General features: G+C 45.5%; 4 protein-coding genes across 4 annotated transcripts; 1 reads left to right on the plus strand and 3 right to left on the minus strand.

Moving 5' to 3' along the window:
- Nucleotides 1-409: 409 nt before the first annotated feature.
- PSPC1 (paraspeckle component 1) lies at nt 410-244,252 on the minus strand. The gene is made up of 10 exons (XM_030200285.1): nt 243,789-244,252; nt 227,487-227,788; nt 208,986-209,081; nt 192,571-192,767; nt 169,005-169,089; nt 119,788-119,856; nt 94,856-94,958; nt 33,177-33,234; nt 23,092-23,258; nt 410-1,473 (listed from the first exon to the last, which is right to left on the minus strand). The coding sequence occupies exons 1-10, from the start codon at nt 244,137-244,139 to the stop codon at nt 1,288-1,290; spliced, it is 1,614 nt and encodes a 537-aa protein (XP_030056145.1). The 5' UTR covers nt 244,140-244,252; the 3' UTR covers nt 410-1,287.
- Nucleotides 244,253-391,073: 146,821 nt separating this feature from the next.
- On the plus strand, nt 391,074-943,703 carry ZMYM2 (zinc finger MYM-type containing 2). The gene is made up of 26 exons (XM_030202393.1): nt 391,074-391,223; nt 392,247-392,307; nt 413,046-413,539; nt 413,801-413,894; nt 465,612-465,897; nt 543,891-544,053; nt 570,429-570,641; nt 607,046-607,196; nt 614,665-614,780; nt 659,135-659,251; nt 659,675-659,699; nt 705,094-705,246; nt 746,469-746,641; nt 783,339-783,504; nt 785,509-785,540; nt 803,245-803,380; nt 803,512-803,627; nt 837,157-837,337; nt 837,583-837,702; nt 840,104-840,198; nt 850,461-850,629; nt 867,825-867,976; nt 909,422-909,536; nt 913,138-913,389; nt 913,494-913,614; nt 941,135-943,703. The coding sequence occupies exons 3-26, from the start codon at nt 413,057-413,059 to the stop codon at nt 941,328-941,330; spliced, it is 3,825 nt and encodes a 1,274-aa protein (XP_030058253.1). The 5' UTR covers nt 391,074-391,223; nt 392,247-392,307; nt 413,046-413,056; the 3' UTR covers nt 941,331-943,703.
- Nucleotides 943,704-977,222: 33,519 nt separating this feature from the next.
- GJA3 (gap junction protein alpha 3) lies at nt 977,223-978,479 on the minus strand. Its single transcript, XM_030199384.1, has one exon. It carries the CDS (start codon nt 978,477-978,479, stop codon nt 977,223-977,225), a length of 1,257 nt encoding a protein of 418 aa, XP_030055244.1.
- A 21,203-nt stretch (nt 978,480-999,682) lies between these two features.
- GJB2 (gap junction protein beta 2) lies at nt 999,683-1,020,576 on the minus strand. The gene is made up of 2 exons (XM_030200286.1): nt 1,020,369-1,020,576; nt 999,683-1,000,638 (listed from the first exon to the last, which is right to left on the minus strand). The coding sequence occupies exon 2, from the start codon at nt 1,000,612-1,000,614 to the stop codon at nt 999,823-999,825; it is 792 nt and encodes a 263-aa protein (XP_030056146.1). The 5' UTR covers nt 1,000,615-1,000,638; nt 1,020,369-1,020,576; the 3' UTR covers nt 999,683-999,822.
- Between the last annotated feature and the right edge of the window lie 65,275 nt (nt 1,020,577-1,085,851).

The raw sequence follows: 1,085,851 nt of genomic DNA on the forward strand, positions 1-1,085,851 counted from the left end.
TTTTGGAAATAAGCATTGTATGAGCTGTGTCATAAAATGTCATGTCAGTTCTAACCTGCAGTTATGTAAACAGGATCACTGATCATACTAAGTACTCAGGAATTTAACAAAACATATACCTCTGCTGCATCAAAACATATGGCAATTTATTCAGCTTTACTTTATCAATAATTCTGCACTACTTTTGACTGCAGGCACTGAACCAGACTATTCTCCTTTCAGAAGTATTTTATAATTCTAAATTTTTCAACTAGTAATCAGTAATTATAATGTAGTAGTAATAATAATAATAAAACCTCAAACACAAAATTCCTATTAAAGCCTCTTAATATATATATACATATATGAAGCTTTATTCAAACAATCAGCTCAGTGGAAACGGTGCTTGCTTTTTAATATGACAAAAGCATTTCTTCATTTCAGAACTCATTTTATTAAGCAGCACATAAAACATGTTTAAGATGTTCATCTTAGTCACAGTTTATTTGATAGAAACTAAATGTGTAACGGACGATATAGTACATTATCTATGCCCAAGGTGAAGCAGGATTATCAATCAAATGTATCAGAAACACAAAATTCTGGCCTGCTAAAGCTGAGTTAAGAACATTGTTCACAGTATGAAAAATCATAATATAAAATCAGCACTCAGACAACACTATTTTGCAACATACTGCAGACAAACGAGAACAGCTCAGATATCCTTGTTTGAATATTTAAGTCTTAAACACAAAAACAAGTTTCCTTCATAAATCAGTGGAAACTGGATTTGTCATTTTTATATACTAGTAAAATATTACAGCTGCATGCTCAAGTTAATAGGAATATTCAGTAAGAATTCACTGTATGTAATTATTCTCAATTACAAAATTATGAAAGAGCTTACAGAACCAAGGAAAGGTGTCTTCATTAGGTAGACTGCTTATAGTTCAGTCTCAGAAGAAAACAGATCAATAGGCTACCTTTTTTTTGTAAACCTTTCAGTGTTTGATAATATGGAAAAGGATTATATACATATCGATGATTGTTTATTGATTTTATTATCATACAGCTGCATGTTACAGTATGGTCACATTTAAGCTGAAGTTACACATTCAACTATCAATGATGCAGATAATTGCTATGTTAAACTACAAAGTAACTCTTAGAACAACTACAAAAAAGGCTATTTTCTTACAAAATAAGACATTAACACTACAATAACAGAACAATGTCTTTCAGATTACAGTTAAAATTTGAAAGGTATACCACTGAATTATTTCTAAACAGTAAGGCATTAGAAAAAAATTAATATCTGCGACGTTTATTAGATCCTTCAAAGTTGCCCCCTTGGTCTCCTCTACCAAAGCCACTTGATCCACCACTCACGGTACCTACTGCAGCCACTGGAGGCTGAGGAGTTTCAGAGTTTGCTCTGTTTATCATAGGGGAACCCATTTGTGATGAGCCTCCTTGAGAGAATCTATCATTGCACTAATGTACATTCAATAAGTCCATTTGAAATATATCAATATAAGTGAAAAGAAAAAATAATTCCATGTGGTGGTATCATGTAGTTCAGAAGACAGTCCAGAAGAATCAGGGCCACACATAAAAGGAAGAAAGGAGCAATTTCATTAGTTACTGTACAAAAACATACCAACCATTAAAGATGCTGATGCTATCTCAATCTTGTGAAACCAAGATCTTAAAGAATATCAGTTGTCAGTTTATAATACACTTTGCAATTTATACAAACTGGTTTTGAAATTCTTAGGCAACCTATTTTCATTTACTTTCCCAAATTTTAAGTGTTTTATCGGGGGGGGGGGGGGGGGGGGGGAAGGTCTCACACACATTCCACACATTGAGAGCTAACAGTTGTACTAAGGAGCTATAAACTATTTACAGACTTAAGAAACATATAATATAACCCTTGTTCCAGGACCTGCCATTTCTTGTGAAATTACAACTAAATAAGGGGGTCAAGCAATACTGAGAAAAGGGGGTTAGATAAGAGGGAGGTATGGATTTAAAGAGTCCTCTTCCTTTCCCTACAATTTGACCTGTCACCTCACACTGATTATACCCTTCCCCCATCCTCTCCAGCCAGTATTAGCAGATATGCTTCAGATCTCCTGCCTCCTACTGCCAACCATTCCAGACTTGAGGCCAGAATCATCTATGGTTCAAACCCTATGTCTAAGCAAGTTTGACCTGTATCACCACTACTCTCCTCTTGCAGTAAGGGTGAGCAAAGATAAGGCTAGCTGGCAAGGAAGGTGTTACAAAGGGATTTGAAGGAGGAAGAGATAAAGGTAGGGAAAAGAACTTTGGGGCCAATGCAGAAAGTCATGGGGCAGCGTGTGTCACAATGGCTACACGTGAGGGTTCTACCACAAAATTATATGAAAAATATACTCCAGTGATGCAGTGATCAAAGAGTGTGTAAATTACTGCACCAATAAAAACGTGGCAGTAATTCACAGCTCATTGTGAAAACATACCCCTTCCTGTCAGTATGCGAGTGTTGACTGGATTGTGCAATGGGCCTCCAGCGCTTTCCCCTCCAAGATGCAGGAGCAATATCCAGTCAGACCTGCCTCCATGCCATGCTGCTATCTTGGAAAATGGCTGTGACTGGGATGCACTGCACTGGGTCAATCCACAAAATAAGGGAATTTTCCCCCTATTTGGCAGACTGACCTCCATGCAATGCACTGTGCAGAGTCATATATAGTTATTTTATAAGTTGATGGCATGGAAGCAGGAACAATTATGCATCGCTCCTGCCTCTTAAAGGTAAGCCATAGGGGAGGAGGGGTGCCGACAGAAACCAGGGATTATTATATATATATTTTATAATGCAGGGACATTGGGTTGGGACAGGGGTCAGCAAGGAGGCTGCCAGAGTACAAGGGCTACTTTTTTGGTGGGATCAGAGGTGGGTAATCAAAAGATTGGGGTCATCTCTGCTCTCGGGGGGGGGGGGGGGAGGGGGTGGAGGGATGCTATTAGCTTTTCTGTCTTGATACAAAGGGTGAAGTAATCTTTCTACACCTCCTCATATGTGGTGGTAAATTTCTATTTCTGTGCTGGTCTTAAAATCTGCTGTGTACTTCTCTGCATTGGGCCAGAGGGAGAAATTAAGTTTTACCTGATAATTTTCTTTCCATTAGTTCTTCTCGCTATTCCAGGACTTGTGGGAATAGTCATGCAGTAGGTGAAGATAGAGAACACAGAACTGAACTATGCCTTATATTCCTAGTCAGCTAGCCCAGTTCCTTGGTATTTAAGTAGAAAAGCAGTGGGAGAAACACCACCTGGAACCCATACATCATTAAAACGATAAAAACAGAACCAGACAATCTAAGACTGCATCCTCATAAACCCGTGTAGACAGACGACAGCGCCTCGGGCAAATGGAAGGCTGCCAAAACAGCAATCAACATCAGTTGTGGAATTCTTCAAACAAGATCACAGAAGCACAAGTGGGCTCCTAGAATAGTGGGAAGAAAATTAGCAAGACAATTTTTCCTTCTATTACTTATCTTCCCGCTATTCCAAAACTTGTGGGATGTTCAAAAGCATTCCACAACAAAGGTGGGACCCTGGCCCTGCCGCCCGCAGCACTGAGGCACCAAAAACAGCCTCAGAATGAGCTGCCACATCCACCTGTATTACAAAGGTATGCAGCGTAGACCATATCGCTGCCCTGCAGATTTCTTATAGGGAAAGCAAAGTGGTTTCTACGTAGGATGCTGCTGTATGTCTCGAAAAATGAGCCTTCAACTCCGAAGGGAGTTTCCCTGCAAACATACAAACTGAGGCGATGGTCTCCTTAAGCCATCTTGCAATCGTGGGCTTGGACGCCATGAGACCCAACCTCTGTTTGACCCAGCGGATGAAAACCCTATCCAACTTCCTAAAGGTCATTGGTAATCTCCAGATATCAAAGGAGTGCCCTGCAAACACCCAGGAGTTTCAGGGACGAGAATATAGTCTCATCTTCGCTTCTGTGAAATGATGGCAGTTCCACAGACTGATTAATGTGGAACACGGACACCACCTAAGGAAGAAATGAAGGAATCATTGAGAAAGAGACCCCCAGCCTCTGTAAACAAGAGGAATTGATCTCAACATAAAAGAGCCTGCAGCTCAGGCATCTGCTTCGCTGAAGTTATCGCCACCAGGAACGTCGTCTTAAGCGTCAGATCCTTCAGGATGGCCATCTGGAGAGCCTCAAAAGAAGGTTTTTGTAGTGTCTATAGAACCAAGTTGAGATTCCACTCCAGACAAAGTGCGTGGAATGGTGGAGTAAGATGGCTTACCCCTCTCAGGAACCACACCACACCCGAATTCGCCAACAAGGAATGCTGAAGCCGTCCTTTCCAGCAAGCCAAAGTGGCCACTTGCATCTTCAATGAGCCCAATGCTAACTCTTTGTGTACACCAGACTAGAGAAACACTAAAATGTAGAAGAGAAGGGAGAAACTCCTCTCTCTCCACCCCCTCAAATATTTGCCACACCCGTGCATACACTGTGGAGATCGAGCATTTCCTAGAGTAAAGTCATAATGATAGAATCTGAATATCCCTTCTGCCTCAACTTAGCCCTTTCAATGGCCAAGCCGTATGACCAAAGGGGAAAGGATCCTATGAACACCAGGCCCAGACAAAGTAGCCCCCATTTCTGCAGCAGGCACAGTGAGGCCCCGTCTAACCGTCACACCAGGTCTGCATACCAGTGTCTTCGCAGCAAATCTGAAGCTACCCGAATCACCCTACCTCAATGGTTTGCCACCTGCTGTAACAGTTGGCCCACCATCGGCCACAGCAGTATGACAGAGAAGCCTCAACTCCAGCCACTCCTGAAGAAAAGCATCGAGGCCTAGGGAGTCTCTCTAGTGAATAACTGAAGAACTGCAGCACCTTGGTGTTCGCTCTCATCGCCATCAGATCGAGATGAGGAACCCAAAACGACACACTGTCTTCTGAAAGGCCACAAGCTGGCAACCCTAGTCACCACCTTCCACTGAGTAATGGGAAATGGAGCTCCACTGGAGAGACTGGTCAGAGATGACCACCATCACATACTCTGCCTGGCCATCTGTATCCAGGTTAACCGAATGCTGTAATTTTGAGAAACCAGAGACCGTCGACCGAGAAAGGACTGCTGCAGGGGACACATGTACGCCTATGCTCACCTCCATTGCCAACGTCATGGATCCCAACACTTGGACATAACCCCTGACCTGAGACCTGATCTGCTGGAGAAGGCAGATCTGCTGCACCAGCTATGAGTGCCTGCGATACATGAAGACGACTCTCCCTCTTCATGTCCAACACAGTCTCCAGATATTCCAGAGTCAGATGAAGTGAGCCTTCTCTTATCAACACTGATCACCGAACCCAATGACTGGAGGAACTGAACCTGCAAAATCGTCTCCACACTGTCCTGAAACGATGATGCGGGAATCAGCCAGTCATCCATTTAAGGGTGAACCCTGATGCCCTGGCACTAAAGGTAGTCATCATCATGACCAGTTAAAGGGCATGGCCCAGAACTGAAAGTGATCGCCTAAGACTGTAAAGTGCAGGTACTGCTGATGGGGCAGCCAGATGGGAATATGGAGAAACACCTCCTTGAGGTTGAGGGCAGTGAGAAATTCCCCCACCTGCACCAAAGCTATGACCAACTTTCTCCATGTGAAAATGGAAGACACGGAGACAATAGTTCAGGTTCTTGAGACCCAACATCAGTTGCAAAGTGCCCTGGTTCTTTTGGACCACAAAGTAGATCAAGTATCTGCCCTAGCCTTCAATGGAGGAATGAGCACAATTGCCTGCAGCTACAGCATGGAGTCAATTGTGCCTCGTGTCTGGGTTGCCTTGGCTCTGCCTCAACAAAGAACTATAAGAAGAAAGGAGCGACCACGCGGGAGAACTCCCAACTTGTGGGGATAGACATGCCCACCAACCACCAGGTCTTGTAAAATATCCAGGACCCCACTGGACCATACTTACTTTGGAACACTCTTCCTAAAAATGCCTGAAGGTGCCCTCCTACCGTGATGGAGGAGTGAACCAGCCTGGTATCACTGGGATTGCTTGGAGGCATTAGGAGTCTGAGTTGCCTGCGTGGTGGGCTTCTTGTCCCCACGAAAGGAAGACTGGCAGAACTGAAAACCGGACCTCTGACTCATTCACCAAATTGCTGAGGTCTTCTCCAAACAGCCATTTGCTCCTAAACAGCAACTTCACCGGGCGGGCCTTAGAAGCTGCATCAGCAGCCCAATTCTACAACCATAAATGCTGCCTCACAGTGACCACAAATGACATTCTTGGCCATCACCCACAACATGTAGTAAACTGCGTCCGCCACGTGTATGTTCTGGGGACTCTTGACTGCTGATGCCACTGTAGGCATGATCTTGCTACAAGGGAGCAGCAAATGGGCACCTGCAGACCCAGGGCAGCCACGTCAAACACCAGTTTCAAGGCACTCTTCAACTTCCTATCCTGCAGATCGTTCAGGGCAATGATTCCTTCCACAGGCAGGGTAGTTTTCTTGGTCACCGCGGTCACCAAGGAATCCACCTTAGTCAGGCACAACTTCTCCCTTTCCCTCGATCAGCTACCTTCAGAACCATTTCTGGGGAGACCCATTCCACCGAAATCAAACCTCGACAGTCTGGATGCATAGGGAAGGCCTTAGACAATCCCCTAAGGCCCCACATGATTGAAGACAGGTCCCCAAACGATGCCTCCTCGATGGAAATGGCTGCCAATGCCTCAGAGATCACAGAGCTCAATTCCTCCCTATGGAAAGTCTAAGAACTCTGGGATCATCCTCCTCTTCATTTGGAAGCTATTCCTCAGGGATGGTGCCTCCAAGTATAGTGAAGCCAAATTAAAAAGAGGAGAAGCCTGAGAAAAACTCTCTTTAGCACCCTCTGGAAAATCCTTTGGTATTTCTTAGGAGCTGTCAGTCTCCCCCCCTCCCTTCCTCTGCAAGGATGTGGGCCTTTCCCTGCTTCCAGAAACTCCCCCCCCCCCCCCCCGAGTCCCACTCAGGGAAGAAGTATTTTGCGTGGGAAAATCCTGCTCTAGCCCAGCAGCGCTCATTGAAATTGCTACCATTCCTGCTTCTGATAGGGAACCACACAACCACTGACACAGGGACTCTGTAGCTGGAGAAGGCAGCCTACAAGCAGGTGAGGTCAGCTGCTTCAGAGTCCACTTCTCAAGCTACACAGTCCACTTCAGCCTCCCCCTCACTAGCCTTGGGGTAACTAGTCTGCACACCATGAGTGGTCCGAGAAGGCAGCCTACAAGCAGGTGAGGTCAGCTGCTTCAGAGTCCACTTCTCAAGCTACACAGTCCACTTCAGCCTCCCCCTCACTAGCCTTGGGGTAACTAGTCTGCACACCATGAGTGGTCCGAGGATGCCCAACGTCCCCTGCAGTGGAAATATTTCTTTACTCCCTCCGGAGCAGCCATCATGCTGCTGAACCTGTGGGGGTTTCTTCTTCTTGCAGGACAGAGGATCTAAACTGTCCCCCCCCCCCCCCTGCACCAGTGACCCGCTCAGCCCCAACCACGGTTCTGAGGAAACCACTTACTGCAGTCTGCTGCCCCAAGCTCCCACTCTATACCTGGATTGCTGAGAGAGCAGTCTCACTCCCCTCCCCTTCAGACCAGCCTGGTGCTCCCCGTGCAGACCACTTCCATTAAACTTTTTTTTTTTTTGCCGAAAGCTGCTGAATAGGTTCCAGAAGGGAAATAAAAATGTGGGTGAGGGGTGACCTCTATGGACTAAGAGACATGAATCTGGCACCACCAAATATGACTCCTCCAATCCACCATGCTCCATTGGGAACCAGGCTGACCAACTGGAACAGGAACGATGTCCTCACAACCTGAGGCTGAATAGCTTTGTCTGTCTACCAGCTGGAGACAGAAAATACTGAGGAACTGGGCTAGCTGACTGGGAATATGAGGCACAGCTAAGTTCTGTGTTCTGTATCTCCACCTGCTGGTTGATGGGCATGACTATTCCCATTAGTCCCGGAAGAGTGGGAAGACATAAAATGAAATAGCTAACAGCCTAGTTACCATTTAGCATGGTATGCATCAATGTTTACTGAACAGGTGAATTCCTGAATTGAACTTCTTTCACTATTTTTCACCTGTTAAGGTGCGTGCATTCCTCTCGATTGGTAACTATTGCCTAGAGTAGCTTTCTGCATTGATCCCTTTACGTGGAAAGATGGAGAGAAGACTGGAGTAAAAAGAAAAAAAAACAGAAAGGGGGGGAAGGGAGGGAATAGTAGAAAAAGATAAAAGAGAAGGAATGTAATTCTAAGGATTGACAGAGAAAAAGGGAAACTGGGGGAGAGAGCTTGGAGGAGGGGACAGCATAGAAAGGGTGAGAGATTTGGCACTGAGGCTCTATAAAAGTTAGGACAGAAAATGAAACTAGGGGAATGAGAACAGAGAGGAAGAGTCATTTTAAACAAGAGATTGCAGCAAGGAGAAAAATAGTGAAAAGACAAAATGGTGAAGCAATAAAAAATAAAATACACCCAGACTCAAGGAAGTTTGGAAAATTATTTTATTTCTATAAGTAGAAATATTGAACTTTTGAATATAAAGTAAAATGAGCTGCAGAATTTCTCAAACTTTTTTCTCCCACATATTTTACCCGTGAGCTGCCCCACAAAACTGGCGTATTTTGCAACAAACTGTGGTCATCTATTTTATAAAAAGAAAAATCTATAGTAATCTCTTTTGTGTGTGTATAGTACAAGTAAAATGCAATACTGACCCCTCCTGGTCAAAGATATTTAATAAAAAAACAAAAAGAGCCACAGAACATTGTTAGTACTACCTTCTTGGGAGAATATATTTGTGACTACCTTTTAAGTGATGTCCCCTTCATTAACTTTAAAAAAAAAAAAAATCAATTAGTAATCTATTTCATCTCTTCTGTTGAATTTGGCACTTTTCTTATTCTTTTATTTTATATTGTTCACCACTTTGATTTGTTGTGAAAGGCGGTATATCAAGTACCCACATAAATGTAAGGATTATATTAGCAATGTGTTTTCAAAGCCAAAAAGAGTTCTGAAGTAGAACATTGATGATGTAATCCAACTTGGAAGTTACTATATTCAGGCAACATCATCCTTTGCATATTTTCCAATGATCTGACTACCCAATTTGTTGACCAGTATTTCTACGCAGGTAAGTGGACTAACATGTCAGTTACACAACTTCATACTTTAAAAAAAAAAAAAAAATTTTTTTAAGTAGGTTCTCATTTTAGCCAGAAAACATTACTAGCCCACTTTCCTGGGACAAGTGGAATTTTATTTTGGTAGATGAGGCAGCAGCAACTTTAGGTGTTGTCTTCATCCCATACAGAGCTCTAGAGGAGAAGGCAGAGTCTTTACTCCCAAGCAGGGCCTGGGAAGACAGAAAGATGTGGTGGGTGGTGGAAGAAAGAGGAGGAGGAGGAGGTGGAATTAAGGGGGCACAGAGTTCCAAGTCAGAGGACCACACATGGATAGAGTGGGCTACACAGGATGGGTGGGAAGTGTGGACTTGCCAGGAAACCAATTTACTCACTATGTAATTCTGCAAATCATTTTGTCCAAAATATTACTGTGGAAAGGGAGCAGCAGGAATACATGGCAAGCCAGACCTAGTTAAGCTTTTTTTGTCTTCATGAACAGATTTAAAGCTATGGACCACAAACCTCAAGAGTGCACACAGGTTGAGTAAAATTGAACACTCGTCTTAAAAGATTGTAAATGCTTGGAAAGAAACAATGGATTTAAAAAAACTGAAAAGGGATGATGTAGGTTCAAAACTCAGGAAATAAATCACTTTTTTAAACAAAGGCACATATACCATGAATTTCACACTAAGACTTTCACAAGCAATTATAAATAAAAGCTGGCATAAAGAGCATCTTATTCACTCTTCTACATTTGCCCAAGACCATTAAATTCTTTTATATGGAAACACTCTCCTCTCCACAGCAATAGTTTTTAGGTCTGGGTGAGTTTTCCCCATTTTTTCAAATCACTCCTGCCACAGCTTATCACTGTACGGCAGTCATAACTAAGGCCTCTTACTAAAGTGTGGTAAAGTTTTTACTATGCGTTAAGTACAAAACCTGTGTGGTAACTGTTGGGAGACACTTCCAGCATCTTCCCACACAATTACTGCACAGAATTTCTTTTCATGTGGTTCAGTGTACTGACAGCGTATATGCACAATGCCCTCAGTGCAATCTGGAATATCTAAAGTTAGATATCCATACCTATTCCCTGCTCCCAAGCAGGCTAAGCATTTAGCATGTGAATCAGGGCATGTGGTCATACCAGCATGGTAACGGTTACTGTAGTCATACACTAATTCAGATGCTAACTAGTTAGCACACTTTAGTAAAAGGACCCTTTAATGTGATTAACTTGCCTGCTTCCATTCTTATAATTTTATCGAGTATTTCCGATCTGGAAACTGATGAGCAAAAGCTGCCAAAAATGGCTTCTAGTTTTAACACTAAAGCATAAACAAAAATTTCATGCATGTTAATACACTCAACACAATTCATTATTTGTACAAGACATTGGACAGACCCATCTGAGCATTTCTCACTAAAGTCACCATTAGTTGCTACTGTGTTTTTCATACATTGGTTTTAACTGTGGCAGTAACACAGGTTTCTGAAGTATGGGTGCAAGCCTGTTCCATGAATGAAAGTGAGCATTCCATATAGTAGGAAGAATATATTCATTCATGTCTATCTGAAAAAAATGATTACATCTTTAAAATGTGTGCAGTTTTAATATACAAAGGTGCTCATTTTAAAAGCACATAGTCTTACAAAGTTACACAGTAACCTATGTAACTTTGTAAGTCTATGTGTTTTGAAAATGAGCCCAAAACCTCTATTTTGTTTTAAGTGCTGTGAAGAGGGTTTATTTTTTGAGCATTTAGTTATGTCACACACTGATATAACACTTGAGTTGCTAGCAATTTCCCTCTGAAAACTAGTTGCAGTTTCTGTAACCGGAAAATAGTTGGACACTATCAGGATAATATAGGGACATGTAAGACTGATATTTTAGATATTGCTATTTTTTCAATTGTAATCTGCCAACAGCTATGCTTCTTGGAGTGGTTAGGGAAAAAAGAAGAAAAAAAAAAAAAGCTGTGTGAACAATATTGCCCAAATTAGAAAAAGGGAATAAACTGGATTTGAAATAGTTATTTTCAATTTTTGCAACCACACCAAATGCCAGGGAATAACCAATTTGTGTAATGATTGATTGCAGTTTGAAAAGCAGTCAGTATTGAAAGCTACTACTGCCCTTTTTTCTGAAGGCATTCAAACTAAACTGCATCCATTTAAAAACTTTATACTGATCCCACAGTTGAAATTGATAATTTCTACTAACTTTCCTTACCACTATGCATAACACAGATTCTTTCCATTCAAATGACCCTATTTGTCCTTTTAAAAGTCAACGGCAGAGGGGATTTATGTAACACAAACACTCTGGTACCAGTAGTTTGAAACAAAACTCTACCAGACCTTGGTCTTCCCCACTACCTAGTCTTCTAAAAATGAAGGGAATCTTTAAATACAAGATACAAACTTACTTTAAAATTACACCTTAACATTGCTGTAGTTAATTGTAAACCAAAATACTATAAACCTGTTTGCCTATGGGGAATTTGGCAATCACAAAGCACCAACATCCCCAGTGCAGTTGTTAAAGATACATATGTAGGGGAGGAGAAAAAAAAAAGTGAAATGTATTCAAACTTGTCAACATCCCTTCCCTGAGTCCTGCTACAACAGTCCAGATAAATACCCCACCCCAACACCCTACCAGCAAAGGGAGGTAGAAAAATAAAAACTCTTCCAGTAACATTATCAGTATAATGGCTGATGCAGTCTGGAAACTTTCAGTATGCCAATGCCAGAGCAGCTCAGTGCGACACAAAAAACTCACAACAAAACCCCTTAGAGAACCAATGCAGAATACATTAGCTTCATCTTATCCATGAAACTATTTATACAACATAAAGATCAGTGGGAAAGAGAGGGGTGGCCAGACATATGCCCAGGGCAGGTCCTGGATTGGTCTAGTAGGATTCAAGGAAAGGAAATTAACAGGTATGAATAATGTTCACCTTCCTTTTCATCCTATTAGGTCAGTTTAGAAGAATGGAATATACAGTGGATGAGAATAAATTCCCCCCCCCCCCCCCCAAACCACCTTTCCCCTATTATTGCATATGTATCTCACTGAACGGTGTCTGATTTTAACCAAAATATAATTATGGACAAAGGGAACCTAAGTAAACACATTAATAGATTTTAAATTATTTATTACACTTGTATCCCACATTTCCCCACCTATTTGCAGGCTCAATGTGGCTTATATAGTACCGTAGCGGCGTTCACCAGTTCCGGTCTGAACAAATACAAAGTGTGCACAAGTTCAAGGTGTGATTGTGGTAGAATATGGTTCATATATTGTAGATACAATGGGGAAACATTAGGTAGGAAGAGGGAGAGTTGGGGTGAGTCCATTATGTTCTTGGTGTTGTTGTGTAATAGGTACTCTGGTTCTTATGTTGGGTCGGTGGGGTATGCCTTTTGGAACAGGCTCATCTTTAGTTTTTTCTGGAACTTTAGGTGGTCGTACGTTGATTTTACTGTTTTTGGTAGTGTGTTCCATAGTTGTGCGCTTAAATAGCAGAAGCTGGATGCATATGTTGTTTTGTATTTGAGTCCTTTGTTGTTTGGGTAGTGGAGATTAAGATAGTTCGAGCTGATCTTGTTGTGTTTCTGGTTGGTAAGTCTATGAGGTCTTTACTTAATTAAGAAACAAAGTTATTCAACACCATGTGAAAAAGTTAACTGCCATCTTTAAGAACATCTAATTGATAATTAGATTCAGCTGTTTAAACACAGCCAGGCTTCATTGCATGCCCATTTGAATCTAAACTCACTATATTTTGAATCTGTAGTGATATCCATACTTGTTTGTGTGCATAAGGCCTGCATTAGACTAACTGAGACCTATGAACCAAACTCAGACTGCATCATAACCATCTTATCATGGATTCCTAATGTATTGCATGATGGACATTCCAAAACACATTTATAATAGGCCTTTGTTCCTTTTTCTTTGTGTGATCATGAGGGCCTGGGACTTTCCACAAGATGTTTTTGAAACCTGTGTCCTTGGTTGACAACATTGTATGCACATAGACCTAAACCGATCTAATAAAGTAATCCATCCTGGTCTGTGTTTTGTCCATTACCTCAGCCATTATTCATAGCCTTTTCACATGATTGGTCCCGAAGGAATTAATGCAACCATCAATCCAAGCAGAGAATTGTTTTATATGTGATACAATGTGTAGCATACAATCAATGGCTCCTGAATGAGAAGTGCATCCTAAGAAGACCCTGAACTATGCTAACCATGCTGAGCTATTCTAGAAGGAAGGAGAGCATAAGAGAGTAACTAACTCTTCCAAAGAGACTTGGAGCTGACAGCTTATGGACTCGGACACCTCTCTCTAATAAGGGCTATCTTACTATCCAAGATGTAGTTCATAGTAATTGAGTGCATGAGCACTTAGTGCTCAGAACTACAAGCTTGTGCTGTACTGAATAACAACCAGTACTATGCAGTAGAGCTGTACCGAACAACATTTTACCATTCGGCCTAATATGAATAACGGGCACTGTGCTTTAACATAAATAAAAGAATCAACATGAAATCAGAAATCGTGTTTATTTTAGCAGCATATAGCATAGTACAGCCACAGATTATTCGTATTCAAATTTAAATCACTATTCGACCAAATACGAATAATGTATTCAGGGCACTAATCGGGAACAAAACGAATCCAAACCTTTGGTACAGCTCTACTACCTAGCATCCCAGTTACAATAAACATTATCTCCTGAGAAAGTCTTGCATCCAGCATTCAATCATCACTGCTGAGACAGCCTTCCCCTAAAAACACAGACCAAGATGCTGCAGAGCAGGGCATCCTAATCGCATGACCTTTGTGCAGTCTGGAAGCCATCAGTGCAATATCGGCTTAGAGTACAGTCACACCGAGGTAGCCAAGGATTCTTCTGTGTGCATCTCATAATTAAGGTCAGGACACTGGTTTCCTTCTACAGTCCAGGGTTAGACAGAGACCATTGCTAAGTGTTGACTTGGGACCTTTGGGCATGTGGTTCCTTAGGTTACTGCTGTTTGTCTGTAAGGGATTGTATCAGGAATTAATTGTATTGCTACCTGATTCATCCATCTACTGTGGCACAGAATCCTAAGTAGGAGTCCAAAGGTGAGCCAAAGGATAGTTTTGTAAACAGTCAGACAAATCAACTATAATAGGAAACACCTTCACACACGACAGGATCCCCACCATCCAGCCCGTAGCTAGGCATCAGCCCTACCCTACCCCCATCTGTCCCTGTAGCCTAGTGTCAGCCCTGTCGTAAGCCCTACCCATCCCTCCCCCCCACATTGTCTGGCATAGTCTAGCCCCCCCCCCCCCCCCCCAGAGGTCACCGCCATTCCCCCTCCACCCACCCATCCCCCTCCGTCTGGCACCGGGCCGGATCCCCCGGCATTGAAATCACAGTGCCTTTCACCTCCATGTGAAAGCGCTGCAGGCAGTAGCAGATCGCCTCCCTTTGGGCCTCCTTCCCTCCCTGTCCCGCCTTCATCTGATGTAACTTCTGCAAGGGCGGGACACAGAGAGGGAAGGAGGCCTGATGGGAGGCAATCTGCTGCTGCCTGCAGCACTTTCACATGGAGGTGAAAGGAACTGTGATTTCAATGCAGGGGGCCCGGCCCGGTGCCAGACGGAGGGGGGTGGGTGGGTGGAGGGGGAATGGCGGTGACCTCGGGGGGGGGGGGAGAGGCTAGACTATGCCAGACTATGGGGGGGAGGGATGGGTAGGGATTACGACAGGGCTGACACTAGGCTACAGGGACAGATGGGGGTAGGGTAGGGCTGATGCCTAGCTACGGGCTGGACGGTGGGGATCCTGTTGTGTTTGAAGGTGTTTCCTATTATAGTTGATTTATGTTCGATTGTTTAAAATTCAGGACAATGTAATTATTTAAAAATATTGATTTTTCCATAAGTATGTATGTGGTTTATGTTAATGAAGGGCAGCTGTTGGGCAGACTACTTAGAAATCCATCATCAAGTAACATTTTAAGACATTATCCCAAGAAACGTTATTCATACCTATATACATAGTGCCCACCCATATTAGCTCTGGGTCCACCTCAAATGTCAGCTCTAGCTACTCCACTGGGTTAACACCCTGCAAAAAATATGCATATTAAGGTATGTCACTGGACCTTGCCCCACAACACTGCACCATCCTTCAAAGATACACCATACCTAAATGTAAGCCAGGAACGTAGACAGTCTCTATGCCTTAAGCATTGCAACAATTACCAAAGAGGCGGTAAGCCAAAAGGGATCTGGGTCCTCCATGATGACCAGACCGTGACTCAGGATGCCTGACCTCATTGAAAAGGGAGTGGGGAACTAGTCAGGCCAGACTACCAAAGAGGCAGTAAGCCAAAAGGGATCTAGGTCCTCCATGATGACCAGACTGTAACTCAGGATGCCTGACCTCATTGAAAAGGGAGTGGGGGACTAGTCAGGCCAGACTGGGGCTAAAAGGAATAAGAGAAAACAGCTGCTTAGCCATACTCAATTCTGCTGTTGAAGGGCCAACGTGGATAGATGTACAGGGGCTCCTGCTGTGGCCACAGCTACATGAGAGCACTGATGCTGGTCAAGCTGTAATCCTTCCTGCAGCTGAAGAACACAGCACATTTTGCATTCCACTGAAAGTCATCGTCACAACATATGAGCGCCAAACAGCCAACTAGGAACTGGAAGGCCGAGAGATTCAGCTCCTACTCTCCTGGAATTAAAGTAATTCCAGCTGATAAAGCCTGTTTGCATGTTGTCCACCCCTACAATGAGCACTGTCAAAAGCACTAGGAGATCTTGTTCCATTCAGCTGCACAACACAATCTAGGTTCCCCTTTGTCTGATTGCCACAATGGTGGGATGTATCATTACCTGACCACTTTGTCCCAAACAGGGGCAGCTAAGTTAAAGACTCTGGTCTCCAGCCAGCTGATGGCCCACGCTGCCTCTGTTCCTAACCAAAGGCCCCGAGTAAATCGGCGGAGACGAACAGCCCCCCTCCAACCCAACAGACTTGCATCTATGCTCACTGCCACCCAATTAGAAAGGTCCACTGGGACCCCCCACCCCCTGCCAGAGGAGGTGGATTGGCTTGTCCCACCATGTTAGGCTCAAGTAAAAGGAGAGAGATTGCTGCTTGAAGTCCTGGTAGTCATGTCGACAATGAGGCTGACATAGGTGAGTGCAGATCAATCCTGCCCCCACAGCATCACAATTCTTTTAAGGTAAGCCTGGGGGTGGGTGGTCTGAAAGGGCCTCACTCTGCCTTTGCTCTTGGAGGGGTTGCAGCACAGTTTCATTTTCCATTTCGGCCGAAACTGAGCAATAAAATTTGGTAGCAGGTTTGGTTTCAGCCAGCCTATAAACTCCATCATATGTTTTTCTTGGACAAGCACAGTCCCACGAATGGTATCAAATTCAAGTTTCTGGAGAGTACAAACCTATTTTTGGAGTATTTCACTACCCAGCAGAGGTGAACAGGATTCCTTTATGTTTATCCCGTGGGATAAACAAAGGAATCCTGTTCAGAAGGAATGGATCCTCAGAAGCTTAGCAGAGATTGGGTGGCAGAGCCAGTGGTGGAAGGCGGGGCTAGTGCTGGGCAGACTTCTACGGTCTGTGCCCTGAAAATGGCAGATACAAATCAAGGTAAGGTATACACAAAAAGTAGCACATATGAGTTTATCTTGTTGGGCAGACTGGATGGACCATGCATGTCTTTTTCTGCCATCATCTCTATGTTACTACTGATCATGAAAAAAGTGTGGGGTTGTTTGACTAGGCCAACAGGCATTCGCTCTGAACTGAATGTTTGCACAGTGCACAGATCTCAATCACATCGGAATAGGAGATAAGGTTCCAGCCTGGTTCAAAAGCTTCCCATACAAGATCATATTCAGTAAAACAAAATGAAGTACTTTCAGAAAAACGGAGCAATCTCTGCCGAGTACCCCAAGGTTCACCTCTCCCCCCACACTATTTCACACCTTCCTATACACTTTATGCCAACTATTTCTCCTAAAGGGCTTCACAGTATACAGGTACGGCGGATGGATATCTCAGTAATCATTCCCACAGAGTCCACCCTAGTCTCTAGGGCAACGAGAGGTGATAGGATACTGCTCACAGCCTGATTAGCATGTGGATAGAGAACGTTAAGCTGAAACTCAGAAAAAAAAAAATTCCTACTGTTGGACATATCCAACGACACAGGAAAAGCAGATCCTATTAGAAACCAACTTCTACTCACTAAAACCACCTACTAAACTGTCCGAGACTTGCACTGGCACCAAACTCTGTCATTCTAATCTCCACATCTCGAATGTGGTGAAAAGCCATGCTCAATAATGAGTAAGATTACAGTGAATAAAGAAAATTTTTTCATGAGAGTACAATTCAGATTATTGAAACTGGCCTACTGCAACGAGCGCTCTACTGGGACTCCAAAAGAACCAATTACACAAACTTCAATCAGTACAAAACACAGTAGATCCCACTGATCTACTCACTAAAGAACATGATCACATCTCCCATCTCTACTTAGAATGCACTGGGTACCAGCAGAGACAAGATATTCAATTCAAACTACCCTGCACACTATTCAAGATGGCTCACAGGAGACTGCCAAGCTCCTTGCTCACGCAAGTGGAATTCCTACCCTTAAGAGACTTAAGACTGAATAACGCCTCCTTTTCACTTATCTTTCACTTAGCTAAAAAAAATAGTATTTCAGGATCTATGAGCAACATTAGCATACTAAGCCCCCAGACTGTGGAGAGACAAATTTAAAATTGGACTAGCTACACGACTATGGGTACATTTAAAAAAAAAAAAAAAAAAACATGTAAAAACAACTCTTTTTATGAAATACCTAGATTAACCACAGATCCCTTGTAATTAATTCTCCTGTGAACCCAGAGGTATTGTCTTGGTCCCTTCCTTGTATCCAACACCCACTCTGTCAACCGCTTTGACACTCTATGGTACAAGTGTCTAGAAATGACAACTAAAGTAAAGTGCCTATGCATCTCCCAGACCACAATGTGCAGAAAGGCTTCGTCATATCCAGGGAGGTTAAGAATGGCCCCGGGCCAGACTATTACAGTCTCGAAGAAACGTAAGGTACCCACACAGACCATTAACCTCCTTCAAGTTCAAGATGGTGTTGGGGGGGGAGCCTGTCCTCTCTTGGGCGCAACAAAGTGAGTACTGGACAAGATGCTGCTCATGACATGGAACCAGCTCCATTGCCTTGTAGATGAAGCAACTCAATGAGAGGTGATTTCCACAGCCTCACATTTGAACAGAGAACCACAGGATGCCATAAAGGAATTAAATATGACCTGAATAACCCCACAGGGCATAACCATGCTTCACCACCATGAGCACCCACTGGTGATAGAAGTGGCAGAACCAGCCACCCCCTGAGCCTTTGAGGGGCCCCTGCCAATACTCACTGAGGTCCTTTGACTCCTGCCAGGGAAGGTGAAGTATTAAGCTCTGACTGACAGATAGCCTAGGGACTCCAATCCTTGGAACTAGACCTGCCCCCCCCCCCCCCAGCCAAACAAGCTGTCAACTGAGGCCAGTTCTGTGTCTCTGAGGTCTGACTTCCCCAAGGGCCTTCACCAGTTTCACCAAATCATCGCAAACAAAAAGGTGACCCCGGAAGGGCAGCTTAGTCACATGCATTTTGGACACCAGATCGGCTACCCCAAGGATGTTACAACTTATGAAGATAAGTGGATCGGGTCATATAATACATCTACCCCAGACTCTTGGTCGGCCTCTCATGGGTGTTCTGGCAACTGCTAGGCCCATTTTGTGAGAGCACAACTTACCCCCCTCCCCCCACTCTGCACATGACTAATCAGTTGCCAAGGCCAGAAAGGCCTGCTTGAACAGCTGCTGCCATCTTCTAGTACTAAGAATCTTCAGACATAAGCCTCCTTCTACTGAGATCATGACCTGCTTTGACAGCGCTGGGACTACAGCATCTACTTCCAGAAGTTGGAGGAGCCTAACTAGATCCTCTTGAGGTAGAATCTTTGTATCTCTCAGGTTAAATCTGGCACCTCCACTTCACCAATATCATTCTAAGACAGTGGTCGGCAAACCATGGCTCGCAAGTCACATGCGGCTCTTTGGCCCCTTGAGTGTGGCTCTTCCACAATTAGGCGCTTTTTCCGCGTCGCCGGCCGCACTGCAAGCGTGGGTTTTTTTATGGTCCCGTCCGACTCCGACTCGAAACCCAGCTTCCCCTCCTCCCCTCTTCAGCCTGCAGCCCGCCTCCACGGGGCTTCTATTGGTCCATTTTGCTGGCAATTTGGACCAATAGAAGCCCCCGGAGGCGGGCTGCAGGCTTCTCTTAAATGCCTTCAGCGCAGCAGCGGCCGCACACGCCCCGCCCCGGCAGAGACAAGCAGCAGCCAGTCACACAGCCAGCAGCCGAGCACCACACAGCAGCACGTAGGGTAAGGTAAAATAGAAAGAACCCCCCCCCCCTCCCCGGCCCCCCAGTCGCCGCTTAGACCCCCGTCTGCCCTCCCTCAGTCACTTGACACAGCCTGGGAATCCCAGAGCACTGCTATTTCACACAGGCAGCTTTGTCCATTTATCTTCCTTGGTTTTCAGTCTTCAAGGCATTCGGCTGTCCTCCTTTTCAGTGTGCTGGTTAAAAAGACGAGCCATCAGCATGTCGGAAAAACTCAGGCGTGCCGGTTCCTTCAGGGAAGGAGGCGATGGCAGGGAAGGAAAAGTCTGCGGTTAAAAACGTTGGCGGGAACCGCTGCCATTTTGGGTTCCCCTGCTGTTTCTGCTCAGCAATCTGTTTCTTTACCGGTTGCTGCAGAATGACTGGCACATAGTTCCTCTCTCTTGCTTGCGGGGTCTTCTGGCTTTGGTTTTCCCCCAGAATTTGTGGTACAGATGTACCAAGCTTTTCTTATGCACAAATCTGACCCTCTCTCAGCTCTTTCAGGTAAAAGGCCCTCTGAAGCTCAGCATCTGTCAGAGAAGTATTGGTTCCATAGAGACTCTAACCTTTAATGTGCCCCTTAATGTGTAGAACAAATTAGTACTCTAACTTAGAGTACTAATTTGTTCTACACATTAAAGGGCAGACTTTTAAATGCACAGCTGGATATAAAATGTTTGACATATCCATGTACTTGCTCCCATGATATAACTGAGTTCTATTATTCTGTCTTACTGTATTTTCAAATGTAACTAAGCCACATTGAACCTGAGTTTGCTTGAGATAATGTGTGACAAAAAAAATGTACAAAAAATATATCCTTTATCCTCCATCACCTTTTAAGACACTGCCTATCCAGATGGCACAACAACAGCAAGTTTGGTCCAGTGAAGACTAACTCAAGACAAGTGTGGATGGAAGAGTTGGAAGGGGTCGACCTCAGCGAACGTACCTCAATCAGATTGAGGACGTTTTTAGCAAAGGCCAGCTTAGGAGTACCCTAATTAAGTTAATAACAATGTACCTACCTATATAGTTTAAGTTTAAAAAATTTGGCTCGAAATGTCAATCGTTGTAGTGTTGATATTTGGCTCTGTTGACTAATGAGTTTGCCGACCACTGATCTAAGAGAACCTTTGCAAAGAAAAGGCCTTTGGCAGTTTCCATACCGTTCAAAAATGAGTCCCCATCTGCAGCTTCTAACTGTGGTGCTGCCTCAATTCATACTGCTAGTCAGTGTGTCAATGAAGTGCTAATGTTGGCATCCTCCCCTGAAGACAGATCCCTTCACCTGGAGAGACAACTTCCTTAAAGGACACCTTGAGGGGGGGAGGAAAGAGAAAGCAGCGAGGCAGACAATTGAGGACACTCTGTTTATTAGGTTTACTTGTTTTCTATGTATAGGCAATTTAAAATTCTTACATTGTATCATGAGTAACAAGATATAATGTGCCTTGATTAATATGTTATGTTGGCAAAATCATAAATAAACAAAAAAAAAAAAAGAAAAAGGACACCTTGAGGTTGTCCTCCTCCAGCCCCCAAGAATCCTCCAGGAAAAATGCCAGTGAGGCACTGTCAGTGTCATGACAGCAAGCTTCAAGACCATCTGGGGCTGTAAACAGCAATCCAAGCTGGGGAAATAACCGCCATCCCGACCCTTGCCTGAACTTGCTGCACACAATCAAATATCACCAATAACCAATGTGGACCCTCAATTGTAGCAATGACCACAGCAGAGCAGGCCTTGACTGAAGTTTCTACCTCATGATTACTCTGCTCTTACACCCATCCAGCATTTTGGCAGGACAGGGACAAAATGGGCACCGCGGCCAACAAGAAACGTCCTGGTGGTGCAACCTTGCTGTGACAATCCATGTGGGACACAACTAACACCCCATTACACATGGAGCAAAACAAACTGGCAGCACTGCTCAGTCACCAGTTCCCATATGCCCCATACCACCATGCTTCAGGCATCATGCTGCCTTAAGCCCACGGAGAACTTCACAGGACACCAAGCCCCAATGAGGTGCTGGGCTGAAGCTCTCATCCACCAGTGTGATTTCCTATCGACAACTGCACTGCCTGTACTCTCTTTCTAAACTGTAATTTTCCCAGCTGCCAAAAAATTGCACCTCCTTCTTTTTTCCTTGCTCTACAGGAATGCTGAACAAAATAGGAGTAGGGGCCACCACATACCGCTCCTTGTTGAGAGAGGGCCCCTGCAGGGACCACTATCAAGCCACCATGCTAAATGCAGATCTGCGGGAGAGGCTAAGAGCTTCAGAGGGAGAACACTGGGCTCAACCCCAAATGGTCAATAGTCTCAAAACTCATGGACCACAGGCTGTGGACTGCAGCCCAGGAGTCAGGCCCAGTAACAAACCTATTACATACCAGCCCAACTTACACCATCTTTTGAAGGTAAAGAAATACTGAAGGTTTCCAGACTGCTCCAGCTAAGTCACTGGAGGAATTTGGTTTCCCTATCTCCATCTGCTGGTAGGGGGAAAGCACTATTTGCCTTGGACTGGTCTGGCATGATGAAAAGGAATTGAAGTTTAACATTCAGCACAGCAACTATGACCATCTAGTAAATTACCAATCCAGGCTGGATAATTATGAACTAAAATTCAGTATTTCTGTTCCAAAAAAATAAAAAAAAGTTAATTATTCTCTTTCCATAGAAGTTTATTATTTGATTCTTTAAAAAGCATAAGCCTCAATCACCTAACATTCTCTCAAAAGACTTCTTACATTACAAAATGTATTTTGAAAATAATCCACACTCAGCAGAAAGGTAAGTTCACACTATCCCAAGTGCTCCAACCATATATTCCATCACTAGCAGTATGATTTATCACATCTACCAATGGATCAAATTTATGATCCATGTTTTACAATCTAAAAAGACTTAAATAGGCAACATGTAACATCCTAAGTCCTTAGAGTGCACTTACAGTTTTCAAGTTAAATACGCTTTTTTAAAGTGCAGTAATAAAGTTAATGAAAAACTAACCTATCATCATTAGCTTAAGTAAAGCCTAATAGACTGAACAGCATATTCAATTTTCCCCTCTGCCACTGAGGTAACTGACAATTAACTATTTGGCAATTACTCAAAACAGTACTTATAAGGATTGTTTACATTCATTGCATCTTTTTATATAACTTACACATTTGGTACATAGGCAATATGTTTTTCTCATGATCTCCAGTTAAGCATCTCATAGGATCCTTTAACATCTTAAATTGTTTAGTGTGAAGTTACCTTTGTTGCAGATGAACTATCAGTGAATAAATATATTAAAGTATTTTTTATATAAATACATTACCACTGCTCCATTATCTGTCATCAATGTAGCTCCCATATTTGTAGCTCCTTCTGATCCAATGGCAGACCCAGGACCCATAGTAGATCCAGGTACAGTTCCTCTGTTCATATTCATACCCATCATTGGAGGAGGACCTTGGCTACCAGCAGGTACAGGGCTATAAGTATCTATGTAAAACAATCTATACTTAGAGCTGTCCTATCTCAATTTTAAATTAACAAAAGTTAAAATATTTAATAAAAACCAATTTCATAAAAATTCAAAACATTATATCACTTGTATTCTTTGAGACTGTACAGCCAGTTGTTCCATGAAATGGACCACAATTCAAGCAATTAGAGGAAATTTCCACATTAGCAGCTTGTTATAAAGTAAAAACAGAAATTTTTAAATATCACCTTAAAAAAGATGTGGCGTGGCTCCATTCAAATGCACTTCACTGAAGACTGAACACAGCCCTAAAGATTACATCTACTGTCCAAACTGTAAAATTCTATTGTTATCTAGACTTTTGAACAACAAAGACATTTTTGCACTATACTGGAGATGAGTCACTACAGTCCTTCTCCAGAAGCAGGTCTGAGAAGAGAGGTGTTCATCTTGAAGCTAAAGGGCCAAGGTACTAAAGTGCACTGATGATAATGTAAGTGAATACGCTGATTGTACAATCATAAACTGCTAGTGTCTAAGTCAATCTGCTAGAAACATGAACAAGGCGGCACTTTTTATACTACTATTTCCTGTACCTAGAAGTCAACTGCCACCTAGTTGTCATAAGAATGTAGCTTTGGGGGCTGAGATTTACACCTGAATACTTGGTGTCTAACACCTGAAGACTGTATAACTCATTTGAACTATTAAAAATGCTATAAAGAGAAAACATGATTCTAGTATTTTATATTGCTTATGTAAGCCACATAGAGCTGAATAATGTATGGAGGATAATGTGTGGATACAAATATCAAGTAAAAATATTACAATTTAAAAGGGGTACATGATTGAATTTTTATGCTTAATGAAAAAAAGCTTCACATTATAGTGTCAATCTTTTTTTCTCTCATTAATTCTTGTCTGCCACCTACAGCCCCATCTTATAGTCTCAACACCTTTAACTAAAGTTATACTAAATCAACAGGAGATAATCCAGTTTGTGAAATACATAAAATATTATTTAATACGGCTGAAAAGTTATTCATTGGACAGAATATTAGACTTTTGAATCTGCAAGAAAATTCTTGAGAATAGTTTGATGTTTTTCCAATCACTCGCTTAGGACCTTAGACAAGTTAATATAGCTCTCTGTATCAGTGAATTTGTTGCAAAACACACTTTTAACTAAAGGTCAGAATTCAACACAGGAGACCTCACAGTAATGTGGGCTTTACATTTTCGAGAACAGAATATAAAATCTAGCTACTTATCTTACCAAGGTGAGAAAAACACTTAGCTGTAGATGGTGTTTCTCCAAGGTTAGTAGGATACAAATCCTATGATGGGTGATGTCATCTAATACAGCCCCACACAGAAACTTTTCTGCAAAACTAGAGGAACAGAACTTTTGAGACAGCTCAGCTACCATATATGCGTCCTCACCTGCCACTATCACATGGGACAATAAAAGTAATATTAAAGTCTAACAACTGTATTCCATTCTGCAGAGCTGATATCCAGATCCTTTATCATCTGCTATACCGACCCTCCTGATATCTCTGAGCTTAACACTTAGCTTCATAGGGTCTCAAACGTGGTTGGAAAGATTTTTTTTTTTTTTTTTTTAGCAGTTTCCAAATGTGAAGCAATTTATTTCTCCAATCCTATGTGCCAGTCTCTACTCCCACAACACTGATCATAACCACCCTCTTTCTTATCAAGACTCTTATTAAAATCTTGGTGCTATTTTTGACCACCAACTACCTTTAAACCACAAATTGATGCTGTCCTTTGGTCTTCTTTCTTGCACTCCATTGCATCCGCTCAGTTAGATTCCTTCTTCACCCAAGCTATTCACAATCTCCTCCTCCAATTAGCGATCACCCATCTTGACTACTGTAATTCTCTTCATACTGGCATTCCTTTACACTGTCTGAAGCATCTATGGATAGTTCAACCCACCGTGGGTTTCCCTTTACACAATCCAGACCATTTGATCATGTTGCACCCCCCCCACTTCCACATCCAAGCACAGAACTGTCTGCCCGTGTCCATTTGCATTAAATTCTCACATTGGTTTTCAAGGTCACCCTCCTATCCACCCCAGACTGCTTGCTCACTCCATATATACCGCCCCCCCCCCCCCACACACTCTTCGTTCTACTAAAAACTGGCCAACTTACTGGTCTTGACATTACTTGTGCCTCAACCCTCAGTTATGCAGGTCCCATGCTCTGGAATTTTCTCCATGCTCAGATCCGCCTCTTATCCTACCCCAGGTTCAATACTGCCATCAAAAATCACCTGATCATAGTAACATAGTAGATGACAGAAGATGATTTAAAAAAAAAAAAAAAAAAAAAGTGTGGCCCATCCAGTCTGCCCAAGATAAACGCACAGCATAAGGTATGATGTGATACCACATATATATACCCGATTACAATTTATCCCTTGCCACTTCAGGGCACAAAGCACAGAAGCTGCCTGGCACTACCCTTGCTCTCCAGTTACTGAAGCTGAATCTATCCAGCCACGATCAGGGCACACACTGTAGAAATATGCCCAGCATTGGTTTTGCTTCACAATTACTGGTGCTAAGCTTGTTAGGTTTCATGCCTTCTGTACAGGATTCCTTTGTGTGTTCATGCTCGCTTTCCCATCTACTCATCATACAGGCTCTCAGCACATTATTTTCTTCTTCCCCTCATAGATGTTTCGTAAACCGAATTGAAGTCTTAGACTCTTGCAGTATATCAAGCTTTTGGAAATAAAGTGTCCACTACAAGCTAATTAGACTACAATGCTTGGAAAGGTAGGAGGGTGTGTGAGTTATTTGCATCCTGCCCGCCCTCAGAGAACATCTGCTACGGATAAGTAACTTTTGTTTAAGGACAAACAGGATATTCAAAACACTCAGATAGGAGGACTCTCTAGCCAGAAGCTGCTTTTAACAAAAAAAAAAAAAAGGGGGGGGGGGGGAATATACAAGAGGTGCTCCAACGGACAACCAAGCTGTTTTTTTTGAGCTTCAAACCAAGCCTTTATTTATGATATTTAAAAATAAATTAAAAAAAAACTTTAAGGCAGCTTGGAACTTGGGCGGATGGAGTTGGATTCTAATCCCCAAATAAATTCTGGATGACTGTCTGGCCAAATCATCTGTCGTGTTGATAGTCCTCTAAACAATAGTAGGAGGTGATTATGTGGACAGAAGTCCTTGCTGCAGCTCTGCAAATGTCTATGGAGATGGACCTGAAGTGGGCTAACACCACCGCACAGCTCTGACATGAGCCATGTACTAAACAGTAATTTCAATAATAGAGAACAGAAAAGAATACTAATCACATCTATACACTTTCTGTATAATTGTGTAACTGACAAGTTTTAAACTATCGTTTACAAACAAACCATGCATAGAGTACGACTAAATAGTGAATAGGAGGAAAGCCTCTGAAAACCACCTTCATCTAACAATGATAGGATTTAGCAGGGCAATAAAACCCCTCCCGAATCAAATTGTTCAGGCTCTATACAATGCATCATATTACTGGTAGCCTTAATTTTAAAAAAGTGACTTATCTTTGCTCAGAGTGCTCAAAAAGAACATAAGTGTTACCATACTGGGATAGACCAAAAGTCCATCAAACCTCGTCTCCTGTTTCCAACAGTGGCCAATCCATGTCGCAAGTATCTGGCAAGATACCAGAACAGTAAAACAGATTTTATGCTGCTTATCCTGGGACCAACGATATTTAGCATATTTATAAAATATGGAAATCGGAACGAGTGAAGTGATTCAATCTGCAGATGACACAAAACTATCAAGGTTGTTAAAAAAATGTGGCAGACTGTACTATTTGAGATATTTTGGAGTTAGAGGATTTTTGTTTTCATGCTATTAGCCGATTGGTACCTAATGCTTACATTTTTCCTTTGCAAGCTCCCTACACGTTCTCCAGTCCCCCACATTTATTGGTCTCAAGGCTGAAGTTTTAAGCAATTATTTTCTACTATTTTACTTAATTTTTTTTCCTTATATACATGTGTATTTCTGAGTCAAGTGCTTAACTCAGGTGTTTGAAAATTTAGAAATTAAAAAAAAAACAACAACACATGCAGACTGTGAAAAATTGCAGGAAGATCTTAAGAAATTGGAAGACTGGAGATCCAAACGGCAGATGAAATTTAATGTGGATAAATGCAAAGTGTTACACATTGGAAAGAATAAGCCTAATCATAGCTACCTACTGCTAGGGTCCACTTTGGGGGTCAGCATCCAAGAAAAAGATCAAGGAAGGTATTGTAGATAATATGCTGAAATCATTTGCCCAGTGTGCAGCAGCAGCCAACAAAGTAAACAGGATGCTAGGAATTATTATGAAAGAAATGATAAATAAGACCAAAAATACTATAATGCCTCTGTATCGCTCTATGGTACAACCTCGCTTTGTGTATTGCGTTCTGTTCTGGTTTCCATATCTTAAAAAGAAAGATATAGCGGAATTAGAATAGGTTCAAAGAAGAGTGACCAACATGATAAAGGGGATGGAAATCCTCTCATACGAGGTAAGGCTAAAGAGGTTAGGGCTCTTCAGCTTGGAAAAAAATGGATGAGAGGAGATATGATTGAGGTCTACAAAATCCTGAGTGGTGTAGAATGAGTAGAAGTGAATCGATATTTTTACTCATTCCAAAAGTACAAAGTCTAGGGGATACTCAAGTTACATTGAAATACTTTTAAAACAAATAGGAGGGAATATTTTTTCACTCAATGAATAGTTAAGCTCTGGAACTCTTTGCCAGAGGACATGGTAGCAGCAGTTGGCATATCTGGGTTTAAAAAAGGTTTGGACAAATTCCTGGAGGAAAAGTCCATAGTCTGCTACTGAGACAGACATTGAGGAGTAACTGCTTGCCCTGGGATTTATAGCAAGGAATGTTGCCACAATTTGGGTTTCTGCCAAGTACTTGTGATCTGGCTTGGCCACTGCTGGAAACAGGATACTGGGCTACATGAACCATTGGTCTGACCCAGTATGGCTATTTTTATGCTCTTAGGTAGAGCATGCAGTTCTGATCCTGGTATACCCTGAAGCAGCCACACAATGAAACTAGTCAGTGGGATCCTAATATTTTGAGCACGATGAGCAAAGATGTCACTTTTTTTGCACCAAGATTATCAGTAATTTGATGCATTGCATACAGCCTAAAGAGCTTGATTTAGTTTACCTTACCTGCTAAATCCTATCTTTACTAGATGAAGGTGAGGTTCTGAGGCTTTTTCCTACCATCCAATTTTTACTGTCATACTCTACGCATGTGATAGTTTAAAACTTGCCAGTTATACATTTATACAGAAAAGTGTGATTATGAACCTCTAGGGTAGGCATGCCTGGACATAAGTGAATGAAATGCAATTTACTAACCAACTGGATAGTACGCTTTTGCAAAATGGCAGCCCGATGCTGTTCGAATCAAAAGAAATATAGTTGGGTTGAATTTCTATGGGCTATATTTACTCTGCTCCAGAGAGGCCAAGGCTTTCTTACAGTCCAAAGCGTACAGTGCACGTTCACCTATGGGGGCACGAGTTCAGTGGGGGGGATAAACGTATTAGCAGGAATATTGAATTTGAACAGTACCTTGTGTGCGCAGAATCACTCTATTGTTGAAGAACTTTGTATAAGGTGGATAACTTATAGCAACTGAAGCTCTCTCTGAAAGATGAAGTTGACACCAAAGACAAGACCTTCTAAAGTCAGGTACTTCAACTGGCAGGTGTTAAGTGGCTCAAGTTAAGTTTTTATCAAATGGGTAAGAATAACTGAGGTCCCATGACACTATAGGTGGTTTGATGTTACGCTTCAACAGAAGCAAGCCCTACATAAAGCTAACTAAAGGCTGTACAGAGATAGGATTTACCTTCCACATGATTAATGATAGTTCCACTAAGGTGTATCCCTCCTAGGGATTGGTTTAGAGAATAGACACAAATGTAGAAGTTATTTAAGCAATGTTTGTGTGAGACAGGCAAATGGATTTAGGGCCTAACAGGGACCCCCAAGGAATAAGTCTTGGAGCTTTTGGCTCTAGAGTGTAGATTCAATCACCACAGAATGGTGAGGAAGCTGTTGCTTCTTGAATCTGGGCACTTTCTGGACTCTACATAGAGTCAACCTTCTTGCTAACAAGAAAAACACAGAGGGCTCCCACATTCTCATCCGAATCTCCTTTAGGATCCTATGAACTCACACTAAGGACAGCCTCCTTGGGTGCATCAAGAAATTAGAGAATATTCAATGTTACGTCCTGGGGCTGCTCTCTGTCTCTAACATAAATAGCATAACATGAGCCATCTCCACGACAAAACTCAATAGACCAACCAGCTCCTCTGGTGGGAGGATTTATGCCTCTAATGAGGTGGAGAAGGATAAGAAGTTAGACCTAGTTCTTCCCTCAGACTCCCAGAGCATTCCAATAGAACCACAAAAATACTCCCAAGAGAAATGTTTGACCTCAAGTCAGCCTTAACCACGGGAGAGTCAAGACACCAAGTATTTCCAATGCACAGGCAAAGCTTCCTCAAAATTGACTCCATGTGGCCCAACATCGAATCTGAATCCTTTGACGACCTCAGCATTGACATTTCTCCTGCAGGCAACCCACGAGTCTTAAGGATGAGTTGGGATCAATCCAGGTCTTGACACTGAGGTCAAGGTAACAAATACCACATCACGAGCGAAGAGCTCCACCTTTTCCTTGAAGCTCTACACAAGCTGCTTCTTGAAGGATGCCAACAAAGGAATGGGCATTATAGTAAAAATGGCCAGGTCTACTGAGTAACTTGGTATCGAGAAGTCGAGATCTCAAGTCCATGGATGCTATCAAGAGGCCACCTCAGTGCCATGCTTTGAAGATATGGGATGTCAAGGTGTCCCAGCCTCCAGTTGACAGCCATCAGTATGGATCTCGAAAGGCCAATGAAGACTAGGATGTACCCTTCCTCTTCCTCAGGCAGAAATCTGACAATGACTGATTCCTAACAGCATGATGTTCAGGGTGATTTCAAACTCTCTCAATGTTAATAAATCTGCAGCATGCTGGTTTATCTCCAAAACAATGCAAGTGTAGATGGACGAGTCTTATCTATGGCCAAAAATCTTTTTGCACCTGGTTTATCATGGCCACTATTCTGGACATCTGAACACAGAATACATTGAGAGGGATCATGGCTGGTGTCTGGGCAACTGCAGGCTCCACTATGTTTACCCACGCATGGTCATGTTTCACTGGTGAGAACTTTGCAAAGCCACTGGGAGCCTTTTCTAGTACATCTCATCTGGAAAAAAAATGACTGCAGCAAAAACAAATAATGAAAACTATCACAAACTATTGGTCGAGACCCAAAAAGGCCTACATCTAAAATAAAGAAAACTTATTTAACAACTGAAAAAATCCTAACTAGGCATCCTACCACGGAAAATATCATGAAACAATGATAGGACTCAACATTCTTGATTTTTTAAAAAAGAAAATTTGCAGAAACTACAATGAAAAACCAAAGCTTACTGGCTCTGCACACAGCAAAGAGACTTGTGGTCCCAAATAGCAGAAGCAAGAGGCATGCATGTCTAGTTGAGCTGTCTCAAAAACTTTGTTCTTCAGGGCTGAAGCAAAGTTCCCATGTGGGGCTCCACTGGATGACATCACTTATCTGTGATGATTTCAGTATTCTGTTTTTCCTTGGAAAATTAACCCTCCGTATTGTATATAGTTTCTCAATTTCATTTAAAAGTCAAATATCAACCACTCCAAGCTCATTGCTCGGACTCAGCATCTGACCTTAGCTGCAAAGAGGTCATCTCACCCCAGACACAAGACCTACAGTCCATGATTTAACTAAGTAAACTGACTATCATGTCACTGATCAGAAGGCTTAAGTGCGGAAATAAATCTCAGAATATATTCCTGCTTCTTGCAGCCAGTTCTTAACCAGCTATTTTAACATCCACCAGCATGCTGCACATTTCAGAAGATATGTTAAGTGATAAGTACATACGTTTACATTTTCCCTTTAGTGAATACTATGATACATAGATAAAACATTTTATTCACATCTGCCCAGCACACATCCCATGAAGTGTGTAAATACTGGCTAATTCAACCTTTTTTAACACAAATTATTTATTTCATACAGAGGATATATGCACGCTTAAGTGTTTCTCACGCCAAAAGCTTTTGGATATATTTGAACACTGCTTTAAGGTTGTATTAAACCACTTGATAAGCTGAACACTAATTCCCAAATGGTCAAAATTATATATGCATTTTTTTTAGGTATACAGTTGGCTTTCAGCCTCACTCTTCATAATATACTAGAAGCACATGTACAAGTTTATCATCTTATACCTATCATTTAAGATGCATCAATTTCTTTCTGCATAAATTGTAGCAAATTGATATAACAGGCCTTCATATACAATAAATACTTTTTTTAGTTATGTTTAATGAGGTAATGAGTATTCTAGTAAGTATTCACACTGCTGAACTATAATTCTTAGAGTTGTTTCAAAAACTGAATTTTGTTACTGCTTAAATCTGTTATTTACAAGTATATGTACTTTACTAAGAAGTTTTGTTTTTCAAAAAACATTGCATATTGTACTCAACACAGATTTATTGAAAATAAAAGGCTACTCCTCTTAAAATGTATACTTCACCTTATAATAGCTTTTAACGAATTATAGCATAAAATTATATAGTTGGAAGGTAAAAGGTTGTTTTGAAAAAAAAAAATATATATATATATACAGAAACCCAGGAACAAAGGTATGCTGGTGCGCAGTCCAATACATCATTTTTCAGATTCCTGAAAACTTTGTGGAGAAATTACATTAGCAGCTGTAAAATGGTACTCACCATTAGGATAGCTCAGTGCTTTTAGGTTCAGTAATATTAAATTTCCTATCCATTATGTAGATAAGCACAGTTATGTTTATGGTGCACTACTAATAGATAATGCAATAATCCCCCAAACTTGACTTGGTCAATACTTGGTCCACTTAGGCTGAGACAAATTCAAAGGAATTCAAACTCAAGGCAGCCAAGGAGATTTCAAGAAGGCTGACATTAACACATTCTGAATGAGATGTAGAACTTCATTTCCATTTTTAATTATCTTTGTAAAGAATAGTAGCAGCATAAAGAAAAACTAAATAAAATTAAATTCATTCTATCTACTATATGCTCATCTAATCCTCTACTTGAGAGAATTTTATTCTCTAAAATTCTGCATCGAGATTCTTTAAAGGCAGCATATGTTAAATATAAATTAAAGAACTGGACTTTAAGCACTATGTTCTACTTTACAACATAATTTTCTTTATATTTTAGGTGCTCAAGTATTATTTCCTTCAAGAATGAAAACAATTTGTACAAACTATTATACCTGATTCATAACTCAAGTAGCAGTACTAACCAGATTCATGAAATCACATTGACATACAAGTTCTATTGTTTTTATTTAGACTTTGTGGTAAGCCTTCTATAGGCCTATTTGCATTCATATTCTCATTTTTAAAATAAAATATGCTCATATTGTAACATCTTAAGGAAAAAAAAAAACAACTTATTGTGACACTTATATTCAAGATTTACATGCATTAGCACTGCTGTGCTGAGATTCTGAAAAGCAACAGTACAAGACTACAATTAGGATTATTATGAGGGCCTGCCATCTTTTCTGGAATAAAAATCTGAGTAGACCAGGGTATCAAATTAGTTCAACTGAAACGGTTAGCTATTCCTGTTAGTACTGCTACTGTCACAAATATTTCTAACATATCAAGCATGGTGACCATGGCTAATACGTACAGTCCCAAAGAATCAAGTCAGAATTCAGGATTTTTTTTTTTTTAAACACTTCAGATCCCTACCTCCCATGTTTATTGCTCCACGAGGACCCATATCACCCATTCTCATTTCCTGTTCTCTCTGAAAGTAAACATAGTTTTTCATGGTCAACCTATTTTAATACTTCTGATTTATGGCAAAAGTAAATATAGAATTTAAATCTACCAAGTATATGTAAGCAAGTTTTAGAACAGAAACAAAAATAAGGAAAGAAATATAAAATCTTTAATCAAAGCTAAATCACGTCAAGTGAAGAAAAAAAAAAAGCACACACTAAGTCGTACATCATTTGTCTCATACACCTTATTTCCAGTTTAAAAACTACTAATGTAATGGCTGTTAACTGGAGAGAACTTGTAACCTGACAATCCAAAATTAGGTTGGTGCAGACATTAAATGTAAGTTTTGAATTTTTTTTTTTTTTTTTGGTTTAGTGACAGTATTAGTTAAGAGAACAAGAGAACATTTATATCATTCAGGATGTACTGTTTTTTACTGCATTAATATATTTGTTAATGAAAGAATGATCAGATAAATTTATCTTCAAGAGCAGCGAAATTCAATGATGAATATAGATGCAAAGAGCGCCATCTCCTCAGACAACAAATGGACAAGAATCATAGTGTAAGCCTAAAATGCCTGCTGTAGCCATCTACTGAGAAAGCATGTCAAAGCTGAGATAGACAAATCAGTAATTGATGTCTTTATGGAGCACACTACTTTTGGCCTTAGTGTTTGCAACTGTACTGATCATACCTTTCAAGCAGCAAAATATTGTACACTTCATAATTACAGCACTCACAGCCACTTGTAGCATGGATAATTAAAGCAATCTAATAATGCCAATTTGATATCAAACCCTCATGAAAAGGACATTTACATAAAAAGTGGAGTCCCCCCCCCCCCCCCCCCCCCCCAAAAAAAAAAAAAAATTAAATAGATAAGCTGTTTAAGAAAAAAAAACAAATCCCTACTTAAGCATGTAAAACATCCTCCAGAAAATATAACTGTGAAGTATTTTTTGTACTTGTGCAAAATATCTGTTTAAGAATCATCTTTAGATCAGTGGCGGTCCGCCGATGTGGAGGAATGCCAAGATCCCACGACGAATATAGATACAAGCAAACAGTGGGAAGCAAACCAGAGACAGACAAGGAAACTTTGATGATATGAGTAAAATTTATTCATGAAGACTCAATACAGTAGAATGTTTCGGTCACAGGCCTGCTTCAGGAGTCTTTGCGAAAAAATATGTGAAATAGCCCTATGGTCAGTGGTCTCTCTCACAAGCACATTGAAAACTGCTGGTCTTTCAAAAAAAGACCCTTGTTGCAAAGAAGTTCCATTAGATCTGGTAAATGTAAAATGGTGTGGTACCGAAGAGTGCTCATCTTAAATTCAGTATCCACTTGAAATAGGGACACCAACTTCACAAAAGCTAGAAATCGTTGTACTGAGAATGAAGCCTAGCCCAAGATTCTATGAAGGGCAACTAAAGTTGATAACGCAGATCAGCACACGTAGCCGATTTGCGCACACAACTTAATTGCTTAAGCTAATTAGTGCCAATAATTGTCCACTAAAGCAATCAACACTAATTGGCACCCATTAGAATTTACATACACAACTTTAAGCATATTCTGTAAAATGGTGCTCATAAATTGTGTAGATCCCAAAAGGGGACATGGCCATGGGTGGGTTGTAGGCGCTCCTGAAAATTGCAAACACTGTTATAGAATATGCCCGATCCAAATAAGGCATGGGCATTTACATCAGGTTTTAGTTGGTATAAATGGCTGCACCTAAATTTTAGTCACGGGGACAGCCAATATGTGCATTCTACAACTGTGCCTAGCTTAAGGCGAGGTTCATAGAACAGCACTAAGCGAGTTCTTTTCAGCACCGATTTTTTAAAGCTTAATTTATAGACTCTAGTGCTAGATGTACTAACTTACAGGGAGGAAAAATAAAGGTTATACATCTAAACCATACAAACATTACTAGTTTCACAAAATCTGGCAATCTAAATTTTCTAAAATATACACCATCTCAGTGAAATCAATATGACGCTAAATGTGATGACCTACCTGTAATAAGTACTCACTATGAATAGCTATTCCCCAGTTATACAATTAGGTGACATAATCCCAACAATGATGAGCAAAAACCTTTTTCAGAACTTTCTAGAAGATTGCTCAGCTCTATTTGCTATGTACTGAAATCCATTCTGCCATGAGCCTACACTACACCTCTTCCCAGGAATCCGTAACTACCCCAACTTGACATTTCGTCCTTTAGATTGTAAGCTCTCCTGTGCAGGGACCATCCTGATTTGTTAATTTGTACAGCGCTGCGTAACCCTAGTAGCGCTCTAGAAATGTTAAGTAGTAGTAGTAGCCTGTGGTGCTGCCTCAGTCCTGAAAGGAAATGATGGGCTTTCGTGATTGGTCCACTGCTGCTCACTAAGAATAGCTACTGGAAGTGTAACTGTTTTATGAAAACAAGAACTTCACCCATCCTTATTAGCTTTCTACTTTGTTTTTGTGCCAACACTCAAAATGGGTTCCAAACAATTTATGCAATACAATGCAAAACAAAGCTTCAGTATAATTCCACAAAGCAGCAAACATCTCAAATATGCTTATAACATTAAACCAGTAATGAGCAATTTATAAGCACCAGCAAAGCCTAACAGCACATAACTCACAACCAAGAAAAAACAGAAGTTTAAATTTTTTTCAATGCTTTGAATAACCTCTGAAGTTGAACCAGGAAACCAGTCTATGTTGTTAACAAATTAACACCAAAACTGGTGGTATATTATCACATTACCTGTAACCTTGGCTATATAATCCCTTTTCCTGTTAGATTTTTTTTCAAGGCCATCACCATCAAATAGCCATATACTGTTCCAAATCTGGCCTCAGCCCCCAATTATCTGAAAACTTTCATTATAGAAATTTTGACCCATGAGCAGATACTTTCTCTCTCTCTCTCTCTTTTAAATTAAAAAAAAAAATCTCTTAATATACTGTAGTCTTTACCTAGTACCTAAGCCTCTTTACCAATGTATGGAAAACATTCTGCTTTGAACAGTCACTGCCACTGGCCAAATGGATTAACACATCAATTTTAAAATCCTTACTCTTCTCAGATCACATTAATCTGGCTTGTATTCCTGCTAGCCAAGTATCCAACAGCATTTAATCTACTATCACTCAAAATATTTTCCCTTGGCTTTTGAGAATTTTTCAAATGTTTTACAGTTTCTATGTGTTCTCTCTTCATACGTTAGTTTCCTCTATTCAAACTGTTATTTCTAGAGACAAATTTTCCAATGCAGTAAATGCATACTGCATGAGTACCATTGGGGGGGGGGGGGGGGGGGGGGGGCAACTTTGCCACTACCAAAGTCCACTGCAACCAATTTTTCTTTTAATACTCTAGAGAGGGAATACATTTTCTGGCTGCTGTATCTGTGGGAGTGCTCAAACAAATATTTCTAAGCAGAGTAGATTACTTTTTCACTGAAGATGACAGTTGGAGCAAGACCTAAGCTGCCAAGTTGTCTGCATTAGGACCAACACCTACATTTGCATGCAGATGTTTAGGCACCCCCGGTCAAATTATATATTTCAGTGAATCCTTGAGTGAACAGAAGCTGACAGCCTCAATATGACAAACCTGCCATTGCCAAAAAGCAGAATTTAAAAAAACTCCCTGAAGAAACTATTAAAAGCAAAAACACAGTAGTGCTGGAAGTGGTGATTTTTATTATATAGAGGCTCTTCAATACAGATTCAGAACAAATTATTGCATTAAAAAAAACAAACCTTGCTCAATACAAATGGGACGTTTTCACCCTCAACTGTGACTTTCTCCTATGTTCTATGGGGCAATCAAAGATTTGTTTGATTATTTCCCAAGTGGTCCACTGTAGATTAGACACATTTTCAACTATGTGAATAAGATGTTAATGGACCCTACTGCAAGTTTTATCACTGAGTAGGATTTATGAACTAAGGCTCAACCCCTGTGTGAACTTTGATGAGCAGTGATAATTTTAAACACAGTGCTATAAATGTCAATAAGCAGCACTGCAATGTTTGAGCTCACCTTTTTTTTCTAATATAGGTTCTTTCATTCTTTATAGGTTCTAAAATATTATGCTGCAGCAATGTGATTTTAGATAAAAAATCTCTGAATTTATTAAGTGGCTTTTTTTTTTTTTTTTTTTTTTGCAAGACCTCCTGTTTTGGAGATAGTAGTGAGGCAATAAAATATGAGGTATTTCACAAGCAAAACACTTTCAAACATTTTTGCTGTAATGAATGTTAAGGTTCTTCAAGCAAATTAATACACTGCCAACTTAACTGACTGTCACAGCTTCTTTGTGTGGGTCGAGGAATTGGATAATAGTCAGTGTTTCTGCCCAGGGCTGCTCCTCCATTTCTAACTTAATTGGGTTGACCCAAGCCATCTCACTGACAAACTAATGAACAAGTGTTCCTCTGGTGAGAAGGGATCCAAAGGCAAACTTAGGGACTCCTCTTTAGAAAAGATCAAAGATTATTTTTCTGCCTTCTAGGAGCACTCTGAATGACACTCATAAAATTACCCCAAAGGTGAGGTTTGAGTCTCTGGTTGTCTTGATCTACTAGTCAGGCCTTGGTTGTGGGCATCAGGACACCAAGGATTCCTGATGCACAGGAAATTGACAACAGAGCAGCCAACATCTACTCAGAGCACTTTTGAAGCCTCAGTGTCAAAGTGTGTCTGTAGACAATGCATATGTCTTGAGGATTGGTTTTAACATTTCTGATCTCAACACACAGTAGTGGCCACATCTCCCTGAGTCACTTGGGGTGTATAAGCAGCAGGGTCTCAGGTCCATAGAAAACGTTGCACCCTATCTGATGCCAAGGACAATGAGTAGTCTTCACAAAGGCACTTGAACACCAGGGATCTTGGTACTCTCAATACAGTGCTCCACAGATGCATGCTGTCAATGCATCTCAGCTTCCACTTGACATCTGCATCTTGGCATAGGTAAAGAAGTAAACAAATCTTTCCTCTTTACTGGGTGGGAATATGAGGATGATCAATCCTAATGGTCTCAGATGTTTGATGTCGTGTGATCAAGACACACTCAATGTCAATTCATAATGCAAATTAACACCATGGAGATTGCAAATTGGCTGCTTTTATTTACACAAACCACAAATCCCTCTCTGACATTTATGAGCACAGAATAAAATGAGTGTGATCATCGTCAGGTCCCTAGGCAATGGAGGTGCAAACTGGGCATCTATGATGGATATGGTCCTGTTGCACAGAGAGCACTTCTTGAAGCTGCTGAAAGCCTCCCCTTTTAAGACTTTTTCAGAAAAATGGTCAAAGCAAAAAGCAAACTCCTCGATGATGAAAAAGTACCTAAATAGGTGGTCAAGGCTACACCATCAAAAATAAATTTCAAACAACCGTAAAAGTTAGTTTCTCTAGTTATCAGGACAAGTACTACATAACAATGACAAGACTTACATGAATAAGCAACGAAATTGAAAAAGAATATGCTAGGTGACCAACCAATTTGATTGGCTCATTGGAAAATGAAATAACTGCAGTGGACCCATGTGATAGCAGCAGTTGTGTGGTTGAGCTGCCTCAAAAATTCTGTCCTTCACGGATGGGTCAAAGTTCCTGCACAGGGTTGTGTTAGATGTCACCATATGTGAAAGTTTCCATATCCTGCTTGTCCTCAGAGAAAAAAAATTAGGAAAATTAGAACACTGACTGAACTAAGGAAGACACAAAAAACACACACCATGAAAACACGTGGACAAATAGAAATGGTGTAAAATCCCTTACTTTATAAGCAGAAAGCTATGCCAGAAACACACACATTTAATGGAAACCATGAAAAAATAACTGAATAAGGTCCAGGCATACAGCTGTGCAAGAAGTGCAGTGCATGTTCTAAAATCTCAAGAGAAAACTCTGGTGCTTGTCTGGCTTATTGACCTCCAGTTGCCATAATTCAGCTATGCAATAGGTAAACTGCTGTAACTCTAAACACATTATCATCAAAATCAGACACTTGGGAAGGAAAATGTAATTTAGTAATATGAATATATCATAAGTCATACTTACCTTGCAGGAAGAAGATACTGTATAATAGATTGCACATAACTGCAATAACTATTTAATCCAATCCCTTGAGATTCAAGTAAAAGTTTTAAATGCATAAAAAGATCCCCTAATCAATCACACCAGGTTTTTAGCATTTCTTCATAAAGGTCTAGTGTTGATAACACACCAACTTAATATATATGTGTGTACACACATAATTACAAGGAAAGGTCTGATGACAAATGGCATGGTGTATATTCATGCATATCTCACTGAAGTAATCTTCCACTTTCAGCAGGAACTAGTGGGATGCCTCCTCCCTCCCCCAGAGACAAGAAATTGTTTACTTGTGGATGATCCCACACACCACCATAGTCTTTAGCTTTGGCTCTACAGATTAGCTAGGTGGGCATATGCTCGGTCATGCTATGCCCTACTAAGTGTGGTCTAGCTGTGGGAGGATAGAGCATGCCAGGGCCAGGCAGCTTACACAACTGAAATTTCTGCTAGTTTATTTATAAATATTACCCAGTGCTATAAATTCAGTTATGTGTTTCCATAACCATCACTCAAAATTCACTAATGGATGTTTCCACCCCTAACTGCAAACCCTCCTTAGCATAACCCCATCACTCCTGTCCCATGTAGGCTCATTCTGTTCCCAAAGCTGCTTACCATCACTCAGGCCAGAACAAATTAGCCTATGAATCTGCTTGAGTATCCCCTTCACCTCCTCCTAACCACTGAGTCCAGTGTTTGCATCTAATTTTGCAAAGACAGGACACTTAAAACTCGTTACAGCCAAAGCTATTCCAGCAAAGTCCCAAAACAAAAGTCAACCCTTGACAGTGCAATTTTCCCACAAAACCTTTCGATAACATAGCCAACCCCCCTCTCAAAAGAAAAAAAAACCCAAACCAACAACCGCAATACCCTTCATGATCCAGGCGATGGGTGGAATAAATCTAATAATTCACCAGCTAAGAACCCAACCCCAATCTTTCTGAAGAAAGGATCCTCTTTTCACTTAATATCAAGTCTAGCTGGAAAAGAAATGGATATTAATGCCATCTTAACAATGAACACTTTGCTTGAAACAACATGTATTGCTTCTACAAAAATGCAATATTAAAAGCATCCCACAATTCTATACACGTTGAAGGAAACTGGAGTTCCTTGAAGTAACTTTTTCATGGAATAAAAGACGTGCACCAATTTTCCCATATCTTGATTTCATTTTTCATTTGGATGCAGAACTTCACCAAAATCAGGTATACAAGTGTCAAACGTGGCCAACGTTGAACTAATGATCACAGAATAAGGAAACATCCACATACAATGTTCCATTTTAACAAAATGGGCAGGTGAATAATAGATACTAACACCAGCTCCTCCGATATCATTCAGGTGACCAAGTCAATATACCCAGAACTCTTCATATCTCCCAATCAAACGGGATAGCTTTTGTCATGCTCTGTAGAAGGTGGCAATATTCTACTAGTTATCCAGTGCCCGGTAATTTTCTGGCAACAGATCTACTACAACGGATGGACAATAAAGGCAGATACAAACCAATTCCTCCTAGAATGGGACGAGAGATGCAGATCCATATTAGACAGTATTGCTCCAACCCAAACCAGAACCTCACACAGAAAGAATTCAATATCATGGTTCAATGAAGAACTGAAAAAACTTAAAACACAAGTTAGAAGGTTAGAACGTGCATGGAATAAAAAGAAAGATGACTCCACACTTAAAACGCCTGGAAACAACTCCAAAGTAAATACAGATATACCATAAGACAAACTAAAAGATTATACTACAAAACTAAAATTGGACCAACCTACAAGGACACACATAAACTCTTCCAACTTGTGAATAAACTACTAGATATTACACCAGTAACAACCAACAGCAAAGATACACCAGGAGCAGACAATCTCGCGAGATACTTCAATGAGAAAATCGTACAATTGCGACTTAAGATACCTGTCAGTACCATCGACCATGCTGAATTCCTTGACTGTCTAAGACCCAGACTCTGGCGTATACCCAGCAGATAGAACCTGGACCAACTTTGAGACATCATCAGAGGATATCATCTCCCAAACGCTTAAAAGATTTGCCAAATATCACTGCAAACTAGACATATGTCCAAACAACCTTATGACATCTGCTCCTCAACAATTCGTAACAGACATAACTTAACACTTGAACTATATGTTACAAAATGGACTCTTCCCGAAGGAGAAAGGAAACATTCTCACCCCCATACCCAAAGACGCAAAGAAAAGTGCCAGTGAACTAACCAACTATAGGCCAGTAGCATCCATTCCCTTAATAACCAAACTAACAGAAGGGATGGTGACCAAACTATTTAAATAAATTCTCAATACTCTATGACTTCCAGTCAGGATTTCGGTCTAACCACAGTACTGAAACAATACTAGTTACACTCATGACTAAATTCAAACAAAATGATTGCAACTGGAAAAAACATACTCCTCCTACAATTTGACATGTCAAGCGCTTTTGACATGGTTGATCATGGAATACTACTACACATCCTTGAGTACTTCGGAATTGGAGGTAACGTTCTCAATTGGTTCAAGGGATTCCTAACCACATGATCATACCAAGTGACATCTAACTCGACTACTTCAGCTACATGGATACCTGAATGCGGAGTCCCACAGCGATCCCCCCTCTCACCAACTCTATTCAAGTTAATGATGATACCCTTGGCCAAACTATTATCAAACCAAAACCTCAACCCATACATATACGACGAAGTAACGATCTACATCCCATTTGAACAAGATTTAAAGGAAATTTCCAATGACATCAACCAAAGTCTCCATATCATGCACTCATGGGCGGATGCATTTCAGCTGAAACTTAATGCAGAAAAAACCCAATGCCTAATACTTACCTCTCAACACAACACGAACAAATTCACCACCATTAACACACCAAATTTGAACCTTCCAATTTCGGACACCCTAAAAATTCTTGGAGTTACCATCGATCAACACCTAACACTTGAGAACCACGCGAAAAACACAACCAAGAAGATGTTCCACTCAATGTGGAAATTAAAAAGAGTAAGACCTTTCTTCCTAAGGACTGTTTTCCATAACCTGGTACAATCAATGGTGCTCAGTCATCTAGACTACAGCAACGCACTCTACGCCGGCTGTAAAGAGCAAATAATCAAGAAACTTCAGACAGCCCAGCACACTGCAGCTAGACTCATATTCGGTAAAACTAAATATGAAAATGCTAAACCCCTACGTGAAAAGCTACACTGGCTCCCACTTAAAGAACGCATCACATTCAAAGTATGCTCCCTAGTTCACAAAATCATTCACGGAGATGCACCAGCCTACATGTCAGACCTGATAGACTTACCACCCAGGAATGCTAAAAGATCATCCCGCACATTCCTTAATCTGCACTTCCACAACTTCAAAGGTCTAAAATACAAACTAATGCATGCATCAAACTTTACCTACTTGAGCACACAGTTATGGAACGCACTGCTGCGCAACTTAAAAATGATTTACAAACTAACCAACTTCCGCAAACTACTGAAGACCCATCTCTTTAATAAGGCATACCACAAAGATCAACAAATGTGAACATACACCACTCCTCCACATATATTCAGAACTGTTTTACAATATCTGCTTGTTATATTACTATCGTGTTTTATCATTATCATGTTACCCAAGATCCTTCTGTAACACTAAATGTCTATTTTCGAATATATTTCCACCATTCATGATGTATTGTAAGCCACATTGAGCCTGCAAATAAGTGGGAAAATGTGGGATACAAATGCAATAAATAAATAAATAAATAAACAAATAAATAAATAAACAAACTACCGACCAGTAGCATCCATTCCCCTGATAGTTAAACTAATGGAAAGTATGGTAACCAAACAACTCACCAATTACCTAAACAAATTCACAATACTACATGAATCACAGTCAGGATTTCGATCCAACCATAGCACTGAAACACTGGTAACCACTCTCATAACCAAATTTAAACAACTAATTGAAACTGGAAACAATGTGCTACTCTTACAATTTGACATGGTCAACCACCAAATACCCTCAAACATCCTAGACTACTTTGGGATCGGAGGAAACGTACTAAGATGTTTAAAGGCTTCTTAACAGCAAGATCTTATCAAGTGATCTCAAACTCAGCAACGTCAACACCATGAAAACCTGAATGCGGAGTACCACAAGGTTCACCACTCTCGCCAATCCTTTTCAACCTGATGACACCTTTAGCCAAATCGCTATCCAACCAAGGACTCAACCGGTACAACTATGCAGACGATGTCACGATATACATCCCATTCAAACAAGACATAACCGAAATCACAAAGAAAATCACACAAAGCCTCCAATTAATAAACTCATGAGCGGACGCATTCCAACTAAAGCTAAAAGCAGAAAAAAACACAATGTCTCATCCTGTCCTCACAATACAAAACAAACAAACCCAATACCATAGACACCCCAGACTACACCCTTCCGGTCTCAGACAGCCTGAAAATTCTGGGAGTCACAATTGACCGGAATCTCACACTCGAGGACCATGCGAAAAATACAGCAAAGAAAATGTTCTATGCAATGTGGAAACTTAAAAGAAATCAAACCTTTCTTCCCAAGGGAAGTATTCCGCAACCTAGTTCAATCAATGGTGCTAAGTCATCTAGACTACTGCAATGCCATCTACGCCGGATGCAAAGAACAAATCATTAAGAAGCTTCAAACCACTCAAAACACAGCAGCCAGACTCATATTTGGGAAAGCGAAACAAGAAAGCGCCAAACCCCTAAGAGAAAAACTACACTGGCTTTCATTAAAAGAACGGATTGCGTTCAAAGTGTGCACCCTGTTCCACAAAATTGTTCACGGGGAAGCCCCGACCTATATGTCAGACCTTATAGACTTGCCTATTAGGAATGCAAAAAGATCACGCTCATTCCTTAATCTCCATTATCCTAACTGTAAAGGGCTAAAATGTAAATCCACATATGCGACCAGTTTCTCATACATTTGCACGCAGCTATAGAACGCATTACCGAAGGCCATAAAAACAACGCAGGACCTAACCATCTTCCGAAGACTACTGAAAACAGATCTTTTCGAGAACGCATACCATAAACATCCATCTTAAATACTAAATAATAATGCAAAACACGATCTATACATAACCGATCTTTCACCACATGATTGATAAACCTCTTTATATTTATGATCAAGCACGACCACTTCAACCATATGCTGAATAGGGACTCTCTATAATCGATGACCTAATGTATGTTACAACCCAATTTATTCTCAGGAACCTTCATGCAATACCATAATTTATTCTTCTTTACCATGTATGTATGCACATGGTATATATATATACCATGATCTGTTCCATATATGCTATGTTCCATGTATGTTACCATGTATGTAAGCACCTTAACGAAATAACATCTGTAATTCTGTTACCCGGAAATGGCAACCGCCATTATGGCAAATGTAAGCCACATTAAACCTGCAAATTGGTGGGAAAATGTGGGATACAAATGCTACAAATTAATAAATTAAAAAATTTTAAAAAATAAAGAACCACCAAAAAAGCTGATGGTCCAAAATGGTTACGAGAGTTGCTCAGATGGGACATCATATGATGATGGAAAACGGGCAGAAGGTCCCATCAGTTTTCAGGAAATCTCAGCTTTTGCAGAACTTTCTAAGAACTTGCACACTTTGTTTCACCTTCTTGTCAGATAACACAAGAATCTGAAGTATGTTTGCTGACATTTTTCTAGTAAAACTGAAAATGTAACCACTGTTTAGAAACCACTTATAAAAGGCATCATTAATAATTACTTATACAGATGTGTTGACATTGATTTTTTTTTCTTTTTTTTTTTAAATTTATTAAAACCATGGGATTTTAACATATACGGGTGGTCAATACTGGGTAAGCAGCCAAAATATTTTTAAAAATGCAACATGTATAAGTTTGCATATACTTAAGTGCCACTGCTGAAAATTTATGCAACAGATATTTATCCATTTAAAAAAATACTAGAAACTTAGGCATTGTTATCTGAGGAGAAATTTGGTCTTAACTGCGTATTTGCTTTCCTTGAGTCCTACCAGACCAGTCCAGAGATTTGGGATTGTATCCCTTTATCAGCAGATGGAGACAGAACAAAAAAAAAATGTTCCAAGCAGCCTGCTTCAGTCCAGCATTTTTTTTTAAAAATAAAATACCCAACAACCCTCCCAAACACAAGTAGAGAATTTTCTATCAAAATACACAAGCATTTAAAAACACATATTGGACAAGCACTAAGCTAAAAACTTAACAGTTACTCTTCCACCGAACTGCCACCCTAAAACCAGGTGGAATTCTGGACTGGTCTAGTAGGATTCGAGGAAAGAAAATTAGCATGTTAAGACCAAGTTTCTCCATTATTGTCCATCAGACCACTCCACACTCGTGGGATGTGACAAAGCACTCCTTACTATGGGTGAGACTCAGAAACCAAAGCCCTAAACACATCTTCCCCTCTGGCCTGAATATCTCACTGGTAATGCTTCACACAAAGCATGAAAAGATAACCAAGTAGCAGCTCTAAAAATGTCTGTGGTCAAAACCATGTGCAATTCTGCTCATGACATCACCACAAATCTAATAGAGTGAGCCTTAAGGCCCTCTAGGAGCACACATCTCTTAAATATGTAAGCAGATAAATCAAGGAGGTAGTGCTTTCTCACTATTGCAGACTGTCATTCCTCCTTTTTCTTTATAGACCCTTAAAGAAAATAAACATGACCTCTAAATAGATCAGATCCCTATGCATATACAGCTGATGCAGCAGATGAAATGCAACTCCAAAATCTTCCTTCCTGGAGGATGGCAATGAAATTAGCTGATTGTCACAGAATGCCAACACCACTATTTTTTTTAATTACATTTGTACCCTGCGCTTTCCCACTCATGGCAGGCTCTATGCGGCAGGCAATGGAGGGTTAAGTGACTTGCCCAGAGTCACAAGGAGCTGCCTGTGCTGGGAATCGAACTCAGTTCCTCAGTTCCCCAGGACCAAAGTCCACCACCCTAACCACTCCTCCACTCCTTTAGGCATAAAGGAGGGAACTGTTATAAGTAACACTCTTGCCTCAAACTTTAAAAAAAAAAAAAGGTGGGGCATATAGCCACCAGAAAAACCCACCTCAGTCCAAGAATCATTTAACAACACTTTGCATAGACCTTGCAGGAAAGGGAGGCGGGGCAACAAAAATGCCCATAGAACCAGATTGAGATCCAGGCTGGCAGAAGCCACATCAGCAGCCAAAGATGCATTGCTTCGCTTGAGGAATATAACCACATCTGAATGACCAGGCAGCACAGTGCCCTGAACCCAACCCTGAAAACCAGACAGGACTACCACCTGTACTCTCAGCAAGGTAACCACCAGCCCTTTAAATCCTCCTGAAGAATAGAATAGAATACAAAGCAACTTCACTTGAAAGAGTATGCCTCTCGCTCTGCTCATCAAACCTCCAGACTCTCACAAAGGCCAATAACATGATCTTATGTGCTGCAGCATCATCATGATCACCCCCAGAAGCACAGTAGCTCCTCCTAGAAAGCATCTGTCTCCTAACTCAAGGGTCACACATTCAAGACTGGCTATTAAGGATAAAAAGCTGAAATTTACTAGATAGAGCCAATGATCTTTTTCTATCATTTATTATGTTACTATCCTCAGAAAACACTTTTTCATAGAGTGTTAGATGATTGGAATGCCCTCCTGAAGGAAAGGGAAAAAAAGTGACAAAATTCAAAAAGGCATGAGATAAACAGAGGATCCCCACATAGCAAGAGGATACAATCCAAGCAAATGAACACATTTCAGCAAGGGGTGTAACCTGCTTGGAGCAGTAAAACTCTAACCATCTTACTGGGCAGACTAGATGGACAATATAGCGAATGATACATACCTGTAGCAGGTGTTCTCCAAGGACAGCAGGCTGATTGTTCTCACGACTGGGTTGACGTCCATGGCAGCCCCCACCAACTGGAACAAAACTTTGCGGGCGGTCCCGCACACAGGATACGCCCACCGCGCATGCACGGCCGTCTTCCCGCCCGTGCGCGACCGTTCCCGCTCAGTTGAATGACAAGCAAAAATGAGTAAAAACGCAACTCCAAAGGGGAGGGGGGAGGGTAGGTGAGAACAATCAGCCTGCTGTCCTCGGAGAACACCTGCTACAGGTATGTATCATTCGCTTTCTCCGAGGACAAGCAGGCTGCTTGTTCTCATGACTGGGGTATCCCTAGCTCTCAGGCTCACTCAAAACAAGAACCCAGGTCAATTGAACATCGCAAAAGCGAGGGTATAACAGAAATTGACCTACGAAGAACAACTAACTGAGAGTGCAGCCTGACCAGAATAAATTCGGGTCCTGGAGGGTGGAGTTGGATTTAAACCCCAAACAGATTCTGCAGCACCGACTGCCTGAACCGACTGTCTCGTCGGGTTCCTGCTGGAGGCAGTAATGTGATGTGAATGTGTGGACAGATGACCACGTCACAGCCTTGCAAATCTCTTCAATAGTGGCTGACTTCAAGTGAGCCACCGACGCTGCCATGGCTCTGACACTATGAGCCGTGACATGACCCTCAAGAGTCAGCCCAGCCTGGGCGTAAGTGAAGGAAATGCAATCTGCTAGCCAATTGGAGATGGTGCGTTTCCCGACAGCGACCCCTTTCCTATTGGGGTCGAAAGAAACAAACAATTGGGCGGGACTGTCTGTGGGGCTGTGTCCGCTCCAAATAGAAGGCCAACGCTCGCTTGCAGTCCAATGTGTGCAACTGACGTTCAGCAGGGCGGGTATGCGGTCTGGGAAAGAATGTTGGCAAGACAATTGACTGGGTAAGATGGAACTCCGACACCACCTTTGGCAGGAACTTAGGGTGAGTGCGGAGCACTACTCTGTTATGATGGAATTTAGTATATGGAGCATGAGCTACCAGGGCTTGAAGCTCACTGACCCTACGAGCTGAAGTAACTGCCACCAAGAAAATGACCTTCCAGGTCAAGTACTTCAGATGGCATGAATTCAGTGGCTCAAAAGGAGGTTTCATCAGCTGGGTGAGGACGACGTTGAGATCCCATGACACTGCAGGAGGCTTGACAGGGGGCTTTGACAAAAGCAAGCCTCTCATGAATCGAACGACTAAAGGCTCTCCAGAGATGGCTTTACCCTCTACACGAAGATGGTAAGCACTAATCGCACTAAGGTGATTCCTTACTGAGTTGGTCTTAAGACCAGACTCTGATAAGTGCAGAAGGTAGTCAAGCAGGTTCTGTGCAGGACAAGAACGAGGTTCTAGGGCCTTGCTCTCACACCAAACGACAAACCTCCTCCACTTGAAAAAGTAACTCTTTTTAGTGGAATCCTTCCTAGAGGCAAGCAAGACACGGGAGACACCCTTAGACAGACCCAACGAAGCGAAGTCTACGCCCTCAACATCCAGGCCGTGAGAGCCAGAGACTGAAGGTTGGGGTGCAGAAGCGCTCCGTCATTCTGCGAAATGAGAGTCGGAAAACACTCCAATCTCCACGGTTCTTCTGAGGACAACTCCAGAAGAAGAGGGAACCAGATCTGGCGGGGCCAAAAAGGCACTATCAGAATCATGGTGCCGCGGTCTTGCTTGAGCTTCAGTAACGTCTTCCCCACCAAAGGTATGGGAGGATAAGCATACAGGAGGCCGGTCCCCCAATGGAGGAGAAAGGCATCCGACACTAGTCTGCCGTGTGCCTGTAGTCTGGAACAGAACAGAGGCAGCTTGTGGTTGGTCTGAGAGGCGAAAAGGTCCACCGAGGGAGTGCCCCACTCTCAGAAGATCTTGCGTACCACTCTGAAATGGAGCGACCACTCGTGCGTTGCATGACTCTGCTCAGTCTGTCGGCCAGACTGTTGTTTACACCTGCCAGGTATGTGGCTTGGAGAAGCATGCCGAACTGGCAGGCCCAACGCCACATCCCGACGGCTTCCTGGCACAGGGGGCGAGATCCGGTGCCCCCCTGCTTGTTGATGTAATACATTGCAACCTGATTGTCTGTCCGAATTTGAATAATTTGACAGGACAGCCGATCTCTGAAAGCCTTCAGTGCGTTCCAGACAGCTCGGAGCTCCAGGAGGTTGATCTGAAGATCTTTTTCCTGGAGGGACCACAGTCCCTGGGTGTGAAGCCCATCGACATGAGCTCCCCACCCCAGGCGAGATGCATCCGTCGTCAGCACTTTCGTGGGCTATGGAATTTGGAATGGGCGTCCCAGGGTCAAATTGGTCCGAATGGTCCACCAGTGCAGTGAAGTGCGGCAACTGATGGAGAGGCGGATGACATCTTCTAGATTCCCGGTGGCCTGGCACCACTGGGAAGCTAGGGTCCATTGAGCAGATCTCATGTGAAGACGAGCCATGGGAGTCACATGAACTGAGGAGGCCATATGACCTAGGAGTCTCAACATCTGCCGAGCTGTGAGCTGCTGAGACGCTCTGGTCTGGGAAGCGAGGGACAGGAGGTTGTGGGCCCTCGCTTCGGGAATAAAAGGCCTGAGCCGTCCGAGAATTCAGCAGAGCTCCTATGAATTCCAGAGATTGGACTGGCTGGAGATGGGACTTTGGGTAATTTATCACAAATCCCAGCAGCTCCAGGAGGTGAACAGTGCACTGCATGGACCGGAAAGCTCCTGCCTCCGAGGTGTTCTTGACCAGCCAATCGTCGAGATATGGGAACACGTGCACTCCCAGCTTGCGTAGATACGCCGCAACCACCACGAGGCACTTCGTGAACACCCGTGGGGCAGAGGCAAGCCCAAAGGGCAGCACACAATACTGAAAGTGCCGTGTGCCCAGGCGGAATCTGAGATACTGTCTGTGAGCTGGCAGTATCGGGATGTGAATGTATGCGTCCTTTAAATCCAGGGAACATAGCCAATCGTTTTTCTGAATCATTGGTAGAAGGGTGCCCAAGGAAAGCATCCTGAACTTCTCTTTGACCAGATATTTGTTCAGGCCTCTCAGGTCTAGGATGGGGCGCATCCCCCGTTTTCTTTTCCACAAGGAAGTACCTGGAATAGAATCCCTGCCCTTCCTGCCCGGGTGGCACGGGCTCGACCGCATTGGCGCTGAGAAGGGCGGAGAGTTCCTCTGCAAGTACCTGCTTGTGCTGGGAGCTGAAGGATTGAGCTCCCGGAGGACAATTTGGTGGAGGGGAGGCCAAATTCAGGGCGTATCCGCACCGCACTATTTGGAGAACCCACTGGTCAGAGATTATTAGAGGCCACCTTTGGTGAAAAAGTTTTAACCTCCCCCCGACTGGCAGGTCGTCCGGCATGGACACTTTGATGGCGGCTATGTTCCCATGGATCCAGTCAAAAACCCGTCCCCGGTTTTTGCTGTGGAGGCGCCGGCGGCTGCTTCGGCACACGCTGTTGACGGGAACGAGCGCGCTGGGACTGTCCCTGTGCCTGAGGAGGCCTTCGGGCCGGCTGGGTGTACCTACGCTTGTTGTAGGCGTAGGGCGCAGCCTGCCTGGCCCGGGAAAAACGTCCACCTGCTGAGGTGGATACTGGAGGCGCCCGGTGGGAGAGCTTGTCGAGGGCGGTTTCCCGCTGATGTAGTTGGTCCACCAACTGCTTGACCTTCTCACCAAAAATATTATCCCCCCGGCAAGGGACATCGTCCAGCCGCTGCTGGGTGCGGTTGTCCAGGTCAGAGGCACGCAGCCATGAGAGCCTGCGCATCACTATACCTTGGGCCGCAGCACGAGATGCCACATCACAAGTGTCATATATATGAGTGATATGTCATATATATTAGTGATCAGTCGTAAAAATCATTTGAAATGAAAGAAGAAATATAAAGCGATCATCCAGTATTGAAGCTGATTTTATAAAGTATAAGAGAAAAATAGCTAAAAATTCTTTAAACTGAAATTTAATTAAAATGGATCAAGTGAGGAATACCTACCCATCACAAAAGGCCTGGCTCACATTATTAACCTGTGTGATGGTGATAGGAAAATCTGATGGATCCTAAAAAAAAATGCAATAATACCCTCTTATGAATACAAAAGTACGGTGAAGTATATTGAAGTACTGTGGCACTGGCACAAAAGGCTGACCGCTTGCCTTGCACCACCTGCTTAAAGGTCTTCAGAGCTTTGCCAACGGTCCTCATTTTCAGCCTGCTGATTGACCAATGAGCCTTCAATTGGCAAGCAGAACCCCTGGGCCACATGATATGACCCCCCCCCCCCCCCCCCCCAAACACACACACTGAGTAGGATAATATCAATCACCACCACTTTCTAGTCTGACTGCCCCAGGTCCATACTTTTCCTCAAATTTTGAGCCCATACTGGCTCTGGTCTCTAGACCCCAAGATACCCAGAAGACATAGCTCTAAACTCATGGACTAACAGTCCCAGAAGGGAATTCTGAATGGCCTCATAAAGTCCCCAAAGCCCATGTGACCATCTCGATCATTGTGGCCATTGATTCTAGAAACTGCATTCAGGTCCACACCTGAGGCACCATCGTTCCCAGGATGGCCGGGATCTGGCCCTGAATCTTGCAGATTCACTAGTTGGGTAAACACTCTTTCCTTTCGGGGTGTCAAATCAAGTGCTGAAATATTCCGGACAATGACTGCTCCTTCTTCCTACGGTTCATAATCCTACCAGGCCTGCACAGCAGCTGAAGCACTCTGGCAGTCACCTAACAGTTCATTTCTTTTGACTTTGCCTGGATGAGCCAGTCCAAAAACAAATCCTCTCTGCACAATATAGTTGCAACCACCACCATTACCTTTGAAAATGAATGCATAGCTATTACTAGGCAAAATAGCAATGCCTCAACTTTATAATGAGACCCTAGGACCGCAAACAAGTATTTCTGATGCTCCTTCCAGATCACAATGCAGAGATATGCCTCTGAGCTCCAAGGCCTTAAGAAACTCTACCTTACGCAATACTACAATCAGAGAGCGTAAGGTCTCCATCTGGGAAAATGAAAATTTTGGCTTCAAACACACAGAGTCTAACCTGCTAGGAGACACCAAAAACACCAAGCAAGAAACAATGACCTGCAAGTAGTAAAAGCAGTTAATGTAGCTGGGTTAAAAAAAAAAATGAAAAAAAAAAAAAGGTTTGGACAAATTGCTGGACGAAGAGTCTATAAACTGTTGAGCTAAACATGGGGAATGTCACGCTTATCCTATGGATTAAATGGCAAGGAAGCTGGCCACTTTTTGTAGATTCTAGACAATATTTGAAAGCTGGACTAGCCACTGTTGGAAATAGGATACTGGGCCAGATGGACTCTTGGTCTTTTCCAGTAAGGCTACGCATGTTTAGTATAGCAGAAAGTTTATTGGTAAGGATCGAACCTAAAGTAGCAACATTTTGGCAAATTCCTGCATCATAAGTACATAAGTACATAAGTAGTGCCATACTGGGAAAGACCAAAGGTCCATCTAGCCCAGCATCCTGTCACCGACAGTGGCCAATCCAGGTCAAGGGCACCTGGCACGCTCCCCAAACGTAAAAACATTCCAGACAAGTTATACCTAAAAATGAGGAATTTTTCCAGTCCATTTAATAGCGGTCTATGGACTTGTCCTTTAGGAATCTATCTAACCCCTTTTTAAACTCCGTCAAGCTAACCGCCCGTACCACGTTCTCCGGCAATGAATTCCAGAGTCTAATTACACGTTGGGTGAAGAAAAATTTCTCCGATTCGTTTTAAATTTACCACACTGTAGCTTCAACTCATGCCTCTAGTCCTAGTATTTTGGATAGCGTGAACAGTCGCTTCACATCACCCGATCATTCCACTCATTATTTTATACACTTCTGATCATATCTCCCCTCAGCCGCTCTCTTCTCCAAGCTGAAAAGCCCTAGCCTTCTCAGCCTCTCTTCATAGGAAAGTCGTCCCATCCCCACTATCATTTTCGTCGCCCTCGCTGTACCTTTCCAATTCTACTATATCTTTTTGAGATACGGAGACCAGTACTGAACAACAATACTCCAGGTGCGGTCGCACCATGGGAGCGGATACAACGGCATTATAACATCCGCACACCTGGACTCCATACCCTTCTTAATAACACCCAACATTCTATTCGCTTTCCTAGCCGCAGCAGCACACTGAGCAGAAGGTTTCAGCGTATCATCGACGACGACACCAAATTCCCTTTCTTGATCCGTACCTCCTAACGCGGAACCTTGCAAGACGTAGCTATAATTCGGGTTCCCTCTTACCCACATGCATCACTTTGCACTTGTCAACATTGAACTTCATCTGCCACTTGCACGCCCCATTCTCCAGTCTCGCAGGTCCTCCTGTAATCGTTCACATTCCTCCTGCACTTGACGACCCTGAATAATTTGTGTCATCGGCGAATTTAATTACCTCACTAGTTATTCCCATCTCTAGGTCATTTATAAATACATTAAAAAGCAACGGACCCAGCACAGACCCCTGCGGGACCCCACTAACTACCCTCCTCCACTGAGAATACTGGCCACGCAATCCTACTCTCTGCTTCCTATCTTTCAACAGTTCTTAATCCATAATAATACCCTACCTCCGATTCCATGACTCTGCAATTTCTTCAGGAGTCTTTCGTGCGGCACTTTGTCAAACGCCTTCTGAAAATCCAGATATACAATATCAACCGGCTCCCCATTGTCCACATGTTTGCTTACCCCCTCAAAAAAATGCATTAGATTGGTGAGGCAAGACTTCCCTTCACTAAATCCGTGCTGACTTTGTCTCATCAGTCCAGGTTTTTGTATATGCCTCTGCAATTTTATTCTTAATAATAGCCTCCACCATCTTGCCGGCACCGACGTCAGACTCACCGGTCTATAATTTCCCGGATCTCCTCTGGAACCTTTCTTAAAAATCGGAAGTAACATTGGCTACCCTCCAGTCTTCCGGTATTACACTCGATTTTAGGGACAGATTGCATATTTCTAACAGTAGCTCCGCAAGTTCATTTTTAGTTCTATTAATACTCTGGGATGAATACCATCAGGTCCCGGTGATTTACTACTCTTCAGCTTGCTGAACTGACCCATTACATCCTCCAAGGTTACAGAGAATTTGTTTAGTTTCTCCGACTCCCCCGCTTCAAATATTCTTTCCGGCACCGGTGTCCCCCCCAAATCCTCCTCGGTGAAGACCGAAGCAAGAATTCATTTAATTTCTCCGCTACGGCTTTGTCCTCCTTGATCGCCCCCTTTAACACCATTTTCGTCCAGCGGCCCAACCGACTCTTTGGCCGGTTTCCTGCTTTTAATGTATCTAAAAGTTTTTACCTATGTATTTTTGCTTCCAACGCTAATTTCTTCTCAAAGTCCTTTTTTGCCCTCCTTATCTCCGCTTTGCATTTGGCTTGCATTCCTTATGATCTATCCTGTTACTTTCAGTTGGTTCTCTTCTCCACTTTCTGAAGGATTGTTTTTTGGCTCTAATGATTTCCTTTATCTTACTGTTTAGCCACGCCGGCTGACGTTTAGTCTTTTTTCCCTTTTTTCTAATACGTGGAATATATTTGTCCTGAACCTCCAGGATGGTGTTTTTAAACAGCATCACGCCTGATGCAAGTTTTTTACTCTGCGAGCTGCTCCTTTCAGTCTTTTTTTTCACCATTTTTCTCATTTTGTCGTAATCACCTTTTCTATAGTTAAACGCTAGCGTACTTGATTTCCTAATTTCACTTCCTTCAATGCCAATATCAAAACCGATCATATTATGATCACTGTTATCAAGCGGCCCTCGTATCGTTACCCCCTGCACTAGATCATGAGCACCACTAAGGACTAAGTCTAGTATTTTTCCTTCTCTTGTCGGCTCCTGAACTAGCTGTTCCATGAAGCTGTCCTTGATTTCATCAAGAAATCTTATGTCCCTTGCGTGTACAGATGTTACATTACCCCAGTCTATATGCGGGTAATTGAAATCCCCCATTATTATTGTGTTGCCCAGTTTGTTTGCGTCCCTGATTTCCTTTAACATTTCCGCATCCGTCTGTTCGTCCTGGCCAGGCGGACGGTAGTACACTCCTATCACTATCCTTTTCCCCTTTGCACATGGAATTTCAATCCACAGTGATTCCAAGGAGTGTTTTGCTTCCTGCAGAATTTTCAATCTATTTGATTCAAGGCTCTCGTTAATATACAATGCTACCCCTCCATCAGGAGTATAACATCCAATATCAGTGGAAAAATCATGTCCAATATTGTAAATCAAGCGTAACATAAATCTGCAACATACACACATCAAAATAAAGCCATATCTACCCAGAACAAGTACAAACTCATCTTCCTGCTATACTGGTCACTTTTTGTTTCTTGCTTGGCTTTCCTGGTGTCTCCTGACCAAGTTGAACTCTTCTTCTGTTTTTGTTTCATATTTTAGGCTTGATCCAGTACAGAGTGATAGGAGCTTTCCTTGGGCACCACAAAATAAGATTTAACAGTTCCCTATGCCCCACTCATTCTTGGGTATGGGAACCACTGCTCCAAGAGCCCAACAGCCTGTAATGCAGCCTGCACTGCTTGCTTTTTCCCTGGGACCTGACATGTGAAACTAAAAATAAGTGGCTGAGGTCATGGAAAAGGTCCAGGGCATAGGAAGACATCAAGGACCCACTGGTCCTATGTGATCTAGCCCCACTCCTCAAAGATTTAGGACAGCTGGCTCCCTATCTGCTCCTCCATTTGAGAGGAACCCTTGACCACCACTGGGCTCTCCAGGGTCTTCAAGGATCTCCTTCCTGTTTCCAGTCTTTTGGTCATCTCAAAAAGGACTTCCCCCTAGCCAGCAACACAGTAATGAAAGGAGAACCCCTTGCTCAAGCGATATCATCTAGCCTCCTGCAGGGATGGCTTACCTTTACAAGGATTATCCACCTCTCTGAGCCTAACCTCCTGTAGCTTCTGAGCTTTGCCACCCCCCAGGGTCTTGGTCTTTTACCAATTCTTCTAACAAAAGTTTTCCCCAGCGTGGAAGTCTACTCAGTTGGCATCTGACACAACATCTGACACCCAGCTTTAATGCCAGAACAAATACCTGGTGTAGAAGGCCATCGCCATTCCTGTAGCTCAAATCAAATTGGGCAGGGATAGGCAACCACAGTCCTCAAGGGCCACAACCCTGTCGGATTTTCAAAATGTCCACAATACGCATGAGATTGACATCTATCTGCATACAATGGAAGCACTACATGCAAATCAATCCCATGCAAATTCATTGTGGAAATCTTGAAAACCTGATTGGGTTGTGGCTCTTGAGGACTATGGTTGCCCATCCATGATATAGTGTGCCCACAACAAACAAAATCAGATTGCAAACGAGAGGCTTATTGGAGACTGATTTATAAGATGGAAAACTGCAAAATTTCAGACTTCTATCTTCAACGGTTTTCGAGGTATCAGCTTTTATCAAACAGGGGGTTGGCACAATTCACAGCCAACTCTACCATTAAGTGTACTACAGCTATGAAATTTACTCCACTTATTCAGGATGTTGTGTAGATTCAGAAACTGCAACCCAGTTTGAGCTGGGACATATGGTTTCTGAGATATTGTAGAAAACAGGATTTGATTCAATCTCACATAACAAAATGCTGATTTCAGCAAACCACTGTGCCAACTATATTAAAGGAAAAGCTTTCATATTTTATCTGTTAGTAGCACTCATTAAAATGAATATGTGTTAATTTCATGCAGCTAGAAGCTATAGTTTTCCTGATATGCTTCACTTAAAATTGTCATACTTCATAAATGCGTCCACTTCAGAGACAATTTTCATCATGTGGGACAGGTAGTACAAAAATGAGCTTTACCTCAATTGAAAGTGCAAGAAAAATCCTTTTGATGCCAGTTTCATTTTGCTTCTCTCAGACTTTATATGTTAATTTTATGAGCCAAAAGTCATCTCATAGAACTATATGCCCATCATTAGTAATTAAAAATTATAGCACTGGTTGCTTAAGTGAACTCGTTTTATACGTTTAGATGCAATTTTATATTTAGTCATAATTTAGCTTTTATAAATATAAAATCAAACTTTCTGCTATAAAGTTCTCTTCCAGGCCACTTTTTGCACAAAAGGTCCAAAATTATTTTGTCTAAGTTGAAGAGATCTGTAGATCTGTCTACAGACTTTCAATAACTTCTAAATAATTGCTAGGTTATTTAAAGTTTCTTTCTAAGGGTAAACCAATATTATGCACATAGAATCCATGGGTAAAGAAATTATTACTAGTATCTTTGGATTTGGTTTGGCAAATAGGTCAAGCCAACAAAGTTTCTAGCCAATGAGAGCTTCAAAAATATGAAAATCTGACCAATGAGATGCTTGGCACAGATTTCTCTGACCAATGAAGAATAACTGGACACAGGTCACATGATTATATTCTGTTCAATGGCGAAAAAGGCTAGTCTGTTAATCTCATCTTTAAAAAAGAGAAGGATCTATTTACAATAATCAGTAGACTAACAGGAACAGTTTTATCTTCAGACACTATATTATGCTACTATTACAAAAACAAATTTACTTGGCCAAGTATGAATTCATGCAGAAGTCATATGCTGATCCATTTTCAGTTCATGCTACTGCAGTAAAGGGTGCTCTGAGAACACTATCATTGGATCTTGCTAGGAAAATTTCTTACAGCAGTCTATGTCATTAAACCTCTCTAGATACCGTGCCCCAGTGTTTAACATCAGCCTCTGCAGCAAGTTCATCGGGTGCCAGTGGTATGAAGAAGAAACTGAGTAAATTTGAAAAGACTGATATTAACATGAGTCTAACTCTCTTGGGTGCAGTCCAATGAAACCTATAAAAGCAATAAGAAGAGATCGTGTTGGCTATGGCAAAAGAGAATTTGAGCAAACAAAAGAAACCTTAAAAAAATTTTTTTTTGCTTGTGCACTGGATGTTGAAACAGAGGATGTACAACCACAGTCATTATGAAACTGCACTGTTCTGATCTGGATGAAATAATTAACATGAAGTATAAAATTGCTAATTCCTCTAAAAACAGGAAGATTCAGATACTGACAATGTTACCTTCAAGCCAGAATACAGAGCAAACAGTTTAAGAATTTGGAGTTTCAAACAGTGAAGCTTGAACGTTAAGAAAAACAACTGGTTTAATGGCTGAGCCCAATGCAGTAAAGATAAAAAGGACTGTCATCTGAAGTGTTGTCTGAAGTGGCTGAATTTTATAAGGATACTAGTAAAAAGGCCTGTTTCTGTATGAAATGAAACGGGCGCTAGCAAGATTGTCCCCCCCCCCCCCCCCCGCTGTCTTCCTCTGTCCCCTCCGAGTCCTACGCCACCCTCTCTCCCCTCCGAGTTCCACGGCCCCCTTTCTTGTCGTCCGATTTGCAGGCCGTCCTCCCTCCCCTCTCCCACTGCGCTGCAACTCACCAGTTTGTGCATAAGTTTCCAGGTGTTCTCCAGGGCCTTGTGGTCGGCCGCCGCCTGGTTGTGGTGGCCCACCGCCTTCAGGTTGTGTGGTGGCTTGTTGTCATTAGTGAAGTGTTTTCTGTCTGTGATAGACATTGTGTTTTTGTTGTCAGAATGTTATTTGAGGGGTGGGAAAGGGAGGGGTGGGCGTGGTAGGCTAGTTGGGAGGGTGTGATGGTGTGTGTGAGTGAGAATGTTAGGGGGAGGGGGTGGGGGATGGTGAACTGTGAGGGAGTGGTAAGGGAGTTTTGAAGGGGGGGGGGTCTGCGTTCCTGTGGTGATGGGTTGAAAGTGAGGGATCCTTCAGGTTGTGGTTTTGGTGGCTACCAGTAGGTTTTTTGTTTTGTGTGTGTTAGTGTGTGTGTGAATGTTTGGGGGGCGGATGGCGAACTGTGAGGGAGTGGATATGGGCTTGGAGGGGGGGTGCAAATGAAACACCTTAACAGTTGTGACAGATGAAGCAATAATAAAGAATGACAACCTGGATGCAGCAGCTCATATGTTTGGTTGCTTTATTTTGAGTGTATAGCAATGATGGCTGCGCGGGACAGTGGAAATAGGGATCAACCAAATTGGCTTCCTTGCTTACAGGGAACTAAATAGGCTCACCTGTTTGTGGTGGGAGAAGCTGTGAACGTTGTCGGTTGGACTCGGAGGGGGGTCAGTGTTGCTTGGGGGGGGGGGGGGTTGGCCCCTCACAGCGCCTTTCACTTCCGTGTGAAGGCGCTGCAGCAGAGGCAACAGATCGTTTCCCTTCGGGCCTCCCTCCTTCCCTCCGTGTCCCGCCGTCGTCTGAGTAAATTCTGTGAGGGCGGGACACAGGGAAGGAAGGAGGGAGGGGCGAAGGGAAACGATCATCTGTTGCCTGCTGCAGCGCCTTCACTCAGAGGTGAGAGGCGCTGTGAGGGGCAGATGGAGAGAGGCGATTGAAGGAGTGAGCGACGGCGACCGCGAGATCAGATGTCATGCGAGACTCGTCGTTCGCCCGCCCTCGACGTCATCACGTTGTGGCGCGAGGGCGGGGCATACTGTCTGTGGCAAACCAGATATCTCGCCCCTTCAAGTTTCCGGTGAGGCTTCATTAGAACGTTGGGGTTGCCTTTTATATAGAGAGATTTCCTTAATCTGTCCTGGAAAGAAAGACTTTGGTGAGCGCATCCATAAGCAGAAAAGACTGTTCTTATTGAATCTACATGAACTATTCAAAACATTTAAACAGAAGACAAACAGAATGTACACAACTGGAATTTCTAAATTCCGTGAATTGCGACCACCTTAGTGTACTATTGTTGGTGCTAAAGGAGCTCATTAAGTGTTTGCCAAATTCACAAAAATGTCAAACTACTGTTATCAGCCATCAGTGAAGCCAAGTTAAGACTACAAATCACTGATCTTTAGTCGTATGTGATCTAGAATTATGATACTATGATTCATCAATGCCAGAACAATCCAGGCAAAACAGCTCTCCACAGTTATCTACTTCAAGTTGCACAGTGCTTTGACTTGGAAAAAGGTGAAGTCATCTCATTCAAGCAGTGGGTCACATAGATTGCACAATATTCACAAGAGAGAAGTCTGTTGAGAACTTCAACAGAAGTCTGTTGAGAACTTCAACAGAAGTCTGTTGAGAACTTCAACGGAAGTCTGTTGAGAACTTCAACGGAAGTCTGTTGAGAACTTCAACGGAAGTCTGTTGAGAACTTCAACACACCCTGCAACCAGACTGATGATCACACTGCACGGCTGCAGCTCAAGCTGCTTTGCTCAAGAGCAGTAAAGAAAATTTGAAAGCAGAAAGCCTGAATTCTGCTAGACTTCTCAGAGACCTACTCACTTGTCCAGAATTCCATTCAGGGGTTTCTACTGGGAAAAGAGGCAAGCAACACTCCATCATGTTGCTGTTTACCATATGTTGAATGGGGTCCTAAAATGTATTTCCATGTGTGTCATCAGTGATCGCATGCAGCATGATACAGTGTGGGTGTATGCATTTCAGAAGGTATTCATTCAACATCTGAAAGAGGTGCAGCCTAATATTAGACACATTAAATACTTCAGTGATGGTGCTGCGGCACAATGCAAGTATTACAAGAACGTTATAAATCTGTGTATGCACCAAGATGATTTTAACTTGTCAGCAAAGTGGCATTTTTTTCCACAAGCCACTGAAAGTGTGTGTGTGATGGCACTGTGAAGTGTCTTGCCACAAGGAACACTCTACAACATGCCACAATCAACATATTTTGACTTCTGATCTGTTCAACTGGCCAAACAAAAGCATGAGTATAAAATTCCTTTCTGTGTTTTCTGCTGATGTTGATTCTGCTTGCAAAACGTTAGAAAATCAATCTGCAACTGCAATACCTGGCACAAGAAGCAACCACAGCTTCACCCCACTCAAGAGTGAGCTCAAAACTAACAGAATATCTGCAGATGAAACAGCAAAAACAGTAACATTCAAAAAAAAAAAAAGTGGCATTTATGTACAACAACTCAAGTGTGGTCAATATGTTGCTGCTGTTTATGACCAGGATTTATATTTGGGAACCATCCTGGAAATCTCTCAAGAAAATGCAGATATACTGGTTAACTTTATGCAACCAAAAGGTCCTACACTGTCATTTTCCTGGTCAAGCCACAGAAATGAGATGAGCGCTGGGTACCCATTATCCACATGCTCATGACTGTTGAAGTTCTGACTGCAACTGGTCGTCAGTACCATCTTAACAAAGGCAATAAAGAAAAAACATTTTTGAACTGTACACAGCTTTTAAAGCTGAAAACTTTACATAACTCTTAATAGACTCATTGAATTGATACAGTTGCTCATGATGTCTGTTAAAATAAACTTGTCTACAAAGATGTTGCTGGAAAGCTTGGGAGAAGCAAAATGAAACTGCCACTCTTAATAGACTCTTTGAATTGATGCAGTTGCTCATTTCATCTATTAAAATGAACTTGCCTGCAAAGATGTTGACGGATAGCTTGGGAAAAACAAAACTGCAATCAAATGAAAGGATTTTTCTATCACTTTCTAATGATGTAAAGTTTTTGTACTACCTGTACTATATAACGAAAATTGCCTCCAAAGTAGACTTGCTTCCAGCTTCCAGAACACATATTGTTCTTTTTAACCAGTGCGACTAACAGATAAAATATGAGAGCTCTTCCTTTAGTATCTTTGGCACAGTGGTTTGCTGAAAGGAGCATTTTGTTACACAAGATTTAATATAATCCCATTTTCTACAATATCTCAAAAACTACGTGACCCAGCTCAAACTGGGTTGCAGTTTCTGAATCTACATAAAATTCTGAATACCTGGTGAAAATTTCACAGCTGTAGAACACTTAATGGCAGAGTTAGTAAGAACTAAAAGGTGCCCAAACTTTATTAGCCACAAACTGTGCTGGACCCCCCCCCCCCCCTCCCTCCGGTCGGATAAAAAGCCAGTCTCAAAAACTGTTGAAGCTATAAGTATGAAAGTTTGCAGTTTTTTAATCTTATATAATGGTCTCCATCTGGTAGAATTAGCATCAGTTTCTGAAATGGTGAGGTGGGGAGGTTTCCAAATTCTGGCTGAACTGACACGGAATGACCCACACGTGTATATATTACAGGTTACACTAGTATTCTATAAAGTAGGTGCCTACTTAACTTTATATAATAGGCTTCCTGTTCCTGCCATTGGTGAACCTGAGGGAGACAAAACCAATGCTGACTCCAGTGGCTCCTGGCCTCCCCCACAGTCTGTATATGTCCAATATTTTTTTCCAAAAATTCCCCAGGACCCCCAGGGCAAACAGAGCTCAGAATACTCCAACAGCAGCTCCCACAAGCTAGGCAGCAGTTACTGCCCAGCAAGTGCCTCAGCTGCCCACCTCCAAAAACAGCACACCAAGGCACCAACAGGGGAATCACCTCAATGGCTTCCTCAGTGCCTCCTCAAAGGCTTTGAAAGCTGCTTGCTGACTATGCAACACTGTTTTTAAACAAGCTTCATCCAGAGGCAGGAAAGGCAAAAGGGGGAAAAGGGAGTCCCACAAGGAACCCCGACTCCTTGAGAATCCCTATAGGACCTTGCCACTTACAGAATATGCTGCCCATCAGACCCGAGGCCCACGATCTAGACACAAAGTCACCCTGTCTCAATTAGGGCAAAGGTCTGTGAAATCCTAAGAGATACTAACAGGCCTAGAGAACTTGCCCTCCAGACCACAGAAACCATCTACTTGAGGCAAGGCAAATTGGCAAGTTTCAGGCCAGTATGCTGCTGGTTGGGAATATGACCCACTCATCTGGACTATTTCAACAAGAAAAGGAGTCATTAAATACAGACTCATTTTTCTGTCTAAATGTATGCCAACATTATTACATTAGAACATTTTCTCAAAGTGCATTATTTAAGAGTAAATAATTCACACATTCTTTGCTGATGGATGGTATCTCAGTTCCAAGTTTGTACCAAGCATTTCATAAGTACAGCTGCATGTGAATTAAAGTCAAAAGAATCTGCTACAAATTTTCTCTTGTTCTACATCACAAAGAGTGTATCTACAGTTCAAAGCAAAAGCCAAACTGTTCCATTTTAAATCAGTTATAGAATATTTTAAATTTTCACAAACTAAATTTTCTGGATTTTTCATGTAGATAGCTGTAATATGACCGAACTTGCCTACAGTGTTGTAGCAGTGAAATGGCTAAACATTTTATTTTTATTTGTTACAGCCTATAAGATTAAATACCTTATAGAGTGTACTATACACTGTACAACAAAATATTTATATGAAACACCTAAACCTGCACAGAGAAGGACAAACTACATCCATGGGTCCACCAAGGAACAATTAAAACAATCTTACTGGCCCACAACAGAAACCTAAGTCCACATACACTTCTAAGAATGGAATTTGCCATAGACCAGTGTTTCCCAAGTCCTGTCCTGAAGTACTCCTTGCCAGTCAGGTTTCCAGGATATCCACAATGAATAGGCATGAAAGATTTGCATATAATGGAGCCAAGTCTATGCTAATTATGTTCTTTAATATTCATTGTGGATATCCTGAAAACCTGACTGGCAAGGGGTACTCCAGGACTGGACTTGGGAAATACTGCCTTAGACCATGACACATACGAGCAGCCATAAGACAACTGCATCTTTATTTTCCTGCTTTTGCCTTCTCTCCATTTATCATCGCAAGACCACCACTACATTCACCTGAAACCAGCAGCTCTTTCCTCTTCCCTCTCCCACAACCCTCACTCTATGAGCAACATTTGTCTCATGCTCCCTGCAACAGACCGCTATTACAGCTGTATATTGCTCGGAGAGAAGAGTATGCTGGGAAAAACATGATCAAATGGCACTGAATCAAATACATACTCTTTGTACTGTTTTCCTGCTTTCAATTTTAAACTTTTTGTTTTATTCAAGAAAGATACGCTATGTCAGAAACCTCTCAAAAGTGGGGCTTGCAGCACGGACCACATTAAATTGTACAGGTAATTCATTTGTATAACGTCATGTGGCTTTTCAGTTGAGCTGTGCATTCATCCTTAAATGCGGAAAATACTGACAATTATATATAAAAATAACTTGAATGTATAAAAGAAAGGTAGTCGAGTTTCGCTGCCAACAATCCTGCTAGGGAGAAAATATGATACTAGTATATAGTGTTCGGGGGGGGGGGGGGGGGGGGGAAGGAACTCCTAGATTGTCATCTTTGTTGTTTAACAGTGCAATTTAAGCAAAAGTGGGTATCTGTAGCAAAATAAATATCAAGAAAGAATGCATAAGCAGACAGGTCTTGCTGTCAATTTACTTTTTCTACTGTACAAAAGTGACTCAATGCCATTATTTACAGTGAAAATGGTTTTCACTGAAGATTGACCCTTATCAAGTTTTTCACAACAAATTAATACTGTGGTGTGGTAATAACTTATTGCAGAATTTCCAACAAAGAACTGAATACTGGATAGCTCGTATACGCTTCTGGATTTATGATTTATGAAATTGGTACAACAGAACAGTAGTGTCTGTCTAGAAGAAACTTGATCACACGATTGATACAGTGATATACACATCTTTTGAGCTTATGGATCTGCTTGAGTAGGACATTTTGAGCAAATTTTGTGACTGAAATTAACATGCTTTGAAAGAGTAGCTCTGCGTTTGTTATTAATTGAAAAAGGTCACAAATTGCACAGTGTGCATTTGTTTTGTTGAAAATTCTGAGTCTTATTTTACAAGGTATGTGACAGCAGCATTAAGATGTAGTAAACACATTTCTGCACATCAGAGATGGGTAGTAACGAAGTACAGTTACTTTGTTACAATACTAAAGTACTATTAGCCATATGTTTTTTACTTATAACTTCTTACTTTTTTTTTTTAACCATACTTTTTACTTGTAACTCATTACAAGTAAGCTGTACCTTTGTAATGAAATACAAATTTAGAAAGCATTTTATTTTCAACGCCTCTGCTTCTCCTTTTATAGACTTTCTAAGCAATATTGGACATGTTTTGCTTCTGATCTGGCCCAAACGTCCAGTCCCAAAAACAGCTGAGCTGAGACCAGAGGTTTGGGCTCAATAAGATGCAAGTCAGCACTGACCTTACTTGGAAACCCTAGTCCCTGCGTGGCCTGAACTGGAAGGGGTGCAGCTCACAACTGTAAATATCACTGGAAGATTTTTTTTTTATCCTCCATACCTGCACAGTGAGGACAGAACACAGGAGAAAGAAGCACAAGGCAGCAGGAGGCATTCTTGTAAAGTGTGAGGGAAGGGATTTTGTGGGAGGGACAAGATGCACAAGCATCAAAGCTCGGGAATTGGCCTGTACCCTGCAACTGTTATTGGCTGCACATTCCCCTCCCTGTACACTCACCCTCCATCAAGGTAAGAGAAGCAGCAGCCCAGCTGCACGTCAGGCTGCTCCCTGCTCCTCAGCAGCCTTGATCACTGTATTTTCCCACTTCTTCCCTGTCTCCACTTTTGTGAAGAGGGACCACATCCGCTCGTCTCCAATCTCGTGGAACCTCTCCTGTCTCTAAAGATCTATTAAATAAATCTTTAAGAGGTCCCGCCAGGACCTCTCTGAGCTCCTTCAGTATCCTGGGATGTATCCCAACTGGCCCCATAGCTTTGTTCACCTTCAGATTCTCCAGCTGTTTATGAACTCTTTCTTCAGTAAACGGCGCAGTATCCACTCCATTCCCAGATGATCCCTCGGCAGCCAACCGTGGTCCTGCTCCAGGATTTTCCTCCGTGAACACCGAAGAGAAATAATTGTTTAGCACGTTCCCTTTATCTTCATCACTCTCCACATAGTCATTCTCATTATCTTTCAGTCTCGCAATTCTATTCCTCTCTCTTCTCCTTTCTCCAATATATCTGAAAAAAGTCATCACCTCTCTTTACATCTTTAGCCATTTTTTTTCTTCCACTCGTGCTTTCGCTAGCCATATTTCCCTCTTCGCTTCTTTCAGTTTAATCCAATGATCTTTTCCGTGATCCTCTCGTTGCGTTCTTTTGCATTTCTTGAACAAAACCTCTTTTGCTCTTATTTTTTCAACTACTTGTTTGGAGAACCATATAGGTTTCCTGCTTCTATTGACTTTGTTTACTTTTCTCACAAAAAGATCAGTCGCCATATTTAGATCAGCATTTAGCTTGGACCACTGTTTTTCCACTTCTCCTACGCCTTCCCACGCCAACAGCTCCTTCTTCAGGTATTCCCCAATTTTATCAAAATCAGTATGTCTGAAATCCAGTACTTTGAGTTTTGTGCATCTGCACTCCGTCTTCGCCCTTCTATCTAACCATACGGTGTGATGATCACTATTACACAGGTGAGCACCCACCCGGATATCGGAAACACTACCTCCATTAGTGAGCACTAGATCCAGCATCGACCCTTCCCTCTTGGGTTCCGTCACCATTTGTCTGAGCAAGGCACTTTGACAGGCATCCACAATCTCCCTACTTCTTTCCGATTCCGCAGACGGGACGTTCCAATCCATGTCAGACAAATTGAAATCTCCCAACAGTAGCACCTCCCCTTTCATACCAATCTTTTGAATATCTTCTATCAGATCCCGGTCTAACTTCTCTGTTTGCACAGGAGGTCTGTATATAACTCCTGTGTGGATACAGGTTCCGTCTTCTCTTTCCAGGATGATCCATAAAGCTTCTTCGTTTCCCCAGGTTCCCTGCATTTCAGCTGCTCTGATATTCTCTCTCACATACAGAGCCACTCCTCCACCTCTTCGGCCCTCTCTATCCTTCCTAAAAAGATTATAGCCCGGTACGGTCACATCTCATTCATGAGAAACGTTGAACCACGTCTCTGTAATAGCAACAACAATACCCAAGTTTTCTTCAAACATCAGGGCTTGCAAGTCTTGAACCTTTTTACTTAGAATAGAAACTTCAATAAATTATGTGTTCAACTTGTTCAATAACCTCATCAGACATTACACTTCATGGGGGCAGGAAAGGGGAGAATAACAAATTTTTGGCAAGCTTGTTAAGAAGGTATTAAATTTGTAAATTCATTTAAGTTTGTCCATTGTACCCTCAGAAATCTAGACAGATCACAAGTTGATATGTGCATATTAACAACTTATGTACAAGTACTACTTATAAACATACTATTTTTTATTTATTTGTTGCATTTGTATCCCACATTTTCCCACCTATTTGCAGGCTCAATGTGGCTTTCAATGCTCCGTTATGGCATTCGCCATTCCAGAGTGAGAAGAATACAAATTGGTGTTACATTGAGAACATAGAAAAAAGAAAAAAATAATAGTATTAGACTGTTATGCAACCAAATCTTGGAAGAAATCAGTTTAGAATATAATGTCACAGGAGCGATACGTTACGATTATAATTGCTGCTCATTGTGGTATGCCTTGTTGAAGATTCTAGATTCTGTGGTCCAACTTATTAAGAATACTTTTTATTTCGTAATTTAAAAATAAAGTAGTTTAAGAGGCTGTACTTTATTACTTTTACTGGAGTATTTTTTATGACTTTCTACTTTTGCTTCACTACTTTTGAAGCCAGTACTTTAACTTCTTACTTAAGTACTTAAAAAAAAATAATGAGTGCATTTCTGCTACATATTTACTGAAAATTTGTCTTACACAGATGCACAGTAACTCATATGAAGTAATATGGGCAGATTCCCTTTTATTTCCGTTCACCAGGTATACATAAACACACTCACAGTGGAATGCAAAAGTTTAGGATCCCCTTGTCAAATCACACTTTGGAATTCATCAAAATGCACAGCATGCAGAAGGTGTCTGTTCCGGTTTCAAATGTAATCTGACATTTTTGCAAAATCTGAATGTATCATTAATATTTTCAGGGGGGTTTTTCCAAAGAAAATAAGAACTGTGAATAAGGCAAGAACAAAAGCTTGTACACATTTTGTGCATTCATTTCTCTGAAATACCTCCTTTGGCAGTAATAACAGCTTCAAGATGCTCCATTAAAATGGCCCTATATGTCAAAACAAAGTTTGTTACAGTTATGTCCATAATGGACAATCAAAGACTAAATTTACTGAAAAATGCTACAAGAGCACAAACTAATGCCATTAGCAGCACAATTAGCAAATAGGTCCCAGCGCATAAAATTGGGCCTGTAATAAATATGGCACACTAATGGATACTAGCACATAATATATATTGGCATACTTCAGTAAAACCAGCCAGAAATTATTTAATGCCACTGATAGAGAACCAATTCTGAAATACACAGCTGTCAGAATAGGGGGAAATGTTTAGACTTAGTTCAAAGTTTGTTCATTTTATCATTCACTGTTTTAATGCTTAATATTTTTGCATATGTTTTCAAAATGGCAAAAATCTTAAACACACCTAAATCCCAAGAGGCTCACATAATTAACATGACATAATACATCAAATAAAAAGAAATCAACAATATTAATATATAACCCAGTAATCAAATAAAAACATTAAAATATAGCAACCACCATCACCCAAAGAAAAGGATCATTCATAGCCACTTGCTCAAAGAAAAAAGCTTCCTAAAAGATATAAAGCTATGTTAAAGCCACAAGCACTGCAGAACCGAGTTCCACACGATTTTGGATACATAAGAAAATATGCGAGATCATGTCTCACATCTATAGACAAGTAACCTCAGGGACTTGAAATGGAAAAATGATGTCTTACCTCGCCATACTGTGGTGGGCTGCAGCTGTACAGCAAAGTGCAAGAACATAATTTTGGAACACTGGTGACCAACGGCTCAAAAGGTACTGCTGCAAGGGACTCAAGTGCCTGAATGTAATCCAAAACACAAGGACGGGAAAATTAGGTTCTTACCTTGGTAATTTTCTTTCATTTAGTCATAGAAGATGAATCCATTACGAGTGGATTGTGTCCATCAACCAGCAGGGGGAGATAGAGAGCACTGAAAAACCATAGTGCCTCATGGCCAGCTAGCTCCATCTGCCTCTTCAGTATTTGAAGCTTCCAAAGCAGTTACACTGCAAAGCATAACATGAACTTTCCTCACAGCGAATGAACGCCCCAAAACTGGAGCTATAAGTCAAAGGAGGGAATGGACTCATCCTCCTGTAAGTGAACAGAAATCCTGAAGACTGTTTTCCAACTTCTTCCAATGAGAGAACATATCTACAGGAAAAACTGAACATAAAAGTAACAAGAATCACTGAGGGAGGGCTCATGGATTCATCTGCTATGACTAAAGGAAAGAAAATTACCAAGGTAAGAAACTAATTTTCCCTTCCTCGTCATCAAGCAGATGAATCCATTACGAGTGGGATGTATCAAAGCAATCCCTAGATAGGGTGGGAACAAGCCACACCACGCGCCAGCACTTGTGCTCCAAAATGCGCGTCTCTCCTGGCAGCCACATCCAGCCTGTAACGTCGAGCAAACAAGAGCTTAGAAGCCCAAGTAGCTGCACTACATATCTCTTGAGGAGAGAGTGCTCCAGTTTCAACCCAAGAAGAGGAAATCGCTCTTGTGGAATGTGCCTTAAAGGCTTCAGGTGGAGGCCGGCCAGATAGCAGATATGCTGGAAAGATAGCTTCTTTGAGCCAATGGGCTATAGTGGCCTTAGACGCTGGAGACCCTCTGCGCGGACCTGACAAAAGAATAAAAAGATGGTCAGAGGTCCTGAAGGCATTTGACATGCGCAGATATTGCAACACAGCCCTTTGCACATCCAGAAGGTGCAACTGCCCATAGGATTCTGGAAACTCCTCTTTAGAAAAGGAGGGCAGGAAAATAGGCTGGTTTAGGTGAAACGCTGAAACCACCTTAGGCATGAAGGCACCGTACGTACCATTACTCCGGACTCTGAGAATTGCAGAAATGGGTCTCGACAGGACAGCGCCTGGAGCTCAGATACCCGTCTCGCCGATGTCATGGCCACCAAAAAGACCATATTTAAGGTCACATCCTTCTCCGAAGCTCGCCTAAGCGGCTCAAAGGGCGAACACTGAAGGGCCTTTAAAACTAACCCCAGGTTCCAGGCCGGACACGGGACCCGCACTGGAGGACGGAGCCGAAGCACCCCTCTAAGAAACCGTGTCACATCCGGGCAAGCAGCCAGAGAGAAGCCAGCGACCTTCCCTCGAAAACATGCTAAGGCTGCCACTTGAACACGCAGGGAATTATAGGCCAAGCCTTTTTGTAAACCATCCTGCAAAAAGTCAAGTATAGGCGAGACAGAAGCCCGCATGGGTGTAATCACTTTAGAAGCACACCAAGCCTCAAATTGGCGCCAAATCCTGGCATAAGCCACGGAAGTGGAATGCTTGCGGGCCTTTAGGAGAGTGGAAATGACTTCACTGGAATATCCCTTGTCTCTCAATTGCGCCCTCTCAAGAGCCGTAAGACCAAAGCGGCAGGCGTCCTCCATGGTCACCGGGCCCTGTGACAACAGGTTCGGTACCAGAAATAACGGCAGGGGATCCTCTACCAGCATTTCCGGGGCAATGAGAACCACCTCTCCTTGGTGGATCTGAATCAGCAGGAGTAAGAAGTAGTAGTAGTAGTACTTGCCCTATCAAGGGCCACAGAGGGAACACATACAGGAGGCCCTGAGGCCAGGGTTGAGCCAAGGCATCCAACCCTGCCGAGCGAGGATCTCTCCGTCTGCTGTAGAAGCACGGGACTTTGGCATTTGTGCTTGACGCCATAAGATCCATTATGGGTAGGAATACTTTGTCTGCCAGAACCAACTCCGCTGGGTCGATCTGATTCCTGCTCAGATAATCGGCTTGCACGTTGCTCTGACCTGCAATATGAGCTGCTGACAGAAACTGCAGATGAAGCTCGGCCCAGTGGCAAATCTGCGTGGCCTGCACTGCTAGTGCTATGCACGGAGTGCCTCCTTGGCGATTTATGTAGGCCACTGCTGTCGTGTTGTCCGACAGAACTCTGACAGCCAATCCTTCCAGGGTCAATTGAAAGGCCAGAAGCGCCTGGAAAATCGCTTTCAACTCCAAGCAATTGATAGACCACTCCGACTCCTCGGGTGTCCAAAGACCCTGGGGGCATGCCTTCCCCGGCAATGTGCACCCCAGCCCTTCAGGCTGGCATCTGTTACCACCAAGCACCAATCGGGGAGCACTAGCGGCATTCCTCGATGCAGCATGCTGTCCGAGAGCCACTACTCCATACTGAGCCGGGCTGGGCCGCAGGGAGCCACGTAAGTCTGCATTGATAATCCTGAGATATTGGAGACCACCGTTGAAGCAGGAAACATGGCAGAGGTCTCAGGTGCGCTCTCGCCCAAGGCACCACTTCCAAAGTGGCCGTCATCGACCCCAACAGCTGGACTATGTCCCAAGCTCACGGGCGAGGCATCCTCAGGAGCAGACGGACCTGGTTCTGAAGCTTGCACCGCCTTTGCTCGGGTAAGACGACCATCCCCAAGGCTGTGTCGAACCGGACCCCCAAATATTCTAGATTGAGAGGGAGTCAGGTGACTTTTGGCTATATTGATGACCCAGCCTAGAGATTGCAGTACTGAGACCACTCTGGCTGTAACCTAATGACTCTCTTCTGCAGAGTCTGCTCTGATGAGCCAGTCATCTAGGTACAGGTGAACCCGGATACCCTCTCGCCTAAGAAAAGCAGCTACTACCACCATTACCTTGTAAAAGGTTTGGGGAGCTGTGGCGAGGCCAAAAGGCAAGGCCCGAAACTGGAAATGTTTTCCCATCACCGCAAAACGCAGAAACCTCTGATGCAGGGGCCAAATCGGTATGTGCAAGCTTCTTTCAAGTCCAGAGACGTGAGGAACTCTCCTGGCTGTACCGCCGCTATGACGGAGATCAGGGTTTCCATGGGAAAATGCCGCACGTTCAGAGACTTGTTGACTTCTTTTAAGTCTAGGATAGGCCAAAAAGACCCTCCTTTTTAAACTTCACCCATAATTCAGTACCTAACTACTGAAGTTTAAAAAGATATGGAGTGATATTCCCTCCCCACCATTTTAAACACCAAAGATCCATCTGATTGCAGCATTCTGTACCAACTGACAAGATTTTATACAGATCAGGAAGACACTCTCAAGGCAATGCTATAAACAAGTGTCAACAGGTAAGTGCCAAATACCCACATGTGTTACAGAACACCAGCACCTACAAAGGTTAACAGGCACCACTAAATGGCACTTACCTGCGCATATGATAGCCATTGTTCTAACATGTGCAGGCCATAAAATCTGCACATATGTGCAAGGGGGGTGTACACATGGGTGGAGCATAGGCAGAAAGTGCGTAAGTTTACCTGATTCACACACAACTTACAGAATACTGTTAAGTTATGCTCTAAAGTGGTGTTAAAAAGCTGTGAACCCTTACACCTGCCACTGACCTGGCTCAAGTGTTCATAGCTACATAGTGGCATGTAAGTTGCACCTATGATGGCATGTAGCTGCATATGTGCCCTTTTAGAATACTGCTTTGCACCATCATTTCCAGAGCACATTTCATGACACCCCATTGGACAACCTTTCCAGAAATGTCTCCAAAGCACATTACAATATTCCAAAAGAGAACATTGCCAACACCGTGCAAAAATCAGCAATCATTGCTAAAATTTGCAGAAAATGGTACAGGTAGTAATTCAGGTATGTATATGCCAACACATCCTAACAGTAGTATTACAGATCAGACCAGAATCTCTACAACCAAAGACATAGCAATAGGGATCACATTAAACAGCATTTATGTTGAATGATTAAAAGTGTGCCTTAGTTATGCTTAAAAAGCAACACAGGTGCTTATATGCCTTATAAAACAGCCATTCAAAACCAGTCCTGTAGCAAAGAAATTGTCACGCACAACCTTACATCTACTCCGTAAGATGTGTATGGCTTTACTCTGCATGTTTTATAAAATACACACCTACAGAGCAAATCCACCACTAATCTGTCCAACTACACTCACAAAAATGCACATGTACGATCTTCTTGGCACGCACACATACATACATAAATATTCAGCCACATCACTTTATAAGATGGTCGTCAACATGCAGAAAATGCTTTATAAAACTAACTGTATTAAGTCTGAATCTGGCTCCGACTCTCTGAACAAACAATTCCTGTTCATATGCAGCCATCTTTTACAGTATGTACACTAAGGCATGTATATGTTATAATTCACAGTGTCATGTTAGAACAGCATTTGTGTATGGTAAAGGTGTACAGCCCAAAACTTTTAATCTTGTTTCATTTATTTTGTCATTGATGGGAATTTTGGGGTTTCTTTTGTTGAACTCACATCCCTAGTATATAATAGAAAGGTTAATACCATTTAGAGATATATTTGAATACTTATCCTTATACAAATTATAGGCATGACAGGGGTTACACATAGATAAAAGGACATTTTACTGTTCCTCTGTTGGATAAATGTTGAATTTTATGTGAACTTTTGTACTTTGCTTTGACTCTTGTATAGCAGGTTCTTGTACTTTGTGCTCTTCCTTTGGTTTAATAAAAATTATTTTTTTTAAATTATAGACACACTTTATCCAAAAAAAAACAGCAATGTTAAAATGCATTTGAAAACTTACAAACTTTAAGGACTACTTGTTGGTATTCCATGCAAGACCAAGCACATATAATTAAAACAGCTTACTAAAATAGAAACAAAAATAAGTACAATATGTATTACGATTAACAGTTTTGATTAGAGAATTCAGGTATTTAACACGAGCACCACAGTTACATCAGACTAACCCAGACTTCTTCTCAAGCATTATTAGAATAAAAAAAAAGTGTGGGAATACATTATAAAATAAAGAGATTCCTTAACCTTCCAACACAAAATAAAATGATCTGTTAAAAAATAAAAAAGGTTACAGTTGCATACTAAATTTTCACAAGTCTAAATACTTGGTATAAGATGTCAACTACAAATGCACTATTCATTATACAATTCAAGAGACTTTTTAATAGAAATTAGTTAATATTGGTATTTTCCAGAGGTTTTCCTATTGCAGTATCATTAAATCAATATCTTAACTAATGCTGAACACTAAATAGGCACATTCGTAAGAGCATTGTAGAGAAGTTTGGTTTTATTAACAAAACATTTAATGTATTTTTTCTTTTAATATATCAATTCTCATTGTGTTCTTCCTCAGGTTTCTGACTGCATAAATATCACAGGAACAATGATAGGAAAAAAAAAAACAAAGGAATGAAAAATTAGATGGAAGGATACATACAGTAGAAAACCACATAAAGGCCATTCCTGCCTCTTAAGTATATTAATTGGTTCATCTTCTCTTTTAAAATTAAATAGACCTTAATTAATTGCCTCCACTCAAAGACCTAACTCATCAGCAATTACAATGAACATTAACATGAACTATGCATACGTATGCTTAGTTTGGTTAAAAATAAAAGGCTGGGTTAAAACAATCAGTAAATGAACAAAAGAAAATTATAGTATTAGAATTTCTACTAGTTGGTACCAAGATATTGCTAAGAATGCTTATACAGTTTATCATGAGATTTTATGTTTCAATCATTTTTATTAATCATATTGCAAACGGGAACAAAACATTTGAACAATTTTCTTTATATGTCACATGAATCATTGAAAATGACACAGCATCTCTTCTCTCTTGGTCTTTAACTTAACCCCTCTCCCCTCCCTCCCTTCCCATTAATCTCCCCTCCCCCCCTTTCCCTGATGTTCTGTCATGATATAGGCTACACAGGCATTATACACTTTCTTATACATTATTTGTTCAGAAGTCTACTCCTCGCTACTGAGGTTAACGTGTTCAGAAACGGGATCCAGCAATTTTATCATGAGATTTTAAAAAAACACACTCAGGACATAGAATAAAAAAAATGAAAACCTATTGTACCTCAATATTCTTATCACTTACAATTTAGCAACACTTTTTTTTTTTTAAATACAAAGTAAAGAAAGCAAAGAGAGAGAGAGACTGAAAGGGTTCACCACCTTCAACCTGGCTGGAGACTGATAATACTGAGTCTAGTTACAGTTGGTCATGGCTCTTATTGGCTCTCTCTAGAGTCAGAGTTTTCAGTCTCCACCTGCTGGAAGGCTAAACACCCATCAGCTGCATTCTGGTCTGGTCTGGAGGGACGCTAGGGAATGACATTTTAAAGCACACTCAGGACACAGAATAAAAAAAAAATAAAACCTATTGTAACTTTAAATATTCTTATCACTTACAATTCAGCAACACCACTGGGGAATACACTTATCCTATTTGTATCAGAATGTGTTCAACATAATTGAAAGGTTATTATAGAACTGAAGATTTGCTGCTTCCTTTTTACATTTTTATGATTTAATGTATGTGAATATACGAGAATGTAATTTTTATATATACATGACTATTTGTATGTATGATTATTAACCGCTTAAAATTGTAGATTATGCAGTCTGTTTTAATAATATAAAGGGGAACAATTTCAATCCTACCCTTCCTACAAAATATTTATATTCCAAGCCACTGCTGTTAGCACTCTACATTGCAGTTTTCTATATTGACTTACTCTATTACATAGTGCTAGACAATGCAGAGATGAAAAAAACGTCCCTACTCCATGGAGCTTACAATCTAGTCAAGCCATACAGGCAAAATGTAACAGGATTAAGAAAAGTTTAGGTATTACACTCAGCAGGGTTAAAGTAAGTAGGATTATAAGAAGGAAGTCAGGGTAAAAGCAACCTTTTTAAGAAAAATGAACTACAACATTAAAATGCAATCACCATTTCAGTTAACATACGCAAGACGTGCACACTTGGAACGAAAGAGAAACAGAATTGGCTAATATATAAATACCTGTGGGAACAGTTCCTACAGCAGAACTTGAAAGAGAAAACTCTCAGTGGTTGTTCTCATCAGTGAAGCTGATGAAGTTGGTGACCCTCATTGAGCAAGGCGAATGGGATTGCATGAATGATAGACAGTTTAGTAAAAGAGAATGGTAGCCATTTGTTCAATGCACAAGGGAATGTTGTACGACTGGATACAGAATACAGCAAAAAAACAGCATCAATAGGTTCCCCTCTTTGTTAAGGAACAGGCATGTATTTAAGTCCAATTATGCTATACAAAACTGTAAACAGTACAAGTTATTAATAATATATTTTGTCGGACATGTGAAAGGAACAGCTAAGTGATCTAAATTTATGTCCTCAACCTGTTACATTTGAATCATTTTTGAAAGTGAGAACTGGATTAAGGTTATAATGTACTGTACACTTCCTTTGCTGGTGTGGAAATAAAATAATTAAAAATAAAGGTACCTAGCTAATAGGGATGTGCATTCACTGAAAATATTTCCCATATTTCATGTCCTTTTTGGACAAAACAGAAGATCCAAAAATGTCTTTTTCATAAAAATGCACTTTATTGTTTTTGTTGTTTTGGAAAAATGCACAAGACTGTGCACTTACTGCAGCTTAAAAGGGCTTACCATCTGAAGTGCTAAGACATCTCGCTGTAATTTTGCGATGTGTGCATGCAAACCGTGCACTAAAAAATACATTTTCTTTTTCCACAGTGGGTATTTCTGCACAGATCAGTTAGCAAGCTACAACACACGCAAGCCCTTACTGCCAGCAAAATAGGTGTCAGTAAGTGCTCACGTTGATAGCTGCACAGTAAAGGCAACATTAATGCATGTCCATTAAACAGAAAAATGGAAAGTCGGCCTTTCCAGCTACGCTAAAAATGGCATTAGTGCACAGGAAAAACTCACATAAGAATGCGCTAAGGCCACATTTTCCCCACAGCTTAGTAAAAGGCACCATTAATGCTGTTCCCATAATGGAAACAAAGTAAAAACAAAGGAATTCCCATAAATGAGAAGGAAAACTACTAGTGCTAATACTGGGGGTCTTTTACTAAAGCTTAGCTCGAGTTATCAGCAAAAGGGCCCATAGGAATAAAATAAGCCCTGTTGCAGATAACGCAAGCTAAGCGTTAGTAAAAGACCACCATTATTTCTAAGCAGTGACCCTTCAGAAGGTTTGTGTAAATCCTATTTACAAAAACAACCTTTTGCTACACTCTTAACCCATGCATTGTCAGAAAATAATTCAACCACCAAAATGTTTAAATCCTTACCTATTTTTGCAACAATGCCTCCTGTTCATTTAAAATATTGACTTTAACATGAAAAGGAGACTGAGGAAAGGGTAAGAAAGGATATCTTCTGATGCCTGCTTTAAAAAAGAGGGATCAATGAAGTTAGAGGGATTAGCTACAAATTAAACAAAGCTCTGAGAAAAAAAAACACACACACACATTAAGGAGGATCTGCATCTTCGTAACAATTGAAAATTCTCCAACACTCTTACTAAAAAGAAAGTCCGGGGAGCTCCAATAGGAGTATAGAAAACAATCTGCAAATTAATTAGCATGATCAAATGGCCTCAAACTGACCTCCTCAATGAAAGAATGCAACATGGCTGCCACAGCAAGAATTACTATAAATGTGTTTAGCTTAGGAAACTAAAAACATGCATACATGAACTTGATAAAAGTACACACCATTTATTTAGTCCCTGATCAGCCACATAACCTGCTGCACAAAGTACACTAACTCTTAACAGACGTACTTAGCATCTGTTCATTCTTTAAAGTAAACCCCCACATGAAGATTTCTATACTCTAGGGGAGGTTAAAATAGCCCACATACACTACTGTGCTGTTGTAAACTGCCCTACAAAAAGAGCAAGTGACTTTCTAGAATGCACCAGAATGCACCAAAACTTGTCAGTCAAGAGTCTCACAAAAATATACTGCTTAAATTTAAGATATTCCTGTGTAGTTAGTAAAAATGTTTATGAAAGTAAGATCATGATAACTGATGGCTTTAAGCAAAATACACCAGCTTTTGTTCTGCCAGTACAAGACAGCTGCAAAAGAGAAAGGGAATGAGGAACAAGCAGTCAAGCCAATAATTAATGACTGGCAGCCAGAAACTGATTCTTACTACAACAGAGCACCCAAATGTTGCATATCTATACATTAAAAGCATAGCTAGTATTTAAAAGGACATACAAAAAAAATTAGCAAGATATATTCTGTGATTTAGGGGCATGTTTACTGAAGTGCTCTCAGCAGGTAAGGAAAAATTATTTTCTTACCCAATAATTTTCTTTCCATTAGTCCCCACAGATCAATCCAGAGATGAATGTGTTATTTCCACCTACCAGCAGGTGGAAATAAAGAGAACACCAGAGCTCTGCCATATAAGACCCTGTGCAGCAGCCTCCCCCTTGAATATGTAGGATACCAAAGCAGAGAAGAACTAAACCAAAGCTGCAAATACTCTGCCTCCTGCAATGCAAACAATATTAACCCAACCAGGCAACTGGCCAAACTCGGACAACAAACGAGAAACAGCCAATGAACCAAAGTCGCAGCTGTACATGCAAAAGACTATCAACCCACACACAAGAAGGCCTGGTCATGAAAAGTCCTGCTTGGACGCTCGTGATTAAACAGAGTTGTTGAACCCATGCAACAAAATATTCTTCATGAACTGCATCCACCAAAAGTCACCTCCAAGAAACTGAAAGACAGCTAAAAAAGGGTGGACCTCAATTGATCTGTGGGGACTAATGAAAAGATAATTATCCGATAAGAAACACAGCATCCCCCAGATCAATCCAGACAAAAATGGGATATAGAAAGGCAGTCCTCAAAAAGGGTAGAACTCTGTAATCCCTGCAGACAACATCGCCACTCCAAAAGCAGCGTCACGCCATACCAGAATGTCCAATCTCTAATGCTATGCAAAGGTATGAACCGAGGACTGCATAGCCAAATGAAAAATCTCAAACAGAAAGACAACACATGCTTCAGCAAAAGAAATAGCCACGGCCCTGGTAGAGTGGGCTTTCAACTGGCGAGGCGGAGACAACCACCAAGATGTAAGCCACCGAGAGATGGTCTCGTGAAGCCAGAGGGCGATTGTACTTTTGGACTCCAGTTCTCCCCTAATTGAAGCCAGAGAACAAAACAAACAGATGATCGGACCGCCAGAAGTCACTGGTGACCTACAGGTACTACTGCAGAAGCACTCTATGAACATCAAGAGAGCAAAGAGCACAAAAATCCTCAGGATAATCCTCCCTACCAAACGAGGGAAGAGAGATTGGCTGATTCAAATGGAAATTAGAGACCACCTTAGGGAAGAACGAGGGCACTGTTTGGAGCATGACTCCCGCCTCCATAAAACGGAGAAAGGGGTTCTAACACGAAAGCACCTGCAACACTGACACCCGCCATGCCAACACCATCACCACCAGAAACACCAACTTCAAGGTAAGATCCTTTAAAGAAGCCCGATTTAACAGCTCAAATGGCAGCCTCTGAAGAGCCCGAAGCACTAAATTGAGCTGCCACTCTGGAAGAAAAAAAATACCTGTTGACCCCTTTGAAGTAGACAACGAAATGGAAGGCGCCATCCTTCTTGGGCACTACAAAATAAATACAATAGCACCCCTGACCAACCTCCCCCGGAGGCAAGGCACCCAGCCACTCAAGCTCCCACAGAGTAGTCCACACTGCCCAGACCTTGGCAGGGGCCTTGCACGAAGATTCCAGAAAGCAATCTTGCAATTCTTGAGCAAAATTCCAGCTTCTATACATCTCGAACAATCTCCAAGACCCATTGGTCTGATCTTGGCCCACTCCTCCAGACAGAGAGACAAACTCCCTTCAATGACAAGCCCGGAGGAAAGGACCGAGACCCCATCACTGGGCGAAACGAGAGGCTAGGGGTCGGCCTTCTAGAAGAATCAGAAGCTCTTCTGTCTCCCCCAAAAGAACTGCTGCTTGGACTGAAAGCGAGGCCTCTGAAAGGACCCAGACCTACCCAATCTGCATCTCCGAGCATCCCAAAACCGAGAATGGGGCTGGGAGGTGCGAGAGTACGCCAGACTTATCCTCAGGGAGCAGCTGTCCCTTGGAATCACCTAAGTCCTTCACAATCGTAGCCAAGTCGTCCCCAAAGAGAAGACCACCCAATAGGGAAGCAGAGGCAGCCTGTCCTTAAAGGAAGAATCTGCCATCCAATGGCACAGCTAGAGCCACTGCCAGAAACATCTCCTTAGCCAAAGTTCAAAGAAGATCATAAATCATATCAGCCAAATAGGCCAAGCCCAGCTCCAAAGACAACTGGGCCTGAGCCAAGTCCTCCTCCCAAAAAGCTCCGTGCACCCAGTCAAGGCAAGCCTGGTCCAAAAAGGAACCGCAAACTGAAGCCTGCAAACCAATCGCTGCCACTACAAAGGAACTCTTAAGAGAAAAGATTCCAACTTCCTATCCTGCGCATCCTTGAGAGCTGTGCTGCCTTCTACTGGCAAAGTGGTCTTCTTGGTCACAGCAGTAACCAAGGAATCCACCCGTGGTAAACACAGGAACTAGAGATCCGCAGCTGGAAGTGGATAGAGCTTGGCCATAGCACGTGCCACATGCAAGCTAGATGCAGGAGTATCCCACTGAGCTGAAATGAGGACCTTTGTGCTGCTTAATGCCAAACAGCAAGGGATGCTCAGACACCTCAGAGGCGGTTAGCTCCAGAGAAGAAATCTTGAGTGCACCCAACGCCCATGCAATTAACACGGGCAATTCATCCTGGTGAAAAATCCACACTACAGTCGAGTCGTCCCCATCCTCAGGGGGGGAGCTCCCCCGTTCTTCAGGGGGTCTCACCAGAGAACAGGTTGAGGCAACTGAAAAAGGGACATCCAATCCCAGTGCAGACAGCACGCAGCCGGATATGTAGTTGTGGAGTGGAGGAGTGGCCTAGTGGTTAGGGTGGTGGACTTTGGTCCTGGGGAACTGAAGAGCTGAGTTCGATTCCCACTTCAGGCACAGGCAGCTCCTTGTGACTCTGGGCAAGTCACTTAACCCTCCATTGCCTCATGTAAGCCGCATTGAGCCTGCCATGAGTGGGAAAGTGCAGGGTACAAATGTAACAAAAAAAAAATCTGAGAAAGCTCATCAAGGTCCCTGGGGGTATCCAAACGAGGATGCTTAGGAAGATGAGAGTCCAAAGCACATGCTGAGGGGGGGGGGGGGGGGCAACAAGGAGGAAACACACACACTCCCCACAGGGAGAGAAGAGGAGGAAGGCTGAGCATAATTTTGAAGAAAATGGAACAGGTCCAAATCCCATGCACTCCCAGCCTCACCCAGGCCCATCTGAGCCAAAACCGTGCCCTCCGCAAGGAAATCCCCAGCCACGTTCTCCAGTGCTGCATATCGCGGAGCATTCAATATTGTGGCTGCTGAACCGCACGACAAGCACAGGTCCGCGGAACCCACCCAATTTACTCCCGCTGGCTACACCAACCAACTGGTATGAGCACACGCACCACAGACCCCAGAAGCTGCTTGCCGGCTGCTACACTAGGAACACTGCGTCACCCCATCAGCGGCCATGTGCTCAACTTACAATCAGGGAGAAGTTCCAGTCAGACAGCTCAGGAAAAACATCAGATGCTGTTGTGATGACAGCTCCACAGCCCAGATGCCCTGCTGACTCCCACAGCAATCAGCTGTGCCTGCACTAGGACAATACTATTTACCACGGTGTTTATTTGTTTTTAACAAGGAGGCATGAGATTTGAAATCCCAGCAGGAGAGCTCAGCCCAAGAGGCAACAGGGAAGGTAGGACAGGACCTGGACGTCGGAGGCAGAATCTGCAGAGGTTGGGGAGCCGGTACCGGGCTGCCAGACTACCTGCGCGTCGATACCTCCATAACAGAGGGCGAGCGATCCTCTCGGCACCGACGCTTCTCGGGTACCAAATGCCTTGATGACCCGGAGCTTTCGGTACCGTGTTGGGAAGGAGAACGATGACGGTGCTCCTTGGCCTTCACCCGACGCCCGTCATCGAGACTCCTCAGTACCGGTGAGGAAGACGTGGAATCCACATGCTTCCTCGGGGCCGGGTCTGATAGAGGTCGGTCTCGGGGGGGCCTCCAAAGCAGGAGGCGCCAAGGCGGGTGGAGACCTGCTCGATGCATCACTGCTCCCAGCGTGCATCGGTCTCTTGGCAGCCTGTACCCGGTCTCCTGATGCCAACGCTGCCCTCGACGTCGACGGTACCGATGTCAACGCCGACGTCGAGGTACCGGACCCGAAAAACTTTCTCTTTGGGCCTCTCGAGAAAGTTGAGTGCACTTTTTCATTTTCAGGCACAACTTACAACTTGCCTGAAGATGGACGGGCCCAAGGCACTGAAGGCACCAGGAGTGCGGATCAGTGCCGGAGATGGTCCGGTTACAGCGGGCGCATGGCCTGAAGCTGCTGGGCGTCTTCGATGACATCGTGGGAAAAATCGCCTCCGCAAAATCAAAGGACGCGATTGTGTCAGAAAAAAGAGAGACACAAAAAAAGGGAAAAAAATACCCGACAGAGCGACCTAAGAACGACTGCACGAAAAAAGAAAGGAAACTTAGAAAAGAAACACTACGAAGTAAAGGTTTTTTTTTTTTTTTAAATACCCGAAAGGGTAGAACGAACTCGAAGGGAACTTTATACTCCGAAGACCTGAAGAAAACGCGAAGCGCTTAATCGAACTCCGTGTCTCCTCAGACGCGGATAAATAAGAACTGAGGAGCGTGTGAGCGCGGCGAGCGCGAAGACATGCATGCGCAATGTGATCGCTCACGCGACGGAACGCTCTTGAAGAGACTTTTTAGATTTTGCTAGAAAATCCTCCGGGCCGACGTGATGTCACCCACATGTGAGTATATCAGCCTGCTTGTCCTCGGAGAATGACTGTTACAGAATTATTACAATAAAAAATTTAAAGTGGAAAAAAAATTAAAAGAATGATTTTACATATGCTGTATCTTCAAACTGAGGGACACTCCAAACGTGGTGGTATAGTAATATCTAGAAAGTGTGAAACAGCATGATCACTGTCTGTTAGCATCTCACCAATCCAAGACCTGCTTTCTTGACCCCTGTCCACCAGGGACTCACTTAGAGGCCATAAAAATGTTGTATTTATGAGAAACAAATGCAAATCAAGTAAGCAAAATACAATTGTACTGAAAAGCTACATAAAGAAAGAAACCACATCCTTTATAACAAAATAAAATAAAAAGGAAAATCCATAAATACTAGACCTTTACATAGCACAGGTCCACAAATTGTAGGGGGCCCAGAAATAGGAGATTTATTGAAACAGGCAACATTAATGAGGCAATTGCATGGCTGTACGTCTATTTCCTAATCCCACCTTAAATTTCCCCAACCTACTTGACAGAATCAGAAATGCAGTCGAATTGAGAATTAAAAAAAAAAAAAAAAAATTTAAAAACCCACATTTTTAGAAAACCAATAATTCACAATACACTTGCAGGGAAATTTAAGGTAAAAGGAAACCCCTAATTGGAGAGCTCCCAGAATAAATAATAAAAATAGCTTCATATGCTTCTGCATTTCCAGAGAAATACCTGAAAGAAAAATAATTTCCCACTTTCTCTCCCTATTCCTGAAATATAACTTATGAAATTTATCCCTATCAGTCACATGCAAGTAACTTGGCAACAATGTTGATGAGAAAGTCCAGTGATATCATTAGCTTCCTTATGAGTAGGTTCAAAGTAATTCTAGCTTTATCTCTAGACAACCAGCAAATCATTTTGAGATATTTGCAAACTCTCCAACATATAAAAGGTGTCCTTGGAATGCTCAATAACCTCTAACTAACCCTCTCTCTCAGTATTATCTAAATTCTCCATTTTAAACCAAATTGCAAATATATCAGTGACTAAAGTTGAGCCTATATTTTGAGTTTGTCCTCAAGTCTGATCCAAACTAGTCTTATCAGACTTAACTGTGGCAATCTCAGTTTCATTTTAACTTATTCTTTCACAGCTTTAACATGTGATGTTAAAGGGTTAAAAGTCAGAATTAAAGTTTTACCCAAATCTGATATTGCATCAAGAAATATATTGAAGTGTTCTCCATAAGAAATGCCAGAATAGCAGCAAATTGCCCCAAAAATACCTTTCACCATCAGTTGACCTTCCAGACCCAAGGGGATCTGGATGCAGCTCGTCTCTACCGGGGGTGCTCTTCTCTGCAACACAAACATGCTTTCCTCTCCAACTGCAGCACTCTGTCCCTCTGGAGGACACTGCCTCACTCTGAATGGATAGCTCAGAGCTCTCAATTGCAGATGGAAGCTTCTTAAATACAGGCTCAGAATTAGTTCAATTAGCCTGAAATCATTTAATCCTCCCTCAAAGGATACTAGTCCGTCCAGGACACCATCTAGCCATTCTAGCTGATCCTGACTGACTGTACATTTGTCCTTTAGACTGTAAGCTCTTTGAGCAGGGACTGTCCTTCTATGTTAAATTGTACAGCGCTGCGCAACCCTAGTAGCGCTTTAGAAATGTTAAGTAGTAGTAGTATCCTCTGCTTTGGTTACAAAGCAGTTCATAGTGGAAAACATAGTAGAGGGCTGAAAGGGTTTACCCGAACTGTCTGCCCTTACACTTCCCCATTCCACCCGCTCAAACAGAAAATGGATATCAGGAAAATCCGCATGCATGCAGAGACCATGCTGGATCCTGTGAGCTCCTCTCTTTTTAATGGACAACTACCATCAGCATTAAAAAGGGCAGTGATGCATCCACTGCTAAAAGATAAACCTTGCCCAAGAAAAACTCAAAACTTACTTGTCAGTATCTAACATCCTATTTCCAGAAAAACTTATAGAACAGCCTGCTTTCAAGCTCATAAGTGGCTAAAATCCACAACAATCAGGATTTAGACCTGGTTGTGGAATGGACAGTCCTCGTATCCCTACTAGATGACTTTAAAAGAAACCAAGACAGAGATTCACCTTGGTGTAATTACTGCTGCATTTCTCAGGAGAATTAGACACCGTGGACCACAGTATCATGCTAACACAACTAGCAGAAACAGGTGTTAGTAGCAAAATACTATATTTGCCTAGTTCAGATCCAATTGAAAAGAAACAATTCATACTTGTTGGCTGCAGGTCACCACCAAAATGGGCACTGCCTTCAGTCAATAGACACTTACTTCCACATCGACACGGATGATGTACAACCATTTATACCTGTTGAACTAGACCTAACTACAGGTGTGAACAGATTGACTGCTCAACAGCAGTTGAAGAATGGACTAAAATAACTTTGCCTGATCCCAAGTGAAAGTGAGCTCCTGCTGGTCCCTAACTCAAGAGGTCAAATACCTGACATCAAAACCCCTTTTGGGAGCGATTGTTAGAAATGGCAGCTTAGGAGTGGCGCTTCCAGGCTAGCTGACACTCTTTCTAAATAAAACCCCCTCTTCCAGTTCATGTGAAACATCGGTAGTAGCTCTACTACTACTACTACTTAACATTTCTAGAGTGCTACTAGGGTTACGCAGCGCTGTACAAATCAACAAAGAAGGACGGTCCCTGCTCAGAGGAGCTTACAATCTAAAGGACGAAATGTCAAGTTGATGCAGTCTAGATTTCTTGAGTAGAGGTGTGGTGGTTAGGTGCCGAAGGCGACACTGAAGAGGTGGGCTTTGAGCAATGATTTGAAGATGGGCAGGGAGGGGGCCTGGCGTATGGGCTCAGGGAGTTTGTTCCATGCATGGGGTGAGGCGAGGCAGAAAGGGCGGAGCCTGGAGTTGGCGGTGGAGGAGAAGGGTACTGAAAGGAGGGATTTGTCTTGAGAACGGAGGTTACGGGTAGGAATGTAAGGGGAGATGAGGGTAGAGAGATAAGGAGGGGCTGTAGATCGAGTGCATTTGTAGGTTAGTAGGAGAAGCTTGAACTGTATGTGGTACCTGATCGGAAGCCAGTGAAGTGACTTGAGGAGAGGAGTGATATGAGTATATCTGTCCAGGAAGAAGATAAGACGTGCAGCAGAGTTCTGAATGGACTGAAGGGGGGATAGATGGCTGAGTGGGAGGCCAGTGAGGAGTAGGTTGCAGTAGTCAAGGCGAGAGGTAATGAGAGAGTGGATGAGAGTTCGGGTGGTGTGCTCAGAGAGGAAAGGGCGAATTTTGCTAATGTTATAGAGGAAGAAGGAACAGGTCTTGGCTATGTGCTGGATATGCGCAGAGAGGGAGGAGTCGAAGATGACACCGAGGTTGCGGGCAGATGAGACGGGGACGATGAGGGTGTCATCAACTGAGATAGAGAGTGGAGGGAGAGGAGAAGTGGGTTTGGGTGGGAAGACAAGAAGTTCGGTCTTGGCCATGTTCAGTTTCAGGTGGCGGTTGGACATCCAGGCAGCAATGTCGGATAAGCAGGCCGATACTTTGGCCTGGGTTTCCACAGTGATGTCTGGTGTGGAGAGATAAAGCTGGGTGTCATCAGCATAAAGATGATAGTGGAAGCCATGAGATGAGATCAGGGATCCCAGGGAAGAGGTGTACATTGAAAAAAGAAGGGGTCCAAGGACAGATCCCTGAGGGACTCCAACAAAGAGCGGGATAGGGGTGGAGGACGAACCATGAGAGTGTACTCTGAAGGTACGATGGGAGAGATAAGAGGAGAACCAGGAGAGGACAGAGTCCTGGAATCCAATAGAGGACAACAGTAGCTCGAAATGAAAGCAGTGCTTGCCGCTCAAGATCAATGGCAGAGAAGACCAGACCAACATTAAAACATCCTCACTGGCTGCAACCTCCCAAGAAGTGCGCTCTCAATCTAAGATGACAGCGGAGAATGGGAATCCAGAGGACCGCATTGAGGAGACTAGTGACAAGCAGCTGCCTCTTCGCAAAGAGATTAGACAGGGGATTGCAGATATAAACAGTGAGTTGGTCTCATTTAAATTGGAAATTCATCTAGCAGTTACAGAATTGAAACAGGAACTGGGTTTGGGACCCGAGTTGGGGAGGTGGCGTTGCATTTGAACACCTATGGGGAAGATGTGGTTCACTTGAAAGAACAAATGTCCTCCCTAGAGCAATTTAAGGAGGAAGCGCTGTTGAAATTAGAAAACCTGAAAAACAGGTCTCAGACAATCTTCACTTCCGTGGAGTACCGGAAACAGTAGTGGACATGCGGTGTGACAAAGTTATACATGAAATCTGAGAAACCCTACTACAGAATTCCTCCAATTCTAGACCCTTCTGAGCTGCCATATTGAGCATGGCCATATTCTGGCAGGTGCTCGGGACCACAATACTCGAGACATAATAGTCTGTTTCCATAAATACTCAGATAAAGTTCTCTGAGTTGCAAAGCGGCACGATAGTCCTAGTATCTGGCAATCAGAGGAAATTGAGATTATTCTGATGTGACGCCAGCTACTTTGAAGTGCCACAAGGAATGTCAAAATTAGACTGCAGAATAAAGACGGAGGCAGATTTAGTATCGCTGGCTGTATCTGACTGGACTAGCATTCTCGGTGTTGGGAAAACAATATCAAGCCAGGACACTAGAGGGCTTCCAGAACCAGTTTGAAGAGGTGGGATTGCCGACATCCTTTTCGTCACACTTACGGTAGCTTCAGCTGATTCATCAGGCAATCATGGCCCACCAGCACAACCACATTGGAGGTGGGAAACCCGAAAGGCTAAGAAAATGGCATCTAAGGGAGCAATACTGAGGTCTCAAAATTTCTTGACAGACATAAATGCCTGATATAAATGCTGTACTGTTGGATTGCTGGGAGGGGGAATTGGGGTACCCTTATTGGGAGAGGGTGCTCGTTGCAGCTTTTAAGAGGATTGCAGTCAGGGGGAATGTCGGCTGCTTCCTCACCAACTCCTACTGTGCAATGGTGGGAGTGCTTCTCTTAAGGGGAAGAGGGACAGAGAAGAGGGCGAGATGGGAAGGGAGGGGATGCTTGAAAAGGGGAATTTGAGGGTTCTATATTTAGGGGGTAACAGGAATTATGTTTGTTTGGTAAGCATTTATTGAGGGGGGGGGGGGAAACAACATTGGAGATATGGGGTTTCTGAAGGGGAGAGGAGATAGTTACTGAAAAGAAACGTATCTAATCACTGGGTGATGGCTGAATGACAGACTTCACATTTCTTTCATACAATGTTGAATGTCTCAACACTCCCCATAAATGAAAGCTTTATTTTAAGGAGGCAGCTCGGGTCCATATGGGAATAGGTTACATTTCAAGAGACATCTCTTAACACCATGAGCAATTACTTTTCCACCACTCATACCCACATCTGTTTTTGTCATCTAATAAATTTCACCATAAAACACATGGGGTGGTCATCCTAATTCATAAACCAGATGCACCCTGGGGGCAACCGGCAACTTGTAGGGATCCAAGCGGTCGCTATATATTTGTTGAAGTAACGACAGATGGGAGATTATACACATTGGTCAACCTCTGTTTCAAATCAAGACCAAGGAGCCTTTTATGAAACAGTGGAGATGGGAGGGGGGGGGGGGGGATTTTAATCTTACATGTGGCCCTACATGGGATAATTCTAACTCAGCTATATCTTATGCTCGGCGGGATAGCGCTTCTCTCTTGTGGTCTGTGAATCGATTGGGTGTGGTTAAAGCCTGGTGTTTGTATCACTCAAATGAGCGGAATTACACCTTTTATTCTGTCATGCACCAATCCTATACCAGAATTGACATGTGGTTCCTGGAACGAACTACTTGTACCCAGATTTCTTGGATTCACATTGAACCACGGTTGTGGTCTGACCATTCTCCAGTGACACTGTTTTTGACATTGTGGCATGGATCTAGAGGTCTTCAATTGTGGAGTCTGAATGATCAGTTGCTTGCCGACAAAGACCTTCTCCAGGTGGAAATAGATATTTTGGAATACTTTCAATTAAACGATGTAAGAGAGGTGGACACTATCACTGGGAGTATTTTAAAGCATTTATGAAAAGGTAGTGGTATTTCAAGAGTTTCCCATCAACATAAACTATGAAGGGAATCATAAATGTACACTATGACGGGAGCTCTCTAAATTAGAACAGAAACACAAGGCCTCCCCCTAGGAATTCAGATTGTTTCCACAAGCTAGAACGATACCAGAAAGCAATATAAAACATGCAACTAAAGGAGGTAATATGGACTATGCAAAAGACCAACAAGAACTGTTTAAATTGGGGGGGGGGGGGGGGGGGGGGGATAAAGGGGGTAGGTTGTTGGCTACTAGCTTGCGCAAGTGCCAGGAGAGGAACCTTGTTTTGCACATTGAATCTGAACAGGGAGAGGTGGTCTCAGATGAGGATGCTATTCAAAAAGTTTTTGTGCAATACTATAGGCAACTGTATACTCCAGAGTCAGTGGAACAATTTTTAGCAGAGGTACACCTCTCATGTTTGAGCCCAGCTGAGGCAGAACTACCCTGTTTCCCCGAAAATAAGACAGTGTCTTATATTAATTTTTGCTCCCAAAGATGCGCTAGGTCTTATTTTCAGGGGATGTCTTATTTTCGGGGAAACACGGTAACATGATTGGATTATTGCAGTTCTTTACTCCAAGGCTTGCCTAAATATCAGCTGTAGAGGCTAAAAGGTGATCAAAATACCGTACTACAGTAAAATTGAAGCTTCTTAGAGAAAATGGCCACTGCAACGTTTAGCAGTAGCTTCCTAGAATTTCAGCAGCCTTTTTAATTTCACAGCAGCAGGACAAGAAGTCAGCATTAAGTAAATTAAGGGGAAGCCTTGATACAGCTTGGTGAAACATGAGTCGGCACAACAATCCCCCTACAACGAAAAAGGAGGAGACTGAGCAATACAGTGCACAGAATCTCCATTTACCTACCGTAAGATAAGTACAGCATTCTAAGTAAGCTTAGTCCTTAGGGTTCCTAATACTCCCTTCTCCCCCTTCCCCTCCATGTACCTTCTGTTGGGACACTCACCCAGTTTTAACGATGTCAGGAGGCTGCCGAACATCTGTGGGGAAGGGCTGCGGCGGCTTCACTTCAGCCTTTCCCTTCAATGTCCCGCCTTCGCGGAAACAGGAAATACCTCATCAGAGGAAGGCGGGACACTAACGGGAGAGACTGGACTCAAGCTGCCGCAGCGACTTAAAATAACAGCTGAGCTTTAAACGCAGGGTGGCGTGTCTGGAACAGAATGGAAGGTAATATGTCGGGAAGTTGAGGGCGGGCTCAGCCGGGGGGCGGGAGGTAGAAGATACAATTTGGAGCTAGGTCTTACTTTCGGGGGAGGCCTTATATTTAGCAATTCAGCAAAACCTCTACTAGGTCTTATTTTCAGGGGATGTCTTATTTTCAGGGAAACAGGGTATTACACCTTATTCAACTGATGAGGCAGAGGTGTGGGAAATTATTGCTCACTTTCCAGCAAGAAAATCTCCAGGAATAAATGGGTTTACAAATGGTTTTTATAAAAAGCTCATATCTGCTATTGTCGGCCCATTGACACGCATGTTTAATGCACTGCTGCGATCGGAGATACTCCCGTTGCCTTTCTGCCATGCAGGTAATGTGGTTTTACTGAAGTCGGGTAAAGATGCTACTAAATGTGGCTCTTATCGCCCCATTTCCCTAATGGGGGTGGACTATAAAATACTAAGATTCTGGCTACCCAGCTTCAGCGCTACCTACTGAACTTGATCTATGGGCACCAATCTGGATTTATTATGGGCAGGAAATCAACAGACAATGTGTACCGCATCCTTGATTTGATATGGCATGCGCAGCGGGGGCCATCTCCATAACAATCTATGCAGAAAAGGCCTTTGACAGGGTTTCATGGCCCTTTATGATGGTGACCTTACACAAATTTTGGTTTGCCAGTAATTTTCTCTGCTGGCCGTTTCTTATTTATGATACTCCAGTAGTTTGTCATAATATCAATGGTGGCTATTCCAAATTTTTTTCTATCCAAAGAGGCACCCAACAAGGGTGCCCCCTGTCACCTTTAATATTTGCCCTCATTATGGAACCATTGGCTCAGTCTATTCGAGATGACCTGGGAATTGGAGGGATACAAGTGGGTATACAAGAACATAAGCAACTACTCTATGCAGACGATGCTCTGTTTGTGGTCACTAACCCACACACTTCTCTGCTGCATTTACAACAATGATTAGTTATGGGATTTAAGGTGAATGCCCATAAATCAGAGTTACTGAACCTCACACCTTGGAGAATTTGCAGTTTGAAACTCTCTGCACAGTCTCCCTCTTTAAATGCACATGTTCTTATGAGCAGTATCTGGGGGTTAACATACCAGTGGACCTTTCTCAGCTATTTAAACTCAACTATCCTGTTACAAGTGATCTTAGAGGATTTGGATAGGTGAGAAGATTTAAGAGTCTCTTGGCTTGGTCAAGTGAATGCTATAAAGATGATAGTGTTGCCTAAATTTCTTATCTATTCACCTTTTTGCCTTTGCTGGTTCCTAAAACATTTTCTTAGACATTTACAACAGAAAATATTCAGTAACATTTGGTAACACAAACCTCCACGGGTTAGGCGGGAGAAAATGTACTTCGATTGCCCACAAGAGGGCATGGGCGTGCCTAACCTAGAATTGTATTATCAAGCAGCAAATGAATTAGAATGGATGACTTCCCCAGATAAGAGACAGATACAGTTGGAGCAAGTGTTAGGAGGCACTCCACTAACATCCCTTCCCTGGCTGCCTCTTGGTGACATTAAGCAATTGATTCACCATGCTCATCTAGGAGTGGCTACAGCAATGGGTATCTGGTAGGTGATATAAGCTAAATACCTACATCAGATTTATTTTTATTTATCACACTCCTATACAGTATGCCCCTGCTTTTCCACCTGGGGAGATGACTTCTATTTTTAGGAAGTGGGCGGGGGTCAGGACTTTGGGAACTTTAGCAATGCCATTACTACCTTTGAAGCGTTAAGGGGATGAATTTGGCCTACAAGAATCTGACCTGTTTTATTTTTGTCAACTCTTTTTATGCCATATGATTTATACCACATTGGGCCCAGGAAAATTATCTAATGCTTAAGGTTTTCCGTATGGGGATGGAAAAGAGTGTTATATCTCATTTTTATCAAACACTTGACTACCCCCCACTCCCGTTCGTATGACAAGCGTTGCGAGAATATGTTGGGAACACAATTTAACCTGGACCAATGGGGGGCTACTTATAAGAATTTGCTGCAGTCCCCCATAGTCTCCTATTTGAGAGAACACAGTTACAAAATGTTGTATCAATGGTACTAAACACCAATGAGAGCTCAAATGTTTTGGACTAGGTGATGGGTTGTGTTGGAGAGATTATGGTCAACAGGGGTCCTTTGCACACATTTGGTGGGACAGTATCTACCGCTGCCCCTAATGGCAGATGGTAGCTCAATTGGTATTGGAGATTTTACACGTCTTTGTGCCTGGGAAGGTTTGGACTAGGTGATGGGTTGTGTTGGAGAAATTATGGTCAACAGGGGTCCTTTGCGCACGTTTGGTGGGACAGTATCTACCTCTGCCCCTAATGGCAAATGGTAGCTCAATTGGTATTGGAGATTTTACATGTCTTAGTGCCTGGGAAGGCTTACATTCGGCTTCTAAATGGGGCCTCCCAGGGTATAGACCCTTTAGTTCATAAATTTGTGGCCACAGTCTATGTTTAGCGCCTTGTTGGAGATCCAAGAGGTTACAAACGAGACACTGTGACAGCTAACCTTGACCACCTTTGTCTGATGAATAAATTAACTGCTTTGAAGAATGACAATGGGAACTTCTCATACAATTTGGGGATCCTATGCCAGATGGAGGGGGTTGCCTTAAATTTAGGTGCATCCTGGCTAGGCTGTCCTTTCATGGTTGGGAGATTTCCAAGCTTTGTGGGATGTTTTCAAGAAGGTTGGGAGGGGAGATACGGTTTTCTTTTCTTGATAGATATTCACACTGTTACAAAAACAAACATTTATTCTGTATTACGAGATGCTGTGGGTAGGTGCTTTTTGTATTAGCAGAGTGCCCAGGGGAATGCTAAATGCTGCTTGATGGGGGTTTTAGACTGTAGTATTGTTTGCCTCTTTTCTTTGTAATACGTTTATCAGTTTAACAAAACTTTAATAGCAATATATATATATATAAAAAAGCTTTTGGGAGAACTCTGGGGTACAGCTTGACACACACTGATCTGTCAAATTCAGGCAACCTTCAGGAGCTGCCTCAACTCTGAATGTATGCTGTTTCACCCCATTTTATCATCAAGGTTGGATTACTGTAAACCATTCTACATTGGTCTGACCAAAATAGGTGTGCACCCGCTCCAACTGATTTAATGTGTCACAGCATGACTGACAGGCTGGAATAAAATGATCACTAGGGGACCTCCTTGATAAAGCGTTTGTGAAACATGCCATGTCGGAGCACTGTATCCCTATGCCGACTAAACATCTAAGTTTCATGTTTAAGATGAGTATAATTCTTACTAGAAAACTAAGAAAAGCAGTTACACATATTGAATTAATAATTGGAGGATGGTGGGGTTGTCAAGCCAATGAGGAAGTGAGTGCACATGTCTCTGCGTATAAGTATATGGACGCAGTGCGGCACGGCTGAGGTTCATAACTTTTCACATTAATCTATAACAAGACAGTTGTGGAGAAGCTGGTTTTATTTGATATTCATTAAGCTGCATTGAGTATCCAATATAAGTGTTTGTGATGAACCAGCAGAAGGTGGTGTTCAACTGGGTATTTGTTGACTTCATACTGACTGGCATAGACAAAAAAGAAAATTCTCTTTCCTTAGCTTGGCATTTCAAAATTTAACAAACTGCCAGATTAAATCAGAATGTGAAAAGACAACTGTACCTTCAGAAAACAGTTCAAGAGGCTATTTTTTAGTCAGCAATTTGGTTACTGAGTGTTGCACCTTGATGAAGAATAATATGAATACTGTACTGCTACAACTATAGGCTTTATGTTATGTAGCGTTTTAAGTATATTGTTTATATGTATATTTTCAATATACGCTGACTAGAAATGTGGCTAGTTTTAGCCCATAAATACTTTTATTTAGTATATTTAGGAGTTTACAAAGGTTTTACTAATGGGTGCAATATTTTTATTCACAGACTCAAAATACTTTCCCCACCACTATTTTTAATACTTAGTTTGCACGATTTCTTTTTTAATAATTAAAAGAAGAAACAAAATTTAAGAAAAATAATCTGCAACTTGGAAACTACTGCTCCAGAATGCAGGAAGACCCTGCAGCTCTACTAAAAGCTTACACAAACCAAAAACAGTTAAGAAAAAAAAAAAAGGCATGGAATCAAAAAGTTGTTTTGTAACGACTCTTCAAACAGTTTTGCCACACAGTTTTTAAAGAAGACATCAATTATTAGCAATATTCTAACGAGACAAGAAAACATCTATCAACAGCATATTTATTTCCGTGTCTACCATAAGATGAATAACTATTAAACAAAATTGTACCCAGCAAGGTTTAATTAAAACATTATTACTTACATTATCCATGAAATTTGATTTATATCCTTCTTGACGTCTCAATTCATCTTGTTCCCTCTGGCGTATGATCTCTTCTTCACGTCGTCTATGCTCCTCCTCATGCCTGTAAAAGCACAAGGATCTCCTTAATCGAATTTACATGTACAATAAAGTTTGGGGATTTATATTTGGATTTCAACTTACAGAAATAAAATTTAATGATGAACCATAAATTTCATCTGAATGAAGCTGAGACTATTGCTTAAATAGCTCATGTTTAAACTGTAGCATACAAGATTGCCCTCCTCCCTTAGTACCATTACCACAACCCTTGTATTCAAATAGCTGCATAACTCGCATAAAAAAAACACTACAATTTTACTGTAAAAAGTTCATTAACCATATCAAGAAGCAACATACTCCGAAATATATATATGCTTTATTCATGCATCTCAAATTCTTTTGGAGGAGTCAAATTTGTCTTACTGATGATTACAGTCTACTACTACTACTAATAGCATTTATATAGCGCTACCAGACGCATGCAGATCTGAACACTTGACATAGACAGTCCCTTCTCAAAGAGCTTACAAACTAGGTAAAACGGACAGACAAGACATTACAGTCTGCCATCCAATACCTTATCGCAGGCCTTGACAAATTTTCTTTGAATTTAAGAGCACGTGGCTGAGACCTTACCCAAATCACTTTTTGTTTCCACTGAAGGTCAAGAAGTCACTACAACATCTTTAGAGCCTTATTTACTAAGGCTGCTCTCCAAAGCCATGCTTAAGGTAAACAAAGAAATTATGTCTTAACTGATAGTTTTTTTTTTATAGGCCATGACGCTGTTCTGAACCAGTGAGTGTTATACCTTCCTACCAGCAGGTGGAGGTAGAGAAAACTGAATTCATCTCCCAAGCAGCAGAAGGTCTGCTTGCAATGCAGCCATGCCCCAACAACCACTGTGGCTGCAAAAATAATCAGTGAGCAAAACACTAGACTGGCACTCACTACTCTGCATACACCAGGCTACAGCCATAACATGAAAACCTGTACGGCTGCCAATCAATTTTTTTAAGAATAGGGAACATCCAGAAACCCAGGCCAAAGTCTTCAAAGGGTGGGACTTCAGAACAGTAATCATTGACTAAAGAAAGAAAATTATCTGGTAAGAATATCTCCTTTCTCAGCTCCACTGTTCTGAATCAGCAGAATATACTGAAGCAGATCTATTGGGCAACGAAAGACCAAGCCCATCTGCATATCCCAGCCTTATCTGGGGTGACTCCCAGGTCCACCCCAATCTACCCAGGGTCTCCACTTCAGGTACCTAGCGCTCCCTCCAGCTGCCTGCCAGGTGCTGTGGAGTACTTGCAACTCATCTGCATATCCTCCCAGCCTTCTCCAGGGCAACTCACAGGTCCACCCCAATCCACCCAGGGCCTCCACTCCAGGTGCTGCGCGCCTAAACATTTTATCTCTACAGTTTGTATTCTTTCTGCTATTCCCAATGGCTCCAGTACAATTTCTCTTCTTGGTGCTGTCCCTTCCCAATCTCTCTCCTCATCTAAAACCACTCAAACACATTGCCCTCCTTCTGCTTTCATCATTTCATCATCCAATTTGTCTTCTCCCTTCTTCTCAGCTCTCAAATTTCAACAATTTCTTCCTTTTATTCAACCATCTCCATTCTGAGCATATCTCATCTTTAGTTGCTGTAATCATTCCTCTCCTACTCTCTTGCTCCTTTCTCCTGCTTTCCGCTGGGGATATCAATCCCAATTCTGGTCCTCCACATCAGCTCTCATCCTATTTGTGCAGGCTCACCACAATTTCTTCAATCTAATTTCTGTTCCTCTCCTATGCTTCTCTCATGTGCTCTGTGGAATGCCCACTGTCTCCAACAAACTTTCCTACATCCACGTCATCTTTATCTCCAATACTCGCCATCTGCTTGCCCTGAGACTTGGCTTTGCCCTGAAGATTGCTTCAGCTGCGGCCCTGTGTCATAGAGATTACTTTTTCTCCCATACTCCTCGCCGGGTTGGCCGCAGAGGTGGTGTTGGGCTACTACTCTCGCCCTCTAGTAAATTTTAACCTCCTCTTCTACCTCAGTATAACTGCTTTTCTTCCTTCAAAGTCCACTCCATCTATTCACTCCTCTATCTCTCCGAATAGCAGTAACTTATTGACCCAAAAATAAGTCCCTTCCTTACCATCCCCTCCAGACTGGCCCAGCAAATGACTGACGAGTTGTGCACACCTTACAGCAGGTGAAGGCTGAAAATTCCCGTCTTGTGACAGCCAGTAAGAGCCCTGGTTATTTAGAGGTAAAATCAGTATTCTCAGTCTCCAGCAGATAGAAGGTGGCGAGCCCTACAGTATCATACTTTTTGTTTTCTCTCTCTCTCTCTTACTGGTTAAAAAAAGTCAAGATAGCGGCGGTGAATAGCATGTTCAAATTTCATGGATAGGAAAGGGAGGAGGGAGATGAGGCTATAGTTGGAAGGAAAGGTAGGGTTCAATGAAGGTTTTTTGAGGAGTGGTACAGCATGTTTGAAGGCATCAGGAACAGTTGTAGTGGAAAGTGAAAGATTGAGGATATGACAGATAGAAGGGAAGACAGTAGGAGAGAGAGTGCCGAGTAGATCAGTGGGAATAGGTAGTCAGTTTGGAAGAGGTAAGAAAATGTACCATTTCCTCTTCAGTAAAATCAGAAAATGAAGAAAAGGAAGCAGAGGCTGAGGGAAGGGTTGACAGAATGGACTGGGGGAAGAAGAGGTGGAGGTAACTTGGTTGCAAACTCAAGGTTAATCTTGTGAACCTTATCATGAAAATACTCAGCTGGAGTCTGGGGAGGAAGTGAAGAGGGTTTTTTTTCCCCCTTTTCTCTTCCTGGTTAAAAAAAAACAACATAGAGATATGTGTATAACAACAATAGAGTAGAGTTCTTTTAGGGGAAAAAGCCTCAAATAATGATGGGATGCTCCCATCATTATTTGAGGCTTTTTCCCCTAAAAGAACTCTACACCATTGTTGTTATACACATATACAGTGGGGGAAATAAGTATTTGATCCCTTGCTGATTTTGTAAGTTTGCCCACTGACAAAGACATGAGCAGCCCATAATTGAAGGGTAGGTTATTGGTAACAGTGAGAGATAGCACATCACAAATTAAATCCGGAAAATCACATTGTGGAAAGTATATGAATTTATTTGCATTCTGCAGAGGGAAATAAGTATTTGATCCCCCACCAACCAGTAAGAGATCTGGCCCCTACAGACCAGGTAGATGCTCCAAATCAACTCGTTACCTGCATGACAGACAGCTGTCGGCAATGGTCACCTGTATGAAAGACACCTGTCCACAGACTCAGTGAATCAGTCAGACTCTAACCTCTACAAAATGGCCAAGAGCAAGGAGCTGTCTAAGGATGTCAGGGACAAGATCATACACCTGCACAAGGCTGGAATGGGCTACAAAACCATCAGTAAGACGCTGGGCGAGAAGGAGACAACTGTTGGTGCCATAGTAAGAAAATGGAAGAAGTACAAAATGACTGTCAATCGACAAAGATCTGGGGCTCCACGCAAAATCTCACCTCGTGGGGTATCCTTGATCATGAGGAAGGTAGAAATCAGCCTACAACTACAAGGGGGGAACTTGTCAATGATCTCAAGGCAGCTGGGACCACTGTCACCACGAAAACCATTGGTAACACATTACGACATAACGGATTGCAATCCTGCAGTGCCCGTAAGGTCCCCCTGCTCCGGAAGGCACATGTGACGGCCCGTCTGAAGTTTGCCAGTGAACACCTGGATGATGCCGAGAGTGATTGGGAGAAGGTGCTGTGGTCAGATGAGACAAAAATTGAGCTCTTTGGCATGAACTCAACTCGCCGTGTTTGGAGGAAGAGAAATGCTGCCTATGACCCAAAGAACACCGTCCCCACTGTCAAGCATGGAGGTGGAAATGTTATGTTTTGGGGGTGTTTCTCTGCTAAGGGCACAGGACTACTTCACCGCATCAATGGGAGAATGGATGGGGCCATGTACCGTACAATTCTGAGTGACAACCTCCTTCCCTCCGCCAGGGCCTTAAAAATGGGTCGTGGCTGGGTCTTCCAGCACGACAATGACCCAAAACATACAGCCAAGGCAACAAAGGAGTGGCTCAGGAAGAAGCACATTAGGGTCATGGAGTGGCCTAGCCAGTCACCAGACCTTAATCCCATTGAAAACTTATGGAGGGAGCTGAAGCTGCGAGTTGCCAAGCGACAGCCCAGAACTCTTAATGATTTAGAGATGATCTGCAAAGAGGAGTGGACCAAAATTCCTCCTGACATGTGTGCAAACCTCATCATCAACTACAGAAGACGTCTGACCGCTGTGCTTGCCAACAAGGGTTTTGCCACCAAGTATTAGGTCTTGTTTGCCAGAGGGATTAAATACTTATTTCCCTCTGCAGAATGCAAATAAATTCATATACTTTCCACAATGTGATTTTCCGGATTTAATTTGTGATGTGCTATCTCTCACTGTTACCAATAACCTACCCTTCAATTATGGGCTGCTCATGTCTTTGTCAGTGGGCAAACTTACAAAATCAGCAAGGGATCAAATACTTATTTCCCCCACTGTAGATATCTCTTGTTTAGATATTAGCTCTGAATTGATATTTTAAAAAAATGGCCATTAGAAGAAAAGGTAGAAAGAAAAAAAATCTGTGTGCTGGCATTCTTACTGGCAGTCAGAGGCTGAGGACCCGCAGGGATTCTTCACAAGCCTCAGGAGTGTCTATCATGTGGCCAAGTCCCTCCCCCACCTCTTTCTAAGTGCAGGTCACACTGTCTTTTCTGGCCGTGAGGAGATGCACTTATCTCCACCCCTTCATGGGAAGTGTTTGAAGGTCTGGGAGAGGCAGCCACATTATCCTCATTAAAAAAAAATTAAAAAAAATAAGCACGAAAAAGCAAAGCAGCTCTGCTACAAGCTTCCCTGTCCCTTTTACAATTTATTAATTCTTCTGTTACATGCAGTTTTTTGGCAGTTGTCTTCCAATCCTTTCAGAGGCTTTTTTAATTTATTTATTTTTTTAAGCACACCATGGCGGAAAAGCTACAGCACTGTGCTGTATATCAGCGACTGGGTTTGACTACAGATGAAGTCTACAAGTTCTGTACTGCTAAGGAAATCCTGATAGTTTCTGTTTCCTCTGAGTCCATATCTTCGTCACAATCCATAGGTACAGCTCCTCTAGAAGCAGGTGATGGGAGCTTGCAACTTTCTGTTTCGGCAGGAACTGCCCCCATTTTGGAGCAGCAGTCGCTCTTTTGGAGTAGTAGCCCCCCCCCCCCCCCCCCTCATTGGAATAGCTTCTATCTGTTCTGTGGCAGCTGACAGTTTTTTTTCTTTTCTTTGCCTGTTGCTGAACACAGAAGGACCCTATTTTTGTAAGAGAGAGGCCCTATACATCTGCAAGACAAATTCAGGAGAGAGGCCTATCTGTTCTGTCAAGCAGCCTAGTGTCTCCTGGAGTCTGGAAGATGACGATTGTTTGGTCACAGACCAAGAGATGCTCTTCCTTAAAAATTATGATCCCATGGGAAATGCAGAACTTTGGGGACACTTCAGCTGGGGGTCTGGCTGAAGACCCCTCAGTAGTCAGAATTTTTCATAAAGATTTGAAGGAGCTTATATCTTTGGTTTCTTCAACCTTGTATTTTGAAGAAGAATCCACAGCTGTGGAGGGGAATAAGGTAGATCCTTTAGTAAAGGCATTAGAAAGGCTGGCAAGACCTTTGCAATGCATCAGGATATCAGGGATATCATGCAGGACCAGTAGGATGTCCCGGATGCCCCTTTTTGGCTTTTAGGATACATGGTTCGTCTCTATCCTGTTCCCGATAAGGACAAATCTCTCCTCAAGCTGCCGGTAGTTGATGCTGTGGTTTCAGCAGTTACCAGGAAAACTACAGTGCCTGTGGAAGGAGAAAAGGCTCAAATATGTACAGGACAGTCACATGGAGACTCTTTTAAAGAACAGTTTTGATGTCTCAGCTCTGGCTGTGCAGGCAACCATTTGTAGTTCTTTGGTGGCCAGGGCAAGTTCTTGCTGGGCCAAACAGGTTTTGGATCGGACTTCAGATGATTTGACCTTCATTGACCCATAAGATGCTAAGATAGAGATGGGTTCTGCTTTCCGGGCAGATACCTTATAAAATTTACTAAGTGCTTCTTCAAAGTCTATAGCTTTAGGTGTGGCCACACATAGATCTCTTTGGCTTCGTAATTGGTCAGCTGATGTGGCTTCTAAATAAACTTCTAAAAGTTTGGGAGATACTAAGGTTCCACGACTTCCCGAGGATTGTCCTAAATCAACTGATCATGATCTTATTTCTGGTTTGGGCTGTGGTTGGGATTTTCATTGGTTTAGAGGGAGTAGAGTACCTCCTGTTCAGAAGTCTCAGAGTATTCAGAGATTCCAGTCCTTTCGTGGCATCCAGCATGGAAGCAGAAATGTGTGACCTTAATTTCAGTCCACAGTGAGTACTTCCCAATGAAGGTCTCCAGGCCCAGCTCCTGATTCCTGTGGGTGCTCGCTTAACACAGTTTTATAGGAGGTGGGCCCAGATTACCTCTAACCAGTGAGTGTGTGCTCTAGGTTATTCGTGATGGCTACATCTTAGAGTTTGTGCGGCATCCCAAATGTTTTCCTGGAATCTCCTTGTCATTCTCATCTCAAGGTGAGAGCGGTCAGGGATACCCTAAGCAAGTTGTTCAACTTGAAGGCAGTCTATCTGGTTCCACCCTCAGAGATCAGAGCAGGTCATTATTCCATTTACTTTGTCATCCTGAAGAAAGGAAGTTCCTTTCATCCCACTTTGGATCTCAAAGTGATCAATCGGGCACTCAACATCTCCAGTTTTTATATAGAAACTCTCTGCTCGGTCACAGGTATTCCTCGCATTTCAGAGTTGACGTACACTGTTGTCAGGAGTCGGTTTTTGGCACGCATGTGCTTACAGCGGGATTATTTGGGTCCTTCCCTTGAATGCACTGCTTTGTTACTTCCCATTAGTCATTTGCTGGGCTGGTCTGGAATGACACTAAGGAAGGAGAAATTAGATACTACCTGCTAATTTACTTTCCTTTAGTCCCTCCGGACTGGCCCAGCTCCCTCCCAGTGCTATGATATTTTGCTCATTTAGCGTAGAGTTGTTTCGTGCATTTGTACTTTACCTTTTATTTAAAAAAAAAAAAAACAACATAATTAAACATATCATACTGCCTGTGTGACTGTCACAAGTGGCTCTTCAAATTTGCAGGATGCACAGATGTTGCTCTTTCTTTTCCTGCTTTGTTAAGTTAGAGTCTACTTTATTTATTACATTTGTACCCCACATTATCCCACCTATTTGCAGGCTCAATGTGGCTTACAGAGTGTTGTTATGACATATTCATGAGGGAATAGTAGATATAGTCGGTGGTAGGACGAAGATATTTAGAGAAAGAGAAGAGGGTGTTAAGTAGGGTGATGTAGGAGGTGTAGTTGGTTGTGTGGGTGGGTTGTATAGTGATTTGTGTTTTTAGAGGGTCTTTTTGTAGGCTCTGTTGAAGAGATGTGTCTTCAAGGATTTGCGAACGTTACTTAGATTGTCCATGGTTTTTAAGGTTGGGGGTAGCGCATTCCATAGCTGTGTGTTTCTATACGAGAAGGTGGTGGCATATGCTTGCTTGTATTTAAGCCCTTTACAGCTGGGGAAGTTCAAGTTGAGGAATTTGCGGGCTGATCTCTTGACATTTCTGGGCAGTAGGTCCACTAGGTTAGACATGTAAAGAGGGGCATCTGCGTGAATGATCGTGTGTACGATCGTGCATATCTTGAATTCGATGCGTTCTTTGAGTGGTAGCCAGTGAAGGTTCTCTCTTAAGGGTGTCGCACTTTCTAGCTAAACAGGACTCTTATTGGCTCCCACGAGAGTCAGAGTTCTCAGTCTCCATCTGCTGGAAGGCATGCACATGAGTCATTTGCTGGGCCGGAGGGACTAAAGGAAAACAAATAAGCAAGTAGGATCTAATTTCTCCTTTCTTTCTCACTGACTACTGGCTTTCCTTCTTTCTCAAACCTTAATCTCCTTCCCTCATTCTTAGGGGTTTTAATATTTATGCTTAATGCGCCCTCTTATGTTCTCAATTTCTCAAGTTAACATCCTCTTTCAATCTTCAACTGTGTTCCAATATCCCAACTCACCAAACTGGCCACTGTCTTGATCTTGTCTTCTTCTCCAACTGCTCACTCTCCAGTTTCTGTGCCTCAGTTTTTCCTCTATCTGACCAACATCTGATAACTTAATACCCTTTCCCCCAGTCCCATCCAATCTCCAACAATACATTTAGGAATCTTCAGGCTATTGTGGAGGAGTAGCCTAATGGTTAGTGCAGTGGGCTTTGATCCTGGCAACCTGGGTTTAATTCCCACTGCAAGGAATATTCTCAATATTGGGGGTACTGAAGCACCCACAGCACCGGCTCCTATGTCCAGTGCTCTCCGCTTTGCTCTTCTGTGCTGCAGCACAGAAGAGCAAAGAGGAGACGGAGTAGCAGTAGAGGGCAGGAAAGAGTGGGATTCTTTCCTGCCCCCATAGCTGCAGAAACCACACCACCACCAGGGCAGCCTTCAAGAATCAAGGTAGGTCTTGTGTGCGACGGCAGTGGCCAGTGGCACTAAGTGCATGGGTAAGCATGGCAGTTTCTGGCACCCCTCAAATGTTGGCGCTCCCCTACCATGCACATCATGCTTACCGCGTTTCGCCAGCCCTGCACAGTACCGGCATCCTCAGAAAACGGTGTATCTCCCATATAATCATCCTCTTCAACAGAGGGCATCTCCGGTTCTGAAATATGGTCCTCCTCCAGATCCCAGGACAGTCTAGGCCTTTTAGCTGACGACAACTGCTGCTCTAAAAACCCAGAAGATGCCAAGATTGGGTCTGACTTATGCAAAACAAAAGCCTTATACCTCTGGAGAACAAATTTAGGAGGGAATCCCCCCTCAAGAGCTCCTGTCTGCGCTCAGTCACTGATACCAAAGAAGGATCAGTCAAGCACAGCAGAAGAGAAGCAGGCTGTCCCACGAGATGCACTGTTCTAAAACGGTGGAGTTTCCCACCACAATGGGAGCCTACGACTTACAGACACCCAAATACTACTGAGCAGCAACCATGGCAGCCAAAACTGGCTGCCATGAGCCCGCAGCGCTGACATACAGCACAGTGCCAGAACTTCTCCAGCATAGCGCTTTTTTTTTCCCCCAAACGAGCACTCGTTTAAAGGAGCAAAGACCACCACCGCTTACCTGGAGCTGAAGAATTCAGTACCATACTAACAAACAGCGAAGGCAGAAGTAGAAATGTCCTGCTCATTCGCACTTTTTTTTTTTTTGCCTAAATATGCCCATCTTTCCCAGAACTTAAAATTCTCTTCTCCCGAAAAGGTTAAGGCTAGTGCAAACCGCATGAGCAAGCTCTTGCCAGCATTGTATTTTGACAACGGGAAGAAGCGGGAGGAGGGGGGACGGACTCGGCCACCCAAGTGTGACAACCCCCAAGAGTCACAGCCTCTGATAAACAAAAGAGATGCCAGTCACACAAAAGAAGACAATTAAATTAAAAAAAAAAAACCTGTCTCCAAGTTCTTGAAGAATTTGCCCTTTTTTTTTTCTATTTTTAACTGTAAAGAGAAAAGAGTAGATGAGAGACTGAAGGGCTCACCACCTGCCACCTGCTGGCGACTAAGAATACTTAATCTAACTCTACATAGTAACATAGTAGATGACGGCAGAAAAAGACCTGCACGGTCCATCCAGTCTGCCCAAGAAATGTGCCACTTTTTTTTGTGTATATCTTACCTTGATTTGTACCTGTCTTTTTCAGGGCACAGACCGTACAAGTCTGCCCAGCACTATCCCTGCCTCCCACCATCGGCTCTGGCACAGACCGTGTAAGTCTGACCAGCACTAGCCCCGCCTCCCAACCACCAGCCCTGTTATCCAATCTCGGCTAAACTCCTGAGGATCCATTTCTTCTGAAAAGGATTCCTTTATGTTTATCCCACGCATGTTTGAATTCCGTTACCATTTTCATCTCCACCACCTACCGCAAAAGGGCATTCCAAGCATACACCACTCTCCGTGAAAGAATACTTCCTGACATTTTTCTTGAGTCTGCTTGTTACAAAAATTGAACATGCCATCTTCTGGGAAAACACGGGAATTCAGATGCTTACTGACGTTGCTGAGGAGCGTACTAGAACCTTTCGGGATCTCTATCAGCAGTATCTTTATTCCAGCAAGAAGGGGTTTATTTTTTGGGTGCTTATTTATACCTCAGATATTACGCAGCTGGTCAGGACACGGTTAAACACTGAATGAACATTTTCTGCTGAAAGTGGAAGGCAACATCTAAAATTCCTATTTTTATGCCAGTCTTATCAGCCAAGGCCTCCCTAAGACTGGGGCATTGGCCGCTAAGTGGGGATGAGCTTTTAACATGGAAAAACTACCCAAACTATTGAGTTTGCTATGAAAGATTATTAACAACGAAATTTATTAAAGATTTCATGGGATAACAGGGGGATACTTAGGCTAAGATAAGATTTTAAAATGGAAGAAAAGGGAGCTATATTGCTCTGAGAGGAATACACAGTGGCAAACCACAGAATACAGAGTTTGACTGATTCCCTGTTGACTCACCTTTGGATGTTATTTTTAAGTCACGCTATTTGAGTTGGACCCAGAAAGGTCACCTGTTCAGTAAAAACAAAAGCAAAACAAAAGCCAATGTTTGCATTTGGGTAGCCATGTTTAGAGATGTTCTGGTCTTGCTGACATTCTCCTTGAGGGAGACCATGTCACCCCAGATAAGCTAATGAAAGTAATGAAATGGACAAATGGGGCTGCAAAGGGAACCGATTGGAAGTGACCAATGGTAAACTGACAAGATGCCAGAATAAACTTTCCTCCCTAGACTTTCCTTGTACTATTTGCTGACAAATCATCAAAGGCCTTAGGACACACAAGAACAGGGGTGGAGCTTCCCACTGAAGTCCATAATCTACAGTTATTATAAAAAACTAGTAAAAAAGGCCCGTTTCTTACAGAAATGAAACGGGCGCTAGCAAGGATTTCCTCGGAGTGTGTATGAGAGCGAGAGAGTGAATGTGCGAGTGTGTGTGTGTGACGAGAGAGAGAGAGAGAGAGAGAGAGAGAGTCTCCCCTCTCTCTCCCCTGCTCCCCCTTCAGATAAAAATGGGAAAGTTTTTTTTTTCCAAATGCTGAGATCCTGCGTGATGGTGAGTAGATGAGGGAAGAAAGTCTCACTTACTGTCTCTTTCACGTTCCTGTATTATTGGCATGCACTGTGTCCTTATCGCAGAGTAATAGGCTTGGAGAGTTCATAGTTAGCTAAGTAAACAATTGAGTTTTTAGTTTGGCTAACATCAACTCTGCTAGGGGTACTGCAAGCTTATCAAAAAGAAAATTATGATTTTTACTGATCCCAACATGCTTCCTGCTATATTTCAAACCTTCATTCTTGTATCAGTAATTTTACATTGTGATTTCTTTTTCATTGATGCCTGAATAAAAGAATTTAATTTTCAGAAAACAGTTTCTTTCTATAAGTATATAAGTAATGCCACACTGGGAAAAGACCAAGGGTCCATCGAGCCCAGCATCCTGTCAACGACAGCGGCCAATCCAGGCCAAGGGCACCTGGCGAGCTTCCCAAACGTACAAACTTTCTAATCATGTTATTCCTGGAATTGTGGATTTTTCCCAAGTCCATTTAGTAGTGGTTTACAGACTTGTTCTTTAGGAAACCGTCTAACCACTTTTTAAACTCTGCTAAGCTAACCGCCTTCACCACGTTCTCCAGCAATGAATTCCAGAGTTTAATTATGCTTTGGGTGAAGAAAACTTTTATCCGATTTGTTTTAAATTTACTACACTGTAGTTTCATTGCATGCCCCCTAGTCCTAGTATTTTTGGAAAGCGTGAACAGACGCTTCACATCCACCTGTTCCACTCCACTCATTATTTTAAATACCTCTATCATGTCTCCCCTCAGCAGTCTCTTCTCCAAGCTAAAAAGCCCTAGCCTCCTTAGTCTTTCTTCATAGGGAAGTCGTCCCATCCTCGCTATCATTTTAGTCGCCCTTCGCTGCACCTTTTCCAATTCTACTATATCTTTCTTCAGATGTGGCGACCAGATCTGAACACAGTACTCAAGGTGCAGTCGCACCATGGCGCGATACAATGGCATTATAACATCCTCACACTTGTTTTCCATACCTTTCCAGAAGGTTTCAGTGTATTATCGACGACACCCAGATCCCTTTCTTGTTCCGTAACTCCTAACGTGGAACCTTGCATGACGTAGCTATAATTTGGGGGGTTTTTTCTCCACTTGCATCACCTTGCACTTGGCTCACATTAAACGTCATCTGCCATTTAGCCGCCCAGTCACCCAGTCTCGTAAGGTCCTTCTGTAATTTTTCACAATTCTGTCGCAAGTTAACGACTTTGAATAACTTTGTGTCTACAGCAAATTTAATTACCTCGTTAGTTACTCCCATCTCTAAATCATTTATAAATATATTAAAAAGCAGCGGTCCTAGTACAGACCCCTGAGGAACCCCACTACTACTCTTCTCCATTGTGAATACTGCCCATTTAACCCCACTCTGTTTCCTATCCTTCAATCAGTTTTTAATCCACAATAGAACATTTCCTCCTAGCCCATGGCCCTCCAATTTCCTCTGTAGCCTTTCATGAGGTACCTTGTCAAACGCCTTTTGAAAATCCAGATACACGATATCAACCGGCTCCCCTTTGTCCACATGTTTGTTTACTCCTTCAAAGAATTGAAGTAAATTGGTCAGGCAAGATTTCCTCACACAAAAGCCATGCTGACTTGGTCTCAGTAATCCATGTCCTTGGATGTGCTCTGTAATTTTGTTTTTGATATTAGCCTCTACCATTTTCCACGGCACCGACGTCAGACTCACCGGTCTAGAATTTCCCAGATCTCCCCTGGAACCTTTTTTAAAAATCGGCGTTACATTGGCCACCCTCCAATCTTCCGGTACCATGCTCGATTTTAAGGATAAATTGCATATCACTAACAGTAGCTCCACAAGCTTATTTTTCAGTTCTATCAGTACTCTAAGATGAGTACCATCCGGTCCAGGAGATCTGCTACTCTTCAGTTTGCTGAACTGCCCCATTATGTCCTCCAGGTTTACCGTGAAGTCAGTAAGTTTCTCTAACTCATCCGCTTGAAATACTATTTCAGACACCGGTATCCCACCCAAATCTTCCTCGGTGAAGACCAAAGCAAAGAATTCATTCAATCTCTCCGCTACGTCTTTATCTTTCCTGATCGCCCCTTTTACCCCTCTGTCATCCAGCGGCACAACCGATTATTTTGCCGGCTTCCTGCTTTTAATATACCGGAAAAAAATTTTTGCTATGTTTTTTTGCCTCTAATGCTATCTTTTTTTCGTAATCCCTCTTTGCCTTCTTTATCTGCACCTTGCATTTGCTTTGACACTACTTATGCTGCTTCTTGTTGTTTTCAGATGGTTCCTTCTTCCATTTTTTGAAGGCGTTTCTTTTAGCCCTAATAGCTTCCTTCACCTCACTTTTCAACCACGCCGGCTGTCTTTTGGACTTCCATCTTTCTTTTCTAATTCACGGAATATGTTTGGCCTGGGCCTCCAGGATGGTATTTTTGAACAGCATCCATGCCTGTTGTACAGTTTTTACCCTCTCAGTTGCGCCCCCCCCCCCCCCCCAAGTATTTTTAACCGTTCTTCTCATTTTATCATAGTCTCCTTTTTTAAAGTTAAATGTAACATATTTGACTTCCTGTGTATAGTTACTTCAAGGTTGATATCAAAACTGATCATATTATGATCACTGTTATCAAGCGGCCCCAGTACCATAACGTCCCTCACCAGATCATACGCTCCACTAAGGACCAAGTCTGGAATGTTTCCTTCTCTCGTCGGCTCCTGCACCAGCCGCTCCATAAAGCTGTCCTTGATTTCATCAAGGAATTGTACCTCTCTAGCGCGTCCCTATGTTACATTTACTCAGTCTATATTTGGATAATTGAAGTCACCCATTATTATCACATTGCCCATTTTGTTTGCGTCTCTGATTTCTTTTATCATTTCTGTGTCTACCTGCTCATCCTGGCGAGGTGGACGGTAGTACACTCCTATCACCGTCCTTTTCCCTTTTATACATGCAATTTCAACCCACGATTCAAAGGTGTGATTTGTGTCCTGCTGAATTTGTAATCTGAGTCAAGGCTCTCGTTAATATACAATGCTACCCCTCCACCAGTCCGGTCCATCCTATCACTATGATATACTTTGTACCCCAGTATGAGTGTCCCACTGGTTATCCTCCTTCCACCAGGTCTCAGTAATGCCTATTCTATCCAATTTTTCTTTTAGTGCAATATATTACAACTTTCCCATCTTATTTCTTAAGACTCCTAGCATTTGCATATAGACATTTCAGAGTATGTTTGTTGTTCCTATTTGCAAGATGCTTAGTACTTGACACTAATGATTTGCCATCTTTTGTCTGATCTTTGTATTTAAGGACACCTGGCCTACCACGGTCTGTTGTGCAACCTCACTATCCAGAAACCCTATCTTCCCTGTTTGTGAGGTATCCTTGCAAGATACCTTATCCCAAACAAAGCGCTTTTGAGCGACTGTCGGCCTCCCCCCCCCCCCCCCCCCCGACAGTCGCTCTCTAAAGCGCATGGTTCGGGAAAGGGTGACATGTCATAGGCACTTTTCCTATAACAAGATCTTGATATGGTCAGAAAATATTTTGTTTCAAGACACTCATTATGTCGTTGCACCTCTGTTTCATAAAAGCAATCATGCAAAGCCAAGTCAGTGGATTGTGAAATCTTTACAAAATTAACAAGAAAATTGGGTCCTTGGGTCATGCCTTTTGGTTATATTCCTTTATACAGAAACTCTTGGCAGTAGTCATTCGATAACGGATTTAAAAAAAAAAAAAAAGCACCAAACAGGCTTAGCATCAACTTTTAATTTGTAGTTAGTGCTTTTTCATAACATCTTCAAGCTGAGCCTAGGGAATACATTTAAGTTGTCCTTGAGATGGTCTTAAGTCCAAAAACCATGTTGTGCTGCTCTGGCTATACTGAACTCTGTTAGTGTGTCATCTAATCAGGGGCGTGGGAGCAAGCCCTGTTTGGTGATTACTCTACTCTTACACTGAGAGTGGGAGCTAGCGCCACCCATCAGCTCTGACATCAGATGCAGTGAGAGCTTTAAGAGCTTGATCTTACCATCTTACTGCTTAGCATTTTACCTTACTGACGCCGAGACTCTTGTGCTGCTGTGTCTATACTGAATTCTGTTAGTGTACCATCTAATTGGGGGCATGAGAGCAAGCTCTGCTTGGTGATTATTCTACTCTGAGCAGGAGAGCAAGCTCCGCCCATCAGCCCCAATGTTAGACACTGCAGGATTTTAACCACAGTGTCTGCCAGCATGCCACCACTCAGCACACTACTTAAGGTATAATTTAGGTATAGGAGGAATGGTGATGTTTTGAGATCTTGGCTAATAGATTCTTCTGAATATTCTGTAAATTCTATTATGAGAGTTATAGGTAATAGGCCAAGAAAAACCAGGTTTAAGATAAAATCAGAGAAATTTATCTAATTCATCTCCAGTTCCACGTAATCAAGGGAATCACTGCAGGTCTCCTTTGGTTCATGTACCTTGTATGTATGCTAACACTAGATCTGTTAGGAACAAGCTATTACTGCTTCACGATTTAGTAGTTTCAGGTGAATTTGGTTTTGGGTTTTTTTGGTTGAAACTTAGTTAACTGAACAAAATTGTCCAGAACTGTCTCATTTGTGCCCACCTGGTTTTAGGGTTCTTCATACCTTAAGACTGGATAAACAGGGCAGTGGTTTAGCCATACTATACGAAAGCTTTTTTTCATTTGAGTTTGATTGACTTGGTTATTATTACTGGATCAGAATATATGCTTTGCAAATTTCAAAATGATTCTAATACATCTTATAATAGTACAAGCAAAAAAGCCCGTTTTGCTAAAAAATGAAACTGGCACTAGCAAGGCTATCGTCTGTCCCCTGCCCTCCATGTCCAGCGATTCTTCCCTCCCTTCCCATCCCCTCCCATCCATGTCCAGCTATTCTCCTCTGCCCTCCCCTCGGTGTCCGGTGATTCTGTCCTTCCCTCCATGTCCAGCGATTGTCCTGTGCCCTGCCCTCCCATCCGTGTCCCGCGACTCTGTCCTTCCTGCCGCCCTGCCTTCACGCAGTTCATCTTACCTGAGGTCGCAGAGGCAGCAGGCTGGGCTCGCATCACCTCCAGCCTTCCCTCTCAATGTCACTCTCTCCTCTGACTTCATTTCGTCTTTACGCAAGGGCGGGACACAGAGGGAAGGGAACACTGGAGGCGAGCTGACGTCAGCATGCTGTTACGAACCCAGCCAGCCATCCAGGGAAGCAGTGTTACAAATTATTATATAGATTGGAATTTTGATGATCTATAGACCTACTGGATCTTGGTCTGACAGTCAAGAAAGGTTATACGAACTTTTGACTTGTGTATTTCTCAAATTTTCTAGGATAGTTGTGGGAGATATGCATCTTCCACTTGAGTTAGATCAAGATTCCAGGTTTATGAGTCTTAAATCTTTTTTAAAGATTTTGTGACTTGATACTTGGTTCTATGATGACAACTCATGAAAAACGTCATGTTCTTAATGTGGCTCTCTCTTTTACTGTCAGAGGTTATGTGGACTGCAGTTCCACGATCTGATCAAACTGAGTTACATATTTGTATATCTTCTATTAGAATTAAGCAGGATAGACCCATTATTAAAACAAAAGGGAAACTGATGAATTTAGTTTTTGGAATTTAATTTCTGATAAGATTTATACACAACAAAATGATCCTACTGAAATGAAGGCAAAATGGGACCTAATTATTAAAGGCTCTTTAGATACTACTGCTTCTGTGAAATCCATGAAGGTTAGATCTCGTAAACCTAATCTTTGATATACTGATTTACTCAGAAATTTAAAAGGGACTTTTAGACAAATTGAAAGAATTTGGAGAAAAGGCAATGATTCTTCTGCTAAGTTTAAATGGAAGGAAGATTTAAGATCCTATACGTTTCACTGTGCAGAAGCTAAAAAGGCATATTATACTACATTAATAGGAACTGAATTGGTTGATTCAGGAAAGTTATTTGCTTTGGTAAATGATAGCATCCATAGTTAATCCAAGCACCCATTGCATCCACTTTTTTTCTTAAATCCCCTCCACCCCCTCCTCTCCCCCTTCCCTGCACCTATACACCACCATTCATATTTTTTTCAGCCTCCCCAACACTCACTCATGAAGTAGGAGGAGGAGGAGCTGCATTGGGAGTGCCTCTTTGGGGAAGGAAAAAATCCCCACTCTTTCCTGCCCGCTGCCGCCGCTTCTTCCAAATGGCAGCCAAGATTTCCTGTAGCAGTCTCACAAGATTACTGCTTTAAGTCTCAGCAGTCATTTTGAAGAAGTGTGGCACCGTGCAGAAAAGATTGGGGTTCACTTATGCCCCCGAAGAGGCTACTAGATCTCCGGGACGTGCTCAGGTAGGCCCGGGGAGGGCCCACTGAGGTGAGGGGGCAAGCCAACCTACCTGCCTTTACCACAGCCCCTCATAGCGTGAATTCTGCACAGCCGGGAATTCTGCACTCCACAGTCATGCAGAATTCCAGCAGGAGTACTGTGTGTGGTTATGAGATTTAGGGAGAAATTAGGTCTTACCTGATAATTTTCTTTCCATTAGTTCTTCATACTATTCCAGGACAAGTGGGTAGTTGTGTCCCTCGACTAGCAGGTGGACATAGAGAACACAGAACTGAGCACCACTACCTAGCCACGTGCTAGCAGCCCAGTTCCTCAGTATCGTACACAAGCCCACAGAACATAAACACTGGTGCATCAACAGCAACCAACCAAAACTAACAAGACAATCCCTTGAAGACAAGAACCAGAACAGCATGCAGAGTGACCAGACGGAAACCACACTGAAGAATGGGAGGGCTCCTGGAATAGTGTGAAGAACTAATGGAAAGAAAATGATCAGGTAAAACCTAATCTCTCCTTCCATTATGTTTCTTCCCACTATTTCAGGACAAATGGGATGTTCAAAAAGCAATCCCTGCGAGGGTCGAACATCGGTCCTGCTGCCTGTAAAACTGACAACACAAAGGCCGCATCTGACCGCGCAGCAACATCTGATAACGCTTGCTGAAGGAATGCAATGAAGACCACGTCGCTGCCCTGCAAATGTACACCAGAGAAGACAAAGATGTGTCTGCCCACGACATTACCATCCACCTAGCAGAGTGGCTTTCAGGCCCAAAGGCAAAGCCTTCTCTTCCAGGACGTAGGCGGCAGTCACCGCCTCATTCAACCAGCGGGCAATGGATGCTTTGGAAACCGTGAGACCGAACTTCTGCTTACTGTACAGCACAACCAAACCAACCTATCTGAGCAACGAAAGTCGTTAGTCGCCTCCAGGTAACGCAGAAGAGCCCTCCGCACATACAAAAGCCGCAAGGAGGCGTACCGGGCCCCTACATCCTCCCATCAAAAGGAAGGAAGCTCCACAGACTGATTGATGTGAAAAGCCGAGAAGACCTTGGGTAGAAAGGACGGCACCATCCACAGGGAAACCCCTCCTTCCGAAAAACGGAGAAAAGGAGCCCTACTAGAAAGTGCCTGAAGCTCAGAAACACAACAGGCTGAAGTGAAAGCCAGCAAGAAGACAGTCTTCAGAGTAAGAACCTTAGGGTAGCCTGACGAAGAGACTCAAACTCGAAGAACCAGATTGAGGTCCCATTCTAGGCAGTACGCCCAGAAGGGTGGCCAAAGGCGACCTACTCCTTTCAGAAAATGCACCACAGAAGCAGGCCAAGGCCAACACCTAGACCTTCAAGGACCCCAGCGCCAACCCTTTGTACACCCCTTGCTGCAGGAAGGCCAGAATGTGCCCACCTGAAGTGAGAAAGGGATCCAGATCCCTCTCCACACACCAGACTCTGGCATAGGCAGATGACAAAGCATTTTTGGGCTCGAAGCAGAATCGCAATAACAGAATCTGAATAGCCTTTTTTCCTCAAACAAAACCTCTCAAGGGCCAGGCCATAATACCAAAAGGGGAGAGATCCTCCATGGCCACCGGGCCCTGATGGAGCAGACCCCTCTCCCGAGGAAGCTGTAGTGGCTGGCAGACCAGGAGCCTGACGAGGTTGGCATACCAAGGACACCTGGGCCAGTCTGGAGTCACCAGGATCACTCAGCTTCGATGGGCTGCCACCCTTCTCAACAGTCGGCCCAGCATTAGCCAAGGAGGGAAGACACACAGCACGCCCTCCTCTGGCCACCACTAAAGTATGGCATCCAGACACAAGGACTCCTGTTCCCTGCAGGGGCTGAAGAACTGTGGAACTTTGGCATTGGCTTTCGTGGCCATAAGGTCCAGGCAAGGGAGACCCCAACGATGAAACACCAGTTGGGACGCCTCTGCAGACAGCTCCCACTCGCCGGGGTCCAAAGTATGACAACTGAGAAAGTTAACCTCTATGTTGAGGTCCCCCATGATGTGCGCAGCTGAGAGGCAAGCCAGATGGCCACTCTGCCCAGACCATCAGCAGGGCGGGTTCCAGAGCCAGTTGGCTGCTGCGGTTCCCCCACCACACACACACACTTGTTGATAAAGGCTACTGTTGTCACATTGTCCAAGATCATCCAGACCACTGCCCCCTTCAACAACGGGGCAAAGAACTTCACGGCCAGCTGAACCACCTGGAGCTCCAGGAGATTGATGGGCCAGCGAGCCTCTCTCTCTGAGAACAAGAGCCCTGAGCCAGATGACCACTGTAATGGGCCCCTCAGCCCAGACTGGCATCCATCATCATCACCACCTCCCACTGCAGGATTGGGAAGGGCATGCCTCGACTCAACGACCGAGGGCAGAGTCACCACCGCATGCTCCGTCTGGCATCCAACGTCCAAGGAAGTCAGACGTGGTAGGTTTCCAACACCGGAGACCAACGGGCAAGCAGAGAACGCTCGAGCAGGAGCATGTGTGCCCATGCCCAAGGAACCACCTCCAAGGCCGCTGTCATGGAGCCAAGTACCTGCACATCATCCCAGACCTGCAGCCGGGAAGCCAAGAGAAGGGACCGCACATGGCCTGCCAACTTCACCCGCTGCCCTTCCGGTAGAAAGGCCCGAGCAATCTGGGTATCGAAGAGGACAACCCAGGTACACCAGGCGTAGAGAAGGGATCAGGGCAGCTCTTCTCGAAATTGATCACCCATTCCAATGACTGCAGAAGCCGGACACCTGTGGTCGCTTCCAAGCTGTCCTGAGGAGACAAAGCTCAAAATCAGCCAATCATCCAGATAAGGATGAATTCGAATGTCCTGCTTCCGGACATAAGCTGCTACCACAACCATAACCTTGGAAAAAGTCTTTGGCACCGTAGCCAGGCCAAAGGGGAGGGCCCGGAACTGGAGGCCCAGCACTGCAAAGCAAAGGAACTGCTGATGAGGGCCCCAAATCGGAATATGGAGGTACGCTTCTTTGAGATCGAGAGAGGTGAGAAACTCCCCATCCCACAATGAGGCAATGACAGACCACAGGGTTTCCATCCGAAAATGGGACACTCGCAGACATTTGTTGACACTCAAGGTCCAGAATGGATCTTACTAAGCCCATCTTACTAAGCCCTCCTTTTTGAGAACCACAAAATAAATGGAGTACCGACCCAGTCTTCGCTCGGCTTCCGGAATGGGCACAATGGCCCTAAGGGACAGTAAGGACTGTAACGTGGACCGGACCTGAGACTTGTGGGCTGCTCCACGACAAGGGGACTGCAAGAAGAGCAGAGAAACAAGGCGGGAGAATTCTAACCGGTAACCATTGCATAGAATGTCCAACACCCATTGATCCGAGGTGATGGAGGCCAACGCGTCCTGGAACGCCTGAAGGTGTCCCCCTATTGGCCCGAACGCATGGGCCAACGCACCATCATTGTGACTGACGGGAAGCAACGATCACCCACCCTGACTTCCCCGAACTCTTCCTGTAGTCACGAAAGGAAGACTGACGGGACTGGAATCAAGGCCGCTGACAAAAGGCGGACGGCCTAGCCTGTATCGTTTACTGTCCCGAAAACGAGGACAAGCGGAACTCGATTGGCAACCAGATGCCCTAGGGCAGTCCTCCGGCAGCCGCTGGGGCCTAGCCTCCCCAAGGTCCTTAACCAGATTGCTAAGGATCTCACCGAAGAGCAACTTCCTCAGAAAGGGCAGCTCGACCAGGCGGGCCTTAAAGGTCATATCCGCCGACCAGACCGGAAGCCACAGCTGGCGCCTCGCAATGACCATCAACAACATACCCTTAGCCGAAGCCAGCAGTATGTCGTGGACCACATCTGCCATGTAAGCGAGACCTACCTCCATCCTAGCCACCCGAGAGCCACTCCTGGCCCCCGACTCCTGGAGTCATTGTAAACAGGCTCGGGCAACAAAAGAGCTGCAAATAGCCACTTGGAGACCTAAGGCTGCCACCTTGAAAAGCCTACTTCAAGGCCTATTCCAACCTGTCCTGTAGGTCCTTCAAGGCCACCCCACCTTCCACCGGCAGGATGGTCTTCTTGGTAACCACCGTCACCAAGGAATCCACCTCTGGAAACACCAACTTCTCTTCCGGCACCAGGGGGTAGAGGCAGGACATGACTCTACCCACTCAGACTGGAGTCTGGGGTATCCCATTCAGCGGAGGTGAGATCCTGGATATCCAGATGCATAGGATATGCCTTAGATGGACCTCCAAGGCCCTTCCATAAAGACTAGCCTGCTGTGTTCCTGCAGAACCACCCCCCCCCCCATGGGCTCTGCAATGGATCGAGCCACCAAGCACTCTGAAATCAAAGACTCTCAAATTCATCCCTCTGGAAAAGCCTGAGCACCCGAGGGTCACCCCCTTCACTCGAGGGGAGCTCCCCCTCCTCCATGGGCTCCAGAACACAAGGGCCCTCTGAGGAGACCTACTTATATGGGCAAGCTTACCCTAAAGATCCCGTCCTGCCACTGTGATTCCTGGACTCCAGCTCCTCTAAAGATCTTGTGGACTTAACTACTTCCTCCTGCCCCTGTACCTTTCCGCCCTCGTATCATTTTCCATTTATTGTACTTTCCTGTTTGTTAATTCAATGTTGTAAGCCACATTGAGCCTGCCAGCGGTGGGAAATTGTGGGGTGTAAATGAAATAAAGGACAGACTAGAGAGCAACTCTCCGCCGGATCATCCACAGGGAGCAGACTGGGAACGTTTGGAGGGAGGGGGACCGGTTCCAATCCCACTCCCCCCCCCCCAGGAACCCCGGGGTCAGCAGAGGAAGGCCTGATGGAGCAAAAGAACGAATTCGAGAGAAAAGGGCACTCCCTGAGAAGGCAAGCCCCCCAGATTAACAGCCACCTCCCCTGCCGCCGGCAGAGAATGCTCACTGCTCACCGTGGGCAAAATGGTCAAAGTTCCCGCCTCCGTTGGTGTGGAAGTGCTAAGAAGGCCAACCGAGGAGCCGGAGCACAGACCCAACTTCAATCCCCAACAGGCACGCAAGAAGGATCCCCACCTCCACTCAGTCACCGGTCTGCAACCGTGCAGTGGTCCGAGGAGGAACGCCGACCCCCACACGCAAAGCAGCGCTTCACCCCTTCCACGGGGCCCAACATGCTAACACCACAAAAAAAAATGGCGTTGCCAAAAAAACACTCCCAGGTTCGACTATGCACGGGAGCGCTGCTGCAAAGATGCTGTATTTTATTTTTAGTGCCAAGAGAGATAAAAACGTGCTGCTGGAATCGCTCTAACAGCGACCCAAAGAACAGCAGGAGTCTCACTGCCTGGATCCTGAGCTGAAGGGGGGGGGGGCCACCAGAACCCACTCTCCCCTCAGCCACAACTGACACCGCCGGTCTGTGCCCCTTCTCTTCACTGCCAAACCCCAAAGAGACTGCCTTTTTTTTTTTTTTTTCTTGCTGGTTGCTGAGAAGGCACCAGAGGGAGGAAAGGAAATGAAAAACCTTCAGACGGGAGATGAGACAGCGACCCAGCACCAACAGGTATGTCTGCAACCTTCTAATACCCCTCAACTTGGAGCCAGTCACCAACTAGACCAGGAGATACAAACTCTAATCCAGAAACAGAAGAAGTATGTCCATTCACCTGCTGGAGATAGATACCGAGGAACTGGGCTGCCAGCACGTGGCTAGGTAGTGGTGCTCAGTTCTGTGTTCTCTATCTCCACCTGCTGGTCGATGGACATGACTACCCACTTGTCCTGGAATAGTGGGAAGAAACATAATAGAAGTCTTAAATAAGCAATGGTTCTTGGTATGTCAGTCATTTGTCAATGTTAGAACCGATTCTAAACATTTATGTGCATTTAAAAGTTACTGTGTCCTTATTAACAGTCTTATGAATATCTTGAATGCAAAAATTAAGGGCTACATTTACTAAACTGTGTTAATGCATTAATGTGCACTATTAAATGTAGACCTCATACTACATGCATATATGACCAAGGTTCAGTTGCCACATATGAGAGGACAAGGGGGCTCAGCGTGTTCCAAGTGTGGGCAGAGTTCTCACTCCTTTTATCATGCTATGTGTGCTAGCCCTGGGTAGGAAATTTTGGGGCTCAAGTTAGATTTTTAATTCACTTAGTGGGCTGTACGATTCAAGGGACAGAGGCTCAATTCTTGTTGGACAAACCCAGGGCTTTTCGCCCCATGTCTAAGCAAGCCAGTGTTGTGTGTCGTAAATTGAGTCTAGTGGCCCGGAAAACGGTATTGCAGTACTGGACATCACCGATTCCCCCCGCTTTTTGGCATTGGAGAAATCAGATACACCTTTTGGTCACATGGGAGGCAAGGTCGGCGAGGGGCTCCCCGGGACACAAGACGACATTTTTTCAGATTTGGGACCCTTATTTGCAGTCTTTCAGTCCACAGAGTCGCAGCTTAATAGTGAAGAAGTATAGAGTTAAGATCTTCATGAGCAAAAAGTTGTTCCCCAGTTTGGTTTGTAGCTTTCGCTATAGATGATTAAAACATTAGTGGAGGGGGGGAGTTATGAGTATTTGGGAGGTCCCTTTAGCAGGAAGAGGTTTGTAAGGGGTGAGGAGGTGGGGGTATCTCTCGGGGTAGGGAAGGGATGTTAAACCTGTTGATGCGAGACCTTTGGGTTAAGGTACTTTTAATGGTACGTCTTGGGTGTAGAGTGGTGTAATCACATGTTAGCATTTAAGTTGGGATATAACCAATAAAGTTACATCAAGTAATAGGATTTATGTAACATTAAAGTTTTATCAGCATGACATTGGCAACTCGCCTGCTGTTGCAGGAATGGGTTTATACATTCCATAAGTATAAAGGGGGGGGGGGGGGTGAAAGGATAAAAGTTTGATGACGGTTTATACTATTCGAGGTTCACTGGACACAGTTTAAGTTCGACTGTTGTGTATTCACTGATGCAAAACGTTGAAACATAAATGCAGACCTCATTACTGTCAAAGGGGACCATTTACCATTAAGTCGTCTGTAAATCTAGCCCAAAGTATTTAGGAAATTATCGCTAAAATTCCTTCAATTTAATACTGTCTTCAGTTTTTTTTGTCCCATAACCAAATATGGCATGATACTAATCTCTAAGCAAAGTAATAAACTGCTGTTAAATATATTAAACTATATAAAACTGTTAAATCAATGAGTTGAACTTACAGATGGACCCAGGCAGGTGTCATCAAGCTCCCCTGAGATCTTGTCACATTATGCAGTCCTTCCTGTGAACTAAGAGAACATACGCTGATTATAGTAGTATGGACAGTTATCATGCATTTGTACTTGCACATCTATCTAAAATACTGAACCCAGACTCATCTATTTTTTTCAACTTTCTTTATTCTTTAAAGCACAAAAAAATAAGGATTTGTTGCATAATATCAAAACAGTGCAATGCATTTTAACGAAAAATTATGTTTTACCTGATAATTTTCTTTACTTTAAGCAGATGAATCCAGAGACCTGTGGGTTGTGTCCATCCACCAGCAGGTGGAGATAGAGAGTATTGATTTGCCCTGTGCCTATAGGATGTGATGCTGCCTGGTCAATCAGCATATCTCATAACAAACCAAAGGATTAGGGTAGTAACCAACACACTCCTTCACATACAAGCTTCTCAGGCAGCCATGAAAAATTGAACATCTAGAAAAAAGAAGAAACAGAAAGGATACAGTCCCCTCCCCCTGAACCCTGCAGCAAAACTCTGCGCAGGACAGAAACCTTCTTCTAAAACTGAACAAGCAGAATAATAGGGCTAAACATTGGATTCATCTGCTGCAACTAAAGGAAAGAAAATTATCAGGTAAAACAATTTTTCATTCCTTATTGTCAACAGCAGATAAATTCAGAGACCTGTGGGATGTAGCAGTGCAGTATCTAAGCAGGGTGGGCAGAAGAAAGTCCGGCAGCAAGAACCGCTGAGCCAAAAGCAGAATCCGCCCTGGCTGAAATATGATAATGCCTGACAAAGGTGTGTACAGAGGCCCACATTGCTGCCCGACAAAAGTCTTCCAAATTTCCAACGCACATCTCCACCCAGGAAGACGCTAAAGCTTGCGTAGAATGAGCCCTAATTTGCTCTGGAGGGGAACAACCAGCCAAGACACAGGCCGCTGAGATAGCATCTCGCAACAACATGGCAACAGTAGGCTTCGATGCGGCCTGACCTTTCTGCGGTCCCGCAAAAAGCACAAACAGTTGATCACACTGACGGAAGTCGCTAGTAACTGCCAACTACTGAATAACAGCACGTTGCACCCTTAGAGACCTCTTCACTCAACAAAGATCTAGAATCAGACAAAAGGATGGGAACCACAAAATAGATGCAATAATGTCCTTGATCGCACGCCAGCAAAGGAACAGAAACTACCTCCCCCAACTAGCGAAGCTGCCATACAGTGGCAGAGACAGCTTGCCGCTTTTGAGGAGTGGCACACGGGGAAGCCAAGAAAAATGAGGGAGAGGAGAATTCGAGCTTCTGTCTCAAATGAGATCAAAGACCCATAGGTCTGATGTCAGTTTGGCCCATTACTTGCAAAAGTGGGCCAACCAACCCCCATACAGGAACTGAGTGGGCCAGCGCCCAATCACTGGGAGGGTTGAGCAGGAAGATAGGACTTGCCAGAGCTCCCAGAACGCTTACCCTGTCGAAAGGACTGCCGAGGTTGATATCGAGCCATGGCACACTAGAAGGGCGACCAGGACAATATCTCCTACTATCTCGAAAATGTGATCATGCTTAAGAGAGCCTAGAAGACCAAGGTTCGTCTTCCAGAAGTTGCTGAGTCTCAGAATCCACTAGGTCCCTGACCAGCTTCTCCAAGTCCTCCCCAAAGAGGAGTTTACCTTTAAAAGGTAACTTAACCAAATGCCACTTAGACACTGTGTCTGCTGCCCAGTGGCGTAACCACAACCAATGACAACCCAAAATAGCCAAAGCCATTTGCTTGGCTGAAGCTCTTACCAAATCATATAAAGTGTGCACTAGGTATGCCAGCCCAGTGTCCAAATCCAGAAACCCCGAGGATGGATGGGTTCCTGAGTCCAACAGGACATCAGCCGCCTGTTCCACCCACAAAAGGGAAGCACGGGCAGCATAGGAGCTGTCTGTAAAGACAAGACAGACACCTCAAATGACATCTTCAAAACGGATTCCAGCTTTCAGTCTTGTACATCCTTGAGGGCAACGCCACCCTCCACTGGCAGGGTAGTCTTCTTAGTCACAGTTGCAACCAGGGCATCCACGCTAGGTAAGCGTAAGTGTTTCACCTCCTCCCGAGTAAGAGATTTAAGATGAGCCATAGCCTTCACTACCCGGAGGTGCGCATCAGGCGTGGCCCACTGTGCAGAAATAAGTTCATTAATAGCTTCATGAACCAGGAAAGCCATAGGGACTTCTTAGTGCTGGCCATTTTAGGATTAGCAGAAGAAGTGGACTGCCCCTCAGGAGAAGAAATATTTAAAGCCTCTAAGTCCTTGGAGATAGAAGAGAGCAACTCCTCTCTATGGAAAGCTCTCATGGCCATGGGATCGTCTGACTCCAACTTCTGAAGGTCTGAATCTTCCAGCCTTTCTAAATCTGCTGCTGCCAAGGAACCCTCTCCCCTATATGAAGGGGCAGAAGAGGCAGGGGTGTCTAAACCTCCCTCAGAATCTGCCCTCCAACACCTAGTGCTGGGCAGACTTATACGGACTGTGCCAGAGCCAGTGGTGGGAGGCAGGGATAGTGCTGGGCAGACTTATACGGTCTGTGCCAGAGCTGGTGGTGGGAGGCAGGGATAGTGCTGGGCAGACTTATATGGCTTGACAGGGGGCTTTGACAAAAGCAAGCCTCTCATGAATCGAACGACTAAAGGCTCTCCAGAGATGGCTTTACCCTCCACACGATGATGGTAAGCACTAATCGCACTAAGGTGATTCCTTACTGAGTTGGTCTTGAGGCCAGACTCTGATAAGTGCAGAAGGTATTCAAGCAGGTTCTGTGCAGGACAAGAGCGAGGTTCCTCCACTTAAAAAAATAACTATTTTTAGTGGAATCCTTTCTAGAGGCAAGCAAGACGCGGGAGACCCCCTCAGACAGACCCAACGAAGCAAAGTCTACGCCCTCAACATCCAGACCGTGAAGAGCCAGAGACTGAAGGCTGGGATGCAGAAGCGCTCCGTCATTCTGCGAAATGAGAGTCGGAAAACACTCCAATCTCCACGGTTCTTCTGAGGACAACTCCAGAAGTAGAGGGAACCAGATCTGACGGGGCCAAAAAGGCGCTATCAGAATCATGGTGCCGTGGTCTTGCTTGAGCTTCAGTAAGGTCTTCCCCACCAAAGGTATGGGAAGATAAGCATACAGGAGGCCGGTCCCCCAATTAAGAAGAAAAGCATCCGACGCTAGCCTGCCGTGTGCCTGCAGTCTGGAACAGAACAGAGGCAGCTTGTGGTTGGTCTGAGAGGTGAAAAGGTCCACCGAGGGAGTGCCCCACTCTCGGAAGATCTTGTGTACCACTCAGGAATGGGAGCGACCACTCGTGCGGTTGCATGACTCTGCTCAGTCTGTCGGCCAGACTGTTGTTTACGCCTGCCAGGTATGTGGCTTGGAGAAGCATGCCAAACTGGCAAGCCCAACGCCACATCCCGACGGCTTCCTGACACAGGGGACGAGATCCGGTGCCCCCCTGCTTGTTGATGTAATACATTGCAACCTGATTGTCTGTCCGAATTTGGATGATTTGGTAGGACAGCCGATCTCTGAAGGCCTTCAGCGCGTTCCAGACCGCTCGGAGCTCCAGGAGGTTGGTCTGAAGATCTTGTTCCTGAAGGGACCACAGACCCTGGATGTGGAGTCCATTGACATGAGCTCCCCACCCCATGCGAGATGCATCCGTCGTCAGCACTTTCGTGGGCTGTGGAATTTGGAATGGACGTCCCAGGGTCAAATTGGTCCGAATGGTCCACCAGTGCAGGGAATTGCGGCAACTGATGGACAGATGGATGACATCCTCTAGATTCCAGGTAGCTTGACACCACTGGGAAGCTAGGGTCCATTGAGCAGGTCTCATGTGAAGGCGAGCCATGGGAGTCACATGAACCGTGGAGGCCATATGACCCAGGAGTCTCAACATCTGCCGAGCTGTGACCTGCTGAGATGCTCTGGTCTGAGAGGCAAGGGATAGAAGGTTCTGCGCCCTTGCTTCGGGAAGAAAGGCCTGAGCCGTCTGAGAATTCAGCAGCGCTCCTATGAATTCCAGAGATGGGACTTCGGGTAATTTAGCACAAACCCCAGCAGCTCCAGAAGGTGAATAGTGCACTGCATGAACCGAAGAGCTCCTGCCTCTGAGGTGCTCTTGACCAGCCAATCGTCGAGATACGGGAACACGTGCACCCCCAGCTTGCGTAGATACGCTGCCACCACCACGAGACACTTCGTGAACACCAGTGGTGCAGAGACGAGGCCAAAGGGCAGCACACAATACTGAAAGTGCCATGTCCCCAGACGGAATCTGAGATACTGTCTGTGAGCTGGCAGTATCGGGATGTGAGTGTAAGCGTCCTTTAAATCCAGGGAACATAGCCAATCGTCTTTCTGAATCATTGGTAGAAGGGTGCCCAAGGAAAGCATCCTGAACTTCTCTTTGACCAGATATTTGTTCAGGCCTCTCAGGTCTAGGATGGGGCGCATACCCCCTGTTTTCTTTTCCACAAGGAAGTACCTGGAATAGAATCCCTGCCCTTCCTGCCCGGGTGGCACGAGCTCGACCGCATTGACGTTGAGAAGGGCGGAGAGTTCCTCTGCAAGTACCTGCCTGTGATGGGAGCTGAAGGATTGGGCTCCCGGTGGGCAATTTGGTGGAGTGGAGACCAAATTCAGGGTGTATCCGCACCGCACTATTTGGAGAACCCACTGGTCGGAGGTTATAAGAGGCCACCTTTGGTGAAAAGCTTTCAACCTCCCTCCGACCGGCAGGTCGTCCGGTACAGACACTTTGATGGCGGCTATGTTCCCATGGATCCAGTCAAAAGTCCGTCCCCTGCTTTTGCTGTGGAGGCGCAGGGGGCTGCTTAGGCACACGCTGTTGACGGGAAAGAGCGCGCTGGGACTGTCCCTGTGCTTGAGGCGGCCTTCGGGCCGGCTGGGTGTACCTATGCTTGCTGTAGGCGTACGGTGCAGCCTGCCGGGCCCGGGAAAAACGTCCACCTGCTGAGGTGGATGCTGAAGGCGCCCGGTGGGAGAGCTTGTCGAGAGCGGTTTCCCGCTGGTGTAGTTGGTCCACTAACTGCTCGACCTTCTCGCCAAAAATGTTATCCCCCCGGCAAGGGACATCCGCCAGTCGCTGCTGGGTGCGGTTGTCCAGGTCAGAGGCACGCAGCCAGAAAAGTCTGTGCATCACTATACCTTGGGCCGCAGCTCGGGATGCCACAACACAGGTGTCATAGATACCCCTGGACAGGAACTTTCTGCACGCCTTCAGCTGCTTGACCACCTCCTGAAAAGGCCTGGACTGCTCCGGGGGGAGCTTGTCGACCAGGTCCGCCAGTTGCCTCACATTGTTCCGCATGTGAATGCTCGTGTAGAGCTGGTATGACTGGATGCGGGTCACAAGCATGGACGATTGGTAGGCCTTCCTCCCAAACGAGTCCAGAGTGCGAGACTCCCGCCCAGGGGGTGCCGAGGCGGTATCCCTCGAACTCCGTGCTCTCTTGAGAGCAGAGTCCACGACCGCTGAGTCATAAGGCAATTGAGGCCGCATCAACTCTGGGTCTGAGTGGATCCTGTATTGGGACTCCGCTTTCTTGGGGATGGTGGGGTTAGATAATGGCTTCAGCCAGTTCCGAAGCAGTGTCTCTGAGGACATTGTGCAACGGCACCGTAGAAGACTCTCTAGGTTGTGATAGTCGAGGACCTCGAGCATCTCAGCCCTCGGCTCATCCACAGAGACCACGGGAAAGGGAATGCAAATAGACATATCCCTGACGAAGGAGGCAAAGGAGAGGCTCTCAGGGGGCGAGAGCTTCCTCTCCGGTGAAGGAGTGGGGTCGGAGGGAAGGCCCTCAGACTCCTCTGAGGAGAAATATCTGGGGTCCTCCTCCTCCCCCCACGAGGCCTCTTCCTCGGTGTCAGATATGAGCTCTTGCAGCTCAGACCTCAACCGGGCCCCGTCTCGACTGCGAGGAACCACGTCCTCAGTGATGGCGTCGAGCGGTGGACTCCCGCGCCGGCGGGGATGAAGCTCCCTCCATCGACGTCGACGCCACCTGCGTGGTGGTCGACACCGGTGCTGCAAGCGGCGTCCTCGGCATCGGTCTAGAGCACACCGGCGCCTCCATCAACGGCGCCGGGGGGTGCCGGCAGAGCCTGGCGCATCAGCCCTTCCAGAATCCCCGGAAGGATGGCTCGGAGGCACTCGTCCAGGCCCGCTGTCAGGAAAGGCAGGGGGGCCGGTGTGGGTGTCGAAAGCTGCTCGGGTCCAGGAGACGGTACCGAAGCACCCGCGGAATGGCGCTGCGACACCTCTTCAACCGAGGAGGAACGCTCCTCTAAGCACTGCCGCTTCCTCGGCGTCGAGTCCTCCCTCGCTGGCAGTTCCGTGCGCTGTGGGCGACCGATAACGGTGCTTCTTGGCTTTCTTTCGGTGCCAGTCATCGGCGCTCGGCGGCAGAGATGAAGAGGAGGTAGACCCCCCCCCCCACCCCCGGCCTCGAGGAATCATATCTGACAGGGTTCGGTCCCGATGGCCCTGGGTAGAGGGAGTGGCCGGGGCCGACTGCCCGCACGGCTGCTCACCCCCGCCGTCAACGGCAGGCCAACGGTACCTGTACTCCTGGGGTCGGCGCCGATTTTGTCGACATCGGTACCGAAGACCCGGCCGTTGACACCGATGCCGTCGAAGTCGACGGGCCGGCGCAAGTTCCGAAAAGACGGTCCCGAAGAACTTGCCTCACCACCTGTGTCCGCTTCCTTAAGCCGAGACACAAGGTGCACGTCTTGGTATTATGCTCCGGGCCGAGGCACTGGAGGCACCAAGCGTGAGTATCGGTTTGCGAGATCTGCCGGCCGCACCAACCACACTTATTGAATCCGCTCGGGACCTTCGAGGACATCGACGGAAAAATTGCGTCAGCGAAGGCAAAGTCGTCGATGGTGGCGGTGGAAAAGCACACCCAAAAAAGAAAACGACCGCGCAGCCACAAGGCCGCAACCTTTTTTTAAAACAAACAAAAAAGAAATACGTGAACGCGTACACGAAGGAGAAAAAAGCCGCGGCTAGGCCGCAATCCGGTTTCCGGGGCTGACAGCGAGAGAGACGATAACACGTCTCTCTCCAGCGCGGAATAGAAAAAAACTGAGCGGGAACGGTCGCGCACGGGTGGGAAGATGGTTGGTGGGGGCTGCCGTGGACGTCAACCCAGTTGTGAGAACAAGCAGCCTGCTTGTCCTCGGAGAAAATCTTGAACAAAATATACTTTACCTCTAGCAATTTGAAAGGCAGTAATAGCAGCAACAACTTCCAAACATGCTAACCACTAGCAATTTGAAAGGCAGTAATAGCAGCAACAACTTCCAAACATGCTAACCACTTATATGTCTAGTGTCACCCTATTGAGATCCTTACTGGAAGTGTGCTTTTAGTCCACTGTCTTTCCATCACGTTACTCTGAGTAAATATCTCCATAAAGATCCAAAGATATTGGGAGCAGCCTATGCTGTGCACCAATGTTCCTTTATAACATATACCTCAGGAAATTGTGCCAAAAAAGTTTATAAAATTTAGATTATGCAAAATAAGTTTGCTACATTTAATCTGGATTATACAAAAAAAAAAATTGCTGAATAAAATCTAGGTTATGCAAAAATAAATGTTTATATTTTTCACACAAATAGACAGAACAGTACAGGACTTACATATAGATGCAGGTATTTTTACAACAATTAGAATTAGGGGTGGGCAATTAACAAGTTAATAACAACGCACTAATTTAATGCACCAAATTCATTTTAATGCCCCTACATTTAACACATTTCCCCCCCATGTTTACCTTTACAGCTGTGCTCTGGATTTTTCTCCTTCCTCGCTGCCACAAAGCCTTTGTCTTCCCCTGCACAGCCTGGCTCCGATACTTGAGCCGCGCAATGCAGAAAGCTGGGGAAGGCTTGTGGGACTTGAAATCGTGACACTTTCCCACTTCCTTCATGATGTGGCTCAAGTATTTGCAGAGCTCGGCCATACGGGGAAGACAAGGCTTTCAGGCAGTGAGGAAGGAGAAAAATCCGGAGCTCAGCTGTAAAGGTAAACACGGGGCAGGATGCTGAGCCGAGCAGCAGCCATCCTAAGCATTACTTGGGTGACTAGCGCTAGCAAATAGTGGTGATTTCTGGATAGTTCAGCAGCATAAGATAGGACAGGCTTTTTGTTGTACTGTTTTCTGCATCGCTGTCTGATGGTGGCTGAATATTACTTTTTCAATGTGTACACAAGATGCCTGTTCTGTTAAAGGTAGTATTGAGGACTGATGTCTACCAGGATACACGTTCTTCACCTTTCATCAGGCTTGGGGATAACTCTGGTCAGGGGCCAAAGCCAGTTGCCCTAGTCGCACTCCCCTAACACCATCTTTATATTTTGCACAGTACAGCAGTAAATGCATCTTCTTCTATATCTCTGGTATTATACTAAATAACTGGGTGAGGACTGTGCAGATGGGTAAGAGCTTGCAGGGACAGGGCAAGGGACAGAGCTTGTGCGGGTGGAAACTAAACTCGCAGAGGCGGAGACAAACTTTGTCCTCATGTCATTCTCTACTTGCCGCCTCATCACAATACTGCGAATATCTTTTAGCCCATGGTGTGGGATAACTAATGAAAGTTTAATTCACATGTGCGTCTCTTGAGTCTGCTATGGAAACATCAGTCTGTGGACTGGCCTCTCCTCTCTCTCTCTCTCCTTACCTTAAAACAGAAGGCTACAGAACAATAAGTGGAATGGGTCTGATGATGAGACAACTAATGTATATTAGGAAATCAGTAGCACTGACTGCACTATCTTTGTTAACCCAATGGTAAAGTGGACGTTTACACTTAGATATTCTAATTAAACAGTGAAGTGCTTTAAGGGGATGATATCTGTGCCACTAGTCTAAAAGAAGTTATGTCTGAAAAATCTCACGGCAGCTGAGCTCAAGAGTAATTCTAGGATCTCTGACAGATTTAGGCAGAAAATGCACTGCAGACATACCAAAACAAGTCAATCTAAATCCACTGTGTCTACCTCTTCCACTATTAAATATCACTATGGTGTGTATTCAGCAAAGGGTTTCATAAGCCGTGGGGGGGGGGGGGGGGGGGGGGGGTCACAGGAAAAACAACACTTCCCAGCTCGATGGCTGTGCCAATCTCACATACAGAGAGAGTACGTGGGGCATGGTCCTAGTGGAAATCAGAGCAGCAAAAACAGAAACAACGGACTCTGTGGTGACTAGAATGGAAGAAAGATTTCAAACTATCATTACTCGAATGGATACCATAGAGAGTAAATCACTGGAATTAGTAGAGGAATGTACGAAACAGCAGCACACCAGAAGCAGAATGGAAGAGCAAATAGAAGATCAAGAGAACAGGAATAGAACAAACCTGAGGATTACTAAGGTGGCAGAAGGTAGGGAAGGGGCAGAACTAATTGTCTATATGCATAAGCTGATTGCGTCATACTTTCCAGTAACAGGTGTTAACCCTCCCTTTGAAATAGAAAGAGCACACCAGAAACAAAAAACAAAACCTAACTTGAACCTCCTTCCACGGGCATTTGTAGTGAAACAGCTTAGATATCGAGACGGAATTGGTGCTGGAAAAAATGCACCAAATACTGCAAATATGATGGTATGGATTTAAGAATCTTCCCTGATCGAATGTTGAAACCCTACAGAGAAGGAACTTCAACTGTACAAGAAAGAGTTGCAAGACAGGGACCTCAAAGTGGAAATATGGTTCCCTAGACCGTGGAGGGCCACCAAAGTTTCTCATTACACCAAAAAAGGCCTTTCTTAAAGCAAAAGCTACATACCTGAGAAGGTATTCTCCGAGGACAGCAGGCTGATTGTTCTCACATGTGGGTGACGTCCAACGGCAGCCCCAGGACCAGAGAATCTCCCTAGCAACAAAAGTTTGCTAGCCTCACGATTCCGCGTGCACTGCGCATGCGCGACGTCTTCCCGCTCGAACGCGAGCGTGCTCGTCAGTCCAGTAAAAAGCAAAGAAAAGGAAGACACAATTCCGAAGGGGAGGTGGGCGGGTTCGTGAGAACAATCAGCCTGCTGTCCTCGGAGAATACCTTCTACAGGTATGTAGCTTTCGCTTTCTCCGAGAACAAGCAGGCTGCTTGTTCTCACATGTGGGGAATCCCTAGCCCCCAGGCTCACTCAAAACAATAAACATGGTCAATTGGGCCTCGCAACGGCAAGGAGATAACTGAGATTGACCTAAAAACTAAACCAGCTAACAGAGTGCAGCCTGGAACAGAATAAAAATGGGCCTAGGGGGGAGGAGTTGGATTCTAAACCCCAAAACAGATTCTGCAGCATCGACTGCCCAAACTGACTGTTGCGTCGGGTACCCTGCTGTAGGCAGTAATGAGATGTGAATGTGTGGACAGATGACCACGTCGCAGCCTTGCAAATCTCTTCTATAGTAGCTGATTTCAAGTGGGCCACTAACGCAGCCATGGCTCTAACATTATGAGCCGTGACATGACCCTCAAGAGTCAGCCCAGTCTGGGCATAAGTGAAGGAAAAGCAATCTGCTAGCCAATTTGAGATGGGCGGACTGTGTGTGGGGCTGTGTCCGCTCCAGATAGAAGGCCAATGCTCGCAAGCAGTCCAGTGTGTGCAGCTGACGTTCAGCAGGGCGGGTATAAGGACGGGGAAAGAATGTTGGCAAGACAATTGACTGGTTCAGATGGAACTCCGACACCACCTTCGGCAAGAACTTAGGGTGAGTGCGAAGGACTACTCTGTTATGATGAAATTTGATGTATGGAGCGTGGTCTACTAAGGCTTGAAGCTACTACTACTACTACTACTTAACATTTCTAGAGCGCTACTAGGGTTACGCAGCGCTGTACAGATTAAGAAAAAGAACAGTCCCTGCTTCAAGGAGCTTACAATCTAATGGGCAAAATGTCAAGTAGCTCACTGACTCTACCAGCTGAAGTAACTGCCACCAAGAAAATGACCTTCCAGGTCAAGTACTTCAGATGGCAGGAATTCAGTGGCTCAAAAGGAGGTTTCATCAGCTGGGAGAGAACGACATTGAGATCCCATGACACTGTAGGAGGTTTGATGGGGGGCTTCGACAAAAGCAAGCCTCTCATGAAGCAAACAACTAAAGGCTGTCCCGACATTGGCTTACGTTCCACACGGTAATGGTATGCACTAATTACACTAAGATGAACCCTTACAGAGTCGGTCTTGAGACCAGACTCAGACAAGTGTAGAAGGTATTCAAGCATGATTTGTGTAGGACAAGAACGAGGATCTAGGGCCTTGCGTCACACCAAAGGGCAAACCTCCTCCACAAAAAGAAGTAACTCTTCTTAGTGGAATCTTTTCTGGAAGCAAGCAAGATACGGGAGACATCCTCTGACAGACCCAAGGAGGCAAAGTCTACGCTCTCAACATCCAGGCTGTGAGGGCCGGAACCTGGAGGTTGGGATGCAGAAGCACCCCCTCGTTCTGAGTAATGAGAGCTGGAAAACACTCCAATCTCCACTGTTCTTCGAAGGACACTCCAGAAGAAGAGGGAACCAGATCTGACGGGGCCAAAAGGCGCAATCAGAATCATGGTTCCGTGATTTTGCTTGAGTTTCAGCAAAGTTTTCCCCACCAGAGGTATGGGAGGATAAGCATACAGGAGGCCCTTTCCCCAATGATGGAGAAAGGCATCCGACGCTAGCCTGCTGTGGGCCTGAAGTCTGGAATAGAACTGAGGGACCTTGTGATTGACTCGCATGGCAAAGAGGTCCACCAAGGGGGTGCCCCACACTTGGAAGATCTGGCGCACCACTCTGGAATTGCATGACCACTCATGAGGTTGCATTATCCTGCTCAACCTGTTGGCCAGACTGTTTTTTACACCTGCCAGATACGTGGCTTGGAGAAACATGCCGGACTGGTGAACCCAAAGCCACATTCTGGCAGCCTCCTGACACAGGGGGCGAGATCCGGTGCCCTCCCTGCTTGTTGATGTAATACATGGCAACCTGATTGTCTGTCTGAATTTGAATAATTTGATGGGACAGCCGATCCCTGAAAGCCTTTAGAGCATTCCAGACCACTCACAACTCCAGAAGTTTGATTTGAAATTGTTTTTCCTGGAGGGACCAACTCCTCTGGGTGTGAAGCCCATCGACATAAGGTCCTCACCCCAGGAGAGACGCATCCGTCGTCAGCACTTTTTGTGGCTGAGGAATTTGAAAGGGACGTCCCAAGGTCAAATTGGATCTAATTGTCCACCAATGCAGGGATTTGAGAAAACTCGTGGACAAATGGATTATGTCCTCTAGACTTCCCGCAGCTTGGTACCACTGGGAAGCTAGGGTCCATTGAGCTGATCTCATGTGAAGACGAGCCATGGGAGTCACATGAACTGTGGAGGCCATGTGACCAAGCAATCTCAACATCTGCCGAGCTGTGATCTGCTGAGATGCTCGTACCCAAGAGACGAGAGCAAGGAGATTGTCGGCCCTCTGCTCTGGAAGGTAGGCACGAGCTGTCCGTGAATCCAGCAGAACTCCTATGAACTCTAGTCTTTGTACTGGAAGAAGGTGGGACTTTGGGTAATTATCACAAACCCGAGTAGCTCCAGGAGTTGAATAGTCATCTGCATGGACTGTAGAGCTCCTGCCTCTGAGGTGTTCTTCACAAGCCAATCGTCGAGATAAGGGAACACATGCACTCCCAGCCTGCGTAGAGACGCCGCCACTACCGACAGGCATTTCGTGAACACCCTGGGTGCAGAAGCGAGACCAAAGGGTAGAACACAGTACTGAAAATGCCGTGTGCCCAGACGGAATCGAAGATACTGCCTGTGAGCTGGCAGTATCGGGATATGAGTATATGCATCCATTAAGTCCAGAGAGCATAGCCAATCGTTTTCCTGAATCATGGGAAGAAGGGTGCCCAGGGAAACCATCCTGAACTTTTCTCGGACCAGATATTTGTTCAGGGCCCTTAAGTCTAGGATGGGACGCATCCCCTCCCCCCCCCCCCCCGTTTTCTTTTCCACAAGGAAGTACCTGGAATAGAATCCCTGCCCTTCCTACCCCGGTGGCACGGGCTCGACCGCATTGGCGCTGAGAAGGGCGGAGAGTTCCTCTGCAAGTACCTGCTTGTGGTGGGAGCTGAAGGACTGAGCTCCCGGTGGCCAATTTTGCAGTTTTAATATCAAATTGCGGGTGTATCCTAACCGGACTATTTGAACAACCACTGATCAGAGGTTATGAGAAGCCACCTTTGGTGAAAAAAGTTTAGCCTCCCTCCAACCGGCAGATCGTCCGGTACAGACACTTTGATCTTGGCTATGCTGCACTGGAGCCAGTCAAAAGCCCGGCCCTTGCTTTTGCTGGGGAGCTGCAGGGGCCTGTTGAGGCGCACGCTGTTGACGAGAATGAGCGCGCTGGGTGTTAGCCTGAACAGACTGTCGGGAAGGTGGATTATACCTACGCTTAATAAAAGCGTAGGGAGCATTCCTCTTTCACCCATAAAAATGTCTACCAGTTGAGGTAGATGTTGGAATTTACGACACGCCTTCAGCTGCCTGACCACTTCCTTTAACGGCTTGGCCTGCTCCGACAGGAGCTTGTCAACCAAGTCGCCAACTGCCGCACATTGTTCCGCATGTGAATGCTCGTGTAGAGCTGGTAAGACTGAATTTTGGACACGAGCATAGCAGAATACATAGTAACATAGTAGATGACGGCAGAAAAAGACCCGCACGGTACATCCACAGTCTGCCCAACAAGATAAACTCATGTGTATAGCTTACCTTAATTTGTACCTGTCTTTTTCAGGGCACAGACCGTATAAAGTCTGGCCAGCATTATTCCCCGCCTCCCAACCACCAGTCCCGCCTCCTACCACCGGATCTGGCACAGACCATATAAGTCTGCCCACCACTATCTTCGCCTCCCCACCACCAACCCCTCTTCCCCCCACCGGCTCCACCACCCAATTTCGGCTAAGCTTCTGAGGATCCATTCCTTCTGCACAGGATTCCTTTATGTATATCCCACGCATGTTTGAATTTCGTTACCATTTTCTTCTCCACCACCTCCCGCGGGAGGGCATTCCAAGCATCCACCACTCTCTCTGTGAAAAAATACTTCCTGACATTTTTCTTGAGCCTGCCCCCCTTCAATCTCATTTCATGTCCTGTCGTTCTACCGCCTTCCCATCTCCAGAAAAGATTTGTTTGCGGATTAATACCTTTCAAATATTTGAACATCTGTATCATATCACCCCTGTTCCCCCTTTCCTCCAGGATATACATGTTCAGGTCAGCAAGTGTCTCCTCATACGTCTTGGAACGCAAATCCCATACCAATCTCGTAGTTTTTCTTTGCACCACTTCCATTTTTTTTACATCCTTAGCAAGGTACGGTATTTTATACCCCCGGACATTTTAACAGGGTGGATTAGAATTCCTTGGGGTAGTAGAAATCAGCTATTTTTGAGGTTGGAAGGGTAGAGGGTGGTGGTGAGGAGGAGGGTTATTATAGCTGCTTGTTGTTGTTATTGCTTTCTCTCTGTAATTTATACACAACAGTTGCAGAGCATATTGTTCCTTTTATACTTTAACAGAAAGATTTAAATATAAAATAATACAAATGTTCAAGGCTTCTGCAGATGAGGACTGAGCCCATATGGATGGGGTGGGGATGGAGACAGAACTTGCAGAGATGTGGTGGGGACAGAGAGAGAACTCACAGGGACGGGGCAGGGACCAACTTTGTCCCCGTGTCACCATCAGATACTATAACAGGCAACCCTGGACATTCACCATTTGGAAATTTGAATATGTACTAGTGTTGGAACAGAAAATGGAAGTTGAGCAGGCCTCAGTAGGTGTGTAATGTGAGAACTCAAGGCAGCTGGAGGACCATAGTGAGGGAAGGGAGGTCCTTAAAATTATGCATGGTACTAGAGGTTTTTCATGATTCGGAAAATATTTGGGAATACATATTATACACAGAAGCACATTACATTTGAAAAACTATGGTAAATTATCAGAAAAATCAGAATGCACCTATCAGAATGGCAGGCCTTCCGCCCAAAAGAATCCATAGTTCTAGACTCACGCCCAGGGGGCGCTGAGGCGTAATCCCTAGAACTCTTGGCTTTCTTAAGGGCCAAATCCACCACACCACAGTCATGAGGCAATTGGGTCCTCATCAACTCTGGATCCCCGTGGACTCGATACTGGGATTCAATCTTTTTGGGAATGTGGGGATTAGTTAATGGCTTCGCCCAGTTCGTCATCAATGTCTATTTGAGGACATTATGAAGAGGAACAGTGGACAATTCCTTAGGAGGTGATGGATAGTCCAGGACCTCAAACATCTCAGCCCTGGGCTCATCCACAGTCTCCACAGGGAAGGGAATGGCCGTAGACATTTCCCGAATAAAAGAGGAGAAGGAAAGACTCTCTGGGGGAGAAAGCTTCCTCTGAGGTGAGGGAGTAGGATCAGAGGGAAGACCACAAGATTCCTTGTCAGAGAAATACCTGGTGTCTGCCTCTGCTTCCCACGAGTCCTCTCCTTCGGAATCAGACATAAGTTCACGAACTTCAGTCTGAAGCTGGGCCCGCCTCGATGTCGAGGAACGATCTCCTCCATGACCGTGTCGAGAGGAAGACTCCCGTGCTGAAGGCGATGAAGCTTCCTCCAATGACACCGGCGGGGAGTCGACCTGGGTGGCAGCCGATACCGGTGTCGGAGACCGCACCACGAGCGATGAGCCTACCTTCGCCTCTCTCGAAGGTACCGACGGCGCAAGCACCTGCGGTACAGAAACAGACGGTACCGACAGCGCAACCACCGAGGGTACCGGAGATGGTCACAACAGCTCTCCCAGAATCTCTGGTAGAATGGCGATGAGGCTCTCGTTCAGAGTGGCTGTAGAGAAAGGCAAAGGAGCCGGTACAGGCGACGATTCTAGAACCTGCCTGGGGCGCGGAGGCAGTACTGGGCTGTCCGAAGAAGAGCGCACCGACACCTCCTGAATGGAGGGCGAGCGATCCTCCTGGCGTCAGCGCTTCTCGGGAGCCGAATCCTTCTGCATCTGGGAGCTCTCGGTACCGTGTTGGGAGGGTGACCGATGACGATGCTTCTTAGCCTTCACTCGAAGCATGCCAACGGTACCCTCTGGTACCGAAAAGGAAGACGTGGAATCCACACGCCTCCTCGGGGCCGGGTCCGAAGGAGGTCGATCCAGGGGGGGCCTGCAGAACAGGAGCCCTCGAGGCAGGTGGAGACCCACTCAATGGTTCACTGCTACCAGCGTGGGATCTCTGGACAGCCATTACCTGCGCTCCGGACGTCGATGCACTCTCCGATACCAATATCGATACCTGCGATGACCTCGGTACCGCTGGCTCCGTCGATACCGAAAAATCGGACCTAGCTCCGAACAGAACGTTCCACTGAGCTAGTCTCACCGCCTGGGTCCTCTTCTTTAACTGGCGGCACAGCGTGCAGGCGTTGGGGCGATAATCAGCTCCCAAACACTGAAGACACGAGACGTGTCTGTCAGTGAGCGAAATTGTCCGGCTGCACCGAGTGCACTTTTTGAAGCCGTTGGTAGGCTTTGCGGACATGGGCGGAAAAATCACGCTGGCGAGGTCGAACGTGATGGTGCCTGAAAAAGGAACACCAAGAAAAAAGGGGAAAAGACCCACACGGGCAGCCCAAAATGGCCGCTAACGAAAAAAACTTAGCGTAAACTACAAGAAAATAAAGGAAAAGCTATTTTTTTTTTAAGTTTTTTGAAAAGAAAACAGAGTAGACTTGGAAAAAAGCGCCGAACCGGAAAATCCGCAACGAGGTCATCTCTGGGGCATAGAAGCAGCGTCCCGAACCGCGGAAAAAACAAGACTGATGAGCACGCTCGCGTTCAAGCGGGAAGACGGTTGCGCATGCGCAGTGCTCACGGAATCACGAGGCTAGCAAACTTTTGTTGCTAGGGAGATTCTCCGGTCCTGGGGCTGCCGTTGGACGTCACCCACATGTGAGAACAAGCAGCCTGCTTGTCCTCGGAGAAAGAGTTATCACGGAAGGAGAAAGCCTCCAAATTGGGTCCTCAGTTGGTGAGCATGTACCAATATAACACTTTAGACTATTAAAGAGCATCAGTGGGTGGGAGGAGGCATTATGCTGCCCCCGGTGAGGTCTTAAATCATCCAGCACCTTCCTCCTCTAAGCAGGGCTTACCTAGTGTGTCTGATCCTAGTTCTGCCTCAATCTGGTGAGAAAGCAGAATGGGATGAAGAAAATGAACATATAATGGAGGCAGTGTATGCAAATCAAGTTCATGCATATTCTTTGTGGATATCCTGAAAACCTGACTGGCAAGAGGTACTCCAGGACTGGTCTTGGGAAACACTGGTATATACTAACCAATCCAAGGAGCAGTCAGACGCAAATCTTCAACAACATTTTGCACTAAACTGCCCTATGAATAGTGGTGTACTGGAGCCGGCTCGCACCGGCTCTGCAGAGCCGGTTGTTAATTTTTGAATTATTTTGCGAGCCGATTGTTCAGCTGTCTGCAGGGACGGGACAAAGTTTTTTTTTCCCCTACAAATTACAGCGGGAGGCTGGAGGCACACATGCCCAAACACACCAGCTGTCACCTGATATTGTTGCACGCGTGGTGTGTGGCAGCCCTGCCTCCTCGTGCTGCATTGGGAAGGTATTTGTGTGCTCGTCACTCGTGCACTGCCTGGTTCGCCTCAGCAGCGCTCAGCTGGTCGTGGTGCCGTACACAGTCAGCAAGCAGCATACCCTGCCTCTGGTAAGAATTATTTTAATCAAACTTGTTGCTGGGCTGGGGGGCCCATTTGTTGAGGGAGGACAGATTTGTAGTAGTAGTCAAGTGGTTGGGGGAGCATTGTCCCCCGGCTGTCCACCCCCCAAAAAAAAACACTTGCTGCACGCATCGTCTGTGTTCCGATTATCTCTCCCCTGCTGCCCTTCCTGCTGCCCCATGCATTTTAAGTTTTATTTTGTCCCTTTGGTTTCTCTCTTCCCTCTTGCATCCGCTCCCTCCCTCCCTCAACCTCTCCTCCCCCGCCTGTCGTCATCCACTCCTCTACCGTACCTGTAGTAGCTGCAGGCGGTGGTTAGAACAGCCAGGTCTGATGCATTGCCAGCGTCGGGGTCCTTCTGCTGCCATGTCCCGCCTACTCTGATTCAAGTTGCTGTTTCCGCGTAGGCAGGACGCAGCAGTCAAAGGACACTGTCGGGAGTTGGGACCAAGGAGGTTTGAAAGAAACTGATGAGCCTGCTGCGCTGCCTATCTACTCCACCACGGTAAGGAAGCCAGTTTGGTAAATCTCTGTTTTCAGTGCCCCCCCCCCCCCCCCCGCACATCTGTCATCTCCTCAAAGCAAGCAAACCTATGAGCTGCTGCATCCACGTTGTCGTTCTTTATTGCCCATCTTCTGTGTACCAACTCTAAAGCTGTTTCAATTGGATAGGTAGTACCTTAAAATGTAGAGGTCAAAAGTTTGGTTTTGGTTTTTTTTTTACTTATTGGACAGCTTTTTAATTTATTTGAAAGCTTCCCAAATAGTCTAGATATAAATTTAATGAAATAACAATTGAATATCACTAACAAATTTAAAGAAATTATTATAGCTGGTAGAAACAGCAATTTTAAACTCTGTATTTTGTGCTCATTTTTCTACACTATAAAAATAAATATACTGTATACAATACAGATGGCCAAATTTCAGTGAGGATATCCTGTTTCCTGATGGGTTCCTCTTAACTGTTATTGCTGTAATCTACCATGGGAAGCCAGGTGTTATAAAGTTGATGGAATATATTGAAATTAAATGGAAGTAGAATTAAACTCTCCTTTCATTGGGGCACACATGGAATCATATTTTCATCTGTTTTGTAGAAGTTTACCTTTTAGATACACAAATGGATTATTCTGGTTTGAACATGTTTCAGGGGGAAGTGGTTTTATTAGTCAAAATAAATATTTTGTTTCATGCAGATTTCTTTTGTTTATACATAAATGGGCTATATAAGCCCCTAATGCAGCCTATATTGGTTTTCTTATATTTTGTTCTTGTGATAACTTATACTGTGCCAAAACTGAAAACTCTTATCTCTGTCTGGTCGGTAATAAAAGGAGCTCATTGTGAACACTATCTACCCTAAAAGGTTGTTTTGTGGCTATATGAAGAATTGTGATATTGAATAAATAAGCATATGTGTGTGTCCCTAGTCATGATGCATCCTAAATTTATGTAATCCTTTCAAGAAATCCAGTTAATCTTTTAACTTATTAGTGGAGCATAACCACAGAGGCTTGGTATGGTTACATTTTCAATATGATAATACTAGGGCCCAGCTAAGGAACAGCCAGGTTATTTTGAGTTAGTCTTCACTGGACCAAATTTGCTTTCCTTGTGCCATCACTATCCAGCAGGTACATAGTGTCTTAAAAGATGAAAGATAATGGATTTTTTTTTTTTTTTTACATTAAAAGAAGGTAAATATGGATGTAAGGATTGTTTGAAAGCATGCTCTCTCCCCGGGTACAGCCAGCTCTGCAAATGTTTTTTTTGGGGGGGAGGGGGGGTGCAGAGGGGGGGGGGGGCGAAGAGGTGGTTCAGAGAGAGAGAGCCTGTTAAAAATTTACCAGCACACCACTGCCTATGAATATTGTTTTATGGGTAACAGGAAATCTCTCCATCTGAGAAGACGTAACCCAGGTGACTGTTTTGCCTGAAAGTTTAAAAGGGGGCCTGATCCTTTTATCCATCTAGATTATGGGCATGGAACATTCTACCTGATTACAATAAATAGCTCAATATAGAATTGTCATATGGAATGCGAGAAGGTTAAATCATCCCATCATAATTATGCAGATATAGTACTCTTACAGAAGGTGAAGTTGTCTAATAAAGAATGTGAGAAATTGAAAGGAAAAACAATGGTTCTAAGCACTGTGGTGTAGGCATACTAATTAATATATAGATCCCTTTTGTAGGGTAAATACATGGAAGGTCAAATTATCTGGCTAAAAGAGAGAATTGATGCCATGGAATTTTTATAATAAACATTCTATGACCCAGTCAGGCCTAAGGGCTCCTTTTTTGAAGAAACCTTCCAAAATCTTATGCTACTACAATGAGAAGGGCTGATTGTGGGAGGTGATGATGTATAAGTTAAGACCTTTAGACCAAGACAAGAGAAGATGAAGAGGGCAAGTAGAAGAGGCAAAAAGCATGTAATTATTTCTGGACAAATAGAGACTGGTAGATATTTGAAGGAGAAATAACCCAGGATGTAAAGATTACACGTTTTATTCTGGGCAACACAGGCCCTGCTCAAGACTAGATCATCTATTTGGTTATGTAGTCCAGATGCACAGATGGGAATGTTTGATGAGACCCCATTCATATATCAGACCATGCTAGGTCTCTGGACTGCTGAAATCAGTCAACAACAATTCAGATGAGCAATCTTGGATAGCTAACTTGCCTCTCCTAAAAAAAACCGAGGTGCTAGCTAGCATAGTTACGAAAAGAGAGGAAGGAATATTTATGATGTAATAAAAGGGAAACCCCCCTAGCATATTATTTGGGATGCAGGGGACGCAAGTCTAAGAAGATTGTTGATACAGAGAAAAGAAAGAAAGAAAAGGGATAGACAAATGCAAAGGGATGCTTAATCAAATCTAGAGAGTCTTTGCAAGCACATCATAAGCAATTTAAAGACCCTGGAACGCTCTAGCAATCACAAGAACAAAGGAGGACTGTCAAACTTTTGGATACCCAAACTATTGAATTTCAATTTGTTTAAAACGGGATTATATGGAGCATGGGAACAGAGAAATAAATTACTTGCATGCCAATTAAAAAAAAAGCAAAGAAGCGCTAGGTGGGTCAAATGTATTTCAATGAAAAAATTGTAAACCTACGCAACACGCAACCTCAGGACAACAGCGATATCGAAAAAAACTTCCTTAATGAGTCAGACCCAACCTTTGGGGAATACCTGGCTGACAGAACATGAACAAACTTCGCCCTCCTCACCGTCGAAACAGTTACCCAGGCGATTAGTAGGCTCTCCAACACTCATTGTAAACTAGATACTCGTTCCAGCTACCTAATGAAATCCGCCCCTGATTGCTTCATAGCAGACCTCACATCCCACCTAAATTACATATTTCAGCAAGACCTCTTCCCCAAGGAAAATGGCAATATCCTACTCACCCCGATACCAAAAGAAAAACAAATGAAATCACTAACTACCGTCCAGTAGCATCTAACCCGTTGGTTGTCAAACTGATGGAAAGCATGGTAACCAAACAACTTACAGATTATATAAACAAGTTCTCAATATTACACGAATCACAGTCAGGATTTCGCCCCCTCCACAACACTGAAACAGTACTACTCACTCTCCTAGCCAAATTCAAACAGGAAATTGCAATAGGCAAAAAACATCCTTCTCCTCCAATTCGACATGTCCAGTTCATTCGACATGGTAAACCATAATATATTAATAAGACTACTAGACAACTTTGGGATTGGTGGAAATATACTTACCTGGACCAAGGGTTTCCTAACCACAAGAACATATCAAGTAAAATCAAATTCAAACATATCATCACCGTGGAAAACAGACTGCAGAGTACCACAAGGATCACCGCTATCACCGATCCTCTTCAACCTAATTATGACCCCACTACCCAAGTCTTTATCCAACCAAGGCCTTAACCCTTTCATCTATGCAGACAATGTCACAGTATACATTCCTTATAAAATTAAACTAACAGCAACCACCAACTAAATCAAGCTCAGCTTAAACATTATGGACTCATGGGCAAATGCATTTCAACTAAAACTCAATAAAGAAAAAACACATTGTCTCATCCTCTCATCCCAATACAGCACACACAACCCCACAAGTATCAACATCCCAGATTACACCCTCCCTATCTCAGACAGCCTCAACATCCTCGGTGTTATAATGGACCGTAACTTAACACTAGAGTGCCAAGTGAAATCCACAACAAAGAAAATGTTCCACTCAATGTGGAAGCTCAAATGCATGAAACAATTCTTCCCAAGGGAAACAATCCACAACCTGATACAATCAATGGTACTAAGCCACATAGACTACTGCAATGGAATTATGCAGGATGCAAGGAAGAAAAAATTAGGTTCTTACCTTGGTAATTTTCTTTCCTTTAGTCACAGCAGATGAAGCCATTACGTATGGGTTGTGTCCATCAACCAGCAGGGAGAGATAGAGAGCACTCAACTTTTCACAGTGCCTCATGGCCAGCCAGCTCCACTGCCTCTTCAGTATTTGAAGCTTCCAAAGCAGTATGGCAAACCGCAATGGAAATAACATGAACTTTCCTCACAGCGAACGATGGCCCCTTAACAAGGGCATGAACTCAAAAGGAGGGAATGAACACATCCTCCTGGAGGGAATAAACTCGTCCTCCTTATTGTATAACTGGAGGGGATACACGCAACCCCCTGGAGGGAATGGACTCATCCTCCTATAAGTGAACATGAATCCTGAAGACTGTTTTCCAACTTTCTCCCAAGGAAGGAACTTCAGGAAACAAGAACAGAACCTGAAACAGATTCACAGCATACAGACAATCATACAGGGAGGGCTCATGGCTTCATCTGCTATGACTAAAGGAAAGAAAATTACAAAGGTAAGAACCTAATTTTCCCTTCCTTGTCATCAAGCAGATGAAGCCATTACGTATGGGATGTAACAAAGCAATCCCTATATAGGGTGAGAACAGGTCACACCACGTGCTAGCACTTGTGCTCCAAAACGCGTATCCCTCCTAGCAGCCACATCCAGCATGTAATGTCGGGCAAAAGAGAGCTTAGAAGCCCATGTTGCTGCACTGCATATCTCTTGAAGAGAGAGTGCTCCAGTTTCAGCCCAAGAGGAAGAAATCGCTCTGGTAGAATGCGCCTTAAAGGCTAAGGCGCATTCAGATAAGCATTCAGATAAGCTGAAAAGATATTTTCTTTGAGCCAGCGGGCAATAGTGGCTTTAGACGCTGGAGACCCTCTGCGAGGACCTGATAGCAAAACAAACAGATGATCATAGATCCTGAAAGAGATAGTAACTCGCAGATACTGCAGCAGAGTCCTGCGCACATCCAACACATACAACTGTTTTTAGGTGAAACGCTGAAACCACCTTAGGCATGAAGGAAGGCACAGTCCGAACCGTGACCCCGGACTAGAATTGCAGAAATGGGTCTCTACAGGACAGCGCCTGGAGCTCTGACACCCGTCTCACCGAAGTAATGGCCACAAGAAAAAACGGCCTTTAGTGTCAAATCTTTCTCCGATGCTCGCCGAAGCGGCTCAAAAGGAGAAGCCTGCAGGGCCTTCAAAACTAGCCCCAGATTCCAAGTTGGGCAGGGTGCTCGCACGGAAGGCCGGAGCCGAAGCACCCCACTAAGAAACCGTGCCACATCTGGATGACCAGCTAAAGACACACCTTCAACCTTACCACGAAGGGAGGCCAACGCTGCCACTTGCACCCGCAGGGAATTATAGGCCAAACCTATTTGTACACCATCCTGCAAAAAGTCCAGAATCGGCGAGACAGGAGTCCGCATGGGTGTGATCGCTTTTGAAGCACACCAAGACTCAAACTGGCGCCAAATCCTGGCATAAGCCACGGAAGTGGAACGCTTGCGGGCCTGCAGGAGAGTGGAAATGACTGTTTGAATAGCCTTTGTCCCTCAATTGCGCCCTTTCAATCGCCATGCCATAAGACCAAAGCAGCAGGCGTCCTCCATGACTACCGGGCCCTGTGACAACAGGATCGGTACCAGAGGTAAAGGAAGGGGAGCCTCCACTAGCATCTGTCGGATGTCCACATACCAAGGCCTCCTGGGCTAATCCGGGGAGATGAGGACCACTTCTTCCTGGGTGCAGCCAAATCCGCAGGAGCACGCGCCCTATCAAGGGCCACGGAGGGAACACATATAGTAGGCCCGGAGGCCAGCGCTGAGTCAAACATCCAACCCTGCCGAGCGAGGATCTGTCTGCTGAAGAAGCATTGGACTTTCGCATTTGAACTTGTCACCATAAGATCCATCACGGGCTTGCCCCATTTGGAACATATCTGCAGGAATACTTCGTCTGCTAGTTCCCATTCTGCTGGATCGATCTGATGCCTGCTTAGATAATCGGCTTGCACATTGCTCTGACCTGCAATGTGAGCTGCCGACAGAAACTGTAGATGCAGCTCGGCCCAGTGGCAAATCTGTTCGGCCTGCACAGCCAGTGCTCTGCACTGAGTGCCGCCTTGTCGATTTATGTAGGCCACTGCTGTCGTGGTCTTACATTACTCTGACAGCCAATCCTTCCAGGGTCACTTGAAAGGCCAGAAGCGCCTGAAACACCGCTTTCAACTCCAGGCGGTTGATGGACCACGCCGACTCCTCGGGTGTCCATAGACCCTGGGCATGCTTCCCCTTGCAATGTGCACCCCAGCCCTTCAGGCTGGCATCTGTCACTACTAGTCACCAATCAGGGAGCGCCAGCGGCATTCCTCACTGCAGCATGCTGTCTGAGAGCCACCACTCCATGCTGAGTCGGGCCGCAGGGAGCCAAGAAAGTCTGAATTGATAATCCTGAGAAACTGGAGACCATCTTTGAAGTAGGGAATACTGTAGAGGTCTCAGGTGCGCTCTCGCCCAGGGCATCACTTCCAATGTGGCTGTCATCGATCCCAGCAGCTGGACAATGTCCCAAGCTCGCGGGCGGGGCATCCTCAGGAGCAGACGGACCTGATTCTGAAGCTTGCACCGCCTTAGCTTGGGTAGGTATACACAGCCCGAGTCTGTGTCGAACCTGGCCCCCAAATATTCTAGAGATTGCGAGGGGGTCAGGTGACTTTTGGCCATATTGACGACCCAGCCTAGAGATTGAAGTACTGAGACCACTCTGGCTGTAGCTTGATAGCTCTCTGTTACAGAGTCTGCTCTGATGAGCCAGTCGTCTAGGTACAGGTGAACTCTGATACCTTCTCGCCTGAGCAAAGCAGCTACTACCACCATTACCTTCGAAAAGGTTCGGGGAGCTGTGGCGAGGCCAAAAGGCAAGGCCCGGAACTGGAAATCTTTTCCCAACGCCGCAAACCTCAGAAGCTTCTGGTGCGGGCGTCAAATTGGTACGTGCAAGTAAGCTTCTTTCAGGTCTAGAGACGTGAGAAACTCTCCTGGCTGTACCGCAGCAATGACGGAGCGCAGGGTTTCCATGTGGAAATGCCACACTCTCAGGACTTGTTTAATTCTTTTAAGTCCAGAATAGGGCGAAAAGACCCACCTTTTCGCAGCACCACAAAGTAGATGGAGTATCGGCTGTAGCCGTGTTCGGTGGGAGGTACCGGGGACACGGCCCCTAACTGAATCAGACCTTGCATTCTCCTCTACCGCCGTCCGTTTGGCGGCAGAACCGCATCGGGACTCCACAAACACATCTCTTACTGGGGCGTTTAATTCTATTCTGTAGCCATCTCTGATCAGGTCCAGAACCCACTGATCTGAGGAAATATTGGCCCACTCCTCGGCAAAGAGGGAAAGACATCCTCCGATGACAGGAAGCGAGGAGGGGGCCGGCGCACCATCATTGAGAGGGTCGCCCCTGAACTCCGGGCCTAGAGCCGGTAGCTGCGGAACGCTTGTCCGAGCGAAAGGAGTTCCTCTGCTGAAAAACAGGCACGAGAAGTGAACCCAGCAGAACGCCCCGGGCGGTACCTTCTAGCTTCACGGAAGCGAGGTCTATAAGAGAAGTGGACCGCCTGGCCCTTGGAGGAAGGCCTCGGCCTATCTTTGGGCACGCGCTGGGGTTTAGGATCTCCCAACTCCTCACCAAATAGGAGAAGGCCTTGAAAGGGCAACTTCACCAACCTTTGCTTAGAGGCCATGTCTGCTGCCCAATGTCGTATCCAAATAAGACGGCGAGCCACCACTGCTACTGCCATTTCTTTAGCCGAAGCTCTGACAATATCATAAAGGGCATCAGTCAAAAAGGACAAGGCCGACTCCAGCCGCGGAGCCACATCCGAGAAGGGCTCCGCTCCATCTCCGGGCTGTTCCACTGCCTGTTGCAACCACGCCAGGCAGGCTCTAGCAGCATAACAACTGCATGCAGAAGCCTGAACAGTAAGACCTGCAATTTCAAAGGACCGTTTAAGTGCTGCTTCCAGGCTACGGTCTTGTATAGCCTTCAGGGCAACTCCTCCTTCCACAGGGAGGGTAGTTCTCTTTGCACCGCAGTGACTAGGGCATCTACTTTAGGCCTTACAAAGCGAGCCAAATGCTCCTCACGCAGAGGGTATAATTGCCCCATAGCCCTGGAAACTTTCAAAGGTCCCTCGGGGTCAGCCCACTGAGCAGAAATAAGCTCTTAGATGGAGTCATGCAAAGGAAAGGCTCGAGCAGGCTTTTTGGTACTAGCCATCCTAGGATTCACAGAGGAGGCCGTGCCACTGTCACGCTCTTCAATAGAAAGGACCTGTAGGGCATCTGAAATAAGCGCTGGCATCTCATTCACGGTGGAAAATCCTCACCGCGGAGGGATCATCCAGATCCTGTGGTAATTCTGCACCTGACTCTGGCTCCTCAGACCACGAAGGCCTGACAGAACTCTCCGAATCCTCACAGCCCGACCACGGGGGGAAAAAAGGAGGTGCACCACAATCTGAAGGGGAATTAGCCATTCTACGCTTTTCTTTATGCCAATTATCAGGGAAAATAGCCTCAGTGGGCAGTTCCAGGCCAGAATCCACCAGGGGGGACAATAGAAGGGGTCTCAGACAACCCTTGAGGGAGAGCTCTTTTCAGCATGTATGCTTTACGCAATAGCAACACAAAATCAGGGGAGAAAAACTCGCCCTGGGCACCCAGATCCCATCCGGGGCTAGCCGCTCCCTGAATGAACTCAATTCGAGGTTCCCCCCGGGCTCAGGTCTCTCCGTCTCTACAGAGAATTCAAAATGGCGTCCGCTGCCAGCTCTGAGCGGGAAGAATCATCGCTCGCCATGCTCGGGCCGGCTCTTACACCTGTACAGCATGATTTACAGAGCCCCGCTGCTGATTTGCGCTTGCCACACCAGGAACAGCGCTTTACATTCTCTGCAGCCATCGCCGAAAATGGCGGGAAAATTCAATATGGCAGTTTCGCGCCAAAAACGCCCCGATCGCTGGCCCACCCCGGAGGAGTTAGAAAACACTCTTACCTCACCGGACCGAGTATCACAGCTCCGGTCCCATAGAAGAATCAAAGGAAAACCTCTGTTCCATTTTTTTTTTTTTTTATCGCTGTGAGGAAAGCAGAGGTAATAAAAACTCCGGAGGCTCAGATGAGTGGGAAAGGCAGGGAAGAGGGGGCGTTACCTAAGATGGCGGAAGTGTGAGCGCGTTTGGCGAAACCGCTCCTTGCTGCTCAAGGGTGAAGTGATTCCTTTATTTCATAATGCCGCATACAAAACGAAAAGGAGCCGTGAGGCTTCCACCGCCGCCCGCAGCTTCTTCTTCTCCACTTCGGGGTAGCATGGTCCGCTTCCTGACGCGCCCGTCACAGAGAGAAGAGACGGGGTCACCTGCAGCAGGGGCAACCGGTGGAGCGGAGCCCCTGATGGGCTTAGAAACATCTTTATCCCCGCCTCCCGATTCTAAATGGCCTCCGTGTCCGGCTATAGGTGTAGTGAGTGGAGCAGGCATCCAAGAGCCCAATAAGGGGAACAAGGAGCCAGCAGACGGAGGACCCATGCCACAGGAAAGTAGCCAGGAGAGAGAGGTCCTTGGGCTTAAAGGACCCGCAACAACTCCGGAGGTTAATCTAGAGAGGATCTGGCTAAAGCTGAGTAAAATGGACTCTACGCTTCAAAATGCTTCAGAAAAGGTAAATACTTTGTCTTTGAAAATTGAGGATATGGCAAAAAATTTAGAAACGGTTAAAGAAGACCTGACGATTCAAGTAAAAGACTTAAAAGAAGATATGGATCAATTGCAAGACTTTAAAATGACGGTGATAAAAGACAATTTGGCAATACATAGAAAAATTGAACAGATTGAGAATTTCAATAAAAGACTAAACCTCCGTGTTTTGAACTTTCCCAAAATTCCTGATAAGACGCCTATAGAGTTATTTAAAAAATACCTGCAAGAAAATTTGAAAATGCCTCAAGAACTTATTCCTCCTATAAATAAAATTTATTATCTTCCGACAAGTTTAGGTGGAAAAGAAGGAAAGAAAGAAGGTTTGGATGGTATAGACTTTAACAATTTGTCTGAAATTCTAGAACAATCTATTGAAATAGCTCCGCAAAGAGCCACCCTTTTGGTTTCGCTGGTATTCGAACAAGATCTCAATGCAATATTAAAGTTATATTTTAAATTTTCAAAGGTTCCTTTTTATGGAACAAAAATATGGATATTTCCAGATGTTACTAAAGTAACCCAAGAACGTAGAAAATTATTTCTAGCATTGAAACAGGATGTTCTTAAATTGGATGGTTCATTTTTGTTAGTGTACCCTTGCAAATGCCTGGTCAGGTATAGTGGGATAAAGTATGTATTTTATGACTCAGAACAGCTAAAATCCTTTCTGGATATGAAACAGCTTAATGTAGAATTAGTTAAATGATATGTGACGAATTACACACTTAATCCGCATTTTTTTATATTTGTGTTAATATACCTGTACAAAACTCCACTAAACTGAAATTCTCCCCTCAATTTGAGGTCTAAGGAAGCATGTATAACTTTTCCTTTGATTATTTTCTTTAACGTTTGTATTATGCTGTTTTTCTGTAACAAGTGATATGCTTGTAAGAAATTTGGAAATTCATTAATAAAAAAAAAAAAAAAAAAGGAAAGGCAGGGAAAAGCGAACCAATGTGCCTGCATCCACTGAGTAGGAAAGGACAGGGAAAAGCAAGCTAATATGTCCACATCCACGGGGGCATGGGTAAGGCAGGGAAAGGGCTAACCTATGTGCCTTCAAAGTGAAGCTGCTATAGCCTCTAACACCCCAGCTAACAACTGGCAAGCCAGGAGCCACCCCCAGGCAGATTTTTGATGGAGCTCGAAGAAGCTGCAGCCACCCTGCTTGGGGAGATAGAGAATACGGAAGAGGCAGTGGAGCTGGCTGGCCATGAGGCACTGTGAAAAGTTGAGTGCTCTCTATCTCCCCCTGCTGGTTGATGGACACAACCCATACGTAATGGCTTCATCTGCTTGATGACAAGGAACAAACCTTAAAGAAACTTTAGACCGCTCAAAACACGGCAGCCAGGATTATATTTGGAAAAACACGATTCGAAAGCGCAAAACCCCTCTATGAAAAACTACACTGGCTCCCAATCAAAGAACGCATCACCTTCAAAATCTGTACCTTGGTCCACAAAATTATCTACGGAGAAGCCCCGGGATACATGATAGACTTGATGGACCTACCAATTAGAAACACATCCGAATCATAACGAACATATTTAAATCTGAACTACCAAAGCTGCAAATGACAAATATAAATCAACCTACGCATCCAGTTTTTCCTATATAAGAACACAACTGTGGAACACACTACCAAAAGCCTTGAAAACGACGTACGACCACCTAAACTTCTGGAAAACACTAAAAACACCCTTTTCAAAAGGCATACCTCACCGATCCAACTTAAATGCCTGATCTCTGCAACACAACAAAACCAAAGTACATAATGGACATAGCACAACTCTTCCACTGTATGATTCCCTAATGTGGCAGTGCCACATGAACTCTATATCTTACCATAACATCACCTTGTATTTGTTCACACCGGAGTCTGAAAACGCCTCTCCGATACTATGTAAGCCACATTGAGCCTACTAATAAGTGGGAAAATGTGGGATACAAATGTAACATGTACAAATGTAACAAACAAATAAATAAATAAAATAAATAACTCCCCCTTTCATGGATCACCATATATTAAGCGAATGCTACATACCTGTAGAAGGTATACTCCGAGGACAGCAGGCTGTTTGTTCTCACTGATGGGTGACGTCCACGGCAGCCCCTCCAATCGGAAAACTTTACTAGCAAAGGCCTTTGCTAGCTCTCGTGCGCCCATGCGCACCACGCATGCACGGCCGTCTTCCCGCCCGAACCGGCTCGTGTTCGTCAGTCCCGTAAGTAGCAAGACAAAGACAAGGGAAGACACAACTCCAAAGGGGAGGCGGGCGGGTTTGTGAGAACAATCAGCCTGCTGTCCTCGGAGAATACCTTCTACAGGTATGTAGCATTCGCTTTCTCCGAGGACAAGCAGGCTGCTTGTTCTCACTGATGGGGTATCCCTAGCCCCCAGGCTCACTCAAAACAACAAACATGGTCAATTGGGCCTCGCAACGGCGAGGACATAACTGAGATTGACCTAACAACTTATCCAACTAACAGAGAGTGTAGCCTGGAACAGAATAAAAATGGGCCTAGGGGGGTGGAGTTGGATTCTAAACCCCGAACAGAACTGACTGCCCAAACCAACTGTCGTGTCGGGTATCCTGCTGCAGGCAGTAATGAGATGTGAATGTGTGGACAGATGACCACGTCGCAGCTTTGCAGATCTCTTCAATAGTGGCTGACTTCAAGTGGGCCACTGACGCAGCCATGGCTCTGACATTGTGAGCCGTGACATGACCCTCAAGAGCCAGCCCAGCCTGGGCGTAAGTGAAGGAAATGCAATCTGCTAGCCAATTAGATATGGTGCGTTTCCCCACAGCCACTCCCCTCCTGTTGGGATCAAAAGAAACAAACAATTGGGCGGACTGTCTGTTGGGCTGTGTCCGCTCCAGATAGAAGGCCAATGCTCTTTTGCAGTCCAATGTGTGCAGCTGACGTTCAGAAGAGCAGGAATGAGGACGGGGAAAGAATGTTGGCAAGACAATTGACTGGTTCAGATGGAACTTCGACACTACCTTCGGCAAGAACTTAGGGTGAGTGCGGAGAACTACTCTATTATGATGAAATCTGGTGTAAGGGGCCTGGGCTACCAGGGCCTGAAGCTCACTGACTCTACGAGCTGAAGTAACTGCCACCAAGAAAATGACCTTCCAGGTCAAGTACTTCAGATGGCAGGAGTTCAGTGGCTCAAAAGGAGGTTTCATCAGCTGGGTGAGAACGCCATTGAGATCCCATGACACTGCAGGAGGTTTGAAGGGGGGCTTTGACAAAAGCAAACCTCTCATGAAGCGAACAACTAAAGGCTGTCCTGAGATCGGCTTACCTTCCACACGGTAATGGTATGCCCTGATTGCGCTAAGATGAACCCTTACAGAGTTGGTCTTGAGACCAGACTCAGACAAGTGCAGAAGGTAGTCAAGCAGGGTCTGTGTAGGACAAGAGCGAGGATCTAAGGCCTTGCTGTCACACCAGACGGCAAACCTCCTCCATAAAAAGAAGTAACTCCTCTTAGTGGAATCTTTTCTGGAAGCAAGACAGACACGGGAGACACCCTCTGACAGACCCAAAGAGGCAAAGTCTACGCTCTCAACATCCAGGCCGTGAGAGCCAGAGACTGGAGGTTGGGATGCAGAAGCGCCCCTTTGTCCTGTGTGATGAGGGTCGGAAAACACTCCAATCTCCACGGTTCTTCGGAGGACAACTCCAGAAGAAGAGGGAACCAGATCTGACGCGGCCAAAAAGGAGCAATCAGAATCATGGTGCCCCGGTCTTGCTTGAGTTTCAACAAAGTCTTCCCCACCAGAGGTATGGGAGGATAAGCATACAGTAGACCTTCCCCCCAATCCAGGAGGAAGGCATCCGATGCCAGTCAAACGTGGGCCTGAAGTCTGGAACAGAACTGAGGGACCTTGTGGTTGGCTCGAGATGCGAAGAGATCTACCAAGGGGGTGCCCCACACTTGGAAGATCTGGCGCACTACTCCGGAATTGAGCGACCACTCGTGAGGTTGCATAATCCTGCTCAACCTGTCGGCCAGACTGTTGTTTACGCCTGCCAGATATGTGGCTTGGAGAAACATGCCGTAACGGCGAGCCCAGAGCCACATGCTGACAGCTTCCTGACACAGGAGGCGAGATCCGGTGCCCCCCTGCTTGTTGATGTAATACATGGCAACCTGGTTGTCTGTCTGAATTTGGATAATTTGGTGGGACAGCCGATCTCTGAAAGCCTTCAGAGCGTTCCAGACCGCTCGTAACTCCAGGAGATTGATCTGTAGATCGCGTTCCTGGAGGGACCAGCTTCCTTGGGTGTGTAGTCCATCGACATAAGCTCCCCACCCCAGGAGAGACGCATCCGTAGTCAGCACCTTTTGTGGCTGAGGAATTTGGAAGGGGCGTCCCAGAGTCAAATTGGCCCAAATCGTCCACCAGTGCAGGGATTTGAGAAAACTCGTGGACAGGTGGATCACGTCCTCTAGACTCCCAGCAGCCTGAAACCACTGGGAAGCTAGGGTCCATTGAGCAGATCGCATGTGAAGACGAGCCATGGGAGTCACATGGACTGTGGAGGCCATGTGGCCAAGCAATCTCAACATCTGCCGAGCTGTGATCTGCTGGGACGCTCGTACCCGGGAGACGAGGGACAGCAGATTGTTGGCCCTTGTCTCCGGGAGATAGGCACGAGCCATCTGAGAATCCAGCAGCTCCTATGAATTTGAGTCTCTGTACTGGGAGAAGATGGGACTTTGGGTAATTTATCACAAACCCTAGTAGCTCCAGGAGTCGAATAGTCATCTGCATGGACTGTAGAGCTCCTGCCTCGGAAGTGTTCTTCACCAGCCAATCGTCGCGATAAGGGAACACGTGCACTCCGAGCCTGCGAAGCGCTGCTGCTACCACAGCTAGGCACTTCTTGAACACTCTGGGCGCAGAGGCGAGCCCAAAGGGTAGCACACAGTACTAGAAGTGACGTGATCCCAGACGAAATCGAAGATACTGTCTGTGAGCTGGCAGTATCGGGATGTGTGTATAAGCATCCTTTAAGTCCAGAGAGCATAGCCAATCATTTTGTTGAATCATGGGAAGAAGGGTGCCCAGGGAAAGCATCCTGAACTTTTCCTTGACCAGATATATGTTCAGGGCCCTTAGGTCTAGGATGGGACACATCCCCCCTGTTTTCTTTTCCACAAGGAAGTACCTGGAATAGAATCCCAGCCCTTCTTGCCCCGGTGGCACGGGCTCGACCGCATTGGCGCTGAGAAGGGCGGAGAATTCTTCTGCAAGTACCTGCTTGTGCTGGAAGCTGAAGGACTGAGCTCCCGGTGGACAATTTGAGGCATGGCGGCCAAATTGAGGGTGTATCCCTGCCGGACTATTTGGAGAACCCACTGGTCGGAGGATATGCGAGGCCACCTTTGGTGAAAAACTTTCAACCTCCCCCCGACCGGCAGATCGTCCAGCACGGACACTTTGACATCGGCTATGCTCTGCTGGAGCCAGTCAAAAGCTCGCCCCCTGCTTTTGCTGGGGAGCTGTGGGGCCTTGCTGAGGCGCACGCTGCTGACGAGAGCGAGCGCGCTGGGGCTTAGCCTGGGCCGCAGGCTGTCTAGAGGGAGGATTGTATCTACGCTTATCAGAAGAGTAGGGAACAGTCTTCCTTCCCCCATAAAAATGTCTACCTGAAGAGGTAGATGCTGAAGGCTGCCGGCGGGAGAATTTGTCGAAAGCGTTATCCCGCTGGTGGAGCTGTTCTACCACCTGTTCGACTTTCTCTCCAAAATGTTGTCCGCTCGACAAGGGGAGTTCGCAATCCGCTGCTGGATTCTATTCTCTAGGTCGCAGGCACGCAGCCATGAGAGTCTGCGCATCACCACACCTTGAGCAGCGGCCCTGAATGCAACATCAAAGGTATCATACACTCCTCTGGCCAGGAATTTTCTGCACACCTTCAGCTGCCTGACCACCTCCTGAAACGGCTTGGCTTGCTCAGAAGGGAGCTTGTCCACCAAGCCCGCCAACTGCCGCACATTGTTCCGCATGTGGATGCTCGTGTAGAGCTGGTAGGACTGAATCTTGGCCAGGAGCATAGAAGAATGGTAGGCCTTCCTCCCAAAGGAGTCTAAGGTTCTAGAGTCCTTGCCCGGGGGCACCGAAGCATGCTCCCTAGAACTCTTAGCCTTCTTTAGGGCCAGATCCACCACACCAGAGTCATGAGGCAACTGAGTGCGCATCAGCTCTGGGTCCCCATGGATCCGGTACTGGGACTCGATCTTCTTGGGAATGTGGGGATTAGTTAGAGGCTTGGTCCAGTTTGCCAGCAATGTCTTTTTTAGGACATGATGCATGGGTACTGTGGACACTTCCTTAGGTGGAGAAGGATAGTCCAAGAGCTCAAACATTTCAGCCCTGGGCTCATCCTCCACAACCACCGGGAAGGGGATGGCCGTAGACATCTCCCGGACAAAGGCTGCGAAAGACAGACTCTCGGGAGGAGAAAGCTGCCTTTCAGGGGAGGGAGTGGGATCAGAAGGAAGGCCATCAGACTCCTCGTCAGAGAAATATCTGATGTCCTCCTCCTCCTCCCACGAGGCCTCACCATCAGTGTCGGACCCAAGTTCATGGACCTGTGTCTGAAGCCGTGCCCGACTCAACTCCGTGGAAACACAGCCACGGTGGGAGCGCCGAGAGGTAGACTCCCTCGCCAGCACCAGCGAAGCTCCCTCCACCGACGTCGTCGGGGAGTCTTCCTGGGAGGTGGCCGTAGCCGGTACTGCAAGTGATACCGATGTCGGAGACCTCACCCCGGGCAAAGGGCCAGCCGGCGCCTCGCTCGACGGTACTGGTGGCGCAAGCACCCCCGGTACCGGAGAAGGGCGCAACAGCTCTCCCAGAATCTCTGGAAGAACGGCCCGGAGACTCTCGTGCAGAGCGGTAGTGGAGAAAGACTGGAAAGCCGATGCAGGCGTCGAGGTCAGAGTCTGTTCCAGGCGTGGAGGCAGCTCCGGGCTGTCCAAGGGGGAGCGCATTGACACCTCCTGAACAGAGGGTGAGCGGTCCTCCCGGTACCGATGCCTACTGGGTGCCGACTCCCTCGGCGACCCAGAGCTCTCGGTACCGAGGCGGGAAGGAGACCGGTGTCGATGCTTCTTTGATTTCTTCAAACGAAGCACGTCACCGGAGCTTCCCGGTACCGACAAGGAGGATGTAGAATCCAACCGTCTCACCTGCACTCCAGTCGAAGCACCACCGTCCGACGACATCAGCAACAGCGGAGGTCCCGGTACCACCGACGTCGATGCAGCCTTCCGATGTCTCGGTACCGACGATGCAGAGGGTCGAAGCCTCGATGCCGTCGATGCAGTCGATGCCGAGGTCGAAGACTTTGATGCTGTCGATGTCGATGCACTCGATACGTCCCGTGCTGTTGTCGACGAAGAGCCCGAGAACAACACGTTCCACTGGGCCAATCTCGCTACCTGAGTCCTCTTTTGTAAAAGAGCACAAAGACTGCAGGCCTGCGGGCGGTGCCCAGCCCCCAGACACTGAAGACACGAAGCGTGCCTATCAGTGAGCGAGATTACCCGGGCGCACTGGGTGCACTTTTTGAAGCCGCTGGGAGACTTCGATGACATGGGCGGAAAAATCACGCCGGCGAAATCAAAATTCGCGATGATGACGAAAGGCACCAAAAATAAGGGAGAGAAAAACCCGTACCGAGGCCAAAAAAAGGCCAATCCCGAAAGGAAACTTACGCTGGGGGAAAAACTGGACATACGGGAAGGGACAAGACCGAAAGGTCTCTTTTTTTTTTTTTTTTTGCGAAATCGCGAAGACGCGCGAGGGTCAACTTGAGGGGCACGAAACGGCGGCAAAACACGACCGTCCCAAGCGCAGACAAAAGAAGACTGACGAACACGAGCCGGTTCGGGCGGGAAGATGGCCGCGCATTCGCGTGCGAGAGCTAGCAAAGGCCTTTGCTAGTAAAGTTTTCCGATTGGAGGGGCTGCCGTGGACGTCACCCATCAGTGAGAACAAGCAGCCTGCTTGTCCTCGGAGAATACCAATATATGATTTAGAACATGAATTATAATCTGACACAGATCACTATTTGGTTACAACATAATAAATTGATGAACAATCCAAATAAGTCTAGCTGTGACCTCTTCTCAAACTGCCCAAATACCTCTCTATCCTGGCTCATTCTTCTCAGGGAAGCTGCTATTCCTCAATCATCAAGCACGAAAAGTTTGGGCATCATTTTTGACAATTCACTTTCCTTTCTGCCACACATTTGTACTCCAAATCACTGTTTCTACAGAATGAGAAAAAATCCACTCAATTCGTCCTTTCATTCACCCACCTGCAATATACTCATCCAGTCTTATCAGCAAACTTGACTACTGTAACTCTCTCAATATGGGTCTCAAAACATCTGATATTAGGTGCCTACAAGTAGTTCAGAATACAGACATTAAACTTATCACAGGAAAAAAGGAACCTGAAAATGTTACTCCACTATTGAAAGAAGCCCATTAGCTCCCTCTGCCCCATTATATTATCTATAAGATTTTACTCCTGGTCTGGTCAACCACCTTTTCTTTCTCCTAGTCAAATACAAGAACATTAAGATCCAGAAGGCACAGAAGGGCTTAGTTTAGTCCTTTTGAAGAATCGACTGTATAATGTTATAAAAAATGGGGAAGAATTGCCTGGCTGGCCTTAGACTTGTGGGATTCCACATGAATCTCTGCTGTCCCTACAACTATATAACGTATATTTTTGTCCTGTAAATAGGTATTTGGTTGATTTTAATATTTTTGTCATATGCAAATGACATTTTTGTTTTTGCCCGGAACAAGAGACATAAGAATAGCCACCATACTGGGGTCAGATCAATGGTCTCAAATTTGCCAAAAATATACAAGGAGAAAAAGGCTACTCCTCAAAAATAGTATCAAAGAGAAATTTGGAATATTACCAACATGGAAAACAAAATGACTAATCAAGTAACACTTCTTTAAATATCCAAAGCATGATTACTTACAGCGTGCAAATACTAAACTATAAATTATTTCAATTTATTCAATTTTCCAAACTTTTTTTTTTTTAAAGGAAAGAGGCATCAGACAACCAGCAAGGCAACCAAAGTAAAATTAGTTCTTACCTGATAATTTTCTTTCCATTAGTCCCAACAGATCAATCCAGAGACTTGTGGGTTATGTCCCTCTACCAGCAGGAGGAGATAGAGAGAACTTCAGAGGTTTACTATATGTGGTCATATGCAGTCACCTTAACTTCAGTATTGTCGATACCAAAGTAGTGGAAGAAGAAGTCCTCTCCTGCCTGCATAAAGCCCATGTAAGCTCCTCAACTGCTCCTGCGGGAGGGTAACAGAAGGTTTTCCTTTATGTGTTGATTTGTTTTGGGTTTTTCTTTTTTGTAGCCAAAAATCAACTGAAGGAATCTGATGAAACTGAGGCAACTAGAAGAAAACACTCAACCCAGAACAACAAAGGGCAGGCCTCTGGATTGATCTGTTGGGACTAATGAAAAGAAAATTATCAGGTAAGAACTAATTTTACCTTCCATAGCATCCCACAGATCAATCCAGAGACTTGTGGGATGTACCAAAGCAGTCCTCAAGTGGGACGGGGTACTACAACCTCAGCAGACTGGAGCAATAATCCACAGCCCGCGGTTACATGCGCTGCCACGTCAAATCTGGAATGCCTAGAGCTGCCACGCCAAGCCTGGCAAAGGAAGGACAGTGGGCCAAGTGGCCGAACTGCAAAGGGCAGCCACGAAAGCCAGACAGGACACGGAAAAGGAAGTCAACTGCGCTCTGGAAGAAAGCGCTCCCTCCCACAACAGGAGAAAACGTCCCATACAGAGGCCAGCTGAAGAAATTGCCTCACTCAGCCAACAGCCACTGCAGCATTTGAAGCCAGATTCCCTTTCTTGAGACCAGCCAGACGACAACATGAGGGTATGCCGGGAGGCATTTCTGCTCAGCAGGTCAGGAATCTGATGATCCTACTGCAGTGTGGGTGTTCCGAAATGAGTCGCCACCTTCCTATAAACCTAAGCCTCTGCAGGTTCTGAATATGTCTGCTTCTGATCCTGCCACCACTACATCTGCTAATCTTAAAATGGTGAGCACTAGAAGACCCTACAGTCTTCAGCAGTGCATAAGGCTATGTAGGAAGTCACTTCTGCTCAGTGGGTCATCCCAGGCACTGCCCCACTATGCAGAGACATAGCTAGGTGGGGTGCAAGGGGAGCAGCTGCTCACCTAAAAGAATTTTGAATAAAATGGCACTTATGTGAAACAGCTCTTCAGCTTCACACTGACGCCTATTCTACAAAAGGTCTGCGTCTCCTGACATCAAAACCGCTATGCCCACATCTGCCAATCAAAAAATGGTGAACCTTCTTATGGTACCTTCCTATGGTCCCGAGCAAAGCAAGAAGCAAAGAGTTGACCAACGGAACTCGCTGGTCACTTCCAAAAATAGTATAGGAGTATATGGTGAACATCCAAGAAACGGGAAGAAAAAAAGGTAGAAAGGGATGGAAGGCAGAAACCACCATATGCAGAAAAGACAGCACTGTGCGCCCGTCACCAGTAGAAATCCAGAGGATATCAAACGGATGAAGTCAGGAGTTCCGAGAACCTGCCTGGACTGGATTGCTAAAGAAAACTAGGCTGCCCAGGACGATAGCCCTGGTGTCCTATAGATAAGGGCAAGCCTGACCCAACCAAAACGAACTTGTAGACATGTCCTCAGGAAGATGCTGAGTCTATAAGTCACCCAGGTCTTCCACCAACTTCATGGAGTCCTCAAGCAATAGTAGCCCTGAAAAGTGAGCTGAACCAGCCATCATTAGAAGCTGCATTCACCACCCAGCAGCGCAACCAAATCAAATGGCAGGCTGTGACTGCCACAAATGTCTATTTATTTGACACCCGAAACAAATCCTAGAAGAAAACTGGCAAATAAGCCTGCCTCAACTACATCTGGCAAGTGAGGAGGCAGTTGACTGTCTGCCTTCTGGAAGGGATCTGAAATCTGTTGCCGCCAGCTACGGCACAGCCTTGCAGCCTACAAGCTGCAGATAGCCACCTTCAGAGAGACAAAACTGAAATATCAGCAGAAAGCTGTGTTGAAATCACCCATTGAGACTAAGTTGGCTTGAAGGGAACCATAGAGAAGTGAACCAAAGCAGAGAAGGAACCCCTGAAGTGGTCTGATACGACTCAGGTCCATGGGGGAATGTCCAAAAAGAGAACCTTGTGCCCATAACTTGAACCTATTCCCATATCTTGGACTTGGTACAGAAAGTAAAACGTGACTTGGGTTGGCACCTGTTGCTGAGGAGCAAAAGAAAGAAAGCCTATATGGAACAGGCACTCCCCAGTAAGCCAAGATTTGTGAGGGAAACAATTGACTCTTGGTGACACTGATTACCAATCCTAAGGACTGAAGACGAGTAGGTATCTTGGATGAAATTTGCAGAGTCTCTTGATAGAGAGAGCCGCAAATCAGCCAGTCACGAGGTATGGCTGAACCTGCAATCCATCCTCACGAAGGAAAGCTGCCACCATGACCTTGCAAAAATGTCCTCGGCAACATGGTCATAAATCGCTAAGATCCCTCTGCAGCAAGGAGCACTGGGAATATGAAAGTAAGTTTCCTTGAGGTGCAGGGAGGCTAGAAACTCTCCCCACCAGACAGAACTATTACACACTGCAAGGTTCCCATTGTGAAAAGCTGAACCGTAAACACCCTAGATTCTGATGATGTCCAAACTCAGCTGGAAGGAAGCTCCCTGGTTAGAACTACAAAGCAAAGGGAACAACTTCCCATTCCCCAATTGCAACGGGACAGACTCGACTGTGCCTAAAGGAAGAAACGTTAGCAAGGTGGCAAGAACTGCCTGACAGCGTTTGAGCTTGCATGTAGACTCCAAGAAAAATCTGTACTGAAGTCCAGGTTGTAACTGTGCAACAGAAAAACTAAGACACATCTGAGCTGAGGTAATCTTGGTCCACTCCTCCTGAAACCAGTACAGGAGCCCTGTCTCAGGAGTGAACTGAGACTCCATCATTGGAAGATGCAGCAGGCATAGGTTGACCTGGAGTTGAAACAGAGCTCATTCTATCAGCAGCCAGGTGGCTTGTCGAAGTGGAAACCCCTGAAAGTGATTTTCCTGGACCCACAAAACCTACGACAAAACCAAGCGGATTAAAAATCATCCTTAAACTCGTCCCCTGGCAATCTCCGAGACTTGGAAGTCCCTCAAGTCTTTACCCAACTGCCCTAGATCTTCTCCAGTCCCAAGATTACTTCCAAAAGGCAGGTTGCCAAATGTGATTTGGAAGCCACATCAGTGGTCTGATGCCTAAGCCAGCGCTAATTTCTTACAGATAAGAGATGAGAATTGGCTGGTTTGACTGTGCACTATAACTGCTGCACATTGGAGCTAACAAGTGTGGCTGAGAACCAGACACAGATGGTGTAGCAGAATATGGCTGTTGCACCTTTGCGCACTACAGACAGCAAGCTGCAGTGGGTCGTGAAGCAGTACCCCTAGAACTCTGTGCTTAATCTCAGCTGATTGCAACAACTATTAAGCTACCTCTACACTGAAGTAGCTCCTGGACCACTCCTCATAAAATTTAGGTACCCCATACCATGAAAAGATGCCAAAAATACCATAGAAGCAATTAGAGGTACCGGGTACGCTGCAGATACCGGGGTAGCTGAGGCTAGTATGCAAAGGTGGGGCCAGTATCAGTGTGCGAAGAGAGATTGAGAGAAGGGCAATCTTTAGTACTGTAGAGTTCTGATAAGTCATGTAAGAACTACTTGGCCAGGCAAGTAATAAGAGAAAATGAAATAAAATATGCCCCACTGGAAATCTAGCTGAGCCCACAATTTCTAATAGGATAGATAAAACCAGCCTTGAACCTGTAAACCTTCAGGCTGAAAGGCCAGCCACCCTCCTCAATAAAACTAGTTTGATGTAAACAGTACACACAGCAAATGCCACCAAGGCTACAGGGCAGCACAGCGGGTGCAGGATTACCATGGAAACAGAGAGAAACCTGAGAGGCCTGCACTAGCCTCAAAATGTAACATTTCTCACAGAAACATGGAGTCAACATCCCTAAGCCTGACTACTAAACAAACTGTACTGCCATGCTCTGAGAAAGGGGAAGAGGAAAAGAGTAGAAAACCTAGAGTAGGATCCCTAATCCTGATCCCTTTCTTTCTTCCATTAATGATGTACACACACCCTGAATCTCATTAAGGAGGGTCCAGAAATATTCTTAGTGAAAATCACCAAGTGAAGCACAGGCATCTCTACCAGAAGACTTTCAGATAGTCAGCACTTTCCAAGCTGCAGCTTAAGGCTCTCGCTGCCACAGAACAGCTGCAGGGGACTAACGGGTCTCCGACCTCACCCCTGGAAAGCTGTGGGAGACCCGAGGACTCCCACAGGAGTCTGCAAACTTCTCCAGGCCTCCTTTCTTAAAAGCCCTTAAATAACCAATATGAAGAAACTGGGAGTGATACACACCAGTTCCCCAGTCACATTTCTGAAAAGCCTACATATAAAACTGCCTGAATCGCAAGCAGATCAGGCCCCAGGGGAGCGCTGGGGCTTCAGCACTGCCATGTGGAGTGGCAAGAAAGATGGAGCCATCACGCGTGCACACACACCCAAGAAAACAAGTGCCCTGCGCCCACAAAAATGAGCTGAGAAAAAAGGAGCACACTGGTCCACAGAGTTGTGCTGTACAGTGGAACTCCAGCACGGGAAACTGCAGCAGCCCAGTGGCTCCCACACTGGGAGCCACTTTTGCTCTGCCCACTGGTGCAGATAGGATAATGACTACTCACCCTTTTCGAGAATCGCTGTCACATGCCAAGTCGGTCCTCACACCATTCAGTCGGTACTGCAAACCGGCATGAGCTTGCCGTGCTGGACAAATCTGAGACTGAGGAGATTTTTTTTTTTTTTTAAACAGTGCTCAAACGGCATTTATTTTTTTTATAAGGAAGTAGAGGACGCCAGAGCAAAAGAAACCTCAGACTCCTTTTAAAGTCAGGAGAGTGAGAACCACAAACCCCAGTCAGGCAGAGAAGAGGGGTTGAAGAGAGAGGAAGGGAGGGACCTGGCACCACCAGGTGTGCACCCAAGTCCCAAGACCAGGACACCTCAGACTCCAGAAGCTCAACTAGACCCAGACGACCAGGCCAGGAGCCAATCAATCCAGAGCTGCACAGATATAACCATCCACCTGCTAGATAGAGAGAATACTGAAGTTAAGGTGACTGCACATGACCACATATAGTAAACCACTGAAGTTCTCTCTATCTGCGCCTGCTGGTAGAGGGACATAACCCACAAATCTCTGGATTGATCTGTGGGACGCTATGGAAAATGCAATTTATCCTATGTTGGCATTTGATCCAATTTTGACAGCGCTGGACCTATATGTTTGTTAAGCTAAGTGGTCACTTTGACAGTTTCATGGTGGGGGTGGGGGGGACAAAGGGGAGGCATAGCACATTAGCATATTCATTTGCATACATACATCTTATGCATATTCATTATAGTTATTCAAAACACACACAAGCCTAACACACTGTATCGAGTTACTGAAGGGGATAGCTAAGTTTGTGATTTTTCATAATTATTTCAAGTTTCATGACTCATTTTTTCATCAGATAAAAGGAGTTGTCATGGGAGCTACTGTAGCTCCCACTGTAGCATATTTATATATGAATGCTTTAGAAGAACAGTTAATATATCCTTCTAACTATTTTGGGGGGGGGGGGGGGTGATAACCTGGCTGAGGTACATAGACGACATATGCTGATGTGGAGTGGTTCCGAGGAGTCACTGAAAGAGTTTTTGGAATACCTTAATATGATCAGTGCACACATTAAATTTGTGCATCATATTGGTTTCCATACTGTTAATTTTTTGGATGTCAACATCAGTGTGGATAGGGGTAAATTCACTACTAAAGCATTCCGAAAGGATACAGATAGGAACACCATTCTTCACTATCATAGCCATCACCCGCAAATGCTGAAAAACAGTATTCCTGTTAGTCAGCTATTGCGGATTCATAGACTATGTAGCTCTCGTGATGAATTTAAATATCGAGCTATACATATGGTTGAAAAGTTTGCTCAACGAGGGTATCCTCGGAAAATATTAAGAAAAACCACGAAGAGAGCGTTTAATTTTCATAGTGAATGGTGTCAACCGAAGAAACAAAAATTGGACCATGGCCCATTGACTTGTGTTTTGCCTTATACTTAAAGGTCTAATGAGATTATTCAAATTATTAAAAAAAACACTGGCCAATGCTTAGCATTCATGATGAATTTAAAAGTAATCCATATTTTGCCTTCTCTAGAGGTATAAACTTAGGGGAGTGTTTAAGCCCTAACAGAAACCGGATATACGAGTGTGACTAGTGTAGTGGTGGTCATGGGATATGTGGTCACTGTGTATATTGCAAATTTGCGATGCAAGTTCAATCTGTTGAGGTCCCCCATTCTAATGGTAAGAAATATATACTGAGGGAAGCCACTGATTGTAATACAAAAAATTGCATTTATGGTATCCAGTGTCCATGCCAACTCTGGTATATTGGACAAACAACTCAAAAAATTGAAGTACGAATTGCTCAACATTTGAGTAGTTTATGTACAGGTCGTAAGGAGGCTCCTATTGTTACCCATTGGCAGTTAAAGGGTCATATGGTACAAGAGTTACGCTTTGTAGTACTTAGTCAAGTTAAATCTAACAATGGTGGCAATGTCCCTTTAACGTTGCTATGTAAAGAGCAACGTTTGATTTTCAGGTGGGATACAGTTACTCCCCGCAGTCTTAACAAGGAAATTGAATGGCTGAGTCTCTAGGTGGTGGATAAATACTGGATCCTGGCATAGGTTTTTGCGCATGTGTGGGCGTCCTGTGTGACAACCTGCTGGGCGACTGGTTTCGAGTACCCAACAGTCTGCGATAGCCGGTAAGTTCAATTTTATTTGTTTAGAAGTATAGGATAGATTGTAACAGAGAGTGAATTACACACTGTTGTTCATTTAGATTTTGACCCCTGAAGACGCTCGGAGGAGCGAAACACGCGTGTGTAGGATCTTGTTGAAAAAGAGAATGCATCGCTAAAGATTCAGACCAGTGACGTCTTCAGCTATGAAGAACAGTGCAAGCAGTTAATGGTAACAGCTGATTGAAAATAGATGGTGAAAATCACATGAATTTTCTAAGATGAACATAATCTTGATGTGAAGACATTTATGGTGATAACTTTGCCTATTAAGAGAATTAACAGTGGATCTTCTGCAAATTGAACAAACTTATGTGCAACTAAATGATATTAGTTTTTGGATGATCTCATGTATGAGAGCACTTGGAAGAACTTGAAAGAACTTTTTTTTGTATATAATCGAATTGTGTGTATTGCTATTGGGTCAGATTGACCATTGTTGTCCTTGATGACAAGTTAAGAAAAATATGGTATTATAAGGGTAATTTAAGAAGGTTTAAAAGTGTGGGGATACGTGTGTAGGTAGTGTATGAGTAGTGTATGAGTGAGCGAAGAGTGATTGGTGCAAGTATGGAAGTGCAATGATTAAAGATTTGTAAGCAATAACAGTTGTTTCAGAATTTACTATATATATATATATATATATATATATATACACACACACACACACATATATACACACACACACATACACACAAAACCACTCCCCCCCCCCCCCTCCGACTCTACAAGCAGGGCAATACAGTTGATAACACTCATCCTCCCCGTCTCATCTGCCCGCAACCTCGGAGTCATCTTTGACTCCTCCCTCTCCTTCTCTGCGCATATCCAGCAGACAGCCAAGACCTGTCGCTTCTTCCTCTTTAATATCTGCAAAATTCGCCCTTTCCTCTCTGAACACACCACTCGAACTCTCGTCCACGCTCTCATCACCTCTCGCCTTGACTACTGCAACTTACTCCTCACCGGCCTCCCACTTAGCCATCTATCCCCCCTTCAATCTGTTCAGAACTCTGCTGCACGTCTTATATTCCACCAGAACCGATATACTCATATCACCCCTCTCCTCAGGTCACTTCACTGGCTTCCAATCAGATACCGCATTCAATTCAAGCTTCTCCTTCTTACCTACAAATGCACTCAGTCTGCCGCCCCTCACTACCTTTCTACCCTCACCTCCCCTTACATTCCCACCCGAAACCTCCGTTCACAGGGCAAATCCCTCCCTCTCAGTACCCTTCTCCACCACCGCCAACTCCAGACTCCGCTCATTCTGCCTCGCCTCACCCTATGCTTGGAACAACCTTCCTGAGCCCTTACGCCAAGCCCCCTCCCTGCCCATCTTCAAGTCTTTACTTAAAGCCCACCTCTTCAATGCTGCATTCGGCACCTAACTCTTACCGTTCAGTAAATCCAGACTGCCCCAATTTGATTGTTTGATTGCCCCTATTGGACTGTTCACTTGTCTTTTAGATTGTAAGCTCTTTGAGCAAGGACTGTCCCTCTATGTTAAATTGTACAGCGCTGCGTAACCCTAGTAGCGCTTTAGAAATGTTAAGTAGTAGTAGTAGTATGAGAGAAACAGAAATGGTTTGTTCTTTTTTCCTTCTGTACTCTGCAAAATACACAACTAAAAAAAAAAAAAGAAATGTACATTTCACAAATTAGGCACATCTCAATCTTCTTTAAAAAATATTACCTAAAAATAATTTTTTTCTTTTCTACCTTTGTTGTCTGAGCACTTCATTTTTCTGATTGGGCTGGTCCCACTCTTCCACTTTCCATGCGTCAGTCTTCTAATTCATTTCCAGGTTGGCTTTTCCATTTCTTCTCTCTCCTCTTGTCATCTTCCTTTCTCAATCACCGTTCCACTCATCTTCTGCTCCTCCTCCCTCCCTCCACCCACACCCTCCAGTCACATCCATCTTCTGCTCCCTCTCTCTCCCCCACTCATCTTCTTCTCTGTTCCCCTTCCCCCCTCACACCCCTGGTCGCATCCATCTTCTGCTCCCTCTCTCTCCTCCACACCCCCTAGTCCCATTCATCTTCTGCTTCCTCTCCCTACACCCCCTAGTCACATCCATCTTCTGCTCCTTCTCCACTCTCTTACTCCCCCCCCCCCCCCCCCAGTGATCTCATTATTTTTTTACCCTTCCCACCCGTCTCTCTCGCTCTCCTTCCATACCTCCGCTCCCCGCCGCCACTACCCCAGCACTGGAGTATTCCAGTTCTCTCTCTCCTTCCAGTTCTGTGGTGCCCAATATCTTTATATTGCACAGTACTAGGGGACATGCATCACTGTTTCTGTGGTGTTGCATTGTATGCAGAATCTGACTTATTGGGGGTTCAGTTTAACTTTTGCCTACATATTTCTGTTTTTAGTTTGTGGTTACTTATTCTATACTTGGTGAGGATGTATCTGGACATGGTTTTGTGTTGGCAGGATCATTTTTACTAATGTCTTGTGTAGTTTTACAATTGCTGTTTTGATGTTCTAGTGCTCACTGCAACGTTTAAGATGCTGCCTTTTCCTAGGTGTTCTTCTGTATTTTGGTTGTTTTCGTAGGTACACCCTTGTTGTGTGAGTCGTGGATTATTATTAAAAATATTTTTTCATACAGGCAGCTCCACTCCCCCCACCGCTTCCATCTGGCCCTGCGTAAACAGGAAGTGCACCAGAGAGGGCCGTATAGATGCAGCAAAGGGGAGTGGAGTGCCTGTGTGAATTGCAGCGCTGCCGAGGAACGAAAAAAGCAAACCTTTCTACAAGTAAAAGTTGATTTGTTTTAGTTTTGCTGGTGGTGGGGGTTTGTGTTTTATTTGTTTTATACTTTCTGCATCCAGGATGGCAACTCTGACCCAGTATGGTTACCTTTATGTTTTTGCTGAAAACAGCTGCAAAGGAAAAGTGACTTGTTACTGGAGAATAATGAGGCAGCATTGTATTTTAGTATGGTGACTTATTTTGGCTTATCGTGTGTTGTGTGTGTGGGGGTTTTTTTTTTTCCTCCTGGGGCTTTAGCTACTTTTAAGAGAGCCTGAAAACTGTGCCTATTTGAATTAGTTATTCACACACAGATTTGTAAGTTATTGGAAGTGGGGTAGGTGTGCGATAGGAGTAGGGGCGTGGGCAGGGCATATCAGGTGCCCATCCATCCAACCTGTTGGCCCACCCAAAAATTGCCTTCTGGCTATGCCACTGGTTCCAGAGCTTAACTATTTTTTTTGAGTGAAAAATTATTTCCTCCTATGTGTTTTAAAAATATTTCCATGTAATTTCATTGAGTGTCCCCCAGTCTTTGTACTTTCTGAAAGAGTTAAAAAAAAAAAAAAAAAAGATTCACTTCTACCCATTCTACACCACTCAGGATTTTATAGACTTCAATCATATCCCCCCCCCTCAGATTCTTGATGATACTTTCCATTATGTGAAGTATCATATAACCATAGAAGATAATTCGGCAAAAACTAATTTTCTTAAACCAAACAGAAAATAAACTTGGTGTGGTTTGGAGTTTTACAACGGGCTTTATCATCTGAGATTATTTTGTCAACAGGAAATTTGAGGGAAAATCTAGAGTTCTTGGAATGATCCTCAACTCATCTTTTTTTTTGTTGTTACATTTGTACCCCGCGCTTTCCCACTCATGGCAGGCTCAATGCAGCTTACATGGGGCAATGGAGGGTTAAGTGACTTGCCCAGAGTCACAAGGAGCTGCCTGTGCCTGAAGTGGGAATCGAACTCAGCTCCCCAGGACCAGAGTCCACCACCCTAACCACTAGTCAAAAAATTCTTCTTTAATGTGCATTGTCTAAGAGATGCAAGATCTTTTTTGAGCCCTACTAATTTCAGAGCTAAAGCTCAGAGTGGAAGAGTAGCCTAGTGGTTAGGGCAGCAGACCTTGATCCTGGTGAACTCTGTTCGATTCCCACTGCAGTTTCTTGTAACTCTGAACAAGTCACTTAACCCTTCACTGCCCCAGGTACAAATAAGTACCTGTATATACTATATACACTGCTTTGAATATAGTTGCAAAATCCACAGAAAGGCAGTATATCAAGTCCAATTCCCTTTCCTCATTTAGATTATTGCAACTCCTTATATTATTCTGTTACTTTAAAATTGAGTAGAAAACTGCAAAAGTTGCAAACTACAGCTGCAAGATTAATTTTTAAGTTGGGAAATTTTCATTAAGCTACTCTGCTTTTGAACAAATTACACTGGCTTAAAGTGGAGTCTCCTTTATATTTTAAGATAACTTTTGTAGACCACACAAGCTTTCACAGATTAAGTCCTGAAACTGTAGGACAGCTCCTAACATTTCCAGTTAATAGGTCTTATTTGAGAAGTGGTTGGAGGTTAACCTTGGATTTTCCATCAATGAAACATACTAATCAAAACTCTATCTGGGTGTTATCTTTTGTTTTTTCAGTGTAAAACTTTGGAATAGTCAACAACTGTAAATTATTGCTATCTTATCTGCCTGGTAGGATATGATTGTTGTAAATTCCTTCAAATGTGAAGCTGTTCTTTATATGTACTTTGCATCCATCTGTTTACAGGCAGAATATAAATTGTACAATACATAGATGATGATTATGCATGGCTTGCACCATGAGAAGGCCTGCTCAAATTTAATATCCTGTTTCAGTGTAACCTGAACCATCCTGCTTGAAGCAGAGAAATACTGAGAAAGCACAGTTCAGATTCTCTGCTTCCCATCTGCTGTTAGAACAACATAACCTCTCAGGTCTGGACTGGTGTAACAGGATAAGGAAGTAAATTAAATAGATGTTCATTCTAATTCTCTTATCTGTTAGAAGTAATATCACTCTACTAGGTAAAGAACTAATTTTTCATATTCATTTACAGGACTCATTAGAAATTCAAGCATTACCCATTACACTGTTCCTATTACTGGATGTCTGCTCCTGAAAAAAAAAATCAAGCACATTTGGATACAAAAACATTTTTTCAAGAGAAGATCATTAATACTTAATATGGTTTGCAGCAGTTATTCTACATTAAATATTCTATACAACAATTAAAAAGGTCATACCTCATTTGAAATTGCTTGCGTTTCTGTAGCTCTTGATTTCTGAGTTCTTCCAAACGTCTCAATTCCTCTTGGCGTCTCATAAGATCTGCAAAATTGTTAATATGTATATCAAGATTTTTATTTAACAATGGGAATGTCTCATTCCTCTTACAAGCTAGAGCACAATGCATCACTATATAAGTGCTAAAAGCTCCAATTCCTTGAATAAACGGAGGAAACATGAGAATTAATTTTTAAAAAACGTAAGTTGTATTTGTACATAGTCCAAACATTTTTTGAACAGCTTTAATGAATGGATGTTATGCAAAAAGGTGTTTTTTTTTTTTTTATGGGTCAATGCTCACCTACATCACCTTTACTGGATCAGCTGGTAAGTTCTTTAAAAAAAATAAATAAAATTCAAACGTATTTACCACCACCAAAGTTCTTAAAAGCTGGATGGGAAGGGAGGGGTATTACACTCTTGGTCATCTCTTTACCCTACCAAATTTTACAGTTTATTGACCCCACTTCCTCCTCTCTTCTGCAGGCTGCTCCTGATATCAGCTTACAATATTTTCTGCCTATTCACAGTCACCACTGCTCACTTATGGCCCCCACCAGGTACTGTTCATTTTAGCACCTCCTTCCAGGACCAATGGCCACCTTCTTATAGGCCTAGGCAATGTGGCTATTCCACTCTACCTAGATGGCTGCTGTTTCCTGACTCTGGGCAACCTCCACCTCTCCTTGACTCATGCTCCTTTACATGACAGTAGAGGCCAGATGTCTGGTTTATGTCCAGCCCTGCACAGAGGTGTTTAAACCTGTCATTGTACAGTTCAAAAGTGGTCGACTGGACCAATAGAAGCACCAGAGTATATTTATACATATATTAAAAAAAAATTTTCACACACATTTACCAAACAGTTATGGATATCAGGTAACTTTACTCCAAAACTAACATCAGATATGGATTCATTTTATTCCTTCGTTTTCAATTATCTAACCTCCATGCCTCTCTAAAATGAATATTAATTTTCAAAGAAAACCTGTTGATCTTCATACTACATATAATCAAGTATTTGTTTTCTCCGTAAATATCAAAAGAAGAACTTTTTCAACACATTTGAATTACAGGTCAAACACACAATCACATCACTTTTAACACTGAAAGATGTACCAGGGCATAACATGAAGAGAAGTTTTATCACAAATTTGTTTCTGAAAGTATATCAAGATTTACAACTGCATGGACTAAATAGTGCTTTAAGATCTTTTATCAGTGCTGAGAATTTTTTCCTTTACTTTTAATACATTTGCAAAGCCAATAGAGTATTGTCACTGAACCACCCACTGGTTTAGCTTTTTCTGAAACAAATTTCACCACTCAACAAATATACAATCAGAGATACGAATTTGAAGTCTTTGGCGAGGAAAGGGGGGGGGACCGAACTTTGAATTTATGTTTAAATCTGTTTATTGACATATTATAAAACACGTACATTCATAATGCTGTAACAAAATAGCAGTACTAACACAACCAGCAACATCAATACTTCCTCTAACGTCTTACATTTACTTCTTTTTTTTTTTTTAATTTTTTAAATTTATTTATAATTTTTTCATTTTACAAGGATCACTTGCAAAACAGTAAAACAGAGATGATTGTACATTATTTGTACAATCTTTCTCTTTCTTAGACCACAAAATAAATAGGGAGAGTGAAACAAGACAAGATCAATTTAAGCAACAGCAAACAAAGAAAACGTGGTATTAACCCGATTATCCCCAGTTATTATTTATCTAAATCATTTTTCCACATTGATCATCTGGTTGGTTTCTTCAAGACCATAACGGTGCATAGTCCATCAATTTCATTGGAAACATACTTATTGTCCAATATTAGTGAAAGTAATACACCTGATTTCATTTTTTTTCCCTTTTAAAACCAGAAATTGTTTAACAATACAAACCCTTGAATCTCCAATCCAATTCCCGCTGATTAAAGTAATCCCAGTTTCACAGGCTTCACTCCTTTGAATTAATATATTAAGAGGAATCATTTCAGAGGAAAAAAAAACATTAGGAGTCATACCTGGAACTCTGGGAAAACAACAATCTCGATATTAATCATCTACAACAATATTCATTTTGTTCAAATTTTTTCTGGTCTTATTATCATTTTCAAATCTTAACCGTTTCTACTTCAGTAGAACTTCATTTGCTGTATATTCTCAAATGATTCGATTAGATTATCCATGAGGCTCATTAACAAGACTATATCTGAAGCAAAGTCATTCTCTACCACCGTCAGGTCCTGGAGCACCCTCCAGATGACATTCAATGCAACCTCCACGGGAGCCAAAAACTCCAAGCTGATAACTCTTAAGGGTTTAGGAGTAGCACCGCCGACACGGGTTCAGCTGTAAACGACTTCCGTTTCAGCATACACTCCTGACTCACTCCTCCACCCCTTTGGGCATGGTGGTTAAATGATTTTTGAGCGATGAAGTTGTTTCCAGGTCCAAGAGCATCGACGCTCCTTCGTCGGTGCTAATCAAAGGACTCATCAACCCAGTCATCTATGGGCAGCTCGTCATACAGCGGTCCCACACTTGCTGCACAGGGGACAAAACGCTGGTCATCGGCGGCTGACCCCCCATTGTCCCCTTCCTCTGTTAAGGCAACTGCAATGCAGAGAGGAAATTTCAAGTGAACAAAAACTGAACTTCAGAGGACAGCTGGGCCGTTGAGTGTACGAGCTTCAGGTCACCATCTTTCCCCTCTCCCTAATTTGGGACACTCTTTGTCTGGTTTCTCCTCAGAGGCCTGTCTGATATGGGTAACCCTTCAGCATAGCCCTCTGAGTCATTGAAACACGGAAGCCCCTCCACCACTTACAAGGTGGTGTCCCTTCGGAGGGGTACATTTACTTCTTTTATCCCCTACCCACCCACCCCTCCCCCCTACCCTCCCTTCCACGCAGGTGAAATGTGACACACTGGCGTACACTGTCAACGAAGCCAAGACTTCAATTTCTGCTACTGTATGCAAGCCCCCGGGGCATAGCAAGGGCCTGTGCTCTGATGGCCCACTCCCTGACCCCACGAGCGACTCTCTGAGCAGAAATAGTATGGAAATTCTAAGCAATGCCGATTCTTCTCCCCCCTCCCTATCCCATTCTGCCTGAGTGGCCTCCAAACTCCACATCTGAGGACCCATAATCCCTTTTTTAAGGAGCACAAACTACTGAGGTAAAACTAGGCAATGCGTGAAGCTTATTAAGAACATAACTGCATGCCTTGGGAGACATCACATTTATATAACCTTTCCAAGTTAAATAAAAATGATTGTGTGTTTTAAAGTTAAGCAAGGAGTCCTGCAGTTCCATCAGAAGTAAGGCGTGAAAGCGGTTACGCCATTGCCAGAAGGAGGGGGCCCGATCCAAAGTCCAATTGACCAAGATGCATTTCATACCTATCAAATAAGCCCTATGAGCAGATGCACTCTGATGAGCTGTTCCTCCCTCTACTGGTATTTGACAACCCAATAATATACTTTTTGGCAGTAACCTGACCCTGGCACCCCCAATCCTTTCCACAAACCTAGTTACCCTTATCCAGAAAGCCATGATAGCCGAGCATCGCCAAAACGCATGGTAAAAGTCATTTTGCGTCGCTCCACAGCGCTTACACTGGGCTGATTCTAAATACCCCATCCGACAAAGGCGTGATTGAGAAGTATACGCTCTATAAATCACTCTGGCCTGACATTCGCGAAGTTCTACACTCCGAGTCCAGGTCCCCGCCCCCCCTCAAACCCCTCAAGAGCTCCTGTGTTGAAACTTCCTGCTGTGTATCTGCGGCCCACCTAGCTGCTACCTATCCCAGATCCCTCAGCGGTTTAGCCAGTGTCAATCGTTTATACAACAGGGAGATAGAGACAGGATCGTCCAATGGAACTTCAAAGAGATCTTCCATTCTGGCGGACACATCAACACCCAGTGCCTCCTTTGGCAAAGATGCCACATAGTGTCTCACCTGTTCATACGCAAAACGAGAGCCCCAGTCGGAAGGATCCAAACCAAGCTCCTCCATGGTCTTGACCACCCCCGAGGGCTCCAGTATCTGATGTAAAAATACAATCCCCCTCTCTCTCCATGCCCTCAGCCCGGAAGTTTCTGTGCCCGGACGGAAAGCTGTATTTCCCTGTAGGGGAAGAAGCCTACTACATCTGCCATCAAAGGCCCACAGCTTCGCCAAGTCTCTCCACACCATCCTCATAGGCCCTAACAAGACACTAGTTCGGGCTTGTGTAGGCACCTCCTTTCCTACCGCATGTAGCAAATAAAAAATGTGCTGTGGGCTACACATTGCTCTCTCCATATGTAACGGGGTACATTCCTCTGTCTGTCGGTACCAGTCCCCTAAATGCCGCAATAGACAAGCTATGTTGTAAAGTTTAATATCTGGGACCACAAATCCCCCTGCCCCCCCAGCCCTCATAAGATACTCAAACTTTATCTGAGGCCTCTTCTTAGCCCATAAGAATTTAGAAAGCATGCTATGTAACACTTTTACGTCTCGTTGTTTAAGATAAAGCGGGATTGTTTGCATAAAATAAAGCCACTTTGGGAATAAGACCATATTAAACAACGCAATACATCCCATTAGAGACAGCGGTAGCCCTTCCCATCTCCCAAGGGTCTCTTTAGTGCAAGGTAACAAATGCGCTAAATTGATCTCTTCAAGATGTCTAGGATCTTTGGCGAGTTGGATTCCCAGATATTTAAACGCCGAATCCGCTCTCCTAAATGGGCAGTGTAAACTCTTCCATTGCTCTTCCTTCATATGGAGGACCATAACCTCCGATTTATCTAGGTTAAGGCGGAATCCAGAAAACTCCCCAAATCCCGCAAAAAGTTCCAACAGGGAAGGCAAAGAGGTCTGGGGATCTTCCAACACTACTAACAGATCATCTGCAAATGCTGAAATCTTAAAAAGTTCCTCTCCTATCTTCACTCCTCTCACCTCCCCCATCCGCTTAATGTCCCTAATAAGGGGGTCCAACACAAGTACGAAGAGAAGTGGCGAAAGAGGGCAGCCTTGTCGAGTTCCTCGGGCTATCCTAAATGGAGCCAAGGCCTGCCCATTCACCCAAACCTCGGCACTAGCTCCATGATATAGAGCTTTTATTGCATCTTGGAAGAACCCCTCCATACCATACGCACGTAATATAGCAAACATGAAATCCCAGTTAACATGGTCAAAAGCCTTTTCGGCATCAAAGCTAATTATTAAGGCCGATGTAGAGTGGCGATGTATAGTCTCTAAGGCTCCCAAAATTTGCCTCATATTACGTGCTACCGACCGACCCCGAACAAAGCCCACCTGGGATTCATCCACTACCTGTGGTAATATCTTTGCTAACCTATTCGCCAAAATCTTGGCAAATAATTTGGTCTCGAAAGGCAGCAGTGAAATAGGTCTATAGGAACCTGCTTGTAAAGGGTCTCGGCCCGGTTTTAACAGGACCACTATTTGTGCTCTCCTCAATGTTTCTGGCAAGGCTCCCAACTGCACAAACCGGTTAAGCACCACCGTGAGGCAGGGCACTACATCCGGAGCGAGAATTTTGTAGAATTCCGCAGATAGCCCATCACCCCCTGGTGTCTTATTCAAAGGGCTGTGCTGTATACCCCAGTTCACTTCATCCTCCGTAATTTCCCCCTTGAGACAATCTTGTTGTTGCTCTGTGATTGTGGGCAACGGTTGACCTGCCAAGTACCAGTCTGCTTGAATTCCCTGATCGTCTGGGGCAGAATATAAAGACTCATAGAACTGCCTAAATACCTCAATCACTCCATCTGATGTATGCTGGAGTCCTCCCTTCGCATCCCGTACTTGAGGCACAAAACGCGAGCCTCCCGCCTGTTGCACTAACCGTGCCAATAATTTCCCCTGTCGATTGGCATGTTTATATAATTGGTATCTGAAGTATTGATTAGATTTTTTAGCTTTCGCATGTATTAATTGGTTCAAAGAACTCTGGGCCTCTAACAATTGAGCTTTATATATGCTGGAGGGCCTAGCTCCAAACCGCTGCCTTGCCTGCCCCACTATCTTCCCCAAACGAAGAATTTCTGCCTCCCTAGCTCTTTTCTTGTGGGAACAATATGAGATGATGCAACCTCGGAGCACAGCCTTTGCCGCCTCCCAGAATAGTACCGGGTCCCTATGATAGGCTTCTTCATTGAACTCTGTATATTCCCTCCATTGGGATTGAATATAGGGAGCAAATTGCCCATCATAGTAAAGTTCTCTAGGGAAGCGCCATCGGCCCCTTTGTCCGCTACCCAGCCCACATGAAAAGGAAGCCCATACCATCGCGTGGTCTGACACCTGCGTCGGTCCTATGTTCACCCGTTCTAATGATGTGACTTTACAAGATGAGACCAAAATATAGTCAATGCGTGACAACGTGTCATGCGCTCTAGACAGGTGGGTATAGTCCCGTTCCCCAGGGTGGAATAAACGCCATGCGTCCACCAGGTCCAACAATGAGCAGAGCCGTGGGATCCCCTGCTTCCAGTTCACTGGCCCTATTCTAGAGGTTCCTGTGCTATCCAGTAGTGGATCAAACACCGAGTTAAAATCACCCCCCATAAATATTGGCATTTGATCAAAAGAGTGCACTTGTCTCACCAGGGTTTGATAAAACCGCCTGTCATATTGATTTGGCGCATATACATTCACCAATAACAGGGGCTGATTATTTACGTGAACTTCTACCATTACGAATCGTCCCTTTGGATCCGCAACCACCCTCTTCTTAAGACATGAGAACCCCTTCCGGAATAATATAATGACTCCCGCCTTTCTGTTGGAAGTTGGACTTTCCACATAGTCCCCCACCCACCAGCTACATAATTTTTTGTGTTCCTGCGCCGATAGATGTGTCTCCTGTAGCATTGCTATGTGAGCTTTTTGTCTGTTTAAAGTTTGCAAGATCTTACTACGCTTTATCGGGGAGGTTACCCCCCCTACATTCCAGGAGATCAAATTAACCATAGTCTGTCAAAAGCAGCCTAGTGAAGTATAAATATGCATAATAAAAAAGGGGGGGGGTGTGCCAGCCTCCACCTCACCCCTCTGCGTTCCTCCTCAGCAACCATTCCCCAGTCCTCCTTCTCTGTCTTACCCCTCACACACTCAGGCAGAATTCCCCTTCTCCCCCAAACCCACCCCTCCTTTGACCCCCCCCCCCCACTCCTGCCCTCCCTGCTCCTTCAGGTTAACCCCCCCTCCCCCTTCCGCACCCTATCCCTTCCCTTTGAGTTCCAAGAAGAACTCGTCACATAATGGTGCCCTAGTCCCCACCTGAAAGAACTCAAGTCCCCTCAGTAGTTACCTCTCTTATAACTTCAAAAAATATGTCTCTACTTTATAACAGAACATTATCCACCAATCCACCCAATTGGTATACAGTTAAACAGGCATTTCATATCTTGTCAAATTTTTTAACAGTACACATGACTGTAGTATGGTCCTTTCACAGAACCCTGGGCAATTCAGCGAACGGCCCAATTACATAATGTCTCCCTTCATCCACTTACTCCAGCGGGAAGTCCCAAGCCACACTCAAACTGGTCACATCCTGCTGGTGCATCTTTCAATCCGCATCCTCCTGTGCCAAACCTTGGATAAACCTTCAGCTGCTGGCGCATCCTCAAAAATTTTTTCTATTCCTCCATGGTGCACTCTCAATTTTGCAGGGTATAACAACGCGAATCTAATCTTTTTCTCGTGGAGGATGGCACACACGGGCGCAAATTCCTTCCTCGCTGCCGCCACCCGCGCGGAGTAGTCCTGGAAACAGAGGATGCGCTGGCCTTCATATTTTAGTTCTCCTCCAGCACGTATTGCTTGTAGAATGGCCTGCTTGTGCCCATATTTGAGGATTTTCAGAATCACCGCCCTAGGCCGTGCCGCCCCAGGTCTCCGTGGCCCCAGACGATGTGCCCTTTCAATCCTCAAAGGGCCTGGCACGTTGTTCAGTTTCAGCATAGTTGGAATCCAGGCCTCCAGAAAGCTTCCCAGCTCTGCTTCTTTAAGCTGCTCTGGCAAGCCAATCAGGCGCAGATTGTTGCGCCTAGATCGGTTCTCGAGATCGTCAAGTTTATTTTCCAAATCTGCAATCCGTTTCTGGAGGGCCTCCACAGGCGGTGACTCGGACGCCATGCGGTCTTCGATATCACTCACCCTTTGCTGAACGTGGTCTAGGTCCAAATGGAAGCCGTCCAGACGTTCATGGGCCGAGTCCGCCCTATCAAAGATCGCCTGCAGCTTTTTGTCCAACGCTGCCGTTACCTCCGCCGCAATTTCTGCTGTCCACGTTGAGCAGATGCTGGAGCTCGGCGACTGCGGTGCGGGCGCTATCTTAAGATCCGCGGCCTTGGTTTTTTCTTTTGTTTTAAGTTTCGCCGCCATCCTGCGTAGTATGGTCACTAACACCAGGAATCCTGCTGCAACAGATTCTGCTCTGCGGTCCACTTAAATCAAGGAACGCTTGTACCCCGGGGAGGTAAGATGAATATAAAAGACGAGGGGGAATTGCAGGAACTCAGTGCAAACACAACCTCACTCCCGCATCGCACCACGCGACTCTCAGAACTTCTGAATTTAGCAGCAAAAATAAAAGGTTTCCTGTTATACAAAACTGTTATCCATTGTATCTGCACTGCCTATTTCTATTTGTTGTATCTTGCAGAATTATGAACTGTGTCAGATCTTGACTGATAATCTTTCAGCTAGCCACAAATGCAGCAATTCCATAGATCAACATATCTATATAAACTGATTAATTTCTCATTTTTACTTACCAACTCCACCCAAAATTGCTTCTGACTCCAACTTCACAGCCCTGCTCCTTAGTGCACCTCTCCTTCCATCCTCTCATCCACAAGGTCCACTCTGGACTCCTCTAAGCCTACTGCCATAGGCTGGTGCCACAGACCCTTCCACTCACAGCCTTTTCCTCAATCACAGGTAAGATGTCCGACAGCCCTACCTTCATAGTACGGCTGTTCAGTCCCCTAGAAACCCACTTTCTTGCTTCCCTCTCTCCAAGTTCTCTCAGTATTTGCACTCTATGTAGAACGATACAACTGGTCCACTTCTATCTTGGATCAGTCCATCCAAATATTCCATGTCTGTTGGAGCTTGGCTGTCTAATTCTGATCTGACTTATCCTATATAATAATTTGCACCTCCGTCTGGATGCCTGGGTTCGTAACACAATTCCCATTGGTCCGCCCTGGGGATGACATCACAGGGCGGACCAACGGGAAGTGAGAGGGAAGGGAGCCCAGCACCAGCCAACGGAGGTGAGTAAAGAATGCCCCCCCCCCCCACTCCCGTCCGAGTTCCACGGGCTCACTCCCGTCCGACACCCCCCCCCCTTCGATTTCCACCGCCCCCCTTACTCTCTCTCTCTGTGGCCTCCGAGTGCAAGCAGGACGTGTGCTGCTGCTCCTGCCCTTCGTAAGTGCCGGCTGTTCTTTAAAACTTTTTACCTCCTGCTCGGCAGGCAACAGTGAAGTCCAGCACGCATGCACGGACGCCGCTTCAGACTGCCTTCACTCTCACTTCTGTTTCAGCTGTGCCTCTGGTCCCACCCTTCCGCAAACAGGAAATGAGGGCAGGACCAGAGGCACAGCTGAAACAGAAGCGGCAGTGAATGCAGTCTGAAGCGGCGTCCATGCGTGCTGGACTTCACTGTTGCCGGCCGAGCAGGAGTTAAAGAGCTTTAAAGAACAGCCGGCACTTACGAAGGGCAGGGGCAGTAGCACAAGTCCTGCTTGCATTCTGAGGCTACAGAGAGAGAGGGAGGGAGGGAGGCGCTGGGTGGTGGAAGAGGGGGGGGGTGTGGAACTCGGACAGCACGGGACGACGGGGGGGGGGGGGGGCAAGGGGCGGATCCTGGAAGGGGAAGTGGGGGCCTGCAACTCAAAGGGAAGGGAAGGAGGCAGATAGGGGGCATGAAACTCCGAGGGGAAGGGGGCTCGAACTCGGAGGACAGAGAGGGACATACGAACGGGGGTGTGGAACTCCAAAGACAGGGGTGCAGGAAACTCCCAGGGGGGGTGAGGGGGGTTGGGGGAGGGTGAGAAGGGGAGCCCTTGCTAGCGCCAGTTTCATTTCACACAGAAACGGGCCTCTTTTACTAGTATAAACTAATAACCTGGAGGGCACAGTTGATTTATGTAGTTTCACTACCCCGGGAGTCTTGACATCTTTTCTTCTCTTCTGAACATATGCCCTGTTGATTCTTTCTCCCCTAGAACACCTATTTATCCCCTCTGCCCTATAGAGTCTCTAACTACCAGGCTCCATCCCCAGTGTATTTTACTACTACCCATGTAATTTATGACCTTCTCGCCTCCCATAGAAGAATGCAAAGAGTGGGAGAGCGACCAAGGATGCCAGAAACTGGAGGATGTTCATTAATGAAGAATTTTATTAAACGTTTTGAAGACTCCAGTTTCTGGAATCCTTGGTCGCTCTCCCACTCTTTGCATTCTTCTGTTTTTACCGTGGGGTGTTTGAGTTCTCCGCTTGCCGGCGGATCTCCTCCCTTCTCGCCTCTCATGCCATTTCTTCTCATCAGTACCCGGTCAAAATGTTCCCTGACAAAAAAGCACTAAACAAAAAGGCTCCCGACATAATAGCCCCTGTCAAAACAGCCTGACCACAATACAGCCCTTGACAAATTAGACCCCTGACAAAAGGGCCTGATCAGGCTGCCCAGAATGGCTCTGCATTTTTTTCCTAATAATCTTACCTTGCCAAACAGGATAAGGTTGGTAAGACTATGAAAATGATGACAACATTGTTTTTTGTTATTTTAAATTAGCATGGTGATGGAAGAATACTTTCCTTAAAACAGATCAATACCAGCTGGTAGCTACAGAATGTTTTACATTTATATATGCTTTATACAATCTAATGCTGGTAGGAGCCTTTATCAGTGAAGATTTCACTTGAAGTTTATCACCTTTTTTGTGATGTGTTTTCTTCTTCTAGGGGACTATTTTGTTAAGGGGGCTATTTCGTGAGAAGGGCCATTTTGTCACAAGGCTGTTTTGCCGTAGCTATTATGTCGAGGTGCCCTTCTCATCCTCTTATCCTTCTTAGGGATCACTGTGATGACTCCATCAATATAACTGTCCATGACTTTCTGACTTCTTCAGAAAACAGGTCTCTCACTTGCTTTCCTTGTGTTTCTCTTGTGTTAAATCTTTCTATTGAAAAATCAATAATCAAATAGCACAGTGTCTCATTGTCCATTGTCTATACATTTCTCAGTTCTATGTAACCCCTCCCCCAGATCAGTTAAGTTTAAACACTTTTTATTGAACTAATAGAGTACTAATCAAAATATAAAACTAGTATTTGCTCAGTAGTAAACAATATAATCCAACCTCCCTTCCCCTTCTCCATACTAATTTATAAGCCAATATAATGAAAAACCACAAGAAATTTATCAACCACTAGCAAAAACAGACCTGTCTGTCCAATGAAAATTAAGAAAAACATAAAAATAAAGGACTAAAAGCTGTAAAGTCCCCTCTCAACTAAAAGACCCATTCCCTAACCAGCCCCCCCCCCCCCTTCACATAAAAATTGCCACACTGGGACAGACCGACGGTCCATTAAGCCCAGAATCCTGGTTCCAACAGCAGCCAATCCAAGTCACAAATACTACTGGAGAACAGTTTTCAGTCTCGGTCCCTCTTTTAAGAAATGGGCAAAACGGATGTGTTTCTCAAGCCTTGACCGTATTTAAGCTTATTGCATTAATGACTCTTACATTTATTTCAAACTATTTTATTTTCATTGCTCATAGTTCTACATATTTTTGATGTAAATGATCAAAAATATGTAGAACTATGAGCAATGACACGCTCTAAAATAGGTTTTTAAATTTTATGGTATAATATTTATGAAAATCATAGGAAAAGGAAATAGTATTGTTTTTCCTATGATTTTCATAAATATTATACCATAAAATTTAAAAACCTATTTTAGAGCGTGTCATTATTTTTCCAAGGCAATTATCTAGTTCAGTAGTTTGGACAGAGATTTTATTAGTAGTATGTAGTTTTAAGTAGCATCATGTAATAATAGTAGTGTCTAATGTATTCAAGACATTTTTCCCATATTGTGTTTGTACATTTTTTCCCCAATAGACACTTATTTCTCTTCACACCAGTCCCTTTTCTCCTCTCCTTTACTCTGAATTCTTTTTTCTCTCACTTCCTCCTTCCAGACACACTTTACTGCTTTTTAACCCCTCCCTTCTGAAGATGATACCCTGTTTCACTCACTCCTTCCCTCTAAGGAGGCTCACACTTCCTAATATTTTTGTATCCTACATAAGTATTGCCATACTGGAACAGACCAGAGGTCCATCAAGCCCAGCATCCTGTTTCCAACAGTGGCCAATCCAGGCCACAAATACTTGGCAAGACCCCAAAAAAGTACAAAACATTTTATGCTGCTTATCACAGAAATAAGCAGTGGATTTTCCCCCAAGTCCATTTTAATAATTGTCTATGGACTTTTCATTTAGGAAGCTATCCAAACATATTTAAAACCCACTAAGCTAACTGCCTTTACCACATTCTCTGGCAATGAATTCCAGAGTTTAATTACACTTTGAGTGAAGAAACATTTTTCTCCAATTTGTTTTAAATTTACTACTTTGTAGCTTCATTGTATGCATCCTAGTATTTTTGGAAAGAGTAAACAGACATTTCACATCTACCCATTCCGCTCCACTCAGTTTATAGACCTGTATCATATCTCCCCTCAGTCGTCATTTCTGCAAACTGAAGAGCCCTAACTGCTTTAGCCTTTGCTCATAGGGAAGTTGTCCCATCTCCGTCATCATTTTCGCTGCCCTTCTCTGCACCTTTTCTAATTCCACTATATCTTTTTTGAGATGCGGTGACCAAAACTGAACACAATATTCAAGGTACGGTCACACCATGGACCAATACAAAGGAATAACATCCTCATTTTTGTTTTCCATTCCATTCCTGATAATACCTAACATTCTATGTGCTTTCTTAGCCACCACAGCACACTGAGCAGAAGGTTTCAACATATCATCGACGACACCTAGATCCCTTTCCTGGTCGGTGATTCCTAACGTGCAACCTTGCATTATGTAGCTATACTTTGGGTTCCTCTTTCCCACATGCATCGCTTTGCACTTGTTCACATTAAACGTCATCTGCCATTTAAGTGCCCAGTCTCCCACGGTCCTCTTGTAATTTTTCACAATCCTCTTGCGATTTAACAACTTTTAATAACTTTGTGTTGTCAGCAAATTTAATTACCTCACTATTTACTCCCATCCCTAGGTAATTTATAAATATGTTAAAAAGCAGCAGTCCCAGCACAGATCCCTGGGGAACCCCACTAACTACCCTTCTCCATTGAGAATACTGACCATTTAACCCTACTCTTTGTTTTCTATCTTTTAACCAGTTTTTAATTCACACCATCTCCTATCCCAAGACTCTCCAATTTTCTCTGGAGTCTTTCATGAGGTACTTTGTCAAACACCTTTTGAAAATCCAGACACACCCCTCCGAAGGGACACCACCTTGTAGCGGTGGAGGCTTCTGTGTTTCAATGACTCAGAGGGCTACGCTGAAGGTTACCCATATCAGACAGGCCTCTGAGGAGAAACCAGACAGAGTGTCCCAAACTAGGGAGAGCGTACTGAAGCTCGTACGCTCAATGGCCCAGCTGTCCTCTGAAGTTCTGTCTTTGTTTACTTGAAATTTCCTCTCTGCATTTGCAGTTACCTTTACTGAGAGGAAGGGGACAATGGGGGGGGGGGGGGGTCAGCCTCCGATGACCAGCGTTTTGTCCCCTGTGCAGCAAGTGTGGGACCGCTGCGTGACAAGCTGCCCACAGATAACTGGGTTGGTGAGTCCTTTGATTAATGCCAGCGAAGAAGCGTCTAGGCTCTTGGACCTGGAAACAACTTCATCGCTCCCGAATCATTTAACCACCATGTCCAAAGGAGTGGAGGAGTGAGTTAGGAGTGTATGCTGAAACGGAAGTCGTTTACAGCTGAACCCGTGTCAGCGGTGCCACTCAACCCGTAAGAGCTATCAGCTTGGAGGTTTTGGCTCCCGTGGAGGTTACACTGAGTATCATCTGGAAGGCACTCCAGGACCTAACCTTGGTAGTAAATAATTTTGCTTCAGATATAATCTTATTAGTGAGCCACATGGATAATCTAATCGAATCCTTTGAGAATGAAAAATTGATACAGCAAATGAAGTTCTACAGGAGTAGGAAACAGTTAAGATTTTGAAAATAGACCAGAAAAATTTGAACAAAATGAATATTATTACAGATTAATATCAAGATTGTTGTTTTCCCAGAGTTCCGGGTATGACTCCTAAAGTTTTTTCCTCTGAAATGATTCATCTTAGTATATTAATTCAAAAGGAGTGAAGCCTGTGAAACTGGGATTACCTTAATCAGTGGGAATTGGATTAGAGACTCAGGTGTTTGTATTGTTAAATAATTTCTGGTTTTAAAAGAAAAAAAATGAAATCAGGTGTATTATCTCCACTAATATTGGACAATAAGTATGTTTCCAACGAAATAAATTGACTATACACCGTTTTGGGTTTGAAGAAGCCAACCAGACGATCAATGTGGAATAATGATTCAGATCAATAATAACTAGGGATAATCATGTTAATACCACGTTTTCTTTGTTTACTGTTTTAATTGATCTCCTTGTCTTGTTTCACTCCCTATTTTGTGGTCTAAGGAAGAGTATAGAATTACCTGATTGAATAATTCGTGTGTGTTATTTTCTCTGTATTTCTGGCAAGTTATTTTAGTGCTTGTAAAATTAAGCTGTTATAAAGAAAAAAAAAAGAAACAAAAAATCCAGATACACAATATCGACTGGCTCACCTTTATCCATATGTTTGTTCACCCCTTCAAAGAAATGTAATATTTATTATGGTTCCTTTGTATCCCACATTTTCCCCACACATGCAGGCACAATGTGGCTTACAGACAATTAGGAAAATTACAAATTGTGAAGACACAGATAAAGTGAACAAAGGTTGTACAAGGGGAGCATTAACTAACCAGTGGAAAACTAGGCAAGATGGGAAATGTATTGGGGAATATCAATCAGCAGAGTAACTAGGAGAGTACATTTTAACAAAGAGGTAAGTTTTCAGCAATTTCTTGAAGAGGATGTGGTCCATTTGCATTTTGAGGTGCTTTGGCAGTGCGTTCCAGAATTTTGGGCAACAATAGCGGAAAGAAGAGGAAAGAAATCATCTTGTATTTGACGCCCTTGCAGTTAGAAAAATGTAGTTGAAATATGACCATGCAGCAGGCACAGAATTCCTTAGTGGTAGATCAATCAAGTTGAGCATATAGTCGGGGCAAGCCCATAGATAATTTTATGGTTAAAGCACAGATTTAAAAGTGATACGTTCCTGTACAGGTAGCGAATGGAGGTTGTAGCGCAGAGGCTGTGCACGTGCTAATCGTGTTTACCCCCAAATCAGTCTCGTGCCTGTGTTCTGGACTGTCTGGAACTTTTTTAATAGAGACTGTGCAGCCCGCATAAATCCCACTGTAGTAATCAAGATGGGACAGGACTAACCAGTGCACAAGGGTTCTGGGAAGGAAATATCTTATGCGTCGAAGCATCCACATAGCGTTAAACATTCTTTTGGAGACCATTTGCACATGATTGTCTAACTGTAGGTGCACATCCAGATTCACTCCTAAAAGACGCAACCTGTTGGAAATTGGTAGAACTGGAAGAGTAGTTTCAGTGAGTGGGCTATGGGGGGACGAGAGTATGAGACATTGGGTTTTGTCACGATTTCCCTTCACTAAATACATGTTGGCTTTGTCTCATTAATCCATGCTTTTGAATATGCTCTGTAATTTTGTTCTTTATAATAGTCTCTACCATTTTGCCCAGCACTGACGTCAGGCTGACCGGTCTATAACTTCCCAGATCTCCTCTGGAACCTTTTTAAAAAATCGTCATTAAATGAGTTACCCTCCAATCTTCTGGTACCACACTTGATTTTAAAGATAAAATACAAATTGCTAACAATAGTTCCGCAAGTTCATTTTTCAATTCTTTCAGTTATCGGGGATGAATACCACTCGGTCCAGGAGACTTGCTACTCTTCAATTTGTCAAATTGCCCCATTACATCCTCCAGGTTCATTCACTTTCTCTGACTCGTCAGCTTTGAATACCATTTCTGGCACCGGTATCTCTCCCAAATCTTCCTCGGTGAAGACCGAAGCAAAGAATTCATTTAATCTTTCCGCTATGGCTTTGTCTTCCCCGATTGCTCCTTTTACCCCTCGGTCATCTAGTGGGTCCAACTGATTCTTTTGCCAGCTTCCTGCTTTTAATATACCTAAAAAAAATTTACTGTGTTTTGCCTCCAACGCAATCTTTTTTTCAATGTCCCTCTTTGCCTTCCTTATCAGCACTTTGCATTTGACTTGACATTCCTTATGCTGTTTCTATTATTTTCAGTCAGTTCCTTCTTCCATTTTCTGAAGGATTTTCTTTAGCTCTAACAGCTTCCTTCACTTCACTTTTTAACCATGCCAACTGTGGTTTGATCTTCTTCCCTCCTTTTTAATACACGGAATATATTTGGCCTAGGCTTCCAGGATTGTTTTTGGGTTTGTTTTTTTAAACAATTCTCCTCATACGACTTCACCCGGATCAACCAACTGTCTTGGTAAGAATGGACCAGAATACCCCGTCTGCGAAGGGCAGCTGCCACTACCATCATGATCTTGGTAAAGTTCCTGGGGGCTGTCACAAGGCCGTATAGCACTGCACAAAACTGAAAATGTTGACAACACCGCGAACTGAAGGAAGTGCTGGTGCACAAATTCACCGGAATACATACCTACAACAACCAACCGCAGCATTCTCCATCTATAAAGGGAAGACATGAGAGCTCTGTTGACCTGTTTTGAGATCTAGGATGGGCAGATAGGAAACCCTCCATCTTCAGGGCTACAAAATAGATGGAATGCTAGCTTGTTCCCCATTCGAGTTCTGGCACAGGGCAAACTGCAGGCAGGGCGACTAACCTAGTCATGGTTGTCTTTGACCGCCAATGCCTTTCTCCGTAATTGAAAGGGGGATACCAAAAAGGCCAACTGGCAGGGAATGAGGGAACTCGAGAGAGTAGCCAGAACAATAATGTCAAGGACCCATTGATCTGAGGTAATTTGGGCCCACTTCCAAGAAATCTCTCAATCGTGCTCCCACTGGAAAATGGGCCAAACACCTTCATTGGACGAGATGACTGATCTGGAGAGGTGAAACCACTGTCCTGACCTACAAGCCAGCTCCCACGAAAGTGCTGCGTACACTGGAAGTAACAGGGCCTTTGGGAGGTAGCACCGCTGCCTGACCAAAGACACTTAGTATCACGTCCACATCCTCTAACGGCTGAGGCACCCCTGCCAAAGGATTTTGAGCAATCCTCCGGAAGACAAGGAATCTTTGATTCTCCCTATTTAACCAACTTATCCAACTCCTCACCAAATAACGACCCTTGAAAAGGGAACGTACGTAGTTTTGACTTTGAGGCTGAATCCGCTGACCAGCCCAAAGCAAGAGAATCTTCGCACCGCCACACTCAATGCCATGGACTTTGCAGATGCCAGCAGCAAGTCATAAAGCACATCTGACAGAAAAGCTGAACCCATCTCAATCTTAGCCACCTCCTGGTCCACTAAGGAGAAATCGTATGAGTCTCTGTCCAGTACTCTCTCACAGATGGCCACTTGAACCACCAAGGCCGAAACGTCAAAACATGCTTTAAAAGAATCTCTATATGATGGTCCTGAGGGTCTCAGAGCCGTACCACTATCTACAGATACAGTATTTTTTCTGGTCACAGCAAGAAACAACCGCATCCACAATTGGGGGGCTTGAGCCAGTCCTTATCCTACTCTGGCAGCGGATAAGTCTAACCATAGAGTCAGCCAAGCGGAAGGGGGCATCTGGAACATCCCACTAGCGCCTGGACAATATCCCTGATGTCCTGATGCATAGGAAAGGACCCACTGACCTACAGACTCCCTTAACCAAGGGATCCTCCTTGTGCTGTACAGAAACTTCCTCAAAATTGAATGCAGAAAAGCTACCAGCACAATAAGCTCCTGCAGATCCACCTTATGGAAGGCCCGTGTCATCGAAGGGTCCTCAACCGGAGAGAAATCTGCTTGGGAAGCAAAGACATCTTCCTTAGCCCCAAACTCCCCTGTTTCCAAATCGAAGTCCTCCAGATTCCCCCAACCAGGGTCTTCACATCAAGTCCTCCAGATCCCCATCTTGCCCCCGGACTCTTAATCCATGTCCAAAGTTAACTTCTGATCCTCCCAGGACACTCGGGGCTGTTTGGCTCCACAGCCGGTTGCCCAGGGAGCCTCCGGAGTCACAGTAGCCAGAGGAGAAGATTCATTAAAAATGTCCTTACATCACCAAGACAAACTCTAGAGGAAATCTGTCCTCATGAATCCATACTCCCTGTAGAGCTGCAGGCTCAGCCGCTAACCTGAGGCTGCTCTGAGAGCTGCACCGAGAGAAACGCCTGTTCAAGATGGTGGATGTTCCTGCCAAAACTGCACCTGGCTTGTCGACCATTGCCTGCTCTGAAGAAGCAGCCGACACAGCAGTAGCCGTTAGAGCGAGCTCCCACGTCAGCTGAAAAGTCTGAGCCATAGATTCCGACACAGTACAGATCATAAGTAGCAGCCGCTGTGAGACCGCGCCGCAGACACACAGAACTCTGGCACGACTTTTCTGCCATCGTGCACACATAAACCAGCCCAAGCCTCTAAGAGAAAACAGCCATCAATTAAAAAAAGGAGCAGAGTCATGTTGGTGGCTAGACGGTATCTTTGATTTTTTTTAATTTAAACTTTGCTGTACTTTTTTTTTTCCTTGTTTAAGCACAGTAAATGTGACTGCTCCCCTTGGAACTGCAAAACCCTTCCCTCAAAGGTCAATCTAGAGCAGAAAAGCTCAGGAAGAGATGGGAGGAGGGACCCGGCTACCCGAGGCCCCATGGATCTCAGCCTCAGCCAGCTACCCAAAAAAAAAAAGAAAGAACTCCAGCGGCACACAGAGAAAAGGACTGGACTACTCTACCAAGGGAAGAAAACAGTTCTGCGTTTTTTGGGGTTTTTTTTTTTTTTTTTTTTAAAGTAAAGACAGAAATTAAACAATGAGACTGAAGGGCTAACCACATCTTTCACCTGCTGGAGACTGAGAATACTGAGGCTTGCAGGGGCTGAGCTGGGCTCTTATTGACTATCACAAGAATCAGAGTTCTCAGTCTCCACCTGCTGGAAGACGTGCACATCCCACCAGTCTTCTGGGCTGGGCTGGAGAGATGCTAAGGAAAATCCCTTTCAACAGATGGGCTGCACAGTCCCACCAGTCAAGTCTAAGCCTCACCTGGGCATGAGAGGAAAAAGACAAAGTCCTGACCAGCTACGAACCACCACTTCAAGAGGGCCCACTGTAGAGAATGCCAGTGGGCCCTTGCCCAAGGGACAACATCCACAGCCAAAAAGATGCAAGCAGTCCCAAACTGTGGGCATCTGAACTTCACATAACTACTGTTGCTGCGCCTGTAGCTTCTGCACCCACTCCTCCGGGAGGAACACCAGTCCCCGGACCATGTCAAACCAGACCTCCAGGTACTCCAGCACATGAGAGAGAACCAAGTGACTCTTGGTTCAATGCACAACCAAGGCCAATGACTCAAGAAGTTAAATCACCTGAACCATGGCTTGAACTGACTCCACCTCCAAGTCAGCCTGAATCAGCAAGTTATCCAGGTACAGGTGAACCTGCACCCTTCGGCATCTCAGTTGAACAGCCACCACCACACCCTTGGAAAAGGTGCATAGTGCCGAAGCCAGGCAAAAACCAAAGCCCAGAACCGAGAATGCTGCCCCTACAAACAGGAGCACAAATACTTCCTGTGGAAACCCACAATGGGGAAATGTAAGTAGGCTTCAGTGAGGTCCAGGGATGTTAAAAACTTCCCCGGCCAAACCAATGCGATTACAGAGCGTAGAGTCTCTATAAACATAGTAAACATAGTAGATGCCGGCAGAAAAAGACCTGCACGTTCCATCCAGTCTGCCCAAGAAGATAAATTCATATGTGCTACTTTTTTATTTGTACTGTCCTCTTCAGTGCACAGACCGTATAAGTCTGGCCAGCCCTATCCCCGCCTCCCGACCACCAGCTCTGGCACAGACCCTATAAGTCTGCCCAGCACTATCCCCGCCTCCAAACTACCAGTCCCGCCTCCCACCACCAGCTCTGGCACAGACCCTATAAGTCTGCCCAGCACTATCCCCGCCTCCAAACTACCAGTCCCGCCTTGTTTGTTTTTTTCAGGCATGCCCAGTTACTAAACAGGCATCCAGAGAAAGAAGAGCCAGGGGAAAAACGGACCCTCCAGGCGAGAGAACAGGGACCCAGCACCACCAGGTATATCAGTCTCAATCATGAACACCACACTCAACTGGAAACCAGTTAACCAAACTGGGCAAGGAGACAAAGCCTCAGAGCCAATCTGTCCATCCACCTGATGAAGACAGAAGATACTGAGGAACTGGGCTGATAGAGAATACAGAACTGAGCACCACTATATAGCCCTCTATCTCCACCTGCTGGTCAATGGACATGACTACCCACATGTCCTGGAATAGTGGGAAGTAACATAATGGAAACGTAACTACACTGAAAAAATGGAAGTTATGTAATTATACAACTGTTATACAATTGTAGCTTTAATCATTTAACTCACGTTGTCAGAAGGAAAGCCCCTTCAGCACATTTCTCTAGGGCTTTTCGAGCAGGTGGTTTTGCAGCAAACTCTACAAAACCTCTTCCTGTAGCTCTACCACGATCATCCACAACAACAACTGCTCTCTCCATTGGGCCAAAAAATGAAAAAGCTTCTTCAAGAAGCTCGTTAGAAACTACAGGTGAAAGGTTTTTGACAGTCAACGCTGCTTCATGTGTAGCAAATCTAATTCGAAGTGGTCTACTCTTCAGTATAGTACCATCCAGTTCTGCCTTCGCAATTTCAGCCAAAGTCCTCGATTCCAATTGAATAAATGCGGAAGTGCTGAACCCCCAGGAAAGCATTCACCCCTTTAAGGACTAGAATGAGCAGGAAGGACCACCCTTTTTATTTAAGACTACAAAATAGATGGAATACCAGCCTTGACCACACTCTGCTGGCAACACAAGCTCTACCACTGAGAGCACAAAGGTGTTAGTGACCGCTTGCTTTAGGGCAGAGCCACAAGGGGAGGACATGAAAGCTTCGGGAACTGGATGGGCAAACTCCCAGGAGTATGACCTCTCCATCACCTCCAAGACAAACTGATATGAGATGTCCCAGGAGAGCAACAGCCTGAACCCCCCCCCCCCACCACCACCACCACTAGGACAACCAAGGGGCCCAGATCGCCCTTATTGGGTGGGTGGGTCGGCCAGCTGCCACTCACCCAGAGGATGAAGAAGCACCTGATTTGCAAGGGCCACTAAAGGCGCCCTGCTTGAAGGGCCTACTCTGACCCTCTCCTTGGGCAAGGGAGCACCACAAAGACAGGAAACAATTTTCCCCTTTGGAACATCCCTTAGAAGCTGCAATGCGATGTGCTCCCCTCTGGCAAAGAGTAAGGAGTCCTAGAAAACATGCCTCTCCCATGTCCTTCATCAACTTCGATTTCCTTACAGAAAAGCAAGCACCCCCTTAAAGAGCAACTGGCTCAACAACTTCTTGGAGGCTGCATCTGGCTCTCAGTGGTGGAACCACAACCACCAGCACCCCAACACCAAAGTGGCAACCGATAAGGAAGCAAAGTAGACCAGATCTTTAAAGAACATCCACCAAAAAGGCTGCACCCAACTCCAAGCGAGTCACCTTTGGGGACACTGGGAGCTGCTGCAGCCACCGCAGTATGGCCTGCATGACGTAGACTCTGCAGATAGCCACCTGAATGCCCCTATGAAAAAAGCGAAGCTAAGCTGCTACTCCACTTTTACAGTGGTATTCCTTGAGGACCGAACCCCCATGAACAGGGACTGAGGTCACCTTCATGACTGCAGTAACAAGGGTGTCAACTTTAAGGAACAACAAATACTTCGGAGATCTCCTCCAGAGCGACTGGTGCCTCAAAGAGGGTCATCCAGAACTTCCCAAACCTCCATCATCATGCAGATGAGAGCCTTGTGTAAGGGAAAATGCTTGGGAGGCCCTCCAGCAAGGGGTCCCCATCCACAAGATCTGCATCCGCAGTCTGCACCATAGCCAGAGAAACAGTAACCTCATCAAAGAGACAAAATTCCTCCTCTCTCTGAAAGAGCTGGATAATGTGTGATCATTCCTCCTATGGCTCTGAGGGCATAGGACATAAGTACTGCCATACTGGGACAGACCGAAGGCCCATGAAGCCCAGCATCCTGTTTCCAACAGGACCTCTGAACCCCCCCCCCCCCCATATCCATCCCCAAAGACGCAGACACCTCTGTAAACATGCCTTCCTATCTTATTTATTTTAGATTTTGCTCACACCTTTTCAGTAGTAGCTAAAGGTGAGTTACATTCAGGTACTCTGGATATTTCTCTGTCCCAGGAGGGTTTACAATCTAAGTTTGTACCTGAGGCAATGGAGGGTTGAATGACTTGCCCAAGATCACAAGGAGCAGCAGTGGGATTTGATCCGGCCACCTCTGGATTGTAAGACCAGTGCCCTAACCACTAGGCCACTCCTCCACTCCAAGTGGCATTTGGCCCCCAGAAAAAAAGAGGGATCCATCATCTGCCATCAGGGTCTGCTTGATCATCTGAGCAAAGCTCTTGAGCCAAAAACTACTCACCCAAAGGAAGAAGGAAAAAAAGAGTCTCCCGCCACCCCAACCCCAGAGGTAGAGGGAACAGGTTCCTGCTACATTAAAACAGCAGCAGGTGAAACCTGTGAACGTTGTCTCTGTCATCGGGAATGTATTTCTCGATGCCTCAAGAGCAGCAGACCAAACCGCCAGGAACTTGGGGACACTGAACAGCAACCTACCACCTACTGAAGATACAGAAAAATAATGCAATCTTCCAGGAGCCACTACAGCTTATACCAATGTCGTCACTGGTAGAATTCAGGTTTTTTTTTTTTCTTTACCTCCACCTGCTGGTGGGAAGGATAACAACCCCCCAAATTGTGCAGAACAATTGAGCTCAGGCAGAGAAAATGAAGTAATTTTAAAAATTGTAATAGGACCCCCACATATCTGATTACATTAATAAGAATGTTCAAATATAATTTACTCATCTGCCAATTTACATAATAAAAAATCTTATTTGGTTTTCAAAGAAAATTATTTGTCACATGAAAGCAAACAGACAAGCATGCTCAGGAACAGGAATACTGCAAATTTACCTTGCCTCATCAGCATCAGCTGGTGCTCATGTCTAGCTGATTCCATTTCAGCTTCTAGTTTATCTTTGGCATCTCTCATGTTCCTGTCAACTTGTTCCCGCTGTTGTTTTTCCATTTCATCTAGTGCTTTCCACCGAGAAGAATACTCAAATTCAAAGGTTCCAGGTTGGGCAAAGCGTGGAGGTTGCTCTCTCTCCCTAGCACACAAATGTTTAGGAAACATGAATTGAACACGCTCAATTTTACCACTCTTATTGCTTAAGTACCTTGTAATGTAGTAAAATCAAGGCTTACAAAGAGAAAAAATATTTTAAATCTAATCAATACATTAGGACAAAAAGAAAAGGAAGGTGGGTGGGAGGGAGGGAGTTGCAAAAAATGTCTGTAGCTCAGCACGCAGGTCAGTGAATTTAGGTTCAGAACCTCCAACCACTGGGGTTGATAAGTCGGACTGCATCAAATGGGATAATACAGTCATACTCGGAGGACTGGGAAAGCACTTGCCAGCCTATATGTAATTGAAGGGTATGTCTTAGAAGAGACACCACTCATACCATGTCACCCTGGCAAAGGAGGACAATAAATTGCCAAAAGAATAAGTGGGGGGGGGGGGGGGGGGGGAAAGAGAGAACAAATTCAATTCACTGTCCAAAGAACAGAATATTTATATACATCTTTCCCACTGATGACTGAAGGGATACATTCCCACATTAGCCAAATATGAAGCAGATATTAATCAAATACAACATTAGTGCAGTTTGCTTTATTTTGATTATTTATTTATTGCATTTGTATCCCACATTTTCCCACCTTTTTGCGGGCTCAGTGTGGCTTACAATATATTATGAATAGTGGAAATACAATTTGTTAAAAAAATCCAGAAGAGTCAGTAGCAGGCAAGGGTCAAGGCAGGCAGCGGTCCAGAAGAGTCAGTAGCAGGCAAGGGTCAAGGCAGGCAGCGGTCCAGAAGAGTCAGTAGCAGGCAAGGGTCAAAGCAGGCAATAGCAGATAGCAAGGTACAGAGTTCCATCCAACGATGCGGAGCTCTCAGGAACGAGAAGCCGAAGCACTGGCTAGGAGGAGTGGTGCTCCTTAAGTAGGCCTTCTCATTAGCGCGGGACCCCAGCTGGTGCTTCCTGCGGTTGATCCTTCACGTAACCAATCCGAGGTGACGCTAGTCACCGCTTCCCCTGCTTGATCCCGCAACCGGAAGAGACGCCGGCTATCCTCCGCCGGCGCCATGTTGCAGGGGTTCCATCCCGGAAGTGGAAAGCCGGCCATCGGCGGGAACAAGGCGAGAACAACCTGCGATCCTCTGTGGCTGGACTGAAGGCAATAGCCGTTTCCCCCCACTGGCCGGCGATAGCCGGCCACCGGAGTACCTGCGGCGAAGGCCGGCCATCCGTGGCAGCCCCGGGGCCCAAGGCCCACTGGTACCAGCGGCGAGCAGGTGAGTGTTGGTCCCGGCGGAAGACGGGACAGTATTCTCCCCCGGAAGACCCCCTTCCTTCCCGGGGTCCAGGTTTCTGTGGATAGCGTAGATTAAATTCATGTACTAGGCCCGGAGCGTGTACATTGGAGTCCGGCTCCCATGAGTTATCCTCTGGGCCAAAGTGTTTCCAAGAGATGAGGTAATACAGCCTTCCTCTTTTCCACTTGGAGTCTACAATCTCCTGAACCTCGAACTCTGGATCTGGTTCGGAATCTGGAATCACCGATGCCTCCCCTCTTGAATGCCAGCGGGACCTCTGAAACGGTTTCAGGAGAGATACGTGGAATGCGTTGTGCACCCGCAGAGACTGGGGCAGACGAAGCCGGTAGGTGACGGTCCCAATCCGATCCTGAATGGAAAAGGGTCCGATGAAGCGTGGTGCTAGCCGTCGAGACGGCAGCCGGAGCCGTAGGTGCTTGGTGCTTAGCCAGACCTTTTGCCCAGGTTGGAACACAGGCGCGGGGCGGCGGCGGCGGTCCGCGTATAGTTTGTACTTGACAGCTGCCCTCCGCAGCTGTTCGCGGACCATCTTCCAGGTGTCCTGCATACTATTCAGGACTCGCTGTACCTGTGGAATATCTGGTTCCGAGGAGATAGCCGAAGGAAGCCGGGGGTGCCGGCCGAACACCACAGAGAACGGGGACTGCTGAGAGACCAAGTGTAGGCTATTGTTGTAGGCGAACTCTGCCCATGGAAGGAGTGACACCCAGTTGTCCTGGCGGTTGTTCACGAGGGCTCGGAGGAAGCCCTTCAGGGTCTGGTTAATAAGTTCCACCACCCCCGTTTGTCTGAGGATGGTAGGCGACGAGAAGTGGGCCTGACTCCTAAGGCGGCACATAACGCCTTCCAGAACCGTGAGGTGAATTGGGTTCCCCAGTAGCTGATGATCCGTACGGGGAGCCCGTGCAGGCGGAAGATGTGCTGGACGAAGTAAGTGGCCAGAGTGGCTGCTGAGGGGAGTCCCTTCAGGAGAATAAAGTGAGCCATCCTGGAAAAACGGTCCCACTACTACCCAGATGACCGTATGCCCCTGGGAGCGAGGTAAGTCGGTGATGAAGTCCATGGAGAGTTCCTCTCAGGGGCCTTGTGGCAACCGGCATGGGCTGGAGTTCCCCCCACGGCCGCCCTAAGCCGTTGACTTGGTCCTGGCGCAAACGGGGCAGGAAGACACAAAGTGAAGCACGTCCTGTGCCATCCGAGGCCAGTGTACTGTCGCGCGAGCAGGTGCAATGTTTTATGGAACCCAAATGCCCTGCAAACGCTGACGAGTGGGCCCAGTGCATCGCTCTCCTCCGGTCTTGACGAGGTTACCAGCGTTCTGGTAGGTACCAGGGCCGTAGGCATTACTGGCAGGGCACTCCGGGTTCAACATAGGCTGCGAGTCCTCAGGCTCCTCGGGGGCCTCAATGCCCAGGAGAGGGCGTCGGCAAGAATGTTCTTTTCCGCGGGCCGGAACATCAGACGAAACTGGAATCTACCAAAAAAATAAGGACCACCGAGCCTGTCATGGATTGAGCCTCTTGGCTCCTTGGAGATACAGCAGGTTCTTCTGGTCGGTTACTACTGTGAAAACATGTTCGGCGCCCTCCAGCAGGTACCTCCATTCTTGCAGGGCCAGCTTGAGGGCCAGGAGCTCTCGATCCCCCACCGTGTAGTTCCGCTCGGCGGGGAGAACTTTCGTGAGAAAAAAAAAAGCACGGCAGTAGTTTCCCAGAGGAGGTGACCTGAGAGAGAATGGCCCGGCCCCCACGCCGAGGCGTCCACCTCCACCACGAAAGGTTTACTAGGGTCTGAACTTCGGAGGATGGGAGCCGACAAGAAAGCCTTCTTTAGGCGCAAACGCCTCCAGCGCCGGGTCTGGCCAGTGCTGCACATCCGCTCCTTCCGGGTGAGAGCTGTCAAGGGAGCCGTGACTAGGGAGTAGTGATCGAAGAATTGGCGGTAATAGTTTGCAAAGCCAAAAATCTTGTAGGGCCTTTAAGTTCTGCGGCTGTGGCCAGTCCCGAATTGCTCTCACTTTGTCCGGGTCCATTTGGAACCCATGCCCGGAAATGATATAGCCCAGGAAGGGCACCACCAACTAGTGAAATACGCACTTGCTTAGCTTGGCAGATAGTCGGTGTTGCTTAGGCGCCTGAGGACCTCGGTTACATGGTCCACATGTTCCTGTGGGGACCGGGGAAAATACCAGGATGTCGTCTAGGTAGACGATGACAAATGAGTAGAGGAGATCCTGAAACACGTGGTTGATAAACTTCTGGAAAACCGCCGGGGCATTGCATAATCCGAAGGGCATGACCAAGTACTCGAAATGCCCCTCGTGAGTATTGAACGCGGTTTTCCACTCATCGCCCTGTCGAATCCGAATGAGATTGTACGCTCCCTCTCAGGTCCAGCTTCGTGAATACCCGGGCCCCCTGGAGTCTGTCAAATAGCTCTGGAATTAAGGGCAACGGGTACCGGTCCTTAACCGTAATGGCGTTCAGGGCCTGGTAATCGATACAGGGCCTGAGGGTTCCGTCCTTCTTGCTGACAAAGAAGAAGCCTGCTCCCGCCGGGGAGGACAATGCTTGGATGCATCACTTCTCCAGGTTTTCCTGTACATAGGCCCGCATGGCCGCTGATTCACCCCGGGAGAGAGTATACAGCCTCCCGGGAGGTGGCATCCGGTCCGGCAGTAGATTAATAGCACAATCAAAATGCTGATGCGGGGGCAACCTGTCCGCCTCTACTGTGTTAAAGACATCGGCGTAGGCCTGTATTCCTTAGGTAGGGGCCGCCTTGCAGGCCTGCAGTCTTCCCAGGGTGGTTGCCAGCACCCAGCAGGGGTTCCCTACCGGGGTCAGACATGCTCCGAGCAGTCCTCCCCCCAGCCCCGTATGTGGCCCCGACGTCCAATCATCAGGGGTGAATGGCGGCGTAGCCATGGCAGGCCCAACACCAGGGGATGAATGGACTTAGGCATTATCAGGAATTGGATCTTCTCCCGGTGGCTGCTGGGCCACTCTTAGCTCTAACCGGCGGAGTGAGTCGAGAGATGGGATTGGGTAGTACTGTTCCCTGAATGGACATCACCAGCACAGCCGGGTGGCAATCCTCGCCGGTAGTCGCCATTGCTCAGACAGTTCCAAACTAATAAAGTTTCCCCCAGCCCCTGAGTCCAACAGGGCCTGGGTTTTGGATCGAACGGTCTTGCCACTGTAGGGTCAGTGGTATAGTGAACAAATTGTCGGGAGGGGGCCCCGAGTGTCCCAAGACCAGCCCCCTCACGGGGCCTTGGGTTGGAGTTTCCCGCTGGTCGAGTAGGACACGCCTGAATCAGTGTCTTGCTTCCCCACAGTAGAAACACAGGTTATTCCGGCGTCGACGGGTTCGCTCTGAGGCAGCCAATCGCTGCCGACCCACGATCATGGGCTCCTCCGGATACTGCCCTGCCCGGCGGGAGTGTCTCGAGGGGAAGGGACCCTTCGTGGCCGCGGCCCAGGCCCCGCATTCGCTTGGCTGTTCGTGCCCGTTCACGGCCCTCTCCCGAAGCGCGTATCGATCCGGGTACAGAGCGTAATCAAAGCATCCAAGGTAGGGGGAAGGTCCCGGCCGGCCGGTTCGTCTTGATGCGGCCCTACAGTCCCTGCCAGAATATCGCAGACAGGGCCTCAGAGTTCCACCGCAGCTCTGAGGCTAGGGTGCGGAACCGCACGGCGTATTTGCCCACGGTCCCGGACCCCTGCTGAATCCGCAGGAGTTCCGAGGACGGTCTTCCAGGAATCGGCGCTGGAATTCCTCAAAGTCCTGAGCATAGGGTCCCGCTGTTCACAGAGGGGTGAAGCCCAGGTCAAGGCCGACCTGGTGAGTAGGGAGATCACATAGGAGACCTTCGTTCGGTCTGAGACGAAGGCCTCTGGTTGCATCTCGAAGTAGAGATTGCATCGGCAGTTCTCTGGGGTCCCGTTGAACCGGCTAGGCTCAGGAAAGCGGGGACCCGCAAATGTGGTACTCACGCGGAGACCCGCTGGTGGAGCCTGCGCCTGGGCTTGCCTGGAGTTGAGCTGTGAACACACATTCTGGAAGGGCCCTGAGAGGGCATCATTTGCTCCTGCTGCAGGATCCTCGCCAAGTCCCTCAAGTCAGGTGGAGTCGGCGAGCTCATGGCTTCGGCTTACTGTCTTGCTCCGCCAAGGATGAGCAGCTTCGCTGGTGTGAGCCCTTGGATCCGGCCGGAGACGGCGGAGTGAACCCCTCCTTCTCCAGAGGACAGCCGACCCACCCCCACTCTTTGCCTGGGAAGGCCGCCATTCCCTGGAAGTTGGTCAAGGCAGGCAGCAGTCCAGAAGAGTCAGTAACAGGCAATGGTCAAAGCAGGCAGCGGTCCAGAAGAGTCAGTAGAGGTCAAAGCAGGCAATAGCAGATAGCAAGGTACAGAGTTCCATCCAACGATGCGGAGCTCTCAGGAACGAGAAGCCGAAGCACTGGCTAGGAGGAGGTGGTGCTCCTTAGTAGGCCTTCTCATTAGCGCGGGACCCCAGCTGGTGCTTCCTCGGTTGAGCCTTCACGTAACGAATCCGAGGTGACGCTAGTCACCGCTTCCCCTGCTTGATCCCGCAACCGGAAGAGATGCGGCTATCCTCCGCTGGCGCCATGTTGCAGGGGTTCCATCCCGGAAGTGAAAGCCGGCTATCGGCGGGAACAAGGCGAGAACAACCGGCGATCCTCTGTGGCCGGACTGAAGGCAATAGCTGTTTCCCCCAATTGGCCGGCGATAGCCGGCCACCGGAGGACCTGCGCGAAGGCCGGCCATCCGTGGCAGCCCCGGGCCCCACTGGTACCAGCAGCGAGCAGGTGAGTGTCGGTCCCTAGGCGGAAGACGGACGCATATGAGTTTTATGCATTGAGTTGTGGTTACTTTTGTTTCATTTTTATTTTAAAATTTTTGAAATTGTGATTAAGCCTGTTTAGTTCTGATTTTTCTTTTAATGTTTTGATACATTTTGTTGTACCCTGATGTAGGTGGAGGAACGAATCCTCACTGGATGTGGTTCCCCCCCCCCCCCCCCCCCCCCCAAAAAAAATAAATAAATAAATGTGTGTATGCCATACTCTTTCCGTTTTCTCTTTCAGTCCGAACTGTACTTAATGGTTCTGCTATTGCAGTAACACTGCCTCTGTCTTTCCTGCTAAACTAAGAGAGTGCTTTAAAGAAACTATATGGTGAAATTCAGTCATGCCTGTTAATGTCCTTTCCTTTGGTCAGGCTGTTTCATCCATAACAAGTGGGTGTTCTCTCTTCCTGCCAGCAGATGGAAGTAGAGAAACTTATCTTTTCCAGACACATCACTTGTATAAGGAGGGCTGCACTGGAACAATTCATTATTTCTCTACAAAGGCAAGTTGTTCAAGCTAGTGCTCCTGGTCCTGACTTTGCTCCCAGCAGAGTAGGCAGATGCAACAGCTGGTCAAGCATAACAAACAGCTCCTGAGTGCCTGTAACCACAAATCATACCTCACTGAGTGCAGCTACTCCACTGCACTATCACTATCACTGAGGAAAACAAGATTTCTTTCATTCGGTGACCCGCTCCAGTATATAAGTTTGGTATTCTTTGGAAATCTCGGTACACCCCTACTAAAAGCAGAGAAAGGTCCAAAATATCACATCAATGCCTCATCTAACCACTACAACATTTATTTTAATCAACCAATACAGGAAACTGAATGAACACCACATGAGAGAGAAGCAACAAAAACAAAAAAAAAAAAAAAAAAAAAAGAGTCCCACAAACCAAATTATTCCACAGCAGGTTGCAGACTGGTGTAATAGACCTAAAGGAAAACAGGTATGACTAAATTTCACCTTCCTTAGCATCCAGCTACATCAGTCTGCACAAGTGGGATATATCCAAAAAGAACCTTACTGGGTGGCATAACACCTGGTCATTGCTCAGCAGATGTTATCCTTTGAAACCATTCCGACTTTGGCCCAGAACGTCGTCAGAACACGAGTGGAGATCACACACAGAACCAAGGGAACATGCTTGCCTCCGCAAATAAAGGTGGCCTTAATAATCATCTTTATTCAGCATGAAACAGAAGCCTTTGATGCCAATTGGCCCTTCCATGGACCATGGAGAAGGCACAAATGTTCATGAAAGATCACCTTCAGAGAGTAAAGATGGAACTGTACGAATAGACACAGAGTCCTCCAAAAATGAGAGATAAGGGTCCTGGCAGGACAGAGCCTGAAGCACCCATCATCAAGACCACATACTTGAGCACCACTCTCAGTGGCTCAAATAGAACACCCACAAGTACATGGAGCACCAGATTCAAGTACCAAGCGGGAAAGGAAGGTCAGACAGGGGAGGGGACAGTTAGATGGGCATTCCTCTTTAGAAAACACCACCAGGGAAAAACCCAAAGCCTTAAGAGAGCCACTGGTGAAGGCTTTTAGTACCCTTAAAGCATCTTTTCCTATTAAGCTGCAACTTATTGGAATACGTTAACTCTGCTCATTAAGCAATTGGAAAATTATAGCTTATTTAGAAAGATGTTGAAAACCTTGCTGTTTTTTATTACCATCTGAATTGAATGTTACTGCAGTCTGTTTGAATTCTGAAATAATTTGTTGTGTATTATATGTACACATATTTTCTTGAAGAATGCATCAATATCTCAATTATAACCCACAAATAATCACTAGCTGAACCTTCATAGAATTAAGTGCGGAGAGTCCAGCGAAACCCCCCCAGAGGTGAACAGGACTGTTCCACAAGTCCAGACTTGGCAGACAGAGAACACTCAAATTCTTATGAAACCAGGATCCACTTGGATAAGAGAGCTGGCTGCAGAAATCACATGTCCACTTTTACCCAAGGCACCACCTCCAGAATCATCGGCATGGAGTCAAAGAGTTGAAGGTAATCCCAGAGTTGAAGGTAATCCCAAACCCTGAGAGTTGGCAGCTCACACAGCCTGCATTTCTGCACCTGTAGTTTGCTACCCTTTCACTTGAGCCATGTTGAAATTAACTCCCAGATATTCCAGGACTTAGGTAGGAAGCAGATGACTCTTCAAACAATTCAACACGAAGTCCAGGCCCTCAAGAAGGGAGATGACCTGAAGTGACCACCCTGACCTCCGAATGGACCCAAATTAGCCAACTGTCCAGATAGGGTTGCACCCAGAAGTCAAGGTCAGGACAAAACGAGGCAACCACCACTAAAAGCATTTCCATATCAAAGTGCTAGACTGAGACAAGTATTCACTCCCTTTAGATCAAGACGACAAAATAAGCCTCTTCTTTCAGAAAATAAAATAAAGGAGAAACTAGTTCTTACCTGCTAATTTGCTTTCATTTAGTCCCCTCAGACAGGCCCAGAATGTGACTGATGGGTTATGCATGCCTTCAAGCAGGTGGAGACTGAGAACTGTGACTCTAGAGAGAGCCAATAAGAGCTCTTGCCAGCTAGAGAAAGATCCAGTATTATCGTAATAAAGCAGAAGGAAAACAGCAGAAATACTGTTTGTGCATCCACGAGCCTGAGAAGCCACTGGCACTTCACTAACATAAAGCACATGCCTCATACTGAAAGTGCACATAGGTCATGCCACTCTATGCAGAGCAATTCTTTTCTTCTTTTTTTTTTTTTTTTGTTAACAACATTTCAACAGCAAATGTACAATACAGCTCCAAGAGAAAAAAAAACTGTCAGAATAGCAGCACAAAACGCAGGATAAGCTGAGGGAGGGATCTGGGCCAGTCCGGAGGGACTAAAGAAAAGCAAACTAGCAGGCAAGAACTAATTTCTCATTCCTTAGCATCCCTCCGGACTGGCCCAGAACGTGACTGATGGGAAGTAACAAAGAAGTATGATCATCAGAGGGATCCAAGTAACCCCACGTAAGAACCTTTGTACATCCAAACTATAATGCTTTGAAAAAGAATGTAAAGACCAAGTTGCCACCTTACAAATGTCCAAAGGTGGCACCAGAAAACACTCTACACATGATGCCGCCTGTCCTCTAGTAGAGTGTCCCTATACCCCCTCAGGCATAGGCTTTCCTGACAGAAGATAAGCAGAAGCTATCCTTTCTTTAAGCCAACTAGAAATAGTAGGCTTAGAAGCCATGAATGTTTGCGCAAACCCTCAATCTGCCCTACGAAAATCCTCCGAAAGACTTCAAATAATGCTTCAGAACTCTCCTGACATCAAGACACTTCAAGCGACGCTGATTCTCTAATCCTAAAGAACAGGCAAAACCACCAACTGAGACAAGTGAAACCAAGACAAGAACTTAGGAAGAAAGGAAGGAAGGGAAAATTAGGTTCTTACCTTGGCAATTTCTTTCCTTTAGTCATAGCAGATGAAGCCATTACGTATGGGTTGTGTCCATCAACCAGCAGGGGGAGATAGCACTCAACTTTTCACAGTGCCTCATGGCCAGCCAGCTCCACTGCCTCTTCAGTATGGCAAACCGCAATGGGAATAACATGAACTTTCCTCACAGCGAACGATGGCCCCTTAACAAGGGTATGAACTCAAAAAGGAGAGAATGAACACATCCTCCTGGAGGGAATAAACTCGTCCTCCTTATTGTATAACTGGAGGGGATACACGCAACCTCCTGGAGGGAATAAACTCATCCTCCAAAACAAACTGGAGGGAATGGACTCATCCTCCTATAAGTGAACATGAATCCTGAAGACCGTTTTCCAACTTTCTCCCAAGGAAGGAACTTCAGGAAACAAGAACAGAACCCGAAACAGATTCACAGCATACAGACAATCATACAGGGAGGGCTCATGGCTTCATCTGCTATGCCTAAAGGAAAGAAAATTACCAAGGTAAGAACCTAATTTTCCCTTCCTCGTCATCAAGCAGATGAAGCCATTACGTATGGGATGTAACAAAGCAATCCCTATATAGGGTGGGAACAGGTCACACCACGCGCTAGCACTTGTACTCCAAAACGCGCATCCCTCCTAGCAGCCACATCCAGCCTGTAATGTCGGGCAAAAGAGAGCTTAGAAGCCCATGTTGCTGCACTGCATATCTCTTGACGAGAGAGTGCTCCAGTTTTGGCCCAAGAGGAAGAAATCGCTCTGGTAGAATGCGCCTTAAAGGCTACAGGCGGAGACCGGCCGGCAAGCAGATAAGCTGAAAAGATAGTTTCTTTGAGCCAGCGTGCAATAGTGGCTTTAGATGCTGGAAACCCTCTGCGAGGACCTGATAGCAAAACAAACAGATGATCATAGATCCTGAAAGAGATAGTAACTCGCAAATACTGCAGCAGAGTCCTGCGCACATCCAACACGTGCAACTGCCCAAAAGATTCTGGAAACTCCTCATTATCAAAGGAGGGCAAGAAAATAGGTTGGTTTAGGTGAAACACTGAAACCACCTTAGGCATGAAGGAAGGCAGGGTCCGAACAGTGACCCTGGACTCTGAGAATTGTAGAAATGGGTCTCTACAGGACAGCGCCTGGAGCTCTGACACCCGTCTCACTGAAGTAATGGCCACAAGAAAAACGGTCTTTAGTGTCAAATCTTTCTCCGATGCTCGCCGAAGCGGCTCAAAAGGAGAAGCCTGCAGGACCTTCAAAACTAGCCCCAGGCTCCAAGCTGGACAGGGTGCTCGCACGGAAGGCCGGAGCCGAAGCACCCCACTAAGAAACCGTGCCACATCTGGATGACCAGCTAAAGACACGCCTTCAACCTTACCACGAAGGGAGGCCAACGCTGCCACTTGCACCCGCAGGGAATTATAGGCCAAGCCTATAATTACACCATCCTGCAAAAAGTCCAGAATCGGCGAGACAGGAGTCCGCATGGGTGTGATCGCTTTTGAAACACACCAAGACTCAAACTGGCGCCAAATCCTGGCATAAGCCACGGAAGTGGAACGCTTGCAGGCTTGCAGGAGAGTGGAAATGACTGTGTTTGAATAACCTTTGTCCCTCAATTGCGCCCTCTCAATCGCCATGCCATAAGACCAAAGCAGCAGGCGTCCTCCATGGCTACCGGGCCCTGTGACAACAGGTTCGGTACCAGAGGTAAAGGAAGGGGAGCCTCCACTAGCATCTGTAGGAGGTCCGCATACCAAGGCCTCCTGGGCCAATCCGGGGCGATGAGGACCACTTCTCCTGGGTGCAACCGAATCCACAGGAGCACGCGCCCTATCAAGGGCCACGGAGGGAACGCATATAGTAGGCCCGGAGGCCAGGACTGAGTCAAGGCATCCAACCCTGCCGAGCGAGGATCTCTCCATTTGCTGAAGCAGCACGGGACTTTCGCATTTGAACTTGTCGCCGTAACATCCACCACGGGCTTGCCCCATTTGGCACATACCTGCAGGAATACTTCGTCTGCTAGTTCCCATTCTGCTGGATCGATCTGATGCCTGCTTAGATAATCGGCTTGCACATTGCTCTGACCTGCAATGTGAGCTGCCGACAGAAACTGAAGATGCAGCTCGGCCCAGTGGCAAATCTGTTCGGCCTGCGCAGCCAGTGCTCTGCACTGAGTGCCGCCTTGTCGATTTATGTAGGCCACTGCTGTCGTGTTGTCCGACATCACTCTGACAGCCAATCCTTCCAGGGTCACTTGAAAGGCCAGAAGCGCCTGAAAACACCGCTTTCAACTCCAGGCGGTTGATGGACCACTCCGACTCCTCGGATGTCCATAGACCCTGGGCATGCTTCCCCTTGCAATGTGCGCCCCAGCCCTTCAGGCTGGCATCTGTCACCACTAGACACCAATCAGGGAGCGCCAGCGGCATTCCTCGCCGCAGCATGCTGTCTGAGAGCCACCACTCCATGCTGAGTCGGGCCGCAGGGAGCCAAGAAAGTCTGAATTGATAATCCAGAGAAACTGGAGACCATCTTTGAAGTAGGGAATACTGTAGAGGTCTCAGGTGCGCTCTCGCCCAGGGCACCACTTCCAATGTGGCTGTCATCGATCCCAGCAGCTGGACAATGTCCCAAGCTCGCAGGCGGGGCATCCTCAGGAGCAGACGGACCTGATTCTGAAGCTTGCACCGCCTTAGCTCGGGTAGGTATACATAGCTCGAGTCTGTGTCGAACCTGGCCCCCAAATATTCTAGAGATTGCGAGGGGATCAGGTGACTTTTGGCCATATTGACGACTCAGCCTAGAGATTGAAGTACTGAGACCACTCTGGCTGTAGCTTGATAGCTCTCTGTTACAGAGTCTGCTCTGATGAGCCAGTCGTCTAGGTACAGGTGAACCCCGATACCTTCTCGCCTGAGCAAAGCAGCTACTACCACCATTACCTTCGAAAAGGTTCGGGGAGCTGTGGCGAGGCCAAAAGGCAAGGCCCGGAACTGGAAATCTTTTCCCAACACCGCAAACCTCAGAAACTTCTGGAGCGGGGGCCAAATTGGTATGTGTAAGTAAGCTTCTTTCAGGTCCACAGACGTGAGAAATTCTGGCTGTACCGCAGCAATGACGGAGCACAGGGTTTCCATGTGAAAATGCCGCACTCTCAGGGACTTGTTTAATTCTTTTAAGTCCAGAATAGGGCGAAAAAACCCTCCTTTTCGCGGCACCACAAAGTAGATGGAGTAGCGGCCGCAGCCGTGTTCGGCGGGAGGTACCGGGGACACGGCCCCTATCTGAATCAGACCTTGCAAAGTCTCCTCTACCGCCGCCCGTTTGGTGGCAGAACCGCATCGGGACTCTACAAACACGTCTCTTACAGGGGCGTCGAATTCTATTCTGTAACCGTCTCTGATCAGGTCCAAGACCCACTGATCTGAGGAAATGTTGGCCCACTCCTCGGCAAAGAGGGAAAGACGTCCTCCGATGACAGGACTCGAGGAGAAGGCCGGCGCACCATCATTGAGAGGGTCGCCCCGGAACTCCAGGCCTTGAGCCACTGGCTGTGGAACGTTTGTCCGAGCGAACAGAGTTCCTCTGCTGAAAACGGGCACGAGAAGTGAACCCAGCAGAACGCCCCAGGCAGTACCTTCGAGCTTCACGGAAGCGAAGTCTGTAAGAGGAGTGGACCGTCGCACCCTTAGAGGAAGGTCTAGGCCTATCTTCGAGCAAGCGCTGGGGTTTAGGCTCACCCAGGCCCTTCACAATTTTCTCCAACTCCTCACCAAACAGGAGAAGGCCTTGAAAGGGCAACTTCACCAACCTTTGCTTAGAGGCCATGTCCGCTGCCCAATGCCGTAGCCAAAGAAGACGGCGAGCCGCCACTGCTACTGCCATGTGTTTAGCCGAAGTTCTGACAATATTATAAAGGGCGTCAGCAAGAAAGGACCAGGCCGACTCCATCCGCGGAGCCACATCTGAAAAGGGCTCCGCTCCATCACCGGGCTGTTCCACTGCCTGTTGCAACCAAGCCAGGCAGGCTCTAGCAGCATAACAGCTGCATGCAGACGCCCGAATAGTGAGACCTGCAATTTCAAATGACTGTTTAAGTGCTGATTCCAGTCTACGGTCTTGAATATCCTTCAGGGGCAACACCTCCGTCAACAGGGAGGGTAGTTCTCTTTGTCACAGCTGTGACTAGGGCATCCACTTTAGGCATTGCAAAGTGAGCCATATGCTCCTCACTCAGAGGGTATAATTGCCCCATAGCCCTGGAAACTTTCAAAGGTCCCTCGGGGTCAGCCCACTGAGCGGAAATAAGCTCTTGGATGGAGTCATGCAAAGGAAAGGCTCGAGCAGGCTTTTTGGTACTAGCCATCCTAGGATTCACAGAGGAGGCCGTGCCACTGTCAGGCTCTTCAATAGAAAGGACCTGTAGGGCATCTGAAATAAGCGCTGGCAGCTCATCACTGCAGCAGGAACAGCTTTCAAACGCTAGCATCACCCATACTAAAGCACGGTACCCCCATGCCGAAAAGAAAGGCAGGGACTCACCGAACAGCAGATGTCTCCGGAGAAGAAACAGAGTCCCACCGACGCAGCAGTCTGCTACCTAACCGGTACACAGACTGAAAACACTGCCCTAAGACAGGGAAACCCTGTACTGCCCGGTCCTGTCAGAAATCTTCTGTTTCTTCTGGGGGTTTTTTTGTTTATTTTTTTAAACATGGAATGAAGGCAAAGGAGCTCTCAAAGTCAGCACCATCAGCCAGACACCCCTAAACTCAACTGGTCCACAGGACTCCGGAGTATCCCCAACAGACACATCCAGGAGCTGCTGAAGAGCCATCCACCACCAGCTGGAAATAGAGATGTATTGAGGTGAAGGAGGAGCTGGCTGTCTGATATCACTGCCTTCAGTTTGTAATCTCTATCTCCACCTGCTGGACACAACCCACCAGTTCTTGGATTCATCTGCTGCATATGCTAAGGAAACTGGTTTTAAACAAACACTTTGGATATTTGATATTTGAATTGTAATAAATAAAGCGCTGTGAAATAATCACTAAACAAACATTGGTAGTTACTTGGAGTATATGAGCATTGATGTATGTAACTACATTGAATACTGATTCAAGTTATATGTGCATATTTATTAGGGATATCCTGAAAATACAACTGGCTGGTGGTCCCCCACGACACATTTGAGAACCACTGCCCTAGGGATTACGCTCTATGGATGGAGGGGGGCCAAATAATCCACTGCCCTAGAGGATTACACCCTGTGGATGTAGGGACCAAATAATCCAATTTCCTGTCCTACCCCAAAGCTTTCTATTTGCTGGTAGTGTGTTGGGAAAAATATTCATGGGTCATGGTCCGAGAAACACCCTCATTCTGCTACCTATAATTAGGACAGGAGCAATGACCTGTCCGAAACAATGAGGCCAATATGATGTTTATCATGTTAAGAATAACTACTGCTATTTAGGTAAGGCTATGCATGTCTGAACATTTCATGGAATGCCAGCAGCACTGTTTCACTACTACTACTACTATTTAGCATTTCTATAGCGCTACAAGGCATACGCAGTGCTGCACAAACATAGAAGAAAGACAGTCCCTGCTCAAAGAGCTTACAATCTAATAGACAAAAAATAAATAAAGTAAGCAAATCAAATCAATTAATGTGAACGGGAAGGAAGAGAGGAGGGTAGGTGGAAGCGAGTGGTTACGAGTCAAAAGCACTGTTAAAGGTGGGCTTTCAGTCTAGATTTAAAGGTGGCCAAGGATGGGGCAAGACGTAGGGGCTCAGGAAGTTTATTCCAGGCGTAGGGTGCAGCGAGACAGAAGGCGCGAAGTCTGGAGTTGGCAGTAGTGGAGAAGGGAACAGATAAGAAGGATTTATCCATGGAGCGGAGTGCACGGGAATGGGTGTAGGGAAGGACGAGTGTGGAGAGATACTGGGGAGCAGCAGAATGAGTAAATTTATAGGTTAGTAGAAGAAGTTTGAACAGGATGCGAAAACGGATAGGGAGCCAGTGAAGGCTCTTGAGGAGAGGGGTAGTATGAGTAAAGCGACCCTGGCGGAAGATGAGATGGGCAGCAGAGTTTTGAACCGACTGGAGAGGGGAGAGATGACTAAGTGGGAGGCCAGCAAAAAGCAGATTGCAGTAGTCTAAACGAGAGGTGACAAGGGTGTGGATGAGGGTTTTGGTAGAGTGCTCGGAAAGAAAGGGGCGGATTTACGGATGTTGTAAAGAAAGAAACGACAGATTTGTTTACATTGAGGCAGCAGAAATCAAAGCCATAAGCAGTGCATATGAGGCTATCACAAACAAAGCATGTGCTAACTGACAAACAAGCAAAACACTGGTATTTCACTATTACATTTTTCAGTTAATGGCTAAAGCAAAGACAGCTAGGAGCACTAAACAAGGTTATCAACACAAAACTTTATGTGCACCATTAGTATAAAAATAATGACCTGGTATGCACTTATTCCCTGCCCAAGTTCTACATGCTACCAGTTTTTTCAATTATCAAAGAGTCAACAGAATGAAATACAAATGTATAGCAAAGCAAACATACTTATGGTATTGTTGCGTCTTCTGCATGAGTTTTTCAGGTAGCCCATCCTCATCATCAAATTGCTCCGTTGGCTCAAGAACAACTGGACGAGGAGTTCTGGGGGGATAAAAAAAAGTGTAATAAGATGACCCGGGTTAGACAAGAAAAGTGAAGATACTTACCTGTAGCAGGTATTCTCCGAGGGACAGCAGGTTCATATTCTCACAAGTGGGTGACACCAAACCGCATCGCCCAGTCCAGCATCTTGCCAAAGCTAAAATAGAACTTTGTGGAGCGCAAGCCACGCTCCAACACTCATGTGTGAGTGCCTTCCCGCCCCTCGAGCAACACAGTCTCAGTTTAACACTAAAACAAAAAATTAAGTAAAAATAACAAGGAGACAACTCCAAGGGGCAGTGAGAGATTGTGAGAATATGAAGCCTTCACTTTCTCCAAGGCCAAGCAGGCTTCAATCTTCTCACAAGTGGGGGAATCCCTAGCATCCAGACGCACCCAAAACAAGGCGAAATTAGTTCTTACCTACTAATTTGCTTTCCTTTAGTCCCTCCGGACAAGCCCAGAATGTGACTGATGGGTTGTGCACACCTTCCAGCAGGTGGAGAATGAGAACTCTGACTCTAGGGAGAGGCAATCAGAGCCCCTGCCAGCTAGAGGCAGATCCAGTGTTATTGTAACAAAGCAGAAGAAAAGAGCAGAAAAAGAAAAGAGCAGAAATACCTTCGGTGCAATCAGTGAGCCTGAGCAGCCATAGGCACTACGCTAACAGCACTTGCCTCTTATTTAATGTGCCCATTGAATATGCAAATATGTGTAGATCACACTATCCTTTTTTTTTTCCCCCCTTCTTAATAACAATACAACCGCAAACTTACAAACAGTTCAAATAAAAACCACGCTTTCAGAAGAAGAGTAAACAGACAGGATAATCCGAGGGAGGATCTGAGCCAGTCCAGAGGGTCTAAAGGAAAGCAAATCAGAAGCTAAAAACTAATTTCTTCTTCCTTAGCTTCCCTCTGGACTGGCCCAGAATGTGACTGATCAGAAGTAACAAAGCAGTACGGTCACGGAAGGGAACCAAGTAAACCAGTGTGAGAACCTTCATACCAAAAACTGCATCCTGACAACTCTGTACATCCAATCTGTAATGTTTTCAAAAGGAATGTAAACAAGACCAAGTTGCCGCCTTAAAAATTTCTAAAGGACGGTACAGAAAACGCAACGCCCATGATGCCACCTGTCCTCTGGTAGCGTGCACCTTTACCCCCTCATGTATAGGTTTTTTCCCCACGAGAACATAAGCAGAAGCTATTATCTCCTTAACCCATCGAGATATAGTAGGTTTAGAAGCCGCAAACCCTTTAAGCAAGAAGCTGCAAACCCTTTATGCAAATCACCAAATACTGCCATAAGAGTCAAATCCTTTAAAGTACAGGAAGTCAAAGGCTCAAACAGAGACTTTGCGAGATCTGAGAGAACCAAATTAAAATCCCACAGGAAAATGTGCGACTGGGAAGGGAGGACATATGAGGTTCACTCCACGTAAAAACCAAGTAACATCTCTGAACGGGTAGCTAGAGCCTTCCCCTGAACAAAGCCCTGAAACAGGATAAGGCAGCAATTTGTACTTTAAGCGAGGCCAGTGCCAGATCTTTGTCACAACCTCACCATAAAAATTCCAAAATCTGCACCACTGACACACGATAGGGAGAGATGTTCAATCAGCACACCACGCTTCAAAAATCCTTCAAGTTCTGATATGAGACACAGACCGACACCTTGACCAAAGCATCGTGGCAACCATGCTTGCAAGTAACCTCTCTGTTAGCCACGCCCGCTCAGGAGCCAAGCCGTAACACACAATCGAGCCGGGTCTGGATGAGACATCAGGCCCTGCACCAGGAGACCTAGAGAGTCTCCTGAAACCTGAGAGGAGAGCTGACTAGAAGGAACCAAAGATCGGCGTACCAAGGCCTGGATTACTTGGCCCCTGTGCGTCTCGATCTTTCTGAAGTAGACACCATATAAGAGGCCATGGGGGAAATGAATAAAGAAGACCTGCCGGCAAGGCTGAAGAAGCGCACTTACTCCCTGCGCTTTGAGATCCTTTCAGTGACTGAAGCAAAGTGGCAGTTTCGCACTGAGAGGCGGAAGCAAAAAGATCTATTATCGCAAGTCCCCAGCACTCTACCACTGCTTGAAACACCACCTCACTGAGAGCCCACTCTCTGGGATACAGAGTGTTTTGACTGAGACAGTCTGTCTGAACATTCTCTGCACCAGTTACGTGAGCCGCCGATAGAGCGACCAGATGTAATTCCGCCCCAGTTCATGAGCTGCACTATTTCCTGTTCCAACTGACGACTCCCCGTCCCTCCTTGCTGATTGATACAGGCCCAAGACCTTGTACACACTGCCCTTCACAATGAGCTCCCCAGCCCTTGAGGCTGGCATCTGTCATGACTACTATCCATCACAGCAGATCCAGAGGTATTCCCTTGGATAGGTCGACTTAAAGCCACCAACAGAGACTGCGTCACACCTGTGCTGAGAATCCCCTCTGCGGCAACCACCTTAAAACCAGTGACTTTTGCAGAGGTCTCAAGTGTGCTCTTGCCCAAAGTACTGCCTCTATCATTGCCACCATGGATCCCAACACCTGAACATAATCCTTTGCACATGGTACCGGGGTCTACAACAACAGTCGAATCTGAGAATGCAACTTGAGGATTTAGGACGGGGGAAGAAGAACCCGACCCTGCTGAGCGTTGAAGCACACCCCCAGATAATGCAGTGACTGGCAAGGCTGCAAACAACTTTTCCACGAATTGACTAACAAAACCAAGGGATTGCAAGAAGCTGACCGCTCGGGCCGTGACTTGTACACTCTCCTGATACAACTTTGTTCTGATCAGCCAATTGCCCAGGTAATGATGAACGAGGATTCCCTCTGCTCTGATTGTCGCTGCCACTACCACCATAACCTTGGTAAATGTGCAAGGGCCAGTCGCCAGACCGAACGGCAGCGCCCAAAACTGATAATGCATGCCCAACACTGCAAAGAGCAGAAAACATTGATGTGTGGTCCAAGTAGGAATCGCAAATAGGCCTCTGTTAGATCTAACACAGTCAAAAACTCTCTGGCCCAAACAGCCAATATGACCAACCCGAACAGTCTCCATATGAAAAGTAGACACTGAGCGACTTTATGGACCGCTTTGAGATCTAGGATCGGTCTGAACGACCCCATTTCTTTAAAACAACAAATTAATACGACCCCCTTACTTGAACTCTGAAGAGGGAAACTGGACAATTTCCTGAAGATTGAGAAGCCTTTTGCAGCATATCCCTGACCACCATCACCCTTGAGGCAAGAAACACCTTCTCGAATAACCTCTAGAAACCCACTGATCTCAGGTAATCTGGTTCCACTTCCAATAAAAAAAAAAAAAGCACTAAATGAGCTCCAACAGGAATCAGAGGCTGGGTCTGAAAACCTTCACTGTATAGGATGAGTAGAAGATGGAAAAGAGAAACTGCTTCTCTACCCTCTCATCGATTTCCACAAAAAAAAAAAAAAAAGATTCCTCTGAAAAAACTGGGACCGCAGGACCGGAAACACTCTACCTGGTCTAAAGCATTGAAAATCATGGCTTTGACCTTGGCTCGAGAAGATACCGCGTCCAAACACTCCAGGCCTATCCTCAGGCAGTACCTTAGTATAAGCTCATCGCCAATCAAGAGAGAACCCCTAAGGGGAAACCTACTGAGCTTAGACTTAGAAGCCACATCCACCTGACCAACCCCATAGCCAAAAGAGACCTACGTGCACCTACACTTAAAGCCATAGCAGAGGCTCTCAACAAATCATACTAAGCGTCCGCCAAAAGCTGAACCTCTCTCAATCTTAGCCACTTCAGGATCTATAAAACAGACAGATCATCCGAAGATCTATCCAGGACCTTCTCAAACCAACGAAAGAAAGCTATAGATACCAAGCAACTGCAAATAGACACCCTGAGCTCCCAGAGACATCAAAACTACTCTTTAACAAAGACTCTATATGATGATCCTGACCATCCTTGAGAGCCGTTGCCTCAGTCTACAGGAACCATATTCCTTTTAGTAACTGTGGAGATGACAGCAAGCACAACCGGCGACTTCAGAAGAGATTTGTCAGAGTCCGGAACCGGACGAATCAGACTTAGTGGGATGAAGAAAGGAATCTGGCACATCCCACTGTGCCTGAATAATGTCCCTATTATCCTGGTGCATAGGAAAAGTCTACCTGGCCTTCGAACACCCTTCACGAGGAGGTCAAATGTTCAACCCTCTACAGCAGGGGATTCCTGTTGCTCAAAACGCAAAGTAGTTGAAACCATAGATCCTGTAAATCCTCCTTGTGAAATATTCTCACCACCGAAGGGTCCTCCCCTGGGAGAAGAGCCTCTGCACCATATCCATCTGAACAAAAATCAGCAGCAACCTGTCTTCACTGAAAAATTCTGGCTCCAAGAGAGGGCAAAATTCTGGTCTGGATCAGAATGTCCTCCTCCAGATTCCAGAACTGCCTAGGTCGCTTATCAGCGACCAAATTACCTTCCACAGGCTTTCTGAAAGGGGCTTGGGGGGGGGGGGGGTAGGGGTTGATTTTTATAGAAGGAAGGCCTTACACATTTGCACGATGGATTCAGGAGGAAAACTCCCTTCTGACCCCGCAGGCAAAACAGGACTCCTTGTAGGCTGCAAAGCTGGAATAACGGGCATAAAAGCAGGCTGGTTTGCTGAACCAGACGAACAAGACAAGATGGCAGCGCTTCCCACCAAGACCAACGCCGACTGCTTGTCTCTACCAATACCCAAATCTGAACCCCTCCCCCCCATGTCGGCACCGATGAAATTCAAGGAGCTGCACCTGCCTCTGGTGAGATCTCTACAGCGTTGCAATATTTGCTTCCTCCCAGACCCTGCCGCTGACACAGCACAGTGGCGGAACTTCTATGCCAAGACGCCGAGTGTAACCGGCGCAGCTTAGTTTGGGAGGTTTTTGTTGTTTTGGTTTTTTTTTTGTTTTTTTTTTTAACTGCTGCGGCGCTAAGAAACAGCTGAACGCGCGTATTTATGTAGGGGGGGGGGGGGCTTAAGCGGCTGCCTCTCCTACCTACACAACTCTTCTACCGAAGAGACTGAAGCAAATATAATTATTAGCAATGCACCATTGTGACATTAGGGAGGACATGTAGGGAGCGACACAGCCAGCCAAGTGTTGCATCCCTGAGGCTGCTAAAGACCCCCACAGGCCTCAGTCTCTAAGAACAGGCAAATACCTCTGATGCACAGAAGAGATAAAACGTTTAAGACAAACCTTTGTTAATCTTCAACCCTAGGATATACAGGATAGAAAAAAGAGAACTAGAAACAAACAGGAATGAGACTGAAGGGCTCACCACCTTCCACCTGCTGAAGCCCTAGAATACTGGATCTGTCTTTAGCTGGCAGGGGCTCTATTGGCTCTCCCTAGAGTCAGAGGTCTCAGGCTCACCTGCTGGAAGGTGTGCACAATCAATCAGTCACATTCTGAACTGGTCCAGAGGGATGCTAAAGAACAAACACTGGTCAACTGGGCCTTGCAAAGGCGAGGACATAATCAGATTGTATATAGTTTCAGGTTAATCTGTTAGAGGGTGCAGCCTGGAAAAGAATAAAACAGGCCTAGGAAGATGTAGTTGGATTCTTGGCCTCAAACAAATTCTGCAACACTGACTACTCAAACCAACCTGTCGCATTGGGTATCCTGCTCAAGGCAGTAGTGTGATATGAATGTGTGGACTGAAGACCACATCGCAGCCTTGCAAATTTTTTCAATGGAGGCTGATCTCAAGTGGGCTACCGACGCAGCCATGACTGACATGAGCCGTGACATCACCCTACAAAGCCAGCCCAGTCTGGGCATGTGCAGAAAATGCAATCTGCCAGCCAAATTCAAATCGTGTGTTTCCCGATGGTGACACCCATCTTGTTGGGAAAGAAAAAAAAAAAAGCTGGGCGGACTGTCTATGGGGCCTTGTCTGCTCCATGCAGTAGGCCAATGCTCTCTTGTAATCCAAGGTGTGCAAACCTGCTTTTGCCAGGATGGGCATGAGGTCGGGGAAAGAATGCTGGGAAGACAAATCGACTGGTTCAGATAGAACTCCGACACCACCTTCGGCAGGAACTTCGGGTGTATGCGGAGGACTACTCTGTTATGATGAAACTTTATATAAGGTACATCCACTACTAAGGCCTGAAGCTCACTGACCCTACAAGCTGAAGTAACAGCCACCAAGAAAATGACCTTCCAGGTCAAGTACTTCAGATGGCAGGAATTCAGTGGCTCAAAAGGAACTTTCATCAGCTGGGTGAGAACAACTTTGAGATCCCATGACACTGGTGGAGGTCTGACAGGGGGGCTTTGACAACATTAAACTTCTCATAAAGCAAACTTAAAGACTGTCTAGAGATGGGTCTTACCTTCTACATGCCGTTAAGCACTATATTACACTAAGGTGAACCCTTATGGAGTGGGTCTTGAGATCAGACTCTGATAAGTGTAGAAGGTATTCAAGCAGGGTTTGTATAAGGCAAGTGAGGCCTTGCTCTCACACCAGGCTGCAAGCCTCCTTCATTTAAAAGAGTAACACCTCTTAATAGAATCTTTCCTGGAAGCCAGCAAGACCTGGGAGACACCCCCCGAAAGATCCAAGGAAATGAATTCTAGGTTCTCAACATCCAAGCTGTGAGAGCCAGAGACCAGAGGTTGGGATGTAGAAGTGACCCCTCATTCTGTGTGATGAGGTCAGAAAACACTCAAATCTCCATGGTTCTTCGGATAATTCCAGAAGAGGGAATCGTATCTGCCGCAGACAGTACGGCACAATCAGAATCACGGTTTTCGTGTTTTTGCTCAAGTTTCAACAAAGTCTTTCCCACTAGAAGTATCGGAGGATATGCATACAGAAGACCTGTCCCCCAATCGAGGAGGAAGGCATCTGATGCTAGTCTGTCATGGGCCTGACGCCTGGAACAGAACTGCAGGACCTTGTGGTTGATCTGAGTGGCTCGGAAGATCTTGTGCGCTATGCCCATATTGAGAGACCACTCGTGCAGTTGCATTATCCTGCTCAGCCTGTCGGTCAGGATGTTTGTGCCCACCAGATAAGTGGCTTGAAGGAACATGCCATGTTAGCGAGCCCAATACCACATCCGGACGGCCCTCCTTACACAGAAGGCATGATCCGGTGCCCCCCTGCTTGTTGGGTAATACATTTGAATGAGAACAATTTGACAAGACAGCCAATCCCTGAAAGCTTTTAGAGCATTCCAGATCACTCAAAGCTCCAGGAGGTTGATCTGAAGATTTGTTTCCTGGGAGGACCAAGCTCGAGTGTGAAGCTCATCTACATGAGCTCTCTATCCCAGGAGATGTGAATCCATCGTCAGCAATTTTTGTGGCTGAGAATTTGGAATGGAAGTCCCAGAGTCAAATTGGATTGAACTGTCCACCACTGAAGACAGCAAACAAGCTCTGGGGATGCTTGAATGACATCTTGTAGACTCCCCGTGGCTTGATAACACAAAGCTAAGGTCCACTGAGTTGATCTCATGTGAAGATGTGTCATGGGTGTAACGTACACTGTGGAAGCCATGTGGCCCAGCAATCTCAACATCTGTTGAACTGCAACCTGCTGAGAGGCACGAACCTCGGATGCTAGCAAGACAAGATTGTCCGCTCTCATCTCCAAGAGGTAGGCTCGAACCCTGTGTGTGTCGAGGAGGGCTTCTATGAACTCCAATTGCTGGACAGGATGTAGATGGGACTTGGGGTGGTTTAAAACGAACCCTAGACTTTAGGACGGGATGTAGAATGAGAGAGTTAACTGTTTCTAGTTTGTTACGAACATTATTCTGTTAATGGTATCTGATGCATTTCTGGTTAGGAGAGGTGCGGATACCCCGGTAGGCTTCAAAATACAGAGGGAAAGGGAGGGGGATAAGTCAATGGTAAACATCTGTGGACTGACTTTATTATGCAGCCTTTACATTGTACATAATTGCACTTCTATTTCTTGGACACTCATACTGTAATAAGTGTTTTCAATGTACAGTTATGAAGAAAAAAATGTTGAAACATAAACGAACCCTAGTAGCTAGCACCCGAATAGCCATCCGCATGGACTCCCGAGCACCGTCCTCAGAGGTTCTCTTCACAAGCCAAATGTTGAGATACGGAAACACATGGACTTCCAGTCTCCATAGCAATGCTGCAACTAACACTAGACATTTAATGAAGACACTTGGAGCTGACGTGAGGCCAAAAATGATGTGTTCCCAGCTGAAATCGAAGATACTTTCAGTTGGCTGGAAGTATCGAGATGAGAGTATATGCGTCCTTTAAGTCCAGAGAGCATAGCAATCGTTTTTCTGAATCAATGGGAGAATGGTGCACAGGAAAACCATCCTGAACTTTTCTTGGACTAGAAATTTGCTCAGGGCCCTTAACTCTGGGATGAGACGCATCCCTCCCCCCCCCCCCCCCCCCCCCGTTTTCTTTTGCAGAAGGAAGTACTTGGACTAGAATCCCTGCTCTTCTTCCCATGGTGGAACGGGTTCAACCGCATGGGCCTTTAGAAGGGCGGAGAGTTCCTCTGCAAGTATCTGCCTGTGCTTAGAGCTGAATGAATGAGCTCTCGGTGGGCAATTTGGAAGTTTGAGATGCCAACTGAGGTCATATCTGAGATGGACTATTTGAAGAACCCACTGGTTGGAGATTATAAGTGGTCACCTTTGATGAAAAAATTTTAACCTCCCCCGACCAGCAAATTGTCCAGGATGGACATTTTAATGCAGCTATACTCTGCTGGAGCCAGTCAAAGCTCATCCCTTGCTTTGACTGGGGAACAGCAGGGGCCTTAGGCGCACGCTATTGACGTGAAAGAGCGCACCGGGGATGAGCCCGAGTAGGCCAATGAGCTGGAGTGTACCATCGCCCAGAATAGTAGTAGAGACCACTCCTTGGCTAGCCATAAACCCTCCTAGATGAGGAGATGGATGCAGAAGGCGCCCGAAGGGAGAAATACTGGGTATCGGTATGTTTTTTGGTCAGCAACCTCCTCAACCTTCTCTCCAAAAAGGGTATCCCCTGGCAAGGGACATTCACCACCCTCTGTTAAACAGAAGTCTCCAAGTCCGAAACACGGAGCCATGAGAGTCTGTGCATTGCTTAATTGAGCGGAGATCCTACATGCCACATCAAAAGTCCTTAAGTGCCCTGGCCAAGACTTGACACACCTTCTGCTGCTTGACCAACTGCGAAAAGTCTTGCCTGCTCTGGAGGGGAGCGCATCCACCAAGTCCAACAGCTGTCGGACCGAGTTTCGCAGTAGGCGCTCATGAGAGCTGGGTAGGATTGTATATAGGAGAAGCATTTGAAGCCTGTACATTTTCCTCCTATAAGTATCCAGGTTCTAGCTTCTCGCCTGGGAGCCGCTGAGGCATAGTCCTGTAGTATTCCTCCCTGACTCTTCTGAGAGAAAGACTCCACCACCATAGAATGTTAGGTACCTGGGCCTAACAAAACCAGGTCACTGTGGATCCGATACTGGGTGTCAATCTTCTTGGGCACGACAGGAAACGACAGAGGGGACTCACAGTTCCTGACAAGGACTTCCTTGAGTACCTCGTGGAGAGGGGCAGTCACAGACTCCTTAGGAGATGTGTAGTCCATGGCCTTGAGCATCTTAGCCCTGCGCTCATCCTCCACTGCCAAAGGAAATGGTATGGCATCAGCCATTTCCTTAATAAAAGATGGAAAAGAAAGGCTCTCCGGCAGAGACCATTTCCTTTCAGGTGGAGGAGAAAGCTCAGAAGGGATCCCATAAGACTCATCTGAGGAAAAGTATCTGGGATCTTCCTCTGAATACCCTAAGCACTCCTCCTCGGTGTCGGACAGGATCTCCCTTTGGGACTGCCAAGGCCGAACCTGCCTCGATGCAGAGGACCCGTGCCCTTGAGAGCAGAATTGAGAAGCCGACTCCTATCTCAACTCCAGCAAAGCTTCCTCCACCGACATCAAGGGGGTACAGGCTTTGGGTGGCAGTCATCACCAGGGCTGCAATGGTAGGCGCAATTATCCCCGATACTGATGTACACCACTGCATAAGGCCATCCAGCAGCTCTGGAAGCAAAGCCCAGATATGCTCATCGAGGGCCAACACCAGGAAAAGCTGGCGTGCCAGTTGAGGCGCAGGTTGAAGAACTGCTGGGGGTCGATGCAGGAGCAGGATCTAGGCTGCTTAGAGGACAGGTGCATAGGCACCTCCTGTATGGCGGGAGAGCGATCCTCCCAGTACTGATGCTTCTCGGGTGCCGAATCTTTCAAAATCCCAGAGCTCCCAATGGTGAGGATGACGATGACAATGCTTCTTGGCCTTCACCCTAAGAGTCGTCATCAACGCTCCTCTAGGTCAGGTTGGTGATGGAGCCTGCACAGCAGGATGCCTCAAGACAGGTGGAGACCCACTCGACGCCTCACTGCTCCCAGTGTATAAGGGTCTCTTACTGATGCTCCCGAGCGATGCTCGATGTTGATGCTGAGGCTCCGACCTCAAAGGACTGGATTTTGCTCCAAAAATCTCTCACTGAGCCTCTCGGGAAACTGGGTCCTCTTCATGCGGAGACAGAGAACACAGTTAGCAGGGCTATAGTCAGGCCAAGACACTGCAAGACACCAAGAACGTGTGTGTCTTTTCTCAAGATAGTCTGATTGCCACCTGGTACAGAGCTTGAAGCTGCTGGGAGTCTTTGTGGACAGGACGGGGAAACCTCATCAGCCAAAATTAAACAACTCGATTGTGCCCTACAAATGGAGGGAAAGGCTCTCAAAAAAGAAAGGGAAAGAAACCTAACAACAGCCCAATGACGACTGAAAAAAAAAAAAAGAAGAAAACAAACCCGGGCAAAATAAACTAAAGAAATTAAAGGACGAGTTGGAAAAAAAGGCCCAAATAAAGGAAGCAGAAGAAAAAACGAAAAAACATTTGCCTAAAGGCACTTGAAAAGCTCTCAAGGAACAGGCAAGTGAAGAGGTGTCAAAAAAAAGCACACCTTCTCGTGCGGAAAAGAGAACTGAGGAGACCGCGTTCGCACGACAGGCAGGAAAGGCACTCATACATGAGTGATGAGCGCGGCTTGTGCTCCACAAAGCACTATTTTTAGCTTTGGCAAAATGCCGGGCCAGGCAACATAGATTCGCATCACCCCTTGTGAGAAGATTGAAGCATGTTGTCCTCAGAGAAACACTTTTAGACACAATGAGCATATATATTCAAACATTTTAGAGTACACCAAATTCTCTGGCTACTTCAGATAGAGTTGAAATATATGCTTCCAAGCAGCTTTTTTGGTGGGGTTTTAAATTGATACTTCAAAAAAGGAGGTCTAATACAATGTGCAGTGTATTCAGTGCTGAGTAGAAGGCCTAGCAACATGGAAGTCAAAAAATGCATGTATTCTGAGCTTCAAGGATTCCATAGGACAGATAGCCAGTCTCAGACCAAATGGCTGTCACTCCCACCAAAATCATTGGACTATGGGTCCCAATACTTCCAGGCAGGGAGCCTCAGACCAAATCTGGACAGCCTTCCCCTCCCCAATGGGGCCATTTCTAAAGTCAAAAATGGTCTGTTGAAGGAGATGCACAAGGAGGCAGCAGTTGCACTCAGTTCCCAGCTCCTGCAGGTTCTGCACCAGCCAGTCAGCATTCCAGGCCATGTGGCCAGCGCATGTAGACTTGCCCATCTATGTGGGCCATTTGCGGCCCAGGCCGCCATCCCCCTGCTGTCCAGGTGTGCCTTTTTTTTTTTTTTTAATGAAATTAGTTTTATTCCCTGAACAAGAGAATACAGCTCACTCAGACAAAGAAAAAATGAATTTCATTTTGCCTGGGAGCTGTAAGAGAGCCCAGGGGGTAAACAGCCATAGTGCATGGGCAGTGAGGGGATGACAGGGACTTGCACCCCTTCAGGAAGGGCCCCACGGGGCCAACTCAAATGCCATGCCTAGCAGTTGCTATCCAGCAATGACTAAAGCCAACAGAACTGTGCTCCATGCTCAAACCAGGTCTGGTCCATGGATCTAGTAACCTGGGAGCAGCCCGTTAGTCTCAACCAAGCTGCGAAGTAAAGGCCTGCATTGCTGGGAACTAGACCAGGGACCAAGAGCACCAGCCTGAATAACAAACTGTTTGCAGGGAAGTAGAGAAATATTGTTTCCCAATGAGCACAGCAGCGTACACCAATGATATCACTGGAAATGATCAGTTTCTTCACTTCTATCTGCTGGCAAGAAAAGAACACCCCCTTGTTTAGAATGGTACAGCTCAACCTACAAAAATTTTCCTTAATGGCCATTCCCATAATTATCTTTAATCTCTGGCAAGGCAGGACCTGGAACTGAACCAGAACTAAAAAAAAAAAAAAAAAAAAAAGGGGGGGGGGGATTTCTTATCTGCATACAGACATGGGTTTGAAGACTCTCTAATACAGTACAGGAGGGGCATCAGAGCCAAAACGTTTGTGCTTGGCTGCTAATTCCTTTGTCTCTCAAGGGAGCTACTACCAATGTTAAAAAAAATGCAGCACTGTAATGATAGGGGAAAGGGAAATTAAACTTGATATACCACCTTTCTGTGGTTTTTGCAACTCCATTCAAAGCGGTTTACGTAGTATATATACCGTAGCTACTTGTTTGTATCTGGGGCAATGGAGGGTTAAGTGACTTGCCCTGAGTCACAAGGAGCTGCAATAGGAATTGAACCCAATTCCCCAGGATTAAATTCCGCTGCACTAACCACTAAGGTTAGTGGGAAGAAAATGTTTAATCTTGAGTTTATTTTATTTATTTATATTTTGCTCACACCTTTTTCAGTAGTAGCTCAAGGTGACTTACATTCAGGTACACTGGGTATTTTGTTGTATGTCTAACCCGGACAAAACATAATATATGTAAGCTTGCTTTGTATCACCGAAAAGCAGCGTATCAAAGCCATAATACATATCCCTCATTTGTAAACCTAAATACATATTTATGAGTAACAAAAAATTGTATCCTACCTGATAGTTCTCTTTCCTTTAATCATAGAAGATCAAGCCAGAGACTTGTGAGTTGTGACCATCTATCAGCAGGTGGAGATAGAGTGCGCTGAACTAAGGGTCTCATAAGACAGAATGTTCCTTGGTCAGTCAATATTTCTCATAACAAAGATGAAGAAAACAGAACTATAACTTTTATCCTTCTCCACAGGGAAGTGTGTTAAACCAAGAACTGCAAACACGTAAACCGACAACAGTCCATCTAAAATGTAAAAATGCAGCAACACGGTCCAACAGAGAAAACTAACTGATAGGAATAGCAAGAAAAAACGGGGTAGGCCTCTGGATTCATCTGCTGCACCTAAAGGAAGAAAAATCATCAGGCAAGACAATTTTTCATTAGTGTCAGCAGCAGATGAATCCAGAGACTTGTGGGATGTAGCAAAGCAGTCCTTAAGTAGAGTGGGAACCTTAAGCCCAGAAGTCTGCTGAGAGTATCTCTGACATCACCGGCCTTGATGTGAGAACGGCAAAGAGATTCTAGGAAGGCATCCGACAAAGGATGAGCAAACGCTAATGTGTACACTTCTCGAATAACCTCTAATACCCACTGGTCCAAAGTAATCTGGGCCCACCTCTCTCGAAATTGTGCCGAGCACCCACTTCAACTAGAGGCTGGGCCCGCAAACCTTCATTGTTGAGGACGGGAAGAGGAGGATAAGGAACCCCCCTGCCTCTCACCACCCCCCCCCCCCCCCACGACCTCCTCAAAAGGCCTGAGTCCTTTGGAGAAATCTGAAGCGCTGCCCCTGAAAAACTCTGCCTGGCCGAAAACGACGAAAATCACAGCTCCTACCACGACCAGAGAAATTGCCATGACCAGACCCTCTAGGACGATCCTCCGGCAACCTTGGAACTTTAGCCTCAACCAGGCTATGCACCAGCTTGTCTAATTCTTCTCCAAACAGAAGAACCCCTAAAGGGGTTACTAAGCTTGAACTTAGAAGCCGCTTCTGCCGACCATTCACACAGCCAAAGCGTACGACGGGCCGCAACAGAGAGGGCCATAGACTTAGAAGAAGCCCGAACCAAATCATAAAGAGCATCTGCCAAAAAAGCTGAACCCATTTCCAGCTTTGCCACCTCATTATCAATAGCTGAAAGATCATCTGAAGAACGGTCCAACACTTTCTGACCAGCGGAAACAAGCTCTCGCTACCAAAGCCCCACAAACTGCAGCCTGCACTGCCAGAGCAGAAACATCAAAGGAATTCTTCAGCAAAGATTCAATACGACGATCCTGGGTATCTCGCAGAGCCGTACCACCATCCACAGGGACAGTGTTTCGCTTGGTAACAGCGGTGGGAACTACCGCATCCACTACCGGGGGGGGGGGGGGGGGGGGGGGGGGGGGGGGGGGGCAAAAGATCTTTATCCGAATCAGGAACCAGATAAAACCTAACCATAGATCTAGCAAGCCTAAAAGCAGAATCAGGAACCTCCCACTGAGCCTGAATAATATCTCTAATATCCTGATGCATAGGAAAGGACTTACCTGCTCTGCAAATACCCTTGACCAGCAAATCCACCTTTCTGGGCTCTGACATCTGAAGATCCTGATCATCAAAACGGGAAGTAGAAGAAACCTGCGATATAAGCTCCTGAAGGTCATCTTTATGAAAAATCCTTACCAACGAAGGATCTTATCCCACAGGAAGAGATTCCTCACCTTCTGCCGTCTGCTCCAGCTCCTCAGCAAACTGCTCCTCAGGACAACATACCTCCTCATCTAAGGATTGCATTTCCTGATCAGGAGAAAACGAAAAATCCTGCTCTGCCTCCTCAGGAAATCTAAACTGTTTTTTAGCTATAAAAGTACCCTCCAGAAATCTTCTCCCAGGAGTGTCCATAGGCACAGCTTTGTGCAGGAGAAATGCCTGGTACATCTACACTACGAATTCAGGAGGAAACCCTCCTTCCCCCGCTGGCAAAATGGGTGTTTGCGAAGCAGATACAGGCCCAGCAGTCATAGGAGCCAGAGGAAAGCAGGTGGCGAGACATCCAAGATGGCGGCGTTTCCTGCCGAAATCGGCACCGGGTGGGGGACGCAACCCCCGCCAAAATACCGGTATCGGACCCCCCCCCCCCCCCCATCGGCGGCACCAATGATTTTCTGGCTCCTGCACCCTGGTTCTCCCCAGCGGTGCAGTACCGACACACCCCACTCGCACCAAGACCCCGCCACTGACAGACGGAACAGCGGCGGAATTTCTCAGACAGACATCGGGGAAAAAAAAACCAGCTGATCACAAAGAAAACAAAGACACGAAGGAGCTGCCCCCTGCTTTTTTTTTTTTAACAAACAGACCAAAAAATGGCTCTGCATAAACCAGCAGACCGGGTGGCCCAAAAAAAACTTTTTTACACTTCAAGTAGCTGCCTCTCCCCACCTCCAAAGCTCCTCCCTTGAAGAGCCTGAGGAAAGCTTTTTCTCTTTTTCTTTTAAAACTGTTAGCAATAAATTAAAATAGCCAGCATCAAAGAGATATCAGGGAGGAAATGGGAGGGACTCGGCCTCCCGAGTGTAACACCCCCAAGGAACTAAGAGACCCCCACGGGCCTCTACCTCTGAAGACAGGTTTTTTGTTTCGTTTTTTTTAATGCACAGGAAACTAAAAATCAATCCAACAATCAAAGAACTTTAACCAGAAAGCTAAAAAAAAAAAAAAGAATAGAAAGAAAGGACTGAGACTGAAGGGCTCACCACCTTCCACCTGCTGGAGACTGAGCTTACTGGATCTCTCTCTAGCTGGCAAGGGCTCTTATTGGCTCACTAGAGTCACAGTTTTTTTTCTCAGTCTCCACCTGCTGGAAGGCGTGCACAACCCATCAGTCACATTCTGGGCCGGTCAGGAGGGACGCTAAGGAAGGCTGGATTTTTTTTTTTTTTAACTCACTGCACTAGCAGCTGGAGGAAGGTATGCAGCGCCAAAACGATGAAGGTGCTGTAAGCAGGGCCCAGATAGGCCATCTCCCAGAGCTCACACAGAGCCAGCCTCAAAGACTGAACACGACAGGATTTTTTTTTTTTTTTTTTTGAGGCAGGAGACATCCATAGAACCAAGAGGCAGGGAGTAATCAGAAGGAGAGAAGTGAAAGGACCTGGCGCCACCAGGTGTATCCTAAACCTTGCCTAAGGGCTCTCAACCCCATTGCTCCACAGACCAGCAAAGACTAGGAGCCAGCACCAACCTACAGGCACACAGGGTATGTCTATCCACCTGCTAGATAGAATACCGATGTTAAGGTGGCTGCACATGCCCACATATAGTAAACCTCTGAAGTTCTCTATCTCCACCTGCTGGTAGAAGGACATAACTCACTCATCTCTGGATTAATCTGTGGGACACTACTGAAATAGTGGAATTAGGAAAGGTTCAAAGAAAAGCGACCAACATGATAAAGGGGATGGAACTCCTCTCAGATGAGGAAAGGCTAAAGAGGTTAGGGCTCTTCAGCTTGGAAAAGAGACTGCCGAGAAGAGATAGGACTGAGATCTACAAATGCCCGAGTACTGTAGTGTAGAATGAATTGATTTACTACTCTTTCAAAAAGTACAAAGATTAGGAGACACTCAAGAAAGTTACATGGAAACAAACAAACAGGAGGGAACATTTTTTCACTCAACCAATACAGTTAATCTCTGGAACTCTTTGCCAGATGATGTAGTAACAGTGGTTACTGTTACAGTTATTTGACTTATAGCCCGCTAATACCATAAAATGACTTGAAAGCGGGTTACAAGCAAGAAAAACTAGATTACATACAAATCTAGGAAATAATACTATACAGTTTATATATTTATTTAGTAAACTAGATTCACAGATCATAATAAACTATCAAAAATTGACTGCTACACCCCTCCACTCCAAAGCACGCTGGAGCCACAAGAGAAACTGACCGGGCCAGATTCCTGTTGCTTTGGATTTTGGTTTTTTTTTTTTCTACATGCTAGTAGATGAATGAGAGCTGCTAAATACTGCACAGCTCAACAACAAACCCCCAAAGCCCCACACAACACTGAGCCGCTGCTGCCGCCGCACCCCCCCCCCCCCCCAGGGCACAGCAGCACCCTCAGACCACTCTCTCAATCTGTGCTTTCTGCAAACAAAATGCTCCTTCGGTCTTAAAAATGTAAACATAGTAGATGACGGCAGAAAAAGACCTGCACGGTCCATCCAGTCTGCCCAAGAAGATAAATTCATATGTGCTACTTCTTTTATTTGTACTGTCCTCTTCAATGCACAGACCGTATAAGTCTGGCCAGCCCTATCCCCGCCTCCCAACCACCAGCTCTGGCACAGACCATATAAGTCTGCCCAGCACTATCCCCGCCTCCAAACTACCAGTCCCGCCTCCCGCCACCAGCTCTGGCACAGACCCTATAAGTCTGCCCAGCACTATCCCCGCCTCCAAACTACCAGTCCCGCCTCCCACCACCGGCTCTGGCACAGATCGTATAAGTCTGCCCAGCACTAGTCCCGCCTCCCAACCACCAGCCCCAGCGCAGACCGTATAAGTCTGCCCAGCACTAGCCCCGCCTCCCAACCACCAGCTCTGCCACCCATTCTAGGCTAACCTCCTGAGGATCCCTTCCTGCTGCACAGGATTCCTTTATGTTTATCCCACGCATGTTGAATTCCGTTACCGTTTTCATCTCCACCACCTCCCGCGGGAGGGCATTCCAAGCATCCACCACCTCCCGCGGGAGGGCATTCCAAGCATCCACCACCCTCTCCGTGAAAAAAATACTTCCTGACATTCTTCTTGAGTCTGCCCCCCTTCAATCTCATTCATGCCCTCTCGTTCTACCCGCCTTCCCATCTCCGGAAAAGGTTTGTTTGCGGATTTAATACCTTAAAGATGTAGGAACTTTAATTCTACTTTTTTGTTTGTTTTTTTCAGGCAGGCCCAGTTACTAAACAGGCATCCAGAGAAAGAAGAGCCAGGGGAAAAACGGACCCTCCAGGCGAGAGAACAGGGACCCAGCACCACCAGGTATATCAGTCTCAATCATGAACACCACACTCAACTGGAAACCAGTTAACCAAACTGGGCAAGGAGACAAAGCCTCAGAGCCAATCTGTCCATCCACCTGATGAAGACAGAAGATACTGAGGAACTGGGCTGATAGAGAATACAGAACTGAGCACCACTACATAGCCCTCTATCTCCACCTGCTGGTCAATGGACATGACTACCCACATGTCCTGGAATAGTGGGAAGTAACATAATGGAAACGTAACTACACTGAAACAATGGAAGTTATGTAATTATACAACTGTTATACAATTGTAGCTTTAATCATTCAACTCACGTTGTCAGAAGGAAAGCCCCTTCAGCACATTTCTCTAGGGCTTTTCGAGCAGGTGGTTTTGCAGCAAACTCTACAAAACCTCTTCCTGTAGCTCTACCACGATCATCCACAACAACAACTGCTCTCTCCACTGGGCCAAAAAATGAAAAAGCTTCTTCAAGAAGCTCGTTAGAAACTACAGGTGAAAGGTTTTTGACAGTCAACGCTGCTCCATGTGTAGCAAATCTAATTCGAAGTGGTCTACTCTTCAGTATAGTACCATCCAGTTCTGCCTTCGCAATTTCAGCCAAAGTCCTCGATTCCTAATGGGAAAAGAAACCACAAGTTCAAAATAAGTTTAAGAACACAAGCAGTTTTACTCTAATAACATTTTGAAGGTATTTTACTAAATCAGCTCTTGTTCAGGTTTCAACAACCTATTTAATATAACCTTAGTATTAGCCGTTATTAAAAGGAAAAATAACGAGGTTCTAATGAACTCAGAGCAAACAATTTGTAATGCAACAGTTCAAACCCCATCCTTTTATGTTAAAAATAAAACAAAAAAGTTACAGAACTTCAAACATGAAATTTTTGCAGACTGCTTGTGACATCATAAATCAGCCACTCTCAACATTTTATACTCTCTGCTTGAGCCCCCCCCCCCCCCAACGCGAGATGGTCACATATAAACCAAAAGCAATAATAATGCTTTTATACTACTACAGATTATTCTCCACAACTTTTATCTTTGTAAGAGCTCATATGTGCCTTTCTAAAACAGGCTCCCAGAACCTTCCCCAATAGGGTACAAACATCCACAAATATACATCACCTTCAACAAAAAGTATAAGTATGTCTGTGTGTGCATTTTATGGGTATATTTTATAAAATACACTTGAACATCATTAATTCTACCTCCACTCCATCTAAAATACACCCCTAGCAATGACTGTGCAAATCGTGTGGGTGCAATCTTTCAACGTGCCCGTTTAAATATACCAGTAAAAAAGGCCCGTTTCTGACACAAATAAAACGGGCACTAGCAAGGTTTTCCTCAAAGTGTGCATGTTTGAGAGAGAGTGTGTGTCATAGAGAGAATGAGAGAGAGACAGAGACAGCGTGTGTGTTTGTGTGAGAAAAAAAGAGTGTGTGAGAGACAGAGTGTCTGTGTGACAGAGAGATAGAGTGTGATAGACAGGGAGTGTGTCAGAGTGTGTATGTGAGAGACAGTGAGTGTGAGCCCCCACCCCCCCCTCTTGCTGAGCCCACCTCCCCACCCCCACCTCTCTGGTCTCAAGACCCCCTCCCCACCTCCCTCTCCGCCTGCCCCGCCTCCAGCCATCCATGTCCAGCGACCCTCCTCTCCGCCTGCCCACCTGCAGCTACCCATGTCCAGCAACCCTCCCCTCCCCCATCAAACCCCCCCCCCCTCGCCACCCGCAGCTGCCAGTGGTAACTGTGTCTGGCCGCTGCTGCTTCCCCTGTTGAGCAGCAGTGGCCGCTACAAAAGAAAAGAAGCGATAAATGTTTTTAATCCCAGCCCAAATCATTCACAAATGCCCGAGTCTTACAACGCAGTCTCTGCAGCTGCTCCTCCTCTCGCCTGCCATGTCACTGCGCTCCTCCGGGGTCTTATTCCAGGGGCAGTGACGTGGAGGCAAGAGGAGGAGCGGCTGCAGAGACTGCATTGTAAGACTCGGGCATTTGCGAATGATTTGGGCTGGGTTTTAAAACATTTATCGCTTCTTTTCTTTTTGTAGCCAACAGAAGCAGCAGCGGCCAGACAGCGTTACTACTGGCATCTGCGGGTGGCGATTAATATTTCGCCAAAGTCACTATGCCCATATCAGCCCTCTTCTGAAGTCACTTCACTGGCTCCCTATCCATTTCCGTATACAGTTCAAGCTCCTCTTATTAACCTATAAGTGCATTCACTCTGCTGCCTCTCACTACCTCTCCACCCTCATCTCTCCCTACACTCCTTCCCAAGAACTCTGTTCACTAGGCAAATCTCTCCTAATTGTACCCCCATCGCTAACTCCAGACTCCGTTCCTCTTATCTTGCCGCACCTTATGCCTGGAATAGACTCCCTGAGCCATTGCGTCAAGCTCCATCCCTGGCCGCCTTCAAATCCCGGCTAAAGACCTACCTGTTTGATGCTGCTTTTAATGCCTAACTTGTCACCTGCTCGTAACCTTTATCTTGTCTTCCTCTCTTCATTAGTCCCTTCCCATATGTCCTGTCTGTCCTACCCTTATCCCTTATTTGTCCTGTCTGTCCTGATTTAGATTGTAAGCTCTTTTGAGCAGGGACTGTCTTTTCTTCATGTTAAATTGTGAAGAGCTGCGTACGACTGGTAGCACTATAGAAGTTGATTTATAGTAGTAGTAGTAGTCCTAGAATCAAACAGAATGCCAGCATATATGCCCTGCCAATCCCATGTACAAAGACAAGGATAGTAGTCCCTGAATACCAAAGGAAGGTAACACTGTCAAGAAGACTGCTATTGCTCAAAGCACTCAGTAATGAAGCAGAGCAACAAAAGCCCAGCATGCAGGACTGCAAGAAACAATCCCATAAGAGAAAACCAGTAGGTTTAAAAGGAAAAGGAATCCTTATGCTCCTGAGATCTGAAGCAAAAGGAAATCACACCCTTACAGGCAATTAATAATCAAATTAAAGAATCTGCAGATGGGAAAATTAGGTTCTTAACTTGGTAAATTTTCTTTCCTTTAGTCACAGCAGATGAATCCATTAACTGATGGGTTGTGACCCCCTACCAGCAAGTGGAGAAAAAGAACACTAAAAACCATAGTGCCTCCTGGACGGCTAGCTCCATCTGCCTCTCAGTATTTGAAGCTTCCAAAGCAGTATTAAACCGCACAATGGAACAACATGAACTTTCCTCACAGCGAACCAACGCCCCAGAACAGGAGCAATAACACAAAGGAGGGACAAACTCAACCTCTGGCAGAAGAACAGGTCTGTAGAAACTGAAGAACTGGTTTTCAACTCCTCCTGAAGGAGGGAACATATCTGCATGATAAATGAACAAAAACAAAGTCAGACAGGGAGGGATCATGGATTCGTCTGTTGTGACTAAAGGAAAGAAAATTACCATGGTAGAGAACCTAATTTCCCTTCCTTGTCATCAGCAGCAGATGAATCCATTAACTGATGGGGGTGTATCAAAGCAATCCCTGGACAGGCCGAGAACAAGCCACACCACACACGAGCACTTGAGCTCCAAAAGCGCATCCCTCCTGGCAGCCACATCCAGCCTGTAATGATGGGCAAACGAGAGCTTAGACGCCCAAGTAGCAGCACTACAAATCTCTTGAAGAGAGAGTGCTCCCAGTTTCAGCCCGAGGAAGAAATCACTCTTTGGAATGTGCCTTAAAGGCGTCAGGCGGAGGACAGCCAGACAGCAGATAGGCTGAAAAAATGGCTTCCTTCAGCCAACGGGCTATAGTGGCTTTAGAAGCTGGAGACCCTCTGTGAGGCCCTGACAACAATACAAAAGGGTGATCAGAGGTCCTGAAAGCATTTGACATCCGCAGATACTGCAACAGAGCCCTGCGCACATCCAGAAGGTGCAACTGCCCAAAAGATTCCAGAAACTCCTCCCTGGAAAAGGAGGGTAAGAAAATGGGCTGGTTCAGGTGAAACGCTGATACCACCTTACGCAGGAAGGAGGGCACCGTATGTACCGTCACTCTGGACTCTGAGAATTGCAAAAACGGGTCTCGACAGGACAGCACCTGGAGCTCAGACACCCGTCTCGCCAAAGTAATGGCCACCAAAAACACTGTCTTAAGAGTCACATCCTTCTCCGAAGCTCATCTCAGCGGCTTGAAGGGCGAACACTTGCAGAGCCCTTAATACTAGCCCCAGGTTCCAGGCCGGACAAGGGGCCCGCATGGGAGGACGGAGCCGAAGCACCCCTCTAAGAAACCGTGCAATGTCCACATGCGCATCCAGTGAAAGGCCAGAGACCTTCCCCCGAAAACATGCTAAAGCTGCCACTTGAACACGCAGGGAATTATAGGCCAAGCCTTTTTGTACACCATACTGCAAAAAGTCAAGTACTACTACTACTATTTAACATTTCTAGAGTGCTACAAAGTGTACGCAGCGCTGTACAAACACAGAAGAAAGTGAGACAGAAGCCCACATGGGTGTAATCACTTTAGAAGCAAACCAAGCCTCAAGTATCAGCGAGACCGTGTGGGTGTGAGGGCTTCAGAAGCACACCAGGACTCAAACTGGCGCCAGATCCGAGCATATGCAACAGAAGTGGAACACTTGCGGGCCTGCAAGAGAGTGGAGATGACCTTGTTAGAATAGCCTTTGTCTCTCAATTGCGCCCTCTCAATAGCCATGCCGTAAGACCAAAGCCGCAGGGATCCTCCATGGACACCGGGCCCTGCGACAACAGGTTTGGTACCAGAGGCAAAGGAAACGGAGCCTCCACCAGCATCCGCCGGAGGTCCGCATACCACGGACGCCTGGGCCAATCTGGGGCTATGAGAATCACCAATCCCTGGTGTAGCCGAATTCACAGGAGAATGCGCCCTATTAAGGGCCACAGCGGGAACACATACAGGAAGCCGGCAGGCCAGGGTTGAGCCAGAGCATCCAACCCCGCTAAGCGGGGATGTCTTAGTCTGCTGAAGAAGCAAGGGACTTTGGAATTTGCGCTTGATGCCATGAGATCCACCTTGGGCCTGCCCCATTTGGCACAGATTTGAAGGAATACTTCATCTGCCAATGCCCACTCTGCCGGGTCGATCTGATGCCTGCTGAGAAAGTCGGCTTGCACGTTGCTCTGACCTGCGATATGAGCTGCTAACAGAAGCTGTAGATGCAACTCGGCCCAATGGCAAATCTGAGCGGCCTCCTCTGCCAGGGCTGCGCACTGAGTGCCGCCCTGGCGATTTATGTAGGCCACTGCTGTCGTGTTGTCCAACAGAACTCTGACAGCCAGCCCCTCCAGGGTCTTGTGAAAGGCCAGAAGCGCCTGAAATACCGCCCCTCAGTTCCAAGTGATTGATGGACCATCCCAACTCATCGGGTGTCCACAGACCCTGGGCATAGCTTCCCTGGCAATGTGCTCCCCCAGCCCTGCAGGCTGGCATCCATTACCACCAGGCACCACTTGTGAAGGGCTAGCGGCATTCCCCGCCGCAGCATGCAGTCTGAGAGCCACCACTCCATACTGAGCCGGGCCGAAGGGAGCCACGTGAGTCTGCGTTGATAATCTTGGGATATCGGAGACCATCGTTGAAGCAGGGCAATCTGCAGATGTCTCATGTGCGCTCTCGCCCATGGTATCACTTCCAAAGTGGCTGTCATCAAACCCAACAGCTGGACAAAGTCCCAAGCTCGCGGGTGAGACATCCTCAGGAGCAGACGGACATAATTTTGAGGCTTGCACCGCCTTAGGTCGGGTAGGTAAACAAATCCCGAGCTTGTGTCGAACCGGACCCCCAAATACTCTAAAGACAGAGGGGGTCAGGTGACTTTTGGGTATACTGACCACCCAGCCCAGAGACTGCAGTACTGAGACCACTCTGGCTGTGACATGATGACTCTCCTCCTCGGAGTCTGCTCGGATGAGCCGGTCGTCGAGGTACGGGTGAACCCTGATACCCTCTCACCTGAGGTAAGCAGCTACTACCACCATTACCTTGGAAAGGTTCGGGGAGCTGTGGCGAGGCTGAAAGGCAAGGCCCGAAACTGGAAATGTTTTCCCAACACCGCAAACTGGAGAAACCGTTGCTGCGGGGGCCAATAGGAATATGCAAGTAAGCTTCTTTTAGGTCCAGAGACGTGAGGAACTCTCCTGGCTGGACCGCCGCAATGACGGAGCACAGGTTTTCCATGTGAAAATGCCGCACTCAGAGATTCGTCAACTTTCTTTAAGTCGAGAATGGGCCGAAAAGACCCGCCTTTTCGCAGCACCACCACAAGTAAATGGAGTAACAACCGCATTCGGTGGGAGGCACAGGGATCACTGCTCCAAGGTTGCAACAAGACTTGTAAGGTCTCGTCTACCGCCGCCCGTTTGACGGCAGTGCCGCATCGGGACTCCACAAACACGGTCTCTCACCAGGGCACCGAATTCCAATCGGTAACCTTCTCTAATCAGGTCCAGAACAGCCTGATCTGAGGTAATCTTGGTCCACGCCTCAAGAAAAGAGGGAAAGGCGTCCCTCCTCCAGCTGGCAAGGAGGAGTGGACCGGCGTCCCATCATTGTGAAGGATGGCCCTGAACTCCTGGCCTTGTCCCGGCCGCTGCGGATCACTTGTCCGAGCGAAAGAAGTTCCTCTGCTGAAAAACGGGGACATTGAGAAACCCCAGCAGAGCGCCCTGGGCAATACCTTCAAGCTTCATGGAAGCGAGGTCTGGAAGAGGAGGGGAACTGCATGACCCTTGGAAGAAGGCCGCTGCCTATCCTCGGGTAACCTCTAGGGTTTAGAATCCGCCAGGTCCTTGACAACCTTTTCCAGTTCCTCTCCAAATAACAGGTGGCCCCCGAAAGGGCACTTCACCAACCTTTGCTTAGAGGCCATGTCAGCTGCCCAATGCCGTAACCATAGAAGGCGGCGAGCAGACACCGCCACAAACATCTATTTAGCCGAAGCTCTAACCAGATCATACAGGGCGTCCAGCCAGAAAACACAGGGGCCGACTCCATCCGCGGTGCAACCTCCACAAGGGACTCCGCACCATCCACGGGCTGCTCCACAGCCTGTTGCAACCAAGAAAGGCAGGCCCGGGCCACATAAGAACTGCAAACAGAGGCCCTTAAGGCTAGGCCCGAAATTTCAAAGGACCATTTCAGATCGGATTCCAGCTGTCCGGTCCTGAATATCCTTGAGGGCAACCCCTCCCTCCACTAGGAGAGTAGTCTTTCTGGTCCACCACGGTGACTAAGACATCCACTTTTGGCATACAAAACCTAGCCAAGTGCTCCTCACTCAGAGGGTACAGATGCCCCATAGCCCTGGCCACTTTTAATGGTCCCTCAGGGTCAGCCCATTGAGCAGAAATAAACTCTTGGATGGAGTCATGCAAAGGAAAGGCTCGAGCAGGCTTCTTGGTACTCGCCATCCTCGGATTACTCGAGGGGGTCTCACCATTAACAGGATCATCAATAGAGAGGGCCTGTAAGGCATCCGAGATCAGCGCTGGCAGCTCATCGCGGTGGAAAATCCTAACCGCAGAGGGATCATCCAGATCCAGTTGCAAAACTGCACCTTCCTCTGGCTCCTCCAAACACGAGGGCCCGCCAGAACCCTCAGAGTCCCCACAGCCCGACCACGGGGGGAAAGGGGGGGCGCGCCACTTTCTGATGGGAATTAACCCATCTATGTTTAGCGTGCATCCAACGCTCAGGGGAAACCACATCATCGCTCAGCCCTGGGCCATCCTCACGCAGAGGGAAACCAGGTGGCAACGCAGTGTCAGACACCTGCGGCAGAGCTCTCTTCAGCATAAAGGATTTATGTAGCAAAAGCAGAAATTACGGGGAGAAATACTCGCCCTGACCTCCCGTCTCCAAATTAGGAGCGACGGGGAAATGAGCTCCTCTGGAAGGCTCAGCCCGAGGCGGTCCCCTGCCCTCAGACTCCTCCGCAACTGCGGGGGCCGAGACATGTGGCACTTCCAAGATGGCACCCGCTGCCAGCTCCAATGAGCGGGAAGAATCATCTCTCGCCATGCTCACGCTGCCTCTACCATCTGAACAGCACGATTTACAGAGCCCCGCTGCCGATTTGCGCTTGCCACAACGGGAGCAACGCTTAACTCCCTCAGCAGCCATCGCCGAAAAACGGCGGAAAATTCAAAATGGCGTCTTCGCGCCCAAATCACCCCGCTCTAAACGCCATTTGCGGGCCCTCCCCGGAGGAGCTGAGTACTGTTCTTACCTCAAAGGACCGAGTCCAGGAGCTCCGGTCAAGCTGTAACTCAAGAAAAAGCCTCAGAAATAGCAGCGCTGAAAATCGCATTTTTTTTTGTTGTTGTTTTTTAACGCTGTGAGGAAAGTTGGAAGGTAAACAGCTACAGAGGCACTCCGGAGGCAAGCGGGGGAGTGGGAAAGGCAGGGAAATGGCGAACCTATATGTCTGCATCCACACAGGGGGACTGGGTAAGACAGGGAAAGGGGCGAACCTATGTGCCTTTAAAGTGGGAACCACCAGCCACAACACCCCAGCTCAACTGGCCAAGCACAGGAGCCACCCACCCCAGGCAGAATCTTGAAGGAGCTGAACAAGCTGCGTCCAAACCTGCTGGAGATAGAGAAATACTGAGACGCAGATGGAGCTAGCCGTCCAGGAGCACTATGGTTTTAGTGTTCTCTATCTCCACCTGCTGGTAGGGGGACATAACCCATCAGTTAATGGATTCATCTGCTGCTGATGACAAGGACTGTATCTTTATGCAGAAAGGCCCAAAGATCACCCAGGACTGTAAAAGGATGAAGTGAATGTACACCAGAGGAAGCCAGCAACAGGCATGGCTTTAGGGAAAAGCATACTAATTAATTAAATGTAAAGGTCTCAATGTGATTCTGTACTAATTAACTAAATGCAAAGGTCCTAATGTGATTCTGTACTAATTAACTAAATGCAAAGGTCCTAATGTGATTCTTTACTCATCTGGAGTGCTAAATCAATTGTCCAACTGTGACAAGGAAAGCTGTCCTCCATGAGTCAACTAGGAACAAATAACTACCTCCAACACTAGCCAGGGTAGAACTTGTAACCACACACGAAGCAGAATGCAGTAAACCAACTCGCACTATAGACAGAAGGCCTAACACCAAAACTTAACCAGATATAACACTAGGTTAAAAAAACATCCCCAATTACCACAAAGTGCTGTTTTTAAACTATGTAATGCAAAGCCTGGCAGCTTGTTACTGCTTCAGTAAAACCTAAGACCAGCCAGTAGAGAAACTGAAGGCAGGCTCAGTAAACAGTCCTGCAAGGAAGGGGTTTTTTTTTGCTTGTTTGTTTTGGGGTTGTTTTTTTTTTAAACACAGCATAAGAGTCAGATAGTTCAGCCTATGCCACTTAAGGGATTAAAGGCACTGAAAAATTGTAATGGGTCGCCGCCAATAAGATTTCCTGGCTGAGTGATTAGTGACTAAGGCATTAAATCGAAGACCCCACAACTCCATAAAAGTGAAGGCAAGTTAGAGGAGGAAAAGTTCCCCAAGGTGCCAAAAGGCAATCCAACTGACTGAAGAGTAAAGTCAGGTTGAAGGGCACATATGGCTTTCCACACAACTGCCATCAGCACCAGCCAAAGCTTCCACTTCCTCCAGCACAGCCAGCTGAGGATAAAGACCCAGGGCTTGTGAACCAGAACTCCAGGCAAACTACCCAGAGGGAAGCTGACAAGCAAAGGAAAGGGTTCGGGGGCGTGGACCCAGCAGAACCTTTTTTTTTTTTATCCAACAATCAGGGCAAAATTCCATCAAGGGAGTACAGAGAAAACTCGTAGCCACGGGTAACTAGGAAGAGGATGAGATGGGAGAAAAGCCAACCAACCGCCCCTCCAGGATAGCACCCCTACCAGACACCTGCGACAGCAAAACTGCCGCCGTAGCAAACAGAGCACTGCAGAAGCAGAGCAGGAGCCCAACGGGTAGGGAGAATCAAAACTCGCCAACCCACGTGTATTTGTTGTTTTTTGTGTCAAAGGCAGCAGGCCACCATCTAAAAAATGGTACCCAAGGTACCTAACCAACAGATAAGCTAGCCAAAGACCTGCCATATCCCCTCCGCCGGTCCTGGGAAGGACCTGGGAGCTGATATCAAAGGGGGGAAGCAGGCTAGAGTAAATAAGGCAGCACAAGGTCCTGAAACTGCTCACCATAATCCAAACGGGAGCAGACTAATCACTCCACCAACTGCAAAGAAGAAAGCAAAGGCGCTTAGATGCAGGAGAGATGTGGAAAACACAGACAAAGCAACAGAAGAGATAGCGCAAAGGCACTCGTTGCCCTCAGCACACCCAGACATTCACTGGCAAACATCGCTCTGCAGCAACCACTGTTTTGGGATTTGTTTTTTAAGAGACAGGAGACCAAACTTCCACAGTGAATGTAAAAAACATAGCCAGACTGGAACCAGAGAGGTGACCTGGGAGAAGCAAACCTCAGAGGCCAGGGAGCCGCAGCATCGGCTAACAGGGAAGGAAGGAAAAAGGAAGCCACCCAGAGCTGTGACCACCTGCGTGTGGCAGTCGCTTGCTGGGGGTTTTTTTGACTAGCAGCCTCAACTAGAAGGACAGACGTTCTCCTGTTCTGTAAACAATCTTCCCAAAATACCACGGTGGCCATTAGGCAGGCAACTGCTAGCTGAAAAGCAAGGGAACAATGAGCCAACCACAGCCTGAACGTCCCAACTCCGTCTGCCTGATCGAACCGAGGGCAGAACTGGAAACCGCAGCGGAAACAAAAGAAAAATCTACTGCAGTAGCTCTCTGTATGCCAGCTGAAACAGCGGGAAAAATTCTGCCACTAAAGAGACGCATACTGTTCCCAATGGCAGACGGAGCATGGGGGGGAAAACGGAGCATGCCAAAAACTACCATCGCTGAAACAAAGGCCCCCCCCCCCCCCCACCAGACTGAGCAAAACCCCGAAGAACTTGAAAAACCAGCAGAGCTCACCCAGAGGAAAAGCCAGACAGCGTGTGCAGCCTCAGAAAGGAAACTAATAGCAAAAGAAAGGGCTGTAGCAAGAGAGTCCAAGCCAATAAAGAATGGAACATATACCAAACCTGACAGGAATGATGTAGTCCAATGGTGAAGCAGAGAGATTCACGGTCAAGAGTGGTGTAAAAAAAAAAAGGACAAGAGAACACAGGACCCCTGAGGTGGGCGGAGGAGACCTGGGATCACCAGGTGTACCCCAACAGGCCATCACAGCAGCATCATGTCAAAACCCCCAGCTTGACTAAGAAAACAGGCTAGGAGCCAGCACCAAACCAGAGCTGCACAGATTATTTCAATCCACCTGCTGAGATAGAGAGAATACTGAAAGTGAGGCTACTGCATGACATCCTTTATGGCAGAGCTCTGGCATTCTCTCTCATCTCCACCAGCTGGTAGGGGGACATAACCCACTCGTTTCTGGATTGATCTGTGGGACCTAATGGAACATTAAGAATATCCATCTCCCTCAGAGGAAGAGGGACCACAGCAGACTGCAAAGGTCCTTCTTTGTATCAGGCAGGTAATAAACACTCCTAAGCAGAGGAATATCTCCTAAGGAACTCGTATGCTTCCTTACAATATCTAACAAACATCTCTTTATCAGAAATAACTAGCAACTTTGGAAGTTGATCAAACACAGATTAGAAAATCTGGTCACATTTTCTAGGTTCTCTACCTTGTCTTAAAATGGAGTTCTCCTTAATAATCAGTGAAGACAAAATCTGAACATTTTTAAGTTTATCGCTATGGCAGTGGTTCCCAAACCTGGTCCTAGAAGCACCCCCAGACAGGTTTTCAGGATATCCACAATTAATATTCATGAGAGAAAGATTTGCATGCAATGGAGACAATGCACATTTCTCTCAATTAGCTGGGGTGCCTCTAGGACCAGGTTTGGGCACCACTTGGCACTATGGTCTTCCACCGCTCAAACATTATCAAAATGCAGCTTCCATGTCCTTAATATTATTAACATTCATATTCTAGTACCAATTTGAATTGAAAGTGTCTTACCCAAGTCCAAAATTGCTGTCCAAATAGTTGAAACTTGGGCATAGCTAGAGTTTGTCTGGAACCCACTGCAACAAGATCTGGACCCCATACCAGGGTCAGCTGCTGCTCCCACCAAATAAATTCCCTCCAAGGGCTTGACCTGGAGGCCCCAGCAAAGCCTCCAAACTCACTCTGGGGGCCTTCCCCCATTCTTCTCATCCTACATTAAAAAAAAAACACACTGACTCCTGTCAGCAGGTCATCGGGCAACTCAGAAGAGGTTGAGGTGGAGGAGTCCTCATATCATGGGGTCAAAAAGATGTCAAAGCTGAAGCCCAATACCGATCCACCTAGCAGCAGCATCGGGGCAGCCAGCAAATCATCAGTAATCGGCCGTTGCAGTCCTCCACGAAGCACAAAACAATCCATGAGGCCAGAAAGCAGGGTTGGAGAGTTAGTTGAGGGTTCCATGGAAAAACCCTTACTTTACCCTTCTTTACCATTTCGCAGAACATTCAACAGAGACAACGCTATGCTGCTGTCACCATCTTGCCTCCTCCCCATTTCTCGTAATCGTTCCTTTTATATTGGATGGGCAAACTTATAGAATCATTAACCTGGACACAGACTTTGTTCAAGTAAAACAGCAGTTCAAGAGAAATTTTAAAAGCATATTTTATGAAAGCTTTTCTTGACCGACAACTTTTTAGTGCCGGGCAATTTTTTTTTGGGGGGGGGGAGGGGATGATTTATTAAACTGATGTAGTTTTTATGTGTCATGATTTATTTAAAATATTTTTATTGATGACAATTCAAATGCAACACATTTAGCCATATAAATGTGCATAGACAATTATCGAACATATACAGATACAAAGTGATGAAGTCCATCATCTAACCGTTCCTCTTCCTACTATGATAACAGAGCTTAATAATAAAAACTCATAAGAAACATCCTATGGTTTATGTGTCATATTTTATGTATGCGATTAGTGTAACTCGCTTTGGTATAAAAGTGGGATATAAATATCTATATAAATAATTCCCACCTCCAACGTTCTGAAGCTCGCTCCGTGGCAGTGAAGCCCTGAACCCTTGAAGCCCTGTAGTGTTCGTAGGCTCAAAGTACCAGTCATATACCCCCCCCCTTCAGCCCCACCCCACCCACACATAATTCGCAACTCCAACGTTCTGAAGCTGCCTCTGTCCAAGTGAAACCTTGAAGCCCTGTAGTGTTCGTAACCTCACAGCCGCACTCAGCCCCGCCCCCCACACAATACGTCACTCAACCACTCACACTACCCCTCTCACTCCCGCTCCAGCCAACCCAACAGCACTCAACGAAAGCTGCCTAAGCCCCCCCCCCCACCACCAACTTTGCACACACCCCCCGCCGCCGCCCCCTCAGTGTATCAACCCCCCCCCCCCCCCCGGGCACATCAACCCCCTCGCCACCCGCACCTGCCACTGGTAACGCTGTCCGGGCCGCGGCTGCTTCTCCTGTTCACAGTGGCTACAAAAAGAAAAAAAAAAAAAAAAAGTCAATTTTTTAAACCTGAAACGCGGCACCTTAGACAGCCATCAGGCATTGGCTGTCGGCTCTTCAGCCGCTCCTCCTCTCGCCTCCACGTCATTGGCCCTGGATTAAGACCTCGGAGGAGCGCAGCGACGTGAGAGGCGAGAGGAGGAGCGGCTGCAGAGCCAACAGCCAATGCCTGATGGCTGTCTACGGTGCCGCGTTTCAGATTTAAAAACATTTATTGCTTTTTTTCTTTTTGTAGCAGCCGCTGCTGCTCAACAGGAGAAGCAGCAGCGGCCAGACAGCGTTACCAGTGGCAGCAGCAGGTGGCGAGGGGGTTTGATGCATGGGGGGGAGGGTTGCTGGACATGGGTGGATGGAGGGGGGCAGGGGGGTAAGGAGGAGGAGGGGAGGGTCGCTGGACATGGGTGGCTGCAGGGGGAGGAGGGGGGTCACTGGACATGGGTGGCTGGAGGGGGGGCAGGGGAGAGGGAGGTGGGGAGGGGTCCTGAGACCAGAGAGGTGGGGAGGGGGGTGTGGGGGCACACACTCACTGTCTCTCATACACTCTCTCTGACACACTCTCTCACACAAACACACACAATCTCTCTCTCATTCTCTCTGACACACACACTCCATCTCTCACACACACTCCTCTCTCTCTCAAACTACACACTCCGAGGAAAACCTTGCAAGCGCCCGTATCATTTGTGTCAGAAATGGGCCTTTTTTACTAGTAACAAATAAACACACACATTTGTATCTCACTCCCTCCTCCATGCGAAACCTAACTATCTCTGAAGTTTCTGGAAGTAGGCTGAGCACCCCCACTATACCGTCTAAGGTTCTTCCCTGCAATTCAGCTTTGTCTGTAGAAGCTGCAGTCCAAGGAAGTTTAATGACCAGAGATGCCATGAACCTATTTTGCCCATTATTTCGGGTGAAGCCTATATGGGCAGAGCTTGCTGCCATATTGGTGAGAACAAAACAATTGCTATTGAACAAAATAAGCAAACTTAGGAGGTTTTATTAAACCTCCTAGGTTTTGCATTCTCTCTGTTAACAGGGGATGGGGGGGATAAAAAGTTGGGGGACTTTTCAAGGGGTCTGTGAAGGGGAGAGAGCTATATACCAAATATATGTCAGTGCAAAGAAAGCAAGCTCTGGAACAATGCTGTACTGTGCTATATGACCATTTTCTTTTTATACAGAAATATCTTTATCATAAGAAAAAATAAAGGCATATAGCGCAGCACTGAAACCCACAATACAGCATTGCAAATAACAACCACCTGAATTCTGCAACCTCTCACAACAGAAAGATTATATCTACACAGATCCAGAATTAAATTACCATCAGACAGGCAGGATATGCTTGAATCATAAATAAATTCAATCCTTAGCTCATGTAAGATACAGCAGCAATCCCTAGCAAAAAGGGTTGGATCCAGCTGCCCCATGTGAAAAATCACTCTTGAGGAAATGAGTTGTTCCATATCCCAAAGTAACTGAAACCAGAAAGGAGGTTACATGACTACTTTTTGTTTTATTTGTGTGTGTGGGGGGGGTGGTTGTTGGTTCTCAAAAAGGTATCCATCCTTCCCAAAGGAGGTAATACATATCTTTGGGTACACCGTTTTAAAGTTGCAAGATTCAGGTGGATACAGCCCTTCTGGAGAGATTCATTGGTGGGATCCAGGTTAATCCAACCCTTCTAGTGAAAAATATTGCCGGATCCAGACTTTCTGGAGGGGGAATACAGCTAGATCCAGTTGTATATGGCTCTTCAGGTGAGAAATACAACTGAATCCCACCCTTCTGACAAGAAACTAGTCTAGGATGAGTGTGGCTTTCCTATAATCAATGTTCTTTTCCAGCTCTCATGGGGGGGGGAGGGTCTCCTTTTATATTGTAATCTACTTTGACTATGTAAAACAAAAGATAGTAATCAAGTATTTTAAACAAACAGTTACTTAATACTAAATCCAGGTGGATGCAGCCCTTGTGGAAGAAAGTATTGCTAGATCCAGGTGCATCCAGCCCTTCCAGTGAGAAACAACTGGATACAGGTTTATCTTTCCACCTCCTCCCTCCTTAGAACTCTAGCATCTCTCGCCTTCCTTCTACTCTACTATTATTTTACCATGTCCTTCCTCCAACCCACCACCCTCCTGCCTTTCTCCCCGTACCATAGTCAACGTGTCTCATTCCCCTTCCTCTACATTTTAAGCACTTATTCCTTCCGTGACCCCTTGGTTGTGCAGCATCTCTCTTTCTTGTCATGCATACATTTAACTGCAGAAAGCGTCTCTAGCCCCCCTCCCCCCAATCATCTCTTCTTCCTCTGCAACACACCCACCCCACATTAGCCGACATGCCTGCGCTTGCTCTTTCCTAAGATTGTCCCAACTTATTCCTTCTCTCCCCCCCTCCCCAGGTAGCAGCTTCCCGGATTCATAACATTTCACTCCTGCTTCTCCCTGCCAACCACGAAAATCGCCGCATACTATAAACGTTAGCAGGCGTCAAAACAATGAAGTATTCCTGTATTAAAGGTAATACTTAACAAATCAGAGAGATCCCGGGAAGCTGCAAATCAGGCTTTTACACCAGCCAGGAATGCTTTTAGGTATGATTAAAAAAAAAACAAAATAATAATTAAAAAAAAAAAAACTCTGACACACACGCACACATTACACACCTCCTTCATCAGCAGCCATGCTACTGCGCCCATGTCAGCTGAACCAAAAATGAGTGATTTTGCAAGCTTACCCATTAGTAGCAGCAGAAACAAAATGATTTTACCGAGAATATTTTCCGCAAACTCGTTAGAGGCCCAACCCCTCGGGAGCGGAGGGGAATCGTACATGGGAGACAGCATAGAATGCTAGCAAAACAATCAGAGGTTAACGTCTTGGCTAATCCAAACTGAATACTCCCGAAAAAGGAAAGAGGGAGGAAAGAAACAACACTCAAGGGAGATGGTACACAACAAAAACAACACAGCACCAGGTTGCAAGACACAAATTCCACCATCTTCGACTTCAAAAGGATCCCGGCAACGACACTTACCAATCGAATAAAGCCAAAGCCCCGGTCCCGATTGATAAATACTTCGCTCGGCTCTCCGTACTTTTCGAACAACTTCTTAAAACCCTCCTCTGTAATGTCCGTGGGCAGATTCCCGACGAACAGTCGGCAACGCTGCGTGTAGGTCTTCTCGCCTGGCCTTAGGAAGCTCTTTACGTCTACAGTGAGGCCCATTTGGGAGGCGCCATCCTCCTCTTCTTTTACTGGAGGCACGAGGCTGGACTCTATCTCTTGCGGCTCCAGGCTCCGCTTGTTATTCTTTTTCTGACCGGAGCCAGACGGTAGCTGGGATTGTTTCTCTATTTTCACCTGCATCAGGTTCCTGGTTGCCATACTTCCAAACGTGGTAGTAAATTACTTTGAAAACCAAGCTACTACATGCGCAAAACACCACGCACGATTGCTGTTCTATCTATGACTACTGTGAACAACTTCAAAATGGCGCCGCAGCCGCTACAAAAATCTACCGATTATTGACGCTAGTGAAGTCACACCACAGACAGTTCAAATAGGCCCACCCACTTCCGCCGAGAAGTGTACGATGTGCATTTCTTTGCCTAGTGTGGTATTTGTGTTTTACTAGTTAAAGCGGTCGATACGTTCCTTAAGCTATGTGGCGCTAATTACTCGTCCTGTTTTGTAAAATATATTTGTAGCCCGTTGCGTTACATTCCTTGGTTACAATATAACATACATAATATTCCTTTTGAGAATTAAACAAAAAAATCAGGTTTTCCAAATCTAGCAGCTTTTTTTTTTTTTTAGTCATCTGCCCATCGAAAATAGCCACATTTAGACATGGTCTCACCCCACAGTTCCAGGGACCAGCTAGATCTTCGGGTCAGTACCCGAATCAGGGGCACAAACCAAAGTTTTATTTATTTCACTGTGCTGAGTGTAGGCCATGGCCAGGCTTGATCCCAATAGGCTATAGGGTTTTAAAATACCTGAATGGTCCATCTAGTCTGCCCAAGCAGAGACACAATTTACTACCCCCCCCCCCCCCCCCCCCCCCCCCTTCAGCAGTTCTCTCTCCCAAAGCCTCAAAACGCTATTCACTTGAAGAGGTTGACAGGCTTACCAGTCCACAGCAGTGCGCTGTTCAGGGAGACCGCTATACTTTTACTTTATTTCAGTCTGAGAGTAAATTTACTTCACTCACACTCCAAAGAAACTCTCCACTCCAAATATTTTTAATTTATGCAAAACAGAACGTTACTGAAATGCAACAGGCAGATATCCAAAATTCTTACTTGTAACAAACAAATCATTCAAACTGTTCAAATTGCTAAAAGAGGGTTCTAATTTGCCAGTCTAAGACTCTTGGTGGAAATGTCGACTTCTTGTCTTTTTGTAAATCCTCTAGAGCATTTTCATATTTACAGTACTACCAATCCTCAATTAACATAGTGACCACAGATAACATACATAGTAACATAGTAGATGACGGCAGAAAATTACCTGCATGGTCTATCCAGTTTGCCCAACAAGATAACTCACATGTGCCACATTTTGTGTATACCTTACCTTGATTTGTACCTGTCTTTTTCAGGGCACAGACCGTATAAGTCTGCCCAGCACTATCCCCGCCCCCAACCACCAGCCCCGCCTCGCACCACCAGCTCTGGCACAGACCATATGTCTGCCAAGCACTATCCCCGCCTCCCACTACCGGCTCTGGCACAGACCGTATAAGTCTGCCCAGCACTATCCCCGCCTCCCACTACCGGCTCTTGCCATCCAATCTCAGCTAAGCTCCTGAGGATCCATAAAATCCAAGAGACTCCTGATGTAGGCCTTGTCGGCCGAAACACAGTTGTGTTGAATCTCGTTTGTCCTACAATAAACTTTCACTATCTGAAGTATCATCCACTTATTCCTGAGTCATCTTCGCTGTTCTGCTACATACTGTATATTCATGTGGAGATTTGTTTCTTCTGTGTACACATCAGCAAGCAACAATTAAAACATGGCCATGCTGGGTCCCTACTATTATATTTAATGACCTGAAATGGATTGATTTATAAATTGAATAGTATATTGTTTTGAAAAAGAACTGAATGGTCCATCCAGTCTACCCAACAGTCAATATCCATCCTTTCTGGCAAAACAATCCAGGGCTGTGTTTTCTGCTTTTACTGCAGCAAGCTGTCCCATTGCCATTTGCCCAGCTGCCAGACCCACTCAGGGCCAGATCTCTCTGTCTGTCCTTCCCTCCAGAGGTGCACTTCCACCAGCTGCTACCTCTAGCACCAGGCTCATCCTTTTTTTGCTCCCAGGCTGGGTTAACCCTTTCTACCCACCCGAAGCACTCCTCACAGTTAATGCTTTTGTTGGCAAAAACTTCCTCTTTATTCAGCCTTAGGTTATTGGGCCTGTCTAGGACACCCCCTTTCCTCACAGATCCCAGATGGGCAGCAGTGAAGGCAAACAAAGATCATGTGTTTGCTAATCCCATCACTTTTATCACCTTCCAACTCCACCCCAACTATGACACCTATTGTCAGTTACTCTCTGCTAATCCTCCCTCTTGGCTGGTTTCCTCCCCCCCCCCCCCCCCCCCCCCCCCCCGCCATGAATCTGGAAAGTACCAGTCTAGTAATCCCCTGAGGACATTTCCCAGTTCAGTTTACTACAGGATTACAGACATGTAGATTTGCTACATGTATAAATGGTGATTTCAGATAGATGTTATTTACACAAGAGGAAGGTTAGAATCCAGTGGTTTCAAGGCAGCATGGTGTGGGTATAATTAGAGGACAACCACAGAAGTGGAGAAACTAGATCCGCTACAAGGGGAAATGCAGAGAAAGGGAGTAGTGTGATCAACAGGACACTTCCAAGTGAGACCAAGGAGACGAGAGATGGAAAAATAGTTCTTTAATAATAGATAAGACTCGACACGGCACCGTGTTTTGGCGAACAACGCCTGCTTCAGGAGTCCAAGAGTGGTAAGCAGCTGAAGAGCAAGTAAACCAAATCAAGCCTTTAAAAAGACTGATGGCGCTGATGACTGGTAAAAATGCAAGTGGTATTACTAAAGGCTCATGAAAAACTGGAAAGATTCAAGTCAGATAAAAAACAGGCAGGAAACATCCCACAGCTGCATCTACATGTGATCACCACTCACAGACTCCTGAGGCAGGCATTGCTCACTGAAACACGGTGCCATATCAAGTCTCATCTACCATTAAAGAACTATTTTTCCAAGTAGTTAAATCCGTCGATTTGGGTCTCAAATTTGACATCGCTGGGTGCACGTTCTTCTCTTTTCCCTCTAACGGTTCCCCAATTTGTCCGAGGGCACAGACAGCTCTTAAAATCCACTCTTTTTCAGGCTGGAGACTGGGAGTCCGCTTTCAGACCGCCATTGCAGAGCTTGACGTCACTTCCTCCCAAATTTCCTTGGTGTTGGGACTGTTTGAGTGAACAAGTTGTGTTTGTTGTCACAATTGATTTTGGGCACAGTGACAGGTGCACCCTACAGGGGAGTAATTGTTGGTCACCCAGAGATTCGGAACACATGAACCTCTTTGATAATAACATCACTTTGTATTTGTTTCATCATCGAAGGCGACTAACGCTTCACGATACTATGTAAGCCAAATTGAGCCTGCAAATAGGTGGGAAAATGTGGGGTACAAATGTAACAAATAAATATCTCATCTCCTTGGTCTCACTTGGAAGTGTCCAGTTGATTACACTACTCCCTTGTGTCTCTATAATTAAAGTAGGCCGAACAAGTGTCCTATCCATTGTACAATGGGAGTACACTGCTATGTGAAAAGGGATAACAAACTTAAAACAACCAACAAAACTTCACCCTTGGCTTCTCCACCAGCAGCAAAGTATGTTTATATAACCTGGGTCTCACCCGTGTGCTAGCTCCAGCCCTGGGCCACAAAGCAGATCAGTCAGTTCAGTTCAGTTTCACATTCAGGGCCACTCTCATCTCATCCATTCCAGTTCGCCTACAGTCGAGCTTGGGAGTAGGTCTGTAGTCTGGAATAGCGATCCAGGAGTTTATGAGGCATTTGTACCCTCATGCTCAAAGATACATTGTAGACACAGCTTATGCAAACTCAAACAGTTTATTTCTTCCAACTGTGCAACAGGTAGTACTTCAAGCCTTTATTAAGCAGTCCAAGCAGCAAAACAACTCCAGCTTAGATCCTCAGAGGAACTCCTACATCACTTTTCCTCTCAGGAATATTGACAGGGATACCTTGTGGGCACCAAGTATGTACAGTGGGGGAAATAAGTATTTGATCCCTTGCTGATTTTGTAAGTGTGCCCACTGACAAAGACATGAGCAGCCCATAATTGAAGGGTAGGTTATTGGTAACAGTGAGAGATAGCACATCACAAATTAAATCCGGAAAATCACATTGTGGAAAGTATATGAATTTATTTGCATTCTGCAGAGGGAAATAAGTATTTGATCCCTCTGGCAAACAAGACCTAATACTTGGTGGCAAAACCCTTGTTGGCAAGCACAGCGGTCAGACGTCTTCTGTAGTTGATGATGAGGTTTGCACACATGTCAGGAGGAATTTTGGTCCACTCCTCTTTGCAGATCATCTCTAAATCATTAAGAGTTCTGGGCTGTCGCTTGGCAACTCGCAGCTTCAGCTCCCTCCATAAGTTTTCAATGGGATTAAGGTCTGGTGACTGGCTAGGCCACTCCATGACCCTAATGTGCTTCTTCCTGAGCCACTCCTTTGTTGCCTTGGCTGTATGTTTTGGGTCATTGTCGTGCTGGAAGACCCAGCCACGACCCATTTTTAAGGCCCTGGCGGAGGGAAGGAGGTTGTCACTCAGAATTGTACGGTACATGGCCCCATCCATTCTCCCATTGATGCGGTGAAGTAGTCCTGTGCCCTTAGCAGAGAAACACCCCCAAAACATAACATTTCCACCTCCATGCTTGACAGTGGGGACGGTGTTCTTTGGGTCATAGGCAGCATTTCTCTTCCTCCAAACACGGCGAGTTGAGTTCATGCCAAAGAGCTCAATTTTTGTCTCATCTGACCACAGCACCTTCTCCCAATCACTCTCGGCATCATCCAGGTGTTCACTGGCAAACTTCAGACGGGCCGTCACATGTGCCTTCCGGAGCAGGGGGACCTTGCGGGCACTGCAGGATTGCAATCCGTTATGTCGTAATGTGTTACCAATGGTTTTCGTGGTGACAGTGGTCCCAGCTGCCTTGAGATCATTGACAAGTTCCCCCCTTGTAGTTGTAGGCTGATTTCTAACCTTCCTCATGATCAAGGATACCCCACGAGGTGAGATTTTGCGTGGAGCCCCAGATCTTTGTCGATTGACAGTCATTTTGTACTTCTTCCATTTTCTTACTATGGCACCAACAGTTGTCTCCTTCTCGCCCAGCGTCTTACTGATGGTTTTGTAGCCCATTCCAGCCTTGTGCAGGTGTATGATCTTGTCCCTGACATCCTTAGACAGCTCCTTGCTCTTGGCCATTTTGTAGAGGTTAGAGTCTGACTGATTCACTGAGTCTGTGGACAGGTGGCTTTCATACAGGTGACCATTGCCGACAGCTGTCTGTCATGCAGGTAACGAGTTGATTTGGAGCATCTACCTGGTCTGTAGGGGCCAGATCTCTTACTGGTTGGTGGGGGATCAAATACTTATTTCCCTCTGCAGAATGCAAATAAATTCATATACTTTCCACAATGTGATTTTCCGGATTTAATTTGTGATGTGCTATCTCTCACTGTTACCAATAACCTACCCTTCAATTATGGGCTGCTCATGTCTTTGTCAGTGGGCACACTTACAAAATCAGCAAGGGATCAAATACTTATTTCCCCCACTGTACATATAGACAGTCACCTGTCCATGCCTATCCTGCAGAGCAGTATTATTCTCCTCCTCTCAGCACAAATTAAATCTATGTGGGCTCAGACCCTCCTCTGGTTTGACCCTCTTCCAGATGTGACCCCCCTCTGGATCTACCTTGGTCCTGGGACTGAGCTCTCCCTATCTCCAATCCTCTGCTCCCAGGCTGGGTCTCACTCAAGATTCCCCTTTATCTCCTTTTGGTCTCTTGGCAGGGGACCATTAGGCAAAAAAAAAAGCCGACCCCACCCCATTGGGCATAACTCCAACCTTTATCCCCTTTGGAACTTCTCCCCTGTCCCCCTTTGTCATTCTTTACAAGGACAACTCTTTTTCCCTGCATTCTATTTCCAAACCACTCCCCATGGGCCGGGCCGGGCCTCTTCCCACCCAGGGACATCCTTCCACTCCAGCTCTCTAGTAGGGATCTCCCTCCCCCCAGGGCTCTGGAAAAATCTATTACTTTAGTAATACTCATTCCCATGGGGTATTACACTTATATTAATTGGAAGTGCTAATTTCAGCTGGGATGTTATAAGTGAGAATGGTTAATTGACACCACTTATACACAGAGGCTGGATTATGGCTGGACAGATTTGGATGAGGTGTTGTGGGGCTTCTGTGACAACTTCAGAAGTTGAAGAACAAGGACAGTGCCAGGCAGACTTCTACAGTCTATGTCCTGAAAATGGCAAGGACATATTAAGTATCACATACCTTATGCTATGAGTTTATCTGGACCGTACAGGTCTTTATCTTCCATCATCTTCTTTGTTAGGCTTATGACATTAGAAAACTATTCATATAGGTACCAGCATTTATTCTGCAGGATAATGCTACCTTTTTCTGATAGGTGGAGCTTTGTACTCCTGCTATACATACCAACATTGTCAGCATTTTATGTACTTTATAAAAAGGCTGAGAGGCCCATGCAGAAAACTTCCCATGTGGTTTATACAGGCATAATACAGTTTTATTGCGGGGTAGCAATGCACAAAGTGTTTCAGCATAGGTGTTAAATCACACAGAAACCCTTACTGCAGACTGCATTTAGAGGTCCTTTTACATAGTAATCTGGAGCAGGGTAAGATTGCATTGGTGGTATCTCTAGATCTTTTGGCTGCCTTTGACCTTATTGACCACACACTTCTGCTCCACCAACACCTAGTTTATTTGGGTAATTCGGGTACTGTCCTTAATTAGTTCACTTAATTTCTGCAAGATCACTCCTTCACAGTAGTACAGCCAACATCTACTTCTACTCCATGTGCTTTGTCATGTGGAGTGCTCCAGGGATTTGTTCTCTCACCTTCTCTCTTCAATTTGTTTGTGAGTCCCCTAGCACTACTTATTCAGACCTTTGGCATCAGCTCTTATTCATACACTGATGATTTTCTTTTAGTTCACTATACTGATCCACTATCCATTGATTTAACACCTCTTCAAAATTGCCTGCAAGAAGTTGCTCATTGGCTAATGCAAAATCATCTTGTTCTGAATCCAGAAAAAAAAAATGTTGCTAGTTGGATTACTGTGGATCACTGGATCATCCCCTCTTCCTACAACAATTCTGTTCCTCTTTGGCAGATCAATTACCCCCGTTAGCTCACTGAAATATTTCAGAATTGTTCTGGATTCTGAACTGTCTTTCATTCCTACAATCTCTCAGGTTATGAAAACAGGTTTATTTTTCCTTCCAACATGCTAGATGCACCTCACTATATTCTTCTTCTATGCCTATATTAACTTTCGTTATGCTTACTGTCATCCCGTTTATGCTGGTATTACTAAGGGTAAACTAAAGCATCTCCAAACCCTCCAGAATATTGGTAAGCTAAATGCTATGAGCACACATTGAGCCTGCAACTAGTGGGAAAATGTGGGGTATAAATGTGTTAAATAAATAAATGTATCACCTTTACTGCAACGTCTGCACTGGCTTCCTATTTAATTCCAAATTAAATACCACTCCTTCTTATCTAGTCTCTGCAGTCATCCCCTATATACCCACTCACACCATCCAGTCTCTGACTGACAACAGGCTTGGTTCTGCCTCACCCCTTTAAGGCACATTGGGAATCCACACATTCTTCCATTTTCTTTTTCCTTGCTACCACTCTCTGGAATTTGCACCCTAAACAGTTACATCTCAAAAGCTCTCTTCCTGCCTTTCAGGTGTCCCCAAAAACTCACTTTTTTTAAATTGGCTTTTGAACACTGAGGATTATTCTGGTGAGGTTCTCAGGGATGGGAGAACGGACCATAGGTTTTTAATTACTGGGTTTCAGGAACTATTGTTTTAATGTTGTATATATATTCTGATTAGTTCTGTTCTTCTCTAAATTTGATTAACTGGAGGAAGTGACATAATCGGAGAACATGGCAGCTTAAATGCTGTGCTCCTGAGAACCCGCAGCATTTTATTGCAGTCTCCCGGCTCACAGCGAGTGATGTTAGCCAGATCGTCAAGTTGGAGGTACCTGAAGCATGAGGGATCTGGAGAAGCGATGCAAACCTGTGCAGAGAGCCCATCAATCTCTCCCAATTAGCAATTGAGAGCGACGCGGCCAAGAAACGCATGGCGACCCGGGTGGAGGAGGCCCTTGAGGAACAGGAGCTGAGCGGGGTGCAGCCCTCTGGGGATATGTTCCCGACGCAGGATCGGGCAGAACCCGAAGAAGGAGGTTTCCCGGAGCTGTGCTCCTGGCTGCAGGAAATCCGCACGGACTTGAAGGCAGTCCGGTCGGATCTGGCCGCCTTGGGAGCTGATCTGAGGGGCAAGATCACAGGACTTGAAGGCAGTCCGGTCGGATGTGGCCACCTTGGGAGCTGATCTGAGGGGCGAGATCACAGAATTGGGACGTAGAGTAGAGGAAGCCAAAGGCCGGCTCGACGACCACTCGGAGGCAATGGGATCTATAGATCGGCAGATCACTGATGTTCGCATTGGCCAGCAACTGATGTCTGACAAACTAGAAGACCTAGAGAATCGGAGTAGACGTAATAACCTCTGGTTTCGCGGCCTACCTGAGACCCCGACGTATCAGGATAGTGAGTCGGTGGTCCAACGAGTAGTCAGCTCACTACTATCAGCATCGGAGTAACCTATTGCGCCAGAAAAAGTAATTCTGGAGAGAGCTCATCGAACTCTGGGGCCGACTAGGAAGAATCTCTCTAAAGACATTATAGCATGCTTTCAGGATTTCAAGCTGAAAGAACGAGTAATAACAGCAGCACGACAAGCGAGTGGCTTTAAATGGGACTCCTACTCTGTGGAGATATATAAGGATCTGGCGGCAGCCACTTTGAAATGCCGGGCTGACATGAAACCTGTCACAGCCAGACTACGGGACCTGGGCATTCGCTATAGGTGGAGGCACCCGTTTGTGTTGGTTTTTTATAAGGATGGAAAACAGCACCAGATTAAATCGGTTTCAGAGGCACACGAGGTCCTTCCGGGAGGAGAGCTGGCAGCAACACCATCATCATCTGGAGTGTCTCGATCAGACACAGGCTTGAGGACACATCCGAAATGGCAACGAGTGGGGCATAAGCGCCTGCAGCACCAGCAGTCGGCTGGCCGCCTAACCTGAAGTTGGTCTGGGAGTTTATAATGGGCCTAGGTTTTTTCTGAGGTAACCTGGATGGGTCACTTTTTGGTGACCAGCTCTGAGCTGTGATGGCTGTTGCTTTGTTTATGGGGGTTGAGAGGGTCTCATCAGGCAGGGGGGAGGGGTCTGGGGGGGGGGAGAAGGGGAGGGCAGACTGGCGGTTAGCAGAGGAGTGGGGGTGGAGGGCCCATAAACGGCAGGCGTAGGAGTATAATATTGTTAAGATGTCGGTCATAAAGTTAATGCTCTTGAATGTCAGGGGTTTGAATGTATATATGAAGCGCCAGTTGCTATTTCGGGAACTGGTTCGCTTAAGGGTGGACATTGCCTTGATCCAAGAGACGCATTTAAAGCCACAGCATTAATATTTGTGTAAGCATCGTAATTATCCTCATGTATTTTGCATCCACTCGTGTGGGGGGTAAGACCAGGGGGGTTCTGATTGCATTCAATGACTCCCGCCCGTGGGGTGTCGAAAAAATCATCCGAGATAAGGGGGACAATTTATACTAGTAGTTTGTAAAGTGGGGACACAAAAATATACTATAGTAAATATATATGGGCCTAACACAGACCGTAGCAAATTTTTCACCAATTAGGTCAGTTAGTACTGACACATGGGGAGGGGGCACTGTTAGTTGGGGGGGACTTTAATCTCACCCTCAACCCTCGGTTAGACAATTAAACCCTAACAATACAATATGCCCAAAAGAGTCACTTATTGCTTCATACATTTCTAGCTAGGTGGCAACTGACAGATCTCTGGCGGCACAATGGTTTTATGCGAAACTCTACACCTCGGATATAAATCCTTCGGAGGATGATATATCAGCCTTTCTAGATCAAGTCCAGGTACCGAGGCTGCCAGAAGGGGCCCAACATAGATTGTCTAGACCGAATGAATTAGATGAGATTCTTGAGGCGATCAAGACCTTAGCCCCCTCCAAGTATCTGGGACCGGATGGCTTTACGAATAAGTTCTACAAGACGTTTGGTAGGCTTTTAGCCCCCCTGTTGTTGAGGCTGTTTAATTCGTTACAGGAGGTGCAGACTCTCCCGGAGACTTGGAAAATGGCTCTCATCACAGTCCTGCCTAAACCGGGTAAGGACCCATTACTCTGTAGTTCGTATAGGCTGATCTCTTTGTTGGGGGTAGATTACAAACTCTTTACTAAGATATTGGCCTCTCGCCTGCAACACTATCTCCCATCTTTAGTAAATGAAGACCAGGTGGGGTTTGTTCATGGGCGTCAAACTTTTGATAACATTCGCCGGGCGCTCCACCTCATCTACTGTGCTCACTCACTGAAGGTCCCCATGTGCTTACTTTCATTAGATGCCGATAAGGCGTCCGACAGGGCGCATTGGCCCTTTTTGTTTGCAGTGGCAGAAAGGATGGGAATATCGGGTTGTTTTCTTCATTGGATACATCTTCTTTACAAGGGGCCCACTGCCACAGTACGAGTAAATGGGGGGCACTCATCTCAGTTTCATCTATACCGGGGCATGAGACAGGGCTGCGCTTTGTCTCCTCTTCTTTTTGCAATGGTGATTGAACCGTTAGCTATCTACATTCGCACACACCCAGATATCAAAGGGATGCAGCGGGGGACCATTGAATCTAAAATCCCTTTGTTTGCAGATGACATATTACTCACCTTAACTGAGCCGAGCACATCTTTTTTGGCGCTGTCTTCGATATTACAGGAATATGGGAAGGTGTCAGGATTTAAAATCAATATGGACAAGTCAGAAGCTCTAAATATCACAGTCCCAGAAGACCAAGTCATGAGCTTGAGGTCTAGCTTCCCGTTTAGGTGGGCATCGCGGTCTATCAAGTACCTAGGGGTTAACCTGACCAGACGTATAGAAGATCTCTATGAGGCAAATTTCCCTGGGAAAGTACGGGAGTTGCTCCTAGAATTAGAGAGGTGGGACTTATGATCTCATGAATAGGACGCGTAAATGCAATCAAAATGATTCTGCTTCCTAAATTATTATATCTATTTATGGCATTGCCCATTGTGCTACCTGAAATATTCTTCCATGGCCTGCATAGGAAGGTGTTTTCCTTTATCTGGAAGAGGAGACCACCGCGGGTGCGTAGAGTGGTGATGTACCAGCAGCGGGCCCAGGGGGGAATGGGAGTTCCCTCATTCCTTCTATATCACCAGGCAGTGCACCTCAGAATCCTAGCGGAATGGCTCCGGGGTGGGGGGGGGGGGGGGGAAAGATTTGGTCCCAACTAGAACAAACCTGGTTTGATCAGTATCCTCTGAGGGACATACCCTGGCTACCAGAGAGAGCATTGGGAAGGGTGGTCAAATTGGCCCCACTGCTTCTTCAGTGGCCTCTTAAGACCTGGAGAGAGATTAGAGGGCGGTTCTTCCCAGGACGCATGCACTTTTTGCACATGCCTATACGATTTGCTTTTGGGTTTCACCTGGGGGTAATGGACCCCTGCTATGGCAGGTGGGAACAGTTAGGTCTACGTAAGCTGGGGCAAATGTGGGAGGATGGGAGGCCTTTAGAGTTTGAGGTACTACAAGAAGAATATGGAATACCCTCAAGAAATGCATTCCAATATCACCAAATGCGCGACTTTATGCTTAGGCGAGCAAAGGGGGAACTAAATTTAGTGGAAACGCAACTGGAACAGGCTATGGCCTGTGGGCAGGGGGGGGAAGAGGAGGGATATCAAGAATTTACAAGGCACTACTCCAACACACTAAACCGGTTACTTACTACACACAGAAGTGGGAAAAGGCATTGGGGGTGGTCTATGAAAACACAGAGTGGGAGAAGATATTCAAACTCCTGTTACAGGTGTCAGTGTCCAGCTCCCTAGTAGAAAATGGGTATAAGATGCTCTATTGCTGGTATTACACCCCCAAGAGGCTGGCTAAAATGTTCAAGGGAGGGTCAGCTTTGTGCTGGCACCAGTGTGGGGAGGAAGGTGATATGTATCACATATGGTGGTCTTGCCCCTCAGCACAAGAGTTCTGGACAAAAGTTTTGAAACTTGTATTGAGCGTGACAGGAGCCAGTTACCCTATGAAAATGGAGCATTGTCTTTTACATGTTAAACCACAGGGTGTGAAGCTGAATGCACATCGATTGGCTAGTGTTTGTGGCTAGTAAATTAGTGCTGGCAGCTGCTTGGAAACAACAATCCCTGCCTGATACAGCTGTGGTATTACACAAGCTGAACTATATTCACTTAATGTCTAAACTCACAGCGATGCGTACAAATAGTATAATAGCTTATCATCATATTTGGGTGTCTTATGGTCAGCTCACTCGGAAACTGCTTCATAAGAATACTAGAGGGGGAAAGAAGAGAGGATGGGGAGGGGGGAGGGGTGGAGGGAAAATTACAATAAGAAAAGTTAACAATGTGTGATACTTTCTATGTATATCATTTGAAATTGATTGTGGACGGTTCTAATGTTATATTGTAATGCAGATATGTCAATAAAACTACAAATACAAAAAAAATTTTTTGATTAACTGATTGCTCGGATGTCTGTTGTCTATTTACTACTACTTATCATTTCTATTGCGCTACTAGACATACACAGCGCTGTATACTTGAACATGTAAGAGATAGTCCCTGCTTGACAAGAGCTTACAGTCTAAGCAGGACAAACAGGACAAATAAGGGATAAGGGATTTACTTAAGGTGGGAATTACACAACAGACAAGGGTATTGAACAGCTTTAAAAAGGTAGGCTTTTAGCCTAGATTTGAAGACGGCCAGAGAAGGAGCTCGATGTACTACTCAGGAAGCCTATTCCAGGCGTATGGTGCAGCAAGATAAAAGGAATGGAGCCTGGAGTTGGCAGTGGAGAAGGGTACAGATAAGAGAGATTTACACGATGAACGGAGTTCCTGGAGAGGAGTGTAGGGAAAGATAAGTGTGGAGAGGTACTCTGCAGAGTGAATGCACTTTTAAGTTAGTAAGAGGAGTTTGAACTGTATGCAGAAATGGATAGGGAGCCACTGAAGTGAGTTGAGGAGAGGGCTAATATGAGCATAGCGACACTATCAGCAGTGGCGTACCAAGGGCGGGGCGGTGGGGGTGGTCCGCCCCGGGTGCACTCTGCTGGAGGGTGCAGAGAGCAGTCGCGCGCCTGTCGGCTCCGCTGGTTCCCTGCTCCCTCGAACAGGTTACTTCCTGTTCCGGGGCAGAGCGAGCAGGGAGCCAGTGGAGCCGACAGGCGCGCGGCTGCTCTCTGCACCCTCCAGCAGCCAAGAATGCACCCGGGGGGAGGCTTAATGCACTGGGGAGAGAGGTGTCATTGCGCTGGGGGGGGGGGGGGCATGCTGCACCCCGGGGGGGGGGGGGTGCAGTGGTGATCCGCCCTGGGTGGCAGCCGACCTAGGATCGCCACTGACTGTCAGAATAAACGTCATGCAGCAGAATTTTGAGCAGATTGAAGGGGAGAGAGATGACTTAGTGTGAGACCTGTGAAAAGCAAGTTGCAGTAGTCTAATTGAGAGGTGATAAGAATGTGAATAAGGGTTTTGGTAGTGTGCTCAGAAAGGAAGAGACGAATGCTGGTGATATTATAGAGAAAGAAACAACAGGTTTTAGCAGCCTGTTGAATATGTGCAGAGAAAGAGAGAGGATTCAAAGATGACCCTAAGGTTACGAGCTGATGAAACAGGGAGGATGAGAGTGTTATCCACAGAGATAGAGAAATGGGGAAGAGGAGAAGTGGGTTTAGGGGGAAAGATAAGAAGATCGTTCTTGGTCATGTTTAGTTTCAGATGGCGATGAGACATCCAGGCAGCAATGTCAGACAGGCAGGCTGATACTTTGTCCTGGATTCCAGCTGAATCTGTGCCTTGAGTGACTGACTGCTTTCCTTTAATATTATGGCATTCCTTTCCTATATTAAAATTTTATATTTATTGTAACCCATTTTGATTTGTTTCAGCTAGAAACAGTATATTAAACCTAATAAACAATAAATATTAACGTTTGCTAACAGATATAGTATGCGCTAAATTATAAGATGCCCATAGGAATATAATGGGCATCTTATCATTTTCTTATCATTTAGCGCACGCTGATCATTAGCATGCACTAAATCCATTAGCACACCTTAGTAAAAGGACCCCTACATTCGGTCATTAGCTATCCCATAGCCATGCATGAAAAGTTTTTCCCATGCATTGTGCGCAGGAGAGTTTCCACCAGGTCTGGGGCAGTGTAGAAGGGTAAGTTAAGAGGAATGGATGTCTAGCAGCACCCCCTCTCTCACTGCAACCAGATCACCCTGCCCCAGGTCTAGTGATCTCCCTCCCTCCCTCCCTCTCCTTGACCCAACCCAATGCAACCCCCCTTCATTCCCCAACAGAAACAAATTTACCTTGTAGTCTAGTAGCCTCTCCCCACCTATTCAATTCAGTCTACTACACCACCAGGCAAATTAAATTTTTTTTTTCTGTTAGGGAAAAGCGGGGGGTGGGGGGGGGGGGGGAGGATGCATTGAGTTGGGTCAGGGAGAGGGAGGGAAGGAGGTTGCTAGACTTGGGGCAGGGTGATCATGCTGGAGTGAGAGAGGGGGGTACCGCTAAACACCCACTCCTCTTAACCAACCCTTCTACATTGCCCCAGACCTGGCACAAAATGTACTGCACACGTGGGGATAAAAACTATGTTTTGTTTTCTTGCATGGGTGTGGGATAGCTAATGACCACTTTAACATGCATTTAAATGCATTTTAATGCAGTCTGCGGCAAGGGTTTCTGCGTGAGTTAACACCCATGCTGAAACCTTTCTTGCACTGATGATAGCATACTGTTGTTTTTTACAATTTTTTTTTAATAATTTTGCAGTAGAGTGCAGGCTCTACAACAAAGTTTTCTGCATGGGCCCCTCACTACAACTCAGGGAGGTTGTTATCAAGCTGCATTAACAAACTAACCCACACTATTTGTCCCTTAATACATGTTAAAATTAAAGTTCTTAATTTCTTGATATACCGCCTATCTAAGGTAGTATCTAAGTGGTTTACAATTCAGTCCTATAATATTAAAATAAAAATATACAATAAAATGATCTCAGGAATAAAAGTTACATAAACTAATAGAGGAAAGAAAAGAGCGAGAATTTGCTTCAGCTGTGTAACCAGATTCGAAGTCTGCCCCCACCTACATGTTCTGCTATAGGTAATTACCTAGAGCCTAAAAAGGCTCTAATGCTGATTGTGGTGTCCTAAGGCTGAAATCATTAGGTAACTCAGATGCAAAACATGCAAATGGATGTAAAACAGCTAATTACTATGTAAATACTAGACAACTGCTTGTGGTGTGCTGGGGTTATTTTACCATCTCATGCTCCTGTGCTGTACATAACAGTCAGATTACAGCTTGTATATTGTCCAAGTCTAAACTATCAAAGATCTGGCTAATGAATTACATATCGTATATTTTCTCTCTCTTTTATGTTCTTATCTCTCTCTCCCCCCCCCCCTCACATTTGTTGTATAATACCAAGAAGATCCATAATAAAATAATTTCCTGGTTCAGTGGGGTTCCTTACAAGACCAGGACAATAAAGACCATCTACTGTATACTAGTCACCGGGTACCCTTCCAAATTAAATGAATGCTTTATGTTGAGGACTGAGATATTGGTCTTATGTGCTTGTTAATGTTTCCATTTTGCAAGTTGGTTTTGCCTCACTTTATACCATTCTATTACTATGATGGGTATACAACAAGTTACAAAACAAAAATACAGAAGAAGTGACCCTTGCAGGTATTGAAGAGAACAGCAACAAACCCACAACAAAAAAGCACTTTGTGTGTTAAAAAATCCTTTATTCTTCAGATTCAAGACTTGACACAGGCCGTATTTCAGACATTAGACCTGCATTAGGAGCTTGAGGGGGTCTTTTACTAAAGCTTAGCTCAAGTTATCTGCAGCAGGGGCCATTTTATTCCAGTCAATCAAACTCAATCAAATCAATTATTTGATACTGATGATAATATCCCCTTTCCAGAGTTCAGTGCGGTTTTCATTCTAGGTGAGACAAAAGCTGATAATGTTAATGTGAGGTATGAGAACAATTAGAGACAACTGATGTAATGCATGAGACCAAAAACATTGTAGTAATGGATAATACTAGGAGGTATTAGTCAATTAATTGTTATGAAGCAGTCTTTGGGAAGAGAGAGGTTTTTAGCCTCTTCCTGAAACTAAGGTAGCTGTTTTCTGTTCTGATGACAATAGGTAGCGAGTTCCATATTTTAACTCCAAACACTTGGAATAGAGAGCTGAAAATCTTCTGATTTCTATTTTTTTTTTCTGAAGCGGTGACACTAGCATCAGTTGTTCTTTCAGTCTGTTTCTGTTAGACTGGACCAAACGTAGCGAAGTGGTCTTAGTTAGCAGTTCAGAGGTGAAATCCTGTAAGATTTGAAAAACTAAACAAGCAACTTTGAACCTGAGTCCTTCTGCTATGGGAAGCCCATGCAGATTATTAAGATGAGTTCAAACACTAGCATATATATTCAATCTGTATATTACTCTAGCAGCTGTATTCTATATGATTCACATTTTTTTTTCTGATATTGACACACACCAAGAAATAGAACATTACAGTAATCCAAGTGAGGTAGGACTAACATTTGGACTAATACTGCAAAGGCTTTTTGGTCAAAGAATGATCTGATCAGATGTAGCTGTCTCATTTTTAATAGTGTTTTCTTCCATAGCTAGTTAATATGGGAGAGGAGGTGAGTGAAGAATCAAGCAAGACTCCTAGCACTCTGGTTTCAGACTCAACTGTAAAGCTTTGACCACTGGACAAATATATTGATGATGGGACCTCAACTCCCTAATTTTGGAACCACAGGACCTTGGTTTTTCTTGCGCATTCAGTTTAAGTTTATTGGTCAGAGCCCAGCAGTCATGCCATTTGCTACAGATTAAGTTGTATCTTTGTTTGATGCTGTCACTGGTAAGAGAAGCAGGATGTCATCTGCATAGGATAATTGTAGCTCATTAAGACGCAGGTATATTGAGGCAAGGGATGACATAAAGAGAATTAACAAGATAGGTGAGAGGGGTGATCCCTTTAAGAGACCAGTAGTTGGAAAGTTGTTTGGTTTACGTTTCAATTTGAAAGGAATTCACTGAGCCATTTGATCACAGTCCCTGTTATTCTTATCTGATCCAGGCATTCAAGTAGCAATGTGTGGTCAACTGCATCGAATGCCGCCAATATATCGAATTGGAAAAGAATTACTTGGTCGTCTTTGCATAGGTGTTGTTTGACATATGTAGTTAGAACTAGCAGCAATGATTCTGTACTATGTGATGATCTGAAGCCAAGTTGTGACCAGTGTAATATAGAAAAAATTTCTAGGTATAAAGAGAGTTGTTTACTGATGTAGATTTCTAATACTTTAGTAAAAACGTGTATGCTTGCCACTGGACGGAAGTTTGCAGGTGTTCTTACATCTAGCCCAGATCTCTTCAACATTAGATTGAGAACAATTTTGCCCATGTCAGGAGGAAGAGAGACAGTTTTTAATAGTTCATTGAGATCATTGAGTAACCAGTTTGCTGCTTCCATAGGGATGGATTTGAGTAGATATTTTGTACATTGATCCTGGGAGCAATTGGCTCAGGAGCATTTCAACAGCAGTGACCTTGCATCCTCAACTGTTAGTGGTTGAAAAGATTTCTCTTAATCTATAATCCGTCTAAAAAACAGTGTACTTGACAAACACCCTAACTGTAATGTCAAATACATGCTAGAGAATGCCAATATATACCATGTGATAAATATATATACATATTGTTTTTTCACTTACCAAAATTGCAAAAGTGAAATACATAGCTTATGTCCTTGTGTGAGTGTGTGTATACTAATATTGCAGGCCCTTTCTAATAAGTACCACCACATTAATACATAGAAATAAAGGATTAATATTACATTTTTAAATAAGAATTTTAGGTTGCTTTAAAGTACTAACAGAGGGAACTGGAAAATATTGGCAGTTTGAAAACAAAAACAAAAAACAGGGTGTTGCTAGCTAAAAAGCAATGTGAAAAGCAAGATAAGCTATAACCAGTAGAAGTGGGGAGGGGGTGTGGGGGAGGGGAATGAAAGCCTACCATGCCTGAAACTACTGATGCAGAAACGTATGTAAGTCCTCAGGACACAAAAGTCTGACGGCTGAGATAAGAAAATGCAAACCAATACAAGAGCTACCAATGGGTGGACACATGCAAGATAACACCAGAAACAGAGACTCTGTAACTATGGGAAATGTTCAGTTTTCAGAAGAAAAAACAAAAGGGAACAGCAGTAAGGGGTGGAGGTTGACATACGATGTTTAGAACTAATGCAATAGGTTATAGACATTAAATCAATATCCAATTAAGAATTTAGGGGCAGAAACCTATGTTACAAGTGAAAGGAATATAAACTGTAAGAATTAAGGGATGTGTGTGCCTGCTTACCTTAAGAGACACCCATTCTTGCAAGATTGTATTTCGAAATAATAAATTAATTAATTAAGACTTGCTTCACCAATTTGTTTTTGAAGTTCTTTCTATATATAGGTTCTCAGGTTATCTAGAACCCATTTCTAACATACCATCAGAACACTACTACGGTTTCAGACCAGAACCAAATGGCTAACATTCGACAGCCTACAACAACTCGTCACCTTTTGAAATTACCCAAATAAATCTGTAAACATGGTGGGCAAATCAGGTTAGCAGCCATCGACTTTGCTTTTATATCCAAATGTTAACTTTGGCAACACTTGCAAATTTTATTTTTTACTCTATTTCTATTAAATGCAAGTTTCTGCAGCAATTTTGTCACCTAGCAACCACACAGTACATCTACTATGCCTAAAAAAAAATTGCTTTAAAAACACAAAATATGCATTTTTTATATTTAAGGCGCCAGTCTAAGTGCGCATGCATGATTTTTTTGAGCGGCAGGTACACATTTTTTTAAGCAGCTGGCTACATAAATAATTCCTTGTTTGGCTTGTTAGACCTAGTAATTAGCCTAGAAACATAAAGCTGCTTAACCTGCCAAATTGAGTCTTCTATTAGTTGCCCCCAATGCACCAATCCCCACTATCTCTTCCCCGCAAATTCTCACCTGTGGCGTCCGTGTCCGTGTCCCTCAGGGTTCAGTTCTTTCGCCTCTTCTTTTCAACATCTTCTTGAGCCCTTTGGCCTCTTTAATTCAGAGTTCCAACGTTAACTTCTTCATTTATACAGATATCTTTCGGTTTTCTCCCTATAAGATCAACCTCTCCAATGTACAACACTATCTTCACGCTATTCAGACCTAGTTTACCAATCACACAAGCTTGTCCTTAATCTCTTCAAGACAATAGCCTGCTGGATGACTGGCTCACTGCCTGAACCTTCCGTTCCTATCTTCTTGCTTGGGCATTCACTTTGTCCAGTGGGCTCTTTTCAATACTTTGGAATCACAACTGAAGTTGAGTTTCTGTTTACTGTGCGAACTTCGATTTTCCGATCTTACCTAGATTTTGCTTCAGTACACACACTAAATCACGCTTTTGTCATTTCTAAGTAGCCAAAATAATTTAAAAGGAATCTTCTTACAAAAACTTTCTCATTACAAGTACTACTGATTCTGGCAGCAAATTGTTTCAAGAACGCTTATCTATGCTTCCGGCTGTTTTGGATCAAAGGTCAGAATCAGAATCTATGCTGTGTGAGGCTGCCATCTCCTGGAAAGGTTTAGTAAGAAGATTCCTTTTAATTTTTCTGGCTACTTGTATTGGAAGTTTTGAGTTTGTGTACTAAGTTGCCGTGCATTTATTTTTAGTTTTGGCCAAGGAGGTGAGATGACTTTTGAATACTACTTGGGTATTACTCTGTATTTTACACACTATTTTTCAATTAAGTTTATCGTTGTACATGTTTTATTATTTAGATGTGTCTGCAATTATTTATATGATGATGATGATGATGATGATTAATGAGTGCTTATGTTGTACATGTTTTGGCATTTTTATCTGGTACTTATGTTTACTTACTTATACAATGTTATTATTTTTTACTAACATTTTTTAAAATGTTTTATTAGTTGATAATATTATCTAGCTCAGACATCCTTTGTGTGGGTGAAACATAGCCTGTGTCAGGTTTGTTTGGTTTCATTTTAGATTTCACAGAGAATAAATATATGTAAGAAAATATTACTGATTCTGATCTGCTCCTTTATACCACCATATTGGATTTTATAGATCATCTACCCTCAGGCACTGAGAATAAAGTTAAAAACAACAACAACAACAAAAAAGAAGCATGCTATGGCCCATTACCACATTTCCTGAAGAAGAAAAAAAAGTACAAGCCTGAGCCTCTCCCCCGAAAACCTTAAAAAAAAAATCCCTGGTAGTGGACCCCTCCCAGAACCCTCCCCTACAAAAAGATAATGGTCCAGCAGGCCCACCAACCCAAACCGCAGGCCATGCCATGCTGGGCCAGACTCCCACCCAGAGGCGTAGCCAGGTTTTGACATCAGGGGGAGCAGACTTTTGTAAAATAGGCGCCAGTGCGAGGCTGAAGGGCTGGGAGAGAGGAAAGGGTTAAAATCCTCATAGGCATATATGTGTGGTCAGTGACTCAGTTGTTTAGGGAGGCAAAGTTTAAAATAAAATCCATGCTGCTGTGTGGCGGTTCAACAGCAGGTGAGGTAGGCACCGTTTTCATTTGAAATCTGATTGGGGGAGCGACCGCTCCCCTTGCGCCTCACCTAGCTATGCCACTGACTCCACCCCCCTGGTCATCACTGGCCCTGGTAGTCTAGAGCAGTGGTTATCAACTTATTTTAAAATTTGGGACACACCTGATAGACATATGTGACACGCTGCATATATGCCCTCACAGACCTTTGGTCCAACACAGTATGACTGTTCTTATGAATGAAATGCAAACATACTCTGCAGCCACAAAAAAACTATCCCCCCCCCCCCCCCCCACCAAAAAAAAACAACAGGTGTATATCAGACCTAGCTCATTTTCTCCTTGGAAGTTACCATTCAAAATAAAAAAAATATTCTGAATCTCATGTCAGAGTAATAGCTACCATTTAACGTGGTTTAATATAGTTTTTATATAGAGAGAAAATATTTAATCATTCAATCAACAAAGTTTTCTCAACTACTAGAAGTTATTTTTCTGGACCATCAGAAGATGGGCAACTTGGAATAATACTTTCTCTACCAACACCAAAAATGTTAATTGGTCTTTTTTTTATCTATAAAATTCTATAATTGTGTATAACTGTGTTATCACTCTTCAGGTTCCACAACAAATACATCTTTGAGTTAAGATAAGTACTCAGAAATTAAAGTATTTTTTAAATAAATGGAAAATAACTGTTTATGGATGAAACGTGGGTTTGAAAGTTTATCTATATATTGAAGACTGATAACATGGTTATGCACAAATTTTATAGATTAAAAACAAAGGACCAATGAGGATTTTTGGTGTTGGTAAAATATTCTTCTTCTTCCATTCCCTCACTTCATTCACCTCAGACATATCTCCTCTTTCTCTCTTTTCTGTCTATCTACTTACATTTCACTCTCTCACTCTTCAGTCCTCCACCCATATTTCACTTAACCTCTCAACTTTCCATCTCCTCCTCTCACCCCATAGTTCTCCTGTCTAACTTCCTCTCTGACCTTCTATTCTCTTTCACCAATTCCCCATTACTACACTTCTACCCTCTGTACTCACCATCCTCCTCTCCTCTCATCTCCTTGAAAACCCCCAGTCTCTCCCACATGGTTCCACCATGAATAGCATCTCCCCTCTCTCCCCTCATACCCATATAGCCCAGCATCTCTCTCTTCTCCATCCGCACTTGTAGCTCATCATCCCCTGTCCTTCTCTCTCCCTCACCCCTATAATCTAACATCTCCCCTCTCTCTTCCCCTCCACACCTATGGTCTAGCAACTCCCTATCTCTTCTCTTCCCCTCCATACCTATGGTCAAGCAATTCCCCATTCTCTCCTGCTTCCCCTCCACTCTATGGTGCAGCAACTCGCTATCCTCCTCCCCACCTCAAAAAAGGTGTAGCTTCAATGTTCATCAGGGCACTAGTTGGAGGGGAGAGCGATCACAAGAAACCCAGCCTGGTAGCAGAAGATGCAACTACACAAATCCCAATGCTGAGAAGGAGCTTTGGCGTTTGTATAGACACATCCCCTGTGGGTCCTGCATGTCTCTCCCTCTCTTCTTTCCATCCTCCACAGTCCAGGATCTGTCTCTCTCTAATTACACTCATTCTTCCTCTTTCTCTCTCTCCATAGTCTGGCATCCCCCCCCCCTTCTCCTGCCCCCTTTATTACACATATCCATCAGATCAGTATAATATCCAAAAAGACTTTATTGAGGATACTGTGTATGAAACAAATACCCGACACAGGCCATGTTTCGCCCAACAATAGGGCTGCATCAGGGGCTAGTCTGTATCTTTCTTAAATAAGATCGGTATCAAATTATATGTCAAATCAAGGATATAAGGTACCTTTTTCATAAAAAACCAGCATGAGCAGCATAAAATAGAATATCCTGGATGACGCCAGATAGACAATGAATAGCCTTCGTTAGCAGGCTATTCATTGTCTATCTGCCGTTATCCAGGATATTCTATTTTATGCTGCTCATGCTGGTTTTTTATGAAGAAGGTTCCTTATATCCTTGCTTTGACATATAATTTGATACCGATCTTATTTAAGAAAGATACAGACTAGCCCCTGACGCAGCCCTATTGTTGGGCGAAACACGGCCTATGTCAGGCATTTGTTTCATACATGGTATCCTCAATAAAGTCTTTTTGGATATTATACTGATCTGCTGGTTTGTTTTCCACGTTCGATTTTGCAGATCGTTTGCCTTGTTGTTTTCTGTTACACATATCCATTACAGAGGCATAGCCAGGTTTTGATCTCAGGGGGAGCAAACTTATAAAATAGGCACCGGTTGGTATCAGCTAGACAACAGTGTCTGTGTTGTTGCTCAGGAGCTGTAGCGGACACTGATTAATTCAGGCTGTCTCTGTTGCATTCTGCCTACAAGGAAACAGTAAGTTACATCAGGAGACAGGACAAAGAAGAAGTCCCTGGACTGGCCAGAGCAGGCAACCTGTCTTCTTAACTACAAAGTAAAAATATTCAGATCATGACCATCACCTCAGGAATAGCAAACACATTCCTTCCACTGCTAGACACCTTGTTTAAATCAAATGGGCTTTTGTTTGTGTGGTGACTGTACAGGATGTGAAGAACACTAGTCTTGAGTATTTTTTATTTTGGGTGACAAAGGTGACCAAAGGTGGCCCTTGCTCCACAGCCTACTTTCAAATAGGGCTAGACACTTTGTGAAATAACACAAACCCCTGCAAAAAGACACCTAAAACCTATACTGAAAACTTACTACACCATAACAGCCCTAACATACGTATGAAAAGACGTGGAGGGGAATAATCGAAAGGCGCCGGTGGAATACATGGCCGGCGATGTATTTTGGTGGTGCCACAAACAGCTGGCCAGACCCGTATTTTCAAAAACGATGACCGGCCATCTTTTGTTTCGATAATACAGTTCTGGCCAGCCAAATGCCTTTCATTTGGCCGGGGTTTGAGATAGCCGACATAACTTTCCATTATCGCTAAAAAACAAAGCTGGCTATCTCAAACCCCGGCCAAATCCAAGGCATTTGGCCGTGGGAGGAGCCAGCATGTTTAGTGCACTGGCCCCCCTGACATGGCAAGACACCAACCGGGCTCCCTAGGGGTCACTGTGGTGGACTTCAGAAAAGCTCCCACGTGCATAGCTCCCTTACTTTGGGAGCTGAGCCCCCAACCCCCCCAAAACCCACTACCCACAAATGTACTGCACCCACTAAAACTGCTCCAGGGACCTGCATTCAGCCTCTAGGACTTATTGCTGCTGTATAACTTTGGCACACCAGTTGACACCTGAAGACTAATCTCTCTGAAAAAGTCCTTTCTTGAAATAAGCACGTTTACTCACAGTTAACTGCAGATCAGAGGTTGTGCCCCACTGGCAAAGAGTCCCCTGGTACTAAGATTAGCAGTAGGTCAGAGCTGGCACAATGGTGTACAATGCCCTCTTTCAGCACCATTCAAGGTAAGAATTAAGTTCTCTAACGTGGGTAACACAGGAAAGGGAACTAAAACTGGCTTACAAAAATGGCCACTACCGCATGGACTACAACAGGAAACAAAACAGGGCACACTCTGACCCAGTAAGCAGGGTGAAAGCACCAGGGGAGTAGAGCCTATCAACTACCAATACCTACACCCACCACAATGCATTGCTGATGTGACTCTGCAGTGCAAATAACAGAAAAGGTGTCACACTCACCCCGGTCTGTGCCAGAGTCGTTGGTGGGAGGCGGGGGCTAGTGGTTGGGAGGAGGGGATAGTGCTGGGCAGACTTATACGGTCTGTGCCCTGAAAAAGACAGGTATAAATCAAGGTAAGGTATACACATATTGGTTTGTATTGTTGGGCAGACTGGATGGACTGTGCAGGTCTTTTTCTGCCGTCATCTACTATGTTACTATGTTACTCACCCCAGAGCCACATCACAAGCAGGAAAAGGCTGTCGGAGGATAGAACACATTCTGCTGTCATGGAAGTGGGTACGGCATTTGAGGCTGGCATATAGGCTGGAAAAAAAAAGTGTTTAAAGTGGGGTTTTTTTGGAGGGGGGGTTAGTGACCACTGGGGGAGTACGGGGAGGTCATCTCCGCTTCCTTCCGGTGGTCATGTGGTCAGTTTGGGCACCTTTTTGAGGCTTGGTCATGAAAATAAAAGGACCAAGTAAACCCGGCAAAATACTGCTTAACGCCGTATTTTTCTTCCATTATCGGCGAAAGCCGGCTATCTGGTAGCCACGCCCATAGCCGCCCATGTCCCGCTTTCGCTTTGCCGCCGACACGCCCCTTTGAACTTTCACTGGTGAGGCGACGGGAAAGCGGCGATGCTGTAAAAAAAAGCAGCTTTCAATTATACCGATTTTGCCGCTTTTCCCAGATCGCCGGCCATCTCCCGATTTGTGTCGGGAAATGGCCGGCGATCACTTTCGATTATGAGCTGGATAGTAACATAGTAGATGATGGCAGATAAATACCTGTACGGTCCATCCAGTCTGCCCAACAAGATAAACTCATATGTGCTACTTTATATGTATACTTGACCTTGATTTATCCTTGCCAATTTCAGGGCATAGACCGTAGAAATCTGCCCAGTATTTACCCTGCCTCCCAACCACTGATGCTGCCACTCAATATCTGCTAAGCTTCTGAGGATCCATTCCTTCTGAACAGGATTCCTTTATGTTTATCCCACGAATTTTTTTAATTCCATTACCGTTTTCATCTCCATGACCTCGGGAGGGCATTCCAAGTATCCACCACTCTCTCTGTGAAAAAATACTTCCTGACAATTTTCTTGAGTCTGCCCCCCTTCAATCTCATTTCATGTCCTCTAGTTCTACCGCCTTCCCATCTCCAGAAAAGGTTGGTTTGCAGATTAATACCTTTAAAATATTTGAACGTCTGTATCATATCACCCCTGTTTCTCCTTTTCTCCAGGGTATACCTGTTCAGGTTAGCAAGTCTCTCCTTATATGTCTTGTAACGCAATGTCAGACTTGTGAGTTATTGCACCACGTAGAGCGCTGCCGAGTCCGATGTAGTGAACCCGGGTTCTGCTTGGCGGCCGGGCAACCCAAGGTTCATCTGTGGTGACCACTGTTCTGCGGAGGTTTTTTTATTTTTTTTTTTGTTATATTTGTATCCCGCGCTTTCCCACTCATGGCAGGCTCAATGCGGCTTACATGGGGCAATGGAGGGTTAAGTGACTTGCCCAGAGTCACAAGGAGCTGCCTGTGCCTGAAGTGGGAATGGAACTCAGTTCCTCAGTTCCCCAGGACCAAAGTCCACCACCCTAACCACTAGGCCACTCCTCCACTCCAGGTTAAGACCCCAGGTGCAGGCGGACAGCAGGACTTACGTGGAGAGACGAGAAAAGGGGCGCCAAGGGATTCGGCCAGGAGGTCAGCAGAAAGGAGAATAATTCCGAAGCAGGCAGCAAGCAAGAGAGTAATCCAGTACGGGCAAAGTCAATAGGTAGGCAGCAGGCACGGGAGTCATCCAGGTATGGGCAAAGTCAATAGGCAGGCAGCAGGCAAGAGGGTAATCCAGGCACAGGCAATGTCAATAGGCAGGCAGCAGGCAAGAGAGTAATCCAGGTACAGGCAGAGTCAGCAACGAGGGACAAAGTAGATAATAAGCAAACTACAGAGCAAGTAACACCTACCAAAGTAGAAGCTGAAGCATGGAGTCTAGGAAGAGCTCAGCTGATAAAGTGCTGGCGTCTGACATCAGCAGGAACCAATAGGGAGAAGGAGCACAGCCATAGGATAGGAGCAGGGGGAGGAGGAAACCGTAAGACCAATAGGAGAGAAGCAAGGGAAGACTAAGAATGTTCCCACCAGAACTCAGCCAGCACACACAGCTGACAAGGAAAGGGAAGCCAGGCAGAGAGAGAGCAGACACAGGTGCGTGGAAGCAAAGCAATCAAGGAGCCTGCAACCACCGTCTCTCTGAACAAACCCAGAGAAGAACTACCCATACATGGCTCAGGGTTGTGCCAGTCACGTGTGCGTGTCAATTGGACCCCGCGCAGCCCAAGGACGCCGCTTATGTTGAGGTAGGGGACATGACACGCAAATCCCATACCATTTTTGTAGCTTTTCTTTGCACCGTCTCAATTCTTTTTACATCCTTAGCAAGATACAGCCTCCAAAACTGAACACAATACTCCAAGTGGGGCCTCACCAATGACTTGTACAGGGGCAAAAACACTTCTTTTCTTCTGCTGGTCACACCTCTCTCTATACAGCCTAGCATCCTTCTGGCTATGGCCACCGCCTTGTCACACTGTTACGTCACATTCAGATCCTCAGATACTATCACCTCCCTCTCCCTGCCTGTACATATCATAATATCACCGCCTAACACATATGTCTCCCGTGGATTTCTACTCCCTAAGTGCATCACTTTGCATTTCTTTGTATTGAATTTTAATTGCCAAACATTAGACCATTCTTCTAGCTTCTGCAGATCCTTTTTCATGTTTTTCACTCCCTCTGGGGTGTCCATTCTGTTACAAATCTTGGTATAATCCGTAAAAAGGCAAACTTTACCTTCTAACCCTTTGGCAATGTCACTCACAAATATATTGAACAGAATCGGCCCCAGCACTGATCTCTGAGGCACTACGCTACTCACCTTTCCCTCATCCAAGCGAATGCCATTAACCACCACCCTCTGGCGTCTGTCCGTCAACCAGTTCCTAATCCAGTTCACCACGTTGGGTCCTATCTTCAGCCTGTCAGGTTTATTCAAGAGCCTCCTGTGAGAAGCCGTGTCAAAGGCTTTACTGAAATCTAAGTTGATTACATCTATCGCATGTCCTTGCTTCAATTCCCAGTCAAAGAATTCAATGAGATTCGTTTGGCACGATTTACCTTTGGTAAAACCGTGTTGTCTCGGATCTTGCAACTTATTGGACTCCAGGAAATTCACTTCAGCATCACTTCCATTACTTTTCCAATAACCGAAGTGAGGCTTACCGGCCTGTAGTTTCCAGCTTCTTCCCTATCACCACTTTTGTGAAGAGGGACCACATCCGCTGTTCTCCCATCCCACGGAACCTCTCCCGTCTCCAAGGATTTATTAAATCTTTAAGAGGACCTGCCAGAACCTGTCTGAGCTCTCTCAATATTCTGGGATAAATCACGTCCGGTCCCATGGCTTTGTCCACCTGTAGATTTTCAAGTTGTTCATAAACATTCTCTTCCGTGAATGGTACTATATCCGCTCCGTTCTCATATGTACTTTTGCCAGTCAATCGTGGTCCTTCTCCAGGATTTTCTTCAGTGAAAACGGAAGTATTTGTTTACCACATTTGCTTTTTCTTCATCATTATCCACATAGCGGTTTGCATCTGTCCCGTTCCGGGCCCTTACCTGGCGGTCCGCGGGCCGAAGCGCGAGGCTGGGGTGCCCGTGGGATGCGGGGCAGTGGGGGAAGGCTGCCACGGGGATCGCCGCGACTGCAGGCTGCTCCGAGGCCGGCGATCCAGAAGAGCAAGCGCCGGCCTCGGAGAAGGAGATCCGCCGGCCAAGATGGCGGCGCCGGCGTCGTCGTCCTCCTCGCTACAGCGGGACCAGCGAGGAGGCTCCGCCCACTTGCGCCGGATTGGCGCATCCGCGTAGGAACTCCGCCCATCGGACGGGAGGACCAATCCGGGCCCCCGCTGCCGGCCTGGGCGAAGAGGATTGGTTCCAGCGGTTCCCCAGCCAGGACGAGCGGGGGATTTAAACGGGAACACGGAAGGGGTCCAGTGCTTCCGTTTTGTTGTTTGAAGCCACATTCCAAGCCTGTGTTTGTTCCTCGTGCCAGCTAGCCGTCCTGCTAGCTATTTCCAGTAAAGACTGTGTTTGTTCCTCGTGCCAGCTAGCCGTCCTGCTAGCTAGTTCCAGTAAAGACTGTGTTTGTTCCTCGTGCCAGCTAGCCGTCCTGCTAGCTATTTCCAGTAAAGACTGTGTTTGTTCCTCGTGCCAGCTAGCCGTCCTGCTAGCTATTTCCAGTGATGACTGTGTTTGTTCCTCGTGCCAGCTAGCCATCCTGCTAGCTATTTCCAGTGATGACTGTGTTTGTTCCTCGTGCCAGCTAGCCGTCCTGCTAGCTATTTCCAGTGACGACTGTGTTTGTTCCTCGTGCCAGCTAGCCGTCCTGCTAGCTATTTCCAGTGACGACTGTGTTTGTTCCTCGTGCCAGCTAGCCATCCTGCTGGCTATTGCCAATAAAGACTGTGTCCGTTCCCCGTGCTCAGCTAGCCGCCCGGCTAAGCCACGCTCACCAAGGACTCTGTACCCACATCCAGCCAGGCCAGCCGTCACCCCGCGGTTCCAGCAGTCCTGCTGGCCGCCCGCAGCTGAGGGCTCAACCCTCGGTGAACGGCGGTCGCCGCGGGTGAAGATTCGGGGTGCTCGGTGATTTCCTGGCCCTAGTGGGGCTCGGGAAGACTCGAGAGCTCACCAATACCGGAGTGACATCAGAGCCGCGACAGAAAACGGAAGCCATGAGCTCGCCGACGCAACCTGATCTACGGGACCTGGCCAAGGTTCTCCAGCAGCAACAGGAACAGCTCAATGCCCTGTCTGGGGCGCTCCAGAATGTATGTTCTCAGCTCTCCACGCTTCAGGTACAGAACCAGGCCGCTGCGGTCCAAGGGGTCGCAGCGGCTCCCCGTATGGGAGGGTTCCGCGTGGGACCTCGGTTCCCTGAACCAGCACGATACGATGGGACCCCGGGAGGTTGTTGGGGGTTCCTCAACCAGTGTAACCTGGCCTTCCGGATGCAACCGGAGGCCTTTGCTTCGGACCAAAGTAAGGTGGGCTACATTATGGGCCTTTGTGAAGGAAAAGCCCAGGACTGGGTGGCCCCCCTGAACGAACAACATGACCCCATTTTGGATGATTATAGCGAATTTCAGCGCCGGTTCCGGATGGTGTTCGACCTTCCGGGAAGACCTTCCTCCGTGGCATCGGAACTGCTCCGGATTCATCAGGGAGAAGGTACGGTGGCCGATTATGCCATCCGGTTCCGTACCTTAGCCACGGAGCTGCGTTGGAATCCGGAGTCCTTGATGGCCATTTTTATGGAGGGATTACAAGAACGAATCAAGGATGAATTGGCGGGACGGGAGATTCCCGGACAATTGGATGCCCTCATATCACTCTGTATACGGGTGGACACCCGATTCCAGGAGCGAGCCAGAGCCCGGGCGGAGCGGCAGAAGTGGGCACGAGGGACCTCCCGGATGAGCAAAGGGCCGTCCTCTCGCCAGGGGAACCGGGACACTACGGAGCCCGGGGAGGAGCCGATGGTGATGGGCCGGCAACGGTTGACTCCCGCCGAAAGACAGCAACGCCAGTCAAACGGACTGTGCTTCTATTGTGGGAAGGCTGGGCATTTCCTCCGGACTTGTTCCATCCGGCCGGGAAATGCGCTCCCCAAGGCACCCTGAGGGGAGGGTTCTTGGGGCACTCCGCTCCCCTACCAGACACCCTGATCATCCTACCGGTGACCTTACGGTGGCAGGAAGCCACGGTTCAGACCCGAGCCCTGGTGGACTCGGGGTCAGGGGGCAATTTTATTGGGCTCGAACTGCTGCAGCAAATGGGCTGGCCCACGCTCCCCCGGAGGCCGATGCTGCGGATAACCTCCATCCAAGGAACTACCCTTCCCCAGCCGGTCACGGAGATTACTCCAATGTTGGGACTGCAAGTGGGGGAGAACGATCGGGAGGAAGCCGAATTCTTAGTATTATCCCGGACCATCCACCCTGTGGTTCTGGGACTGCCATGGTTACGATACCACAACCCGGTTATCGACTGGGCCAGGGGAAGAATTCAAGCGTGGGGTAATTCCTGTCAAGAGACCTGTTGTAAGGGTCGGGCTGGCAGCTGTCCGGCCTTAAATACGTTGCCCGAGGAGGAACCGGGTGAACTGGGCTCCTTGCCTATGGATTATAGAGACTTTGCAGATGTGTTTAATCCCAAGGAGGCGGAGGTACTACCGCCGCATAGGTCTTTTGACTGTGCTATCAATTTGAAGACGGATACGGTACCCCCTCGGGGCCGACTGTACAAACTGTCCCGAGGAGAGTTCAAGGCAATGCGAGAATACATCCATGAGAACCTACGGAAAGGGTTCATTCAGCCGTCTACATCCCCAGCTGGGGCAGGGTTCTTTTTCGTTACCAAGAAGGATGGGTCGCTGAGACCTTGCATTGACTATCGGGGATTAAATGCCATCACCGTGAAGGATCGGTTCCCGCTGCCGCTCATTCCCGAGCTCTTGGACAGACTGCAAGGAGCTCAGATCTTCACGAAGTTAGATTTGCAGGGGGCCTACAATCTAGTACGAATCCGGTCCGGGGACGAATGGAAAACGGCTTTCAACACCCACGAGGGACATTTTGAATATCGGGTGATGCCGTTCGGTCTCTGCAATGCCCCTGCGGTGTTTCAACGCCTTATCAATTGTGTACTAGAGGATTTGCTAAATTCCACGGTGATTGTATATCTGGACGACATCCTAGTTTACTCTAAGGACCCCCTGGAGCATCCGGGCCATGTTCGTGCAGTACTGCACCGCCTACGTCAAGCCCATCTATTTGCTAAGCTGAGTAAGTGCGCTTTCCATCAGTGATCCTTACCCTTTTTAGGGCATATCCTGCTTCCAGGGGGGTTACAGATGGAGCCAGACAAGCTCCAAGCCATTCGAGAGTGGCCTCAACCGAAGGGCCTGAAGGCCTTACAACGATTCCTGGGCTTCGCCAATTACTATCGCCAATTTATTCCCCAGTACTCCCGGTTGACAACCCCGTTGACGGCGCTCACCCACAAGAACGCGAGGGTCAGGGATTGGCCGCCCGAGGCGCAAGCGGCTTTTCATCGGGTAAAAGAGGCTTTTGAGTCCGCGTCCATTCTGTTGACCCCCGACCCTGAGAAACCTTTCATTGTAGAGGTGGACGCGTCCGCCCTAGGGGCCGGGGCGGTCATTTCTCAAATCAACCCCGAAGGCCGGCGCCAACCGTGCTCCTTCTTTTCACGTAAATTCTCCCCAGCCGAGCGGAATTATACGGTAGGGGATAGAGAACTCTTGGCTTTGAAACTAGCACTGCAGGAGTGGAGACACTTGCTGGAAGGAGCGGAACACCGGTTCACGGTCATCACGGATCATAAGAACCTCCTATACCTCCAAGAGGCTCAACGGTTGAATCCCCGACAGGCTCGGTGGTCATTATTCTTTGCCAGGTTTCATTTTCAATTAGTGTTCCGGGCGGCCTCCCAGAATACCCCGGCAGATGCGCTCTCCCGGGCCTTCGAGGTACCAGAAGAGACTAAGGAGACTCATCCGATGTTAGACCCCGCTTGTCTCAGTGCGGCCACAGGGGAGGTTGCACCGATCCAGAAATTCGTGGCGGCCGCCGATCGGAAAGAGGTTCTGCAATGGGGGCACTCGTCTAGATGGGCCGGGCACTTCGGGTACCAAAAGACACTCCGATTCATCACACGACATTATCGATGGCCACAGATGAGACGAGACATCCTCCAGTTTGTTACCTCGTGCCCGGTATGTGCCCGAACCAAGCCAGTAGGAGGACCCCCCGTGGGAGACCTACAGCCACTGCCCGTGCCGACCAGTCCCTGGTCGGAGATATCCATGGACTTTATCACTGACTTACCTCGCTCCCAGGGTCATACCGTGATCTGGGTTGTGATAGATCGGTTCTCTAAAATGGCTCACTTTGTTCCATTCGCGAACCTCCCGTCGGCCGCCTCTCTAGCTCAAGCCTTCATTCACCACATTTTTCGACTACATGGACTACCCACTCGGATCATCAGTGACCGAGGACCCCAATTTACCTCCCGCTTCTGGAGAACTTTGTGCACGGCCTTGGGGGTGGAGAACCATTTTTCATCCGCTTACCATCCTCAAACCAACGGCATGGTTGAGAGGATTAATCAAACCTTGAAAGGATTCTTACGAGCTTTTGTCAACCAACGACAAGATAACTGGGTTTCTCTACTTCCCTGGGCCGAGTTCGCCTATAACCAAAGTGACCACTCGTCCTCAGGGCAGTCCCCGTTCTTCCTGGTATATGGACGACATCCTCGGCTTCCAGGGCCGTTCCCGGCTACCGCCATAACCCCGGCGGGGGACCAAGTCGTGGCCGACCTACAAAAGGTCTGGAAGATGGCTAGGGAACAATTACAGAAGACCGCGACCAAGGACAAGATCTTTGCTGACCGCCATCGGCGGCCCGCTCCCGTGCTCCAACCAGGACAGAAGGTGTGGTTAAGCACGAAACATCTGAGATTCCGAGGTTCTTCCCGAAGATTGGGACCTCGATATGCGGGACCATATGCAATCCAAGAACGAATTGGGCCAGTAACGTATCGGTTGCGGTTACCCGGCACCCTACGAGTGCATAACGCCTTCCATATCTCGTTATTGAAGCGGTTCCGGGGGTCCGGGTGGCACCCGCCCCCGGCCCAAGAAGAAGATCTCCAGGTGGCCCCGGACCCGGAGTACGAGGTAGGAGAAATTCTCGACTCAAAGTGGCGGCGGGGAAGACTGCATTATTTGTTATCATGGAAATCTTTTGGCCCCGAAGACAATTCCTGGGAACCCGTGGCTAATGTTCATGCCCCAGAATTGGTCAAAGCCTTCCACGCCCGATATCCGTCCAAACCCGGGCCCCGGGAGAAGGGGTCATCCGGGGAAGATACTGTCCCGTTCCGGGCCCTTACCTGGCGGTCCGCGGGCCGAAGCGCGAGGCTGGGGCGCCCGTGGGATGCGGGGCAGCGGGGGAAGGCTGCCACGGGGATCGCCGCGACTGCAGGCTGCTCCGAGGCCGGCGATCCAGAAGAGCAAGCGCCGGCCTCGGAGAAGGAGATCCGCCGGCGGCGTCGTCCTCCTCGCTACAGCGGGACCAGCGAGGAGGCTCCGCCCACTTGCGCCGGATTGGCGCATCCGCTTAGGAACTCCGCCCATCGGACGGGAGGACCAATCCGGGCCCCCGCTGCCGGCCTGGGCGAAGAGGATTGGTTCCAGCGGTTCCCCAGCCAGGACGAGCGGGGGATTTAAACGGGAACACGGAAGGGGTCCAGTGCTTCCGTTTTGTTGTTTGAAGCCACATTCCAAGCCTGTGTTTGTTCCTCGTGCCAGCTAGCCGTCCTGCTAGCTATTTCCAGTAAAGACTGTGTTTGTTCCTCGTGCCAGCTAGCCGTCCTGCTAGCTATTTCCAGTAAAGACTGTGTTTGTTCCTCGTGCCAGCTAGCCGTCCTGCTAGCTATTTCCAGTGATGACTGTGTTTGTTCCTCGTGCCAGCTAGCCGTCCTGCTAGCTATTTCCAGTGATGACTGTGTTTGTTCCTCGTGCCAGCTAGCCGTCCTGCTAGCTATTTCCAGTGACGACTGTGTTTGTTCCTCGTGCCAGCTAGCCATCCTGCTGGCTATTGCCAATAAAGACTGTGTCCGTTCCCCGTGCTCAGCTAGCCGCCCGGCTAAGCCACGCTCACCAAGGACTCTGTACCCACATCCAGCCAGGCCAGCCGTCACCCCGCGGTTCCAGCAGTCCTGCTGGCCGCCCGCAGCTGAGGGCTCAACCCTCGGTGAACGGCGGTCGCCGCGGGTGAAGATTCGGGGTGCTCGGTGATTTCCTGGCCCTAGTGGGGCTCGGGAAGACTCGAGAGCTCACCAATACCGGAGTGACATCAGAGCCGCGACAGCATCATCTTTCAGTCTCACAATTCCATTTTTAGTCTTCTTCCTTTCACTAATATACCTGAAGAAATTTTTGTCGCCCCTCCTTACATTTCTAGCCATTTGTTCTTCCGCTTGCACTTTCGCCAGACGTATCTCTCTCTTCACTTCTTTCATTTTCATACAGTATTCCTCTCCGTGTTCTTCTTTTTGAGTTTTTCTGTAATTCATGAACGCCAACTCTTTAGCCTTGAATTTTCTCAGCCACTTGCTTGGAGAACCATATCGGTTTCCTTTTTCTCTTGCTTTTATTTACTTTCCTTACATAAAGGTTTGTAGCCAAATTTATAGCTTGTTTCAGCCTGGACCACTGCCCTTCCACTTCTCATATGTCCTCCCAACCCATCAGCTCCTTCCTCAGGTATTCCCCCATTTTACTAAAGTCAGCATGCTTGAAATCCAGGACTTTGAGTTTTGTGTGGCTGCCCTCCACTTCAGCTGTTATATCAAGCCAAATTGTTTGATGGTCGCTGCTGCCCAGGTGGGCACCCACTCAGACATTTGACACACTTTCCCCATTTGTGACGACCAGATCCAGCATCGCTTCCTCTCTCGTGGGTTCCATCACCATTTGTCTGAGTAGAGCACTTTGAAAAGCATCCACGATCTCTCTATTTCTTTCCGATTCCACAAATGGAACTTTCCAATCCACATCTGGCAGATTGAAATCTCCCAGCAACAGCACCTCTCTTTTCTTTCCCAATTTATGAATATCTGTGACCAGATCTTTATCTAGGTCCTCTGATTGTCTCGGAGGTATGCAGACAACACCCATGTGGACAGACGTTCCATCATCTCTTTTTAAGGTGATATATATCGCTTCTTCCTTTCCCCAGGCCCCTGTCATTTCTGTCGCTGCGATTATTGTTTTTCACATACAGAGCTATTCCTCCACCTTTACAACCATCTCTACCCTTCCTAAATAGATTATAGCCTGGTATGTTTGCATCACATTCATGGGAATCATTGAGCCACGTCTCCGTGATTGCAACAACGTCTAAGTCTGCCTCTAACATCAGGGCTTGCAGGTCATGAACTTTGTTGCTTAGACTGTGAGCATTTGTGGTAATCGCTTTCCATCTGCATTTCAGTGGCATTTTTGTCTTCTGTTTAGTTTTTTTGTTTTGTCTCACTTTCTGTTTTGTTGATAAGAAGTAATTTGCTAAGATTGTTGTTTTAATTGCTTTCTTTTCTACTATCACATCTTATCTTGATCTTTAGCTGGGGGTGATCACTTGAAGTGACCTGACTCCATATGCCACCCCCACCATCTAGTTTAAATGTCTACAAGCATATTGTCAAAATTTATCCCCAATGATTTTTTTTCCTGCCACAGTGAGATGCAGCCTGTCACTACAATATAGTCTTTTGTTTTTCCATGTATTGCCCCATCCTCCTATGTACCTAATACCTTCGTTGTGACACCAGGCTTTGAGCCAGCTATTAAAATTTTCAGTACTTTGCAATCTTTTCTCTCCCTTTCCCAATGTAGGTAGTACTTCAGGAAAAGCTATTGTTTGTACCAAAGGTTTTAACCCCTCCCCCAGCTCCTGAAAAGCCCTCTGTACTGCAAGTGGGGTATTACGGACAAGTCATTTGTTCCCAGGTGGATAACAACATCAGTGTTTGACTCCTTAGTTTCTTCTCTGATTATAGAAATTATTTGCTTAGTACTCCTGGTAGCTGAGGAGCATGGAAGGCATTTCACTTTGCATGGCCCCTTGAATTGTGTTTCAAAGTTAATGCCTCTGATGATGGAATCCCCTATTAGCAACAGTTTCCTAGTTTGACTTTCAATATTAGTGCTTTGGGGGTGACTTTTCTCTTTGGGCATCTTCATTGCTTTCTGTTCCACCTTCACTGCTTTTTGTTTTGCCTCAGTTCTATTTTCAGGGACATCACAGTGCTGTAATGGAGCAAAATAATTCTGTAGGGGCAACATTTGTGAGGGCAGATTTTACTTATTATTTATTTATTTGTTGCATTTGTATCCCACATTTTCCCACCTATTTGCAGGCTCAATGTGGCTTACATTGTTCCGTAATGGCGATCGCCAATTCCGGAATGAGAAATACAAAGTGGTATTGCATTAAAATTCATAAGTAACAGAATAGATTACGCAATCAAGAATAGAGAATTCATTTTTGTAGTGAGAGATAAAGTGGTATTGCATTAAAGTTAATTAGTGACAGAGTAATTTAAGCAGTCAGGTATAGAGAGTTCGGTTATGTCCAATTCTGGTATGGGTTTTGTTGTCTGGTATTTAGGGTGGATCATTGTGGTATGCCTTTTTGAACAGGTTGGTTTTTAGTATTTTTTGGAATTTAGTTATGTCGTGTATTGTTTTTGTGGCTTTTGGTAGTGCATTCCACAGTTGCATGCCTATGTAGGAGAAGCTGGATGCACATGTTGATTTATATTTTAGACCTTTGCAGCTGGGGTAGTGGAGATTCAGGAATGTATGTGCTGATCTTTTGGTGTTCCTGATTGGTAAGTCTATGAGGTCTGACATGTAGACCGGAGCCTCACCGTTGTCGTGTTCTCGAGGACCTTGGCAGTCAGGCTTCTTCCCTGGGAACCCTGGGTACGTGAGTCCTTGGACCATGGCCGAGGAGCGGCAGTGGCAGGCAAGATCACCTTCGGAGCAGAGAAGAGACAAGGCTGGACTGGAACCCCGGACTGGAGTCCTGCACTGGAACACTCGGGACTGGAACGCACCGGACCGGAACACACTGGAGTAGGCTTCACCTACGCTTAGCTGCCTTTCCCCGAGGGTTGAGCCCTCAGGTTCGAGCAGCCGGTAGGGCTTACAGGAAAACCAGAACTGGAACCAGCAACAGGAACAACCGGAGTCAGGATCCAGCGGTGCTCCCAGGTACCTAGGCTAAAGCAAGGCAGACAGGCAGGGAAGAGGACATAGGAGCTACATACAAGCTAAGCTCAAGAGCATGGGAATGACAGCTACGCTTGCCCAAGGAAGGGTTAGACTGGAGCTTCAGTAGCTAACAGATAGAAAGGAGAGAAATGGCTGCAGCATCAGCCGCTGACCAACCACAGACAGGGAGCAGCACCACTGCACAGGGATAACAGAAAGGCTAGAAGCCCAAAGAGAATAATAAACACAGAAAGGCTGAAAGCCTGCAGGTCAGAGAGATACACCCAGAAAGGCTAGAAGCCCACAGAAAGGCTGGAAACCCCCAGGTCGCAGTAATACCCCCAGAAGGCCTGGAAGCCCAAGGTAAAAGGGATATACGCAGATAGACTGGAGGCCCTCAGAGCAATGGGCACAGAAGGGCTGGAAGCCCACAGAGCAATAGACACAGAAGGGCTGAAAGCCCACAGAGCAATAAACACAGAAGGACTGAAAGCCCACAGAGCAATAAACACAGAAGGCCCAGAAGGCCCACAGAGCAATAAACACAGAAGGGCCAGAAGGCAAGGCACACAGGTGATAGTAACTCGCAAAGCAGAAGGGATGGAAGCCCACAAGAAAAGACAAGGAAAGCTAACTGTGCAAACAGCACACTAACCTCGGGACCTAAGGCACTGCGGAGGCATTGGCAATGCAAAGGCTCAGAATGCCAGCACAGCACTTCCTTATGAAGGCTCTCACTGATGAGGTCACCAGCAGCAGGACAGAAGCAGGAAGTACCTTGACCCCAAAGAGAGGCTTGACACACATAGGAAGTGAGCCCACAGGAAAGACAAGCAGGAGCCATCTTGGAAGCTGGCATAAAGCTGGTGGCAGCCATCTTAGATGCTGGCTCCCCAGAGAGGCATAGCACACACGGGTGAGGTCTAGTGAAGCAATCAGCACACAGAGCCAGAGACAAGACTAACACAAAGACAGACAGAAGCCAGCAGAGCTGCTGACCCCCAGAAAGAAGGTAAAGCTGAGGGTGGTCACGGCCACAGACGTGACAACCGTGGGTGATTTTATGAGCTAAAGTGCAGATTTTGAACGTAATACATTCTTTCAATGGGAGCCAGTGTAATTTTTCTCTTAGGGGTTTGGTGCTTTCGTATTTTGTTTTTCCAAATATGAGTCTGGCTGCTGTGTTTTGGGCAGTTTGGAGTTTCTTGATGATTTGTTCTTTACATCCGGCGTAGATTGCATTGCAGTAATCTAACTGACTTAGTATCATTGATTGTACCAGGCTGTGGAATATTTCCCTTGGGAAGAAAGGTTTTACTCTTTTGAGTTTCCACATTGAATGGAACATTTTCTTTGTTGTATTTTTCGCATAGCTTTCTAGTGTGAGATTTCAGTCAAGTATAACTCCTAGAATTTTCAGGCTATCTGAAACAGGAAGGGTAAAGTTTGGGGTGTTTATACTGGTGGGTTTGTTCATGTTGTATTGTGATGAAAGGATGAAACATTGTGTTTTTTTCTGTGTTGAGTTTTAGTTGGAATGCGTACGCCCATTAATTAATTATTTGGAGGCTGTGATTGATTTCATTTGTGATTTCTGTTGGATCATGTTTGAACGGGATGCAGATCGTGACATCATCTGCGTAGATGAAGGAATTAAGGCCTTGGTTGGATAGTGCTTTGGCTAGAGGTGTCATCATTAGGTTGAAAAGGGTCGGTGAAAGCGGTGATCCTTGGGGTACTCTGCATTCTGGTTTCCATGGGGATGATGTATTCTAATTTGATATCACTTGACATGTTCTTGCGGTTAGGAAGCCTTTGATCCAATTAAGTACGTTTCCTCCAATCCCGAAGTATTCTAGGATATTTAAATAATATACTATGGCTTACCATGTCAAACGCGCTGGACATGTCGAATTGTAGGAGAAGTATACTATTGCCAGTTGCAATTGCTTGCTTGAATTTGGTTAGGAGAGTGATTAGTACTGTTTCGGTGCTATGGTTGAATCAAAATCCTGATTGCGATTCATGTAATACTGAGAATGTAAGTAATCGGTATGCTGCTTGGTTACCATGCTTTCCATTAGTTTGACTGCCAGAGGGATAGATGCTACTGGGCGGTAGTTATGTCATTTGTTTTTTTTCTTTGTGTCTTTAGGTATTGGTGTAAGTAGTATGTTTCCTTTATCCTTAGGGAAGAGTCCATATTGTAACATGTAGTTTAGGTATGTCTTGAGGTCTGTTATGAAGTGTTGAGGGGCGGATTTTATTAGTTTGTTGGGGCATATGTCCAGTTTGCAGTGGGATTTGGCAAACCTGTTGATCGCTTGGGTGACGGTTTCATCATTAAGTAGGTCAAAGTTTGTCCAGATTCAGTCTGCTGGATATTCATCAGGGATTGGGTCCAGATAGCCAATTAATTTTTCGTGGTCGGTGGTATTAGGTGATAACGTGAGTTGTAGCTTTACTATTTTCTCATTGAAGTATTTAGCAAGGTTGTCTGCTGATGGGGTGTCTGTGTTGGTTGTAGTAACTGGTGTGGTATCTAATAGTTTGTTCACAAATAGGAAAGGTTTATGCGTGTCTTTGTAGACTGGCCCTGTTTTGGTTTTGTAGTATGATCTTTTGGTTTGTCTTATTGCATATTTGTATTTTCTTTGCACTTGTTTCCAAGCATTGTGTATTAATCTTTTGTTTTATTCCATGTTCGTTCAAGCCTCTTAACTTGTATTTTTAGTTTTTTCAGCTCTTCATTAAACCATGGTATCGCGTTGTGTCTTTGTGAGGTTCTCGTTTGTAGTGGTGCTATGTTGTCTAATATACTTCTACATTCATGCCAGTTACCTGGTGGTCTATAAAACAGGACAACATTTAGGTGGTCGAGCAAGGTTGTATGGTGGATTCTGACTGAGGCGATTTCAAGTTGGGGTGTTATGGACTCGGCAATTGTTGTTATGGTGAAGTGGGATCTATGGATTAGTGTTATGCCTCCTCCTCTTTTTTTCTTTCCAGATACTTCTGTGGTGCTATAAATATTACAGTGGGACCTACAGAAGTGTTTCCCTTGGTGGTCCTGGAGTACCCCCTTGCCATTCAAGTTTTCAGGCTATCCACAATGAATCTATATGAACAAGATTTGCATGTAATGGAGGCAGTATATGCAAATCAATGTCATGCATATTTATTGTGGATAGGCTGAAAACCTGACTGGCAAGGGGGTAATCCAGAACCAACTTAGGAAACACTGCCCTAGAACACAAAACTTACCACACCATAATAGCCCTAATCCACCTATGAAAAGACAGTGCCACATATATTACACTGGCCTTTGGAGCACCAATATACCTACTATTGGAAAACTGGAACAAGCTGCACTGTTACACATTCCTACACAGACACTACGTGCTAGCAGAATCCTTCACCTCAGTCACACATGCAGAACATGGACAGACCCTCATCTATATAACATAAAAGTAGCCATACTGGGTCAGACCAATGGTCCATCTAGCCCAGTATCCTGTTTCCTTTTTTTTTTTTAATTTTCAAAAACTTTTATTGAGTCTCCACAGCTTACAGTATACAACATTGGGGTGATACCCCTCATAAGCGTCTAACAATAGTACTAAGATTCCATGTTCTCGGCTAATACAAACCCCAACTGTATTCCTTCCACCCCTTCCCTCCCTCCCCGTATCATGGTGGTGCTGATCTCTGTTCTCAAAATTGTTCATATGGTTGCCAAACTTTGTTAAAGGCTTCCATTCAACCTCTTTTTACTGCAGACAATTTTCACATTTGGTAAATAAAGTCCACTTTTTGAAGTACTCGCTGTATCTCAGGCGGCTGCTGCTGTTTCCAGGCTCTGGCTATAGCTATTTTTGCCGCCACCAGATATTGGATAGCCAACTTATGCTGGACTGTTTCAATTGACGCCGGTTTAAAATGTAAAAGACAGTTTTCCGCTCTACATGAAAAGGGCTGCTGAAGAACCTTACTGATCAGCGTAGTCACAGTCCTCCAATAATCTTGTATCCTTGAACATTCCCACCAGATATGCATGAATGACCCTCTGGCTCCACATGCCCACCAGCACTCTGCCGATAACTCTGGGTATATGCGCTGCAGCCTATCTGGTGTATAATACCACCAGTAGTATATTTTAAATCCATTCTCAATCATACCTGGTGCCATGGATGGTTTAAACAGGTACCGGTAGCCTCTCTTCCAAGTCTCCTTTGAGAATGAACATTGCAAGGCCGTCTCCCATTTATTTACATAATATACCGGGGGGGTTTGTTCGCTGTAGCAGCACCAGGTAAAGGCGAGACACACTCCCTCTGCCACCACCCTTTCTCAATGCTATTTCCAAAGAAGTTTCCCCCAGACCCAATTCCTCCCATGCCCGGGAGTGAATATAATTACGCACACAGCAGTAAAACACTTGATCCCTAGCCAACAACCCATACTCCTCCTGCAATTCTGCAAATCCAATTACCCTATCATTGTCCCATAGCTGGCTCAATGTGTGTAACCCCGCTCGGCCCCAATGCCTATATACCAACTCAGTGTACCCTAGTGGAAAGCCCGGGGCCCTGCATATAGCTGTCTGAAGAAAATACTTTAACTCTGGGAACCATCGCTTCCTTATTTGATACCAGGTGGACAGTATATGACTCACTCCTATTGGCACCCTTCGCCCTATGTCCCTCAGGTCCTTTCCCAGTAGCCACAGTATATCCCCCACCACATGCATCCCCAGCCAGGCCCTTTCCCAGTGTAGCCATTTTTTGTTAACTGTAGGATGCCAGTCTGCCAATATTCTCAATTGGGCCGCTTGATAATATAGAAAGAAGTTTGGAACTCCCCCCCCCCCCTCGCCTGAGGTTGGAACATTATGGCACGCCTCACCCATGGTGGACGCTTCCTCCAGATAAAAGCAAATACCGTTCGATTGAGGCAAGCAAAGAAGCTCTGAGGAATTGGGATGGGGAGTGCCATAAAAAGATACAGCAATTTAGGAAGCATCATCATTTTGACTGCATTAATGCGCCCCATCCACGAAATATTCAGTCCCTCCCATCTATCAAGCTCTGCTAATAACTCCGCTGTCTTCGTTGGAAAATTTGCCTCAAAGAGCTCCTCCACTTTCGGAGTTATCTGTACCCCTACATATTTAATAGATTTAGTTGCCCACACAAAAGGGAACATTGCTCTAATCTGTGGTACTACTACTACTACTACTATTTAACATTTCTAAAGTGCTACCAGGGTTACGCAGCGCTGTACAATCTAACAAAGAAGGACAGTCCCTGCTCAAAGGAGCTTACAATCTAAAGGACAAAAAAGTGCAGTCAATCAAATTGGGGGCAGTCTAGATTTCCTGGATAGAGGTACAATGGTTAGGTGCCGAAAGCGACATTGAAGAGGTGGGCTTTGAGCAAGGATTTGAAGATGGGCAGGGAGGGGGCTTGGTGTATGGGCTCTGGGAGTTTATTCCAAGCATAGGATGAGGCGAGGCAGAAAGGGCGGAGCCTGGAGTTGGCGGTGGTGGAGAAGGGTACTGAGAGGAGGGATTTGTCCTGTGAGCGGAGGTTACGGGTAGGAGTGTAAGGAGAGATGAGGGTAGAGAGGTAATGAGGGGCTGCAGATTGAGTGCATTTGTAAGTTAGTAGGAGAAGCTTGAACTGTATGCGGTACCTGATCGGAAGCCAGTGAAGTGACTTGAGGAGAGGGGTGATATGAGCATATCGGTCTAGGCGGAAGATAAGACGGGCAGCAGAGTTCTGAATGGATTAAAGGGGGGATAGATGGTTAAGTGGGAGGCCAGTGAGGAGTAGGTTGCAGTAGTCAAGGTGAGAGGTGATGAGAGAGTGGATGAGAGTTCGGGTGGTGTGCTCGGAGAGGAAGGGGCGAATTTTGCTGATGTTATAGAGAAAAAAGCGACAGGTCTTGGCTGCCTAGGCACCGTGATATTGAGTAGCTCTGTCTTATTGATGTTTACCTTAATTCCCGACCTTTCCCCATATTGCCTCATTAATTCTACAGCTCTCCTCACAGAAGGCTCGGGATTCGTCAGTGTCAACAGGATATCATCAGCGAACAGCATCAGCTTATGCTCTCTCTTCCCTCTAACCACTCCTCTGACTCCTGAATCCGCCCGAATGGTACAGGCCAGGGGTTCAATAGACAGGGCAAACAGTAAAGGTGAGACTGCACATCCCTGTTTAGTTCCCCTTTGGAGCTTTATTGGCTCAGAATACGTACCATTAATTTTGAAGACCGCTAGTGTGGGCCTGGTATAGTAGTTGTAGCCATTTCAGATAGCATCCCCCTATTCCTACTCTTCTTACCATAGCAAACAGGAATGGCCATTCCACTCAATCAAATGCTTTTTCGGCATCGACCGATAGCAATACAGCTGACTCCTGTTCATCCCTCACCTGTTGTATCACATGCAACAAACATCTGGTGTTATAAAAGGCCTGGCGCCCTGCTATGAACCCCGTCTGATCCTCATGGATTAGCTTAGGCAATACTATTTGCAACCTTTTTGCTAAAAGTTTTGTGAACATTTTATAGTCTACGTTTAAGAGAGGTATTGGCCTATAGGATCCACACTGCTGTGGATCCTTCCCAGGTTTAAGGAGTAGTGTTATAGCTGCCAGTCGCCATGAGTAAGGTAATTCTTGCACCTGATCAAATGACTTAAAAAACCCTTAGGGCACCAATATAGATACATATAACTTATACACTCTAGTGGGGAAACCGTCTGGACCCGGCGCCTTGGCCTGCGGAAGATCCCTGATAGCTTCTTTGATCTCTTCCAACATTATTGGTGCCAATTGTATTTCCCTTTCCCCTTGTGACAGCCTGGGGACATCTACCCCTTGTACATACTCCTCTATATTTATGGGGCCAGATTCCACTTCCGACTTATAGAGGTTTGAATAGAATTCATGAAAGGTTGCTTGAATGTCCCTTGTTTGGGTGACTATCCGGCCTTGTGGGGATATAAGACTAGTGATAAAATTATGATGGGCTTGCTTTTTAAGTTTGTTGGCTAGCAACCTGCTTGCTTTTTCTCCAAACTCATAATATTACTGTTGCACTTGCTGTAACTGACTGGCCACCTCTGCCATCTGTAACTCATTAAGCTGTAATCTAGTCTTATGAAGCTCCTCCAGGGCTCTCCTATCCGTGGGGTCTGCTTTATGTTACCGCTCTGCTTGCCTTATATTTACCCTCACTTTCAGTTTCTGAGCATCCTTTTTCTTACCCAAATGGGCCCGGAGTGCAATTAACTGCCCCCTCAACACTACCTTTAAGCCCTCCCACAGGCTCACTGGATGGACCTCCCCCACATCGTTAAATTCAAGGTATTCTTTTATACATTGCTCTATCTTTCCAATATTTTCCGGATCGTTAAGCATTGCCTCATCTAAATACCAATATCGCGGCCCACCCGCTTCCCTTCCTACCCTTAACCTCATTAGTACCGGAGCGTGGTCCGACCATGTGCGTGGTTCAATTTGTATTTTCTGCAGAGCCTTAGCCACTACTCCATCCTCCAACCAGAAGTCTATCCTAGAGTATGTATTGTGTGTTGGAGAATAATATGTATAGTCCTTTTCCTTGGTATGGGTTACCCTCCATAGATCAATCAGGCCCCACTTAGCCATGAATCCTTCCAAAACCGCTCTATCCCTCTTAGCATATCCCACTTGTCCTGCTGAATTGTCTAAAGGGGGATATATCGTCAAATTAAAATCTCCTCCCGTTATCAATGGACCTTGCAAATTCTGATGTAGCAGTTGCTCTATTTCCCCCAGGAATATGCCCTGCCCTTCATTGGGGGCATATACTTACAAAAGTGTATTGAACATTATATAATGAAGCTATTACCAACAGGAACCTTCCTGCCTTATCTGCTACAGTTTTAAGGATTTTCCAGGGCAATGCGTCCGAGAAGGCCATAAGTACACCCCCCCTTTTTTTTTTGTTATTTATATCTGTTTAATGTATTACCACCGGATATCGCCTATGGGATACTAGTTTCTCATTACATTTTTTCAAGTGTGTTTCTTGCAACGTGATTACATCACTCTTTAACCTCACCATATCTTTAAACATTTGCTTGTGCTTCATTGGTGAATTGAGACCCTTAACATTCAAAGTTACACAATTAAACATTCTCTATATATTCTTCCCCAAAACTTCAGCCTATTCAGCCACCACCAGATACCTTGGTATTTTCCCCAACCCCTCCCCCCTCCCACTCCCCTCATTTCCATTTAAGACATGCCCCATTACCAGCTTGAGCCATGTCTTTTGCTGAGAGGAGTAAAGTCCTCCATCGTCCATCAGCCAGCCCTAGTCTTCCTCCCCCGAGGAATGTTTCTTCTCACCGCTTGACCGTTCAACTTCTCAAATCCACGACCCCCGCAGGCCTCTCTGCTAATCCCTTCACTTTCCAGCTTGTGGCTCCAATTGCTTCCCTGAGAGTTGCCTCCTCAGGCGATCCCGGCCATGAGATACCCTCTGCCATTTTGGCTTGGTAATACATGATACTTCTCCTTGCTCTTGTTGGAGATTCGCTTCCACTGCCTCCATTTGTTTCAGATATTCCTGGGCATCCTCCAGCGATGCCACTCTCCTCTGTTTGCCCTCTTGACAGAAGATTAATGCAAAAGGGTATTGCCATTTGTACGGTATGCCCTCCTCTCTTAGCTGCGAGGTTAGTGGCCGCAGTTCACCGCGCCGTTTTAAAGTTGTTGCTGACAAATCTTGATAAAGTTCAATAGGGTAGCTATCCCACATCAGTGGACTCGCCGCTCTCCCTTTTTTCATCACAGCTTCCTTGATTTTAAATTCCGTGAAGCATGGAATTGGTTTGACTTCCTCGTGCCCAACGCACGATGTGCATGCTCCAACCGGATTGATGACTTGGCATATGGTGTATCAGCTGTTGACAGCAGATGTGCCACAATTGACTGCACCACCTCCTCGCAGTTGTTAAATTCAGGGGTCTCAGGCAGCCCACAGATTCTGATATTGGAGCGTCTGCTCCTATTCTCCAAATCCTCAATTTTATCCATGAGATACCTGGCTTCTGTCTTTCTCTCATATAATTGCTGCTCCATGGCCGATATCGCTTCCGTTTGCTCTTCCTGGCTAGTTTCAACCTCTGACACGCGGTTGCCTAGCTCTGAGATTTCCCCTCTTAGATCCGAGCTCAGTTGGGCAAAGTCCCGGCGCACTTCTTTGAGGTCCGTTTTAATTTCTTGGAACCAGGTGCACAATTTAGCCCAAACCTCAGGTTCCACCTCAGTTCCTTCTATCGGAGTTTCGCCACATTTGCTCTGGGCCTTTCTGCCCCGTGCTCATCTTATGGGCGCCATCTTCTTCCGTCTGCATCACCCCGCTTCTTCCTTTCTGTTGATATGAAAATGTGGCTAGATTCGGCATTTTGGGCTTCGGAACACTCAGCGTCTTCTCTCCTCCCGAAAGCAGTTTCTGCTGTCTATTGTTCGAGGGTGGGTGTGCTAAAAAATAGCTATTCTTTGGCTGTAGGACGGGAGCTCTGATTTTACAGCGCCATTTACTAGCGTGACGTCACTTCCTCTCCAGGATCCTGTTTCCAACAGTGGCCAACCTAGGTCAGAAGCACCTGGCAGAAACCCAAATTGTGACAACATTCCATGCTACCAATCTAATACAGAATAGGGAGCAACAACAACAACAAAAACAACAACAAAAATTGAAATAGAGACCCCCCTCCTCTCTGCCCAAGGAAGCCAGACTCTATAAACAGTGCAATACTGGTAAAAAAAAAAAAAAAAAAAACAGAAATGCATTTTCTCCTGTACTTTGCAAAATAAAAAAATAGGAAAAAAAATGTACCTTTTACAAAGCAGGTACATCTCAGTACTTATAAAGTATTAAATAAAAATAATGTTTTCTACCGTTGTTGTCTGGGAATTTGGCTGGTCCCAGTCTTTTTTTTCCATGATTCATAAGTCAGCCTTACAAATACTTTTCCAGGTTGGCCTTTCCATTTATTCTCTCACCTCTTGTCGTCTTCCTTTTCTTCTCTATATCTTTTGGCACTGATCTTTCATTTTAGGTCCCCACTATTAAGTAGCTGTGCATAGAGCTGCCAAGTGATTCAGTTCCAGAAGGGAGATTTTTCAACCAGTCCTAGTGTGAACTCACATCCCAAATTCATGTGGGATTTGCAGTCCCTGATTCTACCCATCAAAATCTGCACTGCAGTACATCCAAAATGACTTAAGAAAATGCACTCGGACCCCTGCAGGGTTGCTAATTTGAAGACATCGGAGATGTGCATTTTAAAATACTGTCATATTCCTAATATCAAATCCAAAATAAAATACCTTTTTCTACTGTTGTTTGAACAATTCATTTTCTCATTTGCTTTGGTCCCACTGTCTCTTTGTTTGTTTTTCTCTGTTTCTTCTGCTTTTACAGGGTCTTTTGCCCATCTGACATGTCTTCTGTCTCCAAGTGCACCATCCTTCTTTCCTCTGCACCACTATTTGTCCTGTCCAGTATCTCCCTTCTGTGTCCCTTGTCCCTATCCCACCCCCAAGTTCAGCATCTCCCCCCTTTTTCAGCAGAAGCCTACCTGGTCTCATCATCTCTCCCTTTTATAGTATCTGCCCTCCTAGTGTCCCCATCTCTCCCTTTTTCTAACATTGCCCTGTGTCCCCATCTTCACCCTTTTTTCAGCATTACCTTTCTCCCCATCTTACCCCTTTTTCACCATTCTCCCATATTCCCCATCCCCCCTTCCAGTGGTGCCCCTCTGTGTCCCTATCTCCTCCTCTTTCCAGCAGTGCCCTCTCTGTGTCTCTATCTCCTTACCCCCCTTTCCAGTAGTGTCCCTGTGTCCCTCCTTTTCAGTAGAGCCCCTATCCCCCCCCCCTTTTCAGTAGAGCCCCTGTGTCCCCATTTCTTCTTTTTCCAGCACTGCCTCTTTGCATTCCAATGTCCCTACCCTCTCCCTGTTGACTCTGTGTCCTTATCCCTCCCTGTCCAGCATTTACTATATCCTTCTCTCTCCCCATGTTAACCTTCTTCCCTGTCTCTTTCAGCACTACCCATCCTCCTTGTGGCCACATATCTCCCTGATCTGCTCCCATGGTCCATCCTCTGTCAGCTCCGTTAAATAGACAGGAGACCAAGTGATGTCAAAACATTGAAACCAGTTAGGCCAGTCAGTTTCCCTTTCCCTGTGCAGCTGTCATCGCCCTACTCTCAAAACAAAGAAAGCAAACCTATGAGCTGCTGCATCCACGTTGTCACTCTTTATTGTTGGTAGAATTTGTATTTAATCTCACTTATATTTTCAAACATGCTGATTTGTGCAGTATACGGATGTACACAGAAGTACAATCACAGAATAACTTTTCATAGGTAGAGTAGTAATTTGTTATAAATCATAATCAGCGTGTCATTTGGAGGGGCTGGTTATAAGGACACTCTAGCACATGTTATATTCATGCAGAGATTTTTTTTCTCCTGGTAAAAGCCACTAAAACAGACATCATGTTATGAGAATCAGGTGCTCAACTTCAGAGTGTCTACTTATTTATTTATTACATTTATATTCCACATTAAACATGAATTAGGTTGAAACCTGGGAGCATTTTATTTTACATCAAAAGAAAAAGATGGCTGTGGGAACTTGCTCCTTTTGTTTTATGGATTGCAGATGTATATTACAAAAATGCACTTGATATTTTTATTACTATTATTTAAAATACAGATATTGAATAATGAGGGCAGAGCTACCTTCATGCAGAGTCAGTCTAAATGTGTCAACATTGTCCAGTTCAGCACACTATTAGCTTCCACGCTCGTACAAAGTTAATTATGTTCAGTTGAAAATAAATCTGTTGGCTCAGTCTGCCTGAAATGTGAATATTCCATCATTGTTTCATTATTGCTACCACATATTACATACGGGTATTTGCTTTAAACATTGATTGTTTTAATTTGTTTATCCAGACCTTACATACACATGGTTTGCTTTTTAAACCCAAAGGTGAATCCTAAGGGTGGTTGAACAATTAGGTATAAACTGTGTTGTTCCTGACCTTATTTGCTTTGGACTGCTTTGGGTCCTGCTAATCTGCACATCTGCTGTCTGGAATTTTGGAAGACGGAAATAAGGAAATAAAAATTAAAATTTGGATGTACTCTGTAGAAGTTGTTAATTATTTTTGCAATGTGATAGATGCCTGTTCTGGTGTGTGCATGTGATAATATTTGAATAACTGTCTTTACTTATGGCTATGATTTGGGATGGGGGAATTTCTCAAGGAACAGTTAGCGGGATGGGAACAGCTGAAGGATATAGAACAGCAATGGACAAGACTGAAAGGAGCTATATTAAAGGCAACTAACCTTTATTAGAAAATTACATAAAAGTAAGAGGAAAAGAAGGCCTCTCTGGTACTCGAATGTAGTAGCTGAAAAGATAAGGGTAAGGAGGCTAGCTTTGCATGTATAAGACGACTCAGAAAGATGAAGACAGGAGGGAATACCTAAATAAGTGAAGAGAAGCTAGAAAAGCTATCAGGAAAGCGAAGCGGCAAATGGAGGAAAAGATAGCTAATACGGTAAAATTGGGGGATAAGCCCTTTTTCTGATATGTAAGTGACAAGAGGAAGTGCCATAATAGCATTGTAAGGCTCAAAGCTGAGGGAGAGAAATATTTGGAAGATGGTAAGGATAAAGCTGAACTGCTTAACAATTATTTTAGCTCTGTGTTCATGAATGAAAAACCAGGGGTAGAGCTGCAGAAAACAAAGGCTAAAGAGGATGGATGTATGGTAGACCAAGACCCGTTTAAGGAGGACTGTGTTCGTGAGGCGCTTGCCAAACTAAAAGTAGACAGAGTGAAGGGGCCTGATGGAATATACCCGAGGGTGCTTAAGGAACTCGGAGAAGTTCTATTGGTTCCGCTGACGGACCTCTTCAATGCTTCCTTAGAAACTGGAGTGGTCCCAGTGGACTGGAGAAGGACGGATGCGGTTCCTTTGCACAAGAGTGGAAGTAAGGAGGAGGTTGGGAATTACAGACCGCGGTGGTGAGTAAGTTAATGGAAACGCCTCTAAAGAAGAGGATTGTGAGATTTCTTGAACTACATGGAATGCGGGACCTGAGGCAGCATGACTTCACTAGTGGCAGGTCATGTCAGATGAATCTGACTGTCTTCTTTGACTGGGTGACTAAACAGTTGGATGTGGGAGGGGCGCTTGATGTGGTATACTTGGATTTCAACAAAGCCTTTGACACGGTTCCGCACAGGCAACTGATAAATAAATTGAGTATAGGGGGTGAAGTACTTCAGTGTATGAAGGAAGAGCGGGACTTGGGGGTGATTGTGTCTGATTACCTTAAAGCTTCCAAACAGGTAGAAAAAGCGATGGTCAAAGCCAGAAGGATGCTTGGGTGCATAAAGAGAGGCATGACCAGCAGGAAAAAGGAGGTGATAATGTCGTTGTATAAGTCTCTAGTGAAGTCCCATTTGGAGTACTGCGTGCAGTTCTGGAGACTGCACTTACAGAAAGATATACACAGGATGGAGTCGATCCAGAGAGCTGCTATGAAATTAGTAAGCGGTCTTGAATGCAAAAATTATAGGGACAGGCTTATGAACCTCAACATGTATACGCTGGAAGAGAGGAGGGAGAGAGGAAACATGATAGAAACGTTTAAATATCTCAAGGGCATTTATGTACAGGAAGAGAGCCTTTTTCAAATGAAGGAGAGCTCTGGATTGTAATGAGGGGGCATATGACAAAGTTATGAGGAAATAGGCTTATGAGTAACCTAAGGAAGTACTATTTCATAGAAAGGGTGGTGGAGGCGTGGAATGGCCTCCCGGTGGTGGAGTCTAGGACTGTTCCAGAATTTTAAAAGGCATTGGATAAGCATATGGGATCGCTTAGGAACAGGAAAAATTAGGGGTTACAGAGGATGGGCAGACTGGATGGGTCATATGGCCTTTATCTGCCGTCATGTTTCTATGATTCTATTTCTGAACATGTGGTATCATTAAAGGACAAATTTTAAATGCCCAGTTGGGTATATATGCTAATCTCAACTTTGTTAAAATTTTCAGACATATCCAGCTATTTGTTCCTATGATACAACTGAATTATATTTTTCTGTCTCACTGTATTTTCAAATGTAAGCCACATTAAACCTGACTTTGCTTGGGATAATGTGTGATATAAACGTAAAAAAAACAATAACTTTATACTCTACCTTTCAAGACACTGCCTATCCTGCTGGATAGTGACAGCACAAGGAAAGCAAGTCTGGTCCAGTGAAGACTAACTCAAAATAACCTGCTCCTTAGATGGGCCCTAGTATTACCATATTAAAAATGCGGCCATACCATGCCTCTATGGCTATGTTCCACTAATGTTAAATGATTAACTGGATTTCTTGAAAGGATTATATAAACATAGGATGCATGACTAGGGACACAAACAGACATTTATTTATTCAATATAACAATTCCTCATGCACAGCCACAAAATAACTTTTTAGGGTGGATAGTGTTCCTTTTATTATCGACCAGATAGAGATAAGAGTTTTCAGTTTTGACACAGTATGTAATCACTAGCACAAAATATAAGAAAACCAATGGACTGCATTAGGGGTTTATAGCCCATTTATGTTTAAACAAAAGAGATCTGCATGAAACAAAATATTTATTGTTATTTTGACTTACAAAACCACTTACCCCTGAAACATGTTGAAAACAGAACAATCCATTTGTGTATCTAAATTAACTTCTACAAAATAGATGAAGATGTGATTCCATGTGCCCCAATGAAAGGAGAGTTTAATTCTACTTCCATTTAATTTCAATGTATTCTATCACCTTTATAACACCAGGCTTCCAACAACAACCATTTCTAAAGCGCTACTAGGGTTAGGCAGCGCTGTACAATTCAAACATAGAAGGACAGTCCCTGCTCAAAGAGCTTACAATCTAAAAGACAAGAGAACAATCTAGAGGACGAGTGAACAGTTAATCTGATAGGGTGGATAGATTGGGGTATTTTATATTTCTCGAGCGGTTAGGCGCCGAAGGCAGCATTGAAGAGGTGAGTTTTAAGCAGAGATTTGAAGATGGGTAGGGAGGGGGCATGGCGTATGGTTAAAGGAAGATTATTCCAGGCATAGGGTGAGGCAAGGTAGAATGAGCGGAGCCTGGAGTTGGCAGTGGTGGAGAAGGGTACTGAGAGAAGGGCTTTGTCCTGTGAGCGGAGGTTGCGGGCGGGAACATAGGGGGAGATGAGGGTGGAGAGGTAGTGAGGAGCCGCAGACTGAGTGCATTTGTAGGTAAGGAGGAGGAGCTTGAATTGTATGCGATATCTGATCGGAAGCCAATGAAGTGATTTAAGGAGAGGGGTGATATGAGTATATCGGTTTTGGCGGAATATAAGACGTGCAGCAGCGTTCTGAACGGATTGAAGGGGGGATAGATGGCCGAGTCGGAGGCCGGTGAGGAGTAAGTTGCAGTAATCAAGGCGAGAGGTAATGAGAGCATGGACGAGAGTTCTGGTGGTATGCTCAGAGAGGAAAGGGCAAATTTTGCTGATGTTGAGGAGGAAGAAGCGACAGGTCTTGGCAGTCTGTTGGATATGCGCAGAGAAGGAGTGGGAGGAGTCGAAGATGACTCTGAGGTTGCGGGCAGATGGGACGGGGAGGATGAGGGTGTTATCAACAGAGATAGAGAGTGGAGGAGAAGTGGGTTTAGGAGGAAAGACAAGGAGCTCGGTCTTGGACATGTTCAGCTTCAGGTGGCGGTTGGACATCCATGCCGCAGTGTCGGATAAACAGGCCAATACCTTGGCCTGAGTCTCCGCAGTGATGTCAGGTGTGGAGAGGTATAGCTGGGTGTCATCAGCATAAAGATGATACTGAAACCCATGAGACGAGATCAGCGAGCCCAGGGAAGAGGTGTAGATTGAGAAGAGAAGGGGTCCAAGGACAGATCCCTGGAGAACTCCAACAGATAGTGGGATGGGAGTGGAGGAAGATCCATGGGAGTGTACCCTGAAGGTGCGGTGGGAGAGATAAGAGGAGAACCAGGAGAGGACAGGGCCTTGGAACCCAAAAGAGGACAGCGTGGCAAGAAGTAAATCATGATTGACGGTGTCAAACGAGGCGGAAAGATCGAGGAGGATGAGGATGGAGTAGTGACCTCTGGATTTGGCCAGGAGCAGGTCATTGCAAACTTTAGAGAGTGCCGTTTCAGTCGAGTGCAGAGGGCGAAAACCGGATTGAAGTGGATCGAGGATGGCGTGAGAGGAGAGAAAATCAAGGCAGCGGCTATGAACGGCGCGCTCAAGTATTTTGGAAAGGAAGGGTAAAAGAGAAATGGGGCGGTAGTTGGAGGGGCAGGTAGGGTCAAGTGAAGGTTTTTTGAGGAGAGGTGTGACAACGGCGTGCTTGAAGGTGTCAGGGACAGTTGCAGTGGAGAGAGAGAGGTTGAGGATGCGACAGATGGCGGGGGTGACAGTATGGGAGATGGTGTTGAGTAGATTGGTGGGGATGGGATCAGAGGAACAGGTGGTGCATTTCGAGGAGGAAAGAAGGCGGGAAGTTTCATCCTCTGTGATCTCAGGGAAGGAGGAGAAAGAGACCTGGGTAGGTTGGATGAGGGAGAGGGTTAAAGGGTGAAGAGGAGGTGGTGGCTTGGTCGTGAACTCAAGGTTGGTCTTTTGCACTTTGTTGTGGAAATAGTCGGCCAGTGATTGAGGAGAGAGAGAAGGGGGAGTAGGAGCGGGGGGCACTTTAGGAGGGAGTTAAGGGTGGTGAAGAGACGACGAGGGTTGGAGCTGAGAGAATTGGTCAATTGGGTGTAATAGTCCTGTTTTGCACGGAATAGGGAGGAGTGGAGGGAGGATAGCATGAATTTGTAGTGGAGTCAGCCAGGGCTGGGGATTGGTGCGTTTTGTGGGACGGGAGATTGATGGTGCGAGGGTATCCAATGCAGAGGAGAGAGCGGTATTGTAAGCGGAGACCGCTTTGTCGACAGTTGCGGAGGACGTGATGGAGGGGAGGAGATTAGAGATAGTAGATGATAAGGTGCAGGGGTCAATAGCCTGGAGGTTCCTGGAGGTGGTGGTTAAAGTTGGACGGGGTGAAGGGGGGGGTGAAGAAGTGTGAATGTGATCAGGTGATGGTCGGAGAGAGGAAGAGCTGAGACGTGGAAATTGGAGGGTGAGCCGGAGGAGGAGAGGACGAGGTCAAGACAATGGCCGTCACGGTGAGTAGGGGTGGTGGAGCACAGCTGGAGGTTGAAGGAGGATGTTAGGGTGAGGAACTTAGAAGCATGGGGGTCGGATAGGTCATCAGCATGTACGTTAAAGTCTCCGAGAATGAGGGACGGAGATGAGGGGTCAAGAAAGCGAATGCTACATACCTGTAGAAGGTATTCTCCGAGGACAGCAGGCTGATTGTTCTCACTGATGGGTTGACGTCCTCGGCAGCCCCCTCCATCGGAAAGTTTACTAGCAAAGGCCTTTGCTAGTCCTCGCACGCCCATGCGCACCGCGCATGCGCGGCCGTCTTCCCGCCCGAAACCGGCTCGAGCCGGCCAGTCCAGTATGTAGCAAGACAATACACTTCAAGGGAAGACTCAACTCCAAAGGGGAGGCGGGCGGGTTTGTGAGAACAATCAGCCTGCTGTCCTCGGAGAATACCTTCTACAGGTATGTAGCATTCGCTTTCTCCGAGGACAAGCAGGCTGCTTGTTCTCACTGATGGGGTATCCCTAGCCCCCAGGCTCACTCAAAACAACAACCATGGTCAATTGGGCCTCGCAACGGCGAGGACATAACTGAGATTGACCTAAAAAATTTACCAACTAACTGAGAGTGCAGCCTGGAACAGAACAAACAGGGCCCTCGGGGGGTGGAGTTGGATCCTAAAGCCCAAACAGGTTCTGAAGAACTGACTGCCCGAACCGACTGTCGCGTCGGGTATCCTGCTGCAGGCAGTAATGAGATGTGAATGTGTGGACAGATGACCACGTCGCAGCTTTGCAAATTTCTTCAATGGAGGCTGACTTCAAGTGGGCTACCGACGCAGCCATGGCTCTAACATTATGAGCCGTGACATGACCCTCAAGAGCCAGCCCCGCCTGGGCGTAAGTGAAGGAAATGCAATCTGCTAGCCAATTGGATATGGTGCGTTTCCCTACAGCCACTCCCCTCCTATTGGGGTCAAAAGAAACAAACAATTGGGCGGACTGTCTGGTGGGCTGTGTCCGCTCCAGGTAGAAGGCCAATGCTCTCTTGCAGTCCAATGTGTGCAGCTGATGTTCAGCAGGGCAGGAATGAGGACGGGGAAAAAATGTTGGCAAGACAATTGACTGGTTCAGATGGAACTCCGACACAACCTTCGGCAGGAACTTAGGGTGAGTGCGGAGGACTACTCTGTTATGATGAAATTTGGTGTACGGGGCCTGGGCTACCAGGGCCTGAAGCTCACTGACTCTACGAGCTGAAGTAACTGCCACCAAGAAAATGACCTTCCAGGTCAAGTACTTCAGATGGCAGGAATTCAGTGGCTCAAAAGGAGGTTTCATCAGCTGGGTGAGAACGACATTGAGATCCCATGACACTGTAGGAGGCTTGACAGGGGGCTTTGACAAAAGCAAACCTCTCATGAAGCGAACAACTAAAGGCTGTCCTGAGATCGGCTTACCTTCCACACGGTAATGGTATGCACTGATTGCACTAAGGTGAACCCTTACAGAGTTGGTCTTGAGACCAGACTCAGACAAGTGCAGAAGGTATTCAAGCAGGGTCTGTGTAGGACAAGAGCGAGGATCTAGGGCCTTGCTGTCACACCAGATGGCAAACCTCCTCCAATGGAAGAAGTAACTTCTCTTAGTGGAGTCTTTCCTGGAAGCAAGCAAGATGCGGGAGACACCCTCTGACAGACCCAAAGAGGCAAAGTCTACGCCCTCAACATCCAGGCCGTGAGAGCCAGAGACTGGAGGTTGGGATGCAGAAGCGCCCCCTCGTCCTGTGTGATGAGGGTCGGAAAACACTCCAATCTCCACGGTTCTTCGGAGAATAACTCCAGAAGAAGAGGGAACCAGATCTGACGTGGCCAAAAAGGAGCAATCAGAATCATGGTGCCTCGGTCTTGCTTGAGTTTCAACAAAGTCCTCCCCACCAGAGGGATGGGAGGATAAGCATACAGCAGGCCCTCCCCCCAATCCAGGAGGAAGGCATCCGATGCTAGTCTGCCGGGGGCCTGAAGCCTGGAACAGAACTGAGGGACTTTGTGGTTCACTCGAGATGCGAAGAGATCCACCAAGGGGGTGCCCCACGCTTGGAAGATCTGGCGCACCACTCTGGAGTTGAGCGACCACTCGTGAGGTTGCATAATCCGGCTCAGTCTGTCGGCCAGACTGTTGTTTACGCCTGCCAGATATGTGGCTTGGAGCACCATGCCGAGACGGCGGGCCCAGAGCCACATGCTGACGGCTTCCTGACACAGGGGGCGAGATCCGGTGCCCCCCTGCTTGTTGACATAGTACATGGCAACCTGGTTGTCTGTCTGAATTTGGATAATTTGGTGGGACAGCCGATCTCTGAAAGCCTTCAGAGCGTTCCAGATCGCTCGCAACTCCAGAAGATTGATCTGTAGATCGCGTTCTTGGAGGGACCAACTTCCTTGGGTGTGAAGCCCATCGACATGAGCTCCCCATCCCAGGAGAGACGCATCCGTGGTCAGCACTTTTTGTGGCTGAGGAATTTGGAAGGGACGTCCCAGAGTCAAATTGGAGCAAATCGTCCACCAATACAGGGATTTGAGAAAACTCGTGGACAAGTGGATAACGTCCTCTAGACCCCCAGCGGCCTGATACCACTGGGAGGCTAGGGTCCATTGAGCAGATCTCATGTGGAGGCGGGCCATGGGAGTCACATGAACTGTGGAGGCCATGTGGCCCAGCAATCTCAACATCTGCCGAGCTGTGATCTGCTGGGACGCACGCACCCGCGAGACGAGGGACAACAAGTTGTTGGCTCTCGCCTCTGGAAGATAGGCGCGAGCTGTCCGAGAATCCAGCAGGGCTCCTATGAATTCGAGTTTCTGCACTGGGAGAAGATGGGACTTTGGGTAATTTATCACAAACCCCAGTAGCTCCAGGAGGCGAATAGTCATCTGCATGGACTGCAGGGCTCCTGCCTCGGATGTGTTCTTCACCAGCCAATCGTCGAGATATGGGAACACGTGCACCCCCAGCCTGCGAAGTGCCGCTGCTACCACAGCTAGGCACTTTGTGAACACCCTGGGCGCAGAGGCGAGCCCAAAGGGTAGCACACAGTACTGGAAGTGGCGTGTGCCCAACTGAAATCGCAGATACTGTCTGTGAGCTGGCAGTATCGGGATGTGTGTGTAGGCATCCTTCAAGTCCAGAGAGCATAGCCAATCGTTTTGCTGAATCATGGGGAGAAGGGTGCCCAGGGAAAGCATCCTGAACTTTTCTTTTACGAGATATTTGTTCAGGGCCCTTAGGTCTAGGATGGGACGCATCCCCCCTGTTTTCTTTTCCACAAGGAAGTACCTGGAATAGAATCCCAGCCCTTCTTGCCCGGATGGCACGGGCTCGACCGCATTGGCGCTGAGAAGGGCGGAGAGTTCCTCTGCAAGTACCTGCTTGTGCTGGAAGCTGTAAGACTGAGCTCCCGGTGGACAATTTGGAGGTTTTGAGGCCAAATTGAGGGTGTATCCCTGCCGGACTATTTGGAGAACCCACTGATCGGAGGTTATGAGAGGCCACCTTTGCTGAAAAGCTTTCAACCTCCCCCCGACCGGCAGGTCGCCCGGCACTGACACTTGGATGTCGGCTATGCTCTGCTGGAGCCAGTCAAAAGCTGGCCCCTTGCTTTTGCTGGGGAGCCGCGGGGCCTTGCTGAGGCGCACGCTGCTGACGAGAGCGAGCGCGCTGGGGCTTAGCCTGGGCCGCAGGCTGTCGGGAAGGAGGATTGTACCTACGCTTACCAGAAGCATAGGGACCAGTCTTCCTTCCCCCGAAAAATCGTCTACCTGTAGAGGTAGAGGCTGAAGGCTGCCGGCGGGAGAACTTGTCGAATGCGGTGTCCCGCTGGTGGAGAGACTCTACCACCTGCTCGACTTTTTCTCCAAAAATGTTGTCCGCACAGCAAGGCGAGTCCGCAATCCGCTGCTGGAGTCTATTCTCCAGGTCGGCGGCACGCAGCCATGAGAGCCTGCGCATCACCACACCTTGAGCAGCGGCCCTGGACGCAACATCAAAAGTGTCATAAACTCCTCTGGCCAGGAATTTTCTGCACGCCTTCAGCTGCCTGACCACCTCCTGAAAAGGCTTGGCTTGCTCAGGGGGAAGAGCATCAACCAAGCCCGCCAACTGCCGCACATTGTTCCGCATGTGTATGCTCGTGTAGAGCTGGTAAGACTGGATCTTGGCCACGAGCATAGAAGAATGGTAGGCCTTCCTCCCAAAGGAGTCTAAGGTTCTAGGGTCTTTGCCCGGGGGCGCCGAAGCATGCTTCCTAGAACTCTTAGCCTTCTTTAGGGCCAGATCCACAACTCCAGAGTCATGAGGCAACTGAGTGCGCATCAGCTCTGGGTCCCCATGGATCCGGTACTGGGACTCAATCTTCTTGGGAATGTGGGGATTACTTAGTGGCTTGGTCCAGTTCGCAAGCAATGTCTTTTTTAGGACATGGTGCAAGGGAACAGTGGACGCTTCCTTAGGTGGAGAAGGATAGTCCAGGAGCTCAAACATTTCAGCCCTGGGCTCGTCCTCCACAACCACCGGGAAGGGGATGGCCGTAGACATCTCCCGGACAAAGAAAGCGAAAGACAGACTCTCGGGAGGAGAAAGCTGTCTCTCAGGAGAGGGAGTGGGATCAGAAGGAAGACCCTCAGACTCCTTGTCAGAGAAATATCTGGGGTCCTCCTCTTCCTCCCACGAGGCTTCACCCTCGGTGTCAGACACAAGTTCACGCACCTGCGTCTGCAACCTCGCCCTACTCGACTCGGTGGAACCCCGTCCACGGTGGGGGCGTCGAGAGGTAGACTCCCTCGCCCGCATCGGCGAAGCTCCCTCCGCCGACGTAGTCGGGGAGCCTTCCTGGGAGGTGGCCGCTGTCGGCACCGCACGCGGTACCGACGTCGGGGACCTCAACCTGGGCGATGGGCCAGCCGGCGCCACGCTCGACGGTACCAGGAGGCGCAAGCACCGCCGGTACCGGAGGGGTAGGCGCAACAGCTCTCCCAGAATCTCTGGGAGAACGGCCCGGAGGCTCTCGTTTAGAGCGGCTGCAGAGAAAGGCTGAGAGGTCGATGCAGGCGTCGACGTCAGAACCTGTTCCGGGCGAGGAGGCTGTTCCGGGCTGTCCAGAGTGGAGCGCATCGACACCTCCTGAACAGAGGGTGAGCGGTCCTCTCGGTGCCGATGCCTGCTGGGTGCTGAATCCCTCGGCGACCCAGAGCTCTCGGTGCCGACATGGGGAGGAGACCGGTGTCGATGCTTCTTTGACTTCTTCCGAAGCATGTCACCGGAGCTCCCCGGCACCGACGAGGAGGACGTAGAATCCATCCGTCGCTTCCTCGGGGCCGAGACCGAAGAGGGTCGATCCCGGGGGGGGCTGTACCGCAGGAGCCCTCAGGGTAGGAGGAGACCCACCCGAAGGCTCACCGCCACCAGCAGGGGAATGGACAGCCCTCACCTGCACTCCTGACGATGCACCTCCGTCCGACGACATCAGCAGACGAAGTCTCGGTACCACCGACGTCGATGCAGTCGCCCGATGCCTCGGCGCCGATGCAGAGGTCCGATGCCTCGATGCAGTCGATGGAGCGGCAGCCAAGGAAGATGGTCCGGACGCTGACGACGTCGATGCACTCGATGCCTCCGGTGCCGATGCCGACGAAGAGCCCGAGAACAAAACGTTCCACTGGTCTAATCTCGCTACCTGAGTCCGCCTTTGTAACAGGGAACACAGACTGCAGTTCTGAGGGCGGTGCTGGGCCCCTAGACACTGAAGACACGCAGAGTGCCTATCAGTGAGCGAGATTACCCGGGGCGCACTGGGTGCACTTCTTGAAGCCGCTGGAAGGCTTCGATGTCATGGGCGGAAAAATCACGCCGGCGAAATCAAAAGCCGAAATGGCGAAAATTGAAGCACCAAAATTTAGAGGGAGAAAAATCTCGACCGAGGCCAAAAGAGGCCTACCCCGACAACGAAAGAAAACTTACGGGGCAAAAACTGAGAAATACGGGAAGGGCAGAAAACCCGAAAGGGTCTTCCGGAACACTACCGGAGTGCTTCCCGAACTTTTTCAAGGAAAAAACAGCAAAAAACACGTCGAAAAGGACGCGCGAGGTCGACTCTCTGGGGCACGAACGGCGTAACACGACCGTACCGAGCGCGGACGAAAGAAGACTGGCCGGCTCGAGCCGGTTTCGGGCGGGAAGACGGCCGCACATGCGCGAGGACTAGCAAAGGCCTTTGCTAGTAAACTTTCCGATGGAGGGGGCTGCCGAGGACGTCAACCCATCAGTGAGAACAAGCAGCCTGCTTGTCCTCGGAGAAAGACAGAGAGCCAAGCATCAAAGTCGGTAAGGAAGGAAGGGAAGGATTTATCAGGGGGGCGGTAAATGACTGCCACTCTGAGTGGTAATGGGTAGAATAGCCGGATGGAATGGGCTTCAAAGGATGAGAAGCAGTGAGACTGCGGAAGGTGGAGGGGTTGGAAACTACAGGAGGGTGAGAGTAGTAGCCCAACGCCTCCGCCGCGGCCAACTGGGCAGGGCGTGTGGGAGAAGAGATAGCCTCCATGGCAGAGGGCTGCAACTGAGGCAGAGTCTTCCGGGGAGATCCAGGTTTCGGTTAGGGCGAGCAGTTGAAGGGAGCGAGAGATAAAGAGATCGTGGGTGAGAGACAGTTTGTTGCAGACTGAGTGGGCATTCCACAAAGCGCATGAGAAGGGGAGGGAGGAGGGGGGAAGGAGAGGAATAGAGACGAGATTGGAGACATCCCGGGATCGTTCGCAGGGATAGGACGGGGACAGGTGAGGGGGACCTGGATTAGGGTTAATGTCTCCCGCGGATAGCAGGAGGAGGAGCAAGAGAGTGCGGAGGAGGGTGGGGGAGGTCGGGCGACGGAGGCGACGAAGACGGGGTGTACTTAGGAGGAAAGGGGATGGGTTAATGGCAGGAAGGAAGTGCCGAAGGTTGAGAGCTAGGAAGGAGGAGGGGGACAAGAGGGATGGTGAGGTGAGGGATGGAGGTGAATAGGGTATTGCGGTGGCAGGCAGGGTGGGAGGGCAGCAGGTAGTTCTAATGGTAGACAGTGGGAGTGGGGGGGAAAGAAGATTAGGAAGGGACAGGAAAAGGAAGAGAACATGGACAGGGGCCATAGGTGGTGACTGAGGTGTAACAGGTGACTGTATAGTGAATGAGGTGTTAAGCAGTTAACAGGTGTTAATGGGTGCCTATGTAATGATTGAGATGTTAAGCAGATAGATAGGGCTTGACGCTAGGTTTTGGGTTGGCGATTAGGTAAGTCAATGGCTGATAGGCTAGCAGGCAGGTAGGTAAGTCAATGGCTGAGAGGCTCGCAAGCAGGCAGGCAGGTTACTCGATTTGTTAACAGGCAGATGGATTGGAGCAAGCCGGAACAAGCTGGAACAGGCAGGAACAGATGGACAGGCTGGAACAAGCAGGAACAGATGAACTGTGTCAGGATGAGCAGACGGACAAGCTGGGATCAGGAAGACTGGAACGAGCTGGAACACGCTGGAGCAGAAGAATCAGAGTAAGCAAGGAGAGGCTGGGTCAGGCAGGCTGGAACACACTGGAGTCGATGGACAGCAGGGGGAAGGCTGGATCGGCGGCTGGAACTAGCTGGACACGCTGGATCCGGTGGACTGGGGCAAGCCGGAAGAAGCTGAATCAGGCGGACTGGAACACACTGGAGCCGATAGACTGGAAGGATCAGGCGGGCTGGAACAAGCTGGGCTCAGGAGAACTGGAACACGCTGGCTGGATCAGGCGGGCTGGAGCCGATGGACTGGAACAAGCGGGGAAGCTGGGTCAGGCGGACTGGAACAAACTGGGATCAGGAGGACTGGAACAAGCTTGAAACACTGGAGCGGATTGACTGGAGCAAGCAGGGAAAAGCTGGGTCAGGCGGACCGGGACACGCTGGAGCCGATGGACTGGAACAGGCAGGGGGAAGGCTGGAACGGCGGACTGGAACAAGGTGGATCAGGAGTACTGGAATGAGCTGGATCCTGCTGGAGCCAGTGGACTGGAGCAAACAGTGAGAAGCTGGATCAGGCGGACTGGAACACAGTGGAGCCGATTGGAGCCGATAGTCGGAACACGCTGGAGTTGATGGACTGGAACACGCTGGATCTGCAGACTGGAACACACTGAAGGACTGGAACACGCAGGGAGAAAGCTGGATCTGCGGACTGGACAGCAGAGGGAAGGCTGGATCTGTGGACTGGGACAAGCTGGGATCAGATGGATAGGAGGACTGGAACAAGCTGGAACACGCTGGTGCAGATGGACAGAAGCAAGCAAGGAGGAGCCGGATCAGGCGGGCTGGAAGACACTGGAGCAGATGAGCAGCCCGGAGCCAGCAGGGGGAAAGCTGGAGCTGGTGGACTGGAGCAGCAAGCAGGGAGAAGCCGGGGAGGGTGGACCGGGGCAAACTGGAGCAGCTGGGCAGCCGCACTCAGTGCCCACAAAGCAGCAGAGCAGCAAGGCGCACGGAAGTCAGGCAAGGCAGATTACAACAGTTAAGATTAACCCATCAGGAAACAGGATAAAAAATCCACTACTGATGACTGGGATAAGCAGCATATCCTCACTGAAATCTGGACATCTGTATTGTATAGAACAGTGAAGAAAGATTAGCTCAACCTATACAGTTTATAATTGTGGTTTCTACCGGTTACAATCATTTTTGAAGCTGTTTTAGTGATATTCAATTGTTATTTCTTTTCTCCTCCAGCTTTTAAGGCACTGCCTATCCAATTGAAATAGCTTTAGACTTGTTACAGATGGACCAACAATAAAAAATGACAAGGTGGATGCAGCAGCTTATAAGTTTGCTTGCCTTGTTTTGAGTGAACAATAATGATGACTGTGCGGGGAAGTGGAAACAGATTAACCAAACTGGCTTCCTCGCTTACAATGGACTAGATAGGGTCACTTCCACTCCTGTCTATTAAACCTTCTTGGACAGCTCTTTCTCCCTTCTCCAGTCCCCCCCCCCCCCCCCCCCCCCCCCCCGAGTCTTACATTACATCTTTCGCGTTTCACCCACTCTACCATCCGCGTGGTCATTTTCACTGCACATAAGCACCACCATACTGGGAAAAGACCAAGGGTCCATCAAGCCCAGCATCCTGTCTCCGACAGCGGCCAATCCAGGCTTCAAGAACCCGGCAACCACCCCCCCCCCCCAAAAAAAAAAAAAATGATTTTTTTTTAAATAATGTTCAATGGACTTTCCCCTCAGGAATCTGTCCAAACCCCTTAAACTCCGTAAGACCAGCTGCTGTCACTACATTCTCTGGCAACGAGTTCCAGAGTCCAACTACATGCTGAGTAAAGAAAATTTTTCTCCTATTTGTTTTAAATCTACCATATTCTAGCTTCATCTTGTGTCCCCTGGTTCTGGCTTGTAAATCTGTAGGTTAAGGTGTGGCTGATAGCTTGTGTTGGAGGAGGAGCAGTTAAACCACGTGGTTCTTTGCTGACTCCTGCCTAAAGGACACAGATAAGAATTGCTCTGGCTTAATTCTTCTGCATTTGTATCTTTATATCTTTCCTGTTTTTGGCTATCTACTTACTCTGCTAAAATAGTGATTTGCATGTCCCAATCCTTAAAACTGTACACCTGGGTATTTCCTCTGGTACAGTTAAGTGCAGCACTAGAGATAGGTTACAGCAGACACATTCCTAAAGTCTTAAACTTAAGCCCACCCACCCCAAGATGGACATTTCATAAATAACTTCCCCAAATACACTACTTATCACAAATTAACTCCACCCATACTACAACTGTCACTGAAAAGAAATCCCCTCATCACAGGAATCCCCAGTCTTCTACTCACCAGCTAAGGATAACTGCTCTAATAATAAGAATCACAGCCAACATAGCCATAGGCTGCTGTTCTCACTGTATCACACCTGTTCATACCCATTTCAACCAATCAGGATGACTTTTATTCTCTGTAATAATTGTGGTGCTTTAGTTTCAAGACCAATTATCTGGAGACTTAAGGCTTGTCCTATCTGTCTGCAGCTCACTAGATTAAAACATGAGCTCAGTAAAGTAAAACAGGAACTAGATGCACTCAAAGCAGCATCTAGGACCGCACAATATCATACTGCACAGAATCATACCAAATTATCACCACTACCACAAAGGATAAAACCACCTAAGAATAGATGGATCATGGTAGGCTCAGGCAGACTTCGTTATGTGACAATAAAGCATCCGACCTCACAAGTGTTGTCCCTACAGAATTCGTTTACTCCATTACAGCACTGTGATGTTCTTGAAAACAGAACGGAAGCCAAAGAAAAAACAATAAAAGTGGAACAAAAAGATATGAAGGTACCCAAAGAGAAAAGAAACCACCAAATCACTAATGTTGAAACGCATACCAGGAAATGTAGATGGAAAGCGATGACCACAAATGCTCACAGTCTAAGCAATAAAGTTCATGACCTTCAGGCCCTGATGTTGGAGGCAGACTTGGATGTTGTTGCAATCACGGAGACGTGGCTCAATGGTTCCCATGAATGGGATGCAAACATACCAGGTTATAATCTATTTAGGAAGGATAGAGAGCGTCGTAAAGGTGGAGGAGTAGCTCTATATGTGAGAAATGATATCACAGCGACTGAAATGACAGGGACCTGGGGAAAGGAAGAAGCGATATGGATCACCTTAAAAAGAGAGGATAGAACCTCTGTCTACGTGGGTGTTGTCTACAGACCCCCGACACAATTAGAGAAACTAGATAAAGATCTGATCGCAGATATTCAAAAATTAGGAAAGAAAAAAGAGGTTCTGTTGATGGGAGACTTCAATCTGCCGGATGTAGATAGGAAGGTTCCATCTGCCAAATCGGAAAGAAGTAGAGAGATCGTGGATGCTTTCCAAAGTGCACTGCTCAGACAAATGGTGACGGATCCCATGAGGGAGGGAACGACGTTGGATCTGGTGCTCACAAATGGGGATAGTGTGTCAAATGTCCGAGTGGGTGCACACCTGGGAAACAGTGACCATCAAACGGTTTGGTTTGATATGACAGCGGAAGTGGAGGGCAGACACTCTAAACTCAGTCCTGGATTTCAAGCGTGCTGACTTTAGTAAAATGGGAGAATACCTGAGGAAGGAGCTGATGGGCTGGGAAGACGTACAAGAAGTGGAAGGACAGTGGTCCAGGCTGAAAGAAGTATTAAATAGGGCCACAGACCTTTATGTAAGGAGAGTAAATAAAAGCAAGAGAAAAAGGAAACCTATATGGTTCTCCAAGCAAGTGGCTGAGAAAATAAAGGCTAAAGAATTAGTGTTCCAGAAATATAGACAATCTCAAGAAGAGGAACACAGGGAGGAATACCGGATGAAACTGAAAGAAGCCAAGAGAGAGGTACATCTGGCGAAGGCACAAGCGGAGGAACAAATGCCTAGAAATGTAAGGAGGGGAGACAAAAACTTCTTCAGGTATATTAGTGAAAGGAGAAAGACTAAAAAGGGAATTGTGAGACTAAAAGATACAGCGAAACGCTATGTAGATAATGATGAAGAAAAAGCCAATTTGCTAAATAGATACTTTTGTTCTGTTTTTACTGAAGAAAATCCTGGGGAAGGACCGCAAGTGACTGGCAAAAGTACACCTGAGAACGGAGTGGATAGAGCACCGTTCACGGAAGAGAGTGTGTATCAACAACTTGGAAAGCTAAAGGTGGACAAAGCCATGGGACCGGACGGAATCCACCCCAGGATATTGAGGGAGCTCAGAGAGGTTCTGGCGGGTCCTCTTAAAGATTTGTTTAATAAATCCTTGGAGACGGGAGAGGTTCCGAGGGATTGGAGAACGGCGGAGGTGGTCCCTCTTCACAAAAGTGGGGATAGGGAAGAAGCTGGAAACTACAGGCCGGTAAGCCTCACTTCGGTTATTGGAAAAGTAATGGAAGCGATGCTGAAGGAAAGGATAGTGAATTTCCTGGAAGCAAATAAGTTGCAAGATCCGAGACAACATGGTTTCACCAAAGGGAAATCGTGCCAAACGAATCTCATTGAATTCTTTGACTGGGTGACAGGAGAATTAAATCAAGGAAGTGCTATGGACGTAATCTACTTAGATTTCAGCAAAGCTTTTGACACGGTTCCCCACAGGAGGCTCTTGAATAAACTAGACGGGCTGAAGATAGGACCCGAAGTGGTGAACTGGATTAGGAACTGGTTGACGGGCAGACGCCAGAGGGTGGTGGTAAATGGAGTTCGCTCGGAGGAGGGAAAGGTGAGTAGTGGAGTGCCTCAAGGATCGGTGCTGGGGCCGATTCTATTCAATATATTTGTGAGTGACATTGCCGAAGGGTTACAAGGTAAAGTTTGCCTTTTTGCAGATGACACCAAGATTTGCAACAGAGTGGATACCCCGGAGGGAGTGGAAAACATGAAAAAAGATCTGCGGAAGGTAGAAGAATGGTCTAACGTTTGGCAATTAAAATTCAATGCGAAGAAATGCAAAGTGATGCACTTAGGGAGTAGAAATCCAAGGGAGACGTATGTGTTAGGCGGGGAGAGTCTGATAGGTACGGACGGGGAGAGGGACCTTGGGGCAGTGGCGTACCTAGGGTAGTTGACACCCGGGGCCGGTCATTTTTTAACACCCCCCCCCCAAATCCAGTACTAGGCATACCGAGAATACAAAACATCAGGACCTATAGAGCGATTCTACCATACCATAAGCAGTAATTTCTACGAGTCACACAAGGAAAAGGAAAGCATCTTAAACACTACAGTGAGCACTAGAACATCAATTCACCTATTGTAAAACGAAACCAGACAGAATAATACAGATCGTCGATCCTGCACAGTCAATGCCAACTGAAAGCCATGTCTTTTTCACAAACACAGATACACCCTAATCCACTATAGAATAAGTAGTAATATTTAAACTTTCTATTTAGACAAAATTAAACTGAACCCCAAGATGCCAGACTCTGCATACAATGCAACACCACAGAAACAGAAAACGTCCCCTAGTACTGTGCAAAATATAAAGACAGCAGATGTAAATTTGAAAAAACTAACAAATACCAATCACCACTTTACAAATTAACAAATAGAAATAAAACAAATAATATCATTTTATTGGACTAATACATTTAGCTTTCAGAGACCAAAATCTCCTTCCTCAGGTCAATACAGTATAGTGCTGTTACATTATCCTATCCTGACCTGAGGAAGGGGGTTTTGTTCTCTGAAAGTTAAGTCAAAATGTATTAAAATTAGTCCAATAAAAAGATTACCTTATTTACATGTTCTACTTATAAACATTTATTAACACAGCTACAATACTATATCCTAAAGCAAAATAATTAAAATATATATTTACAGTTTGTTGTCTCTGGTTTCTGCTTTCCTCATCTTCTTTTCACTGTCTTCCTTCCATCCAGCATGTCTTCGCTCACTCTCTGCCATCCAGTGTCTGCCCTCTCTAATGTCCCTTCCATCCAGTGTCTGCCCTCTCTCTCTGCCCCTTCCATCCACTGTCTGCCCCAGTCTGCCATCTCTCTCTCTTCCTTCCATCCACATCTGCCCTCTATTTCTGCCCCTTCCATCCACCATCTGCCCCAGTCTGCCATCTCTCTCTCTCCCTTCCATCCACATCTGCCCTCTATTTCTGCCCCTTCCATCCACCATCTGCCCCAGTCTGCCATCTCTCTCTCTTCCTTCCATCCACATCTGCCCTCTATTTCTGCCCCTTCCATCCACCATTTACTCCAGTCTGCCCTCTTTCTCTCTCCCCCTTCCACCCACCATCTGCCCTTTCTCTCTGCCCCTTCAATCCGTCTGCCCTCCCTCTCCCATCCATCCAAGGTCTGCCCTCCCTCACGCTCCCCACTTCCATCCAGGGTCTGTCCCCTCTCTCTCTGCCCCCTCTTTTCAGCCCCCTTATTCCACCTGCCCCTAGTTCCAGCCCCAGCCCACATCTCCCACCTGCCCCCCTTTTCAGCCCCACTATCCCACCAGTCCCCAGCCCTTTTCTCCCATCAGTCCCGAGCTTCAGCCCCAGCCAGTTCTCCCTGTCCCCTTTAAAGCCCCCAGTTTCAGCCCCTGCCCCGTTTCAGCCCCCAGTTCCAGTACTAGCCCCCTTATCCCAAATACCCTCCTTTCAGCCCCCAGTTCCAGCCCCCTTCATCCACCACATGCCTTGCATCCCCCCTTTTCAGCCCCAGACCCATTCTCCCACCTGCCCCAGGCATGGACCCATTTTCCCTCCTGCCCCCTTGTCAGACCCCCAGACCCCTTCTCCCATCTGAGCACTCCCCTCACCCTCCCCAATCCCCTTCTCCCCTCTAAGCACCCTCCCCAATCCCCTTCTCCCCTATGAGCACCCCCACCCTCCCCAATCCCCTTCTCCCCTATGACCACCCTCCCCAATCCCCTTCTCCCCTATGAGCACCCCCACCCTCTCCAATCCCCTTCTCCCCTCTGAGCACCCTCCCCAATCCCCTTCTCCCCTATGAGCACCCCCACCCTCTCCAATCCCCTTCTCCCCTATGACCACCCTCCCCAATCCCCTTCTTCCCTCTGAGCATCCTCACCAATCCCCTTCTCCCCTCTGAGCCCCCCCTCCGTCGAGAGGCCTGAGCCCTCTTCACCCTAAAGCCACCACCCTGCTTTTTTTTTTTTTAATCCGTGCAGCGATGCAGGCAGCGCCTCGCGTCTGCCCTGCATGAACTGAAAAGAGGAAATCGCTTTGCTGACGTCGGGCCTTCCCTCGCTTGTTGTCCCACCCTCTTTTGAGGTAACTTCCTATTTCCTCGAGGGTGGGACAACAAGCGAGGGAAGGCCCGACGTCAGCAAAGCGATTTCCTCTTTTCAGTTCATGCAGGGCAGACGCGAGGCGCTACCTGCATCGGCGATCGCTGCATGGATTAAAAAAAAAACTGTCAGCTCTCGCGGAGCACCCCCCACCCGCTGACACCCGGGGCGGACCGCCCCCACCGCCCCCCCCCTTGGTACGCCACTGCCTTGGGGTGATAGTATCTGAGGATCTGAAGGCGACGAAACAGTGCGACAAGGCGGTGGCCGTAGCTAGAAGATTGCTAGGCTGTATAGAGAGAGGTGTGACCAGCAGAAGAAAAGAGGTTTTAATACCCCTGTATAAGACGTTGGTGAGGCCCCACCTAGAGTATTGTGTTCAGTTTTGGAGGCCGTACCTTACGAAGGATGTTAAAAAAATGGAAGCGGTGCAAAGAAAAGCTACAAGAATGGTATGGGATTTGCATTCCAAGACATATGAAGAGAGACTTGCCGACCTGAACATGTATACCCTGGAGGAAAGGAGGAACAGGGGTGATATGATACAGACGTTCAAATATTTGAAAGGTATTAATCCGCAAACGAATCTTTTCCGGAGATGGGAAGGTGGTAGAACGAGAGGACATGAAATGAGATTGAAGGGGGGCAGGCTCAGGAAAGATGTCAGAAAGTATTTTTTCACAGAGAGGGTGGTGGATGCTTGGAATGCCCTCCCGCGGGAGGTGGTGGAGATGAAAACGGTAACGGAATTCAAACATGCGTGGGATATACATAAAGGAATCCTGTGCAGAAGAAATAGATCCTCAGAAGCTTAGCCAAAATTGGATTGAGGAGCAGGTGGGGGGAAGAGGGGTTGGTGGTTGGGAAGCGAGGATAGAAGATGGCAGACTTATACGGTCTGTACCAGAGCCAATGATGGGAGGCGGGTCTGGTGGTTGGGAGGCAGGGAATACTGCTGGGCAGATTATACGGTCTGAGATGGAGATGGGAGGCGGGACCGGTGGTTGGGAGGCGGGGAATACCGCTGGGCGGACTTATACGGTCTGTGCCCTGAAATAAAATAAAACCGGTACAAATCAAGGGCAGACTTATAGGGTCTATGCCCTGAAAAAGACAGGTACAAATCAAGGGCAGACTTATATGGTCTGTGATGGAGAAGGGAGGTGGGACTGGTGGTTGGGAGGCGGGGAATACTGCTGGGCAGATTTATACGGTCTGTGCCCTGAAAAAGACAGGTACAAATCAAGGTAAGGTATACACATATGAGTTTATCTTGTTGGGCAGACTAGATGGACCGTGCGGGTTTTTTTTTCTGCCGTCATCTACTATGTTACTATGTTATTGTTGTTTGAAAGTGTAAACAAATGCTTCACATCTGTCCGCTCTATTCTGCTCATTATATTGTAGACTTCTATCATATCACCCCTCAGCTGCCTTTTCTCCAAGCTGAAGAGCCCTAACCTTCTTAGCCTTTCCTCATAGGGGATTCGTTTCATCCCTTTTATCATTTTCGTCGCCCTTCTCTGCACCTTCTCCAATTCCTTTATATGTTTTTTGAGATGCGGCGACCAGAATTGGACACAATATTTGAGGTGCGGTCGCACCATGGAGCAATACAACAGCATTATAATATCCATGTGTTTGTTTTCCATCCCTTTCCTAATAATACTCAACATTCTGTGCGCTTTCTTAGCAGCACACTGAGCAGAAGTTTTCAACGTCTTATCAACGATGACTCCAAGATCCCTTTCTAGGTCTGTGACTCCTAACACAGAACCTTGCATGACATAGCTGTAATTCGGGTTCCTCTTACCCATATGAATCACTTTGCACTTGTCAACACTGAACTTCATCTGCCACTTGGACGTCCAATCCCCCAGTCTCGCGAGGTCCTCCTGTAAACTTTCACACTCTTCCTGCGACTTGGCGACCCTGAATAACTCTGTGTCATCTGCGAATGTAATTACCTCACTAGTTACTCCCATCTCTAGGTCATTTATAAATATGTTAAAAAGCAGCAGTCTCAGCACAGACCCCTGAGGGACCCTTCTCCATTGAGAATACTAACCATTCAATCCTACTCTCTGCTTCCTATCTTTCAACCAGCTCTTAATCCATAGTAATACCCTACCTCCGATCCCATGACTCTCCAGTTTCCTCTGGAGTCTTTCATGAGGCACTTTGTCAAACGCCTTCTGAAAATCCAGATATAAATATCCACCAGCTCCCCATTGTCCACATGTTTGTTCACCCCCTCAAAAAAATGCAGTAGATTGGTGAGGCAAGACTTCTCTTCACTAAATCCGTGCTGACTTTGTCTCATCAGCCCATGTTTTTGTATGTGCTCTGTAATTTTATTTTATTTTATTTTTTTTAATTTATTTATTTATTATTTTTAGTGATAATACAAAGAATACATCTTTGAAAAGATACACCAGATATAAACACAAATACACTAAGGAATATAATATACATAGAAAACATCTCTACAATCTGGTTACAACAGTCCACCAAAAAGAGAAGGAGTGGGATTCAAGATTAATTAAACCAAAGGAAGTTTGGTGCTATTAACATTAAAGTTTAAGGAAAAGCAAGCAGTGGTACTCCTTAATTTACAGAACCATAAACCAGAGATGGAATTAGCATTGGTTTTTCTTCATATCAAGGAATGACCTTAATTGTTCAGGTTCAAAGAATATATATTTTTTATCCTCGAATATCAAAATACACTTGCAAGGGAATCGTAATTGGAAAACAGCTCCAACATTTAAAGATTCTTACCTCATATCCAGGAACTTTTTCCGCCTTTGCTGAGTCCAACGAGCAATGTCTGGGAACACAGAGATTTTGCTTCTTTTAAACTCAGGATAGATTTTTTTTTAAATAAAGTATCAATAAAGATTCTTTATCTTGTAAGAAGACAAAAGATACAATCAATGTCGCTCTGGTTTCTGTATTGTCCACAGACTGCTCCAAAAAGTTTGTCAAATCCAGCGTTTCAGGAGGAATGTCCTGTTTAGAAGTAACTTGAGGTAAAGGAGGTTTCTTTTCCAAATAGTAAATCTTTTGAAGTGGAGGGAGTGTTTGATCTGAATAATTGTATATTTCTTTAAGAAACGTAGCAAACATATCCTTCGGGGCAACAAATTGAGATTTTGGAAAGTTTAGGAATCGTAGGTTTAGATTTCTTGATAAATTTTCCATATTCTCTATTTTTCTTTGTATAGAGGCACAATCTCCTACAATATGAACTTGTTGTTGAGATATTTTCCCAATTTGCGTCTCTAGGTCAGTCTGCTTTATTATTACTCCCTCCATTTGTCTTTTAAGAGATTTTATCTGAGAAGAATTGTTCAAGGATAACGTTATGAAAGAGGTACAGACCTTGTGAAGCGATTCCAATGCTGTCCAAATCGATTCCAGCGACACCTCTTGGGGCTTGACTAAGGGTTGTATCGCCAATACGCAAGCAGAAACTTCTTCTGGCATAGTTGTTTCAGGCAATACCCCAGTAGTCTCCCCTGTTGGCATTTCTGGCGTTCGCTGGGCTCCCTCAGCTAGCCCCAGGATCTCTCTGGGCTCCGCTATCGCTTCTGGGGAAGGCCACTCCTTCGAAGCCCCACTAGTCTCGGGATTCGATACACTTCCTCCAGGTGCGTGCGAGAGCGTCAGGGTCACAGGTCCTAACGGACTAAGCGAGAGTTCGCTCTCCTGAGCAGAGCTCTTCCCTGCTCCGCTAGCGGATGCGTCCGAAGTCGGAGTTGATACCAGAAATGTAGTTAATGACTGCTGCCCAGGCAAGGTAGGGATTTGCTTCGGGAGGGGTGGTCCCCTTAGCTTCCCTTTCCTTTTCGGCATGTTTAACTAAGAAAGTCGTCGAAGTAAAATTTTCTTTTTGGGAGCGTCTTTACTACACGTCCTGCTTGGGCGCCATCTTGAATCCCCGTGTAATTTTATTTTTAATAATAGCCTCTACCATTTTGCCCGGTACCAACGTCAGACTTACCGGTCTATAATTTCCCAGATCTCCTCTGGAACCTTTAAAAAAAATCGGCGTAACATTGGCTACCCTCCAGTCTTCCGGTACCACACCTGATTTTAGAGATAGATTGCATATTACTAACAGTAGCTCTACAAGTTATTTTTTCAGCTCTATTAATACTCTTGGATGAATACCATCTGGTCCTGGTGATTTACTACTCTTCAGTTTGCAGAACTGACCCATTACATCCTCCAAGTTTACAGAGAATTTGTTTAGTTTCTCTGACTCGCCTGCTTCAAATACCCTTTCTGGCACCGGTGTCCCTCCCAAATCCTCCTCGGTGAAGACCGAAGAAAAGGATTTATTTAATTTCTCCGCTATGGCTTTGTCTTCCCTGATCGCCCCTTTAACACCACTTTCATCCAGCGGCCCAACCGATTCTTTAGCCGGCTTCCTGCTTTTAATGTATCTAAAAACTTTTTTACTATGTATTTTCGTTTCTAACGCTAACTTTTTTTCAAAGTCCTTTTTTGCCCTCCTTATCTCCGCTTTCAATTTGGCTTGGCATTCCTTATGTTTTACCTTATTATTTTCAGTTGGTTCTCTTCTCCATTTTCTGAAGGATTGTTTTTTGGCTATAATGGCTTCCTTTACCTTACTGTTTAGCCACGCCGGCTGACGTTTGGTCTTTTTCCCTCTTTTTCTAATACGCGGAATATATTTGTCGTGTACCTCTAGGATGGTGTTTTTGAACAGCATCCATGCCTGATGCAAGTTTTTTACCCTGGGAGCTGCTCCTTTCAGTCTTTCTTTTACCATTTTTCTAATTTTATTGTAATCACCTTTTCTAAAGTTAAACGCTAGTGTATTTGATTTTCTAAGTTCACTTACTTCAATGCCAATATCAAAACTGATCATATTATGATCACTGTTATCAAGTGGCCCTTGCACCATTACCCCCCACCCTAGATCATGTGCTCCACTAAGGACTAAGTCTAGTATTTTTCCTTCTCTTGTCAGCTCCTAAACCAGCTGTTCCATGAAGCTGTCCTTGATTTCATCAAGAAATGTTATCTCTCTGGTGTGTACCGATGTTACATTAATCCAGTCTATATCTGGATAATTGAAATCACCCATTATTATTACATTGCCCATTTTATTTGCTTCCCTAATTTCCTTTGACATTGCTGTGTCTGTCTGCTTGTCCTGGCCATGCGGACGGTAGTACACTCCTATCACCATTTTTTTCCCTTTTCACGTGGAATTTCGATCCACAAAGATTCCAATAGGGGTTTTGTGTCCTGCAATATTTGCAGCCTATCTGAGTCAAGATTCTCATTAATATACAGTGCTACCCCTCCTCCAATCCTATCTACCCTATCACTATGATATAATTTGTAGCCCGCTATGAATGTGTCCCACTGGTTATCTTCCTTCCACCAGGTCTCAGAGATGCCTATAACATCCAATTTTTCATTGTGTGCAATGTATTCCAGCTCTCCCATCTTATGTCTCAGGCTCCTTGCATTTGTGTATAGACATTTCAATGCATGCTTGTTGCTCAGTTTTATATCACGTTTAATACATGGCATTATTAATGTTATTTTCTGTCTGGTTATTATTAATTTTACTTAAGGCCATCTGATCCACTACGGTCTCTTTGACATCCTTACTTATAAGGAACTTTTTCTTCCCTGTTTGAATGATATCCTCAAGATACCTTATCCTGAACCATGCGCTTTTGAGCGACTGTTGGCCTCCCCCCCCCCCCCCCCCGTTCTCCCTCCAGCACCGGCGATTCACATAGTCAGCCTTCTGCCAGGTCTAATGCAACTTCCTGTTTTCCATAGGGGTGGGACACGCCTGAGAGGCCCCAACACTGGCAGAAGGCTATGTGAATCGCCGGTGCCGGAGGGAGAATGCTTCAGGGCTTTAAAAACAATCATGCGGATGAGAGAGTGCAGGCAGAAGGGTCAGAAGAAGATGCAAGACTCGCACAGGGGGGGGGGGAAGGGGGCAGAGAAAGATATTGGCATGTGGTGCTTAGACGCCATTTTTTTCTAAAAATATGTTTGGGAGAGTGACTGCTCCCCCTGTGTCCCACCTAGCTACGCAACTGATACAGCATCGTTCCTCTCCCCCTCTCATGAGTCAAGTACTACTACTACTACTTATCATTTCTATAGCGCTACTAGACGTATGCAGCGCTGTACACTTGACATAAAGAGACAGTCCCTGCTCAACAGAGCTTACACTTTAATTAGGACGGACAAATAGGATATAAGGGAATTACTAAGGTGGGAATGATAAAGTATGGCTACTCAACAAGTGAGTGAGGGTTAGGAGTTAAAAGCAGCATAAAAAAGGAGGGCTTTTAGCTACATATGAAGACAGCCAGAGATGGAGCTTGACGTACTGGCTCAGGAAGTCTATTCCAGGCATATGTTGTTTGTAGAAAGTACCTTCCATCTTCATCCCTCAGCCCCTACAGACCTCTTCCTCTTCTTCCTTCCGCCCCCTCCCCACAAGTTCGGCATCGTCCCTCTTTTCTCCTCAGTGACCCAACCTCTTGCTCGTCTTCCCTCAGCCACCCCTCCTCTGAGTCCACTATTTCATATTCTTCTGCCCTCAGCCCTCCAAACCTCTTACTTTTCTTCCCTCAGTCACCCTTTTGTGAGTTCAGAATTTCTTCCTCTTAGCCCTTCCTAAAACCCCCAGACCTCATCTTCTTTGCCCCTCAGTGTAGGGGTATTTCCGTGTGTGTCTCACCTTACTGGTCTTGGCCCATATAATCCTATGACATCAAGATGGAATCTGCAACCTATGACCTGCACATCAGTGATTTAGCTAATTCAGCTTTCTGTAAAATCACTAGCAGTCATGTAACATCCAAGGGCATGCTGTGGGCAAACCAGCCCCCCTTTATCTCCCTGAGAAGCTGAAAGGCTCCAGCAACCTGGGTGAGAAACAGAAAATGCATACCAAAATGTAACAACTTGAAGGTCAAGAACAACGGACTCTTCTTGCCATGCAGTGAGCTGAGGAAGATCCAGATTGGGTTCCTGCAGTCACCTGACGGAGAGGTACCGGGAAAAGCGGGAACAAGGAGAAATCAGTTAGTTGGAATCCTTGGAAGGTGTATGCTGAAAGGAAGACCAGAGAGAGACCTGATAAGGGCCATCGTCTGGTGAACTGTGTATCCGGAGGAAGGATCGTTGGTTCAGCCGTACCTGCGCGGAGTGACTGGTGCCATCCCTGTCTGCTGTAGAGTAACTGTCCTATCTCGGACAAAGACTCGCTGGAAAACTCAGCTTGAGTCTGGGAAGTATCCTGTGCCAACTCCTGAGAGACTGCCACGAAGATCATCCTGGTGAGAGATACAGTGATTTATTTCCTATTAGTCTGGGTTAGTGAATGGTGATTACCTGAGCAAGACTGGTTTATTGCCATAGCCGTGGTCAGGAGATAAGCTGCTAATAATTGTACTACCTCGTAACATAGTCATAAGCATTACCAATCAGTTTTGTAAGTTACCTAGTAACTTGTAAGGACAGAGTGTGTAGTGTGATAATATAGTTTGTAATTTTATCAGCCAGTATTTTTGTATTCAGCTAAAGCTTTGCCAGAGTTTCTATTTTATATACCTTTTTATATATATCTATAATAAAAGCTAATATATTCCAGCCTGCTTTCTCTGAAGTAATTGGCTTGGTGCCAAACCAAGGTTCCCCCCCTCCCCTAGACTGAGTCCAGAGTATTTTGCTTGCAGATAGCTCTGTTTGGGAATCTTGGGCACAGATAAGTATTCAAGAAGACAGGAGGAGCCTCCACGGAAAGTCAAAGCAAAACAGCAAAAGTAGAGGCTGACAAATGTGCAAACCAATAGGGAGATAATATCAAAAACCAGTTTATTCTGAATATTCATATCAAGGACCTGACACGGTCCATGTTTCGGCGCCAAAGCGCCTGCCTCAGGGGTCACAATCAACTTTCTCTGAGAAGAAGCTGATAGGCTTGAATAATTCCTTTATGTATGCAATTTAATCCACAGAGAGAACAAAAGAATAGCCAACCGATCAACAAACACCATGTGACAAGAAAAAAAGATAAGTATTACCTGTGATATATCCTACATCAGCTCCCTCCCTTCCACCTGCAGGTGCAGCACTTCTCCCTCATTTTTGCCCGCCCTGGTCTGACAAGACTAATTTCTTTGCTAGCTGACCCAGAGCTTTTCCTCTGCTGTGCCCCGGACTAGCGTAAACAGGATCTCATGTCAAAGGTGCAAGACGATGCAGAAGAAAGGCTCAGGCATAATCTGCTGCTTACCGGCAAAGAAATGAGGATTGTTGGACTAGGGGGGGGGGGGAGGATGAGGGAGAAGTGTTGCACAAATGGGTAAGAGACATGGGGTGAGTGGAGGTCTGGGTGTCTGAGGGAGGGCTGACGGCAGAAGTCAGACCATGGTGGGAAGGAAGGGAAAGGAATTGACAGACCATACTCCAACCTTTTCAAATGAAAAAAAAAAAGTTTGTGTGTGCTGGCCCCGCAACACACCTCCTGGGTGCTCATGTCACACTGGTTGAGAGCCACTGGTCAAGAGGAATCTCACCACCCAAACCCCACCACATATCTCATGGTAAGAAGGAAGAGAAATGCCTACTTCCCTCCTGCCTCTGGGCCCACCCTCCCCAAAATGGTGGCACCCCACCCCGTGTATGATGGGATGCACTGGATGGGGCCTAAGTATCATATAAGGAGCTTTCCCTTCTATGGTACTTAAGCCCTGCCCAGTGCATCCCAGGATGCACTGAGTAAAGGTGTGGTACCACCATTTTGAAGAGGGCAGGCCCAGAGGCAGGAGGGAGTAGGCATCATTCCTGCCTTCTACCAAGGGGTATGTGGAGGGGTCTGGGATTCTACTAGATGTGGAGGGGTCTGGGATTCTACTAGACCACCAGGACACTGGTGACTTGGGGGTCAGGCTTGGCATAACCTGGCTGGGCTAGGGGTCTGCCAGATTGGGTTGGGTCGCTGGGATCACTGGACCACCAGACTATTCTTTTGTGAGGAGGGGGGCTGGGAAAGATCCATCAGAACACCGGTGACTTTTTTTTTTTAGGTTGGGGGGAGGCTCAGGTGTTCATTTTTTGAGGAAGTCATCCAGGGCAGGGTGATCAGGTTGATGGGAAAGTGGGGGTGCCATTAGATACCTCTTCTCTCAACCAACCCTCAACGCTGCCCCAGACTAAGAATTTGGATTCCAGTGGTAAATGCACCAGAGAGCGCTTTTTTTAAGCATTACTTTGTAATGACCACATTTAAATGCATTTACATGCAGTTAAATGTGGTCGGCGCTGAAACCATTTGGAGCACACTAACCCCAGCCCTAGTCCGGCACTAATTGCCTCTAGCACCAGTGTTAGGTTTTGAGCACTGATCCCTGAGCCTGCAGCCAGGCCTTTCCTTCTGACCCATTCTGCCCCCTTCTGATGCAACTTCTTGTTTAAGAAAGGCAAGATGAGTCAGAGGGAAAGGCCCGGTACAGGCCACAGGCAATCTTTGAGTAGGACTGCTGGTGCACTGCAGGGACTTTCTTGGATTTGAAAAGGTACACCGGGGTGGGGGGGGGGGGGGGAGTGGACCTAAGAGAGCTGTGGGCGGGTACGGAAGGGGAGGGAGAGATGCTGGTATTAATTGTGATTAATGTGCAGCCCTAATTCTGACAGAAAAGGGAGAGCTCCTCTCAAAGCACTGTCATTTGAAGGGAATTGAAATTAGACTTTCTGAAAACAGGAAGTTGCATCAGAAGAGAGTGGGATGGGTCAGAGGGGAAAGGCTTTGTATAGGACGCAAGCAAATTCTGAGTAGGGCTGCCACTGGCATGCTGCAGGGCCAAAGACCTTCTTGGATTTCAAAAGGTACACCAGTGGGGGTGGGGGACTAGAAAGAGCTGTGGGTAGGTATGGGAGGGGAGGGAGAGATGCTGGACGATCCACAGCAAGCGGAGTGTGGGAAGAAGGCAGACCTGAGAGAGGCAGGGGTAGGGAGAGATGCCAAAGCATGGAAGGAGGAATTGAGAGAGAACCGCGGGCAGAGCCAAAATGGGGAGAGATGGTGGACTGTGTAGGGGGAAAGGGGGAAATAGGCAGAGAAGTTGAACTGAGGGAGAGAAGGATGGTGGGAGAGATTTTGGGCTCAGAGACAGGGAGGGAGGGGGGAGAGAAAGAGAATGGACCGTGGGTGAAGAGGGTGGTGGGGTAGCTGAAGCCCCACCAGCCAAAGAAGTCCGCTGCCTGAGTCACCCTCTTCTTCCTCGTACTGCCTCAGGAACGAGGAAGTCAGTGGCATGCCTCCAGCCACCGACGCTTGCACTCTTCAAGTTCGTTTTTGAATTGAGCGTGTTTGGCTGGAAGCACTCTGCTGATTTCCTCACTCCCGAGGCAGTACAAGGAGGAAGGGGGCCACTTTGACAGTGAATTTCAACTGATGGGGCTTCAGCATCCCCACCAGTAGGTATATCTAATGTGAGGGGAGGAGGAGGGAGAGGAAATGTGTGGCCTCCCCAGTACACCCCTGTGCCCCCTCTAATAGACTTCTGGCTATGATGTGATTAATCGTGATTTAAAACATTTAAGCAAAATGCAGCCCTAATAAGATCCCTGACTTATTGCCATGTTCATAGACTTTAAGCTTAGAGTACAGTAGGGCACATTATTTATTTATTTAGATTTTGCTCACACCTTTTTCAGTAGTAGCTCAAGGTGAGTTACATTCAGGTACTCTGGATATTTCTCTGTCCCAGGAGGGCTCACAATCTAAGTTTGTACCTGAGGCAATGGAGGGTTAAGTGACTTGCCCAAGATCACAAGGAGCAGCAGTGGGACCTGCACCGGCCACCCCTGGATTGCAAGACCAGTGCTCTAACCACTAGGACACTCCTCCACTCCACATTCTACTTGAGTCATCTGAATGTATCCAGTCAGTCATTGCTCATCAGGTTGCTATCATTGCACACCATGTCATATTGATTTCAGTTACTATTTTCACTTTTGTGCAGCACTATAGGCTTCATTTTTTTCCTTGCAATTATGAGAGCTCTTCACATTTTCCAGCAGCAGGTCTGTTTATGTCTATGTTCTAAAGAAGCAATATATTCCAAGACTTCCCGCTTTACACTTCTATTTCTGATAAGGGAGCCAACATAGAAAATAATTTGTATTCTTAAGATCACCTTCAATGTAAGTGGGAGTAGAATTATAATAATAATAAAATCTTGCACTCTATCTGCTAGTAGTGTCCAAAACCACTGTTTTTCTAAAAGAAGAGGGTTTAACTTCTAAGTTTTCCTTCTAACCACTGCAAATTTGAAGTTGAACTGAAGAAATAAGGTGTGAAGATCAGATATAAGACATACAGTGGTGGAAATAAGTATTTGATCCCTTGCTGATTTTGTAAGTTTGCCCACTGACAAAGACATGAGCAGCCCATAATTGAAGGGTAGGTTATTAGTAACAGTGAGAGATAGCACATCACAAATTAAATCCGGAAAATCACATTGTGGAAAGTTTATGAATTTATTTGCATTCTGCAGAGGGAAATAAGTATTTAATCCCTCTGGCAAACAAGACCTAATACTTGGTGGCAAAACCCTTGTTGGCAAGCACAGCGGTCAGACGTCTTCTGTAGTTGATGATGAGGTTTGCACACATGTCAGCAGGAATTTTGGTCCACTCCTCTTTGCAGATCATCTCTAAATCATTAAGAGTTCTGGGCTGTCGCTTGGCAACTCGCAGCTTCAGCTCCCTCCATAAGTTTTCAATGGGATTAAGGTCTGGTGACTGGCTAGGCCACTCCATGACCCTAATGTGCTTCTTCCTGAGCCACTCCTTTGTTGCCTTGGCTGTATGTTTTGGGTCATTGTCGTGTTGGAAGACCCAGCCACGACCCATTTTTAAGGCCCTGGCGGAGGGAAGGAGGTTGTCACTCAGAATTGTACGGTACATGGCCCCATCCATTCTTCCATTGATGCGGTGAAGTAGTCCTGTGCCCTTAGCAGAGAAACACCCCCAAAACATAACATTTCCACCTCCATGCTTGACAGTGGGGATGGTGTTCTTTGGGTCATAGGCAGCATTTCTCTTCCTCCAAACACGGCGAGTTGAGTTCATGCCAAAGAGCTCAATTTTTGTCTCATCTGACCACAGCACCTTCTCCCAATCACTCTCGGCATCATCCAGGTGTTCACTGGCAAACTTCAGACGGGCCGTCACATGTGCCTTCCGGAGCAGGGGGACCTTGCGGGCACTGCAGGATTGCAATCCGTTATGTCGTAATGTGTTACCAATGGTTTTCGTGGTGACAGTGGTCCCAGCTGCCTTGAGATCATTGACAAGTTCCCCCCTTGTAGTTGTAGGCTGATTTCTAACCTTCCTCATGATCAAGGATACCCCACGAGGTGAGATTTTGCGTGGAGCCCCAGATCTTTGTCGATTGACAGTCATTTTGTACTTCTTCCATTTTCTTACTATGGCACCAACAGTTGTCTCCTTCTCGCCCAGCGTCTTACTGATGGTTTTGTGGCCCATTCCAGCCTTGTGCAGGTGTATGATCTTGTCCCTGACATCCTTAGACAGCTCCTTGCTCTTGGCCATTTTGTAGAGGTTAGAGTCTGACTGATTCACTGAGTCTGTGGACAGGTGTCTTTCATACAGGTGACCATTGCCGACAGCTGTCTGTCATGCAGGTAACGAGTTGATTTGGAGCATCTACCTGGTCTGTAGGGGCCAGATCTCTTACTGGTTGGTGGGGGATCAAATACTTATTTCCCTCTGCAGAATGCAAATAAATTCATATACTTTCCACAATGTGATTTTCCGGATTTAATTTGTGATGTGCTATCTCTCACTGTTACCAATAACCTACCCTTCAATTATGGGCTGCTCATGTCTTTGTCAGTGGGCAAACTTACAAAATCAGCAAGGGATCAAATACTTATTTCCACCACTGTACAGGGAAAATGTAAGGACGAGTGCGAAAGAATGAAAGAGGAAGTGAAAACTATGGGGTAAATATTCAGCTGGTGGCAGTAAGTGATTTGTTCACTGTTGCTGGCTTTTTTTTTTTAAAGCTCTGTTTATTAAATGTATCATGCATGTGCAATACAACAAGTAAATAGAAAACATCAGAAATCAGAAAAAAACTAAACCACAAATACAAAATTTCCAATCAAGAAAAAGCAGATACATAGTATATTGCTTCATCATTATACTTTTTTTTAACACGATCCTCCACAGACACACCCCATTCCCCATTCATTCATCCTACATTCATACCTGCGTGGAGAGTAGAGGAAGAAGATGAAAAAAGGAGAAGGTGTACACCATTTACACAACTGATCATCTTCAATATCAATAGTGTTGGCACAAATCACTTGGGGCCACTTATAAGCAAGTAACAATATAATAATGAAAAAGGTTTGTGGCTATATTATCATGTTAATGCAAATACAGACAAAAAAAAAGGGAGAACAGTGACTGTTCAGGAAATTTATGAAATCGGGTGATCATTGGTGGCTAATATTTTGAGTAGACAGTCCCATAGTTTCCTGTAATTGACCCATTCTAGCTTGGACTGATCCCGATAATACTATAGTTCAAAAGCAGCCATTTCTTGCATACAGGCCACGCAAAAGTGGTATAGGGGAGGTGTACTTATCAGAAATAGAAGTGTAAAGCGGGAAGTCTTGGAATATACTGGGAAGCTTGCCAGGTGCCCTTGGCCTGGATTGGCCGCTGTCGTGGACAGGATGCTGGGCTCGATGGACCCTTGGTCTTTTCCCAGTGTGGCATTACTTATGTGTACTTATGTACTAGATGACCAGGAGTGTAATATAGTTTTTTTTAACCAACAAAATAGCAATGTACAAAAATTTCCTGGCCTCTGATGGAACCTGTTGATCTATGAAAACCTGTTCATCCCCCAAAAGTAAAGCCTGTAAATTCTAATCCAGTGTGGTCTGGAAAGCCCCATTTACTACAGTAAAGACCTTATTCCAAATGGTCAGTTCTGGACAGTTCAGAAATGTATGAAGGAGTGTACCTGGCAAAACCGAGCATCCTATTTCCAAGAGTGGCCAATCCAGGTTACAAATACCTGGCAAGATCCCCAAAAAGTACAAAACATTTTATACTGCTTATCCCAGAAATAGTGGATTTTCCCCAAGTCCATTTAATAATGGTCTATGGACTTTTCCTTTAGGAAGCTGTCCAAACCTTTTTTAAACTCCGCTAAGCTAACCGCCTTTACCACATTCTCTGGCAACAAATTCCAGAGTTTAATTACACATTGAGTGAAGAAATATTTTCTCCAATTCATTTTAAATTTACTACATTGTAGCTTCATTGCATGCCCCCTAGTCCTAGTATTTTTGGAAAGCGTAAACAGACGCTTCACATCTATCCGTTCAACTCCACTCATTATTTTATTATTAAATCATTTTTATTGACATTGAAAAACAAATACATTCTCTAACCACTGAAAAGGCAATATTCAACATCAGAACGATTTTTCCCCCCAGCTTTATCCCAAAAAACCCCTATCCCTCCCTCCCCTTCCCCCCCCTGCATTGCTGATGTTGTCTGCAGGGAGAGGTATTTTATGAGTCCTGTAATATGTTAGTTTATGTTTATTAATTGTTCCTCTTACATATATAGGGGAAAGCTTTGTTTCTTATAGCTCTCCTCATTCAATATTGCTTCCCTGCAGATTGCAACACTCTGTCCCCCCCCCCCCCCCCCCCTCCATCCTTTGTGACCTATCTGCTCTGGGCACAGTCATTTCCTATAAAGCCTGTTCCTACTCTCTTTTGTCCTTCTTGATCTTGTTATTTAGTGTCTTAAATATTCAGTAGGTGTCCTCTGGCTGCTGGTGTTAGGGTCTGCCAAAAAGCGGCCCATCTTTGTTGAAAACTTTGTCCAATGTTTGTGTCCATCTTCTGGACGTCCAGTCTCTCCATTCTCATTAGTTGTATCATCTGCACTCTCCACTGCGTTATTGTAGGCAGCTTTCTGGACAACCATTCTGTCAAAATCACCTTCTTTGCTACTACGGTTGACCGTTTTGCAAAAGCTTTATATCCTTTTGGGGACGGTGCTGTAATCTTGAAGTGGTCAAACAATAGTTTGCAATCGGGCCTCCACTGCACCCCCCACATCTGCGAGATTCTGTTAAGCAATGTTTTCCAAAACCTGTTTATGAAGGGACATAGCCAGAACATGTGGCCTAGGGTTACACCCACTGCATTACACTTTGGGCATTCCCCTGCTGGAGACAGTCCCATGTGAAAAGCCCTTCTTGGTGGTATATGCATTCTCAATGCTGTCTTGTATTGGACTTCCCAGCTCCATGTAAAGTTTGTCGTGGTCCTCATTGTCACAATGTGATTCTTAAATACCTCTGTGGGCAGAATGGTGCCTAAGTCCGTTGACCACACCTTTGCCAACTGCTCATACTGTAATTCTGCTGCCGTGTCTCTAATATGTCTATGATGGGTTGATAGTGGTATTTTGTTCTGGGCTGCCAATGAGTATGCCTCTGCCAGTTCCTCCTGTGCATCTTCTGTTAAATTTTGCCACTGTAAGCTGATCACATAGTGCTTTAATTGTTGATAGTGAAAAAATTCTGAGTCTGGTATTGAGTAAGAACTCTGCATTTCTTTGAAGGTCAGCAAGCGGTCTTCCTCTGTTAGGACCTAATAGAGGTAAGTGAATCCCTTTGTCCGCCATTTTTTGAAGGCGGGATACATGTCTCCTGGTGGGAACGCTGGGTTTCCGCATATTGCGAGGAATGGAGTAGCTCTTGCCGACATATTGTGGAGTTTGCATATCCATTTCCACACTTTCTTGGCTGTGGGTAATATATTTGTTGTTGCTAGCACCTCTGGGATGGGTCCCCCTGCCTCATGCAACAGACAACTGAAATGTACTTTTCCAGTGAGTTCCAACTCCACAGGGGTTGCCGTGAAATCTTGTGTAGCTCTATACCAGTCCGCTACATGCTGCATTCCACTGGCTACTGTCATATGGCGTATACTAAGCAAACCCAATCCCCCATATTCCACTGGCATTTGTAAAATTCTCAGAAAGGTCCTGGGTTTTTTCCCTCTCCACAAAAACGTTTGTAGCTGTCCATTTAATATTGTGTCGTCTTTGTTCTTTAAGTACAGCGGCAGGACTTGAAACACATATAGCCAGCGAGGAATTATTAACATGTTGTATAGGGCTATGCGTCCCATCAGTGACAGAGGGTATCCACTCCATGCCTTTAATCTGTCTGTTGTGTCAGTCAATAGTCTGGTTATGTTTAGTTCATATAGTTTGTCCAAGTCCTGTGAAAGAAATACTCCCAAATATCTAAGGGGTTAATCTTTCTGTAATATGGTGATGCGCTTTTCTTCTTCTCCTGTCGATTTCCCGTGCACTATTAAAGCTTTTGTCTTTTGTAAGTTCAATGTGAACCCTGAGTGACTCCTGTATAGGTCCAGTTCTTCCAGTAGCCTGGGCATAGACTTCTGTGGATTTTGTATTAAAAGTAAGAGATCATCAGCAAAGGCCAACGTTTTTATGTTTCAACAATTTTTTATTTTTGACATGTCTACATATTAACAAACATTTACTTTCACAGTTTACATGCAATGAAATTCCACATCATTTGCTCTTACTCCAAGTTATCCTGTTCAGATCACCTAAATTGATGCTATTCACCTTTCTAGTTAACTTACATATTTCCAATCTTTAACCTTTATTTCCCCCCCCCCCCTTGATCTCCTCCTCTTCATCTCCCTCCCCCCTCCCTTCATCCCTCCCAGTAACTCCTGTATGCCAAAACCCGCATCTGTCAGCTTGTAGTATATGCTTATAAGGAATTAACAATAAGACTACGTCCTTTCTGTGTCATCTTATCTAAGCAGCATCCCCATATTTTAAAGAATCGATTTTTCCTTTTACAGTGTCCTTTGGCTTCCTTGGCCTCCCAGACTAGCAATTGATGCACCTTGTTGCGCCAATGCCAGAAGGTCGGCGGATTGGCTACAGTCCAATGTTGCATGATACATTTTCTTGCTACCAGATAAAGTTTTCGGCACAACAATGTTTTGTCAGCATTTAATCTCCTTTGTGCTTCATTCACATCTAATACTAGTTGGAGTGGGTTCATGTCTCTTCTACTACCCACCACCCCTGAAAGATAAGTAACTATTTGCCTCCAGTAGCGTTGTATTGGTACACAATCCCACAGTGCATGATATAGTGAGTTCTCAGAATTATTACATTTCAAACAAATAGCTGTTTCAATTCCCCCCGATTTAAACAGTTGAACTTGGGTAAAGTATGCTCTGTGTAATATTCTATACGCACATTCTCTATAATCAGCTCCTCCTATTATGTGTGGAATATTTTTGAGCTGCGTTGTCATATCCCATGAGTCCAATGCCCTTCCTACATCCTTTTCCCAGTTCTGCCGGATCTGAGTCAGGTCTTTCCCCGGGGCTAGACTCCACAGCTTTTGATGTATTTGTGATATGGAGGGGGCATGTTCAGAGATCTCATCAAAGAAAGTCTTAATTTGATTGCCTAATTTGTTGTTCAACATTTCTTTGTTTAGTGATTGTATGTAATGTTTCAGTTGACAGTGTGCATATCTGTCTCCCCAGCCCTGTTCATTCTGGCCTACTAGCTGTGTCAGCGGCTTGATTTCACCAGTTGCATCTAAAACATCTGCCAATTCAATTACCCCTAGTTGTTCCCATCTGTCAAAAGTTTTATTTTCCATCCCAGGTATAAAGGTCGGGTTCCCCTTAATATTGAGCAGTTCAGTGGTTCTTGGGTCCCCTCCTAGTAATGTCCCTATAAATCTCCATGCTTCTCTTATTGGTTTAAGTAGAACATTATTTCTATGCTTTTGTGGTATTTCTGCATTCCGCAAGTGTAGTAGTGTAATATAGCGGTAAGGACTAAAGAGCGCTTCTTCTATCTCAAGGGATGTGTGTTCTTGAGTCTGGTATATCCTATCCCTCACATGTCGTAGGAGGCAGGCCATATTATAAAATTTAATATTGGGAATTCCCAAACCTCCCTGTTTCCATCCTCCTAACATATATTTCTGTTGCATCCTAGCTCGTTTCCTGTCCCAGCAAAACCTAAACACTAATCGATATAGCTGTTTTATGTCTTTCTGTAGCAGTGCTATGGGCAAAATCTGTAGTGCATAGAGCCACCTTGGCAGTATGACCATTTTTATAAGGCTGATCCTCCCCGACAAAGACAGCGTCAAGGTGCCCCAGGAGTTCAGTTGTTGGGTTGTCTGCTCTAACAGTTTTGCTACATTTAATTGATATATCTCCCTCGGTCTAGTTGGTAGCAATATACCCAAGTATGTAAAGGAATTATGTGTCTGTTTCAAAGGGAATCCATCTAGCCATAAGCTTTGGATGTCTACATTGATCGCAATGGCTTCCGACTTGTCCATGTTCAGTCTGAAGCCCGAATAGTCTCCATATTCACGGAAAATCTCTAAAAGATCTTCAAGTGTCTTCCTCGGCTTTGTAATTATCATTAACAGATCATCTGCAAATGCAGCCAATTTGAACTCCTGTTTCTTAAATTGTACACCAGGTATCGCTTTACAATCATATATATCTCTTATAAGAGGGTCCAATTGGAGCGCAAAGAGCAGGGGCGACAGAGGGCATCCCTGTCTTGTTCCTCTACCAATCTGTATTTCTCCTGATACATTACCATTTATCAGTACTTGCGCTCTCGGTAAATAATACAATGCTCTGATCGCCTGCACAAAATTGCCATTGAATCCATATTTTTCTAGCGCCGAGTACAGAAAGGGCCACTCCACTCTGTCGAATGCCTTTTCTGCGTCAAAGCTTATCATTAAAGCTTGTTCTTTGGAGTGACCCAATCCTTCCAAGGCCGCCAGAATGTTCCTCATATTTTTCGTAATTGATCTGCCTTGTACGAATCCTACTTGCGCTGGATGTATAAGCTCAGGTAGTACTCTGCCTAGTCTGTTTGCTAGTATTTTGGCAAACAGTTTTGCCTCCTGATTGAGTAAGGAGATAGGTCTGTAAGATGTAACTAGTTTTTCATCTCTTTTAGGCTTAGGAAACACTACTATTCGGGCCAAATTTAAATGCTCAGGCATCGTACTCTTTTCCATCCATTCATTAAATACTTTAGTTAAGGTGGGAATCACCGAGTCCCCCATCAGCTTATAAAATTCCGCTTTATAACCATCTGGGCCTGGGGCTTTGCCTGTTTTGCTCTGAGTTATGGCCCAGGTCACCTCCTCATCACTAATCCTAGTATTCAGATGGTTCTGGTCACTGCGTCGCAGCTTCGGGGTTTGTAGGCCCTCTAAATATAATTCCCCTGGCAATCCCTCCTGATCTGTAGCCTTATAAAGCTGTTGATAGTATGTTTGGAAAGCTAGCCTGATCTCATGGTTAGTGTGTATAAGTTTCCCCTCAGTAGTTTTTATAGCTGTTATGTTTCTAGGTGCACACTTAGGTGCTATGAGGCGAGCTAGGTATTTGCCCCCTTTGTTTCCATGTCTATATAGTTGGAATCTATAATAGGCCTGAGACTTTATTTCTCTCTCATGTAGCAGAGAATTCAGAGCTGTTTGTAGGGCCACTATTTCCTGCCTAGTCTTGTTACAGGGGTTCGTGCCGTATCGACTATTCAAATGACGTAGTTGTTTTTCAAGCCTCACAATTTCTCTATCTCTTGCTCTTTTATATTGCGTAACATAGCTTATAATTTCGCCTCTCAATACTGCCTTTGCCGCTTCCCAAAAATTAGTCATTTCATTTACCGAGTCTTCATTAAAGTGTTTATATTCAGCCCATTTTGCAAGTAAATATTCTTTAAATTTTGCTTCCCTTATCAAGTATGACGGAAACGTCCAGCTGTGCATCCTATCCTCTTCCCTTCCTCCACTCCATTTCATTTCTATCACCGAGTGATCCGATATTACACATGGGTCTATGTGGGCCGCCGTGATATCTGTTAATAAATTACGGGATATCAGTAGATAATCTATTCTTGAAGATGTTCCGTGTGCTCTGGATTGGTGTGTGTACTCTTTGTCAAATGGGTGTAATGTCCGCCAGACGTCAATTAGATCAAGCGCTGTACAAAAATCTGGTAGTCCTCTGGTATCTATGTTTCTTATTTTAGTTGGGGGGTGCGATCTATCTAGGACTGGATCCCAAGTCATATTGAAGTCGCCTCCCAACATTGTGGGTAGCGAGTCCAACCGTGTGATCTGTTTGAGTACCCTCTTATAGAATTTTTGATCCAGTACATTAGGAGCATAAACACTTCCCAGAAGTATGTTTTTTCCATTTATCGTAGCTATACCCAAAACATATCTACCCTCTGGGTCTGTAATTATCCTATGCACTTTAGTTGCTATCCCCTTTCGGATGAGTATTGCCACCCCTCCTTTTTTTCCTACAGCCGCAGATGCCATACAATCAGCTACCCACCATTTAGCTAGTTTAGCATGTTCAGTTTTGGACAGATGTGTTTCTTGGAGCATCACAATATCTGCTCCTATGCGCTTTAGGTGTCTCAAGATTTTTGATCTTTTAATTGGGGAATGTATGCCCCCTACGTTCCAAGATACTACCTTAATCTGTTACCATTTGTATCCATTCTACTGTCTGCTGATTATACTTTATTTCTAGGAGTCGCCGGCCCAGCCTCCAGCCACCCCTTCTATTATGTAATTTTCTTTCTATTAGCTGTATTTGGATTTTGGCTTTAAAATGAGTTACTTTTTTCCCCTCCCCCCCCCCTCTTCCCCAATTTTATCTCTATCTATTTGTGTTCTGTTCCCTGAAGGCCAACGTTTTTATTGTGGTCCCTCCGACTTCTACCCCCTGTATCACTTTCGCCCTATGTGTCTCAGCAATGGCTCCAACGATAATATGAACAGCAGTGGGGACAGGGGACATCCTTGCCGGGTCCCTCTGCCTATTTGAAACAGCGGGGTCTTGATCCCATTTATTAACACGGCAGCCTTTGGTTCTGTGTATAACAGCTGGAGAGCCCTAACATACCAGTCCCCAAATCCCATCACCTGTAACACCTCAAACAGATAGTCCCATCTTAGCTTATCAAAAGCTTTTTCAGCGTCTATACTGATGGCCCATGTCTGTCTTTTCTGTTGCTGGCTGGTTGCCATGCCCAGCAGCAGTCTGCGTACGTTTCCCACTATCTGTCTATCTTTGACAAAGCCCACCTGTTCTTTACTGATTAACCGCGGCAGTATTTGGGAAAGGCGGTTAGCCATGATCTTAGCCAATAGCTTTAAATCAACATTTATCAGCGATATTGGCCTATATGAGTCCACTAGATGCTCCTCCCTTCCTGGCTTTTTTTTTTTTTCATGTTTATTTGTATGACTTTAATATTTGTTGCCAACACCATGGCTTCTTTTATGTTTGAATCTGTTTATTAAAGAAATAATAATACAATATACAGGGCTATACCAGAAAATACAACTGAAGAACAGTAACCATGTAACAGACAGCCGATAGCCTCTAGTAGTCTAGGCAGTTTTTCTTTTTGTTTTGAATCCCCCCCTTCCCCCCTCCCAACCCCAAAGATCACTTATGGATATGGAGTCAGATAGTTACTATGCAGTCCTTCATCTTACGGGGTTACACAGCATTAAGGTCATATCTAAGCTACAAAACATGACTGTGCTTTTAGGTCAAGCTGATACAACTGTCATCCAGGGTATTACCCCGGATTATAACTCATAGTTACAAGGGTCCCGAAGCGACATAGGTAAACATCATCGCTGTCTTTTACATTATCTCCTTCATCTTATCACAGAACCATGTCACCTCCCTTTCTCTGTCACCGCACCGGGGCAAACCCATCGGCCCAAACTTTAAGAATTCAAAATTCTACTTCTAGCCACCTCCGTTAATGAGTCCCAAAAAGGGGCCCACGTCAAGCAAAATAGTTCCCCTCTGGGTGAGGCCAGGTCGCCCGCTGCTCTACGCTCTAAAGAACATAGAAAGATCATTCTCGCTCGCCAGTGGGACAAAGTTGGAGAGTCTGGTGTGATCCATAAATTTAAGATGACCTTCTTACCCAGTAGTACCGTTCTTTTAAGAAACGGACGTAGCCCTTTAGGTGTTTTTTGGGTCAAGTGGAATTTATGGAATAGTAGGTGTGGCTTTTGCCGCCAAGTAATCTTCCACAACTCTGACACATGATTACACACCTGTGCCCAAAATCGGGTTATTCTGGGGCAGGTCCAAAACATGTGGCCAAGGCCCGCTGGGGAGTGACCACACTTCAGACATCTGTCTTCCTGTCCCATATGAGCTCTCCATGCTCTATGTGGGGAAAAAAACATTCGAGACAGGAATTTATACGCCGTTTCTTGCAGCGCCACACTCTCCGATATTCTGGGAATGTCCAGACAGGAGTTTTAGGCTTAGAAGTCCCAACCCCCCTTTAACTCTGGAGAGATATAATTTAGATACTGGTAATCTTGGTTTTTTCCCATTCCAAAGATATTTGGTAACCACCCTTGTCAACATCAGGTCCTCTTTGTGCTTAAGGAACAAGGGCAACACCTGCAGCACATAGACCCATTTTGGGACTAGAATCATGTTGTAAAGGGCTATCCGCCCCAGCAGGGAGAGGGGCAAGGATGTCCACGTCTGCAGCGTCTGTCTAGTTTTCAGTTTAAGAGGCTCTATGTTTAGGTTATATAAAGATTTCAAGTCGGCAGTTAGCCATATGCCAAGATACTTCAGTTTACCCTCTGCCCAGAACAACGGAAAATCACCCTCCCAAGCCGTACGGATCCGGGTCTGAACTGGTAGTGCCATTGATTTGCCCCTATTCAGAGATAGACCCGAGTAGCAGCCGAACTCTTCAAGAGTGCCAAACAAGTGGGGTAGGGAGGATTGGGGCCTTGTCAATGCTACCAGTAAATCATCTGCAAAAGCTAGAGTTTTGAGTTCCTGTGTATGTAATCTGATCCCCTTTATATCTGGATCTCTTTGAATGGTGCGCAACAAGGGTTCAAGGTATAACAAAAATAAGATTGGAGAAAGCGGGCAACCCTGCCTGGTGCCACATGATATAGGAAAGGAGTCTGATCGTATACCATTAACCAATAAGGAAGCTTTTGGATTAGCGTATAACGTTGTTATAGCATTGAGTACCCACCCTCGTAGGCCAATGTGATTGAGAACGAGAAAAAGGTAATCCCAGCGCACCTTATCAAAAGCCTTTTCCACGTCTAGGCTGACCAGCAACAACGGTTCGTTCATGGTAAGGCTCTGTGCAATAGCTAAACATGCTTTCCTAACATTATGGCATGGATGTCTACCCCGCACAAACCCCACCTGGCCCTCTCCCACTAAACCTGGTATTAAAGGGGACAGACGCTCAGAGAGAACCTTCGCTAAGATCTTTAAATCCACATTTATGAGTGATATAGGTCTATATGATCCCGGATTTTCTGGGGGTTTGCCTTCTTTTGAAATTAGGGTTATCAAGGCTTCATTAGACTCTCGCCTGAATCCTCCACACCTAATGGATTCATCGAAAAAGTCCAGAAGAGGGCCACACACTTGTGAGAATAGCAACTGATAATATTCCGCCCCAAACCCATCCGGGCCTGGGGCCGACCCTCGTTTAAGCGATTTTACTACTTTTTGTAATTCCTTGGCTCGTATTGGCATATTTAATTGCTCTAATACCTCGGGGTTCAAGCGTGGCATTCCAGAGTCTGCCAAGTAATCTTCAATGGGTGGGCCTGAATGTTGTTCTGGAGCAGTATATAGGTTTGCATAATATTGTTCCAATAATCGTACTACCTCCTCTGAGTTATTCGTTTGTTTGCCCTCTGAGTCCCGTAGTGTTGGGATAAACCTATTTCCTCCCCAGGTTTTGTTAAGGCAAGCTAACAGTTTCCCGGATTTATTACTGTGTTTGTGAAAGGAGTAAGATCTATGAAAGAGTTGTTTCTTTGTTTTCTCATGGATCATCGTGTTGAGGGCTGCCAAAGAGGCCAGCATAACCTCCTTGGTCTCTTTCGAGGGGTGAGCTATGTGTGCCCGCTTCGCAGCTTGATATGTGTTTTCTAGGTGTTTCACTCCTCTTGCCAATCGCCTCGAACGGGCACACATATAGGCAATTATATCCCCGCGAATCACCGCTTTGGAAGTCTCCCAGAACAACCTAGCTTCCTGCACATGACCACCATTTGTGTCTAGGAAGTGAGACCATCTTTGTTTCAGATAATCCTGAAAGGCCGTATCATCTGCCAGATATCTGGGGTACCTCCAGACATGATGGCGCAACTTAGTTGCCCCCACCTCCAGTTCGATCCAAATCATTGCATGATCTGAGACCTCCATCACTCCAATTTCTGCACGTGGCACTTGGGAGAACAGAGCTGAGGATATCAATATATAGTCTATTCTCGACCATGAACCATGTGCTCTTGACAAGTGTGTGTAGTCTTTAGATGTAGGATGCGTTAACCGCCAAGGGTCTATGAGGTCTAGGGCAGTACTCAAATATCCCAACCCTTTACCTGTCCCAAATGCTGAGCTTGCTGTCGGGCCCGAGCAGTCTTGTAACCCATCCATGACTTGATTAAAGTCCCCTGCCACTATCCATGGGGTGTGCCCATATTGGATTCCTAACCGAACTAAATGTTGGAAAAAAGAATGATCGTATACATTAGGGCCATAGACATTGAGCAGAAAAACTTCCTGCCCCATTAAGTTTAGTTGTAAGAGTATGTATCTGCCATCCCTATCTTTACAAATTAACTTTGAGGTGCATTGCAGGTGTTTGTGTATTAGAATTACTACTCCTCCTCTTTTACTTCCAGAGGAAGCAAAATGACATTCACCCACCCAGCGCTGTTTAAGCTTTTGATGTTCTGCGTCCGTTAATTTGGTTTCTTGAAGGCGTGCTATCCCAGCGTGGTGGCGCTGCAACACTGTCAAGATTTTTGTACGTTTTATTGGGGAGGAGATACCAGATACGTTCCATGATATCAACCGGGGGGGGGGGGGGGGGGGGTGGTTTAGCCATAATCCCAGCCAACCCATTTGCATAAAATAGATAATTTTTGTACTCTTAAGGCTCCCGGGTGCCCAGCCTTCACCGAGCCGCCCTGTATTTGTAACAGAAGTGGCGTATGAACATATCTCAGTAGACACACATTCTTGCCTACCCCGGCACGGCAACAGAGCTCACCTAAGTTTTGCACTCTCCAAGACCCTCGCAGTGTAGGCGGCACCAGCTCCGTCCAACTGAACTCCACAATCCAATCTAGATAGTGTCCAATTTTGTGTCTTTCCCCTTCTCCCTCCCCCCCCCACACTACAGATCCTAACCCACCCCCTCCCCTCTCTCCCACTTCTCCTCCTCCCCCCAAACCTTGCCCAACCCTCTTCCCTACACTATTCCCCATATAACCGAACCTAGGCCTACCTCACCAGTCGCAACCTAGTACAAGCTGCGTCCGGTGTAGGGTCAATGGGTGCCAGTAAAGCCTCGCTCTCAGTCAAACATAATTAACATGAAACAGTATTCGAACCTTCCTCCACCCTTTCCAGCCACTCGGCAATCTGGGCAGCAGACCCCTCCTCCCCGGGCTCTCATGCCTCCGGTATAACCCGGTAGGCACACAGTGCGCCCGAGGGGGCCAAGTGTCTCTGGTTTACACCTGTTAGTGTTCTAATCTTGGCCTTGTCTCGCCATCATCTGAGTGCCTCCAGTCTCAAATATTGTGCCAATTCTCCAGAGAAAGCCCGGATGTTTAAACCAATGTTCCAACTACTCAACAAAGTTCCAACAGTAACTTGTCATTCTCAACTGGCGTAATCCAACAGGTTTTTATGCGTACATCAACATATCATCACGAAACCACAGCTGAAGTGCACTAGTCAGTCCGCTGGTCCCTTAGCTTGCTTATTCAGCCACTCTGCGGCTGCCTCTGGTTTGGTGAAAGCTTTCCAAACACCATTCTCCATGATTTTTAGAGTAGCTGGATATTGTAACATAAATCTGTACTTCATATCCACCAGGCGGGTACAGACTGTCGAGAACGCCCGTCGCTGTGCCGCCAGGGCTGCCGAGTAATCTTGGAAAATACGAATGAGGGCGCCATCATATTTAATGGTATCTCTGCAACCTTAGTATGTTCGTAAGATGGCTGCCTTTTGTGAGTAGTCATGAAATTTTGCGATGACAACCCTAGGGCGCGGCTCCCTCACTGGCCTAGGGCCCACTCGGTGGACTCGCTCAAGTCGGATCGGCCTCCCCTCTCCCGCTTCAGGAAAGGTCGCCTGTAGCCAGGTTTCTAGTGTGGATTTTAAGTTGGCATCTGACAAAGATTCTGCAAAGCCCACAAAACGAAGGTTGTCCCGCCTGGAGCGATTCTCCAAGTCTTCCATTCTTTCTACATAGTCATGTACCTGGCGGGACAATCGCTCCAGCTCGCCAGCGTGTTCTTGGTGCCCCTCCTCCACCTCAGCCACTCGGGCCTCCAACTCACCCGTGCGTCGTGAAAGTTCTGAAGTCACCGCTGTTATGCCCGCTATTTGCGCTGATAGTTGGTCGAATTGAGGAGCTAAGGCCCGCACAACCGCTTCCGTGAGTTCCGGGATGAGCGCCTCCGTATTCGGGCGGGGAGGAGAAAGTGCCGGCGAAACCGTCGCCATATTGGCTTTGCTAACCCTTGCTTTGTCCTCCTTTTTCTTTCCACTTTTCGCCGCTTGAGCCATCAAGGATCTCGTGATATATTTGTCCATGCGCTAAGGAAGATGTTTTTGTGCAGTGGGAGTTATTCCCAAGGGTGGAGACAGCCGAAAAACTTGATTTTCGAGCGAGGCTCTGAGCAGCTAGAGTGAGACACGTCCTCTGCCGCTCACTGCATCACGTGACCCCCCCCCCCCTTCCTGGCTTTTTTAATACTATAATTAGCGCCTCATTTGCATGTTTTGTGAATTGTCCCCGACTTACTGCATGATCATAATAAGATATCAATGGGCCTGTGAGTTTGTCGCTTAGTAATTTGTAAAATTCCCCTGACGTCTGGACCTGGCGCAGAATGTAGTTTCAGGGCCTTCACTCCTTCCTGAACCTCTTTCCCCATTATGTGTGTGCTTAGTTGCGTTTTTTCCTGATCTGTAAGGGATGGGAAGCTGACCTGATATAAATACCTGCTTAGGCCGTCCTTATTTCCTCCCTCTGGGACTGCATAGAGCTCTGAGAAGTGCTGACTAAATAATTCAGCAATCTTCTCACTTTTATGATGTATGTTCCCATGCTTATCTTTCATCATTGTTATCGCGCTCCTTCCTCCCCACGTCTTCACCATTCCAGCCAACACGGATCCCATTTTATTCCCGTATCTCTGAAATTTATATTTGGAGTATAGGAGCCCTCTTGTTGCCCTTTCGTGTAGTAATGTGTTGAGAGACACCTGCACCGAGTGCAAGTTCTCTTTATTTTGCCCTGTTGGAGACCTTGTATATTTTTTTCTTTGCTTGGGAGAGTTTGCGTTCCAAATCTATTACTGCCCCTGATATTTTCTTATTTCTAGCATGTACATATGCAATTACTTCTCCCCTTAAAACCACCTTTGCAGTGGCCCAAAATAGCGTTGGGTCTACTCTGTGTTGGTCATTAAAGTTTGCATACTCCTCCCATTTTTGCCTTATACATTTTGTGAAATCCTGATTTTTATATAGGTAGGCAGGAAATCTCCACCCTCTCCCTTGTTGCTGGTAGTAACTGGGCGCCTCCAAGTCCAACCAGACCATCGCATGGTCCGATATGTCCGCAACTCCTATGGTTACTGATATCACTTCCGGGAACAGCACGCGCGCTGTTAGGATATAATCCAGCCTCGAATGGGTCCCGTGTGCCCTAGACAGATGAGTATAATCTTTTTGTCCCGGATGTAGGGCCCGCCAAGTGTCTACTTGGTCTAAACTCTTTATAAATGTGGGCAATATTCGGGCCCTAGGACCTCCTCTGTGTGCTAAATTTGGCACTGAGCAATCTTCTCCCAGTTGTGCTACCAGATTGAAATCGCCCAGTATCATTAACTTTAGGGATTTATACACTCTACAGATCTGCTCCAAATTATATAAAATTTTCGGTCCCCATTGTTTGGCCCGTACAGTGTCAGCAGCAGGATTTCCCTACCTTGCAACCATAAATTAATTAGGACATATCTCCCCTGTGTATCTGACATTAACAGTTCCGATTTTGCTATTAGCCCTTTCCTAAGTAATATTGCTACTCCCCCTTTGCGACCATCTGCATGAGAGGCGTATACCTGGCCCACCCAACTTCTCTGCAGCTTTGCATGTTCTTCTTGTGTCAACCGCGTCTCTTGGAGACACACTATGTCTGCTTGTTTCCTGTGCAATGCTGCTAACACCTTGGAGCGTTTTATTGGGGATGTAATACCTCCCACATTCCATGTAAGCACTCGAGCAGACCTAGCCGCCATCTATTTTCTTGCCCCTGCCCAATCTGCAATGAATTAATCCTGTGAGGGTTGGACGCCCAGCCTCGCCCCTCCCTCTTTTTCCACTTTGTGTGCTCCCGACCCTTTGCCGCTCCGACACCCTCCACCACTGTTGTATGTAGGACTGTGCAAAAAGGTCATTCCTCTGTGGAACTAAGTGAATGTGAATCCAAGCCTTTTCTATGCCACTTGCAGTTTTTCTTATCTCTACCCTCTGCCCTTCCCCCCCATTCTTCTCTTCCCCCCTGCTGTACCCGCCTATCTCCCCTTTGTCCCTCCTGGATCTTATCCCCTTTATCCCTCTCTGCCCCTGTTTTATCTCCATAGAGGAAATTGGTGATCTCTGTGATATGTCTCCCCCTGATTCCCCCCCCCCCCCCCAGTCCATTCCTGTTACATGCGAATTGCAAACTATGATGACTATGCTATGAAAACATTTCAACATCACTTAGACTACTTGTAATTACTTAACATTTACCAGCTCATATCTCACGTTTGGCCTTTGCGCACTCTGATCTTCTATTAAATGCTTAGCATATTCCATAACTGGCAAATGTCCACTCAGGTATTTGCAATTTGTACTCAGTGTTATTGCCTTACATTCCTTTGTAATCCCTTTGGATCTTGGCTTTCTCTGATATACTTTGTTCCTTCTGCCCACTAATTCTCAGTCCTGGGTTCTCATTCCTTAGACTTCTATGTCTCCGCTTTTATGTTCATTGCTCTCTGGAATGTCTCTGCTTCATTTGCAGATGTAAAGATATGCCATTTGCCTTTATGTGAGATTTTTAATGTTGCTGGGTAAAGCATCATAAACTTTTCCTTCCGAACTGACAGCGCATTACATACTGAGTTGAATTCTCGATGGCGTTGTTGCAGCGCCAATGAGTAATCCTGGAATATCTTTACAGGTGCTCCTTCATAATTTAGACTGTCTTTTTTCTGGTGCGCTCCTCTCATTATTTCCACTTTATGTAAAAAATTGTTCCCCTTTGCAATTATTACTCTTGGCCTCGTGTTACCTTCCTGTCTGCGGCCTAGCCTATGTGCTCGCTCCAGACAAACTTTCCCCATGCTGTCTGTAAGAGCGAATTTCGCGCTGAGCCATCTCTCCAGCACTGTGCCCAATGTCTGGTCAGGTATCGTTTTGGGAAAACCCACTATTCGACTATTCAAGAGACGAGAACGATTCTCCAAGTCATCGAATAATGTGCCTTGCTCTACTACAGTTTTTTGCAAGTCACGTATTGTATTCTCTAGCATCATCTTGCGGTCCTCCTTCCCCACCACTCTGGATTCCAACTCACTCGTGCGGTGTTTCATCTCCTCCATTGCCCGTTCTATGGAGGTCATATGGTCCTTTAGCTGTGCAAATTGTTGTTCCGTTGCTCCTTTTACCGCTACTGCTATCTGTTGTAGCTGGGAGTCACTAAATAGTTGTTGTTGTTCTGGGCCCGGACTCCGCGCCATCTTAGATTTGGTTTGGCTGCGTGTCCGCGCTAGATCTTTTTTCCCTGTTTTACTCGTCTTGCCTGTCTCTGCTCGAGTTACAAAGGGATCCATGCAACTTTTGCTTTGCTCATATGCGTTTTCCTCGCTCTCCGTTTACTTTTCTGTCCGGGCGGAGTACGGAACCAGGAGGGGATCTGAGAGAGAAAGCAACGTGCTGGCTTCCTCCTCTAAGGCATCACGTGATCTCCCCCCAACTCCACTCATTATTTTATAGACCTCTATCATATCTCCCCTCAGCCGCCTTTTCTACAAGCTGAAGAGCCCTAGCCGCTTTAGCCTTTCTTCATAGGGAAGTCGTCCCATCCCCTTTATCATTTTCGTTGCCCTTCTCTGCACCTTTTCTAATTCCACTATATCTTTTTTTGAGATGCTGCGACCAGAACGGAACACAATATTCAAGGTGCAGTCGCACCATGGAGCGATACAAAGGCATTATAACATCCTCATTTTTGTTTTCCATTCCTTTCCTAATAATACCTAGCATTCTATTTCTTTTCTTAGCCGCAGCAGCACACTGAGCAGAAGGTTTCAACGTATCATCGACGACACCTAGATCCCTTTCTTGGTCCGTGACTCCTAACGTGGAACCTTGCATGACGTAGCTATAATTCGGGTTCCTCTTTCCCACATGCATCACTTTGCACTTGCTCACATTAAAAGTCATCTGCCATTTAGACGCCCAGTCTCCCAGTCTCATAAGGTCCTCTTGTAATTTTTCACAATCCTCCCACAATTTAACGACTTTGAATAACTTTGTGTCATCAGCAAATTTAATTACCATACTAGTTACTCCCATCTCTAGGTCATTTATAAATATGTTAAAAAGTTTAGCTTAGTTTAGAAGGCCAAGTGCCCAGTCAGGCTTCCCTCTCTCTGGTCAAGTAAGCTCTATGAAGAATTTTGAATTGCGTTTCTTGTAACAGTGCATCCTTGACATGGGTATACAAGTTAAGGAAATTAGTCCTAACATCATGCTCTGACGTAGCCATAGCTAGATCCCAGGACCAAGATTGTGCAAGTTGTTGAGGGACCACATCTTCTACAAAGTCTCTGCCGAGTTTGTACCAATGTGAGAGCTTGTTGGAGTCAGTGGAGAGAGTACATAGATGCTTGGTGATATCACCAGTCTCCAAACCATCCACACAAGTGGTGCGTAATGTAAGGTAATAGTGGCATAATTGCAGATATTGGTAAAAATGTGTAGGGAGTACTTCTGTATGGCTCTGTAGCTGGGCAAAGGAGAGAAACTGACCTCCCCCTTCCTGTAACATATCTCTTATAGTTCAAATGCCTGCCCTCTCCCAAAAATGGAAAACAGGGCAGTGGACCCCTGGGGGGAAGTCTGGATTTGAAGCTATAGATAAGCATGGGGAGATCTTAGTAGGGTGGTGTTCTAATGTTCGCCACCATTTCCATGCTTGTCAGAGGAGCCGTATAATGAAGTTATCAGTCTCCCCTCCCATTCCCTGAATTCTAGTAAGAAAAAAAAGAGTTTGGAACAGAGTATTGTGAGAGAAGCTGTGATGGAGAATATATCTGAGATTGTGTAAGTTCATCACTAATCCTTTGCATAAGGCTAGCTGCATTGTATAAATGAAAGTCCGGTAAAGCTTGACCCCATTCAATTTAGCTTGGATTAGTTTAGCATAGCTGATATACATTTATGGTTCTAGATAAATTAGTTGATGATGGCTCAAAAAAACATTTAATATTGATCCAATCAATCCATATAGACATGGTTTGTAGAGGATATAATAGTTTAGGTATAAGTACCATTTTTACCAATGCTACTCTTCCCAGAAGGGAGAGAGGTAAGTTTCTCCAGCTCTCACAAAGGGCCTCAATCTTATCTACTGTCACAGTGTAAATAGTCTGGGTGTCTAGACTAAGAATAATACCTAGATATTTCAAACACCCCTAACTTGGTATGGCACATGGCTCCTGGCCCCAAATGTAAGGGGAGAGCCTCCGTTTTGTCATAATTTATTTTCAAGCCTGTAAAACTCCCAAAGCTATCAATCTACCGCATAACCCTAAGCACTGAGCGATCTGCTTGAGCAATATATAAAAGCATGTAATCGGCAAACATGCTGATTCTATACTCATGGGCACCCACCTGGATTCCATGGAGCTCCTGGTCAGTGCGGAGTTCAGATGCCAGGGGCTCTACTGATAACAAAAAGAGAAGAGGGGAAAGGCGACACCTCTGGCAAGTACCGTGATGCAATGTAAAGGGTTGAGAAAGGCAGCCGTTAATGATAAGATGTGCCAATGGGTTTGTACATAAAAACCCGAACCCAATGGTTAAAATCCCCCTTAATGCCCACCCTATCCTACATCTAAAACAAATGCTGCCAGGATACCATGTCAAAGGTATTCTCTACATCTAAACTCATAATGAGAGATTTATCAGATGGAAGAGGTTTGGACTGCATAACAGCTAGGACTTTCAAAAGGTTCATAGAGGCGTAGCGACCAGGCATGAAACCCATTTGGTCGAGCTGTATAAGCAGAGGAAGGAATGTATTCAGCCTTGCTGCTAAAATACTAGCTAGTATTTTATTGTCTTGATTCAGTAACGAGATAGCATGGCATGATCCAAGTTGGTCTAGGGCCAGTTTTGAGATGAATCTGTGGAAGATTCAGTAAGCAGCCCCATGAACATAGCTTGCATAGGTAAAGGAATGTTATCACTAAGTATTTTATAAAATTCCGGGCCAAGCCCGTTAGGTCTTGGCATTTTTTGCCAGTTTCTGTTTTTTTTTTGTTGCCTGTATCTCTTCCCCTGTAATGAGTGCACTTAGACATGCTGCCTGTGACTCAGTCAAGGAAGAGCGATTTAAATTGTCAAAGAACTAAGAGCAGTTTGCTAGGTAGGGCTCCAGTGCTGCATATAAGGTCTTATAAAAGGATACAAATTGGTTGGAAATATCTGCATGGGAAACCTTGCCATGCCTGTTCTTCATATTTTTATTTATTTATGTAGTACATTTTTACCCCACCTTATCCCACAGAATGCGGGCTCATATATGTGTAATAATATGAGATTTCTTATGGGCTCACGTCAAGCATGCAAGGAGTTTACCCATTTTGTTGCCCCATTTAGCAAAGTTATATTTGTAAGTTATATTTTTGAAAGAAAATAGCCTTTTCAGCTCTGTGCTGGAATATGCAGTTATTGAGGGCCTTTGTGTTCCTAATTTGAGACAGTATAGTAGGATTCTGCTTGGAAATATTGGTAGCTCATAGGTCTTTCAATGCTCTAGTACTGCCTTGACTGTGTTCCAAAGGGTTACCAGCCCAACCTCCGAGGTGTCATTGTCAGCTATGCAAGTCTCCCATTTATTGAATAGGTACTTGTGGAACTTGGGGTCCTGGTACAAACTAGGGGGGACATATGCCAAATGCGGTCTGTGTCAGTCATAATTAAGCAAATGTCTCCAAGGACCATAGTGTGATCCAAGATCACAGAGTCTTTAATAGTGCACTTATGAAATGTCAAAAATAATGAGTATGAGAGTAGTCAAAAATAATGAGTATGAGAGTAGTAAATAATCAATTGTAGAATAGACCTTATGCGGGTGAGAATAAAAAGTGAAATCATTATCATCCGGATGTAATGTCCGCCAAGCATCTATTAATCCCATTTCTTCCATGAGAAAATTAATCCCCTTCTGTTCAAAATTATTTTGTGGTTGTTTAGCTGGCCTACAATCCACCTGTGGGTTAGCAGTAATGTTAAAATCTTCTCCTAATAATATCTGATACCCTCCAAAGTCAGAGAGGAGAGATAGAAGCTTAGAAAACAAATCAAGGGTGTACAAATTAGGAGCGTATTGTGATTAGTCAGGGAGCGTGGATTGGGAACCCGGGGGAGCAGGATGGGGAAAGTCCCTTTTGTACCCTAAAACCCCACGGGAGTACAGAGCCAGAAGGTCCAGGGTCAAAAGATCCAGGCCCGTCTGAGAGAGCAGCTGGTCTCTTTTCCCAGTGAGGTAATTGGAATCAAAAGACTACAAGCCCCAGCAGCCATGGAAGGAGACACAAGATAGGACCAAGAAGTGTTACCCACACTACCAGTTCCAGAATTCTAAGGGAAAGGAGGAGGATTCAGAAGGGAATGATCAGGAGGATGCAAAACAGCTGGGAGAGGGTGCTGTAGAGGAGCCCATGGACTGGCAGGCTGGAGTTGGGAGAGGGTACTGTAGAGGAGCCCATGGACTGGCAAGCTGGAGAGAGTTGGGAGAGGGTGCTGTAGAGGAGCCTATGGACTGGCAAGCTGGAGAGAGTGGAGAATGGTTATTTCTTCATTTGTTACATTTGTATCCTACATTTTCCCACCTATTTGTAGGCTCAATGTGGCTTACATAGTACCGGAGAGGCCTTTGCAGGCTCCGGTGTGAACAAATACAGGGAATTCCACATTAGGGAATTGGAGAACGGAAGAGTTGTGTTATGTCCATTATGTGATTTAGTTTGGTTGTGTTGCAGAGATTAAGCATTTAAGTTGGATTGGTAGGGTATGCCTTTTTAAACAGATTGTTTTTTAGTGATTTCCGGAAGTTTAGGTGGTCATACGTTGTTTTCAAGGCTTTTGGTAATGCGTCCCACAGTTGTGTGCTTATGTAGGAAAAACTAGATGCGTAAGTTGTTTTGTATTTAACTCCCTTTGCAGCTTCGGTAGTGCAGATTTAGATAAGATCATGTTGATTCGTTTGTATTTCTAATTGGTAAGTCGATCAAGTCTGTCATGTAACTCGAGGCTTCTCCGTAGATGATTTTGTGAACCAGGGTGCAGATTTTGAAGGCGATGCATTCTTTGATTGGGAGCCAGTGTAGTTTTTTTGCGGAGGGGTTTTGCACTTTCAAATTGCGTTTTACCAAATATAAGCCTAGCTGCCGTGTTTTGAGCGGTCTGAAGTTTAAGGTTTGTTCTTTATATCCCGCATAAATTCCATTGCAGTAATCTAAGTGGCTTAGTACCATTGATTGTATCAGGTTGTGAAATGTTTCCCTCGGGAAGAATTGCTTCACGCGTTTGAGTTTCCACATTGAGTGGAACATTTTCTTTGTTGTGGATGCTACTTGGTTCTCTAGTGTTGTTACGGTCCATTGTAACGACAAGGATTTTCAAGCTGTCTGAGATAGGAAGGGTGTGATCTGGGGTGTTCATACTTGTGGGGATGCCCGCGCTGTGTTGGGATGAGAGGATGAGGCAATTAGTTTTTTCTTTATTGAGTTTTAGTTGAAATGCATTTGCCCATGAATTCATGATGTTCAGGCTGAGCTTGATTTTGTTGGTGATTTCTGTCAGTTTGGTTTTGTAAGGAATGAATATTGTGACATTGTCTGCATATATGAAAGGGTTAAGGCCATGGTTGGATAAGGACTTGGCAAGTGGAGTCATCATTAAGTTGAATAGGATCGGTGATAGCGGTGATCCTTGTGGTACTCAACACACAGTCTGCTTTCCACGGTGATTTGATTTTACTTGATATATTCTTGTGGTTAGGAAGCCCTTGATCCAGTTAAGTATGTTTCCACCAATCCCAAACTTATCTAGAAATCTTATTAATATATTGTGGTTTACCATGTCGAATGCACTAGACATGTCGAATTGGAGAAGGATGTTTTTATCTGTTGCTATTTCCTGCTTGAATTTGGCTAGAAGAGTGAGTAATACTGTTTCCGTGCTGTGGAGGGGGCGAAAGCCAGACTGTGATTCGTGTAATATTGAGAATTTGTTTATGTAATCTGTAAGTTGTTTGGTTACCATGCTTTCCATCAGTTTGACCAACAACAGAATAGATGCTACTGGATGGTAGTGATTTTGTTTGTTGTTTCTTGATGTCTTTTGGTATTGGGGTGAGTAGGATATTGCCATTTTCCTTAGGGAAGAGGCCTTGCTGAAGCATGTAATTCAGGTGGGATGTGAGGTCTGCTATGAAGTGGTCAGGGGCGGATTTCATTAGGTAGCTGGGACAGGTATCTAGTTTACAGTGAGTGTTGGAAAACCTACTAATTGCCTGGGTAACTGTTTCGATGGTAAGGAGGGCGAAGTTTAACCAGGTCCGATCTGCCGGGTATTCTCCAATGGTGGGTCCAATTCATTAAGGAAGTTTTCAGTGTCAGTGTTGTTCTGAGATAGCGTATTGTGTAGGTTTATAATTTTTTCATTGAAGTACTTCGCAAGTTTATCTGTAGATGGGATGTCTGTATTCATAGTAGTGACCAAGTTGGTGTCTAGGATTTTTCATGAGTTGGTATAATTTCTTAATGTCTTTGTAATCTGTTCATATTTTGGTTTTACAGTATGATATTTTGGCCTGTCTTAGTGCGTATTTATATTTTCTTTGTATTTGTTTCCATGTGTTGAGTGTAAGTTCATCTTTTGTTTTATATAACAAAAGAGAGGGAACGAAGTACAAACTAAAGTCCAAACAAACAAACAAAAAAAACAGCACCACGGGCCTTTAAAAATGGATACAGAAAGTGAAAGTGCCTTGGTGCTTTGTAGCTTTTACTATATGAGACGTGGGGTAAGGAATAATATATTGTAGAGGAATATATTCGAGTTATTCCCCAAGTTTTCCATGTCATCACTGTGACCCCTAACGCAGGTGCTAGTCACCGAAACACGGCCTGTGTCGGGTCTTTTTGTCAAGGCTCATTCATTAAAGAACTGTGTTCCATTTTTAAAGGCCCGTGGTGCTGTTTTTTTTGTTTTCATCTTTTGTTTTATTCCATGCTCGTTCAAGTTTCCTGGTTTGTGTTTTTAACTTTTTCAATTCATCGTTGAACCATGGTGTCAAGTTATGCTTGTGTGAGGTTCTTGTTCGTAAGGGCGCAATTTCATCTAGTATGCTTTTGCATCTTTTGTCCCATTCTGTGAGGTATTATATGGAGTTTGTTTGTGTTGCCCATTCGTTATTGTATATTAGTTGCCAGAATGTTTTCGTGTCTACTTGACATCTTGTGCTGTAGGATGTGTTCTTTTTTTTTTTTTTTTCTTTTTTTTACATATCTTTATTGATACCAGAAAAGAATTGTACATTACATTTACCTCCTTACATCGGTAGAATATATATCTTACACGTGTGTATATCTTTGCTTGGAGCACAATCTTGCTTAGGCTTTTTACTCAAGTAATAGCTTTTATTACAAAAGACGAAACTCTCCTCCTTCTGGCTTTTTCTATTTAAATATATTTCTCCACCCCTCCTCCCCCTCTCCAGGCACTTCCCATTAACTTAGAGATTCTAAGGACGGTCAATGGGGTTCTCGCTACCTCTTTTATGTAATACTAGCAAAAATGGCCCGTTTCTGGCGGCGATGAAATGGGCGCTAGTGGGCAGGGGTCTCCCTTCCCCTCCCCTTATGCGTGTCTCTCCTCCTTCTGGCTTTTTCTATTTAAATATATTTCTCCACCCCTCCTCCCCCTCTCCAGGCACTTCCCATTAACTTAGAGATTCTAAGGACGGTCAATGGGGTTCTCGCTACCTCTTTTATGTAATACTAGCAAAAATGGCCCGTTTCTGGCGGCGATGAAATGGGCGCTAGTGGGCAGGGGTCTCCCTTCCCCTCCCCTTATGCGTGTCTCCCTGGTGGTCTAGAGGTACCTGTTCGGTGGGGGCAGGAAAGAAAGAGCCCCCTCTTTCCTGCCCGTAGCGGTGGTGGTAGCATCCTTGCTACATCGTGTGGGAGTCTGGCTCTCGGCGTTTCAAAATGGCCACCGAGAGTTGAAGTCTCGCGATGCAGCTTGAACTCTCAGTGGCCATTTTGAAACGGCGAGAGCTGGACTCCCACACGATGTAGCAAGGATGCTACCACCACTGCTACGGGCAGGAAAGAGGGGGCTCTTTCTTTCCTGCCCCCACCGAACAGGTACCTCTAGACCACCAGGGAGACAGGCGTAAGGGAAGGGGAGGAGGGACGTTGCAGAGGGTGAGTGTGGTACCGTGGGCGGGGCGGTAACTTCTAAGGGGAGCGGCTATGTGGGGAAAGGGGCCGGGTTGATGTGGACGTCCTGGGCGGCTGGGATTTTCTGGAAGGCGTTAATTAGCCTTGTTTTCGTGTTGCGCCCTCGACGTCATCACGTGTGACGCGAGGGCGGGGCATGAAGATGTTGTGTGGCTTCACCACCATGAAACCACAAACCGGTGTGTGAGTGACTTCAGTGACGTCAGCGTCCTCAGAACGTTGAGGCTGCGTTTTATTATAGTAGATTATGTATGAGTTCCAAAGATCTCTATATACTTTATGTCTACTTGTTGACGTCAGCTTATATTGTAATTCTACCCATGCTGCCATCTCCTTCATCAGCTGGTGCCATTTCTGGTTTGATGGCGGTGACAAATCTGTCCATGATTGTAAAATGCATTTTTTTAACCAAAAGTGATGCCAAAATAACAAACCTACATTGTGCCTCTGATAATCCTGTTTTCCTTAATTGATCCATCTCTCCCAGTATCAGTGCTGATGCAACCCATTCAAACTGTTTGTCCATGGTTGTTTCCATAATTTCCAAAGCATGGGTCCACAGCTCTGCTAGCGCTGGGCATTTCATAAAGGAGTGAAAATATTTGCCTATCTCTCCGTGGCATCTTATACACCCATCATCCTCCCACAGTCCCATCTCTTTACCCCGTTGCTGGGTAATATATACCCTATGAAGTACACAAAATTGTATGTCTTGTAATGCTGCATTAGGTGTGATCTTAGAAATATTTTCAAATGCCTTCCTCTGGTGTTATCTGTTCACCTAATATTTCACTCCACCCTGCTGCTAATCCATTTAAAGATTTTCCTTTCCTAAATTTCACTATGCTCCTGTACCACTGGGAGAGTCCATTTGAGTTTGGTGGCATTGTCAGGAACACCTTATTTAGGGCTGTGAACTGGATTGGGGATCCTGACACCCAAGCTAATTTCTGATAATAATCTCTTACCTGCAAAAATGGGAAAATTTGTTATTTAATTTCCATGTGTTCCTGATTTGATCAAAGGATGGAAAGTTCTGATTACACAGTTCTATCATTTGTCCTATGTGTTTACATCCTCTTTCCATCCATGACTCAAAGTTGCTCCGTCCCATCCTTGCAGGGAATGCCAGATTATCTACTAATGATAAAAAAGGGTAACCTTTCTTTGCCCCTCCTATCATTACTCTCCACCATTTCCAGGCTTTCCCCAAAGCTCCTAAAAAGGGGTTCCTTCGGATACGCACCCCTATATTCCCCCCGTCCCCCCAAGCGCAGAAAACACATCTATAGGGGCACTCCAACTTTTCTAAAACTCTGGAGGCGCATATTTATCATAGCCTTATGACATTCACAGAGCCAGCGCATAAACGTTGGCACGATGTACATCCTAAGGTCTAAGAGCCTCAACCCTCCTTCTCCTCGAGTGTGTACTAATTTGACAAATGTTATTCGAGGGCACTTGCTAGGCCAAATAAATGTGCCTATTGTACTGCGATATAGATTCTCCTCTCTGCGTGCCACCCACATAGGTATCATCTGCATTGGGTATAGAATCTTGGGAAGGAGCACCATCTTAACCAATGCTATACGGAGTGGAGTGGCGGCCTAGTGGTTAGGGTGGTGGACTTTGGTCCTGGGGAACTGAGTTTGATTCCCACTTCAGGCACAGGCAGCTCCTTGTGACTCTGGGCAAGTCACTTAACCCTCCATTGCTCCATGCAAGCCGCATTGAACCTGCCATGAGTGGGAAAGCGCGGGGTGTAAATGTAAAAAAACCCAAACTAACTGGTAGATCTCTCCATATCCTGCATGTCCTTCGCACCATTTCTATTTTTTCTATGACATTCTTCCTGTACATCCATTCGTAATCAGAACTCAGATATACCCCTAGGCATTTGATCCCCATACTGGCCCATGATAGCGGGAAATCTTCTGAGGAGGTGCTAATACACTGAGATGTTACAGCTAGTGCCTCTGACTTCCCATAGTTGATACGCAGCCCCGCAAACACTCCAAACTCTCTGATTATCTCCATAACTGCCGGTAATGATTCTGTAGCATTATCTAATAATAGTAGCATATCGTCTGCAAACATTTCACCTTGTACTCTGTGCCTCCCATGGTTATACCCTGTACTCTTTCTTCCTGGTGTATCCTCGCGGCCAACGGTTCCAATGATAGTACGAATAGCAAGGGTGAGAGTGGACATCCCTGCCTTGTTCCCCGTCCCAATTCTATACTTGGCGTAAGGATCTCATTTACCAACAGTTGGGCCATGGGATTACTGTATAGTACTCTTACCCAATCCAAGAAAGCCCCCTTGATGCTGAAACGTTGCAGTATAAAAAAAAGATAAGGCCACACGACCCTATCAAAAGCCTTCTTGGCGTCTAAACTTGCTATTATCGAGTCTCCTGGTCTGTGTCTCCCTTTCCTTAGAATACTGCAGATTTTTAATATATTTGCGGATGCAAATCTTCCTTTCACAAAACCTACTTGGTCAGTGTGTACTAATAGGGGAAACAGGTCCCCTAGCCGTGTGGCCAGTACGCCTGCCAGAATCTTGAGGTCTTGGTTTATCTACTACTACTACTTATTTCTAAAGCGCTACTAGACATACGCAGCGCTGTACACTTGAACATGAAGAGACAGTCCCTGCTCGACAGAGCTTACAATCTAATTAGGACAGACAAACAAGAGATAAGGGAATATTAAAGTGAGGATGATAAAATAAGGGTTCTGAACAAGTGAATAAGGGTTAGGAGTTAAAAGCGGCATCAAAAAAGTGGGTTTTTAGCTTAGATTTGAAGATGGCCAGAGATGGAACTTGATGTACCGGCTCAGGAAGTCTATTCCAGGCATATGGTGCAGCAAGATAAAAGGAACAGAGTCTGGAGTTAGCGGTGGAGGAGAAGGGTGCAGATAAGAGAATTTTACCTAGTGAACGGAGATCTCGGGGAGGAATGTAGGGAGAGATGAGAGTGGAGAGATACCGAGGAGCTGCAGAGTGAATGCACTTATAGGTAAATAAGAGGAGTTTGAACTGTATGCGGAAACGGATAGGAAGCCAGTGAAGTAACTTGAGGAGAGGGCTAATATGAGCATAATGACACTGGCGGAATATTAGTCGTGCAGCAGAATTTTGAACAGATTGAAGAGGAGAGAGATGGCTAAGTGGGAGACCTGTGAGAAGCAAGTTGCAATAGTCTAAGCGCCATGGGCGTAGACTGGGGGGGGGGGCGAGGGGGGCAATGCCCCCCCAAATGACGAGGCGCCGCCGCGCCAGTAGTTAAAAAAAACAAGCAGGCACGCGCTCCTCTCCGCCCGCTTGGCTTCCCTGCCCTCTCTGTCTGCTTCCAGCCCGAAAGGAAATGACGTCAGAGGAAGGCGGGATGCAGAGAGGGCAGGGAAGCCAAGCGGACGGAGAGGAGCGCGTCCGTCTACCCCTCTCTCTTCCTCCCTCCCTCCGGCGCAGGCAGCAGTCTTTTTCAGCGTTCCTGGCAGCGGTAGCGATGTACACGCTGCCTTCGGCTCTGCCCCAAAGCCTTCTCTTCAAGTTCCTGTTCCCGCATAGGTGGGAACAGGAACTTGAAGAGAAGGCTTCCGGGGCAGACCGAAGGCAGCGTGTACATCGCTACCACTGCCAGGAACGCTGAAAAAGACTGCTGCCTGCACCGGAGGGAGGGAGGAAGAGAGGGGGTAAACAGAGTCACGATCTTGGTCCTCGCAGGGGGGGGCAGTAGAAGGAAGATGGATGGAACTGGGAGGGGTGGGGAGCAGAGGGAAGATGGATGGGACTGGGAGGGATGGGGAGCAGAGGGAAGGAACAGAAGATGGATGGGACTGGGAGGGATGGGGAGCAGAGGGAAGGAGCAAGAGATGGATGGGACTGGGAGGGTGGGGAGCAGAGGGAAGCCTACTGGAAAGAAGACACTGCATAAAACAGAAGACACTGGGACCAAAGCGAATAGAAAAACTAAATGATCAGACAACAAAGGTAGATACAAGTATTTTATTCAGAATTTATTAATTGAAATATGTCAGCTTTTTGAAATGTGCATCTGTGATATTTTGCCTGTAAATTTCAATTCCTTCCTCCATATTAGCATATTCATTTGCATATGTACATATGCAAATGAATATGCTAATAAGCTCCGCCTGTATGCTAATATGCTCCGCCCATCCTTTGCCCCCCAAATGAAAGTCAAACTACGCCTATGCTAAGCGCGAGGTGATAAGAGTGTGAATGAGGGTTCTGGTAGTGTGCTCAGAAAGGAAAGGGTGAATTTTGCTGAAATTATAGAGAAAGAAACGACAGGTTTTAGCAGTCTGCTGAATATGTGCAGAGAAAGAGAGGGAGGAGTCGAAAATGACCCCAAGGTTACGAGCTGATAAGAGAGGAAGGATAAGAGTGTTATCCACAGAAATAGAGAAAGATATCAAAGATATAGGTCTATTCCTTTATCTTTCCCTGGCTTAGGTAGTATAGTGATAAAGGCATGGTTCAGTGTGGGCCCCATTGTCTGAGATTTGCGTATATCATCGCATATAGCTATAAAGGTAGGTATACAATGTTCTTGTAATATTTTATAAATTTCTGGCCCCAGCCCATCCAGCCCAGGGGCTTTGGCTGTTTTTAGTTTTTTTAATCACCGCCTGCACTTCCTTTCCTGTTATAGGAACACTTATATGCGCTACATGTTCTATTGAGAAGCGCGGTAACCGTACCTGTCGAAAAAATTCCTCACAGCTCTGCTGGCAAATTAGCTCATTTTCAAAGCACTTAGCCTTACAAAGTTCCATTGTAACCTATGGAACTTTGTAAGGCTAAGTGCTTTGAAAATACGCCTCAAAGTGTGCCAGAATCATATAATGATGCATAAAACCGTGAGCACTCTCCCTGTATATTCTTTTGTGAGGTCATGTTTTCTCCCCTTGCTCCTTTCAGTTTTGCTATATAATTTTTTTCCGGGTCTTTGCCGTACTAGGGAGGCCAACAGCTTCCCCATCTGCTCCGCCACCCAATTTTGGCTAAGCTTCTGAGGATCCATTCCTTCTGCACAGGATATACATAAAGGAATCCTGTGCAGAAGGAATGGATCCTCAGAAGCTTAGCCGAAATTGGGTGGCGCAGCAGATGGGGGGGAAGAGGGGTTGGTGGTTGGGAGGCGAGGATAGTGGAGGGCAGACTTATACGGTCTGTGCCAGAGCCGGTGATGGGAGGCGGGACTGGTGGTTGGGAGGCGGGGAATCCTGCTGGGCAGACTTATACGGTCTGTGCCCTGAAAAAGACAGGTACAAATCAAGGTAAGGTATACACATATGAATTTATCTTGTTGGGCAGACTGGATGGACCATGCAGGTCTTTTTCTGCCGTCATCTACTATGTTACTATATTTCCCCATCTATGGAGACCATACTTGTACAATTTAATACTGTACAGAGCGCGTTCATTGCGCAGTTTCTGCATCTCTTTCCATATATAAGCGCCTATTCTCTTCTATTTGATGTGATATATACCTGCGGTAGGCCTCTCCTAACCGTTGCCCTGCTAATATTATGTCTTGATTCCTTTTTTTGCGCGTGGCTGTTGTGTACGCTATTATCTTCCCTCTCAGAACCGCTTTTGCTGCCTCCCAGTATATTCAGGGCCCTATGTCCTCCACCTTATTCTCAGCCACATAGTCCACCCAGGCCATTTTCAAATATTTTTTAAACTCTATACTCTGGTATAAAGCTGGATACATACGCCACCATGCTGGGCGAGTTTTACCTAGCCAGTTGATGTCCACCCATGTCGGTGCGTGATCCGATATTTCCACTTCGCCAATTTTTGCAGCATGTGTCCTATTTAACAGGGCACTTGATACCAATATGTAGTCTAGACGCGCATGGGTCCTATGTGGGTGGGAGAAAAAAGTAAAATCCCGTTCCTCCTCATTAAGTAAATGCCAAATATCTATCAGTGCCAGTTCCGATCTCTAATAGTTGACTCCCTTTGTGTGGTGATCTTTTAATGGTGGCCTTGGGGGCTGGCAGTCAATGGATGGGTCACTAGTGATATTAAAATCACCTTCCACAATTAGGGGATAATCATCTAATATTGTTAACTTAGAGTGAACGTTAGTGAAAAACTGGTGCGAATATGTGTTTGGGGCGTACAAGCTGCACATTGCTATTTTAACCCCTTGTAGGTTGCCCGTGACTATCACCCATCTGCCCTCTGGGTCTTGTATTACTTCATGTAAAGTAAATGCCAAAGCTTTATTAGCACTGCTACTCCCCTCTGATGATCACTGTATGATGCGAAGTATACCTCCCCTACCCAATCCTTCCACAATTTCATATGTTCTGTCCTATTCAGATGAGTCTCCTGTAACAGCGCTACATCTGTTTTCAGTCTTTTTAGGTATTGCAGGAGCCTCTTCCTTTTAATACAGCCTTCTCTGGGGTGACTCCCAGGTCCACACCGCTCCACTCAGGGCCTCCAATCTAGGTGCCGCGCGCCTTTTCTTTTTACATTTATTTTCCTCCCAGTTACTATTTATGGGTCCAGTACACTTTTTCTTCTTAGTACTGTCCCTTCCTAATCTGTTTCTCCATCTGAAACCACTGTACACTGCAGGAACACATTGTCCACCCTCTGTATTCATCATCTCACCATCTCTTTTTTCCTCAGCTCTCAACCTTCAACATTTCCTTCCTTCCATTCATCCATCTCCTTTCTATCTGAGTACATCTCGCCTTTGTCGCTGTCGTCGTACCTCTCCTACGCTTTTCTGTACTTTCTTGCTCCTTCTCCTGCTCTCCGCTGGGGACATTAATCCCAATCCTGGTCCTCCACATCAGCTCTCACCCTATTTGTGCAGGTCTCACCGTGATATCTCCAATCTAATTTCTGTTCCTCTCCTTCCCTGCCTTTCTCTTGCGCTCTGTGGAATGCCCGTTCTGTCTCTAACAAACTTTCCTACATCCATAACCTCTTTATCTCTCGTACACTCCATCTGCTTGCACTAACTGAAACTTGGCTTTACCCTGAAGACTCTGCTTCAGTCGCAGGCCTATGCCATGGAGGTTATCTTTTCTCCCATACTCCTCGCCCGGTTGGCCGCAGAGATGGTGTTGGGCTACTACTTTCACCCTCTTGTAGATTTCAACCTCTTCTTCTGAGTCTGTTTTTCTACCTTCGAAGTCCACTGCATCCGTCTATTTGCTCCTCTGCCTCTCCGAGTAGCAGTCATTTATCGACCCTCTGATAAGTCCCTTTCTTCCTTTCTCACTGACTTTGATGCTTGGCTTTCCTTCTTTCTTGAACCTTCATCTCCTTCCCTCATTCTTGGGGATTTTAACATTCATGCTAATGATCCCTCTGACTCTTATGCTTCACAGTTCCTTGCTTTAACATCCTCTTTCAATCTTCAACTGTGCTCCACTGCCCCCACTCACCAGAATGGCCACTGTCTTGATCTTTTCTTCTCAAACTGCTCACTATCCAGTTTCTGTGCTTCAACTCTTCCCCTCTCTGATCATCATTTGATAACTTTCACACTTAAATAACCTCCTCCCCAGTCCCATCCAATCTTAACCAATACATTTAGGAATCTTCAGGCTATTGACCCTTCTACTCTGTCCTCCAATGTTTCAAATCTCCTCTCTACCACCACTATGTTATCCAAGTCTGTCAATGAGGCTGTCTCTTCCTATAATACTATTCTGTCCTCAGCTCTGGATACTCCCGCTCCTCACATTCCCCGTTCTGTAAAACGTACCAAACCCAATCCTTGGCTGACCTCTAGAATCCGCTACCTAGGTTCTTGGGCCCGCTCTGCAGAACACCTTTGGCTGAAATCCCGTGCCCATGCCGACTTCATACATTTCAAATTCTTGCTGACCTCCTTCCAGTCTGCTCTTTTACTTGCCAAACAGGACTATTACATCCAGTTAACAAATTCTCTTGGCTCAAACCCTCGATGTCTCTTTGCCACACTGAACTCTCTCCTCAAAGTGCCTTTACCTCCAACTCCCCCCTTCACTTTCTCCCCAGACTCTGGCTGAGTTCTTTCATGATAAGGTTCACAAGATTAAACTTGAATTCTCAACCAGGTCACCTCCAACTCTCCTTCCCTTAGTCCATTCTCTCAACCCTCCAACCCCTGCCTCCTTTTCTGAAATCACTGAAGAAGAAACTACACATTTTCTTTCCTCCTCAAAACTAACTACCTGTTCCTCTGATCCTATTCCCACCCATCCACTTAACACTATCTCTCCTACTGTCATCCCTTTTGTCATATCCTCAATCTTTCACTGTCCACTGCAACTATTCCTGATGCCTTCAAACATGCCGTAGTCACACCACTCCTTAACTTAATTGGACCCTACCTGTCCTTCCAACTATCGCCCCATCTCCCTTTCCTATCCAAGATACTTGAACGTGCTGTTCACCGCCGTTGCCTTGACTTTCTTTCATCTCAAGCTATTCTTGATCCACTTCAATCTGGTTTTCGCCCCCTTCATTCAACTGAAACAGCGCTTGCTAAAGTCTCCAATGATCTGTTCCTGGCCAGATCCAAAGGTCTCTATTCTATCCTTATCCTTCTTGATCTATCTGCTGCTTTTGACACTGTTGATCACAGCCTACTCCTTGATACGCTGTCCTCACTTGGATTTCAGGGCTCTATTCGTTCCTGGTTTTCTTATCTCTCCCAGCGTACCTTTAGTGTATACTCTAGTGGATCCTCCTCTACTTCTATCCCACTGTCAGTTGGTGTACCTCAGGGATCTGTCCTGGGACCTCTCCTTTTCTCCATCTACACTTCTTCCCTTGGTACTCTGATCTCATCCCATGGTTTTCAGTATCATCTTACGCTGATGACTCCCAGGTCTACCTCTCCACACCAGAAATCTCAGCTGAAATCCAGGCCAAAGTATCAGCCTGCCTGGATGTCTCAGCACCATCTGAAACTAAACATGACGAAGACTGAGCTTCTCATCTTTCCCCCTAAACTAACCTCTCTTCCTCCCCCATTCTTTATTTCTGTGGATAACAATCTCATCCTTCCTGTCTCATCAGCTCGTAACCTTGGGGTCATCTTCGACTCCTCCCTCTCCTTCTCTGCACATATTCAGCAGACTGCTAAAACCTGTTGTTTCTCCAAAGACAAGCAGGCCAATATTCTCACAGATGGGTGACGTCACGTCGGCCCGGAGGACTTTCTAGCAAAGTCCATGACAAAATTTAAAATGTCCCCTGTCGCGCGGGCGGATGCAGTGCGCATGCGCGCGTCCACTTTCCCGCCCGCCGCGCGGGCACATTCCTCAGTTTTTTCTTCTCCGCGTCTGAGGTGACACGGAGCTCGACCTTCGTCTTCGTGTTCCTCCTGTGCCCGGAGGTGAAGATTCAAGAAGAAAAGCGAAGTATCCTTTCTAGTTATCTTAGAAATTTTTTCGTTTATTAAGTTTCCTTTCTTTTAGCCTGCGATTTTATTTAAATCGCTCGGTCGGGTTTATTTTCCCCTTTTTCTTTTGTGTCCTCTTTTTATAGAAACAATCGCGTCTTTTGATTTGGCAGGGATAGTTTTTCCCGAGATGTCAACAAAGACGCCCAGCGGCTTCAAGCCTTGTGCCCGCTGTCATCGGGCCATCTCTGGCACTGACACACACTCGTGGTGTATTCAGTGCCTTGGGCCGGACCACCGCTCGGAGAGCTGTAAGTTGTGTCTCGCCATGAAGAAGCGGACACTGCTCTCTCGAGACGCCCAGAGAGAAAAGATTTTTGGGCCCGGTGCTTCGGCGTTGGCGCCGTCGACATCGGCGCAGTCGGCGTCGTCTAAGGCGGCGCCGGGGAAGTCGGTGCCGTCGAGGACGATGTCTTCATGGCCGGCGTTGTCGAGGTCGACGTCGAAGGAAGCGTCGGCACTGGGAGACCGGGGACAGGCTGCCATTAGACCCACCCACCTCGGCGCCTCCTGCTTTGCAGACCCCCCGGGACCGCCCTGCGTCGGACCCGGCCCCGAAGAGACGTGTGGATTCCACGTCCTCTTCTCCGGTGCCGAGGAGTCTCGACGACATGCGTCGGGCGAAGCCAAGAGGCATCGTCGTCGATCTCCTTCGAGACACGGCACCGGGAGCTCCGGGTCATCGATACACTCGATACCCGAGAAGCGTCGGTGCCGAGAGGACCGCTCTCCCTCTATTACTGAGGTTCCGACGCATGGGGTCACTGGCAGCCGAGTCCCCACTCCCCAACCTCAGCAGACTTTGCCTCCGATGCCTCAACCGACCCCGCAGCATCTTCCGGCACCAACTCTGGATGAGCGTATGCAGGCCATGTTCCCATTTTTTATGGACATGATGCAGCAGTGGCAGTCGGCATCGAGGTTGTCGGTGCCGACGGCGTCGGCGGTGTCGATGTTTTCAGAGGCACCGGTGCCGACGGCGTCGGAGGTGTCGACATTGCCGGTGCCGGATGTTTCTGCATCAGGCCTTCAGCCTGTGGTGAGGTCTGTCTCACCGGTGCCGCCTCCGGCGCCGGTGTCTTTGACTTCCCGAGTTGACTCTCCCGAGACATCGGGGCAGGAAGCTTCTCCGGAGTCTCAGGGACCGTCAACTTCTCGGCATCATCATAGAGGCCGTCAAGCCTCTTCGTTGAGACGGGCTCAGATCCGGGCGGCTCTGTCCGAGCTTTTAGCCCCATCTGACAATACCTCATCTGAGGATGATGATGGAGTGCATGGGGAGTTCTTTGGCGAGGATTCTCAAGGCATTCCATCTGACTCCATTCCCTCGCCACAGAGGCAGCTGTCTCCTCCCGAGAGCTTGTCTTTTTCATCTTTTGTTCGGGAGATGTCTGAGGCCATCCCCTTCCCCGTGGAAATTGTGGACGAGCCCAGAGCCAAAATGCTTGAGGTTCTGGACTATCCATCTCCACCTTCATCTTCTGCCACAGTTCCTTTTCATGAGACTCTCAAGGAACTTATGCTGAGGAACTGGGAGAAGCCTTTTTCTTGCCCAACCGTCCCCAAAAAAGTTGAGTCCCAATACCGGATCCACGGGGAACCCAGTCTCATGCAGACCCAATTGTCTCATGATTCAGCGGTGGTGGACTCCGCTCTCAGAAGGGCCAAGAGTTCCAGGAGCTTCTCCTCGGCGCCCCCGGGGCGGGAGTTTGGAACTCTGGACGCTTTTGGGAGAAAGGCGTATCAGGCCGGTCTGCTCGCCGCCAAGATCCAGTCATACCAACTCTACACGAGTATTCATTTACGGAACTCTGTGAGGCAACTTGAGAGTTTGGTAGATACACTCCCTGAGGAGAAGGCCGAACCCTTTCGTCAAGTGATCAGGCAGCAGAAGGCGTGTCGCAAGTTCCTGTCCAGGGGCATTTTTGACACTTGCGATGTGGTATCTTGCTTCTCTGCTCAAGGTATAGCGATGCGCAGGCTCTCATGGCTGCGTGCCTCTAACCTGGAGGAACGAACTCAGCGGAAGATAGCAGATATCCCATGCCGGGGGGATCACCTTTTTGGAGAGAAGGTAGAAGAGATGATTGATCATCTCTACCAGCGTGACAACACTATGGACTCTCTCTCCCGCCGGGCGCCTTCTGCAACCACTTCCACTGCTAGGAAGTTTTTTAAGGGAAAGAGAAGTGCTCCTTTCGCTTCTAGGAACCGAAAGTACACTCCTTATTCCCGTCAGCCGGTTCAGGCTCGACCCCAGCCCGCTCGCTCTCGTCAGCAGCGGGCACCGAAGCAGGCCCCTGCAGCTCCCCAGCAAAAACCAGGGACAGGTTTTTGACTGGCTCCAGCAGAGCATAGCCGGAATCAAAGTACCTGTGCCGGACGATCTGCGGGTCGGGGGGAGGTTAAAATTTTTTCACCAAAGGTGGCCTCTCTTAACCTCCGATCGGTGGGTTCTCCAAATAGTCCGGTACGGGTACGCTCTCAATTTGATTTCCGAACCTCCAAATTGCCCACCAGGAGCTCAGTCTTTCAGCTCCTACCACAAGCAGGTACTTGCAGAGGAACTCTCCGCCCTTCTCAGCGCCAATGCGGTCGAGCCCGTTCCACCAGGGCAGGAAGGGCAGGGATTCTATTCCAGGTACTTCCTTGTGGAAAAGAAAACAGGGGGGATGCGTCCCATCCTAGACCTAAGGGCCCTGAACAAATTCCTGGTCCGAGAAAAGTTCAGGATGCTTTCCCTGGGCACCCTTCTTCCCATGATTCAGGAAAACGATTGGCTATGCTCTCTGGACTTGAAGGACGCTTACACCCACATATCGATACTTCCAGCTCACAGGAGGTATCTTCGATTTCGGCTGGGATCACAGCACTTTCAGTACTGTGTTTTGCCTTTTGGCTTGGCGTCTGCACCCAGGGTATTCACAAAGTGCCTGGCAGTTGTGGCAGCGTCGCTACGCAGACTGGGAGTGCATGTGTTCCCTTATCTGGACGATTGGCTGGTAAAGAACACCTCCCCGCAAGAAACTTTGCAGTCCATGCGGATGACTATTCAGGTGCTAGAGATGTTGGGGTTAGTCATCAATTATCCCAAGTCCCATCTCGTCCCAGCTCAAAAATTGGAATTCATAGGAGCTCTGTTGTGCACAAAGACAGCTTGCGCTTATCTCCCAGGACCCAGAGCGGACAGACTTCTGTCTCTGGTGTCCACAGTGCAAGCGTCTCAGCAGATCACAGCTCGGCAGATGTTGAGATTGCTTGGCCACATGGCCTCCACAGTTCATGTGACACCCATGGCACGTTTACACATGAGATCTGCTCAATGGACCCTAGCTTCTCAGTGGTTTCAGGCCACGGGGAATCTAGAGGATGTAGTCCGGCTGTCCATCAATTTTCGCAACTCCCTCAATTGGTGGACCATTCGATCCAATCTGGTCTTGGGACGCCCATTCCAAATTCCTCAGCCACAAAAAGTGCTGACGACGGATGCATCCCTCCTCGGGTGGGGAGCGCATGTAGATGGGCTTCACACTCAAGGAGCTTGGTCTCTTCAGGAGAGGCATCTCCAGATCAATCTCCTGGAATTGCGAGCGATCTGGAACGCCCTGAAGGCCTTCAGAGATCGGCTAGCCAACAAAATTGTCCTCATTCAGACAGACAATCAGGTGGCAATGTATTACACCAACAAGCAAGGGGGTACCGGATCTCGTCCTCTGTGTCAGGAGGCCGTGCAGATGTGGCTATGGGCTTATCAAAACGGAATGTTTCTCCAAGCCACTTATCTAGCCGGTGTAAACAACAGTCTAGCCGACAGGCTGAGCACAGTTATGCGGCCTCACGAGTGGTCCTTGAACATGACTATTGCCAAAAAGATCTTTCGAGTTTGGGGCACTCCATCGATAAATCTTTTTGCTTCCCAGGACACTCACAAGGTTCCTCAATTCTGTTCCAGACTTCAGGCCCACGGCAGACTAGCGTCAGATGCCTTCCTCCTTTTTTGGGGGACAGGACTCCTATATGCGTATCCTCCCATCCCTTTAGTGGGGAAGACTCTCCTGAAACTCAAGCAAGACCAGGGAACCATGATTCTGATAGCGCCCTTTTGGCCCCGTCAGATATGGTTTCCTCTTCTTCTGGAACTTTCGTCAGAAGAGCCATGGAGACTGGACTGTTTTCCGACCCTCATTACTCAGAACGAGGGGGCGCTTCTACATCCCAACCTCCGGTCTCTAGCTCTCACGGCCTGGATGTTGCGAGCATAGAGGTTGCCTCCTTTGGTCTCTCTGAGGGTGTCTCCAGAGTTCTGTTTGCTTCCAGGAAAGATTCCACTCATAGGTGTTACTCTTTTAAATGGAGGAGGTTTGCCGTCTGGTGTGACAGCAACGGTCTAGATCCTTTCTCTTGTCCTGCACAGACCTTGCTTGAGTACCTTCTGCATTTATCCGAGTCTGGTCTTAAGACTAACTCGGTCAAGGTTCATCTTAGCGCAATCAGTGCTTATCATTCACATGTTGATGGCTTGCCAATTTCTGGACAGCCTTTAGTCATGCGCTTCATGAGAGGTTTGTTCTTGTCAAAGCCCCCTATCAAACCTCCTCCAGTGCCATGGGATCTCAATGTCGTTCTCACCCAGTTGATGACAACTCCTTTCGAGCCACTGGATTCCTGTCATCTGAAGTACTTGACCTTGAAGGTCATTTTCTTGGTGGCTGTTACTTCAGCTCATAGGGTCAGTGAGCTTCAAGCCCTGGTAGTTCATGCACCATTCCTTGTCTTTCATCATGACAGAGTAGTTCTCCGCACGCACCCAAAGTTTCTACCGAAGGTGGTGTCGGAGTTCCATCTGAACCAGTTAATTGTCTTGCCAACATTTTTTCCCCCTCCTCACACGAGCCCGGGCGAAAGCAAGTTGCACACTTTGGACTGTAAAAGAGCACTGGCCTGTTACGTGGAGTGGACACGCCCCTTCAGACAGTCCGCCCATCTGTTTGTTTCTTTTAATCCCAATAAGAGGGGAGTTGCTGTCGGAAAACGCACCATCTCTAATTGGCTAGCAGATTACATCTCCTTCTCTTACGCCCAAGCTGGGCTGACTTTGGATGGCCATGTCACGGCTCATAATGTTAGAGCCATGGCGGCGTCACTGGCTCATCTAAAGTCAGCCACCATAGAAGAGATTTGCAAAGCTGCGACGTGGACTTCGATCCACACATTCACATCACATTACTGCCTTCAGCAGCATAGCCGACGCAACAGTCGGTTTGGGCAGTCGGTGCTGCAGAGTCTGTTTGGGGTTTAGGATCCAACTCCACCCCCCTAGGCCCATTTTATTCTGTTCCAGGCTGCACTCTCAGTTAGTTGAGTTTGGTTTCAGGTCAATTTTGTTTTTTGTCCTCGCCGTTGCGGGACCCAATTGACCATTCTTTGTTATGTTGAGTGAGCCTGGGGGCTAGGGATACCCATCTGTGAGAATATTGGCCTGCTTGTCTTTGGAGAAAGAGTAGTTACTTACCTGTAACAGGTGTTCTCCGAAGACAGCAGGCAATATATTCTCACAACCCTCCCACCTCCCCTTTGGAGTTGTATTCCTCTAATTCTTGTAAATTAACTGAGGAATGTGCCCGCGTGGCGGGCGGGAAAGTGGACGCGCGCATGCGCACTGCATCCGCCCGCGCGACAGGGGACATTTTAAATTTTGTCGTGGACTTTGCTAGAAAGTCCTCCGGGCCGACGTGACGTCACCCATCTGTGAGAATATATTGCCTGCTGTCTTCGGAGAACACCTGTTACAGGTAAGTAACTACTCTTTCTCTCTCTATAATATCACCAAAAGTTGCCCTTTCCTTTCTGAGCACACTACCAGAAATCTCATCCACACTCTCATCACTTCTCGCTTATACTATTGCAACTTGCTTCTCATAGGTCTCCCACTTAGCCATCTCTCTACTCTTCAATCTGTTCAAAATTCTGCTGCACGACTAATATTCTGCCAGTGTCGTTATGCTCATATTAGCCCTCGTCTCAAGTCACTTCACTGGCTTCCTATCCGTTTCCGCATACAGTTCAAACTCCTCTTATTGACCTATAAGTGCATTCACTCTGCAGCTCCTCAGTATCTCTCCACTCTCCCTACATTCCTCCCCGGGAATTCCGTTCACTGGGTATCTCTCTCTTATCTGCACCCTTCTCCTCCACCGCTAACTCCAGACTCTGTTCCTTTTATCTTGCTGTACCATATGCCTGGAATAGACTTCCTGGGCTGGTATGTCAAGCTCCATCTCTGGCCGTTTTCAAATCTAAGCTAAAAGCCCACCTTTTTGATGCTGCTTTTAACTCCTCTTATTCACTTGTTCAGAACCCTTATTTTATCATCCTCACTTTAATATTCCCTTATCTCTTGTTTGTCCTAATTAGATTGTAAGCTGTCGAACAGGGACTGTCTCTTCGTGTTCATGTGTACAGCGCCGCGTACGTCTAGTAGCGCTATAGAAATGATAAATAGTATTATATAAGATGGTGTTATTTCCAAAATGGTTGTGTTTTAGAGATGTTCCCGATGTATTTAACTAACCTTGATGTGGCTTTTTTTTTTTTTATAAAAGCTTGATTTAAGTTTCTGTGGACCTCTAAAAGGCCGAGAGTGTCCTTACAACTATTGGTCAGGGAGGCTTAAGTTTATCTGATCTGAGGTGATTGTTATGCTCTGCTACACTCCTCCAGAGGTGCAGTCTGCTTGCACAGGGTATGGGCATTCGAGGATGCGGCGGCCATCTTGGATGTGGGTATCGCCAGGCTAGGACGGCCATCTTGGAGATGGGTGCCTCAGGTTGTGGCAGCCATCTTGGAGTTGGGCAGCTTCAGGAAGGAAGCCCATATTTGGGCGTAGAGCATCTCCTCTGATGGGGGCAGCCATCTTGGAACAGCTGCACGTTTGAGCCTAATTCCTACACTATTTAAAGCCCTGCCTCTAGTCCTTCCATGCTTCAGCTTCTATTTGCGTAGAGGTCGTTGTCTACCTCTGTGTTCCACAGCCAACTACTACTACTACTTAGCATTTCTATAGCGCTGCCAGGGTTACGCAGCGCTGTACAAGTTTAACATGGGGAAGGACAGTCCCTGCTCAGGAGAGCTTACAATCTAAAGGTTACAAACTATGTAGTCAGTGTAGGTATCATGAATGGGGAAGGTGGTTAGGCGCCAAAAGCAAGGGAGAAGAGATGGGCTTTGAGTAAGGACTTGAAGATGGGCAGGGAGGGCGCATGGCGTATGGGCTTGGGAAGTCTGTTCCAGGCATAAGGTGATGCGAGGCAGAAGGGGCGGAGTCTGGAGTTAGCGGTGGTAGAGAAGGGTACAGATAGGAGTGATTTGTCCTGAGAGCGGAGATTACGAGTGGGAACATACGGGGAGAGGGCAGAGAGGTAGTGGGGGGCTGCAGATTGAGTGCACTTGAAGGTCAATAGGAGAAGCTTGAACTGTATACAGTAGCGGATTGGGAGCCAGTGAAGCGACTTGAGGAGAGGGGTGATATGAGAGTATTGGTTCACGCGGTAGATAAGATGTGCGGCGGAATTTTGGACAGATTGAAGGGGGGATAGATGGCTGAGCGGGAGGCCAGCGAGAAGAAGGTTGCAGTAGTCAAGGCGAGAGGTAACGAGTGAGTGGACGAGGGTTCGGGTGGTCTGTTCAGAGAGGAAAGGGCGAATTTTGCTAATATTATAGAGGAAGAAGCGACAGGTCTTAGCTGTCTGCTGGATATGGGCAGAAAAGGAAAGGGAGGAGTCGAAGATGACTCCGAGATTGCGGGCTGAAGAGACAGGGAGGATGAGGGCGTTGTCAACAGAGACGGAAAGTGGGGGAAGAGAAGAGGGTTTGGGTGGAAAAACAAGGAGCTCAGTCTTTGCCATGTTCAGTTTCAGATGCCGGTTGGACATCCAGGCAGCGATGTCTGAGAGGCAGAACGAAACTTTGGCCTGGGTTTCGACTGTGATGTCGGGAGAGATAAAGCTGGGTGTCATCAGCATAGAGATGGTACTGGAAACCATGTGATGAGATCAGCGAGCCCAGGGAAGAGGTGTAGATCGAGAAAAGAAGCGGTCCAAGGACAGATCCTTGAGGAACCCCAACAGAGAGCAGGATGGGGGTGGAAGAAGTGCCATTAGAAAATACTCTGAAGGTGCGTTGGGAAAGGTACGACGAGAACCTGGAGAGGACGGAACCCTGGAACCCGAATGAGGACAGTGTGTCAAGAAGTAAATTGTGATTGACGGTGTCAAAGGCGGCCGATAGGTCGAGGAGGAGGATGGAATAGTGACCTTTGGATTTGGCAAGGAACAGGTCGTTGCAGACTTTGGAGAGTGCTGTTTCTGTCGAGTGTAGTGGGCGAAACCCGGATTGACGCTATCAGCGTTCCAGTGTTTTCCTGTGTACCGGACCTCGGACTGCTCCTCGACTTCGTGCTGTGTTGCTGCCTGCCCAGACCTTCGGACTGCTTCTTGACTATACGCTGTGTTGCTGCCTGTCCAGACCTCAGACTGTTTCCTGTTTTCGTTGCACCGCTGACTCCTTGCTCTGGGACAGTGTCTGCTCGCCCATCTGTCGGGTCAGTGGCCGTGAAACCCAGCCGGTTCCGGAAGTCCTGGTGGCCACCTGCACCTGGGGGCTCAACTCTTGGGGAAAGGCGGTCGCTTCCCAGGTGAAGCTAGGGGTTGTCTGGCTGCCTAACTGAGTGCGGTGTCCCTCCATCTTCGCCGTGCTCAGTCGGGGCACAAGGGCTCACATCCCCAGTCATAACAGTGATATAATGTGGTATGTATTATGAGACATTTGATGGACTGGATTAAAGGGACTAATTATTTTATTCCTACTCTTCTGGAATGTCAATTTCACCAACCCGCTGTAGTGTTTTCATACAAAGAGGCATATTTTCAAAGCACTTAGCCTTCCAAAGTTCCATAGGTTTCTATGGAACTTTGGAAGGCTAAGTGCTTTGAAAATATGCCTCAAATAGGCATATTTTCAAAGCACTTTGGGAGGCTAAGTTCCATAGGTTTCTATGGAACTTTGGGAGGCTAAGTGCTTTGAAAATATGCCTCAAAGTGTCCCATGCGAGTGCGATACTATTATAAAGAATAAAATTACAGAGCATATTCAAAAGCATGGATTAATGATACAAAACCAACATGGATTTAGTAAAGGGAAATTTTGCCTCACCAATATATTACATTTCTTTGAAGGGGTGAACAAACATGTGGATAAAGGTGAGCCGGTTGATATTGTGTATCTGGATTTTCAAAAGGCATTTGACAAGGTACATCATGAAAGACTCCAGAAGAAATTGGATAGTCATGGAATAGAAGATGGGAAAATTAGGTTCTTACCGTGATAATTTTCTTTCCTTTAGTCATAGCAGATGCAGCCATTACAGATGGGTTGTGTCCATCAACCAGCAGAGGGAGATAGAGAGCACACTTTTTTCAGTGCCTCATACCAGCTTGCTCCACTGCCTCTCTTCAGTTTTTGAAGCTTCCAAAGCAGTATGGCAAACCGCAATGGGAATAACATGAGCTTTCCTCACAGCAAACGATGGCCCTACAACAAAGGGCATTAACTCAGAATGGAGGGAATGAAACATTCTCCTGGAGGGAATAAACTCATCCTCCAAAACATGAAACTGGAGGGAATTAAGTCATCCTCCTTTAATTGAACAAGAATCCTGAAGACTGTTTTCCGACTTTCTCCCAAGGACGGAATCTCCAGGAAACACGAACAGAATCTGAAATAGATTAACAGCAGATAGCATCAGACAGGGAGGGATCATGGCTGCATCTGCTATGACTAAAGGAAAGAAAATTATCACAGTAAGAACCTAATTTTCCCTTCCTTGTCATCAAGCAGATGCAGCCAATACAGATGGGATGTATCAAAGCAATCCCTAGATAGGGTGGGAACAAGCCACACCACGCGCCAGCACTTGCGCTCCAAAATGTGCGTCCCTCCTGGCAGCCACATCCAGCCTGTAATGTTGGGCAAAAGAGAGCTTAGAAGCCCATGTTGCTGCACTACAAATCTCTTGAAGAGAGAGTGCTCCAGATTCAGCCCAAGAAGAGGAAATTCCTCTAGTGGAATGCGCTTTAAAGGCATCAGGCGGAGGCCGGCCGGCCGGCCGGCAAGCAAATAAGCTGAAAAGATAGAGTCTTTAAGCCAGCAGGCAATAGTGGCTTTAGACGCTGGAGACTCTCTGCGATGACCTGATAGCAAAACAAACAGATGATCAGAGGTCCTGAAAGAGTTAGTAACTCGCAGATACTGCAGCAGAGTCCTGCGCACATCCAACAGGTGCAATTGCCCAAAAGATTCTGGAAACTCCTCCTCGACAAAGGAGGGCAAGAAAATAGGTTGGTTTAGGTGAAACGCTGAAACCACCTTAGGCAAGAAGGAAGGCACGGTCCAAACCGTGACCCCGGACTCTGAAAACTGCAGAAAAGGGTCTCTACTGGACAGTGCCTGGAGCTCTGACACCCGTCTCGCCGAAGTAATGGCCACTAACAAGACTGCCTTCAGTGTCAAATCTTTCTCTGAAGCACGCTGAAGCGGTTCAAAGGGAGCACCCTGAAGGGCCTTCAGCACTAGCCCCAGATTCCAAGCTGGACAAGGTGCACGCACAGGATGACGGACCCGAAGCACCCCTCTAAGAAACCGTGCCACATCCGGATGAGCAGCTAAAGACACGCATTCAACCTTGCCACGCAGGGAGGCCAACGCTGCCACTTGCACCCGCAGGGAATTATAGGCCAAGCCTTTTTGTACACCATCCTGCAAAAAGTCCAGAATCGGCGAGACAGGAGCCCGCAGGGGTGTGATCTCTCTGGAAGCACACCAAATCCTGGCGCCAAATCCTGGCATAAGCCACAGAAGTGGAACGCTTGCGGGCTTGCAGGAGTGTTAATTACTTTATTGGAATAGCCTCTGCCTCTCAATTGCGCCCTCTCAATCGCCAGGCCATAAGACCAAATCGGCCGGCGTCCTCCATGGTCACCGGACCCTGTGACAACAGGTTGGGAACCAGAGGTAACTGAAGAGGATCCTCTATGAGCATCTGTTGGAGGTCCGCATACCAAGGCCTCCTGGGCCAATCCGGGGCGACGAGAACCACTTCTCCTGGATGCAGCCGAATCCGAAGGAGCACTCGCCCTATCAAGGGCCACGGAGGGAACACATACAGTAGGCCCGGAGGCCGGGGTTGAGCCAAGGCATCCAAACCCGCCACGCGAGGATCTCTCCGTCTGCTGAAGAAGCACGGGACTTTGGCATTGGTGCTTGTCGCCATTAGATCCATCACGGGCTTGCCTCACTTGGCACATATCTGCAGGAACACTTCGTCTGCTAGTTCCCACTTCGCTGGATCGATCTGATGCCTGCTTAGATAATCGGCTTGCACGTTGCTCTGACCTGCAATGTGAGCTGTCGACAGAAACTGTAGATGCAGCTCGGTCCGGTGGCAAATTTGTTCGGCCTGTGCGGCTAGAGCTCTGCACAGTGCCGCCTTGTCGATTTATGTAGGCCACTGGTGTCGTGTTGTCCGACATCACTCTGACAGCCAATCCTTCCAGGGTCACTTGAAAGGCCAGAAGCGCCTGAAACACCGCTTTCAACTCTAGGCGGTTGATGGACCACTCCGACTCCTCGGGTGTCCATAAACCCTGGGCATGCTTCCCCTTGCAATGTGCGCCCCAGCCTTTCAGACTGGCATCTGTCACCACTAGGCACCAATCGGGGAGCACCAGCGGCATTCCTCGCCGCAGCATGCTGTCTGAGAGCCACCACTCCATGCTGAGTCGGGCCGCAGGGAGCCAAGAGAGTCTGCATTGGTAATCCTGAGATACTGGAGACCATCTTTGGAGTAGAGCATACTGTAGAGGTCTCGGGTGCGCTCTCGCCCAGGGCACCAGTTCCATGGTGGCCGTCATCGATCCAAGCAGCTGGACAATGTCCCAAGCTCGCGGGCGGGGCATCCCCAGGAGCAGATGGACCTGATTCTGAAGCATGCACCGCCATTGCTCGGGTAGGTACACATACCCCGAGGCTGTGTCGAACCTGGCCCCCAAATATTCTAGAGACTGCGAGGGGGTCAGGTGACTTTTGGCCAAATTGACGACCCAGCCCAGAGATTGAAGTACTGAGACCACTCTGGCTGTTACATGCTGACTCTCTGCAGCAGAGTTTGCCCGAATGAGCCAGTCGTCCAGGGACGGGTGAACCCGAATACCCTCTCGCCTTAGAAAGGCAGCTACTACCATCATAACCTTCGAAAAGGTGCGGGGAGCTGTGGCGAGGCCAAAAGGCAAGGCCCGGAACTGGAAATACTTTCCCATCACCGCAAACCTCAGAAACTTTTGGTGCGGGGGCCAAATTGGAATGTGCAAGTAAGCTTCTTTCAGGTCCAGAGACGTGAAAAACTCTCCTGGCTGTACCGCCGTAATGACGGAGTGCAGGGTTTCCATGTGAAAATGCCGCACTCTCAGGGACTTGTTTAATTCTTTTTATTCCAGAATAGGGCGAAAAGACCCTCCTTTTCGCGGCACCACAAAGTAGATGGAGTAGCAGCTGCAGCCGTGTTCAGCGGGAGGTACCTCTACCGCCGCCCGTTTGGCGGCAGAACTGCATCGGCACTCCACAAACACGTCTCTTATAGGGGCGTTGAATTCTATTCTGAAACTGTCTCTGATCAGGTCCAAGACCCACTGATCTGAGGAAATGTTGGCCCACTCCTCGGCAAAGAGGGAAAGACGTCCTCCGATGACAGGACTCGAGGAGAGGGCTGGCGCACCATCATTGAAAGGGTCACCCCTGAACTTCAGGCCTTGAGCCAGTGGCTGTGGAACGTTTGTCCGAGCGAAATGAGTTCCTCTGCTGAAAACGGACATGAGAAGTGAACCCAGCAGAACGCCCCGGGCGGTACCTTCGAGCTTCACGGAAGCGAGGTGTGTAAGAGGAGTGGACCGCTGCACCCTTAGAGGAAGGCCGAGGCCTATCTTCGGGCAAGCGCTGGGGTTTAGCCTCACCCAGGCCCTTCACAATTTTCTCCAACTCCTCACCAAACAGGAGAAGGCCTTGAAAGGGCAACTTCATCAACCTTTGCTTAGAGGCCATGTCCGCCGCCCAATGCCGTAGCCAAAGAAGACGGCGAGCTGCCACTGCTATGTGTTTAGCCGAAGCTCTGACAATATCATAAAGGGCGGCAGCAAGAAAGGACAAGGCCAACTCCATCTGCGGAGCCACATCTGAAAAGGGCTCCGCTCCATCACCGGGCTGTTCCACTGCCTGTTGCAACCAAGCCAGGCAGGCTCTAGCAGCATAACAACTGCATGCAGACGCCCGAATAGTGAGACCTGCAATTTCAAATGACCGTTTAAGTGCTGATTCCAGTCTACGGTCTTGAATATCCTTCAGGGCAACACCTCCTTCAACAGGGAGGGTAGTTCTCTTTGTCACAGCTGTGACTAGGGCATCCACTTTAGGCATAGCAAAGCGAGCCATATGCTCCTCACTCAGAGGGTATAATTGCCCCATAGCCCTGGAAACTTTCAAAGGTCCCTCGGGGTCAGCCCATTGAGCTGAAATAAGCTCTTGGATGGAGTCATGCAAAGGAAAGGCTCGAGCAGGCTTTTTGGTACTAGCCATCCTAGGATTCACAGAGGAGGCCGTGCCACTGGCAGGGACCTCAATACAGAGAGCCTGCAGGGCATCAGAAATAAGCGCTGGCAGCTCATCACGGTGGAAAATCCTCACCGCGGAGGGATTGTCCAGATCCTGAGTCACTTCTGCACCAGACTCTGGCTCCTCAGACCATGAAGGCCTGTCAGAGTCCTCCGAATCCTCGCAGCCCAACCATGGGGGGGAGGGGGGGGGGAAATGGAGGTGCAGCACTCTCTGAAGGGGAATGAGCCCTTCTGCGCTTCATATTCTGCCAATTATCAGGGAATAACGCCTCAGAGGGCATACCCAGGCTAGAATCCACCGGGGGGCATTAGAAGAGGCCCATGCCGGGCTTTGTGGGAGAGCTCTTTTAAGCATGTATGCTTTATGCATTAATAAGACAAAATCAGGGGAGAAAAATTCACCCTGGGCACCCGGATCTCTGCCGGGGCTAGTAGCTCCCATATCAGCCTCACTCCGAGGCCTCCCCCTGGGCTCAGGACCCTGTCTCAGCGGAGGTCGCGCCATGTGGTAAATTCAAAATGGCGCCCTCTGCCAGCTCAGAGCGCGAAGAATTGTCGCTCGCCATGCTCGGGCCGGCTCTAACGTCTGTACAGCACGATTTACAGAGCCCCGCTGCTGATCTGCGCTTGCCACACTTGGAACAGCGCTTTACTGTCTCCGCAGCAATCGCCGAAAACGGCGGTAAAATTCAAAATGGCGGTTCGCGCCAAAATCGCCCCAATCGCGGGCCCACCCTGGAGGAGTCAGAAAACACTCTTACCTCACTGGACTGAATATCACAGCTCCGGTTCCACAGAAAAAGGCAAGGAAAAACCTCTGTTCCAGCGTCTAAGCCTGCATCCACTATTGGTTGGTAAGGACAGGGAAAGCTAAGCAATGTGTCCACATCCACAGAGGTATGGGTAAGGCAGGGAAAGGGCGAACCTATGTGCCTTTAAAGTGAAGCTGCTATAGCCTCCAACACCCCTGCTAACAACTGGCAAAAGCACAGGCGCAACCTCCAGGCAGATTTTAGATGGAGCTCAAAGAAGCTGCAGCCACTCTGCTAGGGGAGATAGAGAATACTGAAGAGAGGCAGTGGCGCAAGCTGGTATGAGGCACTGAAAAAAGTGTGCTCTCTATCTCCCTCTGCTGGTTGATGGACACAACCCATCTGTAATGGCTGCATCTGCTTGATGACAAGGAACCTTGGCTAGTGTTTGGAATATGGGCCTATGAGCTGAGGAACAGGTTACAGGTGATGCTCTGTGCTTTCATATGAAACATTTGAAGTGTCTGGCTCACTCTGTAGCCTTTCAGGAACAACAGTATAAACTAGTGCTTCGCTTGTATATGGTCATTCCATGCCAAGTGGTCTAAACCTTCCCACCATCATGTCTCCAATTTTGTTTAAATTTTATCTGTTGCGCGAGTCATGTGTTAAACAAAGTTTCCCAAAATTTGAGGTCTCTAACTGCAATAGCTGCAGATCTAGACCCCCTTTTCTGAAAGGTTGACAGTCCATGAGCATTTTTGGGGTCTAATAAAATCCAAACACATTTATAAGAATGGCTAAAAAATTCAAATCCTGTACAGTTTTTGATGCTAATTCCAATGAAATACATTTTAAAATTATGGATGCAAAATCCAGTCAAACAAGTAGACTCAAAGTGTGCATCAAAACTGGTCGCGACTCATCGGAACACATTTGGACCAATATTCAGACCGCAACAACTTCCATGCAAACAAAGATATGGACTTGAAATTCTGAACAAGCATTTTTGCTTGTGCTGGACATAATACTGTCAGATTTGCAACTAACCAGCATCTATATCCGCCCTGCAGGATCTCTTCAAAGTTGGCACTGTCAGCGCAAATGGTAAAATGTACCAAAGTTCAAAGCCAATTATAAAAAAAAAAAAAGAGTCTGCCTGAATCAGCTTGTGAACAGTATCATCTGAAAGAAAATTGTGCTCTACAACACATATGTTTTTGTTTTGCAATGCCACCATTAAGTAGCCATTTACTCGGGTCAAATTTTGGGAAACTTTAACACCTGACTCGCACAACAGATAAAATTTGAACAAAAATTGGAGAACATGATGGTGGGAACTTTTTTAAATTTTAGACCACTTGGCATGGAATGACCCTTTGGACTTCTTCAGATAGCAGAGGAGTAGCCTAGTGGTTAGTGCAGCGGACTTTGAATCCTGGAGAACTGGGTTCAATTCCTACTGCAGTTCCTTGTGACTCTGGACAAGTCATTTAACCCTCCATTACCCCAGGTACAAATAAGTAGCTGTATATATTATGTAAACTGCTTTGAATGTAGTTGCAAAAAACACAGAAAGGCAGTATATCAAGTCCCATTCCCTTTCTTCCCTTATGTGCCTAAGACCAACACACCTACTACATAATGAAAGAAATCTGTCTGGACTCTTGGGGGTACTAATCTCCTTTCTGTTTCCCTGTCATTTTGTTCATGCAGCTCCACTTTAAGCATATGATATGTAAAGACTTTCACATGTATCGCAGAAGACAACCAAAGTTATTTAGGGATAAGTACTCTTCTGATAAGTAAACTTGGGTGAAGTTTGATGTGTATTCAATAACTGAAAAACCATTTACACATTTGCTACAAATTAAATATTTCTTTAGCAAAGGTAGCAACCATTTTTTGTTTCCACATATATGTTAACCCTAATGTCAGTTCTACTCTAAAAATGGCTGAAATGATCTGTAGTGACAATCTCGCAAGAAGTTATGGCAGCCGTTTTGATAGCAGAGCCAGCATGGGCAGGAGTAACTTGGGATCACTCCCTCACTACACCCCTATGCTGCCAGAGACTGTAAAAGGCCTGAAAAGGGACACCTACAGGTGGGCACAGGGGAGAAAACTCCTATTCAGAGAGGAGGGGAGGGAGGGAGGGAGACAAATAAGACATTTTTGGCTTCCAATTAAAACACGCAGTTTTAGCTGAAACTGAAACCATGGCCGTAGCCTTTTGGCCAAAATGGGACAGAATAAAAGATTTTGGGCCAGCTTTGGCATTATAACTGAAATTGACATTCAGTTGTACTTACTTGTTATTTCACGTTTCTAATTATGTAAAACTACACAGTAACACACTAAATGATGACAGATAAAGACCTGCACAGTCGAACCAGTCTGCCCAACAAGTTGGCTAGAACCACGCCTGCAACTCTGAGCAGGGCCCCAGCCACCCATGTTTAAACACTGGTTGCCAAGTCTCCACCATGCCAACCATATAGGCAGCCAAACATGATAAGAGTATTGGTTATAACCAGGGGCGTATCTGCGTGGGGCCACAGGGGCCTGGGCCCCCGCAGATTTCGCCCTGGACCCCCCTACCACAGACCCTCTCCACCTCCCCCTCCCGCCACCAACCCGTCGCCGATCTTTGCTGGCGGGGGACCCCAAGCCCCCGCCAGCCGAAGTCCTCTCTTCCGTGCAGGATGCAAGTTTCAACGCTTCCTGTTCTTCTGAGTCTGACGTCCTGCACGTACAACGTGCAGAACGTCAGACTCAGAATTTGGAATTCAGTCTGACGTCCTGCGCGTTGTACGTGCAGGACGTCAGACTCAGAAGAACAGGAAGCGTTGAAACTTGCAGCGGTGCAGTCTGCAAGGAAGAGAGGACCTCGGCTGGCGGGGGGTTGGGGTCCCCCGCCAGCAAAGGTAAGTGACATCAGCGGGGGAGGGTGTCATTGGTGGCGAGGGGGGGGTCCGGAAATGGCCAGGGGGGGGGGGGCTAAAATGTGCCCCCTCCCTCTGGCTCTGGCCCCCCCTACCGCCCGAGTCTAGATACGCCCCTGGTTATAACTATGTATCATCCCCAAGTATTACTGATATTCAGCTTACTAGTCAAGATGTCTTCCCCTCCTAAGCTGCACTGCACTCTCACTCGCAGTATGTGACAATAAGGTGACCTACAACTCTGGAGCTGCCAAAGCTTCACCAGTCTTTCGCCATTTGCAGGACACAGACCGTAGAAGTCTATTGGGCTTTGGTCTTAGTTCCCACTACTTTTGTCCAACAGAACACCTCAACAGCTATGTTGTGCTTCAATCCTCTTTCTATTTAGGCATCCCCTGTGTCTACCCATGATTTTTTTCAATTCACTCACTGTTTTTGACTTTACCACCTCTCCTGGAAGGACATTTCAGGCATCCACTACCCGCTCTATGAAAAAAAGTATTTCCTGACGTTACTCCCAAGTCTATCTGTATCTCCCTGCAATCTCCATTTAGGCCCTCTAGTTCTACTGCCCATACATCTCTGGTGTATATGTCTAATATGCCTATCAGTGCCGATATTTGCACACATTGGTTGCAAAATTTACATTTATAAAGGTAAATGTTGGCACGTGTGCAATACCCCAAGTGATGTCACCTCCCCCCCCTTTTTTTGTACAAATGGTAACTATGTGGCTGCCTACTTAGGCAATATTGTTATCTACAGTACAGACTGGAGGAACCATCTCATCCAGGTAGCAGTAGGACTGGATAGTTTACGGACTGCTGGATTGACTGCACATTTGAAAAAGTGCTTCCTAGGAGAACAGGAGATCCAATATCTGGGGCACTCTGTTAGAAAATAGCACATGAAACCCGATGTCCGGAAGAGTAGAAGCGATCACACAAGTGCTGGTACCCCAGACCAAGAAGCAGGTGAGAGCCTTCCTGGGGCTCACTGGGTATAAGTACATAAGTATTGCCATACTGGGAAAGACCAAAAGTCCATCAAGCCCAGCATCCTGTTTCCAACAGTGGCCAATCCAGGTCAGAAATACCTGGCAAGATCCCAAAAAAGTACAAAACATTTTATGCTGCTTATCCCAGTCATAAGTAGTGGATTTTTCACCGTCCATTTTAATAATGGTCTATGAACTTTTCCTTTAGAAACCAGCCAAACCTTTTTTAAACCCTGCTAAGCTAACCGCCTTTACCACATTATCTGGCAACGAATTCCAGAGTTTTATTACACGTTGGAAAGAAAGTTCTGTCCGATTCGTTTTAAATTTACTACTTTGTAGCTTCATTGCATGCCCCCTAGTCCTAGTATTTTTGAAAAGAGTAAATAGATGCTTCATATATACCCTTTCCACTCCAGTCATTGTTTTATAGACTTGTATCATATCTCCTCTCAGCCGTCTTTTCTGCAAGCTGAAGAGCACTAGCCGCTTTAGCCTTCCCTCATAGGGAAGTCATCCCATCCTCTTTATCACTGTCGCCCTTCTCTTTTCTAATTCCACTGTATCTTTTTTTGAGATGCGGCGACCAGAATTGATACTATGGAGTGATACAAAGGCATTATAATGTCCTCATTTTTGTGTTCCATTCCTTTTCTAACAATACCTGACATTCTATTAGATTTCTTAGCTGCCACAGCATGATGACATCAAGATCCCTTTCCTGGTCTGGGACTCCTAATGTGGAACCTTGCATTATGTAGCTACTAGTAAAAGGTAAAATTATGTATCATACCTGATAATTTTCTTTCCATTAATCATAGCTGATCAATCCATAGACTGGTGGGTTGTGTCCATCTACCAGCAGGTGGAGATAGAGAGCAATCCTTTTGCCTCCCTATATGTGGTCATGTGCTGCCGGAAACTCCTCAGTATGTCGATATCCAAGCTCCATCCGCAGGACTCAGCACTTAGAGAATTACACCCACAAAGGGACACTCTGCCCAGCTCACCACCGCCGAAACGGGGGAGGGGAATTAACCCAGCTCATCCCCACACAAGTGGGGGAGGGGAATCCGTCCAGCTCATCCCCACGGAGCGGGGGAGGGACACCACACCCGCCGATGCGGGGGGATCTGGCTTATCCTGCAACCGCGGGAGGAGCTGACTGACCCTAACACCGCCGAAGCGGGAGGGGTACAAAGCTGCCCTACTGCCGCACGAAGCAGAAGGGAGCGCCGGCAGAATTTAAGTCTCAATCCAGCCCCGTAAAACGGAGGGGAGAGGAATGCAGCAGCTCACTGTAACACAAATTCGTCTCAACTCTTGAAGAATCCATTGAAAAACTTGAACACGAAGTCCTCATGAACAGGAACTGAAGACTAAACTTGAACCTGAAATGCAACCAGAATATAAACAATACAGATATCTGGGAGGGGCTATGGATTGATCAGCTATGATTAATGGAAAGAAAATTATCAGGTATGATACATAATTTTACCTTCCATATTATCATGCTGATCAATCCATAGACTGGTGGGATGTACCGAAGCAGTACTCACCCAGGGCGGGACATAGAAATCCCTGACCGCAACACTGAAGCTCCAAACCGGGCCTCCGCTCGAGCAGCCACAGTCAAGCGGTAATGCCTGGAGAAGGTATGGGCCGATGCCCACGTTGCCGCCTTGCAAATCTCTTCCAAGGAGACGGACCCGGCCTCTGCCATCGAGGCCGCCTGAGCTCTAGTGGAGTGAGCCTTCAGCTGGATAGGCGGCACCTTCCCCGCGGCCACATAAGCCGCTGCAATGGCTTCCTTGACCCATCTTGCCACTGTAGGCTTAGCAGCCTGCAGACCCTTACGAGGACCTGCAAACAGGACAAACAGATGATCCGACTTCCGGAAATCATTGGTCACTTCCAAGTATCTGATGATGACTCGTCTCACATCCAGATATTTGAGATATCCAGATATCTGGGTAGTCCTCCCTACGAAAGGAAGGGAGAGAGAGCTGCTGATTCACATGGAAGCGAGAAACAATCTTGGGCAGGAAGGAAGGCACTGTGCGAATAGACACTCCTGCCTCAGTGAACTGCAGAAAGGGCTCTCGACATGAGAGTGCCTGAAGCTCGGAAACTCTTCTGGCTGAAGTGATAGGCACCAAAAAGACTGCTTTCAACGTCAGGTCTTTCAGAGATGCCCTCAACAAGGGTTCAAAAGGCGGCTTCTGCAAGGCTCTTAGCACCAGGTTGAGATTCCACGCAGGCACCACTGAGTGCAGAGGAGGGCGCAGGTGATTAACTCCCTTGAGAAAGCGCACCACATCTGGCTGCGAAGCCAGGGAAGCACCCTTCAGGCGGCCCCTGAAGCAAGCCAGAGCCGCTACCTGGACTTTAAGGGAACTGAGCGACAGGCCTTTCTCCAGACCTTCTTGCAGGAACGCCAACACTGAAGAAATTGGAGCAGTGAAGGGAGAAAGTGAGCCTGCTTCACACCACGCTGCAAAGGTATGCCAAACCCTGGCGTAAGCAGTAGAAGTAGAGCGCTTCCTCGCTCTCAGCATAGTGGCGATGACCTTGTCTGAGAAGCCCTTCTTCCTCAGACGCTGCCGCTCAATAGCCAGGCCGTAAGACCAAAGGGGGAGGGATCCTCCATCACCACGGGACCCTGATGCAACAGGCCCTGCTCCACTGGCAGCCGCAGAGGATCGTCCAGAGAGCCTGATCAAGTCCGCATACCAGGGACGTCTGGGCCAGTCCGAACCCACCAGGATTATCCGGCCTGGATGCTTTGCCACCCGGTCTAGTACCCTGCCCAACATGGGCCATGGCGGGAACACATAGAGAAGCTCTTGTGTCGGCCACTGTTGGAGAAGAGCATCTACTCCCAGAGATCGAGGGTCCCGTCCTCTGCTGAAAAAGCGCGGCACTTGGCAATTGGCCGATGACGCCATCAGATCTAGGCTCGGCTGGCCCCAGCACTTCGTGATGTCCAAGAACGCCTGAGCCGATAACTGCCACTCTCCGGGATCCAAGGTATGGCGACTGAGAAAGTCCGCCTTGACATTCATGACTCCGGCAATGTGGGCCGCTGACAGCTGTTCCAGGTTCGCTTCCGCCCACTGGCATAGATTCATGGCTTCCTTGGCTAGAGGGGCGCTCTTGGTACCTCCCTGGCGGTTAACATAGGCCACAGCCGTGGCATTGTCCGACAGGACCCGTACTGGCTTCAACGCTAGTACCGGGAGGAACTCCAACAGCGCCAACCGAATGGCTCCGAGTTCCAGGAGGTTGATAGACCACTTTGCCTCTGCAGGAGACCAGAGCCCCTGCGCTGTCCTTCCCATGCAGTGGGCTCCCCAGCCCGTCAACGAGGCATCCGTCGTGACGACCATCCACTCCGGGGTCACAAGAGGCATCCCTGCAGACAACTTGTCTGTCTTCAGCCACCAGCTCAGCGCCTTGCGCACTGCTGGGTCCAAGGGAAGGCATGCAGCATAATCCTCCGACACCGGAGTCCAGCGCTGCAGCAGAGAGTGTTGTAGTGGTCTCATATGAGCCCTGGCCCAGGGCACTACTTCCATCGTGGCCGTCATAGAGCCCAACAGCTGCACATAGTCCCACGCCCGAAGCGGAGAGGCTACTAGGAACTGGTCCACCTGAGCCTGAAGTTTGACAATCCGATTGTCCGGCAGGAACACTCTGCCCACTCGGGTGTCGAATCGAACTCCCAGATACTCCAGGGACTGAGTCGGGCGCAGCTGGCTTTTCTCCCAGTTGATGATCCACCCCAAGGAGCTCAAAAGAGCAATCACCCGGTCCACAGCTTTGCCGCACTCTGCATAAGAGGGGGCTCGGATCAACCAGTCGTCCAGATAAGGATGGACTTGTACTCCTTCCTTTCGCAGGAAGGCCGCGATGACCACCATTACTTTGGAGAAGGTCCGCGGAGCAGTAGCCAACCCGAACGGGAGGGCTCTGAACTGGAAGTGTCGGCCCAGGACTGCAAAACGCAGAAAGCGTTGATGAGGAGGCCAGATGGGAATATGCAAGTACGCTTCCTTGATGTCCAAGGATGCCAGGAACTCCCCTGCCTTCACTGCCGCTATAACAGAGCGGAGAGTCTCCATGCGAAAGTGCCGAACTTTCAAGGCCCGATTGACCCCTTTGAGGTCGAGGGTAGGCCGTATAGAACCTCCTTTCTTTGGTACCACAAAGTAAATGGAGTAACGTCCCTTGCCAAGCTGATTTTCTGGCACTGGAACGACTGCACCCAGGCGGATCAGATTGTCCAAGGTCTGCTGCACTGCCACAGCTTTGACCGGAGACTTGCAGGGAGAGAGTACAAACCCGTCTCTTAAGGGTCGGCAGAACTCTAGCTTGTAGCCGTCTCTGATGACTTCCAGCACCCAAGCGTCTGAAGTTACCCTGGTCCACTCGCCCAGAAACGAGGACAGGCGTCCTCCAATCTGCACTGGGCCATGGACCAGGACCCCGTCATTGGGTACGAGACCCTGGGGGAGGACCGGAGGGCGCACCTCCGGGACGGCGGTCTCTGCGAAAGGAATGCTGCTTGGGGGAGAAGTTCCTCTTGAAGGAAGAGGAGGCAGAGGAGCCCGACTTGCCCGGGCGGTACCGACGGGCTTCCTGCAACCGTCCTCTGGAGTTACCGGGGCGAGCACTAGCCCGAGCCCTGACCTCTGGTAACCTCTTGCCCTTAGACGTGCCGAGATCGGTCACAATTTTGTCCAGCTCGACCCCAACGAGCAGCTTGCCTTTAAAAGGCAACTTAGCCAGGCGGGACTTAGAGGCGTGGTCCGCAGACCAATGTTTCAGCCAAAGCCACCGCCGCGCAGAGACTGTCTGAGCCATACCTTTAGCCGAGGCTCTCAAGACATCATACAGTAAGTCTGCCAAATAAGCCAAGCCCGATTCCAGGGCCGGCCAATCAGCCCTCAAGGAAGGATCCGAGGGGGGAAGCCTGCTGCACAATCGTCAGGCACGCCCTGGCCACGTAGGAGCCGCAAACTGAGGCCTGCAAACTTAAGGCAGCCGCCTCAAAGTACGACCTTAAGGCCGCCTCCAATCTTCTGTCTTATGCATCCTTTAGGGCCGTGCCACCTTCCACCGGCAACGCCGTTTTCTTAGTCACCGCAGTGATTAAAGAATCCACGGTAGGCCACAGAAAGGCCTCCCATTCACTTTCAGGCAAAGGATAGAGGCGGGACATAGCCCTAGCCACTTTAAGGCTCGCTTCCGGGACATCCCATTGAGCCGAAATTAAGGTGTGCATGGCAGCATGCACGTGGAAGGTTCTAGGCGGGCGCTTCGTCCCCAGCATAATGGCGGAGCCAACAGGGGCTGAGGGAGAGACGTCCTCTGGAGAGGAAATCTTCAAAATGCTCATGGCCTGCATTAACAGGTTGGGCAAATCCTCTGAGCGAAAGATCCGTGCTGCAGAGGGGTCATCCACTCCATCCGAGCGGGAATCCGTCTCCTCCAAGGAATCCCCAAAGGACCGTTGGGAGAACTCAGATACGCTGCCCTCATCTACATCAGAGGAAACAGAGTTCTCTAAGGCCTGGGAATCCACCCGAGGGCGTTTACTTCCGGGGGCCTCACCCCTTTATCGGACAAGGGAGAAGGGGCAGCGTTTTGCATCAGAAAGGCCTGATGCAGCAGCAAAATAAACTCGGGAGAGAAACCCCCCAGACTGTGTATTTCAGCAGCCTGGGCCACCAGCCCTAGACGCACCCTCAAACGGCGCTCGCAAGAGCGGGGGAGAAACATGCTGCGCATCCAAGATGGCGTCTGGCGCGACACTCCACGAAGGAGCCGCGCGGGAAGAACGGCGCTTAACTTTAGCCGCTTTTTTGCCGTCGCCTAAATCAAGGGCGGCCATGGCATGAACGTCTCCCAACTCAAGGGTGGCCCAAGAAGAAGCCGTCCGAGCAGAGTGGCCGGCCAAGATGGCAGAGGCGAGCAGCGGGGGATGGGCGTTTATGGCGGGAAAAACCGCCGCACCAGAGGAAGACCTGGGACACTGACCGGCCTCCGAACTGACACCCAACAAGGGCGAATCAGATTTTAAGACCCCCGCATCCCCGCTAGGAGCGCACATGCGGTCCGGGGAGCGATTCTTCGCGCCCTCGCCCTCCAACGCCATAGGCCACGTGGAGATCAATCGGGGAACCCCCTGCCCGCTATAAAAAAGGTAAAAATTACCTGCTTCTCGCTCCGAGCTGTAACGACCTGGTGTCCCAGTGAGTAGCTGCAATAAACATTTAAATAAATGTCGAAATAAACGCCTTTAAGGACGTCCAAAAATTTTTTTTTTTTTTTAACGGAGCCAGCAGGAGGGGGAGAAAAGGAGGGACCTGGCGCCACCAGGTTTGCACTTGCTCAAGAAGAGCCCTCAACCCCAGGCACTCAACAAAACCTAAAAATTAGGCTTGGAGGCCTAGCCAGAGCTGCTGCTGTGTGTGACCACCACCTGCTGAGATAGAGAACATACTGAGGAGTTTCCGGCAGCACATGACCACATATAGGGAGGCAAAAGGATTGCTCTCTATCTCCACCTGCTGGTAGATGGACACAACCCACCAGTCTATGGATTGATCAGCATGATGATATGGAAAAGGCCCGTTTCTGGCTGAAATGAAACGGGCGCTAGCAAGGTTTTGCGCGGAGTGTGTATGTTTGAGAGAGTGTCTGTGGGAGTGACTGTGTGAAAGTGAGAATGTGCAAGTGTGTGTGTGACAGAGTGGGTGTGAGTGTGTCTGTGAGAGAGCGTGTGTGTATGTGAGAATGAGTGTGTGCGAGTGCGTATGTGAGACAGTGAGTGTCCTTCCCTGTCCCCCCTGTCAGGTGTCCGGACTGGGGGGACTGTGGACAGTCATGAAGGCAGCCCCTACCAAAATAATGAAAGCAAGACCATTTGTATAATAATCACTGCATTCCAGAGAACAAAATGGAGCAAGTTCCCACATGCTATCTTTTGCTTTCTGTATTCAGTAGCTGACAGGCTTGCTAGACTTACCTAAGTGGCTGCAGCTGCAATACACTGAAAAGCAAGGAAACCTATGAGACATAGATACGGCCGTCCCCTTGGCCTCTGACGCTCCTCCCTTCTTCTATGTGACTTCCCTCTGATAGGTCCGTCATTCGGTGTGACGCTCTTCCCTTTTCCTGTTTCAGTTCCCTTTGATAGGTTAGAGCGGTGCAGCTGTGACACTCCTCCCTTCGCTGATAGGTCAGGACAGGGCAGAGATGTAGTGTGCTTAAAAATGGTTACAGAGCTTCGAACATACGAACTGTTGAAGCCTCAGAGTGTGCTTTAGAACATTGAGGGTGCTTTTTTTGTGCAGATGGGGCGTGACTGAGACTGAGTAGTCCGAATAGCCTAGCCTACCAGGAGGACAGGAGTTCAGGACAGATGGAGTGAGCTTCAGAACGTCTGAGGGGGGATTTTATTTATATAGATAGTTCGGATTCATCTTTCAGACATGCATCACTTTGCACTTGCTCACACTAAATGTTATCTGCCATTTGGATGCCCAATCTCCTAGTATCATAAGGTCCTCTTGTAATTTTTTACAATCCTCCCGCGAATTAACGACTTTGAATAACTGTGTCATCAGCAAATTTAATTACCTCACTAGTTACTCCCATCTCTAGGTCATTTATAACTATGTTAAAAAGCAGCGATCCCAGCACAGACCCCTGGGGAACTCCACTAACTACCCTTCTCCATTGAGAATAGACCATTTAACCCTACTCTCTGTTTTCTATCTTTTAACCAGTTTTTAATCCACAATAGAACACTACCTCCTATCCCATGACTCTCCAATTTCCTCTGGAGTCTTTCACGAGGTACTTTGTCAAACGTCTTTTGAAAATCCAGATATACAATATCAACTGAATCACCTTTATCCACATTTGTTCACCCCTTCAAAGAAATGTAATAGATTGGTGAGGCAAGATTTCCCTTCACTAAATCCATGGCTTTTGAATATGCTCTGTAATTTTGTTCTTTATAATAGTCTCTACCATTTTGCCCGGCAGTGATGTCAGCTCACGGGTCTATAATTACTCAGATCACCTCTAGAACCTTAAAAAAAAAAAAAATCGGTGTTACATTGGCCACCCTCCAATCTTCAGGTACCATGCTTAATTTTAAAGATAAATCATATATTACTAACAATAGCTCTGCAAGTTCATTTTTCAATTCTATCAGTACCATTCTATCAGTACCATTTGGTCCAGGCGATTTACTACTCTTCAATTTGTCAAATTGCGCCATTATATCCTCCAGTTTTATAGATATTTCATTCAGTTTCTCTGACTCGTCAGCTGTGAATACCATTTCTGGCACCGATATCTCTCCCAAATCTTCCTCTGTGAAGACCGAAGCAAAGAATTTATTTAACCTCTCCACTAATGATTTTTGTCTTCCCCGAGTGCCCCTTTGGTCATATAGTGGTTCAACTGATTCTTTTCCCCGGCTTCTTGCATTTAATATACCTAAAAAAAAATGTTATGTTGCCTCCAACGCAATCTTTTTTTTTCAAAAGTCCCTCTTTGCCTTCCTTATCAGTACTTTGCATTTGACATGCCATTCATTATGCTGTTTCTTATTATCTTCAATAGGATCAGTCTTCCATTTTCTAAAGGATTTTCTTTTAATAGCTTCCTTCATCTCACTTTTTAAGTATGCCAGCTATCACTTGGCCTTCCTTCCTCCCTCCCTTTTTTTTTTTTTAAATACATGGAATATAACTTGTCTGGGCTTCCAGGGTAGTATTTTTGAATAGCATCCATGCCTAATGTAAATTTTTTACTTTCAAAGCTGCTCCTCTTCAGGTTTTTTTTTTCAGTTTCTCATTTTATCATATCTGGATTTCCTGTGTGTACTTACTCCAGAGCCGATATTCAATCTGATCATATTATGATCACTTATCAAGCGGCCCCAGCACCATTAGCTCCTGAACTAGATCATGTGCTCCATTAAGGATTAGGTCTAGAATTTTTCCTCCTCTTGTTGGGTATTGCAGTTCTTGATTTCGTCCAGGAATTTTACCTGCCTAGCATGCCCTTGTGTTACATTTACCCAGTCAATATTGGGATAATTGAAATCACCCATAATTATTGTAGTGCCCAATTTGTTAGCCTCCCTAATTTCTGATATTTCTACATCCAGCTATTCATCCTGGCCAAGCGGACGGTGGTACACTCCTCTCTCACTATCCTTTTCCCCTTTACACATGGAATTTCAAGCCATAGGGATTCCAAGATTATTTGTTTCCTGCAGAATTTTCAATCTATTTGATTCAATGCCGCCCTCAACATTGAATTCTACCTCTCCACCCATTCAATCCACCCTATCGCTGCAATATAATTTGTACCCTGGTATGACAGTGTCCCACTAGTTATCCTCCTTCCACCAGGCTCAGAGATGCCTATTATAAGTAATTTTAATTTAGTGCAATATATTCTAACTCTCCCATCTTATTTCTTAGACTTCTGGCATTCACATGTAGACATTTGAAACGATGTTTGTTTCTCTTTACATCTTGTTCAGCAGTTGACAATGTTAATTTACCATCTTTGTAAAGACACCCGGTCTACTATGGTCACTATTGGAACCTTGCTATTGGGAAACCTCATCTTTCCTGAATTTTGCAGATAAAAAAAATCTGTTCAATCATGTAATCCGTGAGATACTGTGTAAAACAAACATATGGTAATTTCTTTAACTGCATGAACAAACAAGTAGACAAAATAGATACTACATGTAATACACTGATGTCAAATTGTGACATTACTCCAAAGAGGAAACGTATAATGTTTAGAAGATAAAGTAGGTTAGAAACTTGCCACAACAAAAGCTACTACTAAATTGAATACATACAAAAAAGAGGGGGAGTATTACTGGAGTGCCAGAAGGTATGGGCCCATGAACACTATTTGTCAATATTAGATATTCCATCTTTTGTAGGTAAAAATTACAACAATTTTATTCACTATATGTAGAAAATAAACATTCTACTTGCATAGAATGTGCATATTAACAAGATGCCTATGGGAAAGTATACAAAAAAAGGGGGGGGGGGATTATTTCCGTTAACATGGTCAACCCGCCTAGAACGTGAGCGCTTTATGACAGCAACATCTCTTCCTTCCCTAATTTCCATTCTCTCATCTCCATCGTTTTCCTCGCTCTTTTTGCCCCACCCACCCTTGTCAAGCATTGCGGCATCCCATGTAGCCCCATACAGAAAAAAAAAAATCTCTGTTTTAGGAGAAGAGAAACCGAGGGTCCGGGTCCGGGAAGAGAACACAGCAACGGTTGAGCACGGGCATGTATGTAAAGAGCCGCGTTGTCCAGTAAAAATAATGAAGTTGTGGAACAATAACTGAAACTTGTTAATGAAGTCTCTATTTTATGCAGCTCTGAAAGAGAAAGTAAACACACACACAGTGCAGTTTGTTAAATAATAGTGAAATAAGATACTTTGTAAATATCTTCGAAACGATGTTAAATTACACTATTCAGTTTAGCCGGGAAAATCCAGCCCGCATGTCCTCCATTTTGGCTAAGAGAATTAGCTTTTATATAACATTTAATATGTTCTATGACTTTTTGTCAGCGATTTGTTAATTCAGGTTGCATCTCCCAACGCTTACACGCCATACCAATCATTGAAATAAGAAAGCGCTAATCAGATGCGTAACGTTCCGTTTTCTACATAAGTAACACATTTTCTGAAGCAACATTCAAACAAAATGGAGGACGCCACCAGTGAAGCCGTGACAGGATTTTCTCAGGCCTAAAATTAAGGCATGTGTGAATCTTTCCAAACTTTTTGCTTCAGTTTCTTTTAGTATACCTAGTCAACTTAGTAAACAGTGAAAATTACACTAGTGTCTCAACCAGCAACATGTACCGTCTAACACAACCAACCAACCAACCAAAATACACTTCGTTTTCTATTGAGTCCATAAAAATAAGTTCTCTCCTGAAGTAGTAGCCTAAGAAAACTATGAAATACAGTCAACAACCGTTCCCCTTAAATTCATAAGAGCACCGCACTCATACTATCTGACCTAACTCACTTCCCACCCAGAAAACTCCACCTCTACCACTCTGGAAAAGGCATAAGGCAATTTAGGAAAAGAGTTCGGGTTCCCCTAACCTGATAAATTCAGGGAACGCATGGGCGTGGTCACTCCACTAGATCGACGGAATCACCATCCAGTATTTGGCGCGGATTGTTTAAAGGTGGTGAAGTCTATAAACCATTCCCGCCCAGTATGGTCTTTTTACTTATTTGCTTTCTTTCTTAAACCACCAATCACTCCAGGGGAGGCGGGCTTTTTCTCTTTCAATGCTAGGTTGCTCCGCCCCGTCTTTCCTTCTCTCAGCGGCGCGCTAGCCCGGGACTGGAACGGGTTGAGTCGCGGAGTTGTAGTGTGTGTGCTGATTCCCTTTCGGAGAAATCGGGTATGGCATTAACTAAACACTTAGGTAGTTTTTTCTTCATCTCCCCCGACCAAAACCATTTTTTGTTTAGGCGGCGTGCCACGTTCGGTGAGCCAGCCTGAGGCACTAGCTCGCGGGACCTGCCTCCACCCCAAGGGTTTAGCGCGAGAGAGTCTCTGTAATTTTCCCGTACGATGTCTTGTTAGTCAACTGTATATGTGTGTCGTTTTGCTGCTAGCTTGATTGTAGGATCCTCCCCAAACGCGGAAGGGTTGTGAGGTTGCATACATGTAGAGAGAAGGTATTTTATGTACGGGGGGGAGGGGGAAGTGGGCAAAGAATACGGGGTGATTAGGAAGGAGCTTTTTGTGTTTGCGCCGCGCTCCGTTACCCATCTTTCTCCGCTGGGCTGGCCTGCAGTTGAGGGTACGTCCATGCTCAAGGTGGCCCTGTTTTTTGTTGTTGTGTTTTCGTCCCCCCGGCGGTGTTCTGTAGGCACTGCTTGCTGTCGTTCACGTATTGTTTCGCTCTTTAATGGCGGACCCAAGGCAGTATTACCCTCTAACCATAGCAAGCCGGGTAACAAGGGTAGGGGGAATATTTATGGGGCAATTGGTGAGGATGGAGGGTGTGTGTGTATGCTTTTATCCCCCCTGTCCACCAAACTAGCCTTTGGGTTCTTTCCGTGAGTTATATTCTCTGGTGGAGGGCACACTGGGTGAAAAGTTTTAAGGGCTTTCTGGTTCTAGTTTCCCCCCATTCTTTGATCCATAGTGGTGAAGCGACATGTTGTTGCCCCCACCAGCAGCCATATTGAAGTACCCGGGGCAGTTCCGCGTGGGGTAAACCACGATGGCTCTGGTGTATATTTATATATCTACTGTGTGGGGGTTTTTTTTTTTTTGGGGGGGGGGGTGTGGAAGGTGGGAGGAACGCGGAAAAATAGCATACCAGAGGGTTTGTGGCAGTCGGAGAAATCGGTGTGGGCGCTCTGCAGCGCGCTATCTCTGATTGATGCAACGCTCTTTTTTTTTTTTTTTTAAGGTGCGAGTCAACTCATTCCATTTTCATGCTGGACTTGGCAAAAACCACACAAAAATCCATCGTGAGTATTATGCTTTGCTTTTATTCGGTGTAAGAAAACCCTAAGAGCGACGTATTGGCTAAGGCTTTGGAGTGTGTAGTGTGGATACGTTTGTTTTGAATGTGGTGGTAAGGGCCGGGGGTGGCAGCCATGGCTGTGAGGCTTTCAAAGGAGGAGGAGAATGAGGCGGCGGCCGGGGTGGGCGCTGCTGCAGCCAGAGCCAGGGCTCCCTGCAGTACTTGATGTAGCCGGGAAACGTTTCCTCCCAACTCTGCGTGCATTATGGGGGCATATACCTCACATGCCCTCTAGAGGTTTGTCCTCGAACTGTGGCATAGATTACACGTACAGTTGGTTTTCTTGAAAACACGCCCACGCACTGTAAACGAGAACTCGTGGTGTAGTTTGACGTCTAGCTCTTTGCGACTGGTTTTGGGAAAGGTGGATGGTAGTAGTTTGAATGTAGTGATTATCCGAATCTTTACTAATCTGTTTCGGGTTTCAGAGAGAGTACCAGCTGTAGGCGGCGTTTAATAGAGGCTTTGGTGTCTCCTTCGCTGCATGCTCCTTTATGCCTTTTATTGTTAGGGAGCTATATGTATCTGGAGTTCTTTTTGATTGCGTCCTCTGTACCAGTCGAGAGCGAGACTAACGCTGATGTGCAGTTGGTTGTTTTTTTGTTGGTTCTTATTGCAGTCTGTAGGCTGGGCTTGTGTATCTGTGAGACTGAAACTTTCGGGACTACTGCAAAGTAGCCTCTATAGTGGGAGATGACATGTAATTTGCGAGCCCGAGTTGACAGATTGAATGCTTAGGGCTGCAAGACGTTGCTGAAAGTGACAGACTAATGTGAGGTAGCAGTCCTCGTGGGAAAAATACAAAATACTTTGCATATTTTATCAAGCTACTTTTCAAGTGTTCTCACAAAATAGTATTTCTCAGTTGTTTTAATACCATTTGTGGTATTACAGTATGTCTACTTTACGGGTTGCAGTCACAGGATTAAGGTGTGACAAGGTAAGGGAGAACTGGCTTGCTCTAGTAATGGATTTGGTGGCGATGGTGGTTACAGTTTTGGAGTTTTTACATTTTGTACTAGCTCTTTCCAATTCACAGTGTCTGGTTCCTTTTAGTGTTAAGATAAATTGTGTGTATTTTTTTTTCTTGCATGGGAACCAGGGAAGTTACTTTTATATGTGAAGACCTGCATTGTGTATTAACTCTAAGAACTTCCACTAAATAAAATGTACTTGTTTCTTTTTTGTTTTAAGTCCAAGAATTTTATTGGTTTAGAAAAAGACAATTTATCAATCAATCAACATCAACTGTAACAACACTTCAAACGAGAGAGAGAAAAAAAATGATAAACAAGTTACCTAAAATTATAAGATTTCCGATAATTATCCACTTGAGACCAAGTTTAGCAGTAAAACATCTCACTCCGTTCTGTCTGCAACAGAGGTTCAAATTATGATAGCTTCTAAAAGATCCAAATGTGACCCGCTGACACCTGAAAAATGGCGCTGTCTGAAGCCCCGACTGCAGCTTCTTCAGATAACATTATAGGAGAACTTAAAGCTCTACGAGATTTGAGTATGAAAATGTACTATTTTCAGGTCATGTAGTGGTACTACATAAGGGAAACTGTACTGAGTTAGCGACGTCTATCGAGCCTAACTGAATAGTGGCCAGTGCACAAAGATGCTGGCTAATGTTTTATGGAAATTTCTCCAGGAACTGTCAGAACCTCTTGATGCAGTTGTTTTGATCCAGGAACAGTGCAGGGGTATTGGTGTACTAGTAGTGAACCTTCAGCTTTATGATCCTCCAATCAACTTTATGCTCTAGGTCCCTCTCCTAGTTTAATTTAAATTCAACTGTGATTGTCCCAACATATCCAGCATGGAATTCTCTTAATCTCTTAAAAATGTATAATCAGATGACATTTTTTCAGTACTAAATTGACACCACATTTAAAATCGTGGGTAAATTCCAAAAGCTATTACTCTGTAAACAGTTTATTGAAAATAGCCAATCTCGGTCTGCGGCCTATGAGTAAAAGTACATGCCGTTGACTTTGGAGTTAGTGGGCCCTGTCAGGATCTGTGTTGCCTTGACTGCAGCTACTTTGCTGGCTCCCAAAACTTGCATTAAGCCAACAGCCTAGTCTGCCTAATGGCTAAGCAAGCTCTGCAAGTCTGTGTTCATGAAGTTTAATTTTAGTGTTTAAAAGGTTAAACAACTGTTATTTATTGTAAAACTCATCTTTATTGAAGAACACATTTCAACTCATGTTAATGTACAGTGAGTTTATCCCTCCAAAAAGTTGCATATTTTTTCCTTGTTCTTAATTGCTCTGTTCCACTCATGTTTTACTATAACATCTATCATATTCCCTCTGCCATTTCTTCCAAACTTGGAAGAGCCTTAATTTGTTGAGCTTTTACAAGGGAAATGTTAAATCTGTTTGCTCTTTTTGTTGCTTCTGTTCAAACCATTTGTAATTGTGCTGTCCCTTTTTGAGGTGGTGTGCGACCCGGACCCTCATAAGATGCCTATGTCGAAGTATGATAGTCTCAATGTTTTTTTTTTTTTTTTTGTCATTATTTTAAATAATTCCTAACATTCTGTTTGCTTTTTTTGGCAGTCATGGCACACTGGCCTAGAAGCTTACAATATATTGTCCACAGTGATGCCAAGATCTTTTTTTCTGAACTTGAATTATTTTACTACAAATAAATATGTTTATAAGTGCAAATAATGTATCATTTAGATGCTCATTCTCTCAGTTCTTCAACAAATCTTCACAATTCTTTGCTGTTTTAACAACTTTGAATATATGTGTGTGTTTTTCAAATTTGATCACGTTACTTATTACCATTTTCTGGTTACTTACGACATGCTGAAAAGCACAGGTCCACAGGGCATACTGATTTACCTTTCTGTTTCAGAAAGAGCACCATTTAGTTGTACTCTGTTTTCAGTCCTATCGTTGGTTCCCATAGAAAAATGTAGGCAGATAAAGACCATATGGCCTATCCAGTTTGCTCATCTATGCCATCTACTCTTGGAGATTCTATATATACAGTGCAGTGCGCTTAAGTGCAAGGGTCTGGGACCATAGAAATGCATGCAGTTAACCGGAGCGTACACTTAATCGTTGTGACCCAAAGAAGTTCGACATCTGTTAAACGTATGTACAGTACTGTTTATATGTACAGTATAAGTCTCCGTTAACTGACGTTAGGCTTACTTGAAGTAATCAGTTATAGTCCTCTGTACACTATTGGGTCTGTGAGTTCCATAGACTACGTCTACCAGACGGTAAAAACTGTCAGCACTGAGATCCAGTGGCTTCCAGATAGGCCCGCACGGTGTTGACTCTCCAGCGCTCTTGCAAAAGTGACAGGAGGAGGTTGTTGAACTTCGTCAGCATGTACCTCAGTGCTCATTTCATCATCTGTTTCATCATCAGCTGTTGTTGCCCGCGTGTAGGCGCATATCTCGACATCAGTGCTGTCAGCTGTTTGTAGATTGTAATCAACAGCTAACGTAGTGATGAAACTCCTCTTCAGTAACATCAGCTGTTCATTCTGATGTGTTTGCAACAGCTGCATCTGTTTCGTCCCTCTCCACATCCTTAACAAAGCTTGCCTGCTTGTAGTAGTTCACAATGGTTGCCTGTGTAACAACATGATTCCAGGCTTTCTGTATATGTAGGGAATCCAACAGTGATAGATTATGAGCCAGTTCAACAGCATGTTTATCCTTGCCAGTCTGGTCATCCATAATGCTCATCAGACGACGTAGCACGAGAGCCCGATAATGTTGTTTGAAATTGGCTATTATGCCCTGATCCATAGGTTGGATCAGAGAGGTAGTGTTTGGTGGCAGGAAGACCACCTTGACGTTAGACAGCCTGCCATCATCCCTGTGTGCAGCACAATTATCACAAAGCAACAAAATCTTTTGTGCCCGCATTCTAGTGTCTTAACTTCTTTAGCCTCTGCTTCCAAATTTCCCCAGTCATCCATGAATTTGCGTTAGCCTCGTATGACACAGGAAGTTGTGTAACATTCTTGAAGCAACGGGGCTGTTTGTTCTTTCCAATGACGAGGGGTTCCAACTTCTCATTCCCATCCATATTGCTGCAAAGGAGGATCGACGTTTTACCTCCAGTAGTTTCGGCGTGTTTGAATGCAAGTGTTCCATCAGGAATCACTCTCCAGTAGAGACCGTTTTCGTCAGCATTGCAAATGTCACAAGTTGCAAACTTGTTCAGCCCCACTGGGAGAGTGCTCGAAGAGGCAGGCACTCCCTGCAAAACGTCCCAGGGAGGAAGAGATTTGGTTTCAGAACCAGATTAGTAGATTGAGTGGGTAGACTATTAGGAGAAGGGCTTCTGAAGATTCCAGTCTGGTGGAACTGGGTGTGGAACCCTTTTTCTCAGGAGAGGACCCCTCAGTGGTTTGGGTTTTTCCACAAAGGTGTAAGAGCTCATTTTTTTTGGTGGCTACTATCTTGCATTTTGAGTAGGAGCCATCCATGGCCGTGGAGGGCTGTAACGTGGTTCTTCTGGTGAAAGGTATTAGACCAGGTAAGACCTTTCATATGCACCAGGATATTAGAGAGATTATTCAGGTTCAGTGAATGTGCCGGCTTGCTAGGTCAGTGGTTTGTCTCTATCCAGTTCCTGATTCTGACAAGTCCCTTCCTTGTTCTCCAGCGTAGATGCGGTGGTCTCGAATGTTAGTAAAAGAAATACGGTTACCGTAGATGAGGACGCAGCTCTTAAGGACTTTAAGAATAGGCATATGGAAGCTTTCTTAAAGAACAGTTTTGATGTCTCCCCCTTAGAGGTTACGCTGGTCTGAGCAAGTTTTGGACAGAACTTTGGGTGACTTGGCCTCAATAGATGCTGAGGTGGCGAAGATTGAGATGGGTTCTGCCTTTTTGACGGACACTTTGTATGATTTGCTAAGAGCCTAGTTCGTAGCATTAGGTCTAGGCGCTTGCTGTGGCTGTTGGGTTGGTCTGCAGATGCAGTTTCTAAATCAAAGTTTGAATAAGTTCCCGTTTCGAGGATCCTTTCTATTTGGAGAAGTTTGTCCGCAGTCTGGGGGATAGTAAGGTGCCTCGGCTCCCTGAAGACAGGCCTAGGGTGTCTGGTTGTGCCCTGCTGGCTGGTCAAGGCGGGGGCGAGATTTTCGTCGCTACAGGCAGGTAGAGTGGCTCCGGCTCAGTGGTCCCGATTTTCTTTTTTTCTTTCCCCAGGAGAAATCAGCCCCTTGAGGTGGTTTGCAGAGAAGGGAGAGAGGAGCTTCTTTCATGTCCACGTCCGTCCTGTCCAATGAAGCTCTATTGAGGTGGGCCCAGATTACCTCTGATCAGTGGGTACCAGAGGTTATTCGAGATGGGTATGCCTTAGAATTCACATGGCATCTTCCAGATGCCTTTCTGGAGTCTTCTTGTTCTTGTCTCAAGGTGGGTGCGATCCAGGATACTCTAAAAAGGCTTATCAATTTACAGGCTATTAGTCTGGTTCCCTCTTCAGAGGTCAGACAGGGTAGTTATTCCATTTACTTTGTCATCCTGAAGAAAGAGGGATCTTTCCAATCTATTCAGCTTTCAGGTAGACAGCGCTGGAGGAGTCAATAGCCCCTGTGTGCTCAGCGAAATGCTGCTAAGATTGGGGCTTTTACTCGCAGCCCAATCACCCCTCAATGAGGGTTGAAGAAAGCCAGTGAACTCTGGCTGGCGGGAAATAGATGTTTGTGACAGATGGACAGGAGTCTGTTGTTTGCCCCATCTCTTAGGCATCTCCAGGAAAAGGGTATGGGGCTTGATATGTCTGTGGTTACAATCAAAGCATATTATATGCAGGTACCTATTTTGTACTTGGGGCAATGGAGGGTTAAGTGACTTGCCCAAAGTCACAAGGAGTTGCAGTGGGAACCAAACCAAGTTCCCCAAGTTCTCAGGCCACTGTACTGACCATTAGGCCACTCCTCCACTCTATAGAGGAAGGAAACTGAGGTAAGAACTCAATTAAAACTACAGAGCTGCCACTCAAGCAAGAGCTACTTTCTCTGTGCTTTACTCAATTGCCATCTTGCCCACCAAAGTGCCAAGAAGTTGACAAACATCTTTTTTAGCTGTCTCACTCAAGCGCTTTTGGTTACTAACCCCCCAGATTCTATATAGGGCACAACGATCTGCGCACAAACTAGCTAATTAGTTGATAATTATTGGTGTTAAGTACTTAATTCGCAGTAATTAGGAGTTACACACAACTGATTTAGGAACCAACAAGAGGGGGAAAATTCTAGATCTAGTCCTTAGTGGACTAGTGCTGGGGCCGCTTGACAACAGTGATCATAAAATGTGTTGTACTGTTTTGGGATCTTGCCAGGTACTTGTAACTTGGATCGGCCACTGTTGGAAACAGGATGCTGGGTTTGGTGGACCTTCGGTCTGTCCCAGTATTGGCTATATTTATGTACTTATGATTTTGGACTTCTAGGTTGTCAATCAGGCCTCAAGGTCTACAGTTCTCATGTGGAGACTAGTGGATGTCCGATCAGGGGCGTTTTTGATTTTTGCTGGACTTAACAGAAGCCTGTTTGTACATTCTGATTCAGCCCATGCATTGGTGTTTGCTTTGCGGTTTTGGGTAAGCATTACCAGTTTTGGGTTCTTCCTTTTGGACTCGCTACAGCCCCTTGCGCGTTGACAAAGGTTAAGGGGGGTAGTAGCTACGGCTCTCAAGAAAGACAGTATTTTAGTTCATCCCTACCTGGACAATTGGCTGATCAGGGCAAAGTCAGGATAGCCTACAGGTAATGGTTCGAGTGGTTCAGATACTGCAATCCCTTGGTTGGGTGGTCAATTCTCAAGAGCCATCTAGTTTCGTCTGTCCCTCGACTACCTAGGGGTCTCCTTCAACACAGTTCAGGGTTGTTTTTTTCTTCCCCAGACCAGGAATCACAAGTTGCAGGTTCAAATTCAGGCATTTCTGCACAGGCTGATACCCAGTTCAAGGGATTATCTTCAAGTGTTGGGCTCCATGGCAGTGCCATGGGCCAGGGTGCACATGAGGTCTCTGCAGAAGTCTCTTCTGTCCAGGTGATCTCCACAGAGAGATTCCATTCTGGTGAGATTGCCACTGAGTACTTGGGAGTGCGGAGGTCTCCGTTGGTGGCTTCGGACAACCAACTTGACCAAGGGGATGCCTCTGGATCTGCGACAGTGGATAGTGGTCATGGATGCCATCCTCAAGGGCTTGGGGGGCTCACCATGATGGACAGTACGCACAGGGTCTATGGTCTCAGCTGGAGATTTCCTGCTCAGTCGATCCCTTGGAATCTAGGGCAATTCGGTTGGTGTTGGAAGTGTTTTGTTCTCTGCTAGTGGGCGAATTGGTACGCATCCTTTCATACAATGCTACAGTGGTGCTTATGTCAATCGACCAAGTGGGGGACGAAGAGTTGCCTGTTAGAATAGGAAGTAGTGCAGCTCATGAGTTGTGTCTCATGTAGTGGGGACATCGAATGTTCAGGCAGATTTTCTCAGCTGCCACCCTCTAGACCCAGGAGAATGGGCTCTCGAGACAACAGCGTTTCAAGCAGTCGTAGATTGCTGGAGGCTTCCGGTCATGGATCTATTGACCTTAGATCTAATGCGAAAGTGCCTCAGTACTTCAGTTGAAGAAGAGACTTCAAAGCAAAGGGCATAGAGTCTCTCTCCTCCAGCCTTGGCTGTCGAGGTGCTTTATTCTTTTTCTCCATGGCCTCTTGGGTCTAATTCAAAGGATTGAGGCGCACAGGGGTCTTGTAATCTTGATAGCGCCAGATTGGTCCCGCATGCCTTGGTATTCTGATCTCGTGTGCCTTCTTGTTGGCCCTCCGCTCAGATTGCCCAAATCTCGCAGTCTCCTAGTCCTGGGCCCAGTGGTTCATCCAGACCCGGCTCTATTTGTCTTGCAGCTTGGCTCTTGAGCAGGCTTGGCTGACGAAGAAGGGTTACTCTGCCAATGTGATTGCCACGATGCTTCAGTTGCATAGTCATTCTACTTCGCTAAATTAGGTTTTCGAGGCATGGTGTTCGGATCGCAACATTTCTCTGTTTCACGCTTCGGTGGCCGAGGTCTTGGATTTTTTACATGGGGCTTTGATAAAGGCCTGCGCTAGCTTCTTTTAAAGTCCAAACTGCTGTGCTGCCTTGCTTTAGGTGGCACATTCATGGTAAGGCTTTAGCTAGTTATCCAGACATATCTGTACCTTCATGGAGCATGTGTCCGTCCTTCTAGCACTATCTTCCAGCTTGGGATTTGAATCTGGTTCTCTTGGTTCTTACTTGGTCTACCCTTTGAGCTGAATCCTACCAGCCCATAAGATCAAAAAATTGTGATTAAAAAAGCAGGGTAAGCCACCTCTTATAATATTAAAAATGGCAATACATCTAAAATTCGTTATGTATTAAAAAATGAGGAAACCAACAGGACAGTCCAAAATGTCGTAAACAATACTAGCTGATTCTGTATGAGCAATGCCAGACAAACTGCATAAAAAGTCCCAAGTTTGACAAACACTGTAAAATCGTTTTTGATTCAGACCATGTGGGGTTACTGTATTAAAATAGAGAAGCCACTAGTGCAGCATTGTGTAGAAAAGTCATGTATTTGAAGATTTTCACTTATTTGTGCTCTGCATGCCACACCCATCATGGAGCGGGTGTGATTTGGACAAGCTTTTATTACAGATGGAACAAAGATTTTATATATGTTTAATACAGAAACACCACATAATCTGAACCAAGAACTTTATTTTACTGTGTTTCTGTGAAACTTGGACTTTTTATGCAGCCTCTGGCATTGCTCATACAGCATCACAGCTTGTACTGTTTATAGCATTTTGGACTGTCCTGTTGGCTTCCTCGTTTTTTAATACATAACTATGCGTTTTAGATGTACTGCCATTTTTAATATGATTGTACGAGGTGGCTTACCATGTTTTTTAATCACGATTATTTTATCTCTTATTTTTGATCTTATGGGCTGGTAGGATCCATATTTAGCTGTTTTTAACCCATTTTAATAGCTCATGTACCTTTTAGAAGCTTTTAAGACGTTCTACGTGTGCTTTAAAGCTTCTGACACTCTGAGATTACTTCTGTGGTGGGAATACATGGATGACATCATTGGAAACGCATAATTAAGCTCTCTGCATTCCACCATATTTTTTAAAATAATTTTTTCTGTTTTCAGGACCTTTCTAAAGCAGTTTTAGTTGTTATGGATCCTAGAACATCCCAGGATGTTCATTTTTATATTTTTATTTCCAGTCATTTTAGTGATTTCTTTTTTCCACGGATGTAAACACTGGTAACTTGAGCTGTTTCTAGTGGTTCTCCATTTCAGGCATATGTTTTGTACTAGTTTTTAACCAAGTATTGCTTGTTTTGAGCTGGTTTTTATTTTTTGCACAAATTATGTATGCATGGCCTTGGCTTACATATGCTTGGTTGATGCAGTAAGTTTGCTTTCACTACAATCAGTGTTTTTATGAGAGGCAGAATCTGTAAGTATATTGTGCACTTTTAATGGATTTATTTTCTTTTTTAGCCCAGTTTCTATCATTTGTGGTGGTTTTTGTTACACTTTTTTTTAGAGCTTGCTAGGTCTTTTAACAATTACACCAGCCAGGCTAGTTTTGGAATTTTATATTGCCTGGGTAAGCCTCTCTGGTTGATTTATTGTTTTACCTTTGTACATTGTTTTAGCACCTAGACATTAGGGGGTATGTTTACTAAGGTGCGTTAGCGTTTTTAACACGCCTGTAAATTTAAGGCTGTAAAATTAAATTCTAACGTGCCTATACAGTTCTAGGGGTGCGTTAGCGTTTAATGCGCATACACTGTTTACGCACGTTAAAAATGCTAACGTGCCATTTCGGTGGGAGGCGTTCCAAGATGGCGGCACGTAGTTGAGTGAGCTCTGTTCTCCTCGATTCGATCATGTCTTAAAAACTAAATCTCTTTGTTTATGCCTCATACTAAACGGAAGGGTACAGTCCGGGGTAAAGCTTCGATACCCCGGACCTCATCCCCGCAACAGCTTTCGATCGAGCAGTTCATCTCGCAAACTTCTTCCCAAGATGCCGTGAGTGTTCCCGCTGTCCCCCATAGCGGGGGAGCTATGGAGGACTTGGGACTCGATGTCACTCTTTCTCTTCCGGCGCTTAAACCACCGCCCCACCCAGAAGGACGCCGGAACCAGAGAGGTTCCCTCAAATCCGAAGAGGGTGTCGATGGTGAACCCCTAATCGAAGGGGCTGGAGCGGCGATACCAGACGGGGTCGCAAAGGCCTGAGGGCCTGAGCCCAGAAGGGAAGCTTTTGAAATCTGCACCTGGGTCGGTGTCATTGGAGAACATTTGGAGTGTTCTCCAACAATTAGCAGTGAATGTGGATAAATCTACGAAAGAACTATCTTCTCTTGTAAGTACAATGAATGCCTTTTCTGAATCTCTGACTGGCATAAAAAAGGAGTTTACAGCTCAAACTATAAAGCTCAATCAAGATGTTAAAAAACTGCAAGACCTATCTTCAGAAATGATAAAAGACAAAACTATAATAGCAAGAAAGATTGATCAAATTGAAAATTATAATCGAAGACTCAATTTGAGGATTCTGAATTTTCCAAGAGAGAAAGGAGTAACACCGTTGGATGCCTTTAAAAAAATACTTAATTGAAATTTTGAAATATACCCCAGAAACTTTACCTCCAGTTAACAAAATTTACTATATAATGAATAAGATCTCCTTGGAAGCAGGATCCCTAACTGATAAACCTGTAAATTTAATGGAACAAACAAACTTAAATGTATCTGAACTGTTGGAAGCTACTATATCGGATCAATCAGAAAGAGTGACTTTAATGGTTCAATTTGTTTTCTTGCAAGATGTTGAAGCTATAAAAAGACTATACTTTCGTCGAATAAATGACTTGTTTTATGGTAAAACAGTTTGTATGTTTCAGGGCGTAACGAAACAAAGCCAGGATATTAGGAAATCTTTTTTGAGCATGAGGAAAGAGACCCAAGAATTGGGAGCCTCTTTCTTCTTGAACTACCCAAGCAAATGTGTGGTGAAACATCAAGGTTTAAAATATATATTTCTCTAGCCAGAGCAGTTGAGTATTCATTGACTCTAGGAAGTTATGATTTTTCTACATTCTAACTAATGTTTAAAGCTGTAAGAAATTAAGGAAGAATGATACGTGCAAAGTCTGTTCTTTAGTTGTATTTACCTATAATTTTTCCCCATTTATTCTTAGTAACGCCTTGGTCTCATTTTTTTTTTTTGTGATATAAAAAGGGCATTAATGTATCTTCGTAAGATGAATGTGATAACTTCATAATATTCTGTCTGATTTACTTAGCAAGTTTGTATTGTAAAGTTTGGAAAGTATAAATAAAAAATTTTTTAAAAAATGCTAACCTAGCCCTAGGTTGTTTTTTTTTAATTTTTTTATTATGGTGCTCTTAAGAGCTCTTCTAAGAGTTCCTCTGGTGTGTTTTTATAGTTATACTCTTATAGGATTTTGTTTTAGATGCTATCAATAGAAATCAAACAAAATAAAACATGGAAAAGAAATATGATACCTTTTTTATTGGACATAACTTAATACATTTCTTGATTTAGCTTTCGAAGGTTGCCCTTCTTCGTCAGATCGGAAAGGGCAACCTTCGAAAGCTAATCAAGAAATGTATTAAGTTATGTCCAATAAAAAAAGGTATCATCTTATTTTCTTTTCCATGTTTTATTTTGTTTGATTTCTATTGATAACCTTTAAGAGTGGACTAACACGGCTACCACACCTCTCTTTTAGATGCTGAATGATCTTGTTTTTATTTACAGTGGTGTCCCACCCTAGTTGTGTAATACTTTGGTACATCCCGCTTGTCTCTGGATTGATCTGTGGGATTCTGTGGAAGGTAAAATTAATCCTTACCTGATAATTTTCTTTCCATTAGTCCCAACAGATCAATCCAGAGGCCTGCCCATTGTTCATCTTGACTAGGTGGGTTTTTTTTTTTTGCTCAATCAGATTTCTTTGTTTGGATTTTGTTATAAGAAATGCGAAAAGAAAGACTTGGCTACATTTCTCCACTTCGGCAATTTCCCTCCCCAGGAGCTGTTGAGGAGGACCTCTCATGGGTGTTTTAGAGGCAGGAGAGAGCTTACATGTTGGATTTCCTCTTCCTCCTTCTACTGCTTTGGTATCAGCAATACTGGGGTTAAGGTGACTTCATGTGACCACATGTAGTAAACCTCTGAAGTTAATCTATTTCCATCTGCTGGTACAGGGACATAACCCACCCGTCTCTGGATTGATCTTTTGGGACTAATGGAAAGAAAATTACCAGGTAAGGACTAATTTTACCTCCATTTGTTGTCTTGCTCATACGCTGTGTTTGAGGAAGATTCCAGAGAATAGATACAAGTGCAGTTTTGCGCACTTTGAGAGCAGGGAGTAATTTGGCCTCCGTTGATGACTGTACTAGGACACTGTAAGTGCCTGACGTTCTTTTTACTCCTCCTGTGAGTGCTTTTGGGGTTTAGGGCATGGTAAAGTTGGCCTTGCCCGGTTTACCTTCCCTTGTTTGTCGCTGATAGCATTTCAGTGGTGGATCACGGGCACTGTCGGCGGGTTCAGTGTTGCGTGTTCGTCAGCTGCTTGCTGTGCTGATCTGGGAGACTTTGCTGTCCTGGTCGGAGGGAACACAGTGTTTTTTGGCAGGCTCTGCGACTGTTCGTGGGCAACCTCTATTTTGAATCACATTCTTTGACTATGTTTAAAAAAAAAAAAAAAAAGCCTTTCCCAGGCAGGCCCATTCTTGCTGTTTGGGCTGTCGCTCGGTCCCTCCAACTTACAGCCAGTGGTTACAGGGGTGTGGTTGCTCTCCCTGCAGCGGATGCCAGGTTTCTTTACTGACTATGGTTGAAGCATGGGGGGGGGGGGGGGAGCAATCAAGGAGTCTTTCTTGTGTGTGTTTGTTTTTTTTTCCTGCTGGTTAGCCTTTGGAGAGTTCTTCCTTGGCTCAGTCTTTATTGTGCCTCCCTGTTCGGGGGGGGGGGGGGGAGAGGGACAATTCTTCTGGCATTATTGCGGCCTTATAGCCTAGCGTTGAGACTGGTTAGATTTCTCCTGTTTGGTCCTCTTTGCTGTTTGGAGACATGCCTCCAGGCGTTTCCTGTTTATGGTGACCACATTGTTCTTTCCTTACTGGACCTGTGGCCAGTTTAGCTCTAGTGTCTGCATCCTTGTTGGGTACTTCACTCTGCCTGTGTCTGTGCCTTTTTGATGTGCTTTTTTAGCGGTATGACAGCTCAGGGTCCAGAGTTCCTTCCCAGTCACCCAGGGCAGGGGGTAGGCCCTCCTTTCGGGTTTTGGCAACCGTCGGGCATTGTCACTGCTGCCTGAGCACCCTTAATTTTCTTTCTTTCCTGTTGGTAGTCTACTTTTATAGGCGAAAATCTCTTGGCAGCAGCCTTTGCTTTTTCTTTCAGTGCCTTTTCTGCCTGACGGGGCACCAGCTGAGTTGTTTGGATCTTTGCTGTGTTCTGCATGGTGCGTGGCCTCCCCATTTAGGGTTGGAGGTGGTTATTGCTCCTAGCCTGGGGGGCTTCAGAGGAGTAGCCTAGTGGTTAGTGCAGTTGATTGTAAACCAAGGGACACAGGTTCAAATCCTACTGTAACTCTGTGGGAGGCATACTCTAGTGCAGTGATGACGAACCTTTTAGAGACCGAGTGCCCAAACAGCAACCCAAAGCCGAATTATTTATCGCAAAGTGCCGGTACTCATTATAGGCGGGGTCACCACATATGACCCCACCCCTATGATAGCCACACCCCTTACACCAGCCAGGGCGCATATAAACAGACATCATTGAAAATATACTAGTGTAGGAGAAAAAAATAACATGATTTTCTTCCATTATAAATCATTTCTGTAAGCTGTTACAGCTCCAGTATGCCCAGTGCAAAATAAGACAGCAGATGTAAATTCTCCAATTCGACATATTCCAAACACTAAAATGATTTTTCCTACCTTTGTTGTCTGGTGATTTTGTTTTTTTTATCCATATTGGTTCTAGTCGCTGATTCTGCTGCTCTCTATCTGTTCTCTTAACTCCGTTTCCAGGGCTTCCTTTCCATTGATTTCTTTACTTTCCTCCTTTCTTCTTCATTTCTTGCCCTCCATCCATGTCCAGCAACCATCCTCTCCCTTCCAGCCACAAATGTCCAGCAGCACCCAGCACCAGGCCTCCCTCCCAACCAGCACGCAGCAGCAGCAAGCCTCCCTCCCACTCAGCACCCACCATCAGGTCTCCCTCCCACCCAGCAGCACACAGACAGCACCAGGCCGGCCTGCCGCCCGCCCGTCCGTCCTCCCTCCCAGCACCAGGAATCCCCCTCCTCCTAAAATTTAAAAAGCGTACCTCCTCAGTCGGGGTTAAGGCGGCATGCGTCGGCAGCGGCAGCGCCTGTGCTTCGCTCGACGCGCCTTCGGCTGATAGCCCTGGGCAGGATCCAGGCGGTCAGGGAGCGGTTTTCCTCCCCTGATTCTGTTTTAATGCTGCATAGGGCGTACATGCTTAAAAGAGCTCTTCCACAGGTTCTTCGACCCTCTGCCTGCCCCCCCCCCCCCCCCCCCCCCCCCCCGGTGGATCCTGGCCTTTGGAGTTGGCTTTGCCTGTTTCTTATCCTCCTGATAAACGCAGAAGGGCTAATTCCCCTTCTGAGTGTGGCGCACCCCCCTTTTCCCCTCGGTCGGGCTATGAGGATTCTGAGGGGTCTGGCAGAACTTCTTGGGCTAAGGAGCCAGAGTCGGGTGCAGAATTGCCACAGGAGCTTGATGATCCGTCTGCGGTGAGGATTTTCCACCGTGAGGAGCTGCCAGCGCTTATTTCAATTGCCTTACAAGCCCTCTCGATTTGAAGATCCTGGGAGTGGCACAGCCTCCTCTGTTAATCCAAGGATGGTTCGTACCAGAAAGCCTGCTTGAGCCTTTCCTTTGCATGACTCCATCCAAGAGCTTATTTCGGCTCAATGGGCTGACCCCGAGGGACCTTTGAAGTTTGCCAGGGCTATGGGGTAATTATACCCTCTGAGTGAGGAACATTTGGCTCGCTTTGCAAAGCCTAAAGTGGATGCCCTGGTCACGGCCGTGACAGAGAACTACCTTCCCTGTTGAAGGAGGTGTTGCCCTGAAGGATATTCAAGACCGCAGGCTTGATTCAGCTCTGAAGCGGTCCTTTGATTTGGCAGGTCTCACTGTTCGGGCGTCTGCATGCAGTTGTTATGCTGCTAGAGCCTGGTTACAGCAGGCAGTGGAACAGCCCGGTGATGGAGCGGAGACCTTATCTGAAGTGGCTCCACGGATGGAGTCGGCCTTGTCCTTTTTGGCTGACGCCTTTTATGATATGGTCAGAGCTTCAGCTAAACAAATGGCTCTAGCAGTGGCGGCTCGCTGCACTCTTTGGCTACGACATTGGGCAGCGGACATGGCCTCTAAGCAAAGGTTGGTGAGGTTGCCCTTTCAAGGCCTTCTCCTGTTTGGTGAGGAGCTGGAAAACATTGTTAAAGGCCTGGGGGATTCCAAACCTCAGCGCTTGCCCGAAGATAGGCCGAAGCCTTCCTCTAAGGGTCAGGCATTCCGCTCCTCTTACAGACCTCGCTTCTGTGAAGCTTGAAGGTACCGCCCGGGGCGTGCTGCTGGGTTCACTTCGCGTGCCCGCTTTCAGCAGAGAGACTCCTTTTGCTCGGACAAACTTTCCGCAGCTGCCGGTTCAGGGGCGACCCTCTCAATGATGGTGCGCTGGCCCCTTCCTCGTTTCCTGACAGAGGAAGACTTTCCCTCTTTTTCGAGGAGTGGTCCAAAATCTCCACAGATCAGTGGGTCTTGGACCTGATCAGAGACAGATATCGAATAGAATTCGATGCCCCGGTGAGACGTGTTTGTGGAGTCCCGATGCGGTTCTGCCGCCAAACGGGCGGCGGTAGAGGAGACTTTGCACAGTCTGTGCCGGATAGGGGCTGTGACCCCAGTGCCTCCCGCCGAACAAGGTCTAGGCCGCTACTCCATTTACTTTGTGGTGCCACGAAAAGGCGGGTCTTTTCGCCCGATCCTGGACTTAAGAGCTAAACAAGTCCTTAAGAGTGCGGCATTTTCACATGGAAACCCTGTGCTCAGTCATTGCGGCGGTACAGCCGGGAGAGTTTCTCACGTCTCTGGACCTGAAAGAAACTTACTTGCACATACCAATTTGGCCTCCGCACCAGAAGTTTCTGCGGTTTGCGGTGTTGGGAAAACATTGCCAGTTTCGGGCCTTGCCTTTTGGCCTCGCCACAGCTCCTCCAACCTTCTCCAAGGTAATGGTGGTAGTAGCTGCCTTTCTCAGGCGAGAGGGTATCCGGGTTCACCCGTACCTAAACAACTGGCTCATCAGAGCAGACTCAGAAAAAGAGTCATCTTGCTACAGCCAGAGTGGTTTCAGTCCTTCAGTCTCTGGGCTGGGTCGTCAATATGGCCAAAAGTTACCTGACCCCCTCGCAATCTCTAGAATATTTGGGGGCCTGGTTCGACACAGCCTCGGGCTATGTGTTTTTTTCCCGAGCAAAGGCGGTGCAAGCTTCAGAATCAGGTCCATCTGCTCCTGAGGATGCCCCGCTCGCGAGCTTGGGACATTGTCCAGCTGTTGGGATCGATGACGGCCACCTTGGAAGTGGTGCCATGGGCGAGAGCGCACATGAGACCTCTACAGTATTCTCTACTTCAACGATGGTCTCCAGTATCTCAGGATTATCAGTGCAGACTTTCTTGGCTCCCTGCGGCCCGCCTCAGTATGGAGTGGTGGCTCTCGGACAGCATGTTGCGGCGGGGAATGCCGCTGGCGCTCCCCGATTGGTGCCTAGTGGTGACAGATGCCAGCCTGAAGGGCTGGGGCGCACATTGCCAGGGGAATGGAATTCGGTGCCCTGGTGAGAGAGGTTTGTGGAGTCCTGATGTGGCACTGCTGTCAAAACGGGCGGCGGTAGAGGAGACCTTACAAGTCTTGCTGCACCTCGGAGCGGTGATCCCTGTGCCTCCTGCCGAACGCGGCTGCGGCCGTTATTTATTAATTTTGTCGTGCCTCGAAAAGGCGGGTCTTTCAGACCGATCTTCGACTTACGAAGAGTAAACGAGGCTCTCAGAGTACGATATTTTCGCATGGAAACCCTGGCGGTACAGCCAGGAGAGTTTCTCATGTCTCTGGACCTAAAAGAAGCTTATTTGCACATTCCTATCTGGCCTCCACACCAGCTGTTCCTCTGCTTTGCAGTGTTGGGAAAGCATTTCCAGTTTCAGGCCTTGCTTTTCGGCCTAGCCACAGCTCCCCGTACCTTTTCCAAGGTAAACATAGTAGATGACGGCAGAAAAAGACCTGCACGGTCCATCCAGTCTGCCCAAGAAGATAAATTCATATGTGCTACTTTTCTATTTGTACTGTCCTCTTCAGTGCACAGACCATTTTAAGTCTGGCCAGCCCTATCCCCGCCTCCCAACCACCGGCTCTGGCACAGACCCTATAAGTCTGCCCAGCACTATCCCCGCCTCCCAACTACTAGTCCCACCTCCCACCACCAGCTCTGGCACAGACCATATAAGTCTGCCCAGCACTAGCCCCGCCTCCCAACCACCAGCTCTGCCACCCATTCTAGGCTAAGCTCCTGAGGTAATGGTGGTTGTAGCTGCCTGTCTCAGGCGAGAGGGTATCAGAGTTCACCCTTATCTCTCGACGACTGGCTCATCAGAGCGGACTCGGCAACCGAGAGTCGTCTTGCCACAGCCAGAGGGGTGGCGGTCCTGCAGGCGCCAGACTGGGAGGTCAGTGTACCCAAAAGTCATCTGACCCCCTCAGTCTCTCGAGTATTTGGGGGTCCGGTTCAACACGGTATCGGGGTTGGTCTTTCTCCCCGACCAAAGGCAGAGCAAGCTTCAGAATCAGGTCCGTCTGCTCCTGCGGATGCCTCGCCCGCGAGCTTGGGACTTTGTCCAGCTGCTGGGGTCGATGACGGCCACCTTGGAGGTAGTGCCTTGGGCGAGTGCGCATATGAGGCCTCTGCAGATTGCCCTGCTTCAACAATGGTCTCCGATGTCCCAGGAATATCAACGCAGACTAACGTTGCTCCCTGCGGCCCGTCTCAGTTTGGAGTGGTGGCTATCTGACAGGATGCTGCGCCGAGGAATGCCTCTGGCACTTCATTCCTGGTGCCTGGTGATAACAGATGCCAGCCTTCTAGGCTGGGGAGCGCATTGCCAAGGAAGCTATGCTCAGGGTCTGTGGACACCCCCGTGGAAGCGGGGTGGTCCATCAATCGCTTGGAACTGAGAGCGATATTCCAGGCTCTTATGGCCTTTCAAAAGACTCTGAAGGGGCTTGCTGTCCGGGTTCTGTCAGACAACAGGACAGCGGTGTCATACATAAATCGTCATCAGGGCGACACCTGCAGCTTCTGTCAGCAGCTCACATAGCAGGTCAGAGCAACGTGTAAGCCAATTTTCTCAGCAGGCATCAAATCGACCCGGTGGAATGGGAACTGGCAGAAGAAGTTTTTCTTTAGATTTGTGCAAAATGGGGGACTCCCGGAATGGATCTAATGGCGTCAAGTGCAAACGCCAAAGTTCCTCACTTGGCAGGGTTGGATGCTGTGGCTCAACCCTGGCCCTCAGGCCTCCTGTATGTGTTCCCTCCTTGGCCCATGATGGGACGAGTCCTACTGCGGGTTCGACAGCACTGAGGTCTGGTGATTCTCATAGCTCCAGATTGGCCAAGGCATCCATGGTATGCGGATCTCCGCGGGATGTTGGTGGACGCGCTGGTGCATTTGCCCCTGGTGCCGAGCCTGTTGGTTCAGGGTTCGGTGTCGATGGAGGATCCCTGCCGAGTTGGTCTATTGAGAGGGTGCAATCGAGAGACAAGAGCTAACTAATATGGTCATCTCCACTCTCTTGCAGGCCCGCAAGCGGTCCACCTCTGCAGCTTATGCTCAGATCTGGCGCAAATTTGAGGCGTGGGGTGTTTCAAAGGCGATCACACCCATGCGAGCTACAGTCTCAACTGGACGTTTTGCAGGAGGGATTACAATTCCCTGCGGGTGGAAGTGGCAGCATAATGCTGTCGAGGGAAGGTTGCTGGCTTGTCCCTTGCTGCTCATCCGGATATTGCCAGATTTCTCAGAGGGGTGCTTAGGCTGCGTCCTCCTGTCCGATTGCCCTCTCCGGCCTGGAACCTGGGGCTAGTGTTGAAGGTTCTTCAGTGTTCGCCTTTCAAGCCGCTTAGGCGCGCTTCAGAGAAGGATGTGGTGACTCTTAAGACAGTCTTTTTGGTGGCTATCACATCGGCTAGACGCGTGTCTGAGCTGCAGGCGCTGTCCTGTTGGGACCCTTTTCTGCAATTCTCGGAGTCTGGAGTAACGGTACGTACAGTGCCTTCCTTCCTGCCTAAGGTGGTTTCAGCGTTTCACCTGAACCAGCCCATTTTTCTTTCCTCCTTTTCTAGGGAAGAGTTCCCGGACTCCTTTGGGTAGTTACATCCTCTGGATGTCTGCAGGGCGCTGTTGCACTATCTACAGATGTCAAATGACTTCAGGACTTCTGATCACCTTTTTGTCTTGTCAGGTCCTCAGCGTGGGAGGTCCAGCGTCTAAGGCCACTATAGCCCGTTGGCTCAAGGAAGTCATTTTTGCTGCGTATCTGCTTTCAGGACAGTCTCCGCCTGAAGCGTTTAAGGCGCATTCCACGAGAGCCATCTCCTCGTGGGCTGAAACGGGTGCACTCTCTCTTCAAGAGATCTGTAGTGCGGCTATTTGGGCTTCTCAGCTGTCTTTTGCCCGGCATTACAGGCTGGATGTTGCAGCGAAGCAGGACGCTGTTTTTGGAGCTCATTTTGGCTTGTGGTGTGGCCTGTTCCCACCCTAAGTAGGGATTGCTTTTGTACATCCCATCAGTTAATGGATTCATCTGCTGCTGATGACAAGGAAGGGAAAATTAGGTTCTTACCTTGGTAATTTTCTTTCCTTTAGTCACAGCAGATGAATCCATGATCCCTCCCTGTCTGACTTTGTTTTTTGTTCAGATCTTTCATGCAGATATAAATCTCATTGGGAGAAGTTGGAAACCAGTTCTCAGAATTTCTACCTGATGTTCTACTACAGGAGGTTGAGATTGTCCCTCCTTTGATGCTCCTGTTATGGGGCGATTGTTCGCTGTGAGGAAAGTTTATGTTGTTATACCTTTATGGTTTACTCTACTTTGGAAATCTCAAATACTGAAGGCAGTTGGGGCTAGCCATCCTAGAGGCACTATGATCTTTCAGTGTTCTCTATCTCCACCTGCTGGTAGGCGGGTACAACCCATCAGTTAATGGATTCATCTGCTGTGACTAAAGGAAAGAAAACTACCAAGGTAAGAACCTAATTTTTCCCATTTTTTGTCAGGGCAGGGTCTTCAAATATTTCTCTGTAGGTGTGAGGTTTTTGTTTTCTGTGCATCTAACGTTTGTAAACCACTAAGGAAAGAATTTTTTTTTTCTGTATAAACAGTATATTAAATATTCTCAAGTAAATAATCATCATCTTTTTATAAATGTTGATTAAATTTGTGCGTGTTTTTTTTTTTTTTTTAATCCTGTAATGTTCTTTCTCCACAACAGGCTTGTCTGGAATGGACACAGCTACCTTTGGAGGGCTGGAGCTTACAGAACAGACGCCTGACTTATTAGGCATTGCCACCATGGCAGCTGGTCTTAAGAATTCTTTTGGTGGTCCATCTAATTCTTTAATTTCTGGATCTAACCACTTTCAAACATCCACTGTAGAAGATGATGATGATGATGTTGTTTTTATTGAACCTGTACAGCCACCGCACAATGCTGCTCCATCAGCAGTGGATGAACGAACCATTGTATTCCCATCATCAAAAAATGAAGTGCTTCAGGGTAATATTCCAAAGATGCTTCCTTCCTCAAAAGATTTGGATTGTCAAAAAGGATGCATTAGTGAGACAATAATAATTGATGATGAAGAAGATGCTGAGGTGCACCAAGTACAAGAGAGAAATGCTTCAACTTTTAATGAACGAGGATTTGCAGAATCCAACAGAAGCAGTGACATGGAATTCTCAACTTCAAGTTTTTCAAGGAGTAAGGTAAATGCTGGACTAGTTAAGAGTGGTATAACCACAGAACCAGACTCAGAAATTCAGATTGCAAATGTCACCACGTTAGAGACGGGTGTGAGCGCTGGGAATGATGGTCACCTAGGAAATACTGAAGGGTCTGATATGAACCTAATGATTACACATGTAACATCACTGCAGAATACCAGCTTGGGAGAAGTGTCTAACGGACTGCAGTCAAGTAATTTTGGTATCAATATACAAACGTATCCTCCATCTTTAACTTCACAGACCAAGACTGGTGTAGGACCTTTTAATCCAGGTAGAATGAATGTGACGGGTGATGTTTTTCAAAATGGAGAATCAGCAACACATCATAATCCTGGTGAGTACTTAAGTTGATGATTCTTTCTTTCTCCCTCCCCTCCACCCCCACAAAATTTGTTTTTGTATAATTCTTTCAAGAACTGATTCAGACAAAGTGGTTTAGGCTCTACTCGTATTTGGTTATTTGATCAAAATGAACGTTAACTCTAAAATGCAACTTTTTTTAATAAGGTGAATTTTATCAGGTTGCTTTGTAAATGTTTTATGAATCCTTAAATTATAATGAAATGTTAACGGTTAGATGTCAAATTCTAGAGAACACAAGAAGATAGTTTGTGCAGTTTCCCAATTCTAGTAGCATTTTGGTTTTCTCTGTCCATTCCTTTGTGGGATCTTTCTCAAATTACTTAACTCAAATTCATTAACTTTCTTGGGACTGATAAAATGACTTGATTTAGCCAGAAACAATAGAGTAAGAACAATCCTAATTTGATCTTCTTTTTTTTCTTTAGTGTTAACTTTGTGATTTAGTGCTTACCTTAGCATTCTTCCTTTCTGCTATGACCCCATGGTATGGCAGCAGCATTCCCAGTGACCCTGCTGAGGCATCTCAGAATGACATTCCTATGTACTTGTTTCAGGATTGTGACCCTGGTTTAGAGGGAAGGTTAACCTAGCAAAAGATAATTTAAAAAACCCAGAGAGATGACGGGGCACTGTTTAGGGTTGTACACGGAAACCAGTTTTATCTGTAGCTATTACATTTGCAGATTTGATGGGAAATGAATGGGCTTTTCTGCAGGATATGCATCCTAGGTGCAGTGAGGTGCAGCCTGAGAACTTCACATCTGCTACACGGGGCAGTTGAAGAAAGCAAGGCTAGCATAAGCTGTTTAGCCTGTGTGTGAAAAAACAAGTACCCTGAAGGGAGTAAAATCTGCTCAAAATTCTGCTGCACGACTAATATTCCTCCAGTGTCGTTATGCTCATATTAGCCCTCTCCTCAAGTCACTTCACTGGCTTCCTATCCGTTTCCGCATTGACTCCTCTTATTGACCTATAAGTGCATTCACTCTGCAGCTCCTCAGTACCTCTCCACTCATCTCTCCCTACATTCCTCCCCGGGAACTCCATTCACTGGGTAAAACTCTCTTATCTGCACCCTTCTCCTCCACTGCTAAATCCAAACTCTGTTCCTTTTATCTTGCTGCACCATATGCCTGGAATAGACTTCCTGAGCCGGTACGTCAAGCTCCATTTCTGGCCATCTTCAAATCTAAGCTAAAAGCCCACCTTTTTGTTGCTGCTTTTAACTCCTAACCCTTATTCACTTGTTCAGAACCCTTATTTTATCATCCTCACTTTAATATTCCCTTATCTCTTGTTTGTCCTGTTTGTCCTAATTAGATTGTAAGCTCTGTCGAGCAGGGACTGTCTCTTCATGTTCGTGTACAGCGCTGCGTACGGCTAGTAGCGCTATAGAAATGAGTAGTAGTAGTAGGATAGACTCTTTCTTGACTGTATTGTATACTAGTAAAAAAGGCCCGTTTCTGACACAAATGAAACGGGCGCTAGCAAGGTATTCCTCGGAATGTGTATGTTTGGGAGAGTGTATGTGAGAGTGACTGTGAGAGTCAGAGTGAAAGTGTGTGTGTGTGTGAGAATGAGAGGTGTGTGCAAGTGTGTTTGTGAGAGAGTGTGTGTGTGTGTGCGAGAGAGAGAGAGTGTATGTGAGACACAGATTCTCTGTGAGAGTGAGTGTATGAGACCAAGCGAGTGTGTGAGTGACTGTGTGGCACATAGAGAGTGAATGTGATACAGTGTGAGAGAGAGTGTGTGAGAGTCAGAAAGACATTGTTTATGAGAGAGAGAGTGTGAGCCTTGCCCTCCCAATCCATGCCCATCTGTCCCCTGCTCCCTCCATTCATCCTTTTCCAGCAATTCCCCTCTCTCCCTGAGCCCTGCCCTCCCAATCCATGCCCATCCATGCCCACCTGCCTCCTCCATTCATCCCTATCCAGCAATTCCCCTCTCTCCCTGAGCCCTGTCCTCCCAATCCATGCCCATCCATGCTCCTCTGTCCCTTGCCCCTCCATTCATCCCTTTCCAGCAATTCCCCTCTCTCCCTGAGCCCTGCCCTCCCAATCCATGCCCATCCATGCTCCTCTGTCCCCTGCCCCTCCATTCATCCCTTTCCAGCAATTCCCCTCTCTCCCTGAGCCCTGCCATCCCAATCCATGCCAATCCATGCTCCTCTGTCCCCTGCCCCCTCCATTCATCCTTTTCCAGCAATTCCCCTCTCTCCCTGAGCCCTGCCCTCCCAATCCATGCCCATCCATGCTCCTCTGTCCCCTGCCCCCTCCATTCATCCTTTTCCAGCAATTCCCCTCTCTCCCTTCCATGACCCCCCCTCGCATCCATGCTCCTTTCTCTCCCATGTCCCAGCCTGGCCCGCCCTCTTCTCCCCCCCCCCCTTCGCATCCTTGCTGTCGTTTCTCCTCTGCTCTCCCGTTCCCATTGTTCAACTGCCCACCCTCTTCTCTCCCCCCAACATGCCTTTTTTTTTTTTTTTTTAAATTTACCTCCGTGGCGGCGGTTCCGGCAGCGCAGCGTCAGGGAAGGAGGCGGCGCTCCCGACGTCTAGCCTTCCCTTCGCTGTGTTCCACCTTCTTCTGACGTCATCCTTGACGTCAGAAGAAGGCGGAACACAGCGAAGGGAAGGTTAGAAGTCGGGAGCGCCGCCTCCTTCCCTGACGCTGCGCTTTGTTTTTTTTTTCCGCCCTTGACGTTATGACGTTTGACGCGAGGGCGGGGCAGAGACGCCTGGCTGGCTTCACACCATGAATCCACGAACCCTACAGCCAGGGAGTGTTTGAGTGACTTCAGAACGTTGTCTTCAGAACGTTCACGGTGCGTTTTATTATATTAGAAGATTGCATTATGAGGCTGATAGTGTGGATGTGCTAAAATTTAGCTTTTTAAAAAACTTTAATTCATTGGGAGTTTTAAGCATGCAAAAATAAATGAAGATGTGAGCTAAGCTTAGTATACATTTTTACATTGCTACTATTTTTAGCTCAACTGAAGTCCTTTCAGCATTGTTAAGAGAAATTGACCTCTCTGACCATGGAAATTAAAACAAACGTACAAAAAAAAAGTGGTACTCTGGTCTAACTTGGAGCTCTACCTTGGAATCCTTTCACCTTCCTGCTAACTACTAACCTCCTCCCCCTTTGCTGCCTTCCACCTCCCCCTCTACTGGCTTATGCTGGTTCCCCTTAGTTTCAGCACTAGCCATTTAAAAATGTTTGGGGTTCAGCTGAGATAACTGACTTGAATTGAATCCCTGCTATTTTAAAAATGGCAAATTGAAAGCAAGATGATCAGGAAAGCTAAGTACAGGAGACCTGTGGGGGTCTGTGACTCAGGTTACTTAGTTATTCTGTCTCTGGTAGAAGTTAGAGGGTTTTTTTTTTTTACTTCTCTGGGTTTTATTTTACTTGGCATTTAAGTGGTTGATATTATTGCAAAAATGAAAGAGTAAAAAAAAATGTCCAAAAGTAGATGCAGCTCAACTCCTCTCCTACTGAGAGGAGTAGGGATCATTCTTGGGGTTTGGAAGTAAGATTGTGGGCTATTTATGAATTCTGTGTTGTGTGACAAAAACTTTGGATGAGACTAGTGTGTAAAACAAAACAGCATTTCCTTATTGTCCCACAGGTTAATCCAGAGAAGAGTGGGTTATGTCCCTCTACCAGCAGGTGGAGATAGAGAACCTCAGAGGGTTTTCTATATGTGGACCTGTTCCTCCATCTTAACCTCAGTATTCTCTCTATCTCAGCAGGTGGATGGATATATCCTGTGCTGCTCTTGTTCCCTAACCTGTTCCCTCAGGTTTTTTTGGGCTGAACTCTGCCTTTTTGGAGTACACCTGGTGGTGCCAGGTCCCTGTTCCTGCCCTTCTTTCCTTGCAGCATGTAGTAATGGTAAAACTTACTGTCTTGCCTCAAAAAAAAAAAAAAAAAAAAAAGCCCTGAAAACAGGGAGTTGCCATTCAGCCGATGAGGAGAGACAGCTGTGAGTATGAGAAATTTTTTGTTACCGGTGATTATGCTATCCTTATGGCTCCGATCCGGAAACCTTTGTACTGCCGCAAGCACGGTGTTGGCGGTCTCTGCGGCCATTGTTTGCCGGTAGCTACCATTTTGTGGGATTGCTTCGTCAGTGAAACAGGGCCTGCGATGTTGGTTATCCAGCAGGGTGCGCTCGTGCGCTTTTCTTCCCAGGCTGCCCGTCCCTCCCCTCAGCTCATTGTTCTGTGCAGGGATGTGGTGGTGGTTTCTCTGGTCCCTTGCAGTTTTGTTTTCCTGTGCTCTTTCTGGTATCCACAGCATCCACAAGGGAGGTGGCCTTAATGTTTTTCAAGCTTAAGCTAGCTCGAATCGGGTGCAAACTTTTCCCAGTGCTGCTGCTTAGTTAGCGGAGTCACTCCAAATAGATTGGACAGCCTTTGTCTCTGCTGGTCTCTTCAGGACAACATGTCCACCCGGCTGGGCAGTGGTCTTGGCCACTTCTGTTAGCGCTGGATGTTTTGCCTCTCCAGCTTGGGTCTGCGTTTGTTTCTGAAATCAGAATTTCTTAGTGTCACCTCCACCCTTCTGTACAAATGGGTATTATCCCTTCTACCAGCAGGTGGAGAGAGAGAGAACTGAATTCTACCAGTGATATCACCAGCATAACCTGAGGTACTCTCTGGAACAATTCAGTATTTTTCTCTCTACCTTCAGCAGGTGGTAGGTTTTGTTGTCAGTACTCCTGGCTATGCTACACAGCGTGATCACGCCTAGTGGCTGTTGCTGGGTCACACTCTCAGGACCATACCTGGTTGTGCTTGTAGCTTGGCTCTGCAGCCCCCAGTCACTCTTAGAGCCAGTGTGGGAGGCTTTGACTTGGTCCTGCAGGGCGTTGCTTATGGGGGTGCAAGTCCCCATACCCCACTCCTCTTGATCATTCACCTTATTTGGGTATTCTTCCCTTAGGCTCCCCTTGCAGCTCCTAGGCTTTTCAAAGGTGCTTGCTTTGGCAGCATATATGTAAAAAAAAATTCATTTGACCGGGCTAGTTTTGTGCCCTTTTCAGGGGCTAATACTATTGTAAGGAATTTCCCCTTAGGTGCACCCAGAGAGAACTGGGGACAGCGGAGATGGTGGTGCTGTAGGCCAAGGTAGGCATGTTGGCAACACACTCTGCGTGGTCTGCAGAGCCTGCAGCTGAGCAAGGATATTGGATTATTTCCTTTTTCATTAAGCAGATGAATCCAGAGACAAATGGGTTATGACCTTCTACCAGCAGGTAGAGATCAAGGACAATACTGAACTCTTAATATAAGATGGAGAGCAGCCTGGTTAGTCAGTATTTTCTTCTATTTCAGCAGGTGTCTGACATCTCCCAGCAGCTTCTGGAGTTCTGTGTAATAGGCTCTTCCAGGGGTATATCTGGTGGTGCTAGATCCTGCCTCCTCCTACTGCTGATCTCTACTTCCTCATACTAACCCCCCTCTCCCCAAAAAAACCACAAAAAAAACCCGCCAGGAGAGGACTAGTGGCTTTTGCCTTCAGCCCACAGCAGCTGAGCAGAGCTCATTGGGAGTTAGAATCCTCTCCTCTTAATTTATTCAGGGAGAATAAATCTTGGTTACGTAATGGACTTTTTATTCCTGTCGACCCTGGGTCCCTCTTGTTGGGGGGGGGGGGAGCAGTGTTTTTGCTCAGAAGCTTGACCCAGATGGTTTAAACAGGCCCATGTACAAGTCCCTCATGGGACCTAATCCTAGCCTTGCCTTAACACTAATCCTCATCCTCTTGGTGGGGGGCCCCCAAGGGGATTGGTGAGGTAGCATTTGGGGTCTCATGCTGTAGATGGGATTGGCTGTTGTAGAGGACGACTCAGAGGTCCTCCTTGGGCTCCTAGTTCCCGGGTTCCAAGGACCCTCCTGTTGGGAGGACCGTGGAAGAGCGGTCTCATGGGTTCTGGTCATTTTGTTGTGAGGAGCTGTCTTGGCCCTTAGCTCCATGAAAAGAAGTGTGAGCAGCAACTCTGCTTCGCCCTTTTCAATGGGTAGAGCAGTCACAAAGGTGACCACGGTACCTGTCTAAGGGGGCTTGGCCCTTAGCTCCATGAAAAAAAATATGGAGCAGCAACTCCGTTGCGCCCTTTTCAATGGGGCACCAGCATTTAGGTGCTATTTGTGGCAGTGCTGCGTTGGTTCTAGCAGTTGAGTCCCTGGAGATTTATTGCCTGTAGTCCAGGATGGCCTTTTTGGTGGTGGACGTCCTAGACTATCTGGTCTTTTCGGGGTTCACTATGGTTGTAGCTTTGGTATTGGGTGCAGATGTGGCTTTCAGAAGCTTTGAGTCTTGGAGAAATTGGTTAAGGATATGGGAGAGGTGGCGACTCTTTGTATTCCTGAGCATCAAGGGTGTGCAGCCATACTTGGCCTCAAGGGGGCGGGCTGCTTCAGGTGAACTCGGCATCCTTTGGTCCAGGCGATGGGCAGAATAGGTTCTTCAAGCAGTGTCGTTTGGAGCCAGGTCCTCGGGTCTCTCAGCCGGGACTTTCTGATGGGATGTAAGCTGTCACTTCCGCAGTGAGTGCATCCACGACACCTTGAATCATTTGTTTCTGGAGGTGGTGGAGGGGTGGGGGTTACTCAGGACTACCTGTTTAGTTCCGGATGCCTTCATGAACCCTCCCTACGGCTCAGCTTTAAAGCGCCAAGCTGTTGCTCTTAACATTCAGAATTTCTGGGATACAGGAGCTGTGGAACCTGTCTCCAGCAGAGCACAGCCTGGACAGGTATTCCATCAATTTAATGCTCTTGAAAAAGGGGATGTTTATTTCATTCCATTCTGGACCTCAAGGGGGGTGGATGCTTGTGTACGAGTCTAGTGCGTCTGGATGGAAATGCTGCTCTCAATCATTGCCTTGGCCCTACTTCCACTTCCCATTGCAGTATGGGCCCTACTTCCACTTCCCCATTGCAGATCATCACAAGAGAGTTCTGCGTTTGTGTATTGGGGGTGGCACTTCGTTTCAGGACTTGCCCTTTGGCCTGCCTACGGCCCCCTGCACTTTTTCCAGGGTGATGGGGATGGTGGCTGTGTTTCTCCAGTGTGGGGTATTCTGGTTCATCCCCTGCCTGGATAACTGATTCAGGCCAATTTGGCTACCTCTCAGGTTTGTTTCCCTTCTGGAATCCCTGGGCTGGGTAGTGAACATGCTTAAGAGCATCTTCGGGGGCGTTCCAAGATGGTGGCACGCAGTTGAGCGAGCTCTGACCTCTTTGAAATTGACGAGCTGTAAAAAGCAATTCTTACCCATGCCGCACACCAAAAGGAAAGGTGCGGTCCGGGGTGAAGTTTCGACACCCCGGACTTAGTCCCCTCATCAGCTGTCGATTGAGCGTGAATCCTTCTTCAAAATGCCGAGAGTGTTCCCACTGACCTCCAGAGTGGGGAAGCTATGGGGGACTTGGGCCTTGATGTCGCATTTTCTGCTTCGGCGATAGACCCGCCGCCCCACCCAGAAGGACGCTAGATCCAGAGAGGTTCTTTCGAGACCGAAGAGGTTATCGTTGAGCCCCTAATCGAAGGTGCTGGAATGGCGGGGCCAGACGGGTTGCAAAGGCCAACAGGCCCAAGCATTGATTGGAAGCATTTAAAATCAGCTCCTGGGTCGGTGTTGGAGAACATTTGGACTGTTCTCCAACAATTGGCTGTGAACGTGGATAAATCTACGAAAGAACTTCATTAGTAAGTACAATGAATACCTTTTCTGAATCTCTGACTGGTATTAAGAACGAATTTACTACCCAAACTATAAAGCTCAATCAAAATGTGAAAAAGTTACAGGACTTATTTTACATAAGTACATAAGTAATAAGTAGTGCCATACTGGGAAAGACCAAAGGTCCATCTAGCCCAGCATCCTGTCACCGACAGTGGCCAATCCAGGTCAAGGGCACCTGGCACGCTCCCCAAACGTAAAAACATTCCAGACAAGTTATACCTAAAAATGCCGAATTTTTCCAAGTCCATTTAATAGCGGTCTATGGACTTGTCCTTTAGGAATTTATCTAACCCCCTTTTTAAACTCCGTCAAGCTAACCGCCCGTACACGTTCTCCGGCAACGAATTCCAGAGTCTAATTACACGTTGGGTGAAGAAACATTTTCTCCGATTCGTTTTAAATTTACCACACGTAGCTTCAACTCATGCCCTCTAGTCCTATTATTTTTGGATAGCCGTGAACAGTCGCTTCACATCCACCCGATCCATTCCACTCATTATTTATACACTTCCCCTCAGCCGTCTCTTCTCCAAGCTGAAAAGCCCTAGCCTTCTCAGCCTCTCTTCATAGGAAAGTCGTCCCATCCCCACTATCATTTTCGTCGCCCTTCGCTGTACCTTTTCCAATTCTACTATATCTTTTTTGAGATACGGAGACCAGTACTGAACACAATACTCCAGGTGCGGTCGCCCATGGAGCGATACAACGGCATTATAACATCCGCACACCTGGACTCCATACCCTTCCTAATAACACCCACATTCTATTTGCTTTCCTAGCCGCAGCAGCACACTGAGCAGAAGGTTTCAGCGTATCATCGACGACGACACCCAGATCCCTTTCTTGATCCGTAACTCCTAACGCGGAACCTTGCAAGACGTAGCTATAATTCGGGTTCCTCTTACCCACATGCATCACTTTGCACTTGTCAACATTGAACTTCATCTGCCGACTTGCACGCCCATTCTCCCAGTCTCGCAAGGTCCTCCTGTAATCGTTCACATTCCTCTGCGACTTTGACGACCCTGAATAATTTTGTGTCATCGGCGAATTTAATTACCTCACTAGTTATTCCCATCTCTAGGTCATTTATAAATACATTAAAAAGCAACGGACCCGCACAGACCCCTGCGGGACCCACTAACTACCCTCCTCCACTGAGAATACTGGCCACGCAATCCTACTCTCTGCTTCCTATCTTTCAACCAGTTCTTAATCCATAATAATACCCTACCTCCGATTCCAGACTCTGCAATTTCTTCAGGAGTCTTTCGTGCGGCACTTTGTCAAACGCCTTCTGAAAATCCAGATATACAATATCCACCCGCTCCCATTGTCACATGTTTGCTTACCCCCTCAAAAAAATGCATTAGATTGGTGAGGCAAGACTTGCCCTTCACTAAATCCGTGCTGACTTTGTCTCATCAGTCCATGTTTTGTATATGCTCTGCCATTTTATTCTTAATAATAGCCTCCACCATCTGCCCGGCACCGACGTCAGACTCACCGGTCTATAATTTCCGGATCTCCTCTGGAACCCTTCTTAAAAATCGGTAGTAGAGAGTAACATTGGCTACCCTCCAGTCTTCCGGTTACTACACTCGATTTTAGGGACAGATTGCATATTTCTAACAGTAGCTCCGCAAGTTCAATTTTTTAGTTCTATTAATACTCTGGGATGAATACCATCAGGTCCCGGTGATTTACTACTCTTCAGCCTTGCTGAACTGACCCATTACATCCTCAAGGTTACAGAGAATTTGTTTAGTTTCTCCGACTCCCCCGCTTCAAATATTCTTTCCGGCACCGGTGTCCCCCCCAAATCCTCCTCGGTGAAGACCGAAGCAAAGAATTCATTTAATTTCTCCGCTACGGCTTTGTCCTCCTTGATCGCCCCTTTAACACCATTTCGTCCAGCGGCCCAACCGACTCTTTGGCCGGTTTCCTGCTTTTAATGTATCTAAAAAATTTTTACTATGTATTTTTGCTTCCAACGCTAATTTCTTCTCAAGTCCTTTTTTGCCCTCCCTTATCTCCGCTTTGCATTGGCTTGGCATTCCTTATGATCTATCCTGTTACTTTCAGTTGGTTCTCTTCTCAACTTTCTGAAGGATTGTTTTTTGGCTCTAATGATTTCCTTTATCTTACTGTTTAGCCACGCCGGCTGACGTTTAGTCTTTTTTTCCCCTTTTTTCTAATACGTGGAATATATTTGTCCTGAACCTCCAGGATGGTGTTTTAAACCGCATCCACGCCTGATGCAAGTTTTTTTACTCTGCGAGCTGCTCCTTTCAGTCTTTCAGAAATGATAAGACAAAATTATAGTAACAAAGATCAAATTGAAAACTACAATCGAAGATTAAATTTAAGGATATTGACTTTTCCAAGAGAGAGAGGAGTATCACCATTAGAATGCCTTTAAAAAAAATACCTAAATTGAAATTTTGAAATATACCTCAAACTTTGCCTCCAGTAAATAAATTTACTATATAAGAAACAAAATCTCCTTGGAAGGCATATCTTCAACTGGTAAACCTATAAGTGAAGCGGAGAAAACATTAAATGTATCTGAAGTGTTGGAAGCTACTATATCAGCTCAATCAGAAAGAAATGACAATATTTCAATTTGTTTTCCAGCAGGATGTTGAAGCTATAAAAAGATTGTATTTTCGTCGAATGAATGACTTGTTTTATGGTAAAACAATACGAATATTCAGGATGTTATGAAGCAAACACAAGATATTAGGAAGACCTTTTGAGCTTGAGAAAGAGACCCAGGAATTGGGTGACTCTTTTTTTCTTCTTGAGCTATCTAAGTAATTGCGTTGTGAAATATGAAGGTCCTAAAATATATTTTTTTTCAGCCAGAACAGTTAAGAGTATTTATTGACTCAAGGAATTTATAAGTTCTACGTTCTAGCCAATGGTGTAAGTTATAAGAATTTAAGGAAGGAATGCGTGCGAAGTCTGTTTCCTTAGTATTTCCAGTTCAATTATAATTTTTCCCCATTATTCTTATAGGCCCCCTTTTTCATTTTGTGATATAAAAAAAGGCATTAATGTATCTTAAGAATGTACTTATGGGATGATGTAATTTTTATTACTGTTCTTTGATTTTCTGAAGCAAGATTGTCTTGTATTGTAAAGTTTTTGAAATTATTAAAAAAAAGTTTTTGAAATTTATTAAAAAAGGTTTTGAAATTATTAAAAAAAAAAAAAGAAGCCATCTTCCCTATCTCAGTCCCTCGAGTATCTCAGAATATGGTTTCTGACATGGCCAGAGGGATGATTTTCTTCAGAGGATTGGTCAGATAAGTTTCAGTCGCAGGTTGTGCAATCTCCTGGAGCCTATGGTTTGGGATTACTTATTTATTTACTAGTATAAAAGGCCCGTTCCAAAACAAATGAAACTGGCGCTAGCCAGGTTTCCTCGTAGTGTGTATGTTGAGAGAGAGAGAGAGAGTGTGTGTGTGTGTTTCAGAATGACTGTGCGGGTGCGTATGTTGGACACAGGAGTGTGTGAGAGAGAGTGTTCACACAGATACAGTGTGTCGGACAGAGAGAGAGTGTGGTTCCCCCCTTCTCCCTTCCTCCCCTCCTACTCTTCCCTTCCCCTTTGCCCCCCCTCCTCTTCTTCCCTCCTTCCCCCTCTCCTTCCTTCCTTCCCCCTCTCCCTCTCCCCCTTTCCCCTTCCACCCCTGTTTGAGTTCCAGAAACCCCTCCCACTTCTTCCATCTGAGTTCCTGCCCCCCCACCTCTTCCCATCCGTCCTCTCCCTTGCCAGTCCGCCTCTCCCCCCGTTTGTGTGGAAGGCTGCGTTTTGATTTTGTGTGTGTGTGTGTGTGTGTGGGGGGGGGGTTGAAGTGGTAGGCGACTTGTTTGAGGTGCCGGAGACATTGGGATTGTGGGTAGTTTTTTTTTTTTTTTCTTGTAGGGCGTTTTGTAAGGATGCTGCTCATACTGGGAGCTGGAGCATGGGCCTGACAATTGTAATCTCCTTCCAGCGATGTTCATCGTCTTCCTGCTGTTCAGAAAGTGACAGCTTGTGCTGCTCATTCTCCTCCCTTGTCCCCATGCAGTTGTTAGTGCTTGTTCTGTTTCGCGAAGCGTTTGACGTCGGGTTTCGTTGCGTAGCAGCGGTTTGGCGATACCTTGTCATCTGCTGGTAGCGATGCGATTCGTTGTTGTTGCTCCGCCCTCAACGTCGTCACGTTTGACGAGAGGGCAGGGCAAACACTCATGGGCAAACTTCGATCTACACCATCATGGATTTAGAACATTGGGGACTTTTGGAGGCTTCATTAGAACGTTGGAGGTGCGTTTTGTATAGAGAGATTTAAAAATGTATATACACAGTGCTATCACCAAAAGTTCTAGACGGTTCACAATATAACATAATGTAATCCAAAACTTAAAAATAAGACATCACAGAATTAAACAGGTATTGGCCAGTAAACTTCAGCAAAAGTTCTAGGACATCCAATAACTTAAAACTTTATTATGTCAGAATTGAATGACTTTCCTACTTGCATTAGACTGATCCTAGACTCCCTGGTGTTCCCCATCATCTCTTGTAGCTCTCTCTATTCATTTTGTTCCCCTCTCATAAATATAAGCGTTGCCATGGTGGGACAGACTGAAGGTCCATCATACTAGTATCCGTGTTTCAGCAGTGGCCAATCCAGGTCACAAGTACTGGATAGATCTCAAAAGAGTAAAACAGATTTTTTATTCTAGAAGTAAGCAGTGGATTTTTCCCAAGTCCATCTTAATACATTTTATTTATTCATTCGGATTTACCAAGCTTTTTGAAGGAATTCACTCAAGGCGGTGTACAGTAAGAATAGATCAAAACTGGCTTCCATATCATCAAGCTGATCAATCCATAGACTGGTGGGTTGTGTCCATCTACCAGCAGGTGGAGATAGAGAGCAAACTTTTGCCTCCCTATATGTGGTCATGTGCTGCCGGAAACTCCTCAGTATGTTCTCTATCTCAGCAGGTGGTGGTCACACACAGCAGCAGCTCTGGCTAGGCCTCCAAGCCTAATTTTTAGGTTTTGTTGAGTGCCTGGGGTTGAGGGCTCTTTTGAGCAAGTGCAAACCTGGTGGTGCCAGGTCCCTCCTTTTCTCCCCCCTCCCGCTGGCTCCGTTTAAAAAAAAAAAAAGTTTTGAACGGCCTTAAAGGCGTTTATTTCGACGTTTATTTAAGCGTCTATTGCAGCTACTCACTGAGACACCAGGTCGTTACGACTCGGAGCGGACAGCAGGTAATTTTACCTTTTTATAGCGGGCGGGGGTTCCCCGATTCTTCTCCTCGTGGCACATGGCGTCGGAGGGCGAGGGCGCAAAGGGTCGCTCCCCGGGTCGCTCGAGCGCTTCCAGAGGGGATGCGGGGGTCTTCAAGCCGGATTCGCCCTTGGTGGGTGACAGTTTCGCGACCGATGCATGTCCCGGTCCTTCCTCCGGCGTGGCGGTTTTTCCCGCCATAAACGCCCATCCCCCGCTCCTCGCCTCCGCCATCTTGGCCGGCCACGCGGCTCGGACGGCTTCTTCTTGGGCCGCCCTTGAGGTTGGAGACATTAATGCCATGAACGCCCTTAATTTGGGCGACGGCACAGAAGCGGCTAAAGTTAAGAGCCGTTCTTCCCGCGCGGCTCCTTCGCGGAGTTTCGCGCCGGACGCCATTTTGGATGCGCAGCATGTCTCTCCCCCGCTGTTGCGAGCGCCGGTTGAGAGCGCGCCTAGGGCTGTTGCCCGGCTGCGGAAGTGCACAGTCTGGGGGGTTTCTCCCCCCGAGTTTGTTTTGCTGCTGCATCGGGCCTTCCTCATGCACAACGCTGCCCCACGCTCCCTCCTATGGTAAAGAGGTTGAGGTTCCCAGAGGTAACGCCCTCGGGTTGATTCCCAGGCCTTGGAGGAATTTGTCTCCTCCGATGTAGATGAGGGCAGCGTGTCTGAGGTCTCCCAACGGTACTTTGCGGATTCCTTGGAGGAGGCGGATCCCCGCTCGGATGGAGCGGATGAACCCCTCTGCAGCGCGGCTTTTTCGCCCGGAGGATTTGCCCACCTGTTGTTACAGGCCATGGACACTTTGAAGATATCCTCTCCGGAGGACGTCTTTCCCTCAGCCCTGTTGGCTCTGCCATTATGCTGGGGACGAAGCGCCCGCCTAGAACCTTCCACGTGCATGATGCCATGCACACCTTAATTTCGGCTCAATGGGATGTCCCAGAAGCGAGCCTTAAAGTGGCTAGGGCTATGTCCCGCCTCTATCCTTTCGGCTGTGATGTGAACGTTAGGCCTATCTGTGGCCTACCGTGGATTCTTAGTCACCGCAGTGACTAAGAAAACGGCATTGCCGGTGGAAGGTGGCACGGCCCTAAAGGACGCCCAAGACAGGAGATTGGAGGCGGCCTTAAGGTCGTCCTTTGAGGCGGCTGCTTTAAGTTTGCAGGCCTCAGTTTGCGGCTCCTATGTGGCCAGGGCGTGCCTGACTATGGTGCAGCGGGCTTCCCCCTCGGATCATTCCTTGAGGATGATTGGCCAGCCCTGGAATCGGGTTTAGCCTATTTGGCAGACTTGCTGTATGATTGTCTTGAGAGCCTCAGCTAAAGGCATGCTCAGACTGTCTCTGCGCGGCGGTGGCTTTGGCTGAAACATTGGTCTGCTGACCACGCCTCAAAATCCCGCCTGGCTAGATTGCCTTTTAAAGGCAAGCTGCTCTTTGGGGTCGAGCTGGACAAAATCGTGACTGATCTCGGCACGTCTAAGGGCAAGAAGTTACCGGAGGTCAGGGCTCGGGCTAGTGCTCGTCCCGGTACCTCCAGAGGACGGTTTCAGGAAGCCCGTCTGTACCACCCGGGCAGGTCGGGTGCTTCTGCCCCCTCTTCCTTTAAGAGGAATTTCTCCCCCAAGCAGCATTCCTTTCGCAGAGACCGCCGTCCCGGAGGTGCTCCCTCCGGTCCTCCCCCAGGGTCTCTCGTACCCAATGACGGGGTATTGGTCCACGCCCCAGTGCAGATTGGAGGACGGCTGTCCTCGTTTCTGGGCGAGTGGACCACAATAACTTCAGACGCTTGGGTTCTGGAATCATCAGAGACGGCTACAAGCTAGAGTTCTGCCGACCCTTAAGAGACGGGTTTGTACTCTCTCCCTGCAAGTCTCCGGTCAAAGCTGTGGCAGTGCAGCAGACTTTGGACAATCTGATCCGCCTGGGTGCGGTCGTTTCACGGTTGCCAGAAAGTCAGCTTGGCAAGGGGCGTTACTCCATTTACTTTGTGGTACCAAGAAAGGAGGTTCTTTCCGGCCTATCCTCGACCTCAAAGGGGTCAATAGGGCCTTGAAAGTGCGGCACTTTCGCATGGAGACTCTCCGCTCTGTTATAGCGGCAGTGAAGGCAGGGGAGTACCTGGCATCCTTGGACATCAAGGAAGCGTACTGCCTATTCCCATCTGGCCCTCCTCCATCAACGCTTTCTGCGTTTTTGCAATCCTGGGCCGACACCTTACAGTTCAGAGCCCTCCCGTTCGGGTTGGCTACTGCTCCGCGGACCTTTTCCAAGGTAATGGTGGTTCATAGCGGCTTCCTGCGAAAGGAAGGAGTACAAGTCCATCCTTATCTGGACGACTGGTTGATCCGAGCCCCCTCTATGCAGAGTGCGGCAAAGCGGTGGACGGGGTAGTTGCTCTTTTGGCTCCCTGGGATGGATCATCAACTGGGAGAAGAGCCAGCTGCGCCGACCTCAGTCCCTGGAGTATCTGGGAGTTCGATTCGACACCCAAGTGGGCAGAGTGTTCCTGCCAGACAATCGGATTGTCAAGCTTCAGGCTCAGGTGGACCAGTTATAGTAGCCTCTCCCTCTTCGGGCTTGGGACTATGTGCAGCTGTTGGGCTCTATGACGGCCACGAGGAAGTAGTGCCTGGGCAAGGGCTCATATGAGACCACTACAACACTCTCTGCTGCAGCGCTGGACTCCGATGTCGGAGGATTATGCGGTTGCGTCTTCCCTTGGATCCAGCAGTGCGCAAGGCGCTGAGCTGGTGGATGCAGACAGACAAGTGTCTGCGGGAATGCCTCTGGTGTCCCCAGAGTGGATTGTCGTCACGCGGAGCCTCGTTATCGGGCTGGGGAGCCCACTGCTTGGGAAGGACAGCGCAGGGGCTCTGGTCTCCTGCAGAGGCAAAGTGGTCTATCAACCTCCTGGAACTCAGAGCATTCGGTTGGCGCTTTTGGAGTTCATCCCGGTACTGGTGTTGAAGCCTGTACGGGTTCCTGTCGGACAATGCACGGCTGTGGCACTACTGTCAACCGCCAGGGAGGGTACCAAGAGCGCCCCCTCTAAGCCAAGGAAGCTATGAGTCTATGCCAGTGGGCGGAAGCGAACCTGGAACAGCTGTCAGCGGCCCACATTGCCGGAGTCATGAATGTCAAGGCGGAACTTTCTCAGTCGCCATACTTGGAGCCCGGAGGTGGCAGCTATCTGCTCAGGCGTTCTTGGACATCACGAAGCGCTGGGGCCAGCCGAGCCTAGATCTGATGGCGTCATCGGCAATTGCCAAGTGCCGCGCTTCTTCAGCACGAGGACGGGACCACTCGATCCCTGGGAGTAGATGCTCTCTCCAACAATGGCCGACACAAGAGCTTCTCTAGTGTTCCCGCCCTGGCCCATGTTGGGCAGGGTACGGACCGGGTGGCAAAGCATCCCGGCAGGATAATCCTGGTGGGTCCGGATTGGCCCAGGCGTCCCTGTATGCGGATTTGAATCAGGCTCTCAGTCGACGATCCTTGCGGCTGCCAGTGGAGCAGGGCCTGTTACATCAGGGTCCCGTGGTGAGGAGGATCCCTCCCCCTTTGGTTTACGGCTGGCTATTGAGCGGCAGCGTCTGAGGAAGAAGGGCTTCTCAGGACAAGGTCATCGCCACTATGCTGAGAGCGAGGAAACGCTCTACTTCTACTGCTTACGCCAGGGTTTGGCGTATCTTTGCAGCGTGGTGTGAAGCAGGCTCTCTTTCTCCTTCACTGCTCCAATTTCTTCAGTGTTGGCGTTTCCTGCAAGAAGGTCTGGACAAAGGCCTGTCGCTCAGTTCCCTTAAGGTCCAGGTAGCGTCTCTGGCTTGCTTCAGGGGCCGCCTGAAGGGTGCTTCCCTGGCTTCGCAGCCAGATGTGGTGCGCTTTATCAAGGGGGTAATCACCTGCGCCCTCCTCTGCACTCAGTGGTGCCTGCGTGGAATCTCAACTGGTGCTTAGAGCATTGCAGAAGCCGCCGTTTTGAACCCTTGTCAAGGGCATCTCTGAAAGACCTGACGTTGAAAGCAGTCTTTTTGGTGGCTATCACTTCAGCCAGAAGAGTTTCCGAGATCCAGGCGCTCTCGTGTCGAGAGCCTTTTCTACAGTTCATGAGGCAGGAGTGACTATTCGCACAGTGCCTTCCTTCCTGCCCAAGATTGTTTCTCGCTTCCATGTGAATCAGCAGCTATGTCTCCCTTCCTTTCGTAGGGAGGACTACCCAGAGGAGTACTCTGCTCTTAAATATCTGGATGTGAGGAAGTCATCATCAGCTACTTGGAAGTGGACCAATGATTTCCGGAAATCGGACTCATCTGTTGTCCCTGTATACAGGTCCTCGTAGGGGTCTGCAGGCTGCTAAGCCTACAGTGGCACGATGGGTCAAGGAAGCCATTGCAGCGCTTATGTGGCCGCGGGGAAGGTGCCGCTATCCAGCTGAAGGCTCACTCTACAAGAGCTCAGGCGGCCTCGATGGCAGAGGCGGTTCCGGTCTCCTTGGAAGAGATATGCAAGGCGGCAACTTGGGCTTCGGACCATACATTCTCCAAGCATTACGCTTGACTGTGGCCTGCTCGGGAGGAGGCCCGGTTTGGAGCTTCAGTGTTGCGGTCAGGGATTTCTATGTCCCGCCCTGGGTGAGTACTGCTTCGGTAATCCCACCAGTCTATGGATTGATCAGCTTGATGATATGGAAGGTTAAAATTATGTATAATCATACCTGATAATTTTCTTCCATTAATCATAGCTGATCAATCCATAGCCCTCCCAGATATCTGTATTGTTTTTATTCTGGTTGCATTTCAGGTTCAAGTTTAGCTTCAGTTACTTCAGAAAGATTCGTGTTCCAGTTTTTTCAATTGGATTCTTCAAGAGTTAAGACGAGTTTGTGTTACAGTGAGCTGCTGCATTCCTCTCCCCTCCGTTTTACGGGGCTGGATTGAGACTTAAAATTCTCTGCCGGCAATCCCTCCCGCTTCGTGCGGCTGTAGGGCAGTTTTGTACCCCTCCGCTTCGGCGCGGTGGCTAGGGTCAGTCAGCTCCTCCCGCGGTTGCGGTTGCAGGATAAGCCAGATCCCCCCGCATCGGCAGGGTGTGGTGTCCCTCCCCCCGCTCAGCTGGGGATGAGCTGGACGGATTCCCCTCCCCCACTTGTGTGGGATGAGCTGGGTTAATTCCCCTCCCCCGTTTCGGCGGTGGTGAGCTGGGCAGAGTGTCCCTTCGTGGGTGTAATTCTCTAAGTGCTGAGTCCTGCGGATGGAGCTTTGATATCGACATACTGAGGAGTTTCCGGCAGCACATGACCACATATAGGGAGGCAAAAGTTTGCTCTCTATCTCCACTGCTGGTAGATGGACACAACCCACCAGTCTATGGATTGATCAGCTTATGATTAATGGAAAGAAAATTATCAGGTATGATTATACATAATTTTACCTTATGGTCTTCCTTTTAGGAATTATCCAACCGTTTTTTAAAAATTCTGCTAAGCTAACTGCTTTTTTTTTAACCACGTTCTCTTGTCGTTGAATTCCAGATTTTAATTACATGTTGAGTGAAGAAATATTTTGTCTGATTTGTTTTAAATTTACTACTTAGTAGCTTCATTGTATACCCCCTAGTCCTAGTATTTCTGGAAAGAGTAAAACAAATGATTCATGTCTACCCATTCCACTCAGTATTTTTATAGACCTGTCATATGTCCCCTCAGCTGTCTCCTCATCCAAGCTGAAGAGCCCTAGTCCTATCCCCTTTTTCTTTTTGTCACCTCTCTCTCTCTGCTCCCCCTCCAACTCTGCCACATCCTTCGTAGAATTGCACACAGAATTTGAGGAGTGGTTCTGCCATGGAGAAATAGAAGGCATTATATTATGTCATTTTGTTTTCCATTCCTTTCCTAATAATCCCCAACATTCTATTTGCCTTCTTCCTTGTCATCAAGCAGATGAATCCATTAACGAATGGTTGTGTCATCAACCAACAGGGGGAGATAGAGAGCACTGAAAAACCATAGTGCCTCATGGCCAGCTAGCTCCATCTGCCTCTTCAGTATTCTCTATCTCCCCAGCAGGGTGGACGAGCGTGTTCAAGCTCCTTCAGAAATCTGCCTGGGGTGGCTCCTGTGCTGTTGCCAATTGTAGCAGGGGTGTTGTGGCTGATGGTGCCCACGTTAAAGGCACATAGGTACGCCCTTTCCCTGCCTTACCCGGCCCCCGATGTGGATGTAGACACATAGGCAAGCCCTGTCCCTGTCTTTGCCCATGCTGTGGATGCAGGCACATAGGTTCGTCCTTTCACTGCCTTTCCCACGCTACTGATCCTCCGGAGTGGAAAAAGTTGCCTCTTGCGCTGTTGCCTCTAACTTTCCTCACAGCGTAAAAAAAAAAGTCGCTTCACGCTGTAGCGCTGCGATCCAAGAAAAGAGGCTTTCCTTCAGTTTGTGCAGCGGATCGGAGCTCTGTCGACTCGATCTGGAGAGGTAAGAGCATTTTGAAGCTCCTCCGGGGAGGGCCCGCGTTCAGGGCGATTTTGGCGCGAATCCGCCATTTTGAATTTCCCGCCGTTTTCGGCGATGGCTGCGGAGGTTGTAAATCGCTGTTCCCGTTGTGGCAAGCGCAGATCAGCAGCAGGGCTCTGTAAATCGTGCTCTTCTGACGGCAGAGCCGGCCCGAGCATGGTGAGCGAGGTTTCTTCCCGCTCCGTGGAGCTGGCAGCGGGCGCCATTTTGGAACAGCATGGCGCGACCCCCGCTGAGGCGGAGGGGTGTGAGCCTGGAGGGGAGCCTCGAATGGAGGCTAATATGAAAGCCATTTCCCCCGGACTGGAACCGGGAGGCCAGGGTGAGCCATTCTCCCCTGAATTTGTTTTGCTACTCCACTCAACCGAAACTGCGCTTACTAAAGTCTCCAATGACCTATTACTGGCTAAATCCAGAGGTCAATATTCCATCCTCATTCTTCTTGATCTTTCTGCTGCTTTTGACACTGTCGATCATAGCATACTTCTCGATACCCTGTCCTCACTTGGATTCCAGGGCTCTGTCCTTTCCTGGTTCTCTTCCTACCTCTCCCTCCGCACCTTTAGTGTTCACTCTGGTGGATCCTCTTCTACTTCTATCCCTCTGCCTGTCAGCGTACCTCAGGGTTCTGTTCTTGGTCTCCTCCTCTTTTCTATCTACACTTCTTCCCTTGGTTCATTAATCTCATCCCATGGCTTTTCCTACCATCTCTATGCTGATGACTCCCAAATCTACCTTTCTACCCCTGATATCTCACCTTGCATCCAAACCAAAGTTTCAGTGTGCTTGTCTGACATTGCTGACTGGATGTCTCAACGCCACCTGAAATTAAATATGACCAAATCCGAACTTCTCATCCCCCCCCCCCCCCCCCCAAACCCACCTCCCCACTCCCCCCGTTTTCTATTTCTGTTGATGGCTCTCTCATTCTCTCTGTCTCCTCAGCTCGAAACCTTGGGGTCATCTTTGACTTTTCTCTCTCCTTCTCTGCTCATATCCAGCAGATTGCCAAGACCTGTCGTTTCTTTCTTTACATCCGTAAAATCCGCCCCTTTCTTTCCGAGCACTCTACCAAAACCCTCATCCACACCCTTGTCACCTCTCGTTTAGACTACTGCAATCTGCTTCTTGCTGGCCTCCCACTTAGTCACCTCTCCCCTCTCCAGTCGGTTCAAAACTCTGCTGCCCGTTTCATCTTCCGCCAGGGTCGCTTTACTCATACTACCCCTCTCCTCAAGAGCCTTCACTGGCTCCCTATCTGTTTTCGCATCCTGTTCAAACTTCTTCTACTAACCTATAAATGTACTCACTCTGCTGCTCCCCAGTATCTCTCCACACTCGTCCTTCCCTACACCCCTTCCCGTGCACTCCGCTCCATGGATAAATCCTTCTTATCTGTTCCCTTCTCCACTACTGCCAACTCCAGACTTCGTGCCTTCTATCTCGCTGCACCCTACGCCTGGAATAAACTTCCTGAGCCCCTACGTCTTGCCCCATCCTTGGCCACCTTTAAATCTAGACTGAAAGCCCACCTCTTTAACATTGCTTTTGACTCGTAACCACTTGTAACCACTCGCCTCCACCTACCCTCCTCTCTTCCTTCCCGTTCACATTAATTGATTTGATTTGCTTACTTTATTTATTTTTTGTCTATTAGATTGTAAGCTCTTTGAGCAGGGACTGTCTTTCTTCTATGTTTGTGCAGCGCTGCGTATGCCTTGTAGCGCTATAGAAATGCTAAATAGTAGTAGTAGTAGTAATAGCATTTATGTTAAAAAGAGCTCTCCTGCAGGGGTCTCAATCGGCGCGGCTGCCTGTGTCCCCTCCAGTAGAGCCCGGCCTTGAATTATTGTCAGGTGCGTTTTCCCCTGACAGATGGCTTAGGACAAGCGCAGAAGGGTGGATTCCCCTTCAGAGAGTGGCGCACCCCCATTTCCCCCCCATGGTCGAGATGTGAGGAGTCGGAGGGGTTTGGCAGGCCCTCGTGGTCTGGAGAGCCAGAGGAAGATGCAGGAGATCCTTCCGTGAGGATTTTCCACCGCAATGAACTGCCAGCGCTGATTTCTAATGCACTGCAGGCCCCCTCTCTATTGAAGGTCCTGCGAGTGCTGAGCTCTCCTCTGCTAATCAGAGGATGACAAGTACTAAGAAGCCTGCTTGAGCCTTTCCTTTGCATGACTTCATCCAAGAGCTTATTTCAGCTCAATGGGCTGACCCCGAGGGGCCTTTGAAAGTTGTCAGGGCTATGGGGCAATTATACCCTCTGAGGAGCATTTGGTGTGCTTAGCTGTGCCTAAAGTGGATGCTCTAGTCACAGCTGTGAAAGAGAACTACCTTCCCAGTTGAAGGAGGAGTTGCCCTGAAGGACATGCAGGACCGACACATTGAATCAGCTATAAAGCGGTCCTTTGAGATTTCAGGCCTATCCTTACGGGCGTCTGCATGCAGCTGTTACGCTGCCCGAGCCTGCAATAGAATTCAATGCCCTGATAAGAGACGTGTTTGTGGAGTCCCGATGCGGTTCTGCCGCCATACGGGCGGCGGTAGAGGAGACCTTACAAGGCTTGATTCACGTAGGGGCAGTGTGCCCGGTGCCTCTCGCCAACTCTGCTCTGGCCGTTACTCCATTTACTTTGTGGTGCCGCGAAAAGGAGGGTCTTTTCGACCAATTCTAGACTTAAAAGAAGTCAACAAGTCTCTGAGAGTGTGGCATTTTCACATGGAAACCCTGCGCTCTGAGAGTTTCTCACGTCTCTGGACCTGAAAGAAGCTTACTTGCACATACTGATTTGGCCCCCGCACCAGATTTTTCTGCGTTTTGTGGTAATGGGAAAACATTTCCAGTTTCGGGCCTTGCCTTTTGGCCTCACCACAGCTCCCCGAACCTTTTCCAAGGTAATGGTGGTAGTAGCTGCCTTTCTCAGGCGAGAGGGTATCCGGGTTCACCCGTACCTAGACGACTGGCTCATCAGAGCGGACTCAGCAGAAGAGTCATCATGTTACAGCCAGAGTGGTCTCAGTACTGCAATCTCTGGGCTGGGTCGTCAATTTAGCCAAAAGTCACCTGACACCCTCTCAATCTCTAGAATATTTGGGGGTCCGGCTCGACACAGCCTTGGGGTATGTATACCTACCCGAGTAAAGGCGGTGCAAGCTTCAGAACCAGGTCCGTCTGCTCCTGAGGATGCTTTGCCTGTGAGCTTGTTACATAGTCCAGCTGTTGGGGTCGATGACGGCCACCTTAGAAGTGGTGCCGTGGGCGAGAGCGCACCTGAGACCTCTGCAGTGTTCCCTGCTTCAACAATGGTCTCCAGTATCTCAGGATTATCAATGCAGATTCACGTGGCTCCCTGCGGACCGGCTCAGTATGGAGTGGTGGCTCTTAGACAGCATGCTGCGGCGTGGAATGCTGCTAGCGCTCCCCGATTGGTGCCTGGTGGTAACAGATGCCAGCCTGAAGGGTTGAGGTGCACATTGCTGAGGAGTCGGCGTGGTCCATCAATTGCTTGGAGTTGAAAGTGACATTTCAGGAGCTTCTGGCCTTTCAATTGACCCTGGAAGGATTGGCTGTCAGAGTTCTGTTGGACAACACGACAGCAGTGGCCTACTTAAATCAACAAGGCGGCACTCAGTGTCAAGCACTGGCCGCAGAGGCCGCTCAGATATGCCACTGGGCCGAGCTACATCTGCAGTTTCTGTCAGCAGCTCACATTGCAGGTCAGAGCAGTGTGCAAGCCGATTATCTAAGCAGGAATCAGATCGACCCAGCGGAGTGCCTCGCTTGGCGGGGTTGGATGCCTTGGCTCAACCCTGGTCTCTGGGCCTCTTGTATGTGTTCCCTCCGTGGCCCTTAATAGGGCGTGTTCTCTTGCGGATTCAGCTACATCAGGAGAGGTGGTTCTCATCGCCCCGGATTGGCCCAGGAGTCCGTGGTATGCGGACCTCCGGCGAATGCTGGTAAAGGCTCCCTGGCCGTTACCTCTGGTACCGAATCTGTTGTCACAGGGACTGGTAACCATGGAGGACACCTGCGGCTTTGGTCTTACGGCATGGCTATTGAGAGGGCGCAATTGAGAGACAAGAGTTATTCCAGTAAAGTCATTTCCACTCTCCTACAGGCCCGCAAGCGTTCTACTTCCGTGGTTTATGCCAGGATTTGGCGCCAATTTGAGGCTTGGTGTACTTCTAAAGCGATCACACCTATGCGGGCCTTTGTCTCGCCGATACTTGACCTTTTGCAATATGGTTTACAAAAAGGCTTGGCCTATAATTCCCTGCGTGTTCAAGTGGCAGCCTTAGCAAGTTTTCGAGGGAAGGTCACTGGTCTCTCTCTGGCTGCCTGCCCGGATGTGGCACGGTTTCTCAGAGGGGTGCTTCGGCTCTGTCCTCCCGTGCGGCTCCCTGTCCGGCCTGGAACCTGGGGTTAGTTTTAAAGGCCCTTCGAGCCGCTTAGGCGAGCTTCGGAGAAGGATGTGACCTTAAAAACGGTCCTTTTTGCTGGCCATTACATCGGCGAGATGGGTATCTGAGCTCCAGGCGCTGTCCTGTCGAGACTCATTTCTGCAATTCTCAGAGCCCGGAGTTATGGTACGTACGGTGCCTTCCTTCATGCCTAAGGTGGTTTCAGCGTTTCACCTAAACCAGCCTATTTTCCTGCCTTCCTTTTCTAAAGAGGAATTTCCAGAATCATTTTGACAGTTGCACCTTCTGGATGTGCGAAGGGCTCTGTTGCAATATCTGCACATGTCAAATGCCTTCATTACCTCTGACCATCTTTTTGTTCTATTGTCAGGTCTGCGCAGAGGGTCTCCAGCGTCTAAGGCCATTATAGGCCGTTGGCTCAAGAAGCTATTTTTTTCAGCATATTTGCTGTCTGGCCGGCCTCTGCTTGAAGCCTTTAAGGCACATTCCACGAGCGATTTCCTCTTCCTGGACTGAAACTGGAGAACTCTCTCTTCAAGAGATAGCAGTGCAGCGACATGGGCCCGACATTACAGGCTGGGTTTGGCTGCCAGGAGAGACGCGTATTTTGGAGCACAAGTGCTGGCGCATGGTGTGGCTTGTTCCCACCATATCTAGGGATTGCTTTGATACATCCCACTCGTAATGGATTCACATCTGCTTGATGACGAAGGGAAAATTAGTTTCTTACCTTGGTAATTTTCTTTCCTTTAGTCATAACAGATGGATCCATGAGCCCTCCCTCAGTGATTTATTATGTGACTGTTAATTTTATGTTCAGTTTTTCCTGTAGATATGTTCCCTCATTGGGAAAAGTTGGAAAACAGTCTTCAGGATTTCTGTTCTATTACAGGAGATTGAGTTCGTTGCTCCTGTTCTGGGGCGTTCATCCGCTGTGAGGAAAGTTCATGTTGTTGTTATGCTTTGCGGTGTCACACTGCTTTGGAAGCTTCGAATACTGAAGAGGCAGATGGAGCTAGCTGGCCTTGAGGCACTATGGTTTTTCAGTGCTCTCTGTCTCCCCCTGCTGGTTGATGGACACAACCCACTCTTAATGGATTCATCTTCTATGACTAAAGGAAAGAAAATTACCAAGGTAAGAACCTAATTTTCCCATGTGGGAATGTTGCCTGTTATCCTCAGAGAATACCTGCTACAGATGAGTATCTTCACTATTTTGAGCAATGCTGGAAGGCCCCTAATATCTTAACGCATGCAAAAGATTGTGAATGCACTGTCATCAGATGCAGAGTCGTTGGATCATGCTACCGTGGGGCTGAAGACTGCTCGTAGAGCTCTGAGCTACATGTGGTCTAATAAAAGACGACATAGCATGTTTTAATGATTTTAAGTTAAAGGAGTTGGTTGTTGCCCATGCACGCATGCTTGAGTCATTTGAGTGGGTTACCTACTATCACTATATACCAGAATCTTTCTGCAATTACCTTGAAAGGCCAGGGAGTGCTATGTCTGATAACACAGCATCTGTGAGAAGAAGGAATTGGATACCAGCGCAGCGTCCTTTCGCACTTTCATTCTATTGAGAATGAAAACTATTTCTGATTCGGTCTTTGGTTGAGGCAGACTGAGCTTGTTTCAGAGGATAACTTGGATCTCCGTAGTGAATTACACCAGACTTCTCTGCTGCCAGACCACCCTAAGTGGCAAAGAATGGCGAAGGACAAGGACCAGCTGAGGAGGCATCTTGCTGAGAAGGTCCTGTTGGTACGAGGCCCAACTTGAAAACTGTTCTAGGGATATAGGTCTGTGATTAATCTTTGATTAACAGGCTGTTGCTTTCTGTGAACAGTGGCCTTCAAACAATGTGTTGAGACATGACTTTGGTATGATTAACTTCCTCTTTGACTCTGCTCTCATGCAGGTAACTGGGAGCTGACTGAGCATGCTTTTTTTTTTTTTAATGCAGTTTACAAATATCAACCAAGTAAACTATTTGTACAGCAATGTGATAAGACAATAAACAAAAGAAAAAAAAAATCATACATCATTAATGTAAATACAGTACAAAGAAATATCACTCATGTCCATGAATGTTGATCCAAGACAGTGGAAAAGGGAGGATCTAATAAAAAAAGAAAACTGGTCAAGAAAAATAACCTGCTGTGCCTGAGTATACAGCTATTTTCATGACGTTAGCTGCCTTCAGGGTTAAATCTCTGGTTACCTATTAGACGCATAGCCACTAAAAAGGCAGAAAGATGAGTAGGCTCAGTGAAAACGTACTTCACAGATTAGTATTTAACAATGCATTTACAGGAGTAACTAAGAAAGTGGCGTTGAGCTGAAATAAACCTGGTCTCATCAATAGGAACTGTTTACTTTTTTTTTTTTGTTGAGTATCTCTGGCTTCACCTAGAAAAAAATCTGAACTTGGGTCTTATTTCTATTCTTGAACAATTTCATAAGCCAGCTTTTATCTGGTGCTAATGCTACAGAGGCAACCAAAGTTGCAGCTGTGGCCGTCTGTATCTGAGAGTTCCAAAACAGTCGAAACATCCAAAGGAAGTTCATCTGCTCTGCATTATTCTGTCTCCGATAAATTGGATGGTAGATGATAAACTTGATGACTAAAAGGTGGTAAATTCTCTTCAGGAGAATTTCTTTAATATCTCTTCATCGTTTCTTTAGGTGAAAGTTAATACACGTGGAAAATTCAAAAAATGCAGATTGTCTATTGAAATTTTCAAATGTCACAATTTTGTTCCTCATATTTCTAAGATCTTTCAGCATAGCAGTTTGTAGTTTTTCAGCAAAATCAGATTCAAGCTTAACTCGATTAAATGATAATTGTAAATCTTCCACATTCTTTTCCAGTTTTAATTTAGTCTCAGATACTTTTTTTTTTCTGTAGATTCAGAATTAGAGGACATAAAGCTTTCCTTAAGTCAGCAATTAAGTTCCAAAGATTATCCAGAGTCACCTCAGATGGTCTTCCACCAAGAAAGAAGGAATTCGCATTGCATGTACCTGAGAAGGAATTACCATCTGAATCCTGCCGAGTGACTTCAATTTCTTCTCCACTAAGAGTTGAAACCAGCAAGTGTTCTCTCGGGAGGTTTGAAGAAGTCAAACCCCCCACCTCAGTTGCAACAACTGGCTGAACAGGGCCCTCGCACTGCCCTGCACTGGTAACACTTCCTGGTTCCCCAGTAGGCAGTCCCAGAAGCGGCGAACTGCTGTTGCACGGGTGTGGAGGGGAACTCTTCTGTTGGGGCTAAGAGTGGTTTCTAGCCTAGGAGACACCACAGGCTCCCCTCTCGGGCCTGGCGAATCAAGCAAGGACTCCTCTCGACGTAACCCCTGAGCTTGATGCAAAAATATCCATAGGATCGACGTTCAGTGCAGCAACACACTGGGAGGCTCTGGCAGCAGATCTGCCTCATCACTTTGGTATAGTGGGGGAAAAAAGCTGAGGACACAGACGGAGCCGCACTTTAGGTTGAGTCGGTCTTGCACATGTTTACATTGTATTACTGTTAGTTATTGCTGCTGGGATGTTCTTTTTTTTTTTCTCTACTTGGCACCTTGTCATCTTAGCGGCTAATGTGCTACATGCATATTGGGGGGGGGGGGGTAGTATGAGGGTACAGGTAATGGTTGGGGGTGTTCATTGCTATTTTAATTTTCAGGGGTTTCTTTTGGGCCTGATGGGCAGTGTACGTTGAGGGGCCTGGGATGTTCGGTCAGCTTAGCAGAACTAGTGCTTGTTCTGTTTACATATGACTGATTTTGACTTGTATTTCTTTAAATGTATGGGAGCTGAAGACACCGTTTAAGCAACAGCCCCTTTTCAAAGAGCTGGTATGACTGCATGCGGGGGTGGGATTCGCTCAGAAGACACATTTGCTGCCAATGCATAAAAGATGATCACACAGACATTTTCCAACTCTTCTATGCGCTTCTAATAAACTTCAACAGAAAGCCAAGGGGGTCCTTATAGCATTATCGGACTGATATCCCTGGCAGATTAAAGAGGTGGTTAGGGATAATGGGGGGAGGTAATATTGATTAAGGTGCAATTAGTAAAGTTGCTCTGCACCCTCCTCAACATATATGCTGCTTTTTTTTTTTGATGACCTTAACATGGTATTACATCCTCATGGAGAAGGGAGAATTGTACTTAGGAGCGATTTTAGCCTAACACTTACCGCTTGATAATTCTAGCAATCGGATACAGTATGCCTATTGGGATAGGAACATTTGAAGACCTTTTTGCTCCTGTGGAGTTTACTAGATCTGTGGAGGCAGGTGCATCCCATTCAGCAGGACTATACCTTTTCTCCTGAGTACATCAGAGCTATTCCTGCTTAGACATGTGGTTTGGGAATGTGTAGGTACTTAATTCTACGCAGCATGCTTTCATAGTGTCCCACAGATCAATCCAGAGACTTGTGGGTTATGTCCCCCTACCAGCAGGTGGCGATAGAGAAAACTTCAGAGGTCTGCTATATGTAGTCGTGTACAGGCATTTCAACATCAGTATTCTCTCTATCTAGCAGGTGGAGGGTCATAACTGTGCAGTCCTGGAGTTCTGGCCCTGGAGTCCTTGTGGGCCCAGTTGAGCCTGGAGAGGGGTTGAGGTCCCTGAGTGGGAATTTTGTGGTGCACACCTGGTGGTACCAGGTCCCCCTCCCGTTTCCCCCAGGTTTCGTGCCTGATGTGGTGAGCCGGCTGCCTGTTCTCTTCTGCCTCTTTTAAAATAAACAAAAACCCCACAGCCGCCACAGTCTCTCAGCTGCGGAGCTAAGCCTTTCTGTTTTTTTAAATAGATCAGGATAATCCCTGTCCTTATCCGCAGTTAGGTGCAGGAGAGGCTGTTTGAAGCGGCTGGACAAGTGTCGGCTCCTTCTGAAGCAGCAGTGAAGCGCTGCTCCCGGTGTGGGAGCCGGCGAGCAGCTGTCTGGGGACTGCGAAACGTGCAGGCGGCAGGCTGACCCGGATAGGCAAGCACACTCCTGCTTTGCCGAAGTCGGGTGGCAGCAGGCCAGCTGCGGGGAGTCCGTTTGACAGGAAGAGCAGGTGCAGCAAGGTCACATGCACTGGCTGGCGACATTTTTTCTTTGCGCTCAGAAGTACATGTGGCGTTGGGAAGCTGTCTTCAGCCAACCTGACGGGGCTGGAGGATTTGCCTAGTAATACTCTCACTCCCAGAATCTTGAGCAGGCAGCTGAGCCATTTTCCCCAGAGTTTGTGAGTTATTACACAAAACGTTTCTGCTTAAGCCCGGGGGGGGGGGGGTCTTCTCCCTCCTAGGCCAGGCAGAGCCTTCAGTGGTTGTTTCTCCTTCTTAAGCGCTACCTAAAACTGGCAGCGTGGATCATCAGGCCTCCATCGGTTTGGAGCTGGAGGATGGGTTGGAAAGGGAGGGGTTAACTTTACTCCAGATTCTCCCACAGGATCTGTGGATTTTGCGGAGGACTCGGGTTTGCTGAGGATGGGGATGATCTGACAGCGGCCATGGTTCTGCGGAGAGGAACTACCAGCTCTTAGCAAGGCGCTAAAAGTTTTAGACATTTCCTCACCTGAGTCCTTGTCTTTCTTAGCTCCTCCTCCTCTTCCTCCTTCCATCATGTCCGGTACTACAATGCCCAGCCAGGTCCTTTCATATCATGAGGCTATGAAGGTCATGATTGCATCACAGTGGGACTCTCCTGACTGGAGGTCTCAAGTGTGCACGTTCTATGGGTCTCTTGTTTTCGCTTCCGGTGTCGGACCTGGAGGCCCTGAGGTTCCTGGCGGTGCACTCTTTGATCACAGCAATCACTAAAAAGACGACACTCTGCGCGTCCTGTGGATCCTTAAGGTTGTGCCCCCTGCCACGGAAGTTGGAGTCTACCTTGAAGCTTTCCTTTGAGGTGGCAGCTTTTAGTCTGCAAACCTTTGTGTGTGGCTCCTATGCGGCATGGGTGTGCCTGTCGATGGGTACAGAAGGCCTCTTCGTCGGAGGAGCTGGTGGCTTCTTTGCCAGCGCTGGAATCGGTCTCTCGCGTATCTGGCGGACCTCCTTTATGACCTTTTTGTGGGCCTCGACGAAGGAGGTTTCCCTCGCGGTCATGGGACAGTAGTGGAATCTGGTTGTGTCATTGGGCAGCGGACCTTGCCTCTAAATCGCGTCTTAGCTAGGCTCCTTTTCAGGGGGGAAGCTCCTGTTCGTGGGGGACCTGGATAGGATAGTAAAAGATCTAGGGAATTCCAGGGGGCAACGCCTCCTAGAGGATAGGCCTAAGTCTTCTCGTGCCAGTCTGCCCAAGGCTAGGTTTAGGGAGTTTAGGTGTTAGACTGGGATGCTCTGGGGCCTTTCAGAAGTCCCGCTTTGTTCCCAAGCCGCAGCCCTTTTGTGGGGACCGCCGAGCCCATGTCTCAAGGCCCAGACAGCAACCTGCAGCTAGGCCTTCGCAATGATGGGGTCCTGGTCCATCCCCCGCCGGTGATTGGAGGACGCTTGTCCCTTTTCCTGGGGAAGTGGACCAGGGTAACTTCCGACGAATGGGTCTTGGAAGTCGTCCAGGATGGTTACAAACTCGAGTTTGCTCGCCCTTTGGCGGATTTTTTTTTTGCGAGTCTCCTTGCATACGTCCAGCCAAGATGAGAGCAGTTCGTCAGACCCTGGAGGGGCTGCTGCAGCTGGGTGCGGTTTGTCCAGTTCCTCAGAGTTGCATCAGGGACGTTACTCCATCTATTTTGTCGTATTCAAGAAAGGCGGCGCTCCTTTCGTTCGGTCCTGGACCTCAAGTGCGTAAAGAAGGCACTGCGTGTTTGCCTTTTTCGCATGGAAACCTTGCGATCCGTAATTGAGGCGGGTCCACCAGGGGAGTTTTTAACCCTTACTCGATCTCAAGGAGGCTTATCCTCAGTTTCATGGTGCTCAGTTGCCATTTTCAGTTTCTGGCCTATGCCATTCGACTGGCGACCACACCATAAATCTTTTCCAAGGTTCTCGTGGTTGTTGCTGCCTTTCTGCAAAAAGGAGGGGATAATGGTTCACCTGTACCTGGACGATTGGGGTCATTCGGGCTCCCTCTTACGAGGAGGGTTTGCAGGCAACAGATGGGGTGATTCGTCTCCTTCAATCCTGGGTTGGGTCATCAATTTTCCAGTGCCACCTGATTCCGTCGCAGTCTCTGGGAGTACCTGGGAGTGCTGTTCAACACTCAGCGGGGACAGTTTCCTCTCCGCCAGCTCGCAGTCTTCGCCTGCAGTCGCAGTTGGGCAACTTGTTGCAGTCTCCGGCACAGAGGGCCTGGACTATGTGCAAGTGTTAGTCTCGATGGCTTCCACCTTGGAGGTGTAGCATGGGCCCGCAGTCACATGTGGCCGCTTCAGTGGCATCTGCTGAGCCAGTTGTCTCCTTGTCGGAGGATTACGCACTTCAGGATCCCGTGGTCTCCCCGAGTCAAGGCAGAGATGAGTTGGTGGTTGGGACGGAGAAGATCCTCAGGGGCCTCCCTTTGGGCCACTCCAGAAAGAGTGGTTGTGATGACTGAAATGCGTCCCTGTACTGTTGGGGGGGGGGGGGAGGAGAGGCGCACTGCTCGCAATCGCACGGCCCAAGGGACGTGGTCATCGGTGGAGGCGATGGTCCATCAACCGCCTGGAGCTGAGGGCTATTCGCTTGACTCTCCCGGAGTTCCTGGCTCTCATTCAGAATTGTCCGGTGTGGGTTCTCTCAGACAATGCTTCAGTGGTGGCCTATGTAAACTGTCAAGGGGGCACCAGGAGTGGGCCGCTGGCACAGGAGGCGGTTCAGATTTGTCTCTGGACGGAAGCTCATGTATCGCTCCTTTCGGCGGCCGACATTGCGGGTTCGCAGAATGTCTAAGCGGACTTCCTCAGCCGTCACAGTTTGGATCTGGGGGAGTGGGAGCTCTCTCCCTTAGCATTCGATCAGATAATCTCCAGATGGAGATTTCCAGTAGTAGATCTGATGGCGACTCGTATCAATGTCAAAGTTCCCAGGTTTTCAGCAGAGGCAGGGAGATGGGATCAGACGGATCGACACCCTTCTCAACCATGGCCTTCAGGGACTTCTGTATGTCTTTCCCCCGTGGCCCATGGTGGGGAGGTTATGTTGGGCCGCATAGCCGGTTATTTCCGGTCGAGTGATTCTGGTTGTTTCCGGACTGACCTCGTTTCCCTTGGTACGCGGACCTCATCCTTCTGTTGTTGATCAACCTCTTTGGTTGCAGGTGACGGAGGTCCTGCTGTTTCAGGGGCCAGTAGTTAATGGAGGATCCCTTTCACTTTGGTCTTATGGCCTGGCCCTTGAGAAGGAAGCATCTAAGGTTATCTAGAGCCGGTTATCACCACTATGCTGCAGGCTCAGAGAAGGTCTACCTCGACGGCTTACGCAAGTGTGGCATACCTTTGAGGCTTGGTGCTCGGGGGCCAGGGTTTCGGCGGCATCGGCCTAGGTCTCTGTGATCCTCAGCTTTCTTCAGGAGTGCGTTAAAAGTGCAGGTGTCGGCTTTGGTGTGCTTCAGAGGTCGTCTTCATGGCACTTCCATCGCAGCCCATCCAGACGTGGTAGGTTTCCTGAAGGGCGTAAGCCACTTAAGGCTGCCACGGCATCCGGTAGTTCCAGACTGGAACTTGAATCTTGTGCTCGGGGTCATGCAGCGGCAGCCTTTCGAACCTTTGTCGAATTTGACCTTTAAAGGATCTTACCTTGCAGTCTTATCTTTTAGTTAGCCATGGCTTCCGCCAGGCGGATTTCACAGTTGCAAGCGTTGTCGTGCAGGATCCCTTTCTGCAGTTTTCAGAGTCCGGGGGTCACGGTTCGGACCGTGCCTTCCTTCTTGCCTAAGGTGGTTTCAAGCGTTTCACCTAAACCCAACCTATTTGCTTGCCCTCCTTTGTCGAGGAGAGTTTCCAGAATCTTTTGGGCAATTTGCACCTGTTGGACGTGCGCAGGACTCTGCTGCAAGTATCTGCGAGTTACTAACTCTTCAGGACCTCTGATCATCTGTTTGTTTTGCTATCAGGTCCTTGCAGAGGGTCTCCAGCGTCTAAAGCCACTATTGCCCGCTGGCTTAAAGAATCTATCTTTTCAGCTTATTTGCTTGCCGGCCGGCCTGATGCCTTTAAGGCGCATTCCACTAGAGGAATTTCCTCTTTTTGGGCTGAAACTGGAGCACTCTCTCATCAAGAGATTTGTAGTGCAGCAACATGGGCTTCTAAGCTCTCTTTTGCCCGACATTACAGGCTGGATGTGGCTGCCAGGAGGGACGCACATTTTGGAGCGCAAAGTGCTGGCGCGTGGTGTGGCTGTTCCCACCCTATCTAGGGATTTGCTTTGATACATCCCATCTGTAATGGCTGCATCTGCTTGATGACAAGGAAGGGAAAATTAGGTTCTTACTGTGATAACTTTTCTTTCCTTTTAGTCATAGCAGATGCAGCCATGATCCCTCCCTGTCTGGATGCTATCTGCTGTAAATCTATTTCAGATTCTGTTCGTGTTTCCTGGAGATTCCGTCCTTGGGAGAAAGTTGGAAAACGGTCTTCAGGATTCTTGTTCAATTAAAGGAGGATGAGTTTATTCTCTCCAGGGGATGAGTTTATTCCCTCCAGTTATCTCAGTGGAGGATGAGTTTTTATGCCCTCTGGGAGGATGTTTCATTCCCCTCCATTCTGAGTTAATGCCCTTTGTTGTAGGGCCATCGTTCGCTGTGAGGAAAGCTCATGTTTATTCCCATTGCGGTTGCCATACTGTTTGGAAGCTTCAATACTGAAGAAAGGCAGTGGAGCAAGCTGGTATGAGGCACTGAAAAAAAGTGTGCTCTCTATCTCTCTGCTGGTTGATGGACACAACCCATCTGTAATGGCTGCATCTGCTATGACTAAAGGAAAGAAAATTATCACGGTAAGAACCTAATTTTCCCTTCCTCTAGCTTCGCTAGGTCCTTCCTCATGTCATTCACAACCTCCAGGGTGTCCACCCTGTTGCAGAGTTTAGTATCATCCGCAAAGACAAACCTTACCAGACAGCCCTTCCGCAATATCGCTCACAAAGCTGTTCAGAGCCAGCCCTAGGACCGATCCCTGCGGTACTCCACTGACGACATCCTTTTCTTCAGAGCAAGCTCCATTTATCATCACCCTCTGTCTCCTACCATTCAACCAGTTTTTTACCCAATCAGTTACAGGGATTCCTTCGTCTGGTTTATTTAAAAAAAAAAAAAGAAAAGAAAAGAAAATGTTTGGGACATTGTTTGCATATGTTTGGCATGTTCTCGGTCGCTTGAGAGTTGGAAATGTAGTACATCAAGAGGCAGGAGAGTGGGGCTCTATCTTCTTCCACTGCTTTGGTATCGTTAATACTGAGGTTGAAATGGCTGCATATCTCTCTATATAAAATGCACCTCCAACATTCTGAAGCCTCCACAAGTCCCAACATTCTAAATGCATGGTGGTGAAACCAGGAATTCACCCATGAGTGTTGGCCCCGCCCCCCGCATCAGACATCATGACGTTGAGGGCGGACCAATGACACTCAACCAATCGCATCGCGAACCCGTTACTAAGCAACGGAATGTGACATAAGACACATCGTAGAACAATGAAAACCAGCAGCACACAGTTGCTACGCGACGTGAACAGCAACGCTAAAAGGACCATATATATCTCTGCTCTCCACACAAACAACGGACACGGTGGGCATAGGAGGGAAGGAAAAAACCAGCACATACACACACTCTCACTCTTAACTGGCTATAATGAGCAACTGATCTCTCTCTCTCTCACTCTCACTCTCACTCTCTCTCTCTCTCTCTCTCTCTCTCTCTCACTCTCACTCTCACTCTCACTCTCTCACACAAGATGGAAGACAAGGAACGAATCGTTGGGTATGGAGGGGGCGACAGGGGAGATAAGGCAAGAACTGCCTCAAATGTTTGTGCTGTGTTATGTACAATTATAATGCTGTCTCTTCATTTTGACCCTACTCTTTCACACAGACGCACACACACACACTTACACTGTCTCTATCTCACCCACACACATATACACACTCTCTCACACAGACACACAAACACGCCTCAAATGGTTCAGCTGTCCTATGTAAAATTTCTCTGCTGTCTCTTCATTTTCACCCTACCTGTGCACGCTCTCTTTCACACAGACACACACACACACACATACATATACACACTCTCACTCTCTATAGCCTTGCTAGCGCCCGTTTCATTTGTTTACGAAACGGGCCTTTTTTTACTAGTGACTACATATAGCAGACCTCTGAAGTTCTTTCATCGCCACCTGCTGGTAGGGGGGGACATAACCCATAAGTCTCTGGATTGATCTGTTGGGACTAATGGGAAGAAAATTATCAGGTAAGAAACATAATTTTTCCATCTTATAGTACATAGTAAGTGACGGCAGAAAAAAGACCTGAATGGTCTTTAATGTGGATGCCCATTAAATATAGAGGAAGGTTAGATAAATTTCCGCCTACAGTCCAGGCCACCTTCCACTACTGGGGATTGTATGTTCCCAAATCGACAACCGATAGTATCCGGCCTAGCCCCAATTGTGGACAAACCCCTCATTTGAGCCGGGTATAGGTAACAGTGTTTTCTGTAGATGGGCAGCCTCAGGCTTGGATTTGCTGGGGCAATTGCACATGGGAGAGACGATTGTGCCCTTTGGTAGTTTGGAGGATTATGGGCTTAAGTTTGGTGACCGTTTTGCCTACTCGCAGCTCCACCATTTTCTGAAAATGGCTAGTCTATGGAAGCTGCCTAAGGCGAGACACTCACCCGATGGAGGAGGTGTGCGTAGATAACTAGGCGCACGCGTGGATTGATATCCTTTCTGTACGATTATCAAATGAGGCGCTCAAAATCATCCATATTACATAGACATCGGTGGGAACAAGAGCTACAATTTACTTTACCAGAGGCTAGTTGGTTGACACTTGAGAAGCGGATTCGGAAATCGTCATTGGCGGTGGCTTTGCAAGAAAACGCAAAGCTGGAAATCCCCGTTGGTTCTTCCAATGGTGAGATGGATAACCAAGGTCAGATACATTTGTGAAATGGAGAGATTGACGGCTCTGAAGAGAAAAACACTGCCTAAATGGCAGAGAATTGGGACCCCTTTTTGAATAAGTGTTTAGAATAAAGAATGTATTGGATGGAAAGACTGGGAACACGGGAGGGTGGGAGGGAGGTGTAGAGATTGATAAGGGAAGGGGATTAAGATAAATAGGGGGGGAATGTTAATATGTAAAACTAAAAATGTTTGACGTATACTAAGTTTTGGATATGATATTGTTATATTGTTAGCTGAATTGCTTGGTGCACAATCTCCATTAGAGCTGGGATGGTAGCAGAATTATATATTCCATTTGTATTATGCAGAGACATGTAATGTCTGTGTTTGATTAACAATGTTGAATAAAGACTTCTATAAATTAAAAAAAAAAAAAAAAAAAAGACCTGAATGGTCCATCTAGTCTGCCCATGCATAAAGACACAATTTACTCCCCCCCCCTCTTTTAGCAGTTCTCTCTCCCAAAGCCTCAAAACGCTCTTCCTTTGAAGAGGTTGACAGGCTACCAATCCACAGCAGTGCAAAGCTGTAGGAGGAGTAGAGGGAAGGACCTGGCCACTAAATTGTGCACCCATAGACATATTACAGCAACAGCTAGATCTGGCTGGGCAATTTTATTTGCGCTTTGATACCCTGTTGTCGGACCTGATTCACGTGGATCAGTTGGAAAGAGGTGCAGTAGAATCTTTCCCTTAATGATGTGGAGGGTATAGATCCTGTCATTCTCTGGGAGGGTCTTAAAGTGGTGCTCAGGGGCAGAATTATTTCACTTAGGGCTCATCTTCACAGGACACGTGCAACACAAGAGAACTTGCTGCATAGCCAGCTTTGATGCCTTAGAGACTCCACAAAAGTGTAGTGTCTTCTGTGGTAGTAGAAGTATGACTGCATAAACTGAGGTTGTCACTTAATGAGTTATACCTAACAGAAACCGCCGAAGTCCTACAATGAGTAAGGCAGACATACTTTGGCAACCGGGCTAGCTGGATGATGGCTCATAAATTAAAGAAATGGATACAAAAGAATCATATACCAGCCATATTAGATGGGGAGGGTTACACCAGGACTGATAGAGTGGAGGAGTGGCCTAGTGGTTAGGGTGGTGGACTTAGGTCCTGGGGAACTGAGGAACTGAGTTCGATTCCCGGCACAGGCAGCTCCTTGTGACTCTGGGCAAGTCACTTAACCCTCCATTGCCCCATGTAAGCCGCATTGAGCCTGCCATGAGTGGGAAAGCGCGGGGTACAAATGTAACAAAAAAAAAAAAAAAAAAAAAAAATAGAAAAAAGTTTATAAAATATTACAAAGAGCTTTAGGTTTCTGATCAGGTTCCCTCCGAAGAGCGTATAGAATGTTACTTAACAGTCATTGAGCTTCCACCATTGCACCACACTAAACTTCAACTTATATATGCAAATATCTCTTTATTATAAATACTTGTGCCTTATACCAGCTATTAACTTTAAACATTAAAACACTGATTCATCACCTTTCAACCACCACTCACCCTATGTACTAGTTATCTAAAATGTCTTTAGAAATTTAAATATCAAACCATTATACATGAAAAAAATTCTGCTTCATCATGTGAGTACCATTCAGGCAAGCAGTTGTGTATAACATTTAAAATGTTCGGTTGGTTCCCCCTGAAGAAGGGAAGCGAAATGCGGTCCAGCATTTAAGAGAGAAAAATGTGATGCGGTCCAGCATTGGGGAATCAAGTTGTTTGTAACTTCCCTGTGGAGGGCTTGTCCATTCACCCAATACTAGTGAAACCTATACAATGAAAACAGCAGTACTGACAATTCCTGTGTGCAATAGTTCCTATAAGTTAAGGAGGACCAACGTAGTCACACAGTGGATGTTTGTAAACAGCAATGCTGACAATTTCTGTGTCTATAAGCCAAGGAGGAGCAACTAATCAGCTGCTGAAAATTGACTAACAAAGGATCACACAGTGGATGTCGTTATACAGCACATTACAGCAGTGGACATTGAGTGCTATGAACTGTCTGCCTCACTAACGTGTTGAAGCAGAATTTTTTTCATGTATAATGGTTTGATATTTACATTTCTAAAGACATTTTAGATAACTAGTACATAGGGTGAGTGGTGGTTGAAAGGTGATGAATCAGTGTTTTAATGTTTAAAGTTAATAGCTGGTATAAGGCACAAGTATTTATAATAAAGAGATATTTGCATATATAAGTTGAAGTTTAGTGTGGTGCAGTGTTGTTTATATACTCCGACTGAATTGGTTTTCCCCCCCTTTTTTGTAAGATTGAGCTTCCAACGCCAACTCTTAATTTAATAGGCGCTCTTGCCCTATAGAAAGTGAGGAGGTTATTTTTGGGCAATCAAGAATCTTCCCAATGGGTAAGTCCAGGGGTTGGATGGCTATACAAACCGCTTTTATTAATGTTTTGGGAAATATTTAGCTGTGACTTAGTTTTTAATTTTTCCCGGCAACGCTATTCCCGCATTCTTTTCAGCTGGTGACTGTCTCCCTCATTCTTGGCAGCTGGTGGCTGTCTCCCTCATTCCTAAACTTGTTAAAAACCCCACTTGTGCTTCATCTCGACCCATCTCCTTGTTGGGGGGGGGGGGGGGGAACACAGACTACAAAATCATTACGAAGCTCCTGGCAGAAAGGTTGCAAAGGTACCCTGCCTTATCAGTGAGGATCAGGCTAGTTTCTTAATGGGGAGGCAAACCTTCAATCATATCTATCCGCAGCTATGTTGCTCTTGGTTGATGTGGAAAAAGTATTCAACGTGGTGCAATGGCCCTTTATGATTTGAGCTCTCCAGTGGGTAGGGATTGGAGGTCGTTATTTGGAGTCGATAATACTGTTACTGTCAGCCTTTGGCTTGTCTTAAAATTTGAACTGTCAGGGAACCTGACAGGGATGCACACTTTTCCTCACTGTTTACTCTTTTAGTAGAGCCTTTGCATGTCAAGTGCGTGTTAATCCAGGATTCAGGGAGTGAGCTGTGGGGGCATATGTCAAGGTGATGCTTTTTGCTGATGGATCTGACAGTAGCTGAGGACTTTTTGTCACAGGTGATGTATATATTATGACCATACGGTTAGTGTCCGGCTTTAAAGCTAATATGCCTAAATCAGAGATTCTGAACTTGACTGTTGCAGAGCCATTGGCTTCCCAGATGAAGTGCCAGTTCCCTTTTAAGTGGATTTCCAAGGCCAATTCTTACCTAGGGTTCAGTTAATGGTGGATTTTTTTCTACATTATATATGACCAATTACCCCCCCCCCCCCAAAAAAAAAAAAAATTTCAGGCCATAATGGATGACTTTGGGTAGAACTTAATATATTGTGGTATGGGAAGGTACAATCAAATGACTGTTAACCTAAAAATACTTATTTATGGCCCTGCTCATTCCCATGCTTAAACACTTTTTCATTAGGTTAAATCACAGGGTGTTCTGGTTTGTGTGGAAAAAGTGCCCCCCCCCCACCCCGGTAAATAGGTTGGTACTATGGAAAAAGGTGGCATGGGGATCCATAATTTCTACTACTACTATGTTGCAGCAGCAGCACAGTTACGTATTAATGATTGGCTGAGGGGTCATGTCAAAAGAGATGGATTTAGATAGAGCTCTTGGCAATTTCTTGGCTGCCTGATACAGAGGTGAGAGGTTTCCTTGCCTGAGTTCCTGCTGTTAGATTTCCCTCTCCATTCTTGGCACCAGACTTGCAAACAATTTTTTCCAGATTGGCAGCCCTACTTAAAACAACAATCCAATATAAGTACATAAGTAATGCCATACTGGGAAAAGACCAAGGGTCCATCGAGCCCAGCATCCTGTCCACGACAGTGGCCAATCCAGGCCAAGGGCACCTGGCAAGCTTCCCAAATGTACAAACATTCTATACATGTTATTCCTGGAATTTTGGAGTTTTCCAAGTCTGTTTAGTAGCGGTTTATGGACTTGTCCTTTAGGAACCGTCCAACCCCTTTTTAAACTCTGCTAACTGCCTTCACCACTTTCTCCGGCAACGAATTCCAGAGTTTAATTACACGTTGGGTGAAGAAAAATTTTCTCTGATTTGTTTTAAATTTACTACACTGTAGTTTCATCGCATGCCCCCTAGTCCTAGTATTTTTGGAAAGTGTGAACAGACGCTTCACATCCACCTGTTCCACTCCACTCATTATTTTATATACCTCTATCATGTCTCCCCTCAGCCGTCTCTTCTCCAAGCTGTATAGCCCTAGCCTCCTTAGTCTTTCTTCATAGGGAAGTCGTCCCATCCCTGCTATCATTTTAGTCGCCCTTCGCTGCACCTTTTCCAATTCTACTATATCTTTCTTGAGATGCGGCGACCAGAATTGAACACAATACTCAAGGTGCGGTCGCACCATGGAGCGATACAACGGCATAACATCCTCACACCTGTTTTCCATACCTTTCCTGATAATACCCAACATTCTATTCGCTTTCTTAGCCGCAGCAGCACATTGAGCAGAAGGTTTCAGTGTGTTATCGACGACGACACCCAGATCCCTTTCTTGGTACGTAACTCCTAACGTGGAACCTTGCATGACGTAGCTATAATTCGGGTTCTTTTTTCCCCACATGCATCACCTTGCACTTGCTCACATTAAACATCTGCCATTTAGCCGCCCAGTCTCCCAGTCTCGTAAGGTCCTCTTGTAATTTTTCACAATCCTGTCGCGTTTAACGACTTTGAATAACTTTGTATCATCAGCAAATTTAATTACCTCGCTAGTTACTCCCATCTCTAAATCATTTATAAATATATTAAAAAGCAGCGGTCCTAGCACGGACCCCTGAGGAACCCCACTAACTACCCTTCTCCATTGTGAATACTGCCCATTTAACCCCACTCTCTGTTTCCTATCCTTCAACCAGTTTTTAATCCACAATAGGACATTTCCTCCTATCCCATGACCCTCCAATTTCCTCTGTAGCCTTTCATGAGGTACCTTGTCAAACGCCTTTTGAAAATCCAGATACACAATATCAACCGACTCCCCTTTGTCCACATGTTTGTTCACTCCTTCAAAGAATTGAAGTAAATTGGTCAGGCAAGATTTCCCCACACAAAAGCCATGCTGACTTGGTCTCAGTAATCCATGTTCTCGGATGTGCTCTGTAATTTTGTTTTTGATAATAGCCTCTACCATTTTCCCCGGCACCGACGTCAGACTCACCGGTCTATAATTTCCCGGATCTCCCCTGGAGCCTTTTTTAAAAATGGGCGTTACATCGGCCACCCTCCAATCTTCCGGTACCATGCTCGATTTTAAGGATAAGTTGCATATCACTAGCTCCGCAAGCTCGTTTTTCAGTTCTATCAGTACTCTAGGATGAATACCATCCGGTCCAGGAGATTTGCTACTCTTCAGTTTGCCGAACTGCCCCATTACGTCCTCCAGGTTTACCGTGAAGTCAGTAAGTTTCTCCGACTCGTCCGCTTGAAATACCATTTCCGACACCGGTATCCCACCCAAATCTTCCTCGGTGAAGACCGAAGCAAAGAATTCATTCAGTCTCTCCGCTACGTCTTTGTCTTCCTTGATCGGCCCTTTTACCCCTCGGTCATCCAGCGGCCCAACCGATTCTTTTGCCGGCTTCCTGCTTTTAATATACCGAAAAATTTTTTTACTATGTTTTTTTGCCTCTAATGCTATCTTTTTTTTTCATACTCCCTCTTGGCCTTCTATGCTCCTGTCTTATATGTAGGGAAACAAGTTTTAGTATTTCGCCGTAGGGCCAAAAGTGGGTTGCGAACTTTGGGACAACTCTGTGAGTTGGGAGAGTTCATACCATTCTCTAACCTCCAGGAAGAATATGTCCTGCCTGCAAAAGATACATTTCATTATAGGTAAGTAAGAGATTATATGCAGCTTAGGGCTAAAGATGTATTGTGTTTAGCAGAAACCATACTAGGGAGGGTGATGCAGGGGATTTATTTCCTGTCTCTTTCGGGCATTGGCTGTCTTATAAAGATCCCTTGGCATGGTATGTTGCTCTCTGGGAATTGGATTTGGGTGCCTCTTTTGATCTTAAGCATTGGACCAAAGCTTGGAAGAGTATTGAAGGTGGCCTACATCATTCGGCATGGCGGAACTCAGAGTTGAGCTTTGCGAGCTGAGGCAAGCAGGATTCTGGCTTGGGCGGAGAATCATGTTTGACTTCTGTTGGTGATCCACATTGCAGGTCAAGACAGTGTTCAAGTGGATTTCCTCAGTTGGCAGCTGCTCGATGTAGCGGAATGGGAGCAGTCGAGCAGCGCGTTTCAACAGATTTGTTGTCGCTGGGGCTTGCCAGAGGTCGACCTCATGTCGTCGCGTCGGAATGCCAAGGTAGCGAGGTTCTTAAGTAGGTGCAAGGAGGTCGGCTCTGAAGGTATCGTTAAGCTTGTGCAGTTGTGGCCGCAGGCGAGTCTGCTCTACGTGTTTCCTCCTTGGCCTCTTATTGGCAGGGTCAGCGGTCACCAAGAGTTAGTGATTCTGGTGGCTCCGGATTGGCCTCAACATCCATGGTATATGGACTTGATCCGGTTGTTGGTGGAGGCACCTCTTCGCCTTCCTCTGTCGCCGGACTTCCTCCATCAGGGTCCAGTGCGGGCATTTGAGAGGTTGAAATTGAGGAAGAAAGGCTATTCAGATGCTGTGATAGCTACTTTGTTGCGGACCTGTAAGCGCTCCACGACAACAGCTTATGCTCGAGTATGGCACACCTTCGTTGGTGCGCTCTTTGGGGATGGGAACCCACTCGGACTTCCGTTTCGCAAATGCTGGATTTTTTGCAGGAGGGACTTCAGAAGGGTTTAGCTTATAATTCCCTCAGAGTTCAGCTGGCAGTGCTTTCCTGCAACAGAGGTCGTCTTTCAGGGTTCTCCTTTGCGGCCCATCCGGATGTCTCCTGTTTTTTGTGTGGGGGGGCCTCCATCTGAGGCCCCCTTGTCACAGTCTGTGTCCAAACTGGAGCCTAAATTTGGTACTCCGGGTACTGGGTGTGGCCTCTTTTGAGCTGCTATTCAAGGTGTCCGAGAAGGACTTAACGCTTAAAGCGGTGTTTTTGGTGACCCTGGCGTCTGCTCGCAGGGTCTCAGAGATACGGGCTTTGTCATGTCGGGAGTAAAAAAAAAATGGAGACCAATGATAAAGCTATTGTCTGACCTGGTGTCAGAGTGCTCTATTCAGACATGAAAACCCAATTTCATTGCAAAAGCAAGAAGAGGGCACAAAAACATGAGAAATCAGACAGAACAACCCTTAGAAGCTTAAGAAAAAAACCCCACACACAATATTAGAGATTTCCTGCAGTTGTATAACAGTGATGGCTACTGCCAGTGCTATCAAAATTAGCTATGCAAAACAACTAGACTGTAGAATCACAGAAAATAGGCAGCTTGTATAGCCTGAGCAATATTAGTGTATGGTGAAACTATACTAAATAGTTATAATGAGTAGATGAGACACCTAGTCAGCCATCAAAATAAGCAAAGAGTCTACTGAAACAGCCATTACCATAAGAAAATATATCAAGAAATGTTATACATGTAGTCACAATAGCTAGAGCTACAGACGTGGCTACCAAAACTGGAGATATCCAGGCCACTGCTAGATCAGGCGGTGGCGGCTGCCGCCATATAGGCGGCAGTTTAATAGAGAGAGCTATAGTAACTGGCAACACACTGGCAGACTGCTACCTCTGAAGCCATACGCTTGCATGCTGCAACCAAAGCTATAACTGCTAATGCTGCATGCAATATGAACTAACATGAACTTGCCATAGCTGACATGGTAAAATTATGCCTTACCTGATATTTTCTTTCCTTTAGTCACAGCAGATGAATACAGAAACCAGTGTGTTTTATCCGTCTACCAGCAGGTGGCGATAAAGAACTAAATTGAAGGGAGGCATACTAGACAGCCAGCTCCTTATCTCTCTGTCCCACCTGAAGTCATAAACAGGCAATAAATCCTAACAAAACTGCCAACTTCCTCACAAACCACAACAGTTCAGTCCATCCAAATATGTAACTATAACAAGACGTCTTAAGCCTAAGAGACACAAGGAGGCATATTTTCAAAGCACTTAGCCTTCCAAAGTTCCATAGAAACCTATGGAACTTTGGAAGGCTAAGTGCTTTGAAAATATGCCTCAAGGTGCCCAAAGTGCACCTTCTGCTGTTCGTTGTACTGATTTTTTTTTTTTAATTGGGAATTCCAATCTGAAAGAAAATCACATGGCAATCCCGACACTGGAAGTCGTAGCAGAAAAGTTTGGGACTCAAGATAAGGGTGGGATCCTGGATTCATCTGCTGCAACTAAAGGAAAGAAAATTATCAGGTAAGGCATAATTTTACCTTCCATAGCGTCAGCAGCAGATGAATCCAGTGGGATGTACAAAAGCACTCCCTACGTAGGGTGGGAAGCCGCGGCTCCCCGCATCACAGTTGCCCCAAACCTCGCATCCGTGCAAGCAGCAATGTCTATTCTGTAATGCTTAGAAAAAGATTGCAAGGATGCCCACGTAGCTGCCCTACCAATTTCTTCCAACAACAAAGTACCCACCTCTGCCCATGAGGTAGCCTGAGTTCGGGTCAAATGAACACGAAGGCCCGTCGGAGAACAACCTACCAGGATATACGTTGACAAAGTGATATCCTTGATCCATCGTGCAATAGTAGGCTTTGAGGGGGCCTCCCCTTGGTGAGGGCCCGCTAGGAGAATAAACAGGCGATCTGAACATCTAAACTCGTTGGACACTTGCAAGTACCAGATCAGAACCCTTTGAACATCCAGAAACCAGAGAGAAGCAAACTGAATTGGATAGTCTTCCTGTAAAAAGGAAGGCAAAAAAAGATCCTTTATTAATATGGAACGCCGATAACACTAGGTAGAAAGAAAGGAACCAGTCATAAAGTAACGCCAGCTGCAGGGTTTTCTTCTCAGAAGGCCTTTTTTTCCTGAATTTGTCCTGCTTTTGCACCAAACATATCTACTTAAACACTCTTTCTGCCTCCGTGCTTTGGCAAGCTAGTTGGCCTCTGCAGTCAGGCACTTCCTCTAAGAAGAGGTGGATGTCAGGTGAGGAAGCAATCCATGTCTTCAGCTTATGCTTGGGTTGAATTTCATTGAATGAAAATTAGCTACTGATTGGGTTTGGAGAGGGCCATTTCCCTTCATTCTTCCTTGCTTCAGATTTTGGTGCCTTACAGGAGTGCTAACTGAAGGGTCTAGCTTGTAACTCTCTTAGAGTTAAAGTTGTAGCTTGCCACTGCAGTCGACTTCAGGATTCTTCTATTGCCACATATCCAGATGATGATCACTTTCTGAAGGGAGTCAATGACTTAAGCCTTGTCCTGAGTGGAATCTTAATACGGTCCTTAAATCTCTACATAAAGTGCCTTTTGATCCTCATCAGAAAGCGACACTCAGAAGGTCTTACCTTGAAGGTGTTTTTTTTTTTTTTCTGGTGGCAATTTCTTATGCTTGGTGAACTTCAGTTGCTTTCCTGTTGGGACTCGTTCCTTTGCTTCACTGAGGCAGGTGTGTCCATTCATACTGTCACATTATACCTAAGATGATTTCTTCTTTCCATCTGAATCAACCTTTTTCCTTCCTTTGTTTAAGAAGGACTATGGGAAGGAATTTAACTTGCTGCATATTCTGATAGTTTCTTGTAATCTCCCAGTACCCTCAAGTCACCAATGAGTTCTGATGCTCTGATCACCTTTTTGTTCGACTGATGGCCCAAATTGGGGGAAATGCAATGTCAAGGGCGACTATTGTTTGGATTAAGGTAGTGAATGCTTCAGCTTCTCTTAGAGCTTGTTCTACCAGAGCTCTTTTGATGTCCTGGGCAGAATCTCTGGCTTATTCTCTTGAAGAAATCTGTAGATTGGCTACATAGTCCTCGTTGCATACCTTCTCCAAGCATTATAATTTGGATGTTACAGCTGGATTGGAGGCATATTTCTGGGTGTCTGTGCTTTCCACAGGTTTTTCCGATTGAGAACTGCTTTGCTATATAATGCAAGTCTCTGGATTCATCATCTGCTGATGACTGGGTGGGAAAAATTCTCACCTTTCTTTCCTCTAGTCACCGCAGATAAATCCAGAACCCCCACCCTTAATTGCTGCTATTATGCCTTTTCAGTGTGTTTCTCTGTTAAGGTTTGCTACAAGTTACTGAGTTTTGCAGTTTGTTCATGTTTCAGTTCTGTGAGGAAAGAGTCCTGTCTGTATCCCAACTGTTCCTTCTACTTGACTGGCCAAGGAGCATACAGTCCTATAAGACTGAGTTCTGTATTTCCACCTGTTGGTAGATTGTCATAACCCATAAGTCTCTGGATTCATTTGCTGTGACTAAAGGAAAGAGAATTAATCAGGTAAGTCATTTTTCCATATTGCAAGAATAATGTGTTTGGGTAGGGGAGGAAGGCATGATTTTTTGAGCATAAGCACACATTACATACAGTGGATAAAAGGTGCAGGTAGACAAGGGCTTGAAATGTGAGAAGGGCAAGCCTTGATGTGAAGTACTGCTCCTGGTTTAGTAAATCAGATTTAGTATATGGATCAAATTGTTTTCAAATATGGTTACTTTTAATGTATACTATTTTTTCCCTTTTCTCCATCTTCTAACATGCCTATAAAAATAAGATTAATTTTCTGTCCATGAAATAATTCGACTATTTTGAAAGAAATGGGTGCTTCATTAGCGTCCGACTGGACCAGCCCAGAATGCAACTGATGGATTGTTCATGCCTTCCAGCAGGTAGAGGCTGAAATCTGTGACTCTTGAGAGAGCCAGTAAGAGTCCTGACCAACTGTAACTAGACTCGGTATTATCAGCAGGTAGAAGGTGTACAGCAGGTAGAAGGTGGTGAGCCCTTTCGGTCTCTTATTCTCTTTTTATTTTTCATTACTCTTCTGTGTCCCGGTGTCTCTTGTGGTGTCTGGAAGCTAAGATTTGTGGGGATCTAAATTAGCCTTGGGGGTCTAAACTTGGATGGCTGGTCCCTTCCCCCATATCCTCCCATGGTCTGTCTGCTTTACTAGTCTTGCAGGTTGTTAGCCAGCCTTCACTTCTTCAGGGGAAGTGTGTGTAAGGGCTTTGGGAGAGGCAGTCGCTGTTTAAAAAAAAAAAAAAGAATGACAGTTACTACTTCAGCACTGTTTTGGGCAGGAATGAGCAAGACATCTCTGGTCTTCCACTGTTTGGCTTTAGTTTTAATTGCGGCTTGCTTTGCTTGAGTTAAAAAAAAAAAAAAAAAACCCCCCGCAAACTGCACCACCGTTCTTCAGCAGTGCCATGGCTTAAAAACTTAAGCGCTGCTCGGTCCGTCTACGCTGCAGTTTGAAGGCTTCAGGGTTCTGCAAATTTTGTACCGCAGTTGATAAATCTATGAAAACCGGTCCCTCTAAGTCCGTTTCGGTGGTGTTGGCTGCATGTGAGCGTTTCGGGTGCTCTGACGCTCAGAGCAGGTTTGATGGGAAATGAATGGGCTTTTCTGCAGGATATGCATCCTAGGTGCAGTGAGGTGCAGCCTGAGAACTTCACATCTGCTACACGGGGCAGTTGAAGAAAGCAAGGCTAGCATAAGCTGTTTAGCCTGTGTGTGAAAAAACAAGTACCCTGAAGGGAGTAAAATCTGCTCAAAATTCTGCTGCAAGACTAATATTTCTCCAGTGTCGTCATGCTCATACTAGTAAAAAAGCCCCGTTTCTGATGCAAATGAAACGGGGGCTAGCAATGTTTTCTTCTGTCTGCATGTGGGAGTGTGTGTGTCCCTGCCCTCTGTCCTCTCTCCCCTCCCCCCTCTGAGTCCTTCATTAAAAAAGCCCTGTTTCTGATGCAAATGAAACGGGGAGGGGGGGGGGGGGCTAGCAAGGTTTTCTTCTGTGTGCATGTGGGAGTGTGGGTCCCTGCTCTCTGGCCTCTCTCCCCTCCCCCCTCTGAGTCCTTCACTGTTACAGAGCCAGCGATTTGATTTCGTGCTCTGCTGTTTTCCTTCACTGACTGTGTTACAGAGAGGGCGGGGCAGACACTCGTAGGGAAACCGGATATCTCGCCCCCTTCACACTTCCGGCTGGAGGCTTCATAGAACGTTGGTGTTGCCTTTTATATAGAGAGATTAGCCCTCTCCTCAAGTCACTTCACTGGCTTCCTATCCGTTTCCGCATTGACTCCTCTTATTGACCTTATAAGTGCATTCACTCTGCAGCTCCTCAGTACCTCTCCACTCTCATCTCTCCCTACATTCCTCCCCGGGAACTCCGTTCACTGGGTAAATCTCTCTTATCTGCACCCTTCTCCTCCACTGCTAAATCCAAACTCTGTTCCTTTTATCTTGCTGCACCATATGCCTGGAATAGACTTCCTGAGCCGGTACGTCAAGCTCCATTTCTGGCCGTCTTCAAATCTAAGCTAAAAGCCCACCTTTTTGTTGCTGCTTTTAACTCCTAACCCTTATTCACTTGTTCAGAACCCTTATTTTATCATCCTCACTTTAATATTCCCTTATCTCTTGTTTGTCCTGTTTGTCCTAATTAGATTGTAAGCTCTGTCGAGCAGGGACTGTCTCTTCATGTTCAAGTGTACATTGCTGCGTACGGCTAGTAGCGCTATAGAAATGAGTAGTAGTAGTAGTGGCGGGAATCGCTGTCAGTTTACCTCAGGTGACCTTGGCTGACAGGTCTGTTTCTCTTCAGCTTCCTGACTTGAAGCAGCCAGTTTTTCCATCTTCTATGCCCTCAGGGGCCTCTGGAGAGGGTTTCCAGCCAGAATTTGTTGTGCAGATGTATAAAGCTTCTTTTACTGCACAAGTCAAAGCCACTTCCAGTTTCTTCAACAGGCTCTCCAGCCTTAACTTCTTAAGTGCCCCAGGGGGGCATGGGACCTGGACGATGATTTGACTTCTGAGCCATATCAGGATAGGTTGGCTTTGGAGGGACCAGATTTATTAGGTGAGGATATACTTCCTGAAGACCCCTCTGATTTAGAACTCAGGGAAGAATCCTTGATCCCTGGAGAGGATCCCTCAGTAATGAGATTCTTCCATAAAGAAGTTTTGCAATAGCTCATTTCCTTACTGTCTTCTATCTTGCATTTTGAGGAGGAACAACCTTCAGTAGTAGAAACCAGGAAAGTTGATCTTCTAGTTAAGGGGATTAGAAAGCTAGGGAAAATGTTCCCTATGCTTCAGGATATCCGGGATATCATTCAGGCTCAGTGGGATTCCCCAGATTCTCCTTTTAGGCTAGCAAGGTCTATGATTCATCTTCATTCTGTGCCAGATGACAAAACCCTTTTTAAGCCTCCAGTGGTGGACGCAGTAGTCTCAGTGGTTACTAAGCGAATACAGTCCCTGTGGATGGGGTACTGCTCTTAAAGATGTTCAGGATAGGCCTATGGAAGCTCATTTGAAGAGTACCTTTGATATCTCTGCCTTGGCAGTTCAGGCAGCCATCTGTGGTTCCTTGGTTGCTAAGGCATGTCTCCAGTGGTCAGAACATGTTTTGAATAGAGCTTCTTCTGATTTTCTCCTTTAGTAAATGAAGTCACAAAAATTGAGATGGGGTCTGCCTTTCTGTCGGACTCCCTATATGACCTGCTCAGGGCTTCGTCAGCCTATGGCCTTGTGTAGTGGCTAGGTGTTCGCTGTGGTTATGGGGGGTGGGCTGCAGATGTGGCTTCTAAATCTAAATTGAGCAAGTTTCCCTTTTTTGGATTCTCTCCTTTTTGGAGAAGAGTTGGATAAGTTGGTTCGCAGTCTAGGAGAAGCTAAGATCCCTTGGCTTCCTGAAGATAGACCCAGAGAAACAGGTTGTTCTACACTTCCTGTTAGGGGGTGGGGGGCATGAAGTTTGGCAGTATATGCCAGGGGGAGTGTCTCCGGTTGATCCAGACCCAGCTCAATTTTTGTTTTACAGCTTGGCCCTTGAGTGGGCTTGGTTGAAGAAGCGAGGCTTCTCCGCCAAAGTAACTGCCACAATGCTTCGTTCACGTTGTTTGTTCTACTTCACTTAATTATATCAGAATTTGGAGAGTATTTGAGGCATGGTGTTCAGATCATAGCATTTTTCAGTTTCATGCTTCTGTCCCTGAGGTTTTGGATTTCTTGCAGCAGGGCTTTGATAAAGACTTGGCGCTTGCTTCTCTAAAGGTTCAGATAGCGGCACTCATGTTTTCGGGGGTGTGTTTGGGGTAAGATTTTGTCTAGCCATCGGATATTTCTAGGTTTCTTCGGGGAGCGAGTCTTCTTGTCCTCCCTCTTGGGCTGTCTTTTCTGTTTGGGATTTGAATTTGGTTCTATCAGTTCTTACTAGGGCGCCCTTGGAGCCTTGGGCTTCTTGCTGTGTGAAGCATTTAACACTTAATTGTGTGTGTTAGCCATTGTCTCAGCTAGGAGGGTATCAGAGCTTCAGGCTCTTTCTTGCAGGTCTCTCTTTTTGGAATTTTCTAAGGAATGGGTTGTTTCATCCAGTTCCTTCCTTTGTGCCTAAGGTCCTGTCTTGGTTTTATGTGTCTGTGGTTTTGCCTGTTTTGGGTTTTTCCTCGGGTTCAGAGGACCAATGCTGTTTACTGTGTTTGGATGTCAGGTGAGTTTTGAAGCACTATGTCAAAGTGACTGAGAGCTTTATACGTACAGATTCTCTTCTTGTTGTTTGGCGGGTCCTGCCAACTTTTGGCACCGTCTAAGCCTATTATTTTTAGGTGGCTTAAACAAATAATTGCTTCTGCTTACCGTCTCACCAGCAGGCCTATATCCCACAAGGTGTAAAGGCTGATTCTACCAGAGGTCAAGCTGTGTCATGGATGGAGCGTTTCCTGGTACCTCCTTTGGAAATCTGGTAGGTGACTACGTCGTCATCTTTGTATTCTTTTTTGAAGCATTACCGATTGGATGTTCAGTCATCAGGATACAGTTTTTGGTGCGAGCGTCCTCACAGTGGGGTTGCTAGGGTCCCTCCCATAAGATATTTCTTTGTTACTTCCCATCAGTTGCATTCTGGGCTGGTCCGGAGGGACGCTAAGGAAGGAGAAATTAGATCTTGCTTGCTAATTTGCTTTCCTTTAGTCCCTCCGGCCCGGCCCGGATTCCTCCCTTTAGATTCGGGCAGAGATGATGTATTGTCGGTGGCAGCTTTGTTCTTTTTCTGGGGAGCTGCTTTGCGAGTTTGCTGTTTCATTAACACAGCAAAGTGTTTAGTACGATTTGTTTGTTCAGTCACATTATGTAAGAGACATATGTTCAATGTGAGTATTTCCGGGGTGGCTGCTCAAGTTTCCCCATGGCACAGAATAGGCTTCCTTTCTTCTTCTGCTTTAAGATAATACTGAGTCTAGTTTCGGTTGGCCAAGGCTCTTATCGACTCTCTCTAGAGTCAGAGATTTCAGTCTCCACCTGCATAACCCATCAGTTGCATTCTGGGCTGATCTGGAGGGAATAAAGGAAAGCAGATTAGCAGGTAAGATCTAATTTATTAATATTAACATAAAATTTTCATGTATGCCATATGTTCAAATAGCTACATTCGTGTACTTTTTTCTTTTTCTTTTTTTTTTTTCTTTTTAAAGATTCTTGGATATCCCAGTCAGCTTCTTTTCCCAGGAATCAGAAGCAACCTGGTGTGGATTCCTTATCCCCAGTGGCCTCACTTCCAAAACAGGTTTTCCAGCCTTCTGCCCAACAGCAACTTCCCAAACCTATTAAAGTTACTTGTGCAAACTGCAAAAAACCTTTGCAGAAGGGGCAGACTGCATATCAGCGAAAAGGATCAGCACACCTTTTTTGTTCAACGACCTGCCTTTCATCATTCTCACATAAACCTGCTCCAAAGAAGCTCTGCACTATGTGTAAAAAGTAAGGACTGCTCTTTCCAGCTTTTGCTGTTAGCTAGTTAGTTCATATTCATTTTGTATATTGTATCTATATGTTCATGTGTATAGAATTTTTTTGTTGAAAGCATTTTACAGTGTTGCCTACCTCAAAAGTTTTAGGTATGTTTTTTAATATGCTTTTATTAAAATCTCAGGTCAACCTACTAAGAAAAGCATTTCACCTAATAAGGAAAGAGATGTCTAATTTTTTTTTTTTTTTTTTAAGAAACATGATTTTTATCTTTTAGTTCAGGAATTATTTCTATCTGAAATCGGTTACTGTAATATCTATTCCTTAGCGTTAGCTATAGATGAATCCAGAGACTTGTGGGTTATGTTCATCAGCCCAGCAGGTGGAGATAGAGAGCTGAATTGCACTTATAGGATGGAATGCTCCTTGCTTAGTCAGTATTCTTTATTTCCAGCAGGCGGATGGATGGTATCTCACAAGCAGACAGAAACAAAAAAAAAGGCAAAGATCTGCCACAGAAATGGCAAATCAAAAGAAAAAAAACAGATCAAAAAAGACAAAAAAATAGAACAGGAGGGTAACAGAAGAAGTGGTTTATTACAAGTTACCCGACGTGGCCACGTTTCGCCCTCAGGCTGCGTCAGGGGTAAAAAAACTACAAAATAAAAATACATAATGAGTAAGAGTAAAACATAAACTTCACCATTGTATATTTGATAATAAAACATATCTAAAAACACTATCACATCACATAAAATAAAAACAGATCAAATCTAAAAACATAATACAATAAAATATAATATCAAATCAATATCAGTTAAAAACATTCAAATTAAATATGCATACAATAAAATAAAATAATAATTTTAATACAAGACATATCAACACAAAATATAATATCAACACTAAATGTATATCAATAGAACTGTTTTTATTTTATGTGATGTGATAGTGTTTTTAGATATGTTTTATTATCAAATGTACAATGGTGAAGTTTGTTTTACTCATGTATTTTTATTTTGTAGTTTTTTTACCCCTGACGCAGCCTGAGGGCGAAACGTGGCCACGTCGGGTAACTTGTAATAAACCACTTCTTCTGTTACCCTCCTGTTCTATTTTTTTTGTCTTTTTTGATCTGTTTTTTTCTTTTGATTTGGTATCTCACAAGCTCCTGGTATCTCACAAGCTCCTGGTCTCATCTGTTAGCAGCTCCTGTTCTTGGTCTCTCAGTTGAGTTAAGCTAGAGGGTTGTGTGGTTGAGTGGTGCCTCCTTTAGGTGGTACACTTGGGCACCCCAGGTACCTTCCCCACCCTATGGAGAGATACTAGTGCCCCTGGTATCAGGGCTGCAAGAGGGTAGATGTGTGCCTGTAGTAGGCTCCGATGGCAGAGAGCAGAATGAGTCAGCAGCGGTACTACTACTACTACTACTATTTAACATTTCTAGAGCGCTACAAAGTGTACGCAGCGCTGTACAAACACAGAAGAAAGACAGTCCCTGCTCAAAGAGCTTACAATCTAATAGACAAAAAGTAAAGCATTTAAATTTAAAATATTTAAGCAGTCAAGCACAAGAGAACAGTCACAGAAGGACAGAAGATGTTGAAGGGTGGTCAGTGTGATTAGGTGTAACTCTGGTTGGAGTAGTGCGAGAAGGTGATAGAAGAATAGAAATGGCTGAGGTAAAGTAATGAGTGGGTTGATAGGGAGGTTATATAAGACATGTCACTCTAGGGGTGGGTGGGTAGAGGGGTAGGGTGGGTAGGATTAAGTCTAAAGCAGGAGAAGGTATTCTCTGCAGCCTATCTGTGAGATGGAAAATGCTCTCTGAAGCTGCTGCTATAAGTTGTTAGTTTTCTCTCCCTGAAAGAGATCCAAGCCACACCCACGAAGTTCAAACTATCAGTGGGGAGGGTGAGGGGAGGGAAATGGCAGTGCTTGATGAAAAAGAGAGCTCAGTTTGATAGGAGATATACTATAGGATGTCATTCTGAGGCCAGGCTAAGTCTAAAGCAGGAGAAGGTATTCTCTGCAGCCTATCTGTGAGATGGAAAATGCTCTCTGAAGCTGCTGCTATAAGTTGTTAGTTTTCTCTCCCTGAAAGAGATCCAAGCCACACCCACGAAGTTCAAACTGTCAGTGGGGACGGTGAGGGGAGGAAATGGCAGTGCTTGATGAAAAAGAGAGCTCAGTTTGATAGGAGATATACTATAGGATGTCATTCTGAGGCCAGGCTAAGTCTAAAGCAGGAGAAGGTATTCTCTGCAGCCTATCTGTGAGATGGAAAATGCTCTCTGAAGCTGCTGCTATAAGTTGTTAGTTTTCCTCCCCCTGAAAGAGATCCAAGCCACACCCACGAAGTTCAAACTGTCAGTGGGGAGGGTGAGGGGAGGAAATGGCAGTGCTTGATGAAAAAGAGAGCTCAGTTTGATAGGAGATATACTATAGGATGTCATTCTGAGGCCAGGCTAAGTCTAAAGCAGGAGAAGGTATTCTCTGCAGCCTATCTGTGAGATGGAAAATGCTCTCTGAAGCTGCTGCTATAAGTTGTTAGTTTTCTCTCCCTGAAAGAGATCCAAGCGGTACCTGCATGTTGTGGCTGCCCTTCATGGTGGGGAGCAACACTGCGTCTTTCTGCAAGCTTTGGGGGCTTTCTTCAGCAGTTAAGTGGTCAGGTAGGCCTTGCTGGTTTTTTTTTTTTTCCTGTGCAAGTGAAATGTAGGATGGTCTCTTTCAGATTGCTGACAGGGCTTTGTTGGCCATCTTAGCCTGTGAACTGGAGTGCCTTGCTTTTACTGCTGCTTCACTGGTTCAGCTGGGCTGGGTTTATCTCCGGGAGGGCGTCTCTTGTGCCGGTCCCCCCCCCCCCCCCCCCCCCGGGTTTATTTTATTCTAGCACACTTACAAAATTCTTTTTATTGAAGGAAGTACCAATACTCGTCCCACAATGCCAAAGAACAGATCCCCATAGAAAGGTTCAACTTGCCATGTAAACATGTAGCCAACAAATAAGCAGTTTGGGCCACAACTCTTAGGCCCAGGATCAAAACCAGAGCTTGCATACATTCTCCTACCTTCAGTATCCAATCACTTTCCAATCTCCAGAGCCTAGGACATATGGATGAGATCTCGATGCATAACAGAGAACTTGTTTAAGAATTTGGCTCGAGATGCGGGAGATATCTGCTGTAGGTATGCACCCCAAACTGGCAGGAATTTCTTCTGCTTTCATGGGGAGAGATGTAAAAAATGATTCCCATAGCATCAAGGAATGAAGTCTGTTTCTCCAATACCAAATAGAAGGGGGAATACTTTTTTTTACCTAATAAAAATTTACTAACAAAGAGTGTATCTCTAGGTGCTCGCAATCCTCTCAATGGAGATTGGAGACAGTAACCCAAAACCTAATGTAAATATTAGAATATGGCTGATCAAAACCTCTGAATGGGTCAACACTGACAGAGGCCATGAAAGAGTTGTGTTCCCCTTATCTACCAGTTAGGCCGTATTCTGGGCGAAATAAGCCCCGTAAATAGTGAAAAATGACTTTCCTGTATTTCTGCAGTAAAAACTGTCCTGGGGATCACCTGAATATCATCCACTATGCAGGAGTCGCAGAGAGGGTGTCCCAAATCTTGCTCCCTCTGCTCCAGTAACCAAAGAGGGTCCTGCAGAGGTGTGTGCTTTTTTTCCCCCAAGTATGTTTATTGAAATTTTTAAAATAGTTACCTAAACAGATAATATACATTGAATGAGTAATCAACTTTAAACAGTACACAAAAGGTCCCCCCCCATCCCCCCTCCCCTGATGTCTAAACCCATAGTACTATTGAAGGCCGATGATGACATGTTCAAGCGTAGAACATTCAAAGTCTTGGAACAATCAACTTAGGGGCATCCAGATTTATTCCACTTTGTGCTCTCCATGCTCTATACCGTTCCCATTGCACATTGAACTTCGTTATATGTCCGGATTGTATAGCTGTCATTTTGGACATTTGATAAAGGTAGTCCATCTTATATACCACTTTTTAGTGCTGGTGGTGCCTCTGAGCTTTTCCACGCCGATGCCAAGGCGATTTTTCCAGCTTCTAGCCAGATTGATGTGATCCGATGATCTGAAAGCCAAACTCCCGGTGGGCGAATGTGTAGTAAGCAAGTCTCTGGTTTGGTAGGATATCGTACTGCAGTCACTTGGGCAAACATATCCAGCAGTTCTGACCAATAGAGTTGAGTCTTTGGGCAGGACCACCAGATTTGAAGCATGTCCCCCCTGCTGCACAACCCCTCCAGCACTGATCAGACCCATGGCCATACATTTTTACCAATCGTTTAGGTGTATAATACCATGATATAATATTTTATAACTGTTTTCAATCATCGAACTAGAGATAGAGACCTGTAACATACATTCCAAGGCTTTTTCCCATTGTGTGTATTCTATGTTGTTTACTTGTAAATCCCTTTCCCAACATTGACTGTAGTACAATATTGGCCCCTTATCATTAAGCAAAGCCTCGTAGAGGCGAGAGACATACCCCCTATGACTTCCCACCCTCACCGCTTTTTCTATGGCCATTAAGGACAATTCTATTTGGCTCTATTTACATAGTCTCTGAGGCAGTTATAATGAAACAAATGATATGAGGGCAAACCATACTCCTCTTGTAACTCCACAGATGGTACCATCTGGCCCTCTTCCCATATTTGGCCTAAAGTGCCAAGTCCTCTCTTCTCCCACTGGCCATATAGTGGGTTGTCCATCCCCAATAGACAACCCAGGGCGGTTTTTATCGCCATCTGCTGGAAATATATTCTGTTGGGAAAACATCTCTTTCTTATAGCCATCCAAGTCTGTAAGGGATATTGTACCGCCAAAGGGGCTCTCCTAATGTAGGCCTGAACCTGACCCCTTGGCATCCATATTATGGAACGTAGGTTTGTCAGCCCCAACCAGTGCTGCTCCATTGGATCCATGGTTTTACACTACCAAAGCTCCACTCCGCTAGCACACGCAATTGTGCCACTTGGTGGTGTAGGATGAAATTTGGGATTCCCATGCCCCCCCCACTTTTTAGTTTGGTATATAATAGCTGCTCTTACTCAGGGCGGTTTATGTTGCCATATGTAAGCAAAGACTTTTCGATTGAGCCCGCGAAAGAACCCCACTGGCACTGGCAGTGGCAATGCTAGAAATAAGTATAAAAGTTTCAACAACTCATCATTTTGATAGCTGCTACCCGTCCCAACCAAGACAATTCTGATCCCTCCCATTGATCTAGATCTCGAAATAGTTCTTTGAGTTTCGGGGGGAAATTAGCCTGATGGAGATCCGCTAAGTTGGGTGTTAATTGAATGCCTAGATATCTAAGGGAACGAGTGACCAATTTGACCGGAACTGCTGCCGTAATGAAGCTTCCTCGCCGTCGTTAGTCCAAGTCCCAAAGCCTCCGATTTGCCCCATATTCACCCGGAACCCCGATAACTGTCCCATATTGACTCAATCCCTGCATTACCTGAGGCAATGACTTGGTTGAGTCACTGTTAAAAGGACATCAGCGAATAACATAATTTTGTGTGTCATGCGCCCCACCGTTAGGCCGTGTATATGCGGTTGTCGGCGTATGTACTGGGCCAATGGCTGCATTGTCAAGGCAAACACAGGGACGATAACGCACAGCCCTGGCGTGTCCCCTGTTCCAATGTTATCGGGTCCGAACTAATCCCGTTGATCCTCAAAACAGCCAGCGGTGGGCATAGATCAATCTAAGCCACGAGATGAATCGACCCGCGAAACCCATGTACTCCAATACCGCAAACATGAAAGCCCAATTGACCCGATCAAATGCCTTTTCGGCATCTAGAGAAAGGAGCATCATGGGTTGCTGGGTGTTGACTGCTTCATGGATCAAGTGGAAGCTCTTCTAATATTATTGAATGCTTGTCATCTCCTGCAGTGAAGCCCGTTTGATCCCCATGTACCAGATGTGGCATAAGCTTTTGTAGCCTCGTAGAGGTGTGTTCTTAATCAGTTCTCCACAGACCCATGAAACAGAAATCTGTCCCAGGCATCACCAGTCAAGAGCTCTCGAAGCTGACAACTGAACCCGAGAGAAGCTTTCCCAAGGTAAGGATGAAAAATAATGCAAAAACTGTAAACTGGTCCACTTCTTGGAGGCTCTGAAAGATAGCACTAACAGATAATCTGCAAATTGCTGCCAGTTAAAAATTTTAGTACCAATGGACACACCTCTAATTTCTGGGTTCTCCTGGATCTCCTCACCCAGAGGATCAAGGGTTAGCGCAAACAGAGATGACTATGGACAGTCTTGGTGCGTGCTTCTACCAAGTGCAAAATGGGGTGGACAGCAAACCATTAAAAATTTGGGCCCTTGGGCCGGCTTATAATGCCCTCACGGCACTAGTGAAAAAGCCTTCCAGACAATAGGCTTTCAACACCCCAAAGAAGAACCCTCCCCCCCCCCCCCACTCCACCCTATTAAACGCATCTTCAGCATCAAAACTGATGAGTAGAGAAACCCCCCCCCCCCCCCTCCCCGAGTACACCAATTCCAAATCTGTTTAATATCCACCTCATAGATTTGTTAGGAACTGGGCAATATTCTGGGGAGGGGGGAGCCTATTCCGAAAGGATGTGCTCCACCTTAACCAGGGTGGGACCAGGTTGCTGGCATCGGTGTTTAAAAAGGAGATAGAGCAGCTTTTAAACTAGAGACTGGGGGAAGGCCAACAGTGGCTCAAAAGCGCATGGTTCGGACTAAGGTATCTTTTAAAGATATCAAAACAGGGAAGGTAGGGTATCCTGATAGTGAGGTTGCAAAAGAGACTGCAGTAGATCAGGTGTCCTAAAATAAAAATCAGGCAAAAGATAGCAATTTAATACAGTCAAGTACAGAGCATGATGTAAATAGGAACAACAAACATAGTTTGAAATGTCTATATGCAAATGCCAGAAGTCTTAGAAATAAGATGGGAGAGTTTCATTTAGTGCAATATATACTAACTCTAAATGAAAAATTAGATATAATAGGAATCTCTGAGACCTGGTGGTAGGAGGATAACCAGTGGGACACTTTCATACCGGAGTAGAAATTATATTGTAGTGATAGGGTGGATCGAATTGAGGGCCTAGAATCAAATAGATTGAAAAATCAACAAGAAAGAAAACACATCTTGGAATCCCTGTGGATTGAAATTCCATGTTTAAAGGGGAAAAGGATAGCGATAGGAGTGTACTACTGTCCACCTGGCCAGGATGAACAGATGGATGTAGAAATGTTATCAGAAATTACAAACTGGGCAACACAGTAATGGGTGATTTCAATTTCCCCGATATTGATTGGTAAATGTAACATCGGGGCATGCTAGGGAAGTAAAATTCCTTGACAAAATCAAGGATTGCTTTATGGAGCAGCTGGTACAGGAGCTGACGAGAAGGAAAAATTCTAAACCTAATGCGTAATGGATCGCATGATCTGGTGTGGGAGGTAATGGTGGATGGGGCCGCTTGATAAGTGATCATATGATCAGGTTTGAATTAGCTTTAGAGTAGTATACACAGGATATCCAATACGTTAGCGTTTAACTTTCAAAAAGGAGACTGATAAAATGAGAAAAACGGTGAAAAAAAAACTGAGTGGCTGCGATGGTCAAAATTTACATCAGGCATGGATACTGTTCAAAAATACCATCCTGGAGGCCTATGCCAAATATATTCCGCATATTAAAAAAGAACGGAAGACCAAACGACAGCCGGCATGGTTAAAGAGTGAGGTGAAGGAAGCTATTAGAGCTAAAAGAAATCCTTCAGAAAATGGAAGAAGGAACAGAGCGACAATAATAAGAAACAGCATAAGGAATGTCAAGTCAAATGCAAAGCGCTGATAAGGAAGGCTAAGAGGGACTTTGAAAAAAAGATTGCTTTGGAGGCAAAAACACAGAGAATATTTTTAGGTATATTAAAAGCAGGAAGCCTGCAAAAGAATCGGTGGCCCGCTAGATGACTGAGGGGTAAAAGGGGCTATCAGGTAAGACAAAGCCATAGAGGAGAGATTAAATGAATTCTTTGCTTCGGTCTTCACCAAGGAAGATTTGGGAGCGATACCGGTTCCAGAAATGGTATTTGAAGCTGAGGAGTCGGAGAAACTGAATGAAATCTCTATAATCCTAGAAGATGTATTAGTCCACACCATGGACTGATACAAAGGCATTATAACGTCCTCACTTTTGTTTTCCATTCCTTTCCTAATAATACCTAACATTTTATTTGCTTTCTTAGCTGCCACAGCACACTGAGCAGAACATTTCAATGTATCAACAGCGAAGCCAAGATCCCTTTCTTGGCCGATGACCCCTAACGTGGAACCGTGCATGACGTAGCTATAATTCAGGTTCCTCTTTCCCACATGTATCACTTCGCACTTGCTCACATTAAACGTCACCTGCCATTTAGATGCCCAGTCTCCCAGTCTCATAAGGTCGTCTTCTAATTTTTCACAATCTTCTGCGATTTAACGACTTTGAATAACAGTGTTGTCAGCAAATTTAATTACCTCACTAGTTACTCCCATCTCTAGGTCATTTATAATATGTTAAAAAGCAGTGGTCCCAGCCAGACCCGTGGGAACCCCACTAACTACCCTTCTCCATTGAGAATACTGACCATTTAACCCTACTCTCTGTTTCTATCTTTTTAACCAGTTTTAATCACAATAGAACACTACCCTCCTATCCCATGACTCTCCAATTTCCTCTGGAGTCTTTCATGAGGTACTTTGTGAAACGCCTTCTGAAAATCCAGATACACAATATCAACCGGCTCACCTTTATCCACATGTTCGTTCACCCCTTCAAAGAAATGTAATAGATTGGTGAGGCAAGATTTCCCTTTACTAATCCATGTTGACGTTCTCATTAATCCATTATTTTCAGTACCTCTCGGTCTCTGGTCTCTCCTCTGGTTTCAGAGTAGCAAGACACCTCTTTGAGGAATACTTGTACTAATAATTTCCATAGTGCTACTAGACATACACAAAGCAGTACACATTAGATACCAGATATGTTCTCTGTCCCTAGGGCCTCACAATCAGTTTTTTTTTTTGTACATGGTGCAATGGGAGGGTTAGGCCTAAGGTCACAAGTAGCTGCAGTGAGAATCAAACTCAGGTTGCCAGGATCAAAGCCCATTGCACTAACCATTAGGCTAGCCCACTCCAATAGACAAAACTTTACTCAGTCTGATTTTCTCTTGGACTTCTTTGCAAGCTCAGGTCCATCATTCAGGCAGTTTCTAGCTACCTGATATCTGCAGCTTCATGATAGTGCAGTGAGAGTGTTCCCTGTAACAAGTGATGGGGATGGGAGGTTGTTCTATTCCCTTTGTAGTTCCAAGGGAGGAAATTCCTGCCACATACTCATGGAGTTCAGTAGAGTCATCATTCTTATTGGGATCATTATAGCCTGTAATAGACTCAGGCCACCAGTAGAGTTTCTACTCCTACATGCATCTTGGGGAATTGTGGTGTTCTGTTCGTGTTCTACATTGCCACAACAGTCTTCTCTGGTTGTTTCTGTGGGGGCCATTATAAATTTGTGACTCTTTCATTCTGCCTTTCCTCTTTACCAGGGACATTTTTTGTTTCAAGGTCATGGTGGAAGTATTACCTGCGTCACAGGAAGGGATTGCAGATTCTTCCATACCCTGTGATTGGCTGATTGCAACTCTTGGCTCAGAGTAGCCTGCAAGTTTCTTTTACAACAGCTACCTGTTTTCAGGCCTAAGGATAGTATTCAGTTTCACCATGCATCAATGGTTTCCAACACAGGTTTTGGAGTATCGTGAAGGAATATTTGCCCTAGCCTTGGGGGAAAGACTTTCTTACTGGTTTATCAGCACAGATTCAACACCCATGTTGGGTTCATCTTTCCCTACTAGGTTCTTGGGGCTGGGCGTTTGTTCACCATCTGGGTGAACTGGCATCTATCTTGGCCATTCTGCCTTGTACCAAGTTCCACATCACACCACTTCTGGGGTTCCTTGTTGATCTCCGTCTCTGACCCTCCAAACCACTCTGCCTTGCATGGTAGTTCCAAAGTTGCTTTCCTCGTCATTTCTGAGGCTTTCTCTCTCATTGCATATAGCATATTGTTTTACCTGGGTGCAACAACTGTTGTATAATTCCAGGAGTCCAGAAGTTGACGTCTTCCTGCATGACCTAATATGGACTCAAGGTTGGCATATTTCACGCAATCCTAGTTTGTCTGTATTTGTGTGCCACCCAAGCCACTGTCTTCAGCGGCCAGCTCATCATTTCATCACTTGGTTGTCACGGTGGTTCGTTTGGCTCTCTGCTTCATTCATTCTGTTGTTGGGGGTGTATTAACAGGTTGATGCCATGGCGCTTGTGATGACTCCAAGATGCATTCTTCCCGAGAACAGGTCTGGACGTTCTTTGTTTGATTTGCCCTCATTTTTACGATCCAGGTGCTATCGTCTGGGCACTCGAGTTTCACTGCTCTGGGTATTCATTCTAGAATGATTTCAGAACTCCAGACTTTGGCATGTCCAGTTCCTCTGGATTTCTTCTGCTAGGGTGCAGGTACACTTCAATTTCCCCTTTCTCCTCATTTGATGCCAACTTGTGATGACTTAGAAAGAAAGCCCAGATTTGTTCTCGGGAAGAAGCTGTGTCTGTTTGATTACCGTCGTCCTCATTTTGATGATTCAGGTGCTATTGTCTGGGCACCCGAGTTTTTCACTACTCGGTATTTCTAGCAGGATTTCGTAACTCCTGACTTTCACATTTTGATTTCCTCCGAATTTCCTTTGCCTAGGGTACAGGTACACTTAATTTCCCCTTTCTCCTCTTTTTTTTTTTTTTTTTTTGGGGGGGGGGGGGGAGTTTATTTTATTTTTATTTATTTTATTGCACTTGTATCCCACATTTTCCCACCTATTTGCAGGCTCAATGTGGCTTACACAGATCTGTTATGGCATCGCCATTCCAGGGTAAAGATACAATTGGTGTTACAAAGAGGATGACAAAAAAGAGCTAGGCAAACAGTACAGAATGAAGACGTTCAGAATAAGGGAAGAGTGGTGAAGTGTTTTAATAAGCTATGGATTCTCGTGGTAGGCCTTGTTGAAAGAGGTTTTCAGAGATTTGCGAAAGTGGGTTATATCATTAATTGTTTTCAGGTTAGTTGGTAGTGCATTCCACAGCTGAGTGCTCATATAGGAAAAGCTGGATGCATGTGTTAGTCTGTATTTTAATCCTTTACAGTTGGGGAAGTGTAGGTTAAGAAATATGCGGGCAGATCATTTAGCATTTCTAGGAGGTAGGTCCACAAGATCTAGCATGTAGGTCGGGCATCGCCGTGAATGATTTTATGAACCATCGTGCAGATCTTGAATGTAGTACGTTCTTTTAGTGGGAGCCAGTGCAGTTTCTCTCTTAGGTGTTTTGCACTTTCATATTTTGTTTTTCCAAATATGAGTCTGGCTGCGGTATTCAGGGCTGTCTGAAGTTTCTTGATGGTCTGTTCTTTACAGCCAATGTAGAGTGCGTTGCAGTAGTCCAGGTGACTTAGTACCATTGACTGTACCAGGTTGCGAAAAATGGCTCTTGGGAAGAAAGGTTTTACTCTTTTGAGTTTCTGCCTTGCATCTCACTTTCTTTTTGATTCCTCTTCCTAGTTCACTGTTCTGTCTACGTCTCTACTATTGGACCCTGACCAGTGAGCTCTGGTGGTTGGATTATTTGTTCCTGCTTTGCTTGGGATTTGAACAGGTGATGCGCCTTTTTATATCCATGATAGCTCACTTCCTTAATGCGGCTACCGCATCTGTAACTTTGCTAGAGGGTAACACCTTTCTGGACGGATTCCAAACATTTGTGGTCCGAGGGGTGGATTCTTTTGAGGCGAAAACTCGTTTTTTGTTACATGGAGGAAACTGGCAGATACTACTTTTTGGCTACTTCTGCTTGTTCACTGGCATAATTTGGAGTATCTGGGCTATCCACAGGAGCTTCAGGTTCCCACCCTACTTAAGGACTGCTTTGCTACATCCCACAAGTCTCTGGATTCATCTGCTGCTGACGCCAGGAACAAGAAATGATGCCTTGCGTGATATTCTTTCCTTTTGTTGCAGCAGATTAATCCAGAGTCCATATGCTAATTTAGATGGTTCCTCTCTGTGCTTTCTACCTGTTGACTTGTGTCTCTTCATTTTCCATTTTAGATTGTTGATTGTTTTTTTTTCTTTGAAGTTCTGGGGCTATAGTTCCCGGGGGGAAGGAGAAATGCTATAATCCTGTTTCTTTCTGCTTTGTCATGAGAAATAGACTGACCAAGGAGCATTCCATCCAATAAGGTAGTGCAGTTAAGTGCGCTGTATCTCCACTTGCTGGTAGATGTACATAACCCCCCAAGTCTCTGGATTCATCTGCTGTGACTAAAGGAAAGAAATTTATCAGGTAAGACATAATTTTTTGTTTGGATTGTTCAAAAGCAGTGATGAAAAGGTTGCAAACTATCCAAACTACTGCTGAGCAATTAATACTCTCCATATCTAAAACTGACAGAATTACTCCTCATTTGATTTGTCTTCATTGGCTACCAGTTGAGGCTAGAATTCTGTTTAAATTTTACTGACTTTCGTGAAATGACTGCACTGTCATATCTGAACCCATTGGTTCAATTTTCTTCATCTTTAAAAGCACTGAAGCTACAAGTTCAGTCAATTTCTGATTTTCCTAGCTTTAAAGGAAAAAGAAATAAAATGTTTAACTGTTTGGGTGTTTGAGGCTGCAGAACATTGGACACTAGTAAAAAAGGCCCGTTTCTGACACAAATGAAACGGGCGCTAGCAAGGTTTTCCTCGGAGTGTGTATGTTTGGGAGAGTGTATGTGAGAGTGACTGAGAGAGTGAAAGTGTGAGTGTGTGAGAGGAGAGAGTGAGTCTGGGTGTGAGTGTGTTTGTGAGAGAGTGTGTGTGGAGAGAGTGTGCGCAAGTATGTGGAGACACAGTGTGGAGAGAGTGTGTGTGTGTGGCGGAGAGAGAGAGAGAGAGAGTGTGTGTGAGACACAGATTCTCTGTGAGACCAAGCGAGTGTGTGAGTGACTGTGTGGCACATAGAGAGTGAATGTGATACAGTGTGTGAGACAGAGTGTGTGAGAGTGAGAGTCAGAAAGATTTGTATATGAGAGAGAGAGTGTGAGCTCTGCCCTCCCAATCCATGCCCATCTGTCCCCTGCCCCCTCCATTCATCCTTTTCCAGCAATTCCCCTCTCTCCCTGAGCCCTGCCCTCCCAATCCATGCCCATCCATGCTCCTCTGTCACCTGTCCCCTCCATTCATCCCTATCCAGCAATTCCCCTCTCTCCCTGAGCCCTGCCCTGCAATCCATATCCATCCATGCCCCTCCGACCCCTCCATTCATCCCTATCCAGCAATTCCCCTCTCTCCGTGAGCCCTGCCCTCCTAATCCATGCCCATCCATGCTCCTCTGTCCCCTGCCCCCTCCATTCATCCCTTTCCAGCAATTCCCCTCTCTCCCTGAGCCCTGCCCTCCCAATCCATGCCCATCCATGTTCCTTTGTCACCTGCCCCCTCCATTCATCCCTATCCAGCAATTCCCTCTCTCCCTCAGCCCTGCCCTGCAATCCATATCCATCCATGCCCATCTGTCCCCTCCATTCATCCCTATCCAGCAATTCCCCTCTCCCTGAGCCCTGCCCTTCCAATCCATGGCCATCCATGCTCCTCTGTCACCTGGCCCCTCCATTCATCCCTATCCAGCAATTCCCCTCTCTCCCTGAGCCCTGTCCTGCAATCCATATCCATCCATGCCCATCTGTCCCCTCCATTCATCCCTATCTAGCAATTCCCCTCTCTCCCTGAGCCCTGCCCTCCCAATCCATGCCCATCCATGGTGCTCTGTCCCCTGCCCCCTCCATTCATCCCTTTCCAGCAATTCCCCTCTCTCCCTGAGCCTTGCCCTCCCAATCCATGCCCATCCATGCTCCTCTGTCCCCTGCCGCCTCCATTCATCCTTTTCCAGCAAGTCCCCTCTCTCCCTTCCATGACCCCCCCTCGCATCCATGCTCCTCTCTCCCCCATGTCCCAGCCTGGCCCGCCCTCTTCTCCCCCCCCCCCTTCGCATCCATGCTGTCGTTTCTCCCCTGCCCTCCCGCTCCCATTGTTGTACTTTACTGGCCACCCTCTTCTCTCCCCCCAACATCCTTTTTTTTTTTTTTTTTCTTTCTTTTAAATTTACCTCCTTGGCGGTTCCGGCAGCGAAGCGTCAGGGAAGGAGGCGGCGCTCCCGACGTCTAGCTTTCCCTTCGCTGTGTTCTGCCTTTTTTTGACGTCATTCTCGACGTCAGAAGAAGGCGGAGCGCGAAGGGGAAGGCTAGACGTCGGGAGCGCCGCCTCCTTCCCTGACGCTTCGCTGCCGGATTTGTTTTGTTTTTTTTCCGCCCTCGACGTCATGACGTTTGACGCAAGGGCGGGCAGAGACGGCTGGCTGGCTTGAAGGCTTCACACCATGAATCCACGAACCCTTCAGCCTGGGAGTGACGTCAGATGGCTTCAGAACGTTGTCCTCAGAACGTTGAGGGTGCGTTTTATTATATTAGATCATTTCCTGGTAGTCTTTGACAGATAAGTGAATATTATTCTTTTAGGAAAGGTTTAAAATACTTTGTATTTCACACAATTTATTGTTTTTAGATTGTCCTATATATCTTTTATGATGTATATTCATGGAAAGCATGTTTCCATTTTTACATTTTTGTAAACAGCAGTGAGCTACTTTTGGAGGTATTTGCAGTATAGAAACATTGGGTTATGCTGTGTTAGTAATACAGAAACCTTTATCCTCTGCTCCAAACTAATAAATTTGTGTATTAGTAAAAGGTTTGTTAAGGGTATTGATATTTTGTAAAGAAAGAATGAGAAAACTTACCGTGTGTATATAGTTGCCTATAGGTCTCATCCCTACTTTCCACCCTAATTTCTGTGCTCATTTGATAACTGTGTACACAAAGAACAAAAACCCTTGCAGGCTTGCAATTAGACAGGAAGCAGCGACGGTGACTCAAAAAAGAAGGCTGTACAATGCTTTCAAACTCGAGGTTTATGTACAATCTAACAGACAACGTGGTCATGTTTCGGCCAATGGGCCCTGTCTCAGGACGGTCTAGATGCAGGAAACACACACAAACAATTACATTGTAGAAAATATCTAAAGGATTAATAAAACTTCTCGTATTTGATTTTAATGGTTTTATTCATTATCATTTAGATACATTCTGGGTAGCATCGCATATAGGTCATTCCCCTGACTTTTGACTTTTAAAAATTGGTTAAATATTTTGCCACCTATACTTTTTTTGTTTGTTTTTTTGTTACATTTGTACCCTGCGCTTTCCCACTCATGGCAGGCTCAATGCAGCTTACATGGGGCAATGGAGGGGTTAAGTGACTTGCTAGAGTCAACAAGGAGCTGCCCGTGCCTGAAGTGGGAATCAAACTCGGTTCCTCAGTTTCCCAGGACCAAAGTCCACCACCCTAACCACTAGGCCACTCCTCCACTCGAGTTATATGGCAACTTTTTGAGTCATGTGGTTGGAATACTGTAGTTGAAAAAGAAGGGGATGCAATCTCTAACATGGACTCTATAAGAGAAGGAACAAAAAGATTGTAGGAAAGAATGGACAACAAAAATGAGAACATTATAATGCCTTTGTATCGCTCCATGGTGCGACCGCACCTTGAATATTGTGTGCAATTCTGGTCACCACATCTCAAAAAATATAGTGGAAATAGAAAACGTACAGAGAAGGGTGACAAAAATGATAAAAGGGGGATGGGATGACTTCCCTATGAGGAAAGGCTAAAGCGACTAGGGCTCTTCAGCTTTGAGAAAAGACGGCTGAGGAGGAGATATGATAGAGGTCTATAAATGAGTGGAGTGGAACGGGTAGGTGTGAATCGCTTGTTTACTCTTTCCAAAAATAAGGACTAGGGGGCATGCAGTAAAGCTACAAAGTAGTAAATTTTAAAATGAATCGAGAAAATATTTCTTCACTCTGTGTAATTAAACTGTGGAATTTATTGTCAGAGAATGTAATAAAGGAGTAGTTTAGGATTTAAAAAAAGGTTTGGATAGCTTTCTAAAAGAAAGTCCATAAGCCATTAGTAAAATGAACTTGGGGAAAATCCACTGCTTATTTCTAGGGTACGCAGCATAAAATGTATTTATACTGTTTGGGATGTTGCCAGGTACTTGTAACCGGATGGCTGCTGTTGGAACACGGATGCGGGCTGATGGACTTTTGTCTGTACCAGTATGGCAATACATACTGTACTTATGGGTAGAAACAAAAAATCACTCTAGCGTGCCTGGTTGCACTTGCAGTGAAATTTGGTACCTGTTATCTGTTGACTCCGGGGAAGAGGACCTGCTGCATCATGCAAAGGTTTAGGGATAAGGGTAAGCTCGTCAATGAGGACAGGAAGGAAGGCATCAGTTTATTCCTAATGAAAAGTGGAGCAAACGAAAAGGGAGAAAATTGTATGAAAAAGATTTTCCTGATCTGAATGTTTAGAAACACTCGCTACTAAAATCTTTTTTCCACCCGTGAAAGAGGTAAAGAGCTGTAGGCAATTGTCAGAGATTTGATGTTGTAGCCAATGTGGATCAAGGATAGTCTGATGCTTGCAAAGTGAGCAGAGGGAAGAAGCTGTTTCAGATGAGATAAAGCTATAAATGATTGAATTACAAATAGCTGCAGCAGTCGGCTACCTCCTTTAAAAAAAGTTTTTCTTCCTAAGTAAGAAAAGTAGATGGAAGTGGTAATTACTTTAGAGGTTCAGAAGAGCTAAAAGAAGCAATTGGAGCACCCAGACAAGACGAGATTAGTTAAATGAGTGCTGCCTGCTAGACCAGTCCAGCCAATGGTTTTATAGAGAGATACTGTATTATTCCATTGACATCCTGGCATTCTCCAGAATTCTTCTACCTCTAGCAAATGGTATGGATTGGTCTTGTCTGGTGCAGAAGGTTCTATGACTAACTCCCACAAGACCCATTTCATGGATTATGTCCCCCCCTGAGGTTGTATGCGGGTCTTTGCTCCTGGGTTGGTCCATGACCCTCCATCCCAGTGAGTCAGTTGCTGCTTTTACCTCTGCAGTCCCAAGCTTTAGCCCCAGGCTACTGCATAATATGACTTATGGCTTCAGTGACTGTGGTTCCTTACTGGGAGGGGGGGGGGTTGCCCATCCCCCCTTCTCCTCCTCCTCCCATTTTAACCCCCCTCGGAGTCCTGCAGCATTAAAATAAAAAAAATTAAAAAAAAAAAAAAAAAAAAAAACCGCCCTCAGGAATTTGATGTCAGTCCTTCACCTGCTTGTCAGAAAAAGTTGATTTGGTGGGGGTGGGGGGGGGGGGGGCTAGGACAGAGCATTAAGCTGAAGAGCTGCCCACTCTTGCATAGCCTTTGAGGCTGCTGGTGTTATCCAGGGCGGAGAAGGGTAGTCTGAAGTCAGTTCATGTGGAAAGTTTTGGCTGACACAGTGTCTTGGTTGGTGGACGCGGTGCCTGGTTTGTGAGAATGGTGGATTAGTGCAGCCATCAGCTTCCTTAAGTGACACCCAGGTAAATTCAGGCCAAGTGGGTCGGGATAACTTGATGGAAATGATACCATGGTTCTCCAATCCTTGTAATTGGCCCACTGGTCTGGTGAGCCCCTGAATTAGTAGAAACATTAGTGATTTTGCTGTCATTCCTCAGACAGTGAACCATTGGCTGGAAATGGAGGCCAGAGTCTTGTGGGGGGGGGGGGGGATGGTTACTTCATCTGCCTTGTCTAGTTTCTGGATGAGCAGCGTGGCTCTTGCAGGGCTTCTGGGAGCTTCTTGGGCAATGGATGCAGGTCCTGGTGAGTGCATTTAGTAAGCTCTGTCTGAGAGCATCTTTTGGCCTAGGTATGGAGCACTGGTTCTCCCAGCATGCAGTAGGTACTGGGGAGTAATGGATTACCCTTCCCCCAAGGCTAAGAAGCCAGTGTCTGGGAGGCTATGGAATGAGTAGATAGGTTCGGTACTTCGATTAGGGTATCTCTGGCCCTGGGGACCTGTCACTGGTGAAGGAAAGAAGTCTCACTGGGGCTGAATTGAGAGAAGAGAGTGCAGCTCATTGTGCAGAGCCTTAACAGTCATTCAGTTCCCACCTCTGTTATCACCTCGTTAAATGGGGAGTCTATTTTGCAAAGTCTCAGGAGGTCCACTAAGGCTTTTCCTTTGTATTGAGCCTTATCCCAGATGGTCTTGATCAAGTGGGAGGTCTTGGAGGCGCCTCCTTGGGGTACTAAGCTCTTGGGCAGACTGTATCATTTACCTTACTGAGGGGCATTCTATATTCCTTATCTTAATGAGACAAAGCCAACATGGATTTAATGAGGGGAAATCTTGCCTCACCGATCTATTTATTTCTTTGAAGGAATGAACAATGTGGATAACTGTGAGCCAGTTGATGTTGTGTATCTGGATTTTTAAAAGGCGTTTGACAAAAGTACCTCATGAAAGACTCCATAGGAATTGGAAAGTCATGGGATAAGAGGTAGCATCCTATCCTTGTCATCAAGCAGATGAAGCCATTACGTATGGGTTGTGTCCATCAACCATGCAGGGGGAGATAGAGAGCACTCAACTTTTCACAGTGCCTCATGGACAGCCAGCTCCACTGCCTCTTCAGTATTCTCTATCTCCCCAAGCAGGGTGGCTGCAGCTTCTTCGAGCTCCATCAAAATCTGCCCGGGGGTTGGCTTCCTGCTTGCCAGTTGTTAGCCGGGGTGTTAGAGGCTATAGCAGCTTCACTTTGAAGGCACATAAGTATCCCTTTCCCTGCCTTACCCATGCCCCCGTGGATGTGGACATATTAGCTTGCTTTTCCCTGTCCTTTTCCCACTCAGTGGATGTAGGCACATTGGTTCGCCTTTCCCTGCCTTTCCCACTCACCTGAGCCTCCGGAGTTCTTATTACCTCTGCTTCCTCACAGCGTAAAAAAAAAAAAAAAAAAATGGAACAGAGGTTTTCCTTTGATTCTTCTATGGGACCGGAGCTGTGATACTCGGTCTGGTGAGGTAAGAGTGTTTTCTAACTCCTCTGGGGTGGGCCCGCGATCGGGGCGTTTTGGCGTGAAACCACCATTTTGAATTTTCACGACGTTTTCGGCAATGGCTGCAGAGAATGTAAAGCGCTGTTCCTGGTGTGGCAAGCGCAAATCAGCAGCGGGGCTCTGTAAATTGTGCTGTACAGGTGTAAGAGCCGGCCCGAGCATGGCGAGCGATGATTCTTCCCGCTCAGAGCTGGCAGCGGATGCCATTTTGAATTCTCCGCATGGCGTGTTTGTAGAGACGGAGAGCCCTGAGCTGGGGGGGGCGGGGGGGACCTCGAATTGAGGCTATTCAGGGAGCGGCTAGTCCCGGAGGGGATCTGGGTGCCCAGGGCGAGTTTTTCTCCCCTGATTTTTGTGTTGTTGCATAAAGCATACATGCTGAAAAGAGCTCTCCCTCAAGGGTCGTCTGAGGCCCCTTCTATTGTTCCCCCCCCCCCCCCCCCCCCCCCCCTCCCCGGTGGATTCGGGACACATAGTGCCGAATTGTTTTTTGGAATTTTGTGGTATATAAATACAAATAAATGAAATACAGCAAAGGAAATTTGGCACCTATTTTTCTTTATAGAATATTGGTTGAACTGGGTATATACACATGTATGTGTTGAGATTATGTGCCACTTATGCCCAGCCAGCCTGATAATTGGCATAAAGAAAAGCGTAGAAGGGCTAATTCCCCTTCAGATTGTGGTGCAACCCTCCCCCCCCCTCTAAGCAAAGGTTGGTGAAGTTGGCTTTTCAAGGCCTTCTCCTATTTGGTGAGGAGTTTGGGAAAAAAATAGTTAAAGGCCTGGGAGATCCTAAACCCCAGCGCTTGCCCGAAGATAGGCCGGGGCCTTCCTCCAAGGGCCAGGCGGTTCACCTCCTCTTATATACCTCGCTTCCGTGAAGCTAGAAGGTACTGCCCGGGGCATTCTGCTGGGTTCACTTCTCGTGCCCGTTTTTCAGCAGAGGAACTCCTTTCGCTCGGACAAGCGTTCCGCAGCCACCGGCTTTAGGCCTAGAGTTCAGGGGCGACCCTCTCAATGATGGTGCGCTGGCCCCCTCCTCGCTTCCTGTTCATCGGAGGACGTCTTTTCCTCTTGCCGAGGAGTGGGCCAATTTTTCCTCAGATCAGTGGGTTCTGGACCTGATCAGAGATGGCTACAGAATAGAATTCAACGCTCCAGTAAGAGATGTTGTGGAGTCCCGATGCGGTTTCTGCCGCCAAACGAGCAGCGGTATAGGAGACTTTGCAAGGTCTGATTCAGTTAGGGGCCATGTCCCCGGTTCTTCCCGCTGAACATGGCTACGGCCAATACTCCATCTACCTTTGTTGTGCGCGCGAAAAGTTGGTTTTCCTTTGCCCTATTCTGGACTTAAAAGAATTAAACAAGTCCCTGAGAGTGCGGCATTTTCCACATGGAAACCCTGCGCTCCGTCATTGCTGCGGTACAGCCAGGAGAGTTTCTCACGTCTCTAGACCTGAAAGAAGCTTACTTGCACATACCAATTTGGCCCCCGTACCAGAAGTTTCTGAGGATTGTGGCGGTGGGAAAACATTTCCAGTTCCGGGCCTTGCCTTTTGGCCTCGCCACAGCTCCCCGAACCTTTTCGAAGGTAATGGTGGTGGTAGCTGCTTTGCTCAGGCGAGATGGTATCAGGGTTCCACCCGTACCTAGACGACTGGCTCATCAGAGCAGACTCTGTAACAGAGAGCTATCAAGCTACAGCCAAAGTGGTCTCAGTACTTCAATTTCTAGGCTGGGTCGTCAATATGGCCAAACGTCACCTGACCCCCTCGCAATCTCTAGAATATTTGGGGGCCAGGTTCGACACAGACTCGGGCTATGTATACCTCCCGAGCTAAGGCGGTGTCAAGCTTCAGAATCAGGTCCGTCTGCTCCTGAGGATGCCCCGCCCGCGAGCTTGGGACATTGTCCAGCTGCTGGGATCGATGACAGCCACATTGGAAGTGGTGCCCTGGGCGATGAGCGCACCTGAGACCTCTACAGTATTCCCTACTTAAAGATGGTCTCCAGTTTCTCTGGATTATCAATGCAGACTTTCTGGGCTCCCTGCGGCCCGACTCAGCATGGAGTGGGGCTCTCAGACAGCATGCTGCGGCGAGGAATGCCGCTGGTGCCCCCCGATTGGTGCCCTAGTAGTGACAGATGCCAGCCTGAAGGGCTGGGGCGCACATTGCAAGGGAAGCATGCCCAGAGTCTATGACACCCGAGGGTCGGAGTGGTCATCAACCGCCTGGAGTTGAAAGCAGTGTTTCAGGCGCTTCTGGCCTTTCAAGTGACCCTGGAAGGATTGGCTGTCAGAGTGATGTAAGACAACACGACAGCAGTGGCCTACATAAATCGACAAGGCGGCACTCAGTGCAGAGCACTGGCCGCGCAGGCCGAACAGATTTGCCACTGGGCCGAGCTGCATTTTCAGTTTCTGTCGCAGCTCACATTGCAGGTCAGAGCAAACGTGCAAGACGATTAGCTAAGCAAGGCGTTCAGATCGATCCAGCAGAATGGGAACTAGCAGACAAAGTATTCCTGCAGGTATGTGCCAAATGGGGCAAGCCCGTGATGGATCTTATGGCGACAAGTTCAAATGCCAAAGTCCCATGCTTCTTCAGCAGACGGAGAGATCCTCGCTCGGCAGGGTTGGATGCCTGGCTCAGCCCTGGCCTCCGGGCCTACTATATGTGGTTCCCTCCGTGGCCCTTGATAGGGCGTGTGCTCCTTGCGGATTCGCTGCACCCAGGAGAAGTGGTCCTCATCGCCCCGGATTGGCCCAGGAGGCCTTGGTATGCGGACCTCCTACAGATGCTAGTGGAGGCTCCCCTTCCTTTACCTCTGGTACCAAACCTGTTGTCACAGGGCCCTGGTAGCCATGGAGGACGCCGTGACGATTTGGTCTTATGGCATGGCGATCTTGAGAGGGGCGCAATTGAGGGACAAAGGCTATTCAAACACAGTCATTTCCAGTCTCCTGCAGGCCCACAGGCGTTCCACCTTCCGTGGCTTATGCCAGGATTTGGCGCCAGTTTGAGTCTTGGTGTGCTTCAAAAGCGATCAACCCATGTGGGCTCCTGTCTCGCTGATTGTGGACTTTTGCAGGATGGTGTACAAATAGGCTTGGCCCTATAATTCCCTGCGGGTGCAAGTGGCAGCATTGTCCTCCCATTTGTGGTAAGGTTGAAGGCGTGTCTTTAGCTGCTCATCCAGATGTGCACGGTTTCTTAGTGGGGTGCTTCGGCTCCGGCCTTCCGTGCGTGCACCCTGTCCAGCTTGGAACCTGGGGCTAGTTTTGAAGGCCCTGCAGGCTTCTCCTTTTGAGCCGTTTCAGCGAGCATCGGAGAAAGATTTGACACTAAAGGCCGTTTTTCTTGTGGCCATTACTTCGGCGAGACGGGTGTCAGAGCTCCAGGTGCTGTCCTTTAGAGGACCCATTTCTGCAATTCTCAGAGTCTGGGGTCAAGGTTCGGATTGTGCCTTCCTTCATGCCTAAGGTGGTTTCAGCGTTTCACCTAAACCAGCCTATTTTTCTTGCCCTCCTTTGTAAGGAGGAGTTTTCAGAATCTTTTGGGCTGTTGCACCTGTTGATGTGCGCAGGAGCTCTGCTGCAGTATCTGCGAGTTACTATCTCTTTCAGGATCTATGATCCTCGCAGAGGGGTCTCCAGCGTCTAAAGCCACTATTGCCCGCTGGCTCAAAGAAACTATCTTTTCAGCTTATCTGCTTGCCGGCCTGGTCTCCGCCTGTAGCCTTTAAGGCGCATTCTACCAGAGCGATTTCTTCCTCTTGGGCTGAAACTGGAGCATACCTCTCGTCAAGAGATATGCAGTGCAGGCAACCTGGGCTTCTAAGCTCTCTTTGCCCGACATTACAGGCTGGATGTGGCTGCTAGGAGGGATGCGCGTTTTGGAGCACAAGTGCTAGCGCGTGGTGTGGACCTGTTCCCACCCTATATAGGATTGCTTTGTACATCCCATACGTAATGGCTTCATTTGCTTGATGACAAGGAAGGGAAAATTAGGTTCTTACCTTGGTAATTTTCTTTCCTTAGTCATAGCAGATGAAGCCATGAGCCTCCCTGTATGATTGTCTGTATGCTGTGAATCTGTTTCAGGTTCTGTTCTTGTTTCCTGAAGTTCCTTCCTTGGGAGAAAGTTGGAAAACGGTCTTCAGGATTCATGTTCACTTATAGGAGGATGAGACCATTCCCTGCAGTTTATGTTTTGGAGGATGAGTTATTCCCTCCAGGAGGAGAAAATTACCAAGGGTAAGAACCTAATTTCCCTTCTGGATTAAAAACTGGTTAAAAGATAGAAAGAGAGTAGGGTAAATGGTCAGTATTTTCAATGGAGAAGGGTAGTTAGTGGGGTTCCCCAGGGCTCTGTGCTGAGACCACTGCTTTTTAACATAGTTGTAAATGACATAGAGATGGGAGTAACTAGTGAGATAATTAAATTTGTTGATGACACAGTTATTCAAAGTTGTTAAATTGCAAGATGACATTAGGGGGAACGGAATGGGACTTGTATACCGCCTTTTTGTGGTTCTTCCAACTACATTCAAAGCGGTTACATATTATATACAGGTACTTATTTGTACCTTGGACAATGGAGGGTTAAGTGACTTGCCCAGAGTCACAAGGAGCTGCAGTGGGAATCGAAACCCAGTTCCCCAGGATCAGAGTCCGCTGCACTTACCACTAGGCTACTCATCCACTCTGGGCATCCAGTTGAGAGGTGAGGTTTATATGAGAGAAGTGCAAAGTGATGCATGTGGGAAAGAGGAATATGAACTATAGCTACTTGATGCATGGTTCCATATTCTAGTCACCGACCAGGAAGGGATATAAGTGTCATCGTTGATGATACATTGAAATCCTCTGCTTAGTGTGCAGTGGTGGCTAAGAGAGCAATAGAATGTTACCGGGGTGCAAAGTATATCGTAGTGATAGGGTGGAGGGGTAGCATTGTATATTAACGAGAGCCTTGACTCTGATGGATTACAAATTCAGCAGGACACAAATCACACCTTCGAATCATTGTTTGTTGAAATTCCATGTATAAAAGGGAAAAGGACGGTGATAGGAGTGTATTACCGTCCGCCTCGCCAGGATGATAGGTAGACGTAGAAATGACTACTTCAGCGACAAAGTGCAAAAGATAAACTTGAGTTCACTACCAAGCCCACCTCCTCCTCTTCACCCTTCAACCCTCCCCCTCAACCAACCAACCCTGGCCTCTTTCTCCTCTTCCCTGATATCACCGGAGGAGGAAACCACCCGCCTTCTTTCCTCCTCGAAATGCACCACTTGTTCCTCTGATCCCATCCCCACCAACCTACTTAACACATCTCTCATATTGTCACCCCCTCCATCTGTCATATCCTCAACCTCGTCTCTCCCACTGCAACCGTTCCTGACACCTTCAAGCACGCCTTGGTCACACCTCTCCTCAAAAAACCATCACTTGACCCTACCTGTCCCTCCAACTACCCGGCCCCATTTCCCTCCTGGCCCTTCCTCTCCAAAATACTTGAGCGCGACGTTCACAGCCGCTACCATTGATTTTCTCTCAGGCCATCCTCGATCCGCTTCAATCTGGTTTTCGCCCTCTACACGCGACAGAAACAGCACTCTCTAAAGTCTGTAATGACCTGTTCCTTGCCAAATCCAGAGGCCACTACTCCATCCTCATCCTCGATCTATCCACCGCTTTTGACACTGTCACCATGATTTAGTTTTTGCACCAACTGTCCTCATTTGGGCTCCAGGGCTCACGTCCTCTCCTTGTTCTCCTCCTATCTCTCCCCACCGCACCTTCAGAGTACACTCTCATGGATCTTCCTCCACCCCCATCCCACTCTCTGTTGGAGTTCCCCAGGGATCTGGCCTTGGACCCCTTTCTTTTTTCAATCTATAAGCCTCTTCCCTGGGCTCTCTGATCTCATCTCATGGTTTCCAGTATCATCTTTATGCTGATGACACCCAGCTGTATCTCTCCACACCAGACATCACCTCGGAGACCCAGGCCAAAGTATCGGCCTGTTTATTCGACATTGCTGCATGGATGTCCAACCGCCACCTGAAACTGAACATGGTTAAGACCGAGCTTATTGTTCTTTCCACCAAAACCCACTTCTCCTCTTCCACTGCTCTCGATCTCAGTTGATAACCCCTCATCCTCCTCGTCTCTTCGTGGGCTGAAACGGTTGTCCTTTCTCTTCAAGAGATCTGTCGTGCGGCTACTTGGGGCTTCTCAGCTCTCGTTTGTACGGCATTACAGACTGGATGTTGCAGTGAGGCAGGACACGCATTTTGGAGCGCAGGTGCTTGCTCGCGGAGTTGCCTACTCCCACCCTACGTGGGGAGTGCTTTTGTACATCCCATCAGTTTAATGGATTCATCTGCTGCTGATGACAAAGAAGGGAAAATTAGGTTCTTACCTTGGTAATTTTTTTTTCCTTTAATCACAGCAGATGACTCCATGATCCTCTCTGTCTGATTTTGTTTGTTTGTTCAGAGCTTTCATGCAGATATTGTATCTCATCGGGAGGAGTTGAAGTCCAACCCTCAGTTTCTACATGCTGTTTATTGCAGGAGGTTGAGATCATCCCTCCTTTGTTTGGTTATTGCTCCGGTTCTGGGGCGTTAGTTCACTGTGAGGAAAGTTTTTATTTTACCTTTCTTATTCACTCTGCTTTGGAAATTTCATATACTGAAGGAAGAAGGGGCTAGCTGTCCAAGGTCACTGTGCCTTTTCAGTGCTCTATCTCCACCTGTTGGTAGGGCGATACAACCCATCAGTTAATGGATTCATCTGCTGTGATTAAAGGAAAGAAAATTACCAAGGTGTAAACCTAATTTTCCCTTACTGTTTTGGGATTTTGCCAGGTACTTATCTGGATTGGCCACTGTTGGAAACAGGATACTGGGTTGATGGACCTATGGTCTGTCCAGTATTGCAACACATACGTTGTTAAACAGAGAGAATTAAGGTAGGCTGTTTTTAGTTTCTGAAGGGGGACGCATTGATCACTGTGTTGACCAAGGCAATTCCAGTATGGTGCAATTCAGCACTGAAGGACACACCCAGGAAGGTGGAGCAGCTGCTGAAGCAGGCATTCATTTCCTTATCCTTGGTATGTGGACGATGGAGTTCTGTGCTGGGTGCAACGATTCTTGAAGTCCCCTGATATGGCCTGCCTGGAGTCTGGTGCGGCCTTTCTAGCACTTGCTCTTTTGATTATGCATTTCTCCTCGTTCGTTGGCCTTGTAGTAGTGGTTTGGAGATAGCTGTGGCTAAGGCACTGTGACAGCAGATGCAACCTCCAAGGGAGTGCCTTAGTTGACTGCCCTTTATGGGTGGCTGCTATTTGGAAGATTTGGCAAAGGACTTGAGGCTAGGCCAGAGTAGCTCGTATGACTGCCCTCAGGCCAACCCTAAATCCCCCTTGGGGGCAGGGCAGAGTTAAGGGGATGGCCAAATCCAGATAGACAGGTTGCTCTTAGGCACTTTGGTGCTCCAGAGTATCCAATAAGGTGCCCTTTCGGGTTGCTTGCTGACCATGGATGCAGTTCCTTGACTATTGCTAGCAAAGGCACCCAATGAGGATTTGCTGGGCTCTTGGTGATTCCAGTGGGGTGCAGGCACTTCCCTGTTTGACCATCAGTGGGTTCCCATCACTTCCAACCAGTGGAACCTGGAGATTGGTACACCAGGGTTATGCCCTGGAATTCACAGAAGCTGCTTCTAATGTTTTTATGGTGTCCCCTGGAAACACAGACCCCCCTAGGAGAGACTTTATAGCTCATGCTCCAACTGCAGGATGCAAGGCATGGTTGATACTCAATTTACTTTGTGGTACCCAAGAAGGATGGCTGTTACAGGCACATCCTGGTGCTGAAGGGAGTGAATGCCTTCCTCAGATCCTGTATTTCTGAAACAAGGTCACCTGCTCAGTGATGGCCTGAGGTAATCAAGGTGAGTTTCTCACCTTGAGTCTGTCAAAGCCATACCTTCACATTTCTGTCTGGGACTCTTACAAGTATAGCTCTGTCTTGGGGAGGCAATTTCCATTTTATGATTCTACTTTTGAGCCTAGTGACTGTTTCCGAGACCTTTTCCAAGGTAATGATGGTAGTAGCGGCACTACTTCACAAACAAGGAATATGGGTGCACCCGTAACTGTATGATTGGCTAATCTGGGCCAACTCAGAAGCATCTTTGAGAGGCTATGGTAGAAGTTATGAGTCTCCTTGAATGTATGGGCTGGGCCATTTGACTTCCTCCAGGAGTTGGCGTATTTGAGTGCTTGCACGCAGCAGAGAACAGTATTTCTCCCCGAGGATCTTGTGTTCAAGTTACAGGACCAAGTGTCTTCATGTCTTGGCATTCTTGACTACGTATATGGTCGAAATGGAGAATTGCAGGCAAATGTTTTTTGCCACAGCATGCTGGATCTGGGGGAGTGAGCTGAGTTCCTACACTTTCCAGATGCTGGTGGAATGTAGAGGCCTTCCCCCTTTGATTTCAGGGTGATGGCACCTGAATGCCAATTACCTCTTTTTTTTTCTTCGTCCTGTAGGAGGTTGTATGATGCAACCGGGACTGATGTTGTGATGCAACCCTGGCTGTAGCTGGAGCCCCTGTATGTGTTTGTTCATTGGACTGCTCAAAGACATCCTCTGTATCTCTGATTGTTATAGCCCCAGATTTCCCCCTGCCATCTGTGGTATGTGGATCTTGTGCAGCTGATGGTGGGTCCACTGCTTCAGCTCCTGTGTGTGGGCATGAGCTCCTGACAACGGGCCTGGTGGTCATGGAGGACAGGATAATTTCTTGCTTAGTCTGTCCTTTTGAGGTGATACTTAAGAAGCAGAGGCTACTCTGATGTCCTTACTGCCTTGTTTGGGGCTATTGGGAAGTCTGCCGCCTTAGCCTATGTCAGAGGTTAGCAAGCTTTCATATGTTACTGAAATCTGTGGTTCTGGAATTTTTGCAGATGGGCCTTGGCACACAAATATCTGAAGGTCCATGTGATGGCAATCTATTTCTGGAGTAAATTTCAAGGGACTTTGCTCATAGCCGAAGTAGATATTGTGTGTGTGGGTTTTTTATTTTTTTGGCTTAGGGTCATACAGATCAGCCCCCAGTCCATCTGGTAATGCCGCAACGGGATTTCAATCTAGTTCTTAATGTGTTCAGTGGGTCTGCTGTTTTAGCCACTTGATGGTATTTTTAATGGCTATATTCTTGGCCAAATTGTACTCTTCAAATGTCCAAAATAATATATACGAAACACACTTTAAATGCAAATTTTTTTCACAACTTATGTAAGTTTTTCATCAACTCATTCAATTGACCTCAGCGATGTTCATTGCCAACTATAATTTTCTTATATGGCAATGTTAATAACATCCATCATCTTCATAGGTCAGCTCTACCATCTTGAGCTTTTTAAATTTTTAAATTTCTTGTCCATAGATTAACGTTAAACTCTTTGACATCTTATTTCATTTATCATCGGACCCAGGGGTAAAGTTGTCCGACATATGTTTTGCTCAAACCTGAGCTGCCTCAAGGACTGTCCCCTATGAAACAAAACAGTAATTGCGTTACATTCATTGCTCAGAACAGATATCTTTTAAACGAACATAAGCAATGAAAAACTCACCCTGAGCATTTATTCTAGCGCCAGCTCTGTTCAAACCCTTATAATCAAAGATGGCGCCAGCGTTTTTTATTCAGAATTAAATACCCTCTAAGTGTTGACATCAAAAGTCCCTCCCCCTAGGTTCTTATTGGACCTGAGCTAAATCAAAGACCCCCATTCCAGCTCAGCATTCAAACCCATAGGGGCAACTGTTTGTAAAGTAAAAATATACCATTGTTCTCTGAATTAAGCAGTTTATTCACTAAACCACTCTCCCTCCTCATCTCAATTTGTTCAATAACTCTCCATCTTATCCTCACTATTATGACCCTTTTGCAGCCAATGTTCCACTAAAGGAGCTTGTATATTTTGAGTATTAATACGGGATTTATGTTCTGTAAGGCGGGTTTTTATAGAACGAGCACTCCTCCCTATGTAAACAAGATCACAAGGGTATACTTAGCATAACTATATTTTTTGTATCACAGTTAGTCATAAAGTTAGACCTCAAAATCAAATTTTTCCCTGGTACTGACCAGTAACTACCAGTAATTGATTGTGAACACCATTGACAGTGCCCACATACAAGATGAATACCATTAGTAACCTTGATCACAGGATCATAAAACTTGTTATAGGCTAGACGTTCGCCTATTGATTTCCCTCTTGTATAAGATATTATTGGCACCTCAGGGAAACATGGATATAACTGAAGAATATGCCAGTGATCTTTAATACATTGTACTATTTGTTGACTAATAGTCGAGAAGGGCAGCACACATGTCAAGTCTGTCTATTTCTTCTTTATTATTTTCTGTCAACAACCATGAACGATGGGCAAATCTTGCTCTTAAATAAGCTTTCTTAATTGCCACTTTTGGATAACCCCTCGAATAAATCTAGCTTTCAATTCTTTTGATTGACGTTTGAACTCCACTAAAGAAGAACAAACCCTCCTAATTTTCAAAAATTGACTGACCGGGAGATTAATTTCAGATAAGGATGGAAACTCCCGAATTGTAGAAAATTATTCCGACTCACTGGTTTGCGATATAAAGATGTTAATAATTATCTGCCTCTTTATAGATCCATAGATCTAAAAAATTCAATCGCTGTTTTACTAGATGACATTGTAAAAGAAATATTTATATCCAGTGTATTTAGGCAACTCACAAACTCTGTTAAGGTTGTTCAGACCCAGTCCATAGAAAATATCGTCAAGGAAACGCTTCCATAGACAAGCTCTTTAAAGCCGACCATTGTCCAACAGTCAAATTATTTTTAGATCTAAATTGATGTTGATTTCTCTCTATGTCCTTCAGGTCTTTAAAAATCAAATCTCTAAATGTAGATACTAGAGAATTCATAGTTCCGGGAGGATACCATTTAGAGGATGGTTTAACCACTGATATATCCACCGAGATAGAATGATCCATAAAAATATTTTACATTGCAGCTTACGGAAGAATCTTTGTAAGGCGATTCTCACATATCCGAGTCCCAGATCTAATTCTTGTATTTGATGGTCAGTATATATGATGAAAGATTAACTACTGTTTCCGACCTCTCCGGCCTCGAAAGTCCCCCGACCTAAACTGATCTCTCTGCACTTGCTGTTGCTTCTGTTGGGCCACCTTAGTTCTTGTTCCGGAGAGGTCAGAAACAGTAGTTAATCTTTCATCATATATACTGACTGACCATCAAATAGAAGCATTAGATCTGGGACTCGGATATGTATGAGAATCGCCTTACAAGATTCTTCCGTAAGCTGCAATGTAAATATTATTTTTTATGGATCATTCTAGCTCGGTGGGTATATCAGTGGTTAAACCATATTCTAAATGGTATCTTCCCAGACCTATGAATTCTGTAGTATCTACATTTAGAGATTTGATTTTTAAAGACTTGGAGGACATAGAGAGAAATCAACATCAATTTAGATCTAAAAATAATTTGACTGTTGGACAATGGTCGGCTTTAAAGAGCTTGTCAAATGAATCATCAATTATTGTATTGAAGGCAGATAAGGAGGGGCTATGGTGGTTTGGGACAACACACACTACCGTGAAGAGACTAATAGACAATTAAACGATCATGCTGCTTATAGAATGTTGTCTGAGGATCTTATGGAGGGTTGCACATCCGGATAAAAGAACTAGTAACCGATGCATTGAAAATTGATATGTTAACAGCGAAGGAAGGGATTTTTAATAGAGGATAACCCACAAACCCCGAAGATATATTTTTTACCGAAGATACATAAAAGTATGAATATGCCTCCTGGTCGTCCGATTGTTTCGACCAAGTCATCTGTTTCGGAACCGCTTTTGATTTTTGTTGACCTTTTTTTGAAAAAAACAAGTTCTGGAAATGAAATCTGATCTTAAAGAGTCGTCTCATTTTTTGAGAGAATTGGAGACAGTGGACAAGGTTACTGCTAAGACGTGGTTGGTGACATTAGATATTGTATCCTTATATACAAAAATACCTCAAACAGGAGCGTTGCAAATTATCAAAGAAACGCTAGAAGCTAGACTTGGATTTCAACGGATATCATCTGATTTTATTTTAGAGCTGGCAGAATTAGTAATTTTGAATAATTATTTTTGGTTTGAAAATAATTTTTAATCTCTAAATACAAGGGGTGGCCATGGGGGCTACTTTAGCCCCTTCAGTGGCCACGTTATACATCGCTTAAATTGAAGATGATATATGTGGCTCAACAGTTTGAATCAGTTCGTCTATGGAAGCGTTTCCTTGACGATATTTTCTTTCTATGGACTGGGTCTGAACAATCTTTAACAGAGTTTGTGAGTTGCCTAAATACACTGGATATAAATATTTCTTTTACAATGTCATCTAGTAAAACAGCGATTGAATTTTTAGATCTATGGATCTATAAAGAGGCAGATAAATTATTAACATCTTTATATCGCAAACCAGTGAGTCGGAATAATTTTCTACAATTCGGGAGTTTCTATCCTTATCTGAAATTTAATCTCCCGGTCAGTCAATTTTGAGAATTAGGAGGGTTTGTTCTTCTTTAGTGGAGTTCAAACGTCAATCAAAAAATTGAAAGCTAGATTTATTTCGAGGGGTTATCCAAAAGTGGCAATTAAGAAAGCTTATTTAAGAACAATTTGCCCATCATTCATGGTTGTTGACAGAAAATAATAAAGAAGAAATAGACAGCTTGACATGTGTGCTGCCCTTCTCGACTATTAGTCAACAAATAGTACAATGTATTAAAGATCACTGGCATATTCTTCAGTTATATCCGTGTTTCCCTGAGGTGCGAATAATATCTTATACAAGAGGGAAATCAATAGGCGAACGTCTAGCCTATAACAAGTTTTATGATCCTGTGATCAAGGTTACTAATGGTATTCATCTTGTATGTGGGCACTGTCAATGGTGTTCACAATCAATTACTGGTAGTTCCTGGTCAGTACCAGGGAAAAATTTGATTTTGAGGTCTAATTTTATGACTAACTGTGATACAAAAATATAGTGTATGCTATAGTATGCCCTTGTGATCTTGTTTACATAGGGAGGAGTGCTCGTTCTATAAAAACCCGCCTTACAGAACATAAATCCCGTATTAATACTCAAAATATACAAGCTCCTTTAGTGGAACATTGGCTGCAAAGGGTCATAATAGGATAAGATGGAGAGTTATTGAACAAACTGAGATGAGGAGGGAGGTGGTTTAGTGAATAAACTGCTTAATTTCAGAGAACAATGGTATATTTTTACTTTACAAACAGTTGCCCCTATGGGTTTGAATGCTGAGCTGGAATGGGCGTCTTTGATTTAGCTCAGGTCCAATAAGAACCTAGGGGGAGGGACTTTTGATGTCAACACTTAGAGGGTATTTAATTCTGAATAAAACGCTGGCGCCATCTTTGATTATAAGGGTTTGAACAGAGCTGGCGCTAGAATAAATGCTCAGGGTGAGTTTTTCATTGCTTATGTTCGTTTAAAAGATATCTGTTCTGAGCAATGAATGTAACGCAATTACTGTTTTGTTTCATAGGGGACAGTCCTTGAGGCAGCTCAGTTTGAGCGAAACATATGTCGGACAACTTTACCCCTGGGTCCGATGATAAATGAAATAAGATAAGTCAAAGAGTTTAACGTTAATCTATGGACAAGAAATTTAAAAGCTCAAGATGGTAGAGCTGACCTATGAAGATGATGGTGTTATTAACATTGCCATAAGAAAATTATAGTTGGCAATGAACATCGCTGAGGTCAATTGAATGAGTTGATGAAAAACTTATATAAGTTGTGAAAAAATTTTGAATTTAAAGTGTGTTTCGTATATATTATTTTGGACACTTGAAGAGTACAATTTTTTTTTTAATTATAGAAGTCTTTATTGAGCATTGCAAAATCATTACAACATCTACTCAGATTGGTGCAATAAAGTTATCTACATATCCACACAATCATTCAGTGAGTAGTTGACAAAAGAAACATCAGTTAACTAACAATGCTAAAACAGAGGCATATGCTACTTCAAATTTTTGAATTTTTTTTTTACAGAAATCTCCCTACCCCTTATCCTCCCCCCCCCCCCCCCCACCTTCCTTGCACTCATGTACACACCAGTTAACCAGAACACTGTTTAGAAAGGGTTCCCAAACCCTTTCCCATGCGGGCAAAGTTTTCCTTCTTACTGCAGTTAATCTCTCCATTTCACATATGTATCTCACCTTGGTGATCCAAGTCACCATTGAGGGAACCTTAGGTGACTTCCAGTTCTGCTAAATTTATGCGAGCTGCATGCAGGGATCCTCTCACCAAGAGCCACTGGTCAGACGTGATGCCTACTGGCGCTGCCCAAGTAAGAAAACTACGGATGCCACTGTACAGATTGCCAACCCAGACCTGAAGACGCGCTTGCACCCCCTTCCAATAGGCCTGAGCTTTAGGGCAGGACCACCAAATATGACCCATGGTCCCCATTCCACCACAGTTCCGCCAAGCTTCTTTGGGCACTGGGCGAACATGTGATGCAGTCTGACCGGAGTCAGATACCATCTGTAAAATACCTTAATAGCATTTTCCTGCATTGTCACAGCTGAGATGATTTCAGGATCTGTTTTTCCAACGCCCGCCACCCTGCATCTGATAAAGAAAACTGTAATTCCTGTTCCCATCTCTTCCTATGGAGTACATATTGTTTAATATTTAACACCTGGTATGCATATAAACGATATCATACCACGCGATATGTTCAAGTCTACACAGAGCTCTTCCATTGGATGGATGTCACGCTTCATACACCTATATAGCCTTGTCCTAGCAAGAAATGTTGCAACTGTATATAGCATAATGGTCACCCGGCCGTAGCCCAAAATCTTCCACCAACTTTCAAAGGGTACCAGATTTCCTCCCACATGCAGCTGTCCCAACAGGTCCAACCCAAATCTGCCCATTTGCTAAATGTAGTGTTCCCTATACCGGGCTCAAACATAGGATTGTCTACTATCGGGGCTAAACCCGACACTGGTGGTTGACGTTCCGGGAAATAAGTCCCAGTAATGAAAAGTAGCCTGCACCGTAGGCGGGAACTTATCTACTCGTCCTCTATACTTACTAGCAAACCACATTATATGTCCTAGCTTTCGAGTTCCCACCAAGGATTGTTCAATATCTACCCACAGTTTATGATCCTCCTTCCTGAACCAGTCTATCGCCGCTCTGGACTGCGCCGCACAATAGTACCAAAACAGATTTGGTACCCCCAACCCTCCCTCACGCCTGCTTTTATAAGAAAGGCCCGAGGCAATCGCGGTCTCTTTTGATTCCAAATAAAACGAATCAATAAGTCCTGCAGACCAGAGATGAAAGTGCGAGATAGACGCAGGAAGGACCTGGAACAGGTACAAAGACGAGGCAGAATGTTCATTTTTATGGCGCTATCCTCCCAAACCAGGATAATCCCATAGACATCCATTTATTCAGATCTTCCTGCACTTCCTTCTTAATTGCCGGATAGTTTGCCTCAAATAACTCAGACAGGTTACTCCTTATCTTAACTCCAAGGTAGCTTACTTCCGCGCTTCCCACTTAAATGCAAAGGACGTGTTCAGTGTCTCCATCAAACCCTGAGGTACTCCCACTGCCAATCCAATAGATTTACTAGCATTTAACTTGTAACCCGATACTCGAGTGTAGTCCTCTATCTCTCTCAATAAGTTAGGTAGAGAGACCAGTGGGTTCGTCAGGGTCAGAAGCACGTCATCTGCAAATAACGCAATTTTATATTCCCGCGCCCCTGCCCTTATTCCAGTAATATCCTCGTTCTCCCTAATAGCTGCCAAGGGTTCCATCGCCAGGGCAAACAGTAAAGGGGACAACGGGCAGCCCTGCCGAGTTCCACGTCCTAACTCAAATGCCTCCGAATTTCCACCATTTACTCTCCACATGCTTGCGGGGAGGAATACAGGGCCTGTATCCAGTTCTAAAAAGCTGTCCAATCCCCACTCTATGCAGGACCTTGTCCAGGTATCCCCAGTGTACCCGATCGAACGCTTTTTCAGCATCCAACCTAGCAACACTGTGGGCCTGGCTTTAAGCTGAGTGACATACAAAAGGTCCACTGTTCGGCGTATGTTGTCCATGGCCTGTCTTTTAGCTATAAATCCTACCTGGTCTGGGTGGATAAGGCTAGGAAGTACACTGCCCAATCGGTTCGCCAACACTTTTGCCAAAATTTTGACGTCCGTGTTTAGAATCGATATAGGTCTGTATGAAGAACACTCAGTATCTTTGCCTGGCTTTGGTATTACCGCCACCCAGCCTCCATCATGGTCTTAGGAAGAGGTGCCCCCTCCCACAGAGTTGATTATCATTGTCAGGTAAGGTGCCAGCTCACCCACATATACCTTAAAGAATCATTTGTGAAGCCATCTAACCCTGGCACCTTCCCCGTGGGCAAGGCTCTTATAACCCTAGCAACCTCTGCCACCTGCACCGGCTCATCAAGCTCCCTTTTTTGCGATTCAGAAAGGACTGGCAATCCCCTTGCCACCAAATAGTCATCTATTCCCCCAGTCTGTACAGTAGCATCCTCCCTATAGAGGTTCTCGTAATATTGGGCAAAACGTTCCCTAATTTGAACGGATTTGTGCATCATGTCTCCCTTGGCGTCCTTCACTCTCAAGATGTGTCTATTTGCTCTCATTCGTCTTAATTTAGTAGCCAACATTCTTCCAGGCTTATTAGTACAAGCATAATAAACCTGTTTCATTCTCTCATTCACAAATTTCAAACTCTCCTCATACAACCCGCGATTTCCAATCTCACCGCTTGTAGCTTGCGATAACAGTACAGAGCCAGAAGCCCTATATCTATCTTCCAAGACCCCCAGCCTTTCCATGCATTGAGCCAGGCGTACTCTATTACCTCGGGCTTTCCGACTCGCACACTTAATAAAGTGCCCTCTTGAGACTGCCTTAAATGCATCCCACACCGTACCCAGTGTCGGGCCTGAGTCCATATTAATATCAAAATATTCTTTCAGGACTGGGATAAAACTAGCCACTGTTTCCGGATCCCGCAGCAAGCTGTTGTTAAAAGTCCACCTTTTGTCTCTCACCTCCTCCCGCAAAGAAGGAATGACAGTCCAGACTGGGGCATGATCTGATATAGTAATGTTTCCTATAGTAGACTCTTCCCCCCCCAGACAGAGTTTTATCAAGAAAATAGTCTAGTCTAGAGTAGTGAGATGTACCTGGGAGTAAAAAGTGTAGTCCCTCCCTCTAGGGTGTCCCATTCTCCACACATCATACAGTCCCATCCCTTACAAAGTTGGCCAGAGCCTGAGATATTCTACAATCCGTGGAGGGAAGAGCTGTCTTATCAAGCCTAGGTTGCATAGTGGCATTAAAGTCCCCCGCCACCAGCACCTTACCTCTGGCGAAGGCCTGGAGCTCCCTTTGGAGTCGCAGGAAAAAAGTTCCTGCCTCTCATTTGGCGCATATACATTGACCAATGTGTACTCCTCCTGTTCCATCTTAACATGCAGAAAAAGAAATCTTCCCTCCCTGTCCCTTCTTGTATGCATAATCTGCACCTGAACATCTTTATGAAACATAATAGCCACCCCTCGTTTTTTAGCCCCGGATATATCCGAAGCACAGACCACCTGTGGTATTGTTTAGAGGACAATAACCTCTCGTGCTTTTTTAAGAAGTGAGTTTCTTGCACAAAAACCACCTGTGGTTGTACTAAACATAGTTCACGCAATAGTCCATGTCTTTTGTAAGGAGAATTTAGTCCCTTTATATTATAAGTGAAAAACTTATAGCCCACCATTAGCCCTCTTCTGATCTAACCAGCTTATGAAAGAAAGGTGCATATTTTCCCTAATTCCCCCCCTCTCCCTCCCAATCCCTCCCTCCCCCTCCATATCCACCCACCAGGCAATACCTTCCAGCACTGCATGGGAAGTTAGAGGAAAGCAACCAAGAGGCAACACACTACCCTGTCCCTCCCCCACACTTCAACACATCCCCACCCCTTATGTTAAAGCAAATGTATATCCTATCCCCAACCTTAACCTTCTCACAGAACATTAACTTCTCTCAATCTCCCCCACTCATTTTTCAAGCCAGCACCTATCTTTGCAATAGATACAGTCATAATCATAGCACCAGAGTCCTCGTAGGCCTTCAGGTCTGAGTGCGCGGTTCTTCGTTTTCTGCGGTACTCTCTTCCATTCTGAAGGCGCGCCTTGGTGGTCAAGCCAATTCTGTAGGCAACATCTCTGACGTGGTCAGGCCAGCCATGTGCAGGCACTTCCATGCTTCAGCCACTTTCCGCTTCCGACACTGTTGCCCCTTTAGTTCAAAACAGATGGCAAATGGAAAAGCCCATCTATAAGCAATTTTTTCTTTATTCAGACCTCGATCACCGGTCTCATGGCGCGCCTCTGTGCTAATGTAAACACAGAAGATCTTGAAACACAGAGACCCGTGCTTCGTTGTATTCCAGGTCTGGAAGCTTACGCGCCTTCTGCCACAGCATTTCTTTAAACACAGGAGGAGAAACGAACAAGAATGTCTCTGGGTCTGTTTTCCACTCGCTGCCCTGCACTCTATCAATAGCTGCTGCAGCAGGGTCCCAGGCCTCCCCATGATTTTTTCGCACAGGTTCCTCACCAGCACCGGAACATCTTCCATGCCTCCATTTTCAGGAATGCCGCGGAACCGCAAATTGTGCCTTCTGCCTCTGTTCTCGAGGTCATCTAGTTTGTATTGAAAGTCCTCTGCTTGCTCCTGCATCTGTGAGACATGTGAATTCAACACTCCATGCTGCTCTTCCTGATCCTCCATCCTCTCCTCCAGAGTTTCCACTCTGCCCGCCAGTTCTTCAAATCTAACCTGAGCGTCAACATGCTCCAGTATTTCCACCCGCGTTGCTTTATTTCATCGCGGATCGCCTCCAAACACTTCGCCAGATCCGCTGACGAGCTCTTCTTTGAGGCGGACTGGCGCGATGCCGCATGCGAGGTCCGAGTCGGAGTCCGACATCGCGGGAGAAGCGTGGCGCGAAAGGCTCCTCGCGGTTTGTCGCTTTGGTGCACGCTCGCCTCCCTACTGCTGCGTCGCCGATATTCTGCTCATGTTAGGCAGCAGAGCGTCTGGATTGTCGCCAAATGGGATTTTCGCTAAAGATAAGCCTTCAGTATCGCTAATTATAATGCTTTAAGGTAGGGAAGTGTGGGAGCTAGAAATCTAGGCAGCCATTCGTCCCCGTGACATCACTTCCTCCCTGGAGAGTACAATTTGATATTATTGGTGTCTTAATAAGTGGTTGCCATTTATTGGAAGTTATATTCTTGGCCAGGCAGGTCTTGGAGCTACAGATGTTGACTTGCAGGGAATTTCAGCTCTTCCTGCTTGGACAACACTGTCTATTTGCACATTCCCTTCCTAATGAAGCTGATCTCCCTAGTTAATGTAAACCAGAGGGTAATGTTCTCCTTCTTTCTGGAGTGAAGATCGAGATAACTGGAGTTCTCATAGGTTAAATGTTCACAGAAACTTGCTTCAGTGTTTGGGGAGAGACTGACAAGAGGAAGGGCTTTTTTTTTTTTGGTACTATTTCAGTCTGTGTAGAGAATCTGCAACCTCTAAGGAGTTTTATAGTGCATTGATTGAAGTGGCTTAGATCATTCGTGGAAAAGCAGTATTCGGGGGAAGGGGAGGGAGGGTGGCACTCAAGACCTGTTCCACTAGGTCCTAGCCAGTGTCCTGGGTAAAAGTGCAAGTGGTTTTCTAGAAGATATCTGAAAAGTGTCAATGTGGTGGTGGTTGCACTACAAGATTGATATTCTAGTAAGGGGTGATGGTGGCCTTTAGCATGGGGTCAATTAGGGTCTCCCCCCTCCCCTTTTTCTAATGTGTGGCTTTAGTACATCTTATTGGTCTGGACTGTCTAGCAGATCCATAAAGGAATTTAATTCATACCTATTTCCTTTTCTTGAATGCTATTAGACACATTCAGGGTTTTCGCTGGAGGATTACAGTATATAGGATTTCTTTGTGCTGTCAGGTGCTGCTGCTTCTCCTATTTGTTAGTTTAGAAACTTTTTGTCTACCTGTCTGCAGATTTTTTTTTTTAATTGGTTGAAACACAGAATTTCCATATTAGCATCTCTCAGTGGATGTAATGCTTTATATAATGAAAAAGTTCTGTAACAGGAGATGTTTTTCTGATACTTAAGGGAGTATGCTAGACTATACCAAAAGACTACAGCTAATACAAATCCTAACAGATTTGAAAGCACAAATCTGTGGTTTTAGTCGTAAAAGGACAGTAGTGTAGTAGTAATTTTGATATGACTGATCTAAGAGGCCAGTAGAACAGTATTATTTTTCTAAAAGCAGAACCTACTGTAAAGCTGAGATAACGAAGCCTAGAATGGGTGGATAACCACAATTCTTTTCTGTATTGAAATATTTTTCAAATTTTATTTTAAAACTTTTTTGCTCTGTGAGCAGTTGTTCTAACAGGTGCACATTGTTATGGAAAAGACTTAATTAGGCCCACAATTCTTATGAATACCAGCTTGAGCTTTCCTGCTCATTGTACCCATTGTTCTCAGAGTACAAGCAGGATGCATTCATCTTTACTTGTGAATGATGTCATCCAACAGAGCCCAGCACTGCAACAGCTCTCTAGCTCTACGCAAACCTTTGAGAGGGTTCTACTGCATATGCCTTGCAAATTATTACTGCAAATTGCCAAGCTGGTTGTAGATAGAAACCCACCTCCCCAATTTGAAACTTCTGTATAGAAATGCTAGAAGCTTAAAAAATAAGATGAGAGAATTAGAATATATGGTACTAGATGGAGAGAAAATATAATAGGCATCTCAGAGACCTGGTAGAAGGAGGATAACCAGTGGGATACTGTGCTACCAGGATATAATTATATTGTAACTAGTAAAAGAGGCCCATTTCTGAGACAAATGAAACGTACCACACAATGGGGAATTTATTAAATCAGCCAAGCCATGTGGCCATGGTTCTTCTAGCCACATGGGACATTAACCAGTGTGACAAAACTACATTTCTCTGAGGACAAACAGGCATAATATTCTCGGTGTTGGTCATGTCGTCAATGGAGCCCGATGCACACGCTGCCATAGGGCACTGTCACTTTTTAAAACTTTAAGGCAGTGCCTCCACTGCTCATGCGTGGGTACCTTCCCGCCATCACTCAAGCTTGGAAACAGCAGCAAAACTACATATATCCCCTTTCCCATAACTGCTTCCCTTCCCTCTCCCTCTTCCCCCATCCCTATTGCTCAACTCTGTCCTTGTGGCAGAACCAGTAGGGGCTGTTTGGATCCAGTCAAGTTTCATAGACTTTTTAAAATAAAGATGCATGCTTTCAGAGAGCTTCTTATCAAAACTCTCCCACACTTTTCAGATAACTCCTTTTGTCTCTTGAGGGTATATTTAGTTTGTGCGCTTCCATCAGTAGAACGGAGTGTAATTTGTTTCTCCAATACCAGAAGGTTGGGGGGCAAAGAATCTAGCCAGTGGTTAAGAATATACTTTATGCCTACTAAAACTTTATTAATGAACAGTTTACTCCCCTCTCTTGGAATCTCTCAATAAACCCACATTGGCTAAAAATACCTATCTGGTTCGGTTTGATTTTACTGCCAACAACTATGCCCAAAAACTGGAAAATCTTGCCCTAATAAGATTGGATTTTTAAGCATTCCCATAATGTATGGAAAAAAGTATTATCTAATACAGAGCATTTAAGACACAAGGATTGTAGCTGTTATCCCTGCCCAGATCACCTGAGTCTTTGAAATAGGCACTTTGAATTGCCCAAAACTGACATTCCATCATTATATACTGTTTGGGGTATTCATGAGATTAAGGGGCAAAAATGCAAATCCCTAACCCCCTTGCTCAGGTCAAGAGTCCATCTTGTTGACAAATCAGTGTAATCCTTTGGTGGGAGTAGGGTGTATAGTGCTGTATGATAACCTGAAGCTATACCCTTGCCTTGACCATCCAAATCCAGCAGGTCCCTGACCTTGGATCACATCCTTGTGACTAAAATGGTGGAGCCCAGAAATCGGATATCTGCGTCCATCTGCAGACTAGACATGATATCCCAGGAGATGTGCTGTCTGCCAGGTGCCAAAATTCAAGATGTTAGCTTGGAGAAACTTATCAAGCCTAATGACTATTATTCAATGCTGCTTATCCATGTTGGCACAAATGATACTGCTAGGTACCCCTCTGAAGGTATCAGAAGTGACTTCATGGGTTGAAGAGAGGATGAAGGACAGTTGCACAGGTATCTCTTCAATCCTCCCTGTTGAGGGTAAAGGCCAAGGCAGAGAGGTTTACATTTTGGAGATGAACTGTGTGGCAGCACAGATGGTGTCAAGCGCTCTTTGCCTTTCTGGACTGTAGGATGCTTTTCTAAGGGCTGCTGAGCAGAGATGGTGTTCCATCTATCAAAGAAGGGAAGAAGTGTTTTTAGCAACAGACTGGTAACCTTCTGAAGAGGGCTTTAAACTACAGTTGTTGGAGCAGGGTGATCAAAGCCCCCAGGTAAGTGAAGCATGAATGACATGAGAAAGGGAAATGGAAGTCTTCTTCAAAAAGATGGGCTTTAAGGTCTGCCTTGAACCGTTACAATGAATTTTGATTTGATTGAGATGCTCCAGAAGCTGGTTCCAGAGCTCTGGGCCTTGTACTGAAAAAGCGGACCGTCAAATCTTGGCATGAGCAGCAGCTGTAACTGTAGGAACTATCAAGCAGTGCTGCATGGTGGAGCGGAGACATGGTTCACATTTTTTTGCTAGTAAAGTCTGTAATTCTAACAAAAGAACTTAATTGGATCATTTAATATTTCCATAGTGACCCACAGATCAGTCCAGAGACTTGTGGGATATGTTTCTCTACCAGCTGGTGGAGATAGAAAATGTCAAAGGTCTGCTATATATGGCCCTGTGCAGCAGCCTTTTTCTCTGTATTCTCTCTAGCAGGTGGATGTCATACACATGCAGCTCTGGATTGACTTGGCTCTTGACCTGTTCCCCCGGGTCCAGTTGAGTTTCTGGGGCTGAGGTGTCCCTCTCCTGGGACCTTAGTTGTACATCTGGTGGTGCCAGGCTCGTGTCCCTACCGACTCCTCTCTTGTCAGTTGTCTGCCAAGGGTGTTTTGTGTCCATGGCTGCATTTGGCTCCAGCTTCAATCTCCTGCCTATTAAAAAAAACAACAACAAGAAAACAAACAAAAAACCCAACAAAAAAACCGTGGAGAGAGTGCTGTTTGATAGTGTGCTCTTTATTAAAAAAAAATAAATTAAGACTCCGCATAGCATACCGGCAGCAGTTTGATGGGGCCAGAGTTTGCGGTTGCATTGGAGGACTCACTGTGGGCTGAGTGGGGCCTGGTTGATGGTGGTGCTGGCTGAGTCTGTGATACACTGCTCATGTTGTGGGAGTCTGTGCCGCATGTTTTTGCACTAATGCGCAGCGCACGCCACAGCTTTATCCTGCTGTTTTGGCCTGGTTCCAGGGAGCAAGTAGAGGCATCAGAGACAGGTTTGACAGGCTCCTCGGGGCTCACCACTGCCTCTGGCTCGGCATTGTACGGTTGATACGGCCTCAGTTTCGTCTGGCTTGGTTGCCCTTTTGAGGAAAGCTGCTTTCAGTGCTGATTTGGAAAAGATAGTTTAAAAAATCTGGGCGCATCCAAAGGGCAGCATCTGCCCGAGGACAAGTCAGTCTATTTTCTGCACTGGCCAGTCCTGTTCCTGAGAGGCTGTATTATTACCAACCCGGCTGTGTCATGTTTTCAACAGACAAAGCAGCCCTTTTGGGGGGATAGGCACTCTGGCTCCCCCTCATCTCGTGCTGCCCTAGCTGCTCAAGTGTCCCAATGATGGGCCCCTGGTCCATCCCCTACTGGTCATAGAGGGATGGGTGTCGCTCTTCCTGGCAGAATGGTCCAGAGTTACATTAGACGAATGGGTCTTGGAAGTGATCAGAGATTCAAGTTGGAATTCACACAAACTGTCAAGCCTTTTCATGGCATCTCCTTGCAAGTCTCTGCAAAGGTAGCAGATATCATAGTAACTTTGTACCTTGGTTCACTTAGGGGCGGTTCTTCCCATGCTGCTGTCAAGAGGGGGTCTTGGCTGTTACTCCATTTATTTTGTGGTGTTCAGAAAGGATGGGTCTCTTCAACCTGTGCTTGATCAAGTACGTGAATAGGGCACTTCGGATCTGTCATTTTCAGATGGTGACCTTGCGGTCAGTCATTGTGATCGTTCAGCCAAGGGAGTTTCTGACCTCTCTGTATCTCAAGGAAGACTGTTATACATATTCCCATTTGGCTGCCTCATCAGTGTTTCTTCCGATTTGTGATTCTGGGCCAACACTTTTAATTCCAGGTGGTGCCTTTTGGCCTTGCCACGGTGCACAGGACCTTTTTCAAGATCTTGGTTGTGGTGTCCTTCCTCTGGCGGGAGGGTGTCAAGGTTCATCCTTAACTGGATGATTTGGCTGATCTGGACTTCATCGCATGAGGAAATTTTGCAGGTGATGGTGTCTGGAGTAACTGGGAATTTGATATTCAGACAGGAACAATGTCCCTGTCCTTGACGAGGTGACTGTGGCTTCAGAGTCAGGTGGAGAACCAGCTGAGTACTCCCATGACGTGGGAGTACATGTAGATATTGGGCTCTATGGTGGCCACCTTGGATTTGGTTACTTGGGCGAGGAGCCATATGCTGCCTTGCCAGTTGGCCATCCTCAGTCGTTGGTCCCCTCGTTCAGGCGACTACCTTATGCAGTTGCTGTGGTTGGTGTAGGCCTACTTTGTGATGTGTTGGTGGCTTCATCTGGCCCATCTGGAGAGGGGGAGTGCCCCTGGCAACTCCGGATTGGGTGGTGGTCACCACAGATACCAGCCTGTGAGGCTGAGGAGCTTATTGTCTGGGAAGGACAGCTCAAGCGACTTGGCCCCCAGTAGAAATGTCCTGGTCGACCAGCTGGTTGGAACTGCAAGCGATTCAGTTAGCTCTTGGGGAGTTTTTGTCTGTCATTCGGGCACAGGTGGTGCGTGTGCACTCTGATAATGCCACGGTGGTGGTGTATGTCAACAGGCAGGGAGTACCAAGAGTGCTGTTCTGGAGAGGGAAGCTGCCCTGCTTTGCTGCTGGGTGGAGGTCCACCTGTATGTTTTCAGCAGGGCACATAGCCGAGTTCGCTGAATGTCCAGGCAGACTATCTCAGTTGGACCTTGCTGGACCCTGGAGAGTGGGAACTCTCTGGGGCTGCGTTCTTTCAGATCATGGAACGTTGGGGGATTCCATTGCTCAGAAATCCAACATGAAGGGTGCCGTGGTTCTTTAGCAGGGGCAAGGAGTGCGTTTGGAGGGATTGATGCCCTCTTTCAGGACTGGCCCTTTCCCAACTACTTCACGTTCCTGCCATGCCAATGGTTGGGCGCGTGGTGGATTTCATTGCAAAGCACTGGAGTCTGGTGATTCTAGTGGCTCCCTTCCCTGCCCCAGACGCCCATGGTATGCAGAACTGGTCAGGCTGCATATGACAGCCCACTTAGTTTGTTGCCCAATAGGGGCTTTCTGGTGCAGGGTCCCTTTCTCATGGAGGTCTTTGAAAGTCCTGGTGGCAGCATTTAGTCTGTTGCAGGGGTTCACTTATGGAACATCTCTTTGGCGGACCATCCACGTTGTTCTCTTCCTTTGGCGGTGAATCAATTGCTTCCTTCTCGACAGAGTGGTTCTTCCTTCTTGGAGTCTTAACCTCATTGGAGCATTACAGAGAGCGCCATTTGAACCTCTGGGTAGGCTCTCCTGAAAAGATGTCACTTGAAGGCGGTCTTTCTGGTGGCCATTGCCTCAGCTCGGTGGGTATCTGACCTGTAGGTGCCTGTCCTGCAGGGATCCCTTTCTCCACTTTACAGAGGCGGGTGTGTATATTCAAACGGTTCTGTGCTTTCTTCTGTGGATCGTGCCCCATTTTCACTTGAATCTGTTCCTTCCGACTTTCCCCAGGGAAGATTATCCAGCTGATTTCTGGGCCCTATGCTGCCTTGACATGCAGCGTATTTTCTTTTGGTATTTGGAGGTTATCAATAACTTCCATTATTCGGACCATCTTTTTGTGCTCTTTGCCTGACGCAGGAAGGGAGAACAAGCTAAGTCCTTTATGGGCTCTTCCCTGGCTCCCCTTACCAGGCTTAAAGACTCTAGTAACTGGGTTGGATTGTTTAATGAGGGCTCCGTTATCAATGTGGGTGAAGGTAAGATCTCTGTTCTTTGCTCATTTTCAACTTAGTTCCATAAGTTACTATAAAACTTTGTAAGTCTTAAGTGCTTTGAAAATACATCTCATTATCACCTTAATACACCCATTCAGCATACTTTTTGGTTTGCTCCTGAGCTGCTTGTTGAAACTTATTGCCATTGGGCTGCCAGATCTTCGCATACATCGGGACAGATTTGGGTTGAGGGTGAACTTCATCTTTTTTGTGAACTCCAGGATGAGTATGGCTTACCCAATTCTGATTTTTTTTCCAAGCTCTAGGTTGCCCCTGTTGTGCACCGAAGTAATTTTTTTGATCTTCATTCTGCTTCCATCAGGGGTGAAACTAAGATGAAAAAATAAACTAGTATGGAGAACAAATGCCTGTGCATTTTTAGCAGAAACAGAAATAAAGCAAAATAAAACATAGAAAAGAAAATAAGATGATACCTTTTTTATTGGACATAACTTAATACATTTCTTGATTAGCTTTCGAAGGTTGCCCTTCGTCAGATCAGAAATAAACAAATGTTGGTAGATGACAGTATATATAAGTGAAACATCAAAGCATTCCAGTGACAGTCTACAGGATGGGGGTGGATAGTTGAGAGACAGGAAGGGGACAGGTGAGATATGCATGGAGATAGGAGGGTGACAAAGCAGTACGATTTTATGGTTTATAATGGGCTAGAAAACCCAGATCTTTAAGTCCTGTCTGGTGGGTGTCAAAATATTCAATCATTCTGACTTCAAAGGTCTTATGTTCCTGCGTTGTTTTAAAGTTCCCTTTTAAGATTCATACCATGAAGTCTCTGGTACAGTTCTCTGGTTTTGTAAAGTTCTGCCCCACAGGCGTGACATCTTTATTAGTACTGGCATTTTTCATATTGTCTGTGTAAATTAAATCTCTTCTTTAGCATCTGACTTTTCTCCAATGTAGCAGCCTTCGTTGCATTTTTTTACACTAAATGATATAAACCACATTGGAAGATGAGTACGCGAAAGATTCCTTAATGTTGAATATTTTTCCTTTGTGAATGACCGTGGGGTCCTGCGAAATGTTTTGTCATAGTTTGCAGCTGGATATATTGCAAGGATGTGTGCCATTCTTTTCTTTTTGAGTCTGTGTTGGGAGCTTACTTCTAATTAGCTTGTGTTTTAAATTGGGTGGCTGTCGGAAGGCCAGCACTGGTGGGGATGGGAATATCTCTTTCAGTAATTCATCCTCCTGGAGTAGAGGCTGCAGATCTTATGATTTTTCTTAATTTTTCCAGCTCTGTGTTAGAATTCCCCCTTATAGTGACATACATCTGTGGCTTTTTTTTCTTTGTTGTGTAGCAGATTTTCCTTGGGTGTTTTGAGGGAGGAGTCAATATTCTTGGAGATTTTGGGGTTGTAGCCTTTCTGTTTGAAGGATGCAGTCAGGATTTCAAGGTGTCTCTCTGTCCCCTGGGTCAGAGCAGGTAACGGTGGTATCTTGTGACTTGGTTGTAAATAATGGATCTTTTTGTATGTGAAGGGTGGAAGCTGGAGTTGTGGAGGTAGCTGCATTTGTCTGTTGGTTTCTTGTATACGGATGTTTGTATATATCCATTGCTGATTGAGACTGCGGTGTCTAAAAAATTGACTTTTTCTGGGGAGTAGTTAATTTTGAATCTGATTGTAGGATGGTATGTATTGAAGGAATTGTAAAATTGTTTCAGAGTTTCTTCCCCCTCAGTCCAAATCATAAAATATCATGGATGTACCGGTAGTACTTTAGGGGTTTGGTCTGGTATGTATCAGAAATGTCTCTTCCAGCTCAGCCATAAAGAGTTTGGCATATTGGGGTGCTGTCCTGGTGCCCATCGTAATGCCCATTATTTGTAGATATATCATTGTTAAAGTGGGAAGTAGTTGTGAGTTAAAATAAATTTGATTAGTTTTGTAATGGTTTCTGGTGAGTATTGATGGTCCAGTGTGGATGTTTTTAGGATTTTTTCACGTGCAGCTATGCCATCCGCATGGGGAAATGTTGCTGTATAGTGATTCTACATCCATCGTGACCAGAAGGGTATTTGGTGGTAATTGCTTGATATTTTTCAATTTATTCAGAAAGTCTGTGGTGTCTTGTATGAAGCTGCAGTTAATGCTTAGCATGTAAGCACTATCTCGGGACAGCCTCTAGTTCACCTTATGAGAGGTTTGCTTTTGTCAAAACTCCCTGTCAAAACCTCCACCAGTGTCATGGGATTTCAACATTATTCTCACCCAGCTGATGAAATCTCCTTTTGAGCCACTGAATTGCCTGTCATCTGAAGTACTTGAGCTGGAAAGGTCGTTTTCCCGTGGTGACTGTTACTTCAGCTCGTAGAGTCAGTGAGCTTCAGGCTTTATAGTGGATGCACATTATACTAAGTTTCATCACAGTACCTGCAGAAACCCTATTAGTAAGAACGTTCCATGGAATCAGTCCCAAGGCAAGCAAGCAGTGGCTTCCCATGATTGTCTCAATAGCAAACTGCTGGACTCCGGGAACTTGTCCAAACCTTTTTTAAACCTAGGTACGCTAACTGCTGTTACTAGATTCTCTGGCAGAGTGGTTCCAGAGCTTACTTATTCTTTGAGTGAAAAACTTTTATTCTTGTTTTAAAAGTATTCCCATGTATGACCCTCAAGTATTTCCTTGAAATGACCCCCCCCCCCCCCTTAGTTTTGTACTTCTTGAAAGAGTAAGAAATTGATTCACTTCTCGTTCTACACCACTCTGGATTTTGTAGACTTCAATCATATTTCCCCTCAGCTGTCTCTTTTCCAAGCTAAAGAGCCCCAACTTCTTTAGCCTTTCCTCATACGAAAGGAGTCCCATCCACTTTATCATTTTGGTCCCTCTTCCTTGAACCTTTTGTGTATCCTTAAGACACGGTGACCAGAATTCAACACAATATTCGAGGTGAGGTTGCCCATGGAGTGAGACAGAGGTATTAGAGTACTTGGTCTTATTTACTATCCCTTTCCTAATAATTCCTAGCATCTTGTTGCTTTTTGGCCGCTGCTACACGGGGCAGAAGATTTCTTCATATGGTCTATGATGACACCTACATTTTTTCTTTTGTGCTGACCCCCAAGGTGGACCCTAGCATCAGGTAACTATGATTTGTATTATTTTTCCAATGTGCATCACTTTTCATTTTCCACATTAAATTTGGATGCCCAGTCTTCCAATTTCAGGTCTTCATTTTTCACAGTCTGCATGTGTTTCAGCAACTTTGAATAGTGTTTTTTTTATCTGCAAATTTAATCATATTGCTTTTCATTCTGATTTCATATCATTTTATAAATGTTAAATAGGACCGGTCCCAGTACAGATCCTTGCAGCACTCCTCTATTCACCCTCCTCCATTGAGTGAAATGGCCATTTAACTCTACCCTCTTGTTTTCTGTCCAATAACCAATTCCTAATCCACTAAAGACATTGCCTCCTATCCATGACTCTAATTTTTCTCGGGAGTCTGTCATAAACTTTTCAAAAGCTTTCTGAATCTAGATACACTACATTACTGGCTCACCTTTATCCACATTTATTCACAACCTTCAAAGAAATGAAGCAGATTGATCAGGCAAGACTTCCCTTGGCTGAATCCATGCTTACTCTTCCCATTAAACCATGTTTGCTTATGTGTTCCGTAATTTTATTCTTTGTAATACGTTTCCAGTCCCTTTGGCGCTGACATCAGGCTCAGCGGTCTGTAATTTCCCCGATCACCCTGGAGGCATTTTAAAAAATCGGCGTTACATTGGTTATCCTCCAGTCTTCAGGTACTGTGGATGATTTTAACAACGTTACAGATTACTAAGAGTAGATTAACAATTTCTTCGAGTTCATTCACTACCCTTGGATGCATGCTGTCCGGTCCATGTGATTTACTACTCTTTAATTTGTCAGTTTGGCTCAGTACATCTTTGTATTGCTTTGTTCATCAGCCACTGCGTTGTAAAGGCGTTCTAGAGTATCACCCTTGCAATGAGTATCTACATAAAAAACAGTAACATTAGTATTCTGTACATAATTCCAAATGTCTTGCCATAATTCTGTACCCCATAAATTTTTGGTATTAACACACACACACCATCACTGGTCAGGAATTACATCATTCAGGCCCTTAACTCATCAGCTGGGGGGCCCGTTGCAGCGAAAGGTCGAAGTCTCCATTTGACCAGGAACAAGTCTTTTCTGCACGATGCGTCCATCCACAGAATGAGCCCCAAGGAATGTACACGAGGTTTCAGTCATATGCTCTGTTCAGGTAAACAAACCACTGGCCAGGTGGCATCTCCTGAACCTGAGCCATACCTCGCCTCCCTCCTGCACAAGCTGGCTTCAGAGGCATTCCAACCTGTTTTTGAGATGTGCCTTAGCTCATATATTGTTCTTGAGATGTGCCTTAGCTCATACATTGTTCTTGAGATGTGCCTTAGCTCATATATTGTTCTTGAGATGTGCCTTAGCTCATACATTGTTCTTGAGATCTGCCTTACATTCCAGCCTGTTCTTTGAGATATACAAGGAAAGTCACTTTTGATCAAAGACAGAAGATTTTAAAAATGTATTATCAATTAAAGCAAGACTGAAAAGCAATCCTTAATATTTTCCATTACAATCTTGCAGGTTCACCAAGATTTCTTTCAGTTCCTCCGCATCATTGCTCTTGAAAACTATTTCTGGTACAGGTAGATCTCTTACATCGTCTTCTGTAAAGACTGAAGCAAAGAATTCAGTTCCTGTGCTATGACCTTGTCCTCCCTGAGTGCTCCTTTTGCTCCTTCATGATCTAACGGTCCCACGGGTTTCCCACTCAAGCTTTTTTCTTTTGATGTACCTGAAAAAGTTGCTACTGTGAGTTTTTGCCTCCGCAGCAAGTTTCTCTTCATATTTTCTTTTTGCCTTCTCTATCAGTTCTTTGCATCTAACTTGTGGTTCTTATTTTCTTCATTTGGGTCCTTTTTCCATTTTCCATTCTTTGAAGGACATTCTTTTGGCGCTCTCACTTCACCTTTAGAAATTTCATAAGAGGCAAAAAAAAAGTTGTTGAAATCGGAGTTTGGATGTTACAAAACCATTTCTAAATGGCAGTCTCTTCTAGTACTCCACAGTGACTGTCTTCCCCATCTCTGCAGTGATAGTGAATTTGTTTTCTTTCTAGGTGGTGTCTTGTTTTTCTTTTTGCTATTGTTCACCTTCTGTCTTGTATCTGGGACAGAAGTAACCTTCTGAAGGAGTAAATCTTTACCTCCCCACGCAGAATTCCAGGCAAGAAAAGCTCTAGCTAATAAATAAATATTAGACATCTATATAAATAAAATCCCCCTCAGACGTTCTGAAGCTCACTCCATCTGTGGCAGTGAAGCCCTGAACTCCTGTCCTCCTGGTAGGCTAGGCTATTCGGACTACTCACCCTCAGTCATAGACCCGCACTCAGCCACGCCCATCTGGGCCGTGGGCCATGCCCCATCTGCACATAAAAAGCACCCTCAACGTTCTAAACCACACTCTGAGGCTTCAACAGTTCGTATGTTCGAAACTCTGTAACCATTTTTAAGCACACTACATCTCTGCCCTGCCCTCACCTATCAGAGAAGGGAGGAGTGTCACAGCTGCACCGCTCTGACCTATCAAAGGGAACTGAAACAGGAAAAGGGAGGAGCGTCACACCAAATGAAAGACCTATCAGAGGGAACTCAAATAGAAGGGAGGAGCGTCAGAGGCCACCCCAAACCCACCTCCCCGCTCCCCCCGTTTTCTATTTCTGTTGATGGCTCTCTCATTCTCCCTGTCTCCTCAGCTCGAAACCTTGGGGTCATCTTTGACTCTTCTCTCTCCTTCTCCGCTCATATCCAGCAGACCGCCAAGACCTGTCGTTTCTTTCTTTACATCCGTAAAATCCGCCCCTTTCTTTCCGAGCACTCTACCAAAACCCTCATCCATACCCTTGTCACCTCTCGTTTAGACTACTGCAATCTGCTTCTTGCTGGCCTCCCACTTAGTCACCTCTCCCCTCTCCAGTCGGTTCAAAACTCTGCTGCCCGTCTCATCTTCCGCCAGGGTCGCTTTACTCATACTACCCCTCTCCTCAAGACCCTTCACTGGCTCCCTATCCGTTTTCGCATCCTGTTCAAACTTCTTCTACTAACCTATAAATGTATTCACTCTGCTGCTCCCCAGTATCTCTCCACACTCGTCCTTCCCTACACCCCTTCCCGTGCACTCCGCTCCATGGATAAATCCTTCTTATCTGTTCCCTTCTCCACTACTGCCAACTCCAGACTTCGCGCCTTCTGTCTCGCTGCACCCTACGCCTGGAATAAACTTCCCGAGCCCCTACGTCTTGCCCCATCCTTGGCCACCTTTAAATCTAGACTGAAAGCCCACCTCTTTAACATTGCTTTTGACCCGTAACCACTTGTAACCACTCGCCCCCACCTACCCTCCTCTCTTCCTTCTCGTTCACATTAATTGATTTGGTTTGCTTACTTTATTTATTTTTTGTCTATTAGATTGTAAGCTCTTTGAGCAGGGACTGTCTTTCTTCTATGTTTGTGCAGCGCTGCGTATGCCTTGTAGCGCTATAGAAATGCCAAATAGTAGTAGTAGTAGTAGTAGCCAAGGGGACAGCTGTATCTACGGGTGGGCCTGCCAATTTCGTCCCAGGCCCGCCCACCCAAGCGCACACACTGCAGCAGCCGACCTTGCCCTTGCGACACCACTCTCTGTCCCCGCTCACTCCTGGTCGCCACTGGACCCGCTGCTCTTCTCTCCCTCCCCCCTCCAGAGTCGCTGCTCCACCCCCGTGATGACGTCGAGGGCGCTCATAGGTTTCCTTGCTTTGTGTTCCCTCTGTCCCCGCTCCCTCCTGCTCGCCACTGGATCCGCTCCTCTTCTCTCCCTCCCCCTCACCCACCCTCCTCCACGAAATGGCCAATGGACCGCTCTCTCCACTCCCTCCCACTCGCCCCTGCACCCGCTATTCTCTCCCTCCCCCCTCCAGAGTCGCTGCTCCAAACAACATTTGCACCCGCCCCGCCCTCGCGTCTACACGTCATTATGTCGAGGGCGGGTGAGGATAACACAATACAAACGTAGTTCCACACCGCCTTGATCGGTGCTGCGGAGGAGTGCGAGGGCGACAACGAAGAAAATGCAGCGGCGTTAGGTAAACAAACGCATACAAGTGCACTGCTTCCTCCAACACTTCACAGAGAACAGACGATTAGCCAAAACTATCAACACACACAGCTAAACTCCTTACTCCAGCAGTTCACACAGAAGACACGGTTACCATGCTATGCAGCACTGACATAACTCCCCTTCACTGGCAGGCAGGCAAGGAAGGGGGGTGGGCCACTCCTTACTTCACACAGAACAAAGGATTACCATGCTATGCAGCACTGACATGACTCCCCTTCACTGGCAAGGAAGGAGGGAGGGGCCACTCTCTCTCTCTCTCTCTCTCTCTCTCTCTCTCTCTCTCTCTCTCTCAAACACACTCGCCCACGATCACTCTCTGTCACAAACGCACGCTTCTATCTGCCAGGCACACAGGGAACGAAGGAAAGGAGGCTGCCCTAGGGAAAGGGGCACACCCTGACACAGAGTGGCCCAGGAGGGGGCACACACTCTCATTCCCACACACTTTCTTTCTCTCACTCTCACTCTCTCTCACTCTCTCTCTGACACAAACACACACTTGCACCTGGGAGGGAGGGGGGCCACCCTGGCACAAAATCCCGTTCAAAACATTCATTGCACAAAACAAATACCTTGCTAGCGCCCGTTTCATTGCTCTCAGAAACGGGCCTTTTTTTACTAGTAATGTTTATTAAAATTGAAGCCAATTAGTAATTATTGAAATAATAACAAATAAAGTCCCAATACAGTATAATATGCAGCAAATAAAAGTAGAGTTTTCCCTGGGAACTGTCAATATATCCACCTGCTAGTGTAGGCACATTGAGGCTCTCCATCCTCAGTTCTGTTTCCTGTTAAATACTTTTTTCTTCCTTTCTTCATTATCTTAATTATAATTACTCTTCCTAGCTAGTGAATATGCATCTTTCTAGAATATTCTGTTTCCTGTCATGACATCTCATGTTCCATCAGTCTATCATTTTATTCCCTTATATTGGCAGTTAGGGCCTCTCATGCACATAAGCATAAGTTTTCATTTGAAATAGGTCAGTGATGGCGAACCTATGGCATGCGTGCTAGAGAGGGCACGCAGAGCCCTCTCTGCTGGCACGTGTGCCGTCACCGCAGGAAGTTCCCGCCCCCCCCCCCTCCGAAATTTAAAACTCATACCTGCTTGGGGTTAAGGCAGCGTCGACAGCAACAGTGAAAAGCGTGCTGGGCTGGCTCGGCACGCCTTCAGCCTTCCTTTCTGTCTCTCAAGCACTGGTCCCGCCGTCATTTCCTGTTTCCGCAAGGGCGGGACCAGTCATCATACCAGCCCCCTCCACCCTTACAGTTTTACCCACACCCACTTATTTCTTCTTCTGATTGTTTATCTGGATACAGCAGGTGTCCTTAGTCATAGGAGTCTCTGGCTTAGTTGCTGACCAGGAACTTATCACAAGTTAGCACAGGCCAAAATGTCAAACCAAAAATTTCTACAGCTTTAGAAAGGTATTTACCAGAAAAATGCTGTCTCGCAATTCCAGATCTGCTCCCAGCTCAAAGAAGAGCAACATAGCTTATAATAAAGACTAGAAATATGTATGGTTTGCACCTTTTCATGGCCTTTGATATACATTCCCCTCTTGTGGGGCCTCAGACTAAGCAAGAGGGCCCACACTATGACTAGGTTCTTCAGGCTTTAGAGGCCTCATTAGACAGAGAAGTAAGTGATGGACCCAAAACAAATTATATCCTGTACCTACCCTTAGAAGGGAACATGAGAGTAGGGAAGCTGGGCTGGAGCATGGACTACCATTACCTTTGTAGTTGCAGTAGCCTTAATTTGGCAGCATGCAGTCATGGCACAGGAAACAGATTAGAGAGCATAAGACCTGCTATCAATATTACACAAGAAAATAAGCAAGGGGTGTAACCAAGAGGCTAATCAATGGTATGTTCTTCAGCAAGAAAGTGTGGGAGAGAGTGACAGTGTTGGCTAAGAATGAAAAAACTTTGATGCCTGGCTTGCCTTCTTCCATGATCCTTCCTCCCCCTCTCTCATCCTTGGTGACTTTAATATTCCTGTTAATGATCCTTCCAACTCTTATATTTCCAAGTTACTCGCTTTAACATCCTCCTTTAATCTCCAACTATGCTTCACCTCCCCCACTCATCAAAATGGTCACTGTGTTGTTCTCATCTTCTCCTCCAACTGTTCACCCTCTAGTTTCCTTGCCTCTGATCTTCCCCTCTCTGATCACCATCTTATAACTTTCACACTTAAATCTCCTCCCTCCCAGTCCCGTCCTATCTTATCTAATTTATCTACGAATCTTCACGATATTGACCCTTCATCTCTATCCTCCCATGTTTCAAACCTCCTCTCTACTGTGGCACCATCCACGTCTGTCAATGTGGCTGTTTCTTCTTACAACAATACTCTATTTTCTGCCTTAGACACTCTTGCACCTTTGATGATCTGCCCTATAAGGCATACAAAACCCCAACCTTGGCTGACTTTAATATCCGCTACCTACATTCCTGTACTCGCTCTGCCGAACGCCTCTGGCGGAAATCTCGGGCCCTTGCTGATTTCTTACACTTTAACTTCATACTGACCTCCTTCCAATCTGCTCTTCTACGCGCCAAACAGGATTATTATATCCAACTGACCAACTCTCTTGGCTCTAACCCTCGTCTTCTCTTCACCACATTGAACTCTCTCCTGAAGGTGCCCCCTCCCCCAACTCCCCCTTCATTATCTCCTCAGACCCTTGCTGAATTCTTTCATGACAAGGTTCAAAAGATAAACCTTGAATTCTCTACCTCGCCACCTCTCCCTCCACTAGTCCGTTCCCCTCTCTCTCCTTCCCCTTATTCTTTTTCCTCCTTTCCTGAAGTTACTATAAACTACACTTCTCCTTTCTTCCTCAAAATGTACCACCTGTACCTCTGATCCCATTCTCACCCACCTTCTTAATGCCATCTCACCTGCTCTTATTCTTTTTATCTGTCACATTCTCAACCTCTCACTTTCCACTGCAGCTGTCCCTACTGCCTTTAAACATGCTGTGGTCACATCTCTCCTTAAGAAGCCTTCACTCGACCCTACTTGTCCCTCTAATTACCGACCCATCTCCCAACTTCCTTTTCTCTCCAAATTACTTGAGTGCTGTTCACCACCGCTGCCTTGATTTTTCTCTCCTCACAATGCTATTCTTGACCCACTACAATCTGGTTTTCGCCCTCTCCACTCAACTGAAAAACTGCGCTTACTAAAGTCTCCAATGACCTATTACTGGCTAAATCCAGAGGTCTCTATTCCATCCTCATCCTTCTTGATCTTTCCTCTGCTTTTGACACTGTCGGTCACAGCATACTCCTCGATATCCTGTCCTCACTTGGATTCCAGGGCTCTGTCCTTTCCTGGTTCTCTTCCTACCTCTCCCTCCGCACCTTTAGTGTTCACTCTGGTGGATCCTCCTCTACTTCTATCCCTCTGCCTGTCGGCGTACCTCAGGGTTCTGTTCTTGGTCCCCTCCTCTTTTCTATTTACACTTCTTCCCTTGGTTCATTAATCTCATCCCATGGCTTTTCCTACCATCTCTATGCTGATGACTCCCAAATCTACCTTTCTACCCCTGATATCTCACCTTGCATCCAAACCAAAGTCAGTGTGCTTGTCTGACATTGCTGTCTGGATGTCTCAACGCCACCTGAAATTAAACATGACCAAAACCGAGCTTCTCGTTTCCCCCCCCCCCCCCCCCCCCCCAAACCTACCTCCCCACTCCCCCTGTTTTCTATTTTTGTTGATGGCTCTCTTTCTCCCTGTCTCCTCAGCTCGAAACCTTGGGGTCATCTTTGACTCTTCTCTCTCCTTCTTTGCTCATATCCAGCAGATCGCCAAGACCTGTCGTTTCTTTCTTTACAACATCCGTAAAAAATCCACCCCTTTCTTTCCGAGCACTCTACCAAAACCCTTGTCCACACGCTTGTCACCTCTCGTTTAGACTACTGTAATCTGCTTATTGCTGGCCTCCCACTTAGTCACCTCTCCCCTCTCCAATCGGTTCAAAACTCTGCTGCCCGTCTCGTCTTCCGCCAGGGTCGCTTTACTCATACTACCCCTCTCCTCAAGTCGCTTCACTGGCTCCCTATCTGTTTTCGCATCCTGTTCAAACTTCTACTAACCTATAAATGTACTCACTCTGCTGCTCCCCAGTATGTCTCCACACTCGTCCTTCTCTACACCCCTTCCCGTGCACTCCGCTCCATGGATAAATCCTTCTTATCTGTTCCCTTCTCCACTACTGCCAACTGCAGACTTCGCGCCTTCTGTCTCGCTGCACCCTATGCCTGGAATAAACTTCCTGAGCCCCTACGTCTTGCCCATCCTTGGCCACCTTTAAATCTAGACTGAAAGCCCACCTCTTTAACATTGCTTTTGACTCGTAACCACTCGCCTCCACCTACCCTCCTCTCCTCCTTCCTGCACACATTAATTGATTTGATTACTTTATTTTTTGTCTATTAGATTGTAAGCTCTTTGAGCAGGGACTGTCTTTTTTCTATGTTTGTGCAGCGCTGCGTACGCCTTGTAGCGCTATAGAAATGCTAAATAGTAGTAGTAGTAATAGTACACTCGCCCCCCTGACATGCCAGGACACCAACTGGGCACCCTAGAGGTCAGTGCGGTGGACTTCAGACAACGCTCCCACATGCATAGCTCCCTTACCATGGGTGCTGAGCACCCAACCCCCCTCCCCCAAAACCCACTATCCACAAATATTCAACACTACCATAGCTCTTAGGGGTGAAGGGGGCACCTACATGTGGGTACAGTGGGTTTTGGAGACCTCCCATTTACCAGCACAAGTGTTACAGGTAGGGGGGGATGGGCCTGGGTCCACCTGGCTGAAGTGCACTGCCGTACCCACTAAAAGTGCTCCAGGGACCTGCATACACGCAGGCCTCTAGGACTGGTTGCTGCTATATAACATTGGCACACCAGTTGACACCTGAAGACCAATCTCTCTGAAAACATCCTTTATTGGAATAAGCACGCTTACAGTTAACTGCAAATCAGAGGTTGTGCCCCACTGGCAACTGGTCTCCCTGGTACTGAGATTAATAAGGATCTGGGTTTTCTAACTCATAAAACATAAAGCTGTACTTCTCTGTTTATTACCCTCCTCTCGCCTACCAACACCATTCTGTTAGAATATCAATTAAATGCTTTGATCTCCCCATGCATACCCCCACCCTCCCACTCTGTCAGACTGTCAAAGTAATGCTTTGATGTTTCTCTCATATATACTATCTGCTACCACATTTGCTTATTTCCGATCTGAGGAAGAAGGGCAACCTTCGAAAGCTAATCAAGAAATGTATTAAGTTATGTCCAATAAAAAAGGTATCATTTTCTTTTCCATGTTTTATTTTGTTTGATTTCTATTGATAGGCTTCTTATAGAATCAGGTTTTATTCATACATGGCCATCCTTTTAATTTTATTATATGCACCCCACTGAGACTTTTTGTTTATTAACTGCAGAAATAAAAATCTAGACGGAGCATTAAAACAGTATCGCTTGTGACTTTCATACTTCTGGAATGGCTATGCAATGTTCTGCACACATGTTTCACACATGAAAGGGGCGCTAGCAAGGTTTTACTCGGAGTGTGTGTGAGAGTGACTGTGTGAGAGTGAATGGGTGTGTGTGTGACAGAGAGTGAGAGTGGGTGCGAGTGTGTGTGAGCGACAGAGAGTGTGAGAGTATGTGTGCGTTACACAGACTCTCTGTGAGACTGCTGCCTGGGGAATCTTTTCTGCCCTCTGCTTTGTGGTTTCTCCCTTCCGATATCTTCTGTCTTTCAGGCATTTGTGTGTTTATTTCTGTCCCAAGGTTCTATTATCTTCTTTGTTGCTTCTGGGACTATTTCTCTACTTCAGGTATCCTATATGGCTGCTTTGGACTATGATGTCGTAGCTTTTTGCCATCTGCTCTTTGTCTTCTACTGTCCTCTGAGCTGCTTTGCTCTTTCAAGGTTTCCTCTGATCTCGTCTCCCCCACTCTGAGATCTTTCCTGCTCTTTCTGAAATGCAGTTTGAAGTTAGAAACAATGCTGGAATCCAGTGTGACAGTGTGCGTTGTTTCCTTCTTGTAGGAGCCTGTAGTACTGTTCTGTGCTGTAAGCATAGTTCTGAATTGCAGTGCAAAATGCCTGTCTGCATCTGTGTTTCGGTAAAAACCCTGCTGTTCACAAGCATGCACTTTCCACAGAGAGGTCTAATCTCTGCCCCTCTGAACTATACCAGCTCTGGCTCTTGTTTTCAGCGTTGGCAACGTGGGGGGAGGGGGGTGGAGAGGGGGGAATGGTGGCGATGGGGGGGGGGGGGGAGACACAGTGCGAGGGGTGGGAGGGCGGAACAGGGCGCGAGGAACTTAGCCAGCTGGCTGTTCAGATCAGCTGTGCTCCGAGGGTGGGAGGGCTCCGAGGGCGGGGCTATGAGAGCGAGTGCGATTCCTGTGGTTTGTCCCTTCTCTTGACGTTGCGTTATTTGGGCTCCGAGGGCGGGGCTATGAGAGCGAGTGTGATTCCTGTGGTTGGGCTCTTTTGACGTCGCATTAGCGTGCAGCGTTCCCTGCCCTCGGAGGGCGGACCGATTATGAAGCCTTCGAACACTTCAGGGCTTCACGCTGTCACGGAGTCAGCTTCAGAACGTTGGAGGTGCTTTTTATTATATAGGATTATATAGTGAGGTTTAGGTTCAGCATCCCTAACTGAAGTAAGCTGGCTGTGTTCAATCAGTTGAATGTAAATGTGTGTTGAGAAACTGAAGGGGTAGTTGATTTTTCACATGGGTAATGTGTGTTAGCTTGGCTCTTGAAATAAAGTAATTTGAGAGCCTATGTTTCCTTAGGTTCTTTTTCTCTACTGCTTCAGTGCTCACTGTCATGACCATGTTATTCCCCTTAGGTTGGAATATGAGCTGTCAGTCTTGGCTTAGATGTAAATTTAAAATGCCTAAATGCTTATCCCTTGCTGCTTCCAATTATATATATGATTTGCCTTTCCCGTATGCTCCTGCTCACCACCTTGGACCCTCACTCTGGTACTCACTTCTTTTTGGAGATCTGGTTGGAACCCACCTTACCCTGTTCTAACAAAACAATAAAAACCAGGCTGAAAAATGCTCTTTGACCTTATCTTTCTTCCTGATGGGGAACTGTTGCCACCCTCCTTCCCCTTCCCCTTTTCACCTACACCTATTCTGTTGTTTTCCCCTACTCATTTGTGGTACTATCCTCTAATTTCTCACCCTTTTTACCTTTATTAACGCTGTATTTTTTTTTCTTTTCCCACTTCATAATTTTGTTTGTAATCTGTTTAGGAGTGTCATTCGGTGCAATGTTCAGTATATCAAATGTAGTAAAAAGAAAAAAAAAAATCTCTAGCACCTTACTGCAAATTGTTTTTCCTTCAGGGAATGGATCAAATTTGGGAATTCCCCAACTCTAGTTACATGAGGTCAGAGGGTTATTCTAAATTCCAGCATCAGATCCCTATCTCTAGCGAAAATGTTGAGAAGGTTAATGGGTCAGTTCACTGGATATGTCTGATAGCATGTTCTTATTTTCTGGTTTGTGTAGAAAGCCTTTATTTTAAATAGAGATTTGTTTGGGGTGATGAAGAGGCCATACACCTTTCCCTGGCCCTCATAAACTACTGAAATTCTTTTAAACATTTTTCACTCTAGTTTAAAAGCCAGCTCTATCAAGGATTACTTAAGTAATATTGCCACCTGTCCACCACTGTATAGGAGGTAGCCGTTATTTTATGTAGGTTATTTATTTTACCCCCTGATTAGTTTTTCTACTTTGTTCTGGGACTTAAACATGGGCTTTACTGACTAAAGCTCTTTTCCTTGTCATCAAGCAGATGAATCCATTACGAATGGTTGTGTCCATCAACCAGCAGGGGGAGATAGAGAGCACTGAAAAACCATAGTGCCTCATGGCCAGCTAGCTCCATCTGCCTCTTCAGTATTCTCTATCTCCCCAGCAGGGTGGACGCAGCTTATTCAGCTCCTTCAAAAGATCTGCTTGGGGTGGCTCCTGTGCTTTGTCCAGTGGTAGCAGGGGTGTTGGGGGCTATTGCAGCTCCACTTTGAAGGCACATAGGTTCGCCCTTTCCCTGCTGTATCCGGCCCCCGATGTGGATGTAGACACATAGGCTTGCCCTGTCCCTGTCTTTTCCCACACTCTCCTTTGTGGATGCAGGCACATTGGTTAGTCCTTTCCCTGCCTTTCCCACTCTACTGATCCTCCAGAGTTGGAAATTTGCCTCTATTGCTGTTGCCTCTAACTTTCCTCACTGTTTTTTTTTTTTTTTTTTTTTTTAAACGCTGTCGCGTCACGCTTTGGCACTGCAATTCCAGAAAAGAGGTTTCTTCTGATTGTGCAGCGTGACTGGAGCTCTGTTGACTCGGTCTGGTGAGGTAAGAGCGTTTTGTAGCTCCTCCGTGGAGGGCCTGCGATTGGGACGGTTTTGGCGCGAATCCACCATTTTGAATTTCTGTCGTTTTCGGCGATGGCTGCAGAGGTTAAGCGCTGTTCCTGTTGTGGCAAGTACAGATCCGCAGCAGGGCCCTGTAAATCGTGCTCTTCAGACGTCAGGGCCAGCCCGAGCATGGCGAGCGATGTTTCTTCCTGTTCAGTGGAGCTGGCAGCGGGCGCCATTTTGGATGCGCCGCATGGCGTGACCCCCGCAGAAGCGGAGGGGTTTGAATCTGGAGGGGAGCCTTGTGTGGAGGCTAACAGGGGAGCTTCTATCCCCGGACTGGAATCGGCAGGCCAGGGTGAGCCCTTCTCCCCTGAGTTTGTGTGGTTGCTGCATAAAGCATTCATGTTAAAAAGAGCTCTCCCGCAGGGGTCTCGTTCTGCCCTGCTAACTGTTCCCCCTCCAATGGAGCCCGGCCTCGGATTGCTGTCAGGCGCGTTTTCCCCTGACAGCTGGCCGCAAGACAAGCGCAGAAGGGTTAATTCCCCATCAGAGAGTGGCACCCCCCACCCCCCCGGTCGGGATGTGAGGATTCTGAGGGGTCTGGCAGGCCCTCGTGGTCTGAAGAGCCAGAGGAAGATGCAGGATTGCCACCGGATCCAGATGATCCTTCTGCGGTGAGGATTTTCCACCGCAACGAGCTGCCAGCGCTTATTTCTGATGCCTTGCAGGTCCTCTCTATTGAAGATCCTGGGAGTTGCGAAGCCTCCTCTGGTAATCCGAGGATGGCAAGTACTTAGAAGCCTGCTTGAGCCTTTCCTTTGCATGACTCCATCCAAGAGCTTATTTGGCTCAATGGGCTGACCCCGAGGGGCCTTTGAAAGGTGCCAGGGCAATGGGGCAATTATACCCTCTAAGTGAGGAGCATTTGGCGCGCCTAGCAGTGCCTAAAGTGGATGCCATAGTCACGGCTGTGACAGAGGACTACCCTCCCTGTTGGAGGAGTTGCCCTGAAGGACATTCAGGACCGATGCCTGGAATCAGCTCTGAAACGATCCTTTGAAATTTCAGGCCTTGCTGAGTTATCAAGGCAGCCAATGTACTTTTTCATTATGAGTTATCCGCAAATGCACTTCATGCTACACATCAACCGTAGCAAGTGGAGTACTCTGCATTACATCTTTCACCAAACTCACTAAGGCTAATATTTCAGCATCAGTAAATTTCAGAGATTCATATTTGAAATTGTTTGCCCAACAATTTCTGGTAAAAAGGTTTAGTTCGTTCTGAATAATTAGGTATCCAGAAGCGTCAAAAATTAAGCATGCCTAGCACAGCTCTAGGTTCGGTAACATTAGAAGGCATATGTAATTTAGAAACATGTTTTAAAGTATCAGGACCAAGGCTTCACTTCTGGGCACCAATTTCATGGCTCAGGAACATAACCTGGATCTGTGCCACCTTAAACTTTTTCTTATTAACTTTATACCCCCTTTCGGCTAAAAAGGCTAGAAAATCACAGGTCACATGTACACAAATATCAAAATCATGAGAAGTGATCAGCATATCGTCCACATATTGTAGTAGATGTGTGACTTGGCCAAGCATAGTGGGGCTATCAGTGAAACCTTGCGGCAATAGAGTCCACTGGTAGGTCACATTGTCAAACTGAAAGGCAGTTAAAGGTCTGCTGTCAGGGTGAAGTGAGATTGAAAAAAAGCGTTAGACAAATAGATGGTAGAATGATATGTTTGCAAGGTTACACTCTGTAATAAGGTGGTTGGATTTTCAGCATTAGGAAAAATGTGTTTACTTGTACGATCCTCCACTTCCCTGGTTCTTTTTTCTTAATAGGAAACAATGTTGTGTTATACGGTGAATGTCACACTTCTATTATACCTTGATTCAGCAGTTGCTGGATCCGTTCTTTTACTCCTTGTATTACTTCTGGCTTCATTTTAGGTCCATCACATTTAGGCAGTAATTCAATACAATGAGCTTTTGTGTCAACCTCTCTGTATGGTGCATCCGGGGAGGCCCCAAGATAATTTGGTAACTTTTGTAGCTCTCTAGATACTTTCTGTTCAGCGAGAGTTGTTACAGCAAATATCAAGGAATTATTCTGAGTTGGCTCTGGGTTATCAAAATGAATTTGGAATTTTAAATTGTGTCAATAAATCCCTTCCTAACAAATTCATTGGGCACAATGGGACACATAACAAGGGAGCTATTATTTCTTGACCTGCAAACTAAATGTTCGTTGCTTCTAACATTGGAGTGTCAATTGGCACTCCATTAAAGCCCATTGTGGCAACATTCTCAGTGATCAATTTCAGTTGCTTCTGCAATTTCATAGGGGCGCTAGCCAACACTGAACTTGATGCTCTGGTTTTAACCAAAAAAGATATGGGAATACCCTGAATTTGTAACGTTATCATAGGATCACTGTATCCTGTGTGTGTACTACTCCTAGTCCCTGTTCGGGATTCCATAACGGAAAGGACTGACGCTAGGGTGAATGAAAATGATTGCTTTGGGGACCCCCCCCCCCCCCCCCCCCTTGGCTGGGGCCCACTCTTACATGCTGAGGCATAATGACCTAGATTATTACAGTGCCAACGCTGAGTATTATATCGGCGGGATGGGCTAGATTGTCCATTTCTTTTTTATTTATTTATATTTCAAACCTTATTCACAAGATATATCTTGTACAAGAAACAGAGATATCTGAAATAAGAAAAAAATATTCTAAAGTAAATATTCCTCTTTTCTTAGACCACTAATTTAGAGGGGGAGGTCAGTAAAGTTGAGGAGAACATATATCATATTAGTTCATAATAGGCAATAAGGCCTGGACCCAAACCACGGGCTATTTTACAATTACTTTACTCAACACTAGTCCCGGAAGTCATTTGGTAATTTTCTTTAAAGCAATAAAACTTTTCAGCTGATCCGGTTCATAGAAAACATATTTGTTAGTTACCCACCTATCTTATCATGCATTTGCACGGGTATGCCAGTAAAAAACTGGCCCCCATTGCTTTAGTATCTTCTCTTAATGCAAGAAACTTTCTCCGTTTTTCCTGAGTTGCTCTTGTGACATCCGGGTAAATGCAGATTCGTGCACCCAAGAATTCTTTTAAAGCATTTTTAAAATATAACTTCATTATTGAGTTCAAGTCTTGCTCGAAGACTAAAGAAGCCAACAACGTTAGAGCGAGTGTGGATTTCGGTTAAGGATTGTTCTAGGAATGCAGTCAAATTTTGTAATCTGGAGGCTTGTTGCATTTGATTCTCTGGTTTTCTCTTTTCCTCCTCTCTCCTTTTTTGCGGTATTGGAAGGTAGTAGATTTTGTTTATCGGGGGAATAATATGGTCAGAGGAGTAATTGAGAATATCAGACAAATATTTTTTAAACAATTCAAGAGCACTCAGTTCTACCATTTTAGGAAAATTCAATATTCGCAAATTGAGCCGTCTGTTAGTTTTCAAGCTGACCGATTTTGTTATAAATAATAACTTTATCCTTAATCAGGCACTCAGTTGTAGTTTTTAATGAACTTAGTTCTTGTTGGAAAAGTATTTTCTGGCTATCAGTATCTTGATTTTTTTTTCAACTTTAATCACCAAAGAAGCAGTGTCCGAAGCAGCTTTTGTAATTGTCTTATTCAAATGCTGTAACATTATCCAAATGCTTCCTAGGGTTACCTCTGTGGGAGCTAATAGCTCCTGCTGTAAATCATCTGCAGGCTTATTGGGCAAGGCTCCGTCCGTCGAGGATTCCTCAGTCCCCCCTTTGGAGGCTTCTGAAAACTCTGCCTCACCTCTTGTGCTTGCAGGACACAGAGGAGGGTTAAGATCAGGTGAGGAAAGAGTTGTTACTAGCCCCAGGGGAGTTGTCGCTCCTCCACACGCTCCCACAGCAGGGCTCCTCGCCTCCTTCTCCCGTGGTGTGCTCGTAGCAAAACTATCGAGGGTCGACTGGACTAATTGGGTGGTTCCTGCCACGGATGGTAAGCTTTTTACCACCTCTTTCCTTTTTGTATTTAACGTTACTTCCAAACCAAGGGTTAAATAATCCTTTGCTTAGTCAATTGTAGCTTAACATCAATTTACACATGACTTTTTCAAAATGCTAATGCCTTTTATTACATATATTCATTTCATGAACTCAATACATTTCATTACATTTATTCTTTGAAAACATGAACAGATTAACCTCGCAAACAGTTCAGTTAATCTTAATCGAATCACAAACGACTAACCGTCGAACAAAATCACCCAATGTTCAAAAATTAGGTCATGTAGTAGATCTGCGATTTGTGGTCATTAACAGTTTGCAAGGAGGGTATGGTAATGTGGAAACAGAATTGGTTCGGAGGGAACAGCGTTTCATCTTTAATTGGAAAACCGTTCAGCCCTTGGGATTCAATAAAGAGATAGATTGGGCTTTATTGTTGGCAATATAAATATATGGTGTAGAATAAAGTTAAGATATGGATTGCAGGGCAGGGCAGGCCTCAGGCAGAGAGGGGAAATGCTGGATAGGGAAAAATGGAGGGGCCAGGTGACAGATGAGCATGGATGGGCATGGATTGGAAGGGCAGGACTCGGGGAGAGGGGAATTGCTGGATAGGGATGAATGGAGGGCACAGATGGGCATGGATGCATATGGATTGCAGGGCAGGCCTCAGGCAGAGAGGGAAATTGCTGGATAGGGATGAATGGAGCGGCCAGGTGAAAGAGGAGCATGGATTGGAAGGGCAGGACTCAGGGAGAGGGGAATTGCTGGATAGGGATGAATGGAGGGGACAGATGGCCATGGATGGATATGGATTGCAGGGCAGGCCTCAGGCAGAGAGGGGAAATGCTGGATAGGAAAAAATGGAGGGGCCAGGTGACAAAGGAGCATGGATGGGCATGGATTGGAAGGGCAGGACTCAGGGAGAGGGGAATTGCTGAATAGGGATGAATGGAGGGGACAGATGGGCATGGATGGATATGGATTGCAGGGCAGGCCTCAGGCAGAGAGGGGAAATGCTGGATAGGGAAAAATGGAGGGGCCAGGTGACAGATGAGCATGGATGGGCATGGATTGGAAGGGCAGGACTCGGGGAGAGGGGAATTGCTGGATAGGGATGAATGGAGGGCACAGATGGGCATGGATGCATATGGATTGCAGGGCAGGCCTCAGGCAGAGAGGGGAATTGCTGGATAGGGATGAATGGAGGGGCCAGGTGAAAGAGGAGCATGGATTGGAAGGGCAGGACTCAGGGAGAGGGGAATTGCTGGATAGGGATGAATGGAGGGGACAGATGGCCATGGATGGATATGGATTGCAGGGCAGGCCTCAGGCAGAGAGGGGAAATGCTGGATAGGGAAAAATGGAGGGGCCAGGTGACAAAGGAGCATGGATTGGAAGGGCATGACTCAGGGAGAGGGGAATTGCTGGATAGGGATGAATGGAGGGGACAGATGGCCATGGATGCATATGGATTGCAGGGCAGGCCTCAGGGAGACAGCGGAATTGCTGGATAGGGATGAATGGAGGGGCCAGGTGACAGAGGAGCATGGATTGGACTCACACTTTCACTCTGACTCTCAAACACTCACTCTCACATACACTCTCCCAAACACACACACTCCGAGGAAAACCTTGCTAGCGCCCGTTTCATTTGTGTCAGAAACGGGCCTTTTTTACTAGTATATAATAATGCATATTAGAATCTCAAATATTATACATACTAATCTTAAATACAAGTAGATTATAAAACTACCTACCAGCCGCCATCAGGCACTGAGCACCACAAGGAATCTCAGCAGAGAACGTGACTCACGTCACTGCAAAGTTTGAATGTCTTAACTTTATTCTACACCATATATTTATATTGCCAACAATAAAGCCCAATCTATCTCTTTATTGAATCCCAAGGGCTGAACTGTTTTCCAATTAAAGATGAAACGCTGTTCCCTCCGAACCAATTCTGTTTCCACATTACCATACCCTCCTTGCAAACTGTTAATGACCACAAATCGCAGATCTACTACATGACCTAATTTTTGAACATTGGGTGATTTTGTTCGACGGTTAGTCGTTTGTGATTCGATTAAGATTAACTGAACAGTTTGCGAGGTTAATCTGTTCGTTTTCAAAGCAGGAATAAATGTAATGAAATGTATTGAGTTCATCAAGTGAATATATGTAGTAAAAGGTATTAGCATTTGAAAAAGTCATGTTTAAATTGATGTTTCCTTTTTGTATGAGGTACCTTTCAGAGAAAACTATTATGTTTAAGATAGAAAAGGAAAGAAATCCATAGAGCCTCGATGCATGCTAACAGGCAACATCTGCCATCTTGAAACGCCCCCTAGATTGTCCATTTCTGACACGGCCAGAAAAACCAAAACCTCCCTGTCTCCCACGAAAATTCCCTCTACCTCGGAAACTCTCTCTAATAGCTGTCCTGCCTCTGCCATTCATATAAAGGATGTGAGGGCCGTTATCAGAGTTAAAACAGGATAATTGCAGCAGTGAGGATTACCATCTGAACCACCGCATGAAGGAGAGTTAAGTTTGGGTTTTTGATATTCAATTTCTTTTATTTGTAGGGACATTAAGTGGGTTTGCAATTTCTGCTTCTCCTTATCTTGTTTTTGGGTATTTTTCAGGAATGTTCTACAGTGGTGTAAAATATGTTCTTTCATTTCTGGCCACGGTTTCTGAGAAAGTCCTACAGTATTATCAAGACCCTCCTTAATCTTAGGAGGTAGGGTTTCTTTAAATAGATGATAGAATATTGGGAGACTATTTGGAGAATCAAAGCACTCCTCTGTTTCTTCTCTGTACAATTGTTGTAATTTAAGCATATATTTTTCAATATGTTCACTATCCTTCAGAAAATGGAAGAGGGAACCGACTGAAAATATTAAGAAACAGTATGTGGAATGTCAAGTCAAATGCAAAGAGGGACTTTGAAAAAAAGATTGTGTTGGAGGCAAAAACACATAGTAAAAATTTCTTTTTAGGTATATTAAAAGCAGGAAGCTGGCAAAAGAATCAGTTGGACCTGCTAGATGACAGAGGGGTAAAAGAGGCAGTCAGGGAAGACAAAGCCGTAGTGGAGAGATTAAATGAATTCCTTGTCATTTGCAGCAGATGAATCCAGGAACTAGTGGGTTAACTCTGCCTACCAGCAGGTGGAGATAGAGATAAACTAAAGGCAGTGATGCTAGACGGCCAGCTCCTTCCTCAGTATGTATCTCAGCAGGTGGCCTCTGAGGGTGTTCCTGGCTGGTGGCCAGTTTGAGCCGGGGGTGGCGGACCGGTGGTGTTCCCTGGGTCCTTGCTGCACCTCAAATTCCCTCTGAACAGGCTTTTGCTGTTCCTTTCCTTCCCTGTTTGTTTCTGCCTCCTCACTAAAAAAAAAAAAAAAAAGAGAATTTATTTGAGAGAAACAGAAGCACAGGGAAGTGTGTTTTTGCTGCGAGCAGGTTTGTGTTACTGCTGTCTGAGTCCTGTTTTCTGTTGGCTGCTAGTCTGAACCTGCCTCAAAGTGGAGTCGAGTTTTTTCTTCTTCGGCTCAGCTGTCAGTTTCCGCGCTTTCCCGGTCCGGGGTAAGTCCTGCTGGGTTCCTGTTCGGGGGTGGGCGATGGCAGCGGTAAAACGCTGTTTCCGATGCGGGAAGTGGCGTTTGGCGGTGGGCTTTTGCAGCGCGGGGTGCGCTGATATGGCGGGACTCGACGGAGTGGTCCCCCCCCCCCCCGAAAGCATGCTTTTCTGCCCAGAGCCTGGTGATTCTCGGGCCATTTTGCAATCTGTCGCGGAGCCGGCTTCTGTAGCGGTTTTGGGCAAAGCCCCGCTGGTAGGGGAGTTGGGGGGGCCGTCAGGCACTGTGGGCGGTGGTGCAGGTGCCATGGCTGCAACCTCAGTTGCGGGGGAGGGGTTTTCGCCAGAGTTTATTTTGCTACTCGTTGAAAAGGGCCTTGCCCCCCCCCCCCCCCCCCCCACTCGACTGCGACAGCTTCGTCCCTTGAACCTCTTGGAGCATCTGGAGGTAACCAGGAGTTTCTCCTCCCTTAAAAAGCCTAGGCTTTCTTTGGGGTCTGAGGAGGGGTCCTGCATACGGTCGCCTGCAGCTTCCTCCGTGGTGGCTCTATCGGAGCCGACGGGGGTAGAGGATGTGGAGGACGGTGTCCTCACTGACCAACTGGAGGACTCTTCCGCCGTGAGGATTTTCCATAAGGAGGAGTTGTCCTCCTTTATCTCTCAGGTGCTGGAAGCCCTGAATATAGAGGACCCTGAGGTTGCGGCTTCTCAGGCGGTCAACCCCAAGATGGCTAGTACCAAACGACTTAAGGCCTTTCCGATACATAAAGCTATTGAAGAATTGATTTTGGCCCAGTGGGTGGATCCAGATGGGGGGCTGAAAGTAGCTAGGGCTATGGCCCGGCTGTATCCGGTTTCAGCGTACCGTTTAGAGCAGTTTGCTCTACCTAGGGTGGATGCCCTCGTGACAATGTTCACTAAGAAGACTACTCTTCCAGTGGATGGTGGTGTGGCACTTAAATATATACAAGACAGACGACTAGAGGCCTCTTTAAAACGTGCCTTTGAGGTGGCTGCTTTGACACTTCAAGCTTCTGTTTGTAGTTCGTATGCGACTAGAGCTACATTCTGTCATGGATTCGATTTCAGAGTCTGATATGCCGGGAACTCCTCAAATGTCACTGATGGATATTGGGCTGGCGTACTTGGCGGATGCCTTATATGATTTGGTCTGTGCTTCGGCCAAAATCATGGCTTTGACCATTTCTCTCGGCGTCTTCTGTGGCTTCGTCATTGGGCCACAGATAGGGCTTCTAAGCAATGGTTCATTAAATTGCATTTCCGAGGGAAATTGCTTTTTGGGGAAGACCTAGAAAAGATTGTTAAAGATTTGGGGGATTCCAAATCTCAGCGTCTTCCAGAGGATAGACCCAAGTCTACTTCCAGGCAGGGAGCCTCGAGGTCACGTTTCAGAGAAACACGACGGTATCACCCGGGGCGGTCCAACGCAGCCTTTCAGCGTCCTCGTTTTGGGCAGCGTTCTTCCTTTCGCAGCGAGAGGTGTCTGGCTGGACCCCCCCCCCCCCTCTCGTCAGGGGGCGCCTTCTCGGGCCTCCCAATGATGGGGCACAGGTGCACTTGGGAGGAGAGCAGATCTGTGGTTGGCTTTCTCTGTTTCTTCGAGTGGGTCAGAATTACTTCGGACCAATAGGTCCTCGATGTGGTGTGAGAAGGTTACAAGCTACAATTCTTCTCTCCTGTCACAGACCTTTTCTGGAATCCCGCTGTGTATCGCAGGCCAAGAGGACAGCGGTTCTGCAGTGTTTGCGAGACGTAAGGATGGGGGCTGTCGTGCCTGTTCTTCCTCTCGAAAGGCGCACAGGTTGGTTCTTTGTGGTTACAAAGAAGGGCGGGGCTTTTTGGCCTATTCTTGATCTCAGAAAAGTAAACCGGATTTTGCGGGTTCATCACTTCCGCATGGAGACATTAAGGGCAGTTATTGCTGCTGTTTAACCAGGCGAGTTTTTGACTGCTCTCGATTTGAGGGAAGCTTACCTGCACATTCCCATTTGGCAGCCCCTTCAGAGATTTCTCAGATTTGCTGTGCTGGGTCAGCACTTCTAGTTTCGGGCCCTTTCTTTCGGAATGGCCATTGCCCCATGCACTTTTTCCAAGCTTGTGGTGGTGGTGGTGGCGTTCCTGTGGAAGGAGGGGATTTGAGTGCATCCATATCTCGACGACAGTAGAGGAGAGTCGAGTGGTCACCATCCGAGTGATTGCGGTGTTGCAATCCTTAGGTTGGGTGGTCAATATGGACAAGTCATCCGGTTCCTACTCAGAGCCTACAGTATCTTGGAGTGCAATTCGATACGAAGTAGGGGAAGGTGTTTCTCCCCGAGGGGCGAAGGATCAAATTGCTTTCTCAGGTACGGACCTTATTGAGTTGTCGCGCTCACCGAGTGTGGGTCTATGTTTATCTCCTCGGTTCCATGACGGCGACCTTGGAGGTCATTCCATGGGCAAGGGCTCACTTGCAGCCTCTCCAGAATTTCCTTTTGAGCAGATGGTCGCCTATGTCACTGGATTATCAACGATGCCTTCCTTGGTCGAGCCAGGCCAGGGACAGTCTCGCGTGGTGGCTCCGGTCAGCCAGTTTGCAGAAGGGTGTTTCTCTGGCGTCTCCCAATTGGGTGGTAGTCGTGACTGATGCCAGCCTTGTGGGCTGGGGAGCCCATTGTCTTCATCGAGTAGCCCAGGGATCGTGGACCCCTCTCGAAGCAACTTGGCCGATAAATCGTCTGCAGTTGCGAGCAGTCGTGAATGCGCTGTGGAGTTTTCAGGACCTTCTGCAGTGACAGGTGGTTCATGTATTCTCAGACAACACCACGACGGTGGCCTACATCAATCGTCAGGGGGGCACTCGCAGTCTTCCCTTGGCAGTGGAAGCGTCTCGTCTTCTAGTATGGGCGGAAGCGCATGTTCAGTCTGTCGGCAGCGCACATTGCGGGTCAAGACAATGTTCAAGCAAATTTTCTCAGCCGGACTCTTTTGGACGCTGTGGAATGTTGCTGTTGGACTCGGCTTTTCAGCTGATCTGTCAACATTGGGGAAGACCAGTAATAGATCTCATGGCTTGCAATGCCAAAGTTCCCCAGTTCTTCAGCCAGAAACGGCAGCCAGGATCCGCAGGATTGGACGCTCTTCTCCAGCCTTGGCTGGAACAGCTACTGTACGTTTTTCCTCCTTGGCCTCTGATAGGAAGAGTTCTTTGCCGCATAGGGCAGCATCGGGGGCCGGTTGTTCTAGTGGTCCTGGTCTGGCCCTGACGACTGTGGTATGCGGATCTCGTTCGAGCACTCTGAGCCACCATTGCGACTTCTGGTGACTCCTAGTCCGCTGAATCAAGGGCCAGTTCAGATGGAAAATCCCTCCCGCTTTGGTCTTACGGCCTGGCTATTGAGAGGCGGCAGCTGAGGAAGAAGGGATTTTAAGGGCCAGTCATTGCCACTCTTTTGGGGGCACGTAAGCAGTCTACTTCAGCAGGGTATGCGTGAGTGTGGAAAGCTTTCTCGGAGTGGTGTGCTTTGCGTGCTGAATCGCTTTTTCGGGCGGACATTCCGTTTATTCTGGAGTTCCTTCAGGATGGTCTTCAAAAGGGATTGGCATATATTTTCCTTCGAATGCAGGTGGCCGCGCTAGACAGTTCCTCTTTAGCAGCTCACTCTGATTTGGTCCGTTTCCTACGTGGGGCTCTTCGGCCTCCTCTGTGGCAGCTGTGCCCGGCGTGGCATTTGAATGTGGTACTGGGTGCCCTTCAGGCCCCACAGTTTGAGCCGTTAAATGAGGTTTTTGAGAAGGATCTACTTATGACAGTGTTTTTGGTGGCCATTGCTTCGGCTAGAGGATTTCTGAAATTCAGGCTTTGTCTTCCAGAGATCCTTTTTTGCAGTTTTCTGAAGCAGGGGTGTCTATCCGGACGGTGCCATCGTTTCTACCTAAAGTGGTTTTGGCTTTCCAGGTCAATCAGGCGGTTTATCTTCCGTCTTTTTGAAGAGAGGATTATCTGGGAGAGTTTGCCTTGCTATGTTTCCTGGACGTGCGGAGAGCCTTGTTTCGGTACTTGCAGATTTCTAACACATTTTAACGCTCAGATCATGTCTTTGTGCTCTTGTCGAGATTGCAAAGAGGTGAGGCAGCTTCTAAGACTTCCATTGCTCGCTGGATTAGGGAAGCCATTGGAGTGGCGTATCTGCTACAAGAGCGGGCGTCTCCAGTGGCCCTGAAGGCGCATTCTACTCGGGCACAGGCGGCTTCTTGGGCGGAGGCGTTGGCCTTATCTCTGGAAGAGATTTGTCGTGCGGCTACTTGGGCATCCCGTCATACGTTTGCGAAGCATTACAGGCTAGACATGTCTGCTCGGGAGGATGCGAGTTTTGGGGCGGGAGTGTTGATGCGGGGAGTGTCGGCTTCCCACCCTACTTAAGGAATGCTTTGGTACGTCCCATTAGTTCCTGGATTCATCTGCTGCAAGTGACAAGGAAGGTAAAATTATGCCTTACCTGATAATTTTATTTCCTTTTAACTCAGCAGATGAATCCAGGATCCCTCCCTAATTCAGCTGACTTTTTTTTCATTTTCCACGCAGTGTGGCTATTTTTTCCTTCCGGGTTCTCTTTTGCATAGTTCAGACAGATATAGGAACACGGAAAGGATTCCGATTTCTGGATCAAGTTGGTTATTTTGAAGTTCTTATTTGGTTCTCTGTTTTTCATAGTGAGGATGGTTTCTGGTTGTTGTTGGTTTCATATTTTTGGCCTTGGCAAATGCTTACGAATGACATACTAACTGAGGAAGGAGCTGGCCGTCTGGCATCACTGCCTTTAGTTTGTTTATCTCTATCTCCACCTGCTGGTAGGCGGACAACCCACTAGTTCCTGGATTCATCTGCTGCGTTAAAGGAAAGAAAATTTATCAGGTAAGACATAATTTTACCTTCTTTGCTTCGGTCTTCACCGAGGAAGATTTGGGTGGGATACCGGTGCCAGAAATGGTATTCGAAGCTGACGAGTCGGAGAAACTTAATGAATTTTCTGTAAACCTGGAGGATGTAATGGGGCAGTTCTACAAACTGAAGAGTAGCAAATCTGGACCGGATGTTATTCATCCCAGAGTACTGATAGAACTGAAAAATGAGCTTGCGGAGCTATTAGTAATACGTATTTTATCCTTAAAATCGAGCGTGGTACCGGAAGATTGGATGTAACTCCGTTTTTTAAAAAAGGTTCCAGAGGAGATCCGGGAAATTATAGACCAGTGAGTCTGACGTCGGTGCCGGGCAAAATGGTAGAGACTATTAAGAACAAAATTACAGAGCACATTCAAAAGCATGGATTGTTGAGAAAGTCAACATGGATTTAGTGAAGGGAAATCTTGCCTCACCAATCTATTACACTTCTTTGAAGGGGTGAACAAACATGTGGATACAGGTGAGCCAGTTAATATTGTGTATCGGGATTTTCAGAAGGCGTTTGACAAAGTACCTCATAAAGACGCCAGAGGAAATTGGAACGTCATTGGATAGGATGTAGTGTACTATTGTGGATTAAAAACTGATTAAAAGATAGAAAATAGAGTAGGGTTAAATGGTGAGTATTCTGAATGGAGAAAGGTAGATAGTGGGGTTCCCCAAGGGTCTGTGGTGGGACCGCTGCTTTTTAACATATTAATAAATGATCTAGAGTTGGGAATAACTAGTGAAGTAATTAAATTTGCTGACAGTTATTCAAGAGGATTGTGTAAAATTACAAGAGGACCTTACGAGACTAGGAGACTGGGCGTCCAAATTACTACTACTACTATTTAGCATTTCTATAGCGCTACAAGGCGTACGCAGCGCTGCACAAACATAGAAGAAAGACAGTCCCTGCTCAAAGAGCTTACAATCTAATAGACAAAAAATAAATAAAGTAAGCAAATCAAATCAATTAATGTGAACGGGAAGGAAGAGAGGAGGGTAGGTGGAGGCGAGTGGTTACAAGTGGTTACGAGTCAAAAGCAATGTTAAAGAGGTGGGCTTTCAGTCTAGATTTAAAGGTGGCCAAGGATGGGGCAAGACGTAGGGGCTCAGGAAGTTTATTCCAGGCATAGGGTGCAGCGAGATAGAAGGCGCGAAGTCTGGAGTTGGCAGTAGTGGAGAAGGGACCAGATAAGAAGGATTTATCCATGGAGCGGAGTGTAGGGGAAGGGGTGTAGGGAAGGACGAGTGTGGAGAGATACTGGGGAGCAGCAGAGTGAGTACATTTATAGGTTAGTAGAAGAAGTTTGAACAGGATGCGAAAACGGATAGGGAGCCAGTGAAGGGTCTTGAGGAGAGGGGTAGTATGAGTAAAGCGACCCTGGCGGAAGATGAGATGGGCAGCAGAGTTTTATGGCAGATGACATTAAATGTGAGCAAGTGCCATGGCTTTTTTTGAGGGGGTACTGAGTACCGGCACCTTTTCCATTGTCTGCTAAAATTGACCCATGGTCCCCAAGTTTAAATGAGAGTTGAGGCTCTACACACTAATTTTGCCTTTTCATAGATTCTGTGACTGGTTGCAGGGTCCCTGGCTATTGTGGATGGGTCCCTCAGTTATCACCACACCCCTGAAGGGTGGCCTGGCATTTGAGTACTTGCACCTTTTTTTGCTAGAAAAAATGCACTGGCAAGTGCAAAGTGATACATGTGGGAAAGAGGAGCCAGAACTATAGCTACGTGATGCAAGGTTCCATGTTAGGAGTCACCGACCAGGAAAAGGATCTAGGTATCATTAGTGATGACACATTGAAACTCTCTGCTCAGTGTGTGGCGGCAGCGAAGAAAGCAAATAGAATGGTTAGTTATTAGGAAAGGAATGGAAAACAAAAAGAAGGTGTAATAGCCTTTATCTCTCTGTGGTGCTACTGCTCCTTGAATACTTTGTGCAATTCTGGTCACTGTATCTCAAAAACGATATATACTGGAATTAGAAAAGGTACAGAGAAGGAGGTCAAAAATTATAAAGGGGATGGGACGACTTCCCTATGAGGAAAGGCTAAAACGGCTAGGTCTCTACAGCTTGGAGAAAAGACAGCTGAATGGAGATATGATTGAAGTCTATAAAATGAGTGGAGTGGAACAAGTAGACGTGAATTGCTTGTTTTACTCTTTCCAAAAATACTAGAACTAGGGGGCACACAATGAAGCTACAAAGTAGTAAATGTAAAACAAATTGGAGAAAATATTTCTTCACTCAACGTATAATTAAAGGCTGGAATTTGGTTAACTTAGCGGATTTGGATATCTTCCTAAAAGAAAAGTTCATAAGCTGCTATTAAGATGGGCTGGGGGAAAATCCACTGCTTAGTTCTAGGATCAGCAGCATAAAATGTACTGTTTTGGAATCTTGCCATGGAACTTGTGACCTGGATTGACCACTGTTGGAAATAGGATACTAGGCTTGATGGACCTTTGGTCTGTCCCAGTACGGCACCGCTTAGGTTCTTATGATGTACTCTATTTCTGATGCTGCTTGTACAAACATCTATTTCATGTTGCTTGGGGGCTTCTCCTTGTCCTGCTTTTCCCCCACCCTGTTTTGTTTTCTTCTTTTTTTTATATTCCATCCTTTTACCATGTTTCTCTAGCACCTTCAAGGCTACCCCTCCCCTCTCCTCTCCTCCCAAAGCCAACACTTCTACATTTTCAATCACATCCCACAAAGATAAACCTGAAGGAATGGACATGAGTAAAGGGTTGTAGAGGTTAACCTTTTTTTTTTTTTTTTTTTTTTTAGAATTTTTTGTTCCTGTACCCCTTTGACTAATGAAATCCTCACACTCCCTAAAATCACTTGTCCACTAGTGAGTACTAACAGTTGTTGCTGTTAACTACTAATATGTCACTAACATTACAATAGTGCACAGTTAATACTACCACAGAAGTCTCACTTGAATCTTCTATGTACGTAATGTTGAATAAAATGACCATTTACAAATATGTACTAGGAAACTTTGGTTTCATCAGCACTACAATAATTCAGTTATTTCAGTTGGGTCACAGCCTTCGTCTTGAAGACATGATTGTGTAATTTGGAGACGTGTGCAAATTAAGTACATTCTCCTCCCCCCCCCCCCCCCCCCCAAAAAAAAAGCCCCAAAACAAATGGCCTTGTTTTACTGATAGCAAGAGTGTTGCTGATGTTTTGAGGATAAAACACTCAAAACTGTGGTTCAGTTTTTGATAGAGCAATATGCATATCGTTACATGTACTTAGTCTTTTTGTTTTGGGCAAGTTCTTTGAAAACTGTCCTAATAACTGCTTTCACTCTGTCTATAAAGTTTCAGTAAATTGCCTCAGATTTTAAGACCCTTCTCTGCACACTGTTTGACCTCTTCATGTATCCCTTGGGGGTGTGAAAACCATTGGTTAAGAATACCTGGATTAGATATACATGACACATTAGAGTTTGTGTGCCCAGTCATGTAGGGCAGCCTGTTCTCTTTGCATGTGCCTAAGCACTCTTTACACTGTGCAGCAGCCCGAGATCCAAGTGGATCAGGTTCGATTCTCACTGCAGCTCTTTGTGACTCTGGGCAAGTCACTTAACCCTGAATTGCCCCATGTACAAAATAAGTAACTGCATATAATACATAAACCACTTTGATTTGTAGCCTCGGAAAGATGGTATATCAAATCCCATCCCCTTTCCCTATTTGTCTAAAGACAGTGACCTTCATGCTTTTTTCATGAAGGTTGGTGTTGCCCATGATGTTTGATGGGTCTCATTGGTTGAAGATGACACATGTTTTGATAACTGTTTGTAGTAACTGATTCTATGAAATACAAGTACTACACTTTTTTATACATCATTAACACACAATAGGGCTCGTTTTCAAAGCACAGACTTACAAAGTTCCATAGGTACTATGTAACTTTGTAAGTCTAAATACTTTGAAAATACACCTCTATGCAATGTTGATAGTAGCAGATCAATTTAGATGTTTCCATTTTCTAAATAAATTGAATTACTGGATACAAGATATTTTGTATCTAATGAAAACGTTAAACTATTGACTTCTGTAACTTTCTTTTAGGGATATAACTACAATGAAAGGTACAATTGTTGCTCAGGTTGATTCAAGTGAGTCATTTCAGGAGTTCTGCAGTACAGCTTGCTTATCATTCTATGAAGATAAACAGAATTCTTCCAAAAACTTAAATAAGTCAAGATGTACCATTTGTGGTAAACTAACAGAGGTATGTGGGGTTTTCCTTGTAACTTTTGGGTAAGGGTTTCCTTGCTTGGTGCTGAAATTGTTGTAACGTGAGCTTAAATGCTTTCTGCTACATTGATCCATGGAAAGAAGTGTGCTCAAGATCGTGAGGATTTTTTTTACTTTTTAAAACTTACTGTAGGGACCCCTATAGATCCAGTCCTTCACTTGGCTCTTGCTACGTTGATGCCAATGTGACAATTTATAACACTAGAAAATGATTTGTATGTCTTTCATAAACCTTCCCCTCCACCTGACTCTTCCCTAGCTTTCCTCAGGATGAACAATTTTGGTCATTGTAGCTGGATTATTTAAAATTGAATACATATACAGTGAAACCTCGGTTTTCGTTGATAATTCATCCAGAAAGTATCGACGAAAACTGAAACTGACGAAAACCGAGGCAACAAGCAATTATTTTATTTTTTTGTTACATTTGTACCCCGCGCTTTTTCACTCAGGGCAGGCTCAATGCGGCTAAATTCTAAATTCTTTTAAATGAATAAAAAAGACATAATGTATAGAATAAATGACCATTTAACATGGCATTTACCTTTCTGAAGACTCTTCTTGGTGTATGGAAGATGGAGAGGAGCAGATATTATTGTTTGGAAGGAGGACCCCCCACTATCTGGAGGGGGGGGGGGGGGGTCACTTCCCTTCTTGTTCTTTTGGCACTAGGACCAGCTTCAGAGTCTGGACCCATGCCGCACAAGAAAGCTGTCCAAAGAGGTTTGTTTCTGTCGCCTCTTTAGGATTTGCCTAAAATGGAGCAAGACATTATCATTAAACAAGTTGCAGACACGGCTTGCAACAGCTTTGTCTGGGTGATTTTTCTCCACAAACACCTGTACTTTACTCCACATGGAGAAGATGTCCTTAATCTCTGAAGAAGGCACATTCTCTCCTGTCTCTTCCTCCTTATCCGAAGCAACTTCATCTGCCGTCTGTTGCACTTCTAGTTGAAGGTCTTGCAGCTCTTCAGTGGTGAGTTCTTCACTGTGGTCATCCACCAACTCTTCCACATCCTCACCACTCACCTCCAAACCCATGGAATTACCTAAATAAACAATTGACTGCACAACATGTGTAGGGTCATCAGGTGAAGGATCTAACCCTTCTAAATCTCTCTCATGCACACATCCTGGCCATAATTTCTTCCAGCCGCAGTTCATCGTCCTGGATGTCACTCCCTGCTAAGCCTTATCTATGAGGCTGATGCAGTTGAGAATGTTGAAATGGTTTTTCCAGAATTCTCTTAAGAACGATTCTGTATCTGTCACCTCAAAGCACCTTTGAAACAATGCTTTTGTGTACAGTTTCTTGAAATTAGAAATGACATTCTGGTCCATGGGCTGGATTAGTGGTGTGGTATTAGGGGGCAAGAACTTCACAGTGATAAAACTGAACTGCTCCAACAATGCATCTTCCAAACCTGGAGGATGTGCAGGAGCATTGTCCATTAACAGGAGGCACTTAAGGGGCAAATGATTATCCTGGAGGTATTTTTTCACACTTGGGCCAAACACTTCATTTTGATCACATTGTTTCTGCTAAATACTCTAGGACTTTCTGAATGGTACACCAGTAAAGGCTTCACTTTACAATCACCACTAGCATTACCACTCAACAAAAGAGTTAGCCTATCTTTCATAGGCTTATGTCCTGGCAGTGCGTTTTCCTCCTGGGTAATGAACGTTCTTTGGCATTTTCTCCCAAAACAGGCCAGTTTTCATCACAGTTGCAGACTTGTTGGGGGATGAATCCTTCAGCCTCTACGTAATCTTTGAATTCAGACACACATTTTTTGGCACCAGACTTGTCCGAACTCGCAGCTTCTCCGTGCCTAGTAACACTGTGTATGGCCTCTTGAATTTTTCGAACCAGGCTCTGCTGGCTTTAAAATCACTTAGTGAAGTAGCAGTCGTCCCAGGCATTTTCTTAATGAGATCAGCATACAACAGTCTGGCCTTTTCACATATGATGGCCTCAGAAAACAGAATCACCATCTAACTGTTTTTGATCCAAATTAGTAATAACTGTTCCACATCTTCAGTTGTTTGTGATCTCTGTTTTGTTAGCGCATTCACACTTCTTGTTACTTTTGCCTCCTTTATTGCTTCCTTTTTCGCCACGATTGAACTTATTGTGGATGGTGACTTCCCGTACATGTGGCCGATTTCAGCAATCTTAATGCCACTCAATCGTGTTCCTGTCCTCCTTCTTTGAAGGACTGCTGGCTGTAGAAACTTTTTTTGGTCCCATGATGAGAGCAGGCAGTTATGCAGAGGCGATTTTGTACAGGCACTGAACCAGAAGCAGCAGTGTGGGCTAAACGACAAAATTTTTCTCATTAAAGAGCTGGCAGTTTTGTACAGGCACTGAACCAGAAGCAGCAGTGTGGGCTAAACGACGACAGCAGTGTGATCCCACAACCGGAAACAACGCCCCAGAAGAATGACACGTGAGAACGCAAAATTAGCAGCATGGGCACGCCAATGAAATCCGAGGCGACCAATGAAAACAGAGACAAAAATTTTCCAAAACAAATTAACGATAACCGAAAACGACGAAATCCGAAGTCAACAAAAACCGAGGTTTCACTGTACTGATTTTCATTGCCCTCGTTGTTGTGAAATGCATTTGTTGGTGAGGGGCAGCACAGGTAAATTTAATTTATCATGTAATTAATCAGATTGATTTAATTTTTGTTGGATGTATTTACTGTGTGTTCTGTTCTGTGGATATACATACTTTGGCATTGTTACCCTTTTTAGTGGTTGCTGGTAAGAGAATTTAGTTTAGAAACCAGTAAGTACAATTGAGTGCTGTGGTATCATTTTTTTTTAAACTCTAGAAATTGTTCCTTAATTTATAATATAAAAACAATTAAAATTGCAAATAATTTTAAAATGAAATATTGGGAAGAGAGAAAGACCCAGTAAATTTAAAATCTGATTGAAAACTAGATCATCAAAAAAGCATAATTAAAACATTTCATTTGTTTAAATGCAGACTAGTTTATCTCTTCATTTTGTATTGGTTATACTTTTCATTGCTTTTAACATTGAGATATTTGTAAGATACCATCTTTATTAGCGCTTAATGAGGTAACTTTTATAAAGTACATATTCTTGTCATCTGCTAGACTATTCCAGACCAGATTTGGTTATGTGCCCATACCAGTAGAAGGAGTTACAGATGTTGAGCTGTTCAATGGATCTCACCAGTATAAGTGGTACAGCCTGGGCTTTGACAGTTTTTCTCTGCCTCCAGCAAATTGTACAGGTTGAACATGCAGCAGGAGTTTTTCATACAGGCCTGACTCCATAGGGTGCAGTACATCCTAGAGGCTGAGTCCTGTGGCTGGTGTTTTTACTGCCTGGGATTGGTTCATGGAACTTTCCCTTGTAGAATCTGGTGGTTTGCCTTTTTCTTCTGTGTCCCTGAGCCTTAGCCTATAGGCTTTCTCTTGGTGAGGCAACTAACTGGTCCTGAGGTACCTCGTGCCACTGGGGGATGGGAGCGGGGTGGGGGGGGGGGGTGGTAAATACTTATTGTGGTTTACCTCTTTTTCCCCTTCTCAGGGCTCTGTGGGGAAGTTTTTTTTTTATCCTCTTTTTATCGGAGACGCCTTAATTAGAGCCTGTTGAGCCTTGTAAATCTTACCATAGGCTCAAACAATGCAGGGACGTGCTGGGGTAAAAGGGGGGAAGGGACTGCCACTGTGCTTGATGGCAGGCATTGCAGGGTGAGTGGGATCAGTTTGCTCTTAACTGCTCAGTGGGAGAGCCCAGTTTCCAGTTTTGGAGGCTGCAAGGGTAATCTTTTGAAGGGGGCTGTGAGTGGTATATTGCGTCTACAGTCATCTTCCCCATCAGTGGTGCCATTTTTCCTGCAGACCTCATGTTTAAAGCCAGATCTATGGCCCCTCCACCTACTCTTACAGGACACTGGTGTTCCCTGTGGTACCCAAGCTTGGTTTGGAGTCATAATTTTGTTCCCATGTAATCTATGGGCCATATTATTCTAAACAAATGGTTGTTATCCCCTCTTACCAGCAGTTGGAGATAGAGAACTGATCTTTTCTAGTGAACCTGCTGGTATAACCTCCTGGTGCTCAGTGGAAAACGCCAATATTTTCTCTAGCAGATGGCAGGTCATTCAGGCTAGTGCTCTTGATCCATGGCCTAGTTCTCTGCTACGGGCCATGGCTGCACATTGTGGTAGAGCTTAATGGCCACTCCCAAGACCTGGTGGTAGAGCGTGGAGTGTGGCTTTACTGCCCCCAGTCACACTTTATGCTCAGATGCACAAAATCTAATGAGCCAGCAACATGTTTTTTACACTGGTTCTCGCCGGTTTAGTGAGCATGGAGTTCAGCGATTCATTCACAAAAGGGTTCTGTGAGCTCTTTTTCTGTCACGGTAGCATTAACTAAAATTGTATGGAAAGGTATTATAATGAGCTAAATACTATACAAATGTGCATGCGGAGCAATGCACAGCCATTTTCCAAGCGATGCACAGCAGCAGCCCCTACCTTTTACCATGGAAAATTTAATGGGAGGTCTGGAGCTGTCGGTCCTGACTGTTCTTCATTGCAACAAGTACTCTACAGCCGCTCCATTCTCCTCTGCTGCTCCTGCAAGAGGAGAAGGACCCATGGGAGAAACACAATGCTCCAGAGCAGCCCTGCTGACACCCAACCCTTCACCAGCCAAACAGAAAACAAAAAAAAACACCCTGTCAAACAACAAACAGTCCCAGGCTGCAGGCTCTGCGGTGGGCTGGGCAGGGGAAGAGTACAACCTCCTACTTGTATGGGCCAGCATCATACATTCAGCACTAGCTAAAAGCTGCTCCAGTATTCAGGATCCGCAACACCCCCCCCCCCCCAACATCTGCGAGCAGGAGAGTGGAAGACACCCACACACCCGTAGTGCAGGCTTCTGGCATCAGCAGCATTGATTGGCACAGGAAGTGGATAGAGGTTATGAATCTTTGTCCTCCGTCGGTCCATCCGTGTATGTTCATTTAGTTAGGGGGAAACCTACCTGCTTATCTAATAGCAATATCATTTCCCTTACCAGTCAAATCTACAGATCGACCTAATCACTGACCATGGCAATTTTTTTTTTTTTTTTTTTTTGGGGGGGGGGGGGGGAGGACGGCTACGCTGTCTTTCATACATTCAGCTTCTTTGCGTATATGAAATGCACAGAGTATCCACGCTTAGCAATTGGCTGTTCTGCGCATGCTCAGCTGGCCTACTGGCTTCCCCCCTTTTGCATGCAGATAAGCTGTTTGCAGAAGCAACAAGCAGCTCATTTGCATGTGATTCCCTTTGAGAATTGCTCTGTATTTCCAAATCGGTATTCCTTAGCGTCCCTCCAGACCGGCCCAGCAAATGACTGATGGGTTGTGCACACCTTCCAGCAGGTGGAGACTGATAATTCTGAGTTGTCAGCGAGAGCTAATAAAAGCCCTTGCCAGTAATAGAAAGATCCTGTATCAGTCTCCGGCAGGTGGAAGGTGGTGAGCCCTTTCAGTCTCAAGTCTTCATTTCCTCATTTCTTCTCTGGTTAGTTGAGGTAGCGGTCCAAGGGGGTCACTTTTTGCCTCTGGGGTGTTACACCCAGGAGGCTGGGTCCCTCCCTCCCTCCCTCCCCCTTTCTCCCTCCCCAGCTCCCCTTGGGACCTACCTGTAAACTGGGGCAGTTAGACTTTTCAAGGGGAGTGATCTTGGAGTTAAGGGAGAGGCAGCCAAGTTTGTTTTGAAAAAGACAAAACAAAAACCCCCCGAAGCACAGGCCATTCTCAAAGTGGCTTTGCTGGCAGTGCAAGCTCCTTTCAATAGTGCAGTTTGCCTGCGCTGGATAAAATGTTTAAGTACTCCGTGGGTGGAGTACAGAGAGCCTGTTTCGCGTCAGTCTGGCCGGCATGGCTGAGAAGCTGCATCGTGTGTCAGCACCGTGGTGTTGGGGGAAACGGCAGGTGTAAATTGTGCACCGCGATTGTTGGCGTTTCTGATTCAAGGCCCGCTCCCGTGCTGGTGCCGGGTTCGTCTTCAGGGGGCATGGGATTTCTCCATTAGCAAGGATGCTCCTGTTCCTCCGGGAACGGCCGTCATTTTGTCCCCTTCAGCAGATTCTGGGGAGAGGCCTGTTTCCCGGTCCTCGGCTCAAGCGCAGGTGCAGTCTAAAGATTTTTCTCTTTTTCTCTGCTGTCTGCCACTTCTGAGGGTGGTTGTCCCCCAGAATTCGTAATGCAGATGAATAAAGCCTTCCTGCTCCAGAGGTCAGGCCAGGCTGGGGCTCCTACTCGGAAAGCACAGTTGCCTTCTAAGAGACCTCGGGGGCCTTAGGAACGGGAGAAAAATTTGGGGTTCGACCTCGATCTAGATATGCTCAACCTGGAGCATTCTGATGTTGCTCAGGAAGTTTTAGCAAAAGGGGATCCTTCTCTGGGGGACTCAGGGACGGACCCTTGTGTCCCGGGTGAAGACACTTCTGTACTGTGCAGTTTTCACAAGGAGGACCCCACATGAGTTAATCTCCTTGGTATCCTCCATGCTGCGTTTCGAGGCGGAAGAGTCTTCGGTTGCTGAGGCTCCTCGCAAAGTGGATCTATTGTTGAAAGGAGTCTGCAAACCAGGTAGAACTTTTCCCATTCATCAGGACATCAGGGATGTCATCCAAGCAAAGTGGGATTATCCAGATTCGTTTTTTAGACCCGCTAAGACGATTTGACTTTATCTGCTTCTGGAGTCTGATGGGGATCTCCTCAAGCCTCCTATTGTGGATGCAGTGGTTTCGGTGATCACCAAGCGCAGTACAGTTTCGGTAGATAGTGGCACTGCCCTTTAAGGATGTTCAGGATCGCCACCTGGAGGCATTGCTCAAGAATAGTTTTGATGTGTCCGCTCTGGCAGTGCAGGCAGCCATTTGTGGTTCTCAGGTGGCCAGGGCTTCTTTCAGATGGTTGGAAAGGGTCCTGGATAGATCTTCGGGTGATTTGGCCACCATTGATTATTAGGTGGCCAAGCTGGAGATGGGCTCTGCATTTCTAACGGACACATTTTATGATTTAAGGACCTCAGCCAAGTCTGCGGCCTTGGGAATAGCGGCTAGAAGGTCGCTGTGACTTAGAAGCAGTATCCGCAGGTCAACCTGTAAGTCGAAGTTTAGTAAATTTCTTTTTAGAGGCTCTTTGGTTTCTCCGAGACTGCGAGCCAACTTGTCTAGGTCCTCTCCGAACAACAAAGTTCCCAGGCTCCTGTAAGATAGCCTAGAGCTACGAGCCGGGGAGCGTCGTCGAATTGGGGTTGAGTGTGATTTTCGATGCTTCCAGTCGGGAAAAGCGACCACGCTGAAGCATTCTCGTTTTTTTCCAAATGAATCAGTCCTTTCGTGGTGGCTGTAAAGGAAACGAGGATTTGTGAGCCTCGTTCCAGTCCCCCTCTCATTCTTCTCAATGAGGGTGTTGGGGCCCAGTCTCTGGTTCCGGTAGGAGCGCATTTGACGCACTTTTTCCAGAAGTGGGTCCAGATTACCTCTGACCAGTTGGTGCTAGAGGTTATTTGAGAAGGGTATGCCTTAGAATTTGCGTGTCCATTTCCTGACACATTTCTGGAGTCCCCATGCCGGTCTCATGTAATAGCAGCTATTATCTGGAATATTCTAGAAAGGTTCATCGCTCTTTGTGCCGTTTGTCCCGTCCCCTCGGAGGAACTCGGGCAGGGTCGGTACTCCATTTACTTTGTTGTTCCCAAGAAGGATGTTTCCTTTCGTCCCATTCTGGGCCTCAAAGTGGTCAATTGGTCCTTCAAGGTCTCCACCTTCTGTATTCACTAGATCTTACTGAAGCCTACTTGCATATCCCGATCCAGCCTCCGCATCAGCGATTCCTTCATTTTGCAATTCAGTCAAAACTAGTTTCGGGCGCTTCTCTTTGGCCTAGATACCGCTCCTCGGACCTTCACCAAGGTGATGGTGGTCGTGACTGGCTCTTCGGAAAGAAGGTATCTTGGTCCACCCTTATCTGGGTGCTTGGCTTATTCAAGCAAAGTCCTTCCAGGAGAGCTTACGTAACATGAAATATGACATCCAGTTTCTGGAGTCCCTGGGTTGGGTGGTCAGTGCACTCAAGTTGTCTGCAGTCATCGCAGGCGCTGGACTATCTGGGAGTGTGACACAAGGCAGGTTTGGGTATTTCTTCTTTAGCCTCGTATCCTCAGGTTGCAATCTCTTATCAGTCATCCTCCAGATGTCTCAGCCGTTGGCGCTGCACTGCCTCCCAAGTCCTGGGTTCCATGGCGGCGACAATAGAGGCAGTTCCTTGGGCAAAGGCCCAGATGAGATCTTTGCAGAGAGCACTCATCCAGGTGGTTACTGCGGAGGTTGCCCCTGTTGTCGCTGGAACGCATTAGTCTTTGTTGTTGGCTTTGGACACGCAATTTGACCAAGAGAATTTCCCTGGAGGCTCCACAGTGGCTAGTGGTGATGACAGATGCCAGTCTGAAGTGCTGGGGTGCCCACTATCAGCAAGTGTGCGCAGGACCTGTGGTCACCAGAGGAGGCCACTTACCCAATCAATATTTTGGAGACCAGAGCAATTTGTTTGGCTTTTCTGGCTTTTCTAGCATTTCATCCTCTCTTAGAAGGCTGAGCAGTGCGCATAATGGCAGATGGTAGATTATGTCACTCGTCAAGGGGGAACAAAGAGTCTCAAGTTAGAACAGGAGGTGGCGCAGCTCATGACTAGGGCAGAGTTGCATTTTCAAGCCCTCTCAGCAGCTCGAAGCGGGAGCAGAAAATGTTTAGGCAGACTTCCTCTGTTCCAACACTCTAGACCCTGGGGAATGGACTCTCAGTGGCGAGGTGTTCCAATTGGTGGTGAGTCGCTGTGGGTATCTGGTCATGGATCTCTTTGCCTCATGGTCCAACGCGAAGGTACCCATGTGCTTTAGTCACCGGAAAGACTCAAGTTCTGGGGATCGATGCTCTAATTCAACCCTGGCCGGACGGTCTGTTGTATGCTTTTCCTCTGTGGCCCCTCTTGAGTAGTCTGATTCCAAAGATAGAGGCACACAGGGGTCAGGTGATTGTGATAGCTCTTGACTGGCCTCGCAGGCTTTGGTATACCGATCTTCAAAACCTGCTTCTCAAGTCCCCTCTCAGGTTTCTGGAGGATCCTGGTCTGTTGGTCCAGGGGTCCAGTAGTGCATCCGGAGCCTGATTGATTTTGTCTGATGGCCTGGCTGTTGAAAGGGCGAGGTTATCTAAGGGAGGGTACTTGGCCAGTGTAGTGTCTAGTATGCTTCGGTCTAGATGTCGTTCCATGTCTGTCAATTATGTTAGGACTGGGAGAGTTTTTGAAACCTGGTGTGATGATTTGAATATCTTGCCTTTTCGGGCTTCAGTAGCACAAAGTCTGGATTTTTTACAGCAAGGTTTAGAGAAGGGTTTGGCTTTATCGTCTCTTAAGGTGCAGCTAGTGGCCCTGTCCTTTTTTCAAGGTCGGGTGCAGGTCAAGCTGCTGGCTTCTCATCTGGATGCCCTTCGATTCCTGCGAAGCTTCTGAGGCCACCCACTCATCTCATTTTTACCTTGTGAGCTCTTAATACGGTGGCTTTGTCTGGTTCTCCATTTGAGCCTTTGTCTTCCTGTGCTTTGAAAGATCTCCCTCTCAAGGTGCTTTTTCTGGTCACTGTTGCTTCTGCTAGAAGGATTTCTGAATTGCAGGTGCTTTCGTGTAAGCTGCCATTTTTGGAGTTTGCAAACGACTGTGTTGTGTTTTGCCAGTCCTCTGTTCGTCTGGCTTGGAGGAGCAACGGCATCTTAAGTGTGTGGATATTATTAAGCGGGTGCTTAAATATCTGAAAGCTGCGGCGGAATTTAGGCAGATGGAATGTTCGTGCTCATTGGAGGGCCTTGGAAAGGTTTAGTGGCGACTATGCCTACGTTATTCAGGTGGCTTAAATTGTGTCCGCTTACCTCCTAGCAGGCAAACCAATTCCCCAAGGGGTGAAAGCTCACTCTATTAGAGGTCAGGCGGCTTCTTGGGCTGAGCGGCGTTTGGTTCCATTGGAGATCAGCAGGGCGGCAACTTGATCTTCTTTGCATTCCTTTTCCATTCATTATAGATTAGACGTACAGAGTCGTTGGGATGCGGTGTTTCGGACGAATATGCTCACAGCGGGTTTGTTGGGGTCCCACTCTTGAATGTACTGCTTTGTTTCTTCCCATCAGTCATTTGCTGTGCCGGTCCGGAGGAATGCTAAGGAAGGAGAAATTAGACCTTACCTGCTAATTTGCTTTCCTTTAGTCCCTCCGGACCGGCCCAGACCTTTCCCAGTTCTTTTTTCATTCTGTTTTGGTCCGTGGAAGAATTTTTTTTTTTTTTTTTTTTTGCGGAGAGCTGCTGCTTGTTCTTTTTGGTGCCATGACAAAAGAACAAATCTGTTTCTATATGGCTCGTGTACGGTTAGCTGTACCTTCGAGCAGTTTATACTTTGTGTCTTTTTGTTGAAGGACACATTCCGAAAGCTGCAGGCTTGTGTTGGCTGCTTAGGCTCATGAGTGCACAGAATGAAAGTTTTCTTTTCCTGCTTTGTTACGAGATATTGGATCTTTCTATGACTGGCAAGAGATTTTATTGGCTTTCGCTGATGAGTCAGAATTCTCAGTCTCCACCTGCTGGATGGCGTGCACAACCCATCAGTCATTGTTGGGCAGGTCTGGAGAGACTAAAGGAAAGCAAATTAGCAGGTAAGGTCTAATTTCTCCATTTTTACTGAGGTGGAAATACAGAGCGATTCTTTACGGGGACCTTTGTGCATCTGGGTGTTACTGTTCAGTGGGTGTGAGGCATTGGCTGAGCACCTCAGGGCCCTGCCAGAGGAGTTAGTTTCCCCATCCCCCTCTCTTTTATTCAAGTGATATAGTTGTAAATTGTATCAAACACAAATCATTCAACAACTAAGTTTTTTGCTACCCAGTGTTTTTATTTGTGCTCCATTGGTTACGGGAAATTACTGACTTGGATCTGGCGGAAGCATGTTTTTACACAATGCAGTAAAGGACTATCATAAGGATTATCTGCAATTCTGCATTCTGTTCAGAGCTCTTTAGTTTGGCGTAGACATGGCTCCCTGTATGTTTTCCAAGGTCATGGTGGTAGCTTTCTTCTCTGTAAAGCGGGAGTTTGGGTATGTCCTTACCTAGACAGTTGGCTAGCCGGAGCTGACCTGGAAGAGAGTTTGAAGGTGGCAACTTGCAGGGGCGATTCAGCTCGTAATTTGAAAATCAACCATGAGGTTTCTATGGACTGAGGGAAAGGGTGAAGATCTATCCCAGTGTAGATTAAAACTGACTGCTGAAATATCTTCACGATCCAATATTAAAATATTGGGAGTGATACTAGATTGAACCCTAACTATGAAGAAGTATGTTCATTAACTATTCAGGAAATCTTTTGCCAAATTGTAATTACTACATTGAATTAAACCATTCCTAGAATCCTCCCAGAAGGTACTATTGGCAACAGTCATGAGTCAAATTGACTTATTATACTCTTGTGTTGCTAGGTGTAGCTCACTCGCAGTTTATGCGACTACAGATTGGTTTTGGGGATAGTGCAGTAGACCATGTCACGCCATTGTTAAGGTTACACCAAGAGTTCATTTTAAACTGTTCATCTTTAACATATTATATGGCCTTGCATTCAAGTACCTTTCAAATTCAATTGTATTTATTTGTTGCATTTCTATCCCACATTTTCCCACCTTTTTGCAGGCTCAATGTGGCTTACATTATGCCGTAAAGGCGATCACCATTTACGGAATGAGAAATACAAAGTAGTGTTACAGTAAAGTTTGTAGATGCTGCTGGAACACTTCATTCTACACAGGAAATGAGACTTTACATACTATTAATACCATGCGTCTCGAAGTATCTACCAGAACAAAATCTATTGTGGGTTGTGGTCCAGACTTATGGAATAGATTACCTCGTAATATAAGATCAATTACATGTCACCCAGTATTCAGAAAACAGGTGAAAGCTTAATGACCTTTATTAAATAGCTAGGAAGTTATTTTACTTTATGTTGAATTGATCTACTGGTGACTTTGTAATTTGTGGGACCATGCTCATTGTCTTTTTCTATATTTATTGTGATCCGCTTTGAGCCATGACCAGGTTAGGTGAAATATAAATACCTAGATTAGGTTAGATTAGATAAAACACCTTAGTTGAGTTATGAACTATGTTAGTCACATGATTTCCAAGTCGTGGAATATCTCGGTGTGTGCTTCTTTCTTAGAGCATATACAAGCTTCGATCCCAGAAGAGGCTGTTTTGCACTTAAGCTTTGAGAGCCTGAGAATACCTTCAGCTCTGTAGTGGCAACATTAGAAGTGGTTTCCTGGGTGAGGGCTCACATGATGCCACTTTAGTAGTCCATTTCTCTGTGGACTCCCAGGTCCTAGAGTATCAAAGTTCATCTTCCGATTTCCTTTTCCCTGAAGACTGTTGTTATGGTGGAAGATTCTGGATAATTTTCTGAGATTGGATCAGAGTCACTACTGATCTAAGCTTTTCAGCTGGGGTGCACATTGTCTGGGTCATGTAGTCTGGGGTCCATTGTTAAACAGACTACTAAGGCTGACCAATCGCCTGGAAGGAAAAGCCATCCATCTGGTCCTTCAGCACTTTCTTGTGTTTCAGGGCAATGCAGTGAATGTACTGTTTGACAATGTGACAGCAGTAGTGTAGAAGAACAGGCAGGTGGGCACCAAATGTGTTGCTGTTGTGTGAGAGGTTAGCTGGATCTCCAGCTAGACAGGATGTAAACTTGTCGTGATTTTGGTGACACATTGCTGGGGTGTAGAATACACAAGTGAATTTTCTCAGAAGCAGATGTTAGACCCAAGGGAATCTGAACTGAGCATCTGTCTTTCAGCACCTGGCTAGGGAACACCATGCTTTGACCTAATGGCGACCAGTTGGAATATGAAGTGTTTCATCTGCTTTAGCTTCACTACTACTACTTATCATTTCTATAGCGCTACTAGACGTACGCAGCGCTGTACACTTGAACGTGAAGAGACAGTCCCTGCTCGACAGAGCTTACAATCTAAGGAGGAGCTGTGTTCAGCAGGGATAGGCATGGTTCATGCACAGCCCAGAGAGGAGCATCTTATTTCTCTACCTTTTCAACTAGTGGGGATAATCCTTCGGAAGATAGCGGGGCCTCCCTTATCTTCTGGTGATTCCTGACTGGCGTTTTGGGTCTCTTCCCCTGTTTTGTGTGGCACCCATGGAGGGTGGTTCTGTGCTTTTTTGATGGTTGACCTCCCAGCTGGTCTTGCCAGTCTGTGGTACACGGATCTTGTCTATTTGCTGGAAGGAGAACTTTGTTGTTTCTGAGAGGAACAGGTCTTCTGCAGCAGGTTCCCATGATAAAGATCCTGATCCGTTCTGGCTTACAGCTTGGCCCTTGAGAGGCAGCAGGGCCGCCGAGTGCCAGAGCCGGGCCCGGGACAAGGCCGCCCCCGGGCCCCACCACCACCCGAGGTCGTCGCTGCCGGCCCCCCCCCCCCACCCGAGGTTGCTGGGCCCCCCTCCATCCGCTGCCGGGCCCTGCACTAACCTTAAACGCCTCCTTTCACCATGTTCGCAGCAGCAGGGCAGACCTCTCCTTCCTTCTGTGCTCCGCCCTCGCGGACATTACGTCAGGCGAGGGCGGACACGGAAGGAAGGAGTGGCCTGCCCTGCTGCTGCTTGCTGCGATCGTGGTGAAAGGAGGCATTTAAGGTTAGTGCTGGGAGCGACGGCAGGCGGGTCGGACTGCAGTGTCGCCGGGCCCTCTCGGTGGCCCTGAGAGGCAGTGTTCAAATCACAAAGGCTCATCTGGGTCAGTTAGTTACACTGATTTCCCAAAGTTCTCCCTTTTTCCTAGTATATGTCCACATGTGTGGACGTTTTGAGCTCTGGTGTGCAGCTGATGAACTTTTGCTCTGGTGTGCGGACTGTTGTCCATGTTTAGGCTTTTTGCAAGGAGGGCTGGATCAGGCGTTCAACTCTCTGGTGGCCTTTTAGCCTTTCCATATCATCAAGCTGATCAATCCATAGACTGGCGGGTTGTGTCCATCTACCAGCAGGTGGAGATAGAGAGCAAACTTTTGCCTCCCTATATGTGGTCACGTGCTGCCGGAAACTCCTCAGTATGTTCTCTATCTCAGCAGGTGGTGGTCACACACAGCAGCAGCTCTGGCTAGGCCTCCAAGCCTAATTTTTAGGTTTTGTTGAGTGCCTGGGGTTGAGGGCTCTTTTGAGCAAGTGCAAACCTGGTGGTGCCAGGTCCCTCCTTTTCTCCCCCCTCCCGCTGGCTCCGTTAAAAAAAAAAAAAAAATTTTTGAACGTCCTTAAAGGCGTTTATTTCGACGTTTATTTAAGCGTCTATTGCAGCTACTCACTGGGACACCAGGTCGTTACAACTCGGAGCGGACAGCAGGTAATTTTTACCTTTTTATAGCGGGCAGGGGGTTCCCCGATTCTTCTCCTCGTGGCATATGGCGTCGGAGGGCGAGGGCGCAAAGGGTCGCTCCCCGGGTAGCTTGAGCGCTTCTAGAGGGGATGCGGGGGTCTTAAAGCCTGATTCGCCCTTGTTGGGTGACAGTTTCGTGACCGATGAATGTCCCGGTCCTTCCTCCGGCGTGGCAGTTTTTCCCGCCATAAACGCCCATCCCCCGCTCCTCGCCTCCGCCATCTTGGCCGGCCACGCGGCTCGGACGGCTTCTTCTTGGGCCGCCCTTGAGGTTGGAGACATTAATGCCATGAACGCCCTTAATTTGGGCGACGGCACAGAAGCGGCTAAAGTTAAGAGCCGTTCTTCCCGCGCGGCTCCTTCGCGGAGTTTCGCGCCGGACGCCATTTTGGATGCGCAGCATGTCTCTCCCCCGCTATTGCGAGCGCCGGTTGAGGGTGCGTCTAGGGCTGTTGCCCAGGCTGCGGAAGTGCACAGTCTGGGGGGTTTCTCCCCCGAGTTTGTTTTGCTGCTGCATCAGGCCTTCCTCATGCACAACGCTGCCCCTGCTCCCTCGTCTGGTAAAAAGGTTGAGGTTCCCAGAGGTAAACGCCCTCGGGTTGATTCCCAGGCCTTGGAGGAATTTGTCTCCTCCGATGTAGATGAGGGCAGCGTGTCTGAGGTCTCCCAACGGTCCTTTGCGGATTCCTTGGAGGAGACGGATCCCCGCTCGGATGGAGCGGATGACCCCTCTGCAGCGCGGCTTTTTAGCCCAGAGGATTTGCCCAACCTGTTGTTACAGGCCATGGACACTTTGAAGATTTCCTCTCCGGAGGACGTCTCTCCCTCAGCCCCTGTTGGCTCTGCCATTATGCTGGGGACGAAGCGCCCGCCTAGAACCTTCCACGTGCATGATGCCATGCACACCTTAATTTCGGCTCAATGGGATGTCCCAGAAGCGAGCCTTAAAGTGGCTAGGGCTATGTCCCGCCTCTATCCTTTGGCTGTGAGTGAACGTGAGGCCTTTCTGTGGCCTACCGTGGATTCTTTAATCACTGCGGTGACTAAGAAAACGGCCTTGCCGGTGGAAGGTGGCACGGCCCTAAAGGACGCCCAAGACAGAAGATTGGAGGCGGCCTTAAGGTCGTCCTTTGAGGCGGCTGCTTTAAGTTTGCAGGCCTCAGTTTGCGGCTCCTATGTGGCCAGGGCGTGCCTGACTATGGTGCAGCGGGCTTCCCCCTCGGATCATTCCTTGAGGGCTGATTGGCCGGCCCTGGAATCGGGCTTAGCCTATTTGGCAGACTTGCTGTATGATGTCTTGAGGGCCTCAGCGAAAGGCATGGCTCAGACAATCTCTGCGCGGCGGTGGCTTTGGCTGAAACATTGGTCTGCGGACCACGCCTCTAAATCCCGCCTGGCTAGGTTGCCTTTTAAAGGCAAGCTGCTCTTTGGGGTCGAGCTGGACAAAATCGTGACCGATCTCGGCACGTCTAAGGGCAAGAAATTACCAGAGGTCAGGGCTCGGGCTAGTACTCGTCCCGGTACCTCCAGAGGACGGTTGCAGGAAGCCCGTCGGTACCGCCCGGGCAAGTCGGGTTCCTCTGCCCCCTCTTCCTTCAAGAGGAATTTCTCCCCCAAGCAGCATTCCTTTCGCAGAGACCGCCGTCCCGGAGGTGCTCCCTCCGGTCCTCCCCCAGGGTCTCGTACCCAATGACGGGGTCTTGGTCCACGCCCCAGTGCAGATTGGAGGACGGCTGTCCTCGTTTCTGGGCGAGTGGACCACAATAACTTCAGACGCGTGGGTGCTGGAAGTCATCAGAGACGGCTACAAACTAGAGTTCTGCCGACCCTTAAAAGACGGGTTTGTACTCTCTCCCTGCAAGTCTCCGGTCAAAGCTGTGGCAGTGCAGCAGACCTTGGACAATCTGATCCGCCTGGGCGCGGTCGTTCCGGTGCCAGAAAGTCAGCTTGGCAAGGGACGTTACTCCATTTACTTTGTGGTACCAAAGAAAGGAGGTTCTGTCCGGCCTATCCTCTACCTCAAAGGGGTCAATCGGGCCTTGAAAGTGCGGCACTTTCGCATGGAGACTCTCCGCTCTGTTATAGCGGCAGTGAAGGCAGGAGAGTACCTGGCATCCTTGGACATCAAGGAAGCGTACCTGCATATTCCCATCTGGCCTCCTCATCAACGCTTTCTGCGTTTTGCAGTCCTGGGACGACACTTCCAGTTCAGAGCCCTCCCTTTCGGGTTGGCTACTGCTCCGCGGACCTTTTCCAAAGTAATGGTGGTCATCGCGGCCTTCCTACAAAAGGAAGGGGTACAAGTCCATCCTTATCTGGACGACTGGTTGATCCGAGCCCCCTCTTATGCAGAGTGCGGCAAAGCTGTGGACCGGGTAGTTGCTCTTTTGAGCTCCCTGGGATGGATCATCAACTGGGAGAAAAGCCAGCTGCGCCCGACTCAGTCCCTGGAGTACCTGGGAGTTCGATTCGACACCCAAGTGGGCAGAGTGTTCCTGCCAGACAATCGGATTGTCAAACTTCAGGCTCAGGTGGACCAGTTCCTAGTAGCCTCTCCCCTTCGGGCTTGGGACTATGTGCAGCTGTTGGGCTCTATGACGGCCACGATGGAAGTTGTGCCCTGGGCCAGGGCTCATATGAGACCACTTCAACACTCTTTGCTGCAGCGCTGGACTCCGATGTCGGAGGATTATGCTGTGCGCCTTCCCTTGGACCCAGCAGTGCGCAAGGCGCTGAGCTGGTGGATGCAGACAGACAAGTTGTCTGCGGGAATGCCTCTGGTGACCCCAGAGTGGATTGTCGTCACGACGGACGCCTCGTTGTCGGGCTGGGGAGCCCACTGCTTGGGAAGGACAGCGCAGGGGCTCTGGTCTCTTGCAGAGGCAAAGTGGTCTATCAACCTCCTGGAACTCAGAGCCATTCGGTTGGAGCTTTTGGAGTTCATCCCGGTACTGGTGTTGAAGCCTGTACGGGTCCTGTCGGACAATGCCACGGCTGTGGCCTATGTCAACCGCCAGGGAGGTACCAAGAGCGCCCCTCTAGCCAATGAGGCTATGAATCTTTGCCAGTGGGCGGAAGCGAACCTGGAGCAGCTTTCAGCGGCCCACATTGCCGGAGTCATGAATGTCAAGGCGGACTTTCTCAGTCGCCATACCTTGGAGCCCGGAGAGTGGCAGCTATCTGCTCAGGCGTTCTTGGACATCATGAAGCGCTGGGGCCAGCCGAGCCTAGATCTGATGGCGTCATCGGCCAATTGCCAAGTGCCGCGCTTTTTCAGCAGAGGACGGGACCCTCGATCCCTGGGAGTAGATGCTCTTCTCCAACAGTGGCCGACACAAGAGCTTCTCTATGTGTTCCCGCCCTGGCCCATGTTGGGCAGGGTGCTAGACCGGGTGGCAAAGCATCCCGGCAGGGTAATCCTGGTGGGTCCGGATTGGTCCAGGCGTCCCTGGTATGCAGACTTGATCAGGCTCTCAGTCGACAATCCTCTGCGGCTGCCAGTGGAGCAGGGCCTGTTACATCAGGGTCCCGTGGTGATGGAGGATCCCTCCCCCTTTGGTCTTAAGGCCTGGCTATTGAGCGGCAGCGTCTGAGGAAGAAGGGCTTCTCAGACAAGGTCATCGCCACTATGCTGAGAGCGAGGAAGCGCTCTACTTCTACTGCTTACGCCAGGGTTTGGCGTATCTTTGCAGCGTGGTGTGAAGCAGGCTCACTTTCTCCCTTCACTGCTCCAATTTCTTCAGTGTTGGCGTTCCTGCAAGAAGGTCTGGAGAAAGGCCTGTCGCTCAGTTCCCTTAAAGTCCAGGTAGCGGCTCTGGCTTGCTTCAGGGGCCGCCTGAAGGGTGCTTCCCTGGCTTCGCAGCCAGATGTGGTGCGCTTTCTCAAGGGAGTTAATCACCTGCGCCCTCCTCTGCACTCAGTGGTGCCTGCGTGGAATCTCAACCTGGTACTAAGAGCATTGCAGAAGCCGCCTTTTGAACCCTTGTCGAGGGCATCTCTGAAAGACCTGACGTTGAAAGCAGTCTTTTTGGTGGCTATCACTTCAGCCAGAAGAGTTTCCGAGCTCCAGGCGCTCTCATGTCGAGAGCTTTTTCTGCAGTTCACTGAGGCAGGAGTGACTATTCGCACAGTGCCTTCCTTCCTGCCCAAGATTGTTTCTCGCTTCCATGTGAATCAGCAGCTCTGTCTCCCTTCCTTTCGTAGGGAGGACTACCCAGAGGAGTACTCTGCTCTTAAATATCTGGATGTGAGACGAGTCATCATCAGATACTTGGAAGTGACCAATGATTTCCGGAAATCGGATCATCTGTTTGTCCTGTTTGCAGGTCCTCGTAAGGGTCTGCAGGCTGCTAAGCCTACAGTGGCAAGATGGGTCAAGGAAGCCATTGCAGCGGCTTATGTGGCCGCGGGGAAGGTGCCGCCTATCCAGCTGAAGGCTCACTCCACTAGAGCTCAGGCGGCCTCGATGGCAGAGGCCGGATCCGTCTTCTTGGAAGAGATATGCAAGGCGGCAACTTGGGCTTCGGCTCATACATTCTCCAAGCATTACCGTTTGACTGTGGCTGCACGGGCGGAGGCCCGGTTTGGAGCTTCAGTGTTGAGGTCAGGGATTTCAATGTCCCGCCCTGGGTGAGTACTGCTTCGGTACATCCCACCAGTCTATGGATTGATCAGCTTGATGATATGGAAGGTAAAATTATGTATAATCATACCTGATAATTTTCTTTCCATTAATCATAGCTGATCAATCCATAGCCCCTCCCAGATATCTGTACTGTTTTTATTCTGGTTGCATTTCAGGTTCAAGTTTAGTCTTCAGTTACTTCAGAAAGACTTCGTGTTCAAGTTTTTTCACTTGGATTCTTCAAGAGTTAAGACGAGTTTGTGTTACAGTGAGCTGCTGCATTCCTCTCCCCTCCGTTTTACGGGGCTGGATTGAGACTTAAAATTCTGCCGGCACTCCCTCCCGCTTCGTGCGGCTGTAGGGCAGCTTTGTACCCCTCCCGCTTCGGTGGTGTTAAGGTCAGTCAGCTCCTCCCGCGGTTGCGGTTGCAGGATAAGCCAGATCCCCCCGCATCGGCGGGTGTGGTGTCCCTCCCCCGCTCCGCGGGGATGAGCTGGACGGATTCTCCTCCCCCACTTGTGTGGGGATGAGCTGGGTTAATTCCCCTCCCCCGTTTCGGCGGTGGTGAGCTGGGCAGAGTGTCCCTTCGTGGGTGTAATTCTCTAAGTGCTGAGTCCTGCGGATGGAGCTTTGATATCGACATACTGAGGAGTTTCCGGCAGCACGTGACCACATATAGGGAGGCAAAAGTTTGCTCTCTATCTCCACCTGCTGGTAGATGGACACAACCCGCCAGTCTATGGATTGATCAGTTGTGATTAATGGAAAGAAAATTATCAGGTATGATTATACATAATTTTACCTTTGTGTTTGAGAGGTAAGGTGAAGGGCGTTTCTTTGGCAATGCAAGCTATGTTCAACTGCTCTCAAGAAGCAGACAGTATCTGCTATTCCGTGAAGGTGGTGGATCTGTAGTGGGATTTTCTATTTGGTGTTAAGGTGCTCTTATTCTACTAAGCTTTTGTCATACCACCCTTAAAGACCTTAGTCTAAAGACTATTCTTGATAGCTATCTGTTTATCTAGGGGAGCTTTGGAGTGGCATGCTCTTTTGTGTAGGGACCTGTATCTTTTGTGGCCAATTTTTTGTTCTTTTTTTTTTTTTTTTTTTTTTTTATCCAGGTGCTTTCTTTCCCAAAGTAGCTGCTTTGTTTTCATTTAAACCAGTTGTTTTCTTTCCAATGTTTTCCATTGAGGTCAGGGGCAATTGGATTATTCATAACTTAAATGTGAGTTGAGTCTTTTTAAGCTATTTGGGAAAGTTACTAATGCTTTGAGGAAGTCTGATAGGCTCATCTTGCATGGTGATTCAGACAAAAGGTGCTTATCCATTTGCTTATCCTAAGCATAATGGATTGAGGCTGCATACATTCTTAGCAGGGTAGTTTTGGAAAGACTCCAGGCCCATTCCACAAGGTCTGAAGCTAGTTCCTGGGCAGAGGCCTGGTCAGCTGCACGCCAGAGGAAATCTGCAGTGTGGCAACACTGTTTGTTCTTTTGAGAAGCACTATAAGATGTTTTTGCCATGTAGGGGTACTGGTGGTAGAGAGCCTTGTCCTTCTTGTCCAGATGGATAAGAGCTTTTGTACATCCTATCAGGCTGGACTGGTCTAGCACAATGAAAATGAAGGTGAATTCTGGTCTTAACTACTAATTCCTTAGCGTCCCTCCGGACCGGCCCAGAATGTGACTGATGGGGTTGTGTACGCCTTCCAGCAGGTGGAGACTGAGGAAAAAAAAAACTGTGACTCTAGCCAGCTAATAAGAGCCCTTGCCAGCTAGAGAAAGATCCTGTAATCTGTCTCCAGCAGGTGGAAGGTGGTGAGTCCTTCAGTCTCATTCCTTTTTGTCTATTCTTTCTTATTAATTCTTATTAATGTTGTTTTCTGCTGAAAGGTTCAGGTTATTTCTGTGCATCTTTAAAAAAAAAAAACCAAAAAAAAAAAAACCCCTGCTTGGTAGGGGCTGAGGTCCGTGGGGGCCTCTGTTTACCCTGGGGGTGCCACACTTGGGTGGTCGAGCCCCCCCCTCCCCCCCGTTCCTCCCTGAAGTAAAAGCATTCTTAGGTAAATTCTGATGCTTTCCATAGCAGACTGTTGTCAGGAGCAGTCTGATGTGAGTTTTCCTCAGCTCTTCGTTGTAAGAACTGTAGAGGCAGGGAGAGGCAGCTACTCAGTTTAAAAAAAACAAAAAGCCTCCCGGTCTGCTGTCTTGGCAGAGCCGTTTCTGGGCTGTAGAAACGAGCAGGGCAGCTCTGTAGCGATCAGCTGTTTTCTATTTTAATTGTTTTTCGCGATGTCGAGGAGCTCCGTGTCTCTTCGGTCTTAGCGACGGGATTTAGGGGCGGCTGCGTGTGCCGATGTTCCTTCACCTCTAAAAGCAGTACCAGGCTGCTGGTATTGATGTTTCGGCAGCACCGTCGGAGGGGTGTCAGAGTTTGTTGTTTTACCGCTGGTCGCGTCTTTTTCTCTCCGGTGCCGATTTTGGCCGGAAACGCCGCCATTTTGAATCTGTTTATGTTGGTAAGGCTAAGAGCTGAACCTAGTGAGAGAGAGATGTCTGTGGCAGAAAGTCTCATGCTTGGTGTTTAGAAAGGGAGCTGCTAGCTGGGGCGGTTTTACCCTTCCTAGGCCTCTTGTGTGGGACTATATGAGGCATATAATCAAGTGGACAGCAGTGCTCAGGACCTGACAGGTTATTCAGCTCTGGGCATAGCACTCTCAGCATTAGGTGATTCAGCTTCTATTTTTGCCCTCTCTGGGAAATATGGCGAGATAACATCTCAGCAGGGTAGGCTAAGCTAATGTTTCTAGCTTCCTAACCAAAATATTTCAGATGCCCATTTGTTTTAAGCTTTATCAGCCCACCGTTTGCTCTGAAGAATGTTTTGCATGGCAGCCTCAGTTAATGAAAAAAAAATTATAATAAAATATATAACTAGATAAATAGAATAAATAAACAAAATGGTGTCTCTGTTTTCAGCCATGTTTCCTTCTATTTTCTTCTCAATGCTGTGTCTAGGTTAATTTTATGGTGCTGAGGTACATGAGGTCATGCAGCTTTACAGATTGGGCCAGTTTAGTTGTAGTCTGACAGGGCTTATCTGGTGGAGAGCAGTGTATAATCAGGGCTTATCTGGTGTAGAGCAGTGTATAGTCAGCTTGTCTCAAGCTCATCTTTCCTATCCTCACCCTCCCTCCCTACCTTTGCCACCTTTCCAGAGGGGTGCGAAGGTCTGGAATAAGAAGCTCTTAATGTAGTTTTCAAATTTCAGTTTACAATTTGTCATATGATTTTACTCCAATGCTGGAACATGTCCAGAAGGCAGCAGCAGCAGCATTGATTAGGCATGTGTGGACAGCTGTTTTCTACCGGTATTAGTTTCTCCTCTCCGTCCAAACTAGCCTGTTCAATTCAGCCATGGGTAATATAGTAACATCGTAGATGACGGCAAAAAAAGACCTGCACGGTCCATCCAGTCTGCCCAACTACTACTACTACTACTACTACTACTTATCATTTCTAAAGCGCTACTAGACGTACGCAGCGCTGTACACTTGAACATGAAGAGACATTCCCTGCTCGACAGAGCTTACAATCTAATTAGGACAGACAGAACAAACGAGATAAGGGAATATTAAAGTGAGGATGATAAAATAAGGTTTCTGAACAAAGTGAATAAGGGTTAGGAGTTAAAAATAGCATAAAAAAGAGATCTAGTGGTTGTCTAGATGGTCATTTCAGAAGGTTTCGCTTCATCAAACTTTTCCTCTTTCACTCTCTAAGTGCGGACCAGTTTATATTGGTGGTTTTGGGAGTCCAATTTGTTCGAAGGTATGCTTCTAGATCAGGCCAGATGGTCTGTAGTGACGACAGATGCTATTTTCCTCGGCTGGGGGGCTTGCTGTCAGTGGCAGTTTCCTCGGTCTCTGGTCTCTTCAGAAGGCATTATTTTCAATCATCCTGTTAGGGACCAGAGTGATTTCTTCTGGGGCTCCAGAGGTGTTTTTCTTCTTCTGAGAAGCCGAGCGGTTCCACTAAGGTCAGACAATGCCACAGTGGTCACAATTTTCAATAGATCATGAGGTACAGGGAGTCTGCCGTTGCTGACGGCGCTCTTGCTTCAATGGGCGGAGGTCCATCTGATGGTTCTTTCAGCGGCTTAAGTAGCAGGGGTCCTAAATGTGTACACAAACTTTCTCATTCTTCTGCTCCATTCGAGAGAGTGGTCGCTAAGCGAAGTGGCGTTTCGGCCGTTACTCGTTTGTTGGGTGTATCCCGGAATGCTTCGGTTTGCTTCCGCCAGCAATGCAAAACTTCCTCTGTTCTTCAGTCGTCAAAAGGCTCCCTTAGCGCAGGGAATGGACAATCTTCTACAATCCTGCTCAGCTGGTCTAAGGCTTCTGAGACGGCGCTTTCTTCAGAAGGTAGAGACGCACAGGGGAAGTCTGATTTTCGTGGCACTGGATTGGCCTCAAAGGACATGGTGCGCTGGTCTTGAACGTTGTCTGGATGGCTTTTTCTTTAGACTTCCGGTCCAGCGAGTTCTCTGGTCTGAGTCCTGTCGTGCATCCGGAGTCAGATCGATTCTGTCTTACGGCCTGCATCTTGTTAGTGCTATCCTGGTTAAATAAGGTTATTCTGCTCAGGTCCTTGCGTTTATGCTTTGCTCTTGTCAACATTCTACGTCATTGATGGAGATGCGCACTTGGAGGATATTGGAGTACAGAGGTAAAGGCTTTTGGCCTATCTCTTTTCAGTGCTTCGGTTCCGCATCTTTTGGATTTTTCGCAGCAGGGCTGCGATATAGGCCTTCTTTTAGTCTCTTAAGGTGCCGTTTCTGGTTTTGTTGCAGTTCCGTAGGTGTATCTGAAGGAGGTCTCTAGTCTTCTGGATGGGGTCCATTTTTTTGAGGACGGTTATTGTCCTTTGCCTTTCCTTGCAAATTTCTTATCCTCGTTGGAATCTGATTTTTTGTGTTTAAGGTTCTTACTAAGACTCCCTTGGAGCTTTAGTTATCCTCTGTTTTGACGGACTTGTCTCTGAAGACAGTATTTTTGGTGGCTGTTGTTTCGGCTAGACGAGTTTCGCAGTTGCAGGCGCTGTTGTGTAGTTCTTTGTTTTTAGAGTTCTGGTCCGATCGGGTAGTGTTCCGGACCGTCCCTTCCTTTCTTCCTAAGGTAGTGTCTCGGTGTTTTATATTTCTCAGCCGGTGCTATTGCCTGTCTTCGGTTCTGTTTCTGGTTCAGAAGAGCAGTGGTTTTTTGAAGTATTTGGCTGTCAAACGGGTGTTGTAGCACAATATTAGGTCTACTGATGACATCCAGTGATCTGATTGTTTCTTTGTTCTGGTTGCAGTGGCAGCCTCTAACCTCTCTATTTCTTGATGGCTCTAACTAATGATTGCTTCAGCTTATTCTTTTTCTGGGACGTCTGTTCCAGAGCAGGTTGAGGCTCGCTCTGCAAGAGATCAGTCACCCTCGTGGGCAGACAGTTGTCTGGTGACTTCAGAAGATTTTTGTAAGACGGTGTCATGGTTGTGTCTGCATTCTTTTTTCTAACCATTACCGTTTAGTCATTCTCAGTCGTCAAGTTGTTTAGAGCGTGCGTTTTGTCGGCGGGGCTTCTAGGGTCCCTCCCATATTTTCACTGCTTTACTTCCCATCAGTCACATTCTGGGCCGATCTGGAGGGACACTAAGGAACGGTAAATTAGACCTTACCTGCTAATTTGCTTTCCTTTAGTCCCTCCGGACCGGCCCAGATCCCTCCCTTCAGATATCAGTGTTTGTTTGGAGCTGAGTTGTTAGTTTCTTGATCTCTATAGTTAAAAAAAAAAAATAAATAAAATAAAAAAATTTTTTTACTGAAAGGCCCGGTATGAATGACCATGATATGTTTGAAGGCACGCACCCGTTGTTGGCAATGTGCCGGTGGCTGCTCAGGTTTTTGGATGCACAGTTTCTGTATTTCTTCTATGACTTTCCTTCTGCTTTGGTACTTTATTACTGGATCTTTCTCTAGCTGGCAAGGGCTCTTATTGGCTGGCTAGAGTCAGTTTTTTTTCTCAGTCTCCACCTGCTGGAAGGCGTACACAACCCCATCAGTCACATTCTGGGCCGGTCCGGAGGGACTAAAGGAAAGCAAATTAGCAGGTAAGGTCTAAGTTACCCTTTTTTCCCTCCTTTAATCCTGCTAGATCAGTTTGTTTTATTTTTGATACACCACCTATTGGGGTTCCAGCTAAGCAGTCCACAATCAAATTTAAAAAACAATTCAGTAGGAGTTCTTTATCAAAGAGATTTGAAAGTGAAGTTTATAGATTGTTTGAGACTGTGTCTTTCTTTGACAGGGTTGCAGGTTCTGCATTTCTGCTGTGCTGTGTAAGTGCCTCAGATTCAGGCACTCAGGTTCTGTTTCTGCAAGTCTCGCAGGTTTAAAAAGTGTATATAGTTAATAAGTCCCAGGCTGCAGTACTCCTTATACTGGTGATGTCACTGGAACAGTTCATCTTCTCTGCCTCCATTGGCTAGTGTGTGTTTGTACCCCATAGGTCAGGTGTAGTAGGAGTAAAGGAAGGGAAGTTAGCAGGTAAAGCCAAATTTCACCTTTGTAAATGGGTTCCCATAAAGTTAACCCAAGGCTTACACACACAAAAGTACCCACCTTGTAGGGTGTGGGTTTCTATTCAACCCACACACAAGCATGCTAGAGGGTGTTGTTTAGTTTTGGGGGAGGGGGTTGGCAGAACCTCAAAGTACAGCATAAATTATAAAACATTCACCTATGCACATATGTTTCAGCTCTTACGCGGGTGTAAATGTATGTGGCTACATGTTAGCCTTAAAAACCTGCTGAAAATGCTGCTATTTTATAAAGAGCCAGGATTGCTTCCAGATCAGTGGAAACTGACCTCTGTTGGGCCAGTAGTGCCATCAGGTTTGATTCTGGTGCCTATAGGCCAGTGAAGGGGGGGGGGGGGGGGCTCCCCTTGCTGGTTGAGAGAGAGTGGTAGGCCACTCCTTTTAAATGTTACTGACATGACCTAAAGCAAGTGAACAGGTGTTTTGGAAATTTGGTGCCCTAGGCAGTTTGTTTAAAGTCAGGCTTGTGCTGCCATGTTATATAAGCTTTTCATGTTTTCTACTTGTTCACTAACGGTTTTTTTTCTTCTTTTTTTTAAGATTCGTCATGAAGTTAGTTTTAAAAATATGACTCATAAGTTGTGCAGTGACCACTGCTTCAATAGATACAGAATGGCAAATGGCTTAATAATGAATTGCTGTGAGCACTGTGGTGAATACCTTCCTAGCAAAGGAGCTGGAAACAATTTGCTTATGATTGATGGTCAGCAGAAAAGGTTCTGCAGTCAGGCCTGTGTCAGTGAGTTCAGACAGGTAATTTACTTTTTGTTGTCCTTTCCTTTAATTTTATAAAGGGAAAATTGATATTCGAGTGCTGTAGCTTTAAGGGTGAGGAAAAAGTAAGCTTGTAAGCTATGCCTTGTGGTCCACAAAAATGCATAGAAACAGATTTGTTTCCTGACATTAAGGCTTTTTTTTTTTAAGCCAGAGCTTCCTGTAAGACGTTCTCTGCTGCATGGGGGTTATGCACTTTCTGTGGCTGTGTGAATTGGGGTTGTGTCCACAGAATGGTTGAGCTCTGCTTTATGCTATATTATATGTACCCAAGATTATCAAATCGCATCTTAAAACTTGCCCATACCATAATTTGCTTGATATCAGTTTCACATGGCTCCTGTTTTTTCAGCTTTTTAAGGAATGTCAAGACAATAAGCTGTAAGACATTGATAATCAACTTGAGAAAGGCCAGAAACTTAAATCTCTATTTTAATGTATTTCATCTGATGTCATCTCATATGGATACATGTTCTTCCTTTTAAACTTTGTGGCAAATGATCACTTCTTAACTTTGGTAGACATCTTCACTTTTGATATATTGTCCTAGTCATCTCCATTCTTCGTTAAACATTCCTAAAGTCCATAGTTTTACACAATTCTATTGAAATTACATAAACCAACTTTGTATGTACCTGGCTAAGTCAAAACCTGTACATTGACATTGTACCATGAGCCGTTGGGTTATATTTATACAGTATATTTGTTTTCATTCTAGTATATGAATCCAGTGGAACCTTTCAGACTTTCACATAACCGATTACTGTTCAACTAACCTATTCTGCTTCCGTGTGATCTGCTCGTCTTCAGCAGCTGACAGCAGGACATCCAGGGGCATGGAGCCCTTGTTAGTTCCAAGAAAGCTCCTTACTACCAGTTTATAATGTCTGACACACCAGACATCAAGGAGCTAATGGCTTGGAATGCTCAGTACCTTCTCTATAGGACAGCCCCACTAGGAAATGTATCCATTGAGGAATAGCCTATTGTGGTTCATAAGTGCTGGAAGGATAATGAAAAGAGCACATAAGCCCTTTTAATGTTAAGTAGGCTGTGAATGCATTAGTCATTTTGAACTTTGCAAAAGTTTTCCTCAAGAGCTTGGCATATTTAATGCATATGGGGATTACCAAGACCCAGACATATTATACTGTAGGATATAGATAAATAGCTGTTAGCTTTGCTACATTTGATTGTTTTATTTGCTTTAAAATTGTTACTGCCATTATAAGTTTATTATATATCACATGTGCTAATTGTTTTTTGCAAAGATAATTATTTGTTACGCTGACATTTTGCTTTCTATTTTATATATCAAAACATTCACATAATGTACATCTATTAGTAATTTTTCATACTGTAATGTTTCCCTTTGTTGTATTACATATTTTTGCATAAGGGAATAAACATATTTGTATGATAGCATATACGCTTAATGTGCTTTGTCTTATATAGTTCTCATAAACCATTTAGCATAAATATCTTTGCATATTGTTGGTGGGAGGGGAGGGAGAAGTAAAGGTTGATAGAGGCAGCTCTTAGAGGAAAGAGGCCTTGCTGTAGCAAGTGTTTAATTTTTATATAAAGTATTTTGAGAGGTAGCCACTGTAACAGTAATGCTCTTTAATTGTAACTGTAATAAAATTCTAAATTGTTTTAGTGTTAAATCGTTTTAAGTAGTGTTGTTTAATCATTAAAACTGTACTTTAGTGAAATAGTGATGATAAATTAGTAATATCAATTGGCCAGTTACCTTAATCAGTTATGTATTCATGTAGTAGGATTTTAATGCGATATCCTATTGGCTTCACTTACATATTTGTGCTTTGGGATTATTTCCAAATAAACCTTAACATTGTATTGAATTGACTTCTTTTGTACGTCTCAACATGCTGACAACCCATAATCTATGTTCTGGTGTACTTTGTTCACATGGTTGTCTCTCACTTTTAAAATTTCTTCTTTTACTTTTTTGTGATTTATTCATATATTTCCATGTTGGAGCTAGATTTTTGTTTTTGGGAAACGTTTGGGTTGTTGAGAGAGAGCTTGTGGTGGATATTTTTTTTTCTGCGGTGTTTAGATAAATATCAAGATCAAACAGGTTGTAGGTGATGACTATTTGTTGGACTAAAAGCATTTTTTACTAGCTTTTGAGAGCCAAAGTACATTCATCGAGTCAGTTTTATTGATCTGATTAAAGGAGTGTAACTCTAACTTAACAGAAGGCATCCCAGTAATTTGAGTTTGACTTTTTCCATGTATGTAAGTTTAACCACATTACTTTATAGACAGTGGTAACAATTTTAATTTCTATTCTTCCTTCCGTGGCTGGTCCGCTGTTATGGAATCAGCTACCTGGATATTTGTGTATATGAGCAAATGTGATACCATTTAAGAAATATTCTTCTTGTTTTTGCTACTGTTTGAGGAGGAGAGCTGTTAGTGCGGGTAGAGTTAATGAGTAGTTCTTTCTGTATTGGGATGTTTTTGGTATGGAATGTGTTTTTGTATTTTCATGTTTGTTTTACTTTGACCTATTTAGTTACAGGCGGAATATCAATGGGGAAAATTACATGTGTAAGGTCCTGTAAGCCTGCCTTTTTTTCCCTGCAAAACTGTCATCCTCACTCCCCTCCTGGGTTTTTTTTTTTTGTTTGTTTGCTTGCAAGTTCTTATTTTGGTTTAACCAAGATGTAAGCCAAAGTACTTTAGTGGAAGCGTAAAATATTTAGCTAGACATCAGAGAACTTGAAGGAAACGTGCTACAATATGGATGAAAGTACTAGGAATTAAGGTTGAGATGTGGCTTTCAGAATCCCATTGATTTCCTGAATATATCACCATTCAAATGTGTGTTAGACCTATTATAGTGGATAGCTAAACTTTTGTATGCAGTGCTGACACCAAGGGAAACAAGTTTGATGCATTGTCATCAGACAGAGTAAGTGTGTTTTAGCCTTCACAATTGGTAGAAGAAAAATGACCATATTGTCATCTGTTTTGTTCTGTTTAAAAAAAAAAATATAAAAATAAATTCCTTATTGTCCTGCTATTCCAGTTCAGATTGGTGAGTTGTGATCTTCCCAACTAGCAGATGGAGGTACAGAACTTGAAATGTTTCAGTGACAAACCCCAGTATGAGGGCTGGTGTAGGCTGGAAAAGTTCAGTATTCTTCCACCTCCAGCAGATGGTAAGGTTAGGCTGATGCATAAGATTTGATGAGAAAGGCCTGATCTCCCTAGTTGTAGTTAACAGCCTACACTTGTCCCTGAGCCTGCAGCTTGTGGAGTTCAGACCACAGTTCTACCTCCGTGGAGTCAGGAGGACTTTGCAAGCCTCCTTGCCCCAAGCGTTAGCTGGATGGGCTGGCTGACACAGCGGGAGGCGTGCTTGGGAGTGGCAAACAGACCTAGAGGTGTTACTGCAGGTCAGGCTAGGCAGTTGTGAAGGGAGTTTCCCTGTTGGTTATGCGTGCATTTGGGGCAGCCGAAGAAGGAAGGTTTGTGGGAGCTAGTACTCAGTTCACTGGCCCCAAGTGGCCCTAGGAGAGTTCCTGGGCACAGCCCAAAGGTTTCTGGGGAACCCATTTCACTGAAGGTTGGGGGGGGGGGGGGGGGGTCCTTTAAAAGTGTAATTTGTCATGGCCCATGCTGCCATGGGTACTCATTTCTCAGGGCTCTCTAGGACTCAAGCTTATAGAGCCAATCTTCTGTGGAAGGACAGCAGGAGTCTTTCCTTGCCAGCTTCATCTTGAGGCCATGGATGGTTCTGGAGGTTACCCTCTATGAAAGACTGAGGACTGTGAGGGGCCCCTTTTTGAAAGATTCTCATCTGGCCACACAATGTGGTTTCCATTATTTGGCCCCTGTCAGCTGGGTAGTCCTGGCTGAGGGGGAAGTACCTCCAGATTCCTCCTGGATATGAATGTCTGCAAGACACAAGGAAGTGATCTCCTTGGTATTGAGCTCTATGGCCTAGACAGGAATGGCTTGATGGACTGCCAGGGTGATGGTCAGAGGTTTCAGCGATTTGGGAGGCCCTCTTCAGGAAGCTGTATCATCTTAGAAGTTTGCTTTCTTAGGTTCAGAATAGGGCAGTTGGCCTATGTCTGCTGTAGCAGGGGGGGACTAGACTCGCTGAGCTCTTTGAGGGGGGGCAGGGGGCTTCAGTTCAAGCTACACCAGCAGGGCATAAATCCCTTTCACCTTCCGTTGATGATCTTAAATGGGTGGACTGAGTATAGTTTGAGCTGCAAGGCTGGTGGTCTAGAGTACATTTCCATGCTTAGGAGCAGCCATGAATTGTGCTATTGGCCTGTAGTACAAACCTTTTTATTGCTAATTAGGCAGAGTAAGGGAGCTGCCCTGGTGGGTGACTTTGGTTGAAGGGGACCCAGGTATGGATCCAGTCACCCACCTATGCTCAGATTTTATAGGTTTCAGGAGGAGCTGTTAGCTCCGTGGCTTTGAGTGTTGGGATTGGGCCCAGGCATGGTGACCATATCTGGTCTTATTCTCTTGGTGAGCTCAGGAGTGGACCTTGGGGGCCTACAGCTCTAAAAGCCGGTTCTGGTCCAGCCCCATTGCTCTCTCAGTTCCCTGAGTGGCGATTTTCTGGTGGGAAACAGCAGTAATTCCTTTCTCTGCCAGGGGATTTCAAGGAGCCCTATTGGGGCTGCTAGTGGGTTGCTTGCTTTTGATGCCAACAACCAGAGTTTGATCCATTAGTTGAGGCCCATTAACCCCCTCCTTGAATGGGAGGTGAGTAATGTGTGTTCACTGGGAGCTAATGCTAGCAGGGGCAGGCTTTGACATTTGTCATGCCAGCAGTCTTCTTTGATTCTGTCTCCCATAGGGCATCCCCTAGTGCTTGCATAGAGTGGAATCACTTGGAAACTGCATGGAGTCTTGGCTCCTTTGAGGTTCTGTGGAAGCCCTATTGCATGTTTTCACTCAGTCCCACTAAGTGAGTAGTGGCTCGTGGAGCTCAAAGAGGCTTCTTCTTTATCTTATGCTGGGTATTCCAGGGATTTGGGGTGGGGGGGGGGGGGGGCCCTCAGGCAGGGTTCTTGTTGCAGAATCCTGCCTGCTGGTTTTCAGGGCAGTGCACGAGAGTGGAAGAGGCTGGCCACATCCTGCCCAAGCAAGGTCTTAGTTTCCTCCTTTTGCTCGTTATATTGCTATGGACATAGCTGGTAGTTGACATTTGGCAACCACATTTGTAAGTAGTAGCCATGAAGCGGCACCACCGAGGGAAGGAAGAGAGACTGGAACCCGCTGGAGCCTTCTGCATGGGCAGTTCTCACTTGTTCAGGCGCGAGTTTTCTCTTGACTTGGAAGGCATTGTGTGTATGTTGGGGGGGGGGGGGGCTTCAGTACACCTTGGTGGGGAAGGGCTCAGTGTTTGGCCTTGAAGGTGAGTCATCTTAGGGAAACTGAGGGGGGGGGGGGGTTCCCCCGGAGTCCCCCTGTGGTGCTGTTTGGCGGGATGCTCCAGGGAGAGCTTGTTCCAGATGCAGTTTCATCTAAGGGGGCCTAGGAAGCCCAGTCTTTCTAGTCTGCCTAGACCCTCTCAGGCAAAATTATTGTATCTTTTGTCAAGAAGGGTTGTTTGGTTTGTCTCTTCCTGAGAGCCAGAGGCCCCTGATTCTGGGTTCATTATAGGCACATGACTGGGTTCTATCAGATTATAACATTTCCTAAATAAGAAAGTTTTAATATTTTTGAAATTTGAAATTGATAAGTAGTCATAAACATGAAGCGATTCTCTTTCTTTGTTGGTGTGCCACCTGAAACAAAAGGAGTTTGTCTAAAAGCTTTGGTCTTATAATATATTTTAAAGGTGGAAAGGTAAATATAGCAGTTGATCTAATGATCCTTAATATTTGAGAAAAAAAGGGTTATGAAATATGGTGGGGCTAGCCCATGTAACACTTTGTAAACAAGAGACAAAAATTTAAACATTGCCCTTGCGGAAACTGGAAGCCAATAACTCTTAACATTGAGAGAGTTTAAGCGGAGGATACTTTGGCTTCTCCCACTCAGTGAGTTCTTGCTTTTCCTTAATGTCAGAGCATATGAATCCAGTAACTGATGGAGTGTGCCCATTTACCAGCAGGTGGAGATTGAACTCTGGTATACAGGATGCTCTGTTTTGAGCTCTCATCTCCAACAGGTGGTGGATGGGTTTTCATCAGCTCCTGGATTCTTAGGGACCACTTAACTCCTGTTCCATTTTTGTGGTTCAGTAGAGCTTGGGGGTTCAGGCTTGCTGGTGTCGGTTGGGGCTACACCTGATGGCGCCAAATCCCTTCTCCCCCTTCCTACTTTAAGTTTTGCCTTAACCCCCCCCCTTTTTTTTTTTTTTTTGAGGGAAAAGTGCCTAAAGGGCATTTAGCAGCTGGTCAGTCATGGAGGCGGTCGAGCTGCAGAGTGAATGCACTTGTAAGTCAGTAAGAGGAGTTTGAACTGTATGTGGAAATGGATAGGGAGCCAATGAAGTGATTTGAGGAGAGGGCTAATATGAGCATAGCAACACTGGCAGAATATAAGTTGTGTAGCAGAATTTGAACAGATTGAAGGGGAGAGAGATGGCTTAGTGGGAGACCTGTGAGAAGCAGGTTGCAATAGTCTGAGCGAGAAGTGATGAGTGTGGATAAGGGTTCTGGTAGTGTGCTCAGAAAGGAAATGACGAATTTTGGTGATATAGAGAAAGAAATGACAGGTTTTAGCAGTCTGTTGAATATATGCAGAGAAGGAGAGAGAGGAGTCGAAAATTACCCCCAAGGCTATGAGCTGATGAGACAGGGAGGATGAGAGTGTTATCCTCAGAGATAGAGAATGGGGGGAGGGGTTGGTTTAGGGGAAAGATAAAGAAGCTTGATCTTGGTCATGTTTAGTTTAAGATGGCGGTGAGACATCCAGGCAGCAACGTCAGACAGGCAGGCTGATACTTTGGCATGAATTTCTGTTGAAATTTCTGGTGTGGAGATGTAGAGAAGTAGATCTGGAAGTCATCAGCATAAAGCTGATGCTGAAAACCATGGGATGAGATCAGAGTACCAATGGAGGAAGTATAGATGGAGAAAAGTAGAGGTCCCAGGACAGATCCCTGATGTACACCAACTGGTAGTGGGATACAAGTGGAGGAGGATCCACTAGCGATTACACTAAAAGTATGATGGGAGAGATGAGAAGAAAAGCAAGAAAGAACTGAGCCCTGAAATCCAAGTGAGGACAGCATATTGGGAAAGCCAACCGCTCACTACACTAACACATTTGCAGGAACCTTGAAAACAATGTTATGGCCTTTTAAAGGAATCCATTGTAAGATTTCCATTCAGGTAACTGCATCTCTTTAGCAAGAAGTTCAGAAATCTCTAAGTATTGGCCCACTTACCGAAGTTGTGCAGTGTGCGGTTCTGTTTTAAACTACTTCAAACAATGGGCCTTCAATGTCTGTGTACAGGTTAGTCCGCATGAGCTTATAGCTTGCTGCTGTTAGTGACGAATGAAAATCCTTTATTTTGTCCCGCTTGTTATCTAGTTTTGACACAGTAAAAATGTCAATACCAAGCTTTTCTGCGAGGTCTTTGTGCTTAGTTATAATTTCCATTTTTGCTTTTAAGTTGAAATTAATACACTTAGCTGCCATTTTAACGCGCATGTGTAGATGGACACATCACTGCTAATCGGAGTCTGTGTGAAGCTGATAACTAGTATCGGCTATGTGATAAAGAGCACAGTGATTGGCTGTTTAGCAGCATGGATCATCATTCTGTGACATGAGGTAGGTTTTGAATCGCCAAGCGGCTGAACTTTTTGATGTTAACAGATATGTGACATTATGAAGAGTGACAATAAGCGGAGGAAGGCCTTGTTAGTTACAGTGGGTGCTGACGGGGGGATAAAAAATGCTGTGATATTATGTGGGGCTTGATATTAAACAGGTTTGAATGTATTTTGCTTTGACAAGAGCATATTGGAGAGGTCCAGCCTTCTCCAGCCCCTTATACTGGTGATAACAGTGAAACATTTCAAGGTCTTTCATCTGTTGGTTGGGAACGGTTGCAACCCACTGATCTTGATTAGTCTAGCAGGACTCAAGGAAAGGGAATTAACAGGTATAAATAAATTTCACCTTTGTTCTGGGAAAAAAATGAAGTGACGGAGCATCATAGGATCAAATGAAATAATAGCTTTAGTTATTCAGTGCACCAGAAAATTAGGAACTAAATGAAAGTTAAAGGTAAAGCCGTAAGTTAACAGATCAAGAATATTTTTTCTAAAAATTTCCCTTTTCATTTATTTTAGCATAAGACATGGATAATACTATTTACATACATATTGATCAACTAAAAGATTCTTTCATGAAAACAGTGTTAAAAACAATTAATAAAATATTCACTTAACATAACATAGTAAATGTGGTAATTTTGTTTATAGTAAATGTAATTTTGTTTACCTTTTAACAATTATACATTACTTTTGTTCCTGTAAACCAGTCTGGAAGCTGTGGGTTATGACCATTGATCTTTAGATGGGAACAGAAAAAAAGCTCTTTGCCCCCTAAGGGCACCATGGTAGTGATTCTGTCTCCAATAGAGGATGGGTTCCTGTGTGCAGCTCCTGAGCTGTCTGAGGATTTTAGCTCCTATGCAAGTTGGAGTACGCTTAGTTAAGCAAGGAGGTTGAATATTAAATCCCCCCCCCCCCCAAAAAAAAAAAAAAACAAACAAACTTGTGTTGGGTTGCTCAAAGGAGTCGTCGTTTCTCCCCTCTTTCCAACTGGTTGTTCTGCTGTAATGTGTATATATATTTTTATTCAATTAAGCAGCTCTGAAGTATTTAGAATGAGCTGGCTTTCCGGGGGAGCTTTAGTCAATTGCCATGAGGAAGCTCAGGTTCTCATTTGATGCAGTATAACTGGAGTGATGCACTCTGTCAGCTAGTGAAATTTCAAACTTCTTCCTCCTGTTTCATTTGGAGGCCCTTGCGAGGAGAGTCAAAGAAAATAAACATTCTACATGAAACAGTGTGGAATCATTGTGGATAGAAATGCCACATGCGAAGGGAAGGAGTATTCTGGTAGGGCTGTATTACTGTCCGCCAGGACAGAATGGACAGATAAAGAATTGTTTGCAGAAATTAGGAAAAGCTGTCAAATTGGACAACAGCATGCTGGGTGATTTGTTACCCCAATATTGACTGGATACATTTTACATCAGGGAACGTTAGGGAGGTAAAATGTTGTAGATATAATGGACAGCTTCTTGCAGCAACTGATCCAGCAACCGACTAGGTGGGGAGCCATTTTAGATCTAGTCCGTAGCAGAATGCAGGGCATAGTACGAGAGGTAACTGGGTTGGACCCACTAGAAAACAGGGATCATATCATGATCAAGTTTGAGCTAATATCTTGAGTGAAGCCACAAAGGAAATCTTCTGTAGCAGCATTTCATTTTCATAAGGGCGACCATGATAATCATTTTCATAAGGGCGACCAAGATAAAATGAGGAAAATAAAAATATTATCTTGAAAGCCCAGACCAGATGCATTACACATATTTATAAAGGTGGAAAAAAGAGAAATCGCCAGCCAGCGTGGTTAAAAGAAGTGAAAGTGACTATTGGAGCCAAAAGAGTGTCCTTCAAAGAATGAAAAAAGAATCCAAATGAAGACAATAAGAGGCAACATAAGCGCTGATGGGTTAGATGCAAAGTTTTGATAGAGAATATGAAGAAAAACGTGCCACAGAGATAAAAACTCACAGTAACAACCTTTTCTGGTACATCAGAAGCAGAAAGCCTGTGAGGGAATCTGTGGGACCTTTAGTTCATGAAGGAGCAAAAGGGACACTCGGAGAACAAGGCCATAGTGGAGAGACTGAATGAATTCTTTGCTTCGGTCTTTATTGAATAAGATAAGAGATCTACCTCTGTCAGAAATGTTTTTCAAAGGTGACAATGCGGAGGAACTGAAAAATCTCTGTAGTAAATGTGGACCAGATGGTATGCATCCAAGCATACTGAAAGAACTCAAACATGAAATTACTGATCTGCTCTTGGTGATCTGTATCCTATCCTTAAAATAGTCTGTAATACAGTGCAATCCACTTAAGTGCAAGGGTCTGGGACCAAAGAAATACATGCAGTTAACCGGAGCGTGCGCTTAACTGCTGTGACCCAAAAAAAGAAGCTTGACATCGTACAGTACTGTTTATTATACATACAGTATACAGTCTCCATTAACTGATCTTAGGCTTACTTGAAGTAATCAGTGATAGTCCTCTGTACACTGTCTGTGAGTTCCATAGACTATATCTGCCAGACAATAAAAACCTGTTATAGCACTGAGATCCAGTGGCCTTCAGATAGGCCTGCACGTTGTTGAGACTTTCCAGCGCTCTTGCAAAAGTGACAGGAGGTTGTTGAATTTTGTCAGCATGTGCCTCACTGCTCATTTGATCATCTGTTTCATCGGCTGTTGCCTGCGTGTAGGTGCATATCTGGACATCAGTGCTGTCGTCAGCTGTTTGTAGATCGTATCAACAGCTACATAGTGATGAAACGCCTCTTCAGTAACACCGGCTGGGGTGTCAATAGCCTGTTCATCTGACGCGTTTGCAACAGCTGCATCTGTTTCGTCCCTCTCCACATCCCTAACAAAGCTTGCCCGCTTGTAGCAGTTCACAATGGTTGTCTGTGTAACATGATTCCAGGCTTCCTTCTGCATATGTAGGGAATCCAACAGTGATAGATTACGAACCAGTTCAACAGCACGTTTATCCTTGCCAGTCTGGTTATCCATAACGCTCATCAGACGACGTAGCATGAGAGCCCGATAATGTTGTTTGAAATTGGCTATTATGCCCTGATCCATAGGTTGGATCAGAGAGGTAGTGTTTGGTGGCAGGAAAACCACCTTGACGTTAGCCTGACATCATCCCTGTGTGCAGCACAGTTATCACAAAGCAACAAAATCTGACTCTTTTGTGCCCCCATTCTAGTGTCTAACTTCTTTAGCCACTGCTTCCAAATTTCCCAAGTCATCCATGAAGTCATCCATGAATTTGCGTTAGCCTCGTATGACACAGGAAGTCGCTTAACTTTCTTGAAGCAACAGGGCTGGTTGCTCTTTCCAATGATGAGGGGTTCCAACTTCTCACTCCCATCCATATGGCAGCAAAGGAGGATCGTCAGTCGGTCCTTCGACATTTTACTTCCTGTAGTTTTGGCTTGTTTGAATGCAAGTGGTCCATCAGGAATCGCTCGCCAGTAGAGTCCGTTTTCATCAGCATTGAAAATGTCACAAGGTGCAAACTCGTTCAAAATGGTAGGAAGAACTGAAACAACCCAATTTTCAGCACTAAAGTCATCAGCGCCTTGTTTTTCACCATGCTGTTTCTTGAATTTTATGTTGTTCCTCTCCTTCCATCTTTCCAACCATCCAACAGTGGCTTTGAATTCAGTTAGTCCAAGACTTTCAGCTAGCTGATTAGCTTTCTCCATAAGCAGTGGACCACTGACAGGAAACTGTCTGCTCTTGACTTGAGAAAACCACCGAAGAAGAGCAACTTCTACCTCCTCAGCTTTTTTCACCCGTTTTCGTTTCTGCTCAAAAATATATAGGTGGCAAACCTTTAGATGTTATCACAGAGACGTGATTGAGAGTGATTCCATGAAAGGAATGCAAACATACCAGGCTACAATCTATTTAGGAAGGGTAGAGATGATTGAAAAGGTGGAGGAGTATCTCTGTATGTGAGAAACGATATCAGAGTGACTGAAGTGCAGGGGACCTGAGGAAAGGAAGAAGCGATTTTGAAAAGAGAATATGTAACCTATGTCCACATGGGTGGTGTTTACAAACCTCCGCCACAATTGGAAGAATTAGATAAAGATCTGGTTTCAGATATCCAAACGTTGGGAAAGAAAGGAGAGGTGCTGTTGCTGAGAGACTTCAACTTGATGCAGATTAGAAAGTTCCTTTTTTGGAATCTGAAATATAGAGATTGTGGATACCTTTCAAAGTGTTCTGCTCAGACAAATGGTGATGGAACCTATGAGGGAAGGAGCAATGCTGGATCTGGTACTCACAAATGGGGAAAGTGTGTCTAATGTCAGAGTAGGTGCCCACCTGGGCATTAGGGATCCTCACGGTTTGGTTTTATATAACAGCTAAAATGGAGGGCAGCCTCTCAAATCTGTCCTGTATTTCAAACATGCGGATGTTAGTGAAATGAGGAGTACTTAAAGAGCTGATGACCTGGGAGGACATAAACGAAGTGGAAAGTCAGTGGTCCAGGCTGAAAGAAGCTATAAATATGGCTACTGACATTTATGTGAGGAGAGTAAGTAAAAGCAAGAGAAAAAGGGAAACTAATATGGTTCTCCAAACACGTGAAAAAAAAAAAAAAAGACAAATTTTGGTGTAAAAAAACTTAAGAGGAACACAGAGGAATACAAGATGAAACTGAAAGAAGCCAAGAGAGATGTCTGGCGAAAGTGCAAGCTGAAGAAGAAATGGCTAGAAATGTAGGGAGGAGAGAAGAATTTTTTCAAGTATATTAGTGAAAGGATACTCACAATGAATATTCATGTAATGGAGGCAGTGTATGCAAATCTCTCTCATGAATATTTATTGTGGGTATCCTGAAAACCTGACTGACTGAGGTGCTTCCAAGACTACTACTACTACTATTTAGCATTTATATAGCGCTACAAAGCGTAAACACCAGGTTTGGGAACCACTGGTGAAAGGAGGAAGACTAACAATGGATTTGTAGGACTGAAGGATGCTGTCAACCACTATATGGAGAAAGATAATGAAACAGCAAACCTGCTAAAACTATACTTTTGTTCTGTGTTTACGGAAGAAAATCCTGGAGGAGAGGACTATGATTGACTGGCAAGATAAATATGAGAATGGAGTGGATATAGCACCGTTCATAGAAGAAAGTGTTTATGAACAACTTGAAAATCTGAAGGTGGACAAAAGCCATGGGACCGGATGGGATCCATCCCAGGATATTGAGGGAGCTCAGAGGTTCTGGTTAGTCCTTTTAAAGATTTGTTTAATAAATCCTCAGATATGTTAGAGGTTCTGTGGGATTGGAGAAGAGCAGATATGGTCCTTCTTCACAAAAGTAGTGACGGGGAAGAAGCTGGAAACTACTGGCCGGAAAGCCTCACTTTGGTTATTGGAAAAGTAATGGAAGCGCTGCTGAGGGAAAGGTTAGTGAATTTGCTGGAATACAATAGCTTACGACATCCAAGACAGCATGGTTTTTAAATCTCTCCAAACTAATCTGATTGAATTCTTTGACTTGTGACCAGAGAATTGGAATGAGGATGCATTCTAGATATAATCATTTCAGCAAAGTCTTTGACACGGTTCCTTATAAGAGGCTGTTGAATAAACTTGACAGGCTGAAGTTAGGACTCAAAAGTGGTGAACTGATTGACAGACGCCAGAGAGTGGTGGTTAGTGGAATTCACTCTTGGGAAGGAAAGGTGAGTAGTGGAGTGCCTGAAGGATCAGTGCTGGGATTAGAAGGTAAGGTTTGCCTTTTTGTGGATGATACTAAGATTTGTAACAGTGGATACCTAGGAGGGAGTGCAAAAACAAAAAGGATCTGCAAAAGGTAGAAGAATGGTCTGTTTGGCAATTAAAATTCAGTGCAAAGAAATGCAGAGTGATGCACTTAAGGAGTAGAAATCAAAGGGAGCCATATGTGTTTAGGCAGTGAGAGGTTGATATGCACAGACAGGGAGAGGGACCTTGGGTTGTTAGTATCTGAGGATCTGAAGGTGACAAAACAGTGTGACAAGGCGGTGGCCATAGAAGGATGCTGGGCTGTATAGAGAGGCATAACCAGCAGCAGAAAGGAGGTGTTGATGCCCCTGTGGAAGTCATTGGTGATGCCCTACTTGGAATATTGTGGTCAGTTTTGGAGGCCGTATCTGGCTAAAGATGTAAGAAGACTTGAAGCAGTCCAGAGGAAGGTGACGAAAATATAGGTCCTGCGCCAAAAGATGTACGAGAAGAGACTGGAAGACCTGCATACGTATACCCTAGAGGCGAGGAGGGACAGGGGAGATATGATAGACATTTTACTTGAAAGGTATTAATATAGAAACAAATATTTTCCAGAGAAGGGAAAACGGTAAAACTAGGGGACATGAATTGAGGCTGCAGGGTAGTAGACCCCACCTTTTCACTACTGCCTTTGGCTCCTAACCCTACTCTTTTGCCCTCCTTCTCTCCTGTTCCTTTTTACCAGTAATTCCCTTGCCTGTAAATGTCTTGTCTCTCTGTTTTTACCTAGATTGTAAGCTCTTTGAGCAGGGACTGTCTCTGTGTGTCTCATGTTCAGCGCTGCGTACGCCTGGTAGCACTATACAAATGTTAGTAGTAGTAGTAGACTTCAGATTAATGTCAGAAAATTCTTTTTCCCAGCAGGGTGGTTGCCTGGATTGCCCTCCTGAGGCAGATGGTTTAAAAAAACGGTGACTGAATTAAAAAGACATGAGATGAACACAGAGAATTTCTAATTAGAAAATGAATGGTATAAAAAAACAAAACTTAAAGGGTTGCATTTGTGTTTGCATGTCAAGTGGTGCTTAGATGGGAACTCTGGCTGTAAAAACTAAGGCCGGTGCTGGGCAGGCTTGTATAGTCTATGTCCCATATATAGCAGTCCGGGTTGGGTTGGAGAGGGCTTTGATGGAGACTCCATTAATTTGGAACGTGAGGACTGTGCCGGGCAGACTTTTCCGGTTTGTGTCCTAGAAACACCAAAGAGAGACCATGATCAAGTATATAATTTCATGTTCATTGTTGATTTAATCTTGAATTGATAATGAATGTGACTGTTGGGCAGACTGGGTGGATTGTTCTGGTCTTTGTCTGCTGTCACTATGTTACTATGTTAGGTGGTGTCGTAGACAATAAGCTGAAATCTTCTGCCCAGTATGTGGTGGCTGCCAAAAAAGCAAACAATGCTAGGAATTAATAGGAAATGATGGTAAATAAGACCAAGAATACTTTCTCACTCTGTGGTGCAATCACACCTTGAGTATTGCGTTTGTTTTTCACCGTATCTCAAAACAAGTATAGTGGTATTAGAAAAGTTTAAAAGAGTGATCAAAATGATAAATAGGATGGAATTGCTCTCGTATGAGAAAAGACTAAAGATGTTAGGGCTCTTCAGCTTAGAAGTGAGGAGACTGAGAGGCGATATGATTGAGGTCTACAAATTCTGAGTGGCGTAGAACAAGTAGAAGTGAATCAAAAATTTTTTTTACTCTTTCAAAAAGTACAGAAGACTAGGGGACACATTGAAATTACATGAAAATAGTTTTAAAATAGGAGGAAATATTTTTTTCATTCAATGACTAGTTAAGCTCTGGAACTCTTTGCTGAAGTATGTAGTAACAGCAGTTATTTTATCTGGGTTTAGAAAAGGTTTGTACAGGCTCCCGAGGAAAAGGTCATAGTCTGCTATTGAGACAGACAGTGGGAAGCTACTGCTTGTCCTGGTGATTGGTGTTGCTACTATTTTGGTTTCTGCCAGATACTTGTGACCTGGATTGGCCACTGTTGGAAATGGGACTCTGTGCTAGAAGGACCATTGTTCTGACCCCAGTATGTCTATTCTTATGTTTTCTCATTGTAGCCACCACAGAGGAGCAGTGGGTCAGTGTGGTGTATGCAGGGGTGCCTCTTTTTTTGCATCTAGTGCCGTCTTTTTCAGCATTGGGTAGATGGGAAATTGAGCTTTCCTTGAGCCCACAGACACTCTGCTGCTAGCTCTTAGCACCATGCTTCTCACAGTACAAGTGTAGGAGTTGCCGCCATTTTAGGCCCCTCTGTGGTCTCATTTTGGAGCAGAGTACTGTCAAAAAGTATCACAGTACCATTTTCAACATATATCGCTCTGGATGTCTCCTCCCTTCCACCTAAGTTTCTAGGGGGACATTGGCTGCAGTCCTTTCATTTCCATCTGAGTTTATTGCATTTCTCCCAGCTGATTCATTTCATTACTTGGGGTATTTATAGGTAGTCACCTGACTTTTACACAACAGATTTCTACAGTTCTCTATCAGGATTCCTCATGCTTTGTCATCTGTTTTCTGTTTGTCAGTTTTTGGACATGAAGGCATTGCAAACACTTTATCATTCTGATATAAGTGTCTTCTGGATTATAGTAATGTGATTTCTGAAGTCATTACCCAATCTATTCTGAAAAGACTACAGTCCTTATAAACGACATCTGCCAGAATCTTATGCAGAACTACTCATAGGGATCATGTGATGTCCTTATTCCGTAAGCTTCATTGGTTCCCAGTACAGTTTAGAATCCTTACATTAGCATTTAAAGTGAAAATGATTCATGAGGGTCTACCTTGTTAATTTAACTGTTCCGTATGTGCCACCATGTTGACTATGCTCAATGATCAAAGGCTGGTTCTTTCTGGTCCTAATAGGGTCAAGTTGTAGTCAACCAGACACAGTACTTACTTTATTCCATAAATTGGGTACTAGAAAAATCTTCCTAATTTGATTAGATCAGAGTCCTACAAATAATTTAGAGCTAGTTTGAAAACTCACTTTTTTAAATAGTCTGGACAGGGGGCGGCAGTGGCATTGCTGTGAATGATTGTCTTCAGAATGGATTCTGTCTTCTTGATCGACTGTCTGTACTGTATCTACTGGAGTTCGAATTAATGGCCAGATGGTGATTCATCAAGTTTTTAAATAAACATCAATGTAAATATACATTTTTAGTAAACATTCTCAAGGAGTCGCAGAGCTTTGTCTACTACCTCCCTCTACTTCTGCTGCTGAATGTGTTGGTTCTGCTAAGAGAAGAGGAGTGGAAACTCTGTATAATTTGATACTCAATTGAATCTGTCAGTACTACTCTGACCAGCCTAGGTCTTTAGTTTCTAGGGCTGCTTCTTTAGTTGAACCCCCTTGAGGAAGGAGAACTTCCTGTGGAAGATGATGATCCTTCTGTTAGACTCCAGGATGCACTTCCTGCTGCTATTGCTAAAACTCTGGAGTCCCTTATTTGTGTTTTTGTCAGAAGATGCTTTCATTAGATAACTATTTAAAAAAGAATTATACAGCCTTGTAAGATATTTCTTCTATATCAAGGCATTCAAGCCCTCATTTCAGCTGAATGGGACTCTCCTGAGCCAGGTCAATGTTGGTAGAGCTATGGCAAAATTGTTTTAGTTCACAACTTTTATTATTGTCAATACACAAATCAACTTCTCCACAATATTGCATGGTGTGAACCCTACCTCACTTTACCAAGCCCTGCCCCCTTCCCCGTAACCCCAGCAAAATTCCATCCAAGCTAATGCAATAGCCCCATATGATGCCAAATGGCAGAAAAAAACCAGAACGTTATGCCACTATCATCTCTTAATGCCAGATAACAAAGATAAGTTCAAACTTGCCTAGGTGGGTGCCTTAGTAACTGCCATTACTAAAGAGATCATTATTCCAGTGGAGGGAGACTCAGCTTTAAAAGACTTTAAGGATGGTCTCTAAATTATCCTGTTATCTTTTGAGATCCTCTACATTAGTTCTTCAGAAAGCAGCTTGCAGTGTGTTTCTAAAGTGTCTCCACTCAGTATGGTTAGAGTAGGGTGTAGCTCAACCGAAGCAGGAAGATCCAACCCATTCAAGCGGCTTGACTATGGGCATTCATTGCTTGTATTGCGGATGCTCTTTAATTTAATTTGTACTTCCACAAGAGACATGGTGTTATCTGAGCCCAGTGTTCAGCTGACTCATCAAAGATGGGTTTAACAGGCTTCCTGTTAAGGGGAAATTGCTCTTTGAATATGGTCTTGAAAAATTGGATAAGGATATAGGAGAATCTAAGCCTCAGAAGTTACCTGAAAACAAATCAAAGCCTGTATCTAGGATTCCTTCTAGCAGATTAAAGTTTTATGATTCCAAATGCCAGAGACCAGATTGCTTCGGATCATTTCAGTGTTCACAGACTTAACGGGGTTCTTTTTTGGGGACAAAAATTAAAGGATCCAGATCTTCATGTACCCCCCAGATCACCACATTGAAATGTAGATGGTCCATTCCTCGGTTTTCTTGAGTAATTGACTAGAATATTGTATGACTAGTGGGTTTGGGAGTGATAAGCCACAGTGAAAAAACAAACAAAAAAAAACAAAACAGGTGTTTTCTTGATTACCACTACTACTTATCATTTTTTATAGCGCTACTAGACTTATGCAACGCTGTACACTTTAATGCTGCTATTCTGGTTCCGAAGCTGGAATGGGGAACTTTTAGATATTCTATTTATTTTATAGTTTCCAAGAAAGAGGAATCCTTTGGTTCTATAAGAGTTTAAATCAAACCCTGAAGGTCACACATTTCAGAATGGATATTTTGCTTTGGTTTGAATGGGAGTTTTTGACAGCATTAGACCTTGGAGACCAACCTTGATATTCTATTATGACCTCCACACCAAACGTTCATGAAGTTTGCAATTCTATGGAAGTATTTTCAGTTTAGGGTAATGCCCTTTGGCCTGATGACAGCTTGAAGAACTTTTTTTTTTTTTTTAAAGTAATGGTGGTTGATGACCTTATTTTAATGCAGACGGGGCATATAAAGGTCAGTCATTGTTTGACAACTGGCTCATTTGAGCCCTTTCTTTTCAGGAGAGTGAAAAGGTAACTTTGACCTTTGCAGTCCAGGGATGACTTTTTTGACACCTAGCAAGGCAAGATTTGTCTTGTGTGACAAAGGATGGAATTTTGGTTCTTTTGCAACTTTTATTTCCTTGGGTTTGGGGTTTTATGCAGGTTGTAGGTTTGATGGCAGCAACTATAGAGTTAGTCCTAAGGAGGTTTGATAGCAGGACATGGCATGAGCCTTATCTGGCCTTTTATGTGGACTGAAGCCAGTAGGCAGATCTTGTTGCCCTATCCGTTTCATTGTTTTGGATGTAGCAAGCTGGCGGTGGCTGCATTGGGGAGAATTAAAACAACATTGGGTGGAGTGGGTGGAGACAGGCTTCAGGCTTGTGATATTATGCCGTCTCCTGTTATCAAACCACCTTAGCCCCATGGGCGAAAGACCACATGTCCCCATTATAGGAGTTGCTGTTGTCATTGGTCTCCTTTCTCAAGGTACTGACATCAGACTTAACTGGATGAATTATGTAAAGTTGAGCATGAAATGGTGGCTTCATATATCCAATCTTCTACATGGAGACAACATGCCAGCTGCCTTATCTGAGAGGCTGCCTGTCAAGGTGAAGTAGTGCAAGGGCTGAGGACCTTGACTGAGAAGACCTTGTTCACCCCCTCTCTGGAGCACAGAGCATTTCCCATGGTACTTGGTGGCCTTCCAGGATCTTCTGTCCCACAAGCCAGTTATTTTCAGACAGTGCAACAGCAGTTTACATCAGTAAACAAGATGGTATTAGAAGTGTAGAGCTGGTGTAGGAAATATATCACATGTGATGGGCAGGAAATCACTTGTTGGTTCTCTCAGCAGCACATGATGGAGTTAAGAATATCCAAGTAGATATCCTCAGCAGGCACTCCCTCACTGGGAAAGTGGGACTCTCACAGGAGGCTTTCAGCCTCATAATAAAGTGATGTGGCTTACCTCTTCTAGATCTGATGGCTTTAAAGCTCAATGCCACAATACTTTGCTTTTTCAGTAGTAGGAGGGAACAGAGTTCAGAAGATTTGGACACTTTGATTCAACCTTGGTCTCAAAGGCCTGTGTTATCTTTCTGCTTCTTCCAATGCTAGGACGCTTTCTACAGAAGACTGCATTCCACCCTATTGGAGTTGTTATAGTGGTGTTCGATTGGCCCACGAGACCTTGATCTGCAGATCTTTTTCATCTCTAGACTACCTCTAGCAATCATTGAGACTTTTACAGGAGAAGGGATTGTTAATTCAGGGTACAGTAGCCATGGAAAACTCAGCCTCCTCCTGTCTTATAGCCTGCCTTTTGTGTGGTTGCATCTCAGATGGAAAGGGTGCTTTGTAGAGGTAATAGCCACTCTTGCAGGCTAGACAGATCCACTTTGTGCATAGTCTGGCATAGATTTGAGTCTTGGTGTCCAGAATGCACATGTTCCCATTTTCAGCTTCTACTAGTCATATTTTAGTCTTTCTTCAGGATAGTCTTCAGAAATGTTTTGCTCTGGGTTTCTTAAAAGTGCAATTGGTGGCTCTTTTATTATTTAAAGGGTGTTCACAAAAGTGCCCCTTAGCAATTCATTCTGATGTGGTACATTATTTTTCAAAGGGGTTAATCAGATTAGACCTCTGTGTCCAGAATGAAATTAATTTGGTTCTCAGAGCCATAGGTAGCCCTGTCTTTTAACCTCTTAAGAGAACTGCATTTTAAAGATCTCATTTTTGAAGATGGTTTTCCTTCTCACCATAACTTTAGACACAGCTGTTTCTAGCACCATTTTACTAAGATTTTGGTTATCTAATGTTTGCTTTACATCAGCTTGAGTTAAATTTCAATGTCGAATGCTAAATGTTGGTTTTGGTTTACTGTTTTTATAATGTAAGTTTGGTATATACATTTTTAAATTAAATAACTGTAGTTCAAAGTTTTGGAGTTGCAGGCAGCATGCAGAAATCCCTTCTTACATTCTTCAGAAGCTGGAGTTTCTGTAAGGACAGTTTTTGTTTTGTGTTTTTTTTTTTATACAGAAAGGTCTGTTCTGTTCAGGTGACCCAGTTGGTAGTTTAATCTTACATATTGCCCAAAATCTATTCATACTGTGTACATTCAGGTACAGTAGGTATTGCATTGTTTTGTAGGGAAGACTTTTGAGAAGAGTTTAGAGCTTTACATTTGCTCAGTGTTCATAGAACTCTGATAAAATATTTAGCAGTTAACTAATGAATTTTAGATCAGATTTATCTTTTTTTTTTGGAGGCAGTGAAGGTTTTGCTGCCTTCAAGGCTGCTATTTCCCATTGGTTAAAGGAAATTATTTCTTCAGCTTTCGAAAAAGCAACTTCCTGTAGGTTTAAGAGCTCATTCTACTAGAGAACTGGCTGTTTCTTGGGCAGAGGTATAGCCATAATTCTGTTGGACATCTGCTAGGTGGCAACTTGGTCCTTCTCTCTGAATACTTTTGCTAGAGGGTAGATGTAGCAATGAGAGAATATGGAACGTTTGGAACTGAGGTACTGGAGAGCGGGGGTTGCTGTATACCTCTTAAGGGAATGGTTTATTATATCCCACACCTTCTAGACTGGTCTGGTAGGTACTGTGTGAGGAAGGTAAAATTATAATTACCTGTTTTCTTTCATTGACTTCTACTAGACTAATTCAGCTTACCACCCTTTTTCTGGATATTGTTTCTGTGTATCGTCTGTCTTTCAGTATTCTGTTTGTGGGATTCGTTAGTTGAAAGTTCAGTATTTTGGAGAAAACAGAGTTGAGAGAAGGATTCAACTGTCTTTAGAATGTTTACACAGTTTTATTGCTTGGTTATGCAAAATACTAAGGGGCAATTACTGCACAGTGCCCTTACTGGGCAAAGCACTCTCAGCCTCTGCTTGAAGGGCATAACCCGTAGCTTCTGGATTAGTCTGATAGATCTCCCGGAAAGATAAATAGTAGTTAAGAAATTCATTCCCATTTATAATAAAATTCTATGGGAAAAGCCTCAAAGATTCACCTTGAGTGATGAGGACAACCACTTCATCACTGGTTTCCATATGCTTTCTAATCAGCAAAAATGCCCAATATTAAAATTGCACTGTTTCTAAAGGGTGGATAAAGAGAATCCAAAAATAGATCTTGATCTTATCTAGATATTAATAAACTAGTATTAGTGCTAAAGCATTATAGCAGTTTCGCTTGGTAAAGATCCTCAATTGAAGAGTTAGATCGGGGATGGGCAACCACAGTCTGAGGGTCACAAACCAGTCTGGTTTTCAAGATTTCTGGAATGGATTATGCATATTGCTTCCATTGTATGCAAACATCTCATGCATATTCATTGTGCAAATCTTGAAAACCCCACTGGGTTGTGGCACTTGAGGTCTCTGGTTGCCCACTCCTGAGTTAGAAGATTAATTTGGATTGGAGGGAAGGATTACAGCACGCTGTTTTACTTGAAAGAGCTGAACATGAAGTGCTAAAATAAGTGCATTGTATTTAATAGTGCACCATGACAGTTTTTGAATTTGGGAAGTTTGATACATTCTTCTAATTAAGGGTCTTTCTTTAGCAAATAAACACTGATCAATGTTTTGTCATAGTGTCTTCATCAGGGTTTTGCAAGAACTACAAAAATGTGATTAGAGGGTAGATGTGGATTGCTATCAAAGAAAAATCATTCACCAATCTTAACAGCCCCAAAATTATACAACCAGTATCAAAACAATATCCACTTTATCTTCACTAGTAATATGATATATGCCACCCACAATTTTAAAAATGCTTGTCTTAATCACGTGGGTTCATAAATCAGTCTTCTTACTAAATTCATAACTCCACTCTAGTATCAAAGTATTATAAGAAACTGATCTATTTAACTCCACTGGCTTCCAGATTTTTTAAAATAAAAAAATCCATCACTTCTCATCCTATTTATTTGATATCCAAATTGACAGCAATTAAGAGGAACAGGCTGCTAACTTCTAACCGTACTTGGGATGTATATATCACCTGGTTGGAAAAATTGATGCCAATATTGCCTCAGGTCACTCAACCTTGATCATTAGGAGATGGATTGTAATCCAATTTTGGTGCAGCAGAATCTTAAGGGAGGGGTTTTTTTTTAAGTTGGGGGGGCTGGGGAGGGTCAAGGGATTCTAATGACCTGATGTTAGGGATTTTTACTATGCGGCTTACTGAAGGAACACTATGCTAAGTGCATTGGTCATTATTTTGGCTAGGATTCGGTTTGGTTTATCTGTGTGTATTTTGCAGAATATAAATAAAAATAAATCCATCATAGCTCCATTTGTAAAATATTTATTTTAGTTTACATTTGTTTCCCATATTATCCTATGCAAGTTCAGGTTCAATGTGGCTCACATTAAAGTAGAACATTTAACTGTCCTGTTTTATTTTTATCAGCTCACTGACCTGTATGTTTTTTGTTGTTGTTTTTTTCGTCATTGTTCCATATTATATGCTGTTATGTTTTTATAAATATTATGTTGCTTTAAAATCAATAAAGTTTTTTTAAAAAAAGTAGACTATTTAACAAGGCTAAATTATATTAATTATACAGTCAGAACTTGTAAGAATGTAATGTAATTAACATGGATAGAATGCAATACAATCAGGAATGGTACATCTTAATGATTGTACAGTGAATCAGTTATACAATATCAATCCAAGTTACTTGTTGAATTTTCTTGTATTTGCAATCATATTCAATTTGTTCTTGTAACCAGAATGGTTTGTAAGTTCCAAATTTGTTATAATGTGGGCCCCATTGAACTTGAATTCTGTTTGAGATAATGTGGGATATAAATGTCATAAATAATAATTGTTTTCATCAGTGAGAGATCTTACTAAGTAAGCTTTTAGTAGTTTATGAAACATGAAATAGAATGACTTAATCATTTGGGAAGGAAGTTCCATCTTTGAGTGCATTGATAGGAAAATCCAGCAGTATGAATTGCTTTGTATTGAATTTTATTGCAGTTTGGGAAGTGGAGAATAAGGAGGTTTCTGGAAGACTTCAATGTTAGGTTTTGGTAGTTCAATAAGATTCTGCATATATGATGGGGATATACCATATAAAATTTGATAAGCAAATACACATAATTTGAATGTGATGTGTGTGTTTATTGGAAGCCAGTATAACTTCATTAATAAAGGAGTCTCTGAGAGTAGTGGGGAGATTGAGTACAAGACAAGCCACCATCTTGTGGGCTGTTTGTAGTTTTCTTATTAATAGGGTGTTTAGTCCTACAATGGGGTTGAGGATCTAAAAATTGTGTTTGGAAAAAATGGTCTATCTTTTTAATTTCCATAGTGTTTTGAAGACATTGGATACTACTTTATATACCTGAGGTTCAAATGATAGCTGTTTGTTATTCCTAGAATTTTCATATTTGTCTCTGTGATGAAGTTTTTGATTTCAGCTGGGTAGTAAGGATTTGTTAGTGTTAGGAATTAACTTTTTTTTCTCTAAGTTTTAAGAGTTTTCTCCTGATCTCCTCCCCTAACATGCTTTGGTGAAAAATCAATTGGAAAACATGACCGTTCTTCGAAATTATAGAATAAGAGTAATATGTAGAAAGTGGAGTTTCAAATGAATTCATAATAAACTTGTTTTCTTGTCATCTATACCAGACCAGTCCAGACTAATGGGTTATGTCCATCTACCAGCGAAAGGAGACAGAGAAAATAGTTCCAAGTAAACCGCCCCTTAAGGGTATCGTGCAGCCTGGAATGTTCAGTATTTTCTCTGTCTCCTAGCGGATGGTGGACGGATCATGCAGCTGCTCTGGATTACTGGCTGGTAGCTCCTGTCCCAGATTCTTCTGGTGACAGTGGAGCCAGGGGTGTGCTGGTAGCCGTGTTGGGGGCTAGTTTTAGATGATACTCAGTGGTCGTGAGTTCCTCATCTGCCAGCTAGGGTGATATCCAGTGACCCTGGTTCCCTCCCTTCCCCTCCCTTCCCTGGCTGTCTTTCTAGCAGGGTGATGGTTAATTTTTTCATGGAGTAACTTGTCTCCCCTGTGGGGTTCTTCTCTTCTTTGATGGTAGATATATCTGAATTTCTGCCTCTTAGGTAAGCCTTTATTTATTCCTGTCACTAGTGAAGAAGGTTGGTTATAAAAGGGAAAAAAAAAAAAGGAAACTCTGTTTTTTTTTTCTCTCTCCTTTTCTGCCTCTGAGGTAAACCTTTTTTTTAATTCCTCTCTCTAGTGAAGAAGGTTGTTTAAAAAAAAGAAGAAACTTTGTTTTTCCTTCTTTCTCTTGCCTGTTACCTGATTTATTTCCCCACCTTTGGCAATGTATTCTAGGGGGCTGCTTGCGAAGTTTCTTTGAATTTAGCTCACCGACGTCTGATTCTAATCTTGGACCCTTTTGAGCTGGTACCAGTTGTTTTTCTCCTCTTCACGGTCCTAGAGGGCGGCCCCGTTGCTGGAACTTGTACCTTTGTGGTTTGGAGGTCTTAGTCTGCCATTTCCAAAGTGGGGGAAGTCTCTTGCTGGCTCTGTTTGGCTGCAGGCTTGGTCTTTTTAGTCCAGGGCTATTTTTTCATTCCTGTCAGCCTTACACGGCTGTTGGTCAGTTCTTTTTCAGACCGTCCAGTCTCTGCTGCTTCTGGGATCTTGCTTGAGACGCCCCTGCTATTTTAGTCTTGTTTTGGCAGCAGTTTTTCCTCCCTTCCTTAGGGAGGTTCTGGTTTTCTTGTCCCCGTGGATCCCTCCTGTCTGCTCTGGTTTGTCTGCAGGGTACTTTCCTTCTGGTGGGGGTCCGAGTTACCATTGGTGTGCAACTACTAGCTCAAATCCCTCTTCTGAGTACCCTTGGGAGCGCCATTCTTGCCAGTCTTTTGCTTGGACTCAGTTCATTGTCTCTTTACGGGAATGTGCCTTTTTAGGACTAGTTTGCCACAGCTCTTCCTTGCTTCCCTCGGGTGGGAGTTTTAGCCTGGCACAGGCGGATTTTGCCTTTTCTAGTTTGACGCCTCTCCCCTGGCACATTTGGCACGCCTTCCTTTTTTTTGTTGTTACATTTGTACCCCGCGCTTTCCCACTCATGGCAGGCTCAATGCGGCTTACATGGGGCAATGGAGGGTTAAGTGACTTTCCCAGAGTCACAAGGAGCTGCCTGTGCCTGAAGTGGGAATCGAACTCAGTTCCCCAGGACCAAAGTCCACCACCCTAACCACTAGGCCACTCCTCCACTCCTATAAGGGACGCAGTTCTTTCCTACTGAGCAGATCTATTGCTGTGCATCTGGATTATCGCCTCTTAGCTCTGCGCTTTTCTCTACTTTTCTGCAGGGAAGTGGCTCTGTTCTAGGTTTGGCGTTTGACTCTCCCTTAGCTGGTTTTTCCTCAGTTTGGTGTTAGTGGCCAGCTTCCTCTTTGTTCTTGGCCTGGCGGGAGTTGTTTCTTCCTCACTGCCTTGCAGCTGCATTTTGCTCCCTATAGTCTGAGGATTCCAGCTCTGTGATGCTTACCTCCCTCTTGGTGGGAGTTCTTTCTCTGTGTTGACTGCTGCTCCATATCAGTTGCCTAGGAGGGCGGTTATTGTGGCTCAGAGACCACTTGAGGGCCGAGAGTGTCTCTTGGGGCACGGGGCTTTCTCTTGTATTTTTAGTCCCTCTGGGCCAGGGGAGTGCAGCGCCAGGTCTGCATTTCCACAAGTTGTGCTCCTTTCCTGTTGACCTCCTGGTAGCACCTTCTTCTCTGGCTGTTCCCCGGAACTCCCATCTATGCATTTTGCTTGTTGAGCACGGCTCCACAGTTCCAGGTTGGCTTTAGCTCCATCGTTGTATGTTGAGCGCGGCTCCACAGTTCCAGGTTGGCTTTAGTTCCATCGCTGTATGTTGAGCGCGGCTCCACAGTTCCAGGTTGGCTTTAGTTCCATTGCTGTATGTTGAGCGCGGCTCCACAGTTCCAGGTTGGCTTTAGTTCCATCGCTGCTTATTCTTCAACCTTACTTTTCTGCCTCAGTGTGGGGCACAGTCCTTGTGTCTGCCTGTGGAACGCAGCTCCTTGTCTGTGTGTGGTATGCAGCTCTCTCTATTTGCGTATGGAACGCAGCTCCCTGACTGTGCAGAGCGCAGCTCCACCACCTGTTGAGTGTAGCTCCATCTCTATGTTTAGCACAACTCTTCTCTGCAAATGTGAAGTGGAGCACAGCTCTGTGACTGCAGGTGCTATACAGCTTCATGTCTGCGTAGGAAGCATTGCTCCTTGTCGGCTTGTGGAGCGCTGCTCCTTGCTGGCGTCTGGAGTGCAGTTCCTTGCCAGTGTCAGGAGCGCAGCTCCTTGTTTGCGTGTGGAACAGCTCCTTGTCTGCGTTTTATACACAGTTCCAATTCTACCACCACAGCTTCAGTTCTGCAGGTACCTCTAACATCCAGCTCTTTCAGTGGGGCACGGCTCATCCTCTGTTACTCTCAGCTTCGTCTCTGCTTGTTCAGGGCATTTCTATCTTTGACAGAGGTGTGCAACTCTTTCTCTGCCCATGGTGCGTGGCTCAGTTTGTGTGCTTTGAGTGCACCTCCGTTTGTTCTCGTTGAGCATGGATCCTTTTCTGCCTGCTTGATGAGCGCAGCTTCTTTTCTGTCCCTTGAGCACAGTTCAGTCTCTGACTGTGGAGCATATTTTCACCTTTGCCTGTTGGGCACTGTTTCACCTTGTTGGTCAACTCCAGCTTTTTTCTGTGGGTTGGATACAGTAACTTTTCAGCAGTTGTGGCATACCATAGTTTAGACTGCTAGACAAGGCTGTCTTGTCTCTTGTTAGCCACCATTTCTGTGGCACCTTTTCTTGCCGTAGCTTCTTGGTGGCTGGCGAGAAGCTTCTCTGTTGCTGGAGTTAGAATTAGTCTCTGCTCCTTTTGTGGCTACTTGGCACCTTGGGGGTCTTTTCTCCACAGTGTGGCTCTTGACTCTTACTTTTTGTTTCCTGTTTGTTCTCTTGGCTCTGTTCTTTCATCCCTAAGTCCAGAGCAAGCTGGTTGAGGGGTACTCTTTCTTCGGTTGTACCCTGGTATGCTGCTGCCCTTTTCTTCATGGTTCTCCTGGAGAGACTAGCGCTCCAGTTAGTTGGTTCTCTTGATTCTGGAGTCTCTTCTTGTTCTGTGGTTTGATTCTCTCACTAGGTGCAGATCTGGGTGGTTCCTGGGCCTTTATTCCTTTCTTCTATGAAGTGTGGCACACTGTTTGGGGTTGCATACTCCTAGTACTTGTTAGGGTCGCTTCATCCGACCATACTGGACTCAAGACAGGGGTACATAATTTTTCTTTTGCTCAGGATGTTTGTTTTACGTCCTACGGCTTCAGTTCCTTTTCTAGTGTCTAACTCTGTTCCATTTTGGTAGCCTGGTGGTTCGGATATTCGAATCCTTTTCTGCTGATCAGTTTTTTGCTGTGTGTATAGCTTTGTTGATTTTTCAACCTCCTGCATTCTTCTTTTCTGTCTTCCCCCCCCCCCCCCCCCCCCCCCCCCCCCTCTTTGGGAAACTGGTTTGCTACATCCCATTAGTCTGGTCTGGTATAGATGACAAGGAAGGAAAAATTATGTTCTTACCTGATAATTTTCTTTCCTTTAATCATACCAGTCCAGATGCCCTCCCTGACTAAAGTGTGCCAGAGTGTTGTTTCCTTTAGGTATCCCTGGCTGTTCCACGATGCTTCAATACGCTGGGATGTCCTACAGCACTGCCTACTTCATCTTCTCTATTCAATCTCCTGCCACTTGTGCCAGCTCTGTATGACTCCTGTTACTTGGCATCACGGAGTTCTTTCCCCGGATTCAGGGGTAGAAATCTATGTGCTTGAGCAAGCTCAGTGTGGACCATTCCCTCCCGCTTACTTTACTGTGAGGGGAGGTTGCAGTTGCCTTTGGTCAAGCAGGAACAGTGAGGTTCTGCATATTGGCTCCAAGAGTTTGCCTGTTTGGTATTAACTGTGTTTTCTTCTAGACTTCAGAGCACCATTGCTTGGCTATTCGAAATACTGAACATTCCAGGCTGCACGATACCCTTAAGGGGCGGTTTACTTGGAACTATTTTCTCTGTCTCCTTCCGCTGGTAGATGGACACAACCCATTAGTCTGGACTGGTCTGGTATGATTGAAAGAAAATTATCAGGTAAGAACATAATTTTTCCATGTTCCATTCTTTGGTAACTTGTGATAATCGGAGAAAAATCTATTTGGCGTTCTGGTTCTTTAGCTCCATGGACTCGTATATTTGAGATTATTTTTATGGGATATTGAGAAGTTGGAGAAGGTGAAGGTTAGACACAGGTCACACCTCGCTAAAAGAGAGTGGGGAACATTGAGATCACTTATATGATGGTTGTAATTAAGCAAATGGATAAGGAAAGGAGCTATAGTAATACAAAAATGGAAGATTATGCTAGGGAAATTAATCACCAGTCATCTAATGTTGATGTATATAACAAGTTGACTATGGATCTTGCTAGAAAAGTTCAAGTTAAAAATAAGGAACACCCTTTGACTAAAAGAGAGTTTTTTTGATGTGGTAAATCCTAGTATACCTTTATTCGATACTTTAAAATTAATAAATGTTTGAAGGATTCTCCTGTTAGATCAATTCTCGGCTCACAACTCTGTTGGAGTGACTGGCCATTTGAGTCATGTTTTGGATTTTGATTTTTTTTTCCTCAAACCACCCCCCCCCCCCCCCCAAAAAAAAAAAAAAACCAAACCCAAATATAATACAAAAAATAAGGTTTGTAAAAAAAAAAAAAAAAAAAAATGACTAAGACTCAATTCCCTCAGGGGTCCTGTGTAATGTAACTCATTAAATAAATGACACCTCCAAAGCGTCCAGTAAGGACAATAGAACCATCTGTTAGACAACCTCTACCTTAGGGAGTCCCATTATCATCATCGGTGTCTGAGAGAAGGAAGAAAAAAAGAATTATTGTAAAAAAAGCAAAAAAAACCCCAAAAAACTCCCAACAGAGACAGACCGATTAAAAAAAAAAAAAATCTTCTGTCTCAATCACTAAAACACAACACCCCAAGTGAATGAGCTGTGGCTCAAAAAATGAAGGGTTTTCTGCAATAACATACAAAAAATGTTAGAACCACTAAAACAGTGATCATTACATTACCAAAAAAGCAAGCTTGCCAGGAAAAATAAATCTTGTAAATAAAATAAAATGTATATTCCAGCAACCCTTGCAGATAAAACACTGCAACTCTGCTACATCTAGCGCTGTGGGAGTTCCATGGTGTCTACACACTTCCTCATTTTAACATCTGTCCAATGGCAAAGTTCTGCTGAATGCTCTAAATCCCCAACAAGGATGCCTTGTTTAGCAAATCACTTGCTGTTTCAGGAGGAAAACATCTTGTAGAACTTTTCAACCTTCACTAACTAAACCAAGATGGCTGCTCACCCTCCAATTTCTGTGCCTCTGCTCTTCCTCTCTCAGATCATCACCTGATCACCTTCACACTTCATCACCCTCCCCCTCATTCCCGCCCAACACTAACGACTACTTTCAGGAATCTCCTGGCTGTCGACCCTCCCACTTTATCCTCTAGTATCTCTAATCTCCTCCCGTCCATCATGTCCTCCGAGTCTGTCGACAAGGCTGTCTCTACTTACAATGCCACTCTCTGCTCTGCTCTGGACACCCTTGCACCATCCATCTCCCGTCCCACAAGGTGTACTAATCCCCAGCCCTGGCTGACGCCTTGCATCCAATACCTCCCGATCTGCTGAACGCCTCTGGAGGAAATCTCGCACCCATAGCGACTTCATTCATTACAAATTCATGCTATCCTCCTTCCAGTCCTCCCTATTCCTTGCCAAACAGGACTTATTACACCCAATTGACTAATTCTCTCGGCTCCAACCCTTGTCGTCTCTTCACCACCCTTAACTCCCTCCTCAAAGTGCCCTCCGCTCCCACCCCCCCCCCCTCACTCTCTCCTCAATCACTGGCTGACTACTTCCGCGACAAGGTGCAGAAGATCAACCGCAAATTCACTACCAAGCCACCTCTTCTTCACCCTTTAACCCACTTCCTCAACCAACCAACCCAGGCCTCCTTCTCCTCTTTTCCTGATATCACCAAGGAGGAAACCGCCCACCTTCTTTCCTCCTTGAAATGCACCACCTGTTCCTCTGATCCCATCCCCACTAACTTACTAAACACCATCTCTCCTACTGTCACCTCCCCCCATCTGTCATATCCTCAACCTCTCTCTCTCCACTGCAACTGTCCCTGACTCCTTCAAGCATACTGTAGTCACACCACTCTTCAAAAAACCATCAGTAAGACCCTACCTGTCCCTCCAACTACCGCCCCATCTCCCTCCTACCCTTCCTTTCCAAGATACTTGAACGCGCTTGTTCACAGCCGATGCCTTGATTTTCTCTCCTCTCATGCCATCCTCGATCCGCTTCAATCCGGTTTTCGCCCTCGACAGAAACGGCACTCACTAAAGTCTGTAATGACCTGTTCCTTGCCAGATCCAAAGGTCACTACTCCATCCTCATCCTCCTCGACGTATCCGCTGCTTTTGACACTGTCAATCATAATTTACTTCTTGCTACACTATCCTCATTTGGGTTCCAGGGCTCTGTCCTCTCCTGGTTCTCCTCTTATCTCTCCCACCGTACCTTCAGAGTACATTCTCATGGATCTTCCTCCACCCCCATACCGCTCTCTGTTGGAGTTCCTCCGGGATCTGTCCTTGGACCCCTTCTTTTTTCAATCTACACCTCTTCCCTGGGCTCGCTGATCTCATCTCATGGTTTCCAATATCATCTTTATGCTGACGACACCCAGCTTTATCTCTCCACACCAGACATCACTGCGGAAACCCAGGCCAAAGTATCGGCCTGCTTATCCGACATTGCTGCCTGGGTGTCCAACCGCCACCTGAAACTGAACATGGCCAAGACCGAGCTCATTGTCTTTCCACTCAAACTACTACTACTATTTAACATTTCTAGAGCGCTACAAAGTGTATGCAGCGCTGTACAAACCCACTTCTCCTCTCCCTCCACTCTCTATTTCAGTCGATTACACCCTCATCCTCCCTGTCTCATCTGCCCGCAACCTCGGAGCCATCTTCGACTCCTCCCTCTCCTTCTCTGTCCATATCCAGCAGACAGCCAATACCTGTCGCTTCTTTCTCTATAACATCAGCAAAATTCGCCCTTTCCTCTCTGAGCACATCACCCGAACTCTCATCCACTCTCTCATTATCTCTGGCCTTGACTACTGCAACCTACTCCTCACTGGCCTCCCACTTAACCATCTATCCCCCTTTCAATCCGTTCAGAACTTTACTATCTCCCAAACTGTGGACCAACTTATCCAATTCCTCCCCAAATAACAGGGAACCCAGAAATGGAAACCTACTGAGCTTAGACTTAGCCGCATCCGCTGATCAACCTCGTTGCCAAAGGGACGGTTGGGCAGCTACAGCTAAGGCCATAGCCTTAAACGAAGTTCTCAGCAAATTGTAAAAAGCATCCGCCAAAAAGGTCGAACCCGTCTCAATTTTGGCCACTTCAGAATCAATCTAGGACAGATCATCCGACATTTCTATCCAGGACCCTCTCTGACCAGCGGAAAGAAGCTCTAGCTACGAAGGAACCACAAATAGCTGCCTGGACTGCCAAAGCCATCAAAATTACTTTTTAACAAAGCCTCCATGCAGCGATCCTGAACATCCTGAAGCTCAGTGCCCTCGTCCACGAGAGCTGTATTTCTTTTAGTAACCACTGAGACTACCGCATCCACTACAGGGGGCTTAAGAATGGATTTTTCTGAATCAGGAACTGGATAAAGGCAAACCATAGACGGAGTGAGCCTAAAAGAATCTGGCACCTCCCACTTTGCCTGAATGATGTCTCTGATATCCTGATGCATAGGAAAAGCCTTACCTGGTTTCGAAATGCCCTTCTCTAGGAGATCTATCTTACAGCTGTCTACGGCAGGAACCTCTTCCTCTTCAAAGTGTAAAGTAGAGGACATCAAAGGAGTTAGCTCCTGTAAATCCTCCTTGTGAAAATATTCTAGCCATCGAAGGGTCCTCCCCGGGGAGTAAAGACTCAGCACCCGAGTCTACCTGAACAGAGTCTTCAGCAAGTTGTCCTTCACTCAAAAACTCTGCATCCTCCAGAGAGGGCATTTCCTGGTCTGGGTCAGAACCTAGATTTTCTCCAGAGCATAGGACTCCCTAGGGCGCTTAGCAGAGACCAGTTGGCTCTCCAAGGATGTTTTTAAAGGAGCTGCGGGAGGTCCTGATTTGTGCAAAAGAAAAGCTTTGTACATCTGCAGGATGAATTCAGGAGGAAAACCTCCTTCCGACCCTGCTGACAGCACAGACAAACTCCCTGAAGACTTCTCCGTTGAAAGAAGCGGCAGAGAGAGTGGCATAGCTGCCTGTACTGAAGGGGAAGACAAGATGGCGACGTTTGCTTGCCAGAACTGGAGCTGACAGGTTATCCTTTCTCACAGCCGCATCTTTACTGATACCGCTAATGCCGAAGCCAAAAGAACAGGGTCTGCCTGCGAGACTTCCGCTGCTGTGCAGAATTTACAACTCCTGCTCATTCCCAGACTCTGCCGCTGACACACAGAACAGCAGTGGTGTTTCGCTGCCAAAAGCACAACAGCAATGCGTTTTTTTTTTTATTTTTTTAAATGGGAACACCAGAGACACGAAAGGCAGAGGCCAGCTGTAGCAAAAGTAAGACAGGAAGCTGTTTTGCTTGCTTGCACCTGTGGCAGACTAGGCAATAATTAAACCTCACAGAAAACCAAAGGAAAGGAGACTGAAGGGCTCACCACCTTCTACTTGCTGGCGACTGAGAATACTGGATCTGTGGCTAGCTGGCCAGGGCTCTTATTGGCTCTCTCTAAAGTCAGAGTTCAGTCTCCACCTGCTGGAAGGCGTGCACAACCCATCAGTCACATTCTGGGCCAGGAAGTATACTGCTTATTTGAAAAAATTCGACTTTGTTAAGACTTAAGCACTAAGAGAAGTGCACACTGTTACCAATGTATTGAGAGAGTTTTTTTGAATTTGGGCAACTTATCCAATATAATGAATTGTTGTTGGCTTCACTCGCTCCAGAAACAATACTGGACTGCAATTTTAATTTTGTAGTTTTTTTTGCTGATTACATAACGTATGGAAACCATCGGCCAAGTAGTGGTTATTAACATTTTTAATGAAATCTTTTGGGAGGAAAAAGCTTCAGAGATTCACCTTGAATGTTAATCATTATATTTAATAATAGATTAAAGCTAAAGATAGTTTAATTATAAAAATTGATATATGAATATCAGATACATTTTGAAGAGGACTGTTTTCATGAAAAATCTTAGGGTCATTAACAGATACATGTTTGGTCTAGTGACTTTCACCCTTCCACTTACATTTACTTGATTATATACAACTAGTAAAAAAGGCCCGTTTCCGAAACAAATGAAACGGGCGCTAGCAAGGTTTTCCTTGGAGTGTGTATTTTTGAGAGAGAGAGTGAATGTGCGAGTGTGTGTGTGTGACAGAGTGAGTGAGTGTGGGTGTGAGTGTGTCTGTGAGAATGTGTGTGTGATGTGTGTGGAAGTGCGTATGTGTGACACAGTGAGTGTGAGAGAGTGTGTTTCACACAGATACAGTGATTGGGAGAGAGAGAGTGAGACTGTGTTCGAGTGTCTGTGTGAGAGAGAGAGTGAGACTGTGCGCGAGTGTCTGAGAGAGAGAGAGAGAGAGAGTGTGTGTGTGGGAATGAGTGTGTGCCAGGATGGTCCCCCCTCCTGCAAGGTGCCCCCTCCCTGTCTCCCTGCCATGTGTAAGTGTGTATTTGTGAGAGAGTGAGTGTGTGCGAGTGTGTTTGTGAGAGAGTGTGTGTGTGGGAATGAGAGTGAGTGTGAAAATGAGAGTGTGTGGCAGGATGGGCCCCCCTCCCACAGATGTGGCCCCCTCACTCTCCTCCTGCCAGGTGCAAGTGTATGTTTGTGAGTGTGAGAGAGTGAGACTGTGTGCGAGTGTCTCTGTGAGAGAGTGTGTGTATGGGAATGTGAGTGTGTGTAAGAATGAGTGTGTACCAGGGTGGCCCCCGTCCGCCAGGGTGGCCCCCTCCCTCCCAGGTGCAAGTGTGTGTTTATGACAGAGAGAGAGAGTGTGTGTGGGGGAATGAGTGTGTGTGCCAGGGTGGGACGCTCCCCTCCCCCTCCCAGATTTAAGTGTGTGTTAGTGACAGAGAGAGAGTGAGTGTGTGTGAGTGTGTTTGTGAGAGAGAGAGAGAGAGAAAGAGAGAGTGTGTGTATGAAGGAGAGTGTGTGCCAGGGTGGCCCCCCTCCCTCATTGTCTGCTTCCCTGCCAGGGGCCCCCCTCCCTCTCCCTCTCTCTCCACCTCCCTCTCTCCCCACCTCCTCCTCCAGCCCTCCCTGCCACTTGATCCCGTTCTTCGGTACTCCTCCCCCTGTCTGCTAGCACTGATGTGTACCTCCTCCTCTTCTGTCCCTCCCTGCCTCTTGATCGGCGATCTTCGTGACTCCTCCCCCTGCCTGGTACACACCCACCGTCTCCTCCTCCGGGCCGCCCTGCCACTTGATGTTGTATCTTTGGTACTCCTAGGGCTGGCGTTATAAAAAGAAGCGCTCAGCTGTCCTGAGCGCTAACTACAAAAAATGTTTAAGAAAATGTAAAAACGCAGCACCGCAGGCAGCCTTGAGGTATTGGCTGCTGGCTGTGCAGTCTCCTCCCGTCTCTTACGTCACTGCCCCCGGAGCGACGTAGGAGTAGTGGCGTAAGAGACGGGCGGAGCCTGCACAGCCAGCAGCCAATGGCTCAAAGCTGCCTGCGGTGCTGTTTTTCTTTTTTTTTACATTTTTTGTTGTTTGTGCTCAGGTTAGTCAGCTGTTTTTTTTTTTTTTTTTTTGTAGCACCGGCCTGGGTTGGTGTTTGCTGGGGTGTGGCGTTCAGTGTGTTTGCGGTGTCAACCTTTGGGGGGGGGGGTGTTTTTGTAACGGGCGGCGACTTTGGTGGGTGGGGGACGTGCTGGGGGGTTTTCTTCCATGTGTTAGCGGTGGCAACCTTGGGAGGGGGGTGTTTTGGTGACGGTCGGCGACTTTGGGGGGTGGGGGAAGTTGGGAAGGACGGATAGTGTGTTTCCAACCTTCTAATGGGACGTCATTTTAGGTTGAGCGCTGTTATTTGCTGAGTGTCATTGCTCCGCCCTCGACGTCATTACGTTTGACGCGTGGGCGGGGCAGACACTCATGGAGCAAAAAAGTGGTCTCAGCCGCCTCACTTTAGAACGTTGGGAAAGTGAGGCTTCATTAGAATGTTGGAGGTGCGTTTTATATAGAGAGATGTTCCATTGAAATCATTTTTACCTAGACAAATATTTTTGACAAAAACAGGTAAGTTCTTATTGGAGGAAAAATAGATCTTCACGCATCCATTTAAGCCCTTGGAAACTAAGAAATGCAATGTGTGTTTTTATGTTCAGTTCCTTTAATAACTACAATTGCACTGAAGCAGCAAACCAACAAGCATAATTCTTAGTTTGTAACTTGCCCATACTAATAACTGTTGTCCTTACTCTTAAGTATTCTAGAACAGGAAGAGTAGATATTTGGAGAGCATAACTAATATACCACTTTACTTTTTTATATTGTAGAAACATGGCAAGCTAACAAGTTGTACTGGTTGCAGAGTTCAGTGCAGGTTTTTTGACATGACTCAATGTATAGGACCTAATGGATATATGGAGCCATACTGTTCAACTACATGCATGAATACACATAAGACAAAATATGCAAAATCACAAAGTAAGTGAAGATTTTCTCTATTTTGATCAGAAGACAGCTTTGTCGTAATCTTTCAATAAACCAATGGTGGAAAGTCAGAATTTTTTTCTGCTAGTTTAATTAGAACTAAATGATTACTTTCAGTGAATTTCACAGAATTGTAAAGTATAACACCTTAAAACTGTAAAAAAACAAACAAAAAACAACCAAGCAATGGATGTGTGTATCTTTAAAGTATACTGAGGAAATATAAATGTAGTTGCATTTGGTAGGTTTCATACAGTTCAGGATTCATAGAATTATTTAGGGAAATGAATGACCCGGGGGAGGAGGGTGGGGGCTTGGACTTTAGCTTAAAACAGCTCATAAAGAAAAATCATGCAGCTCCATTAAAAAGATCTTTGAGAGCCTTATCAAAAAACTTTGGAAACTTATATGCTGAGATACAATACTAAAATTCTAGTTTTAGTAAAACTTGTATGTACTTAAAATTTGGAAACAGCCTGAAAGAAAAAAAGGCATGTGCTTCAGTTCAATTATTGCTCACATAATATTACAAAGAATGTTTCATTGCTGTAATGAAAAGAAATCAGAAATTGAATGGGCTGAATTGCTATATATTACAATAATATAGTATACACCAGACCTCGACACAGTTTTGATTAAATCTAGGAAATAGCCCAAATACTTTGCAGCCAGTGACTGAAATTTTTTTAGTTTCTTCTCCACCGCATGTCAAACTTTGCCCACAGTGAAGGAGGGAGAGGGAATTCTCTCTGAGATCAACTGCAGCTCCTTGAGAAACTATTTTATTGAGGCTATTTTCTCATTCTATGTTTGTAAGCAACAAAAACTTGCTAAATCAGTCCCATAAACAGTGGATGGAGTTGTTTAAGCTGGTTGTTAAAGTAGAGCCCCCCCCCCCCTCGTGGCTACTTTAAATGCTGCTCCGCCCCGGCCTACTCCTGGCCCCGCCTTAACTGCAGTTACCTTGATCCACTAAGGAAGCCGGATTCTATAAGCAGTGAAAATACTAGCAAAAGTAACAAATACATTTTCTTCCATAGTTTAAATACAAAACAAAAAACGTACCTTTCCAAAAAAGAAAACGTCCATGAGCAGCATGTCCCCCCCCCTCCTCTTCATCCCCTTCTATCCTTGTGCTACATTTTGCCCTTTTCTTTTCCCTTCCCTTCCATGTACAGCATGTCCCCCTCTTCTCTCCCATCCATGAGCAGCTGCCCCTCTCTCTCGCTCCCATCCACAAGCAGATTGCAACCTTCTTTTCCTCTCCTCCTGGGCCTGTCTTTCAGCCCTGGAGGTGTAGTGGCTTCTTTGGGGCAGGAAAGAACCCCACTCTCTGCTTCCCGCTGCCGATGACCTCCCTGCTGCTGCCAGTTCTTGAAAATGGTCGCCGAGACTTCAAGCGGTTTCACTGTGAGCAGTATGCCGGGACTTCTCACACGTGCATAAGCATGTGTGAGAAGTCCTGGCATGTTGCTAAGAGCCGGAAACAAGTGGCAAGGAGTGGCAGCAGTTGATTTATTTGGCTGGTGGGGCTCGGCATCCCTGCCAGCAAAGGTATGCTTAGCACGCCTGTACAGGGTGGTGGGGAAGGGAGAGGAGGAATGCATTATCCCCTCCCCCTTTCCTGTCCACCCTTGCCCCCTCCCCCCAAATTGCAGGGCTGGCTACGCCCAGAGAGAGAGCCCATTAAAAACGTTTACCAGTGCACCACTTCCCATAAGGTACAATTACTTAATGCCAGAAACTGCAAGTCTCCAGTTCAGAGGCATGGTGTCAGCTGTGTAGTATCACCCACTTGATTAGATAAGCAAAGAGGTAATTGTTTCTTTGCCTTACCACCATGGCATGGCTCCCCACTTCTCTTCTTGCATATCCCTCCAGCGGTCACCCACTCTCATTCTAAGCCTGCCACCTACTTCTCTTCTTGCATATCCCTCCAGCCGTCACCCAGTCTCTTTGTAAGCCTGCCACCTATTCCCTTCATCATGCTGACTGCATCTGCAGAAGAAACACCCATGTTTTCTACTCCCTTGAGCCTCTTTATGCCAGAAGCTCGGGTTCTCTTGGAGTTTCAAGTAGTGCGAGACTTGAAACCACAAAACGTCCTGAACTTACACAGTGTGGCTGTACCTTTCAGAGAACTGAATGGCAGCCTGTGAATTGGGAGTATTTTTTTTTTTTTTTTTTTTTGCAGCAGCACTGGGAGTTAGGGTGCAGTTTCTAGAATCCATGATAACCTGTCACCTGGGATTTGTCGAGTCTTGCTGTACACATTCTGTTAAAGATGATTTAACTAGGAATTTGAGATATTTTGTAGGTACTAGAAGTGGTGAGCTGTGAAGTTTAGGTTTATCCTTGGACAGGGCGGGGAAGCAAATAAAGAATGTAAGAAATTAGTAGACCGTAGCACAGCTATAGGTGAGAGGAATAAGGCAACAAAAGCAGGTGTGCACTGGCCAGAAAAAAAAAAAAAACAATCTGCACATCAAGAAGCATTGACTACTATAAAAAAATGACAGGATATTTGCATTATACAAGGTGAAGAGGAAAACTGGGGTATCACAGTAAATGACAGCAGATAAAGACCCATGCGGTTCATCCAGTCTACCCAGTAAGGTGGCTAGAGCTGTGCCCACCAGGGGTCTTAAATGGAAGTGATTGACCCTGGCTTGTATAAAATTCAAAACATATTTCTGCTTACCCCTTGACTCTTTAGCCTTTGACTTAACCCTGTTACTCTCAGTGATTGAGAGGGCTTTTGTTTGATTCTCCTACAATTTTCAACAGTTATGAACTCCTACGTTTCTGTACTTCTGATCTGCTGTTTTCCATTTCGCAAGCTATGCTATTACAGAAGAGATTTAGTAAAAGGGGACATCTCTTGGATTTTTGTCTTCTGGAATCAGAGATGCTCCTAATATATTGGTACTTTGGCTAACCGAGTTTAATTGATATTTTGCAGAGCATTTTATCCCAGTAATTTAAGAAAATTGTTCCTCTATTGAAAATGTCTGTAGATCCCTTTTGTTATAACTGCTATCTTATACCCAGTACTGTTTTTTTAGCAAAATTGTTTGAGATAATTGGAGCCCAGTTAACTCGCTTTTTCAGATGGGTTCATTATGGATTCTGTACAGTTGAGTTCAGAAAATATTTAAGTTCTGAGACTGTTCTTTTAGCCCTTCTGGAAGAGGCTAGGGAGGGTTGCATGCTCCAGTTCGATCACATCAGTTTTTAATTTTGATCATGCTCTGCTTTTGGAATGGTAGGCTGGTTTGGGGATTTAATTTTGCCCTACCCCCGAGAGGGGGGGGCAGGTTGCAAAATTCCCTGGGCCCAGCGCCAGCAAGCTGCTTCTTGCTGCCTGCTTCTGTCCTCCCCTGCTCCTGTATGCTGCCCTGGACCCGGATGGTTGCATTAGCGCAATATCACGTTAATGCAATCATCCAGGTCCCGAGTCCAAGCAGGAGGAGAGGACAGATCGTGGGAGCAGGCACGCAGAAAGCTGCTTGCTAGCACTGCCCCCCCCCCCCCCTGGAGGCAAAGACAGGTAAGGAGGTGAGCGGGAGTGGCAGTGTGAGGGAGGAGCGCATTTCGGTTCTGCCACGGGTCTGGCTTTGTGTCTCGGCAGCCCTGCCTTCAGTTACTGTCCAAATTTTTATTCTTTTTTTGATAGGTGGATCAGTTTTACAGCATGTATTCTTTTGGATTTGTTTTTCTTAAGAAATTAGACAAATTATTATTTTTATTTAGACCTTTTTTTTTTTTTTTAAGGGAGTCCTAACATATGCAAAAAAGGAAGCATGAAAATTCTGATTTGTTTAAAATGTGGATTATTTTGCAGTGTGTTTAGGTAGATATATTGCAATTTTCTTTTTTCTTCCAGTTAAAAATAAGCTCTGTAATAAGGGCCATAGGATTAAGATGAAAAAGGATAGGCTCAGGAGTAATCTAAGGAAAAAGGTCCATTATAGACAGGAATGTATTCTTGGAATGCCTTCTCAGTAAAGGTGGTGGAGATGAGGACTGTACTTGAATTTAAGACAGTATAGAAAATCTCAGGGAGGGAATTGTAGCGCTTTGTAATTGATATGAGTGGGCCATATGATCTTTATCTGCTGTCATTTTCTCTTTCTATATTGAGATCTGCCTTGGGTTTTCTGCAAAAGTTAACCATTGATGTCAAATTATATTAAATCGATTGCTCTCCAGAAGGTTTAAGGGTGGGATTGACAACTGGGAGCATACAACTTGAGTTTGACAGAAGAGAAGTTTGATTTTGGTAAACTTTCTATATTCAGAGCTTTATAAGAGGATGCTATTTACTTGTTCTTCTGTTTCAGTGCAGCTTGCTTTTGTGTTGAAATGCTTATCTTAATGATTTCTTTATTTAAAATAAAACAATTCTTCCATGCTAGGCACAATTTTAAGTTCTGGCTAGCCACATCCACATGTGACACTCTGGTTTACACATCTACTACCCTTTTCACTGATTTCTAAACTGTTGACAGTATTTTTTTTAAAAATGGCTTTCGTGTGCTCGTGGGGGTCCTCCTTATGTTTGTCAAAGCATATCTGACTTATGACAGGAGAAACTTTAAATAAAGAGCATGATTGGAATTAATGAAAATACAAACAGTACAAACACACATTGAGCCTGCAAATTGGTGGGAAAATGTGGGATACAAATGCTACAAATAAATAAATCTCAACTAACACTTAACTAAGTAGAAATGAAAATATAGCAGCATGCCAAATCTTGATAAATTGTAATATGTTACTCCTGAGGGAATTCTGTTCTATTGCGCAGTGCACAGAATTCTGCCTTTCCTGCACAAAGTTCTGTGCAGTCTGCTGCATAGTGGCATAGATACTCACTTTTTAGCTGCCTGCCTTCCTCTCTGCACACACTGCTCCAGCGCTGCACGAGGGTGGAGCAGCACAGCCTTGGGTTAGGCTGCTTCCTCATCTGCTGCATTGGTCCCCTTGGCTGTATGGAAGCATGCGAGGCTTAAAGGAACAGTCAAGCCTCGGATGACTGAGGAGCAGGAAGCAGGCCGATGTGGGAGGGTGGGGGGGGGGGGGGTTGAAAAAAAAGTGGATTGTATGTGTGGAGGGAGCTGGAAAGAAGATGAAATGGAAATGGGACTTGGTATACCGCCTTTCTGTGGTTTTTGCAACTACATTCAAAGCGGTTTACATAGTATATTCAGGTACTTATTTGTACCAGGGGCAATGGAGGGTTAAGTGACTTGCCCAGAATCGCAAGGAGCTGCAGTGGGAATCAAACTTAGTTCCCCAGGATCAAAGTCCACTGCACTAACTACTAGGCTACTCCTCAGAAGAGTGTATGTGTGCTATGGGAATGTGATGGGCGATCTGTTGGAAAATGCATAAGAAACGTGGGGGGGTGGGGGGGTGTAAGATGCCAGCCCTTATAGGGGATTTCTGTGTAGAAAGTCACTAATAAAGTATACAGAATCTAGAATTTAATTTTTTTTTGTGCAGAATCCCCCCCAGGAGTAATAAGAATATTCAGAATATTTGAGGTATTTGATTGTGGGTATGTATTTTTAATTAATGAGAAAATTAAGGACCAGGTTAGCTAATAGTTTTCCAACATTAACACAAGAGGAAAAAGCTATAGGAAATCAGGCCCTTCTGTTACATGGCTTCCCACTATTCCAGAACCCTGGGATAGTTCTGTCCATCAACCAGCAGGTAGAGATAAAGAACTGAAAACTGAGCTGAGACATCTCTTGGCATCCAGTCCAGCTCCTTGGTATTTTCTGTCTCCAGCAGGTGGATGGGTACCTTGCTTTAGGCTCAGAAATGCTGTACATCCATGGTGAATGCGAGGGTGAGGAGGACATTCGAGGGCTAAATGTTGAGCGTGGACTATCTCCCTTCTCTGCTTAGATCACGCACGTCCTAGCGTTTCTCCAAGCAGGTCTTCAGAAAGGATTGGCGTTGGTTTCTCTAAAAGTTTAGGTTGCGACTTTGACCTATTTCAGGGGCCAATTATAGAAGATGTCTCTTGCCGCTCATATGCATATTGTTTGATTCTTGAGTGGAGTGAGCCTCCCTTTTTGTATTCTAAGTCTAGAGTGGAACTTTAATTTAGTCCTTCGGGCTCTTCAGAAGACCTCTTTGAAAGATCTTACACAAAAGACCTGCATTCTTTGTGGCTGTTGCATCGGCACATAGGGTTTTGGATCTTTAGGCTCTCTCGTCATGATCCCTTTCTTTGCATTTCTGAGATGGGGGGGGTCTCCCTTTGTACAGTTCCTTCCTTTCTTTTGAAATTGGTATCAGCATTTCATCTCAACCAATCTGTGGAGCCTCAGTCCTTTTGCAGAGAGGATGAAGAGGCTCAGTTTTCTTCCTTGAAACTTCTTCATGTTCGTAGAGTCCTCATTAGATACCTGGTAGCCACGAATATGTTTTGCAAATTGGTCATACTGTGCATTTTGGTAAACAGTGACTTGGCCTCATGGCTTCCAAGCCCACACTTGCTAGAATGGCTGAAGGAGACTGTTGCATCAGCTTATTTGCTTGTGTGGAAGCAGGCTTCTTCGGCCTTGTGGGCTCATTCTATGAGGTGTACAGTGACAGCCTGAGAAGAGACTACCTTACGTCTCTGGTGAATATTTGCAAGGGAGTGTTGTGGTCAATGCTGCGTACCTTTGCCAAGCATCAAAGGGTGGACGTGCACTTGGAAGCCAGTTTTAGGGCTTCAGTCAGGGCATGGTGCCAGGATCCCACTTTCTCTATTTCTTTTGAACATCCCACAGGTGCTGGAATAGTGTGAAGCTAAGCAATGGAAGGAGAAATTGCGTCTTAACTGATAATTTTCTTTCCATTAGTCCTTCCTACTATTCCTGCCCAAGGTTTGAGATGTTTAGTTGGTTCGAAGTAAGGGTTCAAATGATGACTCACTTTGCATGGTGCTTTCTGCGTATCTCTTCTCCACAAGTTGTCCAGAGATGAGGGGTCCACACATGTATGCTTGTCTGCTTAGTGTTTGGTTAACGAACTGTTTAAGCTTGTTGCGTATGTTCCAAGTTTCTCTTTACTGCTCGTGTATGTAAATGCTGAGGAGCTGGACTGGATGCCAAGAGAGATGTCTCAGCTCGGTTTTCAGTTCTCCATTTCCACCTGCTGGTTGATGGACACAGCTATCCCACAGGTTCTGGAAATAGTGGAAAGGACTAATGGAAAGAAAATTATCAGGTAAGACCTAATTTCGTGCTGGTCCAAATGTCTGTAAGGTTTGGCTTGTTAGTATTGCGGAAGGCTGGGGAAAACCATATGCTAGTTTGGAATGGCCAGTAGTTGTGTGTTGGAAGAATGTGCTTTTTATAGGGATATGATTAGAAAAATAAAACTTATGTTCAAATATTCTTTCCCTTTTTCTTATATGAATTTTATTTTTGAAGCATAATTTTTTTTCATATCCTAGGTGTGGGAATCATGTGTCATTTTTGTAAACGAAACTCTTTACCTCAGTTTCAAGCCACTATGCCTGATGGAAAATTGTATAATTTTTGCAGTTCCAGTTGTGTAGCTAAATTTCAGGTATGCTATCTTTTCTTCTGTGCCTGTATATGAATTGTATGTAAAATACTTTGAAGAATAAAAAGGGCTAAATATCTAATCATAGCAGCTCACAGGCTAAGCTAATGGAAAAGCAAAAATTTGATTTGTCATTTAAAATCTCCTTAGAAAATTAGTAATGGAGACCATTGGAATTGCCATCAAGTAGGACCTGGGTGTGCAGCAAATATACAGTGATGTGAAAAAGTCTTCCCTACCCTGCCTTATTTTTTTGCATGCGTCACTGACTGGTTTCTGATATTTTGTATAATTTTTGCAGTTCCAGTTGTGTAGCTAAATTTCAGGTATGCTATCTTTTCTTCTGTGCCTGTACATGAATTGTATGTAAAATACTTTGAAGAATAAAAAGGGCTAAATATCTAATCATAGCAGCTCACAGGCTAAGCTAATGGAAAAGCAAAAATTTGATTTGTCATTTAAAATCTCCTTAGGAAATTAGTAATGGAGCCCATTGGAATTGCCATCAAGTAGGACCTGGGTGTGCAGCAAATATACAGTGATGTGAAAAAGTCTTCCCTACCCTGCCTTATTTTTTTGCATGCGTCACTGACTGGTTTCTGATATTTAAGCAAAATTTACTTTTGGACAAAAGTGCCAGTTGTTAAACTATTACATCATTAATTTAAAGAACAAAGTAATCCAAAACCCTTATCACCCATGTGAAAAAAGTAACTGTTCTGTTAATCAACCAATTGACCAAATGTAATTGATTGCAGCTATCTCTATTAAATCTGAACCCCACTCTATATTGAACCTTAACCAAGAGAATGAAGTAGTCATCACAGAGTTCTACAAAAAAACTATGCTATGATCAAAGGAAATTCGAGAAGAGATGAAAAATTTCTTCAAATATCAGTTCTGAAAGGGTTATAAAGCAATGTCTAATACTTCGGGACTCCACCAAACCAAAGTCTGTACCATTATCTCCAAATGGAGAAGAGTGGAAACTACACTCAAAGCAGTTAGCATATTATATACAGGTACTTATTTTGTAACGGAGCAATGGAGATTTAAGTGACTTGCCTAGAGCTGCATTGGGAATCGAACTCAGTTCAAAGCCCACTGCAGTATCCACTAGGCTATTCCTCCACTCCATTATTTATATTCAGATTATATTTTATATTATAATCAGATTAACCGTTATATATCATCATTGGATGCTGAAAGTTTAAAAAGCCAAATGGGGAAAAAGATACAAATTTACTGCAATTTCTCCCAATAGAACATTTATAGCTGGTATCCATAAAACATTACACGTGTTGGGTGGAGAGATTTAGAGGATTTGAAGGAACGTTGAGAGAAGGATTTAGGTCCTGCTTTAGGCTATTATAATAATTGCCAGATCTACTTGCTGATCTCTAGTGTGGATTTAAGCGTGCCAGTTCTGTATATTACATAGATCATGTTTCACCCAGGCCCAATTATATAAAGCTTAGATAGATACACCCTTGTGTTTAAAATTCCACAGGCCAAAACTAGATTTCATCATGCACTGTAGAACTGTCCTAAGATTCACCTTTATTGGATGAGTATTGTAAATTACTTGAGTTAGTTGATAAAACAGAGAATCCACCCAAACTCAGAAGCATTCTTGCAAGATATATCTGCTCATTTTAGACTAAGTGGAAAAAGCATGCAGCTCTTAGTCCGAAAGGCAGTTATGGTGAGCAAGAAGCTTATTCTGAAGTATTGGGTGTATACAGAACCATTCTCCTTTTGCAATTGGAAGGCTCAACTTCATATACTTATGTCACAGGAAGGTAAAGAAGCATCTCTAACTTCAAATTGGAAACTAGGATTCCTTTCAATCAGGGAACCTTATATGCAAACTTTATCCTCAAAAAGAGTATGTTGTTGAATAGGATATAATGGGAATAGTTAAGTTGTTAAGCCCTTGATAAATAATATATCAGTTATGCTGTTAATAGTGTTTGTGGATGTGTGTGTGGGGAGGTGTTGGAGTGGATTTTTGGAGCCTTGATATGAGAAGTTATAAGAAACAAAACCTATTATCTTTTGGATGGTTATTCTAATATTGATTTTCTTAGCGTCCCTCTAGACCGGCCCAGGATTTGACTGATGGGTTATGCACTCCTTCCAGCAGGTGGAGACTGAGAGCTTTTGGCTCTAGAGAGCTATTAGCCCTGGCCATGTGACCCTAGATCCGCTATTCTCAGTCTTCAGCAGGTGGAAGGAGGTGAGCCCTTTAGTCTCCTCTCTATATTTCTCTCTTTGTAGATTAAAAAAAATCTCCTTAGCCTTCCTTTTCGTTCTGTGCACTGGGGAGATCTCTGTGTTGGGGGCTGAGGTCCACGGGGATCTTCTTGAGCCTCAAGGCTGCTACACTCGGGGGTTCCGGGTCCCTCCTCCTCTTTTCCGCTCATTACCTCCTGTTAGTGCTTGATGCTTTTGCCTGCAGGGAAGAGCTCACCCCTTCGGGCAAAGGTTGTTAGAGCTTTGGGAGAGGCATCCATTATTCCCTCGGTGCGAATGAGCAGGGCAGCTCTGTCTTCTCAGTTAGCAGCACTTTGTTTTCCCCACTTTACCGCGGTAGTGCAGTTCTTGGTTAAAAAAAATTTCCCTGTCTAGAGCTGTTCTGTTGCGGAAAAGCTTAGGCGGTGTGTTTGTCAGCGGGGGGGGGGGGGGGGGGGGGGGGGGGGTTTTGCTGCGAGTGGTGCCTGTAAGTTTTGCATGGCAGTAGATCCCGCGGCTGGTCCATATTGGCCCCTTAGCCAAGTGACTCAGCAGCTCCCTTGGCGCCAGCGGCTCCCACTGCTGAGTCAGCTGTCCTCTCTTGGCGGGAAAAGCCACCATTTTGCTGGTGGCTCAGAGGACTGGGGCCGTTCCTTTCTTACCCCAGTTGGCAGAGAGCTCAATCTCTGCTACAATCTTTGGGACCCCAGGAGGGAGGTTTTCCCCTCTGTTTGTCCTCCAGATATACTGGTGCTACGACTTTGGGGGGCCCCCTGGCCAAACAAGTAGCTCCTGCAAAGAGAGCTAGGAGTTCTTGGAACCTGAAGGAGGACCAGGCTTTGGATCCAGATTTAGACATGCTCTCTGGAGGAGGTTGAAGGTCTTTAGGAATGGCAGTTGAAGGACCCTATCTCTTCAGACGCAGGGGCAGACCCTGCTCCCAGGAGAAGATCCTTCAGTGGTCAAGATCTTCCGTAAGGAGGATCTAAAGGAACTTTCTTTGGTAGCCTCCACCCTATATTTTGAGGATGGGCAGCCTATGGTTCTTGAGGGCCATATGGTGGATCTGCTGGTTAAGGGATTTAGACGCTCCGGGAAAATGTTTCCTATGCACCAGGACATTAGGGATATCATTCAGGCTCAGTGGGATGTGCGAGAGTCTCCTTTTTGTCCAGCCAGATCAATGGTGCGGCTTTATCCGATTCTGAATTAGGACAGGTCCCTTCTTAAGGTCTCTGCCGTCACTAAGCGCAATACAGTCCCTGTTGATGGTGACGCAGCCCTTTGGGATGTCCAGGATCGTAGGGTGGAAGCTCTCTTGAAGAGTAGTTTTGACTTCTCTTCCTTAGCGGTGCAGGTGGCCATCTGTGGTTCTTTGATGGCTAGGGCATGCTTCCGGTGGGTCAAAAGAGTCTTGGAGAGAGCTTCCAGTGATTTGTCTTCCACAGATGCTGAAGTGGCCAAGATTGAGATGGCTTCTGCCTTTTTGGCAGGTTCTTGTACGATTTGTTGAGAGCCTCTTCTAAGTCCATGGCCTTGGGAGTTGCAGCCCGCCATTCTCTTTGGTTGAGAGATTGGTCTACGGATGTGGCCTCCCAAGTTTAAGCTGAGTAAGTTTACTTTTAAGGGATCCTTCTTGTTTGGGGATGAATTAGATAAGTTAGTCTGTAGTCTGGGGGATATGAAGGTAGGCCTAGGACAGCTGGCCGAGGACAAGGTCGTGATTTTCGCTGTTTTCGGTTTGGCAGAGGAGCTCAGACCCAGAATTCTAGCTTTTTCCAAAGGAACCAGTCCTTTCAAGGTTCCTGCTGTGGTGGTAGGGAGTCCGGAGCCTCTTTCCAGTCCCCAGCCTGTCCAGCCCAGTGAAGGTGCACAGGTCTCTTTGATCCCTGTGGGAGCCTGGCTATCAGTTTTATCGGAGGTGGGCCCAGATTACCACTGATCAGTGGGTGTTAGAGGTTGTTCGAGATGGGTGCACCTTAGAGTTTTGTGCGGCCTCTTTCAGACACCTTTCTGGAGTCTCCCTGCCAGATCCGCCTCAACGCAGGCACGGTGCGGGACACTGTATTGAGGATGTTTGGATCTTCAGGCTATTTGTCCAGTGCCTTCCTCAGAATTCAGGCAAGGCTGTTATTCCATTTACTTTGTGGTTCCAAAGAAAAAGGGTTCCTTTCGTCCGATCTTAGATCCTGAAGGTGGTCTATCAGGCCCTCAAAGTCACTAGTTTTTGAATGGAGACCCTTCGTTCCATGATAGTCACCGTTAGGAGAATTTCTAACATTGTTAGATCTGATAGAGGCTTATCTGCACATTCCAATCTGGCCCATACACAAGAGGTTCCTTCGCATTGCGATTCTGGGTCAGCACTTTCAGTTTCGGGTGCTTCCGTTTGGTCGAGCTACAGCTCCTCACATGTTCAGCAAGGTCATGGTGGTGGTGGGGGCAGCAGCACTTAGAAAGGAAGGCATTTATCACCCCTCTCCTCAAGTCACTTCACTGGCTTCCGATCAGATACCGCATACAATTCAAGCTTCTCCTCCTTACCTACAAATGCACCCGGTCTGCGGCTCCTCACTAACTCTCTACCCTCATCTCCCCCTATGTTCCCACCCGTAACCTCCGCTCACAGGACAAATCCCTCCTTTCAGTACCTTTCTCCACCACTGCCAACTCCAGGCTCCGCTCATTCTGCCTTGCCTCACCCTATGCCTGGAATAATCTTCAACCCCTACGCCAAGCCCCCTCCCTACCCATCTTCAAATCTCTGCTTAAAACTCATCTCTTCAATGCTGCTTTCGGCACCTAACCTTTCGCGAAATATAGTATGCCCCCCAATCTATCTGCCCTATCAGATTGACTCTACACTTGTCTCTTAGATTGTACACTTGTCTTTAGATTGTACACCTGTCTTTTAGATTGTAAGCTCCTTGAGCAGGGACTGTCCTTCCATGTTAAATTGTACAGCGCTGCGTAACCCTAGTAGCGCTTTAGAAATGTTTAGTAGTAGTAGTAGTAGTTCTTCCCTACTTACACGACTGGCTAATCCGGGCAAAATCATATCAGAGTTTACAGGTCACGGATCGGGTGGTCCAGTTCCTGCAGTCCCTCGGCTGGGTGGTCAACTCTGCCAAGAGCCGTCTGGTTCCTTCTCAGTCCCTGCAGTACTTGGGATTGTCTTTCGACACAGCACAAAGTCGGATTTTTCTTACTCGGAGTAGAATTCTCAAGTTACAGGTTCAGATTCAGGGATTGCTGTGCAGGCACATCCCTTGTGCTCTGGACTATCTGCAAGGCAGCGACGATAGAGGTAGTGCTTTGAATTAGGGCGCACATGAGATTTCTCCAGACTTTCCACCTGTCCAGGTGGTCTCCTCAAATGAACTCTGTACTGGTGAGGTTGCCTCTATGGACCCAGGAATGCAGCAGTCTCTTCTGGTGGCTGCGTACAGGCAATCTGACCGCTCAGCCATCTATCTCCTCTTCAATCTGTCCAAAACTCTGCTGTGCGTCTTATATTCCACCAGAGTCGCTATACTCACGCTAGCCCTCTCCTCAAGTCGCTTCACTGGCTCCCTATCCGCTTCCGCATACGGTTCAAACTTCTCCTTTTGACCTGCAAGTGCATCCACTCCACAGCTCCTCACTACCTTTCCGCTCTCATCTCTCCCTACACTCCTCCCCGTGAACTCCGTTCGCTAGGTAAATGTCTCCTGTCGTCCCCCTTCTCCCCCACTGTTAACTCCCGGCTCCGTTCCTTCTATCTCGCTGCTCCCTATGCCTGGAATAGACTCCCTGAGCCAGTACGTCAGGCTCAGTCTCTGGCTGTCTTCAAGTCTAGGCTTAAAGCCCATCTCTTTGCTACTGCTTTCGACTCCTAACCATGACTCTCTTACTCAACACCCTCACTTATCACCCCTACCACTGCAATTTCCCCACCCCTGTCCAATTTTAGATTGTAAGCTCTGTTGAGCAGGGACTGTCTTTTCATGTTAATTTGTACAGCGCTGCGTAAGTCTAGTAGCGCTATAGAAATGTTTAATAATAATAATAATAATAATAGTAGTAGTAGTAGGGGATGCCACTGGACATGCACCAGTGGATAGTGGTGACGACAGATGCCAGCCTTGGGGACTGGGGAGCCCACTACATGGGGAGGTTTGCTCAAGATCTTTGATCTCCTCAGAAAGCATCTTTTTTGATCAACCTATTGGAAACCAGGGCGATTTGGCTGGCTCTGGAGGCCTTTTGTTCTCTGCTGGACGGCGCGGCAGTATTCAGTCTTTGGACAACGTGACAGTTGTGGCTCATGTCAGTTGATAAGGAGGGATGAGAAGTCACCAGTTAAGAGTAGGGATCTGCGAAGTTCGTGGCCTGGGCAGAGTGTCATCTGACTGCTCTCTTAGCCTCTCATATAGCAGGAGTGGAGAACAGCCAAGTGGATTTTTTCAGCTGTCACACCCTCAATCCAGGAGAATAGTTCCTCGGTCCACAGGTGTTTCAATTGATAGTGAATTGATGGGGATTCCCTCTCATGGATCTTTTCGCCATAAGCCTCAATGCAAAGGTGCCCTGCTTCCTCAGTCGCATAAAGGATCACAAGGCGGAAGGGGTAGATGCTGTTCTTCAGCAGTGGCATCCGTGTCTTCTCTATGCGTTTCCCCCTTGGCCTCTTCTGGAATGGTTCATTCAGAGAATCGAGGCGCACAGAGGTTCTGTGATTTTGGTGACTCCGGATTGGCCTCGCAAACCGTGGTATACAGATCTCATGCGTCTTCTGTCCACTCCTCCTCTTCGGCTTCTGGATCAGTCCAGTCTTCTGGTTCAGGGTCCGATTCCTCATCCAGACCCGGCTAGATTTTTGTCTTGCGGCCTGGCTTTTGAACAGGCTCGTTTAATGGAGAGGTTACTCTTCTCAGATAATTTCCACCAAGCTTCGGTCGCGCCGTAGGTTGACGTCTCTGAGGTGTGGTGTGCTAATCGAGGCATCTCTCCCCTCTGAACTTCCTTGGCTTAGCTGTTGGATTTTTTTGCAGCAGGGTTTTGATAAAGGTTTGGCTCTCACTTCCCATAAAGCACAAGTTGTGGTGTTGTCCTGCTTTTCCGGTCGAGTGCAGGGTGAGTCACTGGCTAGTCATCTGAATGTGTCATTTTTTTGAAGCAAGTCAGTCTCCTTTGTCCTCTGGCTAGGATCCTCTTTCCGACTTTCGATCTTAACTTGGTGCTAACAGTCCACACTAGGCCTCCATTTCAACTGTTGTCTTGTTTCCTTAAGGATTTGATGCTCAAGACGGTATTTCTGGTAGCTATAGCTTCGGCTAGTCGAGTGTCGACGTTGCAAGCTTTCTCCTGTAGATCGCCATTTTTGCAGTTTTCTAAAGAGCGAGTGGTTTTGCATCCTGTGCCTCCATTTTTTCCTAAAGTTGTTTAGTGTTTTCATCTCTCCAAGTCGGTGGTTTTGCTGGTCTTAGACACTTTCTCCGGTTCGGAAGTCCAGTGAAAGTTACAGACTCTGGATGTTAAGAGGGTTCTTAAGCACTATCTAAAGGTTACGGAGGATTTCCAGCAGTCAGACCATCTGTTTGTGCTTATTGGAGTACTGCTTTGTTACTTCCCACCAGTCCAATCCTGGGCCGGTCCGGAGGGACTTAAAGGAAAGTAAATTAGCAGGTAAGATATCATTTCATTGTAATCCACTTGGGGACAAATGACCTGGCTCACAACAGCATACTTGTGCAAAGAGTGCGGAGAGCTTTTCAGAAGCTTGGGGAGGAGCTCAAATCTTTCTTTTTTCAGAAGTAATACCTACTTATTAAGGGGAGCGGAAAGACTATGTAAAACAGAAAAAAGTTTTTAATAAGTAGCTCAAAGCCTGGCATAAAGAAGGTTTTAGACACATAGGATGGGGCAATATATGGAAGAATAAAAGGCTTTCTCTGAAGACAAACTTAAACAGGCTTACATTCTCACAAGTGGCTAGATGATCCCATGTCACCCACGTCGGCAGAGTACCAAGCATAAAAATTGCGAGAGCTTTCTGGAGTGCGAGCAGCGTTCCATCGTGCATATGCGAAGTGCCTTCCTGCTTGCAGTGCGATTGCACCTCTCGGTTCTCCTCGTTGCTCCTCACATGCCCGGTAGAGAGCTTATTTTTATGCCTTTGCGGTAATTTTTTTGCTTTCTCTTGCTTCATTTTATTATTTTCTCATTAGAGGAAAAAACAAAAACCAAGAACAAAAAAAGCCTCCCTTAGTTATTTTGTGTCTCGTTTTTTTCTTTGTTTCTTTGGCATGGGCCGCTTTCAGGCCTGCTCATATGGGTCTCTCGGTTTTTTTTTTTTTTTTTTTTGTGCCGCCTTCCCTCTTTTTCAGGCACAATCACGACTTTTGATTTTGCTGAAGCCATTTTTCCTTCCATGTAATCAAAGACTCCCAGTGGCTTCAAGCTTTGTACTCAGTGCAACCAGACCATCTCAGGTACTGATACACATTCTTGGTGTATTCAGTGCCTCGGGCCCAACTATAGCCCGGCAAATTGTGTCCTTTGACTTTGTAGGAAGAAAATTTCCTGAGAAGCTCAGTGTGAGAAACTTTTTGGAGTTCGGTCCGGTTCTTCAATGTCGGCATCTAGGTCGGTGGCAGCGATGACGATGAGGGGAAGCATCGGGAGTCGATGTAGGAATGGCTGCTGCGAGATCCTGAGACACTGGGAGCAGGGATTCGAGTGGGTCTCCACCTGTCTCGAGGCCTCCTGCTATGCAGACCCCCCAGGACCGTCCATCGTCTGACCCGACCCCGAGGTGACGGGAGGATTCAATGACGTCGTCTGCACCGAGGAGCTTAGATGAGGTGCATCAGGCAAAGGCCAAGAAGCACCATCACTGACCTCCTTCACATGGTTCCGGGGAGCTCCAGGACACAGAGCAACTCAGCACCTGAGAAGCTTTGACGCTGGGAGGATCACTGCCCTCCATTCAAAAGGGGCAAATGTGTACTTCTCTCAGCAGCCGAGATCCTGCTCTCGCACCCTAGGCGATTCGGCAACGTGATCCCCAACAGGCCCCTCAGCCTTTACTGATGGTGGCTTTCAATGAGCATATCTGGGCCTTGCTCCCTAAGCTTTTGGAGGGATTGATGTAGTGATGGGCATCGTGGGTGCCTGTGCCTGCCATGCCTTCCGCTGCGGCCCCGCCTGGCCATCAGCCTGTGGTGCGGCCTCAAGATGCCGGCACTTCTTGTGGCCCCGGTGTCGATTACCACCCAAGCCAGTACCCCTTCGTCAGTGGAGGAAGCTTTGCCATAGTTGAAGTGGGATTTGACTCCTCAACACCGTTGTCTAGGGCATGGATCCTTAGGGAAGTGCTGTCCATTACCGAAGAGAGATGCTCATAGGAATCATAGGAAGATCCCAGGTACTTCTCCTCAGATGAGTCCTATGTTGCCTTTTGGTCGGCGAGTACAGGTCTCGAACATTATAGCTTGAGTAATGTTAACTTAGCGATTTAGCAAACCAATGAGGAGAAAGCAGCAGCATAACTAATAATAGCAAAAGAGTCCACATGAACCCCCCCCCCCCCCCTCTTTCCTTTGCTCCCTGATACCTTTTCTGTATAGAAAATCCCATAGGATACCCAAAGTCCCCTTCCCCCTGTTCCCCATCCCCAACTCCTCTTTGCAATCCCTCCCAACCCCCCCCCCCCCCTCCACACACACAAGTATGTTGGAACATAACAGGCTCTCTGTGATAAGAAAGGCCCAATGATCCTTTAAAGGAAGTGCATACCCCACACCCCCCAACCCTGAAGCCAGTACTATCTACCCGGTATCCAGAGAACAGTATGTACACCGTTGTAGTATTCACACAGTATGCAAAACAGGATAGTATCATTATGCATTATGTTTCGATCTGTACTAGCCCATCCCACTAGTTATTTATTTATCAATGTATTTATACCCCACATTATCCCCACAAACATGCAGGCTCAATGTGTCTTACAAAACCAGAGAGAGAGAGTTCTCTGGGTGATATCAGAGTCGAATTAGAAATGAAGAGCAAAAGTGCAAGAAAGAAAAGACACTTTACATAGAATAGTACAAAAGAATGGGTCCAACCAGAATCCACGTTTGCATGGTTATAGTCCTATATAGGTCTTGTAGAAAATACTTGTGCAAACAGATGCGTTTTTAGTGCCTTGCGAAAGAGAAGGTAGTCACTCAGACTGGTTATGGCTCTGGGAAGTGCATTCCAGTTTTGCGCACTGATGAATGGAAAGCTTGACGCCTGAACAGAGCCATGCTTACATCCTTTCCAGCTTGGGTAATGCAAAGTGAGATATAATCGCGATGTTGGGTCAGCATTTCTGGCAGGCACGTCGAGCATGATCAGCATTTAATTTGGTACAACCCCATGTGGTGCAAACCTTGAATACAATTCGTTCCTTGATTGGAAGCCAGTGAAGTTTAGCAAGAAGAGGCTTTGCGCTATCGAACGGGGCTTTATTGAAGATAAATCTTGCTGCTGTATTTTGGGCAGTTTGTAATTTCCTCAAATCAAAGTTTTTACACCCTGCTAACGTACCATTGCAGTAGTCTGTATGACAAAGCACTAATGATTGCATCATATTTCTAAAGCGAGGCCTCGTGAAGAGGTGGCGTACCCGCTTCAGCTGCCACATCATGATGAACATCTTCTTTGTTTGCATCATTGCTTGTCTTTCAAATGTTAAAAAACGGTCAAAGATATCACCCAAAATCTTCAAATGATCAAATATAGGAAGGATGAGATTGTTAACAACAATAGAAGTTGTATGAATTAACTTTTGCTGGGAAGACAGAACAAGGCAGTGTGTTTTTTCTGTATTAAGCTTTAGTTGAAAAGCGTTTGTCCAAGAGTCCGTAACATGCAGGACGTGTTCGATGGACTTAATAATCTCGGATACTTTAGAATAGAATGGTATATATACTACAACATCGTCAGCATAGATATACGGATTGAGTCCCAAATCAGCTAATTTGATTGCCAGTGGGGCCATCATAAGGTTGAAAAGGATAGGCGACAGAGGAGGACCCTGAGGCACACCACAGTCTGCACTCCATGCTGATGAGAATTGCGAATGCACTTTGACTTTGTACGATCGAAGTGTGAGAGAACCCCTCAACCACTTGAGTGCATTACCTCCTACTCCCAATTTGACCAGCAGACTTGAGAGGATATTGTGATTGACCATATCAAACGTGCTTGACATATCAAATTGGCGGAGTAGTACGTTCTTGCCGGTAGCAAGTCCTTGCCTTATTTTGGTAAGTAGAGTGAGCAGTGCTGTTTCAGTTAGTCCAGCAAAACAAAAACAGCCCAGTTCTTAAGGGCCGATGGTATTTCCTATTCAACAGCAGAACATTTCAAAAAAACTCCGAAATACTATTAGAGCAGTTGTGAAGTCGCAGCCAGTGAGGACATATTATTTGCTAATGTTTGCCGTTTCAGATGACCACTTCCCTTAGTGACTCGTTGCCACTTTGGGCATGCAGCGGGTCCCTTTGAAGGCTTACACATAGCTTATTATTGCACCCCGGTAGTATCTATGGATTCATGAAAGAGTTGTTGCGCCTCGCGACTGTTCGGATCTGATGTTGCTTGCCATCTTTATAGAGTTGTAAAGCAAATGGGTAGTGCAATTTATACAAAACAATAATAGGACCAAACTACAAAGACACACACAAACTCTTCTTCCTTGTGAACAAATTGTTAGACACCACACCAGTTACAAACAACAGCAAAGACATACCAGATGCCGACAACCTTGCAAAATACTTCAAGGAGAAAATTATACAACTACGACTTAAAATACCCGCCAGCCCCATTGATTACGCCACACTTCTAGATTGTCTAGACCCAGAAGATGGAACATACCCAGCAGACAGAACTTGGACCGAATTCGAACTACTACCAGAAGACCTCATCTCTGAAACACTCAAAAGATTTGCCAAATCCCACTGCAAACTAGACACATGCCCAAACAACCTCATGAAATCAGCCCCTCAACAATTCATAATAGACCTAACGAACCACGTAAACTTCATGCTACAAAACGGACTTTTCCCTAAAGAAAAAGGAAAAATTTTACTCACCCCAATACCCAAAGATACAAAGAAAAGCGCAAGCGAAATAACCAATTACAGACTAGTAGCATCCATACCACTAATAACCAAAATAACCGAAGGAATGGTAACTAAACAACTCACAAACTATTTAAACAAACACTCAATACTGCATGACGCCCAATCAGGATTCCGGTCGAATCACAGCACAGAAACAGTATTAATTACCCTTATGACTAAATTTAAACGAATGATTGCAACCGGCAACAATATACTCCTCCTACAATTTGACATGTCAAGTGCCTTCGACATGGTTGACCACGGAATCCTATTACACATACTTGAATATTTTGGCGTTGGAGGAAATGTCCTAAACTGGTTCAAGGGGTTCCTAACCCAGCGGTCATATCAAGTCACATCAAATTCAACCACGTCTGCTGCATGGACACCTGAATGTGGAGTACCACAAGGATCACCCCTCTCACCAACCATTTTCAACCTTATGATGATCCCCTTGGCAAAACTCCTATCAAATCATAACCTCAACCCATATATATACGCCGATGATGTAACAATATACATCCCTTTCAAACAAGACATCAAAGAAATCTCTAATGAAATCAACCAAAGTCTACACATCATGAACACCTGGGCAGATGCATTTCGCTTGAAACTAAATGCAGAAAAAACTCAATGCCTGATACTCACTTCCCTGTACAACACGAATGAATTCACCGCTATAAACACACCGAAACTAAACCTTCCAATCTCAGAAACGTTAAAAATCCTTGGAGTCACTATCGACCGCCACCTAACACTCGAAACTCACGCAAACAACACAACCAAAAAGATGTTCTACTGCATGTGGAAACTGAAAAGAATAAGACCATTCTTCCCAAGATCCGTCTTTCGCAGCCTAGTGCAATCCCTCGTACTCAGCCATCTGGATTACTGCAACTCACTATACGCTGGTTGCAAAGAGCAAATACTGAGGAAACTCCAAACAGCCCAGAATACAGCAGCCAGACTCATCTTCGGAAAACCAAAATATGAAAGTGCAAAACCCTTACGAGAGAAGCTACACTGGCTCCCACTCAAGGAACGCATTACATTTAAAGCATGCACATTAGTCCACAAAATCATCCACGGTGAAGCCCCAGCCTACATGTCTGACTTAATAGACTTACCACCCAGAAATGCTAAAAGATCATCCCGAACTTTCCTCAACCTCCACTTCCCTAATTGCAAGGGCTTGAAATACAAGGCGCTGCACGCGTCAACCTTTTCTTACATGAGCACGCAGTTCTGGAATTCACTGCTGCGCAACCTGAAAACGATCTACGAACAAGCCACCTTCCGCAAACTATTGAAGACCCATCTTTTTGAGAAAATTTGCGGAAAGAATCAAAACACATAAAGCCCACACTCACTGTTCAGTAATGCATCAACACAGCCATTCTGAATTCTCATCCCCCGTAATCTCACTACACTCATACCTTTACTCACAGAAAATGTATACCAAATGCCTTCCCGCTATTATATATTGCCCCTTTTAGTTCCCGTTGTTTCCTTCCAATGTTTCACAGCTCTTTCCATTGTTATATTCCTTAATGTTACTTTGACTTTGTCTCACAACTCCTCACAATGTAATCTATAACCGAGTTGTAACAAATTGTATTTCTATTACTCATAACTTATTGTAAGCCACACTGAGCCCGCAAAAAGGTGGGAAAATGTGGGATACAAATGCAATAAATAATAATAATAATAATAATAATAATATACAGAATACCCAGATCCTGCAGCTGTTCAGTGACTGGCCGCAGTTTCATCCAACGCTTGTGAGTCGCTCTTTGTGACCTGCAGAATTTGTTCTTTAATTTTGTAATGTGTGAAATAAGCCACAATATCTCTGGGTTTATTTTTGTGGGTGTGCACAGCGCCCTGTGTGCTCTATCCAATTGTACAATAGGCCCATCCACCCCTAGAAGCACCCCTGCTATAGACTGTACTACAAACTCACAGTCCAGGTAAGCTGGAGTTTCCAGTACTCCCTTACGTTATGGTGCCTGCTTCTGTTTTTGATATTTTCCAGTTTATCCATCATGGAGAGATTGGTAGCCCGAAGGTCTCTGAGCTGTGATTCCACTGTAGTGAGCACCTCTGCATGCTCGTCAACTCCTCTGTACCCTCCACTCTGTCCCAGCTCTGTCATTTCAATCCTCACCCGCTGCAAACAGGTCTGGGGACTGCATGTTCTGGGTTTGAGGTACTGTCTGTGCCATCACCTGAGATTGCAACTCCAGCCTCATGACTTCAGGCCCCGCCACTTCCTGATAATGCAAAGCTAGATAAATCAACTGTCGCTCATTCTATTCATTCCTGTGCGAACTCGAAAACAAAGGGACCACATAGAGATCCAATACCGCAATATTAGTGTCAATGGATGCCGAAATTTTGCTGTTTTAGGGGGTGACTCCAGGAGCGGTTCTCCTAGGCTGCCAGTCTGTGTAGTGGCGTCACTTCCTCTCTTATGTAACAATTTTTGTTGCATTTTTAGATTCTATGGACCCCTAACAAAGGCATTTGTTTGCCGAAACACAGCAGTGTCAGTCATCTCCTTTGTGCTGTTAACGCTGGTTGGAATAAGGACTGCCTGTTTTACAAGTTGACTCTACTTCCTCACTGTGTTTTGTCTACCTGTATTTAGCTCCACAAAATACCATCTCTTAAAGGTTTTTCAAAACTGTAATTTTTTCTCATGGCAAAAACTAGAGGAGTAGTTCTAGAGGCAATAACTTGACAGTGTTCCAAGGACTATAATAATTAGAAAAATGACTGAGCATTAGCCATCTATAAATCTTTTAATGTTGGGATCTTGGTAGATGTTTATGTACTAGATGATTCCCTACCAGTGAGGATAAATCCTTAAGGACCGAGGCAAAATGGAAATACTTCACCAAATGCTTCTTTTACAACAGTGTACCCATTTGGGGTTCAAGTGGCTAACAAATTGAACTTTTCAGCAGAACGTGCTAAAATATAGAGAACTTAGAGAAGCTTAATGAAGGAGGAGGATTGGGTAGCACCAGCAGCAGTTGGTAACACATGTTTATCCATAGGACCCACTTGAGCTGCTGCTGGTAGCTTAGCCTTTATTTTGTGATTTCCCATAAAGATATAATAAATGAAAAAAGAAAAAAAACCCTTGATGTCCAAAGAATCAGAAGTTCTAGGCTTTGCTTAAGCATTGCTGCAAGGGGGGGGGGGGGGTCCAAGGGATGTGATGTGCCCTTTTGGCCACACCCTGCAGCTGTGCACCTATGGCTGCATGCCACAGGGCTGATGTAACCAGGAAAGCAGGGAGGCTGTCACATGACGTCATGGGACTAGTGTCTACTGCACTGCCTGCTGAAGCTGGCAGGGCTTTTTCTCCGAGGACAAGCAGGTTGCTTGTTCTCACTGATGGGTGACGTCCACTGCAGCCCCCCCCCCCCCCCGAACGGAAATCTTTCCAGCAACAAAGCTTGCTAGAGCCTTCGAGCGCGCGCATCGCGCATGCGTGGCCATCTTCCCGCCCATCGTGCAAGAGTCCCGCTTTAGTTCTTTTCTTTCCGCGGTAGAAGAGAGACTGCTTGCGGTCTTTCTCCTTGTGCCCCTGAAAAGAGCCTTCGTTACGCGGTCTTTTTCCGCTTTTTTTCTTTTAGTGCTCTGTGGAGCTGTTTCTTTAAAAAAAAAAAATCCTTATTTTCTTAGTTTTTCCCTTCTAAGTTTCCTTTCGTTCCCGTCGCGGCCCTCTTAGGCCGCACGTATGCGTTTCTCCTTTTTTGTGCCCTTTTTGTTTGGCACCATCGAGAACTTTGACTTCGCCACTGCTATTTTTCTGTCCATGACCTCGAGGATTCCCAGCGGCTTCAAGAAGTGCGGTCGATGCAACCAGGCAATCTCAGGTACCGATCCCCACTCGTGGTGTATCCAGTACCTTGGACCCGACCATCGCCCAGACGCGTGTAAGTTGTGTCTTAGCCTTAAAAAGCGGACACAGGCGTCAAGATTAGCTCAGTAGGGCCGTCTGTTTGGAGCTTTGCCCGGTTCTTCAGCGTCGACGTTGACGATGTCGGCATCAACATCGAGAGTGCAGGTAATGGCTGTGTGGAGACCACCACATGCTGGAAGCAGTGAGCCATCGAGTGGGTCTCCACCTGCCTCGAAGACTCCTGCTGTGCAGGCCCACCGGGACCGACCTCTTTCGGACCCGACCCCGAGGAGGCATGTGGATTTCACGTCCTCCTCGTTGGAACCGAGGAGTACCGATGCTGTGCCTCGAGCGAATGCTAAGAAGCATCGCCATTGGTCTCCTTCCAGATACGGTACCGGGAGCTCCGGGGCGTCGAAGGATTCGGCACCCAAGAAGCATCAACGTCGGGAGGACTGCTCACCTTCCATTCAAGAGGTGTCGGTCTTCGGACAGCCCGGTACCGCCTCCTAATCCCTTGCAGATTCTGCCTTCGGCTCCTGCACTGGCCCCACAGCCTTTTTCCGACAGAGACTCTGGACGAGTGCCTCCGAGCCATTCTCCCAGGTCTCCTGGAAAGCCGGCTGCGTCAGTCTGTTCCGGTACCGGGGGTGCTTGCGCCCTCGGTACCGTTGATGGAAGCGGCGGCTGCCTCTGTGCCCGTGGTGCAGTGTCCGATGCCGGTACCACTCCCCGTCAACATCGCTGGAGGAAGCTTCATCGCTGCCAGCACGTGGTTCCTCGGCATCGAGATGGGCCCGGTTTCGGACTGCAGTCAGAACTCTTGTCCGATACCGAGGAGGATGCCTCGTGGGAAAGAGGAGGATCCCAGATATTTCTCTTCTGAGGAGTCTTGTGGTCTTCTCCCTGATCCTACTCCTTCCCCAGAAAGAAAACTTTTTCCCCCGAGAGTCTTTCTTTCTCTTCATTTGTCCGAGAAATGTCTGTGGGCATTCCCTTCCCTGCGGTGTCATGTCTGTGGATGAGCCCAGGACTGAGATGCTCGAGGTCCTTGACTATCCTTCGCCACCTAAGGAGTCATCAACTGTTCCTCTGCATAAAGGAGATATTGCTAAGGAACTGGATGAAACCACTATCTAATCCCACCATCCCTAAGAAAGCGGAGTCCCAATATCATGTTCACGGAGAACCTGAGTTGATGAGGACACAGTTACCTCACGACTCTATGGTTGTGGATTCTGCTCTCAAGAGAGCCAAGAGTTCTAGAGATTTCGCCTCGGCACCCCCGGGATGAGAATCTAGAGCTCTGGACTCTTTTGGGAGGAAGGCCTACCAGTCCTCTATGCTTGTGTCCAAAATTGTCTTACCAGCTGTACACGAACATTCACATGTGGAACAATGTGAAGCAACTGGCGGGCTTGGTGGATAAGACCAACTTCGTAAGAGTTTGTCTTAGTGCAGTTAGTGCTTTTCATTATCATGTAGAGGGTAAGCCTATCTCTGGACAGCCTTTAGTTCACTTCATGAGAGGTTTGCTTTTGTCAAAGCCCCCAGTCAAACCTCTACCAGTGTCATGGGATCTCAATGTCATCCTCACCCAGCTGATGAAACCTCCTTTTGAGCCACTGGATTCCTGCCATCTGAAGTACTTGACTTGGACGGTCATTTTCTTGGTGGCTGTTACTTCAGCTGGTAGAGTCAGTGAGCTTCAAGCCTTGGTAGCCCATGCTCCCTATACTAAATTTCATCATAACAGAGTAGTCCTCCGCACGCACCCTAAGTTCTTGCCAAAGGTAGTGTCGGAGTTCCATCTGAACCAGTCAATTGTCTTGCCAACATTTTTTCCCCATCCTCATACCCGCCCTGCTGAATATCAGTTGCATACATTGGACTGCAAGAGAGCATTGGCCTTCTATGTGGAGCGGACAAGCCCCTTCAGACAATCCACCCAACTGTTTGTTTCTGTCGATCCCAACGGGAAGGGAGTTGCTGTCGGAAAATGCACCATTTCCAATTGGCTAGCAGATTGCAGTTCCTTCACTTATGCCCAAGCTGAGCTGAATCTTGAGGGTCATGTCACAGTTCATAGTGTTCGAGCCATGGCAGCGTCGGTGGCCCACTTGAAGTCAGCCACTATAGAAGAGATTTGCAAGGCTGCGACGTGGTCATCAATCCACACGTTCACATCTCATTACTGCCTCCAGCAGGATACCCAACACGACAGTCAGTTTGGGCAGTCGGTGCTGCAGAATCTGTTCGGGGTTTGGAATCCAACTCACCCCCCCTAGACCCATTTTTGTTCTGTTTCAGACTGCACACTCAGTTAGATGTTACTTCGTAGGTTAATCTTTATGTCCTCGCTGTTGCAAAGTCCAATTGACCTTTGTTGTTTTGAGTGACCCTTGGTGCTAGGGATACCCCATCAGTAAGAACAAGCAGCCTGCTTGTCCTCGGAGAAAGCGAAGATACATACCTGTAGCAGGTATTCTCCGAGGACAGCAGGCTGATTGTTCTCACAAACCCGCCCGCCTGCCCTTTGGAGTTGTCCTTTCCTTTGTTATTGCTTTATAATTTAACTAAAGCAGGAAGATGACCATGCATGTGCAGTGCGCGCGCTGAAATCCTTCCAGTCTGCCCTTTCACTTGCCAAACAGGATTACTTCACCCATTTGACTAATTCCCTCGGTTCTAACCCTCGACTTCTCTTCGCCACACTGAACTCTCTTCTCAAAATACCACCATCTCCTATACCCCCTTCTCTTTCTCCACAGACTCTAGCTGATTACTTCCATGATAAAATCCGTAAGATTAACCTTGAATTTTCATCCAAACCCTCCCCACCTCTCTCTCCCTTAGTCTACATCCCCCACTCTCCTTCCTATCCTTCTTTCTCCTCCTTCTCAGAAGTTTCTACTGAAGAAACTGCTCTTCTTCTTTCCTCCTCTAAATGTACTACTTGTTCCTCTGATCCCATCCCCACTTACCTACTTAACACTATCTCTCCTACTATCATCCCTGTCATCTGTCATATCCTTAATCTTTCTCTCTTCACTTCAACTGTTCCTACGTCCTTCAAACATGCTATTGTCACTCCATTCCTTAAAAAACCCTCACTTGACCCTACCTGTCCCGCCAGCTATCGCCCCATTTCCCTTTCCTCTCCAAATTACTTGAACGCGTCGTTCACCGCCATTGCCTTGACTTTCTCTCTTCTCAACCTATTCTTGACCCACTTCAATCCGGATTTTGCCCTCTTCACTCTACTGAAACCGCACTTAGTAAAGTCTCTAATGATCTGCTTCTGGCTAAATCCAAAGGTCTCTATTCTATCCTCATCCTTCTTGACCTATCTGCTGCCTTCGACACTGTTGACCACACCCTACTCCTTGATACGCTGTCCTTTCTTGGATTCCAGGACCCTGTTCTTTCCTGGTTTTCTTCCTACCTCTCACTCCGTACTTTCAGTGTTCATTTTGGTGGATCCTCTTCAACTTCCCTCCCGCTCTCAGTAGGTGTGCCTCAAGGTTCTGTCCTTGGACCACTCCTTTTCTCTATCTATACTTCCTCCCTTGGTGCCCTGATCTCATCCCATGGTTTTCATTACTATCTTTATGCTGATGACTCTCAGATTTACATCTCCACCCCTGAAATCTCAACCTCAATCCGGGACAAAATCTCTGCCTGCTTATCTGACATTGCCGCCTGGATGTTTCAACGCCATCTCAAATTAAATATGGCTAAAACTGAACTTCTCATTTTCCCCCCTAAACCCTCCTCCCCTCTTCCCCCATTCTTTATCTCTGTTAATGGCTCTCATATCCTCCCTGTCTCCTTGGCTCGTAACCTCGGAGTCATCTTCGACTCCTCTCTCTCCTTCTCTGCTCATATTCAACAAATCACCAAAACCTGTCGCTTCTTTATCTTCAACATTAGCAAAATTCGCCCCTTCCTTTCTGAACACGCCACCAAAACCCTTATTCACACCCTTGTTACTTCTCACTTAGACTATTGCAATTTACTTTTCACTGGTCTTCCGCTCAATCATCTTTCTCCTCTTCAATCTGTTCAGAATTCTGCAGCTCGACTTATTTTCTGCCAGAATCGTTACGCCCACACTAGCCCTCTCCTCAAGTCACTTCATTGGCTCCCTATCCGCTTCCGTATACAGTTCAAACTCCTCTTGCTGACCTTTAAATGCATCCACTCTATGACTCCTCACTACCTCTCCTCTCTCATCTCTCTCTACATTCCTCCTCGTGAATTCCGCTCTCTAAACAAATCTCTCTTGTTGTCCCCCTTCTCTTCTACCGCTAACTCCAAACTTCGTTCCTTGTGTCTTGCGGCACCTTATGCCTGGAACTGTGTTCCTGAACCCATACGTCTAGCTCCTTCTTTACCTGTTTTTAAATCTGTGCTCAAAACTCACCTTTTCAATTCTGCCTTTGGCTCCTAACAGTTACTCATGTGCCCTCCTCCTCCCTGTTCCTCTCTACCCTGTAATTCCCTTCCCTTGCCTGTAATGTCTCGTCTGTCTGTTTCTACCTAGATTGTAAGTTCTTTGAGCAGGGACTGTGTCTCTCTGTCAAGTGTTCAGCGCTGCGTGTGTCTGGTAGCGCTATATAAATGCTAATAGTAGTAGGAAGATTTCTGTTGGGGGGGGGGGGGCTGCCGTGGGCGTCACCCATCAGTGAGAACAATCATTCTCCAAAGACAAGCAGGCTGATATTCTCACAAGTGGGTGACGCCACGTCGGCCCCGGAGGATTTTAAAGTAAAATCTCAAAATCTCTTTACGGCGTTCCGACGCGCGAGCGATCGTACTGCGCATGTGCGCACACCTCTTCTCGCTCGCCGTGCGGACACGCCCCTCAGTTTTTCTTTTTCCGCGTCTGAGGAGACACGGAGTTCGTTAGGGCTTCGTGTTTTCTTCAGGTCTTCGGAGTTAAATCTCTTTTTTATTTTTTCATTATGTACTTTTCATGGCAGGCTCATTGTGGCTTATATATACAGGTATTTTTTGTACCTGAGGCAAGAAAAAATTTATGTAATTGCCAGAGTCACAAGGGGCTGTGCCTGAACAAAGCATATAAGCTTTTCTTTTCTTTTTTCTTGAAAGTGCTGGTATATTGTTATCTGTGGGCTCTCTCTAGCCAGCAAACTAAACAAGCCCACATTTTTATGATCCATTTATTAAAACTTTACAAACGGCTCTCCAGAGCTGTGACAGCCTGCTCCAGCACACCACTGTCTTTAAGCCTAAAAGGTGTATGTCACAGGAAAAACCAGGAACCTAAGCAGGTGCATCCCTGGTCAGCCACTGAATGGGCAACCTGGTGACACAAATATCAGTGGTGTAACCTTTGAAGTGAGTCTCCACCCGCCTCGGCGCCTCCTGCTCTGCAGGTCATTCGGGCGCATCGGAGGATGTGTCTTGGGCCGGATCATCTCCCTGTGAAGCGCAAGTAGTGTCTCAAAGAAACGAGACGTATTCTACTCTGCCAGGGATGCCCAAAGGAGATCATTCTGGAGTCCGACAGAGACCGATGCACGCTGGGTATAGTTATGCATCGAATAGGTCTCCACCTGCCTCGGCGCCTCCTGCTTGGCAGGTCATTCGGGCGCATCGGCGGATGTGTCTTGGGCCGGATCATCTCCCTGTGAAGCGCAAGTAGTGTCTCAAAGTAACGAGACGTATTCTACTCTGCCAGGGATGCCCAAAGGAGATGCCCAGAGCTTTGCTCCCTCGGTTATGGAGGTATCCGGGCTTCAGACATCAGTCGGTGCCGAGAGCGTTGCTCCCTCTGTTATGGAGGTATCCTGGCATTGGACGTCGATGCACCGGTAAGTCGGTACCAGGTATCATCGGTACCATGGGTCCCGTCGGCACCGGGTATCATCGGTACCATGGGTGCCGTCGATGCCGAGTGTCATCGGTGCCATGGGTGCTGTCGGTACCGGGTTTCATCGGTGCCATGAGTGCCGTCGGTACCGAGTATCATCGGTGCCATGGGTACTGTCGGTACCGAATATCATCGGTGCGTCGGTACCGAGGAGTATCGATACCAGGAACATTGGTGCCATGGTCGGTGTCATGGGTCCCGTCGGTACCGGGTATCATCGGTACCATGGGTCCCGTCGGCACCGGGTATCATCGGTACCATGGGTGCCGTCGATGCCGAGTCTCATCGGTGTCATGGCTGCTGTCGGTACCGGGTATCATCGATGCCATGAGTGCCATCGGTACCGAGTATCATCGGTGCCATGGGTACTGTCGGTACCGAATATCATCGGTGCGTCGGTACCGAGGAGTGTCGATGCCAACTACATTGGTACCATGGTCGGTGTCATGAGTCCCGTCGGTACCGGGTATCATCGGTACCATGGGTCCCGTCGGCACCGGGTATCATCGGTACCATGGGTGCCGTTGATGCAGAGTGTCATCAGTGCCATGGGTGCTGTCGGTACCGGGAATCATGGGCACCATCGGCACCAGGTATCATGGGCACCATCGACTATCGGTACCAGGTATCATCGCCCATCGGTACCGAGTATCATGACAGATATCATGACCAGGTACCATCGGTGCCATGGGTGCCATTGGTACCAGGTGTCATGAGCACCGTCGGTGCCATGCGTACCATCGGTACCGTCGGTGCTGTTGGTGTCGGATATCAGGGGTACCATTGGTACCACATGTCATGGTTACCATCGGTACCAGGTATCATAGGTTCCATCGATACCAGATACCATGACTATCATCGGTACCAAGTACCAGTATCATCGGTACCGTCGGTGCCATGGTCTTGCAGTCTGGTTTCGATTCCCATTGCATTTCCAGACTTTGTCCTTGGCTTCGGGACCATGGGTACCATTGGATGCCATGGGTGCTACCGCCTCCTGCGGCATCTGGCTTTTCACCTGGTCTCCTTCACCGATGCTGCCTCTGGTATGGGTGTTCGCACCCTACTGGGGCAACTTCTCGACCCATAGTAGCCTCCATATCGGACGTGTTTGGATCTGAGCTGCTCTGTTTGAGTAGTTAGTTCAGTTCAATGATGGTCATCTGACATTACAGAGGAGATTGTGAATCCCAATGCCCAGATGCTAGAGGTCCTGGACTACTATCTTCACCTGAGTCTTCTGCACTCAGAACAGATAGGAGTTCTAAGAACTTACTTTGGCGCCCCCGGGGCCAGAGCATACATCCTTAGCATCTTTTGGAGAATGGCGTACCAGGCTGGCATGATCGCATCCCAAATCAAGTCTTGTCAGATCTTTACGAGCATTTCCACCGGAGTAGGCTAGACCTTTTCACCAAGTGGTCAGGTAGCACACGGTGTGTCGCAGGTTCCTGTCCAAGGGCATTTTCGACACTTGTAATGTAACACCTAGATTTCTGCTCTAGGTACAGTGATGCGCAGACTCTCATGACTGTGTGCCTCTCTCCTGGAGGAGGAGACTCAGCAGAAAACTGTAGATATGCTGTACATACACTTCCTCATCTTGGAAGTTCTTTAGAGAGAGGAGTAGTTTTCCTTGTGCCTTAAGGGGTCATACCTATACTCCTACTTCTCGACAGCTGGTTCGGGCTATGCCTCAGCACGCTCGTTCTAGTCAGCGGCGTGCACCTAATCAGGCCCCTGCAGCTATTCCCCAGGAAACAGAGGGGTTTTTGACTGGTTCCAATTCAGTATAGCCATTCTCAATCTGGAATCAAACCCTCCACATTGTTCATTGGAAGCTTAATCCTTTAGCTTCCATCAAAAGTGAGTACTTGCAGAGGAACTCTCTGTTTTTCTCAGCGCCAATGCAGTCGAGCCCGTTCCACCAGGGCAAGAAGGGTTGAGATTCTATTCCAGGTCTTTCTTTGTGGGTTGCGTCCCATCATAGACATAAGGGGCCTAAACAGATTTGGTTCAGGATGCTTTCCCTGGGCATCCTTCTTCCCATACTTCAGGGAAACGATTGGTTATGCTCTCTGGGTTTACAGGATACTTATACTCTCTTTGCATCCAGAGTATGTTTTTTTCCTAGTGCCTGGCTGTTGTTGCAGCGTATCTTCATGGACTGGGAGTGCATGTGTTCCCTTAACACGATGATTGCCCGTCTCAACAGATTACAGCACAGTACATATTGAGACTTCTAGACACATGGCTTCCGCAGTTCATGTAACTCCCATGGCACTTTTGCACATGACATCCGCTCAGTGCATCCTAGCTTCCCAGTGGTATCAAGTTTAGGGTATCTAGAGGATGTAACCCGACTGTTCGCCAGTCTTCGGTATTCCCCTCAGAGGTGGTTAATTCTCTCTATTTTGATTCTGAGGCATCTTACTCAGTCAAAAGCTGCTGACGAAGGTTGCATCCCTCCTGGCTATCCAACCAAATTATTTTAATTCAACAAACAATCGGGTTGTGATGTACTCGATAACAAAGGAGTACTGGATCTTGCCCTCTGAGTTAGGATGCCATGCAGATGTAGCGGTGGGACCGCAATGCGGCATGTTTTCTCCAAGCCACTTATCTAATTGGCGTAAACAGCAGTCTGGCCGACAGGCTGAGCAGGATAATGCTGCAGTTGAGCATGCCTATAGTTCGAAAGACCCCTCAGTGGATCTTTTTGCTACTTAGTCCAATCGCAAAGTCCCTCAGTTCTGTTCCAGGCTGCAGGTTCACGGCAGGCTACCATCGGATGCCTTTCTCCTTCTTTGGGAGACAGGTTTTCCGTATGCGTATCCTCCCATACATCTGGTGGAAAAGACTTTGCTGTTTCTCAAGCAAGATTGTGGAGCCATGATTCGGATTGCTCTTTTCTAGCTGCGTCAGATAGGATTCCCTCTTCTTCTGGAGTTGGAATGTTTTCCAGCTCTCATTACGCAGAACGAGGGGGCACTTCTACATCCCAACCTCCAATCTCTGGCTCACACGGTCTGGATGTTGAGAGTGGGGTTTCGTTGAGTTTCCAGAGTGTCTCCCGACTCTTGCTTGCTTTCAGAAAAGATTTCACAAAGAGGTGTTATTCTTTTTCATGGAAGAGGTTTGCCGTCTAGTGTGACAGCAAGGCCCTAGATCCTGCATCTTGTCTTATACAGACCTTGCTTGAGTTCTTTCTACACCTGTCTGAGTCTGGTCTCAAGACCAACTCTGTCAGTATTCATCTTTGTGCAATAGAGCTTATCATCAACGTGTGAAAGGTCAGCCTTTAGCTGTCCACTTCACGAGAGGTTTATCTCTCCCCCAATATTGAGAGAATTCCTTGTATGTGTCTAGGGGAGATTATTTCTGTTGGGCTTAGCACCCACAATAATTTTGACAGTTGGCTCTTATGCTTCGGTCAGAGTTCCTATCACTCCTTATCCAGTATCTTGGGGTCCCAATGTCGTTTTCATCCAGCTGCTGCAAGCTCAATTCGGGCCACTGGATTCCTGCCATCTGAAGTATTGGACCTGGAAGGTCGTTTTCCTTAGTGGCTGTTCCTCAACTCGTAAGGTCGGTGAGCTTCGGTCTCTAGTAGCTCAAGCGCCTTACCTTACTTCTCATCTTAACAGAGTAGTTCTCTGCATGCAGACAAAGCTCTTACTGGCGCTGGTATCAGAGTACCAGCTGATCCAGTCAGTTGTCTTGCCAACATTCTTTCTCCCTCATCTTGCAAACCCTGGCAAAAGCAAGCTCCGCACTTTTTGCGTGGAGCAGACGAGCTCCCTCGGACGGTCCGCCCAGTTTATTTCTTTTAATGCCAGTTGCTGTCGGAAACTGCATAATTTCTTCTTGGATAGCAGAGTGCATCTCCTTCATTTTTGTCCAAGCTGGACTGACTCTAGAAGGCCATGTCACGGCTCACAAAATTAGAGCCATGGCTAAGTCGGTGGCTCATCTAAGATCAGTCACTATTGAAGAGATCTGCAAAGCTGCGGTGTGGTCATCAGTCCACACATTTTCATCTTACTACTGCCTTCAGCAATAGCCGACTCGTCAGTCGGTTTGGGCAGTCGGGGCTGCAGAACTTCTTTGGGGTTTAGAATCCAACTCCAACCCTCCTAAGCCCATTTTTGTTCTGTTCCAGGCTACACTCATTTAGATATTTCTTCTTTTCAGGTCAATTTTATTCTGGCCTCGCAGTTGCGAGACTCAATTGACCACTGTTTGTTGTGTTGTGTAAGCCTGGAAGCTAGGGATACCCCACTTGTGAGAATATCAGCCTGCTTGTCTTTGGAGAAAGAGTAGTTACTTACCTGTAACAGGTGTTCTCCGAAGACAGCAGGCTGCATATTCTCACAAACCCTCCCACCTTCCCCTTTTGGAGTTGTCTCCACCATCTTTTGGATTTAACTGAGGGGCGTGTCCGCACGGCGAGCAGGAAGAGGTGTGCGCACATGCGCAGTACGATCGCTCGCGCGTCGGAACGCCGTAAAGAGATTTTGAGATTTTACTTTAAAATCCTCCGGGGCCGACGTGGCGTCACCCACTTGTGAGAATATGCAGCCTGCTGTCTTCGGAGAACACCTGTTACAGGTAAGTAACTACTCTGCCTGCTGTCCTGGGAGAATACTAGCTACAGGTATGTATCTTTGCTTTCTCTTCGAGTACACCACTACAGCTGCTCCAACTCTTCCTGACACTGGTCTCTAAGACAGAGTTTCTCATTCCAGTCCTCAGGACACATCCAGCCGGTTAGGTTTTCCAGATATCTACAATGAATATGCATGAGAAAAATTAGTATGCACTGCTTCCACTGTAGATAAATGGGTAAGGTATATCCTGAGGACTGGGTTCAGAACACCCACTCTAAGGTAATAAATAGAAATAAAACAACTGGAAAGGAAAGTAAGGTGATACCTTTTTTATTGGACTAACTTAATCCTGGTTTCTAAGGCTTTGATCTGTAGAAGAGTCATGGAGGTGATTCTTGGGCTACACCAGCAAGAGTTTTTAGGTACCACAGGGCTGATGTGCCTCTTGATGGTGGCACAGGACTTTCTCCGAGGACAATCAGGCTGCTTGTTCTCACGATTGGGTGACGTCCACGGCAGCCCCAGAATCGGAAGATCTTCCTAGCAACAGAAGTTTAGCTCTCGTGCGCACCTGCGCGCATCGCGCATGCGAGACCATCTTCCCGCCCGCAGCGCTAGTGTGCTCCTCACTCTCTTTTTCCGTGGTCGGAACGGCTGTATATCGGTCGTTCTCTGCCCCAGAGAGGCCCCCGCTGCGTTCTTTGCCGCGGTTTTCGCCAAATTCGGCTTTTCGAGTTTCTCTCGTGTTCTTTAAATAAAATTTAAAAAAAAAGAAAGTAGTTTGTTGTTTTTCCTTTACTTTCTCATAGTTTCCCCGTAAGTTTCCTTTCTTTGGCGTGAGCGGCTTTTTTCGCCACCCGTACGGGTTTTCCTTTCTTTTGCTGCCTTGTTTTTTGGCATCATCGCGTTTGACCTTGTCTGCGCGATTTTTCCGCCCATGTCATCGAAGCCTGCCAGCGGCTTCAAGATGTGCACGCGGTGCAGCCGGACGATTTCGCTCACTGATACGCATGTTTCGTGTCTTCAGTGTCTAGGGGCTGGTCATTGCCCTAACGCCTGTACTTTGTGCCTCCCGCTCAAGAAGAGGACCCAGGCGGCAAGATTGGCTCAGTGGAACATTCTGCTCGGAGCCTCGTCCTGTCCTTCGACGTCGACGGAGCCAGCGGTACTGAGGTCATCGCCGGTATCGATGTCTGCATCGGAAGTTGCATCGATGTCAGGAGTGCAGGTGATGGCTATCCAGAGATCCCACGCTGGTAGCAGTGAGCCTTCGAGTGGGTCTCTACCTGCCTCGAGGGCTCCTGCTGTACAGGCCCCCGGGACCGACCACTTTTGGACCCGGCCCCGAGACGTCTGGATTCTACGTCTTCCTCTTCGGTATTGGGAGGTACCGCTGACGTGAAAGCAAAGAAGCAATGTCATCGGTCACGTTCCTGTCTTGGTACCGAGAGCTCCGGGACACCGAAGGATTCGGTACCTGTGAAGCGTTGAAGCTGGGAGGACCGCTCACCCTCCATACAGGAGGTGTCGATGCGCTCGTGTCCGGACAGCCCGGTACCGCCTCCGCTCCCCAGGCAGGTTCTGACTTTGTCGCCGGTATCGACCCCACTGCCTTGCTCGAGAGCCACTCTTGACGAGCGCCTCAGAGCCATACTTCCGGAGGTCCTGGAAGGGCTGCTGCAACCACCTCCAGTACCGTCTGTGCCTGCGCCGCCGGTACCGTCGAGAGATGCGGCAGTTGGCTCGCCCGTGGTGAGGACGGCGACGTCGGTACCGCTTGCGGTATAGGCCTGCGCTGCCACCCAGGTTGACTCCCCGTTGACGTTACTGGAGGGGAGCTTCGTCGCCGGCGGCACGGGAGTCTTCTTCTCGGCATCGCCATCGGGGACCTAGTTCATCGGAGTCAAGACGGGCTCGGCTTTGGACTGAAGTTCGTGAACTTGTGTCCGATACCGAAGGTGAGGCCTCGTGGGAGGCAGAGGAAGACCCCAGATATTTTTCTGACGAGGAGTCTTGTGGTCTTCCTTCTGATCCCACTCCTTCGCCAGAGAGAAAGCTTTCTCCCCTGGAGAGTGTCTTTATCGTCATTTGTCAGGGATATGTCTACTGCCATTCCCTTCCCAGTGGTTACTGAGGATGAGCCCAGGGCTGACATGTTCGAGGTCCTTGACTATCCTTTGCCACCTAAGGAGTCATCCACTGTTCCCCTTCATAATGTCCTAAAACAGACATTGATGGTGAACTGGACAAAACCATTAAGTAACCCCACGATTCCCAAAAAGATTGAGTCCCAGTATCTGATCCACGGGGACCCAGAGTTAATGAAGACCCAGTTGCCTCATGACTCTGGAGTTGTGGATCTGGCTCTCAAGAAAGTTAAGAGTACTAGGGATTACGCCTCGGCGCCCCCGGTGCGGGAGTCTAGGACTCTGGACTCTTTTGGGAGGACGGACTTGGTCGATAAGCTCCGGTCGGAGCAGGCCAAGCCGTTTCAGGTGGTGGTCAGGCAGCTGAAGCCGTGTCGCAAATTCCTGTCCAGGGGTGTTTACGAAACTTTTGATGTGGCGTCCAGGGCCGCTGCTTAACGTATAGTGATGCGCAGACTCTCATGGCTGCGTGCCTCTGACTTGGAGAATAGAGTCCAGCAGCGGATTGCGGATGCTCCTTGCCAGGGGGATAACATTTTTGGTGAGCGGGTCGAACAGGTAGTAGAACAGCTCCACCAGCGGGACACCGCATTCGACAAGCTCCCCCCCCCCCCCCCCCCCCCCCGGACGCCTTCAGAATCTACCTCTTCAGTTAGATGTTTTTATGGGGGTCGGAAGAATGCTCCCTACGCTTTCAATAAGCGCAGGTACAATCCTCTTTCCCGCCAGCCTGCTCAGGCTAAGCCCCAGCGCGCTCGTTCACGTCAACAGCGTGCGCCTCAACAGGCCCCTGCAGCTCCCCAGCAAAAGCAAGGGACGGGCTTTTGACTGGCTCCAGGCGAGCATAGCCGAGATAAAAGTGTGTCACCCTTTATGCAGCACACTGTGAGCCATTGCCTTTCTAGCTGTTAAGTTGGGTCTGTAAATGTGCAGTTTTAAAAGGAGAAACTAGTATCAGTCTTAGTGCTAGAAGCAGACGGATGCCAGAGTATTTGTTTCTCTTAAAGGAACAAATACAGACTTCTCATAACAAGGCACTTCAGTAGTAGATAAATGCAGCCAATTAGGATAAAGCTTAATTTTAAAGGACAGAATGCTAGCTATCTGTGTACTCTGTGCTATGGGGCAGATGCTCAAAAGTTGCCATTAAATGCTGCATATGTTTATAACCACAGTTGAACTTATCAATTTCTAAACAGCAACCGATGCTCAAAGGAAATTGCAAGCAAATGAGATGTAGGGAAGGCGCTTAGCACATGCATAGAACAGCGGTAAGCATACATGTTCTGCGCATGCCCCTTGACATGGCTTAGCTGCTCCACACTTGTACTTCCCCTCAGACTGCCCCTAATTGATTTTTCTCCTGGCACTTGGGAAGCTGTTTTTTTTCTGACACTTTGGTCTAAACTCTGCCTCTTCGCTGATGTCTCTCTTCACACAGGATGTGAAAGCCCCCCTAGATGACATCATGTAGCTTTCCCTAACTGATTTGGCTTTCTGCTTTAGTTACCCTGCCCCTTATGGGAAGGATTAGATTCAGGAGCTGTTCTCTGCTGTCTGACAATTTTGCACCTCCCGCTCTCCAATGAATTGAAAAATGCAAGCAAACTGCTCCTCCCAGAAGTTGCCCTCACAAAATGACAGCTCCAGACCTTCCAGAAAATTTTGCATGTTAAGGGTGGGTGCTCTTTTCTGTGCATTGCATGCAATGCTGTTTTTAATACTAACAAGTTGTAATACATTTGCATTTGATTATCAGTAGCTGCTACGGCGAACAGTTAAAGCCACTTTGTGTAATAAGACGCTAAATAATGTTTGCTTGTTTGCTTTAAGTAAATGATGCAAGCACAGTAAGCTTAGTGCATTGGGCCCTAAGAGCTATATGGTATTAATCTGTAGTTAGTTGGTGAATCAAACCTCAAGGCAAAATTGAAAATAAAAATGGTACACTTAAAAACAGAGCTTTAAAACAGTAAGAAACAGCCAATTTAATCCTAAACCAGTGTCCTGAAGTGTTGAATCACAATCAGCATTCAGGTGTAAGAACCAGCATAGCATGATGTCCATAGGTGCTGACTCCATGGGTGCTGTGGGTGCTCGAGCACCTCCAATATTTCACTCACCAGAAGTCAGAACCGGAAGTTCCGTTCGCCAGCCCGACCTGCCCGGTGCCCGCCCTCTTCTCCCTGAACAGTCCTCCGCCGGTCCGCCCTCGCCTTCTTGCGTGCTGCCCAGGATTTTAAAAGTCATCTTACCTCGGGGTCCCGGCGGCAGCAGTGAAAGGTGAGCAGGCTTGGCGCTTCAGCCTTCCCTTCTCTCGTCTCAACTCTGGTCCCGCCCTCATTTCCTGTTTCCGCAAGGGCGGGACCAGAGCTGAGACGAGAGAAGGGAAGGCTGAAGCGCCGAGCCTGCTCTCCTTTCACTGCCGCTGCCGGAACCCTGAGGTAAGATGATTTTTAAAATTCCGGGCGACACGCAAGAAGGCAAGGGTGGACTGGCAGAGGACTGTTGTGGGAGAAGCGGTCGGGCAGGGCCTGGAACTCAGAAGGAGGAAGGGAGGGGGGCTCGGAGGGAGGGAGGGGGACCTGAAACTCGGAGGAGAGGGAGCGGAGGGGGGTGGGGAGGAGAGGGGGTAATGCACCACCTGTAAAAAAATAAATAAATAAATAAATAAAAAAAGCACCCCCAATCATTTTGAAAAGTTGGCTCCTATGATGATGTCCCTTATGTGAATTATAATTTTTTTTTGCCAAATTAGCTGTGTGACCCCATTTGGGGCAAAACAAAAACACACACACACACACTTTAAAGTGCAGCAGTTTTTAAAAAGAGAGCTCTCTCAAAAAATGGTGGGGGAGGGGGGCGTTAAGTTCTAAGATTAAACCTAATGAAAAAAATTGAGAAGGATACCAATGACCCAAATTAATGAACAATAAGTATGTAAAATAAAAGTAGTAAATGTAAAGTTGCATAAAATTGCAAATTATTATACATAAATACATAAAAGCATAAGAATGTGTCTTACACACTCAGACTCCTCAGTTTTACTTTTGTGGCTTAAGGGAGCCCAATCCAGATGCACTTTTGGTACTTGAAACCAGGAAAACAATTTGGCCGTGGACGTCAAAGGATGAACCACAGTATATTAGGGTTGTCTCTTAGCAGATTGTATTAAATGACCCAATATGGACCGAGTTGTCTAAACTTTCATGAGTTTTAGGCAGTATGTAGATCGTGGGTATAATTGAATGGTCTTATCAAGAAAAATCTCTTATGCTTTGTTAGGAACTCCGTGTCAAAGCTATAAAGAACCAAATATATTTCCTTTTTAAATTTCATGGTGGGATCCTCAGTTAATCACAAAGAAAATACATTGCCATTAAGGTATCTGTTAATCTCTTGAATCGCTTCAATCCATATTTCTAATTTAACTTTTCAATTTTGAAGGTTTTGTGCATATATACCGTATTTTTCGGACTATAAGACGCACAGGACCATAAGACGCACCTAGGTTTTAGAGGAGGGAAATAGGAAAAAAAAAATTTTCCTTTTTCCCTCCTCTAAAACCTAGGTGCTCCGGTGCGTCTTGTCCGAGTTTTGGACCGCCGTCCCGTACTTACACGATTCCATGTTCCCTGGTGGTCTAGTGACGTCGGGGCAGGAAAGAGCCCCCTCTTTCCTGCCCATCGCGCTGCTCTCCGTGCTCCTCACTGCTTTCTGACGGTCTCGGCGATATTCAAAATGGCCGCCGAGAATCTCGGCGGCCATTTTGAATATCGCCGAGACCGTCAGAAAGCAGTGAGGAGCACGGAGAGCAGCGCGATGGGCAGGAAAGAGGGGGCTCTTTCCTGCCCCGACGTCACTAGACCACCAGGGAACATGGAATCGTGTAAGTATGGGACGGCGGTCCAAAAACGCTACCTTCGGACTATAAGACGCACCCCCCATTTTCCTCCCAAATTTTTTGGGAAAAAAGTGCGTCTTATAGTCCGAAAAATACGGTAATTGTGGTCTTAGATATAGAATATGAATGTCATTGTTCACTACAAAATGTGTTTTTATGATGTTTTGTTTTCATTATATATATATATATATACAGTGAAGGAAAACACAGCACAGCACGAAATCGCTCTCTCTGTAACAGTGAAGAACTCGGAGGAGGGAGGGGAGAGAGGGCAGATGCCCTCACTCTCTCTGTAACACAAACAAACAGCAGGAAACTTAACACTGAAGGACTCAAAGGGGGGAGGGGACAGAGAGCAGAGGGGACAGACAGCACAGGGGAAGGGAGAAAGGGCAGAGGGCAAGGACACACACACTCCCACATGCACACTCTGAAGAAAACCTTGCTAGCCCCCATTTCATTTGCATCAGAAACGGGGCTTCTTTTTACTCCGAGTTCTTCACTGTTACAGAGAGAGCGATTTCGTGCTGTGCTGTGTTTTCCTTCACTGTGTTACAGAGAGAGCGAGGGCGGGGCAGACACTCATGGGGAAACCAGATATCTCTACCACTTCACACTTCCGGCTGGAGGCTTCATTTAGAACATTGGTGGTGCCTTGTATATATAGAGATATGTAATTTATTCAGTCCCCTGGTGCTGGCATTGTCAAACATGGCCCATGTTCGATTCTTTAATAAAATCTGCTGTGAGGTGGTTAATCCTTTGACATCTGTGGACAATTCACTTCTCATTAGAGGTGGGGAGCAAGAGGTGGGTCTCTGTGTGTCAGGGAGGTGGGGGGGGGAGCAGGAGCGAGCAAGAGTAGGTGTGTGCTGCATGGGTTCAGTGGACGTGGGGGAGAGAGCAAGCAGGGAAAGAGCTACATGGTAGGTGGTGGTGTGCCACAGGAGAGCGAGAGAGCTGGGTATCTGTGTGGTGGAGGTGGGGGAAGAGGGATGAAGTAGGAAGGTAAAGAGCTGTGAGCATATTTTGGGGTTTACGATTTAGTGAGTTAAGTGCAGGTAGAGAGAAGGGGAAATTTGGTAATGGAGGTGGTCATTAAGAGACAACTGCGAGTTGCAGAGTTTATTCCACCAGAATGTATATGGGGTGTTGGTCCATCAAGGGGCAGGTTGGACTTGTGTGCATGCTGGAGGAGGCAGAGAGAGAGCTGTCAGGGATTGTGGGCTGAAGTGAGGCAGAGAGGGAGAGAGAGAGCTGTGGGGGATTGTGGTCTGGGGAGAGGTAGAGAGAGAGAGAGAGACACATCGGTCACCTCTCCATTCCTTTCTGCCTTTGCAATATCATTGATCAGATTTCTGACCAGTTCTTCTGTTTAAGTTGGAGATCTTTAGCATACATCATTGTGGATGACAATGCCATCTCCCTGCATTCCAGCTGCTTTAATGTTTTTAACCTAGGGAGTGACTTCTGTCTCCCCCCACCCCCGGTATGGTGATATCCCATTCTTGATACTCATTGAACCATGTCTTCATAAATGGCTACAATAACCAAATCCATTTCCACCATTAGAGTTTTTAGATCAGAAATTTGTGTTCATAGCCATCCACTGTGTTTTAGATTTTTCACTTTTATTGTGTAAAGTGTTCTGGTCTCTCCATTGTATTAAGATTGTCTCTAGTTACTTTATGAGCATTTGATATACCGTGTGAGGCCTATACATAGGCAGCTAAGCGGTTTACAGATTACATTATACAATACAGACAGCAAGGAAAAGGAAAGAATGAGATGTAGAGAGAAGTGAGAGGCTGAAGAAGAGTCAGGGAGCTCCAGAGAGATAAATAGAAAAGAGGTGAGTTTTCAGTGCTTATTTGAAGGTAGGGAAGGGAGGGCTGATTTCTGATGTGTAGTGCTTCTTCAGGGGGTGACATTTTCATCTTTTCTCCCACTTGCCACCCCCTTTTCTCTAGTTTAAATACTTGTCCACTTATTGATTGAATTTCTCACTTAGTATCCTTTTTTCCCCCACCACAGAAAGATGTATTCCATCATTGCAATATAGCTTCATGATGATCTATGGATTGCCCCAACTGCCTATATATTTAAAACCTTCTTGCTTATACAAGGCTTGTTAAAACAGGTTGTGCAGTGTAGTCTGCCCCCCCCCCCCCCCCCAGCTTGAGCTGGTGAAACTGCTGAAGATGCTGTAAGGTACTGTCATGCCACTCACCTGTTCCTGAAGTCCTCTAGGCTCCAGCAGCCTCCTATGCCTGAGGAAGCTTTTCTACTTCCTGGAATTTTTACTTCATTTTATAGCTCTGCAAGAGGATGCTGACTGATGACATCACATACTGCCTGAGTATATAAGGAACTTCAATCCTTAACCAATGCCTCGGCAACAGGCTTACTGATGTCCTTCAGACCTCAGTGTGTGTTGCCTGTTTGTTCCTGCCCTTTCCTGCTTGCTGCCTGCCTAGACCTCTGTCTAGTTCCTGACGCTTGCTTGCTGCATGCCTCACCTGCCTAGACCTCTGCCTTTTTCCTGGCCTTGTCTGTCGGTGTCCAGCCCTGGTCTTCATCACTCCCAGCTTGGAGTCACTGCTAGGTCCTGGACTTTGTCAGCATCTGTGTCAGCAGCTGTCGGTGAGGATCTGTGCTGTGCTTGTACAGGTTGAGCCAACCTTGCCTACAGCCCAAGAGCTCACTTCCCTTGAACTATGACAGATATATGTAAATATCTAGAAGTGGTAGTGAAAATCAAGGATAAATTATTAAAAGGTCAGTAAAAAATATTACAGGAGACAAATTGATATTGAATGTACATTACCATCACAGACTAAGATAATCAGCTGGCAATTCCTGTCCTCTCATACTGCTTTGGAATTGTAAACTGGCTGGATATACAAACAGGAAAATGTCTCTATACGCATGAGTTTATATGAATCTATTTATACTAAGACATTCTTCAAATCAAAAGTGGACTGGGCCTTATAGAAATTGTACATATACTACTACTACTACTACTACTACTACTACTACTACTACTACTACTACTATAAATCACATATAGAGCTGCTATTATAGGCTTCCAGGTCTACTTAACAGTTTCAGTAGATCCAAATATGTTAAAAGTATGGAAGGTAAATGTCAAGAATAATCTCCATCACCGAACTTGGACAAGCGTTCTGACAAGTAGAAGAAATATGTTAGAATCCACCAGTATACACAGGGGAGAAAATGGAATTTGTGAAACAAGAGAAAAAATTATTTTTAAAGAATTAGATCCGCAACCAAGGATTAACAAGTGACAAATGTACAAATATAGTGGGGAATTACAAAGTATTACTTCTAAAGCCATATATAGATCAAACCTGAACCCATGAATGGTTATGGTGAGATGAACTGAAAGCAAAGGGTGAGACATTGATAGTTGCAAACCAGGACAGTGGACAGGATGGTTCACAGCAAGCATAGGAAAAATGACATGTATACAATTCTGTAAGGAAGAAATAGAAATGTTTATGCATCTTGTGGCTGGCACCAAACTTCTGATAGGAGAAGGTTTATATATAGAAAGGCACAATAAGGTGATGCATCTCATCCGTTGGAAATCTTGTGAACAACATTGCTGTACCAGGAAATCGTTGGGACCATGATCTTAAGAGAATTGCAGAAACTAAAGATCTTATAATCACAGGAGACATTCTCATTCCACCTGCTGAAAGCTTAGTGCAAGAAAATTAGATATTGTGGTAAAGGAGAAACAGACAAGAAAAGCACCAATATTAAATATGTCAGTACTAAGTGATTATTCTGTGCATCACATGGAGAAAAAGTAGATGTTTAAATATCAGGCAATGCAGTCAGAGACCAAGAAAGGTTGGCAGAAAGCTACAGAAATGTGTCCTATTGTATTGGGCGCCACAGGCTTGATTAAAATAAATCTTCAAGCACACCTTGATATGTTTTCTGTGTATGTTGCATTTGTTGCATCTTAAAGTCTCCAGAAGGAAGCTCTCTCTGGCATGATGCTAGTACTCTGAGCATTGGCAGTAAATTTGGGAGACCAAGATACTCAAAATACCATGGTTAAGGGGAGAGGGGTTCATTGCAGTCATGGTATACAGAGAAGTAACAGATGCACCTCCTGATGATTCCCTGAATAAAGTCCTCAAAGATCTGTTTTGCCACCCTGGCTTCAGGGGTATAAACAATCAACTAGCACGCGCACCTGGATTTATACAAATGCTCTGGATTCATTTCCACTCACCACTTCTGGTTTGCTATCATTACTTTTATTCCAGTGTTCAAAATAAAAGACCAATTTTAGAATTCAGCCTGTCTAGCCACACTGCAATATATAAATCTATTTTTGCTCTCCTTGATGTAACATCTGATGAACATCACCCATACATTACAATTTAGGGATGGACTCAAATCACAGTACATTCCAAAACCCCATGTCAATAATCCATACAATGTCATACCATTGGTTCTTCTCCCTTTTCATGCTCCACGTGGTAACTGCTCAAATAACCTAATCTTCATTTGACAAGACTTTTGCCCCACATTCACCTTACTGCAAGGGCAAAGCAACACAAATAACATTAGTGGAACTAATAAGTAGTGGAATTTTTAAGAGCTATAGTGTGTCTACATGGAATAGTGACAATCCTTCCTTCCAGCATAATCTCATCATTCCTTGTCATCAACAGCAGATGAATCCATTAACTGATGGGTTGTATCCGCCTACCAGCAGGTGGAGATAGAGAACACTGAAGAACCACAGTGACCCTTGGACGGCTAGCCCCATCTGCTTTCAGTATTTCTCTATCTCCCAGCAGGTGTGGACGTAGCTTGATCAGCTCCTGGATTTCTGCCTGGGGTGGCTCCTGTGCTTTGCCAGTTGAGCAGGGGTGTTGTGGCTGGTGGTGCCCACTTTTAAAGCTTATAGGTTTACCCTTTCCCTGCCTTACCCATTCCCCCCTCCTCCTGGAGTCCCTCTGTTGCTCCCTGCCTCCAACTTTCCTCACAGCGTTAAAAAAAAAAAAAAAAAAGCGCGCTTTTACTGCGTGGTTGTTCTGAGGCTTTCTCCAGAGATTCTGGTTCAGTGCAGCTTGACCGGAGCTCGTTGACTTGGTCTTCTGAGGTGAGAGTGGTGCCCTGCTCCGGGGGGGTTCCCGTGGACAGCGTTCCGAACAGGGTAAGTTTTGGTGCGAAGCCGCCATTTTATTGCTATATTTCAGCCCAGTCGGGCCATCGCTGCTGAAGGAGTTAAGCGCTGCTCCCGCTGTGGTAAGTGCAGGTCAGCAGCGGGGCTTTGCAGTATGTGCTCCTTAGACGCTCGAGCTAGTACGAGCATGGCGAGCGATGATTCTTCCCGCTCGTTGGAGCTGGCAGCGGGCACCATATTGGAAGTGCCACATGCCTCGACCCCTGTGATTGCGGAAGAGTCTGAGTGCAGGGGGACGCCTCGTTTCGAGGCTGCCAGAGGAGCTAAACCTCCATTTCACTTAATTCGGGGACGTAGTACCAGGGTGAGTTTTTCTCCCCTGAGTTTGTGCTGCTGATGCATAAGGCCTTCATGCTGAAAAGAGCTCTGCCGCAGGTGTCTGACACTGCGTTGCATCCTGCGTTCCCTCCGGATGTTGATGCCACAGGGATGGCTTCTGATGTTATTTCCTCCCCTGAGCGTTGGAAACACGCTAAACATAGGTAAATTCCCCATCTGAAAGTGGCGCATATCTTCCCCCCCCCTCCCCCCAGTGGTCGGGCTATGGGGAGTCTGAGGGATCTGGCAGGCCCTCAGGGACAGATGATCCAGAGGAGGAGGGTGCCTGTTTGCCACTGGATTTGGATGATCCCAGTGCAGTTCGGATTTTCCACCGCGATGAGCTTCCAGCTCTCATTGCTGATGCCTTGCAGGCCCTCTCAATTGATGATCCTACTGAAGGCGAGGCCTCCTGTGTTAATCTTAGGATGGCGAGTACTAAGAAGGCTGCACGGGCCTTTCCTGTGCATGACTCCATCCAGGAGCTTATTTCAGCTCAATGGTCTGACCCCGATGGGCCTTTGAAAGTGGCCAGGGCTATGGGTCAGCTTTACCCTCTGAGTGAGGTCCACTTCGCCCATTTTGGGATGCCTAAAGTGGACGGCTTAGTCACGGCTGTGACAAAAAAGATCACTCTCCCAGTAGAGGGAGGGGTCGCTTTGAAAGGCATGCAGGACTGGTGGCTAGAATCCGCGTTGAAGCAGTCCTTTGAAATAGCGGGCCTTGCCTTAAGGGTGTCTATTTGCAGTTCCTATGCAGCCTGGGCCTGTCTTTCCTGGTTACAACAGGTGGTGGAGCAGCCCGCGGAGGGTGCGGGGTCCCTCTCTGAGGTTGCCTCGCGGATGGAGTCGGCCCTGTCATTTTTGGCTGACGCCCTTTATGATCTGGTCAGAGCTTCGGCTAGAGAAACAAAAAAGCAACACTGGGCCTTCAGGATTGAGATGATCACGGGCCGTGTTTCAGCGCACTGGCGCCTGCCTCAGGGCTCAGCTAATCCTGATCAAAAAATTGTAGGTGTTACTGTCACAGTGTAGCCTCAATTGCTCCGAGAGCCTAATCATCATGGACAACGCTGTCAAAAAAAAACGGGTTTTTTAGACTGACAGCGTTGTCTATGCTGATTAGGCTGTCGGAGCAATTGAGACTCCATTCCACATCAAAGGTGCTACATTGTGACAGTACCACCTACAATTTTTTGATCAGGATTAGCTGACACCTGAGGCAGGCGCCAGTGTGCCGAAACACGGCCTGTGTCGGGTCTATCTGTCAATTAATAAACAAGAAACTTTGATCATCTCAATCCTGAAGGCCCAGTGTTGCTTTTTTGTTTCTGTATTATTTTGTATGCTGTTTTACCCTCTCTCTCTTGTCAGAGCTTCGGCTAAGCGCATTTCTGTGGCGGTTTCTGCCCGCCGCCTTCTTTGGCTGCGGCATTGGGCGGCTGACATGGCCTCTAAGCAAAGGCTGGTGAGGTTACCCTTTTGGGGCCTCCTGTTATTTGGAGAGGATTTGGAGAAGATTGTGAAAGACCTAGGGGATTCTAAACCCCAGCGGTTACCTGAGGATAGGCCGAGGCCTTCTTCCAAGGGTCCTGTGTTTCCCTCTTCTTCCAGACCTCGCTTCTATGAAGCTCGCAGGTATCGCCCGGGGCGCTCTGCTGGGTTTTCTCAACGTGCCCGTTTTCAGCAGAGGAACTCCTTTCGCTCGGACAAACGTTCTGCGGCGGCTGGGTCGCAGCCAGGAGTTCAGGGGCGTGCTCCACAATGATGGGACGCCAGTCCACTCCTCTGTTCCTGCAGTAGGAGGACGTCTTTCCCTCTTTCTCGAGGAGTGGACCAAGATAACTTCGGATCAGTGGGTTCTGGACCTGATCAGAGAAGGTTACTGATTGGAATTCGGTGCCCCGGTGAGAGACATGTTTTTGGATTCCCGATGCAGCACTGCCGTCAAACGGGTGGCGGTAGAGAAGACCTTGCAAGGCTTTGTGCACCTTGGAGCGGTGATCCCGGTGCCTTCCGCCGAACGCGGCTGCGGTTGCTTCTCTATTTATTTTGTGGTCCCTCGAAAAGGCGGGTCTTTCAGACCAATCCTTGACTTACGACAAGTAAACGAGGCCTTAAGAGTGAGACACTTCCGCATGGAAACCCTGCTCTCTGTCATTGTGACGGTTCAGCCAGGAGAGTTTCTTACGTCTCTGGACCTCAAGGAAACTTACTTGCACATTCCTATTTGGCCCCCGCACCAGCGGTTCCTCCGGTTTGCGGTGTTGGGCCAGCATTTTCAATTTCTGGCCTTGCCTTTCGGCTTAGCCACAGCTCCCCGTACCTTTTCCAAGGTAATGGTGGGGGTAGCTGCCTTTCTAAGGCAAGAGGTTATCAGAGTTCACCCTTATCTCGACGACTGGCTCATCAGAGCGGATTCAGCCGACGAAAGTTGTCTTGCCACAGCCAGAGTGGTGGCAGTCCTGCAGACTCTAGTCTGGGTGGTCAATATACCCAAAAGTCACCTGACCCCCTCTCAGTCTCTCGAGTATTTGGGGGTCCGGTTCGACACGGCCTCAGGGTTTGTCTTTCTCCACGACCACAGGAGTTGCAAGCTTCAAACTCAGGTCTGTTTGCTCCTGTGGATGCTTCACCCTTGAGCGCTGCTGGGGTCGATGACGGCCACCTTGGAGGTGGTTCCCTGGGCAAGAGCGCATTTGAGGCCACTGCAGATTGCCCTGCTCCATCAATGGTCTCCGATTTCCCAGGAATATCAACGCAGACTCACGTGGCTCCCTGCGGCCCGGCACAGTATGGATTGGTGGCTCTCCAACAGGATGCTGCAACGAGGAATGCCACTCACGCTTCCTTCTTGGTGCCTGGTGATAACGGATGCCAGCCTTTTGGGCTGGGGAGCGCATTGCCAGGGAAGCTATGCTCCGGGTCAGTGGACACCCATGGAAGCGGGGTGGTCCGTCAATCGCTTGGAACTGAGAGCGATAGTCCAGGCTCTTTTGGCCTTCTGTCAGACAACACGACAGAGCTCCACCTGCAGCTTCTGTCAGCGGCTCACATAGCAGGGCAGAGCAATTGACCTGGCGGAATGGGAACTGGCAGAAGAAGTGTTTCTTCAGATTTGTGCCAAATGGGGGACTCCCGGAATGGATCTTATGGCGTCAAGTGCAAATGCCAAAGTCCCTCACTTTTTCAGCAGACTGAGAGATCCTCGCTCGGCGGGGTTGGATGCACTGGCTCAACCCTAGCCCTTCGTCCTCCTATGTGTTCTCTCCTTGGCCCTAGGGCAAGTCCTCCTGCGGATTCGACTACACCGAGGATTGGTGATTCTTATCGCTCCAGATTGGCCAAGGCGTCCGTGGTGTGCGGTTCTCCGCCGAATACTGGTGGAGGCTCCACTTCTTTTGCCTTTTGGTTCAAGGTCCGGTGACTATGGAGGATCCCTTCCGATTTGGTCTTATGGCCTGGCTCTTGAGAGGGCGCAATTGAGAGATAAGGGCTACTCTAACAAGGTCATCTCCACTCTCTTGCAGGCCCGCAAGCGATCTACTTCCGCAGCCTATGCTCGGATATGACGGAAGTTTGAGGAGTGGTGTGCCTCAAAAGAGGTCACACCCACGCGGGCTACGGTCTTGCTTGCCCTGGACTTTTTTGCAGGATGGCTTACAAAAAGGCCTGGCTTACATTTCCCTTCCGGTGCAAGTGGCGGCATTGGCATGCTACCGAGGGAAGGTCTCTGGCTTGTCCCTTGCTGCTCATCCGGACATTGTCCGATTTCTCAGAGGAGCGTTTCGGCTCTGTCCTCCCGTGCGGTTGCCTTGTCCGGCCTGTAACTTGGGGCTGATGTTGAAGGCTCTCCAGCGTTCGCCTTTTGAGCCGCTTAAGCAAGTGTCTGAGAAGGATGTAACTCTCAAGACAGTCTTTTTGGTGGCTATTACATCGGCTAGACACGTATCTGAGCTTCAGGCGCTTTCCTGTCGGGACCCTTTTCCGCAGTTCTCAGAGTCCGGGGTGACTGTACGTACAGAGCCTTCCTGTATGCCTAAGGTGGTTTCAGCATTTCACCTAAACCAGCCCATTTTTCTACCTTTCTTTTCTAGGGAGGACTTTCCGGATTCCTTTGGGCAATTACATCTTTTAGATGTCCGCAGGGCTCTATTGCAGTATCTACAGATGTCAAATGACTTCAGGACTTCTGATAATCTTTTTGTCTTGTTGACAGGTCCTCGACGCGGGTGCCCGGCGTCTAAGGCCACTATAGCCCGTTGGCTCAGGGAAGTCATTTTTTCTGCATATCTGCTTTCAGGGCTGGCTCCCCCTGAAGTGTTTAAAGCGCATTGCTCGAGAGCGATTTCCTCCTTGTGGGCTGAAACGGGTGTCCTTTCTCTTAAAGAGATCAGCTACTTGGGCTTCTCAGCTCTCGTTTGTATGGCATTACAGGCTGGATGTGGCAGCGAAGCAGGACGCGCATTTTGGAGCGCATGTACTGGCTCGCGGAGTTGCCTGTTCCCACCCTACGTAGGGAGTGCTTTTGTACATTCCATCAGTTAATGGATTCATCTACTGTTGACGACAAGGAAGGGAAAATTAGGTTCTTACCATGGTAATTTTCTTTCCTTTAGTCACAGCAGATGAATCCATGATTCCTCCCTGTCTGACTGTGTTTTTGTTCAGTTCTTTCATACAGATATTGTATCTCATCAGGAGGAGTTGATGAACAGTACTTAGTTTCTACATGCTGTTCTGATGCAGGAGGTTGAGTTCATCCCTCCTTTGTGTGGTTATTGCTCCGGTTCTGGGGCATTTGTTCGCTGTGAGGAATGTTTATGTGATGTTACCTTTCTTATTCACTCTGCTTTGGAAATTTCAAATACTGAAGGCAGATGGGGCAAGCAGTCAAGGGTCACTGTGGTTCTTCAGTGTTCTCTATCGCCACTTGCTGGTAGGCGGATACAACAGTTAATGGATTCATCTGCTGTGACTAAAGGAAAGAAAATTACCAATGTAAGAACCTAATTTTCCCTTGTTGCACAACGACCACATTTCCAATGTCTCAAAGTTCCATCAGTTTTCATGGTCCAAACATCCGATGGACATGACATAGATCCCTTAAATTGCTCATTCTACTATAGGACATCAAACAATTGACATCCTTAAAACATGGATCCACTTCCAATATCTTTCAGTACTTCTTCAAAATCCAACACACCTTTGATTGATAACCCTGAATACTTCAGAACACAAGATAGTTTCCTTGTCAGCAGTCTTTACCCGGTAGGATAATTGATTTCTAGAATTATACTAGAATTATCAAAAAATAATCATTCGAGGATGATGGGACTTGATCCAGTGAATCATCAGGTGTATCTATTTGGTGACATTGCCCCCTAGAATATTCTGCATAAAAGCATCTAAGAGCATTTGTCTCCAGTCATGCTCATTTTCTTACTATATGGATAATTTCATTCTAATCATCTTCATTGGAGAGAACAAAGGAATTCATATGTTACCTAGTTACTCTGTTGGCACATGAGTCATTTGTAAGTTGCTGAAAATGTAAAATTAAAACTAATAAAATGAACTATAATTTGTTTCTTTTGTCTGAGCTTTATTAATTTGTTTCTTGGGTTAGTGTTCCTAGTAGCTTACTTTCTCACTTAGTGTGACAGGCATGAACCTGATTGACAAGGCAGGATGTGTTGAATATAATTCAGTCATTGAAGTTTACTGTTTTTGTTCTTGTGTTATGTCAGGACTTCCGTTCGGAGTTTGTAGAGTTGAAATCGCATGATAAAATTAAGCTCTTTTTATGTAACCAGGCAGCTTTGCAAATATGAAAAAGTTGTATCAACTTTTTGAATTAAGTTTTACTTCTGGTGAGGTAGTGTGCTTGATTAGTATTACAAGCATGTGTATTTTCTAACATTTTTTTCTCTCTATTTCAGACACTCAGCATGCAGTCTGCTACTAATGGTCAGCTTGTATCTCAAAGTGATATTCAGTTGAAATGCAATTATTGTAAAAACACATTCTCTTCAAAACCAGAAATTCTGGAATGGGAGGTAAGAGAAGGACTTCATTGTGTAGGTAGTGTTCCTTTCTATGACCATTAAATGGGAGATATTATTTTAATAGAGCTTGATTGTTTTGAGTTGATGAAATGAACGTTTAAGATTTATAGTGTTGTATGACAGCGTTATACTGTAAAGTGCATCAAAAATTAACTGAATTAAGGTTTTCTGTTGAGTGGTGTTATCTAATGGTGATATCTTTCTGTTATGCCAACAAGGGATAGGATTCTCAGAGCTCAAAGAGAAAGCTTTCTGAGTATGTTGATGATTTCCTTGCAGTTGCTTCTACATAAAGCTCCCATAGTATTTTAATATCTGTTCTGCTGAAGCAACACATGAATGCATTCCGGAGCTTTATTTTCTTGATCTCACTCATCGTTTATTTTTCTTTCTTTCTCTTCTTTCTTTTTGTAGACTTTACAGTTTGGGGTTTCTCCAAGTAGGGGATTTTTTTTTTGTGTAAAAATTCTAATTTTGCCTTCACTCTCTAGCTAGCCTGTAAAGTAGCCAGGTGTTAAAGTGGACCCAAAAATTAAAAAACACTTCTCAACTGAATGTTGATTTTGATCGCCTACCACTTTAAAAAAGTTCCCCATCAGTTTAAATAACTCTCGTTGCCTATTGTGCTTCTTTAAAAAGCCAAGTTGTGCTGTTTGTGTCAAGGGTTTTGATTCAGTATTTTCAGAAGCAGATGAAGCATCTCCAGCTGAATTATCTTCATTTCAGCTGAAAGCTTGATCCAGCATTCTCCTCCTTTGTATTGCCAACACCATTGTAACCAGAGCTGCTGCGTACTTTGCTGCCTCAAACCAGTGGGTTCATTAAGCCCAGGGCCCTGTGTCAGACGGTAGCGTCTAGGTTATTTGAAAGTACTCAGCAAATCTTGATAGGGCAGTGCATTCTGTTGCTTACACTCAGAAGAAAAAAGGTGGTGGTCCTTAAATTCTCCGAGGACAAGCAGGCTGATATACTCACATGTGGGTGACGTCACGTCGGCCTGGAGGATTTTCTAGTAAAATCTAAAAAGTCTCTTCAAACCGCGTTCCGCTCCGTTGCGCGAGCGATCGCACGTCTTTCCGCTTGCCGCACGGACACTCTCCTCAGTTCTTCTTTTTCCGCGTCTGAGGAGACACAGAGTTCGGTAGCGCTTCGCGTTTTCTTCAGGCCTTCGGAGTAAAGTTCTCTTCCAGTTCGTTTTACCCTTTTGGGTATTGTTTAAAAACAGAAAAAAAAAACTTTACTTTTGTAGTGTCTCTTTTCTAAGTTTCCTTTCTTTTTTTTCGTGCGACCGTTCTTAGGTCGCTCGGTCGGGTATTGTTTTTCCCCTTTTTTTTTGTGTGTCTTTTTTTCTGACACAATCGCGTCCTTTGATTTTGCGGCGGCGATTTTTCCCGCGATGTCATCGAAGACGCCCAGCAGCTTCAAGCCTTGCGCCCGCTGCAACCGGACCATCTCTGGCACTGATCCGCACTCCTGGTGCCTTCAGTGCCTTGGGCCCGACCATCGTCCGGAAAGTTGTAAGTTGTGCCTGAAAATGAAAAAGCGCACTCAACTTTCTCGAGAGACCCAAAGAGAGAAACTTTTCGGATCCGGTATGTCTGCGTCGACATCAGTACCGTAAGGGCAGCATTGGCATCGGAACACAGCGAAGGGAAAGCTAGACGTCGGGAGCACCGCCTCCTTCCCTGACGCTTCGCTGCCGGAACCGCCACGGAGTCCACAGATCCAGCCTTCCCTCTGCTGTCCAGTCCGCTGATCCAGCTTTCTCCCTGCGTGTCCCAGTCCTTCGACTCCAGTGTGTTCCAGTCTGCAGATCCAGCGTGTTCCAGTCCATCGACTCCAGCGTGTTCCGACTATCAGCTCCACTGTGTTCCAGTCCGCCTGATCCAGCTTCTCACTGTTTGCTCCAGTCCACTGGCTCCAGCATGTTCCAGCTCATTCCAGTCCGCCTGATCCAGCTTTTCCGTGCTTGCTCCAGTCCACTTGCTCCAGCAGGATCCAGCTCATTCCAGTGCTCCTTGTTCCAGTCCGCCGTTCCAGCCTTCCCCCTGCCTGTTCCAGTCCATCGGCTCCAGCGTGTCCCAGTCCGCCTGACCCAGCTTCTCCCTGCTTGCTCCAGTCATTCCGCTCCAGCGTGTTCAAGCTTGTTCCAGTCCTCCTGATCCCAGTTTGTTCCAGTCCGCCTGATCCAACTTCTCCCTGCTTGCTCCAGTCAATCCGCTCCTCCTGGTCCCAGTTTGTTCCAGTTCGCCTGACTCAGCTCCCCCCGCTTGTTCCAGTCCATCGGCTCCAGCATGTCCAGCCCGCCTGTTCCAGTTCATCGGCTCCAGCGTGTTCCAGCTCGTTCCAGTTCTCCTGAGCCCAGCTCGTTCCAGCCCGCCTGATCCCTCCAGTCTATCGGCTCCAGTGTGTTCCAGTCCGCCCGATTCAGCCTCTTCCATCTTGCCCCAGTCCACCGGATCCAGCGTGTCCAGCTAGTTCCAGCCGCCGATCCAGCCTTCCCCCTGCTGTCCATCAACGCCAGTGTGTTCCAGCCTGCCTGACCCAGCCTCTCCTTGCTTACTCCGATCCTTCTGCTCCAGCGTGTTCCAGCTCGTTCCAGTCTTCCTGAGCCCAGCTTGTCCGTCTGCTCATCCTGACTCAGTTCATCTGTTCCTGCTCGTTCCAGCCTGCCCATCTGTTCCTGCCTATTCCAGCTTGTTCCTGCTTGCCTCAGCTTGCCAGCCTGCCCATCATCTGTTCCTGCCTATTCCGGCTTGTTCCTGCTTGCCTCAGCTTGTTCCGGCTTGCTCCAAACCATCTGCCTGTTAACAAATCAAGTAGCCTGCCTGCCTGCTTGCGAGCCTCGCAGCCATTGACTTACCTACCTACCTGCTAGCCTATCAGCCATTGACTTACCTAATCACCAACCCAAAACCTAGCGTCAAGCCCTATCTGTCTGCTTAACATCTCATTCATTACATAGGCACCCATTAACACCTGTTAACTGCTTAACACCTCATTCACCATACAGTCACCTGTTACACCTCACTCACCACCTATGGCCCCTGTCCATGTTCTCTTCCTTGCCCTGTCCCTTCCTAATCTTCTTTCCCCCCCACTCCCACTGTCTACCATTAGAACTACCTGCTGCCCTCCCACCCTGCCCGCCACCGCAATACCCTATTCACCTCCGTCCCTCACCATCCCTCTTGTCCCCATCCTCCTTTCTAGCTCTCAACCTTCGGCACTTCCTTCCTGCCATTAACCCATCCCCTTTCCTCCTCCGTCGCCCGACCTCCCCCACCCTCCTCCGCACTCTCTTGCTCCTCCTCCTGCTATCCGCGGGAGACATCAACCCTAATCCAGGTCCTCCTCACCTGTCCCCATCCTATCCCTGCGAATGATCCCGGGACGTCTCCAATCTCGTCTCTATTCCCCTCCTTCCCCCCTCCTCCCTCCCCTTCTCATGCGCTTTGTGGAATGCCCACTCAGTCTGCAACAAACTGCCTCTCACCCACGATCTCTTTATCTCTCGCTCCCTTCAACTGCTCGCCCTAACCGAAACCTGGATCTCCCCGGAAGACTCTGCCTCAGTTACAGCCCTCTGCCATGGGGGCTATCTCTTCTCCCACACGCCCCGCCCAGTTGGCCGCGGCGGAGGTGTTGGGCTATTACTCTCACCCTCCTGTAGTTTCCAACCCCTCCACCTTCCGCAGTCTCACTGCTTCTCATCCTTTGAAGCCCATTCCATCCGGCTATTCCACCCATTACCACTCAGAGTGGCAGTCATTTACCGCCCCCCTGATAAATCCTTACCGACTTCGATGCTTGGCTCTCTGTCTTTCTTGACCCCTCATCTCCGTCCCTCATTCTCGGAGACTTTAACATACATGCTGATGACCTATCCGACCCCCATGCTTCTAAGTTCCTCACCCTAACATCCTCCTTCAACCTCCAGCTGTGCTCCACCACCCCTACTCACCGTGACGGCCATTGTCTTGACCTCGTCCTCTCCTCCTCTGGCTCACCCTCCAATTTCCACGTCTCAGCTCTTCCTCTCTCCGACAATCACCTGATCACATTCACACTTCTTCACCCCCCCCCCCCTCACCCCGTTCAACTTTAACCACCACCTCCAGGATCCTCCAGGCTATTGACCCCTCCACCTTATCTACTATCTCTAATCTCCTCCCCTCCATCACGTCCTCCGCAACTGTCGACAAAGCGGTCTCCGCTTACAATACCGCTCTCTCCTCTGCATTGGATACCCTCGCACCTTCAATCTCCCGTCCCACAAAATGCACCAATCCCCAGCCCTGGCTGACTCCTTGCATCCGTCACCTTCGCTCCTGCACCCGATCCGCTGAGCGCCTCTGGAGGAAATCTCGTACCCTTCCAGACTTCCTCCACTACAAATTCATACTATCCTCCCTCCACTCCTCCCTATTCCGTGCAAAACAGGACTATTACACCCAATTGACCAATTCTCTCAGCTCCAACCCTCGTCGTCTCTTCACCACCCTTAACTCCCTCCTAAAAGTGCCCCCCGCTCCTACTCCCCCCACTCTTTCCTCCTCGAAATGCACCACCTGTTCCTCTGATCCCATCCCCACCAACCTACTCAACACCATCTCCCATACCGTCACCCCCGCCATCTGTCGCATCCTCAACCTCTCTCTCTCCACTGCAACTGTCCCCGACACCTTCAAGCACGCCGTTGTCACACCTCTCCTCAAAAAACCTTCACTTGACCCTACCTCCCCCTCCAACTACCGCCCCATTTCTCTTTTACCCTTCCTTTCCAAAATACTTGAGCGCGCCGTTCATAGCCGCTGCCTTGGTTTTCTCTCCTCTCACGCCATCCTCGATCCACTTCAATCCGGTTTTCGCCCTCTGCACTCGACTGAAACGGCACTCTCTAAAGTTTGCAATGACCTGCTCCTGGCCAAATCCAGAGGTCACTACTCCATCCTCATCCTCCTCGATCTTTCCGCCGCGTTTGATACTGTCAGTCATGACTTACTTCTTGCCACGCTGTCCTCTTTTGGGTTCCAAGGCCCTGTCCTCTCATGGTTCTCTTATCTCTCCCACCGCACCTTCAGGGTACACTCCCATGGATCTTCCTCCACTCCCATCCCACTATCTGTTGGAGTTCCCCAGGGTTCTGTCCTTGGACCCCTTCTCTTCTCAATCTACACCTCTTCACTGGGCTCGCTGATCTCGTCTCATGGTTTTCAATATCATCTTTATGCTGATGACACCCAGCTATACCTCTCCACACCTGACATCACTGCGGAGACTCAGGCCAAGGTATTGGCCTGTTTATCCGACATTGCGGCATGGATGTCCAACCGCCACCTGAAGCTGAACATGTCCAAGACCGAGCTCCTTGTCTTTCCTCCTAAACCCACTTCTCCTCTTCCTCCACTCTCTTTCTCTGTTGATAACACCCTCATCCTCCCCGTCCCATCTGCCCGCAACCTCGGAGTCACCTTCGACTCCTCCCTCTCCTTCTCTGCGCATATCCAACAGACTGCCAAGACCTGTCGCTTCTTCCTCCTCAATATCAGCAAAATTCGCCCTTTCCTCTCTGAGCATACCACCAGAACTCTCATCCACGCTCTCATTACCTCTCGCCTCGATTACTGCAACTTACTCCTCACCGGCCTCCCACTCTGCCATCTATCCCCCCTTCAATCCATTCAGAACGCTGCTGCACGTCTTATATTCCGCCAAAACCGTTATACTCACACCACCCCTCTCCTCAAATCACTTCATTGGCTTCCGATCAGATATCGCATACAATTCAAGCTCCTCCTCCTTACCTACAAATGCACTCAGGCCGCGGCTCCTCACTACCTCTCCACCCTCATCTCCCCCTATGTTCCCGCCCGCAACTTCCGCTCACAGGACAAAGCCCTTCTCTCAGTACCCTTCTCCACTACTGCCAACTCCAGGCTCCGCTTATTCTGCCTTGCCTCACCCTATGCCTGGAATAATCTTCCTTTACCCATACGCCAGGCCCCCTCCCTACCCATCTTCAAATCTCTGCTTAAAACTCACCTCTTCAATGCTGCCTTCGGTGCCTAACCGCTCGAGAAATATAAAATACCCCAATCTATCCACCCTATCAGATTAACTGTTCACTCGTCCTCTAGATTGTTCACTTGTCCTTAGTTTGTTCTCTTGTCGTTTAGATTGTAAGCTCTTTGAGCAGGGACTGTCCTATGTTTGAATTGTACAGCGCTGCGTAACCCTAGTAGCGCTTTAGAAATGATTGTTGTTGGGTACCGGCTGCCAAGAGACCGATGCATGCTGGGAGCAGTGATGCATCGAGTGGGTCTCCACCTGCCTCGGCACCTCCTGCTTTGCAGGCCCCCCGGTACCGACCTCTATCGGACCAGCCCAGAGGAAGCGTGTGGATTCCACGCCTTCCTCACCGGTACCGAGGAATCTCGATGACGGACGTCGGGTGAAGGCTAAGAAGCACCGTCATCGTTCTCCTTCTCAACACGGTACCGCGAGCTCTGGGTCATCAAGGCATTCGGTACCCGAGAAGCGTCGGTGCCGAGAGGATCGCTCTTCCTCTGTTATGGAGGTATCGACGTGCAGGTCGCCTGGTAGCCCAGTACCGGCTCCCCAGCCTCTGCAGATTATGCCTCCGACGACCACACCGGCTCCGCAGCCTTCCCCGACAGCTTCTGTAGATGAGCATATCAAGGCTATTTTTCCAGATTTCATGGAAGCAGTGCAGCAACATTTGCGTCCGGCACCAGAGGTACCATGACTTTTGCCAGTGGTGAGGTCTCCTTTTCCGGTACCGCTTCCGGTATCAGGGTCGGTTGCCTCCCGGGTCGACTCTCCATTGCCTTCGGTGGAGTAAGCTTCACCGGAGTCTCCTGGGGAGTCGACTTCTCAACACCGTCATCGAGGTCACCGCACTTGTATGTCGAGACGGGCTCGGATCCGGGCTGCTCTTTCTGAGTTGTTAGCCCCATCTGATGATGGCTCATCTGATGAAGATGGGGGTCATGGAGTTTTCTCTGCCGAGGATTCTCTAGGTCTTCCGTCTGATTCGACCCCCCCTCACCTCAGAGACAGCTCTCCCCTCCGGAGAGTTTGTCTTTTTCACCTTTTGTGCGGAAAATGTCTGAGGCCATTCCCTTCCCTGTGGAGACTGTGGATGAGCCCAGGGCTAAGATGCTCGAGGTCCTGGATTATCCATCTCCACCTTAAGTCTTCTACCACAGCTCCTTTTCATGATACACTCAGGGAAGTGCTGATGAGGAACTGGGAGAAGCCTCTTTCTTGTCCAACTGTTCCCAAAAAGGCTGAATCCCAGTATCAGATCCACGGGGAGCCCGGTTTCGTCCGGCCTCAGTTGCCTCATGACTCTGCAGTGGTGGATTCCGCTCTCAGAAGAGCTAAGAGTTCTAGGAACTTTGCCTCGGCGCCCCCGGGGTGAGAACATAGAACCTTGGATTCTTTTGGGAGGAAGGCGTATCAGACAAGAAAGAGGCTTCTCCCAGTTCCTCATCAGCACTTCCCTGATGCTTGGAATGCCCTCCCCCGGGAGGTGGTGGAAATGAAAACGGTACGGTAATGGAATTCAAACATGCGTGGGATAAGCATAAAGGAATCCTGTGCCGAAGGAATGGATCCTCAGGAGCTTAGTCAAGATCGGGAGGTGGGGCTGGTGGTTGGGAGGCGGGGATAGTGCTGGGCAGACTTGTACGGTCTGTGCCAGAGCCGGTGGTTGGGAGGTTAGGATAGTGCTGGGCAGACTTGTACGGTCTGTGCCAGAGCCGGTGGTTGGGAGGTTAGGATAGTGCTGGGCAGACTTATACGGTCTGTGCCAGAGCCGGTGGTTGGGAGGAGGGGCTGGTGTTTGGGAGGCGGGGATAGTGCTGGGCAGACATATACTGTCTGTGCCCTGAAGAGCACAGGTACAAATCAAAGTAGGGTATACACAAAAAGCAGCAAATATGAGTTATCTTGTTGGGCAGACTGGATGGACCATGCAGGTCTTTTTCTGCCGTCATCTACTATGTTACTATGTTAGGCTGGCATGCTCGCTTCCAAAATCCAGTCCTACCAGCTCTTTACGAGCATTCATTTGCGGAACTCAGTGCGGCAGCTTGAGAGTTTGGTTGATGCACTCCCACCAGAGCAGGCCGAGCCTTTTCGCCAAGTGATCAGGCAGCAGAAGGCATGTCGCAAGTTCCTGTCCAGGGGTATTTACGACACTTGCGATGTGACATCTAGATTTTCTGCTATGGGTATAGTGATGCGCAGACTCTCATGGCTGCATGCCTCTAACGTGGATGAACGAACTTCCTCTTCTAGGAAGTTTTTTAAAGGGAAGAGAAGTGCGCCTTATGCCTCTAGGGGTCGTAAGTAAACTCCTACTTCTCGACAGCCAGTTCAGGCTCTGCCACAGCACGCTCGTTTTCGTCAACAGCGTGTGCCCAAGCAGGCCCCTGCAGCTCTCCAGCAAAAACCAGAGACAGGTTTTTGACTGGCTCCAGTTGAGCATAGCCACCATACATGTGTCCGTGCCGGACAACTTGCCTGTCGGGGGGGGGGGAAGGTTAAAATTTTTTCACCAAGGTGACCTCTGATAACCTCTGTCCGGTGGGTTCTTCAAATAGTCCGGTTAGGATACACCCTCAATCTGGAAACCAAGCATCCAAATTTCCCACCGGGAGCTCAGTCCTTCAGCTCCCAACACAAGCAGGTACTTGCAGAGGAACTCTCCGCCCTTCTCAGCGCCAATGCGGTCGAGCCCATTCCACCAGGGCAAGAAGGGCTGGGATTCTATTCCAGGTACTTCCTTGTGGAAAAGAAAACAGGGGGGATGCGTCCCATCCTAGACTTAAGGGCCTGAATAAATATCTGGTTCGAGAAAAGTTCAGGATGCTTTCCCTGGGCACCCTTCTCCCCATGATTCAGGAAAACGATAACATAGGCAGCCGAGAGACCTCGGTTTGCAATTTTAAGCAGTAACATCATTAATCATCACAAGACACAATGTATTTAATCTGGTATAACTCAGCCGCAGCTTTATTTATATACAAACATCTTACATATGGGTATACCCAAGCCTCCTCCAGCCTCTGGCTCAATGTCCATCAGCAGTCCGCCGTCCTAGCAGGACTAACCAATCATAAACCTGCGCTCCCCGCCGTCTAGCAAGGGAGCTCCACCGTACTCGCAGCTGCCTAGCTTAAAACCATCAGGCTTGGGTACCCTACCAAAACTGCGACAGTATAGAACAATGCAAGTAAACAATAGCATAAATTGGGCAGGGAGGGCTGGGTGCACCTGGAGCCCGGACAGGAAAGAGGGCGTCCGGGCTCCTCCCCGGGGCTTTTATACGCCGTTTTTCTCTCCTCCCTTCTCCCCCGTTTTTCTCTCCTCCCTTCTCCCAGCGGGGTGCCCCTTTCGCGTCGGGCACGCGAGCACCTAGTACCTGTCCTGGGCACCCCGCTGGCCTGAGCGCGCATGCCCCCTCGGTGCACGGCGCCATGTTATCTTCGGCTCCGTGCACCCAAGGGGGCACTGCGCCTCTCTGTAACATAGGCAGCCGAGAGATCTCGGTTTGCAATTTTAAGCAGTAACATCATTAATCATCACAAGACACAATGTATTTAATCTGGTATAACTCGGCCGCAGCTTTATTTATATACAAACATCTTACATATGGGTATACCCAAGCCTCCTCCAGCCTCTGGCTCAATGTCCATCCGCAGTCCGCCGTCCTAGCAGGACTGACCAATCGTAAACCTGCGCTCCCTGCCGTCTAGCAAGGGAGCTCCACCGTACTCGCAGCTGCCCCAGTTGCCTAGCTTAAACCATCAGGCTTGGGTACCCCGCCACCAGGCCGGGGTAGCATAGCTTGCCCCGGACCTCCCACTCTAACAGCTGCGGCCTGTTGTGCAGGAAATATCTCCTCTAACACATTTTGTAGGTCATTGTTAAATATGTCATTTCCTATGGCGGATAGGTGCGTACCATCCTTCCAAAATAATCCCTCGCATAGTTCATCGGCCCATGTGTGTGTGATCTGCTACCCGCCCCTAACCATTACCCCCGCAGCAATCTGCCTGTTAACTTTCTTTCTGGGTCTGCCCCAGATCTTCCAGTGTCTGTGCCGCCATCTTGGGATTATGTCGGACCAGACAATGTGAGTATTGGGAAAAAGTTGTGAAATTATTGACAGGTTTCGGTCGGCAATACGGACTAGGTCTATTCAGGGAGTGTTCCGATGTTGTTTCCCCCCAAGTGAATTATTACAGCTGCGGGGGGGGGGGGGGGGGGAGGGGCAAGGATGTCGGCTTTTTGTCGGAGTAATGGCTCCAGCTGGGGCCATTTCATGCCTGGCACGCATGACCAATGAATCCTTACTCCTCTTGTGGCAAAACCTAAATGTGCGCCACCTGGTCTTGTCTCAGCTCTGCGTGCTGCCCATTTAATGAATGAGTGCCCGACGATCCACACAGTTGGAGACCCTGCAATATATAATAATGTGTATATTACTTAGGACCCAGAGGGACCTGGCTTACCCAGTGACTTATCCCTTATGTATCCCTTGTAAGCGTCAGACTTCCATCTGCCTAATTTTTGAATGGATGTCGGCGGGAAGCCTAGAGCTGCCGCGCATGTGGCGGCCCCTATCCTAAAGGAATGCGTTCCAAAGCTCTTTGGGTCGCGTCCTATCTTCAGCAAGCACCTGCGCAATACTGCGGAGAACTGGAATAGTGTCAATGGGGATCTATCCTGGTGTACTAGAAATGCTTCGCGGCTTGCGGGCCTCATCGCTAGGTACTTTTTGACATTTTCTACAGGACACGTCTGTAATGCATCCACCTGGGTTAAGGTGACTGACTGCCCCCTGCCCAGTTGGTCTGTCTTAGATCTGCAGATTACAATCTGTAGTGTATTTTCTGACAACTTGACACCATCTAGCTGGAGGCCCGCAGCAACGGCGTTTTTCTTGGACGTAGCTACCAATTCACATACCCTCAATGCCCCAAAGAAGGCAATTGTGAATGCTGCTCGGAAGAGCCGAGGTTCGAATTCTGATGTGCACACTGACTGCAGTGCACGCCAGATTTCGAACAACACATCATGCGTGATTGGTAGTCTCCTGTCTGGTCTAGCACCGTGTTCGCGCCGCCAACCCTCCAGTAATTTTTTTTGTTAGAAACCTGTTTCTTGGGTTGCCCCAACCTGCTATCTTTGTGAAGAATGAGAATGCGGTCAGGTGTCTGGATACAGAACTGTGGGACCCTCCCGCCTTTTTTGTGCGTATTCTGTATTCCGCGATCGTGGTCCGTCTTGCCATCCCCGTGTGTGCAGGAAGGCGCTGACCCTCCTGTAGCCCGCTGTGTAAGTTGCCCATGTTCGTGGTGCCAATGATTGTTTCAGCAATTGCCAAGCCTCGGGGCTCCGAACTTCCAGAGGTAGCTGGGCACCGGCTCTCCCTCTGCCGCAGCTTGTGGTGCCAGTTTCCGGAAGTCTTCCCACTTTGAACGAGAAAGAGCGTCAGCAATTGGGTTACTTGCGCCAGGCACATGTCTCACGCATGACTAGTTCGCGCACCAGGTCCACCACTCGCGGACAGCGCGCGTTTTGTCTATTCAGTATGTCTACTACTGCCCTGTTATCCGACCAAAAAACTACCCTCTTTTTGCGTAGTCTGCCTCTCCAAATAGCTACCGCAACTACTATCGGGAATAGCTCCAAGAACGTGATATTTCTAATAATGGGCTGTTCTTTCCAATTCGTTGGCCACACGCCCGCGCACCATTCCCTCTGGAAGTATATCCCAAAGCCGATGCTGCCTGCCGCATCTGTATACAGCTGTAAGTCGCTATTGGATATAGGGGCGTCTAGCCAAACTACTCTGCCATTGAAATCTCTCAGGAACGTGTACCACACTCTAAGGTCTTCTTTCATGGCCTTCGTCATCCTGATATGGTGTGATGGTTTACGCACTGTTGACATTGAGCTGGATAGCCTGCGCAGGAACGTCCGACCCATAATGATAACTCTGCAAGCAAAATTGAGGCTGCCAACTAATGATTGCATTTCACGCAGGGTGACCTTTTCCTTACTCAAGGCTCCTGCTACGAGTGTTTTTAGCTTTTCAATCTTATCTGACGGGATTCGAGAAACCATGCTGCTGGAATCCAGCTCAATGCCCAGGAACTGTAGACGGGTAGTTAGATCACATGTTTTTTCTTTCGCTAAGGGGATACCGAATGATTTTGATATCTCACGCAAATGAGTAAGTGTGCATTGGCAAGCTAGGCTGGCTGCCGGTCCGACGAACAGGAAGTCATCTAGGTAATGTATGATGTTCTTTCTCCCCGAGGCTCTCTCGACTACCCAATGCAAGAACGTGCTGAAAGTTTCGAATATGGCGCAGGACACCGAACAACCCATGGGCATGCACTTATCGTAATAGTATTGCCCTTTGAATTTAAAACCTAGTATGGGGAAATTGTCTGGGTGTATTGGTAGTAGCCGGAATGCCGACTCAATGTCTGCTTTGGCCATGAGTGCTCCCTGTCCTGATTGCTTCAGTAGTTGTACAGCCTTGTCAAAAGTGGCATATTGCACTGAGCTAGCCTCAGGGGGGAAGGAAATCGTTCACTGATCCGCCCACTGGATACGATAAGTTGTGTATAAGCCTATATTTTCCTGGCTCTTTCTTGGGAATTATTGCCAGCGGGGAGACTATGAATTTTTCGAAAGGCTGATGATGGAAAGGACCCGCCACTCTCCCTAAGCTTAGTTCCTTAGTAATATGCGCCCTGGCTTCCTGCCGCAAACGTATTACTGAGGGGGAGTTCCTAGCAATTCTCCCTTGCTGTGTGCCGTAGTATGGAATTCTAAATCCGTGTGCAAAACCCTCTTCAATTGAAAATGCTTCCTTCCTGCGGGGTATAGTGCTAACCAAGGCCGCATAGCGGCTAGGTTAACCGGGGAAGGAGCTTTTACCCTGTTCTGTGTGTCATATCTGGGCAGAGGTTCGGTCAGGGGCTTTCTTGACACATTTGCTGGCCGGATGCGGTGCTCCGCAAGAGGCACAAATATGCTTGAATTTGCAGCTCGGTAAGGTACATGTGGCTCTGTTGAATCTCCAGCAAACTCCATCTTGTGGGCTAGCTGCTCTCCCTGCCCCATGTAGCCCCCCGGGCCGAAAGGATCTACCTTGTGTGCCAGCTACCACCCCCCTGTTAGTCATTGTGTACATCCAAATGTCTGCATCTTTCCAACCCCACCCTAATGCAGGGTTCCCATCCATTCTGTCCCTATATTCTTCGTCATATTTTAACCATCTGTATCCCTCGTAGTCCCTATAGGCCAACAGTATGTTGTGGGCATATGCCAGCATCGGGCTAAATTGGTTTGGGTCGGCATGTCCCGCGGCATCTATTACCCTGAGGAATGCCAATAACCAGTTAAATAACGATCTTGGTGTACTGCTTGCTCGTGTAACTGTCTTTTCTTTTGCATCTTTGCTCCTTATCTTACTCTTCTTCCTCCCCTCTAGCACCTGAAACATGTCAAAGTATTTTCTGTTCTTTATCTTTTTCTGTATGGACTTGGGCACCAGCCGCCATATGTGCGGTAATGCTGCTAGGGGGGGGTGGGCGTTTGTCCCTGGCACCCGCTGTCGCTAACTCCGCGCTCTGTGGTTCGTCGTCCCCATCCGATGAAGAGGAAGATGAGGACGACGAACTCGAACTGCTCTCCGAGCCGGAGTCTCCTCGTCTAGCCTTTTTCTTTCCTTTCCCTTTCTTTTTCTTCTTAGCTTTTTTGTCATTTGTAGTCTTGACCTCACTGGCATGCGCACCTTGACCTGTGTTTGTGCCCTCTCTTTCAGTGTGTGCGCCCTGCTCCCCTACCTTCGCTGCATTACTCCCTTCTGACACACCCGCTCTCTCCCCCTCCTTCACATCAACATTTACATTCTCAAGTGTGCCACTGGACATACCTGCGGTGTCCGTCATCTGCGTATTGTCTCTCTTAGTAGGGTCCCGTATTGGGTTAACCAGGTTCATGCCCCCGTAACTAGGGTCTGGTTTGCCTGAGGCCCCTGTGTTTGCCGGGTATTGGGCAGTACCCGTCGCTTGCCATGGTTGGTAATGGGGGGGTGGGGGGCCAAATCCTGACCACGCCCCATAGTATGGTGGCTGTGGGGGGTAGCCCCATCCTACCCCATACGGCCATGGAGGCGCGATCGCGTGCTGCCCTTGCCCCGCTAGAGGCCCGAAGCTCTCCTTCGCCTGAGTAACTAAGGTCTGAGGCATCGTCCATCCCAGGAATGCTGGTGGGTATGGCCAACTTCCCGAAGTGGCTGCATCTTGCCTTCCTTTGGCTTTTTTTTTTTTTTTTTTTTTGTCTTTTTTAGCCGATATAGCATCTGCGGTGACGTCGGCCTTCTTGTTTGCTTGCTTCCTTTGTCCTTTCTTTTTGTCTGCGGTGCTCGGTGGTGGCGTCTCCGTTGCGTCGCTCCGGTCAGCATCGTGTGCCGTCTTCTCTTCGGGATGCATGGGTGATGCGCTGCGACCGTCCTCAGCTCTGATTTCCTCTGTGGGGCAGGTTTCGATCGCGTCTGTGCCTGCTTCCATTCTGATGGGGGAGGGTAATGCAAGGTAGCCGACAGACAAGGATCTAAACAGACTTAAGAGATAACAAGTTAATATCTGCCTCTCGGTGTAGGTACATAATTGCTAAGATCCCCTTCTTTTTTTTTTTTTTTTTTGAATTCAGCTTTAAAACTGGTTACCTAAGGGTGATTGCTATATTCCTGCCATCCCCAATATGGCCGTCTCCTATTCACATCCTTGGCTCTAATTCTGAAATGTAAATGCCCTCCCCAATATGGCTGCCCACCAATATCAGCTAATGGCCTAAAGAGTCTGCCCTATCCAAGATGGCCGCCCCTGCAGAAACAGAGGCCTGCTCTAACCAAGATGGCCACCCGCAGCAGCAGCATGGTCATACACTATGCCTCCCTGCTCACTAAAACTGCCGCCGGGTTTTAAAAAAAAATTTTTTTTTATTACTTACGATTCGGCCTCCCGGCTCGACTGCAACACTCGGCGGTTAACTTTTGAGGTTTGATGCAGGATCCTCCACTGTGCTGAACTCCTCTCTTGTTTCTTCTCCCCTACGCCGGAACTGGTGTGGGGAACCGGGATACTCTTCTCCGGCTGTTTACTGTCGTCGTCGCCGGCTCCCCAGCGTGCAGGAGAGCCTGGATCGCTGGAGAGCCGGGTCGCGATGCAGGTGAGCTGGAGCCCTGGATGCACCTGGAGCCCGGACAGGAAAGAGGGCGTCCGGGCTTCTCCCCGGTGCTTTTATACCCCGTTTTTCTCTCCTCCCTTCTCCCAGCGGGGTGCCCCTTTCGCGTCGTGCACGCGAGCACCTAGTACCTGTCCTGGGCACCCCGCTGGCCTGAGCGCGCATGCCCCCTCGGTGCACGGCGCCATGTTATCTTCGGCTCCGTGCACCCAAGGGGGAACTGCGTCTCTCTGTTGGCTATGCTCTCTGGACTTAAAGGATGCTTATACCCAGATTTCGATACTTCCAGCTCACAGAAAGTATCTACGGTTTCGGTTGGGAACGCAGCACTTTCAGTACTGTGTGCTGCCCTTTGGCTTGGTGTCCACGCCCAGAGTATTTACCAAGTGCCTGGCGGTCATTGCAGCGTTGCTACGCAGACTGGGAGTGCATGTGTTCCCTTATCTGGACGATTGGCTGGTGAAGAGCACCTCCCAGGCAGGAGCTTTACAGTCCATGCGGATGACTATTCAACTGCTGGAGCTTCTAGGGTTTGTCATCAATTACCCAAAGTCCCATCCCAACCCAGTTCAAAAATTGGAATTCATTGGGGCTCTGTTGTGTACGAAGACAGCTTGTGCCTACCTTCCCGAGCCAAGAGCGGAGAGTCTTCTGTCTCTAGCCTCCAGGGTTCAAGCATCTCAGCAGATCACGGCTTGGCAGATGTTGAGACTTCTGGGGCACATGGCTTCCACAGTTCATGTAACTCCCATGGCACGTCTTCACATGAGGTTGGCTCAGTGGACCCTAGCTTCCAAGTGGTTTCAAGCTGCAGGGAATCTAGAAGATGTGATCCAGCTGTCCATCGACTTTCGGAATTCACTTCAGTGGTGGACAATTCGATCCAATCTGGGTTTGGGACGCCCATTCCAAATTCCTCAGCCACAAAAAGTGCTGATGATGGATGCATCCCTCCTCGGGTGGGGAGCGCATGTAGATGGGCTTCACACTCAAGGAGCTTGGTCCCTTCAGGAAAAGCGTCTTCAGATTAACCTTCTGGAGTTGCGAGCGATCTGGAACGCTCTAAAGGCTTTCAGAGATCGGTTATCCAACCAAATTATTCTGATCAGGTTGCAATGTACTACACAAACAAGCAAGGGGGCACCGGATCTCGCCCTTTGTGTCAGGAGGCCGTGCAGATGTGGCTTTGGGCTTGTCAACACGGCATGTGTTTCCAAGCCGTATATCTGGCCGGCGTAAACAACAGTCTGGCCGACAGATTGAGTAGGATAATGCAACCTCGCGAGTGGTCACTCAACATGGCTGTCGCCAGGAAGATCTTCCGAGCATGGGGCACCCGCTCGGTGGATCTTTTTGTCACTCAATTCAATCACAAGGTCCCTCAGTTCTGTTCCAGACTACAGGCCCACGACAGGCTAGCATCAGATGCCTTTCTCCTTCATTGGGGGACAGGCCTTCTGTACGCGTATCCTCCCATACCTTTGGTGGGGAAGACTTTGCTGAAACTCAGGCAAGACCGTGGAACCATGATTCTGATTACGGCTTTTTGGACCCGTCAAATCTGGTTCCCTCGTCTTCTGGAGTTGTCCTCCGATGAACCATGGAGATTGGAGTGTTTCCCAATCCTCATCACTCAGAACGAGGGGGCGCTTCTGCATCCCAACCTCCGGTCTCTGGCTCTCACGGCCTGGATGTTGAGAGCGTAGACTTTGGGTCTGTCAGAGGGTGTCTCCCGAGTTTTGCTTGCTTCCAGGAAAGATTCCACTAAGAGGAGTTACTTCTTTCTGTGGAGGAGGTTTGCCGTCTGGTGTGACAGCAGGGCCCTAGATCCCTTTTCATGTCCTACATAGACCTTGCTTGAATACCTTCTACATTTATCAGAGTCTGGTCTCAAGACCAACTCCGTAAGAGTTCACCTTAGTGCGATTAGTGCTTACCATCAACGAGTAGAAGGTCAGCCTATCTCTGGACAGCCTTTAGTTGTTCGCTTCATGAGAGGTTTGCTTTTGTCAAAGCCTCCTGTCAAACCTCCTCCGATGTCATGGGATCTCAATGTCGTTCTCAACCAGCTGATGAAACCTCCTTTTGAGCCACTGAATTCCTGCCATCTGAAGTACTTGACCTGGAAGGTCATTTTCTTGGTGGCGGTTATTTCAGCTCGTAGGGTCAGTGAGCTTCAGGCCCTAGTGGTTCATGCTTCTTACCTTAAATTTCATCAAATCAGAGTAGTCCTCCGCAAGCACCCTAAGTTCCTGCCAAAGGTGGTGTCAGAGTTCCATCTGAACCAGTCAATTGTCTTGCCAACATTTTTTCCCCGTCCTCATACAAGTCCTGGCGAAAGCATGCTGCACACTTTGGACTATAAAAGAGCATTGGCCTTTTACATGGAGCGGACAAGCCCCCACAGACAGTCCACCCAGTTGTTTATTTCTTTTAATCCCAACAAGAGGGGAGTGGCTGTCGGGAAACACACTATATCTAATTGGCTAGCAGATTGCATTTCCTTCACTTATGCCCAAGCTGGGCTGACTTTAGAGGGCCATGTCACAGCTCATAATGTTAAGAGCCATGGCTGCGTCAGTGCCTCATCTCAGGTCAGCCACTATTGAAGAGATTTGCAAGGCTGCGACGTGGTCAACAGTCCACACATTCACATCTCACTACTGCCTTCAGCAGGATAGCTGACGCGACAGCTGGTTTGGGCAGTCGGTGCTGCAGAATCTGTTTGGGGTTTAGAATCCAGTTCCAACCCCCCTAGGCCCATTTTTATTCTGTTCCAGGCTGCACTCTCAGTTACAAATTTCTCGTTTCAGGTCAATCCTTGTTATACCCTTGCCGTTGCGAGGTCCAATTGACCATTCTTTGTTGTGTTGAGTGAGCCTGGGGGCTAGGGATACTCAACATGTGAGTATATCAGCCTGCTTGTCCTTGGAGAAAGCGAAGTTTCTTACCTGAAGCAGGTCTTCTCAGAGGACTGCAGGCTGTATATTCTCACAGACCCTCCCACCTCCCCTTTGGAGTTGTATTTCTTTCATCTTTTGGATTCAACTGAGGAGCGTGTCCGCGCGGCGAGCGGGAAGACATGCGCGGTGCGATTGCTCGCGTGACGGAACGCGGTTTGAAGAGACTTTTTAGATTTTACTAGAAAATCCTCCGGGCTGACGTGACGTCACCCACATGTGAGAATATCCAGCCTGCTGTCCTCGGAGAATACCTGCTTCAGGTAAGAAACTTTGCTTTACCTGACTGACTGTTAGACCTATCTACAAACTTGTCCAACGATTTAAACTCATCTGTACTATTACCTTTGACCACATTTCTGGCAATAATTTTACGTTGATGCGAGCTAGATAGCCACTTCCGAATGTAAATTACTTTATTCATTGCCTTGATGGCTTTGGGAAAGGAACCGTGCACCTAGGCTCTGAATCTAGCCATTAAGTGTCGCCCGTAAGCAGTGATCATGATATCCCACATCAACTCCATACCTAGTTGTCCTGGCGAGCAGAAGACCCAAACTGGAGATAGAAGTGGGGAATTATTACACAACATTTAACACCTGAAAACTGATATTAAATGTGAATCCATGAAAGAAAAGTCCCTTCAGTACTATAAAAAACAATGTATTTACACATCTGCCTTCAGTTCCTTCAACTTTAGCTCATTCTCTTCTGCTATAGCTACTTATGAATGCACAGGCTTACCTTAAAATACTATAATTTCCATGGGTGAAACAATCTCCTAACTAAATCATGTCCAGTCTCATTTGGGAATCATATAGTCTAGTTGTAATCAGCCTCTCCTGCTGTTACAAACGGCTATTCCTATAGCCCTTTTCTGATGAATAACAAGAACATGTGCAGGGCCAACCCGAAGCAGTCTTTTCAGATTCCAGCAAGTACTGGAGAATATCGTAGCATTCATTCAAGTATTCATTGGATGGCAAGCGGTCTGTAGGTTCTCCTTCAGTCCAGCAAGAAGCTTTTCATTTTAGCTCACAGGAGGAAGTGGAACTGTGGGTAAGTATTCTTGAATTGCTCAACGTCATTGAGGCACCAAAAATAATGGCAGTATCTATACATAGACCTTTTAAGTTCATTGTATATAGTTTTGCCATTATAAAGGAATAGGTTAGTAGGAGGAGAGATGAGATATAATGCAGGTGAGGTAAAGGAAGTATTTAGATCACACTTCCCTATTTGTTTGCTCAACTGGTGCCACCAACCTTAAAAATAAATTTGGGATAAGATGTCCCTTTCTAGGCTCTTGGTTAAAACAGACTGAATGGTTGAGTAATGCAGTAATAGTCTGGCTGATCTCATTAGGCGCTACGTTGTTGCTGAAAGAGAATTGCCTTGGGTTTGATGAGTGTCCAGTACAATTTTATTTAACAGTTTGCTTATTGAACTCTGTAACATTTGTATTCAAGTATGTATATTTTAATGCGGGGGCATAGTTACGGGTGGGCCTTTATAAATATGAAGATCTCCAGTGGGAATATAAATACATGAGAGCTTTAAATGTATAGGTGGTGTACTTCAGTCTAAGGCCGTTTTCCTTTTTATTTTTCTTAAAATGTAATTCTCCTATTTTCTTTAATGCCACCCTCTCGCTTAGTAAGTGGTCTAAGAAGGAGAGATGAATTTATTCGTAAATATATAATGCTTTATTGTATTTCCTCTGATTTTCTTGTGATATTTTTTTCAAATGCATATAAATAAAATAATTAAAAAAAATTATTTATATGTGATGCTTTTTTGTAATGTTCTTTTTGACTTAGGAGGACAATATAAACTGTATGCTAATGATATACAATTCTTCTTTTCTGTTAATTGAAACCCAGGTTATACTCTAGATTTTTTGCAGGTTTGATTGCAAGCAATTGAATCTTGGTTAGCATATAACAAACTTGAGATTTTTCTATTTTGAGTGTAAATCTTTTTATCAGGATGTGCCAATCCCTCTCTCCCCAGCAGATAATTTTGGGCTTGTTTCAGTAACTTTACCAGTAGTAACTTCCTCAAATACTTCCCACTGTACAGAATCTTATTTTTGTTAGGTCATCATGATCGAATGGAAGCGATAATTTTGACTTTCTGCTTGAAAGGTTCAGCAAAATATTGAGGAGAAGGAAGAGATAAAGAAACAATTGTGAAGGTTGCAAAATCTTATCTACTACTAAAAATAATTCTCTAGAACCAGAAGAAGCAGCCTGAATTTTTGTATTAAAAAATGTTCTCATTAAAAGCATGTGTAATCTTGCGATATTCGGTTAAGGTATCTAAATATAGCTTTTTCTCATCAAGGCCTGATTTTTTTTTTTTTTTTTAATATATATACCATAATCGTTCAAGCTTACACAATTGACTTTTCTGTTTTATTAACTGGGGTGTAAACCGTAGGGCTATATTTCTGCATTTAGTAACCACTTCCCTAACGGGCTATTGTCAGGCTGGGCCCGGAAGCACTGGGTTGTGAGCTCGTGGAGCACTGTCGTGGAGCGGCAGTGGCAGGCAAAATCACCTCCAAACCAGAGGCAAGGCAACACAGGACTGGAACGCACTGGACTGTAATGCACTGGTTTGGAACGCACTGGACTGGTACGCACTGGACAGGAACACACGGGAATGGACCTAGGCTTCACCTACACATAGCCGCCGTTCCCCGGGGGTTGAGCCCCCAGGTACAGGCAGCCGGCAGGACTTGGAGGAAAACTGGTACTGGAACTAGCAGGCAGGAACACCAGGAATCAGGATTCAGAAGTGCCCCCAGGCACCTAGACAAAAGCAAGGCAGACGGGTGCAGGGCTATGGCTGGAGCTCCAGTAGCTGAGAAATACAGGCAGTGGACAGGACTATGGCTGAAGCTCCAGTAGCTAGAAATGCAGGCAGGGAGCAGGGCTATGGCCGGAGCTCCAGTAGCTGAGAAATACAGGCAGAGAACAGGACTATGGCTGAAGCTCTAGTAGCTAGAAATACAGGCAGGGAGCAGAGCAATACAGAAAGTTGCCAAGCAGCCACTAAGAAAGAAACCCAAGACTAGTAAATAAGCAATAGAACCAAAACTAGCTACACACAGACTAACTAGAATTAAGCTATACACAAGCTAGCTAGATTCAAACTAGAAACTCAGACTAGAACTGGACTAGGCAGAAGTGCACAGAGCACCCCAACATACCAGGGACCTTAGACGATGCCCAGGCAAACACAGAAGTTTCTAGGTGATTAATAAAGCCCATCAGCACCTGAGGCTCAGCTGCAGCAATCTCAAGGCAACTACGGGTGCTGTTCAGGCACAAACAAGAAAGACAAGTCTGGCAGCCTGGAAGATCTGGACCGGACTGGGCTGAAGCCTGGAACAGGTAGGGACAGCATGACAGTCTATGGCAGCCACCGGTTCTGGTCATCAGAGGGCGAGGGGAGCACAAACCAAGAAGCAGGCAGAAAGCATACTGATGCATAGAGAGGCTCAACACACACAGGTGCAGTATAGTGGAGCAGCCAGCACACAGAGGCAGAGCTAACTCAGGCAACACACACAGGTGCAGTCTAATGGAGTAATTAGAGCCATTCTGGAAGCAGCCAGCACACAGAGACAGAACTAACTCAGAAAGGACAGACAGAAGCCAGCTCAGAAGCTGACACCCAGAAACAAGGTAAGTCCGAGAGGGGTCACAACCACAGACGTGACAGCTACAGAATCAAGAGAGTATAACAAAGTAGATTGTCAATGTTCTACAGCTTCAACAACATAGATTCTCTGTCATTCAAATGTGGTAACCACGATTTCTTGAGATCATCATTCTTGTATGGACCATTCACAGAAAAGGATTTTACTGAAGAGGATTTGTTGTTTGCAGTCTCAAGTAAGTTTGTGATCTGACCATGGAACCATTTTAACATTGTAATTCCCCCTGAAATAAAAAGATATTCATGGACAAAAATCAAATCTAGAATTTCCCAAAGATGTGAGTTGAATCTCCTATTTGTGACCACCGAAAAATGATAAACTTCCCAGGTGATCTGACACCATAGCATCAGAAGCATATTGAACAACATGTAAGTTACAGTCCCCAAGGAGGATAAGTATCACTGGGTTTAAGATTATGTAAATTGCTTCAATTAAGGGGAAATAATCTTTACAAAGCACGCATGGAGGAAAACACAGTAACACATTTAAATTGTGAGATTTAACAAATGTTTTATGCTCGTATTCCAGAAAACTTATAACCTGGAAACCCATTTCTTCTTTAAAAACAATTATAAGTCCTCCCCCTCACTTATGAGTATGACATTAAAAAAAAAAAAAACCCTTATAACCCACAGGGCATAATTGAGAAATGACTATAGTGTTGTCCACTAACCAAGTTTCAATAATACAAAAACAAAAGTATCAGGTTTCATATCTATTAAAATCAAATAAAATTGAAATCTGCTTAATAGAATGAATATTAATTAGTGCAAAAGAATAACAAGAGATTTTTCCAAAACAGTTGTGCAGTTGACTGGTAGTAAAATACATTCAGGGTGCACTGGGGTGAGCTGTCAATTGCCCATACCTCCCTTGACTTATAAGTACTGGCCCCAGCCATCTAAAATTTCTTCAAGCTACATGAGTGGAGGAGTGGCCTATTGGTTAGGGTGGTGGACTTTGGTCCTGAGGAACTGAGTTCGATTCCCACTTCAGGCACAGGCAGCTCCTTGTGACTCCGGGCAAGTCACTTAACCCTCCATTGCCCCATGTAAGCCGCATTGAGCCTGCCATGAGTGGGAAAGCAAATGTAACAAAAAAAAAAATAACAGTTTCATGTCCAGAGTCATTCAACCCTCAGTCAGCACAAAGGAGCTCCTTAGTCACACTCCTTTGTCACTATAACAGAGGAGGTGTTGGCTCCTCCGGCATGTTGACCTTTTTGTGCTGGGTGCCCCCAAGTGATGTCAACTGAGGGCGGAGCTAGTGATTATAGTGCAGGCAGGTAGTATAGATACTGGAGAGACCTGCAGAGATGGAGATTTGAGTCTGGCAAATCACAGCAGCACACAATTTTGGTAGAATGAACAAGACTCTTGTTTCTCCAGCGTTGGCCCACTCCCTTTGTACTGGGTGCACCCTGTTAAAATGTAAAGTTCAGTTTAAGATCTCAGTTCTTATCTTGAGTCTTGCATGATGAGGCTCCAACTTTGTTAGTCTCTTCCCTGCATGCTTATCAACCCACACCCTTTTTGGGATCTACAGAAAAATTGTTGTTAGCTGTACCTCCACTCCACCAGATTAGGTGGAACGATTATAGGTTTTTGATCTTTTCTATTGCTTGTCCTCCTTTATGGAATACTTTACCACAGAATGTAGGTTGTGTGACTTCTTTTTTGCATTTTCAGAAATGTTTGAAAGTGTATCTATTCAGTCAAGTGTTTATCTTTTTAAATATTTTGAAGGTTATATTGGCTTATTTCATGTGCTCCTATTAATTTTGTTTTTTTGTCTGTTGTCCTTCACTTCATTGTGTGTTACTTTGTAAGCTGCTTAGAGTGGGTTAGAAATGGTTAAAATAAAATAAATCTCAGCAGCACATGTGGCTGTGACTCTAAATATTCAGAGATGACCTCAGCAGAAATTCCTTGGATCCAGGAGAGTAGTCCGGTGTAGGATGCGTTCTTGAAAGTAGTACACCATTGGGGTTATCTGATCATGGACCTGATGGCAACAGTCCTGAACATGAAAGTTCCAACTTTTTACAGTTGGGGAAAGGATTGAAAGTTCAAAGGATTATACCTTAATTCAACCATGGCTACAGTTGGGTATTCTCTATGTATTTCCACTGTAGCTACTCATAGGCAGGATCATTCAAAGGATAGAGAAGCATCAGGGTTTATCAGGGTATGTTAGTGCATCTGAAAGTAGAAGATCTTTCTGGGAACAGAGAGTGTCTGTTGGTTCAAGGCCTGATCAGCATGCTGGACACTTCTCAGTTTTCTCTTACTGCTTGGCTTTGGAGAGGGTGAAGTTTAAGAAAGCTTGTCGAGTAAGGGTGATAGCTAACATATTAAATGTAGAAAAGATCTACCTTATTAGCATAAGGATTTGGAGGATTTTGAGATTGGTGTCAGGGTGTTTCCTCTGTAATTTTTCTAAGATCTTTTGGATTTCGTGCAAGATTGACTCAGAGAAAGAAGCTGGTGTAGCTGGCTACTTTATCCTATTTTAGAGATGGCTAGTAATAAAGAACTTGGTGCTTTTTTCCATGGGGTTGACTTTATCAGTCTGCTACATTGTCCATTGATTTTCTCTCTTGAATTTAAACTTCATCTTGTGTACCCTTAGTTCAGCTTCCTTTTGAACATCTGGATTGGCAACCTTTAAGATATCGTCCCACACTTTCTTAAGTTCTGACACAGTCCTAGTCTCCACGACCTACACCTTGAGGCCATTCCATGCTTCCACCACCCTTTCTGTGAACGAATACTTAGATTCCTCCTAAGCCTATTTCCTCTTAGCTTCATCGTATGCCCCCTCATTCCAGAGATCTCCTTTTTTTTTTTTTTTTTTTGTACATTAATGCCCCTGAGATATTTAAACCTATGTTATCTAATGGATATGGCAGATGAGGAGGGGAAGGTTTTTAACTCAATCAGATCATATTCAAAACATTCCCAAATACCCTATAGGGAATTTTTTGCCTTCCTATAGGCTCAATAACATTATAACCATATACTAGGCAAAGTCTTTGGAAGGGAACAAAGGGTCTTGGATGATGATTTCAACTGGATGAAATCGGAGCATTTTGGAACACAATTTCCACATGCCAACTGTAATAGATTTCCATTAGCAACTAAATGTAATTTGTTGCTGTGTTTTCATTTATTGGAGACGCAGCTTGCAGCTAGTATGAAACGTGCTGCATCTTTGACAAAGAACGTGATCTTTCAAGTGCAACACTAAGTTTTTGATGAGTGTATTTAAATAAGGATAAATACCAATGAGCCCTGCAAACTAAAATGTCAGTGGATGAGAGTTATTTGAGATGTGGGGAGATTAAGGCAAATCTGTAATTTTATTTGGCTTTGTCCAGTAATCCAAGGCTTCTGGATGATTGTGGTACAACTGAAAGCAGCTGGCTCAATAAGCATAGTTGAATCTTAAACATCAAAGCAGAAAAAACAAAATAGCTCTGGCTGCTCAGTCTCTTCTCTTCTTCCGAACGAGGAAAAATACTATCGACCATGATTTTATTTTATTTATTTTTATTTTATTTATTTTTTGTTTTTATTACATTTGTACCCCACACTTTCCCACTCATGGCAGGCTCATTGCGGCTTACATATTATATACAGATACTTATTTGTACCTGGGGCAATGGAGGGTTAAGTGACTTGCCCAGAGTCACAAGGAGCTGCCTGTGCCTGCAGTGGGAATCGATCCCAGTTCCCCCAGGACCAAAGTCCACCACTCTAACCACTAGCCCACTCCTCCACTATTCTTATTGAGCCAGCTGCTTTCAGTTTAATAGAAAGGAGGTTTTTTGCCAATGATGAGGTCCTGCTCCTGCAGTATATAACGTACAGCTGGAAGAGGCTTTTTCCTCCTTCTATAATTAAACCCCTCTAGATTGCTTACTATTCAAGACAGAATCCCCCATACTTTGATGTTATAGAGATCAAGATTGCCATTGCTGGTACTGCGAACACAATCACCTAGAGATTGAATCGCCATTACTAGCGCTACAAACAAGACCACTGGTGTGTGGTAACACATGTAAAAATGTAAGCCAGGCGCCAAAAGAATAAAACTCAAAAAAACAAAAACATTTTGTTTTTAAATACCAAAAGAACTTATTCTCTAATGATTGCAAAAATGTGCTTATAAAAAAATCTGTTGATGCGATCCAAATATTGGTGTCCATAAAAAACACCAAACTAAAAAAATAGAAATGCGAATTAAAACTAAAGAAGCAGAATGTTTGGAAAGCACCAAACAATACTGAAATGCGTGTGCCTGGTTAAAAGTGAAATGTTAAAAAATAATGAGAGATGTTTAGGATGCAGAAGCACAGGTTCAATCAGTGTATGTTTACCGGATGAAAAGTATAAGGAGAACACTTACTCATCCACTTTAGAAAGTGGTTATTTAGTGCTCCGAGAGCCAAAAGTTCCTTTTTTCTTGAATAGAGGAACAAACAGAATTGTCGTTGTGTCATGTAGTTTAAATCTACTGGTTGATGTGATGTCACGGGTGACGACTATACTGACATTTACCTGTTGTCAATATTATATTGTATCTAATTAGCATATAGCAGGCTGCGATTGCACTGATGTATGTGTAGAATGGACATTTCCATATCATCATGCTGATCAATCCATAGACTGGTGGGTTGTGTCCATCTACCAGCAGGTGGAGATAGAGAGGAAATCTTTTGCCTCCCTATATGTGGTCATGTGCTGCCGGAAAAACTCCTCCTGTATGTTCTCTATCTCAGCAGGTGGTGGTCACACACAGCAGCAGCTCTGGCTAGGTCTCCAAGCCTAATTTTTAGGTTTTGTTGAGTACCTGGGGTTGAGGGCTCTTCTTGAGCAAGTGCAAACCTGGTGGTGCCAGGTCCCTCCTTTTCTCCCCCCTCCCGCTGGCTCCGTTAAAAGAAAAAAAAAAAAAAATTTTTGGACGTCCTTAAAGGCGTTTATTTAAACGTTTATTGCAGCTACTCACTGGGACACCAGTTCGTTACAGCTCGGAGCGAGAAGCAGGTAATTTTTACCTTTTTGTAGCGGGCAGGGGGTTCCCCGATCGGTCTCCACGTGGCCTATGGCGTCGGAGGGCGAGGGCGCAAAGAATCGCTCCCCGGACCGCGTGTGCGCTTCTAGCGGGGATGCGGGGGTCTTAAAGTCTGATTTGCCCTTGTTGGGTGTCAGTTTGGAGGCCGGTCAGTGTCCCGGTTCTTCCTCCGGTGCGGCGGTTTTTCCCGCCATAAACGCCCATCCCCCACTGCTCGCCTCCGCCATCTTGGCTGGCCACTCTGCTCGGACGGCTTCTTCTTGGGCCGCCCTTGAGGTGGGAGACGTTAATTCTATGGCTGCCCTTGATTTGGGCGACGGCAAAAAAGCGGCCAAAGTTAAGTGCCGTTTTTCCCGCGCGGCTCCTTCGCAGAGTGTCGCGCCGGACGCCATTTTGGATGCGCAGTATGTTTCTCCCCCGCTCTTGCGAGCGCCGGTTGAGGGTGCGTCTAGGGCTGTGGCCCAGGCTGCTGAAGTGCACAGTCTTGGGGGGTTTCTCCCCCGAGTTCATTTTGCTGCTGCATCAGGCCTTCCTTATGCAAAACGCTGCCCCAGCTCCCTTGTCCGATAAAGGGGTTGAGGCCCCCGGAAGTAAACGCCCTCGGGTGGATTTCCAGGCCTTAGAGGACTCTGTCTCCTCTGATGTAGATGAGGGCAGCGTATCTGGGTTCTCCCAACGGTCCTTTGGGGATTCCTTGGAGGAGACGGATTCCCGCTCGGATGGAGCGGATGACCCCTCTGCAGCGCAGATTTTTCGCTCAGAGGACTTGCCCAACCTGTTAGTGCTGGAGGAGAGATGGCAAGGGAGAGAAGGGAGTCGCTGGGCATGGGTGGCTGGAGGAGGGTGGCAGGGAGAGAGGGTCGCTGGGCATGGGTGGCTCCTTTTTCCCTCGTTTCTAGCGAGGGCGTCGCGTTGCGGCCTTGTGGCCGCGCGATCGATTAATTTTTTCGAGGTGTGATTTCCGCCACCATCGACGACTTTAACTTCGCCGACGCGATTTTTCCGTCGATGTCCTCGAAGGTCCCGAGTGGATTTAAGAAGTGTGGTCGGTGCGGCCGGCCAATCTCGCAGACACGACACCCACGCTTGGTGCCTCCAGTGCCTCGGGCCGGAGCACAATATCAAGTCGTGTTCTCTTTGTCTCGGTCTCCGGAAACGGACTCAGGTTGCGAGGCAAGTTCTGCGGGACCGCCTTTTTGGAACTTGCGCCGGCCCCTCGACGTCGACTTCGACGGCATCGGTATCGACGCCCGGTCCTTCGGTACCGGTATCGATGCCCGAAAAATCGGCATCGATGGCATCGACCCCAGGAGAACAGGTCCCGTCGGCCCGACGGTCCTCCGGTGAGGGTAGAGGTGAGAGACCGCGTGGGCAGTCGGCCCCGGTCACTCCTTCAGCCCGTGGCCCTCGGGACCGAACCCTGTCTGACCCGGTTCCTCGGGACCGAGGGGGATCGACCTCCTCCTCCTCCTCCATACCACCCGGCACCGGTGACAGGCACCGTAAGAAGGCAAAGAAGCACCGTCACCGGTCGCCCTCGACGCATCCGGCTCTCGGTACTGGAGAGGAGTCGACGCCGAAGCGTCCGCGTCGAGAGGAGAGGGCCCCCTCGGTGGTGGAGGTACCACCACGTCAGGGTCCCAGCACTTCGGTGCAGTCTCCTGGACCCGAGCAGCTTCCGGCACCGATGCCTCTACCGGCCTCCACGTCTTTCCCGACAGCGGGCCTGGACGAGTGCCTCCGAGCCATCCTTCCGGGGATCCTGGAAGGGCTGATGCGCCAGGCTCCTCGGCGCCGATGACTGTGGCGCCGGCGAGCTCTAGCCCGGTGCCGAGGCCGTCGACGCCGCCGCCACTTGTGGCGCCGGTCTCGACCGCCACGCAGGTGGAGTCCCCGTCGACGTCGATGGAGGGAGCTTCGTCCCCGCCGGCGCGGGAGTCCACCGCTCGACGACATCGAGGCCTCAGCGCCTCGACGTCGAGCCGGGCCCGGTTCAGGACTCAGCTACATGAGCTTATGTCCGATACCGAGGAAGAGGCCTCGTGGGGGGAAGAGGAGGACCCCAGATATTTCTCCTCAGAGGAGTCTGCGGGTCTTCCCTCGGACCCCACGCCTTCACCTGAGAGGAAGCTCTCGCCTCCTGAGAGTCTCTCTTTGCCTCCTTTGTGCGGGATATGTCTATTTGCATTCCCTTTCCCGTGGTCTCTGTGGATGAGCCGAGGGCTGAGATGCTCGAGGTCCTCGACTATCCATCACCACCTAGAGAGTCCACAGTGCTGCTGCACAATGTCCTCAAGGAGACACTGCTTCGGAACTGGATGCGACCATTATCTAATCCCACCATCCCCAAGAAAGCAGAGTCCCAGTACAGGATCCACTCGGACCCAGAGTTAATGCGGCCACAATTGCCCCATGACTCGGCGGTCGTGGATTCTGCTCTCAAGAGGGCACGGAGTTCGAGGGATACCGCCTCGGCACCCCCGGGGCGGGAATCTCACACTCTGGACTCGTTTGGGAGGAAGGCCTACCAATCCTCCATGCTCGTGACCCGCATCCAGTCATACCAGCTCTATACGAGCATCCACATGCGGAACAATGTGAAGCAGCTGGCGGACCTGGTCGATAAGCTCCCGCCGGAGCAGTCCAGGCCTTATCAGGAGGTGGTCAGGCAGCTGAAGGCGTGCAGAAAGTTCCTGTCCAGGGTATCTATGACACCTGTGACGTGGCAATCTCGTGCTGCGGCCCAAGGTATAGTGATGCGCAGGCTCTCATGGCTGCGCGCCTCTGACCTGGACAACCGCACTCAGCAGAGATTGGCCGATGTCCCTTGCCGGGGGGATAACATTTTTGGTGAGAAGGTCGAGCAGCTGGTGGACCAACTGCATCAGCGGGAAACCGCCCTCGACAAGCTCTCCCACCGGGCGCCTTCAGCATCCACCTCAGCAGGTGGACGTTTTTCCCGGGCCCGGCAGGCTGCGCCCTATTCCTTTGCAAGGCGTAGGTACACCCAGCCGGCCCGAAGGCCTCGTCAGGCACAGGGACAGCCCCAGCGTGCTCGTTCTCGTCAACAGCGTGCGCCTAAGCAGCCCCCTGCGCCTCCACAGCAAAAGCAGGGGACGGGCTTTTGACTGGATCCACGGGAACATAGCCGCCCTCAAAGTGTCCGTACCGGACGATCTGCCGGTCGGAGGGAGGTTAAAAGTTTTTCACCAAAGGTGGCCTCTCATAACCTCCGACCAGTGGGTTCTCCAAATAGTGCGGTGCGGATACGCCCTGAATTTGGCCTCCCTGCCACCAAATTGTCCTCCGGGAGCTCAATCCTTCAGCTCCCATCACAAGCAGGTACTTGCAGTGGAACTCTCCGCCCTTCTCAGCGCCAATGCGGTGGAGCCCGTACCACCCGGGCAGGAAGGGCAGGGATTCTATTCCAGGTACTTCCTTGTGGAAAAGAAAACAGGGGGGATGCGTCCCATCCTAGACCTGAGAGGCCTGAACAAATTCCTGGTCAAAGAAAAGTTCAGGATGCTTTCCTTGGGCACCCTTCTGCCAATGATTCAGAAAAACGATTGGCTATGTTCCCTGGATTTAAAGGATGCATACACTCAAATCCCGATACTGCCAGCTCACAGACAGTATCTCAGATTCCGCCTGGCGCACGGCACTTTCAGTATGTGTGCTGCCCTTTTGGCTCGCCTCTGCCCCACGAGTGTTTACAAAGTGCCTCGTGGTGGTGGCGGCGTATCTACGCAAGCTGGGAGTGCACGTGTTCCCATATCTCGACGATTGGCTGGTCAAGAACACCTCTGAGGCAGGAGCCCTCCGGTCCATGCAGTGCACTACTCAACTCCTGGAGCTGCTGGGGTTTGTGATAAATTACCCAAAGTCCCATCTCCAGCCAACCCAGTCTCTCGAATTCATAGGAGCTCTGCTGAATACCCAGACGGCTCAGGCCTTCCTTCCCGAAGCGAGGGCCAACAACCTCTTGTCCCTGGCTTCGCAGACCAGAGCGTCTCAGCAGGTCACAGCTCGGCAGATGTTGAGACTTCTGGGTCATATGGCCTCCACAGTCCATGTGACTCCCATGGCTCGTCTTCACATGAGATCTGCTCAATGGACCCTAGCTTCCCAGTGGGTTCAAGCCACCGGGAATCTAGAAGATGTCATCCGCCTCTCCAACCAGTTGCCAGCACATCATTGCTCTGGTGGACCATCCGGACCAATTTGACCCTGGGACGTCCATTCCAAATTCCGCAGCCCACGAAAGTGCTGACGACGGATGCATCTCGCCTGGGGTGGGGAGCTCATGTCGATGGGCTTCACACCCAGGGTCTGTGGTCTCTCCAGGAAAAGGATCTGCAGATCAACCTCCTGGAACTCCGAGCGATCTGGAACGCACTGAAGGCTTTCAGAGACCGGCTGTCCTACCAAATTATTCAAATTCGGACAGACAATCAGGTTGCAATGTATTACACCAACAAGCAGGGGGGCACCGGATCTCGCCCCTTGTGTCAGGAAGCCGTCGGCATGTGGCGGTGGGCTTGCCAGTCCGGCATGCTCCTCCAAGCCACAAACCTGGCAGGTGTAAACAACAGTCTGGCCGACAGACTGAGCAGTCATGCAACCGCACGAGTGGTCGCTTCATTTCAGAGTGGTACGCAAGATCTTCCGAGAGTGGGGCACCCCCTCGGTGGACCTTTTCGCCTCTCAGACCAACCACAAGCTGCCTCTGTTCTGTTCCAGACTACAGGCCCACGGCAGACTGGCGTCGGATGCCTTTCTCCTCCATTGGGGGACGGCCTCCTGTATGCTTATCCTCCCATACCTTTGGTGGGGAAGACCTTACTGAAGCTCAAGCAAGACCACGGCACCATGATTCTGATAGCGCCCTTTTGGCCCCGTCAGATCTGGTTCCCTCTTCTTCTGGAGTTGTCCTCAGAAGAACCGTGGAGATTGGAGTGTTTCCGACTCTCATCTCGCAGAACAATGGAGCGTTGCTGCACCCCAACCTTCAGTCCCTGGCTCTCACGGCCTGGATGTTGAGGGTGTAGACTTCACTGCGTTGGGTCTGTCGGAGGGTGTCTCCCGTGTCTTGCTTGCCTCTAGGAAGGATTCCACTAAAAAGAGTTACTTTTTCAAGTGGAGGAGGTTTGTCGTTTGGTGTGAGAGCAAGACCCTAGAACCTCGTTCTTGCCCTGCACAGAACCTGCTTGAATACCTTCTGCACTTATCGGAGTCTGGCCTCAAGACCAACTCAGTAAGGAATCACCTTAGTGCGATTAGTGCTTACCATTACCGTGTGGAAGGTAAAGCCATCTCTGGAGAGCCTTTAGTCGTTCGATTCATGAGAGGCTTGCTTTTGTCAAAGCCCCCTATCAAGCCTCCTGCAGTGTCATGGGATCTCAACGTCGTCCTCACCCAGCTGATGAGACCTCCTTTTGAGCCACTGCATACCTGTCATCTGAAGTACTTGACCTGGAAGGTCATTTTCTTGGTGGCAGTTACTTCAGCTCGTAGGGTCAGTGAGCTTCAAGCCCTAGTAGCTCATGCTCCATATACCAAATTTCATCACAACAGAGTAGTGCTCCGCACCCACCCAAAGTTCCTGCCGAAGGTGGTGTCGGAGTTCCATCTTAACCAGTCAATTGTCTTGCCAACATTCTTCCCCAGGCCGCATACCCGCCCTGCTGAACGTCAGTTGCACACATTGGACTGCAAGAGAGCATTGGCCTTCTACTTGGAGCGGACACAGCCCCACAGACAGTCCGCCCAATTGTTTATTTCTTTCGACCCTAACAGGCTAGGGGTCGCTGTCGGGAAACGTACCATCTCCAATTGGCTAGCAGATTGCATTTCCTTCACTTATGCCCAGGCTGGGCTGACTCTTGAGGGTCATTTCACGGCTCATAATGTTAGAGCCATGGCAGCGTCAGTGGCCCACTTGAAGTCAGCCACTATTGAAGAGATTTGCAAGGCTGCGACGTGGTCATCTGTCCACACATTCACATCACATTACTGCCTCCAGCAGGATACCCGACGCGACAGTCGGTTCGGGCAGTCGGTGCCGCAGAATCTGTTTGGGGTGTAAATCCAACTCCACCCTCCAGGACCCGAATTTATTCTGGTCAGGCTGCACTCTCAGTTAGTTGTTCTTCGTAGGTCAATTTCTGTTATACCCTCGCCGTTGGGAGGTTCAATTGACCTGGATTCTTGTTTTGAGTGAGCCTGAGAGCTAGGGATACCCCAGTCGTGAGAACAAGCAGCCTGCTTGTCCTCGGAGAAAGTGAATGATACATACCTGTAGCAGGTGTTCTCCGAGGACAGCAGGCTGATTGTTCTCACCTACCCTCCCTCCTCCCCCTTTGGAGTTGCGTTTTCATGTTGTTTCTTGCTTGTCATTCAACTGGCGGGAACGGTCACGCACGAGCGGGAAGACGGCCGCGCATGCGCGGTGGGCGTGCCCCGCGTGCGGACCGCCCGCGAAGCTTCTTCCGGTTGGTGGGGGCTGCCGCGGACGTCACCCCAGTCGTGAGAACAATCAGCCTGCTGTCCTCGGAGAACACCTGCTACAGGTATGTATCATTCACTTTTTTTTTCCATGGAGTAATGCATTGGCCCCCCCCACCCCCCCAAGGCTCTCTCCCCGGCTATAGCCATCTCTGCAATTTGGTGTGGGGGGACGCAGAGGGGGACCGGGAAGAGAGCCTGTTAAACATTTACCAGCACACCACTGGCCATAAGTCTCCCCAAAGTGGGCATAGCAAAGAGAGTTCAACAGTCGTTTAGCAGATAATAGTCATTGTAGACTGCATATGAGCTCCTCAGCTAAATGCAGCAGCCTCAAAAGAAGAGAAGCAATGATCATAGCCGTAGTTTTTCAGAGTCTGGCCGATTGGATCCTTCTAGATGGCATCACAGTTGTAAATCCCAGCAGCGGAGAAAATCACACAATGCAACTTGAGAACTTGCAAAGGAATCCAAAATCCCCCGTGCCATAGAAGATATTAACAGGCGTGTGATCTCCAAGTCTGAACTTTTTCTCTGGCGAAAGGAGATAATAGAAAAATTCACTGAATCAGTTGAAACGTCTCCACAAAATATTCCAGTGATGAGAGCCCTGGCAATAGAGGCCTGTTGCCAACTACATGTGACCATATCTAGCCTCTCATCAAATGAACTCTCTGGGTCGATGTGACATACAATGTACAGAAGTGGAGAGTAGGCAGCCAGGGGAGTTTCAGCAACTAAGTCCGTCTCTCTCAGTACAGAGATAGGGAGCAATCAATTGTGAGAAATAAAAATTCTGGTAGAATCCAGTGAGGAATCCGCTGATCATCATCAGGTCTGCTGTGCAGGATCTGGTGTCTGCTGAACATACGTTAAAGCCTCTGCTACTGTAGCAAAAAACTGGTGTGTACCCTCTTGTGTTATCCGCAGTTTGGCTGGATATTGAAGCACAAAGGGTGCCCATTTGGCATAGAGGAATGAGCCATATATTAGTGAATGCCTTCCGCTTCACTGAGACTGCCATCGAGTAGTCTTGGAAGCAAAGATTTTTATGATGCTCAAAAGGATCCCTCCTGATGGATAGCCCGTGAAATGTCTTGCAAGTCATCTTCAGCGTTAGGCGTTGCTGATAAGTCTTTCTGTAATGATTACAGCCTTGTATCAACAGATTGCAGCTTGCCCACTATCTTTTGTAATTTCTGGTCAAAAGAGCCTTATAGCAGGGCTCTTATTTCCATAGCCATCTCTGTTGCCCATGTTGAACTGACTGAGGGGTAAGCCTGTCGAGTCACCCTTTGCCATCTTGGGTCCCACTTGACGGCTTCTATCTCCCACTTTCCGAGGGGGTTTATATGACATGAGGGCCCGAGAAAAGGCAGCAAAAGATACAAACTTGGGGCAGAAATAGTTCCCCGATTAGAGCTATTTTGTGGTCTCGGAGGGGAGTTTAAACCCAAAGGGTGCGGGCGCACACTCCATCGATATCTGCTGCTTAGCTTGGCAGCATGTGACCCCGCTGTAATCTGATTTAGAGTGTGTTTTACTATTGCAAGCTGTTGAAACTAGTAAGATCAAGACAACCTCTGATTATTTACAACATTCAGCTCCCAGTCTCTCTTGTCATATGACTAGTGTGTTTGCATGAGGCAAGCATTATTAACACTAGGTTAATAAGGTGCAAACATAACCTGATCATAGTAGAGTACATTTCCCATTTTAATAGGCAGATGCACAAAACTCAGGCATTGTTCAGTGCAGCGCTGGAAAAATACAGCTAAACAGCGCTGCCACAAATTTAGGCACAATGTCAGCACTGAGCATTTGGGAGCTGTTTCGAGTTATGTGGGAGAGTTGTACCTGGGCATGCGCTCAAGAGTGTACAATTCAGAGAAAAGCTCTGACTTGTCAAACTTGGTGGTCCAGTGGACCCCAGATTCCAAAGACGCGAGGGCCTGGTGGTCTGAACTGGCATTAGGTTTTCTGCGTTAGGGGCGCCCTTCTTAAGGGCACTGTTCTCCGAGCATCGTGGGAAATGCCTGATGACCTCATTTAAATATTTTTAATGCTAGTGGCAGTATCGTTTGGCGTGCTTGTTGTTCGCTGCGGTAGGGGCCTCTAAGCATGTTTTTGGGAGCAAATATGGGCACTAGTCCAATGCTGATTGCTTCTAGCGCCTGCATTTACTTCTGAGCACTGGGGCCTAAGTTAGCAAGCTTACAAAGGGTGATTTGAGTGCTTACCTTGCTACCTATTTTCTTTGAAGATCTTGAAAGAAAGTAGGATGTCTGAGGGCACTACGTGGTATACTGGATTTTTGCAGTGACTCAGCAGTGCACCATTCCAGTTCATTTTGTTTCACAGTTGGAAGAGGCTGACTTGTCCTTTTCAGATTTAATCAAAGTTAATTGACAGTGTAGCAAGGGCAGTTGTCTGGGTGGAGTCTCTGCATGTGCTACCATTGCTAGGTCATCTGTGTAAGCAAATATGCATGTGAATTGATTAGACTGTAAAGTTGCAAACCGTACGAGGAGAGACTTGCTGACCTGAACATGTATACCTTGGAGGAAAGAGAAACAGGGGTGATATGAGACAGACGTTCAAATATTTGAAAGGTATTAATCTGCAAACTAATCTTTTCCGGAGACGGGAAGGCGGTAGAACTAGAGGACATGAATTGAGGTTGAAGGGGGGAAGACTCAGGACTAATGTCAGGAAGTATTTTTTCACGGAGAGGGTGGTGGATATGTGGAATGCCCTCCCGCGGGAGGCAATGGAGATGAAAACGGTAGCGGAATTCAAACATGCGTGGGATAAACACAAAGGAATCCTGTTTAGAAGGAATGGTTCCGTGGAATCTTAGCGGAGATTGGGTGGTGACTCCGGTAATTGGAAACAAAACGAGAGCTGGGCAGACTTCTACGGTCTACGCCCTGATTGTGACTGAATAGATAGGAATGGGCTGGAGTGTAAATTTTAAGGGGCTTCAATGTTAGCTTCAGAACTTAGAACAAGAACAGTACTGGGCAGACTTCTACGGTCTGTGCCCTGAGAAAGGCAAGGACAAATCAAACTCGGGTATACATATAAAGTATCACATACCATATAAAATGAGTTTATCTTGTTGGGCAGACTGGATGGACCGTACAGGTCTTTATCTGCCGCCTTTTACTATGTTACTATGAGTGAGCAAAGTGCACTTGTACAGTGGTTTCTCCTTCATTTACAGATTCATTGTTTGGTATATATGGGATTTGTGTTAATGGTTGAATGGTGTACTGTTTTGTGTTTATGGGAAGATTGTGTGCTATATGTGAAACTGGGTGTCAGGGAGTATATGTATTTGGGAAATATCTCTGACTTTGATATGGACTGTGGGAGGAGAGTTGGATGTGTGTGTGGGAGGGAGGTAGAAGTATGTATATTGGAAGTAGAGAGGATACATGGATGGTGGAATATGTTCATGTGCAAACACATGTGTAGATGGACGGACTGACTCTCAGGTGCTTTCTTGAGAAGCATATCTTAAAAAGAGCAGTGGCAGTAGATTTCTTATACTAAACCATTCCTGTTTAGATTCCAATAATAACATGAGTAGCCATACTGGGCAGACCAATGGTCCATCTAGCCCAGTATCCTGCTTCCAACAGTGGCCAGTCCAGGTCATAAGTACCTTTCAGAAATAATAGCAACATTCCATGCTACCAATCTCAGGGCAAGCAGTGGCTTCTGCCATGTCCGTCTCAATAGCAGGCTATAGAATATTTCTCCAGGAACTTGTCCAAACCTTTTTAAAACCCAGATACGCTAACAGCTGTTACCACATCTTCCGTCAATGAGTTTGAGCTTAACTATTCTTTGAGTGCAAAATATTTCCTCCTATTTGTTTTAAAAGTATTTCCATGTAATTTCATTGCGTGTCCCCTTGTCTTTGTACTTTTTGAGAGAGAAGAAAAATTGATTCACTTTTACCCGTTCTACTCCACTCAGGATTTTGTAGACTTCAATTGTATCCTCCCTCAGCTGTCTTTTTTTCCAAGCTGAAGAGCCCATAACCTCTTTAGCATTTCCTCAGATGAGAGGAGCTTCATCCCCTTTATCATTTTGGTCACTTTTTTTAACCTTTTTTTAATTCCACTTTATCTTATGAAATTGCATGAGTACTTGGATATTTTTCAAGCAATCAGCTGCACTAGGTCAGATTGAGTACTTTTCCTATAAATTAAAGACATCTTGTTCAGGGATGGATGATTTTTCTAAAATGGGTGAAAGGTGGTTCAGGATGAGATACTCAGGTTGTAAAGGTGATAAGAAAATTGGCAGAGGATTCCTACTGTGCTTGTTCACAGAGAAAGTGAAGCCATTACCCAGAATAGCTGTTTGCTGAAAACAGCAATGTACCAGTAGAAATCTCTGATATCTCTCCTCTGAGCTGTCCAGCCTTTTACTGGTACTGAACACATTCATTCTTTCTAATCCCCAAGATATCAAATTAAATGAGCTGGCTACCTGGATATAGTTGCAAAAAGTTCCATGATCCAAGAATGCACAACTGCAGGATTTCTGGAATCGGGTGGAAAAGATACAAAATATTCATTATGACATTTCAGTCCAGCTGGGTTTCTCCTGTCAACTCATAAGTGAGATATCTCTGCTTAGCCAAGAGAATTTAGATTACTTACACTATTCTCCCAAGGCAAGCTTCTGCAGCTCTTTGGTATCTGTCATTTAGAGAGACCCCAACTTTTTTTTCTAGTATAGGCATACATAGAAAAGGGCAATACCATTTCAGTGTTTAAAGTATGGATCTAATTGTAACTTTAATAAGAAATCACAAGGACCTAAAGAGGCTAATTTTCAAAGCACTTAGACTTACAACATTACATAGGCTACTATGCAACTTTGTAAGTCTATGTGCTTTGAAAATGCACACCTAAATTTAATAAGCTTGTTCTTTGGTTACCTTGGCCAGATCTTCTTGGAAAACTCTGGAAGAGCTCTTCCTCTGACCAGTAGCACAAGTCCCATGATCCATCAAGTATTGTGTTCTACTACTAATGAAAACTATTGCAGCTAATTGGTGTCAATTTACTTTTACTGAGCTGCAAATAACATATGAATTATAGTTGAATTCAGGCCACCAAAATTAGAGAAACCCATCAAACACTGCAATATGAAAAAATAGAATAGGGTAAAGGAGAGGGATGTAAAGAGTTGCTGAAAGTTCAAAGGTACATAGCAATTTGTGTTAAATGCTAAAGTGGTGTGGTAGCTGATTTAGTCCACTTTTAAAGATAATACAGTGGTGTGAAAGTCTGGCATCACCTTTGCGATAATAACTATCATGTCTCACCAGCTTTCTGCCCAAATGTAAGGTGGAAAATATTGCATATCATATGCCATTTTATTCAGAATTCAAGTTTGCATCAGTTGTATGTAGTGTTTGACATTTTTCGGCACCTGTAATGGTTTTTATCCCACCCATTGGTGTTCCATTAGGAGCTTCTAAATTTGATGCATTTTCGGATCGAAATGAACCAACGGCATTGAGAGTTTTCTGACCAATGAATATGCTTTAGTTTTTAGCCAATCATTGAGGAGATTAAAACAGTTATAAAGGCGCGTAAAACCTTGATTTTTATACACTTGCTGGCTAGCCTTGAAGCAGTGTCGCGATGAAGGCACAATTCAAGTTTCTGTCTCAAGAAGACTGAATTTGTGTGGCATTGTTGCATGGGGAAGGCTATTCCAGTCATCAAATTGCAAAAAAAAAGTTGGCTGTAACCAGAGTACAGTCAGTATGATCCTGCTAAACTGAAAGAGACTTGCAGCACAAAGGTCAGACCCAGAAAGACAACTGAAAGAGAAGATCGTGTGCTGATATGGACATCTCTTGGAAACCACAAGATAACGTCACCACAGCTATTACGAGACTGGAAAGAAAAATATCCAGTTGATGGATGCACTTCAACTGTAAGAAGGCGATGTCTAGAAGTTGGCTTAAGAGGATGCAAATCAAGGAAAAAGCCACTGTTGACCACTGACCAGAGACGGAAGCGAATGGACTGGGCTAAGAAATATTGTAAGTGGAGCAAAGAGGACTTGGAAAAGGTGCTCTTCAGTGGTGAAAGCACTTTCTGTGTGCTAGGAGACCATGAAAGGACCTATGTGAGGAGATATCCAGGAGAAGAGTTTAAGCCAGAGTGTCTCTGTCAGTGAAGCATCCAGTGAAAGTGATGATTGGGAGACTTCATGTTTTGGATGGAATGGTGAGTGCACGAAAATACATTGAAATTCTTGAAAAATGCATGCTGCCTTTAGCTCGAGAGTTGTTTTTTTGGAGTCTACATGTTCCAGGACGACAATGCACCATGTCATTGTTCAAAGACAGTCAACAAATGGAAGAAAAGGAAACGGGTAAGGAACTTGGAATGGCCGGCACAATCTCCAGATCTCAATCTCATTGAAAACCTGTGGTACTGTATAAAATCTCATTGGAAATATCAGAGACAGCCCAGGACCAAACAAGAACTTATTGAGTCACTCATTGCTGCCTGGAATCGAATTATTACTGTAGAACAGCTGCTGAAACTGGTTCACTCCATGCCGGAGAGATGAAGACTTGTTAGAAAGAGCAGAGGCTGGCCAATAAAGTATTAAAGTTGAGAAATTGTTTCAAACAGCCCTTTTCAGCCCAACAGAATTAATTAAATAATAAAAAAGTAAAAATAAATTTGTTACTCTTAACACTTGATCTTGTGATATACATAATACACTTAGCATTATGCTATACATGACTCAAAAAATAGGATAGATGGCGCTAAATAAAAAATTTCAGTGCTAAGTACATGCAACATTGAATTTACAACTTATGAAAATATATGAATTTGTTTTCATTAACTCATAGCAGAAAGAGAAATAAATTAAAACATTTTCTGAACAGGTGACGCAAGACTTTCACACCACTGTAAATAGAAATAAAATATAGAAAAAAATAAGACGGTACCTTTTTAATTAGACTAATGTAATACATTTTTTTATTAGCTTTCAAAGATAACTCTTCAGTTCAGAATTGAGCATGTGTTAAAATACCCAGAGAAAACCTATTGCAGTACAAAGAAAAGAAAACCACAGAGAGAATCTTGCCTTGTAGTGACGTTTAATCCCCCTTGTAGTGATGTACAATCCAGAGTGGGAAAAACTGAGAAGAATCATAAGATCTACAGCCAGTACTAAAAGACATTTTCCCAGTTCCACCATTGCTGGCCTTCCGACAGCACCCTAATTTGAAACAAATAAATGAAAAACAAGCTCCCAGTAGAAGCTCAAAAGAAGAGAATGGTGCACGTCTCTGCAATATACCAAGCTGCAAACTGTGCCAACACATTTTACAGGATCCTTCACATGCTCATCTTTTAATGAGGTATATGTCATTCAGTGCAAAAAGTGTGAAGAAGGGTGCTATATTGGCGCTAAAGATGAATCAATTTACATAGACATCATATTAAACATCACAATGCCTACCAGGATGTCAGCTCTTTGAGACAGCACTTTATAATCCAGGAACTTAAGATCCTAATCAAAATTATGAAATATTTTGACACCTGCCAGACAGGACTTAATAAAGATCTAGTGCCCAGATGACCAGAAGCAAATGCGGATGCTAAGAGGCCATTAGCGGCAGATTAGCATCCGTGTTTGCCTGCACCCCAGGATCAGAGCCAGCAAGTGCAAACGAGGGTCTCCCACATTCCTCCCTCATGATCAGCGGGCAGCACGCCAAACATGGGCGCTGCTCCTGCTAAAAACCCTCTGAGCTGGCATTAGGGTTTGGAGAAATGGAGGAGACCAAGAGGTCCGGGGACCTGTCAAACCTAAATCCACACTAAAAAAGACCTTGTGATCCAATGGGACTGCTAGCCTACACCTCTTACACTAACAAAACCCTGGTGGTCCAGTGGGACTGCTAGCCCCCCACCCCCTGACAAAAGATCCCCTGACATGATGACCCTGCCCCCCTGACAGACCTCCCTGGTGGTTTAGCGCCCCCTTACCCAACCCCCCCCCCCCCACTCCCCTAAAGAAGAAAGGGCTGGAGGTCTTGAGCCCCAACCTGGTAGTCTAGCGGCCCCGACCCCCCTCCCCTGTACCTTTGTTTAAACAATTTTTATTGAACATACAGTAAAATAATACAACTATTAACTTTTGTCAGATGTTCATTTTCCTATTACATAATCTCCCTCGTCCTCTTTTGCGAAGCCAAAGCCTTACAATCGACATTCAATACTGGGCAAGACCAATATCCAGCACTAGGACAACAACTCAGTTAGGTCAACGATTCATCGAAGACATGGATAAGGAAGTCTAGTCTCCAGACGGTCCCCAGATAATATTATGAGTCCTAGTGTTTGGACTAAACTTATGAATCCTTCCAAGATAAATATTGATAAACCTTTCATTCCCATACAAAGTTTTTCGTCCCGATAGATTCCATCTCCCCAATGGCTCCTTTATACTTTCCCTTAACATGTCTTCCTTCCCCACCCTCCCATCCCCCCCTTTTTCTCCGCTCATGTCTGATCCAAGCTAACCAATTCCTAGCCATTACAGTGCGTTAAGGACCAAACTTCTCCCCCTATGGGTCAGAGAATCTATATATGTGCCCCAAAGTTTTAAAAAAGCAAGTTTCCGTTTGGGCCCACGTTTAGCTTCTTTTGCTTTCCACATCATCAACTGATGAATTAAGTTTCGCTAGTGCCAATATTCTGGCCCCGTATCAGATGTCCAATATTGCAAGATACATTTTTTTGCCAGCAAAGTAAGTTTACGAAATAGGAATGTCCCTTGAGGTGTCCCTGCCCCGACTGATCCTGGCAAATTCAACAACAACTGCTTGGGTGTTCCCACTATCCTGTACCCTAATAATGTTGACAAGTAGTTATTTTCCCCCAGAACGCTTTAATTTTCCTACATCCCCAGAAACCATGATAAAATGTATTTTCCGCAGTCCCACAGCGCCTGCACAACAACGTCTGTGCCCCTCCAAACTTCGCTGGTTGTACTTGAGTCATATAGGCTCGATGTATGAAATGAAAGGCACATTCCCTATATTGCGCACCACTAATCACTTTTGCAATTCCCTTCAACTGCTTATTAATATCCCATGTCGTTAGACTAATTCCTAAATCTTTTTCACAACGCTCTTTCAATTGCGTCAGATTCTTGGGGTCTCCCACAGTGCCCTATGTAACCCAGAAATAGATGGGTTTGTCACAGAAATTTTTTCAAAAAAGTATTTCGCCTTAGCTCCCAAGTTCTGCGCAAGCCTCTCCTTATTCAGTGATTGAATAAAATGTTGCAATTGTCAAAATGCAAATATGTCTCCCCACTGTGTATTATTAGTGCCTAGCAATTGTTCCCGGGTTTTAATCCCCCCATTTTGGTTCAAGACATCTCCTAAAGAGGCCAATCCTCGTTCTTCCCAGCATCGAAATACCGGGTCCCCCGTACCATGATGAGGGAACAGCACTTCTTCCAGCACCACCTCCAAAATGGTGGCTCCCTGCCCAATCAATCCTGGACTTCCAGCCCTATCTTTTGTTGGGGGTGACGATCGGTTGGGGTAAGGGGGGCGCTAGACCACCAGGGGAGGTGTCTTCCATGGGGGGGATTATTGGGCCAGGGAGGGGATTATCGGGCCAGGCTGGTGGGGGTCTGCTGGGGTGGGGGTGGGTTTTGTGGGTCCAGTGGACCTCCAGCTCCTTGGAATGTTTGACAGATCTGGGCTTTTTTTTTTTTCTTTTTCTTTTTTTTGATAGCCTGGACCTGTCAAACAGCTTCTGCAGTAGGATTGTGCCTTGGGCAAATGCCCAAGCACAATTCTCCTGCTGAAGTACCCCTATGATCAGAGCTAATAGCATTCCTAAATTTGATTGCTATTAGCTCTGATCATAGGGGCTTTAATGCCCCGCGCTGTTCCGACACTAATTTTAGAGCGTTGTTTGGAACAGTGCGGGCTTCTGATCATCTGCACCTATGTTTTCTATCCCATTATAAACCATTAAATTATACTGCTTTGTTACTGTCTTATCCACCCATCCATCTTTCCCTGTCTCTCACCCACCAAGCTCTCCCTGTTTCTCACCCACCCCACCCTCTCCCTGTGAGACTGTGGTCATTGGAATGGTTTTGTGTTTCACTTATATTCTGATATTTGTCAACATCTGATCTGAAGAAGGGTTACCTTCAAAAGCTAATAAAAAAAATATTGTTAGTCCAATAAAAAAGGCATCATATGTTTTGTTTTATTTCTTTTTATTACTGTTAAATGCTATAAACCAGGAGTCTCCAACAGTGTAAAATGGATGTGGGCAAACTGTGGCCCAGAGTGGTGAGTCATGTCGCTGCTGTGCTATGGTAAGTGCATTCTGACCAGAAACAGTGCAGCTGTTGTTCCTTAAATCTCAAAGGTTTCTATATCCTGCTGTAAGAGCTGCATCCTGTTACTATCAAATCCTTAGATCTGAGGATCCAAGATGGCGCTATGACCGGACGCACCTGAGTTAGCTGCTGAGGTTCGCTGTAGTTTTTCTGCTGTTTTCGCTGCTCCTGTGTCCTCATCGATGGGGAAACGGAGGGGGAAAGTTAGGGAGCATTCCTCGGCTCCTGGGACGCCCTTGGCGCTGCGGCAGACGACTCTGCAATTTCCAACGCAGCATCCGGGACCTCGGGGAACTTCGACCCCTTCTGCTGCTCTCGACGCATCGGCGTCGATTGAGAGCGCTAACGGGGCTTCTCTGAGCCCTGTAGAGCGAATTGCCCCGCCTCAACCCGGAAGGGAATCGCCGATAGCCCAAGCAGGGAAGGAAAATGAAAGTGTTCAACCTAACCCGCTCGAGGGAAGGACTGCGGCGATAGAAAATGACCCCCAACTGAAAGAAACACTTTTTCAATCAGCTTCACAGGTACTTCCTTTGGAAATTGTTTCTAAATTATCTGAAGTTGGTGCTCAAATTCAATCCCCTCCTGGAATTTCTGGCGTGACTAGACCAGCAATTGTGATATTAGAGTCACTATGGGATATGGTACATAACATTCAAATCTCCATGCAACCTACATTGAAAGCAAATACTGATAATATAAAAATTATTTCTGAAGCTGCGTTACTCCAAGCACAGGTATCAGCGCAGCAGGCCCTGAAAGTGGAAAATTTGAATATTAAATTACAAGAAATGGAAACTTTAGAAACTGCTTTGGTTAAGGACAATGTTTTTCTTCATAAACGAACAGAATACTTGGAGAATCAGATTCGGAGACTTAATCTTAGGTTCCTAAATTTTCCTAGGTCTCCTTTGATTTCATCTGTTGAAATGATTAAGAAATATATGGTGGACATACTTGGAATGGATAAAGATTCATTGCCTCCCATTACACGGGCCTATTACATCTGGAGCCCACAGGGGGGAGATGGAAATCTCCCAATGGTGGGGGATGGAATGAATTTAACTTCATTCCTCGAGAGTTCACTAGAGATTATTACCCAGAGGACTACTATGCTTGTTACTTTTGTCTTGGAACCTGATCGCAATGCAATATTAAGACTTTCCTTAAGACATTTAGATAACTTGTTTATGGGTTCAAAGGTTCGTGTTTTTCCTGACCTCTCAAGGCCCACACAAGCTAGGCGCAAGGCCTTTTTGGAACAGCGTCCTAGAGCGTTGGCATTGGGAATAAACTTTGTATTACGATTTCCTTGTATATGTAACTTTATGCTTGAGGGCAAACAGTTTCAATTTGTTGATCCTAAACAGTTAAAAGAATTTCTAGATGCTAGAGTAGATATAAATGTGGTGTGCCCCCCATAAAATGCAGGCTGGGATCAGTAATCCCGGGGTAGCAACTGGTAGGGATTTTCTTTACTTATTTTTTTTTTATTATATTTCTTGATTCTTGGAACCAAATGTTTCTTTATTTGTGGACGAAAGGCTTTAAATGTAATTTCTTGTTTTATTTTTCTTTGTTGTTAAATGCCTATTGCATATTCATGATTTTGTTGTGAAATAATGATTTATACCAATAAATAAAAAAAAATAAAAAAAAAAATCCTTAGATCTATTTATGAGTATGTGAAATCTCATGATTTTAATTTTACTCCGTGTATAACCATGTATAGTGTTATTTATATAGTCTTATTCTGATAGTTTAGAGTTCATTTTAATTAGTTTACACAATCTTAACTATTGTATTTTCTATTATGCATTTAGAACATAAGTATATCAATTCTGCAGCCACTGTTTGTTGTGAGGACTATAAAAAACTTCATTGCATAGTGACATACTGTGAATACTGCCAAGAAGAGAAGACTCTGCATGAAACAGTGAAATTCTCTGGTGTAAAAAAGCCTTTCTGTAGTGAAGGTTTGTGCCTGTTTATTTTTCTGATATATATATATATACATACATATAATCCTGTTAATAATTTAACTGAAGATGCATTGTTTCTTCTTAACTGAAGATGAATTGTTTCTACCTAGAATATATTGATCACACAATACAATTCCTATATTTGATAATGTAGCTTTCTTATTGAAAGCAGGAATACTTGTAATCACATTGAGTATTTGAACTGTTCAAAGGCTTATTTAAGTTTGGAAAGACTTTAAAAAGTAGATAATTACAAATGCAGTAAAACTTCAGCTTTGATACCGCTTGTGCTCATATTGATATAGGGCTTTCTCCATTGATAAGTGGGATGGATTGGTCACACAAGTGTATGATGTCATTCAGTACCATTAATATGGAATAACTCTGTTGAGCTCAGAGCCTAGACAAATGTTATGGGTATGCATGTATGTCACTGCGTATCATGCTTTGTAGAAACATTTGCGTTATCTTTTTTCTGCTCTCCAATAGCTCTTACCCCTGTGGTGTTAATGAAAAAAAAAAAAAAAACATAAAGGAAAAGAAAATATAAGATACTAGTAAAAAAGGCCCTTTTCCGAAACCAATGAAACGGGCGCTAGCATGTGGTTTTTTGTGTGTGTGTGTGTATGTGTCACAGAGTTATTTTGTGTGAGTGTGTGAGGGTGCGGTGTGTGTGCAGGTTGTTGATGTGTGTCTTGTTTTGTTTTTTTGCTTGGGGGTTGGGGGATATGCTGTGTTTTCTTTTTTTTTCGTGTGCGGCCCTGTTGGCTGCCCGTACGGGGTTTTTTCGCCCTTTTTGTGTTTTATTTGGTGCCATCGCGTCTTTTATTTCGCTGCTGTGCTTTTTCCGTTGTTGTCATCGAAGATTGCCAGCGGCTTCAAGAAGTGCACTCGGTGCAGCCAGGCAATCTTAGCCACTGAACCACACGCTTTGTGTATTCAGTGTCTTGGGGCGGGTCATCGCCCCGACGTTTGTACTTTGTGTTGTGGCCTTAAAAAGCGGACACAAGCGTCGAGATTAGCTCAGTGGGGAGCGCCTGTTCCAAGCTTCGCCCGGCCCTTCGGGGGCGGTGTCAATGTCAGCACCGGAGAGTGCATCGTCGTCGGGAGCGCAGGTAATGGCTGTCCAGGGACCATCTCACGCTGGCAGCAGTGGGCCTCGAGTGGGTCTCCACCTGCCTCGAAGGCCTCTGCGTTGCAGGGCCATTGGGACCGACCCCGAGGAGACGTTTGGATTCCACGTCTTCCTTGTCGGTACCGGGGGGGGGGGGGGGGTACCGAGACCGTGCTTCGAGCGAACGTGAAAAAGTACCGTCATCGGTCACCCTCCCGTCACAGTACCGAGAGCTCCTGGATGCCAAAGGATTCGGCACCTGTGAAGCGTCGACGCCGGAAGGATCGCTCACTCTCCATACAGGAGGTGTCGAAGCGCACTTCTCCGGAACAGCCCGGTAACGCCTCCTTGCCCTAGACAGATTCTGGCTCCGTCTCCTGCACCGACCCCACAGCCTTACCTGACAGTCTAGATGAGCGCCTCCATGCCATTCTTCCAGGGATCCTGGAAAGGCTGCTGCGACCGTCTGTTCCGGTACTGGTGGTGCTTGCGCCGCCGGTACCGTTGAGAGATGTGGCGGCTGGCTCCCCAGCCTGTGGTGAGGCCTTCACATTGGTACCGCCTGCCACCCAAGTGGATTCCCCGTTGACGTCTGTGGAGGGAGCTTCATTGTTGTTGGCCACGGGAGTCCACTTCTTCACACCTGTCATCGAGGACATCGCTCCTCAGCGTCGAGACGGGCCCCGGCTTCAGACTGCAGTCAGCGAACTCGTGTCTGATACCGAGGGAGAGGCCTCATGGGAGGCAGAGGAAGACCTAAGAGATTACGCGGATGAGGAGTTCTGTGGTCTGCCTTCTGATCCTACTCCTTCGCCAGAGAGAAAGCTTTCTTCTCCCACAGAGTTTGTATTTCTCTTCCTTTGTCTGGGAAATGTCTGAGGCCATTTCCCTTCCCAGTGGCACTGAGGATGAGCCAGGGCTGAGATGTTCGAGGTCCTGGACTATCCTTCACCACCTAAGGAGTCATCCACTGTTCCCCTACATAGTGTCCTTAAGCAGACATTGATGGCGAACTGGGTAAAACCACTAACTAATCCCACCATTCCCAAGAAAGCTGAGTCCCAGTATCGGATTCACGGGGACCCGGAGTTGATGAAGACCCAATTGCCTCATGACTCTGCGGTTGTGGATTCCGCTCTCAAGAGAGCTTGGAGTTCTAGGGATTACACCTCGGTGCCCCCGGGGCGGGAGTCTAGAACTCTGGACTCTTTTGGGTGGAAGGCCTATCATTCCTCTATGCTTGTTGCCAAGATTCAGTCGTACCAGCTCTACACGAGCATCCATATGCGGAATAATGTGAGGCAACTGGCGGACTTGGTCGATAAGCTCCCTTCCGAGCAGGCCAAGCCTTTTCAGGAGGTGGTCAGGCAGCTGAAGGCATGTCGTAAATTTCTGTCCAGGGGTGCTTATGACACTTTTGATGTTACGTCTAGGGCCGCTGCTCAGGGTATAGTGATGAGCAGACTCTCATGGCTGCATTCCTCTGACCTGGAGAATTGAGTCCAGCAGCGGATTGCCGACACTCCTTGCCAGGGGGATAACATTTTTGGCAAGAAGGTCGAGCAGATGGTAGAACAGCTCCATCAGCGGGAAACCGCACTCAACAACTCTTCCACCCGGACGCCTTCAGCATCTACCTCTTCAGGTATACGTTTTTTACGGGGGTCGGAAGAATGCTCCCTACGCTTATAAGCGCAGGTTCAATCTCCTTCCGCCAGCCTGCTCAGGCTAAGCCCCAGCGCGCTCGTTCACGTCAAAAGGATGCGCCTCCAACAGGCCCCTGCAGCTCCCCAGCAAAAGCAAGGGATGGGCTTTTGACTGGCTCCGGACGAGCATAGCTGACATAAAAGTGTCTGTGCCGGACGATCTACCGGTCGGAGGGAGGTTGACATTTTTTCACCAACGGTGGCCTCTTGTAACCTCCGATCAGTGGGTTCTCCAAATAGTCCAGCTAGGATACTTCCTCCATTGGATGTCCAAACCTCCAAATTGTCCACCGGGAGCTCAGTCCTTCAGCTTCCAGCAGAGGCAGATTCTTGCAGAGGAACTCTCCGCCCTTCTCAGCGCCAATGCGGTCGAGCCCGTTCCACCGTGGCAAGAAGGGATGGGGTTCTATTCCAGGTACTTTCTTGTGCAAAAGAAAACGGGGGGAGGGATGCGTCTCATCCTAGACCTAAGGACCCTGAACAAATATCTGATTTGAGAAAAATTCAGGATGGTTTCCCTGGGCACCCTTCTTCCCATGATTCACTATGCTCTCTGGACTTGAAGGATGCTTATACGCCAATTCCGATACTGCCAGCTCACAGGCACTATGTTTGATTCCGTCTGGGGACACAGCACTTTCAGTACTGTGTACTGCCCTTTGGGCTCACCTTCACCTCGGGTGTTTATCATATGCTTGGCGGTAGTGGCAGCGTCTCTACGCAAGCTGGGAGTGCATGTCTTCCCTTATCTCGATGATTGGCTGGTAAAGAGCACTTCAGAGACAGGAGCTCAGCAGTCCATGCAGATGTCTATTCAACTCCTGGAGCTACTCGGGTTTGTTATAAACTACCCAAAGTCCCTTCTTCTTCCAGCTCAACAACTAGAATTCATAGGAGCTCTACTGGACTCAAAGACGGTTCAGGCCTACCTCCCCGTCGCGAGAGCAGACAATCTTCTGTCCCTCGTTTCCTGGGTCAGAGCGTCTCAGCAGATCACAGCTTGGCAGATGTTGAGACTCCTGGGCCATATGGCCTCCACAGTTCATGTGACTCCCATGGCCCGTCTCCACATGAGATCAGCTCAATGGACCCTAGCTTCCCAGTGGTATCAAGCTGCGGGGGATCTGGAGGATGTTATCCAGCTGTCCACGGTGTTTCTTAATTCCCTCTATTGGTGGACAGTTCAATCCAATTTGACCTTGAGAAGTCCCTTTCAAATTCCTCAGCCTCAAAAGGTGCTGAAGACGGATGCATCTTTTCTTGGGTGGGGAGCTCATGTCGATGGTCTCCACACTCAGAGTTTGGTCCCTCCAGGAAACCAGTCTTTAGATCAGCCTCCTGGAGTTGCGAGCGGTCTGGAACGCGCTAAAGACTTTCAGAGATCGGCTGTCCAATCAAATTACTCAAATTCAGACAGGTTGCCATGTACTACATCAACAAGCATGTGGGCACCGGATCTCACCCCCTGTGTCAGGAAGCCGTTCAGATGTGGCTTTGGGGTCGCCGGTACGGCATGTTTCTCCAAGCCACCTATCTGGCAGATTTCAACAATAGTCTGGCCGACAGGTTGAGCAGGATAATGCAACCTCACAAGTGGTCTCTCTACTCGAAAGTAATGCATGAGATCTTCCAAGCGTGGGGCACCCGCTTGGTGGATCTGTTCGCCACTTGACTCAATCACAAGGTCCCTCAGTTCTGTTCCACGCTTCAGGCCCATGGCAGGCTAGCGTCGGATGCCTTTCTCCTACATTGGGGCAAGGGCCTCCTGTATGCATATCCTCCCATTCCTTTGGTGGGGAAGACTTTGCTGAAACTCAAGCAGGATCGTGGAACCATGATTCTGATCGCTTCCTTCTGGCCGCGTCAGATTTGGTTCCCACTTCTTCTGGAGTTGTCCTCCGAAGAACCGTGGAGATTGGAGTGTTTCCAACCCTCATTACGCAGAACGAGGGGGCACTTCTACATCCCAACCTCCAGTCCCTGGCTCTCACGACCTGGATGTTGAGAGTGTAGACTTTGCCTCCTTGGGTCTTTCAGAGGTTGTCTTGCTTGCTTCCAGGAAAGATTCCACTAAAAAAAGTTACTCTTTTATATGGAGGAGGTTTGCCATCTGGTGTGATAGCAAGGCCCTAGACCCTTGCTCTTGTCCTACACAGACCCTGCTTGAATACCTTCTGCACTTGTCTGAGTCTGGTCTTAAGACCAACTCTGTAAGAGTTCATCTTAGTGCAATTAGTGCTTATCATTACCGTGTGGAGGGTAAGCCTATCTCTGGACAACCTTTAGTCATTCACTTTATGAGAGGTTTGCTTTTGTCAGAGCCCCCTGTCAGACCTCCTACAGTGTCATAGGATCTCAATGTCGTTCTCACCCAGCTGATGAAAGCTCCTTTTGAGCCACTGAATTCCAGCCATCTGAAGTACTTGACCTGGAAGGTCATTTTCTTGGTGGCTGTTACTTCAGCTCGTAGAGTCAGTGAGCTCCAAGCCTTGGTAGCCCATGCTCCATATACTAAATTTCATCATAACAGAGCAGTTCTCCTCACTCACCCTAAGTTCTTGACCAAGGTGCTGTCGGACTTCCATCTGAACCAGTCAATTGTCTTGCCAACATTTTTCCCCATCCTCATACCCACCCTGCTGAGCGTCAGTTGCACACATTAGACCGCAAAAGAGCATTGGCCTTCTATCTGGAGCAGACAAGCCCATTCAGACAGTCCGCTCAAATGTTTGTTTCTTTTGATCCCAACAGAAGGGGAGTTGCTGTCGCGAAACATACCTTTTCAAATTGGCTAGCAGATTGCGTATCCTTCACTTACGCCCAAGCTGGGCTGACTCTTGAGGGTCATGTCACGGCTCATAGTGTTCGAGCCATGGCAACGTCAGTGGCTCACTTGAAGTCAAGCCACTATTGAAGAGATTTGCAAGGCTGCAATGTGGTCTTCAGTCCACACATTTACATCGCACTACTGTCTTTAGCAGGATACCCAACGCGAGAGTCGGTTTGGGCAGTCGGTGCTCCAGAATCTGTTTGGGGTTTAGAATCCAACTCCACCTCCCTAGGCCCATTTTTATTCTGTTCCAGGCTGCACTCTCAGTTAGATGTTCTGGTTCATAGGTCAATTCTTGTTATGTCCTCACCGTTGCGAGGCCCAATTGACCTTTCTTTGTTGTTTTTGAGTGAGCGTGGGGGCTAGGGATACCCCATCAGTGAGAACAAGCACACTGTTTGTCCTTGGAGAAAGCGAGAAATACATACCTGTAGCAGGTATTCTTTGAGGACAGCAGGCTGATTGTTCTCACCAACTCGCCTGCCTCCCCTTTGGAGTTCTGTTTCCTTGTCCTGCTTTGTAAGTTGACTGAGGGGCACGTTCGCGCGACGGGCGGGAAGACGGCCGCGCATGCGCGGTGCGCGCACTAGGGCTCTAGCAAGCTCTGTTGCTAGGAAGAATTCCAGACCTGGGGCTGCCGTCGGACGTCAACCCATCAGTGAGAACAATCAGCCTGCAGTCCTCGGAGAATACCTGCTACAGGTATGTATCTCTCGCTATATAGTAATCACATATATAAAAGCATGTATATAAAAGCAAAAGGATCCCGGATACCATAACATAAGTCATTAAGAACACATGGTGAAAACATATATAAAAGATACAGTTAATGTTGATAACGTAATAAAGAATAAAAAATGTAACAAATATAATGAGAAATGCTGTATAAGTTGGACACCTACCTAAAATAAGGTCTTCATACACAAATGCCCTACTAGTCGCTAATTGTGGCTGTAATACAAAAATAAAAATGAGCATATGAACCTAAAAGAGATCAATAAAAGGGTAGAAACAAACTAGATAAGACACTTACTAAATGGAGTAGGATCTGAGACAAAACAGAAAAAAAAAAAAACAGCATCGGCTTACTCAGAGATACAAACTATAAAATGAGAATAGCAACAAAAATGAGATAAGCACAGGGTTGGCAATGAACAGCCCAAAGCTAAAGACAATGAAAGACAGCGACTTACCACACTCTTCAATCTCTCTGGAAAAGAACTGAACCAGATGTTGATGTAATTTAAAGCAAATGTAGAAGTCAAAGGTCAAAAGTGGAACCACCACATAGGATCAAAAGATACATTGAAATCAACAGTTTCATTGCTGGTAGCTCATATTCATAGTACAACAAAAGAAATATAGATAAAATAACGATGAGCTCATTTGTATAACGTTAAAGAATGGATAAAACTCGTAATTGTTGCAAAATCAAAAGGAAGCAAGGGAAAAAGAGTCCTAATACAAAAATAGTAAACATAAAAAACAAAAATGCAGTTATACCTGAAGTCAGTACAGGGGTACCTGGAGTGGAGGAAAGAGATTTGTGTATTTTCAGGAGAATATGTGGAGGGGCATAATCGAAAGGGACGTTCAAGTTTTGTTGAGGACGTATTCGCTAAACATCCCGATGGAGGGGCGGGGAAACCCGTATTATCGAAACAAGAAGGATGTTCATCTTTCGTTTCGATAATACAGTTGGGAACACCTAAATCCTGAAATTTTGATAGTTCCTAAACTTGGTTGTTTCTGATTTTTGGCAATAATGGAAACCAAAGACGCTCATCTCAGAGATGACCAAATGCAAGTCCTTTGGTCGTGGGAGGAGCCAGCATTTCTAGTGCACTGGTCCCTCTGACATGCCAGGATACCAACTGGGCACCCTAGAGGGCACTGCAGTGGACTTCATAAAATGCTCCCAGGAACATAGCTCCCTTACCTTGTGTGCTGAGCCCCCCAACCCCCCCCCCCCCCCTAAAACCACTACCAACAACTGTACACCACTACCATAGTCTTTACAGGTGAAGGGGACACCTAGATGTGGGTACAGTGGGTTTGTGGTGGGTTTTGGAGGGCTCGCTGTTTTCTCCACAAACATAACGTAGGTGGGGGATGGATATGGGTCCGCCTGCCTGAAGTACACTACACCCACTAAAGCTGCTCCAGGGACCTGCATACTGCTGTGATGGACTCAAGTATGACATCTGAGGCTGGAAAAAAATATTTTGAAAGATATTTTTTGAGGGTGGGATGTGGTTAGTGACCTCTGGGGGAGTAAGGGGGGGTCATCCCTGATTCTGTCCGGTGGTTATCTGGTCATTTTGGCCACCTTTTTGTGCCCTGGTCGTAAGAAAAACATGACCAGGTAAAGTTGTCCAAGTGCTCGTCAGGGATGCCCTTTTTTTTTTTTCCATTATGGGTCGATGACGTCCATGTGTTAAGCACGCCCAGGTCCCGCCTTCACTATGCCTCCAATACGCCTCCTTGGACTTTTGCCATCCCTGCAACAGAAAGCAGTTGGGGACGTCCAAAATCGGCTTTCGATTATACCTATTTGGACGACCCTGGGAGAAGGACGTCCATCTTCCGATTTGTGTTAAAAGATGGGCATCCTCTTTCGAAAATGAGCCCGATAGTGTAAGAAGCACAGGTTCTTTTACTATCAAAAAATCATAGTAACATAGTAAATGGCGGCAGAAAAAGACCTGCATGGTCCATCCAGTCTGCCCTACAAGATAAACTCATATGTGCTACTTTTTGTGTATACCTTACCTTGATTTGTACCTGTCCTTTTCAGGGCACAGACCGTGTAAGTCTGCCCAGCACTATCCCCACCTCCCAACCACCAGCCCCACCTCCCACCACCGGCTCTGGCACAGACCGTATAAGTCTGCCCAGCACTATCCCCACCTCCCGCCACCGGCTCTGCCACCCAATCTCGGCTAAGCTCCTTAGGATCCATTCCTTCTGAACAGGATTCCTTTATGTTTATCCCACGCATGTTTGAATTCTGTTACCGTTTTCAATTCCACCACTTCCCGCGGGAGGGCATTCCAAGCATCCACTACTCTCTCTCCGTGAAAAAATACTTCTGACATTTTTCTTGAGTCTGCCCCCCTTCAATCTCATTTCATGTCCTCTCGTTCTACCGCCTTCGCACCTCCGGAAAAGGTTCATTTGCGGATTAATACTTTTCAAATATTTGAACGTCTGTATCATATCACCCCTGTTTCTCCTTTCTTCCAGAGTATACATGTTCAGGTCATCAAGTCTCTGCTCATAAGCCTTGTAACGCAAATCCCTTACCATTCTCGTAGCTTTTCTTTGCACTGCTTCAATTCTTTTTACATCCTTCGCAAGGTACGGCCTCCAAAACTGAACACAATACTCTAGGTGGGGCCTCACCAACGACTTGTACAGGGGCATCAACACCTCCTTTCTTCTGCTGGTCACACCTCTCTCTATACAGCCTAACAACCTTCTAGCTACGGCCACCGCCTTGTCACACTGTTTCGTCGCCTTCAGATCCTCAGATACTATCACCCCAAGATCCCTCTCCCCATCCGTACCTATCAGATTCTCCCCGCCTAACACATACGTCTCCCGAGGATTTCTATTCCCTAAGTGTATCACTTTGCATTTCTTCGCATTGAATTTTAATTGCCAAACCTTAGACCATTCTTCTAGCTTCCTCAGATCCTTTTTCATGTTTTCCACTCCTTCCCGGGTGTCCACTCTGTTACAGATCTTAGTATCATCCGCAAATAGGCAAACTTTACCTTCTAACCCTTCGGCAATGTCACTCACAAATATTTTGAATAGAATCGGTCCCAGCACCGATCCTTGAGGCACACCACTACTCACCTTTCCCTCCTCCAAGCGAATTCCATTCACCACCACCCTCTGGCTTCTGTCCGTCAACCAGTTCCTAATCCAGTTCACCACTTCGGGTCCTATCTTCAGCCCATCCAGTTTATTTAAGAGCCTCCTGTGGGGAACCGTGTCAAAAGCTTTGCTGAAATCTAAGTAGATTATGTCCATAGCTCGTCCCTGATTCAATTCTCCTGTCACCCAATCAAAGAACTCAATGAGATTCATTTGGCACGATTTCCCTTTGGTAAAACCATGTTGTCTCGGATCTTGCAACTTATTGGCTTCCAGGAAATTCACTATCCTTTCCTTCAGCATCGCTTCCATTACTTTTCCAATAATCGAAGTGAGGCTTACCGGCCTGTAGTTTCCAGCTTCTTCCCTATCATCACTCTTGTGAAGAGGGACCACCTCCGCCGTTCTCCAATCCCTCGGAACCTCTCCCGTCTGCAAGGATATATTAAACAAATCTTTAAGAGGACCCGCCAGAACCTCTCTGAGCTCCCTCAATATCCTCAAAATCAGCTTCCTTTTGAATAATGTATTGAGCTTCTAGGCCTAGTTGCACTAATGACTTAATTTCCTGCTTGAGCGCCCTTGTAGGATCCTCTCCAAGCACATGATAAAATGTTGTATCATCCAGTTGTCTGTTGACCTCTGCAATATAAAATTCTCTATCCATGACTACAAATGTTCCTCCTTTGTCAGCTGGTTTTAATAGCTACGTATTCTTCTCTATTCATATTGAAAATATCCTTTTCTTATCTTGCTTCTCTTGTTCCATTATCTCATTTAGCATTAAAGGATTGAATCAGATGATGTGCATTACTAGGTGGACGCCACTTACTGTTATTCCTAACTATGGATGAGTCTGTCACACTTTGAGTATTTTTAGAAAAAAAACTATGATCTTTAGTTTTCTAATGAACTTAAATAGCTCCACCCTTGTTTTAAAAGCATTGTATCTTGGAGTGGGGACAAAGGAAAGATCTTTGTTCAACACATTAGTTCTCTTTTGGAAATGTTATATACAGTATTTAGTACCCCCCCTTAGTTTCTTGTCTTGTATTGATATCCTCCTCTTCCTCCGCCACATCCTTGTCCCCTCCCTCTGTGGTACAAATAATCTCTCAAATCGCCTATGGAGCAATTGTCCGTAGTGGACTTTTTTCCAAAGCTGACCTAATTGAAAAACCTGTTTTTCTATATTAACACGTGGGGGTGTGGTATACAGGGAAGATGAAGGGTCAAACACTTCATCCTGATCTCTTCTAGGTCTCTTCCTTTCCCTTACCATACTGGGGCTACTTGGTAGTGTGCTCTATGTTAGTTTGAGTATCAAGATGTTTGTTATACCGTAGAAAACTGGAAATCCCTAGTCTCTCTATTATTCAGTCTACTGTAACTCTTCTTCCTTTGTTGCTTCTTTTTATGCCAAGGATACACATTATTATTTTTATAATCTTGATCATCACGACTAAATTTTTTCAAATTTCAACAACCTACAATCTCTTTCAAATTGTTCACTACTTCTCTTAAAATCTTCATATATCAAAACAAGTATTTTATTTTTAAAAAAGTTAATTCTTTATCTGATTCTTCCTTGACTTTCTGCTCTTTTTACAAGTTTTCACGGAGCATTTATTAAATATTGCTTCCCATTGTAGAATAAATGTACTGTCGTCATTAAATAGGGTTAATGGTTTGTTGACTCCTAGGGATCCTTTTATATGTACAGTATTCTAATAAAGATGAACCATGTAGTTCCACTCTTTTACATCTCTTACTTAGTTTGACTTCTTCCCAATGTTTGATATAGTCCTCTAGTGCTTCTGGTTCTTTAAAGAAGGGTCAGATGGTAGCATTCTCTTCAGTCTTCATTAAAACTCAGAACGTTCTTCCATGGTGAAAACGACATGATACCCGCCAAAGCAGGTTCAAGAATGCTGAACAAAGATGGTCCCAAAAAACAGGAAGCAAGACGATCCGCAAATTCCAACGAGGAGGCAAACAAAATAACAAATAGACAAAATTATAATTCCATGTATAAAAACATATATACAGATATGATAGCACATATAAAAGCAAAAGGAACCCGGATACCATAACATAAGTTATTAAGAACACATGGTGAAAACATATATGTAAAAGATACAACTACTGTTGATAACATGTAATAAAGAATAAAAAATGTAACATATAACGAGAAATGCTGTATAAGTTGGACGCCTACCTAAAATAAGGTCTTCATACACAATAAATGCCCTACTAGACGCCAATTGTGGCTATAATACAAAAAAGAAAACAAAAGAAAAAAAAATCATGTGTTCTTAATGACTTATATTATGGTATCTGGGTTCCTTTTGCTTTTATGTACATGCTTTTATATATGTGATCATTATATCTGTATATATGTTTTTATACATGTGATTATAATTTTGTCTATTTGTTATTTTAGAGCCCCTGACGCAGCCCTTTTGGGCGACACTGCCTGTGTCAGACACTTACTTTATAATAAAGTTTTATTTGTACTACTGACCTGCTTTGTTTGTCTCCACGTTAGTTTTTGCAGATCTGCCTTTTTTTCGGGACCGTCTTTGTGGAGCCATTGGTCCCCAGTCTCAGAGGACTACATGAGGCATCTGGTTTGGCAACAGTTAACTGGCTGCAGTCTGGAATGGTGGCTACAATCCAGCAATTTAACACGAGGCATTCCACTGTTGGTTCCAGACAGGACGGTTGTGATAACTGATACCAGTCTCTCGGAGTGGGAAGCACATTGTCTCTCCCATTACAGACAGGGGTTTCCATCCGCAACGGAGGCGCAGTGTTCCATTAGTCGGTTGGAGCTTCAAGCGGTCTTCAAGACACTTCTGGTTTTTCAGAACTTCTGGGGAAACCAGTGGGTTCTCTTGAGCAATATGACGGTTGCTTATATCCGCCAACAGTCTCTTGCAGCCCTTTGTTGGTGGAGGACGTAGACGTACTTCTACGGTGGGTGGAGACTCACCTACCGCGGTGATCTGCCACGCATATTGCAGGGGTGGAGAGTTTGCAGGCCGATTTTCTCAGCCACAACACTCTGGATCTGGGCGAAGGGGAGCTTTCTCCACTTGCTTTTCAGTTGATCGTTCAATGCTGAGAGACCCCTGCCTTGGGCTTGATGGCGATGAGCGTGAATGCCAAGGCTCTTCGGTTCTTCAGCAGAAGAAAAGAGTGTGGCGCCAAAGGACTGGATGCTGTCCTTTAGCCGTGGCCCGAACAGGTTCTTCTTTGTCCCCCCCCCCCCCCCCCCCCCCCACCCACCCACCCAGCCGCTGATCGGCAGGGTTCTACATCGGATTCAAACTCACCTTTAGCTGTGGCCCGAAGAGGCTTACACATAGGTTTGATGTGTCTTTGAAGCCTGGTGCTCCAAGCGGGCCATTTCACTGTTTCAGCCTTCGTTGCCACATATCTTAGCCATTCTGCAGTCTGGGATGCAGAAAGGTTTAGTTGCCAGTTCGCTACGGGTGCAGGTAGCTGTCCTACCTTGCTATCGTGGTCACATTGCTTGAGTTCCTCTTGCTTCTCATACTAGTGTGATGCATTTCCTTAACGCGTCTTAAGCCTTCGGTTATCCAGCTTTGTCCAAATTAGAGTCTTAATCTTGTTCTGCAGGTGCTTCAGGTGCATCCGTTTGAGCTGCTACACTCAAGTCACGGCGAAGGGTCTCGCCCTCCCCCGTTTAGACAGTGCTTTGCTACATCTCACAGGTTTCTGGATTCATCTGCTGCTGACTTTAAGGAACAAAAAAATCTTACCTGATAATTTTCTTTCCTTTAGTTGCAGCAGATGAATCTGGAGTCCTACACTGGTCTTTCTGTTTCTACCTTCACATGGTAGAAGGTTTCCTTTCTGCACACAGTTTTGCTGCAAGGTTTCATAGAGGTGGGGGTGTTGGGTGTTTTGTTTCTGTTCTTCTTTCTTTAGATGTTTAATTCAATGACGATGCATGGGAAGGGTTGCAATGAATTCTGTCTTTGCTTTGTTACGAGATACACTGGCCAGGCAGCATCACATCCTATAGGTACAGTGCCGCCACACATTGAGCAGAGGGTTTCAACGCATTTGTCGCATCACCATTTTTCTGGTAAGACATTGCAGCATCGCAGAGCAGTTTCTCCTTTGGGAAGACATGCCGTTTCATACAACCAGGATATTAACATCTTTTTCTTTACCACAACCCGACAGATCTGTTTGACCCCTGAGGTAGACCTTTGTGCCGAAACATGGCTGTGTTGGGTCATTTTTATGACTTTTATAATAAAGAATTTTATATATTTTTAGATCTGCATCACTTTTTTTTTTTTTTTTTTTTAATAGTCTAGCATGACCCATCCAGCTTTCCTAGTAAGATCATTAGGGTGGTGACTGCTGCTCTGAATAGGTCCCCCCCCCCCCCCCCCCCCAAAAAAAAAAAAAAAAACCCAATGTGTAGAAGGGCATTCTAAGCATCCACCAATTCTGTGAAGAAATATTTCCTGATGTGTTAAAATTTACCTCCTTTCAGTTTCGTGGCCAGTGGTTCTGTAGTCTTATGGGGGTTTTTTATTTTGATTTTGGGTTTGGGTTTTTTTAGGTATCTTTGTTCGTTAAGAGGTTTATTCAAAGTACAACATCCATAAGAGCAAGTTGAAGTAATGATGTAAGTCCCATAGAAAGTCCAGTGTAGATGACAATTTAATCAATTGCCAATATGTTTTGGCACCATAACTGCATTAAGGGCAATTCCTTAGCGTCTCTCTGGACCGGCCCAGAATGTGACTAATGGGTTGTGCATGCCTTTCAGCAGGTGGAGACTGAAAACTCTGACTAGAGAAAGCCAATAAGATCCCTGGCTAACTGGAACTAGGCTCAGTATTATAACAAAGCAGAAGAAGAAAAGAGAAGAACCATATTCTGAGCAACCGGGAAATTTGAGTTCCCACCAAGGACATACTACCAATGAGCATGCGCCTCTTGCTTAATATGCTTGAACCATAGCAAACATACCTGCTGCACATTTGTTGTCTTTTTTTTTTTTAATACAATAAAAATAGCCAATGTGCGAAGCAGCTCTATGGAAAAAACCACAAAGTGAAAATCAAAAATTGATCATCACTTCAGGTACTGAGAGGGAGGGAAATCTGCACCAACTTCATGACAAAGGCATGGTAGCAAAAATTCTAACTGGTAAGGAAGAGAGAAAATAGGACTAAAAAGACAAACTTCAAAAATTAAGAGGCAAGAAGGAAGGATGGAATATTAATAGAATGCTTTGAAAAAAACAACAACTTACAATTGAGAAAAAAGAGGAGGGGGAAGAGAGTAGGAACATTTAAGTGTGTTCACCCTCAAATGCAAAAATCAAACTGGCAAGTGAACCACAAACCAAAGCTTGCTTTTATTACTTAAGGAACACTCATAATGTAAGTTTCAAGTTTATTTGTATCTAGATATATTGCTGATGAGCGAACTTTTTAAGTGGTTGACAATTTAATGAAATAGAAATATAAAAGAGTGAAAAAGAAATACAAATCTAGACAGTAAGGAGAAAAAAAATCGGATCATTCCACCACTGGATTATGCCCTGTTCACTGGAAGTGGTAGAGGCAGAGAGTTTGGGTAGGAGAAATATATCAGTTTGTCTATATTGAATGGAGTTTAGGTCTCAAATGTATCTCAAATAAGTCCTCAGCCCTTGTTTGAAATTTTGGTGGGAACATTCTCAAAGGGTATAGGCAAAGAATTCCAGAGGGTGGGGGGCCATTACACTATAATAACTTTTTTCCTAATGGTATCAAAACCAATAATGTGTAAAGAAGGGATGTTTAAGTAATTATTTTGTGTAGACCTGAGTGATCATTAAGAAAGCATAAGGGGTCAATGGCCAGGAGAGATGGTGAATCTTATGAACTAACTTGAGGGGTTTTATATGTTGTTCTGTGAGTTACTGATAGCCAGTTTTCCAGGCAAAGCAATGGAGTTAAATCATCGTATTTACGGGAGTTAATAATAATTTTGAATTCTATATTTTGGACTATTTGGAGACATTGCATGCACTATTTAGGATGGCATTACAGTGATCAAGTTTGCTGATAACAAAAGAGTGAGATCATCCTCAGTTTCTAAAAGCAAGAGTACATTATAATGGATATTTGTGGTCTAAAGGTTAGATGTTGTTCTAAGATTTTTTTTTTTGTTTTTTTTTGTTACATTTGTACCCCGCGCATTCCCACTCATGGCAGGCTCAATGCGGCGGGCAATGGAGGGTTAAGTGACTTGCCCAGAGTCACAAGGAGCTACCTGTGCAGGGAATCGAACTCAGTTCCTCAGTTCCCCAGGACCAAAGTCCACCACCCTAACCACTAGGCCACTCCTCCACTAGATGACACCGAAAGCTTTTGTGGTTGGTGCAAAGGAAATTGCAGATCCTGCAATAGTAATAGGAATTGTAGGTTGGTAAATTGCCTTTCCAGGAAAATATAACACCTTGCGTTTTTATCAGGGTTTAGTTTTAATCTGTGTGAAATCAGTCAGTTGGTGGTCAGATTAAGTTTAAAATTATTGTTTAGTTTGCCTGGAGAGACTTTGCGAGGAATGGAAGCAACGGGGGAGAAGAAAGCTGGACAAGGATTTATTTTTCCTGTTGGTTTAAGTAGGAGGAGTGGCCTAGTGGTTAGGGTGGTGGACTTTGGTCCTGGGGAACTTTGGAACTGAGTTCGATTCCCATTTCAGGCACAGGCAGCTCCTTGTGACTGGGCAAGTCACTTAACCCTCCATTGCCCCAGGTACAAATAAGTACCTGTATACAATATGTAAGCCGCATTGAGCCTGCCATGAGTGGGAAAGTGCGGGGTACAAATGTAACAAAATACAAATGTGCAAAATAATGTTGTCCTAAAATAACACCTTTGTAGATGTTAGCTTTGATGTGGCTATACAGTACTAGCTCAACACAATAGAAATAGAGCTTTGATTTGCAAGAATCCTATAAGAAGCATAATTATATAGTAAAAGTAAACAAGGCCTTTGAAACACATGAGATAATGAAATTCTGTTACTGCAAGTAGTGAAAATGTGAAAAGTACCTATAATGGCAAATCCTGGATTCATAGTACACTCGCCTCCCCTGATCTGCCAGGACACCAACTGGGCACCCTAGGTCAGTGCGGTGGACTTCAGAAAAAGCTCCCACATGCATAGCTCCCTTACCACGGGTGCTGAGCTCCCAACCCCCCTCCCCCAAAACCCACTACCCACAAATGTACAACACTACCATAGCTCTTAGGGGTGATGGGGGCACCTCCATGTGGGTACAGTGGGTTTTGGAGGCCTCCCATTTACCAGCATAAGTTTTACAGGTGGGGGGTGGGCCTGGGTCCACCTGGCTGAAGTGCACTGTGGTACCCACTAAAAGTGCTCCAGGGACCTGCATACACGCAGGCCTCTAGGACTTGTTACTGCTGTATAACATTGGCACACCAGTTGACACCTGAAGACTAATCTCTCCGAAAACGTCCTTTATTGGAATAACCGCGTTTACTCACAGTTAACTGCAGATCAGAGGTTGTGCCCCACCACTGGCAACGAGTCTCCCTGGTAGTGAGATTAGCAGGTCAGAGCTGGCAGAATGTTGTACAATGCCCTCTTTCAGCCACATTCAAGGTAAGAACTAAGTTCTCTAACGTGGCTAGCACATGGAAGGGAACTAAAACTGGCTTACAAAAATGGCCACTACCTCATGGACTACCGGAAACACAACAGGGCACACTCTGACCCAGTAGGCAGGGGGAAAAGCACCATGGGAGAAGAGCCTACCAACTACCAACATCGTGAGACTCTAACACAAGCTAATGAAATCACGGAGCCCAATACCCTACACCCACCACAATGCAATGCTAATGTGAACTTGTAGTGCACCCGAGAGCCACATCTGACCCAGGGAAAGGCTGTGACAGGATCGAACATATTCTGCTGTCATGGAGGTGGGTACGGCATTTGAGACTGGCATAGAGGCTGGAAAAAAAGTTTTTAAAGTGGTTTTTTTTGGTGGGAGGGGGTTAGTGACCTCTGGGGGAGTCCGGGGAGGTCATCCTCGATTCCCTCCAGTGGTCATCTGGGCAGTTGGGGCACTTTTTTGGGACTTGCTCGTGGAAAAAAAGGGTTAAAAAAAAGTGACCCAAAATCGCAGTAAAAACGCCTTTTTTTTTTATTATCAGCTAGACGCCCATCTCTCCTCAGCTGATAACCACACCCCAGTTCCACCTCCGACACGCCCCCGTCAACTTTATTCATTTCCGCGACGGAGTGCAGTTGGAAACGCCCAAAATTGGCTTTCGATTATACCGATTTGGGTGCCTTTGCAAGAAAAACACCCATCTCCCGATTTGGGTCAAAATATAGGCGTTTTTCTCTTTCGAAAATAAGCTGGTTTGTAACCACAGAAAGGCGGTATAGCAAATCCCATCCCCTTTCCCTTTAAAGGCTTGACATACAAAGCTGCTTTAAAGGCCATTTGTTCCCACAGGTGCCAATGATTGACAGCTCAGCACCAATTGGGGCAGCTTACGGATAAGCATTTTTGAAGGCTGAAAAAGTCTAATAAGCCCCAGACTAAATACATGGTTGCAAGGATCATTTGGTGTACATCTAACAAAAGATTTCATTGCTCATGAAATAATGGCTGATTGTATTGAAATTGCAAAAATTCTTAAGCAAAGTTCAGTTTGCTGCAGCTGCTCTGAAGATAGTAGGAGAGTGGGATTTAGTAGACCATTTTGAGCACTATATCAAGAACTGGCCTGACCTGCTGGCAATTAGTGGGCAAAATCACACATTAAAAAAAAAAAAAAGAAATGGAACTCCAAAGATCATCAAGGAGCTAAAGAAAAGAATTGAGCATGTGGTGACTATTGTAAAGGCAATTCTGTAGCCTTGAGAGAAGTGCAGAAAAATAACCAACTTTTTAAAAAATAATCTTTATTTGTAAAATCCAACCTCTGTTAGCGTTTACTTAAAAATTGTTCCAGTGATTCATACAATATTCCTCTTCTAGACAAAGCCCCCCTTGTTTTCTCCTTTCTCTATACCCCAGAGTTCTCTAACATTACCTATAGAGAGCTGCTGCGTATCAAGCTCTCCTAATTCTTCTCGCTCATGTCTTAAATTCTTGACATTTATTTTTAACCATTCCTTGTAGTTTTACCTATATCCAACATGCAGAAGGCATCCAGACTTTAAAATCTGCCCGATACCCCTTTGAATCACTGTTAACTTGCTGTAGAAAGTATGTTCCAAATTCTCAGATATAGGCCACTGTTTAGTACCTCTATTCGCGGAAAGAATCAGATTATCCTCCATTTATGCTACTCCTAGCTTTCAGGTGAGCATATAGAACTACTATTCATTTCAGAAAATTGTGCTCAAATTCCTGTAGCACCTTAAGCATAAATCACCACACCACTCTATTGAATACCTTTTAGGGCTCAATTGATAAGAGCAATGCTTCTGATTCTATCTTCTGGACTTTCTATATCAGATTAAGTACACTTTATTGATTTAAAATTTATATCCCACATTATCCCAAGAAAGCTCAGGTTCAATGTGGCTTACATCCAAAATCTATATAAATAAAAATGTAAACGTTCGTTTGTTCAAAATCTTAAATCTCCGAAAGTTCTTCACCAATTGCTTTCAAATTTGGACACAACATTGCATTCGAATACGCGCATGTTTTTATATATCTACTATTATATAGATGTCACAGCTGTCGTACTCGCGCACCGGAAGCAGTGCAACGAGTAATTGCAAATCAAACTGAGGAATAACGGCCATCAGCAAACGAGTAAAACAGACAAAGAATGGCTCAAATACGTGCCGAGGAAGCAGCGGAGCGACGTGCAGCCACACTTGACGATGCAAGGTTGCGAGCACGGCAATCGCGTTCTGCAGCTTCAGATCTGCTTCGTTCTCAACAGAATCAACGCGACAGGCTGAGAGTGGCTTAAATCTCCGAACGTTCTTCACCGATTGCTTTGAAATTTCGACACAACGTTGCATTCGAATACGCGCATGTTTTTATATACCTACAATTGCAAATCAAACTGAGGAACAACGGGCATCAGCAAACGAGCAAAACAGACAAAGAATGGCTCAAATACGTGCCGAGGAAACAGCACAGCGAAAAACATCGCTCGAGCCTCTTGATCGATCATTGCAAGGTTTGCGTGGAAACATCAGACCATTTGGGAACACATTAATATTGCTTGCAGGAGATTTCATGCAAACATTACCTGTAGTTCCTCGATCGACACTAGCGGACGAAATAAATGCTTGCCTAAAATACTCTACTTTGTGGCATCACGTAAAGACGTTAAACTTAACTACAAATATGCGTGTCCAGCTGCAAAACGATCAATCACCTCAGATATTCGCACAACAATTGCTGAAAATTGGGAATTGAAAGGTGCCAGTTGATCTGACCTGAGGACGAATGTCATTGCCTCATAACTTCTGCAATTTACTGACCTCAAAAGAACAATTGGTTGAAAAAGTATTTCCCAATATTCAAACCAATTATAAGAATCACGATTCGCTGAGTGAAATAGCTATTCTTGCGGCCAAGAACAAAGACGTCTACGAACTGAACAATATTATTCAGTCTCACATTCAAAGCGAGCCACTCACATACAAGTCCATCGACATTGTTCTGGAAGCAGATACTTAATTATCCAACAGGCTTTTTCAATTCACTCGATCTGCCAGGGATGCCACCGCACGTACTGCAATTGAAAATCGGCGTGCCAATTATCATGTTGCGAAATATCAACCAGCCAAAGCTTTGCAACCGCACGCAGCTTGCAGTAAAAACTTTAATGAGCAATGTCGTACAAGCAACAGTCTTGACAGGACCTTTCAAAGGTGAACATGTCCTCATTCCTCGCATTCCTATGATTCCAACAGATGTGCCATTTCAATTTAACAGATTGCAATTCCCAATTCGATTGGTGTTTGCAATCACCATCAACAAAGCTCAGGGCCAATCTTTAGAATTCACCCATTTACATCTACACACGGATTGCTTCTCACATGGACAATTATATGTTGCATGTTCTACAGTTGGCAAACCAGACAATCTCTATCTCTGCACACACAATGGAACAACAAAAAGTATTGTGTACCCACAAGCATTGTGAAATTAAACAGAAACGTGCGCTTCCTCTTTTCTTTCTTTTCCATTTAACCAGACTGAGCCACAGCAATGCGTGGCTGGGTAGAGCTAGTGTCCTTTCCTGTCCTGTTTTGGTTGTTGGTGAGCCCTTAGGTTCTCTGAGGTCCTGCAAGGCCTCAGAGGACAGCCGTGCACCCCGAATCTTCACCCGCGGCGACCGCCGTTCACCGAGGGTTGAGCCCCCAGCTGCAGGCGGCCAGCGGGACTGCTGGAACCGCGGGGTGACGGCCGGTCTGGCTGGTAGTCAGCAACACAGTCTCTGAAGGGCAGCTAGCAAGGGCGGCTAGCTGGGAGAAACACAGTCTCTGATGTGGCTAGCAAGGACGGCTAGCAGGAAGAAGAACACAGTCTCTGAGGTGGCTAGCAAGGACGGCTAGCAGGAAGAAGAACACAGTCTCTGAGGTGGCTAGCAAGGACGGCTAGCGTGAAGAAGAACACAGTCTCTGAGGTGGCTAGCAAGGACGGCTAGCGGGAAGAAGAACACAGTCTCTGAGGTGGCTAGCAAGGACGGCTAGCGAGAAGAAGAACACAGTCTTTGAGGTGGCTAGCAAGGACGGCTAGCAGGGAGAAGAACACAGTCTCTGAGGTGGCTAGCAAGGACGGCTAGCAGGGAGAAGAACACAGTCTCTGAGGTGGCTAGCAAGGACGGCTAGCAGGAAGAAGAACACAGTCTCTGAGGTGGCTAGCAAGGACGGCTAGCAGGAAGAAGAACACAGTCTCTGAGGTGGCTAGCAAGGACGGCTAGCAGGGAGAAGAACACAGTCTCTGAGGTGGCTCCGAAGTCCACTGTGTCGGCTTCTGACATCTGAAACGGAAGCACCGGACCCTTTCCGTCCCGGGGTTTAAATCTCCCGCCAGTCCATCCCTATTCCACAGCAGGAACCAATCCCGCCGGCCTGGGCAGGCAAGGACCGCCTGGATTGGCCAGCCTGTCATGCGGGCGGAGACTCCACCTCAATGCCCCAATCCGGCGTGAGTAGGCGGAGCCTGCTCACTGGTCCACTCCGGCATCGAGGAACGACGACGCCGGCGCCGCCCTCTTGGCCGGCGTATCCCCTTCTCCGAGGCCGGCGCTCGCTCCAGTGGATTGCCGGCCTCGGAGCGGCCCGCGGCAGCGCCGGCCCCGTCGGCGGCTCGTTTTCGCCGCCCTGGATCCCGCGGCCTCCTTCGGGTTTCGCCCCCCGCAACGGAAGCCCAGGTAAGGGCCCGGAACGGGACAGCTAGTACAGCAATAAAGATGAAAACGACCTATACAGTCAATACAGTTCAGTAACTTGCAACAAGAAGGTATATTTATTTTATTTACATTTGTACCCCGCGCTTTCCCACGCATGGCAGGCTCAATGCGGCTTACATATTGTATACAGGTACTTATTTGTACCTGGGGCAATGGAGTGTTAAGTGACTTGCCCAGAGTCACAAGGAGCTGCCTGTGCCTGAAGTGGGAATCGAACTCGGTTCCTCAGTTCCCCAGGACCAAAGTCCACCACCCTAACCACTAGGCCACTCCGTTTATGATTTCTTTGACTGGGTGACCAAAGAAACAAATGAAGGACATGCCGTAGATGTCATCTACTTGGATTTCAGCAAAGCCAGTGATACATTTCCTCACAGAAGACTCTTGAATAAGCTGAGAGGGTTGAACTTAGTACCCAAAGTGGTAAACTGAATTGGAAACTGGTTGATCTGGTGGCAGAAAGTGGTAGTAAATGGAATCCTTTCAGAGGGAAAGGAAGGTGAGTAGTGGACTTCCACAGGGGTTGATATTGGGGCCGATTCTGTTTAATATATTTGTGAGTGTTATTGCTGAAGGGTTAGAAGGAAAAGTTTGCCTTTTTGCAGATGACATGAAGATGGCCAATAGAGTGGATACCCTGGAGGGAGCAGAAACCATGAGAAGAGATCTTCAAACATTAGAAGAATGGTCAAAGGTCTGGTAGTTAAAATTTAGTGCCACTATATCAAAGAAATCAATGAACTGTATCACCTAAATAATCCTATCCAATTCAAGTACAATTATTACAAAAAATAATTTAAAAAATCTTTTCACTCTCATAAAAACCATTCACATTCTTACACTCATCCACCCAAGTAGTGATGAAAAGTACTTGGTTCACGTGTACAATCACAATAAAATGAAATTGGTGACCATATGAAATTAATGGAGCTGTATAGGAGTGAATAAAGAAATTTGAAAATCTCTAAATTCTGTAGGGACGAAATGGATTATACGAAGGGGTATGTGTACCCCTGGATGGAGAAGACCCGTAAAGGAAGGAAGACACACAATGGGGTACAGAGCATTAAAAAGGTCACATTTAAAATTTCCTCCAGTGATTCATCTGGAGAAGATTGTGCATTGGCAAATGTCAGGTACATCATCTAGAGGTAGTGATAAGACAGTGTCAGGTCATCAAAGTTTGATTCTTTTTTACATCTTCCTGAAATAATGGTCAACAGTGCAGGGAGAAACAGGTCATATACCCAACAGAGGGTCCAAACCAAAGAAACAAGGGATGGACAGCAATGTGATTAATATATCTTCAAGGGTTCTATCAGAAATTGAGGTTTTGGTGTTAAATCTAGGTATGTCATATGTGCCCTCTGTGAAATATGATGCTTATTCAACTCATTGCAATCTGTTACAATTTTTTATGAACTTAAAGTTGAAGGTGTTTTTGTCAGATTATACTGCTGCTCCTAATGAAGGAGAATTCTCAGCGAGGGGTAGAATCCCGTCGACCTGGAATCCCTCGGGTCCTACTGATCCCTCAGTGACTGCTTTTGAATGTTTGGTGTTGGGGGACCTCCACAGAATGAAACAGGGATCGCATGTTCAATATAATCTATCCTGAGAACACCGGGAGGCTCTTTCGGGTCTGATAAATGACACCTCCCTTGTCATTAAGAGGATGGACAAAGGAGGAACCATTGTTGTAATGGACCGACAATATTTAGACGAAACATATAGTCAGTTTTATGATGGACAGTTCTATTCTGTCCTCACGGGTGATCCGACATTGGATCTTCAGTTATATTTACTTTGTCTCGAAAGGTCATAAATCGGTCAGTCGACTTCCTGGCTGACCTTTTGTGTTGGGCCGTGGGGTCTGTACTTGAACCACTGTCTCAGTATATTGATTTTAATTTAAAGCCATTTGTGTCCCAGGCTCCCTCTAGTTTTACAGGATTCCTCTAATTTTATTCAGATAATTCAAGACATATATATCCTTCGTGTTGTGGGTATCATGTTGGTTACCCTTGATGTACAGGCTTTGTGTACCAATGCTCCCCAGAACAGGGCATTATGGTTGTTAATCATTTTTTGTCACAGTCTGATATAGCTGGAGAGAAGCTGTCTCTTTTGAATGCTATGACGGAGTTAGTGGCTAAACGCAATCATTTTGTGTTTGAATATCAGTATTTCATACAAACGAAAGGAGTGGCCGTGGGTGCCATGTTAGCTCCGTCTACAGCATTTTCGTACATGACCCTCTTCGAGGAAGACTTTGTATATTATTGTTAGTATAACGATCATATCCTGTTGTGGAAAAGATTCATAGATGATGATATGATATGGACAGGTACTCAGCAGGCACTGGAGGAATTTGAGATATATCTCAATGGAGTAGATCTTTTACATGTCATAAGTGTATCACTTTTTTGGATATTATGGTATCTTGTACCTCTCAGGGGTCTCTATCTACTGACATTTATAGAAAAAGTACTGATAGGAACACAGTATTACATTATTCAAGCTTTCATCCTAGGAGTTTAAGAAAACTTTTCTGTGTGTCAATTTTTACATCTTAAGAGGCTGTGCACTACTGTTTCCCTATTTAAACAACAAGCTGTACAAACGTACCATTGCTTTATTCAGCATGGTTATACGGTTGTCATCATTAGAAGGGCCTATAAACGAGCTCTTCATGCACATCGCGAATGGTTATTTAACTCTGAGGAGAAGACTAGGATGGATAGTGGTATGTGTGTTACCTTAGTCATCAAGTGCTACCACTGTGCAGAACATCATGTGTAAATATTGGCATGTTCTTGGCGTTCACCTGCAATTAAAAGAACATCTGAAATTTGCATAAACGAGGAGTCAAAATATTGGGGAACTCTTCATGCAGTGAATTGGAGAGCATTTGAGCAATATTAGAATGTCAAAGCAGGACGTTCCCTTGTCTGACCATTGGAATGAACATCATCATGAACCTACTCATTTGCAGTTTATGGTGTTTCTGCAGATTGTTTTGCAACATGGTGGTGACATCATAAAGAACAGCAATTCATATTTAAATGGAATACGGTGATTCTGGGGGGTCTCAACAGGAAGATAGAATTGGACCAATAGTGTTTTTGACTTGCGATTGGAAGCTTGTGATTGGTTGTGACAATTTAAAGAGTACTAAAGGTGATGGGGGTCATACGTTGTAAAAGGATATATATAGTTGCCGGTTTTGGGCAGTTGGCAGCTGCTAAGCATGCGCAGACTATTGGAGTACTCAAAGGTATTCATCTTGTTAGGTTATTAAGATATTTTTTTATTAGTTTGTACTTTGGGGGAAAAATATACGTAGGGGGTTGGTTGCTTGTGTAAATGTTTTTGTGATTATTGTTTCATTTCACTGTGTTGTTTTTTTTTTTTTTTTTAAGATTTTATATTTCCTCTTGATGAAGCTTAAGTGAAACTTCCTGAGTTGGGGAAATGCAGGAAGAAATGGGCTGGGGATTATTTTGTTACTCGTTTTTGGATGGTGAAACTGAGAATAACCCAATTCTCAATCAGTGTGAGTGTGGCTTACTTTCACTTATTTCCATCAGGACTTTGAGTAATAAGATAAGTAGATGCTCTTGATACATTGTTTCATCTTATGTGTCATGGAAATTGTTGTGCTACTTTGTACTCTTGCAGTTGTATGGAATGTGTCATGGGGCATTTGTAACAGTCATTGTCATATTTGGTCAGTGTATGAAGGTACTGATATGGGGAACGTGAACAGTGTAATAATGGTGCTCCTTGTCAGTTTCATTTTAATAGTGTCTGTACATGTGAACTGAGCACTTTTCATCACTACTCGGGTGGATGAGTGTATGAATGACGCAAATAGTTTTTGTGGGAGTGAAAATTTCTTTTTTTTTTTTTTTGCAATAATTGTACTTGGATTGGTAAGTTAAAATTTAGTGCCTAGAAGTGCAGACTGATACACTTAAGGGTGCAGAAATCCAAAGGAGATGTACCAGTTAGGAGATGGATAAGCACAGTTCTGGAGAGGGACTTTGAGGTGATGGAGTCTGAGGATCTCAAGTGACAAAACAATGCAACAAGGTGGTGGCCACAGCCAGAAGGATGCTTGGCTGCATAGAAAGGGGTATAACCAGCAGAAGAAAGGAGGTTTTGATGCCCCTGTACAGTTTGTTGGTGAGGTCCCACTTGGGGTATTGTGTTCAGTTTTGCAGTCTGCATCTTGTTAAGGATGCAAAAAGATTTGAAGTGGTTCAGAAAAAAGCAACAAAAAATGATAGGGGTTTTGCAACACAAGAGATGTGAGGAGAGATTTAAGAACATAAGAATAGCCATACTGGCTCAGACCAACGGTTCATCTTGCCCAGTATCCTGCTTCAAGCAGTGGCCAATCCAGGTCAGTACCTGGCAGAAACCCAATTAGTAGCACCACTCCATGCTACCAATCCCAGGCCAAGCAGTGGCTTCCCCCATGCCCATCTCAATAATATGGACTTTTTCTCCAGGAACTTGCCCAAACCTTTTTTAAACCCAGATATGCTAACTGCCATTATCACATCCTCCGGCAACAAGTTCCAGAGCTTAACTATTCTTTAAGTGAAAAAACATATCCTCCTATTTGTTTTAAAAGTATTTCCATGCAATTTCATTGAATGTCCCTTGCTCTTTGTACTCTTTGAGTGAAAAATTGATTCACCTCCAGCTGTTCCACACTACTCAGGATTTTGTAGACTTCAACCATATCTGAAGAGTCCTAACCTCTTTATCCTTTCTTCATATGGGAGCAGTTCCATCCCCTCTATCATTTTGGTCGCTGTTCTTAAGGAACTGAACATGTATACCCTGGAGGAAAGAAGAAACAGGGGTGATATGATATAGAAAATGATGTGGACAAATCATGATCAAGTATACATATGTAATTCACATTTTATGCAATGAGTTACCTTGTTGGGCAGACTGGATGGACCTACAGGTTTTTATTTGCTGTCATCTACTTTGTTACTTATGGTTCACCATTTTGTTTATTCCTCCAGTCATCTTGTTCTCTTTTCATTGAAAGGAACTTCCTGAAAAAGGTTTTTACTACTTTACGGAAACTCATAATTGTTCACACATCTGATTTGTTTTGGAAGGGAGTTCCACTACTTGGTACCCTGATGTGTAAACCCAGCTGTAAGAATCAATTTGTAGACTATATATTTGCATTTAGGGAAGCGTAGAATTAAATAGTCTGTTCTGACATTATCCCTCATTTACCTGCCCAGGATAAATCCCAGTTGGTCCTCATGTACTAGAAGCGGAATAATCTTATTCTGACATGCAGCAAGAATTTTTGCATTTATATTTTGAAGTTAAATAAGCAGTAAACCAAATTGGGTTGTTTTCAAGTGCTTGGTATAGAAAAGTCCAAAGTTGTGGGTTATTTCTTGATTCTAAATTTTCTTTTGCGATACAGATAAATTAACTAGTAAAGAAACTTTTTTTTTTCAGTTGCATCATTCGCATGCAATAGGTTCATATTTCACTTCTGAAAGTTTTCGGGTAGTGGTTCAAGCAATCATTTTACTTAGATTATTTAAATTCTTTTTATGGTAGGATTGCAGCAAAACTGTGGGCTAGACCTCAGCTGCTCCAGAATACGGCAGCTCATCTAATTTTTGCAGATAAAAAAATGATTGAGTTACTCCACTTTTGCAACAATTGCATTGGCTCTCTAATAAGGGGAGAGTTGATTTTAAAGTGGTAATATTCATATGTAAAATTGTGTGTGGTGTGAGTCCAGAAGATTTGGTTCACTGTCTCTCATTTCCAATTAACTGAAGAAATTCCTGATAATAATCTTTGTTGAAACTTGGCTTTCCTTCAGTAAAATCTGTTTAAATTTGTGATTGATAATTCTTTTGGATATCAGGGAACTAAGCAATGGAATAATCTTTTGGTGGATTTAAGTTTTAAAAACTTATTTTAATTGTTATGATTGCAATTGCTCAAACTGTGGTCTACAGTTGTTGTAAATGTTTATATCTGGTTAGATGTCTCTGGTTTATCTGCCTAGAATCTATTGACGAAATTAGTGACGTAGTAGATGGTGGCAGACAGGATGGACCATATTTGTCTTTATCTGCCCAACAAGATAAACTCATTACATATGGTGTGAAGTGATGCATCATATGTATACCTGATTTTGATTTATCCTTGCCTTTTTTTAGTGCATAGACTGTAGAAGTCTGCCCAGCACTGGCTTTCCTATTCTGTTCTATTTCTGTACTTCTGTACCACCTTTAACAGAGTTTATGGTGGTTTGCAAGCAAGAGAATATCCTAGATGGACATGATTGACATTATTACATTAGACTAACGGGTAAGATTAACTATTGTCTGTATAGAAACTGGAATAGTATTCCAGACCTTTGTGTCTTGGAAGGTAAAAGAACGTTCCCAAACTGATTTCAACTTGAAATTCCGTACAATAGGTACATCAAGTGTCAATTTTTTAGAGCTTCTCAAATGCCCTCTAGCTCCCACATATGGTAGCAATTGTCCCACCATAATCAAATTCTTCCCATAAACACTTTTATGAACTTGTCACGTGATTTTAAATTTAATATGCGCTTCTATTTTTAGTCAACATAATTGTTGGACTCGCCTTGTTATACTTTCCCAAGCCAAATATCAAGCGAGTGTTTTGCAAAAGTTGCAACCAGTTCAATTGCTATTTGCTAATATTACGATACAGTGAATTGCAATAATCAAGTAAAGGGATCAGAACTGCCCATGCAATACTTCTAAAACTAGATGGACTCAAAGAGGATTTTATAGCTCATAATTTAGGAGAACATTAATCTGGTACTTAAAAGTGAGATTAGAATCTAATATTATTCCCAACACTCTGGAGTTTGATTTGGTCTTTAATTAAATTTGTGTTTTTGTGTATTAAGTTTTAAAACATTTGCAGATGCCTACTACTTAAAGTGCTATCTAGCAAGAAGGGTGCTATCCAGTCTTTTGCATTGAGTGTCACATGTATGATTATCTCCCAGTTGGTGAGCGGTTATGTGTGTGTGCCCGATGCAAAGAGCTCCTAGCTCTCAGAGAACGGGTCTGTTCTCTTGAGGCCAGAGTAGCAGACTTGTTGGACCTGAATGAGACAGAGAGGTACATAGAGGAGGCCTACAGGAATGATGTAGAGAAGTCCCACCTTCATTATGGGTAGCCCCTGTGCTACCTTGGAGAAGGGAGGTCTCCTAGAAGGAGAGCATCACCCTGGTGAAATAGGAAGTACTCCTGTAGCCAGGACCTGCCCACCAGGGGATGTACTATTCTCTTGCGCCGAGGATGTCTCCAAGTGCTGCCCAGGAGGGAAGGTTAGGACAGCTGTTGTAGTTGGTGATTCGATCAATAAGCATATAGATAGCTGGGTGGCTGGTGGACGTGAGGATTGCCTGGTGACTTGCCTAGTGTGAAGGTGGCAGACCTCACACGTCACCTAGATAGGATTTTAGATAGTGCTGGGAAGGAGCCGGCTGTCTTGGTACATGTGGGTACCAATGACATAGGAAAATGTGGGAGAGAGGTTCTGGAAGCCAAGTTAGGCTCCTAGGTAGAAAGCTCAAATCCAGAACCTCTGGGGTAGCATTTTCTGAAGTGCTACCCGCTCCACGCGCAGGGCCTAAGAGACGGGCAGAGCTCCGGAGTCTCAATGCATGGATGAGACGATGGTGCAGGGAGGAGGTTTTAGATTTGTTAGGAACTGGGCAACATTCTATGGAAGGGGGAGCCTAATCCGAAAGGATGGGCTCGACCTTAACTAAGGTGGGACCAGGCTGCTGGCATCGGCATTTAAAAAGGAGATAGAGCAGCTTTTAAACTAGAAACAGGGGGAAGGCCGACACTCGCTCAAAAGTGCATAGTTCGGGATAAGGCATCTTTGAAAGATATCACCGATACAGGGAAGATCCCGATAGGTTGCAAAAGAGACCATAGATGAAGTGTCCTTAAATAAAAATAAAAATTAGACAAAAGATTGCAAATTAATACTGTCAAGTACTGAGCGTGATGTAAATAGGAACAACAAACATAGTTTGAAATGTCTATATGCGAATGCCAGGAGCCTAAGAAATAAGATGGGAGAGTTAGAATATATTGCACTAAATGAAAAATTAGATATAATAGGCATCTCTGAGACCTGGTGGAAGGAAGATAAGCAGTGGGACAAATTATATTGTAGTGATAGGGTGGATCGAATTGGTGGAGGGATAGCATTGTATATTAAGGAGAGCCTTGAATCAAATAGATTGAAAATTCTGCAGGAAACAAAACGCATCTTGGAATCACTATGGATTGAAATTTCATGTGTAAAGGGGAAAAGGATAGTGATAGGAGTGTACTACCGTCTGCTTGGCCAGGATGAACAGGTTACAGAAATGTTAAAAGAAATTAGGGACGCAAACAAACTGGGCAACACAATAATAATGGGTGATTTCAATTACCCCGGTATTGACTGGGTAAATGTAACATCAGGGCACGCTAGGGAGGTAAAATTCTTTGACAAAATCAAGGGCTGCTTTATGGAGCAGCTGGTACAGGAGCTGACGAGAGAAGGAAAAATTCTGGACCTAGTCCTTAGTGGAGCGCATGATTTGGTGCGGGAGGTAGCGGTACTGGGGCCACTTGATAACAGTGATCATAATATGATTGGATTTGATATTAGCTTTGAAGTAAGTATACATAGGAAATCAAATACGTTAGCGTTTAACTTTAAAAAAGGAGACTGACAAACTTAGAGGAGCGGCTGCGAGGGTCAGAAATTTACATCAGGCGTGGATGCTATTCAAAAACAAACAAACAACAAGTCAAGCGGAAGATATTCAGAAGGACCAGACTGAAGTCACAGATGTTGACAGTCAAAAACGATGGTTTATTAAGACCCTACACGGTCCGTGTTTCGGCCAAGAGGCCTTCTTCAGGGGTCTTCAAATTGGCAAACACAGATAATCCAATCAAAAGTGCTTATGTAATAAACCAATCTGGATGGAACTCAGGATAAGAGCTATAAAAAAAGCATTTCACCTAACGCTACCCGCATCAGCCCCTGAGTCTTCCCTCTGCCATTCCCCTTCCTGAAAAGTTGTTCCTCCAGCCAGCAGCTGATTGTTTTTCTCCCTGCCGACACTTCTATGGGACCGCCTTTAAAAAAAACCGCCAAAAATGCGGTCCATAGAAGTGTCGGCAGGGAGAAAAACATTCCCCATTCCTGTTCAGCTCTCTTAACTCCTATAGCCATATAGCTTCCTTAAAAAGCTAATAAAGTAAGAGATCTACTATAATACTTTATGAACCTAAGGGCCAGCGCTCCTCCTGGTGTCCACATTTTGAGCAGTGTCCCATCTGTCTCTGGGCTCTTACAGGTCAAGAGACTGCTTGCCTGATTTCCTCTATTCAATATAAACTCGGCCCTTCATAGGCCAAAATCAGTGTCCAATATATATTGTGCTTTCAGATTCTTTATCTCAAAATAGCTATTTTCTTCTGGGTCATCAGCTAGACCCTGATTTATCTTCCCTTTCCAGATGTATTTCAGTATGTAGGTCCCTTGTTTTTTTTTTTAGTATTTACACCCCTGCGTGATCTGTTTTCCCCTGACAACTTCCTTCACAACATCCCTCTATGTTTTGAGTAACCTTCCCAATGTCACTGAATTCAAAATATTCCTGCAGACCTTTAACTATCTCTCGTACCACATCTTCCTCATTCAGCAAATTATCCCTAAAAACGACAGAATTGGGAACCCCTACGCTCAGGGCTCACCTCCAGCTCCAGCCACACTGGGGCATTAATGGATCAGGAGATACTTTCAATTTCAGCCTCCCTTACTTTTTCCCCCAGAGTAACATGTTCACCAAGAAATAGTCCATTCTAAAATGTGAGGGGCGCAGATAGAAGTAAAAAGTATAATTTTGTGATCATGGGTCAAGAATGAGCCACCCATCTATTAACTCTAACGATTTTATGATTCCCTTTAACGTAACCCTTCCTAAACTCAGTAGCCTTTACCCTGGAGCTATCTAGGGAACTAAACATTAAATTAAAATCTGTTCCAGCCATTTGGAATCTCTCACATGTCCCTAATTATTTTGTAAATCACCTTGGTTAGGACCATAAATGTTTGCAATTGTTCTAATCTTTTCCTCACATAAAGTTTAATAGCAAGAATCTCCTAGTTGAGTCTGCTTTCTTATTGAACAATTTAACTTGTAGCCCCCCTTTCTCTTTCTCGAACCTGCTAAACATAAAATATATTTGAGGGAATTTAGGAGAATTAAGTAAAAGCTCTTCCTTCAGCAGATAGGTTTCTTGGGTAAAACAAAATGGAAGTTTTAATCCCATGCATTCTTTGAGTAACATTTGTCTTTTAATGTGAAAGTTCAGACCCTTTACATCAAGAGCTGTAAGCGTAATACCTATGCTCCCCATCAAGTAGACAATACACAGCATTCATCTTCAGACCTCCCACATCAGCTCTTCCTTTTGTCCTATACCATGAATTTCATGCAAGAACTTCCTATTATCTTCACAATCCACATCCTCTCCCCCTCACTTGACCTACTCCTCTGCTTGTGGGATGCCATGACCGCAGACCCCTTCCTTCCAGCAACTGTTGCTCTCTGCTATATTTTATATCTTTATTTCTTTTGAAGTACTTTGAACTAGCCCTCCTGCCTGCCACCTCCCCCACTTTTTTTTTTTTTTTTACCATAGCTAAAGCATTCACCTGGTTTAGTAGGCAGGGTTTGTGTAGTGAACTGCTTCAGTACAGCACTGGACATTGGTTTCACAGCTAATACAGTCCACAGAAAGGGTGGTGGACATTTTAAACAGTAGAAATTCAAAATTTCCCACCTACTTGCAGCCCATGCTAATGGACAAAGAAAAGCATGCCTTCTGTAAGGACTGGGAGAAGGGCGGGAGGAAATTCACTGAGTCAGGGAAGAAGAGGGTGGCATGATCCTGAAGTGGCATGCAGCAGAGTGAGTGCTAGCTTCCACTGGACATTGAACTGAGTGACGTTGCTCGCACGTTTTGCCAAGCGCTGGATAGGCACGTGCAGTGATTGTGGATACTTGCTATATAAAAGAGAGCAGGAGTGGCTTGGTGTAGGTTGTGGAGTTGGCGAGTGGAAAATCAACCAAGAGCAAATGGCATACCGATTGCAAACACCCACATTGAGCTGAACGTTGAGGAGAGTGTAGTGGTGGGGCGAGTCGTCTGGCCCAGGTGCCCATACTAGAGTGAATCCACACAGGTGAAGTTATGCTATCCGGATTCTACAAAAGAGAAGGGGGCAGTGCGACATCCGAGAGCACCAACCCATGGCCTGTTGCAAAGGAACCCAAAACCCCTTCTATCTGTGAGAGTCTTGTTCCAGGATTTGTGGGAGAAGAACAGCCTCCCTCTAGAGACCATAGCGAGATGTGGGAATACAATGGTTGTCAGTGAGCCACTCTGACATTGAAACCTCTTTGTGTAAGGGCCCTGAGAGGAGTATAGTAAGAGCTGAAGAGAACTCCCTCACGGTCCAAACCGAATGAAGCGTGGGTTTCCTTGCAGTCTCTTACTCCGGAGGTGGGAGGAGTTTCTCAGTCTGAGCCTGATGATCCCTCAGTAGTCAGAATGTTTCATAAGGAAGAGCTGCTGAACTTTGGGTACTTAATCTTTTGTCCTGCTTCCCAATCTCCTGTCTCAAGTCACCCAATGATGGCTTGTACTTAAACTGCCTCCTAAATCCTTCACTGTTCATGAGGCCATGCAGGAGCTTATTTCGGTGCAATGGGACACTCCAGATTTCAGCCTGAAGGTGGCCTGGGCTATTTCCCCAGAGAAGCTGGAGAAATCACAGATGCCTAAATTTGATGGCCTGGTGGTGGCTGTTGTGAAAAATACCACCCTGCCAATGGAGGGTGGCATTGCCCTCAAGAATCTTCAGGATAGGAAATTGGAATCTGTCCCTCAAGTTCTCCTTTGAAATGGCTGCATTGTCATTGTAGGCCACTGTCCGTAGCTCTTATGCTTCTCAGGCGTGTCTTAGTCGGGTGCAGCAGGCAGCGGGGGTTTTCTGCCTGATGCTGAGACCGCCTCCTCCCTGCACCTTCCCACGGTTGAAATGGGTCTGGCATATTTGGCAGACTCCCTGTATGATCTTCTTTGGGCCTTGGCCAAGCAAGTGTCCTTGGTGGTTACGGCCGGGAGGCTGTTGTGGCTCCCACACTGGTCAGCTGATGCCTCCAAAAAGCACCTTATCAATCCCCCCTTGGGGGAAACCTGCTTTTTGGAGAAGATCTGTAGAAGCTGGTCAAGAACGTAAGTGATTCTAAGTCTTGGCGCTTAACTGAGGATAAGCCCCGGTCTTCATTCCTGGCACCTTAGCTGCATTTCCCGCTAAGTGCTGTAGGCCTGCCAGACTACAGCCTTTCAAAGTAGCAATCAAAGCAATCCTTTCAGGCTGACAGAAGAGGCTCGGCCTAGTTCTCCAGATCCTTACCTGCCTCTCATCTGGCCCAGTGATGGGGCGCCAGTTCACTCTTCCACAAAGATCGGTTGTCTGACTGACTATTGGGAGGAGTGGGCCAATATTACTTCAGAATTGGTGGGTGTTGGAACTAGAGACCTTCTGGGACGGAAGCAGTTCCTGCGGGGTTCCCGTGGGGATGGAAGCAGTTCCTGTGAGGTTCTCGTGGAAGTAACATAGTAAATGATGGCAGATAAAGACCTATACGGTCCATCCAGTCTGCCCAACAAGATAAACTCATTTTATATGGTATGTGATACTTTATATGTATACCCGAGTTTGATTTGTCCTTGCCTTTCTCAGGGCACAGACCGTAGAAGTCTGCCCAATACTGTTCTTGTACTAAGTTCTGAAGCTAACATCGAAGCCCCTTAAAATTTACACTCCAGCCCATTCCTATCTATTCAGTCACGATCAGGGCATAGACTGTAGAAGTCTGCCCAGCTCCCGTTTTGTTTCCAATTACCGGCGTTGCCACCCAATCTCCGCTAAGATTCCACTGAACCATTCCTTCTAAACAGGATTCCTTTGTGTTTATCTCACGCATGTTTGAATTCCATTACCGTTTTCATCTCCACCACCTCCCGCGGCAGGGCGTTCCACATATCCACCACCCTCTCCGTGAAAAAATACTTCCTGACATTAGTCCTGAGTCTTCCCCCCTTCAACCTCAATTCATGTCCTCTAGTTCTACCGCCTTCCCGTCTCCGGAAAAGGTTAGTGTGCGGATTATGCCAGCTCTCACCTACCGAGTACCAAGTTCTTTGAGTACTGTCTCCTCCTCCTCTTCCTTGCTTTAATAGAGCAGATGTGGAAAGTCTCCATTAAGGAGGTGGTAGAATTACAAATGGTGATGAAATTCAAAAAGGCATGGGATGAACACAGAGGAGATCTAATTAGAAAAAGGAAGTTATAAAAAAAAAACCCTAAACTTAAATTGCTGCATGTGTGTGGATGTGTCATGTGACACTTAGATGGTGACTCTCGCTGTGATAAACTAGGGCTGATACTGGGAGACCTTTATGGTCTGTGTCTCATATATGGCAATCTGGTTTAGGATAGGGAAAGGGTTTAGACAGCAACTTTAGTTGCTGGAACATGAGGGTAGTGCTGGATGGACTTTTATGGTCTATGTCCCGCAAATGAGAAGATAAATAGGCTGGAGTGGGCTTTGAGGGCAACTCCGGCAATTGGAACATAAGGATACGGCCAGGCGGACTTCTATGGTCTATGTCCCAGAAACGCCACAGAAAGACCATAATCAAGTATGCAATATCACATTCATTGTTGATTTAATCATGAATTGGTAATGGTTGTGACTATTGGGCAGACTAGATGGACTGATCCGGTTTTTATCTGCTGTCATTTACTATGTTACTATTAATCCTCTCTGCTCCCGGGCTGATGTGCAGATCTCAGCTCTGAGATAGGCACGAGCATCAGATGTCACCTGATCTGCTGGTGCGTGCATGTGGTGATCTCTTAGCTCACAGTGCCAGTGAATCAGAGAAGTCTTACATGTGCACATCAGAGTGTTCCAACTTCCGTTCCTTCCTTTCCTGCAGTACTGCGGCTCAAACCCAGAGTCTGAGAGAGCAGACAGGAATTTTTTATGTACCATTAAATTCTTGTGGGGCTGGGTGAGGACACGTTAAATTCTTGCGGTGATGGGTGGGAACGGGTTAGATTCCCCATGGGGACGGACGGGGATGGGTTAAATCCCCTGCGGGGACGAATGGGACGGGTTGGATTCCAGTTGGAATTCATCAGCGGCTGCTACAAATTATTTATTTATGACATTTATATCTTGCATTAGCCCAAGTAGAACTCTGGTTCAATGTGGCTTACATTACAATTAGAAAAGCATGAACGTGTTCAAAACATATTAACATATAAACCAGTAAAACTTGAGTTAGGGACAGGTGTAATTAAATACTTCAAAGTCTGAATATGAGACGTTCGGCAGTGTTTTGAGTAGTGTGTAGTTTTTTTGAGGAGATCCCCTTTAAGTCCTGCATAGAGTTGCAGTAATCAAATTTTGTTATGTCTAGGATTGATCTAGGGTACGAAGGACTTATTTTGCAAAGAATGGTCTGTCTCCTCAATTTCCATAATGAATTGAAGACATTTGAGACCACTTTGGAAATTTGGTTATATAGGAGGACAGTGAGACCAGTTTCAGTACTGTGAGATAGTCTAAAACTGGATTGTGAGCAATGTAGAATGGAGTGAAGTTGGAGATAGTCCATTAGTTGCTATATGACTAACCGCTCCATTACCTTTACCAATAATGGGATTCAAACCACTGCTCTGTAGTTAGAGACCGCACTTAGGCTGGTTTGGGTATTCTTCAGTATAGGAGTCAAAATAATGTTGCCATTTCGAGGGGGGGAATAGGCCCTGAGATTGCATTAAAGTTGTTTGAGTGCAAATAGCTTATGAGTAAATTGGGGACTGATTTGAGAAGGTAACTAGGGCAGTTATCAAGTAGGCATTGTGATTTAGCATATTTGTGAAGAGTGCATTTGACTTGATCAATTGTAAGTGGGTGAAAGGCCGACCAGATTCTGTCTGCTTGGGAGCATAGTGGTGAAGGATCATATAGATTGAAAGTGATCTATTGACGTTAGGGAGTTAGATATCCGCTCCAATCGCAGATGTTGGCTATGCTTCAGAGCTTGGAGAATTTGGGTGCGGTATCCTCCATTCCTCCTGAGTGGGCCCTGGGTCCGCTACTCCATATACTCTAAAGAAAGAAGGGAGCCTTTCAGCCTGTGTTGGACCTCAGTTACCTCAACAGGTCACTCAGATTGAGTCATTTTTAAATGGAGACAATTCGTTCAGTTATAGTGGCCATGTGATTGTGATGTTTCTGACCTCCCTGGACCTTATGGAAACTTACTTCCACATCCCTATCTGGCCTGCCCATCTGCACTTTCTTCATTTTGTGAACCTCGGTTGCCACTTTCAGTTTTGTGCAGTGCCCTTTATACTACATAAGATCCCCCAGGACCTATTCCAAGATCATAGTGGTAGTGGTGGCCTCAGTGTCGAGAAGGCGTACAGGTCCACCTGTATCTGGAAGACTGGTTGATCAGGCCTCTTCCCTTCTGGAGAGTACTCGAGTGATGGGCCAGAGCGTTCGTGCTGCTGTAGTCCTTGAGCTGGGTCATCAACTTTAGAGTGTCACTTGGTTCGTTCCCAGGACCTGGAAAGTTTGAGGGTTTAGTTTGACACCCATCAGGAGAAGGTGTTCCTTCCATTTTCCCTGCGGGAGAAGCTGCAATCTCAAGTGCAGCGCTTGGTGTAGGCTCCCGCGCCAAAGGTCTAGGATTATGTTCAGGTACTTCTGCTCAGTGTGCTGCTGCGGCTAGGAAAGCGAATAGAATGTTGGGTGTTATTAGGAAGGGTATGGAGTCCAGGTGTGCGGATGTTATAATGCCGTTGTATCGCTCCATGGTGCGACCGCACCTGGAGTATTGTGTTCAGTACTGGTCTCCGTATCTCAAAAAAGATATAGTAGAATTGGAAAAGGTACAGCGAAGGGCGACGAAAATGATAGTGGGGATGAGACGACTTTCCTATGAAGAGAGGCTGAGAAGGCTAGGGCTTTTCAGCTTGGAGAAGAGACGGCTGAGGGGAGATATGATAGAAGTGTATAAAATAATGAGTGGAATGGATCGGGTGGATGTGAAGCGACTGTTCACGCTATCCAAAAATACTAGGACTAGAGGGCATGAGTTGAAGCTACAGTGTGGTAAATTTAAAACGAATCGGAGAAAATTTTTCTTCACCCAACATGTAATTAGACTCTGGAATTCGTTGCCGGAGAACGTGGTACGGGCGGTTAGCTTGACGGAGTTTAAAAAGGGGTTAGATAGATTCCTAAAGGACAAGTCCATAGACCGCTATTAAATGGACTTGGAAAAATTCCGCATTTTTAGGTATAACTTGTCTGGAATGTTTTTACGTTTGGGGAGCGTGCCAGGTGCCCTTGACCTGGATTGGCCACTGTCGGTGACAGGATGCTGGGCTAGATGGACCTTTGGTCTTTCCCAGTATGGCACTACTTATGTACTTATGTACTGGGCTCCATGGTGGCCACTGGAGGTGGTTCCATAGGCAAGGGCTACATATGTCCTCTCCAGCCTTCCCTTCTATGCCGCTGGTCTCCCATTTCACAGAAGTATGACCAGGGCATGTCTCATTGGGCGTTCCTCACTTGTCTTTGTGGCTGTGGATGGACAAGCTGTGCATTGAATTTCATTGGCATCCCTCTCCTGGTTGGTGGTGACCACGGATACGAGTCTATCCGGCTGGAGTGCCCGAGGCCTTCATCTCAAAGCACAGGGCATGTGGTCCCAGTTCGAATCTCAGTGGCCTATTAATCACCTGGAACTAAGGGCAGTTCATCTGACTTTGCTGGACTTTTAGACAAGTCTGCAGGGTCCATCCATTGAGGATCATGTGAGATAACATGACAGCTGTGGCTTAATCAACAGGCAAAGAGGGGCGCAGTGTTCTCCTCTAGCTCTGGAAGACAGCTTGCTGTTTCATTGGGTGTTGTGGCATGTCCCTCTAACTTTCAGAAGCTCACATTCTGAGCCAGAATTCTGTGTACCCAGGCAAGCGATATCTTTCAGACAAGGCGTTTATTTGGGGAACTCTGGTGTTTGATCTGATTTTGTCCCAGTACAATGTGAGGTACGGCGATTCTGATTTTGGTTCCAAAAACCTGGTTGTGTTAATGCAGCTGTGGTTAGAGTTCGACCTCTACATTTTCCCCTCCCCCGATGATAGGCAGAATGCTGCATCGCATCATGCTGCATCCCAGTCAGGTGATTCTGGAGGCCCCAGATTGTCCTCAGAGGCTGTCGTAAGCGGACTTGGTCCCCTTATGGTAGACCATCCCTTTTGTTTTCCTCTGGTCAGGGGTCTCCTTCAGAGTCGAATCTCATGGAAGATCCATTCCTCTTTGGTTTTGCAGCCTGGATCTTGAGTGGTTAAAATTGAGGAAGAAGGATCACCCGGAGGATATCATTGCTACCTTACTTCACGCCAGGAAGTGCTCTACATCTTCCACTTATGTGAGAATCTGGCAGGTTTTTGAAGCCTGGCACTCCGAGCGAGTTATTTCCCCGCTTCAGGCGTCATTGCCTCACATCCTAGTTTTCCTTTAGGAGGACTTAAAGGGTTTTGCCTACAGCACTCTGTGAGTCTAGGTTGCTGCCTTGGCTTGTTTTGAAAGCCAGCTCTTCCATTCTTCCCTGGTGGCCCATCTGGACATTGTTCATCTTAAGCCTCTTCTTCATTCTCACCGTCTTGAATGGGATCTGAACTTGGTTCTGAAGTCGCTGCAGAGCGCCCAATATGAGCCTCTTCGGCATACCTCCTTTATGGATGTCACACTTAAGTCGTCTTTTTGTTTTTGTTGTTCCCATCGTTTCTGCAAGGAGGATTTTGAACATAGGGGTCACAGTCAGGCCAGTACACTCCTTTCTGCCCAAAGTGGTTTCTTTCTTTAATTTAAACCAAATGGTGTGTTTGCCTTTCTGTGCTAGGGAGGACTTTGGCAAAGAATTTTGCTCCCTATGGACCCTGGATGTTTGCTGTGTCCTCTTGCATTATCTGGAAGTTAGTAATGAGTTTTTCGGCGGTTGAATCACATTTTTGTTTTATTCTCAGGCCCTGATAGAGATGCTTCGGCTTCTAAGGTGTTATGATTGTGCAATGGCTCAAGGAAGCAATTAATTTGTCTTATGTTCTGGCATTCAAGGCCCTGCCTTTGTTGCTGAGGGCTCATTCTCCCTGATCATTTTAGAATAGAATGTGCAGGCCTGTTGTATCAGTGTAGCATCGTACATGGATCTGTGTTGAACCTTATGCTACTGATTTGAGCTTTTTCATATGGTAAACCCAAAAGCAGAAGCAACCCTCTTCTATACAACCATGTGGAGAAACCAGGAAGAGGCTATCAGCCAAAAAGACACTTCTGATCAATCTTAGTAAATATATATGGAACCACTCAACATCAAAAATTACTTCCATATATATTGGGATTTATGAGAAGTCTCACGCCTTGGTTCATAGCATCTCGCTGGTCTCTAAATATATAACATCCACTTTTTTCCCCCATCATGGATATCTTCCTATACGACACCTCCACCAAGCTCTTTATCATAAGCAAAGAAATATTTGTTTTAATCTATCTGATTCCTTGTAGTCTGGGGTTGATTTCAGGTCAAAAATGTTCTCTTAGCCAGAGATTTTGATTTGTTAGCTTGTGATAAATGATCCATTCATGAGAACGATGAATAACAGAAATGGCAAAAGTTGTTTGTGAATTCTTCATTTTTATACAAACTTTCTTTAAACACTAGCCATTTCAATTTCTGTATCCACTAAGATTTAAAAGTGGAAGGTCAGTATTTTTCCAATATGTTGCTCAATCCTAGTATTTTTGTTTAAAAAGTCTTTTCTTTCACTCTTTCTCTCTCTCTCTCTCTCTCATGTATATATATTTTTATTGGTGCTTAGAAATACTGTTCATGAATTTTTAGAATAAATTAGAATTTATTTTTGGCGTATGTGAAAATTGTTTTTCATAAGATGCAATTTAAATTTTCTAGGCTGTAAGCTGCTGTATAAACAGGATTTTGCACGACGCTTAGGACTGAAATGTGTTACTTGCAACTACTGCTTTCAGTTGTGTAAGAAAGGAGCAACAAAGGAATTTGACGGTTCTGTGCGAGATTTCTGTAGCGAGGAATGCAGTACAAAGTTTCAAGAATGGTATTATAAGGTAAATCTGAAATTCTTCAGTTAATTTCATGTCTAAAACATTGTAGAATTTGTTTCTATAAGCTTTTCAAGGCCTTTAACTTCCTCTGGCTAAATACCACTTACAGTTGAAACTTAGGTTCTTTCTAATTTTATGTAAAAAGAAAATGACAGTAGAAGGCTTGATTTTGTTTTAATTCAAGGGGTTTTGATATACCAGTGCAAGTGGGGAAAGCATGCAGAGCATAGCTCATAGAATTAAAACGCGTCTGAGGGTGTGTATGCACACGCGTCTGTGTAAAGAGCCATGGGATTTGATATACTACCTTTCTGTGGTACAACTAGTGCAGTTTTACATTAATTATTTGCAGTTACTGTGTGTGTTGACACACAGTGTTTAAAGTACTAGGTCTAAGTACTTAAATAAAAGTAAAGATAAAAGCATATTTTAAGTAAAAAGTAATACAAAAATTACTCAAGTAACAGTAAAAAAAAGTAAGCACCTATTCCTTGTCATCAAGCAGATGAAGCCATTACGTATGGGTTATGTCCATCAACCAGCAGGGGAGATAGAGAGCACTCAAACTTTCACAGTGCCCTCTTGGCCAGCTAGCTCCACTGCCTCTTCAGTATTCTCTATCTCCCCTAGCAGGGTGGCTGCAGCTTGTTCGAGCTCCAGAAAAATCTGCCGGGAGGTGGTTCCTGGCTTGCCAGTTGTTAACCGTTGGAGGCTATAGCAGCTTCACTTTAAAGGCACATAGGTTAGCCCTTTCCCTGCCTTACCCATACCTCTGTGGATGTGGACATATTGCCTTGCTTTCCCTGTCCTTACTCATCAACAGTGGATGCAGCATATAGGTTCGCCCTTTCCCTGCCTTTCCCACTCATCTGAGTCTCCGGAGTCTTCAATACCTCTGCTTTCCTCACAGCTTAAAAAAAAAAAAAAAAAAGTCGCGTTTTTAAACGCAGAGACGCTGGAACAGAGGTTTTTTGACCTGATTTTCAGCAGGATCGTAGTTGTACACTAGATCCTTTGAGGTAAGAGTGTTTTACAACTTCTCCGGGGTGGGCCCGTGATCGGGGCGAGTTTGGCGCGAAACCGCCATTTTGGATTTTACCGCCGTTTTTTGGCGATGGCTGCGGACAATGTAAAGCGCTGTTCCACTTGTGGCAAGCGCAAATCAGCAGCAGGGCTCTGTAAATCGTGCTGTACTGGCGTAGGAGCCGGCCCGAGCATGGCGAGCGATGTTTCTTCCCGCTCTGAGCTGGTAGCGGGCGCCATTTTGCTTACACCACATGGCGCGGCCTCCATGGACACGGAGAGACCTGAGCCGGGTGGGGCACCTCGAGATGAGGTTATTTCAGGAGTGGCTAGCACCGGACAGGATTTGGGTGCCCAGGGTGAGATTTTCTCCCCGGATTTTGTGCTTTTGCTGCATAAAGCATACATGATGAAAAGAGCCCTTCCTCAAGGGTCGCCTGAGGCTCCTCTGATTGCCCCCCCACCCCCCCCACCCCCCGATGGATTCTGGCCTGGGACTGCCCAGTGAGGCTTTTTTCCCGGATGCTCCGCCTAAAGATAAGCGCAGAAGGGTTAATTCCCCTTCAGATTGTGGTGCACCTTTTTCCCCCCCGTGGTCGGGGTGTGAGGATTCGGAGAACTCTGACAGACGTTCTTGGTCTGAGGAACCAGAGTCAGGTGCAGATTTACCACAGGATCTGGATGATCCCTCCGCAGTGAGGATTTTCCACCGTGATGAGCTGCCAGCACTTATTTCAGATACCCTGCAGGCCCTCTCGATTGAAGATCCTGACAGTGGCATGGCCTCCTCGGGTAATCCCAGGATGGCTAGTACCAAGGAAGCTGCTCGGGCCTTCCCTTTGCATGACTCCATCCTAGAGCTTGTTTCGGCTCAGTGGGCTGACCCCGAGGGACCTTTGAGAGTTTCCAGGGCTATGGGGCAGTTATACCCTCTGCGTGAGGGACATATGGCTCGTTTTCAAATGCCTACAGTGGATGCCCTAGTCACTGCGGTGACAAAGAGAACTACCCTCCCTGTTGAAGGAGGTGTTGCCCTGAAGGATGTTCAAGACCGTATGCTGGAAACAGCATTGAAATGGTCCTTTGAAATTGCAGGTCTCACTGTTCGGGCGCCTGCATGCAGCTGTTATGCTGTTAGAGCCTGCCTAGCTTGGCTGCAACAGGCAGTGGCTCAGCCCGTAGATGGAGCGGAGCCCTTCTTGGATGTGGTTCCGCGGATGGAGGTGGCCTTGTCCTTTCTGGCTGATGCCCTTTATGACCTTGTCAGAGCTTCGGCTAAACAAATGGCAGTAGCAGTGGCGGCTCGCCGTCGTCTGTGGCTACGACACTGGGCAGCGGACATGGCCTCTAAGCAAAGGTTGGTGAAGTTGCTTTTTCAAGGACTTCTCCTATTTGGTGAGGAGTTGGAGAAAATTGTGAAAGGCCTGGGTGATCCAAAACCCCAGCGCTTGCCCGAAGATAGGCAGAGGCCTTCCTCTAAGGGTCAGACGGTCCACTCCTCGTACAGACCTCGCTTCCGTGAAGCTAGAAGGTACCGCCCGGGGCGTTCTGCTGGGTTCACTTCACGTGCCCGTGGTCAGCAGAGGAACTCCTTTCGCTCGGACAAGCGTTCCGCAGCCGGTGGCTCAAGACCAGGAGTTCAGGGGCGACCCTCTCAATGATGGTGCGCCGGCCCTCTCCTCGATGCCTGTCATCGGAGGACGGCTTTCCCTCTTTGTCGAGGAGTGGGCCAAGATTTCCTCAGATCAGTGGGTTCTGGACCTGATCAGAGATGGATACAGAATAGAATTCAACGCCCCAGTAAGAGACGTGTTTGTGGAGTCCCGATGCGGTTCTGCCGTCAAACGGGCGGCGGTGGAGGAGACTTTACAAGGTCTGATTCAGTTAGGGGCAGTGACCCTGGTGCTTCCCGCCGAGCAAGGCTGCAGCCGATACTCCATCTACTTTGTGGTGCCGCGAAAAGGTGGGTCCTTTTGCCCTATTCTGGACTTAAAAGAAGTGAACAAGTCCCTGAGAGTACGGCATTTCCACATGGAATCCCTGCGCTCCGTCATTGCGGCGGTACAGCCAGGAGAGTTTCTCACGTCTCTAGACCTGAAAGAAGCTTACTTGCACATACCGATTTGGCCCCCACACAAGAAGTTTCTGAGGTTTGCGGTGTTGGGAAAACATTTCCAGTTCAGGGCCTTGCCTTTTGGCCTCGCTACAGCTCCACGAACCTTTTCGAAGGTAATGGTGGTAGTAGCTGCTTTTCTCAGGCGAGAAGGTATCAGGGTTCACCCGTACCTAGACGACTGGCTCAGAGCAGACTCTGCAACAGAGAGCTTACAAGCTACAGCCAGAGTGGTCTCAGTACTGCAATCTCTAGGCTGGGTCGTCAATATGGCCAAAAGTCACCTGTCCCCTTCACAATCTCTAGAGTTTTTGGGGGCCAGGTTCGACACAGTCTTGGGCTATGTGTTTTTTTCCTGAGCATAGGCAGTGCAAGCTTCAGAATCAGGTCCATCTGCTCCTGAGGATGCCCCGCCCGCGAGCTTGGGACTTTGTCCAGCTGCTGGGATCGATGGAAGTGGTACCCTGGGCGAGAGCGCACCTGAGACCTCTACAGTATTCCCTACTCCGGAGATGGTCTCCTATTTCTCAGGATTACCAATGCAGACTTACTTGGCTCCCTGCGGCCCGACTCAGCATGGAGTGGTGGCTCTCGGACAGCATGCTGCGGCGAGGAATGCCGCTGACGCTCCCTGTTTGGTGCCTGGTGGTAACAGATGCCAGCCTGAAGGGCTGGGGCGCACACTGCAAGGGGAAGCATGCCCAGGGTCTATGGACACCCGAGGAGTCGGAGTGGTCCATCAACCGCCTAGAGTTGAAAGCGGTGTTTCAGGCGCTTCTGGCCTTTCAAGTGACCCTGGAAGGATTGGCTGTCAGAGTGATGTCGGACAACACGACAACGGTGGCCTATATAAATCGACAAGGCGGAACAAGGTGCAGAGCACTAGCCGCGCAGGCCGAACTGATTTGCCACTGGGCCGAGCTGCATCTTCAGTGTCTGTCGGCAGCTCATATTGCAGGTCAGAGCAATGTGCAGGCCGATTATCTGAGCAGGCATCAGATCGATCCAGCAGAATGGAATCTGGCAGCCGAAGTTTTCCTGCAGATCTGTGCCAAATGGGGCAAGCCCGTGATGGATCTAATGGCGACAAGTGCCAATACCAAAGTCCCGTGCTTCTTCAGCAGACGATCCTCGCTCGGCGGGGTTGGATGCCTTGGCTCAACCCTGACCTCCGGGTCTACTTTATGTGTTTTCCCCCATGGCCCTTGATAGGGCGCCTGCTCTTGCGGATTCGGCTGCACCCAGGAGAAGTGGTCCTCATCGCCCCGGATTGGCCAAGGAGACCTTGGTATGCAGACCTCCGACAGATGCTCCTGGAGGCTCCTCTGCCGTTACCTCTGGTACCGAACCTGTTGACTCAGGGACCGGTAGCCATGGAGGATGCCGGCCGCTTTGGTCTTACGGCATGGCTATTGAGAGGGTGCAATTGAGGGATAAAGGTTATTCCAATAAAGTTATTTCCACTCCTGCAAGCCCGCAAGCGGTCCACTTCCGTGGCTTATGCCAGGATTTGGTGCCTGTTTAAGTCTTGGTGTGCTTCCAGAGTCATTGCTCCAATGCGGGCTCCTGTCTCGCCGATTCTGGACTTTTTGCAGGAAGGTGTACAAAAAGGCTTGGCCTATAATTCCCTGCGGGTGCAGGTGGCAGCGTTGGCCTCCCTTCGTGGTAAGGTGGAAGACGTGTCTTTGGCTGCTCACCCAGATGTGGCACGGTTTCTTAGAGGGGTGCTTCGGCTCCGACCTCCAGTGCGAGCACCCTGTCCAGCTTGGAACCTGGGGCTAGTTTTGAAAACCCTGCAGGCATCTCCTTTTGAGCCGCTTCGGCGCGCATCGGAGAAAGATTTGACACTGAAGGCCGTTTTTCTGGCGCTGTCCTGTAGAGACCCATTTCTGCAATTTTCAGAGTCCGGAGTCATGGTTCAGACCGTGCCTTCCTTTATGCCTAAGGTGGTTTCAGCCTTTCACCTAAACCAGCCTATTTTCTTGCCCTCTTTTTTAGAGGAAGAGTTTCCAGAATCTTTTGGGCAGCTGCACCTTTTGGATGTGCGCAGGACTCTGCTGCAGTATCTGCGAGTTACTAACTCTTTCAGGACTTCTGATCATCTGTTTGTTTTGCTATCCGGTTCTCGCAGAGGGTCTCCAGCGTCTAAAGCCACTATTGCCCCGCTGGCTCAAAGAAACTATCTTTTCAGCTTATCTGCTGGCCGGCAGGGTTCCGCCTGTAGCCTTTAAGGCACATTCTACTAGAGCGATTTCTTCCTCTTGGGCTGAAACTGGAGCACTCTCTCTTCAAGAGATATGCAGTGCAGCAACATGGGCTTCTAAGCTCTCCTTTGCCCGACATTACAGGCTGGATGTGGCTGCCAGGAGGGATGCGCGTTTTGGTGCACAAGTGCTAGCGCGTGGTGTGGCTTGTTCCCACCCTATCTAGGGATTGCTTTGTTACATCCCATACATAATGGCTTCATCTGCTTGATGACAAGGAAGGGAAAATTAGGTTCTTACCTTGGTAATTTTCTTTCCTTTAGTCATAGCAGATGAAGCCATGAGCCCTCCCTGTATGATTGTCTGTATGCTGTGAATCTGTTTTTCAGGTTCTGTTCTAATTTCCTGAAGTTCCTTCCTTGGGAGAAAGTTGGAAAACAATCTTCAGGATTCATGTTCAGTTTAAATTTAGGAGGATGTGTTCATTCCCTCCAGCATGTTTTTTTTTGGAGGATGTGTTGATTCTCTCCAGGAGGCGCGTGTGTTCCCCTCCAGTTCTTTAAATAGGAGGATGAGTTCATTCCCTCCAGGAGGATGTGCATTCCCTCCTTTCTGAGTTCATGCCCTTGTGATGGGCCATCGTTCGCTGTGAGGAAAGCTCTTGTGATTCCCATTGCGGTTTGCCATACTGCTTTGGAAGCTTCAAATTCTGAAGAGGCAGTGGAGCTAGCTGGCCAAGAGGGCACTGTGAAAGTTTGAGTGCTCTCTATCTCCCCTCCTGGTTGATGGACATAACCCATACGTAATGGCTTCATCTGCTATGACTAAAGGAAAGAAAATTACCAAGGTAAGAACCTAATTTTCCCATATACTTTTGAGTAAAAAGTACTAAGACTACAAACTTTGTCTTTATTAAATATGATATGTTCTAATAACATTTGTATCACAGCAGTGAACACAGTAAATTAACATATTCCCATATGGTTAAACATATATTTTTTAAAAAACGATAGCAAATGATAAACAACAAGTATCTAACCATGTTTACCTTTTTTCTACTGGGAGCCACTGTCCTTCCCTACCCCACCATTCCTCTTTGTAGCCCAGCAACAATCCTCTCCTGCCCTCCCCCTCCTCTATTGTCTGGCATGATGGCATCTCCCCTCCCTTCCCAATCTGGCAGTTCCCCACCCAGAAGCCCACCAGCATTACAAAACTTTAATTTTATTTTTTTTACCTTGGCTGGATAGAGACAGAGTTAAGGGAAGCTGCAGTTGTAGCGGAGGCTCCTGACTCTTGAGCAGCAGGAAACAAGGCAGGGGAGAAGGGCCCACCCATAGCTACCTGCTCAAAGTTGGGGTTTTTTTTATGTCCAATGTGAAGCTTCAGTATTGAAGAACTTAAGATCAAGATAGGCAGTCTTCACTCTCCACAGGGTAAGGATGGAGCTGCAGCGGTTGATGCAAACAACCTCGGGCAGGCTGTGAGTTCCCAGTAGTGAACAGGCAACCTCCAGTGGGTTATAGCACCTTCTCTCCTGCCCACGGCAACATATTCTAGTTGTCACATAGCAACCAATAAGAAAGCAGTGCAATTCACTCAAAGTATCACAGTAGAAATAGCAAAGAAAACAAAATATATATTATTTGAATAAATTGAAATGTAGGGAGTTCTTTCTGATGTGTTTTTTTGTGCTTATCTGAGTTCTCTGCATATGTGTTGTATGTGGGCTTAGGTGAAAGCGATGTGCCAGTTTGTGAATAGGGATAGTTGTGGGAAAGGGTGAAGATTGGAGGGGGTGGTGGAGCAGTTGTAGGGAGATTAGGTTTAGGAAGTAGGGCAGTTGTAGCTTTTGGTGGGTGGGGTAGTTTGCTGCTTGGTGGGAGAGTGGTGGGCTACTTTTTAGGGAGTGGAGCAGCTTGTGGTATAGTTATGAAGGTGATAGAATTGGGCTGGGGGCAATTTGTTGAGTGGTGGGACAGATATACGGGCTTGTGGGATGGTGGGTTGTTGCAAGTGTAGTTCTTCTGATTTAAGACAATTGCAAGGTAGTTTTGGAGGTAAGTATTTTTTGGTTGTGGGAGCAGTTTGTAGAATGGTGGGGCAGTTGCAGAGGAAGCTTTTGATGGTTTGGGCAGTTTTGAGGTGTTCTGGAGTAGTTTGTGAGGTGATAAGGGCAGTCATGGGAGAGGAGTTGGAAGAGTAGAGAACAGGGTGTTAAATGCCAGAGTTTGAACTTGGGACCCCATGTCTCTGTAGACTGTTGGTCTATGGGTGAGCCATAACTACATATCCTTGAGAATCCCTAGAGCAGATGAATATGCATGATATAAATTTGCATGCACCACTTCCATTCTATGCAGATCTGTCATATGCATATTCACTGTGGGTATCATTAAAACCTGACTGGCAGGTGTACCCTGAGGACTGGGTTGAGAAATCCATACCCTAGAACCTTTGAATAGAGCTGTTAGGAGGTCCCAGTCCCCAGGGGAAGCCCATTGGACTAGCAAGGGATGTGTTTACTATATATAGGGAAGTAGGCTCGGCATACCCTTGGTGGTCTAACAAGCTATCCAGTAGTACTGTCACATGGCTGGTTTGTATCCAGTTCTGTTTTTTTTTTTTTTTTTTTCACTTTTGCTCACTGCTTTTCCTAAACTGCTGTTGGTTGGCTTTCTGTTCTTAGTTGTGTTATTTTACTGCATGTCATCTATTGCGTCCAGGCTTCTGCTTCCATTGTGCCTGTCCTTCCACCTTGTCTGAAATTCTCTGCCTTTTGCTTCCGTTCATCTGGAGCATCCAGATGAACCTGGCTTAGGCTGTGACCAGGCTCTCCAACATGCTCCTTCAGGGCCCTGCCAGAGGAGAGAGGCAGTTTGAAAGGAGCAAGTCCCAAGTTCTATGTTTCACTGTATCAGTTTCAATGCTGCAGAAGTTAGAACTCCTACCATAGAAAGGCATGGCCATTTTTATTTTGATGGAGGATTGTATTTCTTTAGAACCTCCAGTCTGATGTGGCACTTTTCAAACTCCATATTATTAATGACATTTTCTCACATGTATTTCATTCTATTAAATTTTAGGAAAGAGATTTTCCCCTGAGATGGAAATTTGTATTATTTTTTGGAGTGGGTCGCGAAATTTATTGTCTAAGCTAAATGCTGATAAAACAGAAATGATCTGACTAGAAACTGACACCACTTACAGATAATGCACTCCCTTTAAAGAAATTGTGCTTGAAAATGAAACATTGAAAGTGCTTGACTCTCCTTTGATCCTATGCTTAATTTTGAGTATCATGTTGCTCAAGTGACCAATCAGATTCTCTGGAAATTGAGGCATTGCGCAGAATAAGAAAATAACTTCTTTTTACCCAGTTCAGTTTAATAGTTCACCACTCTTATAATTAGCAAATTGGATTATTGTAATTACTTGTTGGTTATTCAAGGATGTTATGTAGGAGACTTCAGACACTGCAGAATACTACAGCTAGATTGATCTTCCAGGCAAACAAACGGGGAAAAAGCAACTCTGTTGTTGAGACAACTGCATTGGCTTCCTATAAAAGCATGAACACTGTTTAAAATTGTATATGTTAATATTCAGTAGTATTCATGGTTCTGCACCTTTGCCATTCATATTCTTTTTTTTTTTTTTTTTTTTTTTTTTTCCAGTGTGCATCTCTCTTCTTTCTCTCTTTTTTTTTTTTTTTTTTTTTTTTTTTTTTTGCAGTTTATGTATATTTATTGAGTATAAACATAGCATACAAAAATGAGTGCAAACACACAGTATAAATACTTCCAACTTCAAATATCAAAACTTTGCTTTTTGCTACTCTTTAACCCCCTTGTATGTCCCCCTTCCCACTTCCCCTCACCCTCCCCCCTAAACAATTGGCAAGGTAGGGTCGGACTGCGCCGACCACTCAGTTTATGGATCCCAAACATGATGATACACTATCAGGTGACCTTGTCGCATTGCTGTTAGCTTGGACATCAGCTGGATATAGTCCACTTTCCGTAGGATCACCCGTAGTCCCGGCAAAGTTTGTTGCTCAAGCCGCTGCCAAGCACAATTTGCTGGCCACCAATATCTGTGTGGCCAGTTGAAATGCATATTTTTTAGTACCCTGGGGCCGCACATGTAGGAGGCAATGTTCCATTTTCATGGGAAGATCTATTTTCATTATGCTAGCAATTTCACAACCCTCGCCCAATGCCATTCATATTCTTCCTCCAGGAAAAGTCTGTTGTTGGTATCGGATACAAGCGTGTCCATTCTCTAATTATTCCTTATCAATCTGCAAAGATTTGGAATGTTTTACCAACAGAAATTAGGTTGGAAACAGTGAAATAATTAAAACGCTTAAAAACGTTTATATTAGGTATTTAAATGATAAAATTTTTAACTGTAAGTGGTTATGTACACTTCTGGCTATGTATATTCCCAGTATAACTTCAGCTGGATTATCTTATTCTCTGAGGACAAGCAGGCTGCTTGTTCTCACGACTAGGTCATCGTCCATGGCCGTTGAGTGGGTCTCCATCTGTCTCGAAGACTCTTGCTGTGCAGGCCCACCGGTACTGACCACTCTTGGACCCGACCCTGAGGAGGCGTGTGGATTCCATGTCCTCCTCGTCGGTACCGAGGAGTATCAATGACGTGCATCGAGCAAAGGCGAAGAAGCATTGTCATCGGTCTCCTTCCAAGCACGGTGCCGGGAGCTCCGGGGCGTCAAAGGATTCGGCACCTGTGAAGCGCCAACGCCGGGAGGAACGCTCACCCTCCATACAAGAGGTGTTGGTGTTCGAGCAGCCCGGTACCGCCTCCCCAACCTCCACAGATTCTGATGCCAATTCCTGCACCAACCCCACAGCCTTCCTCGACAGTGACTCTGGACGAGCACATCTGAGTCATTCTTCAAGGTGTTCTGGAAGGGTTGCAGCGTCAGTCTGCTCCAGTACTGGGCGTGCTTGTGCCCTCCGTACTGTCTATGGAAGCGGCAGCTGGCTCTCTGCCTGTGGTGAGGTCTCCGCCGCCGGTGCCACCTGCGGCATCGGCCTCGGCTGCCACCCAGGTCGACTCCCCGTCTACATCGCTGGAGGGAGCTTCATTGCCGCTGGTATGGGAGTCGACTTCTCAACATCACCATCGAGGACACGGTTCCTCGGCGTCGAGACGGGCCCGGTTTCGGACTGCAGTTAAGGAACTCTTGTCCGATACCGAGGAGGATGCCTCGTGGGATGAAGGGCAAGATCCCAGATATTTCTCTTCTGAGGAGTTTTGTGGTCTTCCCTCTGATCCTACTCCTTCTCCAGAAAGAAAGCTTTCTCCCCCAGAGAGTCTTTCTTTCTCTTCATTTGTCCAGTAAATGTCTGTGGCTATTCCCTTCCCTGTGGTATCTGAGGATGAGCCCAGGACTGAGATGCTTGAGGTCCTTGACTATCCTTCGCCACCTAAGGAGTCATCCATGGTTCCTTTGCATAATGTGCTCAAGGAGACTCTTATGCAGAACTGGATGAAACCACTAAGTAATGCCACCATTCCCAAGAAAGCTGAGTCCCAATATCGGGTTCACGGAGAACCTGAGCTGATGAAGTCGCAGTTACCTCACAACTCTATGGTTGTGGATTCCGCTCTCGAGAGCCATGAGTTCTAGAGACTTTGCCTCGGCGCCCATGGGGAGAGAATCTAGAACCCTGGACTCTTTTGGGAGAAAGGCGTATCAGGCCTCTATGTTCGTGGCCAAAATTCAGTCTTACCAGCTCTACACGAGCATTCACTTGAGGAACACGGTGAAGCAACTGGCGGACTTGGTTGATAAGCTCCTTCCGGAGCAGGCTAAGCCTTTTCAGGAGGTGGTCAAGCAGCAGAAGGCGTGTCATAAATTCCTGTCCAGGGGTGCTTACGATTCTTTTGATGTTGCATCCAGAACCACTGCCCAAGGTATAGTCATTCCGTGTCAAGTGGACCAGTTTTAAAGGTCGTCCCCACCTCACCATCTCAGATTTTGATGAAATTTGGTACATAGTTTCTTTATGATAAAAAAAACTAAGCTGTGCAAAATTTTAGTTCAAAAAGACTAAAAATTGGAGGTTCTAGGGGGACCTCAAGTAAGGGTTGCAAAATGTCGCCTGAGCAAAAATGACATTTTGGGCCAACTTCCAGAAGCTGTAAACTGGAGGTAGTTTTAGTGTACAAGGGGGATATTTGGAGAACCTGCACTACTTTAGGGCTTAATGACCGGCAAAACCCCAATGTTCCTAGTCCCTCGTACTTTTGAATGGTTTAGGCTCAAACTTTGCCAAAACAACGGCAAAAATCAATTTACAGCGATGTTGAGGCTGCTGTAGTTCTAAACTAGTTGGCCCTTTCAGGTTGATTTTTTGGTAGGTGTACTAAATGCACGGGCTGTAATGAGGCATTCCAATTTGCAGCACTTTCCTTCATTGGTTGAAAAATTATAAGCGTTCAAAGTTGTATAAAAAGCATTTTTGCCATTTTGGGCTATCTTTGATGCCCTTGATCTCAGTGGGCAGCTTCAATATTCTTTATTTTAGACCATTAGAAAGAGCAGATTTCCTTCTATCAGACTATGTAATTTTCATTTGGAGTCTCTCCATATACGGATTGCAAAAAAGTGTTTTTTGGCCAGTACTGTTGAATATAGATGAAAGGATATAGGGCCCATCGAGTTTCTAACTTGCTGTATAAGTCACTCAGTTGCTTAATAAGCATGCGTGGTCCATGGTGGCTACGCCACTACCAATCAATAGGAAGTGGCAACCTCATCGCCAAGAGGTCACGCCCGATAGCCAGGCAAGTCCAGCCACTTAGCACAGGTTCCCAAGCCTGAAGGTGGGCCATCTTACTTTGAGGTTCCCAAACCTCATTTGGTTGTCTTTGCCTAGTTTCTCAAGCCTAATGGGAGTGTCTTAAGGTTCCCAAGTAAAACCTCAGTGCTGAAGTGACAAGAATTTTTTACTGATAAGTTTCCACTGCTTTTCTGGAAATGTATACTGTCGTCCAATGCTGTAGTTGCTGGTACTGGAAGAACTGCTAGAATATGCTGTTCAGAAATCCAACCAGAATCTCTTTGCTAGGCCAATGAAACTGATCGTGCAGGCCCGCATGGATGCAATAAAGTTGACCAAGGCATCATGTTCTTCAAATGATGTGGTCCAGTTTTCTTTAAACCTGTTATGAAACCTGGCCTCATCTTCAACATCCTAAAAAACATTCCTGTTTTTTAGTTTTCTTGAATACAGTTTTATAACATAATGTGTTCTTTATTTTAAAAAATTGGTGCTTTTTGAAAGAAGAATCACTTTTACTACACTTGTATCAAGGGTGTAGTGAAGAAATCACAGGCTGCTTCCCGCAAACATTTGAGGGCATTTTTGCAATCCTTATATGAAGAGACACCATTCAAAAAGTAAGAGGACTAGGAACATGGGGTTTTGCCAGTTCATTAAGCCCTAAAAGTAGTGCAGGTTCTCCAAATATCCCCCTTGTACTACTAAACCTTCCAGTTTTACAGCTTCTGGAAGTTGGCCCAAAATGTCTTTTTTGCTCAGGCGACATTTTGCAACTCTTTACTTGAGGTCCCCTAGAACCTCCAATTTTAGTCTTTTGAACTAAATTTTGCACAGCTTAGTTTTTTTATCATAAAGAAACTATGTACAAAATTTCATCAAAATCTGAGATGGGTGAGGTGGAACGGACCTTTAAAATTGGACCACTTGACACGGAATTACTCATCGGCAAACGCCTAGCCACTTTAAATTCTAACCCCCCCCAATCGACACCCCGCGTACAGCCATGCACGAGTGATGTCTCGAATCACTGGGTCTAAAGTAAAGCGCAAATAACAGTGGTGACAAGGGCACCCTTGTCTAGTCCCCCGCCCAATCTCAAAATCTTCCGAATTTTTTCCATTGACCATTACTTGAGTGTGCGGGAGCAATATAGAGCCCAAATCTCCTGTACAACCAGCCCTGAAACCACATAGGCATCCAATACAGAATACAAGAAAGGCCATTCTACGTGATCAACACTTTTTTCTGCATCAAAACTAATCACTACAGCTTTTTCCCTAGTTTGACCCTGGTCATTCCAAGGATGGCAAGAATACTCCGAAAGATTTTTTTAGCAACCGATATCTGCCCTGGACAAAGCCCAGCTGCACCTCATGAATAACGGGGGCAACACCCTTCCCATTCTATTAGCCAATATCTTTGCAAAAAGTTTTCTTCATGATTCAAAAGGGAATAGATCTATATGAGGTCATCAGCGTGTCATCTCGTTTGGCTTAGGAAAAACTATGATCCGGGCAAAATTAAGATGATCCAGCAACCGACCAGATTCTACCCACTCGTTAAATACCTTAGTCAATGTAGGGACTACAGACTCCCCCATCAATTTGTAAAACTCAGCCTTAAACCTATTCAGACCTGGAGCCTTGCCCAGTTTGCTACGACCAATGGCCCATGTTATTTCATCAGCGCTGATCGGGGCATTCAGACAGTTACAGTCTTTTTGACTCAAAATAGGGGTCTCTATTTCCTTCAAGTAAAGATCACCCTGGAGCCCCCCTTCCTCTTTTGCGCTATAAAGCTGTTGATAAAAACCTGGAAAGCACGCCTTATTTCCTGATCTGTATGAAGTAGTTTCCCACTACTATCTTTAATCGAAACTATGCTTCTAGAGGCATACTTTGGTGCAATCACCCTAGCTAATAATTTGCCTCCTTTATTCCCATGTTTATACAGTTGAAATCGATAATAGGTCTGAGATTTAATCTCTCTATCATGTAATAAGGAATTTAGGGCCGTCTGAACCGTTATCAAATCCTGCCTTACACGAGGGCTCGGAGTCTCCCCAAATTGTTTTCGCAATCCTATCAATTGCTTTTCCAAATGTGTGATTTCACGATCTCTAGTCCTCGTATATTGAGTAGCATAGCTAATAATCTCTCCTCGCAAAACAACTTTCGCTGCTTCCCAGTAAATAGGAGCACCTTCTACCGAGCCCTCGTTAAAGTGTCTATATTCTGCCCACTTAGCTAGTAAAAAGTCCCAGAATTTTTCATCTTTAAAAAGATAACTAGGGAAGGTCCAACCCCGACCCTTACAATCCATATCTCCCACTTGCCAAGTCATCCAAACCGCAGAGTGGTCCGAAATGACACATGGACCAATAACGACTTCCCTAATATCTGTAAAAGCTATACGTGAGATCAACAACTAATCAATCCTTGAGTGTGTATTATGGGCTCTCGACTGATGTGTATATTCCCTATCCAAAGGATGTAGCGTGCCCCAGACGTCTACAAGATCCAATACAGCACAAACGTCAGGTAGGCCTCTAGTACCCCACTGCCCAGAAACCATGGGAGAGTGTGATCTGTCTATCTGTGGGTCCCATGCCATATTAAAGTCAACCCCCCCCCCCCCCCCAACATTATAGGAATTGATTCTATTTTAGTGAGAATCAAAAGTAATGTCTTATAAAAAATTTAAGGTCCAGGACATTCGGGGCATAAATACTACCCAAGATAACCTGTTGTCTAGTAACTGTGGCATTACAAAAAATGAAGCGACCGTCAGGGTCTTTCATCACATTGTGTATCTGTGATGCCACTCCCTTCTGAATTAAAATTGCCACTCCACCATTATGTCCTACAGGTGGTGATGCCACACAGTCCCCCACCTAAATTTGGCTTCCAGAACCTCTCTCCCACATTTTCCTATGTCATTGGTACCCACATGTACCAAGACAGCCGGCTCCTTCCCAGCACTAGCTAAAATCCTATCTAGGTGACGCGTGAGGTCCCATGAGGGATGCACAATAAGACCAAAAATAATATGCCTCTGTATCGCTCCATTGTGTGAACTCACCTTGAGTATTCTATTCTGGTTGCCATGTCTCAAAAAAAAGATATAGCTGAATTAGAAAAGGTTCAAAGAAGAGCAACCAAATTGATAAAGGGGATGGAACTTCTCCCGTATGAGGAAAGGCTAAAGAGGTTAGGGCTGTTCAGCATGAAAAAGAGATAGCTGAGGGGGGATATGATTGAGGTCTACAAAATCCTGAGTGGTGTGGAGCTGGTGGAGGTGAATCCATTTTTCACTCATTCAAAAAGTACAAAGACCAGGGGACACTCAGCGAAATTGCATGGAAATAATTTTAAAACAAATAGGACATATTTTTTCACTCAAAGAATAGTAAGCTCTGGAACTTGTTGCCGGAGGATGTGTAACAGCAGTTAGCACATCTGTTTTTAAAAAAAGGTTTGGTCAAGTTCCTGGAGGAGAAGTCCATAGCCTGTTATTGAGATGGACATGGGAGAAGCCACTGCTTGCCCTGGGATTGGTAGAGTGGAATGTTGCTACTAATTGGGTTTCTGCCAGGTACTTGTGACCTGGATTGGCCATGGCTGGAAACAGGATATTGAGTTATATAGACCGTTGATCTGACTCAGTATGGCTGTTCTTATGTTTACAGTTTGGGAATCACTGGCTTAGTTGCAAACCCTTGGTGCAACACTAGGTTTATGCAGGATGTTCATAGTCTTGCAAAGTTAGAGCCTATTCTTTTAATTTTAGGTTGCCTTTTATTAACCAAAAAAAAAAAAAAGTATTCTGTAGTTTTGCCCTGTTGTGAAGACTTTCCTACTTATGCTTTCTGTTAAGCAACCTTTAACTTTGGTGTGCCATAGATGTGACTACTTTTAGAGAAAACTGTTCAACTGTAACAGGCCTACTCCGAAGGGGGGAATTCACCAGTTAGATGATACATCTTTTCTTCCCTTCTGGATCTGAGTTCTTTAGCTGAAGTTTAAAAAATAAAAAAGGCTGAACTGTACAAGGACTAAAGGTTTAGATAATTTTTTCTAAAAGAAGTCCATAATCCATTATTAAGATGGACATGGAAAAATCCACTGCTTATTTCTAGGATAAGCAGTATAAAATCTATTAAACTTTTGGGATCTTACCAGCTACTTGTGACCAGGACTGGCCACTGTTGGGATCATGATGCTGGGCTTGATGGCCCTTCAGTCTGTCCCAGTATGGAAATGATTATGTTCATATGTTTCATTATGTTTCAGATTTTCCTGTTGGTCTCAGGAAACTTGTCAGTGTCATTGGTTACCATAACCCAATTTACATGACTGAACTTCCTGCCTGCATTGGTCACTTGTTACAACAATTTTGTTTTTTTTGTAGTTGCGAGAAGGGTTACTAAACATTTCAAATAACGTGGACTGTGTGTCTGTGAATTATGCTCAGTTTGATGAGTTAGAGGCGCAGGCATTGGGCATAGTTGGCCCTTTTGGTGATTACCAGTGTTCCTCAGTTCCCTCTCATTTTCCATCTTACTTTTCACTCTTTCCCACACTCCTTTCTGTAATCTCTGTTGTGGGTTAATTGCAAGGCCCTCTCTCTATGAATTGCTGCAGCCTATGCTTAAAGAGTAAAATTTATATCAGCACGTATCAACCTCTACTCCACAGTTAGCAATGGTGGGATGCTGCAGCTGGCACAGCAATTCTTGTCTTACTCGCTTCTTCTCTCTGCTTCGTGTCTGATAGGATCTGGTAACCCTGCTGAAATTGTTTGCATTACAAATAAAAAACAAAACAAAAATCTAAAGCCTTGTTCTGTAGGTTGGATCCTGGCTATGGTCACAGAAATTGACAAAAGTTTAAGGACCTTGTCCTAGGTAATATGTAATGCTTATTTTTGTGAGGGCAATCAGGACATTTTTTCCCCACAGTTGATGTCATCAATGGAACCCTGGTGTGAATACTGCCCAGCAGTTTATAACTTCTAAAAGCCTTTGACAAGCCGCCGCTATGTATGCGCAAGTGCTTTCCTTCCTTCTTGAGTCATGCAGGACCTGCAATTTCACTTTCTTCGTGGAGCAGTGAAGACGCATAGACACCATCCCTTCAAGTTTAATTAAATGTTTTCTTCATAATTGTATCCCATTCCTTTTGCCTATGATCTCTTCTACCCTTTCTTCTGGATTTGTTCCAGATGCCTGGAAACATGCCATTATAAGGCTGACGCTGAAAGATTCTATCAAGCGCCATTCAGATAGTTGCAGTTATCTTCCTATTGCTCATCGCCTATTCCTTATAAAGATTGTTGACAGTCATCCGTCACAGCTTTCTTTCAAAAATGAATATATTACATCCAAATCAAACAGAATTTAGATTATACTACAGCACCAAGACTGCTCTCCTAGGCATCACTATTTATATACATAGTCATTTAGACTGAAATAACTCAATAATTTTACTATCACTTGGTCTTTCCTTCTTTCAATTTAGTTGACCACTCGATTCTTTTCAGACAGTTTACATCAAATAAGATTACGAGACCCCATCCTGTCACTGTTCAGATCATACCTTTCCAAGTGCTCCTGTATGGTCCAGTTTCATAATACTTCATCTGCACCATTCTCACTCACTTCCTGAGTCCCACAGGGATCTATCTTATACCCCATACTCTTTAACTGTTTCTTGCTCCTTACCTTCGCTCAATCCTTAGAATTATTTTTTTATTTTATTTATTGCATTTGTATCCCACATTTTCCCACCTATTTGCAGGCTCAGTGTGGCTTACAGAGTTTTGTTATGATATAGTCATATGACATAGATATAGTCATTACAAGAAATCGGTTACAATTAGTAGTATACACAGATTAAGAAAGGGTAGTGAGAAGGAGGGTTTTAGACAGGATAGTATAGAGGTGTACTTTAATAGCTGGGTGAGCTGGTAGGTATTTCTGTAAGGTTATGGGTTCTCTTTGTAGGCCTTGTCGAAGAGATGTGTCTTCAAAGATTTCAGAAAGTTAGTTATTTCATCAATAGCTTTCAGGGCTGTAGGCAATGCATTCCACAACTGCGTGCCCATGTAAGAGAAGGTGGTGGCGTCTACCAGCTTGTATTTTAGTCCTTTACAGCTGGGAAAGTGCAGATTGAGAAATTTGCGAGCTGATCTTATGGCGTTTCTGGGAGGTAGGTCCACAAGGTTTAGCATGTATGTTGGGGCGTCTGCGTGAATGATTTTATGTACAATCGTGCAGATCTTGAACGTAATGCGTTCCTTGAGTGGGAGCCAGTGAAGTTCTTAGGGGTTTTGCACTTTCATATTTAGTTTTTCCAAATATGAGTCTGGCGGTGGTATTCTGGGCTGTTTGGAGTTTTTTGATAGTCTGTTCTTTGCAGCCAGCGTACAGTGCGTTGCAGTAGTCCAGATGACTTATTACCATTGACTGTACCAGGGTACGGAAGATGTGTCTCGGGAAGAAAGGTTTTACCCTTTTGAGTTTCAACATGGAGTGGAACATCTTTTTCGTCGTGTTCTTCGCATGGGCATCGAGTGTGAGGTTTCAATCAATGGTAACTCCAAGAATTTTTAGATTTTGTGAGACGGGTAGAGAACAGTATGGTGTGGTTATGGTGGAGTATTTGTTTGTGTTGTGTTGTGAGGTCAGTACAAGACATTGTGTTTTTTCTGCGTTGAGTTTTAATTGGAATGCATCCGCCTAGGAGTGCATGATTTGGAGGCTTTGGTTGATCTCGTTAGTGATTTTGCTTAGATCATGTTTGAACGGGATGGAAATCGTGACATCGTCTGTGTATATGTAGGGGTTGAGGTTTTGATTGGCTAGAAGTTTGGCTAGAGGTATCATCATTAGGTTGACGAGAGTTGGTGATAGGGGGGATCCTTGGGGAACTCCACATTCAGGTATCCATGGGGGTGATATGTCCGCGTTCGTTGTTACTTGGTATGCTCTTTTGGTCAGGAATCCTTTGAGCCATTTGAGAACTGTACCTCCTACACCAAAGTATTCTAGTATGTGTAGTAGTATTCCATGATTAACCATGTCGAAGGCGCTGGACATATCGAATTGTAGGAGGAGAATGTTGTTACCAGTTGCAATTGCTTGTTTGAATGAGTTCATTGCGGACACTTGTACAGTTTCGGTGCTGTGATTTGACCGAAATCCTGATTGAGACTCATGCAGAATTGAGTGTTTATCTAGGTATTCAGTGAGTTGTTTTGTCACTATGCCCTCCATGAGTTTGGTTATGAGCGGGATAGATGCTACTGGGTTAGGTCCATTGTGTTTTTCTTAGCATCTTTTGGTAGCGGAGTAAGTAAGATGTTTCCTTTATCCGTGGGAAAGAGACCATTTTGAAGCCTGTGGTTTACATGATTTGTGAGGTCTTTTTTGAATTGTTTGGGGGCAGATCTTATTAGGCTAGTAGGGCAGGTGTCTAGTTTGCATTGTGACTTGGAGTATTTTCCGAGCCATTGTGAGATTTCATCTACCGATATTTTGTCAAAGTTGATCCATAATCGATCTGCTGGGCATTCCCCAGGTTTTGGGTCTAGACATTCAAGGATGCTTGTATACCCAGTGATATTGGTAGGTATCTTGAGTCGGAGCATTATGATTTTTTCTTTTTTTTTTTTTTAAATTTATTATTTATTCATTTAACAATATGTTACAAGAAAACTTCTTGAGTAGGATAGAGTCAATAGTAAAAGTTTTACACCAGTAAATAAAGGAAAAAAACAAAACAAAAAGGAAAAGAAAATGTGAATACATCTTCACTTTTCTAAATCTATTGACTCTCAAGTCCATAAACGGAGATCCAAGATTAAATAATCTAAGGGAGAAATATAACATAGGAATTAATTTAAACAAGAATTATACTCTGCTAGAAAGTTGTACATCATCTTCTTCTACTGCTTCTCAATTTTAACTGAGGCTATCAATGTTGAAACATGAGCAGGTTCAATAAACATATATTTTTTACCCCCAAGCCTTATTATGCACTTGCAGGGGTACCTTAAAAAGAAGGTGCCCCCCAAGTGCAATACCTCCGGCTTAGTGAGCAAAAATTGTTTCCTCCGTCGTCTTGTCTCCTTAGAGACATCAGGAAATAACATTATTCTAAAACCCAAAAAGGGTTTCTCTTTGTTTCGAAAGAAAAGACGGAAAATCCAATTCTTATCGGGCATTAAGGCGACAGTCGCCACCAGAGTAGAGGCCGTCGCCGAGTCAGAGGTCTCAAGCAAAAGAGAGACGTCAATCGGTTGTTCAATTTCTTGATTCAAATTCTTCGCCGGGACATAGTATACTTGTGAAAAGGGTGGAAAGTCCTTTTCCATAATATTCAAAACTTCAGAAAAATAACGCTTCAACATATCCAAAGGAAGAACATTTGATAATCTGGGAAAGTTGACAAATCTCAGGTTATGATTTTTAGTATAATTATCAAATGTTTCCATTTTTTGCCTAATATTCGTCAAGTCTTTTAACATCGTAGTTTGTACTGTTTCCAGTTTCACAATCCTTTGATCAATTTTTTCTACTTTTTCATTCAAAGCTTTAATCTCTTCTTCCTTTTTTTGTAATTCAGTTTCAATATGCTTTACTTTTGGTAAAACCTCGTTAACTTGTTTAAGGAAAAGCTGTCCCAGGTTAGACATTAAGTCCCACAAAACATCTAGAGTCACTTCTTTTGGTTTTACCGCTAACTCTTTAGGCAATTCAAACCTTACTGGAAGCTGCTCACGAACCTCAGTTCGGCTCTCAGTTTCTCTCCCTTCATTCCCCACCGTCTCCATGGGCAAACTGCCCTCCATTCCCTCCTCAGATAGATTTGTCGCTTCTCCCTGGCGTTCTCCTGGGTCCGTACCTACTTCCAAGGGGGACCCTGTCGGGTCAGAGAGGAAGGAACTTGCACAGAGGGGTTGGGGAGGCGGAGTTCGCGCTGCGGGGCTCAACGTTGTTTCTAGACCGGAGGAAGCCGAAATCTCCCTTTCGCCGACATTCCTAACCGGTAGCGTTCCGCATTCCAGTACAGCTGCTCGTGGCCTCAGAAATTGGTCAATAGGACCAGGTAAAGGAGGTTGCAGCGGGGAAGCTTTGCCCGCTATTCTCCCCCTACGCTTTGGCATCGTCAGAGAGAGGTTCAGAGCGTCCTAGCAGAGCAGCGCCATCTTGGATCGCTTGCCGAATTATGATTTTTTTCATTGAAGTAAATCACAAGATTGGTTGCGGATGGGGTGTCTATATTATTAGAGGTAACCGGTGTAGTATTTAGGAGTTTGTTTACCAGTGAGAAGAGTTTGTGTGTATCCTTGTAGTTTGGTCCTATTATGGTTTTGTAGTACGTTCTTTTAGTTTGTCTGATAGTGTATTTGTATTTTCTTTGTAGCTATTTCCAGTCTTTGAGTGTTTGTTCGTCTTTTTTCTTGCTCCAAGCTCTTTCTAGTCTTCTAACCTGTGTTTTTAGTTCTTTCAATTCTTCGTTAAACCATGGTATCGAGTTTTTCCTATGTGAGGTTCTGGTTTGAAGTGGTGCTATGTTGTCTAGTATTGTTCTGCATCTGTTATCCCATTCTTGGAGAAATTGGGGCGAGTCTGTAGGTATTGTCCATCGTCTGTATAGAATTGTTGCCAGAATATTAGTGGGTCTATTTTGCCTCTCGTAGTGTAGGTTTTTTGTTCTTGTTTTTGTTGTGCCTTTTTTGTTCTCCAGCGGAGAGAGAGGTTTGCTTTGTAGTGATTGGACCATGGTGTGGCTGTCCATTTTGTATCTCTAAGTGTGAGATTAGGTTCTGATGAGAATTTGTGGGTGATTATATCTAGTGTGTGTCCTTTGTTATGGGTGGGTTGCATGTTTGTCCAGTGGAGCTCCCATAGTTGGAGGAAGTCCTTGCATTTATGTACATTGCTTGAGTTAGTATCTTCAAGGTGCAGATTGATTTCTCCTGCTATGAGAAGGTTCTGGGTGGAGTCGCAAGTATTCAATATGAAATCTATAAAGTGTGTTTGTGATTCTTGCCAGTTGCCCGGGGGTCTGTAAAATAGAATTAGGTTTAGGTGATCATGTAAGTTGGGGTGGTTGATTCTGACTGAGGCTATTTCAAGTTGGGGAAGCATAGATTCTGCTGCTGTTGTGACTGTGAATTGGGATTTATAAATTATTGCTATGCCTCCTCCTCTTTTTCCTTCTCTTGTCCAGTGGGTAATTTTGTATCCTGGAGGACAGCGCTCTAGGATTATTGGATCTTTGGAGTCATGGATCCAGGTTTCGCTAATGAGTAGGAAGTCGAGATGGTCAGCAGTGATCCAGTCAGTTATTATTGAGGTTTTATTAACGGTTTATCTGGCATTAATGTAACCTATTTGTATTAGTTGGTTTTGTTCAGTTGGGTGCGGGGTAGTGGTAATTTCTATCAGATGTCTGTCTTCTTGATATGTGAATTTAAGTTCTTTCTTTCCTTTCTGTTGATGGTATCCGTGTATCAATAGGTTTTTCGTGGCCTTTTTTGATTTTTTTTGGGTAGACATGTGTGCGTAAGTAGTTTGTGAATTGTGGGACTATAGTTGTCTATGCTAGGGGTTGTGAGTGTGTGTTGGATTAGGGTGAGACAGTGGATAGTTAGGAGTATTTTGCTGGTGTTCATATCAGTGTTGGTTTGTGTGTAATTTGTGTATTTAGAGCATTAGAACATTGGAGCATTAAAAGCAAATTAAAGTTCTAGATGCAGTAATTATGCTATGACATGCAACTTACAGTTCTAGGTGCAATATTGTGCTGTGAGATGCAAAATACAGGCAATTAAAGCAAATTACAGGCATTTAAAGGCGAATTACAGTTCTAGATGCAGTATTATGCTATGGGATGCAACTTACAGTTCTAGGTGCAATATTATGCTATGAGATGGAAGTTATAGGCAATTAATGCAAGTTTCAGGCGTTTAAAGGCAAATTACAGTCCTAGAATGCAGTATTATGCTATGAGATGTAACTTACAGTTCTATGTGCAATATTATGCTATGAGATGCAGATTATAGGCAGTTAAAGCAAATTACAGGCATTTAAAGGTAAATTACAGTACTAGATGCAGTATCATGCTATGAGATGTATGTATGATATGTAGATTATAGTTCTAGAAGCAGTATCATGTTCTGAGATGCAGATTATGGGTATTTACAAGCAAATCGCAATTCTGGATGTGATTTGCTGGGACCTGACCTTAGTTCTTTGTAGACTCAGAAGTCCATGGTGGAGCAATCAGATCCTTTCAACTTTTGTGCTTGTTCGCAAGTTGTAATATTGTTCGCCGTCTTCGCCTTGAGCCGCGTGTGCGGTGGTTGTTTCAGTTATGATTCAGGGAAGGAGATGGACGAAGTGGATACTGAACGAGATAAGTTAGTTCCCAACTCTTTCTCTGCAGGTAGCGCCACGTGGACAGGATGCGACCTCGTGGGTTATAAGTGTCTAGGAGGTTAGGATGTTGTCCTGGGGTTTCGCGTGGGAGATGCCTGGATGCCTTGTTTCCTGCCTGGGGTGGTGGCGTCCTGGTTTGGTGCTCCACTCAGATTGCGATCTAGCCTGGTTAGTGGGTGACCGCTTCCATATGGCCAATTCGGCCCAGGATCCGAACAGGGGTGTTAGACTCTGGCCTAACCTCTCCGTACACCCACGTTTCAGTCTGGTCGCTGGGCAGCTGCCTCCGGCGGGGTACGTTCCGCCTCGGGTCCGGACAAGGTCACACGGTCGTTCCAGTCGTCTCTGTTCGAACATAAGGTTGGGCGGACGTGGGCGCCATGGCCGGTCCAAGGTTGACCAGCCACCTCACAGCGTTTCGGGCCCCTTCCGGGCCATCCTCTACTCAGGTGGTGTGCTCCTCTTGGGGCGCCCCTGGCAAGTTGAACGCATGCCTCGCTACCGCTGGCCTTCGCTGCTCCACTGATCTCCAGGGACTCTGGGCTCATGTGAGTGTCTTGGCCTAGGCGTTCGCCACCCTGATTCTCCGGGGGCTCTGCGAATCTGGACCAGGACGTCTGCGGCGTCGTTTCCCGTTCCAGTCCGCTGCTTCGCTTGCTGTTCTTCTCGATGGTCCGATTGGGTGGCTGATGATTGCAGTCTCCACCGTGGAGTTCTCCGGTCTCATCCGGAGGAGCTCCTCTCAATTCATCCTATCTGTCGGCCATCTTAGAATAGATGGCATTTGTCTGTGCAGATGGCATTCAGTTGCTCCATGGTCTAGACTTGAATGACACCCACAAGATTCATTCTGTCAACCATAATTTGACACAATTAACAAACTGGTTTCATAAGAACAAACTGGTTCTTAATCCTGATAAGTTGAGATGTGTCCTCTTTTCTAACTTTCCCTATTCTACCCTGCCTCTGCCTATTCTGCTCTGCTCTGTTCTCATCCCATTGTAACCAAACACAAAGATCCTGGGTGTCACTTTAGATGAAACATTTTGTTTTCAACCACAATACTGTAGTCAAAAAATGCTTCTTTAGGCTCTGACAGATCGTCAGTTAAATCTCTGATATACCCACCAGCATTACATATCTTAGTCCATGCTCTCATTATCAATCAATTAGATTACTGCAGCATAATTTACAATAGCTTCAGGACAAGGGACCCTCTCCAACCTTCTTTTTTCAGTTAATACAGAACACAGCCATAAAGTTGATTTCTGGGGCAAAGAAATTTGATTATGTAACACCTCTCCTGAAAACAACACACTGGTTACCTTTACCCTGTTGCTTTACCTATAAAACCCAACTTTATGGTGAGCCCCCATACCTTTCCCACTTACTAATTCCTTCCTCTCTTCAGAGACTTTAAGATCCTTATCTCAGAATCGATCAACAGTACCCTTGTTCTGGGAACTTTTTCACGAAGAAACCAGGAAAGCAATTTTTGCAGTCCAAGGTCCACTCTAGAGCTTTGGAACCAACTACAGCAGCCCCTCTGCCAACAGATGTTGCTACAAAATTTAAAATCTGAGCTCAAAACTTTTTTATTCATGGATGCCTTTACCTGAATGCCTTACCCTTCTTGAATTAAGCCTGAAAGACTTTGCCACCTCCTTTCGTACTGCTCCTTGCTGTGCTATCAGAAATGTAGTTCAACCCCACTACCCCACTTGTCATGTCTTGTCTTCCCTTCCTTCCTTTTTCTTCACAGTTGTAGATTGTAAGCCTCCTAGATGTTTTTCTGTGATGGGCAGGATAGCAAATCCCCCAATAAACGTAAAACTTGAACTTGAGTTCCCAACTGAGTTTAAAAAAAATTCTTATTCATTAAGCTGTTTGATTTCACTACAACTATTTTCCCCGTGATGTCCCAGAAACCTGCCAGTGGGTTTAAGCAGTGCACAGACTGTGTTAGGGCCGTGTCTGGTCCACATGATGTGTACCTAACCTCTCTGGGCCTCAATCATTAGTCCTCTTATTGTTCTCTTTGGGCTCAAATGCATAAGAGAACCCCAAAAAGTTGAGTGGCCTATGTGAAAGATTTCTTGGTATACAGAAGTCCTGTCAATCAGCATTGAAGGCATCAGTCCCATGGCTTCTGGAGCTGCACCAGATAATGAAGATACATTAACATTGAGGTCGGTGATCCAAGATGGCGGTCAGGAAGGACGTGTGAGCAGCAGCTCCCGACCAGCTACTGTTTTCTGCGAGTGAGAAACTTCTCCATTTTATTATGGGGAAATGAAAAGGGAAGCCTAACCTGCCTCCACAGGCAAGGTAAATCCCTCTTCCACCCAACAGTTGACTTTAGAAGAGTTAGGTATGCTGCCTCCGGGGATTCGAGTCGACGCTTCGAGGGGGTCCTGTGGAAACATCGGACCTCAGCGTAGAGGAGGTGATGTTGAGTCCCCCTCCGATGGCAACACCTCCAAGGCCAGGAGGAGATACGATGGCTCAGAGGGAGCAGCCGGTTGTGAATCCCAGAAGTGGAGCCCCAGCAGCTGTGCGTGGAGACCCCGTAGCTACATCGTCGCCTGTGGAAACATTGAACCGGGCAGATATGGTGATAAATCTCCCCTGCCTGTGGGAAGTCGGGGTGCACCCTCCGTGAGTCTTGGAGAGATTTTAAAACCATCTGTTGTCACTATGGATTCCATTTGGGAAGCGATCCAGGGTTTAAATGCCACGTTACAACAAGTTGCAGGTTCTTTGCGTGGAGAAGTGGTAGAACTATCACAGGCCCTTAATGCCTTATCGGGAAAAGTAACGGAGCAGACTACCAGGATGGACTCCATAGACCATGAAGTACTATCTGCTAAAACTTCTGTGATAGCTGTTAAGGACAATAATTTCCAAAAAAGAAAAATTGAGTACATGGAGAATCAATTGAGAAGGTGTAATTTACGCTTTTTGAACTTTCGTAAATCTCCTCTTGTTCCTGCCAAAGAAATATTAAAGAAATACTTTGTTGAAATTCTGGGGTTACCCTCAGAAAGTTTTCTGTTGAAATTCTGGGGTTACCCTCAGAAAGTTTTCCTTCATTAACTAAAGTGCTGTATATTTCAAGAGCAGGAACGGGAAGAACAACTCAAACAACTCAATCTGATTTAAATTTAACACAATTCCTCGAGAGTTCATTGGAAGTTATTACTGAAAGGACAACATTGCTGGTATCTTTTGCTCTAGAGCTGGACCGAAATAATATATTTAGACTTTTTTTTTCCGCCACATTAGTACTCCTTTCCTTGGATCTAAAATACAAGTTTTCCCTGATCTCTCCAGAGATATCCAAAAACGAAGAAAAGACTTCTTAGCGATTCTTCCCCTTAGGTCACCACCTAATGAATCATAACTCTTTCCTTCTCAGTGCCCTTTTACTACCAACCACAGTTCCTTCATAACTCCTGAAATACCAATAATTTATTTTATTTACAGTGGTGGAAATAAGTATTTGATCCCTTGCTGATTTTGTAAGTTTGCCCACTGACAAAGACATGAGCAGCCCATAATTGAAGGGTAGGTTATTGGTAACAGTGAGAGATAGCACATCACAAATTAAATCCGGAAAATCACATTGTGGAAAGTATATGAATTTATTTGCATTCTGCAGAGGGAAATAAGTATTTGATCCCCCACCAACCAGTAAGAGATCTGGCCCCTACAGACCAGGTAGATGCTCCAAATCAACTCGTTACCTGCATGACAGACAGCTGTCGGCAATGGTCACCTGTATGAAAGACACCTGTCCACAGACTCAGTGAATCAGTCAGGACTCTAACCTCTACAAAATGGCCAAGAGCAAGGAGCTGTCTAAGGATGTCAGGGACAAGATCATACACCTGCACAAGGCTGGAATGGGCTACAAAACCATCAGTAAGACGCTGGGCGAGAAGGAGACAACTGTTGGTGCCATAGTAAGAAAATGGAAGAAGTACAAAATGACTGTCAATCGACAAAGATCTGGGGCTCCACGCAAAATCTCACCTCGTGGGGTATCCTTGATCATGAGGAAGATTAGAAATCAGCCTACAACTACAAGGGGGGAACTTGTCAATGATCTCAAGGCAGCTGGGACCACTGTCACCACGAAAACCATTGGTAACACATTACGACATAACGGATTGCAATCCTGCAGTGCCCGCAAGGTCCCCCTGCTCCGGAAGGCACATGTGACGGCCCGTCTGAAGTTTGCCAGTGAACACCTGGATGATGCCGAGAGTGATTGGGAGAAGGTGCTGTGGTCAGATGAGACAAAAATTGAGCTCTTTGGCATGAACTCAACTCGCCGTGTTTGGAGGAAGAGAAATGCTGCCTATGACCCAAAGAACACCGTCCCACTGTCAAGCATGGAGGTGGAAATGTTATGTTTTGGGGGTGTTTCTCTGCTAAGGGCACAGGACTACTTCACCGCATCAATGGGAGAATGGATGGGGCCATGTACCGTACAATTCTGAGTGACAACCTCCTTCCCTCCGCCAGGGCCTTAAAAATGGGTCGTGGCTGGGTCTTCCAGCACGACAATGACCCAAACATACAGCCAAGGCAACAAAGGAGTGGCTCAGGAAGAAGCACATTAGGTCATGGAGTGGCCTAGCCAGTCACCAGACCTTAATCCCATTGAAAACTTATGGAGGGAGCTGAAGCTGCGAGTTGCCAAGCGACAGCCCAGAACTCTTAATGATTTAGAGATGATCTGCAAAGAGGAGTGGACCAAAAATTCCTCCTGACATGTGTGCAAACCTCATCATAACTACAGAAGACGTCTGACCGCTGTGCTTGCCAACAAGGGTTTTGCCACCAAGTATTAGGTCTTGTTTGCCAGAGGGATTAAATACTTATTTCCCTCTGCAGAATGCAAATAAATTCATATACTTTCCACAATGTGATTTTCCGGATTTAATTTGTGATGTGCTATCTCTCACTGTTACCAATAACCTACCCTTCAATTATGGGCTGCTCATGTCTTTGTCAGTGGGCAAACTTACAAAATCAGCAAGGGATCAAATACTTATTTCCACCACTGTATTTATTGTGAACGTTTATATCCCACAAAGGCAGGCTCTATGTGGCTTACAACATTTGATGAAAAGAACAACATAATAACTCTAGTACAAAACAGAGAATGGGGCGGATGAGGGAGAGGGAGGGAAACAGCAGGAGAAAGGAATACGGGATAGCAGGAGATCAAGCAGCAGAGGAGTATGAACGATCACATAGGTAGGTCTTTAGGGACTTATTGAAAAGACTGTGATCGGCTGTCTCTCTTAACGTTGATGGTAGAGCATTCCAGTAACAGGGACTCATAAAGCTAAAAGAGGAGGCAAAGAATAGTTTGTATCTTAAGTTCCTGCAGTTAGGAAAATGGAGATTGAGATAGGTACAGGACGACTTCTTGGAATTTCTGGGAGGGAGGTCAACCAGGCTGTACATATAAGCTGGAGCGTCCCCATAAACAATCTTGTAGGTAAGGGCACAGATTTTGAATTCGATAACGTTCTTTAATCGGGAGCCAGTGGAGCTCACGAAGGGGTTTTGCTGCCTCAAACTGAAATTTGCCAAATAGTAGCCTCGCCGCCGTGTTCTGCGCTGTCTGGAGTTTCTTAAGGGTGTGTTCTTTGCAGCCGGTGTAAATTCCATTGCAGTAGTCAAAAATGGCTCAATACGAGGGAGTGGATTAGAGTCCCTGAAAAGGTCTCAAACGGTAGGAACTGCTTGATAACGCTTAAGGGACCTCATGGAAAGCAACATACACTTCGTAATTGACAAAACTTGAAGGTCGAGAGTCAAGTGGGAATTCAGAATAACCCCAAGTAGCTTCAAACTTGCTGCGATAGGGATGGAGAAGTCCAGCACAGCAACCATGCCCGGTATAGACTTTTGAACTGGGAGGAGAGAATGAGGCAATGCGTTTTTTTTTCCTTATTAAGCTTAAACTTAAATGTGTTAGCCCAGTTGACCAGGAGAGTATTTTTCACGGACAGAGTAGTGGGTGCTTGGAATGCCCTCCCGCGGGAGGTGGTGGAAATGAAAACGGTAACAGAATTCAAGCACGCGTGGGATAAACATAAAGGAATCCTGTTCAGAAGGAATGGATCCTAAGGAGCTTAGCCGAGATTGGGTGGCAGAGCCAATGGTGGGAGGCAGGGATAGTACTGGGCAGACTTATACAGTCTGTGCCAGAACCGGTGGTGGGAGGCGGGGATAGTGCTGGGCAGACTTACACGGTCTGTGCCCTGAAAAGGACAGGTACAAATCAAGGTAAGGTATACACAAAAAGTAGCACATATGAGTTTATCTTGTTGGGCAGACTGGATGGACCATGCAGATCTTTTTCTGCCGTCATCTACTATGTTACTATGTATGGAAGGAAGGGTCCTCCATTTGGGAGGGACCTTTATACTTAAGTTCCCCTGTAAATGTTATATTTCTATGGAATCCAATAATTATATATTTTTTGATCCGGGAAAGTTGTTTGAATTTATTGTTAGTAAAGAGAAACCTGGCATTAACCCTGGTTCGTACGCTATATCGGCTGCGTTAACTCTAATTCTTTCTATCCCTTAGCAAATGTTTCCCTACGTAAATGTAATTGTGATATAAATACTTTTAAGTTCCTATTTCTTGGATCTTCTTTAATGTGGACTAATTGAAATTATATAAATTGCCTGGATAAATATATTGCTATTATCTTACTATATTTTTCTGTAAATTCTATGATTTATGTATTTTGCATAAATGTAAATTTAAAATATATAAATAAAAAATAAATAAAAACAAACAAACATTGAGGTCTTGCCTAGTCTAGATGGGAGCCAATAGCATCTACTTAGGCTGAGCATTATAGGACCTGACACCAAGGAGGACCTGCTTTTATTCCGCATAGTCCTTGAGGCTCATTTTCAAAGCACTTAGCCTCCCAAAGTTCCATAGAAACCTATGGAACTTAGCCTCCCAAAGTGCTTTGAAAATATGCCTCCTTGTCTGCACCAAAGGACTTGGATGCTGGGAACAAAGCGAAGGCAAAGAAGCACCAGCATTTGTCCTTGAAGCATGGTGCTAGGAACTCTGGGACACTGGCCTTTCTGGATCTGAGAAGTGTCAGTGTTGAGAACCACACCCCCCTCCGTGGAAGCAGTACCGATGCGCTAGTCTCCCTGAAGCTGGGACCTCGCCTTTGTTTTGATACTGGCATCTTCACAGACCGTCTCCATACTGGCACCAGCCCCGCCTTTGACAGTGCCTGCCCTTGAGGAGCACTTCAGTGTCATGTTACCTGAGGAGCTGGGCCTCATCCTTGCGCAGAATGATGACAAGGCATCAAGGTTGCTGGTGCTGACTATGGTACTGCTCCAGCCCATCCTAGAGATCCATTCTCTGCCAGCAGACACTGGCTCCTTGCTGGGCATTGGAGCTCCTTTCTAGCCTGTATGGGGAGGAAGCAACCCTAGAGTCCAGGAGAGGACCCTTACCTTGGCACTGTTACTCAGAACCTGGCCTTGCACCCAGTGGACCGTGACAAGTGCAGACTCGGGCATCCCATGAGGAATATTTTGCTGTTGGAGTGCTCCTGGAGATGCATCAGCCTGTGTATTACTTGGAGAAGTCCCTTCACCTGCCTTTGGACCCTCTTCCACCATAAGAAAGAAGTTTGCCCCTGAGGAGCTCTCCCTTGTCAGTTTTTTAAGGGAGAATGCAGAAGCCAGTCTAAGTTGGAAGTCAAGGATGAGCCCAGAGCAATGATGTTGGGTGTCCTTGATTGACTCCCTTCCTAAGGAAGCTGTGACAGTGCCTGTCCACAGGATCTTTAAGAACACACAGAGAAGATGGACTCTGTAGAATCCCAGAGGCTCCTGAGTTCAAGAAGCTGCAGCTTCTGCACCATTCCATGGTGGTCAAGTCCACATTCAAAAGAGCCGGAAGTTTGAATTCCCCCATGCTTTGGCTCCCCCAGGCAGGGATGCTCGCACTCTGGAGTCTTTTGGGAGGAAAGTGTTTCAGGGCTTGTTGCTCATTTCCCGCGCCCACCCTTACCAGCTCTACACAAGCATTTACTTGAAGAACTTGGTAGACATTGTTGCTCGAGTTTGCAGACACTCTCCCACTGGAGCAGGCCACAGTTTGCCAGATAGCCACAAAGCAGGGGTGTCACAAACACATAGCTAGGCCACTTCAGTACTTTTGATGTGGCCATAGATATACTATACGCAAACTCTCATGGTTGTTCATCTCAGACCTGGAGCCAGCAGTTCAGGGAACATTTACAGACGTCCCTTGCTGAGAAGACAGTCTTTCTGGGGACAAGGTAGAAGAGGTGGCAGACCTCATAAAAAAGAGAACTGATAACATGAAGTCCCTCTTTTGGCCCATTACTTCTGCAGCCTCCATTTCTTGGAGGTTTTTAGGTGGGAAACAGAAGGACTGCCTGCTACTCTCAAAGGTTCACGCCTTTATCCCATTCACAGGCCCAGACTCCGTGCTCCCGTCCTCAGCAAAGCAAGCCCTAAAAGTCTCAACGAGCTCCCCAGCCCAAGCAAGGGATGAACTTCTGACTGACTCCAGTAATGCATAGCTGACAACAAAGTGCTTGTACCAGACGGCTGAATTATTTTCCAAGAAAGGTGGCCTCTTGTAACTTACATATGGTGGATCCTTTAAATAGTTCAGGGGGGTTATATACTTAGTTGACATCAACCTTCTCCAAATTGCCCACCGAGAGCAGCAAAATTCAACTCAGCAACAGGAAGTGCTCACAGAGGAACTCCCCTCCCTTCTAAAGACCCAAGCTTTCAAACCCATTCCACCAGGGAAGAAGGAAAGGGATTCTGTTCCAGGAAATTTGGACAAAGACCTCTGCTCTTTTGGGCACGTCCTAGACTTCAGAGCTCTGAACAAATATCAGGTCAAAGAACATGTCAGGATGATTTCTCTGCATGTGCTTCTTTACATATCCAGATATGTCCAAGCCACAGGAGATATCTCAGATTTTTAGTAGGGAAGCATCACTACCAGTATCAACTCCTTCCATTTTGACCTCCTGTCCACGCCCAGAGTGTTCACAAAATGCCTTGCAGTACTTGCAGCATCGCCATACTAACTGGGAGTTCACGTGTTTCCCTACATGGACTATTGGCTGATAAAGAGTACATCAAAGGAAAGTGCTCACGAATCAGTGCAGAGAGCTTATTCAAGTGTTGGAGCTACAAGCATTCATGATTAACGACCCCAGGTCCCACGTGCTTTCAGTACAGCAGTTGGAGTATTTTTGGAGCCCTGCTAGACATGGTTTAGGCTCGAACCTAATCTGCTTCAGATATAGGTGGATGCTGTTATCTGCATCACCACACAGGTTCAGCACAGCCAGCAGATCACTGCTGAGCAGATGTTGGGGTTTTAGAGCTATATGGCCTCCATAGTGCATGTCATATTCATGACTTGCCTCATTTGTGAGATGGCTAGTGGACCCTAGCTTCCTAGTGGTGTCAGCCATCAGATTTCTGACTCAGCCAAGGTCTGTAATGGCCTGAGCTCTATGACTGGGCCCGCCACCATTCCAGTGGGGGGGGTCTCTGGCTGTACCATAATTATACACATGCCACAGGTAATCTAGCGGATGTCATCGCAGTCAGTTCTAATCTTGCTCAATCTCTGCTCTAGTGGACAATTTGAAGCAGTTTGACTCTGAGACTTCCATTTCAAAGTCCTCTCCCTCTGAAGATTCTGACCAATGTATGCACCACTTGGGATGGGGTGCTCATGTAGTATGGCTTCACACCCAGGGGTGCTGGTCTGCTCAGGAGACTCAGCTTCACATCAATCTTCTTAAGCAAAGGCCTATTTGGAGTACTTGTGTTACAAGACGTATGAGGAGAGACTTGATGACCTGAACATGTATACTCTGGAAGAAAGGAGAAACAGGGGTGATATGATACAGACGTTCAAATATTTGAAAAGTATTAATCTGCAAACGAACCTTTTCCAGAGATGCGAAGGAGGTAGAACGAGAGGACATGAAATGAGATTGAAGGGGGGCAGACTCAAGAAAAATGTCAGGAAGTATTTTTTCACGGAGAGAGTAGTGGATGCTTGGAATGCCCTCCCACTGGAGTTGGTGGAAATGAAAACGGTAACGGAATTCAAACACGCGTGGGATAAACATAAAGGAATCCTGTTCAGAAGGAATGGATCCTAAGGAGCTTAGCCGAGATTGGGTGGTAGAGCCGGTGGCGGGAGGCAGGGATAGTGCTGGGCAGACTTATACGGTCTGTGCCTGAGCCGGTGGTGGGAGGTGGGGCTGGTGGTTGGGAGGCGGGGATAGTGCTGGGCAGACTTACACGGTCTGTGCCTGAGCCGGTGGTGGGAGGTGGGGCTGGTGGTTGGGAGGCGGGGATAGTGCTGGGCAGACTTACACGGTCTGTGCCCTGAAAAGGACAGGTACAAATCAAGGTAAGGTATACACAAAAAGTAGCATATATGAGTTTATCTTGTTGGGCAGACTGGATGGACCATGTAGGTCTTTTTCTGCCGTCATTTACTATGTTACTATGTTTATGGTATGACTGCACACAAGTCCTTAGGGCCTGAGTCTCCTACTCAATCATGTGACAGCAGCCTCAGGGAAGGACTTTGCAGACTGCTGTCTTTTTTTAAGTGGCTGGACCCTTCAGGACTTGCTGCTACTTGGGATGTGCAGAAAGCCCATGCAAGGACTTGCGGCTAGTGGTAGGCTGCGCTGAAGCCGGGGGCATCTGCACTCAGAAATGTCAGTTGAGTCTCCGCCACTGTACGCACTTGATGAAGTTTTCCATCCTTATAGAGAAGATCAGTGTGAATGGGTGTCGCCATTTATATTGGATGCCTGCTGCCCTCGGTTGAAGAGTTACTGGTTTCAGTTCCATGTGGCGCTTACGAGTTGCACTGACAAGATCTTGGTAGACCTCAATAGGATACAAATCCCATTTAAAATTGTCAGCCTTCCTGGCAGCTTGCAATATTTGTTCCTTATCCTTAAAGTTGATTAAACATACCACAGTGTCCTTTGGTTTATTACTCTGGGGTGTTCCCAGTGCTCTGTGAGCCCTTTGTTGCAAAATGGTTGTCCTTCCCATACAGGGCTCCCACTATGCTCTGCACCACCCGCTCACAATCCAGGTATGCGAGAGTTTTAGGCACACCTCGGAAACTCAAATTGGAGCACCTGCTCCGATTTCCAAGTCCTCCAGTTTATCCATGAGGAGTGCATCGGAGGTCTAAGTCAGGCAGCTGTGCTTCCACCACTGCAAAAACTTCAGTGTGCTTATCCAAGTGCTGCTCAGAGTCCTCCACCCAATGACAATGCTCTGTGATTTCTGAGTGATGGTCTGCTTCTACTTTGGCTAGCTCCTCCCGGACTGCCTTGATGTCCGATTTGATCTCCAAGACCTCCCCTGTGGATGCAGTCGGTGCGACCTGGGTGTTTGACACCACAAGGAGCTCAGAAGACTGAGCAGATCAGCTGGGATATGGTCAGCGCTATCTTACAGGCCGGGCCTTGTGGAACTAGTCCCCGTTGCACCCAGGTAGGCAAAATCCGAGAGATCCACTGTTTTATTTCAGGTGCTCATGCTAGTCTGCACCCCATCACAACTAGGAAAAATACTTGTTGGAACTGGCAGTGCCTCCGATGGCAAAGTTCTAGTTTTAGGGGAATTGCCTGGAGCTCTTCTCCTATGCAGTCATACCTGGCGGTGGCATCACGTCCTTTCCCTTGGTGTATCTTTTTGCCACTTAACAACAAAACCATCAAACCTCTGACTGTCATGGAACCTCATTGTCAACCTTAACCTTCTGAGGAAAGCTCCTTTTGAGACCCTTGATTCCTGTCATCTGAAGTGCCTGACCTGGAAGGTCTTATTTTTGGGGGTGGTTACTTCAGCTCGCAGAGTCAGTGATCTTCAGGCCTAGTTGCTGATCACCTTACACAAAGTTTCAACATAACAATAGTTCTCTGCACATATCCTAATTTTCTTCCTAAGGTAGTGTCTTGTGTTCCATCTTAGTCAGTTGTTCTTCCAACATTTTTCTCCAAACCTCATGCCCATCCTTGCAAAAGCGTACTGCACACCTTGTACTGTAAGTGACCCTTAGCCTTCTATGTGGACAGTCCACCCAGCTTTTTGTTTCATTTGACTCAAAAGTGTTGGGAGAAACCATTAGGGAAACACACTGTATCCAGTTGGTTAGCAGACAGAATCTCTTTTGATTAAGCCCAGGCTTCACTGACTGTAGAGGGTCATGTCATTGCCCATAATGTCAGGGCCATGGCAGTGTCAGTAGCCCACTTGAGATCAGCTTTCATTGAAGAGATTTGTAGAACTTCTACGTGGTCTTCAGTCCTCACATTCACATCTTGTCACCTTGAACAGAATACCCGACGTGACAGCAGGTTTGGTCAGACAGTAATACAGAATTTATTTGGAGCGTAAAATCCAGCTCCTCCCTCATAGGCCCAATGTATTTCTGTTCTAGGCTGTACCTTCTCAACAGGGTGGTTCTTGTTGCTAGTGTTTTGTTTCTTTTTGTCCTTGCTGTTGCAAGTCTTTATTAATAGGTTTTTTTTTCAGTGAGCCTGGTAGCTAGGGATTTCCCCTTATGAGAATCGACATCCTGCTTGTCCTCTGAGAAAGCAAAGTTGCTCACCTGTAGCAGGTGTTCTTCAAAGACAGCAGGACACACATTCTCACATACCCTTCCACATCCCCTAGGAGTTGCATTCTTTATGCTTTTTTAATCAACTGCGGGTCTTGCGTGACCCGGGCAGGCAGGAAGGCACTTGAACGTATGCAGTGGGGGCCAGCCAAAGTCTTCTAGAAGTTAAGAAAGACTGGGCAGCATCTGCACCATTGCAATGTTGATGATGTCATCCAAATGTAAAAATGTATGTCCTGGCCTCGGAGAACACCTGCTACAGATGAGTAAATTCGCTATACAATAGGCAATCGTCTCAAATGAAAGAGGAGAGGCAATTATTTCAAATTGTCCGATATTTCCCTTTTATATTCAGGCAGCAAGGTGTGATTGTTGTAAAACTCAAGGAACTCTGAAAGAAAAAGTACAATGGCGAGGAGAAATAAAGAATTTCTGTGATCAGCAGTGCTTGCTGCGCTTCTACTGCCAACAGAATGAACCAAACTTAGCAACTCAGCGTGGACCTGAAAATTTACATTATGGTATGTAGTGTTATAAAATATTACAAAAATTAATATAACTTGTTGATATGTCACACCTTCCTGGGAATCTTAGGCCAAATTATACTGTGGTGTGGTGGCATCTGTCTGTAATCTTAAAATCAGCATTGAAAGCAGCTGTTAATAATTGAATGTTATAGCTGAGCATGCATTCTGTATGAGTGTGGAGTAAAATTCAAATATGATGGATCACACCACAGATTCAGGTAATCAAGCTAATCCAGCAAACTAAACCAGGAACCAAGCAGGTTGATAATTGGAGAAACAATCCAGAAAAACTATGGGAACTAGACAGAGATTTAGGCAGCAGTCTCACTAGTTTTGGTAGATGTTTAGATTATTGTAAAGCTTGTTGATAGGGAGTAGAAGATGGGTGTTGGGTGCTGGATTAGGTTGGTAACTTGGATGGTCCTTTACCTAGCCAGGATGGTGTGGAACCCCCTGGTAAGGAAGGAGACAAACACTTGGAGAAGATCCTTTCAGGGGATCAAGTTTATTGCAGCAGGAAGCTGTGGAAGCCTATATAAATGGGCAGATGGAACCATCCAGTTAATCTTTTCAGCTATTAATTGCTGTGTCACTATGATTAAAGATGTAAGATTAAAACGAAGGTAATACAGATGACTGCCTATTGTTTTAAATGGGATGATAGAAGGCCTTTTCCAGGAAAAGATGACAATTGAAATATCAAGAATGAAAGTGATAGTACAGGCAATACATTTATTTGACTGCCGGATCAGAATTATCTTGATCTCTGCCTGGGGACTGGTTTTAGAAGGTTTTACAGAACTAAGATATTCATTTTTATTCACTTATGGTAATTTAGACCATGTAATCTGTTAGCTAGTTTTATTGGCATTTAGACTACATGCCATTCAAGCCATCAAATAGGATTGTGTAGGATATGGTTTGAGACCGCATATTCTTTTTATTAGGTTTAATAATAAACATCAAGAAGGTCTTTAAAATTAAAAGCTTGGTGGCCTACACAAACACATAGGAAAAATCTTATATATTACATAAATAGAAAACAAAGAAAGGACATTTTGAAACAGGCCCATAAGAAAGAAATAGTACACAATTCACATCAGCTAGGGAAAACATTATCAGAGCAATGTTAAAAAAAATTAATAATAATTTTTTAGAGACTACCCACTTAAATATATTCCTGTGGAACTGTTCTAGTCTGTCAATTCCTCACACTCCTCCTGTTCAAAAAGAAACATAACTGGGAAGGTTCAGAATAGATGTCTACATTATTTTGATATCTAGCTAAACCTTTGCAAGAAAGCCTTATAAGAATTGAGCTCCCATAGCCTCAGTTTCCTGATGTAAAGCCAAATATTGCTTGTGCCTGACCTGAATCTTTAGAAACACCAGGCAATAACCTCACCCGTCCCCCATAAAATTGAATTTTTTTTCCGTAAATTGTTCACAAAACATGATCCTTACTACTACTATTTAACATTTCTTGGATAAAGACAAAAGGTACGGGTACAGTAGGTCTAGCACTTATCTCATCGCTAGATTAAGACCAAATATGTTGACTTGAATTGATCTTTAAATATTCTAGTAGATTAAGATTGTATGCATATATAACAGTTTACACCTACACCCCTCTTTATTTTCTATTTGAATGAGGAGCTATTCTTATTATATACACGTTTCTTATAAATGAAATGCTCTTTGCTTTGTACCTCAGGCACAGTATCTGCTGTGCCTTATATGGCCTAAAGTACTACTCTTCTGCAGTGTGGCTGACAGTACAATATATAGTATCCCTTTCCATAAGGCCTTAAGTGTTGTTTCTGTGGTTCTGCCAAACCTGTTGGGCCTGAGGAGCAGTATCCCCAAGTCAGCGCAAGGCACTCTGCTTTGTGAGTAAGTAGTGGTAAATGTGTCATCAGACCTTATACATACATTTTTGTTATGTGCATTGTTTGAAATTGAACATTATTCTAATCTTAAATCTAATTGTGTTTTCAGATCAGGGTGTCCAAACGACACGACCAAAAACGGTAATTATAGTTTTAAATAAAGTTGAATTGTGTTTATGTAAAATGGCTCTGTTGTGAGTGTTAAAATATTACAATTTTTATTTCCTGCCTTTTTTGACTGATAGTGTTCTCAAGGCAGAGAATAGGAACTAAAATGTGCCACAGTACAGTAGTTTTAAAGGTGCAACAACTTCAACAAAATGGTCACTGCTGCATATAACGAAAAGCAAGGTGCAGAGGAATAGAGAAAGTAGAGTACTGAGTAACCTTTAGGGGTCCATCTCTACCAAGTAGGATATATAGGGCTATCCATTTACTAGTAATGATATTGAAGGATCTGATGGAACAGTAAAACTTTCATGTGTTTCTTGAGGTAGTTCTTGTGGATCTCTTTAGGTAGTGTTCCAGAAAATGGAGGATGCTGTCAGTCTGTTGACATATCAAAATTTCAGATTTCTTTAATGTGGTTAAAGAGGCTCCTTAGGTGCACCTTATTGACCTTGCAGGAGCAGAGAAATATAGCTGGTTCTTCAAGTAATCTGGTCTACTCTTACTGTCTTAAAGTTTAGAGTTAGGATTTTAAAGCTGGCCTTGTTGAGTACAGGTAGCCAGTGAAGTTTACATAGAGTGGGCTTGATATTCTTTTATCACTCGAATTCCTTAATGGCTGCAGAAGATGAATCCAGAGACACGTGGGTTGTGACCATCTACCAGCAGGTGGAAATACAGAGCACTGAACTTAACTACGTCTTATAAGATGGAATGCTCCATGGATGGTCTTTTCTCCAAGGACAAGCAGGCTGCTCGTTCTCACATGTGGGTCGACGTTTGCATTGGCCCAGGAATCGGCATTATGCGAGCAAAATATTAAAAGGTTTTGCCAGAGTCTTCTAGCGGTCGTGCAGCGCACACCGTGCATGCGCGGACTGATTTCCCGTCCTTCATGTGAGCACTTCTCAGTTTTTCTTTCTCTGCGTTGAGGTGTGGCAGCGTTCGTTTCTGCTCCTCTTCAGGCCCAGGAAGAGTCTTCCCTCGTTGTGAGTTCGTTTGCTTTTTTATTTTTATTTTCTTATTTTTTCTTATAAGATTTTGTGAAAAATAAGGTTCCCGTAGTTTCCTTTATTTTTTTTTTTTTTCACTTATTTTAAGTTTTCTTTCTTTTTCATCGCGGTCGGCCTTTAGGCCGCGCGGTCGGGTTCTCCCCTTTTCTCTTTGTGCCTTTTTCTGTTTTTAGGCACGATCGCGTCTTTTGATTTTACCAAAGCCATTTTTCCTTCCATGTCATCGAAGACACCCAGCCGCTTCAAGCATTGTACTCTGTGCAACCGGACGATCTCAGGTACCGATACCCACGCTTGGCGTATCCAGTGCCTTGGGCCCAACCATAGCCCAGCCGCTTGTAGTCTTTGTCTTCTTAGGAAGAAATGGACCCAAGCGTCTCGAGAGGCCCAGCAAGAAAAACCTTTTGGGGCTCAGTCTGGTCCTTCGACATCGGTACTGAGGTCGCCAGCGGCGTTGACATCGAAGAGAGCATCGACGTCGGGGAGAAAGGTAATGGCTGCTATGAGACCAACTCATGCTGGGAGCAGTGAGACGTCGAGTTGGTCTCCACCTGCCTCGAGGCCTTCTGTTATGCAGGCCCCCTGGGACCGGCCCCTAGGAGGTGTGAGGATTCCATGTCCTCATTGGTACCGAGGAGTCTTGATGATGGGCGTCGCGCAAAGGCGAAGAAGCACCGTCATCAGTCTCCTTCGCACGGTACCGGGAGCTCCGGGGCGTCGAGAGAGTCGGCACCCGAGAAGCATCAGCGCCGAGAGGATCGCTCCCCCTCGAAACAGGAGGTGCCGATGTGTCTGACTCCTAGTAGCCTGATGCCTACTCCTTAGCCTCCACAGATTCCGACACCGCCTATCCCACCGACCCCGCAGCCTTCTCCGATGGTGGCTCTCGACTAGCGCATCTGGGCCTTGTTTCCAGAACTTCTGGAGGGACTGCTGCGTCAGTCAGCTTCAGTGTCGGGGTGTTTGCACCGTCTGTACCATCTGCTGCAGCAGTGTCTGGCCCTTTACCTGTGGTGAGGTCCTCGACTGAGGCGACATCGACGTTGGCTACCACCCAGGTCGATTCCCCTTCATCATCAGCAGAGGGAGCTTTGCCGCAGTCGGACAGGGCATTGACCTCTCGACATCGCCATAGAGGACATCGTTCTTCGGCATCGAGACAGGTTCAGTGTCGAAGTACCTTAACTCCAGGTTTTATCCGACACTGAGCAGGGAGCGTTCGTGGGAGTCAGATGAGGATCCCAGGTACTTCTCTTCTGATGAATCCTTTGGGATTCTCTCTGATCCTTCCCCTCTGCTAGAAAGGAGACTGTCTCCACCGGAGAGTCTGTCTTTTTCCTCATTTGGGAAATGGCTATGGCTATTGCCTTCCCTGTGAAGGTTAAGGATGAGCCCAGGACTGAGATGCTCAAGGTCTTGGATTATTCTTCTCCACCTAGAGAGGCTGTGACAGTTCCTCTACATAAGGTACTGAAAGGAAGTCCTTATGCGAAACTGGTCAGCCCCTCTGTCTGGCCCCAAGGCTGTAAAAAAAAAAAAAAAAAAGTGGATGAAAAAGGGGACTGGAAAAAAAATATGGATGGTATCTATGTACAGGGAGGAGGGCTGTAATGGTTAACATATGACTAATAAACTTGCAGAATTTGCAAATTTTGTATACAGAATATTTTTTGTACAGAATTCCGTCAGGAGTATATAATATACCGCCTTTACAATAACGATATCAAAGCGGTTGACACATAAAAAAAAGAAACAGAAGAATGCAATAAAAGGGAGGAAAGGAAATACAATAATGGTTGGAAAGAAAATAACTAAACAAAAAGGGGGGGGGGTCACATGATGCTCTCAAGAGAGAAGATGTGGTTCCATGTTCTCCGAGGCCCCTGCTCCCTAGATACTGCTTAAATATTCTTAATCAGCACGAGAGAGCCCTCAAGAGACTTTGTTTTAGTGGTGAACCTCTACGGGAAAAATATTTGGGCACACCTGCTAAAAATATGGCCAGCAGAGGTGCAAAAAAAGAAAAACTAAAGGCGCAGCACCGCGGATGAGGGCCCGTTGCAGAATGGACACGCGCCGTTTACAGAAGAACAGTTGCAGCAACTTACGGAGGTGGTGGGAGTGGCAATGGCGCCGAAATTGGATAAGCTGTGTGTGCAGACATCGAATCTTGAAGCGCTCCTTACCGACACTATTAAAAGAACGGGAGAGCTGGAAAGTAGAGTCTCTGCAGTAGAGGATATAGTAGGCCCCGCCACGCGACAAGTCAGCATGCTGGAAACTACAGTTGAGGAGCTGATGGCGAAGATTGACGACCTCGAAAATCGCTTGAGGCGCAGAAGCCTCAGACTGGTGGGACTGCCAGAGTCCATAAATGATCGTGTGCTCGCCTCGGTGCTTGAAACATGGCTAGCTGCAGAATTTGCGCTGTCCGATCATGTGGGAAAGATCTGCCTGGAGCGGGCACATCGGATAGGCAGATTCCAAGATGGCAGACGGACCCCGCGCACGGTTATTATCAAGGTGCACAATTACGTGCACAAAGCAGAAATTTTGAGAGGCTACAGGCTAAAACGGAATGATATAAGATATGATGGTCATCAGATCCGAATCTTTCAAGATTATTCGGCCGCATTACAAGAGAAGAGGAAAAATTCACTCCCTTGTACCAGCAGAGTCATGATCTTCATGTGCCATTTATGCTGCTTTATCCGGCGCTGCTGAAAGTTAAATCTGATGGGACATGGAAGCAATTTGAGAGTGTCTCAGCAGCACAACAATGTGTGAAAGAACTAGCAGAGAAAGGACAAAGACCTGATCACGCAGCGGAAAGTACCTTAATTATGTTTGTGTAATATATGCTCTCATGTGCATTTGAAGTTTGTTTGGTTAGTATTGTCATAGCAGGTAGCTGTCACTATGTTCAACTTGCTATTTCGTAGGAGACAGTTATTGTTAGAGAGGGCAGGGGCCCGGAGACACGGAAAACCCCCAATGCCTATCCATTTAGTGATGGGTGGGGTAACAGTGGATTTACAGAAGAGGGAAGCGGGAAGTCCTGGAGGTAGGGAAAGGGCAGGGGATGGGTGGACGGAGAAGAGGGGAGAGGATGGGGGAGGGCAAGACAGGAACAAGGGTATACAGAGTCCATGGGGATCCCGAGGGCAGCAGAATTATGAAGGAGAGTTGGCTGTTAGGTGGTTTAAGCAGGAACACGATATCATAACAGGAACCCGAGGGGATAGGCTGGGCTCCCTGGGGGATGATCAAGGAAGTATGACTGGATGTGGAAATATAGCCTTCACACATGACTAGGGGGGCTGGAAAGGGTATGCGTATAATTTCCTGGAATGTTGGAGGGATTACATCCTCGATAAAAAGGGCAAAGATCTTAGGAGCTCTAAAGAGGCAGAGGGTGGACATAGCTTGTATACAGGAAACGCGCTTGTCACAGGGGGAGCAGGATAAACTCAAAAGGCACTGGGTAGGAGAGATCTTTGGCTCCCTGGCCTGGGAAGACCGGGGGGGGGGGGGGGGGGGCAATCCTACTTCACAAGAGTGTAGCTGCCAAGGCCAAATTGCTGTTTGTGGACCATGAGGGGCGTTATGTGGGTGTTCACTTGAATCTGCAGGGACAGGTGCATACCTTGGTGGCAGTATATGCGCCGCAGTTGAGGGAAAAGAAATTTTTTGCCAAACTATTCGCGGAGTGCCAGAAACATGGGTAGGACCCCCTAATAGTTGCGGGAGACATGACTCAAGTCTTAGACTCACAATTAGATAGATCTAGTATTAGAGTTACAGGGGGGGTCCCTGGGGCTACGTTGCTGGAAGATTTCTGTGGCTCATTAGGTTTGGTAGATCCATGGCGGCTCTTGCATGAGGAAGAACGAGATTTTACACATAAATCACGAGCTCATAGAACCCAGTCCCGAATAGATTATATTCTGGTAGCGCAGAGCTTATTTCCCCAGATACTGAATGCTGAGATTGGTCCCGAGGAGATCGCAGATCATGCGCTTATTTGGGTGGACTTAGAGCCGCAACCTTATTTTCAGGGGCCTGGAGGGTGGCGTTTTCCAGCATACTTATTCTCTTCCCCTGAGTTTGCAGCTTTCCTGACCTGCAAATGGGAGGATTATATAGCATACAATAGACAACATGAGGATAACCCTAGTCTCTTTTGGTCTACTGCAAAGGCGGTGATTAGAGGAGACCTGATTGCATATGTGAGCAATAGAAACATAATGTTTTTCTGTTATATTACAATCATGTTTCTTTCATTGTCATGTAACCCCAAATCCTTCTGTAATACCAAATGTCTTTTCTTCTTCTTTCCACTATTCATGATGTATTGTAAGCCACATTGAGCCTGCAAAGAGGTGGGAAAATGTGGGATACAAATGCAATAAATAAGTAAAAAACAGACAAATAACGCAGAAAATTGTGGAGTTAGGAGAGTCAAAGCAGCAAAACGGAGATATACTAGGAACCCTACGCAGGCCTTATTTGAAAATATTATAGATGCCAGAACAGAGTTATAGTCTGCTCCATGAACGCGTAATGCGGTCCATGGTGATGCGAAAGTATGCATTAAAGAGAGATGGAGACAGGCCAGGGGGTTTACTAGCACGCCTGATTAAAGGAGCTCGTCGATCACATTTTGTATCGCAGCTCCGCAAGGAGTCGGGAGGGGTTACCTCACATCCAGCGGAAATTGCGGAGGTATTTAGACTGCATTTTGAGAAACTGTATGCGGGAGAACCTAATATAGATCTTAAAGATTCGGGATTATTTGCTGAGATCGAAAATGCCGAAACTTACTGAAATACAGGTGACAGCACTTGATTCACCTTTGATGGCTAAGGAGGTGGTAACGGCGTTTCAGGCCTTGAAGCTACACTCCGCGCCCGGCCCAGACGGCTTTTCTGGTGAATTTTATAAACTTCTTAAGACCCAAGTAGTGGGGCCCTTGATCAGTCTATATGAGGAGGCTACTGAAGTTGGGCGACTTCCTAGATATGCCAATGAGGCTCTGATCAGCTTGATACCGAAGCCGGGAAGAGACCTGATGGATCCGGCATCTTACAGACCCATTTCATTGATAATCGTAGATATTAAGATCTTGTCGCGGATACTGGCGGAACGCTTGGCACTGGTGTTGCCATCCATTGTGGGGGTAGAACAAGTAGGATTTGTCCGAGGAAGGCAATCTGTGCTGAATGTACACCGGCTGATTGCGGCTTTGATGGAGGCCCCGACCAGGGCCCCCTCGGGTTTGGTGATAAGTTTAGATGCGGAGTGCGCCTTTGACAGGGTGCTATGGCCCTTTATGTGGGAGACCCTGAGTTGGGTTGGCTTAAAAGGATGGTATTTGCGCGCTGTGCAGATGCTTTATGCGGCCCCGAGAGCGAGGTTGCTAGTCAATGGGGTTAGGACGCAAGAGTTTATGATAGAGTGGGGCACGCGGCAGGGTTGCCCATTATCCCCCTTATTGTTCGTGATAACTTTAGAGCCCCTGCTCTGTGTAATAAGGGCGGAGCCTGATATTGTGGGAGTCAGAGTGGGGAATGAGCTTTTGAAAATTTTAGCATATGCAGATGATCTGCTGCTGGTGGTGGATGAGCCACGGATATCGGTGGGATGTTTAACGGAGATTCAGATATATGGAGAACTATCAGGATTTAGGCTGAATTTTTCCAAGTCCTTGGCCCTCCATATTCTGGAAGCTACTCGGCAGAGGTGGGAGGGATTGTTCCCATTTTAGTGGGTGGAAGGGCAAATTAAATACTTGGGAGTCATAGTTCCCATTCAGTTGGGCACATTATATGAGAAAAACGTGTTCCCCCTGTTGACAGGAACAGTGCGAGTGATGGGATTGTAGGGGTCTTGCCCTCTGTCTCTTACGGGAAGGATAGCACTCTACAACATGATAGTGGTACCAAAGTGGCTCTATAAGTTCCAGATGCTGCCCTTATACCTGGGGGGGGGGGGGGGGGGGGGAGAGGAAATTGCAGGCTATTCTCAGACGGTTTTTGTGAATAATACTATGGACACATTATGTAAGCCGAAAATGCACGGGGGTATGGGTTTACTTAGCATGAGATATCTTACCATTGCGTGTGCCATGAGACATGCTAGAGACTGGTTAGCAGGAAGCCAACACTTTACAAATGTTCATCTGGAGGCCTCCATGAACCCAGAGATACATCTCAGCTGGCTAATGCACACGACCAAAACACGACCCAGAAATAGCCCGAGGAAGAACTTGTTTGTCAACTCGATACGAGCAATGTGGCGGTGGCTGTGCCGCATACACAGGTTTATGGCGGCGGCCACCCCGTTTATTTCACTATATTTGAATCCAGATTTTCCAACTGGTACTTTGCAAGGTACATTTGTCAAATGGAGACAACGTGGGCTATATTATCTCTACCAACTTTTAAATGATGAAGGACAGATAAAACCTTTCGCGGAGTTACAGAGAGAACATGGGTGGCCGACAACTGACTTTTATGCTTATATGCAGGTGCGCCACTATGCTGCTGCTTTGGGTGCTTTTAATTTAAGTGAAGATGTACAAGATATTCTATCCACAGCAGTAACACTGGGGTGTCAGAATATTGTACCATTGCACTACCATCACCAATTTCTGCTTGACTCCACAGAGGATATAGATTACCGTGGAATTGCAAAGAGCTGGACGAAAGATCTAGGTGGAGAGTTTACTGAGGACATGCAGCGCTTTTTACTTTCCATCCTCCATAGATCGACCTTTATCCGAGATTCGGAACAACAATACAAATTTGTGATGAGGACCTATATTGCACTAGCCCGGGCACAGAAAGCTGGTTTTGGATCTGGAGAATGCCTGAAATGTGGCATGGCCCAGGCAACATTGGGACACATGTTTTGGGCTTGTCCCCATATTCGGCAATTTTGGCTCTCTCTTCTGGAAGAAATTAAACGTTGTTGGGGCCGACAGCCGGCAGAGGATCCATTGATCCTGTTTGACATATTTAGTCTTGCAGAACCTTCCCCCGCCCCCCCCCCCCCCCCCAGGGGCTGTTGGGTTTTTCACAGAGGGCCTTATTGATTGGGAAGAAAGTAATTTTACTTATGTGGAGAGAGACATGCCCACCATCTAAAGATCTATGGAGGTCCAAATTGATAGAACTCTTGCACACAGGACTATGTGGGGTAGTAAACTCCATGGCGAAAGATATAAGCTCATTCCGGAAAGTATGGAGGAAGTTTTTGTATACAACCACGTGCTAAACAGAAATTTTCCAAAGACTACAATGGAGCCTTGAAAGGCTCGGGCGGCCTGTGGACCCTAGAAAGACTGCTAGATTTACTACCCTGGACTAAGAGGACAATTCTCATACTGGGAGGGAGGGAAGGGGGAAAAAGGGGGGCAGGGAGGAGGGAGAAGATAGGGGGTGGGCGGCGAGTGCGGGGAGAGGAAAGGGATTCGGGAGAGTAAGGGAAGAATTGTGGTTTAAGCATAAATTGTTTGTTGTCTGTTAACTATTGGTTGGTTGCCACCGCTCACGTGGAGCGATGGAGACCATGCTGTACATATCTTTAATAAAAATGATTTAAACATAACTAAACAAAATTCAAACACATACACACAAGAGATTAGTTGAAAAAGGTATTCCTCTATGTACAGTCGCATGGCCAGTGGGGTAAGCTGTCAGTGGGCAAATTAAACACCAAATGAAAAAAGTGGCTATTAAGTAGCGTTCTGAATTTAGAAAAGGAAAGTTCTAATCTGAAAAGGGGGGAGGTAAATCATTCCAGAGCCTGGGGGCTAAAAAGTGAAAAAAAGATCTGTGTAAATTCTTAATGAGCAAATCAGGGAGATGGGAGTACCAAGTAATGAGAGTCCAAGGAGGAAAGAAAGGGGGAGGGATTGTAAACGATTAGAACAGAAAAAATATTGAGGGGGAACCAGAATGGAGTACTTTATGGGTGAGAATCAGGATTTTAAATCAAGAATGACAAGGGAAGGGTAACCAATGAAGCTGAAGAAAAAGAAGGGTGATGTGGTCAAACTTCTTAACTTTCAGTAGTAGGCGAGTTTCTGAGTTCTGAAGGGTTTGAAGATGATGCTGTTGAATGGAAGTAATACCTGCATAAACAGAGTTAAAATAGTCTAATTGTGATATGATGAATGTGTGAGTGAGTGTATGCATAGCTGCTAAATCAAGACATTTGCTGATAGATCAGAGACAACGGAGCCAAAAAAAAAAAAAAATCCTAGTTGGATGACTTTGGAGATCTGGTACTCGAAAGATAAATGGGAGTCAATGATTACCCCTAGGCACCAAAAATGAAGTGACTGAAGTTAATGGGGCATTTAAAAAAAAAAATTGAGAGGCAGCGAGGGGACAGGATGGGATTCGGACACCCAGCAAGCTGTTGTTTTGAATGTGTTCATTACAAGTCTGTGTGCAGAGAGCCAGTTATATAGCCTAGGTATCTGTGTATAGGGGTCCAAGGTCTAGAGAAGTAAAAAAAAAAAAAAAAAGTAGAGAAGATAGAGAATCTGCACAGAAGAAAAAATTAATATTGAAGTCTGAAGAAGGGTTTCTAAAGGACTTTAAAAGATTGGAGTAACTGGGAAAGAACAGAACCCTGGGGGACTCCACAGCAAAGGGTTACAGAAAGATTGATCATAGAGATGATAAGAAAACCAAATCTAGACTGAATCTCCTACACCAATAGTTTGTAGACGAGTGAGTGATCTAAGTCGAAAGCAGATGAAAGGTCCACAGATCCTTGAAGATAGTGAAGTTCTTTGAGTAGACAGGCAACAGTTGTCTTTAGTGTGGTGAGTCCAGAAACCTGGCAACTTCTTGGGCGGAGTCTTGGCTGTTTTCTCTGGATGACATCTGTAGAGCACCAACTTGGTTTTCGTTGCATACTTTTTCTGCGCACTGTATCTTGGATGTCACTGCTCGATCAGATGCATCTTTTGGAACATCGGTACTGTCTGCGGGAGTTTTGAATTCCCACCCTACTTAAGGGCTGCTTTGCTGTATCCCGTAAGTTTGTAGATTCATCTGCTGCATACGCCAAGGAAGTGAAAATTATGCCTTACCTGATAATTTTCTTTCTTTTAGTCATAGCAGATGAATCCAAAGTCCTGCCCTCATTTTTCTGATTGCGGTACGAGTCAGTGTTTGACTCTTGGGAAGTTCTTGCTGCATTCTGTCTTCCTTTTCTGGGTTATTACAGATGTTTGGCATTCGTGTTGATGCAGTTCGTTTTCATTTGCTGGACCTCTGTGAGAAAGGAGAACTGTTGTGTACTAATTCCTTCTGCTTTGTTGCAAGATATACTGACTGACCAAGGAGCATTTCCCTATCATCAAGCCAATCAATCCATAGACTGGTGGGTTGTGTCCATCTACCAGCAGGTGGAGGGAGGACTACCCAGAGGAGTACCCTGCGCTCAAATACCTGGATGTTAGACGGGTCATCATCAGATACTTGGAAGTGACCAATGATTTCTGGAAGTCGGATCATCTGTTCGTGCTGTTCGCAGGCCCTCGTAAGGGTCTGCAGGCATCTAACCTACGGTGGCACGTTGAGTGAAGGAGATGATCGCGTCAGCTTATGTGGCGGCAGGGAAGATTCCGCCTATTCAGCTGAAGGCACACTCTACTAGAGCTCAAGCAGCCTCGATGGCGGAGTCCAGATCTGTCCCCTTGGAAGAGATTTGCAGAGCGGCTACTTGGTCGTTGGCTCATACCTTCTCACGACACTACCGCTTGGATGTGGCTACTCGGGCCGAGGCCCAGTTTGGGGCTTCAGTTTTGCGTTCAGGGATTTCCATGTCCTGCCCTGGGTGAGTACTGCTTCGTTACATCCCACCAGTCTATGGATTGATCGGCTTGATGATAGGGAAGATAAAATTATGTATCATACCTGATAATTTTCTTTCCCTTAATCATAGCCGATCAATCCATAGCCCCTCCCAGATATCTGTATTGTTGGCGTTCTGGTTATATTTCAGGTTCAAGTTCAGTCTTCATTTCCTGTTCACGAGGACTTCGTGTTCAAGTTCTTCCAATTGAAGTCTCTTCGAGTTGAGACGATTTTGTGTTACAGTGAGCTGCTGCTTCCTCTCCCCCTGTTGCGGCGGTGGCTGGATTGATAACCAAATAATGCCGGCGCTCCCTCCCGCTTCGTGCGGCTGTAGGGTAGCTTTGTATCCCTCCCGCTTCGGCGGTGTTAGGGTAAGCCAGCTCCTCCCGCGGTTGCGGTAGCAGGATAAGCCAGTTCCCCCCGCGTTGGCGGGTGTGGTTTCCCGCCCACCGCCCCGGCGGTGGTGCGCTGGAATATTTCCGCTCCCCCGCTTCGGCGGTGGTGAGCTGGGCAGAGTGTCCCTTTGTGGGTGTAATTCTGTAATGCTGAGTCCTGCGGATGGAGCTTTTATATCGACATACTGAGGAATTTCCGGTAGCACATGACCACATATAGGGAGGCAAAAGATTGCTCTCTATCTCCACCTGCTGGTAGATGGACACAACCCACCAGTCTATGGATTGATTGGCTATGATTAAGGGAAAGAAAATGATCAGGTATGATACATAATTTTACCTTCATCCTACAAGACAAAGTTCAATGCTCTCTATTTCCACCTGCTGGTAGATAGTCATAACCCACAAGTCTATTGATTCATCTGCTGCTACTAAAGAAAAGAAAATTGTCAGGTAAAACTTTTTTCCATCATCTAGCATTTCAGCTGCAGCATTCTGAAGAAGTTGAAAATATGATGTAATCCCTTAATTGTTGGTCCCTTACAGCACTGCACAACTAATTAAGCCCAGAAAGACTGAACAGGGTCAAAAATGCAAACAATAGAAATGTGATTCTTCTGGAATTCGTTCATTAAAAACTTATTACCTGTAGATACCACAGCTTGCAAAATTCAAAATCTTTATGTTGTTTCTTTACTGTCAATGGTTTTAACTAGAGCCATACCGAATAGCATATTTTACTATTCGTCTGAATACGAATAATGCAAAATATTATTCGACTGAATATGAATAAGCATTGAGCTTTAACGTAAGAAATAATAAAAGCAACAATGTGAAATCAGAGAGAGTGTTTATTTCAGTAGGCTTTAGCTCAGTAGAGTGCTGGATTATTTGTGTTTGAATTTAAATCGCTATTCAGTTGTATACGGGTAGTTGGAGCCAAATTGAATCAGATATGAATATTCGGTACAGCCCTAGTTTTAACTGCAAGCAAACAGACATAATTGGATTCAGTATTTAGATTGGACCATATGATTGTAATGTGGTAACAGCGAGTTTGGAATTGTACCTTCGAGATACGTGAAATTTGACTGGGATTGACACCATATTCTTTAGCAATAGATGTTTGATTTTATAATTTTTTAAGAACTTCTATTTGTTCAGCCAGTGTTAAAATCTTACAGTTGCGCGATGACGACTCCATCATCAGCCATTGTTGCCTGCGTGTAGGCGCATATCTTGACATCAGTGCTGTCTTCAGCTGTTTGTAGATCATAATCAACAGCTACGTAGCGATGGAACTCCTCTTCAGTAACACCGGCTAGGATGTCAATAACCTCTTCATCTGACGCGTTTGCAACAGCTGCATCTGTTTCGTCCCTCTCCACATCCTTAACAAAGCTTGGCTGCTTGTAGCAGTTCACAATGGTTGCCTGTGTAACATGATTCCAGGCTTCTTTCTGCATATGTAGGGAATCCAACAGTGATAGATTATGAGCCAGTTCAACAGCACGTATGGTCATCCATAACGCTCATCAGACGACGTAGCACAAGAGCCCGATAATGTTGTTTGAAGTTGACTATTATGCCCTGATCCATAGGTTGGATCAGAGAGGTAGTGTTTGGTGGCAGGAAAACCACCTTGACGTTAGACAGCCTGACATCATCCCTGTGTGCAGCACAATTATCACAAAGCAGCAAAATCTGACGCTTTTTTGCTTCCATTCTAGTGTCTAACTTCTTTAGCTACTGCTTCCAAATTTCCCCAGTCATCCATGAATTTGCGTTAGCCTCGTATGACACAGGAAGTCGCTTAACTTTCTTGAAGCAACTGGGCTGCTTGCTCTTTCCAATGACGAGAGGTTCCAACTTCTCACTCCCATCCGTATTGCAGCAAAGGAGGATCATCAGTTTTACCTCCAGTAGTTTCAGCATGTTTGAATGCAAGTGTTCCATCAGGAATCGCTCACCAGTAGAGACCGTTTTCGTCAGCATTGAAAATGTCACGAGGTGCAAACTCGTTCAAGATGGTAGGAAGAACTGAAACAACCCAACTTTCAGCACTAAAGTCATCAGCGTCTTGTTTCTCACCACGCTGTTTCTTGAATTGTATGCTGTTCCTCGCCTTCCATATTATCAACCATCCAACAGTGGCCTCGAATTCAGTTAGTCCAAGACTTTCATCTAGCTGGTTAGCTTTCTCCATAAGCAGTGGACTACTGACAGGAAACTGCTCCTGACTCGAGAGAACCACCGAAGAAGAGCATCTTCTACCTCAGCTTTTCCCGTCCGTTTTCGTTTCCGTTGTGGATTTGTATTGTTTTGCCAGTCCTTCAGAAGCTGGTCTTTCTGCTTCAAGAAACGTGAAATTTGACTGGGATTGACACCTTATTCTTTAGCAATAGATGCTTGACTTGTTTTCTAATTTTTTAAGAACTTCTATTCGTTCAGCCAGTGTTAAAGTCTTACAGTTCTGCCGCGACGACGACAACGACCCCGGTGTACGCTTTAACAACATTCTTTTGCTTATTTTGCCTGTGGCAGTTAAAGAGGTAGTAAATTTGAAATCTCGTTGGTTGTCACGCTCCAGTTGGCTTCCATATTTTTTATGCGCGCGCTTATGCGGAGTCTTTCCTGCAGAGGAGCGGTCTTAAACCATGCATATAAGCGAATCTTGCACTTATCAGTGGTGTGCTAAACCGATGTTTGTCCCCATAGAAATTGATGGCGACAAAAATGGGACCGAAGTACGGCATGCAGTTAAACAGAGCATGCTCTTATCCGACGTGCACTTAAATGGAGTGCACTGTACTTGTGTTAGAATGCTGTGTGCTGAAGCTTAGTGTGCCATTCAAACACCTTGCTGCTGAGTGATGTGTGACATAAAATATAGCACATCATCCCACTAATATCCCTACAGCAGGGGCGTATCTGGAATCCGGCGGTAGGGGGGGCCAGAGCCAGAGAGGGGGGGCACATTTTTGCCTCCCTTTTCCCCCCCCCCCCCCCGCCGCCTCTCTCCACCCCCTCCCCGCCGTCAACCCTCCCCCGTTGCTTACTTTTGCTGGCGGGGGGCCCCAACCCCCGCCAGCCGAGGTCCGACCCGCAATCTCCATATTTCGTCTTCCTCCGTGGCCATGTGCTTCAAGGAAGTAACGCTGCAGTGCTGATTGGTTGAATCCCGAACTGGATTCAACCAATCAGCACTGCAGCGTTACTTCCTTGAAGCACATGGCCACGGAGGAAGACGAAATATGGAGATTGCGGGTCGGACCTCGGCTGGCGGGGGTTGGGGCCCCCCGCCAGCAAAAGTAAGCAGCGGGGGAGGGTTGACGGGGAGGGGGGCCAGGGCGAAATCTGCGGGGGCCCAGGCCCCTGTGGCCCCACGCAGATACGCCCCTGCCCTACAGTAAAGCATGGTGCTGGCAGCAGTGATATTGGGGGTGCTTTGCAGTAATAGGGATAGGGAGGCTTGTACAGATTGAGAGGAAAGATGGATGGTGCAAAATAATGGCAGATTCTGAAGGAAAACCTGTTTCAGTCATATACCTGGTACTGGGGAGGAGACTATTATTTTAGCAGGACAGTGATCCTAAGTACAAAGCAACAGAGAAAATGGCAAAAAGAAAGTAAATGTCCTCAAGTGACCCTATAGATGTTCAAACTTGAATCCAAAGATGCAAAGAGAAATACAGCTAGCAAAAGCACAGGTGGAAGAAAAAATGGCTAGAGATGTAAAGAGGTGACAAGACTCTTCAGGTATATTGGAAAAAGGAGAAAGACTAGAAATGGAATTGTGAGACTGAATGATACAGAGAACCACTATTTGGAAAGTGATGAGGAAAAAGTGGATATGCTAAGCAGATTCCTGGGGCAGGACCTCAGTTGGATAACATGTATATGGGGAATGGAGTAGATATCAATACCATTCATGGAAGAAAGTATTTACTAGCCACTTGAAAAACTGAAAATAGACAAGGCAGTGGGACTGGACAAGAACTCTACCAGGATATTGAGGGAGTTCAGAGAGGTTCTGGTAGGTTCTTGTTAAAAGATTTGTGTAATAAATCCTTGAAAAAGGAGAGGTTCTATGGGATTGGAGGAGAGCGAATGCGGTCCCTCTTCACAAAAGTGGTAACAGCAAAGAAACTGGAAACTACAGGCCAGTGTCTCACTTTAGTGGTTAGAAAAATAATGGAATCTCTGGTTCTAAAAAGAATAGTGAACTTCCTGGAATCCAGTGGGTTACAAGATTCAAAGCAGCACAGTTTTAGCAAGAGAAAATTGTGCCAAACAAATCTGATTTCTTTGGGTGACCAGAGAATTGGATAGATTACTTACGTTAGATGTAGTGTACCTGGATCTCAGCAAATCCTTTGACATGATTCTTCATAGGAGGCTCATTAATAAACTTAGCAGGCTGAAGTTAGGACCCAAAGTGGTGAACTGCAGGGCCGCTGAGAGACAAAGCTGGGCCTGGGGAAAAAACCTTCAGGTCTCTCCCCTCCCCTCTCCGTCATTGTTACCCCACCACCGCTGCTCTCCCCCTGGCCACTGCTGCTTTTCTCCCCTCCCTTCCTCCTCCCTGCTGATCTTCCTTGCCACTTCTGCTTTTCTCTCCTCACTTACTACTACTACTACTACTACTATTTAGCATTTCTATAGCGCTACAAGGCGTACGCAGCGCTGCACAAACATAGAAGAAAGACAGTCCCTGCTCAAGGAGCTTACAATCTAATAGACAAAAAATAAATAAAGTAAGCAAATCAAATCAATTAATGTGAACGGGAAGGAAGAGAGGAGGGTAGTGCAGCCGGCAGCAATTTGAGCTATACAGGAAGTTGCAGTAGAGAGGGTGGAACGCGGCAGAAGGAAGGCCACAGAGATGGCCTCTGACTGTGAATCGCTGGAAGCTACAGGATCCTGTAGGTGAGATGTGCGTGGAGGAACAGATTTTTTTTACTGCAGGAACAAAACTTTTTACCGTTCCCGCGGGGCGGTAAAAAGTTTTGATCCTGTATCTGCGGTGATTATCGGTGCTTTCCGAAGGCCTGGTGCCAGGCCCTCCTTGGAGGCCAGGCCCGGGGAATTTTGCTCCCCTCCCCACCCCCCACCCATGCGTGGTAGCCCTTTTGAACTGGATATTTTATTTATTAGGATTTATTTACTGCCTTCTTGAAGGAATTCACTCAAGGCGGTGTACACTATGAATAGATCAGACATGAGCAATAGGCAATTACAGCAGTAAAAATATTCAAATAACAAAAAGTATGTCATAGTATACTACTTCGTATAATATGAGCTGGAGAGGATACTCCTTATATCATCCAACTATATAGTCCCCTTCAGAAAATCACTACTTTATTACAGCTTTTAATATCTGACTACATACATCATGCTCTTATCCAGCGTAGAGAAATAAGAGTATGTAAAAATGGAAAACATGGAGGAAAAAGCCCCAGAAGGGAAGCTCCTACTTGATGTGGCAATTAGCCTTCTGTATCAAGAAGCATACATTCTCATCATAGGCAAAAAAACTCCATCCTCCATTAATTATTCATTTTAACTCAATTTTTATTGGTATGTATCTTTTAATTGCAAAACTTATCTGTACTTGTTGCTCAGCTGCTCAGCGTTATCAATGTGCCACGGCCATACAGATAAGTTTTGCTATTAAAAATTATAATGAATAATTAATGGAGGATGGAGGGTTTTTTGCCTATGATGTGAATGAAGTCAAAATAGGTGACAAAATTCAAAAAAATGTGTGAGACACAAAGGGTCCCTAAATTGAAAGAGGTTAGTATAAAAACAAAACTTAACACATCAACAACTATGAGTTCATTTATGCTGGGCGGGAGTGGTACATAGATTGCAAATCCAGCAGTGGAGAAGTGAGGCCAGTTCCGGACATTCTACGGTCTGTCTCTTGTATAAGGCAGGACAGATCAGGATGGGCAGAAGTGGCTTTTGATACCATTTCCAGTAGTTGGAAGAAGGGCCAGTGCTGGGTAGACTTTTATGGTCTGAGCCCTAAAAATGGGATGGATGGATCAGTATCAAGGATGTGTACCACATGTGTCATACTATGAGTGCTTGTGCTGTGTATCTCATTGGGGATGGGGAAGATATGTTAAAGTGGAATTTAACAAGTAGAATGTTAATACTATTGGATTGTTATTTCAATCATGAATGATAATGGGCTGACTGGATGGACTATGCAAGTCTTTTATCTGCTCTCAAGTACTATGTTACTATATATTAAAAAAAGGAAATATAGGCTATTGTGATAGGTTTTTGAAGGAAATTGTTGGAATATTTGTCACTGCTTATTTTCAAACCAAGAACTATTTTTTGTTAACATGTAATATTCTGTTTGCTTATTCTGTAGGGTATTAACTCTGGTCCACCTTCATCCCCAATACCTACTAAAGATATGAAGAATAAGGCTGTACTTTGCAAACCTTTGTCAATGACAAAAGCTACTTACTGTAAACCTCATGTGCAGACAAAATCTTGTCAGACAGGTATAGTGTCAATACTTTATCCTTGCTAGTTTAAAATTTATTTGTACCAGGAAAACATGATTTTTCATTATCAAGTTGCAAGGTTGTCCTCATTTTAAATGTGGTTTTTCTTAATATTTTTGTCATTGTAGATGAAGATATGACAACACAGTATGTCCCAGTGCCTATTCCTGTACCTGTGTATGTACCAGTGCCAGTACACATGTATAGTCAGAACATTCCTATTCCTACAGCAGTTCCTGTTCCAGTAAGTTTGGTTAGGGATGGCTTTTCTTATTTTGTTTGGATGTGTTACTTTGAAGTTGTTTTGTTTGTGAACCCTTGAAGACTTCTTCTATCTCATTTGGTTCAGCCTGATTCACCTCATTTTAATCTGAGAATATTGCTTCTACAGGCACAGTTCATTGTTAACACTGCATATATTTGACCTTTCTACAGTACCTCAAGTCTTTGTGGCGTTCCTAGTACTGGTGGCAACACATCTTCAGAAACAGGAATTCAGATCTTCTACTTTTTCCATTGCTTAACTGGCCGTGCTGTCACAATCTGGAGAAGTTAGGAATTTTAATAAATTTACCCCAAGTTCACTATCTGTACAGCTGAAACTTTATTGTCCATAAGAGCATTATGGAACACTGAAAGAGCAGAATTGTTACCACACGATAGAATCCAAAGTCTATTGAACAGTGTCCAGTTTCTCAGAAATTGAACAGTAGCATGCAGAAAATTGTTGTAGTTGCCACCTTCCAAGCATCTTCAGCGGGCTATTAACCATACTCCATTGGTGGATATAATCTTCCAAACTGTTGAGTTCTTCCCTACCATCAGCCTCAGCATCACTGTTTTATTAAAACAAATGTTTCCAGTATAAGATGTGGGCCCATCTCTGTTGTTAAGCATATACAAGGGTGCTAGCTAAGAAAAAAAAAATTTGTATTAATTGGTGCTAAGAGCAGTGTGCAGTGCAGTGAAAGTGCTTGCCTATCTGCTTAAAAAAAAAAACCTCATCTAAGGCAGACACAGTCAAGTTGCCTAGTATGTAATAGGTCAATCTTGTACCTCTCTTTTTATCTTCCATAAAACAGAATTTGTGATCAGGCATTAACAATAGGAACATTCCTAGTAGCAACATGTTTACCCAGAGTAGAATCAGTTAGACAAACTAAGCTTTCAACCACATGAATGGTCTCTCAATGCCAAAGTGATAATTATGGTGTTCCTAAAATGGGGAACACCCAGATGGGCCCTTTTGCATCCACCGAAATTAAATTGCCTCACTTGTGTTCCAGAAGTCCTAAGAACAGAATAATGCACAATGCCATGACAGAAGGCTTGAAACTAGTAGCCCATATATATTTATCCTTCAGTCCTCTGGTAGCCAGGATATTGTGTAACATTCAAGAGAGTGATGCCATGGTCCTCATAGTGAGGAGAAAAAAAAACAACAAAAAAGGGCAACGACCAAAGAAGTGCCAACCAAGTGATATTTATAAATGTCACAAACAAAAATCAACTACGAAGTCATACAGTCAAGGGCAGTGGAGCACATTTTTGTTTGGGGTTGCCCAAGCTCCACACTCCTAACCACCCCCAACTCCACCCTAGATCCCGCCCCAAGATAATACCATCGATGCTGTCTCCTCTCCAGCCTTCCTCCCATGTTTTCTTTCAATAGACAAGCCTATCAGCAAAGGGTTTTTAAGATAATTCTTTTGCGCAGCACTTCAGAGTCCATAAAAATATATCTAACAATATTTAAATTAGCTTCTTTTGCTGATATTAAAATTTCTTTGTAAAATCCTATCATCACTTAGGAAAAAAAGTACAGTTTACTTTTTTGTACTATGCATAAATTGTACCTAATATATCTGAATGTATCTCACATTGATCTACTACTGAGAAAGGTCAAAGCTAAATCCAAAACCAAAACTAGCATCTCCTATTTACTCTATCTTCCTATATCCCTCTCCATATGCTTCCCAGTGTCCAACATCTCCCTTCTATCTCTGTGCCCCTGTGTTCAAAATATCCCTGTGTTTCCCATGTCTAGCATTTCCCCTCCATCTTCATATACCCCTCCCCATGTTCAGTATCTTCCTTCCATCTCCTATATCATCTGATGTTCAGAATCTCCTGCCTCCCAATACCTACCTCCCATGTGTCCATTTGCACTCTCCTGATCTCTCCCTATATCTAGCATCTGTACTCTTCTCCATCTCTCCTCATGTCCAACTTCTCCCCGTTTACTCTCCACATTCAACATCTTCCCTCCACCTCCCTATGTCCTCATATACCTATAGAACACCCCCCTCCCCCACATTTCTTTCATGAACCTTTGATTCACCTCTCCCCATCTATATCCAACATTCCCTCCAGTCTCCTTATATTCCACCTCCAGGTTCAACATCTTCCATCCCTCCTCCTACCCCTCTGCCTCCAGTCCAACATCTCTTCTTACTCTTCCCTCTCTCTGCAGCTGGGTCCAGCATCTCTTCCCTGCCTCCGAATCAGTTACCTTGTGCTCTCCTTCCTCTACCCTCCTACCTTCTGCCCCAGGTCCAACATCTCCCTCTCCCTCCCTCCCTCTCCTCATCTTCGGGTATAACATCTCTCCTCTCTTCTTGCCCTCTTCCCCAGGTCCAACATCTCTCTCTCCCTCCCTCTTTTCTGCCTCCACTTCCAGGTGCAACATCTCTCCTTTTCTCTCAACCCCCCTTCTCCAGCAGCTCCCCCTCTCTTAAACCTCTCACCTGCCTGCAGTCTGGCAGCTGGCCTCTCGCTTAACCACCCCTGAAGTCCAGCAGCTTTCCCATCACTCGCCCACCCCCCCCCCCCCAATTCTTCAGCTCTTCTCTCTCAACCCCCCCCCCCCCAGCACTTGTGAGTCAACAGCTCCCCTTTCAACCATACAGGTCCAGCAGCTTCCCCCGTTCTCACCCCCACCACGATCTGGTAGTTTCCCTCTCCAAGACCCCCTCAAATGAACTTGGGGAAAATCCACTACTTATTCCTAGGATAAGCAACATAAAATCTATTGTACTTTTTGGGGATCTTGCCAGGTACTTGTGAACTGGATTGGCCACTGTTAGAAACAGGATGCTGGGGTTGATGTATAAACCTGGAGGATGTAATGGGGCAGTTCTACAAATGGAAGAGTAGCAAATCTCCTGGACCGGATGATATTCATCCCAGAGAACTGATAGAACTGAAAAATGAACTTGAGTAACTATTGTTAGTAATATACAATTTATTTTAAAATTGGTTGTGGTACCGGAAGATTGGAGGGTGGCCAATGTAACGCAGATTTTTTAAAAAAGGTTCCAGAGGAGATCCAGGAAATTATAGACCGGTGAGCCTGATGTTGGTGCCAGGCAAAATGGTAGAGACTATTATAAAAAAAAAAATTACAGAGCATATTCGAAAGCATGGATTAATGAGACAAAGCCAACATGGATTTAGTGAAGGGAAATCTTGCCTCACCAATCTATTACACTTCTTTGAAGGGGTGAACAAACATGTGGATAAAGGTGAGCCGGTTGACACTGTGTATCTGGATTTTCAAAACGTGTTTGACAAAGTACCTCATGAAAGACTCCAGAAGAAACTGGAGAGTCATGGGATAGGAGGTAGTGTCCTATTGTGTATTAAAAACTGGTTAAAAGATAGAAAACAGAGAGTAGGGTTACATGGTCAATATTCTCAATGGAAAAGGGTAGTTAGTGTTGTTCCTCAGGGGTCTGTGGTGGGACTGCTGCTTTTTAACATATTTATAAATGACCTAGAGATGGGAGTAACTAGTGAGGTAATTCAATTTGCTGACAACAAAAGGGAGGAAGTGACGTCACCGGGAAGTATGGCTGCCTAATAGCCAAGCTCCCGATAACCTGCAGCTTTAAGTTATAATTCCCCGGTTACCGGCGCTCGGTTTGGGTTGAATCGAGGTGCCAAGAAAGATCTGAGGGTGAGTGGCTGGACGAGGCAATGCAGAAACGGGCTGAGTCGGTCAGCCTCTCTCAATTTGCTTTTGCTAGTAGCTCAGGTAAAAAGCACATGGCAGTGCAACAGGGAGAGACCGCAGAGGAGCAGGACCTGTTGGAGGCTCATCTTCAGGGGATCTGTTCTCGACACAGGATCGGGCTGACCCTGAGGTAGGAGGCTTCCCAGAGCTGCGTTCTTGGCTACAAGAAATCCGATCGGACCTGAAGGTGGTTCGATCTGAATTGGCTACACTGGGGGCTGACTTGAGGGGCGAAATAAAGGAACTGGGCCATAGAGTGGAAGAAGTAGAAGGCCGGCTCGACGAGCACTCAGAGGGTATGGGATCTTTGGATCGGCAGCTTACAGATGTCCGCATAGGATAACAGCAAATGGCTGATAAGCTGGAAGATTTAGAGAATCGGAGCAGACGCAAAAATTTACAGTTCCAAGGCATCCCGGAAACCCCAACTTACCAAGATAGTGAATCAGTGGTTCAACGAGTGGTTAGTGCGCTGCTGTCAGATTCGGACTCACCCATTGCCCTGGAGAAGGTAATTCTGGAAAGATCCCACCGAGCCATGGGACCACAAAGGAAAAACCTTTCCAAAGACATTATAGCTTGTTTCCAAGACTTCAAATTGAAGGACCGGGTTATGCGAGCAGCACATCAAGCTGATGATTTCAAATAGGACACATATAATGTGGAGATATATCAAGACTTAGCATCTGCCACTTTGAAAAGGCGGGCTGAACTAAAACTGGTTACCTTCAAACTTCGCGATATGGGCATCCGGTACAGGTGGAGACACCCCTTTGCTTTGGTGTTCTACGAAGATGGGAAAATGCATCTGTTTCGGAGGCGTGAGAGGTCGTACCAGAGGGAGACCTGCCAGCAACACCAAGGCCGTCTGGAGAGTCCCGATCTGAGTCTGCCCTGAGATCTCGCCCGAAGTGGCAGCGAGTGGGGCACAAGCGTTTGCAGCGACAGCAATCAGCCGGCCACCTCAACTGAAGAAGGGCCTGGAGAAGATTAGGTGGGTATACCTTGCATGGACATTGACAGGGACCCTTGATTGGGTGTTTTGTTCTTTGTTATATATGAAGGAAATGGTTTGATTGTTAAGGCTGGAAAGGGGCCGGTTGATGTTTGGGGATGTTGTAGGGTCACTCTCCTCTCTTAAAGCACCTATTCTGTAATGGATGGATTGCTATGGTTTAGCAGGGGTTGGATAGGGTGGGGGGGAGGGAGGGGGAAAATTTATGGAAAATGAGGGGAAATGTTAAGAAAAGGGGTGGTAGGATATGGGGCATGGGGTTCTGTATGGGTACGGGAGGGATTGAAATGGAGGTTGAATGGAGGAAGGGGGAGGTGGAATTGGGATGGGAGTGGAGGGGGGTAGGAGTGGTCCAAGTGGGGTGAGAAAATTGTCAAGATGTCAGCTCTGAAATTAATGCTCCTTAATGTTAGGGGCCTAAATGTGTATATGAAGCGCCAGCTGCTATTTCGGGAGCTGGTCCGCTTAAAGGTGGACATAGCCTTGATTCAAGAGACACATCTCAAGCCACAGCATGAACGCCTGCGTCAGCATCATAAATACCCCTATATATATTTTGCATCTAATCGTATGGGGGGTAAGACAGGGTTTTGATAGCGTTTAATGACTCTCATCCTTGACATATTGAAAAAATCATTCGAGATATAGGAGGTTGGTTTATATTAATAGTGGTTTCAGTGGGGACACATAGATACACTATAGTAAATGTCTATGGCCCTAATACGGATCATAAGGAATTTTTTCATCAGTTGGATCAGCTATTGCTGGCACATGGGGAGGGGTCGATGATAATTGAGGGGGATTTTAATCTTACATTCAACCCCCGGTTGGATAACTCAACTCCAAAAATACAATATGCCCAACAGGGTCGTTCAATGCTTCACGCATTTTTGACTAGATGGTACCTGATTGATTTTTGGCGTCACGCGAACCCTATACAGAGAGAATACACGTACTTCTCTCCGGTTCATCGCTCTTATTCCTGTATAGATTTTTGGTTAGGAGATGCTTCAATACTTCCCTGCATCTCTTTCAGCAAATAGCGTCACGCACATGGTCAGACCACAATCCGGTTATTCTTTGTCTTCGTCCTCAGAGCCGATCAACAACTACCACATATTGGCACCTGGATGACGCTCTGCTCTCTGAGGTGACAAATGTCCAACAACTGGGGCGCTGGATTAAAGAATATATACAATTAAATGATAATGGGGAGGTTTCAACGGTAGGGTTGTGGGAGGAGTTTAAAGCGGTTATGCGAGGGCACCTTATTGCCTTAAAGGCTCATGTGCGCAAAGAAAAACAGCAAGCAGAAAACTCTTTGCTTGGAGGGGGTGGAGACACTCAGAAGGGCTTACCTCTCGGGCTCTATTCTGCAACAGTTACTAGACCAAGCACATAAACTCCATCAGGAGTTATATGAGCTGCAACTAGCCGATATCTCGGAGCAGCTGCAGAGGGTCCGACAGACGCATTTTGAATTTGGGAACAAAGCAAGTAGACTTTTAGCCCACAAGTTGAAAAAGCAGGCGAGTAAAACACAGATCTCGCATCTGAGGGATGGTAGTGGCGTAATAACTACTACTACTACTACTTATCATTTCTAAAGCACTACTAGACGTACGCAGCGCTGTACACTTGAACACGAAGAGACAGTCCCTGCTCAACACAGCTTACAATCTAATTTGGACAGACAAACAGGACAAACAAGAGATAAGGGATTATTAAAGTGAGGATGATAAAAATAAGAGTTCTGAACAAGTGACTAAGGGTTAGGAGTTAAAAGCAGCATCAAAAAGGTAGTAACCTCAGATCCAGTGGAGTTGCAATCAATGTTTCAGCATTTTTATACTAAACTCTGTACTCCCGACAACCCATCAAAGGAGGATATATCGGCTTTCTTAGGTCAGATCTGTTTACCGAGGTTACTAGTTGGGGCCCAACAAAGACTATCTAGACCTGTTGAGCTTGATGAAATCTTAGAAGCAATTAAGGCTTTGGCTCCTTCCAAGTCTCTGGGGCCGGATAGCTTTACGAATAAGTTTTATAAGACTTTCAGTGGGCTCTTGGCTCCTCTATTGTTGAGGGTGTTTAATTCACTGCAGGAGGCACAGACACTTCCGGAGACCTGGAATATGGCCCTTATCACAGTCCTGCCTAAACCGGGCAAAGACCCACAGCTTTGTGGCTCCTATAGGCCGATCTCCTTACTGGGGGTGGACTATAAGATTTTCACCAAGATATTGGCCTCTCATTTGCAATATTACCGTCCACTTTTAGTGCAGGAGGATCAGGCGGGGTTTGTTCAAGGGCGCCAACATCCGTTGAGTGCTTCACCTTATCCAGTACGCTCACTTCTCGAAAACTCCCATGTGCTTACTATCATTAGATGCCGAGAAGGCGTTTGAAAGGGTGCATTGGCCCTTATTTGCAGTAGTGGAAAAGATGGACATTTAGGGAAGTTTCCTTCATTGGCTACATCTTTTATATAAGGGGCCCAGGGCAGCTGTATGTGTAAATGGTAGTCACTCCCCTCGGTTCCCCCTGTATCGGTTAACTCAACAGGGTTGTGCTTTATCCCATCTTCTATTTGCAATGGTGATTGAACCTCTGGTTATCTACATTTGTACCAACAAAAAGAAGGTCCAAGTCTCCCACAAAAAACACATAAGACAACAAAGAGAGCGGAAGGAAAACCAAAATAGACTAGATAAAAACCATAAAGAGTAAGAACACCAAAGAAGTTTATTAGGACCCTACACGGTCCGTGTTTCGGCCAACCGGCCTTCTTCAGGGGTCTAAAATCAAACAAAATATAACAAAATGTGTGCAGTCTTATGCATATATAAATACAAATATAGAAATGGAATCATACAATTCAAATATATCAAAAACATAAAACAAGGTTAAAAACAAAAACATCTAAAAACACATGGGAAACCAGTGTCATTTGAGAATATGGGATACCCTCATCCAATGCATTTCAATATCGCCAATTGCGAGACTTCATCCTTAGACGAGCAAAGGGGGAATTAAATTTAGTAGAAACGCAATTGGAAAGGAAGGGGGGGATATCGAGAATATATAAGGCACTGCTTCAGCAGACTACACCGGTTATCTACTATACACAAGTGGGAAAAGGCATTGGGTGTATCTTACGGTTACACAGAGTGGGAAAAGGTGTGCCAATCCCTGCTTAAGGTATCGGTGTCCAGTTCCTTGGTAGAGAATGGGTACAAGATACTTCATTGCTGGTATTACACTCCCAAAAGATTAGCTAGAATGTTTAAGGGGGGGGGGGGGTCGGCCTTGTGCTGGCATCAATGTGGAGGGGAGGGGGATATGTATCATGTTTGATGGTCCTGTCCCTCAGCACAAGAGTTCTGGACTAAAGTTTTAATCTTTATATTGAATCTGACAAAGATTAGTTACCCAATGAAAATGGAGCATTGTCTTTTACATGTTAAACCACATGGTGTGAACTCAAACATTCACCGGTTAGTGACACAGGTGTTTGTGGCTAGCAAGCTGGTTCTGGCGGCAGCATGGCAACAACTGTCTCTGCCTGACTTAGCGGTGATAAAACGCAAGCTGGACTATATTCATTTGATGTCTAAACTTACAGTGTTGTGTACAGACGCTATAATAGCTTATCACCACATCTGGGACCCATATATTTTATGGTCCTCTCACTCTGGAATGGCTTCAACCGAACCTCAGAAGGGGGGAGGGGGTGACTGGGAATATCAAGACACAAAAAAAAGAATAAGGTAAAGCAATGTTTTGATGTCTGTTGTACCTTTTACCTGAATCAAGTATGTGGATGGTTAATATGTTGTATTGTTCTAAGGCAGAAGTTTCAATAAAACTATAAATAAATTGGGGAAAAAAATTTGCCGACAACAAAAAGTTATTCAAAGTCATTAAATCACGTGAGGATTGTGAAAAATTGCAAGAGGACCTTACGAGACTGGGAGACTGGGCGTCTAAATGGCAGATGACGTTTAATGTGAGCAAGTGCAAAGGGATACTTGTGGGAAAGAGGAACCCGATTTATAGCTACATCATCAAGGTTCCACGTTAGGAGTCACATACTAAAAAAGTGATCTAGGTGTCGTCGATGATATGTTGATACCTTCTGCTCAGAGTGCTGCAGTGGCTAAGAAAGCAAATAGAATGTTAGGTATTATTAGGAAAGGAATGGAAAACAAAAATGAGGACATTATAATGCCTTTTTCTCCAAGGACAAGCAGGCTGATATTCTCACATGTGGGTGGCGTCACGTCAGCCCCGGAGGATTTTCAAGCAAAAATCACCAAAAGTCTCTTCTAGAGCGTTCCATACGCGAGACGATCACACCGCGCACGATTTCCTGTCCCGCCACGCGGATACGCTCCTGAGGTGACACGGAGTTCCTTTTCGGGTGCTTCGCGTTTACCTCGCTTCGGGGGAAAGTTCTTTTCTTTTTCATATGAACGTCTTTTCCGTTCCTTAATTGTTTTAAAACTGAAAAAAAAAACCTCACCTTTATTTCCTCAGTTTTTTCCTCATAAGTTTTCTTTCTCTTCCGTCGCGACCGTGTTAGGTCGCTCGGTTGGGGTTTTTTCTTCTTCCCTTGTTTGTCAATTTGACAAAATCGCGTCTTTTAATTTAGCGGACGAAGTTTTTCCCGCCATGTCATCGAAGACGCCCAGCGGCTTCAAGCCATGCACCCACTGCAACCGGACTATCTCGGGCACTGATCCACACTCCTGGTGCCTTCAGTGCCTCGGGCCTGACTATCTTCCGGAGAAATATAAGTTATGTCTTAAAATGAAAAGACATACTCAAATCTCCAGGGAGGCCCAGAGAAAACCCCTTTTTGGGTCCAGTACCTCGGCGTCAGTACCGGAGGCATCGGTACCGTCGACGTCAGCGCTGGCATCGGGAGACCAGGTGAAGGCTGCTAAAAGAACGATGCACACTGGGAGTAGTGATGTATCAAGCGGGTGTCCGCCTTTTTCGCAGGGAAGAGCTTCCCTCCCTGATAGGGCTTTTGAGGTTTTGGCCATTTCCCCCCCTGTATCGTCAGGGGGAACAGGTCCGGTGCCCTCTATTATGTCTGGCACCAAATGCCCACCTCGTTCCTTTCATGTGCATGAGGCCATGAAGATCCTTATTTTGGCGCAGTGGGATACACCGGGCAGTTTAGTTAATTTTGCTTAGAGGTATGTCGCGTCTTTACGTGCTACCTGCTCCTGACTTAGACTTGCTGAATGTCCCTACAGTGGATTCCTTAATCACAGCGGTCACTAAGAAAACCACTCTCCCTGTGGAAGGTAGCACGGCGCTCAAGGACCCTCAGGATCGTAAGTTGGAAACTTGCTTGAAGCTAGCCTTTGAAGTGGTGGCCCTTTCCCTGCAGGCCTCAGTTTGTGGCTCCTATGTGGCGCAGGCATGCTTATCGTGGGTACAGAAAGCCTCTCCGGAAGATCTCGTGGCTGTTTTGCCGGCCTTGGAGTCCGGTTTAGCCTTCCTTGCGGATCTTCTTTATGATCTTTTGAGGACTTCGGTGAAGGAGGTTTTCCTAGCGGTCACCGTGCGTTGCTGGCTGTGATTGCAGCATTGGGCTGCAGATATGGCCTCTGTCACGTTTAGCAAGGCTTCCTTTTAGGGGAAAGCTTTTGTTTGGGACAGACTTAAAACAGATTGTGAAGGATTTCGGTGACTCCAAGGGTGAGTGCCTCCCGGAGGATAGGTCCAAGTTTGTACGACTGGTAGGACCTAGACCTAGTCTGTCCAGGTCGCAGGGCCTCTTTTCAGAGAGCAAGGTCTTCTCAGAGGCCTCAGCCCTTTAGAGGTGACAGGCGGTCCTTTCTTTCCGGTAACAGAAACCAGCCCGCAACCAGATCTGCCCAATGATGGGGCCGTGGTCCATATCCAGCCGGTTATTGGGAGCGGAGTGGACCAGGGTAACATCCGACAAATGGATCTTGGAGGTTATCAGAGACGGCTACAAGTTAGAATTGGCTCGTCCGATAGACTCTTTTCTGGAATCTCCTTGCAAATGTCTCGCCAAGGTGCGAGCCGTTCGACACACCCTCCTCAACTGGTAGTAGTGGCAGCCTATCTACTACTACTACTATTTAGCATTTCTATAGCGCTACAAGGCATACGCAGTGCTGCACAAACATAGAAGAAAGACAGTCCCTGCTCAAAGAGCTTACAATCTAATAGACAAAAAATAAATAAAGTAATCAAATCAATTAATGTGAACGGGAAGGAAGAGAGGAGGGTAGGTGGAGGTGAGTGGTTACAAGTGGTTATGAGTCAAAAGCAATGTTAAAGAGGTGGGCTTTCAGTCTAGATTTAAAGGTGGCCAAGGATGGGGCAAGACGTAGGGGCTCAGGAAGTTTATTCCAGGCGTAGGGTGCAGCAAGACAGAAGGCGCGAAGTCTGGAGTTGGCAGTAGTGGAGAAGGGAACAGATAAGAAGGATTTATCCATGGAGCGGAGTGCACGGGAAGGGGTGTAGGGAAGGACGAGTGTGGAGAGATACTGGGGAGCAGCAGAGTGAATACATTTATAGGTTAGTAGAAGAAGTTTGAACAGGATGCGAAAACGGATAGGGAGCCAGTGAAGGGTCTTGAGGAGAGGGGTAGTATGAGTAAAGCGACCCTGGCAGAAGATGAGACGGGCAGCAGAGTTTTGAACCGACTGGAGAGGGGAGAGGTGACTAAGTGGGAGGCCAGCAAGAAGCAGATTGCAGTAGTCTAAACGAGAGGTGACAAGGGTGTGGATGAGGGTTTTGGTAGAGTGCTCGGAAAGAAAGGGGCGGATTTTACGGATTTTGTAAAGAAAGAAACGACAGGTCTTGGCGGTCTGCTGGATATGAGCAGAGAAGGAGAGAGAAGAGTCAAAGATGACCCCAAGGTTTCGAGCTGAGGAGACAGGGAGAATGAGAGAGCCATCAACAGAAATAGAAAATGGGGGAAGCGGGGAGGTGGGAATCAGGTCCATCCCTATCTAGACGACTGGCTTGTGTGGGCGTCTTCTTTCGAGGAGAGTTGGCGGACAACCGAGAAAGTGGTCGGGTTGCTTCAGTCGCTTGGTTGGGTGATCAACTTCCCGAACTGCAGCTTAACACCTTCCCAAACGCTGGAATACTTGGGGGTGTGCTTCGATACCCAAACAGGGATAGTTTCTCTTCCTTCAGCTCGAGCACAGCGGTTAGTCTGTTTTGAGCACTGTTTCAAACTCCGAACCTGCGGACTTGGGACTATGTACAAGTTCTAGGTTCCATGGTCTCCACCTTGGACATGGTAAAGTGGGCCAGAGCTCACATGCGCCCCCTCCAGTGGCACCTTCTGATCCATTGGTCTCCGCTGTCAGAGGATTACGAGGTTCGGGTGCCATGTTCAGCTCGTCTTCACACAATCATGCACTGGTGGTTCATTCAAAAGAATCTGGTGTCGGGCATTCCTCTTGCAACACCGGACTAGAAGATAGTGACCACGGATGCGTCACTGTCTGGCTGGGGGGCTCATTACCTGCAACAGATGGCCCAGGGCGTTTGGACTTTGACGGAGGCGTCATGGTCCATCAACCGCTTGGAGTTACGGGCGATTCATCTGGCCCTTTGGAAGTTTGTCTCTTCTCCGCGGTTGCCTGGTTCGAGTTCTTTCGGACAATGCGAAGGTGGTCACCTGCGTAAACTGTCAGGGGGCACCAGGAGTGCACCCCTAGCATGCAAGGCAGCTCTGATCTTCTGTTGGGCAGAGACTCATCTCTCTTTCTTGACAGCGGCTTATATAGCGGGGTCACAGAATGGCAAGTGGACTTTCTCAGTCGCCACCAGTTGGAGCCGGGGAGTGGACACTCTCCCCTCTGGCTTTCGATCAGATAACTGCCCGTTGGGGGATGCCAGAGATGGACTTAATGGCCACCGCATTCAATGCGAAAGTTCCCCGTTTCTTCTGCAGGGGACAAGGGCTGAGCTCAGAAGGCATCGATGCCCTTCTTCAACCTTGGCCCAGGGCCTGCTCTATGCCTTTCCCCCGTGGCAAATGGTGGGCAGGTTACTGACTTCGCTTTGCCAGTCATCCCGGTCAAGTGATCCTAGTGGCCCCAGATTGGTCCAGACGACCCTGGTACGCAGATGTGATCAGGCTTCTGTTCTATCGTCCTTTTCTGCTACCATCACAGGACAGTCTCCTGCTGCAGGGGCCAGTCACAATGGAGGATCCCTCCCCCTTTGGGTCTTACGGCCTGGCCCTTGAAAGGGCGAGGTTGAGAAGAAAAGGTTATCCGGACACGGTTATCACTATGATGCTGTAGGCTCGGAAAAGATCCCCCTCGATAGCTTATGCTAGGGTGTGGCATACCTTTGATTCGTGGTGTGCGAGTTCGGGATTGTCAGCGGCTTTGGCTTCAGTATCGGTTATCCTCCCGTTTCTTCAAGAGGCTCTGCAAAAATCACTCTCGTTGAGTTCTCTTAAGGTGCAGGTGGCAGCTCTGGTGCTGGCTTTAGTGTCTGTGCTCCGTTTCGAATATCACCAGCATTCATGTCTTTCTACTCCATGAGAATTTTGGCGGAACATCTGTATACGTCAATTTGAAGACCCCTGAAGAAGGCCTTTTCGGCCGAAACATGGATCGTGTAGGGTCCCAATAAAACATTTTTTGTGCTCTTACCATCTTCGGGGCTTTGTCTGGTCTTTTTGGGTTTCTTATACTTTTCTTGTTTTTTTTTTTAGATAACGTTTGAGCTCAGCTTCATCACTTCTATCCAGTGTCTATCTCTCTACCCTTTTCTGTTCAGTCTCCTCCCTCTCTCCACGTCCTTCTAGTTTCTCCCCTTTCTCTCTGCATCCTTTCATCCATCTCCCCTCTTTCTCTCCCTATCCTCCCATGTCCAGCAGCTCTCTTCCTTCTAGTCCCTTCTTCCTCTTCCTCCCTTGTCCAGCAGCTCTCCAGTGCCTTCCTCCTCTCCCTCCCATGTCCCAGCAGCTCTCCCTTCCCGACAGTCCCGCTCCCTCCCATGTCCCAGTAGCTCTCTCCCTTCCCTCCAGTCTCTTCTTCCTCTCCCTCCCATGTCCCAGTAGCTCTCTCTCCTTTCCCTCCAGTCCCTTTCCCTCTCCCTCCCATGTCCCAGTAGCTCTCTCCCTTCCCTCCAGTCCCTTCTTCCTCTCCCTCCCATGTCCCAGACGCTCTCTCCCTTCCCTCCAGTCCCTTCTTCCTCTCCCTCCCATGTCCCAGCAGCTTCTCCCTTCCCTCCATTCCCTTCTTCCTCTCCCTCCCATGTCCCAGTAGCTCTCTCCCTTCCCTCCAGTCCCATCTTCCTCTCCCTCCCATGTCCCAGTAGCTCTCTCCCTTCCCTCCAGTCCCTTCTTCCTCTCCCTCCCATGTCCCAGCAGCTTCTCCCTTCCCTCTAGTCCCTTCTTCCTCTCCCTCCCATGTCCCAGTAGCTTCTCCCTTCCCTCCAGTCCCTTATTCCTCTCCCTCCCATGTCCCAGTAGCTCTCTCCCTTCCCTCCAGTCCCTTCTTCCTCTCCCTCCCATGTCCCAGTAGCTCTCTCCCTTCCCTCCAGTCCCTTCTTCCTCTCCCTCCCATGTCCCAGTAGCTCTCTCTTCCTTCCCTCCAGTCCCTTCTTCCTCTCCCTCCCATATCCCAGCAGCTTCTCCCGTCCCTCCAGTCCCTTCTTCCTCTCCCTCCCATGTCCCAGCAGCTTCTCCCTTCCCTCCAGTCCCTTCTTCCTCTCCCTCCCATGTCCCAGCAGCTTCTCCCTTCCCTCCAGTCCCTTCTTCCTCTCCCTCCCATGTCCCAGTAGCTCTCTCCCTTCCCTCCAGTCCCTTCTTCCTCTCCCTCCCATGTCCCAGTAGCTCTCTCCCTTCCCTCCAGTCCCTTCTTCCTCTCCCTCCCATGTCCCAGTAGCTCTCTCCCTTCCCTCCAGTCCCATCTTCCTCTCCCTCCCATGTCCCAGTAGCTCTCTCCCTTCCCTCCAGTCCCATCTTCCTCTCCCTCCCATGTCCCAGTAGCTCTCTCCCTTCCCTCCAGTCCCTTCTTCCTCTCCCTCCCATGTCCCAGTAGCTTCTCCCTTCCCTCCAGTCCCTTCTTCCTCTCCCTCCCATGTCCCAGTAGCTCTCTCTTCCTTCCCTCCAGTCCCTTCTTCCTCTCCCTCCCATGTCCCAGTAGCTCTCTCCCTTCCCTCCAGTCCCTTCTTCCTCTCCCTCCCATGTCCCAGCAGCTTCTCTTTTCCCTCCAGTCCCTTCCTCCTCTCCCTCCCATGTCCCAGTAGCTCTCTCCCTTCTTCCTCTCCCTCCCATGTCCCAGACACTCTCTCCCTTCCCTCCAGTCCCTTCTTCCTCTCCCTCCCATGTCCCAGTAGCTCTCTCCCTTCCCTCCAGTCCCTTCTTCCTCTCCCTCCCATGTCCCAGCAGCTTCTCCCTTCCCTCCAGTCCCTTCTTCCTCTCCCTCCCATGTCCCAGTAGCTCTCTCCCTTCCCTCCAGTCCCTTCTTCCTCTCCCTCCCATGTCCCAGTAGCTCTCTCCCTTCCCTCCAGTCCCTTCTTCCTCTCCCTCCCATGTCCCAGTAGCTCTCTCCCTTCCCTCCAGTCCCTTCTTCCTCTCCCTCCCATGTCCCAGTAGCTCTCTCCCTTCCCTCCAGTCCCTTCTTCCTCTCCCTCCCATGTCCCAGTAGCTCTCTCCCTTCCCTCCAGTCCCTTCTTCCTCTCCCTCCCATGTCCAGTAGCTCTCTCTTCCTTCCCTCCAGTCCCTTCTTCCTCTCCCTCCCATGTCCCAGCAGCTTCTCCCTTCCCTCCAGTCCCTTCTTCCTCTCCCTCCCATGTCCCAGCAGCTTCTCACTTCCCTCCAGTCCCTTCTTCCTCTCCCTCCCATGTCCCAGTAGCTCTCTCTTCCTTCCCTCCAGTCCCTTCTTCCTCTCCCTCCCATGTCCCAGCAACTTCTTCCTTCCCTCCAGTCCCTTCTTCCTCTCCCTCCCATGTCCCAGCAACTTCTCCCTTCCCTCCAGTCCCTTCTTCCTCTCCCCCCCATGTCCCAGTAGCTCTCTCCCTTCCCTCCAGTCCCTTCTTCCTCTCCCTCCCATGTCCCAGTAGCTCTCTCCCTTCCCTCCAGTCCCTTCTTCCTCTCCCTCCCATGTCCCAGTAGCTCTCTCTTCCTTCCCTCCAGTCCCTTCTTCCTCTCCCTCCCATGTCCCAGCAGCTTCTCCCTTCCCTCCAGTCCCTTCTTCCTCTCCCTCCCATGTCCCAGCAGCTTCTCCCTTCCCTCCAGTCCCTTCTTCCTCTCCCTCCCATGTCCCAGTAGCTCTCTCTTGCTTCCCTCCAGTCCCTTCTTCCTCTCCCTCCCATGTCCCAGTAGCTCTCTCTTGCTTCCCTCCAGTCCCTTCTTCCTCTCCCTCCCATGTCCCAGCAACTTCTTCCTTCCCTCCAGTCCCTTCTTCCTCTCCCTCCCATGTCCCAGCAACTTCTCCCTTCCCTCCAGTCCCTTCTTCCTCTCCCCCCCATGTCCCAGTAGCTCTCTCCCTTCCCTCCAGTCCCTTCTTCCTCTCCCTCCCATGTCCCAGCAGCTTCTCTTTTCCCTCCAGTCCCTTCCTCCTCTCCCTCCCATGTCCCAGTAGCTCTCTCCCTTCTTCCTCTCCCTCCCATGTCCCAGACGCTCTCTCCCTTCCCTCCAGTCCCTTCTTCCTCTCCCTCCCATGTCCCAGTAGCTCTCTCCCTTCCCTCCAGTCCCATCTTCCTCTCCCTCCCATGTCCCAGTAGCTCTCTTCCTTCCCTCCAGTCCCTTCTTCCTCTCCCTCCCATGTCCCAGCAGCTCTCTCTTCCTTCCCTCCAGTCCCTTCTTCCTCTCCCTCCCATGTCCCAGCAACTTCTTCCTTCCCTCCAGTCCCTTCTTCCTCTCCCTCCCATGTCCCAGCAACTTCTTCCTTCCCTCCAGTCCCTTCTTCCTCTCCCCCCCATGTCCCAGTAGCTCTCTCCCTTCCCTCCAGTCCCATCTTCCTCTCCCTCCCATGTCCCAGTAGCTCTCTCCCTTCCCTCCAGTCCCATCTTCCTCTCCCTCCCATGTCCCAGTAGCTCTCTCCCTTCCCTCCAGTCCCTTCTTCCTCTCCCTCCCATGTCCCTTCTCCCTTCCCTCCAGTCCCTCCTCTCCCTCCCATGTCCCAGTAGCTCTCTCTTCCTTCCCTCCAGTCCCTTCTTCCTCTCCCTCCCATGTCCCAGTAGCTCTCTCCCTTCTTCCTCTCCCTCCCATGTCCCAGACGCTCTCTCCCTTCCCTCCAGTCCCTTCTTCCTCTCCCTCCCATGTCCCAGCAGCTTCTCCCTTCCCTCCAGTCCCTTCTTCCTCTCCCTCCCATGTCCCAGCAGCTTCTCCCTTCCCTCCAGTCCCTTCTTCCTCTCCCTCCCATGTCCCAGCAGCTTCTCCCTTCCCTCCAGTCCCTTCTTCCTCTCCCTCCCATGTCCCAGCAGCTTCTCCCTTCCCTCCAGTCCCTTCTTCCTCTCCCTCCCATGTCCCAGCAGCTTCTCCCTTCCCTCCAGTCCCTTCTTCCTCTCCCTGCCATGTCCCAGTAGCTCTCTCTCCCTTCCCTCCAGTCCCTTCTTCCTCTCCCTCCCATGTCCCAGTAGCTCTCTCTTCCTTCCCTCCAGTCCCTTCTTCCTCTCCCTCCTATGTCCCAGCAGCTCAGCCACTTCCCCCCAGGCCCGCGAATCCACATCCTTCCCGCGCTGTCGCAGCCCTTTTGTCCCGCGGAGGCAACGTTTCCTTCCTACCCTGTCTTCTCCCCAGGCTCCGCTGCATCGTCCCTGCAAGAGGAATCGTTTTCCTTTTCGGCCGTCGCGCTGCGCTGCCATACACACAGGCAGCTTCACTCCTCCCCCACCGCTTTCATCCAGCCCTAACAAGAAGTGCATCAGAGAGGGCCAGAATGGACGCGGCGGGGGAGGAGCGAAGCTGCCTGTGTGTATGGCAGTGCAGCGCGACGGCCGAAAAGGAGAAGGATTCCACTTGCAGGGACGATTCAGCGGAGCCTGGGGAGAAGACAGGGCAGGAAGGGAACGCTGCCTCTGCGGGACGAAAGGGCAGCGACAGCGTGCGAAGGATGGGCGGGCCTGGAGGGAAATGGGTGGGCCTGGGCCCGTCCAGGCCCACCCGTGGCTACGCCCCTGCTAACAAGTAGGTTTTCATTTCTCTGTGTACATGAAATCCTCAAGGTTCACTTTGTATTGTAAAGTCTCGTTTTCAGTTTTGTGAGCGGTTTCCATTGGTTGAATGCAGTCTTCTGTGGTAAACATCTGGAGGGTAATTTTAGAAACCATTTTTGTATGTAGATCAGTGATTTATATTTGTAAATGGGCTGTCTTTCATTGACCAGACTAGTCCAGAACCAGTGAGTTATGTCTGTTGACCAGTGGATGGAGACAGAGAAATAAAATAGTTTTGTGTGATTCACCCCTTAAAATGTTAAGGCACCATGCAGTCTTAGAATGCTTGGTATTACTCTATCTCTAGTGGATGGTGGTAGACACACCGTGCAACTTCGGTTATTGTTTACTAAAATAGCCTAGCATTAATTGTCATATCAGTAAACCTCATAGCTGCCGTCACTGGCCACCTTGCGGTATATCAAGCTTGGTGAAATAAATAAAATAAATAATGTGGCTCAAGGTTGCTAAATTTCCTTAGCACTTTGCAAAACTTACTCAAGTCCTTGTTAGATACATTGGAAAAATCTGCACATATAACCACTTAGGGAATAGTACCATCTTATAGTGCTGTATGACGTCTCAAAGTTAAGGATAATAGTGTCCATAAGATCAAAATGACCTGTGACTTCTGCAGCAAAACTGTAACATTTTCAGAATATTCTCCCGTCACATAGGCTGTTAAATAAACTCCTAAATATTTAAGTCTATTTTCCGCCTTTTTTAGAGGAAAGGTGAATGTGCACATTCGACTTGAATAAGCGCATCATCTGGTGTGGTAGGTAATGGTGCTGGGCCTACTTGATAACAGTGATCATAATTTGATCAGATTTGATATTAGCTTTGGAGACTATGATAAAATGAGAAGAACGGTGAAAAAAAAACTTAGAGGAGCGGCTGCGAGGGTCAAAAATTTACATCAGGCATGGATGCTGTTCAAAAATATCATCCTGGAAGCCCTGGCCAAATATATTCCACATATTAAAAGAGGAGTAAGGAAGACCAAACGACAGTTGGCATGGTTAAAAAGTGAGGTGAAGGGGAGGAAGTAATGTCATGGTGCTGAATGGCCGCTTGAGCTGAGTGCTCCCGCACCCACCTACCTTTAAAAGCTTTCTTTGCCCATGGCACATCGTTTGGTTCCCCTTTTCGACCCGCGGTGACGGTGAGCACCCCCGGGTCCACCATGAGTAAAAACTCGAAGCAACTCCGCAAGGAACCTGAGCACCAAGCTTCTAGGCACTCTAGTAGGGGCCCGCGGCACCACATGTCTCCGGCTCCTCTCTCTCGTTCTGACTCTGACTCAGCTGAGTCCCAGTCGGAGGCGTGGCCCACTGCACTATCACGTGAGATGCCGAAGGAGCTGGTTAAGTCTCTGCAGGTGATACAAGAGGAGATTAAATCTTCAAAGGATGAAATTCTTGAGCGTACGGAGACGCTAAGCACAGATCTGCGTGAGTTAGGTGGTTGTGTGGATGACTTGGAGGGTTGAGTGTGGGAACAGGCTGAGCAATTTACAGATATGGTCTCAAAGTTACAGCAGGTTTCTTCTCTTTATATGGATCTCCAGTTCAAAGTAAATGATTTGGAAATCGGGGGAGATGGAGCAACCTCCGCTTTCGTGGCATCCCTGAAAATGGGGACGCTGAAGATGTTAACAGTGGTTCGTGTCATTTGTTAAAAGCTATTGGGTATAGATCCGTCTACAGAGACAATTGAGATTGAAAGAGCCCACAGAGCTTTTGGGAAGCCTATGGACAATAGACCGCAAGGTATCATTGCAATATTTGCCTCTTCTGTTGCCAGGGAGCACTTGTTGAAGAGTGCCCGTCAGACTCCATTTGTTGACTATAATGATGCCAGAGTCCTTAATTATCAGTACCTTTCTGCCTTTATGCTGTCCCAGCGGCGTCTTATGAAGCCAGCTTTGGAGGTACTGGCCAGGGGAGGGGTCTCCTATCGGTGGGCCTTTCTTTTTGCTTTGCACTTCACCCTAAATGGGAAATTGCAACATGTCCGCCATCTTAATGAAGCGTGGAAGGTTTTACATGAGGCAGGGATGACATCAACAGTGGCTCCACCCAACAGTGATAGCCACCTCTACAAAAGAGCGTCTACAAAAATGGACGAAGGTAGTGCCTAAATCTGGGAATACCTCTGGCATTGTTTGACTTTTCTTTTGGACTGAGAGTGGGTTTTTTTAGTCCTTTACTAGAAGGTGGGCTTTGTGGTTATTGTCACTTGAATATAGACGCATGCATGGGGTTATATGCGTATTAGGTAGGGGTTGGATGTTTGTAATGGGTGGGGGGGGGGGGGGGGGGGTTTGAGCTGGTCTGTTGGGTACTGTGGTATCTTTTCTCCTTGTTACCCATTCAGGACTCTCCGGAGTTCATTGTCTGGTGTGGGATGAGAGAGGGAAAGGGGGGAGTTTATGGAGGGTGGATATGGGGAAGGAACTGTTTGTGGAGAGGCGAGTGTCTGTTGTGTGGTGAGAGGTGGTAAGGGCAGGCTTGGCAAGATCTTTCTCTCAAGACCCCATGGAAAGATGGTGGTGGGGGCAATTTCAACGCATCCTTTCACCCAACTCTGGATTGATCCGGCTTGGTGTCGGTTATGGACATTAAGAACTCAAAAGCGCTGATTGGACTTGTGCGAACATTGGGCACGTGCGATTTGTGACGTTTGCAGCATCCGATGGAATGGGATTATTCTTTCTATTCTCATTCTCATGATTGTTACTCCTGTATTGACCATTTATTAATTGATATTTCTTTGGCACAGGGGGGAGGTCTCTTGGGTATTGGACCTATTACCATATCGGATCACGCCCCGACCTGTGTGCAACTTTCGTCTCTTCGTGAGGAAGACAAGGATAGGAGGTGGACCTTAAATACAATATTGCTGAAGGATGGCAGGATCTTAGGTGGCTATAGAACCCTCTTGCGGGAATATCTTGACATTAACTTGAATTCAGGCTCTTCTTTGGGGATTGTTTGGGGTGCTTTTAAAGGCAGTGTCCAGAGGGTTTATCTTACAAAAGGCGAGTTCACAGGCTCGGATCAGACGTGTTGAAGTGGCGAATTGTATTCTGGAGGAACTTCATAAATCTTCTTTGTCTGCTTCAACTTTGAGGGAGATTCAAGCCCTCCAATTAAGATTAGATAATATTTATTCGGAACAGCTGCAATTCCTCAGATGTCAACAACAACAAGCTCATTATTTCAACCTCAATAAGCCAGGACGTTCCTTGGCCCTTAAACTTAGGCAGCAGCAAGTTGATAGTACTATCCTTAAGATTGGAGATGGTAGGAATAACGTTTTAACTAAGTCCTCCTTGATTCGTCAACATTTCCAAACCTATCAGTCTTTATATTTGGTGGATTCCACGATTCATTCAGAAGCAATTGAGGCTTTCTTACCTTCTCGAGCACTTCCTTCCTTAATGGAAGCGCAACGTTGTGCTTTGGAATGTCCTGTACATGTGGATGAAGTCACTAAAATCATTAAGGATCTTCCAATTGGGAAAGCCCCTGGATTAGATGGCCAACCGAACAATTTTTATAAGTCGTTTCGAGGGGAGCTTGCTCCCATACTAGTTGAGATTCTTAATGAAGTTCGCAGTGGGCAGGGTTTGCCTCCCTCAATGATGGAAGCTTGGATTGCGGTGATCTCAAAACCAGGTAAGGATAAGAGGGAGTGCTCTTCTTATTGCCCCATTTCCATTCTTAATTCAGATGTTAAAATATTAGCCAAGGTTCTAGCTAACCGTCTAGCAAACGTTTTACAAGATTTAATTCACCCTGATCAGGTTGGTTTTGTTCCTCAGAGGCAGACCAAAGATAATGTTTGTTGTATGGTTAATGTGCTACATGAAGCTAGGAATCTTGAGATTCCCATGTGTCTTCTTGGATTAGATGCTAAGAAGGCATTTGATCGCGTTCATTGGCCTTTCATTCTTAGTGTAATGGTCTTGGGCCAGGATTCCAGAGCTGGACTCAAGCACTTTACAACTCTCCTCGAGCCTGTGTACGTGTTAACGGTGGAAATTCTCCTATTTTTCTCTTATCTAGGTGTAGACGTCAAGGATGTCCTCTCTCACCAATGTTATTTGCTTTGGTTATGGAACCTCCTGCTATTGCTATACATTCTAATCCTAATGTCTCGGGTATTATGGTGGGTGGCCGTGATTTCAAAGTAGCTATGTTTGCTGATCATATCCTTCTCTCTTTAACCAAACCATTAATCTCCTCTCCAAATTTAGTAAAGCATTTAGCTGAAATTGTTCTTTTTCGGGTTTTAAACTCAATATGACTAAATCGGAAGCTAAGGCTCTTGGGATTTGTCGACCGGTTTTACTTTCTCTACAACAAGCCTTTCCATTTCGCTGGGTGACTCAAAGCATAAAGTATTTGGGGATTCATCTAACAAAAACTTTTCTCCAAGGACAAGCAGGCTGCTTGTTCTCACATGTGGATTGACGTCCGCGTTGGCCCAGGAACCGGCATTTTTGCAAGCAAAATCTTGCCAGAGTCTTCCGGTGTGCGTGCAGCGCGCACCGCGTATGCGCAGACCAATTTCCCACCCATCACGTGAGCGTTCCCGCTCAGTTATTTTTTTCCTCAGTGTTGAAGTGCAGTCGAGTTTTTTCTACACTCCTCTCAGGCCCAGGAAAGTGTCTCTTTCGTTTTGAAGCTTTTGCCTTATTTCTTTTCTTTTTTAATACAATTTACCGTTTAAAAAAAAACTTCCCATAATTTTCTTTATTTTTTTGCCCTTTTAAAATTTCCTTTCTTTTTCGTCATGGCCAGCTTAGGCCGCGCGGTCGGGTTGTTCCCTTCTTTTTGTGCTCTTTTTTTTCTTTTAACAGGCACGATCGCGTCTTTTGATTTCGCCAAAGCCGTTTTTCCTTCCTTGTCATCGAAGACACCCAGCGGCTTCAAACATTGTACACGGTGCAACCGGACCACCCCGGGTACCAATAACCATATCTGATGTATCCAGTGCCTTGGGCCCGACCATAACCCAGCCGCTTGTAGCCTGTGTCTTCGCATGAAGAAACGGACTCAAGCGTCTCGAGAGGCCCAACGACAGAAGCTTTTTGGGGCTCGATCCGGTCCTTCGACGACATCAGTACCTAGGTCAGCGGCATCGACATTGAGGGACACATCAGCGTCAGGAGCGAAGGTAATGGCTGCGGAACGACCAACTCATGCTGGAAGCAGTGAGGCATTGAGTGGGTCTCCACCTGTCTCGAGGCCTCCTGTTATGCAGGCCCCCTGGGACCGACCTTCGTCAGATCCGGCCCTGAGGAGACGTGAGGATTCCACGTCTTCCTCATTAGTACTGAGGAGTCTCGATGACGGGCATTGAGCGAAGGCGAAGAAGCACCGTTATCATTCTCCTTCGACACACGGTGCCGGGAGCTCCGGGGCGCCGAGGGATTCGGCACCCGAGAAGCGTCTGCGCCAAGACAATCGCTCTCCCTCTATTCAGGAGGTGCCAATGCGTCGGTCTAGCAACCCGGTACCTACTCTTGCGCCTCGACAGATTCTGCCACCGGCTCCTTTACCGACCCTGCAGCCTTGTCTGACGGTGGCTCTCGATGAGCGTATCAGGGCCCTGCTAACACAGCTTCTGGAAGGGTTACTGCACTAGTCTGCTTCGGTGTTGGGGGTGCTTGCGTCTTCCATACTGTCTGCTGCAGTGGTATCTGGCCCCTCGCCTGTAGTGAGGTCCCCAACCTCGCTGCCGCCGGCGGCATCGGTCTCGGCTGCCACCCAGGTCGACTTCCCTTCAACGTCGGTGGAGGAAGCTTCACCGGAGTCCAGGCAGGCGTCGACTTCTCAGCACCGCCATCGAGGATGTCGTTCCTCGGCGTCGAGGCAGGCTCAGTTTCGGACTACTCTGAGAGATGTCTTTTCCTCCCACGAACGCTCATCTTCAGTATCGGATGAGGAGGATCCCAAGTACTTTTCTTCTGATGAGTCCTATGGGATTCCTTCTGAACCTTCTCCTCCACCAGAAAGGAGACTTTCTCCACCGGAGAGTCTATCCTTTACCTCCTTTGTCCGGGAAATGGCTGCAGCTATTCCCTTCCCTATGGAGGTTAAGGATGAGCCCAGGGCTGAGATGCTCGAGGTCCTGGATTGTCCTTCTCCACCTAGAGAGGCTGCAATGGCTCCTTTGCATAATGTACTGAAGGAAGTCCTTACGCGAAACCAGTTGTTCCCTCTGTCTACTCCCATTATCCCGAAAAGAACTGAATCCCAATATCGGATCCACGGGGAGCTTGGATCGATGAAGTCTCAGCTATCTCACAATTCCATGGTGGTGGACTCCGCTCTCAAAAGAGCCCATGAGTATTAGGGATGATTCCTCAGCGCCCCAAGGCAGAGAATCTAGAACCTTGGACTCTTTTGGGAGGAAGGCGTATCAGGCCGCTATACTCCCTGCCAAAATCCAGACATACCAGTACACGAGCATCCACTTGTGGAACTCGGTGAGGCAACTGTCTAGCTTGGTTGATGCACTCCCTCTGGAGCAGGCCGAGCCTTTTCGCCAGGTGGTCAGGCAGCAGAATGTACTGAAGGAAGTCCTTATGCAAAACTGGTTGTTCCCTCTGTCTAATCCCGTGATCCCGAAAAGAACTGAATCCCAATATTGGATCCACGGAGAGCCTGGATTGATGAAGTCTCAGCTATCTCACAATTCCATGGTGGTGGACTCCACTCTCAAAAGAGTCAAGAGTACTAGGGACTATGCCTCGGACTCTTTTGGGAGAAAGGCGTATCAGGCCGCTATGCTCGCTGCCAAGGTTCAAACATACGCAGGGCCGGTCTTAGCAGTGCGGGGCCCTATGCAGGCCAATTTGGTGGGGCCCCATCCTAGCCCCGCTCCACCCTAGCCCCGCCCCACCCTAGCTCCGCCCCATTGATAAGATTATTCCATTTTTAGAAAATTTTTTTATTTATGAAATTTCAAATAAAGACAAATGAAGCTAAACTTGTACAAAAAAAACTGATTGAAATAATAACCACAATGCTATAATGAAACCTCCCCTCCCCAGAAACTATTCCATTCAAGTCCACTAGAATTAGTAGTTCCAATTCTCATAACAAAGGAGAATAAAGGAAAAATATTAAGAAAAGATCCAGTACTTTCAAATTCCCCTATTACTCTGTAACCCATCAAACCAGAGAGGCAAGTAGCCACATCAGTTACTAAAAATAGTTTGAACTGATTTTACCTACTTTATATCAGATTTTGGTACTTCATGATTTCCATTCTCAGATTTTAGCTTAGTAATCTTTTCTTCCTGTGATTGCAGTCTAGCTTCCAAATGATTAATTCGAGGTCATATCAATTACTGGAAGCAGTGTTTTAGCTAAATCTGCTATTGCCATCCAAATTTTTATCAGGAGAAATATCTGCAGATCTATGTGACAATAACCCAGATATGTTAGAAACAGCCTCTTCCAAGCCAGAAGATCTTACTTGCTCAGCTTCTCCAGAAACTAATGTTGTTGGGCCAAATTCCTCTCAGGGAGGCAGACATTTTCAACCCTTGCACCATCCGCAAGCGTCGTTAGATGAGAGAGACACTTCTCCTGATCTCCTGCCTGCATGGAATCCAATTTCGATTTGGCATAAGTTAACAACTGTTGGTGTCAGCAACGATGGCTCACCTCATGTCCTCACCACCTCCGACCAGGCTCCAGTTTTTCCCGCTCAGTGACTCCCGTCCTCGCGTCCGGAAACAGGAAATGCATCAGAAGGCGGAACATTGAGCGGGAAGCTGGAGCCTGGAGGTGAGCTGTCGCACTGCAACTGTCTGTTGTCGGGGGCGGGGCCGTCGCTGCCTGGGCTGGCTCGCTGGCATTGCTCAGTTAGTCGCTGGGGTCTGGGGACTCGGGAGCTGATGGCGGGCTCAGTGGGCCCAAGCTGGGGGTGGGCGCCGTGCTGGTGGTAGGAGCGGAGCGGCTGAGCCGCGGGAATGGGGATCATCTCAGGCGACTAAAGCGAGCAGTGGCAGAGGTCGGAGCGGAGGCACAAGCGAGGCAGAGTTGAGGCGCGCCGTGCAGGGCCCCCTTAGGCACGGGGCCCTATGCAGCCGCCTTGGTCGCCTCTGCCTAAGACCGGCCCTGAACATACGAGCTCTTTATAAGCATCCACTTGCGGAACTCGGTGATGCAATTGTCTAGCTTGGTTGATGCACTCCCTCCGGAGCAAGCGGAGCCTTTTCGCCAGGTAGTCAGGCAGCAGAAGGCGTGTTGAAAATTCCTGGCCAGGGGTACGTTCGACACTTTTGATGTTACATCCAGGATCGCTGCCCAAGGTATAGTGATGTGCAGACTCTTATGACTGCGTGTCTCTGACCTTGATCAATCAGTCCAGCAGTGGATGGCAGATGTTCCTTGCCGGGGGGGGGGGGGGGAGGAGATATCCTTTTTGGTGAGAAAGTAGAGGATCTGGTTGACCAGCTCAAGAAGCACAATGATTTTATGGATTCTCTCTCCCGCCGGGCGTCTTCTGCTATTACCTCCTCATCTAGGAGGTTTTTTGAAGGGAAGAGGAGTGCTCCCTATTTGTATGCTAGGCGTAGGTACACTCCTGCTTCTCGGCAGCCTGTCCAGGCTCAGTCCCAGCACGCTCGTTCTTGTCAACAGCGTGCACCTAAGACCTCTGCGACTCTCCAGCAAAAGCAAGGGACAGGCTTTTGACTGGCTTCAGTTCAGCATAGCCTCAGTAAAAGTGTCCATGCCGGACGACTTGCCAGTCAGGGGGAGGTTGATATTTTTTCACCAAAGGTAGCCTCTCATAACCTCCGACCAGTGGATTCTTCAAATAGTCCGGTCAGGATACACCCTCAATCTGGAATCCAACCCTCCAAATTGTCCACCTGGAGCTCATTCTTACAGTTCCCAGCACAAAGGTACTTACAGAGGAACTGTCCGCCCTTCTGAAGGCCCAAGCGGTCAAACCCGTTCCACCAGGGGAAAGAAGGGCTGGGATTCTATTCCAGGTTCTTCCTTTTGCAAAAGAAAAAAGGGGGGATGCGTCCCATCCTAGACCTAAGGGCCCTGAACACATTTCTTATCCGAGAAAAGTTCAGGATGGATTCCCTGGGCACCCTTCTTCCCATGATTCAGGAAAACGATTGGCTATGCTCTCTGGACTTAAAAGGATGCTTACACACACATCTCGATACTTCCAGCTCACAGGAAGTATCTTCGATTTCGGCTGGGAACACAGCACTTTCAGAACCGTGTACTGCCTTTTGATTTGGCATCTGCGCCCAGAGTGTTTAGCAAATGTCTAGCTGTAGTCGCAGCGTCGTTACACAGACTGGGAGTGCATGTGTTTCCTTATCTTGATGATTGGCTGGTGAAGAGCACCTCGGAGGAGGGTGCTCTGGAGTCCATGCGAATGACTATTCGGGTGCTAGAGCTGCTGGGGTTCGTCATAAATTATCCCAAGTCCCATCTCACCACAGTCCAAGCGTTGGAATTCATTGGAGCCCTGTTGAACACTCAGACAGCTCGAGCTTATCTTCCCGAGACAAGGGACAATCTTCTGTCCCTGGTGTACACATTTCAAGCGTCTCACCAGGTCATGGCTCGGCAGATGTTGAGTCTTCTGGGGCACATGGCCACCACAGTTCATGTCACGCCCATGGCACATCTACATATTAGATCATCTCAATGGACCCTAGCTTCCCAGTGGTGCCAGTCCACAGGGGGTCTAGAGGATGTGATCCATCTCTCCAACGACTTTTGCACTTCCTTTCAGTGGTGGACCATTTGATCCAATTTGACTTTGGGACGTCCATTCCAAATTCCTCAGCCACAAAAAGTGCTGATGACGGATGCATCCCTCCAGGAGTGGGGAGCTCATGTAGATGGGCTCCACACTCAGGGAGCCTGGTCCTTTCAGGAAAGAGGTCTGCAGATCAACCTCCTGGAATTAAGAGTGATCTGGAATGCTCTAAAGTCTCTTCAGAGATTGGCTGTCCCACCAAATCATTTAATTCAGACATACAATCAGGTTGCCATGTATTACACCAACAAGCAGGGGGCACCGGATCTTGCCCGTCCAGATGTGGCTTTGGGCTTGCCGTCACAGCATGTTTCTCTAAGCCACTTCTCTTGCAGGCGTAAATAAGTCTGGCCGACTGGAGGTTGAACAGGATAATGCAACCTCACTAGTGGTCACTGAACATGGGCGTAGTCCGCAAGATCTTCCGAGCGTGCCCCCCCCTCCCCCCCCCCCCCCCCCCCCCCCCCGGTCGGAGGATCTTTTTGCCACTCAGATCAATCACAAGGTCCCTCAATTCTGTTCCAGGCTTCAGGCCCACGACAGACTAGCGTCAGATGCCTTTCTCCTGAAGTACTTGACCTGGAAGGTCGTTTTCTTGGTGGCTATTACTTCAGCTCGTAGAGTCAGTGAGCTTCAGGCCTTGGTAGTGCATGCACTTTATATCAAGTTCCATCACAACAGAGTAGTCCTCCGCACACACCCTAACTTCCTGCCAAAGGTGGTGTCGAAGTTCCATCTTACCCAGTCAATTGTCTTGCCAACATTCTTTCCCCATCCTCATACCCGCCCTGGCGAAAGCAGTTTGCACACCTTGGATTGCAAGAGAGCATTGGCCTTTTACGTGGAGCAGACAAAGCCCTTTAGACAGTCCGCCCAGTTGTTTGTTTCTTTTGATCCCAACAGGAGGGGAGTCGCCATTGGAAAACGCACAATCTCCAGTTGGCTAGCAGATTGCATTTCCTTCACTTATGCCCAAGCTGGGCTAACTCTGGAGGCCCATGTCACGGCTCACAATGTTAGAGCCATGGCTGCGTCGGTGACTCACTTAAAGTCAGCCTCCATTGATGAGATTTGCAAGGCTGCAACGTGGTCATCAGTCCACACATTCACATCTCACTACTGCCTCCAGCAGGATACCCGACACGACAGTCAGTTTGGGTAGTTGGTGCTGCAGAATCTGTTCGGAGTTTAGAATCCAACTCCACCCCCCTAGACCCATTTTTGTTCTGTTCCAGGCTGCACTCTGTTAGTTGTTTATGATTTCAGGTCAATCTATGTTATGTCCTCGCCATTGCGAGGCCCAGTTGACCAATGTTCATTGTTTTGAGTGAGCCTGGTTGCTAGGGATACCCCACATGTGAGAACAAGCAGCCTGCTTGTCCTCGGAGAAAGCGAAGATACATACCTGTAGCAGGTATTCTCCGAGGACAGCAGGCTGATTGTTCTCACAAACCCGCCTACCACCCTTTTGGAGTTGTTTATTATTTGCTTTTTGATTAAACTGTGGGAGTGCTCACGCGATGGGCGGGAAATTGGGCCGTGCATTTGCGGTGCTCGCTGCACATGCGCCAGAAGACTCTGGCAAGATTTTTTAATATTTTGCTTGCAAAAATGCCGGTTCCTGGGCCGATGCGGACGTCGACCCACATGTGAGAGCAATCAGCCTGCTGTCCTCGGAGAATACCTGCTACAGGTATGTATCTTCACTTTTCCAATTTATTTTTGGCTAATACCCCCCCCCCCCCCCTTTTTTGGGGATTACATAAAGATCTGGAGGCCTGGGGTACTTTTGAATTATCATGGTTTGACAGGATAGCGACATTGAAAATGAACGTGTTGCCACGTTTGATGTATCTCTTTCAGGTTCTCCCTCTCTGCCTGTCTTGTAATTTTTTCTTGGGCTTACAGAATCATCTTCTCCATTTTATATGGTCTAACAAACGTCCACAACTTCCTAGATCTTTACTTTATCGGGATCAAAAAAAGGGTGGCCTGGTCGTTCCTAATGTCTATTGGTACTATAAGGTGGCGCAGGCTCGGTCTGCTGTCGAATGGTTTCATGCTAAGCCTCAAAAGCTGTGGATAGGTTTAGAACAGGCTTCAGTCGGTTCCTGCCCTTTGCAGTCATTAATGTGGCTTCCGCGTACATACTGTTCATTGAGCAAGAATGCGTGTCCATCAATCTTGTCAACCTTCTACTACTGGGATGGACTCTTTGCCAAGCCTGACTCAGTTTTATCTAAACTTACACCAATAATATATAACCCACTTTTCCTCCTGGCCTAGAACCAGGGCCTTTTTCCGATGGTTTTCTCTGGGTCTTGAAACTTGGGGTCAACTTTTTGATGATGAGGCCTAGGCCTTTATCCTCTTTGTCACCTTGGCTGAGAATTACGCAATTTTTCTGAAAGATTCCTTTCTTGAAGATTTTTGTGAAGACTCTAAGGGGACGAGGGGTCTTATCTCTTGTTTGTATAATTATCAACGTAGGCAAATGTAACCCCACGTGCAGCATCGATTGCGTTGGCATCAGGAATTGGGTATGACGCTGTGTGATGAGGATTGGACTTTGTTCGAAAATGCTTTACAAAGGATTTCTATCTCTGTTCCTTTTAAAGAAAATGCGATAAAAGTTTTATATAGGTGGTATTTTACTCCCGCCTGCCTTCACCATATGTTTCCTACGGTTTCACCATTGTGTTGGCGGGCGTGTGGGCAGAGGGGAACAATGGGTTACCTTTGGTGGTCGTATGAAGGTATGGGCTTACTGCAAGGCAATTCAATATAGACTTCAGTGTTGGCTGTCTAAGCCTATAAAGTGGTTACCTGAATTTTTCGTTTTTCCTATGAAACCTCCAGGCCTTACTAAATCGCAGGCCTTATTGGTTCGTCATGCTATGTCGGCTGCTAGGGTTACTCTGGCTGCTCAATGGAAATCTCTTTCAGTCCCTTCTTTGGTTACATGGTTAAATAAGTTATGGTATATATGTGGAATGGGGAGACTCTGGGCTACTCGTCGTACTCTGTCCAAGTGGGAGGCTATCTGGAATCCTTTCCTAAAGCACTGTTCTTGTTGAAAGCTTGGGATTGGGGAGGGAGGGGTAGGTGGGGAGGTGTGAGGGGGGCTATGGTGGGTTTTTCTGGGGTTTTTTTTGGGGGGGGGGGGAGATAATTATAAATCCTTGTTAAAAATCTTAGAAGTACATAAGCACTTGTTCTTCTAGGTTTGAGAGTTGAGTGCTTAATGTGCATGTTCTCTGTGGCTAATGGAGGTTGTGTTCCTCCATTATTGTATTGTACTCGTTTAAGTAGCTGGTTGTGGTTTACTACTGTCATGGTATGCACAAAACTAACCCAGGGTCAGCTCCAAGCTACTGTGTCCTGACTTACCGGAGAGTGGACAGAACATTGATCAGGTCTGAGTGTTGAGATCATCCCCTCTGCCTGCTTAGGTGCTGAACAAAACCTAGTAGAAAGCTACCAAGTACCATGTTTTCTATTTGCTTTTAGTAATCAGGAAAGCTGAAGGATATAAGTAGGGAAGTAAGAATTACATCATCCCAACAAAACTCCATATTAATGTGGCTGCTAGTAAAGGCCCTATATGTTGGATCATCCTTGTTCTTTGACAAAACTTTGTGCTGACCTCTGTTATTCATATATATCAGTGTTGCAGTTGACTCAGTAGTTGCACTTGTGTCATAGTATTCTTTAGCTGAATTGACATTAGTTGAAGTGCTGTGGATAGAAGTCTGTAAAAAGTAAACTGAAATTTTGTAAAACCATGTACCTTAATCATGTAAAGCTGTAGACAGATTAAGTACAAATGTTTTAGCCATTTCTCAAATATCTTTCATTCTCTTGTGCTTGTCATAGTTCCTAAACTTTCTTTCCTATCTTCTTTCCTCACTCCTGTTCTGGACAGTGCTATACATACAGTAGAATGCTGATTATGTGGACTATCCACTGCAAAGAGTGATCCAGATAATCATGAATCTGGATAATTAGACATATCAAAAACTGAGACATAGTTTTCAATAGCACCACTTTGATATTGTTAATATTCCTACACCATATTCTTCTGACAAATGTTTCCCTGACACTCCCTTTCTTAATTTCTCCACTATATCAATTTTATCTTTTAATGACAAAATGTGCCCTTTTCACTTTGTTTCCATTTGCTGAAAAAGCTTTTTTCTGCTGCATATAAGTTAGGAATGGGCAGGGCTTTTCTCTGCCACGTCCCCACAAGCTGAAAAGAGCACGGCTGTTTCCTCTGCCTTGTCCCCCACAAGCTGAAAGAGCAAGGCTGTTTCCTCTGCCATGTCCCCCGCAAGCTGAAAGAGCAAGGCTGTTTCCTCTGCCGCGTCCCCCGCAAGCTGAAAGAGCAAGGCTGTTTCCTCTGCCGCGTCCCCCGCAAGCTGAAAGAGCAAGGCTGTTTCCTCTGCCGTGTCCCCCGCAAGCTGAAAGAGCAAGGCTGTTTTCTCTGCCGTGTCCCCCGCAAGCTGAAAGAGCAAGGCTGTTTTCTCTGCCACATCCAGGCTGAAATGACTTTTTTCTGCTGCATATAAGTCAGAAAAGGGCTGGAAAAGGAAAGTGCAGGGCTTTTCTCTGCTGCGTTCCCGCTCCTGTTCACATAATTTCCTTCAGCAGACCACGCAGACTGCAAGGATTGGCTGGGAAGGTACATTACTACTAGGCGGATAATTGGACGCCCGGATGATCAGCGCTCAGATAATCGGTGTATTTTATTTCTGTGCTGCCTGCCATAGCTAATAAGTCTAAATCTCACAAATTGTGGTGCGTACGGAGATGGCAAGTCTTTTGCCAGCTGTTTAGTTAAATATTCAAAATAAAATGATATACCGTAAGGAGTTTATAAAGTGCAAAAAAAAAATAGAGAAAACTAACTCTAATGGGGAAAATCTGTAACTTGGCGTGGTTATAAAAAATTAGCATAAACCTGAATTGGCACACCTACAGTTAGGCATGATCATTTACGCCAGGTCAGTGGCAGATGTAAATAGCCATCACCATTGTTTCAGTAAATATTGTCTGCACCAAGAGAGTTCTAATGCTTTGATGATGGGCCATTAAGAAGATGTTTTCTGAACAGCGCCGTTATAGATGATGAATGTTTATGGGATCATTTTTAGTGATGCTTGATTAAAAAAAAAGTAAGTGATAATACAAGTGGGGGGTTTTCCCCCCATGGCTATATTATATGTACTAGAAACACTGTGGTTAATATTTTTTAAATTGGTGTTAAGGTGATTTATGACACAAATCAATGATGTACTCATCTAGACTAATGAGGATAAAATGACTAAAATGTTAGATATGTTGAGGTGAGGCATTAACCTATGTTGGACGGTGCTCCTTTAATGGTGGTTTTTTGGCCTCTACATTGAAAAATATCATTTCCGATGCCCCCTTTTGAACTGGTGTGAGTGAATAAGGTTGGACTTAGTATGTGAGGTCTTTGATGTCCTTTTAAGGATATAAGCCAAAAAAAGTTATCAGAATAGCTAAGACCTTTTGTGTGACATTTTCCTTAAAAGCTGAGGCATTTGTTTAGTTTAAGCTTTTTCTGATGAGCTATCTTCAAGCATGAAATAAAATCTTTAGTATCTAATTCATGCAATACAGGTAGAAATTGCAGCAGCATGTAGTTTCTCATGTTAAGATGTAATATGCATTAAGTATGTATTAAGTCAGACATTCCTGTTTAATTAGGTGCCAGTTCCAGTGTTTATGCCTACCACACTGGATAGTAATGAAAAAATTGTTGAAGCAGTAGAAGAGATGAAGACTAAAATATCCTCGGATCCCCTACAAGCTGACCTGTTGACTATGGCAGAGATAAGCGAAGAAGAGGAAAAATTGGAAGACAAAGCTGAAAGCACAGATACTTACAGTATGTTGCATTAAAGTAATTTTATACAAAGCGTTTTCTTAAAACTACTAGTCTAGAATTTCTTTTGGTTCAAAATGAGTTTACCAAGAATAACATGTCTCTCTATTTTAACTAGCATTTGTGGTACAGAATTAAGTCAAAAATTATTTTGTTGATAAGTTTACATTGTAAAATAGAATTATTTTTCAATTTATGATGCAAGCAGTAATTTTATAAACAGGTATTTGTTTTGTTTTGAATTATAGTTGCAGCGGAAGGAAAAACCAGCTCCTTGGAATTCTGCGATACAAAGAATCATGCAGTCATAGCCTTGCCTGATGTTCCATATGAACCGGTTTTAGATATTGAAATAGATTTTCCAAGAGGTATAAAAATATTCTAATTCAGCTAATATATTTTTATGTCCAAAATAAATTGCATGGTGGCAATCTGTATAATGAAGTATGTAAAGACAATTTCCTTTTCATTGTAAGATTGCAGGGTTCTACATATTAATCTTACAATAGCAAGGTAGACTAAAACATTTTCCAAATTGTTAATGCATCTTTTATTTCCAGGATTTTAACAAGATATTGCTTTTTCTGTAAAAACATTTTCTTGTGCACATCTTTCCAGCAAATAGGCATGGGCAGGCTTTCTATTTTCTTTGCATGTCCATTCACAAAGCTCTACAATGAGTTTTGGTGGTGGGTAGAATATAAGCTCCTTCAGTAACGTACTTCCATAATACTTTTGGGATTTCGGCTGGATGTCACTGTAAGAGCAGTACTTAACCACCTGTCTTCCACATTGAGGTTATATTTGCTATTCCTGGGAAAATTCTGTATTAACTGCCCCTCCTCTCCCCCTATCCTCTCTCTCTAGACTGCACATCAATGCTGATCCTCACGTTCATATCCCATAGTCTGATTTTCTCACTAATGTACTTTTCCATCCACCTCTAATCCCCTTACTCAGAATATGCTCCTTTACTCTGATGCTTGCACTCATCCTAGAGAACACACAGTGCTGCTCTTCCTTCTTGCTCCCCCTCCTCAATTCCCTTACTCTCATCTCACTACATCACCATTTGACTCACTCCCACTCTCCTTTCCCTTACCCTGATCTTCTTACTCAGTCTCTTACCTTACTCTTTCCCCATCCTTTTCCCCCAACGTAGTCACCAGCAGCATAGATGGCAGGAACTCTCATCTCTCCCTACATTCCTCCCCGTGAACTCCGCTCACTGGACAAATCTCTCTTGTTGTCCTCCTTCTCCTCCACTGCTAACTCCAGGCTTTGCTCCTTTTCTCTCGCGGCACCTTATGCCTGGAATAGACTTCCTGGACCTATACGTCTAGCTCCATCTCTACCTGTTTTCAAATCTATGCTGAAAACCCACCTTTTCACTGCTGCTTTTGGCTCCTAGCCACAATTGCCCTCCCCTTGTCCCTTCCTCCCTTCTCACCCATTACTTCCCTCACCCGTAACTGTCTTGTCTGTCTGTATTATTTAGATTGTAAGCTCTTTTGAGCAGGGACTGTCTCTTTATATCAGGTGTTCAGTGCTGCGTGCATCTGGTAGCGCTATACAAATGCTAATAATAATAATAACTTGGAAATGAGCGTGTAAAGCAGTTGTAGGGCCAGGAGACATCCGCATACTTCAGTTGTACTAGGTAATCATGAAAAATTTAATTCCACGTAATATTTTGTTTTGGGATAAGCAATTGCAACACTTTTGGCTCCACTCTATATTCTCTAGGGTGTGGTTGTGGCCAGAAATTTCTATTCTTCCACTGACTGTTCCATTTCTGTAGAAGAGCCAGAATTGATTTACATCACTAATTCTCTCCCTTGTGTTCCAGAATAAAATGTAGCACAGTACTGTTCTGGGCCAATTCATTGGAAATGAAGACCTGGGTAACAGGAAATGGAATTAAATTAGCACCACTTTAAAGTTTTGAGCATTGGCACTACTGTTCAAAAGTTTAAAATGTTTGCAAGTTCAGCCTGTTTATTTTGCCCTTTGCTCTGCACTATCTGCTTTAGAACGGGTTTGGGGGTGGGGTACAATGATGTCCAGCCCTCCCCTTCTCTTCAGTGCAGGGAATTGGGAAAGGGGGGGGGGCTGCTGGATCAGGACACTTTCTGTTACTCTACCTCTTAAGCCAGGAAAGAAGTGCTGGAATGCCTTACCAGGTTATCTCCTTGCAAGTTAAATCCCAGGTAGCCCAGACATTTTGTCTGCAGAATTCACTGGCAGAATTTCAACTTACTGGCTCTTTGTACTGGAACTTTCTAAAGTGTTTTTCTTCCTTTTCACAGTCTTCCATGGCAGGGTTCTAGTAGCTGGATTTGTTCTAGGGAAAATAGGATTCTGTTTCTATCTCCAGTCAAGTTGTATCTTCTACTAACACAAGAATTATCCAAGAATGATGTAAACAAATTTAGAATAATGAAAAAATAAGATGTGATTGCTCACATATGATAATGTGGCTACTTAGGCTGAATAGGAATAACATTTTAAGACAACTGATTCTGCTTATTCTGAGTGCTTGTAAAACTGTCTAGTATACGGAAAGTAGAATTGTTTTCAAGTTACTCATAATGCTCTGAAAATTATAATGACATTCTGTGTAGCGATTTATTCTGCTAAATAGTGAACCTTTTGTGGAGCTATGGGGAGAGATTGTCATTCATTAAGTTAAAACTAAGACCTTTGCTTATTTTAAATTTGTTTTTTATGAAGGTGCCTTTTTTTTATAAAGATGTCTTTTAATTTTAGCTGCAGAAGAACTTGATACAGAAAATGAGTTTTTGCTTCCACTTGTCTTCGGAGAAGAATATGAAGAACAGCCTAGACCACGATCCAAAAAAAAGGTATTCTATCACATTGTATGTGCAAACACAGATCATAAAATGGAAATAACATTCTTCAAGTGAGAGTAAGGTTTATAGCTAGTTACTACCATTATTCCTAATGTGTTTGATATTTCTATTTATTCATTCATTGAGTAAAGTTAGTCTGTGCAGTATTGGATACTCACAACTGTCTATCTGACATCCAAATGTGAAATACTGTTATAATGGCTTGGCTTTACAGGAAAAAATAAACTGAATGGACAAACAGTTTGAAAGATTTGATACTCTGGGATTTATAACTTGGAAAATGCTGTGGCACAGAAGAAAAAGATGGATCTGCGAGCAGTGTTTTTGAAGTTGAGCTAGTGTGATAAAATTTAAATCCTTGAGGACAGGTGGGCGGTATGTACTTGCTTGGACGTATTTGATGATTTACAACTTGTGGTACTTTAACTGGAGCCACAGAATTAGTTGAAAGTTTTTGTCTGAAATGTAATTTTGCTGAAAAGGAAGGGAGCAAAAGAAAATAGGAGCTGAACAGAGAATTTTCCTATATAATTTGGAAAGATGTATGGCGATATAAGCTCTGTAAGAGGGGATTAGAGGAAATAAAAAAAGATGACTGGAAAATGTAAAGGAAAATAAAAAGCCAAGAAGTCAAGATAATATAGAATCTGAAATTCATACTAATTTCACTGTGGATGAGATTACGGTAAGTTTTCAAAACTATTGATGCCTTAATAGAGCAGAAATGGAAAAGATATAAGTTTTAAATAAGAAATTTATAGTGCTCCTGAGTTCTCTTTTTTTCTTTGTAGAATGCAGCCCTACTTCTGACTCTGAACATGACCACCTGTGCCTGGTGGCCGCGGCTCCTTTGTGGAGCACAATTCCATTTCTGATGACTGGGTGGGGCTCCATCATTGCCTCTGAATGTGTCTGTCTATCTCTGTATGTCTAGCAAAGTTCACTCTATCTGGCTTTAGGGCATGGCACGGTCTCTACCGCTTCCGTAGTACTCTGGTACAGTTGGCGCCATCTCTGGCTATGGGGTATAGCTTCCTCCTGAGTTATGGGACACGGCTCCTCTGCATACATGTCTAATTCCACCTCTGAGCGTGAGGTGAGGTTTCATTACAGGAAGTGGATCACCGCCTTCCTCTGGTTATACCTCATAGCTTCTTCTTTGGAGTTGTACGAGTTCAGTTCCATCTCTGATTATGGAGCACTTCTCCTTGTCTGACTTTGGGGTTCAGCTCTGTCTCTGGATCTGGACGCAGCTGCATCTCTGGCATATTATGCCATTCATGGAAGTGAAAGTGCACTCTTCTCTGAACATACACAACAGCGTCGACGCTGCTCCATGTCTGACTCTCGGACTGGTTTTGTCATCTGTGACTTTCCCACTTTGTTGGGGAATCTCTTCTAGTTAGGAAGCATGTCTGATGTTCTGTAGTGCACAGCTCAGCCCTTTCTATGCTGAATGTCGCTAGATAGCATCATATTTCAGCCTATCCTTTGTCTTTAGGGTTCTTCTTGGCTCTGAGCCTGGGGCACATCTGACCCTATCCTGGGCCTCAGCCCTATTGTGCAACAGGATCCTCCCCGTCATACGTTGGAGTTCTCCTATGTGTCTTCATGCTCAAACTGGCTCCATCTCTGTCTGGTCAGTGTGACTCCAGCTCAGCGTTTTTTGCTTGATTCAGTTGCTAATTTGAAATCCTGACTGTGTTCTGTGCAGATCCATTATTTTTGTGTCAGAGTCAAGGGTGACTTTCAGCACGGTCCTGCCATTGTTGCCTGTGTTGGTATCCATATTTCCATTAATCAGCCGTTGTTTCCTCAATTCTTCAGGAGAAAAATCATCCTGGAAGTTTCCACCTGCTGCTTGATATTGAGGTCGCTGTGGGCCTTTCTGGTACCTTCAGGCCACCAATGGATATCTGGTTGTAGTCTCCATTCCTGCTACTGCTGGGCCTGTAATGTAACCTCGTATGCAACCATAGCTTACTGGAGTCGGGCACCTGTTCCTTGGGCATATGTCCCCTGGGGGGCGTCTCCTCTTCATTCTCTTCTATGAAGATTCCCTACGTGGTCCTTGTGACATATATTTTCCAGACCTTGTCTAGTTGACGGTTTCAGCTAGATCTAAGGCATCCTTCAGGGCTTTGGTTCTTTCCGCAGCTATGTCTAGTTCCCCACCCTATGGAATGCTTTGCTACATTCCATGTGTCTGGATTCGTCTGCTGCTGATGACAAGGAAGGAAAAATTGTCTTAACTGATCATTTTCTTTTCTTTAATCACAGCAGATGACTCTAGAATCCCACCCTTTCATGAGGTTGACACTATCAGTTCAGTCTTTCTCTGCTTAGATTTCTTGATGTGGTTGCCTGTGCATAGTTCTGCTAGTTGACAGATTTATGCCTCATTTCTGTGAGGAGGGAGACATGTTTGCTGCCTTATTCCTTCTGCTTTGTTATGAGAAATACTGACTGACCAAGGAGCATACTAACCTATGTTGCAGAGTTCACTTTAGTACTGTCTATCTCCACCTGCTGGTAGATGGTCATAACCCACAAGTCTCTGGATTTGTCTGCTGTGACTAAAGAAAAGAAAATTTATCAGGTAAGAGATGATTTTTCCTTCTCTGGTTCTCAGAACATTGCTGTATCCATTAGGCTGCTGCTCCATTCCAAACTTGCAACATAGTAAGTCAAGTAACTCTTGTTTCTCTGAGGACAAGCAGGCTGCTTGTTTTCACAATTGGGTCGTCATCTGCGACGTCCCAGGAGACTGGGAAACTTGCAAAGCAAACAAAAGTCTCGAGAATGCTTTGTCGTGCGGGCCGAACAAACCGTGCATGCACGAATGGATTCCCGCGACGTGAACGTGCCCTCCTCAGTTTCTTTTTGTCTGCAATCTTGTCAGATGTGAATCTCGAACTCTGTCAAGTTTTTTTGGCTCAGGAGACTGTTTTTCAGCGTTTACCACTTCCCCGTTTTTCCTTTTTTTTTTTGCTTCATTATTTTATTTAAACAAAAATGTAAAAAAGAAAACTAGTTATTTTTCATCTTAATTCTTAGTTTTAGTCACTTCTTCAAGTTTTCTTTCTTTTTCGTCGCAGCCGCCTTTTAGGCTGCTCGATCGGGTCTTCCTTTTTTTGTGCCTTTTTTCTAGCACAATCGAGTCTTTTAATTTCGCTGCCGCTGTTTTTCCGTCCATGTCATCGAGGACTCCCAGCGGCTTCAAGCGTTGTACTCGCTGCAACTGGACCATCTCGGGTACCGACCCCCACGTGTGGTGTCTCCAGTGTCTTGGGCTCGAGCATTTGCCAGCTGGCTGTAAGCTGTGCTCTTTAATGAAGAAACGGACCCAAGTGTCTCAGGAGGCTCAACGCGAGAGACATTTTGCGGATCAGTCCGGTCCTTCGATGTTGGCATCGACATCAGTACCGAGGTCGGCAGCATTGACATTGAGGGAAGCAGCAACATCGATAGTACAGGTAATGGCTGCCGAAAGACCCCATTGCGCTGGGAGCAGCGAGGCATCGAGTGGGTCTCCACCTATCTCAAGGCCTACTGCTATGCAGGCCCCCCGGGACCGACCTTCATTGGACCCGGCCCCGAGGAGGCGTGAGGATTCCACGTCCTCCTCTTCGGTACCGAGGAGTCTCGATGACTGGCGTTGAGTGAAGGCTAAGAAGCACCGTCATTGTTCTCCTTCCATGCACGGTATTGAGAGCTCCGGGGAGCCGAGGGAGTCGGCACCCGAGAAGCGTCGGCACCGGGAAGGACCGCTCACCCTCCATACAAGAAGTGCCGATGTGTCGGTCATCTGGCAGCCTGCTACCGGCTTTCAAGCCCCCTCAGATTCTGCCACCGACTCCTGCACCGGCCCCCCAGCCTTTTCCGATGGAAGCTCTCGACAAGCGAATCAGAGCTTCTGGAGGGATTGCTGCACCAATCTGCTTTGGTTTCGGGGGTGCTTGCGCCTTCTGTACCGACTGCGGAAGCAGCATCAGGCCATCTCCTGTTGTGAGGTCCCCGTCCTTGGTGCCACTTGCGGTATTGGCATCGGCCGCCACCGGGGTCGATTCCCCCTCAACTTCGGTGGAGGAAGCTTCGCCGGAGTCCAGGCAGGGGTCAACTTCTCGACATCCCCCATGAGGTCATCATTCCTCAACGTCGAGACAGGCTCGGGTTCAGGCTGCTCTTAGGGAGCTTTTGTCTGATACCGATGAGGAGCGCTTGTGGGAAGAGGAGGAAGACCCCAGATACTTTTCGGAGGAAGAGTCATACTCCGCCAATTGAAAGAAGAATGTCTCCACCTGAGAGTCTTTCTTTCTCATCTTTTGTTCGGGAAATGTCTAAGGACATTCCATTCCCTATGGAGGTTGTGGATGAGCCCAGGGCCAAGATGCTCGAGGTCTTGGATTATCCTTCTCCGCCTGCTGAGGTTGCAACAGCCCCCTTGCATAATACGCTCAGGGAAGTGCTTATGCGAAATTGGTCATTCCCTCTTTCTAACCCAGTGGTCCCCAAAAAATCCGAGTCCCAGGACAGAGTCCATGGAGAGCCTATAATGGTGAAGGCCCAACTTCCTCACAATTCCATGGTGGTGGACTCTGCTCTCAGAAGAACCTAGAGTACTAGAGACTATGCCTCAGCGCCCCCAGGCAGAGAGTCTAGGACCTTGGATTCTTTTGTGAGAAAAACGTATCAGGCTGTTATGCTCGCCGCCAAGATCCAAACTTACCAGCTCTACACGAGCAACCACTTGCGGAACTCGGTGAGGCAACTGTCTAGTTTGGTTGAAGCACTTCCTCTGGAGCTCGCCAAACCTTTTCGCCAGGTGGTCAGGCAGCAGAAGGTGTGTCGCAAATTCCTGGCCAGTGGTACTTACGCACTTTTGATGTGGCATCCTGAGTAGCTGCTCAAGGTATAGTGATGCGCAGACTCTTATGGCTGCGTGTCTCTGACCTGGATCATAAGACTCAGCGTGGATGGTGGATGTTCCTTGCCGGAGAAAAGTAGAGGACATGGTCGATCAGATCAAAAAGCACCATGATGCTATGGATTCTCTCTCCCATCGTGCGTCTTCTGCTATCACCTCCTCATCCAGGAGGTTTTTTGGAGGGAGGAGGAGTGCCCCCTATTTCTATAATAGGCGTAGGTACACTCCTGCTTCTCTGCAGCCTACCCAGGCTCAGTCCCAGCACGCTCGTTCCCGTCAACGGCGTGCGCCTTAGGCCCCTAGGGCTCCCCAGCAAAAGCAAGGGACGGGCTTTTGACTGGCTCCAGTGCAGCATAGCCTCGCAAAAAGTGTCCCTGCCGGACGGCTTACTGGTCCGGGGGAGGGGGGGTTGATTATTTTTCACCAAAGGTGGCCTCTTATAACCTCCGACAGGTGGGTTCTTCAAATAGTCCGGTTAGGATACACTCTCAATCTAGAATCCAGGCCTCCAAATTGCACACCAGGAGCTCAGTCCTTCAGCTCCCAGCACAAGCAGGTACTCGCAGAGGAACTCTCCGCCCTTCTAAAGGCCAATGCGTTCGAACCCGTTCCACCAGGGGAAGAAGGACTGGGATTCTATTTCAGGTACTTCCTTGTGCAAAAGAAAACGGGGGATGCGTCCCATCCTAGACCTAAGGGCCCTGAACACATTTCTTATCCGAGAAAAGTTCAGGATGGCTTCCCTGGGCACCCTTCTTCCCCATGATTCAGGAAAACGATTGGCTATGCTCTCTGGACTTAAAGGATGCTTACACACACATCTCGATACTTTCAGCTCACAGGAAGTATCTTCGATTTTGGTTGGGAACTCGGCATTTTCATTATTGTGTACTGCCCTTTGGTCTCGCTTCTGCGCCCAGGGTTTTCACAAAGTGCCTGGCAGTTGTCGCAGCATCGCTGCGTAGACTGGGAGTGCATGTGTTCCCTTACTTCGACGATTGGCTGGTGAAGAGCACTTCGGAGGCAGGCGCTCTACGGTCCATGCGGGTGACTATTCGGATACTTAGAACTTCTGGGCTTCTTGATCAATTATCCCAAGTCCCATCTTGTCCCGGTTCAAAAATTGGAGTTCATTGGAGCTCTGTTGGACACACAGATGTCTCAAGCTTATCTTCCTCACGTGAGGGCAGACAATCTTCTAGTCCTAGTGTCCTTGGTTCGAGCGTCTCAACAGATCACTGCTCGGCAGATGTTGAGACTTTTAGGGCACATGGCTTCCACCGTTCATGTAACTCTCATGGCATGTCTACTAATGAGCTCAGTGGACCCTAGCTTCCCAGTGGTGCCAGGCCACAGGAGGTCTAGAGGATGTGATCCATCTCTCCACCGACTTTTGCATTTCCCTTCAGTGGTGGACCATTCGATCCAATTAGACCTTGGGATGTCCATTCCAAATTCCTCAACCGCAAAAAGTTCTGACGACAGATGCATCCCTCCTGGGGTGGGGAGCTCATGTAGATGGGCTTCACACTCAAGGAGCTTGGTCCTTTCAGGAAAAGGGTCTTCAGATCAACCTCCTGGAATTACGAGCGATCTGGAACGCTCTCAAGGCTTTCAGAGATCGGCTGTCCAACCAAATCATTTTAATTCAGACAGACAATCATATTGCAATGTATTACACCAACAAACAGGGGGGCACCGGATCTCGTCCTCTGTGTCAGGAAGCCGTCAGGGTGTGGCTTTGGGCTCACCACCACGACATGTTTCTCCAAGCCATGTGTCTGGCAGGCATAAACAACAGTCTGGCTGACAGGTTGAGCAGGATCATGCAACCTCACGAGTGGTCGCTCAACATGGGCATTGTACACAACATCTTCCGAGTGTGGGGCACCCCCTCGGTGGATCTTTTTGCCACTGAGATCAATCACAGTCCCTCAGTTCTGTTCCAGACTTCAGGCCCACGACAGATTAGCGTCAGATGCTTTTCTCCTTCATTGGGGGACAGGCCTTCTGTATGCATATCCTCCCATACCTCTAATAGGGAAGACTTTACTGAAACTCAAGCAAGAACGTGGAACTATGATTCTCATTGCGCCCTTTTGGCCTCTTCAGATCTGGTTCCTTCTTCTTCTGCAGTTGTCCTCCGAAGAACCCTGGAGATTGGAGTGTTTTCAGACCTTCACCCAGAACGAGGGGTCACTTCTACATCCCAACATCCAGTCTCTGGCTCTCACAGCCTGGATGTTGAGAACTTAGAAATTGCCTCCTTGGGTCTTTCAAAGGGTGTCTCCCGAGTCTTGCTTCCAGGAAAGATTCCACGAAAAAATGTTATTCTTTCAAATGGAGGAAGTTTGCCATCTGGTGTGACAGCAAGGCCCTAGATCCTTTTTCTTGTCCTACATGGACCCTGCTTGAATACCTTCTTCACTTATCAGAGTCTGATCTCAAGACCAACTCCGTAAGAGTTCACCTTTGTGCAATCAGTGCTTACCATCAACGTGTAGAACGTCAGCCTATCTCTGGACAGCCTTTAGTATTTCGCTTTATGAGAGGTTTGCTTTTGTCAAAGCCCCCTGTCAAACCTCCACTACTATCATGGGATCTCAACATCATTCTCACCCAGCTGATGAAAGCTCCTTTTGAGCCACTGAATTCCTGCCATCTGAAGTACTTGACCTGGAAGGTTATTTTCTTGGTGGCTGTTACTTCAGCTCGTAGGGTCAGTGAGCTTCAAACCCTGGTAGTGCATGCACCTTATATCAAGTTTCATCATAGCAGAGTAGTCCTCCGCACTCACCCTAAGTTCTTGCCGAAGGTGGTGTCAGTCAATTGTCTTGCCAACATTTTTTCCCCGACCACATACCCGTCCTGGTGAAGACAAGTTGCACACCTTGGATTGCCAGAGATCATTAGCCTTTTACGTGGAGTGGACAAAGCCCTATAGACAGTCCGCCCAGTTGTTTGTTTCTTTTGATCCCAACAGGAGGGGAGTCACCATCGGGAAAACGCACAATCTCTAATTGGCTAGCGGATTGCATTTCCTTCACTTATGCCCAAGCTGGGCTGACTCTGGAGGGCTATGTCACGGCTCACAATGTTAGTGCCATGGCTGCGTCGGTGGCTCACTTAGCCTCCATTGAGGAGATTTGCAAGGCTGCAACATGGTCATCAGTCCACACTCACATCTCACTACTGCCTTCAGCAGGATACCCAATGCGACAGTCGGTTTGGGCAGTCAGTGCTACAGAATCTGTTCAGAGTTTAGAATCCAACTCCACCCTCCTAGGCCCTTTTATGTTCTGTTCCAGGCTGCACTCTCACTTAGTTGTGTGTCTTTTTAGGTCTATCAATGTTATGTCCTCACCGTTGCGAGGCCCAGTTGACCAATGTTCATTGTTTTGAGTGAGCCTGGGGGCTAGGGATAGCCCAGTAGTGAGAATTATCAGCCTGCTTGTCCTCGGAGAAAATGAAGATATATATTAAGTTAGATCTGATTAGAAGTGAGTGTTTATAATTTAAAGTATTTTATAAAGGTAGCATAAACATCTGTGTGCCTTTATAAAATTCTCCTAGAATAACCTTCAGTAGCAGATATATTCTTCTGCAAAATCTATACAAGTCTGAAAATGTAAATATGGGTCTGTAATCTAGGCATGTGCTTTTTATAAAATGAGCGTACATTGCAGCTCCTCCCAAACTATGCTTCTGGAAACACCTACATACGAATGTAAAAATACATGTGCTCTTGTTCACATGCATATATAGATATATTAATTTATATATTAGGATTTTTACCTCCTTTCTGAAGAAATGCACTCAAGCTGGTGTACAGCAAGACAATAGACAATTTCAGCAGAAAAAATATTCAAATAATAGTATATATGATGGCATAGTATGTGACTTTCAATGTTGACACAATACATGAAAAACAATCTTAATAGACAGCATAGGGTGTAAGCAGAGATGAAACATATAGACAGATAAGATAGAGTAACAGAATAAAGAGGTCTGACTTAAAGAAAATTGCAGATGAAGTTAGAAATGTGCATGAATAGTTCTAGGCTAGGGTATGAATGGATAAGCTACAGTATATGCAAGCAGTGTTAAGACTAGCAAGTTAATTACTTCTTCCGTTAAAAGCTTGGGAGAATAGCCAAGCTTTCACCTGCTTCCTGATAACAGATGCATCCACCCTGGGCTTGGGGGCTCACTTATATGGGTTTCAGTGGTCTTACCCACCAATCTCTGCACCACATCAATCTCCTTGAACTAAGCGCCATTTGGAATTGTGTAAAGGCTTTCAGAGATCAACTAATGCACCAAATTATCCTCATCTAAATGGATAATCAGATTGCAATGTACTTATGTCATCAAGCAGGGTGGCACAGGATTACACATCCTGTGTCAGAAGCAGTTGGGATGTGGCAGTGGACTTCCAGCCATGACTCAGGTCCACATACCAGTTAGGCAAAGATAGCAGTCTGGTGGACAGACTGAGCAGGGTTAAGCAACCACACAAGTGGTCTCTCAACATGGGTGTGGCCTGGGAGATCTTGGTGGGCCTCTCTGCTACTTATCAACAAAGGCCCTCAGTTCTGCTCCAGACTGAGATCATCATGGCAGACTCGTGTTGAATTCATTTCTTCTCAATTGGGGGGAAGGCTTTCTGTATGCATATCCTCCCATACCTGTAGAAATTAGAGCTCAGAATAACTATGCTGTATTTCATAAACTATTTAAAACCTTTTTTTGTAGAAAATATTTGGGTGTAAATTATTAATTTAGTATACCAGCTGTTGTATGTTTTCTATTGATTTGTATTATTTCTGAGGTCTGTCTAGCTCAGTTCTGTCTAGCTCAGTATGTAAACCACACTGAACTTGTAATGGTATGTATGGGATATAAATGTCATGTAATAATAATAATCTGAAGGCTTGGATTTTCTAAAAAATTTGTCATGAGAATTGTTAGTTGCTACCACAATAGTGTGGGAATGTACTAGAAGGGTTTAATGTTAAATTTGTAATTAGGTTTTTAGTTACGTATATAACTAAAAACCTTAAAGTAGTTAATTTTATTCAATTTTTATTATGTAACTCATTTTGGGAAAGACTGAAAGAGGTGATGCCACAAACTACACTTCACTTTATTTGGTTACACACCTCACTGTTAATCTCAGAGTAACTCCTGTGCCCAAATTTGGGTGTTTTGAGTCAGAGGTCATGATTAATCCAGCTTCTGCTTTTAGTTTGTGCCCCTTTGTTCTATTGATTTGTTGGCAAAAATGCTTAGAAAGAAATATGAACAGTTTTGTCTTTAATAACAGGGAACAAAAAGAAAGGCAGTTTCCGAATCCCCATCTCATGACGACAGCTCTGACAATTCAGACTGCACTTTTCCATTAAAGTATGCGTATGGTGTAAATACTTGGAAACAGTGGGTCAGAACCAGAAAACTAGAAGAGGATGAACCATTAGTAGATGAACCAAAATCTTGTAAGTATCTTCTCCTTAGTCTTATTTAGCCAGTTAATTACCAAGAACCATTTAGATTAGAGGTCTATAAAATAATGAGTGGAGTTGAACAGGTAGATGTGAAGCGCCTGTTTACGCTTTCCAAAAATACTAGGACTAGGGGGCATGCGATGAAGCTACAATGTAGTAAATTTAAAATGAATCGGAGAAAATGTTTCTTCACTCAACGTGTAATCAAACTCTGGAATTTGTTGCCAGAGAATGTGGTAGAGGTGGTTAGCTTAGCGGAGTTTTAAAAAGGTTTGGATGGCTTCCTTAAGGAAAAGTCCATAGACCGTTATTGAATGGACTTGAAGAAAATCCACTATTCTCCGAGGACAAGCAGGCTGATAATTCTTGAGACCGGAAAAAAACTTGAGAGCAACGAAGTCTTTGGAATGCTCCGTCGCGTGGGCCGAGCGCACTGCGCATGCGCAAATGGCTTCCTGCCAGCAACATGAGCATGATTCCCTCAGTTCTTTTTGATCCGCGTCTTGAGCGACACGTCTTTTGTTAGGCTGCGCTCTATTCAGCTCATGAGACTGCGATTCAGCGTTCATTGCTCCCCTTGTTTTTCTTTTTCTTCTCATAGTACTTTTTGACAAGTGTTTTCTAAAAAAAAAAGTAGTTCTTTCTCTTATTAGTTTTTCTTCACCTTTTTAAGTTTCCTTCATTTTTCGTCACGGCCACCCTTTAGGCTGTTCGGCCGGGTCAATTTTTCCCTTTTTTTTGCCTTTTTCTTTGGCACCATCGAGTCTTTTAATTTCGCAGCCACTGTTTTTCTGTCCATGTCACCGAGGACTCCCAGCGGCTTCAAGCGTTGTACTCGCTGCAACCGGACCATCTCGAGTACCGACCCCCACGCGTGGTGTCTCCAGTGTCTTGGGCCCGAGCACTTGCCAGCTGCATGTAAGCTGTGCTCTTTAATGAAGAAACGGACCCAAGTGTCTCAGGAGGCTCAACGTGAGAAGCTCTTTGTGGATCGATCCGGTCCTCCGATGTCGGCGTCGAGGGAAGCAGTGACATCGAGAGCGCAGGTAATGGCTGCCGAGAGACCCCATTGCCCTGGGAGCAGCGAGACATCGAGTGGGTCTCCACCTATCTCGATGCCTACTGCTATGCAGGCCCCCCCGGGACCGACCGTCGGACCCGGCTCCGAGAAGGCGTGAGGATTCCACATCCTCCTCTTCGGTACCAAGGAGTCTTGATGACGGGCGTCGAGCAAAGGCTAAGAAGCACCGTCATGGTTCTCCTTCCATGCATGGTACCGAGAGCTCCGAGGAGCCAAGGGAGTCGGCACCCGAGAAGCGTCGGCGTCAGGAGCAGTGGTGTAGCCAGACCTAACATTTTGGGTGGGCCCAGAGCTAATATGGGTGGGCACTGTGTATATAGGTATGAGTAGTGTTTCTTGCTACAAAATAATGCATTAGAATGCACTTGATGATGGATTTCTAAGTAGTATTCCCAGCATCAACATATGGAAAAACCAATATTTTAATACATAGTTTATACTATCCCACATCTTAAACTTGACCAGGCGTAAGTTGTCTATAATGGCATACATATCAACACACATGACAGGATCCTACAGTATAATTTCAGAAATGATATCCTTCAAACTTTGCTTCCCTACCCCTCCATCCAACCCTGTAGCCCGGCATCAGACCTTCTCATCTCTACCCTACCCCCACCCCACCCATAGCCCAGCATCATCCCTTCCCTTCCCCATCATCCATCCCATAGCTATGCATCAGCCCCACCCTATAGTCTGGCATCTCCCCCCCGCCACCCTGAAGCACACCAGCATTAAATATAAAACCTTTTTTTTTTTTTTTTTTTTTAAATGTCCTAGGCACTGCAGAGGCCACCCCCACCCGGGAACCTGTCTACATTAAATGTTTTTTGGGGTTTTTTTAATTTTAAACCTGGGCACTGCAGAGACCATCCCCACCCCAAAACCCAACATTATTGGTGGGGGTGGGCTCTTCACTGCCTAGGGAAAAAAAAAGATGAAATATACCTTTTTTCTTCTAGGCAGTGAAGAGCCCACCACCAACATTACACTCACACAAAAAACAAACAAAAAAAACACCATTCAGACAAAAACTGAAATGGAGAATCCCCCCCTTTCTCTCCACTCAAGAAAGCCAGTCTCTAAAAGCAGGGCAATAACAGAATTTTTTTTCTCCTGTACTCTGCAAAGTACAAAACTAAAAATTTTTTTTTACAAAATGTACATTTCATATCTCAATCTTTAAAAAAAATATTAAATAAAAATAATTTTTTCTTTTCTACCTTTGTTGTCTGAGCACTTTATTTTTCTGATTGGGCTGGTCCCACTTTCTTCCACTTTCCATGTGTCAGTCTCTTTTTTTGTTTTGTTACATTTGTACCCCGCGCTTTCCCACTTATGGCAGGCTCAATGCTGCTTACGTATTGTATACAGGTACTTATTTGTACCTGGGGCAATGGAGGGTTAAGTTACTTGGCCAGAGTCACTCTAAATTCTTTTCCATTTCTTCTCTTTCCTCTTGTCGTCTTCCTTTCCCATTCAATCACCAAGCCCCACTCATTTTCTGCTCTGTTCCCCTTTCCCCCACACCCCTAGCCACATCCATCTTCTGCTTCTTCTCCCTTCCCCCATCCACACCTTCTAGTCTCGTCCACCTTCTGCTCCCTCTCTCTCCTCTACATAGTTCCATTCATCTTCTGCTCCCTCACACCCCGTAGTCCCAACCATCTTCTGCTCCTTTTCCATCTCTGTCTTACTCTCCCCCCAGTGGTTTCATTTTTTTTAACCCTTTGCCGACTGGTCTCGCCCCCGTCTCTCTTGCTCTCCTTCCTGCAACCCCTGCTGCCGCCACAGCACTGGAATCTTCCAGTTCTTTCTCTCCCTCCAGCCCCGTGCTGCCCAGTATCATCCCCTCCCCCTAGTCTTCCAATCCCTCGAGTCACCGGCAGCTTCATCGAGAAAGCAGTACAAACACTGCTTTAGACCTGCCCGCCTGGAAGCCCTTCTCTCTCTTACAACTACCCGCCTACACAGGAACAGGAAGTTGAAGGAGAAAGAAAGGCTTTGCGGGGCAGCTCTAAAGCAGCGTGTGTACTGCTTTCTCGCTGACGCTATCGGTGGATCCGGGGGGTGGGGGGTGATACCTGGTGCCGCGATGCTCGAAGGAGAGAAAGAAAGAAGAATGCATTTTGGAGAGCTTCTCTTTCCTGTCGGCTGTGGGGCTATGGCAGAACTCAAAGGCTGGCTGTGCACTGATTGGAGCAGCAGGGAAAACTGGGTGGGCCTAAGCTGAAATTGGGTGGGCCTGGGCCCACCCATAGCTACGCCCCTGGCCAAGAGGACCGCTCACCCTCCATACAAGAAGTGCCGATGCGTCGGTCATCTAGCAGCCTGGTACCAGCTCTCGAAACCCCTCAGATTCTGCCACCGACTCCTGCACCGGGCCCCCAGCCTTTTCCGATGGAAGCTCTCGACGAGCGCATTAGAGCCCTTTTTCCAGAGCTTCTGGAGGGATTGCTGCGGCAATCTGCTTCGGTGTCGGGGGTGCTTGCGCCTTCTGTACCGACTGCAGAAGCGGCATCTGGGCCATTGCCGGTGGTGAGGTCCCCGTCCTCGGTGCCACCTGCTGTATCATAGTAGATGACGGCAGAAAAAAGACCTGCATGGTCCATCCAGTCTGCCCAACAAGACAACTCATGTGTGCTACTTTTTGTGTATACCCTACATTGATTTGTACGTATGCGCTTCAGGGCACAGACCGTATAAGTCTGCCCAGCACTATCCCCGCCTCCCAACCACCAGCCCCGCCTCCCAACCACCGACTCTGGCACAGACCGTATAAGTCTGCCCAGCACTATCCCCGCCTCCCACCACCGGCTCTGGCACAGACTATATAAGTCTGCCCAGCACTATCCCTGCCTCCCACCACCGGCTCTGGCACAGACCGTATAAGTCTGCCCAGCACTATCCCCGCCTCCCACCACCGGCTCTGGCATAGACCGTATAAGTCTGCCCAGCACTATCCCCGCCTCCCACCACCGGCTCTGGCACAGACTATATAAGTCTGCCCAGCACTATCCCTGCCTCCCACCAGCAGCTCTGGCACAGACCGTATAAGTCTGCCCAGGACTATCCCCACCACCGGCTCTGGCACAGACCGTATAAGTCTGCCCAGCACTATCCCTGCCTCCCAACCTCCAGTCCCGCCTCCCACCACTGGCTCTGGCACAGACTGTATAAGTCTGCCCAGCACCATCCCTGCCTCCCACCACCGGCTCTGGCACAGACCGTATAAGTCTGCCCAGCACTATCCCCGCCTCCCAACCTCCAGCCCCGCCTCCCACTACCGGCTCTGCTATCCAATCTCGGTTAAGCTCCTGAGGATCCATTCCTTCTGAACAGGATTCCATTATGTTTATCCCACGCATGTTTGAATTCCGTTACCGTTTTCATCTCCACCACCTCCCGCGGGAGGGCTTTCCAAGCATCCACCACTCTCTCCGTGAAGAAATACTTCCTGACATTTTTCTTGACTCTGCCCCCCTTCAATCTCTTTTCATGTCCTCTCATTCTACCGCCTTCGTATCTCCGGAAAAGGTTCGTTTGCGGATTAATACCTTTCAAGTATTTGAACGTCTGTATCATATCACCCCTGTTTCTCCTTTTCTCCAGGGTATACATGTTCAGGTCAGCAAGTCTCTCCTCATACGTCTTGTAAAGCAAATCCCATACCATTCTCGTAGCTTTTCTTTGCACCGCTTTGATTCTTTTTACATCCTTAGCAAAATACGGCCTCCAAAACTGAACACACTACTCCAGGTGAGGCCTCACCAACGACTTATACAGGGGCATCAACACTTCCTTTCTTCTGCTGGTCACACCTCTCTCTATACAGCCCAACAACCTTCTAGATACAGCCACCGCCTTGTCACACTGTTTCGTCGCCTTCAAATCCTCAGATACCATCACCCCAAGATCCCTCTCCCCGTCCGTACCTATCAGACTCTCGCCACCTAACACATACGTCTCCCGTGGATTTCTATTCCCTAAGTGCATCACATTTCATTTCTTGGCATTGAATTTTAATTCACAAAGACTCCAGTATTTTTTTCATATCACAAAAACATTTGTTCATTAGATATTAAAAGTGACTCTGGAATTAAAAGAGTTATCCCCTAATTAGTAATTTTGGTATCAATTGAATTTTAATTGCCAAACCTTAGACCATTCTTCTAGCTTCTTCAGATCCTTTTTCATGTTTTCCACTCCCTCCGGGGTGTCCACTCTGTTACAGATCTTAGTATCATCCGCAAATAGGCAAACTTTACCTTCTAACCCTTTGGCAAGGTCACTCACAAATATATTGAACAGAATCGGCCCCAGCACCGATCCTTGAGGCACTCTACTACTCACCTTTCCCTCCTCCGAGCTAACTCCATTCACCACCACCCTCTAGTGTCTATCCGTCAACCAGTTCCTAATCCAGGTCACCACTTAGGGACCTGTCTTCAGCCCATCCAGTTTATTTAAAAGCCTTCTGTGGGGAACCGTGTCAAAAGCTTTGCTGAAATCTAAGTAGATTACGTCCATAGCTCATCCCTGATTCAATTCTCCTGTCACCCAATCAAAGAACTCAATGAGATTCGTTTGGCACGATTTCCCTTTAGTAAAACCATGTTGTCTGGGATCTTGCAACTGATTGGCTTCCAGGAAATTCACTATCCTTTCCTTTAGCGTCGCTTCCATTACTTTTCCAATAACCGAAGTGAGGCTTACCGGCCTGTAGTTTCCAGCTACTTCCCTATCACCACATTTGTGAAGAGGGACCACCTCCGCCGTTCTCCAATCCCTCGGAACCTCTCCTGTCTCCAAGGATTTATTAAACAAATCTTTAAGAGGAACCCGCCAGAACCTCTCTGAGCTCCCTCAATATCCTGGGGTGGATCCCGTCCGGTCCCATGGCTTTGTCCACCTTTAGATTTACAAGTTGTTCATACACACTCTCTTCTGTAAATGATGATGTATCCACTCCATTTTCTTTTGTACTTTTTCCAGTCCATCGCGGTCCTGCCGCCACCTGGGTCGATTCCCCCTCGACGTCGGTGGAGGAAGCTTCGCCGGAGTCCAGGCAGGGGTTGACTTCTCAACATCCCCCACGAGGTCGTTGTTCCTCGACGTCGAGACAGGCTCGATTTCTGGCTGCTCTTAGGGAGCTTTTGTCCGATACCGATGAGGAGCACTTGTGGGAAGAGGAGGAAAACCCCAGATACTTTTCCGAGGAAGAGTCATATGGGGTTCCCTCTGATCCTTCTCTGCCAGTTGAGTCTTTCTTTCTCATCTTTTGTTCGGGAAATGTCTAAGGACATTCCATTCCCTATGGAGATTGTGGATGAGCCCAGGGCCGAGATGCTCGAGGTCTTGGATTATCCTTCTCCGCCTGTTGAGATTGCAATGGCCCCCTTGCATAATACGCTCAGGGAAGTGCTTCTGCTGAATTGGTCTTTCCCTCTTTCTAACCCAGTGGCCCCCAAAAAATCCAAGTCCCAGTACAGAGTCCATGGAGAGCCTGTAATGGTGGAGGCCCAACTTCCTCATGATTCCATGGTGGTGGACTCTGCTCTCAGAAGAGCCAAGAGTACTAGAGACTATGCCCTGGTGCCCGCAGGCAGAGAGTCTAGGACCTTGGATTCTTTTGTGAGAAAAACGTATCAGGCTGCTTTGCTCGCCGCCAAGATCCAAACTTATCAGCTCTACACGAGCATCCACTGCGGAACTCGGTGAAGCAACTGTCTAGTTTGGTTGAAGCACTTCCTCCGGAGCTCGCCGAACCTTTTCACCAGGTGGTCAGGCAGCAGAAGGCGTGTCGCAAATTCCTGGCCAGTGGTGCTTACGCACTTTTGATGTGGCATCCCGAGTAGCTGCTCAAGGTATAGTGATGCGCAGACTCTTATGGCTGCGTGTCTCTGACCTGGATCATAAGACCCAGAAGCGGATGGTGGATGTTCCTTGCCGGGGGGATAATCTTTTTTTTAATTTATAGAAGTCTTTATTGAGCATGAATAAGCACAACATTACATAGCCATCTAAGTACAGAACAAATAATAATGAAAATAACATAATATGCCACATATTTGCTAAGTCCAAGGTAAAGTGCCACACAAACACTCCCTTATACATCAGAACCATGCTGAAACCTGTTTAAATTTGCCTGCTTTATAGACCTCTTTCTGACTCTTTCCCACGGGGGACTAAAGGTACTTATTTCATATATCGGGTTCTGTATAGTTTCTCTAACCTCCATTGTCACCCAATCATAAGGGGGTGGCATTAGGAGCTGTAATTGAAAACTAATTCCCATAACTACTGCTTTCTGTCCAACACTGAGTATCACTTGTATGTGATCTACCTTAGGCTAAATGTTAGGTAATGAGAAGATAGAATCAATACAAATAGAGACAGAGATAGGTTTAGATAGATAGTTACATTTTATTTCTTACCCAAAGACAAGTCTTCAAGTTGATACAAATACAGACATCAGATTCTGGGTTTATCTGCACAGCGCCCTGCCGTCTGAGAGAAGCGTTGGGGAGGACTCCAAAGCTAAGGCAAAATCTCCCCTCTTTTATACACAAACCTCTCCATAGAAGTAAATGATGAGATACCTTGCTCCTAATCTTTCTCACTTTCTGAGATCATACTTTCCCACGCGTCTTATCAGCATGTTTTGGGAACAAGTTGTTTTGTTTTTTCTCATCGTGCGGTTTGAGATAACAGTTTCACATCTCCCTGTTGCAATACTTTTCACACCATCTTATGAACTCTGCATGACCTCTGTATCATTTTATACAAAAATTATAAGCCCCATTTTATTCATCTGATCCATCATTCTTTCATTACAGGTGCTGTATTTGATTTAAAAATTGTACCAATTTGTGGCAGGACTCATTGTTCAGACCTGCTTTTTGCAGATTCTCAAATATTAAATCATTTACTTGTTGTTTGGCCTAGTCAGTACTTTTTCAGTTGTTTTAGGCTGCATAGCTTTGGCCATCACTATTCCAGTGGTAGCCTTAAAGCCAGGCCATATATTAACAAACCATACCTTATACTACTTCAAACTTCTTTTTTTTTTTTAAACAGGATAATCCCACCTACTTCCTATCCCAAATCCCTCCCCCCCCCCCTCCTCCCTCCCCCCCTCCTCTGTCCTTCCACTCCAATGTTATCTCCTTTATCCAGAACATCTATTTAAAAAGGGTTCCCAGACCCTTTTCCATTTAGGCATGGTTTTTCTTTTCTCAGCAGTTAATCTCTCCATCTCGCATTCATATCGTACCTTAGTTATCCATCTCACCATTGGGGGAACCTTTGGGGATTTCCAGCTTTGAGCTAAATTGACCCGGGCTACAGTCAGTGCACTTCTTAGTAGTGCCCACTGGTCCATTGTAAGTCCCACTGGTCTCTGTCCTAGCAAGAAGATCAGGGGATGCCACTGTACAATTTTGCCTACCCACACCTGAAGGCGTGACTGTACTCCTTTCCAGTACGCCTGGGCCTTGGGGCATGACCACCATATATGTCCTGCGGTTCCCACAGCCCCGCAATTTCTCCAGCAGCGTTGTGATACCTGAGCAAACATGTGGTATAATCTGACCGGTGTCAAGTACCATCTATAAAAGACCTTTATGGCGCTTTCCTGCATAGCCACTGCTGTGGAGGATCTCAATATCCTCCGTTCAAGCGCCACCCAGCCGGCCTCCGGCAAGTTAAACTGCAGCTCCTGCTCCCACCTCCGTGTATAATGGATGGCTTTGCGCCTGCCCCTTGGTAGGCATATAGAGAGGAGATCAATCCTCGCGTACCTCTTGAGTCTACACATACCTCCTCCATCGGATGGGCTTCTCGCCTCAGGCATCTTTGATATGTCTGCCCTCTCAGAAAGTGCTGCAGTTGAATGTAAGCATACCGATCCTCTGGTCGAAGTCCAAAGTCCTCCACCAGAGTCTCAAAAGGCACAATGGTCCCGCCCACATGCATCTGCCCCATCATGTCTAATCCCAGTTCCGCCCATCTACAAAAGGTGTTATTTCCCATACCTGGTTCAAATAGGGGGTTGTCTACTATCGGTGCCAGTCCTGACACTGGAGGAGTTCGGTCTGGGAACATAAGGTCCCAATAATAAAAGGTGGTTTGTACTGTGGGAGGGAACTTTTCCACCCTTCCCCGATGTTTACTCACCAGCCACATTAAATGCCCAAGTTTCCGAGAACCTACCAATGCTTGTTCAATATCTACCCACAATTTATGTTCTTCCTTCCTAAACCAGTCTACCGCTGCCCACGCCTGCGCTGCCTTGTAGTACCAGAACAGGTTGGGCACCCCCATTCCTCCCTCTCTTCTACTCTTATACAACAGGGCACGGGGCAGCCGCGGTCTCTTCTGATTCCAGACAAATTTGTTCAGTATGTCCTGCAGCCCTGATAGAAACGATCTAGCCACCCTCAGGGGAAGAACCTGGAATGGGTACGGGAATCTAGGCAATACATTCATTTTAATCGCAGCTATCCTCCCGAACCAGGATAGCCCCATCGACTGCCATCTATCCAGGTCCCTCTGAATTTCTTGCTTTAGTGCCAGATAATTGATAGCGAACAACTCAGACAAGTTGCTCAAAATCTGCACACCCAAATAACTCAGATGTTTGTCCTCCCACTTAAAGGCAAAGGATGACCGCAGTGTGTCCATTAGTCTTGATGACACTCCCACCGCCAAACCCAGTGATTTACTCGCATTCAGTTTATATCCAGATACCCTAGTATACTCTTCTATCACCTTTACCAAATTTGGGAGAGAGACCAATGGGTTTGTTAGGGTGAGGAGAACGTCATCCGCGAATAATGCTATCTTATATTCCTGCGCTCCCACCCTCACTCCCATAATATCCTTATTTTCTCGGATTGCCTCTGCCATAGGCTCCATCGCCAGAGCAAATAATAGCGGGGACAAGGGGCAACCCTGCCGTGTTCCCCTACCCAACTGAAAAACCCCAGAATTTCCTCCGTTTACACGCACACAGGCCCGCGGTGACGTATATAACGCCTGAATCCACGCTCTGTAGTGCTGGCCAATCCCTACTCTCTGTAATACCTTATCCAAGTACCCCCAATGGACCCGATCAAACGCTTTTTCAGCGCCTAGGCCGAGCAGCACCTTAGGCTGGGCCTTCTTCTGGGTCGCGTACAGAAGGTCCATCGTTCTCCGAACATTATCCAATGCTTTTCGTTTGGCTACAAAACCTACCTGATCTGGGTGAATCAGACTTGGGAGCACCTTCCCCAGGCGATTTGCTAACACTTTAGCCAAAATTTTGACATTGGTGTTAAGGATCGAAATGGGTCGATATGAAGCACATTCAGTTTTATCTTTGCCAGGTTTTGGTATAACCGCCACCCAGGCCTCCATCATAGTCCTAGGGAAAGGTGCTCCCTCCCTCACCGAATTTATAATCATCGTTAAGTATGGCGCCAAGTCCACCACATATGCCTTAAAGAACTCATTTGTGAAGCCATCTAAGCCCGGTACCTTCCCCGTTGGGAGCGCTTTGATTACCTGAACTACTTCCTCCACCCTCACCGCTCTTCCAATTCTTTTTTCTGCAATGTCAAGAGAACCGACAGTCCCCTGGCCTCCAAGTAGTCATCTATTTTCCCGGTCTGTACAGTAGCATCCTCCCTGTATAGAGTCTCATAATATTGGGCAAAGCATTCTCTAATCTGTGCTGATCTTTGTACTACCTCCCCTTTTGTGTTCTTAATTTTTTAAATATGTCGATCTGATCTCATTTTTCTTAGTTTAGCAGCCATCATTCTACCTGGCTTTTTAGTACAGGCATATAGTACACCTGTTTAAGCCTAGCATGCACGAACTGCAAACTGTCTTCATGTAACGCGGCAATTTCCAGTCTCACGGCTTGTAGCCTTCTGAGGTCGGAAACAGAGCCTGATGCCTTGTATCTAGTCTCCAAGGCTCCTATCTTTTCCATACACTGGCTCAAGCGTGCCTTGTGTACCCAGGGCCTTCTGACCTGCTTGTTTAATAAAATACCCTCTTGAAACCGCCTTAAAGGCGTCCCAGACAGTCCCAAGTGCAGGTCCCGATTCCATGTTAATGTCAAAGTATTCTCTCATAACTGGGATAAATCCGGCTACCACCTCAGAGTCTTGTAACTAAAGGTTATTAAATATCCATCTCTTTTCTCTTACTCTTCCCTCAAAGAAGGAATACAAGTCCAGACTGGGGCATGATCTGAGATGGATATGTGACCTATAGTTGTCACCCCCCCCCCCCTTCAGATATTGTTTTATCAAGGAAAATATAGTCTAGTCTAGAGTAAGAGAGATGCACATGAGAGTAAAAGGTGTAGTCCCTCCCTCTAGGATGTCCAGATCTCCACACATCATATAGTCCCATCTCGTCTATGAAATGTTTCAATGCCTGAGAAATTTTACGATCCATGGGAGCAGGAGGAGCTGACCTGTCAAGCCCAGGCTGCATGGTGGCGTTAAAGTCACCCGCCACCAATAATTTACCTCTGGCAAAGGCCTGCAGCTCCTTCCAGAGACGCAGGAAAAAACATTCCTGCCTCTCGTTCGGTGCATAGACACTGACCAGTGTGTACTCCTCCTGCTCCAGCATCACGTGCAGAAAAAGAAACCTCCCCTCCCTATCCTTTCTTGAGTGCAAAATCTGCACCTGAACATCTTTATGAAACATAGCCACACCCCTTTTTTTTGCACCCATCCCCTCAGAGGCACGAAATACCTGAGGGTATTGTTTAGAGCACAGTAGTCCTTCATGCTTTGTTAAAAAATGGGTTTCTTGCACAAAGACCACTTGTGGCTTCATCAGTTGCAATTCATGCAGCAAAGCGTGCCTTTTATATGGAGAATTCAACCCCTTTATGTTGTATGTGAGAAACTTAAAATCCGCCATTTAACAATCTCTGAACAAGGCAAACTAGAAATGGAAGACTCTTACCCTGCCCTACTATCTCTCCCCCCCTCCAACCCCACCCCCGCATCCTATCTACCCCTTCCCTAAGTCTCCCCTCCTCCCCCCCCCCCCCCCCCAAACACTCCCTATCTTCTATCTACCACCCACCAACCAGCGCCATACAGCACTACTTGGGATCACAGAGAAAGGAACCCCACTGGCCAAACCTATAACAGTATTTAAACTATCTTAAATAAAAATAAACACTACCCCCAACCCCCTCCCTGCGCACTCCTTCCCCCCCCCCCCCCCCTTATATGTTCATGCACATTATCATCCCTATCCATCAGTCTTAATAAGTCTCGCTTTTCAACTCTCCCACTTCAATTACTCTTCACTTCCCTCATTGGGGCCTTTGTCACCAGCCTCTGCACTCTCTCCGGACGATCTGGCAGCATATCCTCAGGTCTGGGGTCGTGTATTCTTGGCTGCTTTCTCCACTCTCTTCCATCTCTGAAGGCGGGCTTTCGTGGAGGAGGCCATACCTCCCGGCGCAGTTGCTGTCTGGGCCAATCCCGCTTCGTGTAGGCTCTTCCACGCTGCTCCTACGTTGCGGCAGCGGACTCTCTCGCCCTTAAGTTCGAAGCAGATAGCAAATGGGAATGCCCATCTATAGGGAATCTTTTCTTTGTTCAGGATATCTATTACTGGCCTCATGGCTCGCCTCAAGTTCAAAGTAAACAAGGAGAGATCCTGATATATCGCCACACGCGCCCCATTAAACTCCAAATTGGGGGTCTCTCTGGCTTGTTGCCATATCTGCTCCTTACAGGCATAGGTAGTGAATCGCACCACGATATCTCGTGGCTTGTTGTCTTGCACCGACCCCAATGCTCTGTGGGCCCTGTCCATGTCCACTGTGTTAGCATCAAGTTAATCTCCCATCAGCTGTGCACAAATGGCGCGCACTACAGCAGGGGACATCTTCTCTGTCGCCATTTTCCTGCACTCCCCGGAACCGGAGATTTTGCCTACGTCCCCGGTTCTCAAGATCGTCGAGCTTGTACTGTAGATCTTCTGCCTGCTCCGCCATCTGTTTTAACCGCCTGTCCACTTCTTCGTTGTTCTCCCCCTGTTCATCTGCTCGCTCCTCTAGGGATTCTACCCTGCCCCCAAGCTCCCTCAGGTCCACGCTGAGGGCGTCCACATGTTCTAGGATTTCCTTCTTGGACGCTAAGATCTCTGCTCTGATCATCTCGAGGCATTTGGTCAGCTCCTGCGGGAGCGCTTGCTTGGGGGCGGGCTCGGCGCACTCTTCCCGGGATGAAGCCGGTCCCGACTCCGACACTCTGTGCGGCTTGGGGGAGACCTGATGAACTAGGCCTCTCTCTGCCTGCCTCGTGGACAGGCGTTCGCTCTCTCGCGGCTGCACCCCGCTTTTCTTACTCATTCTGTGATCCGGGAACGCTCTCCCGTCTAGTGCAGCTCTTTTTGGAAGCGTGGAGAGGTTTTTTAATGCGGATGGCACCTTAAAAGAGGTAGGGAAGCGCGGATCTCAGGGATTAAGCGGCCATTCATCCCCGTGACGTCACTTCCCGGGGATAATCTTTTTGGAGAAAAGTAGAGGACATGGTCGATCAGATCAAAAAGCACCATGATGCTATGGATTCTCTCTCCTGTCGGGCTATCACCTCATCCAGGAGGTTTTTTGGAGGGAGGAGGAGTACCCCCTATTTCTATAATAGGCGTAGGTACACTCCTGCTTCTCTGCAGCCTACCCAGGCTCAGTCCCAGCACGCTCATTCCCGTCAACGGCGTGCGCCTAAGGCCCCTAGGGCTCCCCAGCAAAAACAAGGGACGGGCTTTTGACTGGCTCCAGTGCAGCATAGCCTCGCAAAAAGTGCCCCCTATTCCTTTAATAGGCGTAGGTACACTCCTGCTTCTCGGCAGCCTACCCACAGATGTCTCGAGCTTATCTTCCCCAGGCGAGGGCAGACAATCTCCTGGCCCTAGTATCCTTGGCTCAAGCGGCAGATGTTGAGACTCTTAGGGCACATGGCTTCCACTGTTCATGTAACTCCTATGGCACGCCTACATATGAGATCAGCTCAGTGGACTCTAGCTTCCCAGTGGTGCCAGGCCACAGGGGGTCTAGAGGATGTGATCCATCTCTGCACCGACTTTTGCACTTCCTTTCAGTGGTGTACCATTCGATCCAATTTGACCTTGGGACGTCCATTCCAAATTCCTCAGCCGCAAAAAGTTCTGACGACGGATGCATCCCTCCTGGGGTGGGGAGCTCATGTAGATGGGCTTCACTCTCTCAAGGAGCTTTGTCCTTTCAGGAAAGAGATCTTCAGATCAACCTCCTGGAATTACGTGCAATCTGGATCGCTCTCAAGGCTTTCAGAGATCGGCTGTCCAACCAAATCATTTTAATTCAGACAATCATATTGCAATGTATTACACCAACAAGCAGGGGGGCACCGGATCTCGTCCTCTGTGTCAGGAAGCCGTCAGGATGTGGCTTTGGGCTCACCACCACGGCATGTTTCTCCAAGCCATGTGTCTGGCAGGCGTAAACAACAGTCTGGCTGACAGGTTGAGCAGGATCATGCAACCTCATGAGTGGTCGCTCAACATGGGCACTGTACACAAGATCTTCCGAGTGTGGGGCACCCCCTGAGGTGGATCTTTTTGCCACTCAGTTCAATCACAAAGTCCCTCAGTTCTGTTCCAGGCTTCAGGCCCATGACAGACTAGTGTCAGATGCCTTTCTCCTTCATTGGGTGACAGGTCTTCTGTATGCGTATCCTCCCATTCCTCTAGTAGGGAAGACTTTACTGAAACTCGCTTGAGTGGAACCATGATTCTGATTGCGCCCTTTTGGCCCTGTCAGATCTGGTTCCCTCTTCTTCTGCAGTTGTCCTCCAAAGAACCCTGGAGATTGGAGTGTTCTCAGACCTTCATCACCCAGAACGAGGGGTCACTTCTACATCCCAACCTCCAGTCTCTGGCTCTCACAGCCTGGATGTTGAGAGCTTAGAAGTTGCGTCCTTAGGTCTTTTAGAGGGTGTCTCCTGAGTCTTGCTTGCTTCCAGGAAAGATTCCACGAAAAAGTGTTATTCTTTCAAATGGAGGAAGTTTGCCATCTGGTGTGACAGCAAGGCCCTAGATCCTTTTTCTTGTTCTACACGGACCCTGCTTGAATACCTTCTACACTTATCAGAGTCTGGTCTCAAGACCAACTCCGTAAGGGTTCACCTTTGTGCAATCAGTGCTTACCATCAACGTGTAGAAGGTCAGCCTGTCTCTTGACAGCCTTTAGTAGTTCGTTTCATGAGAGGTTTGCTTTTGTCAAAGCCCCTAGTCAACCCTCCACCAGTGTCATGGGATCTCAATGTCGTTCTCACCCAGCTGATGAAAGCTCCTTTTGAGCCACTGAATTCCTGCCATCTGAAGTACTTGACCTGGAAGGTTATTTTCTTGGTGGCTGTTACTTCAGCTCGTAGAGTCAGTGAGCACCAAGCTCTGATAAGTGCATGCACCTTATATCAAGTTTCATCATAACAGTAGTCCTCCGCACTTACCCTAAGTTCCTGCCGAAGGTGGTGTCGGAGTTCCATCTGAACCAGTCAATTGTCTTGCCAGCATTCTTTCCCTGTCCTCATACCCGCCTTGGTGAAGACAAGTTGCACACCTTGGACTGTAGGATAGCATTGGCCTTTTACGTGTAGCGGACTAAGCCCTATAGACAGTCCGTTCTGTTGTTTGTTTCTTTTGATCTCAACAGGAGGGAAGTTGCCATCAGAAAACACACAGTCTCTAATTAGCTAGCAGATTGCATTTTCTTCACTTACGCCCAAGCTGGGCTGACTCTGGACGGCCATGTCACGGCTCAGAATGTTAGAGCCATGGCTGCGTCGGTGGCTCACTTAGCTAGCCTCCATTGAGGAGATTTGCAAGGCTGCAAAGTGGTCATCTGTCCACACATTTACATCTCACTACTGCCTTCAGCACGATACCCGACATGACAGTCTGTTTGGGCAGTCGGTGCTGCAGAACCTGTTCGGGGTTTAGCATCCTCCTAGGCCCATTTCTGTTCTGTTCTAGGCTGCACTCTCACCTAGTTGTTTTTATTTTCAGGTCAATCTCTGTCATGTCCTCGCTGTTGCGAGGCCCAATTGACCAATGTTCATTGTTTTGAGTGAGCCTGGGGGCTAGGGATATCCCAATAGTGAGAATTATCAGCCTGCTTGTCCTTGAAGAAAATGAAGATACATACCTGTAGCAGGTATTCTCCGAGGACAGCAGGCTGATTATTCTCACACACCCGCCCTCCTCCCCTTGGAGTTGTTCTTGTTTCTGGTTTGCTTTTTTATTAAACTGAGGGAATCATGCTCGTGTCGCGGGCGGGAAGCCGTTCGCGTATGCGCAGTGCGCTCGGCCCCCGCAATGGAGCATTCCAGAGACTTTGTTGCTGTCAAGTTTTTTTCGGATTTCCTGGGCCGTCGCAGACGATGACCCAATAGTGAGAATAATCAGCCTGCTGTCCTCGGAGAATACCTGCTACAGGTATGTATCTTCATTTTTCTGGGATAAGCAGTATAAAATGTTTTGTACTTTTTTGGGATCTTGCCAGGTATATTGTGACCTGAATTGGCCACTGTTGGAAACAGGATGCTGGGCTTGATGGACCTTTGGTCTTTCCCAGTTTGGCAATACTTATGTACCTATTAAATTTATATTGTTTAAACTAGATGTTTTGTTCTTTATATATATAAGTACATAAGTAATGCCATACTGGGAAAAGACCAAGGGTCCATCGAGCCCAGCATCCTGTCCACGACAGCGGCCAATCCAGGCCAAGGGCACCTGGCAAGCTTCCCAAATGTACAAACATTCTATACATGTTATTCCTGGAATTGTGGATTTTTCCCAAGTCCATTTAGTAGCGGTTTATGGACTTGTCCTTTAGGAAACCGCCCAACCCCTTTTTAAACTCTGCTAAGCTAACCGCCTTCACCACTTTCTCCGGTAACGAATTCCAGAGTTTAATTATATGTTGGGTGAAGAAAAATGTGGGTTTGTTTGTTTTTTTTAATCTTCTGGTTAAAACCAGCGGAAAAGGTCTGATACAATATTTTTTATAATATAGTTTTCTTATTTGCAGCAAAGTCAGTGAAATTAAAAGAGGATCTGCTGTTGCATACTGCAGCAGAACTAAACTATGCATTAGCAGATTTTGTCAACGAAATTCGAAGACCAAATGGAGAGAACTATGCACCAGATAGCATCTATTACTTATGTCTTGGCATTCAGGAGGTAAGTAACTATTGAAGACAATATTTTTATATGGCAGAATCATTGCTAATTGTACAATAATAGAATTTAAAGGGTAATATATGCCATCATCTGCTAGCTATGCGCCTTTGCTGTCTACTTAGGTTAGACCCTGAGAAAAAGAATATATGGACCCAAAACCAATAGGTAAACATTTCAACTTTCCAGGAATCTCTAAGGCCAAGATGCGCTAACCAAAACGTTAAAGCCCTTCCCGATTCCATAGCGAATCGGTAATAAACGGGCATACATCAAGGAAATCGCATGCAAATGAGCTGGTCACTGCTAGCTCATTTGCATAGGATTTCCTTCCAAGCCAGTTGGCCAGCTGAGCATGCGCAGAGCAGCCAAGCATTATGCTGGCTGCTCTGCGCATGCTAAAGACGTCCAAAAAGGACGTCCTTGACAAGAACTTGTCAGAGCCACATGCCGGAGTGCAAGCTGCAACCGCCGGTACAGCCGGTGATCACCCTACAGATTCTCTTTCAATCCGACTCTGATTATGATTCAAATATGGAACAAATGGAGCGCGTTCGTGCGTCTGCGCCGGGCTTCCTGATTGGCGCCAATTGGTGCAGTCTGGCCACAGTGGCTCTTCCCGGCTCCATGGCCAATGGTTGCAGGCAGCAGGGGGGAGAAGAGAGGTAGGGCTAGGGCTATTGTTGGGTCAGGAAACTATAAAAGTTAAAGTGCGAGGACATCCAAATCAAAAAAAAAACTATTTGGACGTCCCTTTTGATTATGCCCCTCCTCCAGGTCTCTCTCAGCCAATCACAGCGTGTTTAGCTTACACAGGTGACAGCTAATGGGAGGAGTTCAAGCTTCTCCTACTAACCTACAAATGCACTCGATCGGCAGCCCCTCATTACTTCTCTACCCTCATCTCCCCGTACGTTCCTACCCGTAACCTCCGCTCACAGGACAAATCCCTCCTATCAGTACCCTTCTCCACCACCGCCAACTCCAGGCTTCGCCCTTTCTGCCTCACCTCACCCTATGCTTTGAATAAACTTCCCGAGCCCATACGCCAAGCCCCCTCCCTCCTCATCTTCAAATCCCTACTGAAAGCCCACCTCTTCACTGTAGCTTTCGGCACATAACCATTTACCTCTGCTCAGGAAACCTAGATTGCCCCATTTGATTGATTGATTGACTGCATACTTGTCCATTAGATTGTAAGCTCCTTTGAGCAGGGGACTGTCCTTCTTTGTTAAAATTGTACAGCGCTGCGTGACCCTAGTAGCGCTTTAGAAACGTTAAGTAGTAGTAAGTAGCCTGACAAATGCGCACAAATGTTTTGCAGTAAACACAGCTCTTGTTCACATACATGTCCAGACAAAAACTGAAGTGTCAGTGCACAACAGTACTCGCTTTCTGCATCTAAATTATGAGCCTCACAAAACTTTTTTGTGAAACTTATGTTAGGCAGAGAAGAACAGACACAGATATGTGCTTTTACTTTCGGTTTTGTTGGGACACAGACATGTTTGATACTTGTCTGTTTTAAAACTTGCAGAAGCTTCCTTCCATTTGTAAAAGAAGACAAAACCAGCAGTTAAATGTGAATAATTGACAAGAAATCCTCTCCTCAAAACCACCTACGCTGTCCCCAGATCTTGCTGGAAAATTCTTTTATTGTGTGCACATGAAAAAGTTTGAGCATAATACTCTCTACCTTGTACAGAAAGCTCTTCACCATGCATTGCAATATAGCGGGTGGCCATGCTCAAGCCCTCTGTGCATTCTGCACCCAATAATGTGTGCATATACCTGGCAGTAACTGCAAACCTATGCTCATGGTAACTTTGAGCATCGACCCCCTTCATCTTTGTATTCCTGTCCGTCAGCCGTACATTTTACAGTACATGAGCCCATAACCTGATCTTCACTTCATGCATCTGACAAAAGAGATTTTGTCCTTGAAAATTCATGCCACAGTAATTTGGTTAGTCTAAGGTGCCACCTGTCTCTCAATTTAAAGGATACTTTAGGTTGTACAGTTGTAGAATATAAAGATTTTATATAATTAGGGCTTCTCTGAGGACAAGCAGGACAGCATTTCTCACATATGGGCCATGTCATTGACAGAGCCTGAAGAGGGGGAGGTTTCCAGCTTCTTTCTAGAAGCATTTGGAACAACCTACCATGCATGTGTGCACATCTTCCCACCTGCCAGTGCTACACAAATCCAGGCAGTTTTTCCTCATTTGCACAGAGCAGTTAAGATACCTTTCCCATTTTTCTTCTACAGCTCACGTCTCAGTATTTTTGCAGATTGATTTTGGATTATTTTTCTTTAGTAAATGCTGTGTGGGTCCAGCTTATTTTCCCCTTTTTTTAGCCCCTTCGTGTTTTTCAGCCCATTTAAATTTTCTTTCATTTTATGCCCCTTGATGCCTCCTTCCCCTGAGCACTCCAGTTGGGTAGACTTTTCTGTTTTGTGTTTGCTTTAATTTTTCCATCATTCATTTGATTTCACTTTATCTTCCTCAACATGTCCCAGAAAACTCCCACTGTTTCCAAGAAGTGCTCCTGGTTGTGGCAGGACCATGTCATTAACTGACATTCATAATTTGTAGGATTGTAATTTATAGGAGCCCTGCTATGTATGGTTCAGGCATAGGCCCTTTCTCCTTTACCAGCACGCAGATTTCCTAGCCCTCGTTGTGTTACACATCAATCAAAGCCAGCAGGTCACGGCTCAGCAAATTTTGAGATTGTTGGGTCACATGGCTTCCATCATCCATATGATACTCATGGCATGTCTCCATTTGAGATTGGTCCAGTGGTCTCTAGCCTCTGGGAGCTTAGTAGATGTCATCAACATCAGTTCTGCACTGGAGGAGTCTCTCTTCTGGTGAACAATTCAATTCAATTTGATGCAGGGACTTCATTCCATATTCCTTAACCTCACAAGATGTTGACAATGGACACTTCATATGGGGACAATCGCCTTCCCAGCAGACCCAGTTGCATATGAACATTCTCGAGCTTTAGGAAATGTGGAACGTTTTAATGGCTTTCAGAGATCGGCTAATGCACAAAATCGTATTTGAGCACAACATAGTGCTCAGGGCCACTTACCTGGGTGGGCAAACAGGCTGAACAGGGTGATGTAGATGCACGAGTGGTCTCTCAACATGAGCATAACCCGAAAGATCTTCTGAGAGTCGGCACCCCCAGGGTGGGGGTCTCTGCCACCCATCTGAACAACAGTCCTTCAGTACTGTTTCAGCCTGAGATCACACAGCAGTCTAATCTTGGATGCCTTTTTCCTTCATTGAGGGGCAAGTCTTCTGTATGCATATCCTCCCATACCTCTTTTAGAGAAAACTTTGCTGAAACTTGAGCAAGAGAAGGGTACTATGATTGACCAAGGCAGTTTGATGTCTGAAAGGTTTGCTATTACTCAAGCCCCCCTGTCCAACCTCCCACAGAAATCTCAATGTCGTCATCACCCATCTGATGAAAACTCCATTTCAGCCACTTGATAGCTTCTACCTGATGCCCATAGTCAGTCTACCCTGCTCTTTGTTTCTTTCAACCCAAATAAGATGGGATCAGCCATCAGTAAACATACCCCATCCAGTTGGCTAGTAGACTGCATCTCCTTTGCTTATGCCCAGGTCGGACTGACTCTTGATGGTCATATCGCAACCCGTAATGTTGAAGCCATGGCTGTGTCGGTAGCCCACTTGAAATCAGCCTCCATAGAAGACATTTGCAGTGCTGTGATGTGGTTATTAGTTCACACGTTCATGTCTATACTGCCTAGTGCAGGATTGCCGACACAACAGTCGGTATGGTCGGTCTTTCAGAATTTATTTGAGATCTGGAATCCAGCTCCACCCTCCTAGGCCTTAAGGAAAAAAATATTTTTTTAATGTTCTAGGCTTTAGCGTATTGCAAGCCTTTGTTATTCCCCTTTTTGTTTCAATCACCCTGGTAGCTAGGGATTCCCATATGTGAGAAATGCTGTCCCTGCTTATCTTCAAAGAAAGCAAAATTGCTCACACATTCTCACATACCCACCCACCTCGCCTCCCCTAGGAATTATATTCAATTAATCTTTGCAATAAACTTCCTAGTCTTTTGTGGCAGGTGGGAAGATGCACACAAATGCGCACAGTAGGCTGTTCCAAACACTTCTAAAAAGAAGCTGGGAAATTGCTCCATTCCAGGCTCCATCGATGATGTTACCCATATGTGAGAATGTGTTCTGTCCACGGAGAATGCCTGCTACAGGTAAGTAACTTCACTTTCTATCCATAGGAGTTTACTGATTGTCAGTGTAGGTGTTTATTTTCAAGCTCACAACACAACTGCAATTGGTATTGAATATCTTCTCTAATCAAATTAGGCATATGCATAGACACCAGCTCTGTGGGTGCCTGAACACCCCCAATATTTTTTCCCAGTAAGTCTATAGATCTGGGGGACCATACTGCAGAGCTACAGGAAAACACAAGAAAGAAGTGTTTCTGTATTCTAGCTACTGCTCCCGCCTTCCCCCTGCAGACTGTTGTCAGGCGGTGTCTGTTCACTAGACTGCAGGGAAGGAGGGAGTTGCAACTTGCTGTAGCCTAACAGCTGCTAATGAGGAAGGCAAGTACAGCAGACAGACATATTGACAAAAGGAGCAGATAGATTCAGTAACTTTATTGGCTTGCCAATTTTACCTTATGGTGCCAAAGTAATACCTATAACAGGGTAAAAAAGACAGTGAAGAACAAAGGGGGCAAGGAAGAGGTGAAAGGAATGGAAAGGAGTTACTAGTTAAGAGACAATTCTGCTTTGAAAAGCTGGAACAGGCAGAAAGGAGCTGTAAAGGGAAGAGAGGTTGGGTGACTGGATCAAGGACTGATAGTAGAGCTGTGGGTCAGGAATAGACACAGGTTATGAGGGTCAGAGGAACTCTGGGAGCAAGAGCTGTGTGGGGAAGGTTGCTGGCAGGAGAAGACATGATCTGAGAGGAAGAAGAGCAGGCAGAGGGGACAGGGACAAGCTGCAGATAGAAGAGCTGAAAGAGGGAGAGTAGCTATGTGGGACTGGTTAAAAAGAGTGAGTGAGGGAAGGGAGGTGATGGTGGAGAGAAGAGACATAAAGGGGTGAAAAGAGGAGAGGGAATAAGACTTAGAAGAAAGAGAGAAGCTGTAGAGAGAAACCTTGGAGAGACATATATACATGGAGGAGAGAAAAATGATGATGACATGGAAGGAAGATTGGAAGAGAATCCTTAAAAGAAAGAACATGAGGTCAGAGAAAAAAATCAAGAACAAATACAGAGGACTGAAGTTAAACTGCAGGCGCAAATGTTGGAAAACTGTTAAGTTTTTAGTAAAGATTTCTGTGCCAGCTGGGCTGGATGAAAGGTTTTAGGCAATAGCTATATTTTGCCCTTCTCTTCCAGCCCTGTAGTCACCAGAATTAATACGTTATGTTACTGGAAAGACATGGGGAAGCTGAAGGGGTTTGTGCCAGTATTTGATGCCATAGTCTGAAAAATATCTTTAAAATTGGCAGCTCTGAAATGCAGAGACCTATGTGAGTCCCAAATTGAAATGGGAATAGAGAGTACTCCCTTCACAAAATGAAAGTCATTCCCTTGTTATATCTTATGGGAGACAGTGGTGTTGGTCTAAGGGCCAGATGCACAAAGCTTACCTTGCTTTTAACGTTTGCTTTAGACTGGTTCTAGCCAGTCTAAAGAAAACGTTTATGTAGCTAGGAATGCACAGAGGGGTTTTCCTTGGCTCTAATGTGTGCCGTTAGCAGCCACCGAGAACCCCATGCAAATGTATTACAATGAGCTCATTTATAATCTAATGTGTATTCCACAGGATGCACACCTCCAGTGCAGCCCTAATTTAACAGGCAAATTTAATGGCTGCTCTGGAGCTGTCAAAGTGGAGAGAAGCACAAGCAGGAAGCTATAAAGGCTGCCTGCTTGTGCTTCCTACCTCTCACCTCCCGGCACCCCCCCCCCCCCCCCCCCCCCCCCCCCCCGAATTTAAAAAAAAAAAATTCCCTGGTGGTCTGGTGGACCAGACCCCTCCCTCCCCCCCCTACCCACCCCCCCACCCCCCCCTGTACCGTACAACAAGGTGGAGGCAGGAGCAACGGCTCCCCCCTCCTGCCTTGAGCCTGCCCGGAACAAAATAGTGGCAGCCAGGCCCTGCCCAGTGCATTCTGGGATGCACTGGGCAGGGCTAAACACCATGTAAGGGGGAAAAAAAAACTCCTTATATGGAGGGAGTGATGTGTGCCTGCGCAGAGGAAGGGGTTTGGTCCACTGGAAGCAGGGAAATTATTTTTAAAAGGTTCTAGGGTCGGGGGGGGGGGGAGGGGATCAGGGTCCACTGGACCACCGGGGTAAATTAACAAAAAACAGTGGTGGCCCAGTGCTTCAGAGCTGTCAAATGGATTTGACAGCAGTGTCAAATCCATTTGCTCGAACTCGCAAACAGTGAGGATGTACAAAGAGGGAGTTGTGCAGCTCATTTGCATGTGATCCCCTTTGTGCATCAATGGCTGTTAGCGATTTGCTAAATTTCAGCAAGGCAGCCATATTTGTGCATCGGGACCTAAGTGGGCTCATTATGCTGTACCGTCCCAAAGAAATAGCATGGCAGCAGACAGGAGGGATGGGTTGAGTTTGGAAAGGGGCAAGAGGTTCTTTGTTTGGTTTTCCTCTTGGCTCAGCTGCTAAGCCCTGACTTTCCATTTTCACTCCCAGCACAGCTTTTGGGGTCTCAGAGGAAGTGATGTCACCAAACAGTATGGCTGCTTGAAGAGCTTTCTTCCGCACACCTACGCTATTTTTCTTAGTGATTCCCCAGCAGCTGAGTATATCTCAGCCATTTTTTGAACAGCAGAGCCTGGTTGGGAGTCAGGGTGTTTGATGATGAGCTTGCAAGCTAACTTGTCCCAGTATGCCTTTACTAGCAGCTCAGCCACAAACCGCGAGGCGGACCCAGAACCACAGCCCACAAGTACCTCGCAGCACTCGGGGAGTTCGTCTCGGGACATGTTTCTATCAAGAAAGGCCCAGAACAAGCAGACACAGCACCTTTGACAAAGTTAAGAGTGGCTGCTGGAAATGTGCTCCGATCTGAAAGCAGTCCAGTCTGATTTGGCTGCTCTGGGGGCAGATCTAAGAGGAGAGATTCGTGATCTTGGCAATAGACTGGAGGAGATGGAGAGTCGCTTTGATGAGCAAGCAGAAGAGGTGAGCTCCCTGGACCGAAAGGTTTCGGATGTCCGTCTGGGCTATCAACAGCTAGCTGACAAGGTAGAAGATCTGGAAAATAGGAGCCGCAGGCATAATCTACGATTTAGGGGTCTCCCAGAATCCCCGGCATTATACAGACTGTGAATCAGTGGTAAAACGTGTGATCCACGCCATATTGATGGAAACTGGAACTCCTTTGGATTCCAATGTGATTTTGATTGAGTGGTCTCATAGGGCCCTGGGCCCCACTCGGAATAATTTGTCTAAGGCATTATCGCCAGCTTTCAAGATTTTAAGCTTAAGGAGCGGGTGTTGCAAGCAGCCCGACAACTCAATGACTTTCAATGGGACTCATATCATGTGGAGATATATCAAAATCTGGCTGTGACTACCCTGAAGCGCCATGCGGAGTTAAAGCCGGTCACAAGGAGGCTTTGCGAGTTGGGAATCCGGTATCGATGGAAACACCCTTTTTGCTCTGGTGTTTTACAGAGATGGTCGCATGCATCAGGTCAGATCAATATCTGAAGCCAGGGAGGTCCTTCCTGAAGAAGGCCAGTCGGTGGCATCGGGGACCCCTGGTAGAGCCAAAGCCAATACATCCTTGGCCACTCACCCCAAATGGCAGCGGGTGGCGAAGGGGCACAAGCACTTGCAGCGCCAACATTCAGCTGGTCAACTCCCATGACTGTGTCATTCGTGCTGAAACACCTGTCAGATTAAGGGTTGGGATACTCTATTGATACTGACTATGAAGCATGGAGTGTCCGTTTGGTGTGGTCAGTGTGAGTGTTTATATTTATCTGGTTAGTTTGTTTTCAGTGGTGGGGAATCTTCAAGTTCATGCTTTGTTATGGTGGGGGGGGGGGGGGGGGTGTGGGGGGCGGGAGGGTGAGTTGCTTTCCTCTATTAGATAATTCTTCTTGAGTGAGGGAGGATCTTTGAATTATGTGAGGGGATTGGGGAGGGGGGGTTCTTTGGGGAAAATGTTTGGAAGAAAGATGATGATTGGGAGGGGAGGGGGAAGAGGTATGAATGTGGGGATATGTTGATAGCTTGTATGGGTCTCTGATGTTGTCTGGATGTTGGATATAGCATTAGCGCTCCTGATCGTCAGGGGATTGAATGTGCCTATGAAGCACCAGCTTCTATTTCAGGAGCTGGTTCGTTTGAAGGTGGACATTGCCTTGGTTCAGGAGACTCACTTAAAACCGCAACACAAATATATAGTATCCATCGCAGCTATCCTCTTATGTATTTGGCTTCCAATCATGAGGGCACTAAGACAAAAGGGGTCATGATAGCGTTCAATGATTCCTGCCCTTGGCATATTGAAAAAATTATTAGAGATAAGGGAGGCCGTTTTCTTTTATTAACTTTTTCTGTGGGGATCCAGAAATAATGTATATGGGCCTAATGCAGACCATAGGGAATTTTTTCATCAACTAGATCAATTGTTATTGGCACATGGGGAGGGGTCATTGTTGGGGGGAAGATTTTAATCTCGCTTTCAACCCACAATTAGACAACTCCACTTTATCTATTCAGTATACCCAGCAGGGCCACACAGTGCTCCATGCTTTTTTAGCTAGATGGCAATTGGTAGATCTCTGGTGGCATGCCAATCCAATGCAAAGAGAATACACATTTTTCTTCAGTTCACAAGTCCTTCTCCCGTATTGATTTTTGGCTAGGCGATGTCTTGCTTCTCTGCTGTGTCCAAGACCAACAAATAGTACACCGCACATGGTCGGCTCATAATCCGGTCGTTCTACGTCTTCACTCTCCTGTATTGTTGAAAGTTTCCCCACATTGGCGTCTGGATGATACTTTGCTCTCTGATGTGACTTATATCCTCCAACTTGAACATCAGATTAAAGAATATATCCAATTAAGTGATAATGGGGAGGTTTCACCTGGGATATTATGGGAGGGTTTTAAGGCTGTTATGCGAGGGCACTTCATTGCTTTAAAGGCTTGTGCGAAAAGAGCATTATCAGGCAGAAGACTCTTTGCAGAAACGCTTGGCCGGGATGGAACGACTAATAAGTGTGCGAGACTCTCGATCTCCACCTCAGTCTTTATTAGATCAAGCACATAGACTCCATCAGGAAATCTGAGTTGCAGCTGGCTGACAGCTCGGAACAGTTGCAGAGGGTCCGTCAGGCCCATTTTGAGTTTGGAAATAAGGCCAGTAAACTTCTGGCGCATAAACTAAAAAAAATAAGCAAGCCAAGCATATGTTTCCCACCTTCGAGATGATAAAAGTGTGGTGACTTCTGATCAATTGGATTTGCAATCAGTGTTTCAACATTTTTATGAGAGACTCTATACCTCTGATATTTGTCCTTCAGAGGACAATATATTTGCATATCTGGATCAGGTCATTTTACCTAAGCTACCAGAGGGGACCCAACTTAGGCTTTCTAGACCCATTGAATTGGATGAGATTTTACAAGCGATTCAGGCTTTGGCTCCTAGCAAGTCTCCGGGCCTTGATGGTTTCACAAATAAGTTTTATAAGACTTTTGGTCCCCCTTCTTTTGTGGGTGTTTAATTCGCTAAGGAATGTACAGTCACTCCCGGAGACTTGGAATTTGGCGCTTATCAAGGTTTTGCCTAAGCCTGGTAGGGACCCACAATTATGTAGTTCTTATTGACCAATTTCTTTATTAGGGGTTGATTATAAAAACTTTTACTAAGATATTAGCGTCTCATTTACAACATTATCTTACACTTTTGGTTCATGAGGACCAGGCTGGGTTTGTTCATGGTCGTCAAACCTTTGATAATATTCATCGGGTGCTTCGTCTCATCCATTGTGCTCGAACCATGGATATTCCTTTTTGTTTGCTCTCATTGGATGCTGAGAAGGCGTTTAATCGGGTACATTGGCCCTTTTTGTTTGCTGTTTTGGAGAGAATGGGAATATCGGGTTGTTTTATTCACTGGCTTCATCTTCTATATAAAGCTCCCACTGTTTCGATTCGGGTTAATGGTCAACACTCTCCTCAGTTTCCTTTGTTTCGGGGAACATGGCAGGGTTGTGCTTTATCTCCTCTCCGTTTTGCATTGGTGGTTGAGCCCTTGTCCATATCCGTACACACCCAGATGTTAAGGTACTGTGGCGGGGGACGGTTGAATCTTGGATTCTCTTATTTGCTGATGATATACTTCTCAACCTTAACTGACCCCAGTACTTCTTTTCCAATTTTGTCCTTGGTTTTACAAGAATGTGGCCGGGTTTCAGGCTTTAATATGGATAAGTCAGAGGCTCTGAATATCCCTGTTCCAGATTGCCAGGTAGCGCTGTTACGATCCAACTATCCTTTTCGCTGGGCGTCATGATTTATCAAATATTTGGGGGGTCAATCTGACGAGACGTCTGGAAGATCTCCATGAAGCAAATTTTCCTGCTAAACTATGGGAGTTGTTTTTGGAATTGGATCAATGGGAGGGATTGACTATCTTTTGGCTTGGACGTATTAACACGGTTAAAATGATCTTGCTTCCTAAATTGCTGTATTTGTTTATGGCACTTCCAATTTATCTACCTGATACGCTTTTTTTCAGGGTTTGCAACGGAGAGTGTTCTCTTTTATCTGGAAAAGGAGGCCCCCAGGGGTACATTGAGCGGTAATGTATCAGTCATGGGGGAATGGGAGTTCCTTCTTTTTTTCTATATTACCAGGCAACCCATCTTAGAATTCTGGCTGACAGGCTTCAAGGGGGGAAGCAAAATTTGGAAATCTTTGGAGCAGACTTGGTTTGTCTCATATCCATTGAGAGCTATCTCCTGGTTGCCTGATCGGTTGCTGAGGGGGGTTGTCAAAATAGTTCCGCCACTCATTCAGTGGCCTCTTACGATTTGGAACACAATTCGGGGCCGTTTTTTTCCAGGCCGTACACATTTTCTTCACATGTTTATTCAATTTGCTCCTAAGTTTGCTCCTGGGACTTCCGACCCCTGTTATGGCAATTGAGAAAAGTTAGGGCTTTGTGAGCTTGGGCAGGTGTGGGAAGATGGGGAACTTCCAGCTTTTGGGGAAATGCAAAGGGTCTCTACCGCTAATGCTTTTCAATATCAGCTGCAAAATTTTATTCTTAGATGAGCAAGGGGGCAGTTGAGCTTGACGGAAACACAGAGCGGGTGATGGCTAGTGGGGGAGGGAAGAGGGGGGTATCTAGAATTTATCCGGCATGCTTCTTTTAGTGACTTTAGTAACTTGTCACTTGCTCATAACCTTTATCTTGTCTTCCTCTCTTCTATAGTCCCTTTCCCTATGTGTCCTTCTGTCTGTCCTACCCTTATCCCTTATTGGTCCTGTCTGTCCTGATTTAGATTGTAAGCTCTTTTGAGCAGGGACTGTCTTTTCTTCATGTTCAATTGTGAAGCGCTGCGTACGACTGGTAGCGCTATAGAAATGATTTATAGTATAAGGCACTCCTGCAGGCTAAACCTATCATTTACTACCTACAGAAGTGGGAAAAGGCATTAGGTGTTTCTTATGAATATTCAGAATGGGAAAGGGTGTTTAAATCTTTGCTTAGAATGTCAGTGTCTAGCGCCCTTTTGGAGAATGGATACAACATACTCTATTGCTGATATTATACTCCCCAGCGGCTGGTTAAAATGTTTAAAGTGGGATCAACCCTATGTTGTCGCCAGTGGGAATGGAGGGGGATATGTACCATATTTGGTGGTCTTGTCCTCATGCACAAGAATTTTGGGTCAAAGAATTTTTGAAACTTGTATTTAGCTTGACTAAGACCACCTACCTCATGAAAATGGAACACTCTCTCTTGCATGTCAAACCGCAGGGAGGGAAATTGCATACTCGTCAGTTAGTTACCCAAGTGTTTGTGGCCGGTAAATTAATATTGGCAGCGGCATGGAAGCAGCGCAATCTGCCTGATCTTCATTTGATACTACGCAAGCTGGATGATATTCATTTGATGTATAAGACCACAGCTATGCGTACAGGCCGTATATTGTCCTATCACCCCATTTTGTGGTCCTCTCATCCTGACCTCTTTGCTTAATTCATAGGGGATGGTGGGGTGGGGGGGAAGGTTGGGTTCTATAAGATGAATGTTGGGTATCAGACTATATTATATTCACTATTTGGAACTTATCCTGTTGTTGGTTCTGATGCTGTATTTGCTAAGCTTTGTTATATCTCAAACTTAAACATGGGGAAAAAAAGACTAGCTTTTGGGGAATGTGACCTATGTGGCTTTGCATGGCACTATAAATGAGGGGGTACTGCTATAGTAGTGTCACCCCCTTCCCCCAATATCATGTGGGCTTAGGAAAGTGGGGATAATGGTGCTGGGCAGAGAATGGAGGAGAAAGAGGAGGATGTTTGGTAAAAGGAGAGAATAAGAGGGATGTTGTGCTGAAGTCACAACTAATAAAGGAGGAGGCATTGTGCCAAAGCTATTACCACCGAATGAGGTGCCAATTTCCATTTTTGAAGAATGCACTAGAATCCATGCTAACTCAGCTCCCCAATCCAACCACCTACTCTGTGACCACTAGGGCTTTAGCTGGTGAGCTGGCACACAGTGGGTTGATATGAATGCATGCCTTTGGGTTCACTGATTTCCTGCTTAGCATGTGATCTTTAAAGGGCTTTTTTTGTGCTGGTACACACCGGTACGGCTTACCGGCACCTTTTTTCCCCTCCCCCTTCAGCTGGCCTGCACCCTTCCTCTCGCTCCCCTTTTTCTCTCGACCCTCACTTCTGTAGCGCTACAAGGCATACGCAGCACTGTACACCATACATGAAAAGACAGTCCCTTCTGAAAGAGCTCACAATCTAAATAGGACAGACAAACAACAATTAAGAGGTGAGGGAATTAAAGAGGTGAGGACAAAGGGTACAGGGCAAGTGAGTAGTGGTTAGGAGTCAAAAGCAGCGTTAAAGAGGTGGGCTTTTAGCCTGGATTTGAAAACGGCCAAAGACGGGGCTAGACGTACAGGCTCGGGAAGTCTATTCCAGGCGTGAGGTGCAGCAAGATAAAAGGAACAGAGTCTGGAATTAGCAGTAGAGGAGAAGGGGACAGACAAGAGAGATTTATCTACAGAACAGAGTACTCGAGGGGGGGCATAGAGAGAGACAAGAGTGGAGAGGTACTGGGGAGCGGTAGAGTGAATGCACTTATAGGCCAGTAAGAGAAGTTTGAATTGAATGCGGAAATGGATAGGGAGCCAGTGAAGTGACTTGAGGAGAGGGCTAATGTGAGTGTAGCGACTGGCGGAAAATGAGTCGTGCAGCAGAGTTTTTGACTGATTGAAGAGGAGAGAGATGGCTAAGTGGGAAGCCGGTGAGAAGCAGGTTACAATAATCTAGGCGAGAGGTGATGAGTGTGCATAAGGGTTCTGATAGTGTGCTCAGAGAGGAAGGGACGGATTTTGCTGATGTTATAGAGAAAGAAACGACAGGTTTTGGCGATCTGCTGAATGTGAGCAGAGAAGGAGAGAGAGGAGTCGAAGATGACCCCAAGGTTACGAGCTGATGAGACAGGGAGAATGAGAGTGCCATCCACAGGAATAGAGAAAGGGGGGAGAGGAGAGGTGGGTTTAGGGGGAAAGATGAGAAGCTCAGTTTTGGCCATGTTAAGTTTCAGATGACGTTGAGACATCCAGGCAGCGATATCAGACAGGCAGGCTGATACATTGGTCTGGATTCTGGCATTAAGAGAGGCTGCTGGCGTCGGGGCCTTCCCTCTGCGAGTCCCGCCTATCCAGAAACAGAAGATGAAACAAAGTAGGTGTGACTCGCAGAGGGAAGGCCCCTAGGCTGGCAGCCTCTCTTAACTGCTGCACTGGCTGATGCTGGGGTCCGGACTCACAGGCAGGCTGTGGGAGAAGGAGGATAGGCAGGGGGAGGAAGAATCACAGGACATGGATAGCAGGGGAGGACGGGGGAGAAAAGAATCACTGGACATGGATGGCAGGGGAGGACGGGGGAAGGAGAATCGCGCTGGACATGGATAGCAGGGGAGGGGAGAGAGGAGTATCGCTGGACATGGATTGGAGGTGAGAGAGACGTTCAGAAAACATGGATTCATATCTCTCCTTCAGGAAGCTGCTTAAGGCTTATTTATTTCAGAAGGCATTTTCATAAGAGCTGAGCAAAGTCTGGGACTAGCTCTCATGTTTTTTGTGGAATGATGTGGATTTGTGAATTTGGGGTTTGTTTGTTTGTTTTGTTTACTTATATGTTAAGTATTTGGTTATTGTAATTATGTATCTTACTATTGTAGGCAGATAAAGACCGTATGGTCTATTCAGTCTGCCCTTCTGTGCCATCTACTCTTCCTAACTCTCCTTTACAGATCCTATGTACTTTTATAAAACTCTCTTGAATTCAGATAATGCTTTCACCTCCACTGGGAGACTTTCAAAACTTCACCATCCTTTCCAAGAAGAAGTATTTCCTCAGGCTACTTCTGCAGATATCCCTTTTCATCTTCATCCTGTGCCTCCTTGTTCCAGAGCTTCCTTTCAGTTGAAAGAGACTCACTTCATGTGCATTATGCCGCATAGGTATTTAAATGTGTCTATCCTGTCTGCCCTTTCCTCAGCCTCAGAAGCAAATGAATCCAGAAACTGATGGATTGTGTCCATCTTACCAGCAAGTGGAGATAGAGATTACCAAACTGAATTCAGTGGTACAAGATGGCCAGTCCCCTCCTTCACTCAGTATATCTCTATCTCCAGCAGGTGGTGGACGACTTCTCACCGGCTCCTGGATTCTTCTGTTGTGGGACTCCTCCTGGGCTGCCTTGGCCAGTCAAGCTTTCAGGAGCGTTTGACCAATCAGAACCAGCCTTAGAGGCATACCTGGTAGCTTGGGTCCCTGTCTCAGGTCCCGTCCCTCCCAGTCTGTCTGTTCTGAGCAGGTCTTTAAGCCTTCCTCACTTTACTGTTTAAAAAAAAAAAATAGAAGAAAAAGGCAAAGGAGAAAGAGAGAAAACAGACACAGCCTGTTGAGCTGGCTTGGCGCCAGGTGTTTTGCTGGGGGGGAGGGGGACCGCTGCTGCTGCTGCTGCCTCTGATGTGCTTCTTCCCACGTGGGTAAGTGCCTTCCCTGGCTGTTTTGTTTTTCAACGACAGGAGGGAGCATGGTATGCCTGGTGACATAGACGGTGAAAAGTTGTTCTCACTATGGTAAACGGAAATCCGCAGGACTCTGGCAGGCTGTTCTGAGGGCCCGACAGGTGAGAGCGCCTCTCTTTCTCTTTTTCCTGCTCAGAAGCATCGGGTGCGTGCGTCATCTTGCTCAGGTGCGTGCGTCATCTTGCAGGTGCCTGCTGACACAGTTCCTGCCAGTCAGATGATGACAGTTTGAGACATAGCGACCTGTAGCGCTTCTTTCTCTGGGGGACCCTGCTCTTCGATAGCTTCTCCAGGGCTGCTGACAGTGCCTGCAGGCTCTTCGGACTCATTTTCCCCGGTGTTTGTCCTACTTCTGCACCAGGCTTATTTGTTAAAGAGGACCTTGCCTCAATCCCAGCCTCTGCTTATTTCTCCCTCTGGAGACTTGGGGCAGGTTTTGCTGCCCTCTGCAGAGGATCCTGCTCAAAAGAAGAGGTAGTTGGTCTCCATATCTGAGGTGAGGTTAGGCCTCGGGTCTGCCCCCCACTCACTTGCTACCTTTGCTGAGGAGTCCTTACACCTGTCTAGGGTGGATGAGCTGGAGGAAGGGGAATTGCTCCAGGAGGAGCCAGAAGACCCTTTTGGGGTGCTCCTGTTCAGTCAAGAGGAATTGCTTGCGCTTATTTCCACTACCTTGGAGGCCTTGAATATTGCAGACCTGGAGGCGCAAGCCGCAACTGCAGTGAATCCAAAGATGGCTAGCACAAGGCGGCTGTCTAAGACCTTTCCTGTGCAAGAGCTTATTACAGCCAAGGGGGCTGACTCTGATGGAGGCCTGAATGTCCAGGGTGAGATTTTGCTTATATCCGGTTAGCATGGACCTGGTGGAAAAGTTTCCCTTCCTGTGGATGATGGCTGTGACTAAGAAGTCCATCCTACTGGTGCAGTGGTGTTAAAGGACATGCAGGATTGGCGTGTAGAGGCTTCATTGAAGTGTGCCTTTGAGGTGTCCACGTTAGCTTTGCAGGTCTCTATCTGTAGCTCTTAATGACAGCAGAGCATGCCTTAGCTGGTTGCAGCAGGATTTGGGTATTGTCTTTGGGGTATCTTTACCTTTTTGGCAGACTTCCTTTATGATTTGGTGCATGCCTTGGCCAAACAGGTGGCATTGGCGGCCTCCTCTTGCCGTCTGTTATGGTGCCGTCATTGGGCAGCAGACCTAGCATCCAAGCAACTCCTCACTCAGCTGCATTTTCACAGAAAACTATTTGGCAAGGTTCTAAAAAAAATTGTAAAGGATTTGGGTGATTCTGAGTCTCAGAGACTGCCTGAGGATAAGCCCATGGCCTCGCAAAGGATGGAAGCTTCGAGGTCCCGTCTTCATGAAGCTCGGCATTATTGGACAGGCAGTGTGTCGGGGGTGTTCCAGCAGCGCTCTTCATTTCATGGGGATAAGCAATCCTCGGGCACCTCAGCCCTTCAGGCTGCGGCAGGGCACCCTTCCCAATGATCTCACCCAGAAGGTAGTGTTTTTGGTGGCTATTGCATCAGCACGTAGGGTTTCAGAGATTCAAACCTTGTCATGCTGGGACCTTTTTCTGCAATTTTTGGATTTGGGGGTCACATTGCGAACTATGCCTTCGTTTTTACAGACAGCAATCTCGACTTTTCATGTTAATCAGCCTCTTTTTCTCCCCTCCTTTCGGGAGGAGAACTTTCCCTCGGATTTTGGAAACTACAACTCTTAGATGTTCGGAGGGTTCTCCGCCGTTATTTTCAGATGTCTAATGATTTTTTGTGTTCAGATCATCTGTTTGTGCTTCTGGACGAGCCCTGGCGGGGTGAGGCGGCATGTAAGCCCACTACAGCCTGGTGGATTACGTAAGCAATCACTTCAGCGTACATTTTGGAAGGCCACTCTCCACCGGAGGCACTGTGGGCTCATTCCATGAAGGGGCAGGCGACATCATGGGCGGAAATGGATGTCCCTCTCTCTGCATGAGATCTGTAGAGTGGCTACTTGGGCCTCTTTGCATTCCTTTTCGAAATGCTGTAGCATGGACTCAGCCGCTTCGTCAGATGCTTCCTTTATAGCGGCAGTTCTGTCTTTGGGGGTGGTGGCTCCTCAACCTATTTAAGGACTGCCTTGGTACATCCCATCAATTTCTGGATTAATCTGCTGTAGAGGCTAAGAGTCAGATGCACAAAGGTCCTGTTAAGAATCCACCTGCATTTCCAAATTGGTAAAGATTTACCAATTTAGGAACAGAGGGATTCACAAAGATAACTGCATGCAAATGAGCTGCTCGTTGCTTTTGCGACCCAGCTCATTTGCATGCGATATGGAGGAAGCCAGTCTGTGAGCTGAGCATGCGCAGAACAGTCGATCGATATGCGTGGCTGTTCTGCGCATGCTACAGATGGCTGTCATACACTGACAAGCTGCGTGTATGAAAAAGTAGATGTAGCCCTTTATTTTTATTTATTTATTTATTTATTTTTTTTGCAAGCCTTTTGTTTGTTTTTTGGATGGATAGCCCTGTGTTGGTGCTCCCTGCCTCCCCACTGCTGGGAAAAAGTGGAAAAAGCCTAGAATGTGCTCGCCACTGCTCTGGGCTCTGAGGAATCAGCATCAGGGCTTGGTTTTACCCCCAGCTGTTCCTGCTGCTTCCTTCTATTGGCCGGCTGACATCCTGGAATGCCCATCCCCCTGAAAATGAACTCTCATTGACTGGCTGCTGTCCCAACTCCTCCTCCCTGCAGGGCTTCCCTGATGACATCACTCTAGAGCAGTGAGCTGATTGGGTCCGAACTTCCTGGTGTCTCCCTCCAGTAGTGAGTGGGTGGGATATCCCAGGCTGACACTGTCCAATTGGTTTAGCCCCTCTCTGTTGTGCTTCTAAGCATGGGGGATGCTGTTTCCCAGCAGAGGCTGTTTGACCCTTGTCTTCCTTGCATTTTTGGTAAGTCACTATTATTTTTGTGCTTTACATTTACTGCCCCCCCCCCCCCCCCCCCCCCCCCCAATTTCTTGCCAGTAAAATGTCATTTGAGAAAAAAATCATGGCACGGCTTTCATACACGCAAAGAAGCTGTGTGTAAGCTGGTGTACTATTTTTATTTTTTTGTGCTCCATCTTCCCTGTCTTGTTTCTCCCTTCTCCTACGATAATGAAGTACCGGCAGGTCCAGACCTTCCGTTAAAATTTCCATGGTAAAGGTAGGGACTGCTTTTTTGCATGGGGTCGGAAACTGTAATTCATCGCATTGCATGCACATTATAATAGTAACTAGCTCATTATAATAGCTTCGCATTCCATTTTCGTTACCTGCTACCGTGACAGGAAAATGGCTCGGAGAACCCTTTTGTGCATGTCCCGGTTTACTACTTTGCGCACTAAACTGGCTAGAGCTAGTTTAAAAAACACGTTGCTGCAGGGGCGTAGCCAGACACCCAATTTTGGGTGGGCCTGGGCCAAAGATGGGTGGGCAGAAGAATTCCGCCCTGTCCCACAAGTGATTTGGTCCCACTTTTTCTCGCCTGCATGCCAGATGGTGTCTCAAACATACCCCCTCCCCTGCATACCTTTTAAATAGCAGATTTTCACTGGCAGCGAGCAGCAACTAATACACACTGCTCATGTTGGCCCCACAGCCTTCCCTCTGAGGCAACATCCTGTTTCCGCATAATCGGTAATACATCAGAGGGAAGGCTGTGGGACCGGTGCGAACAGTATGTATCAGTTGCTTCTCGCTGCAGGCGATGATCTGCTATTTAGAAGGTATGCAGGAGGGACAGTTGTTGGGAGTTTTTGACTGGTGGGGCTTGGGGATCCCTACCAGTCACATCATAGGTGTGCTGCTACTGGGTGGGTGGGCCTGAGACCAAAGTGGGTGGGCCTGGGCCCACCCTTGGCTACGTCACTGCGTTGCTGGCTCGTTAAGTTTAGTGCATCTGGCCCTAAGGAAGGTAAATTTATTCCTTGCCTGCTAATTTTCTTTCCTTTACTCGCAGCAGTTGAATCCAGGATCCCTGCCTTGTCCAGCCGCATTCTTTTCTATGTGTTTTCCTGTGTTTTGTTTTCTATCCCAAAAAAACCAAAACTGTAGATATGAAGAGGATAGGATAACATGACTACAATGATGTGTGTTTATTCTGGTCTGACTTATTGGTGAGAAAGGCTTCTGGGTTTCTTTTTACCTGATTCTGCTTTGTGATGTGACATATACTGAATGAAGGAGGGTCTTGCTGTCTGGTACCACTGCCTTCAGTTTGGTAATTTCTATCTCTACCTGCTGGTGGATGGACACAACCTATCATCTGGATTCATCTGCTGCAAGTAAAGGATTATCAGCAGGTAAGGCATAATTTTACCGTCTCACCCTTTTTTCCAAAGTATACATATTGAGATCATTGTCTGTCCCTATACACTTTGACGAAGACCACTGACCATTTTAGTAGCCGCCCTCTGGACCGACTCCATCCTGTTTATATCTTTTTGAAGGTGCAGTCTCCAGAATTGTACACAAACAGAGTCAACAGATCTGCAATCTAGGTGTAGTAACAGAAGACAAGCAGCGCAGTCTGGAAAGATGTGCAGCTTTATTATAAACAGTAACCCGACGTGGCCACATTTCGTCCACAGGCTGCGTCAGGGGTAGGAACTAATATACAAACATCCATATTAAAATCATATAAATCATAAAAATTACATATTCGTACTCATAATTAAAATAATAAAACATTAACTTTCAAACTTCAAGACTTCCGGTTGGGGAATGGAGTAGAGAGGCGGAAGGTGAAGCTACTTCGGGACACTAGCTGATCTGCACTCGCAAACGGCATTCTACCCAAAAATAAGGCGATAATTCGAGAGCGGGACTGTGCCCAGCACAGAAACAAGCCGAGCAGCAGAGAATCGGGAGTCATGGCGGCGAAACTAGGGCGGAAAGAGCCCAAAGACAGAGTTCACCCAGGAGACAACAAAATGGCGGACAAAGGCGCGCCGGACTCACCCTCGCCCAGTTCGCTGTGGGCCACGGAGATCACTGAAGAAGTGAAGGCGGCAGTGGAACAGGCGGTCGGCCAGAAATTGCAGCTGATTTTAGATAAGCTGGACAGTATGGAGGAGAGACAAGCCACGCTGATGACGGAACTCCATGAAGTACAGCAACGAGTGGGGTAGGCAGAGGAGGAGATCCGGAAAGTAACTGAAGAGAACCCGAAAATAGCCCGCAGGCTGGGGGAACTTGAATCGCAGCTGGAGGACCTTGAAAACCGCTCAAGGCGGAATAATTTGAGACATGTGGGACTCCCAGAAACCGTGGGGGAAAGAAATCTGGGTGCATTCCTTGAAAAATGGCTGCCGGGAGCGCTGGAGCAACCGGGTCTTGAAGGCAAGTTGCGAATTGAGCGAGCGCACCGGCTGGGCCCACGACGTGACAATGTGGACAGATCACGGGTCACCATATTAAAGATCTTGAACTGTGCCCACAAGATGGAGATTCTGCAGAGCCTGAGAGCAGGGAAGAAGTTGGAATTCCAGGGGGAAAAAAAATTTATGTTTTCAAGACTATTCACAGAAGGTATCTGCAGCCAGAAGGGACTTCGCCCCCATCTGCTCCACCTTGTTTGGTCTTAAATACAAATTTAGCCTCCTGTACCCAGCGCATCTGAAGGTGATAAACAATGGCCAAGCGGTCTTTTTTGAAAAAGTGCGGGAGTCTAAGGAATTTGTTGGTAAGCTGGAAAAAGCAGATGGAGGAGCACCCGGGGAGAAAAATGGATGAGAGTGCCTCCTGTTTGCAGACCAGGTCGAATTGAATGTGATACTTAAGCCTACAGGAGTTTGGAGGAGATTCCATGTTGACTGTTATGCATGTTGGTGCTGGCTCGTCGTTGCAAGTCACAAGCGTTAATATTTGTGGTTGTGCACAGACTGCCAATTGGATAAGGGCACCAGAGGGTTGTAGCCCTCAGAGCAATAAGAAAGTGTCCTAATCCTGGGGACACGGAAGCTCACTTGCCTTCGGGCATGTTGGGGGTAAAGTATGTTGGTGGGGGAGTAGGGGGGGAGGGGCTAGGAGTGGGAGGGGAGGGTGGGGTAGGAATCTAGGGGTAGGTCAAGGGAGAGTTAAGGGGAGGGGTCGAATGTGGGTGCATGAGATGTTTGAGTGAGAGATGTGGTTGTCTGATATTAATGATGTGTTGCATGAGATGGGGGATAAAAAAGTGTGCCCAGGAGGTGGAGACTGGGACATCTCCGGGGTGATTATAAGTTGGAAACTAGAGTGTGAAATGGCACACTAGTAAGGGGAGATGATGACTTTAAAGATTGTGACCTGGAATGTAGGGGGTATCCACTCCCCATTAAAGAGGCAAAAAATCCTGAAAGTCCTTAATGATCAGAAAACAATAATAGCTCTCCTACAAGAAACACACTTGACACACATAGAACATGAGAAACTGAAGAGATGGTGGGTGGGTGAGATCATGGTTTCCCCCGCAGTAGACGGGAAAGGGGGTGTGATAATACTGATCCGCAAAGGAATACATGTGAAAATACCGAAAAGTGTTAGAGATACTAGAGGGAGGTATGTCCTGGTGGCCCTTGAAATAGAGAGACAACCAATGCTGTTATGTAATATATATGCGCCCAATACTTTTGAGAAGGTGTTCTATAAGACGCTTTTGCGCAGAATACAAGGCATGGGAGAAAGCCTTGTTGTGATGGGTGGCGACTTTAATGAAGCCAGAGACCCTCTGCTAGATAGGTCTAAGCCGACGGGGAGAGAGCTGTCCAGGGGCCAGAGGGGTTTGGGGATGCTGGAGGAGGCGTTAGACATGATAGATGTCTGGAGAACTTTAAACCCGTTGGAAAGAGACTACACGCATCTGTCCAGAGCCCATTCCACACTGTCCCGTATTGATTACATACTGATTGCAAGAGAACTGTTAACGCAAGTGCAGGGGACTAAGATTGGACCAATAGTTGTCTCTGACCATGCTTGGGTCTCAATGGAGGTGCGATTGGACAATAATGCACAGAGAGCCTTTTCTTGGCGTTTCCCGACATATCTCTATCGAGAGAGGCAATTTCAGCTGCAACTGAGGACTAGGTGGGAACAATATCAAGGAGAAAATGAGGTCCATAGGAATGACCCAGTGCTTTTTTGGGAAGCCGCGAAAGCGGTTCTCCGGGGTGAGATAATTGCCTATAATAGTTTTCAGAGGAAGGTCCGGAAGCGAGAAGTATTGAGGTGGGAGAAGAGGGTAACAGCTTTGAGCCCGGCTTTTAGAGGCGCAGCAAGCCTTAAATGAACTTCTACAGCAGTCAGCGCAAAAATCTGCAATGTATTACAAGTATCAACTGTATAAGTTTGCTAACAAAGGGGGGAAAGTTCTGGCTAGATTATTGAAAAGGCAAGTAGGATCAAGAAAGGTGCTTTCACTAGTTAATAAACACAAAGAATTGAAACACACAGATAGTGCAATAGCAGAGATCTTTAGGCAATTCTATGAACAGTTGTATAAGCCGCAATTAGAGGTTGTAACTCCGAGCGCAGCATACCTTGGAAGTGTGGAGGTACCAAAGCTGGATGCTGGAGAATTAAAGATCTTAAATGCAGCAATAACAGAGGATGAGGTAGACTGGGTTGTGCAGCAGAGCTCACTAGGTAAGACACCTGGACCGGATGGCCTTAGCAACGAATTTTATAAGTTACTCAGGCCGGGAATTGGTCAACAGTTAGCGGAGGTATTTAATGAAGTGATCAGAAGGGGACAGATGCCTAGCCATTTAAATCAGGCTAATATTACGGTTATATTGAAACCACACAAACAAGCGCATCTACCGGAGTCTTACCGTCCTATCTCTTTGCTGAATTCAGAGACAAAATTTCTAGCTAAGATACTGGCGAATAGGCTAGCTTGGTTCTTGCCGACATTGTTGGAGCAGTCACAGGTGGGTTTTGTGAGAGGTCAGAAGGTGGTCAAGAATATGAGGCAAATACTCTGAGCACTGGAGCGAGTGATGAACGAAGGTCTGAAAGCAATGTTAATAAGTTTCGATGCTGAAAAAGCCTTCCACAGAGTGGACTGGGGCTTCATGTTTGAGACCTTAAAGGCCTATGGCATAACAGGGTTTTTTGGGAAGGCTATAAAGACTTTTTAAACAGGCCCTAGGGCGAGAATTAGTGTCAATGGGTTATTCTCTGACTGGTTTGCCATAGGGCGGGGTACCCGGCAGGGATGCCCGCTCTCACCGCTTCTATTTGTCCTGACCCTGAATCTGCTTTTACGGGAAATTGGCAGTAATGTAGAAGTTAAAGGTGTTCGGATCCTGGGTCAGGAATTTAAAACTGCAGCATTTGCGGATGATTTATTTGTGCTGCTCACGGAACCGCAGAGTTCGTTGACTCAGTTGTTAGTGTGCGGGAATATGGGGACTTTTCAGGGTTCAAACTGAATCTAGAGAAATTGGAGGCTTTAGTCAGTGCGGGGGTAGATCCGGTGATTTGGACTCAGACACAGATCCGCCAAGCACACGAGGAATTTAAGTACTTGGGAGTGCAACTGTCGATGGATCCGGCACAACTACACAGGGTTAATGTCCCTCATCTGATTGGGGAAACTAAAGCACAGCTGGCGGCTTGGGTTTCCTTGCCGTTGTCTTTTCTGGGCAGAATACATTTATACCGTATGGTCATATTCCCGAAATGGCTGTATGTGCTGCAGATTTTACCTATTAGGCTGATGTTTAAAGATCTGAAAGCTCTGCAGAGGCACATAGCATGGTTCTGCTGGGCAGGGAAAAAATCGAAAATGAGGTGGAAGCATGTGTATGGGGCTCAATGTGAGGGTGGGCTGGGCATGCCTTATTTAAAAGACTATAACTGGGCTTGTGTGGCCAGGCATCTGAGAGATTGGGTTCTGCAGTTGACAGCATATACTGATATAGGTTGGGAACAAGCTTTTTTTTGGCCATGGTCCTTAAATTGCTTATTACACTTTAAAAGAGGGAAGATACCAACTCCTTTCAAAGATAGTGTACTCTTGAACCCTTTACGTTACACTTGGAGGGTGTTACTGGGTTTTTGGGGGCAAGATCCGGAGGCCAGTGTGCTGTTGACATTAGGGGGGAATGTAGAATTCCCGGCAGGTAGGGAGAATTGAATTTTTAAAGATATGGAGCGGCAAGGAGTGACACTACTGGAGAGTTTTCTTCAGGTAGATGAGTCGCTGTTGCCCTATGGGGAATTCGAAAGGAGGTGTGCGGGAGGAACACTGGCGAGACTGGCCTGTTTACAACTGGAACACTACTTCAGAAGTTTGCCCCGGTCTGCTCTCACATTGGATTTTGGGAAGAAGATTCGGGATTTCCTGAAGGGGGATGCAGTAGGGCAGACATCAATTTCTTGGTTTCACAAGATATTGAGGGATTTGAAATCCCCAAAAGATATTGGTGAGGTAGTGGGGAGATGGGAGCAAGAGCTGGGGGGTTCAATTGCTATAGAAAAGGTGATGGCTGCACTAAAAGGAATAGCAGGGATAGTGCATAGTGCGGAATTGCAGGAGTGTCATTTTAGAACAATTCACAGGGCATACTTCTCGGGTAGGCAAGCATGGCTTGCAGGGATAGTGGAGGCTGACAGATGCCAGAAGTGTGGAATGGGTATGCCTTCTTTGACGCATGGGATGTGGCAGTGTCAGCGTATTCGGGGTTTCTGGACAGCTCTCGTCCGGTTTGTATCGGAGATCTTGGGTTGTAGGATACAGTTTTCATTCGAACGTGTCATTTTAGTTCGCCAAGAGTGTGGGCGGTGGGAACAAGGGAAGAGAAACTGTTCCTGAGTAAGTCCTGCATTCTGGGGAAGAAATGCATATTGAATCATTGGTTAATGGGCATACCTCCCTCCTGTTGGTATTGGAAGAATAAGTTGCACGCGCTTATGCTATGGGAGGCCAGGGGCACACTATTTACTCCGAAAAGGAGGAAGCACTTTATTAAAACATGGACAGCATATCTGAATGTAGTAGCACCCAGAGCCAGAAGTCAGGTGTTGAATGAGCTGGGTTGAGAGGGGATGAATGTGGATTTTGGAATGAATGGTGAGGTAGGGGGGAAGGGGGTGAGTGAGGAGGGGTAGGCTGGAGGTTAACTCAGACATGAGAACCACTAACAATTGTCAGTGTGGAGTCTGATTCATTCTTTGAGTGTGTTGACTTCCTTAATAAAGCTATAAGACTCCTATAAGAGGCGGAGGTATTAGATGAAGGGTTATAAGACACAAGGCCCTTTGCAGTAGGTCATGTCATAAAGTCACTGCCTCATGAGGAAGGATGTTGGTTGATCGGCTGAGACCTCCTAGTTACCAGATAACCTGAATAGCATATCATGCATGTTGCTGCACTCTACATGGATGGTTTACTTTAATAAACTAATGGGGAGGGATGGGTCAGGGGGGGAGGCTGGGAGGGGGGGATAAAATGTAAATATTTACATGGCGATTTGAGTTATAACATTGACAATTTGTACTGGTCTCTTTTCTTTGCATAATTTGTACAAGCTCTATTACTATTAATAAAAAGATTTAAACATAACTTTCAAACTTCAAATAAAAACAACGTATACTAAAAAAACATCCTATATAATAATTCTCACCTCCAATGTTCTATTGGTCTTGCTGCCTGTGTTCGTGACTTCTTCGGAGTTGGTCTGCTAGGCTCCGTAACACAGGCTGACGTCACCGAACTCATTATGACGTCCACCTGGGGGAAAAGGCGTCCATTGGTCACATCCCACAACCCTTCTAAGTCTTCCAGCTCTCTGCGGGCCACGGCCGGGTCTCGCCCTCCTCTGACGTGTTCCTGCTTCCGGTTTGGGCAGATCCTGGCAGCCACCTGGCCTGGTAGCTTTCAAGTCCCGAGGGAGGTGTCTGTTAAGCACTTTCATTGCCAGTCACCACTGGAGATGCAGGTGTGTTAGAATTAGAAGGGCGGTGGGGAGGGAAGGAAGAAAGAAGGTGATATTGATATGCTGGGTGTGCGAGGTGGCGGCAAGAGGGCGAGAGAGACACTAGGCCCCCTGGTGAGGGAGAGATGCCGGGCCCAAGGCAAGCCGGGGAAGAGAGATACTGCGCTCGCCCCTAAATCTGAGAGGGAGCACGCCCTTTTTCTGCTATCTATGATCCTGCACGTAGGAGCCAGCTCTGTTGGTGTTTGGGCACCCCCAATATTGAACAAACTCTTTGCGAGGTAGTTTCTGTTAAATGTAGCATGTGGTTCTCAGTGTTCATGTTTGGGAAAATTGCTACTTTGTGAAAGGCAGGTATCTTTAAGAACAACACGTTTTAATGGACATATGTAAGACCCTATTGCAAATGCCTTCGAGTGTAGTACAATTAAGTTGATGTACTTTTAGGAGTTTGGCTCTGTTCGACTTGTTGTTTCAAATTACTACTATATAGAACTTAGTGGATCAGGCGCCCGTAGCGCAGTGGGAAGAACACTCGGAGGGAGGGGGGAGGGGACGACCCTGACACTCGAAGGGGGGGGAGGGAGGCCCCTGGCACACACTCTCATTCTCACACACGCACAATCTCTCTCTCTCACACACACACTCGCACCCAGTCTCACTCTCTGTCACACACACACTCTCACACAGTCACTCTCACACACACTCTCACAAATATACACACTCCGAGGAAAACCTTGCTAGCGCACGTTTCATTTGTGTCAGAAACAGGCCTTTTTTACTAGTTTTAAAATCATACTTCAAAACATAGACATGAATACAATAAAAAGTTTTTAAAAGTATAGAGTGAGTGAAAATACCCATTGAGACTATACATTCAGTGATACTGCTAAAACAGTGGTGATCCCATTTTGCAGTAAAATCACATCAGTTTCTGTGCACAGTATTCACACCAACCACAACAGTGACAACATTGTGTGTACACCAGGGGCATAGCCAGACATTGGGGGGAGGGGGTCCAGAGCCCGAGGTGGGGGGAGCACAGTTTACCCCGCCTCCCCCAGCCACCGAACCCCCCCCCCCCCCCCCCCCCCCCCGCCACTTTGGACCCGCCGCCGCCAGGTACTTTTGCTGCCGGGGATCCCCAGCCCCCATCAGCCGAAGTCGTCTTTAGTGCCGGCTCCTTCGCAGATGATCTGTTTCTGACTTCTGACGTCCTACATGCATGTCTTGTATATAGCCCCATGCATGCAGGATCTTCAGCGAAGGCGCCGGAGTCGACCGGCGCTGAAGAAGACTGGCTGGTGGGGGTTGGGGACCCCCGCCAGCAAAGGTACCTGGCGGCGGGGGGGGGGGGGGGGGGTCAAAAGTGGGGCCAGGGCTTAATCTGTGGGGGCCTCCCCCACATAAAAAGGCCCGTTTCGGTATGAAATGAAACGGGTGCTAGCAAGGTTATTCCTCTCTCCCTCCCTTGCTCTCTCCCTCTATCCCCTCCATGTCCCACAGCTCCCTTTCTTCCCTTCAGATTTCCAGGCCCTCCCTCCCTCTCTCTCCTTCTCCCTCTCTCTCCTTCCCTCTGTCCCCCCTCCGAGTTCCAGTCCCCCCTCCTCTCTGTCTCACAGACACGTCCTTGCGATGCCTCCACCCGCGGCCCTCTCCTCCCCGACACTGGCCCCGCCCACCCCCCTACGTGCACATCGCCCCGCCTCCAAAATCACCAACCCCCCTCTGCTACCCTCCCCTCCCCCCCCTCTTACCAGGGTCCCGGCAGCAGCAGTGAAGAGCCTCGCGAGTCTGCTGCCTTCCCTTCTCTTCGCTCTCAGCTCTGACTCTGGTCCCGCCCTTGCGGAAACAGGAAATGAGGGCGGGACCAGAGCCAGAGCTGAGAGCGAAGAGAAGGGAAGGCAGCAGACTCGCGAGGCTCTTCACTGCTGCCGCCAGGACCCCAGTAAGGGGGGGGGGAGGGGGCGACGTGCACGTAGGGACGCCCCCGCTATTCTTCAACGCGCGTCTCTCACTGGGATCGTAACCCCCTGCTGACGTCAGGCAAGCAGTGTTCTACTGCTGGCCAGTGACATCAGCAGGTGGTTACGATCCCAGTGAGACACTTTAGAACGTTCACATAGCAAATTATTATATTAGATATATATATATATTCTCATATTTCACATTACCTTTGTTACGGTTTTTATGTAATTTTCTATTTTTATCACATTTTGTAATCTTAATTCTGCTTTTTATACTACAGATTGTACTTTTGTTATACTGTTAGGCTTTATCTTTTGCTTGTGACCAAGACCATTGTTTGCATTATGAGAGGCCAAAGCCATCCATATTTTTTCATTCTATTTATTTTTGGTTTAGTTTTCAAAGCGTACACAGTTTATGCTATGGTTTTTTAAAGCTATCTATACACTTTGTTTGACTAGTTGCTTTTTATTTATGGTTTTATTATGATTTATTCATTATTTTTTATTCTTTACTACATATTTATTAAGTAGAGAGGTGTGGTAGCCGTGTTAGTCCACTCTTAAAGGTTATCAATAGAAATCAAACAAAATAAAACATGGAAAAGAAAATAAGATGATACCTTTTTTTTATTGGACATAACTTAATACATTTCTTGATTAGCTTTCAAAGGTTGCTCTTCTTCGTCAGATCGGAAATCTTTATGTACTTGACATGAGTGACTGGGTTCTTTTTTCCAGTTGATTGATTCACCTCTCTTATAGATTATTGAATGCAATTCTATTGTGCTGCAGGCAGCCCTCAGTGTTTGGGAACATGACCATTAATAATCGTTGGAAGAGGATGATGCCACTCGTAGCCTTTCTATTTATTTATTTCTGAGTTTTTTGTTTTCTATTTCTTCGTCTTTTGTGTTTCTTTTCTTTTTTAAATTTTTAGTTTGATGTTTGTTTTTTTGTATTACTAATAGTGATTTGTGAATTATATTCACTCTCGGTGGTTCATTATATATATATATATATATATATATATATATATATATATATATATATATATATACACACACACACACACACACACTTTTCAACGGCAGTGGTTTTGTTTCTTGATACGTACTTTTTACTGGATTTCTAATACACGTCTTTAACTGATTGATTTACCTCTTTTAGATTGCTGAATGTTCTCTTGTTGTGCTGCTTTAAATGTTTGGAAATGCGACCATTGCTATTCATCAGAAGAGGATGACGTCTCTCCAGCGTCATCCGTAGCCCATTTATTTACTTATGTTTTATGTTCGATTTTTACTTTTGTTTTTTGGCTTGATTATTTTACAGTAGCCATTAGTGACTCTACTTTTGATTTTTCTGCCGAGCTGCAGATTTTATTCACTTTGACATCTTTTCATCAGTGACGTTTTTGTTTTCTGTTCATATAAACTTTTTTGATATCTGTTTTAATAGAGTTTTTTAAGTCACTTTTGAGTATTCTCTTTTTATATGCTTTTTATTATTTTGGCACCATTTTTAAGATCTAACTTTGACATCAAATACATATATTAACCAAATTGTATGCATCAGCTGTTTTTTTTCCAGCGATTGTGAGTAGTGTTTATACACGTTGCTATCGACCCAGGAGACGGTCAGTATATTTTCTAAGCAGTATTCAACATGTAGACAGCCATTTTTAGTGATCAGCATTGTCTGCTGACACTGTATATGTGCTTTGTTTTATAGGACTGCATCTTTTAAATAGCGTTTGTGCTGGGGGTTTTTTACTATGCTGCGGCTGATATTATTCATCTGAGTGAGTTCTCGTTACTCTGTATTTTCTATTTTTTATCTTTTATCTTCTGTATCATTTCTCATTTATTTATTTATTTCACTTTTTGTAGCATTTCATGCTGGTGAATAGCCCATATACCATTTTGTATCTTTAGTTAGACCAGTCCACAGTATAGGTACGTGTCCTGTTCACACTTTTTTTTGATTTGTTGCCTTTTTATATACTTTAACTGTGGTGATATTTATTACATACTTCTATTCTCTGATGTGCCTGGGTTATGTAATATTCATCACGTAGAAGTCGCAATTGGTCCTACTTGGCTTTGATACATTTGTATATGTTTTCTGTTTGTCTATTTATGTTTTAATTGCTGAGATATTTATCACATACTTTTATGTTTGTGGTTATGTACTATTTACCTTTTCATGTGCCTGTTTTATGTGATGCATATTTGACATTATTTATAATTAGTTTTTTATTAGTTTTATACATTTGTATATGTTCTATTTTTACCTATTGGTTTTAATAATGTTATATACATTTATATATGTTTTAGCCTATTTTTGGATTTTATCTTGCTGTCTATGGTATTGTTTATATGTTGTATTTATTTATTTTATTTTTGTTACATTTGTACCCCGCGCTTTCCCACTCATGGCAGGCTCAGTGTAGCTTACATGGGGCAATGGAGGGTTAAGTGACTTGCCCAGAGTCACAAGGAGCTGCCTGTGCCTGAAGTGGGAATCAAACTCAGTTCCTCAGTTCCCCAGGACCAAAGTCCACCACCCTAACCACTAGGCCACTCCTCCACTCAATTTTTTACTTTGTATCATGTTTGTTTTTAATTTATATTTTGTTTATCTATTATCTTGGAGCCCCTGACACAGCTCTGGGAGAAACACGGCCGGTGTCAGGTGATATACTAAGTTTGCTATTCAACAAATAAAGGTTTATGTGTATCTGTTATTGATCTGTTCTTGTTATTTCCGTCTTGGAGTTTGCGGGTCGTCTGCCTTGTTTTTTGGGAAAGTCTTCATATCACCTTATTTCCACACAGTGGGGTCTTTCAGTTCTGGACCTCATGGCATCTACACAGATTCTACAGTTGCTTCAAGTAGAAAGACTCCCTAGGAATGGATGCACTGGTAAAGTCTTGGCAGTCGAACAGCCTCCTTTACATGTTTCCTCTGTGGCCTCTTGTGGGAAGGATGTTGCACAGGATTGCATGTAATCCCGAGGAGGGTCATTCTGTAGCTCTGAACTGGCCCAGATGTCCTTGATATGCGGATCTCGTCCATCTTCAAATTGCTCCTCAGTTTGACTCTTCTTCACAGACGGGCTTATTGCACCAAGGTCCAGTACTTATAGAGGATCCCTCCCAGTTTGGTCTTTTGGCCTGGCTCTTGAGAGGGCACGATTGAGGAAGAAGGGTTACATGGATGGTGTTACTACTACCTTACTTCAAGCCCAAAAGTGGTCCATTTCTTAAGCTAGTGTGGAGAACTTTTGAGAGCTGGGCTTCACAAAGTAGTGCTTATCCATTTTGTGCTTCCTTATCTCAGATTTTATCCTTCAGGAAGAATTTAAAAAAAAAAACTTTGCTCTCAATTCGCTCAAGGTTAAGGTGGCAGCATTGGCGTGTCATAGAGGCAAGATGCAGAATGTCTCATTGGCTACTCACCCTGATATAGTGCGATTCCTCAAGGAAGTCAGTCATCTGTGTCTCCCTCTCCGCAATATTTGTCCTTAGTGTGGTTCTTAAAGCTCTTCAGTCTGCCCCCTTTGAGCCCCTTTGTTCAGGAGCTATCAAAGGTCTTACTTTAAAGGCATTAGTATCAGAAATCACCAACGACATCAAGTGTGGTTTGAACACCATGGACTCGTGGGCAAACTCATTTCAACTGAAGCTGAACACTGAAAAAACACATTGCCTTATCCTTTCATCCCAGCATAAGGCTGCGTGTTCGAATCACGTCAGGGTCACCACTGTTTTAATTTAGGGTTTGTTAGACCCACGAAGACCCTCTGTGGTGGGTTGGCAAACTAGCCATACACCGGAGAGGTTCCTCACAGGGCTGCCATCTATAAAGTGCCAGCGCGTATCTGACTCATTTCTAATGTCCACTAGCATATGTGTGTTCTTACCAAGCATTTTAACCAGAAGTTTATTTAATTCTCTAGACATTCTATAGAATGGAGTGAGAGGAGAGGCTATAAGGATAATTACCTTTATTATAGCTTACCACAACAATACAGCAGGATCAGGAATACAAGTAGATGGGTGGCCAGTCGGACAGCACTTCGTGTAGCAAGTCAAAAGGTCTTCTGGCACGCCCAAATCTACCCACCTTATATATTCTCATATCTCCATTCTAAGTAATGGGGCCCATAAGCTACCATGTTAAGTTGTTTATCCTGAGCTAGCTGACCACAATCTTGCTTAATTGGAAAGTTGACACCCCTTTTTCTCAATCATTTCCTTGCACCTGGCATGACGCATTCGTTTCTCAACTTGTTTTTCTAACTTAGATTAGAGAAAAGTCCACTTTGCAACTGATAGTTTCCATTTTAATTCTCTAATCTTCCATTTTGTTTCATTTTTTTCCTTGACCTAACTTTTCAATTTAAGTCATTTAGGTCATTTCCTAAGCGTCTCTATCTGTGCTAACAACTAGGCCATACTTTTCCAGTAAGCTCCCAGTTATGTCAGCCATCAGATTTTCTGACTTGGCCAAGGTCTGTAATAGCCTGAGCTCTATGACTGGGCCCGCCACCATTCCAGTGGGGGGGTCTCTGGCTGTACCATAATTATACAGATTATAAACCCACAACTTTAATCACCTCAGATAATACCCTCACCATTTCAGACAGTCTCAAAATACTTGGTGTCACAATTGACCGCAATCTTACACTTGAGACACAGGTAAATGCCACTGTAAAGAAAATGTTTCATTCAATGTGGAAACTTAAACGTGTAAAATCTTTTTTCCCGAGGGAAGTATTCAGCAAACTAATTCAATCAATGGTACTAAGCCACTCTGACTACTGCAATGGTATCTATGCAGGATGTACAGAACAACTCACAAAGAAACTCCAGACAGCCTAAAACACAGCAGCCAGGTTGATATTTGGTAAAACACGATTCCAAAGTGCCACACCACTCCGTATAAAATTGCACTGGCTTCCGATCAGAGAACGCATCACCTTCAAAACCTGCACCCTGGTCCACAAGATCTTTGGTGAAGTACCAGGTTACATGTCTGACCTGATTGATCTCCCTACTAGAAATAGAACCAGTTCATTGTGGAGTGACATCTTGAGAGAGAGGATAATGCAGGAGCGCCTGGGGGAGGCATTTGAGAACATTCCAGGGATCACTCCTAATGCAGCACTGCAAAATATCCAATTCCGTATACTCCATAGGGTGTACATCACCCGACAGCGGGGGAAGGAGATGGGGCTGTGGGAAGATGAAGGGTGTGCAAAATGTCATGGAGGGATAGGCATATTTCTCCACTCCTTTATGGAATGCCCGGCCTTGGCAGAATTATGGACCCACTCTGTGGAAGTCATGGAGAAAGACATAGAGAGATCGTTTGAGTGGACATTTCAAGCACTGTTAATGGGTGAGGTAGACCAGCTAAGAGAAGAGGGTTTATCAGAGGCGCAATGTAAGTTTGTCCTTCTGGCGTCCCTTTTGGTTAAAAAATGCATCCTGCAGTTTTAGGCAGAGCCATCGCCGCCATCAAATCAAAATTGGCACCAACTGATGAAGGAGATGGCAGCATGGGTAGAGTTGCAATATTTGTTGACCTCCTCTGGTAGACACAAGGCGTATCGTGACATCTGGAAAACATATTCTTTATTATATGATACAGGGGCTGGACCCCCCATTGAAATTTCTTAGATCTATTAGTCCTTTACGGGGGGTACCTGGAGAGAGAGGGGGGCACGAAGAGAGGGAGGAGGAGGGGGGTTGGGGGGGGGGGGTTACATTACCAAATAGAAAAGCCAGAAGGAAGGCAGCTTTATTTATCTTTTCTTGGGGTATCGATTATTCTGTAAACGGTTACTGAAAGTATATGAGTACCATTATGTTGTACAATGTTTATGGATTTTACAGACCCTATGTACTGTAAACTTCTTATCTGGCGTTAATAAAGATATTAAAAAAAAAAAAACGAACCAGTTCATCACGGACTTATCTGAATCTCCACTACCCAAATTGCAAAGGACTTAAATACAAAACAACCTATGCGTCCAACTTTTCCTACATAAGTACACGACTGTGGAATGCACTGGCACAAGCTGTGAAAACAGTCTACATAAGTACATAAGTAATGCCATACTGGGAAAAGACCAAGGGTCCATCGAGCCCAGCATCTTGTCCACGACAGCGGCCAATCCAGGCCAAGGGCACCTGGCAAGCTTCCCAAACGTACAAACATTCTATAATGTTATTCCTGGGATTTTGGATTTTTCCAAGTCCGTTTAGTAGCGGTTTATGGACTTGTCCTTTAGGAAACCGTCCAACCCCTTTTTAAATTCTGCTAAGCTAACCGCCTTCACCACATTTTCCGGCAATGAATTCCAGAGTCTAATTACACGGGTGAAGAAAAATTTTCTCCGATTTGTTTTAAATTTACTACACTGTAGTTTAATCGCATGCCCCCTAGTCCTAGTATTTTTGGAAAGCGTGAACAGACGCTTCACATCCACCTGTTCCACCACTCCACTCATTATTTTATATACCTCTATCATGTCTCCCCTCAGCCGTCTCTTCTCTAAGCTGAATAGCCCTAGCCTCCTTAGTCTTTCTTCATAGGGAAGTCGTCCCATCCCCGCTATCATTTTAGTCGCCCTTCGCTGCACCTTTTCCAATTCTACTATATCTTTCTTGAGATGCGGCGACCAGAATTGAACACAATACTCAAGGTGCGGTCGCACCATGGAGCGATACAACGGCATTATAACATCCATAAGTACATAAGTAGTGCCATACTGGGAAAGACCAAAGGTCCATCTAGCCCAGCATCCTGTCACCGACAGTGGCCAATCCAGGTCAAGGGCACCTGGCACGCTCCCCAAACGTAAAAACATTCCAGACAAGTTATACCTAAAAATGCGGAATTTTTCCAAGTCCATTTAATAGCGGTCTATGGACTTGTCCTTTAGGAATCTATCTAACCCCTTTTTAAACTCCGTCTAGCTAACCGCCCGTACCACGTTCTCCGGCAACGAATTCCAGAGTCTAATTACACGTTGGGTGAAGAAAAATTTTCTCCGATTCGTTTTAAATTTACCACACTGTAGCTTCAACTCATGCCCTCTAGTCCTAGTATTTTTGGATAGCGTGAACAGTCGCTTCACATCCACCCGATCCATTCCACTCATTATTTTATACACTTCTATCATATCTCCCCTCAGCCGTCTCTTCTCCAAGCTGAAAAGCCCTAGCCTTCTCAGCCTCTCTTCATAGGAAAGTCGTCCCATCCCCACTATCATTTTCGTCGCCCTTCGCTGTACCTTTTCCAATTCTACTATATCTTTTTTGAGATACGGAGACCAGTACTGAACACAATACTCCAGGTGCGGTCGCACCATGGAGCGATACAACGGCATTATAACATCCGCACACCTGGACTCCATACCCTTCCTAATAACACCCAACATTCTATTCGCTTTCCTAGCCGCAGCAGCACACTGAGCAGAAGGTTTCAGCGTATCATCGACGACGACACCCAGATCCCTTTCTTGATCCGTAACTCCTAACGCGGAACCTTGCAAGACGTAGCTATAATTCGGGTTCCTCTTACCCACATGCATCACTTTGCACTTGTCAACATTGAACTTCATCTGCCACTTGCACGCCCATTCTCCCAGTCTCGCAAGGTCCTCCTGTAATCGTTCACATTCCTCCTGCGACTTGACGACCCTGAATAATTTTGTGTCATCGGCGAATTTAATTACCTCACTAGTTATTCCCATCTCTAGGTCATTTATAAATACATTAAAAAGCAACGGACCCAGCACAGACCCCTGCGGGACCCCACTAACTACCCTCCTCCACTGAGAATACTGGCCACGCAATCCTACTCTCTGCTTCCTATCTTTCAACCAGTTCTTAATCCATAATAATACCCTACCTCCGATTCCACACCTGTTTTCCATACCTTTCCTAATAATACCCAACATTCTATTCGCTTTCCTAGCCGCAGCAGCACACTGAGCAGAAGGTTTCAGTGTGTTATCGACGACGACACCCAGATCCCTTTCTTGGTCCGTAACTCCTAACGTGGAACCTTGCATGACGTAGCTATAATTCGGGTTCTTTTGTCCCACATGCATCACCTTGCACTTGCTCACATTAAACGTCATCTGCCATTTAGCCGCCCAGTCTCCCAGTCTCGTAAGGTCCTCTTGTAATTTTTCACAATCCTGTCGCGAGTTAACGACTTTGAATAACTTTGTGTCATAAGCAAATTTAATTACCTCGCTAGTTACTCCCATCTCTAAATCATTTATAAATGTATTAAAAAGCAGCGGTCCTAGCACAGACCCCTGAGGAACCCCACTAACTACCCTTCTCCATTGTGAATACTGCCCATTTAACCCCACTCTCTGTTTCCTATCCTTCAACCAGTTTTTAATCCACAATAGGACATTTCCTCCTATCCCATGACCCTCCAATTTCCTCTGTAGCCTTTCATGAGGTACCTTGTCAAACGCCTTTTGAAAATCCAAATACACAATATCAACCGACTCCCCTTTGTCCACATGTTTGTTCACTCCTTCAAAGAATTGAAGTAAATTGGTCAGGCAAGATTTCCCCACACAAAAGCCGTGCTGACTTGGTCTCAGTAATCCATGTCCTCGGATGTGCTCTGTAATTTTGTTTTTAATAATAGCCTCTACCATTTTCCCCGGCACCGACGTCAGACTCACCGGTCTATAATTTCCCGGATCTCCCCTGGAGCCTATTTTAAAAATGGGCGTTACATTGGCCACCCTCCAATCTTCCGGTACCACGCTCGATTTTAAGGATAAGTTGCATATCACTAGCAGTAGCTCCGCAAGCTCATTTTTCAGTTCTATCAGTACTCTAGGATGAATACCATCCGGTCCAGGAGATTTGCTACTCTTCAGTTTGCCGAACTGCCCCATTACGTCCTCCAGGTTTACCGTGAAGTCAGTAAGTTTCTCCGACTCGTCCGCTTGAAATACCATTTCCGACACCGGTATCCCACCCAAATCTTCCTTTGTGAAGACCGAAGCAAAGAATTCATTCAGTCTCTCCGCTACGTCTTTGTCTTCCTTGATCGCCCCATTTACCCCTCGGTCATCCAGCGGCCCAACCGATTCTTTTGCCGGCTTCCTGCTTTTAATATACCGAAAAAAAATTTTACTATGTTTTTTTTGCCTCTAATGCTATCTTTTTTTCGTAATCCCTCTTGGCCTTCTTTATCTGCGCCTTGCATTTGCTTTGACACTCCTTATGCTGCTTCTTGTTATTTTCAGACGGTTCCTTCTTCCATTTTCTGAAGGCGTTTCTTTTAGCCCTAATAGCTTCCTTCACCTCACTTTTCAACCAGGCCGGCTGTCTTTTGGAGTTCCGTCTTTCTTTTCTAATTCGCGGAATATGTATGGCCTGGGCCTCCAGGATGGTATTTTTGAACAGCGTCCACGCCTGTTGTACAGTTTTTACTCTCTCAGTTGCCCCCCTAAGTTTTTTTTTTACCGTTCTTCTCATTTTATCATAGTCTCCTTTTTTAAAGTTAAACACTAACGTATTTGACTTTCTGTGTACAGTTACTTCAAGGTCGATATCAAAACTGATCATATTATGGTCACTGTTATCAAGCGGCCCCAGTACCATAACGTCCCTCACCAGATCATGCGCTCCACTAAGGCCCAAGTCTAGAATTTTTCCTTCTCTCGTCGGCTGCTGCACCAGTTGCTCCATAAAGCTGTCCTTGATTTCATCAAGGAATTGTATCTCTGTAGTGTGTCCCGATGTTACATTTACCCAGTCTATATTTGGATAATTGAAGTCACCCATTATTATCACATTGGCCATTTTGTTCGCGTCTCTGATTTCTTTTATCATTTCTGTGTCTACCTGTTCATCCTGGCGAGGCGGACGGTAGTACACTCCTATCACCGTTTTTTTTCCCTTTTATACATGGAATTTCAACCCACAATGATTCAAAGGTGTGATTTGTGTCCTGCTGAATTTGTAATCTATCTGAGTCAAGGCTCTCGTTAATATACAGTGCTACCCCTCCTCCAGTCCGGTCCACCCTATCACTACGATATACTTTGTACCCCGGTATGACAGTGTCCCACTGGTTATCCTCCTTCCACCAGGTCTCAGTAATGCCTATTATATCCAATTTTTCGTTTAGTGCAATATATTCCAACTCTCCCATCTTATTTCTTAGACTCCTAGCATTTGCATATAGACATTTCAGAGTATGTTTGTTGTTCTTATTTGCATGATGCTTAGTACCTGACACTATTGATTTGACATCTTTTGTCTGATCTTTAGTTGTATTTAAGGGCACCTGGTCTACCACGGTCTGTTGTGCAACCTCACTATCCAGAAACCCTATCTTCCCTGTTTGTGAGGTATCTTTGCAAGATACCTTTTCCCGAACCATGCGCTTTTGAGCGACTGTCGGCCTTCCCCCCAACCATCTACAATTCAGAAAATCACTAAAGACCCACCTGTTCGGAAAGGCGTACCCTAACGACCCAACATAAATGCCTCAACCCTGCAACATATCAACACCAAAGATCATATTGTCATATTGGACATTATCTTACCCCTCCTATCATCTACCCCCCTAAGTTGCCTGAATCTTATCTATCCTATTCCATCCTAACATCTAATTGTATTTGTTCCCTACCGGACTTGGCAATTGCCTTTACTATGTAAGCCACATTGAGCCTGCAAATAGGTGGGAAAATGTGTTATACAAATGTAACAAATAAATTATTTCTAGTTGCCATTTTATCAGCACGGAGAGTTTAAGAGCTTCAAGCTCTCTCTTGCAGGGACCCCTTTCTCCACTTTTCTGACTCAGGAGTTTCCATAAGGACAGCTCCATCCTTTTTGCCAAAGATTGAATCGCCTTTTTATGTTAATTTGATGGTTTCTTCCTTCTTTTTCCAGGAAGGCCTATTCTGCAGAATACGCTTCCCTGCGACTGTTGGATGTGAAGCATGTCCTTATGTGCTGTCTTACCGCTACCAACAATTTCAGATGGTCTGATCATCTTTTTGTCCTCTTTGTGGGACCCTGGAAAGGTTTGCTGGCGGCCTCCAAAGCGACAATGATTTGATCGCTTAAGTAGGCTATTTCTTTGGCTTACATTCTGAGAGGTAGATCTGCTCCCATGCACGTCAGGGCTCATTCTACCAGGTCTTAGGCAACTTCTTAGGCAGAGTCTAGAGCAATTTTGTTGGCGGGAATCTGTTGGTCAGCGATGTGGTCATCTTATTCCTTTGTTGAGCATTACTGTTTGGATGTATCTGCTCAAGCAGATGCTTCCTTTGGGGCCAAGGTTCTCACTGCAGGATCTCTCAGTCCCTCCCCTCTTAAGGATTGCTTCTGTACAATCCCATCTGTCTGGACTGATCAGTGGGACGTAATTTAAGGAAAATTTAGTTAATTACCTGATAATTTTCTTTCCTTTAGTCCCAAAGGATCAGTCCAGAGCCCGCCCTTCTGTGATGGTTTTGGTTTTTCTGGGTTCTATGTAATTTCAGATGTTTGTATTGTTCTGGTTCCATTATTTCTAAGGCACGAGTTTTGCCCTTTATTTCCTCTGTAAGTCACTCTCTTACTGTTTTATTGAATACTAGCTTGGTTGTTAAGTGCAGGAGCTTAAGAGGCACAACTCATTAGAGTTCTCTATCTCTACCTGTTGGCAGATGGTCACAACCCATTTGTCTGGACTGATCCTTTGGGACTAAAGGAAAGAAAATTATTAGGTAATTAACTAATTTTTCCATATTTTTGGTTAGCACTCTATAATAAACAGTACACTTATGCCACCCACCCATGCCCAAAAGATGGGTAATGCGGCTCTGAATTCTTAGCTCCTAAATTATACTGACAAGCAAGAAAACAGGCCATTTATAAAAACAGAATTCTTCATTACAAGCAAGTAAATAACCAAAAGTGAAAACACAACTAACTAAGAATTATGTGCAAATGCGAGGTAGCTCAGGAAGGAATTTAAAAAAACAGATTTTCTTATGAGAAAATTATTCATAATAAAATAATCTCTGGTTTAGGCCCTGCAGTCAGCAATAACAAAGCTGCATTCAACCTGGATGTAGATGAGGGTAACCAACAATGATGTTGGTGCAGGTCACCAGACAAACAGTTGGATTCACCAGACAAACAGCTGGACAAACAGCCCTGGAATGTGTCAGTAGCGCAGAGGTGCAGCAATAGAGAGGATAGCTGGTAGAAGCCTGAAATAGCTCAGGTAAGATAAAAACACCAGCAGCTCCCGTTTGGTCTTAGGAGAGGCCTTTTATAGCATTCTAGTAGAAGTCTTATATTGGAAGATAGGGTAAAGCACCTTGGGACCTCAGAAACCTCAAGAATGTCCATTTCACGTCACTGAAGATGCAGTTCTTAGATCCAGGCATCATGGTGTCTGTGATAGATCAGCTTTGTCCCTACACAAGAAGTTCAGGACACAGCGATTGGGAAACCATGGCATTAGCTAAGTAGTCCAGGAAAAAAGTTCCTGCTGCTGAGCAAATTCAGGCCAACATGCACACTGCATTGGGCTCTGTTCTTGCAGGAGATTGTCAAGCCAAGCTCTGTATTATAGCTATAGCGGCAAGAGCTTAGACCCCTTACACCCTGCTATTGGAGTTGCCGAGAAACCCACTCTAGCCCATCCTGATCTGTCTTGCATATATGTGACACAGACTGTAGAAGTCTGTCTGGCATTGGCTTCACTTCCCCACTGCTGAAGCTGCCATTTAAGCACCACTCCTGTTTATCATAAATGAATTTATAGCTGTTGGTGTGTTCTGATAATTACGGATTCCAACAGTATTGCCTTTTAAGCAACTGATTTTGAAGTTGCAGTTTTGAAATGTAGTAATATTTGTAATACTTTTAGTTTAATAAGAGAAGATAAACTATTTGAACTATGTCTCAAATCTGAGAATTGTAAATATCTTAACAGATTTATTTATACTTCACCACCATAATATATTATAGAAATGTTCAACATCATATTAGTCATCAAAGAAATTGTAAGCTATTTTGTGTATAAGGGTAATTGATTTTTGAAAACTGATTTTATTGAATTGTACAATATAATTGTTTTTCAGTTCTTGCATGGAAGCAATAGAAAGGACAATATTTTTATTGATCCAAGTTACCAGATGTTTGGACAAGAATTAAATAAAATATTGAGACGTTGGCAACCAAGCATTCTTCCAGATGGTAAGTTCTTATGTTTTTGTGTTGCATGTGTGCTTTCCTTTACAGACATCAAGTCTCACGTGTACTTTTGTGGTCTCCAGCTGATAGTGGACTGCAAGAAATGCTGTTTCCATAGCTGAAATTTCCATGCATTTTGAAGTTAGCTGAGAGGTTATAAAATTGTGCTTTCACATGAAAGCTCATGGGCCGATGATCAGAAGCAAACGCAGGCGCTAGAGGCTGTTAGCGCCATACTAGCGCCTGAGGTTGCCACCACCCCATGATCAGAGCCCATGGACATGTGAAACAACGTGCTTGTGGGCTCTGAATGCAACTAGCTTGCAAATGCATACAAAGCAGGGATCTTAGTACAAGTAGCTTGCAATTCATGCTAAATGTATTCCTCCCCAATGATCAGCGGGCAGCACACCAAACATTGGTGCGCTGTCCGCGGCAAACCCTATGCCAGCTCTGAGCTGGCATTAGGGCTGAATGGTGAGCCCTGTCCAGCATGCATTTGCTTGCTAGCAGCCCCCCCCCCCCATTCTCCCCAATGCAGCAGCGATGACCCAACCCCCCCTCCCCACCCAGCAGGAGCAGGAACTCTGACCCGACCCCCCCCCCCCCCCCAAGCAAGTTCAGGGAGACTGGAGATCCGGTGGGTCTCCTGCCCCCCTAAACCCCCTCCCCCTTCCAGCATCCCCTCAAATAGCCCTGGTGACCCAATGAGGCCGCAAGTCAACCCCCCCCCCCCCCCCCCCGACCTGGTGGTCTAGCGGTCCTCTTCCCCACTCCCTACCTTTGTTGGAGGTGGCCTTGCTCCTCTTCCATCGGCGGCACCTCGAAAATGGCACCTAGCCCTGCCCAATGCATCCTGGGATGTGCCCGGCAGGGGTTCACACCATATAAAGGTGTGAAGCCTCTTCCTTATATGGTGTGAAGCTGCGCCCGGCACTTACCAGGATGCACTAGGCAGGACTGAGTGCTGGCATTTTTGAGGCGACGCCAATGAAAGAGAAGAGCGGTCACCTTCCTCCTCCAACGAAAGTAAGAGGGCTGACTCACGGCCCACTGGGCCACCAGGGCTGTTTGAGGGGATGTTAGGGGGGTTGGAGAACCACCAGGTCTCCAACCTGGGGAGGGGTTTGACTCGCAGCCCACTGGGTCACCATGGCTCTATTTAAGGGGATGCTGGGGGGGGGGTTAGGGGGGCTGGAGACCCACCGGATCTCCAGCCCCCCCACCCCCCCCCCCCCAAAAAAAAAAAACTTGTGTCAGGGGGACTGGAGGTCTAGACCTGGGGTACTAGGCCACCAGGGTCATGCTGTTTGGGGTCTGATGGTCCGATGGACCTCCAGCCCCTGTGTTTGACAGGTCTGGGCTTTTGACAACCTGGACCTGTCAAACAAGTGTGGAAGAATGCGCTCAGGCACAATCCACCCACACTTTACCCTATGATCAGAGATAATAGCATGCTTAAATTTGCATGCTATTATCTCTGATCATAGCTGTTCCAGCGCTATTTTTAGAGCGCTGGTTGGAACAGTGCTGGGCTTTCGACCATCTGCCCATCAGACTCCAATTCAGATCATTTATACTCCTAAGCCATAGGATTTAGGGTTATAACTGTAATATCAGTTGATGTGGGAAGGCTGGGTTTTTCAGAGAACATCCTCACTGATTTGGGTAACTGGTTTGGATTATTGCAAAACATAAGAAGAAAAGGGAGGTGCCTGGGTGTTGGTTGAAGCATTAGTCTTGTAAGAAACATAAACATAAGACCTGGAATAACCAATAAAGGGGAGAAGCAGAATTTAGGAATAGAAGTATGTCCTGTAAAATAATTCAAACATGTTTGGAACAAATATAAGGGATAATTAAAGAACCAGTTTTAAAAGTTGGGTAAAAGTCACAGGAGAAACCATTTGTGGTTAAAGAATGGGGATTTTTGTGTTCATGTAACCAAAGTGCTGCAGATCCATAAGAAAACCCACCTTGGGCCAGTGGTTCTTTATCTGCCATCATATTGCACCACCATGATACGTCAATGGTATTTGCTTTTCAAAAAAGTGAGATGATGGTATTAGCAGTGCAGTGAATCCATAGTGAAAGGAGAAGGCCTACCATCATCCATAACAAAATAAAAATGTAATAGGTAGGTAGACTTGACTCCAGATTCAACCTTGAGCATCAAAGACTGATAACTATGGTTCAGATTTTTAAGTTTTGCTATAGTGTATGGTTATTCATTCTTTATTTAAAAAAGTATACCAACAAGTTGTTCCAGAGAGGGAACCCTTCATATATTATATACTAGTAAAACATGCCCGTTTCTGGCGCAAATGAAACAGGCGCTAGCGCGGTTTTCCTCCCGAACCCCCTCCCCCCCCCTCCCTACTCACCCCTTCGGCATTGTTTGTGTTGCGGCAGCGGGGCCCGGGAACTGTTCTCATGCCTCCGATGCCCCGGATTCGCCACTTGCGTCCTGGCTCCACCTCCTCATGACCCGTTTGTTCCCTACGTCAGTTCGGTCATGACGTCGGTTGTGATGTCATCACGGTCGACGCGAGGGCGTGCCAGACAGGTATGGGCAGTGGAGAGGCTTCACCACCATGAATCCACGAACCCTTCACGAAAGTGGGTGGAGCTTGAGTGGCTTCATTTGAACGTTGGGGTTGCGAATTATGTCCAGATGGGGCGTGGCTGAGGGCGGGAGGTGGAGGTGAGAAATATATATATATATATAATGCCAAAGCACAAAATACTGTTATTATAACATGCATTTATATGATAGGTACAAGTATAGATATATTTCTGTTGGTATCTGTTTTATTATATATTTGAGATAGATTTAACCCCTTTTTGAAGAAATTTAACCAGGGGGGCTGTACATCGTTTCAGTGGACATAAGCCATTTACAGTCATAATTGACAGTATGTATTAGGATTTATTTTACTGCCTTTTTGAAGAAATTCACTCAAGGCGATGTACAATGAGAATAATACAAAAATGAGCAATAGACAATTACAGCAGTAAAAATATTCAAATAATACAAAGTATGGCATAGTATACTATTTACATTGTCAACATGATACGTAATAGAACATTTTAATTGACAGTGTAGGGTATAAACAAAGATGGAACATATAGATCGGTAAGAGAAAATAAGGTAACTAATTTAAAGAAAGGTGCACAGGAGGTCAGAGAGATGGTTAAATGTTATCTCAGCAAGGTAGGAGTGGATAAACATGTATGAGCATACATGAGCATAGTAACATAATACATGTATTGACTTAGCTGTTTTATAACTATGAAAAGTCTCAATGTTGTAAGAATAAATGCTTATGTAATGGAAATTTTGTTGCCAGAGTTTGCGACAAGGGTTCTGTCAAGTAATCCTAAATCAAAAATTTATTATTTGAAAATTACCTAAAAGGAAACTCTCAGTTCTTGAGGCATGAGCAGTTACGTTTTCACAAATTTCACATGTACGTTTTTAAGCTCTGATCAAATACATTTCTGCTTACTCCTACAATTTACTCAAATTCTTTACAGTTTAGAAACTAATTGATTTTCAGTTTTCTGTTCCTCATTTGTCATACATTTATCTGTGTTTTTTAAGGTTCAATATTTTCTCGAGTTGAAGAAGAATACCTTTGGAGAATAAAACAGCTGGGATCCCAGTCTCCATTAGCACTTCTTTTTACACTCTTCTATTTCAACACTAAATATTTTGGTTTGAGAACAGTAGAACAGCACTTGAGGCTTTCCTTCGGTACAGTTTTTAGGCAGTGGAAAAAAAACCCTCTAACAAAGGAAAACAAAGCATGTCTTCGATATCAAGTGTCTCCCCTTTGTGGAAGTGATGGCGAAGGTATGGTGACTATTCCAGAATGATTCAGTTTTTTTGTAGCTTAACATAATGCTACTAAGAATACTATTTGTCAGATAGTCAAATGTATTTATTTTATTCTTAAGATAAAATTACAACGGGAAAAAGAAAGCATGAGGATGATGAACCAGTATTTGAACAAATTGAAAACACAGCCAATCCCTCAAGATGTCCTGTTAAACTTTTTGAGTGCTACTTGTCTAAAAGGTAAGTGTTTTCTATAGTATACTTCTAGGTTATTAAATTGGAGATAAATCAGCTTATGGATTTAAAAAAACATTTTACTTAAGTCCTCACCATGCTAAACTGTATGAGTTGCACAGTTCCTGTTTTAATTTGGGCACCTATGTTTTAGATGATCCAAACAAGTTCTATTATTAAGATCACTTCAGTTTTTAAGTATTTTAAATTTCAATTTTGTATTCAATAATTTTCAAAATATTTGATCAAATTGTATTAGACACAAACAGTAACTGAATTAACGTAGTAATATAGTAAATAGTGGTAGATAAAGACCAAAATGGCCCATCAAGTCTTCTCTGAAGTGATTTTTCCACTTTGGGTATTAGTGCATACAAATTTCCATGTGGAACCCAATACCTAGTTTGCATCCTCTCATGTTGCTCGTCCAGCCTTTCCAAGTAATACAGTTTTTTAGGGTGGTTTTAACTGTCATGCTGTATTTATTTATTTATTGTTCACTTATATCCCACATTTTCCCACTGTCATGCTGTATAGGTTGCCCAGTGCTTCATTTCCATTTTCTTGCCTCAAGCTGTTTATCCCATTCTTTTTTCTGAATTTTGCTCTAGTTTCTCTGTATACTATATTTGTAAATGCATTCTTAACGTGACCTCTAATTATAAAACTAGAAAATGTTTTGTTTCTTAAGCATTATTAATACCTTTTAGGTATTTAAATTTATACTCTGTCCACCTTCTTTTTCCTCTCCTCTAGAATATACATATTTAAGTCCTTGAGTTTCATTTTTTATGAATTTTGATGCAGACCACACACCATTTTTGTTCCTTTCTTTTGGCTGTGTTCACCCTAATTCTACCTTTTTTGACATATGGCCTCTTGAACACACACTGTTCCAGCTAAGGCCCCACAAAAGACCTTTACATAGCCATGATCACTTAACTTTCTGCTGGCTACTTCTCTCCTTATGAATCTCAGTATTCCTCTGACTTAAGCCATTGCTTTTGTCACTGTTTCACTTCCTACCTTGAGGTCTTCAGCCACTGTCACCCGGAGGTACGTCTCATGAAACATATAAGCAGTGGTACCTGTTGTCAAGACTTTACCTCTGGCTATATCTAGTCACACATTTTATATACATTCATAATTGCTTTTGAATGTTAAATAGCATTATACATTTTGTTCAAATAGATCAGTTGAGATTTCTGTTTTTAATAGAATAGGACAAGTATTTTGTTCTAGTTGTTGACTGAGAATTAATCATCCATTTAGGTAGGTAATATCTGATGGCACCAGGATGGACTAGGGCACTCAGAGCGCTGAAAAACATAAGGGTGTTTTTTTTTTTTTTTTTTTTTTTTAGCATTCCTGGGAGGTCCCATGCAGCTGTTGCTGTACAAGCCTCCTCTGTATTTTTATCTGTACTGTTGCTCAGATATGTAACCTCTGTTACTCGAGAAATTTTAAACCACAGAAGAAAACCCCTTCTGTTTTAACACTTCATTCTCCTCCGTTCCCGAGTCCACCCCAACTAAAAAAGTAAAACTAAATTGAATTTAATCTGGCAGACTGCATTTTGTTCATAGTGGACATTGTCAGTGGATTTAAGCACTGTCCATGTGGATGGAGTATGTCAATCACAAGTGGTCATACCACTTGCAAATTATATTTGAGACTAGATCATTATATCCCAAACCACAGAGCAAGGTGCTATAGGGCCTTCAAAATATTTGAGTAGCTGTTTCCTTCATCTGGGGGCAAGACCAAAGCAGATGAAACCTAAGAGTTGGTTGAAGAAGAGAACAGGAGCTTGGGAGACTGGGCGGCTAAATGGCAGATGACGTTTAATGTGAACAAGTGCAAGGTGATGCATGTGGGGAAAAAAAGAACCCGAATTATAGCTACGTCATGCAAGGTTCCACGTTAGGAGTTACGGACCAAGAAAGGGATCTGGGTGTCGTCGTTGATAATACACTGAAACCTTCTGCTCAGTGTGCTGCTGTGGCTAGGAAAGTGAATAGAATGTTGGGGTATTATTAGGAAAGGTATGGAGAACAGATGTGAGGATGTTATAATGCCGTGGTATCTCTCCATGGTGCGACCGCACCTTGAGTATTGTGTTCAATTCTGGTTGCCGCATCTCAAGAAAGATATAGTAGAACTGGAAAAGGTGTAGCGAAGGGCGACAAAAATGATAGCGGGGATGGGATGACTTCCCTATGAAGAAAGACTATGGAGGCTAGGGCTTTTCAGCTTGGAAAAGAGACGGCTGAGGGGAGACATGATAGAGGTATATAAAATAATGAGTGGAGTGGAACAGGTGGAGGTGAAGCATCTTCACGCTTTCCAAAAATACTAGGACTAGGGGGCATGCGATGAAACTACAGTGTAGTAAATTTAAAACAAATAGGAGAAAATATTTCTTCTCCCAATGCTGTACTTACTAGAAAAAAAGGCCCGTTTCTGACACAAATGAAACGGGCGCTAGCAAGGTTTTCCTTGGCTCCCCTGCAGCCACCCATGTCCAACGACCCTCCTCTCCCCCTGTGCCCACTGCAGCCACCCATGTCCAGCGAACCTCCTCTCCCCCTGTGCCCACTGCAGCCACCCATGTCCAGCGAACCTCCTCTCTCCCCTGCCCCCCTCCTGCCACCCGTGTCCAGCGACCGCCCTCTCTCCCCTGCCCCCCTCCAGTCACCCACGTCCAGCGACCCCCTGCCCTCCTGCAGCCACCCATGTCCAGCGACCCTCCTCTCTCCCCTGCCCCCTCCAGCCACCCATGTCCAGCGACCCTTGTCTTTCCCCTGCCCCCCCCCCCTCCAGCCACCCATGTCCAGCGACCCTCCTCTGGACATGGATCAGCTGTGAGGCATGTTTTTTTTCCCCCCACCGGGTTCTGAAGTTGACATCATAATGGCTACAGTGACGTCAGCCTGATCTACAGAGCCTAGCAGACCAACTTGGAATGAGCCACGGTCCCAGGCAGCATGTCAGAACGTTGGAGGTGAGAATTATTATATAGGATGTTCTCAGGCCTGAGGAGTGAGTCACCTTTATAAGACAGTGGAGTTGTATGGTAAGAAGAATCATATTGAGGATGCCGTTAAAATGCAAAGACTTGATCTTGCAATGTTGCAGGTCTTGGTTCATAGATATTTAGTACCAGCAAAACCCAGCACTGCTTGTGCTGAGAGAATCTAAAGCATGAAACCCAAAGGACAGCTGTATACTGATTCAAGCACTTCTACAAATCAGTTGTGCTGAAGATGCACTTAACAAAAAATGCCAAAGCCCAAACACAATACCATTTCCAATTCGGTGCTTGTTCCCAAGAAAAATCTAGCTTTACCTTATTCTGGAAAAAGCTTAACAAGGGAATCAGTCTTCAGAGTTGAAGATTGTAAGCACTGTTTTGAGCAGTTTATGAAGAACTTCCTAGCCAACATGCCCAGATTATGGCCTTTAGATTCACCTGTGAGTTTTCTGCTAGAATCTATCTTCACAACCTAGGCCTTTCTTCTCAAATATTGCATGATTTTTTTTTTTTTGGTCTCGGGCCCAAATCATTATCTATTGTCTTCTCCACCTAGGCTGCTACTAGAGAAAAAGCAGCAAGAGAAGGTTCTCTTGGATACATGCGACCGAACAAAGGGAAAAAAAACTCCTTTGTCAGAACACCTGATATACGTCAGATGTAATGAGCCAGATTTATCTTCTGCATCAGTCCCAATACCGGACCCATTTGTTGAAGGCATTTACCATAATGATCAGATGTGGAAAAAGACTGCTCTGCCTTTTGTCTCATTTTCACCTTTTCCCAACAGTAACCTCTTCTGATCTCACTTATCCTATATTCATTTGAAATATGTCTGAGGTTGTCCCATATATCTTGCAGAAACAAAAGGAGTACATGTCCACTATCATTGTTATTGTCAGATATTGCCCCTAAGGAGGCAGAAGTAATATATCCATAGGCTTCTCCATTATTCAATATAGTTACCCCAGCCACTCAATATTGAAAGAAGCAAAATGTTCAAAGAGCTCTTTGACACCCTACTGTGCAAGGAGCTAGAAACTTTGGATAGTATTAAGAAGGTTTTCCAAGGAGCTATTTAGTTCTAGAATTGTGGCTTACCAGTTCTACATGATAAAGTACTGTCGCCAATATCCCAGGCAAAGTAGCAGCAGTAACTCTTGAATATATAGGTAAAGGAATTATCACAAGCCTCATCCAGTTATTTAGTAAAACTTTGCCCTAGATTTTGAGCAGGAGCAATATAACCAGTATTTTGCCAGTTTCCCCCAAAACGATTGGATGTTGAAGGTTGTAAGGCAAGGTCACATCAACATTTCTCCAGTTACCACTGGATTACCCGAACCATCATCAGATGAGTATTAAACAAGACAAGTCTGTTCTTTCAGAAAATGAAGTTGAATAAGCTCTGATGAAGGCGATGGATCATAGTTTATATCCCAGATACTTTTTTGGCTAAAGAAAGCAAGAGGTTTAATACCCATTCTGGATCTAAGATATATTTACAAGTTCCTCATTTTTAGAACAGTTCAAGTTAAGAAGACCATCCTTCCACTTCGGAATCTGACCTGCCTGCGGCTCTCGAGGACCGGAGTTGCCTACCCCTGGTCCAGAGCATTCTTTTTCATTAGAGTTCTTCTCTTATTGTTTCAGGAGACCAGGCAAATAGAGCCTCCCAATGGATATTTTTAGCATACACCAGGGACTAGCGCCTCTGTCTCTAAATTCAAAGGGTGCGATATTGTGCTGGCGATGATCAGCATTTTCCTGACCATCACTGGCATTATAGGAAGCTCAGTGCTGGGCAATGTCCAGGCTCTGGCATTGAATTTCTGAGTATGAGTTGGCAAAAACACAGCTGGTTAAGTGCAATTTTTGCCACTTAACTGTCTATCAAGAACTGTATAAAGATAGAACTGCATTTTTATGCAGTTATTTTACTGATTAAGTGCTGAAATTCAGCACCTAGAATGCCCCCAAAATAGCTGGTTTCGACTTGTGCGCTAACTCTGCATTTTCAGAGGCACTATCCAGTTAAGTGCCACTGAAAATGCTCAATAGCCCTGGACAAGCGATTTAAATAGGAGCCTTTCGTGGTTGTTTAAATCATTTTGAATATCGGGCCCTTAGACATTAAATAAAAAGCATAGCTCCAGCTGAATCTTGTCAAATTGAGCTCCTGTTCTACAGATTTTTGTGTCAGAATCCCTTTCTTTAGTCGTTGGGTCAAGGAAGAATTTTCTACCTTCACATCAGGTAACTATGTGTGCATCACTTTGCATTTGTCCACATTAAATTTCATCTGCCATTTGGATGCCTAGTCCTTCCAATTTCCTTTGGTCTTCCTGCAATTTTCACAGTCTGCATGTATTTACAACTTGGAATAGTTTAATGTCATCTGCAATTTTAATCACCTCACTTGTTCCGATTTCTAGATCATTTATAAATGTTAAATAGCACTGGTCCAGTACAGATCCCTGTGGCCATTTTATCCTGCCCTTTGTTTTCTGTTCAATAACCGATTCCTAATCTACAACAGAACATTGCCTCTTAACTCATGACACACACGTTTTTCTGTTTCTATGCTTGCTGTAGTGTCCAGCTTTACCACTACATATGAGTTATCTTGTTGGGCAGACTGGATGGACCGTGCAGGTCTTTTTCTGCCGTCATCTACTATATCCGTTTGTTAGCATTCACAGCATGGATGTTGAGCACTCCTTAATACAGCCTCTCCTAAAATGGAAACTATCCTGATAGCTTCTTGGAAATAGGCATGAAGAGGTTTTTGTTTCCGGTGGGAGATTTCTCTGGTGTACAGTTGTCTTTGCTTCTTTACCCATTGGACCTTCCTAAACTGTCCTTCAAACATAATAGAGGTACATCTAAGCATGATATGTCTACCACTCGTAAATGGAACATTAGTGTTACTGTGCACGCTCGTATTTAAGTTCACAAAGCCCCCTTTCAGGAAACTCAGTTCTGCGAGATCTTAATATGGTTCTGAATCAGCTCATGAAACCTCCATTTGTTGGATCAGCAGAGCAAAATACCTAGATAGAAAAGTACTCTCCTTAGTAACAATAACTTCAGCCAAAAGAGTATGTGAGATTCAATCACCAATGGGGAATAAGAGTTTTCAGTTGTTTCCCTACAACAGGATAGACTTGCCCAGGATTCTTGATAAAGGTGGTATTGGCCTTCCATATAAATTAATCTGTACTTCAAACACCTCATGCACACAGAAGTGAACAGAAGCTGCTACATACACAGATTACAAGAGTATTAGTTAACATAAGAGCATAAGCATTGCCATTCTGGGACATACTTGGGAACAAGCACCGAATTGGAAATGGTATTGTGTTTGGGCTTTGGCATTTTTTGTTAAGTGCATCTTCAGCACAACTGATTTGTAGAAGTGCTTGAATCAGTATACAGCTGTCCTTTGGGTTTCACTCAATAAGTAATTAAACTCTGGAATTCACTGCCAAGAGAATACGGTAAAAGCAGTTACCCTTAGCACTGTTTAAAAAAAGGTTGGGACAATTTTCTAAAAGAAAAAGTCCATATGCCATTATTAACATGGACTTGGGAAAATACACTGCTGATATGTAGCATAAAATCTGTTTTTCGGATCTCGCCAGGTACTTGAACCTGGATTAGCCATTGTTGGAAACAGGATACTGGGCTTGAAGGACCTTTTCCTCTGATTATTTTAATTTACTACTTAGTAGCTTCAATGTGCATGCCCTAGTCCTTGTATTTTTGAAAAGAATAGACAACCAATTCACATCTACCTGTTCCACTCCAGTTGGTATTTTATAGACCCCTATCTCTCCCCTCAGCCATCTCTTCTCTATGCTGAAGAGCCCTAGCCTATTTTAGCCTTCCCTCATAAGGACGTTGTCTCATCCCTTTATCATTTTTCTTGCCTTTCTCTATACCTTTTTCTAATTCCGCTATATCTTTTTTCAGATGCGTGACCAAAATTGTACACAATATTCAAGGTTATGTTCTCCATTCCTGCCCTAATAATTCTTTATATTCTATTTTGCTTTCTTAGCCATTACTGCACACTGAGCAGAGGGTTTCAGCTTAACTATGACACCAAGATCCTTTTCCAAGGGCCGTGGAACCCAGTGGCAAATCTAGGGTATTTGGCACCCAGGACTGATTATTTCTTTTCTTTTTTCTCTTTTTTTTTAGTTAACATTTTTTTAAATTGAAATTAAGGTTACATTTTTTATTGGAAATAAGGAAATGGACTTAATGAAAGAAAATTGCTACAAATTCCAAATACTTTCTGCTGCAACAACTGAAAGTCAAAAACAGACAAGTCAGAATCAATACATTGAACTAGTTAAGTGTACATCATTCCAAAAATCAGAACTTATCATGTAAATGCAGAATAATAAGATCCATCATCAAGCTTTAATAAGTTTATATCCCTTTTATCCTACCCTGAACCCCCCCCCCCCCCCCATTCTTACTAGAAACATCCCAGTCTTCATGAAACATTTTTACAGTCTCTTCCCCCCTCTCCTCTCCCTGGTCAGTCATGAAGATAACTATCCCTCATCCCTGTCTCCACCCTCCCCTTAAGTCAGGCTTTCTGCACTACTCATCTCCGGAAGACAACATCTAATGATCCCCAAAGCTATAGGGGCCTGATCTCTTATAGCCCCTAAAGCTACAAATGTGAAGGAGATGAAAGTGTCAAAACTGTGTCCCATCCCCCCTCATCAATCCCCTAACTAATGACTAGAAAAGATGCTGAACATCTCGGACCATCAATCAAATACCATGATTTTCTTTCACCTTTGATTAGAGTCAGTACTTTCAGAGTATGTTTAAGATCAAACGACAATCCTGAGGGCCCAAAGATCTGTAAATATCCCAAAGTAACAAAAATTTCTTCCAAAATTTGAGACCCTCTAGCCATTTCTCCAGTACCAATATTCTGGGGGGTCTGGTTTTGTTCAGTATTGAAGTATACATTTACGGCCCAGAAAACATAATTTACAGAAAAGAGGAATGGCGCTCCCTCCAGCCCCTTTAAAAGCCCCAAATTTATCCAATAAAAGCTGACCTGCTGTTCCAGGCAATCTATTACCACACAACCTTCCCAGATATCTAGTGACTTTGCCCAAAAATCCTGTATCAACGGGCATGACCAAAAGGAATGAAAAAAGGTGCCACTGTCCCTACCACATTTAAGGCAAGAAGCCAATGGAGCACCACCCAAGTAATGTAGTTGCTGCTAGATGAAGTAAGCCGTATGTACTACCCAAAAATAACTTTCCTGGGCATTTTTCATAATACCAAGGTATCTGCTGTATGCTTCTCAGGGAATCCCAATTCCAGCGAAGCAACGTAATGACAATATTCATAGCTAGTTCCGCATGTGTCCCCAATTTGTTGCTGCAGAGTCTCAAGACTTCTTAGCTGACCCCCCTCCTCCCTTGGACCCAAAAGGTGTTCTAGCAAAGTAATATTCTTAAGGCCCCAGAAGACAAATACTCAGTTGTCCAAACCAGGTTCAAAATCTACATTGCCTCTAATAGGTACTGGGATCTGTAACAAGAGAGTCTCCCCCCCCCCCCCCCCCCCCCCCCCCACCCCCAATTGGGCCACTAAGGAACTCCACATGGCTTGCAAAGGACAAAGTAAGAGGCTTCGACGGTAGAAAGTCAGGAGACGACCATTGGCAGTGCGACAAGGAATAATAGTGATATGGAGCATAATTCTCCTGCTGCATCTCCAAGCGGGTGTGCAATTGATGATTTAGCATCCAGTTACTAAGATGATGTAATAAACATGCTCGATTATAAAGCCTAATATCAGGAAGTCCCAAACCTCCACAACCCCAGTTACTGATCAGGAGTTGGTACTGCAACTTAGGTTTTTTGCCTGCCTAACAAAAATGGGATATTATACGGTTAAATTGTTTCAAATCTTTTTGCAATAAACAAAGGGTAAGAGTTTGTAAAACATACAACCTTTTAGGAAAAATTACTATGCAGACTAAAGTAATCCTGCCGAGAAGTGTCGGAGGTAAGTCCCGCCAATTGCCCAATTGATTTTTAGTAGTTTTCAATTGTTAACCTGTATTCCAGGAATAAATATCCAAAAGTTCTATACCCTGATGGATCCCAAGATATTTAAAGGAACCATCTGCCCGACATAAAGGGAATTGTGTCCCCCAAATTGTCTGCAGCCATAAAGAGAAGGAGAAGGCTTTTTATTAGTGAGATTTAGTTTAAAACTTGCGTGATCCCCGTATTCTTGGAAGGTTTCCAAGAGTGTAAACAGTGAATCTCAGGGATTGGTGAGGTAAGCTAAAAGTTCATTTGCGAACAGTTACCTTAAAACTGATCTGACCAGTTTGCAGCCCCCGAATAGCTGGATTTGTTTCTTTGTCCCGAAGTAGAGGATCTAGAGTTAAGGCAAATAGCCGTGGGGAGAGGGGACAGCCTTGTCGCATGCCAAGTAAAATAGGAAAGTCTTTTGATACCAGACCATTAATCAGTAGTTGTGCTCTGGGAGACGAGTACAGCATTCTTACGGCTCAAACAAAACGTTCAGAAAAAAAAAATTTCTCTCCAAAGTAGCAAAGAGAAAATCCCAATGGGCAGGATTGAAAGCTTTTCCTGCATCAAAGCTAATGAGAAGTGATGGTGTATCTTCTTTTGCCCAATGTTCTAGTGTAGTAAGAATTTTGCTAAGATTTTTAGCCGTGGAACGTCCGGAGATAAAACCCACCTGTGATTCCTGTGTAAGTGAGAGTAGGATCTTTGCTAGGCAATTGGCCAAAACCTTTGCAAGTAATTTATTTATTATCAGGATGTAACTTCATAGTTCAATAGAGATATCGGACGATATGATTCTGGAAGAGTAGGGTCGCAGCCTGGTTTGGGGAGTACCACAATATTAGCTAGGTTAAGTGAGGGTGGCAACAATCTCGAATCTATCATAGCATTAAACATATTAGTGAGTGGCTCTGCAATAATTTATAAAATTTGGCTTGGAATCCATCATCCCCAGGGGCCTTCAGCAGTGGGCTTTGTCAAATAACCAAAAGGGCCTCCAGGGCTGATTATTTTTTAACACCACCCTCCACAGTCCAGTACTAGTCATACTGAGAATTAATACAAAACACAACAAATGTCACTCAGGATCTACAGAGCAATTCTACCGTACCATAAGCAGTGGCTTCTATGAGTCACACAACAACAATGAACCTAGGAAAAGGCAGCTTGTTAAACATTTTTGCAGCAAGCACTAGAACATCAATACACCTATTGTAAAACTACACCAGCCAGAATAGTACAGATCGTTGATCCTGCACAGTCAGTGCCAACAAAAAAAACATGTCTTTTTCACAGACACAGAACACAGATACACCCTAATCCAATATGGATAAGTAAAAATAGAAGTATGTAGACAAAAATTAAACTGAACCACAAGAAGCCAGACTCTTCATACAATGCAACACCACAGAAACATTGATAGTGACGTATGTTTCCTAGTACTGTGCAAAATGTAAAGATAGCAGATGTAAATTTGAAAAAAACTAAGAAATACCAATCGCCACTTTGCAAATTAACAAATAGAAATAAAACAAATATGGAAATTAAGATACCATTTTATTGTTTGTTTTGTTACATTTGTACCCCGCACTTTTCCCACTCATGGCAGGCTCAATGCGGTTCACATGGGGCAATGGAGGGGTTAAGTGACTTGCCCAGAGTCACAAGGAGCTGCCTGTGCCTGAAGTGGGAATCAAACTCAGTTCCTCAATTCCCCAGGACCAAAGTCCACCACCCTAACCACTAGGCCACTCATTGAACCAATATATTTTGCTTTGAGGCCAAAACTTCCTTCCTCAGGTCAGTAGAGTATACTCCTGTCCTGACCTGAGGGAAGGTGGTTTTGGTCTCCGAAAGTTAGTCAAAATGTATTAAAATTAGTCCAATAAAAAGATTACCTTGTTTCCATTGTCTATTTATAAACATTTAATAACACAGCTACAGTACTACTTTATCAGAGAGAAAAAGAATTCTTTTATCTAGCTTTGTTGTCTCTGGTTTCTGCTTTCCTCATTTTGTTTTCACTCTCTACCTTCCATCCAGTGTCTGCCCTTCCTCTTTACTTCCATCCAGCGTCTGCCCTCTCTCTCTCTGCCCCTTTCATCCACTGTCTGGCTTCTCTGTCCCTGCCGTCAAGTATCTGCCCTCTCTCTCTGTCCCTTCATACATTGTCCAGCCTCTCTCTCCCTGCCTTCACTCTCTCTCTGCCCCTTCCATTCATTGTCTGCCCCCCTCTCTCTCTCTCTCTTTGCCCCTGCCATCCAGCGCCTGCCCTCTCTCGCCCTGCCATCCACCATCTGCCCTTTCTCTTCCTTCCATCCAAAGTCTTCTCTCTCTCTCTCTCTCCTTACAGTCACTGTCTGCCTCTTCATCCACTATGTGCCTCTTTCTCTCCCATTCATCCAGTGCCCCCTCTCTCTCCTTTTTACCTGATCCATCTCTCCACTAATGGTGCTGCTTCTGCTCTTGCTCCAAGTTAGCAGCAGCAGAAAAGAACAAGTTTTAAAAACAAGGGCTAAAATAAATATCAGAGCGTAGGGGCCTTACCTACTGTGGTTGCTGGCTCTGCTCCAGAACTGGAAGTGACATCAAAGGGGTGGGATCGGCACCATGGGTAGTGCAGACCCTGCATCCTGATTTTACTTGTTTACTGCCACTGCTGCTAGTCCTGTGGGAGGAGAAAACAGCAGCGGTGGCCTGGTGGGGGTGAGGCTGGAGGAAGGTGCAGGACTGGCCAGAGAGGAAACAACAGCGACAGCCCAGCGAAGTGTGGGCCATGAAACGGAACAGAGGGACAGGAGCAGTGGGATTGGAGCACCCCCTTTTGATCTGCACCTGGGCGGCCACACCCAACTCCCTGCCCTTGATATACCACTAGTGAAACCTTGTATCAGCAGCTTTTGCATTTCCTCTGATCTTAACAAGTTAAGGGTTATAGTAATAAGCTATGTAGACCTGGCTAGTCAACTGTGCATTTTCCACTATTACAATTAAGGATTAAGTGAAGGTGCATCAAAAGAAAGCCATACCTCATCATTTACATATATGCACACGGTTTCAATAGAAGAGAATGTATAGTTGTCCATTCACATCTTCACATTCCACTACTGTTTAAATGGAAATTATCTAATAATTCCTGCAGGGCCTCTCGAAACATTCAGCTTCCTTTGAAAACTAACTGTATTGCCATACAGTGTTCATCAGAGATTAGGATAACTCTCAACTACAGGATTCCCCACTTGTGTGGCTGATTCATTATATTTGTCAACAGAAAATGAAGTTGCTTATATGTAGTAGTAGGTGGTATCCATAGCAGAGCAAATCAAGTACACAAAGCCACCCACTACTTCAGCACACTGAGGGGACTCAGGAAGGAGCAACTGAGCAGGAACTATGAGGTATGACACAAGTGGTCCATTCATCTTGTTGCAGTCTGATCCCATTCACTTGTGTATCTGATTTGTCCTGCTGCCTTTGGGGAAGCTATACTACATGTAAGCAGCTAGACTTTTTCTGTGGATCTTAGGATCTCAAGTTGAAAATAATTTATTTTTTGATAAGGTCATTAATTCTTTCCATGTCTCTTTCTTATGTCACTATAAAATAATATATTTTCATGGGGGTCACATGTGAGCATTAATGAGTGTGAGTAAAAGGGGAAGGGAGGGGTGTGTGATGTACAAAGCAGGATGTAACTTACTGTTGCTCCCAGGACTGTCCAGTGCACCTTTTTTTAGTATGAATTTCTGGCACTTAAATCTGTACAGTAATTGGGGTAACTATTGGCAGGAGTGAATGGAGAGGAACAATATCTAAGGTGATTTAAAAAAAAAAAAAAAGACAAGTGGAAGCTTATTAGCACCAGGATGACAGAGCATCTTGTGTGGCCGACTCTGCCACATAGAGATTGTGAGGCCCTTGACAGAGGTTACTGCAGGAGTAAGAGCTGTAGTGGAAGGAACCTTTGATTTGAAAAAAAAAATGTTTAAACAGTTTGGCAAATAGGAATAGATGAATACATGCCAAGTAAAATTCAGAAGAGACATGTCAGAAGCTGAACAGTAGGGTTCTCAGAAGAGAATCTTCATGCTGGAAAATGAGGTGAATAGACCCCATAAGACAATCTTGCAATATGATGACCTAGAAAATAGGTTTTCTCACACTAATCTATAGGGGCAGGGTCTCCAAATGGATAGTTTGCGCAGTGACAGTAATTAACCTCACTACTAAGCCCCAAAGTGTGTGTGATCTTAGTCTCTTAAATTTACTCCTAATGCTTGCCATAGTACTTGCCATATTACTTAGGTTGGGCCAAAGAGAACCTCCTTTTGGAGTTCATAAGAAGATCATGTATAGGCAACCTATCCAGTAGTACATGAAAATTCTTTATTCAAGCCTGTGGCTCACAATACAATGGGAAATATTCTCTTTTTGACACATTTTCTTGCTTACTGACTGCATTTCTTGGTATTTAAGGATTATCTCCATCTCCACTTGATTCTCTGAATGATCGCTTGGAACTGACAATCTTATAATCAGTGCCATTCTGGTGGGTTTTTTACCTTTACATGATTTACAGTTTTCTTGCTATTTTACAAGTTGGAATGTCATACATGATCATAATGTCTTCATATTTTATAATTCTTGTAAGGTCATAATCCCAGTGCTTTTCTGGTACGAATTTTGGTGATATAGAGAAAGAAACAACAGGTTTTAGCAGTCTGTTGAATATTTGCAGAGAAGGAGAGGGAGGAGTCAAAGATGACCTCAAGGTTATGAGCTGGTGAGACAGGGAGGATGGATAACATTCTCATCCTCCCTGTCTGATCAGCTCATAGCCTTGGGGGTCATCTTCGACTCCTCGCTGTCCTCTGCACATATTCAACAGACTGCTAAAACCTGTCGTTTCTTTCTCTATAATATCACCAAAATGTCCTTTCCTTTCTGAGCACACTACCAGAACCCTCATCCACACTCTTATCACCTCTTGCAACTTGCTTCTTATGGGTCTCCCACTAAGCCATCTCTCTCCCCTTCAATCTGTTCAAAATTCTGCTACATAATTTTTATTCCGCTTGTGTCGCTATGCTTATATTAGCCCTCTCCTCAAGTCACTTAATTGGCTCCTTATCCATTTCCACATACAGTTCAGACTCCTCTTACTGACTTACAAGTGCATTCACTCTACAGCTCCGCAGTACCTCTGCACTCTTATCTCTCCCTACACTCCTCCCTAGGAACTCCGTTCGCTGGGTAAATCTCTTATCTGCACCCTTCTCCGTTGCTAACTCCAGACTCTGTTCCTTTTATCTTGCGGCAACATATGCCTGGAATAGACTTCCTGAGCCAGTACGTCAAGCTCCATCTCTGGCTGTTCTCAAATCTAGGCTAAAAGTCCAGCTTTTTGATGCTGCTTTTAATTCCTAACCCTTACTCATTTGTTCAGTACCCATGTTTTATCATTCCCACCTTAGTAATTTCCTTATCCCTTATTTGTCCTGTTTCTCTGCCCTAATTAGATTGTAAGCTCTGTCGAGCAGGAACTGTCTCTTCATGTCCAGTGTACAGCGTTGTGTATGTCTAGTAGTGCTATAGAAATAAGTAGTAGTAGTAATTGTATAATGTTTCCGCAAACTTTCCAGTGGATGAGATGTGCCATCTTATTTTACCTTTTTATAGCTCTTTCTTGCAGAACCTACAGATTTTGCCCACTTAAATCCTGCTGAGCTGTCCAGCCACCAATATTCAGTGGCACTTAACCAGGGTAGTGCCGCTAACCGGCCATTTCCTAACTGGTTAGGTTAGAGACAATCCAGGAATTGAATTTGGGTGGAACCACAACTTAGCTGGTTAGTGGCAATATTCAGTCCACTAACTGGTAACTAAGTGAATAAAGTTAGGATAGCAAAATAGCTGTCCTAATTTTATCCGCCAATCTAACCGTCACCGATCTGAATATAGGCTGGTGCCTGGTTAGCTTCTGATTGAATATCTGATACCCAGATATTCAATGCCAGAAGCCACACATTCCCAGGCATTCAATATCCGGGGTTAGTAAATCCCATGGCTGTGACTGGCTTACAAGCTGCTTACTGCACCAGGCTGAATATTGAGTCCCGTAAGCCACTGTCCTGTACTGCGTCTATCAATTTCTCATCTTTTGGTTTCAGTTTCACCTCTGTAACTATTTATGTGGTTTCTGGAGTAATACTGTATTTCTCATTGTATTTGTGCAGCTGCCACTTCCTTGCTGATCTAATTCTTTAAAGAGTTTTTTTTCTGTTGTTTTGCAAATTCAGCTGTTTACTTTTATGCTTGCACTGATGAAGTTTCATTCATTCCTTCTACTTGTCAGAATGCTTGTGCAAGCTTTATGATGAGACAGATCAGATTCTGGATGTTTACTTTCATTCTTCAGTACTTTTTGTATATTTGGATCTGTTGAAGCTGTTAAATAGACCTGGAGGCCTATGATCGAGATATATTATACACACAGAAATACTATGAGGCTCATTCTGCCTTCAGGCTTGAGGAATGTACAGTCTCAGCATAGACTGATTCTTATAAATTACCTCATGCATATGGAGGAGTTTTCTTGTTGGCACATCTGGTTTTTCAAGATCTTTGAGTCCAGTCTACGTTTCCAATGATGCACAGGTGTGAAATTGAGATGTAATGTTAATCCACTTTTGTAATATCTTTTACAATTTCATTTAATACTCTTTGCTTATCTTTTCTCACATTAATTAGTGCTGGATTGTGCTTCTTCCTCTACTCCTGGGTATTTGTATACACTTTCAGGTTCAAGTTTCTTTGTCATAGTTACCAGAAAGAGGTTTTCAGTTTTGCTCAGTTTTCCTCTGAGGAAGGTTGCCTTAGAATATTTATCCAGGTCAAAAGTCATTCTGATGTCACCTGTGAAGCTTTTCACCACATGGAGGTGTACTGCAAATAGGTGTGTTTGTGGGACTCCCAAAGAGTATAACATTCTGTGTTTCCCTTCTGTATATATATTGAGCATGGTTTGGCCAGACTTTCAAAGGGCATATATTCATATTTGAAAAACATAATTTCCCCATCAGCACTTTCACTGGTCCTACATGTGGGCTTTCTCCTCCTCATTTGGGCCTCAACTTGGGAAGAGAGTGTATATGGTGGAGGGAACAGTGCTTACCCTACAGATGGTGAAAACCACCTCAAATTCCAAAACGGGTCCTTATTTCACTAGATTCTTGGATTTGTGCTCTTTTGCCAGCAGGTGGAGACTAAGAACTACTGAGCTGTGATGTCATCGCTTAACAACCCTGTTCAATCCCCTGACCAGTTAGTATTTTTAGTCTCCAGCAGGTGATAGGTTTGTCATGTATCCCCTCTGTTGGTCTGGTAGGACTTGTTTCCATTTCCTTACAGTAGAGTCCCAGTTAACTGACCTTCGATTATCTGACAGTTTTGGATTAACCAACGGTCATTAATCCAGGCTCCACCCACTCTCCCTTTCAAATGTCAGGGAATCCCAGAAAGCCCCCCCAAAGTGCCTACTTTCCTACCCACCTACCCAAACAGCAATTGCCTTCCCACTTCGATTCCCCCCACCACACATACAAGGGTAAGCGCCATTTTTTGAAGTTAAGTATTTGAAGCTCTTTAACTCCTAAGGAAACCATAAATTGGTGAAAAGATGGCCTCTAATGAGTTTGCCAAAAATAAGTACTCTACTGATAGATTATTAGATTTGACAACATTACCTATAAAGAAACTACAAACCTTTCAAAATATGGCCATTAGACTCCTTTATCATGCCAAATAATCAGATCACATTACTCATTTATTTTAAAAAAAAAAAAAAACAGTCTGCCAGTAGAACAGCTTCCCTCATTTTCAAGGCCTACAGAGGAGATACCCTGGATTATCTTTCCAAACGTACAATCCATATACACCTAGTTGTATTCTTCACTAGATTACCACCATCTTGTCCTCCCAGGTCTGAGTTGAATCCACAAGGCATAGAGCATTATACTTCATTTTACCATTACCCATTCATATTAAATCCTTACTTAATAATTTTAAATTAGAGTTAAAAACCTGGTTATTCAGTCTAGTGTATTGGGGACCCAGGTTAACTGGGATTGCCTGAGATCCTGTTGTTCTTGAATACAAAGATATACATAATTTAAAAAACATAGATATCTTCAGACAAAGGACCATTTTAACATAGGCAAGAATATCAGCTTAAAGTGAGTCCATGAGTTCATAAAATTGCAAAATCAGGAGGGCACAAAAAATGCCAAACAAAATAAATAATCCCTCAAAATCTTCTTAAAAGAGGCAAGCCTTGATTCAGCCTTCAGTTGTAAAGGCAACTTGTTTGACTCCACTGGCACTATAACATAAAATGCACCAGTTCTAGGTAAATCCAAATGAAAATGTTGTAAAGCAGCTACCACAAGATTGTTGCTCCTGCGATCACAATGTATGTATAGGCATGTATCAGCTTGCTTCAAATAAATAGACAAGTCATGATACAAAGCACAATGAGTAAGCAATAGCAATTTATACAAAAGATGGTACTTAATTGTAAATTTTGTTTTTGATTCTTTTTATCTGTTATGGAGTTCTTTTGCTCTATCCCAATCCCAATGGTTCCCAACCTGGTCCTGGAGGCACCCAAGCCAGTCAGGTTGTCAGGATATCCACAATGAATATTGATGAGAGAGATTTGCATGCACTGCCTCCACCTCATGCAAATCTATCTCATAAATATTCATTGTGGATGTCCTGAAAACGTGACTGGCTGGGGTGCCTTCAGGGTCAGGTTTGGGAACCACTTCCCTATCCTATATGGAGTTTTACACACTCGCTATTCTGGACTTGCTCTCTGTTTCCTTTTCTATTTTAGCCTGTACACCGCTGTGCTTCTATGTCAGTTTTAGCGACTGAGCTAGGGACCCCGCATGGACGCGGATCGCAGAACTAAATGACTCGCCAGAATGACCGCTGCCGAAGCACTGGTGAGACCGCCTCTGGAGCATGCCACAACTAGCGAGACAGCGCCCTCCAGGCGCCTACGTGGAACCCATGAGATGACTCACCACGCCGCAAGAGAAGACTTGTGGCAGCACCTGTGGAGGTTCTCTGTACCCACCAACATGACTGCTGCTGGAATTGCGTCTCCACATCCTCTGGACCATCAGAGCTGAAGCGCTGGTGAGACCAGCTCCTAGGACGCACCGCCACTGAGAGAGACGGGATATCTACCGAGCATTCACATGAAGACCACAGGACGACTCGCAGTGCGGCGGGAGGAACATCTGTGGCAGCACCTGAGAAAATTCTCAGCACTTGCAGCCCAAGGGGGGGCTGTTGCCAAAAACGCTCTCCGGCCTCAACCGGTGGCCCTCTCGGTGTGTCAATGGGGAGGCACACGAACGGTTGCCTTGGGCCCCAGGGGTGCAAGTGGGGTTGAACTCACGGAGAGGAGAGGGTAGCAAGTTTGGCCATCCAACAGCCGATGGAGGCTGGCGAGCTTGTCCTGCAGGACAACGGCAGGTCTGACTCATACAAAGAGGGAATTGGCGGGTCCCATGCAGAAGAGGAGTGGGCATATAACTACCCAATTGCAATAACTTCACCTGACGACCATTCCCTCAGCCCAGAATTGGCAAGAAGCGATTGGTCCCATTACTCCCCCCTGCTCTCTGACATGCACCTTATTGAGAGAGAAATAGCCTTGCATCAAAAGAAATGGTTCTCCTCCACACGTGATCTGAAGGGCACAATGTGCACAGAAGCGGAGGAAGGATCCAGCCTTCCTGCAACAGAAACAGGACACTCCAGCACTCCTCCTGTCACTCTGGTAGAGTCCACACCAAGGCGGCTTCGGAGACACAACCCAAAGGTCACTGCCCTGACAAGCCAGGGAAGAAACATTGAGTTCAGCTACCCCACAGTTAAGACAAGGGCACCAACATTCTGACCACCACATGGACACTCTACTGGGTAAACCCTTCCCACTGATAAACCGCCACTACACGCCGCCCTCCCACTGATACACTTTCACTCACACACCTAGCTAATCCATGACCATTCAGCCCATAGTGAAATTCCATGTGGAATACACTTATTTGGCAAAATCTTAGAAACAAACACCACACACACACCCACACACACACACGAACAGACAACACCATCATTGTGTCGTACCCCACCTCAGAACCAAAATAAATTTCCAGCTTCTAGCATCATAGACTATGACAAAAATGAATGGTCGCCAAACTTCTGCTAAACATATCTATCCTTACACTACTATCCACCACAGTAGCCCTCACACAGGGTGACAACATTCATAATACCAGTACTTCTCAGCTTGAATCACCCTACTAGACACATCACCTTCCAGTAAGGTAGACCTCACTCTAATGGACGGAAAGCCATGGCCCCACAAACAGAAGAGACACAACCGTGCAACAACCCAAGCACAATAACCGGCCAAAAAGGAAGCTAACCAAACCAAAACCCAATCAGACATCAGTTAGTGGAAAATCCCTAGAGTCCTGATATCCAGTGACAATTAATCTCCCAATACCAGCAGGTTACATCAACACTAGATCAGCGAATCAATAAAAACAGAAACAGTGACTGGATACTGGATGAAGACCTAGAACTGATCTTCCTAAACGAAACATGGATTCATGATAAAGACAACCCCATAATCGTAGACCTATGTCCCCCTGGATACAAATTTTGAATTGGACCAGAACTGGGAAGAAAGGAGGAGGCATAGCACTCATCTAAAGAGCCTTCTTCACAGTGGAACACATTACAGAATCCATAACACCACAACTGGAAATTGCCTCAGTTAGAATAAGTGACAAAGCTTACATAACCAACCTAAGCTTCGTACTTTTCTACAGGCTTCCAGGAACTGGAAAACAGCCCAGACCACACTTCATGGACTTTATCTCCAACGCCTGTACAACCAATTCCAACATACTGATAATAGGAGACATTAACCTATACTTAGAAAGCCAAAAACACTCAAAGCACAAGGGACTGCATTGAATTTCTGCATCTCTAGTACTTCCAGTGGGTCACCAGAACCCTCTACGCATGCCAAAGGACGCACGTTAGACTTAATAACATACAGATTCTCACCCAACCAGGACTTTACCCTACAAAACCAAAACTGGACAGAAATTCCTGGTCCAACCACGTCAAACTAAACATGACTCTATTGGAGTGAAACTAGGGATCACCCCAACACAACAAGAACCTTCATAACTCGTGAGGGAAAGTTGGTGCAACTAAATTCTGGTCCTCCATCTATGGCAATCACTGGTCACCTCAAACAGAATCAGCAGATTTCATAACAGATTGGGACAAAAGATGGACCACCTTACTAAATGAGATAGCCCCCATTGAAATCCAAAAGCATACAGGAAAGGAAACTGGCTCCATGGTACGATGAGCTAAAAAACTAACGTAGAAGACAAGAACGAACCTGGAAGAAAAACAAATACACTATTGCAACCTGGAGGAAGTTACGAAAAGGGTACGAGAAATAGAATCTTTCAGGCTAAGAGGAATTACAAAGAACAAGTAGGCTCAGATTACAAAGACACAAAGAAACTCTATAAATTTGTAACAACCTATTAAATACCAAACCTCTCATCACAGGAACGATAACCCCCCACCAGCACATGAATTGGCCAAATATTTTGAAGAGAAAATCATCAACTTAAGGAAGAGTCTTCCACAGACTTAATACCAACCTTAAAAACTAATAGATGAACTTGACTACCCCCCAGAGGAATCACCAGCCAGACAGAACTTGGATGACCTTAGCCCAACTTACCAACGAGATAACACAAGCGATAAGAAAATTCTCGAGCGTACATTGCACACTTGAAACCTCCCCCAACTATATTATGGATGCACTTCCAAATAGTTTCATTGACCAATAAACCTATCTCAACTTCATGTTCCGAGAAGGCCAGATCCCAAAAGAAAAGGGCAACATTACTTCTCACACCAATCCCAAAGGACATCAGGAAAAATATCAATGATACCTCAAATTACAGACCAGTAGCTTCCGTACCTCAAACGACTAAAATAATGGAAGGCATCATAACCAAGCAGCTAACCGAGTATCTCAACAAGTTTTCTAATCTACATGAATCCCAATCAAGCTTCAGGACCCACCACGCACAGAAACTGTACTATCACGCGTAGCAAAATTCAAACATGAAATTGCAACCGGGAATAATATACTCTTACTATAATTCGACACGTGTAGTGCATCAACATGGTCGATTACACCATCCTACAAAGAATACTCAACAAGTAGGAATAGGAGGGGAAAGTACTTGAATTGGTTCCGTGGATTCCTGATCACCCGATCCTACCAAGTGAAACTGAACTCCACGATCTCCAATCCCTGGAATTTGGAATACCCCAGGGCCCACCATTCGTCTCTCCACTGTTAATCAACCTAATGATGGGTCCCCCTTTGCAAGATCCCTTTCCAATCAAGGTTTCAACTCCCTTAATATGTACAGATGATGTTTTCCATCTTCATCCCTTTCAAAAAAGATATATCCAAAATTACTTCCAAAATCACAGACAGCATAAATCTCATGGAACTCTGGGCAGCAACTTTCAATCTAAATAGGAAAAACTCATTGCTTGATACTCACATCACCATACAGTACTGATCACATTATATCCTTCGATGCTATGGGAACAACTATTCTCATAGCAGACAACCTGAAGATCCTAGGAACCACCATAGATCTCATACTATCCTTCAACAAACAGGTTACAAACACTCCAAAGAAAATGTTTCAGACAATGTGGAAACTCAAATGTATAAAAAAAAAACTATTTTCCATGAGATGTCTTTTTACTCCCTCGTCCAAACCATGGTCGTTGCTCATGCAGGCTAATATAGCAGACTCTATGCAGGATGTAAGAAACAGACCTTTAAAAAAAAGCTACAAACTGCACAAAATATGGCAGCAAGACTTATCCTATGACAAAAATCAATTCGAAAGCACAAGACCTCTGCTCCAAAACCTACACTGGCTACCCATTAAATCACGTATATCATTCAAGATCTGTACCTTGGCCTACAAAATAATGTTAGGCCTCACCCCAGTCTACATGTGTGACCTATAAACCCTACCACTATGCAATACAACCAAGAGCACGAGATCCTATCTAATCCTTCACTTCCCCAAATGTCAAGGTGTAAAATACAAAAACCACATACACAACAAGTTCTCTTATGTCCTGCACCAAGATCTGGAACTCCTTACCGAAAAAACTAAAATCCATAAACTACTACCTACAATTCAGAAAAAGCCCTGAAGCACACCTCTTCAAAACACTCCTCCTAAGATGACAACACTTAGCCTAACAGCAAAACAGACCACCACTCCTTATCCATTCACTGAACTGATATTACATGGACTACTCTGACCGATATTTTCTGATCATACCAAATATGTAACCTGTGTTCTTTTAATTCTACCTGTAGCACATTGAAACTACCAACAGGTGGGGAAATGTGGAGTATAATTGCAATAAATAAATAAACATTAAATATTTGGTGCTTTGGAGTGAAAAGTACAAAAAAAATTAAAATTAGTATGAGCACTTAAATGTTAATTTTCACACAAATAATTTAAAGGAGATTTTTAATGACCTGTGAATGATGATATTGGAACCGTTTCAGCATAGACCTTCAGAGTCTAGCTTTGATGGTTTCTGAGGTCTTTTCCTCCTTCAGAATGGTCATTTATTCAATTTAAACTGTCACACATGCCAGAAAGCCTCCCCTCTCCTACCCATCCGACCAAAATTGGCCTCCCAGGTCTAACTTACAAGCTTTGGGGTCCAGCGATGAGGTTGGAGGAGGAATGATTCCTATTTGCTTCTGCCACCAGAGTTACCTGAGGTTTGTGATCTTATCTTCTGGACTGGCCCCTGCACCATGTACGTTTACAAAGCAGACAGTGGTGGCGGCAGCTGCCTTATACAGAGAGAAATTTGGTCTACCCTTATTCTGACAACTAACTAATAATTGGTCGTTTTAAGAAAGTGAAACAGTTACACAGCAAGTAGTGTACTTCTGACAAGAGTTAGGATGGATTATAAATTCCTCCAAGATCAACCTTACCCCGTCTCAAATATTTGAATATTTGGGGACAAAGTTTGACACTCTCTAGATTTTCAGAAAGGTTTTGATAAAGCTCCTCATGAGAGACTCCTGAGAAAATAGGATAGGAGTCAAGTTTCTGGTGTGGATTAGGTATCGGTTATTGGACAGAAAACAGAGGGTAGGGTTAAATGGTCATTTCTCTCAATGGAAGAGGGTGAACAGTGGAGGTGCCGCAGGAATCTGTACTGGGACTGGTACTGTTTAACATATTTATAAATGATATGGAAATCAGAATGACGAGTTAGGTGATCAAATTTGCAGATGATACAAAATTATTCAAGGTTATTAAAACACGTGTGGACTGTGAAATATTGCAGGAAGTTGCAAATGAGGTCAGAAAGGTGCTTGAATACTATCTTAGCTAGGGTAGGAGTGGGTAAACGTGCCCTGCTATAGTATGTGCAGCCAGTGTCATTTACTTCTTCCATTAAAGGCCTGGTTGTCTTGACAAATGGGCACAAGGTTGATGGGCCTCGGTGTAAGCTGTGATCAACCAACCGTCTGGAAGTACATATGATCCACTTAGCTCTGCTGGAGTTCATCAGCTACTTTAGAAACAAAGCTGTAAGAATTCTTTGACAATGTGACAGCAGTAGCCTATGTCAGCAAACAAGGAGGACCAAAAAGTCTGCAAGTGGCAGAATAGATTTAGATATTGATGGATGGGCAGAGGAGAATTTGGAGGATATCTCAATGGCACATGTGACCAGGACCCAAAATATCCAGGTGGATTACCTCAGCAGGAATTCTTGGATCCAGGAGAATGAAATCAATGGTAATACATAGTAACATAGAAAGGAGAAACAGGGGTGATATGATACAGACATTCAAGATATTGAAAAGTATTAATCCGCAAACGAACCTTTTCCGGAGGTGCGAAGGTGGTAGAACAAGAGAGGACATGAAATGAGATTGAAGGGGGGCAGACTCAAGAAAAATGTCAGGAAGTATTTTTTCATGGAGGAGAGTAGTGGATGCTTGGAATGCCCTCCCGCGGGAGGTGGTGGAAATGAAAACGGTAACAGAATTCAACACGCGTGGGATAAACATAAAGGAAATCCTGTTCAGAAGGAATGGATCCTAAGTAGCTTAGCGAGATTGGGTGGTAGAGCCGGTGGCGGGAGGCGGGGATAGGTGCTGGGCAGACTTACACGGTCCTGTTTCAGAGCCGGTGGTGGGAGGCGGGCTGGTGGTTGGGAGGCGGGGATAGTGCTAGGCAGACTTACACGGTCTGTGCCCTGAAAGGACAGGTACAAATCAGGTAAGGTATACACAAAAAGTAGCACATATGAGTTATCTTGTTGGGCAGACTGATGGACCATGCAGGTCTTTTTTCTGCCGTCATTTACTATGTTACTACTATGTTACTATGTCTTTCAGCTTGACTCTTAAGAGGGTGAAGTTAAACAAGAAAGGCTATTCGAGTAAGGAGATAGCTACCTTGTTACTTCTAGAAAAAGGACTGCCTCAACAGTGAAGGGAAAGATTTTGGCTTCACATCCAGAATGTTACGGTTTTTTCCACAGGATTAAACTTATCAGTCTGCCACATCATCCATTGATTCCCCTAGGATTTAAACTTGGTTATTTCTACCTTGGTTCAGCCTCCTTTTGAACCTCTGGATTCAACAAACTTAAACTGTGTTAAGGTTGATATCATGTTTTTCTTGTAGCTGTTTGTTGGGCTGAGATTTGTCCTATAGAGAACATCTTTTTGTGTTTAGCAAGAAAAGGTTGTGCCTAGACCAACTTCATCCTTTCTGCCCAATGTGGAGGAGTGGCCTAGTGGTTAGGGTGGTGGACTTTGGTCCTGAGGAACTGAGTTCGATTCCAAGCACAGACAGCTCCTTGTGACTCTGGGCAAGTCACTTAACCCTCCATTGCCCGCCGCATAGAGCCTGCCATGAGTGGGAAAGCGCGGGGTACAAATGTACAAAAAATAAAATAAAAAAATCTTAAATGTAACGCAGTTACCTTGCATACTTTGGATGAGGGACAAATGTTGAAATACTGAAGAGTATGGAGGCAATAAGGAAATCAGATAAGCTCTTTATTCTTTCCGGTGATACTTGTAAAGGGAAGCAGCATCAAAAGTAGCAATCACTTGATGGGTTAAACAAGCTATTGCTTCTGCATATATTTGTTGTCATCCACTTCCAGAAGTTTGGAACGTTTATTCTACAAGGGTCAATCTACTTCTTCGCAGAGCAGTCCTTAGATCTTTCTCATTAAATTACAAAGTGGCAACCTGGAAATCTATGCATTCTTTTACAGACTGGATGTTCAAACTCCATGTTGTGGCCCTTGGGCAAAAGTGTTAGTGGTAGGGGTTTTAAGTGTCGCACCCTCAGCAAGTTCTGCTGTGGAACATCCAAAGCATCTGGACTGGTCTGGTTGGAGAATAAAGGATAGATTAGTTTTTTACCTGCCAATTTTCTTTGAGTGTCTCCGAACTGGTCCAGAACCTATCCAGAAGGTCTTAGCATCAGTTTGTTTTCTATCTCCTGAAGTGTGAAGATTTTGACTAGTTCATTATTCCCGTTGGATCTTTAGACTGTATCCTTCGTAGTGGTTCATTAGTTCCTAGGAGTTTTTTTTTTCCTTTTAATGGTCTTTGCTCTTCTGTTTTATATTGTCTGGCCAGGGGTTGTATATGGTACTTAAGTGATTACATCTCAGCTCAGTAAATCTCCCATCTGCTGGCAGGCCAGCACAAACACAAGCATCTGGACTGATCTGGAGGAACTCAAGGAAGGAAAATTAGCAGGTAAGAACTAATTACTAATTGTGAAGCTCTGTTTTACAATTTGAGCCAATTGAGGTTAAGGAGTGCCTCAAAACTCAACTTTTTTTGGCATTTTGATGTAGCAGTCTGCACCTGTGAGGTAAGCACAGTCTCGTTCTTCCCCCCCCCCCCCCCCCAAGCTCTTGTCCTAAGCACAGGCCCAGATGAGAAGTCAGCCCACACCTATGAATCGAAGCAGATGAAAATGCTGATGGAGAATGTTTTTTAATATGTATGTTATGCCATTGAAAAATACAGAATATACATGCCACTTTGAAGCTCTGCCCAAACCATGCTGAACACACATTCTTAAATCTCTGTATGCCACTGTCATACAGGTTGAGCTAGCATTTATTTGAAAAATCACAACATGCATGGATACTGGTTTACACCACAAATTGCCCTTTTTTTTTAGGTTTTTTTTTTTTTAAATAAACAACTATTTTACAGTCACCTCTTAATGTGCTTTTTGGAATCTACTGGGTACTTATGACACAGACTGGTCATTGTCAGAGATAGTGTGCTTGGCTCGAAAGGCCTTTGTCTAACTCAGCATGGGCTCACGGGCATCTCTACACATTTTAATTCAAAATCTCTATTTGTTGATTTTAACAGAGGGAAAATCGTTTTAAAAAATGAATGACAGTTGTAAAGTTTTGGACACATCTCCAGTTGATTTATTACTACATTTTTTAAATTTAGTAGTTGTTAAATTCCAAAAAGCTTAATCGTTAGGTCGTCAATTAGGAGAGCACAATTCTATTGTTGAGCAAATACTATAAACCCTTTTAAACCTCTCTCCACTTTCTCTAAGCAGCTGTTTGGAGCATTTGAAAATAAAAATAATTCAGTTAAATACCAGGGGAAAGCTATAAACATTTTTTAAACCTATCTAGCTAGCAATTTTAACTCTATGAAACATATTTAAGAAATGGAAGTTGCATGGAACTGTTAAAGTCAAAGTAAGATCTGGAGACCAAGGAAAACTGATTTAATTACCTGAAAACCAGTTAGATTTTAAAAACAGATCACTACAAAAGACTTGCTATCTCATCATGGAAGTCATTGTCTAAAGTATGCAAAAGAAAACCTTGATTAAGCCTAGAACATTTTAGAACAAAGTGCTTTGGCTAATAAAGTTGAACTGTTTGGCCCACAACTGCATATAAGGTATTTTGAAGAGAGGAACACCTTTCCGGTAGATCTATTATATTTGAGGTTATATGGCAGCTAATAATGGGAAGTACTGTATGTGTTAAATAATACTGTTCATAAACACGGAAGAAAGTGTTTGCAATTATGTGTTAAAATTCATGATGCCTGCTACCATAAGTCTTCATTTTACATAACTTTGGAAGGCTTGCAGTAGAAATTAATACAATAATAACATTTTTTTCCTAGCCCACAGAATCTTAATCAGAGAATGGATGTGTTCTATTTGCAACCAGAATGTTTGAACTCTGCTGACAGTTTGGTGTGGTACAACTCTACTTCACTGGACCGGAACACTTTGGAAAATATGCTTGTACGAGTTCTTTTGGTAAAAGATATTTATGACAAAAGAGACAGTTATGAACTGGATGAAGAGACAGATTAAAAAAAAAATTACAGATTCACAGAAGAAAACAGCATTAGTCAAGCTGCTAAACTGTACTTTAAAAGAAAACATTTCAAGTTTACTCTCCTATTTTATGAGTTTTGTAGCAGTGTACCCAGATTGGGTATTACCATGTAAATAATGTTTGCGTGAAAGTTGCCATTATACTGTGTAGTGGTTTTAGATTACTAAACTCACACATTCAAATTCATTTTTTATTATTTATTTGATTAGGTATGTTTGTGACTTTATACATTACAGAATATAAATGAGAATGCCATGTGTAATTTTTTTCATGTAGTAAAAAAAAAACACTCAGATTCCTCAACTCTGGAGTTGTAAGATTTCCTGTAAAGGATGCTCTCCTCATAAGTTTCTTAAGCAGATGGTTGTGTATAGGTAGCACTACTAAAATTAGTTTTGCTGTGTCTTTACAAATTTTTTTAAATAAAATGTAAACTACTTTTTTTTTTACTTCTTAGTTAATGGAGCCTGGTGAAGTTATATAGAGATTCCATCTTATGTACCAAAAATAGACAAAAGAGAATGCTGTCAAAATTGGTGTACTGTAATGTGAAATCTATACTGCTGAAAGCAACATTTTGTTTGCCCTTATTAAAACCTTGTGTCCTTTCTTTATTTGTGATTTTGAATGTCCCCAGTTAGTAAAGTGTATAATTCCATACTGGATTTTACCTTGAACCCTGGCATCTAGACATTTTCATGAAAAACAGATGAAAAGATTTATTTTCCCTTTGCCAGACATAAATTTATTTTCCTCCCTGTTATAAGTGTATTTTCCAGAAACAACATGCAGGAAAAGGATTATTAAGTAATGCTGCAGTGCTGTTTATTTGTGCTACCATCCTCAAATGCAACTGGTACCTGGTGGCAGGATCATGTACGTACATTTGTACATATCAGATTATTTCTCTCATTTTTAGACATTTTTCCCTCCAGTACAGCCTTGCCTGACAATTATATTGGCAGATGCCACATACTGCAGCTGTCTCTAGAACCCAATGCCTGTATACCGAGTCTATCATTATGCATTGTCATTCATGGGTTTGACTTCCTTTCTCAGGGGCTCTGAACATTGCTCTGCAGAATAACTATTCTCAACCAGCCTATGCAGAAGCTAGGTTCAGGAATCAAACCCAACTCTCCCACATGGCAGCAACTGCACTGAGCAATCAGGTCAGCCCTCAGCTGCCCTATTGCTTGATACAATTGTACTATTTGTAAATGTGTAGGTAATTATTGTTTCTAAGCGTTGGTACACCAATCAGGATTTGGGTTAACTGAGGCATATGCAAAATAATCTTTCATATTCATTGTATGCAAGTTTCTAATACATTTGGTTTGTGGGGGGGGGGGGGGGATACTGTGAAAGTGAGCATTGTATCACATTGGAACTGCCTAAATTGTTTTGACCCTGATTTATACTACCTTCTGTAGTTCCAGCACTTCCATTGTGTTGTACTGGGACACTGTACTTGCTTTGAGGGTTGGACAAGTTTATAACACCACCCTCAAAAAAGCTATTTAGACATGTAAAGTGACAGGAAGTCCAAAAAGCCTGTTTGAAATGTTGTTGTTCTTTTCTAGAACTTAGTTTAATTTGCTTAGGAAATAAGGAATTCTGTGCTTACTATCTTGGGTACTATAATTGTGCCCTTCTTTGGCTCCGTAAATACAGTTGGGCATGGTATCTTGCCTGTGGTTGAATTTGAGACAACACAGCTGTGGCATGGACCACTACATTGTGGCAGTTTTGCTGCTTTTATGAGAATCTGGGATAGTGGTAAATAATAAGCAAAAATCATGAATAAAATAGGTAACACTGAATAACATTTGATTTCATACAGTATTTTTTTATGAATCTCTTTTCCATTGTTCTACAGCTATCAACTCTTAATCTTCTATTTGAAGGCTGTCTTCCCAGCCTAGGTGAAAAATTACTTTTGAACTAAATGCACAAGTTATGGTTTACAAATAAGAAAATGGACACAACTTTTTCCAGAAGATGGAGATGTACTCAGTAGCAATAAAAACTGAAAAAAAGCATAGTTTGGTATGCTTAATTCACAGCTTGTAAACATTTTAAGATGTACAATGGGAAACTAAGCCTCATTTTTCATTTTTTAAATGTTTTACAGTGTTTTATTGTTAACAAAAACAAGCTTTGGCTATTAAGCTAAATATCACTTATTTTTTACTAATGAGCAAATATGATAAACCTTTTTAGAGGGTGGTCTTCAAATTTATTATAAAGGTAATAAGTGAAAATTTAGTAAATGAGGTGTTACGCATGGTTGATTAAATATTGCTTACTTTTCTAGGTAATAAATCTACTAGCAAAAAGAAAATCATATGCTCTGTTCAGTCTAATTTTCTTTTTCATTAATTAAAAATCTTATTAAATATGAAGGAGAGACATGAAAAAGAAATGTCTTTGTGGATAATGTATGTATTGGCCTTTATTTTTCCTGTCTTGATCTTTGGTGTTTGTGTTTCCTGGTGTGCACCCTCAATGCAATACTTCTCCAGGGGTAAGCAAGAACGTTAATCCCATATATGGTGGTTGATGTCTGTGTGCCAGGATGGAGAACATGTCTAACTTTGGGTGGCTAAAAAAAAAAAAGCTTTTGTGACAACTATACATTTGGTTTTGTGTAGACATACATGCATACTGCAAGACCTTGTCAATTTATTTTAGTGGAGCTGATCGGTTGAGTCCTGTGGTGCTCTTCACATACATTTTTGTGGCAAGGCTTGCTGTATCATTATCTCCAGAGTTTTCTGTCCTAAAGTTCTCTTGGTAAATACTAGAATTGCTCATTTTTAGATATGCATTTGGATTTATCTCATACTTTTTCAGTAGTATCTTCATTGTGAGTTACATTCAGGTAAGCTGTATATTTCTCTATCCCCCCAAAGGGTTTATGATCTAAGTTTGTTCCTGAGGTAATGAAGGTTTAAGTGACTCGCTGAAGACCACAGGGAGCAGCAGTGAGATTTATTCGCCAAGTTCTCTAACCCACTAAGCTGCTATACTACTCCACCTGTTTAAGTAAGCAGACAGTGTTTTCTCTACAGTGATGAGTGGAAAAAGCCACAGGGTTAAGGTGCTCTATCTGTATACTTGGTTACCATAAAGGATTATTTGTTTGGGTATTGAACAATGACTTAAAGTTATATAATATAGTCACATACATCTCCTATGCCTATACATCTATGAAAATGGAGATGTGGGGAGATTTTTAAAGCCTTAATCTGAGGGTACTGTGTGCTATTACACAGAACAAAATTTGGCAGTGGAGAGGTTCGTGAGGAAAAAAAATTAAACATCATCTGCTTAAGATTACAGTGATGCTGCTGGCCCTGAAGTGACCTGGAACTAAGAAGTTAATGTTGATTCTAGTTACATGAAAGGAGGCACATGCCAGTAATAGGAGACATGGGAAGGTAGACATTTCACTTTTGGGCCTGCATGACCTAAAAGAAGGCAGTTGCCATTGGTTGGATCGGATGTAGGTTGTATCTGTGGCTAACCAAAAGCAGATAGGTAGAGAACACTTAGTGGCGGGGTTATATCTTCAAGCGGCTAGGGATAAGAGAAGAAGGGGAGGTGGAGGAGAAAAGAATACAAGGTGGCAGACATCAATAGGAGCAGGAGGGGCTTAGAAATAAAGGGAGTAAGTACTGGAGTGGTCAGACCCCTGAGATGAGTGTGTGCAGAGGGTGCTAGGTCAGAGGGGCTGAGAGGAGAAAGTACAGAGATGTTCGAGCCTGGGTGGGGAACATTCAGAGCAGAAGTCTCATTTCTATGACAAGTGTTAAGCCCAGGAATGAAGGGGGAGAAGAAAACAAAGTTTTGAGCTTGATGAGGAAAGAATGAAAGGGGTCATGTCATGGAATAGGGGAAAACTGGATGGAAATCAGATTTATTCACTTTCTGTGCTCTTAGAAGGAAACTACACAAAAACATTACAAATTCTGCATTTTTTTAGTATTTTTCTTTATTGCATTTTAACTTAATTGCTCAAAGCACATAATTCATTCTCCTGTTTTAATCCATATATAATAATGTTTCCATCTAACAGGATGCAGTCAGACCAACTGTTTTTCAAACCACCAAACTACACATCTGAACTAAACAAAATTTTCAATCCATATAAAATATCCACAGGTTTATTTTTAGATTTGGCTCACTTTTAAAATACTGTCTGCAGAATTTTCACACTCTGCACAGAATTCCCTGATAAGTCAGACCCTTCTGTGCTTAGTGTCAACTTTGACATGAAAGCAATTTAAGTATTTGGTATTGAATTTAAAGTCTGTAAGGGTGTTTTCACATCGAGCTATTGCTGTCCAGCTTTGGAAATGATGAGATGTACCTACCATAATCCCTCAACATCAGGAGCAGAGCCATTTCATCAAATGCTCCTAATACTTATAGAAAATGGATATGACTGTTATGATGTGCAGTCAAAACTCATTAGGTCTTCCCACAGGCCTATCTGTTCTTCCGCTATGAAGTATCAAAAAAAGATGGCAAAGATTCTCCAAAAAAACTGCTGTTACTTTGTAACAGTGGATTCAAAAAGTTCTTAAATGCATCCAATTACTTCAGCTTATGTTTTAGCAATTATTTAAATGGAGAAAGACTTCAGAATTACTTACTTGCCCTTTTTGTAAGGCTTTTATTTTACTAATTCTCCATCATAGTTTTTTTAAAAAAACCTCGGTTTGTCTGTTTTATTACAGTCTATGCCAAATGCTTAAAATCTCCAGTATGCAACAATCATGTGAATGTGTAACTAAAAGTGGAGTATTGTAGGATGTACGCTTGCCAACTGTGTGCTAAAAAAATATGTTTGAGGACAAGCAGGCTACTTGTTCTCACATGTGGGTCGACGTCCGCATCAGCCGGGAACTGGCATTTCTGCAAGCAAAATATTGAAGAAAATCTTGCCAGAGTCTTCTGGCGCACGTGCAGCGCGAACCAATTTCCCGCCCGTCGCGTGAGCATTCCCGCTCAGTTATTTTTTCTCCGCATTGAGGTGTGGTCAAGTTTTTTTCCCCGCTCCTCTCAGGCCCGGGAAAGAGTCTTTCGTTTTGAGTGTTTTGCCTTATTTCTTTTCTTTTTTTTAATACAATTTACTGATTTAAAAAAAAAGCTTCCTGTAGTTTTCTCTCTTTTTTTTTTTTTTTTTTTGCCCTTTTAAAGTTTATTTTCTTTTTTGATGCATCTGGGTTGTTCCCTTCTTTTCGTGCCCTTTTTTCTTTTAACAGGCACAATCGCATCTTTTGATTTCACCGAAGCTGTTTTTCCTTCCATGTCATCAAAGACACCCAGCGGCTTCTAACGTTGTACTCGGTGCAACCGGACCATCTTGGGTACCAATATCCAGTGCCTTGGACCTGACCATAGCCCAGCTGCTTGACTCAAGTGTCTCGAGAGGCCCAATGAGAGAAGCTTTTTGGGGCTCTGTCTGGTCCTTTGACATGGGTACCGAGGTCGACGGTGTTGACATCGAGGAACGTATTGACGTCGGGAGCAAAGGTAACTGCTGCGGAACGACCAACTCGTGCTGGGAGCAGTGAGGCATTGAGTGGGTCTCCACCTGTCTCGAGGCCTCCTGTTATGTAGGCCCCCCGGGACTTACCTTCATTGGACCAGGCCCCAAGGAGACGTGAGGATTCCACGTCTTCCTCATCAGTACCGAGTAGTCTCGATGACGGGCGTCAAGCGAAGACGAAGAAGCACCATCATCATTCGACACACGGTGTCGGGGCGTCGAGAGATTCGGCCCCCAAGAAGCGTCGGCGCCGAGAGGATCGCTCTCCCTCTATTCAAGAGGTGCCGATGTGTCAGTCTAGCAGCCCAGTACCTGCTCCCAAGCCTCGACAGATTCTGCCACTGGCTCCTTTACCGACCCTGCAGCCTTGTCCAACAGCGGCTCTCAATGAGCGCATCAGGGCCCTGCTTCTGGAAGGGCTACTGCGCCAGTCTGCTTCGGTGTCGGGGGTGCTTGTGACTTCTGTACCATCTTGCCCTTCACCTGTGGTGAAGTCCCCAACCTCAGTGCCGCCTGCGGCATCGGTCTCAGCTGCCATCCAGGTTGACTCCCCTTCGACGTCGGTGGAGGAAGCTTCACTGAAGTCCAGGCGGGCATCGACTTCTTGGCACCGCCATCAAGGACGCCGTTCCTCGACATCGAGGCAGGCTCAGTTTCGGACTGCTCTGAGAGATGTCTTGTCCGATACTGACGATGAGCGTTCGTGGGAGGAAGAGGAGGATCCCAGGTACTTTTCTTTTGATGAGTCCTATGGGATTTCTTCTGAACCTTCCCCTCCACCAGAAAGGAGACTTTCTCCACTGGAGAGTCTATCCTTTGCCTCCTTTGTCCGGGAAATGGCTGCGGCTATTCCCTTCCCTATAGAGGTTGAGGATGAGCCCAGGGCTGAGATGCTTGAGGTCCTGGATTATTCTTCTCCACTTAGAGAGGCTACAACGGCTCCTTTGCATAATGTAGTGAAGGAAGTCCTTATGCGAAACTGGTTGTTCCCTCTGTGTAATCCCATGATCCCGAAAAGAACTGATTCCCAATATTGGATCCACGGAGAGTCTGGATTGATGAAGTCTCAGCTACCTCACAATTCCATGGTGGTGGACTCCACTCTCAAAAGAGCCAAGAGTACTAGGGACTGTGCCTCGGCCTCTTTTGGGAGAAAGGCGTATCAGGCCACTATGCTCGCTGCCAAGATTCAAACATACGAGCTCTTCACGAGCATTCACTTGCGGAACTCGGTGAGGCAACTGTCTAGCTTGGTTGATGCACTCCCTCCGGAGCAATCTGAGCCTTTTCGCCAAGTAGTCAGGCAGCAGAAGGCATGTAGAAAATTCCTGGCCAGGGGTACGTTCGACACTTTTGACGTAACATCCAGGATCGCTGCCCAAGGTATAGTAATGCGCAGACTCTCATGGCTGTGTGTCTCTGACCTGGATCGTTTGGTCTAGCAGCGGATGATAGATGTTCCTTGCCGGGGGGATAACCTTTTTGGTGAGAAAGTAGAGGATCTGGTTGACCAGCTCAAGAAGCACAATGATGCTATGGATTCTCTCTCCCGCCGGGCATCTTCTGCTACTACATCCTCATCTAGGAGGTTTTTTTGGAGGGAAGAGGAGTGCTCCCTATTCCTATGCTAGGCGTAGGTACACTCCTGCTTCTCGGGCATCCTGTCCAGGCTCAGTCCCAGCGCGCTCGTTCTCGTCAACAGCGTGCACCTAAAGCCTCTGCGGCTCCCCAGCAAAAGGAAGGGACAGGCTTTTGACTGGCTCCAGTTCAGCATAGCCTCAGTAAAAGTGTCCGTGCCAGACAACTTGCCAGTCAGGGGGAGGTTGATATTTTTTCACCAAAGGTGGCCTCTCATAACCTCCGACCGGTGGGTTCTTCAAATAGTCCGGTCAGGATACACCCTCAATCTGGAATCCAACCCTCCAAATTGTCCACTGGGAGCTCATTCTTACAGTTCCCAGCACAAACAGGTACTTGCAGAGGAACTCTCTGCCCTTATGAAGGCCCAAGCGGCGGAACCTGTTCCACCAGGTGAAGAAGGGCTGGGATTCTATTCCAGGTACTTCCTTATGCAAAGAAAACAGGTGGGATGTGTCCCATCCTAGACCTACGGGCCCTGAACAAATTTCTTGTCCGAGAAAAGTTCAGGATGGTTTCCCTAGGCACTCTTCTTCCCATGGTTCAGGAAAACGATTGGCTATGCTCTCTGGACTTAAAAGGATGCTTACACACACATCTCGATACTTCCAGCTCACAGGAAGTATCTTCAATTTCGGCTGGAAACACAGCCTTTTGACCTGGCATCTGCACCCAGAGTGTTTACCAAATGCCTAGCTGTAGTCACAGCGTCGCTACGCAGACTGGGAGTGCATGTGTTTCCTTATCTTGACGATTGGCTGGTGAAGAGCACCTCGAAGAAGGATACTATGGAGTCCATGCGAATGACTATTCGGGTGCTAGAGCTACTGAAGGTTTGTCATAAATTATCCCAAGTCCCATCTCACCCCAGTCCAAGCATTGGAATTCATTGAAGCCCTGTTGAACACTCAGACAGCTCGAGCTTATTTTCTCGAGACAAGGGTGGATAATCTTCTGTCCCTGGTGTCCAGAGTTTGAGCGTCTCACCAGGTCACGGCTCAGCAGATGTTGAGACTTCTGGGGCACATGGCCTCCACAGTTCATGTCATGCCCATGGCACGTCTACATATGAGATCAGCTCAATGGACCCTAGCTTTTCAGTGGTTTTAAGCTACGGGGGATCTAGAGGATGTCATCTAACTGTCCACCGGCTTTTGGAATTCTCTCCACTGATGGATGATTCGATCCGATTTGACCATTCCAAGTTCCTCAGCCATGAAAAGTGCTGACAACGGATGCATTTCTCCTGGGGTGTGGAGCTCATGTAGATGGGCTCCACACTCAGGGAGCCTGGTCCTTTCCAGAAAGAGGTCTGCAGATCAACCTCCTGGAATTAAGAGTGATCTGGAACGCTCTAAAAGCTTTCAGAGATTGGCTGTCCAACCAAATCATTTTAATTCAGACAGACAGGTTGCCATGTATTACACCAGGAAGCTCTGTGTGTCAGGAAGCCGTCCAGATGTGGCTTTGGACTCGCCATCATGGCATGTTCCTTCAAGCCACTTCTCTGATAGGTGTAAACAACAGTCTGGATGACAGGTTGAGGAAGATAATGCAACATCACGAGTGGTCACTAAATATGGGCGTAGTCCGCAAAATCTTCTGAGTGTGGGGCACCCCCTCTGTGGATCTTTTTGCCACTCAGATCAATCACAAAGTCCCTCAGGCTTCAGGCCCACAACAGACTAGTGTCAGATGCCTTTCTCCTGCATTGGGGGACAGGCCTTTTGTATGCGTATCCTCCCATTCCTCTAGTAGGGAAGACTTTGCTGAAACTCAAGCAAGACTGCAGAGCCATGATCCTGATTGCACCCTTCTGGCTGCATCAGATTTTGTTCCCTTTTCTGGAGTTGTCCTCCAAAGAACCGTGGAGATTGGACTGTTTTCCAACCCTCATCACTGAGAACGAGGGGTCGCTTCTACATCCCAACCTCCAGTCTCTGGCTTTCACAGCCTAGATGTTGAGAGTTTAGAATTTGCCTCCTTGGGTCTTTCAGAGGGTGTCTCCCGCATCTTGCTTGGTTCCAGGAAAGATTCCACGAAGAGGTGTTACTCTTTCAAATGGAGGGGGTTTGCCGTCTGGTGTGACAGCAAGGCCCTAGATCCTCTTTCTTGTCCTACACAGACCCTGCTTGAATACCTTCTACGCTTGTTAGAGTCTGGTTTCAAGACCAACTCCGTAAGAGTTCACCTTAATGTGATTAGTGCTTATCGCCGTGTAGAGGGTAATCGATTTCTGGACAGCATTTAGTTCGCTTCATGAGAGGCTTGCTTTTGTCAAAGCCCCCCTGTCAAACCGCCACCAGTATCACGGGATCACAACATCATTCTCACCCAGCTGATGGAAGCTCCTTTTGAGCCACTGAATTCCTGCCATCTGAAGTACTTGACCTGGAAGGTCATTTTTTTGGTGGCTGTTACTTCAGCTCGTAGAGTCAGCTTCAGGCCTTGGTAGCGCATGCAGCTTACATCACAACAGAGTAGTCCTCCGCACATACCCTAAGTTCCTGCCAAAGGTGGTGTCGGAGTTCCATCTGAACCAGTCGATTGTCTTGCCAACTTTATTTCCCCGTCCTCATACCCGCCCTGGCGAAAGCAGTTTGCACACCTTGGACTGCAAGAGAGCATTGGCCTTTTACGTGGAGCGGACAAAGCCCTTTTGATCCCAACAGGATTGGAGTTGTCATCGGAAAATGCACAATCTCCAATTGGCTAACAGATTGCATTTCCTTCACTTATGCCCAAGCTGGGCTGTCTTTAGAGGGCTATGTCTGCATCAGTGGCTCACTTAGCCTCCATTGAGATTTGCAAGGCTGCAACGCGGTCTTCAGTCCACACATTCACATCTCATTACTGCCTTCAGCAGGATACCCGACGCGATAGTCGGTTTGGGCAGTCGGTGCTACAGAATCTGTTCAGAGTTTAGAATCCAACTCCACCCTCCTAGGCCCTTTTATGTTCTGTTCCAGGCTGCACTCTCACCTAGTTGTTTTTCTTTTCAGGTCAATCTCTGTCATGTCCTCGCCGTTGCGAGGCCCAATTGACCAATGTTCATTGTTTTGAGTGAGCCTGGGGGCTAGGGATACCCCACATGTAAGAACAAGCAGCCTGCTTGTCTTCAGAGAAAGCGAAGATACATACCTTTAGCAGGTATTCTCCTAGGACAGCAGGCTGATTGTTCTCACAAACCCGCCCACCTCCCCTTTGGAGTTGTTGTTTGTTTGTTTGTTTATTTGCTTTTTGATTAAACTAAGCGGGAATGCTCACGTGATGGGCGGGAAATTGGTCCGTGCATTCGCGGTTCGCGCTGCATGTGCGCCAGAAGACTGGCAAGATTTTTTTTATATTTTGCTTGCAAAAATGCCAGTTTCTGGTCTGATGCAGACGTCGACCCACATGTGAGAACAATGAGCCTGCTGTCCTCGGAGAATACCTGCTACAGGTATGTATCTTCGCTAAATTGGCAGGAGCAAATAGTGAGTGTTCTTGTGCTAACCAGCTTAAGTGCATCTAAATTATCGTACCTTAACTGGTTAGCTCAGGGATACCTCATGAACTCTTACAGCCTACAAAATGGGTGTACTTTAATAAGTACTCACATAGTGCTTTTTTAAAATAACTATGTGCTTATGGTAGCATTAGCATGTGGACATTAATACAAAAAAAAAAAAAAGAAAATAAGCCATTTTACGGCTAAGGTTAAAAATGGCTTTAGCTCGTGGGAAAGACCTGGATTGGGGTGTGCTAAGGCTATATATATATATTTTTTTTTTTAAAATCAAAGTACTATTGTATAATGACTCCTTATTAAGCAGCAATTCTAACCATTTCCAGTTGTTAGACAGTCAAGCTTATTTCCACCAACCCCAATGGAAAGAGTATTACGCTTCAAAAACTTAAAAAAAAAAAAACACACACACACACCCTGCCTGAATAACCTTGTTTTCAATTTACACCAGCAATATATGCCTTAAATCATCAACAGGATCATGTATAAATCTTATGTGACCACCCCCACCCCCCACCCCCCCCCCCCCCCCCCATTGCCTAGTCACCATTGTCCCAATTGCTGAGTCCCTGCCCAACTTCAGTCTTTACTCTTCCCCATCCAAGCCTCGAGTCCCCATTCTCCCTGACCTACCCTGTAGCCAAACATTCTCTATCTGCCCCTCTCGTATCTAATGCTTTAGTTTCTACTTAACTCTGAATCCCTACTCTACCTATCCTTGTGTGCACAGTATCCATTGTCTTCTTTCGCCTCTCTTCCCATGCACCTAACTTCCTTTCTTTTCTCCTCTCCAATCAGTTCACTTGCCTCTTTCTCCAGTATCCAACAACTTTTCTGCTTGTTTTCCCCACATCTGTTCCTACCTCTGTATCTGCCCTAGCATTCATTCCCTACCTTACACAGTATCTTCCCTTTGCATCCTGCTTCCACTTCTCCATTTATCTCTTCTTATGTTTGCTAGATATGTACCCTCTGCATATTGTTCTTCCCCTCCCCAACAGCTATCGTGCTTCATATAACTTAAGTGGTGAGTGTGTTTGCTTTATGTTACTTGGTTCCTTACACAATATCAGAAACTGTGCATGCATTGAAATATGATGGGTGGCATGTCTCAAGGCAGGATCTAACAAAATCATCACTACATACATATGGTTGCTGACATAGCAAAGAACCAAAGCAGTTGTAAGCAGAGACAGGTTCTTACCATAAGTGGTATGCTGGCTATCTTCAGCTGGAGGAGCCTAGGGATGCACACAAACTATAGGAGCATTAAAGGGGCTTGAGCCAAAAGTGGAGGTGCTTTGCCCCTCAAGGCCCCCCCCCCCCCCCCTTGGTTGTTAAACTGTTAATGAAAACATTGGTGTTTATTTTAGAAGGATCATTCACATTTGAGACAAGCGTAAACTGGCACTTTTTAAATTTAACCTCTTAAGTTTCCATTTTACAAAACTGGGATATGCATGTTTTACACCTGCTACCATGCACTTTTGGATTTTGGCAATCTGCTCCAATTGAGCAGCATTCCACTGGCAAGGGATATCAGTCTCTGACAACACTGGGAAAGTGCATGTTTATATTTCTAAAATGGAAAAAGATAAATGGTCTATGTGGTCTCTGTGACAGCACTGGGAAAATGTGAAAATGCCAGGACCTCCATCTAATGCTACTGAGTCCTTGTGCATCGCTCTGCCACAGAGGCAGGTATTGGACAGAATTGAAGTGTTACGTTATTACATTGCATTACATATCTAATGTAATAATTTGCTCCTGCAACGTTCCAGTCTCTCTCACTGCGTTCGTAACCATCTCCTGACGTCACTCTCCCTCCCTCCAGTCCCGTCGTCCGGGTTCCACAGGCCGCGACAGCCCCACTGCCATTCAAGTTCCACGCCCCCCCCCTCCTCCGATGTCCGTGCCCTCCCTCTCCTCCCGTTTCCACCGGCCAGCGCCTCCCTCCCTCTGTGTCTGTGAACTCTGAGTGCAAGAAGGACGTGTGCTGTTTAAAAAGTTTTACCTCCTGCTCGGCCGCCAACACTGGGGTGCGGCTGGTGCAGACGCCGCTTCAGACAGGCTGTGATTTCGCTTCTGTTTCTGCAGTTCCTGTGGTCCTGCCCTTCAACATACAGGAAATGGGGGCGGGACCAGAGGAACAGCTGAGGCCACAGCCTGTCTGGGGCGGTGTCTGTGCTTGCTGCACTTCAGTGTTGGCGGCCAAGCAGATGTGAAGCATCTGTTTACGCTTTCCAAAAATAAAAAATACTAGGACTAGGGGGCATGCGATGAAGCTACAATGTAGTAAATTTAAAACAAATCTGAGAAAAATTTTCTTCACTCAACGTGTAATTAAACTCTGGAATTCGTTGCCAGAGAATGTGGTAAAGGCGGTTAGCTTAGCGGAGTTATAAAAAGGATTGGACGGCTTCCTAAAGGAAAAGTCCATAGACCGTCATTAAATGGACTAGGGAAAATCCATTATTTCTGGGATAAGCAGTATAAAATGTTTTGTACATTTTTGGGATCTTGCCAGGTATTTGTGACCTGGATTGGCCACTGTTGGAAACGGGATGCTGGGCTTGATGGACCTTTGGTCTTTCCCAGTACGGCAATACTTATGTACTTATTTACATGTTTATATTTTTAAAATGGAAAAAGATAAATGGTCTGTGCGCTGGTTTTCAACTTGTTTAAGATTTAGATTTTTTTTTCCTACAATGGGTGTTGTGTTATAGAATGCTGGTTATTCACTTCCCTATTTCTGCTCTTCACACTGGTACCCAAGTTAAACCTCAACCCAGTATTGAAGCCCTGCAAGGGCTGGAATCTCATTTGGGGGAGGAGAGAGAGAGAAACTATAGAGTCCCCATAGACTTCAGTGTGTAGGCAGAAAGTCTTCATGAAGAAGTCTGAGGAATAAGGGAGTGTGTCAAAAGAGGCAGGCATCATTCCTCATTTTTACAATCCAGAACATAAGCATCCAGTCAGAGGGAAGGAAAAGCCTACAGCCGAAGGTCACTGGGAGTCTGGGAATGAAGCCAACCTAAAGAACCTGGTATGTGAGGCTCAGAACTGAAAGGCTAATGAGCAAGGAGCCTTGTTAGCAGCTGTGAATAGTTCCACAGGATGCTCAATTTCTGAACTGCAAGGGTGGATATTTTCTTTCCCTTTGTGAGCCAGCAGAGGGTGGAGGACAATACTGAAGAGCTGTCACGGGGGCTGTTAGCCAGAGTACTCCCTGTGCCTAATACAAGGGAGCCGGCCCTTTTTTTTCTGTTTTTTAAGGGAACCCTAAAAAGCCAAAGTTCCCTAGGAAGTTGTTGGAGCCATAATTGCAAGAGGCTGAGAATCACATTTTGCATATTAGCTGAGCTCTAATACTTGCATTTTGCTTTGTTCCCCTTTAATGAGAGAAAGAGACAAAGGATGCTCCGAAGAACTAAGAACATCCTTGGAGGTCTATTTTATGATGTTTCAATCTGCATTTGGTGTCCACCCTGCATGTAAAAGAACCAGAGCATATAGACCACTGCAGCTGAGAGAGTGTTTTGGTGGATTTACACTGGTTATTTTATTGGAGAAGTCCTTCACCACACAATCTTTGATGGAAGTGTGGCAAGTACTTAGCACCAGAGGGCTCCTTGAGGGAAGGCAATCCATTGAGAACCAAGACTGGGTTACCCTGATGTAGCCAGCTGAACACCCCATCACTTCACCTACCTTTCAGAAGGACTGAGCATATGACTGGTTAACACAAAGAAGTGCCCTGAGGGGTGTGCTATGTTACAATATTTAGGCTGCATATACTGGATGTCTCAGTGCCAACTTCCTTTATAACATGGGACTGCACATCTGATGAACTTCTTATAATCCATTTTTGTAATTTATTAATATATATAACCTCCACTAACATAGTTATTTAGTAATATCTTCCAGGATTTTATTTTTACTATTATTTGTATAGGTATCCTTAAACCAAGATCTTAACTACTAGTGTGAGCTGTAGGTCCACCCAACGATGGCCGGCATTTCACAAGCCAATACTTCAGGAGTTTTAGAAAGGACCATCTGCAATCAAAAATAAAATATAATCAGCTACTTCCAATTCAAAAATTCATAATCAAAAAACATTGCAGAGGAAAAGCTCACTATCTTCGGCTTTTTCATTCAACTTGTCTTTCAAGTGCAACAAATAGCAACTTTTTTGATAAAATCTCTTATTCATTTGGGATTTTGCAAAGTATTTGTGACCTGCCTTGCCATAAGAACATAAACGTTGCCATACTGGGACAGACTGAAGGTCCATCAAGCCCAGTATCCTGTTTCCCCCAACAGTGGCCAATCCAAACCGGGCAATATCCCAGAACAGTAAAACAGCTGATGCTGCTTATTCTAGAAATAAGTGGATTTCCCCAAGTCCATCTTAATAATGGCTTGTGGACTCCTCTTTTAGGAATCTAAAACTTTTTTTTTAAATTTCCTAAGCTAACTGCTTTTACCACATTCTCTGGCAACAATTTCCAGAGTTTAATTAAATATTGAGTGAAGAAATATTTTCTCTATTTTGCTTTAAGTTTACTACTTAGTAGCTTCATTGTGTGCCCTCTCGTTCTAATATTTTTGGAAAGAGTAAACAAGCAATTCTCTGAGGACAAGCAGGCTGCTTGTTCTCACTGATGGGTGACGTCCACGGCAGCCCCTCAGAAATGGAGAGTTTCCACAGCAAACTCCAAAAGTGTCGCGGGAGGTCCAGAGCATGGGGCACGCCTACCACACATGCACGGCCGTCTTCCTGCCCATGTTCGACCGCTTCTGCTCAGTTTTTCATTTTCCGCAGTGGAGAGAGACTGCGCTGCATCCCTCTCTCAGCCCTCGGAAACCAGTTTAGCGATTTTTCACTTTTTTCTTGTTCTCAGGCGCCATTCGCACTTCTTTTTTCAGTAAAAAAAAACAAAACAATTTTATTTCCTGAGTTTTCCTTTATTTTCTAGTTTTTCTCCTTTAAGTTTCCTTTCGCCACCGTCACAGTCCTTTTGGCCATGCGCTCGCATTTCTCCCTGTTTTGTGGCTTTTTTTCCGCCACCATCGATGATTTTGATCTCGCCGCTGCAATTTTTCCGTCGATGACATCGAGCATTCCCAGCGGCTTCAAAAAGTGTGGTCGGTGCAGCCGGGCCATCTAGCTGTCTGACACCCACGCTTGGTGTATTGAGTGCCTTGGGCCTGAGCATAACCCTAAAGCGTGTAAATTGTGTCTCAGCCTTAAAAAGCGGACACAGGTGTCGAGGCAAGCTCAGTAGGATCGTCTGTTTGGAGCTGGGCCCGTTCCTTCGGCGTCAATGTCGACAGCATTGGTATCGGCAACGTCGGCTTCGGCACTGGAGATGGCATCGACCTCAGGAGAGCAGGTAACACCGGTCCAATGACCACCCCTTGCTGGGAGCAGTCGAGTGGGCCTCCACCTGCCTCGAAGGCTCCTGCTGTGCAGGTCCATCGGGACCAACCTTTCTCGGACCTGACCCTGAGGAGGCATGTGGATTCCACGTCCTCATTGTTGCCGAGGAGCGCCAATGGCGTGCATCGACGGAAACCTAAGAAGCATCGTCATCGGTCTCCACGTGATACCGAGAGCTCCGGGGCGTCAGAGATTCGGCACCCAAGAAGCGTCGACGCCGGGAGGACCGCTCACCCTCCATCCAAGAGGTGTCAATGCATTGGTCGTCGGGCAGTCCGGTACCACCTCCGATCCCCGTGCGGATTCTGTCTCCGACTCCTGCACCACCCCCTCAGCCTTTCCCGACGGACACCTTGGATGAGCACCTCTGAGCCATTCTTCCGGGTATCCTGGAAGGGCTGCTGTGCCAGTCTCTGTCAGTGCCAGGGGTGCCTGAGCCCTCGGCACTAGTGATAGAAGCGCTGGCTGGCTCAGGCCCTGTGGTGCGGTCGCCGACAACGATTCCGCTCGCGGCATCGGTCTCGACTGCCACTCAGGTGGACTCCCCGTCAACATCGATGGAGGGAGCTTTGTCGCTGCCAGCACAGGAGTCCAATTCTCGGCGTCATCATCGAGAACCTGCTTCCTCTGAGTCGAAATGGGCCTGGTTTCAGACTGAAGTCAGAGAGCTCATGTCTGACACCGAGGAGAAGGCCTCATGGGGGGGAGGAGGAGGACCCCAGGTATTTCTCTTCCGAGGAGTCCTGTGGTCTTCCCTCCGACCCACTCCTTCGCCGGAAAGGAAGCTTTCTCCACCTGAGAGCCTTTCCTTTGCCTCTTTTGTAAGGGATATGTCTGTGTCCATTCCCTTCCCTGTGGTCACAGTGGATGAGCCTAGGACTGAGATGCTCGAGGTCCTTGACTATCCGTCACCACCTAGAGAGTCTTCCACTGTTCCGTTGCATAATGTTCTAAAGGAGACATTGCTTCGGAACTGGATGAAGCCTTTATCTAATCCCACCATTCCGAAGAAAACTGAGTCCCAGTATAGGATCCACAGCGACCCGGAGTTGATGAGGGTTCAGTTACCACATGACTCTGCGGTGGTGGATTCTGCTCTCAAGAGAGCCAAGAGTTCTAGAGATACCACCTCGGCGCCCCCGGGGCGTGAGTCTCAAACTCTGGACTCTTTTGGGAGGAAGGCCTATCATTCCTCTATGATCTTGGCCAAGATCCAGTCTTACCAGCTCTATATGAGCATCCATATGCGGAATAATGTGAGGCAACTGGTGGACCTGGTTCACAAGCTTCCACCGGAGCAGTCCAGGTTGTTTCAGGAGGTGGTCAGGCAGCTGAAGGCGTCGCAAATTCCTGTCCAGGGGTATTTATGACACTTTTGATGTTGCATCCAGATCCGCTGCCCAAGGTATAGTGATGCGCAGACTCTCATGGCTGCGTGCCTCTGACCTGGACAACTGGACCCAGCAGCGGCTGGCGGATGTCCCTTGCTGGGGGGATAATATCTTTGGCGAGAAAGTTGAGCAGTTGGTCGAACAGCTCCACCAGCGGGAAACCGCCCTTGACAACCTCTCCCACTGGACACCTTCAGCATCTACCTCATCAGGTAGACGTTTTTTCAGGGGAAAGAAGACTGCTGCTTACGCTTATAACAAGCGTAGGTACAATCCTCCTTCCCGACAGCCTTCCCAGGCTCTACCCCAGCTCGCTCATTCGCGTCAACAGCATGCAACCAAGCAGGCCTCTGCAGCTCCCCAGCAAAAGCAAGGGACAGGCTTTTGACTGGATCCGGAGGAGCATAGCTGCCATAAATGTGCACTTGCCAGACGATCTGCCGGTCCGGGGGGAGGTTAAAATTTTTTCACCAAAAGTGGCCTCTCGTAACCTCCAACCAGTGGGTTCTGCAAATAGTTCGGTGCAGGTACTCACTCAATTTGATCGCCAACCTGGCAAATTGTCCACCGGGAGCTCAGTCTTAAGCTTCCAGCACAGGCAGGTACTTGCAGAGGAACTCTCCACCCTTCTGAGCGCCAATCCGGTTGAGCCCGTTCCACCAGGGCAAGAAGGGCTGGGATTCTATTCCAGGTACTTCTTGTGCAAAAGAACACGGGGGATGCGTCTCATCCTAGACCTAAGGGCCCTGAACAAATATCTGGTCCGAGAAAAGTTCAGGATGCTTTCCCTGGGCACCCTTCTTCCCCTGATTCAGAAAAACGATTGGCTAAGCTCCCTGGATTTGAAGGATGCTTATACCCACATTCCGATACTACCAGCTCACCGGCAGTATCTTCGATTCCGTCTGGGAACACAGCATTTTCAGTATTGTGTGTTACCCTTTGGGCTCGCCTCTGCGCCATGGGTGTTTACAAAATGCCTGGTACTGGTTGCGGCATCTCTACGCAAACTCTACGCATGTGTTCCCTTATCTTGACGATTGGTTGGTGAAGAGCACCTCGGAGGCAGGAGCACTACAGTCCATGCAGATGACTATTCAACTTCTGGAGCTACTGGGGTTTGTGATAAATTACCCAAAGTCCCATCTCCACCCAGTTCAGACACTCGAATTCATAGGAGCACTGCTAAATTCACAGACGGCTCATGCCTATCTTCCCGAGGCGAGGACGGAGAATCTTCTGTCTCTCACCTCTCGGGCCCGAGCATCTCAGCAGCTCACAACTCGGCAGATGTTGAGACTCCTGGGCCATATGGCCTCCACAGTCCATATGACTCCCATGGCTCGACTTCACATGAGATCTGATCAGTGGACCCTAGCTTCCCAGTGGTATCAGGTCGACCTTACATGGATGCGGATGCCTTATAAGCCACAGGGGATAAGCAGGCATTAGGTCTTGCTTTGTCTTGTTGATTGCTTGAGAGAAAAAAGAATGAGGAAGAAAAGAATTATGCAGCCTTAACCCTTGTCCCTGAAGAAAGTGATTGAAACCCCGTGGAGTCGGGCGGTTTCAGGGGAAGGCAATTGATGAATGTTTCAGCAAGGCAAGAATTTGTCAAGATAAGTGCACAGTTTTCACATAGTATATACATTTTTAAAAGTGATAAGCGATTTTATAGCACTGAGGTGATTTGGAAGCATGAAAAAATGAGCATATGTTGCTCCTCCCAAAATATTTGTTAGAGTTACCCGATGAAAGAAGTGCTATGCCACTTTGTAGCAGCATTATTGACTGCAGTAATAGTGGTAAATATCTGAGGGTACTCTACATACATAAAAATTTCTATTATATTATACTGGTGTGAACTGTTTCAAGCACTCTCTTTGAGTTGGTGGCTACAAGTCCTGGTTTGTGTGTATATGTCATTGGATGTTACCAGAGCTATTGATATTGTGGATTCGTTTTCTGTCTACAGACCCCTGACACAATTGGAGGAACTAGATAAAGATCTGATCGCAGATATTCAAAAGTTGGGGAAGAAGAGAGAGGTGCTGTTGCTGGGAAATTTCAATCTGCCAGATGTACATTGGAAGGTTCCATCTGCGGAATCGGAAAGAAGTAGAGAGATCGTGGATGCTTTTCAAAGTGCTCTGCTCAGACAAATGGTGACGGAACCCACAAGGGAGGGAGCGACACTGAATCTGGTACTCACAAATAGGGATAGTGTGTCAAATGTCCGAGTGGGTGCCCACCTGGGCAGCAGTGACCATCAAACAGTTTGGTTTGATATGACGGCTGAAGAGGAGGGTGGCCACTCAAAACTCAGTCCTGGATTTCAAACATGCTGACTTTAGTAAAATGGGGGAATACTTGAGGAAGGAGCTGATGGGCTGGGCGGACGTACGAGAAGTGGAAGGGCAGTGGTCCAGGCTGAAAGAAACTATAAATAGGGCCACAAACCTTTACGTAAGGAGAGTAAATAAAAGCAAGAGAAAAAGGAAACAGATATGGTTCTCCAAGCAAGTGGCTGAGAAAATAAAGGCTAAAGAGTTGTCGTTCCAGAAATACAGAAAAACTCAAGAAGAGGAACACGGAGAGGAATTCCGGATGAAACTGAATGAAGCCAAGAGAGAGATATGTCTGGCAAAAGCGCAAGCAGAAGAACAAATGGCTAGAAAGGTAAGGAGGGGTGACAAAAATTTCAGGTATATTAGTGAAAGGAAAATGACTAAAAAGGGAATTGTGAGACTGAAAGATGCTGCGAACTGCTATGTAGATAATGATTAAGAAAAGGCAAATTTGCTAAATAGATACTTTTGTTCTGTTTTCACAAAAGAAAATCCTGGAGAAGGACCACGATGGACTGGCAAAAGTACATATGAGAGTGGAGTGGATTTAGCACCGTTCACGGAAGAGTGTGTATGAACAACTAGGAAACCTAAAGGTGGACAAAGCCATGGGACCGGACGGGATCCACCCCAGGATATTGAGGGAGCTCAGAAAGGTTCTGGCAGGTCCTTTTAAAGATTTGTTTAATAAATCCTTGGAAACGGGAGAGGTTCCATGCGATTGGAGAACGGCGGAGGTGGTCCTTCTTCACAAAAGTGGTGATAGGGAAGAAGCTGGAAACTATAGGCCGGTAAGCCTCTCTTCGGTTATTGGAAAAGTAATGGAAGCGATGCTGAAGGACAGGATAGTGAATTTCCTGGAAGCCAATAGGTTGCAAGATCCGAAACAACATGGTTTTAACAAAGGGAAATCGTGTCAAACGAATCTCATTTAATTCTTTGACTGGCTGACTGGAGAATTGAATCACTGACGTGCTATAGACGTAATCTACTTAGATTTCAGCAAAGCTGTTGACACGGTTCCCCACAGGAGGCTCTTGAATAAACTGGACTGGCTGAAGATAGGACCTGAAGTAGTTAACTGGATTAGGAACTGGTTGACGGACAGAAACCAGAGGGTGGTGGTTAATGGAATTCACTCGAAGGAGGGAAAGGTAAGTAGTGGAGTGCCTCAGGGATCGATGCTGGGGCCGATTCTGTTCAATATATTTGTGAGTGACATTGCCGAAGGGTTAGAAGGATAAGTTTGCCTTTTGCGGACGATATTAAGATTTGCAACAGAGTGGACACCAGGGAGGGAGTGGAAAACATGAAAAAAGATCTGCAGAAGCTAGAAGAATGGTCTAAGGTTTGGCCATTAAAATTCAATGCGAAGAAATGCAAAGGGATGCACTTAGGGAGTAGAAATCCACGGGAGCATATATTTCCTGACACATCAAGGGAATCGCAGACTGGGAGGTGTGAGATCTTGGCTTTTAAGCCAGGAATCATTGCCCTAGGTGGGACCTTCCTAACGCGATTCCCTTGTAAGTGTTTTATTTCCTTATTACTTATTTGTTTGAACCTAAGAAATTATAAGAGTTTGTGGAAACAGATGAAGAATCCTCTGCAGCAACTTCCTTCAGTTACCACTGTACCGGCTGCAATAACCGATTAACCTTCCTCCCTCAGAAAATGTGAAGTGTAAGATTAACCATTTTGAGTTTTTCTTATTTTCTTTAAGATTGTTTTCCTGATCTTGGATCTTCCAATTGTGGACAATTATGTAAATATATATTGTTGAGAGAAAATGTTTTCCTTTTTATATTAATTTCTGTATTTCCTTACATTTATGTGATAAATGTGAATGTAATTAAGCAAAATGATAAATAAATAAAAACAAAAAGGCCCCCCCCCCCAAAAAAAAAAATCCATGGGAGACATGTGTTAGGCGGCGAGAGTCTGATAGGTACGGACGGGGAGAGGGATCTTGGGGTGATAGTATCTGAGGATCTGAAGGCGATGAAACAGTGTGACAAGGCGGTGGCCGTAGCGAGAAGGTTGCTAGGCTGTATAGAGAGAGGTGTGACCAGCAGAAGAAAAGAGGTTTTAATGCCCCTGAATAAGTCATTGGTGAGGCCCCCACCTGGAGTATTGTGTTCAGTTTTGGAGGCCATACCTTGCTAAGGATGTAAAAAGAATTGAAGCGGTGCAAAGAAAAGCTATGAGAATTGTATGGGATTTGCGTTACAAGACGTATGAGGAGAGACTTGCAGACCTGAACATGTATACCCTGGAGGAAAGGAGAAACAGGAGTGATATGATACAGACGTTCAAATATTTGAAAGGTATTAATCCGCAAACGAACTTTTTCCGTAGATGGGAAGACAGTAGAACTAGAGGACATGATATGAGATTGAAGGGGGGCAGACTCAAGAAAAATGTCAGGAAGTATTTTTTCATGAAGAGAGTGGTAGATACGTAGAATGCCTCCCGCGGGAGGTGGTGGAGATGAAAACGGTAGCGGAATTCAAACATGCGCAGGATAAACATAAAGGAATCCTGTTCAGAAGGAATGGGATCTCAGAAGCTTAGCCAAGATTGGGAGGCAGGGCTGTTGTTTGGGAGGCGGGGCTAGTGCTGGGCAAGACTTCTACGGTCTGTGCCCTGAAAATGGCAGACACAAATCAAGGTGAGGTATACACAAGAAGTAGCACATATGACTGAGTTTATCTTGTTAGTCAGACTAGATGGACCGTGCAGGGTGGAAGGTTGATAAGGGGAAAGGTGCTCATTTAGTAACGGTAATCCACTTAGAGAGGGTATGAGGCCAGAGGGGAGGGGTGGCTGGGGGCCGGGGGACCATCATTCACGATCTCATCTTCACATCCAGAGGAGGCGGGTGAGAAGAGTAGGGTTATTGGAGGGGGGAGAGTTGCGAAGGGGGGAGGTGGGAGCAGGGCCGTGCCTAGGGTCTCTGGTGCCCCCCTGCAGACTATCAGTTGCCCCCCCCCCCCCGTGAAAATGATCGCTCACCACTTGCCACACTGACAGGAATTGTCAGCAATATTCTTAGAAACAAATTGCTATACATTGCAAAATAAGATTGCAGATGTAAATTCTCAACGTGGACATATTCCAAACACTAAAATGAAAATAAAATGATATTTTTTTTCTACCTTTGTTGTCTGGTGACTTTCTTTTTCTGATCATGCTGGTCCAGTATCTGATTCTGCTGCCATCTGTCCACTTAACTCCGTTTCCAGGGCTTCCTTTCCATTTATTTCTTTTCTTTCCTCCTTTCTTCTTCATTTCTGGTCCTCAGCTTCTGCCTATTTTCTTCATCCATGTGCAGTTTTTCTCCTCGCTTCCTTTTCCCTCATTTCATCTCCTTCATCTCTCTTCCCTCCCCTCTATGTCCAGCAATTTCTCCCTGAGCCCTGCCCTCCCATCCATGCTCCTCTGTCCCCTGCCCCCTCCATTCATTCCTATCCAGCAATTCCCCTCTCTCCCTGAGCCCTGCCCTCCCATCCATGCTCCTCTGTCCCCTGCCCCCTCCATTCGTTCCTATCCAGCAATTCCCCTCTCTCCCTAAGCCCTGCCCTCCCATCCATGCTCCTCTGTCCCCTGCCCCATCCATTCATTCCTATCCAGCAATTTCCTCTCTCTCCCTGAGCCCTGCCCTCCCATCCATGCTCCTCTGTCCCCTGCCCACCTCCATCCATCCATATTAAGCAATTTCTCCTCTCTCCCTGGGCCCTGCAATCCCATCCATGCTCCTCTGTCCCCTGCCCACCTCCATCCATCCATATTAAGCAATTTCTCCTCTCTCCCTGAGCCCTGCAATCCCATCCATGTCCATCCATGCTCCTCTGTCCCCTGCCCACCTCCATCCATCCATATTAAGCAATTTCTCCTCTCTCCCTGGGCCCTGCAATCCCATCCATGTCCATCCATGCTCCTCTGCCCACCTCCATCCATCCATATTAAGCAATTCCCCTCTCTCCCTGAGCCCTGCCCTCCCATCCATGCTCCTCTGTCCCCTCCATTCATCCCTATCCAGCAATTCCCCTCTCTCCCTGAGCCCTGCCCTCCCATCCATGCTCCTCTGTCCCCTCCATTCATCCCTATCCAGCAATTCCCCTCTCTCCCTTCCATGAACCCTGCACTCGCATCCATGCTTCTCTCTCCCCTTCTCTCCTGCTCCCATGTCCCAACTGCCCGCCCTCTTCTCCCCCCCCCCCCCCAACATCCCTTTCCTTTTTTTTTTTCTTTTAAATTTACCTCTGGCAGCACAGGCGCAGCGTCAGTGAAGGAGGCGGCGCTCCCCACTTGTCTAGCCTTCCCTTCGCTAATGACATCAGAAGAAGGCGGGACACTGAGCGAAGGGAAGGCTAGACACGTGGGGAGCACCGCCTCCTTCACTGACGCTGCCGGACGGAGGTAAATTTAAAAGGAGAAAAAAAGGAAAGGGATCTTGCAGGAGAGAAGAGGGCGGGCAGTTAGGCAATGGGAGCGGGAGGGCGAGGTAAGCATGGTGTGGCGGCGCCCCCCAGAGGACGGCACCCCTCTGCCGTGCTTACCCTGCTTACCTTGTTGGCACGGCCCTGGGTGGGAGGGAGTAAGGGAAAGGAGGGAGGGATGGGTAATGCTGGAAGGGGAGGGGCCAGGAACGAACCAAAAGGAACAGCTAGGAAGCAGAAGAAGGGGGGAGTCTCCCCAGGGAAAGATGGGGAATTGGGTGGAGCTGGGCACCAGGATTCCCAATATCAAGCGCACCTTGTAGAAGGGTAGAGAAATGGAGAAGATATGACAGGTTAAGGTATCCTGATTCATAACATGGAATGTGGGCGGAATCTGAACCCCAATTAAACGAGCGAAAATACTTGCAGCACTTAAGAGTAGAGAGTTGCACGGGGACAGAAAAGCAACCCATCCCTGCCAGAATCAAACCTGTCCCCGCTCATCCCCGCCAGAATCTAACCCGCCCCCGTGAGTAATCTCCGTCCCCGCCCGTCCCTGTGAGTGATCTCCTCCATCCACGCCCGTTCCCATAAAAACAGCCAGTTCCCACCATGAGAGAAATAAACTGCCTATACATATAAAAAATAAAAGTAGTTAGCTCACCTCTGTGCAGTTCTCTTCTGTGGATGACTCAGTCACTAGTAGTACTCACTGCCCCTTCTAGCCCGGGTGATAAAAAAAAAGAGTGTGGGGGGGGGGGGGGGGGACAGAGTAATTACAGCAGTTAAAGATGAAGAAGGCACCACACATAACAGCAGTGGAAAAATAGCCCAAATCTTCCAAGACCATTTTAGCCAATTATATAAGCAGCATACTAGAATAGAAAGGGAGGCATTAAAAGTCTATTTAACATCAGCTGGGCTGCCAAGTTTAGACCCGCAGACAGTTCAGGTCTTGAACAGCCCAATCATAGGCAAGGAAGTGGAAGACACAATCAAATCACTGCCCCGGCACTCGGCCCCCGGTCCATATGGATTCACGGGACAGTTTTACGAAATGATACCTCCAACAGCCTTAGTTGCGCTGCACGCCTATTTAGAGGACGTAGTGGAGGAAGAAGAATTTCCCCTCCACGCTAACTCGGCACTCAACATTATTACCTAAACCAGGGCGGAAGGGGGATAGAGCAGAATCCTACCAGCCAATTTCGCTATTGAACGTGGATGTTAAGATCCTAGCCAAAATACTAGCAAACCAATTGGCAAATTACTTACCTGATTTAATAGGACCAGAACAAGTGGGATTTGTAAAAGGACGCCACTCATCAGTTAATGTACGCCGATTATTGTTGGCAGTGGGTCAAAGTCAGGAAAATAACATACCAGCAGCCCTCCTAAGCTTGTATGCAGAGAAGGCCTTTGATAAGGTTGGATGGGAATACTTATTCGGGGTGTTAAAACACATAGGAATGAAAGGATGGTATTTGCGGGCAATTCAGACATTATACACAGACCCCGGACAGGGCAAATTAACATATGGCGCAGTACCCAACAGGGGTGTCCGTTATCACCTTTATTATTCTTATTATCAATTGAACCATTACTACGCACCTTGAAGGGTGAAGGGGCGATAGAAGGTATAGAAGTGGGAGGAGAAACAGTGCAAACACTTGCATTTGTGGATGACTTACTGGTGGTGGTGAGGAACCCGCTGAGCTCCCTAGAGGTGCTTTTGGAGAAGATAGACCAATACAGTAGGTTATTGGGGTTCAGGATAAACACACATAAATCATATCTATTAGCAATTCTCCCTGGGGCAGAGGTTATAGGACTAGAAGATAAGGGATTTGCATTGGCTGAAGGGGCAATAAAATACCTGGGAGTGCAGATATCACAAGACCTAACACAGTTGTATGCCCTAAATGTGAATAGTCTATTGGAAGATACGGCAGCTAAGTTGAAGGTGTGGCAGTCCCTCCCTCTCTCGCTACTGGGAAGAATAGCACTCTATAACATGATGATAGTGCCTCGGTGGATATACATCTTTCAAACTCTGCCCATATACCTTACTCAGCAGGATGAGCACCAGTTAAAGAAATTGCTTCAGAAATATCTCTGGAAGGGAAGGAGACCTAGGCTGCCAATATCGACTCTACATACCCCAAAGGAGTATGGTGGTTTGGGCCTACTGAGTTTAAGGTACCTAACAGTAGCGTGTGGAGTACGACATTTGAATGACTGGTTCTGGAAATCAACTGAATATTCAGCTACACAGATGGAGCTCCAGCTATTTGTTTCGACAAACTTTACAGGATTTTTGCATGGCAGCAAAAGTAACATTCCAGAGATATTACAGAGAACACAAATTCTGCCAACAGCAATAGCGGTATGGAAATGGATTTGCAAGGCACATGGTTTTTTGTCCACTGCTACGCCATATTTGTCAGTATGTGGAAACCCAAAGTTTGAACCTGGGAATTGTTACAAAGCATTTAGCAGATGGAAGAAAAATGGGCTATAATACCTATGCCAAGTGCTAACAGATGAAGGGCGCATTAAACCATTCCAAGATTTAAGAGCCCAGTTCGTGGTACTACCAACGGACTATTTTCACTATTACCAGCTGAGCCACTAAATAGCGAGTTTGCCATGGGAAGATCTTACAGAGGATGTGAGGGAGGAATTAGCATCAGCTATATCAATGGGGGCAATGGCATTTCATCACCGCCACATATGCAGCAAGATGGAGTCAAGATTTGGCGATAACAATATCAGCGACGATATTTAAAGAATGTGTTATCGATATGTCGGTCTTCCAGGCTGACAGACCATTGGGACTTACAATACAAGTTTGCCCTACGACTTTACGTTCCCCAAGGAGAGCATTCCACATGGGGGCATCCCCAGATGGAGCGTGTGGGAAGTGCCACCAAAAGGGGGCTACACTAGCTCTCATATGTTTTGGTATTGTCTAAAAGTGGTACTGTTCTGGAAGAGCCTTATTCGGCAGGTGGCGAACCTCTGGTTAGCGAACTGGGGCTATGATCCAATACTACTGTTTGGAAGACCATGTTTAGGCAAGCCTACCCCAAAAGGTTTTATAGAATTTGTGAAAAGAACAATTGTGGTGGCAAAGAAAACTATTCTTCAGGAGTGGCTGGGGAACCGTCCCCTGTCAACACAGAAATGGCGGTCTCAGATGGTGGCACTCTTGCGTATGGAGCAATTGGCGGCGCGGAACATCCCGCAGGCTGAAAAACAACAATTTAAGAACAGGTAGTCTCCATTCTGGGAGTCTCTGACCCCTACAGCACAGAGTCAAATTTTGAACTTATGAACAAGAATAATCTAGTATGTTCCTGGCTCATAGAATAAGGGAGGTTGGGGGGAGGGAGGAGAGTGGTGAGGAGTAGGCTTGGGAATTGAAATTATGCAAGGAACCAATGGAGATGTTGAACACAGAGAGGGTGGGGGGTTAAAGGGTTATTAGGGGGAGTAAAGATAAAACAGAATACGTTGTTGTTACAGTAAGTAAGTGTTCAATTACTTGTACCACTGGTAGAACTGTATATTGTTATGCGGTTCATAAAAACCATTGAAACATAAAGAACAAAATTACAGAGCATATTTTAAAACATGGATTAATGAGACAAAGCCAAAATGGATTTAGTGAAGGGAAATCTTGCCTCACCAATCCATTACACTTCTTTGAAGGGGTGAACAAACATGTGGATAAAGGTGACCTGGTTGATATTGTGTATCTGGATTTTCAAAAGGTGTTTGACAAAGTACCTCATGAAAGACTCTAGAAGAAACTGGAGAGTCATGGGATAGGACATAGGAGGTAGTGTCCTATTGTGGATTAAAAACTGGTTACAAGATAGAAAACAGAGAGTAGGGTTACATGGTCAGTATTCTCAATGGAGAAGGGTAGATAGTGGGGTTCCCCAGCGGTCTGTGCTGGGTCCGCTGCTTTTTAACATATTTATGAATGGCCTAGAGATGGGAGTAACTAATGAGGTAATTAAATTTGCTGGCGACACAAAGTTGTTAAATCGCACGAGGATTGTGAAAAATTACAAGAGGACCTTACGAGACTGGGCATCCAAATGGCAGATGATGTTTAATGTGAGCAAGTGCAAAGTGATGCATGTGGGAATTATAGCTACATAATGCAAGGTTTCACATTAGGAGTCACCAACCAAGAAAGGGATCTCTGCGGCATCGTTAATGATACATTGAAATTCTCTGCTCAGTGTGCTGCGGCGGATAAGAAAGCAAATAGAATGTTAGGTATTATTAGGAAAGGAATGTTATAATGCCTTTGTATTGCTCCATAGTGTGACCGCATCTCAAATATTATGCTCAATTCTGGTCACCGCATCTCTAAAAAGATATACATAGGCGGTCGGTGGCCCAACTGTTTGGGGAGGCTAAAGGGGGTGGGGTTAGGGGTGGGGCCAGGGGTGGAGCTTAAATCCATAATTGTCTGATCACACACAGAAAAAAAAATAAATAAATGTCACAATTAATACCTTTTATTAAATTTAGATATTAGCTATGTATCATATGTCAAAGAATAAAGTGGTTGCTCAAAGCATATACTAACCACAATCGCTCAACTGCAAAACACTATGCACAACTTTGTGCAAAAACACACTCTGAACCTTACTGTACCATAAATATTACACTGGGCAGAACCTAATACACCAATATACCACCCATACGGAAAATGCAGACCGTCAACAGTATTGAAACAAGGGATCATAATATCACAATTCTCATGTAGAGCCACAAAACATCCTAATTCATGTTTAATGTGGGATAAAATGTCATAAATAAGTAAGTAAACTTTTAATGTTGAACACCTAATTCTCAAAGTGGACATATTCCAAACACTATAATGAAAATAAAATGATCTTTTCTACCTTTGTTGTCTGGTGACTTTGTTTTTCTGATTGTGCTGGCCCAGTATCCGATTCTGCTGCTATCTGTCCTCTTAACTTCGTTTCCAGGGCTTCCTTTCCATTTATTTGTTTACTTTCCGCCTTTCTTCATTTCTTGTCCTACATCCATAAGTAAAAGCTGGGTCCTCCGCAAACTTGACTGTCCAGTGGATCCAGCTTTTGCCTATTTTCTTCATCCATGTGCAGTTTTTCTACTCTCTTCCTTTTCTGTTCTCATCTCCTTCCTCACTCCTCCCTCCCCCTCCATGTCCAGCAACCCTCCTCTCTCCCCTACCCTCCCCTCCATCCACCCATGTCCAGCAACTCTCCTCTCCCCTTCCACCATGTCCAGCAACCCTCCTCTTCCCTTCCCTCCATCCAGCAACCCTCCTCTCCCCTGCCCTCTCCTCTCCCCTTCTTCCACCATGTCCAGCAACCCTCCTCTCCCCTTCCCTCCATCCAGCAACCCTCCTCTCCCCTTCTTCCACCATGTCCAGCAACCCTCCTCTCCCCTTCCCTCCATCCAGCAACCCTCCTCTCCCCTTCTTCCACCATGTCCAGCAACCCTCCTCTCCCCTTCCCTCCATCCAGCAACCCTCCTCTCCCCTTCTTCCACCATATCCAGCAACCCTCCTCTCCCCTTCTTCCACCATGTCCAGCAACCGTCCTCTCCCCTTCCCTCCATCCAGCAACCCTCCTCTCCCCTTCTTCCACCATGTCCAGCAACCGTCCTCTCCCCTTCCCTCCATCCAGCAACCCTCCTCTCCCCTTCTTCCACCATGTCCAGCAACCGTCCTCTCCCCTTCCCTCCATCCAGCAACCCTCCTCTCCCCTTCTTCCACCATGTCCAGCAACCCTCCTCTCCCCTTCCCTCCATCCAGCAACCCTCCTCTCCCCTTCTTCCACCATGTCCAGCAACCCTCCTCTCCTCTCCCGTCTGCCCTGTTTCCTTCCTGCCCCCCCCCCACCTTTAAATATTATAGTTTTGCTGGAGTCGCGGGCAGCCAGCATTGAAGACATCGGCAGGCTTACACTGGTTCCAGCAGCCTTCCCTTCCCTCGTTGCAAGTCGGATGATGGCTCCACCCTCGTAGAAACAGGAAATATGTCAGAAGAGGGCGGAGCCATCATCCGACTTGCAACGAGGGAAGGGAAGGCTGCTGGAACCGGTGTAAGCCTGCCGATGTTTTCAATGCCGGCTGCCCGCGACTCCAGCAAAACTATAATATTTAAAGGTATGGCGGGGGCGGGGCAGTGGCGGGCTGGGGAGGCTTAGCCTCCCCAAGCCTCTTATACGGGGCGCCTATGAAGATATAGTGGAATTAGAAAAGGTGCAGAGAAGGGCGATGAAAATGATAAAGGAGATGGGATGACTTCCTTATGAAGAAAGGCTAAAGCGGCTAGGGCTCTTCAGCTTGGAAAGACGGCTGAGGGGAGATATGATGGAGGTCTATAAAATAATGAGTGGAGTGGAACGGGTAGATGTGAATCATCTGTTTACTCTTTCCAGAAATACTAGGACTAGGGGGCATGCAATGGAGCCACAAAGTAGTAAATTTAAAACGAATTGGAGAAAATGTTTCTTCACTCAACGTGTAATTAAACTCTGGAATTCTTAGTGTAGTGGGGTTTAAAAAAAGGTTTGAATGGCTTCCTAAAGGAAAAGTCCATAGACCATCATTAAAATGGACTTGGGGGAAAATCCACTGCTTATTTCTGGGATAAGCAGTATTTTATTTATTTGTTACATTTGTACCCCACATTTCCCCACCTATTTGCAGGCTCAATGTGGCTTGCATAGTACCGTCAAGGCATTCGCCAAGTCAGTTGATAACAAATACAAGGTTATATTGTGGACGAATGAGGTAGATGTGTAACAGGCACTATGAGGGTCAAGGGAGTGAAGATTGTATGTTGTCCAGTACAGTCATTGGTTATGCTGTGTTGCTGGGTGTGAGGATTTACAGTGGGTCAATGGGGTAAGCCTTTTTGAAGAGGTTGGTTTTTAGTGATTTCCTGAAGTTTAGGTGGTCATGGATTGTTTTCACGGCTTTTGGGAGTCCATTCCATAAGTGTGCGCTTATGTAGGAGAAGCAGGTTGCGTAGGTTGTTTTATATTTAAGTCTTTTTCAATTTGGGTAATGTAGGTTTAGGTATGATCGTGATGATCCGATTCTGTTTCTGGTAGGTAGATCTATGAGATCTGTCATGTGTCCTGGGACTACACCGTAGATTATTTTGTGGACCAGAGTGCAGATTTTGAAGATGATCTGTTCTTTGTTTGGAAGCCAGTGCAGCTTTGCACGGAGGGGTTTAGCACTTTTGAATCGTGTTTTACCAAATATCAGTCTGGCTGCTGTGTTTTGGGCAGTCTGGAGTATTTTTGTGAGTTGCTCTTTGCATCTTGCATAGATTCCATTGCAGTAATCTGCATGGCTTAGGACCATTGATTGTATTAGGTTTCGAAAAGTTTCTCTCCGGAAGAAAGGTTTTAATTGTTTCAGTTTCCACATTGGCTAGAACATTTTCTTTATTATGGAGTTTACTTGGAGGGTAAGGTTGCGGTCGATTGTGATGCTGAGTATTTTTAGGCTGTCTGAGGTAGGGAGGGTGTGTCCTGGAGTGTTTATGGTTGTGGGTTTGTACTGGTTATGTTGAGATGAGAGGAAGAGGCAGTGTGTTTTTTCAGTGTTCAGTTTCAATGAATTTGTCCAAGAATCCATGATGTTCAGGCCGTCATTGATTTCATTGGTTATTTGTTATGTCTGAAGGGGATGTAGATTGTAACGTCATCTGCATAGATGAACGGGTTGAGGCCTCAATTAGATAGGGATTTTGCCAGTGGGATCATCATTATGTTGAAGAGTATTGGTGATAGTGGTGATCCTTGAGGTACTCCGCAGGCTGCTTTCCATGGTGGTGAGATGTTTGAGTTTGATTTTACTTGGTATGTTCTGGTGGTTAGGAAACCCTTGATCCAGTTAAGTACATTTCCATCAATCCCAAAGTGGCTAAGGAGTCTTATTAGTATATTGTGGTTTACCATGTCGAATGCGCTCGACATGTTGAATTGGAGGAGAAGTATGCTTTTACCTGTAGCTATTTCTTGCTTGAATTTGTTCAGGAGTGTGACTAGGACAGTTTCAGTGCTATGGTGGGGGCGGAATCCTGATTGAGAGTCATATAGTAATGAGAATTTGTCCATATATTCCGTAATCTGTTTGGTCACCAAGCTTTCTGTCAGTTTGACTACTAATGGGATAGACGCAACTGGGCGGTAATTGGTGAGATCGTTTGTGTTTTTCTTAGTGTCTTTTGGTATTGGGGTGAGTAGGATGTAGCCATATTCCTCAGGGAAGAGACCTTGCTGTAGCATGAAGTTTAGGTGGGGTGTGAGGTCTGCTATGAAACGGCCGGGGGCAGATTTGAGTAGGTGACTGGGGCATATATCCAGTTTGCAGTGGGTGTTGGCAAACCTATGAGTCGCTTGTGTAACTGATTCAGTGGTGAGGGGGGCAGATACGGACAGCTGGGTATTCATCAGAGATTAGGTCCAGGTCATTGAAGAAGTTTTTGATGTCGGTGTTGTGCTGAGGAAGTGTATTGCATAATTTTATTTTTTCGTTAAAGTAGTTAGCAAGTTTGTCTGCAGATGGGATATCTGTGTTGGTTGTGGTGATAGGGGTGGTGTCTAGTAATTTATTTACGAGTTGAAATAGTTTCTTCAGGTTTTAGTAATCTATTCCTATGTTAGTTTTGTAGTAGGACCTCTTGGCTTGTCTTATTGCATATTTGTATTTTCTGTGTATTTGTTTCCTTGCATTGAGTGTATGTTCGTCTTTTATTTTTTTCCATGCTCGTTCAAGTTTCCTACCACTGGAAGTATAAAATGTTTTGTACTTTTTTGGGATCTTGCCAGGTATTTGTGACCTGGATTGGCCTCTGTTGGAAACAGGATTCTGGGCTTGATGGACTTTTGGTCTGTCCCAGTATGGCAATACTTATGTACTTATAGCATTAATATGCTAGTCAATATTCAGCTGGTGGTGATCAATGTTTTAAACGCTGCCCGCTGTGGGCTGAATTAGACCCTGCTCTTACCTATGCAGGTGCCAACAATGACTGTCTGGGCTCTGGCTATATCCAGAATACATACAGTCAGCTACATACAATATTCAGCCTGCTGCCCAGTTAGCTAAGCAGGTAGCTTGCTGGATTTCAGATTAGCTTGATTCCACCACACACACACACAAGCAGCCCCTATCCAAGATCCCCCACCAGACTTACCTTAAGGGCCCTGGTGGTCCAGTGCAGGGCTTCTCAACTCAATCCTTGAGGCACACCATCTGGTTTTCAGGTTATTCACAATTAATATGCATGAGAGAGAATGCTACTACTACTACTACTTATCATTTCTATAGCACTACTAGACGTACGCAGCGCTGTACACTTGAACATGAAGAGACAGTCCCTGCTCAACAGAGTTAACAATCTAATCAGGACAGACAAACAAGAGATAAGGGAATATTAAGGTGAGGATGATAAAATAAGGGTTCTGAACAAGAGAATAAGGGTTAGGAGTTAAAAGCAGCATCAAAAAGAATGAGCGGCATGTACATCTACCTCATGCATATTCTTGGTGGTTGTCATGAAACCCAATGGGACTTGGATATTCTTCAAGGACTGGATTGAGAATGCCTGGTCTAGTGGGTAGTTGGGGAAGAAGCGATCCCCACTTGCTCCTGCCCATGCCCACTCTGAATTCAAATTGGCTGCTGTTACCTCTAGCAGCAGTATTGTGGTATCAGGCCCTCAGTTTTCATAAATGACTAAGAGGGATCCTTTTACTACACTGTGGTAAACGGGGGCCTGTGCTAGTGTCAGCATGTGTTTTTGATGCATGCTGAGGCCTCCTTTTACCACAGCGGGTAAAAGGCTGTCTTTTTTTTACAAAAAAATGGCCATGCAGTAAGTGAACCACTTGCCACGTGGCCATTTCGGGGGGGGGGGCACTTACTGCCATCCATTGAGGTAGCAATAAGGGCTCCTGCGCTAACCTGGTGGTACCTGGCAGCACATGGTGCTGCCCAATTACCACCTGGTAAGCACTGGTGTTACAAAAATAGACAATTTTTTTTTGTAGCACCAGAAATGGCGCATGCTGGGGGTGGGAACGATCACTAGACTCCAGTGGTAGCCAGGCATTGGTGCCGGATTGGCGCATGGCAAACCTTTAGTATAAGGGCCCCTAAATAAACAATGATATGTCAGTTATGCAGTTGAAGTAATGTTTGAGTTTTAGAAACTGATTTTAGTTCGGGTAGGAAAACTCAATGAGAAAACCTGTTAGGACATTGTGATAATTGGAAACCACTTAAAAGATTGAAGCTTCTGAGATCATTGACCAAACTTGTGTTAATTTTAATTCCCTTTTATGCTCACAAAATCTAAATGTAGCAAACATATACCTTCTTTCATCCTTATTGTCATAATATGCACTAGTATAAAAAAATTGATATCTGCCATGTAACAAAAAAAATAGTATTAAGAATGAGCAGAAAAACAAACAACAAAAAAAGCTTTATTTCACAATAGGCCATCAATGTGATCACTGCTCCAGCATGTCACAGCCACATATATATTTCATTTATTCTCGAACTCTAATTATAATTTATAACACTGGAGCATAGGACTATTTTCTAGTAACTATTTACCAGTGCTGCAACATTATGCTAATCACATTTTACCAATTATGGCACTGGACATTATCTACATTGGGTGGTTCCCTCTAGTTCCAAAGAACAAATATTATGCAAGGAAAGTTGGTTTCTTATAGAATACCAGTTTTCTCTGTATTTTAAACAAAGCTTAACATCTGGAAAAGGTATTTGGATTATGATGTTGACTAACAATTTAGCATAAAGTCTCTTATATTCAACATAAAGACCTGGTAAATGTGAATCCTACTTTGGTTTTAGCAAATTTGTAAATTATAATATAAATAGTTTTAGAAATGGTCAAAAATTATCAGTATATAGTATGCTAATTAATGTTAACAATTAACTTTTATCATTACTAAAGCTTTTTCCATAGCTTGTTGGTTTTTCTAATTTGAAAATATGTTTTTATGAAACCTAGTAACATTCCTGTTTTAATGCTTTGCTCATGAGGAACATCAAGGACCTTTATCTAAGAAAATCATTTAATCCTTTTTTTTTTCCCCCTCACTGTGATGGTGTTCCATGCAAAAATTGATTACAGAGATTTCTGTGTCATTTCTTACTCTTTGCACAACTTCAGAACCCTCTCACAAGCATAGTCAATCATTCCTAAAGAAAACATGGAGCTTAACTTTGTCAGTTCATGGCAGGCTAATTCTGGGTTAAAAGTAAAATAAACATAAAGTTTGGAATTAGCAAACCATGCTGACAATTGTTGATATGGCCACCACAGTTCAGAGGATCGTGAATAACCTGCCTCCTAAATCTTAGGAGCCTGTTTTTCATTCTTTCATGCATATTCTTATATGTGTAAAATCATTTTTATATGTATTATTAAACTTATTCTGATAAATGGCAGTAAGATGCTAGACTGCAAGGTCAGCTGATCTTGCTCTGTAACTCTTGTATTTGCTTCCTCTGCTTGACTGATGTGTATCCAAGATCATTGGTGGTTGATGCATCTCCACAGTGGTGGTCAGTGGCATGTCTTTGGACTTTTCCTTCTCTCCTCTCAGACTAGCACTGTTTCCACTTCCTGCTGTGGTTTCATCAGTGTTTTCCTCATTTTGGGCACTGCTGGGAGGTGAAGCAGTGGCACTGGTGTCAAGTCCTGGTCTCTTATCTGGCTTTTGATGAGGAACAGTCAGTTTTACCCAGTTCTGGTCAATAGTCATGTGATGATTCCTTCCATCACAAGCAGCCTTGCGTGAGTCCTCTGCCAGTTGCACTGCTTTCAACTTAGGTTTGCCACTAGGGTATGACTGATGCATTGTCAGATGTGTGGTGAAAGAAGCAGTTTCAGAATAAGATGGGAAGTTCAAGCTGGATGGATCATTCTGGGAAAAAAAAAGATTGAATGGCTCCGTTTTGTTGCAAGTTGTGTCATGGATATACCAGTTTGTCATACCCTGTTTGAGCTTATTCCATCCAAGGTGATAAATCTCTAACATATTTAGGAAAAGAGACAAGCAAGCCACTACAAGCATAAATATGATAAAAATGGTCTTCTCAGTGGGCCTGGAGATAAAACAGTCCACGGTCTTAGGACAAGGCCACCTGTTGCAACTATAAAGGGGGCTCAGTTCAAGACCATAGAGAAAATACTGTCCTACAATAAAACCAACTTCAAACAAAGTCTTGAAAATGATATTGAAGACATAAGTGTGTAGAAGAGGACCTCCTATTTTGATTTTTTGCCTCTCATCTTGGCTAGGAAGTTTTTCCTTTTTCTCAACATTATTTTCCAAGAATGCTTCCTTGTTAGCATTGTCTTTCATACATGTCTTTAACTTATCTTTCTCCTTTCTTTTTTCTTCCATCTGCACAATGTACAATACATGACCCAGGTATATAAGAGTAGGAGTAGATACTAAGATAATCTGAAGTACCCAGAATCGAACATGGGAGATGGGGAAGGCTTTGTCATAGCAAACATTTATGCAACCAGGCTGCCGAGTGTTGCAAGTAAAGTCAGATTGCTCATCTCCCCAAACCTCTTCTGCTGCAGCCCCGAGGACCAGGATCCTAAAGATAAATAGTACCGTCAACCAAACTTTGCCAATGACTGTGGAGTGTTCTTGGGCATTTTCTAATAGTCTCCCCAGGATGCTCCAGTCACCCATCATTTCAGACCTCTAACCTATAATAAGAACAAGGTAATTATGATCAAATCATGTTTCAGAAATCATTTATATTGCACAACTTACAGGTAGCAAGCATGCACCTTTCTGTGCCAGATGCTTGGATGGAGGCATAACCTAATGGTTAGTGCAGTGGCCTAGGTTCAGCTACCACTGCAGCTTCTTGTGACTCTGGGTAGGTCACTTAACCATCCACTGCCTCCAGGTGCAAAATAAGTATCTGTATATAATATGTAAACTGCTTTGATTGTAATCACAGAAAAGCAGTATATCAAATCCCATTCGCTTTCCCAAACACATGTGCTAGATTCAAATCCAGCTTTTCAGGCCATTTTGTTAGGGGCTGATTTGTCAAGAGCTAGATACCTTACCTAGATTTCTTCTGTTTTTATATTTTGTTCATATTTTGAAGGGCTGTAATGTTTGCAAACTTCATACAAATGTATCTTTGTGTTATCTGCACAAGAATTAATTGACACCCTGCATAAAAAAAATCTGCTTTATGCCCCCCCTTTCCACTCACCAAATTCCTCTTCACTTTTATTTAAATTATAAGCTTGTTATCAATCCAGTAATGATCTCGCAAACACCAACAATAGCTGGAAGTATGAGGTGCTGAGTTGAATGTGCTTTCAGAATGATGCACATGAGATCCTTTTCTTCCTCACCGATAATAATCACACAGATCTCACAGTTTAAACATGATGAAAGACAAGTTTGCTTAACTAAAGCCCAGTAGCCAAGAAAGCCTGTAACCTGGATGAACCTTTCCCATGAGAATTCGGGTGAAGGATGGTGGAAAGTTTATATTGAAAAAAAAATTTACAGCAGTGGACTCAGGCCCACCCAAAATTGTGACATTCTTGCTGTGGCTGGTAGGGATCCCCAAACCTTGCCAGCTAGCTCATCTTAATTATGCTTCTTGAAGGCATATTCATTTTAAGTTAGTTCATGGCTTTTTAAGTTGTAGCTCAAATGAGTTCCATCTTGGTATAGTAGATATTTTTCTGTCTGCAAAGGGTTAAGTGACTTGATCAAAATCACAAGAAGTTATACTGCGCTTTAGAACCGGGCTTTTCTGGAACTTTTACCCCACTGCTCTAACCTCTGGCTTATCCAAACCTTGTAGAATTTCCTTAGGGGAGGCAGTGCAAAGTCAGATCTGTTATCACCCAAGCAAGTTTGCAACACTGAATAATCCTCCCCTAATAAATATCTTACTTTTCCTGTGGGCTCTCGTTTTCAGCAGATATGTGACATTATTAGAATTGTTATACTTAGTGGGGGGGGGGGGGGGGGGGGGGGGGACCTATTAACCACACGCTGCAAAATAAATCAAATGCAAATGAACAAAATTGCAGATTTAATCAGAGCTTTCACAAACCATAGATAAGATCTATTTGTCTGGATGTAACTACTAAATAGTTTAAGTATCATCCTTGAACAGTGATTTGCAGTGGAATGTGTTAAACAGCACATTGGGTGGTTGTTTATACACCACCCGCCACAGGTGTATCTCAGCAAGACAGACAGCTGAAAGCAGGAGCAAGAGGTGTCTGATGAACCATTGCGTCCAGCTAACAGGCCAATGTGCAAAGCTCTATTTTCCTGTCTATTACGCTTATCTTCGTTTCCGTCTTTCCTTTGGGACAGAGGGCAGTACCTCTGTCTTCCACGATGAGGACACTTATAATAAGGGCAAATGAAACAACATTTCAAGGAAGGGATTCTTTTGAAACGGTAATTATTACATGGGACCTCTTTGTGAGCACTTTTCTGTAGTAAGCAGAGTCTAGCTGCTAATGGACGTAAACTCACTTCAATAGAATGCGTTTTACTTCCAGCGCAAATACCCCGATATGCTAGGTTGTTTGTTTGTTTGTTTGTTTTCTTGACAGCTTTAAATGGCTCATCAAACATAACCCAATGTGGAAACAAAAAAAGAAGTTTCTATCTAGAAATCAGTATTTGTTTTAGAAAATGCCTCATTTTGTTAGATCAGGGGTGGGTAACCTTTATACACAGAGAGCCGCATGAATGTCGGTATTATCCCTGGCCAGGTGGTACATTATCTAATGTGAGAATCCAAAATGCACAGAGCTCCATAGTCGTCCTGGGATAAATAAATAAGTGAAAATGTAACTAAAAACGATGGACAGAAACTGCTAAAGTGGTTGTTCTGAAAATACTTGCAAAATAACAGTATTTAAAATTGCTCAAACTATGGTTAATAACATTTTCTGTGTATACTCTTCATGATCTTGCAGATACAGGTTGCCCCCCCCCCCCCCCCCCCCCCCCCCCCCCCCCCCGGTATTAGATCTTGCCAAAGTTTTCTATAGCAAGTTCAACAAAAAATATGTTAAAGCAAATCTATATCAATGTAATAGCAGGAAACTGCATTATTTAGGCTGTGAACCTTTCTGCACAATTAAAATTGCAAATACTAATCAGTATTTATCTGTATAGACACAGCAATTACATTGATCACAGTCACTTAACCCTCCATTGCCCCATGTAAGCCGCATTGAGCCTGCCATGAGTGGGAAAACGCAGGGTACAAATGTAACAACAACAAAAAAAAAACCCACTAACCAAACGTTTGTAAAAGAATGTGAATGGATTGAGATGTGGGTCAAGCAGCCTGGTTTCCTTATATTTAGTATGGTTGCCTTATTAGTTGATTTTAAAGTAAAGACATAAAGGATAAGAAAAGTATATTACATGACACTTTTTTTTAAATTGCGCTCTGTCCACTTTTTGACTAGCTGTTTATAAAGAGTGTGCCACACTAAATAATCATTTGTGAGGCGCTCCTGCTATCTACCTGAATTTGCACAAAGTGCCTCACCCTCCCCAGGCCCACAAGAAATGCTTACCTAACAGCTGAGAGCAGAGCCGGGCAGTTCTTCGCCCAGCTCTTTCCAGCACATGAATTTTAAACAATTTGGTGGTTAAAAAAAAAAAAATCCACAATTTCAAAAAAAGGCCAAGGAAGTTGGCTATGAAACATCTTAAAAATCGGGGCTGAAGCTCACAGAGCTTTATTTATTTATTTGTTGCATTTATATCCCACATTTTCCCACCCCTTTGTAGGCTCAATGTGGCTTACAATACATCATGAACAGTGGGAATACATGAGGAAGTATACATGTAGTAATCGCAGAAGTGTTTTGGATACATGATAATGAAATAACATGGTAGTATCATAACAAGTAAACATATTAAAAGATATTTAAGAGAAATAAATATAAGAATTATAGGAAAGTGTACATTTAGTAATAGCAAAAGGTTTTGGGTGACATGATAATGAGAAAAAGGATGATAGTAGTTTGAAAAATATTGTAGGAGCTTTACCTCGTCCATCATCAGGCACTGCTGAGCTCGGCGATCAATGCAGACCCAGGCCACACCCCAGCCTAGAGGCAGCATTTTCTGCACAAGTCACCTTGACTATGCCTACCCTAGGCTGCCATCCTGACTGTGCTCACAATATACCAATGTCTGGCCTGGTGCAGCCTCTCTGAATTCACTTACAGTGTATCAGTGTTCATCCCTGTGCAGCCATCCTGACTGTGCTTACACTGTACCATCACTGAACCATCTGCAGCTACTCTGACTGTGCTTACACTGCACCAGCACCTGATCTTGTGCAGCTGCTCTGACTGCGCTTATACTGTACCAGGGCTATCCCTGTCCAGCCACTCTATGTAGACTGTGCCAGCGCCCATCCCTGCACAGCCACCTTCACTTTGCTTACTTTGAACTAGCTCTAGGTTCTCTGCAGCCATCCTGCTGCACTTTGTGCAAGGTTCTGCTACCCTCACTGCGCTTACCTTTTATCAGCACTCAAATATCATGAGTTGGTCTCCTGCTTATGAGAATTCTGATCCTTATTACTTTCCAGGCCTTCAACCGGGCAAAACTGTATTCTGTACCCCTGTACTGCTGGGTTGTGATAAAGTCTTTATCCAAAAGACACCTCACAGACACTGGTTAGGCTTGCTAAGTATTACTTAATTTTCCTCCTCCTTCTCTCCTTCCAGTTTCAGTCACAAAACAAACACTGCTTCCAATGTATTAATCCTCAATCTTTGTGATTGTGTTTAAACAGAAATCTGACTTCAAAGGGGAGGTACCCACTCCTCCATAGAGCTGAGTTAATCCACAAGTAAGTTACTTTCCCAATCTTGCTCCTGTTGCAACCAATTTTGTTCCCTTGCAGTTCAGTTCCAAATAAACACACAGAGGAGAATAGTACTCAATTTCTTGGTGGGTTTCTCCAGGCTGAATCACTGCCTTCTTTTTGGCAACTCATCTGCAGTTTAACTGTGATGTATTAGGAGTTTCCAACCATCCTCCACTCTAGAAACTCCACTCCCAGAATTTTCTTCATGTGGCATTCTTTGCCAGGAATGCTGGGACTTGTCAGTCTTTTTATATTCAATTGCTCTGGGAGTCCTTTCTTGACCACAAAGGGAACACAAACACCCTCTTTTTTTTTTTCTAGTGTTGCTAGACAAACCTCTTCCTTGGATCCTTCATACTTTTGGAACTGAGGTTCTCAACCCAGTGCTCAGGACACACCCAAACAGTTCAGTTAAAGAATATTAACTAGGCTATCCAATCTTCTACTGTCAACAACCTATCTTTATCGTAAATTGCTACTTGTTGACTCTCACGATTTCTATTTTACAATCATAATATATCCCCACAAAATGCAAAAGTCATTCATTCAAACATCTTTCAACCTTTAAAGCATATTAATTGGGCTTAAGTCCTCCAGAAAAGGTGGCAAAGTCAAGAGCAGGAATAAATTCAATATTTGTCCTCTCACTTAAGTGTTCTGATTGACAACACCTGTTTGAAAAATCAGAATCTCCATATGTGACAATATCCAACTGCAAATTGTAATCATCAAGTGGTGGGAGAAAACGTATCTTCTAGCTGGTTACATATGCTCCAATACCATCTCGAAATTACAACCAAACCTGATGAACTCAAGCTTCTTGTTTTGTTCATATTGGCTTCACCAATAGTCCATTTGCTGAGTGCCTGCTTTGGTCTCTAGTGCTCATATGCTATGGTGTTTACATGCCATGTTTCACTAGGTGCTTCATCAGGAGACTTGCTACAACAAACCATATATGAGGTATATTATTATGATCTATCAAAATAATATTAATATGTACTCCAAATTCACAAAATACATTTAAACCTCAAAATCGCCAACATTACCTGCTTGAGACCCGCACCGAGCTTCCACTGCAATGGTGACTATTAGATGCTTACACATGTGCAATGAGAGTTAAACCCATTCTTATCGTTCCCATGATAGTGGCTCTTAATTTGAGTTAGCAGCTAAAAACAGGTTATTTTGAGTTAATCTTCACTGAATCAAACTTGCTCTCCTTGTGCCATAATCATCTAGCTGGATAGGCAGAACTTTAAAAGGTGAAGGATAAGGCATTTTTTTTTACATTTATATCCCACATTATCCCAAGCAAACTTGGGTTCAATGTGGCTTACATCTGAAAATACAGTAAGACAGAATGATAAATTTCAGCAACATCATGGGAGCAAGTAAATTGATATATCTGAAACATTTAAAAAAGTTGAGATTACCATATATACCGAACTGGGCATTTAAAAGTCTGTCCCTGTAATGATGCCGCATGTTCAGAAGTCATAGCCATAAGTATAGTGACAGGTATTCAAACATTAGCACATGCACACAGGCATCCATACACACATTGCAAAAGTAAACTACAACTTCTACAGAATACATCCAAAACGTAATTTTTATTTCCTAATTTCTATCTTCCAAAATTCTAAACAGCAGATGTACAGATCAGTAGGACCCAAAGCAGTCCAAAACAAGTAAAATCAGAAACAACACAGTTTATACCTAATTGTTCAACCACCCTTAGGATTCACCTTTGGGTTTAAAAAGCAATACCATGTGCATATAAGGCCTGGATAAACAAAAGTTTAAAGCAAATGCCCATAATATGTAACACTTGGTAGCAATAATGAAACAGTGATGGAATATTCACATAGTAAGCAACCTGAGCCAACAGATTTATTTTTCTTTGAACATAATTAACTTTGTATGAACTTGGCAGCTAATAGTGTGCTGAACTGGACAACTTTGGCTCATTTAGACTGACTCAACAGGACTTCTGCATGAAGGAAGCTCTTCCTCATTATTCAATACCTCTCTGTGAAATAGTAGTAAAAATTAAAAAAAAAAAAAGCAAGTGCATTTTTATAATATACCACTGCTTTCCACAAAATAAAAGGAGCAAGTTCCCATATACCATCTTTTTCTTTTGATGTATGCACAGGAAAAAAAAAATGTTAAATGCTCCCAAATTTCAACCTAATTCATATTTTTTTAAAAACTTTGTACAGATAAATATTAACGCTGATTGTTGAGCACATGATTCTCATAACATGTCTGTTTTGGTGGCCCTTTACTAGGTGAAAACATCTCTGTATGAATACAGGGAGTCCATATAACCAGCCCCTCCAAGGAGGTCACGTGATGGAACAGTAGCAGAGCTACCGAGCTGCTCCGAGGTCCCCGCTCGTTTTTTGCCCCCGACTGCCTATACTGACCTCCCGCAGTGCGGATCTTACCTTTGCCAGAGCTGGGAACTTGTATGGAACAATTTCTAGTTCCAATGCCATCAGGAGTGCCTAAAAAAGGGTCCAAAATGGAGAGAGACAAAGGGTGATGGCAAGATAGTGGCCGCGCTGCCGAGTGGTGAGGCGGAATTGTCTTCAAAACAGCTGATGCAGCTAGTATCGGCGGTGGGGACCGCACTCGAGCCGCGGTTTACATCCTTAGAGGGGCAATTTGGAAAACTGGAAGGAGTGTTGGCTGGGATTTCTGAGAGAACCACTGAGATGGAGAAAAGAATTTCAGCAATAGAAGACATGTGGCAGCAGCAGGAACCGGAACTGGTTAGATTAAAGGAAAAAAATCACCAACCAACAGGAGAAGCTAGATGATCTTAAAAACCGGGCCAGACGGAGTAACTTAAGACTAGTAGGGCTTCCTGAAATGATCTTGGACAGAAATTTGGGCTCTACGCTGGAGCAGTGGCTCACAACGGAATTCACGCTTTCGGATAGCAGGGGGCCTCTCTGTATTGAGAGAGCTCACAGGCTGGGAAGGCCACGAGCAGACAACCTACGCCCACAGGTGGTAATTATTAAAGTGCATAATTTTATCCACAAAGAGATCTTGCAAGGGAATTGGCTGAAAAGAAACTCGCTGAACTACGCAGGAGCCCAGATAAGAATTTTCCAAGATTATTCTACTACTGTGCAAGAGAAGAGGAAGAAATTTCATCCGATTTGCACAATGTTGGTGGAGAAAAAAGTGAGGTTCATGCTAATATTTCCGGCAGTCCTGAAGACTTACCATGAAGGAAAATGGTCATCCTTTGATTCTGAACAAACAGCTTTACAGTTTCTTAATCGTATGGGGAAGGACTCCAGCTCTCCGGCTTGATTATAACTATTGGTAACTCATGACAGAGGGATAGAGGGAGCTGGAGACCTGTAAGGTGTAAGATATTGTCTCATGTGTGTCTTTTGAAATTTTGAACAGGGGAGGTTTGACATAGAGGCAAACTTGTGTTATAGAGGTTTTCGGGGGGGGGAGGGGGTGGAGGGGAGTGGGGACCTCAGCATACATGTAATCTTACCTCGATGGTAGGAATCCTTTTGAGGTTTGGGGGTGAACAAATTGTGGGAGAAGGGGGGAGGGGGCAGGAGGCCAAGGGGGAGGGGGTAAGGGGGGTTAAGGGAAGGGATAAGAAGAGAGTGAGTGGTGGTGAGGTTTATAAGGAGAAGGTCTTGGATGAATGGGGTATAGTTGTGGAGAATGTGGCAATCGGAGTGACTGGAAGGAGAGAGGGTCATTATGGTAGAGGAGTAGGAGGTTCTGGGGTAAGGGCTGGGACCCTGGAACCTATGTGGGGAGTATTACTGTTAAGTGAAAATGGCACTGGAAACTGTTAAGTTGTAAATTAGTATCATGGAATGTTGTGGGGGGGATAACCTCCCCGATTAAGAGAAAAAAAGATCCTCTCGCATTTAGGGCGTTTAAAAGCAGACATTGTGTGTCTCCAGGAGACTAGATTATCTGATTTAGAACACAGTAAATTGAAAAGAACCTGGGTTGGTGGAGTTTACTCAGCCTCCTCAGGAGCCCGAAGAAGGGGGGGTAGCAATTTTGTTTCATAAGAAATTGGCCTATACCTCTGAAGAAGTGCTGCGGGATCCACTGGGTAGATATTTGCTACTTAAATTATCGCTACAAGGGCTAAAAATTTACCTTTTAACTGTATATGCCCCTACACCATATGATAAAACTTTATTTCCCTAAACTGTTGAAAGAGCTTATACCATATCAAAGCGCAAATTTTATTATTGCAGGGGATATGAATATTCTCCTGGATCCCAGGACAGATTGTACAGGGGAAAGAAACAGTGGGTCCCGGGGGGAGGGAATTTTGCAGGCATTTGTGGATTCTTTATAGGTGATTGACATATGGAGGCACTTGCATCCCAGAGAGCGAGATTACCCACATAGGTCACGCGCTCATGAGTCCTGGGCACGGCTGGACTATATCTTTGCGTCAGAGCACCTTTTTCCCTGGATAATTGACTCGCAGCTGGAACAGGTGGTGATCTTGGATCATGCCCACATATGGTTCACTTTAGAAGCACAGAACGGGATTAATCAGGTTGTGAATTGGAGGTTTCCTAGTTACTTAGCTAGAGACCAGGATTTTCAAAAGTTCTTGAGGAACAAATGGGAGTTATATGCGAAATACAATGCACAACACAGGTCTAATCCACAACGTTTCTGGTGCGCAGCGAAGGCTGTATTGCATGGAGAGATCATCTCCTATGTGGTGGCTAGGTGTAAACGGATAGCCAGTTGTATAGTGAACCTGCAGAAACAAGTAGGCAGGGCTAAACAATCTTTCTTAAAGAATCCGACAAAAGCCAATAGGGAGGATTATGCGGCGCTTCAAGCCTCAATTAACTCACTCTCACACAAACAGGTGCAACGCCACATGGTTTACCAGAAATATTGCCTTCATAGGTTTGGAAACCGGGCTGGTGGCATGCTGGCGAGGCTGTTAAAAGGTTATGGAGGGAACCGTACCATCGCAGCACTGAAGAATAAGCAGGGCCAACTAATGAATCATCGAGATTCTTTAAGACAGATTCTCCAGGATCATTTTAGCACCCTATATAAAGGGGGGGAACATCCAGTGCAGTCAGTGGTTCATGAGTTGCTAACGCAAGCAGGGATGCCCTAGTTGACTGAGGAGATTGCAGAGAGCTTGGACTCTCCCTTACAATTTAAAGAGTTGCAACTGGTTATTAAGGGGCTAAGATCTTCTTCTGCTCCAGGCATGGATGGGTTTTCAGGAGAATTTTATAAGATCTTGCAATATACATTAGGGGGGGGGGGGGCGTTGTTGGAATATCACCAAGCAGTTATTCAAGAGGGGGAGTTCCCTGAGCGAGAGAACGTGGCTTTGATCTCCCTTTTTCCTGCGGAGGAACCTGAATTGTATCGGCCCATCTCCCTAATCAACGTTGATATTAAAATACTAGCAAATATATTGCCAGACCGATTGTTGCCCTACATGACAGAGCTGATTGAGCCCACCCAGGTGGGGTTTATTCCCAGACGGCATTTGGTCTGTCATATGCGGAGAATTCTGCTAACAATGGCAGAGTAGGTATAGTGATGTTTCTGCTATGTTAGTGAGCCTAGATGCAGCGAAAGCGTTGACCAAGTGAATTGGGGATATCTTTTTCAGGTACTTGAATGGATTGGGTTGCCAATGTGGTTTTTAAGGGCTTTAAAGGCATCATACACGGGGGTAGGGGCGCAGATTGTGGTTAACAGAGGTAGGTTGGAACAGTTCAAGGTAGGCAGAGGGACCCGACAGGGCTGTCCATTGCCACCCTTCCTTTTTGACATCTCCTTGGAGCCATTGATTCGTTTGTTAAATCACTCACCAGGAATCAAGGGAATAGCAGTAGGCGATGAAGAGAGGGCAGCGTTGGTATACGCGGATGACATCATGCTTCTTCTACCAGTTTCAGAGAATTCTCTCCCCCAGGCCTTGGACCTTATAGGACAATTTGGTAGATTGTCAGGTTTCTCCTTAAACTTGCAAAAATCATGTGCTATGGCAATGGATGAAGATTTACAGCAGTCTTGGAAGGAGCAGTTTCCGTTGAGATGGGAGGATTCAGCCTTAAAATATTTGGGAGTGTTTCTGACTAGAAATTTAGACATTCTATACAAAGCAAATGTACACCCCTTATTGGAAATGACTAAGCAAAAGCTGGAAGTCTGGCAAGCCCTCCCTTTAACTTTATGGGCTCGCATCGCACTAGTCAATATGATTTTGGTACCTAAATGGCTCTACGTGTTTCAGCAATTGCCTCTATTCCTATCTCGTAAAGATGAGAGGATGCTGGATCGGTTAATCCAATCCTTTCTGTGGAATAGGAAACGTCCTAGACTTCCTATGGCGATGTTGGTGGCACCGAGGGAGAGCGGGGGGGATGGGCTTATTGAGCATAAGGGCATTAACGATAGCATGTATGATGAGGCATATAAATGATTGGTTTAGGGCTACTTCTGAGTTCTCCCTAACGCCCATAGAAACATCTCTGTTCCCTGGGGTCCACTTTAGTTGTTTACTTCATACAGGAGGTAGTTTACCTAGACACGCCTTACATCGGCATCCACTGTTGGCTGCCATGAGAGCGGCCTGGAGGTGGTTGTGTCAGCGCCACCATCTCTCGGTAGGCTGTTCCCCCTTGCTCCCGATTTGTAATAATCCAGCTTTCCCACTGGGTTTGGGACCTAGTGTGTTTAGCTTTTGGGCTAAAAAGGGCATTATTTATCTTGCCCAGGTGTTAAGTGAGGAAGGGCACATTAAACCATTTGATGAAATAATCGAGCTTTATGGGATTCCATCAGGGCAGTATTGTGCTTATTATCAGTTGCGGCATTATATTTCATCTTTGATGTGGACAGATTTAACAGAAGATGTTATGGACATCTTGTCAGAAACATTTGCACTGGGTTTGCAACAGTCAGTACTGTTAAAGTTCCACCACCACCAATTGAAAGACACCATGGTTGAACTTGACTATGCTAGGCTAGCCAGCAAATGGTCAAATGATCTTGGATGTGAAATTTCAATAGACCTGTATAAAGCTAGCATTAAGAAAATATACGCTCAACGTTTATCAATTCCCCAAAGAGAAAAACTTTACCGCTTTCTTCTTCGATTATATATATATATATATATATATATATATATATATATATATATATATCACCATACAGGGCCTTCTGGGTGAAAATAGCGGAGGATGGATCCTGTGCAAAATGTGGGGGAGTCTGGGCATCATTGGGACACATGTTCTGGTCCTGTCCAGCTGCGAATCGTTTTTGGAAGAGCCTCTTGGGGGCGGTGGGGGACATGTGGGGGTGTTCACTGGTATGGGACCCATTGCTTCTTTTTAATCGATACATGTTTACGGCTGCCCCCCCCCCCCCCCCCCCCGGCAGGATTCAAGGGGTTTATAAAGACTGCTATATTTTTTGGAATAGCGACTATTTTAAAGTTTTGGCTCTCCCCTTCAGGCCCCTCCTTGCAGTGGTGGAGAATGCAGATGATCTGTCAAATGAAGATTGATAGATGCGAGGTTAAACATATGGATAGTATTCCAGGGAACCGGTTTAGAAATAAATGGGAGGCCTTATGGGTTACCCTTCCCTTGAAGGGGTGAAGCTATATCCTGAATTGCTAACTCACTCATGTATGTGAAGGAGATAGAGGGATTGGGGGGGGGGGGGAGGGAAGGGAGGGCAGGGGGGGAGGGAAGGGACGGAATAATGTTAATATGATGACTGGCAATAATTGAACCGATGTAGTTATTATATCAAAAAACATGCACCGAGGCCTCCTTTTACTGCAGTGGGTAAAAGGCTGTTTTTTTTTTGTTTGTTTTTTTAAAGAAATAGCTGTATGGCAAGTGAACCACTTGCTGTGCAGCCATTTCAGGGTTGAACACTTACCACCACCCATTGAGGTGGTAGTAAGGGCACCCGTGCTAACCTGGTGGTAACCGGGCAGCGCCTAACACTGCCCAATTACTACCGAGTAAACAGAGGCACTACAAAATATATATATTTTTGTAGTGTCAGAAGTGGTGCACACTTGGGGTGGCAGCTACCAGCAGGCTACTGTGGTAGCCCGGTGGTATTCTGGATTAGCGATTGATAAGCTCACGTTGGGCTTACTGCTGCTTTGTAAAAGACCCCTACAATGATTACAATTTAGAACTAATTACTACTTTAACTGTTTGAACTGATACTTCCTTTGTGCACATTCATATGCTGCACACGCCAGCATATTTGAAAATATGAGTGTGATCAAATAAAAATGCTATCAACAATAAAGAACAACAACGTGGATGCAACAGCTCATAGGTTTGTTTTGGGTGTATGGGGAGAGGAAAAGGGAGCTTAACCTCATTGGCTTCAGCTTTTTTACGTCATTCCGTCTCCTTTCTCAGTCTAACCTTTTTGGGACCAGTCAAGTCAGCACAGGAGCAATAGGCTTCTCTTCTTTCAAACCTGCCAAATTTTCAGGATATCTCTAATGCATATGCATTAATCATCCAGGGAGTTACTTTGTCTTCCCCGTTGGTAGTAGCAGAATGAATGTAGGTATGAGTGGAAGTATGTAAGGTAAGGAGGTAATGAAGCAATATTGGTCTGTATAGATATACATGCAAACAAGATTGATAAACAGAGATGTATAAAATGTGAAACTGTTACTGGATGTAATAATGTATATGCATGAGAGAAATCTGCATATAATAGATATGGTGGACATGCAAATTTTTCTCATGCATATTCATTAGGCATATTCTGAAATTCTGGTCTGCTTGCAGCCGTCACAGACTGAATTGTGACAAGCTTGGTCAAGGTGGTTAGATTGAGAACAGGAAACTGTACAAGGCTACTTAGCCCATTATATGGGTTGAAGGCAGTAGGCGGAGTCACTGGTTCACCCAAAACAATAGCAAACACTATTGAAAACAATAGTAAAATATTATGGGAAATAATGGACTGCTTATGCGTGGTCCATCTGTAAAAGTTCAAAAGCTGTTCCAGTTCGATAGGTAGTGCCTTAAAAGGAGGAGGACAAAATATTTTGTTTGTTTACTTATTTGACAGCTTTTTAATTTATTTGAAAGCTTCCATTATGTAGATATAGCATGAAATAAAACCTAAATACCACTAAAACAGTTTCAAACATTATTGTAGCTGGTGGAAACAGTACTAATAAAGGATGTATTTTGTGCTCATGCCATCTCCTGTCTCAATCTAACCACCTTGTCTGGCACCCTAGTGGTGCACGCTGCATGTGCATGCCAAAAGTGCATGCATAAGGAGCTGGTTGTGCTGAATGCAAACCCCTTTATCTCTTTCCACAGTGCATTTCTTTCCTACGGTGATCCTTCTTTCTTCACTTTCATTTTAACAGCTCTCATCTGTTTATCTTACTCCATCCCAACACCATGGAGTTGCCGCCCCCCCCCCCCCCCAATCATTAAGGCCTGTGCCCTCTCAGGTAAGACACCTGATTACTGTTCCTTTGATCCATTCTTTTCCTACAGCATCTCATGCTCTGCCCCTCCCTTCCCACTAAACTGCCGCTCTCTACATGGCAAGTATTAGATTCGAGATCTTATTCTGACTAACAATTTTGAGACTCCTATGTTTGATGGAAACGTGGCTCTGTAACACGGATGCCTCGTACTTAACCAGGCAACCCCCCCCCCCCCCCCCGGCTACTCTTATTGCCACCAGGGGGCAGGGGCATAGCCAAACACCTAATTTTCGGTGTGCCTAGGCCCAAGATGGGTGGGCAGAAGAACTTCGCTTTGTCCCACAAGTGATTTGGTCTCTCCCTCTCTCACCTGCATGCCATATGGTCTCTCAAACATCCCTCCCTCCCCTGCATATCTTATAAACAGCAGATTTTCACTGGCGGCAGCAAGCAGCAACTAATACACACTGCTCATGTTGACCCCACAGCCTTCCCTCTAATGCAACTTCCTGTTTCTGCATAGGCGGAAATACAACAGAGGGAAGGCTGTGGGGCCGGTGCGAGCAGTATGTACCAGTCGCTGCTTTAGGCAGGCGAAGATCTGCTTTTTTCAAGGTAGGCAGGAGAGACAGTTGTTGGGAGTTTTCAGTTGGTGGGGCTTGGGGATCCCTGCCAGCCACATCATAGGTGTGCTGCTACTGGGTGGGCCTGAGCCCAACGTGGATGGGCCTGGGCCCACCCTTGGTTACGCCACTGCTTCCAACAACTGTAGTACCCATACACTGATTCCCTGTAATGTATTGTATCAAATTGGGTTGTAACATCAAGAAACTGATGTACTTTAACTGATGCTAAGAGCTGTGCTAGAGTGGAGGAGTAGCCTAGTGGTTAGAGCACCTGTCTTGATATCCAGAGGTAGCTGGTTCAAATCCCACTGCTGGTCCCTTGTGATGTTGGGCAGCTCTTGCCTCAGGTACAAACTTAGATTGTGAGCTCTCCAGTGATAGAGAAATACCCAGTGTACCTGAATGTAACTCACCTTGAGCTACTACTGAAAAGGTGTGAGCAAAATCCAAATAAATGAAATAATAATTAAGGAATCACACTTTTAAAACTGCCTTCCCCTTTCTTGGTTTTCGAATTTCCTTATTCTCGGATTTCTCAAGAGAGACTCAAAAGAAAAGGAAACAATTTCTCACAATGAAAATAGCAGTAACTCAAGCAGGAGGTACCTTTTTTTTTTTAGATACCCCTGCAAGAGTATAATAACGTTTGATAATGTTAAATATGTGTTTACGGACCTGCCTCAGCTTTCAAAACTTATCGCTTCCAAGATGACATCTGGAGTATCATAAATTTTAAATCACCAATCCCTTCGTGAAAGCTATTTTCTTCTATTTAAATTTTCCTTTTGATTTATCTCCTCCTTTTTCTTAAGATCTTGGAATCCTGTTTGTGGACTTGAGTGATAAAATTGGTAATGATGATGATGTTTTAGAATTATATAAAGAATTTTTTCTTTAATTCTATCACTTTCTTTTCAAGAGGTTGTACTTGATTATAAATATTGTAAAGTAATAAAAATTAAAATAAAAAACTGCCTTTCCCATCTTTTCTCATAATCAGACACACAAAAAGCACACATGTAAATGCAAGTATACTATCAGCCTTTTTTTCGAAAGTGATGGGCGCCCAGATTGCGACCCAAATCGGGAGATAGGCGCCCATCTCACAAAGGCGCCCAAATCGGTATAATCGAAAGCTGATTTTGGGCGTCTTCAACTGCACGCCGTCACAGGAACGAACAAAGTTGATGGGGGTATGTCGGAGGTGTGGTGAAGGCGGGACTGGGGCGTGTTTATCGGCCAAGCTGAGATGGGCGCCTTCGGCTGATAATCGAAAAAAGAAAGGCGTTTTTAGTGTGAATTTTGGTCATTTTTTGGACCCTTTTTTTCACAAACAAGTCCCAAAAAAGTGCCCTAAATGACCAGATGACCACCGGAGGGAATCAGGGATGACCACCCCTGACTCCCCCAGTGGTCACTAACCTCCTCCCACCATAAAAAAAAAAAACAACTTTAACAATTTTTTTCCAGCCTGTATGCCAGCCTCAAATGCCATACCGGCTCCATCACAGGAGTGTGCAGGTCCCTGGAGCAGTTGTTAGTGGGTGCAGTGGACATCAGCCAGGTGGACCCAGGCCATCCCACCCCCCCACCTGTTACACTTGTGGTGGTAGATGGGAGCCCTCCAAACCGCCCCCAAAACCCACTGTACCCACATGTAGGTGCCCCCCTTCAGCCATAAGGGCTATGGTAATGGTGTAGAGTTTTGGGCAGTGGGTTTTTGGGGGGGGGGATTTGAGGGGCTCAGCACCCAAAGGAAGGGAGCTATGGACTTGGGAGGTATTTTACCTTTTTTTTAACTTGTTATAAGTGCCCCTTAGGGTGCCCGTTTGATGTCCTGGCATGAGAGGGGGACCAGTGCACTACGAATCCTGGTCCCTCCCACCACCCAATGCCTTGGATTTGTTCGTTTTTGAGCTGGGCGCCTTCGTTTTCCATTATAGCTGAAAAATAAAACCGCCCAGCTCAAATCTGCACATATCCGCTGCATTTGCCCAGCACAAACCGTATTATCGAAAAAAAGATGGCCGCCCATTTTTTTTCGAAAATACAGTCTGTTCCGCCCCTTCACGTACCCGTTCTCGGACATAGACGCCCATGGAGATGGGTGTTCGTGTTCGATTATGCCCCTTCACGTAGCAGTCTGGATGGACTGTACAGGTCTTTATTTGCCATCATCTACTACGTTAAACACACACACACCACACACGCACACACACACACAAAAAATAATTCTTTGCATGCTTTCCCTACTTCTTTAAAGAAACAAATGCTGTCTTACAATCCAATGTCCTTGATTCAATGCTACCTTACAATCCAATGACCTTGATTCAATGCTACCTTAATTGTTAATTAGGTTACAGGGAATACTAATTTCATGACCCTAGTCCTATAGTATAAAAATGAAAGCTTGAGGTTAGGACAGGATTGTTCTCTCCAGGACACAGAGTGAAGAGAAGGAGAAAGTGGGTATGCCGTTAACCTGTGGCTTTCCTGAGGTTGAAGGGAGGAAGTTGGAGAACTTTGACCATGTTGGATATTGTCAGAAGACACTATTACCAGTTAGAGAGGAGAATTGTCCCAGAGGCCTGGATGATTGGGAGGAGCCGTTACTTCCAAATGGGGCTCTGGAAATCATAAATACCAATAACTTGGGGCTGATAATACTCTCTTCACCCTCTGTAGGACTCTTAGGGGCCCTTGGAGTGGCCTAGTGGTTAGGGTGGTGGACTTTGGTCCTGAGGAACTGAGTTCAATTCCCACTTCAGGCACAGGCAGCTCCTTGTGACTCTGGGCAAGTCACTTAACCCTCCATTGCCCCATGTAAGCCGCATTGAGCCTGCCATGAGTGGGAAAGTGCGGGGTACAAATGTAACGAAAAAAAAAAAAAAAGGTTGCTGCACAATAATGGGCTTGCCGCGTGGCTAATCAGAACTACCACAGGCCTAACGTGGCTTCCAGTAGTAGTTCCGTCCCCAATACGTGGCATTTCCGGTGCTACTGGAAATTCTAGAAAAATATTACAGCAAGGGGTTACCTGGCAGTTGGGTTAGCGCAGGAGCCCTTACCTCCACCTCAATGGGTGGTGGTAAGTACTAACACTAAAATTGCCACGTGGTAAACTTACCACATCGCCATTTCTTTTTATGGCTTTTTACCCGTTGTGGTAAAAAGGGCCTCAGGGCGTGGCAAAAACAGCCACCGCTGCTAGTGCAGGGCCCCTTAGTTTCTTGCAGAGTTCCAGAATGTACTTTTAGATCCAGCAGAGCCCTTCTAAAAACTGTTGAATCAGTGCTATAAAGACTGCTGCTGTAATGTCTGTGCTGGATACTGTGCAAATTTAGGGTTTCTTTTACAAAGCCGTGCTAGCGTTTACCGCGGAGGAATTTCTGGTGCGGCTTTGTAAAAGAAGTCCTTAATGATTTGACTGTGAGTTGGACAAGTAGAGAATCCAGAAACAGAACCACAAATCCCGTGTCCTGGATTTGAGTGGTATGATTATGATCAATTTGGTGTCACTAGGAGTGTTCTGTCCCCTAAGGGGAAACCTTGGGTGATAATGAAGTGCTTTGTATGAGTATATGGCGGGGGGAGGGGGGTACTCTAAATGTTTTACTTCCAAAATAAGTAACCAGCCATATACTCCCTCAAAAGCGGAAAATAGCACTTAAGTCTCTAGAACTGCTTGAAAAAGTGAACACTAGCATTATGATTTTGTTTGAATGTGATCCTGTACCAGTGGCCGCCGGTCCTGTGCAGCCACAATGACCTGACTGTGCTTACCTTATACCTGCACAAGGCCTTGCTTCAGCATTGGTTTTCTTGGCAACGTGCTTAGTTCTATGATGAAAAATAGTGCTATGAAGCAGCACTTTTACTAAATCTTAGCACGCTCTTCATGCCACTTGTCCATAGGTATAAAATAGGACGTGCAGCATTTGGCGTGCTCTAAGCTTTAGTAAAAGGGCCTGAAAGTTTGCGGCTGTTGTTTTTAAACTTTCCATCACCATTTAGCCCTATTTGAATATGAGCCCAGTCTTATTGGGAAGATTGTGGGGTCCTTTTAAGCAGCCACGCTAAAAAGTGGCCAGTGGTAGATTTAGCATGTGGGTTTCTCAGGTGCTCCAGCCACTTTTCAGCATGGCTCTAAAATGGCAGAATTTTTATTTCTGCCGTTAATGGCTATGTGCTAATTTCCAAATTAGCGTGCGGCCATTACCACCTGAGCCCTTTCCACCTCCTATTTAGTAGATAGTCAGGGCTCACTCACTACTTGTGCAGCAATGTGCCCACGCTGACTGATAACCGCCAGGAATGCATACTCCCCAACCCCTACTATTTTCTAGCGCTATCTGCGTGGTAGCCCTACCGCCACCTTGTTTTCTTCGTGGCTGCTCCAAAGCTTTTTAGAATGTGGAATACCTTGGCCTCGACTTCCATGTAAATAAACCACATAAAAGGGCATCCCAGAGTACTGGACAGTTTAAGGCCTAGGGAAACACCTCCTTACCAAGAAGATAATTGTTTTGGAGTATTTTGAAGCAGGTGAAATTGTAGCTGTAGTGGCAAAAGTGGATGGCTTGTGGATACATATTGATATCTGTGGAAGAGTGCATGGTTTTCTTTTTCGCATTATGATGATGTAATGATTAAAATGGGTGTATTGGAACAGTGTTATCACTGTTTTTCTACCTGTGTTCCTGCCTTAACTGAAAAATGATTTGTACTTTTACTCCCCACTCAAGAGATGTTCTGAATAGTAAAATTAACATATACCTTACCCAAGAAATTGATGACAAAATACAAATTCAGATAATTAAAAGAAAACTGGTTTAATTACTTTTTTACAATGTTAAAAAAACCCAGCAATATAAAAACAAACTCCTCCCCCCCCCCCCCCCCCCCGAAACTCGCTATCTGCATTTAGTGCTCTAGCCAGTGGTGCTGGCAGCCATTTGAAGTCCCATCATACAAGTGACAAGAGTGTCTCATACCTTCACATTTAAGTAAAGAAAAGAAATACCCCAGGAAAGGAAAGAAGGGGTAGAGATTTTAAATTTAGCTCACCCCTTTTTCAGTCATAGCTTAAGGTGAATTACATTCAGGTACAGTAGGCATTTTTCAGTCCTCCAAGGGCTCACAATCTAAGTTTGTGTCTACGACAATGGAGGCTTAAGTGTCTTGCCCAGAGAACACTTCCATTTCACCTTAATTTGCTTGAGAATATGGATTTTATAAGTTCATCTGAGACTTGTGTTGTATATTTTGCTTGTTCTATAGTGCTGTGGCTGGCAGATGATTTCAGTGGGTCAAGCACTTGCACCCTACCCTACTGTCAGAGACGGGTCCTCAGACCTCACACTTTTGATATGTCTATTGGCATACAGATGTCCTAAGACTCAGGTTACAGAACGGTTACACATGAAAATATTCCAGTCTCTTAGCGGCTGTTAACATTACGTAATTATACAATGCAAGGTCTTGCTGAGGAAGAAGAGAGACATTTGATTTGCCAATGCCAGCCATAGACTGCACTGCATGTCCATTAGCTAAGTATGTTTCTGAATGAAAGTCACATTCAGATCTCTCCCAAAGCAGAACTGAGGATCCTTCAGCCATTCAGTTTCTTTTGCTATATACTTAGAAACATGCAGCTCAGGTTGCGATTCACTCACTCACTTGCTTGCATGAAATAAACATATAGATTCCTGGGAGGGAAAGAATATCACCTCTTCTGGTTTCTCAAAAATAAAAACAAATAAACACTTTTCAGCCACTGCTCGCTGTTCCTGATTTCTGTTGCTCCAGTGTCCATTGCTCTGTGGATGGACTATATACTACAAAATCAACTGTACATTATCTTCAGTCAGTAATACATGAAGGAAAATGTGGTCTGAGACAATCGCAGCTATTAGCTAGACAGATAACATGACTAACCCATATCTGATCCACAATATTTGGTTGCATAGTACCTTTGGATGCTATCAGGGATCAAATAGTTGCAAAATACACCTGTGATTAATACATGTGTCTCCTGTTATTAATACATTTGTCTCACTTCTACTCAATAAGTTACATTAAAGGATGCTATACCCTAGTCATAGCTGTATTTGCTACTCACCTTTACACCATAACACTATAAACAGAATCAGTCATTAGAAAATACTTGTGTATAAATTCTGAATACCTAAAACTTTCAGCTGGAAAACTTTCCCTGTAAAAACATTCATTAAGTAACCATGACAGAGCCAGAAGACCAGTTACAAGTAAAATAGATCTCTTCTATCATACATAATAAACCACCTCTGCTTTTACTTTCTATATTTTATTATCACTGTAGGTAAAGATGTTCTGATTTTGTAATCTGGTTTCTTTTGTTAGCAATCTGGCAAAATCATCTAAACCCCCAGGGCCGGGTTAAGGGGTAGGCAAATTAAGTGCATGCCTAGGGCTGGAATGTTTAGGAGGGGCACTGGCATATGTGCTAATTCAGTGGCTCTCAAGGCAGAGTTTTGTCCTGGTAAGAGTGAGGTGAGGGGAAGGGGAAAAAAAAAAAGAACCATCTCTAACCACAGAGGTCTGTTTATTCTCCTTACCCTCAGAGCATTGGCTTCAGTTGGAAGGAGTCTGCAAACAACAATTAGCTGTTGCTTCCTTCTCTGCCATGTGGGACCTCATTTGTAGGATTTTTAAAATTACATTTCATGTACATTCAACAACATACAGTAAAGGAATTTATGGTTAATTCCACAATTATAACTCCCATAACGGAGAATCCAACATGTTTTGTTTTTTTTTTGCCTAAGACCCACTAAGGGGTTACTCCTACTCTGTCTAAACCTCCTAGGGCAGCTGTACTAATGGGTTTTTCTCATGTGTCTGGGGGTGGGGGGAAGAGATGAATCTTAGTACATTTGGCCTACAGTATATTTAATTTGGTTTGCACTACAGCCTTTTGTAAGTAGAAAGTATCTTCGGGTATATGCTTTAGTGCATTTATTAGAACTCCACATTTTATTTTAATTTAGATCCAGAGATGGTGTTCTGGCAACTGTCAGAGTACAGTTCATTGATCTCATTTTGCTCCTGTTCTTTTCCTTTGGATGTATAGTTGGCGTGCTGTTTTCCATATTTTCTAGATCTTCTAGAGCAGGCTTTTACAATCAAAAAGCAAAATTCAGTCACATTTAGCACCATACAAATACCAGACACACCAATCATGAACAGAGTAAACACTGTCTTTTCTGTGGGTCGAGAAATAAAACAATCCACAACATTAGGGCATGGCCAAGCATCACATTTTACCAGACGAGGCATTTGGAAGCCTGTGTACAAGAAGGCAAATGTGTACATGAAGGCGGCTTCAAAGAGAAGCCTGAAGACTATGCTGGTTGTGTATGTCCACCATAAACTCCCCCGGATGGGTATTTTTCGAGCTTTTAATTCTTCTATATCTTTATCATCAAGGCATCCCTTTTTTTTCTTAACAAGCTTCCTTCTCTCTTCATGCCTTTTGTAGGCCACGTGCATGGCCACCAGAAGAGCAGGTGTAGCCACAAAGATGAGCTGCAGGCTCCAGAGCCTGATGTGGGAAATAGGGAAGTAATGATCATAACAAACGTTCTTACACCCAGGCTGCAAAGTATTGCACGTGAAATCAGACTGCTCATCTCCCCAGACGCTCTCTGCAGCCACTACAAGGATTAGGATGCGAAAAATGAAGAGGACTGAGAGCCAAATCTTGCCAATGCTGGTGGAATGCTTGTTCACACCTCCTACCACCTCATATAGAGTTCCCCAATCCATCCTTCTTGCTACTTCTTTTTATACCTAAGAAGGCAAAACAAATATATCATTGCAATTAAGGACATCAATATCAAATTCCATTAAAATGATACTGCAGTGAATCACCAGCACAAAGATTCTGATTATCTGCCCACAAGAACACAAATTACTTAATAGATTTACTACATAGCCTTTCCCGATGGCATAACAAGGTGGTTTATAAAGAAGACTGAAAGGAACACCATTCTTAGGAAAGAGAGAGAAAAGAAAAAAGCCAATCATTCTAGAATTCAGTAAAAGAAAGTGCAGGCACAGACCATCAAATCCTAGTGGTTCACATTTTTCTCAAGTCTTGTGCCAAAAGCCTCACCAAACAGATGGGTTTCCAGGTCTACCTTCAAAATTTTTCAAAGAAAGTTCCAGATAGAGAGAGGCCAGAAAAGCATTCCAGAGTAACGGTGCTGTACAATAAGGGACATTGTGACAGCTGGTGTCAAGCCTCAAAGGAAAGACCAAGGGGCCATGTAAATGGCTTATGTACATTTTCCTTAAGGCAGCCATTTTAGAAGGGCTATTGTGTTTGAGAAATGCACAAACTTCAATGTTTATCTTGCATAAACCTCTTAAGTTCCCATATTTACAAAGCTGGGATATGCATGTCAAAAACCCAAGCGCTTGCAAATGGAAAGGGGGCGTGGTCTGTGTGTTTTGGGCGGAACTAGGGCATGCCTAGAAGATACATGTTTATTCTACATTACAGAAGGGGAATAAAAGTCAATGTTCTAACAGATTTTCAGGATTTACACCTGCTACCAAGCAGGTTTAGGTTTTGGTAAACTGCTCCTATTGATGAATTAGGGGAGGTTGCCCTTTTAATCCCTCAGTGTTTTTTGCACCCCGCCCCCCCACCCCCCCGAAAAGCCAAACTGACAAGGGATACTAATCTCTGTGACAGTGTCAGGAAAACACATGTTCATATTTTTAAACTGCCTAAGATAAATGTATATGAACTGGCACATAAACGTATATATTGCTATTCATAGCCATGTATGTGCTGACACATATATGTTTAAATGCTGGGTTTCAACCTGTGAAAATTGTCCACATTTAGTTTTCTAAAATGGATATTTATGCTGCACGTACCAAGCGCATAAACGCTCTTTTCTCCTGTACTTTAGAACAGGCTGTATGTTGGTAGATTCTGTTCTGAACTACAGGTGAAACTTGAGTCATCCTGACCGGGATGTCTCAATTCTGACTTCTACATCTTTTCTAAAATAGGCTCCACATGAATTGTATTTATTCAAGTTACTGATTTCTGTTTGGACCAGGGGCATAGCTATGGGGGGCCACGGTGGGCCTGGGCCCCCAACAAATTTCATCCGGGCCCCTGGTTTGGCTGGCTGGGGTCCCCAACTCCCACCAGCCAAACCCTTCTTCAGTGCCAGTCTCCGGCTCCTAGGAGCGTCAGCATGCACAGGAGAAGCAAGAAGAAAGAAGAGCAGGGCAGCGAATGCAGCTGCGCTGGAGACTGGCGCTGAAGAAGACTTTGGCTGGTGGGGGTTGGGGACCCCAGCCAGCCAAACCAGGGGCCCGGATGAAATTTGTTGGGGGCCCAGGCCCACCGTGGCCCCCCATAGCTATGCCCCTGGTCCAAACAGAAATCAGTAACTTGAATAAATACAATTCATGTGGAGCCTAGTCAGGTTTGTTAATTTCCTAAAATTGACCATTTTTTATGGATGGAACTGAATATTTGTGTAAATTGGTTATTAAAAAAAATAACTCATTATAGAATCATTTTTAAACCCTAAAAACACAGAGACTTCAACCTGTTACAGCACTAATACTATTAGTTAATATAGTTTCTGAGTTTTTATTATTTATGTTTATTTTGTACTCCGCTCTGGTTGGAGCGGTATATAAGTGGTAATAGTAATAAAAAAAATTAATTTTGAATGACTGACTTGATGCTCCAGTGGTAATACTGTATGCATATCTGGAGAACTGCTGAACTGTTTCACAAACAAAACCAAGGTTAGATTATCATCTCGAAACGGAAACAGGGTGGTGTGTTATCTGGTACAATTCTGATGGTTTTGCATGTGGACACCCTTAACAGTGTTTGCAGAGTTGAAATATTACTGATTAAATAGGAAGGAATGATAAACTTCCCTGTGTCTTTAAAGTATGTGTATAACATTCCTGGTTCCCTAAAGAGGCTGTGTTCTGGTGAAAGAGGTGTCTGTGGATTTAAATCAAATGGGAATGTTGGAATCTTTAATTTACTGTATATTGCAGTCTTAATATACCACCTTTTAGAAACCAGAAAAGCAGTTTACAATACATTGAAAAACTACATAAAGTGTAAGGAGAATTAAAAGGGGGACATGACATTGATACTGAAGCACTTTTTCAGGTGCAGCAGGGAACAAAAAAAAATTAATACTGCATTTCTCCGGTCTTTCTGCTGCCACTTGAGTTGCTAGAAAAGATTTTCTGGCCATGCATTCACAGGTTTTGTCCCTGGGAATGTAAAATTCCCTCAGAAATGTGTTGTTAACAGAGAAAGATATCTATTGTCCCAGAACCATCTCATTTGAAAGCTTATGTGGAGCAGAGGGTGGGGAAAAGAGGGTGTGCAGTGCAGATTGGGGCTTCAGTTTACTGGTGGTAGCCCTATCCACTAGTTCAGTCCCTCCAAAGATATGATAGCATAGAAACTTGAAGAATGATGGCAGGAACAGACCAGGTGACCTATTGATAACTTTAAAAGAGGTTGTGATTTGTTTCTGATATAATTTGATGTCCTCAGTCTCCATATGGTGAACTAACACCTGATAAATGTACTTGAATTTATTTTGTGCTATTTAACTGGGTATATTTCACTTTACCTTGATGTGTCTGTACAAAAACTTTGATTTAAAAATAAACTGGAAGTAGGATCTGTAGCATATCACATAGGGAGTTAACCTGTATAATACGTTTAAAAGCTTTCTGAAACATCACTTCAGAGCAGTAACTTGAACTGGTGTAACTAGAATAAAAACTAAGAGGGTCTTTTACAAAGGCATGCTAAAAATGCTACATGCCTTTGTAAAAGACCTCCTAAGCCTATTAAGAATATGGCATCTCTTTGCTGAGATTCTTCATATGAGTACATAACATCAACGCCTCCATGTGTCTGTCATTCCAGAGATAGGACAACATAGAAGTTGAAAAATGGTGGCAGGAAAAGACCAGGTGACTATCCAAACTAGCAGCCCAAAACATCCACTAAACTGCACCAATTGACTTAAAGACTGAGGAAAATTGAAAGGGGAGGAATCTTATGGATCTAGAAGTTATCCTGCTGAAAATGTCCAGAACCACAGAGGAAGTATGTTGTGTCTGGGAAGACTGGAAAGGCCGTGTGGTCTTTATTTGCTATCATTTATTTTACAGAGCTGCCAAATTGTCCTTTTTCATGAGGGGGACTTTTTGGGCAGGCCTGGTATTACATCTCAAAGCACTGTGGGTTTTGTAGTTCCTGATCCTACCCATTGAAGTCAATGTTACAGATCCCATCATGCATCAGGGTGAGAGGCAAAAATCCAGGACTGGCCTAAAAATTTCCTTCTTGAACTGGGTAACTTGGAGGCTTTGTTTCTATCTCTGTTGAAAAGCACTTCCTCCTTTGATTTATTATTACAAATTAAAATGTAATAAGGGGAAACAAGTTATACAAACCATAAATATCAAAAGTTGCCAAATAGTATTTATGCTCAAACAAACCTTTAGAATTCTCAAAACATTTCAGCTCCTGAGCACTGGAAGGAAGCAATTATTAAACTATTTATTAAGAATGTGACTGTAAATAGCAGAGTGTGTCTTCTCTTGGAGTGGCAAGGCATGCTATGTTAAATTTAGGACTTCTGATTTTCAATTTTAGTCAATGGACACTGGTGCAAAAAATAAAATAAAGTAAGAAGATTTATTGGAGAAACACAGGGAAAACATCACTCTCTCTAGTACTCTGTCATCATTGCCTTGGCCTGCCTAGGATCGTCCACTTTGTTCTTGGTTTTTCCATGCTGATGGCTCCTTAACTGCACAAAAGTGATGTATGTGATTCAAATACAGTAATCAGCAATAGTACTTCTGGCAGAAAACACACCAAGAAACACTGAAGGTACTTGTATCACAAACTCCCAAAGAAATACTGGGCATGGCTGGGTGCCGCCATTTTGCGGCGTCGCAGCAAGAGGAGGGAGGCAGGCTACCCTCCCTCTTCCAACACACAAGGTAGGGGAGTCTGGACCACCAGGGACCCCTTGCTGGGGGACTAGGGGGGGCTGGAGACTCACCGGATCTCCAGCCCTCCCTGAACCTGGGGGGGGGGAGATTGTTAGGGGGGGACCGGAGGTCCAGCGGACCTCCATCCCCCCTGTTGCTGGGGGAGGGGATGGTTGGTCGCCCACTAGGCCACCAGGGACCTTTTGCTGGGAGAGTTGGGAGGGCTGGAGACCCACTGGATCTCCAGCCCTCCCTGAACTTGGGGGGGGGAATCGTCATGGGGACCGGAGGTCTGCCGGACCTCCAGCCCCCTGTCGCTGGCAGGTTTGCTGTTGGGGGGAATGGGGGCCCTGCCAGCATGCAAATGCATGCTGGACAGGACTCACCATTCCTCCCCAATGATCTGCAAACCCTAACGCCAGCTCGGAGCTGGCATAGGGTTTGCTGCGGCCAGCAACCCAATCTTTGGCACACTGGACGCTGATCATTGGGGATGAATATGTTTAGCCCTGTTTAGCATGCATTTGCATGCTAGTTGCGTTCAGAGCCCTCAAGCGCGTTGTTTCATGTGCTTGAGGGCTCTGATCATGGGGTGTTAGCAAACACCAGCGCTAGTATGGCGCTAACAGCCTCTAGCACCGGCGTTTGCTTCTGATCATCCCCCTGCAGTTGAAGGCTTTGTTGTTTGGTAAGGCTTTTCTGGGTAGCAGGGAGTGTAGACTGTTGATTGTTTTTGCGCTAGTTAAATGCATTATTTACAGCAATGATTGCATTGTTTCATTTGTACAACTAGTTTGCATTTTCATTTTTATCTTTTTATTATTTTAGAATTTTATATGGTTGTAATGTCTATTTGTTTTAATGATGTTTGTGATCATAAAATCATATTCTGAAGGGTCTTCAAAGAAACTGATAGTCTTACAAATCTGAAAATGACAGTTAAAATATTTATCAACCTGGTCAATATTTAGCCGGTGACAAGTTTTTAACTTCTCACCGTTGCCAACTATATTAGTGCAGATGCTCAATGCCAGGCCATATCCGGACACCGGTATTGAATATTTGGGTCTGACTGGACATAGTTGGAAGTTTAAGTGGACCCTGACTAAATATTGTCCAGGACCTGCACAAGGGGATCTGTCATATTGTAACACCCTCCTCCTTTCTGGGCCTTATCCCTCCCACCTCCAAAAGTATGTACCCCTTCTAAATCCCCCCTAAGAAGCCCCGCCCCCCTTCAGATTACTGCTAGAAGTAACTGTAGCCATTCTGTGACCGGAGCTGACATGGGCTTCACTGTTGCCCGGCCTACCCCTAGACCACCAGGGATACTAAGATAAGCTGGGAACCTACAGGTGGGCGAGTTGGTGGGAGGGGAGGCATTTTGGGGGACCTCAGGTAAGGGTATACTCTGAGGGAGAGAGGGGCAAATGCTCTGGGGGAGGTCGGGAAGGGGCACATGCTTTTGGGAGGGATTGGAAGAAGGGTTTGGTCCTGTTCAGCGGGGTGGGAGGGGAGATCAGAGGAGGAATTGGGCTGCTACCCAGAATTTATACATAGCCAGCTCGTATTCAGTTCCAGCACCCACAGAGCTAAGCAACCAAAGTTAGGACAACCTTTTGAGCAGTCTTGGCTGGTTGCTTAGCTATGAAGGCACTGGCAGTAGCCACATACATTCTGGCTCCTCCCAGGCTCCTGGATTTGCTTTGTAGAGTCTTAGCCGATGATCAGCCACAATGCCTGGTTAAGTGCTACTGAATATTGGTGGCTGGTCTGCTGAGTATGACTTAACTGGGCAGGAGTCTCTCCTGCTAGGTTAAATCGCTTTGAATACAGACCCAAACATTTTAGTTTTTGTTATTTAGCTCACACCTTTTTCATTTGTAGCTCTAGGCAGGTCACATTCAAGGACAGTAGGTATTTTCCTGTCCCCAGAGGGCTTATCATCTAAGGGCCTTTTTCATCAAGCCCCGCGGCAATGCCAACGGAGTCCATTCAAACTGGATGGGCTTTGTCGGCATTCCGCACTGGGAAACGCTAGTGCAGCTTTATAAAAGAGGCCCTACGTTTGTAGCTGAGGCAATGGAGGGTTAAGCTATAGTAGATTTGAATTGGGCTTTCCTAGTTCTTAGGCTGCTGCTCTAACCATTCCAGTCTAAGCCAAGAATAAATTAATTTGGAGATGCATTTCCTTCCTGATGCTTAACATTATAATTTCAATCATTTTTTTTATATTCCAAAAAATTATATAAATATCCATAATCAAAACAAAGGAACACGCACTTTACCTAGTAGAAAAAAAAAACCTAGATCCATATAGCCATACACTGGGAGAATGAGTCAGGGAAAGGCTGACTGCACTCAGGCTGGAATGTCCTACCAGTTGGAGTAAGCAGCTCACAGGGGCACTGGGGGGGAGGGGGTGTTGTTCTTCTCTGTCCTAGCAGAGCTGTGAAAATTTGCTGCTAGGACAGAAAAGAACAACCCCCCCCCCCAAGTTGCTTAGCTTTTCCTCTTAGCAGTGACCTAACAGCTAATTCAGCTTAGTAAATGTTTGAAGGAATGGTGGGTTATAAGTAACAAATCATATTCATCTATTAAATCCATGACTCTTTACCCTTTCTCTCTCTCTCTCTGCCCTTATCTCACTTCCTAGAACTTATGGTACAGACTCTGCATAATTTCGGTAGCTCTCCTTTAGACTACCCGCTCTTGTCTGCATTCCTCCAGAGATGTGTCCTTCAAAACTGGACCCTACGGTAGCAGTTCTGTAAATGGTGCCTCCTTGTAGGCTCCCAGATTCTGTTAGAGAGTACTAGTGTAACCCGGTATCAGCGTGTCTGCAGTTACAGCAGTCTTACAGTGGCATAATTGAGTACGCTTAAATGCAGCAAGGGCACACGTCTTTCCTAGTATCCTACAGGTTGCACGTGTAACTGGGAAACACACCCATGTCCTGCTCATGCTCCCCCTTCATTTGCATGAATAGTAACATTGGGGTACTTAGGTGCAGAAATGCTGCTGGCACATATACATATACAAAGGGGTGGCAAACTTCACACTCCAGATGAGATGTCGCCAAAAATCTGTACAGCCTAAATCACCACTACTTTATTTTCTGCTGGCTGAACCTCTCTGCATGCATCGTAGCATCCCATTGGTTCTCACCATTGTTTTGTCAGAATGTTTGATCACTTTGAGGGTATCAGATAAGATCATCCTTGAGCACTGTCCACTGCACTTATCTATTACCTACTGCCCCCCACATACATGACCCTGTATTTTTGTTAACTTTCTCGCTCATGGTCCCTCCTTAAACTCTTTGTAAATGATTTCAGGTTGCTGCCCCTAATAGTTGTGGTGAACCCCAGGCAGTGGTGCACAGCAACATCTAGAACTGTACTTCAGTTATTTTCCTTATGGATCCTTTTATGGAATTTCCATTCTCTTGATACTATGACCTGTTTTGCAAAATTATTTTAAAAAATATTTTAATGAAATTCTATATTTTTTGTATATGGTGTTTGAGAAATGCTGTCACCACGAGTTTATATATTAACCAATATCTGCTTCTTTCCTTATCTATATTTATCTATCCTCTTTTGTATTTCCACCTCAGTCAGAACCAGGGTTACCATCTGGTGCCTCAAGTTTTCATTTGTAGCTATGCAGGGATTTATGCCTTGGTTTACAACCCCTACACCCCTAGTCCGATTGGCACTGCAGTGACAGCCCATGGCCATGTGTCAAGCACAGGGGCTCCTTCTGGAATCCAGCAATTGTTCGTCCTGAATCTGGCCACTAGGTGCCACCCTCACCTAATGGCATATAAATTACAAGGGCCCCAACATTTTACGATTAAATATTTACCTGATAAATAAATATAAAAATCCCTCCCCCATCCTGCTACACACACACACACATACAGGTACAATTTACATTTCAGTTTTTTTTAGCCTTTTCCTACAAGTAACACTAACGTTTATACTAACATGTGCTCAATTAATCCAATATCAGCTTACTTAAAGTGGTGTACAAAAGATACCCATCATTTCCTAAAAATACTTAGGGGTCCTTTTACCAAGCTGCAGTAAAATTGGCTGTGGGGGCTGTTTTTGCCGTGACCCTTTTTACCAAAGCAGGTTAAAATAAAAGGCTGAAAATAGCCATGGCCATGTGGGTGTGTGTGTGTGGGGTGGGGGGGGGGACACTTATCACTACCTATTGAGGTGGCAGTAAGGGCTCCCAAACTAACCCGGCGGTAACTGGGTAGTATGTGGCGCTGCCCGATTACCGCCAGGATAGCGCCACGCTAAAAAATGTGGGCCAACTTTTCCTAGTGCAGGAAATGGCATGCACTTGGGGCTGGAACTACTGCTGACGCCCACGTTGGGCCGCTGGTAACTCCATATTAGCGTGCAGTAAGTCTGCATTGGGTTTACCGCCGCTTTGTAAAAGGGCCCTAAGTGAGAGATTTGGTAATATCCATGTGGGGGGTTTTCAAACTAAATACTACATTAGACCTTATCCACAGGGTGCTTCTTCCCACAGATATTATTACTGGCTCTTCATTTCTTAAGACATAAGACATGAGCATTGCCACACTGGGACAGACCAAAGGCCCATCTAGCCCAGCATCCTGTCTCCGACAGTGGCCAATCCAGGTCACAATCACCCGACAAGATCCACGGAGCAAAGCATTTTGTACATGTTTAACTGTTAATTGGTACAGTGGTTTTATTTGTTTTCTTGTTTATTTATTACTTTATGTATGGGGGTTTTTTTGTACCCCGCGCTTTCCCACTCATGGCAGGCTCAATGCAGCTTAGGTACTTATTTGTGCCTGGGGCAATGAAGGGTTAAGTGACTTGCCCAGGGTCACAAGGAGCTGCCTGTGCCTGAAGTGGGAATTGAACTCAGTTCCTCAGTTCCCCAGGACCAGAGTCCACCACCCTAACCACTAGGCCACTCCTCCACTGTCATCCTGTATACCGTTTAGAACTGTAGATAGTGTGGTTAATAAATATTTTAAATACTTAGATTGTGAGCCCACTAGGGGCAGAGAAAGTACCTGCATATAATACATATAAACCACAGAAAGGCAATTACCTTTAGCCCCCTTACCCTTCAAATGAAGCCAGATTAGAGGTATGGACCTGCCTTCAAGCAGATATTCCTCTGCTCTTTATTTGCAGCACATGTTCAAATGGTATTGTTGCTACTTTGTCTGCAGGGACCATTTGAGATTACCAAATAGTCAAATATGTTCACAGAATGTGACATTGCGCTGTATGTGATGCACGGTGGCAAGTGATATGTGTCATTGGGAGGGATCAGAGATTATTCAGCCACTGCTGGATAGTATTATTTTTCTTTTATGAAATGGTACATACTTTTCATTCTTGCCCAGTTACACAGTCAGATGTCTTCGATTACAGTGTTATTTTCATTAGTAGATATCCTTTTGTTTAACCTTTCCTCTATTAGTGTTTCCTACCTTAGCTCTTCCCTTCATCTGTGTGCTTCAGGTGTGTAGCCAGACCTCAATTTCTTTTTTTTTTTTGGGGGGGGGGGGGGCAGAGCTCATTGGGGTGGAATGAAATTTTGCCCTGCCCCCTGCCACTCTCTGACCCCCTGCCACCCACATACCTAAGCTGGCAGGAGTCTCCAAGCTCCACCAGAAGAAGTCATCCTCCATCTGAAGCCTAGCAGTTAACAGCGCTTTTCCTGGGCTGCTGACACGCTGGCCACTCCCCCCACATATGCTCAGCCTTTTTGAAAACTGAACATGTGCGTAAGAAGCCCACCATCACGCATGCACAAAACCTATTTGTTGTAAAAGTATTTTCATGCAATTTCATTGATTGTCCCCTTGTCTTTGTACTTTCTGAAGGAGTGAAAAATCGATTCACCTCCACCTGCTCCACACCACTCAGAATTATGTAGACCTCAATCATACCCCACCCCCCAGATATCTCTTTTCCAAACTTGGTTAACACAGTGCATTAAGCTGCGGCAACAGGAGACATGTGCCGAATCTTTCTTGTTTTAAAGAAATGGCTGTGCAGCAAGTGAAGTACTTGCCGTGTGGCCATTTTGGGGGGAAGCCCTTACCGCCACCCATTAAGACAGTGGTAAGGACTCCTATGCTAAACCAGCAGCACTGCCTGATTATTGTTGGGTACACATCGGCGATACAAAAATAAATATATATTGTAGCGCCGGATATGACAGTGCGCTGGGGGTGGGAACTACCACTGGGCTGCTGCAGTAGCTCAATGGTAGTTCCTTTTTAGTAAGTGGTAAGCCTGTGTTGGGCTTACCACTGCTTTATAAAAGGGGTCCATAGGGCTAATTGTTTAACACAGGGCAGAGAATGAATGGGACTATGCCTTCAATTAACCTGGAAGTCCTTCCAGGGAGGTGCACCTCAAGAAGTCTATTGAATTTATCCCTCTTTCTTGTCCTTCATTTCTCAATGGTCATAAAGTTTTGCTTTGGTGTTTTCCCTACATTTATGTCAGTCATGTTTATTTGGCTTTAAAATATTTAGGATTCTTATTTAAAATTCCCTGTCTGGTTGAACAATCATTGCACTAGAGTGAAGCGCAGAAGACTTCTCTGGTCCACTTGTCTGTCCTATTTTTGCCTTACACCTCCACTGTTTGACAAAATCTTAGGGGTCAATATTCAAAAGGGTTTAACAGGGCAGGAGAAGCTCCTGCCTGGTTAAACCCAACTGAGTGAGCCAGCACCAGATAATCAGTGGCACTCAACCAGTTAATGCTGTTAAATATGTGTTCTAACTGGCCATCCCCTGATTGGCTAGGTTAGGGCAGGCTGGGGGTGGAGTTAGAGTAAAGGGTCAACTTAGCTGATTATCAGCAATTTTTGGTCCACTAACTGGCTAAGGAACTATATAAAGTCAGGAGAGCAAAACAGCTGTCCTAAACACAGGGGCCCTATTACAAAGGTGCGCCAAGAAGTGGCCTGTGGTAGTGTGGGCACATGTATTGGACACGCGCTGGACCATTTCTCCATTTGCCTGGAAAAAAGGGAGGATTTCTTGGGCGGGGAAATGGATGTGCGGCAAAATTAAAACCAGTGCGCATCTATTTATGGCCTGAGCCCTTAAAGCCACCCATTGACTTAGCGGTAAGGGCTCACGTGTTACCTGCATCGTAACTGTTCGTGCGCCAACTGCCGATTATCACCAGGAATGCTCCAGTGGTAGAAAATAGAAAATTTTCTAACACAGGTTTTCGGCATGCGTCAAACTTGGAATTACCGCCAGGCGCATGCGCTAGCCGGGCGGTAATGCCAATTTGACATGCACTGAATGCGTGTAGCCCCTTATGCGCTTTTGTAAAAGGGCCATAGAGTTAATCAGGCACTTGTTGACTAGTGCCTGGTTGACTTCCAGCTCGGCGGACATACCTGGATATTCAATGCCAGGAGCCGTGCATGACCCGGTATTGAATTTCTGGCGTTAGTTCAGCTTGTGGCTGAAAGCAGCTTACTACTGCGAGATGAATATTGACCCTTAAGCAAATATGTGGCCCTGTCACTTTTCCTTGTCACTTTTTCCTACATCTCTGCTGTTTTCACTGCTGTTATACATAGATCCTCCCAAAAAATGGAGTCCTGCTATTACATTCAATCCTTCCTGCTCTAATTGATGGGCGTTTACATGTTTCAACTTCTTGAGTAAGGTAGAAGTGCTGGCTGCAAATCATCATTCTTGAGAGGATTGTGTGTTCCAACTTCCAACCTGTGCCCACGCCCGGACCAGATGGATCCAGAACAGATCCAGGAATGCCAAACACCATATAATGAAGGTGAATCATTCAGAAAATTGCAACTTATAATAATGGGTGGTGCTGGAACAGCTAAGGCACAAAAGCGATGCCAAACAAAAGAAAAAAGGCAGATGAACTGGGGAGAACTGGGAGAGCATATTGTGTCACTGTTTTCTCTTACAAAAGAAAATCCCAGTGCTGCCTCCCTTTGGAAACAGCATTTTACTTCCATTTGTAAAAGAGTTTTCATGGCCCCAGGAGGTTGCTCCCTGGCCCTACCAGTGCAAGATTTCTCATTTTTATTTTATTTTATTTTTATTGCATTTGTATCCCACATTTTCCCACCTATTTGCAGGCTCAATGTGGCTTACATGATTATGTTAACATTGTCATAACAGGATATCAGATACAGTAGAATTGTGCATAGTTTGAGTGAGGAAGGATAGAAGAAGGAAGGGAGTGATTAGGGTAGTTATAGAGGGTGGGCTTTCATAACTAATTGGGTTGGTGGGGTATATTACATTGTTAATTAAGGACTGATCTGACCACTTTGCCTGACTGTTAAGATATAAAGTGAATGCCTTTATTTCAAACTTTTAAGAGTATACCACACTGAAGTTTCAGAATTTGCTATTTTATTCCTAAAATTGGAAATCGCTGGCAGAACAAGTGGAGGAGTAGCCTAGTGGTTAGTGCAGCAGACTTTGATCCTGGGGAATAGGGTTTGATTCCCACTGCAGCTTCTTGTGATTCTGGGCAAGTTACTCTTCATTGCACCAGGCACAAATAAGTACCTGTAAATACTAACCAATTAAGCTGTAGTAACCAGAGCCGGTGGCGGGAGATGGGGCTAGTGCTGGGCAGACTTATACAGTCTGTGCCAGAGCCGGTGGTGGGAGGCAGGGATAGTGCTGGGCAGACTTATACGGTCTGTGCCAGAGCCGGTGGTGGGAGGCGGGGCTGGTGGTTGGGAGGCGGGGATAGTGCTGGGCAGACTTATACGTTCTGTGCCAGAGCTGGTGGTGGGAGGCAGGACTGGTGGTTGGGAGGCAGGGATAGTGCTGGGCAGACTTATACGGTCTGTGCCAGAGCCGGTGGTTGGGAGGCGGGGCTGATGGTGGGAAGCAGGGATTGTGCTGGGCAGACTTATATGGTCTGTGCCAGAGCCGGTGGTTGGGAGGCGGGGCTGGTGGTTGGGAGGCAGGGATAGTGCTGGGCAGACTTATACGGTCTGTGCCAGAGCCGGTGGTTGGGAGGTGGGGCTGGTGGTTGGGAGGCAGGGATAGTGCTGGGCAGACTTATATGGTCTGTGCCCTGAAGAGCACAGGTACAAATCAAAGTAGGGTATACACAAAAAGTAGCACATATGAGTTGTCTTGTTGGGCAGACTGGATGGACCGTGCAGGTCTTTTTCTGCTGTCATCTACTATGTTACTATGTTACTATGTAAACCACTTTGAATGCAGTTGTAAAAACCACAGAAAGGTGGTATATCAAGTCCCTTTCCCTTTCTGTCTTTTGCAGTGGAGCTCAGGTGGCCCAAAAGTTTCCTTTAAAATTGACTGAAGTAGTGTGGTAGCTATTTTAGTCCATTTTTTAAAAGTTAATCTACAAAAAAACAATTCAAGACTCAGAAATGTACATTTTTCAGCTAACACTGGAGTTTACAAAAAATTACAAGAAGAAGAAAACAGAACCAACAAAACAAAATAAACTGCTTTCTTAGGACAGGAAAAAGGAATGAGCAGAAAATATATTGTGATGTCTCTGTTTCTGAAGCATTTTCCTCATAGACACAAACCCCCAATGTCTATTAAATTGATGCTTAGCACCCAAATTTGCAAGCATTGTTATAAAATAAGGTCAGATGACCATGCAATTTAATATAATAATTGGTTGTTAATAGAAACATGACAACAGATAATGGCCAAATGGCCCATCCAGTCTGCCCATTCTCGGTAACCACTAACTCTTCTGTTTCCTAAGGGATCCCACATGCCGGTCCCACACTTTCTCGAATGACTTTCTGGTAGTCTAATGTGTCAGAATTTAACACATCCACCAACCTTTCCGTGAAAGAGTATTTTCCTAAGCCTATTGCCTCTTAACTTCATGGTATGCCTTCTCATTCCAGAGTTTTCCTTCTTTTGAAAGAGGCTCACTTGCTGTACATTAGTGCCATGGAGGTATTTCAATGTCTCTATCATATCCCCTCTCTCCCAGAGTATACATGTTGCGGTTCATAAGCCTGTCCCCCTATGCTTTATGACCAAGACTGCTTACCAATTTTGTAGCCGCCCTCTGGACCAACTCTATCCTGTTTATAGCTTTCTGTAGGTGCGGTCTCCAGAATTGTGCACACAGTACTTTAAATGGGGCCTTACCAGAGACCTATACAAGGGCACTATCACCTCTTTTTTTTCCCTGCTGGTCCATCCCTCTCCCTATGCAGCCAAGCATCCTTTTGACTTTGACCATTGCTTTTTCTATCTGTTTGGAAACCTTAAGTAACGTTCATCAGTTTGCAATTGCATGCACAACCGCCCTTAGTCGCTATTCTATAACCTGGGCACGTAAATTCTAGGGTGCTCATTTTCAAAAGGGGGTGTTGACATCAGGGGGGCATGGACAGGTCAGCAGCGTGTCCAGAATATGCGCTTGTATGTTACAAAATACCTGCATTTTATGCACACATTTAGGTGCCTCTGAGCTGGCATAAGTGGGGGCGAATGAATATAATGTGCACGCATAAATGCAGAATGCCGTTATTTTATAATGGAAAGTACGCATGTATTTTCTGTTATAGAACAGCCATTTACCCCCCAATTTGCTCATGCAATTTAATAGAATAATGAGCCAATCAGTGCCAATAACTGGCTTTTTTTTACAAACAATTATTGACACTAATTAGATTTAATTGGGACTTATGTTTGTAAATGTATGGGCGGGATCCATGCCTAAAATGTACACATGCATTAAAAACACATGCTGATGCTAGTGCAGGCTCCCTTTTACAGCAGCTAAGCTCATACATTAGGCTCATAAATCTAGACAAATGAATGGCAGGCCTAAATATATAAACACAACTTTTAAGCTTCTGATGAATTTTCAGCCAACAGTTTATACTCATAAATTTGGCTGAAACTAGGACAAATTTAGGAGCCCAACTTTTTATCATTATTATTATTTTGGTTTGTTTTTTTTTTAACTATCAGGCTCTAAGTTTATAAGCCTAGTGCTGAAACTGCTCTTATTGACCTATAAGTGCATTCGCTCTGCAGCTCCTCAGTACCTCTCCACTCTCGTCTCTCCCTACATTCCTCCCCGGGAACTCCGTTCACTGGGTAAATCTCTCTTATCTGCACCCTTCTCCTCCACCGCTAACTCCAGACTCCATTCCTTTTATCTTGCTGCACCATATGCCTGGAATAGACTTCCTGAGCCGGTACATCAAGCTCCATCTCTGGCCGTCTTCAAATCTAAGCTAAAAGTCCACCTTTTTGATGCTGCTTTTAATGCCTAACCCTTATTCACTTTGTTCAGAACCTTATTTTATCATCTTCACTTTAATATTCCCTTATCTCTTGTTTGTTCTGTCTGCCTGTCCTAATTAGATTGTAAGCTCTGTCGAGCAGGGACTGTCTCTTCATGTTCAAGTGTACAGCGCTGCGTACGTCTAGTAGCATTATAGAAATGATAAGTAGTAGTAGTAGTAAAATCAGTGCAAAGCTTCTAACTTTGTCCCTGCTTTCATCTGCTCAGGTTGCTTCTAAATGTAGGAGTCTAGTGAAATGTTTAGTATAAATTTAGGCACTCAGCCCTAGTAAATTTTCAGAGGTCAACATGAGCTTAACTCCCAGAGGGGTCCTTTTAGTAAGCCGCAGTAAAAAGTGGTCTTAGAGCTCCCTTACATGGGTCCTTTTTGCTTGCTAAGGCCATTTTTACTGCAGCCTTAAAAGGGCCAATGTTCTATTTTAAATATTAACAGCTATGAGCTAAAGTTGCCATTACCATGTAGCCGTTTAAAAAAAATTGCTGCATGAGCATTTATTTTGTAGGCGGTAAGGGATATTCCTGCGCTAACCAGTTAGCATGCGCTAATGTAGGTGCTCTGTTAAGCGCGGGAATGCCCTCGCCACCCCCCCTCAAAAAATATTTGTTAGAGTGCAGTTAGCGCAGTACGCTGAGCATGTCCCATGGTATGCCATCGTAAGCTGCACTAGGTGCTCGCTGACGCCTAACATAGCTTCGTAAAAAGGCACCAAAATTAGAAGCATAAATTGTTTGAAAATGAGGCCCCGAGTAAAGATGCCCTCTTAGTAGATTTTTAAAAATCTGCTTTTCAGCTATATCTTGTGAAATACAAATTGAGCCCAGAATGTAATTTGCAGAGGTTTCCAAAATGATTTCTATCAAAGGCTGGAATGTAACAATTTCTGTCTTTCGCCACTGTACAGCCGTTCCAACAAGTTAAGGCAAAAGTTTTCAACCCAGTCCTCGGGGAACGCCCAGCCAGTTGGGGTTTTCAGCATAGATATCCTGAAAGCCCTGACTGGTTGGGTGTGCCCCGAGGATTGGGTTGAAAATCCCTGAGTTAAGGAAATAATTGAACAGTGCTGAATTAGGTGACGCCTGTGCAAATGTTTCCTTGCTTGGGGGGAGGGGCTCTTTTACTAAAGCTTAAGGCGCGCTAAATGCTAAGAAGCCCATAGGTAAAACAAATGGGCATCTTAGCATTTAGGGGCCATTTTACTAAAGGGTTGGATCGAGGCAACGAGCTTGCCATGTACTAATCCAGAACTATGGCCGGGCTACCGGAGTTGCCCAGCGGTAGTTCCCACCCCCAGGGCGTGCCATTTCCAGTGCTCAAAAATATTTTCTATTTTTATAGTGCTGGTGCTTACTTGGCGGTAATCCAGTGCTGCTCAGTTACCGCCAGGTTAGCGTGGCAGTCCTCACCAAAATGACTGCACAGCAAGGGGTTAACTTACTGCACAGCCATTTATTTTTGAGAAAAGAGACAGCTTTTTACCCGCTGCAGTAAAAGAGGGGCCTCAGCGAGCGTCAAAAACACACACTGATACTAGCACAGGCCCCCCTTTTATCGCAGCTTAGTAAAAGGACCCCTTTGAGTGACACTAGTGCATCTGAATGTAACTCACTTTGAACTACATAGTAACATAGTAGATGACGGCAGAAAAAAAGACATGCACGGTCCATCCAGTCTGCCCAACAATATAACTCATATGTGCTACTTTTTGTGTATACCTTACCTTGATTTGTATCTGTCTTTTTCAGGGCACAGACCGTAGAAGTCTGCCCAGCACTAGCCCTGCCTCCTACTACTGGAAAAGGTGTGAGCTAAATCCAAATAAATACAAAGATTATACACAGTTAACATGATACTAGATCCAAGGATAGGGGTAGTTACTGAATCTACAGTTCTGCACTGCTGTCAGCTGAAACAGCAAGTTCCTCCCCCCCCCGGCCAGATTCTGTAGATGGTACATGCTAAAAAATCACTGCTCTGTTAAGCCGATCCCCTCCCATTGTGAGCAGTTCCATTCTTCCGGCCTAGATTTAAACAAACTGTCTTTTATATCTGTTTGCCAGGACACTGCTGCCAAACCTAGCAGAGATGGGTAGAGATAAAAGATTTGGCTACCATTCAGCTCTCCTCTCCATGCAGAAAAGCGAGCAGGGCTGAATTGGAATCGGCTTCTTTACAGCTAGGGAAGGCCTGTGCAACCCTATTCCCTTCACAAAGTAGGCTAAGGCGTCTCTGCTGATTTGTGGTTTTGATCTACTGTGTTCTCCCACTTTTATGGGCAGATGCACAGAACTCTGGAGTTGTAGGAAACAGCACCGGAAAATACCGGCTGTCACAACGATAATGAAATATTGACCAATGCTCAACACTAATAGCATACAATTGATATGCACACTGTTAGCATTGAGCACTGAACGTTAAAGGGGGAGAACGTTCCTGGGGCAATCAATGGACACTGCAAATGCTGGGCTCTATTCTATCCCTTACGCCTGGAGACTTTTTTCACAGACTCCCGGCCCAGCAGGGGGAGGGGGGGAAGAGTCTGGGGATCGAGCGGTGGTTGAGGAGCAGAAGCTACTACTACTACTACTTTAAAGGTGTAACACATGAACCTTATTCTACCATAAAACCACTTTGTATTTGTTCTCTACCGGCTTGGCGAACGCCTATGGTACTATGTAAGCCACATTGAGCCTGCAAATAGGTGAGAAAATGTAGGATACAAATGTAACAAATAAATAAATATTTGAGCGGCAGAATTGGTGCGGGAAGGTGTACTATGCAGCCGTGCTTCCTCTGTGTTAGGAGGCATGGCTAGAAGTTCAAAGTGATGAGGGGAGCGAACATTTGCAAACCTTGAACTCAAAGCAAACTGGTCTTGCAAACCTTACCGACAGCTCGGAGCTGTCGGTAGATTTTAGGCAGTAGGGCATGGGGTTTTCATGTGCCGTTTCTCTAAGCACTGGAGGGAATTGCTAATGGCCTCATTTGAATACTAGCGAGCTCATTTACACAGGGCTTTCCATCGCTGCCTCCATGCACAGTAAAAGCAACTCTGAAAGCCTTTGAGTATTAGGCATTCTATAACATTTCATTTAGACTAGCTAAAACCACTCTAACTGAAACGTTGCAAGCCCGGTTTGCTTTGAGCATCTTCCCCTCAATCAGATCATATCCAGGTCATCCACTGGTGAAGGTGACTGCCAGCTCTGTGTGGGTTTCACATTCACCTCCTTACAATGCTTTCCCTCTGATCCTGTAAGAGCCTGACTGCTGGGAAAAGGTTTGCATTTTTAGATTACCAGAACACTCATGATGAACAATTCCAGTTCAGGTTTGTTTAGGTCCTGAGAGCTGTGGCATATGACTATTACCACTGACATAGAGAGAAAAGAATTACTTATAATAAGGCTATGTGCTTTGATCTTTAACAATTATAGAGTTGCAACACCTCTTACACATCTAAGGTCTGGAATAGTGTTTCCCCGTCATGGAATGCCCTCTTGCCAGTTAGGTTTTCAGGATACCCACAATGAATATGCCTAAGATTGATCTGCAGACACTACCTCCATTGTATTCAAATCAGAGGGTACTCCAGGACGGACTTGGGGGGGGGGGGGGGGGGGGGGACGACGACGACACTGGTCAAGAGCTTCCTCTTGTTCCTTATCCAAACAATTCGTCCAATACAGGGGTTCTCAACTAGGTCCTTGGTTCACACCTAGCCAGGCAGGTTTTCAGGATACCCACAATGAATACGCACAAGATTGATTTACTTTAAAGCACAGTCACTCGTTCTGTATAGCCAACAGAAAGAATAATACTCTGGAAATCGTGAAGAAAAGTAGGAAAGAATAAGTGGTAGATCAGTACCTCTTTCTTAAAATAGCAGATGCCACTCAAAAGTCCTTAACTAAATTCTAAGACTCTCAGAAACGTTCTCGGGAATACGTCAGAAAAGTCTGCAGCGCTTGACTAATATCTTTTCACTTCTCTGCTAGCAGATTTTAACAGAAAAAAAGTAAGCAAGAGTTGTACTCCCTCAAAGCACCTGGCTATTGAAACCCTTTACTTTAATAATTTCTGCCCCCTGGCATGCGGAGTTGGAGTTTTGTTTTAGAGGAATCGCTGAACGGGCCCTGCGATCTTACCTGCTCACAAGTGCGGTCCTGCCGTGGAAGCAAATCAACCTCTTTCTTTCCCGAGCAAGTTTTCAGCATTGGACGTTATTAACATGACAGTGCATGTAGGGGGAGGGGGTTCAATGAGACTGCCCTGCTCCCCTGACGATCCCGGGATGATAGTCCTGCCTCCAAGTGACAGCTCAAAGGTTGCTTTTGGTTTGCCTGCTTGCCTGGCTCTAGCCTGCTCCCTGCCTTGCACCTCCTATAAAACACCTGCTCTGTTAACGCCCCCCTCAACCCTCCACCCTTCCCTTTAGGTAGAGGGAGGAGAAGACAGACAGGGGAAACGAAAGAGTGAACTAGCGAGGAATTCGGTGCCAATTTTTACCTTTCCAAGCAGAGCTGAATCGAATCGATTGGATTCTTTTCGAGATTTCATATGAACTGTTTTATGTCCCCGGGGAGGGGAATTGAGACTCTCTCTCCAAACATTACAAAAAGGATCATAAAACGAGGAAGGGACCATCTTCACCTTTTTTTTGTTTAAATTTATAGAAGACTTTATTTGGATTTGGAGAAGCATTGCATAGTCAGAAGAAAAATAAAAACATATCCAATGAAACAAGATTAAATTACATACGTATGTAAACCATGTGTTCAAACATATTTCTCTGGGTCAAATTAGCCTCTTCCTTCGGCCGCGTTTCTAACAAATTTGTGAATGGTACGAAATTACCCCCCCCCCCCCCCCCCCCACCACACACACACTTTATTGCACAAGTTCTCAGATGCAACCAACATACCAAGAAGAGAATACGCTCCCCTTTTAAAGTGGAGATTTATTCTGCTGGCTTCTACTATAATCATACTGTTATCACGTCCCCAGGTAGTTAACCCTTTATACCATGCGACTTCTCAGCCAAGAAGGGACTGTCCTCATCTCATTTGGGAACATATTTCAGAAAATTCCCTACGGCATTGTCACACACTAACACGCATTACTAGGGATGAACAGCATCAGTGCGCGCTAAATTGGTACTGTAGTTTTAGTAAATTTTTTTTTTTTAATATCATTTTTATTAATGACCAAAAGATACAGGTGACAATAAAGTGGAAAAAAAAAAACATTGCATTACAAGTGTGTTCCAATAATCTAATTACATCCATGTTCAACCTGGTCATTTATAATTTTTGCTTTCATAATGTGCCTATCTAACCTCCCACCCTCCCACCTCCCACCCACCCTCCACCCTGCAAGCTTACCCATTCAGAATTCTACTGCGAGCCATGGGAGTCAAGGTATCCCAGAACAGTAACCAACATTGTAATAGTCGATCTCCTTTTGGGGATGCTAAGTCATTTATTTCCCTACGTTCTAGGGCTCCTAGGGAGATCATAAGGGATCGCCACCGTGGCATGGAAGGGGGTTCCGATGAGATCCAATTCAATAAAATCGTTTTCTTTCCCATAGCAGTCGCCCTGCGTAGGAACGGTAACATACCCCTCCTTCGGTTCCCTCTCACCTTATATTTGTCAAATAAAAGGGTAGGTAAGGGGCACCACTGCAACCCCCAGATACTCGAGACGAATGCACAAAGCTGTGTCCAGAAGACACGGACCTGGGGGCACAACCAGAACATATGTCCCAAATGCGCCCCAGTTCCCGCACACTTAGGGCAGTCATCCAAAGGTCTTAAGGCAGCTCTAAACGCTCTATGCGGCGAAATATACATTCTCATGTTAAATTTATATTGGGATTCCTGCAGTGTCACCTCTCTAAAGGTCTTATACCCCATTGCCAAATTAGCCTGTACCATCACTCCAGTAATAGAACAGCCCAAGTCTCTAGTCCAGGCCCCAGCAATCTGATCATATGATATCTCCGGGCAAAGCTCTTTGAGTTTAAAATGATAGAATTTTAGAGGAACCGAAAGCTGCGCCTCCAAATCTAGCAAATCTGTAATTTGTCTTCGTCTCTGCGAGGTCAACGACGCTCGGGGGAGGGAGGCAATGTAATGGCTCAATTGCAAGTAGGAAAGGGTAGCCTGTGCTGGAAGTCCAACATTCTCACACAAATCCTTGAAGGACTTACATTTGCCTTCTTTTGTTAATACTTGAAACAGGAATATTATCCCCCCCTCCCTCCATGTCTGAAAAGTCTCAGTATCCGTGCCCACTGAAAAATCTACATTGCCACCAATCGGTAGGAAGGGGGAAGAGTGGCACTCGAACCCTCCAGCTTTGCCCAGCCATCGCCATGCACGTCTCAGCGGCGTGAAAAGAGGAGCATATCCTTTGGCGGTGGGTGCTTTGCCAACTGGTGCATGCAACCAATAGCTAAAGTGATATTTGCTCACTAGTTTAGTTTCAGGAATGGGAAAGGAAAAAAAGGATGTGCCCCTAAACCAATCCGTAAGATGTCTCATGCAACCCGCCACTGACATACGTTGAATGCTGTGTACACCCAATCCTCCCTTTTGTATTTAGTTTTAGTAAATTTAACTCTTTGGGTAGGATCTAAACTTAGTCTGGTGTAACAAAGTGACAGAGGCAGGCGGCACCTTAAAGACTAATTAATTTCTTGAGGCAGGAGATCTGGACTCCGTTTCTTTAGTCTCTAAGATGCCACCTGGACCTCTGTCATTTTTGGCTATGATTTATTTAGATTTTATGCACACCTTTTTCAGTAGCAGCTCAAGGGAACATTCAGGTGCTTCCTTGTCCCTGGAGGGCTCACAATCTAATTTTGTTACCTGAGGCAATGAGGGGTTAAGTGACTCGCCCAAGATCACAAGCAGTGGGGTTTGAACTGGGCACTTCTGGATGTTGGGACTGGTGCTCTAGCCAATAGGCTACTCCACCACTTCCCAAGGGGGGGGGGGGGGGGCATTAGCCTCCCTTCCCTTGCTGTACTGGTCCTCAGCTTCAGTCAAAAGGCCAGTAACAGGTTGCCAGTTTCTGGAAGGCAGAGGGAGCTATTTCACCTGCCTCAATCTTAATCAAGCACTGATATTTTTTTTAAACAGGAAGATTAATGCTCCTGCTTTGACAGTGGTTCTTTTGTTTTCTTGTTCCCAATGGGGTTGAGTGGGGAGAGGGCCACGAAGGCTTCTGATTTTAGGCTTCCATTGATAAACATTGGTAAAACACCCGGATGCAAAAAAAAAAAAAAAAACCCAACAAAAAAACCCACTGTAAATAGGCTTAGATCTTATGATTGGATTACAAAGCTATTTCCTGTTTTTAAAAAGCACATTTGCATTTCAACTTGTATCATTGGTTGTGTCTTATTGCTGACACATAAATAGCAGATTTCACATTAGCTTGTTCTGTACATAACACAGAAGAAAAGGAAATCTACAGATCAAGCTTTCCCAATTCCTTTGTTGGTCAGGTAAATGTTAGCTCATCATTTCGGAGGAAGCAAAACAATGGGGTTTATTCACTCAGAACAGCCTATCCTCCTCCTCCTCCCTCAGTGATGCAATGTAACATTTTACCAGTGACTCTTTTTCTAGTTTCACAGGTTGTGGTTTACTGCTATAGGGAATTGAGAAATCCAAAGGGTGAAATACTTCCTTCCTGGAGTGTCATTATTATTTATTTGAATTTTGCTCACACCTTTCTCAGTAGCAGAGTTACCTTCAGGTACACTGGATATTTCTCTGTCCCAGGAAAACTCACAATCTAAGTTTGTACCTGAGGCAATGGAGGGTTAAGTGACTTGCCCAAGATCACAATGAGCAGCAGTGGGATTTGAACTGGCCACCTCTGGATTGCAAGACTGGTGCTCTAACCACTAGGCCACTCCTCCACTCACTTACACACTCTACTTGTCTTGTTCCAGAAGTTCAGTTAACTTCATTGTGGAGGGTTTTCCCACTTCCTAAATACTTTTCATGACATCTAACAGAGACATACCTCATGGGCGTAGTTTGACTGTTTCATTTGGGGGGGGGGACAAAGGATGGGGCGGAGCATATTCATTTGCATATATATATCTATATATATATATATATATGCAAATGAATATGCTAATATGGAGGAAGGAAGGCAGGAAGGAAGGGAAAAAGAGCTGGCTTTTTTTGGGAATAACCATAATGAATATGTATGAGATAACAAGCCAGCTCTTTCTCCCTCCCTCCCTTCTTTCCTCCTTACCCAGCACTCCCTCTTCCTCTCCAGTAGTATTTCCCCACCCCCTTTCCCATACCATTACAACTAGACAGTTAAGGTGAACTGGAGAGAAAGAGGGGTGCATCCAAGAAGAAAGAGTGCACATAAAATGATGTTTCACGTGTGAGGGGGTAAGGCACTGCCTACCCAACAAAAAAGTGTTAGAGAGCCGGTTGATATTGTATATCTGGATTTTCAGAAGGCGTTTGACAAAGTGCCGCACGAAAGACTCCTGAAGAAATTGCAGAGTCATGGAATCGGAGGTAGGGTATTATTATGGATTAAGAACTGGTTGAAAGATAGGAAGCAGAGAGTAGGATTGCGTGGACAGTATTCTCAGTGGAGGAGGGTAGTTAGTGGGGTCCCGCAGGGGTCTGTGCTGGGTCCGTTGCTTTTTAATGTATTTATAAATGACCTAGAGATGGGAATAACTAGTGAGGTAATTAAATTCGCCGATGACACAAAATTATTCAGGGTCGTCAAGTCGCAGGAGGAATGTGAACGATTACAGGAGGACCTTGCGAGACTGGGAGATTGGGCGTGCAAGTGGCAGATGAAGTTCAATGTTGACAAGTGCAAAGTGATGCATGTGGGTAAGAGGAACCCGAATTATAGCTACGTCTTGCAAGGTTCCGCGTTAGGAGTTACGGATCAAGAAAGGGATCTGGGTGTCGTCGTCGATGATACGCTGAAACCTTCTGCTCAGTGTGCTGCTGCGGCTAGGAAAGCGAATAGAATGTTGGGTGTTATTAGGAAGGGTATGGAGTCCAGGTGTGCGGATGTTATAATGCCGTTGTATCGCTCCATGGTGCGACCGCACCTGGAGTATTGTGTTCAGTACTGGTCTCCGTATCTCAAAAAAGATATAGTAGAATTGGAAAAGGTACAGCGAAGGGCGACGAAAATGATAGTGGGGATGGGACGACTTTCCTATGAAGAGAGGCTGAGAAGGCTAGGGCTTTTTAGCTTGGAGAAGAGACGGCTGAGGGGAGATATGATAGAAGTGTATAAAATAATGAGTGGAATGGATCGGGTGGATGTGAAGCGACTGTTCACGCTATCCAAAAATACTAGGACTAGAGGGCATGAGTTGAAGCTACAGTGTGGTAAATTTAAAACGAATCGGAGAAAATTTTTCTTCACCCAACGTGTAATTAGACTCTGGAATTCGTTGCCGGAGAACGTGGTACGGGCGGTTAGCTTGACGGAGTTTAAAAAGGGGTTAGATAGATTCCTAAAGGACAAGTCCATAGACCGCTATTAAATGGACTTGGAAAAATTCCGCATTTTTAGGTATAACTTGTCTGGAATGTTTTTACGTTTGGGGAGCGTGCCAGGTGCCCTTGACCTGGATTGGCCACTGTCGGTGACAGGATGCTGGGCTAGATGGACCTTTGGTCTTTCCCAGTATGGCACTACTTATGTACTTATGTACTTATGATCATCTGGCCATCTGAATTTATGTATTTTCTCCTCCATCTTGTAAGGCACTGCCTACCCAACAAAAACAGTGTTGGAGTAGTAGACTAAAGATGGACCAATAAAGAACGACAACGTGGATGCAGGCAGCAGCAGCTCACAAGCTAGGCATGATTATTATTTTAAAACATTCTAAGTCCAAATCTCCTCTAACAAGATGGATAAAGAGGTACAGAACGACAACGTGGATGCAAGCAGCAGCAGCAACTCACAGGTTTGCTTGCTGTGTTTTGAGTGAATGGCGACGGCTGCGCGGGGGAGTGGAAAAAAATGAGATTTTACCAAATGATGTCTTCTTCCTTCTGTGGACTCACTCAAGACTGATAGGCTTAGGCTCAGTCACTTCCAGTAGTATGGACAAGGCTTGCTTGCAGCAGCGAACTAGCACCAGTAAAAGCACTAACAAACAGGCAGGCTCGACTCCGTCCTTCGCTTCCCTGCCCTCAGCGTCCCGCCTGCCCGAAAGGAAATGACGTCAGAGGAAGGCAGGAGTCCGGGACGCAGAGAGGGCAGGGAAGCGAAGGACGGAGTCGAGCCTGCCTGTTTGCTAGTGCTTTTACTGCGACTTCGGGTGAAAGTCGTAAGTCGTAAGTCGTTTCATTTGGGGGGCAATGCCCCCCTCACCCCCCCAGTCTACGCTCATGACATACCTACAGATATAGAAACACAGGTGTGTAGGTGCCTACGCGTGTCCAACATGCATCAGTTTGAAACTACTGCCCGGCTACCGCGAGCCCTGGGTGGTAATTCCATTTTTTTACGCCTGTAGGTGGCGGTAAGGTCTCAGGCCCAAAATTGACACACGCCAATTTTTATTTTGCTGCACGTCCATTTTCAGCCCAAAAAAGAGGCCTTTTTTGCAGGCGTACTGAAAAATGGACCTGTGTGCGTCCAATATGCGCGTCTACAACAGCTCAGGCCATTTTTCAGTGCACCTTAGTAAAAGGACCCTATAGAAAAGGACAGTTGGCCCATCTGTCACCCTGGTTTCTAGCATAGATGGTGAAACTGCTAAAAGGAAATTTTAAGACAATCCAGGAACGTAAGACCTTTGAAGTCAGAATGATTAAATATTTTGACACCCACCAGACAGGACAAAGATCTGGGTTTTCTAGCCCATTATAAACCATGAAATTCTACTGCTTTGTCACCCTATCATCATGCATATCTCCCAGTCTTTTATTCACCCAGCTCTCCCTGTTTCTTACCTAACTTACCCCACCCTCTTCCTGTGAGACTGTCATTGGAATACTTTGATGTTTCACATTTGCTTATTTCTGATCTGACGAAAGCTAATCAAAAATGCATTAAATTAGTCCAATAAAAAAGGTATCATCTTATTTTCTTTTCTATGTTTTATGTTATTTCTATTGATTACCTTAGCATAGATGAGAAAGCCCCAGCTTCCCTCTGAGTCTTGTTCACACCCCTGCCCTGTATATCTGTCTCAAGCTTGCTCATTGATCTTACTATTCAGGTTACCTTGGAAGTCTGATGCTGCTATACCATTGTTTGTAAGCATTTACTACTACTACTACTATTTAGCATTTCTATAGCGCTACAAGGCGTATGCAGCGCTGCACAAACATAGAAGAAAGACAGTCCCTGCTCAAAGAGCTTACAATCTAATAGACAAAAAATAAAGTAATCAAATCAATTAATGTGTACAGGAAGGAGGAGAGGAGGGTAGGTGGAGGCGAGTGGTTACAAGTGGTTACGAGTCAAAAGCAATGTTAAAGAGGTGGGCTTTCAGTCTAGATTTAAAGGTGGCCAAGGATGGGCAAGACGTAGGGGCTCAGGAAGTTTATTCCAGGCGTAGGGTGCAGCGAGACAGAAGGTGCGAAGTCTGGAGTTGGCAGTAGTGGAGAAGGGAACAGATAAGAAGGATTTATCCATGGAGCGGAGTGCACGGGAAGGGGTGTAGGGAAGGACGAGTGTGGAGAGATACTGGGGAGCAGCAGAGTGAGTACATTTATAGGTTAGTAGAAGAAGTTTGAACAGGATGCGAAAACAGATAGGGAGCCAGTGAAGCGACTTGAGGAGAGGGGTAGTATGAGTAAAGCGACCCTGGTGGAAGACGAGACGGGCAGCAGAGTTTTGAACCGATTGGAGAGGGGAGAGGTGACTAAGTGGGAGGCCAGCAATAAGCAGATTGCAGTAGTCTAAACGAGAGGTGACAAGCGTGTGGACAAGAAGTAACTTTTTCAAAGCTAGTTCTTCTTTCTTTATAAATTGGAGTAACATTTATTTGAAGTTTCAAAAATATCAGCAATTTCAGTGTAAATTACCACTTATTATCTTGAAAAAGGGTTTAAATTGCTTGCCAAAACAAGTGAAGATAATTCACAATTTTATTTTGCAAAGTGATGTCACTGAAAGCAAGAAATGTTATAAGAAAGAAGAGAAATACAATCTAAACATTAGGAGGGAGATTCTCTATATAGTGCCTGAAATATCCATGCAGAAAAGATACCTAGGTGTATTCTCTAAAGTATGCCTACATTTTATAGAATAGGCTTAAAGTTCTGTGCAGTATATAAAATACATTGAGTGGCATACCATGCAACCAAATTTGGTTATGTCCATTAAGGCCACATTTTACTTGGTGTAAATCCCGATGCCTAAATTAATTGCAGATCGAGTGTATTCTATAATAATGCACATAGATTTTAGAAACACCCACTTCCTGCCCATGGCCACACCCCCTTTTCAACTAGGCAACTTAGAATTTAGGTGCACCACATTATAGAATACACTTATCTAGTTGTGTGTGTAGATCTCAATTACTGCCAATTAGTGCTGATAATTGCATGTTAACATCCAATCAACAGCACTGATTACCTAGTTAGTTAATCAATTAAGTTATGCGCATTGTTATAGAATACGCTTCAGTTTCCTTGCGGAATTTCAGAAGCCATATACAGAATCCGGGGTTAGACGATTTACATTGATACATGATATATCAGTAAATTTGTATGCATTCACATCCACTCGATTTGATGACTACATCAATACAATAATGTTTATATCATTTACTATGTAGATATTATTTAAACTAAGAACATAAGAAATACTAGCCCAGCATCTTGTTTCCAACTGTAGCTAATCCAGGTCACAAGTCCCTAGCAGGATCCCAAAAAGTACTGAGATTCCATGCTACTTACTGCCAGGAATAGGCAGTGGCTTTTCCCGAGTCTTAATAATGGTTTATGATATTTTCCTCCAGGAATTTGTCCAAACCTTTTTTAAACCCAGCTATGCCAACTGCTTTTATCACATCCTCTAGCAACGAGTTCCAGTCTTTTACTATACATTGAGGAAGCAATAACATCTGATGCTGTCATAGAGGCTGCTATTTATTTATTTATTTATTTATGTTATTTCTATTGATTACCTTAGCATAGATGAGAAAGCCCCAGCTTGGGGCTTTGGAGAAATAGAGCGAGCTCCACATAGAAGTTTTAGAAGCAATTTAACAAAAAAAGAGAAGGATGCCATGGAGTCTCTTAAAAATAACAGAGAAATTATCATCAGAAGAGCAGATAAGGGTGGGGCCATAGTGGTTTTGAATCGTCTTCAATACATAGCAGAGATTCAGGCTCAATTATCAGTATCTACGGATTATTTGCCCCTGTCAGCAGATCCTACGTCTCAGCTTCAAGAACATATTTTGAGAATAACAAAGGGTGCTTATGCATCAGGTATTCTGACACAAAAAGAATTCCACTTTTTGAATACAATGAACCCTAAGATACCAGTCATCTATACGTTGCCTAAAATCCATAAAAGACTCGTAGACCCGCCAGGTAGACCTATTATATCAAGTAGAGGTTCTTTATTAGAACCTCTCTCGATGTTTGTTGATTGTTTCCTGCAACCTTTCGTGAAAAGTGGGGCATCATACTTAAAAGATACTACTCACTTTTTGCAATTATTAGATTCATATAATGGCAGAGTGAGTGGCATGTTGATGGTCACTTTAGATGTGTCCTCTCTTTATACAGTCATACCACAAGATGAAGCCTTAGAGGTGATAGAAATGTTCTTAAATGAACGAGAACCGAGTCGGTTCCCTACATCCTTCATCCTGGCTCTAGCAGAATTAGCGATGAAGAAAATTTTTTTCCTGTTTGATGAGCAGCTATACCAACAAGTGTCAGGTGTAGCCATGGGAGCAACCATGGCACCGTCAGTGGCGAATTTATACATGAGGGCATTTGAGCAGAAGTTTATCTACACAACTGAGCTTTATCAATATGTAGCCCTTTGGGTTAGATTTATCGATGATATTTTTTTATTATGGACTAGCGATGAAGAACATCTTGTTCAGTTTGTGTCAGCTTTGAACAGAAGCCATCCACGGATTAAGTTTACAGCACAGATAAACGCAACACAGATCTCATTTTTGGATGTATTAATCACTAATATCAATGGAGAGATTAGTACTACCGTATTTCATAAACCAACTGATAGGAATACGTTTTTAAACTAAGGTAGTTGCCATCCTAGATCTTTAAAAGACAATTTACCGTTTTCCCAATTTTTGAGACATCTGTGCATATGCTCTACGGATAAAGAGTTTAAAATGCAATCTAGAAGACTGTCACAAAGATTAGTGAAAAGAGGCTATCCTGAATACATACTTCGGAAAGCCTATAAAAGAGCGAGATGGAACACCAGAGAATTGTTACTGACTCCAAAGGCTGACAGGCAAAATGACTCAGATGATTACATTACGTACAGTATGTTACTCAGTATAATATGGACTCTCTGAATCTAACAAAGACTTTGAAGAAGCATTGGTCTTTGATCAATACATTACCATGCTTTGAGAAGACCAAATTGAGGTTAGCCTACAGCAGGAGTTTGAATTTGAAAGAACACCTCTGTCCAGCAGTTTTGCCATCTACCGTTATACCCTCCGATGAGATGAATGGTCACCGGAGATGCGGCGACTGTAATTACTGTTGTATTATGGAAGAGACTTGTGAGTTCATCAATCCCACTGACAATAAGACATATGTATTAAAACAATGCACCAATTGTAGATCAAGAGGTGTGATATATTGCTTAAGATGTCCTTGCAATAAGATCTATGTAGGGCAAACAAAGAGGATGCTAATAGTAAGATTGAGCGAACATAAAAGCTCTATCAGCACTAACCGGATCGGGCTTCCACTAGCGATGCACTGTAAGACCCATCAACATACCTTTGAAGATCTTAGATGTGTGGTACTCCAATCCATTAATCAGACTAGAAGAGGGGGTGATTATCAGAAACTCCTTTTGCAAAATGAGCAAAAATGGATATTTAAATTACGTTCTTTGCACCCGACAGGATTAAACCATCGGGTAGAGTGGAGCCATTTCTTTTAGAGCTTTCCCATTGGCGCTTTTGTTCTAACAGCGTCTGACGTCAAAATGTTTTATAAAGCAGCCATTTTGATTAGTAAGTAAACTGCTAGGAAAGCGTAGCATTTGAGCTGCCCTCTCATCCCAGTAAGTGTGTGGTTTTTCTATGATCCTCTGTGTTTTAGATTTGTTTTTGGCGTGTTTAATGTTTAATATTTCTTTCCGTAGACAGTTAGAGGCCCTGAAGCAGCCTTGCGAAATGCTGGCCATCGTCGGCCCCGCACTTGTGGAGAGGGAAGAATTCAGTATTTTCACGCTATCCTTTGTCATCAAGCACCCACCGCAAAGATAAGTGTGGTGTTTATATAAAATATAATATAAATCATAGATGATCATAAGTTAAGTATAAGTAAAATTCTCCGAGGACAAGCAGGCTGCTTGTTCTCACTGATGGGTGACGTCCTCGGCAGCCCCTCCAATCGGAATCTTCCTAGCAAAGTCCTTTGCTAGTCCTCGCGCGCCCGCGCGCACCGCGCATGCGCGGCCGTCTTCCCGCCCGAAACCGGCTCGAGCCGGCCAGTCTTCTTTCGTCCGCACTCGGTACGGCTGTGTTTTTGTCGTGTCGAGCCCCGGAGAGTCGACCTCGCGCGTCCGTGTTTTACTGACGTGTTTTTCTTCGGAAAAGTTTCTATATCTGTCGGGAAGTGCTCCGAAAACCCCCTTGGGTTTCATTTTCCCCTTCCCGTATTTCCAGTTTTGCCCCGGTAAGTTTTCTTTCGTCGTCGGGGTAGGCCTCTTTTCGGCCTCGGTCGAGATTTTTTCTCCCTTAAAGTTTTGGTGCTCCAAATTCGTCATTTCGGATTTTGACTTCGCCGGCGTGATTTTTCCGCCCATGACATCGAAGCCTTCCAGCGGCTTCAAGAAGTGCACCCAGTGCGCCCGGTTAATCTCGCTCACTGATAGGCACTCTTCGTGTCTTCAGTGTCTGGGGGCCGAGCACCGTCCCCAGAACTGTAGTCTGTGTTCCCTGTTACAAAGGCGGACTCAAGTAGCGAGATTGGCCCAGTGGAACGTTTTGTTCTCGGGCGCTTCGTCGGCATCGGCACCGGGGTCATCGTGTGCATCGACGTCATCAGCGTCCAGACCTTCATCCTTGGCTGCCAGTGCATCGAGTGCATCGAGGCATCGGCCCTCTGCATCGGCACCGAGACATCGGATAGCTGCATCGACGTCGGTGGTACCGGGACCTCGTCTCCTGATGTCGTCGGACGGTGGTGCATCGAGTGGAGTGCAGGTGAGGGCTGTCCTTTCCCCTGCTGGTGGCGGTGAGCCCTCGGGTGGGTCTCCTCCTACCCTGAGGGCTCCTGCGGTACAGCCCCCCCGAGATCGACCCTCTTCGGTCTCGGCCCCGAGGAAGCGACGGATGGATTCTACGTCCTCCTCGTCGGTGCCGGGAAGCTCCGGTGACATGCTTCGGAAGAAGTCGAAGAAGCATCGACACCGGTCCCCTTCCCGCGTCGGCACCGAGAGCTCTGGGTCGCCGAGGGAGTCGGCACCCAGCAGGCATCGGCACCGAGAGGACCGCTCACCCTCTGTTCAAGAGGTGTCGATGCGCTCCACTCTGGACAGCCCGGAACAGCCTCCACGCCCGGAACAGGTTCTGACGTCAACGCCTGCATCGACCTCCATGCCTTTCTCTGCAGCCGCTCTGAACGAGAGCCTCCGGGCCGTTCTCCCAGAGATTCTGGGAGAGCTGTTGCGCCCTACCCCTCCGGTACCGGCGGTGCTTGCGCCTCCGGTACCGTCGAGCATGGCGCCGGCTGGCCCATCGCCCGGGGTGAGGTCCCCGACGTCGGTACCGCGTGCGGTGCCGACTGCGGCCACCTCCCAGGAGGGCTCCCCGACTACGTCGGCGGAGGGAGCTTCGCCGATGCGGGCGAGGGGGTCTACCTCTCGACGCCCCCATCGTGGACGTGGCTCCACGGAGTCGAGCCGGGCGCGGTTGCAGACGCAGGTCCGTGAACTTGTGTCTGACACCGAGGGTGAGGCCTCGTGGGAAGAAGAAGAAGATCCCAGATATTTCTCTGACGAGGAGTCTGAGGGTCTTCCTTCTGATCCCACTCCCTCTCCTGAAAGGCAGCTTTCTCCTCCCGAGAGTCTGTCTTTTGCTTCCTTTGTCCGGGAGATGTCTACGGCCATCCCCTTCCCGGTGGTTGTGGAGGACGAGCCCAGGGCTGAAATGTTTGAGCTCCTGGACTATCCTTCTCCACCTAAGGAAGCGTCCACTGTTCCCTTGCACCATGTCCTGAAAAAGACATTGCTTGCGAACTGGACCAAGCCATTAAGTAATCCCCACATTCCAAGAAGATCGAGTCCCAGTACCGGATCCATGGGGACCCAGAGCTGATGCGCACTCAGTTGCCTCACGACTCTGGAGTTGTGGATTTGGCCCTAAAGAAGGCTAAGAGTTCTAGGGAGCATGCTTCGGCGCCCCCGGGCAAAGACCCTAGAACCTTAGACTCCTTTGGGAGGAAGGCCTACCATTCTTCTATGCTCGTGGCCAAGATTCAGTCTTACCAGCTCTACACGAGCATACACATGCGGAACAATGTGCGGCAGTTGGCGGGCTTGGTTGATGCTCTTCCCCCTGAGCAAGCCAAGCCTTTTCAGGAGGTGGTCAGGCAGCTGAAGGCGTGCAGAAAATTCCTGGCCAGAGGAGTTTATGACACTTTTGATGTTGCGTCCAGGGCCGCTGCTCAAGGTGTGGTGATGCGCAGGCTCTCATGGCTGCGTGCCGCCGACCTGGAGAATAGACTCCAGCAGCGGATTGCGGACTCGCCTTGCCGTGCGGACAACATTTTTGGGGAAAAAGTCGAGTAGGTGGTAGAGTCTCTCCACCAGCGGGACACCGCATTCGACAAGTTCTCCCGCCGGCAGCCTTCAGCATCTACCTCTACAGGTAGAAGATTTTTCGGGGGAAGGAAGACTGGTCCCTATGCTTCTGGTAAGCGTAGGTACAATCCTCCTTCCCGACAGCCTGCGGCCCAGGCTAAGCCCCAGCGCGCTCGCTCTCGTCAGCAGCGTGCGCCTCAGCAAGGCCCCGCGGCTCCCCAGCAAAAGCAAGGGGCGAGCTTTTGACTGGCTCCAGCAGAGCATAGCCGACATCCCAGTGTCAGTGCCGGGCGACCTGCCGGTCGGGGGGAGGTTGATAGCTTTTCACCAAAGGTGGCCTCTCATAACCTCCGATCAGTGGGTTCTGCAAATAGTCCGGCAAGGATACACCCTCAATTTGGCCTCAAAACCTCCAAATTGTCCACCGGGAGCTCAGTCTTACAGCTTCCAGCACAAGCAGGTACTTGCAGAGGAACTCTCCGCCCTTCTCAGCGCCAATGCGGTCGAGCCCGTGCCATCCGGGCAGGAAGGGCTGGGATTCTATTCCAGGTACTTCCTTGTGGAAAAGAAAACAGGGGGGATGCGTCCCATCCTAGACCTAAGGGCCCTGAACAACTATCTCGTAAAAGAAAAGTTCAGGATGCTTTCCCTGGGCACCCTCCTCCCCATGATTCAGCAAAACGATTGGCTATGCTCTCTGGACTTGAAGGATGCCTACACTCACATCCCGATACTGCCAGCTCACAGACAGTATCTGCGATTTCAGCTGGGCACACGCCACTTCCAGTACTGTGTGCTACCCTTTGGGCTCGCCTCTGCACCCAGGGTGTTCACAAAGTGCCTGGCTGTGGTAGCAGCGGCACTTCGCAGGCTGGGGGTGCATGTGTTCCCATATCTCGACGATTGGCTGGTGAAGAACACATCCGAGGCAGGAGCCCTGCAGTCCATGCAGATGACTATTCGCCTCCTGGAGCGACTGGGGTTTGTGATAAATTACCCAAAGTCCCATCTTCTCCCAGTGCAGAAACTCGAATTCATAGGAGCTCTGCTGGATTCCCGGACGGCTCGCGCCTATCTCCCAGAGGCGAGAGCCAACAACCTGTTGTCCCTCGTCTCGCGGGTGCGAGCGTCCCAGCAGATCACAGCTCGGCAGATGTTGAGATTGCTGGGCCACATGGCTTCCACAGTTCATGTGACTCCCATGGCCCGTCTTCACATGAGATCTGCTCAATGGACCCTAGCCTCTCAGTGGTATCAGGCTGCTGGGGGTCTAGAAGACGTGATCCACCTGTCCACGAGTTTTCTCGAATCCCTGTATTGGTGGACAATCTGGTCCAATTTGACTCTGGGACGTCCTTTCCAAATTCCTCAGCCACAAAAAGTGCTGACCACGGATGCGTCTCTCCTGGGATGGGGAGCTCATGTCGATGGGCTTCACACCTAAGGAAGCTGGTCCCTCCAGGAACGCGATTTGCAGATCAATCTTCTGGAGTTACGAGCGATCTGGAACGCTCTGAAGGCTTTCAGAGATCGGCTGTCCCACCAAATTATCCAAATTCAGACAGACAACCAGGTTGCCATGTACTATGTCAACAAGCAGGGGGGCACCGGATCTCGCCCCCTGTTTCAGGAAGCCGTCAGCATGTGGCTCTGGGCTCGCCGGCATGGCATGGTGCTCCAAGCCACATACCTGGCAGGCGTAAACAACAGTCTGGCCGACAGATTGAGCAGGATCATGCAACCTCACGAATGGTCGCTCAGTTCCAAAGTAGTGCGACAGATCTTCCAGGCGTGGGGCACCCCCCTGGTGGATCTCTTCGCATCTCGAGTGAACCACAAAGTCCCTCAGTTCTGTTCCAGGCTTCAGGCCCACGGCAGGCTGGCATCGGATGCCTTCCTCCTGGACTGGGGGGAGGGTCTGCTGTATGCTTATCCTCCCATACCTCTGGTGGGGAAGACTTTGTTGAAACTCAAGCAAGACCGAGGCACCATGATTCTGATTGCTCCTTTTTGGCCGCGTCAGATCTGGTTCCCCCTTCTTCTGGAGTTGTCCTCCGAAGAACCGTGGAGATTGGAGTGTTTCCCGACCCTCATCACACAGGACGAAGGGGCGCTTCTGCATCCCAACCTCCAGTCTCTGGCTCTCACGGCCTGGATGTTGAGGGCGTAGACTTTGCCTCTTTGGGTCTGTCAGAGGGTGTCTCCCGCATCTTGCTTGCTTCCAGGAAAGATTCCACTAAGAGGAGTTACTTCTTTCAATGGAGGAGGTTTGCCGTCTGGTGTGACAGCAAGGCCCTAGATCCTCGCTCTTGTCCTACACAGACCCTGCTTGAATACCTTCTGCACTTGTCTGAGTCTGGTCTCAAGACCAACTCTGTAAGGGTTCACCTTAGTGCAATCAGTGCATACCATTACCGTGTGGAAGGTAAGCCGATCTCAGGACAGCCTTTAGTTGTTCGCTTCATGAGAGGTTTGCTTTTGTCAAAGCCCCCTGTCAAGCCTCCTACAGTGTCATGGGATCTCAATGTCGTTCTCACCCAGCTGATGAAACCTCCTTTTGAGCCACTGAATTCCTGCCATCTGAAGTACTTGACCTGGAAGGTCATTTTCTTGGTGGCAGTTACTTCAGCTCGTAGGGTCAGTGAGCTTCAGGCCCTGGTAGCCCAGGCCCCTTACACCAAATTTCATCATAACAGAGTAGTCCTCCGCACTCACCCTAAGTTTCTGCCGAAAGTTGTGTCGGAGTTCCATCTGAACCAGTCAATTGTCTTGCCAACATTTTTTCCCCGTCCTCATTCCTGCCCTGCTGAACGTCAGCTGCACACATTGGACTGCAAGAGAGCATTGGCCTTCTATCTGGAGCGGACACAGCCCCACAGACAGTCCGCCCAATTGTTTGTTTCTTTTGATCCCAACAAGAGGGGAGTGGCTGTAGGGAAACGCACCATATCCAATTGGCTAGCAGATTGCATTTCCTTCACTTACGCCCAGGCTGGGCTGGCTCTTGAGGGTCATGTCACGGCTCATAATGTTAGAGCCATGGCTGCGTCGGTAGCCCACTTGAAGTCAGCCACCATGGAGGAAATTTGCAAGGCTGCGACGTGGTCATCTGTCCACACATTCACATCTCATTACTGCCTGCAGCAGGATACCCGACGCGACAGTCGGTTCGGGCAGTCAGTTCTTCAGAACCTGTTTGGGCTTTAGGATCCAACTCCACCCCCCGAGGGCCCCTGTTTGTTCTGTTCCAGGCTGCACTCTCAGTTAGTTGGTAAATTTTTTAGGTCAATCTCAGTTATGTCCTCGCCGTTGCGAGGCCCAATTGACCTTGGTTGTTGTTTTGAGTGAGCCTGGGGGCTAGGGATACCCCATCAGTGAGAACAAGCAGCCTGCTTGTCCTCGGAGAAAGCGAATGCTACATACCTGTAGAAGGTATTCTCCGAGGACAGCAGGCTGATTGTTCTCACAAACCCGCCCGCCTCCACTTTGGAGTTGTGTCTTCCCTTGAAGTGTATTGTCTTGCTACATACTGGACTGGCCGGCTCGAGCCGGTTTCGGGCGGGAAGACGGCCGCGCATGCGCGGTGCGCGCGGTGCGCGCGGGCGCGCGAGGACTAGCAAAGGACTTTGCTAGGAAGATTCCGATTGGAGGGGCTGCCGAGGACGTCACCCATCAGTGAGAACAATCAGCCTGCTGTCCTCAGAGAATACCTTCTACAGGTATGTAGCATTCGCTTTACAGTAGCGGTTTTTTATGCCTGTGATGAAAGTGAGGTCTCTTGACCCGTTATAGCTTCTTCAAGTCAATTCAAGACCCAGAAGCTTTTTGAGGCTTTTTCCGCCACTGTGTTGCACCATTTGGCTACAAGTAGTCATTTTTTTGACAGCAGATCTTATTGCTTTGTCTTATTTATTACTAAACTTATATTTCACTTAATCCATAGTTCTTAGCAGATCACAGTCACATTAATAATATTCAACAAAACAGACATACACGGAGCATAACACCATTACAAATAAAATAAGTTTAACATTAAACTGACAGAGACCAGATCCTTACTCATTCCCCCAGCTGTAAGTTTGCGTAAACAGCAATGTTTTAAGTTCTTTTTTAAATTCTTTAAAATCTATGATGTTTCTAAGTCTTATTATTAACAAAGCCAGAAATGCATCTCACTCATGTAATGGCAGATATTTAACAACAAAACAACCCTGCCCCCCTCCCCAATGCCCCAAAACCTTCCCCCCCCCCCCCCCCCCACCTCTTCTTTCAAGTTACAGGTCAAAAACAGTAAGCAAGTCACCATGAGGAGAAATCATTTTCTATCAGTTCAAAATTCTGCTATGTGCCATCGGTTGTAACGTAGCCCAGAAATGCTCCCACGTTTGTTGAAATTGTCTTCCTTCTCTAGAAGAGAAATCTGTGATCCCACAGCGCTCCAATTTTAACAGGTTTATCATGTGAGTGCGCCACATTCCCACTGTCAGGGCAAGAGTCTCTCGCCAACACAATAGAATAGTTTTTTTCCCTATTAAGATAGCTCGTTGAAGAAAGCGCTGAAACGCTGGGTAAGTAGGCTTGGGGTATTTGTATATAACGAACAAAATCAAAGAATGCAATTCTACTTTGCGTCTCCCATATGCATGTATTGCAGTTAATAATTGTGACCAAAAGTGGAAACTCCGGGGGCATGACCAAAATATGTGGCTTAGCGTAGCTGAATCTTGATTGTACTTTGGGCATGCCCCTGAGGAGCCAAACATTGCCTGATATGGCCGGAGGGGAGAGATATATAATCGTAGTGCAAACTTTATTGTCGTTCTCAGTAACACTTGAAAGAGGAACCACCTGAAAGACTCAAGACATACTTTTTAAATTGTTCTTTGTTTTCTGTTCTAATTAGTCAAACAGCTTTTTCTCCTGCTTTGCATATTCTATTGGTCCATTCCTGTACTTACAGGTGAATTCTCATTCATTCTTTCTGCTCGTCGGAATGCCTGTCCAAGTTTAATGGTAGAACTGGATTGTGGTTGCTTGCTTACATGTTTCAACACTTTTTGTGCATTTGGGTCCATTGTCAGCCTGAAGTCATCTGAAATGCTTTTTATTAATCTATTTTTTAATTGAAAAAACATCTCCAGAAATATACACAACAATAAAAGAACAATAACCCATGGGAAAAAAACAGTTTTTTTATCCCCCCCCCCCCCCCCATATCCCAATAACCCATACTTCCCCCTTCCTCCTCCTCATTTGTCTTCATTTCTAAGCAAATGTTGATCACTGGGACTTTAGAGCTTCAAGTCACCTACAAACAGCAGGTGTGATTTTACCTCTAGGTCTTTGCCAGCTCTAGGATTACAGTAAGATCCATGACCCAACGAGATAAGAAATATACTCAAAGGATTAAGCGCTCAAAACAAGAGTGGTGACAATGAGTCTCCCTGGAATACTCCTCACTGGATGCTGATATTAGGATTGACATACTGTTATCTTCATATTGTATATGAAATATGGTTTGCCACATTTCATGATGAAGTTAATGTACTCAATCAATTTAGAGTTTATTTTGTACATTTCAAGGCAATTTGTTATCCGGGAGTGTGAGACACTTTTCAAGGCTTTTTTTTTAATAATCAATCCATGCTACACTGATTTCTGCTTTTCTTAGCACTAGCCATAATGGCCTCATTTAGCAAGAAGTGATCTTTAATTCTTATGCTTCCTACTTATTGCCCTTTTGCTCTATTGCCATGATGATACTTACCAGTGGATAATATGGCCGGAGCTTGTCAGTGTATCGATAGCCCGGCCATGGATCTTTGTTAATTTCACCATCCATAGACCAAGGCGATGACACCTCTCGTTTTGCTTTCTCATCTTCTATTAATAGAATAAAAATTATAAAGTCAACATTTTGCACACATCTGGATGAATAATCCAAGCATATCAATTATGGGCAAGACCAACCTCACCTAATTAAGAGACTTGATTGCTTAATTTACTCTATCACCATTGAACTTTAATGCAATACCACTTTATTTCTCATTCCGGAAATGAACTCTCTATACCTGACTGCTTAAAGTACTCTGTCACTTATGAACTTTAATGCAATACCACTCTGTATTTCTCATTCCGATAATGGCGATCGCCACTACGGCATAATGTAAGCCACATTGAGCCTGCAAATAGGTGGGAAAATGTGGGATACAAATGCAACAAATAAATAAATAAACAAACAAACAAAATAAATAAATAAATAAATGTTATTAGAGTCAATATGATCATATATTCTGTTCCTATCTATTTTAGTAAAGAGATATAGATTGTAGGTGGATAAGTTATTGGTCTGTAAATTTTGGGAAGTTACTTGGGTCTCCCTTTGGAAATAGACATATTCTTTCGGTTATTAGCCAGTGTGGTGTCAAATGTGGCTGCCTGATCAATTGATTTTTGCGGTTTGCCATATCTTAGTGACGAGATGTTTACTGTTTGAGCCGAAGGTTGATCATGCCATAAACCTTTTGCTGTGCCTATTTTCAATAATTTGCAATTTGTGCTGATTGGGCCCCCAGTGTGGGTGGTGGGGTGGAAAGAGAGAGACTTACAGTAGCATCCTATTTGGGCAGTACACTTTTTTCTTCTGCTGTGTTTAGATTGCTTATGGGAAATCTAGAGCCAGATGCACTAAACTTCAGGACAGTGACTTTTTTGACCTTCCTTCTCATTTAGACTTCAAGCTCAACCGAAACAAGTCTTCATTTGCAACTTCCTGGGGTGGCGGGGAGATTTCCACTATTTTGTAATATCCCTTATTCAGCTCAGCCATTGCAGCAACTGCCACTACCTGTAGAACCCAACTAACAAATATACCCTAAGTAAAGTTCAGATGTAAGGAGTAAAGAAGTAGCCTAATGGTTAGAGAAATGGGCTGAGAACTAGCAAAACCAGGTTTCAGATCCCACTGCTAGTCCCTGTATCTTGGGTAAGTCATTTTATCCTTCATTGCCTTGATTACAAGCTTAAGGGTCTTTTACTAAAGCTTAGCATGTGCTAATGGAATTAGTGTGCGCTAAATGCTAAGAAGCCTAGTTTATACCAATGGGCTTCTTAGCATTTAGTGCACACTAATTCTGTTATTGTGTGCTAAGCTTTAGTAAAAGGGCTCCCTAGATTGTAAGCCCTCCAGGAACAGGAAATCCCTAGTAACATAGTAACATATAGTAAATGACAGCAGATAAAGACCTGTACAGCCCATCCAGTCTGCCCAACAAGATAAACTCATTTTACATGGTATGTGATACTTCATATGAATACCTGAGTTTAATTTGTCCTTGCCTTTCTCAGGGCACAGACCGTAGAAGTCTGCCCAGTACTGTTCTTGTACTAAGTTCTGAAGCTAACATCGAAGCCCCTTAAAATTTACACTCCAGCCCATCCCTATCTATTCAGTCACGATCAGGGCGTAGACCATAGAAGTCTGCCCAGCTCCCGTTTTGTTTCCAATTACCGACGTCGCCACCCAGTCTCCTCTAAGATTCCACGGAATCATTCCTTCTAAACAGGATTCCTTTGTGTTTATCCCATGCATGTTTGAATTCCATTACCGTTTTCATCTCCACCACCTCCCGTGGGAGGGCATTCCACATATCCACCACCCTCTCTGTGAAAAAATACTTCCTGACATTAGTCCTGAGACTGCCTCCCTTCAACCTCAATTCATGTCCTCTAGTTCTACCGCCTTCCCGTCTCCGGAAAAGGTTCGTTTGCGGATTAATACCTTTCAAATATTTGAACGTCTCTATCATATCACCCCTGTTTCTCCTTTCCTCTAAGGTATACATGTTCAGGTCAGCAAGTCTCTCCTTGTATGGTTTGCAACGCAAATCCCATACCATTTTCGTAGCTTTTCTTTGCACCACTTCCAGTCTTTTTACATCTTTAGCAAGGTACAGCCTCCAAAACTGAACACAATACTCCAAGTGGGGCCTCACCAACGACTTGTAGAGAGGCATCAACACCTCCTTTTGTCTGCTGATTATGCCCCTCTCTACGCAGCCTAGCATCCTTCTGGCCACGGCTGTTGACTTGTTGCATTGTTTCTTCACCTTCAGATCCTCCGACACCAACACCCCAAGGTCTCTCTCCTGATTCGAGCTTACTAATCTCTCCCCTCCTATCCGGTATCTCTCTTTGGGTTTCCGCACCCCAAGTGCATCACTCTGCACTTCTTGGCATTAAATTTTAACTGCAAGACCCTTGACCATTCTTCTAACGTTCAGAGATCCCTTCTCATCGTTTCTACTCCCTCCAGGGTATCCACTCTATTGGCTATTTTCGTGTCATCCGCAAAAAGGCACACCTTTCCTTCCAACCCTTCAGCAATATCTTCCACAAATATATTAAACAGAATGGGCCCCAGCACCGACCCCTGAGGAACTCCACTGCTCACCTTCCTTTCCTCCGAGCGGATTCCGTTTACCACCAAATTCTGCCACCTGTCAGTCAACCAGTTTCTTATCCAGTTCACCACTTTTGGTCCTAAGTTCAACCCTTTCAGCTTATTCACGAGTCTTCTGTGGGGGACCGTATCAAAGGCTTTGCTGAAGTCCAAGTAGATTACATCTAGCGCACATCCCTCATCCAGTTCTTTGGTCACCCAGTCAAAAAAGTCAATAAGATTCGTTTGGCAGGATTTTCCTTTGGTAAAGCCATGTTGCCTTGGGTCCTGTAACCTGCCGGCTTCTAGAAAGTTAACTATCCTTTCTTTCAGCAGCGACTCTATTATTTTTCCTATCACCAATGTGAGACTGACCAGTCTGTAGTTTCCCACTTCTTCCCTGTCTCCACTTTTGTGAAGAGGGACCACATCTGCTCGTCTACAATCTCGCGGGACCTCTCCCGTCTCTAAAGATCTATTAAATAAATCTTTAAGAGGTCTCACCAGGACCTCTCTGAGCTCCTTCAGTATCCTGGGATATATCCCATCTGGCCCCATAGCTTTGTTCACCTTCAGATTCTCCAGCTGTTTATAAACTCTTTCTTCTGTAAACGACGCAGTATCTACTCCATTCCCAGACGTTCCCTCGGCAGCCAACCGCAGTCCTTCTCCAGGATTTTCCTCTGTGAACACCGAAGAGAAATAATTGTTTAGCACGTTCGCGTTATCTTCATCACTCTCCACATAGCCATTCTCATTATCTTTCAGTCTCGAAATTCCATTCCTATCTCCAATATATCTGAAAAAAGTCTTGTCACCTCTCTTTACTTCTTTAGTCATTTTTTCTTCTGCTCGCGCTTTGGCTAGCCGTATTTCCCTCTTCGCTTCATTCAGTTTAATCCGATAATCTTTTCCTTGATCCACTTGTTGCGTTCTTTTGTATTTCTTGAACAAAGCCTCTTTTGCTCTTATTTTTTCAGCTACTTGTTTGGAGACCCATATAGGCTTCCTGCTTCTCTTGTTTTTGTTTACTTTCCTCACAAAAAGATCAGTCACCATATTTATAGCAGCCTTTAGCTTGGGCCACTGTTTTTCCACTTCTCCTACGCCTTCCCACGCCAACAGCTCCTTCTTCAGGTATTCCCCCATTTTATCAAAATCAGTACGTCTGAAATCCAGTACTTTGAGTTTTGTGCGTCCGCACTCCGCCTTCGCCCTTATATCTGCCCTATAGCAGGAGCCATGAACAGAGTTAGACTGTAGCAGGAGCCTAGAGCAAGAGTTGACTGTAGCAAGAGCCAGGAGCAGTGCTAGACTGCAATAGAGACCAGGAGCAGGGTCTGGCTATAACAGGAGCCAGGAACAGGGTTTGGTTATAGCAGGAGCCAAGAGCAGGGATAGATTGTAGAGGCATGGGAAAACAGAACTAGAGACAAGGCAGGCACTAGGAGGCAGGGCTGGAGTTAGAAAGCAAGGCTAAAGCTCAGAACTGGAGCTTGGGAGCAAGGCAAAGGAAACAGAAACAAACAGAGGCAAAACTGGGCAGGAAAAAACAGAGGCAAAGCCGAGGACCAAACAGGAACAAGCAGAGACAAGGCAGAGGAGAAAACAAGAACAAGCTAGAAGTGAAACAAACACACACTGGCAAGAAATCACCAGAAGACCTCTGTTGCAAAGGCATAATTTCAGTGCCAACGTTCCTTATAAGAGCCCTCACTGATGATGTCATGCCCTCAGGAATGAGGCTTGAAGCACATTGAAACACCAGAGTGAGGCTTGGATACTGGGATGTCAGAGTGAGGCTTGGATGACTCGGGAGTGAGGTTTGAAAGCTGTAACATCAGATCAAGGCTGGAATAGTCTCTGGAATGTGGTTTGAGAAACAGGGAGAAGGCAGTCTGTAAAAGCCACAGAACCTGACCACTGAGGAAGAGGTGAGTCTGGACACAGGGATTCGGTCACATCCATGACTGTGCCTCCCCCTCAAGGCTCCTGTGGACCCCAGAGGAGATCTGAGCTTCCAGGGGTATCTTTGGTGGAACCTGCTGATGAACTTTGGAGCATGAATGTGGACTGCAGGACTGGAAGTTGAGAGTAAGTCTGGAGCTTGAAGACAAGACTGGATCTTGTAAACAGGATTGGAGCTTGATAACAGAGCTGGGGTAATACCACAGCCCATAGACTTCATGGGCTATCCTCAAGATCATAGGCCCCCCTGGTAACAAGTATGTCCTGAACCCCACATCTAGGGTCCGGTTCTTCAGGCATGGTACAAAACATCAGAGCTTGAGGAGTTTTCTTAGGACAACCACTGGACAGAGTCTGAATTTTGGATGCAGTAAAAGAAGAGGTCTTACTCTGAAAGGAGCTCCCTCCCAGGAGCAGGTTTGCAGTATCCCTGCTAACCTGACCTGGGGACCAGGTTGCCGCTGGCTATTCAGGACAGGCCTCAGCCAGGAATCCACCAGTCTGGAGTAGAACGTCTGGAATACAGACAGTGGCTAGGGTGACAGCAGAAGCGTCAATGTTCTTCACAGGCATGTCCCTAAGCCGTAATTTCACCACTCTTCCAGTCTAAGGTCGGATTGTATCTCTGTAGCCTTGGTAAACCCAAGATGATGGGCTACACAGGTGTCTGGAGGACATATAGTGTAATGTCCTCCCTGTGATCACTGATACATAGGCGCACTGGGACCGTCAAAGTTCTTAGGTGTCATTGGATGTGATCATAGACTGAAGAGACCGGAATGATATTGGGTAACTCTTGCGTAGGACTGCTGGACCAGGGCTTCATCTATGACGTTTCCTCCTGCCCCGGAATCCAGGAAAACCTCAGTATGCTCTTCTCCTTGATCTAAATCAAGCACTGCTGGAATTAGAAATTGCATGCAAAGGGGGCCTAGGGATAGTCCCAGTGTGGTGCCCACAGCCAAAGCTTGGTTCAAGGGTCCAGATTTATTTGGGCACTTGGACACATAAAGGGGCATAATCGAAAGGGACGCAGTGGTTTTTCGAATACAACTTTTAGAAGTTCTACACTAACCCTTTTTATGTTTCTACTGTAAGACCCCTGAATCAGACATGTGCATCCCGTCAAAATATGGCCCCGTGTCGGGTCACATACACGAGTGGTGCTGAATATAGTTTATAACATCATATTTCTGGCTGCTGAGATTTTTTGGTCCATCCCTACTTTTGGATTCTGTTTTGGAGTACAGCTAGCGGCAGGCAAATCACCTGGGTTAGGACTGATATTAGGCAATACAGGCTCAGACAGACTGGAGACAGACAAGGCTGGAGCTGAAAAGCTATACTGGAGCTTGAAGGCTGGATTGGAGGTTGTAAGCAAGACTGGAATTCTGGAACTTGAAGGTAGGACTTGGCTGGAGAAGAAAGAAACTTATTTGCAAAATCAATATTACTGGTACACTGCTGACATCATTGACCAAGTTGAAGATCTGATATTAAGTCAGGAGGACACTCAACAAACCCACTGCATACACAGACATTTCAAACATGCATTTTAAACTGTCAGTGCAAATTCAGCAAATTTTTTATATGCAGATTGATTTTGAGCATAATTTTCTTAGGTTCAAATTCTATAAAAGGCACCTTAAAAGTCGGCACAAAAAAACACACACATTTAGCTTAGCACAATTCTATAACTACGCCGTTCTAGTGACTAAAATTTAGGTGCGCCCATTTAGGCCATCTAAAACCAGGCCTAAATACCTGCGCCTAACTTAGGTGCAGATCGGGTATATTCCATAATTGTGCACATAGATTTTTGAAATGCCCACAACCCGCCCATTCCACACCTATGGCTATTACTACTACTTATCATTTCTTTAGCACTACTGGATGTACGCAGCGCTTCACACTTGAACATGAAGAGACAGTCCTTGCTCGATAGAGCTTACAATCTAATTATGACACACCCCTTTTCCAGCTGCGCGCGTTAGAACTACACACACCATGTTATAGAAAACACCTAGAAAGTTGTGCGCTTATATTCTTATTAAAGGCAATTAGTGCTGCTAATTGGTTGTTAAGTACCAATTATCTGCGCTGATTGGCTTGTTAATCAATTAAGTTGTGCATGCAATTTGTCCATGTGGCCAAAGTAGTGCACACAACTTAAGGCGTCATTTATAGAATTTGGGGATTAGTGTTTATGTTTATCATTTTCATTTGTTTACGTGATGTTTCAAAATACCTTTATTATGTGACATGTGCAAAGAATATTTATCATGCTACTTATTTGTTGCATGATTATTTTATAGCTTTATCATAGGTCTACTTATGAGCAAAGTTTTTTATTGTACACCCAGCTATTTGTTGTAGAGGAAAGCAAAAGGGGTCCCATTACTTAGAAACACAGTGGAATAGGTATGTGTGTTTAACCCTACCCTCACCATACACACAATCTAGGCAACAGCTAGCTCATCATGGATTAGCACCCAAGACCAGTGCCACAAAACTAACACCAAGTTCTTGGTCACTTCTGACTCACTGAGCTGGGCGCAGGCCAGGGCCAGATAAAAAATCTGGAAGGCTGTAGGGGTGTTAAACTGGGGCTTTTACTCTTTACTCTCTTTCTTTGTTAGTCTGGGAGTAAGTTTCACTCTCACACAAAGAAAAGATTCCAGTCCAGGTTTTATAAGAAAACATCAAGAACTTTACTGAACTTCTACAACAGGCAGTTCAAATCCTTTCAGAATAAAACAAGATAACTTGTAATCCAACTTGATATCCAGTACAAGTAAGTCAGAGCCAAACTCAGGGATATCCTCCAGTCCAAAGTTTGTAAAACCCTACAGTATGTACATATTTACAGCTCCTCCTGTCCATGCATATCCTTTCTGTTTGAAACAACCTAAGGCTATGCCTGCAGCACTGATGCAACAAGCAATCTCCACTTTGAATCAGACCTGCCTGTTTGTCCACACTCTCCGAAAAGGTGTACCTCTCCGGGCTACCACCTTTGGCTCTGAACAAGCTGTTTCCGGTCCTGCTCCCAGGTTGGATTCTTCTGCTTCCCAATCCCACCTGGAACACTCCTCCACTTCACGGTAAATGCTTTACTGGCAGATACCTCCACTTTAGTCATCCGTAGTTTCTCAAACCTATCCAGGACACCCCCTCTTCACAAGGGTCCTGGCGGGGGTAGGGGCAACCAAAAACCTCGTGCTATCCCCAACAACAATATTTATAAACTTCAAACTCCTCCCCTACTGTCATTCAACAACCAGGGATATTACCCTCAGCACTTTCCCATAGATACTCCCCTTGGAGCTGGGCGTCTTATCATCCTTTTCAATCCCCTCCCCCCCCCCCCCCCCCCCCCCCCCCCAGGATTCTAGGAAGGACTCTCATCACTTTAAGTAATCCCTATTATAATGAGGAAATACATACATGTGTATGTATTTATCTGTAATACTATATAGACTCATTATATCACATGCACTTTTAAATATAAGGACTTAAGTATTGTTTGTGTAGGTAAATCCTGAAAGTGAGGCCAATTTTAAAATGAACCAGGACAGAACCATGTTCTCCTACCAAGTAAATCAGGCTCAGGTGATGTCAGCGTGGGTAAGGATGATGAGGAGGTGGCGATGAGTCATGGGGACAGAGAGCAGGTACTGTTTTGGTCCTGTGCTACTGCTTCCAGAACTCTTCCTTCTTATTTTGCTACAGGCAATATTAGGATATTAATGTTTGCTGCTGCTGAGGCCTCAATTTCTTACTGTTACCACCACTACCACAGAGAGACCTTTACATTCTACTGCCACCTTGAGGCCTCTTCCTCCTGTGGCCTGATAGGAGGATGAGAGAGAAGTGGGAAAAGATTGGAGGGTTGGTGATGGGGCTGGGAAGAGGGGATGTGACAAAAGTAGGGAAGATGGGAAGAAGGGAAGGATATTTACAGAAATAAAAATGTTGTTCATTCTGGAGTTATTTTCAGACTGCTTGATTTTTTGGCATGCTTTTCATCTAATTTCACAAATTAATTGTAACAAAAACGTTTTAATGGGTTTTAGAACTTTTAATGCATGTTAAATTGATTTAGGCTGCATAGCAGGGGAGAAGCCATCGGTAGACCTGGATGGGCTATGTTCCCATTAGTTTGAAGTCAGACCCACCTCATCAGCAGCATGGCATGGGCCATTGAGAAAAGAACTAGAGGCAGAAGGTAAATCCACACAGCCTTGTTCCCACTCATGTTAACCTCAGGCCCCCACTGTTTAAAGTATGCTATTGAACCAAATTCACATCCACAGATGAAGGGATACGGGATCCTTGCAGGGGTGAATGACAGAATTGAAGGGCAATGGTGAGAGGTGAGAAAACTGAAAGTTTAGGAGGATGTGAAAAAAAAAGAGATGAGCGATGGAGAACTGGAAGCACTTGTGGGCAACAGGGATGATTGATGGGTATTGTATATACTAGTGAGACAAGTATATATTTTTGGCATACGTTACCAAACCCTAGTCATCTCTCCTCTTTACCATGTCCATTAAGGGACTGAGTAATCCCTGCCCCTGTGGTGCTCCCAGAGGTTGGAAGGAGAGTCTGAGATACAGAACACTTTTTGAAAAAGTTTGTTGTTCTCATTCAGGTGGATTGGAGGATAAAGGTTAAGTATGATGAAATGTCTAAAGAACCAGACTTTTGAGTGAAGCAGCAAAAATTTATTTTTCTCCTGTACAATGAATGTTTATTTGTTATAGTAGAAGGAAGAAATCATCAAATGAAACCATTAAGTGCCAAATTTATGTTTTCTCTCTCTCTCTGTCTCTCTCTGCTTGGCAAGTAGAGGGCCAAAGTTCAAATTAATGTTCACCAAGATATTAAGGGTGTAAGTTATTAATGACTATTGAAAGGTTATTTTACCACAAGTTGGTTTAGTTTAACACAGGGTTTAATTGCATAAAATGGGACCCTTTGCTAAATTAAACCAACTTAGCAGTAGCCCAAAAAGATAACTTCCCCCCTAAATACAAACTATTTCCCTTTATTTATTGAGTTATAAGTTTTATGGTTATGTTTTGATTGAATTATAGTATTGTATTTTAAACCGCTGAGTGGTATCACACATTTTGGGTCAGATTCAGTAAATGATGCTCAAAAATCGGCACAAAAAAAATTGGTGATCAATGCTGTTCTGTAATGGGCACTCAAAGATGAGCACCCATCATAGAATAGCATCGAATGCTGATTTCGGTGCCCAAATGTGGGCATCAGGCCTTACACCTGCTAAAACCAGGTAATTCCCGGTGCCCAACATGGGCACACCTCTCAGGCATTCTATAACACTGCATGCAAATTTTAGGAACGCCCCTGACCCTCCCATGCACCTGCCATGGCCACGCCTCCTTTAGGGTTGCACGCTATGGAATTTGAGCACATATTGTTATAGAATAGCATATAGCAAGATGTGTGCACAAATCCAAATTGGTACCAATTAGCACTCAATTTTTGGCACTAATTGATTCGTTAGCCTAGTGGCTCCCAAACCTTGTCCTGGAGGCAGCCCAGCCAGTCAGGTTTTCAAAATACCCACAATGATAATTCATGAAAGAGATTTGCATGCACTGCCTCCATTGCATGCAAATCTATCTCATGAATATTCATTCTGGATATACTGAAAAGCTGACTGGCTGGGGTGCCTCCAGGACCACTGCATTAGCCAACACAGTTGGCTCGGCACTCAAATTTCAGCGCTATCCCCAGATTATATATAGTGCACCCAACATTCCGCGCCAAAATCCAAGCATATTCTATAGCAACGCGCATAACTTAATTGGCTTAACAAGCCAATCACTGATTTTAACAGCACTTAACAAGCAATAATGAGCACTAATTGGCAATAATTAGAATTTACATGGCCAACTTGCTAAGCGTATTCTGTAATGCAGAACACCTCATTCTAATGCACGCAGCCAAAAGGGGTGTGGTTATAGGCAGGGAAATGGGTATTTTGTGTGCGTTCCAAAATTTATGCATACTGTTATAGAATATGCCACTCTGTTGCTAAATCTACGCTCTGGAATTTGTTCTGTTTTCCTTGGTGTAAATGGATGCGTGTAGTTTTAGGTGCTGGGATATCAACTAAGCGTATTCTATATACCACACCTAAATCTAAGTGCCGCTTATAGAATATGCTTAGGCGGAAACTTGTTCCATGCAGGTTTTTTAGGTGCCATATATAGAATTCCACCTCCCCCCCACCATATATAGAATCCGGGGATTTATGTAAAACAATCAGTCGGTCAAAAATGTTCCAGGTGGGATACAATAGAATCAGAAAACAAAATAATCAAAACAATTGGTTTGGTCTAAAAATAAAAAAAAACATATAAAAGCATCTTATACAAAAGAATCTAATAATAATAATAATAACAACAATAATCTAATGAAAGAACTCTGCACCTAAACAGCATGATCAGAACTGTAGGGATCTTCCTATACATCTGTAATCTGTTTAAGCCTTTACCAGCTTCCTAAACCAAAACTGGTTCCAGCACAGCCTCAGACCAAGAAGCAAAAAATTCCATAGATTAGGGCCAAAACATGAAAATGTCCTTTCCCCAGTCTTCACATATTTTTCCAGCATACTATACAATGTTGTTTCTTGGGTTGAGGAGCAAGGTTGTTTTAGGAACCTACCAGTTCAGTTTTTCACAAAGATATTTAGGAGTGGCCAGGAACAAAGCTTTGAAAATCAAGGCTAATACCTTAAGCTTCACCCTAGCATGCATAGGGAGCCAATGAGGATCATGGAGAGATGTGGTCATGCAGTTTCCTTCTTGGTATTATTCGTGAAGCTGTATCCTGTACATAGTTCAAATGGGAAAAAAAATCTGCTTTTGCCATAATTTCATATGCCCTCAAGTTTCAACTGGTAAACTTCTGTCTTGAATTTCTGTCAAAATATATTACAGACATTAAACTTTCTTAAACTGCCAGAAAAGAAAGAAAGAAGCATGGCAGGCCATAGATACAGCCAGTGAGCCTGTGTAGAAACAACTGGAATGGAATAGGTGATCTGGACACAGTGTGGACTTTTTGAGCTGGGGCAGTACATAAGTATTACAATACTGGGAGCGACCAAAGGTCCATCAAGCCCAGCATCCTATTTCCAACAGTGGCCAATCCAGGTCACAAATACCTGGCAAGATCCCCCCAAAAGTACAAAACATTCTATACTGCTTATCCCAGAAATAGTGGGTTTTCCCCAAGTCCATTTAATAATGGTCTATGGACTTTTTCTTTAGGAAGCTGTCCAAACCTTTTTTAAACTCCGCAAAGCTAACCGCCTTTACCACATTTTCTAGCAACGAATTTCAGAGTTTAATTACACGTTGAGTGAAGAAAAATTTTCTCCGATTCATTTTAAATTTACTACATTGTTGCTTCATCACATGCCCCCTAGTCCTAGTATTTTTGGAAAGCGTAAACAGACGCTTCACATCTACCCGTTCAACACCACTCATTATTTTATAGACTTCTAACATATCTCCCCTCAGCCGCCTTGGAATGTTCCCTCTGTTTATTTCCACCAGTCTCTTTTGGCTTGTCCCTTCCACCTTTGATCTTTGTGAGAAAGCACTTGAAAATCCCTGTTTTGGTGATATCTTTGAAAGATACCTTATTCCAAACCTTGTGCTTTCGAGCCACTGTTGGCCTTCCCCCAGTTTCTAGTTTAAAAGCTGCTCTATCTCCTTTTTAAATGATGATGGCAGTAGCCTGGTCCCAAGGCAATGGTGAGTGAAGTGACTTACTCAATGTCACAAAGAGATTGAATAGGGGAAGTGAGTTTTGAACCCTGGCTTCCTTGGTTTGCAACTACTATTAAATTACTCTCCTTATATTTTAGAGGGTTAAAATATAATTTTCTAGTTATAAAGGAGTAGTAGAGGAGTTACATCCAGTGACTGGAGAGTAAAGTTATCACTTTTGTAGATTATGTTGATATGGAAAGGAGATTTTCCATCCATTTTTCCATTCCTCAGTAGTGCAAAGTGCCAGATCAATGTTTTCTGGTTTTGCAGCCTGCAATACCTAGTTTCCTACAAGGATAAAGGAAAAGAGGAACATATAGATTACCAAAGTGGTATCTGCTGAAGGTAAAAAGAAAATATAGATCTGCCCTGAGAAGACCTGGCCCTGCAGAGAACTATCTCCCAGGTCCTGGAATTCAGATGAGGATGGGACATTGAAGTTTTGTACAGAGCAAATGATCTCCAGGAATGAGGAGAGAATTCACAAGGAAGTAGGATATTCCCTCAACACAGACATCAGGGTTAATCCCATGAACCAAAAAGATATATTAAGAATCAGGAAAAAAAACAACAAAAAAACAAAGTACAGAGTTCACAGATGTAAATATTCTTCTAAGTTCCGGATTCCTAGGGTGGATGTAATCAGGACTCATACACCATGTTACAAGTTTGTTCATGTCTGAAAACAGGAAAGTAATGCCAGGCAACTCCTCGACTCAAACTATATTTTGTTAAGTAGAAATTCATAGTTACAAATACATATTTTAAATCCAGCCCCTAAAGAAGGAATTCTCCTGCACTCCTCATAAAAGAGCCCAAATCAACAGAGGGCACAACATAAAATTCAGCAGCAAAGCTGGTGAATTGCTATGTGTTTCCTGTTGTATTGAATCTATACCAAATCTCAGCAAGGTGACAGTACAATTGAAGTTTGGAGGTTGCTAGGAAAGAAAAGGAAGAATACAGATTGGCCATATCGCCCAGGATAAAAAAGTGCCCACCTGTAGCTTATGCACTAGGGCTAGAGATGGTGGTAGATAAAACACAGAAACTGATAACATAACAATGTAATTTTAGGTACTATCATAACCTGGAGCTCAGGTCAGTTTACAAAAGACGTAAAGAACTTCAACTGGCTTTACATTTACAATAGAAATTAATAGTACCATAACGTACTTCTACCATTATGATACACACCCCATATTTAAACCTAGAGGGTGTACCAAGAGAGCTCACCAAGAACTGGAGGAAAGAGGAAGCATTAGTAGTAAATGTGAGATCATACTCCATATACCCTGACTTAGGAGTGACATTCATTTCTGTCACGATAAGTGCAACACTAAACACCACCAGCCAACGGGATGAAGTCAAAGAGTCCTTTACTCAAAGCACCAGCAACTGGGCCCGACACGCAGGGGCGTAGCTACGGACGGGCCTGGATGGGCCCAGGCCCATTCAATCTCGGCCCAGGCCTGCCCACCCACCCACCCTAGCGCGGTTCAGTTGAAAAGCGCACACTGACTGCCTGCAGCATGCGTTTCTTTAGTATCGCGTACCGCCCGGCACCCGCTCAGCTGATCTACTCCTCCCGTCTCACCACCTACCGGCTTTCGGGCTTGAGCCTAGGCACAGCAGGACTGACTCAGCAGCACGCAGTCACTGTGACTGAATTTCAATGCAGCAGCCGGTCGCAGTGCTCTTGACCTGTCACCTGTGACATCCTTCTGCGCTGGGAGTGGAAGGCCGCTGCGTGCTGCTGCTGACGTCTGCGATGATGTTCCATCCTATGCGCAGCGTGCTCAGCCTCGTTCTCGCTCCAGCTACGCTCGTCCCGCACGCACGCACGCTTACTGCCAGGCCTCAGGGGTTGAACTGCATTGAACTAGTGCAACGAGAAAAGGTTCTTTTTCAATTCAATCAGTTGTTCTTCGAGAAACAAACGTGCTTTACTGCAAGTGCAAGCAGCTGCCAGCTGAGCCCCCAGCAGTGCACTGCAGGTAATAAAATTTTAAATACGCATTTTTTTGTAACATAATTTGACATCGTGTTATTTTTTTAAATTAAGCTAGCTGGTGGGCACTATTAAAATTTATTGTTGGGGGATTTCTGGGTGGGGTACTAAGAACTTCACTGCCTAGGGCAAAAAATGTATTTACTTAATGATTAAAATATACCTTTTTTGCCCTAGGCAGTGAAGAGCCCACCCCCACCCAGAAGCCCACTACCATGACCAGCCAGCGTTTTGATTACTCTTGTAATCAAAATGATGGCTCTGTTCTGGTGGTGGGCTTCTGGGTGGGGGATAGACGTTTTACTGCCTAGGGCAATGAGGAGCCCATCCCCACCCAGAAATTCCCTAACAATAAATTTTAATAGTGCCCAGCTAGCTTAAATTTTTAAAAGGTTGTCTCTCATTTTGGTGGGTTTTTGGGTGGGGATGATATCTGCAGTGTCTAGGTAAAAATTAAAAAAAAAAGTGTAATGCCCACCCATATTAGCTCTGGGCCCAGCCAAAATGTCAGGTCTGGCTACGCCACTGCCGACACGGTCCATGTTTTGGCAGTAAAACCGCCTGCTTCAGGGGTCACAATACAGCTTGCCAAGCAAAGATAAAAAAACAGAGAAACCTGGTGCAAACCAGGGGCGTAGCCAGACACTCACATTTGGGTGGGCCTGGGCCCAAGATGGGTGAGCAGAACTCCACCCTGTCCCACAAGTGATTTGGTCTCTCACTCTCTTGCCTGCATGCCATATAGTCTCTCAAACATCCCCCCTACCCTGCATACCTTTTAAATACCAGATTTTCACCAGCAGCGAACAGCAACTAATACACACTGCTCATGTTGGCCCCACAGTCTTCCCTCTGATGCAGCTTCCTGTTTCCACATAGGCGGGAATACATCAGAAGGAAGGCTGTTATACAGGAGGGACAGTTGTTGGGAGTTTTCGGCTGGTGGGGCTTGGGGATCCCTGCCAGCCACATCATAGGTGTGCTGCTACTGGGTGGGCCTAGGCCCATCCAGGCCCACCCTTGGCTATGCCACTGGTGCAAACCACTAGCACTGCCAAGTAAATCCATCTGCTTTGAATAAATGACTTCATCCTGTTGGCTGGTTGTGTTTTGTGGCATCCTCTACTTTTGCTTTGAACTTTGAACTACACATAGAAGTTTCGACCTGTTCATGCAACACTAACCCATTTGGAAACATCTGCCTCCCAAGAGAGCCCAGCTGGGGCTGAGGCTGGGTTTTGGAGTCTCTACCAACTGCTCCTACAACTTGGTAGAGACTCCAGCCTCAGCACTGAAAGTGACTCTTTTTCACTTTAAGAGGATAATGCAGATAATCCTGTGAGAGGGATGGCAACATAAATAAATCAAGATTTTTTAAAGTTAGATCCCTACAATGGTTTTGCCCAGTTCCTCTGCTAGTCTCTCTCTTTTTGTACCAGATCTCCCTGAAGTGCTCTCTAGTTTCCTTCCTGAGGTTTGCAACCACAAAAATGTTTATTATATCAAGAGACACTAAGCTGTGCTTTTGATCATGATGAATTCTCTCTGCTCCATGCTATAGTGAATAATATACTTTCATGGATTTCAGCATGACTGTCTGATTTTTTTATAACTGTGATTTCAGTTATAAATTTGAGAATAATGGAAAAATACAGCAACAAAAGTTTAATTAGTACCAAAGTATCTTGCATTCAGAGGCGTAGCTAGGTGAGGTGCAAGGGGAGCAGTCAAACGGATTTTGAATGAAATAGCACCTATGCAAATTGGGTCTGCAGCCTCGCACCAGCACCTATTTACAAAAGGTCTGTTCCCCTAGATGTCAAAACCTGACTACGATTCTGCTTGCACTGCTTGAAGGAAGTCCACTATAGCAGGAGAATTGTCCATTATAAGAGGGTTTTGTCTTCCTGTGCTTGAAGGAAGTCCACTATAGCAGGAGAATTGTCCATTATAAGAGGGTTTTGTCTTCCTGTGATACTGTAAGCAAGGTGGGCTCAGTGCCTGGATAAAGTGACGCTACGCAGCAGCATAGACGGTCGGTAGCCCAACTGTTTGGGGAGGCAAAAGGGGGCGGAGCTTACCTCCATATGCTCTGTGGCAGCGACGTCAATGAAGAAAAAGACTACAGGCTCGCCGCCAGCTTCTCTCTTCTCTCTGCACACAGTGTCCCGCCTTCTGCGGTGATGCATTTCCTGTTTCCGCGAGAGCGGGACACTGTGTGCAGAGAGAAGGGAGAAGCTGGCGGCGAGCCTGTAGTCTTTTTCTTCATTGACGTCGCTGCCACGGAAATAAAAGATGAGAATGCGCGGGGCGGGAGGGTGGGCTGCACCACAAGCGGAAGTCGACGATTGGGCTGGGGAGGCTTAGCCTCCCCAAGCCTCTTATATGGGGCGCCTATGCGCAGCAGGTTAAAGTGAACAAAATTAACATTTATTAAAGGTGTTGGGAAAGGGGGTCCTGTTGAGTTCACAGGGGAAGGAGAAATCCAATGCAAAACTAGTCTTTGACCAGAAGAATGTCCTCCATTACCTGCTCCCAGTGGCTTAGCCAGAAAGCAATTTTTGGGTGGGCCAGCACAGAAGTGTTGTGATGCCAGGGGGCGGGGAGAGGTGCGTGCGTGCACTATGTAGGTGCGACGGACCACCTGAAAAATAGACACTGTCACCACTCAAAGTCGGTTTGGGGGAGCGGTCGCTCCCCTAGTACCCCACTTAGCTTCGCCACTGGGCCAACAGGTGGGCACTAAAGAAAAATCTGCCACCTGATGCACCCTTATCCCACTCCCAATAACTTCAATGAGGGTAGCAGTGCAGGCTTCAGTGGCTTCAGGCCACATTGAGAGCTAGGGAAGTACAAGAGGCTACACTCTTCATCCCCCAACACACATATGCTTCCCCCAAATACTCTGCATCTATAGAACCCCCTGGCCCTCCTTCAACAGTGGATGCAGAGCTAGGACGTTTCCTCATAAAACTCATTATACATAAAGTTTTGTTTCTAGTGTTATCTCAATAACAGGCATATTGTAAAGTAAGAATATCCAAACACGCAGCCTCTGTGGCTGCAATTATACTACTATTTTGCCAATGCACCCGATGCCACTTAGACCCACAAACGCTCCCACCCACACCTCAAGGTGGAGAAAAAAGGCTTCAGTAATACCTTCCAGCCAGACTGCATACACAGCTGTAAGGCATGGGTTAGGTCTACCATCATTTTGCTTAAAAAAAACTCCACAAATTAGAGGTATTTGAGTGTATATTAAAGAGTCCCAGTGACAAACTGTGCATATAAAGTGGACACAGAATGCCAAAATTCAATCATACAGCTCAGGTGTCGCAGCCCCTCAGCACTTATCTGACACTCCACTCATCCTTGTCAATGTCTCCAGTGCTGTGCTGCCCAATTCACCACCAAGTTGAGTCCAATTCACCCGACAGGGAGTTCCCGTTTTGCCAGAAGCTGCCTCAGGGGTTCTACTCCTGCATCCCAATTTCTGAGTCGAAGACACGGCAGGTAACTGACCACAAATGCCATTCCTCCTCTCTATATACCTAATGCTCCACCCCTTCGTGGTTGAATCCTCCAATCCCATGAACCCAGGGGTCCTGACGTCATTCTCATCATTAGCCGTGGCTGAATGTCCCAACAAATTCAAACATCAAACTACCATCCAAAAATCCAAAAACCAAAAAAATAAAAAAGAACAAAAACAATTCTTCAGAAAATGTAATTTCAAAAAACAATTGCCAAAAATTAAAGTAACACAAAAATCTATCAACAAAAAGTCACTCAGAACCTAGAGCAAATCTACCAAGCCAGCACCAACATCCAAAACAAGGATCCTACCTATGATATTTTAGGGCCCTAAATATTACAGTGGGTCCCTAAAATATCAATATATCTATCAAAAACAATGAACAAGCCAAATTACTACAGAATACTACATAGAAAATTTATGCTAACAGAATACTTCAGTCACACACACAGAAAACAAGTGTCAAGTAAAGAATAAGTGACCATCAACAAATTAAATTAAAAAAAAAAAAAACCCCAAGAAGCCAGACCTTGCATGCAGTACAACACCAGAGAATTAGAAAGAGATGTATTTTTTCCTACACTGTGGAAATTATAAAGTTAGCTGCCAAGGATTCTGTTAGGGGGTTAAACCTAGGGCAACTGCCCTTGAAACCTACCAGAAGCTGAAGAAAGTGCAGCCTGGTTGCAAGTTTTGGGGTTCCCTCCCAAAGTTCTGCCCTGGACCCCAGCCATTTCTAACACCAGTTCTGGCAGGATGCCAATTTCAAATCTGACATATTCTAATCACAAAATAAAAAAATAAAATTGTTTCTACTTTTTATTATCTGGTCATTTTATTTTTCAAATCATGTTGGTCCCAGGCTCTGGTTTCTGCTTTTGTCTTCTCTTAACTCGCTCACCAAGGTCTCTTGTCCATTTGACATTTCTTCTCTCTCCATGTCCACCATCCATCTTCTTCCATCTCTGCATCTATCATCCTCTATGTTCAGCATCTCCCTTTCTCTTTGTCCCTATATTTCCCTGTCCAGCTTCTCCCCTCTCTTCCTCCCCCATGCCAATATGTCTCCCTCCTCTCTGACTCCACCCCATCCAGCTTCTCTCCCTCTCACTCCCCCCTCTTCCATTGTCTGGTTTGCTTGCGTGCCCCATCCCCCATCCCTTCTTCCTCGTGCTGTGGGTTCAATATCTGATCCCCTCTTCCTTCATCTCCTTGGTCTGGCATCTCTCTTTCTCTTCTCTACCCCTCCTGTAGGCCCAGCACCTCTCTCCCTTCCCTGCAGCCCCCGTCCTCCCACAATAAGTCCAGCACACCTGCAGCCCCCCCATAACAAATCCAGCATATCTCTCTCTTCCTTACATCCCCCCACAACAAATCCAGTATACCTCTCTCTTCTCTGCATCCCCTCACAACAAGTCCAGCACATCTCTCCCTTCCCTAAAGCCCCCCCCCACAACAAATCCAGCACACCTCTCCCTTCACTGCAGCTCTCTCCTCCCACAAGTCCAGCACACCTCTCCCTTCCCTGCATCCCTCCACAACAAGTCCAGCGCATCTTTTGCTTCCCTAAATCCCCCCCACAACAAATCCAGCACACTTCTCCCTTCCTTGTAGCCCCCTCCTCCCAAAGGCCCAGCACACTTCTCCCTTCCCTGCAGCTCTATCCTCCCACAACAAGTCCAGCACATCTCTCCCCTGCAGCCCCCCCAAAAAGTCCAGCATACCTCTCCCTTCCCTGCAAACCCCCCACACATCAAGACCAGCACACCTCTCCCTTCCCTGCAGCCCCCCACAACAAGTCCAGCATACCTCTTCCTTCCCTGCAGCCCCCCTCCACAACAAGTCCAGCATACCTCTCCCTTCCATGCAGCCCCCTCCTCCCACAAGTCCAGCACACCTCTCTCTTCCTTACACCCCCCACAACAAGTCCAGTATACCTCTCCTTTCCCCAAGTCCAACCACCCATCCATAATCCAGCATCCTTCACTGCTTTGCCTCCCACAGATCTGGGATCGTTGCTGCTTCCCCCATCGCCACTGCAGTGCTTGCAGCTTACATTTTTGGACTGCCCGACAGCGATTCACACAGTCATTCTAGGGCCTTACCTCTGCTGCATCCGGCCCTCTCTGATGCAACTTCCTGTTTATGCAAGGACTGGACATGGCAATAGGAAGGCCCCAGGGTGCCTGTGTGAATCGCTGCCGTGCGGTCGAAAATGTAAGCTGCGAGCACTGCAGCAGCAGAGGGTGAAGGTGAAGGGCAGCAATCCCGGAGCTGCAGGAGGGAATGTAGTGAGCGATGCTGGACTGTGGGTAGCCAGGGTATACCACCTCTGGGTGGCCTTGGGCAAAGCTGGGTGGCAGAGGCATAGCTAGGTGGATCGCCAGAGGAGTGGCTGCTCCCCCAAAAGGAACCTATTTTTCACCTGATCTGTCCCATTTAAATTATCACTGGCATCATCGATAGTCTGCTCTCCACTCCCCCTGCGCCCTCAACTTGGCTACACTACTGGTGGGTGGGCCAGGCCCACTGCATGTAGTACAGTCTCTTAGTAAAGCAATACTTCCTCTTGGCTCTGGACTGGATTCCCAGAGTTATAAGTACAGTTTTTAATGTTTCACCAGCCAGCCTGCCTCAGGCTAGATCCAACATGCAAAGCTACAAGGTCCAAGTTACACTTGGCCTACTTGGCTGTTGTGGTTCTGGTTTACAGGCATGCATTAGGCCTTCACTCCTTCCCTCTGGGCCTCCTTAACCCCACTCTGGCCCTACCTTTTATAGTTGCTGGTTTTGGCTCCACTCCTCCTGTCTCACTTCCTCCCTGGGTGGGGCTAGGGGGTTTAAAGGTAGGTTGCAGTACCTAAAGGAGGATTCTTTTTAAGGGTGAGGGGCAGTGTTTTATGTACCCTCTCACATATTCAGTGGATGAAAAATGGGGCCAGCTTGATAATCCAGTGGCCATGCTGTACACTGTCTAGAAAGAGACCTGTGTTTGTACCATGAACTATATCCTGCTCATCAAAGTGGCTGGGGCTGGGGATGTGGGATGGAGGGAATCCTGTTAACATCATCGACAATTCCTAATCATGGGGTTTCCATACTAGCTTCCAAAAAAATAATAAATCAGAAGAACTGTCATAGAGTCATAGACAAAGACTAAAGTAGAATCAGGGATAAAAACTCTGGCAGCCAGAATGAACCTTTTGGACCCTACAAAATACAAATGTCAGTAAACAGAATTGGGTCAGGTTGTGAATGGGCTGTAAGATTGAGTGTGAAAGAGAGCCTGCCAGGTTTCTTCTACACAGGGCTGGCCTATCATTGAGTGACTGTGTTTTACACCCATGGCCCCACTTTTTTGCCCTGCTTTTAAACTCCTATTAACTTATGCAAACAAGTCCCTACAATGAATCTCTCCATATGGTCCCACACCAATCTGTATCTCCCACAGCCCTCCCCTGCCTCTGTCTCCAAGAAAGAAGGATGACATGACAAGTCTATGCATGTACCTCCCAGGAAACAAAAATGGTGATGGAAGTTTAAAAAATGCATGGGATAAGCACAAAGGATCCCTGTATCAAAAGATGATGGCATCAAAAGAAAACTTAGTGATGCTTAGATGGCAACTTCTGTAGTTGGGAAGTAAGGCCAGTGCTGGGCAGACGTCTATGATCTGTGTCATGATTATGGAAAGATAGATCTAGATGGGCTGGAATGGGCTTTGACAGCAGTTCCGGTGATTGGGAAGTAGGACCAGTGCTGAGCAGACTTCTATGGTCTCTGATCTGAAGACAGCAAGGACAGGTCAAGAACAAGTATGTTGTATTTTATATCCATTCATGTCATATGCTATATGTGTAACTCAGAGGGGGTAGGGGAAGATGCCTTAAGGTTGATTGTGAGTAAAATGTTGTCAGTCTTCGTTGTGTGGCTCTGGCTGCCTTGTTGGACAGACAGCATGAGTTTTGTGGATCTTTATCTACCGTCATTTCCTGTGTTACTATATAATAGGGTAAAAGGAGGTCCTTTTTCCTTCCTGTTCCTTCTGATATGGAGCTATGGGGCAAACGTAGCTGGTCATTTTTTATTATTATTTTAATGTCTTATATACTGCTTACAAGCTTGAAAGCTATCGAAGCAATGTACATTCAGGTAGAGCAGGTATTTTTCCACACAGTCTGAATTTTTACCATCGTATCAAGCAATGGTCTAAGAAACACCACACTATCACTCCACATAATTTCTTTTATTGATTGACATAGCTTAAAGTTTAAGAATAACTGAGGCAGTTGTGAATAGTAAAAAATTAACATCCACAGTTGAAAACATATTAAACCTCATCCAGGGTATTGTGGAAACATGACCCAGCAGTATGTTGAGAGCACTTGCCATGGACAAAGTATTGTAAGCAAAAATCTGAAGGCCAGTTCTATAAATTGGTCCCTCAGTCTAGGTGCACCAATGCCAGGGCTTACTGCCAATTCTATAGAAGCATCTTGGTGCCAAGATTCTGTTACAGAATACTAGTGTAAAGTTGGCATTGGCGTGCCCATCTGTAGCCATACCCACTTATGCCGTGTCAATGACAAGCATGAGCTGGCATGCCTAGGCTCACAAGGAGCATGTGTAGTTTATTAGTATTCTTTAAGTTACACACATAACTGGGAGACATGTCCACCCTCCACCCATTCTCTACCCACATGTACACCCCCCTTACAGTTAGGTGCTGTGGCACTTTGGCGTTCCCTTATAGAATAGCACCTAGTGCACATAGGTGCCTACCTCTAAGTGCTGCTTTACCCCCTGTTTACTAAGCCATGCTAGTGGCTGCTGTGCAGCTGTCGTGGTCTCGGGGATGACACCATCTGCAGATGCCATGTGCCAGGAAACATGCCCTCTCTGATGATCTCAGGAGGCCTGCGAAGTCTGTGCAGGTGTGCCTCTGATGTCCCCCCAGCCCCAGGGACTCGCATGCACAACGCCAGAGTTGACATAATTTCAGAGGAACATTTAGTCATACCAAGCGGAAGCTTCTGCGTCTTTGTGTCTTCTAACACTGTCATTCCAGAGACACTGTGAGACACTGACTTGTTCCTGCCAGGCTATCCTGTTCCAGAGATGCTGTGAGATGCTGTCTTGTTCCTGCTAGGCTATCCAGTTCCAGAGACGCTGGAGGCAGAGGCATAGATAGGTGGATCACCAGGGGAGCGGCTGCTCCCTCAAACGGACTTTCGATAGCACCAGTGCCTATTTTTGACACGATCTGTTGCAATTAAAATACAATCTGGCGCTGCCAGTAGTCCGATCTCTACTCCCCCTGCACCCTCAATCTGGCCATGCTTCTGGCCGGAGGTGCTGCTTTGTTCCAGAGATACTGTGAGACACTGCCTTGTTCCTGCCAGGTTATCCTGTACCAGAGACACTGTGAGACACTGCTTTGTTTGTCAGGCTATCCTGTTCCAGAGACACTGTGAGGTGTTGCCTTGTTCCCATCAGGCTATCCTGTTCCAGAAACGCTGTGAGATGCTGCCTTGTTCCTGCCAGGCTATCCTTTTCCAGAGTCGCTGTTAAACGCTGCCTTGTTTCTGCCAAGCTATCCTGTTCCTGAGGTACTACCTTGTTCTAGAGTTCCTGTGTGACGTGGAGGGGCATTTCCGAATGGGGACGCCCATCTCTAAGGGCGCCCATCTCTGAAGACGTCCCCGCAAAGGGGCAGGGCATCCCATATTATCGAAACAAGATGGGCGTCCATCTTTTGTTTCGATAATACAGTCGGGGACGCCTAAATCTCAACATTTAGGTCGACCTTAGAGATGGTCGACCTAAATGTTGAGATGGTCGACCTTAGAGATGGACAACCTTGGTTTTTGCCGATAATGGAAACCGAGGACGCCCATCTCAAAAATGACCAAATGCAAGCCCTTTGGTCATGGGCGGAGCCAGCATTCATAGTGCACTGGTCCCCCTGACATGCCAGGACACCAACCGGGCACCCTAGGGGGCACAGCAGTGGACTTCACAAATTGCTCCCAGGGGCATAGCTCCTTACTTTGGGTGCTGAGCCCCCCAACCCCCCCCCCCCAAAACCCACTCCCCACAACTGTACACCACTACCATAGCCCTAAGGGGTGAAGGGGGGCACCTACATGTGGGTACAGTGGGTTTCGGGTGGGTTTTGGAGGGCTCACATTTACCACCACAAGTATAACAGGTAGGGGGAGGATGGGCCTGGGTCCACCTGTCTGAAGTGCACTGCACCCACTAAAAACTGCTCCAGGGACCTGCATACTGGAGCTGGGTATGACATTTGAAGCTGGCATAGAGGCTGGAAAAAAATTTTTTTAAATTTTGTTTTAGGGTGGGAGGGGGTTGGTGACCACTGGGGGAGTAAGGGGAGGTCATCACTGATTCCCTCCTGTGGTCATCTGGTCAGTTTGGGCACCTTTCGAGGCTTGGTCGTGAAAAAAATTGGACCAAGTAAAGTCGGCCAAATGCTCGTCAGGGACGCCCTTCTTTTTTCCATTATCGACCGAGGACGCCCATCTCTTAACCACACACCTGGCCCGCCTTCAGTACACTGCTGACACGCCCCTGTGAACTTTGGTCATCCCTGTGACAGAAAGTAGTTGAGGATGCCTAAAATCAGCTTTCGATCATGCCGATTTGGGCGACCCTGAGAGAAGGACGCCCATCTCCCGATTTGTGTTGGAAGATGGGCGTCCTTCTCATTCGATTATGCAGCTGATTGCCATGTTTCTGTCAAGCTATCCTGTTCCTGAGGCGCTGCCTTGTTCCTGATAAGCTATCCTGTTCCTGAGGCACTGCCTTGTTCTACAGTTGCTGTGTGGCATTGCCTTGTTCCTGTCAACCTATCCTGTTCCTGAGGCACTGCCTTGTTCCTGATAAGTTATCCTGTTCCTGAGGCACTGCCTTGTTCTACAGTTGCTGTGTAGCATTGCCTTGTTCCTGTCAAGCTATCCTGCTCCTGAGGTGCTGCCTTGTTCTAGAGTTGCTGTGTGACATTGCCTTGTTCCTGTCAAGCTATCCTGTTCCTGAAGCGCTGCCTTGTTCCTGATATGCTATCCTGTTCCTGAGGTGCTGCCTTGTTCTAGAGTTGCTGTGTGGCATTGCCTTTTTCTTTCAAGCTATCCTGCTCCTGAGGTGCTGCCTTGTTCCTGATAAGCTATCCTGTTCCTGAGGTGCTGCCTTGTTTCAGAGACACCGAGACATTGCCTCATTTCTGACTTGCTGTCCAGTTTGTATAGACTCCAATTGGTCTGACCTTCTTTAGGTAACCTAAACACAGATTTATCTAAATACTAACAGTGTCCACCACTGTTACAAATATTACAAATAAACTGCATTATAAATTACTAAAATAAGGAGAGTCAGAGTCAGAATTAAAAACAAAATCAGAAGGCTGTTATAGTATGAGAAGAAGCATTTTTATATTAACTTACCAATTAGGGTTACACTGGCATGTGATTATTTCAGATCAAGTAGTACATCAAATCAGCTTTTCTCATAGAGAGTGGTAAACTGGTCACAAGGCATGAATGCTCAGTATTACATCTCTGATCTCTAGTGATTATACTTGTCACTTATATAGGTTACACTTTTCATTAAGTCTATGGAGTACACATCATTAAGCCCGCCTTCTCCGTCTTCTTCAAAAGAATTATGTAGCTTCTTCTTTCAATCATCTGTAACTCTTTATCAACATTAGTGAATTTCATAAAATCAGCAATTATTTACCAGAATCAAATTAGCATTTACAGTAAATTCTTCTATCAGGATCCTTCTCACTTTCACCATTAATGTGTCTATAACCACTAGTTCCCTTTTATTCTTTGAGCACCTGCTTGAATTCCCCTAAATTTACAAATGTCTATAAATCATTGTTTAATGAAATCATATTTCAGGTCCTGAGCAAACTGTTTGCAACACACATTTACTTCCTCATTATCCTCTGTTGCGAGGCCTAAAACAGGCCATCTGTCACATGAGCATTTCTTGTAAATGGCCATCTTTCACAGAAGCTTTTCTGTGAAAATACAATTGTAAGCATTTTACTGTCTGTCCTTTTAACCCATTTGAGGCCTAGCTCAACACACAATCATATAGGTTATTGTTCAGCCTGGGCAAACTGGTCCTATGTCCAGCATTTCCCATATGATCCTTATTATTTACAGCTCCCCCCTTGAAGGCATGTGAACACCAGGCCTTCACAAGTGTTGTACAGGTGAGACTACAATGAAGATCACTGTGTCTTTTAGCCTGTAAGGAAAGGTGAGCTTTCGATTGTGGTGGCTAGTATCCATCATAGGTGTTTATGCAAGGAATGGAAAAGAAATATGATTTGACTCAAACTTGTGGTTAGATTGGGTAAAATATACTACCAAATCCTTACATTTGTCTAACTGCATTTTTATAATATACCATTGCAATTTACAAAACAAAAGGAGCAAGTTCCCACATGCCATCTTTTTTTTTTGATCTAGCCACAGGAAAAAAAAAACCAGATTTTAAATGCTCCCAGGTTTCAACCTAATTCATGTCTGATGTGGGATATAAATGTCATAAATAAGTAAATAAATAAATAAATGGATGGATAGAAACTCTGAATGTTGAGCACCTGATTCTCATAACACGATGTCTGTTTTAGTGGCCCTTTACCAGGAGAAAGAATCCTTGCATGTTTAGAGGACTAAGGGCAAGGGGTAGATGCTGGACTGTGGAGAAGGGGGTGGGGGGGGGGAGGAAAGAGAGATCCCGAAATGTAACAGTTTTTTACCTGGACACCAGTGGAGGAACCATGGGTGGTGGCTACAGAAAAAAGTAGCACCTGATTGGCCATTGGACGTATTTATTTCTTTGCCATTTATTACATGGCGCTGCTGATACTGTGAATCACTTTTGACTAGTATTAGCAAAGCAATATAATTTAAATAAATAAATTGTGTCCTGTAATTGGTGGATCTCATGGCATAATAAAAATACATAGGAACACTTGTAGTTTAACAGTACATATGTCATTAAAGTTTGTAAGCAATCTTTTCATAGTCTTTATTGTTTCACCTTCGGTGGAGGGATGGTGTTGGTTGATAGATGACTCAGCAAATTTGCATGCCCAACACATGCTGTCAACCACTCAGGTATGTTGTGCACAACTGGCATGTGATCAGTAGGGCATAAACAGAAGCTCCTGGGCATTTCCCACCTTGGCATAAGCTCACAGAGTTCAAGAGCCAACATGAATGATATTTGAAGATTTGACTGAAAAGCCAAAACTATAATGAACTTCATTAACGTTGAATGTTGCTAATTGGTAACACCAAATTCTTTCCATTTAGAGACTAAGAACTTGTGAAAAGCATACAAGCATACTTTGGGTTTTTTTTGCTTATCTTCAAGCCAGTTATTATGTACAATCATTGGAATTGACTGCCCTCATGCATGCCTGAGGTGGCACCCTGATGTCAGAACGCAGAAACTGCAAGCGCTTTTGTGAGAGACTGTGCATAGAAAGTATTCTGGGGGTCATTCTGATTGCTGGTATGAAATGGAAATAATGATGGTTTTTATTGAAACTATTAATACTGTCATGGATCTTATCAGTGCCTAACCCTATTGAACAGCTAGATAGTTTGACCAACAGATTGAAGGACAGGGATTATATAGATTATATAAACTGTATTATATGCGAAAGAAAACTTGATTCCTTTTACAAAAGCATGTAGTTCTCAATATACAGACTTTGGGGAATGTTTATAACCATTGTATTATACTTGAAAGAAAACATGATTCCTTTTACAAAAAGTGGGTAGCTCTCAACATGTTTGCTCTATTTCAGACTTTGGGACATGTTGAACAGTGACAATGCGTACAAGTGTAGATCACGGCCTGCGCAGGCTATGATCTTTGAATAAAAACATATAGCATAATAATAAAAATCATAAAACTAATTAAGTGTCACGTGTGTTCTTATGAAACTGTGTAAAAAAGATTCAGGGCCTTTTGTTTTTCCCCAACGTCAGCACATCTGGTCACAATTGACCTTTCAGACGGTGGCCCAAAAATATATAGGTGGGTGTCACAGAGGAGGGGGGGGCCTCTTCTCCTTTGTCCAATTGTATTACTCATAGGTATGTTTATCCTGAAACAGCCCCAACTGGATAAGCTACTATAGCACCAGGCTATACACCGTGTCATCTTGCGATCTTATAGATGATGATGCAGTGTGCGTCACCTGGAAGCGCACAAAGGAACTTTGTGCACCACCAGGTAACACTAACATCGTCATAGCCTGTTTTACAATGACTCATGCCTGGCTAGAGCTGTTCAGGGTTCTTTACACTTTACAAGAGCACTGCCTTTATTACGATACAGATTCTGTGATTTTTGTAAGTAAGGAGGGTGAGTAGGATCCTCCTTTGGGTGACTATTTAGGTGAATTAACGAGCAAGATCCCTAAGGGTGAGCATATCATAAAGTTAGTCTTGGCCAGTCCTAAAACATATGGGTACAAGCTATCCAGTGGTGAGACCCGTCTGAAGGTAAATGGCGTCACACAACAGTGAAAACTGTGAGAAAATAAATTTTGCAGTCTAAAGGAGCTAGTTATGGATTACAATCCTAGAGTTCCATCGAATGAACAAATTAAGATGTCCATTCAGCAAAAAGTGATAGTCAGAAACAAGGACTATTGCATGTTGAATCTAGTGTACTTAAAAAAATTCAAAGAGTTGTGTATGATAAATGGGTTTTGATTCAAAATTTTAACACGTTGCCTTATGGCTATTGATTATATCCATACTCTTTGCATATATGCTTTTACTTAACTTTTTAAAAACATTGCATACTTCCTAGATAAATACTGTTAGGACAAAGCATTAAAACATTGTATGCTTCCTAGATGAATAGTGTTAGGGCAAAACAATCCCTGTATAAAGCATTTATAATGCCACTATTTTCATTGCTATTTCTTTTACTGGTGCTTTATGTAACTTTTTAAAAACTTGTCTGTTTCTCAGGTGAACACTGCAAAAAGGAAATAAAAGCATTTAAAAAGAAAAAAAAAGTTTTGCTTATCTGTAACTTTTTTCCCCAGCTCTGAAAAAGCAGAGAGGAACAGAGTGCACAATCTCATACAGCTGTAGGAAAAAAGGGAGAGGGTGTTGGTAGGGGGTTTGTGAATTCTCTCACACAAAACTTTTTTTTTCTTTTTTGAACTGCAGAAAGCACAGCTTGCTTTGCTGAAAAGCTGTGAGAAACCAGGGCATCTCATACAGTTGTGGGGATGTTTACTCTTAACATAGCTTGGCTTTTGTCTATATGTACCCTTTACAGCAAAGAGGAGAAGGAGGAGGAGGAGGAGGAGGGGCCAATTCTTTTGTTTTTAAGTCTAAAATGGCTGTCATTTAGTAATCAATCTGTCGTTCTTAACCACAAGGTATCCTTTTGAAAGAAAAACAAAAACAAATGCCTATTTCTTTCTTTCTTTCCTTGGAGAAAAAAGTGAAGGTGTGCATGCACAAATAAATTCCCCCAATGCTGTAGGGGGCTTTGTTGGGGGCTTTTTACATCACTTCCTATCACATCACCCCATCCAAGATGGCAGCTAGTAGTGGAAACAAGAAGTGATGTGATGTATACAGTGGTGGCCGCCATCTTGGAAAAGGGGCATGGCTATGATTTCACTTCCTGTGACATAACCAAAAGGGGTGGGGGTTGAGGTAGGGCTATGCAAAAGGGGCAGGACTTGGGTGGGGTCAAAACATAATATCTGGCGAGGTCATCAAAGCATCAGGGGTGTGTGTGGCAGGGGCATGTCCTCACTTTTGATTGGCTGAGAACCCAGAAGTGGGCGTGTCACCTGTCAAAATCAATTAATTTTGCCTTTCTTAGGGCACAGACCGTAAAAGTCCACCCAGCACTGTTCCTGTAGTAAAGGTTCTGACGCTAACGTCAAAGCCCTTTAAAATTTACACTCCAGCCCATCCATATCTATTCAGCCACAATCAGGGCGCAGACCGTAGAAGTCCGCTCAGCATTGGTTTTACTCTCCAATTATCGGTGTCGCCACCCAATCTCTGCTAAGATTCCATAGATCCATTCCTTCTAAACAGAATTCCTTTGTGTTTATCTCACGCATGTTTGAATTCTATTACCGTTTTCATCTCCACCACCTCCCGCGGGAGGGCATTCCACGTATCTACCACCCTTTCCATGAAAAAATACTTCCTGACATTATTCCTGAGTCTGCCCCCTCCAAACTAAACAATATACATGAAAGGTTAGGAATAGAGCTCAATCAGCACTACGGCAGGGGTAGCGAGGATGCCCTGTGGTAGTTTCGAAGTTGGCGCACGCTGATTCCCGTGGTAGAAAATAATTTTCTATTTTGCATCATGGGGGCATTCCCAGTGGTAATCAGCAGCGCAGCCACATTGGCACGCACTGCCTGATTACCACACGAGTAGCACGTGAGCCCTTACCGCTAGGTCAATGGGTGGCAGTAAGGGCTCAGGCAGTAAATATTTGCACTCTACTTTTAATTTTAGTGCACGACCATTTACTGCCCCATTTTAAAAAATGTATTTTTTCCTAGCTGCAGTAAAAAAAAATGTCCCAGCGCACCCCCAAAACATGCGCACACACTATCAGAGGCCGCTTTTTACCGCAGCTTAGTAAAAGGACCCCTAAATTAAATGCATGTCTAAATAACCAGGTTTTCAAAGCTATCTTGAAATTTTTAAATGAGAGTTCAGAACATGTTGCAAGAAGGAGAGAATTCCAGTTGAAGGGGGCTGAAAAAAAGAAAGCATGGTGACAGGTATATTTAAGCCAGGCAACTGAAAATACTGAGCTTCTACATGGTGACACTTTGATGGTGTTTGTAGCAGTGAGTTTAATCATATTTTTGCTGCTGCCACCATTGAGGTTTAATTTTCAATCTTTGCATTGTATTGATCAGTTACTGTGACCCCTGAGGCAGGCATTTCACGCTGAAACACAAATCTGTGTTGGATCTTTGGATGTAATTGTATTATCCTCTGGCGGACATTGTACACAGTTTGACTAAATGTCAGATTTTTTTAAAACTTTGATTTCCTATTTTGATTTGAAAGCTGATTTGCTACCTCTCAATTCTTTTGGTCCACCCCTGCTTTGTAGCTTGCTGTTTATTTTATTTATTTATTTATTTATTGCATTTGTATCCCACATTTTCCCACCTATTTGCAGGCTCAATGTGGCTTACAGAGTTTTGCTATGACATAGTCATTCCAGGTTATCAGATACAATTGGTAATGTACAAGGTTTAAGTACATAAGTACATAAGTACATAAGTAGTGCCATACTGGGAAAGACCAAAGGTCCATCTAGCCCAGCATCCTGTCACCGACAGTGGCCAATCCAGGTCAAGGGCACCTGGCACGCTCCCCAAACGTAAAAACATTCCAGACAAGTTATACCTAAAAATGCAGAATTTTTCCAAGTCCATTTAATAGCGGTCTATGGACTTGTCCTTTAGGAATCTATCTAACCCCTTTTTAAACTCCGTCAAGCTAACCGCCCGTACCACGTTCTCCGGCAACGAATTCCAGAGTCTAATTACACGTTGGGTGAAGAAAAATTTTCTCCGATTCGTTTTAAATTTACCACACTGTAGCTTCAACTCATGCCCTCTAGTCCTAGTATTTTTGGATAGCGTGAACAGTCGCTTCACATCCACCCGATCCATTCCACTCATTATTTTATACACTTCTATCATATCTCCCCTCAGCCGTCTCTTCTCCAAGCTAAAAAGCCCTAGCCTTCTCAGCCTCTCTTCATAGGAAAGTCGTCCCATCCCCACTATCATTTTCGTCGCCCTTCGCTGTACCTTTTCCAATTCTACTATATCTTTTTTGAGATACGGAGACCAGTACTGAACACAATACTCCAGGTGCGGTCGCACCATGGAGCGATACAACGGCATTATAACATCCACACACCTGGACTCCATACCCTTCCTAATAACACCCAACATTCTATTCGCTTTCCTAGCCGCAGCAGCACACTGAGCAGAAGGTTTCAGCGTATCATCGACGACGACACCCAGATCCCTTTCTTGATCCGTAACTCCTAATGCGGAACCTTGCAAGACGTAGCTATAATTCGGGTTCCTCTTACCCACATGTATCACTTTGCACTTGTCAACATTGAACTTCATCTGCCACTTGCACGCCCAATCTCCCAGTCTCGCAAGGTCCTCCTGTAATCGTTCACATTCCTCCTGCGACTTGACGACCCTGAGGAGGACGTTAAGCAGGATAGTATAGAAGGTGGACTATAATACTGGCTGGGTTGGTGAGGTAGTTTTGTAAGGCTATGGGTTATCTTTGTAGGCCTTGTTGAAGAGATATGTCTTCAGAGATTTGCGAAAGTTAGTTATTTCGTCAATAGTTTTCAGGGCTGTAGATAGTGCATTCCACAACTGCATGCTCATGTAAGAGAAGATGGTGGTCTCTTGGCATAGGGTGTTTGTCTTCTGCTTATGCTTTTGGGCTTTTAACTGAAAATAATCAACAAGGGAGCATTTACCACCTCCTAGGGGTCCCACGTTAACCCTGCATTATTTGGTTAGCATGCACTAATGTGAGTGCGCTACCTGAGTGCTGATGCCCCCTCCAAAAATACATAAAAATAAATACTGCACAGTTAGCGTGCACAAAAGAGGAAATTACTGCAAAATGCTTTAGCGCTTCCTGCAGTAAACCTTTTTCGGTGCACTAAGGGCTCCTTTTACCAAGCGCCAAGACCACCTTTTAACACAAAGCTTAAAAGGCTTTTTCTGGTGAAAGGGAAGGAAATGGCCATGTGCTAATCAATGGCATTGGCACGCAGCCATTTACTGGGGGAGCCTGGCGATATCATTGAAAGCCATGGTGTTCTAAAGATGCGAATAGGTCGTTGTTGCCCATATCCCTGTTGAATTCATATCCTGCATTGGAGCAGGTCTTCAGACATTTCTCTTTTGATTTTATTTGCAGTGTTGTTTGAAGAACACTATTATACCCTCTGTGTTTCTTTTGAGAGTACTCCCTTACACTAACCCCTGAAGCAGGTGTGGACACGCCGAAATATGGCCCTTGTTGGGTCAATTTAAAAAAGGACTCTCGATTATTCCAGTCTTGAAGGCCCATTTGTGCTTTTTTTCTTGTTTGCTGTTTTTGCTTGTGCACCAAGGATATGTCTCCAAGTGCTGCCCGGGACGGAAGGGTTAGGACAGCTGTTGTAGTTGGTGATTCAATCATTAGGCATATAGATAGCTGGGTGGCTGGTGGAAGTGAGGATCACCTGGTGACTTGCCTGCCTGGTGCGAAGGTGGCAGACCTCACGCGTCACCTAGATAGGATTTTAGATAGTGCTGGGGAGGAGTTGGCTGTCTTGGTACATGTGGGTACCAATGACATAGGAAAATGTGGGAGAGAGGTTTTGGAAGCCAAATTTAGACTTTTAGGTAGAAAGCTCAAATCCAGAACCTCTAGGGTAGCATTTTCTGAAATGCTACCCGTTCCACGCACAGGCCCAAGGGACAGGCAGAGCTCCGGAGTCTCACTGCATGGGTGAGACGATGGTGCAGGGAGGAGGGTTTTAGATTTGTTAGGGACTGGGCAACATTGTGGGGAAGGGGGAGCCTATTCCGAAAAGATGGGCTCCACCTTAACCAGGGTGGGACCAGGCTGCTGGCATTGGAATTTAAAAAGGAGATAGAGCAGTTTTTAAACTAGAAACAGGGGGAAGGCCGACAGTCGCTCAAAAGCGCATGGTTCGGGTTAAGGTATCTGTCAAAGATATCACCAAAACACGGAAGAAAGGGAATCCTGATATGAGGTTGCAAAAGAGACCATAGTAGATCAGGTGTCCTTAAATAAAAATCAAAAACAGTACTGTCAAGTACTGAGCATGATGTAAATAGGAACAACAAACATAGTTTGAAATGTCTATATGCGAATGCCAGGAGCCTAAGAAATAAGATGGGAGAATATATTGCACTAAATGAAAAATTAGATATAATAGGCATCTCTGAGACCAGTGGGACACTGTCATATCGGGGTACAAATTATATTGTAGTGATAGGGTGGATCAAATTGGTGGAGGGGTAGCATTGTATATTAATGAGAGCCTTGAATCAAATAGATTGAAAATTCAGCAGGAAACAAAACACTTCTTGGAATCATTATGGATTGAAATTCCACATGTAAAGGGGAAAAGGATAGTGATAGGAGTGTACTACTGTCCGCCTGGCCAGGATGAACAGACGGATGCAGAAATGGTAAAGGAAATTAGGGACGCAAACAAACTGGGCAATACAATAATAACGGGTGATTTCAATTACCCCGATATTGACTGGGTAAATGTAACATCGGGGCACGCTAGAGAGGTAAAATTCCTTGATGAAATCAAGGACTGCTTTATGGAGCAGCTTGTACAGGAGCCGACGAGAGAAGGAAAAATTCTAGACCTAGTCCTTAGTGGAGTGCATGATCTGGTGTAGGAGGTAATGGTGCCGAAGCCACTTGAAAACAGTGATCATAATATGATCCAGTGGCGTACCAAGGGGGGGGGGGCCGGTGGGGGTGGTCCGCCCCGGGTGCACGCCGCTGGGGGGGGGGGTGCCGCAGCGTGCGCCTGTCTGTTCCCAGTTCGCTACGCTCGCTAAATTCTCTCGTTCGCTGCAGCTCCCTCCTTCTGCCCCGGGACAGATTACTTCCTGTTCTGGGGCAGAGGGAGGGAGCTGCAGCGAACGAGAGAATTTAGCACGCGTAGCGAACTGGGAGCAGACAGGCGCGTGCAGCGCCCTCCCCCCAGTGGTGTGCACACGGGGGGGTGTCATTTCGCGGGGGGGGGGGGGGGTGCGCATCGGCGATCCGCCCTGGGTGCCGTCGAGGCTAGGAACGTCACTGATATGATCGGATTTCATATTAGCTTTGAAGTAAGTATACATAGGAAATCAAATACGTTAGTGTTTAACTTTAAGAAAGGAGACTATGATAAAATGAGAAGAACGGTGAAAAAAAACTTACAGGAGTGGCTGCGAGGGTCAAAAATTTACATCAGGTGTGGATGCTGTTCAAAAACACCATCATAGAAGCTCAGGCCAAATATGTTCTGTGTATTAAAAAAGGAGGACGGAAGACCAAATGACAGCCAGCATGGTTAAAAAGTGAGGTGAAGGAAGCTATTAGAGCTAAAAGAAAATCCTTCAGAAAATGGCAGAAGGAACCGGCTGAAAATAATAAGAAACAGCATAATGAATGTCAAGTCAAATGCAAAGCGCTGATAAGGAAAGCTAAGAGGAACTTTGAAAAAAAGATTGCGTTGGAGGCCAAAACACATAGTAAACATTTTTTTTAGGTATATTAAAAACAGAAAGCCTGCAAAAGAATCGGTTGGACTGCTAGATGACCGAGGAGTAAAAGGGGCAATCAGGGAAGACAAAGCCGTAGTGGAAAGATTAAATGAATTTTTTGCTTCGGTCTTCACCAAGGAAGATTTGGGTGGGATACCGGTGCCAGAAATGGTATTCGAAGCTGATGAGTCGGAGAAACTTAATGAATTCTCTGTAAACCTGGAGGATGTAATGGGGCAGTTCTATAAACTGAAGAGTACAAATCTCCTGGACCGGATGGTATTCATCCCAGAGTACTGATAGAACTGAAAAATGAACTTGCGGAGTTATTAATAGTAATATGTCACTTATCCTTAAAATCGAGCATGGTACCGGAAGATTGGAGGGTGGTCAATGTAACGCCGATTTTTAAAAAAGGTTCCAGAGGAGATCTGGGAAATTATAGAACGGTGAGCCTGACATCGGTGCCGGACAAAATAGTAGAGACAATTATAAAGAACAAAATTACAGAGCATATTCAAAAGCATGGATTAATGACATAAAGCCAACATGGATTTAGTGAAGGGAAATCATGCCTCACCAATCTATTACATTTCTTTGAAGGGGTGAACAAACATGTGGATAAAGGTGAGCTGGTTGATATTGTGTATCTGGATTTTCAAAAGGCGTTTGACAAAGTACCTCATGAAAGACTCCAGAGGAAATTGGAGAGTCATGGGATAGGAGGTAGTGTCCTATTGTGTATTAAAAACTGGTTAAAAGATAGAAAACAGAGAGTAGGGTTAAATGGTCAGTAGTTTCAATGGAGAAGGGTAGTTAATGGGGTTCCCCAGGGGTCTGTGCTGGGATCGCTGCTTTTTAACATATTTATAAATGACCTAGAGATGGAAGTAACTAGTGAGGTAATTAAATTTGCTGACGACACAAAGTTATTCAAAGTTGTTAAATCGCAAGAGGATTGTGAAAAATTACAAGAGGACCTTACAAGACTGGGAGACTGGGCGTCTAAATGGCAGATGACGTTTAATGTGAGCAAGTGCAAAGTGATGCATGTGGGAAAGAGGAACCTGAACTATAGCTATGTAATGCTAGGGAGGTGAGATATAAGGATAATTGTGGATCATATGATCATTGAGAAATGAGGCAAGTTAGCTCAGAGACAAAAGGATATAGAATTACTGCTGATGAGGCACTTCATGTCCAAGAGAAAGATTTCAATGTTGGAAACATTCTGTTGCAAGATAGTGAGGTAGTCATGAGTGTATATGCTCAAGTGACTGGGCAAGTCATGAAATGAAGGGCTACTATAGGAACTCATAAGCATTCTGTGTAGAGTTTATGAAGATAACTTAACAAAATATACTAAAAGGCACCATAATTAAAAAAAAAAAAGCACAAAACTACATAGGCAATGCAGTTGATTTAAATAATATACAGATTCCACAGTCTACAATTCATCAGTATAATGCTGTGGAAGAAGGTATTATATTTTTAAAGAAAGATTTGGAATTTTATTTTTGTAACTATAAAACTGGCTTCACTAAATGCAAACATATAAAAGATTAGTAAAGAAACTTCCATATTGAAAGTGCCTAAAGCATTATCTATTGTTCTACAAGTGTATTAACCAATGCAAAATGAAATAATATGTCCACAATTTGTGCTTATTATGCTGATCGCTTAATGTGTAAATACCTACACCCATACACCTGACTCAGTGTTGATTTTCATCATTGCTGCTCAGGGGTTTGGGGCAAAAGGCTCTCCCTCACATCATGAACAACTGCTAATGACTGTAACGGCCATTAACTAATTCAGCAAATAATGCTGGTATGCAATGTGCTTCACTTGATATATTATCTGGATATCTTTATGTATATTTTCAGCCAGCTTCTCCACATTATGCATGTAAATGTTTAGAATAATAGTATGTATGCACATTTGTGCTGTTTTGCACCTAAGTTCTATTCTGTACGAGCATATCACCCCCACACCTTGATTCCCCCAAATAGCATAAAGGCCCTCTAATTCCCCAATCTCTCTCCAACTAGGATGAAGCCTCCCCAATCACGAACCCCTCCCCCAAAGAGGCACCCCCCTAGCCCCCTTCTGGCACCAGTGGCAGGGCAGGAGTAATACCTGAATGTCTCTGCTCTATTGTTTCCTGGGTTCAAAATGGTGGCTCTGACCCCTAGTGGTAGTCTCATGGTAGTCAAGCTGTTCTAGGAGAATGAAGCTGAAGAAAATGTCCTTGAATTTGTCCAGACAGGCATGGTAACTAGCCTTACCAATGGTGCATAAGTCTCTATTTTGGCATATACCAGGCCAAGGAGTACCCATGATGATTGCTTATTTACCAAAGATGCACCTTCAACTATTGTTATGTGTTTGAAAAAATAGAGTTGTAGATGCTAGTCCAAAAAAAGAGGCAACCAGGAAGCAGTCCCAAGATGACTGCCAGGGCAATGTGCGAGTGCTGGTGCTCTGTACACTAATCTGCGAATGAAGAAGAGGGGCATGTTTGGGATTCCTCAGCATCATGAAACTGGAAGCTGGTGCAGACATCTCCTACTATGCCGGGGCCACCAGCACTCCTTTGATGAGTGTTTGACCGGTTGATGCTGAGCTTGAAAAGGGCGTCCCTTTCAGAAGCAGATATTCTTCCTTGCTTAGTCCAGGTTGTAGAGCTCCACCACCAAAGCAGGCCACTGAGTGAGTGTGCATGAGTCCAAGGCCAAACCCAGTGATTCTGAGCTGCAGTGGGTCGATAGAGCTGCAGTGGGGGTGGACCTGAGTGTGGAACAATGATGGGAGCCTCAGAGGATGGTCAAGAGCACGTGGGAGGTCAATATTCCCTCAGGACAGAAGGAATTGTTTCCTTTGTCAAGCCCACTGGTAGTAGAATTGTTGGACTACCTGCTTCCCTAGTAAGTGCACTACCCTATCAAGTCCAGGACAGTTACATTAGATGCTTTACGGGATACTGTGGTAGGGCTAGAAGAACTCTTGGTTAAAAGAATGGACAGTGTCCTAGCCCCCATGCTTGTACTACTTATCATTTCTATAGCGCTACTAGACGTACGCAGCGCTGTGCATTTGAACATGAAGAGACAGTTCCTGCTCGACAGAGCTTACAATCTAATTAGGACAGACAAACAGGACAAACAAGAGATAAGGGAATATTAAAGTGAGGATGATAAAATAAGGGTTCTGAACAAGTGAATAAGGGTTAGGAGTTAAAAACAGCATAAAAAAGGTGGGCTTTTATCTTAGATTTGAGACGGCCAGAGATGGAGCTTGACGTACCGGCTCAGGAAGTTTATTCCAGGCATATGGTGCAGCAAGATAAAGGGAATGGAGTCTGGAGTCAGGGGTGGAGGAGAAGGGTGCAGATAAGAGAGATTTACCCATTGAACAGAGTTCCCAGGGAGGAATGTAGGGAGAGATGAGAGTGGAGAGGTACTGAGGAGCTGCAGAGGGAATGCACTTATAGGTCAATAAGAGGAGTTTGAACTGTATGCGGAAACGGATAGGAAGCCAGTGAAGTGACTTGAGGAGAGGGCTAATATGAGCATAACGACTCTGGCGGAATATAAGTTGTGCAGCAGAATTTTGAACAGATTGAAGAGAAGAGAGATGGCTAAGTGGGAGACCTGTGAGAAGCAAGTTGCAATAGTCTATGCAAGAGGTGATAAGAGGTGGATGAGGGTTCTGGTAGTGTGCTCAGAAAGGAAAGGGTGAATTTTGGTGATATTATAGAGAAAGAAACAACAGGTTGTAGCAGTCTGTTGAATATGTGCAGAGAAGGAGAGGGAGGAGTCGAAGATGACTCTAAGGTTACGAGCTGATGAGACAGGAAGGATGAGAGTGTTATCCACAGAAATAGAGAATGGGGGATGAGGAGAGGTTGGTTTAGGGGGAAAGATAAGAAGCTCAGTCTTGGTCACGTTTTGTTTCAGATGGTGCTGAGACATCCAGGCAGCGATATCAGACAGGCAGGCTGATACTTTGGCCTGGATTTTGGCTGAGATTTCTGGTGTGGAGAGGTAGATCTGGGAGTCATCTGCGTAAAGATTATACTGAAAACCATGGGATGAGCTCAGAGTACCAAGGGAAGAAGTATAGATGGAGAAAAGAAGAGGTCCCAGGACAGATCCCTGAGGTACACCAACTGACAGTGGGATAGAAGTAGAGGAGGATCCACTAGAGTATACACTAAAGGTACGCTGGGAGAGATAAGAAGAAAACCAGGAAAGAACAGAGCCCTGAAATCTAAGTGAGGACAGCATATCAAGGAGTAGGCTGTGATCAAGTGTCCAAAGCAGTAGCTTGTGTTTCATTCTCACGAGGAGGTTAGGATACAATAGGAGGAGGGTAAAAGCAGATGTGGAATCAATCTCTTTATGTGCCATGGAAATTGAAAAGCGTGAAGCTGTTATTATTAAAGATCTGGGAGGTATTACACGGCATTTAGAGATTTCTGAGCACTACTCAAGAGACTGAAGTTGAGGTTTATTAATTTCTCCAAATCTGTTCTGGTTTTGTTGTTTGAAATGTTGAAAAGATACTATCTGGAAGTTTTGAAAATTCATGTTGAGTCTATGCCACCTATCACAAAGGTATTTTGTATTCCATGTGCCACACAATAATACAGTATCATGTAGTGCGAAAAATACAATAAAAAAGACAGCAAGTGAATATGCCAGACTCATAACACACTGCAAAAACATAGGATCATAAGATAATAGCAGCATTTTGGAGCCTTGTATTTCGGCCCAACAGCCTAATAGAACTCAAAATTATCAAGATAGGTGGTCTTTTACTAAGTCGCAGTAACATTTTTAGCTGATGGTAGATATCAGCTGGTGGTAAACATAGAGGCACCCATTATTTCCGATTTCTACCGTGAGCTAAAAACGCTACTGCAGCTTTGTAAAAGACCCCCATCTATCTTCCTTATTTCTTACATAGTAATATGTTAAATTAGAACAAACCTCTTACTCTGTTCATAATTATACCTTTTGCAATATAATGTAAGCCACATTGAGCCTGCAAATAGGTGGAAAAATGTGGGGTACAAATGCAGCAAATAAATATGTATTTTTTAACAATGCAGATAGGGGTTGGCTGTGGGACTTAGCCCAGCTAACTCCTGCAGTGAGTGCTAAACCAAAATATTCAATGCCGGGCCGTTTCCAGTGACAGACATTGAATATCCGATTAATTTTTGACCGCTTTGGATATAACCAGCTCAGTCAATATGCTCAGACTGGACATTCAGGGCTGGGCCATTTCCAGTGAGGAGTGGCCTAATGGTTAGTATAGCGGGCTTTGATCTTGGCAACCTGACTTCAATTCCCACTGGAGCTCCTTGTGACCTTGGGCAAGTGGCTTAGGGTTCCTTTTACAAAGGTGCGCTGAAAAGTGGCTTGTGGTAGTGTAGGCGCGGGTTTTGGGTGCGTGCAGAATCATTTTTCAGCGCGCCTGTAAAAATGGCCTCTTTTTTTCCCGAAAATGGACTTGCGGCAAAATCAAAATTGCCGCGCATCCATTTTGGGTCTCTGACCTTACCGTCAGCCATAGACCTAGCGGTAAAGAATTTGGGCGGCAAGGACCTACGTGCGTCAGATGCCACTTGATGCGCGCATCCAAAAATAAAAAATATTTTTCGGACGCACGCCAAAAATGAAATTACCACAAGAGCCACGTGGTAGTCTGGCGGTAACTTCATTTTGGCATGCGTTGGGCGCGCATAGACCCTTACACGGTTTAGTAAAAGGACACCTAAACCCTCCATTGCCCCAAATACAAAAACTTAGATTGTGAGCCCTCTAGGGACAGAGAAAGTACCTGCATATAATGTGTACAGCGCTGCGTAAGTCTAGTAGCGCTAAAGAAATGATTATTAGAAGTCCGCAATCCGCTCTGCTCATCGAGTTCTGCCCCTGAATGGGGCAGCACATTTGAACCCTGCTCCAGCATAAATCTGCTTCCAGGATGTGGTGTTGCCGCATGTTGCTTGAGACTCGGGGAAACCCTGCTACCAGACAAAGAAGGCAAGGTGGGGGCAAAATGGACAAGCATATACTACTGGCAGGATCAACCAAGACTAAGCCATTCATGTGTAAGTACACACGACCGGTACAGTGAAACTGCGAATGGCTCATTAAATCAGTTATGGTTCCTTTAATCACTCCAACTGTTACTTGCGAGCTGTTTCGCAGAAGAATCTTCAAATGTGGTTGGATCTATGTTACTCAAGAGGGGAAGACGTTTTTCATCGGTAGCCTCATATTGGACATGGACTGTTTTTCGGATTGATTTATAAATAGGATCCTTGAAGAATTATGGTTTTGTCCATTTTGATGATTGATGGACATATCAATACAGGAATATGTGAACTATTCTCTGGAAAGGTTTGGTTTGGTGAAAACTGAGCCAGTGATAAGGACTCTATTGATAGAGAGGTATAAAATTCATATAGCAGCTTTTATAAAGTAGAGAAAAAAACCTCAGCAGAGTCAACATAGTTTATCTGGATAGTTAAGTGTTCCAGGGATCTTTGATAATTAATCGAGGGATTTATATTGAATATTAAATGTTTTATAGATTGTGATTGTACAATCTGTTATTTTTGTTGTGTGAGACATATACATATATATACAGTTTTACTAAAACTAGTAAAAATGAAAGAGAGAAATAAAATAGCTGTATCAATTTACTTTATTACAAATTTTTATAGACAGCCCAAGAGATTTGACAAGTCAAATGGATAAAATACTATGGGCCTCTTTTATCAAGCTGGGCTAGTGGTTCCTGGTGCAGTAATGCCGACAAACATTGTCGTGCGGGAACTGCTAGCACGGCTTGATAAAAGAGGCCCTAAATTAGAAAATACAATTAGTGTTTGATATGTCTTGAGAATCTGCTGCACTTAATTTCATAGTAATGTAATGCATTTCCACTAAATAGTGCAAAACCACTTTCTGAATTGTAAAATATTTGAAACATTAAACATACTTCACTAATGAGCTTTTGCTATTTTATTAATCCATGAAAACAAAAACTGTGAGCCTGTAGATAAGAGGTCCTTTCAAAGCCTTCTGTGCTTTACATGCAGAAAAGCTGGTTTCAAAACTGCTTGCTTGATATATGGGTCAACTTATATATGCCTGTACAATCTATGGGACACATTTTTCCTAAGTTGCCTAAGCGTCAACGTGCACCCAACCCATGCCAAAATGGAGTTACCGCCCGGATACCGCGTGGCTCTTGCGGTAATTTCATTTTTGGTGCGCCTCCGATATGCACGTCTGAAAAATAATTTGTAGTTTTGGATGCACGTATCAGAGGTGCGTCAAGTGGCATTTGATGCACGTAGGTCATTACCGCCCGGTTACCGTGTGAGACTTTACCGCTAGGTCAACGGCTGGCGGTAAGGTCTCAGACTCAAAATGGACACGCACCAATTTTTATTTTGCCGCACATCCAAAAATTATAAAAATGGATCTGTGCACACCCACAACATGCGCCTACACCACAGCTGGCCATTTTTCAGCTCACCTTAGTAAAAGGACCCCTATATGCGTGTAAGTTTACCCAGTGTTTGAGGAGGTCGGGTTGGCACTTGCATGCATAAACTATGAAAATTCATATATAGGTGTACATGTGAGCACAGTTTTCCTGGGGTAATTTTCAAAATGGAAATACAAATTTGGCAAAGCCCAACAGTGAAAAAGATGTGTATACTTTTTTCCATGTGCTTTAACACATTTACATCTGCTATTTTAATATGCACACCCTTCCTGGTTTATTTTACCATTTTTGTGTATATTTTATAAAGTATGGTGTAAACACTAACCCTCCCCAACCACACTCCTGGTGACACCTCCTCTCAGTTTGGGTAAACCTATGTGAACACAGGCTATATCATATATTTTACCTACAGATACTCTGGGCAGTTTAAAAAGTAGCTTTTTCTATACATAAACCACTTGTCATAAATGACTTTTAAAATTAACTCCTTAGGGAGTAATTTTATAGCAGGATATTTATAGGAGAAGTCTAAAATACTGTTTATTGTATAAAGACCAATTCTAAAAAAAAAAAAAAATCCAATGTGTGTAGGGTTTTAATAATTAGGGGTCCTTTTATCAAGTGGTGGTTGGTTACTGTGGAGGTAGCGAGCGGCAAAACAGCACTACTGCCGAGCACACCTGGGTGCCCGAAAGTAGTTTTGTTTTTGCCACATGTCGTTTCCCGCGCCAGAAAATAATTTTGTACTTTCTAGCACGGGGGTGGGGGGGTGGGTGGGGGGTGAGGAGTAGGCGGCAGCACTATTACTGCCAAGTTAGTGCGTTCGCCCTTCCTGCCTCCTAAGTAGGAGATGGTAAGGGCTCAGGCAGTAAATGGTCGTGTGCCAATTTTTATATTAGCACAAGGCCATTAACGACTTTCATTTTAAAAATAGCCTTTTCCCCACTGCAGTAATAAGTCGCCTGGCACGTGGCAATTCAAGGCACTACCGCAGGCCGCTTTTTACTGCAGCTTGGTAAAAGGGCCCCTTAATATTTTCTCTGCATTTGGAGATTCTGATACTGCCAACAATTGTAATCATAGGTCCTTTTAAATTTTAAATCTAATTTAAATGCACTTTAAAGATGTTTACATTTGCAAAAAGAAAACGCTATGTAGCTTTCATTCAAAGTATTCTCCAGAGCATGAGTCACGTTTCAAGCAGTTCTCTGCATCAGGGTGAGGTAATTCTTATCCAAGAATTACGTCACCATGACATAAATGCGATTGTGTTGGCGACTCATGTCCTTGGGAATATTGGCTCGAATTATCAGAATCCCCCAATGCTGAGGGCATGAAGGTCCAGAAAAGCCTTACGCACATTAGAATGTCTTTTTCTTTTTGAGAATTGATATTGATTGCCATTCCTGAGAGAGTATTTATTTTGTAGATATTTTATAAACACAACATAGATTTCTATGTGCCTTTCTAAAATAAGCAGCCAGAAGTATCTCTAACAGTACACAAATGCCCATGCACAAATTTACACCTGCTCCAAAAATATGTAAATGTGTGCATGTACTGTATGCTTGTAGACGAATAGGGGTCCTTTTATTAAGGTGCGCTGAAAAATGGCCTGCGGTAGTGTAGGCACGAGTTTTGGCCGCGTGCAGAATAATTTTTCAGCGCACCTGTAAAAATGCCTTTTTAAAATTTTGACCGAAAATGGATTTGCAGCAAAATGAAAATTCACTTAGCGGTAAGGTCTCATGCATTAACCAGGTAGTAAGGGTCTACGCGCATCAAATGCCTTTTACTGCCCAGTAGCGCCGCACGCCAGAAAATAAAAATTATTTTCTGGCATGTGCCAAAAATGAAATTACCACCCAACACATGCGGTAGCCGGCTGGTAACTCGGATTTGGTACGCGTTGGGCATGCAAAGGCCCTAACGCAGCTTAGTAAAAGGACCCCATAGGCTCTATATAAGGCACTTAAAAAATCCATACAGTAAACAATTCCACCTACGCATATTCTATAAGTGGCGTCTAGATTTAGACACGGTATATAGAATACGCTTAGTTGATATGCCCAGTGCCTAAAACTAAGCACCTCTATTTACACCAATGAAAGCGTGGCTTAAATCCCCGTATGTAGAAAAGTGGCTGGAAGCCCAATGCGGGCTTACCGCTCGCTCTTCCGGGACTACCGCTGGCCCAACGCGGCCACCAGTGGTAGTCCCACCCCAAGTGTGCGCCATTTCCAGGGGAAAAAAGAAACACTGTGGAAATGGCTTGCACGGCGATAACCCAGCGGTAATCATGCATCACCACTTGCTGCCCAGTTACTGCAGGGTTAACATGGGAGCCCTTATCGCTACCTCAACAGGTGGCAGTAAGGGCTCCCTGCCACATGGCCATGCGATAACAGTTCTTTTACCACATGGCCATGTGTGTTTGGGGGCTTTTTACCTGCTGCAGTAAAAAGGGCCCTGGCACATGATGAAAACAGCCCCAGCCGCTAGCACAGGGCCTTTTTTCCTGCAGCTTGGTAAAAGGACCCCTATGTGTGTAAATTTGGGAACGCCCATAGAACACCCATTTTCCCACCCATAGCCACGCCCCTTTTGAACTGCGCATATTAGAATTTAGGCGCAGTTCATTACTGAATACACTTAGTGAGTTTTGTGCGTAAATTCTATTTATTGCTCATTATTGCTTGTTATGTACTGTTATCAATGCTGATTAGCTTGTTAAGCCAATTAATTTACGCACGTTGTTATAGAATAAGCCTGGATTTCGGTGTGGATCTCTAGGTGCACTGTATAGAATCTGGCAGATAGGGGTGAATTCTACATATGGCGCAGAAAAAAACTATTCTATAAGCCACGCTTAAAGTTAGGTATATTTGCACCAACTGAAA

This window comes from Microcaecilia unicolor, chromosome 4 (genome assembly GCF_901765095.1).
Source record: "Microcaecilia unicolor chromosome 4, aMicUni1.1, whole genome shotgun sequence".
Classification (NCBI taxonomy): Eukaryota; Metazoa; Chordata; class Amphibia; order Gymnophiona; family Siphonopidae; genus Microcaecilia; species Microcaecilia unicolor.

Bases quoted from the DNA above. Each gene is read 5' to 3' on its own strand.
- PSPC1 (XM_030200285.1), bottom strand. From the start codon at position 244,139: ATGGCAACCAGGAACCTGATGCAGGTGAAAATAGAGAAACAATCCCAG. The intron at 192,768-208,985 runs GTATGTTTGCTT...TTTGTGTGCTAG, and splicing joins AAGACGCAACAATACCATAA to GGAGAGAGAGCAACCTCCAC. The intron at 23,259-33,176 runs GTAGGGATCTGA...TGTTTTACATAG, and splicing joins TGGAGCAATAAACATGGGAG to ATACTTATAGCCCTGTACCT.
- ZMYM2 (XM_030202393.1), top strand. From the start codon at position 413,057: ATGGACACAGCTACCTTTGGAGGGCTGGAGCTTACAGAACAGACGCCT. The intron at 570,642-607,045 runs GTAATTTACTTT...TTTATATTGTAG, and splicing joins GTGTCAGTGAGTTCAGACAG to AAACATGGCAAGCTAACAAG. The intron at 705,247-746,468 runs GTTTGTGCCTGT...TAAATTTTCTAG, and splicing joins AAAGCCTTTCTGTAGTGAAG to GCTGTAAGCTGCTGTATAAA.
- GJA3 (XM_030199384.1), bottom strand. From the start codon at position 978,479: ATGGGTGACTGGAGCATCCTGGGGAGACTATTAGAAAATGCCCAAGAA.
- GJB2 (XM_030200286.1), bottom strand. From the start codon at position 1,000,614: ATGGATTGGGGAACTCTATATGAGGTGGTAGGAGGTGTGAACAAGCAT.